The sequence below is a fragment of the Rousettus aegyptiacus genome, unplaced genomic scaffold (genome assembly GCF_014176215.1).
Source record: "Rousettus aegyptiacus isolate mRouAeg1 unplaced genomic scaffold, mRouAeg1.p scaffold_m13_p_16, whole genome shotgun sequence".
In the NCBI taxonomy this organism is placed as follows: Eukaryota; Metazoa; Chordata; class Mammalia; order Chiroptera; family Pteropodidae; genus Rousettus; species Rousettus aegyptiacus.
In genome coordinates, this window is record NW_023416291.1 from 12,057,643 (window position 1) to 13,202,958 (window position 1,145,316).

At 38.0% G+C, this 1,145,316-nt stretch overlaps 4 protein-coding genes, 1 long non-coding RNA gene and 9 pseudogenes across 18 annotated transcripts; 7 read left to right on the forward strand and 7 right to left on the reverse strand.

Moving 5' to 3' along the window:
• Positions 1 to 10,029: 10,029 nt before the first annotated feature.
• LOC118612539 lies at positions 10,030 to 10,148 on the reverse strand (annotated as a pseudogene).
• A 13,457-nt stretch (positions 10,149 to 23,605) lies between these two features.
• On the forward strand, positions 23,606 to 43,334 carry ZNF330 (zinc finger protein 330). 5 transcript variants are annotated; one of them, XM_016123288.2, is made up of 10 exons: positions 23,606 to 23,723; positions 31,891 to 32,023; positions 33,908 to 33,927; positions 34,023 to 34,093; positions 36,092 to 36,171; positions 38,526 to 38,652; positions 39,099 to 39,203; positions 40,348 to 40,394; positions 41,410 to 41,527; positions 42,552 to 43,334. In XM_016123288.2, the coding sequence occupies exons 2-10, from the start codon at positions 31,904 to 31,906 to the stop codon at positions 42,821 to 42,823; spliced, it is 960 nt and encodes a 319-aa protein (XP_015978774.1). In that variant the 5' UTR covers positions 23,606 to 23,723; positions 31,891 to 31,903; the 3' UTR covers positions 42,824 to 43,334. The 5 variants fall into 5 exon arrangements, with proteins under 5 accessions (XP_015978774.1, XP_036089403.1, XP_015978775.1 ...); XM_036233510.1 differs by lacking the exon at positions 23,606 to 23,723 and adding an exon at positions 26,235 to 26,258; XM_016123289.2 differs by lacking the exon at positions 23,606 to 23,723 and adding an exon at positions 29,699 to 29,890.
• Positions 43,335 to 122,039: 78,705 nt separating this feature from the next.
• On the reverse strand, positions 122,040 to 122,158 carry LOC118612559 (annotated as a pseudogene).
• A 103,433-nt stretch (positions 122,159 to 225,591) lies between these two features.
• IL15 (interleukin 15) lies at positions 225,592 to 288,126 on the forward strand. Of its 3 annotated transcripts, none has more exons than XM_016123283.2 (7): positions 225,592 to 226,146; positions 246,639 to 246,757; positions 277,980 to 278,077; positions 279,403 to 279,487; positions 283,024 to 283,068; positions 285,440 to 285,577; positions 287,709 to 288,126. In XM_016123283.2, exons 1-7 carry the CDS (start codon positions 225,873 to 225,875, stop codon positions 287,817 to 287,819), a joined length of 870 nt encoding a protein of 289 aa, XP_015978769.2. In that variant the 5' UTR covers positions 225,592 to 225,872; the 3' UTR covers positions 287,820 to 288,126. The 3 variants fall into 3 exon arrangements, with proteins under 3 accessions (XP_015978769.2, XP_015978771.1, XP_036089405.1); XM_016123285.2 differs by lacking the exon at positions 225,592 to 226,146 and adding an exon at positions 276,981 to 277,079 and having other exon boundaries at positions 246,019 to 246,757; XM_036233512.1 differs by lacking the exons at positions 225,592 to 226,146; positions 246,639 to 246,757 and adding exons at positions 254,115 to 262,934; positions 276,981 to 277,079.
• Positions 243,695 to 243,813, forward strand: LOC118612666 (annotated as a pseudogene).
• Positions 288,127 to 382,514: 94,388 nt separating the features above from the next.
• INPP4B (inositol polyphosphate-4-phosphatase type II B) lies at positions 382,515 to 935,983 on the reverse strand. Of its 7 annotated transcripts, none has more exons than XM_036233516.1 (27): positions 935,859 to 935,982; positions 884,122 to 884,212; positions 849,802 to 849,864; positions 690,235 to 690,300; positions 673,465 to 673,675; positions 671,526 to 671,570; positions 650,192 to 650,310; positions 647,940 to 648,056; positions 583,353 to 583,403; positions 576,249 to 576,328; positions 551,869 to 551,980; positions 543,111 to 543,183; positions 531,683 to 531,830; positions 512,609 to 512,739; positions 512,120 to 512,224; positions 503,256 to 503,364; positions 483,598 to 483,775; positions 472,333 to 472,536; positions 458,592 to 458,751; positions 443,988 to 444,160; positions 442,722 to 442,845; positions 441,472 to 441,589; positions 438,313 to 438,453; positions 433,966 to 434,063; positions 429,077 to 429,189; positions 425,540 to 425,694; positions 388,290 to 389,684 (listed from the first exon to the last, which is right to left on the reverse strand). In XM_036233516.1, exons 5-27 carry the CDS (start codon positions 673,553 to 673,555, stop codon positions 389,510 to 389,512), a joined length of 2,820 nt encoding a protein of 939 aa, XP_036089409.1. In that variant the 5' UTR covers positions 673,556 to 673,675; positions 690,235 to 690,300; positions 849,802 to 849,864; positions 884,122 to 884,212; positions 935,859 to 935,982; the 3' UTR covers positions 388,290 to 389,509. The 7 variants fall into 7 exon arrangements, with proteins under 7 accessions (XP_036089411.1, XP_015978768.1, XP_036089412.1 ...); XM_036233514.1 differs by lacking the exon at positions 935,859 to 935,982 and adding an exon at positions 888,435 to 888,653; XM_036233513.1 differs by lacking the exon at positions 884,122 to 884,212 and having other exon boundaries at positions 935,859 to 935,983.
• LOC118612610 lies at positions 474,344 to 474,463 on the forward strand (annotated as a pseudogene).
• LOC118612673 lies at positions 769,080 to 769,194 on the forward strand (annotated as a pseudogene).
• LOC118612717 lies at positions 779,448 to 779,566 on the reverse strand (annotated as a pseudogene).
• On the reverse strand, positions 932,810 to 932,929 carry LOC118612767 (annotated as a pseudogene).
• Positions 935,984 to 1,012,813: 76,830 nt separating the features above from the next.
• LOC118612618 lies at positions 1,012,814 to 1,012,932 on the forward strand (annotated as a pseudogene).
• Positions 1,012,933 to 1,055,522: 42,590 nt separating this feature from the next.
• On the reverse strand, positions 1,055,523 to 1,055,622 carry LOC118612816 (annotated as a pseudogene).
• Positions 1,055,623 to 1,058,793: 3,171 nt separating this feature from the next.
• USP38 (ubiquitin specific peptidase 38) lies at positions 1,058,794 to 1,083,867 on the forward strand. Of its 2 annotated transcripts, XM_016123306.2 has the most exons (10): positions 1,058,794 to 1,059,995; positions 1,061,561 to 1,061,696; positions 1,065,486 to 1,065,615; positions 1,067,476 to 1,067,577; positions 1,070,262 to 1,070,420; positions 1,072,305 to 1,072,498; positions 1,075,031 to 1,075,124; positions 1,077,070 to 1,077,176; positions 1,078,308 to 1,079,649; positions 1,082,525 to 1,083,867. In XM_016123306.2, exons 1-10 carry the CDS (start codon positions 1,059,314 to 1,059,316, stop codon positions 1,082,684 to 1,082,686), a joined length of 3,108 nt encoding a protein of 1,035 aa, XP_015978792.2. In that variant the 5' UTR covers positions 1,058,794 to 1,059,313; the 3' UTR covers positions 1,082,687 to 1,083,867. The 2 variants fall into 2 exon arrangements, with proteins under 2 accessions (XP_015978792.2, XP_015978793.2); XM_016123307.2 differs by lacking the exon at positions 1,061,561 to 1,061,696 and having other exon boundaries at positions 1,059,864 to 1,059,995; positions 1,082,525 to 1,083,622.
• A 19,744-nt stretch (positions 1,083,868 to 1,103,611) lies between these two features.
• LOC118612420 lies at positions 1,103,612 to 1,108,866 on the reverse strand. The gene is made up of 2 exons (XR_004954859.1): positions 1,108,247 to 1,108,866; positions 1,103,612 to 1,106,720 (listed from the first exon to the last, which is right to left on the reverse strand). It is a non-coding gene; the product is annotated as an uncharacterized LOC118612420 (long non-coding RNA).
• Positions 1,108,867 to 1,145,316: the final 36,450 nt, after the last annotated feature.

Genomic DNA, 1,145,316 nt, shown 5'->3' on the forward strand with positions numbered 1-1,145,316 from the left:
TCTTCTTGAGCCGGAAGTGCTCCGTTGCCCATTCTTGCCCATTCCTATGCCGATCCCATATATTTTGATTTGACTGGTGTGTTTTTAAAACCCTAAGGAAGGAATCAAATCGGATAATTACCTTGGGCCATCTCTTATTTGCAGTGTGCATTATAATATTAAGGGTGCTTCTACGGCTAGTTTCATTTTTACTCAGAACAGTTCCGCGAGAAGACCAAGACCCAGGTCCGTCAGAAGGTGTCTTGTCCAGAGTCAAACAGCTTTTAGGTTATAGCGTCTGCCCTGCGGCTCAGGTCTTGCGACTCTTCGCACAGTGCTCCTTCCACTCTCCCCTTCGAATGCTCAGAGCGGCGCCAGTAACATCACACTCGCTCAACACGTGTTTGTTAAGTAAAAGGATTAACATTTAAAAGCTAGAAAATGTGCACGCCATTTCTCTAACCTTGTTTTAGGAGTCTGAGAAAATATAAAGCACTGTCCAAAGACGGCCGCTTGAGGTCGCTGTTATTTCACAAAAGGAGAATTTATTATTATTATTTTTTTTTCCTGAAAGAACAACCTGATCCTGTCACAAAGTCCCAAGGGAAATGGTGATAGTGGTGGTTGCATAACATTTTCTGACTTCCCAAAGCTTTACGGATTGCAACTGTAGAAAGCTCACGTTTTGTGTGCTTAGCGCTAACATTTACCAAACATTCTGCTGAATTGGCAAGCTGACAGCCATTTTTTCCTGTGACATTTCCTCTTATTTAGAATTACCATTTCTTTTGACCATGTAAAGATGGTGGGGTTATTTTGCTAATAGAAAAATAGAAAAAAGTTATTTTTCCCCCATTGTTATATTCACCACATTTATAATTTCCTGTGCGTATAATTTGAGAGACATTTAGAATTGAAACCTTCCTTTTTACCTGGGCCATCCTTGCCATTCAATCACAGATATCTGAAATTTCATCGTTATCTCTTAATTCCTTTTTGTTAAGTTTGCATCCCCACTTTGAGGGCCTGTGCTCCGAATGGCATTTCCTAAATTAGTGTTCCTCAAAAGATGTATGGCATGAAACATGCTGTAAAAAGGAGCATTGCTCGGTGGAGTCAGTTCAGGAAATGCTGCAAACGATGGCCCCCATTTCCAGCTGCAAAACCACGTTAGCACTTTAAACGAGAAGTTCAACAGCAAAGAAATAGTTGGTATTACTTCGCTTAACAGGCTGTTTCCTAATCTTGTGACCAGAGGTCAGCAAATTCCTGTAAAGAGCCACATAAGGACATAGTTTAGGCTTTGTGGGTCAGCTGGGGTCTCTGCTGGAACTTCTCATATTTGCCATTGTGACTTGAAAGAGGCTATGGGCAGTATGTAAATAACTGAGTGTGGCTCTGCTCCAATAAAACTTTGTAGACACTGAAATTTGAATTTCATGTAATTTTCGTATATCGTTAAATATTCCTAACATATTTCTCACACACACACACACACACACACACACACACACACACACACACACCCCAACCATTTAAAAATCTGGAAACTCCCAGCTGTATGAGTTTTGTCTGGAGCCCGTGATGTGAGCCAAAACTGACAGTGGACCGGGTTTGGCCGATGGGCCGCAGTTGCCAAGCCCTGCATTAGTTCACGAGCCCTCTCTTGCTACCCTTTTTTATGTTTAGGTGGCGTCTATTCAAATTGAGGGGACAATAAGAATATAATTTGGGAAAGGGTGAGTTAGTTTTTCAGCCTAACAGCTTGCTTGCTGGCTTCGGATATTAATAAGGGGAAAGGGAATCGAGAGATCAAGGTCTCTTTGGGTGGGAAGTCCTGAAAGGGCACGAGGACAGTCCTCACTGTAACCGCCCATGCCACTGTTTGACTTCGTGCTGGTCCCGGTGCAGTGGTATGTAGAGAAGCTTCATTAAGTCATGTCGCTTCCCAACCAAGGTTGTCAAGAGCTGACGTGCCTTCTCCATCTTCATCTTCCCGTTCGGGGCCTCATGACACAACGATGTGAGGTAGTGGAGCCCCCAGAGATAGAATGTCGATGGACATTTTGCTTGTTTTCAATTTTTCATATTGTAAACAATGCTGCAATTCATTGGTTATATTCCTAGACGTCTTTTTACGTATGTTGTCTCCTTAAGTAAATTACCCAAAATCTGTATGGGGACAATTGAGATAGCCATACCTAATTGGAGAAGACCTCTGATTTTGCCCCTATTTCGGAACAGATGATTTTCTAACCTCTGTTTGCTAAGATAGTAATTAATAGTGATCTGGGCACTGGTATGAAAGGAAGACTCCACTCTTCCATTTGTTTATCTGTTCCAGAGGCTTTGAGTAAGGAAGAAGAACATAAGGGCAGAAAAACTCACCAGATTTGATCACAGATCAAATGTACTCCAGCACATTTTGAAGTAAATTTCTCTCTACACTCAGCAATATTCTCAGCTTCCTTTCTGTTATATGTTCAGGTTTGGATCTGTTTTAACTAAGTTATTAAAATTAAGCCTCTAATTGTTTGTTATTGTATTCATTTCACTTTTTAAGTCTAACCGTTCTGTTGCAATACTTGCTATTTATTTCTTTTTGGCATTTATAAATGCAATTATTATTCTAGTACCTTTACAAGAACTCTTTAGCTTATCAGAGTCATGAGTCATTTAACACATTCGTCCAATCTCTGTGACTTTAAAGGTCTTGGCCTCCTAATATTATATGATTTTACAATTTCTAATTTGTACCATAGTCTAGAAATCCCAAGAAGAAAAATAAAGGAGATGAATGAATTTGTTCAGAAAAACATTTCAGAAATAAGAATCCCAACATTAATATTTATTTTTGCACTAAACTAAACATGAATCTAGATTTAGAGATGGTTCACTGCTCATCTAATTAAGCTAATGTTACAGAACTATGGAATCATGAGTCTGCAAATGAAAAGAAATGGAGCTACTGAATCAAATTTAGAGTTAATGAGCCTTTCAGGCTTCATCATGTTAAACAATATAGTCCATTATTATAAGTGTTTGTAGTAGTTATAAGTCAGAAAATATACAATACATTGATGGACACATTTTGGACCAAGTAGCCTGTAATTTCTGTCATTTTGAGGAATTTTATCATGTAGATGACATTTACTCCATATCTTGGAGCACCTGTAGATGATTTTTCTTTTTTTATTGTGATACGAATCGCCATATAATGCCTGAGTAGCCAAAGGTTGCCTCTAGATTATCAGAGCTGTCAAAATCCATTTTACACAACAGATTGAAAAAGTCATAAAAAGTAACTCCCTTAATTCAAACTTGTTATTTCTATTATTGTGGTATAACAACTCCCACTCTGCTTAGGAAAGTGAAATCTATAAGGGTTATTTTTTCCTCTGTAAAGGACAGTCTACTGCCACCAAGACAGTCAAAAACGACTCTAATTATTTTTCCTAAGTTTATTTTGATTTCCACATTTGTATATCCATGGTAGTGGGAGTTTGGGGGAAGCTTCCATACAGGGATGTTAAAACAGTCAGTAAATGCTCTCATTTTGGGAATGGCCATAGGAAAGAGATGGCAAATCACCTCATGTGTCCACTGGCTTCAGGGTATTCCAGAGAATCATCAAACATTCATTCTTGCTAGAACCTGGTTGTTGAGTGGGGGCATCAAAAGGACAGAAATGTCTTCACTCGGGCTCCCTCTACCCAGTCTGATGAGTTCGTTTCTAAGATATAGAGCATCAAGGCTGATTTTCAGTCCATCACATTCATTAATGGATAGTATGTACCAAGCACTCGTGCTAGAAGCTGAGAAAGACAAAGAAGAATGAGATACGAACCATCAAGAAAGCAACAGTCTCCTGGAGAAGATAAAAATGCAGAAATGTAATTTCGATATAGTCGTGTAAACGTTGTGAAAAGATCTGTTTAGGAAGCAAGGGGAAGGAGCCTCCAGCACAAGGCTGCAAGACTGGCTCCTGGGAGGGAGGCCTACGAGAGGAAGACTCCGCCTTCCCTCCAGCCCACCCAAGTAGCAGAACCAGGACTCAACCCTAGACCTTCTCTTGCCATCAGTGCTCTTTTGACTAACAAAGATGCCTCTTGGGCGAGGTTATCCTTCTGTGAATGAAAAAAGAGCTATGTAGTAAACCTGGCAAGCTCAGTGGGGCCACATGGCAGGCCTGACGAGCCCGGCGACTGAAAGTAACCGCACAAGATGGTTTGATTACAGATTCCTAACTAGGCAGGTCATGGCAGGTAGTCAGGTCCCAGGCCTATAACTTCCTTAGTAAAAACCAATCTTTACCTTAAGCGAGTCCTGCCCATTGTTATTATGCATCTGGGAGAACGTATGAAGATGGTAAAAGGGGTTCTCTGGAAAATAACCTCACAGGGTGATCGGATCACAAATTCCTAACTGGGCAGGTCAGGGTGGCTAGTCCCACCCCAGGCACATAGCTTTCCAGTAAAAGGTTTATCTTTGCCTCAAGCAAGCTCTGTCCACTGTTTCTACACATCTAGGTTCACACATCATTGAAATTTTCTATTACATGCTTATTCATTTTCTTTGTACATACGCTGTATGCTTAGTGTAAAAAATGTAAATGCACAGATAAGCAAAACGAGTCAAGCATTGAGTACTATAAAAACATTTCAAACATTCCCCACAACAATCCTCCAGGATAGGTATTGTTTACTCCATTTGACAGAAGAGGAAACTAAGGAACGGTGTCCCCCTGACTAAATTCTGGGCACAAAGACGTACGTGGAAGTGTCTGGACAGCTTCTAGGTCCCTTCTTTAAGAGACAGTCAGCACGTGTCCTGTTTGGGCCCCTTCTTATTTGTCCCTTCCTCCATCCTGCTGTCTGTGTTGCAGGCGACACCGTACTAGACCACAAGGTTGGGACGGAGCACAATAGAGCAATATGACAGAGGTTCAAGGGTCAACATCACAGGGCGCCATACCAGCCCTCATCCCCCTTCCTTTCCCTAAGAAAGAAACACATCTTTTGTTAAGTCACCGTTATTTTTGAGGTTTTCTGTTACTTGCAACTGATCTTAATTCTGGAATCATAAGTGAGTTGGAACCAGAGCGTGTGCTACTGACCTGGAGGAGGTGATTACGTGGTAGGTGGCAAGAAATCGGGTATCATTGCCTCATTCTTCCTTTGACTGACACCTAGTCTTTTTTTCCACGTTAACGCCACTCTCTCCAAGAAAGGTCATGACCCTTATTTGATTCAGCCGTCCCTGTTGTACCTTGATAGGCAGATGATAAGCTGACAGAAGCCTTGGGCTTGTGGGGGACTTGGGGGAGAAAGTGGAGAATGTCGGTGGCTGACTTATCTACCTTCTTGCGGTAGCAATGTCTCACTCAATAGAGATGAACCCGGGCCAGAGAGATCCAGCAGTAAATTCAGAAGGGATTACAAGTCCGCAAGGGACAGCATTTTCTGCCTGGAATCTGCAATGTGAGTTGTCTCAGGAGCTACCTAGGACTCTATATGAGGAAAAAAACCGTTGTACCCCCACGAGGAGCAGTTATAAGCAATAACTCTAAAAGGGCAGCTTTAGCAGGAGGCCGCTCTGTAGCCACACGTCCTTCTTTTCAATCACCTTCCGCTCAGAATTTTCTGCCAGATGATGGAAGGCAGCCCAGTGGCGAAAGATCCAGGTTAAGCTGATTGTTTCAGAAATCTATTGTTTCAGAAGTCCTCAAGTGGTCAAAATCAAACTGAGAGAAGGGAACGGGCAGGAGACTGAAGGTAGGGATGAAAACTTCAGCATCTTCAGGCAATACAGCTTAGTCTGGCTGCAGCCAAGGGCTGAGGTTAGCGACCGGAGGTGTGCAGCCCTGGGAAACGGCTTCATCTCCGCATGCAGCACGCATGCATTGAGCTCCTATTGTTTAGCCAGGAAAGACACTGTTCTCTGTCCGGGGACATCACAGTCAAAAAAGAATAAAGAGGGTCTTTGCTGTCTTGGGTCTTAGATTCTGGTGAGAGGAAAGAGATAATTATCACGTTAATGATAAATTAGCAAGGTTTCAGATAGTGGAAAAATGGTAAGAAACTAAAACAGAGTGACAGAGTGTCATCCGTGGTCATAAAATCCAAGGAAAAGTTCAGATTCTATATTATTTCTAAAATCTTTCTGCGGGAATCACTGGGGGGGGGGGGGTTATTGGAGCCTAAGAGAGTGCAACTCTGTTTCACACTTCAACTCAGAATCAACTGAGAGATAAAGCAAAGAAGTGAAAGCTTTGACTTAGCACATCAGACATATTACTGAGAAAAGCAAAATTCGAGTCCATGGCTTGGCCTATTGCAAAAACCAGCTTTGAAACACTGAACCTCAGGATAAGACAAACTTTCCCATCCAGTCCTTGGCAATACTGTTCTGTCTACGTATAAACAAACTGTAAGTTAAGAACTGGATTTAACGATAAAGCACAAAGCAGTTAAAATATGATGAAAAAGAACCTTCACCACTCAAGACTACGAATTGTATTTTTAGATCATAAGGAATCTCATTTATATTTCTTCATCCTTTATCTCGATAACAAGCAAAATTGTTCATTCAGTGCCTCTCATTCTCAACATTTTATGGAGCCAGCTCAAAGCTTTTAGATCTTTCAAGTGTTCTCTGCTAAACACACTCATGTCCGCTCCTTTTAAGTCAAGGATCAATAAAAAATTCAAGATGTAAAAAGCTTAATTTTACAATATCATCAGTAACAATCTATAGTTACATATGGAACCAAGAATATCTCAAAAGGGGTAGCATCCCGGATTTCTTAGGATTGTTGTACACAATCCTACGAAAAGGAAAATAACAACTCTCACTTTAAAATGTGTTTCTGATTCTTTCCAGCGAACCCGCTATAAAGATGGAAAACTCCAGTCTTGGCTCTTTGCTGCTCCATCCTGATGCATCCTAAACCCAAGTGCATGTTTCTACTGAGGCTGGTAGGGTCTGGGAGCAAGCCAGAATTACAGACAAGGCACGCTGGTGTGGAAATTAACCTTGACCGCCTCCATTCCCTTTCTCTCTTGTGATCCAGCCTTGAATGCACATTAATATCAGGGCAGAAACTACAGCACAGGGCGTTTCACTGCCCTGGAATGTCACCCCTTCCTAGGAAGCTAATTTTTCTTTAAGAGCATTTATGCAATCTAGATGCAAACACTAACATTCTTTTTCCTGGGCATGTTATTTCTCACACTCAGTTCTTGTTCTGTTTTCTCTGACATTATAGAAGAAAATTAATGGGACAGAGTAAATTAAGTGCCCTGGTGCTTTATCATCTTAACCGTTCAGCAGATCTAATTGATAACTTGGGGTGGCGATCAGGAGACACTTGCTGATAACTCCTTTACGGCAAAGGGTTTTTTGTTTGTTTTTGTTTTCTTTTGTGTTCTATTTACCATAAAGAACCTTATACTGTCATGGTGCTGTATAAACGACAAATACTATAGCAAATATGGTAATTAAAATTTGGGGAGAAAATGACAACTTTACACTCTTCAAATTAAACTGCAACATTTTGCCTTCAAATATGTATAAGACTAATAAATCTGGTCGTTTGATTAGAAGAAATAAATGAAAAATCTCTAGGTTTCATTAAAAATTCTGGAATATTTATAGCATTGAAAAGAAGTATTTGGGAAGGTTGCAGAAATTCTCAGAGGTGTCTAAAATAAGATTAGGGCTGAACTTATACAGATATTTTTTCTCTGTTTATTGTAGTCTCCGTGTGTGCATGTGCATGCGTTGTGTGTGTGTGTGTGTGTGTGTGTGTGTGTGTGTGTGTGTGAGAAAGAGAGAGACTGGGAAAGATAGAGAAGGAGAGAGGAAGTACACACATACATACACACGCTGCATTTTGTAGAGCCGAATTAATAGTGCTAGTATATCGAAGGCTTCCTATTCTAAAATCCAAAGCTTAAGGACCCAAAGCTTGTATTGAGGTTGAAATGGTAATTTTCCAAATAAGTAGTAAATGAGTAATCTTTATGCGTCAGGTTCAAAGAAGTTAATTTTTCTTATATCCTCTTTATTTTTTTCCGCGTGAGAGATGTGTCAAAAAGAATAACTTCCGGAGAAAGTTCAGGGCAAAGAGTAGAGGCCGCTTCTCGAATGGTCAAAATTATTAATTGAGAGGCCTACTTGTCACTCACATACTGTCTTTAGCTTAAAGAAGATGAACTCCTAGGGGTTAGTGGGGGAGGGAGAAGGTGCAGACAACCAAAGACTAGAGGTACGGTCAAAGTTTTGAACTTGTACTGACGAGGGCCAGGGCACATCGAATTCATGTGGAAGCTAGTTTCGGTTTTCCAACTGCTTCTTAACATCAAGTTTCAATTATGTGTTTTTGCAGTCTAAGTATTCCTGCAGAGTATTCCCCCCTAGAATGCTGGCCCGCTCTTCGACTAACACCTAATCATTTTTTAGGTCTAAGTTCAATGCCACTTTTTCTGTAAGGAGACCTCTAAATTTAGACCTCTAAATTAAGGTCCTCTTTTACTCTTCTTTCTTAGTAACCCGTTCCTTTCCTTCAGGGGAATATCCTTAGAAAAATAAATGGACAGGAAAATAATGTATAATTATATATTATGGACCCTTACTTGTTAGAAGTTTCTCTCCCACGGTTGACTGTGAGCGCTCCAGGGTAGGCACTGTATCTGGACAGTGTAAGTCAATATTTCCTGAGTAAACAAATCCGTCAATATTGCCTCACTTTCTCATGTTAGACTTTATGACATTTTTCGTCTCATCTCCAATTCACCTTATCAGTTTAGGTTAAGAAGTTGAAAGTTCTGCCGTTGTTGTCAAGGAGATTCAATGTTTAAAAGAGTTCAACGGTGATTTGTTTTGTGAAGAAAAAGAGTCCTTTGATTGGGTAAATGTTCCATATTCTTTTAAAGGTCAAGTTTACTTTCTCACAGACACTCCCCTGTTTATGGGGTTTGCACTGCCAGGGGGGGGGAGGGCTGTGCCCTTTCACACCTGCCTGCACCACTCATGTTTCAGTAAAGGAGACTTTCACCTTCTACCACTCGCAAACACAAGTTTAATGCGATTTGGGGAGATTTGTATCCTTTTGCTTGGGGATGGCCACAGGAAGTGACTCTGTCCTCATCACTTCTAGACACACAGTAGCTGTCAGGCCAGAGCCCCTTGCGCCATTGCAAGCCCCGGAGCAAGACGGAGCAGATTAATTAGTACTAATTCCCCTTGAGCCATCGGGTCCCCTCTTAGTGTGTCAGAATATAATGAAATCTCCCACAGTTTGCCCAACCGCTCAGAAAGGTGGATTTCCACAACCCACATGCATTCGCTGACACTTTTTCCCAGGAAACCAAACACATCAGAGTAAACAAAGCAAAAGCCCTGGCTCTGCTGTCACCTCTGGTGACCATTTAATTTGTCTTGTCTCTCTTCTTCGTAAGTATCTCCAATAATTCACTATCTATTTAGAATGTGTTGTGCTCTGAACAACAGGCTTTCTGACTGATTGTTTAAACAGGAGGAGATGGTTTTTTCTCATGTAACAAACCCAGACGTGGGTGGATGGCGACGTTCGCTCAGTGGCCGCAAAGTCAGCATGTTGGGTTGCTGTCTCTGTGCGTCTCGCGGCTGTCAGAGCACCGACACAGCCCCCAGCAGCCTCTGCTCATGCATTCGGGTTCACGGGCAGGCATCAGGGGCGTCTGGTCTTGCTTCTCACTTCCATCTCTCTTAGCCAGGAGAGCGAAACCTTCCTCCTGAGTTTCCCAGCTTCCTTTACTTCTCTTTACATTTCACTGGTCAGAACTAAGGTATACGGCTGCTCCAGCTGGGAAAAAGCCATGAGCTATAGAGTCATTGGTGGATACTAACGTGGGACTCTGCTCAACCTTTTGCAATATCCTTTATTAAAGAACCAGAACTGAGCTCTTTTTTTTTTTTTTTTTTTTTTTAGGCGAGACAACCCTTGGTTGACCTCACAGATTGCAAGGACCTTGTCAGCTTACAATTTCTTATTTTTTAATTTTTTTATGCCTACAGCACCTGGTCTTCCTTGGTGGTCTCCCATCTAAGTACTAACCAGGCCCGACCCTGCTCAGCTTCCGAGATCAGACAGGATCGGGCTTGTTCAGAGTAGCATGGCCGTAGACGCATCTGAACTTTCATTTAAAAAATTTTCAGCAAATCACACGTCTGTGTGGTAGATTAAGCACGCTAGCAGAACACATACTATTTTTAAAAGATCACATTTTTCTTTTTATTTTCAAATGCTTTTCTCCCTCACCCCCACTAGGGTATTGTTTTCCTTTTCCTGTGGACTTTTCTCATGCGCTGCAATTCTTAGAGTAATAAATGTAGACGTTCATACTAAGTTGTAGTTAATTTATTATTTATAGAAAGGAAGATCAGTAATTTCATGATTTGGAATAGTCAACAGAAGCATTATGGTGAACTTGTCTGTATTACTTTTTGGAACGGTAATATGAGATAGAAGCTCCCTTCACCCCCAGACTTTCTAAAGTACACAATTTAATCAAACCCTGTCCATACTATAGAGATTTTCATAGACTAATAACTCACCACTCTTGGGTTTAATCACCAACTCTTGTCACATAAACTGCTGCTGAATTCTTTTCTGCTTTTGGCATCTTAAGTCACTGGGCACTCCTGAAGGACGAGTAGATTCACATTTAATTTCGCCAAAAATGAAAAGAAAAAAAAATGAACAAATATTCTCAGTAGTCGTTGGTGATTCAGTATGCGATGCTATAAAGTTACATAATGTGCTAAACTTTTACATGAAAGAAAGAAAACAGGATGTGTATAATCTTCCTATAATTGTGATTAGCTGCAGAAATTGATTGACTTGAACTGTTTAAAGTTTTTTCATCTGTGTATAATTAACAATAAATGAAACCTGCAAGCTGAACAATTTTTCGAAGTTCATTTAATGGATAGTCTTGATTTGACCTCTTTGAAAATACCCTACAGCTCTACTCTTTGTTTGCGTCTTAGATTGGGCATGGGCAATCACTCATGCATGAAATTCTTACCGACTCAATGACACCTTCTCTTTTGCATACAAATGTTCTCATTCTTTTTTTTTTTTTTTTTGCTGTCATCAAATATCTATGCAACATGATCTACAAATATGAAGACTGTGCTCATCCGAACAGAGTTCAGTGTTTAAATAAAATATATAGTGAAGTTCATCTGACACATATTTAATGATGTGTATAATTGTTATCGTGCTGCATAGCGATTGGGCATAAATGGTAAACTAGTCATGTCATAGAAATGGAGAATGTAACTATGAAGTCTACCTGAGCTTTTGTCCACATCTCCCCCCATCTCCAAAGGGCATGTGGAAACCTCTAGGTCTCATCTTCCCTGAAACAGCTGAGTTCCAGGCTCCCTCTGCCAGATGACGGCATGCTGGTAAGTTTCTTTCTGTATATCCTCTACCTCACCCTATACCGCTGCAAAGATGCAAGGCATTCTCCTTCCAGAAGCCTAGACGTGAAGAAGCGCCAAGCTCCCTACCCTCGGTGACCCCCGTAGACTCATCTATCACATCTCCACCCCCCTCTGGGTGTTTGTTACCTGTCGCCAGTGCAAATACGAGCTTCCCACGGGTTCTTAAGGGCCCCAAATGAGCTCCTTCATGCAGCAAACTTGCAGGTTTTTTCACTCAAATATGAAAAGAAAATGTAGTTCCTTTTATTTGTCATAAATGGTCGGTCTGCCTTTCCTCATAAACCTAAACTTTGTACAATACAATCATTTGAATGGCTTCTTTAAAGGTACTACTCACATCGAAAATAAAAATAAAAATGCACGTTCCCTCATATTTCCACAAAGCTCCCGTCCAAGAGGGCATCTGTGTGTTTGGAGTGGTGGTATAGCTTGATGATGGAGGGCAGACGGGTATTTGGATCCATATGGTGCTTTATAAATAACAAATGCAATAGCAATAAGTATAATACTTATACACACATAGTACTTTATATAATATATTGGTAAAAAATATCCATATATCTATCCATCTACACATCTACATATACAATGCTTTCTATTGTTTATAATAAAGCACTTAATGAACGTCTTGGCAAGGGATGCCCCGTGGCCCTGTGCCCATCGCGGGCTGACCGTCCTGTCTCTGGGCACTCTCCAGGTGTGCGTTCTGCAGCCTGTTTTCTTATTCGGCTTGGTCAGGCCTGGTCACCTTTCCTGTTGCCTTGGATCCACCTTGGTTCACACTGGCTTTGAGGACTCTCCTGCCTCCACCTGCCCCATCCTCAGATCCCCGTGAACCAGGTGAAGCATGAAGTGGGCCGTTTCTTCCTGTTCTATCAGGATTTCCAACATCTTTACTGTTTTCTCTCCTAGGACAGCAGCAATCTGAATCTTAAATGCTCAGTTCTTGGTTTGCTAAAGGATTTTAAAAGAATAACTTCCTTCAAGCCCATCGCCTCCTGCAAGAATCCTGTTTTGAATATTAGAACATATTAATCCTTTAATTCTCTTTCTGTCGCTATGTAATAACCGTAATGCCTTCTCCCCACTTCCAGCAGGCAGCTGGACGCCTCAGGCCAGTGAGAGAGAAAGTTGTGTATACAGAACCGTCAGAGAGAAAACACACGAATAATTTTGAAGATCATTACTTAAGTACACAGAGTGTTCGCTAGTGAACAAAATGGAGCAATCTCTGCTTCATGGGGCTAGAGCCTGGTGAGGGAGGCAGACTTAACGCAGCTCTGCATACGATGCTCGTCTGTGGTCAGTGCTGATGCTCGTCTGTGGTCAGTGCTTCGGAGGAAAACGGCTGGCAGGGAGAATGACGGTGGTGGGGAGCGCAGATTAAACGGGGGCATCGGGAAAGGCCCCGGTGAGGAAGCCACGCAGGCTGAGGTTGAGCGGACGCTGGCCAAGCAAAGCACAGTGGGGAGAGCTCCGCAGGAAGAGAGAACAATGAGGGCGCTGGCTCTAAAGCCCGAGGGGCGAGAGACGGCAGGCGGTGGCTTCCTTCCATCGCACTCAGGACAGGAGCCACGAGGCTGCCAGAGGAAATCCCCCATTCCCCTTCTGACCTGATGTTACGGTGTCTGTCCTCTCTCTGACACCGTCCCCCGCGTCTCTCCTTTTCGTCCCCTCCGGAGTAGCCACGCTCGCCCCCTCGCTGCTCCTCAAGCACGCCGGGCAAGTTTCTACCTCAGGGCCTTTGCACGGAAGGTTCTTCAGGGACCGAGTCTCACATGCTTCCGGTTTTCGCTCAGAAGGTAACCCCTCCGTAACACCTGCCCTGACCGCCTTGTCTAAAACGTTAGTCCCTCTTGCTCTGACATTTTATGTCAACCTTCCCTGCCTTTATTGTCTAATGAAACACATATTTTATTCATGCACCTTATTTATTGTCTTTTACCCATGTAATGGGATGTATGCTGTGAGGGCAGGAATTTTTGGTCAGTTTTACTTGCTACTCTATCTTAGCATGAGAATAGGGCCTGGCACATAGTAAGCACTCGATAAATGTTTGTCGAATGACTAACCGAATGGTCGACACATCTGTTCGTTTTAGGCCCCCTGCGTCCTCTTATGGGGTTAACTCGCTCTGTGTCTGTGCTTTGGACTCCCTGACTATTGGACACATCTCTTGGGATTTTAGCTGGTGATTCGTATTTTGTTCCTTCCTTCATGCCTTTAAGGCTTATTTGTGGGGCACCTACTATGTACCAGGGACTGTCCTGGGTACTGGAAATATGGTGACGAGGAAGGCAATATCCCTGTCTTCGGGGAGCTTAGATTTTATGCCAAAAATTCCCCCCTCCCCCCAGGGATGATGTCTTGTGCCAGATACATCATCTCTGACCCTCCTCTGCCTCTACCTGCCACAGGGCAGCGGTGACAGTAGCCTGGCAGACATCCCACTGTGGAAGTCACCAAATGTGGCACAATGGAGCATGATGTAGGAGCCAGAAATGAGAGACGAGCCTGTCTGCTGCACATCTCCCAGAGGGATCCAGAGCCACTGAAGGAACCAACCAGACTCTGCAGAGGGCAGTGAGGTCAGTTCCCTACTCACGGATAAACGCGAGCTGGCCATCCAGTTTCCCACTGCTGCTTAGCTTTCTCATTACATGAGAAGGAGGGCTATTTCACTCTGAATTTGTTCTTAGATAAATTAGAATGGCCATTGAGGAGGAATGGCTGCATCCGCGTAGGCCACGGAAAGCAATGAAGCGTTGTCATTCCGAGTCCCATAAGCACATGGCTTTACGAAACTCGGTCGGCCACATTTGAACGTGCCTTTGGAAACACATATGCTATATGTACTCTCTACACTAAACGTTCCTGATGTGAGAAATGCCTACGGAAAGTTGACTGGGAATTCTGACAGGCATCAATGACTTTTTATAGGGGGTTCTGATGTATTGCAACCATTACTATGGATAAATTTGGAGATACAGGATTATATTTGTTCAAAATATTGAAAGATCGCTGAAAATATTCTGGGGAGAATGAATTTTAATTAGCATATTATAGCCGATGAGAAAGGGTTCAAAACTTTATATATATATATATATATATATATATATATATATATATATGGTATTTAGTTATTTAGACATTACATTTTAATGAACGTACAGTATATTCACATAATGAATCTTAATAACTAATATCATTTTCATATTTTAGGTTAGACTGCTTAGAATTCTAATTAATAAATGCCAGCTGTTTTCCAGAGTAATGCCAAATTTTAGTATAATTATAAATAAGAAATCACAAACCTTTTTCACATTTATTTGACAAAAACGATCACTACTCTGCCGCCCATTACAATATTATAATCGTGAGCTCCTTCAGGACAAACAGGCTCTTACTCATGTTGGCTTGTCCTCATACTACGCCAGAGCGCGGAGCAGAGCCTCGCACACAGACGGTACTCGGTCTGAGGAGAATCAATCGAAGAGCTGGCGCGTGAACTGGTTGCCTTAGAGAAACACAGTTCACACGAAAGGCACAGCCGCTGGAGCCAGGCTGCCTGGGTTCAAATCCCCACCCTGCCACTTGCTGGACCCTACACCTTACTTCCGTGCTCCGCAAAATGAGGACAATAGTCAGACCCACCTCACAGGATCCTCGTGAGGATTAACGTAGTTAAACCACGGAAAACGTGTGGAATGGTACCTGCCACCTGGGGAGGACACAATGACAATCGGCTGCTATCGTATAAGACAAGCACACGCGCTCCAAAAGAAAATATAAACTATAGGACTAATACCCATTTTTCTTCTTCCCCTTTCATGTGCCCTTTACAGACACACCTGCCCACACGCACACACATACGTTTGCACACACATATGCCTGAGCACAAGCATACACCCCTCATTAAAATGGATAGAGAAGAGGTTGCTTCACAGGCTACCAGGAAAAATGCTAATTCCTTTCTGGGGATCCTGATATAGCGTCTGCCAGGTAACTGAACTCAGCCTACCCTCATAAACCTGAGCTGGGATTACGTGAAAGGACTCCTGTGAGGCCTGTAAACTCTGTCCCTGCAATAATTCGAGGTCATTTTCCATCTGCCAGTCGTGCTAATCCTTGATCTTAGTAGAGTGACTAGATAATCTTTTCAGATGTTAATTTATGTGGCTTTCTCCCTGCATCTTTTCTTTTTCAATCTCTCTCTATTTCTCTCCCTCCCGCCTCCACCCAGGCTGACCGTGGACTATCAGCTTTCTGGCTTCGGTGACCACCGGAGATGGGGCAGGTTGGGGGGTGCAGTTAGGGTGGGAAGCCCTAGCGACGTGCATGATGTCCTGATGTTCTCTGTTCAGATTCTAAGCTGATAGGATAATAGTTTTGTAACGTTGCTAGAACGGTTAAGTGAATTGGTGAGGGTAGAATGATTTAGAAGGAATCCTAGGGAAGAGAGATTCCCTGCCATTTTTCTAAAGGTTCTATTGGGCCATGACAGGGCTTGAAATCTGAAGGTTTTATCAGTAGTAGAGACCTGAGCATTGTTCCCTGACAAAGTCCCAAACATGTGATGTGATTCCAGAGAGAGTTGGATGCATAGTGAGCTGGAATCATTGGCACCTCGTTCAAAATTTCTACATGTAATTCTCCGTTAGAAGTGATAAAGAGCTAGTGAGAAGGAGATATGGGGATAAAGGTTTTGGGGTTTTTCAAGCAATCTGTGTGGACAGTAGACCAAAATTCAGAGTGCTCTTATCCTATGTCGTGGAGATGCAGAAAACTCTCAAACAGTAGCCAAAAGTGTGTGTGGAGAAACCCCAGGAAATGACAGATACACTTTCTCACCTGTCTTGTGGGATGGGGTTCAAAATAGAAATTAATTTGTCGTATATAAAATAAAGAGTTATAATGGTTCTCACAGGTGTTTTTGCCTTGAAGCGGGCCTTACCCTTTCTTCTGCTAACAAAACCCTGACCTCCTTAGGGAATTTACATCCGTTTGATGGGACTGTTGATCATGTCTTCCTGTAGCAAAGGGGGGAAGGCAGAAGACCCAAATTAGACCAGCTGGACTTCCTCTTTTAGGACTTTGATTCCTAAGAGGAGCGATGTACCAACGAACATTGGATTTGATTGACCCTGTTTTAGCGGTTATCAGTTTTTTGCTGTCAAGATCCTCTGAATTATCCCCTATCCCCCACCCGGCTTCTGCTCTTTGCAAATCTGGTTCTTCAAGTTTGCCTTTGATTCTGAGAACTGCTTCACATACTTCAGGTTAGAAAGGCTTTTGGTAGAAACACAAGATTAGAAAGAATTGACATTTTTGTTGTTGTTGTTGTTGTTGTTATGACTCCTGAAACTAACAGTTCTAGTAATGGTTATACCATCTCGCTGTTCATAGCTTTGGATCGAGGATCTGGTGATGCATAGTAGTCGTAGTTGGCCTTGGCTCCTTGCCAAGACATGCGGTTTGGCATCTCCTTTCGCTTTACACACTGCGCCTTCTAGGGAGAGGTGACCCACTCTTTCCCCTTTCTCAGCTCAAGCGACCGAGTCCTAAAGCTCCCCCTCTCCCAGAACCTGCTTCACGAGGTGGAGGACCAGAGAAGCGCCTGATCAATAAGATGATCCACTGACTTCCGTGTGTCCCCAAATGAACTTTGTTTCACTAATATTGTTTCTAAAACATTAGCATGAACTGATCTTGTTCAGATCAGTGGCTGATAGCGAGGGCTGGATCACATTTTGTCCCAAAGACAAAAGCTTATATCCATTTTCCTTTACCTTTTCATGTTATTTTCTCTTGTCTGAGTTTTAGCTTTTGTTATTGTACAAGCGCCAGGCTTAAAGTTTAATTTTAACAAAAATTATTTATCTCAGAATATTAGTGAGTGCACAATTGCAATTCAATTTTTAATGTCTTCGTTTGTCCATTTAATTTGAACATATATGGGTTGTTTTGAATCATTCATTAATAAAATTAATTTATATACATGTTAAATATATTTTTTTATTTTGAGCATTTTCATTCCTTCTTTTGCAATTCAATCATCTTAATATTTTAAAATATAATATAAAAGAAGATAAAGACTAAGAGATATTCAATGTATCTTTAAAAAAAATTCTTAACAATTTGTCTTTGCAACTTGTAGAAAAAATCATTTTCAGAATAACAAAGAAAATGAAACTAGAAAGTTATTTTTCTAATTTTACTTTTATCAGATCTTTTTAAATTTGTATTTTCTAAAGCCAAGTGATTGAATATTAAGAAATGATCCAAAAAGAAACGATCTAAACAAGAACTGTTCTAAGCCCCACATATCTGAGGCTTAATAAAATATTTATTGAATTAGCAAACAAGGCAATTCGATTTGTTTCTCTTCACTAGGCTTCAAACTCCTCTTCTTCATTTTTCCCTTTTCATACTTCATGAGGGATTAACTCACAGATTTTTCAGTTATGTGCCTTCACTGTGTTTGCACAGAAATTTTCTTAGCTTGCCTGATGAGAATCTCAAGATGAGATTCATTCACTATGTAAAGATTGGCTGGCATCTCTGGGGTGCTGGACGTTGAGTCGACAGGGAAATCGGCACACCATCCCTCCCTCCGAGGAGTTTGAGGGAGTTGAAAAGTAAGCAGACGATAAGAACAAACCTCATGAGTGTGGTTAGTGGTATGTACATAGGGTGGTGAACAAACAGAAATAAATGTACAGCTGAAAGGATTCTGGGATTAGGAAAGGATTCACAGAAGATGGGCTCAGAGAGTTCAAATATGTATGTTTCCAAAAAAGGCAGTAAAAGTTTTCTTGCCCTGTTTGGAGCTAAGAACATCTCAAACATACTTCTCTCTGCCTTCAGAATAAATTTTGACAGATAAGGCTGAAGCAGAGCAATTAGATAGCTCAACAAAAAGCTGAGGGTTGCACAACCCCAAAAGCATAACTTGTAAAAGAAAAAAAAAAGAATAAATTAGGTCTCATCAAAATTAAAATTTGTATTCTTTAAAAGAGAATGAAAGACAAGTTACAGACTGGGAGAAAATATTTGCAAATTGTATATCTTAACTATTCTTATATTCAAGAAAATAAGAATATAAGAAGATACAACCCTCAAAGCTCAACAACAAGAAAATACCCTCCCCCCCCAAAAAAAGACGCTTCATCAAAGAAGAAATATGCATAGCAAATAAATACCTGGAAAAGTGCTCAATATCAGTAATCATTTAGAGAGATGCAAATTAAAACCTAACCAGATACCATTACATATGTATTAGGATGGCTTAAATAAAATGTACACGAAATACCAAGTTCTAGGGAGAACACAAAACAATTGGAATTTTCATACATTGCTGGTGGGATTGCAAAATTGTGCATCCACTTTCCAAAAACAGTTTGTCAGTCTTTTATAAAAGTAAACATACACCTAACATATGACACTGCGATCTTTTTATCCAAGGAAATGAAAACTTGTATTTGTGTAAAATAAGGGTCACACCACCACCAAATTAATAAACAATAATATTTTACTCTGCAGTTGCGAACTATTCCATAAAACGGAATCCTGGCTGTAGAGAATACAGTGGCAATAAATCCTTAAAACAAGAGTATGCTATTTGGCATGCATTTAAAAACAGAATTCATGTGGTTTTTTTTTGGAAATACCAAAAGATTTATTTCCAATTTTATTTTGTAATATACATTTTGACTATATGAGCACACAGATCTGTCTTCAGCAGTTTTTTTAAATATATGAAATGGATCACGGCACGTTTATACAGACAAAAATATGTGATTATAATGAAAAGTGCTGTTCACTCCGTGTGATTGAGAACTAATTATGTCCTAGTCAATATTTATTCCTCATCTGGCCTTGGGACAGACAAGAACCACTTCAATGGAATTTACTTTAGACTCAAAAGCATCAGGTCTGGAAAGGTTGTTCTCATTCTCCTGAAACTTTCAGGGTTCCTTTATTGTATCTTTGCAAATTATCTTGGGAACACCTTCAAGAGAGATTTTATTTTTGCTTTCACCAATGGTGCTGCTCGGGCTCTGAGGTGAATACAGAAAAGGCCCATTGAAAAGGAAAGATGTGGCTTTGGGCAGATCTACCACCCCTACCATCACGATCACCATCACCATCACGATCACCATCACCATCACCACGATCACCATCACCATCACGATCACCATCACCATCACCACCATCACCACCATCACTACCACCGCCACCAGGAGCCTCAGGCCATGAAATAAATATCCTGACTTGTGAAGGACTTTGAACTTCACTCTGTAAATGGTGAGGTCCATTTGAAATAAAGAAGCAATCTGAGCAAGCTAAGTTGAGAAGCTTTAGTTTCACTGTGGCCAGAGGATGGATGCAGGAGGCTGTGATGAGAAGCAGGGTCGACAGACCCTGCAGGTGAGAAGAGGTGAAGTGCTCCAGCTCATGCAGGAGCAATGAGAACGGACCGAGGAGGAGACACGCAGGAGTGATTACTGACAGCTTACGATCTCCGCGGGGTGTGAGGAATGTGAGAAAGGGAGGCGTTCTTCCTGCTGCACCCGTAAAGGTCTTTGCAAAAAGTAATTGCGATAAACCACTCAGCTTGTTTAAAATGCCTTCATTGGCTTCCCGTCATTTTTAGACAGACAAAATTTCTAATCTGTTTGCCTTTGCCTCTCTAGTACTTAATGTACAGTATACCCTTAATAAGTGTCAATATTCTCCATCCCATCCTACCTCCTTCATTCAAATTCACAAAAATGAATTCGTGCCATTTAAACTGGTCTGTTTCCCCCACTACGGGTGGAGAGAGATTTAAAAGAAGATAAACTGAGGTTATTGTCAGTAGTAGAGCTGGAAATAGCTCTTGGGGTCACAGTGATGACCCTGACACACATCTTGTCCAAATAAGATGAGTGTAAAACTCTCAATAAATACAAATTGCAATACGAACATAAAGGTTATAATTATGCTCCTATGCACATATTACACTTTGCTGAGCTGGTCCTCAGTCTTTGTTAGAATATTAATAAATGTTTTTAGGGTCAGAGATATTAATGTTTTCATCTCAGTGTGACTGCAAGCTAGGCATATCTATTATTTTAAAGAACTTGTTTCATATAAGCGAAACCCAGGGGTATTTTAAATTGTAAAATTTTGGCAAGGCCATCTGATATATTACTATAAACGCGTGCCTCAAGGTCTTTTTCTGAACGTAGTTAACTCATTTGGGATAAACATTCTTAAAATAAAATGATCTTACATCAAATAAATATTGACATGCTTTTTAAGGTCATTTGACACAAGACTAGAATATTAATAGGAGGCTAGATTTGATGCATTTTAAAATCAATAATTGAAATAAAATTCACTGCATTTATAATATAAATCTCAGGTATTAAAAAAGTCATTCTGAGTTTCTGTAGCTCCTGACATATCCCTAAGTGGCTAATAAAGTGATATAGGCTATTCACACACAATGCTTATAAAACGTTTTTTCATGTTCCATTTTTTTCTATAATGCTCAAAAACTAAAAGACCTGAGATGATAAAACAAGATTCTTTCAAGCTATTGTTTTATCTCTACATATTTCATTTTTTTTTTCTTTCTAGACTATGCTTTATAATAAAGGAAACAATGAGGGTGAGAATCATTTTGGGGAGGACAAAATTAGAGAGGAAAAATCATTTCTATTACTGAGATAGATGCTAGATTTACAGGGCAGGACAAAAGGTTCAGTCATTCTTCTAATAAATATTTTCGTTTCATATCAAAGTACAAATGTGTTCCAGGGTGTGTGTGTGAGGAGATGATGAGAAATATTTCCTCTTGGGAGCCAGATGGCAGGGAATATATCTCATCTCGCTATAAAGCTAGACACATAGTTTGTTTATTTGACCAGAGAATTGGCGATATCATCACATCTGACAGAGTGACCTCTTAATTTGTAAGTCTCAAGGAGCAATCCCAAATTCCCCATCCACCTTAGATCAGGCTTGTGGTGAAAATTGATTCTAAGAAATTACTATTTCCCAATTTTGGTCACTTTCAGGTGTGTGTTTGTGTGTGTGTGTGTGTGTGTGTGTGTGTGTGTGTGTGTGTGTGTGTGTTGGAAGGGAGGCTGCTCAAACAAACAGAATTACCACCTGTGATTGCTAGAGAGGAAGTAGAGCTTGAATCTTAATTTTTAAAAATGAAATCATTAAGGGGATATCCTTACAAGATGATACAATCTGTTTCCAGGTCCGTTCATGATCACTCTTGGAGGACTCACTTTCTGAAATCACCTTGGGGTCTGCCTCGTTATCGTTGCTCTCCTCGCGTTGGTAGTTCCTTTCCATCTCTCCCTTTCTTCTTCCTACTTAAAGGAGTGTCCCAAAACCAAAACATCAAGCTAAAGAAGATTGCCATAGTCAAGGCAGGTCATAAGTCTTCACAGGAAGATGTCATATAAAGAAGACATAACTAGTAACATACAAATTTTCAGATGGCGTGGTGGGCAGAATGGCCCACACCCTAATCCTGGAAACCTGTGACTATGTTACATGAACTGACAAAAGAGACTTTGCTAGTATACTTAAGGATAAGTTGAGCTAAGGAGTTTAATCCTGGAGTATCTGGGTGGGCGCAGCTGAGAACCCTTTCTGGCTGGAGTCGCAGAGATGCAGCGGAAGTCACAGAGATGAGAAATGTGAGAGACTCAGCCTCATGAATCTGTACCTGGAGGAGGCCACATGAAAAGCCTGAGAAGGAATATGTGCAGCCTCTTAGAGCAACCGCCAGCCCGGAACGGTGGCTTACACAGACGTGAGGAGCTCAGTCCTGCAACCACCAGGAACTGAGGTGAACCAACAAGCTGAATGCGCTTGGAAAAGAATTCTTCTCACCCACCACCAAGGAATGCAGTCCTGCTGACACCCTAATTTTGGCCTCGTGGAACCCTAAATGGAGTAGCCATTTGAGCCTACCCAGACTTCCGATCTACAGAAGCCTGAGATTTCAAAAATTGAGTTGTTTTAAGCCACTGTATTTGTGGTAATTTGTATCGACAGCAATAGAAAACTAACACATATGGATATGGATTCTCATAGCAGCTTTAATTCTGTTTTCATTGTTAATGTTTTGACAATATAAAAATATAACCAATTTAGAGTAAATTTTTCTCAACGTTGACATTCTTTTATCAGCAGGGTTCAGTTAGGACAAAAGAAACCACTGCAGGGATTTTACGAGGAGATTTTCAGTACTTTAAAAACAAATGACAACAAAAACAACAGAAGGGCTGAGGAAGTAAAAGGGGACAATCACCTCTCATGGAGTGTGGAAACTGAAGAAACCACAGGAAACCAACGATGATCTCGGCTATCTGTGCCACCGAAATGAGTTATTCTCAGAAGAATTACTGGAAGCAGTTGGCAAAACTCGATTTGTACTGTCAACTCGAGCAATGCTACCTGTTCTGCAGGAGGAATGATGGTTCCGCCTCTCTTCTGCTTTCTGGATCTCACGTGACTTCCTCTCACTGGCAGAGTCTAACCCAACACCTAGGCTTCCGGCCCCTGCAACTCAGAGAATAACACAGGAGAACAATAGCCCTGAGTGGCCGACACATTCCTATATCTCATTGTTTCCACCGCATCCATACCCAACATGTAGAAAAATAAAATGGTAGGCAAGAAGAGAAAAGGAGCTTCATCCACCAAGCACGGAATGACATAAAATTCAGAAACTTACAAAGCGACGCTCTAAAAAAGCTTTGATTCTTCCTTGCAAGCTTCATTGTATCTGGATGAGTGCCTTCACTCTAGATGTCAGGATATTGTTTTCATACTCATGCAATGCAGAATCATAAAATACTAGAGACTATCTATAGCAGTTGTCTCCTTTCACGAAAAAGGAACAAAAAAATCTAGAGAGGTTACCGAATAGTCCAAGTCAAGGTGGCTGGTTAGTAGTTAAAAAGAGCAAAGGTCTTTTGAAGTCTTTTTAGTCTCCCAGCTTCCTGTCAGGGTCCACAGAGTGTCTGGGGCTTGCAGGCTAGGTTAGTATGTTATCGTTTATGAATGCTGGCAAAAGACACAAGACTTTTGGATCAGGTACAAAGGACTTTAGAACTCCAGGCACAGCAGTGGTCAGAGTGTCAGAGTGTCAGCATGATCATATTGGTCACTAATCACAGATGATATAATTGCCTACTAGGAGAACCAAAATTATTCAGAAGAAATTAGACAAGGTAAGAGAATTGATAAGTTATATGGTTATGTTTAGAATCAAAAATGAGTGATGAATGAAATGTTTTTCTGCAACTAGTGAGCTGTTAATGTGATGAATTGTATTCGTAGGGGTTTTTTTGTTTGTTTTGTTTTGTGTTTATTTGTTCATCTTCTGTTGTGATCTCACGCTTGCTTGATTTCAATCCGTGGATAGCCTGGAGGCTGAAGTTGGCAATTCCTTCCTTCAGCGAGAATTTACATTTGCTACTTTTGAAGTTGGGGACACCACTGGCCTGGGCCACTGTAGCTGGGTCCTTCGAGGACCCCGGTTGGAACCTGAGCTTCTGATTGAGCTCCTTGAACTGGTTGCTGGCAAGAGGCTTAGTCTCATGTGCGGTGCTGATGTTAGTTTTGGCTCTCAGACAAATACCTCTTATATATTAGAGCTTACTTTTTATCACTCTGGGTGTAGTTCCAGCTTATTTATTTATTAAAACAATTTTTTTTTTCCGGAAAAGGAATGTGGTGGTGTTAGAGATTTTCTTCCGGTGAGCTCAGCAACGCATTAAAAATTATGTTGCACGCAGGATCTAGTTGTTTTGTACTGGAACGGATTTTTGAAAAATAAAAACATTCCTTTAAAAAAGAACATTACTTTTTCACTTTGACCCATTTTTTTTTTTAAATCCATCCTTAAAGCTTTCAAATGTCCTGTCTTGTGAAATATCAAACATTAAGATGTGGTTGAAACTGCTAGTTTCCTACTTAGTATCCATTATCCATTCCTCCCATAATAACAGAGCCTAAAATTTATTCAGGACTGCAGTTTGTCCAGCTGAAAAACTACATTTGCCAGTCTTTCTGGCAGCTAGACATGCTCAAGTAACTTAATTCTGATCAATTATCAGAATCTACAGTTACTTTGTTGGGTTCTCGGAAACACACATTGACAGAGATTGGCTCAGCTATTGTGGGTCTTTTTGTTTTTTTCTCCTCTCTCTCAATTTCCCTGCCTAAGAGGTTGCTTCATGGTGACTTCTCTTGAGAACCTTGCCAAAAGAATCTCTTAAACATCAGCAGTAAACTTTTTGAGCCACTGTACCTATCCTGGACTTCTTGTAACATAAGAGAAAAAGAAAAACTATTTTGTCAAATCTACTATTATTTGGGTTTTTGGTTACATGCAGCCGAATTTGGTTCCTGACTGGTATATTTTATATATAGTTTTGATGTAATTTTTAATCATCGTCTTAATGTCTTTAAGTTGCAGGCTTTAGAAAAAAAATCACAGTAACAAATCACATACATTTTATATGTCTGGTAATTTAAAGTGTTTTGCCTTATCATGGCTAATTATGGAAGCAGCTGGAAATTAGACATATCTACGCTTATTATTTCAAGAAACCCTTATTGAAGCTGTAATTTGACTCTATTCTGAGAAAAATTAAACTATAATTTAAGTCAATATTTATGTATCTGATATTAGATATTTATCATGATTAGCACATTTAACACTCCTATTTAGGAAATTATCTGATTCCGTTTTTAGTAATACCTCGTTATTTCCACAAAGTATAATCAGTAATATACTTCAAGTTTATCATATTGAGCCTGTTTTAAAGGCACCGAAGGTTATCTATACATTGTTCTACTAATGCTCAAGTAGGAAAGTCATAGAATCGACTACCCCTTTAACTCTTTTCATTTATTTTAACTTTTTTGGACATCTGGTAACTGCTGTCATCCAGATGGCTATATTGAATAAAGATCACATTCTATGTTCAAAATTAACAGTAAATGAGTTTTCAGACTTGTAAGACAGGGCAGTTTGACTTTGCCGTATAACCTTTATTGTCAATATTTAAATCAATTTTTAAAAACTCATTCCATCTGAAGCTCCATGCTCAGGCAGAATCGTAATAACGATCAATCCTAAAGGGAAGGGAAGAAATTAACAGAGAGGAAGTATGAAAAAGTGTATGCTTTGATCATTGTGAGCCTTCACAGGATAACCTCGAACCATCCAGGCCGATTTAAATGTGTCCCAGAGTCCCTAGAGCTACAGAGACAGCACCTCGCTGAGTGTTCTGGAGGACACACTGCAGACGATGGGGGCCTGTGGTCTCAAGGAGCAGGTGGCGACAGGACTGACCATGAGGAAGGCCCAAAGTTACATCGGTTTCCTGAGTCAGCCCACATCCAGTGACTGATGTCACAGGTGCATAAAGCCTGAGCCCACTCTCCCTTAACTCTAAAGGGACATCCCGGATTCACAGCCGAGGCCTTCGCTGAGACTATATTGCAGGCCAACTCTTCCCCATGTCCAATCCTGCTACCATCTCTTCATCGGGAGTTGCTCCCAAGGCATTCTCTCTGATAGACTCTCTACATATACCTCTGACTCAGAGTATTTTTCCAGAGAAGCCAAAATGTCAGGGATGAGTCAAGAAAGGAGAAGCTAATACGGGATTTTTGACCTGAATCATTGGCCAGCTGCTTGTCAATGAGACCTCCTCATCAGTGACAGATGTAGGACAGACAGACCTTGGCACAAGGTAACAGTGCAGTAAGTAAAACTTTCATCAGTAGTGAACTGGAACGTATTCTAATGAAAGGAAATACAGGTTTCCCTTGCTATCCCAGAGTAGAGTGTTCCAATAAAACCTTCCATTAGCTGAAATGGCATAAAGCAAGGGAGTAATTGCCATTAAATTCTATGGAAATTATTTTGTATGTTCCAAGATGCCCAAAATAACCTACCAAATCATATCAAAATAACACATAAAACCTAAAGTAACACTTAATTTTGTCCAGTTTTACATGTAGAGTAACACCTTTATGAACACTCAAACTTTTCCAATACCTTAGGACATATCTTGCTAATGATGCATAAAATAAATCAAGATGAAGCACAGATGCTCACAGACACAGTTCAGAGTTATGGCACTTCGTGCTGAGATTCTGAATGCAGTTCCCAGGGAGGAAGCTTGTCCGGACCACTCTCACTGCACAGGTTATGGGTTGCCTGTAAGGGCTCCCTGCAAAACAAATGCTAATGACTCTTTTCCTTTTTTTCATTAAAAAAAAAAAAAACAACCCTCTTCAGATTTCTTTCTGTTAGTGAAAACAGGTACTAACGGACGTCTTTTGTAAAAGCAAAACGGCGTAATGTGAACTTTCGAAAAACGAGGGATACCGGCACACGAGTGGGTGTGATATATTATGCATTTAAGAAATAGAAGGGAAATAGTAATCTTGAGGACAGGGGAATTGGCTGTTGCTAAGCAAAATCACTTCTTTGCAAAAAGCAAAAAACCAAGAATGGTTAATGACTATTAAAAATCTTAGAGGAAAATTCGGAAGGCCTTTTGGATAGCAAATAAAGAGACTTTTATCTCCTGCAGTGGGAGGGCAGAAGAAAGCTGAGCAACAGGCCCGGCACTTAATTATAAGTGTGGCAGAGCTCCAAGGGAGATTAACAACCATGCAGCCTAGTTAGGTCGGCTATGCCAAGGTCAGAATGCTGGACTGGAAAGGAACCCTGATGCGACAGACTGCATCGTGACACCTGACAATCCTGAATCTCCAGATTTTTCTGAACCCTCTGAGTCTGAACATGGTCCATATTCCTGATTTAATGGCTAGCGCCCCCCGCCTCCAACTTGCTTGCAAATGATGCAGGGGTCTCCTTCTTGTAATACAGGATCTGCCCTCAGCTTCCCTCCTGGCCACTGGATCAATAACTTGGGTTTCTTTACAATGTAATCAACCTGGGACGATTATTCTAATCAGTGCCAAGGGATGAGTGACACTAAAAGAGAGGGCCTGATCTTCAAAAGATTAAGGAGATGGATGATAGAATATGGTGTCCCCAGGAGCAAAACAGATGAGCAGCAAACAAGGATATTGCTCAGCCTGTATAATCAAAAGAAATCAAGCATTGCATGGCCACCGGAGAGTAATACTCCATTAATGAGTTCTTTGCCCAGTTTTTAATATCTGAGCCAGTTCTTGGATATGGAAACTATCAACAGAGAAAAGGCTAGATCCTGCAATAACATAAAAGTTACACCATAATAATTCCCCTAGTCCTTCCCCAGAGGGTCTCTGCAATTTATCCAACTATATGTTGAGAAAATGAGAACATCTAAACATTTTTCAATAGGATGTCAGATGAAGGAATTCACCTACCCTCTATTAAGCTTTATGTTAAAGAGATTTGAAAAACTGTAAAACACTACCAGTCTTCTGTTTTTTGTTTGGGAAAATATAGTTATTTTTCATCTTATTTATGCTAACATGCAATATAAGTATTATTTTTACTGCATTAATAATATTTAAAATTTTACCTGTTTTAAAACTTTTATATAGTAAATATCAATAGGTATAAACCACATAAACAAAAGCTTGTTAGAGTCTTCAATTTTTAAGCGTTTTTACAGAGTCCTGAGGCAAAAAAGTTTAAGAACTGCGAAGACAGTACCACAAGCCAAACCATCTGTGTAATCTTGGGGCAAGTTGTATAGTGTCTCTGCCCAAGTTTCCTCATGAGTAAAATTAAGAGTTAATATTGTACATGTAAAGTAATTAGAATACCAGGAGCACAAAATGAAATATTGCCAATATTGATATTATTCTATTTTCTCTGTGTAATAGGAGGCAATGATATCTGCTGAAATTGACAAAATGATAGAAAAGGTGAAGAAAGAGAAAATTTGGTAAAGCTATGTGAATAATGGAAATGATAGATTGATTAGGAAAATACAGAATTGAAGAGGAATTTTGTGAGTCTTGTGGAGGTTGACCACTTTGGATTTAGAGAAAAATCAGCCAGCTGATGAATCGGGAATGCTTCAGTTAGTTTGATCAGAAAAAAAAAATAAGGCAAATGTGATAAACTGCGTTTTATGAACCGAGGGAAAAAGAAGGGAAGAAGGCAGAGAGATGATTGATAGGAAGAAAATAGAAGGTCTAAGAGATTTGAAGTCTTCGTTAGGAGGGTAAATCGAGTGAGAGTTGGTAAGATAGGAGGTTGGTTAGTTTGCTTTGAATCTTGGATTTCAGTGGTGGAGTACATCCACCTGATGACAAGACTTGGAATGGGGTCAGGAGAATCAATGCCCGTAGTGGAGTGGAGGTGACGGCTATGAGAGATGAAGAAATCAAGAACCCAAGAGAATGGGACTTTCATTTGGATGCTAATGAAACTCTGGGTGACGGCAGAACTTGGAAGTTAGATTCCAGAGTTTTCCATCAATAAGGAGTGGATAAAAAAATAGCAGCGATGAAGGTTTAATAGTGGCATGGCTACATAGAAAGGAGAAATAATGATCTGAGTGAGGCGCTGGGGATTAAAGGGACAGATCCTACCTCCTAACCCAGAGTTAAAAGCAGTGTGAGGAAATGAGCACTCTTCACTTCAGAGGCATTTAAAGCCGTCTTTGCCAGGGAGATGATGTTGGGTTTCAGTTAAGGACAGGGACGCACACACTAGAGGCCTCACATGTAGGAGAATTTGTTCAGAGAAGAATGGAATTCCAGAGGGCACAGTAGAAATAGGAGACAAAGGGGGGTAGAACTTAATTCACCAGGTAACCAAAGCACGGCTCGTGCAGAAAACACGAAGAGAGGAATGTGAAGATGTAGGTAACGGAAAGTTTGCAAAAAAATTCAGCAAGACTTTAATGTTTGAATCAACGGATGCGGTGCTAAGTTTGTGAGTTCATTGACTTCTTCCTTGTAGATTTTCTCTTCCTTTGGATTTCTCCTTTTCTGAAAAGAATAAAATTGAGCGAGTCTTCCAGTCCCCCTTCCTCCCGCGTCCCCAGCTTTTCTTTTTTCTATCACCCTGCTCCCTCCCGCCGGGTCCTCTCCCGGGGACTGGGAGCCCGCCCCCCGCGGGAGTGGGCGGGGCAGGGGCGGAGCGAACAGAGGGGGGCGGAGCGAAGAGAGGGGGCGGACCCTTTCTGTCAACGTGCTGCCGTAAGGACGCTGCTGTCGTAAGAGGACATCCGGTCCCGCTCCTAGTGTCCGAAACTGGCTCGGTCCTCCTTGCCTGGGTCTCAGTAGCATCTGCCCCCGAGTCGTGGTCCGCGGGCCGGATCTGCTGTTGCCGCGGGCCGGCTCCACGCCATTCCCTGCCCCTGTGCCCCGGAGTGAGCCCGGCCTCCCCGTCAGGGTGAGCGAGGTCGGCCCGGAGCGCGCGCGAGGGAGGGCGTTGCGCGGGCGGGTGACGGTTGTCGGTTCCCCGAGCCGCGTGGCACCTCCGCCGCGTCTCCTCTGGACGCCCCCTCCACCCCCACTGGGTCCCGCGGCTGCAGGCTTTCCCTCCAGAGCCGCAGGGACCCCGCGCCTGTGTCCTTTTTTGGTGACACCGGCTACGTCTTGAAGAAGTCAGAGCGTTAGTGGAGAAAGGCTTAAACCCATGTAAGGCTGGAAAGAAAAAAAAAAAATTTACCCTCTAAATTTTCAACACAGACTGGAGAAAAAGAAATCGAGGCTCAACTTTCTCAGCGGATTCATCCCTAGGGACCCAGAAAATTCATCCGTATGATTTTCTGATCTCCTTTGGCCATCACAGTACACTTTTTTTTTTTTTCCGCCTTGTAGATTTCGTCATTTTAAATCCTGAAAGGGTGACTTAGAGGGCTTGGACATTTATCAAGTAACCACCTCCTCAGTTTCCTGGCTTAATGTGTCCATATTTTTAAGTCGCAACGTCCCACCGCTTGGTTTTTGATTGGATTTTCTAACATAAGAGTTGAAACCCAAAGTAGGAAAACTTTATGAGTGACCTTCCTATTGTGTCAGGTACAAGCTGGTGCATGATTTTGCTGTACTGTAACATGCGCCTTTGAATAAGAAATAGAAATCTCTTTCGAGGTGCGCTATCTTGGAACTCTCCCCATGTATCATGGATACACTTTAGTTGCTCTGAATCAGAATGTTTATGTCTTCAGGGAAGTGTGTGTGTCACAGTAACCACTGAAACTTGAGCCTATGTTGGAGGTTTAGAATTTGCAGTTCTTGATAGGGCCTAGAAATGTCAACAGTTGAATTTTGAGAATCGCTTTTTAAAGAGACTTTAAAAATATGTATTTTGAAGAATATTAAGAAAATTGAGAGTCAGATTTCAAAGCAAGCACATAGGCTCGTTCATTAATGTAGCTCTTCATTTAGTGAGTGCCTAATGTATTCCAGGCAGGGCCGGAAGGCAAACACTGTCCGGAAAGATAGGACTGGACTCCCCAGGGAACTTCTAGTTTTCAGATTGATGAAAAACCAAATAAAAATGTGTTATTTAGTAAAAATCTTGTTTTACTAAATTTAGTTCTCACGACTAAGTGACAGAAGCCAGTTTTAAAGTCATTATTTCAATACATGCAGTAAATATATACCCTTTAACATAAATTTGAACCCTGTTAAATTATACCAGGTCTTGGAATAATATTTCTTTCAAATCATTTCATTATAACTTTCGTGAGATGGCTAGGAAATTAACTCCTCTTTTTATCAAGTAGCCAATGGTAAAATTGGTTTTGTTGTAGGTCATTTCAGTTAGTTTCAGAACGCATCCATGATGTTATGTGAAGACACTGCATGTAGGGAGAAGGTCAGCTTTCAGAGTAAGAACAATACCTTTAATGTATTTTCAGAGAGAATAGTTTGTAGTAAATGTCATTTGACTTGACTATATTAGAGATTTTATTTAGATACTACATAGGAGGGATATGATTTATTGTACTTCGAGCTTTGGCAGCATCAAGTCATCTGAATACATAGCTCAAAAAAGTAATATAAACAGTAAATAATACACCTTTTAATGATTTTTCGTTAATGATATTTGCTTAATATGTATATTTTTCACTCGATATAGAGTAATTTTTAAAGAATATTTAATATCAGGGAAACTATTTTTTTTTCCCAGTGGGAAAGAAAACTAGGCTTTTCAGAATTTTTTTTTGTTTACATTTGTTAGAATCGTTTGATAGTGCAAGTAATCGCCTTATTTTAAAAGTCATCTTTTATTTAGGATAATGTGTGCTTAATGTTTCGTAAAGGCTTAATATTGCTTAACCATTAAAATGACAGGGTTGAATTTAAAATTTAATGAGAATAAATTTCTTAGTTTATTTAAAATAGCAAATGCAACCAGGAATCATATACCATCTCTGTTCTTTTGTATAGAAAGAGGGGGAAAATGCCTAAAAAAAAGACGGGAGCCAGGAAGAAGGCCGAGAATCGCCGGGAACGTGAAAAACAGCTAAGAGCATCAAGAAGCACCATAGATTTAGCAAAACACCCATGCAACGCTTCAATGGTAATAGCTTTTTCTGATGTCACTTGATAGTTGAAATACTATATAATAGTTATTTGAAAAACACCTGAATAGAATTTTAGTGAATACAGTGTTGCTGCATTGCTGCATATATTTGATTGAATTTGAAATCTGTTAGAGGCACATTCATTGTTTTTATTAACACTAAGTAGCAATGATTTTTGTTTTGAGTTTACATTACCTATAAAACCTGGCATAGTACCTTGGCTACTGTTGCTGATACTGGCCAAGAATACATACTAGGATCTTTACAACAATTTTTCCAGCTTCTCTAATTTTCTATGCCTTAATTTGTCCTATTAATTGGAGCTTTTTCATCATATTCTCATAGCAATTCTTAACTCATTTGATTTCCCTTTTCTAAACTTTCTACTTTTCTTGACATCTCTTTTGTTTTCCTGTTCTACTACCTTATTTCCTTGTGCCAGGTGAGTCAGTCCTGAGCATTTCTGGGCTGCTTTGGTCAAAGTCGAGAGAAGCAAGAGATTATATTATCACCACCCCTTTCTTTTTTTTTCGATCACGTTTCTCTGAGTTGTCCCACATTTCCCTATTTCCACTCCTCTCTACTTTTTCTATTCCTGCTACCCCTTTTTTTCCTTTTTCTTTTGTTTTATCATAATATATGAAATGTTTAATAAGACTTAATTGTACAAACTATTGTGCAATTAAGCTCCTGTGCCAGGTGCTATTTTAGGCACTGTGGGTAATAGGTGAATGACACAGTCCTCTTTCCATAAGCTTATAGATCAGTGGTTTCGGACATTCCTTAAGAATTGTTTGTTTATAAATGGCGAATCCAACTTCAGTAAGTGGGGAGCAATACAGTTTATCATGTGACTAGTGGGCTAACGTGTAGTTGGGAAGGGCAGGATGTCGCTGGGACACAGGGACAACTGGAAACTGCAACAACCTTGTAGTTCCATCTTTGGCTTTTGTTTTTCTTACTCCGTTTTCTCAGGCTGTCTTACTCCTTCCGTTTGGGTTCGTGGGCACTGGTAGTTCGCATGCCTCACATCACACACGTGTTACTCTCAGGGAGGGAAAGAGCTGATCCTTTGGACTTGGGCAGGTGTCCGTTCCAGGGCTAACGTTTATGGCTGGAGTGGGGTGTGGGGGAGCAGGATTACATAGCACAGAGGACAGCCGGGACCCCTTTCTGTGCATCAGGGTTATTTCCAGAGACGAGGGGTGTGAGGCAGACAAAACAAGAAATGACTCACATACGTAAGTGCATATAACAAGGGCTAGACCTTGGTGAGCGTTGCAGCGGTAGAGGAGCAGGTAGGACTAAGGTGATAAAGTGAGTGTCTGGGTGGGGTACAGTTCACAGGGGAAATGGGCTCATCACCAGAATTCCTAGCAGGTAAGGATTGTGAGGAGGGACTTTTCAGAAAATAAAGTATGGAAAAGAGAAAGCACTAGACACATTTTGAGAATGGCTGACAAATAGTGGCTTGAACCTGAAGAGAATAGGCCAGCAAGGTTTGAAAAGTGGCTAGGGAACAGACTGCTGAGAATTTTCAATACCCTGGATAAGAGTCTAGATTTTCCATGAGCTTCGTCATATTGTGTTCTCTACTCTGTCTTGTATTTATTCTGTATTATTTGTGATTCATTTAAAAAAACACCACTGTGTTTAGCTCTTTTGTGAAAATGCCACTTCTTTCTTTTGTACGGTGTGCCCAAGAGCACACCTTTGTGATGCGTTGTTACGTGTAAGTGTTGGTAACATGGGTGAATTTGGAGGGTTTTGAGAAATGTCACTTAAATTTTAACATGAAAAGCAAGATATTCTTTATAATGCAAGTAAATTGGCAATTTTCACCCAGTAGAAAATTAATGTCATGTCTTTGTATTTTATAGGAATGTGACAAGTGTCAGAGGTAAATTTTTATTTTTTATATCTATATGTAATATAGACCCTCTGATCTTTTATCTGATAGTAACTGCATTTTAAAATTTTATTTTACATGACAAGGCGGCAGAAGAATCGAGCATTTTGCTATTTTTGCAATTCTGTACAGAAGTTACCAATTTGTGCACAATGTGGTAAGTATATGATAACTGAGGACACCTGCCTTTTATCAAACATTTGTTTGGCAGTTAATCAGTTTGAAACTGTGGGTTTATCATTATCATTTATAATAACATTATGCCTTACCAGAGCGCTTACTTGGTCTACTGGAGCACTATCAAGTCTTGATTGTGTCTCCTTGCTATAATGCTGGAAATAGGATACCTTTTAGATAACGGTTACCGACATGTTTTAAATATTAAAAGATCAGATTTCAGACTAATAACACTTGGTGATCTTGGATTTTTAATTATACTTCCTCAGTCATGTTGATACCCATTTGTTTACTTTTCTAAATTTTGGTTCCTGATGATATTGTCTACAATATGTTAGAACATTGGGAAGAATTTTATTGCACATTGACCTGGTGCCAATTTTTGTGACATGTTATTTTTCTGTTGGCATTTAACATATGATTCTTGAATTTCCTCGCATGGATTCCCAAGTGATTGGAATAGAGTTCCTAAGCCACATACGCAATTCCCAGGTATAAGTGGAAACTTTTATTGAGAGTAAATGATCATTCAGAGTGAAACTAAATGGTCGTTCATAGAACAACAAGGTCGGTGTTTCTCAAATAGCCCTTCTCAGAGTATGATGCGTATGTGTGAGAAACACTGCACGCTTCATCCGCACTTTGCTGTCGGGAGATGTCTATTTACACGTTAAAATTTCCAAAGACCTTTAGTGAAGGAACCTCATCAATTTTGTTCACTCCAGATTTACTCCCCAAACTTTTATTTGAACAAGTGTCCAGAAAGTTAGGAATGCTTAAGGCTACATCCTTGAAGATTTCTAGAGTAGTTATAGCTTTCAAAGAAGATATTGTTGAGGTTTGTAATTATTGAAAAAGAGAAAACTGGCTTAGACAGATCCCTCATCTGCCAGTTTTTATATCCTTATTTTACAAAAGGAATGAATAAAGAGTGAGAAAATAGATTATAGAGATGATTAAGTTCTTGCTAGGACCTTCCCGTAATTTCAGTGTTTCTGGGCTTGAGTTTTGTAGTGCTGCACGTGGCTATATTTCCCACTTACTGACTTTTGTACTTCGCGTTAGACATGGAACAGTTGGGGAGCTGCTGCCCCTCATTTCCAGTTTCTCTTTCTTCCCACTTCCTGTTGTCTAACCTTGTTCCTTAGGTAATCAAGATAATGGAAAATTGAGTGTCTTCTGTTTCTTTCATCTTCCACTTTGTGGAGTTCGAGATGGGTGATTAGTATGTCATCATTAATCTTCATGTAGTGTATGATAGATAAATTTCCAGACAGTCTTTTGGGGTTGGCAATTCGCTGCTAGATCAGCGCTTTTGTGGCTGTACTGTGATTTTTAGCTTTATCACTATATTGCTGGATTTTTTTGTTTTGTTTTGTTTTGTTTTGTTTTGTGCTCATGAGGAGACTTGGAAAATTCTGTTGGAAAAATGTTTACTTGGGAGCTATTTTTGTAAATTTTTACGAATGGATAAACTTAAGGGAACCAGATGAGATGCATAATCATTGGTTTAGTTTGGCTTGAGACAATCTGTGAAAAGAAATAGGCAATGACTTCAAACCATACTGTTTTCATTGCGAATTACAGAATGTTAAATTCATCTTAAAGCATAACTTTTTAAAATCTGTTTTAATTCATCTGAAAATTTGTAAGATTTTAAACTGCTATAATGATGGGTAGGTTACAAAGCATAACCCACGGTTTCTGATTTTACTACACATATGAATTAACAGCTTTATTGTGCAATACATTTTTACAGATTTATTGATAAATTTCTAATCTCAAAAGATCGGATTCAGATAATGAGCTTAGTTATATCTGTTTTTTTGTGTTTGATTACATAAGCTGTAAATGATGGCGATTTCCATCCCTTTCACATTATTTTCATAGAAACTTAGCCTAGATAAAAAGAGGAATTAATGAATATTTGCATGTACTAGTTTGCAAGACTATTAGCGCAAATTTCTTTTTTTCCCAGGGAAAACAAAGTGCATGATGAAGTCGTCAGACTGTGTCATAAAGCATGCTGGTGTCTACAGTACTGGCCTTGCAATGGTGGTAAGCTTCTTGTCATCTCTTAGACTAGTAGCTTTCCAGGGATTAGAAGAAGTCATTCTGACTCATGGTTATTTTTTTTTAACCATTATATTTTATAACTATAACAGCACTGCTTTGTCCCTTGGTTCATTCAGTCTGGAGTTACCTGGATCATCAGTGGCATGTTTGTCATGTGATTTTCCCTTAGTACCCACTTGCTTTTGACTGCTTCTCTTTTTCTTATTGGGAAACATACAGGAAATAGAAACTTATTTTCTGTTCACTTAAACAGAAATTAATCTGTCAATGTTACCTTTCTAATGTGTCTTAATCAGATTTCAAAGAATATCATTTACTATACTGAAAGCCCTGCTTAACCAAGGTTCAGGCTTTTGGTTAAATAAGCAACCTAGTTTCAAAAGAACCTATATGTTTCAAAAAAGAGTACATACTTAACACAAAGTTATATATAATTTCCTCACATGTGGAATTTTCTAAGGAAATTCACTGTTTTAAATAATAAAAGCAGTTGCTATGTGTGATGTATTTTGCTCTCTTTTTCACTAAAAAATGGTATTCTTTCAACCAGTTTTATTGTTTTCTATTGTATAATTTTATACTTAGGTTAAAATTTCAGTCCATGAGGAAAGTAATACTATTTTACACCAAGCAGAATATTTTACTTATAATAACTTTCCAAGAATTTATTTTCCATCATGAGGCAGACTTTTTAATGATATATTTCATATGTGCATATCTTATAGAAGCAAGGAGCTAGAATTATTCATAATCATCTTATAAATTCCTCATTATTTTAAATATAAGATTGTCAATGTTACCTTTCAAAAACCATTCAAAGATTTAAAACCACTGTAATATTTCTTGGTAGCTTACTTATGTCTATATTAATCAAATGCCTTTTTTTTTTTTTTTTGGTTCACTGAGTTGTACGAGTGTGAATGATTTCTTTTATAAAGAAGACATTTAAGTAGAATCATGCATCATTAGCTATAAGTTCTAGAAAAGTGATTTTCTAGAAATCGGTTTGCCTGTTGAGATTCCCTCTCCCTTCACTGCTTTGCCCTGGGAGCCCGACTGGATCAGTGACTTTCTCACCTTATAGCTTTTTTGGGGGGTTCAGTCAATGGGAGGCCCTAGCAGGAGACCTGAAGACGGGAGGAGAATGCGATCCGGGCGTTCTTTCTCCCAGCTCACTCTCTCTCTAGTGGGTCTTCCTGTCTGGGGCATGGATTGGACACAGTTCTTGTCCATGTGGCTCTCTCAGGGTTCTGGTAACTCCTCCCCGTCCCTTTGTCCCGTCCGGTCCAGCAGCAGTAGCTGCATCATCCCTCGATGTGTTTTGTGGGCCTTCCCCTGTCCTTTGTCAGTTGTCTCTTTTTAATTCTCCTGGATTCCCCAGTCCAGTGTGCCATCTCTTTGTTGCTACTACCCTGAGTAATCCAAGAGACATACTTACTACACCGATAACCCATTTTTATAAGTCAAAAAACATTTTTTCTCTTTGTTGTATAGTATTTTTGTTATAGAGCCTTGAATGGTGGAACCCAGCATTAAGATTCAGAAAACTTGGTTATGAATCTCAGCTCCTCTGTAATGTAGCTTTGGGACTGGAACTCAGTCTCAGGCTCCTGTCCCTTGTCTGTAAAGGAAAGATCATGCAGCCCATTTACTTGAAATTCTTTCTAGCTCTTAATACTACATCGATGTCATGTTGTTGAGAGATATAGTTTTACCATCCTGTCTTGACATAGATTTGGAGAGGCTTACGCTGTCATTTGGTTTTGTATATTTTACTTACATTTTTTTCCACAAAGAAACATAATGTTTTAAAGCATAAGTCACCTTAAAAGAAAAGATATTGATGGAAATTTAATATTTTCAGTTGGAAAAGTTATGTGATTATCGTATACATTACAAAGATAAGGACTTTCTTGAGTCAGAAATATTAGTATTTGAAAATTCAGTTTTGTTACTAGAATCACTATAGACAGGAATGCTTAATCTGTAGACTTCAGGCTTCATTTGAGGTAGAATTCGGTTTAAAGACCCTACTTCCAGTTCCTTGACTGACATCGGTGATTAGTATTAGGATAAGTGTATAGTTTCCCCTTTACTTTTTTTTTCTTTTGATTTCCAACTCAGGTTTTATATTATAAATAGCTGTTGGTAAAGTAGTTTTCAGAGAATCTTCTTTAAGTTTCGCTTAATAAAATTTTTTCTTGAACAAAGCCACCCACTGTCAGTGAGGGTTGATGAATCACTAAATGTATACAGTTTTGATGGTTGCTATTAGTTAAACAATGGTCATAGCCAGTCAAGTGACAAAGATTAATTTGTCCTGTTCTTGGTTGCAGGGTGCAATATGTGACTTCTGTGAGGCTTGGGTTTGTCACGGGAGGAAATGTCTCAGTACGCACGCCTGTGCCTGCCCTCTCACTGACGCTGAGTGTGTGGAGTGCGAACGAGGCGTCTGGGACCACGGTGAGTGAGTACCCACGGGCAGTGAGCTTTGCTGTAAGTGCAGGCTGACTTCGAAACATTTTGGATGCTCCTTGTAAGACTTTTTTTTCAGGATACCATCCATCCTAACTACTGGCACTGTTTTGGCTATCAGTTTAGTTGGAAAAGGGATTTACACTAACAGTAATAGTCAGTGCTAGGACTGGCTACCAAAATAGGAAGTGAAGTTACACTAGAACAAGTGTCTTTGAACATTGCGTAGCCAGGGGCAGGGGTGGGGTGGGGGGGTCCACCTTTTCATGGTTCCTTGGGGCAATTTTCATTGTAGCCTTTACCAGAGCAAAGACTCGTGTGTCATTTGGTAAATCTGAAATAACTTGTCATCTTTTCTGAACAGGTTTATAGATATGGATTTTTTAAATTAAAACCTATTCTTATATTTGCGGGTTTTGTTTTTAATTCAATAGGAGGCAGAATATTCAGTTGTTCATTTTGCCATAACTTTCTCTGTGAAGATGATCAGTTTGAACATCAAGCCAGCTGCCAGGTTTTAGAGGCGGAAACATTTAAATGTAAGTTTTCATATATTAGATGTTCTTTATACCCAAATTTCTTAATAGTCTGTGTGAAACTTAAGGAAAAAGGAATCTGGTTTTTCAGGCAACCTCTTATGGACTATATAATTTAACTCAATATCTACTTTCTGTTTGTATAAAAAATTCATAACATCCATTTTTTTTCATCAGTGGCACTTTGGTGGGGTCAGTTCTTCATTTTGTGGGATTGATCAGGCATTACTGGTCCTGAACACTAAATGTCGTTTTCACGTACAAGTCGTCATAACAACCCTCGTGCCCTCCTGTCCCTGCCACTTCCAAATGCCCCCAAGTAAGCCGTACCAGCCCCTGTTTGTTTTAGTGATTCTTAGGTTGGACTGTGCATCAAAAACACCTGTAGAGGTTTTTAAAAAATACGGGTGCCTGGACGTCATCCCTGAAGATCGTCCTGAGGTCTGAGGGGGGTGCCAGGCACATGGATGTACGTGCACACATAATTCTCATTTATCTTCCAGTTTGAGAACCACTGTTACTGATTGGGTCGATGATATCGTCTTCACAGATAGATTGCATTTTATTCCTACTCTACTGATTCTCAAAAGCTCAAGTTTTAGAGTTAAATGTTATTTGAATTCTACTTGTCTATGTGATTCTTTCTAAACCTGAGTTTCCTTAAAAGGAAGATGCTGATTTCTTTTCAAAGAGTTAACTGAAATGAGAATCTATATAAAGAAAAACATTAGTTTGCTACCTGGCACTTGGAAAGCCCTTATTAAATAGTAGAGCACACCATAAGAAAGACTGAAATTTCCCAGATATTCACTTCCTTGCATTGGATTCTTATTCTGGTATGAAATGCTAATTTTATATTTATCTATAAAGTTGATAAATTATTCATACATATATATGTGTGTATAAATAAATCTTGCAATATTTATATAAAAATTCTCAAAGAATAAAGAAACAAAGTACATAGCAGTTGTTAGTTTCCTTCCATTTGGCTGGGGAATTCAGTCTCCTTTTTATAGATCTTCTAGGTTATGAGACAGAAAAAAAATGTTAATAATTGATCTAAGGTAGTACTTCAAGTACAAATCTGGAAAATTCTGTTTTCATTCCAAGTCTGAGTCTGGACATTACTTACTTCCTCCCCCAACAGGTGTCTCGTGCAATCGGCTTGGTCAGCATTCTTGTCTTCGCTGTAAGGTACACTTGTGTATTTTGTATTTTTACATTTCGTTTTTAATCCCCATGCTCCACCAACAGCCCTTGGGTTACTTATAGCTATAATTAATCTGCAAGGATCCTTAAATATTTAGTTCAGAGGTTGTAGAATTGAATTGAGAAAGCCTAGTGACTTCTAAAGGTCATCCAGTTAGTTTGTTTTAGAGTTGACACAAGTACACATGTTCCTGTATCTTCACTCAGTATTTTTATATCTTACATTTATGGAAAACATTCTGACCAAAATGATAGGAGTATATATTAATTAATGTCAATGTGCACTTGCCAAGGAGAATTTGAGTAAAGATTTCCATAGTGTTTCATTTCCTTAGACCTCGTCTCCAGCATTTCTGTTTGTTAAAGATCACAATAGATAGAGCTGATTCACTTCCGCTCAGAAACGTGTTTCTGGTTCTTATTTATATTCCTAACCCTGTATATTTCTCTCCCAACACTTCTCCAATTTCGTCTATTCTGTTTCCTCTGCCTTAGATCCCTCTTCCATCTCTGCTTACCCTACTGCACCCCCATTCTCCTTCAGATCTCAGCTAAGACTTCATGTGTCCCAGGATGTCTTTCCCGAATCCCGTCTCTGGTTTAGCATCCTTCCTCTGCGCTTCTCTTTCAATGCGCAGTGTCTTGCAGTTGCTTCTCCACTTTCCGTGTCCCTAGTTAGGCTGTATCCCACATGAGGATCAATAGGGTCTTCACCATTATGTCATCAGGGGCGTTATAAATACTAATACATTTATGAATGAGTAAATGTGTCTACATGTCATACCCTATGTATAGTTTCTGCCCTGTGTTAGGTTATAGTTCAGAAGAGCCCTGACAAAGAGCCATCGCCTGTAAGAAATTGAAATCAGGAGTGTGACAGTCCCAATAAAACTCTCTATCTCTGCCCTAACCAAATGATATTCCTTGGAATAGTGAATGATGCCTTTGTATATTTTTTGAATTATTTATTTACTTGCTTATTTTTATACCTCTGATATAGGCTTGTTTCTGTGATGATCATACAAGGAGCAAGGTATTTAAACAAGAAAAAGGAAAACAGCCTCCATGTCCTAAATGTGGACACGAAACTCAGGAAACTAAGGATCTCAGCATGTCAAGTAAGGCGCTACTTAAAATACCAGTGGGGTGATTTGCTTTCGTGCTTGCACAAGATTTCTCTCTCTTTTCTCTTTTTATTTTTGCCTCTTCTTCCTGTTTGAAAAGATGAAGGTGTTCTCTTAAAAAAGGGGAATTTTATAGCCTTGGGAAATACATGGGTAAAGTTTCTCGATCTAACTTAAGAAATATGCCATCATTCATTCTAATATTTGGCATTTGTCTCAGTTCATGACACAGTGAATACTGAAATTTAAGATTATTCTGTTTTTGCTGAGGCTTTCTCGTTAAATAACTGAGTAGCTATAAATCCTTAATATTCAAGTACTGAAAATCTTCAGTCCTTGAAAGTTGGAATTCATTCTGAAGCTGTTCTTAGGTGTGTAGTATTTGAGCAGCTGTTTTATGGTTTTTATATAACTTTTCTTCCAAGGAATAAGACTAGTACAAACATGTTTATAAGTAATGTGCTCATAATTTTGTTAAAAAGAATTTGACTCTTTAGCAAACACATCAGAATGGAACCATAATTCTAAATGACTGACAGTTCTTTGTTTAATCAAAGATATAGTTCTATAGTGAGGTAAGACTGAAAATTTTCCTGATTTTTTTTGTGCTAAAATGTGTTGCTATTAAGGCAGAAGAAATGAAAGCCTTTTGTCTTCTAGGACATCTGAATTATTAAATTGCTCTCAAGGAAAATGTAATGACATATGAAATCAACTCTTCTGGGGTTTGAAAATAAACTTTTAATTGATCAAACGAAAGACATTTTACACGTACCTCATTTAACTTATGTTTGGAGAGTGCTATTGTTCCTATTTTGTTTGCTAACTCTTTCTAGATTTAATGAAATGACACTCATCTTTATTTGTTACATATGCACGTTACCTATATGTGTATGGAGATTCCAAGTAGGATGGAACCGATCGTTGTGTTTTAAGGTCTCCTTTCTTTCCAGTTAAGTATTAAGCGAGGGGACTAGGAAAACGCAGCTCATGCCGTGTGCCTGTCTGTCTTTTGTAGCACGCTCCCTGAAATTTGGCAGGCAGACCGGAGGCGAAGAGGGAGATGGAGCTTCTGGGTACGATGCCTATTGGAAGAACCTTTCATCTGATAAGTATGGCGATGCCAGTTTCCATGATGAGGAGGATGAGTATGAAGCCGAGGATGACGAAGAAGAGGAAGAGGAAGGTGGAAAGGATTCAGATGCCGAGTCATCAGATTTGTTTACTAACTTGAATTTAGGAAGGACCTATGCCAGTGGCTACGCTCACTATGAAGAGCAAGAGAACTAGGAGAGCTGCTCGCACATTGGTGACCTGCCTGAGAAGGGCAGGACATCGTGTGCTTGATGCCTTGTGTGTGGTCGTTTGGAAGTACTGTCACTTAGCCTTGTGCAAAAGACTAGTCACACTTACCGAAGCAGGGAGTGAGTAGGGCATAGCATTTTTATAGGAACTGATAATCAGTCTTATAGCGTAAGAAAAATGAATTTCTAATGTAAGACGTTTGTTGATCCAAGCAACTGAAGCATCGTGGATTGGATTTTTTTTGATTTTAGTAATCTGGTAGGTTTTGCCAATTAAATATAAATACATATATGGGATAATGGAATAGGATGGTAATATATTTGTTTGAAATTAAATCGCCGTTTTTATGAAAAAAAAAACACTGCTTTAAATCCATTTTGTCTGACTTTGTAAAATGTAATGGGTAAAATGAATTATTGTATTTTTCTTTGTATGTCCATAGAATACAAGTCAGATGTTATATGCTACATTTTCATTAAATCTTCACATTATCTTATGTTGTCATGATGTGTATGTTTTAGCAACTGATTCATTTATTTCTTTCTTCACAATATATGTTCTGAATAGTACCTATTTTTAATGCCTAAATGTATAGACAAAGGTGATTATGTAGCCATTTTTCAGAGGCACAGAATCAGAAACAGTATTATTACACAGATGCTTTACCCAAGAAATTTCATTTCTCTTTGAATAAATCTAGTATTACAGTTACATACTTTTTATATTTAATTTCTTGTTCTCAATTTTTAAAACTTACTCTGGAAAGCATTCCAGTATCTTTGTATAATCTTTTTGCTTCTTTTTTTTTTTTTTTTTGTCTAATATGCGAAGTTAGGTAGCTTAGGTCGATATTGTGGTAGACACAAAGTTGTGAAGCCGAACCCCATCGTTCACGGTGGAGGTGGAGAACTTGCAGTCACTGGCACTAGTTCCAATTGTCAGAACTTGAACTGGCGATGAATTGGGGTGGAATGGTAGAAATGAATGCATTATCGGACTGGCTGGCATTTGAAAAGTATGGGGAAAATTGTAATTGTGAGGATAACAGGGTTGGATAGTGACTGCTAAGCCATGCGTATTCTATAGAAACATAATGAACAGCTTCAGGCAATAACAGGCAAGGCGAAACCAGGTGTGAAAGCAAAGGGACTCTGGATGGATGCGGAAAAAGCTTTCATCTCTTGCAGCAGCAGGGCTGAGGAAACAGGTCCACGCCCAGGACTTAACAGTCTCAAACTTCAAAGACGTTGTCAATCAAGGTCAAGGCACCGTTTGGGAAAACCTGAGATCCCGCCGGGTGAGACTGAGACGGAGACTTCTGAATGGATGCTGCTGCATGCCCTTACCCCCCAGGACTGCCGAACTTCCCGAGCCTGCAGCCCCCCTGTCAAGGACGAGCACCCCCTCCCCACACCCGGCTGGATGACGATGCAGACGTGTCTTTCCCCAGGCAACATGTGTCCCCTTCAGGACTTGCTCTGTATCCAAGATGCTAGGTGTAGAATTACAGTTAAGAAAAACTCAGCAAGAGGTGTACTGGGCCTGAAGACAGGAGAAACAGACCACTGGACCCCAAAGGAGCTGCCAGAATCTGCCAGCATGTGCGGGGTGGAGCAGGAGGAATACACTTGAGACTGGGACCTGAGGGTGTTGATCAAGAGGGTCAGAACAAAATCATAGGGCTTGATGGCAGCACCTACTCTGGGTCCTTGGGCTACCGGATAAGAGGTATCTTAAATTAACAGCCAAGGATCCTGGGGAATGGCATGAACACAGCACCAGAATGGCTTCTAGAAACATGGGAGAAGCTGTGGCCAATCTGAGCAAAGTTGAAATGGCAGATAGTGGAGGAAGGGTTTGAAACGGTGAATGAAGGAAGTGGATATGCTGGAATGTAGATAGTTCAACTTTGGCTGGACGATCCATCAGATGATTATGTCCTACTGGAGGGCCCAGGGACAAACCATTTTACAAGGCCAGAAAGGGGAGTGTTGACAGGGATGGGGAGGGCCAGGGCCACTAAAAGCCTTTAGAGGTGACTCTAGGCTACCATTAATAGCAACAAACTATTACAACGCTTGCTTATGGTGATAAGACCCTGAATTAACAGTGGCCAAATGGAAATGACTAATCGCCAAAAATTGGGGTTACAATTAGAATGACTCAAGCTGGGAGTGGTCAGCCAACGAGGCCTGACCTGAAGAGTTAAGAAGAAGGCTAATAGAATACACCAGCCTTAGGGGCAAAATGAATTTTCTGCTGTACAATTTTCTTCCCATCTCTGACTCTGGGCTCTGCGTGATTAGAATTCTATGTCCTGCAAGAGGATGTACCTTTCCTCATGGTACCCAGTGAGCACTCCGATTAATTATAAACTATGCCTGTCAACTTGGTATTTTTGGCTTTTTATGTCCGGAGATCAGTATGCAAGATGAGCAACCACTGTCTTGGCAGAGATGATTAACTCTTCATCAGGAGGAGGTAGGGCTGATTTTTTTTTTTTTTTTTTTTTTTTTTTACATGATGGCGACAGGGAAGGAATATGTGTGGAGTCCAGGTGATTCACTTGGGTTTTCTAGGTGCTTCTTTGCTTACTCGTGACTAAGAATGGACATGGCAAACCATCCCAGCCTGGGAAGGGCGTGGTGAGTAGATCCCTGGGGCGTGGGGTCTGGGTCATGCCACCAGGTAAGCCACAGACCAGCAGGAGCAGTCAGGCAGCTTTGGGGTCTGCCTCAGCTGCACAGCTGCCTTGGCTAGATCAAGCCTTCCCCAGGCCAAAGCATGTGGTGACTGACTAATGGCTTTGGCTATTTTGGCTCAATACAGCTCAATTATGACAAATAGCTATTAAGCTAATTTCCTTATATGGAATCTAGTAGCTGACATTTAGTAATGGGCAAATATATTTTCCTTTTCATTTTGGTCATGGTTTGGTAAACTTTTTGCTGGGATATTGTGATAACACGTGTGGGTGATCTTTATAAGTCACCTACAAGCTGCTTCTCATGCAGAATGTATTAGTCCATTTCAGAAAGTGAACAGACCATATAGAATGCACACCTGTGCTTTACAGAATAATCCCGGTTACTTATTTGCCTAATGGATGAAAATATGTTACATCCTTAATCATATTTTGTGGAGTCGGACATAGTACAATGATAGATATATTAAAACATTGTTAATAAGGAATCAGTTAAAATATAATGTATATAAAGCCCAAAGTGTTTCTGAGAATCTTTGTGGGAAGGAAAAAGAATAAACTAACTGCAATTTGCTAATTTCCCATACTATGTGGAGAAGTCTAGCTGCAAATCTATCCAGATTCAGATCTTCCCCCTCTTAAAGGGGGTGTGCCAGGCTCCACCTGGGCCCCCTGCCCTGTGCTGTGACTTGCAAACTCTCTAAAGGCACAAAGTTGGGGGCAATTCTCAGGCTCCTCTTGTGTGTTTCTCTTAGGGATCACTGTCCACTTCATTACCTGATGTCCTGTGTCTTGACAATTAGGATTTCTTATATTTCGTCCCGTACGCCACCTCCCCTCTCTCAGGTGAGATTGTAGATCCGGCCCCTGCTACCTCATGCTGGCTGAAGTACAGTCACAATCGTGACATATTTTACCGCATAGAAATGCGTCCTTTAGAGCTGGCTCTTCTTTGACACATTATTTTCCATCCACATTTATAAGGATCCTGTGAGTATTTTTAATCCACCAAAGAAAAAACGGATGACAAAAATCTACTTGTAATACCATGTGTAGCTATTTCTAATTCCGTTAGCTTAGTTAGACATACTGAAGTTTGCTTTAGAAAATCTTGTCGGTGGTCTATCAGTATAATAAGAAAAATTCTTACTACTGACTTTATATTTAGGTGATAAAAGTTTTAAAAATTATATTTATCGTAGGTTTTTAATGTTTTTACTTGTCAGGAGAAATCATGGCAACCAATGAGTCATGCTATGTTTTTTTAATTTTTAAAAGTTATATTTCCATATGCAGAGAAGAAAAGTCCCAAGGCTAACTTGGTGAGAATCTTATAGTTCTGATAGATCTCTTGGGGAGCACTTTATTCTTATTAATTTCTATACCCTAAAATATTAGGCATCTGCGTCTCCATGGCGACTGAGAGGGAGGCACAGAGAAACAAGCGGCCTCTGCAGATCCTCACCAGATGTACAAAGTTAGAAAGAACCCTGAGTGCCATCTAGTTTAGTTCCCATGCTAGTCACCAGTCTACTGCATGCAGATCACTACGTTTATCCAAACTATTGAAATGCCGACTGTGGAGGAAGGGAACTGTGAGCCAAGGAATACTGGCAGCTTCTAGAAGAAGGCAGGGGCAAGGAATGGAGCCTTCAGAAAGGAACACAGTCCTGCCAACGCCTTGACTGTACTGCGCTGAGACCCGCGTCAGACTCTGAAGAACTCTAACGTAATACACTGGCATCGTTTTAAGCCTCTACATTTGTGGTAACTTGTTACCTCAGCAATAAGAAACTAATGGGCTTAGTTACCTCGAAAACTTTAAATAAAAATAGTAACACTTGAGCCTGTTTCACGTGACTATAGGATAAAACTATCCCATAGAATAGTTTTTATTTCCAAACAAAATTTAAATGCTTCCAGAGTTCATAGTGAAGTAATTATTAACTAAACCATAAGTCAGGTGCAGACATTTATAACAACACCATTTCTCAAAAAAGTGAAAGTAAAGAGTGGAAAACACAGTCTTCCACAACATTAGCAAGTGGTTTGACAGCGTTTACATTAGTAAAGCAATTTAAAGCTGACTCATGAAACTTCATAGTCTTTGGGATACTCTCGCCGGACTACAATGAAAAAAAAAAAAAAAGATGCCGAATTATTGATACTGGCAGTCATCATGGCTGCTATATTTGGTGTCTGGAGTTCTTTAATACCACCTATGAGCTTTTTGTAGACCAAATGAGAACCAAGTCATTTAATGAAATCTCAAAACCCATTCTAAACATTGGAGAAGATTTCATTATAGTACACACTTAAGTTAATGTAAGAGAGTGTACACAGAGAGAAGAAATGTTATGTAACTATTTTCATATCTGAGACCTTGCACAGCCCCAAGAATGCAATTGTAAACTCCCATGAGCCCATAGGATGTGCTCGTTAATAAGGTATAGATAGCTCTTTTTGTACAAAACCTATAAGCTAGACACAAGTCTAAAAGGCAGAGGAAAAATCGTAATAGACTTTCTAAATAGCTCATGCAACTGTAAAGCAAGGAACAATTTTTACATGGGTAATGCCAAGAAATGACTACCATGTAGTAGAATCACAATCGTACACACGCAGGGTGCACATACACACATAGAGGTTGCTATTTCAGTTTGAGATTTACACGTTACCTGTGTGACGTCTCTAGAAGTTTGTATATTCCGTATGATACATATAAAGCATCCTTTATTTACTCGGTTGCAATCTTAGATGTCAAAATTTTCTTAGCCTCCAAGAAGGAAAGTGTTAAAAAAAAAAACACACACAGTGCAAGCAGGGTTCACGTAGAGTATACAGTTTTGACCTTTAAGTATATGGTGCCAACCACTGTCTAAACCCATGAGGGTGTAGTATACCTGATGAGCTCGTCGAATTATCTTACTTTGCTGATGAGATCTCTGTTTTTGAAAAGAAATGTTCTACTTAATGCAACCAGACAATCATTTAAAAAAAAAAAAAGTAGTGTTATTAAAGTTTTGTTTTTATGGGATAAAAGAAAAGCTTAAAGAAAACATTTTTTTTTTCTTTTTTCTCAGAATTTCAGTCTGGAATGCCACCCAGGCCTCTCAGTCAATTTGGAGTCTAAAGAAAACATTTGATCTTCTTTGTCTTTCATCTTGACAAAATGTCCTCCTTCTTTGAAGTTCCCTTTTTGTTTTGTGTGTGTCATTGTGCATTAGAAATGTGTAACTCTTGGGGGTAAGATAGGAATCTTTTTTGTTTAACCTTTAAACACCATAAGCGTGTGCCACGTTGTCATTCCAAAATACCACTAACGGATTGGAAGTAGTAGGAAGAGTTGTTGGATTTAGCTGCTTCATTTGGAGGCTTTAAAAAATAAAAACATTCAACAAATATTTCGTGAGGCCCTTCTGCAAAGCAATAATCAATGTTCATTGAAAGATTAGCTGACATAGTCACTATGATAAAGTTCTGTGGTTGGTTGACAGATTAGAAGCTTAAAAGTATTCTATGGATTCAAAAAACAAAAACAAAAAACAAAAAAAACTATGCTCTTATTGGGACAAGAAAACAACTTGTTGCCAAATGGTGTTACTTGGTCAAATGAGCAAAGAATGCCCGATTTCAGCCCTGTCGTAGCCACTCCTTATTGAATGAAATAAATACACAGAGAAAAGGACACCATTATACTGCATTAACAGGTGGAGATTTTGCTTTAATTCAATGCGGGACCCTAGTGGCCTAGGCCGAACTCCATGAAAACTCTTTCCCAAGCACATCCAGGCCCAAGTGCCCACTCAGTATCTCCCTTTCCTGAGAGCAGGGTGTGTAGATGGCAGTGAAGAGGAGCCAAAATAGAGACCAAGCGATCAGGACAGAGAACCATATGGGAAAGAAATAGAAAAGAATTGTGCCACACGAGTACACAGAATGGCAAGGACAGCCTGTCCTCATTCTAAATGCTCTTCTGTGACTCAGGGGTTAACTTTCAGAAGGAGATCTCTGATGACGCCTTAATTTTTGCTGAAATAAAAGAGAGGGGAGGATGTTCTAAATTTAGATCAAACAATTTAGTCTACCAGCCTCTGCTTTAGCAGAAAGCCCATTCCAACTGAAAACTCAACCGTTAGGAAGAATGTATTAGCTGTTAAAATAGCCACTAATAAGTAAGAATATAATCATGCGTTATGCAGATAATGCATTCACGTAACACTTTACACCTCGAATAATAAGGCATTCATGATAATTCCCGGCCCCTGGCTTTTCAACAAGCAACACTTGGATGCTCATTTTCCTCCACTTCCTGATTTAGCAGATAACAGTTATTAGAGGCTCACTATGGTGCTCCGCGCTCTGCAATCATTCCCATGATCTTGGAGGCTGCGTCCACGGCCCTGTCATTTACCTGGGGCTCACAGCTCTGGTCAAGAGAGATACAGCACAACTGACACTTAAGAATGTTTATTAACATGGAAAGATTAGCATGTGACACTGGGGTCAGTCTTTAATTGAATGGTTATTACCTTCACTGCCATAATGTTTATTCAGTGTTGAAAAATATTGTTCTAAACAGATATGGGAAAATAAGGAAAATCAACACGACTGTGGCAGAGAGCGAGAAGGGCCTCATTAGGATGAAATCAGGACTGAGGGAAAAACAGGATTTCCAAGCCCGGTAATACCCCCGACCCCACTGCACTTGACATTTACAACTGAGGGCATCCAAAACGGGGCCTGAGAAATTGTGTCTTCTGAAATGAGCATGTGACCTTACAATGTGGCTGCCGTAAAGGGAAAACACTCATTGTGATGAAGAGGATTATTATATTACGATAAGAATTTACAGGCACGGCTCATATTTTTTGTAATGTTTTTCATCTCTATTTTTTAGTTCTCTAATTTTCATTGATAATAAATTCAAGCAAATTATTCCATTTGCTCTTCAACCTTTTTATTTTTGGGCTCTGCTCTATCCACTTTCACGGAAGTTATAGATTTCTTCTTTAACAATGCTGTTTATGTAAGCTGCAATTAAGACTTTTTCAAATTCTCGGTATTTTTTGTTATTGTACATAGTGAAAAATTTTGGTCCTGGATTCGTTACCCTTTGTTTTCACACGACATTGTTATTTCACACACATACTGCCAATGTTTTCATCTCTAAAACCTGCTGACATATAATGTAATTTTTAAATCCTCTAAGGCTACTTGGTGAATAATAAAAGCAATCAATTGCAGGGTACTGAATGATACTTAAGAATATGTAAAGAGTTTGGTTTTTGTTAATCGTGCTCTAAAAAAATCTTTGTATATCCAGCGAGTCCTAAAAGTATATATTTTAGAATTTTCATGCAAGTGATCTTATTGTTGACTAAGACATCTGCCTTAATAAATGTCTAAAATAGAGTTATATATTTTATCAAAATCATAACAACTTGGGAAATAGGAATAGAAACATACCATTGTTTCTATTCATACACTTTCCAACTCATTCATTACTCATTTCACTTTACTAAATGAGGATGATTTTATCTATTAAAATTTATTCCAAATATATCTCAATTTTTTTTCTTACCTGCCTTGAGATTAAGTATAAAATAATCCTGTTTTTTAATGTAAATATTCATCCCACCATTATTAATTTACCTATCTGCTCCATTCATATTTCCAGGACATTTATATTCCATGGTATCATAAATGTACCATAAAATGTAGAAAAATTATAGATTGGGACAGAGTTAGCAGACTAGGGAATGCAAAGCTTGACATCCAGAAGGGAAATTTGGTTCATTTAGTTTTTTCATGATGTAGAATCTATTTGGGTTGTTCACCAGAGTTTCTGGTTCCACTCTTCCCAGGCACATGGGGTTGGGCATAGGGGTGAGAAAGAGACTGTATTTCCATGCGGCCTTGAGGTCTGGCGTGATGATGTGGCTCACTTTAGCCAATAAAACGTGAGCAGAGGTACCTCCCATGTGATGCTTCGGTGTGGAAGCACCAGTCCCCATCAGTGTGTGTCTTGTGTACGCCTGCCCGCTTTGCCGTCTTGGGTGTTGGTTCGCAAACTGGCTTTCAGACATGGAGGGCGAGAAGAGCCCAGAGGAAGAGGTGGACCACTCCGGACTGGTGGGTGACAGTTTAACAAGCGAGGGAACTTACTCTGAGGCCTGTCCTGGGCAGCCGTAAGCCGAGTAGGTCTCGCCCAGGTGGCCAGAATCTTAACGGTTTGTACGGAGGCCCTAACAGGGCTTGGCCACTACACTGTCCGGTGGTCTCGACAACCCATTGCTCCCCCAAGGTTACGTTCTTGAAAACAGCTCCCACTGTGGGAACGGTTGGCAGGGTGCAGACACCAAGGACGGGAGGGTGAGGGGCTCTGCCCATATTCAGCTCACAGGTCAAAGGGCACTAACTTCCTTGTGAGAACCTCTCCCAAGGACAAGACCCAGGCAGCCTGCCAAGCCCAGAGAGAGCCTGGAGGGCGGAAGGCGAATCTGGGTGGGTGGGAAGCTCCTCGCTGTGTTAATTAAGCCTTTGTTCTTTTGATGTTTTATGTTAGCACAGCATAAAATGACCAATTCTGATCTATATACCTGGATACTGTTTTTTTTGTGTTTAATTAGGGTTGTACCTTAACCGGCAGTTCCTCTAATTTCTATTTCATCCATATTTTTGACTGATTTTTGATAACTAGTTGCCTCCCCCCACTCCCCCGCCAAGGAGTAGGAAGCTTTGTACCTTCTCAAGTGCAATGCACTAGACGTAGAATCCGGATATAATACTTCCTAACATTTGTGTTGGCTCCAACGAGAGAATTTTTTGAAGCATCAGGAGGACATTTTCCCATGTGTTTGATTTTATGGGTGAACATGGTCTACTGTAGAGATAGTGAATGGGAGGGCAACCAAATAGCAGAAAAGGACTTTGGAACAACTGAAAAAATTGAAAGCCGTTAAGAAACAGAACACTTGTCTAACTTTGATAAAAATGACTGAGGATTTGACACTCTAGAAATCCTTGCTCTTGAGTAAAAATAAGGGAAAAAGTACTCATTTTGATGTGGAGACTTCCTCAAAATTCTTTCTCTTGGCAATTGTTTTATGACGTTAAATCTTGTACTAAAGTGGCCTCTGGAAGGAGGAATTCAAGATACTTAATGGAGGAGGAGGGTTTCGCAGTGGTTCATTTAACTTGAATTCTTTTCTGGTCTTTGGAAACCTTAGGCTAGCATTCCTCAGCCAAGGAAAGAATAATTTCTGATGGAAAATCAGGGACATTTGAGAATTCTGAAGAAAAATGCATTGATAAAATGTATTTAATCTATTTATAAAATCCAGAGCATATTCATTTACAGTTTAAATGAAGCATCAACTGATCCAACAAAGAATGTGGTTGCAGTGACAGGTCTCAGATGCAGAGTGCCAGGAACTTCTTTGATCTGCGGGTGGAGTCATTATGTATTGCACTCGCCACGATGGCACCTGCTCATTAGGAATTCATTGAGTGCTCATGGGGCTGTAATGCGCTTCCATTTGTATTCTGAAACGATTTAGCATCGGGGACTTAAAAGTCATTTGATCAATCTTGTGTGGAGCTCTTGTTTTTACTTCAGGCAAATTATTGTGAGGATCATTGTAGCATATTAAACAAATTTAATTGTTCATTGATCAAGCGGTACTCTGAAATGCATGTACTTTAAGATGTAATACTTTCTCAGGTTTTGAAGCATGAAAAATATATCATTCATCCAGTTAGATTGAGTGACAAAGACAGAAGATGAACATTGAAAAATATGTAAAACTTATTAACTCCTTTTTTTGATACAAGGTGTTTTTTTTGACAGGTTACATTATGTTATGTATGGTTTGCTCATAAAATCATATTTTATCATTAATTTGAACAAAGATGAAGTTACAGATTAGTTTTTTTTTCTTTATTTTAATGGATTTAAAATGATTCTAAAAGGTGCTACAAGCTATTGAACTTGGGAGTTTGGTATCTTTACATTTTTGCCAAGTTGTGTGAAGCCATCATCAAAATTTGAGAATAGACATCTTCAAAGTAATAGTATGACATAGAAAATAATGCTAGTAACTGGGCTTTTGTGAACTTTATCATGTTATGCAATAGAGAAAGCACTTATGATTAGAAAAGAGATTGAAGGAGGAAAAAGAAATCCTCTTGAATTTACTACATGTAAATGTTACCTCATGGAACTTTTCTAAATAGTCTTGTTTTATAAATGGTTGTTATCAATAGATTCTGCTTCATCATCTTAGCATTTTTAATAATTCCAAAATTCAGAGGTTTTCTCAGGATAAAAAAGCCTGTTAATTCTTGCTTGTTTCCTTTTATGTATTTATAATTATAAAATTAGATTGATATATTTTGTAGAAGAATCTGGAGAGGTGACAGTATGAATTAAAGGCAGTTTATAGAAAAACAGACCAGTCAATGTATCATGTGAGGGGCTAGGCCTGGCAGTATTTCTGACTTTTGTACGGGAACAAACACTTGAAAATCGTCAGTGTGGAATTGCAACTCTTTGGAAGATATCATTATGGTGATTTAGTGTAATCCTCTCATCTTACAGGTGAGGAAATAGAAACCAAGTTATAACATTAAAAGCTATTTTTTACCATCAAGATCTGAGAGAAAAAGCGTGCTTACAAATGACACTAATGGACACCATAACAAATCTGAATATTTCTGTGGTGGTAAAACTTCAAATACTCCAACAGAACCGTTTTAAGCTCTTATAATTATTTTAGGTTTCCTTATGCTTAGTTGGCATGGTTACCCTAAGGTAACCGGATTCCTGATTTAACGTGGAGGATTGAAACAAGTATGCTGCTTTGTTTTCTGATTTATTTATTGAAAATCATCTTTTGAGAGCAAAGAGAATCCCAGGCATTGTTCTAAAGGCTTGGGATACATCAGTTTTCATATAACCCCAAAGCTCTGCCCTTGTTGGGAAACAATAAAATAACAAACTGTAATACCTACGCTGGACGCTAGAAGGTGGTCGTGCTACGTGAAAAGATAGAGTCAAAGGCGGGGAATCGGACGTTTGGGGAGGGGCTTAGCGTGAAGCTGTTTGCATCTTTAAGCAGGGTGGTTCAGGTGAGACTCGTAGAAGGTGATGTTTGGGCGAAGGTCTGAAGGCAGGGGAGAAGGGAGCTGAGTGGAAACCAGGTGGAAGAGCATTCCGGGCAGAGGGAACAGCAAAGGCAAAGGTGTAAGGTAAGACTGTGCTTGTCGTGTTAGAGAAACAGCAAGGAAGTCAGTGTTGTGTGGGGTAAGAAATGGGGGCAGAAAGAGGAGAGAGATTTTGAGAGGTTCAGACCGTGGGGGGCCTGTAAAAAATTCGGCTCATGGTGAGTGAGATGAGCCCTTAGATTCTTGTGGAAGAGTGGCATAAACTGATAAGATGTTTTAAGAAGGTCATTTTGGCTGTGTTGACAAGAACCCCATCTTTCCCTTGAGGCGAAAGACGTGGAGTGTTTTATGGCTCTTCTCGATTCAAGGCTCCTCCTAGTCCCAGGCCTGCAAAGCCTTTGGTGATCTGCCCTGCCTTGTGCTCCGCACCTGGCTGACTCCTAGACCCACTCATGATGGGTGGGCCTCTCTAGTTTCCTTTCTCATGTGGCACCCTGTTTTTAGCCATTGAAAGCATCACCAGCCCTAAGAATAGCTACTAACGCTCTGAGATTCCCACAGGTGTGAGCCTCTGGCTTTGAGAAAATCAAAACAAAATCTTCTCCCATTGTCTCCTTTCCAACCTTTGTTGTTGTTGTTGTTCTCAGTCACATCATTATAAACCTTATTATTATTATTATTATTTTTTCACTCCTGGGAGACTGTTCATCTTGGTAGGAAAATGGCTGTTTTCACTGGTAGTTCCTTTAAAATACAAGTTCCATCCCAGTAGGTAGGGCTTGTCTAAAGATTTTATTTTTGTGAATCCTCAAGAGAGAGATACACCGCTTATGACATAACAAAACTAATTAAAAATTCCTCCTTTTCCAAAGTTCTAGTGATTGTAGCAGCTGCTTAGAACTCATCTCTGTATTTCCTCGTTTCCCTCTTTTTCTTTCTCCGCCCTCCACTTTCTCCCTGCGTCTCTAGGATCACATTTTTTTCTCCTCTGCGTGGCGCTATGTAGGGTTTATGTAGAGAAATCCAACCCTCTCCTGGTCCTGGTCCCATAATTTTTGTTTTTCTTTTTAGAAAAGCAGCACAGTTTCAATGTAAAACATAGACAATAGAGACATACAAAACATAAAAATAAAAAAAAGAGAGAAAGTATTCATAATCCTGTCATCCAGAGATAACTAGCACATTCCAGAACTTGTGTGTGTATTTTTTTTAACATAAATCAATTCCTCCTATGCCTAGATTTATAATCTTATTTCATTTAATATTTCGACTAAACATATGTCAATAAATATTTCTTCATTACACTATTTTAATGACTTAATAGTAATCTATTATATGAATGTACTATTACTTAATCATAGCCATATAGTTATATATTTAGATGGTATTGTAGATAATGCTTTCTTATATCTTTATTTTTTCTTCAGAGTAAATGCCTGGAATTGGCGTTTTAGGTCAAAGGCCTATATGTTTTCATGTTCTGTGGTGTATGTTGCCGCATTGTACCGAGAGTGATGATACCAAATCTTTCATTCTCAGGTGCTCCCCTGACTCTCAGCCTCTCACCAACACAGCATGTTGTTTTTCTTTCAAATCATTGCAAATAATAACATAGAACAACTTGTCTATTATTATTATTTTACCTTTTAGTGCTTTGATCATTAATGGCAACAAATACGTATCAACACCCTGCAGATTTCAACTTGGACATTCATCTTTCTCCGGAAGGACTTCCTGATTCCTCCATCCGGGACCGGCCCCTCCTGTATCTTCCCCAAAATCTCTGTACTTTGAGTGCCACATTCTTATCTCCGATTTGCTTTTCTTTTTGCTCCACTAGAGTTTAAGATCTCTCAGGACAGGGATCATGGTGTCTTGCTCACTACGTGCCAGTGACTGGCACATCATGGCTTCTAAACAAACACTTGATAATACAGTCTCAGAAACCATGATTTTTAATAGTCATTGGTTAATATTTCCTTCCCCTTGTTAATGAAAATATATTTTACTTCACCATTTTTAACAGCAAAATGGACATATCTCCCCCCCTCCCCCAATTTATGAAGATTAGAAACAAATGTATTAACTCTGCGCATATTAACCCTGGTGAATAAATGAATGAGTGGATGGGTCATTGGAAGTTCCTTCCATTTTCTGTTCTATTTCTAGTCCCTTGAAATCTACTTAGCTGGCTGAGAACATACTCTAGTCTCTAGATTGAAAGTTGACTTAAAAACAAACCAAAACAAAGCAAAAGGACAGGCAAAGAGGAAACTAAATTAAAGGTGTTTGTCTGATACCTCAGAATGGATCATACTCTACTTAATAAATTAATGCAGTTTTGGGGTTCCACCCTTGACTGGGTTTCCAGCTAATCTTTGGATTTTCAGTTTATCTAGAGAAGAGCTTGAAATAACTTTAAAAAGTTTTTATTTCTGCTTCTAATTTTTAGGCTCAGCAATGGTAAGGGCTCCTACCTAGAATAGGTATAAATAGTATGGTTGCATAGCGGGTGGATTGTTAAAAAGAGATGACTCTGTTCTCTTGGAGATCTCTGTTTATCTTTCAATTAACAGAGAGTAAAGGCCTTTTCTGACACTTTTGCTTTGGGGACTGCATTAAAAAGTATGCCATTTACGTTTGGTACATCTAATTAAGTGTTTGGCTTGAGATTATAAGGAATTTCTATTTATTTTAATCAGTTCAGATTGTGTTAGACCATTAAAAATTCCATTAGAGATTATCATTGACACTAAAAAGAAAAATTTATCTAACAGGATAAAGCCTCTGTTACCAAAATTTTGACTCTTCTTTGATGTATTTTTTATTTGCTGACATTTTAATATCATCTCTTAGTGGTTTCCTGATTTTGTAGTTTATGACTCAGATAATGCTATTTAATCGTTGGGTCAGACTAAGAAACCCTGGCACACACTCACTAAAATTTCAGCACAAACCGATTTGAATAAATGTGTTACTTGTCAGCACATTGCCTTTTTTTTTTTTGTTCGATTGTACACTTAGTTATTGCCCATCTTATGTTATAAGCTTTAGGGAGATGAGAAGCATGTCTGTTCAACTTGATCTGAATAATTTTTAATAACATGAAGCTATGTTAGATTAAATAATGACAATAATATTAATAGTAATATTAGCAAATTAAAAAATTCATTTATTCCACACCTACTCTGTGTGTGGCACTGTGCTAAGAATTATAGATGAATTATCTCTGCAAGGTAGGTATCATCTCCATTTTGCACGAGTTAATTGAGGTTCCAGAAGGTTAAATAATTTGCTAAAGATTCACAGTTACTAGGTATTAGAAATAAAAGCCTGCTTTATTCCCAGGATCATAATATTCTATTACAAATGTTGTTAGTGATGATAGAATAAAATCTATACATTAGGTGTGCCATGTTTTACTGCATTCCTAACATGATAGAGCAGTGCTTCTCAGACTTCAATGCGAGGATCTAGTTAAAATGCAGATTTTGATTCAGTGGGTCTAGCTAGGGCGGGGGCCTGAAATCTTGCATTTTCAACAAGCTCCCAGGTGATGGCAGGGTTGCTGGCGTGTGGACCACCACTCTGGGTAGCACACATCTCTAGAGCAGAGATGCCCCACGTGATGGGAAGGGATGCTGGGAGACAGGCTCATCAGACCTCACTGGAAACATTTGGACGTTTTCGTTTCATCATTTACCTGTTCCTGGAAGAATCTCACATGCCTTCTCCACCTTCTAAAACCGGTGCTGAAGGGAGCCTTCGATACCGATCAGAGCGCCTGCTACATCTCTCATGTGTTTTGGGATAGAAAAGGATGGAAAATGACTGATCCAGCCAGTTCAGCTAGAATACTAAAAGCCAGTTTGAGGCCTGGCCGACAGTGTCAGCGTTAAGGCAGAGGAGAAAGGAAGCATAAAGAGGGGGAGCCGAGTTAGGGAAGGAAGAGAGGCGAGAGAAGGAGAAAGATGAAAAAAAGTGGAGGAAAACAATCGATTACATGTGGCGGTGAGTGACGATTGCCAGAAAGAGCCAATCTCATATGACCGCAGAGCACAATTTGAGGGGGCGCCTCATCTCAAAAATCCCACCGCTTTCCTCATTTTGCTACTAGGCCTCAGGTTGTCGTTTTGATTCAGAGCCGGCGCTAAGTATTACATGTCAGTCAGCCTCTCCTATTCGCTAGCAATTTCAGGGTGAATATTTTGAGCTGGGTAAAAAACAACCTTTCCGTTTTTAACATCTGTACTTTAATCTTTGACATTACCGATCTAGAGCTGTCTTATCTTAATAATTTGGCTAATGCGTTTGTGTAATTGGAAGGAGTGAGATAGACTGGGGATAGTCAAAGTCCATTAGTTAACTTTTTTACTGAGAAGCGTGTGTGTGGGTGTGCAAGGAAAGCACACACACGGGCACGCACTTCTCATTTCCTATCAGGGGACTGTTGAAAAACGAAAGCTACTCTTTTAAAGTTGTGTTTTAAACAAATACAGGCATTACTTTGATAGTTCCTCGTTTGAAAAGACAACTAGGTGCAAATGCCGTGGTCAGGGAATGTAAGAGACACCAGTTCGCTAATGAAACACAAATGATATTGTAAGTTTGTTATCGCTTCCTCAAGCCCTCCATAACTTAAAACCTTGTTGGAGATCCTGGTGATATAATAACAAGAGCAAACTTCTGGTCAAAGGCACCACTACTTGAAAATAATAATGAAGACATGAACTCAGATTTCGACGGTCACCAGAGAGGTTCTCATTTCAAAATGCGATAAGATAACAGCAGCTGATTCAGGCCTTCTCAAATTATTTCCTGGTAGTGTGCTTTCATATAGAACAGTTGATTGAAACACAAAACTCACTAAACACAGCAAGTGCAGATTTTATGCCACTGTATCTCCGATGGGAGTTTTCTAATCCTTACAAATGTGTTTCCTCTCATCAATTCCTTGGTATGTATGAGTCCCATCTGGATGGAATCTGTGCAATTTATCTCAAAAATTTAAAGCACTTTCCCAGATTATCGATTTATTAATTTCTATGTTTTCAACCTACAATCTATGCCAGTTTCCCCTTTGAGGAATTGCAAGTATATCTTTTTCGGCCTGGTAGTTTCTACGAGAAGTATGTAGAATTTTAACCACAGTTATTTCACTACTGATCCCTGCTCTGCATCTTAAGACTTGGTAGAGAAAAAGTAGCAGGAGAGACAGGTCGTTTGCAGTATTTACAGATATTTACGGAGCCTTAGACATGATTGTCGAAGCTCCATGAACTTCGAATTGGACCCGAGCTTCTAATGCTTTCGCAGAAGCTTCCTCTAAATAGCATTAGCTAGTTAGGATCAGGCCTGAACCTCTCATGAAGGATCCGAGATGGATTTAATACCTTCTTTTTCTAAATTAGATTGTCAATGACTTACTTTAGGATCAGCTGGATGCATGTTCCTCACTATACAGAATTAAAATATAAGTACTTTATTGTCATCTATATAGATGGTATGGTTGTTTATCCCCAACCTCCAAGGACTTAAGAGTCAGCCATTGTCTAGAAAAAAGGATTTGAGATAATACTTTTTTAGAGTTTGAGTCATAATTTTTGGTATATGTATTCAAAAATATACTTTGTTTTTTATCTATCAGCTCTATATTGCTTGTTTTGCTGATCAACCTATGAAGTCCATCTGTCATGTTGTTTTCTCTGTTCGGAGAAAATTTACTGACCAGTTTTGTTATTTGATTGATATTTTAAATTTTGTTCTAAAGGATTGAATTATTATAATTTAAAACTATTATGGTTATTTACTCTCTAATTCTATCCTAAGGGATAAAAGATAATCGTTTCTAGTTTAGTAATATTCTATTAAACACATATAAAAATTAGGGTAAAATAAGCCTATTACTTTTAGATACTAGTTTAACTTATTGACTTGGTATTATTAATTTCATTCATAGATTTCTGCCTTAATAGCTATAAACAATTTTATTTAAAATTCCCTACATTGAAAAACTTGGTTCGACATGTTTATGTTAAATTTTCCTAATTTTTCTAGAGAATATATTTGTGAAAGTAAATATAAGAGCTTATATTTCTGCACTAATATTGGACCTGGCTAAAATTTTCTATTTAAATAGTGATTAATTTTTTTTTGCCTCAATATGAGAGTAATCCTTTTTCTTTAACTAAAGGCAATTTAATTCTTAAAACAAACTAATAAAAATTCCTATGCACATAGAGAACTTTGCTTCACTGAGTTTCAATATTGATAAGCAAAATTATATGAAATAAGAGATATAAGTTGATGAGTCTTCATTATAAATAGGAACGTCTGAATTGGATCTTCATAAAACGTTTCTGATTTTTTCTCACTTCTTACAAAAAAAACCATCTTCCCCTCTGCTTTTTGATAATTACTTGGGAGATAGCATTTACTCAAAATAAAGGCATATGGCATCGGAGGGCTATAACTTTTAAACTTTAATTGAAATAAAAATATTTTTTTTTTATTTTTTAAAATAAATATAATATCAACGTAGACTGTTAAAGAAACTTCTTCAGGTTTTAAAGTAGTAAGTTGAGAATGGCACCCTCGCATCTCAAGTAAAGTACCGTGAAGGTTGAGTAATTTTCCTAAAACCTTGACAACCTCCCAAGCCAGCTTTGATCCACGCAGGGAGCGGAGGGACAGGGCACTCACGACCTCAGTGTCCCCTGTGAGCTCAGTTCTATGCCAGGCGTGTGGGAAACAGAGAACATGTAAAATACAATCCCAGTTCCAATTTTAACGAGAAGTCAAGATGAACTCACACACACACACAGATTGTATACAGCCTAGGTTTTCTTAACTTGTGTCTAGATGAACCCAAAGTGGGAAGCTATGTATTTTAAGAGATGAAAGGGAGATCTGGCATAACTGTCTAAGGCTGTTTTATTTTCTTACATGTGAATAAGTGAATGCTCTCTATTAACAAACTGTTAAAGTAACAAAGTAGATTTCCTTGACTTCCGAAACAGGAAATGATGCTTTGAGATGAGGCAGTAAGGACCGGAATTATAGCTAATTGTTTTTTTTTTTTTTCCTGTCTTGCTTTCTCTCCCTCTACTACCTTCTTAATTGCCTCATACTTAATCATTTTTATAGATATGAGTGAATAGCAAACCCTATTTTTCTAAAAACTTTTGCCATTGTATGCACTTGCACTGCAGTCAGAGTATAAACAGCATTTTGTATTCTGAGGTTTCCCACCATGTCATACACACGGTACATGTATTATGTTTTTTCCCTGAAATCACAGTTCTTAATGGCCTTGTGGTAAGGCATTGAGATACTATGCTGTATGTCACATAACCATTTCTTTACTGCTTGCAACTTATATGTGAGTTTTTTTCAGTTTTACACTAAAAATAATGAAATATGACACTGCTCTAAACACCTTTATATACGGCACTTCATTTTCTTTGTGGCTGTTTTCTTAGGAAATGTTCTCAAGTATAAGATGACTGGACTAACATGTAAGAGATTTTAAAAAATTGTAACTTATTGCCAAATTGTTTCTCAGAAAACTTGAGCCTCTGTTCCATAGCATGCCAAGGATTCTACTTCCTCTTCATCATAGCAATATAAAATTTAATCACTTAATTTTTTTTTTGTCATTTTAATAAATGAGATTTAATCTTTTCATCCTTCCTGTGGTTAAAATAGGATACTTGTAAAATTGGGGCATGATTTTAGGGCAGAGTCAGAGTGACAGCTTTCCTGCCAATGGCTCTCTGGCTCAGAACTTATTTTTTCAGTCTCTCTGGCCCGTTTTGCAAGACCCAACCTAACCAAATGAAAATTCTAGATATTCCGCCTGGCTGTTGCTCTGTGGAGAGATTCTGCTGCTGGGCAGAAGAGGGCGCTGTTTGTACCAAGTTGGGACAGACCTGTCTGACCCACTTAGAGAGAGCAACTGGGGCCAGAGACAACCCTTTGCTTTGGTCCAGGGACCACTGCAGTGGCAGCCGCAGCTCCACCCAAGCCCGATGAAATCTGTTAAGCAGTCGATTTGCTATCACTCACTGAGCTTACAGAGTCCCAGGGCCCTGTTGGAGACCACTGGAGTCTTTTACATTGCTGACACCAATGACTTGGCACCCACCTGGGCAGATGCCTGCCTCAAGAGGGAGTGCTGGTCTACCCCAGGAGACCGCCCCCCCAACCTCCCCCCCCCCACGCGCGCGCGCGCGCGCACACACACAGTTCACCTCAATACCAGCAAGACTCTAAGAAACCAAGAGGTTAATTAGCATTTGATGAGAAGTGAAGGCTGGGAATCTGGAAAGGCTGGAGTAGCAACCAGACTGGGAATGTCAGGACATTTTTGTTCAAAGTGAAAAGTACTACCCAAGATTTTTAGGTCAACTGTATTTCTGCATTTCTTCTTTCTTTTTTACGCTCTAAAAATGTCACATAGAAAATTTACGAATGCGTTCTAATTACAAAAGGTTAAATCTTGACGTGGAGAGAGAATCCGGCCGCCCTCACACCCCGCCTCTCACCTTCGAGTTCCTCTCATAGTCCCTTCCTCAGAGATCAACACCGGTAACAGTCTGCTGACTGGGTGGGCTTTTACTTACATAGGCTCATATACACATGTATCCTTATTTCTGCAAAAGTGGCTGCTTACCACGCATACTATCCTGAAACTGTGCGTTTTTTCCCCCTTAAATATAGGACTGATCACTGTTTCCCTAAGAATTCAAATAGGTAGGTCTACCTTATTCTGCATAATGACCTGTAATATGAATGATCATGAATTAATTAACCATTAGACTAGTGAGAGACATTTAGGTTGTTTTCAGTTTTCATTATTACAAATAATTCAAAGTGAATGTCCCTGCATAGATAATTTTGTGCGCAGACTTAGCTGTGTCTGCAAGATGAATGCTAGATGTAATGGTGCAAGGTTGAATTTTATGCGCTTTTAAAATTTTAATAGATATGGTCAAATCACCCTCCAAAAGGGAGTATGCAACTTCTTGAGGCCAGCAATCAGTCGGCGCCACAGGCAGCTAGAGCCCGCATTCACTGATACTTCTTTTTAACAGCTAGTGTTTTGTTTGCTAATTGAGGACTTCTCGTTCCCTGCGGCACACTGCAGGGCGCTTCCCAGTCCAGCTGTGGGCCGGAGGGGTGAGATTTCATCTTGAGGCCTACACGGAGGGGAGGGAACCTCCAACAAAAGAGGCCAGCGTGACTGACTGCAGGATGCAAAGTACCAGTGGAAGGATCCCAAACCAGGAGGACTTCCGGGGAGAGGTGTCCCAGTACGGAATTCTCTGAGAGACCAAAGAAGAGCTTCGTTTAGGTAAGAGACAGCTCGACATCTGCTGACTCAGCAGGGACTTCACTTTTACCCATCTGCCAGGCCCGCAAATCCAAAAAAGCCTCTCAGGCACACCAGAACCGTGCCAGCTCCTCGTGTCTCCTCTCCGCGCCTCCTCCACCTCCGTCTCTCGCCTTCATGAGAGCAGAGTCAAGGGTGCAGCGGAGCAGAGCGCAGGACTGGACCACTGCCCGCCGCCCCCATCCCATCTACTGCCCCCAGCCGTGTATGCCGGGGAAGGGAGAAGGTCAGAGCTGCGTGAAATACAGAAACTCAGACGCTTGAGATTTATAAGACATTGGAGAGTCAAAGTACCGAACCGAGACCGTGTTTTACATAAACGTGAGTGAAAAGGCCCCATCATCTGAGAGTTGGCAGGCAAGAAGTCAGGGGCTTGCCCAAACCTTCATTCAGACGTGGTTCTCCCCCACTGCAAAGTGTATAAGGCACGAGTCTCGATCTTAGCTGCACTTAGTGCCATTGAGGGAGCTTTCAAAAATCCCAGGGCCCAGGCTGTGTCCAAGACCAAATAAATTAGAATACATGAGGGTGGGGCCCAGGCATCAGGATCTTTGAAGTGCCCCATGTGGTTTCAGTGTGCAGATAGTGAGGGACAAAAATAAAATTGCGTGTGGATCGTCAGTAGGAGACTGGAAACATTTTACAGTTAACCCCAGGGCCTTTGTAATCCTTGAACTTGTTCAGGAGCTGATGGACGAACTACAGATTTAGAAGTTAATTTTAAACTTTTAAAATATTTATGTCACTTGTTACTTAATTCTACAAAAGATAACTATTTATATATGTGTATATATATGTATATATATGAATAAGAGCTTATTATAGACTACAATCTAAACTGTGTTCAGTATTGAGAGGCTATCTACCCAAGTTGTTAAATTTAAAACATGTATGAGGATTTTATAAATAGCCTGTAATGGGATGAGTTATCTATCAATTAAGTTTACAATGGGACATACCCTAATTTGCCCATCTATATCCAGCATGATAAAAATTTGAATACCACTGGGCTTCAGGACCATTGTGGAAAGTTTGGGTTGGGTGTGGCTTCCTTTCTTCAAAACCATGAGAAGAACCTTGGAGAAAATTGCAGCTTGGTAGAAAAGGCAAGAGCCTCACTTATAATTTTTTTTTTTTCATATAAATCTTCTTCCTCACAATGTTTACTGATTCCCAAGGCGAGTATTTGGACTGACTATATCAGAATTACTTTGGGAGCCTGTAAAAACACCGATTTCCTGGCCTAAACCCAGACCTCCAGAGCCAGCCTTTTTGGGGTGAAGCCTGGGCAGCAATATCATAACAAAGGCTCCCAGGTAGTTATGAGACCCAGCCATGTTTGGGCAGCACTGGCAAATGCCAGCTGGTAATGAGACCTTAGATTAAGTATAAACTTACAGTGGGGAGAGACGAGTTCTCAATTAAAAAACAAACTACTGGCCGTTGAAAAGAAGTATTAGCGACTTTGGCTGTGTGTTTGCGGAACTAGCTAGTTGCCTGTGGTCCTTCTGAAAGAGTCCTCGGGGAATATTTTAAATCATTTTAGCAGCCTTTGAGAGGCTTCATGTATTTTCAGTGGGATGGGGTGGGGGGGGGTCACACGGAGAATTTTCATAGAAGTTTTCTTTATCTGGTTGCATGTTGACATGATTGATTGGGGAGTTAGGACAGAGGAAGGATCCTGATCTCTTGCCGGGCTCAGCCATTTTACGGGGCATGAACTTCCTTCATGTCTTTCATGAACCTTTCATAATCTCTCTCACCATCTTTCTCTTTGATGTGGTGCAGGGAAAGAGGAATACGCTTCGAGGCCAGGCAGTATGAAAAACATTTCCAGTGCTGCTACCCACTCGCTGTGTGACTTTAGCCAAGTCCCATAACCTCTCTGGGCATCAGCAAATTCATCATTCAAGGGAGGTTAACTCCTTGCTGATTTTGGGAGAAATGAACCACTTAACACATCTAAATATGCATGCAACCGACTGCGTTCTGTAAATCAGCGTTCCTGGCTCCTGAGATATAGCTGATGCTCACTGAACAACAGAGATTAAAGAAATGGCCCAGTCAGTAAGTTTCATGGGATCTCAGATCTATAAGAAATGATGAAGTATTTCTGGAAATGTTCTAAAATAGAGGATATTGTTACCAGAAGTCATCTCAGGGAGTATTTTATGTGGTCGAGAGAAGTTCTTTCATGAGCTGCCCGGAACGGGAGTGGATTGGAGTGGAGACGTGTGGGCGTTAACGCGCGAGACCTCACATTCTCCCTTGCCCGAGGCAGCCTCGGTTCATGCCTGTTGCAACAGCACCCCGTTTTGCTCTCGGACGTGTCCCAGGTTGGAGATGAATCACATGGCCATCGTGTTTAAGTATCACGCTGTAGCAGTGTTCAGTGACCCCGGACGGTGTCTTGGGGCGGAGCGTTATCTGAAGCGCTTTGGCGGCCCCGAGCGGAGTGTGGAAGCCCAGGGCTGGGGCGGAACCGCTTGGGTACCCGAGGGGCTGAGCATCGCCCCAGCATCTTTCTCCACTTATTACTCGGTCTTTCTTTTAAATACACATTGGACAAAATAGCAGTTTGAAGATGCATTGACAGGCTCAGGGCTTGGACCAGCCCCAATGGCATTTACAGCCTCAGTGATAAGGTGAGAGAGTCATTTATCAGGAAGAGCAATGGGTCACGCACCAGGAGCCCGGACCTCAGTCTTCATTACCGTTTTACCTGTATCTGACATCGTTCTCAGTCACGTCTCACTGCTGTCACCGTGCACGCCTCTCATAGGCTCCCGCTGACCTCTGGTCAGCCGGACACCGGAAGCGAGATCACCAAATTTGGTAATTGCGCGTGTCAAATAAAGGTAAGCCCTGAGCGATTACCCAGGGGAGTCTTCTGAGAGCTCTCGTGAATACATTTTGAGACCTCTTTTAGTCGTTCTACTCCTTTTCTCCTTTTAAGAGTGTCCCAACTAGTTGAGACCCCCCGGGTGAGTGCGGTGTGGCTGCTCTGGTGAGGCGGGGCTGTGGTTTGAAGTTTCGCTGTGTTCTGCGGGGGAACCAGGGTCGTGGCCATGTGACCTCTCCTTCCTTTCTATGCTCATTCCCTTGATAATCCCTTCTGGGCTCACGAATTTCATGTCATCTCCATGCGGATGACTCTCAAATGTATACCCTGAGTGGGAGGGGGGGCTCTTTCCAGAATTCCAGATTGCTTCATACAGATGCATATTTGATATTTCCTCTTTGGTGTCTTAACAGACATTTCAGAATCGGAATATCCAAAATCAGACTCGTTGTCTTCCCCTGCATGTGTTCTTCCTGAAGCCGTCTGCCTCTTGTTACCTGGGAATTCCATTCTTCCAGCCGTTTAGGCAAAACCAGTCTTAGCGCCATCTTTGACTTCTCTCTCCCGTGCTGTGTTCACTGTGTTATCAAGTTCTAGCTGTTCTGCCTCCAGAATGTGCCCAGGTTTACTGACTCCATGTCGTCTCTGTCGCTGCGACTTTAGTCTAAGCCAGGTTCACGTCTCATCCAAATTATTTCCGTTGTCTCCTGAGACGTTTTTCTCTTCACTTTTACGGTCGATTGTAGCCGGAGAAATCTTATTAAAAATAACTCAGATCATGTCACTTTTTTTTTTTTGACTCAAAATCTTCCAGTGGTTTCACTCAGTCAAAGTAAAAGCCACAGCTCTTCCAATGCCCTAAAAGACTCTACCTGACCCCTCCCCACTCTCTCCTCGCCTGCCCATCCTCCCCGTGAGATCGTCCACCCAGAGAAGGTCCCTCCCTGGCTCTGCCGGCTCCACTGCCTCCTTGCCGGTCAGAGAACATGAACCTGTGCTTCGATGAGCTGCCTCCCACCAGGAACGCGCCCACCCTGGTCCTCGGCCTCGCTCCTTCCTCTGTCCAGAGTGCTTCTCCTTGGAATGTCCGCTTGGCTCATTCCCTTCACCTTCGTGCCCTGCCTCGAATGCTTCCTTCTCAGCGAGGCGCTGGCCTCCTCTCAAGCTGTATCCATGTCTCTTACTCATCTTCCTCTTCCTTGCTCGTCGTTCCTCTCAGCAGTGATCATCGTTTGGCACATTTTGCGTTTTATTTTTATTTATTTTTTAACGAAATGCCTTGGTTTCTCAACTTAAATGTATGCTCTTGAGGACAGCGATGCCTCTTTTCTCTTGATCTGTTTGGGTAACTGCTAACAATTATCCAGTCTAGAAAAGTATCTGACGCATAGTAGTTTCTCAGATATATTTGCTGACACAATGAAAGAACAAGTGAATGAAATGAGTGGACGAGTCCTGTTGACATCGGCTGAGATTCAGTGAGCAAGGCACCAACGGCGGGACTTAGTGACAACCTTCGAAAGTGATATATTTTTCCGTTAACCATTTTTATTCCCTACTTAGAATTATATTAAATTAAAGGGTCTTCAAGTGTTCTGCTAACTAGCCCAGCTTTTCTCTCTGTGTAGGCTCAGGGCCCTTTCTAGTACAGTATTAATGTATGTATTATACATGTTTCGATTTAAAAAGTGGCAGAGAGTGAATATAAAAATAAACTTTTTTTTTTGTTTTGGTGGAAACTGATTGACTCCTCTAAGTCAGCGGAGACTGTAAGTCCCATCGCAGCATGGCCATCGTGTGTACTGGCCCCCTTTGGGATACAAACATGAGGTAGGTTGAGCCAAGAGTATAAAACTCCTTTTGCCATGTTTATGTCTAGCAAAATCTCTGTCTCTCCTAAGTTTGCAGAATTATCAGAAGTGGGTGATGGACTAGATAGGATAAGGACCTCAAGGACTTTTTGGAATGGAAGGGACTGAGTCTCTAACCTAGAGGTCAGCAAACATTTTTGGTAAAGGGCCAGTTGGTAAATATTTAGGACTTGCTGGCCAAATGGTCTCTGTCATAGTAACTCAAGAAATGACTTTGATGTTATAATGCCAAAGCAGATACAAACAATACTTCAGAGAATAAGCATGTCTGTACTCAAATAAGACTTTATTTACAGACACTAAAATTCGAAATTCATATAATTTCCCCCTGTCACGAAATATTCTTTACTTGAGATCTATCTATCTATATACGTATTTTAACCATCATATTTAGTTTGTGGTCCACATGGAAGCAGAAAGTAGCATCTAGTTTGTCGATTATTGCTCTAATCCTTGATTCCCAAGATAGAAGATAGTCCAGGGTTTTACTGGTTCACGGAGGGACTTAGTCCACACACAGGAAGTGATGTTGTTCTCTGAGAAACTGGCCAATGTTCACATGTGAGAGGAAACAGTAACCGGGGGTCCAGGTGTAGGACAGCTTTATGGGCTATGCAGGGTTTGGCAGGACTAGCGTGATCACCACATTAGACACCCACCCCATGGATTGTGTAGGGTTGGTGATCAGAGGCAGTGGCCTGATCAGGACTTCCAGTGTCTCTTTCTGCGGGGCATTTGGAAAATGGACTAACCACTCTTGAATTTGGTTAGGCTCCTGTAATCTTTGTGCAATTGGGATAGGGCTAGGGAGAATTCTCCAGAGGGAGTTACGGGGCTTCCTGCTCATGTAGTTATATAGGGTCAAGCCAACTCTGTTTGTAACCCAAGCTAGTGAAGAGAGACATACCTCTTATTCTTAACTCATTTCTTTCTAGTCCCCAGAGTCTCATAGCATGGTATCTCCTGAGAGCTTAATAAGTACTTAGTGAATTGAAGTTTATAGAAACATAAATCGCCCATTCCTTGGTCAATGCTTTTTTCAAGAATTTCTGAAATTAAAAGGAAAGGGACGAGCGGATATTGACCTACCGAGTTCAGGCATGGTGCTGCGGGTCTTCGCACATGTTATCTGCTTTCGTCCTCCTCAGAAGGTAGCCATCTTTATTTACAGGTGATAATTAACCTGCCTGATGTCTTGCAGCTAAAACGTGGTAGAGTCCATTTGTGAAGCCAGCCCTGTCTGGCTTCACACCTTCATTGCACTGCAGTAGATGACCGTCATCCATTCTTCGCACGATGCAGGAGGAAAAGTGTGTTTGATGTGCTGGCATAGATCCATTGCTGTCATTAGAACGCGAAAGTCCATCTCTCTCATATCGGGCTATTTTTCTGCTTGTACGATTACATAATCAGTTTGTCAAATATTAGTTTGTAGGCTTTGATAAGATACTTTAAAATATAGTGTGAACAAATCCGATCCTGTCTGATCTTGGAAGCTAAGCAGGGTGGACCTGGTTAGTATGTGGATGGGAAACCACCTAGGAAGACCAGGTGCTGTAGGCGTAAAAAATTAAAAAAAAAAAAAAAAAAAAAAAGGGATTGTAAGCTGACAAGGTCCTTGCAATCTGTGAGGTCAACTAAGGGTTACGTCGCCTAAAAAATAAAAGAATAAACTGAAATATAACGTTCATTCTTTTAGAGGGTGAATTCCATCTTCCTAGCCAGCCTGAAATTTCTCTCAGAGCATCAAAGGTTCAGGTTTAGGATATGCTTAGAGGACTTTGTCCCCAGTGTTACTTAAACACCTTTCCTTTATGTTCAAACACTGGAAAGCATATAATGCCTCTCGTCTCCTTTTCCGTCAGTCCATCCCTCTCGGTACCTTCAGCTGCTGCTCACAGACAGGACTGCTCACCTGCAGGCCTCTTCTGGCCTCCCCCTCTCGTCCTCTCTCCTCTTCACTGTCCCATCTTGCCACCGCGCCTTGGCCAGGCGGAAGGCAGTACACGGTGTGGCGGATCGGCCATATAAAGGCAGATGTGTTGATCGTGTCTTCCCTTTGGAACTAGAGAGAAGATGCCGTCTGAGATTGGGTGGCCATAATGTGCGGCTTTGCAGGCCGTCGACCTGGACTGGTCCATGCTGGACGCTTGATGTTCTATCTTATCTACTCAGATGAAATATCCCGGTAAGATCCACCATAACCAAGTATAGCATCTAGCAATGCTAGGGGGATATTTCAGCATATAGTGGAGAACCACTGTAGGATTTTTCGAGAACATTAGTATCACGCGCTTTCAAGAGAACTATGAGTATTTTTGTATGGTTATGTAAGACAAATGACAAAGGAAACACCGTGGGTTGAGAGATCAATTTCTGATTCCTCCTTGCGAGGAATGGTGCTAACACCTCCTTCCACAGTATGGCTAAGGACCTACTTTTTTTTGCTGGTGTGAATCCTTGCCATATTCCACACTATTCTTGTTGCACATGATATGGTTTTACTTTAGGGACCTTGTAACTAAACATGGATAGTTTAAGGTTCTGGCTGTTCACTTCGTCCTTTCTCTTGCATCTGTTTTCACTTCCTAGGGACCTTTGGAACCAGACGATCCTTTGATCTTTTGCTGTCTAAGGATGGGAGAGGTTTGAAAGCCAGGAGTAGCCATGGGAGAATAGACCTCACGTTTGCACAGCTATGCGTTGCCTCGCGTGAGCTGGCACTTAGCTCCCCTGGCGGCAGTGGCTCTGAACTCTGCTGTTCGGCTCCTCCTTTCCATTTACGATGGGGGTGATGGCGGTAGGAAAACTCCAGACGGAGGACCTGACTCTCGGTTAGAGCTCAGCAAGCACCGGTTGAACCTAACCCTCACCAGTTCCTCCACGGAACTCTGGGCAGGCACAAAGCATACGAAGCTGTGCACAGGGCCTCTGCCTGTGCGCCCGAGAGGGGCATCGACTTTCGGCCTGGAAGGGGCCTTGTTGCGGGCGTTACTAATTCCCCACACATGTTCCGGTGGCCGGCCGTCCACACCTACCCAAGGCCAAGGAAACAGAGAGACAAAACTGGAATATATCTCCAGAAATGGTAGGATGCTAATGAAAAGCCAGTTAAAGCAGACAGATGGCCGGCACACACTTCTAACTTTCTTTAGATTGCTTAGAGGAGTTCTTTTTATAGCATGTGAAGGCAGTACCTGACAGCAGGTGTTAGTCCCCATCGTTTAGAGTGCGTCTAATAGAACCTTAGGTAGAGAAGCAGGAATACTGGCGTTTTATTTTGTCATTTTCCTATTAAGATGTCAAACATACTTTTTAACAGCATTTTTAATGATTTCAGGGGACAGTTTGTCCGCTCTCATCTCTGAGTTGCTAACACATTCACGCAGATTAGAGCCTCCTTTCCATGTCTTTATAAACCGAGTATTTCAAGGAAAGAATATAGATATTATTCTTTTCAAATTATAAAATTTAAGCAAAATACAGGTCTCGTTTGCTGTTTATTGCAAGGGACAGAATTGAGATGAAATCGCCTAATTGCAAATTCGGGGATCTCGTCCCAGCCATGCCACTGATATAGCAGTGAGAGCCAGATAAAGTCAGTTCAGTTTTCTTGGAATATCATTTCCCATTGGGAAAGGGCGTTTAAGCAGTGGGGGAGGGAAGCGCACTCAGTGGCAGAAAATACTGGAAGACTTTTGTAAAGTTCTGACAGTTTTGCCAGATAGCACATGACCCTTAGCACTATCAAGTACCGCACTGAAGACTGGCAGAAAGTTTATGTAAAGAAGAAAGAAATGAATGGAATGAAGAGTCAGAAAACGGAATGTGAAAGCGGAAAAGTATTTGGAGTTATAATTGGAGGGGTTTTAAGGGCGACTTTTTTTTTTCCTCCCAAAATACAAGCACTCAACAAGTATAAAATACTTGGAGTCACTGAGGGAAAGAGAACCACAGGATCACAGAAGGTTAACATAGGAACGGAAACCCCAGGGCTAGTTCTCAGGGATAAATTAACAAGTGCCCACTTGAGATTTATGGGCTTGGAGAGCTGATTGCAAAATGAGTTGCATGACTCAAAACATTTTTGTGGTGCTTCTTCCATCAATTATGGAGTTTTAGGAATAGAACGGGTGTTGAAATAAATATCTGGGAGGAACTACAGGGTTTTTCTTGGCTTAATTTTGGTCAACGGCCCTAAGCAATTCATTGTATACCTCTGTGTGTAACTGTCCCGCCAGCGGGACCGGTTATTTGGTGGGAGAACCGAGGAGAACCCAACCTAAAGAGGGGTGACACGGACGAGAGAAAAGAGTGGAGGCAAGACAGTATTCTGATCAAGCCTCAAATTTTATTTTTGGATAAAAAACATATTTATACGGCAAGAACAAAGGGGGGCAGGCAAAGGGTACCTGTTGCAATATGATTGGTCTTCAGCTGGTGGTGTGAGGAGCGGTAAGGACAGGGGGAAGTACGAGGTGGGAGGGAGAGCAGGAGACTATCAGCACCTTTGGTGGTCAGCCAGTTCTCGGAAAGGCTTGTTTATCATGGGTTTGGTTCTCACAGCCTGAGGGCTTGAGAGACCAAGGGCGCAGCTCCCAACATCTCCTCCCTTTCTATTTTAGAAAGGTGGGCCTTAACCGAGTGGGGGAACATTGACCTGGTTCCTCCCGTGGGCTATATACGCCCATCTATTGTTGGCTCTTGGTATCTTTTGGGGAGGAGAGGCAGAGCCGGTTTTAGATTGTGATTTGGATACCAACCTCTATGCAAACCAGGTATGTTCTCAGGGAAGGACAGAGGGGACCCTCTAGTGGGTCTTCCCTTGCAGTAGCTTTGCATCTGCACCCATCTCGATGCCCATACCTTTCCTTGGTCTATCAAAGGTGAAGGTAGACATTCCTCTGTCCCTTATGTCGTCCCCGTAGGGAGAGGGGTAGGTAAGTGTCTGGCAGTCCCCAACCTTGGGACGCCCCTGCAGCTAGGCGACAAAGGTCTGGGGTGAGTGAATTCCAAGGTGTGGTGGCCGCCAAAGAGGACGTAGAATGGGCAACATCGCCCGCCTCGTTAATGATTTGCCATGTGTAATTAAATATTTGATGAGTATGGACGGAGGCAAAAAGTCCGCAAAGCAGGAGTAGGTACATTATTATATGCAGGTGCAAAGAGTACACGCTCCTAAGAAGAAAAGTGTAAAGAACAGCAATCCTAATCTGTGGGTAAGGGGAATATTAGAGTCAGTGCAGAGGAGGACGAGAAACAGGAGGAAGAGCAAAATTCCCGTGAGGAGGAGAGGGGCTGGAGACTATCCTCTGCAATGCATCTCCGGAGGACGAGGCGGTTATCTGTAAGAGAACAGAGGGGAAGCGAGGTCTCAGGGCTGTGGATCCCTGGACGGATTATAGAGTTTTAGTAGCCGGTCAGGTAACCACCGGGCGTTTTGAGCCTGATTATCATAGATGCAAGCGTGTCCCTTTCCCCAGATAAGGACAGGGTCAGGGCCCTGCCATTTATTGGTGAGGGGATCTTTCCAAAGTGCTTGTGTATAATTAGAAGCGGTGGCCGGGTGCCAGAGACGATCAGCAGCTGTTTTGCCGCAGGCGTCTAAGGTTAGGAAGTTAAGGACAAATAGGGCATGATTTATTAGGGTTTTAGGGTTGGCTCTTGTGTTAGAAAGGGCAGTATTTCCGGACTGTATTTTAAAGAGCATATTTTTTAGCGTTTGATGAGCTCTCTCAACAATGCCCTGTCCTTGGGGGTTATAGGGAATACCCGTGATGTGTTTTATTCCGAGCTGCACGCAGAATTGTCGGAAGGAGGTGCTAGTGTAGCCTGGCCCATTATCAGTTTTAAAAACTTTTGGCTGGGGGATGACGGCCAAAAGAGCTATGACATGTTGAATAACATGTTTGGTGGCCTCCCCGGTTTGGGGGGTGGCATAAATGAATCCACTATAGGTGTCTATAGAGACATGGATATATTTAAGTTTTCCAAAGGGAGGGTGATGAGTAACATCCATTTGCCAGAGTTCTCCAGGAACTATCCCCCGGGGGTTTATTCCCAGGTGAGGTTCAGGTAAAAGTGTCAGACAACCCTTGCATTGACGGACAATCTGGCGGGCCTGTTCTCTGGTTATGGAAAATTTGAGGCGAAGGGTATGTGCGTTGAGGTGATGTAGAGCGTGAGCTCGTTGTGCGGCAACAAAGGGGGTGTCTTCCTGGGCGGCAGCAATCAATTGGGTGGCCTGGTCTACTATATTATTTCCCTCTGTGAGAGGCCCAGGTAAGCCTGAATGAGCGCGAATGTGTCCAATAAAAAACGGAGCATTGCGATTAATGATTAGTTTTTGTAATTTGGAAAACAAGGGGGAAGCATTTGTGGAGGGACGTATGTAGGGGACTGTTTCAAGTAGGGGTACAGAGACAGCTACATAGGCGCTGTCAGTATAAAGATTGAAAGGAACCTCGCTTAGGAGTTCAAAGACTGTAATTATTGCTGTTAGTTCAACAAGCTGTGCAGATTGAAAGGCTGTCTGTATACGGGTAACCTGTCCATTAATACTAAAGGCTGCTATGCCTGAAGAGGAGCCGTCAGAAAACACTAGCGTGGCTCCCGCAATGGGAGTGGCTTTGGTTCTCCGGGGAAAAACAATGGGGGTTTTCTGTAAGAACTGAATTAATCTGTCAGCAGGATAATGATTATCAATTGTTCCTTGGAAGGAAGTGCAACTAATCGCCCAGTCATCATCGTTTTGAATTAGCCATTGTACCTGAGCTGTATTATACGGGAGGGTTATAGTGTCAGGGTCCTTTCCAAAGAGTTTTAAGGCTGACTCCCCAAAGAGTTTTAAGGCTGACTCCCGCCGCGAGATTAACAGCCTGAGATACCTTGGAGGCAAGGGGGTCTATGGCCAGATGCATGGCTTGGGACATTTTAGAGGTGAAGGGATCAACGTCACGGCACATGCGCAACATTTCATCAAGGGTTTTATCTCGCGTCTTTCCGCGCAGCACCGCGCGGCAAGAGGCATTGGCATTTTCGTAGGCCAATTGTTTAACGAGCCTGTCATTAGAGGCTTCGCCCCCGAGGGTTCTTTCCGCCGCCTCTAGGAGCCTACTGACAAATTCGCTATAATCTTCTTGTGGTCCCTGAGTGATTTTTGTAAGAGGAGTAGTCACAGCCCCTGAAATAGGGAGTGCCCTCCAGGCCCCAAGCGCAGCGCTAGTGGTCTGGGCGAGGAGTGCAGAAGGGAACCTTCTCTGTTTAGCCTCCGCGGAGGTGGCAGGGACCGCATCGGGCCCCTCCCTGTGGAGCTTATCGTTTAAGTCACGACCTACTTTCTGCCATTTTTTAGGGTGAATATCAGGTCCATTAACAATGAACTAAGGGCAAACCTTGTCTATAAAAAGAAAAAACTTAATAAGATCCTTTTTCTTAACTCTAACTCCTCTTTCTCTAAGAGATTCTTTTAGGTCTCGAATAAAGACCGCTTCTTTAGAGAGCTTGGGGCCCATTTTTCAGGGCGGGGCCCTTTACTATGAACCAGGGACAGACTTCATCAATGAAGAGAAAAAATTTGACTAAATCCTTCTTTTTTACTCGGATTCCTCGTTCCTTGAATGAGCGTTTTAAGTCTTTTATGAATTGTGCTTCTCTGGACAAGGTTTGTCCCATTTTTCTTTGTTTTATTTATCTAAAAAGAAAGAGGGATAGGAACTGAGGAAGTGAACATAGGTATCAAGGCAAAAAGGAGGAGAAGGGAACTTAACTTCTCTCCCGCGTGGGCAGCCGGTTAGTACAATCCGCTAACACGGCTCTCAAGAGGCGAATCGCAGACCTACCGCTCTCTCCAGGGCGGAGGGAGAGGTCTACGACCGGGATGCCCTCTGAGTGGACGACTTCTGCCTTAAAGTCGACTGACACACTGTATTTTCCCAACTCAGAAAAAGCAGCCTCTAACCTCAGGGGTGGACGGCTTGTGCCGAGAAGCGGGCTAGAGAGAAAAGTCCCAAATCCTTTGAAAAAAAAGGAAAAGACAAGAGGACCAAGAGAAGACAGAGGGAGTTTATGCTCAACTCTTTTCTCCGTTTAAAATTTGTTACTTATGATCCTAGCAGTCCGTGCCGAAACTAAACTAAGGCGGATGAACACTCACCGAAGACGGCGATCTCCGGTGAGCCGAAGACGAGGACCTTCCATGAGCGGTGAAAGGCAGTCTTCCCTGAAAAACTTCTTCTCTGAAAAACTTCTCCTTAACGAGCTGCAGCCTCTGTTATTTCGTAGTCCGCCTGGGTAAGGGTTCTGCACTCGGGCCCCACGTTGGGCGCCACCTGCCCCGCCCGCGGGACCGGTTATTTGGTGGGAGAACCGAGGAGAACCCAACCTAAAGAGGGGTGACACGGACGAGAGAAAAGAGTGGAGGCAAGACAGTATTCTGATCAAGCCTCAAATTTTATTTTTGGATAACAAACATATTTATACGGCAAGAACAAAGGGGGGCAGGCAAAGGGTACCTGTTGCAATATGATTGGTCTTCAGCTGGTGGTGTGAGGAGCGGTAAGGACAGGGGGAAGTACGAGGTGGGAGGGAGAGCAGGAGACTATCAGCACCTTTGGTGGTCAGCCAGTTCTCGGAAAGGCTTGTTTATCATGGGTTTGGTTTTCACAGCCTGAGGGCTTGAGAGACCAAGGGCGCAGCTCCCAACATGTAACAATTACTGAGAAATGAAATTATTGATGGAAAAATATAATCTCTTTAAGGAGACAGTATAAATTTCTAAGTTAAACATTGGTGAAAAATAAAATAAGGACATGTTTTCAAATTATATACTTAATTGCAAATATCATGTATTTCTGATAAAGTATTGTGGTTTTCAATTTAATAAGTAATTGTGAATACCTAATGTGAATACTAATCTGAGTAACAAGAATAGGACTCCAGGTATTTACTGAAACAAAACACTGAAAATCGTAGGAGTATTCTAGAAATAGGCTCCCTATCTCATTATTGTGGTACATCACACTTACTCTTTTAAAAGCTCAAGATGGTCAAGTATGCTGAATTTTGCAATCGGAGCAATTTTCCACCTTTATTGTCATTTGTTAATGTTTCCACTTAAATATTTTGGTCTTTCTTTAGACATCTCACCGAGAAACACTTGAACAATTCATTTATGTATTTTATGCGGAAGAGATTACAGAAGATAGAGTTAAAGATTAGGGTGTGCGAAATTCATCGTTAGCATTGATGACTTCTTCGTTGCGGTCAGGCTGCAGCTATTGAGTACTGTTTGAGGACAATGAACGAATTAGTAATCAGAGCATATTAGAGTTAGAGGGAGCCGCAGAGCTCATGTATCTTAAATACATTATCTTACAGGCTCAGGTTCTTTCAGTAAGAACTTCCTGACTCTGTGTCAGCACTGGGCTGTCTACTGGGATCCAAACATGAGAAAATGTAGGCTCAAATAGGCTCTGATGTGACCTTGACCTAGTCTCCACACTCTCCACTCTGCTCTATATTGTTGTATGCTCACCTTTAGAGACATTATAAAGATAAGATTTCTAGTCTTCTGGCTTTAGTTGAGATTAGCCAATGGGAACAGTGTCCAGATCAGAGAGTAGGGAGGGGAGTGAGGTCGGGGTATTTATCCTTCTGGTTCCTTACCTTCAGGATTGTTATGAGCTGGCTGTATGCTTAGACTGCCAGGGAGCCCTCTCCACACGATCCTCCCTCTCTGGGTTCTGCTGAGTGTTCCCTCTCCCTGCTCTCAGGCTAGCAGTGTGGAGGCACCACACAGTTGTTAAACCTTGGTTCTACATCACCCCTTGTGGTTTTCCGTTACTCTGCCCACATCTTCGTAAATGGTTCTTTAATTAAACTCTCCTTAAAAGGCCCAATTTTATCACGCCATCTATTTTCTTTGGGGACCATGATGGATACATAACCTACGAATGGCTTTCTGTTTATTTTATTTGGGATGCACTGTGAGGTGTTTGTAAACCAGTTTTTATTTAAGGTTTACGAAGTTCTGATTATCGATGGAACGTAGCCATTTCTCAGCCATCGACAGATGAGAAGATCACAGCAGGGACCAAATAGCAGCGTCGGTATGGTGGCATTGGAAGTTTGCCTTCAGTTTGCTCAAGTCGGTATTGAAATAAGCGGTGGCTCGGTTGTATTCTTGAGTCTAAATTCCATTGAGTGGATTTCTGTTTGGTGACAGATACCTTCTTCTGTCTACTATAAAAGTCACAGTCAAAGGCAAGTCATTAGGTTTGGACTGAATCGTTCCCGAGTTTGAGTGACAGGGCTGGTCTAGACCTGTGAGATAAGGGGTGCTTCCAAGGTCCGAGGAGGCCTTGGCGTCTTGGATCCCCCCCTCCCTCAGCCCCCTAACCACGGGCTTTGGGCTACAAATCCTTCATTGCGGAACACCTTCTTGAGTTCAAGACTTTTGATTCTTGTTCAAACCACACACTCGGTGAGGTTAATAACATGTTAAACTATTGGTAATTAAAAGCGAGCCCAGGCAAAAGCATTTTGGAGCTTTCTGAGAAAGTTTTGATTTGAGAACAGAGAGAGATCTGAAGGATTTGGGTCCTGGAATTGGTGTACAAGTGAAAGAGGAGACCCTTTCGTGTGGGGAAAAAGTGTATTATCAATTTCCCAGACTTAGGAATAAGATATGGTTTAGGTAAAAATGAAGAAAACAGTTTCTCAGTTACAGAGCGGGGTGCAAGGGAGGCCGATAGTGAAAACAATGGAAAGCATTTAGAGCAAACTGCCCCGTTTTATTGGTCCCAGGTTTTGACATGATACACGAATATATATTACTGTGAATAGGATTCAGTGAAGAATTCATAAATAGTATTTATTGACTACTTGCCATAGGCAGTGTTCCAAGTATTTTACATTTGTTAACTCATTTGATCCTTATAACAATTCCCTGGGGAAGATGCCATTATCGGTCCCTGTATTAGTTTCTGAGGGTTGTCATAGCAAAGTATCAGCAATCAGGTTGCTTAAACTACAGGAATGTATCATCTCACAGGATCATAGCTAGAAGTCTAAAATCGAGGTGTTAGCAAGGTTGGTTCCTTCTGAGGGCTATGATAGAGACTGTTTGCTATGATTCTTTACTGGTTTCCAGTAGTCTGAGACATTTCTTAACTCATAGATGGCCTTTCCCTATGTCATACAGTCTTCCCTTTGTACATGTCTACCTATATGTCCAAATTTCCCATTTTTATAAGGATACTAGTCCTACTGAGTCAGGACCCATCTCATCTTAACTTGATCATCTGCAAAGACCCTATTTCACAGGTACTGGAGGAAGGGACTTAAACATCTATTTGGGGGGCATAATTCAACCCATAACACTACCCATTTTGAAGATGAAGAAACAGAGACACAGAGAAGTCAAGTAAGTTGTCCACCATCGCCGAGACAGTAAGCGCTATAACCATCGTGCTATACTGCCTTTCGTAAAGGAAGTCCAGGTGTAGAAAGCCCGGATGACAGTACAGTAGCATCATTGCTAGGGTGCCCATGTCTGCCTTAGTCCCCTTGATCAGAACTGTATTTACCCAAAGAAGAGGACACCCTGTAGTACGTGGAAGTCTCATGAAAAGTATGGCAGAGAAAGCAAAGGTGCACCACGCAGACAACCTGAGACGGCACAGGACATGACTGAGAGGCAGCATCCTTTCCAACGGCCGTTTCCTGAGGTCCGAGACCCCTTCATGGCCCAGGCCTTTTCTCCCTTCCCAGAACATCGAACATCAAGCTCTGCCCGCCTGGTTCCTCCTGTTCCCTCCGTAAACACCGCTGCCGACTGACTTGCCTTCTCGGCCAGCCTCTGCCGTGTCACGAGATGGCATCCACAAGGGAAGGCGCGATTCTCCTCTCACTTGCCTGCCGAGCCCTCGGGAGGATTTGGTCTGAGTGCTGCTGCAGAAAGATCAGAGGAGAGACAGCGCACTTAATCAACTTCAGATTTTTATCCTCTAAGTATGTGTAACTATGTGATAACTAGTAGTGATTAATCCTCACACTTCATCTGAATTCTAGGACATTTTCTAAATAATGCTCCATCAATCTTCCAAGCAGCTTTTAACACAGATAGGAAAAAGAACATGTTTTCTATGACTCATAAACAGTATAAATGTACTTAATAAACCTAATTTTATAGAGATTATGGTGATGATTCCTCAGCCTGAAGAAGTGAGTTCTCGTTGAGGCAGATACTTGCTGAGTCAAAAGCTGTTTACAGATGCAAGAATGTCCGTGGGTCTGTCTGATCCCTGGTGCCTCATAAACATTAACTGTGTATTCAATAATGTATGGTTCCAGAGGCAATTCCTTCCTTAGATTTAAAAAGGCTTATTTTTTTTTAAAGGACAAAATCACTACATATAATTATAAATTTAAAATATGAAAGTCACTCATTCTCATTATCACCCTCTTTCTGACTCTCTAGTGGTAATAAATGTTGACAATTTGTGTATATTCGCAAATGTTTTTTCCCTACATATATAAATATATATATTTAAAAACTATATAGGTCTATATATTATTTGCACTCATTTTGTCAGTAATACATGTTGTGGATTATAAGATATAAAAAATCTAAGTCATGCTTTTTAATACTTTTTCTAGCCTGAAAGACCTTTAACCCTTCCCCTGTTGATGATCATTTATGTCGTTCCCAAATATTTCATACTGCAAACACTGTTACAATAAATATTCGTGTGAGCAGAAACACTGTAATACTCCTGCAGCATTGTTTGCCGTAAGAAAAAGAAATGTTACAATTCTTCTTGGAGAAGGTCTGGGTGCCTTTAATATAAATTTCTAAAGGAAGAATTGCTTTCAAAGGGTAAGTCCATGTATCAGTTAGTTCTTTTCATATAGCAGTTTAAAACCATCGATTAGTGGTTATTCTTTCCTAGACTGAGTCACAAGTCTGCGGTCAGCTGTGGGTTGCCTAGGCGGTCCCGTTGACCTTGGCGGTTCCCTCCCTCGTGTCTGGATGTTAACTTGTTGTTGGCTGGTCTAGATAGCCTCAGCATTTCTCCCAGGAAAACATTCTCCTGGGCGTGTTCGCATGGCAAGACGGAAATCAATGAGAGGAAGTGGAAACGAGCAAGCATTTCTTCAAGTCTCTTGTGTCAAGTTTGCTATCATCGCATTGGCCAGAGCAAGCTACATGGCCCAGTCCAGAGTATGTGGGAGAGCGTTAGCAAAGGTGTGGAAAATTAGGATCGTTTTTTTGGGTCAATTTTTACATATATTTAAAAAGTTTATGTATGTCACCAAATTGCCCTCCCACAGGATTTAACTAATTCTTACCACTACGAATGGTTTATAAGAGGACTTCGGCAACAAAATTCAGTGTCCCAGTGTGAGAAATTAGGAACACAGCACAATTTCGCTTCCACGTCTCTTGTCCCTGCCTTTTGATTTCTGCTGTTAGGTTCCAGGACTATTGACCAAGCTCATCATGATCATTGCTTCTTTTTATTGTATAGTTTCTCTTAAAGATTTATAATATTTATGTTTTTTTATAACTTTAATTTTTAACTTTAATTAAGGCAACTTTAATAGTTTTTTTTTTTTTTTGCCTTAGCCATAATTAAAAGGGAATTAATGTTTACTTGGTTAGTCTTTTTATAAAGCAACTTCCGCATTCCTAAGAATGTATATTTTGGGTTACATCTTAGTTGGATAAAATTTTGTTACGTTTGCAAAACATGGTCATGGATGCCATATTTTCCGGGATCATTCATATCTAACAGTCCCTTTTAGTTGCTTTTATGTATGAATGAACTGAGGGTAACTTATCGGATCACATACTTTTCCTTATTTATCTACTGTCTTCTGGATTTGGATGTTCCTATAGAGAGCTTTAATATAGATTTTTTTTTCCTCGTTAATTCATTTAACACCTACTTATTGAGCTTCTGCCATGTGACAGGTACTATTCCAGGTACTCAGAGTATGTAAATAAACAACATACCCACAAATATCTCTGCTCCCCTAGAGCTTCAATTCTAGTGGGAAGACATAGATAATAAACAAAATAGATAAGTAAATATCTGTATAGTATAGATAAATTAGTAAATATAAGTAAAACAGGAAAAGGAGGTATATAGAGTGCTGGATTGAGGGTTATCTTTGAATGGGGGTAGTCAGGAAAAGAGTCCATGAGAGAGTGACGTTTGAAGGAGACGGTAAACAAGACCTACAGGTATTTGAGTCAAGAACATTCCAGGCAGGAAGAACGGCAGGTGCAAAGGCCCTGAAGTGAGCACGTCTGGCAGATTTGAGGAAAAGCCAAGAGGCCTCTTGAACTGGAGCACAGAAAATGAGGCGAAGAGTAGCGGAATGAGGTTAGAATGCTAACCAGGGTTAAGATCAGGCTGGGCCTTGTAGAGTGTTCTAGGAATCTGGGCTATGTCAGAAGGGCTTATAAACACTAGGTGGGTTTGAACAGAGAAGAGATAAGGTCTGATTAATTTTTACTAGGAACATTTATTTATTAATGTTCATCACATGATTAATTTTTAGCTGTCTATAGTCTGCAACTTTTTTTTATTACCCCTTCCTTTAAAATTTTTTATTTATTATTTTTATCTCTTCTCTGACGTCTTATTCCACAGATATTTTTCTTTGTTTTCTGTCATAGTGCAAAGTCTAAACTGTAATTTCTTGGAGACTGTATCATTTTAGGATAATGTCTGCTGTTGTTGTTTTAGTATTCTATGTCCTTTTGAAAAAAAATGTGTTTTTTTCCTGCTCTACTATTTTTGCATTATTGATGAGCCTTTGGTTTTCAGGCTTTTCATTTTCGAAAGGGGAGTGTGGTGTCTAAGCCTTCTCATTGCCCCCAACGGTCCGGATGTGTTCCGTTTTTCACCTTTCTGTTTTTATTTTGGCCTCCTTTGCACCCTCATCTTATAATGTGAGCTAGAGGTGAGGTATTGATGGTTTAATGTTCTCTTCTTCTGTTTCTGAGGGCAGGGGTGATAGTTGCTGGAAAGAACACTTACCTTCGAGAGACCTCCACGATGTTCTGCTTCCTTCTCCGCAGTTATATTAAAGACATTTTCGGAGGAGCACTTGTGATCTGGAAAAGGATGCTTCCCCGCCTTCGGGGCAGTGCACATGTGAGTGAGAGCGGTGGTGCTTCTGGCTTCTGGGAACCACTCTTTAGTCTGTGCCAGTGAAGAGGAGCATCTAGAACATTGCACATGGCCACCTGCAGCAGCTCCTCTATCATCAAGTTGAGTTTGTTCCAAACTGGTACTGGCGAGGGTTTTCTGAGTTTATTTTCCTTTCCCCCCTATACTGCCCTCCTTCTCCGGGAGTCAGACCAAGTCATTATTATGTTAGTTCTGGGAGCCTATTTCCTCTCTTAATGGTTCTATTTCTGGATGAAACTTTTAAAAGATTGGTCGAGTTAAGCTTTCTTTACTCGTTTCACCAGTACTGATGCGCTCTTTCTTACTCTTTTTATTTTCGGAAGGTAGCGTTATATGAGTTTATGCCTCTTTGCCATCTTTCTCTAGAAGTTTCTGTGTAACTTCCTTGAAAAATCCTCGTGAAAATTGCTTTTGTGGCTAGTTTCAAAACCCATCACTATTTTAGTCTTCATTAAGTCTCTTTTCATCATAGGACACTGATCGTACACATCAGAAGAAGTGAAGTTATATGCAGTGATGCTTAAGGCTTCTAAGGGAATAGAATTCTCCAGGCAACTTGTATCATTTTTTAAAAAACTACATTTTTGCCTCTGACCCAAAAATATACTAAACAGTAATTTAATAGAAGTTTTGGTTTCTCTCCTTTTGAATTCTTTCAATTTTAAAATCTGATTTTTAACTGTAATAAGAAACAAGGGACCTGGTTGCAGTTACTTGAGGTATATGTATTTATTTTCTAGGGCTGTTGTAATAGCTACAAACCAAGCACCTTGGAACAATAGAAATTTATTCTCGCAATTCTGGAGATTAGAAGGGGGCAGCAGGGCCATGCCCTCTCTGGAGACTCTAGGGGAGATTCTTTCCTTGCCTCTTCTTAGCTTTAGGTAGTGGCTGGCAATCCTCGACACTCCTTGGCTTGCAGCTGCATCATTTGGTCTCTTCATCACATGATCTTCCCTGTATGTCTCTGTGGCTCTGTGTGTCCTCTCCTCCGATAAAGTCCTTTTAAGCCCACCTTAACCCAGTATGACCTCCTCGTTACTAATTGCATCTGCAAAGACCCTATTTCTAAATAAGTTCTCATTCTGAGGTTCTGTGTAGACTTGAAATTGGAAGGTATATGATTCGACCTGGTACAGTAGGGAATTATAGCAGTTAGAGTCCCTTATAGAGAGTGAGTCCCTCAGAAATAAGGAGCATGTAAGTGTTGGTGTTTGAGTAATGTACTGGTGAAGGAAGATTATAAAACATGGTTTGTCCTCTCTATACACTTAATTACCCAGTGTAACAACAAAGCTTGAGACTAGGGTATCTCCAGGTACAGGGTATAACTTGGGGTCAGTGAGGGAAAGATCAAGAACATCACCATAAGAGAAAAGACCTTCAGTCTCACAATGAGCTCGTTTGTTTCTTAGAATACGAGAGTAAAAGATAGGTTTCTGACCTAGAAGAGTATCTACAAAGTGGGAGCTGCCCTGTAGTAAATAGACAAAGAAATCAAAATGGTTAGATATTGGTTTGAATAATGCCTTTCTGAGAGCCTCTGGTTGAAGTGGCTTTATCCACAGCCCCAGGTCAAGAACGGTATTTGTCTTTCTCCTGGCAGAGGATGCCTAGTCTGCCGCTCTTCTGTGGAGTCGACTTGGGAGGAAGGGTTTATGAAGTAAGGGAGAACACAGTGGTGAGGAGAGTGGGGACCCTGGTCCTTGACATTCTATCTCCAGGCGGGTGGACATTTATGATTGGCCCTTAGCCACTGTCTCCTCGTCCTGCTCTCCTCTGATCAGCCATGCCAGTGCGGAGAGGGAGATTGAATCCCATGACCTTTGCCTGAGCTTAGAGCTCTTTTTAAAGCTCCATCCAGAGTTGCTGAGAAAACTTGACCTAGCAGGGAACAAAGTATTTACTCTGCTGTTCCATTTACATAGATAAGTTGATGACTTTTGAAAATAAACTATGTTGTTGGCTAATTAAGAGTAAGAACTTCTTAGTCACTTGAATTTCAGAAGCCTCCTGATGCCGATGAGGAAATAATAACTCAGGCATTAAAAATGGCTTTTTTCTATTTCGGTTATCTTCTATTATTTGCCTGAGATGTGACCATAGAGATATAATACAAATCTAATAAAGGGCAAGGTTATGCTCAGCGACTTTGGGCACAGGAACCTGTTTCTGAACCGAGTCCCCAGTGGTAGGACCCCTTCCTTATGTGTGCTTTATAAGTCGAAAGGAAAGTGAAAACCCCAGCAAACATGCTCAGTTGCCAAGGAAACACAGCATTGTCTACTGAATGGAGGAGAATCGTGAACTTTCCAGTCTCATTGACTCACTTCGAGTCGATACCAATGATCCTGAATAAATGTTTTATCAAACAACAGGGCCCTGTTGTCCTTTGCATGGATGGGAACCTTACACAGAGTAGAAATCCAATGCTACTTGATTATTTCTTTGAGAACGTGATCTTGCCACTATCTCCTTCTACATAATTAGGTGGTTTTACTCTCTGTCTGTCCTCCACTCCCCACTGCCTGAGTGAACATCCACAAGGCACAGAGCATGTACCGGTACAGAGTGGACTCGGACTAATGCAGTTCGGACCCCTGCAATTCGAGTCTTACTCAGGTTCTAAGCAGCTAACAGTTTAGAGACATGCTTAACATTATGGCCCCCTATTGATGAGCCTTTCATTATTAATTGGCTTCACAAGTCTCCACAGACAGCTCGTAGTCATTCCTGTAGCTCACATATTCTAAGCTCCAGGCACAGAGCTTGAGTTGACCTTGGACATCCTCTAAAGTCACACTGGCCATTATTAACACTTTGCATACAGAGTGGTCTGAAGCCTCAGCCAAAGGAAAGATGATCATGCCCTGACTGTATTTTCATCAGGGTTTGATGCAGCAACAGTTGATTATGCAAGAATCCTTAGAGGATGTTGCAAGTATGTAAAATATTGGGAAAGAGAGCCTTAAGAAGCATCAGAAAAACTTTCTTTAATGTTTATCCGGCTTCTGGTGGAGTGCTGAGTTCACGTTAGATACTCGATGGATAGTTAGTTATTCAATGATTGAATGGCTCCATGACTATTACATTGTAGAAGGTCATTAAGAATGAATGGTCTTTAAGAAAGGAAATAAAATGAGAAGAATGAAATTCAAAAAAAAGATGAAGATCAAAAATCTTATTTATCATCAGGATCTATTTGGTTGATTTTGCTGGATAGTCCCTTTTTGTCCTCACTGATCTCAATACCCTCCGGGAGCTGAGTTCATAGTTGAGAAATGTGGCTTTACCAGACAGGTAGGATTCCCTCTGGGTCATTTAGCATCTCTTAAGGCTAACAGCGTGCAGGTATGGAGACCGTAGAAACATGCACAATACCTGAGAAAATTTGGGTGTTGTGTTTGTCCAGGTCTGTACCGGCTTCATTTTATAGCTTCTTTGTTATATTGTTTTATTTCCCCCCTTCACTGCTTTTCTAAAATGCTGGTTTACTGGATAATCCAGAGACCATGTCAGTGTTGCCTAGTTCTTATTAAATGTTCTGCACAAATGTCTGGCTGTCACTCCATAATGATAACCAGTTGTAATCAAAGCCAAATCGAGGGTCTCCTGCTTTATAACGTTATCGTCAACAGGATTCTGAACATGTACGTTCAAGACAGATGTGACCCCGCTTATTAAACGGGCTCATAGTTCAGGACATAAAACACCTGCTTAGAAGAAAAGGAAGCCGTTACAATGCTGAAGTAAACCCAAAAATCAGCAGCAGTTAGAGTCCTGTTTGTTTTTTGTCTTGCCTTCTGAAATTTCAAAATGTGTTAACATTTTAGCTAATGTGTTTTAAAGTATATTCAGATAATGTATTTTACTTGGTCTAAAATCTAAAAAAGGTTGGAGGAGCCATGTGGTGGTACAAATGGCTGGTGTATGAGTGAGAGAATTATGCTGAGGTTGTAGGCCTAATACTGGCAGGGCGAAAAAAAGCTAACATTTATTTAGCATTTCTCTATTCTGGGCTGCATGCAGGTGCTTTAAATAGAGTATAGTATTTAATACATAGAACAACTCTTTTAAGTTAATATTATTAGGAGACTGAACTGAAAGAAATTGCCACTTTTGTACAAAATGACTGCATCTTGGCATTTTCAAATGGTCCGACCTAACATTTTCTTTTTATGGAGTGAGAAGCAGATGTGTAGAGAGATTAAGTGGCTTTCCAAAATCATGTGGTTTCAAACGCAGGTTTTATGACTCTCAAATCCATGCTTGTTTCACTGTAAGAAGGGGTTTGCCTTCCAAAGAGGCTGTGTCATTAATTCTCTGTTGATGGGGGAGAAACCATTTAATACATCTGCATCATGGTTCCCAAACTCCAGTGACCTATCAAAACCACCCATCTACTTGACAGAGGTATAATTAGGAACAGGAGAACTTCTATGTAAACCTGTTTGGGGGATATGTCCTAGGAACTTATTGCCATATTCTTGTTTTTCGGTCTAGAAATGTAGCCAATTATATAACATCAAACAAAATAGAAACCATACAGCTTTCCTTGATATAAACTATATCGTTATAATCTCCCTCTAAAATCTTTTAAATTTATTATAATTGGGAAAATTATCTTTTTCTATAGAAAAATAATTTCATAGCTTAGAAATGTTTTGTATTTAGCAGCCGAAATGATGAAAAATGAGTAAATGTTATTAACTGATTTCTTAGGGCTAGTTTAATGAGTTTGCTCAAAGAAAAGAAAGAGCCTTTACTGGAATGCCTGGGAAGTCCACTAACTTTAGATGTCCACAGCACCCAGTACAGATTTTCTTACACATAGCAAATACTCAATAAATATTAAATGAATAACAGAATAAGTAAAAGAAAGAGAGAATGAGAAATTAAAAATAACTTACTATAAATGATGCAGAATAACTGATATCAGAATGCCTTTCAAGACCTCCGAGTTTCTGAAGATTATCTGGAGTATGGTAATTATCAAGAGCTGTTAACATTAATAAGGTGATTTGTTTTACCTGAATGCATGTGCGTAGGGTCCAAACGCATATTCCTTCTTCTTCTCCTGGGTATGCTTAGAACACACATGTGTTGGGAACTATATTAGATGCTGATGAAACAAATGGCGACAGACACGTTCTCGCCCTTATCCCACTCACAGCGTACCTGGTACTTGAGAGCTTCTTCCTGGGAAACTGATTTCATGGGAATTTGAGTAGGTTCTTTGAGCACAGCTTAACGAGGATGAGTGGAGGATGATTGTCATTTGGGTTATAGTTAAGGAACATATACAGGAACAGGAAATTGTTTGGATGCTTTGGGAGCATGTAGTCGACACTTAGCTGATGGAAATCATGATGTTTACCTGCCCAGATCCTTCTGCTCGGAATTGAGGGTGTCAGATGCCAGAAGGAGGGTGTGGTATAGGAAGAGAGGCACTTGCAGCACAGCAAACCTGAGCAGGGACGTGAACTGTTAGCTTTAGGTATGGATCACTAACCATTGTTTCTCTGTCCTCAACTCCGTCCCAATCCTGGGATTTTCTACACACCTATATTTCCTCAGATTTTCAGCAGAATATTTTGCAGTGAACTGGAAAGCTTAGCACAGGTGGTAAGGACTGCTTACATGTTACTTAATCATAGAAATATATTTTTAAAAGGCTTCTCATGGCATCAACACAAGATAATCATAGAGGTGAGCAATTTTCTGCTCGTTGTATGAGCATCTACCCACTAAGACTATAACAAAATTTATTGTTATTTGAATAATGATAAATTTAACATAGGAATGATTATTAATACATGTTATCTCTCTAATTAGAAAGATTTTGGTTATAATAAAATCTGGGAGTACACGCCTGAGCACATTATCCAATAAGTACCCAAGAACACATGAATATGATGAGTTAGCAAAGTGGGCTGGAGATTGCGTTATGTTTGCAACTAGCACCAGAGCACCCACCGAGGTGAAGGCCGGCATCTGGGGTGTCGTCCCGTATATTCCCAAATCATGGCAGACAGCAAGTCAACATTGTTTATTCGCTACCTGCGCGTATGATCTAAATGAATTCAGGCCCTCATTTTGCCACTTTTATAAAGATATTCCTCGACACATATACACAATAGAATATCACTCAGCCAGAAGAAAGAAGGAAATATTGCCATTTGCAACAACATGGATGGACCTCGAAATTATCATGCTAAGCAAAATGAGTAGAACAGAAAAAATCGAGAACCATATAAAACTGAAAGCGACAAACAAGACAAACAAAAACTCATTGGCACAGACAAGAGTTTGGTGGTTACCAGAGGGAGAGAGAGAAGAAAGGTAGGTAGGAGTGAAGGGAGTCAAATATATGGTGACGGAAGGAGATTTGGCTTTGGGTGGTGAACACACAATGTAACATACAGATGACATGTTATTGAATTGTATACTTGAGACCTATGTAATTTTTTAAACCAATGTCACCTCAATAAATTAAAAAAAAAAAGATATCCATTGAGCAAAGCATGGTGAGATTCACCATTCAAGGGACACTCAAAGATCGGGCTTCAGGGTTACAAAATCAGTAGCAGTAGTTATGTATTGGTGTGGGTCACACACATGTACCTTCACGCAAAAATAGAGACTAGGCTGAAGTCACATTAAATTAAAATTTTAACTACCACAACTATTAATGATTTATCTCAGATGTTTCTTCAAAAGATTTTACATCCTTCAAAATAGTATTCTTAAAAATTTATAATTGAGGTTTATGAAATATGAGACTAGATTCATTTAGCTTTTTTTTTTTTTTTTTTTTTTCTAGGTAGAGGTTGGTAGAGATTGGTAGTGTACTAATGTATAAAGTAATTCTTTAAAGGAGGGAGGATTTCACTGGGAACTTACTGTGGGAATGCCAAGGGTAGAAATCAGTTTGGAATTAGCATGAATTTTGAGGACGTTGATTCACCCATGCAGAAGTGATACTCCCCCGCCTTTTTTTTTTTTGCCATATGGTTCTGTTAATCTTTATAACAAAAATCTGCATGTAGCAATTCACGGTCAGAGTCAATCCTTTTGCTATTGTTTGACTGCCAGCATCGAGCTCATTCAGATTCTAGTTCTCCTCCTTGGGAGTGTGACTTGGACCGGTGGGAGTGTGACTTGGACCGGTAGGAGTGGGTGAAGCTGGAAATGTCTATGATGGTAGAGACATCAGTTAGTTTATGATTGCCAGATTTAGCAAATAAAAATACAGGACACTCAGTTTAATTTGAATTTCAGAGAAACAACAAATAATTTGTTTAGTATGAGCATGTCCCAAATATTACACTAAAATTTTTGTTAATTACCTGCATTTTAATTTTAACTGGATTCCCCTGTAATTTATCTGGCAACCCATGATTTAATTAGAATTTTAGTGCTGGGAGCTACCACTTAAAGGTTGACAGAACTTTGCTATTGACATTTGTTGATGCTGTTCTTTTGCACAGTGATATTTGGTTGCCCCCTTTAGATAATTAAAGAGAAAAGCGATAATGAACTCAGCACCCTGGGCACGGAGTTTCACAGGGATAATTTTTTTGCATGTGGCTTGCCAAAGGTCACCCCTCTCAAGGTCTCCTGTGTATGCAGAGGTGGAGGGGTAAGAAGTGACCATGTTTGCATTGACGTAGAAGTCTCCCGAGAGGAAAAGAATTAAGATTCTCTAAAGCCTGTTATTGAAAGTTTCCACTGAATTAAAGCCTGAGTAATGGGTTAAGGTGATCTTGACTGACCCTTTCTTGCAAATAAAGATCCCAGTGATCTCAGAAGGAAACCACCCTAAGGTCGAGGGACACTGAGCTGGTGGCCTAAGTCACCTGTAGATATGCTGCCCAGTATGTGCCACGGGCTGAAAACCCCCTCATCCAGATTTCCTGGCAAAGCGTGTGCTACGGCAATACCACGAAATGTGTGATGGTTAATTCTACGAGGCCGAGGTGTTAAGATGCTTTGCAAATGGCACACGAGAGAGAGAGAGAGAGAGAGAGAGAGAGAGAGAGAGAGAGAGAGAGAGAGAGAGAGAGAGAGAGTAAAGCTATTTTCGATACTGGTACTGCTGCGGGTCCAGACGTGCACACACACACCTGGGTCGGTGGTGCTAATCACAGGATGGGCAGTGATGCCGGGTCAGCGAAACTGTGTTGCAGTTTGGCGAGCTCAGGTTTCAAACATCCTCCACGGTGTATCTCACTGAGCTCCTTCGTTCCCCACTCACCCCCCTCGGGGGGTCCTACTTATTTGCTCGATTCCTTTTCTCCCCCAAGTATTAATTCTTTTAGAAGTCCATTTCACGCCGCGGTTGGGTTGCTTCTGTCTCTCTTTTGTCTCAGGTGAACAGATAAACATATTGGAATCCGTTACTAATTCTTTTTCCTGGAGGCTACTTGGCCCTAGCATGTCAGTATAAACTAGGGAGGGTGGGAATGGGGGCTGGGGGGAAGGTGGGTGGCAATGAGGAGGTACCCTAATCTTAGCCTCACCCCTCTGTGTTTAAGGTGACTAGTGCCTGGCACATCGGCATAGTCAATAAATATTATTTTCCTTTCACTTCTCCATTATCAACCATCCTGGAAGCAGCTAGCTAGTTTTATACAGAGAGGAGAGGTCAGGAAGAAAGGCAGTAGAGATTTTCTTTTCTTTGCTTCTGAGGGAATTGCGAAAGGTAGAATCTGTCAGGTAAGTGTGATAGAGTGTGAGCTGCTAACTATCTGGTGACTTTGTCTGATTTTAAAAGTCTTAGGACCTTGCTTTTTCCTTCAACGAGATAAGAAGTTTGCACTAAATCAGTGCTCTATAATCCTGGGTGCACATGAAGATGACGTGACAAACAGCCAGAAAAATACAGCTCTTGCCAGGTTGGCTGTGTAATTTACCATCCAAACCAGGATCCTTAAAGCATAAAATGGGGAGCTAAAAATAATTAACAGGCACTGATTGTTCCATTAAAAGTGTCAAATGGGGCTTTTAAGGAGAATCTGGAATGTATTTTCTCCCTACACATTCCTGGAAATTCTCACTTAATTGATCTGGGGTCTGCGGGTTGCTCCGAAAGCCCACTGGGTTCTGGCATCACCTCGTGAATCACCAGAATCTTCCCGGAGCCTTTGCACTGTGTCTAATAGGACTTCAGGTCTCTTACGCTGTGGAGCCAATAGCTGACTATGGTGAGTGTCTAAATTCTGGGTGTTTTTGTGTTTTGTCCTTGGTTGGCATTATCCGCTGCTTTTTCTGAGTCCTCTTGCTACCCTTTCTCTTTTCTCCCTATGACTACGGACCAGAAAGGGACAGGAATAAGAGGACAATTCTTGAGGCCCGTTTTGCTTATTTTTCCCTTAAGAGAAACTTAATTCTAAAGTAGCTTCTCTGGAACCACGACCTACCACAGAGAAAGTAGATTAAAAATTTATTGTACCCTCTGGGAAGAATGTGTTTACTCGTTCCCGATTTGGGTCACATTAGTGAACGAAGATTAATGGCGCATCCAATTAAGGTGAGCACCAGGAGCCGCGTGCGAGGCGCTGCTCGGGCTGTCACTGACCTCAGCATCTCGGCTTCTCCACCTTGCCCGGAAGATACTGAACACTCAGCTCTTTCAAGTAGGAGAAAATCACATTTATTACTCAAGTAGGACTTAATCTGGCAACACAGATATTTCATATTGCTCTTTGAGAAACTGAACTAATTAAAAAAAAAAAACTGTGAAAATGATGTGCCGATCAGAGTATCCACGCCATGCCTGTGGTCTCCGAAGAGATGCTTCTTAATCATCCCTGTATCATACCACGTGATGGCAATGATCTACTCAGGGGCTATTGGCTAAGGGTAGACAAGGGAACCCAGGAGAGCCACCATCACGGCAGAAAAGATGACATGAGCCACTATAATTTCCTTTCTCTAGAACACCAACCACGATTGAGAAGGCAGTTAGCAGGTAGGGAAGGCGCAGGATGTAAAGGTTGGAATGTACGAAAGGGCGGGGAGAACATGACAGGACACTTGTAACCCAACAACATGTGGGACCAGAAACCAAGAGACGGCAGATGCCCTGCTGCCCAAAGAGTGGCCCGAGCTTCAGTGTGTGCGCTCACTACTCTGTAATGAGCAAAATGAAAGGGAGGAAGCTGAGCCTTTAGACTGTAAAGCTGTTTAATATTACTTTGACGTCCACATGTGTAATTTTCTGTTTTATAGAAGTATTGGTCTGTGATGGATTGGGGAATAGTGGGGTTAGCGGGAGGAAGGAAGCATTCCTTGACCATAGATTGTTTGAGGACCACTAGATTAGAAGCAGTGGCTCATGGTATGGGAAGAAGGAACTGCCTGGGGAAGCGCAGAGTTTCATGAAGATTCCTGAGCAGCTGTTGGAAAGCCTTTAGAGTCACCTTGAGTCCCAAGCCACCCTGCCATTTTATCCTATTCTTTCTGGGGTCTGGTTTCTGATGCTTGAGTAAGTTTCTTTCTTCTAACTAAAGAACATAAATGAAATCAAAGAAAGGAAACATCTACAGAATTGTGTTGGGACTTTTAATTTATTATGTAATAGAATTGAGGAATGCCTTCAGATTTCTTTCATTTTGCATACTGGGTTGTCACACCATTTTAAATTAGAAATGTAGGATTTAACGATTTATGGGTTTAATGACAGAAGTGTTGTATGGACTGGTGGGCCCAAGAGGAAGTCAGCTAGACGGCAGGGAGGAGCTATATGGCCCATGAGAGAAAAAAATCATCGTAAGAATGGAGCCAGCAAGTCATTCAGGGCATAACATGAGTTTGTACTTGATCCTTCCCTGATACTGATGCCCGTGTTCCCTAGATAGGATTGTAAAACCGAACAAATGTATCAGCCAGTAATTCTGTTGGGAATTCCTTCCTTTTGCTAGCCAGTGGAGGGGCGAGGTGCGTGGAGGACTAGGATCTTTTTTCCTGATCAGAGACACAAAGGCAGGGACACTGAGGAGCTCCAGAAAGCTTTAGTGGAGAGACCTGATGCCACTACATTATTGGTAGCCAACAACAGGTCAGTCCCAACTGTAGGGAGCCTAAACAGAAAGTGGTTCGGGGTTCGCTCAGCAACATGGTGGGGTGGTTTGGAAAGGTTCACCATGGCGGAGGTGAGTGATTGTGGAGTACGAGCGAGAAAGACAGTAAATGCATCTGAAGCACAGGGATGGCGGGGAAGCAGGTAGCAGCACCGATTACAGGTGAGGCAATTGTACCCACCCCTGCTCCAATGCCTTCGAACCAAAAAATATGGCATATTCGTAAGACCCAAGAATGAAAAAGGGCTGACATCCTGTTGTTTTACAGGCAGTGTTCTTGATCTATTGGCTCCACAGAGTGTTGTAACCCAGAAAGCGATCTGTGATTTGTTTGCGGGACAGTGAAATATATGGGCTCAGTCAGAAAGGAGGGTGTTAGCGAAGTTTTCGCTGTGGATGTGGGATAGTTAGGAAGGCAGATTGGGGAATCAATAATTAAGGACTGCAGATGCCAGGCTCAAGAGGCTGAATTTATGCTGTAGGCCGTAAGGAGCCACTGAAAGCTACTATAAAGCGGAATAATATAGGGGAAAGACAATTATACAGCGTAGATTTAGGCTGATCCTAGGGTGGTGTGCCGGATGGCGTAGGGTTTATGCAAGGGGATCTGATGCAAAGCCTTATAGAAATATTGGGGGTCTTGATCAGGGGCATGAAGGAGGGAATGCAAAAGAACGGTTGTGAGAACCATTAGGAAAACAAATGTTAATAAGATCTGGGTTGATTACATATCTATTTGGGTAACTTAGTCGCTTTAGTCTCTTGCATTCACTTTAGTTATTTTCCACAACATACATTAAACTACAAATTGATTAGTCGATGTAAAGAGTGAGTTAAATAGACCTCAAGACATCCTTCAAGAGTTCCTAATGCGAACAGGCAATCACCATAAAATGTGCGCTGAACAAATGTTGTAAAATCTCATCGATTAAAAAAAAAAGCGATTGGGAAAAGAGTCACATTAAAGCTCAGTAGACATTCTGAGTTACAAAACGCTGAAAAGAAATGCAGTTTTATTTCAAGTTTATATAGAACTAGGTACTCCAGTTTAACATTACACAGAAAAGATTTTGTTTTAATTAACAGCTAAAATTTTTATAATTAAGATTATTTTTCATCCGTAATGTTCTTCTAAATAATAAAAAGGTGAAGGGATTAAGAAGTACAAATTGGTGGTTGCAAAATAGTCATGGGGATGTAAAGTACAGCATAGGGAATATAGCCAATAAATATTGTAATAACTGTATGTAGTGCCATGTAGGTACTAATTGGAGGGATCAATTTGTTAATTATGTAAGTGTCTAACCACTATGCTGTACACCTGAAATTAATATAAAATAATATTGAATATCAGCTGTAATTGAAAAACAAAAAAGAACCTTCATGGCCATTATTCTGACCGAAATTTACCCATCATATGTTGACTGTGTGTGGGTCAGGCAATTATAATGCAGTTCCTAGGCTACCAGATCGGAGGAGCCATGTCTGTACACCTGCGGAGATGCTCACAGGATTCTAGACTTTGACCTTGATGTCATGTGGGTTTGTCCCTCTTGAGAAAGGAGATGAATATGTTTTGCATACGGAAGAAGGGAAATACACATTTGGGACCAACTGGAGAACTGTGGTAGATTATATTATTGTCTTCAAATCTTCATTGCTGCCCTGTGGCAGGATTATGCCTCCCTGCATCATTTTATCAGATATGGTCACATTACTTGCTTTGGAAGAGAAAATGTGAGTGGAAATGAGAAGCCATTTCCTAGAGTGGTGTGCAGAACGGCTTAGGATTTTTGCAAGGGTTTATGGTTCTGTCCCTCTCCCGTCGTCTCAGGAAAATGGTTTCATCATCAGCCTATGTCTCAGGACAAAAAAGACCTGTAATAAATTGGACCATGAGTTGTGAAGGATATGTAACACGATCAAGAAATAAACTTTGTTGTCCGCTCCTAAGACTATGGGTTCATTTGCTCTTGCTGCATAACTTAGGCAAGTGGATCGATTCTTTTTCTTTAATATTTCGAATCTTTAAAGCAAAATTTGATCATATTGCATATATAGCTTTCTATCCTGTACCTTTCCCTTTAACTTTATTTAGAACATTTAAAAATATCCAGAAGTGGTCTTCAAAACACAAAGACAAATAGCTTTCTTATTCTTAGAATCAGAAAAGTTAGGTGCGTGAGAATGTATAGACAAAGGTGACTTGAACAAGATTTGGGGTCATTTGGGTTTTCACTCTTCGCTTTTGCCAGGTAACTTTTGCCAGGTGGTGGCTGAATTCATATCATAGCTTCATGAATTAATTGAACTTAGTCTAATTTAAAAGAATAGTAAAACTCTGGCTGGTTTTCGAAGCTCCTCTGACCTCTGCCATGTTCTTTTATCATGTGTTCTAATAATTAAGTGAGCAACACAGAAAACTTAACATTCTTTCTTTCATTTCTTATTTCCCTATTTCTTTTTATATTTTTTAAAGAGGATCTATTTATTAACCAAAAAGGGAACAAGGAAGAAGTATATTCACAAAAATAAATGAAGCATATGTACCTTCAAAAAATCCGATATGCGGTTTGCTATTGTTACTTATGTTTATTTTTTTAATTTTACATTAAGGAAGCTGACTTTCTCGTGGCCTTGGAACTAGGCCCTGGATTTCCAGGAAAAGTAATTCAAATGGAGCTATTTTATGGCAATTATATGGCTTGGAGAAAAGCTTTTAACAACTCAGAGCCTGTCAAACAAGAAGACATTATCTAAATGTCTTTGAAAAGGAGAATTTAATCTCGTTATTACTTCTAATCCATTTGGGAAAATAAAGCTCATGGGAGAAAGGCCATTATTGTGTGTAATAACATTTTAAATTTGTACAAACAATTCTTTCATACCTTCTCTATCAAGGGAAAGGTTGAGAACTGGAAATTATTACTTAAAATAATCAGTCAGAAAAATACATTAATTATATTTCTTTAGAATATTAGTCAATTAATTGCTCATTCAATAATTAGTTATTTTCTTTTTTTTAGGCAACTATAGCAGGCATAGTACTATGGACAAATACAATAAAAATCAAAATATAATATGAATAGAAATAGCTAATGTGAGTCAATTCACTTACAATTATTTTAGGAAAAATAAATGATATTTTTTGTTACGGTAATTCTTTATTACAAACTTTTGGTGATTGTAAGCTTCTCTTAACTTGTTCCAAAAAGCATTTTATTTTGACTTTGGATTTAATTTTACAAAGTGTTGTTTCCTAGCTTAGTAATAAACGAAACACTTGATTTCCAAGAGAATCAGTCAAAAAAGATAAAGATATTCATGTTTCAGTTCCTACAAATTCCTTTAGATGTCTCTGTTTCATACCTCATCAGAGTCAATTCAGCAGGCCACTGAGAAAGAGATTGCCTGAAGCTGGCTTCCAAACAAGTTGTATTTGTCCTTTAAGGACAAGCGTAGCTCTTTGAAAATGGAATTTGACAAAGTTAATGAAAGGAAAAGAGGGATGTTAGCATGCAGATATATCATTACTACTTCATAATATTTATAAGCCAAAAAGTCATCTATATTGGGAAGACGTCCTTTTATACTTAGCTTGCAGGCAATTTGAATACTATTTGGTTTTGTAGTATAACCTATGTTTTCATTAGAGGCTGAAATGACAAAAATTAGGTCTAGGTATTTCTTTATTCTGTGACTAGTCCTTTTAAAGGATATAAAATATCGAAATGACTCTACTTTATTATATATGTGTGTACATGTCTCTTAAAAATTTAAACATGCTAGGATATAGTGATATGTTTGGGAAGGAAAAAAGATATCTGAAAATGTTATTAGACTGATAGTTAAATAGTGTAAATTCAATACGCTTTATCTTCCTTCTCTACCAAATTCCAACTAAACCAATATTAAAAGAATAAAAAATATGCATGACCAAAGGACAACAGAACATGGGAGGTAATTTTTAAAAAGTTACCAAAATTTTGGCAGATGGGAGAGCAGAATGGGAAAAGCTAAAAGGTAACTGCCTGCAGATGGCGGACAATGAGAAGCAGGCCAGAGAACTCCAAAAGGTACCACATGCCTCTGATGGAAAAAGGCAGGTGTGGAGATAAAATGAAGAGGCTGGGCAGGAGGTTGGTACAGGGCACTTTATTCTTCGCCATATTGCTCTCAAATGCTGGAGAGCCTGTCAACCATTCCTTTTCCCAACCCCCGAAGCAGACAGGGGGTTTGCATCTTAGAAAAATCCGACCTAAGAAAGATTGGATTTGGGGATATCAGAAATAGTAAAATGAAAGACGAGATGACATATCGATAACACCTAAATACCATGTATTGATAAGCCTCTTCGTCGTCTCCCCCTTTCAACATGTAGAGTGTGGGAAGTGGTAGCTTAGATCCAGCAGGCGCTATATTGGCAGATTTCTTTCTGGAGTACTTGACTGGCTCAATAAAAATAATCTATATATATATTTTTTGACATTTCTGAGTTCTGACCACCCTGCAATGAAGCCCACCAATTGGGACGTTCTTTCATCCAAAGAGAATTATCAATAGGAATAGATATCCAGAGACCACTGGATAGATGAAGGAAGCATTTCATATGAAAGTCAGAGATGAGAACAAGATGAAAGGAACTCAGAAGAAAAAAGGCAGTGTAAAAGTGGAAGAAAAAAAGATAAGATAAAGAATCATTAATATTCGTAGGCTGAATAAATTTTACTTTTGAAGCAATAACAAGAAGTTTAAAAATTCATAGGATAAGAAAGTCATAAGAAGTAAAACTACCGTAGCAGAAGTAAAGCATTTCATGCCAGAATGAAAGATAAAGTGAGGACTCTTCCAAAAAATTAGAACAAAAAGAGAAAGAAAATAAATAGGAAAGAAAATATTTTTAAAAAAATTAGTGAACTAATCAAGGGCAAAATGTTTACCTATTAGGTCTTTGAGAAAGAACAAAAAGCAAAGAAAAGGAGGACAAAACTTTAAAGATACAGGGTGAGAAACCTAAGTATTGAAAGCTATACATCTCTACGTCGAAAGAGTCCTCTGAAATGAATGATAAAACAGTAGACGTCAATGTGTAACATCATGATATTTCGGAATCCCAAGGATCCAAAGATCCTAACTGTGGCTAGACAGCAATAAGGGGGTCACATTCAAGAGGTGGTAATCAGGCACTGAAGCATTCCCTTCAAAATTCTGAAGCAAAATGAATCACAACCTGGAATTCCAACTCAGCCGAGCTACCCATCAAGCGTGAACATAGAATAATTTCACATATCTCAAGAAATGGATCTTCTATGCTCTCTTTCTCACGACACTATTGGAGGATATGTTCCATCAAAAAGAGGGTTCAAGCAGAAAGGGAGGCAGCCCCCTTTCACTCTGCCACAGGACCGACAGAGTAAAAGGGGCTACGAAGCAGGAGCGAGATGAACGGCCCATCTAGGTTACGGTGAAGGGAAGTCCCAGCATGAGAGCCGTGTGACAGATCTGAGAACAATCAGTCCAGATTAGAACAATTACCCAGAGTCCTTCCGGAGGTATGCTTCTAAAGTAGAAATGGAACTGATTTATTACCTGGTGGTGTACATTTGGCAGCTGAAAATTATGCTTCCAACAAGCCCAAATCAGGACTGTAATCAAAACACTATTTTTGTCTTCCATGTCACTTTACACCCTTTCAGGGGTCAAATTTCCTCCCTTATCTTCTGGGTTAGTTCATGTAGCTATTGTCTCATTCTTAGAAAATGAAAAAAAGCTCTGGAGGCAGAAACAGGTTGATTGTTCACGAAGCCTGTGAACAACTTCTCTTCTTCTTCCTTTGCACAAAAGTAGGTGCATTTCTCAGCCCTTCTTGCAGTTAGATGTGGTCACGTGACTGGGTTCTGGCCAATGGAACGTTGGGGCCTGGCTCATAAAAGCTCCCTATATAAGATGCTTCGTGTTAATTCTCCTCCTTGCAGACTTGTGCAGAAATGACCCTGGTGACCCAGGGTGATGCTGGAGCCATAAATTGGAATGAGCTGGGTCTCTGAATCGCTACTTGGTGCTTGGAGCATAGTCACCTGACAATCAAGAACAGGACATTTCATGTGGTCAAAAAATAAACGTCTATTGTCATACCATAGCAAAACATTCAGCAAAGCTGTCCTCTGGAGACTTGCAAGGCAGACCGTGTTTCTATTCGGCTTTGTGGAAGGGGTTGGAAGAAGTCACAGAGATAGGCATTGCCATGTGATTTCAGCAAAGTCTTAATAGAAAGAGATGAAGTCAGGGAAGAATTGGAGATTTTAAAGCAGAAACGAAAGAGAATAGAGAAAAAAACCAGAAATTTGAGTCTTGAATTTGAGACTTTCAATCTCAAATATAGTCTCAGCATGTAAATTAGAACATTCATTCCCAAACTATAACTGAAACTCTGCATTTGGTTTCAGATCTAATCTGCAACCCCGTGCCCCACACCTGAGGCCGACCAGCTGCTTTCAGTGGGAGAGGGGCAGGTGTTTTTGCTGCCCTTCCCGCCCAATGAGCTGACACTTGCAAGCTGCAATTACTGATGCTGTGGGTTTTGGGAATAGGACTCAGTGAGAGGAAGGGGAAAGGGGCAGATGATTTCATACTATCCCTGATTCTGTTGTAAGATGGGTAAACGTTTGGGGCTCATTTTCCCCTTTGGCTGCTTTGCTAATAATCTTACTCTTGCCCAAAGAGCTCATCAACTGCCCCTCCTGCCTCCCACTAAACTTCTCAGACCCCAGTGCTCCCGTCTCTCCCCTACCTGAGCACATACCTCAAGTTGTCCCAGGGAAGGAGGCTTTTTTAGTGAAGGGCAGCGCTCCGCTCTTTCCCTTGGAAAAGGTGGAACAGCCTCGTGAATCACGTCTTCACAAATCATAACTTCATCTCCAACCTCTTGACCAGCTTTATATTCTCCTGTGACTTTGGGCCTGCCCAACTGATTCTTAATATCTCCCTTAAACATCCACATTTTGATTCAACACTTCTCTTTGGAATTTCATATTTTTTAAAAAATATTGCTGTGATTTAGCTGGAATTTCCAATTTAACATCTGATTACACTATATTAGAAGTTTTATAGCCCTCTTGGAAGATTGGGGGAGAGAGTTAGTTATAGGCACAAATAAATAAAATTACATAATAGAAATATTGAAAATTAAGCAGTTTTAAACTACGCCTCGCCTTTCAGGAAATGTAAGTAATGGGGATGGACCATCTTAGTCCTCGATATGCTTGGCAAATCAATTTCCTCTACCGTAAAGAAGCATGGAAGTAATGGACTTGAATGGTGGTTTTTTCCTCACATCAGACCACTCATTCCAAAATATTAAAAATAACTAAGAAAAATGCATTCCTTTGGGTAATTTGGTATCTTTAGGAGAAACTTTTAGATGTGGTTAGTGGGCTCATTTTCCATCCTATCTCTAAAATTAGAACTCTTCACTTTGATCCTTTTCTCTGGGATAATTGAATGAATAAACGAAAGACAACTGGGGTGAAGTCAAATATGATTTACTTTTGTCAATATTTTGAATCTTATTGTAATTGTTTATATGTGGATATCCCTCCTAGGACTGTGAGTCCTAGAAGATATGAATTCCGTCTGACTTATTCCAGCAGCTTCAGCATTTAGCATTTGTGCCTAATGCCTGAAATGTAGTAGTTGCTCAGTTAATGTCGGTACATTGAAGAAATGAATGCATTAATTTACGAGATCCTGTGTCATCTGTGTCTCACGCTCTTGCTATGTCAACTCTTGTCCTCATCTTCAAGGGCTCAAGACTGTACTTGAAATTCAAAAAAAAAAAAAAAATAGCTTTAGGAGTTACTTTTCTACCAGCACATTCACCACTTTCTAAAATACAAATTTTGTTTTTTTTAAGATTATAATATTTTCTTTTTTCTTTCCTTTCCTTTCCTTTCCTTTCCTTTCCTTTCCTTTCCTTTCCTTTCCTTTCTTTTCCGTAACCCAGCTCTTGAATGAAGACCATGTTTATAAGTGGAGTTAGGCTATGTCTTTTATAGAACTGATACTTTGGTTTATAAGCCCCAGCTTCTTTGTCCAGTTAATGCTGTTAGTTTTGGATGACTTAATAAAAATGCCTGAAGCTTACAGATAAAGGGAATAAAAAACAAGATTATTACATGGGCTCTTTTCCTAAATAATACTTATTACAGACTATCCCTGGCAGTAAGTAAAAAGAGATAAAATATTAACATTTCCAAAGCCCTAATCTTATGTCCACACAAGCGCCCTGCTCTTGTTTTAACTCTGGCTTAGCACTTATCCACATCGGAAGTACAGCCGATTCTCATTTTGGGGGCAGAAAGAACAAATTGCTTTTCCTTCTTCGGAAAGCAGATCGAATATCTGAAGATCGGCTCTCTATCGAAAACTCTGAAACTGATCTCAGGCCTATGATCTGCCGTCTGTACAAAAGACAAAAACCATTGGGGGGATGAATTTTTAAAATCAAATTATTATGGGTAGTTGAAAATTTAGTTTGTCCCCAGCTGGGGAGAAAAAAAAAAATTAGCCTGCAAAGCACAAGGCAAGGAAAAATTTGACACATCAAAACTGGCTAAATCTGTCATGCTCAATTGTGCAACAGAACAGAATGAGACGAGCATATTAGTGGCAGTTGAGAAAAACGGCTTTTTAAATTCAGTTTTTTTATGAGAGTAATTTAGGAAGTGTAGTGTAAGAGTCATTAAGTACAAAATACCATAAATGTCAATGTGAGTTGTATTCTGCTTTTGTTTGGCTCGCTGAGTGACACGGCGTACCTTAAATCTGATGAAGAAGCGCTTTTGGAGGCTGTAAAGTGAGAAGCATTAAAGCGAAGTCTCTGAGCAGCGCCGGGTTCCCCGGGAAGGAGACCCCCTAAAACAACATCTGCCCGTCCTTTGGTAGGAGACAGGGAGAGATCGACAAGGATGGGCTTCCAACCCATGAAGGGAGTAACACCAAGAAGAATCTGGTGAGCCAGCCACACACTTCCCATTGGAAAACGGGACGTGAGCAGGAGCAGCGAGCTCGCGGGGAAATGGTTTCAAGCAGGGAGGCAGGAGTGAGAAATAAAGCTTGGCTCATCGGGCTGTGACAGAAGGAAATGTGAGCCCAAACAGCAGCTGTGGCTCGGAGGCTCCTGCCTGACTGCATCAGTTATTGTTTGGGGTGGAATGTAAAGGGGAAGAAGTCTCCCCACCCCCTCACCTCAGCTCACCTGAGAACTTATGCAGTCTGAAGCGTGAGCCCTTGTAAATATTGTTTTGAAGCTCTCACCAACTCTAGAGAGTTTAAAAACCAAGAGAATGCACTATAAATCTAAGATCTGGGAAAAAATATTTGTTTGAGTCTTTATTGAATACTCCTCGAACCTAGGCCAATTTTACCTCTGTCCAGATACTTCCTATTTTTGTCTGGCTTAGGTTCATCACATGCTCTGTCCTCAGAATGAAGCCTCAACCCTTTACCCTTGTAGCATCTTCCTCTTTCTTTACCAATATTTCTTCAACCCTGTACAAAACGACATAGCACACCATCACATCTGATCTTACCGTAGTTCTTTAATGTGGTTTTCTTCTGCAGCCACTTATTTCCTCCAAAAATCTGCCATGATTGTCTCACCCCTTTGTTTGTTTGTTTTTTTAATGTATTTTCATTTGGACTTATGATCGTGCCTCAAGATTTAGCCGCATTGAGCCGGGCTTTCAAAGTTTATGTCGACTGACCCTTCCGTAGTCTTTCTCAGCCCTCCAGCTCCCATGAACGGCCCCTTCGTAAATCCGTAGCGTCCACACTGCCCTCGGAGACAGCCATATCTACCTTCCCCAGTCACTGGAGGTTTTCTCGAGTATATTTTTGGTCTCCCTGGCTGCAGTTTCCGTTGTATCCATCACAGAGTTTTATTTGTTTTTGCGGGATTTTTGCGTGTTGTGCGGCGACTCTGAGCTGTTTGTGTGAGTGTGTGTCTCTGTGTGCACGCGCGCATGCCTGTGCATCTTAGAAGAAGGAAGAAGAGCGTTCCTTGTTCCCTTCTCTCATCCTAGAGCACACGTGCTTAGTTACTCTTTTCTCCACTCTTGGCAAAAACATCAGTGGTTGACCAGCACTCACCCCCTTGGAACACTAGGGACCCTGAGGGGCAGACGCCTCCCCCCCCCCCCCCGCCCAGTCTTATACCATTTACGTCTCTGGGCAGCTCCTCTGCTTACATAACCGCAGCTCACAGACGGAGTGGGCACAGCTGGCTCGGCGGTTGCATGGGGTCAGCAGGGTGGCCTACACACTCAATCAGTGTCAAGCATTCTAAGGTGGGCCGGGGCGGAGGAAGAGTCTCCAGTCAGGAAAACATAAGATGATAATTCACCATTCTTCAGTATTTAATGAGGCAGGATCAATCTAAATGTCATATTGCTCAGTTTATGGTGTTTTCATTTATTCATTCATTCGCTCTATTATTCATTCACCAACTCCTACTGAGACCTCTTCTGTGTGAATAAATTTAGTAGGATAGTATAACTGATATCTATTGCAATGATAATGCTGCATAGCAAATAACCAGAAAAGCTCAGTAGCGTACAATAATAAATATTTATTTAATTCATGAATCTGTGTGAGTCAAATAAATGTTTTTTTTCTTGTCTGAGCCAGGCATGACTGATCTCGGCTGAGGTCACTCACTTATCTGTCATCATCTGGCAATTAACAGGGCACTGGCGAGGAGGGCCTTGGCTGGGAGAGCTGAAACGGCTCCGACATGTTCCATGTGGTTGTTCACCTCCAGCAGGCTAGCCTGGGCTGGATCGCAGCATGGCGAGCATCCAAGACAGCAATGGGAATGAGCAAAACCTCTTCAGGCGCAGCCTCAGAAGTGGCTCCAAGCTACTTCTGTCACATTCTGTTGGCCAAAAGTGAGTCTAAAGGAGAGCCCAGGTTCAAGGTAGGGGTGGAGCAGATGAATAAACTCCATCACCTTACGGGAGTCGCTGCACAGTCACATTGCAAAGGACATGGGTTCGGAGAGGCCATTTGGGACACCCGTACAATTGACCTGCCGCAGGGAGACAGACAGGCAAACCCCGAGTTAGAACATAATGTGAAGAGGACAGTCTTCTCCCTTTTTAAAGGAACGACAAGAAGAATAAAGATGTAGGGAAGAAGCCAATTACACCTCTTCCTCTTTTTTCCCTCCCCTTTCCCACCAGCACATACAATGACACTTTCTGTGGAAGTCTCGGTGGAGTTCAGGACTTGCCCGCGGCAGCCACTTCAAAGCGAGAATGAGCGGTTTGGAAGTCAGCTCCTGTCTGCACGAGTAACGTGAACGCATGTGTTGTTTCTCTGGTAGGGACGAAGCTGTTTGGAAACTAAGCTCTTATCGATGCCTTCCAGTACTTCCAGTGTGTTCGTGAGTCCTCAGGGAAGGCTTTGCCGGGTTACTTTGTGCTTTTGAAGCCAGTAATGGAGGCTAAACTTCATTTCGGTTTCTCATTCTGCACTTGTCCCCTGGTCCCATTTGATTTCTGAATCTCACTTGTCTGTGTGATTTAGACTTCCGTCAACTCCCGAGGCAGAGGTGGCTTGCCTGTTATATTGTACAGAACTTAGCCAGTGTTTAGCGTATGGGTTTAAATCAATGAGTCTTATACTTTCTCATCCTGCAATTCAGAACTTTCAGCATTGTACCAATAGCCTCTCAAAAAGTCAATCGCTGTTTACCTTTGGGTGTTGTTAAAGAAAAACAGCCAATTAGGACGTCTCAACTGCGGTCCCCTCGCACGTGGCTGTGGCCCTCGGCAACGGTGAAGTGAAAGGAGGTGACCGTGTGGGTCACAGCTTCCCCCACAGAGGTATACTCGACGCTCGAGTTACAATCTGCTCGTCCGTTTTTGAACACCCAACAGTATTCTCGGAAGAAATAACTTAAATTGAAAAGGACCAGGACTTTCTGGCTCTAAGGAACTGGCTTTGAAGCAGCATTTTCTTCAGAAATACTTAAGGATAAGGTCAGCAAACTCATGTTTGCTAGACTAGATGAGTCCCGTGATACCACGTACCAGAAAACATTTTTTGAAATTAGCAATTTTCCTTACTTCTTCGAGTTGGATCCACTCATCTGGATTTCAGTCCGCTTTCTTAATAAAGGATGTGCATGCATTTGTGCACATACATACACAGGGCATTCAGATTAAGAAATAAAGCTAAAATATATTTCAAAACCACTGGCACAAACCCTTTATTTTACAGTTGAGTAAACAGAATCAAACAGGAGAAAAAAACATCTTGCACAACATCCATCTAGTTGCTGGTTGTATGTGAGGGGTGTCCTGACTTGCAGTGCGCCAAATGGCGCGATTTACAGAAACTTCCTTTTACACATGGAATGGCTTGGAAGCGGTGAAGCATCCCCCAGAAACACATACTGCAGCTTGTCCAAGTGGTGCGATATACCAGCCAAGTGCAGAGAGGCACGTGACAGAGGCAGAGCCAACTGAAGGAGGAAGTACGGTGTGGTAATTTAGACCACAAGTCGTTCTTCTCAGTACAGAAATATTCCCACCGTTACTGAGTGGCCACACTTCCCAGTTTTCCTGGGATAATCCTGTTTCATGTCTGCTGTCCTGGCATGATTAATAGTCACTTTAAAAAGCGTTGCTGTTTAGACAGTACATTATTATTCAGTCACCCTAGCGATGAATATAGGAGGAATGGCACCATTTCGTTATGTCATATAGGGTTTTCAGTTTCCAAAGTCCCTTACTCTTAATAGAAGTATTATTTAGGATTCCCAAACATCGAAAATCTGATCTAAATACAGGATTCGATGCATGTGAAGGTGATAAGGAAAGGAAGTTTTTGAAAGGGACATCACGAGGCCACCAAAGGCAAACTCCTCCCACCTTCTGCAGGTGCCAGAGCCAAAGTCCTATGTGAAAACTGGTCACCTGCAAGGTGCTGTGGGGCCAACAGAAGGTTTATGGCTCAGCTGCTTTTATAGGCAAATGCTTCCTCATCTTCTAAGCCGAAAAAGCCAGTACAAGGTTAAAAAGATGACCAAGGTCCCAGGAACGGTATTTTTTTTTTTCCAAACCCCATTAGTGTTTTAATTGATTATTTAATAGTTGCCCTTTTAAAAATTGTTTGTATGTATTCAAAATTTTAGTTTATTTGTCAGGTCCCTTCTTCCAACCTTATTTCTTATAATTTTTGTTGAAGAACTTGTATAGTTTGACCTGTAGAGTTTCTCGCACTTAACCTGTTTAACGTGCTTCTCTGTCCTGTGTATTTCTTGTAAATTGGCAGCTGGGTCTAAAAGGCTGATCATATTACAGGTCGCGTTGTGCTCTTTCATCAAGAAACAAATAATGACTGTCATTTGGTGATGTTAGCAGCCATTTACGCTTATTGCCTAATTCAAGGGTCAACAGACTCCTGTGAACCAACTCCTCTTTTTGTAAACCATTTTATTGGAACGCAGCTATGCACATTTGCTTGTGAATTGTCTGTGGCTGCTTTTGTTCTGAAAACATAATTGAGTAGTTTTCACTGTGCCATGTGCTCTGCCAAGCCTACAATATTTACTGTCTTCCTCTCTATAAAACAGTTTGTGGATCCCTGGCCGAATTCATTCATTGCCATTTGAAATGGCAATCATCTAACCTATGTGTGTGTGTGTGTGTGTGTGTGTGTGTGTGTGTGTGTGTGTGTATAAAATCTTTCAAAATACAGAATACTCCAGGATTCATACTGATACCTCCAATTCTAATATAGGATTATTTGATTTTTACTTAAATTCTTCTATATTTTTATATTCTTAAACATCAGGAGTCCCGGTTCTTAAAAACATGGTGGAATGATTGAATTTTAATATTTCATAATTACCCATCTGCTTAATTCTGTATTCTAGAACAGCCTAGTAATAATAAATTAATAATCATTAATAATGTATCAATTAATAAACTCATACATTATATAGAGCATATTACATATAAAATTATATAAATGTGTATAAATTATAAAATTTAATTTGTAATTTATAATTTATAAAATTACATATAACGTGTATTTTACATAATATAAAAATAATATATTATGTATAAATATAATAGTGATAATAAACTATAATTACTAATAGTTTATTAGTAATAAACATATCATCGCCAAATATGATGACAAAAACAGTTAAAAGTTTTTATACGATACCTTCATTCTTGGAACATTCTTTATTCTCTGCCTTTTGAGTCCAACTTTGTTCTCACTGATTTTCTGGCTGTTGGATCTGCTTCAGAGAGATGGCTTCCATGGTTCTGGAAAAAACCTTTAGACACATAAATGTTGGTATTGGCAGAAGAAAATGAGTCGAGCACGCTAAGATGATAAGACCACAGGATGTTGTGGGCACTGACTGTGTATTACAGTTACACACAAACACCAAGTATAAATCAAACCAATTTTTTTTTTTTATTTAGCAGAAAAGATTATCATTAGTGGCATAGATAAATCAATCTTTATCGAATTTAACAACAAAATTTATAAAATTACAGATTGATTCAGGAGCCTGAGGAAAAATTAGCTCCAATTAAAGAAATTTTTTAAAAGTTATCTAGGTACTGCTGGGCCTTTGAAATGGATGCAAACCTAAATTAAAATATTGATATTTTGTGGTGATTAATAGGACTAGAGACGTGTTGCTGGATTTTTATCAAAGAGCAGCAATTTTCCTCAAGCATTGTTTCCTTTAGTTCAGTTTTTGTTGACCAGATTTCATTTTATCTTTATAAAAGCATTTCAAGTAACATTCAATTCATCTCTGTTAAACTTCTGGAAGCTGAGCATGGGAAAGCCAGGCAACTTCAGTAAAGGATTCCACAGAAAATAATGACAATGGGCATAAAAAGTGTAATCAGGAAGCCATCTCTCTCGAGTTCACCTTCTTCAAGTCACTAACTCAAAATCCTCCAAAGTGAGAGTTTTAGGTCTGTTCTGTTCTAACTGCCTCATCAGGAGAGTAAGCACTTAACATCGATATATTCAAATAAATTCCCTTAAGTTTTTCTTTTAAGTAAGAGCCCAGGCAGACTGTGTGTACTTTTGTTAGTAATCTAATTTTTCTGGGCTTTAATTTTTTTTTATCTAATAAATGCAAATATCTACCTCACTGGCATATTATCAGTATTAAATAAGTTAATATTTATAAAGCATTTAGAATATTGCTTGACACAGATGTTATTTGTAAAAATAATATTGAAAGTTTTCTTTGGAGGAAATGATGGGAAGATTTATATTGAAAACTGTGTTTTGTTTTTCCTGAACCTTTTAGGGAGCGATAGTTTCTGACTACGTTAAAGTTATTGGCGTGCCTCAACCATGCAGATTTTTGTTAGAAATAACATAGGCAGTAGCTAATACACACACACACATTACTGAGTAGTGACAAAAATAAATAATGTGTTGGATTCTATTTCATGTGCAAATTATTGAATAAACGAGTCACTTATAGAACTTAAGATTCATCATGCATTGTTGGATAGACATTAAGCTCACTATTGGGGATATGAATAACTCATAATTTCAGTGAGTTTAAATACGATTAGTGAGTGCTTTTATTGCTTTATCTCTGTAGGTCCAAGATGGAAATGGCCCTGGAGGGATAAAAATATTTTTTGCATGTTGCAGGTATAAGAAGTTTTAAAATGTATTTTAGAAACCTTTCTCTAGCAAGTGATAGGATTCTAACTGCCGATGGTCTTAGATGGCTTGGGTAAGAGTCTTTAATTAGAAATTTCCATTCTTTTAGAGCAAAGAGATAGTATGTTCAATTTCCTAATAGTAGTTGTAGAGTTATTCGAACAGTCAGGAACAGTATTCAGGTAAATCTCTGTTCTCATTTGTACACAGCCCCAGAGATAAAATTTGCTTGTCGTAAACTCAGGTTTAACTTCTGTGACTTCAGCTGATAGTCGATAAGGTGGTTGACTTCGGTGTGACAGGCCAGGCTCAGTTTGATTTAGTGTGTGACCCAGGCTGCTGGCACAGAGGGAACTGATACGACTTGTTTTGGTTGCCTCCCGACAAGGCTTTTCTGACTTCATTCCCAGCCAAGCATCTGAGCCACTTTCCTTTCCAGGTTGTTTCCTGGCGCGCTACGCTGATGGCTTCATCGGTCTGTCTTTCCCTCTTTTCCCTCTTTTCCAGAGCTACTTCTACTTCATTCCATGACTAAATAAAAACATCAGGTTATGTGAGGACTCTCCACCACTTCTCTGGCCTTTTCCCACAGCCCTGGGTCTCCTTGGGACCTCACCAAGGCTAGTGATGCCTTCCATTTGCACATGGACGGTAAGATTGTGATATTTCTTGCCAAGCTTTAATTAGTTATTTTTCTGATTTCAGAAGCAACACACTCTAAAATATTACAAAACATGTATATAAATGTGGAAACTCATCCATTATCCCATCCCCCGAGAAGTAATTTTTTGTATGTTATTATAGGTTTTTCCCCCCTATGGAAATACTTTGAAAGGGATTCTACTATATACTCTCTTTTGCTGCTTGAATTATTCATCATTTCCATCGTGGTTCTATGGAATATATGCGAAGTTATAAAATTTGTAACTCCCTGAGAGGGTGTGGGTTAGTTTAATCATTCTCTCCTGGAATTCATTTTCCAAATATCTTCACTAATTTTCAGTTACGAGAGGATACCCAGTTTTAGTAAGGGTATTTTTTCATTGAATTCTCGATTAAGACATAGTGTTAAAACACACACACACACACACACACACACACACACACACAGAGTCAGTATTAAAATATTTAATAATAGATTCAGCATAGTTATTAATCAAAACAAATGTCAGCCAAAAGAAATCCGTTTTCTACAATGACTAAATATGTTAACTGATTCATACACATAAGAGAGACAAGCTTTTTACAATAAACACAATTTATATGAAAGTTAACTACCCAAAGGTAATATCTGACTTCATTAACTTCTTCAACTTTTTCCATTACGAGGACTTATCTTAATCCTATCCTTCTTTGTAGACCCTAGCTTGACATATGACTCTGGTACTTAGCTTCCGTCCTGTGCTTAATATGGCTCCCAAAGCAAAACTCTTTTAACGTCAACCAATCGATTTTTCTTTTTGAGAATTTTGTCATTTTCTTTTGGACATTGGTTCTCAACAGTTTCCTATTTTGCCTCCCAGGGGACATTGGAGATGTCTGGAGACATTGTTAGTTGTCACAATCTGGGGGTTGGAGGCGTGTGGGGAGGGGGACCGTGCTACCGACATCTAGTAGGTAAAGGCTGGGATGTTGTTCAACATCTTACAGCACACAGGGCAGCTCTCCACGTTAACTGAAGTCCACACTTTATTTGGAGTTCCCTGATTCGGATTTGATTTTTCCCTATTGTCCTTTTTATTTTTATTTATTTATATACATTTTTGGTCTCGGGAGTCCCTCCAGGATGCCACAGTCTATCTAGTCATCATGCCTCCTCCTTAAGCTCTTAGCTGTGACAGCTTCTCAGATATTCCTTGTTTTTGATGACCTTGAGAGTTTTAAAGAGTAATACACAGATATTTTGTAGAATGCTCCTCGATTAGGATTTGCCAGTTGTTTTTCTCTTAGAAGAAAGACTTATAGAGGTAAAATACCATTCTTATCACATCATATCAAGAGTATATACTAGCCACATAACTTATCACTGCTGATGTTAACCTTGCTCATCTGGATAAGGTGGATTTTGTCAGGTGTTTCCACTGTAAAGTTCCCCTTCAACCCCTTGCCGCCCCCTGGCCATCCTGGCTTCTTTGGAAGTCACTATATGCAGCTCACACCTAAGGAGTGGGGAATTCTGCTTCACCTTCTTGAGGGTGGAGTACCTCGTTGGAATTCTTCTTCAAGAGAAATTCCCCTCCCTCCATTTGTTTATATAATAATTTATTAATATTTGTATAGATTCATGGATATCTACTTCATACTTTGTGTTATTATAATTCAATATTACTTTAGTTTCTGTGCAACATTTTCCACCTTCCAGGTAATGTTGGGAGCTCTTTCAGCTCCTATGTCCCTGTGGGGTTCTGTTTGTTTGTCAGCTTGTTTGGAGCTGGCACCACACAATGCTACAGGTTTATCTTGTACACTTCCTGCCCTAATCCTAGTCTTAGCTGTTTCTCCGAGGAGCCTTGGTCTCTTTTGTTGGAGAACGGCATGAGAAATCAAGATCTTTGCATTAATTGTGCTCGTTACTACTGGTGTATTGCTGCTTCTTGGCCCTCTTGGCTGACAGGACAAGAAAACATATTGTGTATATTGATGTCCATGTATACGTCTGTCTGTGAATATTTCCATAGGTAATCAACTGTGTTTCCATTAGTAAAGATGAGTTTATACTAATGTCCCCAGCTCTGTTCCGTCACCATGTGGATAATTCTAGCCTTCTGCTATTTATTATCTGTAATCTTCTACTCTAATGGTGAGGAACCTGACTCTCATCAATATTATTTTTTTGACCACTCAACAGCTAAACTTCCTTTGATTGCTAATTGTTCCCATACTTTCCTCTGCTAACTATTCATCTTGCACTCCAGTCCATGTGACTAGTTGAAGTGGATACCAATCATGGGAGGAATGATTACATTTGTTTACTTGGCCCTGGCTAATTAATACAACCGTTCTCTTTGTCTGTGGGCACTGGTTCTGTGAGAGACACATGGCCTAGGTTCGTTTAAATTTCAGGACTTCTGCTGAAATAAGTGGAAAGAGAAATTTTCTTTCTGCTGACCTTAAAGCTGTGATGAGACAAATCTAATCGAGGGGAAAGCCTGCTCGAGAAAGAGGCAGCGTAAAGAAAAAGTCGACCAAAAAATGAGTACAGATATCTTGCAGGTTACACCTCCAGTCACACCACCCCATGAACCTCTTTGACTGTGAATCAGAAACTTTCCTATTTTGCTTAAGCCTGTTGGATTTGGATTAATGTGTTCTGTAGCTAGCATCTCTGTGTCCTCTACTCACCTGGGTTTACCCAGCTTTTGTTAAATTTACAATCCTGAGGCGCTGGAATGCAACACACACATTAGGTTAATATCCTTTAATCCTGAGGATTTTAGTAAACTCAAGGTTAACCTTTAGTCTGTGGAGAATAATACTCTAATGCTAGTGTTTCTTTTGTGAGAAAACTAAGAGACGTTATGCTGACAGGACAATTTTTAATTCAGGCCACTAGAAAATAAAGTCCCATATCTGTCTTTAATAATAAGTTGGAGCAGATTGAAAATCATTTAACTTTTACCTCCCCTACTCCCTTGTGCATTTTCTCTTTCGTTTTCTTTTTTCAAACTACCATTCGCCTGGGAACATGTAAGCTCTAAAATGAATCATTTCTTTATCATTATATTCTTTTTCAATCTTATATCCTTGTTAAATACTTCCCTTAAAAATAAAAACTAGCAGCCTGAGTTCTTGGTATTATTTAGATCTCTGTTTAGCTACACGCTAACATTGAAATATTTGCTCTTAGAGTGATAAAGGGTCATTCCTATGAAAAATAAGTTTAGTAGAAGTCTATCAATATGATGTTACTGCATATTTTTTTTGAGAAATGTTAATTGTGATGGTTAATTTTATGTGACAACATGACTGGGTCACAGGGTGGCCATATATTTGGTCAAACATTATCCTAGGTGTGGCTTTGAGCCTGTTTCTGGATAAGATTAACATTTGAATTGAGAGATTGAGTAAAGCAGATTGCCCTCCCTAACGTGGGTATATATTAACCCCTTATCAGATATAGGATTTACAAATATATTCTCCTCTTTTGTCAGTTGTCATTTTGTCGGTTGTTATTTTCATTTTGTTGATCATGTTCTTTGCTGTGAAGAAGCTTTTTAGTTTTATGTAGTCCCACCTCTTTATTTTTGCTTTTGTTGCTTTTGCTTTTATGGAATCCAAAAACCATTGCCACCTAATCAATTAAAGGTCTGAATAGAATAAAAAGGCTGAAGAAGAGGAAATTCCTCCTTCACGACCACTTGAAATGGGACATTGGTCTTTTCAACCTTGAAACTTCGGCTCTTCCCGAGTCTCGAGCTTTTTGGTTATTGGACTAGAATTTATACCATCAGCTTTCCTTGTTCTCAGGCTTTTGGACTTAGACCAAAATTACACATTGGCTGACTTGTGTCCAGCTTCCTAACTGCAGATTTTGGGACCTCTTAGCCTCCGTAACTGTGTGAGCCAACTCTTTATAATAAATCCCTTCATACACCTAGCACAACATTGGGCAAATAGGTGTATTGCTGGGTAATATCTTATATATATGTGTGTGTGTGTATTAAATATATATCAAATAATATAATATTTTATATTTATGATTTTTTATATATCTGATATATAACTATTATATGTCATAAATGTATATATGTATCCCATATATAGTATATATGTATGTATTGTGTGTGTGTCTATATATGTGTGTGTGAGTGTGTGTGTGTGTGTGTGTGTGTATTCAAAGAAAGGGAAAGAAGTCTTTGGTAAATATTTTAAAGGTGAAATTTGACCCTTGATTTTTTTTTCTTTTATATTTTAATGTATCAAGATCTAGCAGGAAAGTGACCAAGTAAGGAAGGCAAGTGTTTATCTGTGAAGCAGGAGAAAGTGAAAGGGGTAGAAATGCCAGAAATAACAAGATAGAGTAAATATGTAAGGTAGGAAGATATGAGAACTATATAATAAATTACAAGTTTGATAAAATCTGGATTCCCAAATAATAATAATAATAAATTATGGTACTGAAGATCATCATTCAAGGTGAATCTTAGGCATTTAAAATATGATTGATTATTCTTCAAATGTCTACATAGTGGCTTAGTGATTTTAAGAACCCATTTACATTGGTTAGAATAAAAATAGATGTACCTAGATCTTTGTAAGGAATGGTTTCTGGGCTCTTGGGCCAGAACAGTAGATCAATAATGGAAGATTTGAAGCTCCCATTTAGCCTGCATCTTATTTTATACTGCAATTTAGCAGCATAAAAAAGACCATTGAATCGTCAGAATGTTCAAACAAGTAAGCAAACACTCATTCTTTTTCATGTTAGAAGAAAAAAACAAGGATGGTATTAATTATCTGGCTAAAATAAATTATAATGAATGCAAACTCATTACTGTTAAAATCAATGCACGCATAGCAGAAGGTATATTTATTGAAGTCAACATACTTAATTACATTTGGAGTAATAAAGAGAGTAGGCAGGAAGTCCAATGTCTCTTGAGCCTAAGTATTAATTCTGATCTAATTTTCTTTTCCTCAATGTTGAGAAAATGAAAAGGCAAATGAAATTAAGAGACCAACTTTAACTTCATTAGCTTTGTTAACAGGGGATTGTAAGCTGTTTGTACCATGTGCATTCCATATTGTGATCCAAGGAAAGGTCACTTCATTTTAAAGCCTGTAATGTTGTTATAAGAATAAAGGTAGCCGTATGGTCTTTCTAATTCTATGAGAGTAGAGGATATATATATATATATATATATATATATATATATATATATATAAAATACTGTAAGAGTCACAGTGACAAGGATGAAAGATACACAGAATTTTGACACCGTGGAAGGGAAGTGCCATAGATTGGGTGCCTTAAATAATAGACATTTATTTCTTATAGTTCTAGAGAGAGGAATGTCCAAAATCAAGGTACCAGTACACTTGGTTCCTGGAGAGGACTCATTTCCTGGTTTGTAGACAGCTGCCTACTTGCTGCATGTTCCTATGTCCTGGTCGTGGAGAGGGAGACAGAGAGACAGAGAGAGACAGACAGAGACAGACAGAGACAGAGGATCTTCCTTTTCTTACAAGGACATGAATCCCATCATGAGGGCCCCACCTCATGATCTAATGTAAACCTATTATCTCCCAAAGCCTTGCCCTTCCTCAAATACCATCACATTAGGGGCTAGGGCTTCAATATAAGAACTTTGTGGTGACATAAACATTCAGCCCATAACAGAGTCTATTTTTATGACACAAGCTTTTGTTTAAGGACTTCTCTCTTTAAAAAAAAAAAAAAATCTTTCTCTTGTCTAAATTATGTGCAGACATTTATTTATTTGTTGGTTAGTTGGTTGGTCGGTTGGTTGGTTTTACTTTACCCTCCTAAATACTGCTGTCAACTCTGGGGTTTTGTGGTTTGCCAACTAAAATGTGAACACAGCAATTCATACTTCTTCATGGCACCAGTGCAATGTTGGGAAGATACGTGTATTGTTGGATAAAATGACTGTTAGTCGAGTAAATGAAGAGCAAAACCTCTGGTATCCATTATAAAAGAGGCCTGGCTGGAATGGTATTTTTCCCCATTGAGAAGGAGAAAACAACCTGATCAGATAAATGGCTGCTAATTGTTGTTCTCAAACTGCTTGGCCATTGGAGATTCAGGTTCTGGTTCAGATTAAAGCATTGATTTAGAAGGCCCACCTGATACTCAGAAGATACGGGACTAGAGTATTTCTAAATTACTGTATCTGGTCAACATTTCCTGTAGTTTCATCCTCAGGCACAAGAATGTTTAGCTTCAGAGAGAATAAAATTTCTGTTGCTTTTCTTAAGAAGAAATATTCAACCTTTTAAAATCGTGTTATCCTTCATAGCTTTTTAATGGATAACCATAGGGCTAGGGAAAGAAGGGTGCTAGTAAGCATTTCAGTACGTCATTTGATTAATTTTTAACACTTCCATTTGGTGAAATAAGAATGGATAAGTAAGCATGCGGAAGGCAGATAAGGGATACAATCTCTAATGGAGCAATAGTAAACTATTACAATGAAAATATCAAAAGTAAAGCTAAAACTAGTATGTTTATCCGATACAGAAACACCAGAAGGGGGCCTTTGAAAAAGTCTTAGTGGAAGTCTAATTGAGCCAGATGTTCTGCTGTGAGGACATTTTGGCCTGATAAGTGCTGTCAAAAAGTAAGAAAAGAGACTAACCCTTATTCATGCGCACAATGTAAAAGGTGGACAATGTACTCCCTAAGGTCTGACAGTATATGTACCAAAGAGAAGAAATTAATATTATTAGGTGATTGTAGAGGTTTTTCTTCTTCATCTTTCTTTCCATTAATTATTTTATGACTTCCTGCAAAGTTGGTAGTTTCCCTATAGTTTTACAGCAGAAGTCTAAAGGTATTAAATGGAGCTCAGGTACTATATCTTCCTGTTGGGTTAGTCCAGTGGTTCTCAACTGGAGACAATTTTGCCTCCCTGGCCTCAAATGTCAGAGATACTTGTCAATATCTGTAGACATTTCTGGAACCATATGAAAGCAAGTTGACTGACTACCTGATGTCCTATCAAATACTTCGATGGGTATTGACTAAAAAAGACTTTCTTTTACACAGCCATACTGCAATGATCGAAATCAGAAAACCGACATCATTACATTTACCACTCTAATTCACGGACCCCACTTAAATTTTGCCAATTGGCCAATATTGTCCTTTGTAGCAAAAGGATCCAGGTTAGAATTACTTGTTGCATTTAGTTGTCACATCTCTTTAGTCCCTTTCAGTCTAAGTTTCTTAGTTTTTCCTTGATTTTATAACTTGGCGCTTTTGAAGACTTTATTTATTTGTTTGTTTGTTTATTTGTATTTTTTAGACCGTCTCTCAGTCTGGGCTTGTTTGATGTTTTCTCATGATTAGATTAGAGTTATGCATCTTTAGCTGAAATATCACAGAAAAGATGCCTGTATTCACTTTCCCGACATCCTTTCATGTAATGCATGTTTTCGATTTGTCCCATCGTTGACGATGTTCGCTTTGATCGCTTAGTAATGGTGATGCCTCCACAGCGAAGTCACTCGCCATAAAGTATTCTGTGGGGAAGTACTTCGAAACTGTGAATATCTTATTGTGTGTCAGACTTTCAATGCATTCACTTAAAATATTTACGTACTTGTGGTATCTAACTTTATTCAGTGGGTTATAATCCTCTATGATCATTATTTATTTTTATGGCCAACTTCTCCCTGACTGGCCAGGGGGTGCCCACTCAAGTTATCTTTTGGACTCTTTTGACATGTCCCTGCCCTTCTTAGAACGCTTTCTTGCTTTCTGGCACAGGATGTTCTAAACAGGTATGGACTGAGTACCAATCTCCTCTTCCCTTACCCCCCAAACTTCATATATTGAAGCCCTAACCACTGATGTGATGGTATTTGGAGGTAGGGTCTATCAGAGGTGATTAAATTTCGATGAAGTCATGAGGGTGGGTTCTCATGGTGGGATTAGCACCCTTATGAGAAGAGATCAGGATAGAGCGCCTGTTTTCTCGTTCTGCCTGCCACGTGAGGGCACTGCAGAAAAATCAGCTGTCTGAAAGCCAGGAGGAGGACTCTCCGACTGTGGGACTTCCCCGCCTCTAGAACTATGGCAAACAGAATTCTATTGGGAAAGCCACCCCGTGTGGTATTTTGTTATTGCAGCCCGAATGGACTCAGACACGGGCTCATGTTGAGTGTTTCTCCATCCCAGCCGGAGAACTCAGTGGCTACCCCGCAGCAGATCAGAACTCTGGACAACAACAACGTTCTGATTGTTTGCCTGGAATTCGCTTCGTCCTTCGGACTTTTTTCGCCTCAAATTTGAAAATCTGTCTCATTCCCACAGGCTCTGAACTTCTATACTCTAAATTAATATGAACAGAAATCCACATGAACCTAATTAACGTCTCCTAATGCTCTAACACTGTGCTTACTTTCCCGTGTAAATTTTCATCCCCACAGTAACTCTCCTGAGGCTCCGTGTTGCAGCCATGAATTTTGGCTCGAACTCTAGGTGGTGCACTTGTGTGGCAGCCCTGCAGGTGCATGGGCCTCAGGATAGACTGCTCTCCTAGCCTCCTACTATACTCTGGAGTTAAGCATCTTAGTTGGGTGTAGGGCTGGCTTTGGCTTTGACATTGAAAGAGAACAAAAGGGCAGGTGTGGGAACGCAGGGACCAGGCCAGCTGAACTAAGAAGCATCTGAGTCTAGTTTCTCTTTTGCTCACTGCTGTTTCCAACTAGATATTTCATTTGGACTCAAATGCAAAATACCCTCGGGATGGCGGAAGGAGGCTGGATATCATTCTCTGCCTTAGTATTCTTCCATGCAGTTTCCTCCTGCGTTTCCTCTCGATCGGCCTTTAAACTTGCTGCAATACAGGTCTATGTTAAAAATTGTAGATGCGCTTTTAGACAGGAAAGAGAATGTCGAAAAATGTAAATAACTTTACTAGTTAAGAATTTACCACCATTCATAGTGTATGTGTATATTTTCTTTATATATATATATATATATATATATATATATATATGTACGTGTGTGTGTGTGTGTGTGTGTGTGTGTGCGCGCACGCATGCGCCCACGCTTTAAGAAATTAAGGATGACCACGTCAAAATTATTTTGGTTTTTGGGATTTTAACAAAAACAATTACTAAAAGCAAGCTCCAAATTCACTGGAGAATTCCTCGATAAAATGTATTTGTTATAGTCAAGGGGAAGTCACACCAAAAGCCATTTTATCCAACAGGATTTGTTGCGAATTGTTCTACAGTGCAACTATGCTTCACATGGATTTCCTTGCTGGCTTTAATCTCAGAATGCAGAGTGACAGTGGCAAAGTGACTCTAAAACAAAACGTGAGATACCCAAAGGTGGAGTGCCCAAGTCCTCTCTGCATGAGCTTGCCCGAGCCGCCAGCTTCCCAGCCTGAACACGTGGTTTCCTGAAAACAATTATAAGATGCCATTTCGTTCCCTGGGAGAGTGATTGGAGTAACCCGTGTTTTACTACCAGGTATCATAATAGATTCGTTTTCTTAATTTCAGCGATAGACTAGGAATTGGTGATGGAGATAAGGGCGAATGGGCTAGTAGGGGAGAGCAGAGCAGGAAATTTGTCCCACAGGGTGGTGAGCTGCTTAAGTACAGATAAGTCTGCCAGGTCCCTGAGTAAGGGGCTCTAGACAGCGTGAAGTTACTGGGCACCTTGCCGAAAAAGGTGAGAAAGGAGATGGATGGGGCACCAAATAAAGCGAGATGTTCCCTGTAAGAGCCAAGGATGTCAGCAGTTTCCAGGGAGCACAGCATAGACTTTGCAGCTGTGGTGACCTCAGGGGGCCTTATCTATTATTTCTTTTCTTGGTGGTTCATTTTTGTTGTATTATGTGATGATGTAGCTGCTATTTAATTAATTGCTATTTACCGGTCACCATACAAACCGATGACATGTGTTATCATTTAATCTACTTAACATTCCTATGAGGCAAGTATCATCACCCACACATCCCCATTTAACAGATGAAGAATTTAATCTTAGAGGAAGAAATGAAATGATTAACTCAACTTAGCAGAGCCAAGACTGGACCCAAGTCTGGCTGTGTCAAAGTCATACTTTATATTTCATAGAGGAAGTACTCCCCCTGTGGCCCTATCTTTTTATTTTTAAGGTCATAAACTATGGCTGTTAAAGAATTTGGCTCTTTAGAAATTTTGGACTACGGCCTAAGACAGTGGCTTAAAAAAACATTTATTTAGTTCGTGATTCGGTGTCTTGGCAATTTTGGGGGCCTTGCGCAGCAGTCCTTGTGATCAGGGCCAGGTTTAACTCTACTTGGCTGGACTCTGTCACATGTCTGGGACCTCAGTTTCAATGCTTCAATTGTACGGATTGCCTTTCTCTATGTCTGTCATCTCCCAGCAGGCTAGCCTGAGCTTGCTCACACGGTGGCAGAAAGGTTTGCTTGTTTATTTACGTATTAGGCGAGGCAACCCTTGGTTGACCTTACAGATTGCAAGGACCTCGTCAGCTTATGATGTCTTAATTTTTTATTTTTTACGCCTACAGCACCCGGTCTTCCTAGGTGGTCTCCCATCCAAGTACTAACCAGGCCTGACCCTGCTTAGCTTCCGAGATCAGACGGAATTGGGCTTGTACAGGGTGGCATGGCCATAAACAGCAGAAAGTTTTTTAAGAGCACCAAGGGAAGAGGAGCCGGAATGTGCAAGCACTTTTCTAAGCCTCTGTTTGTGCCACGTTCACTGATAATGTTCCATTGATCATTGCTGGTCACATGGCCGACCCAGACTCAGAGTGAAGAAATAGACTTCAGCATCACTGCACAAGGGCATCGCACTGCTCCGGGCTTACATTACAGAATTGCAAATGCAAGGAGGGGAAGAATTCGTGATCACTTAAAAAATCTATCATACTTGCCTAATTCTGTCTACTTCTTTTACAAAATTTTGGTACTTTCCGTGAAGAAAAACCAGGCAAGAACTGGGCCTGTGTCATATAAAACATTAATCAGATCTGAATACAGACTGACAAATATGAAGCCTTATGTTTCATCGGTCAAGTAGTGAAAGGCGTTCATCAGCCTTTAGGAAATGAAAGAGTCGGGCTGCCATAATCATTACTCATGCTTCTTTATACATTTTCTTTTTTTTAATTGGAAGGGGAATTCTAAAAATTGTTTATAAATCGTGTATCAATTTCCACAAATGACATTGTAAAGACATCCAGAAAATAAAATACCCTTTGCTGCAACATACTCTAATGCCCAAAGCAGCCTGCATATTTGAGCTTTGGATTTTCCCCGTGAAAATTCAAAAGCAGGCTATTATAGAACTTAGAAAAGCTTGGAGAAACCAACTTTTAAAAGGAAATAACAACGAAACTTCCCTCCAGGAAGAAAAGTTACCCTAAATGCAATGGGGTAAACGAATTACTATGACAAGAAGAGAAGTGCCCTAGGCCATAGTAAAAACAAAAAAGGCACTTCCTTCAAGATTTAGCACCTCTGACATTTGCTGGTTACATGGCAGAACTGTTTTCAGTATAGTGTTGTTTGCTTTTTAATGTTCTTGATTTCTGCTGCCTCTGATTCTCTCCTGAAAGCAGGAGCTCTTTTGTCTTGCATATGGAGCTGAGGACCTGTTCACCCTGGGGCCATGGAAGTGGCTGCAGAAGCTCTCTCATCTCTCTGCAAGGGGGCTTTGTTCTTCAGGGGCAGAACGCAGTCCCTCGAGGGGAATGTCCCTCCCTGACACTCTGTCCTTGTCCTCCAGAGACACTTTATTATATGAAATAAAAATAAAAGCCCGCACTGGATGTATCGATGGTTTGAGTTAGAAATGTGTTTCTGTGTCTATATCCATGAAAAGCCATCACAAAGGATTATAGACAGCAAAGCAGAACTTTTTTTTGACCCTCAAATCAGAAATGTAACCCCACAAAATTCTAAATTCATATACTAGCACAGTCTCAAGCGTGGCTTTTCCAATTTTTCAACAACTGAAAAGCATTTTCCTCCCTGTGCCAAAAGATAGGCAAATAGTTTTCGGTTAAGCTCTGGGAATTGTTCTTTTGGCAAATATTGGCTTTGAAATGTAAGATTCTTCAGTCAAATGCACTTAATAATCATGACCTTTAGGTGATGATGAATAATACATTTGATATTCTCTTGTGGCTTTCGTGGGTCACATTTTATTGGCTGCAGATCCATTTGCTAAACATCAGTTGCCAAAGGCAAGTTTTGGTTTGTAAATGACAAATCCGCAGGGTGGTCAGTTTCTGCACTGAGTGAAATCCATTTTTCTGAGTCCATGCGTGGCCTCCATTTCTGATACCGTGGCTGCTTTGTTCATGAGCCCATTGGACAATAGGAGAGGGGTTCAGGAAATGAAGCTAGCTGCTGCTCACAGGAAGCTGCCGTCCCGGCCACCTGATTCGCGAAACCCTCCCCTGTTGGGGTCATCCTTTGGTGAGCATCGATTGAGACACTAATATCTGCACATTCTGTGCCCGTTTGTAGAGATCTATCTACATACCTCTTACTCAGACCTCCTTGTCACCAGTTTTCCAGTTGAGTTTTTTCCAAGTCCGTGACCTTCCAGCCAAACCTTTAGCCTCATAGCTCATGCTTTGCTCACTCTAGGCAAAATGAATGACCGGATTCACTGTTCAAAATTTTACTCCCTGGAGGAGGGGGGTTTCCCTTCACTACAGCCCTGCAGAACTGTCCCAGAATGGGGTTGAAAGGCAGTCACAGCTATCTGCTTTCATGTGATGCCTGTGAATTGTGCAGGGCCATCTATCTATAAACCAAGGCTGAGATTTTTTCTTCTTTGGTTAACTGGTCACAGGGAACTTTATATGAGCCATAGGTGTAGGCTGAGAGAAAGAAGGCAAATGGTAAGAATAAGACCTATAACTTACTTATGCCTTCTGTGCCTGCTCGAGTGCAGTTTCTGATGGAGTACCTGCTTAGCATTGTGTCTTGGTGAGTTGCTGGGAGCCATTAAGAGACAGTGAAGAGGTCACATAGCTGATAGCCATGAGGCAGCTGCTGAGACTGCTTAACAATGGTTCAAGGAAGCAAGATGTTAACTTAAACATTACTGACCCTGGTGGGGAGACTTGAATCATAAAGAAACCCTTTTGAGATAGCGGAATGTTTTACAGCCCGGAAAAGGATGTTTGTACCCTGAGGGAAGGATGTATAGGAACTTATGTAAATGTCAGCATTCCTATGGTAATGCACTTTGTGCTTTGCCATTGTACTCTGTACCTTACTGTTGTCCCCTGTGCTTTACTATATTGTACTCTGTGCTTCGCTATTGTATTCAAAAACTTATATAAAGGCTGTGCTAAAGAAACTCGGGGCTGCAGCAATGACTGTATGCCCTCCCGAAGCGCCTTCCTATCTTCTTCTTTTTTCTTAGGCTTCACCCCCCTCTTTCAGGTACCGTTCGATCTCTGCCGGCGGGCTCCGGCAGTGAGTCAGACAATGTTCATGACTGGCAGTTTAGATTACGTGATATCTCAGTGGCTCATGATCACGTGATTAGTCTCTATTAAAGCCCAAGTATAAGCCAAAAATCTATTACTCAAAAAAATAGTTATATGTGAAGAATGGTGGGGCTTTGCTTTAATCCCTAAAGTCCTGGGCTGTATTTCTTTATGAGTCTGCCAAAGGCTTCATGCAGCATCCTTATCTGCCACTGTTACTTCCAGTGCCATCGAATCTTTTGGGTCATATAACTTGGATGGTAGAACAACTTTTATGCAAGTATAAACCTGTTGTATGTAGCTTCCTCTTTAATACTGGGCCCCATTCGAAAGTGGAACTTTTCGGGCCACTCAGAAAGTGGGTCAGAATAGCTTGCCAGAATGAACTATACATGGCCTTCGGAATCCAAAGAAGTCTACTAGATAGTGTGCATATTCTTGGCGTTAGGATGGGCCAGAGACAGCAAACTGTTCTTCACGCTGGAAGGGATTTCACTGATGTGGACAACTTCTGAGTTCTTTTGAGATGTACTTCCTATCCTCTGGCACGCAAGTGTCTTACTAATGGATGTAGAGTGGTCACTACCTCCTGCTAAATAGGCCCAGTCAGCCCAGTTTCATCAATGTAATGGACTAACATGATTCCATTGGAATGAAAAGCAATCAAGGTCCCTGAAGATTATGACATAGTCATAAGTGCTGATATAGCCCTGAAATAGGACAGTGAAAATATATTGTTGTCCATGCCAGCCGAAAACAAACTACTTCTGATGGTCTTTATTAACAGGCATACAAAAAATAAAATTTGCCAGATCAGTAGCTTCATAGCAGATACCAGGGAATCTGTTGAACAGTAGCTGCGATCACTTGATAATGTTTATGATAATCTACTGTCGTTGTCTAAGATCCATCTGTCTTCTGTACAGGCCAACTAATTGAATGTGAAAGCTTGGCTTAGTGAGCTTACATTAATCAGTTCGGCCTCATCCATCATTATACTCCTTTCATCCTGATCCTAGACTATTAAGATATATTATCACATGTACTCCTCAAGCTTCTATCAATATAAATTGGCAAAATCCTGCCATTCTTTGGGATGTGTCGCATCTCTATGCGAGTCACGCTTTGAACCTCATTCTTTGGGACCCGTTGAGGGATAAGTCTAGAAGTCAAGGGAGGCAGAGGGAAGATCATAGTTCCGTGCAGGACATCTCCCTCAAGGGACGCTGTCACAGTTTCTTCAGTCAACGAGAGATTGTCTTAGCAGGGATGCAATGAATACTTCTAACGTCACAGAGAGCTTGTCAAACTTAGAGTTTTAAGGTTCAAGGTATGCAACCTTGCTGTGACCCTCCTTCAAGTTCCCATCTTAATTTCCAGTATCCCTTTCCTTCCCAATTAATGTCCTAACTTTAGCAAAGGAGACAGTATAATATCAGAAATTCAATTCGTGTTGTAAGTTAGTTATGCACAGATTACTCTTTGGGTCTGCTGTTTAGAAAACTTGGCCCTAGACCAAGATTTTCATAGGGATAAGGATATAGTATATAGGAGATTCTTTTAGGGAAAACAGATATTTTCAGCTCTTGAATGTAAATTAAAAATTTGAAGCCCTGATATTCTGATTTTCTTTCCTCAAGTTCTTAAGCTATTCAGAGGCAACCGACCATCCCAATTAAACTCCTTATTTTTACTAAAATGTTGTATGGCAGCAAAGAATTCATGATACAGAATCTTGCTTCCTATAGGCCCTTGACTACAGGCATGTGCAGGTGATTATTTGTGTTTGTGGTGATGCTGGTGTAGACAAACTTACTGCACTGCCGGCTGTGTACAAGTATAGCATATACTATTATGTACAGTACAAATACTTGATAATTATAATAAAACAACTACGGTACCAGTTTATGCATTTACCACACTGTACTTTTTATCATTATTTTAGAGTAAACTTCTATTTATCGAACAAGGTTGCTGTAAAACAGTACACCGTGTTATGCTTACAGCAGCCTCGTATTTCTTGTTTCCATGTCTCGCGATTAAATCATTTTCTCTTGCGCCTGATTTAATCTTGTGTTATTTTATAAATTTAGCGTAGCCTAAATTTATAAATCTATAGTAACATCCTAGGCTTTCACACCCACTCACTGACTCAGAGCAACTTTCAGTCCTGTGAGCTCCATTCATGGTAAGTGCCCATACAGGTGTGTACCATTTTTTAACTTTTTATACCATATTTTTACTGTACCTTTGCTATATTTAGATACACAAACACTCACCACGGTATTATAATAGCCTATAGCATTTAACACAGTAACATTTTGTTTCTCCATTTAAAAATCTTCTTTATAATCTTTATGTGAACTGATACTTTACTTATGTAAAGTGCTTTGAAATCATTCTTCATATGAGCAAATTAGGCATTCATTGGCTGAGTCAGGGGCAGTGTCAGGTTTAGAGCCTGTGAGAAAGACCCGTAGTGTTGAGGTAAATTTGCAGGAGGATCGCCTCAGGGATAAAGGGTGCCAGTAACTGTGACCCGGCCCCTTGCTGGTCTCGGGTGTACCTTTGCCCCCTGGAGATTCTGAGAACAAAATGTCACATCTGTATTTTATAAGTCGATACTGAAATTTTGCACAACAGTTTAGTTAATTTTCATTATTAGAACATGACTCTTTTAACTCTTTGTGATTTATGTATAAACGTAAATCTTATTATAGAATGTTTTGGCAGAAACTTGATATTTTAAGTCTTAGAAAAATAAAATAGGCACTGTTTTTTTATTTGAGCTATCTTGTTCTATTACTTCCAAAATTTAAATATTGTGGCGTACAGAACCAATTTTATAATGAAAAAAAGAGGACAATTAAAAAGTTTAAAATCTGAAATGTTATTTTATATCCAGGTTTTAAAGAATATGTTTGTTCTTTAGTTTAAGAGCATCCCGGACTTTGATTTTGATTTCAATTTAATGCAGGCTGGCACACTTAATAGAGAAAGAATGTGGAACTAATTTCTCTCTTCCTGTGCAGGAAGGGGAAAAAAATGAGGCGAGAGGGCAGATGATCTGAGAATCATAGGGTAAGAGATCATAAAGAAGAAACTTGCAAAAAAAAAAAAAAAAAAAAGGAAGAAAGGGAGAGAGAGAAGATGCTGCCAATTCCTATTTCATAATCTCCCTTCATATGTCTAGTCTCTCTTATTCCGCCGTTTCCATCCAAGCCAAAATGCTCACTGCTTCTCTCTTGGATCCCAAGGAGAAAGTCTGAGCTTTACCATCCCCAATCCCTTCTGCAAAACCCAGCATTAGGCATACGCCCAATGTGAAAGCTCCCAGTAGCTCTTTTGCCCATAAAATAAATTCAAATCAGAATGACCAGTTCTGTGCAATTTTATCTCCCGCCATCCCAAATGTCAAACTATGTCTCCAGTCAGGCCTGTGCACCTCTGTTTCTTGGAATGTATACTATTATGCTATTAATTTCAGGACTCCCAGCCTTCTGCATATGAGTCGATTGTCCAAATCTGTCCTCATCTCGATCTCCTTCCTCTCTGAGCCATTTGGCATGTAGCCATATAGAACCTTATACTGGGATTAGTTTGTTGTTATTTTTTTGTTTTGACTTTGCTCTGGGGAAGGTATCATGTTTTTCGTGTCTCACTGTCACGGTGTAGTAGGCAACTGGACTTAGTTTTGCTGTGTCCTTCTGGCTGCCTAGAAGCACTCCAAGGAGGCTAATGGGGGCGGGGAGGAGGGTAGACGGGTTCCAAAGCATGGGCTCTGGGGTCTTATTTTAGATTTTTTAATTAATCCCAAGATCAGACGTCTATGAACTGGGTTAAATTAACAGACGGAAGTTTCAAGAGACACCGTTTCAGTCTTTACTAGTTCTGGATTAGAGCTGTTATAAATATATTTGGAAGAAGTCGATAGAAATAAAGAGTAAAGAAACAAAGAAATGGAAGAAGGAAGACAGGATGGGAGGAAGGAAGGAAGGAAGGAAGGACGATCTACTTTGTATTTTCTAGTGTTGGCTAATGAAGTCCTGTGGGTTCTGTGAAAGTTGTCTTTTTTTTTTTTTTTAACCAGGATTCCTTTAGACAGAGTACTGAACTCAAACTATGTTTCTAGTAAGGATATCACCCCTGATTACTGGAAATTGCATTAAAAAGATCACCCCAACATTCATATTAGGCCCGTGAGAAGATGAATTATTATATTAATTTATGTCCTGCTCTAAAGCATTTATGGTATTTAAAAGATGCATTAAAAATAGCGAATTCACAAATCAGAATCAATTAGAAAAATAGAATAAGGAGAAAAAAGGTGATGAAGACCTTTCTGTAAACTACCAAAGAGGTGCTCTGTCCCTTAAACTTAGCCTTTAACTGACAACAACCCTCGTCTCTCCTGACCCCTCTGTGGGACAGCGACGCAATCTAGTGATCTTTCAAATGATCGATCACGCCAGTGAGAGCCTTTGCCTTCAATGGCATGTTTTTCCAGGTTACAACCCGTGCAGCCTTCGGCAGCTGGGCTGCTATTTTGTATCAGGAGCCATCGATGGCCTAAAGATGACTCAGGAGAGAGTCTTCTTTGCCAGGCCAGTTCTCAAATGCCAAAACCACCTTTATCAGTTTTGTCCTCTGAGCAGCCAAGGCAGGATTAGCCGAGAGATTTATCAAGGAAATGCCTGTAAAGGACGAGGCAGAGACAGTGGGCATAGGCCTTGGGAACCTCCAGCCTGTAATTCAGGGTCTGACACCTGTGGAAGGAGAGCGGGAAGAAAGGAGGGCTGGGTAGGAAAAGTCTCAGCCGGGGGCACCGTTTTAAGACAGTTTGTCCTAGCGGAAGGGGAGGCCCACAGCCAAAGCTCACCATCAGAGGAGTCGCTGGGGCCTGCACCCTGGGCCTCTGTTGGTGCCCCCGCCATGCGGCCTGGGGGGACGTGGTCTTAGCAGGACCAGGGCAGCAGATCCAGAGGTGTGGCGATGGGGAATGTGAGTCAGCTGTGCTTTCAGGTGTTGTGTCTCCCAGATCCCCGCAAGTGCTAAGGTCTTATGGGGCGTGTCACTTCTGGCCTCCAGTCTTGAGTGTTTGCACCTTTAGTGACCATCGAATAGTCAGAATCATGAAAGTTTGTGGGCTGTTTTGTGTTCCTACAAAGAGGTCAATGTTACCTCTTGCAGCCTGGCTAATGTGACATCGAATGTTAATGGCAAGTATATATGTGTTTTGCCAACAGATTATTTTGGAGGAGACATGAGCCATTTCAGAGTTCAACATGTCCCTAAGGTCTTGAGCTTGCAGAGTAGTTGGATGGGTCATATGAGATGCGAAGACCTGGGGGGTGGTTACTCATGATGGAAAGTAAGCAGTGAATGTCAAAGAACACTGGCAGGTGTGTGTGTGTGTGTGTGTGTGTGTGTGTGTGTGTGTGTAACGGAAAATGAAAAAACAGACGAAAGAGAAAATCATAAAAACGCAATGGACATATTAACGACTATTAAATTTGTAAAACAATTTCTTTTTCAGTTTGTTAATGTAGAAGTCGTAATCGGGTTTCTGCGACATTAATAGGCAGCCCTGATTTTTCTGTCTTTGAAGCTCCTTCATTATAATTGTATTTGTCTTCGCTATAATTGTATTAATTCCGATTTTAAATAAGTTAATTGGTAAAAATATACTTGAGGAATGTTTATCATATAGGCTCCTTCCTCAAATATTTACGTGATATTTGTGTTCTGCACTTAGAACCAATATTTTTCCAGAAATAGAAGTTTTCTATGAATTAAGATTTTTGTCTCACACAAAGGAAGCTCCCTTTGGATAGTCAAGATCAGCAAGAGGATGCTTGTGTTTCGATTTTCACTTTATCCCATGTCCATATGAAGTCGCAAGGACATTTAGACGCTTTCAAAGACAGAAGTAAGGAAAGCGAAATAATGATAAATTCTCTAAAACTGTGAATAAAAGCCACTCTGCCTTATGTGATAGAAAAATAGCAAGTCTTTTTGATTTTAAAATACAGCTTTGAAGCCTGAAGCAGATAAAGATTGGAAAATGAAAGGATAGTTTCCCTCCTTCATTTTAATTCTAGAGAATTAAAAAGAAAAGCCAGGTTATCACAAACTTCAGAAATATGGACGGTGAAATTAAAACTGCAGGCAAACACTGCAAGGATATAAGAGATGGGAATGCAGGCCCTCCTGCCCGAGTCAGCGCTATTCCTCTGCCCTAAACCGCTGAAATGAGAGAGCTAGAGACAAAACAGACCTCCTCCGGGGAAGCTGGTCCATCGTGAGGGACAAGCAACCCAAAGGTGATTATTCCAACTGGGGTCAACGTCATCTGAGGCAACAGTTACATGGCAGAAGTGTTGTGATCTCTGTTTTGCCAAGAAACCAAAGATATCCGTTAGAGGGGTAAGAACACGGCTTTTTTCTTTCCTGGTCGTGGCGATTAGAGAAAGGAAGTTATGTCCACATTCACATTTGCTGTCAATTTATAGGATGGCCATACATGGTCAGTGAGAGTGCCGGGGCTCTGGGACAGAACTTCATTGTTTCACGGGGGTAGGGGGTGTGGGGGGGTGGGAGGGGTGGGGGTGGGGTGGGGTGGGGGCGGGGGAGACTGAACACAGATGGGGCCTAGCTTCCTTGAAGATTTATCTACCAGATTGCGAATCCTTCGGGGAAGGGCCATGTATATTCACCTTTTTCTCTCCCTAGTAGAGAAAAATCCAGTCTGGTTTTGTAGATGAGGAACAGGAGTGGCTTGTTGCTGAGTAACTTGCCCACCATCCCATGGGTAGTCTGAGAAGTGTTTGTGAAGAAAATATTTTATTTCTAAAAGGAAAGAAGGTGGCAGTTTTGGTTGAGATTAAAAGAAGACCTTACATTTTTATGTGGCACACGTATTAAATATCCTGTGCCTATAGGACATTTAATAATCAAATAAAGTAGGCATTGACATGATAGGGCTTATATCTGTAGCAAAGAAGAGCTCTCAGTCCATTTTAGCACTCGCTAGCAATATTTCTTGGAAAATTTCTTACCATAGAGAAATATCACTGAATGAACAGTGAGAAACACAAATAAAGATGTGTTTTGCTAAAAGCTTATTTTATTGGAAATCAATTCAGGATGTGAAAACTTTATTGGAGCTTACGTTATCTCCTTTAACTTGCCTAGAATTAGATTTGACATCCATGTGTATTAATTTATGTTGGTTAATTATTAGAACTTAATTAAGCAAGAAGTGAACTAATCATTTCTTTCTGTCTATGGATATATACATTCTTAATAAAAGTTATCTTTCTCTGGACAATGTGTCCAAATTTATGTATATGTTATTATAACTATATATATGTTATTATAACTATAAATCTACATTAAATATGAGGTGAATATGAATGAACGTGAAAGAGGATCCATCATTTATGTCTCTTAAGAATGTAAATGCACATTTATATGTACTATGTTCCACTCTCTGTCCTAGATTCTTCATATGCGTAATTTAATTTACTCATTTGTGTATGTGTGATTATCTCCATTTTATAGATGAAGAAACTGGGACTAATATGATAAATAAGTTGCTTAAGATCACGCATCTAGGGAGTGACACAGTCTTTGTTAAAACGTCTTCCAGCTTCCCTAGTCCATTCGCCTTTTCTAGGCCAAAAAATGCGGATGAGAACTGAGAAGGAACGCACAAGGAAGTCGAAGTGTGAGTGCTTTAAACAGCAGGTCCTGGCAACCAAAAACTAATCCCATAACCACGTACGGCTTCCGACTTCTCTGCTGCACAACTTCTCTTCCTACTGATTTCCCCTTCCCTCCGGCGATCTTAATTCTCTTTTTTTTTCTGTCACCATGGGTCCATTAGAGCAGCTGACATAGACGAGACAAGAGAATAACAGGATCTAAGGGTAATTAGGTCTTCATCCATAAAAGACAAGTTCGGGGAGACATAGACCTGATGAGAATGAATGTTGCACACGATGGAGAAAGCTTAACGGCTGTCATCATGGTAAAAGGGGCGGCTGGAGTAGCAGTGGGGGGCTGGAAAGCTTTATTTATGTGTATGTTCACATATAGCGAGTGATTTACATTTTTATTTCTGTTGGATGGGCCATTGGAAAAAAACGAGATTGGTTATGCTCGATCACTTCTGTTGCTAGATCAGATCAGATTAGATGTTGTCACGAACAGGAAGATGAAGCCCCTTCAAGGTCTATAGCTCCTTGTCAGTAACATGCTGAGTTTTATTATGTTTTCTTACAAATAAATTATCACGGTTCAAAAAATGAAATAAATTGAATGACATCCTGATAAAGTAAATGCAGAAGGATGCTATCGGTGAGTCTGAAAGGTGAAGAGTAAAGTCGAACAGAACGTGTGGGACCGTAGAGGATGGAAGGCTGTAGTTTGCAAGAATGTCGTTGTGTTGTGTGACAGTGAGGGGGTCTCTGTGGCCACTCTGCCTCCGGTGATGGCAATGACCTTAGGCATGCAGCCTTTCGGGCTGCCATTTCCTCATCTAAGATGAGGTAAATCGTAATGGCTGTGGTAATCAAAGGAGCTCATTTACGTGATGTCTTAGGACAATGCCGGGCATATGATACATACTTGATAAATACTAGCCATTTTTATTAAGAGCCGGAAGAAGTAGTCCAGGAAAAAAACCAGGCCTTTGTCCTACCCTGAGAAATTAGCAGGCAGGGAGAAGCCTTTCATTAGAGTCGCTGAATGCGTGCAGTCCTGGTTTATTTTTTATCCCCTCCAGCGTTACTGTGCAGATTGAAAATAAAAGGGTCTAAACATTTGATGGCTCAGCGTATTAAGCATATCAGTCCTTCAGAGTATGTCCACTTAGTGTTTCATTTAGAAAAAATGAAATCACTGTAATTAACTGAAGGTAAACTGCTTTTCCAAGTAGCATGTGCTCACTGTGCTAGTAAAAACAAATCTTCTCACTTTGGAAACATGTTTAGTACTTACGGTGGTTATTTAAACACACACACCCAACACACACTCACACACACACACACACACACACACACACACACACACACACACTCCACCAGCACACGTTCTTTTTTTGCAATGCCCTGCAGAGAGGTAATTGAACTCAACTGTAAATGTAAATTCTTCTCAGGGGAGGTGTTGATACTGGTCAAACCTTCTAATAAAATTAAAATTTTATTTGTGTTTGTGTGATCATTATTTATGGGACCTCTGGCACTATCGATATAATAAATCACTGTCCAAAGCCCCAATTCGCCATTTGGCAGCTCCTATCCATATATACTGCTCCTGGCTGCCTGCCGAGAGGGGGAAAAAAAAATCTTTCGGTAAGTCTGATAAAGAAATAAAAGGGCTATTACTTGCGCTTCTGTAGGCAGAAAACAACTTAGATTTGATTTTAAGAAATTGAGGTGATTGGTCTTTGAGGTCTACTTGTTGCCTGGCTTTGCATCTGTCTACTCCGAGGCAACAATAACGGGGTACTCTATGGAAAATTTAGTTCTCTTGTTCATTTTTCGTTGAGTATTGCTTATGGCACGTATTTCGATGTGTCTCTTGTGTGTGTATGAAAAGATTATGTGAATTTATAAAGAAAAACTTATGCATGTGAAGAGAAGTAAAAAAGTGAATTCGATTGGAATTAAGAACCCAGCCACTTCTGCCCTGGCCCCTGCACCCCACCCCCTCCCCAATTCTAGCCATCACCACCCCTGGCCAGGATCACCCCAATAGTTGGGACACTGAGTCTCTCCTTCTACCCTTCTCCCTCACACTCGATTCTCAGTACAGCTGCCTTTAAAGGTAGATCATGTCATTCCTCTGCTCTAAACCTCCCGTGTACCTCAGAGTAAAACTCAAAGACCATATCAGTTGGGCTCTTGTGACCCTTGACCTCTTCTCCTACCTCTTCCCCCTCATTCCCGCCTCGAGCCGCACTGGCTCTGTGCCATTTCTGCCGTCTGCAGCACCATTCCCACAGATACCCACGCCAATTACTCTCTCACGTGCTTCAGGTCTTTATCTAAGTGCCACCTTGCGAGAAAAGCCTTCCCTGTCCGCCCTGCGTACGATACCAAGCCTGCACCCCAGCCTCCTTTTCCTCCTTACCCAGGGTTGTATTTCTCCATAACTACGGCCACCACACATCATGGTCTACACTCATTCAGGCATTGACTCTCCTTTTTAACTGGAATGCAAATACCCTGTAGGCGAGGACCATGTTTTCTTCATTATTTTGCTCTCAATAATTAGAATAGTGCCAACAATAGGCACTAAATATATATATATATATTTTCAATGAATAGTTGAAAGCTACTTGTTCCTAATCCTAGAAGGTAGAATAAAGCCAGTTATTTTCTCCTGACTTAATTTTTCCCGGCGAGATGGAGCCAGTCGTTATATAGTCTTCATTATTTAGAAGGGTAATGGAGTCTAGAGTGGAGGCGTGTAGTGGTTGGTCTTCAAGTGCTTTTTAAGTTCTCATTCCAGTCTGAATGAGAAGAGCAACTTCATTTTATCTACTAAAATTTTAAAAATTGGGTGTCTTCTGTGGCTCAGTATCTCTAATTCCTGCAAACTTCTGTAGAAAAGGCTTGGAGGCATGCAGAAGGCATGTCACTGTAGTTGTCTATCATGCAATGACTAAAGAAATGCTAGAATTACAACACTGTGGAGTACTATGCAGCAGTTTAAAATAAATGAGGACTTATAATTTTTTTTTTTTACTTTTTCTTTTAGGTTTTTATATTTCTTTTATATTTTATTTATATATTTTAAATTTATTTATATTAATTTCTATTTATGTATATATTTATTTATATATTTATTAGTTTGTTTACATTTATATTTCTATTTTATATTTCTACATATATGTGAGATAGTAGAAATAGTTTTCTCTATGTATATGTGTATAAATTTGTCTTCCTGCAATTTCATCATTTGCTTACCTAATCCACATATATGTCTACTCTCCTCTCTCATTTTTTCTTCATTTCTTTTCACATTTTTTCTTTTCTTCTGTGTCCAAATTCAGATCCATTAAAATAGTCATAAAATACACTGAAGCAAATACATTATTTATTGTAAAAAAAGTTTAAAGTTTCTGTGCTTAATTTTCAAAGCCAGAACATAATAGTTTATATTTTTTTTGGTCTGGGACAAAGAAGAGTAAAATAACAACAATAAAATATTTTTATCTATGTGAAATCTCAATTTTCTTTTTCCTGTGGGCCTTGATTGAAAGAAAAAAAATTTTGTAACTGATTTATGCCATTTTTCTCCTTCTTTTTTAACTACCTTAATATAGAACCAGCAAGCAAATAAAAATTCAGGAAGAGATATTAAATAGTAGGCATCCTAACAAAGAATATTTATGCGGAGATCTAAATTGATTTATTTGGAGGTCATTATACAAACCACATGTTGCTGCCAGAGATTCCAAGAATATCACTTATCAATTTCTAATTTCCCGAGCTCTCCTGATTCTGTTTATATAAATATCAATTTATTCAACAAATTATTTATTTAATTCTTAAATGTATCTGAGGTATTCGATCTGCTGGGGAAAGAACACAGAAAACAAACAAACAAACGAAACGAAACTCTGCCTTTCCTGCAGAAGAGTGAGGACAGTGAATACAGTGAGTAACCAATACGTGTTGTGTCATCAGAAGGCCGTCTATGCTCTAGGAGAAAACATCCAGCGCAGTAACGGGGACAGACGTAGGGAAGCAATGCAGCTGCTGCGGCTCCTGCCATCACACGGCCTTCGACAAACGGGAAGATATTGGAAGAAGTAAAGGAGCGGGGAGCGCGCTCTACTCTTTTGAGAGACGAAAGCTGGAAATTGCAGAGTCGTTTTCGCTCATGGTTTTTTTTTTTGGTCAGAATCCAGTTACATGGTTGCATCTGTCAGCGAGGGAGGCTGAGGAATATTGTCTTCGGTCGTGTGAAGCGTCTATTCAAAACGAATAGCTAATGAGGAGACAACTAGTAGTCTTTGCTGTAGTCGGTAAACACTTTCACAGAAAAGGGACCAGGATGGGGAAGGGGAAAGAATAAACACAGACATTTATTAAAAGCATTCCTATTACCTGCACTAATTTTAAACAGGATATTCTAAAGTGAGGGTTAAAAATCCATATTATTTACTTGTTAATATCAGCAGTCTGTAAACATCATCTGGAAACTTTCCTCCCACCTCTCTAGCATGTCTTAAGGTAAATTGCTTCAGCCAGAAATTCATCCTCTCCTCCACTGAGCTACCAGAGCCTCTAAACGGTTTCGCTTTCTGTGATTTTAGTTACCCAGGATCAAGTGCCATAGGAAAATATTAAATAAAAAAATCCCAGAAATAAACAATTTCTAATTCTTAAATTGCACAGTAATGGGATGAATCGAGCACCGTCCCGCTCTGAGCCTCCCCAGATGTGACCTGTCCCTTTGTCCACTGCATCCATTCTGCAGACATCCCCACCTGGTAGTCACTTAGTAGCCGCCTCGGTTTTCACACCAACCGGCGTGGTAGCACAGAGCTCGTGTTCGAGTCACCTTTACCGTAGCCTGATGACATGTCACAACGCCTATGTCATTCCTCTCACTTCATCTCATCATGCAGACGCTGTACCATCTGGCGTCATCACAAAAAGAAGGGTGAGTACAGTACAGTTAAGATATTTTGAGAGAGACCACATTCATGTAACTTTTATTACGGTTTGTTGTTATAATTGTTCTATTTTATTATTAGTTGTTCTTACTCCCTCACTGTGCTATTTTATAAATTAAACTTTATCGTAGCTATGAGTATGTCAGAAAAAAAAAACATAGCAAATGTAGGGTTCAGTACTATCTATGGTTTCAAGCCTCCACTGGGAGGAATTTAAAGGAATTTTAATAGAAGGTGTACAATTAAGTTTATGGATCTAAGTGTCTTAAAGTATTATTTGTGTTCGAACCCTCTTTAATTCTTCATGGATCATTACATTTGTCACACCTCTTCTCTTAAAAGAATAAAACGCCAACACATGTGCACACAGACATACACGCATACCCTTTTCAATATATAGAAACTATAAAATTAGTACAAATTATACTGACATATCTTAAATATTAAGTTATTAGGTTCTGATTATGTGGTAACACTTAATAAACTATATATGGTGAATTCATATGTTATTGTATTTTGGTTAATATTTAAATTTGAGCATATTTACCCACGGCTGAAGTTTGGATTTTTTTTTTTTTTTTTTTTTTGGCTAGCAATTCAGTTACATAATAAATTGCGGTGACCATAATCAAATATATGTGTAGTTAGGTTTCTTTGTAAATATCATGTTTTTTATGTTCTCAAGCGTCCAGATGTGCTCTCCGCTGTCAGCTTGCCAAAGTGACTGCATCCGTTCAAGGAGGGGCCAAAGTAGACTTTTATAAGTGTTAGTTCTTCCTCCTATCGCTATAGTTTAATTTATCATCATCACATTATTAACATAATTACAGTCTTTCTAGCACCTGGGGTCCTTTTTGTTGGTTACCTTTTTTCTCCCCAACTTAAAAGTCTGCATTTGACATAAAAGCTGGCATTCCTGACACCCTTTGTGGTTTTGCATTTAAGTGACGTAGGTTTAAAGCTTGTACTTGTGAAATTAATGATATTTGTGACTCTAATACCTAGTCTTTAATGTTATTGTTTCATCTGTCCTGAAAATATTAGGAATCGTCACTGTGGACACGTGAGAGCTTTACTGAAAATAAGACCCATTTCTCTCTCTCTTAATTGTTTGGTATCTTTTTCCCAAGGAGAGCATGCGCTTCATGTCTTGTATTGGCTTGCCTTGTTCAGATCTTTCCCCCTCCTTCTGTCATTCCCTCCCTCACTACCTCTCCCTCCCTCCCTCCCTCCCTCCCTCCCTCCCTCCCTCCCTCCCTTCCTTCCTTCCTTCCTTCCTTCCTTCCTTCCCTTTTTCTTCCATCATCCTATTCTTCTAATCGTGCCTAATTTTGTCCTAAAGACTAGAACTACCATATTCTCAGTGTACAGACTCGAAACAAAACAAGTCTTTAGGACTAGTGGATTAAAATCTGTTTGACTCACTCTTGTACTACCTTGTTAAACCCCTTGAAGGTATCGTGGTTGTATTTTACTAATTTCAATTATATCTACATACATTTGAAAAACAGCGTGTACAAGAGACAGATTATTTTTTTAGTCTAGAGACAATGCTTCATTTGATGGTTTTTGGTAATAACTCTGTGCTCAAAAGTCCCCTCTCCCACCTGCCCACAAAGAGTTTACGAGTCTGAAATTGCAAACCAATGATTCAGGCCAAGGGTCAGCAAACTACATCTAGCAGGTCCCAAACAGCTTGTTTTTCTACAGCCCACACATAAGAATTTTTCTTAGATTTTTAAAATTGTTGAGAAAAATAGAATAATATTTTGTGGCATGTGAAAATTATGTGAAATTCAAATGTCAGTGTCCATAAATCAAGTTTTATTGGAACACAGACACGTCCATTTGTTAATGGTGTGTCTATGGCTGGTTTCACCCGTCACAGCAAAGCCGAGTAGTCGCAGCACAGAAGGTGTAGGCCAGAGAGCCTGAAGATTTATGACCTGGTCCTTTATAGAAGAAGGTTGACAATGCTTCGTCTAGGCTTCTGACAATGCTTGTCGGCGTAAAAATCCCACAACATTGGAAAATCAGGAGTGAATGTTTTTTATGGATATAAAAAAATTCACTTATAGGAAGTTGGAGTTAGATGTAGAATATTATGTGGGGTTTTAAAATAAATATGGAAAATGCATATTAAAATAAGGAAAGAAACAAAACCACTTCTGTATCTGTGTTTGGCGTGAACTCCAGAAGCATTCACAGGAGAGCATAAGATAACTTAGCTAGCCACCTTTGCCTGAAAACTACTTCTGGGTTCTCTTGAAGGGTCTTTGGCACAAGTCTAGAATGCTATGTCAAAGTGGAGAACACTGTTATACCGAGAACATTGTTGCAACATTTATATATATTTTTCATTTCCTTTTCTTTATTTCTCTATTTTCTTTTTTGTAAATTATTGTCAATTATTACTTCATGTTTATATCCATAGATTCTTTTTTAAAAAACGTTTTTCAATTACAGTTGACATCCAGTATTATTTTATGTGAGTTTCAGGTGTACAGCATAGTGAATATATCTGTAGATTATTACTTAACATTGCCAACCATAAATATTTGGAACTTTTCTGTTTATTTGGGTTTCACTTCTTTTTAGTTTTTTAATGTAAGGATACTATTTGGGTTAGGTAAATCGTTAGAAATCTATTCACTGAAAGAATTTAAATATTGGCCAAGCTGGCAAATGTAGAGGTGGAAGCCTGATAATAATAAATCGAAGTGTATTTTCTTTTTAGTGAGACAATACGTTATTCTGAGATACACATACATACAGACAAAATATATGTGTGTGTGTGTGTGTGTATGTGTACATGTCAACTATGATGGAAAGTAAGCTTATCGATGGCAGAGTAGTAGGAAAGCAAGAGATTATGTTTTATAGAGGCAACAATCAGCTAACACGTAACTATCGAATACCCACAGGAATGAACTAATGAAATATTTAGTTACCCAAAACTGCTTTCAGAGAGCAGGCATAGTGACTGATTTTATGAGACTAAATTTCTGGAAACTGTTTGCAAAGCCAACAGTTTGTCCAGAAAGATTCAGATTAGCTGGATTTTGTTTAAGGGGAATTTTACTGAATGTAATCGGATAGGAGAAGCTGAAATTAATATAGTAAAATTGCTCCATTTTCCCTAGACCCAATCGTGAGACAGCTTTCACAGAAAGAAAATAATAATGTTTATGCGACTCACTAGGGAAAACGAGGGCAGTTGGAAGCTTGGAGCAGGCCATTCCTAGCCAGATGCTGCTCTTGCTGCCTTACGCTTGCCCAGCTACCCTGGGGGACAGAAGAGATCAATATCTGCTTGGCACACTGGCTGGGGAACGCTGAGCTAGGGAAGGGACCTCGCGTGGAATGTATTTCATCCTGTTTATGAAGCTTTCTCTGATCAATTCTGTTGATAGTGAACCCACCTTTTTCTGAATCTCTGTAATAGGTAACAGTCTGTGTCAGACAATGGAGCAGTAAACATAACAAATAGTCTTAGAATAGTCTCTAGTTGTTTAACAAGTGTATTTCTCATCCTGCAATTGATATTGGAACCTCCTGGGGAGCAGCGATTATGTTTTTTCCTGTCCCCCAAATTGCATAGCGCATGCTGGGCAAAGAAAAGGAATTTATTTATTTCACTTATTTATTATTTATACTGTATTTTCCAAAAAGTTTTGAACTGGCTTATAATAAGAGACATAATAGGATCATTAAAGTAATTGTTTTAAAAAAGCAAAAACAAGAACCGTGATGCATACTGAAATGGCATCATAAGCCCTGGGGCATTTCACCACTGAATTTAGCTCCAAGTTTCCTAGCAAAGGGCTCGGGGGAGCAAGCAGTGTCACCAGGTGCTGGCTGTCACCCATGGGAAGAAGGGTCAGGAGGTCCCCTGTGGTCTTCGAATCCTGGACAATGGTACATGTGGGTGGCTCATCCCATGGCACTTTGCTCCAGGCATCGGACCTGCCTCCTTATTGGGCTGTCTCTTTATTAGATGGATCTAAGAGCAGCTTTGTAGGTAGAGAAAAATCAGTTTGCCAGGAGCCAGCACCTGACAAGCTTTTGGGCATTTCATTCAAGTTTCTGAAGGGAGGAGAAGCCTCAGGTCCAGCTAGCTCACTGCTTCCAAGCCTTTCATCCTTCTGTCTCTCCATAGGCCTGAATCAAACAGGGAAGTGTGAGGAATAACATAGTCCTCATTGCGTTAAAAATAAAAGTATGAGCTCTTCCCAGGAAAAACTAAATTGTCTGTAATAGTGAATGCAAGACTATATTATTACAAGTGGAAATCCAATCCTTACTTTCTGAGATGCTAACATGGTCTCATTGTCATTGCAGAGGTAGCATCGATTGAAATGCCCTTTTAACATAGATTCCCCAAAGAATATGTCATAACATAACGAACAAGTACTTGAACATCAGTTCTTCAGAACTGCTCTTCATGGGACTGAGGTCAACTTTTCAAATTATAGTTCTGTAAGGAGTTGTCGTGATGAAATGAAACAAAGTAATCAAGCGATGTAGCTCTCTGATCTCTAACTTCTTATATACTAGGGCCTGGAGGGCCTGAGGACATGGAGAACATGTCACTTCCCTGAGATTGCTCATTTCAGATACTAATTGTGGTCTCCAAGACAATACAGGCTCTGAATTAACACAGTAAGCTTTCATTCAGTTTTTAGCCCAATATTCTTGCTAAGATTAGATAGGAAGCAATATTATGAATTTTAGGTGCTGGCTGAGTCCCTGAAGTGCATGTACTTAGTATTATTGATTTAAATTGGGGTCAACAAACTTTCTTCTGTAAAAGGTCAGATAGTAAACATTTTAGGCTTTGCAGACCACATATCTCTGTTGAACTATTCAACTCTGCCACCTTAGCAGAAGGGAAGTGTCATGGGACAATAGAGGAGTCTGTTGTTTATACATTACTTGTTTTGACTCTGACGACAGCCTTTGGAGATGTATATGATTTATCATTTTATATATGAGGAAACTGAGCAACAGAAAGCTCCAGAGAATCAAAGAATGTAAACACTCCTACAGTTGGATCTAGCCTAATCAACCGTTTTCTTTGGTGAAAATTATTCCACATTTATTTTGAGATTAAGAATCATACCCTTCACTCTAATAAGAGTCTTGACGACAGTGGTCTTCTTATAAAAAAGACTGTGATCTCTTAAGAACAGCTAATTGCGTGATTTCTTTTTCTGTTATGAATTATTTCAGATTTGCCTAACTCCTTTGAGATTATAAGGGGCTTTCTCATGATTAGCCCACTTAATTTTATGTATGAGAATAAGGGCCATTTATCAGCTTAATTCCGTAAGTGTTTTTGCCTTTGCTGTGGAGAGTTTTTTGGCATGTTCCAACTTTCCACGCCTGCTCCTGTCCTGCCTGGAATGCTCGCATGCTCATTCATCCAACAGATACGTTTATGGTGTCACGGTGAATCATCTGAACTTTTAACCCATGATCGGTCTTTTTACCCCTGGCCTGTCTTGACCACAGTCATCTCTAGAACACTCTGGCAGCTCTTTCCAAGACTGCTTCCATGATGAAGCCCCTCAACTACTTCCTCCTCTCTCGTTTAGCGGGCTCCTTTTCTTCCTCCTCCGTAGAGCTGCAAACGGGTTTGATTTAGAGTTTGTGCATCGGCATTCCACCATGGGAACTTCCTTATTTATCGTAAGGAATATGAGCCATTAAAGCAATTGCTAAAGAAAAGCCTATCAATTCATGAAGCAAAAGGAAATAAGTGTTCTCCCAGTGCACCCAAAGGCTTGGTCAGGAGCTCAGTACGTAGCAGTGATAATAAAAACAGATCTGCCAAGTTGGAAAAAGGGAGGAGCGAACTTCCCAGCTGCAGTGCCCTTTGGAGCCAGCATTCAGCTCTCTGGGAGAGTCTTCCTGCCATAGCTGTGTGGGAAATGTCTTAGAAACAGATGGAAAGGCCTCAGGTACTTGGTCTGTAAGGTGAAATATTGGCTTACTGTTTCCAAGGTTATTCTAATAGTCTTATTCAAAAATTATATTTCATATCCTTAAATATTAAAATACAGTTGACGCAGACATCAAATAAAAAGTATTTAATTAGATGTGTTATAAATTCACAATGTGCTTGCATTTGATTTTGTTTTTTACCTACTCGAGTTATATAATTTTAGAAATTTTAAAAAAATCTCCTAAAAATTGGCTAAGAAATTGGTAATTTGTGATAGAATATTTCTAGCTTTGCAGAAACTATGATCTATTTCAAGAATTCTGAACTGAAGTCTCTAGCATTATCTACCAGTGATCAATTAGTTTGCTTTGTTGTCGTTTTTTTGTGTGTTTGTTTTTGCTTTAGTCTTATTTTTAACTCATAGATTTCAGCATATTTGGTGTTTTTCAATTTATTCTTATAAAATTACCCCATCTTTGGCCAGTGCAGGCCTCTTTAAGTTGGCTCCTAGTAGTGTTTGATATCTTCATTGCTTTTTGTTATAAAAAGGTATTTCAGGCTCCTCTTGTATATTTCCTGCTGTGGACTTTGAATCAGTCATAATGTCAAGGAGCCCTGGTTACTATGGTGTTTTCAAGACAATCTGAGCACTTTGTCACTGGATCTGTCATAATTTCTAGGTATTTTCAATAGACAGAGGTAGGACACACACACACACACACACACACACAATATATATATTACATATTTAATGTTTGAAGAAAGTATTCAGGATGAGTTTCTAATTAAAATTTAGTTATAAAGAGCTTTTTTTTTTTTTTTTTTTTTAAATCTCTACTACCTTACATCTGTATTTACTTTGTACCTGGACACATAGAAATACAACAGACTCAGAGGAGTAATACCAAGACTACTACAAATAATGTGATTTTAGGTTGGGTTTCTAAGATGTGGAATTTTTGTTTCAAGTGATTGAGGGTTTGTTTACTCAGGAAAAAGTCAAGAGAATAAGGAAGACAGGCAGAACAGTGCTGGGGAGGAAACCATGCAAAGACAGAGTTTCAGGGGAAGTCATACTTTAGCCTAATTCTATGGAGTACTTCGTAGCATGAATTCGCCCCAGAGAAGTTATCGCACCCAGATGGAGGCAAAGGAGCTCAGCTAGAGTACTGTAATCATTGGCAATAGATGAACTTTAATGGGCGTAGTGCATACATTCCAAGGCATTTTTGGGCAAGGTGGCTCCCAGCAGCCTAGGGCAATCCTCTGCAGGAAGCCAGAGGTGTGAGCCGTTGAAAGCCAACACTTACAGCAGCAGGAAAATGGTTACACTGCCTAATAAATAGAATCTTACCAGCGTGCCAATAGTATCTGTGGAGCCCGCACACTTTGCACCACCGAAAATCTACTCACTTCCCCCTTTGTTTTCTCTATTCACCGATGGCTTCTCTAAGATTTTGCCTAGCTTCAAATTCTGGGAACTTTATAAGAGGAAAGTTAGTATGATAAATGTAGTGTTTACTTGTTGGTGTACAACCTTGGGAGTCCCCTGGGAGAAATTTAAAAATGATCCTACACATGGAGGGCAAGGAGAGACCTCCAGAAGAGGCAGCCTACTTCAGATTGATAGGTAGCAGTTTTTAATAAGCAAGGCAACTTACATATGAGCTTGTCTTGGGCAATTGCAAGATGAGGTCTCCACACCCACCCACTAGAATTTTAAGAGTTTATTTGGAGGCCTTAATGGGGTTCAGTCACTTGTACAGTCCAGATGGTTTCAACAACACATAGCTCTTACAAGGCTGCATTTTTGAAGTGGCACTTGTGCAGAAACAGTGGGCAGGTCATATAGTTCAAGGATGGAAAGGTTAAGGAACCTCTAGTTGCTCGTGTCCCACCTGGGGGTTAAGCGGTAGCCAGGTCCTCTCAAAGGCCTCCTCCAACATCACTGTGGCAGTTGTTTCCAAGGAAATTGTTGACATTTACCATCTCTTTCTCTACCTCTTATTTTAGATTCCCATCATTCTTATCCAGTACTTCTGATGATGTAGATGGCTTGCCTGCTAGGATAAATAACCCAGACCTTCATATCTGAGCTTTTGGTGATCGTGCCCTTGTCAGCCCATGGTTACCATGCTTATCCATTTACAAGTAAAATTCTGCATGCACGTATAAAGAGATGCTCAGTATACCACTCGAGTGCCAAACATATTTCTCTCTTCACCCAGCACTTTATTCAGTAGTAACCCAATATCTTCATGGTGATCATGGTCACTCAACCCTGCCAGTGTGAACACATTTTATTTGACAATTGGTCTCCTGGAAGTAGGAATCCAATCTGACCAGACAATAGTTGGAGCTCTAGATTCACAGAACCAAGAATTATGAGGATGAGAAGCACAAAATCTTCAAGCGAGTCACCACGAATGATAGTGAACATAGTCACTTCTATTTCTACCACCTTGATTCCTGGACTTAAGTATTCTTCCTATGGCAGACATACTGTCATATGATGACCATTAATTTAAGATGAACCTCATTTTAAAGGATTGCACTGTTTCTTACAGGGTTTTATCTCTAAGTTGGCACCTCAACTATGCCTTCAAAAGTCATTCCACTGGTCTATCAAGCAGTGGCTTCCGGACACTGTTGAATGAGGTAAGCCATATTGGAGCTCATCATTGTCATACACGGGTACCCTTCTCTGGCTGGAAATCAGGTATTTTGGTCCGAAGAAAGTTTAACAGGATCCCATGTCAGTAGCTGTGTAAGTCTTCAAATGGTTGAGGAACTATGGGAAAAAAAGGTAACACCATACACAGAGCACCTATCAATCTTGGCCAGAATAAATTTTGTATTTCTAGAGAGGAAGGGGTTCGATCTAACCGACTTGCCATCATGCGGCTGAGATTAATTATTTGGCTGCTTCAAAGGATGGTGTTATATCAAAGGACTTCAGCATTAGTCTTTGTTTGGTCATTCTGTGATAGCAGGAGCTAGATCAGACTTAGTGAGACCAGTAAGACTGAGAAAATAAAATTTTTATTCATTTAGATTTAATTAATTTAAATTTAATTGGGCATATGTGTCTGATGCTATTATTTTAGGAATCACAACTCTCTCTGGTACTCTGGAGTAGGCTCCGATATAAGTAAAAAGAGCGAAGTGGATAAAACTATGTTTTTGTGTATGCTACTATTACATAGGATGGCTAATTATAGTATTAAAATAAAAATTTTCCTGTAAGAGGAGGAAGAAATTAGGTTAGAAGGGATAAGGGGTAGAAGTGATACTTTTTTGAATATACTTTGTTTTGTAAGTATATAAATATATAAATATTTAAAATAATTATAATTAAAATTTAAAAAGTGATCTTCAAAAGTAGAATGCAATATAAGATAAACGAACATATATATTTATCCAGGTAATACAACAACCACAAAGATAGGAATTATTCTGAATGATGATAAATCACAGTAATTTGATTGTACAGTTATATTTTCAGTAATCACATTTTTGGTGGTAGGATTAGCATTGCTATGCTTAAACCATTTGTGTGTGATGTACAATGAAGCAAACTTGATAAGACTTAGGTTCTGTGTGTTTGGTATAGAATAAAAAAGCTATGCATTTAAGATTGATGAGGATAAGCTAAAACCATGTATTCTGGAATTTGAATAAATATCAGTATCATCTCACGATTTTTTTTTGCCATTAAAAAGACATATAAATATATCTTTATATATTATAAATTTTTGTTATATATTATATATATTTTGCACTTAAACTTTATACTTATAGAGTACTCGATGTGTAAATATGTGTGTAAAGTATTTTAGACTTATAAAATATTTTTATGTATTTATAATGTATAAGATATTATATAAATTTATAATATATACAATTATATATTTATAACATAAGATCTAGATTAACAATGTGTGCGTATGTGTGTTCTCACTAGAGAAATGGATCCTTCTAGGTCTGGAGGTAGGAATATACAAGATGTGCCTAGAATATCTTATGTTGGGAAAGAAGGAGGCTCTCAAACACCTACTAGAATCCTTTCAAAAGGTTGTGAAAGCTAACTTGAACAAGTTCCCACTCATCAAAATTGAGACAATAAGAATGATAACTAGAGTAGCTTGAAATACATTAAATATATTTAAATCCGTGAGTTCATAATGATACTTTAAAAATCTCTTTGATCATCATTGGCAATAATAGGGAAACATTTTTTAATTTAGCAAATTGATAAACAAATGGAAAGATTTGACTATCTAAGCTTAGCTAAATAAACCGTGACCTTGGTGTAATTGAGGATGGAAAATTTCTATTTCTAAAAATATTTCAACTAACAAGTAGAGAATGATAAAATTAAGAAATCATCATTTTCTAGCCCTTAAGGAATTCATTGATCCTGGCATTGTTAATCAATGGCCGCTAACATTACAAAAAATAAACAGATGATAAGTCTATGAGTAGCTACTTTTGGAAGTAATAACACCATCTATAAAACAGTTTTACACACACAGACAACAACAACAACAACAACAACAACAACAACAAACCTCCCCCAAACCCCTAAAGACAAAACTAACCTGACACCTTTAAGTGCCTAGATCTGTCAAGTTAGAGGAAATAGAAAAGCCATGGGAACATGTTAAATGATACCACAGGGAATGAAATCAGTAAAATGCACCACACACATTGGGAAACTGATAGGGTACACGTAAGTTATTGCAAGGAAACAATTTCAAGGGAAAAACAACTAACACAAAATGGCGGTAGGAATCTATATACAAAGGACATATTAATCGAGTCAAGTATGGGCCTCGTTTTGGTCTTAACTCGAGTACACAAAATGTTAAAAATCATAACATAATTTGGAAAATGTGAACATTGGCTATTTGATGGTATTAAGGAGATGTTTTTATGTGTGCTTATATGTGTGTTTAATGGAAATATTGCAATTTTTTGGTAAGGGAAGTGTTTGTCATTTAGAGATACGTACTGAAATACTTACGTAAAATTATATGATGTCCAAGATTTTCTTAGAAATGATCTGGGTGGAGAGGCGGGAGGTCGAGATGACGCAGGAGTGGCCATGAGTTGGTGACCTGAGTGAAGGAGAGGAACGTGTGGTTTGTTTCATTCCCCTCCTTTTTTGGTATGCGTTTGAAGTTTTTCATAACAATACAGTAGATATATAATAATTTTCAAAATAAAGATCTCATTTTATCTTTTGGTCTTCACTTTAAAAGTAATTGGTAAAGATGGATAGAGAAATTGTAAGGATTTTTGTGTTTACTTTCAGCTTTCCCTTCAACAATCTATCTACCATTCAGTATTTGACACACTTAATAAGGATCTGGCTTTATTCTCTTCAGTTTAAAGTACTTTCTATGGCATTACGTGTCTTCAGGAAATCATGATTGATTGGTTTTACTTTCCAAATTTTCTGACCTTCCTAGAAAAAATAAAGACCTGGCTGACTTCTTAGTTGAAATATGTTTTCAGGAAGTGGGTGTAAAAATTAACTTTTCCTTTTATTTTTTCTTTATCGTTCTCTAAATTTCACTCTTTCTTTGTACTATAGGCTACCATCTTGCCATTTTCTTTCTTTTTTTTATTAATTTATTTTTTATGGTGACATTGGTTAATGAAACCCAGTATTGCCATTTTCTTAATCATTTCGTTTTACCAAAAAAAGATTTTCGTGTTTGACGTGTGACAAGACATCGGAATCTGCCTTGTGGTGGAATTTTCACATGTGACATCAGAAGTTGTGAGTTTAAATTCCAGCTCTTCCATTTGGGCAAATTATTTAACATTTCTGAGTCTTGGCTTTATTCCGTAAGAGTGGGATACATGATATCTCCTTCACAGTGCCATGTTGGGCCTGCAAAATGATAGCGTGTGTGGAGGAGCCTATCAGAGTGACCAGGGCAGTCAGACTCAATAGATGCTTGTTCCAGTGAGATTAACTGAAATCTACTAAGGTCAAATTGCTTCCGAGTTCTACCAATCAGATAACCTCATCCTCTTTTCACATTGTGACAGTGGCTCATCTATCACAGTGTTCATTTAGGCCTGGGACGCAGAAGTATGTCCATTATTTTTAGGAGTGCAAGGTGAAACTTTTTTCTAACTGGATAGGGTGAAACATTGAAAGTGTTACCACTGCCAAGACAAATGACTGATCCCTCTATAATGGACGCACCTGCATTGTAGAAGTCTGTTTCTAAAAGTGCTTGATATGCAGTCGCCAAGAGCCTTTGGGGAAAAAAAAAGGAGATGGGAGTGAAGACAGAGAGAAGTTAAAATAGAATGATACCTCAGTGATTTATTTGGATAACAATGTCCTTGGCAGCATGCTAGAGGAGGTTGGGTGCAAGATCTCTCCCTCTGCCTGTTTTTCTGGTCTTTGCTTGACACAATCTGTGCTACTGGCCTTAATTTCTCCCGAGTGCTTGAGTCTCCCTCTGGCTGTAGTTAGGGTTTTGAGGAAGGGTGTGCTGACTCATTGGCCCTTAGAGAAGCAGTGGTGGCTGTGTGACAGTCCCATACTCCATGAACCTGTGGGTGAGGGGACAGTGACCATAAGTCTTGAAGACATGGCTCTGTGTGTTTAATAGGAAGATTGTTCCTCGCTCTGTCTTTGAGGTAGAATGGAAATGCTTATCTCTCCAAGCATGAGAAAAAGTTATTCATGGTGGCTTACCAAAGTGTGAAGTAGTTCTCGCACGAAAGGGTGAAAGTCAGATGATCTATGAACTTTAAAACTTGATTGGAAAAGGTCCCTGGAGAATTTACTCTTAGTAACTTGAAATTTGCTTAAAGCTCAGAAAGAAGGGGCACATTTTATCACGACGAAAAGGAAGGACGTAATGAATGCAGCTGTCGCAGAGGCAGTCTGGAGGCTGCGGCTCTGTCTCGGGGCTCACAGAGCAGGTCTGCATTCTGATTGGATAATAGTGGCAACCCCAAGTGGGAGCAGATGACCATTCCAGAAAAGTCTGTGTGAACTGATTCAATGACTTTCTCTCCATCTTTCGCCAGACTCAGGAGGAGATACAGAATTCCGGGGTCTGTGAGTTAGAAGACTGACGGCTTCAGCCTATGTCCTGGTTGTTGTTCGTTGTCTTATTTTCTCCCGATGTCGAGGCAATCAGAGACTCGTGTTTATTCATTTGTCTTGCGATTTCCTTTTAGTCTTCTCTTTCACTTGCAACAGAACTGAACCCATTTTTGCAACAGTCTGTGTGCACATCGATTTTTTACTTAATTATATGTTCTTGCTTCTTCAACCTGAACACTTCTCTTTGTATAACCCACATTTATCCCAAAGGCGATATGCACAGACTTGCTTGGATTCAAATTCCAGTAATTCCATTTACTACCTGTGTTCTCAACTTCTTTGAGTTGTTTTAAGGATTAAATGAGATGTATTTGTTCAATCAACAATACTTATTGAGAACCTTTGATGTAATATGATAAACAGTGGCTGGGGCCTAGGAACACGATGGCTAAAACAACAGCAACCACCACCAAACACGTTTGTCCTGATGGAGCCTACACATTATCTAGGGAGACAGACAAGAACCAAGTAAACAAATACAAAAACAAAGGCTAAGAGTCCTATTAGGTGCTACCTAGAAAAATGAATTAGGCCAGGGGACAAAGAGGGGCATGGAGAGCTGGTTTACGTGGGGTGATGTGAAAGTCTCTTGAGAAAGCAGAGGTCTGAATCAAGTACTGGAATGATCTTAAATATCTGAAAAGAGCATGCTGAGAAGAGAAAAAATGCACAGGGACTCTGGGGTGAAAACATGATCTATGTCTAAGGAACAAGAGGAAATGGTGGCAGGGTGAGCTAAGCCAGGTGCCTGATTAGCTAACTGTGACTATTTTTAATACTATAGACAACGAAGCCAGATTTTGTCTATTAATGGAAATGACCCCGGGCTCAGCTCTTCCTCCTCTCAGCTCATCTTAGCTTGTTATATTTTGCCTGGCTCTTGTGACATCTGAGTTTCCCTTTCTGACTTTCAGTTGTCTTCTGTATAGTGGAGAATCCGTGAAGCCCGAGCTCCATGTACGATCTGCACGTCATGGAATCTAGGACGCTCCCCACCCCCCACCCCCACCACCCCCCAGACTGAGCGTGGGTGGCCTTCAATGCGTTGCCGCTGAGCTGGGCATGTCCTTGCAGCTCCACTTAACATACTACGATGTAAGCGTTTCTGCACCTCATATTAGTCTTTTATTTTTCTTCACTTCTCACAAGCCACAAACTGCTTGAAAGGAGGGAGTTCCACGTTCCCACCGAATTCCCACCATGGAGCCCAGGGCTTTCCACACAGCAAGCACACAATACTTATTCGTTGAGAGCCGTTTGAGATGCTGGGGAGAAGACTCAGGGAGGAGTAAAGACCTTAAAGCCTTTTGTGCCCAGCAGAGAGATTTGCACACTGATCGGTGAGAAATTGCCATCGGTTGACTTACGGGGTAAATGGGGAGGGAGGGGTGTGGCATGCAGCTGCCCCGTCTCCGGACGATGGCTGCACTTCCGCTCCAGAGGTGGATGTGCGCAGGAGCGCGTGTGTGTGCGCACGCCTGCACGTTATCCAGGTGGATTTTCTCCATGAATGGACTCAAGCTTCCATTTGCATTTATCGTGTAGGTCTGGTCTATAGCAACATTATTTCAAAGGGCGATACCCACTTTCAAGAATTATGTTTTTCTTCTTAGGATCCTGTTGTATAATTTCTGGAAAGTGATACTGGTTTTTCATATATAGTGATGAGATCTTTCCATCGTTAATAAATGTACTTATGAATGTAAATGAGATATTTTAACATAAAATATTAGATATAAGTGATACATGGAAATGCTTAATACTTTAAGGAGGTAAGAAAATGACTGAAGTTTGGGAAACAAAATCTGGAGGAGTCCTTTAGAAAGCAAAAATAGCCAATGTTTTTTCTAATTGTTACTTGATTTTAGAAAGGAGGGAAATCAGCAGCAAAGAAAACAATATCCAATTTTTTTTAAAATAGATTTTATTTTTATTTATATATATATTTTTTATTCACTTGATGTAATTTACATAACTTCCAATTTTACATATTTGACCCCTTTTACTCCATCTACCAATATCCAATTTTTAATACAAAGGACTTTATAGACTACAATTTCTATTAGTGCTATAAAAACATTGTTACTTTGGAAAACTTACAGAGAAGTAGAGATACAGATAGAGAAAGTGAGAGAGACATCCAGTTGTGTCTGTTATGAAGGTCCAGCTTTGTACCCATGATTTGTACAATTCTGTCCTGCAAATCTTAAATTTCAAAGAAACTTTGACCAGTCTTAATGACCAAATAGATGAAAAGCTCCAAATGTTGAACTCAGACCAGATAAACTGAAATGTCCTTTTGCTTGTCAGTTTGAACTGCTCAGAGAAAAAGAGAGTCATTTCTTGTTTTGGTTACTTTCTGAGTGGTTCACCAGTCAATTCTTGTTTTTGGTTTTAATTGAATTCTTAATCTTTGGTTAATTCACAAAGTAAAATTTGCATTTGGCCTTAGGGATGTCGCATCTATGGTATTATCAGTCTTAGGTGACAAACTCCTTGAATTGTCTCCACAGCACTATCTCCCGAGAAAGGTGGTACAGATGAGAGAGTGTTCCCATTCCCTGGCAGAGGGGAGCAGAGGGGAGCTAGTCCTACATCCTTGATTTAATTCCGAATGCCTGCATAAGGTATCCAGATTGTGCGTTTCTTCATATATGCCAAAGATATTCCTCAGAGTCCTTTTAATAAGTGTGATTTTATACCTTATTTATTTTGTTAAGACTTTTAAGACATGACATGTTTTAGAAATTATTATGATAATTATTAAGATAATTAAAATGAGTTATTTCCATTATGCAGTTGTATGTGCAATACCTTTCTAAGACCAATTTATCATTCTTTGGCACCCAATTACACTATAAAAAAAGGAAGGGAAGCTTCTAGTTAATTAAACAAAAAGCTCAGTGTATATAGTTTTTTATGGCATCCTTTTCTGACTGTGATTACAAAATTACAGGGCAAGAAAGTTCAAATCTAATCAGAGTAAGTCAAAAACTTTCCCAGGGAGGTCAGAGAAGGATGCTCATATCTTCTGGCTAAATTATTTAAAAAAAAAATTGTTTAGCACATTTAATACATGTGTTTTAAATCATCACCACCATAAATAAGAGATTGAGTCAGAATTAATATGGCTGGGCCAGTTCACAACTCAGACAACTACATTTACCAAGTACAGAACACAAATATTGAAAACCTACTGTGAAGTGATCTTGTGGGCGCTACCTCTTAACGGAAACAAAATATTTGAGGTCATAGGCACGTGTCAGCCAGCATGGTAAGGACACCGGGTGAGAGGGAGAGCAATTATAAACGTATGCATGTGACCTTCTGTGCCACCCTGTGCTGTGTGGTATATGGTCAGAGCATGGTAAATATGCAGTACCACAACATGTCCAAATGGTTTATGTGAAACCCGTCCAGTTTCTAGGACAGTTGGCTCTCCTCGGTGAATCACAGTTTCCACATTGGTTTTGGACCCTCGGCAAGGACTACATACATATTTGTTTGCCTTGGGCAGGATTTTGCAACATTTTTACTGGCTGGATTGGCAGCATCTGCAGAGTGTTTTTGATGCTGGCCAGGATTTCTTGGCCCATGATTATGGCACTATTTCAGCACTTCTTGGTAAGGCCCATTTCATCAAGATTCACCCTCACAGTACTGTTCTAATTCTTCTCTCAATCAACATGAAACAGTAATTGCTTGTTTGTAGCTTCAGCTACATATTTTTGCCTCATGGTTAAATGAACATCAGTCAAAGAGATAAACACTATAATTGTCTGCCAAAAGGATGCTTTAAACACCCAAATTGTTTTCCTAGGTATATCATATAAATGTGTTATCAAGTAAATTTACCTTTAATAGTTGCATAAAATAAGAGTTGTGGCAAAAGCTTGCTTTGCTACATCTAAAGCTACACATGACTTTATCTACACTGTCTTCGAGTGATATTTTATGCAGTTCGTAGAAGACTTTTTGGACAGATTATTCACTTATTTCTCTTTCAGATCTTTCTTAAGGTAACTATAATAAAAACATATACATTTCTATGGATTGGCCTGACAGACTGTCACCAAATTTGCTAAAGAAATTTTTGCATTTTGGAATGATTGCAAAATAAAAATTGTTGGTCTTTAGTATTGCTCTTCTACTTTCTTTATATAGTACATTATACAGTTTGTTCATTATAAGTTTTAAGCAACAAAATTATTTCAAGTGATGGTTATAACATTTAGAATTATGTAGCTAAAACTCAGGTTTAAAGGTACAACAGTATTACGGGTTCTACTGAATACCCAAACAAACTCAAATCATCATGATGGAATCATAATGGGATATCACAATGGAGTCAACAATTAGGTATTTGGCCCTTAGCATCCTGACTTGCACTGATGTTTTTCCAAGTAGAAATTCTCTAGCTGGAAGGAGCCTGTAAAATTATCCACTCTAAGACATCAGCTTTCTGTAGAGGTGTACCGAGATCTAACTGGATTCAGCAAATTATTCAGGGTCATCCAGGTTGGTAGACAGAGAGTCAGAACCAAGACTCTGGCTCTGGTTAACAGGATTCATGGGCTATGGGGTCAGCCAACCCCAGATCTGATTTCTTATTTTGACAAGCGACCTAGAATTACTTCATTTCTTCACCCACGAAATGGTGATACATGGCCTCCCACATGGGGGCTGTGCAGATTGCTTTAATGACATGGTACACAGTAAGTGCACAGTACGTTACCCAGAATGCTCTGCAAGTCTGACTTTTTTCTCCCCAAGGCTCTTTGTAGGATAACACTGAGGAACTGATATCCTTGTCAGCTCTTCTTTTGCTTCCCACCGGTTAATCTTTGTAAGATAAGGTTTGTAGCTATATTTGTAGGTTTCTCTGAGCACCGGGACTATGAGAATTTGATCTTCACCAAACAACATAAATCATTCTTTTACCATTTGTATTTACCTGGATTTATCTAGTCCAAACTCTAAAATACAACCTCACAGTGACTTTCAAGAGCTCGTAAAGCTTAATTTTAGGTTTGAGAGGGAAATTTATATTATCTTAAGTGATAATATGTTACTCACAGTCTGATTTAAAAGTCCCGACCTGTGTTATTTATTCTTTGGCTGTAAGTTCAGGGATCGCCAAGACTAAATAAACTAAATGTTTTCTAAGGTTCCTGGTTGCAGTTTTTGTTATTAAGTGAACAGAGATTTTTCAGATCAGTTCAAAGTAATTTTTTTTTCTTGTAAACAGTTGGCAAAGTGGGCATGGGATATAGAAAGGCCCTGCTAAATAAGGCACCTTAGCATCCAAGAAAAAGAAATCTGTATTAATTAATAGCCAAACTTTAAGGAGCACGGCCTATGTGCCAGGTACTCTGCTAGAGAAAACCAACTCTTCTAAGGATTAAGTTTATGATTAAAATCCTATACCAAGTATAAGGCTAATCTAAGGTTTTAAAAACTTAACATTTGATCACGAATCAATACTCATTTCTCTTTATAAGTTAAGTTTCCAAACCAGCCTCTTTTGTGACTCTCTTTGTTAAGTGTAAGCTCATAATTCAATCTGAAATACTCTCGAATCGGAACTAAAAAGCCACTGTATAATTAGAATTAAAATGGCAATATTAATTTTTTTCATTACCTTGGCTTATGAGCTTGTTGCTCTTGTTCTAAAAAAAATTAGGTTTAGAAATACATTTGCTTGAGCTCATAGTTGCTCAAATGTTGGCATAATAAAGCAGTTGGAATATGATTCAGGCAGAAAGGGCTGAGGAAATTCCAGTCATTTATGGATTGAGTTATAAACATTCACATCCCAGAGAAGAAACTGTGACAATATGAGTACATTTTTTCAAAAAAAATAAACTAAAATAACATTATGGTCCAGGTCTATATTTGCTAGGTCCGTGGTATGGTAACAAAGGACCATAGACTTTGTGGGCAGCTAAGAACAACAGAAATCAATCGTTTCACAATTCTGGAGGCTAGAAATTGGAGAACGAGGCGTGGACAAGGTTGATTCCTTTGAGGACAGTGAGAGAGAATCTGCTACACGCCTCTGTCTTCACTTCTGGTGGTTTGCTGGCAATCTTTGATTTGCCGAGATCTGCGGCAGCGTAACTCTGGGCTCCGTCTCCATCTACGTGTGGCGTTTCCTCATGTCTCCAGAGAGCCTTCCCTCTGTGTGTACCCGTGGCTTTCGCATGGCGTTCTTTTTATAACTAATCACATCTCCAGTGACTCTGTTCCGGAATTCGGTCTCTTTTTTTTTTTTTTGGTAGGGGGTGAGGATGCCAAGAAATCTTTTTTTTTTTTTTTTAGGGGATACAGTTTGACCCATAACAAGAGCAAAAATAAAGGGGTTTGGCAAAATTAGCTGATGAATTTAGGTTAGATTAAGAAAACACTGATAATTTTGAACAAAACAAGGAGCATGCCTGTCTGCATAATTGGGACTGCAAGCATCTGGATGCTCAGTTCGGGTAGTGCAGGGCCAGAAAGAGAAAGGGAATAAAGGGAGGGAAAGGAGGCAAGAAGAGGAAGGAGGAGAAAGAGGTTTAATTAGGGGAAAGGAAAGGAAGGAGGGCCTAGGGGCCAGGAGAAAGATCACATTACCCAACGCTCTCATTTGTCGGCTGGCTCAAATGTTCCCTTCAGTTCTAACTGAAAGTCTGAGCCGTGCTTGAGTACAGAGCTCTAATCTATTGAACTATCTTCCCAATTATAGCTAGTTTATGAGTTTAATAATTACTTACATCTTATGTCCACTCACTGAAGAGTAATGTGTCCTTAGAGTCCTTTTAAAATTAGATTGCTTCTGAGTTTTAAACCTACAGGAGCTTTTTAAAATTTGGACCATTTGTTTCCTCTTAAAGAGAACTAGTTTTTAATTCATATGTAGAACTCATGGCAGAAGTCACACGTGCCCACTCCTGATGTGACTTGGCTCCGTAGGACATTCAGGGTGTAAGATAGTTGGGGTGCCGGGATGCTATTGTTTCTACTGCCTCAAAAATTAGAAATGAAAAATTCCTATTCATTCATCCAGTACATCTTCTGCCGAAGCCAAACGGCTGTTAGCACTTTGCTTTCTAGGACTTTGTATAGTTCATATTTTAAAGTTTTGAGATCATATAATTTCTGGAAAACCTGGTCTATCGATGTACTTTATGGTGATGTGGTTAAAGGATAGGTTTATTAAGACTCATCAAGAACCAATGTATGTGAATATGAGCCAAATACATTAATCATTTTTGGTACTCCATTAATATCACTCTCCTGCAATTTGTATCAAATTTTGTTTACCAAGGTTTTTTTTTTTTTTTCTATATGTTATCTCAGTTAGTTCTTGCTGCATCCTTATAAGACAGGCCAAGCAGTTGTTTTTAAGTCCCTTTCACAGATAAAAAAACTAATAGTTATAAGTGATGGAGCCAAGACTAAAAATCATCTCATCTCTTTCATCTATCCTTTTCCCGTTTCCCTCATCAACTCAGCAGAGCATGAAGTATCCCAGATTTATTCCTGAATGCCCAATAGTTGAACGTAAAGGACATAAATTATACAAGAGAAAGTAATTAAAGTCATTGAGTGTGAGGAAAAGGGATCGGTCTATGGTGTTGAAGAGAAGAAATCAGGAAAGAAATTCTAAAGTAGAAGGGCTCGGTAAGCACATGACTGTGGAGGGACAAAAGATGTGTTCCGGCAGACGCCGAGGTCTGTTTTTAGTCACAAGCCTTCTTCCTTTCTATTTACCCCCTTCTCATTTTATTTGCTGTATATTTGTCGCATTGCAGTATTTCCATGGTGATGAACTATGATATTGCAAACACTAACCCAATCCGTCTGTAGGAAGAGAATGACGAGGGAACAAAGAATTTCCTGGTTATGCGAAAATAGTCCATTAATCATCAGCACTGAGAGTTTAAAGGAAAATGAAAGAATAATATAAAAGAGAGTCTAATTACTACAACTAATTTAAAGAAAAGGAAATACTGATTATTCAACTTATTAAAGGTCTGGAATGAAGTAAACAGGTCAGTTCTCAACTTCTATAAATTTAACAATTGATTTTCAGCACACTAAACACCAACTTGTTTGCATAATTTTCAACTTGTTTGCATAATTTGAGAGATAATAAATTTGGTGTTAAGTGGCTAAGAAGAATAAAAAATTTTAATGATGTTATAACCAATATAAGAAAAAAAAAATGTCAACCATCAACAACCACCACAAAAAACTCCCAAAGTCTCTTGTCTCTTCTTAGAGGTTAACATGCAGTCACTCACTGACTGCTTCCTTTAATAGGGCAAGCATAATTCAGGCACTAGTTTATGTGTTCACTATGCAGATAACTGCCTATGTTTAAATCTTTCAGAAAATTAATGTAGTTTTTTGGTACCCTGAGCAGATCATTGCATGTAAAAAAAAAAAGTCACATGTCATTTACCTACATGACAGGTGATGTGTGCTGTTTATTTCTTTTCTCTTTGAAGAATGGAATGGCACTCCGAACGAAGCAAGCCTGTCGCTGTGAAAGGAGTAGGGCTGTCCAAACACGTGCACCACTGAATTTCCAAAAACAATAAAGAGCCTCAAATTTCATCGGTGCATCCATTCATATATTTATTCCCTTATTCATTCGGTCGACAATTATTTACTCAGTGCCCATCATATGTCAGGCCTTGGGCTGGCTGTTGAGACCTCAAATACTATAAAAGCCAGCAAAGAAAGACCATAATGAAAGTCCTATGTTTAGTCCTCCAAAGACAGCCCAGTGTAGATGTGCCTGCTTTCCAGACATACTTACATGCCAATGTGCCGGCATATCTAATCAACTAGAGATATGAAGTAAGACTATAAGCCTATTTAGGAGGCAATAAGTGTTCCATAATGACATTTATATAGAAGATAAATTCTAGCTAAGAATTAAGGATTTCAGAGATAAAATAAATAAATAAATAAAAGAACAAATATGGGGTTTCCAGCCATTTATGTTGTCAAGGAAGAATATTAAATATATCTCGAACGAAACTACAATTTGCTGTCACTTTCATTTCTTTAACGAGTAGATATGAAAACACCCTTCCCGCCCCGCCCTCCCCCCCGCCCCGCCACTCGCAAAAAAAAAAGGAAGGACTACTTCTCAGAATAAAGTTAGCCATGGAAACTGAATATATTTAGCTGAATGAAAAACAGCTTCTTGTCTTTGTTTTCTTAGTTCCCTTGATTAATTCGTCTTGTTTCACCTTGTATATACTCCTCAGACACTGGCACTATTCCAGAACTACAATTTTGGAAACAATGGCAGAAAATTCAAGAGCTGCAGCTCTGTGATCAGCCAAGAGACCCATGTCTAAATTTAGTCTCGGGCACTTACTAATGTCAGATGTTGGACAAGTTGCTTTCCTGATGCTCAGCTATAAAATGGGAATTCTAATGGAATTTGTAAGAACTCAATTACATATATTCCATATAAAAATTTTACAGTGCCTTCCAAACAACACCAAGTTGACAGTTACTGTTGCGGCGATATATCTAAAGTAGCTTTACATGATCCAAATGCCTGTGCTTTGCATTCTGTGGCCATCCCATCAAAAACTGAAGAGTGAGAGTTCACTCTCTTTCCAAACTGACAGATTTATGTGTTGCATTTTCATGGATGCTGGCAGAAGACGCAAGACTCTTGGATAAGACACAAAGGACTGCTAATTACTCACTACAAAAGCAGCAGCCAGAGTATCAAGTTTGTGCCCATTCCTGAGCTCCAGCTCCCACAGAGTGATGCTGGGAAGGCCAGGAGACACTCCACTCGAAACACACTGTGGGCTGCGTTCAAAAGAGACCCCTGGGCCTAGGGAACTACAGTCCTATATAATGGGCCGTGAGCCTGCCTGACATTTGCTCTGGAGGGAAATATTATTAGATTGGGCAATAATTAAGCTTGCCCTTTGCTAAAGAGGGTGACACTATCTCTGCCTTTCTAAGCTATTTCCTATATAAACATCTTTGAAAAGATAGTCCAGAACAAAGGCAGTCAGTGTTTCTGTCCCCAAAGGTCAATGGGGGATGGTCTCCCAACTCTCCTACTTAAAAAAAAAAATTCTAGTTTCTTTTAAGACTTTATTTATTTATTTATTTATCACTTTTAGATTTGCAGCAAAACTGATGGAAAGATACACAGATTTTCCATATACTCCCTGATCCCACACATGAAGCGCCTCTTTCACTTATCAACAAACATCCCCCACCAAAGTGGTACATATGTTACAATTAGTGAACCTATATTAATAAATAATATTCCCCCAAAGTCCATAGTGTACAAGACGGTGCCATCTATGGTTTTGAAGAAATATAAAATGACATGTATTCATCATTATAGTATCATACCAAGTAACACTACCTACTTTTAAAAACTGTACTCAGTTGACTGGCCCTCTTCTCCCCTGTACATATGGTCCAGCAATTCTCCTTCTAGGTATGTATTCAAAGGAAACAAAATCACTATCTTGAAGAGATATTTGAAGCTCTGTGTGTATTGCAGCAATAGCTAAGACATGGAATCAACCTAATTGTCTATCAGCAGATGAGTAGATAAAGAAAATGTAATGTGTGTGTGTGTGTGTGTGTGCACGCACTACGATATATGAATATCATTCAGCTGTAAAAAGAGGGAAATCCTGCCGTTTATGAAAATATGAATAATATTTGAGGCATTATGCTAAGTGAAATAAGTCAAACAAAGACAAATACTGGATCATGTCACTTATATGTGGAATCTGAAAAAGCCAAACTCATAGAATAGATTGGTGGTTGTCAGAGACTAGGGGTTAGAGGAAATGGGGAGATGTTGGTCAGAGGGTATAAACTTCCTGTTATAAGGTGAATAAATTCTGGGAATCTAATGTACAGCATGGTGGTTATGATTAATAATACTGTATTGTATACTTGAAGGTTAATAAAAGAGTGGATTTTACATGTTTTCATCCCCCAAAATCAACAACAAAACAAAACAAACAAACAAAAAAACCCCAATAACCCTGTGGAGTAACGGACATGTTAACTGACCTTGTGGTAATCGTTGTATAATACATTTATACATATATCAAGTCATCACATCGTACATCTTAAACTTACTCTACATTATATGTCATTATATGTCAGTAAAGCTGAGGGAGAAAAAAGGAAAAAAGAAAACTAATCCCTCCCTGTTTCTCATCTTCCCCTAGTCACTATTGTACTCTCTTCTTCACAACCCATTTCTCAAGAGGTTTTATGCATAGTTCCCATTTAATCCATTTGCTCTTTTTTTTTTTTTTTAAATTATGAAATAGAGTGTAAACACAGAAGTATAAAAATCATATGTGTATGGTTTAATAAGTACTCGTGTAATCTCCACCCTGGTCTAGAGACAGAATAATATCAATACCCATATGGCCCAGTAGTTTTAGTCTTAGGTATATAACCTAAGGTACATGATTTTATGTGTATATTTTATGTAACTGAGGGTACATAAACTAGGACAGATATACAGGAATGTTTATAGCAACATTTTTCAATCTTGTGGAAGTGAAATAACCATCTGCAGAACAGGTATACTTGTTATAATCTTCCCCTCATTATGCTTTTATAATCCTTCCCACCAAAACTTACTCCTTGTCTTATAGATATCCACTAATCCACTATCCAGCTTACATGGTAATGTTACTAGTCTCTAAATTTTATCAATATACTTTAGTTTTTCCTTGTTTTTGAATTTTATGAAAATAGAGTCATAATTTGTATTCCTTTGTGTCTGCTTCTTTCACTTAACATAATGTGTTTGAGATTTATCTATGTTCTTGGGCATAGCTGAAATTTACTGATGTAGTTTATTCCTTTTCATTCTGTATAGTATTTTATTGTATGTGTGTTCTACAATTTATTTACTATTCTTTTGCGGATGATTGCTTCCATTTCTCTAGTATTAAGCAATGCTGCTATAAACATTCTTATAAATGTGTCCTACTGTATATACTCTAGGTTATATATCTAGAAGCAGAATTGATGAATTACAGAGTCTGTGCATCTTTAATGATAATAGATCATTGCCAGTTGTTTTCCAAATCTTCACTTCTACTGGCAAAGTATTAGGGTTTTCGTTCTACCACATTTTATTTTATTAAAAAGTAAACACAACGATATTTACTATATGTCAGGCAATATTCTCAGCACATTGATTTAAACTTTATAGTTAAGATGAAGTAGTATTGGAATTCCCACTTCCGGGTAATAAAACTGAGGCACAGAGAGGCGAAGGTGGCAGAATTCAGTTCAAGAGATTAGATTCTTCGCCATTCTTCTACATGCTTCTCTTTTCTATTCTTACATTTATTTTCATACTTGAAAATTTTTGCCAACCTCGTGCATCTGTAATAGTAACTTTAATTGTAATTTTAGTTTGCATTTTCTTCAATATGAATGAGACTGAGCAGTTTTACACATCTTTATTAAGCATTTAGATATTCTCTTTTGAGGATTTCAGGTATGTCTTTCTTGTCTAAGTTTATATTGAATACTTCACTTTTATTGATTTTTAGGAGTTCTTTCCATAGTTTTGTGTGTGCGTGTGTGTGTGTGTGTGTGTTGTAAATGCTTTTTCTACTCAGAATAGAAATTTTCTTAATTGGTATCTCTTAATGAATAAAAGTCATTAAATTTAATATAGTTAAGTGTATAAATTATTTATTTCCTCTACTTTTTGTGTCCTGTATTAGAAATTATACCCATCAATGTACACACACACACACACACACATATACCCATATGTGTGTGTGCATGTATATATACATCATTGCCCATAATATTGAAATATACACATATATCATTGCTCATAGTATTCTCTCTATATTTTAATTTTTGTTGAGATCTCTAATATAGTACAAATTCATATTATATATGGTGTTGTGGTAGCTAATTTTATGTGTCAGCTTGACTTGGCTACGGTATACTAGTCTAGATGTTGCTGCAAAGGTGTTTTGTAGATGTGATTAACATTCATAGTCAGTTGACTTTAAGTAAAGAATATTATCCTCAATAACGTAGATTGGCCTCATTTAATCAGTTGAGGGCCTTAAGAAAAAAACCGAGCTTACTTAAAAAAGAAAGAATTTTGCCTCAGGTTTGTAACGTGGAAATCCTTTCTAAGTTTCAGCCTTTAGCAGGTCCTATGGATTTCAGACTCAAGACATCAGCTATGATCCTAGTTAGTGTCCAGGCTTCAGATCTGCTGTACAAATATCAGATTTGCCAGGCCTTGCAATCACATGAGCCAATTCCTTAAAATAAGTCTCTTTATATATATACATATATGTTATCGGTTCTGTTTACCTGAAAAAAACCCTGACTGGGACAGATTTTGATACCCAGAATGGTCCTAGAGGAACAGAATCTTAGGGGTGAGTTTTTTAAGTTGGTGCTACCGTTTCTGGGCTTGGTTCTCTAATATGATTAGATTTAAAGGCACAAATGACTCTATCGGCATTGGTAAAGAGGGCACTGATAGTTCATGGCATGATGTGGCAGTGGACATGTACAAACTATCATCACTGGATTGGCTGGGCGCTCCTAGGTGTGCTCAACAAAGTGGGGAAACGAAAGGCAGAGCTCAAGCGCTCAGAAATTCCCAGCTCAAGCGCCGCATAAATGGCCTAAAATTTCAAAGTCTGTCCTGAAAGGAAGCCTTATCTCCTGCAGCTGCGGAGCTGATATTTCTGAATACCAAACCCAGTCTCAACTTGTAAGTGGCTGAATTACAACGTACACTGAATTTCCAAGCTCACAGATGTCTGCTATTAAAATGAGGATATTGATTATGAAGGAATGGGATCCTGGAAATTGGAATGGGAACATATGGGCAGTTCCTGATGAAGTTGGCGACATTAAACTCTTAAATTTTGATGCGTCTTCTTTGCCAATGGAAGCAACTGCTCTCTCTCCATCTGAGGAGGTTAACTGTGCTTTGCCTGAAGAACCTGTAGTGGCCTCTCCTGTAGTAGTTGCCTTGCAAGACATTGTCGGTTCTCTTCAGGAACCCCCTTCCGCCACCTGTCTCTGCTTCTCGACCTATATGTAGATGCAAGTCCCAGCAGATTTCTGCCCTCTTGCTCCGCAAATTTATCAAAATCATAGCTCAGTTTTATAGTTCATTTTATTTTGGACAGATAAAGGGCTTCTGAGCCAAAGCAGACTTTGAATGCCTTGTTTACCTGGTTCTCTGGGTTGTTTTCTCACATGTTTCGAGCTAATAATTCCTCACTATATTGTAAATTCCTTAATATTGAGAAAGTATTTTATCTAGTAATTTTGTTTGTTGATTCTTAGGGTGGTGTGTGTTCCTGTGTGTGTTTGTGTGTACGTGCGTGTGTGTGTGTGTGTGTATAAATAGTCTAGCCTGCCATGACTAAACAATGGGAATCTTTTAAAAAAAGATTATTATTAAAATATAGCTAACATACAACATTATATTAGTTTCTGGTGTACAGCATTGTTATTCAATATTTATATACCTATAGAAGTGATCGCTATGCTAAGCCCAGCAAACATCTGATACCGTACAACGTTATCTCAATAATATTGACTCTATTTCCTGTGCTGTAAGTTACATACCCATGACTTATTTGACTTATTTGTTTTATACCTGGGAGTTTGAACCTCTTATTCCTCTTCACCTTTTCCTCCCTTTAAAAATTTTTCTATTACAGTTTGCATTCAACATTATTTTATATTATTTTCAGGTGTACAGCACAGTGGTTAGACATTTACATAATTTATGAATGATCCCTCCGGTTAGCCTAGTACTCACCGGGTGCCATACATAGTTATTACCGTATTATTGATGACATTCCCTGTGCTGTACTTTACATCTCTGTGACTGTTTTGTAACTATCCATTTGTGCTTCTTAATCCCTCCACCTTTTTTCACCCCGTCTATCTAGCGGCCATCTGGTTGTTTCCTGCACCTATGAGTCTGTTTCTATTTTGTTTGCTTGTTTAGAAAATTCTCTTTTAAACATGTTAAATTTGGTTTTAGAGAAAAATGAAAACTCATGCAGCAATGAGAGTTGGCAATTATATGCTCCTAAACTGTCATTCTATATTATGGACTGATGACGCACTTATGGTTATTTTCCTTTAAGATGACTTTTTTTGGGGAAGAGTGGAGTGGGTGGGTGCATTTTTAATAATAACCATAGTAAAAAGGGTGAGTCTGAAAAATCCAAGATAAGACTAGGAATAAAATAAGATCAACCATTTTTAATAATCCTAGTATGGCACTGAATTCATAAATAAGAGTGTAAATGTATAAATAGCTCTTTAGAACCAGAATCCATTGTTTACTTTATCTAATACTGAATACATGGGTTTGAAATCCAAGTGTTTAGTGAGTTTTGCCATGCCAATGGAAGGGTTAAAACTAGGATCTCAGAGTAGGAAAAGGGTCTGCCTCAAATGATGATTGCATGGAAATCTGTATCATTCAATACTTTTTCTGTGGGCCGGATAATTTAATTTAGAGTATAATCATTTACTATACAGATATCATTACTTGTAACTATCAGAAATGAGTATTTAGTTATGTGTAGAACATGTCTGACATTTATGGTTTTGTTTTTCATTCATTTCTACATGGAAAAGAGGATTTGACAAACAGCTACAAAAGAGGTAATGAAATGATGAGAGTCAAAATTTATAACTCAGGGGAAAAGGTTGAGGACAGCAGGGGTTATTTGGGGGAAGAGGTGGCTGAGGGAATGACAACTTCATTTTGTTTCTTCTTCTAATGCAATAGTTCTTCAACCTGGTCTCACATTATAACCACCAGGAAAATTTTAAAAATGTCCTGATGCCTTGGTCTCGTCCTCAGGATTTCCAGCATAGTTGGTCTGGGTAACAACTTGGCCATCGGGATTTTTTTAAAAAAAATCTTTCCATGTGGTTCTATGGTGAAGAGAATTATTCACTGTAAATTATTTTAGGAAGCAAATTCCTGTAGCATAATGGCTGAGTTTGTTAAATTTAAGTTGGCACTCAGACATATCATGATGTAGATAATACTAGAAGATCTGATTTCTGTATTTCCAAACAGGACAAAATTATAGTGCTTCAACTGTGGCATGAGGAACTTCAAGAAAAAAGAAAATACTTTCTTCAGTTTGTTATGCAAAATTCCGGAATGGCTATCAAAAGCATGTTGTGGCATCTTGTTATTTGTTCAACGTTAATTTGAGGCAGTTTTGCCTCAGGCTCTAAACTCAGAGAGAGATGGGCTTGAATTCGTATTTCCGGACTAACTAGGCGCACAACTGTTGGCAAAATTTAACTTTCCATGCCTTAGTTTTATCATTCATTCAATCACAAAACTAATATTTACTAAATAATACCAGGCAGGTATTGCAAAAGTACTGGAAATACATCAGCGAACAAAACAAACTGTGCCAAATGAAATGACTTACCTACCTTATCAGGCTATTTGCAAAGATTACATGAAAAGTATATGTAAAGTGGTTAAGTGAGTACCTGGTAATAATAATAATGATAATAATAATTATTATTATTACTATGTAAAATATTGTCTCGAAGGGATAAGTAGCATTAAATTAGAGTTAAAATCAGCAAGAATTTTTATTAATGATTTTCAACAGTGGTTATGGTTTGCTACCCTTTGAGTTGCAAGTAGAGTCTAAAGCAAAAAACGAAGTAAAGGCACATATTCCCTAAAACAATCAGCCAGCACCAGCACCAGCACCACCACCACCACCACCAACAACAAAATCTCAATGCATATTTGTTCTGGGACGCTGAACAATCAAAATGCCTCAGAACCACACTTTGGAAACCATCCACAGTGTGTTCAACACAGGATGTAATGAATCACTGTTCTTGTCAATCTCCTTTCATTCCTTAGAAAAGAGGATATTACTGATAAAGAGGAAGAAAATCCATTTGTATGGTACATTCCCAGAACATTAGCACAGAGATGTGGGATTGGATAACTGATTTAGGAACGATTTGTCTACCTCATTAAAATGTAGAGAACTATCCTTTAAAAAAGGATGTTCTTGGCATAGAGTAAAAAATGAAAGCGGAAAAATGTTCAGGAATGTTTATGTCTCTCCTTAAGATGTGGACATTGTACTTACAACTGAATGGAACTTTGGAGTAGAAATCTGTTATGTAAAGCCAAAAAGTATCTAAGGAGATTGGCATTAGCCACGGTCACTGGGAACCCGGGGAATGTAAACTATTTACAGACAGAAAATTTATCACATAGTTGAATATTTAAATATCATGTGAAGTTTGTTTTAGAGCTCCTGATAGAGGGAAAACACTTTTCTTTAGTTTTCCAGCACCTGGCATACAGTAAACGTCTGACAGTGTGATCTTCCCGTCCTCCCTCTCTTCACCGTCTTTACATAGTCTCTTCTGAGTGAATCCCGCACGACACTCAGACTCAATGTCAAGGGCGCCTGTGCAGGAAGGCTGTGCAGTGAGAAGGACCAGTCGATACCACACTCACACCCTGTTCCTTAAATCGGTCCTTTAGCCCATCTGTTTTGGTTGTTAAGGTGTTGAAAATCCTCTGTCTGGACACTTTTAGGCCCATGTTTTACCTTGCAGAGAGAGATGTGATCTGAGTTTCTAACCTGTGTTGATCTGGGTGATCAAGTCGGTCTGCATTAGGAAGTCGTTCTTCTCCTTCGAAAGTCTGTCTTAAGACTGTTTATGTTACTCGGTGGTAGAAGTTAATTTTTGCAAGGACTGTTTACATAAGGGACAAGTTTTGCTGCGTTCGCTATTGGAATGGAATTTAAAAAATAATAATAATGAAAGAGGGGAGACTGACATACTAATTGAGTAAAATTAAATTCAAGCCAGTTTTCCCTAATACTGCACTATAGTATCCATTATTAGTCTCTCTATATGCATATAGTATATAGTGTTATTTTAAATACTATAGAACAGTGCTTAAAAATGAGAAGCAGACAACTGACCATACTTTGCTAAAATGGAATTACCCAAACGTTGTTGAGATGAGGCCAGATTTAGACAGTTTGGGAGCCGCACAGCCCTCTGACTTCCCACGCTCGCTGGCGTTGAACTTTATCGCTTGTTCTCCCAGAGGCCTCCCTCTAAGTGTTTCTCCTTCATGAACCGATGATGTCCTCCCTCCCTTCGTCGACAAGTCAGTATCTCTTTCCTTCCTATTTCTCACACTTGACGTCCTGACCCCTTAATCAATTATTCTTTTTTTCTGTTTGTACAAATGAATAATAGGACAAAATAAAAAAAAAAAGAAAATTCAAAGGATATTATAGTTTTTAAATTAAAAGATGTTGATTTTTTTCCCCTCATTTTTTCAACTTCCTTAAAAATTAATGAGAGAAACTTTTAAGGGCATAATGTTGCTTTACCATCATGTATTTACTCAATCAAACAATAAGAATTTATTTGAAACCTACTTTTGTGTAAGACATTAAAGTACATGCTGAATTTAAACTCTGGGAATTTCATTGTTATTTGGATTTTAATATGAAGTCACTAAGAAATAGGATTTTAGTGAGAAAAGCAGAGCCGTGACAGGAAGTGACACACACAGACATTCTACGTTCTATTTCCTTTAAACAAAATATAAGTAAATGGAAACATTTCGACCCTAATGGACTGTAAATAAAAATCTGTGCCTCTTCGTGACTTAGTGATACAGCAAGTGAAAAAATGGATTGCTTGGGGCTTGAGCCTTCTCCCTTCATCTCTCAGAACATTCACTATGCCACTAAACCCAATTGTCCCTCCTTGACAGTAGCACAGCAGTGAGAGGGAGTGAAAAAAAGGTGGAAATATCGGGATGGATACAATGAAAAGTGATACGAAAAATGTACCGCTTCACGTTAAGTGACCGATTGTCTTCTTGCCCCATTTGACTTGTGGCTAAAACTTTGAGAACTATATTCAGATGCAGTTGCAAGAACCAATGTTCAATACATGTTTGGTGATTCAGATAGACTTGCAGAGATTCCATTCTCAGAAATGCGAGGAGCATAGGTGACTTAAGGAAGACAGCACTTTCAGCAAAGATTTGGCAGGAAGACTCGTCAAGAGCAACGTAATAACGACCTAACATCTGTTAGATTATACAGATTATATTGGGTTTATTGCTGTTCTCATCCCAGTCGTGACTGCTAATAATATTTACAAACGTGTAAATTCAGATTGCATTGTCTTAAATCTTCAGAGTATGAATTGGTCTTCCACAGAGCCCTCGAATGGAGCACACAGATGAGAGGGCATCATCCCACCATTTCTTTTCCTTCACTCTTTGGTCCACATCGAAAGCACAGAGAATCCGTCAGCAGCCTGTTTAGATTTGCTCAAGAAGAGATGCCTCATTTTATATTGACTTCATTCAGTGTTGTGTAGTTAGAGAGATCAGGCATCAAAGACTTGAATTCGAGTCTATCACCTTTGAAATGAAACTTAAAATTCATTTAGGAAACACTTTAATTTTATAGCAGACAAAAGAAGGCATGAGAGGAGAGGTGTCCTACCCAAGAGTACCTACCTGGGTGACCTCAGAGGAAACTCTCTCAGCCCCCTCCACTGCTTTTCACCCCGCCAAGGAGCTTCTCTTCGGGCACTCCACCTGTCACAGAAGTGAAGACTCAGTTTCTCCATCTATGAAACGGAAATGATTAAGATGGGGACTTTGCAACATTGTTTTAAATAAAGAATTGTTTTGAATGTCCATTGAGTATTCACTACAGCAGGTGCCCCTTAGCAGGGAGCCTAGTCCAAGACCCCCAGTGGATGTGTGAAACCACTGATTGTACCGAACCTTATGTATACTATGTTTTTTCCTATTATACACTTATCTATGATAGTTTAATTTATAAATAAGGCACAGTAAGAGATTAACAATAACTAATAAAATAAAACAGCTATAACAATACTGTAATAAAAGTTTTGTGAATATGACATTATTAAGTAAAATAAGGGTGAGTTGAACATAAACAATACCGGGACAGTCGATCTGATAACCCAGACGGCTACTAAGTGACTGACGGTCGGGGAGCGTATGCAGAGAGAATGTGCTTGGCAAAGGGATGATTCACATCTCCGGTGGGATAGAACGAGATGGTGTGAGATTTCATCACGCTACTCAGAACCGTGCAGTTTAGAAGTTGTGAATTGTTTATTTATGGAAGTTTCCATCTAACATTTTTGCACTACAGGTGACCACAGGTAACTGCAACTACAGGTAAGGGAGGTGCTTACCTGCGATATATTCATTCCGTCATCCTGCAGAAAGGCTCAGCCGCGTTCAAGGCCGCTTCAGCGAGAGCCTGTGTGTCACAGCAGGCGTTGGGGAGCTTATCGCATGTTCCTGTTGTGAACAGTTTTTGCTAAAAAAATCTGATTACCCGGAGTAGAATTGAGTTTATTTTACACTACACGTTAGAGGATTTTTGTCCTATTTTTCAGGTCTTTCTCCTACTTAAAATTTTTTTAAAAAGGTAATCCGAGTATGACTAAGGTTTATCGCTAAGTACGCTGATGTGGACATGGTATTGGTGGCTTCTCTAATGCTATCAGTTTGATCTTTGGCAGCATAAGGAGGGTGACAAGTTGGAGCTCTGGCTTGTGGACACAGTTTCTGGGTTTTTGTCCTGGTTACTGCAATGTCACCTTGGCCACATTGTTTAACTGCTCTAATACTCAATTTCTCTTTATGTAAAATGAGAACGGAGATAGATGATTTTAAAATTCCTTTCTCAATTGAAGATACAGACAAATCTCAGCTGTGATAAGCATAAATAAATGTTTGTGGAATAGTGTGGCATTTCATGTGAAAATAGATTGCCTAACACATTTTTCCCCTTAAATTAAAGTTACTAAAAATCAAAGCGAAGGAGCAGAAAGCCTTAAATCAGTGACGGTGAGACTTCTCCGACATTAATATGTATTTGCTGAAATATTACAGTAGCTATAGAATGAAAACAACTCAAAATTGACTCAGTACATTCAGAGACACAAGAACAAAATCTATGAATAGCTCAACAGAATTTAATTGAATACTATGGGTAAGAAAAGCGAGGTCCACAGGTGAATGCTGAGAACACTCACGGATGATTCTGAATCACAGTATTTGACTTGCTGTGAGAATGAAGAACTGAGTTCCTGCTGAGTATGTGTGGAATTGATTAAAGAAGCTATATTTCCATATTTCCATAGACATGGAAGTGCAAATGTATCATTTTTTTTTTTTCTCCCAGAATACCGGCTTACCTCAGAGATATCGTGGGTTTGGTTCCAGACGATCACAATAAAGTGAATGTTGCAATAAAGCAAGCCACAAGAATCTTTTGGTTTCTCAGTTGTATATAAAAACTGTTTACACTATCCTGTAGTCTATTAAGTGTGTAATAAATCACATTATGGATAAAAATATCCTTGCCTTAATTAAAACATACTTTATTGCTAGGAAATGCTAACCATCATCTGATCTTGTTGGAAAAATGGCTCTGATAGACTTTCTCAACAGAAGGTTGCCACAAACCAGTAAACCAGTGTGTGTGTGTGTGTGTGTGTGTGTGTGTGTGTGTATGAGAGAGAGAGAGAGAGAGAGAGAGAGACAGAGAGAGAGAGAAACGCAGTATCTGAGGAGTGCAATAAAGCGAAGCGCAATAAAATGAGGTGTGCCTGTATCTGAGGCAGCCTGGACGAAGCCAGAATCAGCTCCTATGTAGCACTTGGCTCCCTGGGGGCCCCTCCCTACCAGAGGGTGTGATTGTGACCCTGTTGACTGGACACTTCGCCTCCGTCTGGCTCTGTGATATGCAGCACATAGAAGGCAGGAGGGAGAGCAGAAAGCATGTTTGGTGTCAGACCTGAGGCTTTGAAATCTGGTGCTAGCTACTTACTAGTCGCGTGAACTTGAGAGAAGTCACTTAACCTATCTGTTTCTTCCCCTTTGACATGAGCTTAATAAATGGTAACTGTTATATTGTCCTGTCTTATCTTTTTGGCTTAAGTTTTCCAATTTGGGCTTCTGTTCTAGTTTATACCAGATTTTTATGCTTCCAGACTTTGTTTGTGGAGTAGACATCCTTGCCTTCCACATGAATAATGTCCCCTATTCCTTTAATGCAGCCTTCTACCCAGTTCTATTTCTTATTTCTTGACATCTAAGTGTGTCCCCATGCACATATTATGGTCAAGCAAGAAAGAACAAGCCTTTAAACGAATGACAGATGTTTTCAAATAAAATATGAGTAGTATAAAAATCAATGATATTTTCACCAATAAAATCCAAATATTCAGATGAAGCAAAAAACAACTCTACTTGCTGCTTCAATATAACCATGTAAGTTTAGTATAGGTCTTAACCTTGCGGCCACCTCCATCTGTAAACGTCTGAGAAGAATCACGCCTCTTAATATTTTTATCTGTCATTCGGATAGGCAAGTTCTTGATCATGTTCATAGGTCACTAAATGTTTACTTTAGCTTCTTCTTCATCCTTTTATGTTACCTTTTGCCCTTTGTGGGAGCTTCAGGGAAATCACCCTGTATTGGGACATTGCTCACATAAATGCTGTTTTTCCTTCTTATGGGATCATTGAAGGATATAATAATAGATTATGATTAGTATTCTTAAACAAGATGGACTAAGTCCACTGAATGTTTTTCTAAAAGATAGACTGTTTACATTGAGAAAAATTGAGCAGATCTACTAATTCCTTGGCTGATGACTCTGTTTAATAAACCCACATGCTTGCTCTGAAAAGAAGTTGAGAAATTTCCACTTTTGTATGCCAAATAAAACAATGAAATTAAAATCAGATTTCTCTGTGGATCCATAATTTCTGCCTAAGGGAGAATAATGAAAAGCATGAGTGTACTAGCCTATACCGCATAACCTGGGCTGTAAGGTAAGGGCACAGCCTCTCTCACTAAGGGAGCAAAATCTGCAAGATTCCCATCTGAGGAAAAGGTTTGAAGAACAGGTGAGGATTGTGGAAGCCGATGAGGCCTTTAACTGATTTGTGTGTCTTGGTGTCCCGAACTGTCACTCTGAGTGGCATGAGAAGGAATACAAGCAGGGGTCTGCTCTGAGACAGAGTCCAAACTATCGCAGACCTGACAAATACACATTCGACACGAGTATCCTAAAATCCAGGGACATGGTAGATGGCAAACATTTTGTCTTTAAATTTGTTCACTGCTGTGCCTAAAGTAGCCTTGTTTACAGAGCATGAACTCACATATCCATTTGAAAAAAGATCTTTCTTTAAAGTTCTTCTACCCGGAATATGTTGAAGAAATGTTTCGAAAAGAAACACCCCTCATAAAATGCCAAGAAATTGGTATTTACGACAATCCCCCTCTGCCCTTTTCCCCACCTTCTTGATTCTGGTACACATACCTACTGAAAATCTTGCTTGCCAAGATGAATAATCTTTTAAAACGTGGAGTTGAAAAATACTATCACCAAAGACCTATCACCATCTCTCTAAAATTTCACTCTCCGTGGAATTAAAGGTGCAATATATTCTGCCCAAATAATTTGTTATGAATTCACGGTAGAAACTGCTCGGCTTCCACTCTGCTGGGCAATCAGCATTTCTTCAACAACTCTTAATATCTTGTGTTAGTTAGCTCACAGCTATGCCGAACTCGACTACTCCGTTCACGGCGACGTGCCACACTCTCCTTCATCTACATTTTCTCCCGACGTACTGCAGGGAGGAATGGAAAAGGCACGAGCCTCATCTCCCTGGACGCTCCTGCCTTACTTCCTCCCGCTCACTTCTGAACCGTGGCTCTGAGGTCCCACTGCCAACCTCTCTGTCGAATCTGCACGGTGAAAAGTCATTGATTCTTTTTTACTGTGCAGAGACTTTGATCTCTGAAGGACACTCTTCGGTTTATGAAGAGTAAACTCTATTTTCATCTGAAAATGCCTTTCTATTCCTTACTATTGATGGATGGTTTACCTAAAAGTAGAATTCTAGGTTGACAGATATTATTTTATTATTTTGACGTTATTATTTCCTTCTGGTTTCTATTATTGCTGAAGAGAAGTTTGCTAATAATCAAATTGTTGTTCCTTTCAAGGTCATCTTTTTTCTTTGGTTGTTTTTAGCTCTTGGTATTTGATTTTCTGCAGTTTCATCATGCTGTTATTGGGGATTTGTTTCTCTTCCTCCTTTAAGCACTTATTGCATTTCTTCAAGTCAAGAACATGTGTTTTTCTTTTATTCTGGAAAATCCTTGCTACAGACTGAATGTTTATGGACCCCTCCCCCCCTTCCGAGTTCCTACGTTGAAACTTAATGTTCAATGTGAGGGTGTTTGGAGGTGGGGCGTTTGGGAGGCAGTTAGTTCATGAGGGTGGAGCCCTGCTGATGAGATTAGTGTCCTCATGAAAGAAACCTTAGAGAGCTCTCTTGCCCCTTCTGCCATGCGAGGACACAGCAAGAATGCCATAATCCAGACGAGCACGCTCACTGCAAGGTGCTGGCACCCTGACTTTGGATTTCCAGCCTCCGGAATTTTGCAAAATGAGTTTCTCTTGCTTATGAGCCATCTGATTTGCGGCATTTTGTTTTAACAGCCTGAGTGGACTAAGTACATTTCTATGAGCTTTGCAATTTTACATGACTCTGTAGTGTCTACCACAACTAAGATACACATTTCATCACCAGAAAGTTCTTTTATACTCATTTCCATCAATTCTCTTCAACCCTTGACCACAGGCTACCACTGATTTGCTTATATATGTTATATATGTTGCATATGCATCTTTTCTGGAGTTTTATGGGAGTCCTCATAAATTTCAAAATCCAATGACTTTGGGGCAATGGACATGATCTAAAACAGGGTTGCAGTAACAATTATACAGTCACACGTTTATCAAAAATTATTGATCTGTGTTCTTCCAATGGAATAATTTTCTGGTATGTGAACTATTCTTCAATCGCACTATTAAAATTATTATAAAGATTTAATGATGATATTTATTTTCTTTAATAAATTTTACTTGGTTCCATTTTAGGTCTATCATAGTTACCTATTCTTTCATTGTAGTTTCTTTTCCTTTCCTTTAACCTCTTTGAGCATTTTTAATATACTTGCTTGGTGGTCTTTTTCCAATTATTTTATTTGTCCCGTTTCTTAGAGTAATAATTCCATTGATTGCTGATCTGCAGGTTCTCCGTTCTTATGATTTGCTTCATTATAAAACGTGCAATTTTTCATCATCAGCTCTTCTTCCGAAGTTGCTTTAACTACGAGAATACAGCTGTTGTGCCTGGGGTTGTAATAATGCCCTACTGAGAAATTTTGATACTTTTGGATCAAGTTCTTTTTTGATTAATTCTCAGCCATGCAGGTAGTGTACGTCTGGGTGTCTCAGAGGTGACCTCTCGTCTTTCCCTCATTGCTCTATGAAAAGAGCAGACTCTCTTATTGTTTTTACATCGAATGCATACAGCTGTTTTACTTCCTTTGTTAATGATGGGGCAGCCCTTTGAGACCCTACTTGCCTGAGGCAGTCTCCAGCCAGGCCTGTGTGGGTTTTAAAAACCCTGGCGCCAATCCCAGATCCAAACACCTGATACAGTATTAATTTCTACTTCCCATTAAGTATTTAAGTTTAATCTTTTTTTATTATTATTATTTTTGGGATTTTTTCCACTGTCTTTCTTTTGAGTTCAGCTTTGCATTTAAAAATATTTTTCATTACTTTTCTCCAGGATTTCTATTTATTTCTAGTGTGGGAGGGGGTCGACTAGCTTAACTCACCATGCTGCTATAATTTTTTACTTTTAAAGTCATATTGTCCTTGTCTGGTTCTTATTTCACTTGATTTCGTGAAATGTTTGCTGTTTACTATTGAGCTCTGGGCATGAAAATACTCACTAGGTAGATGCTCACAGGCGCCCTGTGATTTGGTGAGCCCACAGCCTACCATCTACAGAGCTCCCCGTGCCCTCAACCTACACTCCACAGCACCATGTCCCAGTTGGAGGAAGGGAAATAAATCTCTCCTCATGACCTGCCATCCCAACTCATGATGGACTGTGGAGCGACAAAGGTAACAGCCTCAATGCTTGGCTGAGTCCATTATCAGGATGGAGTGGGCGAAAAGCTCACCTCTTAGTGACCCACTGAATGTGCAGAGACACTGCCCGCTCGTGGTGAGCACAGCCCCTGCCATGTCTGTCCTGGGATGCTGCAAGGTGCCTGCCCCATCTGGGCCCTCCCGCATTCACGCTCAGGCGCCTGAAGGACGCAGAGGGCAGCAGCAGTTGCTGGGCAGAGACAGGGAGTAGGAGATATGGCAAGGTGGGGTGTCGAGGAGCAGGGATGGGCTATGGAGACCTTCTCCATGGACGGCGGAAGGCAGTGGGAATCAAGGCTGCATACGAGCAGGACTGCTTGTGAGCCCCGGCTCCAAGAATTGCCCTTTTGACTTCGATTACAACATACAAATTCAAAAGTAAAGTTATTAACAATTTAAAGATGGCGATAGAGAACATTTAATCCCAAGCACAAGACCCTTTTGGGCTTGGGGCCCAATGCGACTCTCCTGGTCTGACCTGCACAAAGCCCACTCTATCTATAAACAAATGGTCTTTCTGTCAACCTGGCCTGTGAGAGCTCAGCAGAATTGTAATTGAGAGCTTGTTTCTTTACTGCTTTTACTGATGGATATCTAACTCAAACGCCCCACAGCAGACTGGTCTGCTTAGTCAGAGGCAGGAGCCCCAGCTGCCTCTGACTAAGTCATCCTCTCCTGTCCCATCCCTTCAGCCCTACCTGGGGCCCGGGGAGCACCAAGTACTTCATGAACCACAGTGTGAAAATTAAAAAAAAAAAAAAAAGTTTATTTGTCCTCCCAGTCTAAGAAAGCTTTGCATTTCATGTTTAATTTGCTTTCATTTTCGGTAAAGATTTAGGAGGTTGGCAGCCTGTATTTGATAAGAGAAATAATTATTTTAATATTTCAAAAAGAAAATAACCCCCTTGAGTCCCTATTTAATTATCAAAGTCAGGAATAAAACAATAACTTTTAGAGTTAATCGTTTTAAAATCAGGAATTTAACATGTATTAACTCCTTTACTACACACCCATGCACTATTTCCATTCCCTATTCTTTTGTTACTTTTATTTGAGATTCTAGACCCTGATTATGAATTCTCAACATCAGGTTTAACTACAGGGATATTTTTGAGTTTTCGATTTAATTTTGAAAGTTTTACGAAGACTTAAAAAGTCTTGGCATATTCATGAAGTTTCATTGCTCAACACTAATTAGTTTGACCGTACTTCCCCATTTTCGAGATTTGGATGATGATTAAATTCCCAGTTGGGCAGAGTACATCTCTGAGGTTTATTTTTTTTCTTTCATTCATGAGAGGGGTGTTATATTTTTTGGAGCTTTGCATTCTTAAGAACGTTTTCTGTTACACATGAATGACCTCTTGGCTTGATTTGGGATTCCATGTTCCCAGTCTTTTAATCTCAGATCTGTTTAGACATTATTCTGGTCTCTACTGGAATCTAGCATTCAAGAGAGCATCCTGTTCTTTAAGCTTGTATTAAAACTTATTTTATTAATTTTTTCTTGGAACACAACGTATTTTGGTCTCTCCTGCCTAGAAACACATTATTCTATTATATCTTTGATTATGTTTCTCTCTTACTAGTTTTGTTTCCTTTCTTAGAACATCTTTTTATCAACATATTGGATCTCTTTCTTCATATGTTATCCCACACATGGTTTTTACAATTTCCCTTTTCTGGGAGAAGTTTCGAAGCTTTTGCTTATACCGCTGACGTGACTTGTTAGGCATCAATTCTGTTCTATACTGACTCCAATAAAGACTTTAATCTTATTATTATACTTATGAAAACTTCCTTAAAAGCCTTATCCTGTTTTTATCTTACTATTTGCAGATTTTTCGTTCTATTTGGATGTGAACTCTAGCTGGGCCTCAGGTTCGCAGACACATCCTGGCATAAGTCACTCATGGCCATCCTCGCCGTTGCTTGCGTATTGATAAAAACCATTCTCTCAGCTGTGCACAGCTCTAGCTCAACTTCTGATACCTCAGAAATATCCACCTGGCACTGAAATGGAACAGTCCATTCTTACTTCTCAGTTTCTTTACTACAAGAGAGAGAACGTATATAGATTTCCATTGTTTAATCAGATGCAGTCCATGAAAAACGGTACTTACCAGCAACCACCATTTCCAGGGCACTTCCTCTTTCTGCTTGTGTTTATTCAGTTTCTGCTTCCTGCCTCTGCCTCAGCTCTATCTTAGAGGTCACCATCCTAGGATGAGAATACCATTCTCCACTGCTCTCTAACCCTGACCTTGTTATAGAAGAACTACTGTGTTAGAGAAGGGCAATAGAGAAGGAAGAAACAAGATCTCAGCTTTCTCAAAAGACAGAGGGTGGCTTCTCAGTTTTCTAATTCATGTGATATTTTTTATTTTAAAAACAAGCAGTAAAAATGTGTCAAAGCCTCCTTTCTAACTGCCATTCTAGTTTAGAGGGTAGATTGCATGCAAACTACTAATAATACTTCTTTATCCAGTTGCTGCAAGATTAAAGTTGATGGAAATATTTCTCATCATCTGGCATTTGATTCTTGTCCTTATTTTTAAGTTATTGTTAATTACTGCCTTTCTATAAGGTTCTGCCTATAATTTATTTGCAAGTTGGAAGATGGCCTATCATGCTCTTAACCCAGAAGTCAGGGTCTTCTAAATTCACGTGTAATTAATAGGCTAATGAATGTCATGATCATTGTACTACTTACATAAAAAACAACGACGAAGTCCAAGTCGAAGCAGTGTTACTGAGTGGAAAGAACTCCAGTGTCAAAACTCATAGTCAAGTTTTTAACCCTGTTTATTAACTGTGACCTTAAACAAGGCACTTAACCTTTTTCAATCTGTTTATAGTTTTCACAGAGTGACAATAATCATGCTTGTTCTAAGGACCCTACATGAGTGTAACGAAGACCGAATGGAAATACCTGCATAGGCTCTTTGTAAGTTATAATGCTCTAGACCCAGTAATATCCCATGACCTTGGTGCCAACAGTGGCACATTGAAGCAGCTGTGATAACTGAGCTACCAGGTCACAGGTGTGGTGAATTAATATTTATTTCTGATTTTTTTTAGCCATTACCGAATGTAAGTTTTAGAAATAAAAAGTAAATGGTAATTGTGAGTGCTCTAGCTTCCATTATTAAAAGAAAAAGAAAAAATAGACATCTCTTTCTTTCTTTTTTTCCCTTTTCTTTTCTTTTTTTGTGTGTCAAGTTGTTAAATTTATGTGAATTTTATCTGCCACTTTCTGGAGTTCAACAAATAGAGGCTTTCTTTCATAATTTTTTTTATTTTAATCTATAAGAATATGCAAATTTTCAGATTCTAACTGCACTGATGCTTAGCAGCATAAAGGATGGACCAAATGAGACCAAAGAGTCACAGATAAACTTTTGCTGCTGTTAAATTCGATTAGAACAAAAGAGCGGGCCATTAAAATTGGAACGTGAGTGTAGAAAAAGAAGCAATGAAAAGTTGATATTTAAAACGTCTTTGAGGCTAATTGAAAGAAGGGACTTATAAATAGAGTTATAATTGACAGGCTAATAAATGCCACAGATATTTTATTATTAACATGAAACTTAGCAAACACACAAGGAAAGCCAAGTTTAGAACATAGCAAGTCTAAGGATGTGGAAATAAAACACATATTAATTATATATACCAATTTGGTGTATAACGCTCTCCTCTAAATGGAGAGAATAGTAAAAACTTCTAGGCTTTTTACCCTAATTGCAAGTACTATTGAATGAAATAGCCTGCCTTCATGGCCTAGCAAACCACTTTTTTAATAAGCAAGATTCTTTGTTGGAATATGACAAAAACCTCTCTCATTCTCTCTTTTTTTTTCTTTAGCTGTCAGCCTTTTTAAAAAGTATGTAAAACCTATCTTTATTTTCAAAGGTGATATGACTTTCCCCTTCATTTGCAGAGATAAAAACTAAGATAAAGAGAATTTATTAATTTACATTTTTCATCTTATTACTTTACGCTTTTTCTTCCAAATAAATGATCTCTTGAGGACAAACCCCTGTCTTACCCGTCACAGAGCACCACGGCCTTGGTTGGAGTCCCTCAGTGTACACTGCCACAGAACTACACCCCTCTAAGGCGCGTTGCTAATGCACGTGTGGGAGGAAGCAGTCTCGCAGGCCTCTGTCTTTCCTCCAGCTCCTCAGATTCCTTGTAACATTATCTTAGGAAATTTACAGGAAGCTAGTGCAAGTCCTGGAGGTTCCCCAAGATCACTCTCCCATTGAAGGATTTGCTAAAAGGAGTGGTAGAACTCAGAAAAGATGTTATACTCAAGGCTACAGTTTATTTTAGCAAAGTCAGCAAAAGGGAGGGGCGTATAGGGCAGGTTTCAGGAGCGCTCCAGGCATGGGCTTCCAGCGGGCCTCTCCCAGCGGAGTCTTGTGGCCAGTGCTTACTTTTCTTAGCAATGCCGTACGACAATACACAGAGAGCATTGCCAGGGAAGCTCACTCAAGCCTTAGGGTTCAGAACTTCTTCTCGGTTTTATTGAGAAATACTTAAAAATAAAATTGTAAGATATTTCAGGTGTATATTGTGATTATTTGATATACATATACATTGCGAAAGGATTCCTTTCATCTAGTTAGTTAACACATCCATTGCCCCGCTTAATTATTTAGGGAGAAAATTTGAGTTCTACTACCTTAGAAATGTCAATTGTTCAGGACAGTATTATAGAGAGAGAGGTTGGTAAAAAAGTACAAACTTTCAGCTGTAAGATGAAGAAAGTTTGAGAATCTAATGTATAACATGGTGACTATAGTTGATAACACAGTATTGTGTAATTAAAACTCGCCAAAGGGGTTTAGAGATTTTTATTGAGGCTCTGCCATGTAGACATAGCTGACTGCCTCTGGCTGACCTTAGTCCCAAGTCTCTCCAGAGGTCGAATTGATACTGCATGGCCCAAAGCTGCCATCATAAATTAAATTGTTAGCATAGACGACACACAGTAGCAGCCTCAGACCTCCAATTCAACAGACATTCCTATCAGCTTGGCTGTCTGAGGGCTTAGAGTTTATTTCCCAGGGGGTGAGGACAAAGGACGAAGTTAATCCTTTATTGTGTATACACACTGTAACAACTATTTACACTCTCTTTACTATATTGAGACTATTTACATTATATTTAGGATAAATGAGAATAGGTTGAGGTTGTTGCATACCTCATTGTCGCGCTTCTATATCAGATAATAGCTGCACTGGAGCCCGACATACAAACTCAAGAGATCCCAGAGCTGATTCTTCTCCCAGCTGAAATGGTCCGGGTTCGCCCAGCCCATTCTCTTGGGACCGCAAGTCCCAAATGAGGAGAGTATTGGGGATATCGGAAAACTATCTAGTGTGAGCACCAAGACATTCCTTTTGCTGTTGCCTGTCAGGCTGTGGGGTTTTGTTCTGTTTTGGTTTGTTCTTTATCCCGTATCCTTTGTTCCAGCTTAGTAAACTTGATACTTGGGGAGGTCTACTGTCTCCTTTGAATTGTATTATCAATCCAAACTCAAGATACCTGCTAATGGTTGAGCGGATTGGATGTTGGATTATATAACTAATATTATTTGTGATGCTTGCCATATGATTGACCTCTTTAATTTTCCCAATTAATGCTCACTAAACTTTATTAATAGTAAATCCATTGTCTCTCTTTTGAGATCTTCCTCACTACTATTCCTATCTCTCTCCTGGCGAATTGTGTGAGAAATCTGGAGACATACCCAATTAGTACCACTGTGGCCCATACTAATTAATTCATAATAAATTTGGAGAGATTTAGATCTAGAGCTTTTCTTTAGGAGATCTTGGGCTTTTTATACAAACCGGTCTATAATGAAGAAAGAAGGGGAAATTATGATAGCACAGTTTTTGACAAGGATGCCAAGACCATACAGTGGGAAAGTACAGGTTTTTCAAACAGATGGTACTGGAAAAACCGGATACTCACATGTAAAAGAATGAAGTTAGACCTTCACCTAACACTAAACACAAAAATTAACTCTAAAGAGATCAAAGCCTTAAATGTAAAAGGTAGGAGTATAAAACTCGTCGATGAAAACATAGGGCAAAGCTTTATGATGTTGGATTTTGCAGTGATTTCTCACATATGACACCAAAGGCATGGGCAAGACAAGGACAAATGGACAAATTGGACTTCATGAAAAGTTTTTAAAAATTTATCAAAAAGACAATATTAGTTGAGAAAAAAGGCAAGCCACAAAATGGGAGAAAATATTTGCAAACCATATATTTGACAAGGGATTAACATTCAGAATATATAGAGAACTTTTAAAGTTCAACAACAAAAAAAGAAAAAAAATTAAAAACAGGCAATGAACTTGAATACACATTTCTCCAAATAAGACATACAAACGGCCAAAAAGCACATGAAAACATGCTCAACGTCATTAATCATTAGGGAAACACAAATCAAAACTATAACGAGATACTAACTCACGCTCAGTAGGATGAGTACTATTAAAAAAAAAAGAAGAAAAGAAAAGAAAAGACCCATGAAGACAGAAAAACCCAGGAAATAACAAGTGTCCAGGATGTAGAGAAATTAAAACACTTGTGCTTTGTTGATGACAATGTAAAATGGTATAGCCACTATAAAAACAGTATGGCAATTCCTCGAAAAAACTAAAAATAGAATTGCCATATGATTCAACAATTCCACTTCTGGGGATATAGCCAAAAGCAGGGGCTTAAAGAGGTATTTGTATACCTGTGCTCACAGCAGAATTATTACAACAGCTAAAATGTGGAAGCAATTCAAGTGTCCGTCAACAGATGAATAAATAAGTAAAATTACATTCCTTTGTGTATATATAAACATACACAAAGAAATAGAATTCAACCTTAAAGAGGAAGAAGATTCTGACTACAATGTAGATGAACCTTGAAGACATTATACAAAGTGAAATAAGCCAGTCACAAAAAACAATATTGTGTGACCCACTTATATGAGACCCATGGTATAGTCAAAATCATAGAGACAGAGAGGAGAATGGTGAGTGCCAGGGGCCGGGGGGTGGGGAGGATGGTGTTATTGTTTAATGAGTATAATTTTAGTTTTACAAGATGACAAAAGTTATGGAGATGAGTAGTGGTGACAGTTGTACATTATGAATGTATTTGTACCAGTGAACTGTACAATTAAAAATGGCTAAGATGGCAAATTTTATGCTATGTGTATATTACCACGATAGAAAAAATTGGGGGTGGGGGTGGAAATCCCTACTATATAAGTCAAGAGTGACACCACAGAAGAAAAGAAAAAAAAAGTCATATTTTAGTATCTGTAATGATACTTTATTTCTGCTTCTTATCAAGTGGCCCTACATGTTCATTTTGCACGGGACCTTGCAAATTATGTAGCCAGTCCTCCAATGACAATTTCATTCAAGCGTTAAAAGAATACGGTCTGACTGGACTAGCTAAAATATAGTTGAATTAGCTGACAGAATTCTTCAACGACTGCAGAAAAACAGAAGCAATGCTACAAACATACAATGCAGTTGGACTTGCCAGAGTTTTAAACTGGAATCAGATAAGTTTGATGGGACCTGGGCAGTCTTTCTACCCTACAACATATCTGAAACACCACTCATTACACTCATTTAGGTTAATTCGTATTACATATTTAAGGCTAATTTTAAAACCCTCGTGTCGATTTTGAAAGTAATATTTTGAGAGCAAAAACATCTGAAATGCAGATTTCTGATTAGGGTACTTGGAAAGTTAACCAACCGGCCTCTAGAATATAGATTAAAATTCACTCACATGCACACACAGGCCAGTCCCTCTTAGGAGCTCTAGAACCCCTCCCCGCCCCTTCCTGCCAAACAGGGACTGATTCTCTCCTATTAGCTTTTAAATATATTTAATTCTAACCCATTTTTAAAAGCAAAAATAATCCCGCATCTCTACCTTCATCTCTGCCCTCTGACACACACACACAGCACAAAAATGTTACCTTGACTCCAAGGTATTATTCTTATTGCCACCAAACTGTTTAACCTCTCCTTGCCTTAGTGCTCTTATCTATAAACGGAGGACACTAATATTACTCACCGAGGATTTTATACTCATCCTCCCCTTTTCAATTTAAATATTACTTCTCCTGGGAAGCCCTCCCTGATTTAGTTGTCCCTCCTATTTCCCTTATAATACTCTATTTTTCCTTTCATATCACTCTTCCCGTTCTGTTATTCCTTTACTTGTTTATGTATCTAACACACCATAGGCTTTGAAACTAGAAAACTATATTATATTACAGCTTTCTCTCTAGTGCCTTGAAGAATGACTGCCCAGTAAGTATTAATTTAATACATTTAATACTTTTTTGTATTCATTTAGAAATTTGTATGCAGTTTGCAATTGAATCTGTTACTTTATAGAGAAAAAAAGTTTCTCATTCGGGCACCCAGTGATCTTTTTTTAAAGATGCAGAACTTATAGCAATTCACCTCTCTAAATGTTAAACACTTGTAAGGTTTAGAGATGCCTTCTGGCTAACTTTGAAAATGACTTTGTGATATTATATCTATATATCTTCTTCTCATCCATATTCTCCCCAGCACTACCCCCTTTCAAAGAAATGTTTTCTCTGGACGTCAATGATTGATAGCTACAGCCAGGGAGTCTCTGACGGCTTGGGCAGAGCAGCCAGAGTGTCATTCAACCAGGACTGATGAAAGCAAGACTGGATAGCACTGTTTATTGAGTTTAATCATCCCTGCAAAACTTTCCAATGTTCCCTATGAAAAGATGCAATAACAGAAATTTAAATTTCCTGTATTCTCAGAGTTCGAGTTTTTCCCCCTTTGAAAATTGAAATATAAGTTGTAACCTATAATAACTTTAAAATTCTATACTATTCAATAACATGTTGAGATCATCACTATTTCTATCAATGAGCATGAAAAACACATAAGAGAAAAATTTAGAAAAAAATTAAACACTATGGAAAGCAGTATGGAGATTCCTCAAAAAATTAAAAATAGAACTACCATGTGATCCAGCAATTTATCTGAAGAAAATGAAAACATTAACTAGAAAAGATATATGCAACCCCATATTCATGGCAGCATTATTTACAATAGCCAAGATATGGAAACAATCTAAGTGTCCATTGATGAATGAATGTAAAGAAAATGTGGTATATATACACAATAGAATATTATTTAGCTATAAAAAAAAGGATATCTTGCCTTTTCGACAACATGGATGGACTTTATAGGTAGAGAACAGATTCGCAGTTGCCCGAGGTTGAAGCGAGGGGTGGAGTTGAGCAAGACGGGTCAAAAGGCACAAACCTCCAGCTGTGAAATAAGTCATGGGGATGTAATTTATAACATGGTGGCTATTGTTAATAAAACTGTATTGAATTTTTGAAAGTTTCTAGGAGAGTAGATCTTAAAAGTCCTCATCTCAAGGAAAAAAAAAAGATTTTTTTTATAACTGTGTATGGTGATGGCTGTTTACTAGACTTATTGCGATCATTTCACAATATTTACAAATATCAAACTATCGTATTGTACACCTGAAACTAATACAATGTTATATGTCAGTTATACCTCAGAAAATGCGTTTGATCAAAAGTATTTCAAAAATAATAATATTATGTCCATGGACAAAAATAAAGTCATACAATGTCATACAAAGTCATGTCATTCAGGGGATAGTAAGCATATAAATCTCAAAAAAACACTAAATCTCAAACATAAATATCAAACTGCTAAATGGTACTTTTTCTTCACAGTGAAATAAAGGGTATGTAGATGAAATAATGTAACCCTTTAATATTGAGTTAAACTCAATAGGAACCATATTTACAGAGTTAATTTGTCTAATCACAATTACTCCATTGGAAGAATTTTTTTATACTTTATGTGGAAGATGCATTACTTCAACCCTTTAATCAAGCTTCATAATTCATTTCGTCAACACACTGTAACATATGCCATCAAAATATAATGTGTCATAGATCATTCTCCTGACAGAGCTCCATAAACCAAGGAGTTGGTGAAAATAAATCACACTGTTGTCTATTTTGCCTTGAAAGTAAACACGAATACTCACAGAAAAGAAATACAAAAGGGAAACCACAATTTGTGGATAAAATGTAAAATGTCATTAAAGACTTTAATTAACATTTATGCATTTCGTGTGAAAAATAGAATCCATCACAGTTATTTTTATTCCCCTTTAAAGACTTACAAGATTAATTTGACATTATTACGCAGTCCAATTCTGCGACAATATTTTTAACCGTCTTGATTCTATAGTGAAGATGGTTAAGGAGAATAATGCAGTATAACTGCACTCCTGGCAATCCAGATGCCGCCCCCAAATTAACCTTCTTCCAGAAGCCAGCTCTGATCACACCATATCTTCGTTCAAAAATCTTAATGATTTTTCCATTTGCCTAAAGAATAAAGCCTCAGTGTGCAGTCGGTCTCTCTTACCTTACGCTCTAGCCAAACATCATTATTCCCTAATATTCCCATTCAGTGCCTTTGTTCACATTGGACCCTCTGCCGACGATTTCTCTCCCATCTCCTCAAATGCCAACTTTGTTATGACTCTTTCTCTCCATGTGAAATTCTTTCCAAATCTCTCTCTGCCTATGATAAATATTTCTATCCTAAAGTATGATTATTTTAATACCTGTGTTGACACCTTTATATCTCTAAGGTCTACGAAAACAAGATTCATAAGAGATTAATTTTAGAAAGCATTCAATGGAATATTTGGTAACCGAAATTATATATCTTTGGGATTAAAAGAAGAAATTGATTCTCGTTTGAGTAATTCTCTCCTTTTATGCTTACTTGGATCTGACGCTCTTAAGAGACGAGGGACGGGCCAAAGAAGGAAATATTCAAAAGCTTTTAGTTCCCTCTGACTCCCCTTCCCTTTTTGTAAAGGAAAAAAAAAAAAAAAAAGGCCCAGCTTTTTGTCTTTGATCCAGCAATTACCTGACTGCTAATCCACATTTCACATTTTGAACTGGTCATTGAAACATCAGAAATAAGAGAGTCTAAGCAAAGCAAAATGTCAGATAATTGTCCGTTAGAAACAATAAGACATTTAATTTGTAAGAAAAATGTAAAATAAAAATAAAGCATATCCATTTGTGTCCCCAACATAGGAAAATTCAGTTAAAACAGAGCTAGCAGAGTTGAACGAATTCTCACAATTCACCAAAAAGCCCTATCTTTCTCAATGATAACATATATATGTAATTTTTAAAATTTTACAAATGCATAAAATTGAAGAAGACCTGCTATTTAGCTCAGACAGTAAAATTCATAACAAAACTGGAAACTGTAATTAGATAGCTTCCCATTTTGGAAGGAGGGCACATTTTAGAGTTTAGAATAAAGGTAAATCCCACACTCCCTGAGCAGACATATATATATTTTTTAATTTCCAAAACCATTTGTCAACCTGTTTCAAATATCAGCTACAATGAATTACAACACAGAAAAAATTACACTTAGATTGGAAGCAAAGTGAGATTAACCTGGTAGATCATATCTTATTTTCAAGCTCTCACCTCTAGCACCAGATTAAAAAAAAAAAAAAAAAAAAAAAGGCTTTCATTACCTTGATATTGATAAAAGCAGAATTTGTTCTGGTGCGTTTCCCTTCTCTCAATCTTTTGGGAGAAGTTTTTCAATTATTTTATGCCAGCAGAATAACAAAATCCTCAATGTTTTTCTAAGTCTCCCCAGAGCGTTCTTAAATTAAAATGTGGAAGTGTAAAAAATTTAAGGGTTCTGTCTTAGAATTGAATGATTATGAAATCCTGGTCCCCTCTGACACGTCAAACACCCAAGGATATCTGTTGAACTCTCTTTTTAATAGGAACTTTCACTGACTAAATGTCTAAATTCATGCCCTATATGACATATAACATCTGAGGAAGAATTTTTAGTAACTTTCACTCATGAGCGTGGTGATAGTATGTTCTAAATTTTCAGAGCTCGGGGATTCAGATTTTATTCTTTCTTTGTGTTTGGGCCTACATGACGTGATTGGTTTTAATCCAACCAAATGTTGCCTTTGACTCTGTTTTGTCACCTTTTCATATATTGCTTACGTTCTTTGGTTATAGTATTAATGTGTCCACTCTCTACATTAACCTCCCATTGCCTCCGAACCCACTGTAACTTGGTTCCCATCTGCCAGGCTCAAAGGAATTCTGCCCTCAAGGATCACTGGGGATGTCCTAGATCCAAAACTCTCCTCTTAGCCATTCTCCTTGATTTCCCTCTAATACTTGAAACTATTGGCCACCTTCTATTTCTTGAAACACTTTCTTCCATGACTCTGATCACTCTTATGTATCTTCCACGATTTCTCTACCATAAATCTGATCGCTCTTTCTCATTTCACTTTACTAGACTTACTGCTCCCTAAATGTTGGCATTTCTCTAGGTTTATTCTTGGTTCTTTTCTTTTAATACCTTCCTCTTTGAGTGATGTTAAAGAAAAACCAGAGCCGAACAGTAGTTAAAGCAGTAAAGATAGATTTCATTAAGGAGCTGCAGTCACGCACTGAATAATGACATTTTGGTCAACATCAGACCGTATATGACGGTAGTCCTGCAAGATTATAACAGAGCTGAAAGTTTCCTATGGCTTAGTGACAACGTAGCTGATAAAATGTCATAGTGCAACACTTTACTCATGTGTCTGTACACTTGTAGTAATTTCATTTCTACAATATTGCAATGCATGCTAGAGATCTACTTTATAAAAGGGTAATTTAAAATAAGCCTTTTAGTAATGGAGGAATAAAAGAAATAAACACAATTATAGATATTCAATTTTTCTGTTTAAAATAATTTAATTTCTTTTTTAAATTATATTTTGTGACATATTTTCTAGAATTTGGCATTCTGTAAGTAAGTTTTAAAGGAGTAAGAACACTTGGGCAGAAACAGACCCACACAAATATAGTTCACTGGTCCTTGATAAAGGAGCAAAGACAATACAATGAAGAAGAGTCTTTTTAACAAACGACATTGAAACAATTAGACACCAATGTGCACAAAAATAAATAAATAAAATAAAAGAATCTTGACACAGACCTTACATCCCTCACAAAAATTAACTTAAAATGGAACTTAGATCTAAATATAAAATGCAAATTATAAAACTCCTAGAAGATAGCACAGGAGAAAATCTAGATAACTTTGGGTTTGGTGACGACTGTGTTGATACAAGCAGAGGCACAATCTGTGAGAGAAATAATTGATAAGTTGAACTTCATTAAAATTAAAAACTTCTGTTACAAGAAAGATATTGTCAGGAGAATGATAAGACAAGCCATAGACTGGGAGAAAATATTTGCAAAAGACATGCCTGATAAAGGACTGCTCTCTAAAATACACAAAAACTCTTCAGACTCCACGACTAAGAAAACAAACAACTCAATTAAATAATGGGAAAAGACTTTAACAGACACCACGGCAAAGATATACAGATGGCAAATAAGCAAATGGAAAGATGCTTCCCATCATTTGTCATCAGGAAAATGCAAATTAGAAGAAGATACCACTACACACCTATTAGAACGGCCAAAATCCGAATGCTGGCGAGGATGTGCAGCAGCGGAAGCACTTAGTCGTTTTTGGTGAGGATGCGAAATGGCACGGCCACTTGGAAGACAGTTTGGTGGTTTCTCACAAAACTAAACGTACTCTTACCGTATGATCTGTTAGTCATGCTCCTTGGTATATATCTAAAGGTGTTGAGAACTTAGGATCACACTCAAGCTGCTTACAGATGTTTAGAGTGACTTTATTCATAACTGCCAAAACTCGAAGCAACCGAGATGTCCGTCAGTAGGCGAATGGCTAAATAAACTGTGCCATGTGCAAATAGTGGAATATTATGTAGCACTAATGAGAAATGAGCTATCGAGCCATAAAAAAAGCACAGGGGCACCTTAAATGCTTATTAATAAGTGCAAGAAGCCAGCCTGGAAAAAGCTATATACTATGTGATTCTAACTACATAACATTCTGGAAAAGGCAAAAGTATTGAGGTAGTAAAAAGATCAGTAGTTGCCAGAGGTTAGGTCACTATTGTGTTGTTAGTTGCTAACATCATCATAAAAATACCTTTCTTGATCCTCCATTTCTCTCCAGGTACCATCCTATTTCCCTGTTACTTCTTCACAACCGAACTTTCTGACTTTAAAAAAAAAAACAAACAAACAAACCCCAAACATTAACTGTATTTTGGTCCTTCCCTCTGTAAAAGCCTTTTATGACTAACCTTGATACCTGTACATGGACCAAGAAAAACAAATACATCAAAGACCAGGTCGTAAATCTCATCTAATCCGAGCTCTGGAGTTGCGTCCTCAAACTTGACTCTGCTCTGAGCCTCAGCTGACCTATAGCAAGAACAGAACTTTTAATAAACCATTCTTGAAATACTCAAAAATTCTTTCTTCTGCCTTAGAAATTACATTTTACAAATCATGAATTATATTTGATTCTGCAATATTCTCTCTCCTCTCTGAATGCCGCAGATTTTAATCACACTAAGAGTTATATTAGAACTTAAGAAACACAATTATCTTGATTCTAGAGCAGCTTTTGGAAAATAAACTATTCTTAGCATAAAATCTATAAACCCAGATCTTGCTTTTTCACCACGTTGAATAAAATCCACTAATATAGTCACCTTTTAAACATGCTTACGTGTAGAGAGATGATATCTCAAAATTATAGATGGACATTTAGATTTAATGGGGAAATTCGAGGAGGCCCAGAGATTCCTGAGAAGCATATCACAATTGCTGAGAATTTTATGGAGCTGGCTATGACACATGCATGGTGACCACCCTGCACCCCTATTCTAGACCCTCATCTAGACCTTTTTAAAATACACATTCTATATATATCACATCCACGTTTCATGGAGAGGAGTTGAGGCATGTCTCTGTAAAAGCTTTCTTGTGATTCTGATGCAGAGTAGGGGAAAACCGCTCACCTAACAATGGAGGCACCAGATTGTAAATCTCATCTAATCCAAGCACCAGAGGTAGAGGGGAAGGATAAAGAAACTGATGGAGGTTTATTGAGAACCGACTGTGAGCTGGGTCCCATACGTGGCATGTTCTGCTTCTCAGTGAGGACTTGGTTATAACAGAACGGGCATTAAGACACGTAGTTTTCATAATTTTTTTTTAAATATAGAATCACCTGCATTGTAATTTCATGTAGTTTGCTTTGTCCAGCCTTTTTAAATTTTATTTTTTGAAATCAGTTTGGATCACGTGTGATTTTGAATATATTTTGTTTTCCTAATGGTGTTTCTTAATTTTATTCAGAAATGAGATAGATGTCTGTCTGAATGGATAGAGTTTTATTAGTGAGGGCTTATGAGTGCATTGTTAAAGGTGAAGTTGAGAACTTTTTACTTTATCAAATGGAAGTCGTATATCTAATAATTAAGAGATGGGACTTTAAGACAATATCCTGGGCTTGCATTCTGATTTTTCCTAATCCTCAGTTTCTTCTTCTGTAAAACAGGGGGTGTCTTACCTTGGGATTTCCCAGAAGCTGACTTTTAGACAGTAATTTGAGTGGAAGTACTTTATTGGAAAGATAGGAAAAAAACAATAGGAATGGATAAAAGTGAGACAAGGGAAAGGAAGGTAGTCAACAAAATGTGTGTTCTAGGCAAGGTGACATGTAAACCTTGGAACTGAATCCCACTGGGCAAATTTTGGGAATGAGTGCAGTTACCCCACAGGAGGGGGTGGGGTCAGGACACCAGCTCTCGTCAGTCTTTGGAAGAAGGCTGTACCATGGGGAGTTAATTCACCGCTAGGCTACTAGTCACCCTCACAAGCTAGTGCTGTGGGCTTCGACAGCCAGAGAAAACCCATGGGTAAAGGTTGCAGTAATGCAGTTGCTGGATTTCGGAAGTTGGACAGTGTGCACCGAAGCGGGAAGGGGGAGATATGGATGGGACAGCAACAGCCCTTATTTCATAGCATTCTTGGGAAAATTGAATGAGGCAACACATATCGAAAACCTAAAACATACTGAATACTCAATGCGTCTGTCCCTTAATCTCAGATTGTTTATAAAGCTCCGTCTACTCATTTTCAGTATCTAGTGGCCATTTTCTGATAATCATTAACCCACACTTGGATATTTTTATAACAATGCAATAAACGAATGATTATTTACACTATAATCCTTAAGAATCAAACAATGAAAGAATTCCCATAATGATAATCTATTCCTGGTTGTATATTAAAATGACAATATAGTCAGGGAAATTACTGTGTTTTTTTTCCCTCTTTTGTGTACTTTCCTAGACCTGGCTGTTTAAGAAAATAAAAAAGATAAAAAATGCGATATTCTTGCTACTGTCATAGAGCAAAGTCAATATAGCAGCAAAAGAATAAGCTGTGTTCCATTCTGTCTCATATATCAACAGAATTACCCCCTGAGTTCAGACATGCTGTTATTCCAGATAGCTGATGATGTATGGGCCTACAGAATGCAGCTAGATTCTCAGGTTACAGTTCAGTTTATGGCAAAACGTAGTTTGATGTGTAAGGAGAGGTAAAATGATAGGAAAAATATTGATAGGAAATACAGAGCAGCAAGATGCTATTTTAACTGTCCATCTTAGGCTATCAAGAATTTCAGAAGACATTATTTGATCTGTTGTTGTTTGACAAAGCTCTAAAAGTGAAGAATAATAGTCTTTCCTCTAGTCCACTGATAAGGCATATAACTACCTGAAGGCCAAGCTATTAGCGAGATAGTGTGGATTTTTTTTTTTTTTTTTGGCATGGCTATCTTCATTATTGACGTGAGTCCTGCAAATTCAAGTCCAAAATACGGACGTTTATCTGGTCCATGTACAAGATAAGTGAGGCTTTCAACAGAGCTCTAAATTAAGAAAGCTTATACCGTCATCATCTAGTCCCTGGACCTAAGTAAGCAGTGGCAGTGACTTTGAAAGCTTTCAGATCTCTGCCTCATCTTGCCCTAGGAGCAAAGTTTCTTATGCTCATGGGTAGGAATGGAACTAAATTTCTCTAATCCTGGAGAGAAGTTCCACCCTTTTTATTAGTGTCTTCCTTGACTCCTCATGAAGACTTTTCAAAAAATAATTGGTAATGGTGTTAGATATCTGTTTGGCACCAGTGGATATCAGTCTACATTTCAGGAACAAGGACGATCAGAATATGTAATAGAATTAGGCCCTTTGATGCCCGCGCTGATTTTTGGGACATCAAATAAATACACCAAAGTGTAACTAGGTGTCCCAGCCATAGCTAAATATTCTGGAAAAAATTTCAATGTGAAGGAAGATAGCTGTTGGTATAATGTTTGGTTTAAAATGCTTGGAAGATCTTTGCAAAGCTGATGGATATTACTCTTAGTTTCATTAATCCTGAGTGAGATTAAGACGTTTAAGGAAACCCAGGAAAGCGTTTGCAGATTTATCTATGTGTTCCTGAGATGACTACAGGGAAAGAAAAAATGTTTTATTAACAATGGTAATAGGTATAAATTTGATGATAATATGATGAAAATACCTCTTGATTATACAGCATCAAGCACATGTTCTGTAGATGTTTTGCCATTTAAAAGGGACATAAATGTAAAAAAACCCCCTAAACATATGGTTTATTTTTTTTTATGAAAAGAATGACCTACTAAGATCAGATTTGAGCATCCACAGAAGCATCTCCGGAGTATTTACCGTAGCCTCTGGCAAACGCACCGTGTCTGCGTGCCCTCCTCCATACTGAATCTGGAGCCTCAACTTCTTTCTCCTCATCTTGTTTACTTGTACGAGTACCCACAGTGCTTCTCTGAGGTATGATGCGTTAGGGATTGCATGCGAGAGAGCATCAACAAACACAGTCGCGCACTTTAATCTGTAGATTTTTTAATCGCATTTGTTTCACAGCCTTCTCACGACCACGTGGACTGTGGGTGGTGGGCGAGAGTGAAAGGGTGTGAGAAGATGCCCCTGAAGTCCGTCCAGGGGTGCGCCGACCAGCTCATCTATGGGTAATATAGGTGAAAATAGAGAAGCATGGATAGATTTGGATATTATTTTTATGCTATATCGGCAGATCTCGGGGAGTGACCTTATGTGTTTAATGAGAGCGATACCCACTTTGGCTTCCATTTCCGTGGCATGAACAGGAAATCATACATAACACGGATGATAAAATTTCCTTTTGTAGAAACTTCAGAAGAAAAAAGTAATAGAACATCATATTAGTATTTAAGTGCTTCTTGAGTCGTGCTGGGGATTAAGTAGCATACTATTCATGAGGTCAATATATGAGTTATAGAGCTTCATATAAACATACGGTTATCATTGTCATCCTTTTGAAAAGTTTTGCCAAGAATTATTAACATAACTTAGTGCTTTATGGTTTACAAAGTGCTTCAGTACATATTATGTCATCTGATAATCTCCTTCGTATCTGCACCGATATACCGGCTTCTTTCCCACACAACGTGTTCGTTCAAGCTGTTTCTTTTGCTAGGACTACCTCAACTGCACTTGGTCCCTGCCTACTCTACTTATCCTTAAAGTCGTGGCTTAACTGTCACCCACTTGTGACACCTTCCACACTCCTTCGATCTCAATGATGCTCTTCTGGATGTCCTGCCATAATACATTTAGAAAAATATGTTTCCTTCAAAATACCTATCGCTCCTTATAACTATGCATTTAATTGTGTGATTCTAGCATTAACAGCCTCTTTCTCCACTCCATAAGATTCATGAGGGGAATGTTTGGTCTCCTGCTATATTACCAGGCCTGACCACAATGCCTGGCTTAGAGAAAAAGGTAAATAAATACTTTTCTTTTTTTTTTTTAAGAATGAAGGAAAGTAATAATTTTCAAAATTCTTCTTTGCAGGTGGAAAACACATTACACTTCTTCTACTGTGCTTGACTTTGGCTACTCTCAGGGCTGTGTTAGCATCATTATTATTAACACCGAACTGTGTTGTAATTTTTCTGGGTCCACTAGAGCATAAATCCCTTGAGAGAATTTATTCATAGCCTACTCATCTTTGCACTTCATCCCTTAGTTCAGGGCATAAAATAGAGTAGGTACACAGTTTGCTGAAAATGAGTGATTGAGATTCATAAAGATATTTTCCAGTAATTCGAGTGATAGGTTATGACTAGAACTAGGACTGCAAATTGTATAAACTGAGATCAAATAGAAACAGAAATTCTGTAGAAGTAGAAGTGATAAGACTAGCCAGCTTGTCAACTAATTATATCTTGCACACGAAAGAATTAAAGAATAAAATTTCAAATTCAAGGACTGAAGTTTTGGGCGAAGGATGTTACATTTTATTAGGTTGAACCATGTGAAATTCCTGTTTTTGTAAGGCAAAAGCAGTCAGTCAGTATTGTCAATTTCACATGGTTCAACAGATACATTTGATTTTTATGATGTGGAGTCTCAGATAATGATAGTATCTTATACTCATTGCATTTTTTAAAAATTTATTTGTATTTAAAATTTTAAAAAGTTAGACATTCATGCAATCCAAGAAGTGATGTCCCTGGTTACTCTAGCTCCTGTCTGGCTCTACACACATATTTAAATGAAAAATACTCCCAGATTTTGGGAATATTTAGAATTTGGCCTGAGTTTATCAGTTTGGAAGTCATTTGAAATATGGTTATGGAGATTCAGGGAGAAAAAGAAAAAAATCAGAAAAATCTTGTAGAACATATATACTGATGGACACTTAAGCCATATATACATTTTTTCTGATTATGAACGATGTCTTAAATTTATATGCGTGTTCGAACAAACATCTTATTTTTGCATGTGTCTTCTTTTTATTTACTAAAATGTTAATACTGCCCAAATTTTAAGGTAAATAAATCTTGCAAGTATGTATTTGCTTACGACCATGAGTAAGGTACTGCGAATGCGGCAATAAACAAAAGATGTGGTTGCAGTTTAGAACGAGTAATGATATTTGGAATATCCGAATCTTATGTAATGGGTCCTTTATTAATTAGTAAAAATCATACTTGTGTTAATTAAGGAGAAGAGAGGGGTAAGCCTTAAAAATACATTCTCTTTGATTTTTAAATTCCACTCATAGGAATAATAAAAAAATTTATGTACGGTATTATTTAATGAGTTATTATTTATAATAGTGGAAATTTAGAAACAAATGTGCAAAAGGAAGTATGAACATTCAGTCGATGGACTACTATAAAGCTTTTAAAATTCACATTTTTGAAAAATACTGATGGGAAGTGTTCACTATATTAAGTTAAATGAAAAAAGAAAAGACCACAAATCTCTAAGTACTGCATGATCTTAATTTTTAAAAATGCTTGTGGGGGAAAAGACTAGGAGGAAATATGCCGAAATGAGTTATAAGTAGTTCTCTTTGTACTATGAGCGATTTTAATTTTTTCTTTCTAGTCTAGGTACTTTCTCAGTCATCTAGAATGAATATATATTATTTTTATAATTAGGAAAGCAGACAGACCTTATTGATTACTACATGCAATGCTTTATATGAGTATAGAGGAAAAAGGAGATATAATTGTTCTACCCTTCGGGAGTTTGCACATAGAGAGATGAGTCATACGTACGTGGGAAGCTTATAATTAATAATAATAAATGTAGCAGTAAAAAAACAATCGGAAGAAGCTTAATTTGAATACCTGCTAGTCTGGTACTATCTAGGTGCCGCCGCCACGTTATCACATTGCACTGTACCAACAGGCCTTTGCGGATCATCTTAGCGATGACGAAACAGAAGTTCATTGAAATTCAGTACCTTGTCCCAGGTCATCCGGAGACACAAAGTGGTAATGCGAGGATTCAACCCCAGGCCCGAGTCATTTTGTCCAAAATGATCGTTTCCACCTTGCCGTGCTCTTCCATCTGGGAGGCGCAAGAAAAAAAGGACCATAATCATTAATGTAAGCGTTTCAATGAAAGTCATGAAAACTCACTATTTTTTTCCAAGAGATTTAGAAATGGTCACCAACCATAAAAGCTGAAAAGTACTGTTTAATTTTTTCAAGGACTAGCTCAGTGAATGTCTTAGGTACTTAGTGTGCTATGAGTTCAGAATTTTTCTGCTTCTGATTCTTGGCTGTCTTAAGAGATAGAACATGAATCCCTGAACAGTCATCAGTTCTTCCACAAATGGGAGTTCTTAAACACCAGAGGTAAAAACGTGGCGTGTGATTAATGCCTGCGAGCTGGCTTGCTTTTCAGGCCATTCTCCTTATCTACTAGTGATATAAGTTGGCAGAAAGTCAGAAAATAGGTGTTTTAATCAATCCTGCTTTCGTCTGTGACAGATCTCTGCCTGAAAAGGACTGGGCAGTCCCTTGTCCTTCCTCTCCTTTGTCTGTATTATAGGGTCTTGGGCTGCATTTTTTTCTGACATGGGAGAGGAATTTATTCAAAATAATGGTTCTCATTTAGATAGGGGAGTTTGATCTATCACTATGCCTAGACAGCACAACCAGACCTAATTCTCCCTCTCTATTAAACAAATAAAACATCACCCTCATGTCTGCTACTGAAAAATGGCTCCCAGAAGCTCAAGATTGATTAGTTTGCCCAAGCCCCCATTACGAAAAATCTAGAATTTCTTTTGTTGTTTAATTCAGAACTTTAACATGCAAAAGGATTTAAGAGTAGAGAAGAGGGGGAAAAATGTGGCTTGTGTTTTATTTAATAAAAATGACATTAAAATATTTTATTTCACTTTGATTTTTATATGCAAAAATGCAAGTTTATGCTCATCAATCTTTTTCTTTTCAAAACTATCTTTTTTGTATTTCTTCCTTAATGTGATGTTAAATGACTTGGGAAATAGAGAGTTTCTTCACTACCAGAAAAACTGGAATCACATTTGGAATTTTGCTAGTATATCTAGTATCTTGAAATGAAACAATTTATTTTCTTATGTTACAATATTACTAAGAATAATGACCATTATTTGTGTGTACCTTAAATTCTGAAAATAAGTATTTTTTTCTCACTTTCTAAATGGGGACACTGAGGCTCAAAGTGTTTAAATAAATTATTCTAGGTGAAAATTATCTGACTTGGCATTCTGACATAGTCTTTCTAAATACAGATTCCATACACCACAGTACACGATGCTCACTTTCATGTCAAATATAATTGGCGAGGCACATGAAAATATGTTCATTACTAGTCCGTATGGAAATGCAAAGTAAAACCACTTGAGATGCCACTTCATAAACATTAGGATGGCTATTATGAAAATGAATGAACAGATTACAAATGTCAGCAGTGACATGGAAATGTTGGAATTCGTACGCATGGCTGGTGAGAATGTAAAATATTACAGCCACTGTGGAAAACGGTATGGAGGTTCCTCAAAAAGTTAAACACAGAATGACCATGTGACCCAGGAATTCCTCTTTGGGTCTATGCCCCAGAGAATTGAAAGCAGGGACTCAAACAGATACTTGAACACCCATATTCACAGCAGCATGGCTCGCAATAGCCAAAAGTAGAAACAACCCAGATGTCAATCAACAGATGAATAGATAAGTAAAATGTGCTTTACACCTACAATGGAATATTATTTAGACTTGAAAATTAATAAAATTATGACACACGTTGCCACATGAGTAAACATTGGAGACATTACACTAAATGAAATAAACCAGACACAAAATGACGAATATTGTATGATTCCACTTATATGAAGTATCTAGAATAGATACATTCATAGAGACAGAAAGTAGAACAGAAGTTACCAGGCACTGGGCCGGGGGCGGGGGGGGGGTGTCGGAGAAGAAATAGGGAATAATTCTTTAAGGAGAGTAGAGTTTCTCTTTGGGATAATGAAAAGTTCTGGAAATGGATAGCGCTGATAGATGCACAATATTGTTAAGGTATTGAAAGCCACCGAATTGTACAATTAGAAATCATTAAAATGTCAAATTTTATGTTATGCGTATTTTTCACAATAAAAAATACTAATGAAACATGATAAAATTAGGGTTTATGAAGCCATCTTGCTAATATATATTAGAAGTTGAGCTTCAATATTTGCGTGACAATAAAGTTGTATTCAAAATATCAGACCATGTTGTTAGAGATACTGATGACTCTGTGGAAGAGGAAGAAAATGTCTGGACAGAGAAAGACAAGATAAACACATAAATATAGCTATACTTCTCTAGTCGTACACATCCCCCAAATCCGGGAGACTGTGGAATTCAATAGTGCAGTAATAAGGCTTCGTTGATGGTACATTTTAGTCTCTGTAAATGGGGGAAAGTCTTGGATATGAGTGTGGATTTAAAGCTCTGAGCACATAGTGATTTTAAAGAAGGACGAAGTGTGTCAGTTTGAGGTTCACGTGGCCCTTGACTTTTGTTTCTGAGCTCTGACCCTTAAGTAATTGCGTTATCGTCATGAATGGTCAACCTCACGTTTCTGAAATGGCAAACACATTTGCCTTGATGATTATGTTTATCAGCCACAGAAAGTTTTACATTGAATACAGTGATGATGAAGTATCATTTAAACTTTGAGTTCAAGGTCTGGAATAAACCTTTTAAGCACTGGGTAGTTTTATATATTTGGTGTCTAAAGAATTTATAATGTTTAATAGAATCTGGTAAGCGAAAGAATCTGAGTATAAATTCAAATGTGTGATAGATTTTGGAATTGTGCTTTTAAGCAAAGACTGTACCTGAGAATTTGACTAGGTACGTAAAAATACAAAAGCTGGAGATGCACTCTATTTACAATCATACTTCATTATATTTACATGACTGTTTTAAATGTATAGGCAAGTTTTTCTTGTTAGGATTTTGATTGTCAGTTGTCAGGAAGTTTTTTAAATGCTGCACAAAATAAAATAAATTTCTAAGCAGAACCTAAAATATTCCAGAAAATGTAATTTACTAAATTTGTCAATGGGATTAATTATTTCAAGTGATTTGGTCTATTCAACTTGAATTAATTGAACATCCATCAAAGAAAATGTGAAAATAATTGCTCTTTTCTTATTTGTTTTATAAAGAGTAGAACAAGATTTGTTAGTTAAATTAAAAGCTTAAGAGAAACTAGTTTCCTTTATAATTACAACTTTAATAGAAGTTATATTAATATAAAAACTAGATGATTAGGCATAGTTATTGCCACTCATGAAGGTCCCTTCAAGATGTTTAAGACATCACAGTGATGATCTTGACATGAAACTACACAAACTCTATAGCTAGTTATTCCCCATTCCTTCCTCCACATACATTATTAAGAGATAGCCTGCAGTCTTCATCGGAGGGCTGACGATTATGGATGGAAATCAGGAACTTCTGCTGCAGGAACTCCTGGGGTAGAGAATAAGTCAGTGTTTTAGACCAGAAAAGCGCAGGGTCTTCTCCTCTTTTCCTTCTTTTCCATCCTCTCCTTTTTCTCCTTCCCCTTCTCGTCCTCCTTCTTTTCCCTCACAAAGATCCTTTCTCACCCTAAAAGAGTTATACCATTCTTGAATTCTTCACTTGCCCAGTTTTCCACATGGCAATCCCGTGGACCAGTGCCTGCAGGTTAATCGTTGCGTGAGGAAGGGCCATTCCAGAAAGTATCAATTCTATGATTTGTTTGCTGGCTCAGTTATGTTTTTTAAAATTAGAAATAATTTGAATAGTGGAAATAATGCCAAGAAGGTTTGGCATAAGGAAAAAAAAAGTAAATTTTAAAAAAACAGAGTAGACAATAATTTAAATTTTGACATACTCTTGTAATCCTGTTTGCCATGCTCACTGACCAAAAGAGAGTTATATTTAATTAACTGACCTGGTGATCTTGAGAAAAAGATATAGAATTCATGATTTCAAATGACTCCACTTCTCTCAGAGAGGCAAACCCAGTGGAAGTTTACTAGTGAAGCAGGCAGCAGACAGGCCGGGCTCTTGGCCCAGCATAGAAGCATCCAGGGTGGAGCTCCCAGACTGGCTCCATGGACTTTTCATGGGTAGTTCATAAAAAGACAATTCTGGGGTGAAATAAGCCAGTTAAATTTAAACAGATATTTAACAATTTACCAAGAAGACATCTTGTAGAATTCTAAGATACGTATTTCCCGCCTTATCATGGCTGAGTTCCATACTGTTTTGCTGTGGGGCTTTTGTTGACTGATTTACTGACTTTGTGTCACCTCCCGAGGCCCTTGCGGTCCAGGGAAACACAGTTTGGGAAAAGATAATCTCAATATAAGAGGCAAAATTGTGAACAACTTAAAAGTTTGTTTGCTACACCTCTGTTTTCTTTTCTGACTATTTTATGTCTGGTGTGAACTTAATTTAGCTTTCAGGGGTATTTTGTTTATTTTCTAATTTCGATTATTGAATGAAAGTCTTTCTCTAGTGATGGATCTTCAAGGAAGGGGCGATGGAGGTGGAGAGTGTAGGGAAGCCCACACCAAGGCTGCTAACATCCATGGGGAGACCTTGAAGAAGCAGTCACCTAGTTGAGTTAAGGCTACTTCTGCAATGGAAATTGTAGGCGAGGAAATAAACAACTTTTATTAATGATCTGATAGTCACTTTCTTCTGCTTTGAAGGGAAGACTCTTGGAAATTCCAAGCTATTTTGAAAGACTTCCCGCTGATACCTGCCAAGCTCCCTAGACTGGTGCTGTGAATGCCTGGATGAGTCTGGCTTGCTGAAGCACCTGCTGGTTTTCAAATGCTAGACTTAAAGTCTCTTCTGGTCCACTGTCCTTCTCAGCCACTTGTCCACATCTCAGTCTTTGCATGTCACATGGGTGCAATAAGGAAGGACTGAATTGGACTTGTCTGTATTACTGTGTCCAGCTGCTGACGTTGTCCCAAACCATGCTGGATGAGCTGCTTGCTGACCACCTCTCCCTATTATTCCCAGGGAAGTATACTACTACCTCCGTCATATCGATTTGAATGTTTTGAAAACCCTGTACCAGTTAGCTTTTGCTAAAATATAGCTACATGACAAGTAAACAACAGATCTTAGAGGCATACAGTTAGGATTATTGCTCACACATCTGAAGTCAGCTGGGGGTCAACTAGTCAGCTTGCTGATCTTGGCTGGGCTCACTCACATGTGTAGGGGTTAGCTGAGTGTTCAACGAGCTAAGCTGCTTTCACAGGTGCAAGGTAATTCAATTATGCTCCATGCATTTCTCATTCTCCAGCAGGCTGGCCTGGGCATGTTCTTATGGTAATGACAAAGGCACAAGATAACAAGCAGAGACAGGAAAACTTCTTCAAGTTTAGGTTTGGAACTGGCTCGCTGCCACTTTTACCTCAATCTATTGGCCCAAACAAGTCAGCAGTTGAGTCCGGAGTCAAGTGGCAGGGCAGGTCATCCTGTCTACAGGGGCAGACACTGCAAAGTTACATGGTGGAAAGGGTACAGATATGGGGAGAGATGAGTTATACAGTCAGATGATGTAATTTCCCACATCTTGGTCCCAGACACATTTGGGGTTGAGTGAGGGCAAACCAGAACCTTGTTGTTTGACTCTTTTGCTTTCCTTTTTCTGCCTCAATTTTGTGCCACTCGCCAGGATCCTAAGGAGCTGGCTCCCTCCCCTTCCTCTTATCATCTGGATGAGACCTTTCTTACACAGTATTGCGTATTCAAGCTCACCAAGCAAGCCTCTTTAGTTATGAAAGAGTGAAATAAGATAACTTAGGAAATTCTTTATTTTTGACATCTGGTGTGCATGATTAAATTGTTGCTAGAGAGACTGAGAAATTTAGGTTTGAATCTCAAAGTCGGCTGTTGGCCTCTCGCTTTAGGCAGTAGCGTTGTTCTTCTTCCCCTGAGACATAAGCCTTGAGTTTAACTTACGGAATTTAAGGCTTCCAGTGCACATGATTTAATGGAGAAATAAAGATGCATCAGTTTAATATTTACAAAATACACTTCCATTGTATTTTACTTCTAACTTCAAGTACAGATTTTATTTCAGTCAGTGGATTTTTATTGCTCAATTACATAGTTTATTCCAAGGGTATTTCATTTTGATACAGGATCTAAGCTATTTCACCTCTCGGGGTTTCCTTTTTTTTTTTTTTTTTTTTAATCTGAAAAAGTAAAGGTATTGGAATTGAGACATATGAGTTTGAGAAAGTTACTTAACGTTTCTGGGTTTTAGTTTCCTCATCTGTAAAATAGGGCTACTGAAAATCCCTTGCAGCCCAATACCCTGTTACTCTTAAAATCTCAAACACCCTCAGGACCTAAAGTCAGTACTCAAATTGTAACAGTGGAATAACTTTAATCCCGGGAAAAGGGGGAGGTGGACATTTGGAGACAAAAGGCTCCATTTAGTACAGTTCAAATCAGACAAAGGAACCATAATGACACTTCTAAGGCCAGTCCTGCTGGAGACTGGAACACTTCCTGTAAAAAGACAAAAAACCTGGAGAATGTTGTCTTTCTAATGAAGCAATTCGGTGATATACCTAATCTATTTGCACCGAAAGCTGCTGAAATGGTTGAAAGGAGATTGAAAGTTCATTTAGATAGAAGGGAAGGTCAACTGAGAGCATATAAAATAGCAATAAAGGGAGCTAGGACAACATTTATTTATCAATAATTGCTGTAATTTGTTGTACGTCAGCATTTCAGGTACCATACCTTCATTTCTCCACTAACATTCGCAAATACTCTGGGTATTCTGTCACTCGCAAATAAAAGCATCCTATTGATACACTGGCCTCACCCAGAGATATTAAGAGGATTACTAATAACTTGATTAAAATATTTATAATGTAAATAAAATTAACCTGAGCAATTTGGAGGTGTATTGTAGAGAGACATGACTCCTGTAACTATTAATAGAGATAAATGTGATTACTACTGCTTTCACCTAAGTTGGTCTCTTTTAAAGGGATAACACTAACCATTGTAAAGGGGTTTTGTATTTTGAGAGTGCAAATGGATAAAGAAAATACTATTTATAATAAAGAAAAAGATTTTTAAAAAATATGGTCCTAAGCAGGCACAGAAATAATTACGATGAAGGGGTTACTCCTCCATACCTTTCTTCTGTGGGCTCCCAGAGATGAAATGGTAGATTACAAATAAAGGGGATATTTCCTACATATCCTGCTTCTTCATAAAGATAATAATAAATAGAAAATTAAAAGATATGGGTAATAGAAGTCTAAATATAGAGGTAATAGGAATCTCAGAAGAAGAAAAAAAATGGAAAAGAGGAAGTTACTGAAGAAAAATAGTCTTCATAAAATTATGAAAGGATTCATAGAGAAACAGAAATGTCAAACAGGAGAGAAAAGGAAAAATCCAGACCTATGCACATTAGAGTGACACTGAAAAAAATTAAAGATATTCTAATGGCTTCAAGAGAACAGATAAAAAAAAAAAAATCAGAGCTCCATCAATTCAGCAATAGCACTGAAAGTAAGAAGATAATGGAACAATACTTTTAAAATATGGAATAAAGGAGTATGGGGAAAGTGGTATTGGAGGAAGGTTGTCAAAGGTACAAACTTCCAGCTATAAGATAAATAAGTACTAGGGATGTGATGTGCAGCATGATGGCTGTAGCTAACACTGGTACATAGGAAAGTTGTTAAGAGAGTAAATCCTAGGAGTTCTCATCACAAGGAAAAAATGTTTCCTTTCTTGTCTCACTCACTCTATCATCTATCTGTCTGTCTGTCTATCTATCTATCTATCTATCTATCTATCTATCTATCTATCAGAAGATGGATTTTAGTTGACTCTATTGTGATCATTTCACAATATATTAAATCAAATCATTATGCTCTATTCCTCAAACTTATACAGTGATGTATATCAGTTATTTCTTAATAAAATTATATAAAAAAATCAAATGAAACTAATTTCGCACTAGCCAAATTATCATTCCAATGTGAGAACATAATAGCCTTAGGGTTTGTGGTGGGAATTCTAGAAGCCCCTAAGATCCCTGGCCCTGGGTAAACACACCCACAGAATCCCCTAACTGTGAATATGGTGAATTTTACTCCTGTGATTAATTTGTGTTGGATGGTACAGTTGACTTGAAGGGAGAGCGATTATCCAGGCCAGCTTCGTCTAATCACATGAGACCTTTAGATCTAGACCTAGAGGTCAAAGGCACAGAGAGACAGAGATTTGAAATAGCAGAGACATTCTCCTGCTGGCTTTTAAGAAGAGATCGATAAGATTGGGAGTGGGTGACATGGCGAGGAATGGTAGGCAATCTCTGGGAGCTGAAAATGACCCCTTCGACAATAGTCAGCAAGAACTAGATTATGCCGATGACCTGGAAAGGGATTCTTCCCTAAAGCCTCTAGACAAAAACTCAGCCCAGCCAACCCCTTGTGTTCAGCCATGGGAGATCCTGAGCCCTAACCCATTAAAACTATGAGATAAAAAATTTGTGTTGTTTTAAGCTGCTAACTCCACTGTAAGATGTTACACAACAGTAAAAATGCATGGGGAAGTCTTGCCACATAAGTACTTTATTGAAAACAACTAGAGTCTTCAAATAAGAAAAATCCAGTAAGTACTTCAAGATTAGGACAAATCAAGAACAGAAAAGCAATCTTTTATTTCACTAACAAACATGATTAAAAAGCTCATAAATATAACATTAGTTAATTAATTTCAACCATATATATATTTTAACGATGATAAAGTACAGTTATTTTTAAGGCATAATAAATTACCCCAAAACTTACCAGTGTAAAAAATATATATATATTTTCTTTTGCTCTGGGCCTTAATGGTCAGGAGCTTGGTCCTCACTCAGCCTCCTTCAGCTGCTGGTAGGTGTTGGCTGAGAATGCGTTTTTCTACTTTGCCTAATAGTTAAAGGCTGTGACCTTCATCTTGGCCAGGCAGTAAGAATTTGGGAATTTAAACCAGTTTTTTTTGTGGTCGGACCAAAGTCTTTAAAGACTATAGTCTTGTTTGGGACTCAAAAGCCCTCTTTATCGGTCAAAGTTGAGAAATGACTTCACTGTTCCAGCTGCTATCTGCCTTTCCCCCACAAAAAGGTGGGGACCCACAGAACAACAGAGTTTACAATTTAACCTAATATGAAAATGTTAAATTCCAAAGTAAATGGGGAGCATCTTTGAAAATTCCCTGAGTAGACAAAACCAGCTTAGTCACACAAACGAAGCTTAATTTAGGCTACTTTGAAAGAGTAATTTGACCAGAGTCATTTCTTGCTTATGCCTCTGGAAATAATAAGCAGAATTTGAACTGTTTCCCAGGTTGATGTGAGGTAACCACCAAAAATTCTGATCTAATCAGTCATTGTCAAGAATAAACAGACCTTGCCTTCTCACTGGATAAGCCGCTTTATCACAATATACCCCTGAGCCCCATTCCTTGTTCTGGTTTGAGTATCCCTGGGTTGCAAACCGTCTTTTGATGTGTGCACAATAATTTCTTACTAATTACTGCTTCAATGATTGTTGATTTACTTTGGCTGTTTATGAGCCTTTGGCAAAAAAATTTCACACCTATTTTTTATTTACTACCAATCACACCAACTATATGTTAAGCACTGTTACAATCGTAGCTACGAAGATGAGTAAGGTAATATTTCTGCCCTAGAAGAGTTCCTAGCCTCAGGGCAGAGACAGATGTGTAAAGAGCTAATCACAATTTTACATATGTAGTCCTACAATAATAGCATGAGCAAAGCACTATGGGAACACAGAGAAACTACTAAAGTACTCAGGAAATAGCTGCTTTTAAACCAGAGGATAACACTCCTGCTAAAATAGGACTATTTCATTGGCAAAAGATAACATAATTTAGAGAAAGTATTGTGATATATCGTAACCATGGGACAGAAACTGTCAACATCCTTTACCTGAAAGGAAAATAGTTTCTTGCCAATTCAAGATATTTGACCTGATGTCACATGAGGAAAATAGACCAGTTTTTGATCTTTTCTTGTTCCTTGTTTGCTACTTTTTTTCTAATGGTTTACTTTTATTAATTAAAAGATTGCTTTCTAAAACTTCATTTTCTTAAGATTGCGTAGTTAAAGATACATACAATTTTGTCTTCAAAAATTAAATATTTCTCTTTTTAAAATTAAAAATTCTCTGTGTCGCTTGTGATTGTCTACTATTTGTGAGACGCTGATGAAATGCTACAGAACATACCCAGATGTGAAAAAAAAAAAATCAGTTTCTAGCCTAATGAGGCTTCTATTCTAGTTTGAGAGACTAGTAAGATTAGGTAAAAGTAAATGAATGCTATCAAAATATTATGAGAAATGAGGCGAATGTGCTTTGAGTTTTATCTTCATGCTTATTGTTTTTGGTGGCTGCCTGTCATACCACAACATCATGTAACTTCAGGTTTATGCGTCAAGTATTTTTATAACTTCATCCTTGGAATAGAAGTTCATAGCTGGAAGTGACTCTAGATGAGGACACTAAGTGTCAGAGGAGTTCAGGTATCTGCCCATGGTCACATGGTTAAGCAGCAAGAGTCTGACTTAATAATTTACACTGTTTACTCTCTAAATCGTGGACTACAAATCCATTTCCTGTTGCTAAATTAGGCTCACTGCTATGTCTTAAAGTTATTATCTTTAGGTACTTTAGTATTTCAAAAAGTTATTATCTTTAGGTACTTTAGTAATTTCTTTCTTTGAATTTCTTTCTGCCACGGAATGCCTTCTTAAGTGTGTGTGTGTGTGTGTGTGTGTGTGTGTGTGTGTGTGTGTGTGTGAGAGAGAGTTGATTTGAACATCTTGCAATGGTGAGCCTCCAAGGGCATCTGAGTCTCAAATTCCTTCTGGCTCTATGCTCTAGATCGCATGCCATATACCACATGAAATGCTCTGCTTTCAGTCCCCAGAAACTTTTAGGTTTTGTTTAGCTTCTGAGTCTTTGAATTTACAGCACCTACTTCTTGAGACAAATATCCCCATCTTATTTTTTCTTTTTCTTAAGTGAGTATTATTTGTGCCAAGGCACTGCTAAGGAGCCCCCTCCCTAGGAAGTTGTGCTGATCTGGCTTTGCCATTTCTTTTTACTCAGCATCCTGAATTTACCTGTAACATTTTAACTTTATGTTGTAATCATCTGTTTACTTCCAGACAGATTGAGGGCAGGTATTATCTATTCATCTTGGACTCTTTAGTGCTTTGCAACATCTCTGGCACATGAAAATATTTCAGCAAATGTTTACTGACAAATGTTATTTTACATTAAACAATGTAAAGATGTTAAAAATGGCATGAGGGTTCCATATTCATTTGTACTCTCTTAGAAAAGTACTCTAGCTCTCATAAAAGTACCCTAGCTCTCAGAAAAGTACCCTATCTTAAGCAGTATTTTTTTTTTTGATTTTTTATTTAACATCGTGTGCTTTTAAATCTTTAATAATATGTTAAAACCCTCTAAGGGAAATAATTAGAAATCTTATATAAATAGTCAAAATGATATTGAAAAGAGGGGAATCGACAAAGAAATTTTACTAGCTACAAAAACATTTTTGAAAGTATGGCTTAATAAGGTTAGATCTAGGTCAAAGAGAAATAAAATATACAAGAGTGTAGAGCAAGGAAATCAGTAAAATTTAGAGTGAAGTCTCCTGTGTCGAAGGCTTCTTAGAGCTCTAAGTCTCTGTGAGTGATGATTTTGCCGGGTGAAGACCCCGGCAAAGGGCGGCGGCTCCTCCCTTTTGGACCCACCTCCTTCCAATCAGAGCTATTGGCCTGTTTTACGATCCTTCTCAAAAATGAGCTCCCACCTCAAGGAGCCCTTGTGTGTCTTGGGCCTACTATTTCTATTTCGAGGTGGTTCAACTCAGACTCCATAACTGAAAGGTGGGAAGGGTACATATAAAGCCTGATCTGTCAAACGGAAATAGTATATTCAAGAATGCAACTGGCCTGGTTTCTTGACATTACAAGAAAAAGTAGCGGCTATCTCATTGAGAGAAACTTTATCCCCCCATTCTGCTGCTTGAAGCAAAGTCACTGAATTTTCTTGACCAAGGATATTCCCCTAAATGCCAAGGCCTAGTTCACTTGTAGCTTAGCCAAGCTGAAACCTGATGATATCCACTGGATTACAGCCAGAGTTCAGCCTCAGTTCTTGCTACGCAGGATCAAAAATGGGCATGGTTTATTTAGCTCAGTGGCAGAACTCAAGGCATTTCGCATAGCTCTGTCCAGCAGTCCCCTCAATGAACCTTGTTATACTTTAATTCACTTTTGACTTTTGATAATAGCCTGGCTCTTTGCTCTACAGACTGGCATAGTAAAGATAGTTCTCTCTGAGGCCATAAACTTTAAAAACAAAATCACACTTGATGATGCTGCTGTGTAAGTTACACATGTAGACGCCCACGGTAAGGGCTTGTTTTCTGATGAGACTGCTTAGAATTAAGCTACTAACGGAGGCTTCTCCACCCACATGCCACCATGGCTGCCCGATTCTGTACCAGACTCAGGAACATATTCACCCTCAGAGACTTGGCACAAAGTAAAGGACTCTTGGTTTTTGATGCAGGGTCTGGCACTACCAGACTTGCGGCTCCTATAGAAAGTCGATCTGTGTGTCCTTCAGTGGGGGAGACTCTGCCACTTAGGGAATTCTCTGCTGTTTCTGGAAGACTGAGTATATTAGACCTTTGAATTTTTCAAGGCTATCAGCAGTGCCTCACTGCTATTGACATGTTTTTAAGTTACAATGTTATTTTTCCAGTCCTGTCACCCAACTCTAGCCACTTTCTTGCATCCCTTTGAAGCTAATCTATGTCATTTTGGGGAGGAGAGGGCTTTCTGGACCATTTGCTTTTGGGAAATGAGTAATAGTTACAGTATTCAATGAACTGTCTATACTCCCCGCTATCCACTGACACCCAGTATTTTTGAGTGTTAGAATAGCTCCTCAAAAATAATTTCAAAAAGATTTCTCACTCTCTCATATTTTTGCCTTGTCTACAAGCCTTAATAGGTAGTTCAGTCACTAGATGTAACTGTCCCCTTTCAATCACTGCCTGAGTAATGATCAATGAAAGGAACGGGAGAGCATATAACTTTATTTTGAATATGGAAAATACGGATGAAAGTAAGGCATCTCTAGACCACGAGGCGTACCTTACCTTACAAGTTCCTTTAATAAGTTGTTCGGTCCAAAAAAATATTTTCAAAACTTAGTATTTATCTATTGCAAAAAATTAATACAAATCACTTGAAACTGTTTAAAAATTTTCCATCCTTAAACAAGCACAGTCATTAATTGGACATGTGCACTCATTAGGTACCACAAAACTTCTGAGACCTTGAAACCAGATAGGATGCTGCCACCCGCATCTCAGCCTGGGGATCTCAACGGTTTCTGAAGGTACAGTGTCACTCGAAGGAATTTTTTTAATGAGATATTCAACTTCGTTGTTAAAATTGTATACCATTCTCGTTATTATATCTGTTATTTCATCTGTATACATTGTTATAACCATTTTCTCATTCGTACTTTTGTAAATTTGTGAATTTATATTTCATTTGTTCTCTTTTATTTGGGTTTAGATTTTATTTTCAAACCCATCCTTCCCCTGAGACTTCTTTCTCCTTCACCCAGGCTCCTGGTGGGATTCTCGTGCAAAATACATGTTTTCTCCCTCTTTCCCAGTTGTTTTACTGGCTTTTCTCATTTTAATTGGTTTGTAAATCAAATGTGATAGTTGTGCTCTGTGGAAGAGTTGATTTAAAGAGTTACTTTTAAAAACTCCTTGCGTCAAATTATAATCTTAGGTAAGCTTCTAATTCGCCTGAAGGAATACAGTTAATATCACATCGATTATCTTTGCAAGTGTGAGACATGAGTTTACCACAGGCCTCAAGCGCATGGTGTTTATTGAGCAGTATGGTTCCTATAAACTCTGACCTCATGGAAGAGTAAAGAGTAACAGTCGAAGGCTGGAACAGAGCCAGTCGCCGGTGCAGTCGCGGGGCTGGGCGGTAGCCCTCCTGTAGACGTGGTGGGGCAGGGATGAGACAGCTGTCATGGAGTGACCTCCACAGATATGACAGGCGGAAGATGCTCTGCTCTGTGGGACTGAGTGAAGAGAATCTGCACCCTTAAGCACAGGAAACCGGAAAACAGTAGTAAAGTACCAGAATAAACTAATGTCCTTGCCATGAAATCATTGGAATGAGATCCCAGAAAAAGAAAATTCACCCCCAAGGGAAGCAACAGGATCCCAAAAGAAACCTGAGAACCTCTCTCTAAAATCTTGAAGAATTTATCTACATGTTACCTATGCATTTTTCTCTACCTCTGCTCTCTCAGTGGTACTCTAAAGGAAGAGTTTCCCTCTCTGTCTCCCCACCTCTATGATGGGACAATGCAGAAGTAAAATTAATGACCCAGAGGAGCCATCGGCACAGGAAGATCACCATGTACCTTTGCAGACTATTTTTATTCTTGCTTGTAGAAACTAAATTTAACCGAGACTGGGAGAAGAAGACAAGCAAAATGGAAAGGAAGGACCTGGCCAAGAGGTAAGAGGTGGACAAGATAATATCATCAGATAGAGACTCAGCATTGAGTAGTCTATGTGTGTAGAGCCTCCCTGGAATCCAATGCCTGTGTCCAACTCCCTTTGTGAGATCCTAGACTTTTGTATGCCCATCTGAGTGTGGAAGTGTCCTAGGTGGGGATGAGGAGGGCATCAAAGAAAAACTCTACTCCTGACCAAGGTGGAAATAAGCAGAGCCAGCTGGGAATTTCTCTTCAAGCCTGAGCAATGGTGAACACACTGCCAATGTAAAAATTTTCACATGAGGTCATTGGTTTCAAGTAGCATTACAAGTTCTAGGAAATTCCAAAAAACTCCACAAGGAAAAAATGTCAAAAAGTCTTTCAAATGCTGAATACGATTTTAAAAAATAACAATCACATAAGTAAATTGGATCTAAAGAAGTCGATGGAAATTCTCTGAAGCCAGGAATGAAACAAGAACACAGGTCCAAGAGGTAACTGAATCCCAAAGCTGCCCACCGACCCAAGAAAATGTGACCTCTGGGAGTTCAGAGCTTTGGTTTTAATGACTGTTTTTAGGAGACATGCAAGACAAAGACTAGGGCCACTGTACAGCGAGGAATTAGATTGGAGACTCTCATGTAGAGCCTAGAATTAAAAATACGTAAATCAGGGAAGGATGGAATAGGAGCCTTCTCTGAAGGGAGAAGCAATAATTTTCCCAAAATATGTTTGTCCATAGGCCTGCTCTTTAATGGGCTTATAGCTTTCTGGGTTATAGAAGAAGTAAATTCTTTGTTGGTGAATTTATTCTCACATCAAACCTCAACAAATTCTCACAGAATTTTAATGAAAAAAATTCTGGTCAGAGTCAAAGATCATGAAACACATAAATAAAACAAGGAATTATAAATGAGAGACAGCAGGACTAACAGGTAGCAGAAACAGACAAATATTGAAAATATTAAAAATATAAAATGAGTATGACTAATAAATTTGTATAAATAAAATATAGACTAAAATATGAGTAAGGATCACTCATCTATCAAAGATTAACTAACAGGTATAGTTGAGAAAAGCAAAATCGGACTTATAGAAATGAAAAATGCAGTCAGTGAGATTAAAGCTAAGTTTATAAAATAATTGTTTCAGGGAGAATTAATGAGCCAAAAGATATAAATTAAAAATAATATAATTGGTACTCACAGAGACGAAGTAATGGAAAAAGTAAAAACAAACAGACAAACAAACAAAACAGTTGGGAAACATGAAAGACTGAGCTAGTCCAACACATATCAAAGTTCTGGAAAAAATAAGAGACTCAAGGGGAAATATTTAAATGCATAATGCCTGAGAATTTCATGAGAACTAATGAACTCATTCTGATGAACAGCAACAAATCCTAAATGAGATAAATTATCATGCATAGGTACAAATTTTTTTTTTTTCCAAAAAGCTGCAGAGCACCAAGTAAAATAGCAGACATTTAGAAAAAGCAGAGAGAAAAGATGGATTGTGAACAAAGGAATGGCAACTTCACTAACATTTAACTTCTCGAGAGACTTCTCAGATGAAGCCAGAAGACACGGCAATAACATCTTCAACATGCTGAACGTTTCTTTCAATCTAGAATCATGTTCAACAAAGGTGTCTTTCAAAGGAAGCCAAATTAAAGACATTTTCATGTAGTGAGTGGTCTACCACAACAGATTCTCTCTGAAGGAGCATCTGAAAAATATACTTTAGGAAGAAGAAAAAAAGATGCTGGAAGGAAAATCGAGATGCGTAGAAACATGGGCCACAGAGGGCAGTGACTGGAGAGGGCTTACAGGGGCGTCCACAGTCTGGGCGATACTCTGCATTGTGTCGTTATTTACATCATGCACGTTACATATGCGTTTTTATGTACCAAGTGTATTAGAATTTTAAAAATAGATACAATCATTAAGTGATCCCTCTAAAAAAATACTGTGTCCTAAGAGAAAGAGTATATTATTCTGAAAATCCAGTGAAAATCAAATCTCTGGAAAAATGATTTTGAAGAGGAGGGGAAAGAACTTTTAGACAACCTGTTTGGCTTCTGAAAAAAGATTCATGTAATTGTTGTTGCTAAGAAATATGAGAGTCAGTCACATGTAAAAAAAAGGCATAAACGGAGACAACTGGGTATTAAAACAAAAAATAAGAGGCTAAGAATTAAAGAGAAGCATGTGGGAGGGTAACTCGTCAACACAGCAGCTGTAACACAACAGGCCCTGCTGACAAATTACATCTGTGCATTGAAGAAAAATTTTCAGAATTCTTTTTAAGTAAGAAACAAAATAACCACGTGCAGAAGATGATAAACATGGAAAACAGAGAACAGAGATACAATTTTAAAAGTATAGGTAGTGCTGTGGAAGGGAGCAGGCCGTGGGAATATCCCCCAGTGTAGTTATTGAGCGCTTCCTATTTGTAGGCCCTCAGCTGATACACACATGTCACATCACTTAGTAGTATTGTAACAGGGGAGGTCCGTATTATAGCCGCAATTGGATTAAGGTTCAAAGAAGTGGCTTGCTAAAGGTCGCATTGTTGGAATTTGAACTCAGGTTTTTCTGATTCAAATATCTGAGCTGTTTATCTTTTCTAGTAATATCGAGAAAGTTAAAATTCAACTTACTTTACTTTGGATAAGAGTCGTCTTGTATTCATAACAGACAAAATAGCAGTGAGGAAAAAACAATATTAAAACTTTATACTGCAAATAACATAGCATGAAAATATTTTATGTACATATATATTATATAGATCAAAGGAGAAAATAGACACCAATAAAATTTAAGTGTGAACCCAGATCTCTAAACTCAAACAACTATTGAATTCAATAGTTGAATTGCAATAGAATAAAAACCACATGCATACTTTAATTTTGGAATTTATGTAACATTTAATTTAAATGTGCCAAAGGAGAAAATCTATTGTAACATATCACTTATATAAAGCAAAGAAGTTTAATTACAAGGTAATCTCAATTGTACCCAAAGGCATTTAATAATCTCACAGCACTTCTATAATACAATGACTTATTATTAAATGAGAATATGCTTACTTCTTTTATATAATAAATAATATTTGTCTACCCAACAGCCAAAATTACATTTAAGGTTAAAATATGAACATAATGCTCAATAAAATCAAGAAGCAAAGTGAGAGGAGTGCCCCTTCATGCACACTCCGAGGAAAAGAGTATCTTAATAAGTAACAGTTATTTGACTGGGCTATTGAGAAGCAGGATACATTGTATTATACAATCCTAATACTATTAAACACTCAAATCTTATTACGGAAGCCTAGACCATATTTAATTTAGCAAATTTAATATGGTGAAGCCTCCCGACAGCCAAACAGCTGGCCTTTGCTGGTAACAGCCTGCACTCAACCTGTTTACACCAATGAAAACTTTATCATGTAAATTATCTTAAATGAATTCTCACAACACTTGGAAAGAAAGCACAGTATGCTTGTCAATATTTTAAATGTGGAAACTGCAGCTAAAGACGGACTTGTCCAGGATGACACAGGAATTAAATGGTGACTCCAGTATTTGAACCCAGGTCTCTCTCTCTTTCTCTCTCTGAAGCCCCATGTCCCTAGTATATACTTACTGCCTACCAGGTGTCAGGCTCTCAGCTCTAATTCTAAAATTAGCACCACGCAGAAAGGGTTATTAAACGATCAAACAAACACACACTCTGTTTTCTCTTCAGTCTGTCCCAGCTCTAAGACGTTTATTTATCTGGTTCCTGAGAGACTAATCATTGCTCAGCTTGTATCGCCATCTCTGTGAGAAAACACAGACAGACTCAGAATCACTTGAGAACAAATACAGCCAATACACAAACTAGTGCAAAGGAATTATTCTGAAGGAAGAAGAACATGAATGAAGTCAACATGCACAGTCTCCTTGAAGTGGAAATCTCTTAGGTGGCCTTTGAAAGAGGATTTATTTGGCTTAACGTGTCAAATCTTAACCAGAAAAAGAGCTAGAGAGACACATGTGAAGGGGCAGGAGTAGGAGGCAGCAAAACGATGTGCTTTTTAGGGTAAATACAGTTATTTACGTTTATAAAGCGATGAAACTCAGTGGATCAGCTAATGGGTAGCTTTTTAAATAATGAATTAAGAAATTAGTATCTGACTTTGTAAGCAACTACCTTAGGGTTCAGCGGTGACTGCCATCAGTAGGTAAAGTTGGTGTTTGATTTTTCCTTTTCCTTTGCAAATCATACTAGCACTTTATTACCTATTTCTCCCTATGTTAATTTAAAAAAGTCATGATAAAATATTTTACTGCTTATTTTGAAACTGTTTTTCGTTGAAACTTTAGATGGACATGATTTTTTTCCTCCTCATATTAGAGACTATTAAATTCAGACTACATGAAAAATCAGATGGCTCAGCTATAAAGCTGAATGCTTTATAGTTTCCCAGAAAAAAAAAAATGTTCATTTCGCAATTACTTTAAAATCATATCACAAGCTCAAGATCATTTCAATTGGCTATTCCTCCCACCCATGGTTGTTGATTGATTCAGTTTCCAAGAAAGCATATGTAAATATGGGTGTGTTTCATTGAAACAAGTGGAATTATGAAAATGATACTTTATGTTATTTCTCTAGCTATATGTTCTTTGACGCATTACTTATCGAACTCCAGTTTTGACATATGTAAATTGGAGACAATAACTCCAACTTTGTTGAATTTAGCTCAGGGTTAAAGATGATGCATACTAAGCCAAAGGGTCTACCTGCCATAGAGTAGGCAGTACATATAGGAGTAGGAGTAATACAGCAATTGTTAATCATATATGGGCCAGTCCTCATTGAACTCGCAAAGTATTAGGGAAGATGAGGCTTTTCTAATAGAGATAGATAGGTTCAAATATTGGACTCACCATTTAATTTCTATGTGATACTGGACAAGTTTATCTTAGATCTTCAGTTACCAAATGAATAAAGTGCTCACTGAAGCCAGATTGATTTAAAACTAAACCCACATGAGAGTATTTCACAACTTAATATTTTCCAACTATGTCATGCTAAAATCACAAAACACTATCTTATCTCAGTGGATCTACTTCTGTGAGGTAAGTTTGTATAACTAGTGGTAATTGCTTTAACTCCAGGATTCCTTTTCTGTTAGTTTTGAATACATAAGAATTAGCACACATCTGGCATAAAAATTTCCACTAAACAATCAGAAAAAAAGCTAGCCAGTTAAGATGATATTGTGATATTACCTCAAAGTAATCGTGCTAGAAAATTCTAGCAAAGCTTTTAGTATAGGGTTATCTGTAAACCACTATGCGCAGTTATTTCAGCCTCCAAAAAATCAACCACAACACATTATAAGCTTCTTAATGGTGGTAATTAAGTCATATTTTCCCTTTGCAAGGGGAGGATTATACCTCATACGATACTATTTCTATATAACCTATGGCAGGTAGTAAATTCTGAATGCAGAGTTAGACATCAATAAATGCAAAGAGGGAAAGGATAATTTCATAACATTAATTTTAGGCCTGTCAAAGTCTATTTTGAATCCGCAAATCTTAGATTTCCCAAACTAAGCTTCCGTATAAACGCCGACAAAGGTAGATTTTAAAGGGAAGATCTGTATTTTGGGGGTGAGACAAGCAAATGAAGCAGCAAGGCTTCCAACACAATTCATATACCCCCCGTTAGTTTTTCATGTATGGATGAGTGGTCCTTCAAGTACCATGCGTAACTATTTCTAACACTTCTATTTTCATTATGTTTGAACATAAAAGTTAACTTTGCAAAAATAAGAATCCCCTTTGCCTGCACTAAACCTCATTTCTTATTCACATTTCAAATGGAACAATAACGTCAACACTCTCCTTTGAAAGCCATTTTTCAGAGAAATGGCCATTCAATGTTTGCATGAATTTCTGATTTTATGCAAATCGACAGTAAATTTTGAAATGCTTTCTTGGAACATAGCACCATTTGCTATATGTAATATTGGACAAGAATCCAAATCATTACAATATTACATGTACCTAAAATTTGCTGTTTCAGCTGCCTGAGAGTGATTACTTCTGTGGCTTATTTAATTAATACAGTGTTTATTGACAACTCTTTCTTATACTGAACCAATGCTGGCTTTCGTTAAGTCCTTATTGGAGATATTTTGGAACATAACCATTATTGTTTTTTTTTTTTAATTTAAAATCTACAGCTCAGAAATTTCAGTGACATCCTCGTTACTTCTTCAGACATCAGTTCTGACATCCGTTATTATTACACGGGTATCTCATTAGATGTGAATCTAGTTTCTCTATGCTCAGTTTCTCTCAAAATAAAATAGAAATATAGAGTGAGTTTCTTTGTAGGCCTAAAGCCTCTTCCGGGCAATGTTTTTAAAGCTCCTTTAACCAGAGTGAGTGTGACCTAAGTTTTAATTGGAGACTTCTTCATTTTAACAAAAAATAAATCAAGCTGTAAATGACTACTAGTAGGTGAATAGTTAATTAAGTTGCACAGTTATTATATTGTTTTAAAATAATGTTTATTGCCATAGAGAAATATTTATAACCCTCAAACATTGAAAACATCATACCAAAATGTAAGTGAATCAAACACAGAGCATATTCTATGGCAAAAATAATTATTTGACTATTATGGCTCTTCTCCCTCAATTAATATTGATAATGGAATTTATTCCAGAAGAAAGTACTGTGTCTTTAATAGTACTTTGCAAGTGTGTTTTCTGGAGTACAAGTTCTGTAAAAGATTAATTGATGTTCTATTGCAAAATACTTCTTAGATCGATGACTTTGAGGAATAAGTCAAACAGTATTAAATAGGATTTTCAATTGCAGGATCCTCTGGAACTTTTAGTACGTTGGTAGTCATTTTGGACCTTAAGGAGGGAAAAACAGCTTATATTTCAATAAAATCTAATTATATCACTTTTTCCTTTCATAGTACTTTTTGTGTTCTGTCCAAGAAAACATTACCTACCTCAAGATTGCAAAGATTTTCTCCTGTGCTTTCTCAGGTTTAGAGTTTTAGCTTTTACATTTACTGTGAACCATTAGTGTTTATTTTTATGAGTGATATGCGTTTCGGAATTGAAAATAATTTTTTTCAACTAAAAAATCCAGTTGTTTCTGTTATCATTTGAAAAGATTTTCCTTTCACTCTCTCACCTTGGCACAACTGCCAAAACTAATTGACCATATTTCTATGGGTTTTTTTCTAAATTCCTTATTCTGTTCCATTGACTTTTGCCATTACTACATTGCCTTGGCCTTTAATAGCTTTATATTAAATCTCGATATCTGGTAGTATAGACCCTCTAACACTGTTCTTTTTCAAAAGTGCTTTACCTGTTCTAAGTCCTCTGTATCTGCATATCAATTTTAGAAGCAGCTTATCAAGTTGTACAAGAAAGCCTGCTGGTATTGCTTTGAATCTGTAGATATGTTTGGGGGGAAATTGACATTTTGAACATTGTATCTTCCAATTCAGGAATATGGTATCTCTTCAAACATTTAGATGAAGGGTTAATGAACATTTTCTGTAAAAAGCAAGATAGTAAATATTGCAAGTTTTGCTAAATTCTGTGGCCTCTGCAGCAATTTCTCAACTGCAAAAGCAGCAGCACTCATATAAAACAAATGGGTGTGGCTGTATTCGAAACAGAACAGGGCAAAAGCTACAGGCCGTAGTTTGTCAACCCTTGATTTAGATAATCTTCAGTTTCTTGCAGCAATATTTTGTAGTTTTCAGAGTACATTGTTGTTAAATTTATGCTTAAGTATTTTATGTTGCATACTTTTGTAAATCATATTTAAAATTTTTAAATTTCTAACTATTCATTGCTGTAAACAAAAATATAATTTATGTTTGTACATTTACCTTGTATGCTGTGACTCTGCTAAATTCACTTATAGTTTTAGGATTTTTCTGGTAGGTTTCTTAGGAACCTATTTTCTGCAAATAAAGACAGTTTTCCAGTTCTTTCCTTTCTTTATAGCTTTTTTTCTTTTTCAATCTTATTTCACTGTCTAGAATCTTTAATACCAGTTAAATAGAAATGGTGAGAGCAGACATCTTTGCTTGTAGCTGATTTTAGGAGTAAAACATTCATTTTTCACTATAAATTAAAATATTAGATGTAGACTTTTTTTGTAGTTGTCTTTTATCAGGTTGAGAGAGTTTCCTTCCATTTCTAGTTTGCCAAGAGATTTCATCATGGCTGAATGCTGAATTTCGTCAATGCTTTTTCTTCTTTTTTCCATTAGTACTGAGCATTACTTTGATTGCCTTTCTCATGTTAAATCAGCTTTGCATTTATTACATGGATAATCCCCATTTGTTCCTGATGTATTATCCTTTTATACATTAGGTTAGATTGTTAATATTTTGCTAAAAATTTTCGTGCTATGTTCAAAAAAATATTCCACTGTAGATTTCCTTATGTAACAGCGTTGCTGGTTTTGACACAGTAATTCTGGCCTCATAAAATAAGTTGAGAAGTGCTTATATCTCTTATATTTTCTTAAAGAGTTTGTTTAAAATTGGCATTACTTTTCAATTGTTTAATACAATTTGCCAATGAATCCATTTGGATCTAGAGTTTGTGAGAAAGATGGTAATTATAAATTAAATTTCTGTAATAGATAGAGATTAATTTAAATATTCTGTGTGTGTGTGTGTGTGCGCGCGCGCACACCTTTGTAACTTGTGGCTTTCGAGGAATTTGTCCCTTTCTTTTAAGTTGTCAAATGTATTTATGTTGTTTTTAATATTCTTTTTCTTTTACGTCTATAGTATGTATATATGGTGATGTATTCTCTTTCAATGTTGATATTGTTAACTTTGTATTTTTCCTTTTTTCTTGATCAAGTTAGCTGAAGATTCACCAATTTTATTGATTTTTTTCAAATAAATAATTTATTTTCATTGGTTTTCTCTTCCATCTTAGCTTTGAACTATTGTTGTCTTCCTTCTCATTGTATGTATTTTCCTTTTCTCTCTAGTTTCTTAAGGTAGAAACTTATTCTATTGATTTTAATTTTTTTATTTATAATGTAAATATTGATAACTATACATTTTCCTCTAAGAATTATGTTAGCCGCATCCTTTAAATTTTGATATATTCTGTTTTCATTATCATTCAGTTTAAAGTATTTCATGATTTCCTCTGTGATTTCTTCTTTGATCCATCATTCATTTAGAAGCTTGTTTAATTTGGAAAATTGTCAGAACAAATATTGGGAACCTGTTAAACACGATTCTTGTTTAAATCTAGGATATAAGTCATGCTTGGAATAGAAAGCATGGGTATAAGATAGCCTTAGGAGTGAGTTAATAATATATTCTATATTGTATGATATAACTATAGATAAAGATACACTCATATATTATAAATCTAAGTAAGGTAATTGGATTTAACTAGATTTCGAGTGATAAGGTCAGCCTTAAAAGACTGTTCAGAATAGTACTGTTAGCACATTACATCATCTCTTGGTTTTATTTAAACACTTTTACCTCTTACTAAGTAACAAAATGTATAAGATTTCTCATACTTTGAATATGTTATGAATTAAGTATGTTATTATTTGTTTTTAATTCACCTCTAGCTTGAAACTAGGTATCCTTTTTATGGTTTTCTGTGGGTACACTCTTACACTTCAGTTCAGACAAAATCATCTCTCTCTAATAGGAACCAGCCAGAATTTGTCAGCTACTAGTCCTGCTGTTTCTAACTCCACCAGCCTTTTGTCAGTCATTTTATTCAAATAACCTATGTTTAAAACAGGGCTGTAACACTCACAGCAATTTCATTACAGAAACACAATATGATCAGGAAGCATGAATTCAAGAGAACTGATGAGTTTCCTCCTTAGTGATGGCTAAAATTACTTTGGAGCAAATAAAATCGGACCCAGAGATACTGCTTGAGAGGCAATGGATTTTTCCTCATGAACTTTGTTTTAGAAGCAGTGGTGGGTGCTTGTCAATTTAGAGGTGGCAGAAAGTAGGGGATGTGTATTTAAGCTATACCACCTGAGTTCAGATCTTTGCTGGGCCACTCAATTGCACAATTAAACAGGTCCTGTAGTTTCTCTGGGCCTCGGTTTCTCCATCTGTAAAATGGAGATAATAACAGTTTATATCTCATAGCGTTGCTGTGAGGGTTTAATGAGTTTATATTAGTGCTTAGTGAGCACCTGGGGACACATTGTAGGAACTATAGAAGTATTAACCAATTAGTACTGTTCCAACTCTGAACAAGCCATAACCTTAGAAGCTCTTGAAAACTTAACCTCAGAAGCTCTTGAAAACTTAACCTGAGAAGCTCTTGAAAACTTAAGTAATCTTTAAGAGGAAGAGTGTTCCTCTTTAAAAAATCAGAGGTGGGGAGCAAACTTGAGGTAAGAGTGTATTTCACGTATGCTTTAACCAATATGAAAACTTGGGGTGTCCTGGGCCACATTTTTTAAGGACCAGAAGATCAACTTGTTCTTGGCTTGCAGTTTTTTCTTAGGAGAACCATAAACAGAGTCATAGTCATGGGATTTGAACATTAAATCATATGAGCTGACTTAGCTCCTTCCACATATTCTTAAAAGGTATAGAAAACATTTATTAGTAATTTATTTTAAAAATAACTGCCCAATTGCCAAACACATTGTCTTTGGAATGAAAAATCAGACAGTAAAATTTTATCAATCTATAATTTTATTGTTAATTCTTTAAATTCAAAGGAATATTATTATGGTCACTTCTGTGAGTTTTTTACATCTTTCCATATTACAGTTTTATTAGTTATCTTAAGGCAGTTTCAAATTATTTCATCAATCTTAGTCTTTGCTTTTAACTTCTACAGTGGCATTTACTTGTTCATTGGTGTGAGTAATTTTCAGTATCTCACCAAACAGCCTGTGGCAACTGAAATACTAGAATCGTATATATTAGACTTTTCTGTTTGTACACAGTGCAACAAAAACAAATTATGCTGAAAACCCAACTTCATTGAGCTTCAGTGACTTATATAACTAATTGAAAAATATTTTTTCTGTAATTATAAAAACAAATTTGATCTATGTATTTGACAGGAAAAGCATATCTTATGGTTATAATCATTTTTCATTTCACTTTGTTATTTTATTTCCCTTATCTGACTAAATATTTTGTAGATCATTTGGCCCATCTTGTTCCAGAACTTACATATATTAGAAGTTTGATCCATATTTGTAGACCAATTTTATTATCCTGTGTAGTCAGATTGTGCTTTAAAGCTCAGCTCTATAAGGAAAGTTACCATCAGTGTCAGAAAATGTCGTGAAAACTCTCCAGTAGCTTAGAACATTCAAGGCGGCTACATATTAACAGTGTGCCGCCAGCCATTCATTCCCCTTGGCCCTGGGGACCGCTGACCCTGGCAAGATTCTGGAGCCCACAGGCCATTGAACCCCAGCTAAGAGCAGATTCTTCCAATTCTTGGGCAGCACAAATGCGACAGAATCGAGGACGTGATGATGTGTCCCCTGGCTGTGCTAGTTGGCATTGAGTGTGGTCAGTGATGTACCTTACTGTGTGGACATCTTCTGCCACCAACTGCAGAGCACACAGCATCAACAGGGGGGTGCTGAAGGAGCTCTGGGATGAATTTACCTTGCAGGAGCCTAAGAAGCTCTGCAGCAGTCCAAGTGGAGGCTGTGGACACAGATCCACTTCTCCATCCCATATCTCTATATTCCCATAGACACACGCACTTTAGTCCTTTAGTCCGGTCCAGATGCACTGCTCTCCCAATGCATGCTCATTCTTCAAATTACAGCTTCAGCGTATTGCTACAAAAAAAGTCTGATTGAATTTGAAATCATTGGCATCATCACACGAATATTCAACTTACATCATCTTGAACAGGAAAGAATGATTGCTTCATTTCTTTAAATATAATTTCCAACTACGGTAAGATTTTAAATGTAAAAAACGATTTTAAATGTTTATATCTCTTATTTTGTTGTTAGTGACTATCTAGAGCTTAACCGTTTCAGAAAAATGTGAACCGATTTTACATGAACTTTATGCACACTTAGTATTTAACTCACTTCCAATATTTTTGTTTTCTTTTTAACATATGTGTTAAATGCAAAGAAAACGTAGCTAATGTTTTACTAAGCTCCAGGGAGGCTTATCATTTTTCTCTATGACGTAACTGAAAAATCTGGAGAAGCACCTTTTTATTAGGGATTTTCGGTAATTCACGTGTGCGCGCGGTTCTTTAGAGTGCTTCCAAAACTGGGCACAAGGCCTTTTCCGCTGACTCTGTGTGGCATGCAGATCACTCGGCTCAAAGTATCAGTCCCTTCCTTCAACTGCAAAATGCAATGACAACACCTCACACGGTCCCCTCGGACCATGTGTCTAATGTTCTCACCCCATTCCTCACTAGACTGGCAAATTGATCAGCAGACAGGCTCGTGCCTTCAAGTTCACCCTCCGTGCCAACTGCTTTAGACAAAGTAGTTACCCAGGTGACTTCCTCCATCGTTTTCTCTATTAGGACTTCAGAGCCTTCCTTCCCCCAGCCTGCGCGGCGGGCCATGGGGCTGGTCTGGGTGGAGTAGCCGCCCATCCTGATCCAAAGCATTTCCCCCTTTCTTCTGGGCGGTGTGGCCACGCACCGCGCGGGGGGCTCCGGGCTTCACCGGGAAGCCTCCCGCACCATGCCCGGCTCGGCGGACGCGGCGGGCGGGCTCCGAGACGCCTCCTGGCGCTTTCTCTGCAGGTACCCAAGGCGGGACAGGCCGGGGCTGGGCGCCGGCGCTCCGCGACCGCCTCCCGCCAGCCCTCCGGGCTCGCCAGTGGGCTTGCCAGCTCAGGGGACGGGGAGCCGCGTCACCTAGGTTAGTCATCCAGCAGCTGCCACCGTCCCGCCCTCCCCCCCCCGCGGCCGCCGGAGATGTTTATCTCCCCTTCTGAGCCTCTTTCCTCTTTCACTTTTCTTTTCTCTGGGGGTTGGGACTCCCTGGTCAGCGCGCCAGGGGAAGCCCAGCTGACTCGCTCGCTGCCGCCGCCCGCCCTGCCCGCTCGTCCGGCACTCTGCAGCCCGGACTCGATGGAGGTACAGAGCTCTGCGTCTCGGCGCTGGGAGAGGAGGAGGTGGTGCTGCAAAAGGCGGTAGAAGTTTCCCCGAAAGCCTCCGCCTCGGGCGCCTCCCAGCTCCAGCAGGACCCACCCGTCGCCCCCGACCGCGGCCCCGCCCTCCCGGGGGGAAACACTTGACCACGACTTCAGTTTTTCACTTCGCATGGTGCAGAGGTTTCCCCCGTTCTGCCCCTTTATTTCTCTCGTGGGCTCTCCTCGCCATCCTCCGCTTCCAGCGCGCGCAGATCGCTCGGCCACTTGCGGGTCTTCGGGCTCCCCGGTGCGCTCCGCTCTGCGCGCTGCCGGCGCCGCGGGCTGGAGCAGCGCGGGACGTGCGCCCGGCCACCCCCGCCGAGCTGCGGGGTGCGGAGCCGACGAGGTCTGGCAGCACAGAGCGCTGAGTTCCGCACCAGCCGAGCTCAGAAAGTTCAAGAAAGGTACCGCTGCTCCCCGCTTCTTCCCTGCCTCTTCTCACACTCCCCGCCGGCCAGAGCCAATGGCTCGAGCCTGCGCGTCACTGTCTCTCCTGCAAAATCAGATGGCCCTCCTGCGTCTGATCGGGACACCTGCCTTCCTGGGGACTGGAATTCGCAGGCATGGTCGCCGTTTGGCTGTCAGGCCTGGGTCTCTATTATTAGCTCCAAATTTCTAAGAGCAAAACACCTCTTAGAAAAGTAGTATTAGAAATTTGGAAGAAATGCAGGAGGCTGGTATTGCAATCAAATCCTAATTCAAGGTGGCTTTAAATGAAAATCCAGTTAAGTTCTTCAAGTATTGAGACCACGTGGTGCAAGTGTATACAATTTATTTGAATTTAACTACGTAATTCTATGCATTTAAGAGTTCGTTAACGTCAACATGTGTTTAAAGTAAGGTTGTTCTTAAATGATGCTTATTACAGATTCTTACGTAGGGTGAGTCAGAAGTTTTGAAACTGGAAGTGAACTGGTTGTCACTGGCTGTTTACTATTGTGTTTTTTGAAGCTACTTTGTAAGGTTATGACACCGCCGACTGACAGGCATCTTCGTCTTGTCAGCGTGCCTAAAAAGGCTTTATCGATTGGATTGAACAAGCAGATCAGATCTGGACGGCCACAGCATTCTGCTGTGCGGAGGCCACAAGGTGAACTGTTCCACCTGCATCGAGATACAATATAGATTAAATTGTATAAACTCCTGTCCTTTTATTAAAAAGTAGGGCATGGTAGATGGAGGGAGAACGAAGAGAGACTGTAAAGAGATATAAAAGAAAAGACTGAAGATAAGAGCATTAGCCATTTTAGATTGAAAAAGCAATGAGAATTTTAAAATTTTACTTCATAAAGTTAGGAAATCTCAGAAAGTTCTGAAGGTTTGTTAGGATTGTTTTAATGTTATGTCCTTATAGTTCTCTCTCTTTGTTTTCTCCAAGTTTTAGTCATACTCCGAATGACCTTTCCTGCAGTGCTATCTGCTCGGTGACAGAGTGACGGAAAGGGATTGGGTTGGCTGCTTGGTTCGGAACCTGTCTGATAGCAGAGTGTTTGCATACTTCTGGACTCACTGCTCTCTGCTGATTCGAAGTGGGAACTCTAGAACCTAATCTGAAACTATATTTCTGGAATTTGCAGTTTTCCTACAGATTACTGATGGGTTTCAGAAAAACAGTTTGATTCTATTTGTTTTAATCCATAGAATTAATATATAAATGTCAACAACCGCATGTCACAGGACATAATGTTTGTCAATGGAACTCATGTTTATAAACTTCTTTGGAGAATGGGAAAAAAAACAGTGGTTTAAAGTTTATCGAAATAGAATTTGGTAATCGAAGGATTTTTAATCCCTAGAAAATTCTCCATCTCAGCAGACCTCAGGAAGGTTGTGTATGAAGTCTTGAAATGTGCATAAAAGTGGATTTTTCTGAGGGGAAAGATCATAATTCTAATCAGCTTTTTAAATGAGTCCCAGACCTATAACAGTTTTTAAAATATTTTAAAACTTAGAAGTTTGTCCTTTTCTTCCTACCCTTACTGTTAAGTTTTGTTCATTATGCAAGTATTCTTTCAAAGGTTAGTTAATGATAATACAGAGAGTACTGTCTTTAGGCCCACAACTTGAATTATGGGGAATAATATTAATCCTAGCTAATTTATTGAGTTTTTATTATGTGCTAGACATTGTTCCAAGTATGTATGTATTTTTAAAATTGTTATAATAAACATGTAGTGGTGGGAAATGGAAGCATAGAGCTAAATAACTTGCCCAGAGGTACGGCTAGAAAGTGATAGAGCTGGGATTTGAACCCAGACAGGTTTAAGACCACTGGTATTTATGAATTATGATATTATTTCCATAGAAATACTTCCCACATTTTGACAGTGACGACCGACCACTATTTCATTTTGATGAGGTGTCATAATGATAGAAGGCTGGTTTGAAAGTAATGAAGTAATGCTTAGTTGGTGTTTATGCGGTTGACATTATTAGTCATATATTTAAAAATTACTTTCATGATTAAATAATATTCATGTGAATGTCTATATGTGCTTGGTTCTTTGGAGAAATTTCTTCTGTGACTCCTGAATGAAAACACTTGTCTGCTTTTCATCAGGTGTTGATGGCGGAGCTTGACGGATAGTAGGCGAATGTGAATGGGTCTATATGTCTGTTTCTATCACTCTACCTTTCTATTCATCCATCCAAGGAGAAGCCTGGGCTTCATGGAGCGATCAGCGCAGAAGACTTCCATTAGAGCGCCCCCGAGGTGGTGTAGTCAGCCCTTTGGGAGGCTCCCTGTCAGAAGGCTTTGTGGTGTGAGGGTTGGAAGAAGCTGGCTTCTTGTTTTGGTTCAGTGTTAGCTCTTAGATTTAATCTCTTTAACCGAACATGTTACGGTTAGCAGTTTTACAATATACATTTCCAGTTTCTTTGCTCTCCTCGCTCCTCCGCAATAATCACTCGGTGGTTTCATACAACTTTACGAGGCTGTTGAGGTTGAACACTGTTTAAATGCTCGCTGCTACCCTATTTGATGGATTGGATGGAAACATTTCATAGGAGAGTTGGGAGATCATTTGGGGTGTTAGCTGGTACTGGGATGTGTTCTCAACTATTTAATAGTGAATTTACTAATTAACGATTATAACCATATAACTATTATGTTCATTGCTATTTTTTATTTTGCTTTATGTCAAGAATTGGTATCCTTTTTTTTTTTAATGTTGTTCAGTGCTGGAATCAGAAATAGGAAATGAGAGGCTCTTGGATCTCAGTTCAATTCAACAATATTATTCGTACACATTTTGTATCAGGAGGCAGGGCATTTGTTCGAATATATTTTCCAGTGTTTTATCTCACTTCCAGTCTACTGGTGTCTTGGCGGTCATTATTAGAAGGGCAGAGGACTGTACACAAACCACGTAAAATGGAGAGAAATCTCTGAATTCCTACCTATTAGCTGATCATGTTCTAGCAATACATAGTTGTTTCTTCTCCAAATAGTCAGATTCCTCCAAGTGCTGATAGGGTGCAGAAAAGATCAGGAGAGTAACAGAAAGTGTCAGATAAAGGAAATGAAACTGAAAACAACCCCAGGAGAGGAAGATGTAATGGTTGCAAGGTCAGGGGTGGGAGGAAGCTCCACTTATGACAGTGACATGAAAGGGGACCGGTGACACTTCCGTTGTCCTCGCTGGGCATCGTGCCCATGTGCCTCCTAATGGGAGTTTGAGAAACAGAACGCCCCATGCACACTGCTAGCGCTGACCTCTAAAACTTTCAAATGATTGCTCTTTAACCGAACATGTTACGGTTAGCAGTTTTACAATATACATTTCCAGTTTCTTTGCTCTCCTCGCTCCTCCGCAATAAAAATAAATATGTGAATTTGAATTTAAGTAATTTGATTGCGAAAAACTATTTTTTATGTGACTTGAAATATTATTGGTATGTAATTAACAAAAAATAACTCCTTAACTTTTGGTAAGTAATTGTTAGGCATGAAAACCCAACTGTACTGGAAACGTAGATGATCGATGTAGATATGGGTAGTGTCGCTGTCAATCCTTTCATTAAAGAAAGTTTCTCTAATATCAGTTTTTCAAACCGCCCCTTTCGTTGAGGCCCTGGAGGGGGAAGGCCCATGAGAACGTTCTGGACGGGGAGAGCTATGCCTTTCTTTCATGAATCAGGAGAAGCGTTCTGGTGAAAGGGGAAGAGGGAAAGGAGAACTTGCTAGAAATTGGCTCGCCTCAGGCACATGTCAGGCGTGTCGCTATGGAAATAGCGGGTCTGGAAGCGGTTTCTTTCAGCACTCTCTGCACCTGCGCAGACCCTGCAAAGCTGCGGGTGTCCCGGGAGTGCCTCTACTTCACTTTGAAGAGCTCTGACCTTGTTCGCCCACGCCCCTTTGTTTCGGGGTCCCCATGGCTCCTGGTGCTCGAAACGGAGCGTAGGGTGCTGTGTGGGCCGGGTGGGGCGGGGACAGTACAGAACAGAGCCTGTCTGCTAGAGGCGTCCGGGCTCAAGTAGGCCTCGAGCAGGCCTCGCAGGGGGAATAGGTTCTAACTGGGCTGGGGGGTTGGCCAGACTTTGGAGCCCAGGCTCCTCGTGCAGGCTCAGCCCCACTCACCCTTCTTGTGCTCTAGACACACCTGCTCTTCCTCCTCACGTCAGGTGTTGTCAGCCTTCCTGCGTCCTGCTCAAAACGCCCGCCCTCTGTCACTTTGGCTGCCCGGTCCCATGGCTCAGGCAGAACAAGTTTCTCCCTACATGCATTTATGTGGCGCTGTCTTTATCCCCTATAATTGTTTTATCTCTGTAGATTCCTCTCGGTACCTGTTTATCTCTACAGTTACATTTTGGATAAAGATAGAACAATGTGTCTCATGTGTCCAGCCAAGGGGCTGGTCACATGGTCGACTGGTGTTGACTTCTGTGAGAGTTAGATCATTCAGCAGCCTGACAGCTAAGCAGAGAAATGTGAAACGGGAAGAAAACTTAAGTAAGACAGCAAAAACAATGCTAGAATATTGTAATAAAAACATAAAATGTTTTTTATAATGCAGTAAAGTATTTTAGGAAAATTAGTCTGAGGCACAATTTTTTGAAGAAAAACAAATCGCAGATAAGGAAACTAGCCATGCATTCACGGCAGTCTTTCAGATGGACAGTCTCGTTCCCGTTATCTGCTCGAGGGCTCAGCTTCAATAATTCATTCTTTCATTGTGTCGTCACTATTTTTTTCTCTTTTACAGCCATGCTACAATTTTTCCCATTAAAAACAAACAAACAAAACAAAACAAAACAAAACAAAACAAAACCCCTCTCTTTTCGACCTCATGTCTCTCTCCAGCCACCACTTGGTTTCTCTGCCCTCTTTTTATGGAAACTTTCAGAGTCAGCTCTGTGCTCCGTCTCTAATTCCTCTCCTCTCATTCGCTCTTGAGTTAGCCAGGCTGCCAGCCCCCCTGTCCCACTGAGAATGTGCCTGGTAGACGTTCCAATACCCCCCATGTTAAATGCAGTGGTTAGTGCTCCGTTCTCTTCCTGTGTGCAAGACCTGTGAGAGAGTTCTTCGTTTAGCTTGCAGGCCACCTTCCCCCGCTCCTCCTTATTTCCTTTTACCTTCCCAGCACCTATTTATCTTCTTTGCTGGTTCATTTTTCTAGCCTTTTAAATACAGGAGGTCAAGGGTCCAGGCCTGAGGCCTGTTCTCTGTTTGTACTCACTCCCTTGATGATGATGGCTTTAATGCCTTCATGATTAATAGATTTATATCTCCAGTCATACCTCTGGAGGTCTCCCAAGTCCAGACTCTGATATCCAGCAGTCTTTTCAACATCCTTTATTGGATATCTAGTACTCACTGGATTCCTAACTTAACCCCCAAAACTGCGTGTCCCTCTGTCTCCCTGATCTCACTTGATGGCAATTCCATTCTCTTAGTTGCCTGCATAATCAGTTAACCTTGGAGCTGTCCTTACAGCTCTCTCTCTCTCACCTCACATTAAACTGCTACTAAATTATTTGGCTGTGCCTTCAAACCGGATGCCACCTCTGACCTTCTCACCACCTTCACTGCTGTCACCTGGGTTCAAGCCACCACTGTCATCATGTCTCACGGTATTATAGTAAGAGTTGGTCTCCCTGCTGCCGCACTTAACCCCTTCTTCCTCCTCAGCACAACGCAGGAACCGGAATGTTTCAGTTATCTGTTTTCAGTTACCTGCTCTGCCTGCATTAAAAAACCAACGAACCAACCCACAAAACAAAACAGCAAAACAACACCCCCCCCACCCCCAGAAATCAATGGCTTAAAAACACACACACACACACACAATAATTTTTTATTTGTCATGATTCTGCCATGTGGGCTACCTTCAGCTGGTTGGTTCCTCTTAGGCTGCTGGAGATAAAATATCCAAGAAGATCACTTCATTTATATGGCTGGCACCTCAGCTGGGCTGGCTGGAAAGTTAAAAGGCCCCTCTACTCATTCTTCTTTTTCCATGAGAAATAGTTCCCCTTAGCAGTTGAGAAGGCTGCTTCCTGCTCATAGAGAGTTAAGAATCTAGAGACCTCGGCGTTCTTTCTCTTGTTTGGCTGGTAGTACTTTTCTATGAATTTTACTGAAGCTCAACTCCCTTAAAAAAGACATCTACAAAACTTATGACAGGTTCCTCTTTGCTTTGGCTACAAGTCAGAATCATGTAGGGGAAGCCCTTGGGGTTTCTAAAAGCACTTTTGTTTCACTGACAGTCTATGAGGAAATACGTTAATCTTTCCCAGGTCTTAATGAGGCATCTTCCAGCCACGTAGTTGATTTGATCTTTTGCCTGAGAGCACACGGTAATAATAGACTGGATTTGAACTTTGCCCCATGACTGCTTTCTTTCAGAATCTTTTTTCTGCCGAGAGAGGCAAGAATAACAGTACGTTTTATTTTCTAACCTAGCAAGTCTTGAGTTGAATGAGTTCCTGTAAATTCTGCTTGAACACTCCAGTTCATCTTTCTCTTCTTGTGATTAATCCTGGGCACAGCTAGAGGAAGCCAGTTATCACATTTAGAAATGTTAGGCAAATCCACAAGTTCATCAGAGACATTTTCTTTCTCCCTCCCATATTATGGCAGGCGACAATGTTGCCAAACATCTTGCTAGTGGGTACCTAACGTGAGTCGCCCTCCCTAGAGCCCCCGATGATAATCTCATCAGCGCCTGTCTCGCCCTCACAAGGGTCCTTCCTACTCCACACGTGTGTCTCACACAGGGCTTATATCGATTCTGTGTCAGTTATTAATTACTATGGAATGAACTAAAATAAATAAGAACCATTTTTTCTGTTCAAGATTCCAAGCTTAGAAATTTGGACAGAAAGCAGGGGCAATGGTGCGTCATTACGTCCGCAATGTAAGTGGTCTCAACTGGTATGACTCCAAAGGTCAAGGACTGTCTGAGATGGCTCCAGACATGGGTTATATATATATATATAAAATTAGTTTCAAGTATACAGTACATTGATTAGACATTTATCTAGTCTATAAAACGATCCCCCTGATTGCTCTTTCTCTCCTCTGGCTCTCCACCTGGCCATCACATTAGTGCTGACTGCATTCCCTATGCCGTGCTCCCCATCCCCGTGACCATCTATCCACTACGAATTTGTACTTCTCGAGCCCTTCACCTCATTCTCCCAGCCCCACGAACTCGCTCCTCTCTGTCCATCACCAAATCGTCCACTATATTTGTGCGTCTATTTTTGATTAGTTTGTTCTTTTTGTTCCTTAGATTTACATATGAGTGAAATCATATGGTATTTTTCTTTTTCTGTCCAACTTATTTCACTCAGCATAATAACCTCTAGGTCCATCCATGTCATTGCAAATAGTAGGATTTCATTTTTTTCATGACTGAATAATATTCCATTCTATATATGAACCATTATTTCTTTATCTAATTTTCTGTTGATGGGCATTTAGGTTGCTTCCATATCTTGGCTATTGTAAATTGCGCTGCCATGAATATTGGGGTACATAGATCTTTATGAATTATTTCTTTGGATAAATACTCGGAAGTACAACTGCTGGGTCAAAAGGTAGATCCATTTTTTATTTTTTGAGAAACCTCTGGACTGTTTTCCATAGTGGCTGTACCCATTTGTAACCCCATCAATAAGGTATGAGAGTTCCCTTTTCTCCGTATCCTTGCCAACATGTGTTGTTTTTTGATTTATTGTTGATAGCCATTCTGACAAGTATGAGGTGATATTGTGGTTTTAATTTGCATTTCTATGTTTTTATGTAAGGGTCTTTGAATTTGCTGTTTGCACAGACATGACCCACGCCCTTACCTTTTTCCAGGCTTGGCTCAAAAAGTGAGACTTTTCCTGACTGATGTACTTCAACTTGTACACCCACCAGCACCCTCCTCAAACGCTTCTCCATACACCTATAACTGTCTGACATACTGCCAGGTTTATAGGACCCTATTCAAAACCCTTAGAGTAAGATGTGTTTGGAATTCACATTTTTTTTTTTTCAGATTTTGCAAAGGGTAATTGTTATAGGCTGAATTATGTTCTTGCTTGCTTCTTCCAAATTGATATGTGGAAGCCCTAACCCCCAGTGGGATTGTATTTGAAGAAAGAGCTTTCAGGAGGTAATTAAGGTTAAAGGCAGTTATAAGGGTGGGCCTCAAATCTGATAAGGCTGATGTCCTTCTTTGAAGAGGAAGAGCTAGTAAGAATATACAGAAAAAAAGGCTGTGTGCAGACATAGTGAGAAGGTGGATCTCTGCAAGCCAGGGTGGGGGCGGGGGACTGACCAGAAACCAACTATTGTTGGACTTTTGGCCTCCAGGACTCTGAGAAAACAAGTTTCTGTTGTTTAAGTCACCCAGCCTGTAGTATTTGCTATGGCAGACATAGCAGAACAGGCTAATATAGTGATATAATGCCTTTACTATATGCCATATAACAACCAAGCTGATTCAAGAACCTCCCTAAAAATGAAATAGAGGCAGATTATGGGTAGCCTTATGTCAGTTCAGTTCATGTTTGGCTAACCAATGAATTAAGCAAAAACATTCCATTTTTAGAGACTTTTTGATTTAAGATTTTCAGAAAAGGGATTAGGGACTTATATATGTTTTATTTTCATTATTTGAACGTGAGCTACTGGAAAGCATGCATTTTCGTTATTTTGTTCACTGCTTACATCTCCATCATCCGTCAGTGCCCGGAACATGATATTCTGTAATAAATATTTACGGAGTGGATATTAAAGGGTAAGGCGTATTAAAAGTAATGGGGAGTAGAAAGAAGAGCTATTTCAAGAAAGATGTAATTTATTTATACATTCTATTTATTTATTGAATTGACTTATTTCCTTCAGCAACAAATAGTTTTGAGTGTCTAGTATGTGCTAGACACTCTTATAAGCACTTCAACAATTCAGTGGGGAGAGGCATAGTGCAGGAGGAGTTCTGATGACCAAGATTTTAATCTCGGGAGGAAGGAAAAATGAACATTGCAGGAACAGATATAGGTTACAACCAAGATGTGGGGGGCCCAGTGGGGAAGTGGAAGAACTTGATTTTGCAAGTATCAAGGTTGAGATAAAAGAGGAACCTACAGCCGAATGTGTCTTGTACTTCATTAGAAGTCCTGGACGGAAGATTGGGTGAGCTATTTGTGAGTTAATAGTAAAGAATTATTGACCGAAACAATGGCCAAATTTCCTCAGGAGGCAAACGCCTGTATTAAAGGTTCGAGGTCACTGAAGGAGACCAGAGGGAATGGTCTGTGACCAAGCTAGGCACTCTGAATGAAGAGGTGTTCAGGGAATGTCTTTCAGAAAAGGCTGGCCAGTTTCCAGGTCTTTAGGAGAGGATGTTAGACTTTCCACACCTTTCGGCCCTTGCTTGCCTGTCACATTCACTCTGTCTGCTGCTCTCACGATGGATTTTATATCCCCTATATGCCTAAACTTACATACTCATTTTTTTGTTTTTTTTTTTTTAGTTACAGTAAAATGGACATCAAACATTATAATAATTTGAGGTGTACAGCATAATGACTCAATACTAATGGCAATATAATGTAAAATGGCAAAATGATCACCGCAATAAGATTAGTTAACATCACCATACATACTGGTTTTTTTTTTTCCCTTGTAATGAGAACTTTTAAGATTTGCTCTCTTAGCAACTTTCAAATACATAATATAGTGTTATTGTTAACTATAGTCACCATGTGGCACATTATAGCTCTGTGACGTATTTATTTTATAACTGGAAGTTTGCAATTTTTGACCCCTTCCACCCATTTCACCGACTCCCTCCCTGCAAGCCTCTGGCAACCACGGATATGTTCTTTGTATCTATCAGCTTTTTTTTTTTTTTTTTTTTTAACTTCCCTGTCTTTAAAGAATCACTTCCTTATAAAGTTCTCCTGACAAAACTCCAGCTTCGCCACTCTCTGGCCGCCTGGAAATAGGGACCCCCCCATCCTCCCTTTGTGCTCTCTCCACCTGATAGATACTGTTCTAATATTATCCGCAGTATTTTACGATATCGACCTAGGTTCATATTGCCTCCCTCGGGTAAATGATGAAGGTGATGAAAAGGACGACAAAAATTGTGCTGATGGAGTTAGAAGAGTTGAAGTTTGGGGAGCGCTGCCTCCCTGTGTGCCTAGCGCCTCGCTCCTCACACAGTAGACCTTTAATAGAGTTGTTTTTGTTGTCAGTAATAATCACATATCGCTGATAACATATAAGGTCAAGTTATACAAGGTTCTGAGAAAAGGCTGGATTTGACTGGAAATTAACCATGAGTGATCACAGAGCCTTTGGGAAACCATTTCAAGCATATTCAGGAAGGGAAGTAGAACTTCCTGAGGGTCCACATTGGGCCAGGTTACAGCTAGAACCTTTACATTCATTATTAGGATAATGCCTATGAACTAAAAAAAGAAAAGAAAAGAAAAATAGGACTGTTTAATATTTGATGCCAATTTTATTATTGAGAGGATAACTTTATAAATCGCAAAATAAATGCTTCAGTAAATGAGAGGAAATAGAAACAAACACACCCTGTTCTCTAAATTCCTTCAAGTAGACATTCTTTCACTTTCTTCATCTATTTACCAAGTATGTTGGAAAAAAAAATTCCAAACGTACAAAAAAGGTGAGAGAGATTTTGTAAAAATGTAGTACAGTTGATATTTAATTTATTTAGCGCCTCTTCTCCTGAGAATTCGATAGAACAAATACACTGTCATAACAACATTACCTTGTCACTTGAAGATTTGCAGTAACCCCAGATGTCAGGTAAAAAAAAAAAAAAAAAACAAAAACAAAACTGTAGTTTATATATTTAGATTCTACCCCTTAGAAATCAAGAGTCTAGTTCTCATTGTTTTGTGAAGGACCTCTAAAACTTCAGATACTTTTTAGATTTGATATTGAGGTATTTCTCTTCTAGAACCTCGACCTTTCTTAATTCCAGGCACATTACTCTCAATTCCATAGTTTATAAAGCACCGGCTCCCCGGCTATGGTTGAGAATCCCTGTGGGCTAACCACATGCCAGAAGCTCTCCTAAACAATGACAGATTGAAGAGCCTAGACTTGATGCATTCCGGATTTAACAGCTCCACGACTCTACTCTTTCAATACCTTGTTCCCTGGGGATGCTTCCCAGGGTCTCGCTCCAGGTACCCGTCTGTCTCGTGGTAGTGATGGAATGAGGGATGAACTTATGCAGTTGAGTTGCCAGTTTTTCAGGTTCTGCATGCCCCACGATCCAGGCTCAGACAGCAAGTACCAGTCAAGGTTAAGAGCAGTGAAGCAGGCTTCTCGCAGTCCTGCCTTTCAGGGAAATCGAGTGGGGAACAGTAGCTAGAACCCTCCCCTTGATCTCATCGTCCACGTGTGATCGACACATAGTTCCAAATCGACATATAGTTCCCTTCTCTCTCCCACGAGGTTTTCCCAGTCTTGGTCTCAGTCCCAGGCCTGGCTTGGCCTTCCAAAAACCGCCTTATTTCTCTGGAACCTGCAGCACAGATTTCCAAAGAGGGAGCTGGCTGCCCTCACTGGTTCCTCCGCTAACTAGGAACTGTCTGGGGCTGATTGCTTTCCCTCCTCTCAACTAATCCCTCCAGGAAACAGTAGCTATGTAAACACATGATGACAATATATGATGATATTCTCTGTCTTACCATCAAATCACATTTTGCAAAGATTCCAAAGATCGTAGCGTGAGAGCAGAAGTGAGGTGGCCCAGCCACAGCGAGAAGGAGATTGTGGGACTCCCACCCTTTCACCCTCCGGGGTAGAAAGGTGACTGGGCTGCAGGGAGTTAGGATGAAGTAGACTTGTTTCAGAGCAGTTTTGGGTGGCACGTTTACTTTAGCTCTTCTGACCCCGAAAGTCGCTGAGCGAAAGCAAGTGAAGTAAATTGCGTCGTAGCCACATTTTGCTGCGGGTGCTGGTGCAAGATAGTGGGATCTAAGGAATGAAATGAAAATGATCCAGATCTAACACAGCACATCAGTCATTGCCATTGCTACGTGGTCGCGTGGCCCCTTCGATTTGAGGGAGAGGTAGACCTCTTTTGAGATTGAAGCCGATATGAAAAGGCAGCACACCACAGAGCACGCACCTTGTGCTCCCTGTTAACTGGCCGAAAGGCTAGTGAAGAATTAAACTAGGGACCTACGACACATGGTCAACCCCAGTTTTACCTTTTGCTGTAAAACTGCAGAGTATGTGTAGTTTCTTTGTATTTTCATTCTCTTCTGAAAAATTAAGACGATTGCCCTAAAGGAATTCCCTTAGATGTCAAATCTGAGTCTTAACGCAAGCGGATGAATTCAATCATATGGTGATAACTGAATTGTGACCCTCGTAGATGCACTTAGGTACTGGAAGCGACTTCAGACACGGTCCAACCTGATTTTAAAAATAAAGAAACTGGGGCTAAGAGATGTGAAGTGCCTTGCTAAGGCCACGTAGCTGTGTGAAGCCAGAACCAAGACCAGGGCCCAAGGCTCCGGGCTTCCAGGTTATGCCATGGTTTTGGTAAGATTAGGGAGGCTCCCTATGTTATCAAAGAGTCTTCAATCTGAATACACGAACTACAGTTTTGGAAATTGTAATGTGCTAATGATGACTGGAATGGAAAGAGGGTCGTCTGCACGGAGTCCAGTGAAAGGCGAGTCAGGGAACCACCCCCACCACTGTTTACGCGAGTCCGGAAAGAAATTCTGTGACTGTACCAATGAGTGTTTATGGCCCCAACACTCGATAGTGACGCGTTTAATGTTAGTTGCCTGGAAGGCTCTGTTCTGTAACTGAACGGAGATCATTTTCTATGCTGTAATCTAATCTAGATGATATATATATCCTACAGTACTTTCCAATTTCCTTTATTCGCCTTCCGTGTTTGTCAGAGAATCTTCTTGTTAGTAATTTGAGCATTTAGGTTAATAGCGGATGGCTCTGGCATAAGAAGAAGCCACCATCTTTACCCCTTATTCTTTGTCATGCCCCCTTCAAAACAAACAAACAAACAAAACAAAACAAAAAAGAAAAGAAAAACAGAGAGAGAGAGAGAGAGAGAGAGACAGAGAGAGAGAGAGAGAGAGAGAGAGAGAGAGAGAGGGAGAGAGACAGAGAGAGAGAGAGAGACAGAGAGAGATGAAAACCAAAGATCAGAAAGAAGAAAGGAATGGTAATCTTTTCGTAGTAGTTTTGGGAACTGCTATTTAAATAAGAATATTTAATGAGCCCAGTGAAAGAGGAGGTAAAGATATAAAATTGATTACAACCCCTGATCTAGAGGCAGACCTGCTATTACCTGGCTATGTTCCAGGTAACTAGACACAGCCCTGGGAAGGAACAAGCCCTGCCGTCCACTCCGGGACAGAGACGGACCCGCAGCCACACAGACCGCACTGAAACTCGAGTCCGAGCATTCTGCCAGTAGCCAGATAAGCTACATATTAGGGACAGTCTGCCTCTTAGCAGTTTTATGAGCACTAATGCTTTGCTATACGTGCTCAAGAAGTTTAGTTTACTTGTCAGGAAGCGGCCCAGCAAACAGTGCTTTAGAAACAAGACCTGTAGGATTTGTACAGCAAATTCATGGCCACCACGCTGACTGAGATCCAATGTCCAGGGTGAATCACTTGATACATATCGTAAGAAGCCAAGTATTTGGAATGGGAGGCGCTAGAAGCCTCGTCAGCAGGAATAATGAAACGTTGGCAGAATGACAACCAGCTCTAGTGAAACTGGAGACAGAGTCCGAGGGATTATGTGGTCTAAAGTACATCTGTGTTTCATAGAAGGTCAGCTTTGCCTTTGACTTTCACACTTAAGTGTTCTTTCTGAGGGTCGTGCTAATTGTACCTCTTGGCTTCTGTAAGGGGTGGGTGAGACGCAATAGAGATGATCGAATCCAGTTATTTGCCAGCGGAAGATGTGCCATATAATTAAGCTGTCATTTTCACTGATAGGTTATTATCAGCAGGTAATAAGGAATGTGCATCATTATAAATTGTCATACAGCACCTCATCCGACAATGGATGAGGTATGTCTTCTGAGGCAGTACCACGCAATCATAGAGAGATTGGTCCCATTATGTCTGTTATAAATCAGAGCATACGCTTTAAGAGTTAAACAATTATCTGTAGTGGCGGGACTGAAAAAATTGTTTGGTAATGATTGGCTGATTTTTATGATGAAGAATAATTTTATATGGTACTTTTTCTATAAATGAAGAATTCAAAAGAAAGAAATTCATTTTAAGTATATACTTGGAAACTTTTTATTTTTTGGCTCATTTATCTTTACTGGAAATGTGCGAAGGGCAGAAAGCCATCAAAATAGCTTTCCATATATGTTTTTGGAGTTAAAAATTATATATATTTCATATTCTATTGTACGAAGGTGTTGAGTAGTGGGACTAAAAAGGCTAAATTCAGTTTTTGTGTTTTTGTGTTCAAAAGCCACAGGTTAACAGGGGATAAGAGGCAAATATCTCTCTCTTCTCAAGGGCCTTAAGCGACAAGACTTCCCCCCGTCTTTCTCTTTCTGTTCTCTTGGTCCTGTTTCTTTGCCACTCTTCACTTATCTCTCTTCCACCATCATGATTTTTACGTTCTTCAAAACGTAGCTCAAGTTTACCAGCCAGCGCACCCGACCTTGGCCGGCCCAGCTGTCTCTTCGGCTTCAGTTCCGCGGCGCCAGGCTGCGTCCTTCTCGTGACAGTTCGACAGCCTTTTCCTTTGTGAGAATTTTAAAATTATATCAGAGGGTATGACTCGCTAGCTAGACCCTTGCGATCCAAAGTGTAAAAAATGTTCATTCCCCTTATGTGACCCAAGACAAGGCTTGTACCAGAACATAAGTCAATCGCATCATTAACGCACACGTTTAGTTCACCTGACATTTTTTTCGCAGCAAGACTTTCCTGAAGACGAATTATGGCAAATTTTATTCACTCTAAACTTTCATTTTCATAACACCGGACTAGACTGCGAGGATGCTCACGGCCACGTTTCCTCCTGCCAGAACTGCGGAGGGGTGGTACCGCCTGACGATGAGGGATGAGATGCGTGGTCCATGGTGAGGTGTTACCTTCACCGTGGCGATCATCGCTAGTAAGAGGTGACACTTGTGAGCATGCCCTGTGGTTCAAGGCCTGTTCTAAGGAGTGTGAGCTCACTTGAACCTAAAATGACCCAGTGAGGTGGGTACTCACATTTTCCCCACTCTGCAGATGAAGAAATTGAGGCCCTGAGAGATTAATTAACTTTCCCTAAACCTTAATGTTAGCAAGTGGCTAAGTCAGAGTTCAAACTCAGATCTGTTTGAAACCAAAGTCTGTACTATACCTAGGTCAGTGGTGTCCAGCAGAAGATTCTGCCATGGCAAAAATGTTCTGTATCTTCTCTGTCCAGTATGGTAGCCAGTTATCGAATGTGGCTTTTGAGTGCTTGAGATGTACATGATTCAACGGAGGAAGCGAACCTCTAGTTTCATTTTATTTTAATTAACTTATATTTATATTTAAATAGCTACGCATGACTTGTAGCCACTACATTGGACAGCACACCTCCAGATACTTTATGAATGTTGCCGATGACAGGCTAATAACAGGAAAAGCAAACTATGATGCTACATTAATAGAATATGCTGTTCTTTCTCCATTCCCAGAGTTTTCCTGGATTGCATATTTAAAAAATAGGGCCGTCATAGCTGTTGCCAAATGGAAGCATTATAGTTCAATTAAAAAGTGTCTCCTCCGGCTCAGGCATTATGCTAGGCTTTGGGCATTCAGTGAACTAGCTATGATTCTGATCTTCAAGGAGCTCATAGCCTAAGTGACTTTGAAGAATATGTTATACATTTTTTTTTCCAGAGTCTCTTCATAGATGATTAAACAAAGTATTTATATCTCTGCTCTCTAATACTTGAAGTGTTTTGCTTTTAATTTTTAATATTTTAAAAATATTTTTGAATAGGTAATATATTCCCATGGTTTAAAGCTCAAAAGGCACAGAGTGCTTTTTAATTCCCTTACGCGGACGTGACCACTGCCTCGTTGTATAGCGTGTGCCTTTACAGACACTTTGTGCATACACGAGAAATGTGCACACATATTTAATCCGCTCCTTCTTAAAAACAGACACGCACTGTTGAGTAACCTTGATTTTTACCCTTAACAAAATATACTTTGGATACTTTTTCATGCTAGTACTTAGAACTTGTTTTTTATGGAGGCTTACTATTCCATTATAGAAACGAGTGACGATTTAGTTAATCAGTCCCCTGCTGATGAACATTTAAGTAATTTCCTTTCTTTTGCCAGTTACTGGGAAGTGTTGACAGGAGTAACTACAGCAATTACACTCCGCGTGAGCTAGAGTGGGTGGCATTCGTGTCCCAGACCACATTCCACAGTTTCAGGCGGTATTCAGCATAAAAGAGAGTCTGTGGCTAAATAACATTTGGTATTCATTCATTGGAGGTTCACAGCGCATATTGTCAAATTAAAGGGAGTCACACAACAATCTATGTCAATTTAATCTAAGTGTTTCCCAATATTACATTTTCTCAAGTAACAGAGTTTATTGTTTTTGTAAGTAGGGTTCTCTGGGAAGCGGAAATGTACACTGGGGAGGCCTCCGGGGGCTGGTTCTCAGGAACGGCACCGGTGGGGGTGGGGGCGGGGAAGGAGGGTGGTGGAGGGAGAAGTCGACCTGTGGTGTGGTCGCTGCAGAGGCCTCAGCCAGCCAGTCCCACGGGGTGTGCTCTGAAGCCGCGAGGGCCCCGCAGAGGTGTTCCGACTCCAGGGAAGGGGGCCCGGCCCCCAGGGAGGGGTCATGACCTGGTGCTAGGCAGCGCTCTTCCTGAAGGATTAGACTGGCATGGGGTATGACAGGCAGGGTCCAGTTAGCTTTAAAGCACAGTGTTCGGTGCTCTTCTTCATCTTCCTTTTCCAAGATTAGAGAGTAAACGTGTGCAACCAAAAAGCCAGAGCAGTTCTTCCGCTTGAGAATCGGATGGGTCTAGGTGTCCATCCTGTGCCTTTTGGTGTATTTGCTGATCTCGTTCTCATACCTCCTGCAGAATTCTCCAGTCATGGTGTCCATCAAGGAAGCTCGTTTCCTGGTTGGAAAGGGGAAAGGGCCCAAGGAATGGGTCTCTCGTTTCTGTGTTTGATAGAGTTGAGGAAAGTTCATAGAGAGGATGGAAAAAATGTTCAAGAAAAATCTCAACGAAAAAAATGGAGAGGATGATGAAGCAGAAAGTAAAACCAGGAGTAAGGAGTTGACTATTTATTGTATGAGCATCATGCAGAGGAGAAAGCAAAAGGCCAAAAGCAAAAAGCAAAAAAAAAGAAGCAAAAATAAAAAACCTTAGATTGATGGTTGGGTCTAAGAACACCTTTTAAATTGAGCATACATTTTCCTCAAAAATAATCTTTTCCATTTACAGGCATGCTACCCTGAACAAGCCCGATCCCATGTGATCTTGGAAGCTAAACAGGGTTGAGCCTGGCTAATACTCGGATGGGAGACCATCTAGGAAGACCAGGTGCTGTAGGTTTAAAAAATAAAAAAATAAGAGATTGTAAGCTGACAATGTCCTTGTAATCTATAAGGTCAAATAAGGGTTGCCTCACCTAAAAATATTAAAAAAACAAACAAAAAACATCAATCTTTTCCTTCAACACAAAGCTTCATAAAGATTCTTCTTATTATTATTGTATAATAATAGATCTGATGAAGCATTGTTTAAAGGGTAATTTGAAAGAGAATAAACTAGACAAGATATTGTTAAGAGATTAGGAGAAAATCATGGAATTGGCCTTAAATATTTATTTATCTAAAATAAATTGATCTTTTCTGAACAATCACAGATTCTTCCTTTTTTTTTTTTTTTGTAACAGACCTATTTATGTTGATTCTGAAATGTTTCTGGAACCACTACCCTTATAACCCATTGACAATTACCCTTTGCAGAAGCGTCAGATCCCATAGCATTCTGGCCTCTTCCAATTATTTAATTTTCTAGTCCATTTAAAATTCTAGTCTCAGCTCCATCTGTTCCTCCAGTTCAAGTTAGACCTGTGGGACCAGGAAAGGGGAGAGGGTGTGGCCCACTTTTTCATGCCTTCTAGGCTCCTTCTGGTGCTCACTTCTGAAAGTTGGGAGCTGAGAGGGTGACGTAGGGCAAAAGGGCCAGATATCTCCTGACTTAACTAGACCATCCTCTGTGGGTTGTTGCTGCTTTTCCTGGCCAATAGTAATTAACCATTGATACCTTCTGTGTGGGCAGGTTCCACAGTTGGGCTCTCCTATGAGACATGCGTGAGCTCTTCCACGGACCTGTAATGGTCTCCCTTCTGTGGGTGATTAGACTTAACCTCTTCTTACCCACTCGGCGCCCTCCCCTGATGGTGCAGCTCAACAGGTCTGACGATCTGAGTCCCGCTGCAAAAAGGCCTGCCTTGATCATAGCTTTGCTGAATCAAACACTGGTCACACAATCTGATGCTTTTCTCTATTATTGTTTTCTTTCGTCAGGTAGGTTTAAGAGCAAATCAATTTCACGATGATAGGATGTCCAGCCAGGGGATAAGATACCAGTCTGTATTAGTCAGCTCAGGCTGGTGTAACAAAATACCCCATCTGAACTTCTGGAGGCTAGAAAGTTCAAGAGCAAGGTGCCAGCTGCTTCAGTGTCTGGTGCAGAATCTCTTCTTCGCTCACAGATGGCTGCCTTCTCACTGTGCCCTCGCATGGTGGAAAGGGACAGAGAAAGCAAGTTTTCAGTGGTCTGTCCTTATAAAGGCACTAATCTCATCATGACCTCATTTAACCCTAATTACCTTCCTCAAACCCCATCTCCAGATACCATCACATTGTGGAGGAGGGCTTCAATGTGAGGATTTTAGGGAGACGTAATTCAGTCCATAACACAATCTCTCTTGTGCATAGTCCCAGAGAAGTTTCCATCATGCCCCTGGCTGGTGATTCCAATCATTGCCTTTCCTTTTCTTTCCTGTTATTTTAGTCTCCTGTATATGAATGGGAAATGGTGCATTTGTTGGTTTTGGAGGTCATAGATACGCTACGGGTTTGCCTACCTCTGAGTTAGCCCTGGAGCGGATGTCTGGACATAGCTTTGGAACTCTTTTTAGAATGTGGGCCCAGTTAGTATTTCTTTATTTTTAACATTGAGTTTTAGTCACCGGTTCTAGGGTGAGAGTTAAGCTACATTCAAATCTTATAAAAATACCATTCCTCTCCTACCCTCTTGAATTCTGAACCTCTGCAAGCAGCATTCCTTTTGCTAGCATAATGCTACTCATTCTTCAAGGCCAGCTGGAATGTCACCTGCTCACTGAAGTCTTTCCAAGATCTTTATCTTCCTTACCTCTATAGAATGAATTGCGACACTCTGTTCTAACATGGGGCTTTCTTTATGCTTCTGTTAAAACAGTAGGAGCATTAGTTAGTTGCTTTCAGTTTTTCCCCATTGGTTGGTGAATTTAAGGATGAAGAACCAGTTGTTAGACCTAGTATAGGTCCTTATACACAGTAAGTTTTGAGTAAGTATTATAAATAAATAATTCAGGAAAGTGCCAGTTTGCAGGAATATATATTGAAGGTCTAAACTTTTGGACTTAAAATCATATTAAACTTTTACTAATCAGGAATAGTAAAAAATAAGATTATATATATAATTTTGTTATTAATAATACAAATATTCTTTATATCATAGACCATACTGAACTTTGGTTAAGATGTTTCTTAATTTATTTTATAAAATAGGAATTATACTGCTTAACTTTTTAAAATGGCATAAATAAGTTAGACTGCCTTTTTTAATGGGAAATATACTACTTTAAGGTTTAAAGGTATAATCTGTCAGCATATTTAAATCTCTTCAAAATTGTATATACCTTGAAAATATGATGTTACAATGTATTTTACTAATGAGTGTCTGAGTGGAGACTTTGTCGCCTCATTCGTAGACGTTTGCAACTTATTTTTAGCCTCTTCCTTAGAGTTGGTGAGTAACTCGACATTCAGTCCACAGATACATTTGATATGACATTTGCTTTTTGCTGTTTTGTAGGAAAATGAAAAACATTTTGCTAGAGAACTGCAAGAAACATTATAGTTTATTTTAAATGAAGTAACTATAGTTAACATGCATTTGAGTTCAATTATTGGGAGGCCTGAAGATTTTAGATACGGTTAATCCAAAAAAAAATCCTAGTTGACTTCTGAAGCGTTCTTCCTATGAGTCTTCCTGTCTTTCCTAGCATGATCAGGTGTGGAGATAACTGTGAATCTGAGGATGGGAGGATCATTTGGTACATAATTTTAAATCTTTTTTATTTCTCCCTTTGACACTTACAGACTCCATTTCTGCATATGGCCATCTGGCTCTTCGAAGCAATGTGCCGTCATGTGCCGTCCTGGTGATGTCACGAGACGCGAAATCAATGTCAGCACATAGCCAGGCAACAAGAAGTCATGTAAGTAAGACATTGAGAACCATGTCAGGCAGTACAGCTCCTTTTGTGTAGTGATATAATTAATGATCATGAAAACGTGGTAAACCAGGTGAAGTTATTATATGTATACTCTGAATTTGTTAAATGAGTATCTTGGTTAAGGCATTTTCTGATGACGGAGAACACATATCAGATGTGGGCAATTTTTTTTTTTTCCCCTGAAGAATCAGTAAATATTTTAGGCGTTGTAAGCCAAATGATCTCTGTCACAAGTACTCCACTCTTCCTTATTGCTGGAAAGCAGCCATGGGTAGGTGTGGCTGTGTTTGAACAAAACTTGATTTATAAAAACAGGGTAAGGTTTGGTCTATGGGTCATAGTTTGCCAACCTTTTGCATACGAGATGAGGAAATTCTGCATCTCACTTTCTGTTGTGATTTAGGTTGATTTTAAAGGAACTGGGGTAGTTAAAATTAAATAACAAATGTAGTCCAGCTATTTAATTTCTAAATGATTTTACTAACCTCAGGAAGTTAGAGAATAATATGAGATTTTTTGAGTGATTCATTGGACTCACATTTTCATTTTACTTTCAGTTATAGTTTATATTTAACTTCTTCAGAAAAAAATCCTATAGCAGTGTGCAGACAGGATAAATTATGAAATCAAGGGGCTTATGAAAATGGAAACTCTTTACAAGAATCTTAAGAGGAAAAAGGTAATTCCTGTCTTGTGCAACCATTTCTGGCATCAGAAAATAGGAAAGGGATATGAACTCAAAGAAAAAAGTATGAAGAACATGTTTTTCCTGTAATTAATTATCTACAAAGTAAAACTTTATATGTTTCCTTGAACTTGCTCTGTTTCCTAGAATTTTTATTAATAATTCCCCAAATTCAAGAAACTTATTGACAGTCTTAGGGATAGACATATGTTAGAGTTGCTATTTCTGCTTCAAAGAAGCAGAAAGTCATTGTGGATATTGAGGGATAGACCCTGGGACATTTTTGTAATAAGAACACAGCTCTTAATTGTCTTGTCACTGTGAGATAGTTATGAAAATGGATAAACATGTTATTCTTAAAAATTCCATTATGACCAATTCTGGGGCAAAACCCAGGAATTTTCTTTAAATGAAATCATACTTGAAATAGGCAAGAATTTAAACAGGAATCTCCCCTCAGTTGGTCTGTAGTCATAAGAAAAGTACCATGTGCTTTCCATTTTTCTGAATTTGCTCCACTTCCTAAATTTTCAGTTCTGGCTTTCCTTGGGATACTTAAAATCAGAAGTGTTTCGATGTGGTTATCTCATGGAGGCCAGTGATACCTGTTGCTCTCTGATGCCGGGGAGAGGGATGGGCGAGATGCACACCTATGAGGTGGAATTAAAGACCTGTTATCTCTACCAGTTTGCGTAGCCAAGACAGGCAAATTATGGATAAGGTGTTCCTTAATGTGCACCAAGGTTACTGTGACAAGGACCCAGAAAGGCACTATTTCTATAGGACGTTCCCTCGAAGGTAGTTTTAATTTGGGGTAATCAGTTGGGTAGCATATTAGGCTTTCTGCTAAAGAAATTTCGCCGCGACGACATTGGTGCTAGCCTAAACCCTTGTAGGTGCCATCATGATCCTTTTCTGTTTTCTCTTCTGAAAATAAACGTATTTATAAAGATGATCTTGGATGTGGCTAGGTTAATAGAGATGTCATCTGCGCATGCTCTCCCAAACCCCCTCCCTTTTATTTTGGCTGGGGCTGGCAACCTAACAGGTTGGCGTGGCCTCGAGGCACCGTCTTTAACTCAAGTTGTTGCAAGCTTTTAATTTTATTTATTATCTTTCTGATAATCAAAGTCACATATGCTCATTATAGTAAAAATGAAAACTATAGGAAAGTGCAGATTGGGAAAAAACATCACCAGTACTACAATAACAAAGAAGCAATTTATTCCATGATTCTTCCCAGGATTATTTTTTTCTCCATGGTTCATATAAAAAAAATTGAAAGTTTGCCTTGTACATTTTTTTAACAGCAACTGTGACATTGCATAAGTACATATTTTTAATGTATATATAATATTCCAATTTAAAATATATCATAATCTATTATGATTTTTTAAAAATAATATTTTGACAAATATATTTTTGAATATATCTCTGTCCAGATTTCTGACAATTTTGTTAGGAAAATTTTTTGCAGGAGAGCTATTAAGATGTCTGAAGTTATAAACATTTTAATGATGCTACATAATCTCTTTGTGAGTCTTGGTGACATTTCATCCTCACCAATGGTGACATTTAACAATCTTAAAACACTCTTCCTGGTTCCATGAGAAATAGGGTGGTAGTTTGGGCCAAATGTACTTCTCCTCTTAGAAATTACGTAGAATGCAATTTCAGGGAGACCCACAAAATACGACTTTAGCAAAACCCAGAGACAGTGAAAAGCCATAAAACCCATTACATGTGTGGATGGAGGCAGATTAACTGAGGCCAGCAGAATTTATGCAGGAGGTCCTACTGGAGTGACAGAGAAGAATGGGAGGACAGAGGAGACCCAGCGATGGCAGATATCAACAATCACTAGCAGATAAGCATTCCAAGAGCACTGCTCTGAGGGGAAGCTAGGCTCAAACAGGAAGTCATTGCCGTGAGACCTAGAGAAAGAGTCTTTGTCCCTATTGTTGGCAGACCTCAGAAAGCACATCTTTCAAAAAGGAGGGAAACGCATTGGAAGGAGGGTTTGTGCCCTCGGTGATGAAGCTGGCGGAGCTCAGGATGGGTGCATAAGCCAATCTCTTAGAAGCACCCATAGACTTTATAAGGTGCGTTCTGATGGGAGGGGGCGTGCACCTGCTCCCAACCACGGGCTTCCCTGGGCTTTCCTCCTGACATGGAAATGATGACAAGTGAACAGGCTGTGTGACTAATCACTGACCAGCGTGAGGAGGGGTTAGGAACATACTTTGCCCCTTTCTCGGCCTGGGAGAGACTACTTAAGACGCAGTTTGCATAGCTCTGCACACCTAGAAATGGCCAGCCCCGCAGCCCTCCCCTTCTGTTAGCTTTCTCTTCTTTTCTGCTTGTTACCCATTTTTTACTCCATCCTGCTTTCCTTAGTGAAATACCTTTTCTGATGATAATGTCATATCTTCATTGTTTGTGTGGTTTCCATTGGGATTTCTGCTCTGATTCATGAGTTATTAAAAAAATGTTGTGCTTAATTTTCAAGTGATTGAGAATTCCCCCGTAATTGTTTTGTGTTACAGATTCCACAGCCAGAAATTGTCAGAGAATAAATATAGAATAATTTCAGTTTTAATTTTGTAATGACTTGTTTATGGCCCAACATAGGTCAGCTTTGGCAAACATTCCAATAGTACTTAGAAAAAAGAGTGAATTTTGCCATTATTGGGGGAAAATGCAGCATACATGTCAGGTAGATCAAGTTTATTAATTGTTTTTTATTTCAGACCTATTCTATTCTTGCTGAATTTTTCTTTTACCTTTGTCCTGTTAGCTTTTGAGAGAGAGATTTTAAAATCTCCCACAATGATGGTGAATTCGCCTATTTCTCCTTTCTCTATTTCTATTCATCCTGCTTTATAAAATAGGAAGCTATATTTTAGATACGATATCCCCCGGTGGGATGACCTTTTCATGAGTATGAAATTCCCCCATATCTTCCTAATAGGGTTACATTACTTGCCTTCGAGTCTGCTTTGTCCAACGTTAGTATAGCTTTCCCAGCTTATTTCACTTAGTGTTGGTGTGATATATATTTTCCTTTCCATTTACTTCCAACCTGTCTTTGTCCTTATGTTATTCTCCTGTAAACAGCATGAAGCTGTTTTACGTTTTCGTTTTTAATTCAACCTGAGAATCTTAGTCTTTTACACAGAACACTTAGTCCATTTTTATTTAACATAATTATGGATATTGTTTTGTTTATTCCTACCATTCTACTATTGTTTTCTGTTTGACCTATTTCTTTATGTAGCTTTCTCGCCCTTTCTTGACTATTGAAACGAATCAACTTTTTCTTATGCTTTTTTCCTCTACTCATTTATTAATATTATTTTGTTTTTGTCACCTTAAATTTTAAATGTATCTTTTCTAAGTTGTTATTCTAGATATTATAACATGTGTCATTGATATGTTACATTCTATCTAATGATTTTTTTTAAAGGAGAAATCATTTCGGTGTAATTTAAACTTCCAGAGGAAAACGAACTTCAAATTGCTTTTATGGTCAAAATTTCACAAGAAGAGAAAACTATTCTCAATTTAATTTATGAATTTCAATGCAAAACTCTTCAGAAAATTATTAGCAGAAAGAATCTGACAATTCTTTAAAGTAGTAATGTATCATGATGAGGGAGAGTTCATTTCAAGAATGAAAGATTATGAACGCTATTAAAATAATTCATCATATTAATTGATCTAAGGGGGAAAAAGCATATGTTAACCTTTTCAGATGTTGAATATTCATTTGACAAAATTCCACAGCCATTCTGCATGTTTTAAGAAACAGATTAATAAAGTAAGAGTTAAACTTTTTATAATAATGACTGATAGACTATTTATGCACACACGCGTGTGCGCACACACACAGACACACACACCAGAAACAGCATTACAAACACTATCAGAATGTCAGAGGCACTTCTTCTCTGTCTGCTATAAGTACAGACAAAATAATGGCACACAGTTCTCACTTCTACTGGTGAATCTCTACCAGAGTTATTAGTAAACAAAGCTAGACAAGAGAAAGAAATTTGAGGTATAAAATTTAGAAAGGTGGAGGTATTATTTGTTGACGACTTAATACTTAGAAAATCCCATGGAATCTGAAAAATTTCTGTTACTCAATTTCAGCATGTAAAAGAAAAAAATAATCATATCTGACTCATTAAAAAAAACTCTTTGGTTGAGAAAAACAAAATGAAACAAAAAACCCAAGCATTTTGGGGGAAATTCTATCAGAGAATGGTAAACTGGGAAAAAAATATTTGCCTCTCAAATTGCCAAGAGTTTTCTCTTTAAATATATTTTAGAAATTGTGGAGGCATGGGGAAGTACAGAGCCATAGCGCAGTGAGCAAAGATCATGAATGGACAGTTTGCATAAAAATAAATACAAATAATATTTCAACTCATAAAAAATATTCAACCTCATATAAAATGCTCGTTATTTAATTTTATTTAAAGAGTGTGGGCATATAAGAATATATTTCTAAATTTACTTTCAGGGATCCACAGGAACTAGTAAAAATGGTTGTCTAAATAAAGAGAGTCTAAAGGGATGACAGGGTGGCCTGGGACAGGAATCAGACCGCGATCTCCGAATGCTTCTTGTATTGTTTTGTTTTTCAACTGTGTGAATATATTACCTTTGCAGAAAAAATAGACTAGAATGGGTTCTTTTTGAAAATTTGTAAAGTGAAGAATTGCATCTCATTTTATTTTGTATTCTTAATTACTTCATTCCTTAGTGTTCATTTGTTATTTATATTTTCATTCTTTGAAATTAACGCTTCAGTTCTTTATATTTAGAGATAGTTTTGTTTTTCTTACCAGATTTTGTAACCTGTTTCATGTAAGGAACCAGTACATTTTAACATTTGTTTCACTTTTCTTTTAGCCCAGTCATTCTATCATTTTGTTTACTATGCATTAACTTATAGAACTTAATGATTTTTATTTTGCCAAATCTATTAATCTTACTTTGTTGAGTATTTAAAAGTTGCTTTCCCAGAAGGCAAGTTCCCAAAATCAGATACTTGTATTTTTTCTAGGTATCTTTTTATTTTTTTTTTAAAGCTCGAATTTATCATATGATTTCTCCTAACTAGCAAGCTAACCAATGGCTTTGCAGATTCATTTTAATAATAACTGTTCCTTACCTGCAACTTCAAGATTCAGTGTTACAGTGTTTCTTTGAGCCGTCTACTCATACTTCAGTGACACACTTATTTTCATTCTATGGTAAATTTTAACATCTACTAGTCGAATTCCTCTTTATTACTTTTCTATTTCGAAATTATTTTCACTGGTGGATTTTTCTTTGTCAGCTTTAAGACTGTGTCAATTTAACTTCCTGTGCCAATTCTTATGTCGGTCTCCCTTCCGATTTCATTTCTTATGAAATAACTTGAAAAAATAGTATCTCTGCAATATACAGTGTTTCCATCCAGGAATAAAATATGCTTCTCGAATTATTTAATTGTTTAGTTTTATTGACTTTTTATATAGTTTCAGCACATTCTTTATCACATTCATTCCTAAGTATTGTATAATTTTGTCATTAATATGGATTAGATAATTTCCTCCATGTTGCTAAGATACAGAATTATGAATATAAAAATTATCAGTTATTTAATTTTTATTATTTATTTGGTTCCAAACCATCTCATAGAACTTGCTACTTTAACCCTCATGATGTCTCATGTAATTTGCTTAGCTTTGTTGATTAATTGTAGAATATGCAAGTAATGGTTTTATCCTTTTGAATAATTATAACTATAGTTTTAATTTTCTGCCATTATTTGTATTAATCAGAAATTCCAAGAAAGTGACAAAGACTATCACTATGGTATCTTATTCTTATTCCTGTATACAATGAGAATACCTACAGTCATTTGCTAGTAGGCTTAAAGTTGATATTAGTTTAAGGAAGGTTTGATTATACAAAGTAATTCTTCTTCTTTTTTTTTTTTCACTAAGAATTTAATATTGTTTTTAAGAAGAATGGGTGCTGACCGTTGTCCGTTGCACCATTAAAGCCCAGTTGGCGCAGTGTTTAAGAGACTGAGCTGCCCGGAGTTTGAAGCCCTGCTCTGCCACTTAGTAGCATTGCATGACAACTTCAGGCTAGCTTTCAGTTTCACTGTTTATAAGATGGAGACACCAGTCATATCTGCCTCATAGAGGTTCTGTAAACAACACGTGAACTAAAGCCTTTCCACCTGTTATGCACGGCCTTTGGAATATAGGAGGCACTCAGTAAGCAATAGCCATTATTATCATCTATGGAGATGATGATGTAGTTTTTCTATGGAATAATTTAAGATGAAAGAATTTGAATAGAGCAAGTCTGGCTGGAATCTCAGAAATAGTGGCTCATCTTAGTAAGAGCACACATCTGTCTCCCCTGTATTTGAACACCGTGGTTTAATTCACATCCTATTTTTTCACTCTCACTATGCTACTCACCTTTTTTTTTAATTTATTTTTTACACCTACAACACCTGGTCTCCCTAGGTGGTCTCCCATCCACATACTTACCAGGCCCGACCTTGCTTAGCTTCCGAAATCCAACAGGATCGGGCTTATTCAGGGTGTCATGCCCGTAGACTTTTCTTTTTTAATTAAAAAAAAAAAAAAAAGGTTTACTTTGTCCAGTCAGCGAAATTAAGAAACAAATCTATCTTCTGCTTTTTAGAGCTCATTCAGTTTTAGGAAAGAAGGGTAGAGTTGAATCAAATACTTGTTTTTGAAACGCTTTGATTTTTTTAGTCGCGGTGAGAGAGAATATGGGACGTGTTTATTTTTGTCCCGTGAAGTGTTGTGTGTTTGTGTGCATTTGCTTATTTATTTATTTTTATTGAAAGACCAGTGAGGAGAGAGATTAGAAAGAAAGGGGAGAGTGTGGGGTGAGACGATTTGGGAGAAGTAGGCAGAACTAGATCATGCCGTGCCCTATAGGAGATTCCAAGTATTATTTTGGACTGATTCTTAAGAGCGACAGGAAACTAACTTCAAGAGGATTTTAAAGCAGATGAACCAGACCTATGTTTTACCAGGATCTCTAGTCACTGGAGAACAAATTTTGAGGGGGAAACTTCTGGATAGTGAGAGGGACAGCTAAGAAGTTAATGCAGTAGCTCCAGTGAAATTGGATGGTGCTTTGGACTGAGATTCAAGGAACAATGCGACAGGTTGAAAATAGTCAATGGGAAACTGAATAGAATGCCTAAAGTGACATATCATTGAAGGTTCTAGGTCCAAGGACTACTGGGTACCTCCTGTCACCTGACATGGCTCGGGACAGATCAACAACCTTTGCTTTGATAATGGCTGCTGTCCAGAAAAGCCGGCTTACCACTTCTTTTCTATAAAGTGGTTCCTAGTTAACCATTGACCTCATGTGCAGAGTTGGAAATGTGCTTCCACTGTGGTTGAGGATTGATGAAACTTGTGACACGGGAGAATCACTCCCATTAACTGCTCGGGGCCCCGGCAGGTACGCATTGCCAGACGCTAGCATGCATTGGAACTGGCCATTGTTTTAACTCCTGATTTATTATGGGTTAAGAAACCAGCTAACCGAACTTATTAGGAAAGTACATAACATAAAATTAAGGACTTTTTGTGCGTGGATTTTGTGGTATCTTTTTTGGTAGCTTGAGTTGTTTTTTTTTTTTCTTTTTTTATAATGTTGTATTCAATTTTATTTTTTCTTATTACCCTTCGACCCCCTTACGTACCTCTTTGCTCTGCCTCCTGTCTCTGGCAACTACCAGTCTCCTCTCTGAAGCCACAGCACCCATCCCTCTGCGCCCCACTCACCCCGCTAAGCGCAATGTCCCCAAGTGTGAGATGTGTATCTTTTGTCTCTACATAAGATTTAGAAAGTTGTGCAAATACTGTGAGAGCCACATACACATACAAGCACAAACCCGGCTACGGCCATGTAAGCTTATTTATTTAATCCTATCTTGTCTTAAATTTCAGTTTTCTGATCTAATAGGTTAGCTAAATATTCTGTGGAAACCTAACCTGACATTGTTAACATTTTTTACGGGACGTCAAGCTTCGTCTACTGTCGTCGTTAGCAAAGTTCACTTGAAAGGATATCACCTGTATATTTAAAAAGTATACACGTCGTGTGATTACCTTCTCTTAATACATGTTTTGTAATTGTGCTTAAGCTGCTTTGTAATTTAAATTGAAAAATTTTAAATGATTGGTTTCGTGATAGAGATAATATTAAGTGCCTCGTGTCCTAGGAAATACACGCCTGTCCTTGTTGAGAGATATTTGCCTTTGAAAGACAGATGCTGCAGATCCTCTGAGCCTCAGTCTCCCTCCGGGGGCCGTGCTTTCATCGTATCTCTGCTGTGCTGGGTTCGGCTTCCTTTATGTCACTCACCACGTGGCACGCCTCCGGCTCTCTTTTCAGCCATCTTCTATATTCCTTGTGAGTTTTGGCAGAAACTTCCAGATTCCTTCCAGAGAGGAGGCTTGGGTGTGTTAACTCAGTTCTTCTCTCTGCTTAACTAATGCTCACCTTCGTTTTTCAGTCACATTTGGTTTCCTCTTGAGTGTCGATATCCATCGGGTATTCATCCCTAAGTGGGTAGCGGGGGCAAAACTAAGGCTGCCAGCAAGTGTACCCTCAACCGCACCCCCGAGGGTACCAACCCCTGGGTGGAGAATTCATCTCACGCATGTCTTCCACCCCTGTTTCTCTTAGCCTCCCCGCCTTCCTGGTTGAAATGTCTGTTTGCATCTCATGTTTCTGATCCTGGGGGCAACCAGCTGTCTAGCCTTCGTTGATGGATGTGTTTTCACTCTCTCCTATGGCAGAAACCCTATAGACCAAGTTTCATTTTCAAGATAAGAGCCTTGGGAAAGCTGGGCAGTAGGGATTTTCCAGACGGGAAGTGGCATTAGTGTACTTCTGAGGAGCTCAGGACAGCAGTACAACCAGTGATGCGTGCTGGGCTGCCTGGTTCCTGCTCCGACGCTGCTTCTTACCTGCTGCATGACTTTGGGCAAGTTATGTAATTTCTCTGTTCTTCAAATTTCTCCACTTTAAAATGACGATAGTGACAGTACCTTCATTATAAAGTGGTTATAATGAAAAAATTATCGAACTGTAAATAGCTTAGAACAGTAACATAAGTAGTCGGTATTTGATATTTGTTAGCAATTATTCTTTTACTGTTATGAATTGTAAAAAGTCACCTTATAGATATGAAGACATAGAACATAAGTAGAATATGGTAAAGCGATTAAATAAATATTTTTCTCTATACGGTGACTAATAGTTATATTTATTTTTTGTATTTCAGTAATCATTACTAGCAAATAATATGAAATCGGTATAGTTTAAGGTTTTCTTTATAGTTCATAGTAATGTATAAGCTTTAGTTGTTTATATGAAATAGCACAGCAACTTCTAACCAATGTGTTATAAGTAAAGGATCTGTCCATATGTAGAAAAAAATCTGTTAGCTTGAGAGTTTTAAAGTCTCGTTATTGATCATTACATATCTTCACTGGTTTAGCGATAAGAAGTAAATTCTGTCTCTTAATAGCTGTCACTTTTATCCCTTCATGACAAAAAGATAAATATATTTTAGTCTATTTTCCTTTTATTTCAGTGCTTAACCATGGCTTAGAAAGCAAAGAGTGGAGATGGAGCGTGACGGTTTTCTTTTCGTTGTTGTTTCAATCTAGTAATTTCAATGTCATTTCTAACTGGTTACTCTCCTAAATGATCTCGTAACAGAATATTATTTTGCGGCATTAATCTATTCTTCTCCTGATTGGATTTCCGCCGGCTTCCCTTTCTGTCATCAACTGGAAAAAATTCTCCGCTTTTAAGGGACGGAACCAGCCACCCTCTTCCTTCCCTAGTCTTCCTACTGTGCAACATCATGACACGCACCAGGGGCGATATCTCATTCTATACTGACTTAGGGTGGGACGTCTGGGGGACGGGGGTGTGGAATTGTACTTCCCATACCCTGTTACTCAGAATGGTAACTCACAGAGTTTGAGATCAAGCCTGGATGTGACTGAACGACAGAGCTTGTCCCTGTATTGCGTTCATTGGCAGGCCTCGTCGTAGCCACGGACATCGGTCACAGAAACTGGCCTTATTGCTGTAAAGCCAGACTGTGTTGGCACCACATAGTACTGTAAAAAGCGCTGCCTTGGAGTTCCAATGCCTGTTCGCATGCACGGTGGTCTTGTAAAATACAAGATCCAGATGGTCAAGACTCAGGTGAATTAGGTTTGGTTATGTCCTGCATAGTTCTGTGAGTTCCACTTACTTCACGCATCTTATTTCAAGTTTTAGTTCCTACTTTCTATCCTCTGCTTTTCTTACGGACACACTTTAAAGACTTGGTTAACTAAGTCACACTCATTTCAATTTTTTTTTTTTTTGGTTGGAAATTTGAGTGCAATCATAATTTTTCTCCTTGTGTATATTTCAGAAGTAATTGACTTTGATTCCTATGGCAATGTGCTAAGGGAACTGTAAAGATATAAAGTCAATCAAGAAAAATCCCATTCTTGATCATATAAAGTAGCTATTAACTAGCGACCACATGGATTTCTATGAAGCAGAATATTTGATCTGGCGCATGAGATGAAAACCAGATACGTGTCATTTTGTTGATTTTAAATAACATAAGCAAATATGCGATATATATTTCTTAGGCTGTTGAATGTAACATTTTTTTAAAAGAACTATTGATTTTCTCATTGGCATCTTTTGACTCTTCTCCTCCGTTCTGCCGTCCCCTTCCCTGCCCCCCCCCCAAATAATGATAGGAATCTTTTTTTCCCCCCATGACAGAGCTTCGTAGACTGTAACAGCTCAGTTGTGTTTGGAACAGTGATCTGTGTGAAACAAAAGCCAGTCCCAGTGCACTTGATAACTAAGTAATTTGGGAAAAGTCGCTAGACATCTCTGAACCTCATTGTCTTCAACTATAAGTTGAGCAGTTCTAAAATTCTATTATTTTAAGCACATCTATGACATGCTTTAATTTAGATAGATTCCAAGTTGCTGGAAATGTTTGGTTTATTTTGTTTTGACTGCTTAGAAATTTATTTGCTGCATCTCATATAGACATACGAAAAAATATACAGAGTATATGAGTATTATACTAATATTTGAATGTGCAGGGGCTTACCATACTCAATCAAGTTTTAGGATTGTTTTTCTATCTTTACATAATAAAACTTTTGGGTTCCAATTGTTTTCACACTCTGTTCTTCTTAAAAAAGTTTTTCATTTTTTATTTTTCTCTTATTTTACCAGAAATATATTTTAAAGTATTTAAGTGTTATTTGGTCACACTTTATACATGATCGTTCTTATTATAATGAGATGTTAATATTCTACTACCTAAGATAAATTACCAAAATAGTAAAACACAGGCATCACTGTAGCTGACTATGGCCATAGGGGTTGTGCATTGTCTTAGAAAGTTGGTTTTGCCTTTCTTTCTGAAATAATTTGTATGAAACACTGGTATTGTCATCCTGATGAGTTCTCCCCTAAATTGATGGCTTAGTTGTGACAAGTCAGAGGATCCACACCATGTTTTAAGGTGTTAAAGAAAATTAAATTAGAAATGGAATCTGAGCTATGTATCTCCTCTCCCTGGAAGGGAAGATGTTATGGGCAACGTGCGCATTGGGAACGATTCTTCTGGTAGTAAAATTTGGAAAATCACAACTGGAACTGAACTATTCATGCTGCTGTTCAGTTTGAAAAGAACAAAAAAGAATTTTCACTGTGCAAAAACCTATATGACTATATGTTCGCAACGATGCCTCAGTGCAATGGGAAACAGCTGTTTATCTGTTTTTCTTTGGGTTTTATTTTGTCTTTACGCTGCCATTGTGTCAGTACGTGGCTTCATAAAGCTGTAGGATTCTGATAGGAAAACTACCGAGGCCATGTGCTTTGGAAGCCAATGTGTTGATTTTCTAGCTGGATAGTAATATTTTATTATAGCTGGAGGGGGAGTGTGACTAGGCGTATTAGAGGCAAGAAGCCTAATGTTACCAATACCATGTCCGGAAGTGAGCTATCTCCTGTGTTTTATGTGTTTCATTCTATTGAATGAATATTGTATTACCGTTTTTATTTTGTTGTTGTTGTTGTTTGAAATCAGAGACTTGTCAGATGGTTCTTTTTTCTTTTTTTTCTTTTTGAACACTTGATGGAAAGTTTCGTTGTAAAGCTTTTATTTATTTATTTATTTTTCATGGAGATGGCTTTATGTCTTGGCTATAAAGGAAAAGTCCCATAAAATTTGATCGGAAATTGTCTTTATGAGTTGCCGCCTTGTGCGCTATTAAAAGCTCAGAACCCAAGTGTTAGTTTTAACTTGGAGCTGCGTTTGGCCGGTGTATCTTTGGGACACACCAGTTTCTTCCCACAGAACATCTCCCATCAGCCTTCCTCCACGGGCCCAGTCATCTCATTCCATCCATCCTTGCTGTACATTAGAGTCAAGCTTTTGGGGTGTCTTCTTTGGATATTTGCACTGTCGACACCAAATATCATTTATTTTCAGTTTTTCACCTTTTATTACTCTAGAAATATAGCACCTAAGAAGTCAGTGCTTTTTGCCAGGAAGTCCTCAATGAATATTAATTGAACACTTGGGGGAGATTTTTTTTGTTAATTGAAACGAGCATATTTTAATGCCAGTGTTTCCTTATTAAAAATTCTGTGTTCTCCACTTACATTTTTGTAGCCATGTGAGTCTGGTTTCATGTCTTTACTGACAGGCATCTGTGATATTCAGCTCAGCCTGTACACACCTATATTCTCACTGTAAATTTGTGACTAATTAGCAGTCCCATTTTACTTTAGTTAAGCAGAGCCTGAGAGAATTCCTGCTTTCGTTATCGTACATTTTCCTCAGAACACCTCTTGATTCTTACTCTGAACTCTTACATGAGGTGTACTGTGAAACACAATTTCTTTCCTTCCTTCCTTCCTTTTTTTTTTTTTTTAATGTATTAGTTGGCATGTTAATTAACCTGAGTGAAAAGAAGGAAGAGAAGACATGTATTTTTTTAAGGGGAATTGAAGTCTTAGTGATCTTTTGCTTTCCTGAGAAACAAGTTGCTGAGCATCCAGATGGAGTCTAAACTATACAGATATTTATTCACATTATCCTTTTAAAATAAATAAATGAAAGGGTAAGTGGCAGTTCAGATAGGCTGTTTTGTTGTGCCTTAATGGCCCGTGGTACTCTAGATATTGAAATGCTCTAAGTGGGAAAAGAATTTTCTTTCCTCTTCTTTTCTGCTAATGGTGTTTATTTGATGTAAATATTCAGTTCTGTCATGATAATGGATGCCTGAGGGAATCAAAGAAAATAACAGGATTCTTAAGATATTTTTTTCATTCCTCTGTCATTTGTTTCATACATTTCTACTGGAAACAGAAAACATTTTTTTCCCCCCAAAAGATAATTATTCTGCATGGCCTTGTTACCTATAGGGCCTTCTTTCTTTTCACATAATAACCCACAGAATCTCTTCAGGTGCTCAAGTTAAATCATTAATTGGCTTGATATAAGGGGTTATTAGTATAGAAAGCTAATCTCTGCATTGATTGTATATAACTCCTAGACATTGACGCATTTTGTTGTTTCTGAGGCCAAGCATTATTATTCTCTTTTGGCATCGTACAAACTGTGGATTTCAACTTACTTCACAAACTTATAGCTCATATTGAAGTAATTTCTGCTGAGAAGTGATTTTTCTAGACAACTGTTCAAGTTTTTTGGTTAATAGTCAATATTAGAGACATTTGAATTGGTTTACTTTACCATAGAGATGATTAATTCAAGCCTTTTCCTTCTAGTATACTTTTCCTCCTTCAGAAACGATTTTTGCTGAACTGCGGAATTTTCTGAGGATTTTTTCAGAGTTAACAACAAAGACAAATTTAACTAATATCTTCCCATATAAATAATTAATACATTAATATCTAGCTTTGTTCTCTTTATGGACCTCCCTCTTCTTAAATTAAGACCTGTATTTGTTGAAAGAAAAATGTGAACGCTAGGAAAATTTTACTTCATGATGACTAACTGAATTTCTTTGCTGGATCTGACCTTGGAACACATAATTAAATTCCACAAAATATTGACTTTATCTAGTTATAGATTTTTTTTTTCCCATCACACGTTTGAACAAAGCTACTTAAAGTATAAGGTACTAGCTAGAAATTTCCACCAGAAAGTCATGGCTATTTTACCCTCGCATTCTGCAACACATATGCACAATCTATGGTCACAGTAAAAAATATATAAATTTTATAAAAGCAGAGATTTTTTTTTCATTTATTCTCTGCAGCAGCAAACATGCTCTCATGTGGGTATGTACGCACATGTGAACACACACACACACACACACACACACACACACACACACACACCCCTGCCCACAGAGTAGAAAGCCAACATTGGAGAGTTCCTTGGACAGTTAGAGAAGGTGAGAGACAATGTGGTATAATAGAAGCGATATGTATTTGGTGTCTCCTCTGGATTATTTTTCTAACTGCACTGTGGGAATCAGTCATTGGTATAATATTTGTTTGAAGGTGGAGAAGATGATGCTAAAGGGGAAGAATAAAGCTTTAGTTGGAGAGGGGGTGGTACAAATTTTCCGGAGAAAAAAACATTGTTTATTTTTCAATATTATGTCGAGTTCTAAAGGGGGCTATAACCCAAACATACTGTAAATAGATTTGTAGAGAGATTGGATGATGACCAGCTTTAGTAGGCAGGTCCGAGTACAAAAATAATATGAATACTTGATAAAGCAAATTAAAAAAAATACACGTAGGGAAGCAGCACTAACACGGCCACAATCCAGATGGACACTCCTATTGCACACGTGTGCTGCAGAGGCTGGGGGACTTCACGTAGGATCCCAGCTGGTTATGACCCAATCCTGTGCTTCCAGCGCATCAGTAAATGTGAGCATGTCACGTAACCAGCTACGAATGCTCACTCTTGAACAATCGACGTATTTTCTTTCCTGTCAAAAGAATGCATGCCGATGACCAGGAATCATAAGTTAAGTTATTTTAAGTAGAAGGACTAGTTATCAGATTAGGATAAGAGTTTGTTTAACTAGTCTGTGTTTATACTAGCTGATGTTCAAAAGTGATTAAATTTTTTTTTCTCTTTGGTGGTTATTCATTTAAGTATTAATTACTGTCAAATACAACTGTTAGGTAACATCGTGGTCTAAGAATCTGAAGTCGTATTTCATTTCCCAGAAAATCAAATCGGATTCCTCACCTTGACTTCGAAGGTCGCATGCAACCCAACTCCAGCCTGCCTAGTCAACTGCACTTGCTTTCCTCCCTTCAGCACTTTCCAGTCGGCGATGCCTCTAGGCTTTCTCACACTGGATGGTAATGTTTATGTTGGCTGTCTATTAACTAGAATATCCACCTACTTCTTATTCAGATTTCATTCGCTATTCAGTATTAACCTCAATTGCTACCCCGTCCAAAAGCCTTCTCCATTTGCAGAAGCATTTATTCATCCTTATTTATTATTCATGTATTCATATAGTCGCAAACACTCCACAAATATTTGTTGAGAACCTTCTATGTTATAGGTGGTGTCCTTTCCTGAACATGAATTTTTATTGCAGGTATAGTCAGGTCGTATAGTGAGTTTTTTTTTTTTTTAATGTTTATTTTACCTCTTCTGTAAAACTGAGCTCATAGTAGCAATGATTATGTTTTTGTTTGTTTGTGTGTGCGTGTGTGTTTGTTTGTTTGTTTGTAAAGAGATCACGAGATAGCGTAAGAAATGACTAGGCAGGGAATTAGGAGGTTGGTTCTGTGTCTCCTCTTGACTATGACATTAATTCTTGCGTAATTCAAATCAATGGACATTTATTCAGCTTCTATCATGTTTATTGCGATGTTGAGCACTATAGGAGATAAATAGATAAATGTAGTTCATGTATGTATGATATGGACATTCATTTAAAAATTATTTTGGGGGAGCCAGTGATCTAGAAGATCCTTAACCTGAGATCTTGAGACTTCTAGAGGGATGAGTGTTTTAGCTGTAGATCATTTTATCTAAATTTTTGGATATGTGCTTAAATGCGTTTTTTTTTTTGAGGAGATGGTGAAGATTTTACTTGTTAAAGTTGTCATTAAAAAGGTCAAAAAGCTTGTGATCTCATATGTATAAAACTAAAGATTAATAGTTGAAGAACAACAGTACCCTAAGCTGGGTTTTGAAAAAGGTAAAATGATATCTGGCTGTGGACATTTAAGGAAACGCCTCCTGAAAGACATGACTCTTGGAATATGTGCTATGTATCTTTTGGTATCAGCTTCTTCATGGAAAAATAGGGTAGGTTATAAGATCTCGGTTATTCTTTCCAATTTTAAAATTTGTTTTCTCTTGATTAGATCGCCAAATGCCTATCAAAATGCCAGTCACATCATAAGTATTCAGAAAACATCTGTTCATTAGTCCTAAAATGAAACTTTTAAACTGTATCGTTCCAAATATATCCACTTTCTGGAGTTAAAATTTCAGAATATGATAGCATTAGTGCCCCAATGTTCCGTGAATGAAAGGAAGACTTATCAGATGTTTATGTGCCTTTGCTCACACTCTTTCACTTGGCAGAACAGAATGTTTAATTCATTATTTCTCCTTTATCGATTCATAGCATTTTTAATACCTTTGTATTTTATCGTGGTTTCTATCACAGCACTTTGGGTCTCCTCGTTAGTCTTTGCGCGTTGTAGGGGTAGGAGCTACCTCAGATCCACCTGAGATTATCCGGTACCTAACACATTCCCTTGACCACAAAGGAGCATGGTAAATGTGGAACGCTAGAGGAAAGGATGCATATCGAAGTGCGTAAAGATAATCTGTAAATGGCCTGTTTCGATAGAGCACAGAGCTTAAAGAGCGTGGGCTCAGGGCTCAGGGTTCAGATCTTCACACGGCCTTGTTCCTCAGTGAGTCATTGTTGGCAAGTTCCTCAGGATCTTTGGCCTCAACTTCCCCACCTGTGAAGTGAATGACGACAGCGCCTGCCTCATAAATTTACCTGATTAAATTACTTAAGTGCTTGGAAGAGCGTCTAGTGCATCATAAGTAAGGGAGAATCCAGGTCGATGGGGCCTCGAGCTTTTAAGATGTCTGGCCCTTTCTTTAAGAAAAAGAGTACTAAATTATGAATACGAAGTTAGTCAATGAGAACATGTAAGGATTTATTTAGATTGGGAAAATAAATGACAAATTACAGATATGAAAAGCTGAAAAGTACCACAAACATCACAAAATATGTCATCATTGCTAAGAAACTTCCTTAAATACACTTTATTTCCTATAGAGTTTTGTCTGCATACTTTCATTATATCCTCTTTTATGGCATGATAATTTTTTAACCTTTTCTGTAGAGAGAACGGAAAAAAATTTATTCTTTTCTCTAGCAAAGTAGATTGAAATTTGTTTTTTATTATTGGTGGTTTAGGAAGTATTCATTTGCCTTCATAATGAATTACTGGAAGTAACACATTTCTAACTTCCTCCAGGGCTTTGGGCTCAGGCAGTCTTTTTTGTTTGGAGGGAATCCTGGGAGAAGTCCAGCTTTTGAGTTTTACTCGGCATGATATCAGGCAGCTGTAAGAGATGAGGGGAGGGAGTGTAAAGTCACTGAGAGCCTGGGACATCGTGGCCCTCTTGTGTGGTATTCCCATTCTTGTCCTTAGAGTCACAGATACGGTCCAGATTGTCCATGAGGTCTATCGGGGTTAGACTGTCATTGGAGTCCGGATCGAAGGCATTCTGGCAGCTGGAAATACCTGCTGCAAACCCAGAATGACTTCCGGGAGGTAAAAGGGGTCCCACAAGGTCCCCAGACAGTGCAGGACCGAGGCTTTGGAGCTCCACTGGCCTCTGGCGAATCCGCCTCATGCTAAGTGCTGCGTAAGTTAGCGCTTACCATTGTTGTTTTACTCTTTCATTGCCAAATAGCTCTTCGGTAAATCTCCAGGAATTTTGCAGTGAATGACTTTTTCGATCTCATAATTTTTTAATTTTCAGGAGTAATTCCCAAAGTATTCTGAAATTCTACTTTATCACAAACAGGGTAGGATTTCAGATGACCTAAACTTTTACCAAAGCGGATGTTAAAATGATGTGTGCCAGGGAAAATTTATGTTTACTACTTCATGATCATATTAAGAAGAAACCAAATAGAGGGAAAGTTGCCGTGTTTCCTTCATTCTTGAATGCTGACTGTGGTGGATGCCATGCCACAGCTGTGGCCATATTCTCCTTCGGGAAGGAAGAATTTGTTATCCCAGTTGCTGGGAGTGCTGCTCGCTGACAGTCCTCTCTGGGAGAATCTGTGCTTGTCTGGGTCACACCCAGTCCCCGAGGACAGCCTGCATCCTGTGTTCGTTGAATGTTAAAAGGCCTTCCTATCCCCAACTTGTACAAATGGAGAGGGCCAGCCCGGCTTCAGAGCCCCACAGAGCTCGTTTTGTGACTGCAGAGAGGCCTTACTTCTTCCTCTGCCCAGTTCAGCTTGCTTCCCTTCCCCCACAGGTCGTGGTCCTGCGCATGGTTCCCAGGATACAACCTGCACATAAATTCGTCAGTCTCCTTCCCAGAGGACTTGCCCTGAAACACCAGCAATTTTTTAAGAAGCACAATCTTTTTAATAACAGCTTTTCTGGGGATGAGGCTAGAGATCATTTATAAGATGTGACTCAATTTCAGAAACATTCAAATGGAAAAAAACGTGTTTTTTACACTCAAGGAAAAACGCTACACGAGAGTGCCGGAATTGCTTGCTGTATGATCACATTTGCTGTGACCGATCACCTGAGGCAATTAGAAGCCTTTCGCTGAAGCCATTATCTGAAGAAAGGTTAAAGATTGTTGTTCTTTCCTTTTCTCACTGCAGTTTTCTCTTTGCATGCTCTTGGCTTGATCTCCAGATTCATGGTATTAAGCCAGCCTCCAGCTCTGCCATCTCTTGAGCTTCTAAATCTGCATATTCATCTGTCGTCCAACATTTCTTTGCTGTCCCGCCGGCCTCCGAAACTTAAAATTTAATGCGTCGGCCACTGGATGAGTGGCCGTCCCCTCAGACCAGTCCTGTCTCATGTCATCTCAACGAGTGACCCCCATGCCCGGACGTTCCAAACCGTAAAACGTGTTAGTCCTCCCCTCCCTCGCCCTGCATCCGCAGACAGCCGACAACACCTGCCAATTTTGCTAAGAAGTGTTGCCCCAATAGGCGATACCGTTACTGCCTTTCAGTTGCTACGAACACCTCCTCGGGTTAGCCCCTTATAAAGACAACTGTCATGGTAATGAACTCATTGTTTCACTTTCTGTCTTGTGTCCTTTACATGCCTCCTCTGCACGGTGGTCAGGATCTGTATCAAACGCACGCGTGATCAGGCCATTGCACTCATGAGCACAGTGAACAGCGAGTTCTGCAGTCAAGCGAGGCTCTCGGTGACTTAACGCATTTCTCACTGCAGTCCGGCCACCACGGCCTTTCTCCAACTAAATGCGCCGGTAAAATTGAAGTGCGTGGAGCTGACCTGCATGCTTCCTGGTGTGAGCTCACGCCCATCATTTTCCCTCTGCCTGGAAAACCCTTTTCTCCTTTCTCAGATTGGCTAACTTTGATCATCTTCTAAGGCAATCTATTTTTGTCATCTCCTCTAGGATGTTTGCTCTCATCCTCAAAATCCAATCCATCAGCCAATCCTGTGCCTTCGAAATATGCGTCTGTATCCATCTTCATTCCTATTGCCGTGAATTATCGTGGCGGCCCTCCTGTCTCCTCCCCACGCCCATGCCGCCTTTCTCAGCAAGGCAGCCAGAGTGTGGCTTTTAAAACCTAAGGCAGTTCACATCCTCCCTGTGCTCAACATGCCTTCAAGGGGGTTTCCAGTGCGATCCCAAGTCCTTCCCCGCCTTCCCCTACCTAACCCTGGCCTCGCCTCCTGAATTTCCGGCTGAATTAGCCTCCTGCCTTTCCTAGCACCTTTCCCCCACACGGAATTTGTATTTCTCGTCGGCTCTGTCTGGAAAGTTATTTCCTCTGATATTGTTTGCTGACTCTCTTCCTTTAGTTCTCTGCTTGAATCTGATGTCACCCCATTAGTGAGGCCTTTCTTGTCCATCCTATGTAAAACAGAGGTTAATTTCACATACACTGTATTTGTTGTTCTCCATAATAATCGAGTGCGCCAGCAGTCATACTATATAATTACTTGTTTGTTTTCTGACTTTCTGGGTTTTTTTCCCCCTTCAGTGCTGTATCCTTAGAAGAAGAGTGACTGACATATAGTAGGGACTCAATAAATATTTGAGGAATGTGGAGGTGAATGAAAGAACCAGGACTAAACTCCAGTTGTGTTTCTTCTTGGCATGTGTAATGTTGGGCAAATTACTTAACTTCTCCATCTTTTACCTTCTTTCTTGGTAAAATGAGGCCGATAATAATGGCGCCTGCCCTGTTTTTCTCAAAGGTTCTTGATGAGATGCCAACATAATATGAATAGATTGTGAGGCCTTACGATGCCTCGTGCACAATCCAAAGTGCTTTTCATGTAAAATTTAATCTTCACAATACTCTTCATGATAATCGTAGGAAGTACTTCCATAATCATCTCCATTTTGCCGGTTTGGGGGGACAAAAAGAACTAAGGTGTATACATGTCTCGACGTCACCTAGACAGTAAAAGAGAGCCAGAAGTTGAACCCACGCAGCTGTGACCACACTGGTGTTGACCGGCGGCCCTGACTGCACGTCTCCTTAGTTGGGGCCTGTCCTTAGAGGACATGACCCAGACAGGACGCCTACGGGTTTGTATTAGACACTCTTTATCAGCTGGCGAATATTTCAGTGTTTTTTGCTTCAAGGACTTATGTTGAATATTATCAGATATTTTCCCCTTCTGTAAAGGCGACCACATGACTTTTCTCTTTTAATCTATTACTATAGCTACTGCACTAATAAGCTTCCTAATGGTAGCCGTCCCTTCGTTTCAAGAATAAAACTTAGTCATGTAATTTCATCCTGCTAACACACTGCTTGATGAAATTTGTTCATGTTTTATTTTGGAAATCTGCATCTATATTCATATAAAAGATTGCTGCATCATTTTCTTTCTTACAATATCATTATATAGTTTTGATGTCGGGTTGTGGTGCCCATGAATTAGACTAATCTTATATTACCATAAAGATTTATAAGTTCCCTGAGCGTTTGGCAAAATCTTCTTAAAGAAATCAGTCTTCTCATTATATATATTTAGACTAATCCTTAACCAGGCTTTCTTCTTCTTGAGTCTGTTTTGATAATATATATTTTCTTAGAAAGTGAACATTTAAATTGATTCGTATGAACATATAATTTATAAAAATTATACTAATAATGGCCCCTTTTGCATTTTTAATGTATATAATTTGAGACTTTCTTTCCTTTTTAGTTTTGGTCAGATTTGTTTTTCAGAGAATGATCTCTTAATTTTACTAATTACATTTTCTACTTGATCAACTTCTGTTTTTATCTTTGGTAACATTTTATTCTATTTTCTTTATTATTTTTATAGATTCTTAAGATTCTTAAGATTAATTCAAAATAAAACATTTCTTAAGATTAGATTCATAATAAAACATTAGATTCTTAGGATTAATTCATAATAAAACATTTCAATCTGTTTTCTACGAGAAACTATAAAATTCTCTGTGATTATGCTTTGGCTGTATTCAACAGGTATTTTAATGAAGTATAATTTCCAAATTGACTTCCTTTATATTACTATTATTTAAAAGGATCATTTATTCATGTATCGGTGGATAGATTTTTAAAATTTTTTAATTTTATTATTGATTTTTAATTTAATATTGCTGATATTATAATTCAATATTTTTCAATTTAATAATCCAATGTTATTGATATTGTTGATTCATAATTATAAAATGTGGCAGGTAGGATTTAGATTTTTGTAATTTTTCGAGACTGTTTTTAGGTCTAACACAGAGATGCTTTATGTCTAATCATAGACAACCTTTTATGAATGTTCTGTGTTTATTTTTTAATTGCTGTTTCTCTAGGGTAGAACGTTTTAATCTGCTATATCCATTTAATCTAATATACATACATACTACTTAAAACATTCATTGTGTTTTAATTTTACCACAGGCAGCGGTATGCTGGAGCCAGCTCTAGCTGGCTTGTGAGAGCCTGTGGTTAAATATTCAGGCATTTTGTGAACCAGTTGTTAAATCATTGGCTTGAAATCAGTGTGGTGGGATAGTTATACAGCAGAAATTGGCAAATGCTACAAATCAGTGTTTGTTTTTTTTTTGAGAGCCAATTCACTAGCATACCACAGATCATAGCCCTCCTCATTTTTACCTATGCGTAAATTTCTGTAAAATATTATAAAATCTTTATTACCACCTTACTTTTCCTTTACATACTTTGAAGCTATATTGTTAGGTGTGTGCAGTTTCATGATTATTATATCTTCTTGCAGGTTGTAAAATATCTTTGTGCATTATCCTTTGTATTGCTTAGTACTTATCACTTGAATTCTAATTATTCTGGTATTATTATTATCATACTTACATTGCTTAGCATATCCTTTTCTGTTCTTGCATTCAAGCTTTTTGTACCATTTTATTTTTGTTATATTTTTCGTTAATAGCATATTTTAAAATTTGTCTTTCTCTCTCCCTGTTTTAAACACAATCTTAGTGTCTGTCTTTTAGTAAGCAAATACAGTTTTTATCACATTTCGCATATGTGGGTGGATGTACTTGTATGTCTAGACTGACTACTGCCGCATTACTTTTTATGTATATTTTTTACTGTGCTTTCTTTGTCTAATTTTCCTTTTCTGCCTTCTGTCACCTCCTGTTAGATTGTTAAATTTCTTGCCTCATTTTTCTTTTTTTCATTGTTCGGAAATTATAATGATATATCTATTTTTTTCCTGTAGTAAACTTTTCTCTTGATTTTTGCAGTTAATCATATGAATCACATTCCCCAAATAAAATAATCATCTTAACATTCTTCCTCTTCTCATGTTTTTTTCCCATATGGAGATTATTCATATTCAATATTATTATTATTCGTTTTTTTTCCACGTTGCTATTTGGAAAAGTACTTACTAGGTCAGTAGTTGTCTCATGTCAGTAGTTGGGGTTGGAGTGACTGCAAAAGGGCACGAGAGAAATTTGATTATAGATATATTTTATATCATGATCATGGTTGTGAAATCCCGGATATATACAATTGTCAAAACTCTGCATAGCATATACTTAAAATGAGTATATTTTATCATCTTGAAATTATACCTCGATGAAGTAGATTTTAAAAGTGTCGGAGAGAATTTCGGAGAGAGCAAGGATGTAAGATGTAGAGAAGGTCCGTTAGAGGTTGCAGCTACAAGAAATTATAATGGATCATGGTTTCCAGCAATACTTTGGAGCTTGGAATTTTAAATTGGCAAAATGAAAATAGCAGGAAGATGAAATGTGAGGGAAACTTTGGGTGCTATTTAGGATAATATTAAAGTGACTGGGAAATTTGGAGAGAGAGGCAGGTGCAGCTAACAGGCTGGTAGTTGTGAGAACAGAGGCAGCGTAGTTGTGAACAAGTGAAAAATCCAATCCGACCAACGTAACAGGTGCTTATACTGTATTATATACGCTTTAATGTGTTAGCGGTATAGTCATAAACAAGATGAACAAGGTTTCTAACCACAAAAATCTCACATTTGTGCAAAATGAATGAATGAGGTTTTAAAAAAAATACTTTAAACAAGTTGTCATTAGTTATTTAGACCCAAATATAAATATTAACTTGTTTTACGTTCCATACCTTCTTAAATCCCACATCTTTTTCTTTTTTTTCTTGGATAACATTACCCGCCCCCCAGAATGCATTTTCACATAATTATTTCACATTCTGTGTATCTCATATTTTCTAAGGTCTAGTATGAAGGCATGTTCTTTTCCCTCTTTCTCAAATGCTGGTAGCTTTATAGTTTCAAATTCATTTTCCCTTAGAGTTTGAACATTGTTCCATTGTCTTGTAAGTACCATGATCAGATTTATTCTGATTCTTGTCCTTAAAGTACTTGTTTTTACTTCCTGGGTGTGATTAGCATTTTTTTTCTTAGTAATTAAGAGATGTTTTTTAAAATTACCATTTTTCATTTATTCTTTTAATTCCCATTTGGTGTGACAGCTAGTGTTTCCTTCCAATTGTATAAAATTTTATTTTATCATTTTTTTTGTGTTTATTTCCTCCTTGCTGTTTTCTTTGCCCTTTCTGGAGTATCTTTTCCATACTATGTTGGAATTTCTAGACTTATCTCATTATTTCCAACTCTGTCATTTTGTACTGTGATTCGAAGATATTTCTTCACCTTTCCCAAGGTTTTTGAATGCAGTGCTTTTGGAATCTGGGCTAGAGGAACAGATCTCATGAACTATTTCTAGACCGTAGATTAAAAATCACAGCTGTGCTGCTCTGAAGAAGGTATCCATTATGCTTGCCTTAGAGAATCGTACTAGCTCACATTTTTCAAAAACACTTGTACAAAAAACAGTTTTCAAGAACGTTCGCACCAAATGATTTAAAAAGAAAAAAAAAAAAGGCACGTGACCATGTTGCCACATAGCACTGCAGTCAGAAGTTGGTAAGAACATTTACTGTTTACGCCCTCTAGCCATTTATATGCATCATCATTATCAGAGGTGATAAACTTGCTGAAATGTTTTTATATTCATTTGTTATAATACCACATATTTAATTAATGAGTTTTGAGTAGCCATGGTAACTAAAGTGTTAAAATTTTATCACTGCCTTTGTCCTAAGCAGTATAGACATTTAAATGGTTACGATTTGCTTTGACAGTATTTCAATATTATTAAGCAATCTATCTTATTTTTGTTTTAAGTATTCCCAAGAACTTAAATGTTGTTTCATTAAAAATATATGTATGAAATACATATATTTTATAATCCTTGTATGAGATGGTACCTTTTAAAAGAAGAAACATCTTAATCATTTATTTTTGTTGTTTTGGTAAACTGGGAAATTTATAGGTTTTATTAACGTGTTGTGTGGCCTTATGAGAGAATTAAATACCTACTTCAGATCTTATATTTGTATGAATTAATTTTTTAAAAATCACAGTAACCATGGTAACAGTTTATAATGGGTTCTTTTTAGACTTAATAGTAAACACATTTTTTGTTTCTTAAAATTTTATATTTGAAAATTTTATAATATTGGTGTCAATTGAAAGCAATTACTGAAAAATGCTAGTACTATTAATGACAGAACAATTTGAGACATTTAAAGATATTAGTTTCTCAGCTATACTCAAATGGGACTGATTAAGAGAGCCCCAGGAGTCAAAGGTCTGCAAACTATAGACTATGGGTCAAATTCACCAACTGTCTGTTTTGAAAAATGAAGTCATTTTGGAACACAGCCATACCCATTCATTTATGTATTGTCTATGGTTGTTTTCACACTATAATAGCAGAGTTATGTAGTTGTAACAGACACTGTAAGACCTACAAGGCCCGAAATACCATCTGGCCCTTTAGAGAAAATGCTTACCAATTTTTTCTTTATGCAATGGCAATTCTTACCTACCATACTGTTATCAAATGACTCACTTTTCTCTGAACACGCGCTATGTGGTGTGTGTCCTTGCGCAGGCTTTTCTCCACATAGAATATTGTTTATCTTCTTTTTAATCCATAGCTAAAATCTATTTATTTCTTAAGGTGTGACTCCAACAACGTTTTCTCCATGAAGTTTTATAATAAAAAAAAAAATTAAATTTCCTGGACAAAGCTCCTTTATACCCCCTTATATACACTCTACAAGCCCTTGCCTCCCTCTCGGCTTACGCGATCATGACTAAATCCATTTCTCTACTTATCCTTGGCTTGCCTCTCCCTTGCAGCTTAATGCGCCTGGAGAAAACACACAGGCATGTTGACTGATCTACTTTCTGACAGTTCACAACTGTAGACTTTCAATGGGCATGGCTCTCATATCATGCTTACATTCGTTCATTCTTCTACTTACCTTGATGGCTATTTCATATATTCTCCCCTGTCCTCAACCCTTAACACCTCCTTCCCATCCTCACCTTCTGCTGACGACTTTTAGTTCTAATTAACTGAGAGAATCGGAGGAATAGTCGAGAATACAACACTGCGTGTAGACCTACCTTTCAGTAAAAGACAGCTGTGCTATCTTACATCCCTCGTCATTCACATAAGCACTCGACCTAGGTTTGCCCTCATTTTTGGTTTCCTTTGAGTGAGTACGTGACTGCCTTTACCACCTAAACCAATACTTATAACTCTTCTTTTGTTGCTGAGTCTGTTTAAATTCGTTTGACATATGTCCACTAGTCCATATGTCTTACCCCTGTCAGTGACATTCTGCCGGCATAGCAATGCTGCCATAAAGTCAACAAACACTGCAGTGAGATGCGATCGCAGGATTCCAAAAATATTCCTGCTTAAACGCTATGAACTCCTCGAGAGTAGGCTAGGATTTAGTCTGTTTTTATTCCCGGATGCAGGTGCCCAGGTGAGTGAAGGACAAGCCTTCAAAGATGCTGATGGCCAGGGCATTTTATGACCGTATACAATTAGTATGCCGGGATTAAACACTACTTCCATAGTTCTCCAAAAATATGACAGAAAAGGAAATGGACAATTTATTTCAGCACTATATGTGCCTTCTCAGAAAGTAATTAACCTGATTTCAGACACTTCTCTCAAATAGGTTTTGTGTGTGTGTGTGTGTGTGTGTGTTTTGTGTGTGTGTGTTTTGCGTGTATGTATGTGTGAGAGTCAAATGAGATAATGTATGTGAAAGACCGTGAGTTCTGTTTTGCGTTGGAACAGTTTGAAAGACCTATGTTTAAACTATTGGAAAGCAGTGGCTTTTTATTTTTCACTCGAGATGGGTCAGATACTTCCTATAATAAAGGGCCTACACTTCTCAACCTCAGAATTTATGAAATGTCTCTCACCCTTCCTTCTGCCCAAACTAGGTTGTGAGAAATTTTTAATGGCTATATATATGACATTTATCTGAAGCAAATCACTTAACCTCTCAGAACCTCAATTTCTTCACTGTAAAATAAGAGTACTATCTCTAACATAAAGATATTGCCAGGATTGAACGTAATAATGTATATGAAATGATTTTGTAAACGTGAAAGCACTACGTAAACAACACTTAGTCTAATCAATGTCACCATCATTAATAATTTTGTTAGTAGTTAACATTGAGGCTTGGCCAAACAGAAGGGAGTAGAATATTTTATCTTTTCACATTTTTTGATTCATTAGGATCACACACACACATACACACACACACACGCACACACACACACACACACACACACTTCTAGTAAAATCAATTCACAGAACTCTTTTAAGTGGCAGGTTGAATGCTTTCGAAGCTGCTACGAAAACCTGATTTTTGCTGTCAGCTCAGATAAACCACATCAGTACTTTCAACAAATGACAATCCAGTTGTAAAAGTTTTCTTTTCATCTATACCAGCCTCTAATATCATTATTTTATTCTACTCATTCAACCATGCTTGGCATGGAACATTCTGGCTAAGGCACTTTGTTTTCCTTGACATATGTCAACCAGAGGTAGTTGGGCAGGCGGTGAAAACCCACTGTGACATGGGTAAGAATTAAACACGCTGCTCTGTAAGACTCATGGCTGCCAAGGACTGAAATCCCCATCATTTACTCCAGTTGCTTCCTGAGACCTTATTAATGATTGTCTCACCCTTAGTACTGCTCACTCCCAAGTCAGTAAATACTGTGTTTGGAACAATGGAGAGTCTGAGATACCACAATGAAGAAGGAGGATGGGAATATAAGAGGCTTTAGATGAAATTACAAAGATAATTTTGAAATTTTACAAAATAATTGAAGCACTGAGATAATATGGACAAAAAAGAATAATTATGAGATGAGAGTAATAAGGAGAATTTGCCTTAATTAAACCAGTTAATGGGTGATTTGGATCATATATAATAGAAGGGTTAGATTTAATGTCTTTGTAGAAAAAGAGGCGTTCCTATTGGATATACTCTTGTAGTATCTTGTTTGACACCTAGATAATGTTGGTTTTTCTTTTTAAGAGTTACATATCGTGTAGTTTAAGAGCAATCATTTTTATATTTCAGAAATATCTAAAAAAATAATTATTTGAGTTTTATAGAATTAGTTGCAGTGAATATTTATGTTGAGAGACGTGGTAGATTTTGATTTTTTCAGGAGAGGTCACAAAGTACATACTATTTTAGAAGAAAAGAAAGAAATTATTGTTTATGTTTTATATATTTTGGCTTTAATTTTTTTTAATAAAATGGAGTCAAATATGGGAATGTGTAATCTTCACATTCGTCACCTCTTTGAATTAGAAAAAATAGAATTCTGTCACTTATGAAAATCTCCAATAATGTTTCAGTCAGGTGTTTTGTTTTGTTGAGAACAAAATTCAGCTGAGTAAATTTGAAGATCTAATTGGCTTTCTTAAGCAATTCATGAATCTAGCATCTCATCTAACTGCTAACAGGGGTGCTCTGAGGGGTGTACGAAATAGAAAGTTTTTATAGGAAGAAGGGTGAGACAAAGAGCTATTAACGAAAGAAAAGAAAGGATTATATTTAAGACATCTGTGTTTTGGGGGGAGGGTGGAAGGAAGGCAGTTTTTGTCATGTAGGTTGCACCTTATTATTATAGGGAATGGAGAGGACCAACATGATGAATTACCTCGTTGCTGTTGTCCAGAAAATTCCAGACCAGTTGATTACGATAATATTTCTGGGTGAGGTTGAAACAGTAATTACGTCAGGTATTAAATCTAGGTTTGTTATCCTGGGCTTTAGCACAAGTGACATCATTTTGGACCTGAAGTTTTCCCTTTAACGGTTTCAAAGACTGAAGACATCTATTTATGTCTGTGAAAAAGCTATTTCTGCTGTGTATTAAATGAACACAGTCAGTTTACATGATTCCAGGTATATGTTTGCTTCTTCTTTTCACTGATACAGCTTTGGAATTTGCCAATTTAGGAACATAATAGTGGAAAAAGGGTTGGTCTTTGTAATCAAACAGAGCTGGTCTCAAATCCTGGCTGTCTTATCCTTGCTGTGGGGCCCGGGCATCTTATCCAAATGCTGCTACTTCTACCCCACAGGACTGCAGTGAGGACTAAATGTGATGCATATATTAAGTGACTTAATGGAGCGCCCATGAAAAAGTGGTGCTCGATAAATAATAATTTCCTTCCCTTTCTCCCTGCCCCCAGCTAGCCCACTTGTGTTTTTAATGGATCATTCTTTCCCCTGGATTGTATTGTAGGAAGTATTCTGGATGGATGGCTGCTGGAAATCCATTGCCATAGCCAGCTCTTCTTCAGTATTTAAGGATTTACCCTGGCATTGAGTAATGAGAATTTCGGTAAGAAAAACGAGATGAAGACAGTATGTAGACTTTTCCTCAAAGGTCACTTAAATCTCAGATACTTCCTAATATGACTCTTCTCTAAACATCTTGGGATGGCACAGGTATCTGTTCACACATGGGTTGTTCTTTTTTAAAAGTAAGGAAAATAGTTTTTTTTTTTTAAACTGTTAACAACCCCGATTTGCTCTTTCTGTCCTCAGAAATACATTATTTCACTTATCTCACCCTATTTTGTTTTCTAAGCTGTGCAGTCTTTGAGGACAAGGCCTTGTGGGATTCATCCCTTCTGTGTAGACAAAATGAAGTCCAAATTTTTTGGTTAAGGGGGCCATCAGCGCTGCTATCCAAAGTTTTAAAGCTTTGACAACATGAAAGAGGCAGATAAAAGTATCAGACTCTAAGAAGTTTTAAGTTAAGTGATTTTCCTAAATCATCAAGAAAAATTACTCTCTAGTGGCTCTCAGATGGCAATATTTTTATTGGTTCTATTTCTATCCAGTTTTTCTCTAAATGTAATTAATATTCATGTGGTTACATGAACTAGTAAACCTATGTTGTTAATCTGCACTATATAAAATACATTGGACTATTAAAAATGAAAGAAGAATGAGAGGGGTTTTAAGGATACTAGAAAAATAGTAGTGGTGACATTAGTAGGTATGTAAATTTTCTTAAAATTAATATCTATTAAAATCATTTTAAAGAATTTTGCCCATGAGAAACAGCTGGAGGCAGTAGGGGGAGCAAAACTAAATAAATTCTAGTTTTATTAATTTTAATAAGGAACACTAATTCTTAAATTTTGATCTAAAGACATGATAAACTATTAATTTAAACACTGCTTTTTAATGAAAAAACCATTTTACCCATTTTCTCTATGATTATATTTTTCAGAAACCATATTTGAGAAGTACGTCCATCCAGTGCTATTTGTGTTTACTCCTGAACAGTCACTTTTTAACCGAGGCTGGCATTCATATCTTCATTTTGGGGTAATTTTATCTTTAGGTATTAATATCATCATGCTGATGGCCGGGGTCATTAGTCTTCAATATCTTCTCTATTAAATCGGTCTGTGTTCAGTTGCTAATATGTGAGGCGGTCAATATTTGAAGTATGTTAGAGAGCAGATTATGGAGACTCAGAATAGGTTCGTAATCACCCAACTGAGCATTTCTTTATTCTGGTAGTATAGAAACAAGTATTGTGTCCTCCAAATGAATTGGACCTCTTGGTATCTAACTGAACTTGGAAGCGCTTTCCTTATTAATATCCTACATGATTGCAGTAAAAAGATAGATATTTAAGGCTCACCCATGTTACTTTTTTTAAAATCTATTTCCTGACACCGACTTTTCCTATCTTTTGAGCTCTATCTTAGTTTAGTTGTAAACATTTCTTTCTTTCTTTACACCTTTTGTTTTTCCTCCTAACAAATATTCATATTTTTCCATCCCTGTTAACTTCTTTCTTAGATGCAGCTAATACACTGTACCCCCTTGGTCTAAGCACCTGACCTGTAGTTATGTAATCGGACTCAGTTCAGTTTTACTCTACTGACGCCTTCACGGGGTGGGGGACCATAGATTTATGCAGGTAAATCTTGCTGTCAAAAAAGATTAGCGTTGGTTCTCGTGTTTCTATGAAAATCCATCTGGTGCAACTGTTTTTTTTTCCTGAAGCTCTAAGAATGATTCCACAGTCACTTGGTCAGTATATGTATCTTTTGTCTTGTTATTAAATTTACATCTTCCCACAATGAGTAAGTGTATGATCATTCAGCCTCGGTTGGATTAAAGTCTGTAATGTTTACAGTTAAAACTGCTGCAAGCATAGTAATAACGTGAACATCATACAGGGGCGTATTTAATCTGCTGGAAAGAATCTTTACTATCGAAAACATTACATGAAAATGATTATTGCTCATGTTAAGAATTGTACCTGCTTATTAGACTTGAAAGTCTGATGGGACTTCTACTTAATACTAGTAATTCATTTGAAAATATTTCCTGGGCACTAACCACACGTCAGGCACTGTATTTATTTCATTGTAGTAAATTGCACGAGGTTTTTGTAAGTTATTCCTCCAAATTAAGCTTTTCTTTAATCCTGATTTGTCAGTTCCCATATTAACGTGCCAAGGCTGTATGTACTATGTATTCGGTATTTCATCTCCAAGGCCGTTGAGTGCACAAGGGCAAGGATAACATCTTTTCGCTAGTCAGGAGAAAAATCTCGATTGCTCTTTTGCCTTTAGTAGTCATCAAGATAGTACGATGTTCATTCAAAACGCTTTACTTTTCTGTTTTGCTTTCAGCCGTGTCAGTGCAGGTCTTCCTAAAACAGAGTCAAACTGGCAGTATGTGATAAAAGATTTGGAAAAAATCGAAAATCTTATTCAAGTAAGTATTTATTTTTCCATAAAATATCTGGTGTAATTGCTATAGAGTCTGCCTCCCCCTGTGTTTTGCTGTCAGTCTTAATGAAATCTTACTTGAAACTGTAATATTTTTATAGAAATCTGTGAGCCTTGTAAAGCCTCAGATGAAATCATTTACTTATAATTTTCGAATCCTAATTATCTTTAAAGTTCAGTTATAAGTGGCCCAGCATGAAAAGCTCTCTGCCGCCACAGAGCAGAGATTCAAAACCAGGCATCTTTGTGTCACTTGCTGGGGCAATGGCCTGACCCAGAGGTAGCCTCTCTGTTCTGTGGGTTAGAGAACCCTCTGTCCCACCTGAAGATGCCAGTGGGTGATGCCTTAGGGACCTCTGGGAGTCCCAGGGGTTTTATGTGAGCCACCTTTCCAAATTAACACCTCAGAGATCTTAAATGTGTACATTAACAATCTTAAATGTGTACAATAGAACCAAACCACAGAGCCTCAGATGCATGAGACAAAAACTGATAGACCTGAAAGAAAAAACAAATTCGCGCTCATAGTTGAGGTACTTTATCACCTCCTTAGTAACAATTAGAGCTACTAGACAGAAAGTCAGAAAGAATAGAAAAACTGGACAATAGAATCAACCAACAATATCAAATTTACATAGATAGGATACTTCACTGAACAATGAAGAGTAAATAGTTTTTCAAGCACCATTCACCAAGATCAAACATGTCCTGGGCAATAAAACAAACTAACACATTTGTCAGAACTGAAATCATACAGAGTATGTTGTTCTCTGACTACAGTGGAATCAAGTAGAAGTCAATTACACAAATACAACAAGAAAATCTCCAAGCATTTGGAACTTAAATAGTACACTTCTAAATATCCAATGGGTCAAAAAGTTAAATCTCAGAAGATATTGAAAAAATATGTAGAACTGAATAAAAATGAAAATGCAGCATATCAAGATATGTCGGATTCAGCTAAAGCATGACCAAAAGGGGAATTTATAAACCTAAATGATTCCTTTAGGAAAGAAGAAAGATCTCGGATGAACAATCTAAATTCCCATCTCAAGAAACTGGAAAGAGAAGAGCAAAATGAACCCAATGCAAGGAGAAAGAAGGAAATAATAAAGATAAGAGCAGACATGAAGGAATAGAAATCAGGAAAACAATAGGGAAAAATCAATGAAATACTAAGCTCATTATTTGGAAAAAAATCAATACAATTAATAAACTTCTAGAGACTGACAAAGATAAAAAGAGAGATGACATGAACCATCAATATCAGGACTGAAATTGGGGACAATCACTATAGAACCTGTAGTCATCAAAAGAATAATGAAGAAAAACTATAAACAACTTTGCTTTGGTAAATTTGACAACTTAGTAGAAATGGACCAGTTCCTCAAAACTGCAAACTACCAAAACATAACAAAGATGAAATAGATAATCCAAAAACTCATATACCCATTAAAGGCATTGACCTTGCCATATGTAAGCTCCCAAAAAAGAATCTCCAGGCCCAGCTGGTTTTGCTAGAACATTCTACTAAACATTTAAAGAAAAATTAACACCAATTTTATAGTCTCTTTCAAAGAAAAACAGAAGAGGAAACAAACACTTTCCAACTCATTTTAGGAGACAGATATCGCCCTGATGCTAAAACCAGACAAAGTACCAAAAAAGAAAACTAAAAAGATCTCTAATGAACTTAGATACAAAAACTCTCAATAAAATATTAGCAAATTAAATCTACCAATGACCAAATGGAATATATTCCGGGTATGTAAGACCTGTTCAGTATTTGAAAATCAATCAATGTAATCCACCATATTTACAAGCTAAAATAGAAAGTTATGTGATCATATTAATAGATACAGAAAAAGCATTTAAAAAATAAAACACCTATTCGCGATAAAATTTCTCAGAAAACACAGACTAGAGGGAGAACTTCTTCAACTTGATACAGAGTGTGTATGAAAAACCTAGAGCTAACATTATAACAAGGAAAGACTGAGTGTTTTTCCCCTAAGATTGGGCACAAGGTAAGGATGTCTTCGGTCACCAATTTTATTCAATATAGTATTGGAACTTTGGCTAAACCAGTAAAACAAGAAAAAAGAAATAAAAGCCATAAAGCAAGAAAAAAAAGGCACACAGATTGGAAAGATATACATTACCTTATGTCTTTTTTTTTTTTTTTTAAGAGGAAATGCCAATAAATGACTGTTTTTATTGAGGGAATGCAAATTAAAACCACGGTGACTTATCACTGTGCATCTATAAGGATATCTAAAATAAAAAGTAGTGATAATGTCAAATGCTGGCAAGAACGTGGAAAAACTGGATCACTCATATATTGTTGGCTAGGATGAAAAATTGTGTAGCAATTCTGAAGTAGTTTGGCTGTTTCTTAAAAAACAAAACATGCATTTGCCATATGATACAACAATTTTACTCTTGAACATTTATATCAGAGAAACGAAAAGTGTTCACACCAAAATATGCACATGAATGTTGGTAGAGTTTTATTTACAATAGCTAAAAACTTGGAACAACACAGATATCCTTCGGCAGGTGAATGGTTAAACTGTGGTACATTATGACAGTGGTTGCAAGAGGTCAGGGAGAAGGAGGGATGACTGGGTGGAGCACAGGTGATTTTCAGGATGGCGAAACTGTTTCATACGATACTGTGATGGTGGTTTCACGTCATCATATATTTGTTAAAATCCATAGAATGTACAACACCATAATCAATGGACTTTAGTTAGAAATATATCACTAATGACTCATCAGTTATAATAGATGTACGACATTAATGCCAATACTAGGGGCAATAGGGAGGGGCGGGCAAGGGGATGTATTTGGAACTGTCTGTACTTTCTGCTTATGTTCTAGAAACCTAAAACCATTCAAAAAATAAAGTTTATTAATTTTTTTCAAAAGGCCAATCTCAAAAGGTTACATACTGCATGATTCCATTTATGTAACATTCTTGAAATGATATCATAGCAACGGAGAGCAGAGAAGTGGTTGCCAGGAATCAGAAGGGTAGGATGGGGGGTGGTGGCATGTGTGGGAAGGAAGGCAGCTGTGGCTGTAGCAGGAGGGTCCTTATGGTGATGGAGTTGTTCTGTATCTTAACTGCGGCGGTGGTGATGTGAATGGACACATCTGATAAAATTACATGGACCTACACACACACACACACACACACACACACACACACACACTTTAGTGAACATAAGACTGGCAGAATCTGAACAAGGTGGCTGGATCTCATCAATGCAATTTCCCGATTATATTATTGTGCTATGGTTATGCAGAATATTACCACGGGGGGGAAGGGGGCGGCGGGGAATGGTGACAGGTACTCAGGATCTTGCTTTTATTTCTCTCAAAATTGCACATGAATCTACAATTCTCCCAAAATAAAGAATTTAATTTTAAAAGCTTAATGTAATGTCGTCAGTGGGTTGTTCTCACTATATCTGAAGCAATGCCTAATCTTGCCTATCTAATTTTGTTTCCTTTCAGTCTATACATATTGATGCCACTTTATATACTGAAAGTTCTGTTCATGTGAGTATAGTTTATTTTTTTTCAAAATTGCTACTTTTTTTTTCCAGTTTTCAAAAGTCTAAGAAGTGTATTTTCAAAAATTTAATGAAATATGTATAGTTTTTAAATATAGATTTTGGTGTGTTGTTACAACACATGATCAATGAATTTAAGTAACTATCGAGCTTGTGAGACTTGGGGACAAAGAGCTACATGCTATTTTCATAAAATACGTAAAAGCTTTTTCCATCAATGTCAGACAAAATTTGTTATACATTTTTGTGATGCAGTTATATCATGATGCAGTTAAATACAAAAATCAGGTTAACTGATTCAATTTAAAATTATCCAACATATCGATTATTTCCAATGCTATCTTTAATTACCATCTCTAATAATATTTTCTACAAGTAGCTTAAATACATTTCTACATTTTGCGTGAATCTTTACAATTATTGACAAGGATTCTGTCCGGTTACTCTCCATGTGAGAAAAGAAACACAACCCATAAAACCTATCAGAATTCAAAAGCGATCTTGGATTTGTTTCCTTAGCACAGACACTGTCTAAGGATGTGGTTGCTAAAAATCAAGAAGCAAGTTCCCCAGCTTCCTCACCTTGTGGAAAACAAACTCGATGTCGTGTGCTTTCAGAACAATGAGTCCTTTCCCTGTTGTTCCTCAATTAGAACTTCTCTGAAATAGCAGGTTTTACCCCCACCAAGGCTTTCTAAGCATCAAGAAGAAGCCATCGCCGGAAACTAGGGAAAATGAATGTTCATCAACCCATGGGCTAGTGCTGCTGCACGTGGAAATTGTCCCCCTCCCTTCGCGTCAGCATATTTTCCATTTTTCTTTGCATTTTTTCAATGTAGAAAGCAGCCCGTTAACAACCAACACTCAGCTTCCTGAGATTGCTTTTAATCTTGCAACTCATGGGTCATAGAAAAAAACGTAGATTGAAACTTAGATTTCAACCCTGACTCTGCCACTTCCTAGCTGTGTTACCTTGGAAGTCACTAAGCATTTCTGGTCCTCCGTATTATTATTTATTTTATGATTTTATTTTATTTATTATTTATTTTATTATTACCATGGTGATAGTATTTACCCTTTTGAACCTGAGCAGCTGCCGGGGAGGATAAGCAGTCCCCCCCATCCATGGGAATACGTTCCAAGACCCCCAGTGGATGCCTAAAACCACCAATAGTACCAAACTCCATATATACTATGTTTTCTCCTATACATACATGACAGCAGTAAAATTTATTTTATAAATTAGGCACAGTAAGAGACTAATAGCAACAATAATAAAATGGGACAATTATAATACTGTACTGCAAAAAAAAAAGTCATATAAATATGGTCTCTTTCAAAATACCTTCTTTCGATGATGATGGGAGATGATACAGTGCCTACGTGACGAGACGAAGTGAGGCGAATGACACAGGCATTGTGACATAGTGTTTGGTGGCCACTGACCTTCTGACGATACGTCAGCAGGATCGTAGAGCCGTGACTTATGAATCATTCATTTCTGGAATTTTCTATTTACTGTTTTTGGACTGCAGTTGACCACAGATACCTGAAACCTTGGAAAGTGAAACCACAGATAAAGGGGAGGCCCCTGTGCTGCCCGTGCTGCGCAGGAGTGTCTCCTCCCCTCCCTCCATCATTCAGTAAACACTTCGTTCAGTGCCCGCAGGGTCTCTGGCACCGTGCAAGGCATGGAGAACACAGTCAGACGAGGCACACAGTCTAATCCCCCGATGCTCGCTCAATGCTTCTTTTTTTTTTTTAAGTTTAGGTTTTGTTAAAGTAACCTGTGTAGGAAACGTATTTTCATAGTACCTTTGGGGCACCTCTCTGATTCGGCCAGGCTGTGAGCAGGGATCGCCCCTACGTTGATTTTTCTAATAAACTTCTTGGAGTCGCCTCTGCCTCTGGAACTTTGGGACTTGCAGGAATAGCATGATGAGCAGCTACCATTGTTTAAAATGTTAACCGTACAGTCTTATTCTAAAAAGTCTTCCATGCACACTACGTTTTCAGTGTTTTGAGAGTCTCAGGCCAGTATCGTTGCTCTTTCACGCACAGGAGATGTGCACAGTGAGTAAAGTGGCCTTTGATCGCCACGGTTTCTCGTTTCACATACCTTCTTCAGTGCCATAAAACCATCCTTGATTGTTTTGTCATCAGTTTGTTTCGGTTTTGGTTTTGAAACCAAAAGAAAAAGGAATCGAGCTGTTTCCTATGTCAAACTTCGTAGGACTGTTGTGTTTCTTTGTACAATACTTGGGTTGACTTAAAAAATCAAAATTAGGTCTATGCGAAAATGAATAAGGGGAAAATAATTTCTTTTTCAGAATTGTTCTTTGTACCTCTCTTTTCAGCCCAATTGCAAAGTAACGGCGATGAAGTGCTTTCTTCTGGAATTACATGTTATTTGGCAGGAGTCAAATAATATGGATGTTAGAGAGACAATAGAAAACCTTATCATCCTAGCAAACAAAAGTTTATCTTCTAACGGGGTAAGTAAGTTATTCAATAGCCACACTGAGTCACATTGGATGTTTTTGGCTTTACTGGAAAAGTCATGAGCTGGATATAATGGACAAGGAGACCCTCTGAAGAGGGAGTTAATGCCAGTGGATTAGCATCCAGAAGTGACAGCATCACTAATGTGCACAAAATCCTGAGCTGTGCATTATTTATTCATTCAACAAACGTTTACTGCATGATGCCAGCAGTGTGTTTTCATGCTAGCATGACAGTGGTGACCCAGTCAGGCCACTCGCCTCGAGGTATCTTGCACCAAGTGCAATGGCTAGACATTAATCTAGTTACATAACTAAGCGTTTAGCATGAATAATAGTAATCCACATTTATTGAGTTATCACTCTTTATCAAATAGTTCTCCGAGGGTTAAATGGGAATTCATTAAATCCTTGCAATAAATCTGTGAGGTAATTATCCCTGTTTCTGTTTTAAGGTTTTAGAAATTGGAGTATTGAGAGCTTGAATCACTTCCTTTGATTCATGCACCTAGGAAAATGGGGAGCCAGGATTCAGATCCAAGCAGTTTCATTCCAGAGTCTTATCTACTGAAAGTATAAATGCTGCAAAAGGACAGTAATAGAAATATAATAATTTGAGTATAATTTGGACTATTCTAGGTAACATGAGCAGCAGAAGGTTTCAGGAGGGCAAATATTAGGTCCTCCGTGGTAGGCTAGGGGGTCAGTGGCGAGCAAAGGCTCTGAAGTACAAAGGATTATGGCTTTGCTGGTAAAACGCTGGTGGCCAAAGCAAAGTGGATAGAAAGAAGTTTTATAAACAGAGAAGGGACAATAATAATTCATTAACAAATACTTTCTGGGTCCCTTTGTAAGCTCTTAGGAAAACATAAGTGAACACACACACACACACACACACACACACATACACACACACACACACACACTCACTCACTCACTCATACTCAGTCCCTGCTCTTAAGGAAAGAGGAGGCATACATACACCAATCACTAAGCAAATGAATAATAAGTCAGTTATTTATTAAATCAATGGCCAACAAGAAGGCAGGTAAGGAGGTTGGGTTTCTACTTTAGAGAAGGTTCACCTATTGAGCCGACATTTGACGAAGACCTGAGGGCAGGACCCTTAAGGGAACCCGAAGGGGTCTGATCAGGCAGAGGCAACTCAGAGCACCAAAACCTTGAGCTAGTCTGGCAGGACATCTTAGATTTTCCCCAAAAAATTCCAGGCCGCTTTAAGTTTTTGCTTAAATGTCACTTTCCTCAGTCATCTCGCCTCTTTACAGTTTCAATCCCATCTCCACACCAGCATGCCACGTCTCCTCTGCAGTACCCTCTGTCTGGCATACTTAATATTGTATGCTTTTCCTTACTAGAACGTCAGCTTCAAAGCAACAGGTATTTTTATTATTTTTTTCCAGTGCTGTATCTGTCTCCCAGAACAGTTCCTGGCATGCACTAGATATCCAGTATACTTACGAAAGATGTACTATGTGATGTGCTGCGAGGGAGCATCTAAACAAGGGATTCTGAGAGTGTAGCCGTGGGACGTTTAGCCCAGCCCCAGGAGCTCACAGGTTCAGGAAAGGCTTTCTGGAGGAGACAGCACCTGAGTAATCCTAGGTGTGAGTACTCATGGCAGTACCTGAAGTAAGAAGTGTGGAATAGACACAGAAAAGTGCAGGTAGTAAGGCATCTAACAGCATGGTGGGTGCATGAGGACAGTAATGAGCGCAGGATTCTTAGGGCATATTGTTTGAGGAGGTGGGGAAAGGTACAAGAAATAGGTACGGAACAGCTCAGGGAGGGCCTGTGAGCCATGCAGGAAGTCATGGACTTCATTCTAGGGCAGATGATCAGAAACCATTGAAAGACTCTAAAAAGGAAGTCCATAGTCTGATACACATGGCTTTTTTTTTTTTTTTCAATGTCCTCAATCCATTATGGGGGGGGGGGGGCACAAGCCTAATTATCATCTCCCAATTCTTATTAACATGATATTAATTTGCCCAAGTTTTCATGTCTCAAGACCTCTCTCTCTCACTTTATGGTTCAAATGATGTGATATTCGCAAGAAAGAAATATATCAGACTTTCCAATCGAATCCTTTCTTTGTATTTGGCAGAATGTAACGGAATCTGGGTGCAAAGAATGCGAGGAGCTGGAGGAAAAAAATGTTAAAGAATTTGTGCGGAGTTTTACCCATATAGTGCAAATGTTCATCAACACTTCTTGATTGCATCCAATCCTCTTCAGCATTTCTGTTATTAACAAACACCTTCCAGTTACTTAGAGGCAGTGAAACACTGCATTTCAGATGTTCTGCCAAAACAACTTTTTCCAGCAAGAAGACGATCAGGATCTTGGATGAGATGAACTCTTAAACATGAAGACAGAAAAATGGCATTGAGTAACATGGTGTCTACGAAATGTCCTCAGACTTATTTTGTTCATTTATTTTTAATTTATTATTGAAGTTGTACATATTTGTAGCATAATGTAAAATGTTGAATAAAATTATGTACATATTTTATCATTTGAAATTGCACTGATATTTCACTTCTTAAAAGAAAATAGAGGGCATTTATTTGGGGGTGATAGTCAAGAGATTGAACAACCGTGGGGCTGGGCACCCTGCTGCAGGTAAACAGTACGCGCCAACTAGTGAGGAACCATTGCCTACCAGCCTTCATATACTTCACTAGGTCTAGCACCTGGAGGGAGAATTGGCTGACTACCAAAGAGAAAGAAGGAACTAGGTGTGAAACCAGGGCTACGCTCTAATTTCGTTATTAATATACCAAGAACTATTATGGAAGGAGATTATAAGTATCTGATATGTAATGGGAATCAGTAAGTCTTAGGTTGGAGCGGCCATAAAAAGCTTCACTGAAAGGTAGAATTGTGTACAGAAAACTACTGGTTGTAATAGTGGTTATGTTTCACACTTTCCTAAGTACAGAGATTTTATTTTCACAATTTTTGCCATATTTGTACAATAAATAGCAGAGTTGTTAGAGTCACCATTTTTTGAAATAAGATAATTGTTCATATATTTTTTGCAACATACAAGTCTCAGATTGACAAGTTCTCATCACACAGTTATTTTACTCAATTCACTTCCAACCGTCTTCACTGAGAGACTATAGAGTAGGAACTGATCTAAGAATTCTCTTTCTCTCCATCTCACTGTGCAAACCGGTTCTCTACTGGAACATTCTTTAATCATCCAGTGACCCATCCATGCTTGTGCATCTCATTGTTCTAGTCAATGTATGCTTAAAAATTTCTTTCAGGATAGTTTTGGAGAAATCTGTATCTTATTTGACTTTCAAAGAGTCATGCGTTGGCTCTCAGCTTGGTCCCTGATCTCAGACCAGACAAAGAGTATTTGGCGGCCACACTTTTAAAGTTAAGAAGAGATTGGGATTGGGGCACTTGTTTTGTTTGCTTGTGTATGTGTGCGTGTGCATGTGTGTGCGTGTGCGTGTGTGTGCGTGCGCACGTGTGTGTGTGTATTTCATCTGAGACGGAATTTTTAAAATTTATCTTTTATTTTTCCTAGCCTTTTTATTGATGAGTAGGATAAGGCACAGTTGCAAACTGTAAGTTTCCAATTCAATCCTTAAACAAAAGTTAGCCTCCCTTCAGTGTTCATTGGGGCGGGTGAAGGAAAATCATAACAGCAGTCGGTTATCAATAATATTTTATAATGACCAGTGACCCATTCTGGTTGTATAAACACACAAATAGTTTTCAAATTTGACAGTTTTTAGTCCTCAAAATTAGGATCCCTCTCACATTAATTACTTAACTTTGGTTGAACTTAAGAAACTCAAGGTAACTTCTTAAAACACTCTTAGCTAACTTATGAAACAAAGTCATCATGTAAAACAATCTGAATTTTATTTTTTATACTTATATTCATAACAAAATCAGTCTTTCATTTGTGTTTCAAAATGTTCCCTTCTTGAGCTGTCCTTGTTAATTAACTAGCCCAATGTCATTGGCCTAGACAAGGATACTGTGATCATGTCTTGCCTACTGCCCTAAATGCTGAAAGTGTCTGCCATACATTACATATAATAAAACACAAATCCCTAGGCTTAGAACCTCACATAGTAAAGGTAAGTAAGCCTAATAAAAGTCAGGCTTATAGTTCAAAGTTATATTAATGAATTATATTCTTTTCTTAATCTCAAATACAGAAAAAGATATATGAGAGAATATTATATTTCCAGCCTCTCCCTGAATAAGCAAAAAGGAGTAGAAAACAAGGGACACAGAAATGCAAACAACCAAGATGGAATTGGTGAGCCCCGAGATGTTTAAAACCCAGTCACAAGTCGAGTTTCATATGCTCTTATTCTTTATCAGAACAGAGAATCAATAGAATTATTTTTGTTTTGCCGCTGTCGCCGTTGCTGCGAAAGGGACCTATACGTTTTGACATGTTACTCTTTATAGCCATCAAATTCAATGGCTCATGGGGTCAAACTGACATATACAATATGAAAATCAGGCGATATAATTGACCTATTGCTCCCCCTACACACAGAAGTACTAGAGAATGCATCTTTTTTCCTTCGTCTGTGTTATTTCAGGCTTCATGCAAGCTTTCTGCATTCACATGTGAGTCACGGTTAACATGTGCATGTCATGTATAAATATTTTGCCCAGAGGAAATCCCATTCCCACAGAGATTTGGTTCAATGCTTCTGAGTATGTCTGATGAATGAATTTTGTCTTCACTAAGGAATTTATTATGCAAGGAAACTAGCTTCATTGGAAAGCCCCTAATTGTATAATCTATCTGATGCTAAACAGAAGAAAAATTAATGAATCATTAATAAAGAGTCATGATTTTGTACTATATTTTACTTCCCCGATCCTGGATTTCAAAATAAGCTAACTATTAGAGGCATTGAAGAGGAAATTGTTCCACAGTAGCAGAATTGGAAATTGTACATTCGGTTTTTACAAACCTTGTTAACGCTTTCAGAATATTAGCATCGGAGGATCTGGTGCAATCCTGCAGGTGGTTCATCTTCATCGTTGTTTTCTTCCTTGAAGGAACTCACTCCATCAGTTATATCGTGACCCACTTTGTTGAAAACCTGCTGTGTGTGAACATGATGCTAGGTGCTGATATTGCAGCTGTGAACAAGGCGGTGGTGGTCTCAGCCCTCATGGCGTTTCCATTCCGGCAGGAAAGGCATGTTACCGAATTAATCACCCGACTGCTTATTCAGTTGTTATCACTTCTACGAAGGGCACCAGGCGAGCACACGAAGGGCGGAGCAGATTTGTTCAAGATGTCGGAGAGAGCGGCTTCAAGATAGTGACAGCTGAGTTCAGGTGTACATTGTAATTCAGAATTCCCTGGGGTGGAGCAGGAAGGATTGGTTGGAGAAACAGACTCCCAAAACCTCAGTCAGGAAGGATAGAAGCATGTTCAAAGTGTGGAAGGCAGGCTGGAGTGGCCAGGGTCAAAAAAGTCCTTAAAGAGGCCAGTAAGTTAGGTATTATCTGGTTGTATGGGCTCTGGTAGAAGAGTTTTCTTTACACTCCAAAACAGGAGGACTTATTTTGACCTGTAAAAAAAAGATAGAAAGCATTGCTTATAGTATCCAGAGAAGAGTTGAAGTCGAACTCTCCTTACTACTAAATCCCAGAATAATTAAATTATTTCTAAGAACATCGTCTTACATCGTCCTCATTATCGCAGTCACTTAATGAGTCCCTTGCAACACTTAATGGAGGTCAACTTAGGCCAATAATTATTTGTTCACTGTCAACAACGGCAAAGCTGTTGGAGGTGCATAGGACATGAGAGAACGAGGTCGCGAAGGTTGACATGCGAGGCCAGCGTTGGGTTCTGAGGACAGTCAGAATTGATCTGCGGTCAGCATCTTAACACAGGAATGGTGCAAGGACTTTCTAAATCACTTTTAAATGAGGACTATTTGATATGAAGGAGGCCAGTCCTTCTCATTGAGAAACATGGGGTAGAGGCAGGCACCGAGATACGGGTCATGAGAGCGCTCTGCTAACTGGTGACGAGGCATAGTTAAAACGAGGGAGATGGAAAGAGGCCGGGCAGGTAGGAGTGGGTGGAGGGAGAGAAAGCACAGTTACGATACATCTAATCAGGGACGCGTGGGGTCGGGCCATACAGTGGCTTAGAAGAGGCAAAGGCTGATGTGTTTAATGAGAGGATGAGAAAGGAGCAATATTTCTAAATAAGTGACAGCTGAGAGCCTAAAGGTGAGACCAGAATGTCAGTGCAGTGATGGCTTCACATGACAAGTACCATTTTTTCAAGGATTTTAAAGATCATGATCATCAGCCAAGTTCAATTTCCCGAGCTGATTTAATAACGTCAATGAGTCTGAGTTCTCTCTAAGGACACACCAGGCTGATGGAAATAATAATCCTCTTACACTTTTATGGTTCTTTAAAGTCCACAAAGCCCCTTTATCTGTATTATCTTATTTGATAAGAGTCTCTCTCCCTCTTGGGTATAGATGAAAAGAGAGGCAGAGCCTATGAAACATTTTGCTTATGTTACTGATGTATAAAAAACAAAAAAGAAAGAAATCACCTGAAATTTTTGTCCACATGTAGGTAGCTGTGTATTTATTCTATGCCCTGTCGCCTTTTATATTTTCTTTCAAATAAGCATGAACATAATACTTAAGGTGGAAAATTATTTGTAGTTAAAGAAATCAAAACAGAATTTAAGCATGTATTTTTATTCCATATTTTGATTATTTTGTCTTCACACAATTCTATTCTGGTGTTTTGTTTGCTTTGCCCAGATGGCAAATGTGCCATTAAGTTTATCTAGCCTGAATTAATTATGTTTTTACAGTAAAAGAAAATCCTTTCCTTTGACAAGAAGTTTGTGCTGTATTTATGAATAAAAAAAGGCAGTTGTTATATACAGCATTAATAGCATTGCCTTAAACATCTCAGCTGAAAAGATCTACTCTTTTTAATATAATGTAAGCTCTTGGTGTCCCAAAAATTATTAAAGAGTGAAAACCACAGACCTGTTATTCACAGTGCAGTATAATAAGAAAAATATCACATTCTATAGAAGAGGTATTCAGTTCAAAACTGCAGACATAAGGCAGTGTTCTTTTAAGTAGTTATTGTCTGGGCTAGACATTTAGCTCTGATTTTTCAATGCTTCGTGGGTTAAGGGTTTGAAAGTCAGAAAAGTGGCTTTCTCTGGAAACAAAGTTAACAGGCAGCCAGTCGCTACCTAAATAGCACAATGACGCTATTACTGCTGTCTGTTGAAAGGCTTTTTGACGGGTGATACAAGCATTGCAGAACAGATTTTTCCTTTAGTAAAGAGAGTAGGTATGCAAAGCAGAAGAACACTTTCCCCTCACAGAAAGGTCTTCTGAACTCTAAGCCAGAATAGGGAAGACAAAGAATAACTACTTGCCACCGCCGTGACATCACTTCTCTTAGAGTCACTTGATTAGGCTTCGGACTTCCTGTTTGAAGGAGCTTGGTTACCCATGAGGCTACACACTGTTTCTCAGCAGAGAGTATTGTCCCTAAGGATTTATTTCATTTCTTAGTCATCTTTATTTTATTTCCAACAGCAGCCGTAAAATGTGCTCAAAGGAATGAATATTTGCGAGTGGTGGTGGATCAAAGGTTGGCAGTGGAAGCCCCAGGTGTAGACTTCAAGAGGTTCATTGTAGAGAATTGAAAAACAGTACTAAAACTGACCGAAATTCTGTCTGCCTTTATGATCCCCATCTGCTGGCTACTCTGAACAATGCCAGTGGTAAAATACAGACAGTCCTCGACTTAATGATCTTATGACTTTATTATGATGCAAAAGTAATACTCATTCAAGCAGAAACCACACCTCAAATTCTGAATTTTGATCTTTTCCTGGGCTGGTGACACACGGTACAGTGCTCTCTCATGAGGCTGGATGGACAGGAGTACATTTTTCACTTTCTAAACTCTTTATACTGTTAATTTCTCTGCCACCTTAATCACCTCTCAAAGACATTTCTAACCTGGAGTCTATAGATAACTAAGTTGTCCGCGCGTAGTTTTTAAGAGGTCTCGAATTCTCAGGAAGTAAATATAAGTGTGTATGTCAGTGTGCAAATATTGTTTTTCGGGTGCGGGTCCATGATTTTCATCCATGATTCTTGGAGTGTTCCATGAATCAAAAGGATTTAATTATGCCTCTCTGGGAATCCCCTTACCTCCCTATTAAGACAAAGGGTCAGTCAGTGTTGTGTCTCCTGAAACTTGAATCAAACTTTAATACACAGCTCAGGGTCTTGTTAAAATGCAGTTTCTGACTCATTAGCTCCCAAGTAATGTGTTGCTGCTGGTCCGCAGATCATACTTTGAGCCACAGGAATATAAAACTCATAATGTTTGGCATCGGAGAGCCAGGTGTCCACAGGCACTACAGAATGAAGATATGAAACCAGGTGTGACCTTGGCCATCTGATCCCGGCAACATGCCTAACCACTCTGAGCCTACTCTCGCTTCTCTAAAAGGGTAATTATGGTATCTGACTACCCGGACTGTTATGAGTTGAGTTAGATGCTGACTGCAGTTCTTGGTACAGAGTAGGTACTGAATAACTTTGTGCCTACTCCCTCCTCTGAGTACTTTTTGGTTTCATTTTACTCTAGCGAGTTGATTACTTTGGAACTATAATCAGCAAAACTGAGGCTAGCCTCAGGTTGAAAGAAGTACAGTACTTCATATGCTCAGAATTTCCTTGAAAAAGTTCTCGCTATTTTCATACCTTCTGGTCTCAAGCAGAATTAGAGTTCTAGCCTTTTCAACCCATCTATTTTGCCAGTGAACTGCCAATTGTCTGTTTGCTGTGCTGTTTGGCTTAGCAGCTGGATGCCCTAAGGAAGGCTGCCCTTCGGCCAGTCTGATTACCGCCTTCTCTCACCCCTATTCCAACTTCGACACGAATTTGCAGCAGTTATATTGGTTAATTGTCACCTACAGCGAATACTGCGATATTCCTAAATTCTCATTCTCTCTCCCAACTCGCATTCGAGCTATTCCATCTGTTGGATTTCACCTATCTCACTACAACAAATACTACCATTTTACCCTATTACTACCGCCGAATGTAATAATGTAATTTATTTATACTAATTATTGATTTGGTGTATGACCTTGGTTACTCATTTTATTTTTTTTGTGCTCAGATTGTCAAGAATCGAATATGTCTAGGTTGTACTGCATCCCAGCTGCCAAGTGTCAGGTAGCTTGGACTTAAAGTGTTTTGAAACAAGTCATAGATATTCCTTCTTGTAGTTTAAATCACTGCCCTTACTAATGAATGTTTCCATGCTCTCCTCATTAAGTTATAAAGGCAGAATGATTTGGTCACTATTTTTTTTTGTTAGCAAAGTATCAAGGTCATGATTAATATGGAACTTACATTTGCTTGACCTAACTATCAAATTCTCATCATTGGTAAAGTCTCTGAGAAGATGATAGTAAATGAATGTAGTAGAAAATAGAGATCCTAATCTATTTTTCAATTTTTAAAATTGGTACTTGTAAAGAGAGATCACAGCGTAAAAGAGAGAGAGAGAGAGAGAGAGAGAGAGAGAGAGAGAGAGAGAGAGAGAGAGAGAGAGACTGTTGTGTTATTCTTGAAAACTATTAGGCTCAAGGTTACCAGCCAAGCATAATTCTTGTTTAATTCTCCCGTTACCATCTAATCCTGTTTATGTCAGGAACACCTTTAATAGAATGTCACTTCAAATCATTGCAATACAAAGACAGGCATTGTAATTTACATTAGCTACAAAATGAATACCCTTCCCACAGGGACCCCTGGGCTAGCAGGTACATCAGTGACGATGCATGTTGCTTTCTGAGATCTGCCTGGAAGCCACAGCCATTAACTTGATGAATATCATGCCCCCAAAAGGTCACTTCCTTTTTTCTGGGACATCGGTCAGAGTGCTCTCCTCCATCTTTCTGAAGGAGGTTCTGGGTACTGATCCAGGGAAAAAAACCACAAAGATTTGTGGTTTCTAGCACTACTATTTCAATCCTGTGTACTCTAAGGCTCAGGTAAGCTGCATCTTCTCCAAGAATCTTTTACCATGGTACCGTAGGACATCCGGATCTGTCCCTCTCTTCATAATCTTCCTTCAAAATCTGTGCATCATGCAACATTATCATATTATCTTGTCAATGTAATCAAGTTATTTTCAAGCAAGTATGATTTGTTTCTCAAAATAGGCATCAAGTTTACAGCAAGTTTCTCTCAGGAGAAATATTTTTCCTTTTTGTGTTCTCGGAGTACTAGTAAATCACGCATTCATTCTATTTGCAAATGTCTGTGCCCAGATGGATCTGCACATCTTCCAAATTAGTTCACTTGCTTATGCTAGAGAATACTGTTAGGGTCAAAAGGAAAAAATAAAGCCAGATCACATTTAGTAGAAACCCATTTCAGAGAGACCAGTAAAATTCTTAATAGGAGCCCCAAATTAAGCTTTTTAAGTCAATTATTGTGTTATTGGGAAGCAGTTCCTGCATAAACTAGATACTTATATTGTTTTTCGATTTTTGATGCAGCTACACTTTTTGTCATAACTGACCCCCTCAACTATTCTTCCATTAATTTTTTAAAATTGTGTAAGTCCTACATGTTTGTTATGGGAAGATTAGATAATTCAGATTTTAATAAAGAAAGAATTAAACTTAAAATCATGAATAATACTATCTCTCAGAGATAACCACTGTGAACAGTTATTTTGAAAGAATTTGACCCTTTGAATTGTTTCTCCCAAAAGTTAACCAATTACATTTTATTAAATGATTATTCTTCCATATATATATTAGAATTCTTTTTTTAGACTCCCTTTAATTTTTTCTTCATCTGCCTGTTAATCTTGTTACTTGAGCAGACCAAAACGTTTTGCTGCTATTGATGATATTGATAAGGAAATATGTGGAAAAATAGTATTAAAGTTTAGATTTGGAAGAAAATGAAAGGGAAGAGTTTTACCCTGCACAGAATGGTGGATTTAAAGTTTTGCAAAGTCTTTTAAAAGAGGCAATGAATGGAATATAAAGGTATGGATAAAGTTAATGTTACTAAAATAGGAGTGTGTCCATGATCAGAAGCTTTAGTCATGAATGGAACCAAGATAAAGGAGAGTCAGAGAGACCAACCAACGTAGGGAAAGCTCTGTGTTTGCTCCCTGGAAAAAGGATCCTTTGGCTCAAGATTTGAATTATTCATTGCCAGAGACAGCTATGCCCCTCTCGCGATGACACGTGTGCCAGCCTCTCAGAGCCTGACCTTCACTAACCGTTTGAATTTTGCTTGCTGCTCGTTGAGCTAATCTCTGAATAAATGCTGGCTTCCCATTGGCTGGCTGACAGGGAGAAAAGGTCCTGGCCTGGGGATGCATGTGTCTGGTTTCTCGGCAGTTATTCATCTATTTCTAAAACTTTAAATTGCCATCCTCTCATGCATTTGTTTATGTTGGTGTCACTGAGATGGGTCTGTACATACAGAAGCAGCATGATGATTCTAAAATAGTTTTTCTCTGAGCAGACTAACAAGACTTATGTAATAAATAGATATTCAACTTTGGTTTCTACTGAGCCGAACCATTTAGATACCTAAAATTACACTTTCTGTATTTCCGTAAGTTAGTATTCACTTTCGCTTTTTAATTTTTTTTTTTGTATTTTAAATAGAAAAAAAAAAAGAGGGTCTCTAGGACCCTCACTTTAATGCCCAATAAATGTAAAAAAGATTTAAGATAAGAACTTGTAGATGTTAATTACTTACCCCAGGAAATCATAGTCAGGTTAATTTTTGTATTAAAAATTATTGAGGGTGACATTGATCAACACAATCCAATAAAGAAAGGAAAGCCTCTTCAATAAACGGTGCTGGGAAAACTGTAAAGCCACAAGCGAAAGGATGAAGCTAAACTGCTGTCTGTCACCATACACCAGAATTAACTCAAAATGGATCAAGGACGTAAATAGAAGACCTGAAACAATAAACTGCGTAGGAGAAAACGCAGGTACTAATCTCGTGGGTCTTGGACTTAGAGGGCAAGGGCAATAAAGGCAAAAATAAACGAAGGTTTAAAATGTATGAATTCCTCTTAGAAAGACATTCCAACGAAATCATATGTGGTGATGGCTGCTTGCATTGCATCGGCTCTAAGACATCCTCAAGTTTAAGTAAAAATTTGTGGACTATTTGAAGAAGAAAAAAAGTTGAAGCCAATATGTGGAAGAATCTTACGTAATTCGTTTCTCAGATCCTGAAAAACAAGCAAGTAGATCTAATCGCTCAGCCATTCTCTGCATGTCAAGTAGGGGGAGGTGAGAAAAAAAGGAAATTTTATTGTAAAACTGTTTCTTTTTTTCTCGAGACGATCTAATCCGAAGTGATGGCTCAGAAAGAACTTGTCTTCTCTCAGATGCATTTCTCTGTGATCTGAAAAAAGTGGAAATGATTTTTTAAAGATTTGTTACGAGGGTAAACAAATACAGTGTCTTTTTTTTTTTTTTGTCTTCACCTTTGGGATGAAGAGTGGTGCTTCATGGCAGGCTGGCAGTTTCAGAAGACGCTAAAGGTCTCTAGATCCTACTAAACTGTCTCACCTTCTCCTTTCTCATTTTCTCCAATGCGTTTAATTTCCTTCCTCATTAAATCAAAGGGGATTAGACTGCCTGGCCTTCGCTGTGTGTTTTTTCCACTAACATCATGACTTGTTTTCCCTCTGCTTTTGCCCTTCGTTATGTTTTCACCTGTAAAAAATAGAGAAAGAGGGGACCATTCATTTAAAGCGATATGCTACTTAGGATCATTTAAACTTGGAAGTCGGTATTACAAACTAAAGCACATATCAACCTGTTCATGAGATTTTTTTTTTTTTTGTACAAACAGTTTTCCTCTCCTATCTTAAAAATTAAAGTACTAAAATTATGTTTTGGCATAAAGCTCATCAGGGAGGAAAGGTAGCTTTGTACAGACTTGTCTATAGAACCCACACACAATGGTTCCGCTCTATTACATTTGTTTCTTTTTTAATCGAAATAATCTATGCACATAATTTCACAAGCCAAATAGCACACAAAGTCTCATGACTGACATGAAAGCAGTCCCGCCCCTGACGTTTAAGTCCTGCACTCAGATGACATCCATCCATTATTGATAATTTTAACACTTTCGTATTTCTCCTTATATCTCTAAATACTAAATTTATACTTCATTTCGAAATAGAATAGATTTTTTAATCCTAGATATAATCTATTGAGTCTCTTCTCTGACAGATGAGGATTCCATACTTTCGTTTATCCCCGTTCCCACCACACACTTCCCCTCGTGCTAATATAGCAATACCAAAATCGGGGGTTAAATTAATACCCAGAGTTTGATTATTGTTACTATGTAAATATTGTTCACTATGAGCCAATAATGCAGTCTATTCTGCTACAGAGCATGTTTGTTGTTTTTTGTTTTGAGGTGAATTAACTCAAAATATCGGTAACAGGGGAATGTCAATATAACCCAGAGGTCATGTTGGTTTATATATTTGTTACAGTATGTGAATATTTTGAGGCCATCAGGGGAAAACAAAGTGGTCTCAATTAAAACAGAACTTCAGTATTAAACAAGTAGTTTACAAAACTACTGAAAATCCCACAAAATATATATATTTTAGAATAAGAACTTGCTAGTTTAATGACTGGAAGAACTACTACATTTCCCAAGGTTTTAAAGAAAATATGTTAAATATTTGGGAAACCAAGTACAGAAGACATTTCCTCTGGCCTTAAAAAATTGTTGATGAAGAAGGCTATCCCTCTAGCATATTTTTAATTTTGATGAAATTGATCACTTACAAAATGAGAACGAGCCAGGCAATCTTTTAAAAAAGAAAAAAGATCTGAAACCCATCAAAATGTGAAGTTTCGTAGTAACATAATGAATTAAAATATGAGACATGCCAAATTCTCTCAGGAGAGATAGAACCCATAGATATGCAAAGGAGCAAGGGAAAAAGGAAACTGTGATAGACATAGGAAAACAGGTGAACTTTTAAGGATTTTAAAAGCTGACTGTAGGCGTTCAGAAACCCTTACACAGGGGTCCACACTACCTGTCAGCTCCTCAACACAGGACTTCACTGAATGCTCCTCAGAGAGTCCAGGGGCAAGGCAGGAAATCTGAGAATGTTCTGGGGTGCAATTGTCCCTCCCAGCCTGCTGTGTCTGAGGGCAGAACAAAAGAACCGAGAGAAACCCTCTCACCCTCCAGGCCTGAGACTGAATATGACACAGCAACAATCTGTGACTGAGGACTGCTGAGAAAGACTCTTCTGAGGCATACACATATGGAACCCGCCTAATTATAATGACGGGAAGGAGATCTGAGAGAAACTTCACAGGAACTCCCAGCCTCCCACCAAAGTGCTATGTAATCAGTCACTGGAAGAGAACCTAGAGCTGAGAGAACTGAGATAATCCCTCCCACCCCTCCTCACCCTACCCCCACCTCCACAGGTGCAGAGGCACTGTGGTTGATGAAACTGAGAGTAACCCTTAGCACCCCAGTTCTTATACTAGAGACCAGGTAGTGTCTTCTACCACCTGAAGATTCTGGAAATGGACCTACATGTGTAAGGTCAAATGGTTTCAAACAAGGATGCCGAAGCAATTCAATGGAGAAATCAAAACCTTTTCAACAAACAGTGCTTGGAGAACTGAATATCCATATAGAAAAAAGAACATCTCGCGCCAAAAATGAATAATTTGAAATGGATTATAGTCTTAGACCTAAAGCTAAAACTATAACACTTCTAGAAGACAACATAGGATAATCTGCACTAGTTTAATTTAGGCAAAGTTTTCTTAGAGCAGACTCAGAAAGCATTAACCAAAAATAAAAAAAAAAAAAATTATAAACTGATTGTCATCAAAACTAAAACTTGTGCTCATGAAAATGCATCATTTAGAAAACGACTAGGTGAGCCTCAGACTGGAGAAAGTATTCTTAACGCAAATATCTGACAAAGGATATTTTTTCTTTCAGAATATATAAAGAGCTCTTACAATTGAATAATAAAGACAGAGAACTTGACGTATAAAAGATTTGACAGATTCCTCGCCAGAGAAGAGATGCCAATGGCCAATAAATGCATGGAAAGGTTCCCAACATCATTAGTCATCAGGGAAATGCAGTTCGAAACACCGAGAACCCGCTGCACACCCGCGAGATGGTTGTAATGAAACAAGATGATGGCAAAGAGGTGTAGCAACTAGGACTCTAGTTCGCTGCTTCTGGATGTGTTAACTAATACGACAATTTTGGAAAAGTTCTTTTTATGACGTTAAGCATATACTTACCAAACAACTTAGTCATGCACTCCTGGGTAAAAAGAAATGTGGAGCGGTTTTATTCATAATTGCCTCAAATTAGAAACAGACCAGGGGTCCACTGACGAGAGAATGGATTTAAAAATAATGTGTCATAATCATATAATTAAATACTACTACTAATAAAAAGGGGGAAAATTGCTAAAATGTGCAAGGATATGGGTGACTTAAGATTCACTGTTATAAAATTTACCAAAATCATTATGCTAAACAAGAGAGGCCCAACGAAGTACTTACTGTAAGCTTCTTTTTATATAAAGTTCTAGAAAAGGCAGAACCAATCTACGGTATTTGCTTCAAGTGCAGTTTTAACTGGAAAAGACATAAGGAAAATTCCTGCAGTGATAAAAACACTCTGTGGCTTGATGGAGTGTGGATTATGCTAATGTATGCATTTGTCAAAACCCTGGACATGTACACTTACGATTTCTGTATTTCACTGTATGTAAATTATATGCAACACATTTTTAAAAAGTTTTTCAATCTTATTTTTTATCAAATACCCATGACCTGATACATTTCCTCCTCTGTGGAGTTGACTTAATATAGCCAGATTTGATTTATCTTTTAAAAAACTTTTAAGGAATGTCTATTTTTCTTCCTAAGACTTTGGGGATATAAATAATTCATGTTCACAGATATGAACCCAACCTTAAATTGAACTAAGCACACTTAGTGAGTGAAGTTCATTCACTAGCAGATGTAAGGCGCTGCTCAGTGGGGAAGTGTCTGAGCATTACAGGCGGCCTGACTAATGGATTCATTACCACATGGAGCATGATTTTACAGTGCTGCAAATGTGTTAACATTTTTTTAGCCGGGGGTCTTAATCTCTGTTTTTCTGTGATATCTTAAACAATGTGATATTTAGTCAACATACACTTACTAAGAACTCACAGAAGACACAGTCCTACCCAGAACCTGCTTTGCAAATCCAGAGTGCTGAGACTAATTTATTAACAAGCATATCAATCTCATTTATCAAAGTCGGTGTTGTCCTTGAAAGTCCTTGGACCTAGATCCTCATTTAAATGATGTGCTTTTTTTTAAGACCTAATTTTAAAAATCACAGGAAAAAAATATTTATTACAGATTTCTTAAACTTGGCTCAGTCATTTAATTAATTAATCCTTTATTCAACTATAGTTCCAAATTACACTTGATTATTATTTTTTAAAATTCTCCCCTCAAAGGATGGTGATTTGCTACCATTAAGAACATTTGTAGGCCCTGGTATTATTTCTACGAACTGCCTCTTTACTTTGGTTGAGAAATAATAAAGGAGTACTTTCAAGGTAATTGGCACTGTGATGGGAGAAAGATAATATGAAAAATAAATGACCTCTACCTATTTCTGCTCCAACCCACAAGAGACTCTGAAACACCTCACGATAATATAATGTTACAGGTCCATACCAGAATTCTGTAAAAGTTGCTATGTGGACAGCGAAGGAGTAAATGGCTCCATCCGAGATAGGCTTCAGAGAGGCGCTAACAAAGAAAAAACACGAATTCGATAGGCAAGCAAGGCGAAGAACAGCATGTGTGCAGGCATAAAGGCACAGAGCCAAGAAAGATACGCTATATTTAGAGATTTAGAAATACTCCAAAAGCACAGAGCACAGAGAAGTGGTTAGAGTGTCATGATGGAAAAGGTCTGGTAGGACTTAGAAGTTTCAGTTTCATCCTAAATAAGTACAGAAATCGAAGATTCTTAAGCAGGGAACTAATATGTTTGTATTTCAGAGAGATTCTTTGGTCTCCAGTGACTAAGAACTTCAAGTTTCCTTCGGCTTGACTAAATTTTAGATTTCTTGAAATATGGTGTTGAAGGAGAGCTCTATGGGTTCCCTGGACTGCCAGAAAGATGAACAAGATGTTTCAAGCTCCGTTTGCTCCAGAGCAAACGGAGCTTGAAACATCGCTGGAGGCAGAAATGGCAAAACCGAAGGTGTCCTACTTCAGGCACGTTATGAGAGGGCAGGGGTCCTTGGAAAAGACAGTCATCCTGGGAAAAAACAGAAGGCAGCAGGAAAAGAGGAAGACCAAGTATGAGACGGGTCGACTTCATAAACGAAATCATAGGCATGAATCTATAGGCGCTGAGCAGGACTGTTGAGGACAAGACATGTGGGCGTCGCTCATTCACAGGGCCACCAGTGCCAGCTCAGTAGCATGGCATGTCACACACACAGGCCTCCGCCTCCCTTTCCTTAGAGCATTTACTTTAGAAAACTTGTAATTGCAAATTCTTTCTCTGTCCCTATGAAATGTATGTAAAGCTTCTTAAAAGCCTCTTGCCAGTTTCACAGCCCAGGGAACATCTTTCTTTAGGACCTGGGAGCCATCTCCTTGAAATATAGAAATCAAAGAAGATCACTTCCCTATCCTTCAATCTCTGTGGGAGCTAGGAACCTAACTACCTTGGGCTACTTCTTCAAGTTGTAAAACCACTTCCTATCATAAAGACAGGGCAGCTTAATTTCCTTTGGGTAAAGTCAGTTGGCAAACATGAGTAGCATACAACTCCTGCCATCTTAGCTCTTAAAAATTCTCCAAGCTTTTGTTTTAGCAGAGTTGAGGTCAGTCTCTCTTTCCTATTGCAATGGTCTGACATAAAGTCTTCCCCGTCTGTTTAATTTGTCAAGTGTAATTTTTTACTTTGACATCAGTTTGGACAATGGTTTTTCAGGTAATAGATAAAGGAGAGGGGCATTGGGTACAGGCGATTAATTCTGAATCTATTACTATAATGTAGGCAGAGCTTTTGAGATTCTACTAAGAAATTAGCAGAGAGACAAAAGTAAAAAAAAAAACATTTAGAGAGCAGAGTCTATAGGATTTGGTGACTATGGATTTTCAGATATGAATGGAGAATGATTCTCAGGTTTGGTTTGGTTTTGTTGTTGCCCACCCCCCCCCCCACCCCAGGAATCAAATCGTTTCACTGGGTGAATGGTGCCAACACTCACTGATGAACAGTATAAACAATTCCTGTGTGAACTTGGAGATGGGTAAGGATGTTTTCCTATTTCAGCTTTCTGGATTGACATATGGAGACCTGTACAAACTCTATGCCTCAGACCAAGTTCGCCTACATATATTGAAGGCACAGTCCACAGAGTAAAGAATGTGATAGTAGGGAACGATGGCAGACCTCATCTTGAGAAAATGGAATTTCTCTCACATAGTTCTTTTCGGGGCCTGCCACGAGCTCATGTAAATACGTTGCTGGTTACTCAGAAGTGTTAGGGGAGAGGCATCTTGATCTCTACACTGATCAAGGCACTCTCATCACTTCTATTATTTGATTAGATTTCATGCTGGATTGAAGAGTCCATTTGAGAGATATTGGCAAATAATAGCATTGAACAGATTTAGATTTCTGCATATTTTCAACCAGAACATTAAACTCTGTCTCCAGGGCCATCAACAGACGGTGTCACAGTCAATTGCTGTGCTCTCGTACCAGCATATAAAATCTAAAGCAGCTATCCCAGGGTGCATTAAATATAAAATGCCTGAGTCATTCTGTCTTACAAGGAAACATATGGGAACCTTTGCTTCCTAATAAAGAAAACAATGGGGGTGGAAGCTCTTGCCATGGGATTAATCTGAATCACAAAGCTTCCAGACTCAGCAGCCGGCTTGAAATGTGCAACAGTTTTAGGCTGTTGACTTTCAAGTATAATGGAATTTTGGAAGAGAAGTAGGCATTTCCCAAAATTTCCAATAAACTCAATTTTTGATTGGTCCCCGAAGGGCTAGATGAGCTCCTCAGCTTTATATTAAGCTTCTTCAGACACTACTTTATTAGTCATATTTAGTCCACTGTTTATTTCTCTGAATACAATGCCAGTTTCTTCTTTCCATCAAGAAAAATCCAGAACAAACACGCTTGATCTCATCTTCTCATCTAAAACTTAGAAGAGTCAGCCTGATGTGGGTGAGGCCATTTGGCGCTATCGCTGGACTAAACTGTTTGCAATGGGGACAGAAATGCAGAAACAAAGAGCAACTGCTTTGAAATTGGGATGATTCTACGATTCCAGAAGTTCTGTCTTTGCCTTAGGGACCATGAACTAGTGGTATCATAGACCATGCAAATGGGATTGGGCAGCTGCATGATGAGCTATGCTGCTCCTACTTGGAAAAGTTCAGAGAAGAGAAAGGATACTTTTGCCTTCCCAGGCGTGAATTTGTGCACACACATCCTCTGTGACAAGTCTGTGGATGTGTGCACCCTCAATATTAAACCCACAAGTTAGAGAATGGTGCTGCCTTATACGTGTTGACTCTCTTCCTCTCCCTCTTTCCCTTCCTTCTTCCTTCCTTTCCTCTGTCTGTTTGTCTGTCCTTACTTCTATCCTCCTATCCTGAGTGGTTAGAGACCATTAAGGCATCCTACTGCTGCTTGATACTGTTGGCAAATCATTCGGGCCTTTAAAACAGTTCCAACTTAATGGTCTAACTATTTCATTTGTCATTAAAACCAGGATAAAACTTACAGGCTTTTAGTAGAAGCACCCTGTCTTTGAAGGTCTAGACATAAATCCATATTGATAGCATTATTTACTATGTTCTAGTTCTAAAGCATTGAGAAATAGTTTATTTTCATGTCGGTCATATAAGCAATGATTGCTCTATGAAATAAAAATTCTTATTTTTTTTTTACACTGTTTGGAATCATAATTCAAAGTAATAGAACTCCAAACAATTAGGTCTCAAGAACCTACTTAGGCAGAAAGAATGTGCAATTCTAAGTTGGAGTATGGAAAACGTTAGCTAATGTAAAAATAAAACTTAAAATAATTTAAAAAAATCTATGTCGAATAATTAAGATATAAAGACGATGTGAGAATTTTTCTCTCGCACAAACTTCCTGGCCGTTGTCCCCTGCCCTCGCTTTCCGCAGGGCCCTTGGTTTTCACTGGCCACTTTCCATCCTATTGTCGCCCGGCAAAGCGGTCAGGCTCCTTCCTAACTCAGCCTCCAGAGAGAAGCTCCAGCGAGTGTCCCTGCTTCATTCAGAGTCTTTGTGATGTTGGGGACAAGGGATACACAGCTCCAAGTCCGTGAAAGATCTCGAACTTTCCTCCACAGCAAAACTCTGGGTGTGAATCGCATGGACAGAAATCTCTGGATAGCAGAAGGTGTAATGTTTTTCCTACGGAAGCAGTAGTAGAATATTTCAGCTGTTCAGAAAATGGAAAGAACAAGGTCTGTTTATTCAGAATTTTTATATTTTTTCCAATGAATGTATTTTCATTTGGTTCTTTATTAATTATTATTGGCTTCTAGTTTGACTTTTATTTCAGTTTTTTTAAGTTTATATTTTTACTTTCTTTAATCAAGAAGACAACATAAAATGTTCCTAGGCTGAACTAGATAGTAATTTGATGATTTATGAAAAATTACTAAGATTATTGTCTCCTTTTAGAACTTTTTTTAATGTAATTTTTTTTCCCTCTAAAGCCTACTTTTGCATGAGTTTATCTCTAGCTGAGTGAAATCATACGGTGACTACAATTTGAGTTAATTCCAGTAAGTAAACATATACCCAAATCAGCAATCTGGTCCTCTTTTACAGCCCATCCTTCCAAAATTACTCCCTTTTCAGCCTTATGCCTCTGAGTATGGTATTCTAATTTCACTATTACCACTTAGAGCATTGGGCTCCAGGGGTGCAAAAATGTTTTCCCAAATGATTTCCAAACTCAATCCATCCTTCAGTAATTACATTTGTAGATAATGGGAAAGAAACCATTTATGCAGAGTGCTTTTAAATCATAATTAATTGCACATGCAAATGCACTGCTAAATTTGGATGCTCAATTAGACAGCTAATTGCATCAAAAATGAAAGTGTGCCCTAAAATTGACGACATGGGCTCCGGTCCATTACGTGCATCCTCACACTTAACCAACCGACAGTCTCCTTTCTTGATACAACTGTAGGCATGGAAAGGGGAAAAAGTGCCACCTGCAGAAGGTGGCAACTCTGGCCAATCATAACTGTCTCACGATTTACATCTGTAACATATTTTAAGCCAGATCCTCTGAAGACGAGGCACCCCGCAGATTCCGGGAGTTTTAGGGCTCTCTAAAAACATTTTACTCATGGAGGAAACGCTGTGCTTATACAATAGCTCATTCTTTGAAAACGCGGAGACATCTTCCTATGGGCCTTTAACTCCTGTAATGTTTAGTGTCTTGAAGGAACTAGTAGTTAAGTTGGAACATTTAAGTATTATAACCAACATTATTGCTAGTAAGTAAATTGTCTCTCATATATATAACAATGACAATTAATATTTTAATACAAATCTGCTCGTCTCATCATAACTTCATGAGATGAGTAGAAAATGTACAATTATCCACATGTCATGAGCAGAAAACTATCATTCATGTAAGTAATGTGATTTGCCACAGAAAATCAATAATAGAAAAGGAACTATAATTTCCAATTGAAAGCTCAGTCTTGGGGTCTTTCATGAAACCAATAGTGAGTACTAAAAATATACTTCCTGAAATAAGTGAGCCTAAAATCTCTAGCACTCTAAAATAAACTTGAAAAAAGAATGAGATAATTTTGTAATTTAAATAATAAAAAATTCTTAAGTTTTTTTAATGATGGCCCCCAAAGATGTCTATCCTGGAGCCTGTGAATATGTTAGGTTACGTCACAAAGGGGGATTAAAGTTACCAAGCTGCTGATTTTAAAATAGGCGCCGGATTATATGGGCGGGCCTAATTTACTCACAAGAGCTTGTACAAGTGGCAGTGGGAAATGGAGGAAGAGAGTGAGAGGCAGATGTGACTATAGGAGAAAGGCTCAGACAAATAAATACAACGCTGCTGGCTTTGAAGATAGAGAACAGGAAGCTATCGGCCAGGGAACACGGGCGGCCTTTAGGAGCTAGAAAAGGCAAGGGCATCGGTTCTCCCCTAGAAGCACCAGTAAGAAACACAGCCCTGCTGGGTCGTCGGTGTTGACCCAATGACATCTGTAGCAGACTTCTGACCTCCAGACTTGTAAGATAACAATTCCTGTTGTTTCAAGCCACTCTGCCTGTGGTAATTAGTTATGGCAACAAATAGGAAACGAACACAAGTTATGCCTAAAATGTGCACAGCTGAACTGAAAACAAATGTTTATAAATTAATGAAAGATGTTTCCGGAATGTTTTGCCTACATCAGGGTGACATAAGCGGACATGGCATTTGCCTCTCAACCCATCTCATTCCATTAGATCTCAAAAATCATTTCTGACCCTTTCCTAAGAGTTTACTCACTTTTACTGAAATTGCTGGCTAAAGGAGATTCACAAGCTCTTCCTTTGGAAAGACAATTATTTTTATTTTCCTTTTACCCAAACGAGGGTCTGTAAAAGTCCGCTGTATGCTGATAAAAACTGCTTTCATGGCTGACTCTCTAACTCTCTTTTAGACACCAGACTTAGTATTCAAATGGATTTCTCACTTATTCTTGAGGGATCCTAGAGGTAATATAACATAAGAGTTGCTTGAGGGTATAACAAGCGAGGTGAAAGAGGCCTGATTTGGTTTTAGCTAGATGGAATTGCATCTTGAAATCAACCAGGCTGTGTCCCAGGCAACCACTGTTGAAATAAAACTTGGCCAATAATGGGATTTCATTGATTCCAAGACAGTTAGGCTTTCATACTTTAACATGTTAGAGGTCAGCATTCATCATAGAACCATTTTACCACCACTCCCAACCAGACAGGTACTACTTGGTCATAACTGTTCTTATTTTCGTCACTTGTATTAACTCGTTGATATGTATATTGTTCCTTTTGCAGGTCGAGTGTAACTGGCATTCAATGAAAAGTTGCTTTGTAAGCAAAAAGGAACAGAAACTAGGCAGCAGGGCATAAATTCGCTTTTAGTGAAAAAAATTCATTGCTGGCAGAATAACTAAAATTATACTTTTGAGGGGTAAAGCAACAACTAAGGAATTAAAAAAGAAAATGCTGAGAAAGAAATAATGAAGCTATGTTATATTTTCTTAATGGGGTATATGCAAAAGGATTAACTATTAGAGCGCAAGCAATGTAATTGAAACAGGAAAAATTGACAAGTTCCTCAGAAAAAATGAAAAAAATGTTAAGGTATCAAGAGACTCTTGTGACTAATTCATGAATTGTGCAGGACATTCATTAAAGTATCGATTCACGACTTAATCAGTAGAATTCTTTCCTGGTAGTAAAATCATCGATAGCTAAGTTTAGGCAAATGATAATAACAAGTAGAGAAATGAATGGACAAGATGGACGATTTAGTTTATATATTGCTCCTATAGCATGATACAGAGGCAGTTAGAATAGAATAGGGAAATCGTATTGCGTTCCACTCCTCAACCTTATTAGACAATAACTAGAGCAAAGTAACTCTTCTGCACACCTATTCTGATATATGAAATGAGATAATAATATTTATTTAGAGCAGTGATGCAGTGCTTAAATTAGCTTTTCATCTGACTGATAAAAGCCAAAAAGAATATTTATGGGGCAGTTGTGGCGGAACTTCTAAAGAATTGGGAGTCAGAGACGAGAGTTCAGTTCCTGGCTCTGCCTTGCACAGTGAGACCTCACACTTGTTAGCTGACTTCTCAGTCCCTGTGGTCATCAGTCCCTGTGGTCGTCAGCTCCAGGATGACCCTCAGTGAGCCCTTGTGCAATCTGCTCCCTCTTTGGACAAGGTTTCATCTGTGCGATCAGCAGTGTCTGGCAGAAATGATGTTAGGTTGCCTCTGAGTTTAAATTATGAAAACCACAGCTTCTATCTTCAGCAGCATGCGCTTCGGGGGAGGCCAGCGGCCTTGTCCACAGGGTACTCAGGCGACCCTGCAGAGAGGCCCCCGTGGCAAGAAACAGAATTCCAGACAATGGCCAGCAGGAAACTGAGCACTGGAGCCAACAGCCACCAGAGAGTCTTCTCAGAAGCGGCACCTGGAATTCCAGGCAAGGCTTTACAATACAATGCGACCCCAGGCGATTAAAGACTCATGAGACCCTGAGCCCAAACCATCCAGCTAAACCACTCTGGGATTCCTGACTCAGAAACCGTGAGATAATCTTTGTTTGTTATTTTACTCCAATGACTGTTGAGGTCATATTTTTATACAGTAATAAATAACTAACATAGTCTTATCTACAAAATACTGCACAGAGTTTTGGAAGGATCAAAAGAGAGCATGCTGTGAACTATAAAGTGTCAATACAAATGCTGATTACTGTGACTTTTTCTCATGTCCCTTTACCACGCCTTCCTATGTGGACTGGCCTGGCTCTTCTCGGGTTTAATGATTTGGTAGAAGGACTCACAGAAGTCAGTAAGTGATTAAACTCGTGATTATGATTTATTACACTGAAAGCATAGAGATTAAAAATCAGCAAAGGTAGAAGGCGCATAAGGCAGAGTGACCAGACACATACTTGTGATTGTCCTCTCCCAGTGGAGTTGTATGGACAGCACTTAATTCTCCCAGTAACATTGAGACATACAATGTGTTAGCAAACAGAGACCCTCAACTGAGCCTTGCTGTTCAGGGTTATAATCGTGGATCAGGCATGGAGGCATAGAGGCTGACCTCAGTTAACCTCCAGCTTTTTCAAATGTCAAACAGATAAGGTACAGTGCAAAGCCTCCGCCACAGATGATATTGTTAGCTTAAACTCTCTGGTCCAGCCCCAAGGCCCAAGGATCATACAAGGACACTCTTATCAGGGAGGATCTTTTAAGGCTTCGAAGTTATTTCCCAGGACCTGGCAAAGGCCAGCCCTTTATGTAGAACACGCAGAATTTGCGGTCTCCAACCTTGCTGAGTTAACGCTTTACTTCAATGGGATGGTCCTAAGATGTATAGGTTTGCATTTATTCCTGCATCACGAAATACCCTTGCTGTGGACTCCAATCCACCTCTTATTTCCAGTTATGACCTCTGTGTTCTTGTCCCCTTTCCCGTCTAACTAGTTATGTACCTATCTCTGTGGCTTTGTCTGAAAATTAATCATCGTTGCAAATTAAAAATGAAAACTTTGCTAAATACATATCGGGTTTAATGTACTCTTTTCGGTGGGAAAAATGATACATGCTTTAAATATTTTTCTGGGGAAATCTTTGCAAATGTTTGAGTCAGACACTGGTGAGATTAACACTGATCTTTGAATGCAGTAATGTACGGAACGGGTTGGCAGTGGGAGAAAGTGAATAAGTCACACCGTTAGGTCATTGTCATTCTCAGTGAGGCCAGTGAGGAAGAAAGGTGGCAGCAGAATTTGGGTCAGCAACCAGAAGGATGGCTAGTTCCCCTAAATCCCATTAGGCTGGAATTTTAGCAGCCCTAGTTTAGGGAACCTCCGTCAGAATTCAGAGGCTCCATCCTTAATCAGCTCCATGTGGCATATTTAAGTTATTAGACATCATTAAGAAAACACACATTGGTTTCTAAGCAAAGTAAAGGGGAACCTCCCTGCCCCTTTTTTTCTCCTTTAACCTAATCTATTCATCTCAACCCCATCTTTTTATCTGATTATGTTTTGCTTCCATATCTGCCTGTGTCTTGTTGCCTTTTAACTTTGCTGCTTTTTCTGTCCGTTTTGCTCCACACCTTCCTATGTGGACTGGCCTGGCTCTTCTCAACAATTATTCCACACCTTCACATTGTCTGTTCGTGTCCACCGCATGCCTCTCCAGATAAACTCCTTCTCAGCTCTCTCATTTCGAGCCGCCTCTTCCTTGCTCTGCTGACAAATCCAGGTGCCTGATGCCTGGGAGAGCCTCCTCGCGATAAGTAAATGAGAACTTTGAATTATACCGGACTCTACAGGGGCATGGCCTTAAATCTTGAGACAATTAAACTTGTATTTGAAGCTGTTTATTTTCTCTGTCCCCATTTGGTGGCCACATGCTTCGTCTTAAGTTGTCTGTCTAGTTACTGGGTCACCACTTCAGACATGAACATGTTCTCTGATGCCCTTAAAATTATTATTAAAACAAACCTTAATGTTCAATTCCAAGCAATTGAATGCCTGATTTTAAGTATAACAAAGAAGTCGGGTGCTGAGATGAACAGTCTCTGCCCCCTGCCTCATCTTAGCAGAGTGCAATTCCAAGAAACAAATGGCAAAGCTGACTCACTGAAGCTATGAAGGAAAGCTCTGGATACTTGAGAAAAGGAACATAATCGACAGAAAGATGGTTAAGAGGCTTGGTTAGATGAGCATGTGTCCTGCTTTTTGGGGAACAGAGTCTACTTATAACTATTATTCTAGAATGATTACCAGGCAGATGGTCCACATGGTCATTGAAAAGCAGATGAAGAGGTCTGAAGAGAAGCAGGGATGTGTGATCCAGAAGTCCTCGAATGCCCCAGGGTTGAGAATCGGCAAGCACAGTCAATACCGCAGAAAGAGCAAGAATTCTGAGAAGACACGATTAAATGGAGCGATTAGGAGGCCACTGTGACTTCTAGGGAGCAGCTTCTGAGCGCTTTTGAGGCAGGGGTTGCAATTTTGATGAAAGAAAAGTGAGTTAGAGGTTCTGCACTGGCCACGAACTCTTTAGAAAAATGTGCTAGTTGAAGGAAGGAGGGGAATAAAAAGGGGAGCCAGTATAGAAATGAACTGTTCCAAAAAAATGTGAAAAAGATTTGTAAAAGGCTTTAAGATACAAGGAAGAATATCATATTTAACTGTCATATTGGCTGTAATATCATATTTAACTGTCATATTGGCAAATGGTGAAAGAGGCTCTCTCATATCACTGTTGGTAGAGAATGAACTATAATCTGGACCAAGAGTGGCTTGGCAGTACGCGTGAATATATAAAAGGCGTGCTCCATTCGACCTGAAAATTTCTTTCAGAAATTATCCTGCAGATTTCCTTGCATTAGTATAGGATATTTAATATGAAATTATTTATAACATCAAAGTGTTGGAAATAACTCAATGCCTTTGAATGGGGAACTGGATAAATAATAATAGAAAAATGTTGAGTGTTTACTATGTACCAGGCACCATTTTAAGTATTTTATTTGTATTGTTTTTTTTTCTTTCAATAAATTTGCGAGGTCAGATGACAATTATCCTTTTTTTATAAATGAGGAAACTGAGGCACAGATAAGTCACATGCCCAGGGTAATACGGCTAGTCAATGGTATATCTGGGATTTACACTCAGAGCGTGGTCTCATAACCACTGGAATAAACATGCCTTGTTCCATAAGAGAATGAGGTCTTTTATTATCTGCCCTAAAAACAAAGAGGTAGACCTACTTATATGGAATGATCTCCAAGACATAATTTTAAGATAAAAGAAGAAGGTGCAAAACACTGTATTTAACAAACCATCATCTGCATAAAACATATATTTATGCTTGTCTACGCACAGACTCCATCTGGAAGAGTGCGAGAAATAGAGGTTGTCTCTGAGAAGATGGTTGGCGGCTGCAAGACAGAGGACGAAGGTAGAAGATACGTTTTACTGTCCCCTTTTGGACCTTTTGGATATGATACCATGTGTTCCTATTGCTTCTTAAGTTAATTTTTAAAAATTAAAGTGTAGTTGACATATTACATCGGTTCCAAGTATACAACAGTGATTGGACATTTATGCGCCCTATGAAGCGCTCGCAGTGGTACGTCTAGTAACTATCCATCACTGTACGGAGCTATCGCAGTGTTATTGACTCTTTTCCCTATGCTGTATTTATTTATTTTATAACTGAGAGTTTGTATTTCTTAATTCCCTTTATCTTTTTCTCCCATTCTCCCACTTCCCTCGGCTCTGGCAAACGCCAGTGTATTCTCTGTATCTACAGGTCTGTTTTTGTTTTGTTTGTTCATTCCTTTTTTTTTTTTTTAAAGATAAAGTTAATTTTTAAATTAACTTTAAATTAATTTTTAACTTGTGTCAGAAAATAAAGATGATACAAAAGCAATAAAATAAGATGTAGGCAATAATGACAAAATATAGGTGATAAGTGACAAAACCTGGGTTGGAAGGAGGTAAAAGGCTTGGACGGTTGTGTGTAGGCATAGGACATGGGCTTAAATGAAAGGGCCACATCGGGACAACACGAGGTTTTATAGAAAGACCAGGACTGTCTATGCCAGGCTCCCCTGAGCTAACTTGATCTCGTCTGATCTCAGGAGCTAAGCAGGGTCGGGCCTGGTTAGTACTTGGATGGGAGACCACCCAGGAAGACAAGGAGCTGTAGGTGTAAAAAATAAAAAAGATAAGAGATTGTAAACTGACAAGGTCCTTGCAATCCGTGAGGTCAAGCAAGAGTTGCCTCGCCTAAAAAAAAAAAAAAAAAAAAAAAAATATCGGGACTCTTTTTATTGTGTAGAATGCGTGTAAGATGAGATCTACCCTCCTAACAGATTTTTAAAAATAACATTGCTAACCATCCGCACATTTTTGTACAGCAGATTTCTTGACCTTATTTGTCTAGTGTGACCGAAATGCAACAGCCATTTGTGTCAGTCAGCTCAGGGTTCCATAACAAACCGCACTGGACAGGATGGCTTAAATGACAGACACTTATTCTCTCACAGCTGCAGAGGCTGTAAGTCTGAGGTCAGAGAGAAAGCATCATGGGTTTCTGGTGAGGTCGCTCGTCCTGGTTCACCAGTGAATGCCATCTTGCTGTGTGCTCACATGACTTCTTCCTGGGTGTGTGGTATGTGTGTGTGAGAGAGAGGAGCGGGGAGGGAGGGAGGGAGAGGCAGACGGAGAGGGAGAGGGAGGGAGCACTCTGTGTCTCTTCTTATAGGGCATTAACCCCATCAGACCAGGGCTTTGCTCTAATGACCTCATTTAAGCTTAAACACCTCCTTAAAGTCCTTATCTCCACTATAGTCACATAGGGGCTAGGGCTTCACTACGTTAATTTGGGACTGACACAAGTCAGTCCATAACACCACTGAACAACAAAACTCCATTTTCCCCTCCCCTTAGCCCCTGGCAAACACCATTCTACTTTATCGTATGAATTTGACTACTCTAGGTACCTCATAGAAGTGGAATTATGCAGTATTTGTCCTTCAGTGACTGACATTTCACTTAGTATAATGTCATCAAGATTCATCCACGTCGTAGCATATGACAAGATTTTTTTTTTTAAGGCTAAATAATATTCCAGTGTTTGTATCTACCACATTTGTTTACCCATTCATCTGTCTGTGGACATTTAGATTGATTCCATATCTTGGCTGTTACAATGAAAATGAATAATGTTACAATGAAAATGAATGTGTTTTCTCTGGGTTTAGGCATGTAAATTCCCAACTGGAGGGGTTTATCGATTTCTTTTGCAAGAGCTCATAGCCACTCCATCCCTCTGGTGTCTGTCTGTGGTACTGCAGTAAAAGTAAATAAGTATTTACCTTTGATGCAGGTTTTCTGGAGCTGCTCCGGGTTGTCTAGCTTTCTCTTGTTCTCAGTGGTACCCGGCCTTCTAGAGTACACTGGTCCCATCAGCTGTTTGAGTTGAGAGAGACAAAAATTAGTCTCTCTGGCAGTTCCCTCAAAAGTTGGAATGTTGCACACATGTCACAACTCTTTTCTTACCCAAGGAGAAGCTGGGAGATGGGTTTTTCTCCCAGTGATCCATGGTGGAGCAGGGGATGGGGCTCTAGTGAGTGTGTGTTGCTCTAAAATTTTGTTTTCAGCAGCTCCCCAACCTGATGGCCTTCTCTGTCAGTGCTTAGATTCAGCCAAGACAGAAACCTGTCCCTTGGGCAGCCTCCTGAAAAGTCTGCATGTTGGCATATGTTTAAGTCTTAACTTTCCTTCCCCATGAAGCAGCCAGGAGCTGTGAGCTTCCCCCCCCCCCCCGCACCACCCCCCAATCCTATTGCACTGAGCTTAAGGGAGAAACGATGGCAAGTAAGTGACATGAATTTTTCTACCGGAATTGATGTTGCTTGTTTCATGTTCACCTGGGGTGCAAGAACCTCATAACTGTTTTCTGGATTTCTCACAAAAGGAATTGGTCTATGTATTGTTATTGATTTGGTGTCTCTGTGGCAAGGGTCCGGGGCTTCCAACTCTGCCATTTTGCTGATGTCACCCACAACATCACCATATTTTGCTTAATAATAGGTAACAATTGTGTTGAAACGAATATCCATCCTAATGTGGCTGATACAGAACTTTGAACTGTTCAGTCCCTGGAAACTACTGCAAGAAATAGTTTGGAAAACAGTGTGACATGAGACGGTCCCTAATGAAAGATATTTTTTCTTGAAACTTTTACAATTTTGCCTTATTATCTTATGAAGAGGAAAAGAACTCAGCCTAAAGAATAAACCATTCTGTTCCAACAATGAAAAACGATTGAACAAATCGGCCATTAGCAGTGTATGCTTTCATACAGATTGGAAGTGCTGTGATACTATGATAATGATCGCTTTATAATACACATGCTTTATTTTAAATGTTTTGGATCTTCCAATTCCTTTTTAAGTTTGCTACCAAAAATTCTCAGAAAAAGAATGAAATAAATCCAAAAACATTGACAAGAACTGACTGCCCGAGTCCTGACTTTTGCCCCCAAAGAAGCCGTAATAGTGATAAGGATGTTTTAAAGTTCAAGAGAGAAGTTGTGAGAGAAAGGAAGAGAGAAGGAGAAGTTGAGAATCAAAAGAATAAACAACCAGTTGAAATAGAGGATGACAGTAATGGTACTTCCCTTTTAAGTTTGTGATGCATAAGAACATGAGTGGGAAGAATGTCCATTTCAAAGCAAAACAGAGGTTAAGGAGAAGTGATTTTCTCAAATCTTGTTTAAGTAAACCTGTTCCACTAGCATAGGGATTCCAGAGAGCTCAGAGCAGTTGGCCATGAAGTGTGTTTAAAGGAAGCAAGGAATAAACTGACATGGAAAGAAGAAAGTGGTGATAGAAATGAGATCACCAAAAGCAAAATCCATGTGGAGAAGCTACTTGGCGTTAGTAATTGTGGATCATGAATTAATAGAGTTAGAAGCTAAGGGGAGGCTGAAAGGGTAGGATGGCCGAGTTGAAGATTATTTAGACATGTGTGAAATTAACTGATTCCAAATTACCCATTTGAAATAAGGCCGCTCAAAGATACACAATCCAGGTGCTGACTTCTTAGTACTTAGATTGCTTGGACTTTTGTAATAGTGATGGCAATGGGGCAAACTAACAGAAACTTAAAAAAATTTTTTTTATCAAATGTAGAAAACTACAAAAGAACTCTTATGACTTGGCCTGCCTGTTTTAGAATTAGCCACCTCCACTTGACTAATCTGTAATGCTCTAAAGCCAGCTCGGAGAACTATCTCTTTTACCACTCTAGGCCTTCAGGCCTCAAATAACGATAAGGTTCTTGGTAAATTTTGATTTATAAAAAGAATATGACCACATTATATAAATGCTGAAAAAGAGAGGAAACAACACTTCTGATCATTCATAATCTACCATCTTAAGAATCAGTGATATAATTTTGGTTATTTTTTTCTGGCCATTTAGATTTTTATATATTTTTTAATCATGCAGTAAATTTAGTTTTATATTTTCCCTTTTTATATATCAACTCATGCCTATCATTTTCCATTATTACATAAAATTGGAAACCTTTAATAGTTCTCTAGCATTACACATCATTGTCAGTTTTTCATTTCTGTTAATTTCACCATTGAATATCTTTATATATATGAATTATTCTTTATATTAGGTTATTTCTCTAGGGCAGTATCTCAAATGTGAATTATTGTGCTTAAAAAGTGTAAATGTAATATTTTTTGTTCTTGTTAGTGATTTTGCTGAACACTTCAGGCACATTAAAAAAAAAAAAACACTCACTATGTATATATCTGAGGTTGACATTTTAACCCCATTTCTGGAGATAGGGAATCATTAGCTTAGAGGTGAACTAGCTTACTCAGGATAAAAGCTGGCAGATGGATGAAAGTGGACATAAACCGAAAAGAGAGAACCAGAAATGAAAAGCTAAAACCTTGTACGAGTTGCAACCCAGTAAAAAAGGTGGACATGCAGTTTGCTGTTGAGATCTGCCTGCTGTTTAAATGGTCTGTAGAGGGAAAAATCAGCCTTTGACTTCAGAGCCATTCTGTTCCATATAAGGAAACTAATAGACTCTATATGCCCCTAGGAACTAAAGAATAATATCAGAGCGTTAATTGTATCGTTCATTGTTTTTAACTAAGAGAAGATTATGCATAATGCTGACAGCTGAAATAGACATATTAACCATTAAGGCAGCTTTTATTATTGGCTAATGGATGACCGTATATGTCAAAGTAAAACGTTTAAGGACAGGCTCACTTAATTCACTGATATCTTTTTTAATCATGGATATTTTAGAGACGTAGCTCCCTCTAGAATTAAACTTCTGTTAATAAACTGAACTAAATAATAACTATAAATTTCAAAAATGGATCTCAACCAGAGTAAAGGTTAAAGTACTCTGGTCAGAACTAAAAAAAATGTTTAATGATATGGTCTAAAAATAATAATATATCTGTTTTTAAATGACAGCCTCATCAAATGACTATGTATAGATAAATCAAAATTCCAGAAGTGCATAATGGGTAGAGAACAAAAGTACCCTATATCTTCATAGAAAATATTATCTGTACTTTAGTTACAAAGCACCTGCAGTAAATTGAAATAATATGGGAGGAATGAAAAAAAATCAATCATTCACCAGAAAAAGAAAGAATAGACTTTCCAAATCCTAAGGGGAAACTATCCTGCTGGTACCTAAGAAATGGCTCGTTAAGCTGTGTCCCACTATATCGGGAAGTTACTCCTTCCTCTTTCTTATAACACATGTGCCTAAGGTAAACTTTTTTTTTTTTTCTTTAGCAGAGCTGATGTAATTCTGTTCAAGACTAGAGGAAACTAAGCTTTCCTTCTTAATACTGTTTGCTAGCTTCTTTCTTGGCATGCCTCTATTTCAGTTTCCTTACTCGAGATTTTTATAAGACTGTAAATGTAAACATTAAGGAACAAAGTTTAAAGAGGAAGATTCTATAATGCTCATGAATAGTCAAATAAAAATATGTCCTATATCAAATACAATGAAAAGCCTTTGCTATTTCAAGTGGACACACAGCAAATGTCCCTTTATAAAATACATGTGTTCTGCAAAAAGTTTTTCCAATACCTTGAACTTATCTTTATCAGAATTGACTGAACACTCTGGGTTTGACTATGTCACTTCACGGCCATAGTTGTAAGTATAGAAGTATAGCTGGCAATGAAATTAGAACAGATCACATAGGTTTCTATTGTTGGAGTGAGTGAGCAGCTAGGCCTGGAGGTTCCTGAAGGAAGGGGGTCAATCAAGCTGACTACAGGCCAAGCCCAGGCAGGTGGACCACAGTGGGAAAAGTATTCCAGGTGGAAAGTTTCCTCCTGTCTTTAGCCAGAAAGTTTCCTCCTATTTGAAGCCAGGACTGGAGAAGTATGGGCACAGGAAATAAAGGAGGAACGACAGCTTTTATGCCATCCACTCCTGTCAATGTTCAGTTGTTTGTGTGGGGTTGATTTGACTTATTGATGCAATGCCTTGATTTTCAGTGATTACAAGAGCTAAGTTCTTATGAGATATATCTCAGTCTAAACCATGCTAAAAAAAAATGCAAGATCCTTTCAGGTTCAAGACAAAGGCCCTCTGAACCAACACTAAGAGACATAGAAATCATTAATGTCTCAGCAAATGTAGGTAAAACTCAAAGCTTAATGTCAGGGACCAAATGGGTTTGAAGAATAGATTTTTCCTTTCTCTGCACTTAGTCTAAACATCGAAGAATCTTCACCACTGACAAACAATCAGATTGTGTAAGGGATACACAAATCCATGGTCCTAAGCCCAAAGCCATCCTTCACCATTGGACTACTGGCGGCGGATGCCAATGATGCATTATTGCTTGCACGTATAGCTTTGATTGTTTCCATGAAAATTTTATGTGGAGGAGCTTCTGTGTTAAGCTATGTATCAATTAATATTGATATTATTTAAATGTTATTACAATGGCGAAGGGAAGAATGGCATAAACTTTATTTTATTGAGATACTCTGCCAAATATAGGGTTAATTTATATCTCGTGTCAATTCTTGATTTGATGGAAATGTGATATTGTTGACAGAATTAGAAGTTCAATATGTTGATTGGGGAAACAGCTGTCAAAGCTAGAGGGTAGAGAAAACAGAAGTAGGCAGAGAAAGCCTTCAGATGACATTCAGGTACGACGCTCATAAAAGGAGAGAGGAAAGGAAGGAGGGTTGAGTAAGAAGAGTCTCAAGCTGCAGTGCATGTCTGAGAAAGTCTCGTTCAGGCCAGCGAGGAGCCCCAGGGCAAAGATTGCTCCTTCGAAGAGACTTACGTCAAGTGGAAATTACCTGGCTCTCGTGCCCAGCCTCACTCATTCATTAGCTGGGAGCAGCCAGGCAGCTCACCGGCTCAGCGTAAATGCTGCAGGATCCTGAAGGCGCGGCAGCCGGCTCCCTCCTGAAGGGAGAGCATGTACCTCCATGACCACCACGCCGCCTCCGTCACCCTTGAACTGTAAGTCCACCTCTTCCGCCTGTTTCCCAAAGCTTGGTTAAAGCCAGACAGAGATGAAAAATTCATAGCACAGTTTTCCCTTGTGTGACGTGACAGGCATCACTAATCAATCAGTGTCATCTTTCCTGCTGATCTCAGACACAAACACGTGATTCTTCTCAGCACGGCTCTCCAGGAAGCCGCTGTAATAGATTTGACATGTGACACGAAACCTACCTGCTACTTTTGGTTAGGTCTCTGGACTTTCTCTATGGATAGGAGCAGGGATGCAGGTCAGCAAGAAATGGTGCAAAAGTGAAATTTGGGCTTTTAGAAATGAACACTATGCTGGGTCTAAACTCACTTTCAGTGTCTCTATGTAAGACTTGTCCCAAAAGATACTCACACTATGCTAAAAATATATACACGTATGCATGTACATATATGAGATGTGTGTATGTATTTATATTCATATTTATCTGTATGTATGTTCAAGATACATTTTTTTTTAATCCAGAAAGCCAAATTTATGATCATTTCATACTTTTAGTATCCCCATATCCATTTGGTAGACAGATGCTCCAATCTTCCAATAATAGTTATATATATATAACTGGTTGTTGTATTTGGGGTGGGATTCAGATGTCTATTTCTTCAAACCACCAGTCCCAAACGCCTTGCTGACTCTGCACTTCTCGGTGTATCTTTATGTGTGTGTCGTTCCAAGCACAGTTGGAAGCAAGTCAGAGATGACTGCCTCAAGGTTTGTATTCTTATATAGAGTACCTGGCATAATCTTCACATTATGGGTATTATTCTTTAATGCAAAAATGGAATAATACCATTACGGTGGAGGTCAAATCGTGTTTTGCCCATCCACTTCGAACATCTCTTTGAAAATTTTCATTTCCTCCAGTTCCCCCTGGTTGGGAATAAAGAAAACAAGATCCTCCGAGCAGGAGCTCTCTGAGGCGTTGTGCTTATGTATTAAATTCTTGCCACTGCGCAAATCTCCTGACCCAGAAAGATTTATTCTAAAACTTTTATAGGTAATCCCATCCTTTTCATATGCTTCTCCCCGCATTCTAATTACGTTTTTGAGAAAGGCGAGAACAAATTTGATTGCTACTATTCTTATAAGAGCTGACGCTGGTTTAACCTGAGCTAAGTACAGCCCCATTGCCCTGCTCAATATTTTTTTTCCCCCGAATCTTTATCGATGTGTCAAGCAGAATTTATTTGTCTTGATTTGATTGAATTTTTGAAAGGAAGAGGATTTGGCAGTATTGAATTACTCATTTATGACTTGGTGTGGGATGATTCTGAAACCCCACACTGGTTCAGGCAGATCCGGGGCTGTAAGCTGAACACCAGTTTCCACTGGGTTGTCTGAGAAGTGCACATGGACCCTGGTCACCCCAATTAGAGGCACTTAAAATTCGCATGTGAATGCATGCTTAATTCTTAACAAATTAAGGCCTGACCAAGCCATTAGGCAGAAAAGAGGGAATAGAAAATGATATAAATCGATGAGAGGGAGCGAAACGCTGGGCTGGAGCACATCGCCTGACATCAGGGCACTGGGCAAGATAGGATCACTGCAATATTTGCTTGATTCGCTGCATTGAAACTCATCGAATTGCTGTGTCCCTCAAACACATTTACTATAGAGAGGCCAAGTGTGTGTCACGGCCTCCTGCGCTGCACAGGGCGTGTGGGTGGGGCTTATGCTGAGAGGAGTCATTGCCTCCCGCTTTCCACCGTATCCTGCGCGGGGTCTCCAGTAGTCCTCATCCGTGGTCTGCCCTGTTCCCTTCACGTTCGCTTGCATTCATGGATTACACAGAAAGCAAAGAGACCCCTGCAACTGGGAAAAAAGCAAAAACAAAAACAAAAAAAACGAAGATCTGGATTTTGTTTTAGACTTGGCTTTAAACATCCGGACACGCCCCTTAACGGTCTGGCTAAGTGACATCTTTATCCAATTACAGAAAGGGACTTGCCGGACCCTAGAAGGGAGACTTTCGTAGGAGGATGAGTTTTAGAGGCAACGCCAGCCCCTATCACAGGCCCTAAGCTGGGCAGGGAGACGGGTCTCAGATATGTGTGGCTGATACTGGAACCAGGGCCAGCTTCATGGATGTCCAATCTGCGTGGTCACACAGGGACCCGGGCTCAGAAGAGCCCCACACTTCGTTTACGCTCTGCTATGACTGCCTTATATTTTTAACAAATGCCTTTGCATTTTCATTTGCACCGAACTCCGCAAATTATGTGGTCGGTTCTGACAGCACCTTTTCCTCTAGCTCCTCCCGTTTCTGTATGAAACAGGCCTTTCCTTAACTTAGGCCTCCACTTAGAGGAAACACTGGACAGTGAAGATGGAGGTGGAAGTTGACTCCTGCTGGCTTATTACTTCCTAAAACCCAGTCAGAAAAGGATAGTTGCTCAGGGGTTGGGGGAAGAAGTAATTGAATTACTACTGGATAACCACCTTGATCTTTCATAAGAAAAACAACACCTTGAAACTAATCATTTTATCGCTAGGTTGCATTGACTGAGTACAAAGGGAACCAGTTTTCATTTTATATTAAGGGCACAATTAAACTCTCTGAAACACCCTCTCCTGAGAAGTTCTCACATACTGCTTCTTACACTGGGCCTACGTTGTCAGTATGTCTCCCTGACATCCATTTCCAAGAGGAGAAAACTGTAATAATCTGCTGGTACAGAGTAAGAAAGTAGGTTTGAAAATTCTGAATTGGGCCTAAGTTTGGACAGAGTACAAAATGAAATCTAATCTTCAGATCCTCAATAGAAGGCATGGCTGGTAAAAGACAGTTTTATATAAATGTCTAGAGAGCTGACACTTTGCAAACATTTTAAACTCAAATGTTTTGAACTTTGAGTTTTAGTTTCTTTAGCTATACAGCCCCCCAGCCCCTTACTTTCAAAAGTTTGCCTTACGCCACTTGGTTTTTAGGAAAGATCTATATTAGTACTCGTTTTTGATAAAGGAAAGAAATCTGAAGAGAATATTCACTTTTAGAAAAAAAGGGGAAAAGTGCAAATAGGGTTCAGTGTTTATTTTGCAGTGAGCCATGAGAGGGCCAGCGAGCACCCCGAGCAGCCGGAGGGCCCCCCAGGCTCCCTCCCGGGGACCCACACAGCCTCCCAGCACCAAGCCGCCACCGCTCTGAACTCTGTCTGTGAGCAGCTGCGCTTCATGGAGATTTGTTTTGCGCATCCGTTAGTAAGACGTGTCCTAAATTAATTCCTTCTTCACTTCATACCATGTCAGCTCAGGAAAGGCTTCTTAGGAGCACTCCTCTTTTGGACAGTGAGGGGAACCTGTAGTCCGATCCAGGCTTGGTTCATATCTGAACAAAGTCTGCACACACCGCTTCAGTTTGTACTGTTACCCGCTGTCCCTCTTTGTTTAGCTTTACTAAGGCAAAGGCTTTCTAAACTGCTAAGTTTTGTACACTTGTCCCAACATCACAGATTAGTCTAAAGCAACGTGAATCGATTTCCTCCTCACTTTAGGCTTGACTTTTAACATTTGTAAGAACAATTATAAAAAGAATCAATGCAAGTCTTTAATAAAATGGAAAATATTGTTTTATCACGTCTTGTAAAATTTAAGCCGGATAAGTATTTTTCTCAGAGTGTTCAGTGGAAGGATTTCACACATGAAGGGTACCTCGTGCACTCACCAGAAAGGAAATATTTCTTCTGAAGTTAAGACATTGTCGAGAACTTAGGAGTGAGTCTAAGGAACACGATGGCGGCGATACTGTCAGCCCCTGAAAGAAAATTGCAGCAGCTACGACATGACGAGCACCCCAGTGACGAGTCACATGGACAGTGAGCCTCTGTGGGAATTCCATCCTTAAAATCACAAAATATTGTAAACATAAAATTCCTCTAACTTTGTTAAATGAACAAATACTCCTTTCGTATTTTAGACTTTGGGCGAATCCATGAACAAGAGAAAATTTGAAATTGTGGGAGAGCTATATAAAATGGTGTGTGTGTGTGTGTGTGTGTGTGTGTGTGTGTGTGTGTGTGTGTGTTAATTGCTTAAGATGAGGTCCGAAGAAAGCAAGATACTTCGATTATAAATCAAAAGCTCTTAAAACAGCAAGGTTGACGTCTCCATAGTACGCACAGATGCACATTTAAAGTTTTCCCCAAATTAGCTTCTGCTTTTTCAAAGCCTATAAGGTAGGAATAGAGATTATAAGAACAATTTGCAGAATTTTTTTCTTAAATCCTTTCTCCTGGCTTCATATGCTCCCAAGGGAGAAGTTCTTGTGTTGGAGAGGGTATTGCAGAGAATTTAATTGTGTTCCTTAGCATAAAATCAGACAGGTCTGCGACACTTCAGAACAATTAGCAAATTGTCATCCATTTTCTTCTTCTTCTGTACTGGCCCCTGGGGAAAAAAGGGAGAACTGTCACAGTGGTAATTGCAGACATTTTTTTTTTCTTTACCTTTTCCTGCTGACTCCTAATCCAAACTTCATGCAAATACAGTTTTAAGGTTTGTAGAAGAGGAGTCAAATTTAGCCTGAAAAAGCCAAACTTATTTTCCGGTTCCACGGTTTTCTCCCTCTTGGTATTTCACGAGGGAGCTGATTTCCATTTCATACCCCTGAGAAGGAGCATCATCACATCATCACGAAGAGCTAAATTAGCTCCTGTTACCCTTGAAGTCACCCAGTTGGAATTTATCCTTGCAGATCTTAGATCTGAAGCTGTGCGGGAGCAGCGAGGCCAAGCAGCAAACCAAGGGTTAACCTAGATTCCATCCGGGGGCCTGAAAAATTACTCTGCTCAGGGTCTCTTGTAAAGAGAAGTAATTTCATGCCAAATAACATTAGCACTGTGCTCTGAATCTTTTATAATTAATTATTATTTCTGAAAGCAAATCCGCTTGAGAAAGGCCAGTGCCCCTCACTTTTCAACTCTCATCCTTAGCCGTATGTAATTCTAGACTCAAAGGCCTCGGGGAAATTGCTAGGTAATCGTCACCTCCGGATATTGCCTTGGGAGCTCACTTCTCTCTTTCCCTACGAATTTCTATCTCTCTCTAGGCTCTGTTTGGGCCAATGTCGGTCACAGGAGCTGGAAGTGGTGTTACTTTTAAGCTAGCAAGGTATGCAGATTCAACATAGCAGGTCTGAGCCTGCAAGCGTTTGGATGGCAAGTTAGACTTGATTGCAAAGTTGGCCCTTGGCTGACATCTGGGACCTTGGATTTCCAGAGGGTTCCCACCATTCTGAGAACTGATGACACTGACTCACTGTGCCTAAAGTGTATGTACAGATAGTGGTTTATACTGAACACCTGCCTTCCTTCTGGGTGTCTGAAATTTTGGCATGTGCTAGGCAGAGGGTGTATATGTGGCAAGCCCCCAGTAAAAGCCTTGGGCTCTGAATCTCTAATGAGCTTCACTGGTAGATAATACCAGTGAAATAATACGTATTACCAGAAGAATTAAGTGCAACCTATGTGAATCTGCTGGGAGAGGACTCTTGGAAGCTTGTGCCTGTTTTTTTTTCCAGAACTTATGCATGCGCCTTATCCTTTGCTGATGGCTTTATATCTTTTCACTATAACAGGTCACAGCCATGAGAACCCAGCCATCTGCTGGGTCTCGTGAGTCTCCCTAAGGAACCTGGGGGTGGCCTGGGGAACCCATCGACTCAGAAGATATAATAAAAAGTATGCTCACTCCATTTTTCACCTAGCCTTTTAAAATGAAAGACAAAACATCTTTTTACTATTTGCTATCATGTTAGAGAACCTCAAAAAGACCTCAAAAATAGCATTATGATTTCTAAGAGAGCTTCAGTGCAAGTTATAATCTTGAAAATAAGTCGTTATGGTTGATTCTATATTTAAATTAGTTATTTCCATAGTAGTGTACTGTACTCTACTCAAATTGGATACTGTGGTAGCTTTTATTTTTAAAGACATTATTTTATGGAAAATAATATTTCCTCAGTAACACCACTCATTTCTGGAGTGCTACACTAAAAAGACTAGGGGTTTTGACTGAATTAGTGTCCCTGGAGAAGAACTTGAGTCAAATTTTCTGAGAAATAGAAATAAAAATATTATATCTGAGAAAATATATTAGAGACCAGAAGCTATAAGACTCCCAGGATATTTTTATGTTTTCAGAAATAAGCTTTAGGTGGTTGTATTAAATGTTACATTAGATTATGTCAAAATCCTTCAGATATTCTTCGGATGGCCACAGATATTACATAAACTTTTAATAAAATTTAATAGGATGGATGAGGGAATATTAAATTAAGTTGGTACACGAACAAGAAAGGGACAAAAGTAGGAAAATGAGACTTCTCCTAAAGATAGTCCACTAGCTAATTTTTTTTTTTCATTTTTGGATATCTTGTATCTAGAAGCACAAGAATATCAGTGGACCTCTGTTGAGGCACAGGCTCTCGTGTGTATAAATGCAAACCTAGGGCATTTTGCTAACTCACAGTGCCAGAAGCAAAGTACCCTTTCCAGGACACTGACTTGTCCACAGACAGAATGGATTGTTCCTCCTATAAATAAACAATATTGTGCCCAGCTCTCCTTTAAGCAGAACTTTATCTGGATTATTTACTAGAATCAACAGGCTTATAAGTTTGGGTTTTGGAACGAGATACCAAATCTGCTTAGTAACCACAGGATGGGACTTAGGTCACATTGTTTATTTTTTAAGTCTTGTTTTCATAATCTGTAAAATGGAAATAATACCACCGGACTGCAGGAATAGCCAGATGAAAGACCAGTGTGTAAGTACAGGATCTACAGACTGTGCGTGGAACATCGCGGTAAGCACTAAGTAAATGGTAGGATTTCTGGCTATCTCTTGTTCTGTGAGAGAACCATAACTTTTGACAGACAGATGGTGAAGAAAACATAAATAAATAAAATACATTTTTACTCAACTTACTCTAGAGTAATTAATCAGAGTTTCCCTTGTGAGAAGTAGTTTGATTGAAAAATCACAGTTTGGAATTTAAAGTATCTCCTCTCTTGACCTGCGAATGGAAGTCAATATCTCTGTGCTGCAAACTATTTTAACACCATTTGTAATCACACGGGCCTCCACTAAATCTTATTTTAGTGAGACGAGGAAGGCTTCCTTTTTTGTGATTCCTCCCACTCTTGAGTGATGTCATGATACCTCGTGTTCCATATTTTTGGGCAGGCCAAATTTGGTGAAAACTCATCCAATCATTTTCAGAGAATGTAATAACAGATAAACAGGTAGATGCGAATTTCATTTCATTTTTATTGATGATGATGACAATAGACACTGATGCTTGGTCTTCTTCCTCTCTCTGACCCACACGGTGGCAATGCTAATGTCTACTTGATGTCACTGGAGCTCAAGAATAATGTGGTCCAGAATATGAATTTTAAAATTTCTTCTGAAACTTTATATGATATAAAAATGTTTGGAGGTAGAAAATTTACAAAACAAGTAAAGCCTGAGATAATAGAATTAGAGCAAGTAAGGGTTAAGAAGTGAAAGGGGAGGGCCGTGGGCAAGCTGAAGAGTTAATGGAAAGTCAGAGAAAACATTTCATAGCAATAATATGAGAATAGGAAAGAAAAATGTTAGAGAGACCTGAAATCAAAGAGAAGAGGCAAGTTTTCTTTGAGAGTGATGCAAAGAAGTTGACCAGGCTCTGAATAATCTAGACTTATCACCTGTCATAGGCCTCCTATACCTTTGCCTTACTGAATGATGTGTGGTACCTCGATGTACCAAGCTGACATTGGCAAGCTATTGATCATGTTGCTTCCTCAACCCAGAATGATCTTTATCTATTGGTCTGTTTACCAGACATGTGTTCAGCATCAAAGACTCAACTCATGCATCACTCTCTCTATGAGGAAATTCTAACCCCAATCCAGGTAGAACGGATCAATGATCCCTTTGTATCTCCTCTGTACTAATAATTACTTAAATCAGAGTACCTATAGCATACTCTTGCATTTGTTCATATGGCTTTTCTTGAAGATTGTACTCTTATGGGCTAAGAACTTAATTCATCTTTGTATGTGCCTGACAGAAATACATTTTAGATTAATGATCATTTGCATGAATAAACACAAGAAAGGAATCAAGCAGAAAATGAAATAAGAAATGCAAAAGGTCTCATAAATTTAATAAAATGATAGAAAAGAAGATTTTGTTTGTTTGTTTATTTTTTTTCCCCATCCAGGTTTACTTAAGCTATGGGGACAAAAGTTTCTCCTTTCAGGCCAATGTTCAAAGGTGACCAATTACAAAAAGATTCACAAAATTTTTTAAATCTCAAATATAAAATTTTTGTTTACTAAAGTATTTGTAGAAAAACTCCAGCCTAGAGGCCTGAGTACCACCATGAATGTAAACACAAACAACAAACAAACAAAAAACTAAAACCTGAATCCTCGCATTCACATTTTTTCAACAGCAAAAACTTTTTAACTGAAGACGATTCTCAGACATTCCAGTTGAAAAGCCGCAAAGCCAGTTGGGCACATACAATAAAGTTTTGCAAGAGGTTAGGAGACACTTTGCTTTCCTCAAGGTCGTACTGAGGGCTGTCTACCTCTTTCACTTGTTTATTTTTCCACTCCGACTTTACTTTTTCAGGCAGCAGTGATTTTCCATGATATTGAAGCATGGGCTTGGCAATCATGATTCTAAGGCTATCAGAGCCCTGCATTCCAGAATCTATTACATGAGAAGTTTATTGGCACCAAGACACTTTCTCATTATGAAACACCCAAGAGAAAATGCTTCTTAATGAGTTTGAGCCAGACCTGGCGATGTTAGGCTTGGAGCAAGAAAAAAGAACTTTCAGCAGGCTCATTAGATGTAATTATCAATTTTGAAGTTATGGCGTGAAGACCTGCTATGGAGCATACTCAAACATATGGATTTGCTAGCTGCTGAGACTCTGGGTTCTGATACCCAGCCATCACCTGCTCTCACTGGACAGACCTCATGATCACACTTGCTATTTAACTCTCGGTGAAGCTGTCAAGCTCTGATTTTCTAAAGTAAAACTTGAGCAAATATTTTGTATTTAGATGCTGTCCCTTTCCTAATTTTCCACACCAAATGTACATTATATATAACTGAACTAGAAAAGATAAATGAAATATATATTTATTCAATTCATATATACCCATATTAAGTAACTATGAAGTGTCAGAAAGCACCCTGAGAACTTAAAGCAATATAAAGATAACTATTACGCTGTTGCTGCTCTCAAGAGTGTGCAAATAATGGCCAGAAAAGAAAAAGAACAGTGAAACATATAACTAAAGCAAGAAAGAAACTGACAACTTTAGAGTTATAACTATTTTTATCAGGGTTCAGAGAGACAGAAATTTTCATCAGAATGGAGTTTAAAAAAGGGCATGAAAAATAAGCTAATATTCTATGGAAAAGGTGAGATGGATGTTGAGGAAGAAAAAGGATTTGAAAAAACAAAAGAGAACTGCAGAAAAGCATAGAATGTGCATGGAGGCTGAGAACCCTGAGGTTCACTTTGGATGCATCATGGGAAATTGAAGACTGAAGGAAGGGAAGACTGGCAAGGTGGGCTTAATCACATGGTGAACACCAAGTTCAAAGCAGACGAAGCTGCATTTACTTTTGTAGCCAAAAGGAATTTACTGTTGGTTTTTGAGACAGCTAATAACATGAATTAACATGGACAGACTTGCCTTTAGAAAGATTAATCTAAAATTGAGATCACTGGACAGTGAAAAGTTAGTTGTAAAAGACAAGATGAAACCTAAGGAAAGTCTGAACTTGTTACTTCAAAGTGAAATTGGGAAGTAGGAAATTCCTTGACATAGCGGTTGAGGAATTTAAAATTTGCCAAATTACTGGATATGGATATTAAGAATAAGATAGGAATCAAGGTCAATTCAAGATCTTTTTTTCTTATTATCATAACATTAACAGAAGTAGGACAAGAGGAAGTGTAGGGGTGGAGAATGGAGTAGATATGACGTTAAATTAGGTTTCAGATGTGTTTATTTTAAGATAACGTTGAATCATTCAGGTAAAAGTCTATTAAAGTTGATGAGACATGTGGGTAGTGATTTTGAAAAGTACACAGGGTTAAAAATCAAAATCTAGGTTTATAGGCCTACCAGTAATAAAACTATGGAAGTTGGTAAGGCCACCAAGGGAAAGAGTGTAATGAAGGAAGAAAAGCCCCAAACAGGGAACTTTGAAAAAGCAGGCAACATGAAAGAATGGATGGGTGTTATAAGCAAAGAGACGGAAAAATTAAAAAGAAATGCTAGAAATCAAAACACCGTAACAGAAATGACAATACCTTTGATGGGCTCATTAGTAGACTGGACATAGCCTGAGACGGAATCAATGAGCTTGAATATAGGTCAATAGAAACCTCCCAAAACTAAATGCAAAGAGGAAAACAAAAAGAAAAGCGAAAACATATCGAAACATCTAAGAATTCTGGGGCCATTTCCAACGGCACAATCTCCCTGTGCTTGTTTCCTCATCTGTAAAAAGGAAATAAATACTGACACTTCTCTCATATGAGCGTTGGGAGAACTAATGGGTTAAGACCGGTGAGGACTTAGAACATCATCTGGCAGAAACAATTCATCATCTCCATTGTCATCGAATATGTTATAAAATGCAAACCCAAACACGTGAGCATTATATGTGCAAGCTTCCCTATTGTCCCGAAAAGTGAGCGATGGTTTTCCTAACCCTTTGGGCTTCTATGAGACACCTTTTACAGACTAGCGCTGAGTATAAGCTTGTGCGGCATAAGCAAAAATGTGGGCGTTGTGATCTCTCATGCTCCTCTGTGCAGTCTCTATCATGTTTTTCTTCTGCTGTTGCTTTGAGACCTGTCATTTCTGAAAGGAAGAAGAAAACCATATATAATATAAATAAGCTTCAGGTTGGGTTAAATCATCAAGGGACAAAAGTATCCCTCTAACAGTAATACAAAGCAATGTGAATTTTTGCTTGAACTTTTTCTCTCTGCTCTCAGACAGGGACAAAGCTTAAAGGACATCTTCTATCTGGGGCATGATAGCTGTTCTCCAAAGATGAGCTATTAGTATGACATTCCTTTCCAGTTGTCACTTTTTTGTGTGTCAGCTCTGAACAAGCTGACAGAATTACTTAAATCATTCAATTCGACCATTCAAACATTGAATTAAGTAACTTGAAGGTGTCTTCTAAGTCTGACTGATATTCGATGACTTCGGCCAGTGAAGCTAATGTTGGGAAAAAGTTTATTCAATTTTGTGTTTCTGTGATAGTAACTGGGGTCATTTTTCAAAGAATGGCAATGTCATAATTAGGAAAATAAATAAGATGGGATCTAATATTCTAAGGTATCATTTGGGTTTTTTTTTTTTTTTTTTTTTGGTGCATGTGTTAACAGCTTTTATAAATGTCAGAGCAATATTTGATGCTTAGAGGAGAAAATTTTTGCAGGGAAGTTCCAAATTTTGAAGGTTTAAATACAAAATACAAATACACACATGAATATATATACATGTGTATATATGTATAGCTATATATACATATATACTTGACTGAAATGAACAGGATGAGAATGATGATTAGTTGTTGTTCCTCAATGAGTCCAGGACAAGAGGGAATAATTAATAACAAACCACTGGAGATTTCAATTTAGCATCTGAAAAAACTTTTTCTGGAGGACTAATGAGATTGAACTGAGTCCCAATGTAGAGATAATTTTCTTCAAGATAATTTGAAATTGGAGTGTGGAGTCCTGCTGATCAGATGTCTCCTGGGTGATCAAATGAGAGTTTAGAGAATAGGCTGGTTGTCTCAGACACAATTTAAGACTTATTCAAATACCTGTCAACTTTCAAATTGAAACAGCTGTTATAAAACCTTTGCAAATTGGAGAAGCTATAAATAAGATAAACACAGTCTAGGTTAAACATAACACTACATGCAAATATGTCATAATTTTTGTTGGCTTCTCATTATTTCCAACTGTCATCATATCAGTATGGAAAATACAGATATATTTATTTCAAAGCTAATTGTAGCTTGGTCCTATGTGATTTCTTTTTATTAATTAACTAGGTAATTTAATAAAAATTGATCAATCCCCTCTATATGCAAGCTATTTCTCCAGATACTAGAAATATAACAGTCAGTAAACCATTCAAACAGCGTTGCCTTAAGGGAACTTACATTTTAGGGAAGGGATGAGGCTAATAATTAAAAAAAAGTAAAAGAAATAGTATGTTAGAGGATGATAAATGTTGTGAATAAAAAGAAGGCCTGGAAGGAGAATAAATTTGTGATGCTATTACAATTTTAAGCAAGCTCGTGAAGGAAAGCTTTACTAAGAATGTGGTATGGAAGGTTTATTATGACACTATTATAAAAGAAATGAAAACAGCACATTTGAAAGAGGCCATAGATACTATACAGACCATGAGATCTAATGACAGCACAATTATGTTAGAAATTATTTTTTAAAAGATAAAAGAAAATAATTTCCTGCATATTTGAATTATTTTAAAACCAGCTAAATAATACATAATGTATAAATCATTTTAATTGTTTTCTATATGACTTATCTGACTTTACCAATTACTTCAATACAAGAAGGTGATGTTGATCTGCAATAGTTGATAAGTATACCTCTATTTCTTAACCACTCTAAGCCTTGTTTTTTTTAACTTGAAATGTGGAGATAATATTAATAATGACATCTTCTTCAAGGGATTTTTAGAGATGCAATAAACTAATGCCTTCAAAACCCTTAGTATAAGACTTAGAACAGAGTAAGCCTGCAATAATGTTAGTTGTGATTATTATTATTTTATGTAACAATCAATTGCTTGCCTAATGTGGTAAATTACTTAGAAAGATGTTGCAATTATTCTCTTCCTGTACTAAGCCTCTATGCAATGTGGCTTTGCAGGTAACTTCATTAAGAGATGGAGCCTATTTTCTCTATGCTTAAATCTAAGTGCTCTTGTCAATTGTCCTGACCAATAGAGATGAGCCCACACCAGCCTGCCTAAGGATAAGAGACCATGCAGACCAGTACAGCCAGTCGGATGCCTCAGCCTGGCCCCAAAGATATATGGAGCCCAGTCAAGATCAACAAAGTGCTACCCAAATTAAAGCCAACAAGAGGCAAATAAGTGAGCCCAGGTGAGAGCAGCAGAATCACCCAACAGACTTATTATTCTCATAAGGAATAATAAGTGGGGATTGATTTAAGGTACTAAGTTTTGGGATAATTTGTTACACAGGCATAGCTAACTGATACACCTGCTATATGCCAATTACTAAGAAACAGAGACACAGAGGAGGTGGAGGAGGATGAAGCATAGATCTGGAGGGACAGACAGAGCCCATCCACATAGCTGCTGCTCTACAGAATGCCCTGCTTAAGTTCTTCCACTGTCTTCTTCCTCCCCAGCTGCCTGGAGAAAACCTGCTCCTCTATTCAGGCTCAATTGCAGAATCACTCTCCACCTCCTCTATGCACCGGAAGGCTCTGAGGACTGCATCATCCTATGGGTTGATGGAATTTGACCAAAGAGAGACACTCGGTAGAGATTAGAGTATGGTTGTAGATAAGAATCTGGGTAAATACTCCCTTGGTTCCTTTCTCGAAAGGCTGTGTTCCTCTATCAAAGGCCACATCTGCTGGGCCGTCCTCCCCTCGGCTCTATCAAAATGACAGTCTCTCCATTTCCTTTGCGGCCAGCCCCAGTGTGCTCAGTCACCCCATCTGGAGGAACTTAACTTTGCCTCCAGCCTTGGAAATAATGGCCTTTTCCAATATCGCCCCTTTTTTTTTTATTTAAAGGAATAACAGCTTTGATGAACTATAATTCACATACCATACAATTCGCTCATTTAAAGTATATAATTCAATGATTTGTAATATAGTCCCAGAGTTGTGGAATCATTACCACAATTAATTTTAGAATATTTTCATCATCCTCCCCAAAAACCTTGTACCATTTCACATCATCTCTCCATTTCCTCTACCATCTTAGGCCCAACCAACTACTATTTTCTATCTGTATGGATTTGCTCAATGTTGGCATCTTATACAAATAAAATCATATAATATGTGGCCTTTTTGTGTTTGGCTTCTTTCATTTAACATAATGCTTTCATTATGTTAAAATGTATTTCATTCATTTTAATTGACAAATAATATTTTGTTTAGAGGTATACCACATTTTATTTATCCATTTTTCAGTTGATTGATATTTGAGTTGTTTCCATTTTTTTGGCTGTTATGAATAATGTTGCTGTGAACATCTGTGTACACATTTTCATGGGGACCTATGTTTTAATTTCTCTGAATGTATATGTAGGAACGTAATTGCTGGGTTATATGACAACTCTGTTTAACCTTTTGAGGAACTGTGATGTTTTATAAAATGATTACATCCTTTTACCTTCCCACCAGCAATATATGAGGTTCCTATTTTCCACATACTCGCCAACACTTATCCATTTTGTTTGTTTGTTTGTTTGTTTGTTTTATTATAGATGTCTTAATGTATGTGAAGTGATACCTCACTGAGGTTTTGATTTGCATTTTCCTGATGGGTAATGATGTTGAGCATATTTTTATTTGCTTACTGACTATTCTTCTATCTTTTCCGGAGAACTATCTTTTCAGATTTTTTGCCCATTTTAAATTCCAAATCTCTTAAACACTTCCTTTGTTATTGCCTGGATTCCTGCTAGGATCCCAACTGATATGTATTATGACCATCTAGATTCATAGAACATGCCTTCCTTCAACTTAGTAAAAAGTTTAGGGCAAGCAACTTGTGCTAGTCATGCAAACAAAAAGAAGAAAATTTCCATAATACTACACTGACCTGGCAATTTCTTTTTAATTGAGGCTGCATCTCAACATGGTCTCTTAATGATCCACTTTTCATTAGAATCATTTATTGTTAAAACATCCTGAAAACACAAGACTGGGTACCTTTTGATCCAAGTTACAAGAGGTGGAATTTTAGGGCTCTGGTTTTGTCATTGTGAACATTCCCAGCATGCTTTAAAAAGCCCTGGCATTTGAAACATCTTAATAGGTAAAGCCGTAGATTGAAGATGGCCTTTTCATGTCAAAATAATTCAGTTTGGTAAAAGCCAACAGCTCCAGTAAAGTTGGGGTTTGGAGCCACACAGAAATAGGTTTGAATATCTACTCTATTATTTATTGGCTACATGATTTTAGACAAGTTATTTGACCATATCAGCTCAATTACCTCAACTGGAAAATTAAGATAATAGTATTACTATATATAAAATAGTTGTGATACGTAAGTAAAATAATGAGACACCTGGAAAGAATAATGAGAAACAATTATTTCCTTTCCCACTCTTATTGCACTGCTGGTTCTGGTTCTGAAAAGTATCTCTTTCCTCCATAATGCTAAGTTCGTGACACCAGAATTTATGTATTATGTTACAAAAGACACATTTCATCTATGGGCTTGATAAATACATTTCATTATAATCTTTATTATAAAAAATTATAAGATACTTTGAAAAATTCATTTTCTCTTTTAAAAACAACAGTAAATTAGACAAAGTGCTAGGCCTCATAGAGTTTACATTCTTATTGTGAAGACAGGCAATCTATTAATCTATTTATACAATTGTGGGCTGAACGATAAAATTGTACTTAGGGAGTCTCTCCATCAACTTACAAGCGTCAGAAATAGCCTTATTATTTCTCTATAACATGAATGAGATCAGAGGTTGGAAAAAGTGGTATAATATCCTGTGTTGATAATTGTGAGCATGTTAATATTTTGTACTGACAAAATGCCAAGAGAAACAGAACAGTTCTCCTTTTTAATTCATTTCCCCGAGCTGATGAATTATGAATATGAAGTGAGGAGCTTGTCTTAGAAACCAATGTTATATCTCAAGGAAGAAAGAGAAAAAACTCTGACCTTTAGAAACACAATGAATTTATAGGGAACCAGTCCTCCAGGCATCCACTTTGAAAAGTGCAGTCTTATCTACAAACCACAGAGACGAAATACCCTCTTAACTCAAAGAATAGCCATTTCTCCCTTCCGAAAATTGTGGAGCTATTCTTAGTCTATGAAAGAGTCCAACAGTGCAAAGAGCTTTGGAGGAAGCTACACAGGCATTCGAGATTAAACCCTGCAAGTGGAGATATTTTTTTTTTCCTGAGTGCAAATGGAATATCAAACAAGCACATTTTAAGTACATAGGATGTTGACGGTTGCGGAATTTGGTTCTGGATACCCTTGTTTTTAAATCATATGTAATCGCTTTATTAAAGTCAATCAGTTTGAACTCAATAGGCTACTTTATTCTTTCTTGCCAGTCACAACTAAATTCACTCTGTGGAATAGTTTTTCCTACCCCTGGATGAAAATTCATGTAAATTCCATAACTTTCCCAATCACTCACAGATGATAAACTCTCTCTCTCTCTTTGCAGGTACTAGAAAGTCCAGTCAAGTTCCCTATCATATCCATCAAGTCTTTGCTTAAACTTTATCTTCCTTGACCATCTTTTTACAATTTCAAAGCTAGCTTCCACCCCAGTGTTCCATATTTTTCTCTGATTTTTTTTTTTCCACCTTCTGGTAAATAATTTATTAATTTTATTTCTTTTCTTCACTAGTAATTTCCTTGAGGTCAAGGACTTTTCCTTTTTCTGCACGTGCCACGTGTTGACTAGTTCATTCCTTGGACGTAAACATTGGCAGGCACACCATAGGCAGTCACGTAGTAAATATTTGTTGAAAGGGAGATGGAATCGGAAATCCAGATCTCATTCAGTTTGAAGCCTCTCCCCGTTCCCAGCGTCGGCTCCCCTTCGGTGAGACAGTGTGATGGACAAGGAAGCTGTGGGCGCTTCTCTATCTTTCCCTCCCTCCTCTCCCCACTAGTCAGCTGCCACTTGTGGATACAAGAGGCGGGATGGGAGGTAACAGAACACAAAATTACTTACGGTGGTCATTTGTCATCAGGCATAATTCAATAATGATGTTGACAGATGGACAGGTCACTAATACTTTTCTTTGTGGGGGATTTTGTGGGCCCTTAGGAGATGCCACACTGCTGACATAGGTAATGCCTTGATGGGTAGGCAGGCTTCTTGTGGCATTACTTAGTTTCTTCATCTAAATGCCTTATTTGCTGTGCTTTCAACAAAAATAATGAGTTTGTTATAGAAGGTAAAATAATTATATAACATTAAGGTTTATGAAGGCAAAGCAAAACTCCTCCCTTTATTCCCCAAATAAACCAGGTAATCAATGTTAATAACCATCTCCCATAACTTTCTCCTCGTTTGTATATATGTACAAGCATACATGCAGATATAGAATGTTTTCTTATGTATATTTATTTTTACTTAAAACCGTGATCTACTCATTACATTGATAAATTGTACAGATCATGGTTCCACCTTCTAAAAATGGTCTTTATTCAGATAAAACCAACACATCAAACAAGCATGCTAAAGGACATAAACAAACTGCTTTCTGTCTCTTGTATCTCGCTCTACTTTAGGGTGTTTAATCTTTCTTGCCCTGGATGAAAATTAAGGACACTTTAAGTCTCAAATGCAGACTCAATTAGATAAATCTAATGTGCATTCCCAGGTATTAATCAGATACTCAGATTTGATTTAACATTAAAATCTGCTTCCCTTTCCTTCTTTGGATCCCCCTTATCACTTATTTTGATGAAAGTTTTGAATCCAGGTGGAATTATTGCATATCATGTGAAAAGGCTGCCAAGCAGGGTCACACATGGGGGTTGTACCTGGGGACAGGTGACTGCCAGCTGGAACTGTAGGAGCAGGTTAGTGGGATGAAGAAAGATAGGTTTCCTGGGCTTCCTGGGAATTGGCTAATTTGAGTAATCACACAGTCTCTGGGGCATAGCAGTTGTCTCTAGTTGTTTGTTACCTGGCCCAGCGAGCACATGGGGTGTGTGCCTCATAACCCCAGGGTATGGGAGGGAGCCCGATTACGGAAATGATTGGGGCGGGGGCTTAGGGAACTGCCCGCAAAAGGGAACTGAGAGTGTTAGCCGCAACTTCAATACTGGGTCGTGGTAGCTCTTGTGAAATATGTTACCAGAGACATCAGCTTTCCGACACAGCAAGGACATAAGTGTAAGTGGAAGATTTCAGGTTCAGACTTGGGTCCTTCTTTCTAACCCTTGGCAGAGTGAGCAGGGTTTTTATGTAATAAAATTTCCCTCTAAACTTTATATTTGGTTCGAAATACAGAATTTGTCTGTAAGATATACTTTTTTGAATTTAAGGATTTGTGTGTGTGTGTGTGTGTGTGTGTGTGTCTAGGTTGGTAAACAAGATTTTCAGAAGCTCAACGAACATACACAAAACACTTTTTATTCAAGTTATATAAAGTTGTATATGTTTCTAGGAAATTCAAGAGTTGAGTTTTATTACTTATTTCTTTATAAAATCTGTTCTATTTTTAAAGAAATGTATTGAAATCTATTATTTTAAGAGGTTTTCATTCTTTTTAAATAGTTTTTATTTTATATCTGTATAAGGTTCATTCAGATTTATAATTTTTTTCTGTAATTTTTTCTTTTTATACTTGTGTAATATTACTATTCTGGTAAGAGAACTTAACTTTAAACTTCTCCATGTGTATTAATATAGCCATTTCTGTTCTTTTCTAGTAGCTGCAACTACATTTTGAATAATTATGCTTTAACCCAGATTTAAAGTTTTGTTCTCAATAAACAGACTATTTTTAAAATGTAAATATTACATTCAGCCCTTTAAAGGGAAGCACTTAAGTGCTTTAATTAATTTACTTGATTTTATTCCTTACATCTTACTTCGTGTTATTCTATTCAGTTATTTATTTTCCACCTTGTTTTTTAATGGTTTCATCAATTCACTCCTAATCTCCTTTTTTTCTTCTCATTTATATAAGAGTTATACTGTACTTTTCCATTACATCTAAGCTTATATCTTTTCTGATATTCATACAAGTTTCTCTAGGATTATATCAAAAGGAAAAAAAAAACCCTAATAATTCCACATTGCATAATTCAGCTTTCCTATATTCCTTCCTTCTCTGTCTCTACTCTCCTTCTTTTTCTGCTCGATATCCCCCAGATTCAGTTTTGCTGAGTTAGCTTTGTATTTTGAAGTTCAGACTTCTGTTTTTTAGTTCTCTTACAGTTTCTAACATCTATTTTAGGAATTCTTATTTAAGCCACTTACATTCTGTACTTCACTTTAGCGATATTTAAACTAAAATATTTTATTGCATCTTTGCAAAGGCAAAGGCCAAAGAAGTCAGTTCAAGAGTTAGATCAAAAGCATGTGATTCCTATAGAACTCACAGAATCGGCGCAGACCAGAACGTGAAGCGAGGACAAGGAGAGGCCTCCAAGTGAAAAGGTACAGCAGGGATTGTCACTGGAGCTATTCTGAGGCTGTACACATCCTGCATATGACAACCCTGCTTGTAGAGGGGAAGCAGGTGGAATTTCTGAGAGGTCCTGGCCATGGGATATAAAGGCAGAAACTTGGGATTGATAGCCTCATAGGTTTGAGCCTACCTACCACTTCTTAGCAGATGATCTCAGGAGTCGCTGGCCTCTAGCTCTTCAGTTTCCTATCTGTGAAAAAGAAATAATAATACTCGACTCACAAATTGCTAAGACCACAGCCCTCTGAGGTAGGTACTATTAGCACTCAGGTATTGGGTGCCTGAGTGCTTTCTCTTGGCCACAACTGTGTGCTGATATTTGCCTCAGGACAGTAAAACTAATTTGAAATACAAATCTCTATCTCTCCTGCTTGAAAGAGTGGCAACTGGAAAAATAACACCTCTCCCTTCCAGCAAAGCATGTCTTTTTCCATTTTTGTGTTCACTTTCTATCTTTGCCCAGGCACATGTATAGAGTCAAAATGGCAGGTTTGTGTCTTATAAATATGCTTTTGGTTTTGATAGGCAGAGACTTTTTGGCTTACCTCTTTCCAGTAAGAGATATTTATGAATCGGTAGAGTTTTCTGTTTGAACCCAAGAGCTATTCAACTACAAAGTAAAACAAAAACTCAAGATAGCTGAGGGACAACATTAAATTTTGATTAATCCAGTATCTTAGAGTGTCTCTAGGCAATGCTAACCTCCTTACAAAGTGATTTATTGCCTGACATATCTGCTTGGAAAATATACAAGTTTTCAGCTGAAAAGGACTTTTATAGGGTAACAGGCCCACACTCTGCCTCCAGCCACAGAGGTTTCTAACGTTGTCACTACCTAAATTTCCCTAAATACCCGGCCACCCTTTTTAGAGTTCAGGTTTGAAAATTATTTTTCTGGACACAAATTAATTAAATAAAAACTCATTTCTCCAATGTAATTTATCAAAGAAACTTTGGTTAAAGTCATCTAACCAGTTATTGACCAAAACACTTTTTTCCCCACCGCAAAGAAATAAACACTGCATTCTGGTTAACCTTATGGAACCTGTGGTGTAGATAAATATAAAATTCTTTGATTATTTTTAAGCTTTGTAGCATACAGTCTTGTATTAGGATCACTTCTTCCAGATAGCTGTGTGATCTTGTCCTCGGTATATCATTTGGATAACTCCACATAAGGACATCGTGGTCCTTAAACTGTGTTCCCTAGACAAGAATTATTAGCATCCCCTGAAACTTATTAGAAATGCACATTTTCAGAGTCCAGCGCAGAACTTACTAAGTTTGAAACTCCTAATTTTTTGCTTTCAAAAACCCTTCAGGTGATGGTGATCCATGTGAAAATTTGGGAATCAGTAGGTGAGAGGACAAACCATCATATTAGTCCATAACCAACTTCCCTCTGTAGAACCAAAGACTGGAGATCTTGAGCGTAGTGTATGAGGCCTTCATAGCTTAGCTAGTACTACTTACTCTATCACCCCTACACATTTATCCTAGTCTCACATGTCCCAAGTCACCTGTGCAATGCTCTTTCTCTGCTCTATACCTCAGCCTGCCATTTATTCTACAGAGAATGCTTCGTCCTTCACAGTGTAACTAGCAGGCTCCTACTCACCCTTCAAGTCTCAATTCAAACATATCATCAACTTTATTGCACGTGGGATAATATACATTATATAAAAGTAAGATGCATATGTTTGTCTAAGTTGTCTTTGTATCCAAAGGATGGTTAGCATTTTGAAGTGTTCTAATAAATAAGTGACACTATAGAGGTAGGTATTTAGCACTTCACATATAGTCATTTGAATCTATACCATAGAGTTTATAAATCAGTATAAAGAATAGTAAAAATACTTTTTCATGAAATCAGTGCATCTCAAGATAGGTGCCGAGTGAGGATAATTTCTAAAGGATGCCCTGCATTTGCATGAACGTAGAACGAAAACATTGGCAGATTAATATCATCGGCATAGCACTTAAGCTCTAGAGCCCAAATGGTCTTGTGTTCTTCTACCCTTTGGAAGCTGGCTAGTCCTGCTAACAGAAGATATTTGTATCTACCTTCAGAATGAAACTTTTTCACATGCCAAAGACAAGGAGTGGGACTTGCTGATTACTATTTTGTCTAAGACTTGCTTTCATCAAAATATGTCACCTAGAAGTGTGGCAGAAGGAGAGGGGAGTTACAGGCCCTACATATCCCAAGTCAAACAAAGGCTAACAGATATTTACCCAAATAACTAGACTTCACTGATGTGTCGAACTAGTAAAGATGAGTTTGTAACATCATCTCAGTTGAAGCCTTTTCAATGGACGTACTCTATTTCCACTCCACATTTCTGTTTTGTTTTTATCCCATTAAGGGAATGATTATAACTTATGTTGTATTACAAAATACTTCTTGACCTTTTACTACTGATAATTTATCTATCGTTGGACTCTTCCAGTCATTACCAAGGTGCAAAGAAATGATTCATATTAAAGCCATTTTAAGAAGACTTAATGAACCAACTTACAGGTTGGTTCATCTAGGATTCGTGGGATTATGTGTTTAGTAAACCAACACCCTAGAAAAAGCTGAAGTTGCTATTCCACTGAAATGTAGTTTTACTAGACCATCTGTTAATAATAAATGCTTTATAATCAGTAAGCTTGCCATACGTCTGTTATTCGGGTGACCAGGCCTTGTGCAGGCAATGAGCGGGTAAGTAAAAGTACCCAATGCCACGAGACTTATCACTTAGAAGGTCGCAATGAGTGTGCAGGAGAAGGAAAAAGAAGTATAGTAGGCTGTAGTGCATTAGCTGGATTATTAATGTCTTGAAATATCCCAGATGAACAACCCGAAAGAAGTCAGTCAGGGAGCTGCTATCCAAGGGATGGTTGTCAAGCTTCCCTCTCTTAAAAGTTTCTGGTGTTCCGACTGTATCCTAGAAAATTATATCAGAACCTCAGGGACTCAGGCTAATTAATGTTATCTTTTCACTTCTCAGATGATTCCAAGGCACAGCAAAGATTTCACTCCACTGCTATTATAGAAACAGACTCCAATGCAAATGCCTGGACTTGGAGAAAAGCTTATGGTGCTGGTGAGTAGCAGCAGTGTGGAGAATGGCTTTCACTTTATTCCTCAAGGGGCTGAAATCTCTCTTACAGCCCATATGTGGGTTGTGACAGGAGCTAAAATTTTAAACCCTGTTAATGGTAAATGTTTATATCAGAGAGTTTTATTTGGTTTAGGATTTTAAAAAATGATTCGGTTTAGGATGCAAAGAAGGAAAGCATGGAAGCTGAGTTAGATATCCCAAAGGGCATGGCAGCCCCCTTCTCCCTGTGGTGGGAACAGGGAGACTTCCAGACAGCCAGGTTTGAGAGAAAACACAGCAGATGTAGTTTGCATTGAATAAAGATCACACGTTCTCCTTAATCACCGCCCTTCCTTTGTAAGAAGTAAGTGTAGATTATCTTCAGTTTCATCATTTGTAATCAGAGCCTGAAACAGATGCCGAAGGTTTAGTTTAAAATGATGTGTGTCTCTTATTACAACCTGCAATATGCTCCCCGAGGACTATTTACCTTCCACATTCCATAAACTCAGCACAAGGGAGCTTATTCTTAAAAGCATTCGAGGTGAATTAAGCACAATGAATGCAACTTTATTTAGAGCGAACATTTAGTGGTGTTATTATAGGGCTTCCTGTGTCTGCTTTGAGTGGGCATTTGCCTTAATGACTTTGTTTTAACAAGCTTTCATTTCCTCGCTTATGTGATTTAAAGTGCTCTTACAACTATTTGTCCTTAAGAGTTTCACTACCAATGTGTGGCAATCACAATTTGACTTCCTTGACATTTAAACCTGTCAACAGCTTTGCATCAGCTATAACCAATTAAAATCACATAGTAAGTCATAATAAAACGCTGACAAAAATATAAAATATTTAGGGTCAACTATTATAAGGACCATATGGCACACAAGGAAAAAAAATTAAAATTTTACTGAATACACAGAGAGCAACGCATACCATATTTCTTGATGGCAAAATAATATTTCAAAGAAATAAATTCATCCCAAAGTAATGTTTTGGTTTAATGTAATTCTAATGAAATCTCAGCTCAAATTTACTTAGACTTTAACACAATAGCCATTTGAAAGAATAAATAAGCAAGAAAGACTAATAAAAGAGAGACTAAGAAAGAGAGTGAAGCTTGAAAACCACTGCTTTTATTTAAAATAAAAACTGTATAACCCTGGTAAAAAAAAATTCAACAAATCAATAAACACGATAAATAACCTTATCATTTATAATAATTTTGTTTGTGATAAAGGATGCAACTGTTAGAGAATGGAAGACTATTCATCGAATGGTTGCAGACATTAGATGGTTCTTTAGAAAATTATAACATCTGGTTTTTAGTTCATACATTATACCAAAATAAATCCTAGATATACTGAAAAATTGATATCAAAAATAATATTATAAAATGCTATACATAATTATATGCACATCTTTATGATCTCTGAATAGAGGACTTTCCAAACATACAAGATATTTTTTTTTAAATTATAAAGAAAATCCTTATTTTTTTTACATAAAAATAACATTTTTGTTCTTAATAACATTTGGAAAAGGAAAAGACATTTTAAGATAACGTTTGTTATGAACATGATGGATATTGTTTTGCCCCTTAATTATGTAACGTAGATGTTATTTTTGCACTTGTTAATTCCTTTTTCCTATTGGTGGCACTTCGTCTCAATACTCAACCATAAATCTTGAAGTCCTAGAGGGTACAAGGGAGAGATTCTGTAGAGAAAGGATACGTGAACTTCTGGCCCAAGGGACTGTGGAGTTGGAAAAGAAGACACAAGTATTGAAGGAAGGTAGACTTATGAATCACTATCTCCCACCCTTTCCCACATCCCTTGAGTCTACTTCTTGATTTTAAAACATTCAAAAAGTTATGGAGTAGACGACGTGGATGGAGAGTGGCTTGCAACACGCTAGGAGAAGAACGACGTGTGGCTACTTCCATCATGATACTAAAGTGATGGCTCAGAGCTGACATCAGACAGCGAGAGGAACACTCAGGCAGTGCTTCTGGTTCCCACCCACTTGTACATGTCAAGCAAGGGACACAGAGGTGCTCACGTGCCTGCTGGGGAAACGGAGAGGCACATGGATCCAGGTGAAGAGGCCACATTGGACAAGGGTTTAGAAACCAGAGGCGAATGGACAGAATCGAGGACTCCCACAAAGGGTGCCAGCACATTAAGCTTCAATTGCTAAATGGGACTCAATCACACTCGGCAGTCACTGGTCTAAGGAAAAGCCAGCCCAACAAGTCCCCGTGCAAACTGGGGAGGATCTTGAGCTGGAAGAGCCAATATGATGGCGCTCACAGCCCCTCTGAGGCCGTGAGACCACAGAAAGTAGAGATGATAGAGAGCACAAAAGGAAGGTGACTTGTGAAGACCAGAGTATTTGCAGGTAACATAAGGGGCTTCTGATCTCTTCCTGTATCTGTGCCATGAGCAAATTTCTTGCCTCATTACGTGTGTTGCCTTCCTATAGTTCTAAAGACAAAAGCATTACTGTTCTGGAGAGTAAATCACTGGGAGTCTGGAGTGAGAGATAAACCCCTTAGGATGACCTTCTTCCTCCTTTAGTGCTCTGCTCCTTCTTTTCCACATACCTCTTGTCCTGGAAGGGCAGCTTTTTTCATTCTCTTCGTCCTATCCTCTAATGCCATGGCAACAAGCCTCCTGGGTTAGTTCTCACAGGTGGGGATTCTCTTCCAAGACATGGAATAAATTTGTGTTTCTACATCCTCCAGGTATATCTAACTGGGAGCTCTGGGGTATGATGAGGAAGTAGGGATCTCTGAAAATGAAAATGATTTACTATCTGCATTAAAAATACCCTAAAGAACTCATGCCAACTGCTAAGAATCCCTCAAAAAAAAAAAAAAATCAGAAAAAGCTGAGCAAGAAATTCTCAAAAGAAGAAATAAACACATTAAATCACATTTAAGTTCACAAATAATTTTGTGTTCTCCAAATTATATCTTTAGATCATATATTTTTTGTATGATTAGAAAAGAAAATAAATATGCTTTTAAACAAGGCTAAGTAACTCTTCCCGGTGTGAATCACTGTTGACCACAGTTGCTTATGTTGGGTTGGTGAGTCTTCTCCGTGGCATTTCATATAGTCCTTATTTACATCCTCCAGGCATTTGTATCAGTAACTGGTAATAGGCAGCCAGTAACAAGGATGGTATACTACGAGTTTTAAGTATCTCTAGTTTTTCTGCTTCAACTAAAATTCTATATCAATTTTTTGAAAACATATTTAAATAGTCGAACGCAAAAACAGATAAAGCTGTTAAAAATAAAATAGTAAAATGATTTTTCAAAGACTATTTAAACTTAGCAAGTAAATGAATGGTAACAAGTGGATGAAATCTTCTCAAAGATCTAGCAATGTGTTGCATATACAAAAGTTCGTGAAGCATTTTTTATTAAAGAAACTAACAATAACGGTGACATGAAAAGTTATCAAAATGCAGATGAAATCCCAGATTAAGGTGGCAAATGTTCAAGTGAATCATTGTCTCCTCTGACAGGTGACTTCCTAGGGACAGCATTAGCATCTTAGAAAAGCAGCCAGGCATTCCTTCTTTCTTCAGTTCCACAATGCTATTTTTCACTAGGGAATTGGTATAAAGTTATCATCATACACACAAAGAAAAAAAGATTCAGAAAGACTGAACAGAGCCAGAAAAATACTATTTTCATACATTTAACCTTACTTCAGGAAACTTTATATATATCAACTTCTAAAAAATTCAAATTGGGAAAAGATGTTTTCCTGGGCTCTTATATAAAGCTAAAGAAAGGGGCCTTATAAAAAGAAAAATGTGTTTATCTACTTTGTAAAATATGACCAAGAGAATGCTTGTTCCGAAGCTGGATTCCTTTAAGTTAAATGAAGTATCCTTTCTCCAAGTTCTATATTTTTCTATAAAACATTAAAATCTTTCATTCTCTAGTGTTGAGTTTTACTGAAATAGAGAGTGAGACTGAAAAAACATTTTATTGTCAAACTTGAGAAATATTTTCTAAGGAGCTTTTATGTTCAGGATTAACAGCACAGAATGCTAGAAACCGTGTCAATGCCTTCATTTTTCAGGTGAGAGCTCAGAGGCACAGAAAGCCTGAGGCATGTTTTGGAGGTTGTACAGCTAGTCATTGCCAAGGCAAGACCTTAGCAGAGGTTGTGACTGTAACTCATTCAGATGCGTCACTAGCCTAGAAATGTCTACAGTCTTCCCTTTAAGTTTTCGGTTTGCCAGGCAAGATGTACATGTTGCCCGAGACTGTAAGAAGGGTCTGATGAAGGGGAGGTTGAGGGTGTGTGTATAGTGTTTCGGGATGTTCGTTCCTTTCCCCCACTCTCTCCATTTCTCTGTCCTGTCTAAGACCGCTGATTTGCCATAGTCTCTGTTACTTGAAGAATCTGATCCTGGTTGCAACTTATATTACACAAGCTTATTTTTGATTCCATGGAATGAGATTTGGGGGTATCATTTCAAATGAACTCAAACCTTTCTGTGACTTTTTCTTCAGCATGCATCATTTAACGTCTGTTATTATATCAGATAATACATATGAAATGGCTTAACTCAGTGCCTCTTGAACAGATATAAATCTGATTGATGATAATATGCATTTATTTTATAACTCTGGTTCTTATAGTAGTCCTGGGGCTTTCGAATCTTCCATGGTGTTTAATCCAAACCAGGAAGTTCTCACAATATAACTCTTTAAAATTCCAGGAGGGTAGAGATATTGTTTTATTTTTTATTGATAAAGCCTAAGCATCTTTAGTGGTACCAGGCACAGTGTAGACTCTCAAAATGTAAATCCGAATGAACACATAGATGAGTGTGGGCTGAGGAACCACACCATAACATAAGCTGTGAGTCCAGCTCTGATGCTTGAAGCCAAGCTCACAGACAAAGCAGCTGTTCCGGCTGGCAAAGATGGGATTTATTATTTAGGCAAGGAGTCTGATTAAGAATCACAGCTTGTGAGAGGTGTTTCCTTCCACGACGTCGGGGGAATGTAGGAAGATGAGAAATGTCAGTGAGGATCTCTATGACATTGCTTCAGTGTGAGATTTTTTAGATTAATTCCTATTCCAATCAAGATGACTTGTCATATATTTTGGGCTGAATTTTTTCATGGATTTTTTTAAAGATTTGAATCACACTGGCCTCAGACCCAATAGCACATTTAAGTACAGTTTCTTTGACTTAACACTCTTATGGGTCTTGGATAATTTCTTCATCAGCCAGCATAATTTTTCAATTTTCTTTAAAAATTTTTTTTAGATGAAGTCCTCAAGGAATAAAGATATCATCTTTAAAAAAATAGTATTTAATTTATCAGTGTGATTCAGATAATTTAGAAATGAACTTTAATGAGTAATAGTTCTAGACTTGTCATAATTTAAAAAGTAATGACTAGACTTACTGAGTTAATTTGAATATCTTGAGTTAAGAGTCTTTTATTAACTGATATTATTAGAAAGATATTTTTAATTTCAATAAATGTTTCTATGTTTTGGTCAAAACCTGTGAAATTTAATGGTGAGGACATCGTTTGTGTTACAGATCTTTATAAAAGGTAAGATTGTATAGAGCAATGCTGCTCATGAAAATATGAGCTAAAAATTCCATTATTCAATTTAAAATTTTCTAGCAGCTACATTAAAATGGTGAAATTAATTTTAATATTTATTTAAACTAAGTACCTCAAATATTATTTTTTCAGTAGGTAATCAATATAAAAAACTATTGGTCTTAATCCATTCAGGCTGTAGTAACAAAATACCACAGTCTGAGTGGCTTATAAACAACAGAAATTTATTCCTCGCAGTTCTGGAGGCTGGAAGTTGGATCCTCACATGGCAGAAGGGGCTGGGAGCTCTGTGGGGTCTCTGTTAAGAGGCATCAATCCCACTCATGAGGACTCCATACTCCTGACCTAAGAATCTTGCAAAGGCGTCTTCAAATACCATTTCATTGGACACCAGGATTTCAACCTATGAATCTTGGAGGACTCAGACTTTCCGGCCACAGCACTATTGGTTAGACATTTTACATTTTTTAGTAGCGAGTCTTCAAAATCTCACTTTAGATGAGTCACTTTTCAAGTACTCAAAAGCTACCTGTGACTCATGGCTATTATCATTGTCAGCACAGCTACAAAGGTTGAGAGATTTCGGAGTCAGACAGTTCTGGGTGTGTTTTCTGGTTCAATACTTTACTAACTGCGAGGCACTGCAGAAATTTAAACTTTCCAAGTGCCAGTTCCAGCAACTATAAAACAGGAATAATTTATAACTCCTCCATTTTTGTGAAAATTAGAAATAATATATATAAAACAGTACTATAATGCGGGGAACTCAGGTGCTATTACTTCCTGAGGAAACTAAAATTTTCAAGCTTGAAACATAATTTATGTTAAATGTAACTGTTATCACCATCATCTTTCTATCTTTTTGAAATTGCAGAAAAATTCTCTTAGCTTAACTTTCTTCACCAAGAAGTCAATATTGCTTAGATATCTGAAATGAAGCTTCTGACTGGGAAATATCTGAAAGGTGACCTCATTAGCACACGATAAGAGAGCTAATACTATTGTCACTTACTGTTAGATATGCATTTACCATGGGGCAGCTCACTTTCATTATAGATCACAAGAAAAGTGGCAAGTGATCCATTCATTTGGGGGATATTGTCTTTATTAAGAGGCACATGGTGCTTTGTAAAATAATACGATTCATTCTGAAATAAATTAAAATATTTCTATGCATTCTGAAAACTCATTTCCTTTTATTTCAATTCACATTCATAGCTCAACCATTTCAGTCTAGATGTAGAAGCTCGAGTTTTTTCTGGGGATATTCTCAAAAATATCCTTGAATAAAGCAATCCCGAATCCTTCTGGAAGAAGATAATGGATGTACACTTCTAGAAGCACTGGGGGCAGACTCTGGAGCAAAAGAGACTAGAGGCTTAGTTTGACAACATAATGGCAAAAGAAAGTACGTTTTTCTAGTTCTACGTGAGTACTCGTCGGCTTGCTCTACACAGATGGCTGATGCAATCAATCAAATCAAATATCATGCTACTTTTTAAATCTTGCAAAGTGTTCTCATGATAATAAATTCACTTAATCTGAAAGATATATATAGAGAGATAAACATAAACCGAATTATGGTAACTTTCTTGTTTGGCCCGCATTACCGGGGTAGTTAGCTCTATGAGCGTGCAAAGGCAGATGACAGAGTTTGGAAATGTCTACCATTGTTATGTAATGATAATTCAAAGAAAAATAAAATTTTTAATGAATTTTGGTTAGACTCAGCCTAAAGGAGTTTAATGTTAAGGACCTAATGCTGACAGGGAGACGTGCATTCTGGGTGTTATGCTGAAGCTCGCATTGAGAAGCTTCCTCCTTAAAGGGACAAAATAGAATTATAGGATCATAGAAGCAATGGGAGGTCCCAGCTACCCCTCACCTTACAGGTGAAGTTCAGAGAAATGGAGTGACTTATCCATAAGCAAAGTGATAGCTAGGGACAGAGGGACAGTGTGAGCCCACACAGTCTGTCTGACTCTTAAATGCAGGACCCCTTTCATGGTAAAAGTTGACTTTAAGGAAAATGCTGAGGTGGGAGACCATTAAGTAGAGTAAATGGGGGTATTTATTGACATTTTGTTCCCTTGGTTGAATGTGTTCAAACACGAAGTAAAAAATAATTAATTAAATGATATTTTATTCTCAAGTACTACAAAGTTTCAAACTTAGCTACGGAAATTATGGGTATCCGGGGTGGGGTGAGGTATGATTTATTCAAATAATGATTTCAGTGCCATGCTTTAATTTGACTAGAGAAACCGTTATAATATTTTCAGTCTGACTTTCACTTTCAATTGTTCTGTTTCTCACGGATCGTGGGCAGAGGAAGACAAGTTGATACTTCCCAAGCATCTCTGGAAAACTCTTCTGGGCAATTAAACAATCATTTCCTCTATAGAGAATTGATGCTAAGCCCCAATGTTAGACACTGCATTAGATGAACACTGGTTGGGAAAAAAAAGAAAAAAATAGTTGGCCTTTTGGATGTCTTATAAGAAATATGTCCCCTCTGTAGTATTACTTCATTCTGGAAGTTACAGATTTATGCGTGCCTTGTGAAGGGGTTGCAGAAGCGAGTTCTTGCACCTTGCTCTCAACATGACAGGGTTCTGCTTGGTCTGGAGACGGGGACCTCAATGCTCCTATCCTCTCCCTGCACATGGTCCCATTGTGCTTCCTGGTACAGGGATCATCTCAAAGATAGGGAGTTTACTTTTCCAGAGCAAATGACAAGTGAATGTAGAAAAATTTCAAAGCCTTACAGCTAAGAAATAGAGTAAATTTAAAACAAAATTAGAAATGCGCATATGCTTAAAAGTACCAAGGGAAAAAGTTATAGAGAAAAATGCAATTCAACTCTAAAGGCCAATAGAAAGAAACAGAGAATTAAGTCTGATCTCAGTGGTGGCTTTGTATTCTGCTGATGGCAAAATCAAGGCAGACATGGATAGTCAAAATGAAATAAATGCTCATAAATCTGCCAGCATTGTATATCTTCACTAGGAAAATTAATAAAATGGAAATGTTTAGGTTTAAGAAGAAATGTCTTTTTAGTTTCTATAAAAGAGATAGCACTCACCAAATTTCTTTTTTTGTATGAAATGGCATCATCTCTATGAGAAGATATTTATTTTATTACTGTTGTATCTTTTATTACTGTTTCTTTTGTTATTGACATATCTCCCAGCCTATATTTCTCTAGTACATACTTCTTCAACAATGCTTATTTGAACACTCCCTGGGCTCTCTGGGTTACCTGCCATTCATATCCTTTTGATTTAGTAGAATTAGTGTTGGTTAAAATAAAATTTGATACATATGATAATTTTTCTAAGGCATTCTTTTGTCTTTTTAAGCTATAAGACTGGGTCCCTAAGCTTCCTTGCTGACTAAGCCCTCTTCAAGATTTTGGGACTCTTCTTTTGCCTGCAGACAAAGAGGAAAATAAGTATAGCAAAGTCAAGAGTGCTTTAGAAGTGGTTCAGCACAAGCCTTTCTCATCTTTTCTCTCGTTCTAGTTCCTCAGTGTGGCTGATCACTCACCAAAGCCATGTTCTTCCTTCTGGGCACACGGCTAGATCACATTCTCCTTTATATCTATCATGGCTAATGTTCCATTTCCCAGCGTCGGCCATGCCACTGAGTTCTGGCCAGATGCGTGTGACTAAAGTTATGTATGTCACTTTCATCCCTGGTCCATGAAAATCTCTTACTCATGCAGGTCTCCCTCGCTTAGCTGCTGTGTGCAGATGGGTATGATAACCTTGAAATCCTCATGCTAAAACTGACGGCCTTAAGACGGAAGGTGTATGGGTTTCTGAATCTCTGCTTGAAGGAGAGGCACTCATCAATCAGAAACATTCATTTAAAACGAGTGGAAAATAAAATTCCCTTATTAAAAAAAAACACTAATATTGGGTGCTTAATATATTATGGTGGCTATAATTACCTTATTAAAACCAAGACATGCACTCCTGCAATAAATTCCAGTCCTAATAATTCGATCACTGCCTTGTTCCTATTTACTGGCCCTAAATGTCGATTGCTCCGTAGGGCCCCGCCTTCTCTCTCAGTCCTTCTAGAAATTGAGCTCTGTTCTAGGAACCTGATCCATGTGACAGGCGCTGGATGAAGCTTCTAGTGTGAGGATCAGACTAGAGCAGGTGCTTTCTTCTTACCTGAGCACAGAGTCGGGAACGCCATCAGCTCTGTTGGGATCGTGCTGCACACCTGCCCTCTGGATCCCAGAGAGAGCTGAAGCTTGGATTATCACATCTCCTCGTGGTCATAGAAGCATTTCGCATTTTTAAGGTTTTCCTGCTGGAGAGGAAATGGATTCTATGTTGTGCCATAAAATTAAATTGACAGAATTATTTATTTAAACTGAAAAATAATATACAAGGAAGAAAGTCTCTCACATAGTTTTCAAAACAGAAAAAAATTACAATCTTTTAAATTTTATTGACTAAATTAAAGGCATTGAATGAAATCATAATCAGCATTTAATTATCAAAAGATTGGTGATATTTCAGCTTCCTATGACAAGTGATTGCTAATTCAGGTGGACAAACACATTTCTCTCTCATAAACATCTCACTAAATGAAGTTGCGTATAACAAACATTGTTTTCATCATTATAGATTGTGGCTAGCTCCCTCATGCTCCGTGCGCCCAGGCCTCTGGAATTGGTGTCCTTGCTAGTCCCTCCCACACTGACTCTAGACTGTCCCACATGCTCTGTAGAACACAGCACGAACGATGCTCCATGACTTCTAAGCCTAGGTTGGAAGAAGCCCTACTGTGTCTGCCTTGTGCTTTTAAAACACATATGCTGGAAGCAGCCAGTCCCCGAGAGAAGTCTAAGTACCATGAGACCCCCACTTCCTCTCCTGTGGAAGCTGGCCTTGTAGAAGGAAAACAGAGGAAGAGCCATCTCAGCTGAAGTGCCAGGCTTCTGAGTCACTTTACACATCCTGCCCCAGGCACCCTCAGATTGCAACCACATGAAAAACGCCAGGCAAGACCTGCCCAACTGAGCCCAGTCAATGCAAAGAACCATAACAAATAATAATACATCATTTTAAGCCACTGAATTTTGAAGTGGTTTGATACACAGAAGTAGATAACTGGATAACAGGCCAACAATTCTTTTAAAATATCAAAGGAAACTTACAAATATAGCAAAATTCTTTATTATTCAGTAAACGCTATAGTTTTTCCTTTTCTCTAGATGCGTTCTGAATGAACTAGAAAAAAATAAGTAGCAAATGGAGGCTGGTATATCACTTTCATTATTAATAAAAATTAAGCTGGAGGTTGCATGGGAGCCAGCTGAGTTTTGTGATACTTAACAGCTAAATAATCAGAACTATCCACTCTGTCGCAGGCGACTGGACCAGGGCAACCATCTCCACCTGGAGGGGACTTCTTGAGTGAGTCTCATGGCATGGAAACAGAAGAGAACTTGCGGACAAGTTCACAAAGATTCGCTTTTAAGGGGAACAAAAAGGAATTTGTACTTCCCATGTTACCAGTCAGGTAAGTCACTTACCCAGGTGAGGAAGTTCAGTAAGCAGGTGTTGTTACAGCAATTCACTCCTTCCACATGGAGGGGCAGCTAGGAGGAAGGAAAGCTCACCTCCAACAGTAAACAGATCTGACAAAAACTGGCTATGGATAAGCATTGCTGTGACTGAAATTTTGACATGAAAGGATGTAAATAGTTTCTCGTCTTCATTTTTTAAAACAGTTATAATGGCTACTTTGGTGCTTTACACTCTCAAAGTCACTTGTGATAATTTCTTCACTTAAATTTTCTAATTAAATATCTTTGAAACTTTTAAATGATCTTATCCAGTACAACACCCAAGATCTAGGTCTCGTCATTTTTATTTTTTTCATTGCTTGTCACTGAGTATAAACAAGGTATAGCAAATGCAAGATAAGTTACCAATAATAAGTTACATTCCAAGGTTCTTGCCATCTTAGATCAGTTTTATAACTCCAGTGAACTTCTCCACATCATAAACAGCTTCAGGAATTTCAAGAGACTGGAAGCAAATAATAAAATCCAAGGTTCTGTTTTGGCTAGAGCAGAGAAAATACCTTAGTGGTGCCATGAGTGGAAAATAAGATAGTAAAAACAATTTTTCTTGGAAAATGGATTTGTCTAGGGCTATTGATAATGTGAAATTTAACTACGTGGTCAATAGAACTGCACGATTGGAAATGATTTACTGGTCATTTAAGAAATGGAGACTTTGCATATGGTTATTCCCTAGGTTGGGAGTTTTAAAAGAATTACATGAAAATAAGAATTTTGTGTCATTCATCATTTATCCAAATGCACATTTTATGTCACTCAACAGTAAGTACACGTCGGCTTCATAGAGAAAGAAAGATAAGAATGGATGGTAAGAGGTATTGCCAGGATATCCATAGCCTGTGAAGATAGAACCAGGAGAATTCCATTCTACATATGCTTATGATTGACGTGGATTTAAAGGAAGGGTGCTGTCTTTGCTCTTAAACTTTTCATATGGAAATTTTACCCTGATTTTCATCAGTATTAGATTTGATCAGCTCTTTACATTAACAAGAAAACCTCTTGCAAGCCATAGATTTATTTAATACAATGTAGGTTTATTTAACTTCCCATAGCTGTATTTCACTCAACAATATACTTATATTTCATCATATAAATGACTGCTCTGATAGTTCTCTTACTCCCTCATGGCCGACAGGGAATGGAACATTACTGAACATGGCTCATAGTTAGAAAAGATAGTTAAGGACCAACTACTTATAGCTTGAGTATTGCTTTTATGGCTCCCAGGCCAAGCATAAAACTGAGCAGTGAGCACTTCTTTAGTAGCATTACAAAAAAAATAGAAAAGAAAGAAAAAGACTGGGCCGTGGTGCCTGAATAGCTTTGGGATCTGGGAGCAGGTCTGAGGATGGACTTTGCGACCTCAAGACCACCATGAAGCAGATACTATATTAGAAGGGGTGAGATGGACAAATCAAACTATGCAACTATCACCGCATGCAGACACCATAGAACAGTAGCCCATTTATAAGCAGTGAATTCTGGAGGAGGCTCTGAGTTATAGTGAAGAGTCTGTGAATTCGTGTGTGCACTAAACATTTTCCGCATGCTGAATAATTAGAATGAGCCATGCATGCATTTACTTTCCCAAAAACGTAGATCTTATTTGGATTAATAAATACATTTATCCTTTTTTAATAGCTTTTAAAATTTGTAATGCCTTTTATATTATGCTTTTTTTTTTTCTCAAGGAATTCTAAAATCTAGCTGATACAAAGGAGAATCTGTAGAACTGTTTAATGTGAGATGGAAAAACAGAGTCTCTACACTCAAAAGCATTTGCATTCTTTTCTTCCTAACTTTTAGCGTGCTGGCCAGCCCCAGCTCATTTGCATCCACGGAACAGGTGACCCCTCTGTGCAACAAAGACATGTTTTTCTTGAGGGAGAATGGTACTCAGGGAGGGCACCATTAAGCTGGAAATGAAGCCCTAAGGTGAAAAAAAAAAAAGTTCTTTTTAGAATTCCAGGCCAACCATGAACGAATCTGTGTGGTTTCACTGGAGTCTGCAGAAAATAGGTGTGTCTGTTCGGGACAATCTATAGAGAGAGAGAAAAAAAAATGCATTAAGATTTCCAAGAGATCCTCAAGGAGCGATTGTCTCCCTTGGCTGCGTATTAGAATTACCTGGGGAGTTTTTTAAATTCTGGCTGCGCAGGCTGCGCATCAGGTCAATGAGATCAGAAAACGGGTTGGGCTGGGGGCAGAGGTTGGGAAGCAGGTCTCGGTCATTTTTACAGCTTCCAAGCGACTTCAGTGTGCTCCCAAGGCTGGAGTTGGCTGCTCTGAGGCCTTAAAGGTTGGGGAAGGGTAGGGAAGGGTATCACATTATGTGGTACCTGATAAGCTTCTCAAAGGGAAAACGTGCTTAAAAATTTTACAACTGCAGCCAGTTTCCCAATCATCTAGTCTCTCGAGAGACAGGATAACGGGATTTGTTGATTTGGCAAGAGGAGTTGCTATGGCCTCTGAGGAAACATCAAGCGCAGCTCACCGTTTCCATAATCGCCTCGCCTGGGCTCGAGTCCAAACGTGCTCCTTTATTTTGCCTTACATCACATGTGGCAGACCAGGGCCGTATCTACATCTGCTGCTTCATGGAATACAGTTTCTTTTCTGAGCCTCCTCTCACTGAACCATTGCACGGCCGTTGGCTGCAATGTATCATGGCATGCATCTAGGCATGCTGTTGCTCTCCTATTTTCTGAAATGAGTTCATCGGAGTGCAACCTGGAAAAAGTTTCATCTGGTAGAATCTTAATATTAATACATGTTTGATGAGCGCTCCCTGTGTGTGAAGCGTGCTGTGATGTGCACATGATAAAAATTTGAGTTAAGACGACATGACTCTTCCTCTTACGTAGGTCACACTATAACGGGGGTGACTAAAAAGTAAAACATATAAGTAAAAAAAAAAAATGCATTGACACAGGTTCTCAGTTTTATGAAGACATTCTGTGGAAAGAAGTGGATAACTTATGTGGAAAGGAGGAGATGGGTCACAAGTTAGGTGACAATTAAACTTAGTCTTTTTAACACTATAGCTTTCTTACTGATTAATGAATTCACATAGAAAAAATTGCAAACATAAAAATGTGTAAAGAAGATAAATAAAATATTACTAGTAATCCCACAATCCAGATTAAACAGATATATTTCATATATACATATGTACATGTGTATATAGTTGTGAGTATATGCATTACGTTATATATATGCTATGTGCACATATTATACATAGGTCTACATAAATCACATTAATACATATGTGTACATAAACATGTAGGTGTACATATATAACATATTTAAACATACTTCTGTATATTATATACACACATATATTACATACTTATTTATTTATATATGCGCCTAAAAAGTAATGTCTTACACAGGTACATACGCTACTGCCATATCTGAGAGAAGCTACAGAACGGGGCCCCCTTCACTGTCCAGGTTCATAATCAAAAATAAAGAGTAGGAGACGAAGATCATAATGGCTTTACTGTTGATAAAGACTAAGTTGGAGAACATAGCTCCGCGTGAGAAACCGAGGGTCAGCTAACCGAAGCCCAAAATGACGCACGTACCCGCCCAGTCACAGGCACTTCTGGATGTGGGGGGACCAAGCTCCGTGAGGGGCTGGCTTGGCCCCGGAGGAACAGAGTGGAATTTAAACTCTCCGTGAGTAGGCTGGCTCTCCGAGAGGAGAAGAGCACAAGCCATGTTTAGTCTTGACAAATTTACAGATACATGTAATTATTCTGCAGTATATATGTAATAACGTTACATATACTATATGTAACATACATGTAATGAGAAATGTATATGATGTAGAGATTCAATGTCGTATTATTATTCCCATTTTCAAACCGAAGTATGTCTAACCAGGTTGTTCTATAGAGGGTATCAGAAGTTTTGCAATGAGATTAGATGGCAGCAGTATGTTACTCCAATCATAAAACGCATAAAAGACTTTCTATTTACGAAATTCCAACAGTAAAGAAGCCCTAATTTTATCTTTAAGCCCTCTGCCAATATTAAATTTCTAGAGAAACATTAAAGTTCAAAGAATAAATACTCTTGCGTGTTAAATCCAAACAGCGTCAAGTCCAAAGTCAAATTCCTTTGACTTTTCAAAATAAAGTCTGAAAGTCATTTTTCTCCAGTCATAAGTGTGCTCGGTTTAGCCAGAGGAGTTCACTGCCTCTGGAGTCAGTTGTTTTTCAGCAGTTGCAGCCTGGGATGGGCGAGGATCCCTTAGGGCCTCAGAAATTCTGAGTTCAATATCAAGACTAAATATTCTCACTCCAAACAGCACTCCGAGAGTAACCCTAATCCCAGACCCACCAAATTTTGAATACAAGCCAAACTCTAGCCCCTCAAGCAATTATCATTGGAAACAATCCTGTGCCTTACACCCAGCATGCTGGTCGTCAAAGGTTATCCCGCTGGTGTCTGAGGAGTGAAGGTAGCTGGTAGATGGCCATGACCTTGGCTTCTGCTCGGCAGGTTTGCCAGCCAGTCTGCTTCTGGGATCCACATCCTGTGAACTTAATTGGTAGGAGCCTCTCAGCAAATGACCAATTCTGTCCTATGAATTCACCAGACGTGGTATAAGAGGTGGGGGGTTGGGGGTCGGGGCAGTGGCATCTAGAAGCCTACTGTCTCCTCCTGGGGCTGGCTTTGAAGTAATATTGACATCTTTCTTTGCAATGGCAGCAGCCCCTCCCCCAAACCAGGTGTTAATGGAAAATCTTTTTTTTTCTCACCTGATCCCCTCAAGATCTCCTAACTTCCATTTTCCTTTAAGCCCTTCCTTCCTGAAGCTGAGCTCTATTTCGTGCCAGTGTGCAATAGCACACTTTTCTTTGCCTCTTGGAATGGAATTAATTTGGTCTAAAAGCACGCTGCGTTCTAGAAAAGGATTTCACCTTGGAGCCACATTTGTTTCAGCTGAAAAAGCTCCCTCAGAATTTCTGAGCCGGAGCTGCTTGGCCACTGTTGAAGACAGGTGCTCCCGACGTCCAATGGCTCAGCCACGTGGTCTGGACGATCTCCTTCTTTTCTGTCCCACCCCTTCCTGGGCCACTGTGATACCCACATGTCCTGCTACAATAATTATCATCTTGAAACTCCCCCAAGGACTTTTTTCCTACTATTTTCATTGTCTATGACTGAGCCTTTAGACAAGATGCGAATTTAAGGTCAAGGGCCTCACGGTTTTGACTTGTGCCCTGAATACATACTGCCACCTGAGGCAAAAAAACCTAAAGCCTTTCTTAGTCATATGTTATTTTAACAGTTTAAAGCTAGAAGCTCCCTTGTGTTCTGTGGCTCATGTGTATGTAACCTTGCTGACCTGTGATATACATACAGGCAGGTAATGGTCCCACTTTAGCTTAGCCGGTGATACCAGGCCAAGCTGCACCTGCATCATAATAAACTACAGCAGCCTGCAGTCTTAGGCCTTAGCACCAGCCAGAGGTACTGCTTTGCTGAACCCTTGCTTCCCACTACAAGTTCAAGGTCAAAGTGCAGGAATTTACACTCTCAGGCCATCTGTGTTGGCTAAAGGCCCATGTCTTTGGCTCTATCTCTGCAAAAAAAACTTTTAGAGTTAGAATCACAATAAGTTGCAGCCACTTAGCAAAGTCAAAAGTACCTAGCAACTATTGCTTAGGAGTCTCAGCTAGGTGCCAGCAGTTAAAAGCTAACTTCGCAAGTTGTAAACCTACCTGGCCTCCTATGAATGTCAAAACTTTCTATCCAGAGGCTAAATACTAGGGTCGCTCGGAAGTTCATTCCACATGAGATTTGCTTTCCAAATTCTTCTTGTCTCATTTCTCAATGTTCTCAGTTACCAAACATCATATATATAATTTAATAAAATATGTACCGAATTTAGTAAAATACATACAAAACAATTAATAAATTGTAATAAATAAAAAGAAGTACTTGACATATGAAAGAAAATTGGGCATATCGAGTATTTATTTTATTAAATGAGATCATACCATACAGAGAAATACGTATTTTGTGTTCATACATCAGAAATATTTAAAAATATTTCCTAATATCATCATTACAAACTTTTAAAAATTAAACATGCTAAATCATAATGCCCCTGAACCTGGTGGAAACAGTAAATGATACAGTAAAGCTTTATGAGGAGTTCATGCTCCTGCCTGTCCTACAATTTCAGTATCTAGAAGCAACCATTTCTAATTCCTTTAGCTGATTCTTTCGTTTACTTTTTATTTTTTAAATTAAAATGCAATTGACACATAATACTATATTAGTTTCAGCTATACAACATAATAATTCAACACTCATGTATATCGATGATAATAATAAGTCTAGTTAACATCTATCTCCACAGTTATACATTTTTTTCTTATGAGAACTTTTAATATCTACTTTCTTAGCAACTTTTAACTATGTAATTCAGTATTATTAATTATAGTCACCACACTGTGTATTACCTCCCTATGACTTATGTATTTTATAACTGGAAGTTTATACTTTTTGATTCTTAGCTGATTCTTAAATGATTCTTTTTGTTGTTCTTTCCTTAGTTCCTGAATACTATCTTGTACGGCTATTTTTCAATTATTCGATTTTATGAGTTATTTATTTACTCCTTAGTCTTTTAATCCATCAACCTCCTAGTGCAGTTAAATCGCTATTTTTAATTAAATCAATAAACTATGTAAGTGTAGCTTACTTGAAAGTCAAATAGGTTATTCTTTTGCAGGTTTTTGTTTACTAAGAGTTTCTTTTTTTCTTTTTTTCCCCACTATGTCCCTTTATCCTAGTATTATATTTAAACTGTTTATCAGACATTTCATGGAGTGTTTGTTTCTCTTACTGACTTCCCACGGAACACTCTGTTCCCTATCTGTCATCTGAACAAACCTTTTTAAGACAGCTTTGAGGAGGTCACCCTGGGACTTCCTCTTGGCTATTGGGTAGGAAGCTTTCTGTCCTGGAACTTTCTTGGATTACTACCTTATTTTGCTAGAGCAAAAAAATGTGTGGGAAGTGATATTTCTGAAAACAACTTGTATGTCTGGACGAGTTTGTTTCAAACACTTGAAAATTTGTCTAGACATAGGATTTTAGCCCCAAATCTGTTTCAGATCTCTAAAAGCTTTTGCTCCACGATTATCTGACACCAGTGTTATTACGAGAAGGCTGGTATGAACCTGATCCTTCCTCTGTGGATGACCCATCTATTTCTCTCTGGAAACTATCAGAACCTTGTCTTCATTTTTGTTGTTGTTGTTGTTCTAAAATTACACAAATACTTTGTCTAGGAAAGGAACTTTTTCATACATTTATTTGTCATATTGTAGGTACTTTCAATCTGGAGACATGTCCATCAAGTCTGGCAAATTTTCTTGAGTTGATTCTTTGATATTTTACCAACTTCTCTCTTCTCTGCCTTCTCATTATGAATTGCTATTAATCACATCAATATTGATTATTTGTTAGTCAATAAACAATTTCAAAAACGAGGTGCAAGTGCTTGGTTTAGATGCTTACCTTGGATCTGATAGAAATAAATTCCTAACAGTTCTTTGTGTGTTGAATCTTTAGACCTTCTCTTAGGCAGGGTCACAGAACCAGTACCTGAACTTCTCCCAGAAGTCATATGGAATCCAACCCCCTTATTGTGTAGGTGTAGACACCTAGATAATTTAGGTAAAAATTGCAAGGTCTTACACTCAGTTAGTGGCAGAGCCTGGATTAGACTGAAGGATTCTCATTTCCTAGCTAGGTTCCTTTTCCATTGCATAATGTTTCTCTAGTCTGTCACTACACAGTGGCTTGAAGCAAAAATTCACACGTCTTAGTTCAAACGTGATGGTTATGGTTTCCAAAGGAAATTCTAGAGACTGTTATAAAAACAAACAAACAGAGGATAAGGGTTACTGAGATGGCAGAAACTGAAGACATCCTTCAGAGGAGTGGATTTTAACCCCTACTCCTGCAATTGCTTATGGAGCCATTTGTTATTGTGGTCATTACATATATTTAATATTTAAATGTAACAATGCTTCCTCAGTAATGACTATTGAAAATTGTTTAAATTATATAAAGGTTTAAATGGATATAGAAAGTTTTGTAGTAGAAAAGTGGTCTTAGTTTAAGCACGAAGACTGAATCATGTTAAAGAAAATTCCAAATAGAGCCCATGGCTTGAGTCCACTGCTAATCTAACCACCCATAGCTGTGAAACCAAAACTCAAACCTGTCCCGATTTCCCTGAAATGATGACTGACCTCACATCGATGTCACCATACCCTAACTGGAATGTAAGTTGCTAGGGATCAACCACAATGGAAAACAATGTACTCACTGCACATCCTCATTCCAGAGCTCTAACTGCTGAGACCTGAGCTCTTTTTATTTTGAAGTCTCGTTGTTTATAAACAATTTGCTTCTTGCTCAATAAAATAGTCACATCAAATAAGGCTCTCTGAATTTTCTTTTGACGGTTCCTACAACGCCCACTATGTAAGCTGCTATTGGATAAGTTAGTTAAACTCTGCAAGTTTCTTCATTAGTAAAAATGTGGAAATAATGATGAGATTCATTGGCGTATTCTAAACATTAGATGAAATTATGCATATAAATTAATTAGCTCAGTGGCTGTACATGAAACGTGCTCATAAAAATGTATTGAATCAGTGAATGTTAGTTTGTGTTGCTTGTCACATGGATTTCCTATAAGATTTCTCATGAATGTAGTTATTTGGTAAATAGTATGTCCACTAAATGTTAAAGGGTGTATAGAACTTTGTTCACATTCAAAGTTGCTGACAAGTAGTTTTATCTCAGTTGCCTTGCTTATAAGCAAATAAGAAATGTTGCAAATGACTAAGATCAACTGAAAGAATAGTTTAGGATATATGTCATTTTTGGTATTGCAAGGTCAGAACATTTCGCACTAGGTTAGAGGAGTGTCTTCAGCGAATAAAAATATTTTTTTTCTCCAATCGTTTATTCACAAGGTTATGGAATGTATATGTACTCAAAATATACTGTAATAATCATTAGTGATAAAGATTAAATGTTTAAATGTAAATTTAGGTGCTGTGCATTCAAATGATCATTCATTAAACTCATTTGTTGATTTATATACCATACATTTATTGAGTTTCAAATCAATAATGCTGAAGCTATGAAGAGAAAGTCACTGTCCGAATGCTAACAGTTTTATCACTATTGCTTAACTCATTTGGAAAAATAAGGAACAGTACAGGAAATTAGAACAGAAGTAAGTGAATGTTCCTTGTTATTGCTGTGTGCTTAGGTTATTCCCACCTCTTGTAAGAACTAAAGTCAAGGATATAAACCAGCACCAAGGATATAAACCAATAGAAATAAAATGCAAACCACATGTATAATTTCAATTTTCTTAGTAACATTAAAAAAGTTAAAAAAAATAAGTGGAATTAATTTTAATAATATATTTTAATGTCTTATTTTCAAGATATGACCATTTCAATGTAATTGATATTAAGATTATAATGATAGTTTACATTTTTTTCACACTAGGTCTTGGAGATCTGATGCATATTTTGCACTTAAGATATATCTCAGTTTGGACTAGTCATATTTCAAATAGTTAACAGGCACATTAGTGCAGATTATAGACAAGGTTTAGGAGGTGGACATACCATTTTGGAGGTCACCAGGCAACTCATTACACTCCTTTAGAGCCTCTTACAGGAATGCAGCTCTGCCAATACCTTGCTTTTAGCCCACTGAGACCCATTTTGAACTTCTAAACTCCAATACTGTAAGATAAAAGCTTGTATTATTTTAAGTAAGATTATAGTAATTTGTTACAGCGGCCATACAAAACTACTAGAGTTCATTTGAAATTTTGTTCCCTCCAGTCAGCCAGTGTTGTTTTTATTGAAACCACTGAATAAGCAACACTTAAATAATCTACTAATAGGAGAGACATATGAAGATATCCTCCTGACAAATGAAATTCTGGTTTGGAACTCAAAAGCAAAGTAACAGTTATGAAACCAAGTAATTAATTCAGGAATAGTGATAATCCAGTCACTTGCAGTAAGAGTTGCATAAGGCCTGAATGAAAAGGTTAGTTGGTCAGTGTATTTTATCTTCTGATAAATTTCTCTATCCAGCTAATATCCTGCTAGGGCAGGAAATGGCCCCATTCTTAGGCTTCCTGAAAGAGGGCATTGATGAGTTTGCTTAACCAGGAGAATTACATGGGATAAGAAGGAAGGAAGAAAGGAGGATGGAAGGGTGGGAGAGAGAAATGCATGAAGGGAAGGAAGATGAACTTGTGCAAATTCAGAAGAATTTATCAGAATAGTAACCCAACGATCAAGTAACTATTGCTCATTATCCAATGTCTGCTAAATAATGAGAAACAATGTGGACCTGGGATCATATGATATCAAACTTTTAACCCTATAAAACAATATCAAAATACATAGCATTTAAATGATATTTTCTAGACAAATAAGCTAGGCTTCATTTATAATGTTCTTAATGACTGTTATCAGATGGATAGCTTAATTCTTTCTTGTTGAAATAATATAACAAAAAAAACTCCCAGGGATGCACATTTGCTGAGTGCTTTCTGTGGGTATAAATTTCTAGTATCAGTTGTTACAGAAAGTACATGAAAATAATAGAGTTTAAGGTATACTTAAAAATTAGCAAAAGGAATCTAGACCAATAAATAAGACCATAGAGCTCATTCTTAAGCAAAATCTCTATTGATTTTCAGAGTATGGGGAATATCAAAGACAGTAGATAAGAAAGCACGTGGTGTTCCTATTGTCACTTGGTAATTGTTGAGAGTCACTAAGCAAGAGGGCAGAAAGGACTTCATCAGATGGAATAAGCCAATGGGCTACTCTCAAGAGAGGCCAAATAAACGGAAAGAAAGAGATCTAAAGGAATTTATTGTTAATACATCTCTAATAATCCATGCACAGATCAGTAAAGAAACAAAATTGTGGATGGAATCACCATTGATATAATTGTAATTGTTTTTGAGAATAAAATATCTTATGGTAGACTAAAATTAATTTGTGAATCTCAAGAAAACTATCTTTACCATATGAAATATAAATAATACACATATATTTTCTTTAATAAACTTCTTACCAAAGGGGAAAACTGGATTTTAAGATTTTCACATTGTGAAATGTTTAAAGATAGTATTTACATACTGATGATATTCATTGACTCCTCCCAAAATACTTTCAAAAAGTTTCATAATATATTAGAATGTCCAACTCTCTTTCCAGACATTATTACCAAAGTTATATATGCTTGACATATATAGATAGCACTGACAATTTTTAGTCCAATATACTTTAATCATAAGCACAGATAAATTTAAGATGAAGAGAACTTTAGTCTAATTAATTACAATAGAAACAAACCATTGAATACAAGGTTTATAAGAAAATGTTGTAGTAGCACATATTTTATGGTTTTTTTTTTTTTTTTTTTTTTTTTTTTTTACTAACATCAATAGTCTTTAGATGTGATGTTGGGAAATGTTTACAAATTTGGCAGAGTAGACACATGTCTTTTAGTAAGACCGATCCATGAATAATCTATTTCTGCCACATCTCAGCCCTTTATTGCAGACAAATCTATTCAATTTATTTGCTCAATTGTTAGCATAAGATAACACAAAGGAAGCAGGAATGAAAAATTCCGTCTCATTCATTGGAGCAAAAAAAGCTGTGTGTTATTTATCTTTCTTTTCATAACAAGATAATTATATATTTTTGTTTTTTTCTTCCAATATTCTAGTTTTACCATTTTATCCACTTCTTAAGGTAGACATTTATTCTAAGTCAGTATTTCACTAAATGAACTATTTATGCCAACACATATATAGTTTCTTTATTTCTTCTATAAACATCAATTTGCTTAGTTTTCAGATAATTGAGTGAGGTGGCTAAAATAATGGCTATTGACACAGGTTTAGGCAGAGAAGTTACTCACCTGAAATAGTAGGTAGGAATTTCAGGCTTTGAATTCACACCTGCCTAAGTCTAAAGCCATCTACTTTCTCTTATGTAACAATAAGTCTACCTCCATTGCAACTGCTGCTGTCAAAGTCTTAGACATAATCCCTATGAATGACTATATAGAAGTTCCCTGTCACCCTACTACAACAGAGTGGGCAGTGTATGGGAATATTTGAGTTTGACCTTTAAATAAGATACTTTAAATAAGATATTTGTTTCATTTATTAACTCTGGTTACTAAAAAACAAACAAACAAACAAAAAAACAAGAACTTCAGTATTTCTTTCCAAGGAGGCAATGGCATTATACATACATATACATATATGTATACGTATACGTATACATATACATATATATACATATATATAATAATCTTCATTTCTTACAATAAAAGAAGTTTAGATGCAAATACTTATGTTTATTGAAAAAATTTAATTTCACTTCAAATATTTAAAAATTCCTGAGTACAATCTATCCTACTACTATATTTGATGGTTCTGATAGTCTCGTTTAAGTGCCTACTATTAAACTCAACATATTATCCATTTCTTCTAGCCAATGGGAACTGAGAGTGGCCATAACACTGAGAAAAAAGTATTTGAACTGTGGTAAGAATGGATTACATTTTCATCATTTTGTAACTTTCATTAAGTCAGAAATTGGAAAAGCTTGCATGTGGTATCATTTCTACTGAAGCCAATTATCTTGCCCTTCAAAATAAGTTATGACTACATCAAGGCTTAAGATATTTTCAAAATTATCATTATTTGTTCATTCATTTCTTTCCTTTTCTTTTCGATTGTCCACAAATTAAGGCAGGCTGCCTTCTCAACTCTTTTGATTTAAGTGTTCACTAAGTCATGTAGGAAAATTAAAATGTTCTTAATAAAGAAGTCAGTTATTAGGTAAGGCATGCTATCTCGTTTTAGAAATTCCACAAAAATGGGAAAATCAATTGAAACTTCACATTTGTCTATTGCGGCCTTAAGGGAAGACAACATTCTGTCAAAGAAAACTGTAATTCCTTACTCCCTACACAAATTCAGTCTCTTACCCTAAATTTATCTCTGTGATTCAATATTTTGCCTTCTCAGCAATATGTTAGAACAAATAGCAGATGATTTTTGTTTAAAAACTTTCATGAACATAATTAAGTATAACTTGGAAAGGAAAGAATCTATGCTGCTAAAAAGGCTGAGATTGCTTTTGTATGATTATATAGTCTTAGTTTAAATTAAGAGAATATTTGTCAAAAAGTCAATATTCAACATGCTTAAATGCTTCTATTAAGTCTGGTTAACCCTATTAACTACTTCAGTGAAAATTAAAACAACCTACACTCCCATGAAGCCCAGAAAAATGAGGCTTGTTCTACACAGAAGGTCTTTTGAATGCATTGGTACCTTAAACCTTTTATAAAATTGAAAATAATTAGGTCTGCATAGAAAAGTCATTGTCATAATGAAAATTTGTCTGGAGACTAATGAAATAAGCTGTGTATTATATAACTACTTAACATATTTTTATCTAATTAGTTGACTAATCAAATGAATTACAGACATAATCAAACTGACTTTAAAATTTACATTAACATATGACCTGAAGTCTTTCTTAAAAGCCCATTATGAAATAGAATATATCTGTTGAAAAGGAAGATATTAAGTAGGCAACTTACCCTTTAAAATATGTATATATATATATATATATATATACACATACATACACACAAACAAACAAAAACAAAAAAACAAGAACTTCAGTATCTCTTTCCAAGGAGGCAATGGCATTACACACACACACACACACACACACACACACACACACACACACACACAATCTTCATTGCATATATATATTTGACTGTAAACAAAAACAAACAAATACCTATGGCCTGGAAATGAATGTGCAATCCGCAAATCCAGAGAGATTACCAGGTGGGAGACAATTCCAACTTTAAAGATGTCTATTATTATAAACAAGTGACAGCATATATTTTAGCAAATAAATGGTCTCACACACTGAATGGCAACCCCATTTAAAGTGCTCAAGAAGAGAGCCAAGTTCCCTATACCATGAGCCCTAGTGCTGGCCAATGAAAACAATGCATTGCAATGACACCTGTTGAATTAGGTGTAATGATTAAACTGAGATGAAGAAGAATTGAAGCAACTGAAAACATCATGACGTGATTAGCTGAGTCTAAGTATGACAAAGAAATCTGGGAGTCGCCACAGGTCAAATGTCGATATGTACATAGGTCGTATAGTACTGCTTTAAAAGCAAGCAAAGCAATAATCTGCATATAGCCCACGGGAAATTTACCAGGCTCGTAAATGAATAATAGAAGAAGGACAGATAATAACGTAGAAGAAATTCTAGGATTATATAATTGTCATTTTGGAACCTGTCATGATACTACTGATCCGGGTATGGATTAAAATCTCAAATGATTAGATGAATGGTTGATGGGGAACATTAAAAACTGTAGCGGAACACCTTTCTGGATATCTCTGGCTTGTAAAGAAGGAAAAATAACTTTGCAATGAATCAACCAGTCAGGCAGCCCCTTAATCCAATGCTTAATCTTCACGACACCAACAGCTGATGAAGCAGAAAATAAGTTTTCTGATGTGATACAACATAGTGTCTAACATTACTTATTCTGCATACTCACTCCAAAAGTAGTTCTAGGTTTTAGTTTGTAGGAATTACAGGAGAGAGAGGAAGAAGCTCAACAAAGAGAGAGTTGAGAAAACTCTCACTGAAAAACTCTGGGCAGGATATGGCAGGGCTTTTACCTTTAATTTTGGAAAATTTAGACTATTAAGGTTTTGAAGAGATTGACATTACAGAACAATTTAAGCTGAAGTTAAGAACTTCTTCGCTACATATCTCAGCTCAAATCCCTCATTTTACAGGAAAGTTAAGTTCAAAAGTCATCTAAGATGTTAAGACCTGGTCAGCATTATATACCAGATCCTAAATCTAGACCTCTTGGCATGGCCTCATGTTATTCTCTAGGCACGTGGGGGGACCTCGCTAAGTAGTATGTTCCCCAACACTACGGATACTGCACAGAAGGCTGGAGGATAATTTACAGATGATGTTACAGAAAAATTAAACATCGAATTTGAGCCTGGACTAGGCAGACATCTTTAAGTCCTTCTCTCAAAGTGCGTGGTTTATGAATAATTCACAGCTAATCTAGCAGGCTTTAGCTGAGTAATTTAGGAATCCTACCCCTATTCGTACTCTTGTCTTTGTGTGTAATTTTTGCATAGGGAGTAATTTTAAGAAATGTCTGACTACCATGGACAATTTCATGAAATAGTGAACTTTTTTTTTTAGCTCCCTAGGAATGGATAAAGAAAGCATTATTATTGTTGATTTTTCATTATCTTCAGATAATAGTCACATAGAAAAATGCATTTCCATTCTGCTGTCAAATTCGATTATGTAATCACTTCATTTGTCATTCTTTTATGAAGAAAAATAAATATCACATTCAAAATATTTGCCGTCAATCTATAACATAGCAGCCACACATCCTGCTTACGTTAAACATTTTTTTTTTTTTTTTTTTTGTAAACTGTAATTTGCCGCACAGAGGTAAGTAATTACTGCATTCACTTCTACAACAGCCTTCATAGTGTATTATACTAAAGCATGCTGGGTAGCTCTCATTTCCACATGGAGTTAAAACAAAGGCCTGAAGTCAACATATTCCTCATCAGGCTAATGAGAAACAGTATCAATGATGGACTCTGTGTTAAGATACAAAAATGGTTTTAACAGATTAAGTCATGAGTTTCCTCATTAGATTATTACGGCTTTTTAAAGCAAACTATTGTTGGACATGGCCCCTTAAACCCTGCTAGTAAATTAAAAACCTAACGATTTTATCCGCTGTTCTGTTACTCCAAGTATATTGAAGATCTGTCCTCAAGAAAAGACTTTTGGAGAGGTGGTTCTTATATCCACAGAGTGGAGGAGTGTAGTATTGATCTGTTTGTTAAGAGAAGCAAAGGGCCTAAAAACGTTAGCTATGAGGCCTACATTCCATTTTCTGTACCTAGCAAAATGGAACGACATAGGATAAAAAAAATCACAAACCACAATCACAAGGACAAAAGCCCTCATTTTCTACATTAACTACAATTTCTTCTTTCTTGCTGTAACTATAATTAGAACACAGTTGCTATGGGTAAAATGCTAATAAATGATTACAACTTCTTGAGGCGGGCAACCAGGAAAAATTAAACGACAACAATGATAAAAACAAGAACGCGGATATTCTACAGTCAGAGACTAAATAGCTTCTCTACCCTACTTGCCCTTACAAACCCAGGACACTGATTTCCACACTCAGAACAAAGAACAGTATTGGACTGTCAAGACTTTTGAATTGTAAGTTTTACTTTGCCACTTATTTAAAATAAAAATACTAACAATTTATTTTATTTTCAAAATCATCCTGACAACAAATATTATGACAATTCTTATTTAATAACAAGTGCCAAGAACATGCTATTTGTTATTCCGTTTAATCCTCATTGCTCCTTCATGACATAAACATTACCCCCATTCCAAGGACGAGGAGACGGAGATTTTGCTTTGGCAAGGTGTCCAAGTTCACAGAGCAAGGAAGTGGAAAAATGGGGTTTGATCTCAAGTCTATCTGACACCAGAGTTTATGTTCTTTTCTCTATCGCACAGTCTTACTTCCTTAAGAAACAGAATGAAGCGTAGTGAACAAATGGGCTAGATTCCTACACTGTTTTAACTCTTTAGAAAAATGTCAATATTAAAAAAAAAAGGAAGTGTCGATATCGTTTACTTTGAGTTTTAAGTTCCTGAAGTTATACACATTAATATCTATATTTGGAATACAACTTGGGAGAGCTTACTAAATAAGTTACATGGAATTTTGAACAAACAAAAACTCTCCTCCAAATCCTTGACAATCATTTATACTATAAAAAAGCATTCCTATTATAGTAACGTTAGTTTAATTTTATGCTCTAAACTTTTGGACATCAACTCCAATTCATGTGTAGAGGAAAGGTCTGTAAAATGTTGTTGAAATGAAAAATATCCATAACATTTTAGTTTCTCACTCACATATACCGCCTGAGAGGGGCTACCTCATATCTAAGGTTGCTCTAGACTTTATGACTTCCAAAGTGTGAGGCAGTTTGGGAGCAGTCTATAGAGTAGCTGGGAGCAAAACAGATTCCAGACTCACTCTTGGGGGCAAATTTCATATTTTCCTCTCAGTGCTATACTAGTTTGACTCATAGAGTTATTTTGAGGATTAAATGAGATAATCACCATAAAGCATTTGGCAAAAGGCATGGCATGTAGTATACTATCTATACTTGTTTACAATAAACAAATATTCAGATTTCTTATTCAAATTTCTTTAAAATACAAGGATCTCCTAATTTTTCTATCTCATAAACTTGAATTTTTACAAATTTTATTTTCTTACAGGTGCAGCTAAACCATATCGTCATTCACCCTTCATAGGGGTGTAATTGCTCAAAGTGACAGTTTTGCAGGCATTGTACAAAGAGCGCTGGGTGTGGACTTCGAAATCCTGGTTTGAATTCTTGCTGCGTGACTGACAATGGATTGTTTTCCCTTTCAGAGCCTTATTCTCGCCTTTCAGTGTTGTTCAGAAAAATGAGGTATGACAAAACGCCTATCATCGAGCCAGCGTATAACAGATGCTTAACAAACAACAAGTGAGTCTCCCCATCTAAAGCATATATTTCTGGGGAGTAGAAAATATGATTTACATTTCTCCTTATCTCTACATATCTCTTTGATCTGTGCACCCTTGGGGTCTACTTAATTAAATATTCTCAGACTCCATGAGTAGAATGTATTTCCAACCTAAATTGACGGTGTGACCAAAAAACAGAATATGTGAATTTGATTGTTTTTTCACTGAAATGTTTGCAATATTCTTCTGCAACTTCTGGGTTGCTATTTTCTTTGTTAAAGATATCCAAACAAATACGAAATTAAAAATAAATTGCAGAAAAACACAGTAGGAAATGAAATTTACCGGGTGGAAGATCAAGAGAATTTAAGTACCAAAGCTCTAGCCCACATGTCCGTAAAATTGATTTGACTTAATAAGTTTAATGCAAATAGAGTTGTATTGTTTGAGATGTATGTGTACACACACACACACATATCAATCTTTAATTGTGTGAGCACATCTTGCTATTGTCCATTTAGAATTCTCATGAATAAATAAATATAAATTGGTTGTGTCCATTTTTAAGGCTCAGCTTTTTATCTGACATTTAAAACTGAGCATATACTAGCACATGAACAGATAGACTTTAAAAAAACATGGTAAATTGGGGACTGGCCAGACAGCTCAGGATTGCCACATTCTTCTTGGTAAAAGTACTTTGTCTCTTGTCTCATCTTCTTGATTAAACCTGTTCGTTTTTTTACCCCTCCTGTAAATCATTTTGTTGCAACTATCACTAGACTTAAAGCGTGGAGCGGCTAGTAATCACACCAATTTTTCACTCCAAGGCTTCGCTAGGTGATTTGGTGCTGAATGTTTCAGTCTGTTCTCCTGGCTAACACCGAATATCTTTCAGGATTTAACTTCTGTGTCCTCCAGCAAGCTTTCCTTTATCCCTTCTTCCTGTTCAGGACTAGCACAATATCCTTCCTCTGTTCTCTTAAATCGCTCCGCATAATATTAAAAATGTAGCTTTCTTGCCTTTCTATCCACTACACTGTGAAAACCTGTTTACTCTTGAATCTGATCTGCCAACACAGTCCCCAGCACACAGGACATGCTCAACAGATATCGTCGAACTGACCGAATCTATTCGTGGACTCCTTGTGCATCTAAGTTTATCTTAAAGTGACCCCGAAGTTTCCACTAGTCCAACAGGAATGCTTCTTCACATACAACTTACCTGAAGGAAGTATTGATATGTACTATTATGAAAGCGAATTCTGACTTGTGTTGCAGTGGTGGGTTTCCAGCTTCTGATTCTGTTATATGGGATAATGATAAATATGCTTGATTCATAAAATTTGTTAACATACAACTTGCAAGGGGCTGAGTTTAAGGATGTGAGCTCTTTACAGATGTGATGAGTTCCACTCTGTGTTTTCGGTTTTCTGCTTTGCAAAATAAAAATAATGATTACTTCTTTCTACCTCATGGAAGGGACCAGGACACTTGTCATGCTCTACCAGAAAAATAGAAGATGACTTTATAATTGGTTACAGATTATCCTCTCCAAGAGGCTCTTTCACTTACTTGATGGTACCAACGATCAATATGACAAATCTGCAAGATAAAGATAAAAATAACAACTGGCAGAGGGACTGTGATTTGGTAATAATGTATAAAGGGTAGTTATGAGGAAAGAGAAGAATTCCAGCAAAGGTAAACATACAATTTCTAGTTAATAGAAATCCAATATTCAATAGGATTTTGTTCATTTAAGACAGCAGGCATCTTAAGGACATTTCTAGTTATCTTGTAGAGCTAGAATAAAAAGATGCATTTTTATTCTTTTATTAGGAAAATGAAAAATCACAAATCAATTTTACTCACTCAAGTTGATGTAGGTCTCATCTATCAAAAATACTATGCAAAAAAGAATTCACAATGAAACTAATAATATTCTATCCATAAATGATACCCCAAATCCCAGGCCTCCAGATATTTTAAAATATTATATTCTTTAAAAAAAAATCATTTATTTCATATGTTTTGAATAGGCACTATTTACTTCATTTAAAAATAGAAGAAACTAAATAAAAGTAATAGTATTTTTTATGACATAGAGACACTAGTAAGCCAATAGGAGAATTAACCTACATCACATTTTTACTGCTTATATCTATGGGATTCATGTCTCTAACATATTTATTTTTAAAGTACACTCAGAACAAAAAACAGAGCTAAAACAAATTCCATTTTCAGTGGACCATCATCTTTTTCAGATAAAACAATACCTGCATCATTTAAAGCAGATGGCTGTCTGTACAAGACAAAACAAACAAATAAAAATAAGAAAAACAAAAACTAGGAAAAATATCCTAATCACCCTTATGTTGAAGGTAACTTTACAGATAATTGTAGTGTGATAAACAGTACTCAACAGAAAAGGGTGTTGTGGTATTAAAAACAAGATAACAAGCCTCAAATAGAATCGCTTATGCGAAGTCCCACGTCATCAACCCAAGACTAAATTAATGGAATCTTACACCAGTCAAACAGGAATCGCCTCATCAACAATGATTAGACAATCTGCCGATAGACCCCTGCCATCCCCTAAAAGAAAGTGACCTTGTAGTAACCACACTGCTTCTTTGTCTAGTATAACTTCCTTGTTCCCATTCCCTTCTGCCGATCAATTCTTTCGTTTGGTACAGCTCCTCACAGCTCCTTCTTATCTGCTCAGCTGGAAGCTGCCTGACTCATGAATCATTGAATAAAGTCAATAGATCTTCAAAATTTACTCAGCTGAATTTTGTTTTTTAACAGGCTTTTTTTTTTTTTTTTTATTGCCTTTATCCTGCTAAAGAAGAAATATATTTTATTCCATAGCTTAGCACTAACACAGCCTTCTCTGATCACAGGTCAATTCAACTCACTAAGCAGGTCTTGAATAACTGTAATGTATTAAAATTTACTTCAAAGTCCATGTTGAACCTTTTAGGTAGTTAAAATTGTATTATGTAAGGAAGTAATCTCTCTTTGCTCATCTCCATGGCTCTGGATTTAATGAAAGTGGATTCACCACGGAACAGCAGCAGGCGCCTTTTAGCTTCCTTGATGATCAACTCTATCTCCTTCAAATGTTTTTCTAGCGCAGCATCTGTGAGCAAAATCAATTGCACATTCTTGGCAGGTTCCCACCCCCCCCCCCCTTCTTGAAAATTCATGATGCATCTCAATATATTAAAGAGTTTTTTTTTTTCTTTTTTTGACAGTGTCTTATTAGTTTCAGGTTCCAAGGTACTTAGAGTTAGATGATGTGTTGTGCTGTTTACATTTGTCTAAGTGCTTCCTCTCCTCCTTGTCCAGACACTTTTTGCATTTGGTCTAAGCTGACCTAAAGATTCAAATCTGTTATATATGCGACATTTGTGAAATTTGAATTAATTTATACAGAAAGCTTTCTCCAATCTTTTCAGCTATAAATGTCGAATGCTCATGTTCTTTCAATAGAGAAAAACCCATACTGGAAAATATATTAGTATAAAAATAAAGGCAGAAACAACAAATGTGTGTGTTTATCTTAAATACATAGAGTTAAAAAGTGATTTCTACTGTTATCCCTCAGGTATAGAACAAAATCATTCAATATCCTTGCGGTCTTCTTCCTCAGAAAAATATTCTAAAAACTATTCATTTTAAGAAATGTCTCAAAAAATATAAAATTTTCTCATAAGCTATATTCATTCATTAAAAATTTTAAAATCATGTGTAAATTATTAGTTTTCTCTCAGGTATTTACATTTTATCTCTTGCTCCCTACACTCCCTAAAGCTATACATTTAGAAAAGATACTTACTCAAAATATTTTCTAGAGAGAGAATAATTCAAATAAAATTTTCATACATAATCTTCTTAGGCGTTCTGACAATTTTTAAAAAGATGAGTGATAAAGGTCGGGCTAGAAAAATCACTTAATCTATTATCTATCATTACTTTGCATAGTTTTAAACTACTAAATACTACAAAAGTTGTTTTTTAAGGGAGATTTTAGGGAATTCATCTATATTATCTCTTTTTCCTGTCCATGTTTGGAACAAAATTGGAGGTAGACAAGCAGTAAGACTGCCAGAGATAAAAACATAAGCATTTTGTAAAAATGTGGAGATAACTTTAGACTTACAAAAAGAGCTGTAAAGATAGGGGACTCCCATGCCACCTTCCCCTGGCTTCTCCTAACTTGAACATCTCATGACCATTGGTTCAATACCATGAACTAAACTGGAGACTTTATTTAAGATTTCCCAGTTTTTTCACTAATATTCTTTTTTCTGTTCTAGGATCCAGTCTAGGATCCCAAGTTGCATTTAGTCATCATGTCTTCTTTGTCTCCTCCAATCTGTCACAGTTTTTCAGTATTTCTTTATAACTCATGACTGTGGCAATTTTGAAAAGTACTGGTCAGGTATTTTGTGATTGTCCCTCGATTTGGATCTTCCTGATAGTTTTTTATTATTAGACAGAGCTTATGGATTTGGGGGGATGCCAGAGATGTGATGTGCTCATCTTATTACATTATCAAAAGGGGTACATCAATATATTTTATCAATATATTTTATTACTAGTGACCATTGGAGTAATTTTAATAATGGTGATTTTCTACTCTCATTCATTAATTGGAATTCTCTGTAAGTTGTCTCTTCTCTTTCATTTATTTATTTATGCAATCATTTATTTTTATCACAGATGCTTATTTTATTCTTTAGTTAATAATTCAGTATTATTGTTATTGATTTTGCGGCACTAATTGTTCCAACCGTGGACATTGGGAACTCTTTCAAGTTGGCCCTTGTGCTCTGTTGACATGTTCCCTTAATGCTTTGTTTTGATTTTTTTGTGTGTTTTTATTTTTTTATCCTGTTTCTTTGGTCTTTACTTTCTGGCATCCCAAGATGATCTAGATTCATCTTGTATTTTCTCTAACCTCGCCCTGAAATAAACCATTTATCTAAGTAATCTTAGTTCCCTATTCTGTTCATCTTATTCAAGTCTGCCTTGATTTTTTTTGGTACTCTGCATTCCATATAAATTTTAGAATCAAATTGTCAATTTTCACCAAAATAACCTTCTAAGATTTGGGGTTGCATTGACTCTAGAACAATTTGGGAAGAATTGGCACCTTTACCACACTGTGTCTTATGATCCATAATGATTTGTCCTCCATTTATTTAGATATCCTGAAACTTCTCTCACTAATACTTTATATATTTTTTGCATTGATTTTTGTGTACTTTTTGTTAAATTGATTCTATTGCATTTGATGTTTTCATGCAACTGAAAATTGTGAATTTTAAAATTGCATTTTCTAATTTTTCACCTACCAGTATGTGAAAATAGAATTGTTTCCTCTATGCTTCTCTTATATTTAATGAGTAGCTAAATTTATTTCTTAATGGTAATATTTTATCTCTAATTTTAAAAATTTCACATTAAAATTTGTTTGCCTGTGTATAATGAGTTTTGTTTCATCATTCACAATTCATTCATACACACACACGCGCACACACACACACACACACACACACATGAAGATGTATATATAGTCTTAAGATACTGATTAGGATGTTTCCAAGTGCCTGATATGAATATTTCTTTTTTTTAAAATAAGTTTATTGAGGTAACATTGGTTAATACAATTATATAATTTTCAGGTGTACATTATCATTTGACATCTCTATATTCTATTGTGTGTTCACCACCCAAAGTCCAGTTTCCTTTAGCTACCATATATTTGATCCCCTTTACCCACTTCACCCTCCCCCTATCCGCCTATATTTGACTCCCTTAATCCCGTCTACCTCCTCCCTCCATTCCCACCCCACTAATAACCACTACTCTATAGTCCTCTGGTAATCACTAGTCTATAGTCCATGTCCATGAGTCTCTGTTTGTTTGTCCTGCTCATTTGTTGCTTTGAAGTTTATATCTCACATATAAGTGATATTGTGTGATTTTCAATTTTTTCAGTCTGGCTTATTTTGTTTAGCATCATTATCTCGAGGTTCATCCATGTTGTTGCAAATGGCAATATTTCATTTCTTTTTATGGCTGAGTAATATTCCATCGTATATATGTACCACAGCTTTTTTGGCCAATCATCTATTGTAAGACACTTCAGTTACTTCCATGTCCTGGCCACTGTGAATAATGCTGCTATGAACATTGGTGTGCAAATATCTTTATAGATATGAGTTTTCAAGTCTTTGGGGTAAATACCCAGTAGAGGAATTGCTGGATCATATGGCAGATCAATTCTTAGTTTTTTGAGAAAACACCATACTGTTTTGCATAGTGGCTGTACCAATTTGCAGTCCCACCAGCAGCGTATGAGAGTTCCTATTTCTCCACATCCTCTCCAACATTTGTTATTGCTTGTCTTGTTGATTATTATCATTCTAACAGGTGTGAAATGGTATCTTATTGTGGTTTTGATTTGCATTTCCCTAATAGCTAGTGATGTTGAGCATCTTTTCATATATTTGTTGGCCATTTGTATGTCCTCTGGGGAGAAGTGTCTATTCAGGTCCTCTGCCCATTTTTTGATTGGATCATTTTTGTTGTTGTTGTTGTTGTTGTTATTGAGTCATATGAGTTCTTTGTATATTTTGGATATTAGGCCCTTATCAGAGGTGCTGCTTGCAAATGTATTTTCCCATTTGGATGGTTGTCTCTTTACTTTGTTGGTGGTTTGTTTTGTTGAGCAGAAGCTTTTTAGTTTGATGTAGTCCCATTCATTTATTTTTGCTTTTACTTCCCTTGCCTTTGAGGTCAAATTCATAAAATCCATTTTTAGTCTCAGGTCCTTGAGTTTAGTTTCTATGTTTTCTTCTATGCATTTTATTGTTTCAGGTCTGTGTTCTTGGATTGGAAGAATCAACATAGTCAAAATAACCATATTACCTAAAGCATTATACAGATTTAATGCAATCCCCATCGAAATCCCATTGGCATTTTTTAAAAAAATAGGAAAAAAATCATCAGATTTGCATGGAAACACAAAAGACCCCAAACTGCCAAAGCCATCTTGAGAAAAAAGAACGAGGCTGAGGCCTCACTCTGCCCAACTTCAAATTATACTACAAAGTGACAGTAATTAAAACAGCATGGTATTGGCAGCAAAACAGACACATAGACCAGTGGAACAGAACTGAGAGTCCAGAAGTAAACCCATATTTAAATGGGAAATAATTTTTGACAAAAAAGCCTAACATACAGTGGAGAAAGAAAAGCCTCTTCAATAAATGGCCTCTTCTCTACTGTTAAATACCCTGTTTCTGACTACCTGCCAGTGACACAGAAACTCAAAAGTACCTGCTGAATCAATGAAAAATTAAAAGAAAAATTTAAATGAGTAAGTGAATTATAAAGGGTATACTACAGAAGAATTAGAATAGTGGAAATTCCATTTAGAGTGATATAGGAAGATTGTTTTGGAACAAGAAATATGTGAGTTAAACTTTGAGTGTGTGTGTGTGTGTGTGTGTAAGGGAGGTGAGTCATGTATGCAGACTCCTCATGTGGATATGTGTGTAGGATAGAATTGCAGGAGAGGGGAAATATGCTTTGATAGAGATGGTAAAGCCAAATGGTGGATGTTATTGAATATCTATCTTCATTTAGTTTGGTTGGAACTGTAGTGATGGGGTTAACGTAGGATACATATGAAAGAAATAACTGTGGCAATGAAAGCGAGAAGTAACGGATTCGAGGTGAAGTGGTGGTAAAATTTGTAGACCTGGTGTGACACATGAAATATTATATGTCGACAGAGTTGGAAGAGTTAAGGCTGACTCAAGCTTATAAACCTGCGTGACTAGGATTCCACTGACAGAGACAGGAAAGGTAGGAGGGCGGTGTACTCGTTGGGATCGGGAGGAAGGCAATGAAAGCATGAACATTCGACAACATGTACACTCAGAAACAGCCAGAAGACGCTTGGAAAGGTGGCACTGGAACTCGGCTGACATAGAAAAGATAAATAAATTCATCTATAATAACTACTCACCAAAAATTTACTGAGTATGTCCTATAAGTTAAGGGCATCGGCCAGGGTTCAGCGCAGGAAACGGAACTCAGTCATTTCCAGCAGAAAACACTTTAGCACATGTCCGTGGGCAGTTAGATATTCATACAATCATTGTAAAGACTGAAAGAACTTCATGTCAGCAGTGGACCCTTATCAGGCTTCTGGCTTCAAGCACTTCTGATCCAGCTGTCAGGAACTACTATTGCCACCCACAGGTTAGAAAAATACTGCTCCGATGGCTTCCACCTATGTTGCAGTCACAGGCACCCCACCAGCAAGCTGGGGAACGGATGATAGATATGGGAGTCTGCAATATGCCTGTTCACCCACACTGGTGCAGAAGGGGAAACGCCTCCTGCCCCCTTGCTGTGATCCTTCTAAATACGGGATATGTGGGTCTCACTGGCAGGAATTATATGATAATCCTGAACTCTCGTGGTAAGCGTTCCAAGGAAATGTGATTGTTAATCTTCCAGCCCTTAAGTTTCATGTGGTAGGACTTCAGGAGAGTGAACCATGGTGGGAATGGATGCCGAGTGCCAACGAATAATTCTAGCACAATTGACATTGGACAAAGAGCTATATGTATAATTTATTACTTATTTTTTCATCAAGAAATACTGAGTAAGTCATACTACTACCCTCGTTTTACAGAGAAGAATGTAAAGACATAGAAACATTAAATAACTTGACATATGTCTGCATCTAACAAAGTTGAGGAACCAAGATTTGAATCTGGACATGCTGATTCAAAACCCCACTTTCCTTAGCCCTGTGCTGGAGTCTTCTCTTTAGAAACAATGGTTGACTATCTCAAATGAGAGCATGTCAAACGAGAAAGGAAGAATGCTGAGTCTGGGCTTTTGGGCTATTCCTAAGCGTAAAAAGTAGCGCAGAGGAAGCAGAAGTTGTAGTTGAGACTAAAGAGTGTTTAGAAAGGTTTCAGGGTGATGGAGTGCAGCACAATCAGAGATTGATGAGCAATGGTTTAAAAATTGAGGAGCAATGCTATTAAGCAAAAAGCCGATCAGTATCATCACTGCTTTTATTTAATTCTAAAACGAAGGGCTATAAAGTCATATGTGGTAGGAGATAAAAGGTAGCCTTTAATAGTTGAGTACAACATTCTTAGTATTCTAATAAATGTGTTTTCCCATTCCCCTCCCCTTTTCACTTAATATTTATTTAAAAAATGTGTTCTTGAGTCATCCTTAGTCATCAGGAATGCTGAGAGGACAGAGAAGCCAGTGTCTGATGTTATGAGGAGCCACAGAATCCTGTCCATGGGCTTCTTTGGCTTAGCATGGGTACTGGCTTGACGTGCTCCAACCACACTAACCCGCGCTCCTGATTCACTCTCTGGAGATACCAAAATATAGCCCGGGAACAGATTTTCTGAGTCCCTGTTGTACTCTTGACTTTGAGTGAGTGTGTCACTCTCTTGCAGCGTTGAAGGAAACTTAGCATGGATGTTTAAGACGACAAAGTAATACCGTTTCCCTCAGGTTGCTCTTCTGGTTTTATGGCTGGCAGCATTTTGCTATAATTCACTATGCCTTGTTTCACCACAGGGCTACCTACAGCACTGGGTCCTGCTCAGATGTGGAAAGACAGGTTAGGATGAACATATATTGATGGTGATATTATAGAAAAGGAATGTTTCTTGCTGCAGGATCAGGTATGTTCTTGAAATTCTCCAGGTGGTAAAACTTGATTCTTTCCTGACATGCAGTCTAAGGTTTCATTTGGTTAATGCCTTTGCAGCAAAATCTAATGAAAACTCTTTGGGATTTGCCTTCTGCTATCAACCGCTATGATGAATTAGAAATGATTGGATCCAAAGAGCAATATGGAAAAGTTATTGCCTGTGCTCAAATGATGGTACAAATATCCTTGACTACAACTATCAGTGATTTGCCCAACGTTAAGCACTGGCATCTGGTTCATGAACCTTTGATTTAAAATCGTGGTTGTTCTTGCTCCCTGAAGAGCAACCCTGAAAGGCACGTCTTGCTAGTGACTATGAGACTAACCTTGAATCAATGCAAAATTTGCATCCTGATTGTGGTCCAGCATAAAATCAGTCTACTCTCTTTGAAATATTTAGTCTATTCTCCTAATATTTTCATTAAGTTTAGGACATTGCTACTTTTATGAAAATGAAAAAAATAAAATGTATAATAGAGAGAAAAAGACAGAAACATAAAAATAAAAAAAATCACATTTATTTAACCAAAAACATACACACAGTGTACAATGAATATGGTTTCCACAGAATAATAAAACAAAATGATATTTCTCCAAATGCCAATATAAAATGCTCTAACCTATTTGTGCTTCATTTTCTAGGAATACATATTATTGTTTCATCTAGAAAATATATTTAACACAAAAAGAAAACAAATGCCAATGTTTCGAATAAGTACCACAAGAATCTGAAAATTAGATGTTAGGTTAAATAAAATAATAAAATATTTACATGAGAAGTATATGTATGCAAAGGGTTGAACATGCATAGTGAAATGAGTGTCCTTACAGAGTGAGACACCGGAGTCTGCCTTTTGAAAGTTCGAAAGTTCTTTGACATGAAATATTTTTTAATATTGATAGTGATATAAAAGCATCGCAGACTATATGGGTAGTATAGCAATCTTGCCAATACTAGAGTCAACATTGCTTGCTCGTTAACAAAAGCACACTAAGTCATCATTAAAGATGTAACGTTGGATTGTGGATAATTTTGATGCTTTCAGGAACATTGCGAATGCATTTGTAGTATGAGTGTGAAAATGAAACATCTTAAATAACTCTATTTACTAAAAGATAAGCCAGACACGGTTCATCAGGCAACTTCACTTATATTAAGTCTTTTCTCCCTTGATATTCACTCTCTCTGGGTGCTATACTTAATTGTGAGCTTTGCTGTCTTTTTTAAGTTTAAAATTTTAAATATTCGTGAAATCTATAAAAACTTGAGCTCAGGAGAGACAATCACATGTACTTTTTTTTTGTTGTTAATATTACAACTTTTTTTCTACCTCCTTGTTATTAATAGCCAGATATGATTTGTTTCTTTGATATCAGAAATACTTTAGGCTTCCTCTTACTTGGTCAGAAATAAAATTCACAGTGACTAATGTGCACCATAACCCCAAATTTCTATACCTTAACTCTATACCTAATTGGCTTGCAATATTTTATCTAAAACATTAATTTCACTTCCCTATTCTGAAAGACAGTTTTTGCCATAGGCAGCATCTGTTTGGAGAGAAAATTTTAACTTAAAACTGTCAGAGAAATAAAAGATACAATATATTGGGACTTTATATAGCAATGAACATAAATATGGGAGTGGGAAGCAGAGCTTTTGCAGGTGCAGCTGGGCCAAATGAATGTGAATTCACACTGAAATTGTCAAACAGTGACACAACTCGGCAAATCACTCTCTTCAGCAGTGTATAATTTGTAAAGCCTCCAGGTCTTAAGAACAACTTGCCTTCAATATGTTTGCTTCCCTCTGTAACTGCTGATCACAGGTTTTCTCAGACCAGTTTCTTAAAGCTGTGATAAAAGTTAATTTAGTTCCTACAAGGTTACATAATCCGCCCTGTATATTGTATTAAACAGTTGATATGCCATCCCGTTTGGAAATCAAACACCGAAAACGGTGATTTAGCATACTGCCAGAGTTTAATTTGTTTAACCTAACAGTTTGCGTTTCAATTGAGCTATATTTATTAGAATCTGGGCACAGTAACATGTTACTGTTCTTTTTTTTTTTTTCTTTCTGCTTTTAGCAAATGCTAAAATTATAAACTTAAAAATTGGTACTGAAGCACATTTTCAGTGATACTCTAATTAGGCTAACATTTCCCTGAATTTAGCCCAGAGTCGTTATCGCTTCCTCTCAGGCTGAATTGCCAAGATTTTCCTTGCCAAACATCATAGAGAGATGCGTGTCTAAATGTATCTCTATGATTAAATAATTTAATTATGAATAAAATACAAATGTCAAAGGTTACTTATAGCCTAATGGGAGTCTTTAAAGAGGGTAAAAACTACAACCAAATTACAGCCATCTGAAGATGAGTGATGGGATTTAATACCATTTAAATAATGGTATACTGATTCCAATTATTTTCTGGAGAAAAAGTGATGGTGGAATTCAATTGTGTTCTAGTAAATATTTAACAACTGGATTTCCAGGAACTTAAGGCCCTGGTGTGTAGCACTGGGCAATTTCAGTGGTGGAGCTACTCCCATCGTGGTCAATTTTAAGCTACCGATGTGGTGTTGTTGAACGTGGAGCCGAGAAGAGATCAATACACAGTAGCACACTATACTACAGTGTTCCCAGTGTGCAGATACAGCTGACATAAATAACCTCAAGCCCAGAGATAGACTGTAAAATGTCGTAAAACAATTAGGATATGGTAGTTTATCAACTTTGCTTTTAATAAAATTTTCAATCGTATTTTATAATTTAATGGTTAATGATGCTGGTTTCTAACAACTAGCTTATGAAATTCCTGAAAATTTAACTACGAACCGTCAAGAGTCGGCACGAGTCACTTGCAGCATACCACTGGTACCCGGCCCCCTTCCTGGCACCTATCAAACTTTACATGGGGTGGGGGGGTGGTGGTGATTTACTTGGGGAAAGAAACATTATACAACTAATTCCTTTTCCATCTTAAGTCTTATTTTATGCAAAATACTATATTTAGTTGGGGGAACAGAGGGAAGTAGCCTCCAGGCAGATGCTAGCTTTTCAGACTCCAGTTTTCGGAAGAAAAGGTGTTATTCTTATGAAGTAAGGAATGGAGATTAGGTGTGTGGCGCACTGCTTGAACTGGGCTCTTGGTCATTTTAGTGGAATTTGTCAGCTGGCTCCAATGCTTGCTCTGACTCACCAGATGATTGGACTGACCCAACTATTTACATCAAAGGATTGTTTTGGCAGACTGTAGAGAAACTCAAGGCAATATTTATAAAGAAGAAGAAAAAAAAAAACCCTTGAGAAATAAATAAATGGGAGCCTCTAAAGGTGGGGCTACTTTGGTCAAATATTTAACATTTTTATGGCCAGCTGCTTTGTGGGACACTTCCAGGCATTTGATCTTTTGTTACTGGATTCATAATCAGTATTAAACATAACAGGATTCTACCTTCCCTTGTTTTTAAATATGTTTTCTGTAGGACTCTGTAAATAGCAAATAACAGAATGGATATCTGCATTTGATAGCATTAAAGGGGAAATATATCTTGTGAGCGAAAAAAGTTATTTTGTTTGGAAATGTAATTTTCTTGGTTCAGTTTCTGGCTTGACATGATCTCCGAAAGTAGGCCTTCTGGTATATTTCTTAAATGAAAATATAGATAGAAAAGCACAGCAGGCTTTGTCTGTACAAAGGAGATTATAAAACCTGTTTAACCTTGGCTCTTTGATTGAGAAAGCTTTAATAAGAAATAGTGGAGTGGTTTTCCAAAGATACTTGGAATGTCCCTCAGGAATGGCAACACCGTTGTTGATATGAAACATAAATTTCCTTGATAAAATTCACTTTTAAGTGTGTGCACAAATATAGGCTTCATATAGGGAACTGCAGATGACTCTGTTAATAAACAAAAATATCTGTATTTGTAGCAGAGCAGGTCTGCCCTTTGAGATATCTATATTAGTACTCATTATGAAAGAAAACAAAAATCTTTGAAAAACATCTTCCCAAAATAATAATAAAAAAATAACCTTATTGTTGGCTTTCTAGTTAATAAATATTTTTTTTCCATGTGTGAGTCAAGAAGTTTCATTTTTACAAATGCAATAAAAAAATTCTTCTTTTTATAAGAGTATTTACAGGATGACAGATCACTTAAAGTCTCCTGGAACTCAGACTACCATTTGATAATACTGAAGGGAGAGTTCCAAGTTATTCAAAGTAAACTGTCATCCTAACCTCTCTACCTTAATCTAATGGGATAATGAAAATGACCAGAGATCTTACCATTTTCAAATGAAATTGAACAATTCAAAAGTTATATTTGATCACTGAAATGGAGAATGAGGTATAAAAAACACCAAGATAGCTTCATCCATGAATAGATCCATAGTACACTGCCTCTTTTTATTAAAAAAACAAACAAACAAACAAAAACAAAAAAACAACCAAAAACCTGTAAATAGTTTGGCAACTGCCTCTATTATAAAGTTCACAGTCATTAGCCAGAATAATAGATTGATGACTGTAGTATTAAAAGTCCCAACGGCTTACCTGAAATTTCTAGTAATTTGAAAAACCCAACATGAGCCTAGAGATCTGTCTGGAACCCTTATTTCAACAGGCATCTAAGTCAAAGAGCTATCACATTAGCCAAGGAAACCCCCATAATCTCATCTACTGAGTGGGGTCATAGCTAAGAGATGTCTGTGTAAGAAGCCTCTGGCATTTCCAGCGGAGACCTATGTTCTGGATAGCATGCTCCTCTGATGAAAAAGGAAAAAGAATAAATTCTTACAATTTGGAGAAAATAGGTTTCCTTCATTTAAACTGTTGTGCTCTAAGCTTTAATTCCAGCAATAAATGCCAACTTCTATTTAGTTAACCAGCATTCTCCTCTAATACTCATGTATATTTGGCATGAAAATTTGGAGAAGAGACAAGCCACAGGCTAGGAAGGTAAGAAAAGATTGTGATCACAGTTCTTCAATTATCTAGATGGGTGATTGGGGGTATGTTTTCCTTGTGCCTTGATTTACCTATTCATAATGGTGTTATACAGGATGATCTCTAAAGCAACTTCTAATTCGGGGTTTTACGAAACTTATGATATTAGGACAAATTTGAAATTTAGGTTAACAGAAACTATTGTTTTGGCTTATCATTAGCTATGGTTGCATATGTTTTAAAAGGCTTATTCACATTTACTAACCTATGCCAGACAATGCATGCTTACACCATCTACATTCTATACCAAGATGACAACTAGGAAACATTTTGTTGACTTTCACGAACTTGACTACACAAACTTCAGGCTGATGGAGATTTTCATTTTGAACATCAATAGGCCGATCATCTTTAGCTTCTTCGCCATTTTAATTCCTTGCATTGTTTTTGCTCATTATACTTTCCGGCTTTCTCTACTGCAACTTCTACAATTAGACCATACGACCCAAGTCAGAGTTTTGGAAAAGATGCTGTGTTTTTGAGAAGCATTTTTACTGCTTTACCGACACTGTTCATCTTCTTGTTTAGGAGAAGTAGTCACATCTTGGTGGATGACGAAAGCCTTTACGAGCATATCTGTACACTGCTCTGTGGTGTCAAGATCATGAGTTGACACTGCTGGATTTCAGTTCACTAGAAAAATATTTTTTAAATCTCAAAAAATGGGCTCTAAGATTCCCTGTGAGACAGACTATGAAATAATATCGCAAAGTCCTCCCCTTTACACTCCTGTATCTTCGTTTTGGACGGAGAGCCCCAATCTCTCAATCACCTCTAGTTCTCTGTGGCACCTCAGAATGTCTTGCATTCAAATACTCCATGAGTGAGAGTAACCCTTTCTGAGCTGATCTCAATCAGCGAGGGGCAGCACATAGAAGCTTAGGACTACAAAGGGCAATATTAGGTAAGATTTTTTCTAAATGGCTTTCTTTCATAGTAATATGCTGATAACTCGTTCAAGTAATTCCTAGATTTGGGCAAACAGCCCTGATCATCTCCCTGCACAAATTTACGACAATAAAAAATAAAAAAGATAGAGATTATCCAACTGAAGCGTGTTTGTGTTCCTGTTTATTTACATGTTGGTAAACTTAGGTGTCGGCTTTTCCGTAAGTCCCCTCTGGAGGTCTGTAGTACTTGGGGAAAGCCATCAGCTGGAGCATGTTGAAAGCATACTTTCTGCATTTGATATTCTTCAGTACATTCTCTATGCGGCATCCTTCTCTGGTGAAAGGGGAAAAAGTACAACTTCATGAAACATGGAATAAATAAATATGCTTTATTTGTTCAATGCAGAGTTGCAGCAACAGTCCAAGTAAAAATAACAAAGATTCAACTCTACATTTATTTTTTCACAAATGATGATACATCTTACAAAATTAAATCCTAGGCCAGGCCCAATACCATTATTGCCCTTGGAAAGAGATGATTAAAGTCTCTTTGCTCTTAACATATTTAAGGTTTAATAAACTCTTTAAATATAATTTGCTCCACAATACGGCTTCGCTTTAATTTCATAAATATATCTGCCTTTTAATAACTTCCCCCCCTCCACAAATTAGTTTCTTAGTCTCTTTAAAACACATTAAAATCTATATGTAGCCCTAAGGATACAGGTTCTAGGAATAAGGCATTTAATTTATTAAGTCTGGCCCTATAGATTTCTAAAGGAAAGTTCAATCTCTATTTTACTTCATTATTTTAGCTGTGCAATGGTGAGAAAAAATGGCTTTCGGGATAGCCTGGTCCAAGTCTCTACTTTATAAAGGAAGAGTGCTCCCGCACACGCGGTACCAAAGTCACAGGTGCTGAAAATGGTGCATCAAGACACAAACAAGATCTTGTTAAAAAGAATAGAAAAGTACTCTGAAAGCCGAATCAACCCAAACAATAGTTACAAACAGGTTAATTTAATTACAAAACATAAACAGCCATTCTCTCCAGAAAGTTACTTGACAGGAAGGAGTTAATTGCAACAAAGAAATAACAGAACTAACAGGTTAAAAAATCAAACAGAAGATTGCACCAGGTGATGGCAACGGGGTAAGCACAGTGGAAATCAAGTGTGGGACCTCCCACATCTCTAGGGCTTGTCTTGGGGTTTCAGTGTGTTGTGCAAATTCAGTCTTAATTTCTTTAATAAATTTAACGGGAAGAGGAACAGGAGGTGCAGAACTTCAAGCTTTCAGGATTCTGTTCTTTGTCTTATTCCAAAGACAGTAATTTAAAAATTCATCTTGAGCTAGTTAACAGTGGGAAACACTTCTCCATGAACAAAAGAGCAAAATAATTCACCTAATGCATAGTATTTCTTTTTTTTTTTTTTTTAGATCTTAGGAAAAACAAAGAAAACATTTACAATGCAAACATTTGTTTGTTTTAAATCTGTGCATCTTAAAATGTAGAAATATTACAGCGTTGCCCCCATAATTGAACGTCCATTGCCATTTGTAGAAAAGAAAGGAATACAACGTAAAACTTATTGGTATTTGGCTAACAGTAATGCGAGACTTAAAATAAGCCACACGACTAGCAGGTGGGAGCTGACAAGCAGCAAGGCGACTGGATAGAAGTGTCGAGAAGTTGGCTTGTTATCAGACAGACAGCCTGTTTCGGGGTCATCGGATTCGTTCAGGGCTCCCTGGGTTTGTCTGCTGTTGAAGAGGGTGGGGGAATTAGGGGAGAAAAGAAAATAGTATAGCATTCACACAGTAAAGACACTCAACCTTAAATATTCTGAAGTAGAACATGTTAACTTATACACGAGAGCTGTTTCGGATGAAGTTTGAAGCTACATAACCCCCAACACACTCTGTGTATTCTTTTTTCTCACTGACAAGCGTGATTTCTCATTGACAAACATACTGAAAAAGGAGATTGCTTTTGCTTTTGGTGCAAGAAAGAAGAGAGAGACATGATGATGATGATAGTCACATGGGTTGAAACTATGTGTATAAAGACGAATCAAATAAGCATAATAGCACCAGTAAACAAGACTGCGTGAATAAATTAAAATATGGATCAGCCCATAAAAAATAATTGATAAATACATCTTTGGAAAGCGAAATGAGAAACAGTATGCAGTGAAGCAAACGAACGTGTCTCGCACTTCTGAGCGCACCTTCTACCGGTATTGTATCTTTATAATGTATTTAACATTATAAAAATGATTTATGAAAATGGCATTTAAAATGAAACGTCTGACATGTCATCCTTGCCAGCCATAAGATTAGTTTAACAAAACCCAACTCAGCACCCTTCTGTTACTTTAGCTCATACATTACGTCGTTTCCTCCCCATCTTACTTAAATGAGGCCAAATCTATTTCCTATAGACTCCTGATCTTAAAAGAGATGCACATTTGCAAAGTCACACTTTGGACAATAGAAGATTCTAAATTTCCGGGCTGTGTATTTTCTGTGTAAGTTAAAAACAGGCATTTGTAATTGGACTTAAAATCAGCTCCAATTATGGCAAATCTGAAGTATGCCACAACGATATATGTTGAAAATAAAAATTCTTTTCTATGGTATATTTCATCAGTATTCAGAGTACTCAGAATTTCAACCAAACCCAGTTGTCAAGGAATGGTTTGATGTTTCTCAACTCCTCCAGGTTTTAAGGCAGAAAACTGGTTGTTGCTCGGTCTTACGAAGAGTGCCATGAAGAGGTTACTTCTAAACAAGCCCCAGAGCTCCCAGGGTCCCCTTTCGACCAGGTGCAGCCCCCCAAAACTCCCTACACAGAAATTTTTGACCAGGCATTGACCACGTTGGTGGCCACATTTGGGCAAATGATAGTCATAACTGTTTCAAAGAGCAGTCTCAGTTTAAAACACCAGATCAGTCACGCTGCATGTGCCCTTTGTGTCCTACTGTTTGGTAAGGCATTAAGGACCACATCGCCAGTGACAAAGTGACATAGAAGCTTCTCTGGAAGACAAAGGAAGGATTTGCAGATTTTCTCTTGTCCACTGGAAAAGTAATTTGGTTATTTGTTGAACTTTCTGCTGTGTATTAGGTGAGACCCGTGTAGAAGATGTTAGGATTTGATAACGTTCCACGTGACTAAGAAAAGTCTCCTTGTCCTATGTTATTTCTTCTATTAGATTGTTGGGGAGATTGAGATACCTATGCTGCTGATCCCAGAGAAATATTTTATTCTTTTGTTCAACTGATTGTTACCAGTGTACATCTCATTTTCGTATACTCTCTATTTTCTATGAATCCCATAAAGTACGCAGTAGAGTAACACGAGCAGAGGCGGCTGTGATATAGTCCGTAAGAGCACTGGCTCTGGAGTCAGACCACCTGGCTTCAAGCTTGGTTCAGTCATTTGCTAGGTAAGTGGCCCAGGGCCAATTATTTAATGTCCTGTCTCAATTTCCTTATCTTAAAATGGCATTAATAATACTAATACTTACTTCTTAGAGCTGCTATGAAGTATTATTATAAGTCGACATTTATAAAGTTCTTAGAACAGAGCCTGACATATTGTAAGCATTCAATAATGGTTATGATTGTTACATTATTTGTATATCAAGAAATATACACATCTTGCTAGCGTAGCTATAGAACCTACATAATAGGGATATCTAATCAAACAAGGTTTCGAGCCACTGATCTAGCCATTGGTGCTCGTTTGTGGACATACCACGAGGGTGGTGCTGGAGGAGCAGAGGGCCAATCACAGTTGACTTACATGGACATTATTTGTTAAGGCCTCTGCAAAAGAATTCGGTCGTGTACCACCCCAGCAGCCACATTTAGACAAACAACAGTCATAATTATTTCAAACGGGCCACACAGCAATCCAAATTAGTTTAGAACACCTAATCAACCATGTTGTGGTCTGGTTGAAAAGAATAGTTGAAAATAATTGGTCTATCTCATGCTTGAACAAATCTGGGAATGAGGAAAAAATGCTTCTCAAAGAAGTGCATTCCATACACTGGTAGCTTTGGGGTTCAGTCATAGATCATATGTGTGGGGCTGTGTGTGTGGTGGGAAAGGCTTGGAGAAAGGGCCGAGGGAGGCTGAATAGGTGACCTTAAGGTCTCCTTGGATTTTCAGATGCACAAAGAGAAAGGCTGGGAAGTAATGCCTGCCGTTTTACTACCCCGGTTCCAGCACCTACTAGCTACATAAACTTTAGCAAATACTCCATCTCTTTCTGTTATAATTTCTCCATATGCACAAGAAAAAAAAAGGGATTGTTAAAAGGATTAAATAAGATGATACGTGAAAAAAACTTAGCACAGTACCAGGTATAAAACAAGGCCTGGAGAAATGTTAGCTATTGTTACGACTGTTACCACTAAAATCATTCTCACTAACACGTCCTCCTGCCCAGTTTTAAGGTGAAGGTTATCTGCAGCAAACCTTAACAACTTTGTTGAGACATTGGTTCCTCTCCAGTATTCCCTGTTAGGAGAGAAATACAGAGATAGATCGATCGATCTATCTATCTATCTATCTATCTATCTATCTATCTATCTATCATCATCATCATCTATCTTCTCTCTATCTAATTATCTATCATCTATCATAGTGTAAATATTACATTCTAATTACAAATTCATGTTAAATATTAACCACAATCTGTCAATATAATGCTGCAGAAATTCTCTTTCCCAGAAAGGCCACACACACATAGATAGGTTCTAGCTGAGGTGCGGACCACAGGCCGACAGGACCTTGTAACTGTCTTTACTCCAAACACAGGAGACTAGCTTCCGCCAGATGGCTTGTTTTTTCTACAATTGCCAGAGCAAATGTAACATTTTCCAGTTCTTATCGTATATGCCTTCCAAGCAAAAATTACTATATTAAAATGTTGTCCTTTGTTTTGGATGGGCAGTTGTATAACTGAATTAATTTACTGATTACTAACTCGAATCTCCGGAGATTGCAATAGAACATTAAAAAGGCTTCATGCACAGTCATTCGATGATTCAGCTAGAATTGGAAGCAATGTGGCCTATGAGCTGCCACCAAACCTGAAGCTCGAGGCCCCTGACTATGTCACGGCATGGACACAGGGCCTCTTGGGGCTATTTACTCGCTTCCTGCTAAGAAAAGAATAAATGGTCATTTCTTCATGGCCACGAATGAATTTTTAAGCACACTGCAAGTGCAAACTGCAAAGGATATGTTAAGCAGTAACATCAGTAATTTCCTCGCTGGGAGATTATGACAAATAATTAATTAGTGGCTGCCTGGCAAGGTGCTCGGAAATCCACGTTACCAGTTTCAGCCTTCACTGACGGGCAGATTACCATGCAAGCAAATCACAATGTTATCTCCGCTGAAAACATGACAAAATCAGACATTTAAGGGCAGTTACTAAATCTGCAGGAGACGAAATGACTTTTTTCCTCAAAGACCTGTCAAAGCAATCACTTAAAATAGAAACAAGCAAAGGAAATGTCTCACTTTTAAACACTCTACTGCCTACATGAGGAGACAGTTCCGTAGGTAACACGCAGTGTACGGGGCTTGACATCTGCTTATTTTCCCCCTCTTTTCTTACAATGATGACTGCCGTATCCTAGATCACAAGTCCCACACTGCAGGTATCCCTTCAAGTGATTCAGACCCCTAAAAATAAAAGTTAGAGTCCTCCTATCTCTCCCTGCTGGGTAAGTATTCATAAATAGTTTCACTACTTGATATTTTATTCCTTCAAGCTCCCGAAAGGAAAATTACCAACTAAAAGCGAGCAGACAATGGACTACTACTTGGCTATACAAAAAAGATGAAATACTGCCACTTGTAACAGCACGAATGGATCTTGAGATTATCATGCCAAGTGAAATCGGTCAGATGGAAAAGGAAAGAACTGTACAATTTCACTCATATGTGGGATATAAAACAAAACAAGAAATGAACAAATCAACCAACCAACCAAACAAAAAGCCCTCATAGACACAGACAACAGTATGCTGGTTTCCAGAGGGGAAGGGGGTGGGGGGAGGCTGAAGAGGGTAAAGGGCGTCCAATATAAGGGGGCAGAAGGAGACTCGATTTTGGGTGGTGAACACACACTGCAACTTACAGGTGATATATTATAGAATTGTACACTGGGAACACATATAATCTTACTAACCATGTCGCCCTAATAAATTTAACTTAAAAAAAAACTGACTAGGAAGATCTTTCCTTTTGATCCAAAAGCCGATTTCCTCCCACGCTAAAATGAGGCCATGCCACTTTTAATTACATCCAACTTCAGCGCTGTGCGCATACCAACTTGAAATTATGAGCCAAGAATTTTTAGAGCTAATGTCTTGCAGAGCTTTATTAGGCTCTGTAGTCTTCTAATAAATCGGTCTTAACAGAGCATCGATGTTTAGGCTGTGGCCTGCTGGATTGTGTCAGACTTTAAACTGGCAGGTCTGTGTGAAAATGAATATAATATAAGTCTGGTATCAATAACAGCTTTGAGAGCAGCACAGGAATCATAGAATTATAGATGCTTAGATGTAAAAGGAACTTCAAAAAATCTTCAGATCAAATTATACATTTTATAGATGAGAAAATAAATGTAAAGGCCTTGTCTACGCTCCCATAACAGCAAGTTGCAGGTAAAGGATGCTGAGAAGGTGGTTTCCCTGGTTCACGGTCTGCTTATATCAGTCTGGTAACAGAGAGAGACAGACTTTTTGTTTTCAGTTTAGATCAAGGTCCATAAAATTTAATGACTCAGAATATTCTGAGATGACAAACTATCTACCAAACTTTTCCAAAAATTCAATTTATAATTAGAATATTAAAAGTAGATTTCCAGGACTTTCTAGAGTCTGCACAACTATTTAAATATAGGGGAAATTTTAATAAAGCATATCAAGTGTGGGGTAATTTCCAGTGGCCTAGAAACAAGATTAGTCTTTGTGGCCACTGGCTCACTAGCCACATTTCAAATGCCTTCTTTATTCTCACTGGATTTCAGATTCTAATTCAAAATATATTATGTCAACCACAGAAAGAAGCTCCTAAATGAAGAAATTACTTAAAAGACGCATAAGATTATGTCACTTTTTTTGTGTGTCCAAGGCACAGAGCGTTTCTAATAATTCTGTACAAGCTTGCGACATAAGAAAGAGCAGTATTAAGCAAAATATTCACTCAGAGGAAGCATGTGCCCTCCCCATAGGACACTGCATGCCTTTCGGACATGCCATTCTAAGGGGAGGGCTAATGTGAACTCAAGGATACTGCTCACGGTAACCGGGAAGATGGTAGTCGGCGTGGGACCTTGGCATGCCAGGACAGACTGAGGACAACGAGAATGAGAATCCCTCTGGCTTGGAGAAGATGCAAATTTAGTCACGTGGTTATTAATTTCAAAGGATCTATAGTTTAAAGTCCGGGCCATCTTGAAAAGCAATGGAAGCATCTGAATTATAAAGAAAGAGATCTCCTAAGTACTATGTCCTATCCTGTGACAGCTGCTTTCTAGATATTATTTCATTTTTTCCTCACGAAAGGTCAAACTGGTTGGTGTTATTATCTCCACAGACTCAAAAGGGTTACAAAACTTGCTCAAGCAGCAGACAGGGGATTTTTATCCCTGTTTGTCTAATGGAAAAACCACATTCCTTTTACTTTATGATTGGGATCCTTTAAGCACAGGTTTCCTGCTACGTCTCAGACGCTGGCAGGTGTGATTTCTTGCCAGTTGTTAGATTAGATGGAGCGACCTCTAAAATTACTTTCATCTCTACCTCCCTGTGATCCTTTGATTCTATTAAAACATAACTACAGTACTCTAGAGATGCATATTTTTCTACTAATAGGATAGGTGACAGTTCACTAAGAAATAGTGTGGTAGGGTGCAAAAAAATCCCCCGAATGCAAAGCGTGTTGACACTGTGGTCTCTCCAGCTGTTCCTACTCATTCTTATCTATTTTCATATTCTAGCTTCAGAAGGTGGGGGGGGGGACCTGACCTATTTAACTGTTTTAATTAAATTTTCCCTGGTATCATTTTTTTGCACTCTTTCCCCATTTCGCTCTAATAGTTTTATAAAGTACCTGAAAAACAGAAATATCTTCTTGACAGAAAAAGCAAGGCTCCAGTAATGACGTTTTACGATAGTATCTAAAAACACTGCTTTGAAGAGAAAGTACATATGTCCAGAAAAACAACTCAAGAAAAGATAGGTATCAAATCTAGATGAGTTTTGTAAACATTTTTTTAGAAATAAAAAAAAAAAAAAAAGGAGTTGGACAGAGACATAGTAGATGGAATATAATTGCTTCCGTGAGATCATTATCAGAGAACTGATTTCGGTTTTGATCTTTGAATTTCAGAAAGGAGGCTATTTGGATGAGGTCCAGAAATATAAATGATTAAAGGACGAAGAAAAAAGCTTACGAGGAAACGTTTAAGATTAATGTTGTCTGGATGAAAGAAGACTGATATGTGATGTGATTGTTCTAGTTAAATGTACATGAGGCAGTGGTAAAATAATTTTTTGAGATTTTTGAATTGTGCTTTGCTTGCTTGTATTTTAGGCTGCGGTGTAAAGCATGTGCCCTGATGACTTCGGCAGTGCCGGAAGCAAGAGCTGCCTGCCTGAACAGATTTGCTCTTCTTTCGTCTCATGACAGAGAAAATGTGAGTCCCATCAGGGGCCGAGAGAGAAAAGAGATGCAGAGGAAATGGAAAGGGAAGAGAGGAAGGAAGGAAGGAAGGAAGAGAAACAGAGAAAGTGGAGGGCTGGCATTGGCAAGCCTGGCCTGGCGTTCAGGGACCAGCAGTTAGCCTCCTTCAGGCAGCCCTCCAGGATCACCCCTGTCTTCTTCAACCAATTGCTGTCTCTGCACGTCCCAGAGGGTTGTCCCCAGACAGGCCCTGAAAACTCAAGGGCCCCCAGCCTGCTCTGGGACCCCTGGGATTTGCTGGGTGCCTGTGACACATTGGGACGGCTGGGGTGGAAAAAAAAATAAAAGTGACTGAGGAGAGGACAAAGGCGCAAAGGTTGATGCCGGGAGGGCGAACAGGCCTTGGTCATCGTTCTGTGCCTGTGCCTAGGGAGGGAGGCCCCCAGAGGCGGGGCGCTGTGAGAAGCCCCCAGAGAGCCTGGTCCGTGGTAACCTTCTCCAAAGATCCCCTTGTCCTGAGCTCGGGTTGGATGCGAGGAAATGAAGGGGCTTAAAGGAGCCGTAACCAGTAGGAAATGGGGATATCATACCGACAAGCTTTCTAGAAGTTACAGTGCAAGATAAGGCGCCATGGCAGGAGGAGAGCTCAGAACACTAAGGACCGACTGCCCACCAGCCTGGCTGGGTAGGGGCTGAAACGTTCAATGAAGCTTCTAAAGTCAACTTTTTAAAGAAAGAGACAAAATAAGAAACAAAAACGCATTACATCTTACATACCTTAGTTACCAAGCAGATGGACAGGGTGATTCTACAAAGAAATAAGTGCACAGGAGTAGATATTCACCTCTAACTCTTTTTCTATTTTCCATACAACACAATTAGCTTTCCTTTGTACAGCAGCGTCAAGGAGGGGACTGAGTTTGACTTGTTTTAAAGCAGCAGTCAGAGAGAAGAAAGGAGACTAGGCATGAAAACACTGTGTGTTTGTTGCTAAAGCACTAAAGACATGAAGAACCTGCACCAATTGTCACTCTCCTGGAGTCTGGGATAACTTTTCTCCTCCAGTTAAGAGGAAATTAACAGGCAAAAAATGTAAGACTTCTAATTCTGTTCTTGACAAGCGCCAGACAGAGAAGAGTGAGGTAAATCCGTCGTCAGCTGGCTTCTTTGGTGGAGTGAGGGGACCTGGCAGAACCTGACTCCAAGGGCTGCTCTAAGCTCTCAAATAAAAATAAAAGTCCACGGATATCAGTAAATTATAGCCCACGTACTCCGAAAGTAGCCTGGGAAATGCAGCCCGTATCGGTAATAGTGACTAAGTATTTGGACACATGCAACAGGAAAGAAAATCGCTCGGCTCGTTACTATCTATTCCGTTAAGTTTCAGCTTTGGATGTTAACATCTATCCAACAGGATGATTGTGAGATTATGTCAAAGCACCTACCATATTCACAATGGCATAAGTAAATAAACAAGTACATAAGTAAATAAGCAAGGCCTCTCTTGCTTGCCCCTTGCTAAATCTCAGTTCTTGTGCAGATGTTCAGTGACAAGTTCTGGTTCTTTCTCCTCTCACTCTCTCTAACGCTGAAGCGCCCAGGCCTTAGGATGACACACTTCACCTTCCTGTACTCTACATACTTTCTCTAGGTGATTTCAACAAGTTCCATGCCTTCCATATCATCAGCACAAAGCTGATGAATTGTAAATTTCTCTCTCTAGAGTTTAGACCGCTTCTCTGAATTATGGACACATGTACTGTGCCTTCACTTGAATGCCTAACAGACATTTCAAGGTAGTGGACGGTGGCAGAATGGGCCACTGCAAAATATGCCACGCTGGCATAAGGATTATGTTGAACTACAGGCACTTGAAAACCAGCAGGTTCCAGAGGATACTCTGACTTCCCCTTACCTTTCTGAAAGCAAGAGATAAAATCCCGTATGAAAGATGCTCTCTCTATCCCAGGATGAAAGAAAACCCTTATCACCAGAGACAGGGAGTCAGGGAATTCCACGCACGCATCCCCAGTTAAAATAACTCTTCTGTTCCTTTAGCTCCCTCGCCGCTCTCCTATATATTTTAGTTACTTTTCCGTAATTGTTCAGGCTAGTGTAAACGCATTTAGGTTTTGACGCTTCTTTGGGTCTGTATTTTCTTGTGGAGATGCCCATGTACGCGTAAAACCTGTTTTCCTTTTTCCTCTTAATCTTGTCTTATGCCGATTTAATTCTTCAGCCAGCCTCTACCCTCACAGGGGTGAGGACAAGTTGGACCTCCTGTCCAGAGTCAAGGCCAGATCTGAATTCCAGTCCACCTCCTCTGCCACCTTTCTAAACCAGCTCCTTCCTTTCTTCTCATTACTGGAGATGACGCTCGCCCACTCTCAGACACGCATCTGAAGCACCTAAGATCTCCCTGATCCTTCGGTATTCTTTACACCCTGCACCCATCCATAACCCAGTCTTCGCACCAGCTCCCACCCGACTGTGACCCACTGTGGCTTTGATCTTGTTCTAACGGAAGCAGTTTTCCTGCCTTTACCACTCTTGTCTCTCTATCATGTTTCATTAAATCCTAACGTATCCATTTAGACACAGGACAAAGCAGCCGACGCACAATTCTAGTTGCAGTCTAAAGCCATTTCCCAAAGAGCTTTTCTGAAATAAAAATCCAGCGGATCCCAGCTGCCCGCCAGGAGCGAAGTGTGTCCAAACTTGGTTTTTCCCCACCTGTAGGGAGGTGGAAATACTCTCGACTGCTCAGTAAGGAGACCAAACTGCCTGAATCTCAAAGAGGAGAGTCAGCTATATCTTCTCACTCCAAATCTCCTAGGTCTTCAACCCCCGCCCACTACTGCCATTTCTATGGTATCATGGTACCTAGATGAACCCTGACAACCTTGACAGAAATGGAATCCTGCATCTGGCCTTTTCTCATGGCATCTGAAGTGGAGAACATTGAGTATGAACCAGCTCAGCATCAGACACCACCATTCACAGGGCTGTATGTTCTCAAACATTCACACCAACCCACTCTTTGACCAGGACCCTCCAAAAGAATCAATTTAGCGTTTTGGCCCTGGAACTGTTAGAGCATTCATCCTCTTCTCTACAAGGATAGGGTCTCTCTTTCTTTCTCGCCTTCCAATCTTCCCCCATTTCTGTTTCCTAATTCTTTTTTCGCTCCCAGCACCCCATGCAAATAGCTACAATTTATGTTATCGACTCCTGGAAGTAAAAGCTTCTGAAAATCCTAGGGAAAAAGATACATTAAAAAAAAATAGTCTTAGAGTTTAGATTTGGATACAAGGGCATGGCTAAAAAATAACAAAAATAGTTACATGGCTATGAAAAAGGCAGAATATAAAATATGAAATACACTACGAAGGAATGACTCCAAGGCATAACTCGAAGTGTTTTAATATATTATCATTAATCACCTACAAGAAAGGTGTTTTAAAGAAGTAGAGTTCTGTGATACACAGTGAACACTAAATAGAATTTCAATGGCTAAAAGTTGAGTGGGGTTGGGGGTTGTAAATAACATGGAAAGGTGTGGAAACAGGAAAATGTCAGCTGCATTTGGGAATGACCCACAGTCCACTGTGGTTGTAATAATGGAGCAGCAAGGAAATCCACGAAGGCAGGAGAACAAAATGTTGAGAGACTTTCTTTTTTTGGTGCTTATATATTTTAGACATTTTCTAAAATAAACATATTTTGCAATAAGAAATTCAATCACGCTGTTTTAAAATAAGGAGGGGCTACGTTGCAAAGGTTTACAGTTGGGAGCTCAAAAACTATACCAAAAAAATGATCACAAAAGTCACAGCAGCTAGCGGCAACAGGAAGGATGGCCTGAGCCAGGCTCGCAGCAGGAATGCAATAAACCAGAGACACAGAGACCAATTAGGAGGCTATTATAGTAATCAAGGCAAAAAATGATGAGGTCTTGAACTCGGAAGGAAGTTCCAAGGGTGAGGAAGTTACAGATTCTCAAAATGACGTCATTTGAAAAATAAAGTACATGTTGTGTTTAGATAGGGAAAGATCAGGGAGAGAAATGGATTCTATTTAAGTATGCTATGTTTGATGCAAAACTTTAATAGATGTGTACAATAAAAGGTAGGTCTAGACAGATTCTGTACCATAGCTCTGTACCTTAAATTTGGAAGTTTCCTACAAAAATTGGGCTAATTCGATGAAGTCACTCATGTAGAGAGGACATGATGAGTGGAGATGTGGGCCGAGGGCAAACCTTGAGAAGCACCCGCATCTTTAGGATCAATGAGGAAGGAAACAGAATGCAGACAGTGAAATAGAAATCAGTCACTGATTCAAAGAAAGAGGGTGTGACTGAGGTGTCAGATGATGCTGCAGTGGGGACAAGGAGGTTGCAAAGTAAATAAACATCACTGGACTCGATAATCACGTGATTTGTAGCTTTTGATCTTCAGCAGAACAGTAGAAATGAAAATTAGCTTTACAAGCAACTGATGAGTAAGCGGTGAAGCATGGGAGGCGGAATTCTATTCTAATTCCACTATCGCGTCCAGAGCCTCGACGTAGCGAAAGGAAGAGAGAGATAGCGCCGAGCCCCAGAGAGTCAACAGCGTTGAGGACACTGCTTTAGGACGTGGGAGCCAGGCATGCTGGGAGGCGCAGAGGAAAGAAGGCATAGGGAAGATTCGAGAATAGGGGATCATCGGCCACCTTGGTCTTTTTCAATAAAAAAAGTAGTTTATTTATGAGTTGAGGACTGTCCCAATATAAGTTATAATCAATTGATTGTGGATCTTGATTCGTTTTCCTTTTTGACTTGTACTTCTCAACCCCTCTAAAGATATAAAATACAACTCCATGAAAATAATAAATATTCTCCAAGATATCTGTGATGAAGCGAGTTGGGAAACTGCTGGGTTAAAACCCCAAACGGGATTTTTTATTTACTTATTTATTCGAGGACTATGTTTTTAGCACTTACTTTGTACTTAGAATTGTCCAAACTGACAAGAGCTTAAGAGTGATAAGAAGAGGGGGTAATGACATAGGAAAAGTTGATCCCGAAATGACAGAAGTCCCTAAATTCCAGGCTAAATAATTAGCATGACTTTCTATGTAATGAAGAGTAAAATGATCAATGTTGAACTTTCGGAAAAACTCTGAGAGGAAAGTATAAAGTAGATTGGAAGACAGGGATCTAGAGAAAAGAGACTACAGTAGTGGACCAGCTGAAAAGTCATAAAGAGCTGGAATAAAGCAAAAGAAATAGAAATTAATGAGAGACCATAAGTGAAAAATGGGGAATGGGGTGAACTGACGTCTTGGAGAAAATACCTTTTGAGAATTATAAACAGAGGTAGCAATGATAAATCGTAAGACCCAGGAAAGAGTATTTTATCTTAAATACACTTTTTCTCTTCTCTGTCTCCTTTGGTAACTACGCTGGTGCAGATAACCAGACCGAGTCGAACAGAATCATCATTTGTGACGCTTGTGACAATTTTCTGCAATAATTCTTGAAATGGCTGTGTTGTTTGCCAAGCAGATGGCTATCAGAGAGAGCACAAAATATTGCTGAGAGCCAACTGTGGTAATGGCTTAGAGTTAACTTTTATGATTAAAATAAAAAATGTGTCAGTAGTTTCATTTCAGTGGAACCGAGAGAATTCTAAGGGCACCGCCCTTTCTTTCACTGTCCGTTGGGTTTGTGCTTTGTGGCACGTCGGCCAGGAATCACATTCTGGAGCAACTTCCCTCTGTTCAACTCTGTTCAACTGAGTAAGAACATAAAGACCTAGAACTTAGAAAAAAGGTATTTTCCCCCTACTTTCCTCTTGTTTGGGCTACGTCTAAATTGCTTAAAGCTTTTCTTCGACTCACATTGGTGGCTCCCGAAGGGAACCTTAGGGATCACCAGGTCCGATCCCTTCATTTTTCAGATGAGAACGCAGAGTCCTCCAGAGGAGGACCAGATCTCATTAGCAGCCCAGCGGCATCGAGCTGGGATTGTGTGCAGAACGATTACTCTGATGATATTCTTCTGCTCCCGCACTACGAAGCCGTCTCCTCTCACTTCCCATCCCGAGCAGAGAAGGAGTCACTTTCTCACTCCTCAGGTTTTTATACATCATGAGGCTAATTTTTGGGGGGAGGAATACTCGAGGGGATTTAAGAGAGACCCAAACTGGAGACCACGCCTATACGATTCATTATAATCTCTCTATTTCCTCAGCAATCCCACGGCTTTTGGTTCCTTTTCACAGACAGTTATGATGTGAAATTAGCCTTTGTGAACCTGCTGCTGTGGCCGCTCCTGCTCCAACTTACAATCCACAGAGAATTCCAGGAAGGAATAAAATTAATGGACGGCTTCAGATAACGCTCATTTACAAAGCATCAATGAGGCTTACAGAAAGTTAATGATGAACGTTGCCATTTGTCGAGTACTGACTATTTCACAATTGCGGATTCCTTCCTCCCAGTGATCTTTAACTTTCGCACCACGTGACGTAAGTACAATGGGAAGATGCAGAGATGTTAGGTAGAATATCCAGGCTTTCGCTGGTAAAAAGAGATGGAGATAGAAGGTGAATCTGGTTCCTTCTGACTCCTAAGTCTGTGCTCTTGACAACTGCATTGTACTTCCTCCTCCTTCTACATTCTGCGTTGTGCAAGAAACTGTGTCGATTATAGCACCTGCATACGTGGCCTTATAGTCTACCTAAGACAGCTCCTTATTCGCATAATACTTACGAGAAGAACATGTAGCATCACCATAAATGAAGGTTTTGCCTCCAAAGAGTTCTCACTGTGGGCTTAGGCTTAGGGTGCCTGCGCTCCCCAGTTTACCTCAGTTTATACCTATTGCCCCAGCAGGATTTAGATGGAGGTACGGGGGAAAGACGTCTAGGGACAGCATTAAAAAGGAAGTAAGAAGAAAGAAGACAGAGGCAAGGATTTGTGGTGTTTGCTGTTTGGTGCATGTCCATTGCAGGAGTGTGTAGAGGCTGGTGCTTATGAGAAAGACTGGTAAAGAGGTGAGAGGGGGAGAGAAACAGAGAGGACATGAACTGATAAAGAGGTGACGAGATGAGATGACACTACCAGATCATATAATTCTACATGATATATGTGGGTTTTAGAAAAATTAGTTTGAAAATACCGTGCAGGGTAGATTAAAGCAGAGAGATTGGAAACAGAAAAGCCAGTGAGGAGAATATTGAAATAATTGAGGTGTGAGGCGAATAGCTTGGGACCAGAGAGGCAGAGCGAATGTGTCAAGGCCAAAAGACACATCGAAGGGAGAAAATGGCAGGATTTCAGTCAATATACAAGTAATTGAGACTTGTACTACTGTTTATGATTCCACTGGCCTTGACTTTTAGACGTTGTCACCATGAGCCGTGAGAGAACAACTAAAGCTGGCTTAGCTTAATGCACTCATGGAGCTAAGTGACAGGAGCCAAAATGTTTTTATACATGTTAAAAAACAAAAAAAAAAGTAATAGGAGAATTGCATCACATACTGCAGGAAGTACAGCAAACCGAACTGTTGTCACATGCAGTTTAACTTCAGCAAAACAGTATCATGTAACAGTGAAAGAGTTAACTCAGATTTTGTTGGTTTTGTTCTGTGTAATTTGTACATTTGTTTTGACTTCATAGGTGTATAAGACCTAATGGCATAGAGAGTTTATGTCTGGTTTTATGTTCAGGCCTAGATGAGTAACATTATACAAAAAATAGCATAGGTCAGAAAAGAAGGTATACAATAGTCATTTCTTCTTCAAGAGGCCAACACATGACTCAAGCTTGAGAAATGATAATCTACACAAATAAGATCGTTTTTTACACCATTGGCTTTGACAAGGAGGTAGTTACTGGTGATCTGTAACCGAACGGCTTAAGTGGACTGATGGATTGGAAGTCAGACTTGCAAAGGGATAGGAAGGAAATACGGGGTCGAAAAGTTCCAGCAGCAGTTGAGATCACATCAAGAAGTATACATTGTGTGCCACAAATTTTGAAGGAAGAACGTAAAGCAAGGAAATACAAGTAATAAAACCAATCGTATAAGTTTTGAATGATACTCAAGACTTAATACAATAGCTGCACTTGGCTAAAATATGGGTTTGTGGTTATGTGGTAGACATTAAATAAATTTCTTTCCAAAAGTTGAATATGTCAATAGGCAGGAATTTATTTTATGGTTAGATTAATAAATGACAATTTTCAAGATACATCAGAAGACAAAGTATCAAGGAATAGTGAAGACAATCCAGACACTATTATCTAATTATCCAAAAACACAAATTAATTAAAAACTGGTCCATGGGCCATATCCCTCAGCTTAAGGAGTTGATTTTAGACGTTTGGTCTGGTGGTATTGTTGAACTCCAAAACCACATGGCTCAAAAATTTACTTTCATTCTTTAATTCCTTTTTCTAAATAAGAACAGGTAATTTATTGACAACCAGCTGCCAAGAAATTGGTTAGGGGACCAAAAAGAACTGACTTTGTATAAATAAGATTCCAAAGTTAATCTAAGAGTGATCTAAGACATTCTCATATAACTATATGAAGCTAACATGGATCAGGGTGTTTATCCTTTTGTTTCAGAGAATTGTATCCTCATTCTAGCAGACAAGGAATTAGCTGTCAATTATATTACCTTAAAATACTTCCCATTGGAGAAAGATTAATAAAAAAGTAAGCAGTTGATGAAAAACCAAAATACAGATTTTTACCCTCTAGTTTCCTATAATTCTATAAATTGTTGGGCTTTTTAAAAATTCCCAGTAGATCACACTATGCATCTTACAAAAAGATTCTATGTCTACTTATACATAGCATGCTGCTTATATTCTAGAGAGTCAGACAATCCTAGATTTGAATCTGGCTTTGCTTCTTGCTACCTGTGTTACTTGAACAAGTTACATCATTTTGCTAAACTTTCATTTTGTCATCTTTAAAATGAGGATAATAATAGTGTTCTTATACATAGGTTGATATGAAAGTTAAATATACACATACACACAAACATGCATGTATAAAATATGTTTAGCATGCCCAGAATAGATTAAGTTTTCAAGAATAGTAGCTATAATTATTAGTGTAATTATAAATACTGATATTTATTGAGTAAATGACAATAAAATAATCTACAAGATCTCTCTAATAATGGCTAATGAATTTTGAAAAACAAACACCGTAACAGAATTATCTCTATAAAAGTCATAGTTCACAGTAATGATTTCAAAAAAAAGAGAATTTAGCTATACTTTCTAATAATTCTTTGTTTTTACGATTTATATATAAAAGCAATGCATATTACATTACTCTCTCTAAATATTTTTCTAAACTTTACAAATCTAAATTTGATGAGTTGTTGAACAGAGTTTGGTTGTTTTTAACCAAGAATGTTTTACTATAGACTACTGCTTGCTTGCTTTTTAATTATACATTTTATGGTAATTATTTCTCTTATGTTTCTATTCCATGTCTAATTTAATCATATGTATAACAAAAGAACTGAGTCGCTTAACCTTATAATTTATCTCAGCCTACCTGAAATAATCATCTGATAATGTTTTGCTATGATACTTTCAGTCAAGAATTGTTAACATATATTGGAATTTTTGCTCAAATATTTACACCTTGAATAATTATAAGTATTTAATCTCCTATAATTGAGATAATGATAATTAGAGAGGCTAGATGCAGACTAAATTATTAAACTGCATAAGGATTTCTAAAGAAAAATAATGTTGTTCTTTTATTAAAACTAGCTTGTTTGCTCCCTAGGTATTACTTAAAATTTGCTCCTCTAGATAGTGCTGCCCGATCACTTAAGTATAACCCATGCTTTTCTATGTTAATAAATATAAACTAGAGCAATTGCACATAGATATAAATTAAAACAAATATACAGGTTTCTTTCTCTTTTCTGTTCCATAAATAGGCACGCGTTCATAAAACAGAATTCTTTGAAAGATCAAAAATATATAAAATACTCTGATTAAACATTCTTTTGTACATAAAGCCGTTATTTTACCTACTGACTGAAATTTACAGTGCTTAAATCACTGAGATTCCTAAGACACAATTTCCCATATTGTGTTCCACAAGTATTGACAGATATTCAGCGCTGGGCTAACAAAAGTCCAGTTTTTTATGGTGGAATTTTCTTAAGACTTTAGTATGTAATTGTGTTGGGGGCCTTTTGGGAGCTGGCAACATGCGATTTTTTGGGTTGTCGTTTCTCAGGTGTTCACTTCATATTTTTTTGTTGCAATGCACATTTATGTTTTATTCACGTTAATATTAATATTGATACTTTAACATTCTGTATGTGCCTAGACACTAGTGATATTGGGGCCAGCACTAGTATTTTCTGAGGAAAAATGAGAAATCCTGTCTCGTATTCTTTGTTTCAATGATGGGCCACCACATCTTTACACAGAGAAAAGTTAAAATTGTACCCGTAATCATGGCCTAGCTTCTCAAAAAATACTTTCTATATGCTTGAGTATTTAACTTAGAATTTACTTGAATCCCTCAATTAGGATCTAAGAAATCATGGAAGAGAAAACATAGACCTAAAAAACTGTCGGAGGACAATGGGTCACTAATCTCCAACCTGTCAGAGTGCAAGAATGTTACAATAAGAACCTGAATTCAGGTTTTTTGTGTGTCGGTTTTTACCTGCGACACAGATTCCAGCTACCATTCTCTTATCTCCCTATCCCTACCTGAATCCTTGCCTTTAAAATATATAACGAGGCACAATTATTCGTTCATGTCCATGGAACATAATTAAGTACTTTAGTAATGAAATACTAAAGGATGCCTAGGAAAGCCAAAGGAATGCATGTGTCTTCCTGAAAGCCTAAATAGTTTGGGGAGTTATCTGGATACTGGGAGATCTGTTCTTTTTCTTAGAAATACCTTATAAGTCTACTAAATCTTTCACTTAATGTTTAGTTATATATTATCATACATTATCAACTTTTGTCTTTCTATTTCCTTCAAATAACGTTGCTAACGTTTTATACATTAATTTAGAAACATTTTATGGAAATGTTCTATAGGTCAGCAGTCCCCCAAATTTTCGGCACCAGGGACCAGTGCTCCTATGAGAATCTGATAACATCTGATGATCTGAGGTGGAGCTGAGGCGGTGATGCTAGCGCTGGGGAGCGGCTGCAAATACAGGTGAGGCTTCACTCGCTTGCCCGCTGCTCACCTTGTTCTGTGTGGCCTGGTTGCTAACAGGCCAGGACTTGTACCAGTCTATGGCTTAAGAGTTGGGGACCTGTGCTATAGATCACTAGAAAAAATTCTCTAGTCATCCTATATGCTGTTATGTATATATAACATGTACAAGGTGAAATACTACAAAACCTGGCTGACCTCCCTGTGCGGAGCCATATCCTGTTTTTCACCTGTTTCTGCAGAAATGGAGGCCTTCAGAGTGGCATCTGGAAACACCACGACTGTATCTGAACACTTTCATATGCATGAATGAGATAATCACTGCTGCAAGTTCAAGTTCATTACAGCCTCATTTCAAGTTCCAGCTGGGAATTAAACTTAAATTGAGACTGAAATAGGTTTTGTTATCCCTATTGTGCTGCTTAGGGGAAGATGGCTCATGATGATAGGGAGAGTGATCGCCTCTGGGGCTAAAAATACAGTTTGAAATAGTTCACAATATACACACACGATAATCTAAAAATCAGATAATTCCACAAATAGTCCGGAGAGTTTTTCTCCTTTTATTAAAAACTGACTTAATCGTGGGTGTCTGTTTCCCCAGATTAAGAACCTGCATTTGTTTTAGTATTTTCTGATCCATTACTAAAACTAGCGCTGTGATTATAGGAGGCTGGACAGTCACGAAAGATTCCTCAAGCATATTTAAACATACCCTCGGACAGACAATGACATTGGTGGGCACCCGGAATTTAGGAGACGGAGATAATATACACACGGGACACAGTCTTTATTACGCACTGTCTGTGAGAGGGAATGAATGACAGTGTCTATGACTGTGGCAGCTTATTCGGAAGAATCTGTTCTACGGAGCCGGTATGGAGGCTTCAAAATCAGCTAAGTTAAACTATAATCATTAGCTGGAAATTGTCTACAAAGGCATTTCACACAAAAGTGACTGATACGTACGTGTGTGTGTGTGTGTGTGTGTGTGTGTGTGTGTGTGTGTTTAAGACCTCATTCACTAGTTTAAACCTTCTAGATTCTTGTGTTTGCCTCATCAATTCAATACATCTTTTTGAGGACCTACTCTGTGCATTTATAATTGCAAAGCTGCAGGACCCATGGTGCTATTATGCATCCGTTTTCAATAGCATAGTAAATTAAAGTTGGTCTGATGGTCAAACAGACTACTATTAACACTGACAATCACTGATTACTAAGCAGTACTTAAAAAGGGATTCAAGCTCTGCATTCTTTCTTTTCATTTATAATGATACACACGACTCTCTGGTACAGATGGATTCTGGATTTTTCGTATAGAAGAGGACATGTTATATACAGCCATCAACCCCAGGGATTCATAAAGTACAGGAGGTCTTTGTCAAATTGTGAAGTGGTTTTCTGTCTTTGACTTCATTCTCACATACGCATCGAAGCTAGATGAGATAGCACACATTAGCTTCTTAAAAATAGTGCAAAAAGGGAATTACATTGGTGTTTGTTATACACATCACATCCTGCATCATCAGGATTTGTAATCATAAAGTCGTCATTTTCAATCATGAGTGTTGTAAATAGCATTTGTTCAAAGTTGTAACAATCTTATTTAATTTTCTATAAATGTCTCTTTTTTATGGAAAGTTTTGTTTTATGGAAGGTAATATGAATCCTTTCACAAAAACAACAACAAAAACAATTAGTATGTGAATAGTTTATGAGATGAAAATGCTTTCTTGTAAATGAGAGGCTTAAACTATAAACACTGCTACTATAAGTAAATTTGATTTAAAAAAAATTCAAGCTACAGAGGATAAAATGTTAAATGGTGTCTCTCCTTTCCAAAATATTAAAACTTCAAAGAAATCTCTGTTTAGTAAATTATATACAATGGTTAATGGGACAGAGACTATATAAATAAAACAGGATGATGTGATACCTGTAAAAATTTAATTTCACTAGGAAGATGAGGAAAGGCAGCTAGAAGGACAGCCTAAGCTCCAGTCCCAAGAAAGAAGCTACTAATGGATGTTTTGGCCAGCAACAAAGTTCCAAGGATGACTCGAAGCGTCTTAGCCTGAAGATACAAACATTTCACAAAGAAATGAACCACCTCAGGTTACACAGAGTGAGCTGGAAGTCTACTGTCCCCTAGTTGCCTCTGGAAATCTGAGCAACACCAGTGGCAAGAGACAAGTAAGGAGACACGTCAGCTTTGAGCTGAATGTTGCGACTCAGATGCACCTTTTGTCTTGTCCTATTACCCGGGAACCCTGAACACTCTAATGGGAGAATTTTCTCACCCCTTACCTGTCAACTGCACAAATGATCAAGAGGTGAAAAATGCTAAGGAGGCAATTTTTTTCTTTTAAATTTTATTATGGAAATGAGTAATTACTAATGGAAACCTATGAATACATCATCATATAGCAAACCTACAATTAGAAAATGTAGCACCTTTCATAGGAATGTTTATAATGATAAAAATATTCCATTTTAGTATGAGAATGTTTAGAAATCAGTCATTAGATTTTTCTATCTGCACTGTTTTTATCTGTTGATTTCATTCTAAAGTTACAGAACTTAATTCTATAATTAAATTTTTGACTGGCTTCCACTAGTTCAATTTTATTTTTCTCCTTCTCCAGGGCTGGTTAGTGATTGAAGGTGAGAACTAAAGTAAAGCTTCAGTCAACCAAATAGCTGAATTTATCTATTTCCACTTAGGATTCAAAAAGGTAAAGTCTCAGTAGCTATTCCATATGTAAAAGGCATTTTGACACATAGACCCGGTGTTGGACTTGAAATTAAGATGTCAGTCAGTACTGGCATGAACATTAGCAAAGACTCCTGGACCACTAGAAATAAATCTGTCCGGGCATAAAGATTATGGAAATTCTTACATACCTACGGGCAAAAAGATGGAGGCCTCAAATTCAGAACTGGTAATATTCTATTTCCTTGAGCTACTGATGCTTAAAATTATATCAAAATTTGTTTTCTTATTCCCCGAAACTTTCTGCAAATCCATTCTCTCTTTGTGCAGAGCTCTTTTTGCTCCTTATTAAGCGTTTCGAGAATCCACAGTGCCTGAGATTTTAAAAATGAAATATAAGTACATATAAAATCTGTCCACTATCCTCAAGACCCAACTCAAGTGTTTTGGGCAAAGTCGACATCAGAGGAAATCACCCTCTGTGAGCACTTGAGAGTACTTTCTGGGTCCAACCAGATGGCATTCACCACATGCAGCCCTGTGTTTTCTTTATTTGTGTATGTCTTGTCTCTCCTACCAGACTGGAGTTATTTTAGAGCAAGGAACATATTTTACCTACCTAAATGTGCCTTATACTAAAGAATAGTGTATAAAAATACCACTCGAGTCTAGGTCCTCCTAGAGAGCCAAGTGTTGCTCCCTCTGACAAGTATACTACATTTGGGCCGTGTTCATGCTAGTTAATAAATAAGTGCATTTGATTAAAATTGATTACTCCTTAGCCTTAGTAACTATTGGAATCTCTTTAGCACAATACAGAGATTTAGAATAAGTTGTGTGTGGATCTGATGTTTTAATCAGTTCATACTATCAAAAAGACTTGAAAATTGAGGACGAAATCTGATTTCTAGGATTCGCTCAAATAAAAACCATCCCGCATTTTCACAAATGGTTTTCAAATAAACATCACTCTATCACTGAGCTATTATTTCTCAGATTGTGGGTTATTTTTCCTTTGAGCATCTTTAAGAAAGCTATTTCAGGTCCAAACTGTTCTGTATTCCACCAGCATACAATCGCACAGGAGGCTAGATACTCTCCAGTTCAATATTGTGTGTAAAGCACTGCAGACAGAATTCATATACCACTGGTACCTAACAAAAATGAGAAGGGTTTGAAATTTTAAAAACACAAATCGAAAAAAAATTAAATTAAAATCCCTTTATGCAGAACATGTTTTAAATAACTGGAAGATTTTAATCCAGTATTAAAACAAATGAGGAAGGTTCTTGAACAAAATCAGCATATGATGCTCTCTTGTAAGGTGTCTGGCTCTAACTCAGCTTTCCCTCATTTCTGGAGTAAAAAGTGTAGGTTAATTTGGAGTGAGTAGTAATGGCGTTTACAGGTATCGAGAGGAGGTCAACTAAAATAGAAACTAATGGGAGAGATTAGGTTTTGTCTGTATTACAGACATCTTGCCTGAATATACTACCTTACCTGCCTCAACCTGATGAAGCCAATTATAAAGGCAGAAATTGCAGGCAAGTTAGAAATCACCTAGGAAACTGATGTATTTGTGGAAGGATAGGGCTTCTAAACCTGGATGCTTATAAAAGTCACTCCTTAGTTTTTCTTAAAGTCATTACTTTCTCAGAAATCATGACTTGATAAAGTAATCTACTTTTAATATTTATTGTCAATATGTTCCAATCTTATGCCTCTAATAAAACATGCTGAAATTTCTATAGTAATAAATAGCTTTTTTTCCTTTAAGTTAAGAATCATCAGTCTCTTGGGGGTGGGATATATCCTTTCTTAATTTACCTGTTTCATAATAATGCCAGCTTAAAGGTTACCTTTTCTCTGTAGCCTTAATAGTGCCCACATTCACCGCACCATCCCTGAAAAATTAATTGTTCCCTTACTTATGTTTTCAAAAGCAGTTTATACAAAATTTTTAAAAAAAGAATAATCTTTCATGATTTATTTGTATATGATTCTCTCCCAATAGCTTTTTAACTTCGTGAGGACAAGGAACACATCATATTTGTGTATGTATCTCCAATATGAGGCATGATTCTTGGTAAATAACATGCACTCAAAAATTGCTTACTTCACTGACATAAGAGAGTATTTAGAGCCATCTACCTCTATGGTAAATGGCTTCTGCCATAATGGAATAATGACCCTAAATAAAATGAAGTACTTTTTGTAGAAACAACAGGTATGTGATCAACCAAGATCAGCTTATGTAGGCCCTATTTTGCAGAAAGAAACAGAACACAGAAGTAAGTCATCATCACGCTGCAAATTGCCTTTTGTGTCGGTAAGCAAATTCTTGAAGGAGATATGGCTCCACCCTACCAATGACACAAAATAGAGCGAGCGCAGGGCTCTGATTTTCCACCTCGCTTTCCCAGCCTTGAACTTGGGCTGGGCCTTCATGAGGAAAAAGCAGGTCCTACGTAACCGCAGCTCCTCCCCGATCTCCTGTTCTCCTGGACATCACTGCGCTGATGGTTCAGTGGGGAACTGAAGTGAACTTGAACCGATCCAAACTGTCTATTTCGCCATTTTAAAACTTGGCCAAGACTTTGTGGTCTGGTTTTGTCTAAGGATCAACCACAAATCGGATCCGGGGTAGCTGGATTCTGTGTCCACATGACTAAGTTTTAGTTTTGCACCTTCCATGATCTTTAATGTGTTTCACCACGCTCGAAGAAATGGCCCCATAAAATTTAGCTCTTAAATACTCATTTATAAAACTGTTTGGTTTAAGAGCCCTTAAACTACTGATTAATTAGATATCATTATATAGAAGTATAGTCTATAATAAAACTCAGCTCCATTTCTTAAAAGCACAGAAAATATATAATGTATATATAATGTGGCCACTATACTAATCTAGGCCACCCATACTTATCTCAGGGGTAAGGTTGACAAGAATAAAAAAATTGCAAACTATTAATTATCCCAGTAGAGCTTGGTAGACAGCAGTATTTATGACAAAGGACTATATGTTTCAGTTTATTATATAGTGAGACAAAGTTCTTTCATAAAGATCGTGCAGCTTATGGATCCAGGAACGAAGAGATAAATATAGATGAAAAGAGGCAGCCTATGCTCTTGGAAACATGGACCTCACACCAGTTTCTATCTATGAGTCCCTGAGTAAGTCATTTAACCCCTCTGTGCATGTTTCCTTATTTTAAGACTTAATCCTTAGGGCTAAAATACGATTTGGGAAGATAATATTTGTGAAGTGCTTAGGAATGTACGTGGCACACAGAAAGCATTATATAATGGAAGGAGGAAAAGAGGGAGGCAGGGGGAGAGGCAGGGGGAGAGGCAGGGGTGTGGCGGGGCTGGAGGGACATGCAGACCTTTGTCCTGTTTTGCTTTGTGTTCTCCACATTACATTTAGATCATGGTGTCCAATTTAGCGTGCAATTATTTATAAAGGACATTAAAAATAAAGAATGCATTGAGAGACAGTGGAGATATCTTGTAGGAAGGGATTAAAACAATTAAGCAGAACATACCGGCCATCTTTCAACACTCGCAGGCTGACATGAAGAGAGGCTGACTTATGCCGTGTTGATTCATACAGAGGACTGGAAGTTATGGGGTGACAGATTTCAGTTTAACATGAAAGTTAAGTTTTATGAAACATGCAGCTGTCCAACCACAGAATGAGGTGATACACCAGCTTCCTGCTATTGGACATACGCAAGGAAGGGGTACCTGACAATCTGTCAGGGACGTTGTATAAAGAATTCCTGCCTTAGCTGGCAGCGTCACTAGATAATCTCTAAGGTTCTTTCTGAACGCTACAGTTTTAAAACACCATTAATATGAAAAGTTACAAGTGCTCAGAAATGAAAGTAGTTTGAAAACTGTCTTTTAGAAGAATAACAATCGAGGCTTGAAAAATAAAATCTTATTCTGTACCAAAAGCCATAACAGCCTGTACCAACCCATAAAAATAATGAGCTAAGTCATCAGTCTGGTGTATCTGGGGGAAATTGGCCTGTCAGCTTGTAGTTATTCTCCTTTTCTCAATTTGTCTCATTTTAATGAAACAACAGAATGTTATATATATATATATATATATATATATTTTACTTAATGTTAAACTTAGCAGCTAAAACAGTAGAATAAGAATAAACACATCTCTCACAAGTCATAAAAATTGGGTCACCTCAATAAAAGGGCAATTTACGACCAAGATCAAATTAGGTCTAAGGAAAACAAACATTGAAATTTTTTACACACACACATACTTATATATAAATTTGTTTTGCTTAATACCTATAACTTTGGCCTCCAAAGCAAGTCATAGAGTAATATGAAAAATGTTCACTGCAATTCACTTTTACATTACAGTTTCTTTACTTGGATCATAGTGATTTTGTCAAAAAATTAAAAAAGTTTTAAACTATTCTCTCAAGTGGCTTTAGAGTATTTCTTCGAACAGAGAGCTGACCTTGCCCCAGTAATTCTGTCTGAATTCTCACTGTTGCTCAGAGAAGTGCATCTGCTCACTGCAGAATCCCAGCTGACTCAAGAAGGAGCCGTCCAGGTGCATATGGATGCCTGCTCTTGCCCATCATCACATTAGATTCAAGGGACAGAATCTTCAGTTGGAAAACCTTCCACAACACCTAACTGAAGGGTTAGTATAAACTTAGGAACAATATCTAGATTAAAAAAGAATTACTTTGTCAGACACATATAATCTCACTAATATAAAGTTTTAATTTACAAAAGAACTTTAAGGATCGTATTTTGGGGAAGTCGTAACTGACTACATCAATATAACATCGTATTGTTCTCTAAAATTAGATTCACTTAACTCCTAAATAAAGCCTCACGATTAAGAATTAATTTCCAATTATGTACAGGATCTACATGCTGTTCAGGAACTACACAATTCATTAGTGACTTTAAAGTTATTAAAATGCACACACACAAAAAAAAACTGTATTTATGTAGTCAAATCAGTGGAAAGAAGATTAAAGTTGGAAAATGCGCATTGGAGTCTGGGCCTTTTGGAGACCATCGGCCACACATTGCTCATGTGCTCACGCCGAACCCATGGCAGGTCTTCATGGCTGGCTCGGTGGCCTTTTGATTTTATGGCCACGTCATATTTCATCACGTGTACCTTGCATATACGCATGTGAGATTTTCATCTTATAGAAAAAAAACGATTTTCCTTTTTTTACCGTGACTAGAGATAGTTGGGAGTTTTCAATAAATGTATCTATTTCAAGAGCAGCTACTGTAAAATCAGTTCTGTCTTGACAAGAGGAAGGCTTCCCCCTCCTTTCCTGGCAAAACTAATATCTCTTGACAGCTGTAATATCATCTTCTTTTTTTTCACATTTGTTCTTGTCTTTCCAAGAGGAAAAAAAAAGTCTTTATCACAAAATCAAATAAAACTATCAGTGTTATAAAAATTTTGTATTTGAATTTATGTTATAAAATTAAATTATGAAACAGAAACTGAAAAAAAGATGATATCTATTGTATTCCTATTTTCTGGAGCAAAAGAACAGTCAAGGTGATTTGCAAACTCTGAAGCATATAAAAATATAATGCCATTATTTTCTCAAATAGTTGAGAAGACAGGCATCATTTGAAAACACATAAACTCAGATATGAGAGACTAGATACTTTTGCATTTTGGAAAAAAAACTATAAATCAGGATTATCCAACTTGACTTGAGTGCTAAGAGCAGAATGAGGAAGGGTCTTGAGCATAGGATGGCAGAATGTTTTATGTGATTCCATTTTTAAATATTTAAATCTTGCCTTGTTTAAAAAAGAATTTAAGGCAGTTTTAAATGGATACATAAAATTCAGTAAGATATAAAGAATGAAAAGTGAGAAAGAAACAGTCAATGCAAGGATTATCTCATAAAATGGAACTAGAAATGAGTCCACTATATAATTATTTAAAAGCCCACTAAAGAATGCCGTGCATTTGAAGTAGATGGATCACAAAATTGGCCCCGAGCTTTTTATTAGTCTCTACAAAAGGGAAGCCACAAAATTAAAACATACGTGCACACATGTAATCCCTCCTAGCACCCTCACTGTCACCCCCCTGACCCCCACATACGCCCGAGTCATTCTGGAGAATCATAAACGAGCCTTATGTTAATACTATAGAAATGAATGCAAAGCATCTTCACGAAGAGGGAACATGGCGAGGTAATGGAAACTGTCTGACGACATAGATAAACCTTGAAAACGTTATGCTAAGTGGAACGAATCATTCGCAAAAGACCACACATTGTATGATTCTAATTACGTGGAAGGTCCAATATAGGCAAAAGTAAATAAGTGGTTGCTTACAGCGGGGAGGATGGAGGTGGGAGAGAGATGGCTAATGGATACGGGGTTTCTTCTAGGGGTGATGAACGGGTTCTAACATTAGGTAGCATCGACGGTGGTTCTAACATTAATAGCATCGGTGAATATACTAAAAACTATTGAATTCTATACTTCAAATGCATGAGGTATATGGTGTGGCATGTGTATATAAATTGTATCCCAATAAAACTGTTAAAAAGGTAACACTATCCTTACCCAAGACCAGTGGCTATCACACTTAAGTGTGCACTACGATTATCTGGAGCAGGGGTCCCAAACGCCCGGGCCAAGGGCTGGTCCCGGTCCATGGCCTGTTAGGAACCGGGCGGCACAGCAGGAGTGAGCAGTGGGTGAGCGAGCGAAGCTTCATCTGCATTTGCAGCATCTCCTCAGCGCCAGCATCACCACCTCAGCTCCGCCTCTGATCATCAGGCATTAGAGTCTCATAGGAGCACCGGTCCCTGGTGCCAAAAAGGTTGGGGACCGCTGATCTGGAGAGCTCATCAGAGCACTGATTACTGGGGTTTCTGATCTAGTAGGTCTGGGGAGAGGCCTGGGAACCTATGTTTCTAGAAGTTCTTAGGTTGTGCTGATGCTGCTGGCTTGGGGAACACACTTTAAGAACTAGCACATAGACAATATGAATAATTCCAAGATCTATTTCTTTTACTTTCTTCAACATAGTTTGAGGATATCACACCAGTGAACAGTTTAGTAAAAACAATTCAGTGGGAAGCCATTATGACCAAGAAGGTGGCAGCAATAATCAGAATATAATAATGACAATTGCCACCACGATAACATCAATAAGAGCCATAGTAGCGTTTAATATTTATTGGTCCTTACAATATACCAAGTGCTGGGTTAAGGACTTCAATGATCATTATTTAGTTTAATCCTCGCAACAACTCTGAGATGAAGATGATGGTGAAATTACCACGATGATGGTTACTTTATCGAGAACTTTCTATATACTACATTCTGTTACCGATTTCCTTACATATATGTTTTATTTTAAAGATAAAGCACCTAGGGACTCTTGGAATTTCATCCCTACTGCTAAGAAGTGGAGAACCAGGTGGATCCCTATAATGATGTCATTCACACTCATATAAATTTTGATAGACTCAGTGAATGGAAAAGGATGGTGTCTAATTATGCATAATATATTTTTGACCATAGGACTTGAGACCATTATCCTTCGGGCGTAAATGCTTTACGCTGGCATTCCAACTGTTCTGTCATCTGTGATCTTCCAATCAGGAGAAAAGTTTGCAATATTTTAACCGCTTTTCCATAAATGCTATTATTGCCTCCCAGGCCAGATTTCATTAGCGAGTGGCCTGTGAGGATTTCTAGTTTGTTCTCCTGGGCTGGACACTGGGGCACTATAACCAAAGGCTTAGTTTAGCTTAGAAGGAGGATTTGGCAGTGTTGAGCAGAGGACAGTAGGCAAAATGTTGCAATGATAGTACATCGTGTTAACACGCTACACCGACGAGACATCGATTTTACTAGTTTTGGAATTATTCTCATGTGCGTTAGGACAAACATAACAGGCACATTGAGGGCATCAATCCATCGTGGCTAAAATAAACAATCATTCACGTGATGCTTGTGAAAAAATCGTTGGCTGGTTAAATGAACGACTGAGATTTGGGAAGCATTCTTTTATGGAAACCGGATGCCTTAACCAACTATAGTCTTTAAAAGTAAGCAAGATTTGAGTTAGAACCTCGATATTTGCCCACATCCACATGTTTAATTCCATGTTGCTTTTTTAATTTTTTTTTTTTTGAACGTGGTATTCACGTTCACCTTGATTCTTGTGTCTCAGTCTTCCAGGAGCATAAACAAACTTTTTAGGTTTTGGCATAACTGTTCTCTGCAGATCAGCCTGTGTGCCTGCATCTCAGGCTTCTTTAATGAGAAAAAGCCTTTTCCAAGACTAGCTCCCGCTACGCTCGCTCCAAGTGCAAAGGCATCAGTCACCTACCTAATCGCCTATAGCTGTTTGTTCACGTCTCAGCAGGAAGTTTCCTTCCCTTGACTAAAAAAGAACTCTGTCCCCACCTCCTCTACAAAGCTCATAACTTGCCACGGGCTGTTGTCAAAACACTGTGCATTTCTCTATCCAAACCCAAGAGATCCTTACATCCTATTCCACTGTGCTCTCATTTTTTCTTTGAATAAACAAAACAAATAAAAAACATTTTTAGAAAACTATCACCCTTGAAACTCTCTTTTTTGGAATTTTACTTAAACACAACAATCCAGTGGTTTATAAAGCCTGGAATCTGTTTAATTGCAATTATGGGAAAACTCTCCAAATATAGAGCATATTAAGAATGAGGTGCTGAAAGTGGAAACCGGGATGGACAATCAATGTTTAGAAAGATGTTAAATGTCCCTTATTATTGGAAAATACAAAATGAACCAAGATATCACTTTTAATCCATCATATTGGTAAAAACTCTTATAGCGAAAGTATTGGGGCACGTGGAAAAACAGGAAAATGTGACTGGCTTGTGGACTATAAATTAGCATAGCTATTTTGAAGAGCAATCTGGTAGCATCTAGTAAAATTGACAATATAAATGCCCTGCCACTCATTCCACTAAACAAGTTTATGAACTGAAGAAACTACCATACTGGTATTCATGGGCATACATGTGAGAATGTCTATTACACTGTTGCTTGTAACAGCAAAATATCCGAAACAATCTAAAATTCAATAGGGAAATAGATATATGGTAGTCTATTCACACAAGGGAATATTATACAGCTGTTAAAAGGAGAGGGCCAGACCCCATGCATGAACATAGATCTCAAAAATGTGATACCAGCTGAAGAATATGCAGGCAAATGTGACACACGTTATATACCACTTATGCAAATAAAAACACTGAACGAATGCGATGGATTAATAAACTACTCTTAGCTATAACTGCTTAGATATTCCTAGTCAAGAACTCCTATCTCTTCCTTTCTACTACCAATATCATCTTCAGTTCATATTCCACCCCATCCCTGGGACTACCCCAGGCCACAGTGATTCCTTTTCTCCTCCAAACCCCTCTAATACTTCATACTTCCTAGGTTTGTGGCCTCATCTACTTTGTCCTAGCATTGTGGGGATTAATAGAGGTTCTTCATATAGAATGTTTAATGTAATTTTAGTGCAGAGCAAGAACTCATTGACTGTTACCTGCTACTATTAGAAAATTGATTCTTCCTTTGTTTGGCGTGGCCACAGTAGATACTCAATAAATATTTACTTTTTACTATGCATATGACAATGACATATTTTTGCTAATGTTATATTTGCCCAGGTCGTCTCCTGAGGTGGGGATCCTGGCTCATTGTTGACTAGATAGCCCAAGTTGTTAATAAAGCCTGTGGACATTCAGAAGTTGGGCGTCCACTGGCTCCAGTCCCTGAGTGCTAAGGCACTGCTATCTGAGGACCACAGAGAACCCGCTGTCCCAGGAGTTTAGAAACCAATTAATACTGGGACTTCCAAAACCTCGAAGTCCAGGGAGGTTCCTTGATTTTAGGAGCTTCAGCGGGGGACTTATAGACAACCATGGAATAGCGAAGAATAACTCATGGCAGAGAGAGATGGGAGAGCATGGGGAGCAAGGGTGACATTTAGTAAGCAGATCATCTAATAAATATGACATTTATTAAGCACAGCACCTAATACCCCCTGGTCACGAGACTTTAAATAAGTGGTCTCATTTTAAAGACACCTACAGGACAGAAAGATATTGTTATACTTAGTTTACAGATTAGGAAACTGAGGCCTAGAGATGAATTAACTTGCCCAAAGCTACACAGATAATCAATGTTAAAACAAGGATTTAACCCCCAGGTCTTCCTCATGTTAAAAATCTGTGTTTGTGGCAGAAGTTAAATTTATTTATCTTAACTAGATTCAATTATATTTATATTTGATATGTATCGAACCGATTCACTAATACTAGAAGACAAATATGATATACCAAACAACTTAGGGAAAAGAAATTAACCTTAAAACACTATATATTTTTTTTGAATAAAAGAATATGGCTCACATAAATGTATGAAGAAGATTGCCTAAAATTAGCACATACGCTTTGTTCAGGAAGTTGAAATTTTTTTGCAGGTGATCTTTTTGATTTCTCCAGTAAGATCAGTTCTCTATGGGCGGTTCATAGGTAGATATCTTGTTAAGAGATACTTGCTGGAGTATGATTTCTAAAGAAGTATCTTCTTCGCAGTATCTTTTACCTTACTGTCGGCTGAAGCAAAAACCTCTTAAGTGGGGTCAGTTTTCATGCAATTATTAGTGGGCCTAAGATGATGGCGACCTCATCTGGGCTTATTACTGTTATTTGTCACAGGTTGGGTCTGAAGTAATGCAGCCAAACACCGTTGAAATTCTCCAAGGAAGAGATAACACTTAGTGATAAGGGAAAAGCGTTGTTTTATGGGAACAAGTCCCTTTCAAGTAGTCCGGAGATAACTAAAAGCTTCAATTACCTATCTCTACAATGCTTATTATTCACATTAATATTCGAAATAGGGGGCGTTATGAAATAATAGCAGCCCTTCTCTAGTACAATCAAACAAAAGGAAAGAAAAATAGGCTAAAGTGGAAATAAGACTAAGGAAAGAAAGAAGCCATTTTTCTATTTCAACACAGATGAACTACATAATTCAAAAGTGACACCGACGAAGGAATAAGTCATGAGAAACAAAAATAAAATAAAATAAACCTTTTCTTATACTAAGCGTCACTGATTTATAAAGTAAAACGTTTCATAAATTATGTTCCCCTAACATTCATTTGAGGTACAGTATGTTGAGAATATGAAACACGATAGTAAAACTCAATAGTAAACTCAATGGGCCTTTAATCTCTCTCTTGTGAATTAAATATTTACTAAAGTAGAATGATTAAAGTCCTGTATCTCGAGGGTGATAGGCTGAAACGTACCCTGATTAATTTTACTAATGACATATCAACTCTCTTAATTCTCAGGAGCCATTATAGAATGATAGATTCCCGTGTAGTGTAGCATAAGGAAAATAACAGTTACAGACGATTAAGTAATATGGTGTCACAGTGCTATGCTGCACACTTACACAATCCCAGACTTCCTGTAAGGGAAGTAATGGTGCCCTGTCATGTTCGTTTCAATTTACTTTTTAGTGGCAATTAAGTTTTATTTTTCGATAAAACGTGACATTTTATAATCCAGTCAAATTTTGTATTTTTAATTCCAATCCTAATCATTTAATTAATCAAATAGAAGTTTAAAAGTCCCTACCAGAAATTCTTTCTACAAATGCCCTGGGACGAGATGGCTCTTAGCATTTAGAATGAGATTCCATAACTGAAAACTGAGTGCTGATGCTATATTTTCTTTCTTTCTTTCTTTTCTTTCTTCTTTCTGTCTAGGGAGGGAGGGAGGGGGAGGGAGGGGAGGGAGGAGGGAGGGAGAGAGAGAGGGAGAGAGAGAGGGGAGAGAGAGAGGAGAGAGAGAGGGAGAGAGAGAGGGAGAGAGAGAGGGAGAGAGAGAGGGAGAGAGAGAGGAGAGAGAGAGGGAGAGAGAGAGGCGAGAGAGAGAGGGGAGAGAGAGAGGGAGAGAGAGAGAGAGAGAGCAGAGGGGAGAGAGAGAGGGAGAGAGAGAGAGAGAGAGCGAGAGAGAGAGAGGGAGAGAGAGAGAGAGAGCGAGAGAGGGAGAGAGAGAGAGAGAGAGGAGAGAGAGGGAGAGAGAGAGAGAGAGAGAGGAGATGAGAGAGAGAGAGAGAGGGAGAGAGAGGAGAGAGATGGCAGAGAGATGAGAGAGAGAGAGGGAGAGAGAGAGATGAGAGAGGGAGAGAGCAGAGCGAGAGATAGGAGGGGGAGATAGAGCAGAGCATGCGATAGCTGAGAGCAGAGCGAGAGTAGATATTTCTCTCTAGTCTCTCTCTCTCTCTCTCTCTCTCTCTCTCTCTCTCTCTCTCTCTCTCTCTCTCTCTCTCTCTCTCTCTCTCATCTGTCGATCATGCAGCCACCAGTTTGTAAATTTCTGCTGTAGATGATCAAAGGAGAATCTGGCAATATACATAACATCAGAACTCGAAGGAAAGATATATAGATCAGGATTATAACTTACCACAAAGCCATTCAAATCAGTTATTGCAGGGTGACTGCTTAAATGAGCCAGACTTTAGTCAACTGGTTCTCTACCCTGGCTGCATCCCAGAGGCTGGTAGACCCCTGCCTTTCACCCCCAGCCCTTAGAGTTTCAAATGGGCAAGGGGGCTGAGAATCATTGTAACTAGGGCCACGTGTTGGAAGCGTGCAGCTGTAAGTAAATACTGGCTATGTAGGAAAAGAGAGAATGACATTTTTGAAAACTGTACAAAGGGTAGATTCAGACTGCAAGTTAAGGTAGGCTGTTTGTGGCTTGTTTGTTTTTAAATTTGTATCAACTTCTCCGAAGCTTTCTCTTTCGTCTTATGAAACTTTTGCTTATAAATATGTCACGACTGAGTGATAATATGATATACTGAATTCCAAATGTCAATGTATATAAAGAACTTGAGTATTAGAACCCTGTGCCTTTCATTCATTCCTTGAATATTTATTAAAAATCTACTATCACCAGGCATTGTTCTAGGTACTGGTAATATTGCAGTGAAGAAAGGAAAACAGAAATACCTACTCTCATGAAGCTTATTCTGGCAAGGGCGTTTCTGAATAAGCAGTTAGATGAAGCTTTATTTATTTCTTTTTAGCAACAACACTTTGCTCATTTATATATAATAATTCAAAACTCTTACAGAGATAAACACACTAAAATAGAAAAAATTTAATATAGATAAGGAAAATTAAACTCGGAAAACAGCAATGATATTATAACCCTGGTGAACTTTAAAAGAATCCAGAGTAAATAGCCTGAAAGGTGGTTAGAATAATTCAAAAGTGAAATAAATTGCAATTGCTGTTAAATCAAATGAAAAACTTCAATTCATTCAAAAACATAAAATTCAAACTCCTTTAAAATACCGATTCACCCACCCCAGGGTTGTACCTCAGAATATTTGTGAAATTCTTAATAAATTTAGATCCCTGGATCTCAGTCATAAACCACGTGGGGTCCAAACATACGTGGATTTATAATGCTCCAGAAGCGGTTCTGACGTGCATTTTAAAGCCACTGTCTGGAGCATGGGGTCCCCAGATGGCACAGGGAAAAGCTCTGCAGATACCCCAAAAAACTATGACCCTGGAAAACATTGTCAAAAAGGTCCATTACCTCCACCTTAAATAAACAAATAACAGTTTCACCTTCCAGATATATTTTGTTGGTTGAATCATTTTAGTGCCCTGGTGTGTCTGGCCTATAATATCATGTGCTCCTGCTCTCCTCTCTCAGACCCTTTTTTCATCCATAGTGGCATTTTTACTCTTTTTATGCACATTAGAAGACTTCATACTCAAATTCTGAATTTCCCCTATTAGCGCTGAGAGATTATTTTTGAAAGATTTTTTTTTTTTTATATCAACCAAATATGTTTTATATGGCTGAGATGTTCATGTCAGGCCTCTAAGACATCCTCCTACATCTAACAAAAGCCGTGATAGAACTCCACTGAACAACGCAAATGCCAAGAGACATGGAATGGGGTAAAACAGAGGGCTTCAGAAATCTCTCATTAGTGGGGGAAACATACAGGCACAGAACGCGCACGGGCAAGCATCAAGGTCTCCATGGAAAGACTATAGCGGTTAAAAGAAAAGTGGAAGCTAATGACATGGCAGATAAGAAGCAGTGGCCTCCAGAGCATCACATGACGTCTCTGTTTGGGAACAAGGAGCCTGTCCCATGCTTCCTGGTGTGCTTGTGAACCAGTCTTTGTAGCAATGAGACAATTTTGCCTAACTTTTTAATTAACGTGTGTCCTTGCTCACAGACGCTGTGAATGGGTCACTTTTTCCTTCCCATTATGGCATAGACTTTAGATTTAATTACTGTGGAAATGAATCAGGAAACATGACTTCAGGCGTTGCATTTTAAATGTCAGCACAGTGACATCGCTAATTCTCTATTTTAAAATATCAGTGTCACTCCTTTTTTATGATGAGTGATATGACAATAATTTTAGGAAGGCGGTTACTGAGCCAGAGACCCTGCAAGCCATGGAAATAGAACCTGTTAGTTGCAATTTGGAAAGCTTTTGTTTGGATAATGATTTAGTTTTATTTTGTGGATATCTCTAACTGCTTATATATGAAGAAACTGTGTTCTTCAAGTGTTATCTATGGAACGGCCAGAACCTTTAACTTGGGTTCAGATAAGCTAATGAACTATAATTGCTATGCATATTATCAAAATCCAGTCATATTTTCTTCTATTGCTTAAAATGAGTTGGGAGAATAGTTAAAATTATTCTATCTTTCATGTCATGAGCTATAAGCCATGAAAATGCAGTGAGGTGACTAAGTGATTAGTCTTTTAGTAAAATACGTTTTTGGAAAACAAACACACAAACAAAAAACAACACCTTAAAATGACCTTAAAAGAAAGCTGGAAAATGGGATACCTTCTCATACAGTCCAGCGCCCGGATGAAGAAATCCTTGTGCAGCTGGTGCTCGTCTCTCAAGATTGAGCACTGCTCAAGCGTCACCGACATCGACGTCCTGTCTTTGGCACTTTTACAACAGGTGAACCGAATGCCATTGAGTTTGCGACAAATCTGTAACACAGACGTGTAAACATCTCATCCTTCATTTGTAGGACTCTAAAGTGTGGGACTCTTCTAAACTCTTGTCTAAACGCACCAAATTTATGTTAATTTCTGATAGTCGGTTCGAGCTGCCCTACCAGTGTAAAAACGTTGCCTTTTCATTTCAAAAGCTAGTGGAATAGATTTAATCGATTTGGTTCTTTGGATGATGTGGGGCTGATGAAGCCGTGTGAGATGGTAAATGTCCAGCAGAGGCAGCAATGCTCCCTGAAAGGATCATGGTGATGATCATAGCTCAGGAGCAACCGTAACTGTGAGTGGGAAAACCGTCTGTATTTCCTGGATTACACAGTTGATTTGAATCGTAAATAACTAAAATCTTCTTACTTGACACATAAGCAAGCTTTGCTGGTCTTGGTTTTGTGTTATGAGATTTCAGACATCTACTAGCACAGCAGAGAAGGGGACTGCTAAACACTCATCAATACAACTAATAAAAATAAAGGCTCCCCTAATGGCCACTGGTAATTGCACATCTACTCTGTACCAGGTACCCTGCTAAAAATTTTCATATATATTTGCTCTTTTAATTAACTGCACATGAACCCGGAAGGAAGGTACAATTCTTCTCATTTTACAGGTGAGGATACTGAGGTATAGACAGATTAAGTAACTCGTGCACTACAGAGCAGAGCCAGGATGCTCATATAAATCTACCTAACGCCAAGGACCAAGTCTTTAACTTTTGTCCTATCCTGTTTCTCTTTGTAATTCTTTTTATTTTATTTTATTTTTTTGCTATTCTGATGTAAATTAGGAGAAGACTGAGCAGCAATAATCTCTTTTCTCATTGCCTTATGGTTAACAGGTGAATCATTCGGTTCCTTTCTTTTCCATACTCCACGGTACGGCTCTGATATGAAATACCAATAATCAACTTTAGCATCAACGGTGTTGATCAACACTGTTGTTGCACTTAAAACAAATTTAATGAGATAAAATACTGGCCTGCTTCATTATCTGCCATTAAGGAGGCCTGGTTTGAGGAGAGGATATAATAGTAAAGTTTATCAAGGGTTTTCCCCATATTTCAATTGTGATTCTGATACTTAAACTATGAATTTCAAGTCCTTATTAGACCTTTGATACTTTCTCACTATTTCCAACATAAGTGACTAGGGAAATGTGAGAGTACGATTTCACTCTATAATCTTTTTCTTTGTCTAGAGAACTCTAATCTTGTAAAATAAACAGTGTCTCAAAAATTTTAATGTAAAAACAACAAAGAGTTGCCTATATTTATAGTAATAAAATATGGACCACAATGGCCACTTATGAGATATAATTTTTAAAAAGAATATGTATTTTAAAATATATTGTCAGTACTAAGGATATTTAGGGTTCTAAATTTAAAATCAAGAGGATGCGGGGCAATTCCATCACAGTGGATAGGCTGGGTCTCGTCTCTGTATTTCTACAACTTTTTTGAACTATATGAGCTTAATTTAACACGTTTGAAGGAATTCGATCTCTAAAGTCTCAATTTTATTTTTTTAAAATTAAATTAAGATAAAACCAAATAGCTTTGTATTTTTAAATGAAAATGTAAGACTTTAACAAAAGCAATATTTTATTAATACATTTTAAAAAGGGAAGAAAGTGAAATTGAGGCAGAAATGAAAGCTTTTTTTTGGAAAATGTCATAAAGGACTTCTACATTTCTTCATTTTAAGGATATTATCATGGTCCTTGGTTTACAAAGAGGATATAGGTAACAGACTACAGAAAAGCTGTTAATAACAAAGTCAGTGTTCCCACGGAATGCAAATTTGCACACTATAGGTGCCGTGTGTTCATCGAGGCAGGCACTCATCCATTCAATGGGAACTTGTGAAGAAGCTGTAGTTGGTCAGTATGTATATTTCAGAAAAAAAAATTTCAGAAATATATGGTATTTCCGGGAAAACTCTTCTATAAATTCAAAGGGGAAGGGAAGCACATATACTAAAGACAAATATACATTTGTGTTTGCAGGTGATCGCCCTTCATTTTCCTATTTACATAACTGCATGGCATATATATAATGACATGTATATGTTCCCAAGTTGAAAGATAGCCTTAGTAAGTGATCAAGCTTCCTTCACACTGTCACGCTATTAGTAAAATATCAAAAATAACTTACAACCTGCCTTTGGGAAATTTGCGTGAGAATTAACAACCACAGAAGTCTTTGGAGCTTTAGAGAGGGGCTACACTGGGGAAAGCACTATTAAAAACGACCTTCGTGTAATGCGCTATGGTGCTCAATGGGGCTGGTGTAAATGAGCTGCCTGAGAGCCATGTTTCATGTTGGTACCACTGATGCTCTTCTCCGGGGCTCCAAGAGGGCGTGGAGGGAAACTAAAGCAGCTTTCCTCCGCCTTGCTCTTGGCAAATTATTTTATATCTAGGCTGATGGTAAAATTGTCCATTCTTTTTTCCCCGGAAGAGAGAAAATAACATTGGATTATAACTGAAGCACTAGCAGTAGCAGGGAAAGGTTCTGTTTTAAAAGCCACTGACAGAAAATGAATATAGCATGCTAGGATGTTGGTTAACCGAACTCTAAATTACATGAGCAATGCTGAACAGTAACTACAAACATGGGATTCATCACAGAGATCTCCAAAGTGCGCCTTTCCTGATGAAAAGATCTGCTCCTTAGAGTCTGACGTTTAACCTAATTCCTAAATTGCTGTGAGCTGGGCCTGAGTGGTTGCCAAGAGAAGAGCTTAAGAAACAGACAAGATTCACTTCCTCTTCCTTATAGAAATTTAGGGTAGGAAAGCAACACTTCTACCCTGAAGGTAACATTAATGAGAAAGAACCACACAAAATACAGCTCAGTCCCCAAGAGCAACCCATCGGTGATAAAGTCTATGCCAGTATCTAAATTAACAAACACATTTACAAGCTCATTAATTGAAAGATGTGTTCAGGAGGCTGGAGGAGGCCCTGACTCAGAGATCTGAAAACTACATTCTGTTGACATCATGTTATCTCTAGAGCAGTGCTTCAAAATTCTCATTGATATGAACAGTTGACATTGCAAGACACATATCAAGACAATCGTAGACACTTTGTTTTAGCCCCCAGGTGCAAACACACCCAGGATTTACAGGAGAAGCAGTCATTCCTTCCAATGGAGTGCAACTTCTTTCAATTTGTGTTCTAGTCTATCCATTGAAGTACCAATGACACTAAAAATGCCAAACCCCTAGGATAATGGAGGATGACATCTGGTAACTCAAAATGCAGTAGCTGGCCCCTACCTAGTAGACATCCAATATTCTTGTTACCATGGCCCTCTGGCCCTCACGGTTAAAGCAAGATCTGACAGGAGAGTGCTTACCGTTGCAGCTAGCCACATGATTTCTACATTCTTCCTTTTTTTGGCTTGGATGTTTTGATGGAGATTTTCTAGTAGGTCTTTTATATCATTTTGTTCTTGAAAATGTGAAATGTCTGAAAAAAAAAAAGGAGAAGAAAAACCAGTGTCAGTAGTCAGTACTAAGCTGTACATGAAACTTTCCTCAACATATTTGCAAAAACAATTTCTATAACAACAAACGCTCTTTAGAGCAGATTAATTACCTGAGGATACTACTCATACTTATCAGTCCCTCCTGGTTTAGTCTTTATTTGGAAATATGCCTTGGTTTCCTCCATCCCCTTCTTTGTGTAATTGTGGCAATGTCAACTGGTCACATAATACTATTATACTGACAAGGAAACATTTTTAATGATGATGGCTGCTGCCTTGTTTCGAACAAAGCATGATATAGATGAAACATGAGATAGAACCTTCCATTTTTACTACTGAGTAGCTAGTCCGAATCAAGAAAATATATAAGGTCAACATAAAAATTCTGCAAAGCGCTGATTTAGGGCAACCTCTTATCTGTGATGTTTAGGTGACTTTTTTCATAAGGTTCCTAGTCAGAAGCAGAGTTAAATAAAAATCTTAGTATCCCAATTCCAATGCCAGTAATTCTCCACAAATACATGTTAGTGTCTTCATAATTAGCTGGCGGTATTACAAAGCAGTTCCAATATTAACATAATGGACCACCTTCTTCAGAATTCTGAGACTTCATCATAAAGCATAATGATTTTTCAAAATAATTTAGTTTTATTGTTGACATGAAATTTTTTTCATTCAGCCATTTTAAACAGACTATAAGAGTCCTAAATATAAATCAAACAAATCGCTGCCCTTTTGGTCATTCCTACCCCAAAAAAGAGTGTTTTAAGATAGACAGACATGATGTTCCTTAGAAATTTCCGCCCCTCTCCCCATGGCATGCTTTTTAGAAGAAAATCATTTTGATGTGTTTAAAATTTTCAGGTCACCCTTTCCATTTCTATAATGATAAAACTGGCTTTATTCGGAGCACATCCCTATCAATCCAACACGTTGCTTGCTGCCGATTTTTTTTTTCAACCTGACAAAAATCTTGCAGGCCACAGAAATTCAGATCTGGTTTTGAAAAGAAGTATCATTAGTTATGACTAGTTTGTGGATTAATGGCTGTGATTTCAAGATATAAATGATAGATCCTGATATATTGACCAAAAGTCACAGTATACACAAAACATGGATTAGTTTTAGACTTAAAATCAGTCTCTTCAAATGTAAAAATAACCAATAAGTCTCGTTTCTGCTCCTCATTCCTGCATTGCTGTAATACCAAATTTAGACAGGGCATTTAAAACTCAATGCCTGTCTGCATAGGAGTATTCTTTTTTTCACATGGGGTTGAAAAACATAATAAAAGATAAAAAGTACAAGAATGTTCACTGCATTATTGTTTATATTAAACAACGCAAAAAATTTATATTTCATAAAGAGAACAGTAAACTAATATATTAATGCAATGTAATATATAATAGGTTAGATGAATAAGGAAATGCTGTATGTATCAGCATGTATATATACTATAAACTATGTTGAGCAAAAAATACAAATTATATGACGATTCACACAAGATAACAACAATTAATGTTATAAAGTTAAATGTGCAAAACTGTCCCATATTTTCTATGATTACATATATTTGGAGTAAAAATGTGTATGAGAGTATAAAACACCAAATCCAGGGTATTGTTTTTCTCTGAGGAGGACAATTTAGGGATGGAAACTAGAAGGCTTCTCCTCTATCTGAAAATATTTTTCTTGTGAAATGTGTCAGGCTGAGTGATGGGTTCCAAAGTGTTTGTTATTTTATGATCTGTTCTTTTTTGTTTGTTTGAAACTTTCATAATTCTTTTTAAAGAAAGCACTGAGCCAAGGTTCCAGGACAATTATTTCTCATGCCAAATCTGCCCCAGCTTTGACGTGTGGTCTCAGGTGAGTTGCTTAACCCTCTGTCCCTATTTTCTTAACTGCAAAATGAGGACAATAACCCTGTCAAGCTTCATCGACTTGTAGTGGAAAACAATTAATAAAAGACTTGGCAGAGAGGCTATGGTACTAAATTCTGTGTCAACTCTGAAAAGTAGAGGAAGACATTAACAGCTCTTAAGAGAGCCCATAGCCTCAGACAGGATGCCTACTTTCTCAGGCAAAAGCCAGAATTCATCCAAAGTAGAGCATGTCCTCTCTCACAGTGACCATGTCCATAAACATTCACAAACCCAGTGGCTGCATTCTCTCTACTGTTCAATGGAACAGAATAGCCTAGTCCAGAGTCACTTTTTAGTGCCCACTTGCTCCCCGTTTTGTCATATGGGCTTTCTTCAACAACAGTAGTTCTGAATGTAGCATTGATATGAATCAAAGACAGGATGCTGACAAATGAACAAGAATGGGACTGCGAACTCTCAGTTGATTGAACTGTGAGGCTAATGAGGCCAAGGCAATGGCTTCATCACCTCATGGCCGAAGACTTTGGTTGCCGGAGAGTGTCCAGATGGAATGGACATTATGGCTGCCTCCCAGCACCTATTCTATCTGTTTCTGTTGCATAATAGGCATAAAGTTTACATTGGGTCATTCACGTTCTCACTCTGAAGTCAGTCAGTTCAAGCTCATCACCCCTGAAATCAGGACTAGTTCAGGGATGTGCATATAACGCTAAGCCAATCAGAACATGACTTTGACCTCAGCAGTTATTCCAGAGGTATGCAAGTGATCTGTGCTGTTCCAGCTGAGTGAGGCTCAGGACCCTAAAAATAGAAGGGGGAAGAAAAGCTCTTATCCCTCTGAGTGAGCACGGGAATAGTTCATGCCGGCCGTCCTTTAGTCATGAGGGGACAAGAGGTACGATAAAGTCAACACTAAGGGTAGTATAGTGATGAACTGATGGAGAAAAATCTTTTTAATATTGCTGAGCCACAAAACCAGCTATTTATAGGACAGTGATATCAAATATTGTAAAGACAGGTTACAATATTTAGCGCATGAAGGGCCCTATTTTTTCTTCTTAGCTCTCAGAGCTAGACAGCCCACCCTTACAGTAGTAACATAGGAGTCAACAAAGGGAAGCATTCCAAGAGACATGTACAGCAATATTCTTCTCCTTTGTTTTGGAGAAATGGCAAGAGATGAGCATAATTTTCAAGAGAGAACAGAGAGATTTGAGATGATGAATTGATGCTTAGTCACTCCTCCCCAAAGGGGACAGAAAGAAGTGTTTCATCTGCTCGTCCAGCTATTAGTCAATCAGGCATGAACTGTGACATGGGTCTAAAACATGGAACGGTTTGTGCTAGGGATTTATAAAAGTGCTTATTTTTATTTATTTATTTATTTATTTATTTATTTATTTATTTTATGTTGCTAATCTCAGATTTAAGTGTCTTAATGCTTCAAGTGGGCACAAAATGGGCCTCGAATGGCTTCTGAGATCATGAAGTCCGGTGGGAAGACCAGAGCAAGAAGAGAGAGAAGCACCCATACCTGCCCCTCTGAAGCTTCTCCAGTGGGGGAAAGAGGCCAGGTAGGGTGTAAAGGGAATTGGACCTTGATAATTTATTGTGCCTCAGTCAACGCAGAACTGTCGGAGGATTTCATCACTATACAAAGAAGACTGGAGGGAGAACTCCACAACGCACAGTGCCCAGACAGGGCAAACAGACCTCACAGTCATCAACGGCTCTGACGCCAATTTCAGATATTTACTTCTTGATTCAGCAAAGATTTCTAGCGAAGGGATTGTCCATTCTTGGAATTTCTGTACTTGGCTCAGATTAAACTATTCTTCATTAATTACTAACGTGAAAGTAGTTTTGTTTATATTATTAACTTTTCAAGTAACTAACAAATTTAAAACTCATAAGTATGCTGGCTGTCAAAGAATCTCCCTTAATTTCATTTTGGCATTAAAAAACATTTTACATGACGTGAAACAATAAAACTACAGGTGAAATGTTCTGATTATACACACATGGAAATGCATATGCCATTGTAATATTTTAAGACAAGATTCATTATGTTATAAAAATACCTAAAAACTCTGCCATCTAAAATAGTTCAAACTGAGTATCAGAATACAAATTGCCAGTGATGGGGTGACAGATAGACTTTTATTACAGCGTTTGGTTAAAATTATGAAAATATTTCTTATGTTATTAAAACTTAGTTTCTTATCATTGTAAATATCTCAGAATATTTATACTACTTATGGATGAAGTCCAAAGACATTCTTGATTGTCTGACTTTGGACTGCTCAAATTTATGTGCTTAATTTTGTGGGTAAACGAACTACAGAACTGAACAATGGGGAAAAAAAAATTCAAAAGTATAAAATTTCTATAGGCTTGGGCGCCTTAAACATTTTCCCCCAAATACTGCAATAAGTTATTCAGGAAATTGATTCTTTACTTTATATCACCCTATATTCCCAAAAGAACTTGTATTTGATCTGATTTTTTCCTTATATATCCATGATAAATCTGATGTAGCTTATAAATCGAAAACCTAAACATTTATTAAAGTCTTTTACAAGTTTAAGAACTATACAAAATATCTATTAGAGCCAATTGAGATTTCTAATGATTAGTTCCTTATTTTAACTTTTGGCATTTTTCAGTGGCACTGAAATTAAAGTCCTTGCATGAGCAGCAGGACATAACCAAGAGTGCAATCAGGGCCACGAGGCAGGTGTGGCCGGGCCACCTGGGCATAATTGCTCTCATCACCACCGCATGCTTCTTTCTTCCACTGACCTCTCTGTCTGACCTCTCCTGGAGATTTATAATCAAGACATTGTTATTGTTTTCTGTAACTCACACACTTACAATCAGGAGGCATCTTTTCCATAAATATCGTGTAATATTCTTTTAGAAGTTCAAAATTTTCCTGATTAATACTTTCTTGCAAAGAGACATCTCCAAACCTAAAACAAAACAAAACAAAACAAAAACAAAAACAAAAAAAAGAAAGAAAATAGTCATAGGTTATAAAATAGCATCTGAAAGTAACACATTTTATCTTTCCTTTCTAAATAGATGGCAAGATTTCACACACGTTCCCGTCCCTACCGGCCCTGATTCCACTGATTCCTTTTGACACACCAGAACGTTCTCACAACCATTGGATGTAAATCCGAATGAAATATCAAGTCTAAAACACCAGCCCCTAGGCTTGTAGGTAATTGATACTCAGTTAATGTCAGTCTCTCCGCGTCTGCAGGGCTGTATCTCTGAGGTGTAAAACGACTTCTCTCTATTTATACCTCCAACTTTCCCCTCACCCATGGCATGTGAGGAGAGGTCCAGGAGACCAGAAGTGGACACTGGGTGGCACGCAGTCTTAAACACACTGTCACGTGCTGTCGGCGCAGGCAGAGCCCTGCAACCTCCCAGGGAGTAGTCCTGCCAACGTTTTTTTTTTTTTTTTTTTTTTTTTCCCTGTCCACACCATGAAGAACTAAAGCCTCTGTGTTGGGGCTCTTCTGCCTCTTTCTCAAGATAAAATTTTCTACCTGTGTATTACTGACCTTGTGTTTTCTTTAAGCATCTCTCAGGTTTAAACTTAAAATCCACTTGTCTCTCTCTAACAGGATGCTGTGCAAATGGCTTCCGTGTGCGTCTGCATCCGGATGCCTCCGTTCATATTTGTATTTCTAATGTCAACTGAAAATTTCTGTATGTATTACCCTAACCCACTTCAAACACAACATAACCAAAAGCTGAAATCATTTTCTTCTTTTATTTAGAAATAAACATATTCTGCCATTAACTCAGGTCACCCTCACTTCCCTCCCTTACCCAGGACACACTGATGTTTCCACATCTCTGGTATCCTTTCCTTTTTTTTCCCCTTTATATGTTAGGTATTTAATTATCTCCATTCTAGACTGGAGATAAAGCCTCCCAAATACCCAAGTGCTATGCTGCCAGTCTCCGTCCCTTCCAATCCACCCTTTACATCAGCGGTCTCCAACCTTTTTTGCACCAGGGGCCGGTGACCCTATGAGGATTTAATGCCTGATGATCTGAGGTGGAGCTGAGGCGGTGATGCTGGTGCTGGGGAGCAGAAGCACATACAGATGAAGCTTCACTCACTTGCCTACTGCTCACTCCTTGCTGTGCGGCCCAGGTCCCCAGGGGTTGGGGACCTCTGCTTTACACCAGTCTATGATTTAACAATATTTCTTTAACGTAAACTGCATTTCAGACACTGCAACTGCAATAAATGAAGTGTTGAAGAAGTTCGCCTAACACCCACGTCATCGTACCCGCTCACTAAACTTCACTGATTCTCCTCTTCCTGTGAAGACAAAGTCCCGTCTCCCGAGTGTCGCGTCCAGCTTCTGCACGAAAGCTACCCAGACCCTGGGAATGAAGTTCCACTCTTCTCCTCTACCAGCAATGTCCTCGTGCCTTCGGGACTTTTCACATGTGACTCCCCCTTTGACTAGAATATCTTACTTTCCCTAATAGCTTGATTTGTTCCTATTCATCCTTTAGAGCCTTCTGGAAGGCTACTCATCTACTTTATGAGACCTCTCTGACGAAACCCTTTCCCATCTATGAACCACTTTCCTTCCTCCACAATTCCTGCCCCTGCCACAAGTATGCAATATTATTGCATGAGTCAGTGCGAAATCCTATTTGTTGACCTGTCTTCCTTACTGTATAGTAACTTATTTCAGGACAAGCATCGTATTTCTTCTTGTTACGTCTCATGCTCCCTGTGTCCCACAGGTTAGCAGAGTACAGAGTTGTACAGAGTTGATGTTGAATCTTTATACTCAGTGAAACTTGAAGGACAGGAACACAGACCCAGGAAACGCTACAGGAGAGTTTGCTTAAACTCTGAAATATACTCTTACAACTTTTTCAGACATTACAATCAACTAGTATTTTAAAAATACCACCCTCAGTTAGAGTAATGTTAGCATTATGGACTGAATGTTTGTGTCCACCCATAAGTCAAATGTTGAAGCCCTCATCCCCAGTGGCTGTGACTGGAGAGGGAGGCTCTAAGGAAGGAATTCAGGTTGAATGAAGTCATGAGGGTGGAGCCCTGATCCAACAGGATAGCCATCCTTATAAAAAAAGGCAACAGAGAGTGGCATTCTCACTCTGCACACACGAAGAAGAGGTCATGTGAGTGCACAGCAAGAAAGCCAAAGAGAGTTCTCACAAGAAACCAAGTTGGCTGGAATCCTGACCTTGAACTTCTCATTCTCTGGAACCGTGAGAAATAAACTTCTGCTGTTTAAATCCCCCGTGTCTATAGTATTGTTGCGATAGTCCAAGCAGATTAATTACTGCTTACTTATTTAAGAATGGATATGCACAGCATACGGTTAGGCTATGAGTAAATATGTAGTAAGATATCACACCTGGATCACATAGCATACATGAGATATAGATGTTGCCTGGTAAAGCTCACGATCTACGATCAGAAAAACGAACCTCTGAGAACAGAGGACAAGCGATTTGCTCAAATCAGTGGTTGACACTGGGGAGCCAGTCTTCCTCCTTCTCCTCATGGTTTTCTCTACTTTGCCACTTACTATCCTTTTCAAGTCTTATGTGTCTTATACAGCTTTCAGGTACAAAAAAAAATGCATTTTTTTTTTAATACGCAAAAGAGATGAGAGAGAATGGAAGGGGTATTTTTAAAACAAAGTGACTAATAACTGAAATAGTCACGATGACATGAGTGATGCAAATAACCTAATCCAGAAGGCTTGAGAATACCACGCTAACTAGTCTTTGAAAAGTCTGTAAATGGGCAGGCTCACATCTATCTCAAGACCACACTCACAGGCCTTAACTGATCTATTCAAACCCCAAACACTTTATACTCTGGCATACCAAAAAAAAAAAAAACCAAACAATTAATTTAGAGTATTGATTCTTTTTTTCCCACATAGTATAATTTATGTTCATAAATATCGTCCACCTCGACCGCTGACCTTGTTGTCACACAAATATATAAAGATGACCTGAATATAATCTGTTGTTGTTCGATACTGATTTGCAAAAGGACTCAATTATCAAAGAAAATTTCTTGTATAAACAATGAATGGAATTATATTCTGATTTATGCATATTATAAGAGATTAATTACTTCCATACAGCTTGAATTTCAACATATAATACAAAGCTGTCATATAACTTTGTAATTGACAAGTAAGAATTATGAAAACCTAGGCTGTCCAGGAAATATCTTTTGGATAGAAGGGAAAGAAGGAGAAATCAATGGAAAATAATAGACAAAAATAGGTACCTTGACCATCAATGAAATTCAAGAGGACTAAAAATATAGTAGTACTTTTAGCTTAGTAAATTACATGGATAAAGGCCTAAAACATCCTTATCAGGTGATGGCAAAGAATTTGCTAGGCACTTTGAAACTGCTAGCTGTGGGGGAAGGAGACATTTAGAGAGTGAATTATAGATAAGAAAGCATTTTAAATACAAAAAACTTTCAAACTCTCCAACGGTTTTGCCCGCGGGGGAACTTCTCCAGCCAAGCCTTACAGTAAGATGATAACCACTTTCTCCAAAATCTTTAAAAAATGTCTTCAATGAACCTTAACTCTTAGCAACATTTTTGATACTCTCTACATATGAACCATGTAGATGCAATAGTAATTCTTCTCTCTGCTCGAAAAAGTGTTTTTAACAGTGACTCATGGAATCATATATGATTTACTTGTTGTTTGAGCAAGTTATTATGACAAGATTTGTAAACATCTCCCAACAACAACCATTTTAATAAATATAATAAGAGGGAAAAATGGATTGCGTTTTAAGTCCAGAAAATTTTGAGATAACTATTAGTTGTTTATAATGTTAAAGTACATACGAACATAAAAAAACTCTAAAATTTCATGTACACATAGGTATTTTGCAAACACCAAGAAAGTTAATCCGTGTGAGTATTTTAGTACTGGCAACAATATTTTCCTCAGCATTTTGCCGCATTTAAATCTGATGTGGGCCAGGAATCCTTAAATATGAATATTTCCACTTGCCATATCAAATAACTTGCTACTGATAAAAAGAAAAGTGGCAGCCGCGAATTTACCTACGTTGTAAATGCAGAAACATGCGGAATTGCCTGGCACATATGAAACAATTAAAAAGAAAATCCGAAGTACAAACCTGATACCGGAAGCTTACCTCTCAGCAAGAGTTTGCTGTTCATTGATTCCAATGTTAAAAAGTACTGGGTACACATGAAGCAACTGTCCTTCTTTAATTTGCAGAGGCAGCGACTCAAACATCCTCGCTGGAAGTTTCACCTCGACCACGTAATGGTCACTGAAGAAAGTGGAGGACAATGAGAAGCAGCATTGCTTATCCCATTCTTTTTTTATGTTATTTTAGATTCATTGGTAAGAAAAAAATAAAACAGTTGGAATATAGCACTGATGTGGGTTTTTGGCTGTGACCTGCTTATTTTCTGTTATTAATTAATTCAATAATTATTTCATTCACTTGGCAAAAAGAACTGTTTACATGTTTGATTTCCCTCTGTTACTCTGAGTTCCTTTAGGAAAAGAAGAATGTTTATTTCATTTTTGTATACCAGGGCCATGTGCATAAGAGCTTCAATATTTGTTTTCTTGATTGAGTCATTTGAAACACCCAACCAGTCTCAAGAATAAGAAAGTAATTTACTGATGAATTTTTCAATGTAGTGAAACTAATAAGCCAAATCATTTATAACATTTGTTAACAATCATGGCCTGATTGTTATTATTATTGATGAACCTCCCTCTCTGCGATGGTCTGATGAAAATGTAATGGTTTCATTATTTATGGTTAACCTTTGAGAGTTCCTGATCATTTTGCAACACTAGCATATTACGGGTACATTTTTTTTTTTTTTTTGGAAATTGAAAACTTCCATTAGAAATTACTATTATCTTTTAATGTTGGCAATTTAAATTAAGATTCACAAAATATGGTCTACAAGATCAGCTGCTTATATATTTTGAATCTCGACATCTTCTGTTGTGGTACAAATTGAGTATAGAAATGTGGAGGGTTTTGTTCAGGATTTAGGAAAATCCATGTACTTCCGGAACTACATAGAGTGCTGGAGTCGTAACACATGTACTGGGAAAAGAAGCACAAGAAATTAGAGTCACAATTATTTTCACAAAAATTATTTTTGTGAAAATAATTGTGAAATTATTTTTACTTTCTCTTATGCATGTGAAGAACAAATTGTCATGGCAACATTTTTTGAAAAGACCCTCCATTTGCCATTGAATTGTCTTGGCAAATTGATAAAAGTAATAGTGTATTTCTGGACTCTAAATTCTGTTCCATTAATCTACATGTATATACTTATGCCAGTACTATATGGTCTCGATTATTGTAGTTTTTATAGTAAGTTTTGAAATCAGAAAGTATAAGACCTCCAACATTTTTTTTCTTCTATACAATTGTTTTCGGCATTATGGGTACTTTGGATTTTCATGTTTATTTCAGATTTAGCTTGCCGATTTCCACAAAACAAAACAAAACAAAACAAAAAAACAGCAACTAAGGTGTACATAGTGATTATATTGAATCTATAGATCAATTTGTGGAGAAATGGCTGTTAAACAATATTGAGAATTTGAATTTGCGAATATGGACTGTCTTTCTATTTACTAGCTTTTATTAATTTCTTTAAGCAACATTTTGTGTCTTCTGTGTACAATTCTTAGAGTACTTTGTTGAATTTAGTTTGATGTAATTATTCTTTGGGATGCAATTTTGAATGAAATTTCCTGAATCACCACTATTTCTGATAATCTTTCAAGAGTGTGCTTTTTTCCTGCTCTCTAATGCAAGCCAAGTCAGCCTCCTCTGGTAGTAAAACTATGGATTTCCATGACTCTTTTTCCCTAGTAAAACTATGCTAATGAAGTGGTGGTGATGGAAGCAACCTTTGTCAAAAATGCCACAGACTCCAAACTGTCTTATCCAATGCTCGCTAGTTTTCCATGAATAAGTAGTTGTAAATTTGCATGTGCATTATTCCCTCAGTCCTAAATGACTGTCTTAGACAATTCGGTCCAATTTTAACGCTGCTTTCTAGAGAGGGGATTTGTCAAGCTGCTCACTTTGCCATTCTAGAAGTCTTGCTCTCATCTGTATGATAATTTTTGAATTTAGATACAGCCTGAAAAATTCCCGTAGAAACAGTGTCCTGTACTCTGCCTGGTAATGGCCTGGTAAGCTTCCTTTACAAACTGTGATAAAAGTATCCGTTCCTCACTTTTGAGAATAATCTTCATAGTAATACAGAAGGGGACTATGTTCCAAGTGTGTGCATGAGCAATTTTATTCTTATTTCTTCCAATGAATGACCAATTAAGCTTAAATTTCCAGATGAAATATTTAGTTTTATGAGGCTGTGGTTTTTCTTTACACATAAGAAGCAGTCACCTTTCATTCAACCATATATCTTGGGGCATCCTTCACAGAAAATTATCATATGTTTACTACAGTCAAGAAACTAAGTTTAGTTTGAACTTTCATACTTAGTCTCCTCTCCATCTTCCTCTGACATAAACAGAACTGTCTCTTTTGCACACTCATATTTATTCTGAGAATGTTTCAAATTTCAACTACCCTCCGGCAGCACTGGGAAGTGGTAACACTAGAATGTTTTAAATTTGGAGGACTTCTGATTGAAATGATTTACCATATGACATAATTCTTCTGTTGGAGGTCAATACTACACCCATCATTTTTCTTAATTATTTCTGATGTTCTGCCCATCATACACTGACCTTCGAAACTATTTATTTAAGACCATTCTCGGAAATCTCAGTCTGGGAGGGAATTGTCAAAAATAATTAAGAAAAATGGTGGTTTATACCTCCGATATAGAAATACATCTTTTCTAAAATGTTGCTGCTTTTAAGAGAATTTAATATAAAGTCATTCCAAGAGTTATGATGCTATTAACCAAATGATTCCAGCAAAAGTAAAAATATCCAGAGCCTCGGAGTAGACAGTAATAAAGAAAAAAATGCTCTTCTCGTGTACGCTATTACTTTGAATTCCTTATTTCATAGGTATGTGTTCTCATACTGACTTCACAACAGTGCAATCTATAAACAGTCATGAGACTTCTAGGAATTTTTTCAAGGTCTTCCCCTGTCATTTCACCTACATTTTTTTTTTTCACCAAAAAAAAAAAAAAAAAAAAAAAAAAGGAAAAAAGAACAAAGGAAAAATTTCCAAGCTAAGCCTTAGTTCTCCTTGGCTCCTTCGTCAGGCGTCAATACAGAGAGCTAACACAAAGCCTGGTCTCAAAGCCTGGGGTGCACTTACCGCCTTCCTGTTATAACTGGCAAGACATCATTGGATTTAGCTTCAATTATTTTAAATGCAACTTTCTTCAAATCCGAAATGCCAACAGCCATGTCCTCTAGCATTCCGATTTCATCACCTAAACAAGGGAAAAGGAACCTTGTTACAAACATACTATTTGAAGGAAATGTCACTGCTGAAATTTATTCTAGTATTTTACTAAATGAGTTTCTGAATGTAACATATCTGTTTCAAATGCTTTTCCTCAAAGGTTGAAGGTGTTTATCATTCAAATAAGAGCCATTCCAATGGACTCCAGCAGTCCATGTACCCTTAAAGGGGAGAAGTTATATACATTTGCTGGGAGGATAGAGAGACATTTTTATTAAAAATGATTGGAGTGACATTGATTGCTAAAATCAAATAAATTTCAAGTGTACAATTCAACAGGATGTCATATATATATTGCATTGTGTGTTCACCACCCATGTTTTAACTTCTTTATGAAACAAAGTGTCATGCAGATCCCTTTCCATTGGCAGTCCTGACATTCGATTGCTAGAAATAATAGAGATGGTTGAATTGCAGATCACTGACCTAGGCTCATGCTAGTTCTATATGGTAATACACTGACAAATAAAGCCTAAGAGGGAGGTAATTGAGTACAATTTGAGATCAGTATGGTCCAATAGAAATATAATGTGAATTATATATATAACTTACATTTTCTAAATTGTATTTTAAGAGTAAAATAAAAGTTAACATTTATTTTAATAATAAACTTTACTTTAATCCAACATATCTAAAATATCATTTCATCTATAAATCAATATAAAATAATTATTAATATAAACTTTTTTATTAGTCTTTGGAATCCATATACACATATAGTACATATTGATTTGGACTAGGTACATTTTAAGTGCTCAACAGCTATACCAAGTTATGTACTAAACAGTGTAGTTCTAGGCCTTAGAGGGTTGGGACTTTCAAAATCCAGTCATTGAAACAAGTTGGCATAGAGCCTTTTATATTAAAAAAGCCAGATGGCTTCTCAGGACTCTACTGTGAAATAATCTATAATTCCATTTTTATAATATAATTAGGATAAAAGTACAGTTATAGGTGAATAAAAAGAATTAAAAGTTAAATTATTTCTGTAAAGTTCGATGCAATAAAGATTTGCTTCTCATTTTTAGCTGAAGATTCTATGGATCAAATATCCTTATGAATAGGAATATGATTTTAACGTGTGCTGAAGCCATACTCACTGTATGTACTTAGCAGTCCTTCGTATTGTACAATTAATCCCACCGTGTGAAGCTGCTGTAGGAAGCCAGGGTCATGCAAACTTGTGTGTAACTTGATGATAAAACCACAAACCAATCCAGCAAGCTAAAAAAAAAAAAAAAAAAAATCATTGAAAAAAATTGATGGGGGTCAGCAAACTTTAATTTAAAACTATCGAAGACTTCTGAGGAATCAGAGATTTAATTAAAAATTTTCAAGTATGTATAACAAAACTTTTAACTATTTATATATCTATTTTGAAACCTGCTGACAGTGTGATCTAGTAAGGCTTGGGGAAGGCAGCATCGGGGAAGAGGGAAGAGCATGGACTTTTGGGTCAGGTTGATATGTCTGCAAATTCCGTCTCTACCATGTCTAGCAGTGAACCCATAAGATGTTATTTAACACTTCCAAATATTTTTAAAAATGTTTTTTGCACATATAGAGACAAGAGTACTCATTTTGTAGAGTCATTTAAAAAACACAATGAAAAAATGTGTATCAGGCAGAGAAGAAAGCTTGACACGCAGTTAGCTTCATTTGTCACTGGACCATGCACGAAATAGTGGGGTACAGGGACAGTTTGGTTAAAATATTACCTTCACCTGAAATGTTTAGATTGAGAGACGTCTGTCTCTTGCCCTCCCTGTATCTGTCTGAAAAATACAATCATTGTAGAAGCTGGAGGGGAGAAGGAAGACCCCAGTACAGTATCCGTGATGGAAGCTGGCTATGGTATTGTGGAATCGGTGGAGCTGGTCCTGTAAAACTTCCGTTCAAGCCTTCCTGCTGGCAAATTTATTTTATAAATGAAAGAAGGCATCATTCTGAGACCTGTTCTGGGATTCATGAAGGAGATGTATAAATAAGGGGTTGCAAACAGGCTCCTTTGCCAGTCCTAGCTGGCCACCTGCAGTGCAAGGCAGCTGTCCCTTACACTGCAGACTGTACAGATGCCCCAAGGCATGATACAGTGATAAGATAAGTGATCCTCTGCACTGTGAAATAGAATGCACATGGTAGAGACTTAGCCATGTCTTTGCAGAAATAAATACTTAAGTCTTATAAACCAGCTTTATGCAACATTTGGTTCATATTTATTATGAATAAGAAAAACTGTGTACCAAAACTATAAGGAAAGGATCCCTTTAAACATAAAACTGCTCAAGAAAGACTGCTATCTTCACCACGGGTCATATTGAACAACCGGGCACAGTGCTGTACTCGCAACAACGAGAGGCACCTACCGCTTGGCTGAAGACGATGTCCCTTCTCAGAGTCAGCATCAGACACTGGGGCAAGCTGTAAGCAAGTTCCTGAAGGAGCACGAAGGTCAGGGACTGCTTGGCTCGGTTCACCACCTCTCCCATGCAGTCCTTCAGGGTAAGGATGAGGGGGTACAACTGTTCATACCAGTCCTCTGGGAGGGGAAAAAGGGGGCACAAGAACAGTGGGGTAAATAAAGGAATGTCTTGGAGGACAGAACCAATCTATTATTTTTTCGGTCAAGTTATACATATTGTTAAGGATTTGCAAAGATTAGATCAGAAGGTCTTCGATCCAAGTCCCTCCTCTGAACTCCAGAAGTCTGTAACCAGCCGCCCAGTGGACGCGACCTCTGGACTTGGGCGTATTTAAGATATTTATGTTAGAACCCCTCTCCTCTCGGCTCATCTCCCATCTGTGCACTGCCTCTGTCTTAGTGGACGGTGCCGCCAGACTCTTCGCACGCTGGAAGCAAGTTTTCCTGGACTTCTACAGTCTTCACATTTACTGGGTCATTAAAATAGTCTTAGTACTGTAATACCATCAAATATCCGCCTTCTTGCCCTCTCTCATCAGCACTTATTACCTCCTTGGATCACTTTCGATCCCATTCCCTAACTGATTTACCTTCCTACAGCTACACCTCACTCAAATTCTTCTCAAGTGTTGCTCCAGGCAACTTTCTAATTGGTTTGAATCTGATCTCATCACTCACTCCCTTGCTTAAAATCTTTAAAAGACACTAAAGCATTCATGGTAAAGTCCAAATGCATAAAAGATCCTTCACGACCTGACCTCTCTGCCTACCTGTCTAGTCTCGTCTCTCAGAACTTCTTCCTTTGCCATCTTGAGTCCTAGTGAAATGAACAGAATGTAGCTCCCAAAACCTGTCCTGTTCTCTCATCTCAGTGTTTCTGAAAATCTCATCTCCAACCCCGGAACACTCATCGTCTGTTTAGCTTCTTGACAAGCACCTTATCTTACCTGTAGACTCAGTTCAGATATTCCGTCCTCCTGGACCTTCCTCCTAACTAACTAAAGTAACATAAGCCATTTGCTAAAGTTTGGGTTGAGTTCACTTCCTTCCCTGCCCACAGCTCCTCTTCCTTACAGTTCCTATGCACTGTTTGCTCTGCAAGAAATTTCACTGAGGGTAAGAAATTTATGTTTTAATCACCGAATTTCCAGAACCTAGCATAGTATCTAACATATAGCAGATGATCAATCAGTTTTAACTGAATGAGTTAAGTTACAATAAAGATAACAAGTGTTTTCAGATATAGACAAGTACAAAAAAATCAATTTTGACAGTATTTGGAATATGAATAGGTTTCTCTTCAAACAAAAATACAAAATTGAAGCCATCTGTACTTTTTCTTTGTCTAGATTTTTAACATATTTCAATTATATAATTATGACTTTGGCATATGATATAGAAACAAGGTGTACTATTCTGTTTCAGCTTATTTGAAAATCAAAGTCCTAAAAAATGTCAAATATTATAAATTTCAGACCATGTGACATTCCATTAATACATAAATATATTAATAGTATGTATGACAGATAAGATTTAATAGAAATGAGTGTGTGCTGGAAAATTAATTTTAAATTAGTATCTGAAATAATATGAACTTTTCAGCACAAAAATGTAAATTTCATTGAGAGTAATGTGTGTGGTCAATAACCAGTTAAGACCTTGGAAGAGTTATAGTAAACGATAAAAAGAATCATAATCACTATTGTACCATGTCTATTGCCACTTATTTATTTTATGCTGTGGTGTAATAAACTAGATGAAATTAACCCAAATGGTTGAAAGGGTAATTAATGATCTTAACTTAATAAAAAGATATGCTCTTGTTAATAACCTGTGCAAATGCTTATATAATGCTGTAATGAAACATACATTAGGAACATTAGGAGTTGTTATTTAAAATATTGTGGAATTAAGGTTATGATAGCAATAAAAATCACTAGAGAAAGGGGAATTCAATGAAGACCTATTAATTCTGTATTCATTTAATAAAGGACTCACTTGTGGGCAACCTAGGATCAGATATGAACAATGGCTCTATTTAAACAAACATCGGACAACTATTTATTCTATGTCATTACTGTATGTAGAAAGGCAAATGGATGTGCATCAGGCTTAGTTTCAGAATGAAAGACGTATCAATAGATGTTAAGAAGGAACAGTCCATATTCCTAGTTTATTTATATTTATATTATTTTATCTCCCATTCTCTGCTGCTCTTTAATTTTGTTACTGTTCTCAATAGGAACGTATTGACTAATACATGCACACATGAACAAAACAACTATTTCAATAAATTGACCCAGATGTAGATCTTAAGAGATAACTGACTGTAACCCAATTTTTTGCGCTTAGTCTGTAGAGAGCAGTTTCTGCTAAAGAATTCTCAAACAGAAAATAAAACTTGTGTGCAGTAGGTGGCACTGCTCTCTCAGGCTGAAGGAGAACCTCTTTGCCACTTACCCCATTCCAATAACAGATTTAAACTTTTCGACACGTTTGCGTAATTCCCTACATATTGTTTAGGCAGCTGGCATCATACGATCCCGTGTCAAAGGGTCAAAACCTTAGTCCTGAGCGTGATATCCTCCGAGTTAGAAAATGGAAATTTAACTGCGTCTACTTTTTTTTCCCTTGAGAGATACTAAGCGACAGCTCAAATTCAATAGAGCCGTTGGTTTTTCTTGAAGGTCTTGAAAAGAGGAATCTTCACAGAGTTCATCATTAGCATCGGAATAATTTCTTTACTCACTTCGAAACCTATCCTCACATTTATTTAACCAGTTGATTCTTAATCATAAATTTCAATCAGAAAGTAAAAAAAAAAAAAGAGATATTTCTAGTTCTACTAGAATAAAAGTAAATCTAGGAGCATTGTGAGATACTTGTCTTACACTAACAATATTCCAGTGTCTCCATTTACTATAATTATATATACTTTTTATGGATAAAATTTTTAAAAATGACAGTATAAGAAAATATTAATTATGGATGAGAAAATTATAAGTTTTTGAGCAAGGTTAAATGTCTTAAAGATAGTAGTAAGCTTTTTATGGAGAAGCATACCTGAGGGCTAAAAATCATGTTTGTTTGTTTGTTTTTTCTAGAATAGAAGTGATTCAAGTTCAGCAGATAAAGAAAATCCGCACTGGAAAATGCAAATCGCAATGAATACAGGTTTTGTTCCCTGCTAATAATATTCACTCGGTGCAAATCTCAGGTTGCAAAATAAACACAATGTGGTATGACAGGCCAAAGAATGGATGAAGTCAGTTCATAAACGGCCTTTTTGCTCCAATGAGCCGTCCAAATCATTATCGCAAAGAAACAGCAAATGCTTTAGTTTTCTCCCGAAAGATATTTTTGGGAAAAGAAAAAAAAAAAAAAGCTGCAGTTCGTGACAATCTTGAGACTACTGTCACTTCCCCCACACCTTTGTGTCTCTCCATACCTCACGACTGACATGGCATTTATATTGTCCTCATGATAAAGCCCTTCCCTCACAGAAGTGAACGTGGTGTTCACTCTGCTCTCTTCAGTCACAGATCCTGAAATGCAGACAGACGTCCACTCTTCTGAGTTCAGGTTCTTCAAGTTTCAACTGCAATTTCTCTCTCTCTCTCTCTCTCTCTCTCTCTCTCTCTCTCTCATTCTCTCTCTCTCTCTCTCTCTCTCTCTCTCTCTCTCTCTCTCACACACACACACACACACACACACACACGACAGAGCCAGTGCAGCTGGGCAGCTGAGGACTTGCTACTGTGTGGTCACTGCCTCAGCATCTCCCCAGGAGTGAACAGGCCCAGTGGACACTTAAAGTGCCACATCATTGACTCTATCCCTGGCCTCTTTTCGGTGCCAGAGGAAAATACGAAAAGCATGTTTTAGTGTCCTTTATAAAAACTCCCCGAACCTCCTTAACCCTGAGACCAACAAGCAGAGTCTTTCCTCAGGAAAACAGAATGCGTGTGGCTTAGCCGAGCTTTTCCTGAGCTTTGTGGAGTGTGCTGGAAGCCGTCCCAGAGGAGCCTGTTTTCCAGCCGTTGACACATTTCTGTAACATATTCTAGTGAAGCTCTCTGGAGGATTCAGAGAACCTCCTTTCGCCTCCTCCACACACCATCCATTTCCTGTACAGGATGTTCATGTCCTCTGAGCTCAATGGCACTTAAGTGACTCAGGGGGAAAATAAAGGAGCCACATGCCAACCAACTGTAGCAGAACATAATGCTCACTTGCCAATTTCAGAGCCATTTTCTTCTCAGGTGCTTGGTCTTCTTTACTCATTTAAAAGAATTAACTTCACACGGGTGTGTAGCCATTGTTATTTTTGTTATCACGACTTTTCAGACATAGAATAAAATGGAAGCTAAAAGATTATATGCCCATTAAACTTTACGCAAAGAGATGAGAAGAAATGAGCCCAGCTTTGAGGATTCACCCGAATTAAGAAAATGATGAACTGTGACGCCAAGCAATCAGAATGGCCTTTACGGAGGGTGATAAAACTGCCAAGGTTGTGAGAGGATCAGAGACCAATTGCGCAGCTGACGGGGCCTTTATGCGATGCCCAAACCCCAGGTGGCACAGAATGTGTGGCAGTGGGTTCCAGGGGCTGGAGGTGAGGGACGTCGAGTTTCCTGTCCAGAGTCCTTGCTGCGTTCGAAAGGCCTGTGTCCCACATCGACCAGCTGTGCCAGCCCACGCGCCCCTTGGAGCGAAGCGGCATCTTCCATTTACAGTTTTACAACATGAACACCGTAATGGGAGGGGTCGCTTAATAATAAGGCTTCCTCTCCACATACTTTACAGCTAAACTCCTTTGTATGAGGACAAGAGACATGGCTGACTTTGATTGTAGACTCTAGACCCAAGCCCAGAGAAGGCCCCTGAGCATCTGGACATATCCCAGGATTAGGGAGCACAGAGACTAGGCGAATCCAGACAATGCACGAGTAATCGGAGGAAGAAAAGCATCTTCTGAGGCTCCTCTGCCTAGAGAGTCTTCCCTGGCCACTCAAAAAGTCCTCCTCCAAGTCTTGCTAACTCCTTGCCCCTCTTTGTCATCCATCCCCTGGCTTTGCTCCAGGAATCTAAAAATCAGTCTGCATTTACCTTTCTTCAACAAATGCTAACCTATCTTCTGCATACCACTTCCTCTCTCCTTTTATCACTGCCACCGCAGTGAATATACTCATCTGTTAGACAAATAGAAACTCTTATCTGTGAGGTCCTACAGGTGATACTAGTATTTATAACTCAGTAGCCCCTGCCTTCAAGGAGCTTAAAGTATAGAAGGGAAGGGAAGAGGTATAAGGTAATATCTACAATAGCAAGGAGTATGGTCAGTGCTGTAAAAGCTCAGGCAGTGACAAAACACATTCCGAACCATGAAGAGCTCAGGGGCAACAGAATAAGTCTCTGGTGAGAAGACCATATCCGTTCTCGGTTGTGTTGTTTACTGGGCACACGAAGGAAGGTGGAAGGAGTTCGGGGAAGCCGATGGCTTGCATCAGTGAGGCTTTCTGGGAGGGATGCCTGGTGCGATGGTACCAAATGCCATGAACAGATGCCATAAACTGACTGGAGGGGCCATAAAGGGGACTAGCAGGGAACAAGGAACGGGTTCAGGCTCAGACGACTCAGGGACTTGGAAAAGGCTGAATAAAGCGGAAGTCAAAGTTGAGCCTGAAGCTATGAGAAAAAAAAAAACAAAAAAACCAAAAACGGAAAGCTGTGGGGATGGTCACCATGGTAGGGGTAGAGGGTGATGTAAGTAGGGGTGAGGAGAGAAAGGGGAAGGTGTAGAGTATGTGTGGTTAGGGAACCAAAAGCAAGATCGGATCTAGAAATAATGGGCATTGGGAAGAACGCATGGAAACAAGCTTCATGGTAACCCCTTGGGGAAGCTGTGCGTGACCGCCATGCCTCCCCCTGCTCCGCCTCGGGCAGTCCTAAAGGCACCCAGGGTGTTCCCACATAGGTCCAACACGTATCTCAAAATGCGCTCCTCGTCCTGTCCACTGCACTATGACCCAAGGTAAGTGACCGAAGTTGGCCCTTCCAGACGTATTACAAAATGAGTGTACTGCTTAACTCGACACTAACTGCTGTGAGAGGAACAAAGGCGGCTTTTTATCATGTCAAGGGAAGCTTGTTTGTTTGAATTCTGCCAGCCTGAGCACAGTGTCATAAAACTTTCTAGTCTCGCTCTTAGAAAAATAGCGAAGGAAATGCATCAACTGATATACTGATATCCTGGTTAAACTTCTCATTTCATAGCACAAAGTCAAAGGCCTTAAGTAAATTCTGCTAAGACAGTTTCCAGGAACTAAATCCACTGATTAAACAAGTTCTGCATTTAGTGGAGCACAAAGTTTTGAGCCAGGGGTTACACTGCACCAGGAGTTACCTGCTCACATTCTTGGGGCTTATTTTGTCTTTCAGCCTTAAAAACAAAAACAAAAACAAACAAAACAAAACAAAAACAAAAAACAAAAAACAAACCCAAAACAAAAAAACAAAACAAAACAAAACAAAACAAAACACTAAAAAACACAAAACTATAACACGAAGACTCTGGCCTACAAACATGCTGAGCATTTAAAAATAAGCTGCATATGTTATAGGTCATTGAATAACCTGAAATCTCTAAGACATCTGCATCAGAGAGCTCTTGCCATTTAAATTATTTCCAGTTACTAAGATGGAGGAGAGGTAGTGACTACTGAGTTGATTGAAGCCTGATTGTAGCACAGGCCTCCAGAGGAGGGAAGAGGAGACATTTTATCCTGAAGTGAACTAGGTGAGCTTAGTTGTTTTCTAGTAAAGTTCAAGGCCAGTAGAATATACTACATCATTTTTTTAAAAAAAATACACACACACACATATTTCTACAAACACACAAAAAAACCTCACGTAAATGAGTTTTCTTATACGTGCTGAGTAAGTAAGTAGGCCAAATAATGAAACATAATGTAAACAGTACCATTTCTCAGGCCGTTTCATCCTATAATCATACGCCCCAAAGTTTCTCAGATGGGAGGGATGACTTTCTTTTCTTTCTCTATCCCAGTTTCTCTGCGGGTGTAAGCATCAGGAGATTTATGAGAAAGTTAAGTGATTTTTCCAGTGTAAATCTCCTGCCATGTATTAGGTACAATCCCACAGCAAATTTTAAAAAGATAACCTATGGGACTGATTTTCATAAAGTTATCGCGTAATGTCACTAATTTGTGTCTGATAAAACTTAACATTTTGCTAAAAGGGTCACAGCAAAAAAATGATCTGCACAGAGTATGATTCGAGATGCTTTTTTTTCTGGAAAGAACAGAAGCAGGGCCGTGCAGAGGCTAAGAGGGGAGGCGCAGGCAATTCCCGCTCTCTGCGCCTCGGCCCATTAATCGTGAAGAATCACTCAGATGACTGTTTCAAGAATTAAATAGCGCAGGCAACATTTAAAAAGTTTTTAGTGCATATTAAGTCGCCCCAAAATGTTAGCTCCTATCTCTGAAAAATTGAAACAATCATAAAGTAATTTACATGTGACTCAGCATCCGCTCAGCTCTCAGCCTTGTTTCTGACACTCTTCCTTGTCACCTGTTTCTGGGAGAAGCCCCATAAAACTTCCTGAGCTAAGACCAGCTCCAATGCCTGTTCGCCAGATGTCATCGACTCTAACCTACTTGAGTGTCATGGAAGCAATTTTCTCCCTTTCTTTCTACCTTATCAATGTTTCCTTTGTTACTGGATCATACCCATTAATGCTATTATCTTCTCATCTTTAAAAACTAACCCTCCCTTGACCTCTACTTTTCTCTTACTCTCCCATTCAAATATTCAGAAAACTCTGATGGCATTATCGTCAACATAAGTACAGGGTCCAACGACTTTTCATCACCTCCATTGCCACCTTCTTAGTCCAAGCCACCATCCTGCCTCACTTGGATAATTACATTAGCTTTCTAGCTGGTTTGACAGTCCGATCTCGACATAACAGCCTAGTTGTTAAAGTCTCAATCAAATAAAATTAATCCTCTGCTCAAAATACTCCGACTGCTTCTTATTTTCCTCAGTGCAAAAGCCAAAGTCAATACGAAGTCCCTCCATGACCCTTCCCCCAGTTACTTCTTCAAATTTGTCCTCTATTCCCTCCAATTCACTTTCTCTGTTCAAACCAAACCCGCTTCCTTGCTGTTTCAAGATCGAGGAAGGCACATGTCCGCCCCGGGGCTTCTACACTGTTTTCTGTACCCAACACATCCTTCCCTCAGTATCCACACGGCTCAACTCCTCACCTCCCGTGTCTCTGCTCAGACACGGCGAAGCTTACACTGACTGCTCCCCTAAACTTTGACCGCTGCCCTCCAACAACATCCCCAAACTCTGACTTTGCTCTATATCTTCTCGCAGCATTTGTCACCATTGACATATTATGTAATGTCCTTCTTTCTCATGTTATTTCTTAACATCTTTCTGATACAAAAGCATAAACTTCAGGAGGGCAGGTGTTTTGTCCGTGTTGTTCACCGGGGTATCCCAAGTGTCTAGAATAGTGCCTGACACATAGTAGGTGCTCAATTAAAATATGTCGAACAACTGAAGGGAAAGGAAAAAATATCACTTTAAATCACGTGGCATTTTTATTATCAGAAAACTCTAGAACTGGAAGATATTTCAAGATTTTGCAGATGATATTTATTTTACCAACAAAGTGAGGTCTGGAGAACTCAAGTGATCTGCCCAAGGTCATGTACCAAATAAGTAAATTCTGGACTTGCCAAGTTTCTTGGCTCTAAGTCGAGTGTTGTTTTTTTTCACATTATGACTAATTGCATAACTTTAAAGGAAACAACATTCATTTCCTAATAAGACTAGACATTAAAAACTGTCATAATGTATAATTATTACTGGAATTCTAGATTTATAATAAAAATATGTGGTATCTTTTGATTATTTTGCCAAGTTTTTTAAACTTGCAAGTGTACTTTAAAAGTTTTTTTTTTCTCCTGCTGACTTACGAATTCTAAAAAGCTTGATTCATTGATGTTTCTTTCCCATGAAATTCTAAACATTCATGAGTAGCAATTCGTGGAATTAAGAAATATTATTATTTAAGCCATTTGATAAAAACAATGCTTTGTGTTGTATCTTTACAATTTATAAAATAGACTTGTTACCTATTATAGAACTGCTGAAATAACTGTCTAATATTGAGAATAGTTTCAGGAATATAATGATTTTCAGGTAGGTGTGTATAAACATCCACATATTGTTGAAGCTATTAACTTAATAATATCAAAAAATCTGCCAAGATAAAATGAATATGCTATGGAGATGTAGTGTACAGCTCAGGGAATATAGTCAATGACAATGTAATAAATTTGCACAGTGACAGATTTGTTAGACTTGGTGTGGTGATCACATCATACGGTATATATATATGTTGACTCATTGTGTTATACACCTGAAACTAACATAGTGTTTCAGTGCATAGTAATGTGCCTCAAGGATCTGTATGTTTTTTTTTTTTCCATCAATTTTATCCTTCACTTCTGTAAATGGACAGAAAATGTTTATAAAATGTGAATAAAATAAACCTGGGTAGGACAGTAGACATGATGGATGAAAGAAACAGGTACTTATTAGAGTGTACTCAAAAGGATATTATACTACAGTCATGGGTTTAGACATCAATCTTTTCAGTAGAATTGAGATAGACTGTGCCTTAATTTCTTTGTGCCCCTAATATTTCATAATTTCCAACACACAGTGGTGCTTAAATATTACTTGAATCTTGAGATGTCTGAAGAATAGGTCAAATTTAGCAAGGTTTATGGATATCAGTGGAGTTTGTAGTACTATGTGGCTGTCAAAGTAGCTAATGTGGATTTAGGTGAATAGTATCTAAAACTAAGAAGGCTGTCCCCCTGTGTTCCTCTGCATTTGATGCTATTCCTTTGAAAAATGACCAAAAAAATGGCAATTCAAAAAGGACATGATGATTACTTTCAGATATGTTAGGCTACAATGTGGAAAAAGAAAAGTAAATTTGTTCTGTTTGTGGCTAAGGATTAGATCTGGGCAAGTGGGCAAAATGAAAGGGAACATATTTAGATCAACATCTGAAGCATGTCACTCTAGAAAATAAAAGTAGTTTTCTCTCAGTGGAGATGGTAACAGAGGTTAGGTTAAAATTGGCAGAGATACTGTAGGTATGCTTCTTAGGAAGTTTAATTACATAATCTTTAAGGGCACATCAAAATCTAAGATTCTAATATTGGCTGATTTTATCCCTAACTTCTCAATATTATAAAATTGAAGGCATTGGGTACCACTCATACATTAGATGCTTTTAAGTATAGTTAAGTATATGGAAAATGGGACAATCTTGCTCATTAAGAAAACACGTAAACATATATATAAATCATGAATGTTTGAAATAGTCATTGAAACAGAACAGTAAAGAAGGTTTTACTTCTCTCAGCACTATTTGTATTAATCCAGATTTAAACTATTATTAAATACACTGTAAAAGGAAAATCTGCAACCTGAAAAGAAAAAAAAAAATCTGCAGGTTTTAGAGGAACATGAAAAAATGGATAAAGATAGTGACAATTCAGAGGACTATCTCTTTAGCCATGTAGACATACACCAGCATAACAAACACGATTTACAGCTAAAATGTAAAAATAAAGGATGATGATGAAGAAAGAAACCCTGACTGTCCAAGGGCTGACTTACTCTATGAGATTTCAAAACGTATCTCAATATAAAACACAAATTAATAGAACAAAAATTCCAGAAGTCGACTAAAAACATTTGTAGAACTTAAATAAACGGCAAAACTAAACAAAACCTATACAACGTGAGGAAAAGAATCACTAATAAATGATGTGGTAACAATTGTCAACCAGTGTTTATTGCATCATACATTCCAATAAATTCTAGATGACTCAATTCATTAATTAATTGTAAAAAGAAAAGAATAAAATGGCTTTTCCACCTCATCTAGGGGCTGGAGGCAAATTTGGGCTATTAGAGAAATAAACTTTATTATCAAAAAGAATATTTTGAAATATAGTATTAAGTTATATAATGTTAAGCTTCATAAATAACCAGAAATCGTAACAATATTTTTCATTCAAAGTGGCATGAAATCAGTGGAAATATTTGTAGCTGGGAAGACCGAAGTTAAAAGAGCACCTGCAGATACTAATCGTGAGAATGCCTATTGTCAAAAAGAACCCTCAAAATGTTCCCCTCCCCCCCAAACATTGGTTTCTAAATGCTATTCTCCAATGAAGGAAAACAAGGTTCCATAGAAATGGCTGAACCTAAGGCCAGGGGCAGGAAAAATGCAGATGAACGGAGAATACAGAGGGTAAAGGAGTGAGTAAATAAAGTAAGAAAGTAAGCAAAGTAGAAAGGAAGGAAGAAAGGAAAGATGGAAGGAAGGGAGGGTGAGAGAGACAGAGGAAGAGAGGGAGGGAGGCAGTAAATAGCTTGTGATGGGGAAACCTGTCACAAAGCCACTGAAACCAGCCCGAAAGAGCTCCCAATGGCTAACTAGAGCAATTTGAGGCCCAAATAAATAATAGTATTGAATTATAAACCAAAGAATAAAATAAGTGTTCATGAGTCCACATTGATATAAACAGATAATTATACAAATAAACACATGGGAGAGAAGGGATAACTCTTTCTTATAAAATAATTACACTCCTAGCAATCTATGTTTAGGAGAAAATATCTGAGATGTATTTAAAGACTTAGAAGTTCAAAGATACTTATGTGTTAATTGCAGCATTTAATTAAATATCTAAAATGGTGCTTTCTCTTTGTGCACAGTCATTATAATCTCATTTTCAGTGTGTGTTTATCAGGGAACATTGATAATATAATGATATGCAGGATAACAAGAAGCACATCTGTATTTCTAATGTGTACTCAGTTTCGGTAAGTGTGTGTGTGTGTGTGGTGTGTGTGAGTGAGTGTGCATAAACACAGAAAATGCTCCAAATTATTATGTGATTAAAATAAGAAAATAAAAATTATGCATAATCTTATTTATTTTCCTTTGCAAATTTTCTAAATTATGATTATTTTCTATTAAAAATTTTAAATACAGGTAAAATGGGGCACATATCATCAGTGAATGTATATCCGAAATATCTTTATCTGAAATAGTTTGGGGGATAGTGTAAGTAAACACATGTCTTTAGGTTATTCGCTTATTTTATATTAGCTCAAAATGCCACTATTTATTTCTCTACCACATTGCTTTAGGTGATAAAAGTCAGAGCACAAAATGAAAGTGTTTCTGTCCCCAAATTTAAGATGCAGGAAAAATAATTATTTTTACAAAATAATAAAAACAAAATTTTATTCAATAATTGAGTTATTCTCACTCCAACTGTATAGCAGCATCCACATTTATTTAAGTATATTTGAGCATGGATTCATTTGTGAAACATCTATTTAACATGTATTAAGCATCTTTTATGTATCAATATCCTCTTTAAAATATGTTCTCAATATGCAATATCTAAAATGTAAAATATTTACAATGTTTAACTTTGATATTATTTGACAATATTTACCACGTTTGATAATTTCTAAAGTATATATTTATTTTACCCATTTAAGCAGCATCTAATCTTCTAAAAATGTTTATAACATGCCAAAAAATGAGTGAAATAAACATGGATAATAAAATAAAAATAATAAAAGCAACCAGAAGGCACTATGTTGTATTTCGACTCCTACTTTCCACAAAGCCGATCTAGTCATGGACTCTACACTGGTAGCAACTTCTACCTGACTTTCGACTCCATCCAAACACTGCCTCACATGCAAATAAAAGCGGTTCATCTAATCTTACGCATTATTTACCTACCAAATGCTTTTACTTTTTAAAATGTAATTTTGATCACACGGATACAATCTTTAGAAAAATATAAGATACGGAAAAACTGTATGTTTTCAAACATTTTAGAAGTCTGTTATTAAAGAGAAGTTTGGGGGGACATCAAGACAAAAAAATGGGGCAAAATCTAGTATCTCTTATCTGATTTCTCTTCTTCTAAAATCTGCTTTTCCTTTTACTGCTAAAAAGTATGATGCCTTTAACACCCATCAACAGACAGAACAAGTCGCTAAAGTGCATATGGCTTCTTTACCTCATTTTCCAGAGTACAGCATCGTGTCTGGCTTATAGTTAGAGTCGATAATCCTCAATCAAAGAAAGTAGAAGTACATGATTTTCTTTACGGCATACATTATGATAAGCTTTCATTTTGATTCATGTAAAGTTATGGAACTGGACTAGATTCATTAACTAATAAAATAGATATTAAAAAAGAAAGTTCCCTTATACACTTAGGTCAAGTAGGTGGGAACAAACTGAAGAACATTAGTATAAACTCTGCACCAACATGTAGAAGGTGAGGACTGCTTATGATAAGAAAACTTTAGAAAGCTGCAGTTTCTGAAGTGATTTAGAAATGTTCCTATGACTAAGTAATGAAAGATGGATGTTTTACATAATTAAACTCCTCAGGAAAATGCAAGTAATGAAAAATCAGAAAAACAAATTGGAAGAACATAAATTTAATTTTATAAGCAGTCATATTTTCTTATGACTCATTTTCTTAAATTAAAAGGAAAAGCAGAGTTCAGAAGAAGATGGTCGAGCAATACTGTTTACTTTCTTCACACACATAAGGCATCTAGTGAAAGGTTGGGCAAAACCCTAACTAATTCTTACTACCATAAAAAATACAGATATCTGTCTCAGTTTATGTCATCAAAATTAATCAAATTAACAACAACAACAAAGCCATTTATTGGGACTCAATCGTAGTTAACATTTTGATTATATTTAGTAGTCAATCTTATAATATATAGTCGAAAGTATCTATCATATATCTGTCTGTCTATAGACACATATACAGCCACACATGTATATACATCTATATGCATGTGCGTGCATGTGTGGAGACATGGATCCATGAATATCTAGACTTACTAATATGTTTTTGGAATAACGCACAAACATATTCTTCTTATATGGAATCAAACCTTTTTATGTTTTTGAGATAATTCACAAAGAACTCCTCAGAATAAGGCAAAAAGCATTTTACTATACTGCATTCTTTTCATAAGATGCTGTGTTCTAATATCTCTCAAACTTTCTAACAGTTTTAAGATTAGATGCTTGCTTTTCTTCCTAAAAAATAGTTGGGAGGACTGCGTAAAAGTAGATTAAACTATGTCAGACTCTTTAAAAGAAAATGCTGTTCTTCTTTTAGGAAGGTTGTTATGTAGCAAAAGAAAAAAATAAAGAGCATTGCAAGCAGTTCTGAAAACATAACCGAGATGCAATTTGATAAACAGCCTTCCGTCATCCAAGCCACAGTGATGGAAAAGCGTGCTATCAGCACTTTCATCAAAGGCACTGTAGACTCCTCTCCTTCTATCTCATTTTATCATGACTTCCTCATTCTGTTTACTCTATCAATGATTGGGGGAAAAAAAAAAGACGCCTTACCCTTTGGAGGTGCTATAATGGCGTCCGCCACGGAAGGGTCCGTTTCTCCATCCCTGCTGCCGCCACTGCCGCCTTCACTGCCGCCATCCCTTTCAATCAGTTTATCCACCATCGCAATAATGCAGTTCAGGCTCTTCCCCACGTTGGCCCACACCCTATCCTGAAAAAAGCATGAGTATCACTACACATTTTTATTGCAGAAACAAGATAAGGCAAAATCTGATTAACCCATTTTAAAGAAGCAGGTCGAGGAGCTGTCATAAGATCGCAGACTCTAATATTCCCGTTACTTCAGCCAGATTTTGGATACAGGAGAAATCCATTTTCTCGTAATAAAGCAAAATTTAAGTGTTATAAATCTTTTTAAATTTTATTCATTATTTTTTTCTGTCATAAAGCCATGATGAATTACCACACAGTATTAATCCATAATTGAGCTCAAAGTATGAAATTTTAAACTGGATAGATATTTTTTCCTCGACAAAGATATACCAATATTTTTCAAGAATGCCACCACTCGCACTAGAAATTTTTGTGTTCTTTTTTTTTTATTGTGATAACCTATACATAACATACACATTGTCATTTTAACCCTGTTAAGTATATAGTTCAGTGGTATTAAGTACATTCACATTGTTGTACAATTGTCACCATCATCCACCTCCAGAAATCTTCCAATTTCTCCAACTGAAACTTTGTACCATTTAAACATGGACTCCCCCAGTCTTCCCTACCCCAGCCCCTGGGAACCACCATTCTATTTTCTGTGTCTGTGAATTGGACTTCTCTAGGTGATAGAAACTCTTAAAGTGTGGTCTCCAGATAATGAAAATAAGCTCAGCTACTGAGAGGACGAAGCAGGGTTAGGATTGCTCTTAATTTTCCAGATTACCTTTGTATCTGAGATGAACTTTCAACTCTTCCTGTTGCTCATGTTGAGAGGAACTTCGTATTTTGGTAAAAATAAAAAGGTAATACTGCATGCTGCCTTTCATTTTATAAAGGAGTATAACCGATCTTAATCACCTCTCTGAAGAGTCTGCCAGAGGTTATTTAAAAGGATAATTTTACATTTCATACCTATATAATCTTCTTCCTTTATAGATAGCTCGAGTTACAGGATTCCACTGATAGAAAAAGTAACCTTTGCACCAGGAGAGAAAGATCTTTATTGGCATGAAGAGCAGAAAGAAGCATGTTTACTGACCAAGACCAATGACCATAGAGTAAGGGGTCACGTGATAAACAGCAGAAAACCATTTACGTCGTAAATGCTTAGAGGACACATGAGCTGGGAGGGAGTTTGCTAGGGGTTAGACATTGAGCAGTTTATTATGTAATACTAATACACGGTTTGTAAACAAATAATTATCGAAGGCACACTCAGCAGCAGACCCTGAGGAGGCTCCTTCTATCCTTTATCCTCTGGGGTGGAGAGTCTGCCTAGCTGGTGGCCAGAGAACTCTGAACTTTTCTGGCCACGCCTCCTTCTCTTTTACAGCATCTACAAAGTAGATTACAGTTATCAGTTAGACTTGCACTTCTGCCTCTAATACCAGACTGAGCCATTTGGAGCTGTGGCCTAGGGATATTGTGCAGGGCCTGGAAGAAAGGCATAGAGAGGGGGAGGAAGCAAGCCAGGGAGGAGGAGAGAGATGTTTGTATCATCTGGCATACGACCATGAGCTAGTTTAACCTCAAACGCCGTCAAGTAAGTTTAATATTACAGACTTGGTTTTAGAGCTCAGTTACGAGATGTTGAATGACTATACATTCCAGTTGACTCCAAAGACTTGGTTCTTCCCCTTTGGTTTCCCACGGAATTGTGATACACAGTAGGAGTTCCTCTTTGTGAAATTACCAGAACTCCAGGAGCAAGCTGGATGGAGGAAGGTCAGGAGACAGTGCCCAGAAAGGGTCAGATAGTGATGTCTGCCACCTCACAGGACCAAGGTTCAGTTTTGGTTATCTAAGACTTGAAATTGATACTGATGGCACATTCTGGACTAAGAGAGTCTACAAAATGGACAGGCTGATCACAATACCCTTAAGTCTGAAATAAAGAGTATCACATAATCAGGAATGGAACAATCACTTGGCTAAAGAGTCAATCAGTTTGAGTCAAGGAACATTAGTGACCAACTAATAGAGGACAATGTCAGTATCAAGGCCCAAAATCCATTCATGTGACCATGATATAAACCAGGGAATGGGTTACAGGGAGAAAAGATGATAATTCAATTCCTAGGAGACTGGGGGACAAGATAGTTATTTTAGAACTAAGATGCTAAAAAAGGGTGGGCAAGCTTCTTGAAGAGGAGCTCTGAATATCTGATTTCTCTCCTAAATAAACCACTTTCCATATAATCTCTGTGAAAACAAACACATAAAGGAAAATAACCAGCAGAAATATATTCTTATTCTGATGATTACTATTCACCGGGTCGGTTCACGGGGGAAGTCTTTTTGCTTAGATTGCTGGTATGTCTGGGGCCAACCCCACTTTCTTGTCTAACTAAAATCACACAGTTCATTTCAGACTGTTCCCATGAAGTCGCTAGACACACAAGTGGATTCAAACTGGGGGAGTAGACGAAACAGCGTCAGAATGTGGCAGGGGTCCCTGGTGCTTCTGAGCCCCTCCCCTTTCAGGCCCGGGGAACAGCCTCCAGGTACTACTGTTCAGCTCAGCTACATCACGAGAGGTTTAGAAACAAAATAAAACAATAAACAACAACATCAACCTATCAGAAAAACAGATTGCTGGGCCTTTTCCCCTGAAAATAGCAGTCATTATTCTACTACGTCTCCTGCCGTATGAAGGAAATAAGGCAACGCCGGTGGGTTAAAGTCTAACCTTTATTAAATAGAGCCTAACTGCTGTCCTTGACCTTAAGCGAGGCTTCGGACGACCTGCTTCTTAGAGGTGAAGTAGCTATAAACTTTTTCTTGGCAACGAGGGCACAGAGTCAATGGGGAACTAGCAGCAATATTTATTCCATTCCGAGTCAGATACTGATCCTTGGTCTTTATTTATTCCTGGGTTAGGACCTAAGCTAATACGTAGGTCAAGCTCAGTAGCAATAAATGCAAAAATGTGATGGATGTAGCAGCAAGTAGCCAAGGGGACATTACACCTGGCAGAGTGAGCCACGAGGGCAGGGACCATAGTGCTTACTCAGCATGCCACGCGTTTATGATCTTGGTAGCTTTAAGAGAAATCCTGACTGTTTTGGATCAGTGGTTAACTTAAAAAAAAAAAAAAGAAAGTTCAGCATTACTTTCTAGGTCTAAATTTTGATCGGCAAGAATGTGAAGACTCAAGCAGAGCCCATACGGAGTGGGGGAGGTTCCCAAGTAGCCCGGTCGCATCTGCATCTCCATGCGCAATTTCCCACTTGTCATTCCCAATTTCTGAGGACTTTTATTAGAACCAGCCAGCGAACTAACACGGCCCATCACCATTGTTACAAAGAAGCCTCAGTTTACCTTGAGTTGATTGAGTGCAATTTACACTATACTGGCCTAGCTCAACATTGCAAACCTTTCTTCTTTCAATAGCTCGATAGCTCTTCTCTCTAATCTTAACTTTACCCAGACTGTTAGATGAAAGGAATTGCACTTAAAATACTCTGTGGCACATACTGGCACATGTATGGTCCCAGCTATGTAATACACTCACACCTATACACACACATCGTGTCCACTAAAAATAGCCAGACAGGTGACGTCCATCAGAATTAGGTGAGATTTCCCCAGTCTTTGCTTCCTATTGATCCTCCTGCTTAACTTCACCTATTTATTCATGTGAAAACCCCCAACCTTCCTTTCTCCATAACCAAACTGCTGGCCTTACCCTGAAATTCAGTCCCTAGACACACAAGTAGATTCAGATAACTAGCCACTGTTGCTGCAGTACCGACCTCTCCATAGTCCCCTGGTTTGGATCTTGCCCAGAGCTATATAGCAGCTATCACACAAATAGGCCCATACGGGAATACCACATTTATCTTCATCGATCACCACACTCACATCGTCACTCTTCTGATCAAAAATGGGCTAGGTATTCATTGTTTTCTCAGCCCAGAAGCACCTGTCTACTTGGGTCGACACAGATAATTCTCCTTACTTTCATTAGTCTTCAAAACGAGAACTTCATCCAGGTCAGTCTCCTAGCAACAGGCTATTAAATAGCTCAACATATATTTTGAGGGTTATCTGCTACATGCTTGTTTGGTGCTGAGCATCAGAGACATGAAGGGAACGTTGGAGGAACTAATATTTCTATCTTGACACATGCTGCTTTCTATGCTTAGAACGCCTTCTCCCATCTCTTCCCGTCGATCCAAATCCTCACCCTTTCAAGTCTCATCATTTTCAAGAACTCTTCACGCTACTCTTTCTTTGCTTTTTCTTTCGAACAGTGGGCTCTATGAGGGAAATGACTATTATTTATTAATCCTTTTATTCTCAGGCCTTAGCACTTATCAGGTGATAAATAAAAGAGAATGAATGAATGAGTGAGTGAATGAGTGAATAAATAAAAGAATGAAGGGATTTTTTCATCTTCACTAATCTTTTTGACATTTTTAATGTGTATCATACAACTACCTCCATTCTGGGAATCTCTCTCAACATTCTGCTTGTTTTATGAGTGCTGGCCATTCACTTGAATTAGAGGATATGAGTTTTGAGATTAGAATCCATATTTTATATTTAATTTGTTTTACCCTAAGTACCTATAGCATTGCTGTGCACCACTGATGCTTAATTAGCATCTGTTGAGTGACTGAATAACCTGCTACTTTGGAATAAAAAGAAATTAAGACACAACTATAAGAAGTGTTACCACATGCATCTTGAAATTTAAGTTAGAACTAAGCTTATACTCTGAATGGCCGAGTTCATCCTAACGAATGCCACATCATGCTAAAGTTTCCAATTCAGTAAAAATATGCAATAAAGCATTTGTTTAATAACAAGTAAAAAAGTCTCACTGATTGACGAAGGCTTTTGATTTTAAATTGGTAATTGGACATTATCTGTACACCAAGAGATAGTTGCACAACTGGTTGCATTACATAACATCATTAGTTAGTATGCTGTGAACCGCCAATTTCCAGGATTGGTTTTTTTAAAACTGAATGTGTCTTGATACAGCGATGGTCTGCCTGCATATATCTCAATATTTCTTTCAACAATTCATTGAATTTGGAGGATTTAAAAATTTCTACCTAGGAAATAATGTCTCACTATTCACATCAGAATTTATTCAATTTTAAGGGCACTCCATTTAATTGTAATCATAGATTTCTAAAGGATGTGTATGCAAGTTTGTATATTTATTATAGACAGGCACATCCAAATATCTGACTCTGAAGCAGACATTGTAAAAGTCAGGAAAGTATCAAAGGAAGATGATGGTAACTAATATAAGACTACAGGAAAATCACCATTACATTAATAAAAATAAAATATCTCTGTTAAAAACACTGGTTTTAATTAAGAGAAGAACTACTGAATCAGCAAATCCATCCATTCACTTATTCTTGCATTCACTCTGAAAATATACCTTGAATTCATATGGGTGAAACACTGAGTTAGGTATCGTAAAACAAGGTACCGAAGGTGAATGTATTAACTGCATGTGGGAAATCTAGAAATTGGCAGGATTTCATGAATATGCATACACATAAAGATCTCATTTGGGGTTTCTCTTCTTTAATAGAACATTTGTGCATTTTAATGGACAGTCATGAACTTTGCTTAATCACCTTTTGTGGACTTTAATATCAAATAAGTATTCAAAGCACATTTCTCCTGGGTGAAATGGACTGCAGAAGTTCAGGAATGTTCCCATCCATCAAAAAAACAGATGATAGAACACATTCAGTTGCCATACAGGGAACTGGCCTAATTCTCCCTGTCTTTGCCTGCCCTTCTTGATGGGGAGAGTGGATGCTCTCGATATCTCCTCCTCATTATAAGATTAACAAAACCAGACAACCTTATTGTATATGACTTAGCGACGAAAAAGAAAAGACTGAGACAAGGGGAAAATGGTCGTTTCCAATTCATACTTGCTGGAAAAAAATCTAAAACTATTTTTGTGTTAACGAGGACCTTTGTAATTGGCACTCGAATAATCAGATGAAGCTAAAATTGCCACCACTGGGTTTCTGGAAGCTTCTGGAAGCTTTAACTCATCATGTTCTTAGCTTTGGTCATCTCTGATGTCCTGTGTCCTTTTTGAATTTTACCACTTTCTGTATTTGGAGATATTTTGAAAATGATTTGAATAGTCACCATAGAGTTGATTATAAATTCAGAGATACGCACGAAGGGGAGAGGGATATAACCGGGTATTTTTGACTGGAAGAGAGAAACAAAATTCTCAAAATAATTCATGAATTCTAGTAGGGGAAAAAGGTAACTGACATAGTGCTGAGTTATATTAAATTTAAATTTTCCATGTCTGAAAATAAAAAGCTAAACACAAATTATAATTTGTGGGCAAGTTTCAAAGTCATTAATTTACTCTACAAATGAGTAGTGAGCACCTTTTGAAATGCAGGTACTCTGCTACCTGTGGAGATACAGCAGTTAACATAACATTGTCTTTGCCCTTAAGAGTTTATAAAGTTCATGAGCACACGGAATAAACAGATAAATAAACAACTGATTATAATTCAGTGTCCACGAGGCTGAGTGTTCATGGAATGCAAGAAAAAAATGCTTTATTGTACAAAATGTTTTAGAGTTGATTTCATATATATGTATATGCATATTCTCTCTCTCTCTCTCTTTTTCTCTCTCTCTCTCTCTCTCTCCCTCTGATAAAATTTGGAAACAGATGGCTGTATTTTAGTGGACATTTTACTCATTTAGGTAACTAAACTATGTGTTGCTTTAGAAAAGCTAAACCGTAGGTTAGTATCTAGTTGTCTATAATAATTAACTCTAAAAAATGAGAATAATTTATTTTGTTCTTATTAAGATCTGATTAGTAGTTTCACACAGCATAATTCCAGCCAGTCAGAGAATGAACAGAGTCTCTTTGGAATACCAATTTGCATGGGTACTTCTGTATTATTCATGGCCCGAATGATTTTCCCTAGAGGTAAGGTCTAAGATGGAGATAGAAACTGGCAAGAAATGTTGAGAATACAGATCACTGAAGATTGCCTGTGGAGGTATCTGCTGAAATATGTTTTGTCCTCCTCCATGGTTAGTAATGTTTTGTAACTATCTATGCTCACTGCTACCAATTAGGGTAATATAAATAGCTCTATCAATACTCCTGGTTTTTTTGTACTAGACATTATTAGAGAAAGGTGTAGTATCAAATGGACTGAGATGTTGAGGAAGAATACAAAAAAAGTTGTTCATGCAAACTTTACTCCAAAATGCAATCTTTGGGAATACTGAGTTATGGGGAAACCACATTTTTTGAGATTATATATGGACTTTATTAACAGAATGCTTGACATAAATATTTCTGTCAATTTGTGCTATTGTTTTTATAGATTATAAAATTATTGAAAAATCATTATGAATTAATGTTGATCATCTACTGTGTTTATGTGACATGAATGCATTTGACCTTAATAAGAAATGGCAAATGTTCTCCTATCTTAAGAATGAAAACTAAGATTTAAAATCTGATTTATATTTACAACACGAAGAAGGGAATTAATTAAGTAATTTGAATGCGAAAATATTGTCTGACATAGAAATGTAATTCAGCTAACAAATGAGTTGAGGATATGGCTAAGTAAAAAGAATAGTTTTCTGAATTCTGCTCTTTGCTGGAACGGATCAGCACATAAAGGTTCAGAAGTTTATCTCTCTTTTTTTTTTTCAAACAATTATTTGAATGAGGGCAGGCAGATTTAGCCCCAAACCCATCAGCGCAGTAATATCGAAGTTAAATCACAGTGTTCTAGAGAATAGTACAATTACTGGAAGCCACAAAAATTGGGTCAACTTAATACTTGGTTGGATGACATGCTTTCATATTTTGGACAAACTAATCTTGGAGTCCCAGCTGTTGGAAGCATCTGTTATAGAAATGTAGAGAAAGAAAGGCAATATGTCATCTTTACCAGCTAAAAGATGAAGAATGCTATATCATCCTATTTCTTTGCCTAGATTATCATAAAATTCCAATATTCCTTTGGGATTTAATTGTTTATTAACTTTTTAGGAAAATCAACTTTTAAAGCATTCAATCATTTAATAAGTAAAAGTCAGCAAATAACAGACTTTTTGTCAGTGATCATTTTAGTTTAAATCTCTTCCATATTGACTAGATAATTATTATCCAGATTTACATGTTGTCAATTTTGCTAACACAAAGAGTTGAAAAGAAGACAGTCTTACACTGATTTAGAATGGAGATTCTTTCTCATGACCTCAAAAAGAAAACATTTTCAATATATCAGCAATAATTTACTAACATATATTTACTTTCCAAATACTTATTAAAAGAAGCTAAATGCAGTTGTTTTAAGTTTGGTAATTGTTAAAACTACAGTCACTACAGGAAACGAAATAAAACAAAACAGATTTTTTTAAATGGAGCTGGTAATCTTATGTACAAACCTAAATCAACCTAAATAATTAGAGAATATTTTCATATGATATCACAGAAACCCAATTAAATTAATTTAAAACACTGAATTATTTTAGGCTGTTGAATAGACTTGTAATCAGTGCTGAAACTTTTCTACCACCTGATTAACTAAAAAAGTGGTACACAAAATTATGTTTCTAATTCATTTAAAACACAATCTCTAAAGGCATTTTCAATTAGCTACATTTTCTTGAATTCTCTCAACTTTTCAAAGTTAAAAAAAGCTTTGAAAAAATGTTAAATGGTTATAACTTTGGTGAGTTCTTTTTTCTGTATTTTAAAGGGATTTTCATCTCTTGACAGAGAAATCCTTTTAACAGAAAGTAGTTGGTAAAGAAAATCAATAAGAATGTTATATAATAATCAAATTTGGTTATTTCTGGCAAATAGAGTAGAATTACATTAGGAGAAGAGAGAAGTAAGTTTTTTGAGTGGAAAGATGTTTCTCGTAATTGTAGTAAATTTAGACAAGGTATTGATATGCTTTCTAGAAACAGTGGGTTCTGGAGGAAATTCAGAAACTTCATGAACGGAGATGCAGATCTTGTTATTACTCTACTGTTTTGCCTTCGAAGGAATCCAAGAAAATGTGAGAAACTAAGAGGACACTCCTGCATCACCTAGAAGAAAAACATAGGAAGACTTTTTCCTAGTGTCAAGGCTACCAAAGAATTCCCAAGAGAATGGTCGAGGATCAGCCAACAACCACGCAGACTCCTACTGCAACCTTGGCTGGCCCGCCCTTCACTAGGATTGGAATTCTTCCTGATTTTTTCAAATATTTCTAATAAATTCCTCCACCCATTTTCTTTAGTGCCCATTTCAATCTTGAACCATTCTCCTCAGCCCACCTTCCCTGTACCCTTCTCCTTGTACATGAGTCTACTTCAAGAATAACAGAAACCATCCAGGTTATTATTCAATAAACAAAGAACTCATACAACTAAATAGAAAAAAACGAAATAATTAAAAATGTGCAGAAGAACTGAATACACATTTTTTAAAGAAGATGTACACATTAATGGCCAACAGATACATGTAAAGGGGCTCAACATCACGAATCATAAGGGAAATGCAAATCAAAACCACAGTGAGATGTTACCACACACCTGCTGGAATGGATGTCCTCAAAAAGACAAGAGATAAGTGTTGGCGAGGATGTGGAGAAAAGAGAACCCTCATATACTGTTGGTAAGATTGTACATTGATGCAGCCACTATGGAAAACAGCACGGAGGTTCCTCAATAAAATTAAGAATAGAACTACTACATTAACCCTGCAATTCCACTCTGGGGCATTTATCTAAAGAAAACAAAAAAGTTCATTTGAAAAGATACATTTGTCCCTATGTTTATTGCAACATGATTTACAATAGCCAAAATATGGGACAAAACATGTGTCCATAAAAGGTGATTAAGCAAAGTTCATGACTGTCCATTAAAATGCACAAATGTTCTATTAAAGAAGAGAAACCCCGAATGAGATCTTTATGTGCATGCATATTCATGAAATCATACCAATTTCTAGATTTTCCCACATGCAGTTAATACATTCACCTTCAGGCCCCGGTTTTATGGTACCTAACTCAGTGTTTCACCCATATGAATTCAAGGTATATTTTCAGAGTGAATGCAGGAATAAGTGAACTGATGGATTTGCTGATTCAATAGTTCATCCTTTAACTCAACCTAGTGTTTTTAACAGAGATATTTTATTTTTATTAATGTAATGGTGATTTTCCTATAGTTTTATATTAGATATCATCATCTCCCTTGAATACTTTCCTGACTTTTACAATGTCTGGTTCAATGTCAGGTATTTGGATGTGTTTGTGTATAATAAATATGTAAACTTGCACACATGCCCTTTAGAAATCTATGATTACATTTAAATCAAGTGCCCTTACACTTCAAAAATTCGATAAAGAAAATGGAACACACATACACACTCACACAGGAATATTATTCAGGCATAAAAAAGAAAAAAAATCCTGCCATTTTGACAGTATGGAAAGACCTCGAGGGCATTATGTTAAGTAAAATAAGTCATATGGAGAAAGACAAATCCCATACGATCTCATTTGTATGTGGAATCTAAAAGAAACAAACTCGTAGAAACAGAAAACAGATTGGTGTTTGCCAGAGGTTGGAGATGGAAGGTGGGTAAAATGGGTAAATGTGGTCAAAAGGGACAAACTTCTAGGTACAAGATAAATAAGTTTTGGAGACACACTACAGTTAAAGTTAAAAATACTGTATCGATTATTCAAAATTGCTAAGAGAGTAGAGCTCAAAAGCTCTCATCATAAGTATTGTTAATGGTACACAAGAAAAAAGTGTATAACTGTGCGAGGTGATTCATGTTAACTAAATTTATTGTGGTGATCATTTTCCAATATACACGTATATCAAATCATTAGTTGTACGCCTTAAACTAATACAATGTCATATATTATATATCAATAAAACTGGAAAAAATATTTTAAACTAAAAAGAAACCACCCAGTCCACCCACCCTCACAAAAGTATAGTCCATCTTTACATATTTCTTGCAATCTCAGTGGAAAAATGACTTCTGCCTGGGACTTGTCCTCTACCTACACACTAGAATTAATTCTCATCTCTCCTGTGTAAGGACCTCGTTGTATTAGTCATTGATTCTCTGACTCTCAAATGGCTTTTGGAGTATAAACAGGCTTAATTTTCACCACCTTTAAAACACAAGTAAACAACTAATGCTCTCTTTCTCTCTCTCTCTCTCTCTCTCTCTCTCTCTCTCTCTCTCTCTCTCTCTCTCTCTCTACTATGTTCCTATCTAAAAGGCCAACTCACACTCTTTCTTGAATGGTTAACCTCTTTTCACATTTAAACCTTAAGAACTAATTCTTGAAATCCAATATGACCATGAGAGACTCCTGCTTTCCCCGTGTTTACCCCATGTATGACCCTAAAGTTCACTGCAATTGCCATTTGTCCATCTAGAGCCCTAACCAGGCCATGGAGTCCTTGAAACCTGGGTGGTTCATCTCTGTGTCCTTACAAAAAGGGGACATTTGGAGATAGAGTGGCACATCAGGAGAACGTCATGAAGATGACTACCTACAAGCCAAGAAGAAGGTCTGGGAGAGCTCCTTTTGTCACAGCCCTAAAAGGAATGAACCAGGCAGAACAGGGGCTCGGTGATATCCAGTGAACTGAATGGTTCACAGCCAACCTCCTCAATCCCCGGTGAATTTCCTACTTGCTTCCATCTTTTTCCATCATAAGCAGGTCTGTATATAAGACTTTGAGTTGAATTCATATTAGTAGAGCATATCTTCTGCCACCTGTGTCTCTCCAACCTTTGTCACAACATCTTGTAACTATTTCTTAACATCTTTTTATCTGCAACTAGGCTCTAGGCTCTGGGACCTGAGGACCTAGCATTCCTTACCTTTCCACTTAGAAGGTCTCAAAAATTATCTAAAGAAAAGGAAATAAGGAAGGAGGAAAGGAGGGGAACACTTTAGAGTAGTAAGAGGAAGGTGAGGTATGGAGAGGGTTCACATAACACAATAAGGCGAGAATTATGAAAATAAGATCCCCAACTCTAAAATTCTCACTTGATTTAATATAAAATGGTAACCATTGGTCAAAAAGTTAGCACTGTACGTTTAGTTAAATGAAACAGAAGTTCTTTTCTATATCTACCCAAACTCTTAAAATTCACAATATGCATTTATGATGGATCCAGTTTTCCCATTTATCTCAAGGGGATAGATAGTATTGATCCTCATAATAAGATTACTTAATTTACACTTCAAAAAAAGAAAACATATAGCAATACTACTGAAGCCATCCAATGCATTTGCCTAGGCCTTTCCAGGTACTGGAGCATTATCACACAGGTGGATCATTTATCTCATGGCCATCATAAGAGCTAAGCAGAATGGGTGCTATTATTATTTTTACTTTACAGTTTAGAAAATTGAACTTCAGAGAGGTTAAGAGGTGCGAATGCCTTGGAGCTGTGAATAAATTAAAGAAGGTGGTGAGGTAAAAGGGAGAAATATTAGATTTGCTCCTTTGAAAATGCTTCAGTGGGAGAAATGCAATCTTAATCAGCAACAACAAATACTTATTCAGCATTTACCTCTTGGAACTCAGCTCTGTTTTTCCTGTGATAGAAATTTTATCAGAAGAAAGAGCAGGCATCACTTCATAGCCTGTCAGACAGCAAATTTTTTTGAGAGAACTGGGTCTTTCAAATAATTTACTCCGAAAATTTTTAAAATTTAAGAATGGCAGGAAAAGTAATTGTTAACTGTTTAACATCTAATACAGCTGGCATACATATTCTTAGGTAAGCACGTGATACAGTAAAGTGTTTCCTTCTGCATCTGCATATAATTTGGATAATTAATAGATGTTGATTCAGAAATAACACACTGCTCCTCCTCATCCAATGGTTCCATGTTTCTTCTGTTTTATTCTGCCCAACTAGAGTTCCAATCCACGTTGGCTTATTTTGTTTATTTGTCTTTAGTAACTCTTTTTTTTCAGATGCTTTTATGTGGCCAGACTTCTGCCAACTTTAGGGCACTTGGAGGAACATCTGTTTTTTAATCATAGAATCATGAAAGGGAGAGATTTGAGAGAGCTCCATATCCACTCTCTTTAAATGGTGATACTTTCCAAAGTATGCCCAGAAATAAAACGCTGGATTGCAACAATGAAAATATTTGCTGCATCCAAGTGGTGCATTATGAATAATTTCTGACTCTTTTTGTAAAAACACAATTTTAATGGTTTATATTGCCTTGGAAATAAATAAGAAAAAGTATTACAGAGTCTTGCAATTGTAACATCTTTGCTTTGATGACATATTCCCAGTTATGCATATATGATATATTTGACAGCAAATAAATCTTTATCTCAAAGAAATGTAATCAGAACTAAAACTTTCACTTATAATTTTCCCCTTAAGAAAAATGTGACCTATTTATCCACCACCTGTATTGTGACTGCTTTCCACCTCATTCTGATGAAAAGCGAGGATTCCCTATCATTCTGGCTTTATTTCTCAAGACTAAATATTGGAAGACAAACAACTGTGTAAGAGACTTACCCACTCTTCCTCATCGTAGTCTGAATGATGAGGAATGGAGTCCTGCCTTTTCATTGGTGGAGGCGGATCCTGGGGACAGCTCTCCTCTGTGCTGCTCTTAGGAGAGGGTGGCTTTTTAAGGACTCCTCCTGGCCTGGCGGTGTAAAGTGCTAAAAGAGCGCTTCTGACCAGCTGATCCTTAAAGGCATGAACGAAAAGCTCTGTCTGGAAGGAAATCGACATGGATTAGAAACACCATGGAAGGCATCTCAGCACAGAGCTATGAAAAAGTCAACTACAGATCCATTGGCATTTAAGTGGCATGGATGGTGGAAAGTACAGGCAACAGAGAGAGAGAAGGGTTCATGTCAATCAGTGGAATACAGTTCGGTTTGGGGACGCTGCCAAGCCCCTGAGTCCTCCCACTCTAAGAGTCAATGCTGAGGTTCTGTGTGCACCATAAACACCATCTGTCTCCTTAGCCCCCTCGTTTTGAGTTCCACATGCTGTCTTTGGAGACAAACTTCACTGGGGATGATCATGTGAATGCCATCTACCTTTCAAGTAATTCCAAACATACCTTAAAAGAAAATGAGATCAGACTATGGATGTTCTATATTTTAAACAGAGGCAAAAGCTAAAGAAAGAAAGATAAGCCTTTTTTTAAAAAAGCTAGAGGAGGGACTTTTTTTTATTTTAGCACCATGAACAGATTTCAACAGCAGAGATGCCATAGGCAGTCTTCCCCACAAAAATATTTGGCTTTTATTCCTTATTATCACCCCCCTTACTGTCTCTTCCACCAAACAGTTTCAGTAATACTCAATGTTAACAAGGTTACGATAAAGCTTGCCATGGTAGATTTTACAGGCTGATGGTAAATACCTAGTAAGTACAAGAGTAATGACAGCCTCTCAATAATAAAGAACTTTACAGTTGTGCTTTGCAATTTCCTGAAATGTTTAATAGCTCCACCCTGTAACATACTGGAGGGCGTGGTAATTTATTTTCTGTATTATAGTACCGTAACAGGCATGTGGCCTAACAATTTGTTCAAAGAGTAGAGAAGTAACTCAAACACTGACCTACATTGTTATCATAGTCATACTTTGTAATCTGTTAGGAAAAGGCCCCTTAACTCATAGCATTAATCTCAATAGCAGTTGATATAATCGCCATTGAATGAGACACTCTTGGCTATAAAGCTGTAACTCAAGGTAATCATTTATTGGTGTACTCTGAGTTTGCAGTCAACGGTGCCATGCATACCTGGTGGTTACTAAATTGTCTCTAAATCTCCCTGTTGTATTCAGGCAATTAAAGAAAACCCATTAAAACCAGCACAACAAGTGACTAATAAGATGATGTCATATCCATGTCGTTATTTCTTTGTAATAGATCATAAAATTCTTCATTAACCAGATAAGGAAACTCTAAGAAAGAAGTGTGATGACTTATCCTGCGGGAGACTGCTCATTGGCAGCCCAAATGAAACAGAACCCAAATTCGGCAGCTTTTTTCCTTCCCTATACCACCTATAAGCCACCACAAACCTAGAAGTTTTTGTCCTTCTTCCTTTTCTTCTCAACCCCAGGCCCTCTAAGTGTTCTGAACAGCTACCAGGTCTCATAATTAATTGTGTCCACAATTGCCATGTGACTATCTTTACTGCTAAACTTTATTTGATAAAATTCTGCCCCCACCCCCCAAAACAACCCCACTCTGTTAATTTTTTTTTTTTAATATGGAAGGTACTTTAAAGGGAAGTAGATAAGAAATATGGGAATATATATATATATATATATATATATATATATATATAAAAGGTTGGAAGATATTTTGATAATAAATTAGACATTAAAATAAAAAGCAGCATTTTTATTTAAAAAACTGATGGAAAAGTTGGCTATACACTACTCAAACAAGTCAGTATAGTTACAGCAAAAGAGGAAAATGTGTTGTTTATATAATTTTCCATATAACATAGATATGTCCATCTATGTGAATTTAAATATTAAAAATGTGAATTTAAGTCTGTGACCATGCCACTCTGAACAAGCCTGATCCTGTCTGATCTCGGAAGCTAAGCAGGGTCGGGCCTGGTTAGTACTTGGATGGGAGACCACCTAGGAAGACCAGGTGCTTGCTTATAGGCATAAAAAATTAAAAAATAAGGGATTGTAAACTGACAAGGTCCTTGCAATCTGTGAGGTCAACCAAGGGTTGCCACGCCTAAAAAAAAAAAAAAGAGTTTAAAAAATGTAAATTTACTTCCATTCAGCTTAACTACTTTTCTGTTGATAGTTTTAATAAAATATTTTAATTTATTTTTAGAGTAAGACAGCTTGCCTTCTCTGAATTCCTGCTACTATAACTCCAGTCTCCATAACACTCACGTAATTACTATGTAGCTGAGTATTTATTCACACCCAGTGAAATCTTCTATGGTTCTTATAATTGCAATCATTTTCTTCCCATAGCATGCACACATAGAGATTCCACTTCATTTATGCAAGTCTCGTTTGGGCTGATTTGTCACCAAGTCATGAGGGGTTGAAATAGTAGATTCTTACAATTTTACAACCCGGAATTTTTGGGAGGGAGGGTAGTTGAATATAATACACAAAATCTTAAATACAATGATAACTGATTTTTCACTCTGTCTGTATTGAAAAATTTATCTGACTACTTGGAAACTCTCTAGATTACTAGGATCCCGTGCATTGAATCACATTCTGTTAAAAAACAAAAAATATTCCATCCACGTAACCTGGAAAAATCTTAACTTTCTTGATCAGCATTACTTAATAAATGTAGACCTTGAGGTTTTATAGTCAAAATAAATCAGCTTGAAGAGATTAATGTCATTACTCAATCCCAACACATCCCTGTGTTCCTGTTTTTGCAACCGAGATGGGACCAGGGAAGTTAAAAGTCGTGACAAGGATATATATGATCATGACTCTGAATTAGTTGCCTATTGACTCAGAGCTGTGAAAACCATTCTCTTTTCTGTAGCTAACACTACATGAAATCAAAGGAAAAAAAAAAAAAGGTTGCCTAAATGTTATCATAAGAGTAGGCATAACAATTCATTTAAAATATCAGTTCAATAATATATTTAAAAAGCATAAAATGAACCAAAGGCAGATTTCATTCATTTGTTTGATCTTAAAAAGAGAGAGAAATGTTATCTGAAAAGTGAATTGTCTTCTTGCCTTGCTGACATTTCTCCAATTCATATCCTCATACATGTATTCTTCAAAGTAACTTACAGAATCATCTATGAGTGTAAAATTACTAAAATTACTTCTCCTGAGAATTAATTTCCTATTTTCCTGAATATTAATGGCAGAGGAAGTTAGGATATGTTCACTTAAAAATTATTCTTTTAAACTAGAGATCTCAGCAAATTAAGCAAAGTCCCATTCTACTTAGAATCTCCTTACTGTCACTGGATAACTTCAAAGCTACGCCTAATCCCACCCACAATACAGAAAAGTAGCCAATGTCATAAACAAGTGATTATCATCTTAGTAGTCATATACATGCCATGAAATAATCCTGTTATTTTTAAATTTGACATGCTTTAATTATTTCATAGGGCAATAGTGCCGTGCTCTGAACTAAGAGCACTGATATGTTTTCCACGTATCACATTGTATATCATATAACATTCACTGGAAGGAAGAGCATCGAATTTTCAGCCAAGAGAGTTACTGACATCTGGGTAGCTCATATAAATTATTCACTTGACCTTAGATAAATCACACAACCACTTTTCTCCAGTGTGTACAAAATTATAATGCCTCTGTGAAACCTTATGGGAGTTCATTGTAAACTGTAAAGTGCATGCTTCTATTTATGCTTCTCTTTTTTGACTGACCTTTGCAGTTTGCTTTGTTGACTCATAATCCCCTGCTGGCTCAGGGGACCCTAAAGAACCTTAAAAGCATTTTTTCCCCCCATTGGTGATGTAATCCCTTCTTCCATAACTTCAACTGTCATCTGTATGGCAAGGCCTTAAAATCCATTTCTATCCACCTCCTGAACCAGTACTGTCTACTGCTTCCACCTGAAAGTCTTCTGAGCTTAGAAGTCCCAGCCGAATTGCAAGGTTTTTTTTTTGTAATAAATTTGTTTTTCTTCACCTTTCCACTTGAGTGACCCAAGCACCATTCAGTAACTCTGAATCCAAACATCTGGATCATCTTCAGTAATGCTTACCTTTTGGATTAGTCATCCATTTCTATTAATCATGCCTTTTCAATAATGTCAAAGATTCACCCTTACTTTTTTATTCCCACAGCTAAACGCAGTTAAGAGCCTTCCTACATTCCCTGTGGATATTTTCTGTAGTTTCCTTACCAGTTGATTAACTTTCCTTTCCTTTTCTTTTCAGGATGTTATCCAAGGCCACCCATATTAAAATGTAGCCTTTTGAGTCCCAGCTCAGAACTGCTGAACTAAAATTTGTATTTGGCAAGCTGCCCAAGCAGTGATCCTGGCATTTCGTGATGCTCAGTAATTCAAATCCTCTGTCCCAGCTTGGCCCATCTACTGCTATTGAGGATGACCTTCACAAAGCGTCAACAACCTTCTCGGTGCCTACAGAATAGACTTTCTCTTAGGCAGATAACTAGGAGTGAGAGATGACTAGATGGTACATTTTTTTTTTTAACTTTATGAGACACTGTTGAACTGTTTTCCAAAATGTGCAAATAACTGTGTACCCATTAGTGTTACACAAAAGCTCCAATTGTTCCATAACCTCCCCAACTCTCCTTACACTCAAGCTTTTTGATCTTAGCTTTTCTAGCAGGTGGTTAGTGGTATCTCATGTAGGTTTATACTTGTATTTCTCTAATAACAAATGTTATGAAGTAAGCATCTTTTCATGTGCTTACTTGCCAATCATCTTCTTTGGCGAAATGTCTTTTCAATTCTTTTGCTTTTAACTGAGTGGCTTGTTTTATTATTAAGTTGTAAGGATATTTTATTTATTATGATACAGATCCTTTGTCAAATACATATTTTACAAATATTTTCTCCCAGTTAATGACTTGTCTTTTCATTTTCTTAATAGTTTCTTCTGAATAGTGCCTTCTGAAAATCGCAATGAAAGTTTTAAATTTTGATAACCCTAACCCTAACCCTAACCCTAACCCTTTTCTTTTTGAGGGATATATTCTCTGGATATGAAAGTATAACTTTTCTATGTATGTCAGTACTCTGAAGATGTTACTCCGCTGTCTTCTGGTTTGCGTAGTGTCTAGTATGAAATCCGTTATAATTCTCATCTGTGTTCCTTTGCACGTAATGTGTCTGTTTTTCTTCTTTTCTTCTTTCCTGGTTGTTTCACAATTTTCTTTTTAAATCTTAGTTTCTTAGCAATTTAATAATAATGTATTTGTGTGTGTGTGTGTGTGTGTGTGTGTGTGTGTGTGTGTAATATTTATTCTCCTGGAGTACTTTTTGTTCCATGGATCTGTAGTTTCATTGTTTCACAAAAGTCTAGTCATCGTTTCTGCAGATATTTCTCTTTTCCCCTCTTCTTTTCTTCTGGCTCTAATTACATGTATAGGTTTCTTGGTATTTTTCTATAAGCCATTCATGTTCCAATTTATCTTTTTTATTTTTTTTCCTTTGGGCTTCATTTGAATGGTTTTTAATGTTGTCTTTGCAGGTTTACCATCTACTCTCCTGAAATGACCAATCGGCTAATTCCGTCCAGTAGATATTTTTATTTTGGAAATGATATTTAAGGGAACTTGTGATTCTTTGTAATTCTTTTTTTAATCTTTACTATTCCTTCTCCTCCTGTCCATCTTTATCTGCTAACTGTATCATATCTGTCACTGTGGGGGTGTTTCTAGTGCTTGATTTTTATTCTGGTTACGAGTAATATTTTCCTTCATAAATGGGTCATATTTGCTTCATAAATAGCATATGCTTCTCATATGCCAGGAATTTTGTATTTTACATTTCTGGTTGCTGGATTTTATTGTATTCCTTTAAATAATGTTGGATTTTGTTCTGGTCTGAAGTTAAGCTACTTGGAATCAGCAAGATCCTTTTGACTCTTATTTTGAAGCCTTGTTAAAATAGATAAAGATCAGCCTTTAATCTAGGACTAATTTTACCCCAAAACAAGGGCCACAGCCTCCTGAGGGCTCTGCAGAATGTTTTACATATTACAAGTCTTCTCTGCTGGTGGGAAGATAAGCTATTCTCAGTTCTGTTTGACCAGCAGAAATTGTTTTGTCTGCTTATTTCTGGTGTTTATTTCCTTGGATTTGGCTCACTTATTCTTATGCATATGAACATCAGTACTCAGGTCAAGATTTGAAAGTATCCACCCATTTATAGATCCTGAAGGCTCTTTTTTATGGGAAGCTCTCTCCTTTCTAGTACTGTGAACTCTAGTCATCTTGGTGTTCCCAAACTCCAATCTTCTGGACCTGGGGAGTTACTGAATGGCTTCTGCTCCTGTGCTACGTCCTGGGAACAGCCTCCAGGAAGTAAGCTAGATAATCATAAGAATCACGTAATTTGTTACCTTCTTGTTCTGCCTATTTTCCAATGCCTAAAATTAATAATTTTAGATTTTTTGTTCAATTTTGTTTTTCAGGGTGGGAGGATCCATGTTACTCCTTCATGGGCAGAAACAGAAGTTCTAATTTCATGTGTTTTATGTACAAGTCTTAATTTAAAAATTATTTCACTCTCATCTTTGTTTTCTCTATTATTTATGATTCTAATGAACACGAGTTCTGTTTTTTTATGTATTACTTATTCCATCAATTAAATATTTACCATAGGAGGAAGAGTATGAAAAAAAACAAAAAAAGAAATTTAAGTTCCATCCTGAAGTCTCATCTTCATTTATACCACTAGTTTACTCAAATTCCCTAATATACATTTATATATACACACACACACATATGTATGTATACATACACTTTACCAACTATACAAAAAAAAAAACAATTAAAATTATCTACTCATTAAGTCTTCTGTTCATTTTGGGATTGAGATAAACCCAGGAGTAATTAAAGTGAGTAAACAAATAGAAATGACTTCTCAGTACCTAAGTAATCAACATAATCAATATTCTTCTGTTTGTTATGTGTATTTTCAATTTCTTAGCATACCAACTTCCTGCTATCTTTATTAAGGAAAACAGATCATGTAAGAAAATCTTAAGTTTTAGAATGAAGAGAATGGTTTGTATACTATTAAAGTTGAAAGGATACTAGGAATTGAAAAGTATCAGGTTTTGTCAAATATATTGTGAGCATAGTCTCTAATATGTGTGACAAAATCCTTTCATTGTTGTTTACCATTTTGCAATTGTAATATTGTGAAACACCTTATTCTTTTAAATTTTTACCTTAAAAATTAAGGACCATGTCTATGTAGCATTTGTCTTATACCATCAAGTACGATATCACACACAAGTAGGTGCTCAGGATTGCTTTTTGATGAGCAGGATAATAATGACTAAATGAGGTCTATTAATCTCTGTGGAATGAAAAATGCAATGGGTATTTGAAGCTAATGTTACACATATATCTGAGCTATGAGAGATATATCTATACACTGCTTACATTTAGTCCCTTATGTTTTCAGTTTGTATTTTTTCATTATTTCTCTCTCTCCCTCTCCATAGTATTGTATACTTTTAGTTTAGGGAAAAGGAAAATGCATTTTTATCCCACTCAATTATTAACCTTTCATATCTTATGTTAAAAATTTGGCCCATGCTTTGTATGTTGGAATTATTTGTATAAACTTAGAGTTCGCATTTGTTATGACCCCATATCATAAGATGAAATAATTTCTTTAATATTTTCATAAACTAATATGTAGCAAACAAGCCCAGTTTTCCATTAAAAGATAAACTAAGAATTAAAATATTAGAACAATTTGAGTTCATGCACATTAGGACATAAAACAAAATTCACTCTTGTGATGTTTCAATCATGTCCTTCCCACCGCCACCCCCAGCTCCCTATTTTTTCTTTTAGTTCTATATACAGTGTCTATCTTAGCATTCATGGAACATTTGACCATATACTGTAGTGGTGAAGCTCACAGACTCTAGAGCCAGAGTTACCAGATGGGCAATTTTTGCTTCATTATCTATATTTCTGTAACTTAGTTTCCCCTACTGTATAACATGAGGATATTAAAAGTTCCCACTTCACAGGATTAGGATGATTAGATGTTGAAAATTATAGTACCCACCTCACAGACTCATAAGAATTTAAGACCTTATAATAGTACTTCACAGTTCGTAAGGTGCCAATACATGCTAGTGATAATTGTCATCATCATTAGCATCATAACCATTACCATTAAGGACCTTGACCCTTTGGGGAGAACAGGCCTGTGTGTTATTCCCCCAATGTCATGGACAGTGCCTGGCAAATAGTATAAATTCAATAAATATTTTACTTTTATAAATTGTTTTTGTTGTTATTGTTGTTTCTTCTACTAATAGACATTTAGCAGAACAGAATTTTCCTCTAAGGCTTAAGTCCTATGGCTTGGTTATCAGTAGCAACAGAGATAATATAAATTGCCTTTGGATCTACAATTATTGCCTGCTCTGAGACTCTCTGAATATGACCCATTAGCAAGTTAGACTTTTCTATTGCCCTATACTTTCCCCCTAGATTCTGAGTATATATTGAATGGATAATGCATCCATTGCCATCATCTCCAGAGCAACAGTTAACCTAAAAAGAGAGATGCCATCTTATTACAGGATAATTGAATGCCTCCCTCCCCAGTACCCATGAGCTTCCCTCAGCCTTTTCTAGTCTCCTCAGTCTACACAGTGAATTCTTCCCTGTTTGGCTGCTCAGAGGCTATATAAGAACTTCGAAGTTCTCTGATAAATACAAACATAGGCAATTCTTATTACGTATTTAATATCTTATGTGAATGAGTTCCTAAAAAAATAACTCAAGCACTTATTTTCTAAACATCCCAGTTCAGATTTTATAAAAGAAGGAACTATCAATGAAGAAAGAATTTTTATTCTCTAATGTGCAAGATCCTGATCTTAAAAACAAAATGTTTTAAGCTAAATTTTACTAATATTAAATTGTACTAAAGTTTAAGGTAGCACTAGAACTATTTACCTTTTATGCTAAATTTATGGATCATGCTTTATTTTAAACCATGAGCTACTACCTATGTTCATAGACTATGCAAAACTCTTACTTTAGATAATTCTTTTGACATTCCAGGCATGCCTTGCAAACTCAACTTAAAAAATATCCTCCCGATTTCAAGAGCTGACAGATTTATTAGTAGACGAAGCCTGTCTACTCAGTAGAAAGACAGAGGGGAACAAGTTGGAGCAATGCTGAATTAAAGAAGGAGAACATACGCACTCTGTCCCCCAACTCGAATCACTGCAGCAAGTCGTAAATGATGTATGAAATGACAAGTTCCTGCCCAATGCACAGGAAGAATATAAATACTGCTCTGTGATCACTGCAGTGATCTGCTATTTGCTAACATTTTCTGCTTAGGTGAATCAGAAAACCTCACCTCATCTACAAATCTGAAAAAGAAATGCACCCAAATGAAATCATATTCTTGTGTGAAACACTCTTCTTTTTTTCCTTTTTCCCGGCTATAACATATCGATTGACCATTACACATACTTATGGACTACTTATTAGAATACTTAAGGGCTGCTGAGGAGTTCATCTAATTTTTTTTTAAATTTTAAAAAAGGAAGTGTCAAAAATACATATATTACATAGAAGATACCAGAAAGCTTTCATTCTAGAGTCAACCAGACCCGAATGTGAATCCTGGTTTTGTCTGAATCCTGGGTTTGACGCTAGCTGCATGATTTTCCACATTTTTAAAAAACTTTTCTTAGCTTCAATCTTTTCCTTTGTGAAATGCAAGCAATATATACCCACCAATCAAAGATTAAACGAAATAACATCAATCAAATCAGTCATGAATTCCCTAGCGTAATATTTGACAAATGTCGGTACCTGTAATTTTGGGTTAATTTTTTCCTCCCTTGTTATGATGGAGGCAGCTGTTCTTTGTGAAATGAATGTTGCATTTTGAACTAGAGTTCTTGGATTTTGATTTTTCACTTTTTAATTCATTAGGCAATTCACTTGATCTTTCTTTCTAAATAGATATTAGTTTATTTTTAATAAAAATAAATTAGTTAGATCCTATGAGAAAAACATGGGATGCTATACATTTTAAACTACCATGGTAAATAAGCTTAAGGTGTTATTAATTATAACAGCATATCTGAATCAAAAGTATATACATAGATAGCATTCAGATTTCTATGAATCTGTTCTTCAGGGATGTGAAGAGGTACGCTGTTATTTTATTTTGAAAGGACACCGCGAGAATTTTCTTTGGTCAGTTTCCTCAAGGGCATATTAACTGGAAGTATCTCATAATAAATTACAAGGTGTCCTCAGAATGCAGAGGCTAAGGATGAGGGTACTGTAATTGGACTCTAGGACATCTGGTTTTACATTAAAATCAAGCTGCGATTGGTCTTTTTCTATCTTATTCTCTCTGAATTATTCAGCTGCCTTAATTAGGGGTGGAAGTTGATGTTGAGTATCTACGACAAGTCAAACTGTCCTTCCTTTCTGCATGTAAGGTGCAAGTCACCTTTGGAAAAAATTAAGGCTTAGGTACTGCTACATTTCAAATAATAACTAATACTTTTGGAGAATTATAGAACCTCTCCCAGTAGATAGTGTTGAAAGCAAACTCAGGCAGAAGAATGACCTCATGACACTGATAAGAATCCACATCAAAGTTCTGCTTTCAAATGAAGTGACACTCCTATTTAGATGGATAGCTTCATATGCATAAAAATTAGGTGATCACCAGAGGAAAATGAAGTAATTCCCAAAATCTAATTTAATTCATTTTATATGACCATGAACCAAAAAAAAAAAAAAAAGAAGGATATCAAGGAAAAGAAAAAGATATATACTAACCAATAACAGGTTTCTTTTCCTACTAGGAACAAACAAACAAACAAAACAACACAACCAAAAAAAAAAAAAAAAAACCCTTAGTACTCAGTAAGTTTTGAATAGAGAGCGAGGCCAATTCATTTTGATCCTGTGGCAATACTTTGAAGCTTACTTTTTAACTCAGTCTACTTTACATTTCCAGGTGCCATGAAAGGCAATGTATGCAGAAAGCAGAACCAGTGGGAATTGGGGTGTTTCATTTTCCCCACTGTAGGGATGATTTGGATCTTACTTTTTCTGAAAGCATCTTTAAAGAATTCTTCAAGCTGTCTGGAGAATGCTGGCTCGCAGAATTAAGCAGTAGGTCTGCATGGGTTGCTATCAGAGGTTGTAGCTGATTGATGTTGCTGAGAACTTCTTTTGCTTTGGCTGTGTTTTCAGGTGAATAGTAAATAAACTGGTACCCAGTACTGAAAAGACAAAGATAAAGGCAAGTTATACATGAAGCAGAAAGAATTTATAGCCCTTAATATCAGCTGGCAAATGATAAACATAACTCCAAATATCATCAGTTCCTATTGAACAGTTAAAAACTGTTCCAAAATATTTTTACCATGGCCTAAGAATTTTTTAAGTAAGACCAAGATATTTTTTAAGACTGGGTAAAATAAATCTAGTCCTTTTTCAACCACTAGGAATATTCTTTATGATTGCATAGGTCAAGTATTAGTATTTAAAACAAATTCGTATTGATTACTAATGAACTTGAGGTCCACGGTATGGAGGTAAAAGTTTGAGCCTTATATTCAGGGGAATCCGAATATAAATCCTGGCTCTGGCACTCACTCGCTGGGTGGCCTTGGGCAGCCTTCTGCTTCCTTTATGAGGAAGCTGAGTATAATTATCTAAATCATTCGAAGAGGTGGGTAAGGCCGGTGATTATTTATGTACGGTGCCTAAAAGAGTGCTTGACATAGAGCAAGCATTCAATAACTACTACCTAAATTTCCCCTCATGATACTTGGGGCAAAGGGAGTAAATTTTAATAGCTGAGAAATGGGGAGAAAAGAAATTAATGTCAAGTGGACATATATAGAAAATTTTATTGGTGAGAAAAAGGACTTTTACAGCAGGAAAATTCCATTATGCTATTTTATCACCAGCCTCTTTATTCCTTGTGGTTTTTCATTTAACTTGTAAAAAACCTCAAATGGATTACTAGTTAGAATCACTGACTTTTATAATGATCATCTCGGAATTGGTTAAGCACGTGATGAGAGTAAATATTCCACGGAACGAAGGACTCTTTGGGCAGTTTCATAAGGAGAGAAAAAGGAGGCATTCTGGCAGGGGAAGGAATTAGACAGAAAATCGCCAGCCATAGGGAGAGAAAGAGAGGTCCTGTTCGGTACATTCGCAGGGCTGGTGCAAAGCTTGCCTACTACCCCCACCTCCCACCACCAAAGCACTTGTCATAATAACTTGCAACCTCCATTGAGTATTTTTTGAATATTTTCTATTTACCAGCTTGATTATTAAAATTCCCATCATTCCATTTCTTATTTTCAAACAATAGAATTCAATAAGAAAAATTAACATCTGGGAAGCTCCTCTCCTCCTTCCTTTATCTAATGAAAATATCAGTTTCTTCAGGGAGACAATATTTTTTTGCAAACATATAATATTCCTATTATGTTATTCAATTGTCTTTTGCTCAGTGATTAAAAGAAATGTCCTTGGTTGCCTGGACTCTTCATAAGACTGGACAAGAAGTTGATGCGGCGAACGGGTTTGTAAAGAAACACGTTGTTAGTCTGCGACACTTAGGAGAATCTGCTCTGTTTTGTAGTGTAGACGTAAATGTCAGAAGCTGGAGTTTAAAAATAGAATGTACCTTAACTACGTATTATATATTTTAATGCAAACTAAAGTAAATGACAAATAACGATGGTGAGGGGAGAAAGGAAACAGCAGTCCTTGTCACTTAGCTACGTTACTTTCTGGCTCTTCTAATCTTACGCAAGAGTGTGTTAAGGCCTTTAACGAAAATCATGAGCTGGGATGTCCCCCTCTTCGTCTGTACTCAGACTGGGTACAAAGTTCAGTCCACCACGGTCTTTGTAAGTCGAGCACCCCTGTGTTATTTTCGCAAGGAAAATTATTAAAGGTCCTGGTGCCAGGGTGGGGACAATGCTCGATGCCCGCGGTTCTGACCGCAGAGGGGACTTACTACAGACCTGACCCAGAACGCAGTGTGCAGCAGCTGCTCCGTGACCCCTCCCCACTGATCTGTTCTTCTGTCGCTATAATTTGCTTCCTGGTGTCTCCTTATGGGTAGTGACAGGCCTCTCACGGCTTAGCTCTTGCAAAGATGCGCGGTCTCCCATCTTTCTCTTCACGCGCCTGTCCTCTTTCTGAGTCCGTCGTTGTCGGCCTCTCACTCACTCCCTCGCTCCCGGGCATCCTTTCGGACTCCTGCCACCACCGCCTTCCTCCTTTTATCACGCTTTCTTGGCAGCTCACTGTTACTTTATTCCCGAACATTATCTACTTTCATTATTTTTTATACATATTTCTTACTCTGCAAATTCCTTTAGAGTCTCCTCTCCATTTGAGCCTAACACACACATTTTTAAGATATATTTCTCACACATTCCTAGCTCAGCAGTGCTGAAATTTTAGCAGGCATAAGATTCACTTGGAGTGAGGACAGTCCCTGGGTGTGTGTTTAAAAAATGCAGATTCCCTGGCAACGCGAGATGGTTCTGCTTCAGTAGACAGTAGCATCTGAAGCCAGCACCTCAGGACATCCCGAGAGCAGAGCAGTTTCAGAGACTCCTGCCGTCATTATTTGACTGTGGTCCCTTTTAAACCTTTGATAATGCTACACAACGGCTCTGATAACATTTCAGTATTATTCTAAGTTCCTTATTCCTAATTTGTTCTAATTTTCATAAACTTTTTACAAGGCTACGTTTGTACTCCACCTTTATATTCTGCACGAGATGCCCTGATTCCCTCCTCATTATCACCTCCCATCTCCATCGTCCTTTCATCTTTTCCCTCCCAATATACTCCCTAGCCTCTTCCTGTCCTCCCCCCAATGCATTCTTCAATCACCATCGTGGGACAGAACCATAACTCCTGTCCCTGGCTCCTAAGTCACTCTCCGTTGGAACAGGGTTATACAGCAAGCGTGGCTTCTCCTGATTAAGTCTTTTAACAATGAGCAGTGAGGCTGAAAGATTCATTTTCTACAATAAAAGCCAATGTTGGTGTCCAGGATGACAGACTATGGCATGGAAAAAAAATACCACCACCACAAAATAATTTTAAGTATACATATATTTCATCTACCTGTTCAGTGTCTTACTCTTTAAACATGTCACATATTTCAACAGTTATAGCTTCTTAAACAGGAAGTTATGAGTATAATTTAATTATCAAGATAAAAAGAATATAGCTAAACTCTATTTTATAGTGGTCTCAAATTTAAATTAAATCCAAACACTCGAATTACCTATTAATCAGACAAAACCAGTCGAAGGACAAAATATTTGCTTGGACAAAAAATACTTAATAGGATACAAATAACAGAGTAAATCATAGATGATAAAAATTGAAATCGGTTTCATAATAGTTTTCTATTGATGAAACAATTAAAGTGTATATGTGTACATATATACATTTTAATTTAATTTATATGTATTTAAATCCTTTAATATCAACTAATTAGAACACACACACACACACACACACACCCGAACTCCTATGTGCATGTGTGTACACTGTCAATGGGTCGCCATATTTCGGAGATATACATAAAAATACAGCTCAAGGTGAAATAATATTCATACTCATCTACCTTATTTGCTACCAAAATATAATTAAAACAATGATTGTGTGTTCTCGAGTGCATACGCCACTTCAGTTGCTTTTCGCTGGTGCCCTGTTTCCCATTCTCTGGTGCTGGCTTGCTCCAAGTCCTTGGAACTCAAATCTACATGTCCTTTCCAAATAATCTCATTCACTCTTATAGCTTAAATATCTCAATTGTGCTAACAATCCCCAAATTCACATCTCTAGCCTAGACCTTTTCCCTGAAATCCAATTAAAAACAAAAACTTTCCTCTTCACAGCTCCAACTTCTCAGGCCCCCAGCTGAGCTGCTGGTCTGCTCCTCATTCTCAGCCACCAGCTCCTGCACTGTCCCCCAGCCTGGTTCACAACCTGTCCACTCGATGTGGTGTCTTTTCTCCAGTTTTTCGGAAGCTTCTGCTTTTTCTTTCGAAGTACGTGCAGAATCCAATCACTTATTTCCACACTTACTGCATCCACCATCATCTTCTACCCCCGCGAATATTGCAATAGCCTACAAACTGGTCTCCCTGTGTCTGTCCTTACTCTACGGCATTGAAATCCAGGAGGCAGTAAAGGAAGAAATATAAAGCAGTTATTCCTCAGCTTCCGGTCCACATCCTGAATTCTAGGGATCGCTCTGCCACTTAGATGCGCCTTTCTACCCCCATGCCACCGCTGCCTCCACTCCTAGACCCATTTACTCAGCCACGCTACCACTTCGGTAAATGGAGTAAAAAATAAAAATGTAGATGAGAGATAATGAACAGGAAAGGATGAGAGAGAAGGAAAAGACAGGCGTGGAGGAGCGTGGGCAGAGAATGAGCACAGAAAAAAATGTTTAAGTGACGTGTGTCTGCTCCTGTGGCAGAACTAAATCTCCGGAGAAAAACTGAAGGGCTACATCAGTTATTTATTCTTTTTCCTAACTCATCATGCACTGCTCATAAAAGAGAGAGAGAGAAAGAGAGAGAGAGAGAGAGATGCCTTGAATTCAGAGAGAGGGACAGACATGCTCTCAGTTCTAAGAAAACTATGTGGTTGATAAATGAAAATTTACACCTTAGTGCACTTGAGTATACCCTTCTGGCTTCATGGAGTTTAACAATGTGCTTCATGAAACTGTAGAAGGTAAAAAAAGAAAAACCTCTCTGCTTGTCCCCATGCTTCCTTTCCATTTTGTGGCTTAGAAAAAAAAACTAGAAGGAAAGCAGTATTCATTTTGTTTACCTCCTACGAAATTCATTTATATAATTAAATGAGTTACATCATCTAAACTTAAACTGATATTTATCTTTGAAACCTCTCTTGTTAAAAATATATTAGTTTTATGTTAATGTTAGAATCAGCGTTTTGAACAAGGCTTGATTCTGCCATTTACTAGCTCTGTGGCCAGTGATGTCAATTAAGAGGGGGAAAAAAACCCCTAAAATTCATTTTGGTTCAACTTGCCTTCAAAGGAAATTTATTCTTCGACTCTCCTACTTTTCAGTCTGCAAGCTCTTACCTGTAATTTCTTGACCATTAAGACCTCTTTTCTCTATATATCTTTACCTGAGCCCTATACCCGCTCTCATAAAAACTTCCCAGGCACCATTATATGACCTTTAAGCAAACAAAGTCCACGTGTTTTCACTTCCTTCCATGGCCTATTCTCGTTCATCCCTAAATCCACTTGCCCCAATTTCCTTTGCCAACTTCCGAGGGGCTGGTTGGTTTAGTTCTATCTCTCTCCCTTTGGCTTCTGGTATTTTCACGCTCACTCCTCTACGAAGGTGTGACGAAGTCAACATCCAAACCACGTCTTCCAATTTCTCCCATCTAAAAACTTTCTCAACTCCAACCTGGATTTTAAACATTCGAGTAGCTGATTAAACTACAGGGTAAGATAAGTTTCAACAGTCGAAACCCAAATATACTGCAAAGGCAAATGTTCCCTTGACTATGAATGGGCATGAGAGACTTTTATGGGGCGATGGAAATATCCTAAAATTGGATTGTGATGATGACTACACAGCTCTATAAATTTACTAAAAATCTTTGAATTGTACACTTAAAATAGGTCAGTTGTGTAGTATGCAAATTATACTACTTAAGCAGAGAGTACAATGGTTGCCAGGGGCTGGAGGAAGAAAAAGGGGAGACCTCAGTTAAGGGGTACAAAGTTTCAGTGACGCAGGAGGTGTAAGTCCTGGGGAATCTATGGTGGGCACGGTGACTACAGTTAACAGTACTGTATTTTATGCTTGAAAGTTACTAAGAGGGTAGATCTTAAGTGTTCTCACCACAGAAACAAAGGAAAAAAGAGAATGGTAACTACGGGAGATGATAGATAGGCTAATTATCTCAATTGGGTAATTATTTCACAAAGTATGAACATATCAAAACATCAAGTTATACGCCTTGAATATATAAAAATTTTATTTGTCGATTACACCTCGATAAGGCTGGGGAAAAACAAAAGCAAATGTTTTTAGCACATGATATTATAGTGATGATGAGTCTGGGATAAAAATACAGAAAAACGGAAGGCATTTTTAGGTTCATTTTAATTTTTGTCTCTGTTAAATCTGTTATTTTTTATGGAGGGTGTCTAATAAAGCCATTAATTTACAATGTAGAATTAACACAAATAATCCAAATCAACCTCTCTCTCTCTCTCTCTCTCTCTCTCTCTCTCTCTCCCCTTCTCTCTCTTCCTCAACCCCCACCCCTCTCTTTCTCTCCTCTCCCTCTTTTTCTTCCTCTCATTTTAATAGCTAATAATTATTAAGTTTATACTGTAGGCCTAGTATTATGATAAATTTTCTGTGATTATTTTATTTAATCTTGACACTGATTCTCTGAAGAACAAATATTATTCCATTATGAAGATATGGAAATTGAAGTCTGGGTGGGTTAGGTAATTCGGCCTGGATCATGCAACTAGTACAGAGGAGAGAATCAGGGCTCAAACCCAGGTCTTTATTATTACTCGGTTTGAGCTCTTAATTATGTTTCACAACCTCATGAACATAGTATTGAGCAATTTTAAATTTGAAAAAATATAATATAAAAACACAGGAAACATCTTTTATTGACCAACATAATGATAGGTATAGCCAAATAATATTAAAATATAATATAATTAAAGAAGTTCTCATCTTCTAGTTAAAACAGAGCTCATTAGAGAAGATATATGATTGTATTTTATAACACAGAAAGAAAGAATCTGAAAATCATCTTGTAGTAAATTGCTTTCAGCAAATATTTAACGAGCGCTATTTGGTCAATACAATGAGGAAAGCGAAAGGCCAGAGGTAGCCAGCAAGATAATCGGTGGATGAGAAGGGTGATGCCTGTCCTCTAGATGCCACGGCCAGGACTGGTAGCAGAGAAGAAGAAAAAGGGGTAACTCTTTTGCATCATCGTTTCCCCACAAGACCTTGCAAACCTAAGGCCCTATATTCTTGGCACAGGCAAACATCCTCTGGAGTGGAACTAGTTTCAAGGCGTGCTCACTAACTCTCAGCACTCCAGCTCCTCACATGCCTGTGAGCTCAGGCAGTCATTTAAAAGCGATGTAAAAGGATGTTGCATCGCGTCTCACGTTTCTGGGTGTTTGTTGTTGGAGATTTTTTTTTTTTTAACATCATCAAGTTTTCCATATTTGCTGCAAGTAGAAGTGGCAAAAGCTTTTATAAAGACATTTCTCTTATTCTAAAACTAGATACAAAGGAGAGATAAATGAAACAATCCTAAAAGAAATAAAAACCCTATATTTATCTGTATCACTCTCAGTAAACTTATTACCCATTGAAAACATTCACCATTATGTTTAGATTGATATCTTCTGTGTACATACAATTTGATGTTTTCTTTCAGCCATATTTTTTTATATACATCCCTACATACCTCATAATGCTCTTATTAATTGAAATGACTACCTGGCGTTCAACATTAGTGATGCAGGGTAGTTTGCTTATCCATTCATTTGAGATGTTTCTAGAATTTAATATTATAATAGAATCTAAAACATCTTTGAAAAAAATTCTTTTTATTTTATCATTTTTATTATAGGTGTAATCCTAAATAAGTAGTTTTCTTTACTTGATCTTAACCAAAGGGCTGAGAAGCAATGCCGAATGGTTTTCTTGAGGTGCTAAGAGGACTGCAGATAGAGAACCAATAAGGCTAAAGCTTAGAACTATTTCTACTGACGACTGTATAGAGCAATTTCAAGCAGATTAAAATAGTAACCGATCTGAGTGCAAATCACCACATAGATTCATGTGTTTTTTAATAGTACAGATCAAGTAATTTACTTTTAAAATTATATTCTCATAAACGCCCAGAAGGAATTGAATGGAGCAACTTTTTAAATTTTTCTATCTGGTGAGTAGCAAAATCAATTCCTAGAAGGGCCATCTGTAACTAATATTATTAGTTAGAGCTAGCAGTGTTCATTTATTAAGAGCATGCGTTTTGTGTTGAATATCTACTGATGGCATGAGGGTGGATGAGTATGGAAGAAGAATTCGAGGGCGGGGACAGATCTCTAATTTTATAGCTCTGGCCCTGTCATTATCAGTATGGGTGATTCAATCTTCGGGTCACAGTATTCTCATCGATAAAATAAATATGGGAATTCGTGATCTCTGAGATTCCCTGTTACTTCTAAAATTTAAAAGATTCTCTACTGAGAAAAAAGCATACAGTCAACAAAATGATTTTCTTGTTTCCCAAAGCTTTTCATCTTGAATAGGGACAACTGACTTTATTAACTAAACAATGAAAACAAATGACTGGCATCCTATACTTCCTTTCCTAGTGGCCTTGACATTTATCCAGCTATAGAAATCAGAAACCAAGAATCTTGCAACCTTTCCCAGTCTCCCTCAAGTCCTCATCCAGTTGGATTTAAATCCTATATGTTTCCTAAAAATTCTTTTTAATGTAGCAGTCACCATTTCTTCTCACTATCACTATTATAATAGTCTAATTGTTCAGTTCTCTGCACCTTGTCATTTAATATGCAAATCTGATCATATTCATCTTCAGACAAAAACCTGTCATGGCCTATAGGATGAGTCACCAGAATTGATATAGCAAACGAGTGGCCTTTGGATTCTCTCTCTCTCATTCTCTCTCTCTCCCCGCCCTCCCTCCCTCTCTCTCTCAGGTGTTCTATGTTCCTGGAGTTTCTGAGCCAAGGAGCAGCGAACAGCAGCACCACCATACTCAGGTGTGCTGCACAGAATGCATAGAACTTGGAAATTTTGATGCCTCTAGATTTTTTACCGCCCACTCCAAACAAACACACAAAATCCAAGCAATTGCTAAGCCCTCCTAAATATCTCTGTAGCCAATCTCTTTCTCTCCATCTGTGCTAACATTGCCTTGGGCCAAACCACCTCTCCCCTCTAACAGGCTCCTCACGATAACTCCTTATTGCAAGTTACCATCTAGGCAAGATTTTGCAACAACACCATTTTTTTTTCTCATGTTACACAATCGAATTCTGTGATTTTTCCATGACATAGATCCCATACGCACTTTAAGAAAAAAAGTTAGTATATTTACTATAATCTTGCAAAGAATGAGACAGTCTATACTTAGTTTCTAAACTCTGGAAAATATAGTATTTTTTTTATTTTCTGAACATTTATTTGTAGATGACTTATTTTCCTGCTGTTTGCTGCTTTTGGAATAATGGATATTAAATATCTAAGCTAACAGAGAGCTTTAAAAAAATATGCTAGAAATCACTCAGTGTTTAACCTGAGTACAAAGTCTTCCGTGGATTAAAAGCATACTAGTTGAGATGACATAATTGTGTCATGGTTTAAAACATTTTTTAGTTTATAGTGAAGGAGAAATGCAACTCCTGATTTACAGAAAATAAGCCCTCAAACCATAATACCTTGCTATATTTAGTTTTTTAAAGTAAGCAGTAAAAAGGTTGCTTTCTGTAATTTGCTTATTAGATTTCACATTTTATCTTTTAAATTCTAATCTTTCTTCTTAGATAAAACCAGAAGTCATATCTTAATAACTGTGTGAAATTAAAACATTTCATTGTAAAGTCAACATATCTGAAGTATCTTCCCAAGAAATAGTGATAATATACTTAATAAGTCTTTCTGCAGAATCTCAAGATTCTAACCACTCTTTCTAACAATCTAATCATTTCAAGAGAAATCAGTCATATCTATAGCGCACATATGGAAACAGAAGGGTGAGAAGTCCAGTGGCTTTCTAAAAATCCACGATTACGATTGATTATGTGTTTTATTTTCACATACTGTTCTCTTCATTAAATTTATTATCACTATAAATTCTAGGTCATTTCGGAAACTTATTTTCATTTACAATTAAAGTCATTTTAGTTAAAGGAAAGACAATTTTTAAGAATTCTGACATTGGCAGCAAGGTGGGAGACCTCGAGGCTTTCAAGGAAGGCCAAGTGCTAGACGCCGGGCCAGGCCTTGTCCAGCTCTTTGCCATCTGGCTACAACCCGGGCAGAGTGTGGGCACTTTGGTGGGGCTGGTGCCGCCCAGTAAGGGCTGACTGACAGCTGCCAGTCTGGAGGTGTTTCTACATCTGTGCAGAACTCAGCACCTTCTGCTGCTGTGGCTGCTGCTGCTGCTCCAGCTGTTGCGCCTTACAAGCCTCCCGTGTCCGCAGCCCTCACCCTGCCACACAGCCTCTGCAGGCACCCGGGCCTGCCGTCCACCTGGCCAGGGAGATTCAGGGAATGCGCTGGGGACCGACAACGCCGAGCTGCTGCTCGGGCTGCAGTCTTCAGAGTCTCTCGCTCCAAGGTGGACGAGGCTGTGGCGGTTCTGCAGCCCACCGTACCAAGAAAGGGGCTGCCAGCTCCTGGGGACATTGTCACTGCTGTTACCTCTTAGACATGAGGGACTAACTCGAAAGCCAAACAAACCCTCATGGAATTGGGCTTAAGGTTTGAAGACCTCCTAGCTTGTCCTATGGACCTTAACACCGAGAATCAAAAATTGCAAATCTTATAGGTCATTTTTTTCAAAAGGTCAATTATGAAGCACCTACAATTTTTCAATTAATTAAAAGAATGTATTCTCTGGGTTTTGCTGTGACCCAGACAGAGTTAACTTTTTTTTTTTTTCCTACTGTGGGTTTTGATTCCTCCCCACCCCCAGAAATTGTTTTTTCTGATTTACCCAAGTTTAAGTTTCTCAATTAAAAAAAAAAAAAATCCCCATAAAAAAAAAAAAAAAAGGAAAGAACGAAAATTCTGCACTGTCACACTATACACAGTGCTTCTTGCCTAAACTTCAGATCATACTTTGCTTTCCAAGCTTTTGGGGACATAGATGACTGGAAGAATGCCACTGATTTTTAAACGTTAAAGTCACCACTGAATTACTAATATTGAACCAGATTTTAGTTTGGCTATTTTTATAAAAATTATCACCTTTCTCCTTTCAGAACACATGAAAGTTTGTTTGTTTGTTTGTTTGTTTGTTTAATGTGAGGCGTAAGCAAACACTAACGATCTAGTACCTGACAAATGGCTGTTTATAAAGCCTGTAAGACGTTTCCACGAATGCCCCTATGTTTCTGTTTCTTAATTTCACAAACATCTCTGCTGTTTCTGTTACCTAATTCATTCACATCGATCTCTTCAGGCAGAGAAGTGATACTCCCACGACAGGCAATCCTTCCACTGCTCTCGTTCACTCCCTCATGCACTTATTAGCTCAAGAAACACTTGTCGAGTTAGTTCCTGTGGACACCGTGGTAAACCGGAAAGACAGAGTCCACGGACCTTCATGATACACAGTCCGGAGGGGAAGACGGACCATTAGGGACGTTTGTGCACTGGAGGCTGCAAGCAGATGTGGTGTAGCCAAGGAGTCACAAGCAGAACCGAAACTGAGGAAGTTCGGTTTGGTTCACTCTGGAGGGCGGTGTGAGAGAAAGAGATGATGGTGTGAGTGGCGAGACCAGGCTGGAGGAGAGAGAGGGGCCAGAGGACAGGTGAACATGCTCTGCACCTTGGATTCTCTACTCCAGGCCAGAGGCAGCTAAAATATGTTTAAAATTATGAAATTGCTAGATCATGTTTGCCTTTTAAAAATATTACTCCAACCAAGATGAGAGCCAGCCTAGAAAGAAGGGGAGCAATTAAGAGATTGGGCAGTAGACATTCAAAAGATGGTGGTTCTGTGGGTTAGGATTACCCCAAGCCATAACTCATTATCGCAATGAATGACTTCCTGAGAAATAAGAAGATAGCACTGACGGAACTAAATTTTTTATTTTTTATTATTTTTTTCAGAAGTGGAAGCAAGGGGAAAAAAGTGATCAAGAATTTCTAGTGTCTCAATTGAATATCTAGGTGAATAGTGGTAACTTTCACTGAGAAAAAGAATCCTCAAAAGAAGTCTAAGGGTACAGGGGTGAGAGGTGACATAATATGTCGACTGTGAAGTGTTTGGGTGATACCATTAATGGGAAAGCTGTCTGCTAGCTGGTTGTATACGTGTCTGGACCTCATACTGAGCCATACCTGGGCTTAACTCAGAGATGGCGTATAAAGAACTGTGCTCATGAATATGTGGGCAATTAGGCATCTTACACACATTGGTACAACTTTTTCGGGGGAATAATATGGCAGCATCTCTAAAATTAAGCCACCTCAAGTAAGAAATTCCGTTTTTTAAGAATTTATTAGAAAGAAACACGAATTTTCAAGGACATAAGAATAAGGGTATACCTTATAAACACAGGTGGTTAAAATAAAAAATTAGAAACAATCTAAATGACCATCAATATTGTATTGGTCAGATAATTATTCAGTCAATAAAATCATGCTTTGCTTTTAGAAAAAAATTAGCTCAACATATATTAAAATTTAAAGTTGTCAAAACATTTTTTGAGTGAAAATATACTTGTTTGCATATTTTGCATAAATGGTAGCTTAAATTTATTAAGGCTCCATTATGTGTTGGGTAGCATTATAAAATTTTTGGTGTATATGAAGTCATTAAGGCTTCAGAGCAAACCTATAAGGTAAGCACAGCATTTTCATGTTACAAATGATGAAACTAAGCTATAAAGAGGGAAGGTCATTTTACTAAGGTCACAAGACCAGCAAGTGGCCGAGCCAGGATTTAATCCATACAGTGAGTGAAGTCTATGAATTGTCTGAGATGGAAGTTTCTGCCTTGTCACAGAATGGGGGCCAGAAAAATTAAGCCGTGTTATAAAAAAATCAAGAACATGACATTCTCCTGACCTGAGTTTGTAGACTAAGAGTCATAACCACTGAAAACTCAAATGGTTGGCTACCTAGAAAAAATTGCACAGGGAAATACATCAAAACCTTCCAACTGGTTTATTCTAGGGAGGGAGAATGAAAAGGTAGGCTTTTCATTTTTTATGCTTCTTTATTCTTGGAATTTGTGAGCTACAAGCACATTTTATTTATATAGTTAAAAAGGGAATGAAGGAGAAAAGCTGCATTACGAATTCATTCAGTATCATGTGCGACTCGGCAAAACCATTTCCATTCCTTTGTATCACATTTAGTTCAGTGCTTTGAAAACCTCATCACTTAGTTTGTGCAGTGTGCCCAAGTCTCAACATGACTAATTAAAAATATTTTATTCTCTCTGTACTCCAAGCTATAAGAGATAAAACCCACTTACTCTTCAAGATTTAATGTTGTGTGCAGAGCTGCATGCAGGGAAGTGCGCAAGGAAAATAACAGTGTGATGTGTATTTCTGGCAGCCGGGGCTGTGTATTTGCTCAAGTACGGACTGAGCTGAGAGCTGACAGTGGCCCAGGAGGAACCGACTCATAGGAAGAAAAGAATATACCGCCAAAGAATCAAATGATAATCTATGCAAAGGTTTAAATTTCTATTTCCTTGAAAATGACACATCGTCAGCTACTGGACATAGTTCAAAAGAAAAAAAAAAACATGGATAGGACTTTTATTCATACTTATGCTTATTTCCATCAGGCTTGTGTGATACTTATTTCTTTTTATTTTTGGCGATATAAAATTTTTTTTTTCAAAAGGTAAGAAAATATTTGAAAATGAGTGGGGTGTGAATTTTAGCCATTAACTATAAGACTGATATTTTTAAAGGCTAGTTTGGGTATATCGGGCATGACTTCCAAAGAACCACAAACAGAGATAATTTTAAATGGAGAGCATTGAATTTACGTACTTTTAAGAATTAGTTACTTTAATCCATTTGAAAAAATTTTAATTTATAACAGGAAAAAAACCCCATGAAAATGTAGATTACAAACTAGAAGAGACTGGACCAGTCCTCCACCAGTAAGTGTCTTTTTAAGGAGAGGACTGTGGGTGATTTTAATCTCTTCCTTTTTACTTTTCTACCTTTTATAATAAATACATTTGCAAAACTGGAAAATGATCAATAGAGAGCATTTATGAAAATATATATTGTCCAAAAATCAAAAATATTTCTACTTGAAAAATTTATGACATGACCTCAGACTAAACAGCTCTGTCAAGTTTTCTGAGAGAAATCTAGAGACCAGGCTAGAGACAGAGAAAGACCTTATAGTGGAGGGAAAAAAAATGGCTCCCTAAATCAAAATACGGATGCAGTCTTACTGCTTTCATTAAATATATCTGAATCATTCATTCTCTTCCATTAAAAAACAAAAACAAAAACAAAACCCTTTAGTCTTAAGCATGAAAGTGAAGAGCTTTAAAACATATTTTTGTAACTCCTGCCTAGTCTGCTCGCATGTTACTGGAGAGAGTATATAAAGAGAAACACTGAATAACTCTGACAGTTTTGCTTAGACACTTCAGCTCCACATTATTAAATTAAAAATGTTAGTGCGTGTTTTGCCTCCCCCCAAATTAAGCAGCGGTTAGTGAGCCCATCAGAAGAATACGTTTCAAAGGTTTTGCATCCAGTTCACCCATCTCCAGTTTATTGGATGTCTGCTAGACTGTAGGCTGCAGAGAGCTCCCTGATGCAATATTTTCCATCTTATCTAAGACATCTCCTGTTTATAATAGAGAGTGAGGAAATATCTACTTGTATTTCTCCTTACAATACAAGGAAAATGTTCCTCAGAGTTTTCGCCATAAGATTATGTAACCACTGATCTGATAAAAAAGCAAGACTGGTTTGTTTAACTCTGTATTGTCATTTTACTTTTCTTCAGAAAATTCCCTCAAATTCTAATATAGATTCAAGTTGCTGTAGTTTCAAGGACACCCTTAGATATTTCTATTAGTAAAAATTTAGTTCATTTTCTTTATGATTTTTCCAAATGATGTTTTTTCTTTCTTCCATTTGAAATTGTTGCGTATTAAATGTTGATTATAGTCATCTGAAAGATGGAGGTAGGTGGAAAAATCAGGGTGGATATTCATGTGATGTTAGGATCCTTCACAGGGAGTCAGTTCTGAGTTCTTCCACATGAATAGGGAGATGGCAGGGAATAAACGTTCCCAAGAAGAGTTAACACTGTTCCTCGTTGGCTGCTTCTTCTTATTTACAAAGGCTCTTGATTTTTATGAGATGTTTTTTTATCTTAATGAAAGGGCTACACTTTCAGGTCATGGTCCTACTCAATAAAAGTCCTGGCTGATCCTGAAGTTCTTGGTGAAATTAGAAAAGATCAAAGCAGGTGAAACAAATGTTGTAATTTCCCCCTTTCTTTAAACAATACTGAAAGTAAAAAATTGATTTATATTTTGAGGAAAAAAATCCACAGGCTTTCAAATAGTGTTTTAGGTAAATCTCTGGCTCCTGGAGCACATGGATGTTTGAGGGAAGAGATGAATGCCTGTATTACAAACATCCTAGTCTTTAAATAAAATGTCTAATTAGGGTTTTAATTCTTCTAGAAAATTCTCATATTTGCAGCATGAAAATCTCTATAATATGCTCAATTTTATTTGTTTGGATGTTACTCAGGTCTAAGTTTTCCCTGGTCAAAATTCTTATAACTTTATTCCCATCTTTGGTTCTATTTCGCAACTGTTTAATCAGTTTGGGATTCTTTAAACAAAAATTTCCAGTAAGGGAGTCATAATATTTTTTTTCATTACAATAAATATTCTTTTATGTAGTCTTTCTTTCCTCCTGATACATAAAAATTGACATTTTACACATTTTTCAAGTATAATTCATCTGCGTCATTATTCTGGTCTCTGTTCTCCACACCCTTCATCTGCCTTCTCCCGGAGCAATTCACTTACATCTTGGCCAGTGGTTTTGGACTATATATTAGTCTCACCTGGGAAGCTTGTACAATAAACCAACACCTGGGCTTCATTCCCAGGCCTCCCACTGAGCCTGTCTTGGGTGACATCATGGAATGGATGAAATGTTTTAAAGCTCCAAAAGTGATTCTGACGTGCAGCCAAGGTTGAGAATCGCTACTCTACATATTGATTTTATTTGATTATGATTTTTTTGTGAAACTTTATCTCTCGCTGGAGTCCTCGGCACTTGAAATCAGAGACTATATCTGATTCATATGTAAATCCAATGCCTGTTGAACTTGACCTATGGAATGCTTGTATGCGAAGCCCTCTGCAGAGCATTTTCCAGAGGACCCACAATTCAAGAGAATGGCGTCTCGTACTCAAGGATATCACCAACAGTGCTGCAAGTAGCGAATAACAAACCTAATGCACCATAATTGTGACCCACTAAGGCTACAAGAGGAGTAAAAATAAAATATGGGGACAAAATATGGAGTCAAATCAACTTGAGAAATCAGAAAGACATAATGGAGTGGGCGAGATCTTAGGATGGACCATGTGTAAAATTTTAAATAGGATTAAGCATATGGTTTTGACAGAAAGGAATAGAAAAAGTAAGGAGATGAGAGTAGAAGAATTTCCTATGAAAAGGAACAGAGTGAGGAAAGGGGAAGAGGTGGGGAAGTGTGCTGTTCATGCAGGAAACTCTTACAGCATCTAATAAGTGAACTAACTACAGGAGAAGGAGGCGATGAAGGTAGAATACCCGTGGGGTGAGATCACGGAGGCTTTGAATACCGAGTGCAGGTGTGTGAGTGCAGACTCCTTGACAGTTTCCAAGTAGGGGAGTGATGTTCTCAGATATTTGTGCTTTAAAAGAATCAATCTTCCAAATCAGTCATCCTGTAGCCTTTAAAATATGTTTTATTATGATCCGAATTACATTATATGAATACTCTAAGTACGACTTTCTTATGCTAAAATCTTTTTCTTTATATGGTCAATGCATTCATCCAGTAATAGATCACTAAGGAACAGACATAAATTACATCTGTTCTCAGGTGACAGTATTTCACTGGCTTAGCTGAGAAGACAATAAATAAAGATGAAGAAGTACAATGGCTGTAGTAGCTCCCCTAAAATCTGGCCTAAAAAAAGACTTGACTCTCTTTGGGGGTAGGGAGAGGGTATCAAAAAAAAAAAAAAAAAAAAAAAAAAAGAGAGGCAAAGAAAATTTCTTTCACTATGTGATTTTCTGCATTGCCCAGAGTAAACTTGTAAGTCTAAGTTATTTGTTTCATAGTCATATCTACTTCTCTATTATTGCTTTTGACTAACAAATACAATATTTGTGGCTGAAAAGCTTGTGGAAAAATGATTTGCATAGTATGATATCACTTTGGACAAGAGGTCTTTGCTCAGATCAGTTCTTAGCTTGATGGGGACAGGCTGATACCATGATCATCTGTGCATTGCTTCTGCAAGCCATATTTGTCCCAGACCACCATCCTATGAAGAACACTTTTAAAATATATGCCAACTTATTTTTTAATTTTATCAATAAAGTCATCAAAAAACAATAGGATCTATAACATATATGAAAAACCTAAAGCAAATCAATGTTTACAAGTATTAGAGACACTTTTCTCTATATTGTAAATTTGATCCTAGGCTATGTGTTTCTCTCTATGTACATAAACATATTAGTAAGGTGGAGAATAGTGATGAATTCAGATATTAATGCAGATATTTAAAACTCAAGATATTTTATTAAGAGTCTAGCCATACAACTCAACATTTTTCTTTGCCAGTGGTATATAGTGCTATTTTTCGAAATTATAGGGTATTATGTTTCCCATTTCACATACTGATGCTTTATATGGTCAACGATATTCTAGGTGCCCCGTGGACAGTTTTCATTCTTCTAATTGTTATGCCCTTTAAAATTTGATTGAGAAAATAGATTAAGTAAATTCTCAAGGTAGAGCCTTCAAGTTCCGGACAAGATGGAATAGAAACAACCTATATTACTTCTGCTAGTCACACACACAACGCTCTAGACAGAACATGTGAGTCATTTATCAGAAGACTCTAAGAGATGGGGAAAAGAAAGCAGATTGGCTATGAGCCTCAGGACTTAATGACAGTGAGTTCCATGGGTTTCTTCTCTCACTTCCTGTATATTCCAACTTGGGTGCTAGAGAAGCCCTTAATGCAGCAAAATGCCAACTAAAAATAGCATCTCAAGAAAGCCAAAGGACTAGTAGAAGAGTGACAGAACAGAACAGAAAACTTTTAACTGTACTTGTCTATGCTGGGGGTAAATATCACGAAAAAGGCAGCGTCCCTTCCCCACTCAAAGGATGTGCAGCAGAGGGTCAGCAAGAAACATCACCCCCAGTGGAGCTCATAGGCCAAAACCCATTCCCACTTCAGTATAGAGACAGCATCTCTTTCCCCATGAGGTTTGTGATTCAGCTGCCTTCTAAACCCCATGAATTAAACAGGAGATGCCTCTCCCTTCAGAGCCCCTGGTTTGAACTTGACTTCCACTCCCTGTTGCAATGATAAGGCGACGGAACAGCTTCCTGCAGCAGCAGGGTTTGGGGGAGCGTGCGACCACCTGACCTGGAGGAGTTTCATCACAGCACGAGAACAGTTCTTGATGACAATTATGGTCGTGATTACTTTAACCTACACCTGTGACATCATCTCATGGTAGTATATATCTTTCCCACCACCAAAACAAAAACAAAACAAAAAAACACAACCTAAAAAACTGGAACAATCTGAATAGGGACTGTAGCTGAGTTAATTGTACTGTACCACAGTCTGTTTCTCTGAAATATGAGAGAAAAATTAAAATGTGTATGCACTGTTATTTTATATAATTTATAAAATAGTGTATCAGTTATTCAATTCTAACTCCCCTTTAATGCTTTTGTTCTGAACATGTGAACACCTAATAACAATGTGTTATGTGATAAATGGGATAATTCTGTAAAAAAAAATAGGTTCTGGTTTTTCTACTCAGATTTTCTAATACCAACACAACTATGACTACAGGGTAACCATTTCCTCTAACTTTCAAAATGCAGGTTCTTAATCTAAGTAAAGTAACTACTTGAAAAGAAAAGTAAAATTACCCTTCATACCTGGATGATGCTCTTTTCGGTTTACCTGAATGTAGCCAAAGCCAGAGGATGTTACAGGATAAATGTGATTAGTCAGTACGTGGGGGATAAACTATTGAAGCAATATTTTAAAGTAGCCGAAAATAAAAGTTGAGAAAGTATATTCAAATTATAAATAACAGTAATAACACTTGAGGTTTTGTGTCATGCCTTTTCCCTAATAGACTATTTCCTTTTTTAATCTCATTACTTAACTGATAGAGTTCCATATTGATGTCTCTTTTTCAAATGGCACAATTAAATAACAGAAGTTATATGCCTGGCCTAAGACCACAGTGGACATCACTCGTATGGTCAGAGTCACAGATTAGGACTCGTGATAGTCATTAAGTGTCTTTGGCTTTACAGTTAGAGTATGTTTTCAACCAAATCTCTGTCTGAATCCCATTGAATGAGCAATAGTTGATACTAAAATACTATTTTTTAGTAGCTTGGCTTCCAGAATAATTTTCTGCCAGCATAGTGCTACTTTATAAGCAACACATTTATTCTAATTTAATTTCTGCTCAAGCCTTTTTTGGAAATTCAACAACTTTAAGATACTAAATGGGTTGAGATGCAAGAACTATCCATTGTGATGGACTAAGCTTCTTTATTCTAAATATGTATAACCTCTCCAAAGGGAAGATAATATCATCAATGCATCCTAATCATCACTTACTTCCTTCTTTCCGTTTCGAATCTGTGGAGTAGTTTGCGAAGACCACCATTCTTAAATCCCTGGAAATGGGCAGCTGGGGCTCCCACAGTGATGACGTCATAGAGAGCATCTGCAACGGGAATGCACAAGGAGATGAACACTTTGCAAACATATTTTCCCCAGCATGTTGTTTGCACTGAAGTATACACACTGTTGAAAGTTTGAGACATTATTCTGTTTAATTTTTCAGGAATAACTATGAACTGGCATCTCAAGAGGGCAAGAGGAGCTAATCAATCTTTCTAAAAGCCACCTGTGCGCCTAAACAAGTTATAATATCTCCTTGATTTATGACTACATCTTAATTATATGCTACTGTGTAGAACAGTATGTTCTTTCATTCTTCTGTTACTTACTGAGATAACATGTTAATTGGTCTTTTGAGTATTTTACTTTGTGGAGTTTTGCATCATTTAATTTGCAATCATATTGAAATTCAACAATAATGAACAATCTTTCAACCAAAATTTACAGAGAAAAGAACCAAAACATTAAGGCATTTCAGTTCAAGGGCAGAACAGTACTGGTACATTTTTAAAAAATCTATATAGAGTAGTTTCCTGCCTGTGTATACTAAATCTTACACAATTTTAGCGCATGTTTTTGCAATTTCTTTAGGTGACAGAAGGAATACACAAAATGTGTCTTGATCTGTTTTCTAGCAAGATACTTCTTTAAAAACAAAAAATCTATACATTTAAATTGAAACTCAACCCTTTGATCTTGAAAACCATCAAGTTTCATACATATTCAGTTTATAGCTTCAAAACATGCCATCATTCTTACATACTAATGAAAAATATCCCCATACGAAGGAAGATAAGAGTGAATGCCCTCTTGTTAAACTACATTTTATTTGAGAAATATAATTTCACAGTAGATCCTTTTCCAATAGACTTTGGTATTCACACATTGGCTATTTTTCATATCTCAGTTACAGGGAATACAAAAATTATTTTATTAGCTTCAGGTAAACACTATAACTTCTCCATAGTGGTTCAATCTAATTGTACCTGTAATATTTTCCTTAATAAAAATGTCTTCAAGAGAAAAACCTCAGCAGCATTCAGAGAACTCAGGTCACAAAAAAATAGAATACAACCCAAACCAACCCATCAATAAAGCAGATACAGAATAATCACTTGAGAGATTGCTGGAGCAGTAATCTCTTGTCCCTTTAAAAAGTCACTAATACACTCTTGATAAGCTTTTCTTTATATAGCAGAATATAGACTTGTGTAAAATTTAAAGTTTTTTTTTTTTTTTTTTTGTCCAGGGTTTTTTTTTTTGTCCAGGGTTGAAAAAAGGAGTTTCAGGTGTCCATGAAGGGACACAAATTGTATAAGTGCATCTGTTCTACTTCATGGAAAGGGGTCACAGCTTTCTCAAATGGTCATGAGAGCATTCAAAAGTTAACAACGCTAACTTCTAGTCCACCTTCATTTATCTACTGAGAAATCTGAAGACCTTGAGAAGCTACCTGCTTTGTCTAAAGTTTCAAAGGCCTTAGACTCGAGGTCTTTGGACTTCTACCCCAAGGATGGAGAGCCAGCAGTTTGAGCGACTGACTAGAACCTCATCATGGGCTCTGGATCTCAGCTTTGCCACCTAGAAATTGTGTGGCATTCGGAAAATTACTTAACCTTTTTATGTCTGTTTCCTCAGCTAGAAAATGGAATTGAAAGTCGTTAAAAGTGGTATTTGGTGTTATCTACGATGATCATTTTTTCTATAAAAAGTAATTCCACCAATTAAGCAAAGAAAGGTGATATTTTAACTTTGGCTCATTTCTCCATAAACTTTTCAGTCTGAAAAGGAGAGTGATATTGAGGTGCAATGTTCTGAACAGAATCAATTCCCATGTTAATTTAAACTAAATGCAAGAAGAAGAATCATCACGATGCTGCAGTGAGATGTTCTGTATTTCTGCTAACACCTGGGTGACCAGCAATATCAACAATATACCAGTGACTAAAAACTATGCATATGTCCCACTCAGCACAAGCTAAATGCATTCCTAACTGATTAAAAAAAAAAAAAAAGTCTGTAGACTCACTGAATCCAAAAAAGTTTGTGGCCTCTCCAAACTCACCCAAACAGAGGAGAAGAATGAAGAAAGGGAAAATCTGAGTGGAGACAGCATTCTTAATTGATGGAGGTTCAAATATCTTACTTTTGCAAGATTTGCAAAAACATTTGACCACAACATGTTGCTAGGGCCCCTTGCAGGGTCTTTTAAGAGGCCTATGCACACGAGGGCCCTCAACTTAAGCTTTATTAGCTTCACTGTAAATCTCCAGAGTTCCAGCATTTTCCAAGCTACGTTCTAGGCACAGAAACTTTCTCTTTATTCATCCACCTCACCGCTCTGGGGACTACTAGTCCTAACTGTGAAAGAACCGTTCAGGAGACTTTGAAGTGGCAGGTAAAGGAAGAGACGCAAGTTACTCAAATACCCTCTATTCATAATAAAGGACCGATTATTTCAAAATCTAAATGAAGGGGTTTGTGTTTCTTAAATTTATAGTAAAATACTTTCAAAGTTATAAACAAGTTTTTATATATCAAGTTTTGACTTTTACTTATATCCATCCTATCTTCTGTTTATGGGTTTCAACACTACATTTTTTACTGCAGTCTGTAAAATATCTATCTCTGGCTAGTTCAGCCCTCTTCCAAGCTAAATAATCCCATTCCTAACTGCATTGTGAACATCTCTGAATGTCAACCAGCTATTAAACTTTGCTTATTCTCTTGCAAATTACTCTTCCTCCCTGGTTCCCTGTGGCCAGTACAAATATCACATTCCTTTTAACTGTCCAGACAAAAATTCTCAAGATCTCAAAATATTCTCAAGTCCTCTCTCACCCTCAACATTTTATCTGATCAGTTCTAACAACTCTGCTGCCAAAATTTTATTCTCTCTTATCACCGTGAAATCTCTTTAGCTTAATCCTGACCTTCCTCCTTTCCTGTCAGGATTACTACTGCCTCTTCAATCCTGACCTCCCTGCATTCTTCTGTGTGGGTGGCCATTCAGTCACTCTGCCCAAAACACAGGCTTCCATATTTATATCACTTTTCACATATTTCAAGCAGCAATAAAGAATATTCTAATGTCTCAATATCATGCATGGTGTAGGTGTTTGGTAAATGTTAATAAATATATAAATGTTTTGAGCCTGAATTCAATGTCTTAATTCACTTTAGATTATATAGGGAATTAATATTTTTAATTGAAGAATAAAAAGTTTAGATATACTATACAGAAAAGAAAACATGTTGGAATCTGGAATATATATATATATATCTCCAGAGTTTAAAGATAACTGTACACTCGTCCATGTATTATATTCAATGAAATAACAAGATCTTATGATTATACACATGTCAAAAGATGAAATTAGACCCTTGTCTTACAGCATGCACAAAAATCAACTCAAAATGGATTAACGACTTAAACATAAGACCTAAAACTATAAAACACCTAGGAAAAAAATAAGGAACATGTTTCATAATATTGGTCTTAACAATCATTTCATAGACATTACATTAAAGCAACAAAAACAAAAATAAACAAGTATGACTACATCAAACTAAAAAGCTTCAGCATAGTTAAGGGAACAGTATTGTGAAAAGGCAACATATAGCATAAGAGAAAACATTTGAAAACCATGTATCTGATGAGGGGTTAATCTCCAAAACATGTAAGGAATTCCTGTAACTCAATACAAGACTCCAGGGAGTCTTAATATTTTGCAACTGTTATTTGATACCTATCAGTTATCAATATCACTGTATTGGAACAGCTATCTCTTTTGGTCCCTTCATCCTTAATTTCACTTGCAATTAATAACTACAAAAATAGTAGATAGATCTATGTACACCTTGGGATTCTTTCCCTTGTCTCTTAGTTTAGTTAATGAAGAATGGTATGTATACCCTTAAAGTGCCATGTTCATTCTTGGCTGGAGTAGTTGTACTCCTTGAAATGTAGGTAGAATTAACAGCAATTGATTGTTTTCTTCTAGAAGAGAGTAGATATTATACAAAAATCAATTAAATTTTAAAATTATAAGATAACAATCCGATCATTAATTTCTGTCTCATTAAAAAAAAAATTCCTATTTTATCCTGTTCTTTAAATTAGGTAGCTTTGTGATATGAATAGCCTTTAACTATGTATATTAATAACTTTTAGATTTTTGGTACTAAGAGAAAATTGTAAAAATCTAGGTTGGTATTTTATTTTATAAAAATTTAAACAAGTTAAAGTACTCTTTTTCAAAAAGTATAACCTGTGTGTCTCCTTTTCTTGATATTTTATATGTCAAAAATTGTCTTTGGCCTTGTGAAAATGGGATAGTATACAATATAATAGAGAAGCAGATCTCAAGTCTTATCAAGCTAAAGATACTAGGTTGGTTTGAAATTTAATAATAGGGCTGCCTCATAGCCTTTTAAAAGCCATTTAATAATAGAATGAGATAATAAGTCTATTTTTTCCCAGAAGATCTCTTTAAAATTCCTACAACCATAAAAATAGCGCTGATAAAAAAAAAAAAATGTAGACATGCTGATCTCATTTCAAGGAATAATTTAAGCATAACTTGACTTCAAAATGGCCTACAATATGACTTTGACATGAATCACAAGATCATAGGGATTTTTAAGGGAAATCTGTTTCAAAATAGTCCAAGCAATTTGGCACCATCATTAAACATATCTAAAGGTAATTAAGCTTCATTGATGAAGTGATAAACCCAAACTCTTGAGACACAGAAACCAGGGAGCTCTGAAGAGCTCCTCTTGTTTGCTCCTTTCTTCAGAAAATTCTGGCCAATGCACATGATTCCAACTAAAGCTTAATGATATCACATAGTAGGTTCTTTCTTTCACTTTCCCTTCTTTCTCTTATCTTTCTTTCCTCCCTCCCTCCCTTTTTCTTTCCGTTCCTCCTTCCTTCCTCTTTTCTGTCTTTCTTTCTTTCCTCACTTCTCCTCGTTCTTTTATTTTGCTATAATATGCTATTATATATCTATAATATATAAAATATATAAGCATTGTAATATCACAAAAATCCATATTTTATACTATTCACAACTGATTTTCAAAGAAAATAAAATGTACTGAGTTATATTGGAGGGTGGAATTTTGGTCTTTATTTCAGGGTTTTAGTTTTGTTACTGTTCTCACTGCTGTATAAGCTCTCTGTTGTGGTGGGGGTTCTATTTGTTGCATTTAATTTAAATAATGAATAAGTATGAAAAATTAACTTAATGGGTCTGGGGGCACTCAAAGTTAAATGAAAGTGATTTCATTTGTCAGTATGAGACATGACAACATTAGTTCTGCTCAGTTACTTGTATCAATAGCAAGACATTAGCCTCAGATTTGGTAAATCTGCCTGCTATTGTTTGCAAAGCTGCCTCTCCAAATATAGCAGGCGTTATTAATCAAATGTGAATAGACACGATTTACTAATGGTAAGAAGGAAAATAAATGTAGACTATAATGAAATAACTCACCAGTGAAATACCAAGGCTTGGCCAATCTTACTTGCATCATTACCTTGCAAAATGTTGTCTATAATTCAGCTAAACATTTAAATCAGTAACCATGAGTCTTAAATAAATTTATCTGCAATTCAATATATATAAATACAAGTTATATAAGCAAGTAGAACATTTGATTGATGACCACCTACAACTTTTAACTGTTTTATTTCACAAATAAGTAAACCAAAGCTCAGAGAGATTATTAACTTGGTCAAAGTCAAAGAAGTTAATGGTAAGGCCCCCAAAATTCAGACAAGTTTTCAATTTCTATTACAACATACAGTTGGTGATCTAATCTATAAACGCTTACTTTATCTGAATTCAAATCATAACTTTAAACGTATTTTTAAAATATATAAATTATTATTTAATGTATAAGCATGATATGTATTATAAACACACATATACACACATTAAATACATGTGTAGCCTAGGGAAAAAGTCAGTATGCAATAGAATTTAGTATCTTTACATTAATTCTTGGCTGTTAGGATATCTAGTTTTTTCTCCTTAGGTCTTCAAAGAGAGGAACCAGTCTCTCTAAAAACTACTATGTCAAAAATTCTCTAGTTTATGAGTTATACCATAGTTCTATAACATAAAAATCTTGCTTTTCTCTCTACTGCTTGTTATTTATTATCAAAAATAAAAAAAGATTTCTTCATATATCCTGTTATAGTTTGAATTGTGCCCTCCCAAAAGATATCTTAGAATCTGACCTTATTCAGAAATAAGGTCTTTACAGATGTAACCAAGTTGAAATCAGGCCATTAGGGTGGGTCCCAATCCAGTATAACTGGTGTCCTTAAAAGGGAAATTTGGACACAGAGGCAGATATACACACAGAGAAGATGATGTAAAGACACATAGGGGAACAGCTGTGAAGATGCGGGATCGGGGTGATGCATCAACAAATCAAAGGAAACAAAAGATTGCTGGCCATGTCTCAGAGCTAGGAGACAACGAAAGATTCCTCCATTGGTTCTATGGGGGAGGTTGGCTCTGCTATTGCTTTGATTTCAGACTTCAGCTTTCAGACCGTGAGACAACATATTTCCATTGTTTAAGACACCCAGTTTTTGGTGCTTTGTTACAGCAGCTCTAGGAAAATGACATTTACCTCAAACCGAACTAATTAGGAGAAATTTTGTTTGCTTTTCTAAATTTCTTTCTTTTAGTTGAGAGTTTCTTCCTTTCCAATTGGAGAAACAGAAACTAAATGCACTGTATTCAACCTAGTTCAACACAGACTATTTTTCAGACAGTACTTTGGAAAAAACAGCAAACTGTAAATGGTTCTGTTGTTTCAAGAAATGAATATGAAGTAAACGACCACTTAGATAATAATTTCTCTTGGTTTGGTGGAAATATTTTAAGGATCATCACCAAATATTTGAATGCACATTTAAAGATAAATTCCTATTACTTTGGGTCCAATGGACTATCTGGTTTGATGAAAGGTCTATCCATCTATGGCTGTAACCCAAGACTATCTTTTTCTCCCATTTCCTCATTCTATCAGACACTAAGTACTTGCATATGATGATTTTTCCAAAATGCCTCTCTAAATCATCTTTCCTCTAAATCTGGCTACTTCTTTCATTCAAGATTGCTTTGTTTCTTAATAGGCTCTTAGCTGATTGCTTTTCTCCAATTCTAACAGCCCTGATAAAACTTACAGATCCATTTTGCTATAGCAAAGGCCACATGTATAACCCTTATTGTTCATTCTAGGTGTTTTACATACTCCAATTCACTTAATCAGGAAGACAGCAACGTTGTTTAGAAAGGTTAAATTACAGACTTAAGGTCATATATAAAAAGTGGCGAAGCTGCAATTCTATCCTGTTCTACTCCAAAATATATAAACGTTTTACTATATCATAAAAGTCTCTCCATATTGGCCATTAGAAAGAAAACAGTTGTCAGATAGCTTTTAAGTATTTTTGCTTCTTTATTACTTGTTGATACTCTGATTTTGATCATTTTTAAAACCATTACATGTTATGCTCCAACTACTGATAGGCATTAGACCAATTCATGTAATTTTTATTTCAATTATTTCATTTCATATAATTTTAGTTAAGAGGATCTGTGCTACAATTTCAGATAGTCGATAAGAGATACCAAAGATAATAAAATTACACATCAGAATGATTATGACTATACTTAAACTTGCACATTAGCTGGTTGTACATACACAATCAGTATGTATAACCTTAGAAAATGTTTTATTTTGTAATTTACAAATTTTCAGATGATTCTAAAGCAGAATAGAGATTTCATTTTAACTTTTTAAAACCTGTAACCTACATATTGTGACCATGGCCACAAAATAACATGCTAGAATGAATCTTTAGATGTATCTGTGTATGTTTTGCATGTGTGTGTCAATACACCGATCAAGAAGAATTTGATGATAAAGTAACTTGGCTCCCTAGGAAGATGGGTACTAGTAGGATGATCATAGTATTTATCATTCAAACAGGAAGACTTCGGGGGACGGGGGGAAAGTAGCAGATGGTATTTTTAACAAGGATGCTGGTACACAGGCATAATATGGGACTTTGGTGCTAAATAGGGGCAGACACTCACCCTAAATATGCATAAAATTGGATATAACAGTAAGCTCAAAAAAGTAAGATGCAAAGAATATTGTAAAATATATGTTATTAAGAAATGGCAAGGAATTACGTAGAATGGCAATAAATTCAATGCCATATTGTTCATTCTGGACCCCATTCAGGTATGTATATGAAAACTTACATGTTTTTCCTGGAAAAAATATTTCTCACAACTGAGTACATCAAAATACTCTCTCATCTTCTATCTAATACACCTTCTTCACATAGGTAAGGGGGTGAATCTCTTAATAGTTACCCCTAAGTCAGAGAAATGGCATGAGTCCACCTCTGGGCTTTGGTTTCTCAAGGCAGGTACATAATGAACATGTCTTATTTTCTTTTTTTTCTAATTCAAACAGTAACACAATTAGTAGCTATTAGCCACACCTGATACTACTTAATAAAGCTAATATTCATTTTGCATATTCATTTATAGTTCAGTTCAGGTGACACATTTATAAATTATTGCCCAGAAACACAGCAGTGAATAGTCCTTTTTTGTAGTATTTAGAGTTATTAGTTTCAATTGTGCCATCTTCATCTTTATGTAACTGCAAATGATAAATTCTGCCAGTAGCCGAGATTTTTAAAGGCGTACACACTAATATAATTTGCCCATTTAAAAAAGAATACTATGTCCTACCTTTCAAGTGAGGACTGTGTACATGCATTCTCTGTAGATGTAGATTTATTGGAACAAATTCTAATGTTTTCTCTCCTTTGCTGCTGCTTGATTTGAAAGAGGACCCTGGGTGGAAAAAAACTGAACATTATTAGTAAATATATAATGAGTGTGTGTATGTGTGTGTGTGCCTGCATGTATGCTGAAAAGTAAATCTGACATAGAAAAATGTTATAAAAAATTCAGAAAGAGAAACATAACTGTACGAGTTTGTTTTCTTCTTAGAAATGTAATATTTTGAAAAACTTGGTTATGTTTATAATAATACCATGAGATAAAATAGTGCAATTTTTTCTTTGTTATTTTTCACGCCAAGATGGTAGAGATAGAAATAAAAGGTATTTTTTTTAATCTTGGCTTTTCTATGTCCATAAAATGTTTATTATTGTTTTCACATAACATACGTGAAGGGCAATTAAGTTTGAATATGCAAACTTATCGTTCTCACACCTGTTTCCTTGCTTAGTTCTGTCAGAATGTCTTGGTACATATTCACCATTTGATCACAGTGAGTGAGGACGTTTTTCCGCAAATTGTCCCAGTGTGGAGAAAGTTCGCCAAGTTCTTTCAGCTCCTGGTTTCTGTTAAGAATGGAAAAGAGGATAAAATATTTATTTTGATCTTAAATCCATAGACAATGAGTTGCTTAATCAGGATTGCCAAAGTAATCAGAAATTGATTCACCATCCCTTTCAGGAAAGCTCTGTGCACTTTTTATGGGAGAAAAAAAAAAAAACATTTTAATGCAAAGAAAGATATAAATAGGTTAGGCCATACAAACATTAAAAGTTCTTTATGTCAAAGAGAAAAAAATATATAAATGAAATTCATTAATAAAAATTTCACGGATAGCAGACTTAGTATCCATAATACGTATAATGACCATTAGTTAAAAAACAAACATTAAACCTCAACAAAAAAATGTCTAAGTTCTAGCCTTTGGCCATCCAAAATGAAATAATGTGGAGAGAGTTATCTGACTATGTCTGAGGTAACACAAGATATTCGAGTAATCTAGTTTATGTATCATAGAAATATATATATTACATAGTATATATGTTAAAATATATATATTTTAAACTCATAAATGGTATGATCAGGTGTGATATTATTGGCTTCAGTTTCTCCCAAGAGAATAGTTTAATACTGCATATGTCTTGTCTCTTCTTTAACAAAAAGAAGAGCTAATCATGCCATTTAGGTTTTAATTACTAACTTTTATCTAATGCTCTACCCTTTAGCCAAGTTAATTTAAATCATCAGAATGCCTTTTTAAATTATAATGATAAATGATTTAATATGCTGCTTGGTTAGAGTTCTTATTCATTTCTGTAACCTTTTACCAACAACATTTTCATGAGTCTAATTTAACCAGCAATAATGAACCTTCTTTGCTATTTTGGCTATGGAACATGCTAAATACCAAGCTAATAAATTCGGAAGATGTAGAATCTTTAACATCCTGTTAAAGATTCGATTCAAGAGTAATGGATGGCGTACAAAAATGTGACTTGCTTTTGAATGTTTGTAGCTGCATTTGTTTTATTTCAATGGGAATGCAATCTAGTATTGCTATATCTTTCATCCGAGGTCTTTCAATCTTTTGTGAACATTAATCTCATTCTCAACTTTTCCATAGATTAGCTTTCATCACACAACATTTATGGGAGAAGTAATTAATCAATAGACAATGAGAATAAAGAAAGTTCATGTTCAAAGCAGGGGTAGAATGGGAAGTTGAAAAATCGGTGAGTCTGTGTGCACTCAGATGGCAAGGTGTGTAGACTCAGGACAAAATCACAAGAACCAAATCAAACAAATAACTCCCCAAACATGAGATATCCAAGTCTGGGAGAATAATTAGGCCAAACCTGAGATGGATAATAGTATAATATATCAGCTTATCATGTAAGGTTTTAGGCTGTATTTCCAATAGACACTTATAATAGAAATATTAGTTAAGCATTCCTGTTGAATACTAATAGATGCACTGATAGATGTTTAATACTAATAGGTTTACAATTTCTATTGTCTCTGAATCTATATTAGAAATAATAATTAAAAGAGAGATGGTGATAGTGAGGGCCCTGGCCACATCGTGGGACCCTGGGGTGGTGTACTCCTCTTTGACCAAGAGAAGCCTGGCAACGTGTGATCAGAAAAGTTTAATGTTCTGTGGAGAGTGACTTGAGATAAACTGGGATAAGTCCATGAACTGCTGTTGAAAATTTACCACACTCTTCCATTTTGTCAAAATTTACATATAGGGACACATATACACAGATAAAACCTGGTGTTTACTGCCCGTTTGTTCTAAGAGAGGGCGTTAAAAAGGTACACATTCTGAAAGAGACAAATAACCAACATGAGGTATCTTTGTATCGAAAAAGTTCAAATATAGGGGAACTACAGAATAAAGGTAGAATAAACCAAAGTAGAGTGATGAAGAAGTTATAAAACAAAGTGGGGCAGAGTAAGAAAGTAATTATAAGTTTTTAAAAAAATGAAAGAAATTCATTACATTAATACATTAAGATAGATGAAGAGAGAAGATAATTGGATGCATCCAAATGAGTACACTTTTCCACTGGGAAGGTTAGGGCTGTTTATGTTATATTTTAATTGGTTACTCAATGAACAAAACCTTTGGAGTTTAGGGGTCTTGCTTTGTATGTCAATCCAGGTTCTCTAGAAGGCAGAGCCTGAAACTCAGCAATCCCAGGTAAGCATAAAAGAGGTAAGAAGAGAAATGCCGCAGGAAGAAGAGGAAGCGGACATGAGGTGGTCCGTTACGGAGCTGGGCAGAACTTCACGAGAAAACACGGCTGGGGACAAGGTCCTGTGGAACGGCTGTAGAGAAGTCCCATGGAATCTTTGTAACTTGGAACAGTTCGTTAGATGGATGAAGAGAGATTCACGTGCCAGTTCCTTACCATCTTCTATATTTCACTGGTAAAGATTCACCCTATGGAACATTATCTCCTTTGTACTTCTGGTTGCATAACTGGTCTCCTTTGGGCAGCCACTGGGGAAGCAAACTCTCAGTGGAGACAGAACTTTCCTGGGACTGGTCTGATATGACACAGGTGCCAAGGCCACGATGGATCTTTCTGTGGTAGATGCCTTTGGGGCCTGCCACCACCTGGTCTTCATCTTGACAGAGGTAGATATATGTGGTGGTGTTAAGGGATAAGGTGATAATAGTGGCATTATCTGGGGCTCTCCAATGAATAAGTGGTTAAACCATAAACACATGTTAGGGTTGGGCCAGTATAAAAAAGCACGTAAACTGGCCCTGGGCCAGGCTCCCCCTTGCACAACTCAGATGCACTTGCAATATTTTCTGATATCCAGATGGCGTATAAAACAACATCATTCATATCTTCCCCAAGAGGGAAGTTCAAATGCAGTCTTTGAAAGCGGCGGCCAGCTGTAATTCCCCAAAGACTTAAAGAGGTAGTGAACCAAGCTACAATATGCAATACTCCAGCTGATCCTTGGGGCCTTAATTGATATTCATGACGAATTTCCTCTACCACTCATTCCAGATTTTCTTCATATTCCACTGGCACTTCAGCTAGTCTGGGGTACTGCTTTGTGGGGTTACCAAAACCTTAGTCCCTAAGGATTAGGCTCTTAGTTTCTTTGCTCTCATGGAATCCTGGTTGCTGTAAGTTCCCATGTAATTTCACATCTGGCCATGGAGCACCTCTGAATTCCAGACATACTTCTTTTTGGTCGGATTGTGAAACAGTAGCTCTATGTTCTCATGCCAATGAGCGTGGTATCTCTTACTATCTTTGCTGGTCCATTGAAGTGAGGAATGCGTGGTAACCCAGTCCCATGTGAGTAATCATAGCTTCTAGTTAGTGTGACCGTTAATGGGTCCCCTGAGAGAACTGCCGAAACCCATCCCCTAAGAATGAGGACTTTAACTGGAGAAGTCTAAGGTCATAAAAAAGGAAGCACGAACCCACAACTGGGACACCGTGACTGATGTAACAGAGGCCCACCTTTACTTTCATGGCTGTGTATTCTAGCTGCGGTGGGCACAACATCCTACAACAGTCATTGGTTTAGCATACGAACTTTATCCTGGAAGATGGTGCCCCAATCCTGAGGTTTTCCCTCAGATGAGCATTTCATGATTCACAGTACTCTGCTGCCCTATCGAGTCTGTGGCTTTCATATGGGGCGGAGCATGCAGTGGTCACGAGCTCTTGTCATACCTCCCTTGATGTATTATGTGTGCTTTTTTTTGGAGCAAAGCTGTGTGGGACACCATGTCATTGGATCAGGCATTCCATAAGCCATCAGATGTGGGTGCCAGCAGCGGCACTGTGAGGAGAAAAGGCAAACACATTTTTGGGCTACGTTGTACCCATTTAGGATGAATTGCTGCCCTCTCTGACCTGAAGGGATCCAACTTAAGACACTCGCCACTAGCAAGTTGTCAGGTTTCCCCCAAGGAATGGTGCTGTGTCAGTCTACTTCTGGCATTTCACATTTAGCAGTGACAGGAGCTATATCAGCCTTGGATGGGGAGGCCATGTCCTAGGTCCATCCATTGCCCTCATGTCTGACACCAAGGCCATTCTCTTCATGGATCTATTGCACAAACTCTGAGGTAATTAAGAACAAAGCCTGGCTAATACCCACAGGCAGGTAATAATGTCCATCTGGTTGTAAAGAGCCTTCTCTAGGATTTGCTGGGCATGGCTCTAAGGTATAAAGGCATTTTACGCTCACTTCTCCAAGTTCATCCACATATCCCTTTCCCAGGCCCCTGGTGACCAATGTTCTAGTCTTATTTCTTCCAGGCCCTTGAGGCCATTCACTCTGCCAATACTCGATATCTGTGCCTCGGGTCATTTCTCCTTCTAAATGAAAAACAATTATCCTGTTTGGCAGCTCCGTCCACCTAACACCTCAGGCTGAACCATCTTTATAAGATTTTAAGTCTTTTCCTCTTTCTATAAATTAATCATATGAAAAATTCTGTGAGGCTATGGATGTGAAAGGCGAGTAAAGACACAAAGTCAGCGACATGAGACTCTGGGACATCTCTTCAGGGTATATGATGATGCACACGTGCTCGCGCGCACACGCACACACGCATTCATACCTTCCAGATCTGCTTGAGTCCAATTCCATATGTGGCACTCCCATCTAACAAAACACTACTCCTCCACCATGCAGTGACATCAAGCCAGTACCCGGTTCATAACGGAGAGCTCTAGTTACAGAGTCACTTTGTGCCCCATCCTCAGGGCTTCAGTCTCTACTAGGGCCCAATATCATACCAGGGTCTATCTTTTTTGACAAGTGGTTCTCTGATACAGGAGGCACCAGTACACTTCAGAACCCTACACGTCTGCACTGAAACTTTCCTACTTGGATTTCTAGAATATCCCACATGGCGCACTATTTCTCGCCATGAATACTTTCGTCCTCGGTGAATGTCCTCGGTCATGTACCCAAAGGCTTGCAACGCAGTCGGGATCTTCTGTCCCTCTTGCTGTGTTCCCTTTGACACACTCACTGTGCTTCTCCAGTGATGGCTTAACATATTATATTTACATATTCGTGGCTGGTTAAGCACTAGACAAAAAGTCTTAATGATATGTGCATCATAAATATAGTTCAATAACAATAATTATTTATATGCAGAGATGAAAAAGGTCTTTTTGTGTATGTGTTAAATTACTGATTTCCCCAATTATTTGTCATATGTTAGAGATGGTGTAACCATATGTACCAGTTTACACCTTATTCCACTGTAATTATTAGCACTTCCTCCATTCTCGAAATATCCTATTTGATTATTCAAGTTATAAGATACCAGACTTAATATATCTTTTTTTGATATTGTTAAGGAAAACAACAACTATGAACTCACAGAATGTTATACTTCGAAAGAAGTTTGGAGAATAATCTGAAGCCTCTAGTTTCACAGATGAGGGTGTCTAAATGAAACTGCTTGTTAGTTTCAGAGTCACTAAAATCCCACAAAGCTTTCTGAGGATAATCCCCATATCTACTCTTTCCTCACTCCATATGATTCTCCACCGTGCAGAAAAGAAACACAAAACAAACAAACAAAAAAACAACAGAGCACCCTGTTTATGGAAGGTACTTAAAGAACTTATGTTGAATTAGTGGAGGTCAGAAACTTGGCCACTGATTTCCAGAATGAACGTTTGTAAACCTTCATGTACTTTTAACACTAAACCTGAGCAAAAGATAAATTACATTTTGAGATGTTTACTTTTGAATCTTTTAGTTGGAATGACACAGCTACTAGACATGCAGTGCATTGTAAATGATGTTCTCTAAAAAATGTTCAAGTACACAGTGGTGTCCAGTATTATGAGGCTCATAGATGTGGCCCCTGTGGTCCAGTCTGCACGTCACCACATTTATTTAAACAGTCGTCTGACATCGGTGTTATATTTAAATAATTGCACATCTTACTAAGCCTTTGGCATGAATGGCCAAGTAGATGAGAGGGGTAAATACGTTTTTAATCCATAGAAAAATAGTTAAAAAAATATTCCTTCTCCATCTATAAATACTGTCATTCTACTCACAGTAACAACAGCTTCTGCTTTCAAAAGATGTCTCCTTCAATTGCTGCCTTACAACAAAAATTTCTTTCTGTAAAATTCACTGCCAGGCTAAACACACACTATCTCTTATGAATTCATTTCTTACTCACTAGAGTTCTAGCGCTGAAACCAATCTTCTAGCCTCTTTCCAACTCCTTTTAATTTTCCAAGAGCCCAACAGATAGATAAAAGAAATTGGGAAAAAAGGACTGAATGTTCACATTATTAAGCTTAGGCTGCTTACACAGTAGACACTTTTTTTTTTTTTTTTTTTAGTGCTTGGTGCTATCCATCCCCTTTTGCTTTGCTACCTACAAAAACAAAAGGAAAATTATATAAACTAAATCTCCAAAGGAGACAGATGATGGCCCACTTGAGAAATATCTAATGTTTTATGGATCTTGGCATTCCCATTGTAAAGTATGACATTCTTACCACTTGATGAAAAAACTTTATGGTGCAGTTTTTGTTTATATGGTTTGTTTTGTCTCACTTTGTTAAATATTTCAAAAATACATGCTTTTCCTCTTCAGTACAACTGCAAGTTACTGGAGGTCATTAAGATCTTCTGAACTTTCCACAACACAAAACACACTACTAAGTAAATAACACGTTTGAAACACAGACTATGGAATAACATAAAGAGAAAACAAGATTTAGAAAAACAAACAGATCTACGAAGAATACAGAAAAATAATTAAACACAAAATGAAGCATAGGGAACTGGAAAACAAATAGCCAAAACTGCTTTAAAGTTTTTAAGTATAATGCTTAAAGCATTGGCAAGAATAGTAAACAGATAAGTGGGTTTAAACTTTGTTCCTTATACTCCTGGGGATGTTGTGGCTACGGAGACAGGGGAGGGTGTCAAACAAAAAGGAAGCCAAGTAAATGGACAGGCATCAGGCCTTTTTCCTTACTCCAGCCACCCAACAGAGCCACCAGCCCTAAATGAATCTCTTTGATTAATACTGAAATTTGGTGTATGTTCTGTTTGGAACAAAAATGATTTCTGCTGCTGAAAACTAAAAGTAGGCTTAAGATCACTAAAATAGAACATAATAAAAAGAAGAGGAAGTTTAGCCTCTATGTAAAATGTAGTTTTAAAGTCTACTGACGATGTAGTCGGGGGAAATTCCAACATGGGAAAACTCTGCTCTGAGCCTGTGAGTGGCAGAGACTTTTATTCATGTTTTCATCCTACCATGGGAAGTGTTCAACACAGGCTGTTGACTGAATAAAAGTTTTGCTTGCAGATTATTATTCTTAGACTCTCCTAAAATTTGACATTAAGTCAAAATAAACTAATCTCGAAGTAGAATGCTGAGCTCTGCTCTAGTTAAAATGGATAGATACAACAGATAAATGAGCCATTGTTGGGTCCTCTAATGTATGATCTCAGTCTGTCATCTTGGATTGGGCAAGTCATTAGGGATAGAGAAAGATTTGAAACAATATCTTCACATGGAATTTCTTACTGTGATGGTTAACTTTATGTGTCAACTTGACTGGACTACAAACTGTGTAGATATTTGTCAATTGTTATTGTAGGTGTTTATGAGGGTGTTCTGGATGAGATTAACATTTAAAGTGGTAGGCTGAGTAAAGATTTTCTTTTGTACTTTGGGTGGGCCTCGCCCAATCACTCAACATGAAGAGAATAAAAGGCTGACCCTCCTTCAAATAACAGAGAGGGAGAGAAAGAGAGAGAGGGCCCTAACTAATATACCAACTAAACATGGGGATTTCATCACAAAGATTTCTCTCTGCTTGGTACGAAAGAGCTTGGGAGGCATGTTGAGACAAAAACATCTAGAAGATAGTTTTTCATGGCCTTTTATCCCTCCCACCACATTTTTCAAACACTCTGTTGACTACTTGAAAAGAAAAATGACTATCGAGATGCTTGCCTTGTCTAAGAGACATGCACAAGAAAGCGCTCTAGTTCTGAGGTCAAAGCTCCACATGTGAATACCTATTTTATTAAAAATCTGAGCCCAGAATAATAAACTTCAAATATCTTGGCACATAAATTCAGAAATTTTTGAAATTATGATAATTATTGTAATAAAGTGCTTCAGAATTATAGTCAATTCATTTACAAGAAGTTTGTAAAATCAAATAGCCTGATAAAAATTTATATACCAAAGGATATGACCCAATAAGAAAGACATTGAAATGTTATTTAAAATTGTTATTGTCTAAGTAAATAGAAATATTTCTTCCCAATAAGCTATACATGCCAATTTGTAAAATAAAAATAGCTATACAATTTAAATTTTAGTAGGTATCACAGTCTAATACTTCATATGGGTATATATGGATGGAAAATTTAATAGCCATATTGCTTTATTCGGTAAGCAAAATTAGTCCTTAAATTTAGCCCAAAAGAAGCCATAAAAAATACACCCATTGGAAAAAAATTAAATACTCAATAGTCAATGAAGAATAGACTACATAAATGCCTAGTAGGAGTGGCTTCAATTTCATAAAGCAATGGGGTGACACTATAAAATTGAACAAAGTTCAACTTTATGTCAGGTTTCACAGTATTTTCAACTTCTAATTTAAACTGTCTGTGCTTTAGCCCATATAGGGATAAAAACTACATCCATAAATCACAGCTCTTTTTTTAAAAAAAAAAATGTATTTTGTAAATAACAGGTTCATGTTGCAATTCATGAGCCACTCTTTCACTGAAAAATGACTAGATGTTATGAGTGGGCATTCACTCTGATTTTTAATTGACATTAAAATAAGTAGATGTTGCATTGTAATACACTTGAGGAGGTTTCAAGTTGTACCCAAATGCTCAGCATGGAGCACAGTAACTACAGGATATAATTGTATTCACAGAATCTGTCTTCCCCTGATAAACGGCCAAATTCTATAGTTTAATTTTAGGTAAAACAGTAGAAAAAATAATGAAGAGTAATAAGCAGGTCTTATTCTATCCTAAGAATCTATATGCTGTTCTTGATAAAAGTAATTTGGTGTTTATTTACTTCTAACTAATATCTTATTTATCCTTTAAAGTTTGTTTTAGGTTATCAAACATGGACATCACTTTTTTAAAAAAATATTGTAAAGCTCAGTGTTCCACTAATATGGTGTCATATTATGTGAAGTTTGTCCAAATTCTGCATAGATTAATTACATGCCCTTTCTTTCATTCTGGGTAGCCAAGAAGGTGAGCTAGCCACACCTGAAAGGCTGGTGAAGCAAGAAAGTGTGCAAGCACTCTCATTCCCTCTTCATTATTCCTGTGCATATTTTTAGAAATTGCAAACATTTCTGGGCATTCTCCTTTCTAATACTGCCCACCCCCACCCCCCGCCACGGATCTGAGGTGAGGATGTCACCCAGTTAAGTTTCTTAAGAGGATGGAATTCAGGAGCGACACAAAATGCTTGGCAGTAAGGCTCTGTGGTGGATGCCGTAAGACTTTTTGGGTAATTGAGGTTGTTGTCATGGCAAATGTATCCCTTTTTTGATTTTCAAAATGATCCTCAGAGATTATTGTTCCAGAGCTGAATTAAACAAAATTGAAAATTCAGTTGTACCAGGCACATTTCAAGTGTTCAGTCACCCCATAGCTATCATATTAGACACTGCCGTTTGGAACATTTCCATCATCACGGAAATGTTCATCTATTGAACAAACATTGTTCCGGACAAACAAGAATAATATAACCGAAAAGTAAAGTGACTTGTTTATTGCTACATTGCTAGTAAGTGGCAGAATCAAGATGTATACCCAGGTCTTATGACCGCAAATCTTGTTCTCTTTCTTTGTTTTAATTCCTGGCGAGTACAGTTTCTTCAAAGATAGTATCTCTGAACAGGAGGACAAGGCTGGAATCTCACCTGAGGGACTCATCTGACTGTAACTTCCACCCAGGTCAACAAAGAACCAGTTCAAATATTTGGCTCAAGTGTGCACTTATCAGACGGCCTCAGCTGTCATAATTGCTGGAATGTCATATAACAAAACACAATTCATATTTATTTTCTATTCATTTAACGAAGATCTATGCAGTACTTCTTATCCTTATTTATGCCAGGCACGATAGTCGGATCCTTACAAATATTCACTCATTCAGTATATACAACAGCCCATTGAAGTAGGTATTATTATTATCATCATCATTTTACAAATGAGGAAAATGAGATTCAGAGAAGATAGATAATTTACCCACGTTCACCCAGACAGTAAGGAATGGAGTTGGGATTAAGCTCAAGAAGTTTGTCTTTAGTGTTATGTTTTAAATTACTATGCTAGGCAGACCCTCCATTAGAAACATAACGCAGTCTCACTCCCACTAGAAATCACAGCACAGAATATATATCTTGATACTACCAACTTGGAGGAAAAAAAAACACACACACACACACACACACACATATCTTTTGCCTGTTAGGGAAAACTAGGAAGGGAGATGTCAGCCTTCTCCTTCTTCACATTAAATTTCAATGGGCAGGAAGAACATTTGTATGTTACTGTAACTCTTCTTTTTAAAATTATAGATGCCACGGCTGGTTATCCTAGGTCAGTGCTGCCCAACGGACCTCTCTGTGATGACAGAAATGTTCTATATCTGTGCTATCGAGCACTTAAAATGTGACTAAGGTGAATGAAGAACTAAATTTTTAATTTCACTTAATTTTAACAAATTGTAACAAGTCTACAGAGCCACGTAACTACCATACTGGATAGCACAGACCTGGATGGTTCCACTAAGAGCCAAAGAGGATTCCTTTTTTCTTCTAAACCTTGTGCTCACCCATGATTTCCTACCTCAATGGATTATACTCACTCATCAGTTATGCAGGTCAGAATACTTGCGTCATCCTGAGCACCTTGCCTCCAGATGTCATCTACCTCCATGTCCTATTGATTTTAGCTCCTTAAAAAATCTCAAATATGCGTAAGTTTATCCATTCCCCCGCTGCCTCTACCGCCCTGGTCTAAGTCACTGTCGTCATTTGTCGAGGAAACCATAGCATTTCCTAAATTCTTTTATCCCTCCACACTTGCCTCCCTTTTCCTAGATGTAACCATGCCATTTTCTGCTCACAACTCCAGTTATTTTTATGGAAAAAAAATATATTACTGAGCGCTTATTATATGCCAGGTAATATGCTAGAGTCCGGGAAGAATATAAAAAATTTTTTTGGCAAGTTCCTCCCTTTCTGAGGTCCACAGGCCCTAACTAATCTGAACCCTATCATTCCCTAATCTCCATCTCAGCTCCAAATACCAGCTTTGTGGGGAGAAGACAGGTCCCGTCTGCTTATCTGCCTGCTGGGAATTTGTGCGACTGTACAGTGACCATTTGAATGAAGGGTGCTGGTTAGTAAGCAAATGCAGATTAAAATAAATTATAGACCTGTTTTTTGTCTGAAACACTATCAGCACTCAGTTAAGACGAAGAACAGCAGCAGCTTTGGTATGTCGAGTGTCTACTGTGCACATAATTCTTTATATAAATGGTGAGAGTGATTTCCACATAGAAAAGGCCTGTATATGTATGCACGAGGGGTTTCGCAATGATAGCTGACAATGATCACGTGTGTTTATTTTTTAATCCCTTCTTTACTGAAGATTAAAACTGTTAGGTAAATTGTGCTGTGTCACATAGCAATTAAGTGGAGTAGAGGGAGCCAGGCTTCAAACTCAGAGCTATACTTACACACACACACGCACACACACACACACACACACACACACACACACACACACACAAAGACAAAACCCTATACTCATGTTAGCGTCTTGTTCATTTAATTACTACAGTAGCCCTGTAGGACAATTGATAATGCTATTACCTAAAAAGTAAAAAAAAAAAAAAAAAAAAAAAAAAAAAAAAATCTGGAAATTGAGAGGTTACATAATTTAAAAAAATTATCGGTATATATATCAAGTGAAGGATATACGGTCTAAACACCATTCAATAATAATTCCAACCCTGTGCTTTTATCATTACAACATATTCTCCCTTACTCAATTCATTTTAAATAAAGAATCTTGGCACAATAGACAAAAATGTGCTTCTGAATGAGTTTTGCTTTATTCGTTCCTGTGGGGATATTATAATACCCAAACAGCAAATCAAACACATATTTCTCTCACCAGCTTGGTGATACTAAGCACTCTACAGGACCTCTCATTAAATGATACCAAGAATTCATAATGATGAACTTAATAGCACACGGCATCTGCCCTCAGTACTAGGAGCTGGTAGGGCAAATGCATTTTCCATGATAAATAACATACCACACAGTATTCCAACTGTGCGCCAACACTGCATGAAGAAAAATGAATAGAAGAAATAACACTAATCAGGTGCGAATCAACAGTGGAGTCCCAATGTGATATTTTTTATGCATTCTTTTTGGATCTATAAGACTTGAAATTTTTCTCAGGGAGAGCAGGCAAGAGAGACACAGCAAAAAATACGAGGAGAAACAAAGTAGAAGAAACACAATGCTGTTAAAACATCTATGAGATTCATCAGTTGGAGCAATATTTGATATACAGGAGATCTAAAGAGAATAGCTGATTTCCTACTACTTTTCCCACTAATTAATGTTTCTTTAAGGTCAGTAAAGATTTTCATTGAGCTTTTATTTTATCCAAGTATGCAATGCTGATACACATCTCAGAAGGTATGTGTTTCAGCCATGCCAGAATAAACAAGGCATAGAATAAGGCTGGAGAAGACAGACACAAGATCCTGCTTGTCCTGCAGCTCATGTGAAGGGAAAATCTTGTCTGGTGATAAATAAATGTTAACAAACCATAAATTATAATTCAGAATATCAAACCTTGTTAAATGGATAGGCCAGATCACTATGTCGTAAAGTCCTATTGCATATCTTTTTTGTTTAGCGAGGATGTTTTGGAAATAGAATTTACTTAACTATATTCTACATCTAGTTTATACTTCCTAATATAGACATTTTTATCATTTTTAAAAAGGTACTTTTATAGTGTTATTGGTTTGAAATAAAATTAACCATTTTTTAGTGATAGTCACAAAAGCTTTAAGGTCAAAAAATTAAATATCTCAAACTAGATATAGTGATTAGAAAACCAAGTTAACACTATACGGTGTTATTTAAGTAAACATGTAGAACGTATCTTGGAAAAACAAATCCCTGGGCAGCAATTAAGCTTTAACTTTGGGATTTCAAAATATCTCACTGTCATTTTCATAGATGAGAATACACTATTCAAGAAATAGATTGCTATGTAGTCATATAGACACATTTATCGTGATTCTATAACATAGCTCTAAATATATAGAATTCAAAGTATTCGAAATACGTAGTGTTCAACAAAAAGTTTGTCTTCACTAATATATTTTATCACAACAAATTTTGTACATTCACAAACAACACCATTATCTAAGATGAAGCATGTACATTCCTTCAAAGAAGTGGTAATAAAACTTTTATTTAAAGTTTATATGCCCCAAACTCTACATTTTCTCTACTAAAGTATTTTGGTTCAGATTTTTAATATTTTATTTATAAATTATTTCTCTACATGATATATACAAATATTTATATTTTATATAAAACCTAAGAAAGTTTTCAAGTTGTTGGAAAATATTCTTATCCTGTCTTCTAAACTCCCAACACTATACCACAAAATTTCTCTCTTTCCCCACTTCTGGGATCATTGGAGAAAAATACATATAGGAAAGAAATGAAGAAGGAAAAATAAGAGAAAAACACATGATATAAATCAAACTAATGTTTTCCTGGGGAGTTTTATGGACCATGAGGTTCATTTTTTTTGAAATAGTTCATTTCTTTAAAACTCTTTGTACCATTATAGGTTTTCAAATATTGTTTTATTGTGTAGAAATGTATAACTTTTTAATAAAGTTAAACACTAGACGGCCACCAGAATCTGCCATCTGGACAGACATATACGTGTGTGCACCATAATTTAATACTATATTTGTAGTTGTCATGGGGCTTCAACTCTTAACATATTTCAGTGTAGAGCAAGCACAGCAAAACTTTGAAGTCGTATGAAATCTGAAGAAAATACTCAACAACAAGATATGTGGCAACACTAAAACAAACCATAAAAATTTTATAGGTGGCAGTTTGGCACGACCTACATAACTTGTCTGTACTCACCCCAAGTTGAAGGACTGCGAAACTTGAAGCATTATAAACGCAGGCAAACACACACACACACACACACACACACACACACACACACACACACACACAGCTATGCATTTGGGATTTCTGAGTTGTTTTCAACATGTTGTTCTCCCTTTACTTCCATTATAATAACTCCATAATGTTATATACTAGTTGTCATTTTCCCCATCCTTTGAGTATGTTAGATCAAAGAATTGGTCTGCCTTTCCATGTCGAATCTCCTATGTTTCTTGACCGTGCAGTAATTCAGTAAATTTTACAGAAACAAGGTGTTATACTTAGTACTTTATAAAGAGAATCTCCCCTTGCCTTCTCAATACATAATTCTAGGATAGTTCTCAAGTGGTTAACTCTCAAGGCTGTCTCCAGAAAGCTCTACTGGAAATCTACATTTTACAACATTTTCAATCCGATTCTGTGAGTCTGTAACGTGAGCCATGGGTTTTAAGCAAGTGAGGCCATAGCAGAAGGCATTAGTAGGCTGTTGCCCTATCATAGGCTCAGGGATCATGGCAGCTGGGATGAGAGTAGAAAAAATGAAAATGTGAAAAATAAATAAGTTTGAGAGAGAGTGTGGAGTTGGGAGAAAGGTCGAGGGATGTCAAATACATTCTGGGGTCTGACTAAGACTAGAATTAAAAGAAGCTGAGAAAAGAACTTCAGAGGAAAGCTCTGTCCAGGCTGAAGATTCTGCCCACCCAAGGAAAATGCTTTGCGTTCTCCAGGACAATGTCCTATTCTTATGTTTTTAATGTATTATGTCATATCATGTTAACTTTGTATTATAATATAATTTATTTTTATATTATATTAGAAATACAATTCTTAAATTATTTTCTCAGTTGGATGGCATCTATATTTAAGTAGATTTTTCAAGAAAGTTTTGCAGGTGACATATTCTGAGCTCCTGCATATTTAAGTATGTCTTTTCCATTGCCTTCATTCTTAAACAATTCATAACCTGACCCTATATAGTAAAGTGGGGTCATAGCCTTTTCCTTTCAAAAATTAGTAGACGTTATTCTGGAGGCTTTTGCAGAGAAGTGTAAGGTTAGCTTGGTTTTAACATGTAAAAGAAAAAAAAACTGCATATGTTTTCACTGTTTCTTTTTTCCAGGCTTTTGTACTAATTGTTCTTTCTCAAGAACACTTAAAATCATTGGGTAGTTTCCAGCTTCATGCACATCTAACATCTAACATCTTATTTCTCACCAATTTAAACTTTTGTTCAGCATTTGAGAAGATAATCATGTTTGTTTTCCACACTAATATTATTTCTCAGTGTTAAATTTGTCCTTTTCTGCTTGCTCTGTGGATTTAATTAGGCTGTCGTTATTGAAAATTTAATTATTCTCACCATTATCCTTTTCTTCTTGGCATTTTCCTAAAGAAAAGCCGAGGTTCTTTTCTTGGCTTTCTGATTCTGTTTCATAACAACCATACCTTCTTACACTCTACTGAGATGGCGAGTCAATTTTCCTACAATTTTTTTTTTCTATTTCCCTTTTAAGTCTTCAGTATGATTTTTTTCTCCTTTCCTTTACAAATATTTTAAAGATTTATTGTTAAGTTTTTTAAAACACATTTTAATGATAGAAGATGTACACAGAAAAGGAGTTGGAGAAACCCAAAGGTATTTGGAAGAGGCTGGTCATCACAGTGCCCAATGTTCAGAATCTACCAGGTTTTTACAGATTAGTTTTATAAAGTTGAAATGGGATTTTCTTCTCTGAACAAGTCCCAAGTGTATAATGACGACAGTTCCTAGTTTGGTTCCTCGCAAGAGAGCTTTATATTTGAAGGCACTGTTTCTTTGTCTCCATCAAAACCACCCCTTCCATGCGTTTGCATTTTTCTATTTTGCTGCAAACACATATGAACATAGAGATACAGAGAAAGGCAAGAGAAGAGGATGGGTAGATGGCATTTTTTTTTTGTATTAAAAATAATAACACAGTCATAGAGCCTATGCCTATAAAATTCAGTGGTTTAATGGCCACTTTCTCCTTATTTCCTACTTCTACCTCCCCCCCTGGGATTTACTGTCTGTCAGCGAATGGATAGACAGAGAGATATGAACGGGAGCGGGAGTGGAGGGAGGGGTGGGGGTAGGGATGGGACAGAGCACAGGGGAGTCCTCACAGGTAGTAGACATGCGGGTCAGCTGCTCGGCCTTTATGGGGCTTTGAAACGATGACAAAAGACTGACTGGGGTGGCAGTGGGGGGTCTTTCGCTTCACTTTCTTTCTCACCAGCTTGCTATACTTTTAGATGAAATAAGATTAGCGGTCCATCAACCAAAATGTTCAGTCCCAAAATAAGAGTCTGATGTTTAGTCATTAGGTTATACATAGTACAGAGCATAATGTAGTATTATGTTAATAGGCAATTTTTTTTTTAAAGGTCATCATTTTCCTTTTCTGTGTCTTTGTAGGTATTTTAGTGGGGAATTTAGGACTGCCTAAGTTAGATGCAGCTTTCAGATGCCATTTTATAAGGTAAGGCTTAGCCCGAAGGTCTTAAATCTGCTTTATTTGGCAACTCCCGTTCTGAGATTCTCAGCTGAAATAAAGGCACAAGGTTCTACCTGACACCTCCAACTTATGCTTTATTGTTATTCTATAACTGCTGTGAAGAAGAATTATTTTTTCCAACTCTTCTGTATGAAACTTGACTTTTATATGACTCTAGTTGGCGTGGTTCTTAGTGTCTAGCAGTCTAGAATACAATCATGTTGAGGATGATAATTCTTTTATGACTTAGGAGACCCAAACTCCATGCTCCTCTCATGGTACTGGCTCTAAGTAGGGACAGCATTGAACAATTTACTTACATCAATTCATTCTTGCGGCCGGCTGTTACAAGTAATCTGCTTAGGTTTCTGTACATCTTACAGCTTCTCTTGGCCAGCGTCAATACCTGTTGTCTGATTTCTATGGCCTGATCCTCCTCACTCTGCTACTCTCAAATATCCACCTTCTTGTCCCTCTTTCATTCTTTATTTCCCTAGATCCAGGTGGTTTTCTTCTAATCCAGTTTCCTGTTTGATTTTCCCTCAAATCCAAGTTCTGTTTTCTTGTTCTTTTCTCCTCACTTGGATCTATACCATTTCTATCTTAACAAATACAGGCAGGCGCCTCTTCACAACGGGAATACATCCTGAGAAATGTGTCACTGTGCGAACATCATAGAGGCACTATTAGTACACAGCTAGATGGTATAGCCTACTACACACCTAGGCTACATGGTCTAGCCTACTGCCCCTAGGCTACAAGCCTGCACGGCACGCATAAAACAACATGAGATTAAATCAAGCACTGGAGAAAATGATGCAATCAACAGATGCAATAAACGCGAGGGGTATGAGGCTGCTACTGGCATAACGCGGCTCCTGTTTTACAGCAAAAACTTTTTTTCTAAGTAGAGTGCAATCTAAAACAACAAAAAGTACAGTATAGTAAATACGTAAACCAGTGACACAGTTGTTTATTACCATTATCAAGTACTATGTACTGTATATAATTGTATGTGTTATGCTTTCATATGGCTGACAGCATAGGTTTGTTTACATCGGCCTCTCCGCAAACCTGTGAGTAATGCTTTACGTCGCTAGGATGTTCTGGCTGCTATGACATCACTAGGTGATAGGAATTTTTCAGCGCCATTACATTTTTATGGGACCACAGTTATATATGTTGTCCATCATTGACTGAAATATTGTTGTCATGAAGCTTACGATTGTATTGTCAATATGGCCAGGTTTGACCTGCCCTCTCCATGCTGTGAGCTTAGGTCAATATGACATCCCTAAGGCATTAGAGTTTACTAAAGGAGGATATTAATATTAAGTAATTTGGTGTACTAATGTGAGCCGAAGGCAGAAATCCGAACTTTGGACATTTCACGCCCTGTTGTATACTTCAGCAATTACAAAATATTAACTATTAAAAAGAGTTGCTAATTTTCTGAGACTTGGGGCCTTAACAGTGTCTAGTATAATGTAGTATTCAGCATTTTTAAAGTTACCGGAGGTATATAAAGGAGAGAAACAAATCATCTCATTAGTCATGGCTCAAAGAAATTATCATCTACTACCAGCTCTCACGTCCTTCTGTTTTATTAGAGCAAAGGATTTAATTTTATTGTCTGAAAATACTGTTCATTCACATAGCATATTTTATCTATCATTTCAGAGTTTTTAGACCAACAAACACCTGAAAGTTTTCATACAGACGAGTAGTTAGAAGAGTGAAGCAGGAGTTTCTTACAGAAACAGTAACCAAATATAGACGAAGTAAAGACACAAGGATTGTTAGCAAGGTCGAATCTCAGGTTATCAGCTGAACTCAGAGCTTTTCAATAGAAATACAATGCAAGTCACAAAGAGGAGTTACATATGTAATTACATTTTTTTCTAGTACTCTTTTAAAAAGAAATTTTTAAAGCAAGTGAAATTAATAATATTTTAAAATTTAATACCAACTATGAAATCAGTCTTTATGTTCGTGTGCAAAGAATTCAAATTCTGCTGTGTAGTTCACACTTATAGAACGTCTCAAATTGGACTAATTGCATTTTAAGTGATTAACAGCCACTCGGGGCTAATGATCACCATAACAGACAGTATGGGTCCAGAATTTGATGTTATCATTGTTCTTCAAAAAAAAAAAATTGGCTTATACAAAAAAATAAATAATGTGAGAGACAATCACGAATTATTTTCTCTTACCTACACAAATCTTCTTTTATGTGAAGAGAGATCAATTCCTTAGGAATATGAAAAGAAAGCACGCTCTCTGACATCTGCTCCCGGATTCGCATCCATTTGTTGTCAGATGTGGGAAATCTATATAGTTTACACACTGGATTCTTTAACACTGAGGAGAAAGGAAAGAATCAAGCTTAATGGTTAAATTACAAAGATATGCACATTAGATGAAGACCAATTAACAAAACCATTCTAATTATATGTTTAATCAAAAATTTGTTTTTTTTATCATAAACCTATCTAAGAATTCGATTCTTACATCTTACTTTTTCAGTAGCTTTTGGAATATATACTTTATATTAAATTAAAAAATCGACACATCAAATTTTAATCCGTAAATGTGGCTACTGCAATTCTCTAATTTACTATGTATTAATTCATTTCTCTTATAAAGATTTTCTTACAGTATGTGTATTTAGAATAGAGATGAAAATATATATACATAATACATACTTTGAAAAAATATATTTCTGAATTTTTTTCTGATCACTCTTAGTCAACTTTATCCACTTATATAGTAGGTGATAAACGATAAGTTATTTCAGAGGTTTTAAATGGCCCCAGTACTGAAAATTATTTATTTCTTAAATGTCAGAGAAGTTTATTCCTTGGCTTATGATCTATTATAATTCAAGTATCATACATACTTTAGTGCCAGTGACTCAATAACATACCTTCTTGAAAACGCATATTACTGGAAGCAAGACAAGGAGATAATGAACAAACTGTGCATTTAGTGTGGGTGGGCAGTGATTAGAGGAGAAGCAGTAAGGCCGTGCCAAAAAGGGATATAAAGATTTAAAGAAAAAGGGTAGGACCAGATGTTAAGATAATACTTGATACTTTGGGGTATGTGCGAGGATAACACTCCTATGATGTTCGCAAGCATATGTTCCAAAGCAGAATCTTATTTTCATTGCCATTAGGCAATGAATGTCTTTGTTACACTCATGCATCAAAGCATAATGGGCAATAAAATATCAGGTCACTCACCAGTCAAGTATCCAAGATTATGTGGCTCCACTTTACCAATAAAGCTGGATTAAAACAGAATTTGCTACTGAAGTGGATGTAAGGCTTAAAATAATATGGAGCATGGCATGTGGGCCAAATCCCCTCAGAGTATAAGGTAAAATGTCTTTCAAAATTTTAGGGTTCTATAAGACTATATCTCATTCACTACTTGGGTAAACATATAATATCTTTCTGAACATTAAAATGTGGATCAAGTGACCTATTTGTCTGCAACCATTCATTCTCAAAGGTACAGTATAGAAATTATTATCAGAATTAACACTATATCATAAACCTTGATTTCAAGTATTCCATTCTTCAACCAGATTAAAGCTTCAAGTACAATTACCTACCCCCTACGAAAAATTAGCCAGAGTGTTCACTTTTCAAAAGTACTAACAGAAGCCAGAAAACAGTAAAATACCTCCAGTATACTGAGAGACAACATTTAATATCTAGAATTGTATATCCAAATAAATTATATGAACCTAAATATGATCTTTAAATTTTATCAATTAGATTATATCACAGATCCATATGTAACATTAGTTTCTTTTCTATACTGATGTGTAATTGAAATATAACATTATATTAATTTCAGGAGTACAACACTTGTATAAATTGCAAAATGATTACCACAACAAGTCTAGCTAACATTCACCACCATACTTCGTTACACTTTTTTTCCTTTGTGATAAGAACTTTTAAGATACACTCTCTTAGTAACTTTCAAATATGTAATACAGTATTATCAATTATAGTCATCATGCTTTACATTATATCCCCATGAGTTATTTATTTTATAATTGGATATTTGTACTTTTTGACCCCCTTTACCTACTTTGGCTCCCTTTATTCTCCTGCCTCTCTGGCACCCACCACTCTGCTGTCTATATTTATGAATTCGGGGTTTTGTTTCCGGGTTTTGTTGTTGTTGTTGTTGTTGTTGTTGTTGTTGGTTTAGATCCCATATATAAGTGAGATCACATAGTATCTGTTTTTCTCTGTCTGACTTATTTCACTTAGCATAATGCCCTCAAGGTCCATCCATGTCATTACAAATGGCAAGATACCATTCTTTTTAATGGCTGAATAATATTCCAGGGTATGTATATACCACATCTTCTTCATCCATTGATGGGCATTTAGGTTATTTCCATATCTTGACTATTGAAAACAATGCTGTGATGAACATGGGGGTACATTTATCTTTTTGAATTAGTATTTTTGTTTTCTTTGGATAAATATTCAGAAGTGAAATTGCTGAATCATATATTACTTTTTTTTTTTTTGAGGAGCTTCCATACTGTTTTCTAAAGTGGCTGCACCAATTTACATTCTCATCAACAGTGCACAAAGGTCCCCTTTCTCCACATCCTGGCCAACACTTGTTATTCCTCGTCTTTTTGATAATCTCCATGCTAATAGGTGTTAGGTAATATCATTGTGGTTCTGATTTGCATTTCTCTGATGACTGGTAATGTTGAGATGTTTTCATGTATCTATTGGCCATCAGTATATTTTCTTTGGAAAAATGTCTATTCATATCCTCTATTCATTTTTTAATTGTATTGTTTTTTTTCTTTGCTATTGAGTTGTATGAGTTCTTTATATATTTTGGATATTTGGTCATATCATATATATTTTCTTTCATCTGAAATATAAAAACTTACAGCCAATGAAAGAAACTATAATGTTTCATTTATTTTTAAAGTGACAATGTTTTAAAGATATAAGAATTTTACTATATCTTCTATTGTCATATCTCTAGAGTCAAAGAAAGAAAAAAAATATGTATTAAATTCAATATAGTGTTAGGTTAAACCATTCATGAGATCTCATAAATTCAAATATAGTCAATGTGATCAGAAATATAAATGAATTTTTTTTATAGTAAGACAAAAATGCCATCTCTGAAATGCCCAGTTTGTTCTTAGTAATCTAAGTAAATATTTAATTATTTGGTTTACCTATACTCAGTATTATGTGCTGCTTTTTAACCTTTTTTTTTTTTTTTTAAGATTACACAGAACATTTGTATCTCCCAAACTATGGTTAAAAATCCTTAGATTTTTCTTGCCTTTTATAGAAAAAAAATAATAATTTTTAAAGAAAATTCGTACTTTGAATTAAGTTACAAATTATAAAATTCTTTGTTTTCTTTTATCATAAAACTAATCCTTCAACTTTGGATTTTATTGTTTTCATTTGAAAGTTCGGTGCATTCTAAATATAAAAGTTTGTTGAAACAGCCTGAGCAGGAATCAAGGGCAGTTTGATTAATGCATCCTAGAGCTCTCCTCTGACCATCCTGTACACAACACCTGAGGATTCTATGGAAAAACTGCCATTTTTAAGGAAAAACTTAGGGACAAATAACTTTAAAAATCAGACAACTTGCTTATCCAAAAAAATAAAATTCCCAAAATGTCTCCTATCTAACTTGCATGACGGTTCTGATCTTTTAAAACTCATAGGTCTCCAACATTAGTACTGAATCATGTATATTTATCAGGATCTCAATGTAGGTACAGCGAGATCCACTTTACAACTCAATTTGTTCCAGAAAGATTTCTACTCTGTATCCTAAAATACCATATAATGAAGCATGGCTTAAAAATGAAAAAAAAACATGGTCTGACTTTTAACTACCATGCAAATTTGTTGTACTGGTTATAACAATATCCAGATAAGATGTTCTCAATTCAAAATTCTTGCTGGATTGATAGTGAGGAGACTTTGTCATCCTCATATAAAAAAATAAGGCATGGTATATGCTTCTCCTCTACAGCAGAGATAAAACTTCGACAGTTCTGCACATCCACTCTGTAGCTTTCAGCTCTGGCTCACCACTGATGCCAATCTTTCTTCATGCAGGAAATACGTTTCTGACCATATGACACACTCAACTCAGCAACAATAACTAACATCTATTAGAGTTCCTTTTGAGAGCCTTATGTTTATTCTCTTCATTTCTTTTTTCACCGCTTTTGCCAAAACAATCGCTAAACAATATATAACACATTCTACCAAGAGAAAAGTAGTGGAGACATTTTGAATGATATCATGGTCTTGTGATGACTTAATACGGGTAGAGTTCTAAGCTGGTCCAGATATTGATACCCTCCCTTAGGTCTACCTCATAATGTGAACATAGAGACAGAAAGGAAATAACAGACCGAACCCCTATGTTGCAGCACAACTCGAATTTCTATACTGTTTCTCCCAGACACTGTAATAGGGTCTCTTTAACAAGATTACGTGCTGCCTGCTTTTTAAAAAGATTCAGCAATTGTGAAAGCCAGGCTGCTCCCATTCTGAATGATCAAAGTAAAGATGCCAAGAAAATGCTCACCAAAGCCAACACATCGACAACACACAAAAAAAGATGATGCCCAAGGAACCCGGGGCAAAAAAGATAAACCAGAGAGAAATCACAAGGGTGATTTTCTCTTTTCTGTGTCTCTGTTAAGGATGCTGATGGAGTGTACAAAAATTTTTGGAAATCTGGATTCAGAGTCAAGGGGATGATCAAGAAGCCTCATTCTATCAAGTTGTTTTGATGTATTTCTCCAGAGGAAGCTCATTTGTGATTATCCTCATGTACTCGCTTTTGGGAAGTGGTAGGAATCACATATTTAAATGGAATCTGACTTTATTGGCGTAAAGCCTTACAAAATCATTATTTTAATGTACTGCAGATTCTTGCAGAGAATCTATTCATTCTGTAGCTTTTAATTATGGAGTTGTTTAATAGTTTAATTATTCAGCTGAATGTACATACATTGTCTATTCTTCAAATGTTACATTATACTTACTACAGATAAGTCTGTAGTCCAATTAGATACTGACACTCCCTTATTTGTACTTGAAAATAGCTTAGATTTATATACAACTTAAATGTAGGTTGGCTCTTTTTAAGATTGGGTGAGAATTAAAAAGCATAATAGAAATCACTAAATCAGTGTCCGGAGCATGGCTAATAGAAAAGAAAGGGTAAGAAAACATGAGAGGAACTCTAAATATACAGTAGAGATAGCTCTTTAAAATAATAAAGATGAAATTAATTATTAAAAAAAATAAACTCTCCAGAAATTTTTAGTTACTATTCTCTGGGTTTGTTATAAAATCTAAATTATATTATTTGCATTGCGTTGCAAAAAAAAAAAAAAAGAAGAATAGAAATGGACAAAGTTCTAATTTAGCAAAACCCACAAACTCTTAACCCTCTATCTTCAATTCAAAGTTAAGAATAAGAAAAGCTGCAACAGATATCAGAATAAAATATAAAAATAATACTTGTGAGCCTTCAGTTTCCAGTGATGATAACTGGTGAGTTTAGTGTGTAAAATTTGGATTTTAGATTTTGGGTGGTCAAAAAAAAAATGCTTTGCTTCACTCATTCCAGTTTGATTTGCTCTGTTTGTTCAGTAACTAAAGTAAAAAAGAAAACTCTAGAAGGTAGAAGTTGGCTTATGTTTCACATTGCGCACCGAAATCGAGTCGTTTCTCGCCAATTTGCCTCTGTTCAAGGTATTCCCCACATCTCAGAGGAGCACCCCTCTTTCTCGGCTATAGGTAACCATCTTATAGACTTAGCTCAGCTAGCGCCTCTTCCAGGAAGCTTTCCTTGGTTTCCACCCCCTGCTTCCCCACAGGTGTCTCCCCTTTACACTTCCCATCCCCATCTCTATCGTGGTTCTTACTACTTGTACTGCAATTGCCTGTTTACCTTTGGGTGTCCTCCATTAGAATGTGAACTTGGAGAAGGACAGGACTGTGCTACTTTCCTCATCCTCATTTCATCTCCTGCATCTGTACCTAGTGCCCAGAAAATGCAAACGTTCTACAGAAATTAGCTTAAACCTTGCAACTCAGGTATTTACCATTACTTTCCCCAAGAGGAAAACAGAGCATCAAAACCTGTGTACATTGGGAAGGGGAAATGTAAGAGGGAAGGGCATAATTAAAAACTTCAGAGCGCAGGCACCAGAATGAAGGAAAAACCATAAAGAGAAAGGCCTCTTTACACTCATCTATAAAACGTTATCTTTTTGACTATATCATCTTCTCGTCTTTATTTTTCTTCTCGTTTACCTAAAGTGGGTAGTGAAGGAGGAAACGTACTTACAAGAGAAAGACAGTGGCAGCATTTAGAGGTGTCAAAGAGATGTTTCCATTGATTATTAGATAGACAATTCACTCTTCTATTGAAGCGACTTAACATCCTAAATATATTCGTATACAGTAATGAAAATATGTGGAAATTCCAAAAGAGTAAGGTTAATGGACTCCATCTCATTTGTTAAAATAGCAAAGGACAAAGAGATCTGGTGATAAGTATATGAAATCAAGGGACAATGTAATGAACCAAAATGACTCCATATTTTATATACTAGAGAGCTATAAATACAAGGGCAAAATCTATTTAAACTAATATGGAGGAAATACAACAGAGATATCTTCGTTAATATGAAAGGATATCATTTAAAATTTGACGAGGTAATAGATTTAGTTCCTTATGAATGAAAAGAAAAAATGAGGAAAACTGAGATGTACTTTTTACCTGGAATTCATCAAGACTCAAATAAGTATAGAGGAAAATATATTTAACAAAATCTCTTAAAACGTTCTGAGTCATGCATTGCTTTGGATGGCAGCGGTAGTGAAGAGAATGTCACCCTGATATTTAGTTCAGTTGTGTGGTATTGTGAAAGGCACTTAAAATCTATGGTGCCATACGAGGCAGAAAACATTTAAAAATAAGCATTTGGTAGTAATTTTTAAGAAAAGGAATAAATTATTTTATTTCAAACCTAAATAATTAAATTTAAACACTTTTCGTGGAAAGAATAACAATGTAGTTTTCTGCTACTTGAAGCATAAATTCAAATGATCAGATATACCCGTTATCAGCCATTTGACAAGGATTTATTGAGTTCCTATTATAATCTGACCCTAGGGGCACACAAATAAAAAAGGACTGTTTCTTTTTCTTAAATAGCTTACAATCTAGAATCTTCTGCAAAGCAACAATAGTACAAGGCTATTTTGGAAAAAGAGGACAAAAAATATAGGGGTTAATTTTGAAAAAAGGTGTGATTCGAGACGTACAAACACCGATTCCCTAAATAGCGAAAACTGCATGAATTTAGGACTGATGGTCCCAGTTCCAATTCCATCTTACGCAGTCGGGGAAATCATCGCTGTCAGATACACCCTTTGTGAATATGAAGGACAGTATACAGGTCGATATAAAGCGTGAAAGTGGCCTTTAAAGAATATAAAGGCTAATTTTATGACTCAAGATGTATGGAATTCAGTCCAGATAGGTGCTATATTAGATCTAATGTTTGCTGACAGGGAGGAACTCGCTCAAAAAGTGAAGATAATAGAAAACATTGTGACAGGGCCCATTAGCTCCATAGCAATATAGGGGTCAAACGAAGTACGAGGTAGCATCATATTTTTACAAAGAAAATTGGGAGAGTTAAGGAAATACAGAGAGAATTGTCTTCCTGACAAAATTTGAAAACGGTGTATCTATCTATGGTCAGGCTTATTTCATGTAAATAACTCCCGAGAAAGACAACTGTAAATGACAAGGGACATGTGACTGACTATGTGTGAAACTCTTCGAATGAATGCTTTTATGAAATATTTCTAAAACGAAGAAAAACATAGCAAAAGCTGAACTAAGCTATATCACCTGCGAACATTTGAGAGCAAGGAAACCAAAGACTGGCCAGGTTAATTTGGTCATTTTAAAAGAGCTGGTGGCCAAGGCGGCCGACCTGTCTGTCAGGGTCACGTTGCTGGCTGGCAATTCTAGGCTTTGACACCAGATCTGACAGCTTGTCACTGCTCTTATATTAATACCGCGAGAGCCCGCTTGTTAGTACTCTGCTGCAGACAAGGCGCCTCAAATGAATGATGTGACTTAGCGGGACTTATATGAGACCTCAACATCTGCTCTTGTCTATATCCAAAAACAACTTCCCCAGCTCCCCTCACGGCAACAGCAAAGAGATTTAAGTGTTCTTACCACCGTTTTGCTTGAAACAATAAGCAAATGATTAGAGGTAAATCTGCTGTTTTAACAACTTTATTCTACAAGTTATATAATTAGAAAGTCAAACTAAATGAGAGCTTCCTATTTCTAACTTACTGTGTCTTCTAGTGTGTCTTGTTTCAGAAAAAATAACATCCAATAGCTAAAAGGAACTTGGTTGCCCATACACTTAAGATACTTTCTCCTGGAATTGTAAATTCTCCTCTCCTCCTCCTCTTCCTAATCCTTTCTCTCCTGCCATTAATCCCCCAGATTCCCGAGGTACATGTTCAACTTGCCAAACAGGGCATGGAAAAAGTGAGACCTCGGGAAGAAGAGCTTTTTCTTTTTAATATTACAATAGATAAGTAGATTTCCTGAATTATAAATTAAACCTCTAGAGATAGAAATAGAATAGGGAATTGCTGCTATGAGATGTGACATTCATTTCCACTCATTCGGTAAGTCCTTCGTAACTCACTGAGGCTGGCGGCTTCCATATGATACATTAACACAAAGGTTTAAAGGCCTGAGAAGAATGTCAATAACTCCCTTTGTCCACAGATTTTTTTTTTTTTAAATGCCACATGGGAATATAATGGACGGATTCTAAAGTTGCTGAGTTTAGATAGATAAATAAATAGAACAAAAGACAAAGGTACGCACAGGTCAAAGTCATACATATTCTAAATCTACACAACACATTTTCATATTTTGAATAGAAACATTTCATACACAGTACTTAGTTCCATTTTTAATTTTTCTTAAATCTAGCTTTTCACATTTGCCTGTCATTTGGTCTTATTTTTCCCTAATATGAAAAGGCTTAAAGGAAATATTTGTGGCGAAGATCCTAGGTTATACGTGCTTGGACTAAGGAGATTGAAAAACGTCACTGGAACTAAGCGGAGCATCACCAACCACCAAAACTGTCACCTCCACGAAAGGAGAAAAGCAGTAAGCAATCATCTCTCATTCCACTAAGTATATTTAAATTGCAGAATGCAGCTGCTTCCATCAATTCCATGGCAGTTGTCTTTGTGACATTACAATTTACACATGAGGAATAGCGCCCTAGTAATCTGGAAGAGTTGGTACACTTCCAAGACTCAAGCTTTACAGACTTTATGGCACGAGCATTAGGAGGTGCAGATTTATTTTTCACTATATTCCCTCTGTCTCTGCTTCTTTAGGTAATATATCCTCATACTTAGCCATTTCTCTTTCTCTTTGAAGTTTATATTAACCCAATGGTATTTTAAAATGGCATTTCTTTTTGTGTGCATAGAAAATTATAAGGTTTACATGAATGAATCATTGCAAAATTATCTTATAGTGTAGATGATTTTGGTGATAACCTCATTCATTCAAACTGTACTTAAGATGAGCTTAACATCTCCTGCACTCAGTTTTATTTCTCAACACTGATGTTTAGTAAATTAAATAAACTATCTGGACATATTAAGATAGGTGACTAAAGGTTTGGTTAGCTTACACGTGGAAAAATAAATGTGAGGAGAGCCTTTGAGGGTGCATTAGATATTTTCACAACACTGATAACTTATTTTATAGGCGGCCTAACCATCTGTGTAACTCTTCACTGTTTAACGCACATCCCTCCAATATTATATCCTTAATAAAATTTGTAAAAAGCCATTCTGTCATAAGTAGAGAAGAAGCTGCTATCTTTGGAATAATCACTCATTCTGCATAAGTATAGTTAATGTTTTGTTGTTAAATTTCATTTTCAGTTCTCTGTGTGTATAAAGACAGTAGAAAGCTTGCCTCCCCTTTTCCCATTCTTTTTCTCTATTATTAGTGGCTTCCTTCAGGGGTTATGGATTAGTAAGCCTTTGAAGTTTGGTATTATTCATTGAGCTGATTATTATGCTATTTATGTATTTGTTTAAACGTACAACATGGCAAGACTAGAAAAATATTAAAGCTTATTATATTGCTACACCAGCTTATTAATTAATGGCTTTTTAGTAATAGCACAGCCTACCAATAAAAAGAAAGGCCTGGACTAAAACTAGATTTAAATTCTGAATGTGCTATTTGCTAGGTACGTGACCTTGACCAGCCGCCTCATCTGTCATATGAAGATGATAGTGCCTTCTTCATAGCACACAACAGACATCAGAAGGCAAGGTAAGACAAGGCATATAAGGCGTTAAGCATATTGCCTGTCTTTGTAATAGTCATTATGTAATAACATTATTATTGGTACCATAACTTACATTATTATTCAAATATTAATTCCATGCCTTGCATATACACATTATCATACATTTTTAACTGTACTATATGTCTCAATTTTATTCACAAAGTTATCATTTACCCCAGTTTAGTGCCTTGTTGAAATTCAATTATATTACCATGAGTAACACATTATATACATACATACCCAGGAATGTACAGACGTGTGTATGAATTTTTCCTACCAGACCCATATATCTACTGTCTTTACAACTTTATTTTGAGTTCTATAATTAGAAAGTCAAAGTAAATAAGAGCTTTGCATTTCTACTACTTACTCTGTCTTCTCATGTGTCTTGTTTCAGAGAATACAAAATCCAACAGCTAACGGGTATTTGTTTTGCCACATAGGCAAGATTTGCTTGTTTGTTTGTTTGTTTTGAAGGTAACATTTTTGTTTTAATTAGTTTCAAGTATACAGTACATTGGTTAGACATTTATATAGTTTATAAAACGATCCACCTACTTGTCCTTTCTCTTCTCCGGCCCTCCATCTAGCCAATAGGTTAATGCTAACTGGATTCCCTATGCCGTGTTCCCCATCCCTGTGACCATCTATCGACTACTAATTTGTACTTCTTTAACCCTTCACCCCGTTCCCCCAGTCCCCCAAACCCCCTCCATCACCAAATTATCCACTATAATTGTGAGTCTGTTTTTGATTAGTTTGTTCTTATTGTTCTTTAGATTCTGCATATAAGTGAAATCATATGGTATTTATCTTTCTCTGACTTATTTCACTCAGCATAATAACCTCTAGGTCCATCCATGTCATTGCAAATGGTAGGATTTCATTTTTTAAATGGCCGAGTAATAGTCCATTGTGTGTATGAACTGTAATTTCTTTATCCAATCGTCTGTTGATGGGCATTTAGGCAAGGTTTCTATATATCCTTCTTACAGCACCGTCAAGTTGACTCCAACTCGTGTGACTACCAAGTCAATTACTAAGTGTTCACAAACGATTCTGTGAGAATGCTGCCCAGGTTCAGTATTCAGTTCATAGGAAATTAAAACTTATGTTGATGTGAAACTCATAGAAGTTTCCAGAGCTGAGGTACATACCTGCATTCAGAAAAGGTAAGTTGTCTTTTCTGCTCACACTTTCTGGGGCTGTACATTCACACACCAGTGCACACTAGGAAAGAATAAAAGCAAAAGAAACACATATTTGAAAGTACTCAAAATAAGAAAATTCTTTTATTTTGTTTGCAAAATATGAGTCAATGCACATAGTTTTTTTTAAAAAAATTAATCAAAACATTTTTGTAAAAATATTTTCAGCCTTAACTTTACTAGGAAGCTTATGAGTATTTACTTTTATTTATATGTAATATGATTGTATCATAGACTACATTTCAGTCTAGTTAAAGACTACTTAGGAAAGAAGGCAAAAAGAGAAAAAGGACTGTCCACAACAGGCTACAGTATGGCAATTCACATTTTACAAGCTGAAGGGTTTTGTATTTCTGATTACTTCTGATTATTTTCTAGATTTTAAGTAAAGGTAACTTTAAATAAAAATTTAAGCATCTACTTAAGTAAGGAAAAATGAGTTTTGTTTTCAGCAAAAACAATGAAGATACTTGCTCATACAGTATGACAATTTATAAATAAGTTACTCTCTGATTTATAAAATAAGCAATTTATAAATTAGAAGTTTATAAATTAGCAGTTTATAAATAAGCCGATTCAGAGATCACAAACTCACAAGCCTTTACAGAACCAACACTTCTCCAGACAGAAAGAGATAAGAGACCCAGAAATGCACATTTCCCTGTTCCTAGTGGGTGAACCATGAGTTGGAGACAATATCCCAGACAGTCTACCATTAAGCATGGGACCCCTTCAGCTTCTCATAAAACTGTAACTAACAGAGGAAACAACATGCTTCTGGCCCCGGGAAGTTGATGAGAGACCTATTTTCACATAGACAGAGGACACTGTCATTTGTTTCTTCAAATGAGTTTCCTTTTGTCCCTAGCCGAGAGGAGAGAGAGAGAGAGAGAGAAGAGAGAGAAAGAAAGTGGAAGAAGGAGGAGAGTGAATTTTTAAGATATAAACAAATCAATGCAAATAAAAACAAAATAAACAAAACACAGGAAGTTCTTTTGATGATGCGTTTGAAGGGGAATAGCCATGCTCTGGAGCATGCGTGGCTTTGCTCAGAAGGTTCCAAAGACCAGGATCGCCATCCCCAGGAGAGAGCATCAGAATTGCTGGGGCTCTTTCATGACTGTCCTATCTGTCTCCCTGCTTCCTTCCTCCGCCAGGCACTGGGCCTCTCTGAGAGTCATGGCCACTGAGGTCACTGTTAATGATGGAATAAACATGTCCTTTAAGCACTTCGAAAAGAAAGACTTCAATTTAAAACATTGATTTAAATGTTACTTTCTGTATTCTTACAGTCCACTACTTATTGCTCTATTATGGCATTCATCACATTACTCAGGAAATTTCTTGATGGGGAAAAAATGTACTTTCATGATTCCTTTAGCATTTACATTGAGGTCCTAAGTTTCCTGAAAGAATGGATAACTTCAATCTGCTCTTAAAATTTGATGTTCTCTAAATCTTTTTCCAGACCAACCAGGAGTCAGAGGGGATCTCTTCTCTTTTTAATCCACAGCTATTGTGGAAATGAACTTCCTAAATCACTAGAGCGATGTGCGATGGCGTTGCTTAAAATTCTTTTTTTCTCCTATTTCCAGCACTTCCTCTACTCCTTTCAGCCCATATAGGGCTGCTAAAATAATCTTTCGTAAATATTATTTTCATCATATTCATGTTCCCTTCTCGACCATCTAATGGTTATTCACTGCCCAATCAACTCCTGTATTCTCAGACTGGTCTTCAAACCTTTTACTGATTTGTTCCCAATATAGTTCCACATATTAACTAGGTATATAGCTACGAGCCATCCTCCTTTCCAAAAGAAGACCATCGCCTACAACATAACATATAGGAATGGTTTAGATTAAGCCCTTTTAGTGAAGAAGTCTATTATTTATAGGGATCAGGCTATTATCCTAAGAAACTGCTTCCTGACATGGAAGCAATCCTGCCTCAACATTAAAGACAACTTTCTGTTTCCAAAAGGAGACAGACAGATACAGAAATAGGATTATTTAACAGACAGATACAGAAATATGATTTGCATACATTCATAAATCCCATCTATGCTGGAAGGCAGATACTTAGGACAATCTTAACCTAATAACATACTTATTTTCTAATTTTTGTATTGTACTTAAAGGTTTACTATTCGAAATGCTCTCGAGGTTTAAATTCATGAAACATAAACAGAATCTATCCAATAAATATTTACCAAATTAACATTTTCATATTTGGACTTGATCATTATTTTCTTCAAGAGTTTCCTGAGTGTACCTTCCATTTCTATTGAGGCTGAAAGTTTTTCGAAGAACCATATTTCTTGTTTTCTTAGCTTATTTTATTTATTTATTTATTCTTTACAATTGACCCTAAAATCATTTTACACTGTGTCAGATGTTATAGAAAATGCAGATTCAAAAAACGTGGAACTGTGCTTAAAGAGGCTTACGACACAGATACTGTCCATTGCTCTCACCGCGATGGATATCTGCAGCATTACACACTTAACATGGTGTGCACTCTCAGTGCAATGACTTCACATTTGTGATTCCGAGAAGCAATAACAAACATCGCATGCTTTTTGTACTACACGTAGCACCATACACCTACTGATTTTGATGAGTACTTTAAAAAGTGTCATTTAATGGTAACTATGGCCAATGAGAAGAAACGTGATGTGTACAATTCTTGGAGAAGCTTAATGATTTTGCATATCAACTAACATATTAATTCGCCATGCACTGGGCTACAAAACTAGACAAATTGTAAGAACGATGATCCTCAAGTTCTGTATGAACCCATCCAAGACCAATACTTCTTGGCAAAGCACTTTTATGTTTATTAGTTTATTCCTTAAATCGTGTTTCTCTAAGTTTGTTCTGGAGTCTCCTCGAAGTCCCTGATAACTTTTGTCTTTGTAGCCTCTGTAGCATTTAGCACAGGGTGAAGACGAAATTATTTTCATAATAATACTAAAACATTATTTGTATGTTTGCCTTTCTTTCTCTTATAAGCATATAGTGAAATTTTCTAAAGGGTATAGGACATGATCATTTGATAGCTAATGGCATGTGTACTTGTGTACTCTTCTGTTTTAAATATTTCTTGCTTGAATCTAACATGATAAATGTCTATAGATAAAACCCCAATAAAGAAAGTCTCTAATATAGTAAATATCAGTGGATGAAATCTATATAAATAGAAATTTTAAGAGTGTAAAATTTGGGAATTGCTATGCTCTCGTTATCTCATTCAGTCTCATGGTTTAAATACCATCCAAATACCATGTGATGATTCACGTATATATAATTCTAGCTTAGACATCTCAGCAGAATTCCGGACTCAAACCTCCGACTTCTCACATGCATCTATACTTTGAACTCTAAGAGGAATTTCAAACGTAACATCTCAAAATCTCCCGTTCTCTCCGCAACTGCTTTTCTCAGTTTTCCTAATCACAACAAATAATAATTTTATTCTTTGGCTATCCTTTGCACCTGGAGTCTGGCCATGTTCTACTTTCTCTATTAATATGGCCCTGATCCAACTCATCCTCACTTTGACCCTGAGAATTCTCAATCACCAAGCTCTGTTCTGCTGCTTTTGCCTCCTTTCAAGCCATACTCAATGCGGCAGCCAGTATGGTCTTCTTAAAACACGAATCAGAGCATTTCATACCTATATTCAAAAATCTTCAATTCTTTCCATCTAGCTCAGAGCTACTGACCATCAAGGGACTGTGTGAGCTGTCTTCCCTGCCCCGTGCGCCTCTGCCCTCCACGCCTCCCTCTGTCCTCCTCGACCCTCGGTGCCAGTCACACTGGCCTCTCTGCTGCTCCTTCAACACAACAAGCATGTTGCAATCCCAGGAACTTTGTTCCTACTGTTTCCGCTACCTACAATTCTTGTTCCTCTCAGATATCCATGTCTTGCTTCTTTATCGTATGCACATTTCAGCTCGAATATTGCATTATCAGTGAATCTATCTTTGACTATCTAGTATAAAACAGCCGTGGCCCAGCGCCCCCTAACTCTTGCTTCTGTCTTATTTTTTTTCTGTAGCATATAGCACCATCTCATCAACGAGACATTTAAAAAAATTATTTACTTCCCTGGAAGGCAGTATCTGTATATATTTGGTTCATTGCTAAATACCCAGAACCTAGTAGAATACCTAGAACATAGAAGGCGGCATTGTTTGATGAATGAATAATGAATATTATATTCCAGAAAATATCTTATAATATAAGTAAGGCCAGTTATATTATTCTCAATTTTATATTTGGGGAAAATAAAGAGATGAAACCTTGTGAAACTGGTCCTTAGTTACTCAAGGACTCTACCTTTTCCCTGACCACAGCTGATGAAAGTCCACTTAAAACACCACTTCAAGGCATGGGAACAAAATAAGTCGAAAAGGGCAGTTGGTCCCCAAAATACTAGTTAGGTAGGTTCATAGTCAAAGATGTATTATTACTCCACTTATACCATCTGCGCCTCTGCCGTAAATAGGCATTTTACTTCCTTTTAGCAATCACTACCACTTTGATCTGTGCCACATCCAAACACAATGTAGATATTAAACAGCAGAGAGAGACAGGAAGGAACTGAGCTGAACTCGGCCCCTGCAAAGCCTCACCAGAGGATGCTGCCCTGACGAGGAGCCGAGGCATCTCTGAGGCAGGGCAAAGGGGAGGACGGTGGCTGTCTATTGATCTTATTGGCCGTTATTTACATGGGTTTTCTCACCTGATTGATGATTTTGCTTCCTACTTCTCCTTTCCCTAATTGCATTTTCTTGATTATTTTACAATTTTTTCTTCCTCTTTTCTTCATAATCCTACGTTATTCACTACATTCTCACTCTAGTCATTATTTATTGACCAGTTTTTATAGTATTATATGCAAACAAATATTTTCCCTTCTAAGAGACAGTTTTGAATTTTACTGCTTCAAAGTAAAATTGACTTCACTTATTCATTCATTCATTCATTCATTTTTTTCCTGTGTCAGGCTCTATTCTAGGCAATAGGGATAAAGGAGAGAACAAAATAGATAAATATCTTCCTCTAAGGAAGCTTAATTTTCATGATGAAAATAGATAATAAATGTGATAAATAAATTAAATATATGATGGTGGACAATAAGTGCTAAGGACAAAAATATAGAAAAGGGAGATACAAAATTTGAGGGCGGGCATTGCAGTTTTGTTACTGTGGCAGAGAAGGCTTCAGCGAGAAGGTGACATTTTGCATAAATACTGAAAGGAAGTGAGGGAGCGAAGCACAGAGTTTTTCTTTTGAGGAAAACGCTTGAAAGTAAATTGAATAACTGAGTGTAAGGACCTGAGCTAAAAATGTATTTAGAATGTTCAACAAAGAGCAAATAAGATAATGTGGCTGAATCCAAGTGAGCAAAAAAGAGGAGTGGGGGATGAGGTGAATGAAGCAAAGGAGGGCTAATACTTGTAGGACTTTGTCAAGTCACTGGATGGATTTGGGGTGATGCCTTCAGAGAGTGGGAAGCCACTAGGGAGTTGATGTGTTCTGTGTTATACGTCAGTAAGTGCCTATGGGGGGTGGTTTGGTGTCTGGAGGAGCAAGGAGGGAATCAGGGAGACACTGAAGAGACTACTGTGAAAATGGAGGTGACAGACAATGCTGGTCACAGAGATGGAGTCACGAGTCCTCGGATTCTGGATTTACTTAGAAGTCAGAATCAACAGGAGTTGCTGACGTATTGACTATGAGTATGAGAGAAAAGAGTCAAAAATGACTTTAAAACTGGAAAAAACCATTATGACACCTAATGCAATATTTCAGCTAATATATTGGCTTTGTAAAAGGACATGTTAATATTTTCTTTGTAAACATTTCTTTCTATTGTTGTGTGATTTTAACACTTTGTATTCCATTTCTATGTATGTATATATCAAATCAGAGTTTGAACCAGTAAAATATGATGGATGACCCTCTTCTCAACCTTCCCTTGATGAGAAATATATAATAATGATATACTTTGGAAACAGGTAAGTAAACGTATATGAGAGGAGAGAGTTTGGATTTTAATTACATTTCATTTCATGCTCTGAAGGTTATGTAAAATTCAAGATTGAAATGCAGTATTTTACATCAGAAGTATTGTTATGAACTGAATTGTGTTCCTCAAAAGGCATATGTTGAAGCCCAAACACCCAGTGTGACTACTTTGGGAGCTGGGGCGAGTGAGGAGATAATTAAGGTTAAATGAGGTCATAGGGTGGGGCCCTGATCCAATAGGGCTGGTGTCCTTACAGGAGGAGGAAGAGACTCCAGAGCTCATTGACCCTCTGTGGGCACGTACACCAAGGGAGGACACAGCACGAAGTCTACAAGCCTGGAAGAGAGCTGCTGCCAGGAATTAAATCATCCGGCACCTTGATCCAGGACTATCTACTTTTCCAGAACTGTGAGAAAATAAAATTCCATTGCCTAAGGCACTCAATCTGTGGTATTATTTTATGGCAGCTTGAGCTGATTAAGACAGGCATTACTATCTTAGGGGCTTCACTGTCCATGAGAGAGCACACGTGTCATTCACCCGCATGACTACGGCACTAAGAGCAGTTCCATTTGTTTCTCCCCCATTCGTGCAAACCAGTGAGAAGGATGTTATTTTAAGGATCCTCTCTTTGGTGACTTCGTTTTTTCAAATGTTTCAGTCATTCACTCTCTTCAGGACTTAAATCTCCATCAGCAATAAATCATGTTAATACACTTCAGAGTGATTTTGATTTAGGGGATCTGCAAATGGGTCCTTGCATCTGCATTTCTAACAAACGCCCCAGATGATTCTGACCACACTTTGGAAAACACGAAGGTAAATTTATTTCCACATAACTCTTCTAAATGTCGTTCACATTTGACCTACTACTTGCTCTTCACTCGGTCATGCATATTCCTAAAGCTCGCCAACAGAGTTTATAGTAACTCTATAAAAAAATTTGCAAAAGGTCATAGTTTCCTAAGAATCCAAATAGGATGAAAGTAATGCCAACAGAGCTTGGCGTGTTTACCATTTCAGTCAAGTTGGGACTCGTACACGACTTGTGCTGACATTGCCATCCCCTATTTCTAGAGTGGCTCGGTTAAGCCTTTTTTAAGTTCGATGTCATAAACATAAAGTAGAACTTGGGTGGGGCATCTTCCTACGTATCAGATTCTCCATTTATGAAAAGAGTATGATTCAATTTGACCGACCTCGTGACAGCAGCACAGTAAAGGAGCCAACAGGTGGGCGAGCTTTGAGACTAGGAAGGTGTCTAGGAATAGATTCAGAGACAGGGAAAGTAGCCCGACTTTGAAATAGGAAGTGTTTTGGCTCCTGGTCTCCTGGCACACTGCCATACGTCCAGGCTCCCGATTATCTGCCTATTTGTTCTCTGAGTCTCCATTAGCCTTGAAATCCTCTCTCTTTCATTTTGATCCAAGCATCCACGTCGTGGTGTTTAAGATGGGTCATACATAGAACTCCAGAGAAAACAAGGATTGAAAGAAGAGACCTAATCCCGAGACAGGGGGCTCAAAAATACAGATCCTGAGAAGATCTGCTGCAAAATTTCATTCACGACCCTGATATTTGCAATCAACCTGGTTTAAACTTCAGGCCTCTTTGGAATATTTTCATGATCTGGGAAACATTCTGAGGGAAAGTAGGGGATCACAAAGGAATAAGGCTTGAGGCAGCAGATAAGATCTTAGCCTATTCTGGAGTAAGAAAAATATCTTTTTGAAAAGCATTCTTAGCTGTATTTCATAAAGTAAACGAAATGTTAAGTGTTACATAAACATCATCTTCCACGGAGATGTTCCCTGACCACCAAAATTTAAATGCTCCCGGATAAGAGACACTACGCCAGAAAATAAGTCACAATAGCCCTAATCGATGAAAAATGTTCATTCAGGAAAAGATAGGATTATAGCGTGTATACACACTCATTTTCCTAAAAAAACAAACAAACAAACAAAAAAAAACACTGTTAGCGGTATTTTAAGTTTATCCCCCGTGCCTCAATAAACTAGGCAATTGAATTCCTAAGGCAGGAATTTAGGCTAATACTTCTATTAAGTTTCTCTTTTTTTGGAGAAAAGAAATTAGAAAGAAAATAAAAATCTTGAACACACGTTGACGTGCACGGGGGCCTTTACCCTTCCTCCACGGCTGTCCCTCTGCTGGGGACTACGTCCTGTTTCTCTCTTTGGAGTTTCATAAAGCACAACGTTATTAAATTCTGCCCCCCTTCATGTAAAAATGAAATCTAAATTCGAACTGCATCTTTTTCCAAAGAGGATTTGAGAGGAAGGGAGCAGTTATGTTTGGCAAATAGCCCTCCGGGAATCTTCTGTGCATCACGAGGAGGGTTAATTAGAATGTGACAGTGAGCAACACTTCAGTTCCAATTGAGAAGAGGCAGAGTTAACACCTGAGCCAGCGGTGAAGAGGAAGGTGCTTACGAACGGCGGCGCATGGCTTTTCATAGCTCCGTGCAAATAGGACCTCTGGTTCAGAGGATGAAACACACTTGTGGTACTCCAATTCCAGAGCTGATTTCTCATTTAACTCTAGAATAATGAGATTTCACACCCCACGGAGGCGTTGGTGAGTCAGGCGTCTGGCAAAGCTGATCGTTTTTAATTTAAATTGTGCAATAAGCTGGCGGAGACCCTACCTTTTGTCCCTGCACATCTGTCGTGATGTGGTCGGCTTCCCCATCCTCAATCTCCCCCATCTTCACGACACTGACTTCTATGGTGCCAACAACTTTGCCACCATCTGAAGTTCTGCAGTCAAAAATAAACGAAACAGAAAAGTAAGAATCTTCTCTCACCTTAAATTACAGTCGTTTTCCCTTACCCACGGTTTCGCTCTCTACAGCTTCAGTTACCCACAATCAACTGTGGTCTGAAAACATTAAACGAAAAATCCCGGAGATAACCAATTCGTAAGTTTTAAAAACACGTGTAGTTTTGAGCAGCGTGATGAAATCTTGCACAGTTCTGCTCCATCCTGGCCAGGATGTGAAACAGACCCTTGTCCAGCAAATCCATGCTGTACGTACAATACAATAAGGTATTTTGAAAGAGAAAGAGAAAGAGAAAGACACATTCACATAACTTTTACTAAACTATATTTATATGTAATTGTCCTATTTTATTATTAGTTACTGTTCTTCATCTCTTACAGTGCCTACTTTATAAAATAAGCTTTATCATATGTATGTATGTATAGATAAAACATAGTACAGTATATTTGCAGTCTCAGGCAGCCAATGGGGATCTTGAAAAGTATCCCTCACATATGTGAGCGGACTGCTATTTGCTTCATTGATTTTAATTAAACAAGTCTGCTTAAAACACATCAAAACATGTTAATGTTGGTGTTGTTTTACTTTTTAAAAAAATTAACCATGAATTTGCAAAGTAAGTGCATGGAGTGCCAAAAACTGACTTTGTGAAGGTGAAAAGTCCTCAAGCCTGTCGTCTGTCCAGAGTGATCTCAGTGTTGTGGATCAGGGCCCCAGGTGGCAACCTCCATACCTCTATGATAGCATAAACCACGACCCCTCTACACTGAGCACATGGGATACTGTGCATGTCTATTATAGAAACTAACGCTGAATCAAGTAGAAAAGCGTATAAACACCCCTATATTCCTCTACGGCCAGGCCATGGGCTACGAAATCTGATTTCGTACCTTTTCCCTTACATCATTTTTCTTTCTAAGAGACAGACAAAGAAAATTCTCTCCCAGGAAACATGAGAAAGTTAAGGGACATGCAGAGCAGAAATTAATCATAGAGATCATTTAGTACAACCCATCAGTTTTTCAGATAACAAAACAGGACTCAAAAAGTTGGAGAGGCTTGCCAACAGTAACAGAGTGGCAGAACCGGATACCCGGATTTCTCTCTTCAAGTTTGTTATTCAGTGAATGACTCTTCTCTATTTAATAATGATGATAATTTTATTATTAAGATTTTCCTCATCATTACTGTCTTCAACCTATAAATTTTATGGTTGACAACAACAATGAAAGCTAAAAATAAATTTAATAACTACCATCCTATAAGATTCTCTAAGTTCTTTCTCTTGAAAAGAAAATATACAGAAGAAATGACACCATCAAACACTGTCACATGTAATAATATTTTTCCTTGAACCTTATTCTGAAAATAGGAAGCAAATGCATAGTTATGATGTGTTGCTATAACTTCTAATTGACTAACCTTAGTTTTAAGTTGTGTTTTTTCTGAAATTTTGTTTTTTTAACTGAATACCAACGCTGTCCTTCTTTCAAACAATTCCTTCTAACTTTCACTATTTTATTATTAGAGGTGCCAGAAAAGAGAAATGGGAAAATTAGTATAAGTAGTTTACCAAAGTGCTAATTAAAATAATGAATAACTTAAGTTTAAGTAACAATTATGTTACTAAATCATGAATTATGTTTTTTAAGAAAACTGGAATAGAACATACATACATAGCTAATGTAATAATGTAATAAAATAATAATTATGTACATTTGAAAAAGTGATTTTCTTGTTAAATAGCATATTAAGATTCCTTACTAAAATACAAAACAAAATGTTTCTTGGCAATTTTAAAATCAGTGTAAATCATACTATTGACTCAATAATTTGAAATTAATATAGAAAACTTAAATCATTCATCACAAAGAAGATGTGTATATGGATGACAGTATGGGCTGTGATTTCGTGAATAACTATATTAGCTCCAGTTCTGGAATGGTTTTAAATGATTTATTATACCATTTCCCAGTTGAAAACGGCATAATAAGTTGTCATAAGTTATGAGGTGGCATATCTCTGTATAATTCTTCAGTACCTGACACTTAAATAAAGAGTTTATTAATAAGAACCTTCATTGGCACTACTCATAATTTTTTTCTAAGAGATCTGCAGACTCCAAACTGATCATTAATAACAATTAAAGATACCTGTTTCTTCTCATCATAATTGCTTTAAAATTTTGGCTTGATCTAAGCTAGCTTAATGTAAATCCCATGTATAACAGTCTAATTTTTTTCCTTGAACTAAACCAAATAATGCACATAATAATTTGGAACAGAAGATAGGTTTTCAACAGCCTCTCCCAGGACTGGGTAATAAACTAATGTATGCCATAATGGTTAAAAGTATGAACTCAGGAGTTTGAGCTGTCCGCCAGGTGTATGATCTTGGGCAAGCAACTTAGCCACGTAAAGCTTCCTTTGTAAAAAGAAGATGACAATACCTTAGTTGTAAGGATCATATAAGTGTCATGATTTATATAAAGTGCTCAGCATAATGCCTTATACAAGATAGATGCTTCTTCCTTCTCCCCTTCCGGTTCACCCCAGTACAGTAGCAGGAGCAGAAGTAGCAGCAGCAACAGAATTGCTATTGTTATTAATGTATTATATTATATTTAGTTTGATTCTCTCCAGAAATGTTTTACTAATATAGGAATCAAAGATTACAGAAAAAGATGATAAGATCTCATGACATAGGCATTTCAGCAATGATCAAATGCTTATTAGAGACACAAAGCCTTAGTAATAACGGACGCTGTTATAAGGCTTACATTCCTAATAGTGCAAAGAACACAAGTTTATAAAAGATTACAACGAGAGCAAGCATTTCCAAAGTGCCAGTGTAGATGACTGAGCAGTGTACTGTGGGAAAAAGCTTCTAAACCTAGTTCTAAATATTCCCTCTAAAAAAGTATCTGGCTACCTTTTCAATAATTTTTATGCCTTTTGGCTTTCCTGCTTACCCTTATCTCCTACAGGCTTTCACTTAGTCTTAGAGCAAAATCTAGGCAAGGAGCTTGGTTAGTAGTGATTGGTTAGTAGTGACAGTAGAGGGATTCTAGAATCAATTCCCTTCCACCCCCAACCCAAAGCCACTTTGGATAGGACATTCTGAGTACCCTAAAGCATGCCTCTTCATATGAGTTTTATGGGAGACAGAATGGAGAATCTGGGTTATAAAATTAAAAAAAAAAAAAACTGAACTTAAAATACCCAACAGCAAGGTTTACACTGTCAGTGAACTGGTACTTAAAATGTAGAGCAGTTTCTTATTTATTCTGTGTCAATTTACCACACACAGAGAAAGGATATTCAACACTTCTTTCCAATCAAGAGGGTCACGATTGAAATATCTATGCCATGTCCCCGAAGGCTGTTTCAAAGATCATTTCATAGAAATTTAGAAAAAAAAAAATCATTCTTAAATGCATAATTATGCTTTCAGCCTGTCAAGTTGGGGAGGCTAGTAATAATAGCTTAGCCATTATTCATCACCAAAATTCTGAATTTTACGTAATGAAAATTCATGATACCTGTATAAAAGTTATATCCCAGAGTCATGGACTCAGCATCAAGAAACCCAAGTACTATGTCCAGCTCAGCTGCTAATTAGCCATCTGATCAAGGACATACCACTTCCATTCTTTGGATTTGTTTCCTTTAACGCAAAACAGAGTTGGACTCTAACAGCTATTCTATAATGTCAGCACTCAAACCCCATGCTCTCTGATCACTCCTGGGACTCCTTCATATGATTTTGTCATAGGCTGGAGTCCCAGGATATGATTCTATCAGAGGTGCTACAGGCAATCGTAGGCTACTACATTCTCGGGAAAAATCTCAGACACCTTCTAGCCTCTCGTCCTCACTCCTCGCCTTCCTGTCCAACATTCCCACAAAACAAAACAAAATGCCTGCTAAACCTCGGAAGAAACTTAAAACTTATAGTCCAATAAAAGAGCTGGTTTTTCTTATTATATCCAATACACACATATAGATTTTACTGCCATTATAGCAACACATCTTGGTATTTTTACAAGAATACACATTTGACTGAACCAAGAAACACTTTCCTAAAAATTTATATGGCAATAAGAATAGGCTGTAGTAATAAATAATTATTTCAATCTATATGAGGGGGAAAAAAACAAAGCCATTTCAAAAAGTCTATTGCCAGGTCATTACCACATTAATGCAGAGGGCTGTAAGAGAAGTAAAAGATGGATAGTTCATGGTCGCTATAGTGTTTCAATCACAACATCATGTTCCTATTTCCTTCAGCAGATCCACTTAAATATTTAACTATGCCAACAAGATAGAAGACAAAGAGGAGGAAAATTTCAGCAGCACAAAACTATATTCCCTTCTCGGTTAGGTTTCCAGCATGCAGTATACATTAGTGATTAAAGTTTTTTAAAATCTGCCTTTAAAATAACTCTCTTAATGTTTCCTAATGAAAGATTCGATCTCACATGCAAAAACATACAAACATTTTTAGAAGACTGAAGCAAAGAGGATGTGAGACAGACTGCTAACAAAGGACAATGAATTGACATTCTTCCTCTAAATTTCTTCACCGCTTACCTTACCATTCTCAGCAGAGCAAAACAAAACAAAAACAAAAACAAAAACAAACAAACAAAAGAAAACCCAAACCCAAAACCAAACCCAAAACCAACCAACCAAACAACAACAACAACAACAACAAAAACCCTCTAGAAACGTTAAATAAACAGCAACATGTAAATAACTCTTGTACTCTGGAAATGCCACAGTGTTACAAACCAACAAGTGACTCTGTAAACATCCAGGGAAAAACGTCATTAGCACTGTCAGTCTTTGTGACTATCAAGTAGGCCTAGAGCTAAGCACCAGAATCTTCGGCTGTGAGAAGTGCTTTTTGCATTTAAACTATTTGGATACAACTGAGAAATGAAAATGTTACCTGGTCATGATATAAACAAAGGCCGTAAGCGAGCAAATGGAGTTAGTGAGTGAGCGAGTGAGTGACATGCACCCCGGTGAACTTTCTGGTGAATACATTTATCTGGCAATGCTGGATTTCCTTAGGGCTCACAGCAATGAGAGTTCTATTTAACTACGAACAAATAAACATACCTCTATTCCAGCTGAAATTCATAAATGCAAGAAGCCATATAATACTTTCAAAGTAAAACTCAAATAGAATTTTTCAGTAGTTCTTAATATTAGACCTCACATGCTCTCAAGTTTAGTCCTTGGCTTGCTCCTCTTTTCCCATTATAAGCTGGACTTCGGAAATTTCATTCATTATTATGGATTCAACTGTCTTTTCTATGAGGATTTACCACAATTCTGTATTCCCTACAGTATTCTGATTTCCTGATCTAAAACGTCCTTTCCCTTAGTCCTGGTAGCATCATTTTACGTTCTATAAGCATGAAATCTAACTTTCCTTTTCCTCAAACCTCAACTCACTCACACCAATAAAGAACACGTCATTCTCCAAAAACCACAGAATAGTCCATCTCTATTTCTGCCTTGCCCTTATCTTCCAAAAAGTTGCCACATCCTCCCGGTTCTTTCCCGACAATGTTTCTTACCCGCGTTCCACCCCAGCAGCAACACCCCAGTGAGCTTTACCACCTGTTACACTGAACTCGAAGAATCTGCTTCCCATCTTCCAGTATCTTTCTCTTCCATTCCCTCCACGTCTGGTTTTCTTCTTAAAGTCCTAATGCACTATTTTATTTGTCTTGAAGAACCTACTACCTACTGTCCAGTATCTTTCTCTTCCGTTCCGTCCATGTCGGGTCATCTTCTTAAAGCCCTGTTGTCACTATTTTATTTGCCTTCCTGTTAAAAGTCCTTAGAGTTGACAACGCCTACCCAGCGTGTCTGAGGTATACCTGTTTTCAAGGCCTTACATCGAGACTTGTCGAGAGTTATGGACAGCTCAGTATCTTTGGTTCTAATTGATCCATATCATCACACACCATTAAATAATGAAGTACGGTTTAGTGGAAAGTCCAGGGAACTTTATTAAAGTTCTCGGTTATGGTGTTGGCTCTTTATAGTAAACAGCTGTGTGACCATGAGCAGGCAACTCGGCCTCTGTAAAAGTTTCTCAGCTATAAACTATGAGGATCATAAACAATCATGCTCATCTCACAAGATGATGTAACCAAAAATAAATTATCTTAAGTTTAAATATAAAAATGCTTCAGTGTACAGTAATGAGAACTATAGTTATACAGTCTGGGCCACGAAACTGCAATAATGCATCACAGATACATTGACTCTCCATCTTAACTGGCTTGCAGATTCCTCTTTGCTGCTAAATACAGTAATATTCAAATATGAAGAATTTTCCCAATAAAATTAGCTAAAGAAAATCTGTCCTTCCTTGTGACTCTGTTAAGAGAGAGAGAGAGAGAGAGAGAGAGAGAGAGAGAGAGAGAGAGAGAGATAGAAAGTTATATTTGGAAACTTGTTTCAGTGTTAAATATAAAACACACCACCTCCTTGAATGTAAGAAATATCCTGTCAGCAAAGTGAGAAAACGAGATTGATATCTCATAAATGTTTTTGTCAGGATTCAGAGGTGATCAAAATGATGTTAAAATTAATAGGACACCATGATTTGCCCATTGGTGGATAAGATGTTACAGCTAAGATGGAGTGAGCACAATGCGCCCTGTCACATCCACTGAATGCAGTGATAAAACCTTGACCAAATGCAAAGAGCAGGTATTCGAAGACTCAAAGTAATTAGCACCAGGCATGTTCTGGAAGAAAATCAGAATTTTAAATGCCACTGAAGCAGCAGTGAGTTAACCACTTGTCCCCCTCTGGTATCTCCTGACCTAGAGGTGGGCACTGGTGTAGACAGACAGCTCCTGGAGAAGCCCTTTCATTCTGGCTCAAAGAAGAGGAAAGAGCTCTCCTATCACTCAGAAGAATGCGGAAATTTCTTTTCTTTTTTCTCCTCTCTCATGCCCCAAGCCTCAAGTAACCCAGTGGCAGCAAGAAGAGCCTACAGGAGCCTAAAACTGTGAGGGAGGAAAAGTTCCTCTCTGAGCCGTGATCCCAAGGGTGTGCGGTGAATGCCCTTCAGTTTTTATTTCTTTCTCTGTTCTCCTGCCTCTTGGCTCCAGAAGAGGGTGCAGCTGCGTGATAGAGCGGGAAAAACAAAAATCCAGCATTCTTGCTGGAGGATCAAAAAGGGAAGCCACAGGAAATGAATGCGCCAGGAGAGTGTGGAGAAGAAGGAGCTCAGAAAAGGGACTTCTTGAGGTTGTTCATTAAGTCCTTGGCTCACCCCAAGCTGTCACTGTGTGGATCTGAACAGTGTATCAGAGACTTTGGGAAATAATCTATGGACTAGACCACTCCCAAGGTACCAGACTGCCATCTGGGCGACAAACATGAGGAACAAGTCTGAACAACATTGCAAGAGTTTTGAAAACAGAAGTGAAATTGAAACTACAAATTTCATAGGATACAAGATCAATATACAGTTATCTAGTATTGAATAATTAGAAACTGAAATTATATATCATGTACGGTAAGTCAGAAACAAACACAGTGCTTAAGCATAAATGTAAGAAAAATATACAAGATCTGTATGCAGAAAAACTACGAACGCTGATGGAAGAGATCAAAAGAGTTCTAAAGCAAATGGAGAGACATAATGTTACTGTATTGAAAGGGTCAACTTTATAAAGATGTCAATTCTTCTCAAATTGGTCCACAGATTTAATGCAATACCAATTAAAATCCCAGAACGATTTTTTTTTGTAAATATTGACAAGCCAATTCAAAACGCTAGAAAAAGTGGCAAAAGTAGAATAGCCAAAAAATTTTGAGAAAGAACAAAAATAGGGAATTATAGCTATCAATTTTAAGGCTTGCTGTAAATCTACAGTAACCAAAACCATGTGGCATCAGTGAAATGAAAGATATCTTGATCAATGAAAAGGAATAGAGAGGCAATATGGCTGATCAGTTTTCCACAAAGTTACAGTCAATTTAATGGGGGAAAAAAATAGGTCTTTCTATAAATTGTATTGTAAACACTATTGGGGGGGGGGAAATGAACCTTTGCTTAAACTTCGCAACTGAAACAAAAGTATAAAAAGTTCATAGATCTAAATGTAAAACGTAAAGATATAAAACTTTAAAGAGAAAACATAGGTGGAAAATCTGCGTGAACTGGACTTGGTATAAGTGCTCTTAAATACGACACCAAAAGCATGATCTAAGAAACAACTACAATAATAAACTGAACTTCATCAAAATTAACACTTGCTCTGTGAAAGATATTGCTACATGAATGAAAACAGGCTATTGACTAGCAGACAACATTTGCAAATCATGCATCTGACAAAGGAGAGCCCTCAAAACTCAAGAGAAAATGAACATCATCAATGGGCAAACAAAGTTGAATAGACGTGTCACGGAAGAGGCTATACGGAGAGCATGGAAAACTTCAACATCATCGGTCTGTCGGGAAATGATCATTAAAGGCACTGTGAGGTGCCACCAAGTACCTGCGACTGGCTGGTAAGGGTGCAGAGCCACTGAGACCCTCAGGCACGGCTGGTGGGGAAAACAGCACAGAGGATTCTTCGAGAGTACGGAGTGCAACGTGCACATACTATATGACCCAGAGATCCCAGTCCTAGGCATTTACCGTACAGAAATGAAAACTTAAGGGCTCAGGAAAACCTACATGTGAGTATTTTAGCGGCTCCATTCATAATTACCGCAAACTGCAAACAACCGAAATATCACTTAATGTGAATAGTTAAACAAACCGTGAAACGTCCACACCGTGGAATACTACTCAGCAATTTAAGAAAACTATTGATACACACAACAGCTTGGATGAATTTCAGAGGCATTAAACTGCATGAAAAAGCCAGTCTCAAAAGGATAATGTACTTTATGATTCAATTTATCTGACTTTCTCGAAAAGAAAAAGCTGTGGTGATGGAGAACAGATGTTGGCTGCCAGGAGTTGGTGTGGGCGGAGGCATGAATCAAAGGACAGCAGGAGGGAGTGTCTTTGTCGTGATGAAACAGCTCCGTATCCTAATGGTGGTGGCGGTTACAGGAATCTATACATGTGTCGTGTTAAAATTCATAGGACTGTGCAACAATAAAAAGTCAATTTTACTTATGTTAATTTACAAAATGGAGCAAACGAGAAAGGATTTAGGCCTATTTTTTTTTTCTGATAATAAACTAATAGCAAACAAAACATCCATTGATTCTGGGACTACAAAAACCAAATTATTAAAAGATTATCCTCTTCCATGTGAACAAAATCCTCTAATTTCTGTCAACATTTATTTGCAATGGCAAAGTCGATGTCGATTTATCCCACGCTCTATGCTTTCAAAATATCTGTAGACATGGAAATGCCATCCATACGTGAGAGACAAAATTTCCTATCTGAACAATGAGGAGCATTTCATCAGAGACTGGAGAAGAAAATGCTCACGCGGGAGGTGTGATAAATTTCTCAAGCCAGTGACGCCTGTTCATGGGATAAACCAAATGGGCCGCCTGCTGTCTATAATTACTCATGTTTAGGCTTACAAAGAGAAATTGTCGTTGGGGCTTTTTGCCGAGTTTATTTATTTTATTACATTTATTTGTTTTAATTTTTATTTTGAGTAAGAGAATAAAAAAAATATTGAGAGGAAAACAGCCTTCTATCTATTAAGCAGAGACCATTGGCAGAGAAAGGAAATAATAGCAAGAAATAGAAATTATAGAAGGTTATACACAGATTGTCTGATTTACTGCAGACATTTTCTTGAGAACAAAATATTTATACATTTTTAATACAGTGCAAACAATCTTAATAGATATTAAGCAAAACTTTTGTTTTTAATAAAAAAATAGACGTGATCCTACAGCAGAAACTCTTTATATGAATGGCTTGCAAATGTCACGAAGCCAATCAAAATGCTCTTAGACACTTAGAAAACATTCCGAAGATAACAGGCATGGTGATTTAAAAGCCTGCATTATTAAATAATTACTATTAAATGCTAGTGATGGGTCAATATTTAATATTCAAATTTTGAATCATAAATATTTTTATCAGTTTTTATATTTTTGTTTGCCAGATTTTTAATAATAAAAAATTATGCAGAGGTATTTTTTAAAAGCTATTACTAAAAGGTCAAAGTTATACAGTGTATGAACATAATTTAGAGTAAAATGTATTTCAAACTGGTATAGTAAGAAATTCATTATGCTTTAAATCGCACAATGAGGCATGCACTTGCAATCCAAAACAGAGCCATTCTTAGTGCCTATATTTTTATGCTTAATTGCATTTGGATTTGTTCTAAATTCTTCTCTTATTAAGTTAGAAAATGCTGTGGTTTAAAAAAATATTTTTCTTTATTCTTCTTTAATAGGACAACTTTTTAACCAAAAAGAAGTTTCTAAATTAGAATTGTCCATAGGAATATAAAAATAAAGTCAAAATAACAGAAAATATTAATTCAATTACAAACATTCAGCAAACCCCTTCTGTGTTATGAGCACTATTCCATGTATAGGAACACAACGGAGAACAGCACAAGAATCCCTAACCTTGTGGAGCCTGAATTCTAGTGGCAAACAGATCAATGACACTTCAGAACATGGTTAATGGCCTGGGGGAAGACTGAGCAGAGTAAGGGGGTAGACGAATGCTGGTTTGGTGTTGCTACTTCATATTCAGCAGTTGGGAAAAGCCTCTGTAATAAGACGCCATTTAAACAAATGCACGAAGGAGGTTAAGGATCTTGGGGAAAGAAGATCTGTCTGGTAGCTGAAGCAGATGGTCCAGAGGTCTTGCAGTGGAACACAGTCCCTATATTCAGGATGAGCAAAGACAGCAATGTGGCTAAAGCTCAGCAGGCCGGGAAGAGAGTACTGAAAGGCTAAGCCAGAAAGGTAAGTGTTAGTTTTATATTTCTGCGTAACAAATGGCCACAAATTCAGTGACTTACAACCACATTACTTACTATCTCACAGTTTCTATAGATCAGATGTCTCGGCCAGGTCCTCTACTCAGTCTCATAAGCCTGAAATTGATATGTAGGTGAGCTGCATTCTCATATGGAAACTCTAGAAAGAATTCTTTTCCTAGCTCATTCAAATTGTTGGTAGAACTTACTTCCTTTTGGGTGATTGACTTAGGTCACTCTCTTTTTATTTATTATTATTATTTCTTTGCTACTTAGCAGCTGGGATGACAGTCAGATCTTAAAAGCCACCTCAGATTCTTAGCATGTGGCCCAAGATGGTGGTTTGCTTTTTCAAAGCCAGTAGGAGAATTTCTCTCTCCAGTCTGCTAAGATGGTATAAGTCTTATACCTCAGGTACCCGGTAAAGAATGTGATTTAAGGAAGGAGTGATCCACAGTGTAGATACGTCAAGAAAGAGGAGCCTCAAAAATATCAATTGGATTTAACATGGAGGCTATTCATCCTTGATTGCGACAGGAGCTATTTAGGTGACGTAATAGGAATGAATGCCTGATGAGATGAGGTTCAAGAGACAATCAGAGAAGACAAAGTAGAGATTCTTATAAGAAATAGTTCTTCTATATGGAAAAGCAGGGCAATGGAGCATAAGCTAGAAGGAGATGTGGGAGGTTTGGCAGCATTTTTTATGTTAATAGACATGATCTAGTACAGAAGAAATAATTTATGATACAAGAGTAAGAAGAGATAATTGCTGGAGTAATATCTTGGACTCTAAAAAACGAGCAGGGAGACTTTAGACATGAAGCAAAGTTCATCCATAATAACAGGAAGAAAGGCAGAGTAGATGCTGGTAGGCTGGCAAATAAGGCGTGGGAAATTGTCAAATTCCTTTTCTCAGTGAAATAGAAACTGGATAAATCAGCTGAGAATGAGGAAGAGGGGAGATGTTTCAGAGATGCTGGGAACAAGTTGTTGCAAAGTTATGGTCCAGGAGAGCGGGAGGGGGGCAACTAGACCAGGGAAGTCTAGTCGGACTGGAGAGGTAGTGAAGGTGTCCATGAAGTTAGGGGTCATGAACTCTAATGAAACCTATAAGCATGGAAGTCAGATTATCCTAGCCCACTCAGCTACAAGGATGCAAGCATGAAGCAGGTGAACAAAACGTTGGATTTAACAAGTTTTTGTTGTGGCCTTCATTTTTTAAATCTATTTATCATCTATCTATCTCTATGTATGTATGTATGTATGTATCTATTCATCCATCCATCCATCCATCCATCCATCCATCCATCCATCCATCCGTCCATCCATCCATTTTACAATTCTCAGTGATGAACCATGCAATCTCAACTGGATGAGAAATAAAAAGAGGATATGTGGAGAGAGCTGTGAATGGTACAGACATAACTTTATAATCAGTGACTCGGGATAGTCAAGGAGCAGCTAGAAGGAATATACTAGAAAGGTATGAAATGGAAATCAGAAAATAGAATACTTAACATTAAGAGGGATGGGATTAATGACAAAATCTAGGGAATGACCATGGGAGCGGGTTGTGAAGTAGAGTAGAGAAAAGTCCGAAAGGCCAATGTATTAAAAGGATCACTTCTGTGGCTATGGCTTCACAAGATACATAAGAGGGGCAGTGCTGAAGAGTGAACCGCAAGTTAAAACCCTCATGAAATGAGGGGAGGTGGCCTCTTTAGGTCATCCCAGTAATATGGAGAAGCCAATGGTATGTGTGAGGCCACAGGCCTCGCCCCAGGGCTGTTTCGCAGCGGGTATAAAGGGCAGTCACGTGACAGGGCTGCAGGAGAGACATCCAGCTTCTAGTTAAATTAAGAGAAATGATCGAGGAGAGGGATTGGGGCTGAGGAGACACCACGGGTATCAGGAGCGGGTTGGGGAGCAGAGGCAGAGGGCACCAGGGCCACGGAAGGGAGTGGACGGACAAGGAAAATAATGGGTGACCATGAGGATGAAGGAGTTCTGCGAGGTGACCAGCCACCTGAGAGCGAGCAATGGTTATTGCCACAATAAGGAAACTCAGTTTAGTTAGGCAATTTTGGCATGGGTAGACAAGGAAGCACTAATTGCAAAATACTATAAAACCTGAAATTTCCCATTTCCTGATTTTAACTTGTTTTGCTACACAGGTTTAACGCTGCATTACTAAATCACGTGGTAATTATTTTAGAGGTCACTCTGTGACTTATTGCACAGTTAACGCAGTCTAGCTAGAATAATAAAAATTTCTGCAGAAATTTTTGTTAAAAGGAAGAAAAGCAATTAAAGAAAAGTTCAAGACACTCTGCTATAGGGAAACAGTATATCGCTTTTATTCATGCTAAATAGAATCTGAAGATCAGCAGGAATAAGTCAAATGTCTTGCACCAGTTTTTCAACATAAAATGCATGAGAAAGCCGATCTTTTAATCTGAATATCTCCTTTTAAAGCATTGTTTTAATTTTTCTGATTAAAAGAGAGCGTTTCTACCACATATCTAAAAAAAGAAACTATGTGAGAAAAAGAATAGGTTTTGGTATTCACCAGGCTGAGGTTCTCACAGGAAGCAGAAACAGTAAAAATTAAAAGTCACAGGATGAAAATTTTCAATTCAAGAATGAATGCTATATATCCTTGTGTGAAGTTTTGAGAACTGAACTGAAGTTTGTGTTCCAAATCAAACTTTTAATCGCTTTTAATAACTCTGGATGCAGCTACTTTCTCTTTTATTCTAAGATAAACTTTTCGGAACTCAGTACTGAATAAAATTGGAGAATGCTTGAGCAGAAAGTAATCTTAAGTATTATCCAATTTATTTGGTAGAAACTAAGGCCCAGAGAGGTTAAGTGAAAGACTCAAGGCCACATCACGAGTCATCAGCAGTGCTGGGATTTGTCCAAGAAGGAATCAGAAGGTTGATTTTTTAAAAACTTATTTCTGAAAACCAAAAGATGAAATAATGGTAATTTGTTTATGTATTTGTTTACTTACTTAGCTGCTTGGTCAATAAGTAGTAACGTTACCCACAATTTCTGTCTGACTTGCCTACAAATCAGAGGTTCCCATGACCCCCTTTTTGGATTGGATCATTTGCTGAAACAGCTCACAGAACGCAGCAAAAGTGCTTATGTTTACCAGTTCATCACGTTATAAAGGGTCTCATAAGGAATACAGGTGAATGGTCAGATGACAAGACACGTAAGGTGAGGTCTGGAAGTGTCCTGACTTTCCAGGAGCTTCTATCCTCATCTCTTCTTGAGTGTGGAGCCAAAAGTTCCAAGCTTCTAATCATGTCTTGGTCTGTCTGGTGACCAGCTCCCACCCAGGAGCTCGAGTGTCTCTTGCTCAGAAGAAAAGACCAGGTAGCTTAGAAAGCAATTTCCTCTGAGCTTTGGAGTGGGCTGTTGGGAGCTAAACTAAACCATTACAATTTTATGAAGATTTTTCAGATAAGAACAATAAACTTATTGACCAAAATTGAAGCACAAAAAGATTTACTTCCTGGAATAAGATGTCTAGTTAATAGTAAAATTTAGATCACAGTTCTTAGGAGTGATGTGACTTGGTTTCCAGTCCCAGTTAATGTGACAGGCAGTCTACGTGGCCTTCCTACAGCCTGCGTTGTAACTTCATGAATCAGCTATGCAGTGGTTATTAATGTGCGTGACTCAAAACAGAAGGGGAAATTCTTTCCCAGGATAAGTAACCATGTGCAGTTATACAATTACTTGTTCTCCTCTAGTTTCAGAGTTGTCCGGAATTCTATTCTTAATATTAGTTTTAGAAGGAAACTCTCCCTATCACTAGGAAATTCATTAGCCTTCCTTTCAGACTTCATCTCTCTGTAGGGAAGGCATTATATAAAAAGTTTGTAAAAATTGAATTGAGGAATGAGCCTGTGGGGTATAAAAAAGGAAAAACACTCTCCAGGAAATATTACATGTGCACGTGTGCATGCACACACACACACACACACACACACACACACACACACACATTCCTGTTATTTATTCACCTTAACTCTGAAACACAAAGAAAATTATGTTGCTTCATTTCAAGTTCATGACTAGCATTTTTGAACTCAAAGAATTTATGAAAACAGTCTCTGAGAAAAAAATCTATAAGTTCATAACAAATATTATGAAACCAGTTATATCTATTTTTCCCATTTTCCCCTCATTGGAACCTTAAGATATCCTTTATTATCTCAATATATTTTTCAAATGAACTTAGCAAAAAAGGTAAAATCACTCAAATAGTACTTCCTTCAAAGACTAGTGGCGGTGTGAGGAAAGAAGAAATGGAATGAAAGAGTAGATAGTAAACTTATTTTCCCCCTATTTAAGTATAAAGGGATCCTTTATTTTAAATCTGGCTTACAAACCCATAATTTAAGCTCATCTCAGTGGTATTATTATCATTAGTAGACAGATGGAGAAATTAAAGCGAAGTAATTAACTCCTGGTGACAGTAATGAAACTCTGGCTTCCCCCAATGTTACAATCACAGGCTTAACCTGAAAGTGCTTTAAAGGTTCTGTCATTTGGTCATAGAAGCAATTCATTTCTACTAGAACTAGAAATTAGTCTCAGTAGCTGAGAAATTTAGTGTTAGTTGGAAGTTTGCCCAACAAACAAGCAAAGCCAAGCATCCTTGGAAAACGTCTCTCCTATTTACTGTGTAAATCCCTGGAAGATCTTCAATTTGATTCTAGATAAGAGAAAAATAATCCCCACTATACACCATTACTAAGTTGAGGACTGAAACTTTTAATCCTGCTTCGAATTAGAGAGTCTGCAAAGATTTTGAGAGAAGATAAAAATAAAATAAAATTTAAGTTATCTGCTCAGGCCTTGGATGGATGGATGAGGATTAGATCAAGTTTATTATGGCACCTTAAATTTGTTTTTATAAATCAATTTTTATATTAGGTCTTAAGAATGTGTTTATTTTCCGATTTAGTATGTGAACATCAGAAAGAAGTAACATTCACCATATAACTAAGAGTGAATTTGGTGATTTCATTTGATATTGTAATCATGTAATATAGGCCAAGTAGCATTCATATCAGGCCCAATTAAACCTGCCTTCGATCATTTCTGTTAATTTAAAAACTTTCTATGCAAGAGGGTAAAGTTGTCCCATAATGTAACAAACTCATCACTGCCACATGATATTATAAATAAGGCTCCTTAATTATCTAACATTTTGTATTGAATACAATTGATCGTCCTTAATGTAGACTGGACCCATTGCTAGAGATAATTACCTATAATTGCAGCACTACCTTGAGGAAAACACTTTGCTTATATTAGTATAAAATGTAATTAAGTAAAGCAAAATAAACTTGCCTATTCTCTTTTTATCTCTTATCATTTTATCTTCGATTCTTTCTTTTCCTTCCACCTTCATAAAATTGAGTATCATTATTTTGTGTATTTTGTTTCCCTATATCCCATCCTTAGAATTGTATTCTTCTTCCTTTTCCTGACTCAATTCTTTATCTTACCGAAGACATATTGCAAACAATCACTTTGAGGCACTCCGTTACTATGAGACAGCCATGCTATGCCATAGAACAAGAGATATCTGTGAATTTCACTTAGCAAGTTAGGGTAAAAAATCCTGGGCTAGAGCATATGCTATCAGAAGGAATACGTTGTCGAGGGGTAGGTAATTGTCTCTATTTTCTCCAGCATGATACCTCTAGCACAGTTCACTCATATTTATTAAATAGAACTAACAAAGTATAAATCGAAAAGCAAAGTCAAACCTTGCTGAAAACCATTAAAAACAGTGCCCTTCTAGGGGTTGTTAGCTTCTGTAAGTTGAAGCAGAAATGACAAGTTCTGACCTGCTTCTTCGAGCCCCTACTTGAAAATCTGATGATAGAAATGTGGTCCTTTGGCCAGAGGAAATTGAGGAGCTGATGGGAGGCCGTGGTAAGGAATGGTGACGAGACTTTTTCACTGATATGCCTGGAGACTGCTGCCTCTCAGTTCTCGATGAGAGTAAATTTGGAGAATACCAGGGTTTTCTGAATGTAATTATTCCTTGGGCAAGGGATTCCACAAACGGAGGAAAAATAATTGGAAGGCAGTGTGGGGAAGAATTTAACTTGCATTATCTATACATACAAACGTTGTTATTCTCTGTTGCTGCCCAAAGTTGAAAGTGAGCTCGAAACCTCCAGACAAAAGGTTTCTAGAGAAATTCGGAGACTCTGACTTCACTTTTTTTTTTTTCTTTTAGAAAGTGTGAAGTGCATATAAGTTGCTGTAAATGAGAAAGAAAGTGGTGATTAGTGTCAAGGGTAATGTATGTGTCTACAGAGGAGGCTGAAAAGCAGACTCACTGTCTCATACATCTCAGTGGAAGTTTTTGCATGTGCTCATGTTCAAGTCCTGCTCATTTGGAGGGGAGAGAGCGTGAAGGAATATAGAGCCCAAAACAGGAAAAAAGCATCATCAGATAAGAATTTTAGAAAGGATGAGTTGAAAATAATGGTTCTTCGTTTAAGCAAGGAAGGAAAAGGCAGAGCTTTCAGGGGAAGAGCTAAGTTCAGTTTGGGGTAGTTATAGTATTAGACGAATAAGAATTAAGTATGTGTCCACTTATGCAAGCTTAAAAAAATTTGTCAATGAACATAAAGATATAGCATGTATTTTATAACTCTCTTCCCATAATTATGTACAAATTTGTACAAATTTCACAAATTGGTGTCTATGTAGGGGATGGCCTGAGTGTTAAACGCCTTGCAGTTGGCAATGCCTGCGGACTTGTGATGGGAATGGGACCTACAGGGGTGAGTAACTGCATGTGGACAGGGCATGTGCTTAAGTGTGGAGGATGTGTATGTAGAAGCTAGTGTGCCTTGAGGTGAAGACCACATGCCTGCCACATTAAAGAATATGCTTATGGTGGGAAAAAGTGGATAAATACATACAGTCACTCATGTATTTCTCTGGGAAGTAAGTTGTTCTTGTTTTAAATCAGCGTTTTCTAGACTACAGAGCTGTGTTTCTTAGGACACGGTGCCTGCTAAGCTGTGGAGAGGTGCTCTGTGAAGAAAGCATCTTGTGTCGAAACTAGTTTGGGAGAAGTTGCAGGCAGCATCTGATCTCTGAGAGTCCCAAAGTACCCACGGGGCTGACGAAGGCTCTGAGAATCCTACAGCAAGGAAACCCACTTCCCGCTTTTTTTGAATACAGCATTTTCAAACTCATTTGACCATAAAGCGTCTTCATTCAAAGACATACACATTTAATTACTAAAAGAATACCGGTGTTCTGAAAAACACTGTTTGGAAAAAGCTGATATAAACATGTCCAGAGCAGCAGAAACAGGCTGATAATGATGAAAGTGACTTTGGTAAATACAGGCAAATCCAATACACAGTTATCAGGTCAAATATAATTCCTTTCAGACTCAATCATTCCTGAAAATTATCTTCAAAGCTAAATTAGCTCTCAAACTTCTTAGGCAGTTAGGCCTTTGTGTACAGCTATGAATTCTATGAGATTTGCATTTTAAAAGAGGAAAGATTTCAGGCTTTTCTATACAAATGGAGGAGCTTTCAAAGTGTATTCTATCTATGCGTTGTCCTTTCAGTGGCTGAAAACTCTACTTTGCAATCTGACAAATACGACATCTTTTGAATAATGCAAAGTAAGTGCTAACTGATTTCACGGTCACACCTACAGCTTTGTAAAAATGGATTAGGAACATAAAGAAAAAAGCAGACTATACTATAATACTGATAATAATTTTAGTAGGGAACGAACATGATAAGCACCTGCTTTGCATCAGATACCACAGCAGGTACACTATATAGGTTTAGGTTGAGGACAATATGTCCAATCCTCGCCTGAAAACGTGCGTGCATGCATACACACACACACACACACACACACACGCCCTGAGGCAAGAGAACTCATCAACAACAACAAAAAAAGAAAAATTATAGCTGGCATTTATTGAGCACTTACTATGTGTTGGGCACTGTCGTAAATATTTCACATTAATAATTCATGTCAGTCTCACAACACCTCACTGCCGTCTCTGTTTCACAAATAAAAAAAGCAATCGGCCACCCTGCTATGCGACAGAAGAGCAAACTATTGTTTGGGCTCAGGGATGTTTCTTTCCACTTTTCTGTTGTCCTCGCCTGATAATATTCGCATACTTTGCATTCCCTAATTTTATAATAAACCGATGTAATTTTAACAGTTACCAAAAAGTGGCTCATGTTAGAGCCTTTTGATAATTTCAAGCAGTAGTATTCCTAAAGGACATTAACACAGGCGTATAAAAGGATGCACCTGTGTTAATTCGAATGCCTCTATTTCTGTGCTCGATGTCTCCCTTCGTTCTCACACTCCAGTCCTGAGAGGAGTTCCTTGAATTTACTTCTGTAGACAGGTTTTTACATATTCAGCAATAAAATCCATCAGTACACTCTAAAAGCAATCGAAACTTGTCTGCGTTTATGAATTTCTGTCCTGAACTCAATGCTATATTGCTAAAGTATTAGGTCAAAACAAATATTTTTTCCTAACACTGTTGAAAGGCTGCCTGTTCCAACCAAACAAAATGCTCTCCATATGCCTCTTGCTGGTGTCTACACCTGATAAGAAGCCATATTTGATGTCAGGGTGATTAAAGCTAGAATGCAGATTTTAGGTAAGTATCCATCCCTCAACTAATAGAAACTGAGAACTCTACTTAGATCAAAGATTAAATCAACTTCTCTGCCATTGACCAATGGAGAGAATCGCAGATGTCACGTTTTAAGAAAAAACCTCAACAGACTAAGCAAGCAAACTAAAAGGAAGCAAGGAAGACAATATTTATTAGAGCATTTTCCTCTAATGTAAGGAAGTGCATGGAACTTCACTACGTTTATTAATTGCTCAGAATCTCCTGGGAGGGAGTTCATTACCACTTCTATTAATGGATGTTAAAGGGTAGACATGCCCTGGGGGAGGAGGGGACACAGTTGGTAACAGAGCTGGGATCCGACCCCAACACTAATATGAAAGTCTGGTGTTCTTTCTATTACCGTATATCCCTTCCTCAGGAAAAGAAAGAGAGAAGATTTACAGTTGGACAAAATAACTGCTTTCAAACGCGACCACAGAGAAAAGGCACGAGATTTGTTCTCCATCAATCCAAGAAGGAGAGCTGGGACCACAACCAGGTGCTGAAACTTAGGCTGAGATGAGGGATCCTTTCCCAACACTAAGCTGTTTGAAAATGGAAGAGTGAGGGGCCCCTGAGTGAGTTCCTGCCACAACAGGGATCCAAGAAGAAGCTGAAGTGTCGAGGTCTCTTCCGATCTCTAAAATTATTTAATTCTAAGATTCTAAACGAAATATCTATTCTTTAGGAAATCCTTGATATCAAGAACACTTCTCTCCCAATCTCCATTTCTACCCTGTCTCAGCTGTGTGACCCGAGGAAATCCAACTACTGTTTCTCAGTTTTCATATCCATGATACAGAAATACAATCATTTTCCGGGTAAGGTTATTAGAAGATCAAATACAATAAGATATTTGAAAGGCTAAATCGTAAAGCACACATAGTGCTGGTTACCCCTTCAAGCATGTCTGTGAGGTCTGAGTCAGTGTCGGGATCAGAGGAGGTATCCTGGAGATGCTTCCTGTCATCTTCTCATGAATGACACCGAAAGCACAGGAGAGGAAGTTTGCCAGGATGTGGGGCTCTCCCCTCATAAGTGCGTCCGCATCAATCATGAGTGTGCATTTGTTATTAACTTGCATGTTGTCCTGCTTGTTCACTCCCAAAGAAAAAAAACAGTGTTCTTAGGAATTGCCTTCAGGGCTTTTGACGTGAATTTTAGTAAATTCTATGCAAAAACATCAATTTAAGTCAGCTTTTCACATGCCACTTACATTCTCTAACTTTTCCATTGGTGTATTCAATAAAGTTCAATACTATCCTGTTTTATAATTAATCATAAATATGCTATTCTCTCTCAAAAAAGGGCTGTTGGTCACCAATCAATGTCTATTGACCTTATTTAATTTAGAAAATGTTTTAGATGTACATAAGAATTAATGTTGTGAAACCATCAGAACTTTCGCTGCAATCTTACTTTTTAGTACTTAAAATAGTTAACTGGAAGACTTTTAAAAGAAAATGAAACCTATTCAGAATATACAGGACTATTAAGATGCACGAATATGATTTTTTAAATTATCTCTGAAGTTAAGTTGCTATTGATAAGAAAAGATGCTGCAGAAGTATTCAATTATATGTACAATTTTAAAAACACTATATCTGGTGATTAAAGTAAGAAACTTGCATAACTTTTTTTTTTTGCGTGCAGAAAAAGAGTAATGGTAGGAAATTAAAACTCTCAGCAAGTTTAATTCCATTTGAATAGAAAAAAATTATCATTTAAAACTCTGTTGTTGGTCTATGTCCAAGGTTAGTTTCAGCTTGTAGGGGTTCAGACGTGCTCAAAGGATTCCAGAAAGAAACTTATTCTGATCCACTGTCCTGTGGCCTATGGAGCATGCCTAGGCCCCCATCGTGTGAGATGCTAGTGACAACTGCATTTCTTTATCACTCTGAGTACTCTTATGGAGAAAACTATATGTCATAGCTTAAGGAGGCTTCCCTTATCACTCCCATCTCTCAAGTTAAGAACATACCTTTGGGAGATTTAAAAATATGTAGGGTTTTTTTAATTGTTGTTATTCTTTAAGTTTTAGAAGCAACAAAATTGAAGAGAGAGAGAGAGAAAGAGAGAGAGAGAGAGAGAGAGAGAGAGAGAGAGAGAGAGAGAGAGAGAATGTGTATTTAAGGAGATAAATTAGCAAAACACGCCCCCCCCCAAAAAAAATTAAAGCCCTTGTAATTTGGACCTTAACCTCCTAAGCACAAATACTTGACAATAAAAAATAAGAATTCATGTTTTGTAAGAAAGCAAAATAGTCTCAAAATCACATATATGAACAAATACATATCCAACAATACAAGCTATGATATATATGTATATACATGAAATATACATTTAAATGTTACATAAAGTAGGGAAAATGTTAGAGTAGAAGTCTAATATTTATTTCTTTGATAGTCTCACTCATAGATCTGTGTATTATAAAACACAACAATCAGAATTCTATTGTTTTAAAAATTATTGGACTTTTATTCCTGTGAAAGGAATAAAAGTCAGATATCATCAGTACAAATGTATAGTTAAAATGAAATTAAACAAAACATGCAACCAAAAAAATACTTCTTATTTCAGACCTAATGTTTTTCCAAGTCAGTACCTCAGAGACTACCAAATCAGCAGAAAAAAGATAAATTATGTCAGAAGTAAAAAACGTGAAGCACCAGAAGTCAAAGGCTATGACAAGTCTATAATAGTTTATAGCAAGAGAAAGCCACAAATTTGGCAAAGCACAAGAGGAAAAAAAATAATAACCTAGACATTTCAAAATCGGTTTTCAAAAATGATTTTTTTCCTAGAAAACACAGTTCTTTGCTGTTAAATTTGTTTTCCTTAAACATAATCAAAATCAAATGAACAGGAATCAGGGGTATTAAAATCAAAACTGGAAATTTGTCTTGCTATCCTCTAAATCTCAAGTATTATATTCCTATTTCCTTCTAAAGATCGTACCCTAAACTTGACCCTTTTGTTCCTAGCCTCCCTTGAAGGCACTGAATGTGTTCACTAATTTTCATTTCATTAAGACATTCCAGTCCCCTGATTTGTTTCGAAGGCAGTGTCTAATTTTTGTGTAGTGTGCTGCTGTTAATGACACTTATTATAAAAATAATACTGAAGCTCGTCCATCAGCAAAAAGAGTAATAGAGTGCTATGCATCTTATCTGGAAAACATGGATCCTGACAGTCGTTCTAAATTATCTCATGTGAATTCAGCCACGTGGGTCTGAGCTAACCACTGTGCTAGGCTGGTAATAGGTATTTTCTGGGTTATCAGTGACATTGAAAGCAAGACTTTTTAGCCGGCCCATACGCACTTAAAACTAAAAATAACTGCAACAAAATTTTTTTGAGAATAACAGCACACGACTATAAAAATAGTAAATGTCTTCCCAAACAAAATATGATGACGACAAGAACAATAACAACAAAAATAACGTGTTTAAGAGACACACCCTAAAGGAAGCCAGAGAGAAGATGGTGGCCTCACCAGAACCCACGGACACGTATTTTTCCACATGAATATAAATTACTCTAAATTATTCTATACTACCTCTTAAGTCAAAATGCAAAGCTAAGGATCAGGAAAAGTCAGAAAAGGAGAGTGCCAGCAGCACAGATTCCAGCATAAGTCACAGATTCTTTACTAAAATAAATCGCTGGCTACAAATGGGTCCGTGGGGGCCAGGGCAGACAGCAAACGAATTTAAGATAGTGTCTCTTCCCGGAGCGTGATATCTATGTTTCATCAAAAGAAGAATGTCTAAGATTGCAAACAGGATTCTCTCCCATTTTTATCTTCATTTATACTATACACATATTGCAGGGTACTAGTTTCCATGTACACATAATTATAAAAATGATTATGCAGTTAAAAAACAACATACTATTGTCTCAAATGTATTATGAAGTTAAAAAAGAAATATTTATTCCACTTAATACTCTTCTTAGTAGTAAAACACCATGCAACTTCCTAAAAATTGTTATCTTATCTTCCATATTAAAGCAAATTGTACTCATATGCAAAATTAGCTCCGATCTACTGTCTGTTTTGATACGGGTCTATTTTAGCTTATGTTTTATATTTAATAGTATAACAACAAAATAAGCTTTAAAAAAGAGAATAATCAGCTTATCTTCTAGCATCATAAACCTGCAATGTCACCTCTAATCGACATATTTTCATCCTAGAAATGTACTTGATTTAAAAAGCGCCATTTTGATAAGTAACAAAAATTATTTAACGGCATGCTCATCATTTCTATTTACTTTCTTACTGTCAAAGAATTTCATTGCCTTCATAAGAACACGATACATATTTTTTTTTTTTCTTCTAAGGGCTGATAACCTTTGACAACATGAAACACAAACCGAAATGTGAACTTGAATGATGGCTGTTTCAATATAACTTGTTGCAATGAAGAAGGCAAGGCATGTGAGAGTTGACATTTAAGCATTTGCGAGAACTGTGACTTTCGAACTCAGCCGGCTTTCAGTAACGCTCTCCGGCTGTTGACTTCAACAGCATTGGTGCAGGCAGAGACCCACCTCAGGCTCAGCGCTAGCAGTTGCTCCTTTGACTTTAGTAGTTCCCCCACTTTAAAACTGGCGTAGCCGAGGAAGCTTCGCTGAAAACGAGAGAGAGAATGGTTTGCATTAACTTCTGAGGTTCCTAATAGTTTTTACTCTCACACTCATCACCCAAAATTTATCTTTAGAAGAATTAAATGTTAAATCTATTAGCCCCACAAAGAGTGCACTGACAGATACGACCATCACTAATATTATCCACCTAATGGGATGAAGTCGGTGGGGTGAAAATGCATCCTTTTCATTAAAAACAAAGAGACGAATAGTCTGGAAAATAACAAAATGTATAATACAGAAGCCAGGACTTTCCCACTAACTAATATTCTTCCCATATCAAAGCTGGGGTAAAGAAAGGTGAGAAACTTTCAATATTTACCAATGCCGTCGTCGTTCGTATTAGAATTCCTCAAGTCACTGGCAGCAACAACTTTGTATTCCAGATATGAGCAAATCTGTTAGTTGGAGCTATTTTTATGTGGGACTCTGCACAAGTTATAAATAGAAATGCTGTATTTCTTTCTCCCCCACCACAGCAATGTTTAAACGCATTTGTTTCCTTTGTTATTTCTGTGCTAGCATGGGACAATTTCATCCCAACATACAAAAAGGAATGGTACTTATTCAGTCATATTTTCTAAAATTGCTTTTTTAACCTATCATGCTGGGTATTGACTATCTATGAATATCTACTTTCTACACTCTTCGACTCATAATGTAAAGAATAAAACTCAAAATTGGTTTTTCTTTTTCTAGGATAAAAATCTTTCATCTCTTTTTAATATTCCTGGCAACTTCTGATTTAAAAGTCGCAATGTTATGGTATAACATAAATAGGATTTCTCATTCTCGCCTCAAGGTCAAGAAGTAAACACAAACATATCAAACTCATAGTATTACCAATGCCATTGCTGCCTAACACATTGTAATATGCTGCAAGAAGTCAACTACGTGTTCCAGAACATTCTCTCTTCATAGGTCCGTTGCCAGGCTGCACTACGGTGGGAGACTGGAAACCAGATAGGTCTTTTCAGAGGAAACTGTGCAGTTATTCTTTATGTAAAAGGTTGCATTTACAGTGAGCAGTAGTAGAGACTAGGGACAAAAACTTCTGGTCAGAATTTTTCTTCTCCTTTCAAAGCTCTAACTGAGAACTGTCCCAAAAGGCTTAAAAGACAAACGATTAAAATAACAGTTCTAAAGCTGAAGATGTTTGTATGTTAGTAATGATAACCCAATTAACTAACTTGAAACTCAAAGAGCTGGTTTAGACACTAAGTCAGCAAAACCAGAAAAACGTGAGACCAAATAATTAGGCGAAGGACATTAGGTGAAAATTGAGAGTTTGTAGCAGTGAGCGCTGATAGGTTGATGAGTGACGAAATCAGAGTGGATCAAGGCAGAAAAAAATCATCCAAGAGCTGCGTGAACGAAGCACGTAGAATTTAGGATGACTTTTCACCAAGGGGCAGAGGGATGCACCTGAATGAAAGCATCGTCAGAGACACCTCCTAGATCATCCTTATACTAAAGAGCACATGTTCTCCTATGGATACACTCTGCTATTTATTCTCTATTCCCTGTCTTGTTGGATTTTTCTGTTGTCACTTATCACCAAATACACACACACACACACACACACACACACACACATCTGCTTATTTTGTACTTCCCTCCAAATAATTAACAGTTGAAGTTCCATGAGAAGCTTTTTTTTCTGATGAACCCTCACTGCCTAGCACACAGGAGTCATGTGATAAATATTTACTGACAATAAATGAATGAATGAATGAATGAATGAATGAATGCATGGGCACTAGTTTCAAGTAAGTCATACTATTAGATGCAGGAGAAATGCTCTTTCTGAAGATACTTGTAAACTACTATAATTTACTGAAAATGAGAAATCAAAACATTTTAGAGTGCTGATTATATACCACTGTAGTGAATTTTATTTTAGCATTTTATATTTTAAAGAGATGTCTATCTCACTTCTTCTTTCACTCATAATCAGGTTTTTAAGTGTAAATTCACACTTCTCATTACCCTCATTCAAAGAAAACTCTTAAATGATCAAAAATTTCACGATGCTTCAAATTTCAAATTTGTTTTTTTCTCCTATTGAGATTTTGAAGGGAGAAGTAGTTTTAGAATTAATATAAAAAAGCTACATGTGTCGTGAATGTTATTGTGGTATATTCACCAAGAAAAGCAGCAGCAAATGCCTCAAACAGGAATGTAGCAAGAAGAGACAGGTGGAGTGGCTATTTTCAGACATGCCCTGCAGACACACCATAAGTCACAGCTGCAAATAGAGTTTGTGACCATAAGCCATTGACTGCCTCCCTTGTCCACCAGACCAGGAGTTCCTGGGGAAGCAGGACTTTGGCTTGTCCATCTTTGAGCCAAAGCCCAGTGCCCGGAACATAGGGGCCACATAGTATGCCTATTGCTGTGTTGTGAGTGCTTGCAATTTGCCAAGAACAATTCCTATGAGTGAATCTTTTCCATCACAGCTGTCAGCCACATGCTTAATCTCAAAGGATAACAGGAGAGCTTATAGGAATAATAGAACATGGTAAAGATCAGTTTCAGAAATGGCATCATAGCATTACATTATGAAAATGTGTCAAACCAAATAAACCAGAGGAGGTGTTATTTAAGTATAAATACCATTTCATTTATTCTAAAAATAACTGGATATTGGGACTACATGTTGCATAATAAGCATTAATAAATTCCCAACTTTCAAAACAATATATTAGTGTTTCATAACACAACACCAACAGTGAAATTGCCTATATGCTTACTATTTGCAGGTTTTCATGTATTTGCTTCACCTCAATATAAAGAAAACTAGGACTTTTCCACCCCCAAAGTTGGAATGCACACCATTCATTTACATGAATATTTATTGGACTCTTAGTAAAAGAATGAACTAGAGGGAAAACAATCTTCTCTATTTGTGAAACTTGAATTCCCATGGTGGAAAAATAGCACACAAGAACGTAAAATGAATAATTTTGTTCAAATTAAAGAAAAAAAAATAATGTAATATAAAGCTATTCCATCTTTGTTGCCACTGTAATCATAATCATAGAAATTAAGAAAATCCTTTAAAAATATATTTGTTATTATAAATATAACTCAAAAAAATGTTTTCCGTCTCTTTTTTGTTGCTGTTTCTAAAATTCTCGTCTTAAAGATTTTAAACTAGGAGCTTCAGTATCAGAGAAAAATTAAAAAGACAGACAAAAAATGTAAAAGTTGGAGTACAGAAGTCTGAAGTGTAGTCCTAAATCAGTAATTCCGTTTAAAAATAGAAATTTGGGGAATTAAATTACTTCTCCCAGTCCCCAGGCTAGCCATCCACTGATGAGGATTGCCAGGCCTCGCTTCCCTGTCTTCTTCTCTTGCAAATCTGTGATCTTGGATGAGTTATTCCACCACTTTAGACTGTAGTTTGTGTATGAAAAAGTTCATGTAATCTCTGTCTCTTTCTCAAAGCTATTGTTATTAGAGTCAAAAAGACCCAGGAAAAGAACTTAGTACGTTGCTGGGAAAATAGAAAGCATTCCATGAATGTTATCTTGCACAGTAATTAACATAATACACCCAGAAATCAGATGACTTCAAAGTGTTATTATAAGTCCACTTTAAATATTTTTTTAAAAAGGCAGAGAATTTAAAAATATAGCCTATGAGAAATTCCTGCAAGCAATAGATATATTTCAAATATCTCTCTCTATGTAGATATGTAGATAAAAAGTGAAAAAAAAATGCAAAGGTTATACAGTCTGTTATAGTTATTATTGTAGAGCACATGTTATTACATGATTCCTTATAGCTCAAATTTTTATCAGATCATGTCGAATGTTTATCAGGGCCCAAGAACTGTCTACCTGGAATGAAAGAATGTGGAGGCTTATTCAGGCACTGCCAGTCTGTAGGTGAAAAAACCAGGGCCCGAAGGAGTTAAATAGTTTATACCTGGTCACAGAACTAGTTAATAGTTAATATGCAGAGGCCAAGTTCCAATCCAGGTTTCTTGTTTTTTTGGTCCAGCATTCTTTCATCTCCATCACACTGTGCCTCATTTCAAGGACAGGTGGCAATCCCTTTCCTTCGACAGGCTCTCTGCCTGCACGACATGTGGCTCTGACCTTTCTTGCCTGCTCATGACAGTGCAACACTCGCAATTATCATTCCGGTCCAAGCACCCAAAGCAGACGATCATTAAATTGCTTGATGCACGATTTCAATCACTCACCTGGCTGGAGAGTGATATCAAGCAGGGTGGGAAAAAAGCAAAGCTCCTGTCTCATTCCCTGGCTGCTCTCTACGGGGAGTGGACACATAAACAGTTTATTTTACCAGCGTTTGCAGGAACTCTGGGCAAGGCACAGATATCCAGAATGCTCACGGGGCTTGCGCGCCTCCCTGCAGCAGGTTTGCAAGGGCCCCCAGTGGGGTAGCATTACACGAGGCGTCGGAGGATGTAAAACCGCAAACGCGTTGCCATGAGCTGACCAACCTCCATCGCGGTTGTTCATCTCGCCAAGCCTTTATTCAAAGCACGGGCTTCCTTTATACTGCAGTTTGTATAGACATTCCAAGGATTCCCAAGAGTCCTGCTTAGAGCCGCACCATACAAGCGACAGCCACTAGCCTGAAGACCCAGCTTGCGCCTACTCTAAATTGCGAAGCGCTCCAAGTGTAAAATACACATCTATCCCTGAAGACATAGCATGAAAAAAAGAGTGTGATTAAAATCTATTAATTATTTATTAACAAATTGTATTGAAAACATCTTGAAATGATTGTATGGCACGTGTAGTATTGGGTTAAATAAAATATTAAAATTAATCTCATCCATTTCCTCCTACTGTTTAAAAAGCCTGGGCTACTAGAGAATTTAAAATTACACGTGACACATATGTGGCACACGCACATTATATTTCTATTGAACAGTGCTGGTCTAGAGATGAAATGAACTTATAAATAATACTCTGACCTGTTCTTATAAAACTACACACAGGCCCTGTGGTGTAAGTTTTCAGAGGTCTTTGAAGAGCCGAAGTTGATCGCATGAGGTTAACACACAATCGCTCTCTCATATAACCTAGCAGACCGACCCTTTTTCAGAGACTAGGGTTTTTTTGTTTTTTGTTTTTCCACTGTCAACATTAACAGTTATGGTTACATGGTTCCCCAGCCCACAGGAAGAGAAACTGGATACACGAACTATTCATACTGAAAAAGAGACATCAAGTTTATATTTGTGCTCACAGGAGAGCCAACATTTCAATATCTGCCACACAAAGTGCACTACTAGGCAGCAGAAGCCTGAGAAGCATCGAAACCAGCAGGAAGGGAAGCTCGTCTGTCCTCACCGTGGGCAAGTCCAGAAAGAAGCTCTCCCCTCCCTTCCCCCTCGCCACAGCGCTGAGCAGTAAGAGGAAGAAAGGGGAGAACCATGTGTGAGAATCAGACCACGTCCCCTGCCCAGCTCAAGTTCCCAGAGGCACGGAGATGCGCAGCCCGCAGCGGAAAACGGCGGGAGGAGAGGATGGAAGAAAATAATTTAAAATCAGAGAAGAGAGTCAAGATTTAGAATGAATGAGATGTATCCCCAAGAATCTGAATCAAAAAAAAAAAAAAAAAAAGAATAGGGAAACTTATGTAATTGATGTCATGAAAGCGTCAAGCAAGGGAGATTTAGCACAGCAGTTAGGGGAGGGCGAGCAGTTAGAGAAGCAAAATTTAAGCCAACTGCTCTTTCTCGAACCTCAAAAAATAAACGGTTATTAACAGTTACAAATTTCAAAAGGCCTTACATTTTATGAAGGAAGCGCAAAGAGTGTGATGAGAGCATTCGGTGGAGGAGCCGGCTTGCGGGATGGTGTCTCAGGGGTCATCAGCAAAAGGCGTTTGCCCTGAGTCCCCGGCAGGGAGGTGGGGGAGTGGGGAAGGTGGCCCAGGCAGGGAGAGGGGTCACATGGCCTGGATGATAAAGGCCTGGGGCTGGGAACAACTCGCTAGACTCCTTGGAGAAACTAAACAAAGCTGGCGAGTCTGGGCACAGAGATTGGTGGTGGAAGTGAGAGCAGAGTCGAGGAGAGGGGCTCGGCCTGTCCCCGGGGAGGAACCAGAAGCTCGCGTTAGGCATGAGAGAGCATCAAGTGTCTTTTTCCTTCTACGCTGTCAGATGCAGACGCGGCTGTCAATTTTCTCAGTCGATGCAACTTCCGTTTCGGTACATATTTTTGAAGCGTGCCGTTGGCAGGTTCGGATGGGGGCTGTTGCCAGTGAGGTGGTGAGGGGGTGCACTCGGGCCCGGGGAGGCTGTCAACTGCCTGCAGGATTTCAGGGAATTTCAACTAGGCCTTCTGGCTGGCTCTGTCCCAGGGCCTCTTAGAACCCAGCTTGTTTCTGGACTTTTTCCTCCTCTCTGAATGCACAGATCCCCCTCTCAGCCCGCTGTGCTACCGTTTTGGAAGCTGCCACTGCCTCCTCTAGCCTTGTCTAAGCCCCAAATCACCTATTACTGTCTTGTTCTTCCAACTTCTAAAAGCTGGAGACGCAATGATTCAGATGCAGCAGGAAAACCTCAGCGGGATCTTTCAGCGCTGGACTGCACGTACGTGGACCTGCAAAACCGTCCTGACCTGTTTAAGGGGCGGGAAGCAGGAAACACCACAGTCCTACGTTGATTGGTTCTCTGCCTCCTTCCCGATGAGGCAGAGCTCACATCTGCAATTTCCCCAGCCTCCCGTTGGTCCAGGAACATTGGCTCTGAATTGCATCTCAGCTACCTGCAGGGCAATTTCTAGACTCCTGTCTAGCCAGCGGAACTAAATATGGATTCATTTGAGAATGATTTTCAGGAGACGAGATGAATTCTACACAATTCATCAGGTACGTGACAGAGCTTCCTTGCATAGTCACACCCTGTTAATTTAACTCAATTCCATTTGTCAGCTACCTGGCAGTAGGCCAGGGAAAATCCAAATGATTAACTTAGAAGTGATGTGTGTGCCTTTTCGAAACAGAAGAAACACTTACCCCAATATCTGGCAGGGGATCCTTATGTTCATGTAGGACACTGGTTCGAACCTATGGAGAAAAACAAACATTTTCTATGTGACGCTGGAGTAGAAACCAGTGCAGAAGCTTAGTCCAGGTGCTGGCTTTTATTCTGCTTCGTCTGGCATCAGTTCAGACTCTGTGGTTAATCATTACTGAAGTACCTGTGTGCAACATCCATTGCGGGGCAAGAAAGCTGTCCTTTAACAGTTCCTAGACTTCCAGATTTTCCTAAGTACACAGAGCTGCCTGGAGCCTCACCCTGTCGCCACTTGTCAAATACAGAGATAGCTGGCTTTTAGGAGAATCACCTTTAATTTTCTCCAACAGCAACCCTCATTCAACATTCGAGGGTAAGGGCAGAATGCGTGTGCCAGAAATTACTCCATGCATTCTCAATAAGTATTTATTCTCTGAATTAGCCCTGAAAACCCACAGTCCTTATAGGTTATCACTCCTACTTGAGAATCCTGAGCCAAATTGTCAGATACCATTATCTAGATTCTCTCAACATGAAGATTCACTCGAATTCTCAATTGGGGGAAAGAAAAATAGTGTAAAATAATCAGCCGTCTGGGTAGGCTTTTCATATGTTTGAAAAGCATTTTAAGTGAGATATCAACACCTGAAATAAAAAAGTAGAGGTAAATCTTCTACTAAGTGATGGTCCTTCATCCTGGCTGTGCATTAGAATTACCTGGGGACCTTTTCAAACTTTTGGCGCTCTTTCCTGCACCCTGATATTGATTCTAACGTGCAGCCGCTGAGCTTATGGTTCTGTCTGTCAACGAAGGAATGTCTGGCCTAAGGAAAAGTCTTAGAGAGTTGCTGGGAAGCAAAATCTCAACGGATTGAGAAAATGCTCCAGAGAATGGCAGTTTTGCAGCTTACTTTATACATGAGACTCACAGGAGGAGACGTAAGGAGGGTTGCGTGGAATCCATTGGTGGTAGATTAAGGGGGCGGGAGAAAGCAGAGTGGAGAAGTCTCTGGGATTGGATAAAAACCCAAACTGAGAGACACACACTTCTTTTGCATTGGCAGGTACAGGATAGTTAACATTCACAGCGCAGAGAGATGGTATGTGGACAATAAGATAACAATGTGGTCTCGTGCTCCGATGCCGGTGGTTGTACCTTTCCTTGATGGGACTAGAAAAGAAAATTGTCTATGTGCATCTCATATAACATACCACTGACATTTCAAAGGTATGTTATCTTAGATGCACATTGGCAATAGACATATTTCAAAGGTAAAGACTGACCTTTGTCAAGGAAGCTACAGGTCCAAGGAGGAGACTGCCCACCATGACCACCCTATATGGTTAGTTGCAATCTCTGGGTTTGTAAGGCCCACCCTGCGTGCCTCCCCTGAGCCTGTCAAGTTTACTATGTGGGCCCTTTTTCATCCACGTTTATTTAAGAAAAAATATTTCAAATGAAAAGAAATCACAGTAATCTTTCTCACTTAGGAAAAGAAGCCAGTAAAAGCAAGACAAAACATAAAGCCTCAATCCGGTATATCTTAATTTGAAGGATGAGATAAACAAGTTAGGAAATAGAGACCGATATACAAGCGTACTCTGTTTAATTGGATAACAGAGGGCTGTGGGGCACCAGGGGGAGAGAGGGACCCAGGGACACACACGGGTCAACATTTTAACAAAATCCCTTTGGAGGCGCAGTGCTGCCAATAAGATTTCTCTTCAAATCCTTTAAATCCTGACCTACCTAACCCTGCCAGGTTGGTTCTCCCAGGTTGAAGGGATGCTTAAAATAAGCCTTATAAAGTCAAAAGATGTGAACCAGCTCTTTCCTGTTGGCCTGCTCATCTTTAACATGGTTTCCAAACCACCGTGAAACAGTGCATTTTACCTTCAGCTTAACGCTCTTTCTTTGTTTCTTTATGGCAGGTCAAGCACTATCGCTTGGACAATTTGTCAGTCGTTATCATGAAAAACCGTTCACCACAGCACAAAATAAATGACAAGAGAGATGCAACAGAACAAACAACAAAATTTGCAGAAAACATTTAACTCAGGATTTCGTGTGTTCACTGGCTAAGAGCATTTGCAGTTTGGTGGCTGCATCAATAGTCTTCAGTCCAGAATGTTCAGCTGTACCATTCAGTCTCATTATCTGAAAACCATCGCTGGCCTCAAAGGATGAAGAAACTATATATTAATCGTGGGCTGTAATGGACCATATACTAAGTGTATATGTATAAATAGATGATAGATAGATAGAGATATATAATTTTCTCTATTATATATATATGTACATATAGATTATATACTACGTCTATATATGAACTATATAGATATATGGACTGGACTATATACATAGTATGTGTATACAGAAATATATACACACAATATATATTCGAATGCAGTTGCAGTATGTGTATATATATGTATACACACACACACACACATATATAGTGAATAAATATGCACACAAATGCAACCTATTTATACATCACTTTAAGAAAATATTTGACAAGCAAATAACATTATCCAAAGGGACATGCTTAAATTAAGAAATAAAGTGAAAAGTCATAAATTGGTGTGAGTTAACATATATAGGACTGAGTAGAGTGTATACACATACAAACTGATTTAATGTTGAATGAAGTTAGAATTAATACAATTCCTGCAACATGGTAATTAATCTCCTAAATTTATGTTGATTTTATCAGTAGAACACTTACTCTTTATAAACATGAATAAACTACAAGGAAAAAAGAGAATTCTTGACCCAAAGCTATATACTACAAAAAATCTGAAGATATTTGCAGACAAGTTTGCCATTTCCAATGTATATGTGTGTGAAGAAGAGAGAGAGAGAGAGAAAATGTGTTTTCTGTTACATAATAGAGGTATTTTTGAATAGTACATGTATGTCATTTTTTCCTAAATAAAGGCATGTTTAAATCACTAGCAGAGCTCTTGATTTAGAAGAATGGAAAGATGATACTTTTGTAATCCAATTTAAGTTTTATAAAGTCAGATTTTTATGTGAAACATTTGTTTAAGGTAGTATATATGTGTAGTTCTAAAACTTTTATATTTAAGGTCAACACTACTGATATTGTGGTATATAGATCATACATCGATGATGCATAATATGTATCCCTCATTGTGGTGAACATAAACTAGGTGGCAAGCACTGGATTTTGGGGGGAATTCAGAGTCTAATGGGTGGGACAAATGTATGAATAATTCAATATACTGTAATGGCTAAAATAGAAATGTGTGTATTTTCCTATGGGCATTCAGAGTGAGTAGTAACTGAGTCAGCCTGTGAGTGTTAGGACAGGCTTCAGGGAAGAGGTAGTGTGGGTTCTGAAGGATGAGCAGGAGTTTCAGGCAAGGAAAGATATGACAAGGCAAGCAGGGTGTTATATAACAGACATGCATCATAGAGTTATAAAAGCCCATTCGTGTTTGAGAAAGTGAATATCCTGTTGATGCTATAACATGGGGACCTTCGGGCAAGTGGCAAGAGGTAAACACGTTTAAGGAGAGAGAGGTTAGGGCCATTTGCTGTAGAGAACCATCTGTCATGTTATGGATGTGACGTGGTGCTTTATGCAATTAATACGCAATAAGAAATCACGGAACAATCTGGGTGGAGGAGCAACATGGTCAGAGACCTGTGAACCACCTGAACCCTGCTGTCATGCTGGGAGGATTATTTAACCTCTCAATGCCAGTCGTCTCTTGCCTGGGGGTCAGTTCTCTTTCACGGGGGGTTAAGAGTAGACCTCACCAGTTGTTGTCTTACATCTTTTTAGACTTAGGACAACACCTGACACAGAGAGGAAGGGAGAGAGGAAATGAGAAAAAGAATGGGAAGGAGGAAGAGGGGGAATGAGGAGAGAATGGAGAAAAAGGAGGAACGTCGAGGGACGAGAAATCAGAGGAAAGAAGAGAGGAGAGGGAGACCGAGAGGCAGGGAGATTGAGGGGCGGGGAGGAATATCGCACTAAAAAGATAAATAAATAAAGCCCTGGACAGATTGAGATGAGGCCTCTTGATGAAGAAAGGATGAAGCAATGGCTGTCACCGCTGCACTTGGAGTATTTCAGCGTCGTGCCTCCTGGGGTTTCCTGGCCTTCCCCAGGAATTTTTTTCCCCCTTTTTTGGTCTCATTAGCAGTTCTTCTCCCTGTTTTTCTTCACTGCACCCCACCCTGACCCTTCCTGGAACATGAGAGTGTCCGTGTGACTGCACATTTAAAGTTCGTTTAACTTGTCTAGACTTTTATGATATCAGATAAAGCAAGACAGATCAATTAACAGGAGTGGTCATGTAGAAGATGATGTATTCCATCCTGAATATTAGTTCAGGTTCATATAAAACAAATTCGTTTCCTTCCGTATCAACTTCATAATTTCAAAATGCTCCATACAAAATTTACCTTGAAAAAAAAAAAAAAGATGAAAGGAAACCAGGTGACATATAGTGAGTTACAGTCATCATGTGATCAAATCCCTACAGACCGGCTCATAAACTTTAATTGCTCCCAAGCAAGAGGCTGCTTGTATCTCACTGCAGGGGCTGAAAATGGCAGTCCAGTGCCCAGATCCACGGAGAAGAGTTTCTTAAACTAGTCAGCCTTGTTACAAACAGCACGGGCACTCATCCCCTGGGGGTGGGAGGAGGGCAGGGATGGCTGTGATTTTCACAGGTGAGTAACTAAGAATGCGGCAGTGGGGTGGCCTCCAATGCTAGGACATCGTTGGCCATCCAGACCGAGAGACAGGAAGGCCATGCTGCCACGACTCTGCACACCAGGGTGTCCGTGCCCGGGCCTCATGCAAATGCTTCTCCTCACCGGTCGCTGAGAAGGGGGCGACCTTCCCCTGGAAGGCAGAGTGGATGGTGTTGGCAGTGGTGGAGGGGCACCCTTGGGACAGGGAGAGGGCCCAGATCCTCTTCTTAGACTGCTGTCACATCTGGTAAGGTCCCTAATAATGAATGTGTCATTGAAACTCATCCTTTTCTTCCTCAATTAAAATGTTACCCTAATTCTCTATATATCTCAAATAAGAATACGTAATATCATCACATTTACTTGGAATAAAACACAGAACCGCCTTGTTATTCCAACATATGAAAACTTGACTGGGAGAGAAATGTTTAGCTTCTTTTCACAGTGTGTATTTTCTAAGAAGAAGGTGCTCAATTGGTATCGTATTTCCTAGGATGCCTTATACTGAGAAATAGCCAAAAAGTTAAAAAAAATATATTAACAGAATTGCAGAACTGTTTCTTAAACTTCAGTGTGCACACTCAGCACCCACTGGTCTTCAGCTGGTCAGGAAGACAGTCTGAGGACCATCCACTAGAAGCTTCTCACAGAAAGTCTGGTCTCAGGCTCACTCGCGACCTACTGGATCAAAGTCTTCATTTTAACGAGGTTCTCAAGTAATTCAAATGCATGTTAAAGTCTGAGGAGATCTGACCTGGAAGAGCCCTTAGGAGCAAAGTAGGTCACAGATGAGAATGGTGCCATTTGCACATAAACATGGCTAGGGTAAGAGATGGGGTTTATTCTGGTTATGAGCTATTTTAGTAATTTTTTTGAAGGTGAGGCATCTGTTAAGAACTCAGATTGTGCAGATGCCCTCCTCATCAAGTCAGGGATTGGTTTGCATCAGAGCTGGGCTGGGATTGTGGTAAGACTCGGTACTGAGAGCTGAATTTCCACCTGTACAATCCCTCCACTCTCCACCCACCCAACCCCAAATTCCTATGTTGAAGCCCTAACTGCTAGTACCTCTGAATGTGACTGCATCTGGAGACAGAATGATGAAGCTAAAATGAGGCCTTCAGAGTGGAACCCCAGTGCAACAGAACTGGTTTCCTTATAAGAAGAGGGAGAGATACCAGGGTGCAAACACGAAGGAATGACCACATGAAGAGTCAGCAAGAGGCTGGCCATCTGAAAGGAAAGGAGGCTTCAGAAGAACTCAGGCCTGCCAATACCCTGATCTTGAACTTCCAGGCTCCAGAACTGAGAGAAAATAAATTCCTGTTGCTTAAACCATCCAGTGTGTGGTACTTTGTTAGAGTGGCCCTAGCAAATTATGACATGTGGTCTATCCGTGTTGTTGCATATGACACCCTGAGACTTTCAACCAAGAGCCCAGCTGGTCTTTGCTCCTCAACCCTCAAAGAATGCCAGAGTTCTCAGATGTCTCTAAGCACCCCTTCTGCACTGCGCCCCACACAGCTTCGAAATCTGGCAAATGTCTTCACAGGCAGACTAGCTCTGAGCTGGAGTCCCCTTTTGTCTCTAAATGTGTCATTTCAGCTGTACGTGAAAACCAGAATCTCTGCTGGGTTCTCTGTCTACCAGCTGCCACCTTGTGTTTAGCAAAGCCTTGATACTCAGACTTCTGCTAAAGGGAGAATCTATAAATGTCCCCAGGTAAAAAAGTGGCTTTTTAGTTCCTCAGTGTCAATTCCTCACCCCTTCTTAGGGCTTCGTCTCCTGCCTGTACTCTGAGGTCCCTCTCCCTGGTTTGCTAAGCACTGAGAAACAGTGGGAGGTTTCGCTCTCCTTTTTTGTAAGTCTTTGGGCTGATTCTTAAGTATCTTGCAAAGCTCAGAGGTCAGCAGGTCTCTTTTGAGAAAGAATGGCATTGATTTGAGGCCCCCGAAGTTTCCGTTTCTCACTTCGCTCAATGTAACTGCTTGAAAGCTTTGCTGATTCCCCTTCTCTGAGCAGCAACAGTGCTGGGTCCAAAGGCCTCATCTTCATCCCAGTCTTAGAATCAGCAAATGCCCAAGGAGGAAATATCACAGGCTCCTGAGAGCTCAACTCCCAAAGGTCCTCCTATCTTTGGAATTTTAGTTTATCTTGTCGCCATTATTTTCACAGCTTGCTGATGTTTTCAAACCTGATTTCTGTAACATGTCTGGCTTGTTTCTAGGTGTTGTCAGAGGGTGTACTGCTTGCCCCACCTAGCACTTTCTACCTGAACTGAACTTTTTAAAATGAAAGTTATTGGAAAAATAAGAAATTCCAACTGCAGTTAAGAGATGAAAAATAAAATTTATCAGAATATAGTTAAATGATTGGAGAGGGGGAATTGCCATTATATGTTGGTCTGTCTATTGAGTTAAGGCTTTGATAAACCAGTTACGAATGTATAACTACAGGTGGTTGTCTTAGTAAAAGCAGTTTACTCTGAAGCCTGGGCACTATTCAAAACTAATCTAATCATTATTGAGTATGACATGCTGTCTTACTCTTTACTAGGTAAATGCGATTATCCTTCCCTTGTCAAGACATATTATTCAAAATTAGGTAGACAAGAACTCTCCATAGAGATCCAAGCCAAATAAGAGATAATAGGAAGAGACATACAAGGACTCTTTTAAGTCCGGATGTGTCTAATCTTAGAGGTTCTCCGTTTCTCTAAGGCAGCGACGTTCACACTGCCGCTCTCTACTCACGTGGGTCCCTTAATGTTTAATCAGAGGATCTTTAAGACTTGTGATTTCGCTATATGAACAGACGTTACACTCAGTTCTACCAATCGTCCAGGAGTCACGTGGTTCTTCAGGCTGCTGCGACTGCAAATGTGGCTCCAAGTTGCATAACCGTGAGTGTCCCTGCCATTACCACCCACATTTTATTCCATTTCCCTTCCCAGCTATTACAGAGATCTAGGACATGCAGGTGAAAAATTACTGAACAGCAAAAATGTCTTTCGACATCCCCTTCCGTTGTCAGAGCGTCTCTGAAAGATACAGGCTCTGCTGAAAATTAGAGATGCTGACACCAAGGTCTAATTTGCACAGAAGTCAGAGTTCTCTTTACCACTGTAGTGAGAGTAAAGCCTTCTGCCTTTCAAACTCTTGATTCCTACATCTTCATGAAAGGGGAGATAGGTTGGGAAAGGTCACCTCATTCAGAACCTATCAGGTTTCCTGCACTATGTCTACGAGCCGAGGCCTGTCCTGGCCACCTATCTAAAGCAAAAATGACAACCCTCTAAAAAAGCTGTACGATTTAAGACAACAGACCCTTTTTTTAAGTGTTAAGTGATATTTAGACATTTTTTAAGTGGAGATAAAGCATAAAGGAGCTCTTTACACTGCAAAAACACAATCTTAAAATGTGTTTTCTAGGCATTGAAGACATTAACTGATGATTTGCTAAACCACTGCTCATTATGTGTTAAGAACTCCATTCCTGCTGGCATCTGAAGCTCCACATGTAGAAATTATTAACATATGAAATACACATAGGGCTCAAGTCCAATGCTGTAGATCTATGTTAACAGTTTTTTGTCAGGTCTAAACTCCATTAGTGGGTCCATCTCCCTCCCTCTCCTTCACTACCCCAATACACAGACATAGTTGTGCCTTCATTCAGAAAAATAGAAAGAGTATCATTGGGTCTGATCCCTTGATGCCAACACTAGAAGTACATGCTACTCTAGAAGAAATACTAGAAAGCTTTTAATTGGTAAATAAAAATAATGGCATCAAAGGAAATAACGCCATACTTCCTTGACCTATGGGTTTATTATTTCAGAGGCACAGGTATTTTTTTTTTCTTGTATTATCTTATTTCATTCCCCTAGTACTGAGTTGCGTTGTTATTGTTTTGCCCGTTTTAACAGATGAGAACACTCAAGTTCAGGAAACTTGAGCTATTTATCCGGGATCACTTCACAGCAATCCACGGATCTGACATTAAATGGTTTGCTTCCGGAGGCTGCGCCCCACGCATGGCAGTCTGCCTCCTCGGAGCCCGGACCGACAACGCGACTTTAATTATCTTCCCTAGGGCTGCTTAATGAGAGTTTTAAGAACCAAAAATCTATTAGCCTCAGGGAATAGAAACAGACAAAATTTATCACATTGCCAGACTCAAAAACACCATCCTTACATATTAACGGCCCCCAATTAAGACCACAGTCATGAGTTAATGAACAAGCCATTAGACAGAGAACAGTAATATCAACATGCATGCATGTTTATTAATCTGCTGCTCCCTGAAAGTCATTAGTCCCAACACTTTGAGGCTGAATGATTTCTAGGTAGCTTTAAAACAAAACAAAATTATTGTGATAATACTCAGTATTGTCAGTTACAACTCGGTCTTTTGTAACCCCAGTCAAAAGAACATCACTAAGCTCTGGGTAAAGATCAATGGATTGATACAATCAATTCACAGAGTAAAATTTTTTTTTTTTTTTTTTTGATGAACTGGGGGGAAATAGTGTATAGAGACATAGAGGGGAATGGATGGCTTTCAATACAGCTATCCCGCAGAGTTTTGGGGATGGCTCCAGGCAAAAATGGGACAACTGAAGAAATTCTATCTAGCGTGCTATCACACTAGTTTCTTTCTCTATGGAATTCCGCCAAAGTTTATAATAATTTGATCAGTGGGTCTCAATAGTGGCTGCACATAAGCATCACGTGAAGGAGCCTTAAAAATGCCAATGACATGGCCCCACTCGTTTCTTTAACTGACCCTTTTCTAATCACTCAGAATTTTCTTTCACTGCTTTTTCTTCTCGTCGAATCTTCGAAACAATCTTAAGAGGGAACCGAAGCTCAAACTTTAGGTAGCTTTCAATCCACAAGAAAACAAAATCAAGATAAGTGACTTTCTCCCCAGATTATGTGACCGGTAGTAGAGAAACTAATATTCCAATTTGAATTTACTTTATTCCAAAACCCCTCATTTGTGTTGCCTGCAGCTTGGGCTGAAATAATAATACATGTTGGCTCGACAAAGACAAAGAAGGGAAATTACAGTCAAGTTCCCAGGCAGAGGAAGAGAGTGTGATTGTTGCATCTTTTTATTTGAACCACATGGGCAAGCAATGATTTCAAGACCCATAAATAGCAAATGATAATGCACATATGATAGAATATAAAAGGAAAGAAAGCACTTTTAGTTTTTCAACCAAACCCCTTCTTTCTAGCACAAGAAACCTACCGGCAGGACTTCCGAAAAGCATCTTTCCACCTGGGCACCATTTTGCACATCATTAGGCCTCACTTAAGGTACACCTTGGAAATCTAGCTCCAGGTGTTTTTAAGTTAAGTTTGTGGAACATTCTACATCTGGACTGGAGCAATAGCTGCCTGGGAAATGGCTCTTTTATTTTTTATCGAAGTTTTTCTGTCTGTTTTACAAAGGAAACTGGCAGTAAGAACCAAAGTAAACTGGCCGTACACACACACACACACACACACACACACACACACACACACAAGTATTCAGCAAAGCAATTCAGTTCCACTAAACTATAATTATTCAACAAATGCCATATATTCCTAGTCCCTCAAATTATTCAAAGCTTTTAAATTCTACCTTCTCGGATGCCTGAGAAATTTACTCTCTCATGGAAACATCTGAAACCTAGAATCTTAACGCTTAACATTCTTAACCGTTGGAATATCTCTGACATTTATAAAACACGTTTTGAACTTAAAGAGAGTGTATACTTGGCGTTCTTGCTGTCTCAGTGCCTGCAGAGGGGGGCGAATTGGAGCTGCGGGTTCAGGCATTTGAGAGGAACTGTTTACAGCCATGTGCACTATTGAATTGTATGCTTGAAACTTATTGGATTTCGTTAACCAATGTCACCATAATGAATGAATGAATGAATGAATGAATGAATAAAGTCATGTGCACTAAGCAAAGCCCACTCACTGGGACAGGAGAAACAAGGGCCGTTTTCATAAGCTCTTCTTACCAGATGTTGTGCTTTTAACTCTTACTAAGGAAGAATCTTCCAAGCATTCTCAGCTAGGGATGCTCATTATTACACAGAGTAGATGAGACTACCATGAAGGAAACCCAGGGGCTTTAATCTACTCGTGCTGAGTGGGGTTCTGCCTTCAAGGACAGAGGTGCGCAGGTAAATGCTTAGTAACTGAGGGTCGGATGAGAGCGGAAGCCACGATCTACAGAACGGGACAATTTCCATGGTGTAAATCTTCTCAACCTGTCTCTTTAAAAGCTCTGGACTTGAGACCAACTGTGGAGTGGGTGGGGGGGGGGGTGGATGGTGATGTGTAAGACCAGCTCTCCCAGGCTAGGGGAAGCAGACTCCAGCACTTCACCACCGGGTCACGTTGAGTCGGTCAGCAAAGAGGAGGGAATGAGAGACCCAGGCTTCCAGCAATCCCAGCGTGTCATGAGCCTGGCTGTGGCTAGCTCACAAAGGACTTAACATAACACCACCCTATTCCCAACAGTAATTGGAAAATAAAACCATTCTTAGCCTCCCATTTCAGAGGATAAGACCATCTCTCAAAAACCAATGATTTTAACTAATTTCAAACTCAGTGGAATTCAAATGTCTGTCTAAGCGGTGGCCAGCCTATCTAGTTAATCCAAGTCCTAGTAACTGCTGAGAGATTCTCTTCACATCAATGGAAACTTTGGCCCTGGGAAAGATGCAGAAGCGCACAAGGAATCTGCTTCCCAGAACTGGTCTCATGACATATCTGGGCTCCAGGGTCAGTTTTAAGTGCCCTGGCAGCTAGTACTGGATGCTTCGAAATTTTCTCTATCTCCAGAGCCTTTGATCGTGTTCTGTACAGGCCACAGACCATGCAGTGCATCAATGTTTAGAAAATATTTTCATTGAATGTACCACAAAGCTGGAAAAAAACCTGAGGAGACCGGTATATTCCCTGGCCCATAAATAAATTTATTTATAACTAGCACTTCTAGTTTACAGTCTAAACTCTTCATAAATATTCTATTAAGGAATTTTAAAAATTTGTTCTAATTAAGCAAGCTAATTTCTCTAAAGGGAATTAACCATGCCAATAATTTTGCCTGATTAAGAAAAGGTAATTTTTAGAATAGTTGTCTTGTTCAAGTTTTATTTCACAGCTTATTCCGAACTTAGCTATATAATACGATAGTTTGTGCTTATACTACCACATTTCAGGGACTTCAGGTAACTTTATATTTACAAAAAGAAATTTGTGTAACACTATGAGACTTTATTCTTGGTAGTTTCCCCTTTCCTTCAAATAAACATAAAGGTAGTAAACATAGCTAAACAGAAGAGTACTGAATGCTATTCTTAAAGCCAAAAAGAAAAGTTTCTCAATGACTGGAAAATGGATAAGTAAACTTATTAAAGAGGGAGAAAAATGTAGTGAGGAACTAAAAAAATAGAAAAAAGACACGATCAGATTTGTCATCATGAAAACCCACATCGAGGTTTTCTATTATTGATGACCGAAGGGTTATTGTGGCTGGAATAAACATTAGAAATAATTTAATCCAACACCCTAAAAAGGTTTGCAAAATAAAAGTTCTATTGTTTCCAGCTTCATTGTGGTATAATTGAAAATTAAAAAGTGTATATATTTAAGGCGTACCATACGATGATTTGATATATGTATACATTGTGAATTGATTAGCACAATGTTGACTGATTACAACCAAGCTAAATGACACATCCACCCCCTCACATTAGCTACTTTTTTTGAGCGTGGTGAGAGCACCGAGACCTGCTCTCTTGGTGCTATTCAAGGCCACAGTCTGGTATTGTTAACTACAGTCAGGACGCTGTACGTTAGGTCCCTAGCACTTTGTCTCATAGCTGGAAGTAGGTATTCTTTGACCAAGATCTCCCTGGTCTCACAATTAGCTCAGACCAGAATCAGGGCTAGACGTGATGCTTCATTTTTCTTTTAAAAACATAAAAACACAGACATGTACCCATGAGAAAACCTTAAGACATGGGACAGATTATACAGAAGAACCCATCTGGGGTACATCCTGGTCACAGGCGTGAGGAGAGCATGTGGGCCTGCCTGATGGAATTAGCTGCAACCATAGGTTTGCTCTCTATCTTCTTTCTCGTCTACATCAGGTCCTTGGATTGGCAGCGTTGGGATCTCTTGGCAACTTGTTCAAAATGCAGCAGCATCCTAAGTCCTGTCTCAGACTGCTGAATTATAATCTGCATCTCACAAGGTCCTCAGGTGGTCCCTAAGTATATTAAAGTTTGAGAATCCAGATGCAAAGGATGCATTCTTTCAAAATAAAGGGGAGTTTGCTAAATGGCTAAATCTTTCCTTTCTATTATTTTTCCAATTCTGTTTTGTAGAAATCAGGACGACTGAAAACTAATGGTACTTTTAGTGCATCTAGTATAAAAATATAGAAAGGTATTTTATGATGTTAATCAAACAGGGTTCTCATATATTAGAAGAAAGGACTTGCACACAAACACTGTATAATTCTACAGAATAAGAACTGCATGACCTTGTCATTATTACAGATACTAAATTCACCCATTTTTTAAAATACATATGGCATTTAGGCAGTCGGTGAACTGCCTTTAAATATTGAATGAATAAATTCTTCAGGGAGCAATCATACCTATGGCAAACATTCCCCTGAAACCCCACTAGAATTCTGGCCTCCTAAGACCTCCCAAGGATAATGCTTACAACTCAAGCTCTGTCTGCTACTTTCTGGGAAAATTCAGGGGGAAAAAAAAAAGTCTCTGTAAGGATCCAAGAATTCCCAAAGCAGCTGAGGAGTTATAAAAAGAAAGGCATGTGTCCATTTCCATGGGAGCTTCTTCACTTCTCTCATTTTCTTTATTAATAGTAACTCAGACTGAAGCTTTCAACAGCAAGAACAAAAACTCTAGTGAACTGGCTTCTAAATGTTTGCTTGGGGTCCAGGATGCTTCTCTTCCCTATCTTCAGCACAGGTCCTCCTATTTTTCTAGTCCAAACTACCTATGTTAACTTCTCCCCATACTCCCTCAACTATCTTACTCTCTAAAATTTAGCCATTAATAGCAGCATTAATTTTCTTTCTCATAACCTCGAGCTTCCCATACGTGCCTTGAGCATGTTTTTGCTTTGAATATACCAGAAGGAAAGAAATATGGATGCAAATCTAATAGATATTTATTGTAGATTCACATTTCCTATTATGCTATTCATGTTTAAATTCTCAGTCACCAAATGCTATCTGAAATTTAAAAACAGTGACTTCCAACAGCTTTGGGAGACACGCAGAATCAATGATAAAAATGCAGAACATTAAAGAATGGAGAGTCAACTGACTTTGAAAAAGTTGTTTATTTTTATCAGAAAGAAAACTGCATAGTCATACATGTGCAGTTTAATATGTACAAATTAACAACAGTGTAACCACCACCTGTGGAAGAAATGCAACATAGCCGGCAACCTAGAAAACCTCCTTTTTGAGTCTTTCCCCTAAAACAACCACAACCTCCTCCATCAGAGATAACCACAGTCCTTTCGTAATGATTTCCTTTCTTTTCCTTGGAGTGCTACCATCACAGAATACGCCCCTAAACTAAAATGTGGGTTTTCTTTTTGCCTATCTTTTCACTCTACCTAAAATACAGGAATATTATATGTATTCCCTTGTCTTGCTTTGTTTGCTCAACATTTTTTGAGATTTATTCAAGTCATTGCATATAGCTAAGGTTCAATTTATTTTCATTGCTAGGTAGTAATTTATTGTTTGAGTTTAGCATAATTTATTTATCCCTATTACTTTGGATGGATATTTGGATTATTTCCATGTACTGGCCAGAATGAACTAGAATGAACTGCTAGGATGAAATTCTTGCACGTGTATTGTGGATCACACATGCAAATCGTTTTCTATGGTAATTGCCCAGGTGAAGAAACGCTTGAGGTCACATCTTCAACTGCACCAGAATGCAAAATTGTTTCTCGAAATGGTTATATATTATTTACCTCCAACCATATCACAATCACACATATTTGAAATTATGCAACTTTCTAATTTTTGTCAACTGTTAATATTAAGTGTATCTCATTATAGTTTTAATTAACATTTATCTTACTACTAATGAGATGGATTCTCAAATGTTTGTTCAAATGTTACTTGAATTTTCTTTTTGGTGAAATGTTGGCTTAAATAGTTTGTCCTTTATTTCTACAGTTGTCTTATTTTTATTAAGTTGTAAGAGTGCTTTATACATTTTTTATATACAACGGATCTTACAAATCATCTTTACAATTTCTATGTGTTGCAAAAGTCTTCCCCGACTCTATAGCTTGCCTTTTCACTTTTTCTATGGTGTCTTTTTCACCTGACTGTTTTAAATGTCCATATTCGAAGGCATTATGACAAGGTGAGGTTAAAAGGAGTATATAATGATACACCTTTAAAAAGACTACATCTCAAGGATGTGTCCGGTATCATTATCCCCAGTTTTGCATTCTAGAATGATTTGTCAGCACTTAAATACCCGCTTTCAATTGTTTCATCCTAAAATTGCCCCTGGAAATGCTTTGAAGATGCTCCATATGTGTCTGAAACCTTCCCTTCCACAGAATCCTAACACCTAGATATTAACCTACAGCTAATTAAAAAACCAAAAATGCAGTGAATTAACTGCCACACGAGAGACTGGCCACCCAATTGCCCCTGTAGTTTATAATAAAAGGCAACTTGAAAGAAAATAGCATATCCTGCATGTAGAAATCTGCTCATTTGCCTTGACATGGGCAGAACTAATGAGTGAGTTGGGTTTTTTTTTTCATGCCTTTCAAATTCAATGAAGTAAGGCTCTCACAGCCTAAATGCCTCATAGTAATTAATAGTAGGTATTGTTTTCTATTAAACTATTCTGATGATCACAAGCTGTAAAAAACCTTGCATTTCAAATATTCTAATTTCCATACGTTGGAATTTTGTGCCAAATGTGCCAAATCCTATCTGCTCCTCTAGACGCCACACCGCACCCTTTTCCACCAACCCTTGCTGCTGCTGGAGGCTGAGCGATGCGACCACGTCCGGGGCCTTCCTTGTCCTTGGGCTTTCATGGGATCTGATGGCAGGTCCCTGGCAGCAGTGCGGGGGGCCCGGAGGGGAGAGAGAGGTGGGCACGTACGTGTCTGTGGCCCCCTTCCTGCCAGGCAGTGTTTGCTAAGCCATGTCTCTTCACCAAACTGGCCTTCTCTACTCAAGTCTCTGTCTTCTGGAAACTGTCTCCCTTTCTCTCTTTCAGGCCTAGGGGTGGTACCAGCTCTGCCATTATTAAACCAGGTTACTGCGTTACCCTGTGTGGTTCCACTTTGCTAAAAGTCCCATTGTAAATAAGCCCTCCTGGAATTATCCTAATTTGCGAGTGCCATCTGTTTCCTTTTGGGGCTGTGACTGATACAGGCTTAATAGCCATGTTTGTGTGCGAAAAGAGAAGCAAAACAAAGCATTAAGGTAGATTACAGTAAATGCTGCTTTCCTGGACTCACGTATAAAGCATACGGTCGCACAAGTACTCTTTTCTGTGTAGCTAAGAGAATAATCAAGGAGCACAAAAATCATGGTGGGCTTTGGGAATATAATAAATAATGAAGAACAAAATTATCCTCTCCCGTGAAAGGATGGGTTCTTTCTACCAGGACTAAATCGTAGACCCCAAGAGTTACATGCCGGCGGGAGAGCATTCAGGGGCTTGGTGAAAAGCGCTTTCCTCACACAATACTTTGCACCCTCTCATTTAACTTACTCATTTTCACTACCACATTTTGAAACTGAAAGGGGAAATTATTTAGTGCAGGAAAGTGAATTAAGTCTCAAGTGACCCCGTGAATTCTATCTCTAAACATTACTCGGTTTTTTTCTTACTGTTTTTTTTTTCTTTCCTTAAAAAAAAAAAAAAAGGCAATTCAGTTCATGCTTATTTATTCCCCATTGTATATATATCTTATTTTCTCACATTGTGATAATAGTATTAAATAAGAAATTTGCCTTTATTTGTAGTTCACACAAAGCTAAAAAGCAATTACTAAACTGGAAAAAAAAAGGAACAGCTTATAATTAGCTACATGAATAAATACCCCAGGATGCTACAAAGAATATTTTTATTCCTCAGCTACAAGACGGTCTTCTTCAGGGAAAGCCTTATTATTTATATACTAGAGAAATGGAAGTCTATCCAAAGTAGGGTGTTTATTTACTACCACAGAAAGCACATCAAACGGAGAGATTTTATTAACTGAAATTACTAACTGGAACTACATAAAGTGTCTCTGATGAAGAAAATGCAGTGGGGAGATCTCCCCCACCTGTTCGCCCTACAGGGCAGGCAGCCTAACTTCCATGGGAAGAGACAAGACGGCTTAGTTTGAGTAATTCTTGCTCCCCAACTTACTAGATGCCTAGGGGAGACAGCGGATAGGAGAGCCGGGCACTATCTCCCCTCTGAGTAAGGATCCTCCCCTTCCTCAAAAGCATGACCCCATTCAGGGTCCCTCTCTTTAGCTTGCCATTCACGGGAGCCTCTGGCTTTGTGCTTGCCCTCTGTCAGCCATCAGAGCTATGACTAAATAGGAAGCGCTCTGAAGGCCCCCGGAGCAGGCATAAAACCATGGCGGAGTTTTTTCTAATAGGTCTTAAGATACCATCTGGAGAAACGGGAACTGCAGATCTTTCGTTTTTTCATCTCCAGTCCTAAAAAAAGAACCTAGAGAGCTAAGACTTCAAGGAACTTGAAGTGCGGCTCACAGTGCGTTTGCCAGTGTTTTACTAGAGAGCCTGATAATAAAAATTAAGTCACACTTTTCAAAGAGAAAAATACAACACAGGTTTCACTGTGGTTACTACTGAATATATAAACACATTATTTGGATGGGAAAAGCCAATTTCCTCTCTCTCTTGACCCCACTCATTATTTTACTGAAAGCAAAAGGAAGTCTTTTTATGGCAATGCTATTTGGTGTCTAATTCAACACTTCTTAGGTTAGAAACGGAAGTGATAGAACATATACATATTTTACTTTAAGGGGTAAATTGGGATTAAGAAAGCCCCCAAATGTAGAATTTACACCACTTAAGTTACACTTGAAGAAAGTGACCAAAGTACATGCAGACGATAACCTTGTACAGTTGTATTTTATTTCATTTGTATCCTATGCGGACGGTGCTAAACCATGGGCGTTGAAGTCAGTAACATCTAGCTGTGAATCCTCGTAGCTGTGTGACCTTGGTTAATTTATTTTATGTGGCGGGCAGACCTCAGGGTGGCTCTCATAATGCCTGCCACCACGCTGCCCCTCCCTGCCCCGCTGTCCCATGTCCCTGATCTGCGTAAGCCCCTTGCCTCAAGTATGGACGCGACCTGTAACTTGTTTTAATCTAAAATATGGTAAAAGTGACAGAATATTTCTCTTGTGATTGTTATATTACATGGCAAAGGTGATAAGATGTCACCCTGTGATTATATTATGTACATAGCACTCTTTTTTTTTTTTTAACTGACTGGAGCCAAAGACCCTCCTCGTATGCGTGACGATGAAGCAAATGGCCATGTTAGAGAAGCTCACAGGACAAGAATCTGCTGCCAGCCTCTAGGACTTGAGGCAATCTCAAGTCCAAGGCTGACAATAACCTAAGGCCCACAGTCATACAGCCGTGAGGAACCGAATCCGACCAAGAACTGAATAAACGAAGAAATGTATTCTGCTCCACGTGCGCCTCCAGATGAGATGGCAGCCTGACCAAGACCACGACTACAGACCCTGGGGACCTGACCCAGCTAAGCCCTAGTCCTGGCCTGGAGAATTATAAATCGTTTGAAGGTGATGAATTTGTGATGACCTGTTGTTATACACAGACTTCTTACATGTAAAATAGAAACTATAGGACTTCCCAGAATGGCTGTGAGCGTTAAATGCAATGCTGTCTTCAGTGAACACATCACAGGGTCTCACTCATGGAAAAATCTCTCACACATGGGTAGTAACGTGATTACTACTGGAAAGGTCAAACTCAGAAGAGCGAACATAAGGATAGGCCTTAGGAAGAGTGGAGTTCAACTAATGTTGATAGTGAAGACACAATCAAATAGAGTAACGATTAACCAAGAACTTGACAAATTTGATTTTAGTACATTTGATTTTTAGAACAGGACTCGGCAAAATCGAGAAATGAAAAAAAACTAGTCTTGAGCACCCGCCCTTTCCTTTCCCTTCCTTTCCGGCCCTCCTTGCCTTCTTCCCACCCTCGGTCCCTTTTCACAGCTGTGTATTTTGAAGACCAGGCAATCTGTTTTAATGTAGGGAGTTTTATAGTAGCTTGAGCCACAACAGAAATGCCTCTTCTGCCCGAATATAAGAATTGTTGCATATTTGCACAAGGAATTCAATTAAAATGTTTACAAGAATATGGACATTTTCATAACATATAACAATTTCAAAATAGACTTCGTACATTTTATATAGAGACAGTTTGCCAAACAAGCATTCATATTCCTTAATAGCAGTCTGAACTATTTTGCTTACTGCCTTGATCTCTGAAACTGAGCTTTATTTATTATTCTCATTTTTATTTCAGATCATTTTAATTATCAATAAAAAACAAATACCAGGACTGAATGGGTCATTACTTATGTGGATGCTTTTAAAGCTAGAATAGTTAGTGGCCACATTCCAAAGGTTCTATAAACTATTTCTATAAGTGAATGCTATCATAAAAAATTTGATAGAAAACCCGTTATCAGTGGAGAAATGCAAAGAATGACTAGTCCTTTACAAATGTCAAGTACGAATTGATGTCATTAACTTAAAATTATAAAATTTAATCCATCCCTCATTTTCATTACAAGAACAGTCATTAGCAAGAAGATGAAAGATTTCATTCATATCCTGGCAGTCCAAACATCTAACCTAGAAGAAATTTGAATATTAACATCAGAGCAAGAGGTGTGAAACAATTTTGTGGTCTCACTGCTTTCTATAGAACAAACGTGATGTTTTCTAATATAACCACTCAAACAGGAACCACTGAACTTCATATCCTGTCTGGTCAATTAGCCAGGGATCTCAAGAACTAAGCAGACTACATAGCCCATTCTAAAGGGGCATATTTCATATTTTATAGTAACAAAGATATTCATATTCTAGAGATGAAGAGATAGACAGATATAGAATATTTATTTAATGGATGCAAGAATATCTTTTGCTTCTAAGTTTACATAAATCCCCATACCTGAAGGCTTTTAAAATACCTTCAAGTTTATAATAAATTAAACTAATATCATTTAGTCTTTCACTAAACTGAGGAATTGGAGTTTTGTCTGTTTTTTTTTTTCTTTTTAATTATGAGTTCCATCATCAGAATTCCTACCTGATCAGACAGAATAATGACTAATAGTTCTAAACTACCCCAAATGTCTTTTATGCCTACTTTTATTTACCCTATATTCTGATTTATTTACTTCTTCATCAATTGGAATGCTGATGAAGTTCAAATAGTTATTAGTGACAGCCCAGCCACTGATTAATTAAAAATTTGGTCAAGCCACTTCATTTCTCTGACCCTTTGTTTCTCTTTAGTAAAACAGAGAAACTGTTTCCTTTACTCTTCTCCTTTGTTTAGGGGCTCAGAAGCAATAATATATGTGAAAACACATTGAGATCAGTAAGGCAGTACACACGTTTATCATAAAGTTGCTATAAATATTAACATTAATTTCTGGACCATAGAAAGCTCATTGAGTATCACTTTGGCTAAGTAATAAGCTGCAATTTCATAACATTTATTAAGAATGAGATTTCTTGTGCTTTCAAGACATCACCATTTAGCTGTCTTTAATATTGAGTGTACTTTGGTTATCTTTCTAATAATCACTATAAATTACTTTCAATCCATTCATATTCTCTAAAAGAGTCCCCCTCTCTTGTGAAGGATAGCATTCACTTAAAGAGACGTGATGACAGAAATAAGAAAAAAACCTTTACAGATGAAAAAGAGAGCATTAGTCTCCTCAGCAGTAAGATACTCTAGCCAGATCCAGTCTGTATAACAGGTAAGCTAAGGAGGAAGGTAAATACACACACACGCACACACACATACACACATAAACATACCTATGTGTATATATGTATGCATATATACATATATAGTATATATAAATACATGTGCATATATATTTTTCAAAATTTATATAATGTCTATTTTTATATAAAGTGTTTCATAGGCCTTTTACCCAAACTATAAGTTTTAGCAACCCAAAGGATGCCAACATAATGGGAAAGTAGATGTGGCAAGTTTTCCTTTTTCCATCATGCCTGTTTCCAAGTAGCTCGACACAATCAGAGAGCTCGCAATCGTATGGCTTCTACAAGGCGTAGTTTACTTGAATGGAAAAAGACATCAGACGGAGCAAGAAAATCAGCTCTTCTTCTAACAATACATTCATCTGTCATCCAAGAAACAAGAACACGACTTTGTTTGACAAGATGATAAACACTTGCGTCACTTAAGATGCTAATAGTTTTTCTTTAAAACATAAAGATGTGTAATAATCCTTAATTTCCATATTTTCTTGCCATTTAGTGTCATTTAGTTGGTATACAACACTATTTTCTCTAGGTGGAATACTTTAAAATAAAACATTGTTCTCTTGGTGTCTATCATGTCATTGGATTTGTATAGAACTACTTTATGGGCTCTCATTAAATTACTCTAAGCTGACTTTGCTTGGTTCTGCTTATTTCTATGCAGCCTTAAATTCACAACTTAATAACATTGAAGTGCACCTAAATCACTTATATTTGGGGAAATATGCACAATAATAAATTTTTTATGGAGGCATCTATGCATTGCAAAGTCATAATATCATTCTTTAGTAGAAAAAGAGACATTATGTAGTCACTGACTTACTTAAAACTAATTAGGTTCTATTACAAGACACATTAAAGGTGACAAATCTCTACAAAAAGAAGCATTTCTTGATGAGAAGGATCAGTATTCACTATCAGATAACGATCTCCCAATTAAAAAAAAAAGCCAAAGTGGGGGAAAATATTGTTGAAAAATACAGCATTTGAAAAATAGTGACCAAAAAATCTAGAAAAACAGATATACTGTATATTCATAGAGGTATGACAGGAATCCAGCTATAGATAAAGGAATATAGTTAAAACACTCAATGCACATAGCCTTTTGGACTAGAAATAGTCCACATCCATGCAAACACGTACATTGTGGGAAATCAAAACATGAACCACAGCCACACTAAGCAGAAAGTGTAGAATCTGAGCAGAGGTAGATAATTCATTTAATTCAAATCAAACTTGAATAGCCCAATTTCAAAACATTCCAGCAGTCTTCATAAGGAAACAGAGTCACAGCAATTCATATTTGATTTAATTTAACAATGATCAAAAGAATCAGAATAGTCAAAGAAAATGGAGGGCTTAATGCTTGCAAGCGCTTACGAATGTCTATTTTTCCTACAGTTGTTAATACTTTACCTTCCTCAGTCTATATCTAGCCTAGGGGGTGAAATGTTGGGTAAAATGTCTTTTAGATCTTCCTATTTCTATTACTTAGTTGTGCCAATTCGGGGAAACTGATTTTCATCTCAGCTGTCTACCTCAGTTTATTGATACAAACACACAGTTGCAACATACAGATGCAACATCCTTATGCTGTAAACATACGTAAGTCATGCATATGTAGTCACGACAACAAAGAAAGAGCGGTAGAAAGAAAAGAACAACAGTAGAACTAGCTCTAATTTATCGGACAACATTATCATCCTATTACATGGTGCTGAGCAGGGCACTTAATTTAAAGAGACACAGTCTCTACAGCCTAGGAGTTTATGAACTCAAACATAAATAACACACTCTTGTTCTTTTCTAAAAGGAGAAGAGAGGTTTGCCCTGCGGGCTTCCCAACTAAATCCTAGCATTAGAACACTAAGGCAAACTGATCATTAGCTTTATTCTATTTCACTTTTCTCCTCTTTGCACTTCTGCCTATAATTTAAGGAGACTTTGAGGACAAGAGGGCTTATAGAAGGAATCATAGATGCAAATATTCTAAAACATTAAATAACGTGAATAGAAGCAGAAATTAAACAAGAAAAAAGTGATGATGCGGAAAAGGATAAAAGTCTCTTTCATAAACCAAACCAGCACCCTAACAAACAAAGGGGGTGCGAAAGATTCTCTGGATGAACAATGAGAATCAAAAAATGTAAATTAAAGCCAAGAACAGAAGAGGGATAAAAAATATTTCTAAAAAAATTTTAAAGAGAGAGCTTGGGAGATGTTTAGCAACATAATTTTCCCTAAGTGGAATTATGGCTCTAGCAACTCAGCAAAATAAGAACAAATTAAGACAAACATGAAGTAGTTCAAGCCTACACTATCTAAATAATTAAAATATTTAGTTTACATGGAAATCTTTTAACATTTTTATGTAAAGGTGCAACGTTAAGTAGCAGTAACATAAACGTGCTGAATGATGAGAGACGCAGAGAAAGATTCCCAAATGGAGGTCTCTCCACTTGAAGGGACATAAAAGGTAGGGCCTGGTGGTGCCGGCCACTGGATCACTGACCAGGTTTAATTTCAAGCCTGATACAGCCATAACAGGTAAAGATGCCAGGCTTAATTAAATTCCACAATTGCTTTAATTTTTCATTTCACTTTGTGTAGATATATAGCCCAGGCCTTCCTTATAAGAACATTGAAGGAAATACGTGGTCTTGAAATGCCTACATAACCAACCATGTGTTTAAAATAAGAAAAGACTGAGTTATAATATTCAATTTCATCATATTTAACACGATTTCCTTGATGCTCATATGGTAAATAATAAAATTTTCGAATTTATCAAATGAGGGCTTAAATAAAAGATGCATGTCGCTTTAATTTCAACTTTAATAGCCAACCAATATCTACTGAATATCTACTATGTGCCAGCCACATAGGCCAAAATTCTTGACCTAACAGGGCTATGCTTGGTAGAGATAACATAGAGTCTTAAAGAGTCATGGCTGGTAGGCATTAGTTTTTCAAATGAAAGTGTTATGTACATTCCAATTTTCTGATTATTCTTTGGTCAATACTCTGAGGGGAAAGCATAGTGTTACTTCTTAGGAAGTATTCAAAATGCTGCATCATGGCTGACAGAGAATGAAGGTTGAAGTAAGCCAAGTAAATACTGGTTTGAGTGCCTGCCTCAGGGCTCAGAAAAATCACAATAAAATTAACTCATTCACCTTTAGTTGAATTAGCAACATACTATCATATTTAATTTCCAAGTTGGAAAAATCAAAATTAAGAAATATTTAAATTTAACAAAAACATTATTATAAATAATCTATTAATTAAAATGTCTGAGCAAATACATTTTATGTGAACTTTTCTCCTGAGAGCTCTCTGATACCAGAATATGAAAGACCAAAAGTGAAATATAATAGCATCTATGAGGTGGAGAGAGGGCTCAGAAGGTGAAAATATTTTCTTCTAGATTTAGGTTCATATATAACAGCAGAGGGGGACAATGTCCCTCCTGCCTGGAGGCTGAATAACCTCACCGTAAATCACAACAATTTCATGATAACTGGAGGGAAAGAGAAGAGGAGTCAGGGAACTATAACTGTCAGAAACCTGTCAGGACGTCGAAACACGACAATTTAAAAACACTGCTATGCAATTATAAGACAAAAGAGCCCCATTGACTACATACACATCCACGCATTTTAACAACATACACATCAATTACAAAGATAAGCTATGAGCTCCAGCTCATGAATAATATTCTTCCATCTTGAAACCTTTGCTTATGCTAGGCTTCAAGCAAGGGCGTTGATCTGAGAAGGGAGCATTGCAGAGAGACCTATCCCAACCCTGCTACTGAAAAGACATCACCGAGACAGAACCTTTGTCTCCACTGGCCCCTCAATGTTCTGTTATTAATTCTCTTGGCAGAGGATAAGACATGAGTTGAATTTTGTCATTTTAATGAAATTACAGCATTCACCATCCACTCACTTCAGTATTAGGTCTTATTTAAGAAAAATCTTTTATTTCGGGAATATTTCACTTTAGAGGAGGAATCGTTAGCTAGTCAATTGCGGATCCAAATCAGACTAGTTCTGGAGCTCCGGCATCAGTCACCTGCCTCGCCTTCTACTTCTTCCTCAACATAGATGATTACGGAGACATGGGAAACCACTAGCATGTGAGAGGCCCTTTCTCTATTCTCTTTTTTCCATCCTCATAATTGACACAGTGGAAATCTGGGATAAAAGGAAATACAAGAATATTTTCCTCAATATGAGTCTGGCGGCACACTAATCCAAAGTAACATAGCTCCAGGGCTACCAACTAGAACGTGCTCAACCCAGGGCAAGGATTGTCTAAAACATCCCGAGTGAACCATTCGAAGCAAGAGTCCTTCCCTCTACAGCCACAAAAGATTAGCAGAGCAAAGTCTTGTCTGAGTAAGCGTCCCCTGTGTCCACTTCATCGGATGACTGCTCCCGCGAGCAGCTGGAGGTAGGGAAGAGGGATTTCCTGCACTTCGCAGCCCGCTCGGTGCAGGGAGGTGGGAAGCCGGGCTCGGCCTGGCCAGCACCAATGAGAAAAGCAGAGCAGATGTTATTTTCTTCATGTTTCCACACTCCTTTGGAAAGAAAGACTTCTGTTCCTTTCCCAAATTTCTACTATATTTGGCTCTTTGTTAGTTATCATTACTTACTCTGTCTAGTAGCCAAGATCATTATGGTGATAACCTTTTATGTATAATCCGGGGAAAAATAAATTAACTTGGGTCCATTATCAGCAACATATCCTGATTTAGATAAAAATCTTTGAAGTCACAAAAGACAGCATATTATCGACGTACCTGTTTACTTCCCCTCAGAAAATAACAACAACTGATATGCAATAGAAAAAAGAACCTTCTGTGAATCCCTTTCTAAATGAGGGTTAAAAAGAAAGATGACGTAAAATAGAGGGACTTTTTGTATTGTCTGTTGGACTGTCTTTGTAAGTTAGAATCTTGGGAAGAAATATCTACTTTTATGGTGGCTTAGCGCTAAATGGTCCTCTAAGAGAGTGAATGTCAAACTGCTTTTTTTGGAAATAGCTTAAAACCAGAGAATGATTGAGAAACAAAGTGAAGCTCATGGATCAGCTTTCCCATTTTCTAGCAGAGGCCTAAGAATATTACATTTCTTTGAAAATATAAAATAAAGGCCTTTTCTCAACATCAATAATTTATAAAAATAAAATGCTTTATAAAGATTTTATTATATATCAACACGGTACTCTTGAAGTAGAAAATTTTGTGAGGAAAAAAATAGTAACCACTCTCTCTGAATGTAATATCAAGAACTGTCCCCTATAAAAATCATATCATCTGATTCTCCTTCCCATCCCCACTACCAACGACTCCAGGAATCATATCTGTCACTTCTTTATTTTTTTCAGCTATATTTTAAAACTAGACAAACCAAGAATTTTACGCTCAAATAATTTAAGATCTTTCTGAAATCAATACTGTCAAAGAAGTTATAAAGGCAGAGCCATCATCGTCACTATCTGACCAGAGTGCCTGTTTATTCTCTTCAGTATAAGATAGAAATGAGTTTAAAAAAAAAAAAAAAAAAAAAAAACAAAACATTCAATGCACTCTAAAAATAATCATGCTCCAGAACACAGAGCATTATCATCACAGTCAAAGACACTTCTTATGATCTTACAAGCAATAAGTCATAGAAAGAAAATGACCATGAGATGTGAGGCCGAAGACCTTGGACTGTATGTTGCTCTCTGCTGTTAAGAACAGCCCACGCTATTAGCCTTTCTCTGGGTATTCGGGGATGTGTATGTCAAGAACGTACAGTACGTATGCTCTTGCTTTATCTAAGCAAAATAGTAACGATGGAATCATTGTCGTCACATTCTCTGTTCAAAGACTGGTGTCCATGTTTCAACTGGCATTTCTCTGAGATGATTTAAACAAAAATCGGAGCACAAAATGCGTAACATTCAACATTACCCTTCTTGTTGATCACTCTTATCACTATTTTCTTTAGTACAACAAATGAAAACCTAAAACCTAAATCAGTTTCTCTTACACGTCACCAATACTAACGTAGCTCAAAATCTTACCCCACTTACCCTAGATTTACCTCGTTCTGCATTCATATTCTAATTCTTCATTATAGCAGAATAAGCATATTACTCTTCAGCCATTCAGTCTCTATCATAAGAGTACCCTGATATTGGTAAGATGTATGACAATATGAAAGTCATTTAATATCTGTCACTAGTATTTTTCAAGATTTAAAAGAGCAAAAATGTTAATGATTATAAAAATTCTACTTTTACATGGCAAATTACACTCTATATTTGTATCTCAATTTTCCAAGCAGTTTCGCCTACACCTGTGCCGGTGATCTCTCAGCTCCACGTCCATCACGTACACCCTGCCTTGTGATGCTGGGGCTGGAGCTCTCAAAACCGTACTTCGGCTTTCCCAGTCGGCTCTGTATTAGGCTATACGAACGGGGGATACTAGATGGAGACTATAAGGCTGGAGAAGGAAGAAGAAACATATTTCTAGCTGGCAGGCTTCTTGCTGTTCCTAAGAGCTTCACCTTGCTCTACTTCTTTACCCCAGGAGCAGCTGCTCCTTTCTGTAGCACAAGCCCGAAACAGCTTGCAATCCTTCCAGCAGCTGCAGGCCTGCTGCACCCCTCCATGAGATCCAGGCACTCGCCTGCTCGCATTCCCTATGCAGAGCGGTTTTCAGGCCTGAGGGTCTTTTTGTCCAAACTCAGCATCCGTGAGCTAAATTTGAATTCTACTGGTCTTTTCCTCCAAGATTCTAAGTCTTCATCCTTCCAAATTCTTCTCTTTTGTTCCTCCAGCTCTAGAGGTGATAGTCACCTTTTATAGTTACCACCTTGTGACAATTTTACTTAGTCATATAATTTCACTTCTATGTGGAAGCCACAGAGCGGGAATAAACGAACGAACAAAACGGAAACGAGCTCATAGATGCAGAGGGCATTTTGGTGGTTGCCGGATGGGTGGGGGTTGGAGGGGCAGGTGAAGGTAAGGAGAGGATTAAGAGGTACAAATTGCTAGTTACAAATTAGTCATGGGGAGGTAGAGCATAGCATGGGGAATATAGTCAGCAGTATTGTAAACTATATATGGTGTCAGATGGGTGCTGGATTTATCAGGGCGGTCACTTCATAAGTTATATAAATGTCTAATCACTGTGTGTGTACCTGACACTAATATAATGCCATACGTCAAGTGTAATTGAGAAAATGTTTAAAATATTTTTAAAAACCATTATGCCTACTTAATTACTTATATTCAAATATCTATGTCCAAATAACTGATGTGGTTTCTGTCACCTGACCGGGCCCTGACTGATTCCAAAACCCTACAGGCCCAGTTAGGGCAAGCCTTAGTTTCCCCATTTCACAAATGTTCACAAAGGTATATTTTAACCTCACAAAAGGAAAACCTGGGACCTGAACTCCATCTTCAAACTCCAATCCTGGCACTCTTTCCTTAGAAACTGTGTAACCTGAATAAAGTATTTCTCATACATACTCCAATGTGCAATCGAGAACCATGCACAGAAAGTTTATGAAGTGGGCCAGATGATCACGGCTATTTAAAGTCGGATATTTTGTACAAAGCTCTAGGTTACTTGCTACATAAAAGTTCTTTAATTACAATCCATTTTAATAGTTTTAAGAGTTTGGGTTAAGCTGTATTCTAATTCCTGTAGCATAATACACAGTCATGATCCATTAAGTTCGAGCCCACTGAAGAATGTGAAAACTGTATTTGTGAGCTCATTATTTCCTCCACAGTTTTAGAAGTGGAATTTACAAAGCAAAAGAAAAATACCAAATAACATGTAGCTCTTGGTATTACATTTGCTTGCTGTTAGATATTCTATAAATGTGAAAACAGATCTTGGAAACTGCTGTTTAAAATGAAAGTAACGAATATTTCCTGATGGGATGTTCAGCAGGACTTTCCAGACGTGGGCTTCCTTACTCTCGTTGGCAAAATAGTATGTTTTTTCCTCCTGTCTGCTCAGCAAATGTGTTTCTAAGGGCTGCTTTGTGCTCCTGTAAATCACAGGAATTCCTTTACAGTACAGCTGGAGAGCCTGGCGGCAAAATCTAATCCAGTTGAAGAAAGCCACAAATACTTCCCAAGTGGCCTTCTTCCACAATTGGCAGCGTGAAGACGGCAACAAAAAAGTGAAAACAGAAACTACGAAAGCAAATACATCAACTTTTGTTCTTCCTCCCTCATTTTTTTCTAGATCCTCAGGACCGAAACACAGGAAAAACAGATTCGAGGTACAATCATACCTGTAGCGCCTACGCCATTTAAATGTATTAAAATACATACCCTGTATAACGTAAAATAATTTTTTTCTCTTAAAATACATGTATAAATATACACACAGAGAAAGAGAGAGATAAATATTGATATCATTTTTCTACCCTAGACAATATTCCCAAGTCATAAATTCATGCGACTCACCAGGAATTAAACACCTGCAGATTTAATAGGATCGGACTTTGGTTCTCTTTTGAAGGCGTATGGCACATCACTAACAGAGAACAAAGAAATGAGAAAACAAATAAAAGAAACTCTCCCCCTTTCTTAATTACTGTCCGTTAATGAAACACCTATGAAAGAGAAGCCCACCGCTTTTACAGCCCTGACATCATCAGAATTTTCCCTTGAGAAACTGACGTTAAGCGACGGCATTTGAGCTGCCTCTCTCTGTTGCCGAACACAGCCTGCTGCATGAGGGGTCACGTGCTACATGGGGGACGTGCCGAAACATCCACGGACGCTTTAGGTGATGACACGTGGACTGTTCACTCACGAACAGAGTAGCAGAGAAATATAAGGTGCTGTCTTCCCAACTCACCACCCAGACAACTAAACCCCTATGCACTTGACTTTGGAGATTATCTGATACTTTGGATCACAGAATCCAAATGTGTTATCACAGAGCATAAGTGAAAAGGTGAAAAGTCACTAAATATATTTTCGAATGTTCATCATGAAAGAAACAACATCTATGTCTTCAGTCTTTAACTAATGAGATACAACTGTGAACGTTCTCTCTCCATTCCATTAAAACACGCAAAAGTAACGACTAGAGATCATGCAAATATAGTCATTAGGGAATTGTCAAGACTTTGACAACACTAAGATCCTCATACCGCAGTGTTTTTTTATGTTGTATGTATAAATATTAGCCTCTAGGGGGAACTCCAGACTCTTTGCCTTCATATTCCTAAAGGCTAAGTCAGGAAAGAGAAGAAATCGCCCTTCCCCTAAGAGGGAGGAGTGAGTGGTCTGGCTAGTCAGACTCCAGGGCATTGACTGAACCCTGTTTTGCAGGGTTGGAGCTTTCAGGGGGTCGAAAGGTCAGCACAAGTGATTCCCTGTCTCTTCGTGCTCTCTATTCCTTCCATATGGCAAGCTGCTTGAATCACTGTCCTGGCAATCTTCTTTCTCTCTATATATGTCTATACCTATATTCATATCTATACCTATACCTACCCTATATCTATACCTATATCTAATCGATATCTGTATCTATAAACATATGTATGCACAGACATATATGTATAAATACACACACACACACATGCATTTATAATGCATATATGGGATTATCTGATTCTTGCCTTTGCTCAGCCATCTGTGTCCATGATCTTAAGGGCAAATACTGTGCAAAAGAGTATTTGGCATTCCTGATACACTGGCCATAATATTCTAGTACCTAGATCTTTCTCTGATTTCTAAGAATACAAAGGAATGGTATAGAGTGTTTATTTTTAAACTGCACAGAATACCATTAACTAGTTTGTGACTGTGGGCACATCCCCTTGCTCTCTGAGTTCAGAAACCTAAGTGGTTTCTAAAGCGCTCTCTGGCTCCAAAAGTCTATGAATTTTTTCTCCACCAGTTTCCAATGCTAAGTGGAATTCTGTTCAACAACTCTCGGCGGTCTAAGTAATTTCCCCACTGGGTGATTTCATGGACATAATGCCACTCAAGGTCATGGAGCAAAACCCAAAACATCCACCAAAGCACGTAAGAACTCAAGTCAAATGCATGTGACGCTTGGCTGCTGAGACTTGGAACATGACAGCCGTAACCAACCTAAAGAGACAAATCTCAGGAGCAAAATCACAATCTGCCTTTAATCCAACGTGTTGGGTAACACGTGCGACAAGCTTCTTAGAGTCCTGTGACATGGGCTTGGCAACTGTGCACACTGACTCTTAGCCCTAAAACTTCAGTAGAATGCACAGACGCTTTGCATAAATCTTCTTCCTGACAGCCAGCGGCCTTTCCTTCTCTAACTAGGTGACGTTTGGATCAGCACAACCTATCTAAATGGAGGAATAAGACTGTCACAAGAAAAGCAGAGTAGGGAGATTCCTGTCACCCGCCCCCATAGACTTGGAGCTCTCACCCATTTCTATTTTGTATATTTATTACCTATATGGACCCTTGAGGAATAAATTAGCCAGAATAATTAAGGTAGAAGACAAAGAAAAAAAATTAGAATCATGAATCCCAGTTCTTCCAGACAGTCCAACTCTCAAAATGGACTGGCGTTATGGAAGACTGATCAAAGAAAGATCTTAAATGCATTTAATCCAACATCTTCACTTCACAAATTAGGAAACTTTTAACTCAGAGAGGTCCAAGCTTTCATTGGCATAATTTCTACTTTGGGTTTACCTTAGATGTTATTATGCAAATGGGAAATTCTGCTTGTGCACCCTCCAGAATATATAGAATCAAAGGAAATACGCCCAACTAAAATAAGCCTACTGTATCTGTTATCTATTTCTTTATAACAAGATATCGGGATACTTAGTGACTTGACACAGTAATAGAGTATTGTTTTTACTAGTTGTGTGAGTTGACTGGGCAGTTCTGCTCATTTCATCTGAGCTCACTCAGGGGACCCAGGCCGCTCCTGGCTGGGACCAGATGCTCTACAATGGCCTCACTCCCATGCTTGGTGCTTCGGCGAGGATGGCTGGAACAACTGGAACTCCACGCAATCTTTCCTCTGGAAGTATTCCAAGAGGACAAAAGTAGAAGCTGTGAGGCCTCTAGAAAATGAGGCTCAGAAGTCCTGTTATGTCACTTCTGCTGCATCCTGCTGCAAAGTTACAAGGAGAGGCCAGATTCAAAGGGTAGGGAGTAGATGCCACCTCTTTATAGGAGGAGCTGCAAAGAATCTGTGGGCATAAATCGTTTACCACACCCAGAAAGGAGTCAGGAGGTTAAATGAGATGTAAATTTGATTTTCTTCATTTTCAATAGAATATACCCAAAGGGACAAAGGTGCCAGTAGAGGTCATTGATTCATGCTTTCAGATCATTGTGTGTATTCTTTTATACAGAGAATGTTTATATAAGAACACAAAGGAAATTCAAAAGTTATTGGTTTCTGGCAAGACTAAGGTATCCAAGGCTGGCCATGTTTGATTATGCAAACTTTGCGAAGCAATTCAGCTTATCAGAATATGAGGCTAATGAAGTCCAAGTTTTGATCTCAAATTGAACAATTAATTTCATGGAGAGAAATCTTTTTTTTTCTTTCTTTCTTTCTTTTTTTTTTTTTTTTTTTAGTATAAGGATAGTATTGGTCACTCCTTCCCCTACTGAATTCTTTCTTAATCTCAAAAGAAATGAACATTATGATTCAATAAGATGCATATTTTTTTAAATGTCACATATTCTGATAGATGCCATAGGCCTAGAAAGATGAGAACTATAGCATTATAACTATAACTATTCAAATAATTAATTTACAATTTACAAATGATAAAGTGCTAGAGAAAAGATACAAATTACAATCCCAGGTCAAAGGAGAAACACATTATATTAGGAATCCATAAAAGGTATGAAGGTGGTGATATTTGCCCTATAGCATTACATGTGGGTAAGATTTTTCCAGGACAGACGTGGGGGAAGGCATCCTAGATCGAAGGGAGAGGGGAGAGCAGTGAGTATTAATTAAACAAAAATGAGCACTTTAGTTTTGTGAGAATGCAGGCTCTAAAAAGAGAAATGTCATAGGAAACAAGAGTATATATGTAGCTCAGAACCAAATTACAAAGAATTTACTTTGCTTTAGAAGGTAATGGGGAGCTGGCGAAATAAAATAACCAGACCGGTTTTTAGGAAGATTATTCTGGCAGCAATAAATATGGCTGATTGCAGAGGAAATGGGAGGAGAGGTTAGGTATCTCTACAATAAACTACATGAAAGTCCTAAAGGCCAGAACCGTGGGGGAAGGGGGAGATCAAGAGCAGTAAACAGTTTACGTTTCTAAGGAGACGCATGACACACTTTTCTCAGAGAAAAAGGTTAAGTAAAGAAGAAATATAAATCTTATATAAATGTTTGAAATGAGGAGGAGAAAATGTGAGGAAAACATGGATAGCCTCACTATTTTCAGGTACCTAGACTCTAGCTTCTAGAAAAGGGTAATGTTCAGCTTTGACAGGGCACTTGATGAGTCTGGGGACTTCACGGTGATCAGTGCCTTGGGGCAGTCACAAAGCATGAGAAAAATTTAAAAAAAGCAAGCTGCAGGGAGAGAGCGGCTGAGATGAGACACACAGCTATGTAGGGAGATCCAGGCATCACGATTTGGCAGGTTTCACCAACCATACTCAGTCCTCTAGGAAGATGAAAGTAACTGAACGATGGAAATTATCCAGGCTGGAAACCTGGATGAATCAAATGAAGGAGGTGGGAGGTCTGGGGTTTTGCTGGGTACATTTCTGAAACTTCTCACTCTGTGGCTCTGGCTGAGTAAGGAGACGAAGGAAGCCAGACTGAGAGGGGCAGACTGACGAGGAGCGCGGCATGGAAGTGCTGTGGGTTCTCGTCAACGGGAAAGCAGAGACCAGGCTCTCTAGGAGTGATGAGGAGCTGGCAGGATGGAAAGTTGCTGTTGAACCCCTGATGTCCCATGGCAACCCATCGCCTCTCAGCCTCCTCATTCTCTTGGGACAAACCTCAAAAATAATAAGGTCTATAGATAATGAGGACAAGACCCGCCTCCTTCTAGGAAAGCTCTCATGCTCATGAAATAATATGGATATCGAATGAGATGGTGATATTTGCATTGTGCATTAGCATTTTGTGATGTTGTGCTTTGGTCTATCATAATTCTTACTTCTTAACTTCTTACTGCTTTGTAATTAATTTCAAACAGATGAACAACTACAGAAAATAAGAAAACATAATATAACAAAAATCCATATACATATCATTAATCTAATCACAGTATTTGCCATATTCACTTCAGTTCTACTTCTAAAGAAAAATATAAATACACTAAGCCTTTTGTGTGCCCTTTCTTGATCTCAGTTTTGCTCCTCTAATTCCAGAAATAACAACTGTTTTGAATCGAGTTTTTATTGTTCCCATGCCTGTTTTACATCTTTAATAAACATGTATGCATCCATAACTTTTTAATTTAAAATGTCTTTTTTTTTACAATGTATGTTCACTCATTTTAACAACTCTAATAGTATGAATATACAATTTATTTGTTCATTTTATGCTAATGTGTATTTAGATCTCTTGCAATTTTATAGTAATAAAGATTTTTGTGAAGAAATTTTAGAAGACTGGGTGGTGATCCTGTCTAAACATTATAATTATCCAGAGAGGTTTTTTTTAATCCAATGCCTTATTCTAGGGCTATGCATGCCATTCTATTTTACATCATAACAGACCTAGAAAATGATAATATTTATAGGATGCACTAGAGTAAAGAGAAAAGATTATTCATGGAGATTCAAAGGAGACAAGCCACTTGTCTCACCAAGCACATCCAGATATCCCAAGGGCTAAGAAGAATCAAATCTCAACAGAATGAGAATATTTCCAAATTTCTAGCATAATAATGTGCAGGTATCATTGGCTAGATAGTTCTGTTCTGCAGCAGGGATGCTCAAACTTGGCTGCACATTAAAATCTGCTGGGGAGCTTTCAAAAAAATCCGCTTATGCTCAGACCGTACCCTAGACCAATTAAATCAGAATATCCAGCAGTAGGATCACATTAGTGCTTTTTAAAACTCCCAGATTATTTCAACATGCAGTGGAGGTTGAGAACCATGTTGAACAACATCTCCCAAACTCCCCTGACTAGGAGGATGGAGAATCACCTGGAGCACTCGCTACTAATGTATATCCCCAGGCCCCAAATGCTTTTGCAGCCAGCCTGGGAAGCCGTATATACCTAGAAGCAGAATTTCTCTGTCTCAGCTGAACAGTAGTGGGCAGGCTACTTTAGAACCATTCGAAAGTCCCTATGTTTTGGAGCAATCCATCCAAGCAACAAATACTGTCTTTCCAGATAACGCCCAATTCTACGTGGCCACTCTGACCTGTTTACTGGAGTGGTTGGCTTGGCTGGAATTGGAAAAATCAGTTCAGATCCTTTAGAAAAGGACCCCAGTGGGGTATCAGTAGCCTTCTGAAGGGCTTCTTATAGTAGCTGTTGCGGGTGCTGTCATACTACTCATTAGATGTGCGTCACGTCATCTGCTGTGCCTGGAGATAACCTTCGAGATTCCAGGCACAGAACTCTTTCTTACCTTTGTTTAACACTGGTAGAGACCACAGATGCCAGAACCAGGCTGCTTTGAGAAACCCTAGCTACACTAGCAACGACCCGTGCAACCTTAGGCCACGCAATTAATCTAACCACACTAGGTCCCCTCGTTTGTAAAAACAGTACCTACCCTTATGATGTTGTTATGATGATTAAATAGATACCTACATACGCCTAGAATTTAGGTGCTTGAAAAGATGTTTTGAAATTATAACTATTACCAGTTTACATTTTTAAGTTCTCCCTTCATTTGGGTATTTTGCATATTTATTATCTAGAATTCTTCCCATTTTTACTACCCAAATTCTTTTATTCACAAGATTATAGCAAAGGAACACTGAAGAGGTACAAAAACCAAAATTATTAAACTTCTTATAATAGATTCTGTGTTTTCCAAAATATGCTCAGTATTACTTTCTTTTTTTTGCCACCGTTATCAATAAATAATGTTGAGAGATAGTAATTAAAAAATAAATAATACCTTGATTGTGTCTGTGTTAATTTAATGCTTTATGCTATTCTGATCCAATTTTTTCAAGAATCTCTAGGTTTTGGTATCCCATAACCTACTTTAATAACTTATTGTAGAGTTAAAATAACTCTTTTGAGCATGAAATTCTTTTTCATGTCAAAGTTTATTCAGTTATGCTGAACTTTAATCCCTTTTTCTCTCAGTTTGGGTTCTGTGCTCATTTTAAAAAATGGGATTTATGATAACTATTATTACTTAATATTTACTGTAAAAAAACCTTTGAATTGTTAAAAATTATACTAGAATGTCACAAGTATGTTTTCTTTTGAGTTAAAAGGGTGTAAGAACAGCCTATCGAGGAGATATAAAAAACAATAGCAAATTATAAAATTTGCTCATTTATGATTTTTGACAATATTCAGTACCTTGTCTTGTCCCTGGGAATTAGCTGGTCATCTAAAGTTATGTGCTATTTTCTGCTGGATAGAAAGATGTCAAGGTGTTTCAGAGCCTTTACTACAGAAGCAAATATATTTGAAACCCAGGAAACTGACAGAGAGGTACCTTGAAAATATATCTCGAGTATTTTTATTTTCAAGGACTACTTCATATTATAAAGCCAAGCATACTTACTGATACACCAAGAATAATTAATGCAAAAATCCCTCTGTAGGCTGTGAAGAATTTAGGTCATTTCAGGGATGGGATAATGTCTACATTAATTCAGAAAATCTCATGGGATCCCATAGCACAGAGAAGAAAAATATAATTTTAAATAACAGTCGAAGATGATGATTATATTAACTATAACAATGGAATGTCTTTTAATTACATTAATTCATTTAAAAAAGTGATTGTGACTTGTAAAATGCTGGGTAGAAAAAGTAGACCATAATAGCTATGTATGTAAATAGTTAGAAAAATCTACCAAAGTGACTCAAAATCTGTATGAGTACTTTCCTCGTAGAAGCTAAGTTTACACCAGGGGTAAATAATTATATATACATATTGATATAGTTATGTTATAGAGTTGTTGTGCAGGTGCCGTTTTTTGTACATATTCCTTGGATGTCATCCTTGGCCCTTTCTCTTGACTTTTACTTTATCCTATTGTTCACTAAGTCTAGTTGATTTTTTTCTCCTGAGTATATCTAGAATCCAACCACTTCTATCCATTCCGTTGCCTGTATGCTGGTCCAGCCACCAGCAAAACGACCATAAAGGGCGGTGGATGACATAACATGGCACAGATGCTATGGGAGTTCAAGGGTGGGAGAAGTCTCTAGTGACTGGATTGTTAGGAAGGTATCCTGGGAGCCTGTGTATGTTGGCCATGAAGTTGAGTATTATATCAATGGAGGTAGAAGATGACGGTGAGTAGGGGGGAAGGAAAGGAACTCAGACAGAAGAACTCCAAAGACACTTATAAAAAAGTGCGGGTTGGCATGAGGAACAAAGAGTAGTTCATCCAAAAAGAAAAAAGATGCAAAGCAAATGCATTCTTATTTGCTTGCTTTCTAGAACACTTTACTCAAGGATCCAGTTTGGTCTTAGGAATAAGGGTAACTGCTTGAATAAGACTGATCTAAGGAAACACGCCATAGAGATGGAAGAAAAAGAGAGAGAAACAGGATATAAAGTCATGCGCAAAGTCTATCAAAATCTTTAGTGGGATTTGAGGGTATGTGAGAGGTTGTAGTAGTTAACATAAAATTATATGTGTCTAAATTGGAAATCAGTAAAGACGGAAAAGAAAGAAATCAGTTATAAGGGTAAGAACACAGATGATAAGACATTTAACAGAAAGGATAGAAAGGTGAAACAAGAAAAAAATGAAGAAAGTATAGAATCAATTTTAGTTACCTATGAGAGAGTCTGGTATTACACACACACACACATGTGCGTGCATATGCATTCATGACAAATTTTCAAATTATTATAAAAATATGTTGCAGCGAATTGTATTCCATGTGTAAGTAACAAGTTAAGAAACTTTAAGGGCTGCTCCTCCAATTTTGCTATGTAATTAACATAAATGGAAGGAATATATGTGACATGAATGTGTATATATGGAAAGATATAAGGATATATTGTGTACATTTATATAAAGCTATATTATTTTATATGGGTATATATATTCATACATAGACACAGACTACTCTTAACTCTTGTATATCTGATCCTCACAATGCATCTGAGGGAAAAATAATATTATTATTCTGCTGTACATTTTATAAATATAAAAGTAAACAAAGAAATGATATAATCTGCCTTAAAAAAGTAGAATCTGTTAATGCTCAAAGCAAAGCAGAACAAGGATTTCAAAACTCATTGAGTCTGGGAATCTTTCTATCACATTTAGAACAGCACGAAGACATCTTATCTTATAGCAGGTGGAAGAATGATTAAGGTGATGTCTCATCTATAATGCCACTCTAGATTTATACATCACGTTTCTTCCAAAGGCTTTTCAGATATTATCTCATTTGTCTTCCAACAGCAGTGAAAGATAAGTAGGGGCAGGTAGGTTCATCTGCATTCTCCGAGACGAATTATCTGAGGGAGGGAAGGGTGAAGCCACAGCAAACTGCTGGGCTCTGCAGCAATGAGACCAGAAACAAGTGGCTGTTTCCTTCCCAGGGCTCTGTCTACCAACCTGGGGAACAAAACCCCCTGAATGGGGCGGTGGGGACACCAGGGAGTGAGGTTGTGGCAATTTCAGGAGAGGGATATGTCGCTGTTACTCTTTCTGATATCTCTCTTGTGCTTCTGTCCATAGAAATATGGAAGGACACATAATAGAATCTTAAATGGGACTTTCCCTGTTGCTCTAGTTGATGATTGATGCTTAACGCAAAGAACAGAAAGAATGTAAGTTCCCCATATTGTAAAGAGAACTGCAAACAATAGGAGTTCCTCATCTTCAGAGCTTCCTAAGGTAGATGAAGTAGCCCTACTACCCCCAAACATTACTCTAGTCCCTTGCCTCCCCTTACCTGTCTAGCAAAAACACTTTGGGAAAGAAGACAGGGAAGAATTCACCAAGAGCCATTGATTCTTGGCTTAATGAGAAGTAAAATCACTCTCTGTCAAACAAGCTAAATAAGAGGGATGTGAGAAGGTCCTTGATAGAGAGCGGATCTTAGTGCCTCATTGGTCCCTGAGTGCAACGTATTCCTGATCTTCCCTGTATCTATCTAAGTAAAGGGAAAGGGAATTGACAAAGACAAGGGACAGAGGGAGGTGATTTTGCTATTGCAACTTGTACTTCCAGTATTTGGTTCTCATTGTCAAGTAGACATCTTGGAACAGAGCTGGACTGGAACAACTTTACCAGCACCCTCCCCCCACCCAAAAAAAAAAAAAAAACCCTGCTAGTCAGGTGAGGGGCCTCGAGTAACAAGAGGTTACAGGGTATGTGAACAGGATCAGGGTCAGGAGACTGTGCAAAAGAGAAGCCCCCCGAGAGCCCTCTAACAAACTCATGGGCACGGCCATCGGAGGGCCGGCATGGCAAACAGCAAAAGAGGGACAGCCTGGGAAGCAGCAGTAATCAACAAAGAGGAAATTACAACAGCTCCAGGCGGGTAAGAGACCAATGTTCTTTTGCGTTTTTCTTCCTACCTCCAAGCGCAAGGAAAAGCGAGAGGAAGAATGTCTAAAGGCCTCCGACCAATCTTCCTCGGGGCTCCCAGGTGAAGAACCGGTAGGACAGCAGATGAGGAATTCACGCCCCTCCTCGTGATGTTGGAAGGGGAAGTTTTGTAAAAGAAGCGAGATTGGAATTTTCAACTGACCAGAATTTGAGGATTGGGAAATGACTTGAGAGCCACTGTATTCATCTGGGATGTCCCTAAGGGATCTGCTACCCAGCTGGGAAGAGGCGCTTGATGTTAACACACTAGGGGAGCGAAGCCTGGTGAAGAATAAAACGATTTCATGTTCGTTCCCTATCAAGCTGAGGCGTCTCAATAAACTAGATGTATGTGGAGGCAAAAATCAACTGAGACCGTGAAGGCTTTAGCAGTGAGAGAAGAATATTATTTATGCTTCTCTACAGAGATGATTTACTAGAATAAAAACAATGCATAAGTAACAGGTGGAAGAAGAAACACAAAGAAGCGAACATTCATGGCCCACTCCGCAAAACCTGCAGTTTTCAGATTTCTGGTTTGACGCTCAGCTGTGGGCAATGCGCAGTGAAGAATCTAAAACGGTTTACACTTGACACTACAAGGAACATTTATTTCAGAAACGCAGCTACATCAATTAAAAGCAATGAGTGTTCACAACATTAGTCATTTCACACGGTAGCTCATGATAATGCACGCGCCTTGCAAAAGCAGCCAAGATTCAGTGAGGCATGAAACCACAAAGCACCGTTATAAAGCATGCATCTCTATTTTTAAAAAATATTAAAATTTGACAATCGTTTTCTTCTCCAAATTACTAATACTGGTCAAAAAAAATCAATTATTATCACACTTACTCAGGATAACTTCCATTTGACTTTGCGTTCTGATTATAAAACCGAGCCTATAATTACCTTAATTCAACAATCATTTTAAAAAGCGTTTCCCCACATTATAAAATGATAACCATAATTTTTACATAAAATATTAAAGAGTAAACAGTTCTAATAAAATATTGTTAGAGGCAGCTATTTTCAATTTAGGAGACTCATTAATTAAGCATGAGAATAAGGTAAATCACATAAATGAAAAAAGAGAAATAAAATGCAACATGATTATATAAATGACTATTTTTGATTAATGTAGGCAAATTGTCACTCAGTAGTCTATGCACAGCTTAGTATTATTATTCACAGTATCTGGTGCAATACAAACAAGATAATTTTGTGTGAATTCAATTCATTTCAACTGAATTAAGATTTTTTTAATGCACCCTGAGAGGGATACAATGCGCTGAGGGTTGATGTAGGCTGAGAAGTGCAAAGATAAAGCAGACATAGTGGAGAAGGAGGAAGGAGAGGAATAGATATGTGTCCTAAAGCTTGAAGGGGTCACCATCAGCAAAATGCTAGGCAGCAAACAATATATTTCCTGACTAAAGCAAATCGTATTTGCTGTATCAGTCAGGGCCTGGTAAGAAACAGATGGCATACTCAAAATGGTTTAAACGAAGAAGATTAAAACAAGGGGCCACCCACAGAGGTGGAGGAGGTTCAGGAGAAACAGGAAGGGTCAGAAACACCTGTGCAGCCACGGTAGTTGGTCCTGCCCAGCCCTAGTGGGAAGGGAGAAGGAGGGGATCACATTTGCTGGGGACCTGCTGCGAGACAGAGCCAGGAGTAGTGAGTGCTGCAGGGCTGGGAGGAACTATAGCAAGAGAGGAAAAGAATAATTCCAGGACCTAAGAAGAGTTAGAAGTGGGAACGGGGGCTGCAAATGTCAGATTTCTGTCTGCTTCCATCCTCTGATCTCCAGCAGGACCTGACATAGGCTGGACCCCATGGGAAGCCTCAGCAAGGGAGCTCAGGGTCCTGAGATTGGCTGTGAACAGACCCTTCTCAATAACTCTCGCTTTTGTGATGCCACTGAATTCCTTGGAATTCAGATCCATAGTTCCCTTCATCAATCAACTTCTTGCTCTCCCCATTTCTCATGACTCCATCTAAGATAGAGACTGCATTTTTGAGTGTAAAGGGAAAACTGGGAAGGCTTTTGCCAATGGGAAGTGAGCAGGGCCATGGTTCTTCTCATGGATGAGTGGGTAGTGATAATAGAGACTTCCTAGCAGACTTTCCTCCATGTACACTAGTTACACCTCAATCTCATTGAAACCAGGAACACGGGACATCCTCCAGGAACCTCATGAGGTTCTAGCTGCTGACTGAATGTTTATGTCACGAGGCTTGATTCTCTGGGCATCATGTGTCTATGCCACAGAATAAAAAAAAAAAAGATGCAGAAAAATAATTACTCTGATGCCTTAATATTGGTTATAAATATGAGCTCTTAATTGTAATCTGGGTATATGAAAATAAGACAAATTTCTATCTTGCAGGTGATTTGCTCTAAATAGAAATCATCCTAGAAATACAAAATTCAAATATTAACTGGCCAATTATACTGGAGGTCTTCACAATTAATGAGGCCTAATAATCAGTTCAGCACAATTTCATAAAGAGCTATGAAGAAGCCAATAATTTATAGTAGCAGTAGCTACTATATAAGCACATTTGGAAAGAAAAAGAATGATCACTGGATCGTTGGATGGAAAAAGACCTCTTTTGTTGATTTTTCACTTAGAAATAGTGTCCTCAACCCTTGTGGCATCCCTGTGCTATGGGAGCCTGTCATTCAAAATCATGCTATCTGAAAAGTATTGATGGACTACCTCGAGTTTCAAATTCAGAGAACTACAGGATATGAATGCAGCAGATGCAAATTAACTTTAGAAAGTACTTTAGTACAATCCTTAACCAACAACACACTTGTTAACACAAAGATTTACATTTCTATATTTTCTCTCAGGGAAAACACTGATTGCACAACTAATAACCTTTGTCAACCAATCTTTTCTTTTGAATTACTGTGAGAAAATTCTGTTCGTACCATGTTTCTGCCAAAGTCCCTGGTCTTGGCTTCCATAAATGTTATTAATTTCTCCTTGCATCACATGAGAGAACCCGAGAAATGATATGATGTTTTATGTCATAAAATAAAATTATTTACATTTGAAATGCTTCTAATTTGCTTCTCTAGAATGAATGTCCTATACCCTTTTATTGATTAACATGTTAGGTTTGTTCATATATATTATATATGTGTAAGTATATTAGGGGAGTTTTAATTAGACTTCATTGCATCCTTTTTTTCTCCCTAGTATTTCTGCCTGCATCCAGAAATGAGAGCTTAATAGCTCTTGTATGGTTAATAACTGCATGACTTTTCCTACCTTGGTTCGAGTAGGTTAGAGATGGAAAACTGAACTTTCTTTAGTACGCAATTTCCTAAACTTCCTCGAATTCTCTAATTCAGCCTCTATGTACAATTGCTAACAGATATTGCCAAATGTAGAACAGCAGTAATAAAAACAATTATATTATATGGAAACTTATGTCAGGAACTCTGCCAAGTGCTGGATATGACTAATTTAATACCCTTAACCCATGAGAAGTGTTCTATTCCTGTCTCCATTTAATGGAGGAAGAAACTGACGCTTTAGAGATGTTAATTAACTTGGTCAAGGTCACATAGTAACAGCAGCATCAGGACTCAAACTCAGATCTGGTTGTCAATAGGGCTTGTGTTCTCAATCTTATGCTCTCTGGTTCCCAATAAGTGCAGAAATAACAAACCTCCCTAAATCACACTAGAGATGCTCTACTGAAAGTCTGAGAATTTGAACCAGGTTCACAGCTGTTATAACAATAAGATTAGAGATTTACACATGCTATGCAATTGTATGTAGTTTATGTATTTGGCCAGAATCCAATGTGTTCTCTGGGGTAGAGGGAATATGGACTGAGTATCCCTTATGAATTTAATCTTGGACTAACTATAGCCAACCATGGTAACAAAAAATAGAGTTGCAAACAGTGCACTCCAGGCCTCAAATGAATAAATAAAGAGAAGCTTACCACTCAGTATATTTCCTGTCCCTCTCTATTAAGATACCCAAATAGCCAAAAGGCTCACCTTTGTCTGAAGTAACCCTTGTACTTAAACACCCTGCCTTTGCAACCACAAGAGTTCTCCAAGACCAAACAATAGAAGTCATTTACAAATGCAAAAAAAAAAAAAAAAAAAAAAAGCCATTAAAACAAGACCACCATCTTTGCTTCTTTAATGAAAACAGCTAATTCTTTTCTCATATATCTCCCAAGTAACACTGTAAAATAAAGTCATAATTATAACAATAAATGTTTTGATGCTAAGTGATGATTCTCCTCCATATCTCTAATTTCAAATATTGAGGTAAATTCTGGTATTTTCAGTAGTATCATTATCGACTTAAATTCAGTGTCTTCAAATTCAAAAAATAATTTCTTTTTTTTTCTAATATTCAACATGTTGGTCAATGACATCTTTTCCCTTCAGTCATAAAATATTAGTAATTAATGTCTTGTGCCTTCATGTTCTAAATAATAATAACTGAAGGCTACAAGGCATGTAACCAGTTACAAAAACAAAGTTGTACATATTCGTTTATTCATCCATTTAAAAGTCACATAACCTGAGAGATGGTAAGGCCGCAGAGCGGAAAAAGATACTGCATGTAATTCAAAGGCATATAATCTAGTTAGGGAGACACGCGAAGATACGAAATGTTCAAAAGACTTAAATGTTCAAACTGGAATGTATGTCTGTACAAACTCGTATGGGATCAGAGGAAATGATGACCTGAATTAATGGAAAAGGACATCGTGGAATGCTTTCAGAAGGTCACACAGGACACAATAGGCAGATGAGTGTAGGAAGAGAATTGGTGAAAGGAAAAAGAGTGACTTTAGAGGAAAAGAGACATGTCAGGTGTCAGATAATCCAGGAAAAACAAGCCTATTGGTGAAATACAGGACTCCAGATGAGTGTAGGAGAATAAAATATGCCATTCGCTGAGATGGTAAGCCTCGGTCACATCAGGAAGAGGCTTGCATGCTAGGCAAAGGAACTTAGACATTTCTCCATAGGTGAGAAAGGTGAGGGAGGAAGAGATGGAGGAGGAGAGGTCAAAGGAAAAGATGGAGTAAAGAAAGGAAGGAAGGGGAAAAGAAAAGGAAAAGGAGTATGGTAGTTTGGAATTTGTCAGCCACCTACCGTATCCCGGGGACGCTCTCAGGAGTACCCAGATCTGGTGCTAAAATAGCAAATGAACTCTTCGGGTTCTAACTTTTTCCCCATTGTTGTCCACATTCTGGCTCTTCCCAAGAACCGACAAACCTACTCAGAATCTCATCTGATATCCTAAGAAGGAGGGCTTCTCTCTCCACTGTTTCCAAGGAAGACAAAATTCTAGTAGATCAGATAACGTCTCATTGGCCTGGCTTAGGTGACGTGCCTAGAAACTTACAGTAGAACATACTGACACACCACTAGTAACAGACATGTTGATTATTTTGACAACACTGGAGTTTATATTTACGCTCTCATTTATATCTCCGTTTATAAATGAGAAAATGTGATACTTGGGGTTAAATGTTCAAGGTCACTGACAGCCAATACTCAAACCCAAGGCTGTTCATCCCCACTGGCTATGTTACATATATAAATGTAATGCCAGTCAATTACCAGCTGGGGACAATGTCCAGCAGTACGCTTTGAAAAATCACTCTCTCGTGAAGCACACTAACCACTGCACACAAGTCCCCATGGAGTTTGTTGAGAGTTCTGAACTCTTTTAGACGTTCCTCAAAAATAAGTCTCCTTAGTCAAATTACTTCAGACTGAATAAATTCCACAAGTCTTATATGTATATAATGTACTACTATGCATTAAACTAAAGGAAAGTTTAAAAAATAAAATAAAGGCAGCAAATATCACTTGGACTTGGTTTCATAATGAAAAAATGTAGAGGGCTTTGGACAGCATTTCTGTGGTGGGTAGATTTTCCTTCCCAAATCTTGACTTTGTTTCCAGTCTCACTCCTGACAGTTGACAGGGATGTGTGCCTCTGACCGAGCAGCTTGACACATTCACCAGGACAAAAAATAAGGTTGATGACATGCTTTCCATTTCTATCATCAGCAAAAGTGTTTCCTCTCCAGGAAGGAATATTAGCTCAGTCTTCAAGCACTGGAAGTGAATCCTCAAGTACCTTCACTGCACTGACTCCTGCTGCCTTGATAATACCACAAATGGAGTCTCACTTGATGGCGTAGGTAGATTTTACCTCAGTCTTGGCCCTGAAGCAAGGACTTACCTTCTGTATCTGCCTACAATTACGTAAATAAATACAAGAGCATGCACGGCTCTTCTCTCCTGGACTTGCAATGTAAAGGGTTTTAAACAGAATCATTTCTTTTCTTTGCCAAAACAGGGCTCGGTTTCAATAGCCGCAGGCTTTAACAATCACTATTTTGAAAATCCGACTCTGTTATGCAGCATAGTGGAAGAGCGCTGATTGAAGAGCCAAGACCTGTATGTGTCATAAATTCTATTTTTGCATCTATATTGAATAGACTGGTGCCCTTTCATAAAGCAGAAAGTGTTTGAGAAGATGAATAGAGTAACAACGTTTGACCTTTTAAGGTTCTGAAAACCTAAGATCGTAAATCTCAAATACTTAGAGAAAAATATATCTTAGTGAAATTGTTAGAATTGCTCCTTTTGAGACTTAAAATATACAAGCAAAAACACCCTGTGGTAAATATAAAAAGCATTAAATATTCTTTACCATGTTATTTATGGTCATTTAAAATGTAGTGATTAAGAAGAGCACAAACTCTAAAGCTAACTGTCCTGGTTTGTATCCAAGCACTTCTGCTTAAGGGTTTTTAACTGCTCCATGACTCATTTTTCTCATCTGGAAAATGGAAATGCTACTAATAGTATCTATCTCCCAGTCTGTTGTGAAGATGAAATGAGCGAATATGGAAAGCCTAGAAAAGAGTGTGTGATGCGCTATTAAGGGACTGTCGTTATGATGATAACAATGATGATGATTACCTAGTCAAAATATAAATAAAACATATTTAGACATAAATATGTAAGATAAAGAATCATTTAGGAAATACTATCTTTTATCAGATTCCTGGTTGGGAGCCTTTCTGCAGTTATTATTAAAGCAAACAAACAAAAAATAAAATAGAACTCTCCCAAAGTTAATTATGGTACTAAAATATAAATATCATCATCATCATCATCATCATCACCATCATCATTATCATCATCATATTAAGAACAGCAGCAACAGCAGCTAGCATGTACTATATATCAGGCACGACATCAGAAGATTGACATTACCTAATTTCATCCTTACAATCACCCCATGGAATATTTTCTCTGAACATTACCATTTTACCCCTGAAATGAACTGAAGCCCAGAAAGATTAAGTAATCGGCCTACGCTTACAAAATTAGGAAGTGTTGAAGCCTGGAAATAAACCCTGGTGCAGACGACCACAGCTCACAGTCTAAAGCATCATCTCAGAAACTATGTTTCTAAACAGTGATGCATTTTTCATTCTAACATTTTTCCTCACGATTCTTTTCAATAATCTTTATTTCTTAGCAAAAGTCATTTGGGTAACTATTTTAAAGATGTCGAAGAGAGATTTCCACTCCCCAAAAAAGGAAGGGTTGTTTTTCATTTTGTAATATTTTGGAGAATAATATGAGGAAAGAACATATAAGCCAAAACAATATAACTTCATATACAGTATTTCTAACATTCTTCCACATGATTTTCTTTTATCTTATTAACTTATCTTTGATTTCATTTTACCTTGGAATTCTGGGTCTTGTCAAACTAGTTAAAATAATATTTTTATAAACATTAAGAAATGACTACACAACACTTATGTTCTTTAAGAAAGTCATAGTCCGGTGACCTTTACATAATAAAATTTCTTTCCCATGAGAATCTCCAAATGCATGAAAATAATTTTTAATTCTACCTGCTACCTAAATGAGATCGTTTCAAACCAAGCATTTCATTATTTCTCATTTAGTAAACTGATCCACAGACGAGACTGCAATATCAATACCATGGCAGAAGAAATTTTATAATTGAAAGCATTTTAAATCAAGATTTCTAATAAAGCCAACAAGACCAATTACCCAGAAATCTCGAGCTCTCTATTCTGAAATCCCTACTACCCACCACCCCAGAGTTCCTGAGGATGCCTGCAGGGATTCTGGGGTGGTGGGCACCGAAGATTCTAGAACAGAGCTTAGGTGGTCTGGATCTTCTCCATAAATGTGTTCAGACTTATCCTAAACTAAAACACCTTTCTATATGTTTGCCCATAGTCTTCCTTCCTTTTGCAACTCAGTATCTCAACACTCACTTATTCCTTAACCCCTTAGATTTTGGCTTCAACTCAACACCTACTTTCTAAAAGGTCAGTGCCCTCCGAGTCACTAAATCCCGTAGTCTTTTTTCATCTTCCTGATATCACTGCAGAATCTAGGCAACTTTCCTCTCCATTTTAAAACTCTCCCCTAATTTGGGTTCTAGGACAATATACAATCTGGTTACCTTTTTTTTTTTCCTTATCGTTTTTTATCTTTTTTTGTTTGTTGTCTGTTTGATTTATTGAACACAAAGTTATCCAGCAACAAACAGTTGGTTAGAACCTGGGAATACAAAGCAAACAAGATAGTCTCTGTTCCAAGAGGAGTGCTGGACATATAAACAGAGGATTGTGGTGTTGAGTGATACATCTCATGTTCGAGCAGTGATTCCCAAAGTGGGATCAGTGGCCGAGCAGTAGCAGTATTACCTGGGAATTTATTAGAAGTTCAACTGTGTGAGCCCAAACCTACCGAAGCAAAAACCTGGGGTAATTTTTTTTTTTAATCGTAGTAATGCACACATTATAAAATTTATCATCTTAACCTTTTTTAAGTGTTCAGTTCAGTAGCTGTAAGTATATTCATATGTTTGTGAAACAGATCTCCCAAGCATGTTCCTCTTGTAAAACTGAAACTCTATATTCACTAAACACAACTTCCCATTTCCCACATCTTCAGCCCCTGATAACCACTATTCTACTTTCTGTTCTTATGAATCCGACTACCTGAGTTATCTCATATATGTGAGACCATAGAATATTTGTCTTTTTTATAACTGTAGTATTTCACATAGCATAATGCCCTCAAGGTTTATCCTTGACATAATTCCCTCCCTTTTTAAGGCTGTATAATATTCTATTGTGTGTTTATCTCACGTTTTGTTTACCTACTTATCCACTGATAGACATTTGGGTTGCTGTCATCTCTTGGTAATTGTGAATAGTGTTGCTTTGAACATGGATCCAGATATCTTTTTGAGATCCTGATTTCAATTTTTTGGATATATACCCAGAAGTGGGATTGGTGGATCATATAATAATTTTATTTTCAAGTTTTTGAGGACTCTCCATACTGTTTTCCATAGTAGTTGCACCATTTTGCATTTCCAACAGTGCACAAGGATTCCAGTTTCTCCACATCCTAGTCATGGAGAAACAATAAGACCTGTCTTTTTCTGTTTTCTTGAAAGTAGCCATCTTAATGGGTGTGAAGTTGCTCTTTATCATTTTACTGAAACCAAATTATCTTTCGTTCTCCATATGTCAGTACTTCCTAAAGTTCTGACTTTGATCGCTTTCTCTTATTTTTCTTAATTGTCTCATTTTCAAAGATCATTTTTGTAAGGATAACTTCCAAATCTTTATTCCTAATCTTGTGATTACTGGCCTAATTCAAAGTCACCTCCAACTTGCTTCCTTTTGGCACATTCCAATATAAAAAAAATGTGTAAGAAAAAATATTTGATTTATCATTTTCTCTTGCTATTATTGGTGACTACAGGACACAATATAGCTAATGAGAGACAAGAAAGAGTCTGAGACAAAGGACAGAATGAAATGATACTACTCAATTCCTTTTTGCTGAGTGAGGGGAAAAAAAAAAGAATTATTTAAGCTACTATTAGACACAAGTTTCTAGACAATATAAGTCTTGTCACTTTCCCCGAATTCTATGCACCTATTTCTGAATGATTGTTTAAATATTTCCACATGGATATCCCATGTGCATGTCAAATTCATCATAACAAAATCAAATTGTTATAAAGAAGACTATGTATTTGTCATTTCTTTAAGTTTTTTTTTTTTCAGGAAAAGTAAGATTTATTGAAGTACATTTCAAGAGAGAAACAGGCTACCCCAAAGAGGGCTATAGCCTATGCTTGTTTTATATATGCAACATTATACAGAATAAATATAAAATGTTTAAATGAATTAATAACTCATGACATGGCTAAACATGGTATAGAAAATAGTCTCTAGAAATTTCCAGTTAGAGGATATAGCATTAGGATATACAGCTTCTCTCCTCACTTGACTATTTTTATCTTGGCATCATCAGCATTATGGGATAAGATCTCACGATGACTTGACAACACGGCTTAGCTCCTGGATGTCAATTCATCAACACTGAAGTCTCTCATGTGTTGTAACTCAGCTAACCTGAGACAAGTACCAAATGATACTGAGATAAAATTATCATAGCTACTACACAGCAACCTAAGGGAGGTGTATCCCACTTAAAATAAACTATATAAAAGTCATCAGGGCATATTAGGATCTATACTAAGATATACTGACCCCATGAGCAAGATGCATTATCTAAGGCAGTTACATTAGATATTCACAAAAAGAGGATCCTCCTCCTCTCTCTCTTATTGAAGGTCAACATAAAGAGGAAGTTGTTTTTTGACATTTACAAGTTCGGTTATCTTCAGCAGTGGACTGATTGAAAATTATGATCAAACTGAAGTTATTACTAAAGTTAGGAACCTTAATATTGTTCCTGAGAAACTTCTTATAGTCCAATGAATTCACTAGCAGAAAACTTAGATTCTTGTTGATGTTTCAATATGACCTTGAGCAAATTATTTAAATATACTTTCCAGCTCTTCAACTAAATAGAAGATCAAATGTAATACTGTAGGTATAATTTTTTTGTAATTACTGAAGTTTTATGTTATTTATTTATTTATTTATTTGTTTGCTTGCTTGTTTATTTTCTGTGATGTCCCTTTCTGCTGTAAAGGGTGATATGCGTAACTATAAGGTAAAATAACCCTCTTAACTGACTTAAAGATAATCTGCCATCCAGTAACACCACTTGTGCTCTGGTCTGATGCTTAATTAATTAATAACACTTAAGCCTTCTCTTCTATTTTATCTTTGGTGTATCTGAGGGTCTAAAAACTTAAACCATTTCCCTCACAGAAGAAAAATAAATTTTTTTTTTCACAATTTTTAGGCGGCCATAGTCATAGAAGTTCCTTCAAACAACCTCATCTAGTTAGGCATTTGAAAATATCATACGGTCAGGCTAGAGAAAAAAAAAAAACATTTCTTCTAATCTTTTGTCTAAACGTATCTTTAGAAAGTGAAGTAAGATTGTAAGGAGGGTAGAATTCGTTATTCACTGCTTTTACTTTCTGCTATAATCAAGGTCACAGAATCCTATAAAATCTGTTCATTTTGGGTAATTTAAATGCTGTCTCAAAAATCTAACTGCATGATGACTCAGAATTGGAAAAGCGAACAAGAGGGACAAGGTGATTCACTGGTCAGCTGATCAGGTATAAGTATGATCTGAAAAGTGAATCTTAAAATAGAGAGCTTTGTCCTCCCTTTTTCTTTGTCATATGTGGCTTCAGAAGAAGGCCCATAGCAACAGCGCTGTTTGCAATCCAAGTCAGAAAATGAGAATCAGGTATCAAAATGACTGTTACGATGGAAAATGTGGGCATGCCTTTGCAGTCATCTTCTTCAGTTTTTCTGCCTTTTTTGGAAAGAAATACTCAGGAAATGAATGTTGAAGTATCAGAATACAGAGTATCAGATTAATGAAATACTAAAATAAAAACAGAGAAAATAGGTCCCTATTCATTGCTGTTCATATGTTTCAAAGTGAAACATCTCTGGTATACAAGCATAGACACTGTACCCAGCCACAAATCATCTCACAAGAACACAGATGAAATACCCAGAATGATCAATCGACCTTGAGGCATCTGATACCATGAGACCACTAATCCTCCTTTTAGAAAGATACAGCTCTCATCAGGAAAGAATGTCTTGAGTCCAAGAATAATATCTGGAGTAAATGATGATGATACCTGCATTCCTATGGCATTTTTAGCTTACAATGCCTATTTTCTTTCTTCTAGCAGTAGACAGAGCAGATATTATGGTCTCCATTTTAGAGCTGGGGAAACTGAGACCCAAAAAGGATAACTTGTCCAAAGTCATACAACTAAGGAGCAGATCAGAGATTCGAACTTCTGGCTCTAAATTTTATGTTCTTGGCTCTCAGTGTGGCATCAAGGATTGAGAAGGAACCCTTTAGGGGACAAAGAGCTGTGTCCCTGATCCCAAGTTTGAAAATATTCTTGCTACAATTGCTTCCAGCACTATATGTACCTGCTTTTCTCATAATGCCATTCAGAAACTGTGGTCTTATGTCCATCGGTGGCTATTTCAAATGCCTCATATGGTCTATTATAATAGTTCATCTCCAGTTTGGTATTGTCTTTTCTCAGGTATATTGTCAGATTTCAAGTTGAAAGTCAAATTAATGCCAAGGTAAAGCAACTATTTATTCCACGTGTCTACTGGGGGAAAGCAGGATGGGAAAGGCAAGAAAACAGAATCTGAAAGACTACAGAACCTTAAGCCTACACTAACTGAAAAGGTTCTCTTTACAGAGAGGAGAAAATTTCACTGAAGATTAACATTGGCCCAAGGATATTTTTTTTTTGGGGGGGTGGGTAAGGGGCAACAAATAAACTTGATCCTAGAATTTAAAGTTTACAGCCTTACTTAAAGTAAAATATATATACAAATTTGTGAATATTAGTCAGTGTATATATTCATATTTAAAACTGTGTTTATGTATATGGGAATACATGAGCGCACGACCAGGGTTTCTAATATGTGGCCCGGGTTTTTTGTTGCTTTGAGACCACGGCAAGCCGCTATGGGTATTTCACCATGCCTCAACTTAAATTCAGAAATGAAAAGCTAACGCAGAAGCTATAACATATGCTTCAAGTTCCCTGAGTGGGGATGTGCTGTGGTTTGAGGTGAGGTGAGCTCCTGTCTATATGTAAATCCTATCCACTTCCGATTTTCTTTGAAAACTGCTTTCACACATTCCCAAACACTATTCCGACTATCGGTGCTCTTTTCAAAAAACCCAAATAGCAGTTGAAAAAATATCAGTATATTCTTTAAAATTTTAAATATCCCATAGACCCCCATATCTGAGTAAATGAATCTCTCTAGTGCCTCCAAAAGCTTCTTTCTCTATCATTTTAAAGACTGTTCCCCAAGTCTGTATGAAAGACCAACATCTTTGTGAATTCACACGCTGAATTCCTTAGGACATGATACAGGCCCCAACATTTAGCTCCATCCTCAATGAGCATAGCTTAAAAGTCAGATTGACTTAATAGCACAAAACTTAAGTAACCTGGCTCCTGACAAAGTGAAAAGAAAATCTTTGTGATGTGGAAACAGATGTCCCTTAACACTTTTCACAATGCGACATCACCTTCTGCCTTGGTATATAAGACTTTCCTAAGTTTAAAAATAATTTTCACGTGAATTTAAATACCATCCCGAACCTAGCAGCAATTATCATTCCATTCAAATGAGCTAAGGAAAGCCTACGTTTCTGTAGAGTTTCCTTTTGTTCCTGCTGTGAAGCGTATATAAACTTACGGTAATTAAAAGCTATTCCTAGCTGAAGCAGACTAACCTTTTAAATCACTAGTTTCTGCTCCTTTCTAATCGGAAGAAATGTTTTGGCAACACATCACATTTCGGCTTGGCAAAACCGAGCGGGACTGGGAAGCCAACGCCAGGCACGTGTCCTCGGTGCCCACACCGGTCTGTTTCAGGCACCACCCCCACCAGATCGTGTCCACTCAGCCTCCGCCTGCACTCACAGCTGCGCCAGGGAGACAGAGCTGGCCCGCGGGGCGCTAAAGGCCTAAGCCCCTGAACAAGTGGTAGTAACTGGGGAATACCTAAAAATTATAAGAATGAGGTGAATATGCCAGACTCAGCGGAAATCGGTCAAAGCAGAAAATAGTCTAAGTTCAGGGTCCAAGTTTCTCTCGCAAACCTCAGTGGCCAGTTCTCAGATCACTTGATCGGTGTCCGCAGATAAAAAGACAAATGCTCCTAGATCTGCCTTGAAGCTTGAATTCATTACCCAGTTTACTGACTGCGACTTATCATGAGAAGGAACTCCCCCGTGCGGTCACTGCGAGTTCTCCCCACGGAGTTCCCAGGGGCTTCATCGAGTATTGAAAACGATTGTCATTTTCTTCCTCTGCTGCTCTGAACAGCTCAGTGATGTTTACAGCTGCTGCCTTCATTCCTGCAGATGATCCCTGACAGAGGGCCCTCACATCTCCCAGGCGCGGAGACCCTGTCCCATACCCACCAGCATTCCTCCAGTTCCCTCCCACCAGAACTACTGACGGCCCTCCTGTACTGAATTAATACTTTTATTCGAATACTCTTTAAATATCTTGCTCAATTTTTTGACCCTCCTTCTAAACTTGGGCAAACTCTTTAAATATTATAGAAATTAACCCACAATCTCCAACTTGCATGTAATTTTCCTTATCTATCTTTTCTCTCTCATTCATGCCATATAGTCTCATGTAAAATGTATAGATTATCATATAGTCAAATGCCAGCCTTCTCTTAAGTTTTCTTTTAAAAACTTTCCTTGCCTTCTATACACCTCAATTGTACGGTCTCTTTGATTATCTTACGGGAGCTTTAATGTAATTTAGTCTACACATTTAAGGCATCCACCTGAAATGTATTTTTATACATGGAATACGATGAAACTTGTAATATTAGTTTCTTTTAGATAGTCATTTAACCAGCACCTTTTCATATTAAAGAATCCATTCTTTACCCACTGAGTTAAAACCATCTAAATCATAGAGTTAATTATCATGTGTCCTGTAATCTGCTTCAGGATTTGACATTCTGCCTCACTTCTCTATTTATCCATTCCTATGATCCAACCATACAGATCTGATTGCAGTTGGCTTTATGTAATGCTTTGATGTTTTGATGCCTGAAAGTCTTACTCATTATTTTTAAAAATGCCCTTGGCTATTCTTAGATATTGATTAAAAAAAAAAAAAGAAAACACAACTTTAAGATCATTTTATCTAATCCTCAACATCCCTCTCTATAAAAAACAAATACTTTTGATATTTTATTTGGAATTATATTAAATTTATAAATTGAATTTGGGACAATTTCTATTTTATGATAGATTTTTCTTCCAACACAAGTATGTATTCCCATTTGTAAAGATCTTATTTTATACTCTTCAATAAGATTTTATACCTTTCTATGTAATTTACACTATAAAAGAGAGAAGTTATTGATTTTTAAATATATTTATCTTGTAACCAACCGACTTACCAAATTGTCATATTTGGTCTTTATTTACTGAAATCTTTTCAGCTTTCTAGCTATTTTAATCATATTGATAGAGAAATAGTTGTGTTTCTTGCTTTCCAAGTTTTACACTAGTAATATAATTTTCTCATTGTAGTTTGTATAGCCTCTAAGAAAACAATGAATAATAATAATGATAGGGTTAATTTAGTGTCTAGTTGAAATGATTTGATTTTAGTATTTCATTATTTAGAACATTTAAATTATCTTAGTAGGATAGATTTTTATTATATTCCTATAATATTATCTATTTTATATTAGATGTGGCAACTAGATCTATTAAAGGCCTCTTTAGCATCCAATGATATAATCAAATGAGTTTTCTCTTTATTAATAAAATGAATTACGTTGATAGATGTACTGATATTGAGCCATTCTTTCTTTCCTAAAATGAACTCTACTCAGAGCATATTTTTCATCTTCCACATACATGAATTCTATTGAATACTATTTCATTTATAATTTTTTGTAGCTACATTTTAAATTGAAATTTGGTTATAATTTTTTAAAAAAAAACAATCATCAGGTTTGGTATTAAACTTATCTACCCTTCAGAAAAATAAACTGGGGAAGTTTTCTATTTTTCCCCATTATGGCCAGGGTATATTGTTTATGCGCCAATGACTCACAAAAATTTCTAGTATAATACTCACAAAGGCTGCCTGAAAGAGTAACTGCCCCCACCTAACTGTCTAAATTTCTGCTCCCTTTTGATGAGGGCCCAGAGAGCAGATAGATGCTCATCAAATCAGATTTATATAGATGGGATTAAAATCCGTGGACGCAACAGGCTCAAACTAGAATCACCTTGCAACTCTCCCACTCGCTCTTCTCAATGACATCTCATGATCCTTCAAAATAAAAGTATTCAGTGCTCAAAATTTATGAGAGTAAAAAATTAAAAGCCACTGTTGCATGTTTGATGGAGGCAGGCATAAGAGCAAGAGTTCCGCACTCCATTAGGAGACACGGGGAGGCTGGGCTTCTCTGTGTTTGTGGTTGGCACTGATAAAGTTGCCCAGCTTTGAAAAGAGAATGGGAAGTGGCCTTGTGTAAGTGTTCCTGTTTTAATTGGAAAAAGGCAAATTAACACCAGTTATTATTGTTTTTTTTTTCTTTTTAAAGCTATGTTAAACAGTATTTCAATATCACGCATTCATAGACAGTGAAGGGTGAAGACACAGAAATCACAGTTCTGCTGGTCTCCATGAATTAAGGACGTGGCTGCCTCACAGTCAAGCAGCCTCTGTGCTGTCCTCAAAAACTTTTGTAGGAAACTTGTTCTGTTTCATGAATAGATTCATTATCTTATCTCATTGTCAAAGAGCCAGTCTTTCTCCCCGTGAACAGGGTTATCTTCTTGTGGGAAGTGAGGAGGTATCGATGGTACCCTTTCTTCTACTGTGGGACTCCAAACCAAAACCAAAACCAAAACAAAAAACTAACAAAATCCCTGAATAGATGATATAGAACAAGTACTATAAAGAGGAGATGACAGTAGCAGGAAGAGAGAACAGTAATAGGAAAGAAAAAAGGAAAAAAATGTAAAGGGTAGTATGGAGTGTATGGTACTTGATATGCAAACAACAGACTAGGGGAAATAAAAGACGGACCTGTAAATGCAAATTTAGAGAGAGAAGCAAAATGCTAAAGGGAAGAACTTAAATAAGTAGCACTTCTGGTCAAAATGCAAAAAGGATCAAGGGGCTGTCATCCCCACTGTAACACTGAGAGGAAGTCAGATAAATTACAAAATCATAGCTTTTGTTAAACCCATCAGAAAACTGAAGGGTGTCAATAAACCAAAGTGCAATGAAGCCCAGGCAGTGACGATCCTTCCTAGATAAAGAAATGCCCATAGCTGATATTATTCCTGGCTAAGCAGCAAGAAGAACAGGATCCTTCATAGAAAGCAGCTGCACTAGTAAAGACTTTTTCATGAGCACATAGGACCTGGTAGGAGAGGTCTGAATCCTGAGGAGTCTCTGCCACAGCATGAGTCTCATTCATCCATCTACCCCTTCCCATAAGACTTCACATCATGAAGGAGGGGATTTCAATGAGCAGGAGAGCTGAGAGATTCACCACTCAGCTGCAAAGGGCTTTCTCCAATGCCAGGGCGGAAGAGCAGAGGTCGATTTGCCCATGCACTGGTTAGACTGAAGCTTGGGATAGAAAAATGAGAAAGCTGCAAGTTGAAAAAAATGGCTCTGAGAATCTAAAGTTGGTTTAACATACAAAAATGAATTGATGTAATTCACTACGTTAACAAAATAAATAAGAGAAACATTTAAGCATCTCAGTACATACCAAACATTTGATGAAATTCAACACCATTGATAATAAAAATTCACAGAAAACGAGGGGTAGAGAAAAACTCCTCAATCTGGTAAAAGACATCTGTGAAAAACCTACAGTTAAGATCATACTTCGTGGTGAAATATTAAACATTTTCCCTCTAAGTTTGGGAACAAAACCAGGATTTCCACTGTTCCCACTTCTACTAAGATTGCATTTAAGTTCTATTGCGCTGAGCCAGTGCAATAAGGAAAGATAAAACGCACAATGACGGGAAAGGGAAACATAAATCTTTCATTATTCACAGATAACATAATTGCGTAGTTATTAAACCCTATGGAATCTAAAAAAATTCCTTTAGAACTAACAAGTGAGTTTAGCAAGACTGTAGAATACATGATCGATATACAAAAATAATTGTATCTCTACCTATTAGCAAAAAAGAGTGGAAAACTGTATTTTAAAAATAGTGTCCATGTTAGCATAAAAAGTCAAATACACCAAGAAATAGCCTAGAAGTTATTATGACCACGCAAAGATGTTTTGAAAAAAAATACACTACAGATAAAATTTAAATATCTAAATAAACAGAATGATATAGCTACCATATTTACTGATCACTAGACTCAATATTATTAAGATGTCTATTATCTTCCAATTGATCTATAAATTCAACACAATTCCAATTAAAATCCCAACAGACATTTTGAAAAAATTGACAAGCTATTCTAAAATTTATATGGAAAGCTAAAGTTTCTAGAATAAGCAAAACAAAAACAAAAATCTCAATAAAAAGAGCAAAGCTAGCTAAAATAGAGGGTTTAAATTACCTATTTTCAGAAATTACTATAAATCTATAATTGTCATGAAGCTAGAGAAACAGATCAATGGGAAAGAACAAAGCATCCAGAAACAAACCTACATGTATCAGGAGACAATTGATTTTACAATCAAGGCACTGGCCAAATTCAGTGGAGAAAAAGTATTTTTAATAAATGGCACTGTAATAACTAGATATCTACATAGAGGAAAAAATAACTTTGATCCCTACTTTATTCCTATCACAAAAATTTGAGATGGATCTTAGACCTAAATGTAAAGGTTAGAATTATAAAGTATTTTGAAGGAAGACAATAAAGAATATTCTAATGGCCTGAGATAGGAAGATTTCTTACAGCACAAAGAGCAATCACTGTGGATGAAAAGAAAAATCAGTAGAGTAGACTTAATAAAAATTAAAAATCTCTAATCAACAAAATACATTATTAGAGAAAATACAAGGCAAACCAAAAATTAAAAAAAAAAAAACACATATATTCAACAAAAGCACTTGCATCCACATATATGAAGGATTCTTAGAAATCAATCATAAAAAGAAAACCACTTTTTAAAACAGGCAAAAGATGTGAACAGATGCTACATTTAAAAAAAAGACGAATGACTAATAAGCACAGGAAAAGGTGCTCAATGTAATTTAGTCATCAGGAAAATGCAAATTGAGGCAACAATGAGATACCACTTTGTACCCATTGGAACACTAACTAAAAAAGATTAACAATATTATTGTTGCTGGAGTCATCGGTACTCTCACATATAACTAAGAGTAGTAGAATAAAGTCACACAAATACTTTGAAGAACAGTTTGATAGTTTCTAGAAAAGTTAAACATGCACCTGCCCTATGATCTAATAGTGAAAACTCCTCAGTATTTGCCCTCTCCCTCCAAATAAAACGAGATATCCACAAAAAAAATACGTGTACTCATATGTTCACATGGTCAAAAGCTGGGAGTATTTGAATGTCTGTAAATAAGAGAATAAATATCACTGTGGTATATCACTAAAACAGAATACCATTCAGGAATTAAAAAAAAAAAAAAAAGAGTGCACTGTTGAGTCACTCAGCAACTGGAATGAATCTCAAAAATATTATGCTGAGCAAAAGGTACCAGATACAAGACAGCACACGGTATATAATGTCGTTCACTTAAATCTCAACAAGTAAAACAAATCTATGTTGGTATACAGGAGAAAAGGGTTGCCTCCAGGTGTGTGGGGTGGCAATTGGCTGGAAAGGGGGACAAGGAAACTTTCCAGAATGATGTCATTGTTCTGTATCTTGCCTTGGAAGAGTTTATGTGGTCATATGCAATGGTCAGTTTGTGGAATTGCACACTTAAGATCTATTTTACTGTATGTAAATTAAACATCCATAAAATATAAATACGTTCCTTGTAAATACATATCACATATGAACAGTTAGAAAGTAAATGGAGTTATTCATGAAGGGCAGCAATGTTTTAGAACTCTGAACAACTTCTAAACAAAATCAGTAACTCTTTTTGCAAACTATGTCACTGCTTAGACAGGAATATTGCAAAGGCAAACACAATGAATGGATAGGTTGAAAGGACAATATAGTATAGACGATAAGAAAAATAAGTCCAGAGGGACAAAAAGAAAAGTTCGAGACATAAACTTAGCCATTTCATATCATGTGACAACAGCCATTTTTTCACAAATAGTAGTTGGACACTTCATCATAAAATTTAGTCAGACATCTGCAACTAGTTATACATACTTAATTTAAGCACTTAAAAATTTTGGAATATGAGTTTTTTCCATTTCTAATACTGACGTTTTCCTCATTTAATCAATTTTTAAGGTCTAAATGAAGAATGCTTTTAAAGTATCACTTGAAGTAAAAATACCACACTGTGGAGCAAAACTGAGGAAAATTCTACTAAATATATATGTATCATAGTGTAACCTGGAAAAAATAAAGTCTTTGACTTAAGCCTACTTAAGTTTTCAGAATTCTGATTTGTTCATCTTTAAAATGGGGATCATAATACTTCCCTCAAAGAAGTTTTATGAAGGTTAAAGAAGAAACTATATGTAACATATTGAATACAGTGCTTTGAATGTACTTAGTCATCACTAATCTCAATATCTTTTTCCTCACCCACTATACCATATCTTTAAGATAGAAAAGCCAGCTCATGGAATTTCAACAATTACAGTTAGACTTAAACTTCTAAGAAGTCAAAATATACTAAATGTAAATGGTTTCATTTTCCATAGAAAAACATAAAAACTGAACTGGATACTTTATAGGAAATTGTACTAAAACTAAAACTGCCTTGGGCATATAAGATACACAATGTGACAAATTTACATCCAGTCTTGATAAGGTCACTTTTTCCAAAAGGTAGAAATGAAGGGATTACTAGTAACTGGTAGTAAAAAAAAAAAAAAAAAAAAGTCTTAGAACATATACCCTCACCTGAGAAAGGTTCAGCATCTACTGGACATGGGACTCTGTTGTATAAGCTAAACATCTAACAAATTGAAGGATATATTTACGTCAAGGGCAAAAGATACGGAGCAAAGTGCACTCCTGCAAAATACATTAGAAATTCAAATTCAGAATACATTAGAAATTCTACCATGGACAAAAACAATTTTGTGACCTAATCATGTTTGTAGATTGATGGCTATCTTAAGCTGAGTGTTTAAAAAGCCTCATTTAGCACCTTCCAAAACACCAGTCACATGAGGAGAGAGACAAAGTTTGATAGTGTTCTTTTTCTTCATACATTTCTCCTTCCTCTGAGTTTTTTTTCTGTAGATTATGAAAACCCAGCTTGATTTTCTAGGGCTGAACATTGTAAATAACGTGCTAAAAACACTTCTGTCTATGTTGTTTCGGTTCCCAGGAGTTTTAAAATAGAGCACACAACCAATATATATCTGGAAGGTATCAACTTCACTGTTAAGAACGGTGGCTCTTGTACCTTAACATTGGACTTCAATTTCAAGCTTTCAAGTCTCCACCAAACAGCTAGATATTAAAGCAGCCCGTTCTCAGATAATAGTTAATGTCCTCATGGTGAGGAAAATAATACAAAAGTCATTTTAATTCTCATAACAACCCTACCACCGCCATACTCCACCTGTGCATCTGCCAGAGAGGGAGACTTACTGCAATAAACGGGAAGGATGAAGGATGGAGTAGGAGAAAATAGTAGTCATTGTGAATCAACGGTTAGACTTTTCTCATTTGTTACAATGATTAATTGCATTTCTGCTAACTTTACTAAGACAATCAATCTTAGGACCAGTTGTTTAGAGGAATACAGGAACAACAAGTAGATAATGGCTGCATCAAGGGCACAGATGAAAAAGTATCATTTCTCTTTAAAAATATCTAATGTTAATATGTATGTAAATGAACAGGAGATGGCAAAATAACAAATGTATTTGACCAGTTAACTTCAAATAATGATAATAGGAAAAAACGAGCACTTAGTCATCTGACTCAACTAACTGATATTCAGCTAATATACAAAATCTCATTGTCCTGGGTCAACCTAATATAATCAATAGTTGCTAAGATCAAATATTAAAACTACTTTTAAAAACACATTCTTTTCATTAATTTTCCAAAACACGTAAATGTCCATAATCTCATTCCTTAAGCCTTAAAAGTACTAAGATCTTAAAATATTTAGATTATTAAGTGTTCAAAATTATAAACTGTATTTTAAAACCACTTCCTGCCTCCTTTACCCCAAAGAAGAGCTTAAGAAATGAGAGAAAAAGTGCCAAGATAAAGATTCTATGTCCATGGAGACTATTAGCATATTAATGAGCTGTGTTTCCCTTTACACTTCCATCACCAGAGCTAATTGTTAAGTTATTTTAAGGACGAGGTTATGCCTTAATTAACAGCACTTGGTAAATGAAAGCTGGTTGCATTTCTTAAGTATGTTCAAATTTCACAAGTTTTATTTCACAGCAGGAATTTCAGTTCGTCTAATACTTTCATGTGATAATACCTCTGATCAAGGAAGAGAGTATTTCAAAGACTTTAAATAATTAGTCTCTAGAAATAGAAGCCAACAAAAAGCATAATTAATAAGCAGGCTAATTATTTATCCTGAAAGCATTAACGTACATGTACATTTTAAACGAGGGAGATTGAAGGGGGTAGAAACACTAGTGTTTAATATTTCGAATGCTGATGTTTCTAAGGACTTAACAAAGCCAAGAGTTCAGGGGTGACATCTTCATTTCTGTAGCAGAGTTTCTATAACTGTCCTGTGGATGCCTTGGGCTTGCAGGGAGCATTGAATTTTATCATGTGCTTGGAAGAACATAAAACCCAGGAGCTGCTGATTCTCTTTCCCTGTCATCTTGATCACTTCTCTGCTTATGACTCCTCTGCAAAGTCGTGTCATCTCCATCTACCACGTACTTAAACCATCTCTCCCTCCTTCTCAACTGAATCATTTTTCCTGTTCCCTTCATTTCACCCTCTTCTCTGGGGTGGGGGGAGCAGGGGGCGGGGGAAGCCAGGCATAGAGATGAAGGCCTCACGCCAGGTCTATCAAACCTGGTCCAGATCTTCTCATTTCAGTCTACTGTTTTCCACGTTACCGCAAAAGTCAAGGAAAATGGAAAACAAACAAACAAACAAACAAGACAAACAAAAAACAAACAAAAAACAAAACAAAAAACAGAACTCCTAAGCAGATAATTTTTAGTTGCCAGCTTTAATCTCATTTTTTGTTGTAAAGTATTTTTGTCTTCCCTTCTTCTTCAAAGAAGTCAGAAATAATAAATGTAGTACCACTTAAGGGAAAAAAATTAATAAAGAAAAAGATTTTAGTTAATTTTCCCTTATTTGATTTTTATTACTATGAGAAACTGGGAGGCAGCAGCCAAGACAATTAACAATAAGAAATGTAGCAATTTATACCGACTAATTAATCTGTAAGTCTTCTAACTATTTTACATATATTAACTTATTTAATCCTCACAACAACCCCATGAAGCAAATATTATAAAGGAAGAAACAGAGTCACAAAGAATGAATTCTCCCAGGGTCACAAAGCTAGTCAATGTAACAGGAACCAGACAGTCCACCTTTGTAATAAACATGCCCAACCGCCATAGCTATTTCTAGTCCACACATTTGCTATGCATTTAATTGGGAATATCTTCTGCAATTTTAAAGAAATGAATTTTTCTGGGACTAAGATGAGTAGAAGTTCCTTCAACACAGAATATTTTTTCTCTATTAAACACCCCCCAACCCTCCAGGTATGTTATATATTTTGTGGTAAAGAATGGAAAGAGAGAGTTATGAACAAGATAGAAATGGCTAAGTGAAGCACAGTACAGAGTTAAGGGCCCCCTGGATGAGCTGCTGTGTGATTCTCCATGTCCAGCGGCATCCCTGAACATCCAGCATTCTCCAAACCTACCAGGCCCCCTGCTTGCAAAGCACCTCCTGGTTTGTGCTTCGCTGTTGACCATCAAGACTCCTCTAGCTCCCCTGCCTTGAAAACAGCCCAAAATTCATGCTAAAGGGAGATACTTAAAGGAGAGGGCTCCCTTTAAATCCTTCCCTTCCCAAAGCCTAGCCTAGAGCATTCTCTCCAGTCCAGAAATTTTAAGAATGGCCTCCAGATATTGCCCAGGTACTTAACTGTCTACCAGGGGGTCTGGTTTAAATGGAGAAAAAGTCGGATCAGGTAGGAAGGGGAAGAACCTAGGACAAGGCACCTTGGGACTTTCTAGGAGTTCGATGGAAAAAGACCAAAGAAAGCTCCTGCCTAGTGCTTCTGTTTGCTCTGGTGCCAGGAACTTCAGGAAAAGTAGAGGGAATTTCTCTGCATATATTATGGAAAAGATAAACTGTCAAAGGAAAACACGTTGTCAGTCTCCCATTTTAGAGTAATTACAATATCTAGAAAGCTTTGAAACATCATTTCATCTCTTCTACTTGGTTTCTACCCACAGTATTACTCCTTCAGCAACTTAAAACAACATCAACAACAAAATGTAAACCAAGAGATTGAGCCAGCCTTCCTGAGGAAGACAAACGTCTAGTCTGGGAGCTGTTGCTTTCACCCAATTACCATACTGGAACAAAGTTGAATGAATTTTTTAAAAATCCCAGCTAACCATAAACATATGACAGAAACACAGTACAAATAAAATACCCTCTTTGCAAAACGCCAGTTACACCAAAAACTCAAGAGTTTGGAAATGCATAACTCCTTTTCCCAAAAAAGAAGTACAAGTACTCACGGTGTCATGAGACTTATCCTTGACATCATAGACTGTGAGTTTTATTTTGGTCTCCTCATAGATGGGGTACTCAGATGGAAACGTGACACCCGTCAGAAACAGTGGGTCTCTTGTTCCCTGTAACAGCACAAGCAGACAACTTTGATTCAATAAGGCAGCAAGTGCGGCCGGCAGCATGCAGTGACATGTGAGAATGCAGAAAGTGTATCTGAGTCTGTTTGTTTTTCTAGGAAATAGTTCTAGTAGAAGGAAGATTGGAACTACCAAACGACGTTCACGGGCACCAAGCTGCCGCAGGGCCCCGAAGTACCGATGCAGCTGTTGATAGTGAATGACCCTGCAACACTGTCAGAGCTGCAAATAGTCTTGAAAAACAATTTCTTTTCATTTCATGCAGAACCCTTCTTTAGGGTTGGTAGTCAGTCCATTTACAATGCATTTAATGGAAATAACCTGTAATTTATGCACATAAGCTAAAATATTGACTGATTTAATTAAAATGAAGCAATTTTCTCATAAAAACCATTCGATAAGCTTATGCTGTCTGTTTATTTCCTTTCTGTAATGATTCAATTGAAAGCCATGCTCTGTTAGTGCCCATTTGTTTTTAGATGTTCGGCTGTGTGTGTGTTTTTTGTTTTTTCTTCCTCAGATCAATTAGAAAACTAATGAAAGAAATTAAACATGATGGATTTGGGGCTCTGAAATTACTAGCTCAGGATACAGCACACAGGATATTTCAATGTCTCAGAATTCATTTTTAGAGAGCTGACAGCCAATGTTTAATTTTATATTTATATTTAAATATCTATATTTCTGAATATCATTGAAAACGTGCTAGAGTTCTGTAAACCAGTTATCTATGTAAGGTTCTGAAAGCCCAAACTATTCATTTATTCATTCATTCTTTTTTCTTTTTATTCAGCAAATACTGCTGTTTGTTTGTCACTGTGTTATACTTTGGAACAGGATGCAAATAAAACGGCCCTAAACAACTAAATATGTTCGAATATAAAATTTTGAGGTGGGTCAAAGTAAATAATTTCTTTTAAATTTTGACCACATTTAAAAAATAATTAAGTTGGAATACTACTTGAAAAAGTTTTTTCCATATGAACGAAACATTTTACAATTTCCGTCAAAGTGTCTTGGTATGAATAAGACTATTTTTGTTCGTTCAACTACAGCATAAAGTACAAATTATACCAGCATTGAAACCCAAAATTTCCACAGGGCGGATTCGGGGCTGTGTGCAGGATCTGGGTCATTCCTATTAGAGAAATGAGTGGAGTTCAGTCTGAATCATTTATTCCATCAACTGCATCTAGACTCAGGTCGGCACTAAGCCAGCCAGGTCTGTGGTAGGTTCTTACGAAGAAACTCGTCATTCAAAACAGACAAGCTCACAGGTCTCAGAAAGGTAGGCAAAGCCCAGGGAGATTAGGCTGTACTTTCTTTCATCCCAGATGTTCAAATAAGTATTTTTCATTCACTACGGTTGTGAAACATGTGTGATAAGGACAAAATAATCAAAAGAGAAACACTTCCTCTTTTGAATCTAATCCAGCACAATTTCCTCTTGACACATTGAATGTGATACTAGTAAAAATAAATATAAATAGGAAATCTCTCATCTGATGAGTAATATTTACACCTTTTCCCTGGAAAAATTGGTTTCTCAAATTAATTATCTACCTTTGTTTGGAAAACACTGTACCTTAAAAAGACAGACACAAACAGCTGAGAATATAGTTCTCACAGACTGTATTGAAGAATATAGAAAAAAGTAAAAAGGGCAAAAACATTAAACAGGTTTAAAACTTCTCTAGGTACTTTACAATTTTCTTTATTTTATTTTATTTTTTTAAAAAAGATTCATTCCATTTAATTTAAAATTTATATTTTGGTTTTTGCTCTATGTGGTGCTCTATTTGGGAATTCAAAGTGGAAGTTTTTCCATTTACTAAAGAAAAATAAAGTCTCTTATGAAAAAGGCAAGTTCTTCCTCCATTTGTTTATTCTGGGGAGTTACCAAAACATGCTTAATAACCTCAGGCATGCTTTCCTATATGACAGAGGACACTAAAACAGACAGCTCCAGGCCGTGAACTAACTTATTTCGGCTGCTTCCTCAAATCCATTGAGAGGGAGAGACAGAGAGACAGAGAGAGGCAGAGACAGAGACAGAGAGACAGAGACAGAGACAGATTCAGAGAGAGAGCACACACACGAGAGTAATGCGGCATGCTCACCTCCACAATTTCAGTGCTGGAGTATCTTATCAGCCCCTCCTCCGTGGGGTGGATTATTGAGATCTGCACCAGAGTACTCAGCTTGCGATCACGGACAGGAGCCACCAGATCCTTGCATGCTGGCAGTGGCAGAGCAAAAAGAAAGAGAAGAAACTGACACCATGTCCCAGGGAAAACTTCTGTCTGGGGCTGGAAGTAAACCGAGCTACGGCGCTGAATGAAATCTCCGGAGCCTGGGGCTGACTTTACAGAGGAAGTCCCTTGGAAGTACCTTACAGAAATAGGAAGTCACGTGCTGTGTAGCTGAATTGAGAGTTCATTTCCACTGATCACATTTGCAGCTCTTGCAAGTCTCGCCTGCCCTGGGATCCCAGCTCTAATGTGTGACTTTGCACATACAGCTCAGAGACTTGAGTGACTTTAAATATAGTCATTAAACCCTGAGCTTTAATTCACACTCGTAGACTAAGTGAACCAAGTCGGGCCATAGCCAGGAAACTGCGCTGTTCCATGTTGGCACTGGCTGGATTAGCTCAATGCATGCTTGCTCCTTACCTTAGCTACTACCTAGAGCTGGCCTCCCACGGCACACTCGGGGACAGAAATGGGAAACAGGCTACCCCACTGCAACAGCTCTAGAAACACCAGACAGGGCAGAGCCGGAGGAGGAGGGGTTAAAAACGCCCTCACTGGGATTCCAGCCAAGTCTGGGCGGGAGAAGTCCGGAATAAGGATGGGTTAAATTCTTGCCCAGGGGCCACAAATGTAAGAACTTTCCCTTCAGACACCAGGCTCATATTACAGACTCTCATCACCATACCATATTTACTTGAATATTTTCTCCTACTACATATCATTGTCATGATTTGGGGAAAATTTCATACACACACACACACACACACACACACATACACACATTAAAATGCTATGTAAGTATGTAGGAATAACAACTATATTCCTTTTCATCAAGTCCAAGATCTCTCACTGTGTATCCTCCCCTGGCACTGAAATAGTCATTTTGCTACCTGCAGTTCGATTCTTAACCATGATGCAAAGTGTTCTCGCTGGAGGGGGTTCAAGTTGGTCTCTGGTGGTCGCTCCAGGCAGGCTGGAGCTGTGAGGGGAGAGTGAGCAGCCCTGGGCCTGGGGTCACGGTGACAGTGTGATGGTCTCTACGCCATCCCTACCCTGTGCCTCTGAACAGTCAGTGCAGGAAGAGAAGGGACAGATATATTTAAGCAACTGGGACAGAGGAACTGCGACTTAAACCTGAAACTTAAAAGCAAAGCAACTTCTAAATGTAATTATCGCCTTTCAATCACTTACAGATCATCTCGTTTGATAGAAGCAAAATGGAATAGAGGAAAAAAAAAAAAACAGGAGCTTTGGAACAAAATAGGCCTGGTTTTCCTCAAGTTATACCAGCTAAATAATGCTGGGCAAATGATTTCACTTAACTCCTTCTTGCCAGACTTTGAGATTCTTTTAATCCCGTATGGCATTTTCTCATCATTTTTCCTTATTTAAACCACATGCTCTACCTTTTAGGAAAGCGCGTGTGGAAAAAATAATAGCTAGTATATTTAGCCTTCGCTGTTTTGAAACATTTTGCTATTTATTCCTTTATTTCTCCAAAACGTGCTTTCAATTATTTTGGTTTTAGATGTTAAGAACTAGTGCCTTAGAAATACGAAGCGCTCACATTTGCATCACTGGCCCTCTCTGAGAGTTCGCTTCCATCATACACCATTAGCTCCAGGTCTTCTCCTGGTGTCCTGAATCCATCTCTTTTCTGAGCATCCTGAATTCCTCTCCCGCACAATGGCACCTCTCTTTGAAAGACCTGTTACCATGATTCTTTATTGCCCAACCCAAGAGATCTACAGTTTTATAAAATTCTGATGTGAGGTTTCAACAATGTCAACATATCACCGGAAGAAAAAAAAAAAAAAGAAAAGTTAGATTTTGACTTGACTGTTCTTTGGTGGTTATTTTGATCATTTCCTCTACTTGCCCTATGAATGTGTTTAACTTTATCACTCTTGTTTTTTTTTTTGCTCACAGCGTAAAGCCTTCTCTCCATTTGCCGACATTGGCGTATGTCTTTCCTTGGATTTTAAAGCTGGAGTCAATTTGTTTCCAACACATGCATCTAGCCCGCTTGCTGCTTGTAACCTCACTGCTGTCATACGAGCTTACGACACTTCTGCTCAAAATAAGTTACTCTTTTTCTGATTTCTTATCAGGCTTGATTGTGGGCTGTGGTTATTTTGCAGAAGTGAGCAGCTATTCTCCATTTGATCAGAGAAACCGACTCACTTCTAATAAAAACAGAAAAGAGCTTCATAAAACTGAAATGTCCTGTCCAAACCAATTTGCAGACACCCAAATACTGATGAAGTAAAAACGATAATAATGGCACTTTGTATTTCTTTATATTCTATATCTAAACGTGTAGAAAACAACAAAAACAACTAAAGTAATTTCTTGGGCTGCACATATGTCTTTTCTTCTCAACAGCCCAGAAGATTTACTATTCCCTAATGCTCAAGCAGCGAGATGCCATGCAAAGACTCTGCAATCAGTCAGAATCCCTGAGCTATATTCCCAGATTCTCTGTTTCCTAGCTATGTGACAATTAAGTCACAAGCCCTTAGACACTCAACTTCCTCATCTGTCTACCTATTTCTCAGGGTGGAGATGAAGGAGAAATCATGCCCTTTTTATTAATGTACTTTCTTTTCTGTGCAAAATAATGTTTACTGATATCATTATACTATTATTTACCAATATTAATACTAACGTTTATCAATATTTAGTGTTGTATTATTCTGTAAAATAATTTTTTTGTCGACTCAGTCATATTCAGACAGCTCCTTACAAGCTGTCACCAGATCCAACATTTCTTTGTAAATACCAAACCCAGTATATGAGTCACTGTATTTCATAAAGTGAAACCCATGGCTCTCTACGTACTGAAACTGTCCCACTGGAAGGGTGATAAATGCTGAGTGATTGCATTGCTTCATGGAGTTATTACTCATTTAGTCACTGTAAAGCCTAACCTGCATAGGAATTACTCAATAGCTAATAAAAAAGCCTGAAAAATTCATTTTCAGAAATCAAAAAACGTTATAACAGTCTGCCAGTTATACCTACTACTGCCTGTTAACCAACCAAAACCAACCAAAACTGCTCCAGGAGTGGCCTCCATGATGGCCTCCCTCAGCTCGTGAGACTAAAGATGCTGTGAGGCTTGGCTTCTGCAGCTTTGTTTTGCTTATTTGAGAATTCTCGAATCAAATGTGTAGTAATAAATAAATGGCTCTCTGCAATTGTTCATTCATTGGTAGATTTTTCACTTTTATTTTTATCATTTCACCGGCTTTGTTTTGGACTGAGCTCTTTAAAAGTGTTCTCAGAGCCCAGAAGAGTTAACATATGCAAGATGTTGATAGGCTGGGATTCAAACATGGCTTGTGGCCGCTGAATCGACTGTTCATTTTCTACTGTGAAGAGGAAAAAATAATAATATACAACAGTAATTTTTAAAAAACCTGTAATTTGAACATTTTCTTTAGGAAAAATGAAAGAGTGAGGAATGTCTATTTTTCTGTTAACTTTGCTGTAGTAGTAACGTGAGGGGTCACTTTCTGTTGAGTGGCCGTGACCAGATGCCTACATGTTTCTCTAGCTCAGATTTGTAGCAGATGCTGAGAGGCTTCTACTCTATGAGCAAAGACTCCTCAGTATAAGTGCAGTCATGAAATAAATGGAGCTTCGCTATCTCGGGGGAGGCCTGAGCCCTGAGCAAACTGAAGGCCGAGGCTACATCAAAAGAGAGGACTGTGTTTAAATACATTTCCTGGAAAAAAAAAAAAAAGGGGGAAAGCCCACTGTGGCTTGATTTGAGGATTTGTCCCAAGCTTGAAACCCCAATCACTGTGTAGGTAAAAGCTGTAAGAGTCATACAAAATACCTCTGCAGCTTAATTTGGGCAAAGAACCAGAAGTTGCCAACCTCTGGTCGAGATGCTTGGAGCAGAGAACAGATCATGTTTTGCTCTCGCAGTTCTTCCAATATTTGATAGTCCAAAAGTTAAGGGGTGGGGGTCTTCTGGGGTCTTACTGAGTAATATTCTGTCTACACCAAAATATGATTTTTATAAAAGTTTGGTTTGTGTGTCATGCAGCCATCATTTCTAAGTTATGCCAAGTCTGGGGGATCCATCGAACGTCTCTATCGTTCTAGCCAACCGTGGCTGACATCAAAAATGTCTCTGAACCCCTCTATCAGAGAGTTCGGTCCCAGCAATAATCAGTTTTTTAGGTCCCTTTGAAAAAAGTGGCACCGGCCGGATGTTAGTAGTTTGAAGACCTGTACACAAGTAAGCAAAGGCGCCTGCCACAAGCTTGTACAGTGTGAGCTCACGGCCCACTCCAAGCAACTGCCTCTCTCTCCTTAAGACCTCTGTCTTCTGTGAAGTCAGGTCATTTTTCCCGCCTCACTCCATTTCATCTCTCCTCTTGCCATTCTATGTCAGTGGCATCCAACAAAGTTTATCCTCTTTCTTCCACAACAAATCAATGGCCACGAGCAGAGGAGATGAGGGTGGGAGACCTTGACAAGAGTTGCCACATCTCTACAATTCTGTTCTTCGGTTAACCAAAGGAAAATGAGGCTCACAGGAGAAACCACACCATGCAGCCCAGAGAGGACACAGAAACAACTTTTTTTTTTTCTTTGAGATAAAATTCTATTTGAAACCTGTATCTACCCTAAGGATCTATGTACCTTTGAATAATTACTCAAATCTCTTGAGACATCTATTTTTTTTCATCTGTAAAATGGAAATAAAAGAACAGATGTCATAGGTTTGTTATAAAGACTACAAGAAGTAGAGTATGTCAACTACCAGACACATTACAGGATCCTTAAATTATTACTATTAACATTAATGTGAATATAGTTGTACATTGACCCCAAAATGAATTTTTCTATCCAATATTTTCAGAGTAATTATATGCTCGAGATATTTCGGGTCGGTCCTGATTTTGTGTAACCTTATTTTTTTTAATAAAAACATTTTATTAAATAAATACCTGTGACTTTTTTGTACCTTCTTGTTTTCATATTGACAAATTTTAAAAAATGAAAAAAACTTTTTACTGGATTATTTGTTAAATTCAGAAATCATAGCTTATCATTAATATTATCACTTTTGCAACCAGATGGACACACTCACACTGACTGGATACTTTCCCCATGACCAGGTACTTTCAAACGAGAAGGCAAAAAGAGCAGAAAGCTTTATTTTCTACCTGCCCTCAGAGGTGCTACAGGTGTGGTCAACTTGTCCTCCAAGCAGGTGTTTATCTGGGAAGTGAAGTGATCCTTTACTCAGAGAATGATGGCCCATCGGGAGGCACTGTCTTAGCAACTGAAGTATCCCACGGAGTGATGGAAAGACTTGCTCTGTGTACTTCCTTCACCAAAAAGGAAGGCTGCTAATTCTAATAAAATTTCTTTTTTCTTGCAATTAAAAATTAATGGCGCCGCGAGATCTCCAAACAGCCGGATGGAAGCACGCCTTTTATACCCGCTACAGACTCTTCACGGGGAAAATGGAAGACATGATTTCATGGCCAGGGTACGGAGGATGGGGGCGCATTTAGGGGAAATAACCATCTGGCTCCCAGGCTCCCTCGACAGCACCTCTCTTATCTTAGGACCACTAAGAGAGTCAGCCATTCTCCAAGGCTGTGGTTAAGATGCTTGCAGCCTGCAATACTGTTTTTTATTTACTTTTCAAATTCAGTTTTCTCAAAAACATCACGTATATATCTTGCTCCTTGTACTTCAGAAAATTAGATACCACTAATCAACTGATATGCTAATTTGGATTATGTTTCCTGTCCAATAAATTACTCGATTTCATTATATAGTTTCACGGTTACCATCCTATACCAGTGATTACATCTAGTTTAAATCAATTTACATCACACATTAAAAGATATACGCAGCACATAGAAAGCCCAATGGCCCCCTTCTCTACTTACTTTGCCATTATAAAATGTTTTCCTATTCTTAATTTCTTCTACCTCTCTTTTCTCTATTCTTCCTTTTTCTTGGGAATTTTAAGACGGCAATCTTCTGAAGACTAGGATCTCAACCATTACAGTTCAGATCCCCTGAGTGGATTCAGAAGACAATACTGCCTTCTACCCGGAGCACTGCATTCCATGAAAATTCAATTGTGTACAAAAAAATGACTGAGTATATAGAGTCCCTGCCTCAGACTAATACCCACACAATGAGAATTTCATAAGCAATTAGGATGACTATTCACTTTTGAATATTTTCTTAAGGCTACTTCTTAGGAAAATGCGGCCGTATATCACGCTGAACGGATTTATGGCCATTAATACATATCCTTTAATCTTCATTCTGTACTCTTTGTAGACTCTTTAAGAGTCTCTCATCGCTCTTCACTTGAGTTAATGATAATTGTGAGTGTTGGCGATGAGTGGGCCCAGGAGAAGAATAAGTTCAACAGAAAGAAATTGGTGGCCCAACCATATGGCGGAAGCTGAGACTCAGGTGGAGGAGGAGATGACCAAGAATATTCCAGAAGTGAGAACAGCTGAGGCACCTTGAGAATAGTGATGCCTTCTACTGATACCTGTTATTTAGATTTAAACTGTGAGCCAGCCTATGTATTTTAAGGTTTTCTTTTAAACTTAACATTGACCTAATATTAAAATTGGCTTCTAGCTGCCACTTAGCACACGGCAACTGATAGGTTTACTTGCCCCTAAAACACATGCATTACCAGCCTCAAAAATAAATAAATAAATAAATAAATAAATAAATAAATAAATAAAACTGCAAAACTAAAACAAAAATGCCTTTTGAGATCTACATTCCCCAAATATCTATAGAGCTAGCTGCATTTAGTTTGACTTTCTGGGACAAATCTTCTTTGATCTTATCAGACTGTGAAGCCCTTGCAGGTGCGACCTTTCTCTTCTTATCCACTGATTTAACCCCAGCACTAGTAAAGAGGAGGCACTCAATAAATGGTTGCTGAATTGAAAAAAATAAAATAAAATAATATAAAGAGTCTCCAGTCGATTGAGCCTACTGTCACATTTTGCCCTCCCTGTTCATTTTTAGCTTATTTTCAACTGATCGAGCCTATTTTCTCTAACCTTTTTCGAATTTGGCATTATTCCTTTATGTTCTCTTCTCTGCTCAATCTCACCACCCTCTCTAACAGATGTTCCTCTCATCACTCTGAAAAGTGAAGTCATCAAAGTCATCACTTGCATATTCATAGGACTGAGGACTACTGGGATCATGAATAGATCTGGAACCACGGCTTCTCCCTTTAGTAACCGGTTTTTAAGTCTTGAAAGAAATAAAACAAAAATGTGTTATTTTCCCCTGAACTGTTGTGTGGGAGATTTTAATTAACACATACTTCCTTAAAGAATATGTGAACCATGCGGAGCTGCCAACATAAGCAATATATAGGTATATTTTTGGAAAAATTAGAAATGTATAAAAGGGGGTGTGGAAAAACAATTAGAAAATTTGGATTTCTTTTTTTTCTTTTTTCTTTTGTTTTTCTCTTGTTATTTTAAGGCACCGAGTTCAAAATATTCATGTTCCAATTTCAAAATTAGGGTCTTTCTAGGAGACTAAGTATACCCACATAACTTGAAAACACAACATTAATTTTAAGTTTCCAGAAAGTCAGGGGGTAAAAGGCAATTCAGTGCTTAAAGTTGAAAGATAAGACATCAACCCAAGGAATCAACACATAGGCACACATACACACACAACAAATAAAGCCATCTTAATAAAAGAATCCCTTAGACATACTAAAATAATGCTAGATATTTTTTAATGTTCCTCTACCACAACAATAAAATGCCAATACCATACACATTTTAAGGTTGTTCTTATTTAAGATTATTTGTGAAGCTTGCAAAGAAGATGGAGGTGGAGATCAGGACGCACGATTTACTGCGTACTTACTATGTGCTAGTTTGCTTTAGACTTATTCTTTGCCTGCATTAGCTCATGTCTAGAACAGCAATGTGCCTATTGCCATTTCATTGTTTTATTAGTTCCATAGCCATACTTTTAATGAACTGGTCAAATTTGTAGATCACAATGTATGGTTCGAGGAGGAAGACTATTTTTTACTTATTTACTTTGTACCACTCGGTCCATTTCCGGCAGCCTGAGTTAATATTTTGTCAGTAACGTCATTATTCATCTCCGTCTGCTCCTTTGCATGCTCAGTGGTGATTTAGCTTTGGAATGAGGATTTTAAGACTCAACACTCTGATAACAGAATTCAAATAAAACTTGAGGAAAGGATGAGACTAATGCCATAGGCGGGAAACAGATGACAGAGTTATTGAGGAATACAGGTAATGATTTGCAAGTGGGGATTTAAGAGATGTAGTACAGAAATATTGCTTTAGAATTCTTGCTACTCTGAGATTTGAGCCTCACTGCTCCTGGATTTCGTTATAATGGATTCACTTATAAATTCAACTGATTTCTTTTATGTAAAAAGCAGATTCAGATAGTTGAGAAATGGATCCTGAAATAAAATGCCTTACTTTTTTCCCTCCAAACAGAATAACATAAAAAATATGCCACCATGTTTTATATGTATCTGTGTGCGTTAAATAAAAACATGTTGGCCTTTTAAGAGGAAAAAAAGAATGCTTGAGAAGATTACATTCACTCCTCTATTTGGGAACATTACACATACTAAAATAAACTACCCACTCAGTACCATTTGTCAATTTAAGTATCATTGAAGAATCTAGAGAGAGAAAAAGAAACCTCTGCCAGGAGAAACAGTGCTCTCGGGAAATGCTCTTTGATTGTCCTGTTCAGGAGCAATGAAGATGCCAGCTGTACAGAAGACAACATATTTGCATGCGAAAAGAACAAATTTGGTTTAAATCACCATCAACAGTACCAGAAGACCCTCATTCTCCAGCGTGTCCACTGCTCCCTCAGCTTCTCTCATGTCAAGCCTCAAGAAATAGTCTATTTTCATGAATATTGCCTATGTGACTGACACTCCAACCTCAAAACATTGAACTGAAAACAAGTCTGTGCCCGTGTCCCTTCTGGTTTTGATATCCCACGCTGTACGCTGTAAACCCCAAACTGGCCTGGCATCGTCGCCTGACAATGCACACAGTCTTGGCTCTTTGTGCGCATGTTCCAAATCCACGCTGCGCTCAGAAACAACGAGCGCTCGCAGCTTTCTGCTGTTCTTTTCAGCAGGAACATATGTGCTGCTCAAGGAAGGAAGAATGAAAATGTTATTCCGAGAATGGAAGCAGATCCCTCTGAATGCTAAAAGAAATATCATGAGTCAGTTCATGGAAATCTGTAGTGTCAGAACTAGGATCGCAGGAAGAAGAGGAAGAAACGCAGGGAAAAACCTTAAGGTTACCCGCCCAGAGCCCATGATGACGATGTTTTTCCAGAACTTCCAGTTTGACATGGGAAGCAACAGAATTCCCGTTCAGGACAGGCGGAAAGTGCATCGGTGGATCCAGCAGTGCATGGGGCTTAGTGGCAAGGGGCTGCTTCCCTGACTGGCTTCTGGATTTAAAGATGAGGCCAGCTTGGCTGGTGGAGACAGTTAGTTACAGGTGGAGCAGCAGGAAAGTCAGGGCCTGAGTCACCGGAAGTTGGATGGCTAAGAGAAGTGCACGCAAAATTGTTGAACTCCAACAGGGGACTCAAAATGATGTCTAGGAGTATAAGGGAGTTTGAGGAGAATAAAGGAAATAGGGACCTAGACCGCTCCTTTCATGAGATGAGATTCTTCTGAGGAAATCGAGGTCTATCTGTCTGGGCAAGAAGTAGCAAGCAATCTAGAAAGCAGTGATTTAACCTGGGTGATTACACGCACAACACATTGACTCATGGTCTGGGTTTCACCAAATCCTGACTGAGGCAATTTTTAGACGTTTTCCCAAATCACAATGTTTCAGAAGAATTGCATTATATGTACTGCACATAAGGGCTTAAATTTTAGAAGCTGGTACTTAAATTAAGGTACATTTCAGGAATATTTTTTTCCTATAAATTTATTGGGCTTAGCAATTATATTTGGAACTAATAATTTTGTTGTTGGTGTTTTGCTGTTTTTATTAAATTGCTATCTCTCTATGCAAATATTTTACAGGTCGATTTAAAGTATTAAACCAAAGCCATATGTGGATAGAGTAGGAAATAAGGGGGAAAGGGAAGAATGGGAGTAATAGATAGTTCTGGGGAGATAATTAGCCTCTCATTTTATTGTCTCCATCTAAAACATCTTTTGGGGGAGGACAAGTTTTGAAGAGCTTGAAAGAAACAACTCCCACTTTTCTGGAGTCTTTTGAGTCAATCATACATATGCTTTGCATGCAGACAAAAGAAAAATCGCAATGCTCGTATTCAATATAGGTCTTTAAGGGTGTCGGTTCCCCTGTCATAAGATGGTTGACTCACAGGAAATAAAACAAGACTGGTACAGATGAGCTGAAGCTAGAAATGACTAGGGACCCAGGAGACACGAACAAGAGGAGGAAGACCAATGAAGTCTGCAGGTGAGAAAACATGTGAGCTAGCTGGTGGGCAGAAAGCATCTAATTATTCAGAGCGAAATCCACGAGCTTAACGCTATGTTGAAACAACGGAGATCAGACAAGCTCAAAGTGGGAGAGATCGGTTCTACGAGAATCAGAGTTTGAAGGGAACAAAGGGCAAACATCTCAGCGTAGTTGGGATCTGGCGGGCAGTGCAACCCTCAAGTTCAGCAGAGCACCTCCTGGGTGAACGGAGAATGCCTCAGGGCCCTAGCCATACAGGAAGTTTCAGAACAAAGGAGAAGTAGTTTACACTCCCCAGATTAAATGTAAAAAGAACCACTTTCTCAGCCCTTTCAGGACCTGTGGTAGACTGGGTGAGATAAGCATATGAGACACATTCTATTTGAAGGTCTCTGTTGCATTTCTTACTTGCTCTGTGTAGTCGACAGCCAAAATTCAGGGTCATAAATTCCAGTCTTGACTAGGTGACCTTCAATTTGTTTTGGAGTCTCAGTATCTTTATTTGGAAATGGGAATGATGATTATAGTTATTCCCACTGAGTGCTTGTAAAGATCCAATTAAATGCATGAAAAAAATTATTAATTTTTTTAATGCATTAATAATGTACTTCTTACTTTCATATATATTAGCTCAAACATTCTGTGAAATAGGAATTATTACCTACTAGTTACTGATAAGGAATCAGAGTTTCACAGAGGGCAAGGGAATTAACTCAAGATATAATTAGAATAATACCATTAAGCTGTCTTTTACACACCTAGTGCTTTAAGTACACTACCTCATTTAATCCATGAAACAACCCAGTAAGGATGAATTGGTCAGAGTGGCACAGGTCCCAGAATCAGAATTCAAAAGCTCTCAGGATGACAGCGCAGCCATGCTCTCCAACACCGCCCTTGTACTGCTTTCCCTCAGAGTTATAAGTTGTAGACTGAAATGTGAGCTCAAATCTCTGGACTGTAGCCCATGTCTACTGTTTCAGTTATCTGCTAAGCTCCTTCCTATCTGTATATGGATGTTCTTAAGAGCCTCTCTATAAGAAGATTGCTTGTTTCCTGATGCTGTCGTAATACAGAAATCTTGAAGTTACTTCGTGAAGAATTTGGGGTGTAAAATTTTACACAGGTAAGCAGTCGTCAGCTCTACAGTCTAGTTCCAGAGCTCATTTGTTCAGCTCAGCCTATGACTGATTCTTCCTGTCAGTTCTGTCCAGAAGAACCCCAAGGGCATTAAGGTTCTATCTTTTCTAATATAATTTACTAACAACAAAATATTAATGGTTAAATAATTGTATTCATTGGGAATTTTTAAATGAACTGCTTTTTACAAACAATCGTGTATGTAATAACAACAAAATATTTTAAAGGTATCTCTAAATGTATACGTTTATTTTATGAAGAAATGTGAAAGGATAAAAACAATGGCATCCACGCATATATTCAGTTCATGGATATTTACCAACTGTCTATGTATGCTCAATGTGATTCTAGGTGACAGTTTCATAGCGGTGAATAAGAAAACAAGTTCCTCTTTTATGGACCTTATAGTCTAGTGGTCTAGTGGAACATGAAATGTGGAAAAATAGTTTAGTGAGAATTATAAACAGAGTGATTAATTTGAGAGTTTTGAAGGGAGCATGGATCAGGAAAATCTTCTTTGATGAGGTGACTTTGAGCTGTGACCTAAAACATACCGAGGAGCTAGCTTAAGGTGGGAATGGGGGCGGGGACAACAAATGTCAGGACTCAAATGTTTGGCCTGTTGGAGAAGAAAGAAGGCCAACAAAGTTGATGCAGAGTGAGCTTAAAGGTTAGCATCGGTAAGGTGAGAATGGCCCGCTCTAGATCCTTGTGGAATATGGTAAGATATTTTGATTTTATTCTAAGTGACATAGAAGCCATTGGGGGATTCTAACTAGGGAAGCGAAGAAATCACATTTATATTTCAAACAGATCCTTCTATCTCTTCTGTCAGAAAGGAACTATGCAGGGGCAAGAGCAGATACAAAAGACCCACGAGGACATCCCTAACTGGTATGGGTGAGAGCCGATAGCAATTTAAAGTTGAACGATAGCAGTAGTGATGGAGAAAGAGGGTCAAATTTACAATATTTTTTTCAACGTAGAAAAGATAGGATGATGGATTTGATGTGAGGTTCGAGAAAAAGATGACTCAAGAAAGAGTTATAGTTTGGGGATTTGCATAACTGAATGGATAGTGATGTGATTTACAGGGATGGAAATCTAGAGTGAATACAGCATTTTGAGGGAAAGAAATGGGAATCAAAAAACCAGAGTTTAACTATCTTAAGTTGAAAATACCTCCTAGACGAACGAGTGGAGATATCTATTAGTAGTTGAAAATGGAAAGAGGGAGCTCCAAGGAAAAGTTACAGATTTTGGAAACAAAGACCCCCAAAATGTTATTTAAAGTCAAAGACTGAAATTGCTTCGAGTGAGAGGGTATTTAAGTTTGATGAGTATTAGAATAGCAATGGCATTCAGATTTGAACGAGGCTTCACCTGGGAATACCAATTTCTTCAAAGTGACTTCTGCTACCTTACCACCGCAGGTAACAGCCACACACGGTCTCCGTCACTGTGCAATCTCTGTCATTGGTAGAGATAATGCAAGAGTAGGGGGCAGAGCACTTGAAAAGCTTTGGGCTTTCTCGTATCAGACACGTGACCACAGGCAAGTCACTTAACCTCTTGGAGAGTGAGTTTCTTCTGTCGTGAAATGGGGAGAGCACCACCTTTGCCAGCTGCAAGAGATCATAGCTCGAGTGAGAAGTATTTGGGAAACGACCATTCTGTACAATGGAAATGAGAAGGGGCTTTTTAAAAATCCTATGCTCCACTCCACTGGGTCTCTTCTCTTCCCCAACACATGGTTCCCAGGTGGCCTGGGATGCATTCGGATGCCAAGTACTCAACAAGAAGTTTGACTTGAGAAATTCCAGCCACGTACAGAGCAGCATCAGAACCTTGGTGGCTTTTGACTTTACACAAGCAAAATCACCTAATGAACAAAGCCCCTAGGTAGTTCTGATTCCTCAGTTACCCACACGTAGCAACAGATGCTACAAAGATAGATTGATACAGTGACCAGCCGCTCTCAGTAATTAGACAGTGGAGGGAAGAAAGTAATTAAGTAAATCATGCAGAAAGGGAAAGAAACTGGATGGAGCAGTGGGAAGAAGTTTGATATCTTATATACTTCTCATTTATTAACCGAAGTCAGATATTTCAGCCTCCTGAAGAGGCTAGAATTTAGACCAGTGTGAATAAAAACACACATTAAATCTTGAGTGCCCAGAAACCACTCCCCACGTGACAACCCTGTTAAGAAACTCTAATTTGGTTTGTTTTCTCTTCTGTTCAATTAAATCTCTAATTATTTTAGCAGTACAAAAACATTAACAGGTCTTAGACAACTTTTTATTGTCTTCTCTTTCCCATTCCTGTACTTTTAATAACCGACCACAAAGAACATGGCCTTTGGAGTTAAAATCTAGAGTTCTCTACTTCCTAGCCTTAGGCCCTTGAGCAAGTGACTGAATTCATTTGCGAAACATAAACGGTGAGAATTCTGTCATAGGAGCAAAGATAAAAAGTGAATACCTGGCCCTCAGAAGGAGTTCAGTGAGTGATAGCAATTATTATGCACAAAAATAGTGTCAAGAATCCCTGCTCAAGGAAGCACTCATTGAGTGTAATAAAGTGATTCACTCGAGATTATATTCAAAGTAATAAAGGTTACCCAATCATTAAGTATATGTCAGATACGAGTTTAAGTGCATTATATATGTTAGCTCATTTAATCCTACCAAGAACCTCATAACAGATAAGAAAACAGAGATTCAGAGACATTGTGAGATTTTTCTAAGGCTGCGTGCTTAGGTAGCAACAAAGACAGGACTCAAATGTTAGCAGTCAGCTTCGCACTCCCATCTTTAGCTGGCAAGCTATACTGTCTCCCTTCTGAGATTGTGCACTGAACTGCAAATCCATTTCTACTCACTATCTATCATTTTTGTTGTGCTACTGATCTCTTCAAAAGTATAGACAGCTGCCATATAGGTTTCACATCTGCAGAGTCAACCAATCATGGATCAAAAACAGTATTTTCCTTGATTTTTTGAGAAACTTCCAAACTGTGTTCCATAGTAGCTATACCAAAAAACTAAGAATTGATCTGCCATATGATCCAGCAATCCCTCTACTGGGTGTTTACCACAAAGACTTGAAAACCCGTATCCAAAAAAATATTTGCACACAGATATTCATAGCAGCATTATTCATGGTTGCCAGGACATGCAAGCAACCAAAGTGTCCTATGATAGACGATTGGATAAAGAAGCTGTGGCACATATATACAATGGAATATTACTCAGTCATAAAAAGAGATGAAATACTGCCATTTGCAACAACGTGGATGGACCTTGAGATAATCATGCTAAGCAACATAAGCCAGATAGAAAAACTTGACAATCACATGATATCACTTATATGTATGTGGGATACAACCGAAAAGCAACAAACGAACAAGACAAACCAAGAGAGACTCGTGGACATGGACTATAGACTAGTAGTTACCAAAGAGTGTGGGGAGAGGAGAAAGATGAGGTAGACAGGGTAAAAAGGGTCAAATACATGGTGACAGAAAGAAATCTAACCATGGGCAGTGAACATGCAATGCTATATATATATATATATATATATATATATATGCACCTGAAACTTGAAAATTGTAAATTGTACACCTGAAACTTGAAACTTACTGGATTTCATTAACCAATGTCACCATAAACAAACAAACAAACAAACAAACAAACAAAAGCAGTATTTTCCATCAAGAGGCTGGGAATCCGCAGAGGGCCAACTGTATATTTATCGTTCTCCACCATTTCCCATGAGGGACTTGAACATTCATGCATTTGGGTATCCAAGGGGTTCCTGGAACAAATACCCTGTGCTTACCAAGGGACAGCTGTTATCACCTGCTGGTTAACGATGCTGTCAAAACTGAGAAACTCAAAGAGAGACACATTGAGACATTTGGGTGTGCCCTAACGCTGCATAAGTAGGCAACTGTTAGGGGCACAGCGTGGCGACAGAGTCTGTTAGGTCTGTTCAGCATGGCTTGACCCTCCTCTGAGCTTCATCTAGTATAACCCCAGGGTCAGTAAGACTCAGTTCTTCCTGACATCTAAATACAATTTGCTAGAGAGTTGTGTTCATTTAGAATTTTAAAACAAATTTCTAATACGTGTGCGACAATTGTAAAATATTGCAAGAGGATTTCTAGAGACTTCATTTATTTTCAGAGTGGGATGATAAGTAATAAAGAGAGAAATGTAAATGCGCATTCAATATATCAACTTGGAAAATGAACTCTAGGGCTCCATTTCACGTATTTAGCAACTCCCTTTGCCTGAGCTCCTTGTGCACCTTCTAAACCAAGTGAAATCCTGCTCATCCTTCCAGACCTAGTCCAACGGCACTTCTTCTGAGATGTTTTTCTGATGCCACAGTAACATTTAATCACTGCTTGCTCAGCACTTCCAATTAAGGATTATGCCTTAATTTTGCCCTGATCACATTCTCCCTGGCTTTATAGTTGTTTGTCTCCACCATTCCCTGGAAATGCTTGGGAAGCAGGAATCAATAAGGAGGGGTAAACCATGATGGTTAAAAGCAGCAGCTTCAGAATCAGATACGACTCAGCTTGGATCCTGACTGATCAGCTTCCATAAGGTCTTTGGAAAGTCGGCCACGGGGAATCTTAGATTTTTCATCTCTCAAGTGAAGATGATACGGAAAGCATGCAGTGTACTCAGACCCCTGGTTTAAATATTGGGCTCACTTCTTTACCTATTCATGTCTAAGTTTACTTTCCTGTAAAACAAGGATGATAATAGAGCAATTATCTCATAATGAAAATTAAAGTAACTAATTTATGTAAATTATTTAGAACAATATATGGCAGCAAAAAAGTTCTCAATAAATGCTAGCTATTTTTAATGTTACTATCCTATAGAGTTGTGGTTCGTAAAAAGGTAAGCATATAGTCGATATGAAAAAAAATGGTAGCTATTACTGTGCTATTACTGTGCTCTCCCGGTAATTTGCACAACGCCTTATCTTTAGAAGACACCCCAAAAATTATTGTTTGGTCAACAGCACTGTTTCATAAAAGTAGCATCACACTGGGAGAATCAAGAACGCGGCAATCAGTTCATAAGGAGGCAACAAAATAGGCCTTGCCTAATTCTTAGCTGTTGCTTCTCTTGTTGCTTAAAGATTATCTAGCAGCTCGTATGAAGAAGTAATATTTTTAACAATAGATTAAATATAAAAATATACCTCTGCGCTTGGTATTCCCTTTAGCCTTCCCTGCATACCACGTAGAGGGTAAAAATACTAAAGAAGATATACTGAAATCTTCCATTCTCCCAATGGAGCTTCAAAAAAGTCCAGACTTTATAATCATTTATAGAACACAGAGCAGCAGAAGAGTAAAAGTCTGAACACGGGAGAATAGTTAAGTTTGGTCTCCTAAGATTTTTTCCTTTCGGAGAAACATATAAAACAAGGGCTGGTTTATAGCAACTCATAAAGTATAAATGGACCTGGCAGGCGGGTTAATGAAGGCCCTAGCAAGTTACAAAAGCTGTGTCTATTTTTGTATAGCTTATCAAATTGGGGACATTGTTATGCATATTTTCAAATCCTGAAGACAGAAAACTGATCACACAATTTATATAACTTTTTTTTTTTTTCAGACTGGGCTATTACAAATAAAAAGGCTCTATACGCAAAATCCAAAATCAGTACACGTAATCTCACATGTGATCCAAGAGAAGAACAGAGTGTTTAGAATAGGCACTTTCTTGGACAAAGCCTTAAAATCAAGAGGATAAGCTCTCCTTATTTAAAGCCACTATAACATTTGAAGTAACCTACCTAAGGACATCTTGTCATTGTATCATGATATATTGTGGAAAAACTGAATTTTAATCATTGAACTCTGGGATGGTATACCTCAAATGACTGCCTATTGTTTTGAATTTATGATATGTGTGGCATTCATATAAAAACAAATTCTTATAAGCAGCCTATTGACTCTAGAGATAGAATGCATGACAATAAACATTATAAGCAGGGGGATGAACTTAAGAAATAGTTCACAGAAATTTCTTTTATATCTTTGTCAATACCAGTTTTCTCTATTCATTTTCAACAATGGTTTCAAGAAGAAATGCACTCATATTTTAAGAAACGATCCCTCTTCTTAAATGCCAGCTTTGTTGAAATGAAAACAATTTTATTAAACCATAAGCAAAACAAGCATTCTCTGGGGTTTTTAATTATTACTCTCTTTGTGAAAATAAAAAGGGTTTCAATACACTCGAATGAAACAACGAATGAAATGTGGAAGCGGAGTTGCAATTTTAAGAGTGAATTATATAATTTAAATGCAGTCAACCATTAGAAATATAGTTGACAATAGACATGAGATACTCATTTTTCCAGTACATGCCTATCTTGTGCTAGCAAGATATTTTGAGCCAATTAGCTTGCTCAATTGACTCTCCTACCTCATTTACTTGAATAAAGATGTAGCAGGGGAACTTCGGCAAGATATAGTGATTTTATAGTGGCATACAGACAAGGCGGAAACAAATCCTTGATAAAAAAAAAAAAAAAAGAATTACTTATCCAAAGCAATATGACATCTAGCAAAATTAATGTGGATCTTTTCCCAGTGTTAAAGAAAAGCCATTGGAATTCTAAATTTATTTGAATACTTTGGTAAAAACCTGAGAATCAAATATCAAAAAAGATGGGTATTTGGCCCAGACCTGCTGTCTCTTAATTGGAAAATTAAGTGGAAAAAGCCTCCTATATTTCGTTAATTTTATTTTTTTCTAAAATTTTTATTTTTGTTTTAAGAGGCTTTGGTTTTTTCTAATTAAATAAATATGCATATTCTTCAAAAATGATAAAAATATTTAGGAGACTATCGTTCTCTCATTATTATGAAATGAAATTAACTACGTAATAAGTAAAGTGCTGAGAAATTTGTGGGATTAAAAAACTTTTCAAAAGTGATAAAAATATATAGTAAAACCTACAGTAAAACCTATAGTGTCCTTGAAAGAATAGTTTACTTTTTTTTTTCCAAGAAATTACACAGCTGAAGATCTGAAAGTGCTAAAAAGCATAACAAAGAGTCTGAAGAATGTTTCTTTCAGAATCAACAACTCAATCCCCTGAAGACTCTAAATAAATTTCTTTTGTTTAATCATCAGGCATTTCTTAACCTATGATAAAATTATCTATTGTTAAGAATTCTAGTTTATTTCTTAATAAATGTAAAAAAAAAAAAAGGTATTTGAAGTTATGTTTTAAATGGAAGGACTAATATGAATCAATTCCTGCAGCTGCTCATCTCTTAGATCTATGATTCAAAGCCAGAAATATAAGTGATGATGTCAGTGCCACTGAACCTGGCTGGGCTTTCCAAACAGATAGTATAGTTCGGTCTTTGAACAAGGCAGAGCACTTTACTTAAAACAGAAGATGGGTATTAGGCCCAGACCTGCTGTCTCTTGACAGCTGGTCACCATGTTTGCCTCACGTTCTCTGCTCAAATTGCTCTGCTGCCTTCAGGATCCCCCTGTTCTCCATGATACACATGTGTTTAAATATACTGATTCGCTCAAACAAATCTTCACTTTTCAGAAGTCCTGTCAAAAATGTAAAAAAAAAATGAATTTTTTCCTTAAAAATGAAAGATGGCCAGTTGCAGTTTCAAGAATTAAGTTGTACAGTCAGTGAGACAAGAGGAGCTAGGCGTCTGTTGCTTCCCAGCTCCTTTTCTGAAAACAAGTTCTTTCTAGATCTGAGAACTCTCTGGGGGGGGGGGGGGGGAAGGATACCTTTATTGGCATTACCACAGAATTTTCTTGAGTTTACACATTTGTCTGTTTCTCAATACTTGAGAAAATAAAAAATCTAGAATCCTTAACTTACAGCACTTTTAAGCTACATTTGTAACAAGAAAATATATTTTTAAAAATAAATTATACCAAAACCAGGAACAACGACAGCACTAAAAATATGTGGTGACAGTAAGAAATCAGCTGGGGGTGGTGAACACACACACACACATGCGCGCACCTTACTGTTGAGTTGTACGCTTGAAATTTACTGGATTTCGTTAACCAACATCACCATAATAAAAAAATAATAATAATTTAAAAAAAGCTAGCGAGGCTGTAAAGCAAGAGGAACTCTCTTTCATTGCTGGTGGGAATGCAGAAGGGTATAGCTGTTTTGGAAGACTGGCAATTTTTTACAAAACTAAATTTACTCTTAATAAATGATTTAGCAACTGTTCTTCTTGGCATTTACCCAAAGGTGTTGAAAACTTTTGTCTATACAAAAACTTTCACACAGATATCTACAGGAGCTTTGCTCAAAATTGGCAAACTTTGGAAGAAACTAAGATGTCCTTCAGTAGGCAAATGAATAAGTAGACTGTGGTACATTGGAAAATGGAATATTATCCAGTGCTAAAAAGAAATGAATTATCAAGCCGTGAAAACATGTAGAGGAAACTTTAATATACATAACTAAGTGAAAGAAGCCAACCTTAAAAGATTACATACTTTATGATTCTATCTGACATTCTGGAGAAAGCAAAACTGTGAAGACAGTAAAAATATCAGCAGTTGCTAGGGGTTAGGGGAGAGAGGATAAATGGGAGGGCACAGAGGACTTTGGGGACATGACAATACTCTGTATGGTACTTTAATGATCGATGCATGTCATTGTACATTGTCCAAACACATAGCATGTCCCATACCAAGAGAGAAGCCTAATGTCACCTACAGACTTGGGGTGAAAATGATGTGTCAATGCAGGTTCATCAGCTGTAACAAATTTATTACTGGTAAACAATGTTGAAAATGATGAAGGCTATGCATTTGTGGGGGTGGGGTGTTTATGGGAAATCTCTGTACCTTCTACTCAATTTTGCAGTGAACCTAAAACTGCTCTAAAAATAAAGTCTGTTAGAAAGAGAAAACAAATGATTAAAAAAATTATATGGGAAATTTCTATACCTTCTACTACATTTTGCAGTAGACCTAACTAACACTGATCTAAAATTAAAGTCTATGAGAAAACAAATATTTTTTAAAAATTACATATAATTAATTTCTCAAAAAATTATGCCTCGAAATGAAAACATACTTCCATCTTCAAGGTGGAAGAAAAAGAAGATAGTTTTGAGTGAGTGAGACTGAGAGGGGCGAAAACCTTGTAAGTGCCATAAAGGAAAACAAAAAAATGACTCCACGCAGCTTTCCAGAAACGTCGGTTAGCAACAGACTCCAGGCACTGTGTGAGAATGAGCACTTGTCAGCCGACCTGTGGTCAGTGGACCTGGCTGAGGGACACAGCTATCACCACTGAACACAACGCCCTTGCATAGTGAACTCACCTGCTCTTTGGAAAATAATGCTTCCCTTATAGAATGAAATGTTTTATAAAACAATATTCATAAAATTCTGTAAGATATGTAATGGTATAGGTACTATACATACAACTTACAAACTCTCCATACAAATTATTATTGTTATTATATTTATCAATATAAATAAGATAGGATTTCTTACCAAGGATGAATTCCAACTGTGGTTCATCTGGAGTCTTCTGAATACCTATAAATAATAGGTAAGAATTCACATGAAAGATATTTAACTCATTATCAAAAATACATCAATGAATATTACTATGTTTCGCCTTACCCTGAATGGATTAATAAATTATTTGGCAGAATGAATAAACACAATTAATCAAATTTTAAATAAGCAGTGAGTTCTGAGGATATCATATTTGTAGCAGAAACTAGATATGACTAAAGATTTGATTAATTTATTTAGCTACATGGTCATAGAGAATCTCAGAAATATCGTAAACCGTGTCAAATAGAAAACTTTTTCCAACCATGTCTTTCTTTTGGATGCATGTAGACAGAGGTGAAACTTCAAAAAGGTTGACCTCACCAAAGCACTCTCCTATGTGGATTTTTTTTTCCAAACCAACCATTCCAACCTGTTGTAAATAGTAAATTATTAATTAAAGAGATATCTCTAGTTAGGTTATGAAGGACATTATGCTGGTGGTTATACTGTCTACTTACTGATAGCTGAAATCAACATTCTATTAAATACTTCTATTTCTTTTATTGGAGTTTTTTTTTTTTTTAAATCTACTAACAAACATGGCTAGGTGATTTAAGATGAAGCGTAAAGGAAAGTGAATCTGAGAACAAAGGTAAGAGAATGGAAAGATTTAACGGTTAAAAGGTAGAAAGATCAGGCTGTGGTGAGTGGTGCTGTGTTAGGTACCTGTGGACCACACAAAGTGCAGGGGCTTCCTAAACAAGAGTAGATGGGGACTGGAACGCCACTTGTTACGGGTGGCCAAAGAAGCAAAACTAAATTTATAGAAAAGTAAACCATTTGACAATAAATGTAAAAATATTATACAAACCGTTTCCTTGCTTATTTTTACTGGTGCATTCATCAGATACGATTTAAATTTCCTAGCATCTGGTCACCAATATATTGTTAGAACCACCTCTTTGTATAAAAATCCTTCGTTTTTTTATTTAGAGTTCACAATTTTGCATGGTAACCATTTATTTTTTATTCCTGCTGACATTTAACGATGCTATGGCTAACAATTTTAGATTTTCCAAGAGAGGTTAGAATGATAATAATTAGGAAAGACTTCATGCATTTCAAATAGTGTGGATTTTCTAAAAGGTTATTAACAACTAACTCTGCTTGTAAGCTCTGATAACCAAATTTCTAAAAATGTGCATCCAACCGATACCAATTGCTGAAGATTATTTTTACACTGTACGTTAAATGAGAGGTTAAGCATAGGTTTGGCAGTGTTAATAACTGAGCAACAGGAATCGCCCAAAAAGAAAAGAAAAAGACACAGTTCACACAGACCCATAAAACCCAAATGCTAGAATTTTAAATGAGAGAAAACGTAAGATTCTTTCAATGATTTTAATTACAGAAGTAGTATAAAACCCAATCATCATATCCAAATGTAAATGTTCGCCAAATCTCCAGGCTTGTTCTATTTATGTAACTTAGTGCTCTCAGGTAAGGCAGCGACAGTCTAAGTGTGCAGTGCAACCATTTTACCCTAACGCTTTCAACTTAAAAGTCTTTAGTTTTAAAGAGACATTGTCTATGTATGTCTTAAAAAATGTTCACATGAGATTATACAAATGCTAGATAGAAGGTGTGTACTTAAAAAGTATTTGTTAGTGTCTTAATATGTATTCAGGAACTTCGGCTCTACTATTTGGTATTTAACAGATTCCTGACTATAATCTACCTCGCCCAAGATAAAAGATGAGGCATATCATAGACTCCACACACTGAAATAAATAGTACAAAGGAAAAAATTTAGTTAATCTCCTACCATGTGTTAGAACCTAAGTTTCTGTGAATACACATGCATGTGTGTGTTTTGTTGACACCATTTGCATCATTGGAGAAACTCAAGGAGGGGCACGCACGTACTTACTTGTCAACTGGAAGTCCCCCGTGTCATTTGCCTGGGGTGTGGGAAGAAAGTGCTGGCCTTCTTCTGATGTTCCTTCCTCTTTGATTTCCATGATCAAACTTCACAGTGGTTTAATCTTCCAAGTTTTTGTGCCCAGACGTCACTGCCAATTATTCTTGGTTTGATATAGAGGTATCTTCACACTAAAGACCTGCTATTCCACTCTGAAATTCTGCATTTAGAAAACATCAACAGCAAAAATCTCGGTTACTTTAAAGTTCTGTGTAAAGCTAAGAATTACAAGTGGGTAGAGACTGTCACCACCTTCACATGAACTTCCTGCCTGCTAGCCCACTTCTCCTTTCAAGTCCAACTCACCCAGTTAATGTACCATGAAACTCTGGGTTCAATGAGTATTCTCTCTGCAATTATTTTATGGTTATACGAGGGACTTTAAATCTTGAAAGGTATATCCTTTCTTTTCTAGTTCATCCTGCAAAATAGCAGGTAGCAGCAGGAGCAGATAGCATCTTCTAAGGACAGTAGCATATTTTGCCAAGTGAACATTACTGTTATTCCTTCCATTAGAATTGCTTTTTATGCTCATCTTTCCATCCGCCCTGGTTAGAATATTATTCACGAGCACACCAAGATAATCTGGGATGACGCTCTTCATCCAAGATGAGCCAACAGGTTGTGTAGGAGAGTTTCCAACCTCACTGTTATCCACGGAGTCTCTTGCTGCTCCCTGATGAAGGTTTAATTGTTTAATGATTGAAGTAGAGGGTGCAAAGAATGAATAACAATTCTTAAAAGCTGAAGCTCAAGGGGAAATGAAAGTAATAGCAAAATGATGAAAATTGGCACAAGGAAAGGAAGCCTCTCCAAGAATGTAATGCCCCGTTATACGGACAGCCTTAAACAGTTTCCAATTCATCTTGATATTTAGCATGATATACATGACCAAGAATGAATTAGGGGGGAAAAAATCAATGTAGTTTTAAATCAAGTTACCAGATGAATTAAAATGTATAAAAATCTTGAAATGTCTACCTAATGCTGTTTAATGAGATAGCAATGATGGAGTTTGGGTTTGGCATACTGATTTGGTCTCCAACTTAGTTCTTGGTTGTTCTTAATAAGGTGACTTCATTAAAATTTAGCTCTAGTTTTTAAAGATTATCTGGCAAAAATGAAATCCAGAAAGCATCTTGAATCTTGAAGTTGCAGATAAATACACATGGGCTTCTAAGGATATAACCAGGAGTATTTACTGGAATAAAGGGCCATTGGGCCATATATTAGACCAAATCTGTTCATTTAAAAATTACATTTTGAATTAAGGTAATACTTTTTAATTTCTAATTTCTTTTCCTACTATTTAAATTAAGAATCTTTTTTGATAAAGTCAGACACACATTCGTTGCATCACATTCTCTCAAGAACCTACGACAAATGCATTAGCATTAGCTGGGTTATATCTGTGGAAGATGGCCATGCATGTAAGAAGTGGATATAGGACTTGGTTAACTTTACTGTACTTCTTCATGAAAGACTAATCCCCAATCCTGATTGGTCACCTTAAAAATTGAAAAGAGACCTAACTAATGCAATAGGAAAGAATCCTAGCAAAACCACGACTCTGCACACACAGTAAATAATTAATAAAATAAATGCCAACTCTACATGTGGGTGTACATGTACTTGTGTAATGCACCTGAAGTAAGGTGCCTAAAAAGACTCATTAACATGGTCCCATTTAAAGCATACCGTAACCCATTCAAAACTAATCCGCTAACTGAAAAACAACTTTAATTTTACAGAAAATGGTGCCATGTATTCCAAACAAGGATTATATGACAACTTCTTATGATTCTATTCATTTTCATTCTTCCTTTGTTGTATTCGAGGACAAATTTCAGATTTGATGCATGTTACTAAAGCATACAGCCTCAGAAAGAATCAGTTGCATTATTAGTCAATCTCTAGAAAACCACTGCATTTCTAGCTGGTAAGTAAGACATTTACTTAGGGTTATGGTTGAGTACAATAGCTCCTTTTCTGTGCCTATATGGAAATTGTTTGGTTTTAAAATCATGCACAAGAATAGACTGAATTTTTTTACATACCACAATATATTTAAAACAGACAACTAGAAAGACTAAACTTACTTCTTAGAGCATAAGGAAACCACATTAAATATACTTTAAACAGGAGAGTGACATGGTCATATTTGATTTTGAAAAAGTTTACTGGCATCAAAAAAGAGAATGTAGTGGAAGGTTGTAACTTGATATGAATACAAACTGTTTGGAGGTTATTTTAATATTTTAAGAAAATAAAATAACAATGAGGGTCTAAGCCAAAATAAAAGCAGATGACTATGGAAGAGAATCTGGATTCCAAAGAAAATTGTTACACAGAATTACCTGCGATGGCATTAGATGTAATATTAGAGTTGAGACAATGAAAGGCAGAAATTCAGGTGAAATGCAGTAAATTATGAACCAATAAACAATCTGGAGAATAAAGGAGGAACTGTAGTCAAAGAAGACACATCTAGTTTTAATCATGTTGTTTCTGAGTGACATCTTCAAATTTCGGAAAGAAGAAAAACTGTCAATCCAGAATTCCATACAAGGTAAAAATAACTTGTGAAAATTAAGAGAAATAAAAACCTTCATCCAGACAAATAAAAACTAACAAACTCATTATCAGCAGACCTACAACTACAAGAAATATTAAAGGAAGTTCTTCAAGCATGACCCTACAGCGAGATACCTGGATCTACAAAAGAAATGAAGAGCACTATAAACAGTGCAAAAGAAAGGAAATGTTCATTTAATCTTTTCTTCTTTTTAGTGCTTATAAAATTGCTTAAGGCAGGCGCACCTTTTCTGTTAAAGGCAGATAGCAAATATTGTAGGCATTTTGGCCTAGACAGTCTTTGTCATGACCACTCAGTTCTGTTGTTGTGTGAAAGCACCACTGACAATACATAAACGAATAGACATGGCCATGTTACAATGATGTCTTTTTTGCAAAACTAACCGGCATTTGGAATTTGGTCTGCAGGTCAGAGTTTGCAACGACTGGTCTGGAGCAAAAACAGTAGTTATGTATGGTATGCTTATAGTCTATACACACACACACACACACACACACACACACACACACACACACATAAAATCATATGTAGCATCAATAGAAAAAGGATGAGAAGGAGGAATGAGAGTTATGAGAGTTATTGTTATATAGTTCTCACACCACAAGTATAGTATACAACTATATCACAAAAATATTTAAAGGTAGACTGTGATTAATAAAATATATATACGAATTCCTAGGGTAAGCACTATAATTTACAAAAAATAAGTATAAATAATAAGCCAACAGTGGAGATAAAATTGAATAACAAAAATGTGTTCAATAAATCTTAAAAAGCAGGGCAAAAACAAAGCACACAGAATAAATAGAAAACTAGCAAAATGGTTTTTTTTTAATTCAACCACATCATTAGTCGTATTAAATGCTAACAGTCTACACACACACACACACAACCACACATACACACCAATTAAAAGACTGAAATTATTAACTTAAATTAAAAAACGAGACCTGACTACATGAATCATAGTTATGTTTAAATATAATGACATTGATTAAAAGTAAAAGGATCAAAAATATGTATCATGCAAATGTTAATTAAAAGAAAACTGAAGTGGCTATGTTAATATCAGACAAAATAGATTTCACATCAAGGAATATCAGCGAGACATCATGTAATGATAAAATGGTTAATTCACCAAGATGGCAGAACGATCCTAAATATGAATGCGCCCACAACAGAGCTTCATAATACAGAAAGCAAAAACTTAAGGAACTGAAAAGAAGATACAAACACGTCCACAAGGATCTTCTTGGAGATACTGACATTTTCCCTCAGTAACGGGCAGGAGTGGACAGAAAGTCAGTGTGGATGCAGAAGACTAAACCACACCACCAACAACTTGACCTAATCGACTTTTGTAACACTATTCATCCAAAAACAGAATATTGATTTTTTTCAAAATAGACATAGAACATTCACTTAAATTATATCCTAGCTCGAAAACAAAATTTAACAAGTTTAAAAGAACTAAAATAGGCACAAATGTATTTTCTAACCACAATAAAATTTAACTAAAATAAAAAATATCTGGAAAATCTCTAAATATTTGGAAATTAAACATACAGTTCTAAATAATTTTATATTTATATATATATGTTCATACATACACACATATATACATATGCATATATACATACATATATGTGGATAGCTATACACATATACGCATAAGTATATTATATATCCATATATAGTCTTATGATTCAGAAGTTATTAATAGGATATATACACACATATGCAAATATTTGAATCAGAATAAAATCACTACTCTACATATCAAAATATCCTTGGAGGGAAATTTATACTATTAAATATTTATATAAAGGAATAAGGTCTCAAATCTATGATCAAATTTTCACCTTGTAACTAGAAAAAAAGCAAATTATACCTAAAACAAGCAGAAAAAGGAAATAACATGTGTAATAAACATAAGTGATAAAGATTTAGTTTCCAGAATATATTTAAAATGTTAGCAAAACAATCCAATGGGAAAAACTATCAAAATATGTAAACAGGTAATTCAAAAATATCAAACACAAACTGCCAAGAAACATATTAAGAAATTTTCAACTTCGCTTGTTATCATGGCAATGCAAATTAAAACCAAATGAAATGGAAGGATATAACCATCAATAAGGAAGAATTTTTAAGTCTCAAAACCTCAAATACTGCTGAGGATTTACAGCAACATAAACTTTTACGCACTGCTGGTATTCTAACCACAATGAAAAATAATGTAGAACTGTCTAGCAAAGTTGAAAAGCAATTCCATTTCTGAGCTATAGTTTAGAGAAATTCTTGCAATACATACCAAAGGACAGAGGCAAACCAGCTCCTAATATTAAAGTATTGAAAACAGGCTAATGTCAATCAACAAGAAAGTAGATAAATCTATTGTTGTCTGTTTGTTCTATATAGACCAGATCTTCATTGCACATATCAATATGGATTAACTTCACAAACCAAGTATAGAGAAAAGAGGAGACAGAGTGAGGAGGGGCAGGAGGACAGAGAGGGAGGGATATGACAGCAATTACAGAAATGTTTAAAATACGTAAACTTATAGCCTAATTTGTGTTATATAGGGATCCATACACAAGAGGTACGATCACAGAGAAATGCATGATAAACATTAAAATCAAAAGAGTTATGTCTGGGAGGAGGGTTTGGGGAGATGCGATCGGGGAGGGGAACACAGAAGCCTTCAACTGTATTGAGAAATTAATTTTTTAAACTGGATAATAGGTATGAAACGCCTATTACACTTTTCTTTATACATTTAGTATGTCCTAAATATTCATTATGAATTGAATTAATTAAAAAGAGGCAAAGGCGTGAGTTCAGGAAAAAATAGGGAAGACGTAGGGCAGGAGCTTTTAGACAAAGAACGGAGTTTTGAGCTGGCCTTTATGAGCACCGGATGAAGGAATAAGTAGGAGCAGTCGTGTGGGTCCAGCTGAGCCTGGAGACTATGAATTTGTGGGGCCTCAGTCCAACTAGTGTGCTTTCTCTAGCAGTACTCGGCAGCCTGGTGGAGGACAGTTGAGTTGATACAGTGCTGAGGTTGCGTCTGCTGACGCAGTGATGGGAGAGCGAAGCCAAGGATGTAACACTACCAATGTGGTGGACCAGCTTCCGGGCTGGATGGGGAAGTCATTAAAGGAGAAAGACACAACACGCTGGGAGGCGAGAGAAGCACTATGATGAGAAGTCCCGGTACAGTCATGGCATAGACGGGTGACTGAAATGGGGGTGGCGGTGACTGTCACTAGAGCCAGCAAGACAAAGAGACTGTGCATCGAAGACGTTAGATGGGTTATTCCCATAGAAACGGAAATCTCCCAGAGAGCAGCAGGCGGGACCTGGGGGACCAGCAAAAAACTAAGTGCTTGGTCGAAAAGTCTGAAGGAGATAGTTGTTTGGCCAAGGAGCATAATAAATAAGGGTAGAGGTATGGTAGAGGCAGACATCAACAATGTTAAAAAATAATAATAATAAGGTCATAACAGCTAACGGGGCTTCTTGCGTCACTAGGAAAATTGTGACCCTGTCTCCAGGATCCATTAGAGCGGACAGCAAAGAGGTAGAAAATGCCGGAAAACAAAGTTTCCATTAAGACAGAGAGACAAAGAAAATATTTTCTTAAGTAATAGGTGAGACTTTTTTTTTTTCACATATCCCCGTGGATGTTATTCAATATTTTACAAGTGAGAAGATTAGGGGAAGAGTGAGTCATGGCCAACAAAGCTCCTAGGAAGATAGAATGACACAATAGGCAAAGATAAGTGACAGGAGGAGCTTGCGGTTTAGGCGGTGACCCAGGATGACACAGATGTACTTTATCATATGATGAGCTGTTCTTGGGTTCTAGGTGGACCTCTGGTTAAAGATATTTCCTGGCCCCACAGGCTGAGGCCCAGGCAGGGAGTGTCAGAGGCCTGGGGACACTATGTACCTATAGTTTTTGTTTAGGTTTTCAAACAGTGCTTTGATATGATATGAAGTGTGGAATTGATTATTATTTTCTATCTATCTCTAAAAGAAACAGAATTGCGGGTCTCTGTTATGTCGATGGTGCAGCCTCAGCAGCAAAGCCATGAAACTTGCTCACTTCACATCAGTGTCCCGAAACTTCTGAAGCCAAGACATTCTGATAAACCAGATATAAGTCACGATTCCAAGTTACTCTAAAACCTTCTAAACATCTGAAATGTACAAGATGGAGTGTGGATAGGCGGGCCTTCCAAGGATCAACTGAACACTATCTAATGCCAAGAAAGGTAAAACTAGGAATATGACCCAGATGCGGATTTATCTCTCTGCCTTCTCTGTTCTTATTCCCTTGTGGGAAAGGTCAGGGTACTTTGAAGCTTACCATCATCGTAGGATAATGATAGTCAAAGTTTTTCAACTTGGTCCCTATTTACAGTAACAGGGGTTTATTCTTATTTTATACGATTTAAAGTAATAACAAAAAAAAGTTACAGGAAAAGATTCATTTTGAGAAAAATGGCATAAAAAGGCAAATTTGACATTTTACTTGAAAAAACAATCAGGCATTTTTTAAGGTCAAGGCCCTCCTGGCTTCTCGTGAGGCCTCTGACCAGGCAGAGGGTGACTTTCATCAGAGCGATGGCTTAGCATTCAGGGGCAACACGTCTGCTCGGGAAAACCAATTGCGTCAGGGACAATTGAATTCTCCAGGCCCTCAGTATGGTTTTGCTTCCAATATTAAATTCGATGAAGATCTACTTTGTCACAGAAGAAAAAAGATAAGAGTTGTCAGGGCTCCCATTTGATCAAAAGTCCAGCAGCTGGGGCTCAGTATTGAACTGGCCAACAATGTTCTCATCTGCACCCTTAGAAGCAGCACCGACGTAAGACAGAGCTGAAGACCCATGGAGTTAGCAGGACCGATCAGTAACAGTCTTTTAAGGCTTTGCCAGTGAAAACGTGGTCCCTGGACCAGCAGTATCTGCACTACCTGGAAGCTTGTTAGAAATGCAGACCTCTGAAGAGCCAGGGTCAGATCTAAACTAGAATCTGTATCGTAGCACAGTTGATTCCTATGTATATTAAAGCTTTAGAAGCACCGCTTTAAAGCATAGAAGACCACCTGGATTCCAGGCTCATCAACTGGGAGAGGTGAATAGGGAGTTCCGGCAGATAAAAAGTCAGTGCTAAAGGCTCATGTCATTCCAGGAGCTGGCAGATCTTTGCCCAGACTTCAGTCTCTCCAGCCACTAGCTCTTGTCCTATCTCCAGTGCTTCCTTTCTTCCCAGGATCTCCCAGTCTTGGTCATCTGCCTAGGGCCCTTGACACCTGCTTATCTTCCCACCTACCTATTACTCGGACTCTTTGCGATGAACTCTTGCCAGTGGTCAGTCTTAACCTAGCCTAGATTCTGTCCCCCAGGCTTACTTTCCTTTATCTTTGCTCTCTCTAGCCTCAGCTCTGCTGTCCAACTCTTGGCAGTCTGTCAGGCTCTTGGCAGGATCATAACAAGGTACCCCTGGGCCCAAAGAGAGCCAGGTCATGATATGTCACACTTTTAAAAGTGTTGAAGTTTGGCGAGGACACTTATATGACAGCTCGCAATGAGAACTAGTGTCTCAATGTCATCAATGTAGGACCATCTAGAGTCTACCAATGCACCAAAAATGTCTGGACTATGGGTTTTAGGGCACATAGTGGTTCAAACTATTGTGAACACCCTGAAACAGGAAGGAGGAGAGAGAGGATGGAGACAAGAGAATCAATTCAATAAAATACTATTGACCAGCACAATACACTTCCCTTTCCTCCTCGGAAAGAGCGAATCAGAGGAGGCTCTACTAATATCCCTCCTCAGTCTCCATAAAGGGCTGTCTTCACCACGGCTTCTAAAATTCATTTTAGCCAAATTTTCTACGTATTTATAGGCCTTTTCAGAGTACATACTATGCTCCACACTCTGTGCTATCATTCGTAAATATTAAATTAGTCTTTAGAACAAACTCCAGCTTTACAGGTGGAGAACTAAAGGTTAAAAAGTAATTTGTTCCAGAATCCGCTTAATAATTAGAGAAACAAGGATGTGAACATGGGTGTCTGATTTCAGAGCCTTGTCTCTATTAGACCTACCACGTCTTTCAATTTCACCATACAAAAATTGATAAACTTTTATTATCCCTTAAGAAATTAGGGCAATGTGTAGAAATAAAGAAGGAAGGTCTAGGAGACACTTATTTGTGCTTTTATTTACATCATTCTCTTTCTTAAAAATAAAAACCTCTGGAAAACCTATCACCTATCAATATAGCATTTAATGCTTAAGTACCAGAACCTCCAGGAAATAGAAAACCAGGTCATGATAGATATTTTTATAATTCTATTTATAATATCCTGTCTATTGAGACATACTCATCTCTGGTTCTTTTACTTTGTCCTGGTGTGACTATATTTTCAGTGGACAAACCAGCATGAAAAAAAAAAAAATCAGAAGAAAAATTCTAAATAATTGAAGTTCAAAAATAGAACCTAACGATCGGACACATCCAATTCTCCAGTGACAGCATTCTGGCTACTTAACAAAGGAGTGATAGAGCTCTCTTTTGGAGATCACGATCCAGTAAAAAATCATCTGAAATCACAAAGAGTCTTAAATGATCGCTGAAACTGGCAAAATCTTGATGTTCAAAAAGGCAGAACATGAAGCAGCGATGCAGAGAACTCCGTTCAGCAAGTAGAGGGACTATGACTCTTTGGTTCCTTATAAATCAGAGGTTAGCCAAATGTTTCAAATTAGAACAAGAACAATGCTAGTCTCCACCGTATATCAAGTGAAGGGGAAAGGCTCTGTCGCTCCCTGTGACAAGGTGCCCTTGAACCTGAGCACTCAGAGGGCTTTGCCTTAGCACTGCATCAGATCCCAATCAGAATTGAAATCGTTTAAAACAGTGACCCGATGCCACGAGGGCAAACACCTGGACCAGCTTTGGGACTATAGCTAGACAGCTACCCGATTTGTTAGAAAGTGTTCTGTCAGTCACAAAGATGAAAGCACCCTGAAGAGTTACAAAGCGAGGACGTGAAACATGCTTCATTAAATCTCAGTCATCACTCTTTAAAATACCAGGATAAAATATTTTAACAGATACAGAACTGAAGGAGACTTAAAGGAACTAGGGGGTGATCCCATTTAAGAGATGAGAACACTGAGGCCCAGAAATGGGACAGAAGAGCTCCACGTACCCAGCTGGCTAATGGGCACACTGGGAAGAGGAAGAAGGACCTGTGTTCTGAGGTGAACTTTGTACCCTTCTCTCCAGAGGGTGACACTCTCGGTTGCTTCTCACACATCACCCAAAGGATAATGAAAATTGGGTGTTTCAGAAAAGACGAATCTCAGGGAAACTTTTTCTTCTATAAATATTACATGTGATACATTGGGTTTTGCTTATTTAACAAATACTTGTAAAACCTGGTCTCGAGTCCCAAATCTACTTTAAAAAAGAAAAATTGCTGTCACGTAGCAAAGGTTTTTAAAAAATAGTACAAAAGGGCTATATAGCACCTTGCTAGATGTTTGCGTATTTTTTAATGGCCTTTTCTGTCATGAAAAACGAGATAAAGGACAGTTTATTGGTCGTACTTAAGAGAGCAATTTTTTTTTTCTGATACTTCTATCCAACAACTGCACATTCCATGTATAATGACTCCTCGCAGCGTCTCTCACGCCTGTCTCAGGAAGCAGAGATGTATAGAGAGAGAATTTTAATTTGGCTGGAGGCTGATTTTTTTTCCCCCATGCACTAAAGAAGAGGACTCTGAGGAAGTGCTGCCTCAGCAACATCAAATGTCTCAGAATTCTCATGAACATTGTCACACGCATATATCCAAGTCCTGTTAAGTATACCACATGCTAGAGCAAAACTAAAACCGAAGCTTTGATTATATCCTCAGGGCATTTCTAATACAGACATCAGAAGTTATTAATTCACAGAACTGATTGAATTCCTTATGATAATGCATTTCAGGTTCAAATTAGTTTAACTAAATTATCTATAGTTTCTGATGATTAATTGCTCATTTTCTTTTGAAATTTGAAATTTCAAAGTAAGACAGATAATGAATTTAATTAAAATTTTATCTCCTGCCTTTTATTATGACAGGCAAGAATAAATGTATATATGTGATTATTATAATTTCACTTTAGCTCTCCAGAGAAGTTCACCGAGCGCCTAAGGTTATCTACAAAAAATATAATACAGCATAACTAAGTTTTCTCATTCATACTGCCTGTTGCATACAGATGATGAATTTTAATTCTTTCACTCCAAGCATTTTCCTTACACTCCCAAGTGTACACAATCACATATTCTACCTTAAAATATTTACTCAATAAAACTGCACTACAGTGTAAGTAAGAGCAAACAATATGTAATAAAAGAAAAGAAAAGAAAGTTGCTGAATTAGAAATGGATAGAGTGTCACCAGAAAGAATGAGACTGAGCGGTGAAGTCCCAAGCCCTTGTTCCACCTGAAAATGTACCTAGCATGCGTCTGGTGCCTCTAATGGGACTAAAGAAAATCATGGATTGATTTAACGAATCTCCTCTATACTGTGGGCTGATCTTCTGGGGTCATCCGGAGAATATGAAGGATTGCCCCTGAGGCGGTATGGTATTCAAGGTCAGGTTTTAATTGAAAAGTACGTTATTAATTTATGTCTGAAGACTGAATAAAACATGTGCGGTCTTTCATATTGTTCCATTTTCTCACTCTCAGGCTGAAACTCCCCAACTTTTAGAATTGCTTTGGTCCCACGTGTAAGGAGGAGTAAGAAAAGGAAGTCACATACTCTTTCATTCATGTGACATAGAACTGAGCAGGTACTATATAGAATGCACTACTATAAATGAAAAAATTTCCTTTTATATTCTATCATGGCCAAAATACTAGTTTTCAATCCTTAAATAGCACAACCCACCTCGGCACCTTCTCTCCCTGCTGCCTCCACCCTGCCCCCCCCTCCCCCACCACATTTCCCACTTAACACCGCTTGGTTCTTTTCCCTTTAGGAAACTACTTTGAGAGTTCCTTCACCAGGTTTTATTTCCTTGTCTTGCAAGTTAATGAGTGTGCCTTTGTTCGACATTTCTTCTTTTCATTCTGGGCTCTTTCTTTCATAATTTCGCTAGTACGTACATCGGAGTCTCTCTCACATGTACTTATTATTGCAATGATTTAGACAGAGAGAGGCTGGTCAAAAGACCTATTATGAATCCAGACTCCCCAGGCTCTACTACCTACTCTGGAACCTTGGACAATTTACTTAACTATACTATGCCTTAGTTTCCACATCATAAATGGAGACTATCCTAATTCCTGTCTAATTACTTGTGGAGAGAAATAAATTAATATATGAAAAGTTTTTAGTTGTTCCATTTCTAGCAGAGATGGACTACAGCAACTAAACACTATATCTCCCATTGATTAGAAAAGTAAACACACACAAAAAACAAGTTATCTAAGGATGTTGAAAAAAATAAACAAAAGCAGGAAAACTGGGAAAAGGAATTAACCCTTGGAGAAATTTTAAATCTCATAAGACTGGGTTTTTCATTTCCCCTCTAATGTTCTTGTGATTTTGACCTGCAGGCACTCTTTCTTTCTTTTCTTTAATGGGCCATAAAAATGTGACAAATTTAAAAGAATTAAAATCATATAAGTATGCTTTCAGAACATAATGGTAAATCTTAAGCACATTATGGCAAGTGAAAGAAGCCAAACTCAAAGGGCTGCATACTGTAAGATTCGATTCTGGAAAAGGCAAATTATAGAAACAGAAAACAGACCAGTGGTTTCTCCTAGCTGGAGGTTAGCAGGAGAAGTTGATCATAAAGGGGTAGAAGAGGGAAGATTTGGGGTTTCTGAATCTTGACTGTGGTAGTGAACATGTAATTTTTATTTGTTTAAAATTCTGAAACTGTATATCAAAAAGTATGAATTTTACTGTGTGTAGAATTTTAAATAATGATTATAAAACAAAAAAGACATTAGAAAATGTAGCAAGTTGTCAATAAATATTATTAGCATTATTAATTTTAATAATATTTACTATCATTAGACATGGCTAGACAAGTGTAAAATGGCCTTAGAGAGATGTGATTGGAATGCTTTGATAATAACTAATGTGAATTGGGTCAATCAAGAGGAATGCAGAAATATAAAAGGAAGAAAAAGGAAATCTGTTCCATAAAGGAGTAAGAAAAAACTGGGAAAAATATATTAATAGGAAGAATGATAATTATAGGGGTTAAAAGTTCCAGTTACAAAGAGTTAATTGATAAACTTCAGTTGGATCTGAACGAGCATCAGTAAATAGGGCTCCTTTGAGTCTGGGGTTGGGGGCAGGGAAGCAGTGGAGTGGACTTCTGTGGAGGAGAAGTATCCAGCATCGCATGTAAATTCACGTCATAAATCAGGGACATAAATCAGGGGCCCCAAGGCAGGTATCCTAAGAATCAGTCTCCTGACTCCAAGGGATACAGCGGCCAAAACTAAGGATACTCTCAAAAAGCCGACCTGGCTCAGACAGCTGATGCGACTGCAGCCCGCTGCTCATGGCCTAAATTCATCCCACCAGCAACCCAGACGCCCGAGTGGAAACAAGCAACAACTGTCAGATGTTTACCCTCTTGGTGAGATTTTTGGTAAAAGGTAACAGGGTGGAGTACAGGATGGAAAGAAAGAGCCATTAACATGTGTTCCTGGGTTTTCACTAGCTCTGTGTCGGGGTCACTTCCCACAGATGGCGAACAGGGACAGTACCTCAAAACAACAGCAACAACAAAATCCGAAGGGTCTAATCGCAGGAGCTACCTGATACGGCTTCATGGAGGAGATGACATTTCACTGGACTTTAAGAGATTTGTACATCAAAATGGTGGGGATAAATAAACGGAAGGAAGAGTAGGAAAAGAAAGAAGGAAGAGTAAAAAGCAACAGGGAAAAAATATTAACAATAGAGGCAATGTAAGCAAAGACAAGAAGCCACAGTGCAGAACAGGCATAAATAACAGGAAATTAACTAATCTGATGGGAGCAGAGTACATGGAGGAGCAGCAGGAAGTGGGTGCACTATCACTGAATGAAATCATTCACAGGAGGCATAACTGCTCCCGCTTCGGACGTTAGAGAGAATGCTCATACACCAGAGAATAGAAGAATTTGGGTTATCCAACTTCTGGGAGCTACCAGTTCACAGTTTTACTCAATTAAACAAATATTAATTGAGCAACTATCATGCCTAACAGCATACAAAGCACTTTAATTCAGAAATAATATGCCAATCTGCCTTTAAATGGGATTTACGATCTGGAGAGTAGAATCCAAAATATCTACAAGAAAAAAAAAAAAAAGAAAGCTTTTGTAAAAGGATTAATGAATCTGCCTTTCAGTTTTGGCCTGCAGGGTACAGAATCGATAAGCACTTTCTGAATGTTTAGTATTTGTAATATTCTGTGCTGGATATTATGATATATATTCTCAAATTTAATTTTGTTTCCTTGTTACTTTCTTGTTTCCTTTCTTTCTAGAACTTAATATATCTAGATCTGCTACAACATACCATCACTGTGTAAGTCAAGACACAAAGAAGAAAGAAACCACAACGCAAAATAGGATTTAGAAGTTCCATTTTAGAGATGGGGAAACCGAGATTGAAAATAGTTAGAAAACTTGCCCAGAGTTATTTAGAAAACAAGCTAGGGGGCTGGAATTTAACTCAGGCCTCAAAACCTTAAAATTATTATTTTTGCATTGAGCAAAATATAATCCCTAAAAATTACAATGTATAGAAATGAAAAAACCTCATTTGGTTGAGAAAATTCTTCTTGAAAAAGAAAAAAGCAAAGTTCAATTTCATGCCAGATAATACGTTCCCCAGAGGCCAACTCATTTTAAGATAAGTGATTATTCAATCTGGCTGGAATATTACCAGTTCTATTTTTTCTCCCCACTTCTATATTTCCATGTTGATCTTTCTTCTTTTTCTTTTTCTTTAGCCATTTTCAATTAAGATTTCTAATTAGATTCCAATTTTGAGACACATTTCTAGTAGAAAGCAAATGGCAAGTGTAATAATTAAGAGACAGCTGTCTCTTGTCTTTCTGGGGACGAAACGAGGCCTTTTGTTTCTAAGTTGTTAAATCCTAGAAAATTTTTCTTGATTTATTTTTATTGTTTAATAATAGTTAAGTGAATTGAAAGATATGGAATTGATCTTAAAAAGTCAATGCCCTCTCTAGAGAGATATTGAAAACCTCTCTTCTAAAATAAGCACATGAACTTTCAGACTCTGAGTTCTTAAAACTTTTATTACTGCAAATATAAAATCTCCGAATTTTATGTAAAATCAAATCATTCTTTAGTTGTGAAAGTAGGCACTGCCCCAAGTCATTTTTCTCACTTTAAGATTTTTTTTTAACTGTGAGCATTTTACAGATTAAGGAGAATAAGCATTTTTAGTGGAAAAAAATGATTCAGAGAAGCTAAGATATAAACAGTATTTTTTGTGGTTTTCCTTTGTTTGATTTAAGAGAAAAACATTACTAATATCGATATTTAAAATTACTTAGTAAGCTCTTACTCCAGTGCTCCTCATTGGTACTTAAAGCTATATTTGTACATTTAAGTTTAATCAGAATTTGAAGCAATTAACATATAATTCAGCTCAAGAAAAATATTCTGCCTGAAAAAGTTAAGCCATTGAAACAAACATATTTTTTATGAATTGATAGTATTTCAAATCTAGAGATTCTAAAAAATTATCTATTATAGTTTCACATGCAGAGCAATAAGTCAAGTCACTTAAAAAACAGGCCAGCCTTATGAGGACAAGGAACCCGTTAAAGTTCATATTCCCATAAAAGAAACTTTTGAAATGTCTCCTAATGTTAACCTGGAAATAGCCGTGAGGAAATATCAAGTTAAATCATGGTTCACATACACATACATATACACACTCGTACACCTACCTACACACATATGGATTTACCACAGAATTCCCCAAACCTATAATATGCTAATGTGCATTTAGAGCTCCTGAGAGTGTTACAGTATTCCGAAATTTGCACACTTTCTTGTCTCCAAACCATGTGATGCAGAAAATCCCGTGGAACTGGCATTCGCAAGAAGGAACACATTGAGAACCTCCTTGCACGGTTTTAAGGCATTTTCTCTGTACCTTGGCAGGGGATGGAAGAGCATAGGGTCGACTGATACATTCGAAAGCATCTATATTCAGGGTATCAGAAGAGAAGACCAAGTGACATTGCACAGAAATGTCAAGGGCAAAAAGTGGCCAGGTGAAGCTGTTCTGAAGACAGCTCACCGTAGCCAGAAAGGCTCTACGGGACTGGGTCAGTTTTCATATCCATTTTCATCTAATTTCAAACCAGCTTCACCTTATGTCTTCCTACTACTGTGACTTTGCTACAGCCACTCCTTCCTTTTATCAGTCATTGTCTTCATTCACTGCCATTCCATCTGCCCAGAATTCCCTTCCTCATACTTCAACTCGGTTCGAGTGCCATCGTCCAGAGAATACCCTCTGCTCAGCCAGGCCATAGGAGATTCCTCCCTTGTCTCCCTGCAGAACTCTGCTATTTCTCTTCATAGCCTTTATCACAGGTTTCGTTCACATATTGATAGACGCTTATTTACTTGATGTCACCGCCACTAGACTATAAGCAGCATGAGGACGGGTACTGTGCCAGTTCTGTTCAATTCCGTAAAATCACCACATATCTCATAGCTGAGTGTTTTCCATATAATAGGTCTCTAATTAATATGCATTGATGTAATAATAAAAAATAATAATTACTTAGTTAATTCCTTTACATTTATGTCTAGGCCTGGGCTAACTGAAGCCCTCAAAGTCGACTTAATGTATACATAGAAATCAATTCCTCTTCAGGGTATGGTCAGCCATCTGTAACATGCAGTCACACGTATTCTAAGACAGCAAACTGATATTTTTGTAAAATATTTTGTTAATAATAGGAGCTATATATTTGAAGTAATCATCGATCCAAATGAATATTGTGTTAATTACTGAGAACTGCTCTTATACCTGCTTTCCTGTTGTATTCCTCAAACACTTCTGCTCTTTGATTATTGCTTTGCTGACTTCAGAGCTCTGTAAAGAACAAAAGAACAAAATGTCAGGATTTTGTGTTTCACTGGGAACTTCTCTTACTAAAACAGCCCTATCTAACATGTTTAATATGCTTATAATGCTTATTGTTCCAAACTTGATGACATATATCTGTAGAATATAGTTATTTCTTCTTTGTATTCCAAATTAATCTGCTTCATTCAGCTCACGGAGCTCCACTAGATGACCTCATTTATCTGCTTACATGAGCCAGGCACTATCCTAAGCTACATGGATCAACTCATTTATTCCTCATAACCACTGGGCAGGCAAGGGTTTACTCAGCAGGCCTGAGTTAGACAAACCCTGCCCATTCCAAAAACAGACCTGTGCTCAGGACTGGCCTTGGCCAGCTTCTAAAAGGCAACCTCTGGAACAGTCTGCCTGGTAGAGTATATGCCCGAGGCCGTGGCCTATGTCGTTCCACTTTGACCAGATACATTTATGGTGAACACCTGCTTTTACTCAGGAAAAGGGGCAGCTGAAGTCTCAATAGCTGAGGTCAACCATCTGGTGCTGCATGCTTACGTGACTGACCCCTGCTAAAACTACATGACTGACTGAACCCCAATATTCTAGAGACCAAAGCTGGGCTGAGCTGCCCTGGCTGACCACGCATCACACACGTTGTCAGAGATTATTGCTGGAAGAACTAAGCACATCTCCATGTGACTTATGGGGAGGGAACACCTGAAAGTTGGCTGCTGGACTTTGTTTCATGAGCTATTTCTCTTTGCTGGTTTTAATCTATATCCTTTCACTGTAATAAACGATGACTGTAAGTGTAACAGTTTTTCTGAGTCTTAGGAGCCTGAGAGTTCTTGGACACCCCTAACAACAGCCATCCTATGAGGGAAGTACTATTATTATCCATGTTTCATACGCAGAGAAATTGACAAAGGAAGGTAAGGTAGCTTAGTCAGGGTCCCCTGTCTAGTTTAAGAGTCAGTATTTAAATTTGAACCCAATGATCTAGTTCCAGAGTTTGGGCCTTTTATCACTATGCTATACAGTTTATCAAAATATATTATTATATGTCATTCAATAAGTATTAAAAATGTCATCAGGTTTTTTATCCTATTTTAGTATCAGGAATAATAATTTTCAAAATGTAGATTTACTATCAATTGCCAAGATTTCATTCCACCTGTCAAAAAGAGAGCCGTAACGCTTATTGAATTAAAGCTGTTCTTTAACCACTTTCCTCCAGTGCACACGTGACATAAGATTTTCTTACACACATTCTCATCTGTCTCTCACCATTCTGTTTAATCAAAGAGGATGAAACTTATGTCGTGTCAGCTTTAAATCACACCAGGTCTTATATAATTTTGGGAAGACAAGACACTGTACTATGATTTTTCTTAAGGTTTTTAATTTTTTGAGTCTGATAGATCCAGAGTTCCTTTTAAAATGAGTGTCAGAGACAATAGTTTCATAACAGAAGAAAGCATAAAACTAATCACTCGGGTGCTACTCAAGAAAATGCAAACCATCTATTGATTTCTAAACACAAAAGAGAAAAATAATATACTGGTTACATATAAAAGCCCTAAGTTTGTTAGAACAAGCCTTTGTTCAGACTTTACAAAAAGTATTTTGGTCTAATTAATCATTGTCATTACGTGTTTGAGGTAGTAGCTTTATTCTAATGCGTGAACAAAACTGTAATTCATTCTCTTATCTTTTTTTAATCTACCCCAACCTAAGGATTATACAGACAACAGATTACACTATCTTGTTCTCATCACCCAAACAGACCGCGCATCTCTTTGACATTTTGAAGTGCTATTATATCTGCAAAGGTAATAAAATCTACCTTTAAATGTGGCTGTACAGGGTCAATGTAGTCTTATATGGTCCATAGTGTTCAATCAAGTCCTTGAAATAACTTTCAAAATTACAAGTAAAGCATAGAGAGGAAGGGCAACGCCTTACACAGTAATGGTGAAATGCATCAAATGTAAACTGGATAACTGCACAAGTCCACTGATGTTGCAGAAGGACCAGCTGTGTTAACGTGAGCCTGAGTCTTTCCCACTTGCTTTGTCTCCATTACGGCGTGATCACTTGTCAGCTCTCAACACACGGCAAGAACCAATATTGACCCAAACTCACCAAAGTGTATGGTCACCTTATATGAATAGTCCACAGAGTTAAGGCAAACAAAAAGTCTTATTTAACACTTACCATTACCTTCACAATAAATGATCAACTGGAATATTTGTCTTAATTAGGACATTAATGTTTTCTTTAAGTAGAAAATACAAAATTCTATTTTAAAACACTTCGGAGTATTAAACTTAATCGAATATTATTGATTAGGGTTAAAATATAGAATACTAAAAAAAATTGGAATACACTCTGCTGGACTCCGCCTTATACTATAGAGGTTGGTACCTTCTTCGGTTCCCATATCCATTCCCTTGTGGCCCCGAATGAGGCTTTCATCACCCACGTTCTATCTCCCCTTCTATCCCACAGTCCTGGTCTGATGGGAATATCCCTAAAGTCAAAACTGGCCATTTACCCTTTCCGTGTCACCCATGAAAGAAGGCTGGGCTCGAGATTCCTTGTTGTTGGTCCCAGAGTGATTGTGGGCTAAGACCTCTCATCAATGAGGGGTTTTGGTGTTGTATTATGTCAAAGGCAGGAGCTGTGCTGTATGGAGATCCTCATGGGTTCTGAAAAACACGTGTCCCCTACAAGATTCGGCAGTTAAAGCCTGCTTCACAGATTACATATAGTTACTAGAATCTATTATAATTAACTCTATCTAAAACAAATGTGAAAGTTTTATCCTATCTCCAAAAGCAGCTTGTTAAAATATTGCTTTGTTTCCCAATTCCCATTCCTTATTGTAAAGGCAAAGTGAAATTTAGCTGACGACAACATTGTTCTCAACATGATCTTCATGTCAATAAAAAACTATTAAAATTTGTCAGAATTAATAAAATAATTTGAGAAAAGTCTCAGGATGCAAGGCAAATTTGTAACAATATTTTTTTTTCCATTTAATAGAAATAAACAGAAAGTAAAATTTTCAAGACAAATGAATGTAACTCCCATTAACATCAATAATAACCGGAATGACTATGGATGTAAACAAAATCAACAAACTACTTATGAATAACTCTGTACAGAAAATTATTAAAAATTATAAGGAGAAATAAGAAACTATAACACATACATGATTGAAAAAGTATTTACAATATAAATATTATTTCTTCCCAAATTAATTTATATATTTAGAGGATTCCAATCAAAATTTTCATGGGAGTAATTTTAAAGCCTGTTAAAATTTTCTAAAATTCATGTGAAGGAGTTGTGGATCATAAAGAAAATTCCAAACATGAATATTAACAAGAGATTTTGCTCAATCTGATGATAAAATATATTGTTGTGATGTAGCATTTAACACAGTGAAGAACTGGCTTGGGAACTGATGTACAGATCAGTGGGAAAATATAAGTATGTCAGAAACGCCCTATTTTATGAATTCATTCATCAAATACTTAATGTTCATCACACGCCAAACATTATGCTAGTTATTAAAGGGACAACACAATTCCTGCCCTCAGAAAGTATGACGGGAAAAAAAATTATAGCTATTTTCATTATGATAGAAATTGATACAAATAGACATAGTACTGTATGGATGCATATAAAAAAACTAAATTTAGTGTACAATAAAATGAATGCCACTAATTAATTAGAAAGGAATTGTTTAATAAATTATGGGATAATTGCCAGCTTTTTGGGAAAAAAGTCAAATATGGCTCATTAGTCATAGATAAAAATTCAAGAATGATGTAAAGAAAAATGTAAATTATTATTTATGTGTCTTTTTGGAGAGGTCAAGTATACTTCTGAAGTTTATAAGTTCTAAAACAAAAAAATTAAAAATGCCTGGCAGATTGGACTATGTTAAAAAAAAAAATTCCCTAAGTTAAAAAATAAAAATAAAGCAGAGGAGATATGAAATTATTTGCAACAAATTCAATACACCAAAATCTATTTTACATAAATACTAAGTACCAAAATATCAAAGGGTATTTCACAATGAAGAAACAACTCACAAACATATGGAAAAATGTTCAACCTCATTAATACTCAAGGAAATAACCATTAAAACAATGATCAACAATATTTCACAGAACAGACTGGCAAAGAAGAAAAAACATTCGTGCTTAATGCTATTTTGATAGTTCCTTCAGTGCCACCTTCTGACAACCCCTGAGGGCTCTGAAAGTATTCCTAACCTGTCCCAGAAACTCCAGGAAGCATTCTCGCCGTATGTAATTCACATAAGCTGTGCATTACAGGTACATCATACTTTAACGCCCACTAACCATAATACCTTTTAGGTAAATGACTGTCAAATATTCATCCTGGAATCACAGGTACCATACCTAGTACAGAGGAGGAATGCAATAAATGTATTGAATATATAGATGAATTAATAAGCTTATTTCTTCATCATTAAAGTAATTAAAAGTGTGATTCTGACTTCTCAAAATATATATTTTCATACCCTTTGATCTAGTAATGCCAATTCTGAATTGCTATTCTAGGGAAGTAATGCTTAAAATAGAAAAAATTCTATATACAAAGAATTACTACAATATGACTTAAAATAGAAAATGTAGAAACAGCTTAAATACAATTGAGAAATGTTTGAAAATACTGTTAAAATAATTTGATGGAATATTATGTCACCATTAAAAAAGAAGAGTTTAAAGTTCAAGTTTAAAAAGGCTTATCCCAAAGTGTTAAATGTAAAAGCAAGATTTAAAGTTGCTTGTCTCATACATAACAGGTGTAGTGTAGCAGGTTAGACTAAGCGTAAAATTCCATCTTCTCTAGTACTTAATTATATCTCCATGAACAAGTTACTTAGCCTCCTTAAGCTTCAGTTTCCTCATTTATGAAATGAAAAAGCAGTAACAATATTACCTATCTCGAAATGCTATTTTGAATTAAAAATCAAATTAGATAATTCAAATAGTATTAACAGTATCTATCACATAATAAGTGTTCACTAACTGCAACTGTAGCTTATATTTGAACTATTTAACAAAAACAAAGTGTTTGTGCACCAAGTAGTCTAGATGCTAACATATCAATGCCTGGGCAGTAGATTTGTGTGGTGGATTTTTACCTACTCACTTGTAAATTTACACATCACCAAGATGGGTGTGAGAAATCTATTTCTCAGTCTTCATTACATGTTAAGAGTCTAAATCATCCCTACGTATGGTGGGAATACTAAGGTGCAAGCGTGTGACGTAGGCTTTTCAGATAAGATACCATTGTACAAGGCTCCAATTCAGAAGCCCATCTGACAGTCCATTCAGAAAGCTGACATCAGAGGTATTCAGAGCAGAGTCTCCACCGTCGGGCCCATGGCAAGCACACACACACACACACACACCCTTATATATGTATATGTGTATGTAATTTTAGTTTGTGGCTGCATCAGTATAAAGCTAGGTATAATAATATTATATAAAACGTTTTTTCAACCTAATTCTTTTCTTCAGATTTTAAAAGATATTAAAACATATTCACGGGCCCCTAAAAGCTTTGTAGGCCATCGGCACTTTGTCTACTGTGCTTGATAGAAAACTTGGCCCTACCTTATGTTTCGAGATAATTTCCTTTTCTCTTTAAACTAGCTAGAGTCTATTCTGTGCCTATTTAATTTTTTAGGAATTCTTGAATTCTTTGAGAAAGCCTGTATTATCAAAGGGAAAATGAAATATTATGAAAAAAGAGAAGAATATCTGACTGATTAATGTGTCATCAGCAGTTTACGGCATTCGATGAGAAACTTTACGTGCCTATCTCAGAATCCCAAGCTACTTAAAGGGGACTGCAAAGACTGTAGTGGGAAAAAATGCCACTGAGTCCAATTCCCCACCTGCCATTTGAATCAGCTACCTCAAACCATGATCAAGCTGTCACGGTCAGTGATATTGAGCTCAGTAAGTCATTCCCTCAGGAAGAAAATCAGGTATTCTACCTCTTGATAGCTTTGAGTGCTAGGAAGCTCTTCTTAAACACTGAATCAAAATATCTCCTTCTGAAACATTCTTTTTTTTCCCCAGAATACATTTCCAGCATCTGAGTATTCTTTATGCTTCCATTTTAGATACCCAATATCAATGCCTTGGAATCATCACAGAGCAGCCCAACTCGAAAGACCTCTACATCAACTCCACGCACTTGTCACTTTGATTCTGCATCAGTCCATCATTTCCCTGGGTCACCTGTTGCTCCAACGCAGAGATGTGAATCGCTAAATCAGAGGCACTGTGTCTTATTTCTCTTGAGATCACAAACTCACCTTTTCTTTGACTTTCAACCAAGGAAAACAAAATTGCACTGGGCTACCGCTTTAAAAGAAATTTGGAACTCAATACAAAACATAGATGTTAACGTTTTGGAAGAAAAACCCTTCAACTCTGTTTTTCTTGAAGCCAAAATGCAATGGTGAAAATTTTACATAATTGGGAACCTGGAAATACAGATTCTAAGTATTCTAAGTCCTTGTTCTACTACTGAATCCTGTGCAGTCTATAAAATCCAGATTCTTCTATCCCTTTAGAGATAATGTAGACTTAATATTTGATGACTTGATTTCCTAAGTCAACAGCTTTATGGAGAAGTAAAATGAAAATAAAACTGTTTAGCAACGTCATTTCATTTGCATTTAAGTTTTTCCTCTAACCACGAACAAGAGAAGTATGAAGTGAGATTGAAATCAAATGCACACCATCATAAATTATCCTCCTGATTGCTACCAATCTGCATTTTTTTTTTTTTTTGCTCTTGGAAACCAGTGTATCTATGTGTTTTATACTCATAGATAAGAATTTTCCTCACCTAAAAAAATACAAAGAGATTACACAGACCTGAGTGAGGACAAAACCTGTGTCTATATTCACTGAAAGTCCTTCCTCTTGATTCATTTGTTAGAAAAATACTCGGGTTCTTGTATAAGTTTTGGTAATACTAGGTTTTGTAATAATTAACCATGAAATTTCAGTCACTTAAGTTAATAACCCACTGATTTGGACTGTGGCGGCAAGAAGGAGTTCTTTTTTATGGAGTTGTTCAGAAACCCAGGCTGAGAGAGACCCCACCATCTTGCAGCCAAGCGGTTAGTCACCCTGAATATAGATGTCCAGCAATGGGATTAGGGGAGAGAGAGAATGAGGATGAAATAAGAGCCTTTTGTAGGATAGGCTTGGAAATGTCACATGATCCACTTGGGTGCAAGTGGGCCTGAATAGCCATAACTCTACACCTCGGAAGGGAGCCAGGATCTCTGATAGACAGCTGGCCATCTCCAAACCAGTCTCCTATAGTTAAAGATTTCATGAGGCTCAATTAGTCCAAGGCGCGTTGCATACATTTATCTATACCAAAGCTGGATACCAACGAAATGAAGTAGGTAAAATGAATGATTTGATATTACGAGCTTTGGTAAAACTGTCATCAGAAATAGATAACAAGAAAAGGATAATCAGAAGAACATGATGATTATAAGCTATATGCACTTCGGGAAGGACAGACAACAAGAGTCCAGTAAAAATGTAGTTCTAGATGAGAAGTATCAGAAATAGTTTCAGGACAAAAGTTATATCAGAAATGGGAGTTTACAAGGGTGTTATTTTTATCGTCACATAATACAAGATAAAAATACTCCTCAGGTTGATGTTTAGAAGTTTTTTATGATCTGCCCCTTTCCAGTCTTCTTCTTTACTAATTTTTTACATGGATTTATCCAGCCATTTCCAAAATGATTCTTATTTTGTGGCCTCTCCAAATTTCCTCTCCAGAGGCACCTATCATCAGGTTGCTGCCTGCTGGAATACCACCAACCCCACAAAGCCTCCTCGTACAGTCACCAAGAAGAATACTGGTCCCTCTTGGAATTCTCATATTATTTATGTTTGGTAGCTTGTTATGTAGTTATTTACTATATGTTGTTACAGGAATCTACTTTTTTGACTCTTTACACTATTATATCTCCTTTTATACAATAAGAAATTCCAATGTTATTGAATTATTGTTATTCGATAATTGTTATTGAACAAAACATATTTAAACATTAAACTAGTAGTTTCTAAACATTTTAATACCAAAATTTCTTGGGGACTCTAAGCTCCTGATGATTTGATTTCATTAGCTTTGGGAAAAATAGAAGACGAATTCTGCTGAATCTGAGATAAAACTGTTAAACCACATTTGAGACAAAAACACAATGAGCTCTGTGGTTTTAACTACCTGAACATAAGCTGATAGGCATATGATACAGCACTGGAAAGTTTAAAGAGAATTGGGAACTAGTTCTTAGAATGAGTAGTTAAAACTGCTCAAGAAGGGAACATCTATTCTATTTTGTGGTCGGTCTAGTGCATAGAAAGTAGCGAAAGATGACTGAGCACGAGCCCCAAAGCCATAATCGTCACAATAGCATTACCTTTAGTACCCTCACGAGAGTGAGGAAACAAAAGAAATAGTTAAATATTAGAGAAGAAGACATCTGGCAGCAGTAAGGGTATTAGCTGAGAAATCATTTTAAACTAAAACAGAGAAAGTCAATGGGTAAGAGTTCTAGAGCTTGCTTACCAAATCCCTTACTATAAGCCCAGGAATAATGCATGAAGTGGATCAAAACTATAGACATGGCTAATAAAGGGAAATGATATAATTGTGAGGGAAATATACATATTTTTACTTGTCTAAAGTTCAACCAGCTCTATCAATGTTGAGATAATATGGCTTTGAAATTTTCCTCTTTTAAGCAGTTTCATGCACAAGCAGTAAATAGTACCGGTCAAATGCCCTAATCTGTCTGGTCTTGTTTGGTAAGTAATCTGTTAAAATCATCTTTCAAAACATGGAAAGACTGGCAGAGTGAAGATGACAGGGAAATCTTCAGAAATAGCCTATAGATCAAGTGTTATCTAGGAATAAAATGTTTTCTCCAAAACAACTTGTAATATTACCTTTCAAGGAATGTCAAAGTAAATAAAAACACATTTCCCCCCCAATATATCAAAAGAAAAGAGACAACTGGAGACTCGGTGAACTGATGATAATGGTCCACCAAAGAGAACACTTAGAATTTAGAGTTCTAAAAAAAAAAAAAAAAAAAAAAAAAAGACAGACTAAATTTGACAGGCTGCTTTCTTTGAAAGGAAGGATTTTAGGAGATACTAGATATTGTCTCCTAAAATGGTAAAAGTGCAGAATAAAATCATTATAAAAAAAAAATCTAAGCATAAAAGTTTGCATTTTTAAGGATTTGTTATATTCAAGGCCTGTGCCTAAAAATACTATCTCATTATAATCCTTCTTTAGTTATTTCCACATTAAAGAGGCCGATAGAGGCCCGAAATATCGAGGCCAACAGCAGGTCAAGAGCTAAGAAAAGACTAGAATGACTTCGAAAGGAGATGCAATCTAGGAGGCTATCAAGATACACGCTCTCACAGAGTTCATATTGTGGGCAATGGGGAAACTACACCTTGAAAATCTACATGGCTGTAGAGAGAGATTTCAGAAACTGGGGTTGTAGCTGAGCAACAAAGGCACAAAGATCAAAGTCAAAAACTCAGAATGTTACTGGGTTAGTTTCAATGTGGTTCCATAATGACTGATGACAAGAAGCTGGTGACCCATTTCCCCAAGGCAGCCGATTCAGTACCCGTAAGCCGCTGCTCTCCCAAATCTGCATTTAGAGACATCCCGTTAGTAGCACGAAATCAGCCGTGGTGGTAGTATTTATACCTGGGAAATGGGCAACCGCGAACAAGCAGGACTTCATGTTTTGTTTTGTTTGTTTTCTAAAGAGTCAGTTTTCCAGCACACCACTGCCCTAAGGGAACGTGTCACGGCATTGTGAACGATGACCCCCAAAGAAGGAATAATCTAGAGGAGACATACAAAAGAAGATCCAAGGAGGATCATGACAGAGCTCATCAGGGTTCCGGTGACATTTATCTAATCAGATGACAAAACGCCTCTGCGATAATGTTATCCCATTCAGGGAGGTGAAGGTAAATAAAATCCCTATGACTATTAGTTGCTTTTGGTATATCCAGAAATGGATGACTTTATATCTCTCCCTGTAGAAGTCCCTCTAATAAAAAATTCAGAAGAGTGTGCTGGAAAACCAAATACCGGAACCAAACTCAAAAAGAAAGATGCTCCGATGCAGCAAACCGTACCTGTGCTACATGAAGCAGAACAAAAGGGGCCCATTTTGGAAGCATTTGCACCCTTTAATCTTCCTCTGAGCCTTCCTCCAAAGCGGGAGGGAGCAGCAGGGGAATGGCCACGGGAGGCACATCATGCTCCTTTAGAAAACATGAGGAAGAAGGGAATACCTCTGCTGTCCCTGAAGAGATGAAAGGTACTTACGGCCTGAAAAAAGGTGAAGGAGGGGACCAGAAAAACAGCGTCAGGCAGAACACACAGTCCTTGCCAGACAGACTCTTACCAGCACTAGGGAACCCACCTCCGCCAAAGCTTCTGGGGGGACCCCCACCCCCAGCTGAGACTAAACAGAATGAGAAACCGAGGGAGGAGAAATTTGGAAGTTTCAGTTCTTTGGGTTTATCTTTATATATAAATTCTCTTTTGTTGGTGGTTTTATAACATTAAAAATAGATACATTTAAGTATTATCAGAGCGAGCATCTTTAAGTAGCCATACGTTATAATCGCATAACTTCTGATGAAACGTATCAGACATGTAGCTAGGCATAATTTGGGATGTAAAATCAAAAACTGGGTGGATGATCTCTGGTTTGGGGTACAGCGAGGTTCATCCTAACCTAGTTCAATGCCCTCCAGAGTGCTGTTGCCGGATATACAGTTCTGTGTCAAATGTGTTCTAATCTGTTCTGTACTAGAGTGTGTGCTCTAATGCAGCTGGCTAGGAGCACTTCAAATGTGCCTCGTGTTACTGAGGAACTGAATTTTTATTTGATTTTAATTTGAACTTAAATAGCCTTATGTAGCTAATGGCTATTGCATTGATTTAGCTCTGGTGAGCCTTAGGGTTTTTGTTAAAGCTGAATGTGTTAAGGGCACAAAAAGAACATGGTTGGGGCGGAGGCTTCCATCCCTCAGGGCTCACTTCTAAGAGAATCCCGCTAGAGGATCACTCCCGTCTTCCCCCACCCTCCTCACACACTTGAGCATCTCACTCTGTTTTAAATTAGAAGAAACTGCACATCCTTTTCTGCGTCCTACCTTGAGGTAAGTAAGCCTCTAACAGTGTGCTCCGTCTCATGCAGAAGCCTGCATTTGTCCAGCTTAATCCGACTGGGTGGCTGAGTTTAATTCCATAGTGAAATACTGGAAGCTCAACCTGTCATTGAGTATGTCATACCCTCCAGTCAAGATTTTATCAGCAACGAAACTGTTATTCGGAGCTCCATGTGTCTGATTTCTGTGTTTCAATCAGTTCCCTCCAAAAGATGGAGGGAAAAGGAGAATAACTTATTGACCTCCCGCCACTGCTTCCTCAGAACTTCAATACTCAATATTTCTGATCATTTAACAGCTTCAAGAGTCAAAGGTAGAATTTATCTTTGTGGTGAACTCTGTTTGTTCTGAGACAGGAATGATACCGTTAGGCATATACGCGCGCTATGGATGTGTTAGTTTGTATGAAGGCAGCTGTGAGCTTGAGGAGTCAATCACGTGGAAGTGCTGAGATCAAAGTCTTTCCTGACCTTTTTGAGTTGGTCTAATCCTGCATTATTTGCTTTCATCGCATCTCTTGCTTCTCCTTGTGACGTATCATATCTTAATTTGTGCTATTCATCAGTGAATAATGTACAATTCCCCCTATATTGGAAACTCAATAGCTTCATTAGGGAAGAGACTATGTGCATCTTTGATCACCATTCTATTTTCAGCACTGGGATAGTGACTGGCACATGGATGATCCACTCAACAAATAAATAATGCAATATTTTATGCAATTATATAAAAGATTATCTTTGGTACAAGCAGAGATTATGATGTAAATTTAATTTTTGGCTTCTTTTATGCATTGTCTCAAGAAATAAGGGTCCTGTAAAGAAAGAACTATTATTTAGAGGAGCGTAATAGTCTCCAGGAATACAAAACTAATCATGGTCGTAATGATCGGTACCAATAATAACACCTGAACTCATGCCATGCTTCTGCTTCCAAGAGTCTATATCAAGGGTCTCACAACAGTTAGCTGAGTAATACAAAGTACATAATCACAGTGCTCAGCCTGCAAACAACAATTTCTGTTTGTTGAGCATCATTATGTCAGATACTGTGCTGAGCATCCTAGAAAAGGTGATAGAGTCAGGATAGAAAGTTTTGTGGTCCAGTTTTTTCTTTACCCCTTTGCCAGAACACCTCCTTCTCATGGCATTCTTTGGGTTCATAGAGCAAAGATCAATGAGAACTCTCAGTGAAGTGGATATTACTAATAGACTTAAGAAATGGTGGTATCTGATATTCGCTTTTAGGGTTTCGCTTTTGCATCATAGTTTTGCTGAGCTATTAGTCAAGTTTTCAAACTTGAAATCTTGTGCTTTATGGACTAATGTAGAGTGTGTATGTATATTTTGAATCAAACTGAAAAGCAAGGAGCTAGGACAGGCTTAATGCAGCTATATAACTGCAGACAGCAGGAAAGAGACCTGGTCTAGAGTGATGAGCAACATCCAGAATATTTCCATGGAAGTCAAGAACGCTCACTATAGAGCCTCAGAAATTCTTGGGGAGAGACCTAGATTTCTTGTCGTTGAATAGAATGAAGACTCAAGATTATTGCTACTTAGATATTAGAGGAAAATGAGATACTGAAAAGGTGACCTACCTAAAGAATCTAGGGCTCTAACTTAATTAGAAAGGGCCGGGATGGGATCTGAAAGTTAATCTTAGACCACTACTCGGGAATGTGGATCTCAGTGAAGAAACAGTTGATAAGAACTAGAGAATGAGAGGGTTACTACAAAATACCAGAAAATGTTTCTATCCTAGAACATCATGCATAGTTCTTATCACTGTAACTTAAGATGATTATTTAAAACTTGAGAAGATCCAGCACCATTATGAATGAAGCATAAAAGCTGCCGTATACAGTCAGATTAACATGGAAAACTTCACGAACTTGGACACAGAAGCCGAGGAACAGCGTCAGTGTAAACACGAACGACTTCGAGATGGATATGACTCACACACGTAATACGGATTTGTTCAACAAGTTTAACAGTATGAAGGCCAAGGAACCGCTTTAAGAAAATTAGACCATCAGCATTAACGCTAAATAGAAAGACATTCTGGAAATACACATATGTCTGGCAAAACCGTGTCAAATGCATTGAAAACCGAGTCATAGACAGTTATTAAAAGGCACATTGGATATGGCCTGTCTTTGGGGTTGAAAGCCACAATGACCAATAACCATAACTTAAGACATCCAATTACAATCAAGCATAAGAATTAGAAGTGTATATCACCAATTAAATTCCAGAACATTTAGGGAGGCAGGGGGAAGCAATTTACACAATAGCCAATATCTAGTTTTCTGAAAGAAAACATCTGTAAATTAAGAAATTCTTCAGGAAAAAAAAGGTCTCTTTATTCAGATATCATGAAAATTAGGGATGTTGCGTTTAAGTTTTGATTAATAATGTTCTCTATTTTTAAAACGTCTGTACCGGCAAGGGGGAACTGAAGTTATCAGAATGTTAATTTGTCATTTGGAGTGCTAAAGCCGAGATATCTGACTACTCGTCAGAGCATCCTGGCTCTGTATGGGATTTCTGGAGATTAGTCAGCTCCTTTCTGGGGAATGGAAATAGCTTTCAGAGAAGCCATGCACAGATACATTTTTTAACCTGACACTAAAGGAGATATAAAGTTACTTTGACAGAGGAGACTTTGATCTTAGGCTGAAAAGCCGAAAGAAAAGAACAAAGAATCAGAATCCAGGCATAGCCTCAATCTTCATTTAAATGTTTTTATGAACACCTCACGAGAGTGGGAATTTTCTCATTAAAAAAAAAAAGAAAGAAAAAACCTTCTGTGTTTAAGTTTTAGATGGATAGTCTACCTCTGAAGTACAAAAAAAAAAAAACAAAACAAAACAACAGTAAATGATACGCTTTCAAAGACTCTGTTTTGTGTTCTATGAAAACATCATATAGATCAATATTGCTTTGTCAGTTGAAAAGGAAAATATTTATTTTTTATAACATAGTTCAGAGACTATCTTATTTGATCTTCAGGATAATAATAGAGTGTGTAAGAGCAGGTATCATGGTTTCTATTTCACAAAAGTAAAAACTCAACTTCTAAGATCTAATAAATGCATCAATAGCTGCCTATTTTAATGTCCACTGCATGAACTGGTTTAATTAAGAACTCAGCTAGGCTAAGAAATTGGGATTTGAATGAATCCATTTAACTTTAAACCCATGCTCTTAACCCACTATTTTTTAAATTTATTGTGCAAAGTAACAAGCTTTTATTACCAGAACTAACAATTAAACTCCCAAACTTGTGTTCTCCTCATTATACAAATCTCCTCCCATATTTGTCCATGACTAAACAGCAGTGAGAATGAGGCTAGACATTCACCAAACCCTTGCTCTGCGCACACCCCTGGACACACAGGAATTCCCAGCTTTCCTTGCAATCAGGTGCGGCCGCATGAGCGACATGCAGATAGATAGATGCACTGTGCCCTTATCCCAGACCCGGACTGTAATATCCTCCTTTACTATCATCCGTGTCCTCCTTCCCTCCCCACTAGCTGAACGAGGAAGACACCGAGTACAGAGCTGCCCGAGGGAGGATGCTGGCTCCCCATATGACCATATCGAAGGCCGTTTCACACTCCTGCCAGCCAAGTCTGAGAATCCCAGTTGCTTCACATTCTCACAAACATTTGGAGGTGTTAATCTTATTCCTTTTTAGAGATTATGTTCAGGTGTAGTGGCAACCATGGCTTTAATTTGCCTTTTCCTGATGACTTATAATTTTAAGCATTTTTCATATGTTTATCACCTATTTGTTACATGTTCATTTAAGACTATCTGTTCCAATCTTTTTCTCATTTTTAATTGGGAAGTTTATCATTTTCTTATTGTGCGATAGCAGTGTTTATATTCTGAATACACTTTTGTTGAATATATTTTTGCGGAAACACATTTTATTGGAATAATTTCTCCTCTTCTGCGGCTTGCCATTTTGTTTTCCTAATGGTATCTTTCAAAGAGAAGTCTTACATATTTATAAGCACCAGTTGCCAATTTTTCTTTTAATGATTTGTGCTTTTTTTTTTTTTTTTTACCATATATTAGATATCATTTCCTGCACAAGTTCATGATAACAGTCTACTTTGTTTATTTTTAGAAGGTTTATATTTTAGCTCTTTGGAATTCAGCACTTGCAAACTGGAATATAGTTCATCTAATGAGTAAGAGCTGTTGTTCATTTTATTACATGGATTTATTAAGTACAAGAAACATTTATTGCAAAGAATTTCCTCAGTGATTGCCTTGGTGCCTAGATCAAAAATCAACTGACCATTATATGTAGGTCTGTTTCTGTTTCTATTTCTATTTCTATTTCTATTTCTATTTCTATTTCTAATTCTAATTCTAATTCTAATTCTATTTCTATTTCTATTTCTATTTTCATCCATTGACCTGTTTGTCTTTGCTTATGCCATTACTGCCCTGTCTGCATTAGAATATCATTACCATAACCTCTGTGCATTTCCATATAATTTTAATATTAGCGTCTCAATTTCAACACCGCCTCCCCCCTTACAAATAAAGTCCGCTGGGATTTTGATTGAGATTGCATTAAATTTATAGATCAATTTTGGGAGAACAGACATCTTAATAAAATTGAGTTACTGAAGCCATACAGAAGAATGAAAGATCTTTAAATTCTCCAAGCAAAATTTTATCATTTTCATTGTTAAAGTCTGGCACATATTTTGTTAAATCTCCTGGAGTATTTTCTATTCAGGGATGTTTTTATAAATAATATATGTAAAGTGACTTTTCTAATTGTTTTTGCATGTATACAGAAATTGATTGTGTAAAATTAGCCTTGAATCCTATGACCTTCCTATATTCACTTATTTTCTAGTAGTAGTTAGATTTGTCAAGGTTTCCTACATGCATATATCTTCCATGAATAAAAATAATTTCAATTATTCCTTTGAATTGTTATGACTTTTTTGTTTTTCTTGTCTTTTTTGGGTTGGCTAGGACCTCCAATATGAGGTTGAATAGAAATCTGACACTGCTTGTTCCTGAACTTAGCTGGCAAGTACTCAGAATTTCACCATTAAGAATGACGTTTGCAAATCAAAATCACAATGAGATACCATCTCGCACCTGTTAGAATAGCTATAATCAACAGAACAAGTAATAACAAATGTCGAAGAGGATGCAGAGAAAAAGGAACCCTCATACACTGCTGGGGGGACTGCACATTGGTACAGCCACTATGGAAAACAGTATGAAAGTCCCTCAAAAAACAAAGAATTGATCCACCATATGATCCAGCAATCCCTGTATTGGGTATTTACCCCAAAGACTTAAAGACTCATACCCAAAAAGATATTTGCACACTGATGTCCATTGCAAAATTATTCATGATGGCCAGGGCATGAAAGCAACCAGAGTGTCCTACAATAAATGATTGGATAAAAAAGCGATGGTACATATATGCAATGGAATATTATTCAGGCATAAGAAGAGATGAAATACTGTCATTTGCGACGACATGGATGGACCTCGAGATAATCATGCTAAGCAAAATAAGCCAGACAGAATAAGTTAAAAACCACGTGATATCCCTTATATGTGGGATATAAACCTAAAAGCAACAAATGAACAGGACAAACAGAGACTCATGGACATGGACTATAGACTAGTGGTTACCAGAGGGTAGAGGGTGGAGGATAATGGGGAAGGTAGAATAGAGGGAGGTCGAATAAAGGGGGTCAAATATCAGGTTTAGGGGGAGGGTGAAGTGGGTAAAGTGGACCAAATATATGGTCGCCGAAGAAAACTGGACTTTAGGTGGCAAACACACAATAGAATATGCAGATGTCAAATTATAATGTACACCTGAAAATTATATAATTGTATTAACCAATGTTACCCCAATAAATTTAATTTATAAAAGATAAAAAAGAACAATGTTTGCTATAAAGATTTTATCATAAATGAATGTTAAATTTTTCAAATGCTTATTCTGTAGCTGTTGAGTGGGTCATATAATTTCTCCTGCTAATGTGATACAATATATGGTTAATTCTTTTATTTATTTATTTATTTTGAGATTTATCAGGTTTTTATTTTTATTTCTATTTTTTAAAGTTTTTTTTTTTAATTCTTCAATCTCACCACGTATTTGACCCCTTTTACCCCATCTATATCTCTCCTAATTCTTGAACATTAAATCAATCTTGTATTCCTGGGATAAACTCCAAATGTTCATAATAAATTAGCCTTTTTATATATAACAGAATTGTTTTGCCAATATTTTGTTAGGGTCCCTCTTCTCTGTTCATGAGGGATAATGAAACGTATTTTCTTCTGATGTCTATAGTTTTGGAATCATGCTGACTTTATTAAATTGGTTGTAAAGTGCTCAGTCCTCTTATATTTTATAAAGTTTGTATAAATTTAAAATTTTTCCTCCTTAAAGATATGCTTGTATTCATTAGTGAAGCCACATTGGCCTGGAGTTTTATATATGGGAAGGTTTTGAATTACAAATGTAATTTACCAGATACAAGACTGCTCATATTTTCTATTTTTGTGTCAGTTTTGATAAACTGTGATTTAAAGGAAATTCTCCATTTCGTCTAAACTATAAAATTTAGTAATCTAAAAATTGTTCATTTTTCATAATATTCACATTTCTCTTAGTAACTTTGGAATATATACTATTATCTTCTCTTTCAAATCTAACATCGGCAATTTATACTTTTTCTTGATCGGCTATGCTAGAAATTATCACCTTAATTTAATCTTTTGAACTAATTTCTAGCCTTTTACCTTTTTGCTTTTTTCTATTTCATTGCTTTTCTGTCTTGTGTTTATTATCTCCTTTCTTCAACTTTTGTTTTAATGTGCTCTTCCTTTTCTAGTTTCTTAATTCAAAAACTTAGGTCACTCATTTTAAGGATTTCTTCTTTTCTAATAAGCATTTAAACGTGTTTGTTTCCAAACACTGCTCTAGGTGAATCCCATAAATAGTATTATGTTGTGTTTTTTATTCTGATTTAGATCAAAGCATTTTTAAATTTTCCCTAGGAATTCTTCTTTGATCCATGAGTTACTTAGACATGTTACTTATTCCCCAATATTTGGTGAGTTTCCAGGTATCCTTTTTTCCTGAATCTAATTCAACTTTATATATTGTGGTCAGAGAAACTGCTTTGTCAAATATCATTCTTTTGTAACCTGTTAAAACTTCCTTTAAGGCCCAGCATATGGTCTATTTTGGCGAGTGTTTCGTAAGTACTGGAGAAGTGCGTGTTCTGCAGATGTTAAAAATTGTATTCTATAAATATAAATTGATCAACTTGATAAATGGCATTTTCAAGTTTTTAATATACTTAGCTTTGTTTTTTGTTTTTTTGTTTGTTTGTTTGTTTTGACTGTCAATTACCGAGAGTAGTTGTTAAAAACACTATGATCAGGCATTTATGTGTTATCCTTTTAGCTCTGCAGATTTTTGTTTAGTGTATTTTAACCTCTGTTATTCAGGTGCATCCATATGTAGACTAGTTATGTCCTCCGATACACCAGCCCTTTTATCATTATGAAATATTTCTCCTTTTCAAGTAATAATCCTAGTCTTGAAGTTTACTTTGTCTGATTTAATACAGCTACATCGGCCTTCTATTTCTGAATACTATTTGCATGTTATGTATTTGCTCATCCTTTTACCTCAAAATGTGTCTTTGTATTAAGAGTTTTATAGATAGCATACCTTTTATTTCATTTCTTCTGTTGTCTTATTAATTTTATACATCTTTATATAATTTTTTAAATGATAGTTCTAAGTATCACAATTTATATCCTTAATTTATCACACTCTACTTCTAATTATTGTTGTATTACTTCAGGTAGAATGTAAGAATCTTAAAAAGACAGCATAATCCCGTCTGCCTACCTTTCTTTGTGCTACTGTTGTCATATAATATAAACCCACAGGTAATATTATTATTTCTGTTCTAAATAGTCAGTTTTCAGTTAAAGAAAACAATAGACATGAAATATAAGTTTAATATTTACCAATTATTTACACTTAGGATCTCTAGTGCTCTTTATTCTTTCTTGGTGACATGAGTCCTTCTCTGGTATCACTTCTCTTCAGCTGGAGGAACTTACTTTAACTTTTCTTGTACTACAATTCTGCAAGAATTCTCTCAAATCGAAAAATGTTATTTAAACCTCAAGTTGTTGGATTTTAAAACCTTTAAGATATCATTCCATTGTTTTCTGGCTGCCATTGTTTCTGATTTAAAAAATTATCCATAATTTGTGCCATGGTTCTCCTGCATGTAATGTGTTCTTTTTCTATGGCTACTCTCAATATTTTTTCTTTATCTTCGTTTTTCAGCAATGTAACTATGATATGACTAGAAGTGATTTCTTTTGTATCCGTACCATTTGTGTTGTGTTATTTTCAGCAAATTTAGGAAGTTTGGGGCCATTATTTATCTGGACATTTTATTGCCTTGCCTCTTCCTCCCCTTTTCCCGAGACTCTATTTTTACACACTAGACCTTTGGACCTACTCCACACGTATTGAGACTGTGTTTGTTTGAAACATTTTTGTGTTGTTGTTGTTGTTGTTGTCGTTCAAACTGGGTAATTTCTGTGGATCTTGTCGTGTTCATTCACCTTTTCTTCTGCAGTTTCATCCTGCTCTTAATCCCATCCAGTAATGTATTTAAAGTTCAGATTTCGTACTTTTCAGTTCTAGAATTTCAATATGATTCTTTCAGTAGCTTCCGATTCTCTGTTGACAATCTATCTGTTCACTCATTTCTTATAGTTGCTTTAAACTGTTGAACATGTTTATGATAGCAATTTAGTTATTATAAATAACCTGTTATAAGAGCTGATTTTAGGATTTTATTGTCAACATTATAGTCATTGATGTTTTTGTTTGTTAAATACTTTTTCTTTTGATTTTGGAACACATTTCCTTCCTTCCTTCTTCACATGGCCAAAATTTTTTATTTTGTTTTGTTTTGTGCTAGATATTATAGATTTTACACTGAAAGAAGCTTTGAGCATGGTGTTTTGCTTTAAATAATATTGAGTTCAGTTTTCACAGGCAAATAATAGAACCCTCTCAATTCCATCAGGCTTTTTGGTTTTTTGTTGTTTTTTTGTTTTAATTCTTTGTTAGGAAATATTTATTTTGGTTTCATTTAGACCGAGGGCATAGCCTTTACTCTGTAGCTTAGTCCTTATTCCCAAAGCATGATCCTTCTGAGGTTTCAACTGGTTGAAGTATCCAGCAGGGTTATTCCACTCTGGATAACTGAACAACCACGTCCTCCAGCACTGCATCCTGGGATCCCTGTTTTACTCTTTGTCTCACATGAAACCTCACCCTATTCTTACGTCAATACTTTAGCCCCAAACTCAATCTTTCCCTCTCTTCTCAACGAGATCTCCACTCTCTATAAGGGATTACTTCCCTGCTCCAAGCCAAAACATGGAAGGAATGTGAGGCTCACCTCATATTTTTTTTTCATTTTTACAAAGATCAGATTTTGGCACTGTCTATTGTCCGGTGACAATACATAGTCATTTACTGTATTTTGTTCAGTTTGCTCATTGCTTTACAGTGGGCGGATAAGTTGAAAACCAGTTATACTTTCGTGGTAGAAAAAGAATTCTTCTATCATAGGCATCTTAATGACTAGTATTCTACAAAGTTCTGATATGGTACATGAATTAAAATTTTATATTAACTAATATATGTTTTTAAGCATTTTTATCTATTACAAAGTTATAAATATATTTCTTAAAAACTTTAGTAACGTTTCCATGTGATTGATTCCTAGAAATTGATTAAAGGGTAGGAAAATATTTCCAGTTCTTGAAAATACTGAAAAAGTAATCTCAATTTGTTTTGAGAACAAAAAGAGGATAAAATTATATTCACATATATGATATATGTTATATATATTGTATGATATATGTTATATATAGCATATATTGTATATATGTTATACCTAATGTATATGTAGTTATTATTTTCATAACAACTGTATCAGTGCATAGTGCCATTAGTAACACAATAGAATACCAGTTGCTCTACATACTCGTACACAAAAAGTATTTTATTTTGTTTCATAATAAAGAAAATGAGAGATACCTTGAATTTAGAATTGATCTTTGAAAAGGCAGAATAACAAATCGATAAACAGCCAAAAAAAAAAAAAAAGCAAAAATTTCCTCCAGTTTCTCTGTCCTACAGTATGCGCGCTCCACCTGTGGTTGGTCTGGATTCTCTAAGTACCCACAGAAAAAAAAACACACTGTAGCCCCTCATTGTCGATTCCCCATTATCATTTTTCCACTAGGGTTTTCTATTTTTTTTTTAATTAAATTTTTGAGGTGGAGGCAATTTCACTGTAATTCCAGAGACTTTTGGTCTAGCACTTTAGTTTCTTGCAAAACCTCAAAATGTACTGCATAATTAACCGTGTGTGTGTGTGTGTGTGTGTGTGTGTGTGTGTGTGTGAAGTCCCTGATTTCTCTTGCTTTGCTACTTCTGTGCTGAGTGAGCACTAAGACTGTGGAGTGTTGCTTCTTCTGGGCAAACCCCTGAGCCTCAGCCTCCCCGTCAGACAGGAAGATGCCTCAGGGGAACGAACGGATGCTGTCCTCAGCTCACTTCAGAAATGTTTTCCCCTCTCTGGTCTGTCAGTGTGTTTAGTACTCATCGATTCCACAGCTTTTGGGTTATCTTTGAAAATCTGATTTTTGTGTCTGTGGCTTGTCACCCTGAACAAGCCCAATCCCATCTGATCTCGGAAGCTAAGCAGGGTCGGGCCTGGTTTGTACTTGGATTGGGAGACCACCTAGGAAGGACCAGGTGCTATAGGTGTAAAGAAAATCTGATTTTTGAAATTTATGCAGTTTCTAGTTCTGTCAGCAGGTTTACTGGCCTCACATAACTTACTGCACTGTACTTTGAAGAGGAAGTCCAGTTTTGCCAGTTTTGAACTTTATACAAGTAAAATTATATTCTACATATTCTTCATTTTTCTCTGGCTAATTTTGTGCAATATCATTCTTTATAGATATTCATCCACTTCCTTGTATGTTTATTTTCATTGCTGTATTCCATTGAATGATTACACCAAAATTTATTTATGCAGTCTATGGCTATGGGTATTTGAAGAATATCTATTTTCTGGCTATAATGAATAGTGCTGCTTTGAAACTTATTTTGTCTTTTTGTAAATATAGAAACATGCTCATTAGGTGTGTGTAGTAGTAGAATTGCTGGGTCCTGGGGTAGACAATGTGCTCATCTTTAGTATCTACGTCAGACTTCCAAAGTGGACATTCCTGTTTACATTTCCACCATTAGTGTATATGAGTCTCCATTATAAAATTTAAAAATTATTTTAATATAACATTTTATACATTTTTAATATAAAGATTAAAAGTATATTACAAAAAGTATATTTTTAATTGGCTGGATTTTTGTTAACAACTTTTGGTCTACCTTTATGGGAATATCATTTTTTTATTGATTAGATAAATCCTTTATGTAATAAAGATATTAACTGCAATATTTGCAGCAAAAAGATGCCCAAACATAATGTTTAAGCGACTTTGGATTGATCATACTTTGAATTATCCACGTGTCTGCTTCAGTCCACTAGAGTAAATAATTAAGCCTTAACGTTATCACAATAATGAATTGCTTAACAACAGATTTACCTGACAATATTCGATATAATGTGAAACATAACTTTAAGACTGATATTTATAACATAAGTTGGAGCAGTGTAGATCCACTGTTACATTTTTGGGAGACAGAAGTACAAACTAGTAAGTAGCAAAAACAAAACAAAACAAATAAACCCAAACCAAAAAAAGAAAAGAAAAGAAAAGAAAAAAGAAAAAAGGATGTCTATATTTAAAATATGTTTATAGATTTATAATCAGAGTAAAATGAATCTATAATTCATAAGGTGATGCCTTTTATTTATTTTAGTTTTAGGTTTTTTGTTTCGTTTTTTGCTTTACTTTGCAAATACCATATATGAATATTTGTGGTCACTACGTTTCTCTAGCATGCCCATCTAAAACAGTCCTTTTTAACTGATGTTTTATTAGCCATGTCACATCTGTTCATTATTCCAATTGTGACTAATACCAGGTGATAAACAATTTCAAGTCCTATCTCTCCTAGTCTAACTATATAAGTGTTTGACTCAAATAGCCAAACCAACAAGCGATGCAATATGGCCAAGTTCTATTTATCTTGACGTTTAGTAAAACCAATTTCTAGTCTAATATGTTTTTGTAGCATTGTCTCTTGGAGAATTTACATTATAAAAAAAAAAGTACAGAGAATCAAGGCGACATCTGTTAATGATGAAAAACCTCAAATTTATACAGAAGAGATTAATAAACTCCAAGACTCCCAAACAGGCTTTTAAATCTACAAAATATGTCATAGTGTTTAATCGCTGCCTCACCTAAAGTATATTTCAAGGAAATGCTTTATTGGCTAAGCACAGGATAAACAAACCAAAGATCAAAGTTATAAATAATTATATCCACAAAAAGCACAACACTTACAGAAGCAAAACCATATAAATTCTTGGTTTGCTTTCAATGTCATTAACTTTTTCAACATTTTCCTGAAACAACAATATTTTCCAATAGTAGACTCCATCTTCTCCTTCCACTGTGTTACCACAGGCTTCAGTCATTGTACTGAAAACCTATAGCATTAATGGCATGTTGGCAAATAGAAAAAGGATGAAAAGACTTATCTCTAATATGTGCCCACCTACCAACACCTGAGACAGGTAGAGAAAATAAAAATAAGCTTAAGTAGATGATTATTTTAAGTTATTTGAGTAACTTATTTGGCACTGAAAACGAGAAAAGTATTTACAAATGAAAAGAGCAAATTGCAGTCAAAAAATATAATTTAGTTGTTTTTATGAGTCTTTGAAAGTACTTGAAATCATAACATAACCAGCTTATTTCTATCTTGAAACTTATTTCATATTTTTATATTGCCATTTTTGGGTGATTTCATCTGGGGAATAAGTCAGGGGCCCAAAAATGCCAATCCAAACTACATATAACTGCAACTCAGATCTACCAGCCTTTACTAATCACATCATTTTTCTAATGGGTAAAAATCACTTCCTATAAGCAAAGTGACACAGAAATCAACTAAGAGAATTAGCCCTACCTTAAAAGTTGGAGACGACTGTAGTTTTGTGAGAAAGCCAGCCATCATTACGAAGCATCTACACTTTTAAAAAGTCTTCTTTGAAAAGGAGTTAATTTGAAATGCTCTGATTTAGAGGAGATCTTTACGATGTATTATTTGAGTACTAGAAGACAAAAGTACAAGCTGGAATTGTCAAATATAAAAGGAGTGACCTTAAGGCAAACTTATGTTCCTTCGTAAATATCTAGTCTCAGATTTTAAGAAGAGGAAGCAAATTTCCAAAATGTACAAAGCATTTTGAAAAGTGATTTGGAAAGGTTTTTGTCCCTGTATTGATTGGTTATCAGCATCTCTGTAGCTGGATAATGCAGAAGCTGTTCCTTTATGCCTATGATCTGCCTTGGATCTTCAAGGATAAAGAGAAATATTTGTTCCATAAAAATGATTCGACCTATGTCAGGTCCTAGAACTGAGATCTAATGCCACTCAGAAAAGCTCTGGTGTTTACTTATCAAGAAACAAACCACCCAGCATTATGAGAGAGAAAAAATATTTAACAGAGATTGCAGCCATACAAAAATCACAAGAACCAAATACTTGACAGCAAGGGGTTATTTTTAGCATGTACCATTTGATCAAAAGGAGGTTTAATCAGGAAATACGATGATTTAAAGAAATGCAAAATAAAATTTATAAGAGGATGTGTGTTATCTAAATGTATCAATAACATGTAGTCTGCTATGCTGGATAGACTCACCAGAGCCAACTAAGATTTCATTATGTGACTCAGGTTCTGAGATAATTTTGCTTTTTTTAGTGATTTTATGTAAAGGTTATCTTTTGCTTATGACATACTGCATACAAAGAGGAATTATATTTTACCAGGAAACTTAATATGAGACTATTCAGGCATCTCATAGAATTACTTATCCTGGTAATGTTGTTATCCATCACCCCACAGGGGTCACTGTTACTGAAAACAAAACAATTACCAATTCAAGCATCCTCCAAGTATTATTTCCTATAACCAATAAAAAAGATCACACCTGTAGGCTGTTAAGAAAGCATTTAAATCTTACTATATCTTGAATGAGTAATCTATGTACTCTCTTCCTTCTTTTTCCCCTACCTCAGTCCTACGATCTGAACAAAACTCCATCACTCCATAACATGACTTCCATCGAGGTCACTAATGAGAGCCCGAAGGCCAAATCACCTGCCTAGTCCCAGGCTTCCCAAACATGCTTCTCTGTAGCCTTAGAAGATGTTATTCTCTTTGAAAAGCACACTGGATTCTGGAAATATAGCAAAATAAAATTAGGAACAACCTTTAACTTCTCAACAAGCTCTAAGATTTCTGTCAATTCCGAGTCAAACCAACAGCGGGCACTCTAGAAGCTAGAGAGGGCAAGCACGGGAGAACATGCTTGAGTATAGGGCTTGGCAAGACTGTGAGGAACCTTACTGAAGGCCAAGGGCAAAACACAATAAACTGCAGACCAATTTGGCACTTGAAAACCTATGTACTTCTGATAAGGCTGATTTAATGACCTCTGGTTTATCCTGGACACTACAGGATAGAGAAAGTACACCAGGGAGTTGAGTCTCCCTTCTCGTGAGGTCAGGGGATTACAGAAAGACTTGAGAATTGAGTGGGTTTTCAAGAAGCAATTAGTATTATATATTCTTGCAGTTGTAAGTTCATTTTCTACTTTTTAAATAAATAAAAATCTTCCCCCAGTCTCTGGCCACTTTTACGATCCGGGAATGTCTTCCTCGAGGAGCTGGAAACCATCCATTTGAAATATAATTATTAAGAAAGAGAGCACCTCTATCTTCCAGTCTCTGTGGAAAGGTAGAAGCTTAACTTCCAAAAGCATCAATTAGCAAACACAGACTGTCTGAACACTTCGCACGTGGATCAACATCCCCACTAATGTTCTCCAGTACCTTTCCACTAGCTCAGCACATTACTTATAAACTCTTCTGCCTTTTGTTTCAGTTGAACTGGGTTCAGTCTCTGTCCCCATTGCAATAGTGTTGATTAAAGTCTGCCTTGCCTGTTTAACTTTGCCTAGTGCAGTTTCTCTTTGCAAAGTACCATGTAGCACATCAACTGTAAAACAGCGGTCGTAATAGTTATGCTTAGTAAAATATTCAATAAAATTTCTTGACCCTATAAACCAGAGGCTCTCAACCAAGGACAATTTTGCACGAAAGGGGACATTTGATAAAGTCTTAGAGACATTCTTGGTTGTCACAATTAGGAGCGGGGAAGAGGGAGGTTTGCTCTTGGCATCTGGCAGTTAGGATGCTGCTCAACATTTACAATGCACAGAGAAGCCCTTCAACACAAAGAATAATGTGGTACAAATGTTAATAATTCATGGTTGAGAAACTTTGCTATAAACAATTAGGATCCTAAGAGCCTTCTTCCCTAAGTCTCGGCCCGGCCAGGGAAATTAGGTCGTGTCAAAAAAACCTGTGCCAGAATAAGTTAGATTACAGTTCAAAACAACAAGAGCAGGCAACTTAAAAATAATTATAAATAGCTCTCAAAGAGCATGTCATTGGGAAAATGAATGGGACCAATGTTTATAGAATATTGATTTGTTACTTTAACACCAAATGAGTTTGTATTTTGCTATAGAACATGGTTCACTTGTTGATAATGTACAGGTAGGTTCTACCACTTCCTAAGTGTGGCAGCTCAATTTTCTCATAGGTGTAAGAGAGGACTAATGGCCCCTGTCTCTTAGTGCCACGATGCATGTTCACTGCTTAGCCTGGTGTCTGACTTAATAGTAAGCTCTCAGGATATGACGGTTTTAAAACTTCAATAACAAAGGAAAATAGGGATCCTAGAATTTACTACTTAATTAATAAATGTAGAAATAAATGACATCTAATTAAGCCCTAAATTTATCATTTAATATTTTGAAACCAAGCTAACTTTTCAAATACTATGATTTTCATGAGAATTTAAGATCCAGAAAATCCAATTTGTGGGCTTACTGAGTCACTTTAGATTCATAATCACATAACAGTATTTCCTAGTAAGAATCTAATTAGATGTTTAATTAGTCTGTATAGGCTAATGAACTGCCACTCTGCCATTATCTCCTTTAGAGGTTCATCGCCGTCAATTTATGTACACAATAATAACCATGATTAATGCAGTATAGATTGCCACTGCCTATCACAATCTCACTAACAAAAAGATGACTCTTCAGTCAGCCCTTAGCCGCCTTAGAAGAATCACTAAGTTTGCAGATACTCTCTTAGTAGCTGGCAAGTTAACTTAAACAGGTCACTGGATTTCCTTTTCATTTATTCAAGAAGCAGTATTGTAGCAATCATAAAGAATGAGCATAGATTTAATTCATTTGTGACACACTGATGTCATTTTATTTGTCAAGTGCACAATAAAAAATAAAAAATAAAAAAAACCTTCCCTCCCACCCTTTTGTACAGAGCTAGAAAACCTACATCAAGACAAACTGACTTAAAATGGTTCTAGGTAGTTCAGGTAAATGAATTTGGCTTGTTTAGTAACGACAGTCTCTAGTGCATTCTTAACTACACCCTGAGTAATAATAGACCTTAGTAGTTATGTCTTATTTTTATTTGGCCCACATTTAGAGGTTCAATTATTTATATTTGTCTTATGCCTTCATGACAATATGCTAAAGATCATCTGAGTTCCTCAAAGCTATATTTTAAATTTAAAACTGCATTAGTATAGGAAAAGTAAAAAGCATAAAATCCCTTAAGTCTCCACTCAATAATTCACTACTAAGTCAATATATAAAGAAGGTTTTTAAACCACCGAACCAATGGAAACAAAGTTCAAAAACAACTGATATCTTTCCCCAAAATTTTCTAAACTAATTTTTCCTTCGGATAGACCTGTCAGCTCCAAATTGAACATGACTCAGATGTCTGAATCCTGGGAAATGAAGACTATCTTGCTTCATTTTCTATTCTACATAAAGCAGAGTCATATTAAAATTTTCAAATTTCTTCCCTCTTTATGAGTTCCAGAGGGTATATTTTGGTGAGTTCAATATGCTATTCATACTTTAACTTTCTCATAAGTTCATTTTTCAACTTCATCCTAAAATTCTGAGTCAAAGAATAAAGTCTTCAAAGTGCTAGTCCTCTTCTACGCACTTCTGAAAAGGGAAACATCAAGTGTGGCCTCAGCGAGGTACAGATCAGAACATAAAGCTCAGAAGAATTTTAAAACAGAAGAAGGAAGGAGCGAGGCAAAGCTACAGAATTACCCTTCACAGTAACCCAGACATGAAGGCAAATGATCAGCTTGACATTCAGTCTAAAAGGGAAAACTTTTCATCAGCCACAAATCTTGTACAGTTGTCAGGAAGGATCTTTTCTGTAAATCAGTCAGTGCCAGTTATAGATCCTGAGCTCACAAGAGTCAACATGATAGTTTGTTTGGAAAACAAGAGCCTGGTGTAAGTAGATAAGTGTGTTTAACGGTTTAATCAGTGGCTCTCAACCTGTTTAGCATCAGAATCACCTCTGGAGCTTTTAAACAGGGGGATGCTCAGACTGTCCCCAGATCAATTAGATCAGAAAATCTAGGCTGGAAAAGCAGGCATCCGTATTTTTTAATGCTCCCCCAGGTGATTTCAATAGGCGGCCCAAGTTGAGAATCAATGTTTTAAAGAAATGTCAGGTTTCATAACAATTGGCACTTTAGCACAGAGTTAAAAGGAATATTTAGATATGTTTTCATAATTGAAAATAAAATTGTTTAGAGTAGAAGAAATACCTTTCTGCCATCCTATAAAACATTTAGAATGAGGTTTAAAGTCCCACTACTGAAATAGGTTTTTCAACTTTCGTACTTTTTATATTCCAGCAGAACATTGAGATCATTTCTGTATGTGTGTATATAAGTTGATGTAATTTCAATTGGACATAGACATTTATAAGACTCTAAAATATAAAGGTAAATATTGTCAACCCATTCGAATGACTCTAGGTGAAATAGAAGATTCAGTCTCTTGGTTAGATAAATTTCTTCCTCAAAAGAAAAACAGTAATATGAAATTTAGCATGAGAGTATCATAAAATAACACTTCACTCCATATATTAAATCTTATTGAAAAATATCATGACTAGTGTATTAACATTAAAAAACAGTCAAGCACCTTTTAGGTACATGGCACCCCGCTAGGCCCTGGGGTGCAAGGTATCTGAAAAGACACAGTTCCTGACTACAGCCCAGCTGCCTGACACGTAAGTCAGGCCAAAGACTGATCCCTTTTAACACCTACCATAAACCCAAGATATTTTTAAACATTAGCATTACATCAAGTCCCAAACGGATTTCCATTTGTCCATATAATACACAATTTTCAGATCGTCTTGGTGGATATTCCAAGTCTTTTTCTATACCCCATCTGATAAAAGAACAAGAAAAACTGGTAATCTAAAAACCACTAATTGAGCTTGTACAAATTTATGGTAAATAAACAAACAAACAAACAAATAAATTTTCCTCTCTCTACTTCCCCCACATTTTTTGTTCCTTTCTTGCTGTCTTACTGTCTCTCATTCACCATCATCATCATCATCATTATTGTGACAACTATCTAGGCAGAGTCTCTAATATTCTAATATGTAATTTAAAAATATATCAGAGAGAAAAAACTATGGCATTGGAAAATTATGATTGACCTATTTAGTTTTTTCAGTTCTTGGTTATTTTATATTTTCCTTATAAAAGTAATTCATGCTCATTATACTGTTATATAAGTAAAAGAGAAAATTACTCCTAACCTACCACCACAGGAAGCATATTTAATATTGACATCTTTATAAGCTTTTCTCTATCAAGCTTTTACAGTTAAAGTCATACCGAATTGAAAATTCTGTATGCAGCTTTTAAATTTTCTTCACGTTATATTTTAAGAATTTTTAAATCTTTTAAGAACTCTTTATAAATCTCATTTGAAATGGCATATGGCTGAAATTCTTAATATTACAGAGCGCTTCAAGAGCTTTAGAATATTAATTTAATGAGCAAATATTTACACAGTCTTCTAGATTTGAGGACACGGAAAGGAACAAAGACGAGAGTCCTTCTTTTTAGAGTTTATATTCTAGTGGGGAGAAACGGACAATGAAAAATAAATCAAAAAGAGAATTTCAGATAGTGCTTCTTGTTGGAATTACTATGGGACTCTAACTCTAGAGAGGCAGCTGGGTAGAGACGCGAGGTGCTCAAGGAGACATCCAGGATATCTCCAAATAAACAACGTTTGATCTGAGATTGGAACGATACGCAGAAACCAATCATGTGAAACTATTAAGGTATATGCAAATGTAAGAAGAGTAGAATAATGCTATCTTCCTGGAATTTCTTAATTACCTGGAATAGATCTTCATGAAGTGTTCAGGCAAAGAACGAACAAGCCTTAAAAATGTCCCTTTTTTAGCCATCCTCATATGATTTCTTTTGAGTCAGATCTCAATCTTCATTCATCCTTTCCTCAGAAGCCAGAGGCCAATTCCTTTGTTACATCACTCACCAATCACAAGAGAACAGATATGACCAAATTCCTCCCTAAACTTCTAACCAAAGAGGTAGTCAGAATTTACACTATAATCTGATTAAAATATATGCCATTCTTTATTTTTACCATAAATTTACCATAATTCATGATATTTCAAATTCGTGTGGAGGTTATTGTTCTTGTCAATTTTGGGGAATGAAACATTTCAAGCTTGTACAAATGATTTAGTACTGCAGTTCAGAGCATGGGCTGAGGACAAATTCTAACGGTAAGACCTTACCTAAGCTACTTAGGCCAGACATAGTTTCCTCATCACAATAATAATACTACGAGTTTTAAAAGAAATAACATAGAGTACTCAACTTAGAGCCTGACATATATCAACTTTTAGTGAATAGGCAGGGTAGGAAGGGAGATAAATAGCACGTACACATACACACATGTGCACACACACACACACACACACACACACACCTTGAGATTATTTCAAATGTTATATGCATAAACAGCTTAGTAGTAGTGAAAACAAGACTGAATTTATACTGTAATGCTCTCTGATTGGCCTCTTGAAACTCTATTGCTGATAGGGTTGAATGTGGTCTACTGAATAAGAAGAGTTCTATGCATTAATTTTCATTTGGATGAATTATATAATGTGGAAATTGTGGAACTTGAAACCCCAAACTTCACTACGTGTTGGTCACAGACATCACATCAAGTTTCACACACAATCATGGTGGTACATAAAAGTTATGCTAAGGGTCTTCTCAATTTTCCAGCTCTTCCTTCTGTTTTTAAAGCCCTCATTAGGTGACTTCCTCCACATTATTACAAATACTGTCAGAGAAGGCTGTCTTGAGGCCCCACACTCTGCATTGGGAATAGAATTCCAACAGGAGTGATTGAGCCCTGCACCCAAGGAAGGGAGGAAATTCAGAAAGAAATGAATAAAGCAGCCTCACACTGTCTTCCTCAGAATACCAGCATCCCTCCACCAGACTGACCTCAGAGTAGGGCTGACCCTGAACCAGAAAGTCCATTTTCATGTGATATATACATATATAAGGACATAATGTTCAAAGTTTCCATGGCTACAGCAACGGCTTAAGAAACAAAGCCAGTAAATGCAAAGGCCCTTTGTAAACTGCAGTGTAACTTACAAATGCTGGTTTGTAGTATTACTACTGCTCTGTTTTGGTTTCTGGGAAAATTTCAATGCTTGTTATATTAGGAAATTCCTTAATTAGATAATAAATCTCAAGAAAAGGCACTGTTCCAAGGCAAAGATTCATTTTTTTGTTTCTACCATTCTGTGCAATAGTACATTTAAAATGCTTCCTAAAGGGATTCATCTCGTGGGGGCTGCGGGAGCAGTTGATGAAACTTTTCCATCACAAATTTAATTCACACAGGGTCAACCCAGTGAGTCATCTTCTGCAAAAAAGAAACTCACCGCCCCTCCTAGTTGTTATGAGGGTATTCAGGGAAATGCCCCCTGCCTCCCTTGGTTGGAAGGGAGGGCCCTAAGGTTCTCAATTCAGTTACTACAACCTGGATATTTAATCTCAGGTTATAGCCAAACACTAAAGGAATATTGAAAAATAATAACAATAGGAATCCAATTTAACTTAATATACATTATTTGTCCTAAAAAAGAGCAACACAACTGCAGGATACTGTACAGGACTTTAGTCAATAATAATAGCAAAGATGTATAATGGTTACTGTGTGCCAGGCACTGGTCTAAGTGCTTTACGTCCATCGATTCATTTACTTCCTCACAACAGCATCATGGGCTCAGCACTTGGATTATCTTCTTTGACAGATGATGCCCAGAGAGAGTAAGTCACCTGCCCAAGGTCAGTGTCGGAGACAGGGTTCCAGTGTAGGCAGTCAGGCTCCAGAGATTACCACGCAATGTTTTAATTTTTAGTTTCAGTGAAGGTAGAGAAAAGACTGTATCTTTCTGTTTGAAATCTGCCAATTATAAACATGTCTTTGTGCTCGATATCTTCCTTTTTTAAAAATTATTATTATTATTTTTTAATGTTTTAAGTGAAGCCACCCTTGATTGACCTCACGGATTGCGAGAACCTTGTCATCTTACAATCTCTTATTTTTTTAAAATATATTTTTTACACCTAGAGCTCTTCGTCTTCCTAGGTGGTCTCCTATCCAAGTACTAACCAGGCCCGACCCTGCTTAACTTGCGAGATCAGACAGGATTGGGCTTGTTCAGGGTAACATGGCCGTAGACTCTCAATATCTTCTTTTTGCCGCTTGGATCTACACCCCCACTCTTCCACCTTGCTCTGTGCATTTGGCCTATATGGACAGCATCCAATGAGTTTCTGGTTGGGCTTGGCACTATCCACAGAGGTCAAAGGGAAAGCAAGGTCAGGGTATTTATTTTCCTGTTTCCCTCAGTCAGGTCACTGCTAGTCGTCTCCTGTCAAATGACTCACTTCACCCTACGGTCTCCACCTTTCCCTTCCTATTCCCCTCAAGATCTAATTCTCCGTTTTCACAATTGCTGGGGCACTGCAGCATGTTCGCCATTTTCCCTAAACCCTGACTACATCTTCGTAACGGTCCTTTTATTAAACTTCCCTCGAATCACCATTCCAAGAATCTGAGCAGACAATTCATTTCTCTATCTGGTTTACATGTGACTGGGCAAACAAACAAACAAAATATCCAGCCTAACCCACACTATTTCCGCTTTCCAGCTTCCTCAAAACAGGCCTGGGAAATAAATTCTACAGCTGTCCAAAAAAAAGAGCACCATTACTCCTACTACCAGCCTATATTAAAACTATTTTTCATTTTTTTAAGTTTTTGTAAGAAGACAGGAATTGGGGTCTACCAACAGAGCAACATTTCATTCTAATAATAGTCATGGGGTCTATTAAAGCGTCCTAAGTGCCATGTAGCAGGGCACTGACAGATGGATCCATGCTGGGTGTTGGTCTCTTTGAGGTGAATGACCTTACTGAAGCCTAAACTCAGGTATCATAAATCAGACACTTACTTAGCCTAGTTAAATACAAACATATCTGATGCTATGCAGCTGATAATACCAGACATTTGGCTTCCTGGACCCAGGTAGCATAATATATCCAGGAAATGTGATCCCATGATCTAGAAAGACACCAGGTGCATCCTTGTTTTCCCTTCAGTCCAATTAGCCCTTCATCAGAAACAATGCATTCTTATAAATATGTTTGGCCTCATACAAAGACAGTGAGCATCTGAACTGACCTTGACATCTCTTCTTCAAAACCTCTCGAGCTGATCTCGGCACTTACTTTAGCAGCCCACCCAGTGGTGAGAACAAAGTTTGTTTCCATTGAAAGGGATGTAAGGACACACCCTGAGCCATAAAAAAAAAAAAAAGAAGAAGAAAACGAAACAAAAAAACACACACACCCACACAATTACCCACCCAACTCCTTTCCTCTAATCCACCTTAATAGGGCTTGATTAAAAGGATGCACTTCCTGTCACTCTGACTTGATGTTTGCAAAGTTAAATGTGCATGGAGGTAAATTACTCATTGTCTTCGCCTACAAACCTTATTGTACCATCATCAGAATGTGTGACAAAGGTCTTAAAACTTATGAGCGTGTGAGAGGTACGTGTTAAGTACGTACAGTCAGTTCTGACTCCTAGTGAGCCTATGAATGAGTGATGTCCACAATGCCCTGTCCTCGACAGCTGTGCTCAGTTCCTGCAGACTCACGCCTATGTCTTCTTTCATGGAGTCCATCCATTTCATCCTCCGTCTCCCTCTTTTCCCGCTACCTTCTGTTTTCTCCAGCATCATTATCTTTTCCAAAGCACTCTACCATCTCATGATGTGCCCAAAATAGGACAGCTTCAGTTTTGTCATTTTTGCCTCCGGCAATGTTTCCAGGCTTAATTTGCTCTAAGACCCACTTGCTCATCTTTCTAGTGGTCCAGGACCAGTGGGATAGATACAACAAACCGAAATCTCTCTGAATTAGTTTCATAGAATAATAGCCAGTGATGGATGTATAGTATAGTAACCTATTATGGCAATAATCATTTGGGGATTCTCTTGGGGTATTTCTGGGTAGAAAGAAGTAATGACCATGACCAAAGGTTAAAAGACAGGAATCCTGGATCTTCTCGAATACTAGCTTTGCTGCCATGTTGATGTGCGATAACTGAGCTCCCACACTACAAAATGACAACTGTCTGTACGATCTGGCTTGCAGTCATTGGCATGAACGAAAGTGATTTATATGTATAAACAGCAATATCTAAAAACCTTGCAGAAATCAGTCTGAAATTAATTTAAGTGATTGAGATCCTCATTGAACTGAAACAAAGTCAAGATACAGTGTTTCTTTCGAATTACACATGCTATTTCTCTTAACATGATCCCCACCACTAGCACCACCACTGCTTATAGTAACCAGCCTCTCATGGTCTCCTCAACAACCATCACCTTCTGGTACTCATACGCTCACAGAGTTCTCTCCCACGTTGATCAGGGCTAACTTGTGTATCCAAAAATATGTTGCGTAAATGGCAACGCATGTCTTCCAACATTAGTTCATAAAAGTCATTTGACTTCTGCCTTGTTCCTGTATCACTCATTCTGGGAGAAACCAGTTGCAATATGAAGTGGAAACTCAAGTACATCAGTGGAATAGTTCACAAAATAAGGAACTGAGGCCTCCTACCAAGAGCCAGCATCAGCTGCTAGTCACGTGACTTAGTCATCTTAGAAATACATCTTTACATCCCAGTTAAGCCTTCAGATGAATGGACCTCCAGTTGACACCTTGACTCTAACTTCATGAGAGACCCCAAGCCACAATCACTGTTATCCCTAAATTATGGACCCACAGAAAATATATGAGATAATAAATTTTTGCTGGTATAATCCACAAAGATTTGGAGGGATAATTTGCTACATAGCAATAGAAAATTAAAATACTCTTCATTCTGATTTTCTATTCTAAAAAGAGTTTATATATGTGTGTGTGTGTGTGTGTAGCCTCCTTTCCCCAACCCTGACACACACATCTATACCCCAAGCAAGCCCTCCATACAGGAGTATAGCAAAATGTCTAGGAGCAACAGGAGGGCATATCCACTTTGATAATAACACAACACTAAAAAATTAATGTTCTAACATATACAAGTCCATAGTTGCATAGTTCAAAATACAAACAATGTAGATCTATCTGAAAAACGTCCTCATCTAAGAAATTGTTTGCAAAAATAAATATCATATTTTGATTTTTATGATGTATATACTTCTTATTTGCACCACAGATTATTCCCTTGTCTTATGGTAGTGTAAGTGGAGTACTGGTGATATCATTTTATTACCCAGACAGTTATAAGTAGTAAGCTAATGCCGTGCCATTAGCTCCTGCTAAATGCCGGAAATGTCATATTATCCCAGCTGATACTGAAACAAGTGAGGTAGACGGTTAAGAAGAATATCTGGCTGAAATACTGCAGAGACCTAGCAATACATTTAAACCAAATATAAATTTCTTCAGCTGCAGTAAAATTTCAAACAATTACTCAATGTAACTTCACTATGAGTCATGATGACATTATACAAAGAGTGTTAAAATTCAAACGATACCAGAAGCATGCAAAGCAGATAAATATATCATTCTTTCCCACCTGTATTCTATTCTATATAAAATCAATTTATCATCAACATTTCAGATCAATATTAAAACATAATAAAATCAGAGAAGAAACACATTTACTGTTTACATTCTATATTTTAAGACTAAAACAATAAAACATAAAAAAAATCACATCTCTAAAAACTTGGATACCTGTAGAACTTTTTAGTAAAACCACTTAAAAACTATTTTCAGTATGAGATTCCAGCATGATAATAGGACTGAAAACACAAATTACTTCCTTAGTATTCATGTGAATTTCTCTTAAAAAATCAGGATTCAAAATTAACTTGAATAATATTAAAGATATTGAGTTGTACTTCAAATGAGATTTTATCCTATACAAATTTAGCTTCTGCAAAAAGCAGGAATTTTCTTTTATATAAGTCCACCAAACAATTTCTTTAGAGCTGTAAAAATTAGAGCAAATTAAATGAGAATGAGCTTCAAATGTGTTATCTTTATACAAATAGCAGCAGAATTTTACCAAATGTAAAATAACATAAAAGGTAATGGTTATGGAATGAGAATCACAAAGTGTTTTTCTGAAACATTTAAATGATCAAGAGTTAACTCATTAACTCTTGGTACTAGATATTACATAACTAATTTAAAAATTTTGTTTCATATTTTCATTTAATATCTGTATTTAATACATTTATAAATTATCAGAAGGGTGGGAACAGGGGACTTTTGCTTCCGTTATTAAGTTGGTTGGGAGTGCCTTAGATGTGGGGAAATAGAAAATAAAGTATAAATCAACAAATCTTTGCTTAATCGATTTTATTTATTGTTGTATCAAAGCTATGCCCTTATGAACCAAGGAATTTATGATATATCTAGTATTTATAAATCTTTAAATGAATTAATTCTTTAAAATTCTGAATGGGTTTATGCTTAATATAATTTCAAAAGGGTTGAGTTAGTTTACTCTGAGAAATCACTGATAACTTAATTCTGAGAAATTTTATGCATTGAATTTTATCTACTTCTACTAATTATAAAGCTATTATTTCTCCTCTGGTATCTTATAATATCTGTTGAATGAGATATATGAATAAATGAAGAAAAAAGTTTTCAGCAACTAGTTCTGGCAATATTTTGGCATCGATACGTTCATTTATTTGAAAACTACCATTATCTTTATGTTGAATTTTGTGTTCTTGATGTTTGCTTTTTACTTACATATAAAAGTGTGTGCAAGGCCCACTTACACTAACTACTTCCACCCCCTCAAAACTACATTGAGTATAATGACCTGCACAATAATTTCTAAGAAAAATCCAAGTAGTACTTGTACGTCCATTATGTGCCTAGCTAAACAGAATGAGACTTACATCCTGACATCAAGGAGATGGAAAATAAAACCAGAGAAGTCAAGTTGTTAAATTATATGAAACAATTAGGGAGAATTAAGTGCTATAATGTGTAACAGCATTCCCAAAAGATCCATGAGATGTTAATAGGTGTTTTATTAAAAAAAAAAAAAAAAAAAAAGACTTCCGTGGTCAAGTATGTTTGGGAAATAGTTTGTAAGACATTACTCTCTTGATAATTCACAATGTCCAATAGCATATTAATGACTGAAATGTTTTTCAGCAAAGAAAATGGTCTGGTCATACTTTAACTCAGAATATTCAAAATTTCTTTAAACGAAGAAGCCTTAGTTAAAATGTTTTATTTTTTAATATGACCATTTCATAAATGAAGAGAAAAAAATAACACAAATATCTGATACATTATTTTAACAAGCATTAGCATTTTCCATATTTGGTTCAGATATTTTAATCTAAATGATAATAAAAGATTACTTAGAAAATTAAGACTACTATCTTTTTTTCCTCCTTCCTTCCTCAAAGGTTACTATCATCCTAAAATTGGCATATATTCTTTTTGTTCATATATTTACTTTGACCTATATGTTTGTATCCACAGATAACATATACAATTTGCATGTTTTAAATTTACAAAAATAATATAATTTTCATATACATTGTAATTTACTAATTTTGTTCAACATCATGTTCATGAGATAGAGCCATGGTAATGCATAGAATTTAGTTCATCTGTTTTAACTGAAGAATTATATTCTTTATATAAATAGATCACAAAAATTAATTACCCAATAACTGATTGAAGATACGTGGCTTATTCCCAATGTTTTCCTATTACGACAATGCTGCAGTGAACCTCCTCATTCATATATATATATATGAATATGTATACACACACACACACACATATACACACATAGACACATATATATATATATTTTTTTATATGTCTGTTGAAGAGATTCTAAAGGAGATGACTAGAAGTAGAATTAATAAGTCATAGGTACCTACATTATTAACTTTAGTATATATATTTCAAATTTTGTCTCCAAAATGATTGAACTAAGTTACACACCAACCATCGCACTGCAGGAATTCCTAGATACTCACATCTCTTGCAGACACTCAGACACTACTTCATGCTAATCTGGTGTGCATGAATTTGTATTGTTCGGATGTACAATCTTAATTTCCCTTATTATTTCTGAAACCTGAACATATTTTCATAAACATAGGGGCCATCTGTTTTTCCTCTTTTGTGAATTGTGAAGATTTGACATAGTCGATTATATATTTCCCTAAACTAATCCTTCGTTGTTCAAAATCACTGCAAATAATTCCCCTGGTTTATGGTTTAACTTTCATTTTGTTTATTATTTCTTTTGTTGGATTTTGACAAGTTTTTATGTTCATAAATTTTTAAAAGTTTATACTTTGGTGTCTTTAATTTTCAAAGTATCTTTTTCATATTGAGGATTTGAATCTATCTGCTATTTATTGGGTTATAGAGGCATTTATTGCCTCAGTGACATTTCTTGATTAATCTAGCCCTTCCACACTGATTTCCAATGCCACCTCATTATCTACTAAGTCTTTGTAATATAGAAGAAGTCATTAGTAGTTGAGAGAAGGGAGATGGTTCACTCTTGCACTGACGTAATTACACATAAAGAACTGCATGAAAGAAGTGGCCTTCAGAAGTGGTCCTTATGGATGGGCATAAGGACCTAGGTCCTGGTTTTAGGCAGAACTTCATTGATATTCCTTCTGTGATACTCACTGCGAATGAATTGATCTTGCTACAAATGAACTTCCTCACTTGTAAATGAAGGTAATATGGATGCCTTAATAGTATTAATTAATGAGATAATGTATTGACTTGCATATGGTGGATGTTCAAAGAAGTTTCTAGTAGTAATTGTAGTTCCTGTTGAAGAGATATTCTAAAGCATATGCCCAGTAATAGCAGTAGGAGCATTAGTAGTTTCTGACTAGGTTAGTAGCTGTAAATTTGAAAAGAGAAAACAAATGCGAAAGATTTTCCTAGGAAAAGGTAGAGCTAGGGTATTGTCTGAGTATGAAGGTAGAGCTAGGGTATTGTCTGAGTATGAAGGTAAGGGTTAGAGATGACCCAAGCTGGAGTTTGGAGAACAAGGTACAAGAATTGAAGCTATTGCTTTAGGACAGATATTCTCAAAGTTTGGTTCCAGCAGCACTGATTCCTGAAAATTTCAGATACGCAAAATCAGGACCCCAGCCCTTCTGATTCTGACACTATGACTGGCCTGTGGCCTAGTGACCTGTGTTTTAACATCTCCCCCCCCACACACACACACACCCCACCAAAACACACACCCAAGTCATTGTGATGCACACTCAGGTTTCAGACCCACTGGTTTGGAACATGGTGACCAAGAGATGAGGCTGAGAAACCAGGTCAACAAGGTGTACGAGGAAAATGAGGAAATGTCAGAGCTGAACGTGTGATTTCTCACTTCAGGGGCTGAAATCCTCCTTTCCTGATGCCTTTACCTGCTTCCAGTTACTGGTTTTATTCTACCGAATGGCTTCCCAATCTCAGAATCGTATCTCAGCTTGCGAGGTCTCCCTGCAGCCCACCTACGTGGCAAAGCTCTGCCACGTTGGCAACGCTTAATCACTCTCTGCTCTTTCCACAACCTCCCTCCTGCATCGTTCTCCTCCTGCTTTCAGCTCAGAGGCTCATCAGGGAAGGCAATTTGTCTGGCACGATTTCATCTAACATTAAATGCCATGTACATTTACAGAGCTTTATAAATAATAAATGAGGGCAGTAATGGCCTAGAACCCAGCTTTTAATAGTAGGAATCACTGGCCATTAAATATAAAACAGTTAGCAATAGTATATGTACATCTAGTGACCTTTCTCAGGTCCCCAAAAGATAGGAGTCTGCAAAGAACATGCTGTTATCTGTACTACTTAAGAGCACTTTTTACTTCAAAAACCAATTTCATCTCAAATCCAAAATGTATAAGTATCAAAAAAAAAAAAAAAAAGAGAGAGAGAGAGAGATGAGCAGTAGCCAGCCACAGAAAACATTCACTTATTGTCACATTTCTCCATTGTTTTGGGGAGAGTTTTATTGATTCTTTGGTAGCAATGGAGGTGGAAAAATAATGAGGGATCTCATTATAATAGCCTACAGGAGACCTAAGCAGTGTATTCATTTTGGCCATAATGTGTCAATTCCTGCTGCAAAGGATCAGCTCCTCCACAGCAACAAGGATCAATTGTGCAGGCCTCTGAGATAAGTCAGTCTACCGTGGCATGCTCTAGAGCAGGATGCGCCTGGGAGGACCACCTGCATTTTAAACTGGTGCCAACGGCCTAGTAACATCTGAGAATCTACGTTTAATTTAACAATTATCTCATATTTATAAATAACGAGAGTGCCATTCAGAAACTTGAAACGTGGCACTCTCGTTATTTACTTGAAACGTGGCACTCTCGTTATTTATAAATATGAGATAATTCTGATGTATTTCTTATTATGTTTTTCCTTTTGCTTTATAATTCGTATATCCCATGTACACATACATGTTAACTTAAAATCTATAAAGGATAGCATGTAAAAAGGTCAATAAAAGGTATCTTTTTGTCAACACTTTAGCAGGGGAAGGAGGAAACAAGCCACGAGGAAGAAGTCTCTACTTACCTTTTCAGTTGAAAGATTTCTACATCAGAATGTACAGGTTTTCCTAGGAAATTAATTCTGTGATTTAGGAAAGTCCTTGGATGTCAGTCAGAAGACTGATGAATCATAGAAGCAAAACATGCTTATCTAGCATCAAAAACTTGAAAAGATGCTAGGCAAACCGGCCACATGTAGCTGCTTGTGCACATTTGTGTAGTCTATGACAAGTAGTTTTTATGAGTCCGAGTTGAAGATGTAGCTTTTGACATTATTACATGATTTACTATTATCTAATCCACACCTGAGTAAAATGGCACTGTCCCTCTGTAAAGGGAATAAAATTTCTCTTTAGTAGATGCTTTAACAAGCCTGTATGAAGGTCACATCTGCGGTCAATTCCACCGTCTCAGGCTAAGGGCAAAACCATACCAAATAAACCCAGACACTAGGCAGAGGTGCGCTATTTTTCCACGAAGGAGCTAGAATCTGCTAGTGTCTTCTACAAAGGCCAGTTCTCAGTGGCTTTTCAAAAGATCAATATTAAAGCATCAATTCAGTTGAAAAGAACTAATAAGCTAGACATTATTCATCCACTTTTTAAAACATGAAAACTTTTTAAATAAACACTGTTTCTGTTTTAATTTACTTTTGTTTCAAACAGCCAGACATTAAATCCTGGGTTGGGTTGCACCCTAGAATAGACAGAAAATTTTGTTACAGACATCTAATTTCTATTTTCAATTTATGGTTGGTAACTTTATTTTCTGGTTTTTATCCAGATATATCCACTTGTCCCCAATTCCACCATCTCTACTCCGATCCAAGCTAGAGTCATCTGTAGCCGGAGTCACAATATCCTCTCACCTGATCTCTTCATCAGTCTTGCTTAGCTCTGACCTTTCTCTGCAGAGCAGAATGATCTTCTTCAAAACTCAAATTGCATAATATTTTTCCTCGACTTGAGAACTTTCAAAGGTTGTCAATGGTTCGCAGGATAATGAAAAACCACTGAGGACTTGTCCATGACTGCAATTGGTCTCTCCATCCTCTTCAGGAGGAGGTCCTCCTGCTTGTAATGCTCTTGGCTCTGTCTTTTCCAAGACTAGCTCTGCACACCCTGCCAGGACACTCTTCATTCCCATCCTCTCTTACTTCACCTTTATCCATCAGGTCTCTAGCCGTTCCGCTTTACTTTTTCAAAGAACATTTCCCTGAGCCCACGCTAGCCCTACCAAGTCAGGTCTCCCTGTTACATGATCTAATTATCCCATGTTCCTCTAACTCCTAGCATTTACAAAAGTAGCAACTTTGAACTAATCCGTGCAATTATTTGATTAATGTCTGTCTTCCTCATCAGACAGCAACCTTCAAGAGGGAGGGACCCATGTCAGTCCAAGCTCACCAGACTGCCAGAGTAAGATAGGCAATAACTACTCAGTGAAAACCAAATGTACATACACATTGTTTACAAGACAAAATAAAAGAAACATTTAATAAAATTTAGAATAAGTGAAAATGGAATATACCAAAATATTTGAGTAAGATATACTTAGACATCTAGAAATTTAAATAATGTGCTGTTATGTACATTATTGGGTAATTGGAGGAGAAGAGGCTTGGTACATTCAGGTCTATTGATTTTATTCAAAGGCCGTTCATCTGTTGACTTGCTGCCTCGTGGCCTTTCAGAACACCTTACAATTCTATTTTGCTGTATGTTGGCAGTCGTAAATCATAATAATAAGTGTTAGCATTTTTTTTTTTAGATTAGCACTAAGGAAGAGATTCAGATGCCACTAATTAATGCACTTAGAAGGTAAAAGGAAAACATGTCAAAAATGGCATCTCAAGAAATAAGTGAATCAGAAATTCAATTCAGTGCTATGGTGCCCCAAATTACAAATCTAAAAAGTGACTGGGCCATTTACCCTTCTACCTTGGAGGTCAGTGTTCAAAACATATTGTAAATACATCATTGATCTCATAAATTGAATGAGCTCAGTTGCATGAACATACACACAAGACAAATGTTCTCACTGCTTCATAGCGAAGCTCTGCTTTCAAAACAGTGGAGGACAAATTTGTGCTTCATACTAACTCCTCGTCTGATCTTTCTGTTTTAAAGATTCGAAACAATAAGCTCTCAACCATTTGTCTTGATTTTTAACAAATAGAAACCAATGTTGCCCTGGATTCTAAAATGTACAAAACACTTCTGAAAAAATCAAATAGTAAAAATAATGCTGAGCTTTCTAGTCCAAGTTGACCTAACAACTCCCTATGAACATAGTAAGAATTGTTTATACATTTTTAAGAAGGAGTAAATAACTCCATTTTCAATCATCTACCCCATTCCCATATTACTCTTTTAAAAAGGCGAGGCCTAGAAAAAGTTTGATTTTCAAGAACAAAGTGAGGTAAAGCGAGGCAAAAAGGTAATAAAAATTTCAGCTTCTGAAACTTACTGGATTTTGTTAACCAATGTCACCATAAAAATAAACAAATAAACAGTTTACCAAAGGAAAAAAATTCAGCTTGACCCCATGAGAAAAATGCTTGAACAAATGAAACATTGCATTCATAAGAAGTGCCAGAAACATGGCTCCCTTTTAAAAGTTGTGAAGACAATTCAAGAAATGGAAGACAAAGCCCCCGCTGGCCTCTTCGAAGGCACAGTTAGAACCAGGCTAGTGTGGCAGTCACAATGCCAGTCACCACATATTTCCCTTTTGTTTCTCTTTCTCTGCACACAGTGGGGTTGCAGTTCATTAGGATGGCATAACCATGAACTTGCTTTGGACAATGAAACATCAGAAGTTAATGGGTGTCACTCGAGGTAGGAGCTTTACTCGATAGTACATAATTCACAAGGCTCCTTCCCACAACCACCGCGCTGGCATTGCTGCAGATGATAGAAACACCTTCATCCAGGGCCTCTAATTGTAAAGATGTGGATTAGAGCCACAGCCCAGGCACTGTAGACATGTATCTTGAGTAAGAAGTATGTCTTTGCTCCTTTCGCCTTTTAAAAGTTGAAACTGTTCTTTTCTCTAACATAACCTAGCTCATCCTAAATGATAGATATTTGCATACTCAAGTTATCAAAAATAATTGTAAAATTTTATACTATAATGCATTCTATTTATTTATTTATTTATTTACTTACTTACTTACTTACTTACTTACTTACTTGTATTGATATATAGGCATCACAGAATAAAAGAGACCCAAGGATGGAAGGAGAATATCATCAGATTTCAATTCATTAAAATTCCCTACTCTACAAACTCTCTTAAATTTCCTTTTTAACTTTTTAACCTGGGAGAGAAAAACTGTATGTATTTCTATTATTATCTAAGAGTAAGCGGAGCATTTGTTGTTGTCTTTTGCACAAGTACAGCACAATTTACTTTTAACTGAAAACAATACCATTTGTTCTTAAAATGCATTTCTTGGATTAAAAAAAAGTTTTATTCTCTAGTGTTTTCTAACCTAGTGCTCATACTAAAATATCTAAAAGAAAATCGGGTTACATATATTATCAAAAGGAGTACATATCGCCTTGAGAGATTGTACAAATGACTATATTTACGCACAATTTGTTTAGTGATGTCAAATGATGGGAACATCACGAGTCAGTTGAAGATTCAACAAAAGTCCCTGAGCACGTAGAAATGCGTATTTTGTCTGCTGTCTGATAACATCCCTTGAGTGAAGCAAGAACTCAAGGGTTGAAAAACAGCTGAGGGAGAGTTTAGTTCATCCATAAGAGCAGCACACTATAAACATCAGTTTCAGGATAAATTTGTTTTTCTCGCTTCCAGAAAAATGTCAAGAATTTTCATGTCATTTCAACAAAAACGAAATTCCAAGCCGGGATTTCATGCACTTCGGGAAGTCGACTCCCTATTTCTGTGCCCATGGCAGATCTCTAGATTTTGCTTAGGAGGACCTGTATGCAAATGAGAACGAGCTACATGACAGCACAGTAAAAGTGAGCAGTTTGCTTTGCCATGGTCGCTATTCTTGATTTATTAAGAAGAAATACAAGAAAAGTAATTGAGCTATAGCAGACTTCTCATCTGTACTACAGGGCTACTTACTTCACGAGAGAGTGAGGATAACATGAGATAATCCACACAAGTTGCCTGGCACATAGTACTGGCTCCATCAGTTGTAATTGTTATTATGGTAATAAAATAATAATTTGCAAGGTGGTTATTATTATTATCTAAATCGATAGATTACGTGTGCATCTATTTCCCAAGTTCAGTTCTCAATCATCCTCTTTATTCTATTCCATACTCTTTTTTTATGGAAATCTCATTTAATCTGTGTTTTTCATCATCAGCTCTAAAATCAGATTCCTAAATTTACATACTCACCCCTGATTTCCAGGCTGATATTTCCAGTTCCCTCTAGAACATTTTTAACCGGATGTCTCATTGTTTTCTCAAACTCTTTATGTCTGCGTCATGCATCACATCCCCCAGTACTGACCTTACATTTGGGTGAGAATGGGCCTTCTGATTTTGAGACGTTTTCTCCAGACGTTTTCCGACTGTACCCCTCCCCACAGAGCAAAAATTCTGCAGAACCAAAAGGTCTCACTATGTAATTATATCATAATTGCCCTATTTTTTTTCAAGGGCAAGTAAAATTACTGACGGATTAAATTATATAAAACTAAATTTCCCAGCTATCTGTTTAAGAATTAAAATAAACATTCAATACTTGATCCACAAAATCTAACAAAGTCTTAGATTTAATATTTCTATAAACAATGCTGGCTGATTTGCTAAATCTTTTTTGTGTATGCCTTGATAATTAGCTGCCCTCCTTCTCTCTATTTTCCACGTCAGAATGCATTTCTGATTTAACTTCTAAAAATTGGAACTGAACTATTTCTAAGTAGGGAAAAGATAAACGATCATTAATTCAACTGATAATTAACCACCTGAAAATCAACAAAAGGCTATGTCATCATCATTTTCTGTCTTTCTACAACTGAGGATTTTATTTCCCTCAAAGTGGAAAAAATTATTTTCTCGAATCAAAAGAAGTGGCAGCTGCACATGGAGCCGTGTGCTCTGGCGTTTCTGGAGCTGAAGTTGCCTCTTTCTGCACTTTCCCAAACAGCCCCAATCAGAACAGATCGCATCTAGGCAACACCGAGTATGATGGGATGGGGCTGCGTCAGCACCCGAAAGGCTAGGAACTTCCCTTCCATCATCGATGAACCTGACTCTAAGCAGGCAAAATAACCAAGGATGTGGAGCTGGCATTAATTTTTGGAGGGGCCTCTGGCAAGGATCTGCCAGGTCAATTGGGCAGGTAGTTTGGACTTTTTAGACTTCGCTTTCTCATTTTTTTTAAACACTTAGACCTCTCATATCTAAAACTGCACCTACATAAGTGAGCTCACACTTTGTAAGAACTTTAAATAGGCTATACAAATTGCATTTTTAGAAATGAGTGCTCAATATGCTTCTCTTCATTTGCGTGCATGTTATGATTCATGAGATCACCTGATTTTGGAAACATGATAAAGACAAAAACAAAAATGGCGGCTCATCAAGTAAAATCATTTGCGTGATGAAATGAAACCCGTGGTACCACTGATCACCGATCACAGATCTAATCAAGGAAGTCGGTCACATAGTATATCAAGCCTTGGTTTCTCCAAGTACTGTCTGCAAAAGTCCATTTCAGCTTATAAGCGAGCACTTTCCAGGAAGCCTCATGCTTTTTCTTGTCTATAATTTTCCAGATATTCTCTTTCTTTCTTCAGAGCTGCCTCATTTGTCTAGAAAAATCTCTTCACCTATTTGAAGATGTGATTCACCTCCTTCTAAGAGCTCACCCTGACCACTCCCAGGAAAAGTTAAGCATGGACATATAATTTTGGTAACTGTTTATATTCTTAACTATCCTGCTAGATTATACAAATTTCTGTATTTCCAGACCTAACGCAGTGTTGGGCAAAGGCACAGAACTTAATACAAACAGGTAATATTTAATGACTCTTAATGAAAATTTTTTAAACCCTCTGTTTTGTTTTTTTTTCTGGTAGTTTGAGATTTCATTGCTATTCCATGAAGTTTCTAAAGATTCACTTTTTATCCCACTTGTGCTTTGTCTGTCATTATGATCTTAAAACTGCGTTTGTTTCCACAAAAAGAAAATGGTCAAGCATTACTTCCATTTAGCGTATGTGAAATGAGCTGTAGTTTGACCTAATGTGTTTTCTGCATTGGCCCAAGTATCAGCATGAGGTTTAGATGCACTTGATGTTTTACGGATAACTTGCATTTTTCCTTAAATATTCTGTTGATGTTAAAAACCAAATTATGGCACTCAAACGTAACTCTAGAATTGAAATCTATGTTGATAGTGTGTACGCTCGTGGATTGTCATAGTCAATAATTAACATCTATAAGAAATTTTTACAGATAAAGTTGGAGGCACTTGAAAGAAAAAAATTACAATGGAGAAAATATAATTTTTTTAAGTGATTCATTTTGGAAGCTTGATGAATACTACCATATTGTAAATGTTAACAACCATCATCAGCGACCTAAAGATGCATTATTATTAAAACCAACCACATAGCTTCAGTGTAAGATTTAAGGCAGAGGCCATTAGCCCTTCCTCAACACCAGAAAAAATCTTTAAAAATACTACATTGGAATTCCTCTGTTGCGCCTTGAACTTGGTGATGCTGAACAACAGAGAAAAAAGAGAGGGGGAATGAAACAGCTTCTGATTCGCACACATGCTGCAGTCATCTTGGACTTCGGCTCCCAGGACACCGCCATCTGAGGTCTGCATGGGGCTGACCTGAGATGAAGATGCCTAGAGAAATGTGTCCCTCTCCTAATGTGACTTTCCACTTCTGCTTCCAGCTCCCTATCTGAAGCTACTCCAAACAGCACCAAACAATTTTCCAGTTTACTAAGCATAAGTTCCAGGAAATAGGGGATGGTTATGGCAACTGTGCTTAATTAACAGAACAACAAATGTGATTCACAGATAGGAGGCGAAAACTTCTAAACTAAGCACGGTGGTGTATATTCGAACTAAAAGCCATGGATCCTGGGCGATCGGTAGGTAGATTTCTAGAGATGAAAATGAGAAGAAATAGGACATCCACAGGGTATGAGAGCGGGCAGACAGGGTTCTTAAAGGGAAATTAAGGTATACAACTTAGATGGAGGCTAAGCACATATATCTAAGATGTTGCCTAAATGAACAAAACAGAACAGCCAGTCTCAGAGAGCAGAGGTTACGCACGCATGCACACACACATACGCACATAGAGACAGAGACAGAGAAGGAAGATGAAAAGTATCTTACCACATGAACCCTAGAAATATGTGGCAATTATTCCAAAATCTACCCCAAATTTCTCAAATCTTAGTTTCGAAGGGGATACAATGGAAATTTATTTCAAGAAAATGTATTATTTCCCATCCTTTCTTAAAAATTTGTTATACCTTTAAAAACAACCAAAAAATCCTCGCTCAATCCCAAAGATTCTGAGAAATGATCAACACAAATGACCTTCATAGGAGAGGTACCAAAAAGCACAACTTGGTTTTAAGTGCCATTCATCCACCTAAATTCTTATGCAAGTGGCTTCCCATATTCTTTCTGTGTAAGCATTATTTTTTAAACACGAACATATTCAACGCTGATTGCTAAATTGGTTAGCTCCACATGACAAGAAGGGCAGCCAACAATCTGGTGTGTGTTAAAATGGTAATACATTAAAAATAATTTCTTGCAAACTCTGCAACAGGGCAGAAGTATATAAAAATAATGTTGCCATTCTAGTTATCATCTATTAGACTCATTAGGGTTATATGTATGTGAGCATATACACACATTAAAAACAGATACAATAACAGGAATTTACATAACCATGAAGCTAAATACTTGAGCTACAATCTTCTAAGCAAACTCACATTTATTTTGCCAAAATATCTTTAACAACTGGGTATCATAATTCTTTGTGCTGTCATAAAAGGATACCTTGAATGAATATGCCAGTAGAAAATATGACTCATGTCAAGTATAACCTTAAAGAATTTGAGGGTTCTCTTATTAAAAACACTGAGAAGCAGATAAATTGCACCTTGGTGAACAAGACTCTTTGAAAATATAACTATTTCCAAGATGAGCGTCTATTTACATGTCCATGTTATGCAAGGGGGATGGAGGTTAAAGAAGGTAAAAATAGTACTTTCCCCAGAATCATTTTAGCAAAATACTTTCCCTATTGAAACAAGACTTCTTTCCACTTAGATATTACATAAAGAACTTTATAGTTATGAATCACACATTCTTTTACCCATTAATGCAAAAAGAGAATTGGTTTAAAAAACGGGGTAGTTTGAGACAATGCTGAGGTTCAAAATTATATGAGCTTGATCCTGGCCATGTTCAGGCCTCTTTGTGCATAAATGATAAAACAAACTACAACTCCCCCAACACGTGCACATATATCACCTTGAGGAGACATTCATTTGCTAATCATGGCTCTAAGATAGCATATGTGGACCAGAACTATTCCTTCATTCTCAAACCAGAAGTCTGGATGACCTCCAGGTTGAGAAGGCAAGACCTATTTCAGGATGCTCACACCACCTGCTAGATGTTTGCTGTACTTGTCACCCAGATACCTGAGGAAGTGTCTGGGGAAGTTATAAAACAGCCAGATGACATTTATTTTTGCATATCTACATGACAGTGTAACACAAACAAAAAACTCACTCTACCGAAGCAGAACATGTTTGAAAGCATATTTAAATGAAGAATTTTACCAGGAAGAATGATTCTGCTTTTAAAGATTAATTTGTATTAAGTCAACCAATTCATCAATGAGGTTAACTCTAATAGCTGATCGATTCAATGGAAGACGTGGTAGTTGAGCTCAACTGCATTGATTAATTGATTTGAACAGTCAGTTCAACCAAAATATTTGATCAGTGGCCTATTAAAGAACGCAATTTAAGTTACTGCTGCCTCCTTCCCCTTTGGTTTCTCATTTCTAACACTGTGTCTTGCCAATGTGAAAGCAAAATCTATATTATTTTATATAAACTGATTAGTCTCAGAGTTTCTTTGCTGGCTATTCCTACAAAGTTGCCTGAGAGAACCTGAATAAATTGAATAAACTCTCACATCATTGCCCAGTTCTAGTGTAAAATTTCCCTTTTGAATCTGTTTTATATTCTGTACTTCTGTTTAGAATATTTGATTAAAGAATTCTTTGGGAAAAGGGGAACTGACAGGAAAAGGAAAGGAATATATTTATGACAAAATGAATTAGTACTTTTTAGATGACTTTTAGAAATACTAACATAACAGGTAGTAGGAAAAAAAATTACTAAGCTCTTTTCGAAATGACTAATTTCAGAAAAAAAGCATTGACTACAAAAATAAAACGTCTATGGTAGATATTAAATCCACTCCCGGCCCCTTCCTCCCTTCTGCTCTTTGTCAGAATTGCTGAACGTGGAAGGCAAAAACCTAACTCAGTCCCCTGCTGCGATGCTCTGGATGCAGTTCGGTTTGAGCCAAGGAGATGCGTCACCCTGAGATCTAGAAAATGCAAGGGAGATGGTGGCAAGGAGAGGGGCAGACGGGCTCCGGCAGACGTGGGTGTCAGCAGCAGCCGGACTCCACGGTTCCCACCTGCTTGCTGTGCTCGGGGAGCTGTGCCGTTAGCAGCAGCGGAACCTCACCTGTGAGCTGGTGTGAGGCTTTGATGCCAGCCACAGGGCGGCCTCCTGATTTCCACTTCTCCAGCCCGTTGAAGACTTTGTAAGCACTGAATCCTTGTATTAAATCCATTTTTGTCTAACGTACCTAAAGCTGTTTCTGTTTCTAGCACTGAGTCCTAACTGAAAAAAAAATGCCATTATATAGGAAGTAGTGTGTGCTCTGTAAGCATCTTCGATGATAGTGAAACCCCAATGTTATGCCTTTATTACCTTGCATTTGTCCTTTATCATCTCTATTTTTATCTTGTGCCAAACACAGATCTGATAGTCTAATAGTTCCAAATCCTTAGATCTCTCTCTCTCTCTCTCTCTCTCTCTCTCTCTCTCTCTCTCTCTCTCTCTCTCTCTCTCCTCCTTTCCCGTCCTCTCCCCTCCCCACACGCTCTCTAACAGCCCACTCTTTGTGTATTCCTCCCTGACGTCTCTAATTGCCAAGGGCTTCCTGTAGTCATGCCGTCATCTGGTGCTTTTCCTCTCATTCTACCTTCGGTCTTCCCCGGGCCTCCTCGAGATCTCGGAATTTCAGTTTTCTCTCTTCTCTATCATTCAGAATAATTTGGCTGCCCCAGCTGCCACTCCCAATTAAATAAGAAAATTCATCTCACTAATCAGCAACACAAAGGACATACTTAGAACTTCGAAGGTGTTTTTGTTTGTTTTTATTAGTATGTGCCTGACATCCTACTCTTTGCCTCAAATAGCTTTTCCACACTTTTCCTTTAAGTGTAATTTTCTTCCTAGCCATTGTTCTGCTCCAAACAAACAAACAAACAAACAAACAAACAAAAAACTCTTCTTCATTATAATAGGAATGATTAACTGACTAAGATTTGTTCTCCCCTTTCATAGCATAGAGTCCTTGATGGAAATAGTGCCCAGACAGAGCTGACAGTTCCTGGTTCTCTTTTATTTAGGTCAGCCTTATAACAAGTGTTGGCCATTGGGATGTAAGATGTAGTGATGTAGTGATTTGTGAGCTAAGGTAGTTGTATAATAGCTGTGTAACTGTCTTCTACCCACTAGATACCAATGACACCCCCCTAGAATTGTGACAATCCAAAACATCTTTGGACTTTGGTAAATGTCCCCTGAGCAGGGAGAGAGGGGGAAGGATTGTGCAGAATCAACTACAATTGAGAACCACTGTTACAGAAGATTAGCATTACTTTAAAACAAACAACAAAAAAGTTATCATTCTTCTCACTTTACAGCTTGCTTGACAATAGTTCTTGATAACACAGCTTATTCTAAATAGTTAGATTGAATTAAAGTGTCTCAGTCAACCATACCGGATTCTGTTTATAACATGAGTTATACAATATCTGGCCTAGCCTCGTTTAGGTTTTTAATCAATGATCTTAATACAAACATAGACAATAAATTTCTTATATTTACAGAAAATACCAAGTCATGTGAAATGGAAAATGTATTAAATGACGGAGTCACATTTTCCAAAGATTTTAAAAGATATTATAGTGGGCAAGTAAACAATTAATATTCTGATCCATGCTTTGGATCTAATATTCAGTAGCATGTGTATAAGTGGAGAAGCAATTTATAAGGAAAAATGTTCAGGTGTTAGTTCTCCAACATTTTAATGAGCCAACATTTGAAGCTGCTGCTGACATTAATGAGTATTAGGCTAGCGTAATGAACATGTACTCTTCAAATCATAGCCGTTAGTTTCCTTTGATTCTCCCCAACTACATCTGAAGTTTTTGGTTTGCTTCAGTGAAGCAGATTTTAGAGAAATGTAGACAAATTACAATTTGTAATCAAAGAGAGTGATTAAGAGTGATAGAGAGATACAGGAACTATAATATATTTAATAGGTTGGTTTAGAGACTTATCTCGTGTCAGGAAGGAACTGCAAAACCAAAGCAAAAGCCATAAAATGCTTGAATTTATATTTAAAAAAAAAAAAATCACTGACCCGAGGATTAAAACGCAAAGAATTGGGAAAATAAGTAAGAAAATGTTTTTGTTTTTTAAAAAAATTCTTTGACCCTATTCAATCTTTCACTCCAGATGTGTTTGGGGAAACTGAAAATAGAGGAGATCTGTGCCCAGCATCTCATCTGGAATCCTCGAGAGTAACAGGTGTATGGAGACACCCACATATACTGGCATGGGCATCGTAGGGTGCAGGAGATTCTGAGAAATAGGTTGCCTCAACCCAAAAGCGTCCTGTAGCAGAGAATGGTGCGGGACAGCAGCCACGTATTTCTGTGCACCACGAATTATGTGTATCTTAGGGAGAAGTGAGGGAGAGAGAGAGTAGTAAGGAGAGAATGAGGGAGAGAAGAGGTGGGAGAGAGAGAAAGAGAACACGGTAACAAACATAAAAGAAGGCTGTGGACCATGACAACTAATGTTGCAGCAGAAAGTGACATTGTCCTCATCTGGAGGAAAAATAACCAGGAGATGACATAAGTAAGCTTAGGACCTAGAGCCAGAGACATGGTCAGGTCAAAGGCTAAAGGAAGAAGGAGTCCCCATGTCCCTGACTCTTTAATCCAGAATGTGATATAAGCCCTCCAGGACTTAAGTGTCGCTGAGGGTGGGAAAGAAGGGAATGACTGAATTGATGAGTTCAGACTAGAGCAGAGTTTACGCGGAACTGACGGTGATAATGTTTACTTCCGTAAGGCAGAACAGGGGCTTGAAATAGATTAGCATAGAAAGATAACATCGCATTTTTTCACCCCTAAATTCTGTGACCTGTAAAATTTAGACCCTCCGCTTTACAGCAAGGAAAGCTCTGCCCTTTACTTTCAATTGGTCCCTCGCTCTTATATCCATTTACTAGCCGAGAACAGAAGTCTGGATAAGCTGGGGATCAAAGCACATATAGCTGGGTTTCAGCCTTTTCCAGAATATACCTAGGTATTTTCTTTAATACTAAAGTAACTTATAACCTGGCAATTATTATTGCAATTATTAATAGAGTTGTTAACATTTTAATCACATTTTCCTTTCAACAGTTCAACTTCGGGTTCCCTGTTCAGTATCTTAAATCCAAATCACTTTTTTAGAAAGAAATACGATTTCACAGAGTTCCCCTGTCTATTAGTATTACCAGAAAAGCTTCAGTTATTATTTTAATATAAGTGGGATGAAATTAAAAGAACTCTGTGACCATTTTATCAGTTCAGGATCAGAAAAAAAAAAATCACTACGTGATCACATTGTCTCTTGTTTCAGGCGGAGATTAGAGTGGAGACTCTGAAACGAAAAGCCAACCGAGAAAAGCGTCTTCCCTTTCTTTCACCAAGCCCAGCGTCTTTAATTTCCAAAGAGTGGGGTCGAATTTGTGGGGAAAGGAATAACACGTTTGGTTGCCCAGACGCAGTGAAGTTTCCATGGGGACCCTCAAGGGCGTGACACCAAGACGAACCAGGCCTCTCGGTGGCTCCAGGCCCTCGTGGGGGGGGGGGGGGGGGGCGGGGGGGAGACGCTGAACCTGGGTGGAAAACCCAGGAATCCTGCTTGTAGACTTTCTAGTTTTCAAAGCAGAGTCCCTGGCCCTCTGTCTGCCTTTCCCAATGGCCCTAGAGTTCAACTACAACAGGGACATAGAAAGCCCGTCCGCCACCCAGGCGAGTGCCTCAGCAGCTGGCCTGGCCGTAGGAAGCGTTAACTTTATAATAAATGTAACTAAAATATGTTGAATATCTTTGTTTGGCTGTGAATAATGTGTAGTGCTTTATGTATATCATCGTATTTGCTGCACTATAAGGTTTATGTGTGTATATACACACACACACACAAGTCCATGTTCTTCCTTTGTATATACAAAATATATAATTTATTTATATATGATATGTTATCTATATATCTATATCTGTATGTATATACACATATATATGTAAATTCACTTTGTGGAGGAGAAAATTGAGCTTAAGTAATTGGACAAAGCTCGTTTACACAGCTGATAATCGAAGAAGCCCAATGTGGAAGACGTGTTCTGGCCACAAAGCAATACTTTTCCATTACATTTTTCCACTTCTCTAATATTTCATTTAAATAAGAAGGATAATTTCCCAGCAGACTGGATGATGAGACATGATAGTCACAGTTTTGTGATGCTAACCATCCACATCCTATGGGACTCTTGGGAGAGACTTCCTAAAGCCAGCACAGAGGAATCATCACGTAACTGTGTGAGTCAGATTTAAGTCCAGGAAGTTGATAAGAAAGAGTAGAAAAATCATCTCCCCGAAAGTGGGTGCTAAGAGTCCCGAATCTCTGCAGGGTTTCTGGCTGGCTGACACTCCTGGTGAACTCCTCAGCTTCCTTTAAATCAAATACAAGTTTTATGTCAGGAACCCAGATAAGACAGGGAGGGACCAGGGCGACAGGTCTGCCCCAAGGCACACACCCCCAGAGGCCAGCAGAGTCTGTCTAATTCAGAGCCATAAGACCACAGGCACCTTTTCTTCCCATTTGATTCGTGCCAGCTTCCAGCATACTGCCTCAGAGTTCCAAATCCACCCTTCAGTGCCTGCTCTGGGAAAATGGAGGTGAGCTCTTTGAAATGTGTTTTCCTTCGCCAGTGGAAAAGAGGCTGCGCTTTGTGGATAGAGGGCACTGTCCAGACGCTGCAGGAGTAATGTGTTCCCTCCTGGTCCTGCGTGCTTGCTCAGCTGGCCCCTGAGCGTGAACGGCGTGTCAATCAAGAGCTGTGTCCCCAGCCTCCAGCATCTGCGATCTACGGGCCTCCCCAGTGTCCAGTTCCTGCAGGACAGGTGGCTTTTGCAGTGACCAGGAACTGCATAAGTGGCTGCTTTTATAGTGTCCAGTGCCTGATGGTCACAATGGCCACCTTCGCTCACCACCTAGTAGCTTCCCCTCTCAGGTGCTTTGGGGACACAGCGCTTCTGAGGATAACCGCCCTGTAAACAGAAGGTAAATTTCCCCCAAGCTCCCAAGGGCCCATTTCCAGAAAGTTCTGCCATCGTGGTACCATGGCAACTTCTCTGCCGCCCTCTGACCATGGCTTTGCCTGTTCCAATAAGATCTGGATTTCAGGCTTGGAGACAGATGGGAAGAAACCCCCTTTGAATCTTGTATCTCAGCCCTAGAAGAAGTGATTGCTCTTTATAGCTACTATTTTTATATTACTTACTCTAACCCTCTGTTATAGTTGATACTTCTTTATGCTAAACTTTCTCTGTCCAAATTAAAGTGTGGTTTCCATCTCCTGATTGGACTTTGACTAAAAGAATAATCAAAATCTTTCTTCCTTATTATAGGAAAATACAGTATTCTTTACCATAAAGTGAATAAATCATCTCATTTTTCAGTGTATGAAAACTGTCTAACAAGAAGAACTAGCAGATGCTTTGAATCTCATCTCTGACACAATATTTAAATTTCTGCTACTCTTTAAACAATCTTTCTTGCCTTTACTTAACACACACGAAGCAATTGCTTAGGATGGTATCTGAAACTCAATTTAGGACTATGGAGTCAAATATTAAATGATTAAATTTTATAAAATCCTTTTCCCTTTTTGGGTTACAAATTAATCCTGGCTTCCCAGGCCGCAGCTCTTTGATACTTGTTTTGTAAATCACCAATTTCATATGAAACTCATTTCCTTCTCAAATTAGGAATACTGCAAAGCAATAAAGCCATTTTCCCAGATCAATAATAACTAGATTGTTTTCTTCTAATACACATGATTCTGACGAAATGAGATGCTATGTATACCAATGAAAACTCGCTGAATGAATTCATCTTTTACCCAGTGTAAGCACTGTAAATCTTCCTTGTTCAAAATGAGCATCAATTGGTTTGATTGTATAATAAAAAAAAAAAAAGGTAGCAGATGTTCAGAGAAAAGAAAAAATGCATATTTACATGCTCAAAACAGTATCTTTCTCATTATCATGAGTGAAAAACACCCTCTGGAAATACCATACTTCTTCAGTCTAAAAATCACACTAATAGAAACTGGAAGCCCATTTCTCAAAGTATTGATGCACGGGCAGAATTCAAAGTGCGTCTTGTTTACACTTACAAATTAAAGTATAATATTCTTATATTTAAATGTATTAATTCCAATAGAAAAACCTTACATTTCTGTTGCTCACATTTTCAGCTTTTCCATTTTCATCACTATATTATATAAATGCTGTTTTCAATTAAGTTTAGTGGCACTTTGTTCTACGGTTTAACTCCACTGTTCCCATACCAGTTCCTAGCTAACTGCAAATTTGTACATACGAGTGATTCTATTTTCAAGTAAATGAATTTCATGCAAACTCATTTCCACTGTCACACAATTAATTCCCCTTCAGCATTATAATCTGTTATATTTGCGGATGATAGGCAGAAAATGAAATGGAACTTTTCTTTCTGATGGAGCTAAATCCATTAGTGAAACTTCAAACAAGATAGCTAAAAGGTCATTTTACTTCATTGGAATGTAAGTGTTCTTTTTGTTCTTAATTAGAATTCAATCGTAGAGTCAGCATTAAAAAAAAAAAATAGTACTGCTCGCTATTCTTCATTGCATAGCATGTTTTCCTCTCTAAATCTTCAACTGTTCCACAAAATTTAAATTGCACGAGCATTTAGGTGGCCCTAGCTATTTTTAACTTGGAATCTTGACATATGTTGTATAAAATTATCAAAACATTTCTGAAATATCTTTAAACTGTATGAAAAAGTCCTATATGCTCCATAAAAATGGACTTTAAATCTGGTGTTGCAAATGAGGTGCCAAGATACTAAAGATGATAGGCATGCAGGAACGCACAGGAGTGCCCACCAGAAAACGCCTCAGAGGGGACCCCGAGAGCCCGCAGCACCACAGCTGCGGCCCCTCCTCCACATGGAGGTTCGAAATGAGGAAAAAGTGGATTGTGAGGAAAAGTCGAGATGACAGTTTTCTTTGAGAAAGTTGTAACCCACAACTGATTCATCTGAGGGGCTCGTCAAGGGGCCTCTTCAGAATGTGTGTGTGTGTGTGTGTGTGTGTGTGTGTGTATGAGAGAGAGAGAGAGAGAGAGAGAGAGAGAGAGAGAGAGAGAGAGAGAGAGAGAGAGAGGAGAGAGCACGCATAATGGACTGAGAGCTGACTTCTTCCTGTAAAGTCTACAGAGCGAGAGCGGGGTTGACTAACTGCCTTGGCGGCCTGGCCAGAGCGTTACTAACGTGCTGAAATCAGCCTAGCTCTCAAAGTCCGTCAGAACAAATTTGTTTTTTCTGCAGATCAGATGTGGGTGCCCAAGGGAGAGCAAGTGAGCCAAGAGGTGCTTTGACTTCTTCTCCAGGGGAAAAGAAGGAGGAAAGAGAATGGGATGAGGCCACGTGGAGGGGCCTGCCACAAAACCACAGGCGGGGTGGGTTGCCACAGCTGAGTAGAACAGCTTGGAAGAGTTTTCCCAACTCACAGAAACTGCCATCAGAGGGGACCTTCCAAAGAACCTATGGAAGCATCCATGGGCCAGAAAACCTTTTAAACACACCTGCTGGGCCGAGAAAGAGCAAAGCAGATGTGATACTCTCACTCAAGAAAGAACGATCTGATCTTCGGGCAGTAGATTCCTTCCTCCCACCCTACTTGGACTCGGGTTTGGTTGGATGCGACAGCCCCAGGGAGGAGAGGTGGGAGGGAGAGGCCCGTGTGAAGACAGAGAGGGCAGATCAGACATGATTCCTGCAGGTAAGTGGCCCACTGAAACTGTGCCTTGCTGGAGAAGGGCGCTAAATGAAGAATGAGTGTTGACTAGTATATTGAACCAGACAGCTTATTTTCTGAATCAAGACTGTATTTTGTGTATAAAGTGACCTTAGGACTTTCTATTACCCAAGACTAATGAGCCTGTTGAAGTTTTCATTCAGTAGTGGAGGAAAAACTTCTCCTACTACATAGATTTTATGTGGACATCAAAAAACAAAATCAAATGGATTTTATGGTTACATTCCAGGATTTGTAGTTACATATATTATTTATACAAACCTATATTTTGAACCTCAAGGACCCAGAAGATAGATGTGTAGTTAAAAAAAAAAAAAAAAAAAAAAACAGAAATTATTGGTTTATACAAATGTATCTGTATTAACATCCAAAGCATTATGGGTAGGCTATCTTAGAAGCTGATATATCAAAGAAACAGCATCCAAGATACAGTGAGGTGTTCTAGTCACTGTGGTTGTAGTGTAGTAGTTTTATACTTAATGATAATAATAATAATGATAATAGCTAATACGTGCTAAGCGCTTACTTTGTCCTAAACATGATCCTCAGCCTTAACCGTGGGAATTTGCATAATGCTCTCATCAATCCTAGGAGGCAGGTAATTCTATTATCGCCACTGTAAAGAAAAGGAAACTAGGGCACAAAGAAAGTAACTGGGTAACTCATTGGACATCACTAAGTAAATACTAAGGGATAGAGAAGGACCCAGAGATGAAACTCTTAACCAATCTCTATGATAACCAAAGAGAAACAGAGGCAGAGCGGACACTATCCGCTTACTCTAGAACCCTTGCTCTGATGGAAAGGCAAGCTCATAAGCAAACAACTATTTTATCCAGCCTTTAAGTCTCAGGAAGCCTCCTTGACCCTCAAATGCGTCCGTTTTCACATATTATTTTATCTTGCCTGCTCAAAGAACAAGAGATGTTAGATTTAATACAGATACATAAAATGATCTGTAATTCAAATAATTTGAGATATAAATTTCAGAAAAAATGCCTGCGATATTCGTCTTTCAGAATCAGTTTTCTTCATTATATCTAACATTTATTTGAGAAAGCAAAATGTCACCAATGGAGTCTTTTAACCCAGAGCATACGTTCCAAACTGAGAAACCTAGGTGTCTGAGGTGACACAGGTATAGATATCTGATAATATGCCACTTGTGAGTTAGAGGGATTGTAAAGTTGCGTTGCCACAGAGATGTTCAAAGAATCAAACCGAATAGTGAAAATGGAAGTGCTTAAAATCTGATCAGTGAAATATTTGCGAGATACTATTATTGACTAAAAATATGGGAGTTCTAAGACAATGATATAAAGTTTTTATATCCTTTCTAAATTAAAAAAAGAAAAAGAAAAAAAAAGCCACACCATTCAACAGTAATGCACCTCGGACAACATATACTTTTGAGAACATGAAAGAAGCCATCCAAGAGGAAGCTGAATTACCAATACATTTAATTTTCCAGTTTATGTAAGTTATGTAGACTTTGTGAACATTATGATAGAACATGTAATAATAAAGAATATAGAAATCACCTATAATTTTACCATCTGAATGCAAACACTGTTAATATTGTATGCTCTTTTCCAAAATTAAGTAAAATATCACAATATTACAAATTGTCTAGATGATTTTGAATAACTTAATGTTTTGAGCATTTATTTCATTCAAGATTCTTCACAATCATAATTTCGATTCTCGTTATATTTCCAATTATCTAGCAATATACACGTTCTTTATTCCCCTTTTCCTGATTCCATTTTTTTTTTTGTACTTTTTTTTTTTTAGCAAGGCAACCAGGACAGTGAATAGGCTCAAAAATCTGAGCAGTTACTTCCTACAAATTCAAGAGCTTACCACCAAATCGATATTGTGCAAATAGGATTTCTGGTGTCTGAGAAGTCTGAGAAAGTTAGCAAGACCCTCTTTAATAAAAACCATCTGACTAAATAGTGAGTATGCTCGAACCGTCCCCCCCAAGCTCTGGGGATCTCTCAGATGCCTGAAGGACACTTCCGTTTCTGAGCCCCCACATCTTTGCAGGATTGCCAGGGAAATAGTTATACATCAACTACTTACAAGCGGCTCCAACACTCTGCACTAACTTTCTGCAACACGATTAGCAACACTGGGCAAAAGAAAGGAGCCCTTCATCTTGGGGATCACTAGCAAATCAGGAAAACTAAAGACCGTGCAGGTCAGGTAACCTGGCTGAAGTGACACAGTGTGCTGAGGGCGGCTTGAACCCTGGCTGGCAGAAAAACGCTGCTTTTGCCTTTTCTGAAAGGAAAATACCATCTTTAATTATTTACATTGAAATAATGACTCTTCCTCACTTTCTATTGTATCCTCTTTCCCTATTTGTGGAGAACAAATTTAGGGACCAATTCAGAATGTGATATATCATATGTGGTCTTTTCTTGAGACTAAAATATTATGGGAAACCGTAAGAAATCATCGGTTCTGCAATATTCAGATAACAACAGCCCAATGTCATGCGTTTCTTAGCACTATGTTTATTTGAGAGCCTGAATGTTTCGAGATGGAGAAGAAAACTAAAATCCTCCAATGTCCTTGGAGACAGACATAAGTTAAAGACTGTTATTATTAACACAGGTCACCTTGGAGGGGGGAAAAAGGCCCTGACTCTGGTCAACAGTAAACTTGGAGAGACTTCCAAAGGAACAGCTTTGGAAAGAAACGATCTCTCTCAAACGCCTCTCTAGTGGCTGTGATGATGCCTCCTTGAACTGCTGAAATAGCAAGAGCCCCATCGCCAAGTACCTGCCACCACAGAGAGACATTTCCGGCACAGATGACCATGGAGAAAGCCTTGATGGCAAATGAGTGGAAACTGTAAGCAGTGACCTGAGCATTTGAAGCTTTTCTGATAGTAATGGAACAACAGCCAAAACATTTCAGACACCATAAACATCCGAAGAGAACCAAAAAGAGTCCTCAGAGAAATAATCTACTTCCTGAAATGTGATTGATGAGATTAATATATTGATGAGATTAATATATAAATTGGTAAAAGAGGCTGGCTCAGAGGGTCCTGTCTTATAGAGAGAAATATGACATGAGGCAAACATGCTAACATTTAAAATGCATATTAATAGGAAAACAAACCTAATTGCCTCTAGAACGATCTATCTAAATTGTTTAATTTGGAAAATTTTTCTGGTATTGGAATATGTTTTTGAACGAAACACTTATTTTGATCGAATGCTTTGTAGACACACTAAAGTTTCACTCTATAGAACCTCTGAAGTCCAGTCATTCTGCATTGCATCTACTCGGCATAACAGAGGGGTTACCTTTCTAAGTATAAAATAGAGTATCTACTTCTTTCATTTAACATTGTGATAGAAAATCATTCCAAAATGTATTAAACTTCATGAGGCCTCCCTTAAAAGTACATTGGGCATAATGTAATTTTTCCATAGTAACCCATCGTTATAAATATTAATTATTATATTGTGTTATAATAAAAGCCCTCAGAAATGTATACTCTCTGTTGCCCTTAGAACTACAGAACGTCAGAATTAAACAGGATGTAAGAGCTTGTTCAGCTTTCTCATTACAGACGAGGACGCTAATGTCAGAAGGGGAGTGACTTGATTTAATTAAGAGGACATAAACAATGACCTACCCCAGGTCTCCCGTCTTCTTATTCAGAGTCCTTTCAATTACCTCACATTGCACATTGCAATCGATGCTTTTCCTTGCTTTTTTTTTAATCCTCTCTCCTCTTATAGTCTTTGCTCACCCTACTCCCTGTGGCTGGTGATTCAATCTCCCCTCCCCCCCCCACCCCAACTGTGCATCCGATCATGAGAGGGGGCAGCTCTGGCATGCAGGGAGGGCGCCCCAACTCACCAGAGGGTGGCGGCCAAGTCCTGGGGAGCATCAGGTAAAATGTAGGAGAGTGACCTAAGATTTAGAGAATAAACTGACTTGGACCTCAGTCAACAGGTCTAACTAAATGCTGGAGTCGAAGATGCAGAGCCAAGTGGGGAGGGCGTGCTGGAAGCAAAAAGCCGAGCCGGGGCCCAGGAAGGAGCAAGCCATGGAGGCAGTCCCCGAGAAGTCCAATGGCAAAGGCGCCTTACTGTATCCCCATTCCAGGGAGATTATATTTTGAAAATACAATGGGGGCGAGGGAGGGAGGGTACTGCTTCCTTTTATAGCCCTGCAACCAACCCTAATTAGAAAAGAACTCCTCCCCTGCATGGTTAGACATGGGTGTTTTACAGATGTGTGTGGGTGACCTGGTTCTAAGGCCTGGGGCCTGGGCTGGGTCAGAAATCCTATTTGTTTACTTTCTGGCAACAGCTTTTCCTGGCTTTGTCCCAGAGCCTCTGAGGTTTCAGAACAATTAAATTCCAGGTAGATGAGGTGTTACCATTGGTTTCCACATCAATGGACACATAAGGCAACAGCCCAGTGCAGTAGAAGGAGAGGAAAGAGCTACATCTGCGCCTGTCCTGGGAGGATGGTGAATTCTCCCTTTTGTCTGAAATAAGATAATGGAGGCTCCCAAGAGGTGATACAACAACAAGGCCGTTGTCTCTGATGGAAAGGATCCCGTAGCAGCGCCTGCCTTCCGAGCGCGGGTCATAGGTCAGGCTCTCATCACCTGGGACAGGAAACCGCTCCCCGCCTGGGTGGGTCACTCCCACATCTGCTGTGCTTTCTCCCTCGCTCCTCTCTGCGGTGGCGGAAGCAAGGTGTGCTTGGCCGCACAGTCTGGAAGACAAATTGGTATTCTCCGCCAGAGCAGACAGAATGATTCATGCTGCGTGGTACATAATTAAGGTCTGTGAACTCAAAATGAGCAAACCAGGAAGTCAGTAATCTTGGTAGAGGTGTGGCTCAAGAGGGCAGCCATCCCTCATTCTTTATTTTAATGCCTTTGAGGTAGGAGAGTTAAAATGCTCTGCGAGAACTTACCCGAACAGAAGTTCTTTTCAAGTTTTTTTCTCTCCTACCTCCTGACCTCTCACTGGCATCGTGAAAAAATATACACACATACATGTTTACGAATCTTTTACTTCATTGCCAAGAAGCTAGGTTTTCCTCTCGTCCCTTGCGCTTTGAAGTGTTCATTCGATGCGAACAGTCATCAGGGCCCCACGACACAGCAGAGAGCCCAGCATCAAGGCCACGCGTCAAGACAATGCAGCCCTCGCTTTCAAAAAAGCTACAGTCTAATTGGAGAGACAGAGATGTCAATAAATTACACAGTTACTTATCTGGCTCTGTCACTAAGGCAAAAACACTTAAATTCCATAATCCCAGTCTGTTCAAGTGTAAAGCGATAATAATACTTATCTTATCTGCGGTGTTGAGCATGAAAGTTGTCAACGTGTAGAAATCACTGAGTGGTGTGCTTGGCACATATTCGGCACTTCATATGAATTTGTAAGTGACCATAGAAACTAGTAGGTGTTCTAACCAGGGAATGATAAAGAGTAGGAAACACAAAAGGGAGAGGAGGCTACTCTTCCCACAAGGGGACATTTGTTGCTTTCTGGCTGTCCAGCCAATTTCCTCAAATCGATCCTCATCCTCATGCTCACCTGTGTGTTTCTGAGAGTGTTTACGCCATTGTTGGTTGCGTGGCTGGGCAAGCAGCCTTTTTAAAGCTTCAGTAGAGGCTGAGCCTAAATACTAAGGAAGTCTAAATACTAAGTTATAGTGTCTGACAAAATGGAAAGAATTAGCGGGGCTTTTTCCTATTGTGTTTTCCTTACTGGGATTGCACAGAAATGAGAGAGAGGAAACTTGGGAGGATGGAAAAATAAAGCAGGAACCTGGATCCTGGGCTATAAAAATGTCCAAGGGGCATTTTATAGCATGGACCGGCCAACAGTCTACCATTAGATTGTTTGCATGTTAAGTGATGTAAGTCCTCAACGTCTTCTCGAATGTGTTATAATTTGTCCTACACACAAAAGTCTGGTGTGAGAGCTTCTGTTTGTTTTTTTTTCTGTCAAGGGTTGAGCTCTGCATCTGTGTTGACACAGAGTGGAAATGTAACGTACGAGGATTGGCACACTGATCCTCGAACTAAACCGACTCGGTCGAGGCATAAGTTCAGAGTGGCATGTGGCCAAGAGAAGGTCAGTTACATGCAGCAAACTTCAATAAAGTCGACAGCGAGAGAACACAGGACTTTCCCAGTGTAGGGAACAGTGATTAGAGCCAATTTTATCTACCGTAAGTCCTGTCCAGGTTCACTTGAATTCTGGTGTAACAGACAGGTTGAGTCCCTTATCCAAACCCCTGCCCTGGTTCTGAACCAGGAGCAGGTGATGACACCCTGCGGGGCACCTATTTCAGGGGAGCAGCCAGTGACTCAGCATCAACCAATGAGGTTATGGGACTTCTACGACAAAGTCAAAGGGAAGTTGTGGAAAGCCCTCTGAAATCACCTTTACAGAATTTGGGTAAGGAAGCTATTTGGGGCTGAATGTTTGTGGCAAAAACAACAACAACAACAACAACAACACACACACACACACTCAAAGCATACGCAATGGACTCTCAAGAGCAAGCTGCTTAAGTTTTGATGTGCAAGCGAACCATCCAGAAATTCTGTTAAAATACAGATTTTGATTAGTAGGGTCTGGGGTAGAACCCACATTGCTAATCAGCTCTCAGACAATGCTGGGGCTGCTGGTCTGGGGTCCATACTAGGAGCCGCAAGACTAAATTCCCTTATGAAATAACAAACGATAGAGGAGTCTGTCATTTATCAGGTAAGTTAACCGTGTCATATGTAGAAGGCCTTGATACGCAGAGTCTTTGGGGGAGAAGAAAGAAGATAGTTGCTGGAATCTTGCACCAGCTATCGGAGCGCAATGTCACTCACAGCGTCAGGGAAACGGGATTCCTAAGTAGACTGGTGGTTAGGCCGGCATTAGAGCCTTTGGTAGCCTCATGTGTTACCAAAAACTAGGGATCTTCTTGCAAAGTATAATATCGGGTTCTGGAGAGGACCTAGAGAAGAAGCCACATTGACTCTCAGAGAAAGAACCAAAATAGAAAGAAGAGAACTAACAATTGCTCCTGTTTGTTTGATGTCCGCCACCCATCAGGCACTGTTTTAAGCATTTTATCACTGAATTCTTAACATCTCGGTACCTCCGTGAGGTAGGAACGATTGTTATCTCCACTTTGGATATGAGGAAACTAAGACTCAGAGAGGGAAAGTCACTTGTCCAAGGTCACGCAGCTGCTGATCAGCAGGACAGGGGTTCGAACACAGGCACTGTGTGCACACTGCTCTGTGATCCACGCTCACGACCACCGCGTCTCCCATGCTCTGTCTCATCACTCCACTGAAGCCGGTTTCGCTGTGGAGACCAACCATATCCACGATGCAGGATGAGTAATGTCTTCCCTTGGTTTTTAGGGCATATACTCTCCTGGTTTCTGTTCAATTTTTCTAGAATTCCTCTGTTTTCTTTTCAACATTGTTCTTCCTGATCTGCCCATTAAACGCTGGGATTCCTCAGGGCAGAGACCAAGTTTCAAATGTTTTCCCACTTTGTAGTTTCCTCCAATAGACAATATCAATCACCTCTTCTCAGATGACTCCAGGTCTCTACTCTCTTCTGAAGGCCAGGCTCAAATAGTTGAGTCAAATGCCATAGACCTACAGCTACGTTCACGATGGCTGCCCCCAGCTCTCTCCCCACACAGCACCTGTAGCAGAGGCTGCAGTTCGTGACCCACCCAGATCCCCTTGGCTTTGTTATTTCAAGTCACACTTCCAAGTTCCAGCTTCCAGCACTTGCATTTCTTGTCTGAAGGTTTTCCCCGGCCACTGCAGTCCGTCCACTCTGCCCACCCCATGTGGCCAGCAAGAAGCGCTGGCAAGTGATGTCCGCTAGTCAACTCATGACCGACAGGAGAGCACAGATACCTTCAGGTGGGATAACGCTGAGGCTCGCGTTCCATCCCGGCCTCCCCAACAGGCACAAGCTCCTGCACTCCGTAGCAGTCAAGCCCTCAAAGACGCGTCCGTTATGACCCGCCTTCCCTCTCCGTCTCACGTCCTCACTTCCCCGTCGGTGTGCGCTGGCACCAACTCCTCAATCAACCACCTGCCTTTAAACCTGCCTTGGGCCCTGCTTCTGGAGAGCACCATTTCATTTGCGTCTTCCCTTCTCAGTAGCCTAATTCCTTCGGCCTACTTCCACCGGCTCCCACCCAGAATCCTCCTCGACCTCTTCTGCTCCCGCACGCTCCATCCAGCTCCACCATCCGTGAGTCCTGCGAACTCTCTCCATTCGGGAGCTTCGAAGTGTCCACTTCCCCTACCACCTTCTAGTCCATCGACGCCATTTCTCACTTGAAATAGTAAAACAAACCAACGAACAAACCAAACGTCCTCTAACTGCTCTCCCACACCCACTCTCGACTCCCTCAACTCAGTTTGGAGCAAGAACGTTATGCAAACCTGTTCAGGTCACACCCCTCGAGCATCCTCTATCGAAACCCTTTGGGGGTTTCCTACGGCTTTTAGGCGAAAGGAAACCAAGCGTACCCAGCAGACAAAGCGCCGCGGGACCCATTGTGCTCTCCTCTCCTTTAGCTTGGTTTTGCACCGCCCCCCATACCCTGGGTTCCACCCGGCCTGGACCTTAAACCAGCGTTTTTGTACTTTCGACCTCACTAATGGATTTCAGCGAAGTGTAAAAACAGTTTAGTTGGTCGAGATCAGCGTTTTCTTTTACTGAAACGGGAGAAGAGAAACACATCAGAGTCTCGTCGAAACTTTTTGTTTTCAATTAGATGTGTAGCGCATCGTAATGAAAACCTATTTGTAACCAAATTTCACAGTCAGAAGTTTGCAGAACGAGGCCTTAAACACACCATGTTTCTCTCCCGTCACTGTTAGCCTCTGCCTGGAAGCTTCTCCCGCCTGGTCCAGGAGCTCCCACGCCCTCCTGCTATGAACGACATCCGTGCCGGGGTCCCAAGGGCCTGGCGGGGGCATCGGAGTCTGAAAGACTGCCCCCCAGGCAGCGCCATATGTAGCTGAGGAGAACTCCACACCCCTGAGCGGAAAAGGTTAAAATCGAAAGCTGCGAAGACTCCAACTACTAGTCTGCAGGGCGCTACCAACGATGCCAAGCCAGGCGATGCCTGTCGGGAGAGAGGGTGGGAAGCCGAGCCTCCTCAAGCCTTCGGAGTGTAGCCACCGGCCCTTTTTCAGGACGTCCTGGCACACCGCGAAGGACAAAGTGGAGGCTGGCGAAATGTGGCCAAGATGCCGTATTTAGAAAGCTAGTTCAGCAGCCCAGGTGAGAGCCGGGAAGCATAACCACAAGGACAGCAGCTGCCAGGTTAGGGCGGAGAGGGGCAAATCTGAACGACAAGGACCCAGAACCTATGTGACTTGGTTGCAGTGCAGTCCATTTCGTGTAGTCATGGGGCACTGAATAATTGTAAATGAGCGTTTCACAGTTGGTTTATATATTCTCCAGAGCCAGCTTTGATAGGGGGAAGACCTGAGGCCAGTTTAAAAAAAAAAAAAAAAAAGGCTAACGTGTACAGAGGAAACTCATTGGATTTCGTTAACCAGTCACCATAAAATATAAATAAATAAATTATATTTAAAAAAAGAAAAGGAAAAAAAAAGCATTCCTGTGTTCCTGCCTGCTAGCAGGAAGTGCGTTTATTTATTTTTCCTCCTATTTACTGAGAGACGAGAGACCTGTGGGACGCAGAGACAAGCCTGTGGTGACGGGCTGAACTTAAGCCTCTGAAGAGAAGGGCAAGGAAACAGGCTCAGAGCTTCACTGTCTTCCAGGACAAAGGCCACAGCTGCCGTCGGAAGCCGGGACCTCAGCCAGCCACGGGACGGCTTTGACCCTGATACCACGCGCGGCCCGCACGCAGTTCCTGAACAGGACCCACACGAGTCTCCTTGTTTCACACCAGCAAGAGCGAGAAACTCCTCTGACCCAAAAAGGTCCCGGTTCCCTGTCAGCAACTGAGTGGAAGCAAAGACGCCACCCTTGCGTCACAAAGGCCGGTCGTGACTGGGGTCCCTGACTCCAGGCAGGAGTTCAGGACGTGCGTAAGTGGAGAAACAGCTACTGCTTTCTAAAGGAGGATGTGGATTAGGACTACGGTCACTGAAATCGAATAAAAGGGCAAATATTAGAGACGCTTTGGGGAAAAGGTGAAGGAACTTGATGTCTGACTCGGCGTAAGGGATAAAGAAGAAAGAAATACTAAGGAAGAGGCTAAGACTTGGAAACTGGGGAGAAGGCTGGTCCCACTGCCCAAAACGGGTCACTCGATCGGGTCACAGGGGCAAAGACCAAGAGCTCGAGCCGGGGTAGGTTAACTTTGACAAGGGGGCAGGATCTGCACGTGGAGATTTCCTGCCGATATGTTTTAATTTGGAAAAATGTTTCCTGTCACCTGAGACAGTTTTATTTCCACTTTGAGTCAAAAGACGAACTTAGTGGTTAGAGCAAGAAGCAGGAGGGCCCGAAGAGGTGCCCAGCGTGCCCAGGGACGAGAACGGCAGCTCCGATCATCTAAGCAGACACCTGGGAAAACGCGCCGTTGGCCCAGGCATTCACGAGGGGCAGGGACGAAGGAGGGGAAGGAGGGCCTCAGGGAGCTGCTGCTTCTCTTTTTCTGATGCCTCGAAACTGAACCAGCACAAAGCTGTTCTTCAAAACTGCCCTGCTGTGACCACCGGGGCCAGCAGCCAGCCTCCAATGTCACACCCCCGGTGAGGTTTTCACACGGCTGCTCAGCCTGAGAGGCACTTTCAAAGAGGCTGCGTGGAGAGGCCTGCTGGTGCGGGAGCATCGCCATGAACCCTCGCGGGGGCGGTCAGGGCTGGAGGAAGCCCGGCCACCTGCCCGGGAGAGGCTGCTGGGCAGGAACTGGGGGGAGAGTTGTAGAGAGGAGAAAATAAAGGATGGATACGAAGTTGGAGCTGAAGTTAAGTTCAGACGTTAAGACGTTAAGGTAAGAGGTGAAGAGGAGTGTGCATAAAGCTCCTTTAGTTCCCAGAAATGGAACTTCTGTGAAAGTCAGATTCACCGCAAAGAATTACTTCAGAGAACTGAAGAGACACGGAGGCCTTGAAGTTCATCGAGTCCACCACCCCCCGCCTCCCACAAACACGCAGACGTATGGCCTCCACCCAGGAAGAAGCTGAGCCAGGGAGGTCACGTGACCTGCTGGTGGTCACACAGGCGGCTGTCAGTGGCAGAACCTGGGTATAGACTCAGGATTGCAGACACATTCTCCAGGTGTCCTTCGTACCACAGCATTCACCCCACCATGGATCACAAACCCTGTTGAAGATATGGTCGTGGTAAACAAAAACCCCCAAATCATGAGGAGTCATTATAGGTATCTGATAAATAGTAGAAGAGATTATAGAGGTAGTAATGGGGAATATCTGTGAAGAAACATAAAATGGAATTGAGATCCCAAACAGAGGTCCATCAGAAAGGGTCGGGGTGCCCATGGCAATGACCTCCTGTGTCCGACCTTGCGGGGCTTCTGTCGCATCTGTGAGCTCAGTCCCTTACTTCCCCTTCTAAGTTCTGGTCCTGCCTCTGGAGCCACAAGAAACTCCAAAGAGTTTAGTAATGAAGTCAACCCTGCTTTTAACCTCTGTGTTTGAAGCATGGCAGCTCAGGGCTGCATTTGACCTCGGCATCCACTTTCTCTATACCGAGGCTCTACTCCCCAGGCAGGCTGTTGCCTAACATCCCTGGTACCACCCAAGACAACCATACTTGCCATTTTCAAGCCTAAAACTCTAGTCCTGGTCTTTCATTCCAAATTTATTACCCCAGCTGTCATCTCAAACCTCTGGAAGAGCCCAAGGTCCTAATCAAGGCATCATTGGGCTGTCTCAGGCTTCTTCACAACCTTGACCTCAAATTCCAAACCAGCCTGTGTACTCAGGTCACTTGTTGCCCGTTTTGTCTGTTGCGGCTTGATATCCAGATTGAGTCTGCTCTGCCCTCTGGGTTCCTAGCATTTGTTTGTCCTGCATGTATCTCCTTCACACCCTCGCTGTCTTCCAAATGTCATCGCCCTGGCCCAGATAAAACACTGACCGCGATTTGATTCTGGCAGCAGAAAATAAGAAAAGAAGAAAGATGAAAGCTAAAAGTTAAGGAGGAAATAGTGCTTCTTTTAGAAAAAGTTATTTATAATACACATAAGTATGAAGTCTGGAAGTCAACTAGGTTATGCTGCTGTTAACAAATTTACTTTGAAATCTCAGTGGACTAAAATGAGAAAGGATTATTTCTCCATCTTGGTATATATTCGGTGGGTATTTGGAGGTGGGCGGAGAATTTGCTCTATGTAGAAACTAGGCTACAAGAGTCTCAACTTCTCGAAGCTTCTTCATTAGGAGCAAGACTCTTTCTTGATTTCCTGGCAGGTGAAGAGAGATGGGATGATACAAGGGGTTTTTCATAGCCTCAGCCTGGAACTAAAACAGATCACTTCCTGTCACAGCCCATTAGCTCGAGCTGGATGTAGGGCGCCTCCCATCTCAAGGAGGCTGGGAAGCCCAACTTCTCCCTGTGGCTTAAAAGAGAGCACGGGAGGCTTGGAGTGGCAGCTGTGCACAGTGATGCCCATAGATTGGCTCTAAAATTCTTGCAATTGTTCCCTTAGCTCAAGGGCGAATGCACTGCCAGTTGTGACAATTCTCCTTATTTGTAGTTGACAATAACCAAAGAAGCTTGCAACAAGTTGGATAAAAAGAAAATGATAGCACACGTGTTAAAAGCTGAGAAAACCTAAGATACCAGAGAGTGGTTATGTTGCTACAGTTTTATTTTACTGTTCTGCTTTCATTTGTTTTATTTTTGTGGCACGAGGAGAAGTTTTTTTAATGTTAGTTTTTAATGTATACCTTGTATTTAATGAACCAAGATTAAAAATGGAGCATTTAATGCTCATTTTTATGCACGATCACATATATAGTCAAAAGCATAAGATAGCAAGGATATCTTGTTAAGAGCAACTTTTAGTGTTTCAATTCGACAGCCGGCTTGCTAACCACATGCATCAGATTTATCAATATTGTGATTTAATTCTAGAGTGTCACCTGCACTTCTATATATGTTTCAGCTTATAATACAGATAAACCCATGATGGCTCAATACTTACATTAATTATGGCACTAGTTTACCTAGACCTGCCATGAAAATACTTTATATACTCAGTGCATAAACTGAACATTTTGCCAAGAGGATGCTAAAAATAATGGGGAAAGAAAGCTGTTAAACTACCCTCTATTACTGCTTCTCTTCTGCCTTATATATTGAAAAGTTTTGAGTTATTTAATTGTATGTAACTCTTGGAGATGGCTTTTATACACTTTGAAAGCCTACGATTGGATTAGGGGGGCCGCAATTCTGTCCTTCTGAAGAGCCTGGAGCCCTCTGAGTGGTGGGCAAGGACTGGACGCTGGAGCCTCATCACAGCTCAGGACATCGCATCAGATAAGCAGCAGGAAATACGAACAAACAAATAGTGCTCCTCTCATTTCGCAAAATGAGGTTTATCAAGCACTCTTTCCTCTATTAAGACCACCACGAAATTGAAGCATTTTAGCAAGATCTAACACCCAACACCAGGAGCTGATAGTTTGTGAGACATCTTCCGAAGCCTCCTCCATCACAGCCAAGTGCGTCTTCGTAGCACGCCTAGGTCCCTAGAAGAATGGCGAATTTGACCTGGTCCTCTCTCTCTGCAGCTGTGAGGTGCACGAGCAAAAAGCAACCAGCTCCATCCCTGGAATTTAAGATACTTCTTAATCCTGAAAGCTCATAAGTGCTAGTATTAATTTTTAAAAAATCAATCTCATACAGGTTGATAAAACCTTCACTATCATTTGAAGTGACCCTTTTAATACTGCCTGGTTTTCTGCAGGAAATAGTTGTCAAACCAGCACTATAAATTCCTGAGAAAAACATTTAATAAGACCATGTTTCGATTTAACAGAATATATATTTTAGAGCTAAACTCACTAATGACATAACTCCCAAATTTGCAGGAGATGACAACTAAAATATATTTTTTATCAGATTTGCTGGAAAAACAAAAACAAAAAAAATTAAAAGTAAAACAATTCTCTACTCACTGAATATTTTAGATATATTTCCTAGTGGAGAAGAACAAAATGTACTATGACTTAAAGAAGAGACGTGAGATGAAAATATACTTTCGAAACAGAAATCAATCCACAAAATTATTTCACTTGAATAGACACACATTTTGTAAATGGAAAAACTAGAAAAGAAAAATTATATGACTTGTTCAAATTTCTAAAGGTGCTTTACAAATGGAGCAAGAAATAGAATGTTGTTCTCCTAACTTAAAATATCTGGTTTGAGATTTTTTGGTATTTATTTCTTCTAGGAATTTGTTAAGATAAAAATGTTTATTTATTCACATATTGTAAGACAGATACTAACTAAAGTTTAAAAACATCTTTTTTCCAAAAGTTTCTGCGCATATTTCAAGTCTCCAGCATCATGTCTAGATTTTTTCCCTCTTTTCTTTTTTTTTTTCCTTGTGATTATCACAGAAGAAAAAAAAAAAGAAAATGAGATTTTTATCAGAGGACAGTTCCGACCTTGAAAGAGGGAAAGACCTTTAACATAGAGAAAAACTGAAACATATTTAAAGAGTTGGGTAGGAAGATGTTACTACATTATTTTACTTTAAATGGATATAAAGAAAAAGTTGCCGAGTTTTTTGTCACTTGAATAAGGACAGGGATTTTCTTATGAGGCTCTGAAGGGCTTTATAGTTGAAAAGTAATGTGAAAAACAATCACTTCTGCCACTGAATGACTGTTATAAGGCTCAGCACCTTCAATACAAAGATGCTTCTGTTCAATTTCCAGTCACACCAAATTCTCATTACAGGCAGCTAAATCTCATCTCTCTATGAGCCGGACTGTATCAAAAGTAGCAGCTTTATGCATTAAGTTTTGTAACACACACTTACATCCCATATATCCCAGGTCACAAACCAAATCCTCAGACTTTTTTTCCCCCTCAGTGAATGACAGGCTGGGATGCTAAACGTCAATGGGACCAGGAAGCAAAGACGTATTCGTGACCAAGATGCCCTTGAAAATAAGAAAGAAATTCTGTTGCTGTTTGTAAACCAACGTGTCTAGTTCGCAAGTGTTTGCATAAAACCTAGTTTCATATTGAAGAAGAAGAAAGAAGAAGAAGAGGAGGAGGAGGAGGAGGAAGAAAGGATTGCTGAGAGTTTCATTCGGAATCCATGAGGAAGAAAATCAGAGAGGCAATTAATCCCCCAAAAACAAAAGTTCTAGGGTAGAAAACTCAAAAGCTTACTTAGTAATTTCCCTGCCATTCTCTCTTCTCGCGTTATTTGCAAACATTAGATACTGCTAGGTTCCTTCTAAGGTCTGGTGAGAAAATAAAATTAAATGCCAGTGAGGTTAAAATTCCCAGACTAACCATGGAAGTCGGGAGAGGAAGGTGCAGGCTCCAATAATGAATGCAAGGGTTGAGGGCATGAGCCCCGAGTCAAAGTGTAACTCACCTCACCAGTAAGGAGGCCAAGGAACTTGACCTTCGACAGCTCTGCTCTTTAAAGAGAGCTCTTTTTCAGCAGTGAAGAGCTGCTCAAATAGGCAGAAAAATGAATATCGCTTTCAAAATGGAAAATAGGTCAACTGATATGACAGAACGAAAGCTGGATACTGTCCATTTATTTTTAAGGCAGCAAAGCAGAAATGAAAGGTAAAATTTAAGGATACAAAAATGGCACACTTTCGCCTTGGCAGCACGTCCATTCTCATGCTGAGAGTCTGTAGTTTGCCGTGCCTGGGAACGCTGGCTTCATTTTAAGACTTAACCAAATCCAAGTAATCAACTAAATGGTGTGTGCTTATTTATACTGCTCCTGAATAGATGCAAAGGACGTACCAGAATAGGCTAATTGAAGAGGAGTTAGGTGATAGAGCTGGGAACTAAACAAGCAGCAGCCATGGTAATGAATGGTTTGAAGATAAATTGAAATAATGGTGTTCATAAGGCAAGAGCCATGATAGTGATACGAAATTGGGATCCTGTTTATAGTTACATTATAAATGACAACTATGAATCCATATATATTAGACCCATGGAATAGACTGCAAAAATGGCCATCATACGTCATAGTGCCGTCGACCAAAAGTGGTATCTGTTTACTCATCCTCAAATTGGTGCTAGCGCTGTTTTTGCTTCGGCTAATAGAAAGTGGAAGAAATGACATTGTGTCAATTCTGAGAATAAGCCTCAAAAGAACTTGCAGTTTTTCCTCCCACCCCCTTCTCTCTCTTTCTCTCTCTATCAGAACCTCCCACCTCTGCCTGAACAGGGCCCAAGCCCGGTCGGTCTCGTCTTATAAATGAGGAGGGAGTCGATATATAGCCACCGCTCTTGCTCCAGCCAACTCTCAGCCAGTTTTATCAGCAGGAGAAGTGGCTAGCTGATCCCAGACCAAACTGCCAACTTACAGAATTATGAGCTGAATACGAAGTTGTTACTTTAAGCCACAAAGTTTTATGGTGATTTGTTATACACCAGAAGATAATAAATAGAACTCATAAATTCTAAAAAGCTTCATATGTCTATTATTAACTCAATTTGTCAAACCTTTATTGACTGGTTACTATGTGCCAGGCAGGCTGACAAAGCTCGGTAATAGTACTTTAGGGAGACAGAGCCCCCTGGGGCACAGCCCATCCTGGGGATGCCGGGAAGGCTTCCAGATGAGACTACCTGAGTGAGGACTTGAAATATATTTATGAACGGGCCAGGTAAAGGAAGCAGGGGAGAGGTATTTCAGTCACTGGAAATGGTAAAGGTAAACAGAAGTTAAACAGCAAGGTACAAGCAAGAAGGTACAAGAATTTACATTAGTAGAATGTAAAGTTTTAGGTAAGAAACGGCAAGAAATGAGATGAGATAGAGATGCAGGCCCGTAGTTCTGAAGCATTATGGTGCATAAAAACAATCTGGTGGTGGGAAGAACAGAAATTTCTAGGGCTCTATCCATAAATTCTGATCCAGTAACTCTGTGATGGAGGCCAGACTTTGAGCTTCAAGTGTTTTTTTGTTTGTTTGTTTTGTTTTGTTTTGTTTTGTTTTAATTTTGCATTTTTAATATGCAATCCAGGAGGGTCTGGTGCAGATTGTTCATGGACCACACTTTGAAAAACATCACTAAGCAATGCGAGGTCTCTTGAAGTGATTTTAAAACTAGAGTGACTAGGGCATTCTCTGTATTGTTCTCGGGTTGGCATTTAAGGTTGATTTTCCTGGCTGTGGTCTGGGAGGTAAATTTAAGGCACTCAGTGAAAGAGGCAAGAACGAGATAAACTAAATTAGGACAGTGGCAGTAAGAAAGGGAACCAATATATGAAATATTTAGGCAGTTAAATTGTCAGGGGTTTCTGATGATTGGGGGGTCGGAGGGGGGGGAAGGGGTAGTGAGCGTGGCACCCAGATGTCATGAGAGTTTGGATATCTTAAAAATGTCCAGAATGCACTGGTTTGGAAGTTAGAGGTACCGACTTAGGAGTTGTCAGTATATTGGTGTAAACTAAACCACGGGAGTTGAGGAGAGTTCCTGGGAAAGGGAACCGAGTGAGAAGGGACAAGGTAATGACAAAACCCAGAGTTACAGCAACGCTTAAGAGACATCTAAAAGATGAACTGCAGTTCAGGGGGCCAAGACTGCCACAGAGTTAAGAGAAAAACAGCTACAGCGATGCCGTCGTCCCAGGAGCCATAAACTAGCGCTATTCCGGGCAAACCGCGATATACAGTCACCCTATTTAAAAATTAAAACATGTCTCTCAAAGTCGTCTGTAGTCATTGCCAGTTTTCACTAGAGTTTTGGGTGCAGAAGGCTGAAAAGAGTGGTTTGAGTAATGACCCGGAGGTAAAAATGTGAAAAATTAATTTGTACAACCTCTTATGAAAATGTAAGGTACGCAGAAAATTATAAATGTGAATGTTAAAAAAAAAAGTGACTACTTAAGCACTTTGGTGGACAACTTCACGGAGTCTCTCTGTCCATACATCACTTTAAATAAATAGAATCTTTGATTTAAATTTTATGTATATCCACATATATTATTGCATATATAATAAAATGTGTCTCGCTCAGCAATATTGTCATCCTGCATGTTAATCATCTATATCAGGGCTGAAAAACTTTTTCTGTAAAGGGCCAGGTAGTGAATATTTTAGGCTCTGTGAGCCACATGGTCCCTGTTGCGGCCATTCAGCTCTGTGTCAGCTCGGTGACATGCAAACGACCTTGGACAGTATGCCACGGAATGGGCCCAGACGAACCGGCCCGTGGGCTGGAGTTTGCCAAATGCCGATCTGTTTCATCATTTTTTAATGACTTCACAGGACTTACGGCTGTACCATAAATTATTTAACCAACCTCACTTCAAGAAACATATCCCAAAGACATTTTCCAGTGTTTGAAAATGTACGTACGAATATGTGTAATACAGCCTTATATATCATCCCAGAAAAACAGAAATGAGGTAAATAATCATCAGAAGAAGATTAATTAGGTGATTTTTGGTATATATAATGATTTATTTCAAAATTCCTAAATGGTAAAGTTCGATCACCAAGTACATGATTATTTCTTTTCTGAATTATCTGACCTCTAACTCAGATCAGTGTCTTCGGTTGCAGAGATCTGAAAATGTTTTTCAAAATCAATTATAATGTGGATGGTCATGTTATTTTGACTTTACCATGACAGGAAGATGAATATGTACAAAAATATAATACTACTGAACCCACAGAACTTGCTCAAATTTCTCCAATTATCTCACTAATTTTTTTTTTTTTTTTTGGTCCAGGATTCAGTCCAAAATCACACTTTGCATTTAGTCATCATGCTTCCTCAGTTTCCTTTAATGTGGAGCAGGCCTTCAGTCCTTCTTTGGTTTTCATGGCCTTGACCCTTTTCGAGTCGGGCATTATGATATCCCAGGACCCATGACCCCACCTAAGTGCTCACATCTAGTTTCTAAATACCATGCTCCAATGAGAGAAAACTATGCATCTTTGGAGAAACAGATGGTTTCAGGACTGGGGCAGAAAAAGTATAAGATGAGCCTGAAATATCTTCTGGTTCCAGAAAATATGAAAGTGTTTAAAAGGGGGAGTGTACATTCCGGAAAGATATAGAAGCCAACTTGAAGGAGAGTCCCAAAGGCCAAATCTGGGGAAACCGAACAACAGAATAAATAATGATCCTGATAGATTATAACCCTTGGAATCAAATAAGAATTCATCTGTCCATAGGCATATAAACCATGAATGAACAAATGAATGGATGAACAACTAAATAGAGTAAATTTTCCTTTACTATAAATTTCTAACCAGAATCTGTACATTAACAAATGAGTGAAATAAAAATCACCATTTGGGTCTACGGTCACGCCACCCTGAACACACCTGATCCCATCTGATCTCGGAAGCTAAGCAGAGTCAGGCCTGGTTAGTACTTGGGAGACCACCTAGGAAGATCAGGTGCTATAGGTGTCAAAAAATAAAAAATAGAATAAAATAAAATAAAAAATCACCATAGACTTCTAATGCCTACCTATATGATATATTGAGAAGGTCACAACCTCTCAATATATCATATATCGCTTTCTGGAATCTTTGCCAAAAATGCAAAACCTGAATTTAAATATGAGGAAATATCAGAGAAAATGCATTGATCATCAGAGCGTAGCCGACCCGGGATTAGACGCACTAGGGGATGCCACGTGCTAGGTGCGCTGTCTGTTTGGCCTGTATTCAGTTCACAGAGAGATCCGTTTAAAGATTTTTAAAAAGAAAAATTACAGGATGAGAGCCGTGCCTCAGGAAGACTAAACTGGCAGCAGGGATCAGATACTAAATGAAGGGGGTAAAAATGGAAGCTCTAGAGGCATCCATGCCTATCAGGAACCATACATTCTTTCAGGTGCATTGTAATCATAATCTCAACTAGAGTGACAGCCATAGAAATGGAGAAGAGTAAGCTGAGAAGTAACATGAAGAGGAATCAACATGATTTTCCCTCTCATCGAAGGCGGAGGCGCTGAAGGAGGAGTGGAAGGACTGTCCTTACATGTGAGACCGAGCGGCCATCAGGGGAAGTCAGTCTGCAGTGTGGGAAAGAGACTTAACTTGTAGCAATGATCGCATTTTCCATTTAGAAACTGAGTTTGAGGAGAACATGTAACTTGTGCAGTGTTGCAATGCCAGTGACAGACAGAACCAGTAGTTAAACCCCAGTCTTTTAAATTTAGAAGTTTCTATGGTCTCCACGAAGTTCTGTGTATGTGGAAGCTCTCCAGGGGATTAACAAGAACTGTGCACTTTCTGCAACTGTCTGTTTATAAGGGCACAGACCATCAAACTTATGTAAAACTCATTATAAGCAACTCATAAAAAAAAATGTGAAAGCATAAGTGAAGTTCCCTTTCTCAGTGAGTTTCACTAGGCTTTATACAGAAGTGATGACCATGTTCACAGCCTCGTAGGGCTTTTGATAGTCACCTGACTGTCAGAGCCTAGTCAACCTTTGAGATCACTTATTCCAGGGCCATCATTTTACAGATCAGGTGTCTGATCCTGCACATTCCAATATTTATATGAAGGTTAGATGGAAGGATACTGATGTAAGAAAGTCATTTAATTCACATTAATTCTCTCAGCATATTTTAAGAGCAGACAGGAGCTAGAATTTTAGTTTTCAATTCCCTATATAAATTGGCAAAAGTGTTGCATCCTAAATATCTGCACTGAAGTAGAGTATAATGCTCTGAATACGTCTGAAACCACACATAGCAACATAACCAAGGTCGGCTCAGAAGGTGGGCAAAAGACCCATCACTCAGCCCACTGAGTTCAAGTGCAGAACGTAGCCTCGATAAGAAATGAGGGCTGGGCACTGATACTGATCACTAAATAACTCATCATCCTTCCACTCCTGGTGGTGGGAAGTGTCGCTGAGCCCAGAGTTCCCCTCTCCCACCCACCACTAGAGGGAGATGATGAGGCTAAAAGCAGAGCACTCAACTTCCCTGCAGAAAGCGTAGAATGAATGAGAAAAAACTCGTCATTTTAGCTAATATAGTAAAAGGTTAAATGAATATATGCTAAAATAAGTAAGTTTATTCTCATAAAATATTTTTGCTCATTTCTAATACCTGTAATTAACAGCAAAATAAATAGACACACACTGGGAAGGGTACACATATAAAAGCACATCTACGGAAACACAGTGTTTGTCTTGAAGTTTCACAGCCAGAGCAAACACATTTTTAAATCCTTCTTTAACCATGGTTCATTACATATTCTGAGGAAGGTTTTCCATTGTGGTCCTTTAATTGTTTATGTTCCTGAAAAGGAATAAAAAAAAAAAAAACATTTCTAACTCGGGTACTCTCAAATCATACTCTACCCTCTTGCAATTAAAATATAAATTTACTTAAGACACTGTTTGCCTCAAACAACCATGGTTTCAAAACAGACACTCCATGAAATTCGTTAGTAACAAATGAATGCTTAGGAGCAGAGCAAAGCTTCAATGAAAAGATTAAAGTTCTGGAGATAAAATGGGGGAAACTCTAAGCTCAGGGCACAGTCTCTCTCCTCAGATTTTAGTTTGGTTTTAATTATTCGTTTTCCCTTTCGTTTTCTCTTTCTATATACTGTTGGATAGAATTATAAATCTTAGGGAGAAAGAGCAGTCTGATCTTACCAAGGAAGTTGTTTTTCTCAGGTTCTTTTTTTCATTTTCAAGTTGGGTTCCAGCCCCAGACCTTACTGGACCTTACCGCTTCTGGTGACTCACCAGGGACCAAAGTCCATGACAGGACCTGAATGCTTCAACCGTCCAGGAACTGGCTTGCTTATGGAAATTCTTCCTTTTCTCCCCCTCACCTAAAAACGGGATTCAACAATGTCGAAATGATAATTAGATGAAGAAATAAAGAAAGGACTTGGACATGAGTTCCTTTCTCATCCTTGTCATTTCCTTTCTCTCCCGCCTTAAGATCATGTAAATTTCTAAGTACTCCAAAGAAGTTATTGAAAACTGGGCACTTAAATGTATTCTTCCAAAATATTCAAAAGTGACAATTCAAAAAACAATGGTTTCTTTCCCATCATTGGTATGTTAAGAGTAGAAGGAATGCATTAGTAATCTTGTTAGATAATCACAGGGTACACTTCACAGCTACTGAAGATGGTAATATTTGATAGCACGTACTGCAATATACAATTCAGCATTGCTCAGGATTGAAGTAGAATTGCTTCTCAGTTGGAAAAAAATATCAAACGGATATTTTTGAACTTCTCAGTAGGTGATAATCCAGTAACTCTGAGAAACATTTCATAGGCATATGGAACAAATTACTTTAGTAATTGCAAAAGGATTATTAATACTTATAGGTCAGTAGTCTTGACCTTTTCAAATGTAACCGTTTTTGCTGAGACTAGAACTTAAAACTAAACTAAACTGTTGTGATATTTACCTTAAAAATGTTAAGTGAATGAGATAGCAAATTAATGAATTATTTAAATATACCACCCACATTTTTAGTCTGCATCTGGGCATGAATAAGAAAGGTTGTTTATTTTTTACATTGTGAGGGATTGCATACACATACGAATGCTGTGCCTCTGCCTTATAAATTCTAAATAGTAACTGGATGGCAAGAAGGAAAAAGAAAACTACAAAGCCTTCCTTTATTTATCTCAATTTCGACATTACATTTGGAAAGGTGAAGAATAGTTCTGGCCAGTGTTTCTTCAATTCTATAGCCTTCCAAAACGGACAATATCAGTTTCATAGCAATGCCATGACCATTTATTCCCACCACAGAAGGGCATTTTGCCTGATGAAAACATAATTGGAAAAAAGTCCTTCTTATGTGGCATTGTAAGCCATCTGCCATATTCAAATTTGTAATACATAGCAAACTCAAAAAGAAAAAAAATGTAGAAAGAGAAGTTTCTGGGACAAAATCAGCATCTAAGAACTATGAAAAAAAATCACATTATTAGGAAAAGTTACACAAAAATTAACAGCATATGAACATGAAAAAATACCTAGCCTGAATTTTTATTGCTATAATATTCCTCTATATACTTTAATATATTCCCAACTCATCAAGGAGTAATTTATTATTTTTGTTCATTAAAAAGATTGTGTTGTGTGCTAATCTGTTCTAAGTGCTTTATCAATATTAAATCACTCAATCTGTATAACATCCGACCTTATAAGGCGAGCATCTTTATCATGCTTGTCTTCCAGTAGGAAGAAACTGAGCAAAGCAGCCAGGATTGAAACTCAGGCAGTCTGTAAGTGAAGTCTCACTCTTCCCACTACACTGCCGCTGAATGCTTCCCTTCTCTGCTATACAGTTATAAAAATTGATCTAAAATATAGTTAAACATTTTAAAAAATGAGAATTATGTTCTAGGTTTAATTCTCAAGTTGGCACTAACATCGAAATTCATGTTCTAGTTTATGGAATATGTGCTTTCTTTCCTGAAAAACTTTTCTATAACACATAGGTCTACATAAAAGATGAAAGATGCTTTCTTCTAACCACCAATGGATACAGTGATTTGATCCACTAAAAAATATGTATGTGTATATATATAAAATATATATATACACCAAATGTTACCTATCATACATAAAATTTCTATATATATGAAATACATAGGTAGGAAAATAAAATCAACATTATTTTTCTTCCTTTCCCCTCCAAAATGATTTATTGTCACCAGAATGAAAGAGTAAGAAAAAGTAGGGAATAAATAAAACTCAGAAAAAATTAGTTTGTATCTTCCATAGAGAACTACAATATGTATTAAAGAAGTCACATTGTTTTTCAATGTCTGTCAAAGAACAGAAATAAATCGAAACTGTTTCTTTATGTGTGTTGCTCTAAACCAAATAATGAACTGGTTTTCAATAACATTAACCTGCCTCCTTGTTAGCCGACAACGTTCCGGAGCCCCGCGCCTCTCATTCCTGCATACTCGACTGAAAATTAAGTTAAAGCTTTCATTACACTTGCTTCTTTATCCACTGAAAATTTTCAACACATTATGAAAATTAAGCAATATTTTACTGCAGTATTTTTAGTACAAAATGATAGAACTAACATTTATTAAAGTGCCATAATTTAGGGGGAGGGATAAAATACAAATTGAAAGTTTGGTAAAAATGATTTTGAGCTAATTTGAGTAGGGGCAAGACTCAGTACCCTACAACTGACCGTAAGCTTCATGAAGACTAGATCTCCATGGATTCTGAGCTTGATAGGAAACCTCACACTCAGAAGAGGATCTACAATTAAGCGTTTTGAAACTCTGTTTTAAAGAAGAGAAAGAAACATACTAGTAATTGTTAAAACAGTATGTCATTCCAACATTTCTGCATACAAATAAAAGCTTTTACAGATCTCAGGTGAACTGTGACACACAGATCTCACCACCTGATCGTTTATGAATTGTGTTTCCCTCTCCTTCTCTTTCAGGCCTCATTTTTCTACATCCCATTACACACTCCACTCCTGCAGAAAGACATATCTTCTTCCAACCTACAGCAATGCCAAGGTCCTCATCGGATCTTCTGTCTTATTGTAAAATTGGACCTTATAATTAATTACCTGCTGTTTTTCTACCTGGCTCCCATTAAACTATTTCTGCTCACTCATCCCCACTTACCTGGAGGTTTTCAGGAGTCCTCACTCAGTCCTTTACTGTCTCCCGGAAGTGGAAGAGTGCCAAGTGGGGCAGGAAGTAGAAGGGAAAAGATTCACGGGGCCTGGGCACCCCCGGTTGGAAACCTATCATGCATTCGGGAAAGCTTCACATGCACCCAGCTCCTATCTGTCTCATTGTCTTTTCCTTTTCTTCCTCGCTCTGATTTTTCATTTTCACCCCACATCTTGACTTCTCGCCCCACCAACTTGGTCAACCTGAGCAATGTTTGATTTGGTTATGTCAAACAAGAGAGCTAACCATTATTCACATATACTGATTAACCTTTATATTTAAAGTAAGCCAGTGATGATCATAGATAATCATAAAATGTGTAACAATCTTTGTTGTGAGTTTTATTTAATAACAACACTCCATTCTTATCATGTGCTCGGGCTTTATAAATCCTCATATAAGTAGCATAATTTTCTCCTTGCAAAAAAAAAAAAAAAGATTTAAAGAAGTACTGTTTCACATCTTTCTAGAGACTAAAAACATCAGCCTGACAAGCGGAAAAGTAAGTTTTATTTACAGCCATGGAATTAAATAAATTATACTTTGAGGGGTTGGGGGGGGAGGCAAAGAATTCATTCAAATTAAATTATTCTAAAAGCAAAGAGAACACCAGTTAGCTAAAGAAAATATAGACCTACATTTTAGCCAAGTAGTATTTTTAAAGGCTATGTTGATTAACAGTGCTTAATACTGCTTAATATATAGAAAGCATACAGTAAATATTAACTAATTGAATAAATTAGTGAATGAATGAACAAATAAATGAATTGCTTTTCTGGTTTATACCAGGCTGTTAAAATAACTTTGAAAATATTTAGCCATTTTCTACATTCTTCAGTTATGTATAATTACTTCGCAGTCGGTCAATGCTAAAGATTTAGCTTTCTTTTCGGTAGTAGGTCTCACTGATTTTATCTTCCCTTTCCAAAGCCCCTTCTGTCTTTGAAGGTTGCCTGCCATACTGCCTTGTTGTTAAATTCAATTAGATATAACGTTTTTTATGTCCCTGACACATGAAACTATGAACCTCTGCTCGACAGCGGGAGTTGTAAGCAATTGACACCGCCTGTCTCCAGGGTGGTGCTGGGCCGAGGCACATGCTGCCCCCAGGGAAGGCCTGAGAGCAAGATGCACCCAGGTCACGGCTCGGAGGCATCTCTGCTCCTGAAGTTCCTGCAGCGATTAAGTGAGAAGTTGCACTGAGGCTGTAGCAACGGGGCACTCAGTCTCTTAGTTACGCTGAGGAGCTGGTGAGGAGTTGGAAGGACATCAAAACACGATGCTGCTTCTTACAACTACAGCGCTGTACTCTAGCAAAAGCACGAGTCCGTGAGAAATTTGCGTGCGATTATTATTGTTTACAGAGAAGGAATGGCTGCTCTTTTGCTTGTAGGATCAGAATGGATACAGAGAAATAAGCAAGAATTCAGTGATCTGAGATTTTTTTAAAGTAGGAAAATTTTTATCTGGGTGAGAATGTTCCAACTCCTCCTCTTATTAACTCTCTGACTTAAGACTAGATTCTTGTATTCCCTGTATTTGTACCTCTCTTTTCTCTGCTGTTAAATGTGAGAGAATGATGCTTACATGTGAGTCCCACGGTTGGCACTTAGTAAATATTCAATGAAAGGCTGGCAAGCATTAAACGGGTGCCCAATAAATGCAAATGGATACATGTATACATATATAGACATTTATATATTATATAATTTATATAATTATATTATGTACTTATTACATATTATATAACGTACTCCCTAGTATTATATATATTATTATAGTATATTATATATTATGCATTCTATTATGTAATATGTAATGCATTGTATCTAATGCATATATAATGCGATATATGATATGTTACATATTCAATATATATTATATATTTATATATTATATGTAATATGTTTACATAAATATACTTATATGTACAGTTGACTCTTGAGCAATGCAGGAGTTGGGGCGCGGAACCCCTGCAAAGTTGAAAATTCATATATAACTTTTGACTCCTCTCAAACTTAACTACTGTTAACCACAAGCCTTACTGAAAACATAGTCAATTAACCCATATTGTGTATGTATGTTCCATGTATTATGTACTGTATTCTTACAATAAAGGAAGCTAGAGGGAAAAAATGTCATTAAGAAAATGATAAGAAAGAGAAAATACATTTACACTACTTATTGAAAAAAATTCATGTTTAAATGGACCCTCACAGTTCAAACTCCTGTTATCTAAGAGTCAACTGTATGCGAAAGGATCACGGTGGCAGGGAGGGCACACCGGTTTGGGTGGGTAACACAGGACGTGGCCCCCCTCCTCCCACAACTGTCTCCGCCTATCGCAATCCTTACCCAAAGACTCGGGTTCCTGTGAGAAGACAGGAAATGGAAATACTGACCCTGGCAACAAGCTCCATTCCACAGCAGTGATGGCAAATAAACTCACAGAGGCGGTCGAACCATTTGCTGGATCACTCGCCCCTTCTGCGGCTCTCTACATCCGCTTGCTGTGCACAGTGGAGAACTACGTGCTTACGTGCTAGTGACAAGTAGGGAGATGGCTCTGTGATATGGCCAGCCAAGCGCATATGTCGAAACCTGAAGAATAATTAATTCTTGCATCAGGGTAAACTGGTTAACAGCCAACGCATAGAGAGCTTCAAGAGGATGAGGATTCAAAAATGGCTCCTTCATTCTGTCTGGTGTGTCCTTGTGAGCGGCCTTCAGCATGGGCTGAGCTCTCAGAACACACTATAGGGCCACCCTCTTTATCAACAGAAGCATTCCTCTTGTATCTTCTTGCCTGAATCTTGTGCTACCCAGGTCCTCTGTAATTTTAACAAACCCTACCCTCTCTCACATGCCCCAGGCCTCACATTCATTTGTAGCCTGCCTCTGGCATGGGTGGGAAGCAATTCTTGGTTCCTCAAGATAGCACAGGAGCCCCAGAGAATATCATTCCTGAGTCCAGTCATCATGATATTCAGGTCTGAAGATGACAATTCTAAAAACTAGTCATACACCTGGCTAGAGAAGGATTATCTCCATCAGCCTTTTTTTTAACCTTACTGTGCTAAAAGGACTATCTGTCACCTTCTCACTGTCCAATTCCATTTTTAAAAACCTTTTTTGGCTTAGGCCATATTAGTCTGGTGAAGAGGATGTGCGTGTGTGGTGGGGGACGTAGCATACCATTGCAGGTAGAATCCTTCTGCTGAATCCCATGTCGACCACATTTAGCTTGAGAATTGACACAAATGATTTCTGAATACAGGTCCTCATATGGGCCCACTACCATTGCCTCTTGTCTTTTTTTTCTTTTAACTTTACTCTCCTCCTCATCAAATCCAACTTGAATTCCACTATTTACATTCTCCAATTTTCTCATGTCTCTCTACTTACGAGTTTTTGGTTACACATGTACCTATTTATTCACCTAAAATACTACACTTTACGAAATACATACATAAATTTTTGTTGATTATTTTAAACTTATAAGAAAACGGTATGATCCACATCTTGTGGGTGAGGAAACTTCAGAGAAATTAGGAAACATGACTGAGATCACACAGCTAGAAAGTGTCATAGCTACAATTCTAACCTAAACCATTTATCTCTTGGACTGGGGCTTTCATTGGTGCCATATGCCTTCATATGACATTTACTACATTACGAAATCTGAGTTCATCCATTTCCAACAATATAGCCAGATGTTGACTGCTAACCTTTCTACTCTAGCAAAGCTAGTCTTCACGCTGTCACCCAGCCCCATCTGGAGAGCTGGTTCCCTCCCTTATAGTCAGTATTTCCCAATCTGGAATATTCTTCAGCCTTCTGATTCTCTGAGTCTTTTGAACAGGAACTCTGCCAGCCTCTCATCAGCTTAAGGTCCAGTTCAGCTCCCACCCTTCCTCTAGGCTTTCCCACATTGCCACAGCCTCTCATAGTCACTCCTCCTTCACAATCTTAGGCAGTTATGATTTTTCTCTCTCTCTGTGGACATTATGAGCAGGCCCTCCTGGCATTAGATGCTGTCTCTATGGCAACTCATCTTTACCCTGGCTGGAGAAAGTTGCTTAAAAAATAGAGGATGAGAGTATTCCCTGAGGCACCGTGTTCTTGTGTCACCTTTTCTTGTGCTATCGCTGGAGATAGAAAATCACCAATTTATCAACACCATACTTTTCAAAATTGTCAGAATACAACTTAAATCTCCTCTCCTCAATAAGGCTTCCTCGACGCTTTTAGTTGGAATTTAGCAAGCTTCCTTATATCCTCATAATACCAAGCACATGCTTTTTATACAGCACTTACTACAACATGCTGTTAAATTTTTTGATTGTCAATTTATACAGCCATCTCATACCTTCTGTTGCATAGCTCCCTGGGCATAAAGGAAGCGACACTCATTGTGACCCACTGTGGCGCTGGCTCCAGAATGGCAGAATTCATTGCATGTTATGTAGCGGGATGAATGAATGGATAAACGAATGAATGAAAAAGCGAAGATGCAGATTTAGTGAAAACTAAAACACAATTTCCCTAAATGACATCTGGCTAGCAATGAGAGCCTCGAGCTATCCAACAAAAACCTTGTTAATCCTTAATTTGGCTGAAATAACTTTCAACTCTGATAAGGGTCAAAAGAAGAGAAATTTACTGTGAAATATGGCTTCCCTTAGGAAGTGTTAAGCTTTGTTGTTTTGGCTCTCAGTTCAGCCTCAAATCCCGTTTGACCCACAGAACAGCAGAATCATGATGAGAAGCCAAACAAAAGGGAAAAATATGGAAAGAAAAAGAGAAGAGATAAGAAAGAAGAGTTTCCATTAGACAGAAACAATAGGTGGGTTTACTCAAGGAGAAAATCAAAACAATTACAGCAACTTTTTAAAAAAAACTGCAGAGGCTTTTTTTTTTTAAGACAAGGCAACTCTTGGTTGACCTCACAGATTGCAAAGACCTTGTCAGCTTACAGTCCTTTTTTTTTTTTTTTTTTTTTACACTTGCAGTACCTGGTCTTCCTAGGTGGTCTCCCATCCAAGTACTAACCAGGTCTAACCCTGCTTAGCTTCCGAGATCAGATGGGACGGGGCTTGTTCAAGGTGGCATGGCCGTAGACTTGCAGAGGCTTTTGAAGACCTACTGTAATGTAACAGATGAGACAACTGAGGCCCGGAGGTGGTTGTGACGTAATCAAGATGAATTAACTGAATCAAGGTTTTCTACCAACCGTCCACTTTCTCCACTGCACCTCACTGCCTTTCTATTGCTGCTACATTCTGAATTTAAATCCCCTACAGTAAAACATAATAACATAAACATAGTAATAATAATATAAACAACTCTGAGTCCCTATTTTCTATTTAATAAGGTGGAATGATCGGACTAGCTAATTCACAGAGCCTCTGTCAGTATTAAATGAAATAATGAGTATAAAGTGCTTAGGACAGACCGGCATATTGGAAACACTCAATATATATCGCTATTATTAGAACTATCATTTGCCTTAAACTCATGTCTATTTCAATTTAGATCTTCCTGGAAAAGCTGGCACGAAAACGGAACTAGTACAAATATAACATATTGGATGTCAGCTCATAAAAATGAAGCTTATGATACCCATGCTCTACGATTACATCTTTGATTCTGTGGCTACTATTATGTATATCACCTACCTCGTCGCTCCAATAATTCAAGGTGCTATACACAAAATTACACATTGTGTATGCCCCAGGCTACATTTAAGAAACTGAATCCCCGCCTATGCCCTTCCACGGCTGTTATAAATCCACTAAGTAGTAGGGGGAACTCAAATGCTTTTTAACTAGCCTGGATACCAGTTATGATTTCCTGGTGGTCCACCTGCAACGCAGCTACAGTTCTACTCAATATCCAGCTGGGGACAAATATTTATTGAGCTTCTAATATGCGGCAGGCATTTGGTTGGGGCCAGGATGTAGCGGTGAACAAAGCAAGCAAAGACCTCTGACTTACTAGAACTACTGTCTCGTGGAAAAATTATCAAGAACAGTAAAGGGCAGAAATAAAAGTGTTTAGTCTTTGGAAATGTCATCTGCTAGGTCCAAAGATAAGCTGCCCTTACATTTAAAATAAAGAGATTTCTAATACAATTTTTCCTTTTACCCTGACATGGTGCAATCCGTCTGGTAAGATCTTGGGCATGGCTTCTACACTGTGACCAATTGTTCCACCTGACATGCTTTTAACTTCCTTATTTGCACAAGAAATACCAAGTGAGAATAATATATCAAAAGATATGAGAAAAATCTATTGGTGATGAGGATAATAATTACAGATAACTTAAAGCAGAAATACCAAAGCTTTGAAAGGAATGCATAAATCATATCACCAAGGAAAAGGAAGTTACTTTTAGGGCCCATTTATCTAATCTCTAACACCTCCACCTTCCTCTCTGACTCTGGCGTCTTTACTGAAATCTTTTAAGCCAAAAGCAGCACTTATGCAGTTTGGGATCACACTCAAGAGTTTCCACTGCACAATATCACCTCCCCGCTCCACACCAGCTATAATAGAAATATCAAATATGAATCTAGTATTTTTAAATACAAAGAACAATTCAAACATAACATGCTTAATTTGAGAATCAGTGACTGCATGGAATGTAATAGAGCATTGCATATTTTATTATTTGTAAATTGCCTGCCACCTTTATATCTGTTAAGATTTATAATAAACGTAAGCATTTGTATGTATTTATGCAAACATGCGTGCACAGTATATACTACACTTACACACGTATATGTGTGCAGGAGGGTGAGCAGCCAATGTTCACCTTTTACTGGAACTCTGCTGTTCGAAATAGAGAGAAGGATGCTGGTGTGGGAACAGAAAGAGGAAAGAAGAGAGAAACCACAACAGAGCATACTAAGCAGTGTGGCAAGGGTTCACCATCCCTTGGTGACTGAGGGCATGGAATGGGATACCTAACCCAACCTTAGACAGAAGAATGGTCAAGGAAGACATCCCAGAAAAAGGACTACCTAAGCCAGTTTTGATGAATGGACAGAAACTAGCCAAGAGAATATCAGGGCGGGGTGGGGGGTGGTGCAGTGTGAACACATAGACATCGTTATGATTTGGGGTATGAAGAACAGGACCAAAGAAAAGAGAGCTGAGAAAAATCTATCAGGTTTAGAAAAATACACTTTTGTTCGCTCTTTAAAAAAATAATATGAAACCTAGGTGAACAAAAATTGTATACTCCTCAAAGAGCGTTAGGGACTTTTTCTCTAAGTTTTGTAATGCGAAAGAAAAGCACTCGAGTGTTTCTACATAGAACTAATCTCTCATACCCAGCTTCCCGAGTCCTATTGGAAATCAAGGGCAAGCAAACAGACCACCCAACTTCCTGTCAGATTAACACATTATTGATCAATATGCTATCTTTCCAGTCATCAAGCTCAGCAAACAATAATTCTCCACTAACTTTGGGTTACAACAAAAATAGAAGTTCTGTTCTTTCCATAGCAATTATTTCTAACAATTCATCTTCTTTTAGATAACCTGATGGGAAAACAGATCATTACAATTATTCTGTACTGGGCATCAATGTAGGCACATTGTTCCTTATATGAGATTCTCCCAGAGTCCTGTAAAGACTAACTCCTGCACCAGCTGACCCTGGGTCTAGAGAGCCTGAGGATGAGCAGTGCAGTGAATGCAACTTAGAAATCACTACCAGTAATGGCTGGCATGAGAGAGGCTCACTGCCTTTCTCGACTGTGTCAAAATGAAAGAATATGACTCACGCCAAGGAAAAAGCCTACTTTAAAAACATAAAAAGATAAGCCGGGGCTGTGCATTGTGGGGGCCCGCGACCACTGTGTCCCCCCGCGATGTGGCACGTGCGTGCTGTGCGTGGGGGCCCGCGACCACTGTGTCCCCCGGTGATGTGGCACGTGCGTGCTGTGCGTGGGGGCCCACGACCACTGTGTCCCCCGGCGATGTGGCACGTGCGCGCTGTGCGTGCTGCTTTTCCTCTCTGGCAGGTTCACCTGCCGCGGCTGATTTGCTCTCACCGTAGAGGCCCCGCTAGTCCTGAGCGCCTTCTCCACGCGTCTCCCTCATCTGCTGAAAACATAATCATCTCCTGTTTGAGAAGATAAATCTATTCCTGGATGGCTATCGGTTGAGCAAAACGAACGTCGCGAAGTTATAAATTAGTCGTGAAAGTGCCCGGGACTGGACCTAGAACTTGAACCCTACGTTTATTAAAGCCGTCAAGTGAAACCGCAAAAATGTATGAGAAGAGAAAGGAGCACATGAACTTTCATTTGCTCTGCCTAAGTCTGTCCAAGTGGATGGAAAGAAATCTACGTAGCCAGAGGTCTGTGAAACTTCAGGTGGTATGCTCAAATACTATTTTGCTCATGCCTGTGGGAGAAGTTGGGCAGAAAAGATGCAAATGGAAACTTAAGTCACCTGGAACTAGACATGGGCCAAAAAAGAATCCAATGTCTCATAAAGGGAATAGAGCTAGTTATTAATAGCAGCATGAACAATGTGTAAAGAATGTGTATGGTCTGCCATAGAGAAAAGTCATTCTTTTGTAAAAAGCCTTTTTGATAGCGAGTATGGTGAGTGTGAGATAAAACTCTTCATAAAATGGGCATGGCACAATTCACTTGTGGGAGCCATGACGCAGCTTCCGTACTTGGCATCCTTTACACTGGTTGAGCTGCGATTGCTAAGTAAAAATCAGGAAGAAATCAACTGCTCCCATAACTTCCCTATAAAACCAAAATGAATGATGGAGTCTGCATGATCATGTCATAACACACTAAGAGCTTAGCAGCTGTTTTCTGCACATTTCGCTACTGATGTTCAGTGGATGTACAATTTATCGTAATCAGAAATGAATTACCATTTATACTGGGTGATGCATAGATGATACAGAAAATAAATTACTAAGATGAGTCACACTCATACTAGTTTATTAGCTGTGTGCCCTTAATCTGAACTTATCTAAGCCTCGTTTTCTTATCTGAAAAAGGGATATAAAAATAATGCTTGTACTTCTTACCTCGAAGGATCAAATTAAATATATGTATATCTCTAGCTAGACTAGCCAGCTTTTTACTCTGAATGGGATCATACTTATTTTAAGGCTAAAATTACAATGATTCTAAGACCCTACCTGCTACGTGAGAAATCAGCCCCTCTCAAAGATTCTATCAATTATTTTGAAAGTTGAAAAAAGGGACTTAATCAACAATGGCAGTCATTCTCCCTTTCCTCTCCTACTTCACTTAGCACTCCTGCTGTCCAAATCCTGCTTAAGAAAGGAGCCTAAGCCCCACCACCGCAGCAGGAGCGGTGTGAGAACACCTTTGTTCCGTGCCAAGTCAGCTGTCCACGGATGCTTGCAAAGCTGCCGGTCCTCGACCTGCTGAAGCGATGCTTGATTCCTTGCCGAGCCAGGAAACACGCGGTCCTCTTCCCAGCTCTGTGATGCATGTTACAGCTGGGCCATCACCAGCTGGAAAGCCCCGCCTCGCTCCTAGTGTCTCAGTCTCCTGAAGGGAGTTGGTTTTTGGAGTCTTCCCGCCCCCTCCACGCCTATCACCCAGTCTCAGGAACTAGAGAAGAGATGCCTTGTCGTCTTTTCCAACCATCTGTCTCCTCCCGCCCCTCACCTCACACAAAAACTCTGTAAAGGTTTCCCAGTTTCCAGACGCAGATCCACAGAGATCCCTGAGCAAACACGTGGATGCAAACAAATGCTGGTGGTGATTAGAAGATGGGCGGGAAATACACACAGCACGTCACTCAGCTCCATCAGCCGAAACGCCTGTTTCTGTGTGGATGCATTCACTTATCCAGTGACTAGGTAACAAACTCTTCAAATTAGCTGGATTCGTACAGAGAACTCAAGAAATAGCGTTATTTGTGTCATAGAGAGAGTAGCTTTCAAATCCGCTCTTTTGGATAACTCTTTCTTCCCATGACTAATACCTCAGAAAGGCCCCACGGTCTTTTCTGGCTGTTTTCAGTTATTAACAATTACATTAGATATGAAATGATTCTATTCCAATTAAAATTAAAATTTTAATATCTTGGTCTGTTTAAAACTACTCTTCATCCCACAATTCCAGCTGTTGCCTCAGCTCTTTCTTTATATCTAAAATAATGACGAAACGCCACTCTGCCCCTTCTAGCCCATATTCTACACTTATTTCTTCCAAACAGTCTGGCGTCAGAATTAGGGCACTTCATTTTTGCGTCTCATTGACTAATTACGTATATTAAATCAGACATTTAGATATTATAATTCTGGCAGGCGAAAAAAAGTGGGGGGGAGCATTAACAGCATAAAATACTACATCGTGATGGCTTCGTTTTTATTTCTCTGACTTCTAGCTACAATGACTTTTCCATGTGTTTGTTGTCATTGTCATTATTTTGCTTTGTGTTTTCCTTCAAGTGAAAAGCTTATTTAGACAAACTTTCTGCAATAATTAGTCAACATGAAATTATTAGTTAGAATACATAAGTTTTGGCACATTACCTAATTTTTGGCGGCAAGGAGATGAATACTGAGTCTTTTCCCTCTTGGTGGTACCTCCTCTCTCTGCTTATTTTTTTCTGAGTCCTGCTCTCAGATGAAGCTAGTCCTTGGGCAGTTCTGACAAAGAGTCTCTCTCAGCAGGCTCCTTCCTGCTAACGGTTTCCACTGCTATAAACTAATATGTCAGTGACAGAAGTTCCTGAGATGGTGAACTTTTTCTAATTTCCTTTCTCCAGATACACCCCTCCTCCAAAGTGCTCACGATGCAGAAAGTTCAGAGGTTAGTCAAAGCGATTTTTATCATGGCATCTTTATTTTTATCATTTTTATGACGGAATCTCAAGGTATAAAATGTACAGACGAACTACACTTAATGTGAATGTGGAATTTATTAACTGAAGTTGGGTATTTTGAGAGGGGAAGGGAGAGCTATTTTTATTTTGAGTCTGGGCCAGCAGACATAGACAAAACTCTCCCAAACAAACCTGGACATACGGAAAACAATCAACGTGGCGACGAACAAGTGATTAGACAGTCACCTGTGGGAGCTCTTTCTTTGTCCTGTATTTATCGCCTAGCTTTGCTTTCTTTGTTGTAAATCCACCTTACTTCTCATGAAATGCTGAGGTAGACTTTTTTTTTTTTTTCAAAAATGACCACAACAATTACGCTCATGCTTGTTGGCCACGTGATTCTGCCACTTGTTCCATTAAGAGGTAGAGTTTGTTTTGCCTTTTTCCCTCTCCTTGAGTTTGCAGTGGGCTGGTGATTTACCTGGACCAATAATATGTGGAGGAAGTGATGTCACGTGACGTCTGGGGCCCGAGGCCTCAAGAGCGTCCTCCTTTGCCCTCTTAGAATTGTGCCCTGCAATCACTGTCATGTGAACAAGCTCAGGATGAAAGCTTCAGCAACTGGGTAACACATCTCAGCAGAGGCTGGCCCTGGATGGTCCACCCACAGGATGGCTGAGCCCAGCCAGGCAGCCCACGGAACTGTGGGAAATAATGGGCCACATACTGTTTTAACCCAATACATTTTGACTTGGTTTGTTATATAACAGAAGACAACTATACCAAATACTTAAAAGATTTTCCCCTCCACAGTTTGTAGACACTTGTAGTTTAATAACTGCGATAAAGCTATTTTAGGAGTTATCCAACACACCAAGTTTTGAAGACTGTGCAGGTTTTAAAACCAGCACAACCTTTAGCAAATGGCCTCTGTGTTCCAAGCTAAAGCAGTAAGCTTATCCCTGTCACCTCTTTGGTATAAAGGGGAAACCAATAAAATAAGGGCTTAGCTTGTACCAAGTCAGGGATCACACTCATTCGTGCTCCTAGAGGCTTCACAACTGTGCAAACTAAAGGGCATTATTGTCTACTTTTTGTTCTGGCCTCCAAAATTAACATCATCTCAGTTATCTTTAAACAAGCAACACCTTCTCCTGCCTCGGCTACTCATTCATTAAAATCTCCTATTATGATGAGCCAAGTATTAGGCTGGAGGAATTACATCGTGTCATTCAACCCTCACAATCTCAACATGTAGGTGACATTGGGGAGAATAAATTCCTTGCTCGTGTTTCTCCAAATAGTAACTGAGAGGATCAGGACTCCAATTCAAGGACTATCTTATACCAGAATTTGCGTAATTTCCTGTTTACTCATATCTACCTTAATGTCCAAATAAAGAGGGTTCTGATTTCTCGAAAGGGCCTTTCCACCTGTCCTGAAGATTCCATGACTCCACATGTAGGGAATTTCATGCCAATGGTGCCATTTACTGGAGTTAGGCCTTAGATGAGGTTAATATCAATCCTTAAATATTACACAATAAATTTTATAAGCTTTTCAGAAGAAATAATAACTGAAATAAATGTGCAAATTTAGATGACTGAGACCTATATAATTTCTCACTTGAATGACTCTTTGAACCACTGGGAACTCTCCTTCACTCTAGATAATCCCCTCTGAGATAGCATTAAATTCTGGAAGGTGACTGTCAGCAGGTTTCAAAAGCAAACTTGCTGCCATAAAAATCCCTTTATCTGGAGGCGTCTTTCCTCTGGGGAAACATAATGAATAGTATGAACAGTGTCATTTAAGAACGAGTGGCAAAATAGGTAGCACCCATCTCTAAGGTTACTTACTGTACATTTTTCTGAAACACCAAGAGCTGTGAGACCAACAGCAACTGAGGTACCACCACATTGGGAGTGAAGTCCCTTTTATAAACAAGAATCTACAGTTTGATAAACAAATGCTCCTCGCTTCACAGTAAACGTGTTCTGGAAATAACTACTATTCTTAAAAAAAAAAAAAAAAAAGACTAAGAACTTCCCTGCATCAAGAAGAGATAAACGATTTCAAATTAAAACACAGCTGTTCAAATACATATTTTCAAATATTTTGAATCTCGAGAATGTTTGCCTAAAGGAATTTTTCAATCTTTTCACATGCAACATTCTGTCTGGCCTTGAAAGTGCTAAAAATTCCACAAGAAGGCTGCTGGCAATATTTCTGTTTCATTAGAGAAAAGAATACTAAAATCAGTTGGCTCTGAACTCAGATCAAATTATACAATGAGAAGTATTGAAAATGACAATTTCAACTATCTGTGACAATTACATAAATCTTTTAAGTGAAAATCAGAGACAAAATCTTTAAAACAACAAAAAAAAAGTGATTAGAACTATTTTTAAATTCTTGTTTCTTATTATAAGAGCTTGTTCTACCCAATGTAGAAGGATTGCAAAATATAAAAATACAAACAAATAAATCTAAAATATAAATAAAACTATAAATAATACACTTAAAAGATTAGTGTTATACTTTAAGTATTCTTTTCATTTTTACCTATATAATGTTATAATGAAAACTTAATAGTATAACTCGATTTTTTTACCCAACATTTTAGCATGAGTATATTCCCATGCCCTTCAATAAAAATTAAAAATAAAAAACAAAAGAAAAAAACGTAAACTATAATGCTATAGAAATTCTACCTTATAGATGTATAACTCATTTCATCATTCTCTTTTGTTGAATATTGTGGAAATGTATAGAAAGAAGATAAGCATTTCATTTAAATATGGAACTAATATAGAATTGAGCATATATAAACATGTATATTAACTATACTAAAGGCTATAATGGTAGCTTACTTATTTCTATACACTCTGAGCATGCTCTACTTGGTTAATCAAAAGCATTTATCACGTGAGTGTTTATACGTGTGTGATGTAGCTTCACACATTCTTTAAAAGGCTCCAGTCCTTGCTGACACCCATCTTGATGCCCATGGTGGGCTGGTATTCAAATCTCTTGCTTGGTCTCTAGAGAATGTGCATTGGATTCTGGTCTGTCAATGCGATTCAGAATAAAAACTAGAAAACACCAAAGTTGGTTTTTTCAGAAGTTTATCCATAAAACAAGTTTAAAACTAATAATATATTAAGCCTCTAGGTACATATTTACTTTCATTTTCATCTTTGCACATGACATTAGCTTTGTTCTACAGATTATAGAGAAGATGTACAAACTTATAGAGAAGATATATATGTGTGTGAGTGTGTATATATGTGCATATATGTGTGTGTATGTATGTGTATATAGATTTAAGAACATATTAGCTTTCAGGATCAGGAAAGTTCAAGTCATTTACCATGCTAGCAATGGAAGGAAGAAAAGTTCTCTCCACTATTGCCCTCAGCTGTTTGAGAATCTTTTTCAGCCTGGCTGTTCCTTTCTTCTGATCTAGCGTGCACATGGCAGCAGCCTCTGCAGACAGAGGGCACCGTACAGCATGCCCGGGCACCAGCATCAAACTCGGGTCTGTGCTCCTGGGCACTCCCCACCAAACCCTTCCCATGTCTGACTATTTACCGCTGTGTCCTCAGGGCACAAGGTAAGCATTTAAGGTGTTCAGTAATGATGGAGGGGGTGAAGGTTGTTTTCTTTGTCTTTTATTTATTTACTTATTTTTGGATGAACGGCTCAGTCATTGAGGGCCGGTTGCCTTCTAATCATATATAACTGCAGTGGCCACCGCACCTGCCATTTCCTAAAAAAAAAAAAGTCAGATACTTCCTTTTGACATTCCCTGCCAGAATTACGAGGACTTCTTCCCTTCTCTGACCTCTTTGCATAAGGCAAAAGCCCATAAAAGGACCTTATCCCTCCTCCACCTCCAAGGAACTATCACGCACACCTTCAAAATTATAATGAGTTTGGAAAAAAAAAACAAAACAAAACAGGAATTTCAAACAAATGTGTTAATATAACTGGCCTAAAATAAATCTCTTTTTTTGATGCTAATATTCTGGAATATGAGGGATTAATAAGCCTCTTGTACCTTCTAACTACTTTTTCCTTTCTTAATCCCCAGTAGCCTTCCACCCATTGCACTTAAAATCAGGCTGCAGCTTCTCCCAATTGTATCCCCAGTGCCTAGAACAGTGTTGGGACCACACTAGGTTCTCAGTATTATTAGTGACTTCCTAGGTTACAGCAACACCGTCTGGTCTCCACTTTGCTCACCATCTGCCTGATCCGCCTTGAATAACAACCTTCCAGGACTCACTGCCTTGAAAGACAGTTTGGTGCCCCCCCTCCCAAAGCACGAATCAACAGGGGCCACCTTTAGCAACAGCATCCATAGCCAACACCCTTGATTTTAAGCTCCTCTCTCTCCTTGCTGTATGCCACCTGTCTAGCCGATAATGTTATCACCAACTTCAAACACGCGCTTTCTGTTCTTGTCAAGCCTTCTCGTGGTCTGTTCCCAGCCTCCACCCTTGCCAAAATGCAAGCACATTCTCATCTTCACAACAGATCATCACTGACTCAGAAGACCTACCTTTCTTTGTTCCTCTCAAATCCCATTTATGCTTCAAAGGAAGTTCAAATCTTGCTTCATATAATGTCTTTTATCTTCTCACTCTATATCGAGATTTCCTTTCTTTGAATTCATGTTTACTTTCTACCTCATTCCTTCACTGTTTTCCTCCACTTAGATCCTCTCCTCAAAGCTCCCAACGATTCTCCAGTAGTAATTAACATTAGGCTGTGAGGCTGTCTGTGGGAGGGTCAGAGATCACTGAGGTGGCTGAATAATTGATGAGAGGCTAATTTTAATTTAATTCCCCATCCAGGTTGTGTCCAATGCACAATATTGCCATGTACAAGTCATAAAAATGAATTTAAACATTTCAACGCAATCAGAACAAAGACTTAAGAGTATATGATTGTGTGTGCATAAGTAAATGTGGGCTTTTATCCTAAAAGACAGAATCTAGCTTTCTCCCCTGCTCTTCTGTGGGTACTTCACATTCATTCAAAGTGTTTAAAACTTCAGATAGGGCCCTACAATGAACACTACCCCCAAATGCCTTGTCATTGATAAAAATCATGACTCAAAAGGTTTCCTCTAGAAAAGCTTATTTAGGGTACCATCTATAAATATCCATTGTGCTGATAACTTCCTAAAACCATTTATCTGCTTAGTTGCACTTATTATCTTCATTTTGCAAATACTCATTTTTCTCTTGAATAGAAAAAATATATATATTTCTTGAAGAGCCAACTATTTCCTAAGCCCTTTTGACATTGCCAGTTTGTTTTTTCACTGTTCCTGCCACCTCACCCCCACTGTACCAAATGAAACAAAAACGTAACCATAATTCACCAATAAGAATATGACACCCTTCTAACACATCGCTGTCCAGTAGAACCTTCGAGGACGATGGAAATGCTATATAATTTACACTGTCACATACAGTAGATACTAGTCATATCTGGCTACTGAGCATTTGAAGTATGGCTAGTGAAACTGAGGAAGTGAATTTTTCATTTTAGTTATTTTTCACAGTCACACGTAGCTAGTGACTACCATTAACAGACAGAGTAATTCTGATACAGTCAATACTGTTAAGGCTATACATTTACTGAGTGACAGAGAATAAGTAAAAAATATTCAGGATAAAATAACATTTGTTTTAAAAGTAAATGCTTCTCATACTTGCAGTTGATATCTCTGGGTAAATAAAAACAAATATTTCCTAGGAGTTGGAACATGTGTGTTTGTAGCTATATTCTCAACTCATTGTGTGGCATTAGGAAAACCACTTTATTTCTTGAGACTTTAAAAGTTTAGAACATCTGATCAGCAACTTGGAAGTTATCTGATTCTATATTAATCTATACTAGTCAAACTACTTCGAGGATATTTCGGGTGGTCAAATGAGAAAATATATATGCCTGAATAAAAAAGTGGCACACCAATACAAATATAATTAAAGAAAAATGATTTAGTACCACCAATTTTTAAATTTATTAGGGTCTTGATGCTGAAACCCTAGTTCATAAGTTTTCCTGGACCTTCACAGAATATAGGCTGGTATTTGTAAATAAGAATCTATAACATTTCAGATTTTGTTTTGTTTTGTTTGCTTTAAGGAAAAGCAAGTAACAGCAAGCATATAACACTTAGTGACTAGGAATTAAACACTTTATCCGGCCTGGGTATTTATAAAATACATATCTCTCCTATTTTCATTTGTGTGCAAAAAAAATAAACCAGCTTCTCAAATGCTTCGATTCTCCTCCAGGGGTCCCTCTGGCAGGACTGGTTTTGACAGCCCATCATGCAGTACGCATGGGGCTGCACACACTGCTTGCACACCCACGTGTGGTATCAGCAGTCCTGTCCAACGAACCACCTTCAGGAGGAGGAGTGGTGGGAGGAGAGAGGTGTACCCCGGTTGTGCTTCTCACATGGATGGTCAGTGACTTGGAAAGCGGGCTCAGTACCCCTAATTCTTCTGCTTCCAAGGTGAAGGGGCCACACGTTGGTAGGTGCATAAGATGATCCATTTATATAGAGAAAGAAAATATTAAAACTTATATTTTTATAAAAACTAAGTGTGTGTATATAAAAACTAAGGGATTAAGCTTTACAAACTTTTAACATACAGCACATACAGTGTGTAGACTGTGACTTGCCTACCCGGGTATCCAATCTTCCTTTCCCACTTAGTAACAAAACCTCAACGTTTAGCTCACTATGTTGTCATATGCTGCCACTTAGAATAACAGTTGTCATTTCCTGGCCTTCTCTACAGCTTAATTTTGGCCACTAGGATGCAATCACAGTGCTGCTGTTTAAAATGTGAATGCAATGGCTAGAGATCCAGCAGCTTCTTCGTACAAAGAGGCAGAAAACCCAGGTAAGGATAGAAGTTCAGAAAGAAGAGAGCTTTCTATTCAATGATATCACGGATCTACCAAATAGTATCTGTCAACCTTCCAGGTTTCACATGGAAAAAAAAATTGAATTTCGTCTAATTTTAGATACTAATATTTAAGTTATTTTTCTATTATATGCAGCTGAACTTAAGCTTAATTGATAGATATAGATGTTAGTAGTGCATTTTTATAATATGTTAATTAACATACAGATAATATGTTTATGCTCTATTTCTCTGAGAGGGTGTACAAGAAAGTAGTTTAAAGATTACAGAGCTAAAGGACCATTACATTCTACTACCAAGATCATTTCTACTTTAAATTAATTGAGGTTAATGGACTATCATCATACACACACTAATTATACCACAGTAAAATCATTATTTTGCTATAGATCCTTGGGAAATCTAAAGTTCACAAAATATACATCTTTGCAAAGACCTCTTAATTTCTCAAATATAATTTCTATCCAGTGTCTCGTATTCTCTGAATAGCTATTCATCACATATTACAAAGAAAAAATGTTTAAATCGCTACACAAAAAGCTATAGAGTAAAAATAAAAAATGAGAATGCAAAAAAATTGGCACTGATATTTAGATGCCAGTGGTTGGCTAGATTCACCCATCAGTTAATGACTTAGTCCCACACATGAGTCTCAGAAAACATGTTATTCAAATCCATACCTTAATTTACATTCAAAAAAAAATCGTGTTGTGATCTTTAGCATTGCTTGTAAGAGACAGAACGCTCTGAAATTGAATCCACAAATATCAAGAGTTTGCTGTATATAATAGCCAGTCTCCTACTGCATCCCACCATGCTATTTAAAGATTCTTTTTAGTAGAAACTTATGCTTGAACTCAGTGGTGATGGTCAAAAGAGGTCTTTGATTGGTCCAAGCATGCTCAAGGCGAGAGCTCTTACACTCATAATCATTCATTCTACTCATAATCATTCATTCTACTCGTAATCACATTCTACAGTACTAGGGTTACCAGGAGTTTCTAGCTAGAAGTTTCTATGCCTAGAGCCTCTTTTCTACTGAGAAATCGACACTAAAAAAGGTAGACCCCACCCAATCCCTAGCTGTGGAGACATGAACATAGTAGAATTACATTCACTCCAACTTGCATGTGTTCATAGTTATCTGGCTCATCTTCCCATGGGGTCACACCCTCTCAGTGATGGCAGCCGTGTGGAGGGGAGGGTGCCTGCAGAGAGGGACCCCTGCTCACTGCCCAGAGTGTACTCTCTGGTCCCTGCGGTAAGACCGGCCCAGCAGCAAGGGCCAGTCCACAGCAGAGAGCCACCTTCCCACCAGCTCATCGCACCCAGAGCGGATGCTGAACGGCCATCGGGAGAAATGACTTTGAGTGACAGAACGAGAGAAGGCTCTGCCACTAATTTCATACAGCTTAGCTTGTGAAGCAATAAACAGAAAAGCTGGCCCTATTCCAGGCGCTGAGTGTCTCCGTTCTAAGCACAGCGTCTCCTGGAGTTCAGAGGAAACAGCACAGATGAAAGGCGGAAATGGTCCTGATTAAAGCATCCGTTAAAATAGTCCCACGTCAATCCTGCAGAAAACAGGGGGCGGAAATACAAGAAAGAGAATAGCTCGAAAGCTGGCGTTTCTCCCGTCGCTTGTCATTCCTCAGGTTTCATCTTCTTTTGTTGAAGATGGGCTACCAGAAAGTATTATAATTTAGCAATCAAAATAGCACATGTAAGTAGGTGTATGGCAAAATGTCATTGCAATGATGAAACCATATCAAATCATACATCCTAGAGAGAATTCAAGAAAATGTGACCTTACATACTTTATGTGTTGTAGCAAATACTCTTTCCAATGGGTAGATTAAGAAATGTATAGAAATATGAGATTAAAGGCTATGTCTCAGAAGATACCATAAGACAAGAATGGAGGAAATATATTTTTTTAGCAACTAAAAGTTAAATATTTTTTTCTGAATGTTTGGGTTCACTTGATTTAATCATAATTCTAGAATCTCAAACCAAATAAGAATTGTAGAACTCATTTAGTCTCACCTTCTTATTTTAAAGATGATGAAATTAGGGCTTAAAAAAGTTAAGGGAGTCTACAAAGGTACACATAGGATCAGCCGCAGAGGCAGGAGAAGAAATCAAGTCTTCCGATTTTATTCAAGTTTTTAATCTTTTTTACATTATTTTCTCATTTCTTTCTGTATTTCCGAGTTTAAACTTTTTATGTCCTTTTTTTCCCCAAAAAACTCATTTAAAACATGACCTTTGATAGAGTTTTTGGGATGATGGAATGGCTCTGTTTCCTGATTATGCTGGCATTTACACAAGTCTGTACATGTATGAAAATTATAGAAGTGCACACCAGAAAAAGTAAATTAAAAACATCTACAAATATCCTTCAATGTTATTGAAGGAGTTCAATTTGTATCTAGTGTACCTGAATTTTTCATACTATAATTCTCAGTTATTTCCAATAGAACCAAGGACATTTTAACCCCTTTTCCATTATTTGCTGATTCTCATGCATTTGATGCTCTATTATTTTATCATACGTAATTTCTCTATTATTAAATAAAAATGTAAAATAAGAAAATAATCAAGTGTAAATCCTTCTCCCTATCATTGACCAAATTTTCCAGAGAGAGGCGTGTATGTGTGTGTGTATGTGTGTGTGTGTGTGTGCATGTGTGTGAGAGAGAGAAGGAGGGAAGGAGAGAGAGAGAAACTTTTTAGTGGAGAGGTAAGCTATGGGGATCTAGTAAAAATTTACCAAATTACATCCACTTTGGTTAGACCTAAATAGCTCATGATGAAACAGAAAATAACACAACAATCTATTTATGGAGTCCCTGTGTATTAGACAATACATTAGATGGGCATCAATTATAACTAGCCCAGAACAATGACTTGTGAGAAAAAAAATATCTATGTCAATTATCTGAATGCAAGCATAGAGGACAAATCCAGAAGATCATGGCAGAGTGGAAAGAATATGATCTCTAGAATCACTCGACAGGATTCAAACTGAAACTTTACTCTTTCTCACTCTGAGATATTTGACAAGTTTCATTGTTGTTATTGTTGCTTTTTTTGTTTTTGTTTTTTGTTTTTGTTTGTTTGTTTTAAAACTCTAAGTCTTAGTTTTCTCACTGATAAGTAGAAAATCTTTCCTACCATGCTGGGTGATTGTGTAGATTAAATATATGATATATAAAAATAATTTTAAATATTTATGTTTGTCATATACAACAGACTGTTCTGTTTTGAGTAGTATAATTTATTTTCCATTAACAAGACACTATTCTAAGTGCTCTGAAAAGTATAATTTATTTGTCTGCAGAAAAAGTCTAGATATAAGTGCTATTATCCTCATCTTATAGATAGGGAAACTGAGACCCAGAAGGTTAAGTAACATCATCACACAGTTAGTAAGTTGAAAACCGAGACTTGGACCCAAACATTCTGGCTTCAGAGCTCATTCACTTAAAGAACTTCACCATTTTTGCCCCATGTATAAATGACTTTGCACAGAGTAGATGCTTAATTAATGATTGCTGCCGTAACTGCAGTTTTTTATTTTTTTTTTTATTACAAACTAATCTCACTGGACTCCCAGATGCTCAGAGTGAGAAATGGCTACGAATGTTAATGATGTCGATAAAAGCACTTTGCTAACACTGTGATACTTTTCATTACTCTTTCCCTTCACCAATGCAGTAAAGTCAGTGATCTCTTTTAGATGCTGATGTTCCTCAAAAGTGAAGGCTTACATTCTTAAAAAGGTCCACAGCCCTTAACGTCTCTCCTAAGTTCTGGACCTAGATGTGCAACTGTTCTCCAACATCTCCACGTGCAAGTCCCACCTGTTCACAGCAGTCAGAACGATAGGGAATGGAGCAAAGACGTGAGACGTGAAATGGAGAACAAAATGGAAGATTTTGCACTTCTGTCTTGGTAAAAGAATTGGTTCATTTTGAGAAGTGAGCACACAAGACCGCCTGAATGGAGGAGAAGGAACTGACCAGTAAAACTCCCTGACCAAGAAAAGAGGACAGGAAAGGGCATGAAGATGAGAAACACCCATGGAGAGCTATGTGATCCAAGAGAAGAAACAGACTGGCACAGGGAACGAGACTATGGCCTCTGTAGAAAACATAGACTACTAGGGCACAGGCAACATCTCAGACTCTTATTTTTATTAAACATTTTTATGTTAAGCCTATGCAAATTCATTTCTACCAAAAGAGATGGAATTCAAGCCAGCTCACAATTTCAGCCTCATGAACCGTGAACAGAGAACATGGTTACACCATGCCCAGACCTTTGCCCTATAGAACTATGAAGGAATATTGACATTTTTTTAAGCCACTGACTTTATAGGAATTTGTTACACAACAGAACAACTAATACATCGACCCTTCTCTTTTTTTTTTATTTGAAAAAATATATAACTCTCTTCAAAATGGCAGGATAAAATTAATTGTTGTTAATCCTTAGTGAAATTTCCTCAAATATTATCTGACTTTACAAGATAAATACTTCTTCCGTTCAGTAATGTATATCTCCATCCAAACTCACTCATCAATCTCCATTTCCTCCATGCATCACTCTTCCAAATGAAAGCTCCACACCACTAAGATATTTTCAAAGGACTCTGCTTGGGTAATATTCCAAGTGGCTATACATGCTGCCTCTGAAAATTTTGACATGCAGCTCCCTAGTACAAAAGCCCTTCCCCGCGACGCTGGGGCACAACCTAAATGACACTCTTCTGTCCTTCCGCCAGCTCCACCACTCTCAAGACGTGTTCTCTGGATGTGTTAGTTCTCACGGCACCGTTTTCCTGCTGTGCTCATTCTGTGGGAGCTCAGGTTGTTTATATTTCCCTGGTTTGTCCTTTTGACAGCTGTTTCATAAGATAAAACCCTACTACATTTTTGGATTCTTAGTGTTTAGTTTCTTTGTCGAGAAAATATATTCATCCTCTCTGACAGGTGGATTCTTCTCAAGGAGTTCCCCGAACAAACAATAAACACAAATAAGCACCCAGGCTGCACAGCAGGAAAGACATATGCTTGGGGGAGCGCAAATGGAAGATCAAAGAGATGACACAAAACATTTCTTTCCTAAGAGATAACCCATTGCTCTGCAAATCGCAGTATGTCCATAAGAGGCAAAAAAGAAATCTCACGTTTCATTTATTATATTCCCACCACCACCACCACCACCTTTTTTATGGAAGCAGGGTCTAACCCACTTTTCCTGCAATTAATAAGCCAGCAAAAAATAAAAGAATGGGACCACATCAAACTAAAAGCTTCTGCTCAGCAAAAGAAATCATCAATAAGGTAAAGAGACAACCACCCAAATGGGAAAATGTATTTGCAAGCAACACCTCTGATAAGGGCCTAATGTCCAAAATATACAAAGAACTCATACAACTCAATAACAACAGAAAAACAAATGATCCAATCAAACAATGGACAGACACTTCGCCCTAGAGGACATATAAATAGCCAAGAAACATATGAAAAGATGCTCAACATCACTAGCTATTAGGGAAATGCAAATCGAAACCACAATGAGATACCATCTCACACCTGTTAGAATAGCTATAATCAACAGGACAAGTAATAACAAATGTTGGAGAGGATACAGAGAAAAAGGAACCCTCGTACACTGCTGGGTGGGACTGTGAATCAATACAGCCGCTATGGAAAACACTATGAAAGTTCCTCAGAAAACTAAGAATTGATCTACCATATGATCCGGCAATACCTCTATTGGGTATTTACCCCAAAGACTTGAAATCTCATATCTAAAAACCAATGTTCATAGCAGCATTATTCACAGTGGCCAGGACATGGAAGCAACTGAAATGTCCTATGATATATGATTGGATAAAGAAGCTGTGGTACATATATACAATGGAATATTACTAAGGCATAAGAAGAGATGAAATAGTGCCATTTGTGACAACATGGTTGGACCTCGAAATAATAATGCTAAGTGAAATAAGCTCGACAGAATAAGTTGAAAATCGCATGATATCACTTATATGTAGGATAGAAACCTAAAAGCAACAAATGAACAGGACAAACAAACAGAGACTCATGGACATGGACTATAGACTAGTGGTTACGAGAGGACTGTAGAGTAGTGGTTATTAGTGGAGTGAGGGAGGAGTGGGGAGGTCGATGGGGTAAAGGGGGTCAAATATAGGGTAGCTGAAGGAAACTGGAGTTTGGGTGGTAAACACACAATAGAATATACAGATGTCAAATGATAATGTACACCTGAAAATTATATTATTGCATTAATGAATGTTACCCAAGCAAACCTAATTAAAAATTTAAAAAATAATAATAACCGAGCAAAAAGAATATCCTACTACACAGAGGAGAGCGTGCTGTTCTCTTCCATGGCTAAGAAAGGAAGCAAAGGTCATTAATGGCCAAAGAGCATGCCCAGTGGATCTTCTCTCACCTCCAGCCTGCTAGAAAAGTGAGGATTTTCTTAGGTATGTATTAGAATCGTTTCCTAGAATAAGAGACAGTCGATCAATACTGATTGATAACTGGGTTGAGCTTTAAACCCTGAAGGATGTTGATTTTCATTTACTGACTCAATAAATGTTTGAGTTGTTTTTGATGTGGCAAAGTGTGATAGTAAATAAGAAAGATAATGGCCACTGAACCGGAGTTGATCAGAGTTTGGTATACCAGAGTACACATAACAGGATTGATTTCAACAAGATGAATGTGGAGTGGCTGCTCCAGGAAAGAGAGATTGTTTATTTACAGATGAGTTGAAGGAAACTCCAGAGTGGATGTGTGTGTGTGTGTGTGTGTGTGTGTGTGTGCGCGCACACGTTTGGGGGGGGGTATGTGAGAAAGAACATGAGAACATGCAGAGCTGATCCTTAAACTGTGTCCTTAAAAATGCATAGGCAACGACAAGTTGTGTAACAGTAGGTATTTCCAGGCAAGCAAACAACATGGAGTCATGAAAAGACAGAGCATATTTAGAGGAAAGCTTAAAAAGTCTGCTGTGACAAAAATAAAGGTCTGATAGAAATGTCAGTAAAATGTGATGTTAGACGCAGGATGGGATTTGTGGGTGAAAGGTGTCATGCGCCACAATACAGGGGTAATCATTTTCCTCTGCGCAGCTGTCCTCTCCCGTTCCACACATGCCTAGCATCCGCTGTGCCCAATCAGAATAACCCCTTCGAGAGAACCTGGCCATAGCCATGGCTCCAAGGATGGGTTTTTTATACAAATGATCATGTCACCTGAAGAATAACAGCTTTATTTCTTTGTCCCCAAACTGTATCCTTTTTATTTCCTTCGCTTGTCTTATTGCATTGGTGAAAGCTTCCAGTACACTGTTGAAAAGCATGGGGTTGAACAAACATCCTTGCCTTGTTCCGGATCATACTGGGGAGCTTCCACTCTCTGAACATTAAGCATAATGCTAATTATAGGGTTTTAGTTCAGAGATCTTCTTTATCAAGTTGAAGAAGTTCCCCTGTGTTCCTGATTCTCTAAGAGTTTTGGTCATGATAGAAGTTGCATTTGTCAAAAGACGTTTCTACATCTCTTAGTATAATCATGGAATTTTTCTTCTTTAGCTTGTCGATATGATTGATTACATTAATTGATTGTTTAACCATCTACTTGGCCATGGCTTATAATTCCTTTTATATATTGTTGGATATCATTTACTGTTTTGTTGAGGCTTTTGTGTCCATATTCATGAGAGATAATAGTAGTTTTTGTATATTGTCTTTGACTGAAGAGATCATAGGATTTGGCAATTAAAATGTACAGATGATCTTGGGATGGACAATTTTTGTGCAGTAGAAGAAGGAGAAACCAGAAAAAAAAAATAAGCGAGAATCAAGGCAGTTGAGATAGTTATTCATCTCAAAATATCCCTTCTTCCTTCAGTATAAAACCCCCAAATTTAACTGGATATGTAGTTATCACAGTAAGACTGTATTTCTCACCCTTCCTTGCAGTTACATGTGGCCATGAGTCTAAATCATGGCCAATGGGATGTGATCTTACAACTTCTGCGCTCTTCACGTCCTTTCTCCCTTTCTCACTTTTAGAAAAGCAACCAAGACAGTCAAGGTATAGAAGCATTTTTAGACCATGAGTGGAAGCCAAGTGTTAAGGCTGGCAGAAAAATAAGATAAAAAGAATCTGAGTCCCCGCCACGGAGACTGTCACACCAGCTCTGGACATATCAGTTTTCTCGGACTAGTGCATAAGACAAAAATAAACTACATCTTTCAAGCCACAGCCATTTTGCCCTTGAACCTGTCCTAATTAACACTGCAAACATTAACTCCAAAGAAAATGAAATAATTTAGAAGGAATGAAATTGTAATACAGTAGGTGGCTCGGCTGTGAGCGACATGTAAAACTGTAAATACGGTATATTGATTTTCCCAAAGGTTGTGATTATAATTTTTATTGATTGATAGGAAGAAGGGTTTGTGTAGGGAAAGATTCGAGAATTAAATCCTCCACTTTCATGGAGAGAGGTTAATAGAAAATGCTTAAAATTAAATGTGTAAATAAAGACATAGCTGTGCAGGCCTGTGGCTGAGAGAAAGAGAGAATACTAAAAGAAATGGCTAGAACGGGTAAAGGTATCTGCCTCAAAGAAGTGGAATTCAGGAGCCAGGAGGGCGGGGAAGGAGTCGGCTGTTTTTTATGTTTGCACTTAAAGCACATTTTAGCTATGTATGTGTGCGTATTCTTTCTTAAACTAAAAACAGTTTAAGAGTAAAACTCAGTTAATCAGAAACTGAAACTCTGTACATATAATGCATGACACCAACCCTTTCCACTTTGATTGGTACAAAGAAGACAGAGAGAGAGGGCCTAAAGCAAGAGATGCCAAGAAAAGAGTGGAAAGGTCATGCATGGGAGGAGAGGAAGACAATATTCATTTACATCACAACTTCCAAAGCCTGCCCAATTGTGTGTAAAGAAAGAAGTTGCCAGCAGATGTAGTTTATCTCTTTTTTGGCCTCTGGCACAATTGTCTCAAAGGAGGCCCTGCTGATAACCCTGCCTGGTGTCAGTAAACCCCCAGAGCACAGTGCATTGAAAGAGAATGGGCAGGAAGAGACCAGTTCTGAATTCTAATCCTCTTTTCCCCTTATTGCCCAATGAGGTGATACCTTCCACAATGGACTGATGTGAGAATCAAAGGACACAGCAAAAAAAAAAAAAAAAATACAAACAAAAAGCAGCATTAAGCTAAGGGCCTTTCGGAAAGGAGGTAAATGTTACTTTCCTCCTGCCTTTCATTGTTTTATTATTTTCCCTCTTTTGTTGCAAGGGATTTGTTGATAAGTAAATCCTAAATAAATATCTGTTTATTGACTGCGTGCATGCAAATTCCCTCTCTCCTCAGTTCTCTCTCTCATTCCACTTAGGTTCAACTCAACTTCCGAACACTTCAAAATTTGAAACAAGGTAGAATCCATTTCTTATAAAGGAACTCACTGCTTCTCTGAACCATCCCCTCCTTAGAAAGGTGTTTTCTCAGTTAGTTTGCATAATGCACTGCTAAATTGTGATACTTACCTTTACTGCAAGGCTATGAAAGCGAACTGGCTCAGATTAGCAGCAAAATACATGAGGTTGTGGACTGACAATTAAAGGGCAATGTTCTCTCAGCTACCTGCTCTACACAGCCCCTTGCAAATACAATGATGAGAATAAAGCTCAAGAGGATCCGCAAAGTCAAAACTATGAGTGAATGGTATCATTTTAAGGGAATGTTGAGGGTTTGCTTGATTAAGTTTTCCTTGTTTCCTGCTCCACGTCCTTTCGAAGCCAAATTCTCTTCCTTCCCTGACCAGTTTTATACCTAACATTGTAAAGGAAAAGACAAAGGGCTATAATTTTGTTTTTATCTTAATTGACCAATTGTGCAATTAAAGTCAATAAATATTTTTTCAAGGGCATTTTCGCAAGAACTGGGGTCAACAATGAGGTGGATAAAATTGTAAAGAAGAGACCCTGACCTCAAAATAATGTTCAAAGCACAAAGTGACACAAATATCCCAGCAAGTGCAGTTCACAGCAAGTCAACTCCAGTACCACCAGCAGAGAATACCATCCTCACAGCTTCCAAAAAAGAGAGAACTTAATTGAAAGCGTTCACGAACCTAGCACCTACATCAGCCACTTTCAGATATATTATCTCATTCAATTCCAACAGCAACCACACGTAGGGTAAAACATTACAAATTTGGTCTAGAATTCGGGTTTTCTATCTTCTGATCTACTGTGTCTCGGCATGGTTTCCAAAATTAATGCTCTTTAAAAAAACAAAAAAAAAATAATTAAAAAAAAATCCTCTTGTGAATCCTTTTATCATTGCTGAATGACATAAATTTTCCTGCTTAAAATGATACTTATGAAAATCATCTCAACTGGTGATCCAGCTCAGTAGGCGAGCTCCATTATCTTCACAGCCATACAGTTCTTGGCATTTTATTTTCTAAACTTTCATTCGCAGGAGCAGCAGATTAACATTTTCTGTCCTCAGTGAATTCTCATTTAGTTATGGAGCACCGCATGATTTCGATGAATCATACTCAGACTTGGCCCAAATCTGAGTGAGAGGACCTTCCACATGCTCATTTTTAATATCTTGCTTGAAAGTTACCTGACAATTGCAGCCAATTTTGTACATCCTGTATGTTAAGTGCTTTATGGCACTTGAATGGATTTTAAAAAAAAAAAAACCTTTGCCTATATTTTCCATAATTAACTAGCATGGGGCTATGTATGCTTAAGTAACAAGATTTAAAAGGATTCTGTAAAGTTAATGAGTAGCACAGTTAATAATACAAGAATAAAAATTAGAATTTGTGGCAATATACTGTAGGTTATAAACTTAATTTAATTTGGTTTTTCTCATTTATGTGCATTATTTCTTTGAAAGTCCACATGAAGGGCATGGAGAGATTCTCAAAATGCTAATCTGTTGATATTTTCACTTGTCCTCTTCCTGTATTTTTCTTGGTTTACAAAAGCAAGACTTATTGTGAATTAGAAAGCTAATATTATTTCTTACATATTGACAGTGATATAATGTATGGAATATTTGATTACAAAATGCAAAACAGAGGAAAATCAATGCTTAAGATTGAAGGCAACATTTAATAATAATCCTAAGATTTTAAAATTATCTATAAGAGAATAAAGACATATGAGCAATGACAAAATAAAATTCAATATGCCAACTATCATAACCAGCAATCACCTCTAGTCAGTGGAACGCCAGCATGTGAAGAAACGAGTTTAAGTACACTGTGAAGAATCTAATCAGACACCGTATGCATTCCTGATATTCATCCCTTAAAATGGATATCGACAGGATGTGGTAGAATTTGAAAAATATTTTACAATCTCAATACTAGATTATCAAAACGTTTGACAATCTTTCCACTTGCAATGTCTTATCTTTTGTGATAAACCGCAGGGGCTTCTTAATTTAGTAATTCTTTCAGGGTTGAAAAATCCTTTCAAACCACAACAAGATCTTTCTTTCCTCCTCTGTTAAATCTTAAGGATGATTATTTAAAATAGGATTCTTTCAATCCCGTATACCTGTAATGCACCAACTACTGACTAGGAAACAGTCGAGTTGGATTTTCTCCATCTGAATTAACAGATGCTAGAAGTCTTTCCTTCAAAGCAGGAGACAGTCCAGTGGAAGCTAGTAGTGGATGCACAGTTGGGAACAAGATATTACTAAATGGAACCCAAGAAGTGCTTTGAGCTCAAGTCTTCCTGATGATCCAATGGGGATTGAGGTGAACAGAATTCTAAACATAACCAGTCAGAGCCTGGGAGAGACTGAACACATCTTGACCCTTTGCACACATGTGGTCATATTCTTAACATTTTCTCCAAACAATTCTGAAGCTCCTCATTATTGCCTTATTATTAAATAGCACACATGTGTGACCTTCGGGGTATTTGTAGTGGCAATTCTGTAGCATTGATGACTAATGACTAACTGTCTACCAACATTTTTCCCTGTTTCATAGCATGGTATTATTGCTGGGAAGTAGATGCCTAATCGGAGATACATTGCAGGTTTGTTCATGTGACTAGTTCCCATCAAAGGAATGTGAGAAGATGGGATTGTGTCATCTCTAACACAAAACTTTCAAGAAGCAGATAGACTTGAGGTACAGGACTCAGAGGACAATGGGATCAAACGGTGGAAAGAATCTGAGTTCCCTGAACTAATCAGAGATACCCACATTGGACACTTATAGATGTAAGAAATTTTTTTTTTTAAGTAGTGTTTATTAATTGGAGCAGCTAGAGTACCCCTACAACTCCAAATCCCAGAATTAGGTAAAATAAAATTATAAATATAATTTTTTTTAAATTCCTGGCTATAGAAATGTCATACAAATAACTACTATCTTAAAATAGATGCATTAATCTCAACATTGAAAAGTTGTAATAGTTGAAGGGCATTTCATTACTCTAGAACATTTAATAAATGTTAGTAGTCACATTTTTAGTAAGGATCAAAAAGTTATTGGAACCAATTAGAGTCCCTTGTTGAGATAAATGACCAAAATGAAGGAAACATTCACTTTAGTAACTGAGAAATTGAAAAAGATTAAAAACATAGATGGGAGTGAGAGTGTGACAAGGGTACAGAGGACAATTTGTGTTTTTCTGGTCTAGGAGTAGACAGACCAATTACTCCATCTCAACTCTATTCGCTCAGCGAATAACCATTTTACTTTTTTGTTAAGATATCAAGTCAGATAAAAGATGTGACAGCACTTTAACCATCGAGTACTATGAAAAGTAAAGAAATATCAGTGCTGAAAAATTAATCAGAACAGCTTTGTAGATAAAAAGGATAATGAAATTATATTAATTTAATTTATCTTTTAGATTAGATTTGGAAGTTCAAGGATATTTGGAATTACACATTTTAATGAAAGAAATAGAAGTCTAGAAGTAAAATGAGAGTGAGAATTAAGTGGGTAATAGATATAAGAATGAACTAAGTTGAAATTTTAATGCAAAGAATATATTTTGTTAGGGAATAAGAATATTTAGGCAATTAGATATTTTTTAATACAGTGAGTAGGTCATTTTAAAACATAGCCATTTGGTTGTGTATTTTGAAAATATCCAATTTGCTGAAATGATTATATTTAATATTTTAAAATAGACTATTATTCCACGAGCAAAACTAAGAGTTGAGATTTATATTTGTTTACAAGTTGAAAGACTATTTTAATTGTTTTGATCAGCTTTAAGAATTTCCATAGCAACCACCCCCAGATTGTTAGATTTTTAGAATAAGCTGTTAAAAAATTTTAGAACCCTTTCAGTCAATGAAAATTCTCACTCTGATACAATTAAAGAGTATGGAATATGAGAAGAAAGTGGAGGGGGAGGGAAGATGTATTTTTAAAAATGTTTCCTTAAGTGAACAATTACCTTAGAAAAATACTCCCAAACATTCCAAGAAGATGACAAAGGACTCAAATGTATCAGAGACATGGCTTAGTTTTATGTTTTCTTCGAGATAAATAGCATGACTTGGCTTTACAAGAGGAATGTCAGCCACCTAACTCTCCAGTCTCATGACTCTAATTGTCTACTTGTGGGATCGCTGGGTCACTTAGTGGCTTCAGATCTGGCCTGAACAGGAAGGCATGAGGGGCCCCTGCCAGAAGACATTAGTAGCTCAGCATCTTGTTAATTTTCATGTCCACTACCATACATGCCATGCACGTCAGGATTTTGATGGTGGCAGGCTCAGCTCTGCCCCATGAAAATATTTTCATCAAGGTCTTGGAGTCCATAACCAAGACTGATCTACTTAATTTCACTGTGCCGGAGGCGCATGCTGAAGCTTAGCCCTGCCCAAGGCCCCCTACTTCCACTTCAAGCTACTCGCTCGGCCAGATGGCCCCTGGACTGCTCTGCCATCTCTGCTGCCCACTGAGGCCACGTCGACTATGTCCATTTTTAGTTTTGTATCTACTATTCTGCCAAGGTCTCACCCAATTCAGGCATCATTCTTTCTGAGCCTGGACCAAGTTGTTATCATCCAATGCCTGGTACTGCAACATGTACAAACTGAGAAATGCAAGGGTCCAAGGTGGGAAGTGAGACAGTGTTGGACACTTTGGATTAACAAAATCAAGTTAATCCCTTTTCATGCAGAAACATAAAGATAAACAACAAATAACATTAAATTAACAATAATCAGTTGCATACTCAATATTTATCATTAGAAAAGTTAAGCCTTAATAATTCCTTTAAAGGGAACCACTAATAGAAATGGAATAGAAGCATTTCAATTCACTAAAAAATAAAAATTAAAGAGGCCTAAAAGCAAAAGTATTTATAAGAAAGCATGGAAAACAGAAAAAAAATTCAATCTTACTTTTTTTGAACCAAAATCCTTATATTTCCTCTACCTTTTATCTCACAAATTTGATTTCTAGAATGGTATTCTAAAGAAATAATAATTGATGTATCCAAGACTTAACTATAAGGTTATTCACTGTAATTTTGTTTGTTAATACAAAAAGTGAAAATAATGTAAATGGTCAAAGGAAAAATTTAAAAATATGATACAATGATACAGTGGGATACTACCTGCCATGAAAAATGTTTCTATAATCTATATGAAATAATGTGAAACTTAAGAATATTTTCTTAAGTAATAAACACCACTACAAAATTTCCTTCATATTCAGAATACTTAAGCTTAATAAATATATGTGTATACATTTATGAAAAATGGAACGCACACTAAATAATAACAATTCATGGAATGAAATTATTGATTTCTATATAACTGCTCAATAATCCCTAATCATTCTGCAAGGAACATACTTTTACTTCTACAATTTTAAAAAATGCCTCTATAATTTCAGATTAGGTTTAAGAAAATCTTAGAAGCCTATTTATAAGAGATATGACTAAACAAAATGGTTTTTAAAATGTTTAAAAATACAAAGATGAGAAAGAATTTAGAAGTGAGTTAAAACAAAAAGTAATTGAAGATAAAACCATCACACATACAGACACACACGCACGAAGTTAAGTGAGTTAAGAAACATTTACTTAATGGTATTATATAACCATTAAAACCAGGTTTTCACTCAATATTTTATTATATTAATCAATATTTTGATACAATATTAAGTGAAAAAACAAGGTACCAAGTGGTGTGTCTATTACAAGCTCCATTAATATCTACTTTATGCAATAGATACATCTTACACTAAACTAATATATTAAATACATATAAAATAAATTTGTAAATGACTATTATATATAACATGTATTATGACAAAGACATTTAATAAAAAGACTGGAAGAAATAAAGCAAAATTTTCACAATAACTTCCCTGGGTGCTTCATTACAAGCAATTCTTTAAAAATGTTCATAGCATATCTTTATATTTATACACAAATTTATTGTTTCTATAATCAGATAAAGCATTTTTGAATATAAAATATGTATCAGCTATTGAAACCAATCATTTTATGTAATATAAAAGCTATAAGACTGGAAAGAGACTAAAAAGATAACAAAAAATTAAATTTTTCTCATTTCTTTAAAACAGATTTATTAGTATTATTGCTCAGAATCCAGAAACTCAGAGGAAGATGATATTTTTAACAAAAAAAGTCAATCACATTTGTTTTTTTTTTCCCTCACATTTTTGAAATTGTTCTAAGATTCAGCCTTTGGAAACAGAATCTTTTAACGTGAGATTGATATTGTGTATATGTGTGTGTAGACACACATGCACACACAAATGTGTGCTAAACACATACAATTCATTAATGTCCAATGACATCGCCAGACTTGAAAACAAAGGGTAAAGACAAACAGTATCTATCAATCTTTTAATTTGCTAAAATCCCTTAATGAGGACTAATAATCCTTAATATTCATTTGCTTGATAAACAAGCTATTTTATATAAATGCAAGGTCAATACAGCCTGATGCTGTTCTGTCAGATTTTAATTGCTGCTGGCGTGCAGTTGCTATAAATACAAATATAAAATGCCCTCTCGTGGACCTTATAAATAAAAAAAATCACTGAATGTGACATGTATTTGCAAACACCTATCTTCCTGAGCAGGGATCAATCGTTTTAGTCTGGCACTTGAAAGTCTAAATTCTGAGGCAACGCTGACCGTAACGACAGCATAATGAACGGGCTCAAGAACCACCACCAGATGGTGTCATCAGTAAGACTCGTTGCCTAAATGGTACAGCAGGCGACAGCTGTCAGAACCGTGTTCCTTGCCCAACTGTAGCCCTTTTTTCTCGGTCCTCACTATGCTTGTCCGATCTTCATATTTTGGCTTTTTCTTATTTCCTGGACTGTCCTCCCATTCATTTCCCGAGAGTTCTGACCCACTCGGCTAGGACCTTGATACCCATGTATCAAAGGACAGGTACTGATCATGATGATGATGTAATCTGGCTCCACAAAGTGCAGATCGCCGAGCCCGATAACTATGATGCACACTAGTGTCCTGCCCCTGGATTAGAGAAGTTAGGAGTGCAGGTTCCGGAGTCAGGCTACTGGGTTCCAGTCCTGTCTAGGCTGCCTACTAACTGCGGATGAGTCACTTAACTTCTTTAAGCCTGTATCTCCTTCTAGGAAAATCTCCAAGAGGTTTCTTGGGAATTTAACGAGATTCTACATAAGGAACGGGCATATGGCCGGTACTTGGTGAATGAATCTAGGAGAAGACTATCTGTGGATATTGAAAAATATAAGGCCTTGAAGAGCAAGAATGACTGACAAAACCTTCTGTCCAAGAAGGAAGTCTCAGAGTAGATGATTAGATAGAGATAATTGTTCAGAGGAGTACAAGTCAGGAACTAATGGCTGTTAAAAATATAGAGTATATGTAGAAAGACTTGTCATGTTGTGATCACTTAACAGTGATAACATGGATTTATCTTTTCAGGAAAAATAGAAATATGTAGGCAGACCATCATGAGACATTTATTAGAAGACTATGGTGATGAGCTTGCTAAGCCCACAAGTCCAGCCAACTGGCCATTAGGAATATAATAAGAAGTGAGCCACCCTGAGAGGTCGCCATAGCAGACCTCCTTTAGTCCTGTTGCACTCTGGTTCTTGCCAGTTAGTAAAACCAATCTTGTTTTGCTAGAAGAAATATTTAATTCTAAGTATTTGATAATTTTCAAACTAGTAACAAACATTTAACTTCCTCTTGGATGGAGATTTCTTTTTTAGATGCTATTGACTCTGTAGTTGCATGTGTTTCTCATGAGACGACTAATTTTGTGTGTGATCGTGGGCAAATCACTTCACATCTCTAGGCTTTGTTTCCATATTTTTAAAATGTAGATGTCGGAATAGGTACTCTTTAGGTTTCTTCTGACTCTTAAAAGATGTTGATTCTATAATGTACGGCTCCAAAAAAGAAGACTAAAAATAAGAGAGATCTGGCACTCAACATAAGATACAGAAAACAAAATGAAAATTGTATATGTCGCACATCCATTCATGAGATAAATTTTTAACCTGTATTTTGAACTTGAATGTTAGAAAGCCTGTCCTCAAATGGCTTTATTTTAAACATGAGTAACTTATCTGAAGGCAGACAAGCATTTAAATAAGTTGAAGATTTTATCCACTCCAACATTTTTTATTTCCTTTAGCTGTGTGATGACAAATTATATAAAAATTTCTTTCAATAGTAAGGCTGAGGGAATTGTTCTATTGTTCTATTAGAAAGAAGAGAGAGAGAGAGAGAGAGAAAGTAAGTTATTAGTAAGTTAGTTAGTTCAAGGAATAAGTCATTTCCTTACTAGTAAAAACAGATTTCCTTTCAGCTACTTCAACCTATTTTTAGCTCTCTGGATATCACTGAAATAATAGATATCCAGACCCCTTGAGCAGCGATGCTCCAGAGACAGCCACTGTCATGGACAGAAGTGGAGAAGAGCTTTCATCTGCTTTATATACTATTCATACATTACGCCTCTGCATATAATTTCTTAGGAAGATAGGGTTCCAATGCTTTAGCAAGTCAGAAAAGCATCTATCTAGAACCCCAAAGCGTGACAAGACATTTAATATACTTTCTTTAAAGTAGAGATCCTAATAAAATCAGCCCTGTCACCTAAGAGTTTCTCGGAAACTGAATGGCATTTGAAACGGTGAAGCTATTTTTTGTCCTTTGATAAAATTCTACGTGAGTACTTACATATGGCAAGACATGTTATTTTATGGTAACTTACTTGTGATTTCTCCATTAATGGCATTATATTGACTTTTTAAAACAATGTATATAGGTAGGCCGTGTTATTTCTAAATTTTACTGAAGGATAGCAAAGCAGATATACCAAAATAGTTGTTATAGAGAGGTCGAGAAGGACTAACTGAAATAACTATCATTAAATGGGTCATGTGTAGCTGGTGTGTGTTTAACCACAGGCAGTCTCTTCTCCGGCATCATTGGCACCTCAAACCCTTACAGAGGTTTCAGTCCTAGAAGACGAAGAGTCGACAAGCCTTCATCTAGCAGAAAACACTGTTTTGTGAGAGAACCATTCGGTATCTATATGGGATTCAATCATTATCCAGAAAACACTAATGACCACCCTCATTGCACCAAACATTCTCCTTAGTCAGTCACGTGATCAATAAGATCTGTATACCCTTCAACAGTATTCTCCGTATAAATACATTTTAAAAAATAGATATATTGTGGGCTTATCTAGACATTAGAGACTTGACTCATTGAATTTATAAATGGATGGTGGGCAGGGGGAGGATGAGCAGGGTAAAGGGGGTCAAATACTAGTGACAGTGACAGAGGGAGACTAGATTTGGGGTGATGAGCACACAATGTACCACACGGACAACGCATTATAGAATTGTACACTTGAAACTTATTAACCAATGTCACTGCAATAAATTTAATTTTTAAAAAACGACCACCATGGCCACTCATAGCGAAGATGTGGCCAGCTTCTCTTGGCTCTATTCCGCTTTCTTTTCAGCATTGGACAAGCTGGCTGGCTTCAGCAAGCCTTATCTTTCATCTACTTTGAATTCTGGTCTGGAGCTAAACATCACAATACATAAATCTAATTATAGGCCTTAGTTGGTATTCAAACCAGACTTGATTATTTTTAGACTAATTTTAAAATGGCATTTTAACATAAAATATTGAAACTTCACATATTCTTATTAATTTGATTTCCTCATTTTGCGCCAGATACCCCAGCCAAGAAAGCAACAGGAAAGCAAATCAAAACATTTCTTCTCTACATCGCATTCCAAAATTTCCTACAGCACGCCAGCTCCTAGTGCCCATTCTTAAGCCTATCACATCCCCCGAGGAAAGAACTTCAACCAACATGATCATTTGTTTTAGCTTTGCTTCCAAATTAAAAAGGCATTTAGTTCCCCCTGTAAAATACCTATTGCTTAACAACGCAAATCTTTTATTTATCGTTGGCTATTTATCTCTCCATAAGCATGCAAAATAAAAAAGATAGAAAACCATAGAATCAAGACTCTTGCTTGACATGAAACAGTTTCCAGCAAGTGCATAATTTAAGCCTCTTTATTTAATAGGTTACCTGCAAGCTATTGAGGAATCAAAGCCATTGAAAAGAAAAGCACCTGTTGTACTAATTACTTTTACTAGTGATGTACTGGCTCACCAAACAGCTCTAGAATCGGGCTGCCGATGCTAGAAATGTCCTCCCAGCCATCATCCTGTCTCCACGTTCCAGGCACCTCTTTGGGTTTTAGGCTTAGGACTTGGGAGAGGTTCTTGAACTGCCTGGCAAACTATAGCCAACTGTAGTGCCACCCCCCGTGGTCTACCTCATAGGACAGGTGTGCTTTGATGTAAACCCACACCCCCTCCACAGCCATTCACAAGAGTCAGAGACTCCAAGAATCATTTACCCTATAGTCATTTTCTCTAACAGATCCCTTCTCAGGATCCCAGAGGAATAACCCCGTTCGGCCGTAAGGCTCCACATTTATATGAATAGGCTGCCGGGCTGTCTGAGTTTTCGTTCAAGTCTATACACTCTGTATGAAATTATATTGTATCAGGTTGCTTTTGTAAATCCCACTTTCCTGCCGTTTTGCTCAGCATAAACTCATATTGACTGTCATTACATGGCCCTTTAAACAGTCTAAAACACACATTTATGTTTGTATCATTTTTTCTAAACTCTTTACAGTCTTTTAATGAGCCATGGATCTGAAGTCGATACCCCTTCCTAGCACAGACATTATATCCTTGTTATAATGTAAATAAGAGAAACAATCTGTTCAGAGCGACAGATTCCACTTAACCTGGGGATGCCATGTCTTAGCAAACACGGGAGAGCCCACTGAACCAAACCAGACAGACGTTAGGACATTTTAACAGTGAGATAAAAGACATTGTGAGCAAGTTCAGCTCTTTTTCCTCTGCTCACTAATTAATTATCTACCCTTGACTATGGGGTAAGGCTGAAGGAAAAAGATTAAATAGGCAGGAAAGGTCAGGTGTCTAAAGCTTCAAATGAAAGAGTAAATTTAAAAGTGTCATTACTTTTGGCATTAAAGTAAACATCTGGATAATAGAAGGCAGAGAGAGAGAGAGAGAGAACGGCTTTTCAAGGAGGTGCTGTCTGGAAATGCTAAAGAAATAAAGATCGTTAATGATGAGAGAAAACAAACAATAATGAGAAGATTTATAGCGGAAGGCAAAGATACTCAATTTGTTCTAATGTCTTTTTTTAATCTGCCTTGAAAATTCTTAAAATTCAACATAACAAATTGTATTGCGGCATTTTAATGCTCCATATGCTTTCAATCTTAATAAATATGACTGGCAGATATTACTGTCTACGCTTTACAATATTTCATCATATATCATTATCCCAGATCCATGCAGAAACAACTCAAATGTTCAGCATAAAGAGCACTACTGTTTTCTGCTCAGTGTGCAATTTAATCTTAATGTATACCTTTGGAAGGTTTTGTATGTTCCATTGTTCTAGCAATCTGTGAGTTTTAGCCTCATCCTTGAAGCAATATCAGTAGTAAAATTATTTTATCTGTTTCTGACATTTGAAAACAAATGTTTTAATGATGTGGAAAATGCTTTTATAAGAAGTTAATTTATTCTATTCTATAAATTTCCATAACTTCTCTAGTTTTTTGGCACTTATTCCCCCAGAGAGAATAATATAATTACTTGGCAAAAATCTCTCTCTCTCCCTCATTATCTCTCTCTCCCTCATTATCTCTCTCTATCTCTTTCCGTGTCTCTCTCTCTCTTTCATTCTCTCTCTCCACCCCCACTCCAACATTCTACAACAATTCCTACCCAATTTAACCTTGAACAGGGATTGCACAAAAAAAAAAAAAAATGACATCTGAAATCTGAAGTGTTATCATATCTTTTTTTGAAGACTCTGTCATTAATGTCAATAAAAAACAAACACTGGAAAAGAAGTAATATAGTTCTTACAATATGTAGCAAAAATAATGATCCTTAAGAGTCACTATGTCACTGATAAAATAATTATAATATTCTATTTTTCATTAAAATAGCATCACTAATTTGTCCATAATAATTCCTACCTAAAAAAGATAGTGTCACTTTCATATGAAGACATGACTGAGATGATTTGCAGAGTGAGCCCCACAGGAAGAACCTGGGCACACAGATAATTGGGTTATTACCCTGGTACCCTCTCGCACATCACTGTTATGAATAACTTCCTCATCTAACTAACCAGAATTCAGTGACAGATAAAAACCAAACTCTGCAATAATTTTAGGCCAAAACCAGTAACTCTTTTTATTGACTAAGGTGAAATTATATTAACCAAAATAAATAATACAGATTAATTTAAAAAATGAACACTAATTTTATGTTATGAGCAAAAGTAAAATTAGTATGACAGATTCAGTACTTTTAATTATTTTATGTCCAAATGTATAAAAATTATTTTCATTTATTCTGTCACAGCCTTATTCAAACAAAATAGCCAACTAGGTTTATCGTGGAGTAACTATTTTGGTTATGTCAAAAAACAAGATTTAAAAGATGAAGTTATTTCTTAACATTTAGAAATACTACACCAACACATGCTCTGCATGAAACAAGAGAAGAAGTTAATGATAATGTCATGTTATCGTAAATATTAGCTGGAGAAGAAATAGTCAGACATGACATAAAAGATAGCTATATAATTTTGTTAAATATTTAATATTTATTTAGAAACAAAATCCATTACCTTGCTTCTGTGTGATGGCTACCTTTATACACACTAGTATTTTGTGCCTATTTATCTAATATGATGTTGATTTTTCTTCTCAATAGCACATAGCATTTGCCATGCACAGAAATGACAGTTGTTGGGTCAATTAAATTGTGTGCATAGACATATTTGTTAAGAAAATGTCAATAACTTGTATTTCCTAGAGCTTCTCCAATCTCCCCGTAATCAGTAAACAAAGGTTAGACTCCAGGCATTCCCCAATCTAAGTTAGAAGTTTCAAGATAAACTCAGGTTCATCAACACGAAATCAATAATTCATTACTAAGTGCACCTTTCTCAGTGCTAAAAAGTAGTGATAATTAACATTTTTCTGTTTGTCCTGCAATTTTGAAGCCAATGCAAGATTTTTAACTGTTATTTTATACTTTTACCATTATTACAAAAGATATCTGCAAAAGTCTCTAATGAAAACACCAAAATAAAACCATGAATTTGTGCATGATGCAAAAGAATAATATTTCTATAAGACTGAATCCTGAGTATTTGGAGGTCTGAATGTCTTGAAGATTTAGCACAGCACAATCCAGATGAGTAACTCTTACTAATTAATCGGCACTGCTCTACATCCGAGTTAATAAAACTTAGGCAACGTCTATAAAAACAGTGATGACTCACTCACTGGCCGTCCTTGCTTCCATGTCAGGGCACTGGCTCATGTCCAGTATGAAGGCAACAATGCATTTCTAACAGATATTGCACAGTTGAACATCTTTCGAGAAGCCATGCTGATGCTTCCCCCTATTTTAAGAAAGCTGGTAATGCCCCTTCCTATGTGCAGAAGAGAGAGATTCTTTGAGCGGTTCCATGCTGCTGTGTAAAACAACATGTGTGCGGCAGTGAGAAGGCCTGACCTCACTGACTTGCGGGATGCTGCCCAGCTCTCTGTCTGCAGTAGGGACAACGAGGGTGTGTGGTGGGGACAGGTCAACCTCACTGTAGCATGCTTTGGAGCACAAAGCAGGATCAAAAGAGGACTCTCCACGTTCCCACTTTAATAAAACGCTGCTAGTATTTTCTTACACGTCCATCTCCTTCAGTATCTTTTGTTTAACACTGAAACCTGGAACTGCACCTGTGAACAGAGCACTGGGTGCCGATGAGTATCTAAATGTGAGGCGTGATGATGATTTTTGCAGCATTTGTATTTGTAATCCCTGAAAATAACTCGGTTACTTTGTTGTTGTTTTTCTAAAGCTTCACTCCATCCGAATGTTATGTGTCATTTCATGAATACAAGCATTTTAAAATCATTTTAAGCTCATTAGGAGTACTTTTAGCAGATGAGATTAGGACAGGTAGTTATTTAGGAAATTAAAAAAGAGGAATAAAAACAATGACATGCTGCATTACATTGTATCTTAACTAAAAATACAGACATACACACATATTCGCCAATCTTCTGAGGTTAAAACGAGGCCTTTTCTGAGTATAGCTACTCTGACCGGTGAACCACACTGTCTTTCTTAAATGAAATGCAATCGCGATGCCTCATTTCAGCTCGAGTGTCTCAAAAGTGAAATCTGAAATAAAGGGTTAACTTAGTAAAACTAGAATGCTCGAACCCTGCATATTCCAAAGAAAGAGCTGGTATTTGGCTCCTGGGAAATCATTCCTAAACCCTTAGAATATCTTGCCTGATAAGACTGTCTCTGTATACGTGGGGACTTGGGCCATGGCAAATATTTCATGCTGACAATGTGATATGGTAAATGTTTGTCTTGTTTTTTTTTGTTTGTTTGTTTGTTTATTTGTTTTAATCAACTGGGGTCCAAGACCACCATATCAGTTTGACAGCTGCAAGAACTAGAGACTGAGTAGTAAGGTTAGCTATGTGAGGGTTCCTCTGTGCTCACATGAATGACCTCCCCCCCCAAAAGAAAACCCCAAGACGCAAGGTTCAAGTGAGCCACTCCGGTTGGCGATACCTTGTATATGACACGTATCATTGCTGGGAAAATTAAGTGTTATACATATAACTTTACTATGACAGGAAAACTGAAACTCATGCCTGGTCTGTCCTGGACACTGTCCTATGTACCTTTTACCTTTACTAAATTTAATCTATATCTTTCTGCTATAATAAGCTGTAACTGAGAGTATAACAGTTTTTTCTTGAGTTCTATGAGTCTTTCTAAAGAATCATCAAACCTGAGGGTGGTCTTGGGGCTCTCCAACATGAAAGTGACAATTTAAAGGCACTTGTAAAACAATGTGATTTAGAATAAATCTAGATTTTTAAAATGTGCTCTTTATTCAAGTTGTGTTTCCACACCAATTCGGCAGCCTTTATGAACTATTTTTAAAACATTCTAAATAATTTTAATTAATTTGATTAATTTATAAAAGATGAATTCTCTTTCCTTTTGAATCCATAATTTATCAATTTTAAAAACTCTTAATTTGCTTACTTAGTGATTATAACAACCAATTTCTGAACAACCAATCTCTTTCTATATTAGGTACTAGAAAATATCCCCACAGAGTACTGCCATGTGAAGTTAAAAATATCTTCCTCCCAGGGACTCTGACCATGGGATTCTAAAAGACAGAAAAAGAGCTAATATTTGACATTTTGTCACCAAAAGAACTGAATTGTACAAGTTTTGGAAGTTTGATGCTGTAAAAATAATTAACAGAAATAGTATTGATACTTATAAGATATCAATCAGTAGGGTTGGGGAGAAAAAGTCAAAAATAAGAGTATCTTAGCTTTGGGGGATGGCAAGAAAACATATATTGTAAAATAAATATATTTCAATGATTATCCATTACGTATATGTGTACACATACATATGTGATAAATGGAAAGCCTCTCTGAAGAGTTTGTCTCGTGAAACTTGAGATAGATGGTTTTTCTAGGTAGAGGAAAGTTAATTCAGTTAAATTTTTTCTTATTCATATTTGGTTCTCTGGTGATACTGCTCTTGAACTCCTAAGTCATTTTTAATAGAGCACGTGCATATCACACATGCAAACAGCTTCCTACATTTAATGTAAAGCCCTGGAATAAAAGGGCGTCTTAGTGTGCTTTGTTTGTGTGTCTATGGTGAAGGAGGATGAGCGGTGGAAGAGTTATTTTATCAAAACTCTGTAAGGTACTGAGAGCACACAACAGGGCTTCTTGGTGACTGCGGGATAGGCCACAGGACCAGAGAGAATGAATGAAAGGACTTTGGAGAGGCCTTCGGAGGTCACTGGTGCAAAGAATGAGCATGGTGATCTAACCAGAACACCAGACCAGCTGCTGCATGGTGGATAAAAGATAAAGATAAGTGTATTGGGCTTTGGAGACTTCTTAGGGGCATCAGTGGGACACTCTGTAGAAGAGAAAAAATACTCCCTACCACTTGGCAGCTAACAGGATTGTAACAGGTTCCGGACATGATCCCATGACTATCAACTTTAGAGAAATAAGACAGTCAAATACCTTTTTGTCATGTTATTGTGATCCTATGATTTACTCTCCAGGCTGGGAAGACCTGGGAATATATAAATTACACATGTCAACAAACTAGCAAATCTTAATTCAGTCTATTAAGTATTACAACAGGTTTAGGTATAGGGTGATTCTAAAAGGGCATACCAAAGCCAATCTGTGCTGAGGAAAGGGTGGTAAATTTGGAAAAGCATCACAGGGTAATTGGTGTTCAAATCCGGTTAGGAAAACAGTAAATATTTACCAGGCAACAAGTGGCTAGATGGGGTTCCAGGCAAGCACAGAGAGACATAAGAGAACCAGGTGTATTGCAGAACTAGCCATGATTTGGGGAGGCTACAATATAGGGTAGATATGGAGATGAAATGGCAATAATTCTCAAAAAGTATAACTTGGATTTTTCCATTGCAAAACTCCTTCAGTTTGTATGCATAACAAAACTCTCTTTGGGATTAGCATGCTTGCAAAGTGGGGGAGTTGCTGCTAGCCAACGCGGCTGGCTGCCCAGTGGATAGGTTTGCCAAGATTTCAGGTGGGTTTTGAGGAACGATACAAATTGGGATGTTCTGAGAAGGCAGTCTGGACCTTCAGGGATGGTTCTACCCAAAAGGGCCTCATAAATATGATGCCTTTGTGGGGACTCAAGATATTAATACCAACAAGTTTCATGTAATTTGCCCAAGAGCATATGATTGGCTGTTTGCCGAGCTACGTGTCTGGCCATATTCTCAAACCTGAGATCAGCCTAAGTTAAAACACTCTGAAGTCTACCAAAAAAAAAAAAAAAAAAAAAAAAAACCCTCTCTCCTCCACCCTAACTCCTCCGTAGGCACGAGGGCTCCGCAACCAGTAACTCCCACAGCTTAACAGCCACAAAACTGAGCAAGGTCTGAGAATTTAGAAGAGTAGTGGAAAGGGAATTTGATAACTCAAAAATAAAAAAGCTGATAATTTAATTATGATTTAGCATATGCCTTTAACATTTTAATGCATTTTCCTGAGTGTTCGGGGACGTTGTTTTTGAAAAGGTATATTCTTGGCATTTAGCCACAGCCATTTCCACTCGAAATGAAGAGCCAAAATGTATTTTATTAAATATACCTTGGTCGCATTATTCCCTGAAAAGAAAAAAGGCACTTCTACATTACTGATTATTTGGCCAAATTACAGTTGGACTAAATTGGCATAAGACTACAAAAAAATTAGGCACAGTTGATAACTCAAACTTCAAAAGGTCAGTTTGAACATTGCACACTGATCATATATTAGCAAAAGGGAATAAATCAAAGAACATATGTGTGACTTTGAACATTTCTAAACTTAATATATTTCAAACTGCTGCCAAAGAAGTGGATATTTATTCTCTCTAACATTATTCCCTGATTCGAACTTAAGTATGTCTTCCACAATTCTGAAAGGCCTAATAGTCTGTGATATATCACAGGAATGCTGAGGCTTTAGATACGCAGCTTCCCAATTTTACAAGCCATAGAATATTACTTAATAAGCAGAAGCTGACTTCTGCCAACACTGTCCTCCACTTGCCTGAGACAGGAAAATATATAGTACTTTACAAAAAGAACATTTGAATATTTACCATTTTATGGCTTCTCCTGGCTGCAGAGAAGATAAAAAAAAAAAAAAAATAGCCAATTGCACTTTAGAACAATCCTTCATTGGGGAGACATTTTTAGTGAGTGATATTTTAAAGACTGTTTGTTCAAGAGTGAAAAAAAATGTTTTATAAACAATAAATATTTTAGTGATTTCCATGGTGAAAATTTCATAGTATGGTTTTTCATGTGGCATCCTCTCATTTAGTTGAAATCTACTATCTGCAATCATTTCTAAAACCACATATGGTCAGGAATTTCCCCACTGAGTTAAAGTCGTCTTTAAATTTCCAGACCAATGACATTTTCTTTAGAATCAAATCAGTTTCTATGTGCAAATTTATCCGTAGTATTTAAAAATATTTATCAAGACAACTGACTTAAATAAGTAAGACTATAAAAATTATCCTATGCTATATAATAACAAAAGATTAACCGCAAAGACTATATAAACTATTAAAAGAGATTTGATTTGAAAAACTAGATTGTTGAAGTTAGAGCCAAACTATAAGTAAGGCACAGGTCTGCAAACCCCAGAAGGCTTATTTTCAACATTTGATACAACGGAATCCCTAAACTGTTGATCAGACTTTTTAAACTCTAGAATTGGGTTGGAATCAAGACTGGAAGTGCTTTCAAGACACTAAGATTGTGGTTTCTACTCCCTAGATTGATTAAATGCTCCAGAATGCTAGAGTTTAAACATGTACATGGATGGTATAGGCTAATATTCCAGTTCTCAATTAACAGAAACTGAAAGTTAAGACAAGCTTCAGGAGCAAATGACAAAGTCACAAACTGTAGGTTAAGAATCCAGGGTAGGGAGAAAGAAAGGCCGATTCTAGTAACTTCGGCTGCCAACTTGAATAGGCAACACATAGTGGTATCTTGAGCCAAAGCTAAGAAAGAAAGTCCAAGCTGAAAACCAGACCCAAGGGTCTAGTCGGTCCTCTGTGTGCGCTGTCCTGACATTCAGTGGGAAGGATTCATAACGAAGCCTGGAGGAAAGGTGAGGTCAAAGTAGCAATACAACACCGTTTCCATTCAGAGGGCAGATCAGCGATCCTCAAGAATTGTTCGTCTTTGACATTCTTATCAGCCGTTCTAACCTTATTTTTGTATAAAACATATTTCAAAAACTGTGTAACATGCCCAAAAAACAACTTTGATTATAAATGACAATCTTCATTTATCCCTGGGTTCCATATGTGATTTTAAATTTGGAAAAATTAAACCTTTGTTAGGAGAAAATAACTCTAGCAGAGAGAAAATTATGTGTCCCTTTACCTCCACTCTCTAGAAATTAGAAAGTAAGCCATTCCAACCCAAGAAAAATTGAAGAGCAGAAAATATCCATTCTATAGGAGACAAGGGATGATGACCAAAACTTGTTATTACGAATAAAGTAGATTTAGAGAAGAAAAGAAGTTGTATCTCAAGGTTTTCTTTTCTGTTTGCTAGAAACTGATGATTTGAGTTAGGGAGAGATGTCAGGATTCTTGAGAAAACTAGGAATAAACAAAGAGTTTTGCCACTAGTAATATGGAAGATTTTTTATTATTATTATTATTATTATTATTATTATTATTGAAAGCTATGAATACTGAGAGTTACTAAAAAATAACATCAGATAGATATGAAATTGACCCACTGACAAGGAATTAAGAACATGCCCCAAGGCAGAGAACTGGGAGGATTATGTCAAAGCATATATGAGATTAGAAAGAGTATTTGATTATTTTTACTATTAATTTTCGATTCATTTCAAACGGGCTTCAAAGGACTTTCTAAAATAGCTACAATACCAAAGCAGAAAACTAATCAATGAAGAAAATTGAGAAAGAGAAAATAATCACTTTGCTGGAGAAAATCCAGTAAAGCACCGACTGGGGTTTGTGCACAGATTTGTCATAACGCCTTCTAGACTTGCTTAAGCTGAGAAACAAATTCAACGTTAATTTTTCCACAATTCAAAGCAAAACAGGGTGCAGGGACAGTGAGGTAGCCACTTCTCTCTCTTATACCATCGTCCTTCCTCAGGAAAACTCTTTCGGGAAAAACAGAAGCCTTGGGCCAGTCCAGGGAGCATGAGCTGTGAGGACTGTGCAGGGCAAAGCCAGGCGGGAGACGACAGGTGGAAATAGCAAGCAAGTGGGAGTCAGGGAGAACACCAGGGCTTGTTGGTGGCCTCATTTAAATTGCCAGACACAGCTGGGGACTACGAACAACATGGATGATATTTGCTGAGCTGAGACGCTCCAAACAGAGTGGGATGTTGTGGGACTCCTAATCACCACACACACCCCCAGGTCCCACACTCTCATCCCTGTCATGCTCAGGTACCGCCTACACTGCCAGGAAGACTCTGTCCTTGTCCCCATACCATTGTCTGCCTTGCCCTCTCCTCATCCTTCATTTGCTTCTGTGTCCACCCGAGTCCTTTCTACCCTGCCCAATGGCACCCCTGTCACACTGTGTCTCTGCCTCGAAGAAGCACGACCCTGGCCTGACAGCACCATCTGCCTCACTCACCCTCCCACGACCCACTGTCCACGACTGGATACGAAGGCCGCGCTCAGCCCTCTCCTGCAGATACCTGCACTGTCGTTTTTCCTTATCTTACAGAATTATATTTCAGAAAAGTTCGCCTTCAGAACATTTTCCTGATTCATCTAATCACCAGAATGAATCATGTGATCAATACTAAGTGACCTTCTTCAGTAGCTCACTGAAGGTCATGTCCTTGTCTTACATATCTCACATCTACTGCAAGAAATCCACATATTTTTTTTAATAAAAACTAAAATGAGAGCAAGATTTTGACAGGAAACACTGCAGAATTACATAAAATTCCCTAAATACACTATGATATTTCTTGCCTCCACAATTCTACGAGTTACTTTGTTTATTTATTTATTTAGTTGGTTTTAGGGCGTCTTCCCATAACATTCTGGAATGTAGCCCTCCTCCAAGAGTCCCCTCATTTCTGGCACACGTCCTGATGTTGTACCTTGTGTTACACACTAATGCAAATGAATCTCTCACAGCAATTATTTACATGTCTGTTTCTTACAAACCCCTTAGAAGGGGGACTAGTATCCAGGACCAAGTGAAGGTCCCCGCACATGGGCAGACAATAAATATTTATGAAATGAATGAAATTTTCTGAAATTACAATCTCACTCACAAATACCTTTCAGGGTGTTTTCAGTAGGCAGTGCCGAACTGTTCTTGATAATCCATTTGGTTATGTTTAAAACAATGATTCTTTCGACAGGATTATCCAGACAGACTCTTTGTTCCGAGGTCATTTTGGAACAAAAAGGCCACAAAGTATTTGAAGAGTTAGTGACATTTTCCTATTTAGTGGTGTTAATTCTCAAGATCTGCAATGGTGACCTTCTCCAAAGGGCAGCCTGACCTGGTGCCATAGAGTGACCACAGCATAGCTCGCACTGACGCAGTGAAAAGCCTCACAGGTGTAAGAGATCAACGCTCATGCGTTAACAAATTCTGGTTTGCATAAATGCTATGTTCATGCACGGCTGAAATTCTTTGGAAAAATAATGTTTACCTCCCTCCTTTGCTATAGAGTTATGTTTACAAGTAAGTACTAAGTTTTGATCACCTGCAATTTTAAAAGTCAAACTTTCTTTATCTTGCAAAGTAAGTAGATCACTATAAAGATAGATAGATATAAATAGATGATAGATGATAGATAGATAGATAGGTAGGTAGGTAGGTAGGTAATAGATAGCAATTACCACCTGCATATCAAAATAAATGGACATTAATATATTTATGATTAGTAATATTTATATTAATAATCTTTTCTATGATGTACTATCCTGTATATCACTTTGGTGTTTTATTAAGAAAATGAGTGCCATTCTTAGCTATATTTTGCTGAGAAGAGATCTAGTCACCCTCAGCACTATCTGGTTTTTAATATCTTCTTAAAACCCAATAGGGCATCTTTTATTGATCCATTAAAATATGACTCAGGTGTGTTGCAAAGCACGCAGACACTGCCTAAGAGCTTGAGCCGGCAAGGTGTCACGCAGGTAGAAAAAAGATGATCTGGAGTGTCTTGGCATAAATACAACACAGAGAAAAACGTTTAAAGGTAATTTTTGTTATTTTAGACTAGAGAAAAAATATTCACCATATAAAACACATAATACAAGAGGATGCAGTGAGGAAAAGACATATAAAGAGGGAAAGGCATATTTTGAAATACATATTAAAGACTTTTAATTTCGACTCCCCACTCCCCACTTCTGCGTCGGCTCCCCACAGGAGACCTGGCTGCCTGCAACATTTCCTTCACTTAAAAAGATAAGGTTGGGGGCTTACTGTGCTCTTGATTTAGTGTCAATTTAGCATTGAAACAATCTTGAAAGAACCTTGGCTCTCCTGCAGGGAACTGCTGGAGAAGTGGCAAAAAAGACCAGAAGAGGGATTGTAAATGGTCACCTCCTGGTCCTCCAAGAGAGGGTCCCCCGGTGCCTTCATCTTCGTTAGAAAAGCTGCTTCACACTTTTCAATGGCTCCCAGTACCAACTTTTCCATTCCAGTGAATAGTAAAATTGACCTCTTTGTAAAGCACGGCAAGAGGTAAGAAATGAGCCTAGAAGCCCCCAGCCGCTCTTGTCACCCACTCACCCACCACCCAGATCCGGACCACGGGTGCTTGGAATCTATTTTTAGAAAAGCAATCCCAAAAGCTCTTTATAGCCAGCAATGGGTCTCTTTTTTCACCCTGCTGTTTCAAGTTCTGAATATAATTTTCAGTTATCATAAAGTGTATGATCCAGTCTGGATGACCAGCTGATCTGCAGGACTTGACAGAACTCAGAATTCAGTGAGAACCATCTGTTTAAATCTATCACCGCGAGACTATGAAGCGCACCTCAGCCTTCCAACGAGCCTCATTTCCTTCTCATCTGAACATCATCTTTAGCTGTAAATGTCGTCACATTTTCTAACAAACTCTAAAACCCCACTGTAAAAATCAGAAGTGAATGATAGCCTTCTGACATCAAGACCTCGATGTGATTTTGAAGCATTAAGAAAAAAAAAAAAATGTAGGTCCAAAATATCTAAAAGGAAAATCTTTTTTGTTGTTGATTTTAGTTTCTTGGGATCCACATAATACAAGAATGTCTCAAGGTCCATGTTTGGAAAACTGAAGCTACTAGAAAAATTCCTCAATTAATACTGGAATACTCAGGTTGTACCTTTTAAGGTTAAACCATGATATACATTTATTAGAATCAGGCAGAGCAGGAAAGCCATTGAAGAAAATGTCAGAACAGGTATCCTGTGTCTCAGAATCATTAATAAGATCACACTTCCATATCCATCGACAATCCAGATTTAAAACAACATGCTCTCAGCATCCTAGTTATCTGACACAGAGAATCTCATTTTATCCCATGACTTCTGAATAATTTACTTGTGTTCTCTCCTCTCTATCCCTCCTCAGGCTAAATCAGAAAACAAGTAGATACTTCTCAACCACAAAGTCCCTAAACTATTGATCTTAGGTTACAAAGACCCCTTTGTTCATGCGTTCCCTCCCAAGAACAATGGAGAAGCTCCAATGTAGGGGAGAACCAGAAGTTTTGAGTTCCATTTCTGCCTCAGCCTCTCACCAGAATCAAGCAGTCCCTTCACTTTTCTGGCTCTTGTCGTCTTCTCTGAAATGAAAGGGATGGATTAGTCAGGGGTCACCAACTCCTGGTCCACAGACCTGTACCAGTCCGTGGCCTCTTAGAAACCAGGCCACACAGCAAGAGGTACAGGCCAGCGAGTGAAGCTTCATCTGTATTTGCAGCGGCTCCCAGCACTAGCATCACCACCTCAGCTCCACCTCAGATCATCAGGCGTTAGATTCTCATAGTACAGGTCCCTGGTGCCAAAAAGGTTGGGGACCACTGGATTAGATAACCCGAGAATTCCCTTGTGACTTAAAATCAATGAAGATGACCCAGTGTTCTTGAAATGGATTAATACTGGATCTTCACACAGAAAAGAAACCTTAAGAGCCATGTGAAACGATTCTTCTGTCTCATTAAAGACTTCTATTCAGAAGCCACGGATGGGACAAATCAGGTGGCTTCTCACCCACCCTATTATTACTTTAAATAAATAACCAATAGCAGACAAAAAATACTAGAAGAAAAATAAATATTAAAAGCAAAACTATATAGAATATTAAAAGGAGGTATCCTTCCCACCATTTTATACTTCACTTCCTTCTGTTTGCCAACAAGATTTACAGTGAACCTAAAAATGTTCTCAGCTTAAATTTACCAAAATGTTCTCTGATTAATTACTCACTGTCCTTGAAAAGTATATTTGTTTTTATTATATGTATAGAGAAACTAGCTAAAGCCCCTCAGGAAAACCTTTTTCTCTATTAAGAGTAAAAACTTAAGAAGCAACCAATTTCTTACTTAAAAATTCCACTTCACTAGTGGTCCAGTCATAACGCAGGGTCTTTGCAGACTGAGAGAGGAGGAGTAATTTGCAAAAATTGCAATGCAATTTACTGTACCTAGAACACTTTTTCAATCATTTATTTTTGAGGTTAACATCTATGTTTGTGTGGTATATAAATTGTACAAAACATTATAGGCAGAATAGTCTTTACTGAAGAGACATCAAAATCACTGCACGAAGATGTGAAGTCCTGAATTTGAGGTCCAACAATGAACCAGGACGGGAGACTTCCAAATGTGGAGCTAATTTCAAACAGGCAAAGTTGAAGTGTGTGTTCCGTTAGCCAAGAAGCCCAAGACAAATGATTCTACTAAACTGAACAGCAATTTTGTTTCTCTAAAAATCAATTTTAAAAAATTAGTACACTGAAATAAAGTTTAACAATGCTGAAAACATTCTTTCCCATGCAAAAGATCTGAATGTCTTAGTTCTTAATGTGTTTTTTAAGCAAAAGATCAAGTATAATGCAGCTGTCACTTTCCTCGTGCAATTATCTGTAAATTAGTAGTTTATTTTTTAAATGGTATGCAGAAATCTATGATTGAAAATAACTGGTTGAAGGAAAAATAAGATGTTGCATCATGTTGTTAGCAGCATGCCTCAAAGGTGGGAACCTATCCAACACGTATGATTTAATAAACTGTGCAATAGAATTTAAATCAGTTATATAATGCTCACTAAGACAGATACAGCGCTCCACACAGCAGAGCCTTAAGTAGCCTTAAGTCATCCATCCATAGGGCCGAATGCAACCAAATCTTAATTGTCAGACATAGGTCTTAGTGGTCACATACATGTCATTCACTCAAATGAAGGCAATATTTCACATCAAAATGTTGGATTGCAAGAGACAGGATGGGTGTGAAAGAACCAAAAACTAGATACTGTCTCCCAGGCCAGGGGTCAAGTTCCAGGAGAGTGAGCTGGGACTATGAGAATCAGACAGGTGCCCCAGACCAGGCAGGAAAATGTTGGGTAGCAAAGGAACCCTTGGAGGATGAAAAGGTTAGAAAGATACTGAATCACACACTAATCTTTAAGTCAGTCACTTCCTCTCTGCGCTGTACCATGTTCTCTGATGTGACAGAGAGTCCCTGGGCCCACGAGCACTTATTGCAGTCCCGAAGAGGTCGGAAAGTCACAAGAGAACTTCGCAAGAGACCCTCATGCAACGATCAACCTCATTCTGCAACTGTCCCCAGCAGTTCGAGGAGACAATTATAAAACGAGTCTGCCACCCTCAAAGAGCATAAAATCTAGCTGAGGGAACGAAATACATGGATCTCTTAATATTGTTAAGAGGTTCTGCGACTTTAAGCGAAATGACCTATAATGAACCAATTCTACCGTAGGCTAATTGATACAAACAAGAGTTAAGTTCCTAACGCATCTCATCAACATTATAACAAAATGGAATTGAATGAAATGACATCATTCGAGGACACACTATACACACATAGCGCAAGGTACTCGCCGACCCAGGGCTTAACCTTGTGGCATAAACACTTCCTTTCCCCACGTTGCCTTAAATCCACCTCCTGTACAAAGTGCACCATTAGTGTCTACCTGACTTTGTCACTTACTTCGGTGCTTACACCCAGTCAAACTATCTTATCCTGGCATCTGCAGCGCACCCCCAATCCTTGTACCCCTGTCTTATCATCAGCTACTACTCACACAGCTCTCTGAACATTTCGAGACGAAGCACTACACAGCCATCCGCTTCTGCGCCTCTGAATTCACCAACCCGTCCGCCAGCCGGCCAGCTGAGGGGCCTTGTGAGGAGGCAAATCGGATAGCACCAAGGATAGCCAAGCAAAAGCAGGCTTACAGGTCCCCTCTTTTGCTGTAAAATTACTTATTATATTACTTTCCTTTGCATGTTTGACTTGCTTTTATGAAAGTACTTTCCTCCAGCAAGGAAATCGACAAAACCTCAGTGTGCGGCCCAGCACACTCCGTCGTAGGCATTTATTCTCGGAATGGTAAGTCAGAGAGACTGAAACACAATAGGGGTGTTGGCAAGCTTTCTTTTTCTTTTACTTTAAAAGTATGTCAGTTATAGTTTATTATACCAATGACAAATTAAAAAAAAAAACTTAGAATTATATCTTCTACATGTTGATGTCAGTCATAAGCAGCCTAAATGATGTTATTAAGTTATTTGTTGTACGATACTTCATAATTTCCAGGAAAGGGAGACATTAGAATAATAGACTTCTAATGAAAAATAATCTGTCACTAAAGATAGGACAAGTAATCCTAATATTGCCCCCTCCTCTGATACAGTTAAGCTTTCTCCACCCCACACGAATGTCATCAACCTCGCTCCTGAAAACTGCCTAAATTATGGAGCTGCTAATAATAAAAAAAAAAGAAAGAAAAAAGAATCTGGTATCAACTGTAAAAGTGAATTATTATATTATTTATTAATATTTATATTAGCATATAAATCTAAATATTACTCTTAATAAAACAGGGAAGCCAAGTTCATCATTTCTGGCAGGAGGTTTTAATCACATAATAATGTTCCGCTCATCCTCTCTTAAAAATCCTATCCAATTAGATAAAATCGTCAATCGATCTCAACTGAAAAAGGTTTGGACAACATATTCTTAGTTGAGCTTGTCTATGTGATTAAATGACAAAAGCTTATTGCTTATCATCATTTTATGTGATTAGAGAGTATATACTGGGAACCTACAAGAAAAACAGAAGACAATGGTAAGATAATGTGTAAGGAGTAGGATCATTAGTTAAACATATTCAGATCACCAAACTAAGATTAAGTATAAATCCCAGATCACTAGGTGTAGGTAGAAGTTTTTACGGAGGGATAAGACATTGCAAATCACTTTCTAGGCACTGACTTATTTAAATCTCCTTTTTTCTCCTGCATTCATACATAAACGGTAGTAGTAATAACAATAATGATAATAATATCCTTACTGAATAAACTCAGAATTATAAAGATTCCATTTGGAATATCAAGTTTCCAGAATACTGAGTATTTAACAAAATTAAGGACCATATAACTTAAGCCTAGGTTAAAAATGTAACACCTGCTCAAATTGACAAAGAGGGTAGAGTGTGATCAAAACTGTATTCTTTTAAAATTCCGATGTTTATAAAATACACAGGCTAACCTATAGAATGAGTGAAAATATTTACAAATCATGTATCTGATAAGGGGTTAGTATCCGAAATATATGAAGAACTCATAGAACTCAATAGCAAAACAGCAAGTAATACAATTTAAAAATGGGAGAAGGATCTGAAATTGACATTTTCCAAAGAAGACATACAAACAGCCAACAGGTACACGAAAAGGTGCTCAACATCACTAATCACCGGGGAAATGCACATCAACACCATGCTAAAATATCACTTCCTACCCATTAGGATGGCAATTATAGCTAATAATAATAATAGATAACAAATATTGTCAAATGTGGAAGAAGAAAAAAACCTTATATACTGTTGGTAGAAATAAAAATTAGTACAACTATTATGGAAAAGAATATGATGGTTTTTCAAAAAAAAAATTGAAACTAGAACTACCATATATCCCAGCAACCCACTGCTGGGTATTTATCTGAAGGAAGTGAAATCAGTATCTATGTCCATGAGTATTGCAGAATTACAGTGATTGAATGTCACTAATTATCAGGGGAACCGCAGGAACCTTCCGTCCGGGGCTCCCTCGGCAGTAAAGCCATTCCCATATCCGTGCTGACCAACCTGACCCTGCTCCAGCACTGTTCCGTAGGGAAAAATGGAACGGAGGGTGTCAGCGCTTTCTCTGGCTTAGTATCGTGCTTATGTTATCGCGGTAAGTGATTAAAGCCTTGACTGTTCATTTCTATTTTGGCTTATTGTCTTAATCGGTTGGTGTGACACCTGACAACCCAGCTCAGCCCTCTCCATCTCAGCTGGGCCCCTGATATCAATGATCCGTTGTCAATGTCCTTTGTCTCCTCATGTCCCCACTTCCATTTTTACCCAGCTTAAATGTCATGGCTGGTTCTTATACTCAGCCTCTTGTGTATACCCCTAACTACCTGAACTCTCTTACACTTCATCATCTCACTTGGGGAACCCACGCACATCTCCCCACCTACTCTAAAATCTTTCCTGTAGATTTGAATGTGCCTGGAGCAAAACCCACAATCATGACGTCCAGTGTCAGTTTATATCCATGATCGCTGTCCTCAGCGGGTTAAGACAGCCTGGCCCTCACACTATGCACCCCTGGTCTGTTCACTCTTCTACCTACCTCAAGGATGTTAAACACTTTTGCCTCCTAACAGAGGTCCAAAACCTTCTCTTCCATCCTTATGCTTCTCTGATGACCTTGCTTCATATTTCAGTAAGAAAATACAAGCACTGAGAAGGAGAGCAAGCTCCCACATCGTATCCACCACCTTAACTTCATCTGTGCCTCTGTATTCTGCATCTCCTATCCTTAGAGTGAACTCTATTAGCACTTGGCTAAAGTCAACCCTCTAACTGCATACTAGATCTCAACTACTCAAGGGTATCATTTCATCATTTCTTCCTTTTCTTTCCTACACAGTTTCTCCCTCTCCCCTGGGTCTTTTCATCAGTATAAAAACATGTTGTTACATCTACCATTTAAAAAAAAAATTAATTTAGCAACCACGCCCTTTCTCTCCCGCCCTATACAGAAAACAACTTAATAGATTTGCCTGTACTCTTGGCCCTCAAACTGTCTTTTCCATCCATCCTTGAAACCGTTCCAATCAAACATCTGCCCTCATTATTCTATCAAAACTTCTGTTGTCATATCACCAATGACATCTTCATTGCATAAGCAGCAGTCATGTAACCATGATCAATAGCTAAACAATCAGCAAAGTTCCCGGCAACTGAAAATGATTTGCCTCTCTAGTTGAGAGAGGATGCAAGGGTCAGAGGAAGATGTCTTTAGTCTATGGTTATGGTGATGCCAAGCAGTAACTTCAAAAGCTACTAAGGGTGGGGCAGAGGATGAGGAGATTAGGCTCAATAAATGAGGAATCTGACTTCAGTCATAGGTATTTGTATAAACTTTTTATTATTTAAAATGAAGGCATCGAATTATGAGCTGCCACTCTTAACTTAAAAAATGCACTAGATGGAGAGCCTGCATGGTTTCTCTTCCTCATACATATACAATTCTGAGTTGAATTTGGTTTTAATCTTCTCTGTGGTGTATCCAGTATTCCTTCAATTCAATCCATAGGGAATCAGATCTTCAAAGATGGAGCCCGTCGGTCAAATTTCTATAGAATTATATTTCCATATTTCCTCCCATTGTAACACAGAGAATTTCTTTTCTTCTAAATATGTTTCAAATTCTATTAACCCCTTTATTACTTCTTTTTTCAAAAAAAATTTAAGAGCATTCTCATTAAGAAAAAAGCTAGACATTGCATATTTGTCCAATTTACTAATCCTTTCTTTTTGTCTTAAGTTATTCTCTTGGAAAAGAGATCTTCAATCTTGCAGCAGGTGCTTTTTCCTACCTCAGATCATAATCTTTTCTTAGAATCAGGTCACATGACCTTCCTCTGAAATTATGTGCAGTTTTGTGTTTAAGCATCAGCGAAATGTCTTAAATTTAGATGTTCATGCCAATTTTCAATGTAAAAACTATCTGAGCCAAGAAGACTTAATGTTGTACCTAAAATATTACAAAATGTTGAAACTCAGATGATTCGAACATTTGTCATCTCAGAAATTTTTAAGATCATATATTAGTGTTACAAATGGACAACACATGGGCTCTGGCTACCTTCAACCATAAAGAGATTTACTGGGAAGATCTCAGGGCTGATGAGAGGCCAGTCTTAGAGAACAGGTGGGAAGAAGGACGTCCTGTGAAGGCGGCAGGAATCACAGAAAGTCAGAGAGCGAGAACAATCTGGTCCGCAGGCTATTGTTAGCACAGCCTCTGCATGAAAGTGTGAGGAACGTGCAGACGAGAGCCAAGCTGTGTCACGACTACCCAGCCCTCCGACTGCTGCATGACGAAGGGAGAAGAAGTCACACCTGTGCCATTCCCATGGTGCTCAGTGGACATGCCCTCCTACCCAGTGTCTGGACAATAGGCTGTGTCCAAAAGGGTGTGGTTTGCCCAAGAAAATCACAAAGGTCAACTCTAGGCCAGCCTCGAGGGAATGACACATAGATCTAATCACATCAAGGGCAGTCACACCCCAGTAGCAGCCTTAGGCTGAAATGATCGTCAGAAACACCCGCAAATGGAAAACGGTAACAAGAAGCATTAAGCCAGGGAAAAGTTAAGGTTTCAAGGAAAGGAAAAGGCATCTGCCTTCTCATTCACCAAATATTTATTGGCGTATGTGAAACTGGGGATCTTGCTTTGAACACCAGCTGGAAAGTTACCGTTTCTCCTAGCACAGGCCTTCATGAATTATTGTGTATATTCAAATGTCAGGGGCTGGTCCCTCCATCCTGATGCGCAGAGAACAGAGTCAACTATTTGGAGTCTAAAAGTCTGGCACTATGGATAATAGGTCTTGCCAAACGGCTAGCATAATAAACACCCGTGTAGGTCGACAGTGAGTTTTTTAAATGGAAGTAAATACGAAGAATACCTAGATATTATGAGAGCTCAACGTAAAATGAAAGGCCACTCAGGCCTGGCCCAGCTCAGTCTGAGAGGTGTGTTAGCAGTTCTGCCTATAAAAGATTTCCCTAACTTGTGACTCCACACATCACCTTCCCTCTGCTTTCACAGCCTCAGCCTCTTTAAGCTTTAGTTTCTTAATAAAAGCATCCTTTTACATTCAAACTATTACCACAAGACATGAGAGGCTCTAAACTGGCGTTGGTGGAATTTATTTCATGTGTGTGGTTCACAGAATTCTTAATGATAAGGAAATTTTCAAAATGATCTGTTCTTCTCTATACCAATCTTTGTCTTAATCCAGAAAGCTATTTATTCCAAACTATATATAAATAGACCATTTTCTTTCAGCAGATGATTATTTAAAAGCATAGTATTTGGATTTACTTTGGATTGACAAAATATAACTTTTTTTTGGATAAAGATTGATCTTTGCAAATAATTTTTTCCTACTCTGGTTCCACAGAATTACTGATCTTGATGTTGGCTCCATATAAATAAAGTTAGATGACGCCGAAGAAGGTCTTTTTATAAATAAATGTTTATATCTATACAAACTGAAGAAAGACTAGTATAGCTAGAGCACTTGCTCTGGAATCATAAAGATGTGGGTTTTAAGCCTGGTTCAGAAACTTGCTAACATTGTTACTTTGGAGAAGTTACTTAACTCTTTTAGTTCCAAAATGCAGATAATAATATATAGTTAAAAAGGAGAAACTTGATACAATATCTATTACTCTTTCCTGCTTTCTTTGAGCTTTTCAAAGGCATTCTCATTCTTTCATTAACATACCTAGGCTAGCCATTGTGTGTCCTCGACTGCCAAAAAGTAGTGACAGAAGGGATTGCATCAGCTCCACACGCTGGGACAATGAGTTTAAGTCCAAGAGGTTTCATGAATACCCCTGGTATTGGCCCTTCCGAACAAAGTCACTACTCACACACAACAAATCTGTATTTGAATTCTCATATTTTAAATTAATAAACGATTTTTACTTTTTAAAAAGATGAGTAAATACCTTACCATAACAATAATATGTTTTTGCAGTTAGTTGGGTTCAATAGTCAGGCCACAATACTATGGTGGCCAGATTTACTGTTAAACCATTTCCCGTTTAGGAAAAAAAAAAAAAAAAAAAAAAAGTGCAGCTCACTGCCAGCATTAATTTAATTTTACATAAACATGTTCTTTGAGGTTGAAGCAAATCCGACTGATTTTCAAAGTGAAAATAAAATATGAAAACTGTTCGTGGAGTTATTTCTGAACAGAAATGTATATATAAATTGGCTTCATCAAATGAATCTTTGGCTAACGACTGTTGGAGAACGAGGTTAACATCACGCATGGGAATGCTACATTTTCTAGGATTTGACATTTTCAGTGATCGAGAATTACTATATTTTGTAAACGGAAATACCATTACTGAAAACAGAATGCCATAGTAGCATGATGTCACTTCCAAAGACCATGGGTCTACTAGAAGCGATGTAAAAATAATAACACAGACGAGATATTTCATGGCAAACTTTGGGGGTAAAGTTAGGACTGTAATCTGCAAGTTATCTCGGGGTAAACGCTGCAGCCACAAGTGCTGCTGGTGAGTATTCTCAGGGAAAGCGGGAAATAGGTTAAGGGGACATCTTGAGGGGCAATGACAGGTTTAGCCTTAAATAGATTATTAAAAAGGCTAGGAAAAACTGGAGCTTCAGGAGAAAAAAAAAAAAGTAAAAACAAATTCCCAAATTTAGCCACCAGTTCAGTGAGTCCCATTAAACAAACCAGCGCAGGGCTTGGCACATAGGGCTTAGTGTTTATAGGTACAGTAAATAAACAGCTTACATTCTCTGGAGCTGTTTAATTTCCTAAATCATGTCCCATTATCCCTGAAAGAATGAATGTGGCAATTGTCAACCTTCCTCGGAATTCATCCTGAAAATGTGTGTGGCTCTTCTCTTTGAGGACGGAATGCATTGGTACCAAACTCTGAAGCATATAGGAGATTGGGACAGTTCTGGCTGTGAAAGGGAGATATCCTGGGCTAGGAATGAGAGGACCCACACGGCCTCTGCTTTTTTTCTGCAGCTCCCAAGCAGAAGAGTGGCTGATTTCCAGAGTTCTGCCATTCAAGGCAGCTTAATATGAGAACATTTTCTGGAGGGAGATGGTGCATCCAAAACCTAGGACTTAAGTAGCCAGGAGCAACGACAGCCCTTGGAGCCAAAGGAGAGTAGTAGTGCCTCCCCCCGCTCAAAGCCAACGAGGATGCATCGGAAGGAATGACTAATAGAAGGAGCTGTGCTTCACTGTGCAGGGGACGCGAGTCCTCATCAGCAACACAGGATGCTATAGGACAGCAGGCTAAGGAGGCCAGAATCAACGAACCACAGGAACCCCATTCCAGAACACACATGAAACTTTAAAAAGCAGTGACAGAAAGAACTGTCATGATGGGGGCGAGGGTACGAGTACGGGAGGAGTGATGAACAGCACAGAGAACACACGTCGAGAGAGCTCATTTTTAGCAATAAATCAGTGGAAGACTTAGGCCATAAAATGTTGCAGTAAAAAAAAAGAAGAAGAAGAAGAAGAAGGAGGAGGAGGAGGAGGAGGAGGGAGGAGGAGGAGGAGGAGGAGGAGGAAGAGGAGGAGGAGGAGGAGAAGGAGAAGAAGAAATTGCATCTAGTTATACAACGATAAGTACAATGATGTATAAATTACATATAATTTGGTAAACCTATCCCTTGGGACATTTTTATTTAAATTCTATATAACTAAGAAATCTGTGACCTCCACGACTTCACAAAACAAACGAAAGCCTAACTTTTGCCATAAAACTTACACAACTATAGACTTCTACAAATATTATTTTTTTACTTTTTCCCTCTATTCCTGCAATGGACTGAATGTTTGCATCCCCCCCAATTCATATGTTAAAACCCTAATCCCTAATACAATGGTATCAGGGGGCGGGATCTTGGGAGGTAACCAGGTCGTGAGTGTGGCGACCTCATCATGGGATCAGTGCCCTTATGAGAAGGCACACCTGAGAGTGTGCATGCTTGCTCACTTTCTTCTCCTACCATCTAAGGCTTGAGAAGGAAAAGGGCCCTTACCATGAACCACATCAGTGGCACAGTGAACTTGGACTTCCCATCCTCCAGAACTGAGAAAGAAATGTTTGTTGTTTAAGCCAAGCAGTCTGCGGCATGCCCTGCTCCTCAGAGTCGCAGCCCTCATTCTTTCCACTCACAGCCCTCTTTAAATAAATAAATGTCCATACTTTATATTACTTGCCACCCTCTACTCATTCTTCAATCCACGGTCATCTGGATTCTGCCCCTACTTTCCACAAAAAGTGCCTTCCTCACTGTCACTTTGTTACTTGACTAATTGCTAATCTACAGGGTTTGTTGTTGTTGTTGTTCTTATGTTATTTAGCATTTCAGAAACATTTAATATTACTGTCCATCATTTCCTTCTTCAAAGTCACCTTAGCCTCCTGGGTTTCTCTCCAACTCCTGCTCTCAATGTCTTTTACTAGTTCTTCCTCCCTCTCTCTATTCCTAGTCCTGCTTCTCCTAGGTCCTCTTGCATTCCCCATCTAAATACATTTCCTGGCCAGTGTCCTACATTCCCCTAATTTGGTGACTGCTTTGGTCTACTCTGCAGCCTGTTCTACTGCCCTAGACCATATATATCCAGACTCTTGGATAGATGCAACTAGAAGTGATGGAGCCTAATGGTTCGGAGCATAAATTTTCTTGGAAGGAAGTGAATCCTAACTCTGCCACTTATTTATGGTACCACTTTCAACAATTTATTTAATCTCTCCAGGCTTTCATTTCTTCATCTTTACAACCGGAGTGATTCTAAAGCCCAACCTCATAGGACTATTTTAAGAATTAAGTAAGATAATGCACGAGATCTTGTCACAGTGCTGGCAAAGAGTTAGATATTCAGTATATATTGGAAAGTACTTCCAAGCTGCCAGTCCTATTCCTTGGTGTACACTCTCCACAATGCAATGTGAGTGATCTTCCTACGTAGAAATCTAATGAAGTCACTTCTCAAATTAAAACCATTTGGTGGCATTTGGTGACTCCTGTTGCATGTGGCATAAAACCCAGATCCATTAAGACGTTTTGCCAGATGGTTCATGACCTGGCCTCTGGTACTCTCTCAGCCTTTGTTCCTGTCCTCTCTGGTTACGGTCACAGGTCGCTCCCCTCAGCCCTATCCCTCCATCAAATCTCATGCTCTCACATCTCTTGCAAATACAATTTTCCTCATTTGAACATCCTTTCCCACTCCTTTCGGCCTGGCAAACATGATCATACTCTAGCACACACGGCCATAATCTTGGCTCTGAATACCCCCAGTATACCCAGAGCGTGGCACTATTGTAGTTGTTAAATTGTATGTGCCCCTCTTATGTGTTTTAAGCTATATTGGGGTGGGGGAGAATATATATCCACATATATTTTACTTGCCTTTGTAAATCCAGAAACTAGCAGACTTTTTGAGTCATGGTGGGCACTCAGTAACAATTCTAAGAGACCAAATAAATAATTTAGGCTGCTAAATGGCCTTACACACAGAAAAGGATGCCCTGATCACCTGGTCCAGTCAGGAGTATGTGCTCGGTTATAAATATGTCTACTGTATTTTATTGACACGAATCAATCCTCAAAGCTCAGTCGTCAGAGCCAGTGAGCAGACCTTGAAAATCATTAATTTGCTGAGCTAAAATCAGGCTAGGCTGAGGCTAAATAAGTAAGCCTAACTTCACTATTTATTTAAAAGACAAACCCCATAGGCTGAGATTTAAAGCGGAGATTTCACACTCATAGGCCCAGAGGGGCCAGACAAGCGTCCTAAGTGAGGGTCATGGGTAAACGCATATTATGTGCCAATGGGGACTGAGCTAAAAGAAGAATGTGGGCCTTTTCTAAAGGAAACAGACATTATTCAGGAACACGGAATTATTCCCAGACCTTCTGATTCTTTTTTTCTTTTTTTTTTTCCAACCTGGAAATCTAAAATTTGCATGAGAGGCTACTTGTTTTTAAATCTGGCTTATTGAAATAATGGGAAACAAACAAAACAAAGCTATGGTCTCTACTCAGCTGTTGTGAATTATCAATTCATGATCTTGGTTTTAAGCCAATGAGAAAGAAACAGAATTTGAGACTCCCAATAGATAAGTGCTGATCCATCACGCCCATCAATCCTCTTCCTTTGGATCGACAACTTCTAACCAATGACAACTTCAAAACAATACTGTCCTCGAACATCCTTCTAACACATGCCCTCTCACTCTCAGCAGAAGATCTTGACTGCTAATTCACAAAGAAAATAACAGACATTGGTGAACATTCTCAGCCTACGAACTTAACTACAACCGGAAGCATCCAACATCAAAGGACCGCAGGCCTCTTCTCTTTAAGGGGAACCCTCCGCCATCTCCCCTCCTTAATTATCCTCTTCTCTCAAAGATCTTCAGCTTCATCCTTCTGCTCAACTTAGTCACAGCCCAATCTTAAGGATGAGAGGAACTAATGCTTATTGTCTCCTCCTTTAAATTTCCTTTAAAGCTTCAGTTTTGCTGACTTACTCTAAGTTTTCTGGCTTTCAAAAAAAAAAATGTATTACTTAACGCATTTTGCTTATTGGATAAACTCTTATTAGCCTAGTATATACAAAGGACTGTTCAAGACTGGTCCATTCTAAATCCCAACTGATATCAAAGTTCCTCACCACAGTTAAGTCGCTCTGTCATGGGTCACGCATCTCCAGCTTACGTGTCAGAGAGATGGGATTGGGTCAAAGTGGGAAACAAGCCCATATTGTTTAGTTGGCAGGAAACACACTTCTGTGTGAGCACAGCCAATGTCTGCTGCACACCGAGTCTTAATGATATTTAAATCAATTTGGACTGGCTGTTCTATTGATTTACAGTTTGTGAATTCAGATGGAAGGGTAAAAACTCCATATGTAAGGGAAAGGTTATGTTTCTGAAAGTTTCAACCCAAGTGCCAAAATAAGAGGCTGACGGCACGTAGGGAATGTGGGCCGTGGTTCTAAGGCCATCTTTCATCTCGATCGCTGCCCATGATCGTGTTTCCCAAATCACGAGTTAAAACTCCAGAGTGGGTTACAAAATCCATTCAGTGGGTTGTGGCGAGCATTTTTTTTTTTTTTAAAGAAATTATGTAGAAGAGAAAATAAAATGCGTGGCACATATAAAAAGTAGTAATCATATCACACACACGAAAAAAAACTATGGATATTGGTGTGGACAGGCATGTGTGGATCACAATATAAAATTTATTTCTTACTATAGATTGTGGTTAAAAAAAAAAAAAATGAACCACCGGTCTGTTTATTGAGCTTCACGAGTGAGTAATCTGTATTCTCTGTCTCTGCCTTTTCACTTCCCAGTCTCAATCTACTGTTTCTGCTTTAGCAAACCCACGAAAATTGCTCCGGATAATCTCGCCGATGGCCTTTTATTTGTCAGAGTTGATGCACCCCTCTTCAGGCACGCTCGTAGCTGAATTCTCTGCCTTGCTGAACACTGCTCATGCCTCCTGAAAGCTGGCACTGCCTTTGAGTTCTATGACATCACTTCGCAATTATTCTCCTGCTATCTCTACGGCGTTTCTCTCTAGGGTTTGATCTCTGGTTCCTCTCCTTCCCCTGAAATCCTGACGTTTCTGCAGAGCCAACTGTGGGCCTCAGACATACCACAAACATTGAGACTGAAGTTTATCCCTGACACTTATCACCTCTGATACTAGCGCTCTGGCCCCAGCCACTACTATCTCTGGCCTAAATTACTGTAACAGACCAGTGACTGGTATCCCTTCTGTCTATTCTCAAAGGATGGCCCAAGTGACCCTGGTAAAAGGAAAGCCAGATTGCCTCATTCCTTTGATCAGAACCACTCACTGGCCCTGTGACCTCCTTCATGTCTTTACTCAAATAGCACCTTAGTGAGAACTTCCAGGCATCCCTCTTTAAATATACAATTCTGCTTCCACTGCAAGATGCCCTGCCTCCCTTTCCTGCATTACTTTTTTCCATAGCCCTGTCTAAATTATCATACAATAATGTATTTTATTTAGTATCTACTCTTCTTACTGGGACATTAAATCCAGCAGGACAAGAACTTCCATCTATTTTGTAGACTACTATATCCCAAGCATCCAGATTTGGTGACCCATAGTAGGAGGCCAATAATTTTATTGAAAGCAGGAATAATTGTTATCAATCATGTATTATTCTTATGATATCGGTAGGCCTGAGTACACACGGATACATAACTCCCACACTAGTCTATGCAGCTCTATGTGTAATACAATTTTTAAAAGGGCTTTAATCTATCAAGCAAAAAAAAACAAAAGATTTTATTAGAAATTGTCTGAAACTCATAGACAGGTCTTAATCCTATGTAGGCAGAGTTCTTTCTGGCTAATTCTGTAAGATGCAGATACCAAAATATTGGTCTGGTTGAACAGATAATGCAAACGATTTAAGGATGCTGCTTTTGGGGTCCTTTTTTTTTTAAGCTACTTCAGCATATACCCAATCACTTTGATTAGCCTAAAGGGTGGTAAAGATAGTTCAATTTTATTCCTTTATTTTCCTTTCAATAGCCCATAATTATATAATAAAAGGAGAAATATATTAATGTTATTTTCCCATGAATTATAACCAGATCACGACACGGGGTTTTTTATCCACTATGATAACATTTTGAAAGATATTTACTCTTGTGAAAACACTAATCCATTAAGATCTTTCCCCTGAAAACAAAAATGTGTGTTTTTCCTTCCATAGGAAGACAACAACAACAAAAAAGTCATCTTAATCTTTTCTCTACTCCCCTAATTTATCCCTATTTAATTTTCATAAATCCGCAATAACTCTCTCACTTAGGTATTACTATTATCCCCATCATACAGATGAGAAACTGAGGCATTAAGAGACTGGAAAATTTGTTCAGGGTCACTCAGATATTAGGTAAAAGAGCTAGGATTCAACTCTGCAATCTAAGAAATGGAAAGAGATGGCCAAGTCAGACAGAGAAGGGCAAATACCATAGGATCTCACTGACATATGGAATCTAATGAACAAAACAAACAATCAGAAAGGAAACAGACTCATAGATACAGAAAACAAACTGGTCATTGCCATATGGGAGGGGGTTTGGGGGACTGAGTGGAAAAGGTGAAGCGATTAAGTATAAATTTGTAATTGCAAAATAGTCACGAGGATGTGAAGTGAAGCATGGAGAATACAGTCAACAATATTGTAATAACTATGTATAGTGTCACGTGGATACTAATCAGGGGGATCACTTCATAAATTATATAAATGCCTCACCACTATGCTGTACACATGAAACTAATATAAAATGATACTGAATGTCAACTGTAATTGAAAAATAAAAATTAAAAAAAAAAAGGAAGAGATGGGGATCATGAGTTAGAGGAGACATATTGAAAAATGTGATTGATTGTGAGGGGGTATGAGCCAAAAAAAGAACAAAGAATGACTCCCAGGTTTCTGGCTTGGGTGACAATGAATGATGGTTATTCCAACAATCTGTAGAAGAAAGAGGTTTCAAGTACAACTTTATCAGACCAATTTTGGATGTCAGTTCAAGATGCCTCTGGCAACACATTTTGGAAGCTCAGAACTGTGCCCTGGACTGAAGATAGAAATGTGAAACCTAAAAACAGTTAAGTAGAATCCAAAAGTGCAGAGGCCAGTAAATTCACCCACAAAGAGTTCACTACCTATAGCAAAGAGAAACTAACTGTTTTTCTGAGGCAGAGGAGTTGAGCTAGAATGAAAGAGTGAATGTGATAAGTCAAAGAATGAATGAATAGTTGGCTGGTGAGGAAGAGGAAATGGTGAGAGTAATTACTCTTCAGGAAAATGGCTATTTGTGAAGGGGAAGGGAGTGACTGAACGCCATCTTGAAGTCACTGGAGCTATCAAAATTTTCTTCAGATAATCATCTCCCTTTAGACACCTTCTAAAATTGACCTTCCTAGAACCATAGCCCTGAAAGAATCATGTCCAAGGAAAACTTGCCGGAAATGACTGGCCATCGTCTCTCCCACACCATTAGGGTCTTAGGCTCCTGCTCATTTAGGACAGTTGATCTGTATAGGTGGATGTCAAAGGCCAAAGTGTTACTCTTACCAGGTAACTTTTGTGTTGTAAAACAAGCCCTCTTGGGAATATTTTATTCTAAAGTAGCATTTCACAAAGTGTGTTTCATTGAAACCTAGTACTCCTGGATGCGATGAGTATTATATGGCAATATACTGAAGTATTAAAGGTTTCATGGCCCATTAATTTTAGAAAATGCTGGGTTAAACAAAGTTAAACAGGTTTCTTTACAGCAGAAATTTCAGAGACGGATAGTCTAATGTGCATCATAAAACCACAAAAGGTATAAAGTTTAGCATTTTCCAAAATTATCAGATCATAGGGCTTTTTAAAAGTGTCATCACGTGAGTCGGAAATTTAGGGAGATGCCTTCCAATAGGCACAATGTTAATGAAGGTTATTCTGGGCAATGTGACAAACTGATGAGAGGTAAGAATCAGTGCCACTTGGATTGTACCTGCTGTCATCACACCGAAGGGGCGTGTTTTCTTCAGTTTACCCCGCTTTCGGCACTCTCCTCCCACGATGACGTTAATTAAGGCACAGTCGCGTTTAATGGGAATGGACTCTTGCTTGAAAGTTTAAGTTGCTTTCCCTTCTGATCTGCTAAGTTCAATGGACCCCATGATAATCACTGGCATGGGCAAATGCCGCTTTGTACTTCACAGCCTTAGCAAATGAGATAAAGCTAATAAATAAACTTGTCGATCACTGATATTATCTCTTGTATTTGTGTTATTTTTTTTTTCTTTTATAGTGTCCAAGCTCAGTTGTCACAAAGAAAATCAATAAGAAAGCTTTCAAGGAAACGTATACCCACGGAGAGAATAAAGACCCCTTTTCCTTGAAGTTATTATTTTTCTTTGAAGGGAGTAATACCCACTCCACAGCCAGAGTTCATTTTCAAGTCAACAGAAGCCCTGTGTGCTCATGAGGACTCTGCTGGGAGAACAGGGTCCCCAAGTATTTTCAGAGAGTATCTTTTGTGAGTAGGATAACTTCTGTGAATTGAATTGTTCTGAAAGTCAGGCAAGATTGAAGAAGGAGAACTAATGTAACCAAGAAAATAAAGCATTTTCCACATGCCCAGGGGCTGAAAATGAAATGTAGGGGCCTAGGAAGCGAAGTTCCACTGCAGGCCAGGTCAAGGTCGCAAGTCCACGCTAGGGCAAGTTATGTAATCTCAATGCATTTGCGCTTTCTCACTTGAACAATGGAGCTTTGGGGCAGATTGATGACAAAAATGACTCTGATTCTCCCCTCTCCCGTATTCAACCAATGACAATGGGATTTTGCAGCTCCTTTCATGCTATGGTGGCATCTACTTCCCTACCCCTTGATCCTGGGCTAGCCTTGAGGTTTGCATCGCCCCAGAGAAAGTGGTACAAGCGCCTTGTGCCTTAGGCATCAAGAACACTTATGTGTTTCTGTTCTTTTTCTCTCAGAACTCTGATACCACCATAAGGACAAGCTCGCTTTAGACTGCTGGGAGAAGAGAGACCATGTAGAGCAAAGCCAAGCCAGCCCATTTTCCCAGCTAAGAGTCACAGACACATGAGAGGACTGAGCCCAAATCACCAAACCAGCTGACGGCAGACACATGAGCGAACCCAGCTAAGACTCGTCCGTGTAAACCACCCAGACAATATGCAGACTTGTGACAATAAATTTTGCTGATGGGGTATTTGTTACACAGTGTTATTATGACAAAACTGAAACGGAGATAACAGTGGGCTCTAATTCTAAGTCCTATATTTAGAACAATGCCTGGCATCAAACAAGAAATCAATCGATATTTGCTATTATTATTACCCATAATTTGTCAGTCCCACACAGAATGTGAGGCAGCCTCCTAAAGAAAAAAAGTTTAGCAAACTAGACTCCAAAAACAACAAAATTAAAAATCAGATGTCTATCGCAAGTTTTGTGAGATAAAAAAAAATACTGATCTATTAAATTTTTAGCAATTTTAATAAATTTATAAGAAAAGTAAACATATTTTTCTAGTGGGAAGCAAATCGTGTATTGTCAATGCAGTTTGCCCAAAATTGGCATCTCTGATTCAAAATATTTCATGAAACTCTGTGTCATTTAACTATTTATAAATGATAAAGCAAGTGACAGACTGAAGTTAGATGCTGCGGTCACATCCCAGGCCGGACCCTTTCTAGGTAGTTGCACATTGGAAGCATAGGATGGACTGTCGCAGATCAAGCAAGCCGCGTGCTCCCGCATGAGGTTCGGTGTTGAGAGTGACTTGACACCTGGCTGATAGAGCATCTTCCAGTGACGGGTGGCACTTACTAACTGCACCCTGTTCTCCACACAAGGGTGATCACACGGGTCAAGCGACCACAGCGCGACTCCAAACGCGTGCCCCATTACCTACAAACGTAACTAAACAGTAACAACCACAGTCTTGAGGAAAATGTTGGTAAGTCCTTTTTACTGGTAGTTCTAAAATAGAAATGCACAATACAGAAACTTAAGGATAATCTTACAAGGTTAATATGACAACTTCAGTATGAAAGGAAATATTTCGTTAACCTAGGCACTAGTTAAATTAGCCCCCGCTTCACTGCAGCAACTAAAACAATTTTTAAAAATCTTGAAAGCGATGAAGGTATAACATTTACATTAGTATTTTCCTCGGTGGAACTGGTTTCAAGAAAAAAAAATGTATTCGTCATTCTCTTTTTCAGCTTTTCCTAGGATACTTTTCGATGCATTGAAAGCACAATTTTTCCAAGGGAGAGAAATAAGAACAACTTAACCTTTTAACAACCTCTAAGAAATCCACTTGGTATTTGGTCATCTCGTACCAATCGCCTAACAGTGAGTTCTAGCAGATGTCTAAAAACCAACAGCTTAGTCTGAATCTTCCTGCTAGAGTAAATCTGATTTGACCAGATATTAACTGTATTATTTAAAATAACATTACTAGTATCTATTAAACATTGGCCAATGCTACAATTTTCTTATACATTTCTGGAAAAAAAATTACAATATTTTTACCTGATGTTTTAAGAACTAAATGATTACATGTATTATAAATCATGAACATTTTTTTCTTCACATTTAAAGACTGTTTTCTTTCTCAGCCGGTGAGCAAATACCCATAACACTCTTTGGCATCTATCAAAATGTTCTGAATATCTTGAAACAACAGAGCACGGATCAGAAAAGTTTAGACATTTCTACGTAAACAGCACACAGATACGGATGCTGAAAAATTAATACCACACTGTCTTCTGATAGGCCATAGCACTAAAAACATTTCTTCTACAAAAACAGAATGAAAAAATCCAAACCCCAAGCACAAATACTCATGAAATCGTGGCATAAATGAATCCTAAAGTACTGAAGCCAAAGTTTAGAGCTCTGGTGTCAGGTATAATTTGTGACAGTCTCGCACATCGTTCTTCATGCCATTTCACTGGTCCACAGAATACTGGAAGTGAAAATAACTTGTTAGCCATGAACAGAAACCTCAGGTTAAAAAATAACTTCGAAATATTTTTTGAGGTTTGAAATGCTCCTCATATCTCAAAAAATACTTCTCATACTTTCGAAATAAGTACTTATTATTTTTAGATAAGATATTCTAACAAAGCACCAAATTGTTTTGTTTGTTTTTTACAAATTAAGGCCACGGGAACCCTAGGAGGTTGCTGGTGACATCTAGTGGCATAATTTTTAAAATGTCAAATGCATTAAAAATATATATATACACACATATATATGTATATATATATACACATATATATACATATATATATACTTATATTTAGAAGGATAAAGGAACAAACATATAAATGCACTCGCAAAATCTAGTGGTCATCTAATGTTACGAATTATTTGCCTCTGCCCACACCACTCAGCTTCCAATGACTTGCTTCCCTTCCGAAGTAATGCTAGTATTGCAAAACAAAAGAAATGAAAACTAAAACAACTGCTAAAGCCTAAAAGGAATCATTTTCCTCAAAGTCCTTAGTCGTCTACCAGGAACTGTCCGTTCCCTGGGAGCCCCAACACCCAAAGGCCCTGTCCCAACCCCAGTAGTCCTACTTTCATCTCGACTTCCCGAATAACCATAGCCCTTCCTGAGCATCCACACCTAGCACGTAGGTACTTTCTGGGTCCTAGCCAGAAGAGCTGGGAATGTGTTATTTGGACTGCATATCCACAAACACATGCGTGCGTTCTAAATGGACGCAAAATCCTTAGGCATGAGATTACTGAAAACTCGAAAGTCGCTCTCAGAGACTGCTTTAACGGTTTCTAACCATCCACATGAATGACAACCTACACAACATGGAAGAAACTGAAATCGACGTGAGAAATGGTAAAAGAGCATGGAGGTAATGTCTGCAAGCATGTAAAGAGACTTATTTTGTAGCGTGTGTGTGTGTGTGTGTGCGTGTGTGCAGAATAAGGGAAATTCTCAAATTCTGCATGTAATCTCACTCCAGATAGAGTACTTATGAATATACTAGGTAAACACTGAACTGGTGAATGAATCGATAAAAGAATGAGGTGGCAAATTATAACATAACTTTTTTTTTCCTATTGGTTTTGATGTAAGTTACGCCATAGGCAGTGTCCTCATAAGGCAGTGTTTGGCTCTTAGGCAAAAGTGGCTTTATTGAGTAGCTCAGGTTAGATTTTTCCCAATGACATGTGCAAAGTGGCACAAAGCCAGTGGGTGATAGAATTAGAAATTTTCCTTTGGTGAAGGGAGTGTGAATAGTTGAAAATTATTTCCTTTATCAATTAGTATTGGAATTTAGCTTTTATTCTCAATTCCGCTGTAAAAATTACTTTTTAATCGCATCTCCATAAACATGTTCGAGATTTATTCTCTGACTTTCAGTTTAAATTCTCTTTTGGAGAACGTTTTGCCTGATCTTATGGCCATACTTCTGTAAGCGCTGAATGTATTATACACGAAATCTAATCCAGGCAATGTGACGATGAAAATACCACACCTTTATTTGCGCGCTTTAGCAGTATTTCTAACTCTTATTTAAATTCATGATCGGTAATAGCAAACAATGAAACAAATCTCTAAACGGCATGGTTATAATTTATTCCTGAGTGCTCTTGAACAGAAGTAACACTCTACACTAGCCTCATGATCAATTATTTTCAATTCTCAAAATTGCATTTATACTAGGCCGAGATTTCAAACTAGAGTATGTCAAAAAAATTGCTGAATCTTTAATATGCCATTACTATTTCCTACAGAAAAAGTTAGATATATGTGTGAATAAAAATATTCCTACATAATAAAAATAAATTACAGACATGACAGTTTCTTAATTAAAGTTCAATCTATTTCCGGGACATATAAACCTATATAAGAATGGAACAGAATAACAGTCTCTATTTTTCTTCATACTGTTATGAGGTTTATAGAAGGATATTTTGACCTGACTAGTTAAAGTTGCCTCTCTTTTTGGATGACAAAATTAAGACTATTGTGACTAATAGGCATAAATAATAAAACATAATAAAACACGACACGGAATGTAATTCAAATACCCATTATAAAAGAGTCAAATGGAGAACTTTCAAGAATCTGCACACACAGAAGTGCCTGTTAATCCAAAAGACCACTCTCTGAGCTCCCCCTCGTCAGAGTTAATCTGACAAGAAATGAGGGGGCTCGTCCTCACTTGCCACTGAAAACAGCTGAATGGTCCTATTTGCCTAAAACTAGCACCTTCATGAGTAGTCTTCAAGTAAACACTGAAATTTAAATGGGCACATTGCATCTGAGATAAGAGACAGAGCATCGAACAATAGCGCTCTTTGTCTTATTAACGGGTGCTGCTTATCAGATGGCAGACACCCCTCTTTCCCAGAATGCAAAGTCTAGAGAGATGCTGACACAAACGTCATTTCTCCCATCCCAAGTCACGCCTACATGCCCCTCTCCAGCACCCACCTGAACACACTCACTCTAGAGCGTAATCTCTTTGGGAGTTTTATCAGACTAAAGCACTTGGATTCCGACAAGCTGCAGAACTATTCCTTTATTCTCATGTTGGGAGAAAAGAAACTTTGTACTCTGGGGACGTGATGCTGGAACCTCTTCTATGTTAATGGAAATGTCCCTCCTTCTACCCTAACTCTCCCTTTCGTACATTCAGTTCAAAGTAAGTTCATCTATATCTTAAACAAACAAAAAGCCTAATAAAATTGAACATATTCGTATGCACATACCTGTAAAAGAAGTAATTTCACATGAATGCATGCGAGAAAGTCCGTGCTCTGTTCATCCTCTATTCATTTACTCTAAAGGGCATGGATCTTTGACCGTCCTCGTTAGCTTCACCTCATCCAGTGTTTTTCCCTCACTCTCTTGTGTTGCCTTCCAATGATTCTCCCCTGCCCCTCTCCCCCCACCAACCAAACTACCGCTCATCTCCCGGTGCCTGGATCACACTGCTCAGCTTCAACCTCTTCCACATACTGTCTAGGTATCAGTTCTCAGCATAATATCTCTCTTTGGAGAGTCACAGTTAATAGTTTTATGCACAAGGCAGCCCTCCATTGATGTCATTAACCATTTACAATATTTTATAGTTTCAATTAACATTTTAGTAGACATTAAACTTGAATAGAGTGCCTATAATTCTAACTACCCCTTAGGGGGGAGAAGCTGCTTTCTTAAGGGGATTATCATCCTTTAAAGAATCAACCGAAATCAGAAATTCAACCAAACAATTTTTTTTCTTGTTTGACTGAAAATTCAAGTTCAGGAACAAGTTTTCTGCTGATGTCCATTAAAGTTCAATGTTACCTTTGTTTCAGCACTCATTTTTTTTTAGAAATTCAACAATTTGTTAAGAGTAAAACCCAATCAGTTCTAATTAGTGTACAGTCTATATACATTTTGCTAAATCCATTATGTGTGTTCGTATCTATACAGTGACATCATATCATCATAGATATAAATAGATAGTATGGAATAGATAGGTCCAGTTCCCATCACAGTTCTAACTGTTCAGAAGTTTTTCTGAAAAAAAATCTTTTAGATACTAGCCTTATTCATGAAATACGCACACATTGTAGATCTGCATCTTACTCACACTTTGTTTATACATATATATCATTAGAATATTTGCATGAGTGTTCATATTCTTAAGACAACATATGTAAATAAATCACATAGCAATTTGAAAATTTAGCGGCTAAATAAGCAGCTGTTAAGCATAATCAGGCATGCTATTCAACAACTGTAGAATACAATTCAACCTTTTCAAAACATATATATGTTTTATATGAGGGTGTCTTCATAAAACTCAAGGAAGTTTTAGAAAGATTTGTATTGAAATTTTTTACATATTCAAAGAATAATATGGGAAACCACCTGACTAATGTCAAAATAAAAGGAAAATCATCACTATACCTTTTCAAGAATCTAATTCTCTTATTGTCTATCATTATAAATAGAAAACACTAACTGGAATTATTTCCAAACGAAGAGAATAGAATCTTCTAGCCAAGATCTTATTCGCATATTAACATAAATGAAAGTGTAGTATCAGAAAATTAACCATTATTCACAATGTTCGATACATAAATATGGTAATCATCAGGAACAATTAGTACTACTTTTCAGATAATGATTTACTTTTTCGAAGGGTTATTTGTTTAATAGCTAAAACCAGTAATCAAGGAAAGCCAACTAGTTTAACAAATCAGAGTTAAATGGACTAAAAAATAGATCGATTCGAAATAAGTATTACCTTGGTCTGATTTTTCATAAAAGAGAGCAGATCTCTTGCCAGGTAACACCATTTCTTTGGGTTCTGTGGGCAAAGAAAAAGAGATTAATATAAACAACCTTTCTTTTTACTCTTTAAGTTCTTCTTAAAGAAGATTCATTAGTAATAAAGGTCAGAGAAGAAAATCATTCAACAAAATATTCAGCAGCTGCCTTGGGAACCATTTGCTTAAATGCCAAATAACTTCCCCAAATGTCCCCTTTCTCCTGCAGCTGAGAACATGGGTGACTGCGGCAGACACTCAGCCCAGTTTTCTTTGCTTCTCTCCCTTTTCTCACATGGGAAAGAGACTATTACTCAAGCAAGGAAAGGCATTAGCTTCCATTATTTGAAAAGATAAGATGAAAGCCTTGTTGAGACAGGACATTTACTTGGAATACAACTGACTGAAATGGAATTTGCAATTATCTAAACTTACTTCCTCCCTCCCCCAGTGAGCATGGGTTTTAAAATATTCATGAAAGTTTGGATGTTTTTCTATTCTGTCTTTCCACAAAAGTAATAAAATGAAATATCGTGAGATGACTCTGTAAATAATTGCAGATTACTCTCCTCATGAGATGCAATTTTAGAGCTTTTCCATGCTGCAGTGAGGATAAAAGTACTTTACAGAAGTCAAAAGTTATGAAAATATATCTTGTTCCCTCCCTTAGCATATAACAATCTTGAGGAGTATCCCATAAAAAATTTTATTGCATCATTATCTAAATGTTCAGATTGGAGGATAAGAAATTCAAGTCTGAGTAACAGCTTTCCAGAAAACTGTCACGTCGATAGGTGAAATTTTAAAATTCACCCCTTAAGAAAGTTATTTGAAGAAATGTTAGCAGTTAAAAGCAACAACGATTAATTGGCTATAATAGTCATTATAAGAATAGTCATATAATTGCAATCATCACAATATTTTACTAGTTGTGTAAACTTGGGCAAGTAAATTAAACTCTGCGAGTCTTCATTTGTCATCTGTAATATCAGAATGATAATTCTTTCTACTGCACAGAGATGATAGGATAAATGAGATTAATACATATAAAGGACATAGAACTAATGAATGTTAGCTAATATAATTATCAACACCATTATTATTCCTTTTTATCATCATTCTCCTGTCTTAAAAAAAAAATCTTGCTAATTCCTTGAAAATCACTAACCTAGTCAGCCACATTTCATACTGAAAATTACATAATTTGTCTATTTATTAATCTGACTCTGTAATGACTAAAGAAATAAAGAGTCAGTTTAGGTCTTGGGGCAGATAAAGGAAAAAGATTGAATAGCATTTCAAGAAGGTGAGTAAGCTGCTAAGCACTCCACTGCAGTGGTCCCTTGATTTTGCTGAGGGTTTTCATTCAAAGAAACCCTCTGAGAAACTATGATATACATCAAGATTCACTCAGAGCAACTGACCCCTTTTTTCTCTTGTGAAGACAATCCAACTCAGAAAACATCTAGTGAGTCCCTACTACAAGCCAGGGTCTGTAACTGACTTTAGAGAAACCATAGTAAACAAAAAATGACTCAAGAAAAACAGTTTAGAGAAGGAAACATCTATAGACAATTATTTTAAATAATCAGTGAACAATATATAATAAACAATACATAATATGTTTCAAACCATATATAATATGTTGAAGCAACAGGAAGCATTGAAAAACTATTCTGCAATCAGGAAATGGGGATTTAAAGAATAATCTTAAAAATTAAACAGGATAGCTGAACTTGTGCACATTGGCTGACTGTCGTTTGGTCTTTAAAAAAGTTTCACAGGAGAAGGGCTTTGAAAGACTAGATCTGACAGGCAGGTAGGTAGGAATATGTCTTTCCAGAGACCTGGGACGATGCACACGAAGAACTAAAAGCATAAAAATATATGGAGATCAGATTAACACGAGGCTGACCTGCAGTGCCCACTGGGCGACTTCTCAACCTCTTGTTAAAATGCTCAACGGATGTCAGCACTGGGAGAAAGTCTGGATGAAATATAAAGAGGCATCCCTAATAGTTGCATCCCTGAAAAGGGTGCTTTAGACTCAAAATTCACACTGTATGTTTTTTGAAAGAGGATAGAATATAGGATTAGAAATAAACTAGGAAGGAATTACATTTCACACCGACAACAGCCCCTAACTCCAAGATACAGACATCAAGCCCACAAATGTCTACGTAATATCTGTCACAGGATGAATTGTGTCCCCCAAAAGATATGTTGAAAGCCCACTCTAGTGCCTGTGATTGCGATCTTATTTGGAAATAGTCTTTCCAAATGTAATTTAGACGTAAATTAAGATGACATTCTATGGGCTTAGGTAGATCCTTAATCCAATATGATTTGTGTACTTACAATATGAAGCATGAATATAGATATGCGGAGAAGAACGTCATGTGAAGACGGAGACTCAGAGGAACATCATGTAACTAGGAAAGCGAAGATTACAGTGGTGTGACTACAAGCCAAGGGGTGTCCGGGACTGCCAGCAACACCAGAAACTGAGGAAAGTCATTGAATGGATTATCTGCTAGAGCGATCAGAGAACACGTGGCCCCGTTGATGTCTTTGTTTTGGACTTTCAGCCTCCAGAAATGTGAGAACATAAATGTCGCTTGTTCTTAGCTATATAGTTCTTGCCAAGTTGTTATAACAGTCCTGGGAAACTAATGAAAGATCTTTCGGTCAATAAAAATTAGGTCCTCACCCATACCCTGACATTCAGAGCTTTAAAAAATATATTATAGCTACTTTAAGTCACCAAGTATATTCTCAACTTAGATTTAAAGTTTAAATCATTTCCCCTCCATAGCTAGGATCTGCTATAAGTGAAAACCAACGGCCAAGGATCTGCTATAATTGAAAACCAACAGCCAACGAAGAAGGCCCCATATTTTTTCGCCAGGTCTTTCTTCCCCAGTCAGTTACCTTGGTTCCAATGCCTCTGGAATATGGGATGGAGGGAAAGAGGAAAGGTGGGAAAAGAAGAGGTAAACTGAGAAGGAAATTCACTATGGGCACCTAGCTAAGAGAATGGGTATGTATTTAAAGCTTCTTCTCAACCAGTGGTTGCTTTTCTAGGTCCTTTATTGATTGCCTCCCGTCTCCAATCACTGCTGACATTTCACACTGTCTGATTTTATCACTTACTACAGCCACATCTCCAAGCAACACCTTCGGTTTCTATCTGCAGAGACTAGGTCAGTCCCTGGGCAGCCTCGTGGGACAGGGGGCTAGATAGCCTCAGGCCAGCATGGCCAGTCATGGTGCACATCTGTTCCATGGGGAACTTTCTAACCCTGGGAAAACAGGCTAATCCCAGTTCAGCACTTCTACTTTGCTCTACCATAAACTACTCACTAGCTCACCTCTTGGCCTTCAGATTCATCAGAAACGAGTCCAGCATTACTACCATCACCTCAATACTTTGAAGGATACATATCACAATCTCACCGAGGCTCCCTAAAGCACCTCTTTCTAGCAAAGAGGGGAAACGGGAAAATACCCTACAACCTATCTTCTTGTGCACATTCCTAATGGACCCTAAGTTCACCCCTTTAATTTCCAGATATCCCACTTCGTTTGGGGTAGGAATATGAAAATTGCCTAAAAGTTCTCATGTTCTTACTAAGGAATTTCTATGAGGTAATCTATTTCATAAATCACTTTGGTATCTGATAGTTATTGCCATAAAAGGTCAAAACTTTTCAGTTTTACATCCTATGACGTTAGTTTTTACAATATGAGCTTTAAGAGACCTGGAGAGAAGCAGCCAAAAATTGTACAATATGTCTACTGGGTCTATTATTTTTTTAAGGTCCCTAAGCATCCCATGAATTTTACATAGTTCTTCAAAATACTCTCTCCTACTGAGCCCGGCAGAGTGCCTGAGGCCTACCTTTTGTTCTCTCCCAGTTCCATTTTCCATGTCTACTCCTCCTGGTTATGGTTCAATTCTTACTTTTCAGCACCTTCCAAATTTACCACCCTGTCAAAGCTTTAATTCCAACTTTCCCACAAAGTGATCCCCAGGTACTCTGGACTCTTGATGTATCATCCTCTGACCTTGTATAGCAATTATAGTTAATGTCTATAATTTATATTGCCTTCCTGGGTTGTTTTATGCTGTCACGTCTCCCCAACTAAATTTTAAGTTCCTCAAAGAGAGGTATTGTGTCCTGTGTCTCTCACCTACCCCCTTCAGTACTTAGCACACGGGAAAAGGGTTCCTAATAAGCACATATCCACTCGCTATGTATTAAACAGCTATTAACAAAGATAAGACAGAGCTAACATATGTGGCATAAGCATCTTACCTATAATAGAAATTGCGTAGCAAGTCCTTACTGTCACCACATAAAATGTAAAGAACATTGGCACAAACTACTATGTCGGACAGTAAAGAGGCAGAAGGTAAGGAATATGAGAGAGGTGACAAGCCACCATATAACAAGGATGCTAATATTTGGAAATATATCTACATGCAATGCTTTTGTATTTCTCTGTTTGGTCTTTCTACCAGGGGTACCACTTGCATCAAGGTGTATTAGGATCATTACAAGATAAACAAATAAGGAAGAGCAAGAGCTTGACATTCAGCAAAAATTCTGGACCCATAGCAAAACGATGGTCTCGAATACCAGGCTTTCCTTAGAGAGAAAAAGATTTTTAAAAAACATAAGCTTAGTTTCCATTAACATATTAGAAGTCAGATCTAGAGAATCAGATCACAGAGTGCTGTTATTCCAAAACTGAAGAAAACATCAGTAATGATGTAAAAGGTACGAAAAATTACCTTGGGCTTAAGAGTTGTGATGGGTAAGAAGACAGACAGAGGCAAAAAGGTCAAACATGAAGTCATCGCCTCCCTTTTCTCCAAGTTAAATCCCCACACAAACATGGGAACAGGAGCATTAGGACTCGCAGATTGCTTTCAGGGCATAGACTAGAGAGAACTCAAGATTTTCTGTCCGAGAAAACCAGCAATTAGTATTTAATATGGCGTAGGAGCAGTTAGGGGACATTACAGGAGAGAGGGAAGCATCCAAAGAAGTGAACCAGAGATGGAATCCAATGATCCCCAGAGCCAGTGTGTGGTGTTCATGGAAAACAGAAGTTCCCGAGTGTCCTGAGCAGAAGACATGCGTGTTGAGTGGGCATGGTCCCACCTATTAGCCTCCCTCAAAATGAGATCCCATGAGGCCCACTGCCCCTGTAGTCACAAGACCATAAGGAGAAGAGTACAAGGAAGGGGAAAAATCTGAGAGCACGATCACTTTACCCGAAAGTTGTCTGAGTCCTCCATCCCTGATAAAAAGGACCTAGAACTTACATCCAGTCCAAATTCATCATTTCACAGATGAGGACACTAAAGACCAGAGTGGCAGACTCATTTACTCGAGTATTCTACAGGTGAAGTGTAATTCCAATTTTCTTAGCACCTACTGAAATGCTAACATGCTATTCTATATGCTCATCTAGAGTCCAGCTTTTCTTTTAATTATGAATATTAACTAATGCTATTTAATACTTAAAAGTAAAAACTCCAATTTTATTTTTAAATAAAAATACCAATAGACAATGCTTTTAAATCCATTTCTTTTAAGAAATAATGAAACGCATTTAAAGTTAAGATAATAAATAATGAGTCACAGAAGAACCATTCATTTTATTTAATTGGTAAATTTAACAAGGTTACTGCATTTAGGGTCATTGCACAAAAATCGAATGTGCTACACATAACAACAAACAAATTAAAAATGATAATTATAAATTTAAAATAAAATTTAAAAATCTCAAATAATCTGGAATAAATCTAACAAAAGATATTCATGACTTCTACACCAAAAACCTACAAAATATTAATTAGAGAAAATAAAGCAGACAAATAAATGGAAAGAGACATATCATGTTCATAAATTGGAAGACTCAGTATTATAGAGATGTCATTTCTCCTCAAATTGATTCATGTATTCAGGGCAATCACAAGAAAAATCCCAGTAGTTTGCTTTTTCATTTTAAGTTAACAAGTTAACATTTATACAGGGACTCAAAGGGCCAAGATTAGCCAAAGAGATATTAAAGAAGAACAAAGCCAGAGGTTTTCAATTATCAGATATCAAACTTATTATAATGCTTTTGTAATTAACACAGTGTGTAATTGGTAGAAAAACAGACAAACAGATATATAGAATGAAACAGAGAGTCCAGGAACAAAATTCACACAAATCATGACAACCGATCACTAAGTCAATTATGACAAGTTTGACAATGCGGAGCAGTTGGAAAAGACCAATCTAGTACACGATCCTGAATGAATTAAATATCCATTTGGGACAAAAAGGTGAACCTTAACTCCAACACATACAAAAATCAGTTTCAAAGGGTTGTATATCTAAATGTGGATGATAAAACAATAAAGCTTTTAGAAAAGAATATCTTTCCATTTAAGGTAAGCTGTAATTCCATAACCAGCAAAGAAGCGGTAACCACAAAGAAATTATAAGTTTGACCACTTTTAAATTAAGAACATCTCTTTATCAGAAGTTGCCAAAGAAAGAAAGAAAAACCACAGAGTGTAAGAAGAAACTTGCAATACATATATGAGATAATGACTCATATTCAGAATATTTAAATAAACTAGTGCAAATTAACAAGAACAAAGCAGATGATTCAGGAGGAAAATGGGCAAAACACATAAATAGTAATTTCACTGAGGCATTCAAATGTTCAATAAATCTATTAAAATTTCCTCGACTTTATTAGTCCTTTGGAAATGTCGATTAAAGTCACAATGAGATACTACTACACACAAACTAATATGGCTAAAATTAAAAAAGAAAACAGATAATACCAAGAGTTGCCAAGGATACAGAGCAATAGTATTATCATATCCTGCTTGAGAGGGGCAAATGGTGGAAATTGGTATAATTTTAGAAAGAGATTTGGTAGTTATCTATTTGAACATATCCACTTTGTATGGCTGGCCAAATTCCATTCTTAGGTTTAAAACCACTAAAAAGGCACATGATGGTTGACAAAAACCATGTACAAGAATGTTCATAGTAGCACTCTTCACAGCAAGGACAAACTAGAAATAATCCAAATACCCATTAACAGTAAAACTGATGAATAAATTAAGATCTATTCAACCGATGAAATGCTATATACATCAATGAGAATGAACTAACCACAGTTACATCAACGACGTGGATGAACATCACAAACAATGTTTAGGGTAAGAAGTGATATGCAAAAAACTACATACTACATGACGGCATTTATATAAAATGGCACTTGCTGGGAATAAGTGACTAGGAGAGGGCATAAGGGGAGCTTGTAAGGTACTAACACTATTCTCTCTTCATCTGGCTATTGAATCTCCAGGTGTGTTCACTTTACAACCATTTATCGAGCTGTAAACTTCAGATTTGCTCATTGTCCATATGCATATTATACTCCGACAGTTTATTTTTTTTTAAGTGGCATTGGGGTCCCCACTCATCTGTCTGTACCACTTGAAAAAAGGCACAGATTGATGTTAAAGATGATCTCAAGTTTTAAAGAGAATCAGGAAGACATTTTTTTTAAAAAAAGCAAATTTCAATCAGCGAATGTTCTTCCTCAACATCGACGGGTAAGATAATTGAGGACAGCACCTGGAGAGACAGTACATTAGTGTTTTCCTGGGACACAAACCATTTTCCATATTTTCAACATACAATGTTTTTCCTCAAATTACTTATCCATTGTTGGCTTTGTTTAATAAAAGGAAATCTAGGAAGAAATGCATGTGTGTTCCATTTTAAAGCATATTTGTATATTTAACAGCACATATGTTTGAGAAATTTTTAAAAAGTTAGGCTACATTAGCCAGAAAACACTTAAAGTCAGACATTAAGTAATACGCCTGACCTTTGAAATTATTTCCTTTTGCAAATACTAAAATTGCTACCAATTGGATTCCCTTCTAATTTCCCCTGTTTATTATTTTATGAAACAATTACCTCGAAAAATAAAACACAAACAAAACAAAGGTTTAAAATTGTAGGCTTCTATAATTGTCTGCATTTAAACTTTGGAAAGAAATTACAAATAGCAGAAAGAAATACAATAAACACCTATTTATCTCTGTCTACAGCAACACAATAGAAAAAACTTTTTCTTCTCTGAGTTATAATTATACCTAGATTAAGCATTAATAATGAAAAATCACAAAGGTAATTAAATAATCAAGACTCAGGCATTTTGAAATGTATGCATAATCTATGCCAGAGGAAAAGCGGAAATAAATAAATTAACAACAAAAAAGCCACATCCCATGTTTAAAGCATACTAAAAACTGAATACTTGGAATAATTAATCTCTACCACTTTATTTTTTAGAATCAGACCTTTTACTCAGTTGATAAAAACATTATTCTCTAAATGTCATACTCTTATTTAACTGATAATTTTATTTACTTAATCATAAGTTTTCATACTATGTTGTTTATTCAGATACATCATCAACACATTTTCCCATAGGAAATTTAACAATAAAATGGACTCAAAAAAATTTCTACTTTTTGAAACTATTTTTTTAAATTTCTTAATCTAAATTATTTTAGAAGTTCTTTATTGTTATTATTGTAATAAAAATAAACATTTAGTATTAGCAAATATGAACCAGGTATTATCCTGAGCTGTCATCTTATACCTTAAATAACCACCTTAACAGCTGGGTGCACTATTGTCCTATTTTATAGATGAGGAAACTGAAGCACAGTCATTACCAAAGTTCCCTGGGCCACAGAGTCAGGGAGAAAAGGCAGGATTTGCAGGCGAACACCTGTCACTGGCCCGTTCCCTTGACTCTCCTGCAGAACCACCATGCCTCGGCTGTTCCGTGTGAGAATTTGTTCCTATAGCACATACTCTACCCTATGTCTTAGTTAAATATATTACTTAATTCTTACTGTGAAGTCTCCCATTTTACTTTAAGTGTATGTTTTATTTTAAAAATTCTATTCCGTGTCTGCCTTTGCTATATTCTATATTTCTCATACAGTCATTGAAATCGTTAAGCACACCATATTTGAAATTTAGAGTGGGCACTGTATCCTGAGAGTTTAAAGCAACTTACACATATCATGCCATTTACATTTAAACACACGTACTCGTGTAGCACTAGTCTCTGAGTTGATTTTTATATAGTTCGTTGTATATGTTCTCACCTTCTATCTCCTGCTGCTGTCAAAGTCAGAGCGTAGATCCTTTACTTTCACAGAGTGGTCCATAAACTGGCAGCATCACCATTATCTGGGAGCTTGTTAGAATTATAGAATTCTAAGCCCCATGCTAGGTCAACGGAGCCAGAATCTTCATTTTAACAAGAACCTCAGGTGATCTGCAGGCATATTAAAGTTTTACAAATCTGCTTTAATGATATATTCCTCTAAACTAAAGGCTTTCTTAATCCTTGCTTGAGCTGATTTATTTCCATGGGTTCCATGAAAGATATTCTTATCAATTTTACCATGAAATGTTTTGGTTTGTTAAAATTATTATGGAGTGTTTCACTATCTCAGTGAGTTTTACTGCATGCCGAGTTACTTAATTTTACTGAATTAACTATTAAGAACTTAAAACAGAAGCTTCTCTTCTAGGGCTGTCTAAAAAGCTGTTTGCGAGCTGCTATATCCTCCACAAGTGACTACAAACACCTACGGTTGGAAAAAGGCAAAGCTGACAAGCTTTAGCTCTGGCGCGTAGCCTTGTAAATGTCTATGAGAGTTCCTAAGTTAAAAGATTAATAGCAGAGTAGCTAGCTACTGTTTTCTCAAAATCCTGGGAAACTTTACACTATATTATAGCATAATGCTGATCTCAATTCCTTTGTGAATTCTCAGATTTCTTAGTTCTCTGGTATTCACTTATAAGTTGCCCTATGGTGTTCTGGCTTTTTATATGAGTTGACCTGAAAAGGTTCCAGAAAGATATCTTAGCAATAATACAGGGTTTTGCTTCTGGCTAAAACAACTACAGTCAGCAACAACCAAAACTAAACATAATAACTAAAACAATCCTCAAATGAGGAGAAATCTCCATATTAAAAACCATCAAAATAAGCTTCAAAAACAGAAAATTAATACAAAAGAAGCTCAATCTTAAAATGTAAGAGAAAATTCTGTGCTGGTAAATGCTTTTTACTGTTTTAATAAAATACCAGTATTCACATCTCAAAAAATATATATCAAAATTCTTTTCCTCTTTATCTCTTTGCATTGGCTCTTGAATGGACTTCCAACATACGAAGAGGGAAGAAAGTAAATTCACTTGAGCATGTTATATCAAGGAGATAATTATTTTAAATTTTGCCAATAGAAAAATAAAGAATATATGAACACGATCTGGGTGTTAGATAGTAAAATGTAATTAATTTTGTGATAGGTGTGACAACAATATTGTGGTTATGTAATACAAACAACCTTATCTTTTAGAAATGTACGCTAAAGTAAATTGAGCTGAAATGTCAAAATATTTGCTAGTAGAACATAGTGGCACAAACCACAACCACTAAAGACGAAATAAAATAAAATACCACTAATAAAAACAGAGAGAAAAATGAATATTAGCAATCCAGAAAAAAATCAATAATAGAAAAATTTTAATATCAGTACAGGAGGACTAAATAAGCTTTTAGTCCATTAGATTAAGTGATGGAAGAAAAAAAAATGTTTTAATAGTCATAATGTCACTGAACTAACTCTATGTTTGAAAAATGCTGTGGAACATTTTATGAACCCTCTTGTTCAAGCTAATTCCTATGATAACTCTTACTTATGAAATTGCTTTTAATCTTTAAAATAACTATTTTAGAAATAAAGAACACTTTGCCCACTTCCATAACATTTTTGGTTGGCCCAAAAAGGAGAGTTTTGTACCCTTTACAGTCTTCCATTCTATCATACTTACTCCACCCCAAAGAATAAGGAAAGATAATTTGATTAATTAGATAGCCATATTTTATTAGTAGGTGGTTTCTGTGCCGATATGCATTAGAGCAAGTGTAAAACTTAGTCCAAAAATTTGGAAATTAACTAACATTCAAAAATTTTTTAACTACATTAACTCTTACATTTCACCCACATTCTAAGAACTTACAATTTTGATGGAGGATATAAACAACAAAGCTAACACAGCAGAAAAATACTTTTTTTTAATGCTAAAAGTATACAAGCACAAAAAAATCCACACAATATTTAAATGCAAGAAATATAAACAATCCGAGAAAATGGAATTATAGTTGAATGACTCCAGAGTTCACTACCAAAGTATAACAGAAAAAGGGGACAAAAATAAAAACTGTATGGGAATCAGGGAATTCAATCAGGGAATTTCTGCTTCTAATAACATAGACACTAGTAAATCTAAAAATCCCTCTGCTTCAAAACGTCTGTAAACACTTAATAAAATACAACAAACGTACTTTAAAATGCATTGTTGAGCATCCACTAATACTAGGTAGAGTTTACTAGAATCTTGACGTTTTGAATTTTAATAGTCTCACAGGAATCAGTAGATAAGATTTCAGGTTTCAAAAAGACGAGAAGTTGGAAATAAGAACATCTACAAGTCCAAAAGGTGTGCAATTTTTTAAATGAGACTTCTACTAAGGGGAAGTAACAAGGGAAAAATTACTAGTGACATCTGTAACTTTAAATAGGGAAAAAGGAAATGTATCTTCTAAAAATTCATACACCACAGCTCTTCCTCATGCCTTTGGGCTTGGTTTTATACACTGATTACAAATCGTAAAGGCTTCAAGCAGAGAAATTAACTTGAAACCAATTAAATCCATTTCAAAGTAATACAACCTCATCTCAAACCTCTCAGGATCCTAGAATGTTCAAAAAGCCAAAAATGAGCTCACAATCCAAAATTATACAATATACAGGCAAACAGTCCTGCCTCAAGGAGAGTCCAAAAAAGCAACAAACAGCAGAATTAGACTGCCACAGACTTCAGTCTTTATAATCATCATATACACAACATAAAATAAATATGCTAAAAATCTCTAACTATAAAAAAAATAAGGAACTAAAAAACATAATGAAGAAACAGAAGATATAAAAATCAATTTTAAAAGATCAAAGGTAACTTCTAGAAAATAAATAAATAAGTAAAATTACAATCACAGTAGATGCACAGAATAGAAAAGTAGGTACAATTTCAGAGAGAATAATTTAACAATGCACTTGAAATACACAGAAAATACAACAAAGAAAGAAGAGGTGATGGAAAACATGTAAGTCGGAGGACAAAATGGGAAGTTATAAGATGCGACCAGGGCCCTTAAAGGAGAGATAAGAGAGAATGGAGAGGTCAGGGCCAGCGAGGCAGCAGGGAAAAAAGTTAAGATTTACTCTTCTTAAATTATACCACCTTGAAGAGGCAATATCAAGAAAAATACTGGCTAAATGCTTTCCAGAACTGAAACTTGCAATCCAGGAAGTACAATGTTTTCCAAGCAGGATAAATAAAAAGAAATTGACATCTAGAGACAATAATAAAACTATAAAATATCAAAGACAAAGAGGTCTTTAAAAGCAGCCAGAAATAAATGATTGACTACTTCGGTAGATATTTTTGGTGCCCTGCCCATATCCTCTTTACCAGTGTACTTTCACCTACCCTTCTCTTGATAATTGTCTTCAACTTATTGGAAATGTCTCTGAATTTCCATACTCCCTCTGGGGACAGCCTACTGCCAAAGAATAATTAATAAAAGGATACCAAAGCCAAGTCCCCTTGCATCAATGTGAGACTTTCCTGTGGTATCCTCAGGATACAGAGCTTCTCATGGAATCAAGCTCATCTCCCACTAAGTCCAAATCTCTGACTAACTGCTTTTGCCATCCTACACAGCCTTCCTAATTTTCTTTTTCTGATTTCACCAAAGAAAGCTGGGGGTTCCCATCTTGGGTTTGACTCTAGAAAGTGCAGTTACCAATGAGCAATGGCAAATGGGTTTGCAGCAGATTCTCAAAACAACAATGAATGCCAGAAGACTCTGAATAATATATCCTGAGCACTGAGAAAAATAACTGTCTGTTAAGGTTTCTATTCCCAAACTATAATTTGAGGCAGAAATGAAATAAATATCTATTCAGATCTATCAAGAGAGAGTTTACTACCAAGAGACCCACACCCCGAAAAAAATTTTTTTAAGAATTTTGAACAGGAAGAAAATTATCCCAGATGGGAGAAGTCTCAGATACAAAAGAAACTAGGAGCTGGCAAGGGGGATAGAGGGTGTGGGATTAGTGAGCACATGGGTAAACTTAATAATAATTTAATTTAAAATAATAATTCTTAATTCAGTGGATAACGAGATCAGATTGAACTATGTTATTTATATAAAAAGGAAGGAGGCAGTTGAATTTAAGTTGTAACATCTTGAACTAGTGAGGAGGAAATAACGGAAATTTATTAATTTTAGATTTTAAGTATGCAAACAAAGATTTTAAGGTCAATTTCTAAGAAACAGAAATCAGATATATGAACTTCAGACCAAGCAAAGAAGGGAGGAAAAGATAGAAAACCTCAATCGGAAAGAAGGCTTGAAAAAGTTGTGTCTAGGTACAATGGAGTGACTGATCCTAGATTACTCACTATAAAGAACTATAAAGTTGAATAAAATAAATAAGGGCATTAAACACATGCAGCACAAAACTGTACTTAATAAGAAAAGAGAAAGCACCACAATTTCCCCAACTCTCTCCTTACAACCAGTTTTCCAACCTCAGTAAAGTTAGCTGGGATCCAAGCAAGCACATGGCCCTGCTTTACTTAGCAGGCAGAGATTAGAGTACAAGGAAGCTGAAGCGAATGGAATCTGCAAAGCAAGGAGACAGAAAGGAAGGAGTTATGCAGAAGAGAAGTCTCAGATGTCTGTGTGTAAGTTCTCAGGCAAGAACTGGCTTATACATGTGCGGGGCAAGGATGCATGAGACTTTTTAGAGTCGCTGGTATTCATTGAAAATAAAACAAAGATATTAGACATTAGAGATCAAGCAGTGACAGTGGATATTAGAGTCCATGCCAGCCAGAATAGAGATTAACATCTCCTAATATTCTAACTTTTTACAAAATGCCAGTGTACATTAATTATAAGATATATAAAGAAAGCAAGAAATATAACACATAGTAAAGAAAATACATCACAATTAACTGATCCAGAGATGACACAGTTCTTGCATTTAGCAGATAATGATTTTAAAGTAGCTATAATACATCTACTCAGAGAACCCAAAAAAAAAAAAAAAAGTGTTCAGAGAATTAAAGGAACATATGGCCATAATGAGAGAACAGATAGTGTATCTCTAAAGAGAAATGAAAGCTATTTTAAAAAGCAAACAGCAAAGAACTAGAAATAATAATAAATAAAATTTTAAATTCACTGGATGGCTTAAGAGAAAATTGGAGATGGTAGAAGAGTCAGCGAAGTTGAAGAGAAATGAATAGAAATTACGCAGTCTGAAGAGCAGAGAAACAAAATGAAGAAAAATGGATACAGTTCCAGAGTCTTATATGACTATATCAAATAAGCAAGCATAAAATAACAGGAGTCTCAGAAAGAAAAGGACATTAAAGTATTTTTTTTAAAATAATGGCTAGAAGTATGTTTATTTAATCAGAAAAAAATAAACCTATAGAGTCAAAAATTTGAGGAAACCCTTCAAAAGATAAAATTAAAGAAAACTACACCAAAGCACATCACAGCCAAACTGCTGAAAGCAAAAGATAAACAGTCAGAGAAGAAGGCACATTACTACAGGAAACAATGATAAAAATAACTGCTGACTTCTCGTCTGAATAAGGTAGTCCAGACGAGAATGGAACAGCATCTTTAACACGCTAAAAGGAAAGAGAAATATTATTTAAGAATTTTATATCTAGTAAAAATATACTTCGAAAATAAGGTAAAATAAAGGCATTTTATCATAAACAGAAGTGAAAAATTATTTGGAGCAAACAAACTACACGAAAGGTTAAAGAGAAAAGCAAAATCATACCACATGGAAAGGCAGCTCTCCAGGAAGGAAAGAAATACTAGAAAAAGTAAATAGTGGGTAATATAAAAGATTGTATTTTTCTCCTAAATTCTTTAAAAAAAGAAAAACACCTGCTTTTATAAAAGCAATGATAATAAAATTATAAGGTAGAGTTTATAATATATGAAAAAATAGAGGATGTGTGAACAACGGCACAATAAATAAGGGGCGAGTTAATGGGGATCCGCCATTGAATGGATGTAACACTTTGGAAATGCGGAATGGAAACTGGGAAGTGAAAAGCATAAAATATGAAGTATTAACATGGAATTGTGAAGAGTCAGGTGCTAAAAAGAATAATATTTACTCTAAATATCCTCAGAAATTAAGGATTAGATAATGTTAATTCTAGAGCGAACACTATACAAATTTAAAAAGTAAAAAAGCCAAGAGGTAAGGAACAGATAAAACAGAATATTAATATCAACTCGCCCAGAATAGTCAGGAAAGGGCCAACAAAAAAAAAAAAAAACGAAAAAGTAAGAGAATAATGAAAACCAAATAAGATGAAGACAAACTTAAATACAATAATATCAATAATTATATGAAATGTAAACAGAGAGAAAGTATGAAAAGCAAAGAGATTAAACAAGGGTTTGAGAAAATATGACCTACAGGCCAAATCTTGCCCATTTATTTTATAAATATTTATTGTCTGTGGCTACTTTGGTGCTACAACGGTAGCTTTCAGTAGCTGTGACGAAGACCATACACCTTGCAAAGCCTAAAATGTTTACTACCTGGCCCTTAACAGAAAAAGTCTGCCAACTAAACACCAATTACACAGATTTTACGAGACTGAATTAAAAAGCCAGATCCAACTATATGCAACAAAAGAGTCTATTTAAATTTAAAGGGACAAATAAGTTGAAAGTAAAAAGGTGAGGAAGGTTATACAATGTAAGCAGGAAGCATAAAAAAGCTGATGTGGTTATATTAATAATGGACAAAGCAGATGTGTTTTTGTCAAAGTAGAAAAAGATAAAATATATTCCAAGAGATAAAAATGGGCTTTTCATAATGATAAAAGGGTCTATTCATCAGGAAGACATAACAATCATAAAAGTGTATGTACCTAATAACAGAAGTTTAAAGTTCATGAAGCAAAAACTGATAGAACCAGAGGGAGAAATTTGCAAATCTATAATCATTGTTGATTTTTAATACTCTTCAGTAATTGATATAAGAGGAAAAAAAGTCAATACAGAAAAAGATAATTTTAATAGCATTACCCAACCATCTTGACCTAATTGGCATTTATAGACTATTATATATCCAGCCACTGCAGTACAAACATTCTTTTCAAAAATGTACGGAACATTCATCATGAGAAACCTATGTTCGCCTCAACACATTTTGAGAGATTGAAATCTCACAGAGTATGTTCTCTTCCCAAATTGTAATTAAATTAAAAATCTACAACAATTAGATGTATAGGAAAAGAAATCACTGGAAATTAACTCTCTTTTAAATAACACATGGGCCAAAGAAAAAAAATGCATGGAAAATAAGAAAATGTTCCAAACTGTATGACAATAAGAATGTAAAACGGCAATATTTATGGGACATAACTAAAGCAGTGATTTGAAAGAGATTTATAGCTTAAAATGCCTGCGTTAGAAATTAAGATCTAAGTTTTTGACTTAAGAACTCGAAAAAGCAAGAGCAAATTAAACTAAAAGAAAAAGGAAAGAAATACTAAAAACCAGAACAGAAATCAAGGAAACATTAGACAAACAAACAAAAAAAAATTTCAACACAAGTTGGTTCTTTGAAAGTTTTAATGAAATTGATAAATTCCTAGCAAACTACTCAGGAAAAAAGAGGGGAAATGCAAATGAAGAAAATTAGTAATGAAATAATAGAGATTGCTAGAGATTCTATAGACATTAAGTGAAAAAAAAGAAACTATTATGAACAACTTTATACCAATTAAATCAATAACTTAGAAGAAATAGACATATACCCTGAATAATTCAACTTACCAAAACAGAATTAAGAAGAAAAAAATGTGGAATGGTATTCCTCCCTCTGTTAAAGAATTTGAATTCAAAATCAGAAACTTTCCCACAAAGAGAAAGTATAAAAAGAAGAAAAAAATAGAAGAGGGAAAAAAAGGAAAATAGGAAGCACAAAATAAAAGCAGTAGGAATTTCAAATATATTAAGAAAAACAATATATAAAAATAAACTAAATGTCTCAATTAAACAACAAATATCTGACTGGATAAAAATAATCAAATAAATCTAACAATATGGTCTTTCAAAGATACACGTGCACAAATGTGTGTATGTAATAACAAAGGAAGTATGGCAAATGTTTTAAAAAATGAAGTAAAAGTGACCTGTGAAAATGAATTTAAGTAAAGGAGAGTAGTGGTGTGTATATTTTTTACTTTTGGGAGCGACTTTTCGATACTATTTCAAAATAAAGTACTTTTAAAGAGAGAAAATAAGAGATAAAAGTAGCTTTCTTCGCCACCACTTCAACTTAACACATTACAAGAAATTAGAGTGACACGTATTCAATAAAAAAAAAAAAAGTAGGAAAAACCTGAATTCATAAATTTTATACACGGAAAACCCAGATATTATCCTCTAATTGTAACTGAGTTCAGAAAAGTTATAACATGTGAGATACATCAACTACAAACAGTGCATCTAAGAGAGACAAGATAAAGAATTTTACCTTGGAGGCACAGACTTGGACTTGAATATGGCATCTAGTGCTGACCACCCATCTATCCTTGAGGAACTGGTTTAATCTCTGAGATGTAGTGGCTTTGACTGTAAAATGGAGATCATGGGCCTACCCTGTAGCATTGTTGTGAGGATTAAGATAATGTAAAGTACTTAAGGTAAATCAAATACAATATATAGCAGCTGCCATTATCATATAGTAGTGACACACAGCTAGAAATATACCATAAGAGAATAATTCCTTACAACTCCAATATATTCAGCCTATAGGTGTTAATTCTGTTTATAATATAAAAGAGTCATTGAAACATATGGTATAAATCATAACCAAAAAACATAGAAATAGATGCAAAGACTTGCATTGTCCCACAATGACAGTATTACAAAGCGGAAATACGATTTAGTTGGAATAAGCAAGATAAAATTATATTAGAATAGGATTCAAGCTTCGATGCTCTTACCTTATGAGTTGCTAACCCATGTTATAAAGTGAAAATTAGTGAAACCACAAAGTAATTAGCACAGAAAAGTAAATCAATATAATAGAAAAGTCAAGAAAAGGAATCTAATTATTTTAAAACTGTAATAAATGCCAAATCACAATAACACAATAATGGATGAAAGAACTGTTATTAATAACTACTAATGAAGATGACAGTGTGGAAAAGAATTATATAAATCCATAATTCACAACTCCGTAGCTTTACATTTCAAAAAGATCAAATAATTTGAAAATATTTTCATATAAAAGACAGCTTTTCTTTCCAAGAGTGAGATAAAAAAATCTATCGACTATTAGAGATGAACAAAAATCAGAAAGTCTAACTAAATACATTTTAAAATTACATCTAAACTGTAATAAAATAAAAAACTATAACAAATAGAATGCCAATACATATGTGGAAAAAGTTATTTTGCCAAATATTTAGGGAATCTGTAAATGATCGATGGCCAGATATTTCCAGATAAGTGACAAAGCGGATAAACCGACCAGGTATATGACCCAGCAATATATTGCTGTGGCCAAAATACAATCTGCCATGAACTCAAATACATAATCTTGTAACTGATATATCCAGGAGGGATTACTAATGCTTCAAAAATGTGAAAAATATATATATTCAAACTTCTTTTATTGTTTGATAATTAAAAGGAAAATAATGGTTAAGAGCTTCAGCTTTGGAGTCAGACTTGGGGCAGGAAATCACTTGCCATGTATAATGGGGACAGTGATACCTATACTATACGGCTGTTGCCAAATAATAAGGAAGGGCTTGTCGTTTTCATTATAAATACTAACTGCAATATTTTTTAGTAACGAATATTTGAAAAATACAAATGTATATAGAGAAGAAAATTAGTCATTCATGATTGCACCACTCGGGAAAACTGAAACGCATTTTAAAATGACCTTGCTGAGACAAGATAAGCAGTTCTATTTTTAAAAAAATACAGTTAAATAGGAATGTGGTGAAAAAAAAATGCACAAGTCCTGCTCTGCATCATTTAATGAGACTTTCTAAACAGACATGGCTCACTGTAGGGCAGATGCGGAGCTAGGGGAGGAAGGGGTCTCACCTGCTATGACAAGGTAGGATGAACCCCTAGAGGGGAGTCAGAGGAGGTCTCACCAAGAAGGGGTGGGCTTCAGGTCACTGGGAAGAGATCTGAGAGCAGGTGGCGAGAGATGCGTAGACACGGGACAGGTGAGGGATCCGATTATGAGGGGCCCTGGGAAGTAAGTTCTGGGTTCCTTTAGGGAAGCAGTGAATGAGGAGAAATGGCTAGGTCAGGTGACGAGCAGAGATGCTAAGCGAAGGAATCTACACGGTATCTTTACAGGTCACGGGAAGCTTCAACGTTTCTGATGAAGGCAGGCTTATGACCTATGCTGCTGTCGTTTAGATCATTCAATGTGACGCACGTGGGAGAGTCCAGGAACAGGAAGACAGAATGCAAAGTATCAGAGGAGAGAACTTGATGAGAAGTCTTTTGAAAATAGAAGTTCGGAATTAATACTGTATCCAAAAAAAACTAAAAATAAATATTATAGAAAGACCTAGAGACTCTGCAGACACATGCCATATTTGGAGTACAACTGTTAAAATAGCACAATGTAAAGAAATATCAAAAAGGAACACGACCCAAAAAAGCCAGTACATGCCATATAATCAGAACTTTGTAGGTTAGTTTCCTTCATCGGTGTTAAAAACGAGACACAGGAATAGTAAAAGTAAAGGGGCAAAAAGAGAAGCGTTTTGTTGTTTTTCAAAAGAGTCAGAGTAATGGGGACCAACAGAGTCAAAGAACAAGCCCAGAAATGACAACGGCCCTCAAGTACAGAAAGGGCTCCGGAGGAAAATCTCAGCAGCACCTCTGCGGACAGCGCAAGAAGAAACAGACTTAAATACGAAACCGAGATGTATTTTGTAAGTACTTTGTAAATTTACATTCCTCAGAAACGTCCCCGAGACATCTTTAATTCCATGATTCTGTGATTCTTCCTGCCGCCCCATCTGAGAAGTGTCTCTTCTGGATGCATGGCCTGGGCCTGCAGTACATGGAGCTGGGGAGACAGAGAACCGCCTCCCCCCCCACCCCAAAGTCAGCTGGAAAGATCGAACCAGTGACCAGCGAAGTAAGGGCAATAGACGTTCCAGTCTCATCGCTCATGTCGTATTTGACTCTGACTTTTGAAAATCATTAAGCCATGTCCCTCAGGCATAGGGAACAGACACCCTCCTACGAAACAGCTCCTGAGACCCGGAGCATCAGGCGCCCTGTCCGAGAGAGACGACGATGATTTGGAAACGCAGGTTGCCTCATTTCTGATTGAGGTGCTGATTCACTCCATTTTCTATTTTCCATGTTTCTACTTTAACATTTTCTCATATACTTCAGAAGTTATTTATTTCACTCTCCACAAGGCATATCATATCCTACATACATCCTGTTATGGACTGAATGTTTGCGTCCCTCCAAAATCCACATGGTGACTTCTAGCCGCAATACGACGGTATTTGGAAGCAGGGCCTCTGGGGGGAGGAAGGGGTGAATAGGTCATGATGGCAGAGTTGTCATGAATGGGACCAGTGCCCTTATAAGAAAAAGCCCGAGACCCAGCTCACTCTCTTTCTGCCATGTGGAGAAAGAGGAAGTTGCCAGTCTGCAGCTGGACAAGAGCCCTCGCCAGAGCCCAACCAACCACGCTAGCACCCAATCTCAGACTTTCAGCCTCCAGAACCATGAAAATAAATTTTCCGTTGTTTATAAGCTATCCAGTCTCTGGAACTCTGTTATAGCAGTCTGAACGAACACACATCTGCTTTAAAAAAAAAAAAAATCCATTTTAAACAACCTAACGTTCTTAGGATGTAAAATTCTGATTTATTCCTAGCTGGAGGCTTGTCTCATAATATATAAGGCTAACACACAAAAACTACAAACCTACAGACATCAAAGCTGAGAGCTACTTAAAGAAACAGACATTTTTCAGAGCTGTAGAACAGAAGCCAGCCACGTGAAGGCAAACATCACTGAATCACATCACAGGCAGCTGAAAAAGAAAATTCAATTGTTCCATGTGGATTGCTGAGACTTAGGAGGCCCAAGGTGCCTTGTGGTCAGAGGGATGCGGGCCTGGGAGATGGCGTTCTAACCAGGAGGAGGCTGCGCTGCTGTAAAGATCAGCATTAAATCTCACGTGCAGGGTGCACGCCCACGTGTTTTTCTCAGTTTCCCTATGCAAAGGTCTTTTCTTGCTGTCTCCACCCAGCAGAGCCAGAACTTCTGCCCGAGCCCCTTTCCCTGAGGCAGGCACTGTCCTCCTCGCCTGTGTCAGAAGCGAACACCCTGCTGGCTGCTGGAGGAGGAAAAGGAGGCTTTGCCCTTCGCAGTTTTACTGTTTGATTTTAAGCAACTAGCTGGGGAAATTCTAGGCTTAATGAGCCCTCCTCTTGCCCTTGGAAGAGTCACAGAGCGCCTCTGCCGGGCAGCAAGAGTTACACAGGAGTCTCACTGATCTTCTGTCATTCTTCAGATAACATCGTATTTTACGTTATCAGTTACAGACAGCCTGACAGCTGAGACTCTACCTCCTATAAATTCCCCAGCAAAGGAGGACAAGATGTGTCTTCTTTATTGGCCCCATTCGCCTGTACATCCTGAGAAGTCTTTGGGAAAAAAAAAAAAAGCAAATTTTCTTTCTTATTTTTATTTTTTCTATAAAAACAGGAAGGGGCAGCAGGTATGAACGGACAATCATAGAACCTAGGGACCTGAGAGTGCTTTCTGAACATCTGCTTTGAGCCTGGCACTGAGCTAAGTTCCATAGACCTGGCTCAGAAGACTACAAAGAACCCCCGGCATGCCGTCCCCAGGCGGGCCCGGTTCTGTGCGAAGGACAGCGAGGCCTCAGAGCACATGACAGGGCCTCTGCTCTGACAGACTGAGAAATGTTGAAGTCAGGATTTTCCAGGCAGAACAAACGTTTTACTGAGATGGAACGGTTACAAACTACAAACAGCGACCATATTCCAACAAACAGATTTGGCCTAGTATCAGTTTAGATCTTGCTCTAAAAAAGTGACATTAATTTTTATTTCAGATCCTTACTTGTTTTCAAAATTCAACTTTTAACAGTACATGGAGGCGCAAACATAATGATGCATTATGCCTTGGCCACTCTTGTTTTCGTAAAATATGTCGGCATACCAAACATTACTCGGTTGCTGGCTTGAGGTCATCGAATTACTCTGGCACCCACTTCGGAGTGAAGCCAAAATTGATTTGTTGTCAACCTGCTGATTATCGTCCTGATATCAGCAGTCCAGCTGACATGATGAAGACCAGGTCAGCCCGGGAGAACCTCTCAAAACAAATTTGCATATCGATTCCTCTCTCCCTATCTCTTTTTTGACTATACTTGAGACTTGTTGTGATCTAGAGACCCTGGGAGTCTATGTCCTTTCAAAGAGAGAAAACCTAGAATCTTTCACAAATTCGGTTTTAGGATGAATTTTACCGTTGAAAACTCATCTATCGTAGACTATGCTTCTCAAAGAGGAAATTAAACATTTTTCAGTAACTTGTCTGCCCCATGAAAGAAAGAGATGAGCTTTATGTCAGTATGTCTACAACAAATAAAAAAAAATTTTTTAAGAAATTTATCAATATTATTTTTTGAGTAAATTGCTACCAAAACAACTTAGGATGCTTATTATGTATAACATTACTAAAAAATTCTGAAGATGGCTTGTTATACCTGCCTGAAATCCCAAGTATAATACTCCGTCTTCCTTTTCTTCCTTTTTTTCCACAAATGCCTGGTCCAGTTCTTACCGATTTTTAAGAAAACACTAGAAAGCATTAAATTGATGACTGATTTCCACTTTCGGCAATTGAAAAATGAAAAGAATAACAACAGTACAATTCCAAGTAAGGTCATATTTAATGGCGTACATGGAAATTGTGCTCATTTCCAAACTAGCCGATCCGGAATAAAAAAGAGTGTGAATTTTTCATTCAGAATTCCTCTTTATACTTTTAATAATTCCCCTGCATCTCTTCCCTTCTCAAAAATAACTCCAAAATATTATTAGCTAGGGGTTTCTTTTGCCTTCTATTTCTCAAGTAAATGAGTCATGCTGTTCTCTAAGACATCATTTACTAATGAGCTTCTTTATTTGGGTTGAAGCAATGGTGACCCTGAGTGCTGACAAGCAGTGAAAATAATTGCTTGGAACACAAACAGTGCCTTTGTATGTGAATAAGCCAAGTGCACATGAGGTATATATATACCTGCTTTCTCTTTCCTTCTGCATCCCCTCCTTGTCCACACCAATATTTATCATCAGGTTGTATCTTTTTTCACAGTTACGCCACATCCAGGCTTAAAAATTCTTGCAGCAGTATTTTAAATGCAGTTCTATGGTAATCAGCAAGATGTACCCTTTTTCAAAACTGAAAGAATTTTGTTTAACTTCAAAGTTATTGACGTGATCCTGGGCATTGGGGGTTCTAATCCATACTGCATATATGCATATACATACCCAGGGGGAGTTCTTCTACTACATATTGAAGATATACAGATACATATATTTTGCCAACCTAAAAATATATGTATATCTACAATATGAAAAGATTCAGTCTCAAGGTGAATGGCTGGTGAATTTGATTTTATAACTCTTTAGTGCTTTACTGAATTTATAAGCTCTATGAGGCTTTGAGAATACGTATCAAGTAAAATTGCTTAATAACTCCCGTATAGCTTAACTCTGACCCAAGCACAGGCTTCTGTATACTCACCTTAGGATTCAGCTGAGCCAGTATGCCCGACAATAGATTGACATGGATGCAGAAAAACGTGGACTAAAAATAGCTTGTATTTGCATGGCACATTATAATTTAAAATTACATAATTCTTCGTGATTATGCCTTCCTCATACGGCAAGTGCCGCAAAGGGCTGTAAAGATTAAGTGAAATAATGCAGGTGAATTCTTGACACATTTGTAGGTCAAAATAACAGCAACTCCCGTTTCCGTCACTAATTTCATTTTCTTCTATGGATGACACACATTTCTATTCTACACGTTTTCATAAATCCATTAGTCTTTTCTTCAAGTTAGCATTGAAATCAAGTAATAGTCAGACTTTCATTTATCCCAGCCCAGGTATTCTTTCTGAAAGGCATTGAGCAATTCATAACACTATGAATATATTCTAGATCTATACCAACTTATCTCAGTTTTCTAACTCTAGATTTCTCTGGGATCAATTAGAAATAATATTACATTGAGATTTTATGAACTTTTTCAAACAAATTTTTAATTTGTGTTTAATTATCTGGCTCTTTGAAGATGGTATTTTCTCTCCCAAATACTTTCTCCTCTGCCAGTGATCTCAATTAGTCCTTTTTTTCCCTTACTTCCCAATTGCAAAGCCATAATGTTAACTCCTTTTAAATGAGTTGTTGTAAGATCGTCAGACAGAAGGAAAAGAATTAAAAATAAAGAATCTGTTACTTCTAGGAGCTGATTTCTCCTTTCTCATCAAGGATGGAGCACTACATAGGGCCAACAAACACAACCAGAAGATCCATCTGGAGTCATGCACAAATTATTTTTAAACGTTAGGCTTTAATTAATCTGCTTTAGAGAAAAATGAAATGTTACCCTGTGATCAGCAGAACAGTTTATAGTGTTATCTTTGCCCTATAAAATTGTCGCTTGATCTTCAGCAACCAGCCACTCCTCACAGCATCTCACTATTTTGATAACATATTCAGTGGCATGATGACAATATCTACTCTCTGAAGAAAGAAAATGTTGTTGAGCTTTAGTAGGATAATGCACCCTGTAGTTGTCTACCCAGAAGTTATTCCCACGCCTACCTTTTTCCTCACTTGCAAAATCCCAATTTTGTTTAGGTCTAGCTCGCAAATCCCCAATTTTTACCAGGTATCAAACCCCCCCAATGGCTTCCGGGGAGGAGGCCCCGTTTCTAGATCTAGCCCTAGCACCAGACCTGAAGGCGATTCGTAATTTGTCCAGGTCCCTTTGCCAGTGATTGTTTTAAGCGGGGACATGTGACAGAGCTCAAGAAAAGGAGATAGGAAAGGATGTCGATGAGAGGAGTCTAAAAATGGAGGATGCAGAAGAAGAAAGGGCCCCTTGTCCACTCCTGGGTGCTGTCATGTCTGCACGTCATTATCAAACTGCAGCACCCACCTTGGGACCTTGAAGAATGTTCACCTGAGAGGAGATGCTGAGGGTGGCAGAGCAGAAAGGTGACTATAAGGTAGGATTTTTTTGACATTAGAAAACTATTGAATGAACTCACCTTGGTACTGTCCTACCTCTGGAGTTTTGGCTATGTGAGATAATGAATTCCTTATTATTGAAGACATTTCAAGTTGAGGTTCCTGATACTTGCAGCCAAAAGCAACCTAAGCTACACCATTATTATTTTATGGGATGTTTGCAAAGGGCTAAAAGATATCCATCACTTAAGTGTTAGGCCAGGAGGCTCTGCTCTTATCTGATAGCATTCTAAGACCTATTCTCTCTCAGCCTCCAACTCTATAAACATGTATCATTATAACAGAGAAGGGAAAAGTGACTCAAAGCATTAGGCGAAATAACAAATACTTCAAGTATGAAAAAGAGAGAGCAATACATAACATTCACCAGAAAAGAGTGGTGATAAATAAAGGACAGACCTGAATCTGAAGCTTTTGTTGTATTTATCATTCAGGAAGGCCTACCTTGAACAAATAAATCCTTAAAGGTTATCTAAATAAGGTCTATGAGATTGAAAACAATATGCGATTCTACCAAATAGGATGATGGTCAGAAATGGCAAAGATGAGATGTAATAGGAATAAATATAAAGTCTTAGATCTAGGTCCTAGAAAAATGCAGTGTATAAATTTAGGAAAAGGCTAAAAAGAAACTCTAGAGGTTTTAACTGTTCTTAGATTTGGCACATACAAATAGTGCTATGTGGCCACCACATACATTTTGAGGTCTTCCTTGGCTAATTGAGTATAGTGTCTAAATAGGTAATTTTCAGCCTCAAGCAGATATCATCTGTGTCCTTTTAAGAATGCAAATATTTGGGCTCAATTCCAGACCTAGTCAATCAGAATGTTTTGGAGTTGGACTTAGCTTTGCGTATTTTATAAAGCAACAGCTAATGAACTGGTCTGAACCCTAAATCAAACAAGATCTGATGAACTCATCTCTAAATAGTTCTCATCACTGTGACTGTATTTAGTTTTGGGAACCACAGATTCAAAATGACATTAAAAATTGGGATCCACGCATAGAAAGCCAATCAAGAGGGTAAGAAATTTTGTAATTATGTCATATGATGAGTAGATAAAAGACCCAAGGATATTTGATCTAGAAATGAAAGTACTCAGAAGAAATCCATGAAAAGAAACTATTTAAGCATGTTGGATATTTAAGATTTGCCATGTGAAGGAGGTACTACTGTTTAATAGATCTGAAATAAAGGGTTAGCAGACTAATTTGTGAAGTTAGAAGGCGACAGATTTTAGATTAATATAAAGAAAACTTTTAATGACATTAAAGGGTCAGCAAAGCAAAGGACTGTTTTGAAAAGTAGCAATTTTCTCATAATTGCAAGTTCCCCCAAGAAGTGAATGACATTCCGGAACACAATGAGGAAAGCTGTAATGGGGACACTTGTCCTCGATAGGGAGTGAACTAGCACACCTTTGAGGTTACTTTTGACTAAGATTTTATAATACTCTGAGCAAATATATCACATTTAATTAAGATCACAGAAACACAGCACAGAAAGCAGCCCTGGAATTCACCAGTTAAAGGTTCTTCATTCTATGGATAACAACTGCTAACACGGTGAATTATTTGAATTATTTCTACAGGATAGACACTTCATACACATTATCTCTAATTCTTACAGCAACCCAGAAAGATCACATTGTTAGTCTTATTTATAGATGAGGAAACTGACTTTCTGAGGTCTCTAACTTACCTTAAGCATTTAAATAGTAAGTAAAAGAGACGGAGACTTAAAAGCAAACTTTGCCAAAGCCTCTCTCCTGTTTTTAATGATGACCTCAAATGACTTCTCAAGGTCTACAAAACTAATAAAGTCCCTCTTTTGTACTCAAGAACTCCTATGATCTTTCACCGATCTGTACTTTTAACCTTATCTTTCACCATTATCCTTAATTCAATGTATAATCCAATTACAATGAACTACTTGTTTCCTTCTGAGTCCGAGGTCTCCTGACTATAAACCTTATATTAAAGCTGTTCCTTCTAATTCTAACACCATTTCTTCCATTCTCCTTACCTCTCAAATTCTATTCAAAGACCAGTTCAAATACTTCCTCCTCAAGTCTCCTTCCTCATCGACTCAAAGTAAGCGTTCTACCCTGAGAGGCTCCGCTGCATTCAATACTAGTTCCCCTATAGTGCTAATGTCTTTGCTTTGCATTTCTGTGCGTGTGTGTGTGTGATTTGCATCATAATAATTTTTCTACATTCAATTTTTCCTACTTGTTTCTAAAATCTCTCCACTGAATTGCCCCCAAAATTGAATGCACCACCATGCGCATGATATATAGTCAATACCTTTTGGCCAAATAAATAAATGAAAAAACTCGAGCCACCAAGTATTTAAGTGAGTTGCCCAGGATCACAAAAGTAATTTGTATCTCAATCAGAACTTGAGCCTATACCTAATATAGCTTTTTGCTGTTGTTGTTGTCGTTGTTATTTAATTATATTATGAAGTGATTCTGCTACAAACTTAGATAACTAGAAACAAGAAAAGAACATGTGAACTTTTGATTCAGCTTTTCCAAAGAGAAGTAAAAAACAGGCAAAATTTTTCAGAAAAAAAATCTGTTTTCTAGAAAAAGAAATCAGAAAAATCTATTTGTTGTCTTTTTTTTTTTTTTTTGAATAATATGACAAATAATTAAAACCCAACTCAAGCATCTCAAACCAAACTCTATCAGGGCAGTCACTAAATAGTCAACTGCCAAAGTTCGTGAATATCTAGAAATGTACCTTTCTAATTAAGTAGATAGATAGAGTTGAGTACACGTTCCCTGAACAAAAATCTGGAAAATGCTATTCTTATGCCATCATATGAAGAAATTGCAAAAAATCATACTAACAGCCTCTCTGCCATGTCATAGTGAAATAGACGATGTCTTCCAATTTACAAAAAAGATACATGGAAAAGAATGTAAAATCCGATAACTCGGTAGAAAACCACAGCTATGTATATTACGAAAGGTTATTGTTTCATACACACTGGCAATCTACGTGAATAACCAATGATACACCTGAAGTTAGAGTCAACGTTTATAAAGGCCAGTTCACAGCCAGTTCCAGAGAGAAACTCAATTATGCCGAAGAGCTAAGGTACTCCTAAGGGACAATAAATTATACTGAGAATTTTTTCAACAATTGAATCAGAAAAATGAAATAGTCATGTCATAAAGAAGCTCAACATATATAAGAACTGTTAATTTTAAAAAATTAAAGTGAATCTTATCATTTTAATTATTTCAACCCTTCTTGTAATACATTTGGTGTATAACCACTGAACATGAGTTTTTATGAAGGAAAATGCTCCCCGAACACACCGTGCTCGCTCGCTCGCCTTCGGCTGGGCCATGCTGTTACCACATCTAGGGACACCATTGCCTGTCACCCCCTCCACCCTCAACTCCTCCCCTCTGCCTCAACTGCACTCATTCTTTAGGTTTCAGATGACGCTATTACCTTCAAGGATTCTTCCCTGAACATCCTCCCCAAAGCTGGGCTGAACATCCCCCCCAAAATGAACACCAGCCCTAGCGCCCTGTGCAGACCCCTAATACAGCATATGGTCATCATTCTAATGTATTTGTACTCCCTCCGCCTTGCAGCATGTGCACACACACACACTCACACTCTCACACATGCTCACACACACTCACACACACGCTCACACACACACACAGACTGTAAGCTCCTTCTAGTCCAAGACACAGCGTCTAGTATCTTTCCAAGAACACAGTACGAACCTAACATATTTTTCATGAATGAATACACTGTCAGAAAAAGAAGTAATTTTTTTTTTTTTTTTTTTTTTTTTGCTATTAACTGCAAAACATCCACATCTCCTTGAACATTTCTGATTGTATTCTGCAACATTCCCCATTCTATCTCCTGGCCCTGGTAACAGGAGTCTTCATTCCTTCCACAAGTTGGAAAACTGGTTGACATTTTCTGCATGGTTCCCTTTTTGATATTTTTTATCACAATGGCACACGGTCAAGATTGAGAAACATAACCATTTTAGCATTCATGACAATATTTTCAGGTGACTGGGTCATCTTTTTTCAATGAATTTTGTATTTAAAAAAGTTAACAGTGGATTTCATTATAATTATTGTTGGGACAGATTTTTAAAGCCTATTCCACGTTAGAGTAAATTCACTTGAAAGTCATCATCAAACCGATCAAACAAACGTGTGATGTTTGTTATTTTCTGTTTTTCACACACTGACAGAGGTAGAAGGATTACACAGCCTGTTCCGCCAGACATTATTAAGTGAGTTGCATTATGGATTCCCTGTTTCAACAGAACATTGGGGTAGCTCTGACCTTTTGTCCATTCGAAGATGAATCAGTCACATGGAGGTATAGTTAAGACATGATAACAGTCTTAGCCAAGGGTGAAACATAAATCATTTCAAAATCTCTGAGAACGCAAGGCCAACTGCGTAGACATGGAAGCTGGCCAAGCTCAGCGTGCTGGCCAAAAATGGACATTTCTGATTTTTTAGATGCAACACAAAACCCTGACACAATTGAATTGAAAACAAAACGTGTTACATAACGTGAGCCCATGGCTTAGGGGTTAATATTGTTCGTGGTCTCATGCAGAAAGATGGCCTGTATTCATACACCAAGTGCACACATGCACGCCCACACTTTTTTGTCTGTTTGTTCTGATGCACTCTATATTTTCGTGTTAGGTACCCTGCCCCTCATTCTGCATCCCCCTGGCATTCTGGAAGCATTTTAGAGCCTGCAGGGCTCCTGGAAATACTAGAAATCCATGACTACACACACCTCAGCTCTCCCTACCCACCATACTCAAACGCATACACACAGAGTTTGTTAAAGTCCAGGACAAGTACCTCGAGAAGGTAGGTCATCTTAGTCACTTAGATCTCAGAGAGATTTTTACTCTAAGAGATGCCATAATCCTGTGAGGTAAATTTATTCAAGAGTTAAAAATTTCTGCCCTGAGCTAACCCTCCTCTAGTTAAAGCGGGCTTATGGCACATTGCCAGCAGTAAAGTAACCCTACAGAATCACTCTGCAGTAAACCAGCCCGAATTTTTCAATGATTTTCTTTGTCTGATTAGCCTAGATCTAATCCACTGCAGTATACGGTTCTGAGACAGGGAGAACAAGATATCTTTAATCTCCGCAATAGAGGCCAATGTATATGGGGGTGGGGGTGGGACGGGCCCCATGCATTTGAAGAGGTGTGAGCCAGAGGAAAGAACATCAGAATAAGAATACCTTAGCCTCCAGCTGTGTCTTCTTGAAAAAGTCATTCAAATTCTCTAAGCATAAATTTCGCCTGCTTATAACGACATTCTTACTTGAACCTTCCATAAATACTGTGAATTTTGGTTAAAAGCTTATAATTAAATGTATTAAAAGTCTTTTTCCAAATATGTTAACTTGTCAGCACTAATGGAAGTTTTTCATAATCTTATAAAACTCATTAACACATTTTACTTATGAAATAAAAAATGATAGATTCAAGAGAAATACCTCAACATATATTAATTAATTTTCCCCTTCTGGATTTAACCCTCCGTAGCAAGATACAATACTAAGAAACAAACAACAGAATACATTAGAAAACACAAAATATTGCCCTGCTAAACACAGATGGAAGAGTTTCACCAGAGAAACTGACATGATTGAGGAGGCGAACTAAGCTCGAGAATTACAATACAAAATATCACATCTTAGGGAAGAACTCAGAAACCATAAATACATTCAACTTGGACCTGTTGCTTTTCTAAAGGAAGAATTAAAAGATCATAAGAAACTAGTAACCACAAATCAATGTGCTAGCTGTAGCACCGGAGTAAAAGTGATGCCAAACCAGGTTTAACTAAGGTTCAATTGTTATGCTTACACCTCCCTGTAGCTAGGAAATTTTCCAAAGACAAGAACTTTTGCTTACTAAAAGGAACATTTTAAATGAAAACAAAACAAAACAAAACAAAACAAGAAAGCAATGCAAGGGAGGATGGGGGAGGGAGGAGGTAGTCGGGGTAAAGAGGGTCAGATATGTGTTGAGAGAAAGAAATCTAACTATGAGAGGTGAACACAATATAAATATATATATGTCTTACTGTTAAAATGTACAGCTGAAACTTATCAGATTTCATTAATCAATGTCACCATAAAAAACTAAATTAATTAATTTTAAAAATAAAATTTTTAAAAAGCAATGTAAATAGTCAAGACTGATGAAATTATTCCAACTCTCATGAGAAAGAAACAGAAAATTCTGTAGGAAATTAATGATTACACATATTTATGGACAGCTTCCTAAAATCTCTATTCTGTTATTTTAAATTCTTTGAGCTTAGCGAGTTTTAAGATGTTTTATTTCAAGTTTCAGGTTCAAAAAGTTATGATAAAATGCTAACTTTATTATTTAATTTATGAGAGCATAATTTTTTCCTAAAAAAAGTTTTATCACATCCTCAAGATATTTTCTCTCCCTTTTTAATATGTCAGACAAAATCACACATGTGTATGCAATAAAAACATATATAATTTACATCCAAAATATAAACTCCATTTAATCTGTGTTTCATAACTAAAAACTTATAAATAAACAGAAAACAACAATAAAAGCTATTTTCCAACTAAAACCATTTTCATTTCTTGACCCTCTTAAAATGGTTGTTGAAAAGGTGTATTAATAAACACATGCATCAAACAGATACTGAAACTCTAAAAGGTCATTTCCGGCTTTATATAGTAATGGAAAATTCCAGGCAACTGGCAGAAAATAGCTTGCCCAGCACCATACTGAGCTTACGTCAAAGAAGCTGTTGGTGTTATAACTATTGACAAACAAACAAACAAAAAATAACTGAGTTGGGGCTCTGATAATACTGAGATCCTACCTTGTTAACATAACCATCTTATGTTGACAAAAACAAAGAGGAACCAGCTGTTCTCCTAGAATCATAATGGAATCCAGAGAGCTATTATTCCTCAAGCAAGGTCCTTGAGAGACATCCTAGATCTCTGAGGGTCTCTTTATTATGCAACACCCAGAGTCATACTCGTCCTCTCTATTCCAGCCTCTCACCATCAATAATGATCAGAACCTACTCTGAGAACAAGAGTTCCTCAGGAAACTGAGGGATCTGGAGACCTTCAGATGCACACAGGAGCCTGGAGGTTGGGGCCTGAGCATGAAGGGTCTTGAATAGGAGGCTAAGAGTTAGTTAGACTTGCTTGGAAAGGCCTCAGGGGACTACTAATTCTTTAGAGCAAGGGAAGTTTGTGTCCTCAATAAAGTAGAGTAAGTCATCTGCTCTGGGGCCGCGCTGAGGAACGAGCATGGTGCCGCACAGACCTCGGGTCAAAAGTTTTCACGTCTTTCCGCAACGAAGCTTGGTTGCCTGATCGTGAAAAAAAAAGTGGATAATGGGGTAACCCATTCGCGATTAGCAAGGCGATGGAAGGGCTGAACTGACTAACGATGAGCTCGGAGGCACAAGTAAGACAAATGAAATCTAGAAAGTGCTTATGAGCCAAGACAATACTGGAGGGAATGGGCTGAAGGGCTGGATCTGTAAGGCAGTGAAAATACAAGCTACGAGTAATGGTCACCTAAATTATGTCCTGATTCCTAAGGCATGCTGAGTGACAGATTGCACCAAAACACTCTCTCCAAAAACAGCACGGAAAGTCAGGCTGGACCAATTGCTTTGACTGTATTTGGAGAAAGAGCATCAGTAGACTGTAGATGAATCGCCTCAACTTCCTCCATCAGTCACCTGACAGCCGGTTTGATTCAAAACAAATTGACAAAATCCAGTTAGTTTTGGTTAGATTTAGAGAACCGTACTGGGTTTTCATTGCTCTTGCTTGCCATCATAATTCCTATAATTTTTAAGAAAAATAGTAGCTGAACCAGTACAACAGCATAGTTTGCTGACATCTTTCTTTTATTTATGTAACCTGGATTAAAGGTGAGCACTGTTTTTTTGATCATCATTATCTCACTTTTATAAGCTAGGATTTCAACTCATAAAAAATGTACAGGAAACTGTCAGCAAAAGGTTCTGGTTTTATGATAATATAGTATGACTATAATATCAATCAAAGCTACCATTATTTTCCAGCAAACAAGGTGCTCTATTTTTTTTTTCAATAAATATATTAGTTCATTGAAGCTGGTATGTTAGCTTTTTTGAGCCCGTTATATTCTCACTTAATAATTTTTTTCTTTAAAGGAAATAGATATTAAATCAATATAGCCTCCTGCAGAAAAGTACAGAGCAGTGTAATATCTGCATAAAACATCCTAATTATAGATACTGGAATCAGTAATCAAAATATATAGTAATACCTATCCATTTAATTAACCCTGTTCTTAATATTTTTAATTTCATTTCTATATTATAGCAAACATTATGAATAGGGAATAGCTTATCAGTTAATCATTTATATAATCCATTGCCCTGGTTTAAAAAAGATATTCAAAATAGAATAATAAAAGAATAAGATCTAAGTGAAATATGTTTGCTTCTTCTCACTAATACCTATATAAAAATCATCTAGAATCATGAAATAATTCATTCATGGTGAGTCTGGTAGTTAGCAAAAGGCATAAATTCTCTTGTAAAAAATCTTAAGCAGAATGAATTTGAAGAGTGCTTTCTTACCTAAGACCATGGAAGGCTAGTGTTGGAATGGAATTTAGAGATTGTGTTCATGGGTTCTTAAGCCTAGAAGGTCCACAGATGACACGAGCCCCTGAAATTACATGGGAAATCATGGGTATACGTGCGTATTTGGAGAAGGAGAGAGATAGTGGAGGAGGACATACAAAGATTTCAGCAAATTCTGAAGCGATTCAATAACCCTAAATGAAAGCAAAAATATCTACTTTTCCTTTATTTATACATTAGATATCCCATCTGGATTCTACACATGTAGTATAAACTCTTTATTCTATCTACGATTAGGAAATTGAGACCCAGACTAGGGAAGAGCCATGTAACTAATTAGTGGTTCAGATGACACTGGTCTCCCATATTATGATCCAAGTGCTTACTATTCTTTCCACATCACCAGTATTCAGATGCCTCCACCGCGAACTCTTTAAAAAAAAAAAAAAAACCTTTTAAGCATGGGAAGTTAACACCACTTTAATGTCTCTCTTGTTACTCTTCTAAACTTTTCTTCCTCTGAAACAAACACTTTAGAATTTAAAATTGGGAATTTAATTGGAGGGGGAAAAATTCAAAGACGCAAAAGACTTTGTATTCTAAACCTCATGGGAAGAATATGAATTTCAATCTGTCAAACACAAGTTTTAAACACAATTAGGGTAGGTAGCTTATACTACGCAATCTGAGGCCGCTACGTCTGTTATAACCTTTATTCAGCTGGAGTGATAGTCAAGAAAACGAGCTCTGCTGCCAGACCGAATTCAAACCAGTCTCCCTCACTTTCCAACTGCAAGACCTGAGGCAACATTTTACCCCTCCCACTCCTCTGTTTCTGATACAATGGGGATAATGGTCGTACTTGTCTTAATTTGAGTTTCCCAAAACAGAATCTGATGGGGCTTTGTGTGTATATAGTTTCTTGGAAGACACCTCCAGCAAGAATGAAGAGTGACAAGAGTGTGACGGAGCAATACAGGTGTAAGTTATCAAAGCCGTTTGTAGAAGCGAGGGCAGGCTGATTCATCTGGGACCTCGGAGAACGCAGAGAATGCCTATTAGAATTGCCGATTGGAAGGAGGGGAGGCTGGAACCTTAACCCACCAGCTGTTGTGTGCCTTCGGTTAAGGGTTGCTCTGAGAATGTTAAATCTTCACTTTGCGCCAGGCTCACAAACAGATCTAATGACTTCCTACACCTCTGGAGAAGAACTGAGACAGAAAGCAGATTGACACAGTACGTTTGAGGTGATAGACTCAGCACGATTCTGAGCTCACACGGAACTGTGCGCCACAGAGACGACTGAGATCAGAGCTGAGTTAAAGGACAGTGACACGGGGCACTGAAAGCGTTCGCTAAATTACTTACTTAAAAGCATTGTTGTGGGGATTTAATAGAACAATTCAAGTTAAAGTGGTCAGAACCAAACTGGCATATAATAAGGGATTGATTCATGTTAGTTGTGATTATTGTCCTTTTAATACTTATTGAATGCCTACCAGATGCCATACATACTCTGCCAGGTGGTACAAAAATAATAGCAATAAGTGATGCAGACTCTGCTCTCAATTTCTTCACAGTCAGCTAGAGAGAGCAAAGTCTCAAGCATTTGTCAATCATAGCAATAAATTTTATGATAAAGCTGTACATTTGGTCTAATCATTCCACAAAGTAGGGAGAAGGACACTCTTGTCTAGAGATCATAGCAATCAGAGAGATCTCACAGAGGATGTAATATGTGCATAGAATATTGACAGGTAAGAAGGAAGGGCCTCAGCTTGGGGAAGCAATTCAAGAAGTGAGAGTAATGTCTAAAGAAGCTTGTCACAGGGGGCAAGAAAACATGGAGCTCTTAAAAAAATGGCAAGGGGCTCTAGGTGGCTGGAACCTAGAATTCCATGGGTGAATGTCAAGAAACAAGGGTGTATCGTGATGAGGCAAAGCACAGTCACGAAGGATAAGGCATTTGCCTTAGTTTGGAATTAATTCTACAGGCAGTGGGAAATGATGGAAGGCTCCCTATTTTAGAAGTAAAGAAGATGAACTGGTGGAGAACGACACTGGATACTGAAAGAATCAGATGGGAGGCTATTGCACGTGATTTGTTTGAGATAAACAAATCTAGAAGAGAGGCAGTGCAGACAAGAGGTAGAATATATGTTTCGGTACCTGGATACATATGGAAATTGAGGAAAAATAATGTTTCTCAGTTGACCTCCAGGTTTTTTGGCTTAAGTAATTGATTGTTTAGTAATGTTTTCAACCAAGACAGGAAATAAAGAAGTGACTAGATCCCTGAAAAAGAAAGAAAAAAATAAGTTCATTTTGGGTATGTTGACTCGGAGGGGTCTGCCAAGTGCTTGCTTTGTCCATTGTGAAGTCAGCCAGAGGGACCAGCCGAAGTGAGAGAGGCCCAGCGAGGTCCCCGTGACACTCTGCAGGGCACGCTGAGGACTCTTCTGGATCCCAAACTGAAGCCAGACCTTAATAAGTAAACCCATGATATTTTAGTAAAATAGAAGCTACGCATGCCATTTTTTAACTCCACTAATCTGTTGTATCATCAATAGTGTAGACATTAGGTGCATTATGGGTGTTTTAGAATATGATGCGGATTAAAGTTTTGTTTAAAATTCTATGACCGATGATTTATTAGTCTTTAGATATTCATTCCAGGAATTTTTATATTTAAAGTTCAAATACCTTTGGATCCACACATCAAGGTACTGTTATTCATGACAAATTTATGTTTTTCTTCATTAATCTAGTTGGAAAAAAGGCACTAAGGAAATGGGAGCTTTGATATGGAGGACAGAGAAAAGGGGTCATTTGAAGCACAAATGGGGAGAACAGGACGGAAAGAGACTAGCTTTCCTTTGGAATCACAAGTCATCAACAAGAGGTCCCGCTTCCGTCTGGAGTGAAAGCAGACTTGGGTTGAAGAGGGATTCATAGGAAATGGAAAATAATTAAAGGTCGACTTCATTATTTTAATTCTTTGGGCTCAACTTTCAAAGTCTGGCACAGTGTACAGTGTGAAAAAATTATATTGGAAACATTGACAACAGTCTGGGTCATGCTTGTAGAATACAGATAACTGTTTGCTTGTTTTTATAGAATCAGATTGTTTCTTGATCATGAGAATTTGCCAAGGAACCTGAAGCATCTCACTGCTTGCGAGTGAAGCCAGCAACCTAGGTCCAATACGAGTGACCAGTTTAGAATCCTAAGTTGCATAAGATAAAATTTTATAATAAAGATCAATATTTATTCAATCATATTAACCTAAGTAAAGGGGCTGTAGTCTGTGAGAAGACCTAATCCAGTCTCTCAGCTTGGAAAGCAAATGAACTTTTCTGACAATCGTCTTTTCAGTGAATTAATAGCATTGGTTTTCCTGCCTAATAAGCTGGTACCATGAGCATCAAATCTTCATCTCTTCCATTACGTGAAACTATTCCCACGGCTCTCCTACCACACTCTTTCATTAAGCAAGTACCTCAGGTCAGAGTTTCTTTTACCAATTACAGGCCTCATCAATTCCCCAATCTCAGTTTTAAAAGTCTCTAATAGGAATTTAAGTTTCCTATAACTAACAAGCCATTCCATTAGGAAAAGAATGAGGGAGGAAAGAGTGATTACAGAATTAAAGGGAAAACACGCATGCTCATCTATTTAGTACTACCCCGAGCCAAGTCCTCTGAGAAGCAGTGGAGATACAGGCATGGTGTCTGCTTGTAAGAGGCTCCAGGGAAGCTTAAGGAACAGCTGTGAGTTGCATAGGTAGCTACGAGACAGGGCAAAGATCCTCGACCACAGAAAAGGAAACCAATAGCCTCGGGGAGCAAGCCGGGCAGCCAGCGAGATGGCATTAGTCAAGTCGGTTGGCCAATAAATACCCAAAAGGCAGGTGTTATTTTAGATGCTAATGATCACACTCCAATTGGGAAGTAAGAGGACAAATGCATCCTACACCTAGAAAGTCCAGAAAGAAGAAATCATGAAAGAGGATGACTAAGTATGCTCATGAGCCAAGTGGTCAGGGAAGGGTTCATTTAGGACTAGAAAGAGATGGCCATGAGAAGCTCTGAGCTGAAACTATGGCAAACACAAAATTCCTGGCGGGAACAAAACTGCCATGTTTGAGGGACGGGAAGGAGGCCAGTGTCACTGCCGCTCAGTGAACACAGGGATAAGAGAAAGAAAGAAAGTCACAGGTTACTCAGGGGTCAGATTACGTGGGCTTCCGGATGATATGGTTAGAAATTCACATTTAATTGTAAGTAGAAGCCATTGGGGAGCTTTACCATGAGAATGTGATGGTCCGATGTGAGTCGTACAGTTTCCTCTGGCAACGGTATAGAGAACTGATGTTCAGGGAGCAATAATGGAGGCCGGAAGACTGATGAGGGGCTTGTGGCTATAGTTCAGGTAAAATGACAGTGGCACTAATCCAGAGGCGATATGACGGTGGCTTGGACCAGGGCTACAGATACGAAGATGGTGAAAATGAATACGATTCAGGATACGTTTTGGTAATGAACTAACGAAGGCTGTTAATGAACTTGATACGGAATGTGAGGACAGGGGACATCAAGACTTACTCGCAGGTTGCGGCCTCAGCAGCGCTGTAAACCATACTCACTTTACTGACATGAGGAAGGCTTAGCGAGGGAAACGGAGCAAAAAGAGGGTTTTCTGGTCTTGCTAAGTTTGAGATTCTAATTAGAAAGCCAACTGGAGATAAGCGAATATGAGAGAGGTAAAGGGAGGTCCAGACTGGGAATATAAATGTGTAAGCTATCAGAGAATATAGATGGTTCTGGAATGATCTCAACAAGACCCTGAGATGTGTCATTCAACTAACAGTTCTGAGGCATCCGCAATGTGTAAAGCAAATACTAATCAGCCCTTACACCGGGATAAATAGGATGGCAGTCTTTAAGGAGCTTACGACACAGTGTGTGCATGTGTATGTCCCTGGGGTGGCCACGAGACATAAATAAGTAAAATCCACAGCAGAAGGAAATAGCTATAAAAGAGATCAAAGCTAAGTGGGGTGGGAATACAGCGAAAGATGTGATTAATTCCAACTGAACAATCTATTTCTCCGGGGCTATGACATTTCGGGTGACCCTTAAATAACGTGTCGATATTAGTAGGTAGATGAAGAGGGAAAGGGCCGAAGGTCCAGTGCGGGCAGCAGTAGGGAGGTGCAAAAGCAAACGCAAAACAACATTGTGGAGCGGGAAGAAATGAACAAATAAGCACAACACGGTCCCCAAAAGGAAAGGACTGTAAGGAGACCTATGTGTACATATATAATAACAGCAGCTATCCCAGAGGGCCAGAGGAAAGTGTGGCCGAAGCATGAGAACAAAATGAACTACGAAAGCAGACTCTTTAAAGATCTATTCCACGATGGCTCTACGGGACTGAATCCAGGAAATGGATACTCTTAGGAACTGATGCTGGAGAGTATAAATTACGGGCCTTTTCCTAGACTAGAGACAAGAAAGAGATGGGCCAGAAAGACTAGGCTGTTATGCCTGCAAATTCTCAGGAGAAAACAGGGCTGTGCTGTTTCTCGCACTTTGTCATAACTCGTAGCTTAATTTGATTATAATTAATATCAGCAAAGAAATTAGAACATGGGTGTGGTACGACAGTAGACATCAATTCCAAAAGTCAGGATCTTCTACTAAAAAGTTATCTTATTTAAATTTACCATTGCACGTAAACCATTGCCTAAGAATACAGAGCCTACAAATGACAGATTATCTACTTATCATGTACTTACAAACTTATAGTTCAAGGTGGCAGAACTCTCTATTTGAAATTCATATTTTTTATTAAAAATAACGAGCTACACCTACACATGCACACAAATGTATATATGCAGTTTATTACCTTTGCTATATTAAATATACTGAGATATTTCTTGATCTGAGATCTACCGACTCAACTATTTTTTACTGGAAGGGCTAAAATTTGCCTGAGCTTTGATGTATACGCACTTGTTAAACACTATAGAAGATACCAGCATTTCACATTCACTTCTATATTCTTTAGCTTCCATAATTTTTAGAGCATGAAACACAAAGTAGAGATGTGTGAAGAGGAAATGCACGCGCATGGAAACACGTAAGCAAAATATAATTTTGCCAGTAGTAGCAGAAGGGCGGTGGGCAAAATTTCTGCCAGTGCTGTTTCCCCAGAAAGTGAAATTGATCTGGATTTCCAGAGGGTAAGAGACATCTGGTCCTATAAATACAGTCATGGATGCCTGCCCTCCAAAAGTTAATCCTATCCACTGGAACTGGCCTCGAGCATCATTATACCAGATAGTATTTAAAACCGAGATGATAATATCCAGTATAAAACCTCGGTGGGGTTTTGTTTCATGTCTTCATTTTGTTTTCCTGTTTTTTAGTGTTCTTTTTAAAAGAAAAGAAGAGTGTACAATCTCAGAGGCTTTTCTTAAACCCATTCTTCACAGGGCTCAACCATTATTTCTCCCTTCCTACCTAGACTGTGTAATTTCAAGATGATCGGAGAAAAACTCACCATCTGGATGTCATAAGAAAACAACTCGCTTCCGAGGTCCGCCTGCAGCCACCTGAACCAAGGCGATGGCAGTGGAGTTTGATAAGGCCCATGTAATCACTGAATCTGAAATAAAGACGCCTTCGGGCTCATCCCCTAGACTGTTTTTCACTGTGACACTGCTGTCGCTTCTTCTTGAAGATCAGTAGGAAGAAGTGCTCTGCCCTCCTCTAAAGGCAGACCAGTCAAATCTGGAGAGCTCTAAGAGTCCTAAAATTCTTCTTGCCATCTGAGTTGAAATTTGCTGCCATGTAACTTTGATCAATCTGTTCTTGTTCGGCTACCGGAAACTACACTGAGCCCGATGCCTTTACATGCAAGATCTGAAATATCCGAACGCAAGAATGATAATAACTCTAATTACAACTACTTCATAAACATCTGCTCAATTATAAGTATGTCATAAATATTCTCTATTTTTTTAAATTAACCATTCCATCTATACCCTGGTTGCCAAAGTCACTCATTGATTGTCTTCTGAACTGTGTGTTTCTTTTTAAATAAATTCTCTAAGTACTTAGACTTACAGAAAAACTGCAAAGAGAGGGGAGTTTCCAAATGCCATGCATACCCGGTTTCTCCCATTATTATCTTTCATTAATATGGGACATTGTGTTCTCATTCGCAGCTCTGCATTATTAAAAATAATCAACAGAACAAGACTAAGAATAGAACTTTATGGGTATATTAGCTTTGAACTGTGCCCACTCAGCTGAGAAAAAACTGCATTTCCCAGAATTCCTTTCCTTCATGGTTCTGAGCTAAGATTGGCCACAAGAGAAATTTAGGTGAGAATAATAGGCAAAAGCGAAGCAGCGGCCACATGTAAGCTTGGAAGGTTGGCACTGGGCCATGCACTTTCGTGGCTCATACAGATCAGCTGTAAATCCGCTGGCTGTCCTTGCCAGCATGCAGCAAAAGCCAGGGCCACAGCCTTTCAGCTTCTCGAACTCTCAGGCCAGGTGCATGTTTGACCTCAGTGTCTCCTGCCAGATAGCTGCATCATCGGAATTGGAAATTGGAGGCAGAAGCGGGATCCAGACCATCCTCCCTGCACGCTCCGGTTTGTCCTTGCTTTCCCCCTTCACATTTGTCTTTTCTTCCTGGCTTTCTGCTACGCTGACTTCAGGCCCAAAAAAAAGCGGGAGCCTTCCACAAACACTGGAACCAGATCCCACGATCACACGAGGTCAGATCCTTGCAATCAATGCCTTATTTCACATCAGTCCTAGGGATACCACTTCTAGAATTGAATCCTGATTGATACAAGGACCCATGATCAACTCCTTTCCTCATCTTACTTGTGATTCAACTTAGAGGAGCTAATCATTCAACCAGCCATGAATTCGTTTGGCCGTGCTATTATCAGGACCACGTTTCTGCATATCATCTATACGAATATCATTAGAAGGTTTGTAAATTCCTATTTAAAATCAAAACCATCACACCTATAGCTTTGCCTGGGCCTCCTCATCTTAGAAACACATTATAAGAAAAGCAAATGAAGTTAATTTGGCATGATTCCTGGTGATCACCATTTCATTCCCAAGTTCTGACAAGCTACCTGTTTAATAATTCCTTCCGGAAATATATAGGAAACTAATCAGACTCACTACCGGTAATTCTCAGAATTTTTTCTTTTTGTTTCTTTAAAAAGAATGGCACCTCTCTGGTTCCCTGTGATTCTTCAGAGATTACTGGCAGCACTTCTCTAATCACGATTATAAATTTTTTTCTGGACCCCAAGGATTTAATTTGTTTGGCCCTAGAGACTTGTATTAATTTAAAGCGCTTCGACGTGCTCTTACTATTTCTTGTCAGGATTGTTACCAGTTGTGGGCTCAGGTCTATTACCCACTTGCTCTGGCCAAGAGAAAAACAAGTGTGAGCCCTTAGAGGAAGCGGTGCTGCTCATTACGTGGTATATTGTGGTGTTTCTCAAACACTAATGTGCATATAAATTCCCTAGGATCTTGCTAAAATGCAGGATTTTCTTCAGAAAGTATGGGTGAGGCCTGAGAGTTTGCCTTTTAACGAGCTCTCAGAGGCGGTGATGCTGCTGGTCCAGGAACTGCTCTTCGAGTACTGAGAATAACGTGAGAAGCAGAGGCAAATTTCCTGGGAAGCTAATGAAGCTTCAAGGACCATCACTTGTACTGTCTCCTTTGGGTATTAGAAGTTGCCGGGAGCCATAGAATATTTTAGATTAATGGGTGGAAGCCAGGCTGCAATTAGAAAGCATTTCTATACAAGCATTTCTGGCAAAGTGCTTAGAGATCTCAGAAAAAAAGAGACCTGGATCTCCAAGTTGTCATTAATTTGTTATGATTTAATCTCTCATTCCAAATATTAGATCTGTACCTAATCTTATAATTATGATTTTGTATTCCCTTACACAAAATGGGCCCCCCAAAAACATATAAATTTCAGACCCCAGAAGACCATGACTATATCCCAGTAAAGAGTATGAAATTCAGAGCCACACAAACCCAGATCTGCCAGTTAGTAGTGAGCTGGGACAGACAGAGATTGTAGCTCGGGTTTGAAGATGATCATGAATAGTGATTGTAACTCAGTTCAAGTTTGCTTTTACTCTGACTTATTCTCGAAGTGGCAAAAAGCAATGCAAAAAAAAATACACAAGATACAAGTATTGATGGGGAGCGAACGTCTACAATGCCTTCCTTGTATCTCATGGGTGTACATACAAAGTTTGGTGGTCTTAGCAATCCACGTGAAGAAAAAGGCCCACCTAGGCAAAGTGTTCAACAACCATAGACTTTTATGTGTAGTGGACAGACCGTAGGGTGCTTCGATACTCCTCACTGCCTTAGTATTAGGGTCCTTGTGTAAACTCCTCCCCTTGTGACTTGCTTCTAATCAACAGAAAATGGCAAAGATAATAGAACATCACTCATAATCATATTACAGCTGACTAGGTAGAGAAAGATAGACTCCCCTTCTGCCCTTGAAGAAGCAGTCATGTGCGAATTGCCTATGGAGAACGATGCACGTCAAGGAACTGTGGGTGGCCTCTGGGAGGCCTAGTCTAGTCTAGTCTCCAGGGCCTCAGTCTTACAACCCAAAAGAACTGAATTTCTCCAACAATCATGTGAGATTGGAAGAGGACCCCAAGGTCCGGATAGGAATGCAGCCTAACCAATACCTCAATTGCACCTTGGTGACACTGAGCAGAGGACCCAGCTAAGCCATGCCCAGACTCCTGACCCGCAGAAACTGTGAGATAATAAACACGTGTTGACTTAAGCCACTAAGTTTGTGGTAATTTGTTACACAGCAAGAGGAAATGAATATAAAGCATCAACCCACATTGGCAACCAGAAACCACTTAAACCATCATACGAGGCAACGGTTCTTCTTCTGAGGGTGGCATCGCCCCCAGCCTAATATCCTGATGCCAGAGCACAGAGTTCTTGCTGTCCAAGCCCCTAGAGCTACCCCCTACTTCTCTCTGTCTGCCTTACCAGGCCTAGGAGTTTTCAGTGCATGTCTTTACTTTAGGGACCTCCGTGGAAGACACTGGCATAGCCTACCAAAACGGCTGGCTATGCAATTTTTAAGACCCAGCACAAAATGAAAAGCTGAGGTCACTTGTTCAATTTTTTTAAAGAATTTCAGGATGATAGCAGTAGAGCATTAAACCAAGCATGGGGGCCCATCTAAGAATGAGGTCCTGTGCAACTGCTCATGACACTGGGTCTTACTACTATATTAGACATGTCCTGAGCAAATTATTTAAACTGAGCCTAAATATACTCATCTGTAGAAAAAGGTACGCAGTATCTAGCAGCATGTCATAGTGTGAAACGTGTGTATGTAGAAGCTCCTGGTCTAGATTAGGTACGCAAGAAATGCTCGCTTTTTTTATCTGCTTTTTGGTCCACTTATTATTGAACCATCAGCCTCAAACACACATATCCTTCCATATTCTTTTTTATTCTCAGAACACAGATAACATGGTAACTTTAGTGCTCCAAAGACACACTGGTCACAGGTAAAACCAAAAGGTGATTTCTTTTGAGACTTATTACTTGTTTTCAGATTCTTCTTCCTGCTCTATTATTTAAAAAAAATGGGCGAGTCACATTAAGATTTACAGCACAGATTCAGAAATATCTCAAAGTTTTTCCATAGATCTGTAATCTACTCTTATAAGCCAGCAGTTGGAGAGCTTCCTCCCACCCAGCACTCCTGAGCAACATGGCGTACTCCACCAGTATCAGAGACACCACGATGGACATGCTCAGCTGGGTAAGTGCTCCAGGGTTGGAAGGAGGAGCTAGAAGAATTCAAGCAGCTAGGAAGACTGAAAAAGGCTCTCTTCTGATCCTGACAAGTACACAACTCACCACCATTGCTTTGTTCAGAATCATCATTTTAGAAAAGATTCCCATATGGTTTGCGTTTTAGGGATGTACAGAGTTTTATGTTTGTTTTCTATATAATCTTTTTCTGGGTCTATAGCTTTTTATGAATAGCTGCTCCCTAACCTCTCCATCACATAAGTTTTTCTTCAGGTAATATACGATTCTTAACATTTTATGTTGAGATCTGTCCAATCATACAGAAAGATGAGAGAAGGTCTAAAGTCAGAGCATTCACACTTGACCGTCCGTGAGTGTAAGAACCAATGCAGCCCAGGAGTAAGCTGACTTACCAACTCATTTCACTGTATGCAAACAGAAAAGGTAACTTTCCATATGTATAAGTAGAGTTAATATACCCCTGATTTTTAGGTGACCACTGTAATAGACCATTCCAACTCAGCCGAATGTTCAAGGCATCTTAAGATAAAATTCGGATTGTTTTTCCTCCTGAGTCAACTTTATAAATGCCAGTTATAAGTATTAAAATTATGAAAATTATAACTTAGATTCATTATGATGGATCGAATGGTATTTTGTGGGCTAACCTAGCATCCTAAACATTGATAACAGTGGCTTAATTATATAAAGTTCCAAGCAAGTAATTTATAAACAAACTTTTGGAATATTAACTCCACATAATTTGGGCTCCACAGGAATCTATAACATTTAAAACCATCAATAGGACAGACCAAAGAAGCTTATGAAAAAAAGATAATGATGCATTCGTGATACATGTTTACTATCCTATCGGAAATTTTTCCTTTCTATTTTTCCTATGAATCTATGATTTCCAGCTATTATTATTATTAATTATAGTTCGTGAAGTCAATGTCAGTGTGTCACCCATCCCTGCCTCTTCTCCTATATTTCAAGGTCATAGAATAAAAACAGCGGCTGGAACCATGAGAGGCTGGTCCATGTTCCACCTAAGAGATTAGGAGGCCGCGATTGGCTTTTAAAGAAAAGAAAAGCAGACTTTGTCTATAATGAAATATCGATGAACAAATAGAGGGAAAAGAATGAACGAAGGCAAGCAGGAAGGATGAAAATCAAGCCAGAACACTAGGAATGCCGTGTGGTGATGCCGGGTCCCAGCGGCAGACAGCACTGGAGGGGGTGAACCAGAAGAAGGGGCTGGACGTCTGGACGCGGGGGAGCCGGACCAGCAGCCGAGCCTGCGGCAGGTCCAAGACGACGCGCGCACGACTCGACGCGCGGGGCTCCTCCCAGAAACGAGCTCCTGTTCACCGAATAAATCTCATTACTTTTATGTTCGCGGAAAGAACAGGGCAACTTCTGGCACCTCGACGACAGCTTAAGCAGGTTCAGGTTCAATTGGGAGAGAATTACATCTTTTCTGTAAAGTGAACACTATTTTCACAGTTTATTAATGTCAATTCCAAGAAGCTAAGTATTTGCAGCCTCGCATATGATAAAATCCAGCAGCGTTTCTCATCTCTGACCTTCAACAAAACTCCGGAGGAGTGGTAATGAGAGTTTTAACTAAGGTTGAACCACAGAGGGAATAGAGAGGGGGGGTGTATTCAAATGCCTTTTCAGGGGTAGGATTAACAGGACATATTCAAAAAAACAAATGGTGAAGGCTCTAAGACAGAATAGCAAAATCACGTTTGACTTGACACATGCTGAGGGCATGTACATGTAGCACTAAGGCATTAAGCCATTAATAAACTTCGGAAAAACAATTTTCCATCTAAACCCAAATTCAATTCTGTCTAGACTGAATCTGATCTTAACGCACTTCTCATAGAGGTGTCAGAGGCTACGTGATGGTTTCTTTTCTGGTTGTGAATATAAAATTAAGGAGACTATACAGAGTGCCTATGAGTTCATTTATCTCAAGACCTTAGAGGCTTTGGAGACATCAGTCTCATCATACTGACTGGATTCGTGAGCTCAAAAGTGCTTTAAAAATGCACGGTATCATCGCCGGGGTTCTTTATGTACACGTGAGACATTCTTAAAGCTTCGCAGATTTTCCACAAGACAGTGGTAGGGCTGGGTGTTGGTGTCAGAGCAGTCGCTAGGAAAGCGGAAATGGGGTGAGGGTGTTCATTAGAGATTTAACCTATAGGGATGACGAGGAGGGCACGCTTCCCTCCAAATCATAAAAAAATAAAAATAAAATAAAATAATAAAATAAAATAACAACAACAAAAAAAAACCCTTGCACTCCGCCTTTTGCTCAGGAATGCCTCTCCACTGATGATGACTCACCTTCCTCGAGCTGATCTCATGCCCACAGGCAGGGCTCACCTCCTCCCCACTGGCTGAGCTGCCCATGAAGAGACCCTCACTCTGCCTGGATAGAAACAGGAGGCAACACCTGTCAGTCATTACATAGAGGGACCTCCTGCTGCATAATGAAATGGTTTGCCTTATCAGGAGGTGACTTTCCCGTCATCAGAAACACCCAGGCCATTCACTGGCACAGAGAAGATGCCAATGTGAAGTGGATGCCTGTGGTTAGATCAGATAAACATTTCCCATCTAAAGAAAATCAAAGGTGAAAAATCGGATTAGATGAAAGATTTTGAATAATCTATAGATTCAACGAGAATGAATCTTTATAAATTAGGATATACTCTTCCTTTAAGTTGTGTACCATTGGCATTACAATCTTAAACATTAAATATTACAGTAAAATAAAAGAAGACCTCATGACAATGAACTTCCCATAAGAAAACAAGCATTAACAATAAGAATTATTATTGTCCTTTAAAGAATTACTACGGAAAGGTCATACTTCACTCGCTAGTCAGCGGTTCGGCTGGAATGACGTATTCCTTTTTCTTTTGTCTTGCTAACCTTTTTAAAGCAGTGTTATTTTAAATTAAGTTGGATATCTTCCACATTAGTAATATTTATGCTCCAGGGAGGACTGAAGCGCCACGCACAGACGATTTTTATTGACCTGGCTTCCTTTCTCCTCTTCTCAGTGTTTAGTTCCTAGGCTCATTTTTATGAACCCTTTGTGGATGATTAATTTTTTAAAACATCACATTTTGCTACATTGAGATTATGACAAACAGAAATATAGAATCCTCTGTATACTCTGAAAATCATTAAAGTGACAGAAAATATGCATTAGAAAGAATAGAGTGAACCACACTTCACGTAGCACGTTATCTGCTTCCTCCCAATCCGCCCCAGCTCTTCCTCACCAGGTACAGAGGAGGGCTCAGCACCTAAAGCGCTTGGGTCTGGGTGGCATCTAATCAATAAAGAGTGGGATGAGAGGAATGGCAGAATGATTGAGAGCAGGTAATGGGGCATCAGCCGACTATAAAGAATAAGAGACAAACTGCTCTCTAAGAAGAAGAGATGTCAAGATTTTAAGGCCAAGGAAAAGGCCAGAGACTTTTGCGTTTAGCTTTTGTTTCTAAAGAGCTTAGACGTCGTGAGTCCCCATGATTACAGCAAGAGGAAAGTTTAACAAACTAAAAATCGACAGCTATTCTTGGACCAATCAGAGAATTGAGGTCACAGGGCAAATCACCACCCCAAAATCTGTAAAGACAGGCAAATATAGAGAATCATAGCCAAGAACAGCTTACCTGGAGTAAAAGCTGCTGAAGCCGTAAGCTGCTAGAAAAGCCTTAAATGAATATCACTAAGTGAAAGAAGCCAGTCTGAAAAGGCTATATGCTATGATTCCCATGATGTGATATTCTGGAAAAGGCAAAAATATTTTTAAAAATCAGTGGTTGTCAGGGAGGAATTAGGGATGGATAAATCAGTGAAGTACCTAGAATTTTTAGGGCGATTAAACTATTCTGTATGATATTATAATGGTAAATGTATGACATTGCACATTTCTTCAAAACCCATATAACATATAGCACAAAGAGCAAACTTTAACGTACACGAATGTTTTTAATAAATCACTTAGAGATCAGGAGATTCAAGAAAATAATTAGAAAGACTTCAGACATTCACTCGTGGTTGGGGAAATGATGCTGATCTAAGTGACTTTGGAAGTGAGTGGAGTTTGTGAGGCTCAGGCAAAAGGAAGTATATAGAAGCACTGTGCTCTAGCCGATACAGTTGTTTCTCAAAGGGGTACAAGTTAACAATTCTGGCACAGTATACATGTGGATTGGTGACAGGTGGTGGAGTGGAAATTTACAGACAAGCAAGAAGAGGAGGCTAGAATGATTCATATGGCAATGGATTAGAGCTGGAGTCGTAAGAAATCACATTCTGTTTATGTATAGAAATGTGTGCGCACACGCATGTGTGTGTGTGTGTGTGTGTGTACACAGGTCAGTATACACACATATTTCTTTGCTATGTCAATAGAGAGGGCCTAAATGAAACAAACATACCTAGGACCCAAGATCTTGGTTTCTAATACCATTTCCCAATAAAAAGAAGATACTTTGGGCTGCTCTAGCATTATGGAATAACATTTTATCTAAATATGTTAACATTTATAATAGTTACGTGAAAACCAAGATTTGTCTTATATGTTATTCAAAATTCATTAAGCTGTGTTTGGATTTTACAGGTACCAGAGATGGCGTTTTGATTTTTCAACTCTGTTGTAAATACTTAAGTTGCCAAGTTCTCATTACTACCTAAAATAAAAAACTTTACTGGCTTCTTGCTATTTATCCAGGGAAGGAGTCCTGTTGCTCATCATGATCACACACACACACACACACACACACACACACACACACACACACACACACTCAGAAAAACAAGCCATCCACCTACCAACTAGGTTCTTCCTTCAGTGGAGAGTAGTTTCTCTTGTTTTATTTTACCAAATAAATGTTGAAAATAATTACCAAATAGGGTTTCACAATAAGTGAAGCTTTCTAGGACTCTTGCTTGAAGGTTTTTAAATGGAAAGTAAAAATGCAGAGAATTCACAAGGCTTCTCAAATAGAAAGTTGGAGAAAGATACATAAGAAATGACACAAAGCCTCTCCAGGGATTTACAATACACCTTGTTTTAAAACTTACAGAATCATGCAGTCAGGAGGAAAGCAATGCGGAACCTGTAATTAGAAATAGAACCTAATCCCAATTGTACTCACCTTTTTTCTTTTTTTCAGTGCAAAAAGACTACTGTAGACACATAATATACATAAGGAATTAATAAGAATATAAACAGAGTACATGCGGGGCCAGTAATGCCAGGGGAGCTAGAAATTAGAGATTTTAATTGGAAATAGCCTCTGACAATAAAAACGTAAATCCTTATCAAGAATGTTTATCCAACTATTCTTGATCCGAACACCAACGGAAACTGCCACATAAGAAATATTTTTCTACGATACTTTATTTTTTAATGTTGTTAGAATGTTCTTATACAACTGTTTAAAATAGCAAAGATTTTGAAAAGCCAAAACATTGCAGAATGAAAGTCAATATCTTTTAATGTGAGGCTACGAAGTTTAAATAGCTAATACTCTTATCCTAAATATTTGTAAATTTGTTAATATTATAATACGGTATTTGAAAATTAGGAACCAAATGTTCAGATTGGTTAGTAAACAGGACGCGAAGAATTTTAATTTTTTTACCTTTCAGAAATATTTGCATGTGAAGTAATTTCACCAGTTGTCCTGGATTAAAATCTTATTGATAAAGAAGAAAAGTTTAATCCTATCAGTAAATAGATTTTTATTAAAGAAATATGTTCTGAAATCCAGTGCATGTTAAAGAAATTTTAATGTAAAAAAAAAAAAACAAAAACAAAAATGATCAAAGCTTGCATTTCAAGAAAAAATGATGTAAAACTTTTAGGATTTAAAAACATAATCATATCCCTTCACATTTAATTTCTATTCATGTAATGTAAAAAAAAAAAAAAAGATGTTTAATAGGACTAAATAGTAATGCTAAATTTTACACTTGACCTTAGCCAAAAGGCCAAAAAGCAATTAGCAGTGCTAAATTTTAATCACGATCTTGCATATTGCTGTATATATAATAGTTAATGTTCATTTTACTCTTTGAAAAATAACATTCTTCTAAAAATCCAGCTGTTCCAAGAAGCACTGCAGAATTCCACTTGTCTCTAATACTTTCAATGTCATATTGAGGACAAATATTTGATCCTTGAATACATTTCCTACCCATCTCCATATATCTCTAAAATATAGAGAGATAGGAACCAGGTACCTGGTAATAGGTACCAGGCAGTGGCCATTTGGTGTAAATACAGATTACTGAGGATGAATTTATAGACTGAATTCCCATTGATAAACTATTAATAACATTCTGTCACCATTAAATAGGTACTGAATCAAATGCAAAAAAAGAAATGTATAACTACCCTAGAATATATACTAGGATTTATTTCAAACAAGTGAAGTTTGCGCCAAGGTACTTGTACTTTGCCCCTGTATCCTCCCTCCTTATGATTGACATCCCTGCGTCACTAGGACTTGGTTGCACTGCAGTCAGTGACTCTTGAAAAGATTTGGTTCTCACATGACTAAAAAAAAACCAAATAAACAAACAAAAAAACCCAGAGGATATACATGGCCTTGGTCTTAAAAATTTATCATCAACAAAGCAAAAGTATTTAATGCCACATTTAAAAATGGTTAAAATGGTCACATTTGTTATGCATACTTTACCACAAATTTAAAACATAATTCATCATCAAAATAATAAAATAATATAATACACATTCGTTCACTATGTGTCCACACATAAAGACTTGTTCCTATTGTATTAGCTCCTTTTATTCATAAACCTGAACTACACCCTGATCCATCAACATTATTTATTCATGGATACAGAATATAAAGTCTTCACTGCCATAAATATGAGCGCTAATATATTTAGATTAACATTTCAGTTATAGGGCACCAGCTAATACATACCATCATATTTTCAGCACTGTGGTTTCATAGAATCAGCTCATCTTACATCTACTGTATCCCTATAGAACACAAAGGACTCTGCCACTTTTATTGTCACCTCAATATACAGTTGATTAGCTCATACGCTTTACACTCATACTATAGGTTTATTCGCATGTCAGGCTGTTATTAACCCCAAAGTCACTACAGAAATTTTCTAAGGCCAAATCTTTTTGTTATCATATATATCTTATATGTATATCTGACCCTTAATCTTCTTGGCCAAAAAAGAAAAAGAAAAAAAAATGCTTTGCATACAAATTGTTATTCAACCAATATACATTAGTTTAACAGTATTTCTTCCTGGTTTTACTAATTTTACACACCCAGAAAGAAGAGGGCTCTCTTCTAGCAATTTAAAAACTAAAGATATTATACAGGTACCAGCATACAAGGCTGACATTTTTCTGCACTGGTTGTTAAACTGCTAATCTACTTTTAATCCGGTTGTTGCATTCCGCCCTTACTGTCTTATCGGGAGGTGCCTAAGTGGGAGTAGAGGCCAGGCATGGGGGCCAGGTGCAGTGTCAGTGCAGGTGCACTGTCAGCCAGGTGCAGGTGCACTGTCATCACAGCCAGAGGACCGTGCCAGCTGCCTTCCCACCACATCGCGGTTTGGCGCTGACTACATGCGATGGAACGAGGAGGAGCCACTGGAAAAGTCTGCCATGACTCACCATGTCATGATTGCAAAAGGGGCATCGTAGCTATTAACCTCCTCAAACAAAATGTCACACTAATGCTATTTAAAAACCAACCAATGATTGGAAAATTGTTGGAATGATTTGAAGAATTTAAATGACTTTAAAGTGCAACTTATAACGCTTGGTAAGCTGTCTTATGATAACGCATTAGTTGTTAGAATATTAAATTATTTTTAAATTTGTTCTTGTGCATTGATTTATATATTAATCCATCTAGTTAATAACATTTTGAATTTTTTTTTTCATTTTACTCCCATCACCCTTGCTCTACATCTATATTTGCTTACCAATATATCCCCAAAGAGAAATATGGTGCTGGCACATAATAGGCCTCAAAATATTATCCAATAAATGATTAAACAGTTGAATAAAAATATATACTCAACCAGTAGTTTTAATTTCCCAATTCCCCCTAAATAAAAAGTCAACAATTCAATTTCACAAAATTATTATTGAGACCCTAGTAAGTGTAAGGCACCATGGAAATTCTGTGGAGGGTGTAAAGATGAACCCCATTCTCTGCTCTCAGACAATCTGAAATCTAATGAGAGATAGAGCTTCTTGATAAAAATGAAAATCTCTACTAACAACAGCAAGCTCTTCAGGAAATGATGTACCTAACAGCATGCACAGGGCCACGCACCTGTGGGAGTCTGGCCTGGACAGCGGACAAAGGGTTTGGGATTTCAGAGCCGTGCCTGTCCTACATTGCTCCCTCGTAGTTACAGTTGTCAAATGAAGAAGAAATTGCACTTTCTGGCTCAATAGGCATGACGCCTGCTTTATGAGCAACTTTCTCATTGTTGCTTTGTTTCCCCCCACGCCTTTAAATTTAGAAAATAACATTATTCATGTTTAATAAGTATAGATGTTTTATTAATTTCACTAAATTCTATTTAGTCCCATCCTTGCAGACATGGTGGGTCTTCTTGCCTGATGCACGGTGACAAATGTGCATGCACGCTGTTCATTTTGAGAAGCAAACGACATGGATGCTTAAAGGGTTTAAACAGTAACTAGCCTACCATAGAAGAAAAATAGAAATAGTTATATTACCTCACTGGTATGTATACTTATTTATAACAAAATAAGGTGAAAAAAAAGACATCAGAGCATCTGATTTTAGTGAAATATTTTTGAGCAAAAAGGACTTCTAGATTCCATAGACTATTTCCAACTTCTTCAGCTATATGGATTTGACAGGTTGTATATGTGAAAGCATGACAATTCTTTATAATTATTAGAAGAACACCCTTCTGGAACATCCCACCAGTCACAGATGGAGGATTTTCACCTCTCCTTAAATGCCAAAAAATGCTATGATCGACATCAAATTTATATCCATAAGGCACATGCAGTTATTTAGTGCCATATGCCCTGCCTCGGCTTCTCAAGTGTTCATGCTCTTACTCCTGAAATTGTTGAAAGTGAAATTTAAAAAGTCTCACTGCGGAGGGAGTTTTTGCCATCCACTCCAGTGCCACTTAAGCCCTCCTTAAACCCAGCAAGGAGACTTAATCCATGTATATCCATAACCTAGGATAATAATAAGTAAAAACAATACTACCTTGCAACCTTACGAACCTTTCAGAAACATCATGTCATTTCAGAATGGAAATTAACATCTTTTTCTAAACATTCTTATCGAAACCTGTTCAGTCGTTCCTTACCATTCATTTGGTAAAAGTTAAAGAGAAACCAATGGATCCTTTAGGGAAAACCTCTTCAGACAAATCATCACATGGAGCTAAAAACTCTTTACTTATAGGAGTCAGTTGAGTTAATACAGTAAGTATAATACAGTGTTTCTCTAATATCAATTTCTTCATGTCTTTCCTTCACCCCTGTGTTACTAAGCCATGTAATGGTGTTTTGTATTATTCAGTTGAGCTTTGCTCTATGCCCCATCACTGGCAATAAATAGATAAAGAAATAAACAATAACATATGAAAAATTTGGCAATGCTTCCTAGTTACACAGATTATAAATCCAAGCGAATAGAAAGTTTCATTTTAAAAGATCATAGTGCCAAGAACAAAATAAATGAATATTAAACAATAATTTATAATATATCTGTGTCCTACATCCTATAAAATCAAACTGAAGAATTCCACCTCTTATCTTCCTTTCATGAAGCTGCATTTTGTGCCTTTGGGCACTATTTATATTCTGAACTGAAATTCTAATACCAAATAAAATGTAGTTGTAACTACTTCAAAAATCGTGATGCCAATTTTACTATAAACTCTAAAAATACTCCACTCCAAACCATCAGACTGTTCTCTACTTGGTGTTGTTCCTGAGAGGAGGAAAGAGTCACCAGAAAGGTGTATCCATTGGAAAGTGCCGTCAGCTACAGGCTGAAGGGGTGCTCACGCTGAAGGGGTGCTCAGGTAAGGGGCAGTGGCTGGAGAACAGAAGAGTGTTCTCCCATCGTTGTGCAAAAGACAAAAGAAGAGGAATGCTAAGAAAGGAGGCGAGAGGAACAAATAAGGACTGCACATCCTCCTCTGTGGAAGAGATCATGGTTTAAGTACAATATCGCCAAGCAAAATCTTAGTGTAAGACAAGAGAATTGTGATGGCACGTGCGGTGCCCTCACTACCCACGTCGCCAGCTTTTTCCTGAAACCCAAGTGGTTAAAAAAACTACTTAGAGCATGAAATAATTGGCAAACATATATTAACATAAACTGTAAAACATAAGTCTATTTTTCTTGAGACAGTGTAAGCCAACAAAACATCAAGATGAAAATAAAAACAAAGATAGAAAATAGATGTTACTCTCTGGTCAAGCAACCTATAACTATGGTAGTCAAATAATCTGCCCTCTTCTCTACAATTATTTTATATAGTTACTGTATGAAGAAGGAAACAAAAGTCAGGGAACAAAACTCAATTCGGCCTACCCAAAAACTATACACGGGACATGGGAAGCAAATGAAGGAGTTTGCAGTAGCCAAAGATGGAACAATTTTAGCAATAAAACTCATAAAGTAGTATAGAATTAAAATCCAAAGCATAAAATAAATATTCATAAGTCCACACTAACATGAATAAATAATTGAATAACTCAGTATAGAGAGAAGGGACAATTCTGGACAGAATTCCAAATGATCTATATAGATACTCCGCCCACAAGGAGATGGAGCATACCCTCATTCCCCAGGACTCCGTACGTGTGGACTGTGTGTCGTAACTCCATTCCAAGGAGTACAGGATGAAAAACGGAGAGGAGGTAACTCACAGCAGAGAAACCTGACAAACACTACCTCAACGGCAATAGCACAGGTGGAGAATATGTACTCCTAAGATGATGTCATGAAAATGCATCTTCTGTGGTCTTCCTCCCAAGAACCCACAAACTCTATCAAATGAGAAAATATCAGATTCCAACAGAAGGGCCTCTTGTGATACACCCAGCTAGTACTCCTTAAAGCTGTCAACATCGTCAAAAACAAGTAAAGTCTGAGAAAACTGTCACAGCCAAGGGGAGCCGAAGGAGACATTACAATGACAATGTGCTCCTGGATTGGGTCTTGGAACAGGAGAAGAACATTAGATAAAAACTAAGGAAATCTAAATAAATTATGCACTTAGTTAACAATAATGAATCAATATTGGTTCACAAACAATAGTAAATGTACCACGGTAATGTAAGATATCAATAAGGGAAACTGGGTGTGGAGTCCATGGAAATTCTGTATTCCCTCATAGTTTTTCAGTAAATCCAAAACTTCTAAAATAGAATGTCATTTTAACAAAAGCTATACAGATATAAATCCACTGTGCCATCGCAATTTTCAGTTTAATGAAACAATTACCTTTCATGCTACTCATTCTATTAAACATGAGCTGTGATGAGAAAACAAATTTGATATCTTTGTGCAGGCGTTTAGTTGTCATTTGGTTTCTAGCCTTATGAAGACAGATTAGGTAAGTAAGTTAGGCAAATATTAGCTTAATTATATATATATAATTTATATATAGAGAGAATACATATGCATTAGCTTCATTTTGTATGCATTTTCTTTATTACGAATCAGGTGTATCGTTTGGAGACATATATCAAGATATTTAAGATATCCTGCTTTAAAGGATAAATGAAAGCCTATGGCAGAAAACCCCATTTTTCTTCTGTAGGTTGGTACTGATATTCTCTTCACTTCTGTAAATTGCTGGCTTTGTACTCAAACATGATGCTTTTTTTCCCTTTGCAGCCAATCATATCCACCTACTGTGTAAAGGAGGTAAGCTATGCTTTCCACCGTGAAGTTATAATGCTAAATTTGTGTCACCGTCTTTGTTCCTGGATGTCAGAAGAGTGATCAGGACCATTCCAGGACAGAGCGGATTGCGTGCCTTCCGCTTCTCCTCTTGGTAGGTCACCTTACAGAAAGACCTCCACCTTTGTACTCATGACTGAGTCTTTAGCCACAGGTATCTAACTAAAGGAATACTTTTCCTCTCTCCATTCTTAGGATTGTCATTTTCAGAGTAGGAGATGATTCTCAGAAGAGAGTAAAGTAGGTTAAACTCTCAGTTCCCAATTTTTATTTCATAAGAAACTATTTCATCAAGAACATGGTGGTGATACTCTTTAAATATTGGAGTGTTTGTTCACGCTTTCCATACCCTTATGTTAAATATGCTGTTACAGGAAAAGCTAAGAGAGTGGGAGAAAAAAGAATCTACTTAGTCATTTCCTTCAGGCTTAAATTATTTTCCATCTTGAAAAGACAAAACAGTAACAATATTCTATGGTACCTACCATCTTTAGAAAACATATAAAAAGATATATACATATACATGTGTGTATTATATATATAGAATTGTTCTTAGGTACCATTTGAATCTGTTTATTTTTTCCTCATAGCACATTCAAATGTTCAAAGTAAAAGCATCATCTTATTTAACAGCCATGTATTAAGCATCTGCATTCCAAGTGCCACTGCAGATATGTATAAACAAATAAAGTACGGTCATATCTTTCAAAAAGGTTTATAATCTAGTGGGATGGGGGAGTTACTGGGCTGAATAATGTCCCCCAAAATTTCATGTCTACCTGGAACTCACAATGTTCACCTTATTTACAAATAAGGACTTTGCTGATTGAATTAGTTGCCTTAAGGTGAGGTCATAGAGAATTAGGTGGGTCCTAACCCATGACTGGTCTCCTTATAGGAAAACAGACACAGAGACACACACAAGGGAACTATCATATGACAACGAAGTCGGTGATACATCTGTAAATCAAGGAATGCCAAGGACTTCCAGCAGCTACCAGGAGGACAGAGGCAAGGAAGGACCTCCTCCTACTAAGCCTTCAGAGACAGCACGGCCCTGCCCAACATGTTGGTTTCAAATTGCTGGTCTCCGGAACTGTGAGAAAATAAATTTCTGTTGTTCTAAGGCACCAAGTTTGTGGTACTTTGCTATAACAGCTCTAGGAAAGGAATACAGGGGAGTGAGACAGATGAGAGAGAGAGAGAGAGAGAGAGAGAGAGAGAGAGAGAGAGAGAGATGAGAGAGACAAGAATTTATGTGCATAATTACATATATAAGAAGTTCTATAAGAATGGATTCAGTTTAAATAGAATCCTTTAAAATGCTGATACACACAAGGCCTCCCACATCAAAATGGTTGTCCTAGCCCTGTAAAATTGTAAAGCACAAACAATTGAGATAGGGGTCGGGGAAGAAAAGGGATTTAATTATTTTCTTGGTTGTTTATAGGCTGTCCCAATACCTTGCATTACACTCATTCATTCAACAAGGTGGTTGACCATGCTGCTTACGGGATAAAAGTTTTTGAGTAAGATTCACGCTAACAAGCAACGTAAAACTAAAGATGCGTGAAATGAAATCATCGGTCACAGACCTGCCAGGTTTCCAAAACACCAGCAATGCCACCTGCCACGAGCCGCTCCCTCCCCTTCGCTTTCTCCTCTTCTCATTCCGTCTTTTCAAAGCCAGACCGCGGAGGAAGTGCTTCGATGGCCGAACACGCGGCTGCTCAGGCTTCCCCCAGCCCCTTTATACATCGAATTCATCTCGGTTCCAAGTGGCATGTCCAGGAGGTGACAGGCGGACAATGAGTCCTTGGTAGAGCGGTGACTGACGTTAAATGCCTGGCATGCCGACCTACATAAGCCATGGAGCCAGGAATGTAGGCTCCCTGCCTCACGGCACGTGCGTGGCCCAGGAAGTCAGCCTTCGAGTAGAAGTAAATCCGTTTTAAATAACATTAACATTTCTTGGGTCCCTTCTATTATCATATTTGTGGCACTTCATATTCCGGATGTATTTGAAGCTTAAAAAAAAAAAACTTAAACCTACTTTACAACTGCTATATATTGCCATAAAAAGACACCAAAATAACAACAAAAGACACCAGGAAATTGGAACTTCTTAGATAAACTTATCTGGGTGGCATTTTGGTTTCTTGTCACTAGACTTAGAAAAATAAACAGCCAGCTTTCCAGAAAAGGAGAGGGAAGGAGTAGGGGTGGGGTGGAGAAAAAGCAAGAAGGAGAGAGAGAGACAGACAGACAGACAGACACAGAAAGAAAGAAAAAGAAAGGAAGGAAGGAAGGAAGGAAGGAAGGAAGGAAGGAAGGAAGGAAGGAAGGAAGGAAGGAAGGAGAGAGAGAGAGGGCTTAAATAGCAGGAGAGCAACAGGATAGTCAAAATAGTGAGAAAATGGAACTTCAGTAACATTAAAGAATGAAAAGACGGTAAGAAACCAGCTGCTCCTGGCGTTACGTGGGGAGGCGCGAGAGAAGCGCCTTGAACCACGCGGAGCCCCAGGCCCACGCTGATCGCCCTCCCTCGCCTGTGTCTCATTTCCTCTCTGCTATTGCGCAAATTTCAAGACCACCACTTCATTGAGTAAAGCCTGCTTTTCCAGAAACAACACGAAGCCGGCTTTTGATTCCATTAATTTCCGCAGCTTTTTCTTATCAGAAGCTCTTCCAGGGCCTGGTTTCTCCATGAAAAAGAAAGCAATTTAAATAGATATAAACGTGCGTGTATTTCCAATTATATCTATATTTCAGTAGATTTACAATTTCCATAGGAACCGAAATTTGAATGGCAGTCGTGGGCTTCAAAGCCTTTATTGTACAAATGGCACTGGCAATATAAAAATAAAAATCAATATAACATTAGCAATAAAAGGACCCTGTGGCACCCATCCAGGCTCCCGGGCGAGGGAGGAGATACCCCTCCACACCTGGGGATGCCAGCCTGGCAGGAGGAACTCTCTTCCCTCCCCCTCTCCCATGGTTCTGGTCTTCCTCAATTGTTCCTACACCTGAGAGCCCTTACCTTCATCTGTCTAAATATAATATCAACCACACAACAGTCCCGAACTCTTCATTGGGAGAGTTCTACTATATCTGCTTGTGAAGTGTTTGGTCCACTAGCATGCGAATGCCGCGAGGGCAGGGACTTTGCCAGTTTGGCTCATTGCCACATACCCAGCACCACGAAGAGCACCTGGCGCTCACAGGCTCACGATGATTCTGATGAGGAATGAGTGACGCTCAGTTCTGCGCCGCGTCCTGGGATTACCTTGCCGAATTAACTCTAGAAGAAAGAGTGACTCAGACACTCGTGTTCCCGGCCTTCCTGCTCTAGAGCAGAAGAAAGATCAAGAACTGATGAAAGTAAGCAGATTCAGCAATAAACAACTTCATTTTCAAACATTAAGAGGCCTAAAGAGCTGAGTCCAGGGCTCTCTTTAGTCTTATCATGTGGCCTGAGAAAAATGTGCTGAGATGTTTGATCTATTTCTTTCCAAACCACTTGTAAAAGCTTGCACCCCGCTGACAGCAGAACACAGTGTCTGGTTAGCATTTGAGTCTCTCTCCAAGTGGCAGGGAAAGAAAGAAGTACACAAAGTGGGAGGTCTCAGGACAGCAACTAGGAAATTCAAAGGGAGTCGGGTTCCGGGGAATTATGAGAGCAGAATTCTAAATGAAGATGTCTACCCACTTCATCTACGTCTACACCCATCTCCCAGTCTGGGTGACACCCCAGTAGAAGTTTTAGGCTACAGAGTCCATCCGCATTCCTTCTCTCTCCAGCAAGATACACAGAAAAGGTATTTCTGAAAGCCGTAAAGTCAGTGAAAGTAAAATTCAAAGGTACATTGGTGGAGGCGGTGTGGATGCCCTGACCAGATCTCCCTTCACTGGGCCAGTGTAGACAGGAGCCACCTCACCACATACCCCCTGCCGTCCTCACACACACCCACAGGCGCACGCGTACACACACACACACACACACACACACAGCCCACAGCCAATGACCGACTGGGATCTTTGCATGGCAAGGTGTGGCGGGGTGTATGGTGTGGTTTATGCCCCCACAGTCACCCGCTCACCCTCACAGAAAATGTGCACCTAGCCCAGGCTGGAACTGACCCTACTTCCAGCAAAGACTGAAATTTACCTAAAACTACATCCTTGCTTAGTTCTTCTCCCTTCCCTGGCCTGCATCACTCTTCCCTTACAGCTTCTTCCCAAAGAGCATCCTGCCTAACTGAGAGCACCTGAATCCCTGTCTCAGGCTCTGCTTCCGAAAACCCACCATAAAGCAAGATACACCCAGGTTAGGCTGTTGACTTAAAAGCCAAAATTAGAGTGGCTTCCATTAGATTAAATTGGAATAAATCCTACCTCATTTAAGGCCACCTGAATTTAACAGATTTAAGTTTGGAGAACTATAAAAATATTAAATGGAAAGGAAGAAGGTTTCCTATATCAGTTAGCAAGTTCATTGTCCATCTATGCTGTGACAATATTAGGGAGGAAAATGCTCTATTCAAATGAATGTTGCAATGCCTGACAACACCTTTTTCGTTTGTTCCTTTTCTGCACATATAGTTGGTTTGCTTTTGTTTATGTATTTGCTTTTAATCTTTCAATGTAGAGAAGTTAACTCTGAAGTTTAAAGAAAGCATTTATTTAGCTAACTCGGAGTCTCTTTTTCTAATTTAAATTCTGTATTTTATGAAGCTGGCCTCGTGTACTTTCAGGATTTTAAGAGGGCTCTATCTCATGGTTTCTATTATAACTTTATATTGGGTATAGTCGGTTAAAATTTTAATCTGTCTCCTGCATTTTATTTGCAAACTGTTTGAATTATCTTCACAATATGAAGGCTTGCTCATGTCTGGTCAGTTATTTCCCTTGGAAATTATAATTCCTCTTGAGGACTTGGTCAATTGTGTTTTGTTTTGTTTTTTATTTTTCGTTCACATTTTTTAGTAATAACATTATTAAAAACTTCAATGAATGTATAGTATTTATTACATTCTCTTGAACCTAAATTCTCTTGAAGGCATTTATTATTTGATTTATATACTACTTTGTCATGGAACAGTTAGATTTATATTTCAATCAGTCTTCTATTTTCACGCATTATGTTAAAAATACACACTGCCTTAATTAAAATGACACCACAAAGCAGCTATATGTTTTTCTGGAGGATAATGTTTTCTTTGTTGCTTAGCATAATCTAAGAAGTTACTAAAAAGCCTGATAAAAACACACATTTCCTGTCTGATGCTATCAATCTGATTAATATTAATATATTGCTATTATATTTTCTTTTTCAAATTGCCATCGACTCTATTGTTTTAACAGATTTCTTTTTACCGTACAGTTAGTTTATTCTGTGAATTTTCAGCTACAACTATATATATAACTATATATACAACTATATATACATATTTTCCTATGTATTCAACAATGTTATTAATAAACAGATAGAATGATACATTTTTACTTTTCTCAGTTTCTTAAATGAAAAACGGAGACAATGAGCCTCAGCACTGCGGAGGGGACATGGACTGGCAGGTAGCGAGCACTCGCTGAATGCCAGCTTGACTCTTAGGTAACACGATGTCACTGGTTCAGCAGTCCTGTGTTTACATCTAGACGCTCAGTACAAACGTGTCACTGATGCAGGAAGAAGTGACTGCATCTGGAAGTCTTATGACCTGAAGACTGGCCAAAGGAACTGGTACTGTTCCATGAAAGGAAGATTCGATTTTGCTCCGAGCGTCCATAAAGGCCAGGATAAGAACCAAGAGGCGGAAGCCATGGGAAAACAGACTTTATTTCTGTATGTGGAAGAATTTCTGCTAGCCCCAGAAGGTAGTGAGTTCCCTGTCACTGGACACTTCGCGTTAAAGCAGGGAAACACCTTTCAGAGATACTGCAAAAGTGACTCCTCGACTCCCTGGGAAGTTTGAGAAAAATTCAAGGTGTCTTACAACTGCATTAATAAAAAATGAAAATGAAAAAACAATGAAAACTAGAGCTTGCCGCGTGTTCATTATGCGGCAGTGGGTGAGGCACTTGAAGCGCATCATCTCATTTAATCCGTACCACGGCTTCAGGAGATAAGTGCTAAGGACATCACTCCCATTTTTACAGATGGGAAAATACGGCTTTGACTTTACGCCTCAGAGGACATGGCAGCCCTTAACAGTGCAGTTGTACTGACTTCCAGGACATCATAAACCTGACTCAGGTCCCCTTAATAATACCCGTGGAATTGGATATCCTTCCTTTTTTTTTTTTTTTTTTTATTTAGTCTCCTAACCTGGTCCTACAATGTAAAATTCCTTCTGTATCGATCAAAATATGCGAGGGCGATGCTATATTAACAAACAAGTCCTAAGTCTTCCCGTCATCTCACAAAGGTTTCTTTCTCGTCCACCCACATGCTCGCCATGGCTTGGCTTGGCTACCTGCTCTGCATCTCCTAATACCAGATTTGGGTTCATGGAACAGCCACCGTCTAAAGAGATGTCGGTGAGCAGAGCAAAGGGAAAAAAGAAAGCTTGGACAGGTGCCACACTAGCAGTTCAATGCTCAGGTAAAGAAGGTGACACAAATGCCATTTTTTACTCACAAGTCACTGGTCAGAACTTGTCACTTGTCCACTTGAACACAAGGGAGTAGAAGTGCAGTCCCGTGACAGCTCAGAAGGCAGAGAGCCAGAAGCATTTGGTGGACAGAATTAATGACAACCACATTTTCATTACAAAGTTTTCAAGCATGCCCTCTTCAAAGGCTGCTGATATCTCACAGCTTTTCAAAATATTTTTCCCGTGTATTTAATGAGAGGGAGAAACTTTCTATGGCAGTACAACAGAGGGATGGAATTGGCCATTTCTCTTTCAAAATATTTATATCTCTTCAAAAAGTGTAGGGTTTCTTCTAACATAAAACTCATTAAGATGTAAAATTCTACAAGAATATGATAGTGTATTCACGCCCCAAACAATCTACTGCAGTAGACAGAATGACACGATTTTAATAAGTAGGCTTTTTAAAAACATAAACTGAATTTCTATCAATCTCAATCATTTTAAATGGTAAAGATATATAATTTTTCATTAAAGCACTTTATTGTTTATAGATCATATAAATCACTACATAGTTTCTCTTTCAAATGACCTTTACTTTCAAGAGTAATTCACAAAAGTCTCAAGGACTGTTGGTCGTTCCCACTGGGCTGATAGTGCTTTAGGATATGAGCTCATCATCTACCGCGAGGTCTCCAATGAGGACGCAAAGGCTTGTACCGCAGGAGCGGTCAGTCCTCCAGGCTCGTTCCCTGAACCACCCTTCCATCCTCAACCCTCTTAAAACACCCTGGAACAGTCTAAGAATAGCTAGCTGTTAAGTTTTGTCTTGAATCCACTCAATTAAATAAGGGATTACTTTAAATTTAAAATAAATCAGAACTCCAATTCCAAAAGCTATGGGTTTTCTAGTCTGAATTAGCCCTCCACAGGCACAATCTAAGAGCTTTCTCTCCACAGTGTCAGAAGGGTCAGTCTCTTTGGTCACGAGCTGTCACGGCGATCTCACACAAATTCATTTTCCCCATTCCTTTTTATTCACACACAGGTTTTCAACGCCTCCCTCTCAAAAAGAAAGTCTGATCATGTCAATATTATTCTACTTTATACAAATGAATTTAAGTAAAGAGGATATTTTCTGTTTCTTAAAAAGTTCAGAACTAAAAAAATTACACCTTAATTTTAATGATATAAATTAGAAGTGGTTCAAAATAGAAATCTTCATCTTTGGGTTTAGAGATGCATTTCTTGACAAAGTGTTGAGGACTTTTTAAAAGTCATTCCCATTTTAGCACCAGAGAACTTAAATCTAGGAAATAACCTGAAGGGGGGAGGGGAGGTGGCAATTTTGCATAATAACTACAACCTTGGATTTGTATGCTAATCTCTTTGATGAGCTAAATAAAGTATATGTCAGACTTTCCTAGTAACTATGGTCCTCTAGTAAAATATGCTCCTTTTGACATATTTTAAAGGGCACATTATTTGCATTTTGTAAATATAATAGGTTCTTTCTTTCTTTCTTTCTTTCTTTCTTTCTTTTTTTCCTTTTAGGGGGGAAAAGCCTTAGTATTTTTTCAAGAGGGGATGTGGTTACTCGAATGACTTTATTCTGAGTACTGATCATCTAACTTCTCAATTGCTAATCGAGATATCACAAATGTTCCCATTCACTTGTTTTAGACCCTAGATCATAAAATTTGCTTATTGTCACTAAAATCTATTACATAAATTTAAGATTTTATTGTCATTTTATCTGGCTGGCTTTAATCCACCAGCAAATTGTTTTCTTTACTTAACTTTCAATTCAATGTATAAGTAGAAAGTGCCTATCATGTGCAAATATGGTGCTATATTTTATTGGGAATCTATCAATGAAATCCTTGGCCTCCAGTAATTTATAATCCAGTAGCAATATTAAGAATTGGCATGTAAACAAACAAGCATAACACAAAGAAGCGTACGGAAAGTCACAACCACAGCTGCGTGGGTGCACAGCTCCCAGGGATAACCTTCGGCCAGAGAACTCGGGGACAGCTTCGCGGCATATGACCTGGTTTGGACCTTAAAGACTGGATAGAATGTTGACAGTCAAAATTGGGAAAGAAGCATCCTTTGAAAGGAGAAAATACGAGCAAAGAGGGAGCACATTTGGGAAAAATCAAGTAGCCTTTTCTGGCTGTAGGGCACGAATTAGAAGAAACAGGGGCAAAAAATGCTAACCGCAGAGCCATACGATGCTCAAGCGAACAGAGATCTCAGGGGCCCTCTCTCCAATCTCTTGTATTTACAGCTGGAAAATACAAGCCCCTTTTCATGCGTGTCACTATTTATGCACCCTTTTCTAGACACTTCTTTTTAATTTGATCATGTTGACCATTTTCCAAAGACCAACTCAAATGTAATTTGAATGCAGGCCGTTTGAGAGGAAGTTAGCAAATTCACCTCTGAAATATACATGAGAAACAACTACCGCATCTTTCTTCTTCCGGGTCTAATGGCTAAAAGTTGAGGATGATAAATCCTTTCCCTAAGCTTTATTTTGGTTTAGTTAAGTTCATAAATGCATTTGGCTAGTCAGGGGAATGAGGTTAATATTCCTGTAAATTTCATAAAACAAGTTCTTCATTTAGAATAGTCTTATATTTTAAGACAATGCCATAAAAGGATTAATAGCATTAGTTCTAGTATTTTACCTGAGCAACTGCTGTCCTTTGGGTTTGCTCTTGGAGATTTTGCCTGCTGCCCCCAAATCTCCAGTCCTAATAGGTTCTGCCCTGTCCCCTTTTTCATTCTCCTAATGCTAAATTGTTTTTCTTAAACTCAAACACAGATGAACAAAACAAATAGAAAACTTTCCCATTCATCTCTTTAAATCACACAACATCTCCCCCCGCCCCCTACACAGGCTCTGCCTTTCTGATATTTTGGTTACGGTGTCTCCATCTATAAAACTGTTCTTTTCAACTATTATTTCTCTGGGGAAACTCACAGCCAGCCAAGCCTGTGTTCCTATTCACTTTGACAAGATCCCTCTCCACGCTGGTCTTCACAAACTCAACTTTCCAGCTTCTGACGCACGGCAAAAAAAGAATAACCCAGCAAGCTCTCTAAAATAGCCGAGATAAAGCACAATGACCATTTTCATTTCCAAAAGCTCTCGGAAGCTTGTCGCTGTTGTTAAAATAGCTTTCCCTTTGTAGACACTGAAATTTGCAGCAGCATCTCTTTATCCACAGGCCTATTGGTGACTTTCTGTAGTATCTGTAACTCCCAAAGTCATCTTCCCCACCATTGTTTCCAAGGCTCACTGAAGAACACAAATGAGGGCTCGCCTTACTCCCTCCAATAGTCACTTGCTTTCAAGGTCAGTCACCTCTTGTTTGGAAAAGTCAGAAGTTCTTTATTTTGAGGGTCAGTCTCCGGTTTGCCTCTACACAGCAGTAGTTTGTTCTCATGCTGTTCTTTGAGAAAAGAGCCTGCAGACGTGAGCCGGTCCCATGCTGTCGGCATAAGAGCTGTGCAGTATTAATAAAGACAGATTTCGCCCTCGCCCTCCACTCCTGTGCACTAACAGTGTTTTTCCATATAGCCAGGTGTTGCATGCTCTGAATATTAGAAGAAGTTAATTTCATTTTATCTGCTCTACTTAAAGCTAAGTCTTCAAGCTCAACCATCAAATTTAATAAAGTTACACGCAAACTAGAAGGTCCTCGTATTAACTGGAAAAGCGCCAATAATAATTTGTTACTATTCACCAGGAGAGATGCAGTAACATCCCCCTCAGCGGATGGAAAAAATCTCATTACTGACTGAAACATGTTTCGAATTCTACATGTTCCTGTGCATTACGGACATATATATTTTTAAGGGAGGAATAAAAAATACTTCACAATTGCCTAAAGCGTGAAGTAGAGACAAATCCAAAGGCACAAACGTATTTCCTGAAGAGAAGAGCAAACTTCAAGAAACTGAAGTAAACCCAAAGTATTTATCCACCGTAGTTCCAACCTCTCCTACCTGCAAGTACAACAAACTAACCATTCTCTACTGAGACACATTAATAGTTCTTCCCTTCACTTATTCATTCAACAAATGTGAACTGGACACTTACTACAGGCTAAATATTATGCTAAACACAGGGAGATGTTGACGAAAAATATCAACCCAATCCCTGCCCACATAGAGATTACAGTAAGTGGTGAATTAAAGTAGTAATCGACTTATAAATAAAAGATGATACAGGAAGAGGGAACTGGACAGAACTCTGAAGGACATCCAATTTAAAGGCTAGGCAGAGAAATGACATTGAGAAGGATGACAAGGTAAGACAAGAAAATGGGAGGACAGGTGATCTGGTTTTGGACCAAAGTTCTAGATTTCAAACAAATTGCAATAATATTTACAAGGCTGAGTCCTCAAGAAATTAAAGAAAATTCCTCAATGGCAAATTAAAATGAATAACATATTAAAACGGGGCAGGACAAGAGTTAATTACAGGAAATGAGAGCTTGGGGAATCCAAGGTCCCACTATAACAGATGAAGTTTAGGATCTTGGACCTGTGCCCTGAGGGGAAGATGACCTTGAGTCCCACAAAAGGTATTCAAGGGAGGTACTGTTTGTAAAAGGTGGGACTGCAAAACTTCCATCAACAAAGGGAATGGATGAGGAAATCCGTCTGCCTCCAGCATTGCTCAGAGCTGGCAAAAAAAGAAAAAAAAAGAAAGCATTTTCTGCAAGATTGTATATATAGTTTTTCTTTCATAGGAGTCTTAGGTTTCAGTGACACTGCTCATACAGAGAAGGTTGTGGACGTTCATGGTAACTTGCAGAAATAAATGCAAATTTTCTTCGAAGGAAAGGATCCTCAACTCAGATCCCTTAAGAATCTCACAGATTAATTTTAGTCAAAAATGTACTCACATTAATAAATGAACATCAACTCAAGAACACAAGCCATCGTGGCAAGAGTCAGCAGAAACACCAAAAACTATAAAACCTCAAAACTTAAGATACCAGACCTAATGGATACAATATAAATAACTCTGCATGAGGTGCCTAAGAAATCAAAGAGGAAATTTAAATTTGAGAAAAGACCAAGAATGACCAGAAATGATCAGAACAAATTTGAAGAGAAAACTAAATAGAATGGGCTAAATATGTTACATTGACCCCTCCAGACATACTCTCTCCACCCTTTTCCATCATGCTCCCCTCCCCCCATTTTTATCTGACCTGTACCTATCCTCACATCAATCATATCATGACCCCTGACATCTGATTGGTTTTGGTCAATGATGAGCACAAGCAGGAGAAAAGAGAGAGACGGGGGAGTTAGTCCAGGTGTTTACAAGCTTGTCTCAATCTCTGCAAGGTCCCCAGAGCTGGCTGTGCCTCTTGACAGACGATCACTGTCCCTGCTCTACACAGCCATCGCTCCTTGCAGTTGCCAATCCCCTCTCCCCCTCCCCCCTCCGACAGTTCTGCTGCTGTTGGTCATGAATTTCTGCACTCTTCCTTGTGGCTCTCCTTTATCCCAACCAGAAAGAAGAGCTAGATCACTACGAAGAAGAAACGACTATTAGGCTGACAGCAAAATTCTCAGCAATAACAGAAGAAGCCAGAAAACTGTGGAACGATGCCTTCAAAGTGCTGACAGAAAAACCATCAACTTGGAATTGTATAACACTGTTATTCAGTAGCAAGCCCAAAACAAATGGAGTTTAAGATAAACAGAAACAAGAGTGTTTACTAGCAATAAACTCTCATACTAGATATACTTCGAAAACAGCAAAGCTGCAGGAAAAAAAAAATGAGAAAAAGAGAATTTAATAAAGTGGCTGATTATAAGATCAATACACTAAAATCAATAACATTTCTATGCGCCATTAACAAATAGTAAGAAAATGTAACTTTAAAATAGATACCATTTTAAATAACTACAACAAAAATGAAGTGCCAAAAGATAAAATCCACACAGGATGCAGAGGACCTTTATAGAGCAAATGTTTAAACGGTATTGAAAGATATGAAGACAAAGATACATTGTTCATGGTTCCAGAGATCATAATCAGCATAAGAAGTCAAATCTACTCAAATTGACCTAAGAATTTAGTGCAATACCAATCAAAGAGTGGGGCGCAAGCATGTCTGATGATTTTTTCTTGCAACGTACAGATATTTTATGTATGTGTATATATATATATATATATATATATATGCACATACACACACACACACACATTCACACACATTCACACACACTTTATCCAAGATATATATTGAAAATTTAAATTTAAGAAAAAGAGAATTCATCAAAAGAAAAAAAAATTAACAGAATAGTTAATATAATCTAATATGGCCAAGTGGTCAAGTAAGATAAAGATAGAGAACTATCTGTGAAATGTACCACAAAGAATCTTAGTGACCTTGGTAGAAGCAGTTTCACTGGAGCTCTCGGGGTAGAGTCCAGACTACAGTGAACTAGGAAAGCACAGAGAATGTAGAAAATCTCTTCCAAGATGCTTGCTCTTGCGTGGAAGAGAAATGGGGAAGGTAGCTGGCATGGAATATGCAGCAGAGAGGGTGTTTTATTTTTTTAACACGTGAAAAAGCTTGAACATGTTCACTGCTCGTTGGAATGAGGCAGAGAAGTGAAGATACAGGAAATAGGGAATGACGGCCACGTAGAGATCCCTACGATTTCAGGAGGCCACGAAGGAAGGAAGGGAGGACGGTGACAAGATACCTGAGTGTAGTGCACTGGTGGTGGGTTATTAAAGGTAAAGCTTTGTCAGCTTCTACGTTCATTGGAAGTTAGAGGTGAGGGGGGCCAAGGGTACATACCTCCCCTAACACCATCTTCCAGAGTCTAACCTTGATCCTAGTAAATCAAGAAGTAAATTTGAAGGGATGAGCAGGAAATGTAGCAGAGTCCCTTAAGTCTAGACCAAAGATATGGCTTCACTTCAGTGGCTCTATTTGACTCCACAGAAATTTTAAGGAAGACAAGCTATAAGGGGGAAAATAAAGCAGTAAAACTGTGCAGTTCAGAGCGCAGTTGAGCAAAGGAATTGTGAGTTGTCTGCTTTTGCATATTAAAACATTAATCTCCCCACAGGGGAGCAGCTCCAGTAATTTCTCTGCAAATGTCTTCTACAAGGATTCACAAGGGTGAAGAAAGACTTCTGACTCTCCATTAATTTAAAGAACATGGTTCATACAGATCCCCTTGTGCTTTCAATGAATTATGATCAGGCTGAAAACACCAATTCTTCTAGCATTTTTCAAAAAGCATTTTTCCTCTTCCCAAGATTAAGCCTCTATGTCGGGTGATCTGCAAATGAACCTCCCCATAGAGACAGCAAACAAATCTACAATGGTCACGCAATGTTAGCTTGCAACACTGTCTTCCATTAAGAAACAGAGGATTTTTCATAGAATGATATTTAATGCATGCTTATCTTAATGAAGAGTTGTCACCCAAGGTGAGTTCATTTTCTTCAAATATATTGTTCTTAAGAGTGTGGATAAAGTCCCACAGTACCTGCAGCCGTGGCACAAATAAACCTTAGCATCATTGGCACCATACGGTGTAAACGAATCTTTCCTAACAACAAAATGTATTTTGTGCTCCAGATTTATCTTCTAAGACAGCAGGAGGAAAACACAATCCAGCCCATACAGTGGTTTTTCTACATTTAGCTTCCAACTTCTAAGGATGGTTTTAACCTATGGATTTTACAGAGGTTGACATTTATTTCTACTTATGTGGAATGTACTGAGTAGAAAATTTAATGACAGGTAAAATTTTTAAGCGTGCCCAATGCACGTGAAATGACCATGTAAACGAAGCATATTGGGTTCCGCAGCTCTCATGAAAAACACAGTAGATGTTTCCTTCTACCTATGATGTTTTTTTAGGCCAACAAAAATTTGGCTAGAGTGTTCAAAGAGCATGATTAAAGGTTTCCAGTTGCTGGGCAATTTTATGCTCATAATTATCATAGGGTCTCCAGATATTATACATATTATTTTGTTTCCCAGGATAGATTTTTTTTCAACAGATCAAACCAGACAGAGCTAAAAAAAAAAAAAAAAAAAAAAAAAAAAAAAAAAAAAAGAAGAAGAAGAAAGAAAAAGAAAAAGAAAAAGAACAGAAAAAAAAAACAACTCCGACTTAAAGAAGAAACGAACAGCAAGAAGGGGAAGGAGGAAGGATCCTAGGATACCCCCATTGTTTTTCTGCAGCCTCCATCCTGGGTTTCAACAAAGACCTCTGCCCTTCAGGACCACAAGGGAAGAAGCATCTTGTCCCTGGTACCAAGGCTGCAAGCCACCCACAAGGGGGCATCGATTTCCTTTCTCCTTCTACTGAAGCTCAAATGAAAACCCCTCAACACGGAACTGGCAAGAACAGAAGGCTTCCTCTTACTTCTGTGGCTGCCGTTCAGAGTCGGATTGTAAGAGTGGGGTCCTGAGTGGTGGGCGCTTAAGGAATTTGCTCAGAAGCCTGGATCTGCCACTTCCTAAATAGGGAACTAGCGTGTTACATTTCCTCTCTGTGCCTTAATTTTCTCATCTGCAAAATGAAATGGCATCAGGGCCTACCTCACACGATTGTAGAGAGTAAAAGAGTGTGAGTAGAGCATTCACAGCATTCAATGAATGCTAGCTATTGCTATTTTCATCAGAATAGATCAGGCGAGTGAGTTCCCATGAGGATACATCCTCCCCACATTCACCTCAACCTTTTATTGCTGGTTCTCATGAATAAGACAGGAATGATGATGAACTCTGCCAGTTACTCAGCCTCAAGAAGGCAGAAGTTGACCCCATGGTTCTACGGATAGTTGGCAATCATTTTCCATAGTCCACCTGCCAAAGTGTGGTAAACATTTCAGTGGCCATTATTTTAACAGGCTCTAATACGGCAAAAATCCTCAAGATGGGTAAACCCTATTCAAGGCAATGTGCTTAGTAAGCGCCTGACTCAAAGCAGGCCCTCCCCAAATATTCATTCCCTCCCAATTTCCTTCACTCTGTCCTTCAAACCCTCGTGAACCCACATGCAAGAAAGAGTGTGCACGCACACACGCACACAGGTACACACGCACAGGCTTTCCAAAGACCAGAGTCTTCCCTGGTTTACTAAGAGCTTAACTAACAAATTAAAGTTCTCCTACACCTTCATCAAGAAGGCTCCAGTTTTTAGATCAATCATTTTATTATATCATTTTCTGCCCTTTCCAAGCTTTAATGCCTTTACATACCAACTGACTTTAAGAAACATAGTGATTTTTTTTTCAGGTAAAATAAGAAAACATTTTTAGGTCTACCATGCCCCAAGCATTCTACTGGCATTGAGTCCAAAAGATGAATTGGAGTTTCTCCCTATCCTTAAGAAATTTGCAATCCAGAGAAAACCATAGGAACTAAATGAAGACACAAAATAAAAATGCCAAATAAACCAAAACCAAAAAAAGATAATAATTAAAAAATAAAGAAACCAAATAAAATAAAAAATAAATTATATAGCAGGGCTAATATAATTGTGCAAATATTATCTATAAACCCAGACTTTATGTATTTATATTGAGCAAAGGAACCACCTTGTTTTCATTGAATGACCTTATCAATAAGTATATTTGTAACTGTGAATTTACAAAATGCATCTATACTCATAAAATATTGTTTTTATATTATAAGCTGGGATTTCATTTAAAATTCTGTCAAACGTTTAGAAAACACAATGTCTAATAATGAATATATCGACTCCTCATTTATTCACATAATGATAAAAAGTATTAACCACAGTAATAATATAGCTTGAAGACTTACTATTCATTGAGGACTTACTATGGTCTGACGTTGTGTGTTTTACATCCCTTATTGTATTTAATTCTCCTAACATCTTTGAAAGGCAGGTGTTAATGAACCAGTTTACAGATGAGGAGACTATGGGCTAAAATTCATCAGAATGGACTTGAATTGTTTCCTACAACATCTCTCGGCTTTGCCCACAGATAACCCCTTGGCCTTCCTCCATTTGGCAGTAGGAAATGACTACGTAGGTTCTTAAATATCACAGAAGAATGTCAAGTCTATCATTCTGTTTTAACTCAAGGTTTAGACCTTCAGAAGCCATAAAGTATATTCAAATAAAAACACTGCCAGAAAACATAACAGTGAAGTATGCTGCTCAGCTTCTACTGGAGCCTTGTTTCATGTGATAATATACATAAAGGATAGTTTGAGAAATATGTAATCCACTTAGTTTTTCTAGTTTAAAAGATATTATCTCAAATGCATGCAAGGGCCAGGCAAGTAACACACATAAGCGAAGCAGGCCGAGGGTCTGGGGGGAGTAGAGGCTGTGACCTCGTGAATAGACAGACACACTCTAAGGACGGTAAAACTCAATATTTTTTAATGTGTTTCCTGCTCTAAGGCAGTTTAAATTTCATTTTTAAAACATGCTTATATTTTTGTCATCTTTTCTAGAAACTCTAGGTGAGCTCTACAAAATGTATCAATTCCGTTTATGATACCTAGGGAGTCAATTAATTACATTTGTAAATCAAAATTTTAACTAATTTGGATAAATTAGAATAAGCATATCTCTCTATTAAATATACTTGGCCACCCGTCCTCCTCCAAGATGAATCCCTCTAGTTTTCTTGGTTTTATTTAAAACTGTAATTGAGTCCTAAATGAGCATTCAGAGTGTAGGATAAAAACAGAATAACGATCATATTAATGGTTGTCCATATTATTAATACTCTACTTTTATAGTATATAATAGGTCATTTTCATATACAATCCCACTTAATTCTCACAACAAATCTATGACGTAGTTATTATGATCCCTACTGAATGGGTGAGAAAACAGACTCAGGTACATTACAATGACTTTCCCCAAATCACTATAGTCTAGATTCGGAAGCACAAAAGCTTCCATCAGTTGTTTTTTGTTGTTTAAACAAATGGAACAGTCTTCTCGACTACAAGTAGGTGTGTCTCGTGCTGCACTTTGTGGACACAGAATGGAAAACCCACGTGCGAAAGGAAGCCATCACCCCGATTCCTTCCACACAGACCCCTCCTCAACAGCTCGTGCAGGGTGTCTGGTGGAAACCGTGTGACACCAAATGATTGCTCAAAAATTGCTACATTTTAATCCAAAATCTTAGGATTTAGGTAGTGATATTAAAGGTCTCTATACATATATACATACATATGTATATGTGTGTGTGTGTGTGTATGTATGTATGTATGTATGTATGTATACATCCTACACTGGGTAGTAGTCATATTATCAAATTTAATTTTTAAGATATACGATTGTTAGTCAAGCTTCGGAATATATCTTTCACGTTATTATTGAACCGCTATCAAGTCTTAGTACCTTGCTATGTGATTTTACTATAAGGCATCTCAAATTATTTTTAGAACTATGCAGGAATAAATTATGAATAAATCAGTACACAAATAAAAAATATCTAGTTTCTGCCAGCAAAGAACAACCTGAGTCCAAATTTTGTAACATCTTCGAGGTGATTATTATTTGTAGAATGTTCAGGTAACACTTTCATAACCAAACACTGTCTCTTTTTTCTTCTGAGTACAACAGATTATTTGAAAACTTTTACTTATTACTCTCTCATACTTTTCAAATGTGTTTTTGGAGATAAGGTGACCAGCCATCTCATATGCCACAGTCTACCCTGGTTTCACCACTGAAATTCCTCATTCCTGAGCAAATCGAGATGTTGGTCATCCTAAAATGGAGCGTGGAAATAATTAAACTAGAGGTCTTGAAGATACCTTCTCAAACTAAATCTGTTTTTCAGTTAATTTTCATCATTTTTTATTATAGTTAATGTTTGTGTGCTGGATTCAGAAAATGACATAGAGATAGAAGTCTGTATGAGTTGGAATCCCAAGTTAAATGTTGTGTGATTTAGAATCCCATTGCGATTTCCTTTCTGGGCACTGTCTACACTCGTCTATCTTTTTGTCTCTCACACACTCTTTCTCAGCATCATATCATAAAGAGATTCTGACATAGAAATTTAAACAAGTGAGAGAAAAACTCTCTTGAGTCTTTTGAGAGGATTTTTATCACTGCCAGTGCATTGTAGCTTCGAGCATTCAACTAAAGAGAAATTCGTAAACCTAAGCATGAAAATTAGAAAATCTCAACAGAAGCAAATTATAAGCCTTTCACTTGTTTTCATGTGTTGTCGAGCTCAATTATCTAGCCTGTGGAATGGGAAGCGGATGTCGGTAGAATCTGTCACCTGACTCATCCATGGGGAAGCCTTCACAGTCTTAGACTGGGAGATGAATATCGTTCTTATCACACCCCAGTGCCTGTAACTCTTACGTAACTTACAAGTACTACACAGAAGAATTGCCCTTGAAAATAATATAACTAGAATTGAAGGTAAGATGAGTAGGCCTGAGAGTCCCCCACGCAATTCTTCTTCTCCTTGTCTGTTTGCAGCTTCCTGAGACAGGGTACCAGCAGAGGTAGGGTTCACTCACCTGAAATAAGTGAGTCTCAGCTTCAAGAAAGCCTGGGGGACTCACGTTAATAAAAGCAAAGCCACCTTCTTCTGCATGATTCCAACAAGTCAGCTGTTTTATATACCAGGGTCAATGGAAGAGAGCTAGAGTATATCATTGCGTAGCATTAAAAGAGACACAAATTGTGAATGAAAATATTTCTGGATTTGCATCTGTAAAATCTCTACCACTAAAGTACAGACCCAAATAAATAAGCTATATCTTCAGGCTAGTTACCCAACACTGCCCCTCCACTGTAATGGGCCAAGTTGATGATCTTAGAGGTTAAGTTTGTCAGATTTCACAACTGAAAACCAAATACCAAACTGAGCAATGTTTGTTGCTTTTTATTTTGTTGATATACAGAGTAATACATATTTTTGGACAATTTTATGATATCTCACCCAGTGAGCTATTGAAGAAGTTGAACTATTGTTCATTTTGATATTTTAAATAATCATATTGAATGTATCTCTTAGTCTAATTTAAGGGAAATGATTTAAAATAAATATATGTTTAGAGCAAGGTCGTAGGCCAGAAATGAGAAAGAGAAGCCTTCGGGCCTCATGCACCCCTGCCTCTCAGGGACAATGGGTGCCATTTGGCCAAACACATGAATGTGAACAAGCAAAGCTAACATGGGCTCACGGTGCATAGGGCATGCTATAAAATTCCTTGGTCGGTTTGAAGAGTGCATCATGAAAAAGGAAAATATTTAGATAAAATGATTGATGTCTAACTCAGTCCTTACAAACAGAATGAAAAAGTCCCCAAATCAAAACTTTACTGAGAGACCCACCAGGTCCCCGGATAAGAGTAAATCTTATGCAATTGCCAATTCTACTCAATTCCCTTTACACACTCAATGAAATCTCAATTAAAATCCAAAATTATTGTGGGGTAGCTTTACTAAATTATACTAAAATGAGTCTGGGAGAAATATCTGTAAGAATGCGTGAAAAGCCACACACGAACACAGTGAAAAGCAACATGAAGATGCTATCGACCCTATCGGAGGTTAGGCAAACAACAACATTTAAATCTGTGTGATATTAATTAAAAAAAAAAAAAAAACTGACACAACACTAGAGTGAAATAAATATGCCAGAGCCAGAAAGAACTATGGGAGAGTGTGTGTGCGCGCGCGCACGCACGTTTACCTCTAGAGTAGATATTACACAATGTGATAGAATCACACATAAGTGGAAGATGAGTGGATTTTTCAAAAACTGCTGCTGAAAAATGCTTAACTATTTTTAGAAGAAAAACCAATATAACTCATCTCACACCATACATCTAAACGATAACGGGTAGATTAAAGAAGAAGCAAAGTCATTAAAGAAGTAGATGTACATTATTTTCAGGGAAGAATAATTTAGGTAAATTTTAATCTTTCATATGCATGATGAATAAGTGTTGTTGTTGTTATTGACGATAATGATGCTATTGTTGTTACTAATGTTGTTACAATCATCTTCACCTTTCCAATTAACAAACATTTTTAAAAACTGATTCTCTCTCAATTCTGGCGAAGATGGAGATACGATTTATGTACTTCCAGGGAGAATGAAAATAGGCTCGATCTTTCTGGAATGCAATTTGGCAATATGGATAGTTCGTTAAAGGTTCATACCTTTTATTTGGTATACTACTTCTAGGAATTACACCTAAATAAAAACAGTGAAAAATATAGAAAAGAATATTGGAAAATGAGATCATGCAGAAAATATTTTTCACAGTGTAATAAGAAAAAAAAAAAAGCAAATGACGTGAAAGTCTAAGTTGAGAGCATGGCTAAACAAATGATGACGAGCCATATGCCTGACTGCCAGACAGCAATAAAAAAAGTTAGGGAACTGTCTATATGCATGGGAAAAGTGATTTTCTTTTGTATTCATTGCTATAAACCAGAACAGAGCTTTGCGTAGTACCTGATACACAATAGGTGCTCGATCGATATTTAAACTGAATTGAACAACAGAATTCTAAGTGCAAACAAAATCAGAACTCTCACTTCACATGCCACACATACTTGGAGATCTAATCTCAACTTTCGTAAAGGAATCACAGCAAATCCTAGAAAGACATATGATAAAATGCTCACAATAATGTCCTCGAGTGATTTTTTTCCTTGCTCTTCAGACATTTCTCCACTTGCCAAATTTTTCTCAGTGAAGATTTATTATATGTATAATTAGGAAAAAAGTAAAGAATGAAAGAAATCAACTAGAAGCCAACTGGCTCAATTATTTCTCATCACGCTACTCTGAGTAAAAACCATTCTTCACCCTAAATATAACATGAGAAATGACAATATGAATAATATGAATAAATTGTGAGGCAGTCTTTAAAACATAGCTCAGGTAAGAAAATATTATGGTAATTTTTTTAAAGTCAAAAACCATGTTTCTAATATTAATAAAATGGTAGAGGGGTTTTGCTCCCTATATAATTTGTGTGTGTGTGTGTGTGTGTGTGTGTGTGTGTGTTGTGTGTATATATATATCATGGCATAAACCTTTTAGATACAAATTACTTATTTTCAGCACAATGGAATTCTATTTGCTCTTAGACACATAACGTCACAAAAATTTATACATAGTAGTTACTGTCAACTTTTGGAAAATTTGAAAAAATTCTATGTTTAAAATTTCAACTCTACATAAAATCTAAAAGGTCTATTTTAGGAGATCCACGACCTTCTCAAAGGAGAGGACCAAACAATTTCTCAGATTCCCAAACTCTCTAACACACTGACCGGGGACACTTAGCCCTAGAAAGTGAAATACCCTGTCACCTAGAGCATCGAATCACCTGGAGGCATGACTGAAAGGTCAGATTCCAGTACTGTGTGATTTAAGTTCAACCTTAGCAAAATTACAGATTACTGCATTATGTAACTTCAAGACAAATGGTAAAATCTTGACTCATGCACACTAGAGTCTTACATGCCAAGGGTTTGCTGTATCTACGATGACTGTCTCCATAGAAGAAAAAAGTGACATAAGAGAACTATGGTGACAGGTAGGCAACAGTTGATATGTGTCCTCATCTAAGAAGCCTAATGCACTCATCGGCTTATCAGATAGGTACTATCTACCTAACACGTTCAGGAAACATCGCCACACACTTCTGGGGATTAAGAAATATGACATAGAACCTAAACTGAAATACACTCCTTAATTATATAAAGTCTGCCATATTTTCCAGGAACAAATTCAACCGCTAAGATTTTTGACTTTTTAAATGAAATATGTAGCAGTTTTACCGGAGTCATTATTTTTTAAATTGCCCTTCATATGATACCTATTTTTGTAAATAACTGCTCCATAAGTATATTTCCTTTGGTATAATTTCTCGAATTTGCTTCCAAAAACTCCAGGGAAAGGAAAGTGAGTAAGATTGTGGAGAAAACAAAAATAGTCACAAGTTGACAATTCTTGAAGCTGGCTGATGGGTACATGGGAGTTCATCGTGCCATTCTATTTTTTTTATTATTATGTTTGAAATTTTATGTAGTAAAAAAACCTCTTTTTTAAAAGAAGTGTTTTTTTTCTGAATTATGCTAATTTATGTTGATTAACTTCTTGCTTGGTCTCCTTTCCCATAGCAGCCACATTCAACGAACAGGGTTGAAACATCCAATATATTGATCTCGAGAAGGTTCCAATCAAGTGGCTAGACAATGCAGAGGTCTCATTCTGGTGTACAGAGGATAGAATACATTGATTAACTCTGCCATGACCCATAATTTAATTATTCAGCCAAAGACAGGGATTTCTACATCCAGATTAACAAAGAAAAAAATGGCTTAGGTAAATCCAGCTGTCATAATTGCCAGTAAATTAAAGCCCTACATAGCTAATCCGATTTGGTCATCATGATGGCCAAGCCATCCTTATTACAGAGGACATTAGGAGGTCTGCGGAGTTGTCAGTGAGACAATCTGCACTTTCTTTTTTTCACATTGCCCCAAGAGCAATAGATAGAGAAAATTTTACAATTATAGCCTTCAACTCCTAGAAAAAAAGAATTTGCTCAGCCTGTGTAGGAACAGGATTAGGATTAAAATGCAAACGGTTGACACAATGTCTATTTTAGAATGGCCATATTTTTTTTTTATCATATTCATGTAATTTTCCCTCTCCCTTTTTCTTACCCTTAAGTCATAAGCAGAGATTTGGCACTTTTAATTCAATTAATTCCTAATAATTCCTCACCTAAGTAGACCCCACATAAAAGTAGAATATGTTAAATACTACGATCAAACTTTAAAGTATTACTAACAACAGATCTTCTAAATATAGTGTGGAATTTAGCTGCCTGTTGATTCTCATTTCATTAACTCACTCATGATATAAACTCAGTTTTAAAGAAAAGCTTTAATAATGAATATATTGCAAATAAATTGAACCAAGGCTACTAAGCATTGCACACTGCCACCTAGTGGTACTGTCTCTTTAGTTCCAAAGGTACAATGCACTTCTGGAAAGTAGAAATTTCTATTTTAAAGCAAATTTATCCAGAAAGACAGATCCGAAACACATCTTTTCATAATTTCTCAAGATACGAAGGCTATTAGAAATAAATAAAAATTTTTAAAGGGTGATTTTTTTAAATACTGAGCATCAAGTATTAACATATTATGAATGTGATGTATGCTGATGTTCTAAGTAGAATACGTGGTTATCCACCAAATTTAACATATGAAGATGTTAAATAGAATATTAAATAAATACTAATCATATTTTCAAGCCTTCTTAAGGGCATAGCTATAATTTTCCCTTATCTACAGGTTGTAATTTTAATTTAAGATTCCACTGGTTTTTAGTTTTTTTTTTTTTTTTTTTCCCAGCAGAGTATAATTCTTGTGTTTTGGTTGTGCTAATCGCTAGAGCTCATCTCTGATCTTTTGCATTTAGAAAAGTAAATCCCCATAAAAATGAAATGAGAACCACGTGAAAGAGTGGATTAAGGAAAGGATTGCTACAGATAACTTTGCTATGGTTAGGAGTATTTTTATTTGTTTCATTGTATTCTACATGGTAGTTCCCGGCTTGGTCTGCTTAATGTGCTATAACTACCTATTTTAAGAACTCAGATGAAAGGGAAAAAGACTCATATTTTTGTCAATTAAGTTTTTCATAGTGAAAAGTACAAAGAGAATTCTCTAAATCATTGTCGCGTAACTTTTTAAAAAATCACACGCCTTTTTGAGAAACAAAAAAATCTCAGGTTCTCCTTTTAAATTACATAAATTTATCAATACATTATATATTAAAAACAACGAAATACGTGAAAATTTTTAAATTACATTTTTATTTTGATCTTAGATATTTTTCATTGTTCTTGTTATTCCAATAATTCCAAATCAGCATGAGTTTTAAGGCTGCCTATATATCCCACAAATTTTTCCATCCTTAGAAATGTGGAAAATAGAGAACATTATTCAGTAATTTCAACTCGGGCCTGTTTCATTGCTTCATTTCGATAACCAGAAGGACAGGTAAAGATAATAGATAGATAGATAGATAGATAGATAGATAGATAGATAGATAGATAGATAGATTGATAATAGATAGATAGACAGACAAACAGACTGATGGACAAATGGCTGGGAAGGAAGGGAAGTAGGAAGGAAGAAAGAGTGAGTTTGTTTCTCCTTTATTGGAAGTGTACCCTCCATCCTCTTTAATTCATTAATTTAAATAATTCCCAAAGGAATCTCAGATCCAAGCCACATGATCTAGAAAATTTCTCAAGATTTCCTTTAATCAGCTTAACCAAATGACTACTGCCAAGTCTATATCACTTAGCTCTGCTTAGGGCTATTTTGAAGCCTTCACCACACAATTAGGACACTTTATTGGTATGGCTGCCCAATGCAAAAGACAGAATTAACAATATTGCAATTTTTAAGAAACTCAGTTTGAAAAACATATTATTTTGAAATTCAACTCTTTACCCCATGTTAGGATTATATCTATCATGATGGTTTGATGTTAGGTAAAATTACAAAGTCGATTGTAAAGAAAGTCTAAAGTTGTAACTCCTCGATATTTCATTGGCCTTCTGGTATACCATCTATATAACAAGAAACAGAAGTTCTAAGTAAGGAAGTAGTGGTTACAATTGCCTTATATAAGAAAAATCCAACTGCAGTTGCATATATATATATATGTATGTATATATGTATGTATACACACATATGTGTATATATCTATGTTTTATAATTATATATATAAACATACATATGTTTATATAATTACAATAACAAAACTAGTAAGCATTTTTAAAATGTTCTCATTATTCTACAAGGTAGTGAAAATGTATAAAGTAAGTCATGATTCAAATGACAACTGTGTCTGAGATTCTGAAGATTCCTTAAAATGTCTTCACATATCTTAATGTGTTTTCTAGGTACATATTGCATTTAGTTTTGGAAAGCAAATTCTATGTGCATCTTCCACATAAAAATGCAATCGCAACATCACTAGAATTATTTGTTTGTTTGTTTGTTTATGTCTTTATGTCTTTTAGGTGAGGTTACCCTTGGTTGACTTCACAGATTGCAAGGACCTTGTCAGCTTACAATTCCTTATTTTTTTTTTAATGTTTTACACCTACAGCACCTGGTCTTCCTAGGAGGCCTCCCATCCAAGTATTAACCAGGCCTGACCCCACTAAGCTTCTGAGATCAAAACGGGATTGGGCTTCTTCAGGGTAGCATGGCCGTAGACCAGAATTATTTTTAAATAAATGTTTAAACTAAAATTATTTGTCTAATAGCCATATTTTTTTAGTCTGAGTATGAAAGTATGTATATTTATGATTGTATCCTAAGGAGCTCTATAATCAAGAATTTCTAACTAAACATAATAAAATGGCCTGTGAGGCAGATTCCCCAGGGTTTGAGAAAAAAAAGATATGAAAAATAAAGGTACAGAATACTGAAAAGACAGATACAGCTTTTAACAGAACATTAACATTTAACATGAGATTGTTTAAAAGAGCATATTTCTATCTATTAAAATCCCCAAGGTTGTGAAAGACAAGAATTTACTTCATACAGATCACAAAAATGATGATATTTGTATATCTAAATTAGTACTACTGGGGGATTGTACACTGTAAAATAAGAAAATGTGATAGATATTCAGTAAGCTTTTTACTCACTAATTACAATTTGTAATTTTTTTAAACTTTGTATTCTCAAATGTCAGGTACTTACCTGAAAACTGACATCCGTTTGGTTGCTAAGAGATATGAGATCAGTTTGCACTTTTTTTCTGTCTTTAAGAGAATTGCTCTCTTGCGCTTTGCATCGAAGTACTGAAAGTTAACTCTCCTACCCATGTGGAGATTTATATTATTTGTATTAGAAGAAACTTCCAGGTCTCAGCAAAGAAATAAATTACTTTCAATTTAGACAATTTAGAACAAATATCTGGCTTTTTCCTAAGCGTAATGATTTTCCATTTCACACAACTACAATATAATTGCATTATTTTATAATCTAAGTTAACAGATGAGTCTATGTTATGAGTATTTGACAAAAATCTTATGAGAATTGAGGTTATTCAGTCAATTTGCATCCTCAAAGTGAAGTTCAAACCCAACATTTTTAAAGTATCTTCTGCCTATAACTTTGTGTGCTTCTTTAAACGGCTGGAAAAACGAGACTAAACTTGATCTATATCTGGGTTTTCTTATACTTTATCAAAAGATCAAAAGCAAAATGCAATTATAAATCTGTCCATCCTAACTGTTCATCAGTTTATCACAAACGTAAATATCGGTTTGCCTAATCAAAGAGCATGCTCTTCTAAAATAAGAGCAGTATTTCAATCAGCACATATGCTTGCTAATGGCACTGGGCATCTGGGCTCTCTTCACATGCACATTCATAACCTTTCAAGGACAATCTTCGAAATCACATTTTAAAGAAATACGCTGCAAAAGCATTTCATTGTCTTAGCATTTTATATCACTGCAAACCAAAGTGACTCAATTTTAAATGCCCCTCCATTTATCACAAAATCATCGACCATTTACTCTGATTTCATATCAATACTTTACTGGAGCATATTGCAAAGGAACGAACGCATTTCTTTGTCTCCTCAGTGGTACAAAGCCCATCTGCCCATTCCTCTTTTGACTCAACTTCTTGCACGCCCTCGGCCAGCTACCCTGTTGGTGATGCCTTGTACCTTATATGCCACTTTAACGTTAAGTCAGATTACTATCATTTCCTGTCCAGAACCCATTAAGAAAATTCCCGTTACAAGGAAGGTCTCTGAAATGTAGTTGCACCTATAAAAGGACTATTCAGTGCCCATCTTGAAGGGAAGAAGATGGATGAATTTGTCTTCTGTCTTCTAGGCTTTTACTTATTTTCTACAGCCGCGCCTTTTTAAACAAGTTCTATCATACTGAGAGAAAGGCGATATGCAAAATGTAACACCTGGAGTCTTAAAATGTAATGACCTCAAATAACATCTCAGAAAGAGGGAGGAAACCTGTTTCGGAGAAGAAAAAAATAGAGGCAAAGGAGCGAATCTGCATCATTAAACCAAGAGTAATAGAAAACCCTCCCGGGTTTTTCCAGTAAGTTTTTGCAGCAGCAGCAGCAGCAGCAGCAGCAGCAACTACCTAATCAATATGCACACCCTCACCTTTCTAAACCTCTAGTCCCCAACCAGAAACTGCCGGTCCCCCTCAACCGTGTCGGGAGGGGGGGGGGGGTCGGGGAACAGAAAGGAAGGTGATTTCAGAAGCGTGGGGAGGGGCGAACCCAGGTCTGTGCAGCTCCAGGGGCCTGAGTCACAGCTCCCATCCCGAAAGTGCGCGCAGCAGCCAGCGGCGGCCCCGAGACCTGCTCTGGGCTGGGCCCTCCCTGCCAGAGATGCCGGAGAGCTGGCAGCGCCGTTTTCAGACTCCAAAGCAATGCTCTCCCCCTCGCCCCGTGCCCTCACTCCAAGGCCACTTAGTGAGACCTCTTTGAGGTAGGACAAGAGATGCTTGGTACCCAAGAGGAGATGAGCGGGGCTTCTTTAGAGGAATGAGTTGCTCAGGTGGGGTGGGGGTGGTCATGGGGAGGTTCTCTTTTCGGAAAACCCAGGACGCGGGGCAACTGAGACCCAGTATCGGTTACCCTTACTACCACCCCCCAACCCCTCAACTTAAAGATGACTCACCCTTCCCCCCCCAACTCAGATAAGGGGGGAGGGGCGCCGGCAGTTTTGCTGGGAGGATGGGGATGAGAGCGAGCCCCGGGGCCCCTGCAGCTGCTCCAAGGGGACCGCACAGGTGGGCGCAGCCTTGGAAGGGCAGTGAGGCCGGAGCTCGGAGTTAGCAGGGCCCCCGGAGTGTGAGTGGGTGAGGGTGAGGGTGAGGGTGGCCACGCGCGCCGGCCGGGCCGAGGGGCGCTCGGCGAGAGGGTGAGCGCGGCTGCAGGGACACAGCACACCCCACGCCGTAGGCGACAGGCTGGAGGGGCTATCGTGGCGACAGGACTGAGAAACTTGATGCAAAACAGACAGGCTCCCCCCGCCAGGACGTGTCCCCGCGCTCGCAGCCCGGCTCCATCGCGTCCCGAATCCCCCACTGTCACCCTCCCCACCCTGCAGAAAGCCCCGGAGAGCCCACGGATCCCAGGCGGGTAATTACCTCTCGCGGAGGCGGAGTGGGGGGCGGCGGCGGCAGCAGCAGCAGCAGCAACAGACACTTTGAGCCTGACTTTCCGGCGGTCGCGGTGAGCGTGTGCGCGCCGAGCCGAGCAGTGACCTGCTATTTATAGACCGGAGCCTGGGCGCCGGGGGCCGCGCGCCCCGAGGCTGCGAGCTGCGGCCGCGGCGGCGCAGGGCACTGGCCGCGGCTCCCCCGGGCGCCCGCCGCTCCCTCGGGGTCCCGCTCGCGCCGCGCTTTCCCGCTCGTCCCTGCTCGCCCGCCCCGCCGCGCGCGCACCAGAGAAGTTGTCACCAACGCGGCTGCCTCTCCGGCTGCTAACACGCCCCCTGGCACCCACGCGGCTCCCCCCTCCGCCCCCGCCCTTCCTGCCCCTCTTCCTCCTCCTCTGCACGTTCCGAGCGGTCTCCTCGCAATGACACCGGCGGCCGGGGAGAGGCGGCGGCGGCGGTGGCAGCCGCGCGCCTGCCGGAATGGAGCGGATGGCCCGGCCTCCCAACCCGGGAGGACCCCAGCGCGCCTCGCGCCGTGTGCTGACTCCCACCGCGCGCCCCTCCGCGGGGCTCCTCTGCGAGCCGGGGCCGGAGCAACGCCGCTGGGGAGCGGTGGAGAGGGGTGACCCGGGGCCGGAGGAACCACAGGGTCGGTCAACCCGCTGGCGGCCGCCGCCGGCAGCGTCTGCCCAAACCCGAAGGGCTGTGTCCCATGCCCCGGACCTAGCCCGCCACCACCTTGGGCCCCGTGTCTCTTTGCCGCTCCCTTCCGCGGTGGCCCGGGTAGCGACCGCGCGGGGAAGACCCGGGCGCCCGCTGCAGGCAGCCCACGGCCCCCCACCGCCAGCCGCCACGTCGCGGCTGGTGACCGAGGCCGAGCTCCTGCCCCCGACAAGCGTGTGCGCCTCGGGCAGCCGGGGCGCGTAGGGACAGATCTGCGCTCGGCGTGTTTGGGGTGTCTGGAAACGGGGTACGTAATCAAACAGTCTGAACGAAGGCTCCAACTCCCCCACTTCCTCGCTCGCAGCCTGGTTATGGCCGGCTGTGGGGTGCGGGGCAAATGACTCCCCATCTGCGCCTGACGGTGCCACCTGGCGGTTCTCTCGCAGACGTGTCAGTTGAGCTGCTTAAGGGTAATGGTTGTGCTGGTAACGCAGGGCGCCGATCCGCACAGGCACCCTCAGCCTTTCCCTCCCTAAGGGAGCTTGAAATTCACATTTTAAGTAAAACAGAGTGAGCTTGTTAGTACCCCAGGGTTATATTTGCCATGCGGAGAGGCTGGAATCCCAAAATTAAGATGGTGAAGTCAAAGTGGGTTAAGTCAGTGTTTACAGTTACACGAAGGGGGAAGCCGAAGCTGCCCCCAGCTGTTACCCCCGCTGTCACTTCCGCATCCAGGCATCCAGTCGCTCCACAGACATTCAACTGCCGTTAGGTTATAAGCTTTATCAATGAGAGCAGGGATTTGGTGTTTTGTTTTTCCATCACTCTTCCTCAGATTGGAACAGCGCCTGGCATGCTGGAGTTTCAGTAAATATTTATAGAATGAATTAACAAATACTATGGGCCAAAAACTGTGCTTGGCCCATGTCCTCCCTTAGTCCCTGAAGCCCTTTCCTTCTCTTCAAGCTTTTTCTGCTACACTCAGTCATCATCACAGGTGAGCGGAATGGAGAGAAGGTGGGAAGCAATGGATAAATCCTGTTTGTAGAGCTCTACCAACAAGATGATGCAACTTTTTCATCAGGCAACAGTTTCAGCCTTTTCTTAAAACACGATAAGATTGAAAAAATATCAGAACATCAGGGCGCCACACCTTTGCCACTAAACTGTAAAGATGGTTAACGTATCTGTCCTCCGAATGCAGCTGTGTACACGTGTTTATGAAAACCGCCACGGTGCCAGAAGTATTAAATCATTTATTCTATAAGAGTGGTAACATAGATACAGATGTCTTTATGGAAATGAACACTCAATGTGAGATATCCAGAAAACCCTCCTAAAATTAAAATCCAAACATCGTGCTGACCAAGACTTTTTTACAGGGATGCTGAGGAAAATGTGATGTACCTGTCCAGCATATCATCTCGGAAGTTTAATTTTGGGGCGGGGGGGGGGGGGAGAATCGGGGATGGGAGGAGAGAATCAGATGCATGTATTTACGTTTTTTAGTTATTTAGCAGAATCTTTCTGGAATAAGCCCAGGGGATTCAGATGGTTCTACGGTTTATTAAACTCATTCAGCATCCATTTTTACAAACTCTGAACTTTTAGCCGCTTGTGCCCTCAAAACATAACTCCATTTGCCAATGAAGGACAAAATATTTTTCATTTCCTTTTAAAATATCTTTGTAGGGACAGAGGTCCAAGGTGATTCCTACTAGTTACCTTGCTGTCTAAAGCAATAAAAATCGAGCCAGGCTCTGTAGGGCTGGCATCACACCCTCATTTTAGTGAAGTAGCTCATACTTTTTCATTGTATAGATTCATTGTTCCTGAAGACTTCTATTTCAGGAGAGAGTGTTATGGTACAAGGAAGACTCTACACTTTTGTGATTCCTCACTATTAAAAATCTCTTCTAAAATACAGCACCAAGTATAGGCATTTTTTTTTCACCAGTTGTTTAATTATACTAATAACTTTGCAAATCAAGTCATTTTTTTCATCCCCGTTTTTTAAAACTTAACACTGGAAGAGTTAAGCTTTGATAGCCATACATTAAGATCATCTCTTGCATGTGCACGTGTGTACGTGTGTATTCAAATTAACGAAATATGTTCTTAGAAATAGAAATTTCACCCAATTTAAATAAAAGAGAAAACTATTGTACAAGTACCTGGCTGTCCTTAAAACCCAAGAACAAAAATGCAGCTGGGCATCACTGTTGACTTGGAAACAGGGACATGCCACCAGAACTTTCTCTCTCCCTTTTCCCCACTACACTACCTGCTCCGTTCTCTCCCTCTCCCCTCCTTCTCGCTCCCTCCAGCACAGACTTGCTCTGCTTCTCTGGTGCGCCCTTAATTGCACAGTTACTAACAGCTCTTGAACTTCATAATCTATGCGCCAGCTCCAAATTCTCAAAAAGTACCACGAGCTGTCAAACCCCTGATCAGACAACCATGGCCAGGGGATGGAGGTCCAGTTGGATTCTCAAAGCAGCTACTGCACTGATAAGGTGGATAACGGTGGTTCGCTGGGGCGGGAGGGAGGGAAGAATTCCCAGAACGCGGGGAGGAGAGTAGGTCACTCCCGACCACTATTCTCTCCTAACCCTTGTTGTTCCGTGAATACTGGTGCAAAAGGCAGGAGGCCGGGAAAAGAAACATAAGGAGCAGTGGCACATGTGTGTGAACTCACGTGCCTGTTTACGCACTGAGCCGGGTAGGATGCCTCTCGCCGATGGCGGTGCTCTAAGATGGCTCGTCCCAGTCAAAGTAGCAATACGATTTTACGATCTCTCGACATGGGACTGGATGAGCATGAGGAAGAAATCAAGTGTTTCACGGACAGTTTACTTCCTCTTCTTTTTTCATGGCAGTTAAATAAGAGATTTTTTTTTTTTAATGAAGGAAATGAATGTGATACCATTTACATTTATTGAAGATAAACATTCTGTTCTCATTTACATAATAGTTACATTTCTAAAATGTACATTAAATTATATATTTGAAAGTGAATGGTGTTTCAAAAAGAATAGAGCGGTGAATCTTAACGATTTTGTGGTTAGAAACTCCTTTGAGAATTTGAAGGAAGCTATGGACATTCCCTGGGAAAAACATGAGCAGATGCGCTCACACTTATGGTGGGAAGACACATGGCTTACTTGAGATCTGGAACTCCAAAAACCATATTTCTTTGGTCTTCCTCCCACCCCACCCCCTCACCCCCACTTGAACAAGGGAAACAAAGACCACAGATTCTTGAACAGAAGGTTCAAAACGACAAGTAGGTTAAAGGCACAAACCTGGTTTGGGACAGAGGTGCTGAAGCATATGGAAACCTGGGGAACAACTCTCCTCCCGCCCACTCCTGCCCTAAGTGAGATATAAATGAGCAGTAAGTAGGAGAAGAAGGCGAAGCTCCTGGAAGGAGAATGCGGGGAAAATGCAATTCATTTGCTGGCGCTCCCATAACAAAATACCGCAGACACAGCGGCATAAACAAAATGTGTTCCTCGCGCCTCCGGGATTGGGAGGTCGGTGATCTAGATGCTGGCAAGAGCTGCCTCTCCTGCGGCCTCTCTCCTTAGCCTGAGGATGTCCACCTTTCTCTGCGTCCTCACATGGCCTTTCCTCTGTGTGCCGGCACTTGTGGTGTCTCTCTGTGTGTCTAAATTTCCTCTTCTTCTAAGGACGGCAGTCAGATTGGGTTAGGGCCCACCCTAACAGCCTCATTTTAACCTAATTGTAAAGACCCTGTCTCCAAATACAATCACATTCTGAAGTAAAGTCACATTCGGAAAGTCTGGGGGCGGAAATAGGATATAGACCCCCCTTTTATGTTAAGAAGGGCCTAGTATAAAGAAATTCGTATCCAATTTTCCCACTGGAGTTATTTTGAAAAGCTCGGTCTTACTAAAAGAACCCAGAACACAGGGCGTAAAGTGGAAATAGAAATGTGGCGATGCCTTGTCTAGATCCTGAGGGCTGAGGACCGTGGCCTGTCTGGCCCCTGGGAGTTCTCCTGGCGTCTAAGTGATAAGGAAGGGGGTCCCCGTGAGCTGCAGGAGGCCTGGAAGTGAGTCAGGAAAGAGAGTCAGGGGACAAAAAAGAGACCACCTGGGAGGGCAACCAGACAAAATACTAGGGAACGGTGTGGCCCGTTGACTAGGACGCTGAGATGTGGCGTTGCCCACGCCAGGCGTGGGGCCAAAGCGATGGAGCAGCCAGCGCCTGTGCCTTAGAGGCATGTCGCGCTTCACTCACACATGGGCAACAGAGACCAAACTGCCTCTTCAGAGAGTGAGAAAGCTCATCAACACCCAGACATGCTGCCCAGTGTCGCGATGCTTTATCAATCTCATCAGGACCAACGAGCTACCCTAGATGTGAGAGGAGGAGGAGGAAGAGAGGGAGCGAGAGTATCTTAAATTAGATAAGTTTTAAACCAGGATAGATTTGGTTTAGATTACTGGACAGGACTAAGACACTAAGATTTTTGTGGCTGAGTACAAGTGGGCACTTCTAAGCTAATTTTATTGTACAAAAATTAATTCCACTTTTTGTACCTGAGATTTAGAGACTCAGTTGACTTTTAAAAATATATCCTTTACAGTTCAAGTTTTTAATGCATTTTCAGGATGTGCATAGATGCTCCGGAATGCCGTCTATGAATCCAGATCCACGATATGTGCCCTAGGGAATCTGATACATTAAATCTGGTGGTGTGAAAAATCTTTTTAACTGAAAAATACCTGCTAATATATATAATTTTCTGCCGATGTATTATTTGAAATTGTATTTTCTTAAAAGAGAGTAGTGTCTATAAGTTATGACACAATAGCTCACATGATTATATTTAGTAAATGCCAGAAAAATAGAATCGTGAATGGAAAAATTATAGACAATCACTGGGTAAAGATAGCTATTTTCAAGGAATAGAGGGTTTTGAAGGTGACAGTATTATGCTGCTTCATTTCAAAGAATACAAAGCCTTTTTTTTTTTTAACAGAAGTCTTCAAAAGAAAAAATACCAGGGTTGTTTTATTACTGTCCCCATTTTTGACCTAACAGTTTTTTATTACTTAATTATGTCACTAGTGGCATAAAACAAAGGAGAAACTTACATATCAGACACATTTGTAGAAAATGTCTGTGGTAATCAGTGGCATTGATTGAGGCAATCAAGTCTTTCCAGAGGTAAGTCCGCTGACTCTAAATATTATGTTATATGTTGTTCATCAATGTCTCTATCTTGCATTCCACACTTAAACACACAAATATATCCTCTCACCTTATTTTCAAAAGTCTTTCTACATCCCATCCTGCTGTCATTTCACTCTCCCGGGTCTCTTTTTCCACGGTATAAGAAGCTCTACCATCTCCTGGTCACCTGATTTAGGTAGACCAGACCAGTTTTGATCGCCACAGCAGGTCAGAAGAATTGGGCCTAACTGTATCGCCCAGCTGCACCTCTATCTCCAGAGACCTCCGTGCATCAAGACTTTGTTCATTCATCGAGACAAGGTTTGTGTTCAGAATCAGAAAAATGTGGGCCCGAATCATGATGCTCACATTCACCGGCTGTATGGCCTGTGACGTGTGCCTGAACATTTCTGAGCCTCTGTTTCCTTACACGTAAAATAGGGATAATAGTACTTACCTCACAGAGTGACTGCGAGAGTCCTCTGAGACCCTGCAGGCATGTGACATGAGCTAACGTGCATCCTGTACACTTAGCTGTTCAATATCCTCTTGCAAAGACTGAAGGAGAAGGACATGGAAGGGGCAAAATCAGAGTTTCGTCACGAAACTTTCCGATTGATACGTTCTAGGCTACCTATTTCCCCATTATCTATGACTCAAAACATTTATCACAGGGATGCTGCTCAGCGCCTGTGAAAACTAACGCAGTTCCGAAAAATCTGGTTAAGGTCTGTGTCATCTGAGAGGAAAATTTTCCCAAAAGTTTGGAATAAAAACTCTTGCAGACCCACCTTTTCTAACTCCCAGGTTATTTTTACAACTCTCCCAGGAAATTTTAGCAAGCATTCACTGAGCACCCACTGTTCACCAGGAATTGTGCTAAAATCTGGGAATAAAAGGTAAAGAAGGCATAAACTTTGTCATTGGAGAGCATATCGTTTAGTAGGTTTCAAGTCGATTTTCCTAAATATTTATTTGCTATTCAATTTACTTTAATATTACGTTTATTGAGTGTCTCAAACACACAAGGTACAGGGATGTGGCCGCACAAGATTAAGCACCTAATTTAATTGTGGAAATAAGGCGAGTCTACAAACAGGAACAAAACAAGCAGAGCTATTGAGCCAAAGTGCCATGAAAATGAGGAAACGGGAATAACAAGAAGGATCGGAAAAATCTTCATGAAAGAGGCGACGTTTGATACGTGAGGGACTTCAGAGGACGTAATTGTTGCAGATTTCACAGGGAGGCATTTCAGCCCTGGGACACGTGCAACCTCCTCATCCCTCGGGGCCTGATTCCAGCATCACCCGCGCTGAGAGGACCGTCCACTTAACCCTCTTCCCTGTGTCCCCAGCGCTGTGAACCGGGCTCATTTGCATCACTTACTGCACTGGATTTGTTACCTCCTCTGTGACATGCCTCGAGTCCGAGCTCCTCCTAAGAGTAGAACCCATGTTTTTGTTTAGCTTTATGTAATAGATGCAAAGTTTCCAGAAAACTGAGAAATTAGAGCCTAGGGAAATTTTCACTTGTTTATTTTTAAATGAAGTAATATCCAGCTCGAACCTCTCACCACACTCGCTGAAAAAGCTATCAGTCAGTCTTAGGATCTGCTCCGCCTCTCTTGGACCTTCTCCTTGGATGGGGGTTGACTCAGTCCCGAGGCATCTTCTGACCCACGATTCTCTCAGCACTTCTGCGTTCCTGTCGAGGTCATCGGGAAACCCCACATGGCACACAAAGATCACAGAAGCCACAGCTCATCCATCTAGAACCTTCCTCTGCCAATGCTCTCCAACACAGTACCCCAGGGTAAAAGTGCACCTTCTCTGAGGCGTGCTGTGTTCGAGGTTCTCTGGAAACTATCTCAGTGTGTCTACCCGCTCCCGTGAAGACTAACCTCGAAGGGGAAGGACTGTCATGTCCTCTTTCCTGCCCTTTCCTCCTCTCCTGCTTTCTCCCCTCCCCACTCTCTACGTCCCTGCCCCATCGCCAAGGCTCCCTTGTCATATCCACCCCTTTCTTGGGGCAACAATGCCAGAGGGGATACAGACAAAGAATTTGAGTTACCAGAGGAAAAAATTCATTAAAGTTATTTCTAAAGTTATTACCTTATGTTACTCAAATAGATGAATGAGTGTGTGCATGTGTATGCATGCGTGTGTGCATAATTATTAACTTTTTGAAGACTTTGGAAATTCCGGAGTAATTTTTTTAAAATATACACCAGAGTACTGATTTCTACAACATATCTAGAGAGATACAAAGTTATATTTTTCTTTGTAAATAGAATATAAGCTTCTCACACAGAACACACTGCAATGTTCTCTACAGTAAAAGCTGAGAAGTCATTACAGACAGCTCAAAAAATGTTCTTCCTTTGAAACATAGCACTTATGGGCAAATAGGATCATTTGAAATCTTAGGAAAAGGTTGGTGGAAATTTATCAATGCGAAAAGACAACCAGAGACAACCATTTTATTTGGTCTAGAATGAAGTAACATTTTATAGAACTGAATTTCAGTTTTATGAAAGTTATAATGAAAACAAATGTGTGACTCATTTTATGCTTTCTATAATATAAAAACAAAAACCTCCCTGAGTTAGCCTTGCTTTGAGCAAAAGCTCTGAGGGTAGACTTGAGTGTATTTTTAAAAAATGACAGACAGGGAGGGTCCTCAGGGGTGAGTGGGAGCAGGGGGCAGATCAACACCACTACTTTAAAACCATGAACATTTTTATCAAGTTCTCCAAATGTAGGATTAACTTGAACCATGTGGTCAGATTGCTTTTTATTTGAGGGGGAAAAATAATACTTTGGTGGGTTTTTGTAATGGTTAAAACCAAAAGGATTTTTTTTTTTTTTTACAATGGGATATTCAAAATAGGAAGCAAACAATCCTACATAATAATGAAAAAAGTTGTCTTCATTCTAAGCCCTATTAAATCTCTGAAGATGATTACATTTCCTGGAGGCAGGCTTGAATTAGGGCTTAGGAGTGGTGAGTGAGAGAGACACTGGATCTGTCTCTTGTTGGACCTCAAAAGACTTTGGGGCAACTGAACTCCAAGCAGGGAGCTTATGTTCAAAGGCGCATCTCATTTAAGGATGCAAAATGCTCCCCGCATCATGTTGACAGACAAGTAGTGCCCCCTCTCCACACCCTTGTGTCCCTAGCCCCATACCCCAGCTACCTTCGTAGAAAGGCATGGTCTTTTTACCCTAAAAGACATCCTAAGAAGTCATCGTATCCCTTGTTTGCTTGTTCATCCTTCGTCGTCATTCCTTTCCAGGCCCACCGTTCATTTGCGAAGTGTAGTTCAACACAGTATCGGGATCTTAGCTGAGCCTTGGTGACTTTGTTCTCTCTTGAGGTGAATCAGGAGGGCAGCAGCGGTGTGGAGAAGCAGCTTGGAGTTGGAGCCAGGAGACGACTAGATGAGGGTACTCCCTAAACCGGAAAAAAAATGGTAGACCATGTAAGTATTCATTGTATCAAAAAAATAGTGGACTTCCAAAAGTCCACAGCGATGCCAGCTCCAACAATTTGTAATTGATTGTCACAGAGGCATGATCCCCGAGGGCTGGAAACACCACACACATTTGGGTGATAGTTATAAGGAACAAAGGCACACTGGGAAGCCGTAAAATACTAGAAATCTAGAAATCCATGGTGCTGGCTGTCTAATGCGTCCCTTCTCTCTGTGTCTCTCCTTTTCCTCTGCCAGAGAAGCCGCTGGCATTGCTGCTACTGGGATCCTGGTCACCTTACACTGGACAACTATGAGGGGAAGGATGAGGGAAATTTGGGGACACCGCCATTCAGAACCACCGTCCAGCTCCCTTCTGAATCTTCCCCCTTGATCATTAATACTTCTCAGCATCTTTCCTCGTCTGCACTTCTTTTTTCTCTCCCTACCACGAACTGAATGATCTGCATTGTCCTCAGTCCAAATTGCAAAGAGAATGAATGAGGCAATTAATCTCTCTCCTATTAAGAGAGCCCGTTGCAGCAGGCCATCTCGCGCGTTGCTGACCCACATATGGGGAAGCTGGCCACAGACCAGGTGTCCACGTGCCTCTAGAAAGCGTAAAGGGCAGCCTTCCATTGTTTCTGAGGGCAGGGAGCTGTGAGCTGAGGAGTTTGGCTTGAGAGAGAGAGAGACTGGGCACCAGTTCTTAATGAAACAAATGCTCATTCGGGTATGTAAGAGAATAGCATCTGGCGAAAACATACACACATCCACTGAAATTTGTTTCTGCTAAAGGTCATGAAATCAAAGAAAGAGGGTCAAGTACTTTTCTCCACTACAGACTACACTTACAGATGGGGTTAAGCCAACATGAGAACAAGAAAGTCAAATCTCTTACTGTTCAGGTCAAATTCCTAATGTGTTATTCATTGTTGAGCTTTGTCTTTCTAAAATAAGAAAAACACTATTCTGCTTTTTTTACAATAAAGCATGTCCTTGTGGCTTTTTTCAGTTCCAAAAGAGAAGGCATACCACATGAAATAGTAAACCCGGCCTGATTATCCCTTGATAATCTATATTCCAGGGAGGCTGCAGTTTATTTATGCAGGTATTGATGAAAGGCTAAATTTTTATTATGCACAAACCAATTGAAACTGTTCTTAAAATGAATAAAAAAGAAAAGTCATCTCTGCTTACACAATTACACAATTACATGGTTTTCAGCTATGTCTGAATGTTTCTTTCTTTGAAATTACCTTGGAACATAGCTATTTTTGTATTACTTATAGGTAGGTGGGGTTTTTCCCCCCTCTGGAACTATGAGGAATAAAACTCAAGTCAAATTTCGACTTGCTTCTATCTCGGCGACAGATAATGCCCACGATCAGGATGCCCGACTGGTGAAAGAGGCAGGGACTGAAGCACTGGCTGCCCCACACCCACCCTGCTACCCAACGGTCTGAGCACTCAGGCGAGCGCGCGGGAAGCCCAGGCGCTCAGGCAAGTGCGCCCAACGCAAAATAATCAATTCGCGCCCAAACTGTGGTGCTCTCTTTAGGGTCTGACAGCCTGGGAACCCATTCCCGCACACTTCCACTGCAAATGAGCAAAACCTTGTGATTCTTTTCATTGCATAAACGTTTTCCCTCCAGCGCTGACACCGTGTTTGCCTCCAGCCCAGATGCTGGGGCTTGATCTTAGTTGTGGCTCAGCAGGAGACACGGGGTGGCACCCAGAGGACTGGCATCTCCTGCTGCCTTCACTCTCTTGGGCGAAGCCGTCACAGGGCCTTCCGGCAACAGAGTAACAGGCTCATAAAACAGGAAACACGTTTGCTTCTGCTTTCAAGGAATACGTGGAATTTGGGCTTTTAAGGTACTCAGAGACATAAGAACCTACCAAACTCCCTATTTCGGTTTTCCTGGACCCATTCTTTCCAATAAATGTCCGAGTGTTCACATAAGCAACGCAAAGGGAATGGGTTCACACTGTTCCACAGTTCAGAAATTTCAAGGGTCAGGTCCTGGGTCTATCTTTTGGCTCCATCGGTTCAACAGCTACAAGACCAAAGCGAGTCCTGTGGGCAGCCATGCAGGTCCCCTGATTCTCTGACCACACCTCAAGCAGAACCCTTTAAAGCTCGTTCTATCATTTGTCCTTTAAATTCTCGGCAACACACAGAAAAAGCACCCCACATCCTCACAACAGTCCTTGCCTTCCTTATTCCCATAATGACTGGCATTGCTTAAGCCACCAAAACCTTTTAAGCGGTAGCCTTCTTATTCTAAACAACCCCAGGCAATGACAGAAGTTAATGCATCACCAGTATGTACCAGTGTCTACTTTATAATACCAGCAGAATCTTAGCTGCTGTCACTTCCAACTGGTGAGCTAACCAGTCTGAGAATCACTTCTCTGAGTGTCTGTTGCTTGCAACCACTATAGCCAATAATTACCGTGTGAGGGTTCGGTTATAGAGAACAAAAGCTCCTCTAGATTGTGTGAGCAGAAAGGAATTTGTTTTGTGACATATTAAATGGCTTATAAAATTGTTTATAAACTGAAGAGAATTTAGTCTGATTTTCAAGGAAAAATATCTTAAGTCATGATGCACAAATGCTGTTACCCTGGCCATAAATCAGGAAGCCGACCGATGAATCAAGAAGTCACAATGACAGCTGCTAGCTCAGGATCAAAGCACTTCCACTTTAATCTGCACCAGCAAAAAATCAGAACCGCATGCCATGTTTCACTCCACTCATTTCAGTTCTGGATTTAAATCTTATGTAAAGGCATCTGGTTGGCAGAACAAAAATCACATCCAGAAATGTAAAAAAAAATGTAGATTTGAGGTCACCAGCCTCTGCAGCATAGGAAGCCACTCCAGAAAAAGATGAGAGGGGATCCTAAGCAAGCCGGTCTGCCATATCCATCATAGTCCCTTCCAGGTGGTTCCGCTGCCTGTTGACAGCTTTCCTGACACTGACCGGCCTGTCTTGCTACAATTCTGTCCATTGACTCTGCCTAGACTCTCCATCTCCATCTTTTAGACAAGTATCACCCCAACCTCCCCCCCTCCACCCCCCGTTATTTGGTATTAAATCTCCTCCTCTATACGAACTACTTTCCTGGAGTATCGTTACCGTATCATGCTCTTTCAATGCAGCTTTTAGTTTATTAGGCTGACCATTTTTTACCCCTGCTGCTTGCTGTCTTTGTAGTGCCAGCTCCGTATAAGGATTTATGTGACTCTACCAACATATCCAGTCCCAATGCAGTCTGCCTGGACACACTGCGTCACATAGCAACACACTGTATATTGATTATGAAAATTTCATGGCATCGATCTAAATAGATTTCTATTCCAAATATTCAAAGAGCCTTATCATCTCTTATAAATTTACTGACAATCATATTAATATTTATCAAGTTCGCATCTAGGAACTAAATAACATCTTGAATCTTCCTTTTAGCTCAGGTATACATACAAGACAGCATAATTTTTCTGATTCAAATATTTCCTCTTATTCCCAAGAGTATATTAATTATCTGATCGGTCATCCTCTGTTAACTAGATTTACACTAATTCATCTCTTTTTTTAAAAACTCTTTGACTCCGGAGGCTTTATGTTTGGACTTACGATTTTTCTAAAAAATCTAGTACAAAGCAAATTATGTAGCTTCTATCTGCACAAAATTAAATTCCATAAAGTTTTTTTTTTCCTATCAATGAATCACATTAGGATGACACTTACCTCACTACTCCATGGCCTTTCTATACTGGCCATAGCAGAATCTAAAAAGAGATCATAGATAATTGTAGTTTTGACCACCTATGTTGAATCTTCCTAATAACTGGTCCATTACAGCATTTTATGCCTGATCTTGTACATAGTTTATATCTGGTTCAACACAGTACGGAGAGGGAACTCTGTTTTATTTCTTTGTGAGATTCTTTTATTGCCTAGTTAAGTTGTGCCACCAAAAAATAGGCATTTTTGTTCTAAAACAACCATTATATATAGTTTTGGAGATTAGGTACTGGCATACAGTTCCAAGGTTTCTATCTTTGATGAGTTAGGAAACTGGTTTTGTGTAAATATGTCTGACACATCTGAGTCTAAAAATAAATTTTGGCTTGCTCCCAAGTTAGCCTCCTGAAATTACATAATTTTCGCAAGTTATTAATATCACTCAGAATCTCTCTTTCCATGTTGCTTTTAAAATCAACACAGTGTCTCCCCACCATCACCACCATTCTTAAGTCATTCTTTTTTTCTTTTAAGGGGGTCCTGACACGAGGAGGCATTAATTGACTCTGTCTTTCTGACCAGCAGCAACAAAAAAATTTGGCCCCTCACAAGCTCGACTCCCAAACCTGCCCCATGTACTTACAAACCTTTAAAAATAGACATTTCTATTTGTTCTGAATTCCCTTTCTAATTGTGGCCACATTCCGCAAACAACATGGCAGGCTCGACATTCCCCAGTGTTTACATCCGGGTCTGCACATGGTTAACGAAGCATGCCACAGCAGGCAAAATCGATGGCTTTGGTTCTCTGCAGCTTGTCTTTCCTGATCGATGGATTATTGCAGCGGGGCTAATTATGCAGTGATTTATATCGATTGTTTAGAGCAGCAGTGGTGAATCCTAGTGACTAAACTTGCCATCCTAAGATTTGCTCCTTCTCGGACTGTACAAACTCAAAATAATTCGAACACCTTGTGAACCTAACATAATTTTTAGGGATCCACGATACCACGTGGTCTACACAAATTAGGGAGGAAACTTAGCTTTCTAAGTACTTATTATGGCTTTATAATGTGACTTGGAGACTAAGGTAGAAGTGACAAAATCTTTTCTCATCAATTTTCAATTATCATCCTATCTTTTTTCCTTTTAAAATAAAATTAAGGACAGAGATTATCCATGCACTTAATTTTATATATGAGCAAGCTGGGTCAGCTGATACCATTATGCTTATAGAGTTGATTTAATATCAAATAGACCTTAAGCCATTTTCTTTCACATTTAAACATTGAACTAGATGAATCCCCAAAGGCTCTAATTATTTTACATTTAAGAGTCCATTTTTGAATGATATCTCAGTTTTGAAGACTATTCCTTTCCCTTGGAGAAGGAAGATTTTCATACCTAAGGTTAGTGTTCTTTATGACTATCATTCACCAGTGACTGCACTGTGGTAGCATAACTGTGGGTCTGTGAATGTGTGTATATGTGTGTGGGTGGGAAGAGGTTGTGTGTGTTGCTATCTAAAAGTGACTGATGTTTTAAAGACAAGTACAATAGTTGTCTAAATGGAAAACATTATAAAAGACTATTGACTGGCAAGTTGTAGGTGACTCCAATTGCTCTTGAATTACTGAAAATAGGCAATGCTCCATTTGCTCTTTACCTAAAATAAATGAAGTCCTTCTGGCTCATGAATGCTACAATAAAAGGTCAGAATCTCTTATTCCCATCTCAGCAGCAATGTCCTTAAAAGACACTGTGCCCTATGCTTTTACTGAGCAAAACAACTAAAGGGATAGCCATTTTTAATTATAGGATACAAGGTTTTCCTAATGACCTTGTGACTTTGGGACATTAAAAATCCTGTTCGCTAACAAAACTCAAAAACAGAATAAACCTGAGTGAAAATGTCAATTTAAATGTTACATAAGAATTCATTTAATGGTGTATAAGTGAAAGAAAATGAGTTGCATGTCTTTTTCAAGAAAAAAAAATATTTTAAATATTTGAATTCCTGTTATATTTCTTATTTATATTTAATCTAAATATATGAGTGTGTACTTTTTCTTTTTCTACAGCTGGAATTGCTACTGGAATGGCCTGTGGTTTCAATAAAGTAATACAAGGTCTAAGTGTGAAATTTTGATTATAATAATAGAATAGACAGTTCATAGAGCAGGAAACATAAAATGTTTTCGCTCTTTGAGCCACCACAGGTGACTGAGGGTTTCAGGATAATCTTTCAGGTAAGCAAAAATACCCTGTATGATAGAGTCCATCACTAAATTATTTTGTGGTACTTTCAATTTTTTTTTCTAATTACGAAAGTATTAACACTCATTTAGAAATTCAGAAAAGCATTTTTAATTAAAAATACCTATTGAAACCTACCCAGAGGTATTTACTATTAATATGTTTGTGGTTCCTACTCCAATATTAAGTGATCAAAAGCATGGGACCTAGAACTAGTTCAAATTGCTACTCTGCCACTTACACACATTGAGACTTTGTGTAAGAACTTTTAACTATTTGTGACTCAGTTTCCATGTCAATAAAATGGGCATAATAATAGACATAATTCATGAAGTCATTGAGAAGTTTAAATGAAGTGATATATGCAAAGTGTTTAGGAAAAATTCCTGGTACATAGTAAGAATGTAATATATAATAGTTTTAATTATTATTTTTAAGATTTTCTTTCATTTTCTTTTTTATATTAATGATTTATTAAGTTCGAGGGAATCACCAACTTAAAAGCAGATTCACGAATCTTCTAGAAAATCTGAAGAATTCAGACAAAAGTTTAAAAAAATAAAATTATCCTTCTTATTACATTATCACGCTTAACCACTGTTAATGTCTGGATTTACAGTTTTAAATCCATCTCTAATCATGATAGACCCCAAACACTTGGGAGAGATTTAAAATATATATAATCCATAGGAATAAATTTAACAAAAGTAGTGGAAGACTTATAAACTAAAAATTACAAACATTCCCAAGGAAAATTAATTTCTAAATTATTAGAAAGACATTCCACATACATGAATTGGAACACTCAGTAGTATTAAGAGGACAATTCTCCTCCAAATGGAGCTATAGATTAGATACAATACCTATCCGAATTTCAGTAGGTCTTTTTTTCAATTGGCAGAAATTGATAAGATGATCCTAAAATGCATATGGGATTGGAAAAGACCTAGAATATCCAACAATTCTGAAAAGAAGAGCAAAGAAGAGCACCGATATAAGGACAGAAGTATTCTTCTTTACATAGAGAACATACATTTGTGTTTTTAGCAAATAATTCTTGGACAAGTGGATATCCACATGCAAAAAAAAACACACACACAAAATGAAACAACAAACCTGATTTAGAGCCTTATTTCACACCATAGAAAAAATCAATACAAAATGGGTCATAGAATTAAAGAGCTAACACAATAAAATTTGAGGAGATAACATACAAAAAATACTTGAGAATTTAGGCTAGGTAAAGATTTCTTACATACAACACCAAAATTATGATCCATAATAAATTAAACTTTCTCAAAATTCAAAACTTTTGCACTTCAAAATACACCATTAACAAAATAAAAACAACAACAACAACAAGCAATAGACAGAAAGAAAGCATTTGCAAACCACATATCTGATAAAGAATGTATATCCAGAATATACAAAGAACCCTTACTATTCGACCACAAAATATACAACCCAATCAAAACACAGACAAAAGATCTGAATAGACATTTCACCAAAAATAATATATAAATGGCTGATGAGCCCATGAAAAGATGTTTCACATCATTAATCAGTAGGGAAATGCAAATTAAAACCACAACGATACCATATTATACCTATTAAAAAATATATAATAAAAAAGACAGACAAGAACAGGTTTTTGCTAGAATGTGGAGAATCAGAATGCCTCCTACACAGTGTAGGGAATGTAAAATGGTTTACAGGCAATTGAAAACAGTCTGACAGTTTCTGACAATGTTAAAAAAAATTTACTATAAAGCCTAGCAATTCCACTCTTAGGCAGCTACCCAAGGGGGGAAAAATATATGTGTGTGTGTGTGTGTGTGTGTGTGTAAATATATATATATGCACATGAATATTCTTACCAGTATTATTCATAACAGTAAAAAATTGGAAACATCTAAATGTCCATCAACTGACAAGCGGATAGACAAAATATAATACACCCAATACAGTGGAATATCATTTAGCAATAAAAAGGAATGAGCCACTAATACAGGTCATGGCATGGCTATTCTGGGTCTTCACTCAGTTATCATTGACATTTAGTTCTTAAACAACCAACTGCCTAATATTACACTGAGGGAAGCCAGACAGAAGGGACTGCATATTGTAGAATTCCATTTTTTTAATGTTCAGAAAAGTCAAAATATAGAAACAGAAAATAAATTAGTGGTTACCTAGGGCAGGGTGTGTGGGATGGAAATGGAGATGAGCAATAAAAGGACTTTGGCAATGAATGGACATGAGCAGTATTGTCAAGGTGACGGAAATGTTCTAAAACTGATTTATGGTGATGGCTCCACAACTTAGTAAATTTAATTTTAAAAAATCATTGGGTCGTGTGCTTTAAATAGGTGAATTACATGATTTGTCAAATATGTCTCAAAAAGTACATTAAAAATACTCTGATGGGATTTTATCTTCAGCAACTTACTTCTGTGTGTCAAAAACAGTGTGTAGTCTACATACTACAAACCATCATTGGAGTTTTTCAAAATCACTTATTTCTAAGCCACCCACTACGAATCTAGTAGGTAAAACATAGAAATTTATATTTTCAACAAAGTCCAATATTATTAGTATTTAATCAATTTTTAAACTATATCAGAGAATTATCGTGCTAAAAGTAATGTAGAAAATGGCAACACTGGTCAGAACAATGCGAAGATCTAGACAGCGGGAGGTCGATGGAACAGAAGAACTGGTTTATAAAAGTGTAGGCAGGCTGGGGTGCATAGCCCAGAAGGTAGAACTCCTCGAGGATGTCTGTGGTTTGAGCTGGTATCTGTCTGAAATGTGAGTAGGAGAAAATTAGGAAAGGAGGGCATTTCAGGCCCACCATTAGTTGGAACATGATAATTAGCTATGTTTTAGGAAGGATCTATTCATTTTCTAGCTGCCGAAGATATAATCTGCCCTGGGCTGGATCCTGCAAATAATGAGCTAGTTTTGGGGGAGTAGAAATGTGTTCTGCTGGAGGCTGGGGACCATCAGGAGTGGAAATACTAAGATCGCATAAAAGTTCTAATAATAAGAAAACCAACCAGATATCAAGATGACATACACACTCAGATTTTACTGGTTTTAATCATTCACTTAGCATTTTTCAACAAATTTGTGAGAAGTATGATCTACATACTATATAGTTCACCTATTCTAAGTGTACAATGCAATTATTTTAGTACATTTATTGCGTTGTGTCACCATCATTATAAACCAATTTTAGAATATTTTCATCACACCGATAATATCCCTCATGCCCATTAGCTGTTAATCGCTGCCTCCACCCCATGGGTCATGACCAGGTAGCCAGTAATCCACTTTGTATCTTTATATACCTGCTTTTTCCAGATTATTTTATATAAATACAATCGCACACTTGGGAGTATGGTTTTTCTCACTTAATGTTTATGAGATTCATTCATTTGTGTCATGCATCAGTATTTCATTTCTTTTTATTACTAAATAGTATTCCATTATATGAATATACCACATTTTATTTATTCATCAGTTGAAGGGCATTTGCACTGTTTCTACTTTTTTGGCCATTATGTATAATGATGCTATGAACATTTGTATGTAATTTTTTAACATGGATATGAACTTTCATTTATCTAGCATAGATATCTAGATGTGGAATTGCTGTAATGTATGGTAAATTTACGTTTCACTTTATAAGAAACTGCCAAACTGTTTTCAAATTAGCCATATCATTTCACATTCTTGCCAGCAATGTAGGAGGGCTGACTTCCCACATCCTCAACATTTGTGGTCCATCTTTCCGATTATAGCCATTCTAGTGTATGTGAGATGGCACTCATCATGTTTTTAATATGCATTTCTCTACCAACTAATGATGCTGAGAATGTTTTCATGTGCTTACTAGCCATTTATATGTTTTGTTTGTTTGTTTGTTTGTTTTGGTGAAATGTCTATCCAAATATTTTGCCTAGTTTTAATTGGTTTGGTATTTTTTATTTTTATTGTCAAGGTGTAAGAGTTATTTATATATTCTTTATACACATCCTGAATTAGACATATGACTTGCAAATATTTTTTTCCTGTCTCTAGCTTGTCTTTTCATTTTCACAATGGTGTCTTTTGATGCACAAAAGTTTTAAAATTTGATGAGGTGCAATTTTCATTCTTTTCTTTTATGGATCATGCTTTTAGTATCATATCCAAGAAATCTTCGCCCAATCCAAGTTATCTAAGGTTTTCCCTTGTACTTTCTTCTAAAAGATTTTTCCGGCTCTTACATCTCTGATCCATTATGAGTTAATTTTTGTGTATAGTGTGAGGTAAGGATCTAACTTCAACTTTCTAAACATGTATATCCAATTGTCCCAGCATAATTTGAAAAGATTATCTTTTTCCCAATGAATTGCCTTGGCATCTTCAAGGAATATAATTTTAACCATAAATACAAGGATTTATTTCTAGACCCTCAATTCTGATCCACTTTTCTATAAGTCTATCCTTACCCTAGTAGTACACCATCTTGATATTCCTATCACTATAGAACATTTCCAAATTGGGAAATAAATTTCCTTCTCTATTTTTTAAAATTATTTGAGCTATTCATGATCTTTTTGCTCATTTAATAATATGTAGTTCCTAAATGGCCAAGTGCTTTTAAAGCTTCACTTACCTGTCAGTTTTTTATGTCACTCAAGTGCTGTATTGTTCACATAACAGAGAGAAGAAAACAGAACTTTTGTTTTCGAGGCACTATGACAGACTGGCAACTATAGGGGTATGACAATGTATATAAAAAACTAAAATATAATATAATATAATATAATATAATATAATATAATATAATATAATAATATAAAATACATGAGTGTGAAACACTTGATTTTGTAAAAAATCATGTATATTAGTACCACATCATTGATAAAAGAGTGTAGACACATTTCTGGTAAACACACAAATATGAATGTTAGGGCAGAAATATCACAATTTATTTATTTTGTTGTTAATTCCTGATTTCTCTCATAGCACAAAGATGTTTTCCATATGTTGTAGGAGATAGCATTACAAAATAATCAATTATGCAAAGAAATCTTTGTCATAAGTACCAATTAATCCCTCAAAACAAGTTAAAATAGCTTTGCAAACTGTTATGATTGCTAAAAAAAGATGCAGTAGTATCTCTTGGTAAATATGTTTATGTTTTAAACATTTTTTAGGACCTATGCTAAAGAGGGAACAAAATTATGATAAACACTGGCATGTATTTTTTCATGTAATAGATAATATCGAATGTTTACCACTTATATATGAATATACTATCCAATAAGTCTTAAATGACTTTTTATCTACAAGAAAAACAAAATGAACACAGCAATCTCAGCAGGTCAGAAATATACAGCTACTAAGAGCAAAATGGCAATTTCTGGAATCAAACCCAACCTGATGATTCTTGGGCAGAGTCTGTTTTTAAAAAGCTATGGCCCCTATTTATACACGATCATATCAGTATCTTGCACTAGCTCCTTTAACCCAAAGCATCCTGAAGTCATGGGACGTTTTCTGGCTATTTTTCACATCGAGAGGAAATTCCTCATATAACACTGCACCAATGTGTACAAGGCTGAACGGTATTCCTCGTTATGAGGGGTGATGGGAGATTTCCTTCTACATGGAGCTTCAAGGCAGGTCATAAAACAAGACTTTCTGTAAAATGTGTCTTTTGATGGTTCCTGAAATAGAAACTTTGAAGCAGCACCAAATCAGTCCTCCGCCAGATTCTGCTGGCTTCCCTCCGGTTCCTCGCTGCCACGTGAGCCAGCTGGGGCAAGAGCGCGGCGGATACCACGCGCCACTCCCGGTCACGCACACGAAAGGTGGTTAGAGCAGGGAACACACTTCGTGCGTGCTTTTTAACAAATGTGTCTGAGGTCTTTGTCTAAGAGAAAGACTACTGCCCACGTTAGGGGCACACATGAAGCCCAGCTGCCCGACCTCTTTCTCAAGTAGCACAGACCTATATAAAGTCTTCTGTAATATTAAGATCAGCTCATTTACAAAGGAAAGAGCTCAACTTTACATGTCATAAAACCGTCTGGCGAAAGCCACCCGTTATTTCCATAACTTCTTACATCCATTCTCTCAGGTATGCTTTTCATGTTTGGTGACAAAGAAAAAATAAATCAATTAACGCATATTAAATTAACTGGCAAACCCCTTAACTTCTTGAACAAAGCATTTCTATATCCAAGATTCCCTCAATACTAAACATACTTTGGTGATATTGGATCAATTGGAAGCAAGTTCTTTTCTTCAGAATGAGCAAAGCTGACCAAAAACCACTTTAAGATACCTGCACTCTCAGTGCCTAACAGCTATGTGCATGGGAAACAGATGAGCTTGTTCTGGCAGCTTGAGTAAGGGCTGTGGAACAGCGCTTCTCAAAATTTTAAGGTGCTTACAAATCACATGGGATCTTGTTAAAATACAAATGCTGGTCCAGTAAGTCTAGAGTCTGAAATTCTATTTCTAGGAAGCTGTGGGCCACACCAACTAGTTGATTGAGGGAAATGTGGCTGTAAGTATAAAAATATTCAGCTCAAGAATGCTTCCATTCTTTCAATAGATTATATACAATCAGGTTAGGAGCAAGAATATCAAGAAGGAGCAGGACTTTATGAGGAGAAAAAAAAAAAGGCAGGAGGCATTTATAAGCCTAAACATTATTTATTACTCCCCAGTGCAGAGCTTTGAAAATGCAAGTTCTCGGCTTTGTTCACATCTTGTCCATCAGCAAATCTTACCTTCCAAATTTGTTCCTAATTTTGCTACTTCTCACTACCCCTACTGCCACCACAGTGGTCCAAGCCAGCATTGTTTGTACTCGAATTATTTCAGTAGCTCCCCAATGCTCTCCCAGTGTTACCACTCTCTGTCCTTTGTCCACACAGCAACCACAGTGACCTTGCTAGGTCAGATCATGCCCCTCCTCAAAATCCTTACATTCCTTCCTATTTTCATGGACTAATCACCAAAGTCCTTCCAATGGCCCATAACCCTCCAAAATGACTTGGATGAAATGTGGTCTTATTCTGGAAAGCATTTTATGATTTTGGCATTTAAAATACTTTTCTAAAATTTGTCTCACATCAAAAGAAGAAACCAACAGACAGAACTAGTCAGCAAGAATCCAGGATATCTTCTTTTTTATTTATGTTTTCTGGGTGGCAGTATCAGAGCAATTGAATAGAAATGGACTTATTCCCTTTTAGAAATACCTTGAGAAATCCTAGTTCATTGTCTTTTAAAGGATATTGAGAGTTCATTTATATAGACTCCCAGAATCTGTTCCTTATTCAGGCAACATCAGAGTTGCAAGGTAATCAGCTGGAACAGAGATTTAAAGAAAGGGAAAAAGCCTACTTCAGCTGATAGAGTTCAAAAAGCATTACTTAAATCAATCTCAGCAAAATTTTTTGTGTGCTATTTATTACCTCTTATTCTGTTTCACCACCAAATCACAGAGTTCTTCTTTGCTAACCTACAAATATTTACTAATTTTATCATTAGAATAAGAATAAGAATCTTATTTTCTACTCTGATCTTAGACTGAAATGATTGGGTATGTGTGAGTAGTTTGTTTATCTTAGAGACAGAAATAGATAGAGATGCAAAAAAAAAAAATTAATCCAGAGGAAAAGAAGGTGGTAGGCCAGACTAGTCTTTGTACAGGAGGGATAGTCAGCCACCCAAAGGCCACTTGGGGAGCCTAAATGGAGCTAAAATTCTCTCGCCATTCTACTCGCCAAAACCCATAAAAAAAAAAAAAAAAAGATTAAAAACAGAGAGAAAGAAAAAAAAAACAATATTTGGTGATACTAGAAAACACCACAGCCTCAACTCAGAATCTACTTAAAATTTAATAGCCACTGAATCTAAGATCAAGTCAAGAAAAGATTTTTGAGAGAGAACATATTTCTGTGAAGATCTCAGTCAGGCACCCTAAAAAAACTCTTTAAAAGTGCCAAACCAAGAGAAAGCAAGCCAATGGCCCCTGCGTGGAGCTAGGAATCTGAGAAGACGAGGTGAGCATCCTTGAATGCAATTCAATAGCCCAGAGTGGCCGAAGAGGGACAGCTAAACAAGGAGCTAGATAGACATATGCCACCTTTATAGGAAGCAGACGCAGTAGGATGAAAGAGAGAAAAAAGATGACAATCGGAATATAGCTGCTGACCCAGGTCTGCTGGAGAGCAAATGCCAAATTATGATGTAAAGGACCTGAGACATTCTGGCTTCTGTCTGAGTTTCCAGGAATTCCTGTTTGATGCAGTCAGTGATCTCTATTCATTCAGCAGAGCCTCTGCCCTTGCTCTGAGCTACTAGCACAAAGAATTTCTCTTCCCAAAGCTCCTTTGTGTATCTCACAGGCAATGGCACAGCCTCCAGGACAGCCAACTGGTATACCAAACGGCCAGCAGAGCCAGCAGCAAATAGTATTTCATCCACCACCACCACATACCCAATGGAGTCAGTTATTCCAACAGTTTGTGTTTGCATGTACCCTAAAAGCACATTCCCTGCATAATGAACTTGGAAGGGTGGTGTTATTAGGTTGTGTCTGGAAGAGGTCAAGATAAATGAGTCAGGTTATTGCTGGTCAACTTTCGGACTTAACAGCATGTTAAACTCTGCTCACTGTACATGCAGAACTAGCAGGTTCCATGGTAGAGCCTGGAGGTACAGTGTGAAGGTCTATCAAATCATTCAGTTTTATTATATTGCAACTATTTATAAAATACTTTATTTTTAAAATATGGAAAATGTGAGGCAAATTCAAAATCAGACAGACTCCAGGGCAGTAATAGTCTTCTATGGAAAACTTTTAGAAACAAAAGTAAGAGAGTCAATTCACTTCTAAGGGAAAACATTAGACTGCCCTTAAAACTATTCATAGCAATGTTATTTTCACAAATTAAGAAAGTGTTCAACAAAGTCACCATAAAAATAATGTATAACTAAGAATTTTATAAAGACAAACAACTTGAAACATAAAGAATCTGAGGAACATAATACCCATCAGCCATTTCTAAAAATACCACTTAATGGTAAAATCCAATCAGACTGGTAGTGGATGGAGGAGCCAATGAAAAAGGCCTGGATAGGAATGTTGAACTCATAGGATTGCATGGAACTAAACAAGACATGACAGGCAGTATAAAAGATAAAAGATACAATTGAATTTGGGCATCAAAATATATATACGTATAGCACCAAAACCAATAAAGCAAACACCATAGGAAACATAAGGAAAATGGAAACAGAATAGGATTTTAACTTTCCCATGCCATGAGAAATCAAGGGGACCAAAAAAAAAAAAAAAAAAGTAAAAATATGAAGAATCTAAATAACAATAAATAAGATAGCTCTGATAGATTGTTCGACAATATTTGAGAAGTTCACACTCTCTTCTCAAATGCCCAAGGAAATTTATAAAACTGCACCTATACCGAACCGCTGAGAAAAAAACACCCAAAAGTCACACGTTATTGTTATTCAATATAACATTGGAGGTCCTAGCTAGGACAAAATCAGGCAAAAGAAAGATATAAAAGGCATCCAAATGGGAAATGAAGAAGTCAAACTGTCACTTTTTACAGATGACATGGTTCTCTATCTAGAAAATCCTAAAGACTCCACAAGAACACTACTAGAAACAATAAGCAAATACAGTAAAGTTTCTGGATATAAAATCAATGTTCAAAAATCCAGTGCTTCTATACTCTAATAATGAATTGTCAGGAAAAACAAGTGAAAAAAATTCTTTTTGCAGTTGCAACAAAAAGAATAAAATACTTAGATATAAATCTAACGAAACATGTGAAGGATCTACATAATGAATACTTTAAGACCCTATTAAAAGAAATTGAAGAAGATAGAGAGAAATGGGAAGATATGCTGTGTTCTCAGATTGGAAGAAACAACACAGTTAAAATGACCTTATGACCTAAAGCATTATACAGATTTAATGCAATCCCCATCAAAATTCCATCAGCATTCTTTAAAGAAATAGGACACAAAAAATCATCAGATTTGTATGGAAGCACAAAAGACCTTGAATCACCAAAGCCATCCTGAGAAAAAAGAACAAGGCTGGAGGTATCACTCTGCCCGACTTCAAATTATACTACAAAGCAACAATAATCAAAATGGCATAGTATTGGCAGAAAAACAGACACACAGACCAGTGGAACAGAATCAATAGTCTAGAAGTAAATCCATGCTTATATGGGCAAATAATTTTCAACAAAGGAGCCAGAAACATACAGTGGAGAGAGGAAAGCCTCTTCAATAAATAGTGCTGGGAAAACAGGAAAGCCACCTGCAAAAGCATGAAACTAGACTGTTGTCTATCACTACACACCAAAATTAACTCAAAATGGATTAAGAACCTGAATATAAGACCTGAAACAATAAATTGCATAGAAGAAAACATAGGAACTAAACTCATGGACCTTGGACTTAAAGAGGATTTTATGAATTTGACCTCAAAGGCAAGAGAAGTAAAACAAACATAAATGAATGGGACTACATCAAACTAAAAAGCCCTGCACAGCAAAAGAAACTGTCAACAGGGTAAAGAGACAACCATCTGAATGGGAAAATATATTTGCAAGCAACACCTCCGATAAGAACCTAATATCTAAAATAGACGAAAAACTCATAGAACTCAATAACAACAACAACAAAAAACAATCCCATCAAAAAATGGGCAGAGGACCTGAACAGACACTTCTCCCAAGAAGACATACAAATGGCCAACAAACATATGAAAGGATGCTCAACATCACTAGCTATTAGGAAAATGCAAATCAAAACCATAATGAGATAACATCTTGCACCTGTTAGAATAGCTATTATTAACACACAAGTGATAACAAGTGTCAGAGAGGATGTGGAGAAAAAGGAACCCTCATATACTGTTGGTAGGACTGCAAATTGGTGCAGCCACTATGAAAACAGTATGGCGTTTCCTCAAAAAAACAGGAATTGATCTACCATATGATCCAGCAATTCCTCGACAGGGTAGTAACCCCAAAGACTTAAAAACATATATCTGAAAAGATATTTGCACACCAATGTTCATAGCAGCATTATTCACAGTGGCAACCAAAATGTTCTATGATAAATGATTGGCTAAGGAAGCTGTAGTACATATATACAATGGAATATTTCTCAGCCATAAGAAGAGATGAAATAGTGCCATTTGCAACAATATGGATGGACCTTGAGATAGTCATAGTAAGTGAAATAAACCAGAGAGAAAGAGTTGAAAACCACATGATATCACTTATATGTGGGATATAAACATAAAAACAATAAACGATCATAACAAACAGAGACTCGTGGACATAGACAATAGACTAGTGGTTACCAGAGCGTAGGGGAAGGAGGAGGTAAATAGGGTCAAAGGGGTCAAGTATGTGGTAACAGAAAGAAATCTAACCATGGGCAGTGAACATGCAATGCCACATATATATGACTTACTATTGAACAATAAATAAAATAAAATAAAATAAAATAAAATAAAATAAAATAAATAAAATAAAATAAATAAAATTAAATAAAATAAAATAAAATAAAATTAAATTAAATTAAATTAAATTAAATAAAAAATTTTATTTTAAAGATCACCTGTTAAAACAAAGATCAGGGTTAGCTAGCTCGGGATTGGGGTCAGAGACTGCTTTGCTATCCGGATTCCAGATGAGGGCAGTGCTACTGCTTTAAGGACCAACGGTGAGTCATAAAGCTTAAGTTACACTGCGTCAAAGAGAAAAACAAAACCGATATTTCAGAACATGTTATAGAAGAAACTCAATTCTATTCAAATAAATATGAAAACCTGAATGTGATAGCTATTTTCCTAGGAAACATATGAGGAACCAAAAAGGATTCCAAAAGAGAGATAAATATAAATAGATCGTTACCATGGATAAAATTGCCTTTAAAAAATATATCTCTTTAAATGAATTGTCCCTTCACGTCATTTGCCGATTTCATAATCTGGTTTTTGGGAATTTTAATCTTTATTTTAAAAATGGATATATAATTCACATAGCATAAAATTCATCTCTCTTTTAAGTGTCCGATTCAGTGGTTTTTCGTATATTTACAAAATCGTGCAACCATCATCACACCTAATACCAGATAGATATATAATTCCAAATTTTCATCACTCCAAAAAGAAATTCTATACATTAGTGGTCATTCCTTACTGCCCCTCTCCCCGGCTCCTGGTATCACTAGCTCACTTTCTATCTCTACAGACTGGCCTATTGAGGACATGTAATATCATTGGAACCAAACAATATGTGGCCTGTCGTGTCCGCCTCATTTCATATACCTTGACGTTTTTGAGGTTCATCCACATTGTACATGTATCAGAAGTTCATTCCTCTCTATTGTCAAATAACATTCCATTGTTTGCATATATCAGATTTTGTTTATTCATTTATCAGTTGATGAACATTTAATCTGTTTCCACTCTTCAGCTATTATTAATGATGTTGCTGTGAACATGAGTGTACAAGGTTTTGGGTGGACGTATGTTTCCAGTTCTCTTGGATACATAATCAGGAGTGGAACTGCTGAGTGTATGGTAACTCTACCTTCAACATTTTGGAGAACTGCCAAACTATTTCCCAAAGCACTACATCATTTTACATTCACACTAGCAATGTAGGAGGATTACAGTTTCTCCACAACCTCACCAATATTTGTTATTATCTATTTTTTATTATTATAGGCAGCCTCGTGAATGTGAAGCATCTAAATTTTTAAAAATTCTTTACATGTTTAAACATTTTTTTTTTCTAAATATGTTTTACTATTGTCTCCCGGTTTACCATGTTTTTTTTTTTTAACTTTGTTAATGATGGTCTTTGCTATACCAAAGTTAACTATTTTTATGTAATCAAATTTATCAGTTTTTTTTCTTTATTGCACCTAGATTTTGAGCAATAAAATCCAGTTAGAAAGTCTTTCCCTATACCCAGATTATAGAGGAAGTTACCCATGTTTCTTTTGGTACTTATATGGTTTCATTTTTTTACACTCTGATCTCCCATCCATTTGGAGATTTTCCTGATGTGAGAGATGGATCAAACTTCACCTTTTCCCAGATGTCTATACAGTGGTCCAAGCACCATTTATTCGAAAGTCTATCTTTGCTCCAGTGATGTGAGATGACACCTTTATCATTTCCTAATGTATTGGGGTCTATATCTAAACTTTCTATTGGAGTTCCCTGGGCTATTACTATGCCAGTAATTTACTGTTTTGATTATAGAGGGTTTTTTTTTTAATATTTTAATATCTTGGGGAGAGGGCTGGTCCCATATCTTTCATAACTTTTCAATTTAGATACCTTCGATCATCAAATACATAGTTTCAATCAGCTGGGAGTTTTCATGTTATTGTTATTGTTGTGTTTTGGTTTGGTTAGGTTTGGTTTGGTTTGGTTAGGTTTGGTTTGGTTTGGTTTGGTTTGGTTTGGTTTGGTTTGGTTTTGAAAGGCATATACTCAGACTCTTTGGCTACCCAAGATAACCATTACTTAAATCATGGTTGAGTTATGATCCCTTCAGAGACACTCCTGAGATGAGGCTGTAGTTCACAATGTGTCATTATTCAGGAGGCTCACAGCGTGACGATGATTTATACGCTGATAGGTTATATTGTTTGTTTTGAAATAATGGGATATTAATATTGCTGGAAGTGGAATGATTTCTTTTATTAAAATTAAATGGTCTGAACAGAACATCACTTTCCAAAGTCCATCTAATTCATCTTTCTGAAATGCCAGTACCCAAAAGTTAAACCTGATTTTGCTTTCGTAACAAGAAAGAGTTGACCAGGAAGGATATCAAATTAGAATCTAAAGTCTAAGTTGCAAAATTTAGAGTTAAAACAAATTTTAAAGGTAATTGAATCCAACCTTTCCATTTTGTAGAAACCAAGGTCCAGAATACTTGTACAACATATCTAAGGTTACACAACGAAGCTAGTTCCGTTTGATTCCAGATCCAGACTTCTTTCTGTTCTCCGCGGTAAAGTTGTGCTTCATATTGCAGGTTCTTGTTCACTGTCTGGATACTGATCTCCCAGAAATGAGAGTCCACACCTAAATGTAGACCTCGATCCCATTCTAATTCCTATGAACCAATGGTGCAAGCCAAGCCTAGCTGGCAGTACTGGATGTAGAGCCTTTCGTTCCTCATTGTTTATTTGTAGCCATATGCATTTCTGATAAGGCTTTACATGTCCAAAAAGTGTAAATTCACACTTTTTCCTTTATACAAATCTAATTCCCTGCTCATTGGTAGACTCAATTGTTCAATAATTAACCTTGGCATCTGCTACATCATCTTGCTTACAATGAAATGTGCAGGGATTATTGTTTAATTAGATCCTATAATTAAAACAAATAAAAGAATAAGCCAAGAATTCTAGAGTCAGCAAAGCTGTGACTTGTTTGTGCTTTTTTCCTCAAAATATAATGTATTTTTCAAAATACTATGTAAGAATAGCTTTTAAAAATAAGACCTCTATTTCTGAAGAATAGATAGATCATTTGCCAAAAAACGGACAAATGGCTCATAGGCCAAAATACAACTCCAGGATGACTTCCTCATGACGAGGAATTGTTATTATAGATTCGAGCATGGTGATGAGAGCCAGTGTCTTTAATGAAGGAAAATAGGAATTAGCCAAGTTGTCATGGGTAACTGTTGCTCATTTAGTGCTTTCATTTTTACCTTTTATATTCTAATTATTATATAATTATCTACTGTTGTTCCAGTATTTTTCTAAGACTCAATATATTTATTTTTGCCTTCCTTTCACTTACATTTTCTTTTCGAAGATGCTAGTTTGAGTTTGCTAACAGAACCTACTTCAGAAACCTCATTTTTTTTTTCTAACAAAATCATTGGTTCACGTCCAAACTTTAAATGCAGTCACATATATGTATATAAACCAAAGCACTCCAGTTTTTCCTATTTTCCATAGTTATCAGCTTCTTTTATGACTTCTTAAGCTCTGCTACCAATCTGCATAAGAGTCTTAAAATCTGCCAGCTAATTCCATGAGAATTTATTTGATTTCTTTAAGAGAGCAAAGTAGCAGTCAACGTTTTAATGAAACGGAAATTAAAGCTCTTTCTCTCTCCACTGAGCAACATGCAGTTTGATTGGCTGGTGAAGCTGCTGATTTTACTGTTGTCAGGCGTAACTGCATGAACTGGTACTCACTATTTCAGTATTAAAAATAAGGTACAATAAAATAAATGTCGGCTCATGAAAGCTCCAGAAAGTGAGAGATAACATGAAAGCTATATTTCTGTAGTGGGTAGAAAATATTTATCTTTAAGTCTGAATCTTTTAACTCACAGAGCTTTGAATATATTAAGTACTTGTCATATCGAGTTGAGGCAGACAGACGATATTAAGGTTTGACTATTACAACAGATCTTCGGTGCTTGAGCACACCCTTTGTTAAACATCTACTTTTAAAAACAACCATTAATGGAGCAGAATCTTACACACTTTCTCAGTCCGTACTTCATTTTAGTCCCTATCTATAATAACGAAGGCAAGTAGAATATTGAAATAACCAGTTACATCAAGACACAATTCTATCATGGCAATACAAGAAGTTTTGGGAGCCTGAATCTTCTAAGGGAATTTAGATTTTCAACAAAAACTATGTAATTTCTTAGCCATCCATTCTGAAGATGCAGGCAGTGGAAAGATGTGCTTGACTTTCCGCAAGCACAGCTCTCCAAAGCCCACCCTAAGGATGCTGAGCCCTCTCCCTCAGCATCTTCCCACCTTAGACTCTGACACCAGTGTTATTCTTATTTGAGAAGAATTAAAGCTTCTCTATATTAGTTGATAGCCAGCCTGAAAACACGGGAACCTTTCCTTAGCCACTCATTAGAATATAAATTTTGACAATATGGATTTTTTTGTTCTGTCTTGTTTAGCCCTGTGCATTCTGCACCTAATTTTTGACACATAGTAGATGCTCAATAGATGAGTAAAAATGGATGAACAAGCAAATGAATGAACGAATGAATTCTTTTGTGTCTTAGTTGAGCTCTGGCACCAAACCCTTCTTGTAACTGAATTGGAATTAGTGGATCTTGATGTTTTCCTTGGTATTCCTGAGATCTTGCCTTGCTCTGAAATGGTCTTAGGAATAAAAGCACTGCTCCTAAACGATGGCTTTGTCGCTGAGACGCCCCCCCAACCTGCTCCTTCATCTCCTATGTGCCAAACAAACCTTCATTTTTCTCCTTTCACCTCTTTCAGACTCCATGACACCATGCTCCACACACCTACCAGGATACTCACACATTAGAATCTTCTGTGCATCCCTAACCTGGAACTTCTCTCTGCTTCTCCACTCAGCAGAGTCTAACACTCATCTAATGATCCCTTTTCAGTAGTGGAGACAAAATAAAAAGCTCGTATGCAATTATGAACAATTTTATGCTGGAATATTTGAAAAGGAAAAACGTTTTTTTTTTTTTAAAGCAATACCTATACTTCATTAAATGCTACAAATGATTAGTAGTGTGGTGTTCATATTTTTGCTTTTTCTGGTCTATAATTATTATTAAATGTAGAAAGAAGAATGATGATGACCAATTTGTAATTAAGAAAGCTTGACCAAGGGTCAGGGAATGAACAGTGTAAAAACAGGGCTACTTTCAGCTAATCTGGTGCAACCTGTGTTTCTCTCTAGAGATACTCTGGGTCTTGGCGTTGACCTTGGGTCAAACCTGAATGAAATATACTAGTTAGTGATGAATACAGTCCTGAGCTAGGGTCCAAGACAGACCAGGGTGCAACCTGTGCCAGTTTATCAGCATCCTTTATAGAAAATGTAGATTCGTGGTTTGCACCGCGTTTCTGAGTGTTCTCGGTTTCTGTCATTGAGCCTTGCTATAAAGCCTGGTTTGAGCTACATGGCTGGAGGAGAATAAAAGACATCTCCTCACAGGCGACTCTGATTTCTCTGAAATCAAGGCAACCTGCACATATATTGGTGGCTCATAATCCAAAAACAAGGGACAATCTGTGTGACTGAGAAAGGAACCTGGGAGCTATGCCAGAAGGTCTTATCCCTCTCTGAGACTTGTGCTTTTGTTCTCCTGCTGTACCATTTCCTTTACTTTTATTTAAGCTTAAGTGAATACACTATGCAGAATCTTATGGGTCCTCTTAGTTATCCTACCCTGTAAAAACTGCTGCCGTTGACATTAATCAAAGTTTCCTTTCGGGTTACTCTTCTCGACATATTTATTTGTGATGTACAACAGTTCGCACTGCCCAAGTTTTCAGGTCAAACATGATGCATCTTGATAGAATAGATGGCCTACATGTGCCAAATTACTCTCATTTTCCATTTCTTAATGGGATAGATTTACTATCATAGCTTCAATGTCTTAAAAAAAAAAAGTTAGAAATCTCCTTTGTTAAAAAAAAAAAAATGGCAAAACTTTAGTGTTCTCCACTCATCAAACTATAGCTTTGTTTATTTTTAAAATAGACCTAGAAAGACAGAGCCAGCACAGAACAAGACTAGAGACCTTGGATTCTTAGGTTTTGTCTCTTAGTAACTGAGTAGCCTTCAAACCCTCTGGACAAATGCATTTTATCTGTAAAATAGGTATAGTAAGTCCAAATTCATAATGTTGTCTGAGGATTAAAAATAAGAGAACATATGGAAAGTTCTTAACACCGGTTGAGTACTTGATAAACGGTATTAGCTATTACTGTCTTTGAAACCATCTAAATATATTCTTCCCTTTTGCTCTGCTTCTGTCATCTATGGTCCAAGATGGAACAGATGAGTCAACCTTCACTTGCATTTGGTTCTAGGAGCTAGTGAGAAAGCTATCAGAAAATGTCGTCCCTCGGGAATGCTTCTGTCACGCAAACAAATGTGGAGCTATATTAGGACAAACAGGCCAAGCTGCCGTAGCGAGAAAACAAAATACAATGGCTCAAATAAAACAGAAGTCTGTTTCTCTGTTACATAACACTGCGTGACATGATGGCTCTGCCATCTTAAAAAGTAGTTCCTTTCACCAGCTACAGGTTGGATGCTCTGCTGCTGCTGTTTATAATTCGGTGGGAAGAGGGAAGAAGCGGAGGACAAAGAGGCCTCCTTTGTAAGTCCATGGCCTGGAAGTTGCAAGCATCACTTCCACTCACACCCCACTGGCCAGATCGCAGTTACATAGCCCAGACCTTGTTGCAAGACAGGAGAAAAAAAAAAATGCAGTTTTTAGCTGGATGGACCACGTGCCCAGCTAAAAATCATGCTAAGTTCTATTAATAAAAAGAAGGGAAGACTGGCAATTGGCAATTTCCTTTCTCTCCTACAAAATGCTTATGATTGGCTACTAAAGACAGCTACTCCCCAGGCTGAAAATGCTCCCCACATGCAGCAGTAGGTGTAGATAAAGGAAGAGCTCTCCAAAATGAGAGTGTGGACATTCCAGGATGTGAGCAACATGACGCATAGCAGTTTGGGAAGAAAATACTAGAATCACTCTTTTATTTATTTAATTTAAGAAGAAAAAGGAAAGAAGTGAAGCTTTACTGATAGTTAACATGTGGCTCGACACTAATTCCAAACCACGTGACTTCCTGAGATAAGCGTAGTGGGTATGTCCCTGGGGTCCTCACCTGTACGACCCGGGTATTTGGACGTATCACTATGTATTGCAATTCATGAGTGAGTGACTGGTTAGGTGAATCACAGATTATAGCATTCGAACAAAGCTAAGTCTCAAAAAATAAGTGTCTTGAAAAGACTCCTACAAAGAAGCCGTGTTAGCCTTAAATGTAATACTAATATAGAAAGTACAAACAAATATAGAGAAGGCAGGTTTTTTCATATAACACTTTTGTGATTGGCCAGTAGACTAAAAATTTTTTATCCAAATTTTTAAATACAGCCAAAGATGTACTTCTTTGGGGATCTTTATATCTTTGTAAGGAATCCTTTCTATAAAGTTAGAATTATGCATTAAAAACCAGTATCGAAGTAAACTGAAATTAGACCAATCCTTTTTAATCATTACATCACAAAATTTTTATCATGGTTTTCAAAAATAATAAAGTATATTCAAGAGTATAGAAAACACTAAAATAGTACACCTAAGTATCAATATTAAAAAGTACATTTTTGTGTCATTATTATAGTTATTTTTGAAAAACAATTGTACTTTGTTGTCATCTTTTTTTATTTTTTACTTTAGTGTAGGCTTTAAATGCACATAAAATTTTGGAAGTGAATGTATATAATTTATTATTGACAGATAAACATTTATAGCCAAGATTTTACTGAAAAAGGTATATGGTTAAAAAGTTTGAAAACCACTGTTCTAATCTAAGATTTCTCAATGTGTGATTTTCAAAATGCCCCTGTAGTTTACCAAATGATCTATAAGTGATTTGGTGGTTTCAGAGAAAAAACCGTTTTCACTTACATAAATTTCACAAAGACTAAGTGCAATATTACCTGTGAATTCCAAGGGAATTCTTTTAAGTTCTTATCAATCGTGACATCATTAAGTGTGCGTATACGCTACAAAGATTATACTGAGTAGTCACTGTAAGTGAACAGGTTGCAATTCATCTCAACTAACATGTTGTAAGCATTCATGTGCTCATTACTCACATTTGTTATTATTGGGTGTTTATGGTTTCTATTGCACTTGATCATTAATTACTATTGCCTAATGTCAAATAGCTAAGCCCCAAAAAGAGAGAACACAATATAGAATTGATTTATGAAAACATAATAGTACTAAATAAAAAGTACTAAATAGTACAAAAGAAAATATTAATTTAAATATTGTAACTTAGAATAATATCATTTCCTTCCTCTGAAAAATTGGAACAATAATACCCTCATGATACCACATGAAAAATAAACAAGATAGCACTATGCACATGGTAATCTTAAAATACTGCCGACTTTTCCCCATAATTTCTCAAGTCTTCACTCTACTCGGCCTAGAGAAATAAGATTAAAAATATGTTTTTAACCTTCTGAAAAGACTAACCTTTTATCTTACCCTCTGGAATTATAATCAAGGAAGATCAGCATCGTCAGAAATGATAATGTCAAGTAGATGTAATACATCATTCTTACAATGCTTCAAGTGTCAAAAATAATCTCTTTCTGGCACTATCCTAACATCACCCAGAACTGATAATGTCGAAACCACCATTGCACTTTTTATCACAGTGCATGCTGTACTTTTAATATTGCCTTCATTTCAAATTCTTATCAAATTAATTTGAGTTACCACCAACAGCATTTAGATTTGCATGGATAGAAGTAAATAAGTTTCTCCACTGTTTGCTTAAAAGCAAAATATGAGAACTTTAAACTTTTATAAGTACATAATAAAGCTCTTTTCAGAGCTTTAAAATATTACCTATATTGAATGAAGTAAGACACACTTGTCTAATACCAACAACACTTCTAGGCGATTTGCCCTTTCATCAGTGCAAATCTTAATTGAAAAGGCTAACATAAATAAGAGGTAAGCTCTCAAAAATATGACTAGACAAGTGCACTTGTTAAGAAAAATGAATTATGAGAGTCACAATGAGCTTCAGTAACAAAAAATTAGCACTTACTCTATAGTTTCTCTTTGATCAATAAATGTACCTCAGGTTATCAAAGATTCGCAACAAAATTCTAAACCAAATGAGTTCATAAACCAACTTACAAATTCAGCCCACAAATTAACTCCCCCAAGCGTATAGGATTTGTGGTTCCCACGCCGTCATCTCAGACTTCCATTTGTCCTCATAAGTATTGCCTGGTAGATATTTACCTTCAGTATGTTATCTGAGACAATGACAACCAATTATCGCCCAGTATATCTCCCTTCTTTCTTCCAGCAATAAAATCTACAACATTTCAGCTTGGCATGTGACCACCCAAATAGCAGCTACATGTCCAGCCTTCCTGAAGCAAGCTGTGGCTAGTGACATCCTGGCTGATGAGATGGGAGCAAAAATGATGTATGCAGGCCATCTCCTGAGAAGCGACACTGCTCGCCCTGGACTCTCCCTTTGCCCTTTCTCATTTCCTTCGAAAATGGGGACAATCGGGGCAGTGTTGGAAGTCACAGGTTGAGTCAAGTATAAAAGGGAAAACAAACTCCTCGTCAACCCCAGTATGTTACGAGCAGGGCAAGTTAGAATGAGGCAATTGAGAATACGAGTGAAGGAAAAGTATCACTAAATGTTACAAAAATGTAAGCTGGCATTTTGAAGAGTTTACACAAAGGTCTCCAAATTTCCTTTCATCATCAGAACAACACACTTGGGCAAACATAACAGGCCACAATTTTCTACAAGTTCTCCTAATGTTTGATTTTCATCAGAATGCCAGGTATAAACCACAACGAAATGCCATCTTTAATAACATAATGAGATGCAATGGATTAACCTCCATATGAAATCTCTTCTATAACAATATTCTATATTCTGTATAATAGTGTATATTTTGTACTCAACGGACAGTGGAATACACAGGTAGAACCAAAAATAACATCTGTAGTCAGAGAATAGTAAAAATATTGCCGAACGCTGATTTTTTCTGGAAATATGTAACCTCCTTTACGAATGAAATTAATCCCAGAACCTCGGAGGCAAGGATTGGAAGGTGACTCACGTAGGGATGGGCAGCTGGACGCCAGGTCCAACCTCTGTTCTCGCCGTCTCTTCTTTTTAATTCCAATGCCATCGCCATCCCGGCCCGCGGCAGAGAACACTGTTGTTTCCCATTTGATGCTCTTGTCCAAATCACAGCCGAAATCACACTAGAACAGTTAAATAAAACATTTATGAACACTGAGGATCACAAAAGGGGACTCTACTCAGAAAAGTCACACTAATCTAGATATATATGTGATAGCTATAATATTTTGAAAGTAATGTAACCATGTATTTTTAATTCCCTATGGCTCTCTCAGGCATTGAATCGAGGCCTTTCATTACTTTAGGGGAAGAGCCTATAATATCTAGAAAAAAGGAATTGTTCAGATTTGAGTGTTAAATCAGATTCGTTAAATTCAAAGTCATAAAATAGTCTCAAAAAGCCCGGTTTCCTTGAGCAAAAGCACACACATCCCAACACACATACACACACACACACACACACGCACGCACGCACACACACACTATGAGATCAAAAGCTTCTCTTTAAATATCGAGAAGCAAAATTTGGAGGATTTTCTACATAGCAGATCATCAAGCAGAAAAGTCAACATAGATACTAAGGAACATTCCTACCCAACAGCTAAGTCTCTTTCTGAGTAAAAGAAAAAGAGACAGAGGAATGCAGCCTGCATAATTCAAGAGGGGCTTCCTAACTCCCACCCACGCCCCTGCAACCACTGGGGCCAAAGCCAGACCTGCACAGAAGGTCCTTCGGTGAAGGGAGGGTGGCTGAGAACAGCAGACACCGTTGCATCTCCTGCTGCCTGAGCCTCTCTAAGAAGCCTCTGTCTTCATGGTGTGCGTCCCAAGGGCAGAAATGGTTGAGAGAAGTGCCTCTAGAGGCCCCACAGTTCTAGTGGTGGGTAGTGGATGCGAAGTTTCCATGCCCCTGAGGAAGAGGAAAAATACTTTTGACAGGATGGAAGCAACTTCTTTATAGGAAATTTGAACTTTGAATCAAATGAATATTCATCCAAAAAAAAAGAGGCTGTTATAAAATAGAAGGCAATGGGTGGGCCTTTATTTGGCAGATGCAAGGAGACCACCATGCCCCGCTGTTAACAGGAGTGAGGGCTGGAGACAAGTTGAGCTCGGACACAGGAAACAAGGCTATATTGTTTGCACACCCTTATTTGTGACTGTTAAATTTAAACCCTGTGACATAAAGAACAGAGCTTAATAATTTTCAGCTTACACACTACAGAAACGTGGCAATCTCCTCGGGGCACAGCAGGCCACGCTTGGCCACCCTGGTCTCTCTTTGACCGCTGTCCTGTACTCCCTGTGGCCAAAAGGCTAAGAGCATTGGTTTCGGAGCCGACAGACTTGGGTTTGAACTCTGGCCATTTCACTCACCAGCTGTTTGATCCTGAGTGACCTTAACTCACCCAAACCTTAGATTCCTCGTCTTTAAAATGCAGATAAAAATTGGGCTTGCCTCACAGAATTGTTCTCAGTGGAATTATACACGTAAAGTGCTTAACAAAATCTGTGCCATGAGTAAGAGCTCAGTGTTAGTGTATGTGTGTGTGTGTGTACGCCTTTCCCACAAAATGCCCTAAAATATTATCAAATCGTGCAGGATTTATATAGCCTTGCGCTAAGGGCTCCTATCTTTTTATGTTCTCTAGGAGGCGATCTGCTTTCGGCCTGGCAATTTCTCAAATACAGAGACCCAGACAAGTTTACTCAGACAATTTTACTCATTTTTACTCATGAGCTTCATGGCGCTCTAAATGTTCCACCTTATTAACTCATATACTCCCACAACAACCCTCCTAGATGAATGTTATTTTTATTGCCACTCTGTAGATGAGGAAATTGAGGCAAAGAGAGGGTAAACAACTTCCCCCAAGGTCAGGAGAGCTGGACTTTGACACCGGGCGGTGTAACTTAATTCACCCGCCTCATATCCACTACCCACCCTGCTTCAGAAATGCTTCTCTTCTCGGTTGTGGCATCGTAGCGCCAGACTGTGGGGTTTTCACCGCCTCTCAGAGGACTGCTTCTGCCTGTTCTCTCCCTTTATCTTTCCTTTTCTAGCCTTGCTACACCAGCAGCACTGCCAGCCAAAGAGGATATCGCTTCCGCGAGCGAACCGCCTAATCGCATTCCATGCACTTTCATTGTCCGGTCCGGGTCTTAGAATTAGAAATGCACGTGCTCTGAGGTGTCTCTGATTACAGCTGAGTACACAGCTGCCCAAACAGCTGAGCCAGCCAAAGAGCCCAGTGGGGATGACTCGGAAACAGATCCAGATGTGCAGGTAGACGTAACTTGATCCTGGAGCTTAGGGGCGTCTGGCCTGTGGACATGCAGATGGCCAGTGGCCTTGCTCTAGCTCCTCCACCTTCAGAAGTCTCCCTGCGGGTCTCTGCAGTGCCGCACAGATGGCTCTGGTCACCACACAATCTGTTTTTCAAGGCCACGACTGATCAAGTGGGCACCTGGAGCTATGACAGACTTGCCTCACTGATTCTGAGGGGCCCAAACAGTGCTATTTCACATATTTGCAAGATGTTTAGTGTCTTATTCATCCTAATTTATAGAGACACCATAGACCGACTTCAATATTTTAGAACGTATCATTTCACAGTTTGAACAGATGACGATGACAAGTTGGAATGGTTGGCCTGTGTCCTGGCCTTGTCCTTGACGCCTCTTCGGTGTCAGATCATCTGTAGGTGACTAAATAAATAATAATAAAAAATTTAAGATCATAACCTTAGAGGGAGAGTGAAGCTCAAACTTAAATGGTTTAAACTCAGTATTTTATATGGAAATGAAAGATTTTTTAGGATTATCTGAAGAATTTGAGTCCTTTTGCTCTGAGCTCTACCTTCAGCAGGGTTAACTCTTGACAGGAAATTCTGAGGGGCATTAACTCATTTTATATTTAAAAAGAAAGAAAAAGTCCTCAGTGTGTCTAAAGACTAAGGAAAATGCAGTTCTCTATTTTCCATGAGTAACTATACTTATGGACAACTACTGAGGAAACATTTGTTTTCTTGATAAGTAAAGTTTATGCCCATGTGAATGGCTAAGTTTTTTCTATGTATAAAAGAGCTTTAAAAACAATATCTATAAATTTGTTTTATAGTTTAATTTTTGAGACAAGGTAATTTCATAGAAAAATTCTATAAATATAAGTACTAAGATATTATTAATATTATTCTCCTAAGTGGCTTTTAATCCTTACTTCAGTATTATAATTTTCATAACCAATAAAAAAAGTACACATTAAATATCTAACATATAATTATGACTTAAATAGACTATAAAATGTTTATCATCATTTTCTAAATTCAAATAAAAATCAAAATAGTTTAAACAAACACAGAGTTATGGACGATATTTGTTCCTATTAAAATACACGATTTATAGCAACTAAGTTAAAATATCTTTCAGGAAAAAAGACTACATCTCATACATCTTTTTTAGTGAAACCTCAACAAACCTGAGCTGGAAAAAGATACAAGAGGAGAGAGAAAGCTGGGATTTGTGGGCGTCCTGGCCAGAGCTAATGCCATGGGAATGACCGAGGGCCCCAGAGACGGTGTACACAGACAGGGGACAGACCCCGGGCCACCGACACCTGACCGACAGGAAGAAGAGGGAGGCAGGGAGTCCGTAAAACAAACTGATGAAAAGTATTAAGAGCTTTCCGGGGAACGCCAAGAGAAAATGGTGCCGTTAGGGAATGAGAAGGGGTCTTTACGGCGTTTGAAAGGCGGAGCGGACAGGATTCGTGGGCCCGCGTGCCGCACCCAGGCACGCGTGGGTGGCTGACGGATGGGCTCTGCTGCCCTGCGCTGCGCGGCACTGCACGGAGCTTAAGGCTGTCGTGCAATGAGCACAGTGGGAGGTGGCTGGCCTAGGACAGGTCCTCCTACCTGTTTGCTGGAGGGTGCCACCACGGGCCCGGGCCTGTGACACTCAGAAGGCCAGAACTCCCACCACTTCTCCACAGCACGGTTCGGATCAGGCTGTAAGCTCTCACGAGGCTTCACGGGGAGCGTGTTATGATGGATATTATTACCTTGTGTGTACCCGAAAATACATTTGCACATAGTATGTAAGCAGAAACACCTGCTTTAAAAATCACCCGTAACGATCTTTTTGAATAGCTTAAGAGAATAATAATAGAAACGACAGGCCTTGCGAGGGTGAGGGCCCTTGAAGTCAATACATGCGTTGGAAAGAACTTTGAATCTAGCTTCTGAATGGCCAGGTGCTAGCACTGGCTTTCCTTAAATTAAATGGCCTTGAGCAAGTCATTTAGTCCTTTTGAGTCTCATTCCTCACATCTGAAAATTGAGAACATTGTAACAAGATAGTTATAATAAACTATCCTGAATGTTCTTTCAAATTACAAAATTCCGTATTTCTGTAATTATCATCTGTTAAGATCAAATAATTATCCAAAGATTTCTGCAGTGTGAATAGCTATATAACATGGCTAGGGAAAAAATTAGTTCAATTCTACTTGGGGTTTAGAATAGCTTAGCCCTTAAATAAGGCACCTTAAAAAAAAGTAAACTAGGATAAAGTCTTTCACTAAGCTCTTTGTTAAAAATTATCCATTTGGGGAAAATAGAACGCATTTTGAAAGTCTGGCAGAAATATATGCTGACGGAGTTAAGGATGTAAAGGAACTAGAAACATCTTGCAACATTACAACTCATTAAAGTACTTACTAGACCATAGAGTATGGCGTCTGAGAAGCAAACAGGGCTCTGTTTTCTTGATTAAAATTCTCTATTTAATCCACCTAAAAAGTAGAGTAAAAATAAATAAATAAAAACAAAATTCAGAGCATAACCCTCGCTGAGCAACGCTGCTCTAAGTCCTGGCTATTTGTTTTTCAACTTGTAAGGTTGTTCAAGTTGTATAATCATGACGTAATGAAAAAATATAACGAGGAGCTGGCACTGGTAGTTTTCTAGGATTTGAAGATTGATTTCTACGTGCCACATTCTCGTGTTATTTAAACCTTGTTCCCACCATCATTTTTCTAGCTGTTGAGTTTAACCTTTGCACGCCACGGGCCACAGGACTATGAGTGTGCTCAGGACCGTAAGTGTGCTCACGAACAAATGAAAAACGTGACCGCGCCCAGTGACCCACAGGACATGTCACTCCACAGTGAGGTTTGCATGAAGTGAGGCTTCTCTATTTGTTCATGTGTTTTTAAACCAGGCATAAACTGCCCAATTTATAAACCACAGTCTATGATTTTAGTTCTATGATTTCTAATACAAAAAAAAAAAATTAAAAATCATTCGAAGACAGTGTCGACACGCAAAATAGAGAAATTATTTGAATAATCATAGAATCTAAAGACTGGACCAGACTTCAGGGTCCACTAGATGAATGTTTCCCAAGCATACCTGAAACTAAAAATCACCTGGAATGTATGAAATTTTTTAAAAAATTAAAAAGTGAAAGAAGATTATTGGGCCCGCTCCAGAAAACTGAATTAGAATGCCCAGGGGAAAGCCTCGACTACACAGTTACAAGCACTCGCAGATGACACCTGAGAAAGGCTGATCTTGTCCAATTTTCTGTCTGAAATTTGAATCCGAACCTTATGTGGTTCTTAAGACTTGATGTCCATACGACCCGCCTAGGAAGCTGTTTTGCTTTCAGTGTGGAGTCCAGGGCTTCCACAGATGTACCTCTGGAATGGAGTCCTGTACCCGTTTTTTGTCTGTTCTCAGTTTTTTCGGAATGGTCCTTTGCTTGTTAATTGATGTTCCCAGATGACGCTGGTGCAAAGACGGGTTTAGGAACAGCCGCCAGCTCTCCTGGGCCTGACAGGGTTTATCCTATCTCAGCTTGAACACCTCCAAGTCAAGAACTCAAACCACTTTCACCTAAAGAAATTACAAACGTTTGGTGTTCTCTATCTAGGAAAATTCATATTCTTTCCACATCCTTTTACAAATAGACACACTCCATCTATGAAAGGAAGTAGATCATTTGATCCCTGTTATCAATGTATCAAGAGTGAGGTAGAAGTAAGTTTTTGTGCTATGACATCTTCTCCAGGGCGACTTGGGACAGAAGAAAGGGGAGGAGGAAAATTTAATCAAAATCTTTACTTGGCAGCATGCACACAAAACAATTAGTGGGCAGGCTAAATTGTTAATGCTAACTGATAAATCCGTCAGAAATATGGCAGTATACATTTTGAATTCTGTAAAACTCAGCTATTTAGTAATTGCTTCGAAGAAAACTACTTTTTACTTAATGAGCACATTTCTTATTCTAAATTGGTGTTTGTCTCTCTTTAATATTACAGGAAATCACTAGAACTACAACAGAATGAATTTTTACATTTTTTTCAACATACATATATGTTGCGGGCTTACTACGTGCAGGCACTATTCTTGACACTAGGGATTCAGCAGAAAACAAGACCATTCAAAGACCCCACCACCCTGTCTATTTATTAGGGCATAGGAAGGAAACAATCTATAACATAATAAATATATATAATAAAATATCTGGCAAAGATAAGGCTGTGAAGAAAATAAATCAGGATAAGCAGACAGAGCAAGGCTTATGGAACACAGCATTCAGTGCATCACCATTAGCTGGCATTCATTAGTATGATTTATGGATGCACATCTTGCTTCATATACGATTATAATGATGATGGCAATATTATTTTCCATATTTATGAATATAGCTTTTAAAAAACTGCCAACTGCTCCAAACCGAGGGCTCGGCTGGTCGAGCCCTGCCTTCCCACTGTGGGCACCAGTGCAGGGCCTGTCGTTCTTTGCTGATCTTCCTAGCTTCACAGGCTGCTCAATCAATATCTTGAATCAAAATGAGCTGCCTCTGTCACACGGCCGCGTGCCATGTCTGCCCATGGACAATACCCCTCATTCGCCACAGAAGGCGGCTCTGTCACATCAGCATTTCTCATGGGCTTCTCAGCGAACACCTAGATGGAGGTTTCTTCGCATGTCTTGTCACAGCGCAGCTGCTCAGGGTCCTGCTGCCATCCATCCTCTGCCCGTGCGCGGCCGAGCGGAGCTGCGCACACGGCTCCGTCATCTGCACGATGGCTGCTCTCCAGGGCAGCGAGGGAAGGCTCGCGTGATGCTGTGTTGCTACGAATTCATATAGTGATTATCACCCTTATGGCCTGGATACAGGCTGATCAAACAGTATGTCCACACTAACCAGGGCTAATTCACTACCTCTCCAGACCTCTTTTTGAAGAGGAAAACAGGGAAAAGTGAGCCACAGATAGGTCGTAGAAATGACTAATTTGTAAAAACAAAAAATTAGCCAGCTTAAAATATCTTTCATGGCGATACTGCGGATGCTGACCAACATGGTGATGCTGAGCCCTAGCCGAGTTCGCTCCAGAGTCTCACAGATGAATGAGGAACGGCCACCACATGTCACATGTCCAGACCACAGCTTTTATTTTCACGGTTTATTTAGGTCAAAAGCTCTTTTATGTACATTATATCATTGTCTGTTAACTCGGTTTTCATTGAAAACATTTTTTTTCAAATACACCATACAAAAAATACTTGAACGAAATGACATTTTAAAATGTGCTGAGAAAATTTCACTTTACCACCCAGAAACAGCGCATGTCTAGAGTTAACTCATAATTATCCATATCTGTGGATGAAAAAAAATGAAATAAATTGTAGAAAATCCAAAATAATCCAAAAGCCACAGAATCCAATGAGCTGCGCAACAAAGAACACGAACCAAATGTTCTTTTCTCCCATTTCACAAGTGACACTTGCTCCCCCACTAGTTACTACCGCCCTCTTCCCACCTCGAAACTTCCCTGATCCGTAACTTCCCTGACGCCACTCCGCCACTCCGGGGCCCTCCACCTACTCTCGGTTAACTCCACTTCCTCTCTTTCTCCGTAGGAGCGCATGCATCTACTTACTCTCCTCCGCCAAGGCCTCGTCTGCCTTCACAGCTTCAACTTTCATCTCTTTGTAGATACTCGACAATCTTTATCTTCTACCTTAAGATGGTCATATGTGATCCCATATGAATTATTCCATAAAAGGTATTAGAATAACTGATGACTCATTTGAAAAAAATAATAAAGGTAAATTCTATCTTCACATCATATATGAAATTCAATTCTAGATGGATTAAATAAACATTAAAAAATGTTTTTCTATGAAAAGACTGGTCATAAAGTTTGGAGATATGTATATGTATATTTAAATATATCTCCACAGATTAATATTTAATAAATAAATAAATTTATATAAATTAATATTTATATTAATATATAAAATAATAAAATGTATTTATATGTCTATATTTAATGTAGTGATATTTAACATATAAATATTAAATATTATAAAGATTTACATAATATGATGAATATATATTAATACTATAATGTAAAAGCACAGATTTATCCAGTGAAAACCAGAGATATAAATCAATACATCACAGATATATACGCAGGGACTTATGGAGATTTTATGCTAATGCACCACATTTGTTTCTACTTTGTAGTGTATTGAACTATGAGGCACTAAAAGGGGCAACACATTGAACGTATCATGAATGTCACTGAACATATTTATTGTAACACAATATCAACAGCCATTTATTATAAATATTTACTTAGGCTTTCAGAACTTCAGGTCATCCTGTTTAAGGATAAAGTATATGACTATTTTATTTAAAATCATGGGATAAGGGAGGTCTTTTATATACGTAATAAAACTCGAAAGATAAAAAGTAAATGCTTTAAAATGCATTTTTTAAAAGGCTCCCAAAGGATTCAAACTGTTAACAAAGATTATGTTTAGTGAGTGATAATTTTTTTTATTCTAAAAATTTCTGAATTGTTTTATTTTTAATAATGAGCATATTTTCATGGATTATTTATATAAATTTTAAAAAATGAAAATGAAAAGTACTAAACAATACTTAACTAAGCCACTCAATCAGTTTATTCACTGGATTGATAAATTTCCCTGTCAACACACTTTTTCAAACTGCTGATGAAAATACAAAATTTAACTTGCCTCTAAATGTCTTCAACTCAGCAAGAATCCACATGCTGAGAAGAATAAATTTCTCTCCCTAAATTATCCTCAAGTTAGCCAGCTCTAGGAGTCTATACAAAATGACAGAAATAAATATAGCTATTTTTATTAAAAATGTCAGAAACAAGAAGTGGCTCCCACCCTACCCTCCCCCCAAAAAATGGGAAAATAAATTATAGATTAAAATAGTTGGTTCTCAAATTTTTTCTCTTCAAACACTGACACTTCAGAATATAAATGTTCTATAAGGGAAACCAACCGGCTTAAGCATCCAAAAAGTGTAGAAGAAATCTAGGCTAAACATGAACGTATTTCTTAACTTCCACACTTCTTGATGCCCTTCACAGTATGTCCCTGAGTGTGATAAATCACTAACACAGGGAGCCAGCATCCAATGTACGCCACACTAATCTGATCACAAATCCTTTCCTCCACGATAGCTATTAACAGCCCATGGTGTGCAAAAGGCTTATCAATAAATCAAGGAAGCTGCTAAATTTAAACTAATTTGTTCCAAAAATAGAAATTACAAATTGTGCACCTGATTCCATAGCTAACCAAATAATCCTAGATCACAGGTAGACTGTACCATGTGCTTCCTTAGACTAAAATGGCAGCAGAACATTAGATATACGGAGGAAATAATACCCTAACCTGTACTACAGATATAGGAATTCACATTCTATTTACCACAGCTGTATCTAGCCTTAGGGAGTACTTTCTCCATCCCTATTAACCTTCTTTTATGATCTTTAATTAAAACACATGCAATATTTTAAATGATAGATAAAGTTGTCCTCCTTATGTTCAAAAGCTTCAAACCAATAGCTTTTGAGTTCAAAACTTTGTATCCTTTGGATGTAATTATCCTAAAACACTGTAAACCAAAAGTGTCTGGCAAAATTGCCATAATTCAAATTATTTATGCTGATTACTAGTGTCTATATTCACAAATAAGTCAAATTAAATATAATAAGTACATTATAGAATTATATTCAAAAAGAAGAATGAACTCTCAAAGTATTTATGCAAATGAAAGTATATGTAATATGTAGAATTTTTATTGTATATTAATACAAACACAAATGTATACTTACATAGATATTTATAAATGAAAACGCATATACGTTGGAATCTTATCTTCCTTTCTCTCATTAAAAGATCAGTAAAAATCCTTAGTGTAATATGTGGTCAAGAAATGCTTTGTTCTTGCTGGAGTCTCTGCCTCCTTTAGCCTACGAACACCAAGAGGAACCAAACCGACCCTTTGGACAGAGACCTAGATGTTTTCATACTTTCTAAATAACATTAAACATCCTTCCTTGTTGCAAGACTCAGAGGCCTACCATTTAACCATTCCGTGCCCATAATTAAATGGACTACATAGAGATTGAAATAATTTCTAAACAATGCCCTAGAACAAGAGGCCAGCAAACTATAGCCCCTGGGTCAAATCCAGTCAGCACCTGTTTTGTCAGTAAAATTTCATTGGGACACTGATGTATCCCATACACTTAAATATCGTCTATGACTTCTTTCATGCCGCGAAGGCTGAGTTAAGGCACTTAGAATAAAATTGGCTTTATAGTCAACAAAGCCTAAAATATTTACTATTCAGCCCTTTACAAAAAAGGTTATGGACCCCTAAAATAGACTTCAAAACATGCCAGTTCTCTTGGTATCAGTGTAATTGCTATTAGACTTGGTTTTGGAATTGAGTTTGTCCATATATTTGAATAATGGAGTCTCTAATTTTCAGAACATTCATAATTTTTATGAATGAAAATGTATTTTAAGTCTCTGACTGAGGCATTTAGGTCTGTTATGTCCTTTCACGATCCTGCCTCTTGGTTATTAATCTTCAAGTTAGAGATTAATTCTTTTAAAGTTCCAACTACATAGAGGACTACTGGTTTCTTAGAAGAATACACCTAGTGAAAGATAAGCAACGCTTCTACACAGATCTATAAACTGTACTAGACAAATTTTAAAAGACAGGTGGGGGAAGGGAACTTCCATGAATGGAAAGGCTCAATTTTCAAAGTTATCAATTCTCTCCAGACTGATCTGTAAATTTAATGGGCTACCCGCTTTGAGTAGGATGAGGCCTATAATTTTCTTCTAGCCAACAAGCTAAAGGACTTCAAATGTAATTAGAGTCTCGAGTTGATTTAGGGTTACAGTAGACCCTTGAACACCATGGGTTGGAACTGCATGGGTCCACTCACAGGTGGGTTGTTTTCAGTAAATACAATGGTTCCCCCAAATCCTGGAGTTTCACATCTGAGAATTCACCCAACTTCAGATTGAAATAGAATTTTCTATCTGAAGCTCGGAATCTACAGATGTGGAAGGCTGTACGTATTGTTCTGTGCCATTTTATATATGGGACTTGAGCATACATGAATTTTGCTATCCATGGTGGGGGCAGAGGGTCCTAAAACCAATCCCCTGCAGAGAAGTGACTGTAGTTAAGTTTTGGGGGAGTCAAAGTTACACATGATTTTCAGCTGCATGGGCATGAGTGCCCCTAACCCCTGTGTGTTTAAGGGTCAACTGTATTATCAAAAGAGAGATTATCTCCTATGCGGATCTGACTTCATCAGATGAAAGAAAGCCTTTAAGAGGGACTCAGGCCTTCCAGAAAGAGGGACTGTCTTTGCAGGTCTGATGAAGTAGAAGCTATGTTAAAGAAACCCACATGACCAACTGCAGGCAGCCACTAGGAACAAGTGGCCTCTATGACCTCAGAGTAGCCACTAGCCAACCGTCAGCAAAATTCCTGGGTCCTCAGTCACACAAACACAAGGAAATCAATTCTGCCAACACCCTGAATAATCTTAGAAGTGATTCTTCCCAGTCGAGTCTCCAAATTTTAAGAAAGCCCAGCCAATACTTCAATTTCGACCTTACGAGACCCAAATCAGGGGACCAGGTGAAGCCAGGCTCGGACTTCTGACCCACACAGACTATGAAATTATGGTATTTAAGCTGCTAAATTTATAGTAATTTGTTCAGCATCGATATGAAACTAATACAATGACTTTGACGTAGGCAAAGATTTCTTTTAATAGGATGCAGAAAGGCAATAACTATGAAGGAAAAGATTGATAAATCAGACTTCATTAAAATTAAGAGCTCTATTCACCAAAATCACCATTAAGAGTATAAAAAGGCAAGCTGTAAAGCGTGAGAATATATTTGCAACCCCATTTTCAAAGCAAGGACTCAATTCTATCATGCTCCTATAGAAACATCAATAAGAAGCATCGGCAACTCGACTTTTTAATGGGAAAAAATTTAAACAGGCACTTCACAGAAAGGACATCAAATGGCTATAAACACATGAATACGTGTTAAACACCATCATTCTTTAATGAGAATATTAAAACCATAATAAAAATTTCAATATACATCCACCAGAATAGCTCACAGTTTAAAAAAAAAAAAAAAAGAAACCAAATAGTGATCAGGGTGTGGTCGGGCTGGAAGTCTCATATACTGCTAATAAATGTTCAAATTGCCACAACTACTTCTGAATTTGGCTTGGAATAATAAACTAAAGTCGAACATAAACACAGTCTATGATCCTTCAATTTCACTAAAAGGTATATACCAAACAAAATATGTATACAAGTTCTAGAATATTCATATCCTTGAATATTAATATTTGACTAGACTTAGTAAAAACGTGAACAACTCAAACATTAATCAATAATTGAATGAATGAAAAAATTGTGATATATTCATACAGTGAGATACTATGTAATAATTACAATGAACACACGAATGCTACATATACAACATAGCTGAATATCAAAAACAGAAAGTTGAATGAAAGAATCCGAACAAAAGGATAATACTATATGAATCCATTTATAAAAAGTTCAAAACTGTCAAAACTAATCTATGGTTATAAGTGTCAGAATGCTGGTTATTTCGAGGTAATGAGTCGAGTGGCAAAGGAGGGCTTCTGGGTGTTATTACTAAATGCTCTATATCTCGATCTGGGTGGTAGTTATGCAGCTGTGTTCATTTTGTGAAGATTCATAGAGCACACACTTATGATTTATGTACTTTTCAATAAGTATGCTATTCTTCAATAAAACTTGACAAAGACAATAACAATAAAAGGACCAATGAAGAAGATACAAATCAGAAGAGGACAGAAGAAGCAGAGTTAGCTCAGTGTGATTTGGGCACCAGGATGGACAGATAGAACGATGGGACAGAACAGTCTAATATCAGAAGCGCAGACTTAGTGTCACTTGATTCATACTGATGATCTGTGACTTGGAAATTTTCAGAGCCCAAAGAAATAGAATAAAAGAGGTATTGAAAGTACTGTGTAAAAGAGTTAACAGTAAAAGATAAGGAGAAACTAAAGGAACAGTATCAAAGCAAAGAGAAAGGAAATTCATTTAAAAAAAGGAAGTCTGAAGAAAGCCTGCGGTGGTGACACGTGAGAACAGCAGTGACAAGCGGAGTCGTGGAAGAGCCCCCGTTTTCTGGGGAAAAGACAGTTTCCCTGACAATGCTCGCAATACTGAGAAGCCACTGCTGTATTATCAAGTTGATTATATTGATAAGCAGTGGGATAAAAATTTGAAATACGAGAATGTGTTGCTTCACTCCTGTTCTAGCTTTTGCTACATAACAAACTACTCTAAAATTCAGTGGCATAAGCCGACGTGTAATTTATTGCCTCTTATGCTTTTGTAGGTCGGAAATGCGGCCAGTTTCGGCTGAGCATTTCTTATCTCCATGTGGTGTCAATAGATGTCACCTGGTGGTGACAGCTTGTGAATGGGCTCACTGAAGGGTCTAAGGCTGCTTTATTTCCATGTCTAATGCCTTGACGAATGGCTGGAAGGCGGCCTGAGATCTGCTAAAATGTTCACCAAAATGCTCCCACGTGCCCTCTCCGGAATGGCCGTCTCTGAGTAGTTGGACTTCACGTAGAAGCACGGGGTTCCCAGACAGTGTTTCAGAAGTGAGCAATCCAAGAGGTCCAGGCAGAAGCAGCAAGACTTCCTGTGGCTTAGCTTTGGAAGTTTCCGAACATTACTGTCACCTCGTTCTATTAGTTAAGCAAGTCAATTGGGCCAGTCCAGATTCAAGAGGAGGAGGGTGAAACAGACTAATGCATAATTACGCAATAGTGTGGATGTACGGTACAGGTAAGGAAGAATGGGATGCCAGCCATCAGAGAATACGCTACCATCCCCCATTATTTCCTTGTTATTCCAGGACATTCTTCATACTGAGTCAGTGGCAGGAGACAAGTTACACAGTATACAAAGAGCAAATGAATCAAATTTCATTTTTTTGCATAAGGATGGATACCAACAGCTGAGAATCAACCACTAGGAGATGGTGACAGATGCCAAGAGGGACATTTGATGCCTGAGGAATAGAGGCCCTGCCCCTCTGTACCTGGGCACTGGAGAAAGCCTTTCAGAATGTACATGCGGTCTCAAGGAGAATGAAAAGCAGGACATCCTGAAGGGACTGACAAATTCTTGAGTTGACTAATGTGACAATGGTTCGATTTGTGCCACTAGGCAGAGTGGGACAGAACAGAAATTAATTTCAGTTGTATAAAATTAAAATCATATTTTCGACCTCCTAAATTTGCAGCCAATTAAATTAATACCTATATAATTACTTTAAGCTTTTGTTCCCTTTGGTTTGATCATCTCAATTATTCATATACCACAATTCAGGGATAGCTAACTCTGATGAGTAATTTTTCTATTTCATTTTTTTCCTAGAATCTTGATATTCTTCTTACACTCCCATAGAAAATAACGAACTATCTTATTATTTGCTTAAATTCAATAGTTTGATGACTTTTAAAATCCAGTTTGTCTTGGACATAAAATATTTACTATTTTAAACATTTAGTTAATTTCTATTGACTTATGTTCTTCTAAAGGTTTCTCTCCTGAAGTTGTCTAGTCTATCACTCCCAAAGGAGGCCCTAACATAACACCTTCCCAGGTTCATGGTTATTTATTTTGAGGGAAGCTTTTGCTTGAGTAGAGTTATTTCCTCAGAAACTTGGGCAAATAGTCACTGAGATAAGTCACCAGATATCACTGAAGCAAGAAAAAGTACTTTTTAAGGGCAGATAGAACTTAAATTAATAGAATTTCAAGGGGGGTGTGGGTAAAGATAAATTCACAATTGCAGATTTACTCACCATAAACTTACAAAAAGCTTATAAACTCAGAAAACACTCACCAAGACACAAAGACACATAGCCTTTCCACAAAAAAAAAAAAAAAAAAAAAAAAAAAAAAAAAATGTGGAGTCATCTTTTCAAGTGTAGCTTTCCTATTGGCCCATTCCATTTGTACTACATCCAAAATCTTGTGCCTTCCAGCCATAAAGAAGGTTCTACTCCTGCTCAAATGATCTCCCCACTTACACTCTTGCTCCCCTTCAGTATGTTCCCAACCAAGAGCTAGAGTGATCTATTTAGACATATAAATCATGTCTCTCCTCCAACAGAAAAAAAATGACTCACAGAATAAATTCCAAAGTCCCTACAATAGCAGACAGGAGATGTGTAAGATCTGGGCCTCCATTACCTTTCTGCTCTCACCTACTAACCTGCCCTTCATTCACTTGACTTCAGCCTCTTGTATCTCGGAGGAGCCCCTCTGCCTGGGGCAATCATACTTCAGAGTTCCACATGGTCGACTCCCTTATCTTTTTCAAATCTTTGCTTGCAAGAAGGTGAACCAAGGTCTGCTCGGTATCCTATTTAGCACCTCGCAACATATGCACTCACACCCCTCCAGCCTTTTGAGACATGAAAAAGAGTTTTTAAAAGGAGTTCTTCATACATTTCAAGGGGGCATACAGAAATAGAACATGCCGGTGGAACTGCCAGGAATACACAACCACCCGACAGCCCGCGCTGTTTTTTCTCTTAACTGACCTGACGCATTCTAAGATTAAAACACTCATGGATAAGGCAGTAGGTCTTCCAACCCTTCCCCTGCTTGCGTGTCTAGATTAGCCAGCTGGGAATTGTGGTGTCCATGCTGTCAAAATCATAAAAAGGAGGCAAGAGTTTGAAAGCAGATTTAATTAGTCGCTACATAATCTGGCAATGGGTTAAAGAAAAATGGAAGACATATACAAAGTCAAGAAGCCCACAAAGCAGAGCCCCTCTGGATCAAAGATTTAAGTTTGCGAAACTCTCTTGAGTCTGTTCTTAGCAATCAGGCAATAAGTACTGCAAGAGTTTCCTGGGGCAAACAAACAAACAAACAAACAAACAAAAAATGTGGGAGAAAGGTTAAGGGGAAGAGGATTTGCTCCCAAGTCCTGACGAAGTTACATGTTGGCAAAATGGAGCAACTGGAAATCTCATATATTGTTGATAGAAATGTAAAATAATACAAACACTTTGGAAAAAAGTTTGTCAATTTCTTATAAAACTAAAACTCCTCCTATCATATGATCTAGCAATTCCTCTTTGAGATACTTACCTAAGAGAAATGAAAACATATGTTTACGAAAAACACTTGTACAACAATATTCATATTATTCTTATTCATGATGACCCAAATGTAGGAAAGTCCAGGGTCCATCAATAGAAGAATGAATAAACAACCTTTGGTATATCTATATAATGGAATACTGGCCAGCAATATTCTAAAATAGTAAAAACTAATCTATTGTGGAAAAAGTCAGAAAAGTATTTTCCTCTGCGGATGGGTGTAGGGTTTGACTGGGGAGGGTCATGAGGGAATTTTGGGGAGTGGTGGTATTCTATATCTTGATATGGATTTGGTTTAAACAAGTGTATTCATTGGTTAAAACTCAGCAAATGTGCTGGTAATGTTTGGGCATCTTATTGTATATAATTTTTATACTAAAAGAAAAGCAGTAATCCAATATTGAATTCTATTTAATGATATGCATGCTGAAATAGTTAAGGAGAAGTAATCTGCAATTTACTTTGAAATGCATTAAAAAGATAAAATGGATTAAAGGATGAATAGAGGGTTATATGGATATTTGACAAAGCACACATACAATAATATAAATGATAAAATTTCAGTTGTGGTTATATATAGTATAATTTTTCACTGTATAATCCTTTCGACTTTACTGTATGTTTGAAAATGTTTTAAGACTCAGTATCTCAGCCCCTACCCTGACTAATAGGATAAGCCCTTCTGGGTGAAATATCCTTGCAATCGGTTGCATCTTTTATAGATGAATAAGCATGAAGAAAGACTTCAAGGCCCTGAAGGACCCCCATCAGCTTCTCTCCCATCCCTGATGACTTGTTTTAGGGTTGGACCGGAGTCTCGGTCATAGATAGCCTGGCATCCAACTTTGACAAGAACAGAAACTTTTCCCAAAAAAGAATGAAATATAAATAGATCTTTAGCCTAATTCGCCTTGTGATCACAAAGTCTTACATAAACTCATGGACATGAATGTTTAGATATAAGAAGAATTATTTCAGCCCCACTGCGACTTATCTTTTTGTTTTCTGTGTAGGAAATACACTGAAAGGCATTGCAAGAATCCTTATAAAAGTAATAAAATAATATAAAATGATAATAAAATAAATCACATTCTATAGAAAATAGTAGAATAAAATCACTTTCTGTGAGATGTCAAATCCAAAGAAATTTATCATTTAAGACAACTTTCCGCTATCTTTAATCTAATCTAATCTCATCTCATCTCATCTAATATGTTCAACTTCTTGCGCTCTTGCAAGATTGGAAAGCTATTTTATTCCCATCGATTTTAAAAGTCTCTGCTGATCACTGGCCATTCTTATAGAAACCTTCAGTGTGGATTCTGTTAACTGAAAAATCTTTTGAATAACTGCCTTCGAAACTCATTGATACAGATGACAGAATAGTGGTTTATCAGAGAGGAAAGTGAGTGGGGACAGGGGTTAAAGGGGGTCAATTTTTCTCTGTTCAGGTAACAGAAGGAAACTAGACTTTGGGTGGAGAGCATGCAATGGAGTATACAGAGGTCAAATTATAATGTAGACTTGAAAATTATGTAATGTTAACCAATCTTACCCCAATACATGTAATTTAAAAAAGATTTTTTAAATAGTAATTGTCTTTGTCTTGCCTTTTCTACTACGTTTACTCAGACTCTACCCTTCCACACCAGCCAAAAGAACAAAATAAAGCAAAATACTCAGGTTTCCTGTAACCATATCCTTCGAAACCAGCTGCTATGATGATGTATGAAGATCTACTAACTTTGGCATGTGCACTAATGTCAACGAAAGCAATCCAGAGATCACGAGGCACCACACATTGAAAATGATCCAAGAATTCAGTATGCTCTAAATAAATGAGTGCTATACAGGAATGAATTAATAAAAGCATAATGAGGTCAAATGAAGCATTAGCTCAATTCAATTAGTGGGAATCTATCAAAAGAAAAGTTCAATAAAGACTTCAGAGAAATTAAAAACTAGAATGTATTTCTAAGAAGGCTCACTAAATAATACTTAAAAGAATGGAACTTAATGGAAAACAGAAAAAAACAGTAGACAAGAAAAGTGAGAAAAATGGTTATCTTCTGCCTTGCATCGTCATTGAAACAACAAGATGGAACAATCTACAAACAATAGGTTAAGGAAGATAGAAGATTCACTCAGTGGTCCCTTTACAGTCTTCAGTCAATTTAATGTTTGTGAGACATCGTACGCTGTCAATTACTCCCTCCCTTATGAAGAGCATCCTCTCTTTTCTAAAGTACTCTCTCTTTTTGTTCTACCTTGCTAGGCACTTTTTTTTTTTTTTTAATCCATGATCTTCATGGTTTCAAGGTCATATAAGGAAGGCAGAAGTTTGGACATGGACCGGGTTCATTTCCATGTAATTTTTACTTTTACTGTTTACGTTTGCTTTTACTTTTAGTGTCTCTGTTTCTGACTATATGCAAAAAGGTGAATGTTATTTAAGATTACATCCTTTGGGACCCCTTTTTCTCTTTATTCTCCTTTTTCCTGGGTAATCTCACACAGTGGTGATTCTTAAAATTCTATTCCAACTTTAATCTCTTTCCAAAACTCTAAAATGAAAACCAATCTAATTATTTCTACCTAAAATTTTCTTTTTTTCTAGTATTTCCTATGAATGGCATTACTATCAAAGCGATCTCCCAAGTTAGCAACTATGAAATGTCATTTAGCTCCACCCCGCTCTCAGCCTCCCACATTGTAGATTTGGGGGGAGGGGTGTTTCCCCTTTCCATACTGATGCTTCTTGAAAGTAAGGACATATCTTATCTCAGTGCCTAGAAGAGTACATAGTACATAGCAGGTGTACAGGACAGAAAAGAAAAAAGGGAAGAAAAAGGAGGGTGGAAGAAAAGAAGGGAATAATGAAAGAAAAATGGGAAGGAAAAAAGGAGAAGAGAAGGAAGTAAGGGGAAATGCAATTAATAAAATTACTGAGGTATTACCCATAATAGGATAAAGTCTGTAACAGCTGGCTGTTGATACTGTAATTCTTGTGAGGAAGAGAGCTCTTTTTGCTGGAACGGCACTATGAGAAAGCCTAAGTAAAAATTAAACCCTCAGGGCCGACATATCGACCAATGAAAGCTTGGAGGGAGTGGGGAATGCCCTACACAATAAAGGGTTTGGAAAATTCCGAGGCAAAATAAAAAAAGAGCGCAGCACAGAAAGACAGAGGAAATAAGGCAAACAGATCCACAACAAGGCATTCGCCCTCATGAATTTCAAATCTTCAGTCACTTCTAGGAAATGCATTAGAAGCTTAGGATTAGTAGATGCTTTCCTTCTTGCAATGCAGTAAAATAATGGAATTCAGAATCTAGGTTTACATGGGGTAAAAAATGAGACAAACTCATGAACACAAAAGCCACAGGACAAAGCTCTGAGATGATCTGGGTTTACATTCGCAGTCACCTGTTGTGGTAAAAGTACTTAGCCTGCCATGAAGAGACGTTACAGCTGAAACAGGAACTCAGCCTCTGCCAGGGGATTTGATTCGGATGGTCAGATCAAATGGACAATGATCTTATCCAAAAGATCAAACCAAAGTTACAAAATCAAGTGCTCAAGATTATATAAGACATTGCTTTATTCCAAATTCAAAGAGATGAGACTAAATTGGCTTAAAATTCTAATAAGAACTCAAAGAAATTCAGCTTTGTTCTTGGGCAGCCTCTATCCACACCCTTTTAGAGTAGGAGTGTAATCTCTCAAAAGTTTTAAATCCTTGCAGCTAGCACAGCCTTGAAAGTAGGCACTGGCCCATAATGCTTAAATTTAGGGAAATCTGTATAAGCTAAGGGACACTTCGGCAGTAGGCCAACAATTAACTTCAATGTATTCTGGGGTTTTTTTCCCCTCCCAAGAGACTGTGTGTGCATCAAGGTATACTTGCGTTCTCACAGCTGAGTGAGATGGGGAGCAGACGATGAAGACAGGAATGTCTAGTAGTTTAAAGTAGAAATGTTTACAGCCACCAATATCAGATTCTAGAAATATAAAATGTCTTGCTGCCAGGCCACGGTACCCTTCATAGTCATTCTGATGCTACATGCACTGGCCAGTTTATTTCCTTTATGTGCTTCAGCCCAAGTTTTATAACTCGTAATTATATGTGTTGTTATATTAAAAAATGAATGAAACTACTCATTTCGACAGGCTAATGAGGTACAGAAGTACAAAACGCCAGAAGTATGTGATTTCAGAGAAAATTCTACTATCATTCTTGTTTTGTAATAAACCGAATTGCGGACCTCCTAAATATGCTGTTGTCTTATAATAAAACCATTCACAGCAGTAGCTTACTTTTTCCATCAGTCTTATTTTTCCACCAGTGATAGCCACCTCCGCTATTAAAAAAAAAAAAAAAAAAAAAAGTTCTGGGTTGTTTTCGAAGCAGTAAGATGAGTAAACACCAAAGAAACACTCCCCAAACTGATGCTAGTTATCAAAATAAACTAGCAAAGCCTCCAAGTCATTTGAAGATATCCATCTTGCGGAGGTTAGTCTGCTTTCATAGAACATTTTTTCACTTTACTACTTTTCCTGGTTATTGGCATTGTTCCCAACTAGTATCTTCTCACTTTAAGATACTCTTTGCCACATTTATACTTTAAGCTACAAACACTGTCCAGATAGATACTTTACACTGCATTTTTCAAATGCATATTTTCTTCTAAAGCACCAACTTTCCACTTAAGGTAGATACCACCATCCTTCACTAAAAGATAATCTTTTTTTTTTTTGTAATCAATCATGTTTATAAGCTTAATTATATGTTCTATATTTAACACCAAAATAAAACATTGGTGACACTCTCTAGGCTTTTTCTTCTTTCCTTTGATGCTTTGCCTCTGACGTCCTGGCGACATGAACTGTCGATATGCAGAGGAGCAGTCTCGCGTGTATTCCAAATCGAGAGCCATCGGACGGTTTGGTCTCTGTGAAAAACAGATGAAGTGGGCTTCTAATTACAGTAACATCAAACGCAGAAGAGAAGAAATACTGGGTTTCACCTCTGAACCCCTGCTTTATAGCTGACCCACTTCGTGATGCAGAATCGGCTCCCTGACTGCTTGCTGACATAACTGTCCCAACTGCAGCTGCCCTATGACCTACCTCACGCAGGTGGACCTTGTCTATCTTTTGATTCAATCTGCATGTAATAACGCGAGGAGAGAATTCTCTGAAGACCAAAAACGCTCTTTATACAAGTACCTCTCACTCTCTTTCAGAATCTATCTCTTCTCACTTTGAACACAATCCAAAGAAGCCTAAAGGCAGCACAGTGTAATTACTAAGAGAACAGACTCCCGGAGTTAGCCTGTCTTGAATTGAATCCCCGTTCTGCTGTTTACTAGTTCTGTGACTTTGGGTGAGTTACTTAAACTCAGTGCTCTGTTGGATCTCCCTAAGAGGAGGAAAATACTAATATCTTTTATAGAGTTGTTATAAGATGAAATTAATTAAAATATATAGAACACCTAGAACCGTGCCAGGTACATAGGTTTTTCATATTATTATTTCTGAGTCAATAAAATATTATAAACGGCAAGAAAGAAAAGGGGCGAGGGCTTCTGTAGGCGTCCGCGCTGATCCTAGCAAGCCTAGCCAAAAAGTCTAAGAGTAGACGGAGGGAGTCGGGGTATTGTCTAAATACAGACATAAGAGCTGGGGACACTGAGTATGGGACTAACAGTCTGGCGAGTATCCAGGGGTACCACTCTCCTGCAATAGAGTAGTGAAAGTTTATAAGCTGTCACTTGAGGAACTTGAACCATCATGTCCAAGGACCTCTATTTCAGTTCAGTAGAATGGCTACTGTTTATTAAGATGACCCCAAGCTCCCAAGAAATGATTAAAATAGGCTCAGTCACTTAATTGAAGATACGATACACTTTGAAAGGTTTCTGTTCAAAAGAGCCAAATAAAAATTTTAGTGCCTTAATAGATACATACTCAGCTTTCCAAAATGCCCAGTTATTCAGAAATATTCAATCTCCAAGTGGTCTTGAGAAGACACTGAGAGTGAAAACAAAATATAACACAGCAAATTATCTCAACAGGAGGCGTGGCAAAGATTTCTAATTGCCCCCTACCTTTTGTTCTCCAGGTCTTCTTTGTAGAAATGGAAATGTCCTGAGTATAGGGGGATATGACTACCCACTTATCTAGAGACGTTGTGTCCTCGTCTCCATTGCAGCTCAGAGTGGCCATGTGACTGAACTCTTTCCAGTAGTAGACTGTGAATGGCGTCGGTTGTATAGCTTATGTGGTACCTCCTTACGAGAGAGTCACTTGCCTTCGGCTTCTTCTTCCTCTCTCCACAAGCCATGTAGAGAACTTGAAGCAGTTAAGCAAGCTTCTGTCATGCAGATGGAGTGGCAACAAGGAAAAGGCTGAACAAAAAGACAGAGCAAACTGTCGTCAACTTGTGCAGGGAGTAGAGTGTCCTCCCTACTGTCCCCAGACCCCACGTCTCCTCTCGCCTCAGGATTAACCTCTTTCTCATTCAGCCAGAGCAATTCGGGGTCTTTTTTTTTTTTTTTTTTAATTATTGTAGCAGACTAATATCATCTTAATAAATTTAGAGAAAGATGATAGAAATCAAATTCAAAGCTATATTGAGTGCAAGTATCGTGCAAATTATTATGTTAGGTTCTATAAAGATGCTGAATTAATTAGATGCAGGTTCTGCCCTTTACAATCCAGAAAAGATGAGCTAAGTATCCAGACAATTACATTACCATTGCTTTTATCTAAGAGTTATAAACAAAGTATTAGGGGTTATAGTAATAAATAATTTTATCAGCTTGTACCAATAAATCTTAAATCAAGAAAATCTTCATGAAGATGGCCTGTGAGAAAAGCGTACAACTGAAAGAGTTTCAAAAGCAGAGATAAACAATGACAGAAAAGGAAAACGGTATGAATAAAAGCACTATAATAGAAAAGTATGTATGTGTTAACGTGTCACATTAGAGTAGAGGGCAGAGTTCAAGGGCCTGTGAGAGTAGCGGGCAGGGCTCAGCATGTAAGCTGGAAGAGTAAGTTTAGAAACATCGGAAGAACACTGAATTATTATAATTATAAAATATGCATTGCTCTCTGTAGCCAAACATCATACTAAATGCTCTTTGTGCACCTTCTCAATTTATCCTCAGAATAAACTCTAATCTTTTATCTATCCCCTCTAGGGCGAGGAGTCTGTAAAGAATTTAACAGAAAACAGAAATTCTGAAGAACTCTAAGAAAGTGGATGACACCCTCTAACCGGGCTTCAGGACGGCTTATCACATGTATGAGTGTACAGTGCAGGATGTAAAGGGGAACAATTAGAATATTTGTGTGTGTGTGACAGCATTGAAACCGGAAGAGAGAGGCTGGACTCGACATTAGGGGGTCACTCCCGGCCATTTCCATTCTTCAATATCAACTTTACGCGTAATAGGAATAAATGGTGGTAGTGGTGGAAACGGAACCAAATTGCACAGCACCATTCTGAAATATTCACCTCCCTACAGAATGATTATAATGCAATTTTCTTAGATCTCTTTTCTATAGCCACTGTACTGGATTGAGCAATATCCCTAAAAAGTCATATATCTACCCGGAACTTCAGAGTGTCTTTGTTTAGACTTTTGCAGGTGCACTTAGTTAAGATGGGTCGTACTGGGTTAGGGTGCACCCTAATCCAATGTGACTGGAGTCCTCAAAAGAAGAGAGAAATCTGGACACAGACACAGACATAGAAGGAAGACATGCGAGGCAGATAATGAGGTTGTGTTAGCACAAGCCAAGGGATGCCGGGGGCTCTCAGAAGTCAGAGGGTACAAGAAAGGATCTTCCCCTACCAACTTCTGAGGGAGTGGGGCCCTCACGATATATTGCGTTTGAACTCTGGCCTACAGAGCTTAGAAAATAAATTCCGGTTGTTTAAGCCACATTGTTTGTGGTGCTTGTGGTGGCCCTAGGAAACTTACACACTTACCGAAAAGAAAAAGGAAGTTAAGCCCTATGACTGATGGCTGCTTCCTACATTACGCCTCAATTAGGATCACCCAATATCAAAGGAACCATTTCTACCAGAGCTTAGCTCTATTGAGCTTACATCCCTCTGCGGAAACACCAGAAAAATATTTCTTAAGCCGTCATTGTACACAGAGTAACGGTCTACCTAAAAGCCCTGAAAAAAAATGACAGCTAGTGGACACAAGCAAAAATATAAAAAAAGGCCCTTTAAGGTTCATTATATTAAAAAATTACCCAAGCACCATTAGTCCCAAGGTTCTACAGTAGAGGTCAGCCAAATAAGAATGAGAACTAATCACTCAGAATAACCAATTGGTAGAGAAAAAATAATAGCCTAAGGCCATAGTACATGTCCCTTTAAAAGGAAAGACAGCCAATTAGAACACTGAGCCTGGAGCAATGCACAGTGATGAAAGCAAACAAAGTGTTAGGGTTTCGTCTGAAAATCCTTGATAACACATCAGAAGGAATCACAGGTGCACCGACTGCCAGAGGGGGCACAAAGGACAAAGGCCCACTTCCCGTTTGAAGACTGCGTTGCTGAATCTTACCACATGTTTGGATAAAAAAAAACAACCTGACTCTATGCTTTGAGCCTATAAGATATCACAGGAGGAACTAAATCAAAATTTAGAGATCGAGGTCTCTTGATTGTGATGCAATTACTCTGGAGAGATGATGAAAAGATACTACAAAGAGCCATAGAATAGCAAAGGAAAAACTTCAGATCTAAGCTTTTCTCTTTTCTTGAAACCATACAATTGACAGGAAATGAAAGGAGAAAACTATTCCTTTTTTATTTAGAGAACTCCTGGGAAATATGCTGTCTTTATATGTACAAAGTGAAAAAATGTATATGTAATGGAGTAGAAAGAGCCACAGTATGAAGAAGTTACGGGGATATTATTTGAAAGAGCAGTAACATTTGATTTGGAAATGGACTGGAATCATTGTAGCCTTCTAAGGCTTTGAGTAGCAAGATCACAATGACTTCAGAAAAATACTTCCTACTGCTGTGAGCGGGATAATTTAGAGAACAAAGATGATAAAGAGAATTTGAACATAAGGCAGGTGGGTACCCAGACTGGGTTAGGTATGTACAAGACCAGGACACAGAATTCGAAGTGGATTGGATGAAATGGATCTGCACTGAGGTCTGCATTCCTTCCATAAACTCTTCGACCAAAACATCCGATATTTTTCTTCTCCCACTCTCTAGTAGACAGTCCACCAATCCTCTGCCTACAATCTATTGATCCCAATAACCTTTCGTTGTCCCTCATCTCTATCATGTCCTCACTTCTCTGCTACACACATTAAGTAACATAGTTTTTCATTTTAATCACTCCTTTCCACATAACTCCCAACTCACTAGTCCTCTCTCCTTCCATTATACTCACCTGGCTGAATCCCCAAGGTCATTAAACCCAACTCCCCACCCTTGAACCGGACAACAGGATGGAACTGAAGAAAAACACGCAAACAGTTCTTACCCTTCTTCCTCTTACTCCAAACCTCTGACCTCAAGAGGACCCTTGTCCAGCAATCTGTCTGTCTTCCTTGTCTATTCACTCTCCCACTCGGACCATGATTCCATGCATTCTCTGACCTCAAATCTCAACACCATCTCCCCTCAGCTGATGGTCTTGTTTCCTATTTCTCTGAAAAAACAGATGAAATAAATCATAAGGGAAAATTCTCAAGCTCCCATCACCATATCTGCTTTTATATCAGCCTCTCTTCTTGGTCCTAGAAATGAACAACCCACACTCTTCTCAAAGTCTAAACCTTCCTCTTTAGGTTCAACCACTTCTTACCTACTCAAAGACATCACTCTAGCATTTATCCTTCCTCTTTTCCGTTATCATTTTTCCTCTTTCCTGAGTTATTAACATTAGCGCACAATCATATCACAGTATCTTTTTAAAAAACAAACCCTGCCTTGTTTCCATGCTCTTCTTTAGTTATTGCCTCATTTCTCTATTCGACTGTTCAGAAACTTAATTTTACGTCCTGAACTTCGTTCTCTCTTTAACCCGCTTCACACAAGTTTTTGCCCAAACCACTTAATAGAAACTGTTTATGTCAGGTCACCAATTGCCACAACGCTGTTCTGTGCCATGATAAATTCTTAGTCGTTATCTCACCCATCATCAGCTTTCAACAATCGTTCACTCCCTGTTGGAACACTTTCTTCACAACGCTTCCAGGATGCCAGTTCCTGGTGGTTCTCCTCCTGATGGTGGTCTTTTTTACTTTTCTTCTTGTCCGGCCTAGCCTACCAATATTGTAGTGACTCAAGGCTCAGGCCTCAGACCTCCTTCCTCTTCTATCTACAAACTTTCAAAGGTGATAAAATCTAATCTTATGGTTTTAAAAATCATCTATACATTCATAACTGCCAAATATATGCAAAAGAATGAAACTGGACCCCTATCTTAACACTGCTCACAAAAGATAACTAAAATAAATAGAAGATTTAAATGTAAGACCTGAAACCAAAAAACTCCTGACATTGGTCTTGGTAATGATTCTTCAGATATGACATCAAAAGCATCAGCAACAAAAGCAAAAATCAACAAGTGGGCCTACATCAACAATCATAATTGTACTACATGCTATCTTTATGAGATTTTGTTGGGGGAGCAGAGATAAAAATAATTAATACTTGAAATCCAAGCTACTATATTGTTGTCACCAATGTCCTGTAAATAATATCCTAACTCAAATTTTCTGGAACTATGTTTCTTCTTGGCATTCGTGTATGTCCATTACGTTGCAATATATAGAGATTATTCAATGACGAAAAGTCAATGTGATTAAAAAGTGCAAATCAAAATTGACTTTGAAATACTCATTAATCTAATAAACAATTCTTAATGTGCTTAGTGATCACGAAACAATCACAATTTTTTCTTCTGACACTTGATTTAAACAGTTTCCCCCATAAGGCTGCTCCTAGAAATACACAAGGTGAAGATATTTGTGGAGATGTTTAATTTCACCAGCAATTTGACAAATTCAAATTAAAGTGACTATTTTTTGACATAAATTAACATAGGTGTTTATAAACAAAAATATATAGTGTTAATGAGGCCATGGTGGGAATATAACTGGAGTAATGTTTCTACATAGAGACAGATGAGGGAAGGAAGGAAGGAAGGAAGGAAGGAAGGAAGGAAGGAAGGAAGGAAGGAAGGAAAGAAGGAAGGAAGGAAGGAAGGAGGAAGGAGGAAGGAGGGAGGGAGGGAGGAAAGAAGGAAGGAAGGAAGGAAGGAAGGAAGGAAGGAAGGAAGGAAGGAAGGAAGGAAGGAAAAAAGAGGGAAAAAAGAGAATCATGAAAGGCCTTAAAAAGGGCTCTTGATTAATCAATTCCAATTACTCAATGTACCCTAACAAAATAAAGATGCACATAATGATTTAGCACCATTGTTTATCATCTTGAACATTTAGAAACCACATAAAATTTCAACAATATGGAATTGGCTAAATAAGCACAATACATCCCTAAAGCACCACAAATGCCTTAGGTGAACATGTAATGACATGGAAAAATGGCCCTAGCCCGCTGTTAGGTGAAAAAAAAAGGTTATCGAACAGTATGTATAATGTATAGGTTGAGTCAGAAAAAGAGGATAAGAAGAACTACAAGCTCAAAATGAATCTCTCTGATATGCTACTATGTTTTTCCCCTTCTTTTTTGCTTATCTATTTCCTAAACTTTCAACAATGATAAATGTTTTTGTAAAAAGAGTAATATTTTCTCTTTAATCTACTTTACACTTTTAGAAGCTCACTGACGTCTACACATTTATAAATACAATTTGTAATGCTTTAAGCTGATACATAGCCTTGCAAATATGTTCTTGGTTTCACACATACATGTTTTCTTGACTCATCAATTCTCACGTGAACCTGTAAGTTCCAAATGTCAAGGGCAATTGCATCTAATTGTTTAAACTTCCTGATGCCTAATAAAGTAATGTGCATAAAAATTACACATAATAATATTTAGTGAATATATGAATCAGAAATATGTGATGGAAAGAGGCCTTAAAAATTAAAAGTAGATAAGCATGTTTGAATTGCTGTTGTCTACACTCTAAATATATTTGATTAATATTTCCCGAGTCACCTATTTTACCCACAAATACTGGCCCTGCTTCAAAGTTATTACTATTTGAGGCTCTCTCAGTGCCTGAGTTCAAACCTTTGCTCACAAAAGCTTCTGCAGAGCTCTGGGTCCCACCCACTAGGTTGGTCTGCCTGCCGACTTTATCATTGCTGAAAATCGTGATTCAACACACCTATCACACTTCCGAAAATATTTCCTATATGTATGTTATACATGTGCTAACTCATATAAGCAAAATATACACATTACGGCATTTTTACAGTAGCAGGATTGGCCATAACTTAAATGTTTATCGATAGATATATAACTAAATAGATTCTACTCCATGAATATGATAAGACATATGCCACCTTTAGAAAGAATAAGATAATTTTTTGTATGTACTGTTAAGAAACTGATCTTGTAAAGTGAAAAAAGCAAAATACAGAATTATGTATATGTACAGGATGGTGGCATGTGTTTATGTTTATGTACATATACATATGTAAACAGTATCATCAAAGAACACACATATCCCTGGAAAAGAGAACTAGATGATAAAGGGATGGAATGAGGAAGAAACTTGTTTTTTTAAACAAACCCTTTTGTACCTTTGAATTTTGAATTTTGAATCCAGTGCGTGGATTTCCGTTTTAATGAACACATAAACTTGGAGCATATCTTCTGTATTGAGTGGACTTCTTGGTACTACATATGCAAAGGAAGTGGGTACCCCATGCCTTGAGAAAAAGGGGCAGCCTACATTTATATGACCAGATGAAAGCCACTCATTAATACACACTGGTGTGGAGAGCTGCTTTCTATAGGGGCAAATTGCATAGGAGTTAAAAATTAAAGAGCCCCCCTGGGAACATAGATATTGAGATCTTGACCTCATCTCTTTTGAGATTATTGCTATCAAAAACTTTCTAATTGATTAATATAGTCCCACCGATGAGAATGACTTAACAGTAGTTCCAGAGGGGGACTTTGCCATTAGGGGAAAAGCAAAATGCATCTGGACTGGTGAGCTGGATCAGAGCCAGGAGCGAATGTTCACAGTTAAAGAGCTAATTGCAGTAGAGCAGGTGGCTGTGACTTGACTCTCTTGCTCAGCCAGCCCCTGAGAGGTGCCCTTGTTTTGATTATAATGCGAGCGTGAACTAAAGAGTTAAACTTGACAGACCAAGTCTGAAGCAGCCTCGCGAACACCACACTGAGGAGATGAGATGCCTTCCCTGGAAGTACCTCAGCAGCCTCAATATGTGCCCAGCTCCTCGTGGCTGAAGAGCATTAGTATTTGTCACAATACTAATGTGACCACAGATAAGCTGAACACTATGGGAGAGACCTCCACAATATCCTAATTGCAAGACCTTCCATTTTTAGCAGCAGCATGTGGCAGTGTCAAAAGTAAAGTCATAAGGAGACCTCCCTCCTCTTTCTTCATGAGTTTGGAATTGTGACTATCTCTTAAACTAAGTAAGCCCATAAAGGTTATGAGTAGTTTTTAATTTGATGGAAGAGCTGAAAACCTCATTTAAGGCACTGGACTTTCCAGTAACTTTGGGCATGTAAATGCTCAAGCCAGTATTAATTTGAAAGATAAAATAAATATGAGCTCCTTTGTATCCCAGGGTGGTGAAGAAGCCCATACCAGTAACATAAAAAAGAAGAAAAATGTCCATGGCTGACCTTGGGGATACCCAGGGAAAGCCAAACATGTAGCTGGGCCTCAAGCAGAACAGGACCGGAGAAGAGCTGGCCTCTCCAAGCCTGGAACTGGCAGGTGGTTCAGCGAATAAGGCCGCTGGGAAGCAGAACACCCGGAATCGGGGTCTCACCTTGGCACTCCATCGCTAATGCGACAGCTCCTCCATCAGGTCTTCTTTCTTCTTCTGCGACCACCCAACCTCTGCACCCTCTGTATAACTTGGTTTTATTCTCATAGCTTCTGTTTACAGGTGACTTTGGCTCCACTGTGCCCATAGCTGTTTAGCTTTGGCTCCCTCTGCTGCCTCTGAACTTCCTAACTTACATGACCTACAACAAGAACTAATTTAATACGGCAGACTTTGCATGGGCCAAAGTTACCACAAGAAACCATCTGCCGGCCTATTGTTTCACTTCCCATGGGTTCCGACCATCCTGGCTCTGTGCGTGTGAAAAAACCACAGGTGGGAATGAAGGGGAGAGCAGGAGAGAGCCGGTTCAAAGGCAAGCCGCCTTGGACTCCTCATTAGCAGAGTCTGAGCACAGGGCTATTTTCTTTAGAAGGGGCTGTGGGCCTCTGCAGAATCCCCTGCAAGTCTTCATGCTAGGAAATTATGGGAACTTGGAAATTTCATGAAAACAAGGTCTACAGGCACTTGGTAGGCATTTGTTTAAGCACTGATTTTAACAAGGGATAAAAATATGGGCTCTGAGTGGAATGTTAAATGAAACTCACTGTAACTGGATTGCTAAACAAAGTTCACTTAGAATTTAGGAAATTAATGAATTAAGTCAAAATTTTGCCAAAAGAAAAATGCTCCCTAAATTAATAGAATTTTAGGGTTCTTTGTATGTCCCTTCTTGTTCCGTGAAGCTACTTAATGTGCCCAAATCCTTACTTTATGTGTTACAGCAGGTTATGATTAAACCAGAGTTTAATTTATGCTCCACAATGGTATACTCACAGCCCCTGATTAGACTATGAATTGAATATATTAAATTTAAAACTATTATGTTGAGTAGAGAATAAAAAATATCATTAGTTAGTATCTAATGTGGTGATCTTTCAGACTTGGGCTGATTGCTGGACCAGCCTCCATAACAAAACAAGGATTACACCTTGATTTAATGGCTTCCTCTCTCCACAAGCCCAAGGGCACAATAACAAACCATAAGGTTACTGGGCAAAGATAATAGAAAAGAATCAAGAAAGTCTACACAGTAGGAAGAATTCCAAGACATTTTCTTTTTTTTTTTTTAATCTTGGATTTAAAATCGCAAGGGCTTCAGCTGCCTAAAGAAGGTGAACATTCACAGGCAAAATGGTGACGGGCTGGCCATACATTTACAAGTGGTGGGTTTACGTTGTGACTTTATTTGCTCTCTTAGGAAAATACTGAGACTGCAGCCAGATATATATACGTTAATTCAATTCTGGCACTAAAAATCGAATTAACTTTTTTCAAACAAATTATGGAGAGTAATGCAAATTTAGATCTTTTTGGTTTTTTTTTTTTCCGGTCCCAATGTATGTGACAAACATCTTTAGAATTTTAAGCATACTTATTCTATCTTATGTTATGTTTCCTTCTCCTTATTGATTTACTTTGCTAAGTAAAACATTTTACTGTACACAGAAGCAAGCTTGGAAGCTTTCTGTAAATCGAACATTATGTTTCTTTTACTAGCTGCCTCTAGGGTTTTGAGCTATAATGACTTTTCTTTTAACTACCTCATTATTTGGTGAAAAAATATATGAGATTATAAATATATTTTCGTGTGCCTATCAACACGTACTGACACAAAGAATTAGAAGGTACATCGCTTCTTCTCTTTGATAAGTAAATACTAGACTTGGCATTCTTAACACTATGGCATGACATGGGTACTTTGTGACCTCGTCATACTGCCAACCTTCCATGAAAGCCTTCTACCTTCTTAAGTTAAGGACTTTCATAGCTATTCAGGTCAGGCAGATACCACGAAAACTTCATATTGTAAGGCAGAAAGTTCTAGCCCAAGCAGTTACCCATCTTATCTGTAATTAACAACCATGTAGAATACAAGGTACATCTTTGGTGCTGCATTAATAATAAATGACAGTAATAAAGTTGGAGGATCAACGATAAATCAATTCAAATGAAGAAACTCACAATAACTGAGAGGAGGAGTACTGAAAAAGGATACATTGAACAAAAACAAAATGAATAACATCTTAAAGCAAAAATGATGATTTTGTAATATAAATAACAGTTGATCTAATAGAAAGTAGCTAACTTATCAAAAATATAACATCAAAGAGTTCCAAACATGAAACCAGAAAGAATATAATATTTCCACAAAAATTAGAAGTTCTTTAATGTGCACAAAAAAGATTTTAAATTTTACTTAAAGCAAAATAGAGAAAAAGTTTAAAAATTATCATATATGTATATTTCAATTAAAATCGCAATGACAGTTACCTTTCAAAACCGACTCGTCATTAGCCACCAGTTGCTGTTCCTTTTCCCTGGGTTAAGGCTCCCTACTCTGGCTTTTCCCCTTACACATCTATAATAAATACAAAGCGCAAGAGGAAAGTCACTGATTTTTCTCTTTTTTTTTCTTTTTTATTTGAATAAATTAAATGTGTAACATTGTGTAATTTAAAGTGTACAATATGTTACTTCGATATATTTATATATTGTGATTGCTAATGTCACCATATTTATCACATTACATAATTATAGTACATCACCAATTATTAAATGCTGTGCCCCTGAACCTTCATTACTCCTTTGCTCCTTAAAATATATCATCAACATTTTATAAAGAAAATACAGAAAAATTGTCTTGTCCTCATATATTTTTCATGAAGGGTAAAAGTTGTTATGAGGATAGGAAATATTAGTAAGTTGTCTAAAAAGAATGCCGTGATGAGTCCCTGGACACCATCTCAGCTTAGCAACCCCCTTATTTCAAAGGGAGAAGTAGGCTTATCCAGGTAAGAATGTAGTTTCCCAAAAACAAATATAATACCTTCTAATCCTCTTTCTTTCTTACTCTCTCTCCCTTTACTGAATGACACTTTTGATTTGGTAGTTGGGTTACTTCTCAGACAATATTAAAATATTCTTTAATAGTCCCTAATTTAAAGGAGGAGATGCATACCTGTGTGGTCTTGGGTTAGATCCTGGGGCAACCCAGGCAGCTGGGAATGCAAAAGCTCCTATTTCTGCAATATTGACGTCTTTAAAGAAGTTACTGAGTTTTTAGAAGTCACAGAAAGAAAGGTATGATTGAAAAATCATCCTATATGTATATATTTTTAATTTAAATGGTAGTTATTTTTTGGACACAATTTAGGAAGTTTTATATCTACATTTTGTTAAATTATAAGATAATCACACACACACACACACACACACACACACACACACACACACACCCCTAAACACACATACACACTGAATATGAATTTACCAATGGTTTTGTTATTCCAAGACTTTCAGCAGTTGAGACCATAGAATTTAACGTGGAACCAAATTCCAATAACCAAAGGTACAGCTCAGACAAAAGTTAGAGATCAGATACTGGACAAGGTTAGAAACAACCAATTCCGAACTAGAGATCAAGTCAGGGAGATGCAGCAGCCAAAGGTTAAGACAAGTCATCACGTCCAGATCCAGGGCCTGTGAGCATATGAAAGTGAGGACGAGAGAACTGGAATCAGATCAATGAGGAAACGGCTGCTCTTTCTTTTTAAAATAAAAGCAAGCTCTGTAAAGTGATACAGAAGGAATTCACATTTGAAAATGCTGAATGCTAAGTCTGATTAGACGAAGACTATGAATACAGGCATACATACCTTGGAGATATCGTGGGTTTGGTTCTAGACAGCCACAATAAAGCAGGTATTGCAATGAGGCAGGTCACATGAATTTTTTGGTTTCCCGGTGCATATAAAAGTTACTTTTACATTATACTTAATCTAATAAGTGAGTAATAACAGCGTTGTCTTTAAAAAATGCACATACCATAATTTAAAAATATTTTATTGCTAAAAAATGCTAACCACCATCTGAACCTGTTAGAAAAATGGTGCCAATAGACTCGCTCAACGTAGGGTTGCCACAAACCTTTAACTTCTAAAATAAATAACTAAATAATATCGGCAAAGCACGATAAAGTGCAATAAAACGAGTTATGCCTGTATGTGGCACCCAAAACCAGGGTAAATTCACCTTCTCAGTTCCGGGGAACACTCTGAAAAGCTTGTAAAAGGTTATACCCTGAGAGCTTTTGTGCAGAAAGCATTTTAAAGTTTGAGATAGAGAATGGATACTATCTTGATAATGGAATTACATTAAGCTGCTAGAAATGTGTGTATTTTTCATAAGTTTCTATTTTTAATAATGCCTTAGAGATTCGTTTAAAGTCACTCTAAGTGACCATTTCCATAGATTACTTACTTCTGGGCAGCCTAAGAAACAGTCCCACTACCCAGAGTGAGACACAAAACGGACTTTTATGAATTTTCATGAACATTCGGATGATTTTCAGACAAAACAAGTCTTTCCCACAGGCAATTAAGCACCTTTGGGAATGCCAATGACAGTTCTGCATGATTTTGAGCTCGAAGTTCACATCTATTCATCTTTTGTTTAGTTGGAAAAATAAGAACTATTCTCTCCAAAGCATAAAGAGGCTTTAAACAAAATTGAGGTGAAATGTTGGAACATTTAGGTCACGATGATGCTGACTAGCTGAAACTGACGCATATTTCCTTATCTTCTCATAAAAATAAAACGAAGAGATGAGAGTTATAAGAGCAATAGAAACATGTAAAAATCAATTACGCATGAACTATCCACCCCAAATTATAGCTTATGTGGGTTATAAAATAATCATTCACAGGACCTCTGATACAGCGATTAAGTTTTATAAAAATGCATTGGATAACACACCGGTTAACTATTTAATACTGCAGATTTCCCCACCATGCTCACTTTTACTTCTCTTTCTACATTCGTGCAGGAAGCAACAACTTCTAGTGCTCAGTACTTAGTACAGGAGAGGCAGGGGTGCTTACTTTTTGGTGGTAAATAGGTCCATTAGATCAGAGTGAAGCATAACCTCTAGAGGTTATACTGGTCACATACAATCCGGTCATAGATCTATAACAAATTATTCAAATTTCAAGTTATTTTTTTTTTAATTCCAAAAATAAATTTACTTCCTTATACTTTTAAGAATAAAGACCTGAGAGCAGAAGAAACGCCTCACTCTATCTAAAAAGCCATCCTAAAGGAATGTCTGCTATATACCAGGTATGTGCTAGAGATTGTATTCATGAAGTTAGTTGTAAGGTTAAGAGCTGATAGGGGAATTCTAGCAATAAAGGTGTGGATCATATATAAATTCAAAGGGTGAAACTATCACATTACTTTACAAATACCAGGCCCAGAGAAATAATACCTCATTCAAGTTTGAGAAATCAAAAGGAAATGGGTAAAAAAGGACCTTTAAAATAAAAATCCTCTGAGACACATAAGAAAGAACTTAGCTATTACTTTAAAAATACATAGAAATGTCTACCTCTAAATAATAGTATCTAAGAAATAAAAATTCATATTGTTTCTGTTTTTTTAATCTCGGTAAAAAATAAGAAATCATGGACTCAGTGAAATAAGAGATAAGACACAAGATAAAGATCGAATTGTCAGAGAAAAAATGCAAAGAATCCTTCTAAAAAAGCACAATAAGATATATAATAATTAAAATATGCATTGGAGCATGTAAAGCACAGAATTGAGATTGCATAAAATCCGACCAGTGACAATCTGGAGAAATTCTCTAAGAACATGATAGCTGCAATGAAAGAGAAAATTCAATGTTCGAATAGTTATCACCACTGACAAAGAAATCAGAAGTAATTGTCAGATTTATTAGAAAGAAAATATTAAAATACTCTGAAGTGGAAAAAAAATGAAAGCATAGACATTTATAGATCAAAAAGGCTCGTCAAATTCTAGGCAAAATTAACATATAACAAGCTAAATTAAATATAAACTAAATAAAATTTAAATTCCAAAATAAGATTTTATAAAAATTCAAGCAGAAATAGATTACTTTGGAAGAATCAAACACCAGAATTATCTTCAGAATTTGGGAAGAAAAAAAAGATATGGCGATTATATTATACCCAGATAAGATAACATGATGAAATGGCTTAAGGAACATACTACCAATATATATCTACTTGAAAAATCAAATAAAATTTCTTCTTCAGAGTAATAAGAGAAAAATTAAAAGTAAGAATGAGAAAATCAAAGTATAAAAGGATTATGTGAATCATTTAAAACATGAAAACATGATATATTAGCTGGGGAACGAGTGAAGAAGCTCAAACAAAAATCTTGCAAAACACCGTGGTTCCAGTAAGACTGCCGTTTACTTCACTTTCTTGTAAGAGTCTAGACAGAGAAGGCAGTCCTGACAGGCAGGCGAACAGTCCACTAAGTCATATGAGGACCCAGTTTCCTCAGTCTTCTTGCTCGGCCATTTCTTAAGAGTGCTGTACCCACGTATAAGGTTAAAGCTGGCAAGGGCAATCACATCCACATTCTAGGCCACAGAAAATGGGAAATAGAAGGTAGGGAAAGCAAGTACTCTATTTCCCGTAGACAAAACTGGTCTGGAAATTGCACACATCTCTTTATAATGATATAGGCAATATTAATGTAAATACCTTGGGTCTTGAGAAATATTTATTAGAACTCTTTTGCTAACGAGAAACCCCAAACCAGAGTAGCATACCTGTTTTAAAGCAAACTTTATCATAGGATAGAAGAGTATAGTAAGGACATGGATGTGGCCGCCAGGCCTCGAGAAAAATGAAAAACAGAAATTCAATGCCTTCATGACTCTTTCTCCATCTTCGCCACTGCTCATTTGTATGAGGCAGCTCCAGCCTCCTTTCTACATCTGCAGCCAGGCATTCTCTGCTTTTGTAATCCATAGGGCAGCAATTTCAAAAGACTAGCAAGAGTAAGACGAAATTTTAATAGCTTCATTTCAAAGAGGGTCTGATGGGATCAGCGCGGTGCACAGGCAGGGCCGGGAGGCCAGTCCTGTATTAACTAACGTGGCTGTTCTCACGATAGCTGTGGCAATTACATTAGTGCAGAATGTGAGTGGTCCAAGATATCAGGGTGCCAATGCCACAAGTTTCCACTGCCAAAGAAAGTGTCTACAGAGATAGTTTGAAATGGCCCCAGCATGTTCCAGTACCAACTCCAGCCCACTTCAGCCATTCTCCTCTATCTAAGGGGAGGGAAAAACCTGAGAAACATTTGTGAAGTTCAGAGCCCAGAGGCACAGGCTCACTAAGAGGCTGAGACATAATCACAGGGCTAATCATAGAACACTTCCCCTCTCCACCTCTACCTTACCACCGCATTACTGAGGGCCATTTACAGAAGTTCCTTGTTCATGTCCAGCTAGCAAGAAAAAATGACAAGGCATACTAAAAGGCAAAACAAAACAAAACAAAACAAACAAACAAAAAACACACATAATTTGAAAAGACAGAGGAAACATCAGAATGAGACCTAGCAGGGGGGTGGGAATTATCATAAGAGGATTTTCTAAAAACTATGACTAATCTGCTAAGGGTTCTAATGGATACAGTAGACAGAACATAAGAACAGACAGGCAATGTAGCAGGGAGGTGGAAATCCTAAGGAAGAATCAAAAAGAAATGCTAGAGATCAAAAACACCGTGACTAAAATTAAGAATGCCTCTCATGGGTTTATTATTGCATGCGGCAGAGGACAGACTCTGAGCTTGAGGGTATCTCAGTATACACCTTCGAAACTGAAAAGCAAGGAGAAAAAAGACTGGAAAGAATAAAAACAGATGATACAAGGATGGCGGGACAACTGCAAAAGGCGCAACATACACCTGTAAGAACCGGAAGGAGAAGAGGGAAAGGACAGAAGAAATTTTCGAAACAATAATGAATGAGAATTTCCCCAAAATGATGTCAGACACCAAAATGCAGAACCAGGAAGCTCCGAGAACATCAAGCAGAATAAACGCCAAAAGACCACACATAGGCATATCGTTTTCAAATTATAGAAAATAAAAAATAAAAACATCCTGGAAAAAAGCTTGCATGCAAATGTTTATAGCAGCTTTACTCACAATTTTCAAAAACCAGCAGCAACTAAGTTCTCCTTCAATAGATAAACACGTTGGTACGCCCAAACAATGGAATGTTATTCAGTTGTAAAAACTGGAAAAGGTAAAACTACAGAGATAAAAAAAATATATATCAGTGCATGCAAAGTGTTTGGGGACAAAGTGTCTGGGAAGAAGTGTTAAACAGGTTAAGTACCGGAGGTTTTTTTAGGGCATTGAAACTATTCTGTATGATATTATAGTGATGGATACATGATACTATGTATTTGTCAAAACGCACAGACATATGCAGCATAGAGAATGAAACGTAACATGTCCAAATGATTAAAAAATCATTTAGAACATTAGGAGAATCTCAGGATGGAGCCAAGAACATGACGAAACAATATAACTGTACTACACATGTATCAAACAACCTCACCAAAGGGATTGAGGGGAAAAGGGGTTGTCCTAAGCAGCTTGGAAAATAAGTGGAGGCTGTGAAATGAAAGCCCAAATAAACTACGCAGAAGCACTATAATCTAGTTGATAATGTTGTTTGCCACAGAAGTCCAGATTAATAATTCTGATATTACTACCCTTGTACTGAAACTAAGTGATTAGAGAAACAGATGGCAGATGGCAGAAGCCAGATTTCTCACTGCGAAAGTGCCAGATTACACGTAAGCACGGGGAAGAGGCTAGAAGGGTCCGCGTGGTAATGAATCTGGGCGGGAGGACGTCAGCATGAACACATGTTTAGCTTAACATGACAGAGGGTTACACAGAAACGTTTCTATTTCCAGATATTTATATGTGTCTATATGAACTTATAAATACAAATATATGTATATACACAGGTCAGCATACACCCATATATTCTTTTGCTTTGTCAGATGAGAGGGCCAAGAAGCAAAATCACCTCAGTACCAATGAGCATGTCTGGTGCCAGATCTTAGTTTCTAATGTGGTTCCCCAAAAAAGGGAATCAGGGCTCCTTAGAGAAATGAGTCTAGGGCTGGTACAGAAAATAGACACCATAATAAGCATGTATTTTGTGTTTCCAGGAAGTAAGAAATTGCTTTAAAACATGCACACACACATACATACATAATGACTGAAGGATATGCTGAAGGATGTATTTTAAATTTTAAAATATATTATACTATGGCCATGCCACCCTGAACATGCCTGATCTCGTCTGATCTTGGAAGCTAAGCAGTGTTGGGCCTGGTTAGTACTTGGATGGGAGACCACTTAGGAAAACCAGGGGCCGTAAGTGTTAAAAAATATATATTATATTATATATTATATTATATTATATTATATTATATTATATTATATTATATTATATTATATTTTACTATCACCTCATAATTTAAGCATGAAATAAACAATAATCAACTTTATAACATATAACATCTTGTTTTCTATAGAATGATAGCTTCTAAGTTTCATCGAGAATTATACTGACATTATTTATTAACTTTAATGACAGCCTGTAAGGAAGATAGAAATACTATCGTCTCCGAAATTGAGACATTGATAGAAAAAGTGACTTAAATTTGTAGAGCACAGGACTAATAGCCAAATTTTAAAATTATCAGTTGTTTGGCATTGGAACAATGTTTGAGGCTAATTGTCATTATATTTCATTTCTGCTTCCATAGGACTTTGTGTTCGTTGGAAAAGAGGCACTCTCCTACACATTGCAAATAAGTGCTCAAATGTATGCTGATTTAGAACAATTGGTTAAGATCCCTTAGTTAAAGAAAGAAAGAAAAGAGATCTTGGATATACTCCAAAGTGTTTTAAAAGAAAACAAAAGCTAATTCTAATGAATAAAGACATGCACTGCAATGTCTTTTTTTCCAATTATCAGAAATTATACAGCCTGGACTAATTTCGCCAAGAGATTTAAGGACTGGAAATGCGGAAAAAAGAAAATATTTCTACTGGAAATCTCTCATTAGCTCCTTCAATAGTTTTTACATTTTTAAGATTAAAAAATAAATATATACACACGCACGCACGTGCACACACACATTTACATTAAGAAAAGAAAAAGAGGATGAGCGGGAGGAGAAAGAAAAGGAGACGAAGACTGTACGTGGCCCATAAAACCCTCACATTTTATTTTCTGGCCCTTCACAGAAAAAAATTTCCAGCTCTTGCTTTAGAAGATTCCTCAGCAAATGTTCGTGTGAGTCCGTGTCCTCTGAATTACTGCATTTTAAAAACTATGTACATTGGATCTTCTGTGCCTATCTCGAATCTTTTTTTTTTCCTGATTCTTCTCCTATTATTTTATTTTGTATTTGTTCTCTTGACCGTTTATGTGCCTTTTCTCATTCGCTCTTGCTTAATTTTCAGCTGAATCTATTCACCCTTAGTTACTTGTTTAGACTTCATTTCAAAGATGATTATTTTCTTTCCTTCAGTGTCTTTCCTGTGTTGGGTAAACACGTTTCCCACCCTCCTGTTTTCTGGAGCTTTTGCTTTTGTTTTTGCCCATTAGATTTCTGAAATTTCTAATTTGAGAATTTTTTTAATATTTGAAAATACTTATTTAAGGATATTCAACCATTTTTAGGTACAGTTTTCTTCTGCTTCGTGGTTATTTGGCAGAAGAGGTTTTCATCAGCTAAACTATTTTGTTTTCATTTTTTCTTATTATAACAGCTTTTTGAACGCCACCTGTCATTTCCTATTTATTTCATAATAACTTTTCCCTTTAGTCAACAATAATGGTATGAATTGAAAAGCTAGGTTTTTTGTTCCTGAGCGCCCACTTCTGATGGTATAGTGATGTTCAATTTCTTTAATCAAAGACCCTTTGGGGGTAAGGAAGAAAAGTTGCTCTATCTTGTAACTTTGTGATTCCTTTTAATTTCTTTAAGATCTTTACTTTCCAACTCTTTCTCCCTGCTTTCCTTTAATCATCTGGTCTCCAAAAGGGGACTCCCCTGAGTTTTGTACATACCCAACATAGAAAAAATTATAAGGTCCAGTTTTCTAGGTTGTCTTTGATTTCTGAATAGGAATTACTCTACACACACTCAGTCAAGGACATAAAAAGTAGGAGGCTGGGAGATGCTTCTCCTTCCAGCCTCATTATTTGCTGTAAGCTTGTTCTTTGACCACTGGTATAAACATTTAGCTATTTTTGTGTTTTGTCATTGACCTAGTATTTTCACCACTGAAAATGGCAGAGACTATAATCTTGAAAGCTACTTGATAATTTTAATTTCCAATTCCCAAATTCAACTGAGAAAAGAAAAACCATTGAGCATTTAGAGAAGATAATTTTTTGGCTTTTAAAAAATATCCTTAGAGATACCCAGAAAAATTTGACATAATTTCCTTATACTATCGATGACTCACCACACACCTTTAAGAGAATAGTGCCATGTTCTGTTTACTATGATAATTTCTCTAAAGTAAATGGATTTTTATGTAAGTGAAGAATCAGATTAATATCTTTGATATATTATTTAACAAGTATAATTTAGAAGAAATAGAGTATTCATGACCCGAAGTGTAAATCTTGAAGCAAAAGTTATTTGCCTGAAATTAATACTGAAGACTAGAAAAATAAAAAAACGACTCATTATGTACTTCTAGTAATTTTGCAGTTTCATTCTTTTTATCATTTAAGTGATTCTGGCTTCTTTTGGTTATCTCCTTTAGCTGTTCTCCAACTAAATAAATATTGATTTAAAAAAATTCAGCCTCCTACTTTTATGACTGCTTTCGTAATTACAAATGAAAACTTCTACAAAAGTTAATCAATCTCTTTATAAAATAAAATACAAACTTGGGTAACAACCTCTTTCCTCTGATTTCAAATTAATCGATTTTAACAGTGCTCACTTAGTTCAGGAAATACCAATAACCACGGTGCAGTTTCCAGAATCAGGAAGTTGAATGCTATTCAGTCGTAATGGGAAAGGTCAAGCAATGCTGGCTAATCCCTGGCGTCTTAACATGATCCTGGAATGGCATAGTCCAGTTGCCCCACAGTGGTTCAGGATGCATGTCACAATCGTATTTCATAAATAAAAATTTACCGGTTCATGGGCTGCATCCAACTCCAGGTCCACTTTGTCCCGTTCTCAAGGTAATTCTGCCGCACTGGGTTCTGCCAGTGTAGCCCAGGCCACAGTCCTGTACATCTAAGTCAGAATTAGCTTCTAAGACCAGGTTAGCAGAAAGGTTTCATTCTCATTATCTAATGGTGGCTGCCTCGAGCTGCTTCTGAAGGATGTCCTAAGGCCACATGCAGACTCAGGGGAACAGAATGGCAAAATGGATGACGAAGTCTGCCATGGACTCAGAAAAGGGGAAATAGCAACTTAAATATTGATCCTAATAGAAAGATTTCAGGGGAAAAAAATAGCTAAAATACCTAACTCAGAAGTTCACGATAAGAATAGTTTACTTCTACCAATCTGCGCTCCTTCTCCCGAACAAAAGAACTTTGTTCAAACTATAGATGCTTCCTTTTATGTGCTTCTCCCTCTTCTCCTTTATTTCCTAATTCTTCCTTTTCTCTCCCATAAAATAGAATTATAAATTTAATAAAGAACATTTTTTTTCTCCTAAAAATTTCAAATAGCGAACTTTTATAGTATCCTCTTCCCAATAACAATCAAAATTACGGTTGTATTTCTATTTGCATGTGACGAATTATTATTTGTATTAGCTCGATTCACCACGAGGAGAAAAACAAACACAAAGTAGCTTTTTTTTTTTTTTTTGGATAATCAAAGGTTAAAAGTGACCTGATCTACGTGGACACGAGACACTGCTTTGAGATCTTTGCATTACCTTAAGAATGTCCTGCTACCTCCACCTCAGCTCACCTCCAGCAGCTTCCTGATTCTTCTTTGGTGACCACAGTCCACCATCTTCAGCCCATATGGTTAAATAAAAAAGTTGGAATAGCCCCATCACCAAGATCCAAGAATGTGCACATCGCTGGTCTAACCAACCCAGCGGCCACAAAGCTTTGTTCCCCGATGGGCACGTAACCCAGGCTGATCCAGCTGAAATCAAACCTGGCACTTTCGTGAAAATGACTGCAATGTAGAAGAAATTCTTTCTGCTGAGGTCACTGAACTTAAAGGACAGAAGCCTGGCACTGTAGCCAGGAGGCAGAGCACTATAGAAACAGAACCTATGTAGAGAAAGAAAGTGGAACAGAGGTCACTGAGGGCTGACGGGAGGAGAGGGGAGGTGCTACTGGTTAATGGGCACAGAGTTTTGCTTGGGATGATTAAAATGTTCTGGAACTTGGTAATGGTGATGGTTGTACGACATGGGTGAATGTACTTAATGTCACTGAATTACACAATTAAAAATGCTTAAAATGGTAAAATTTATGTTATGTACATTTTACCACAATAAAAAAAAATAGCAAGATACAAATCAACTCATTTAATCTTATAAAAATCTTCTGGGGCAAGTAATACTATTCCACCTCACAGGCTTAACACTTAACAGGTTAAATGACTTGCCCCAGGTCACGCAGTTAGTTAGTCAGCAAATATCTGTGGCAAAGGCCAATTTTGTAAAAGTCCCAACTGTTATACATTAATGTTTTGAAAATGCTAATAATAATAATGATGATGATGATAATAAAAACTGAAAATAAATCAGAGAGAACCTTAGGCCATGAGAGCTCCCGGATCTAACTTCAACTAAATCAGTGTTACATCTAGGCTGTTCACTGTCGTAATAAATTCCCATGTTCCCCTAATATCCTCTATGATTGTAAGAGGGATTTACCCATTTATAGAACACTTTATTCCCTCAAATGTAGGGGGAGCTGGGAAAAATCTGGACTGATGAGGCTGTGACCCTCAGGGGCAGCTGAATTTGGGGACTGAACTAAAACCCCACTGAGGCGAGGACTTGCAGAAGGCCAGAGTATTAAGCATGAGGCCAGCAAGGTGACAGGAGGCTGTCTCCTTGGCTCTATGGTCCCTTAAACCTTTGGCAAAGATATTAACCACATAGGACACTGAATTGGAGTTGTCTGAAGAGCTGAGAAAAATGTTTGGCTTCATCTTTGAATTTTATGTTTTTGTTTTTGTTTTGTTTTGTTTTTTTTAAAAAAGAGCAGCAACCATAAACTCAAAAGCAAAGCAGCAAAACAGAGAGAGAGACCTAAAAAGTACTGATCGAAGAGCACAAACTTTCAGTTGTAAGATGAGTAAGTTCTGGAGATCAAATGCACAGCATGGTGACTACAGTTAGTAATACTGTGCTATATACTTTTGAAATTGTCTAAGAGAGTAGGGTTTAAGGGTTTTCATATCATAAAAATGGTAACTATGTGAAGTGATGTATGCGCTAGTTAACTTGAATTATAGTAATAATTTCACGATTGTGTATTAAATCATCTCATTGTATACCTTTTAAAAACTACATACATCTAAACATAAAAAAAAAAAAAAAAACAAGTCACAGGAATCCACAGAAATCAGGTGAGAATTCTCCCAAGCTATAAAACTGTGAGTTCAGGACATGTTCAGTCAGATCTCTAAAGGGTAGAGAGGCTCCAGATAACATCTGTATTGCAAGATTTTGTCAGACATATTGACTATCATGGCTACCTAGGCTGTACCCAAAATGCCCCCATTTAGTGGCTCAATTTGGATCCAAACGTCTGTTCCTAAGCTTTCAGTGGACATCGGTATTCCAGAGGTTAGCGTCCTATCTTCAGATAGGGCACCAAGGCCCAAGGGTTGGACTCAGATGGAAACTAAAAGCAAAAGAAAGGATGGAGAAGAGAAGAAGTCTCACCAACCTCTGCAGTCGTCAACCATCTTTTTAAAACAGGCTCCTCTGAAACCTGTGTTCCACTTTACCAGTGGTTCATTGTTTTGCTAAAGGAGGAGTAAATACAAAATACAAAAACGTCCCTCAGTTTTGAACAGATTAATTCAGCGGTTTTCTGGCAAGCATGAGAAAAAAGCCAACCAATTAACATTTGTGAAGTGAAAATATAAGGAGACGGTATTGGATGGCAACCCCGAGCAACTGCACTTACACAGACAGCTGCCTCTGGGTTTCCTTTTACATGGCCAAAACACACCCATATTGTAAGCAACTCTTGGCCAGGGTTTTTGTTTCCAGTAATCAAAACAAATTCTAAGTAATACATCTCGAAAAGATGAAAAATTGGATATTAAAACAAAGACTTCTTAAATTTAGAAAATTCCGAAGAATAAAACGACAAGTGAATGTCGTGAAGTAGGTCCCTGTAAGAAGACAGCTTATGCTAACTGTCATGATCAAGACGCCAACAGGAATCAGAAGCAAAGGGAATCGTGAAATTAACAAAGATCTCACTCCGTGGAATGCCATTTTTACAAAGAGTACTTGACCTTCAGGAGCCAGCGTCTGCAAAGTTTTTAAGCGTTTGTAAACCACTCAGATAAATTCCCCCTTTAAAAGAAACGGCCCTCATTCGCAAGAGCTCATTCACAAGAGAGGACAGAAAGAGTACTTCAGTGCAGTGCCCACGAAAAGCCAGGCCACAGGGCACGTCTCTGGTCGGGCTAGAGATTGCAGCTGGCGAGAAGAAAGTGCTACAGAATGCCCACGATAAATGTCTGACAGCGAAACCCCTCTAGAGAGAAGGGAAGAGGGGGAGAGGGAGGTGGGAGGGGAGGAGGCGGGGCGAAGAAGAGGAGAAAACGCTTTTACAGGATCTAAAGTTTTCTCGCTCACTTGAGAATTATTCACATTCTTCCTACATTAAAAAAAAAAAAGAAAGAAAAATGAAGAAACTCTTCAATCAAGGGTAGCAAAAAGTTTTTAGAGAGCGTATAAGCAAAAATCTTTAGCAAAGTACTAGTAAATCGGTATGGTTATTCAATTCCAACAAAGACATCTAGTAGGCCTCAGTGTACTCACCTGTAAAAGGAAAAAAGGAGCTTGAACTAGATAATATCTACTACAATCCTATCATTCTAAAATAATACATTTTCTTATTACGTAAATAATGTGCATTCATTAGGAAAAAACATAGATTAGCAAAAATAAAATAGCATGGTTCTTGCCAAAATCAAGGCCGCCTTGACTGTTTCTTTTCAAAACAAAGGAACATTGGTTTCAGGATACAGGGGCAGAGCCCAATCACGGGTTTATTCATCTGTTTTGTACCCAAGGCCATGCTAGGTATAGGTTCAATATTTGGGTCATTTACTTAAACTGCTTCTCAACCATCTGCTGAAGAGACTTTCTCTTTCAAATGTGCAAACTGTCCAGACCTTTCCCAGGACAGATATTTGGGCAAAAAGGGGGGTTTCTTATAGACAAGCTTTGTAGGCACAACCTGAAATTACTTCAAAGAAGAACGAAATTCCCATCCAATCCCAACTCTTTTCCTTGGCTCCACTGAGGCACTGAGAAGCAGTTTGGGGTGAGATGGGGTGGGGGAGGTTGATCCCAAGAAAAGCATTTTAAAAAGTACAAACCATAATTCCAAAAGACAGAGCCCAAGTACAGATCATTCACTGTATGTATTTTTACATTTCTGTGATATCGAGATATAATTCATTGTTTCCATTTTTCCCAAGAGAAGAAATACTTGTTATATGCCCAGTGTCAAAAAATCTCCCCAGACTGTGACAGATAGGTTTTCTGAGATAGCTGTACTATAACTGTTTTTTTGTAACTTAACATATTATAGACATCTTTCCATGTCATTGAATATTTTGACATTATTTTTCTTAAGGAAAATTAATTTTTTTGTTATTTTCTAATTACAAATATAATATATCTTTCACTATTTATTACCTGTTTTATCTTAGATGACTTGGTTAAAATCAAAGTTCCAATTCCTCATAAGTGAAATGGGAATAATATAATTACTATGTTTTGTTGTAAAAATAAAGATAAAATTAACATGTTATTTATGACAGTACCAGATACACATTATTGTATTATAAGTATCAGTGTTTTTTCTTAAATTCAAACACTAGAGAAAAATCATGAAAATAATCTATAACCATACAACCCTTTAGACATTTTCTTTCTTACAATATTAACTCCTTTTGACATTTCCTTTTAATATTTTTAGACTCTCCTGGAAGTAAACAGAAACAAAAGTTCTTAGAGACACAAACTCATGCATTATTTTGTTTTGTTTTGTTTTTACCATTGTATCCCTAATGCTTCACAGAGTGTTAAATAAATATTTTGTGAAATTTTAAAAGCATTGAGGGATGAATTAGTAAAAAAGTTAATTTTATGAAAAATCTCTATTGTATTTCATCCCAGCCAACGAAGCATCTCTTTAATATGTACGGCACATAAAAAAGTCAGTTCAAAAAATAATTTTAATGTTCTTTCATCATATAACATAATTTAAATTTTAACTTAAGAAATATATGTGTGGGGTTATATCAGTTAAAACAACTTGCCTGCAAGTAATAGATAATGTAATTTAAATCAAGTTTAACAATGAAAACATTTATATCTTCACATAACCAGAAATCCAAAGAGAAGGTATTCTTCAAGGTTAGCTGGACCCAGCAAGTTGGGCTCAATCTCCTTTGGCCTTGACCTCTCCCAGGTTTTAGATTCATCTCCACGCTAGTAACAAGATGCAAAAGTTCCTTGCATGACATTCACACGAGAAAGGCATAAAGAAAAACAATGGAAGTTCAGCCATAACGAGGTAATAGGTATCAGATTTACACTCCTGCAGGAAATAACGATAAATAGGACAGATATATGAAGTAAAAGCCTTCAAGCATTAAACAAAATAAAGCAAGGGACCGTGATCTTAAAGAGAAGTGAAACACGTAAGGCAAGTTTTACTCTCACACTGGCCTTTGTGGTGGGCGCACTTTCAAACTGCCTCTCAGAGAAGTAGAGCCTAAATGAATCTTACTAAATATAGAATACGAATATTGGGTTGGGGGGAGGGGGAGACAGTAGAAATTTGCTAAACTGGGTTCCAGAGATGGAAGAGCTATGCAGAAAAGGAAACACAGATCTATACATGAGTTTTCTTGAGTTTTAGCCAGATCCTTAGCTGTGCATTCAGAGGGCAAAATTCTGCAAGACCTGGTGGGTTTGTAGGCTGAAGGCAAATTTCAGAGATCACATAATGCTGGGATTCTGACATTCAGAAGCACTCAATATCATTCAACTGTTTTCCTGTGTGACCTCAGAAAGGCCGACTTAAGAGTAGGGCACATCTAGCCATAACATGAGGCCTACCATAGACCCGTGCAAACAAAGCCAAAAACGGTGTCTTTGAATTAACTCAAGCTACTTAAAGAGACAACCTCAGTTTGCCTTCAGGTCGCCTCATCAGCTAGAAATCCTTAGTGCTCCTTCTGACCTTATCACATCCTTGTTTTCTATTACCTCTCCCCCCAAAGCAGAGGGCTGAAAATTACTGCCGTGCAGACGCCTTTTCACCCCATGTATGAATCTTTTTATTTAATTGAGGAGAAGTTTCTCCGCTTCTCTCAAAAGAAAGAGAACTCTCTCCCTCCCCCCGATAACACTTTATCTCTAGAAAAACTGGATGGGATCAGAGAATGACTGAGACGGGAACCATCTCAAATTGTCACAGCGATTCTTTGCCGAGCAGCTAAGATAGCCTAGCAACTGCAACTTTCAAAATGTTCCTATGATACAAAAAAATTACATGTCAGAGACCTAAATAGACATCTTAACAACAGACATTTGAAGAGGTTCATCATAATAAAATTCTCGCGTATATTTAGCACTTTCTCCTAAGAATTTTTTACAACTATTATATTAATTGAGCCTTACAACCAGCCTGTAAAAAATGTCTTAACAGATTTTTTCTTTTTTTATTTATGAAAGTCATACGCACATTTTCATTATTAAAAGTCAAATAATAAAGTACACAGGGCAAGATGTGAAGGACCCCTTGTCCGATCCTGTGTCCTTTCAACCGCTTCCCTGTGCCTGTGTTCACACGCACGTGCGCACACAGAGCGGGCTGGCAGGTCTTCGTACGTGGGATATTATGTATACTGCTTTTAAAAATGCTTTTTATACTTAACAGAATAGCCTGAAGATGTTTCCATGATAGTCCCAAACATCCGCCCAGTTCTTGTAACTGGCCACACAGTTGTCCATTTGATGGAAGTACTTCAACTCACTAAATCAGTCCCCTAGACAGACGTCAGACTCTATTCATTATGATCAGCTAAGAACTATAACAAAGAATGCTGAAACTTCAACAGTTTAACCCAGTTGACATAAGGTCATAGTCCAATGGGTCAGTAGGACACACGGTCCTTCAAAAATGGGGCTTCTTCCTTCTTCAAGGTCACTCAGCACACACAAGGAAGAGAAAGAAAGTGCAAAGGCACACTGCTCTTCCCTGCCTTGAACTGGAAGTGATTTATTTCTTCTATTTGCATTCCTCTGGTGATAACTAGACCACCAAGAAGGCTAGAAATTTTGTTGAGTTTATGCCCAGGAAGCGAATGAAAGCTTGGTGAGCATAACAGCCAGTCTCTACCACATAAGTTAACTCCATTTTTTTCACTATTAAAAGCAATGCTATCATAAACACCTTCTAGATACATCTTTGTACACTTCTGCAATATTTCTGTAGGATAGATACAGACCAGTAATTTATAGGCGAAACATATATAGAAGGTGTCTTCTAAATTCCTGTTCGAAACAAGACTATTTTAGTAGACATGCTATCTTTCTAAAGTAACACATAATATTTCAATTAAAATGGTCTTCTAGTATGCACTGAGTATACACTGGGAAGCTGGCATTCCAAGCATTGCCTAACCTGGTCTTTATCATCAAAACTTTTTTCTCTGCTATATCCCGTAAGAATCTTCCACTTCTCCTAGACTCTACTTTTCAAACACTATAATTACTCATTTCGAATCCCGGATCTGCAATTTACTAACTCTTGGGGCTATCACTTTGACCGACATGAGTCTTAGTTTAACTATTCTGAAAAAGAGGTAGCAATATAAACCTCACCGGTTTCTTGAAATAATGAAATAATGAAAAATGGCACATGGAAAATGCTAGAACATGATAAACACTCAACGAGTGTTTGCTTCTACTCTCCTTTCTCTGATTAACCCAGGCCATAATAATCACTCCGATCACTGAATTCCTTAGTATTCATTTATATTACTTTTCAGTCACCTAACACATATGACTTTCTATCATTGTTTATCTTTTCATGTAATATCTTATCTCCCCATCTTGACTATAAGCAACTTGAGAACAACAGCCACGCCATGTTCTTCTTTGGGTCCCTATCTCCTTGCATAGTGCCTTACAATGCAGGCTCTACATAAATGTTTGTGATGCTAACAATTAAATCAAGCATGCCACTGGGAGAGAGAAAGCAAAATGAAACAAAAATCTATGCCAGTTATTTAATTTTAAAAATTAAACCTGAAAAATCCATAGAGATTAGCTAGGGGGAAATTAAACGATAGCATTTAAAATTCAATAATCCACAGGAAGCTGGAAAGTGTTTGCGAACACTCCACTAAAAACCCAAGATAAATGTATGTCAAAATTTAAAATGCCGTGTGTGTATGTGTGTGTGTGTGTGTGTGTGTGTGTGTGTGTGTGTCCATCTCCAGACAAGGTAAGGGACTGTGGAAGCAGATGTTTCCATTCAAAAGATTTATTTGAGAATTATTTAAAGGAAAGAAGGAAGGAAAGCAAGTAGAGAGGGAGGGAACAATGGGAGAGAAGAAAAAGGGAAAGAGAGAAGAGAAATGAATCTTTCAAAGATGAGAAAGCTGACTCAGCTAAAGAGAGCAGGGACACCCAGGAAGGATGGCGGGTCAGGTACAAGCCTGAAATTAGTTAGATCAAAAAAGAATTGTGTGGAACTTTTGCAGAAAGTCCGAAACCATCGGCAGAATTTGCGGATGCTGCCTGTGGAACTGGTGGGGCCACTTAGAAGCCCTGGTGTGCGTCTTCACCCACGAGCATGGAGAGAGGAGGGGGGCCGATGAGAGGAGCAGAGAGGTTGGGAAGGGCTGATCCCGCCCAGGCTTTGAGTAGGTGGTTCTAGAGGGAGACTGGACGGAGAGAGCGAAAGATAAAGGCTTTTATTCATCAGTCTCCTCCTCTTGCTCATTTCTCCTTTTCCTCACCTGGCTGTCTTTCACTTTCCCCTCTTACCTCAAAATTCCTATGCATTTCTATGTCATTCTCTCTTTTCCTTAAAGAATTCAACCCCAAGGAGATTATTTTGTATGAATTGCTCTATGTTTCATAAAAATCTGATGTAGATGTCAATATTTAAAAATAAGAAGATTTAACATTCTAGATTTCAGGTGCCACTTGAAAACAAACCGAAGATCTGGCGACGCGAGCCCCAGTTCCACAGGAACAAAGAGCTGGCACTGAGTAGCTTCGGTCCCTCTCGGCAGAGGGACGCGTTGGATGCCCTCGGTTCCCATCCAACTTGATTTCCCAGGAGCGTTATGTGTCAGGCCCACTCTAAGTGGAATTCGCCCACCACAAGCATTCCTGCTCTTCTTCTTTCTTCTTGTGTCGAATGTCTTCCTTTCTTTACCCTAGATATTTATTTACTTCTTAAATTTTCCTAAGCTGTAGTATAGTTATTCATTTTTGTCTACTCCTAATGTTTAACTGAACAAATTGAAAGCTTAGGTTTTCTCTGTTTCGTACCAGTCCCATACCAAATAATATGCTTTTAAATTAGTCTTCAACTAAGGATAAAAATATCCTTAGCATATATCCAAAAATAAATAAATGAAAACATCTTACTCTTGTTTTATTGCTATTTCAAAACCAGTACAAATGATAAGATTTGTTGGTGTTGTAGTAGTGAAGACAGCGTAAATATTTTAATATATGTACGTTTCTCTTTGACACTCATGAATACTGAGGTACTGTTTCTTTGCTTTTTTAAATAGTAATTGTTAGCCTCTGTTTCCATGCCCAAAGAAACGAAAATCATGTTAGTATTCTTATATTCACTATAAGTACACATTTACTCTTCCTAGAATTAATTAATGAGGAGCTTCCCAATGACCTGTCTGGATGCTTTTATCATATTTGGTTCCCGATCTATTCAGCCTCACCCTGTATTAACATCCCACTTCCCCTCTCGCTGAGTCATGACTCCCATTGAGTCATCTCTAAGAGACTCCTCATTTACATGTTGTTTGCATATTTGAAATTCCTTTACATAATTCTAATAAGTGTACATCCTTCGAGGCACACGTAGCATAATGATCCTGCCGTACTTCTGAAGATATCAGGTGAGATTCCTTTCTAGAATTTCATTCATTTAGTTAACATATATTTATGGATGGCCTGCTAGGTGCCAGGTATTTTCCTAGGTGCTAAGAATGTAATATGGACTACGACACAGTCTCCACAGTCAAAGATCTCATAGTGAAATAAAGGAGCAAAAGACATGAAGAGAGGCAATTAAAATACAGTGGATAGAATATCCAATAAATGGCCTTCCTTTATTGCCTTCACAGCACAAAGTGGTTGAGCAAACCCTCTCGAATATAATTATAAAAACTGGACAGAATACTTTTAAAACAACTATTGTAGACGCTGAAACCCAAAAGCCCACAGGAAACATTGGAGATGTTACTATGATGAATGAGGATTAAATTTGTGGGGGCTTTGTGGCTGAGGTTGATCTTCACTCCTCCAGCGAACTTCTAAAGAACCCATTAGTAACAAGAGAAATTAGAAAATATTTTAATTGAATGATAATAAAAATATAATGTCAAAATTTGTGAGATGGTTCTAAAGCAGTATTTAGAGGGAAATTTAAAAATTTAAATATGTATACTAGGAAAAAAGAGAGACCAAACTCAATGATTTAAGGTTTCACCTTAAGAAGCTAGGGGGAAAAAAAAGAGAAAATTAAACCAGAATTAAACATAAGGAATAAAATAACAAAGATAAGAGCATAAATAAATAAATATAAATTAGACAAGTGATAAACCAATATAACCTAAAGATCAAAAAAACTGATAAACTTCTACCAAAAATGGGTAGAATGTTCAAGGGAAAAAAAGTGGAAGACACACAAATTACCAATTTCAATACCAACACAGACATCACAGACCATAAAATGCACTCGTTTCCTGAAGCTGCTGAAACAAACTGTTGCAAATTTCGTAGCTTCAAACAACAGAAATTAATTATCTCACAGTTCTAGAGGCAAGAAATCTGAAATCAAGGTGTCAGCAAGGCCACATCCCCTGCAGAGGCTCTAGGAAATCCCTTGCTTGCTTCTTTCAGCTTCCGGTCTGACTCGCCGACGGGTAGGTGAGCTTTCCTGATTAGCCACACGCATGTCGTCACACATCATTGCTGGGAGACTTAAGTACATCGTGTAACTCCACTAGGAGAGGACACCTGAAAACCTCAGCTTGGTTTCTCCTAGACTTCAACCCATTTGCTTTTCCTTGTTGATTTAAATCTGTATCCTTTCACTGTAATAAACTGTAATCAAGAGTATAACAGTTTTCTGAGTCCTGTGGGTCCTTCTGGTGAATCATCCCCGCCTGAAGGTGGCCTTGGGAATCCCCAACACACTTCCCAACTCATCTCACACTATGAGGCCCGTATGATCTTGATGCCAAAAGCAAAGGTACCACAAGAAAATTATAGACCATTATTTCTCATGCACATAGATGCAAAATTTATTTTAAAATATCAACAAAACGAATGCAGCAATAGGGAAAAGGGATATGAGGATGTAAGTTTTATTCTAGGAATATAAGATTTATTTAATATTTGTAAATCAATTAGTGTAATTCTCTGCAATAACATAACAGAAGAAAAAGCCATATAATCCTTTTCATAGATACAAAAAAAAAGGAATTGGACAAAAAAAAATCACCGATTTGTGATAAGAGCTCTCAACAAGTTAAGAATTAAATGAAACTTCCTCAACCTGATGAACGATGCCAGTGAAAAATTTACAGCTAAAATCACACTTAATGGTAACAACGAATGCCTTCCCTCTAATTTTGGAGATAAATCTAGAATGTTCACTCTCACTTCTTTCAGCATGTACTAGAGGTCCTAGCCAGTACAACAAGATGAAAATAAATAAGTAAAAGAGGTAATTACTAAAACTGTCTTTATTCATAGGTGACCTGGTAGTCTCTGTAGAAAATTCCAAGGAATCTAAAAGAAAACTTTTAGAAGTAATAAGCATATTTAGCAAGGTAGGAGAATAAACTATCAATGTGAAAAACTGATTTAATTTCAGTATACTAGGAACAAACAATCAGAAAATAAAATTTGAAAACGATTCACAGTAGCATGTAAGACCTCTATACTGGAAACTCTAAAACATTGTTGAAATTAAAGAATGTAAGAAAATGGAAAGACACTTCACATTCATAGATGAGAAGTCTCAAAATTAAGATGTCAATTTTCTACAAAATTACGGATTCTGTATAATACCACTCAAATCATCTCAGGAGACATTTTTGACAAGCTGATTCTAAAATTAATATCAAAAGACAAAGACCTAGAATAGCCAAAACAACATTGGCCGGGGGGGGGGGGGGGGCGGGGAGGACAAATCTGGAGGACTTACACAGTCTGATTTCAAGCCACACTGTAAAGCTTTAATAAGCAAGTGACACTGATACAAGACTAGACACGTCCATCATCGGAACGTAACAGAGTCCAGAAACACATACACAGAGGCGGTCAAATGATTTTCCACAGCCATTCGAATCTAACTTCCGAGAGATAAAATACGCTTTTGAATAAATAGTGCCGGAACAATGAAATATCCATATCTATGGACAAAAATCAGCCTCATCCCTTCCCTAAAGTCACACAAAAATTACCTCAAAGTAGTTCAAGGACTTACCTGTAATATCAAAGAATATAAAACTTCTAGAAGGAACATGGAGTAAATCACCGTGACCTTGCAGTAGGCAAAGATTTCTTAGATAGGTCCCCAAAAAAAAACAAGTGAGAAAAGAAAATAATTGATAAATTAGACTTCATAAACATTTAAAACTTTTATTTTTCGAAAGACACTGTTAGTAAAATAGAAAGGCAAACCACAGATTGGGAAAAATATGTGCAAAACACATTTTTAATAAAATACTTGTATCCAGAATATACACAGAACTCACATAACTGAATAAAAAGAATGCAAACAACCCAATGTAAACATGTTAACTACCACTTCACCAAAAAAAATATGTGAAGAGCAATGAATCCCTTGAAAAGATGTTCAGTACTATTATCAGCAAAATGCAAATTGGAACCACAATAAGATACCACTACATCTCCATTAAGGCGACTAAAATTAAAAAGCCTGATGATACTGGGGGTTGGTGACTGCAAAAGGACAGAAAGTAGCTTTTGGAGCGGGTGGATGCGTTCTATCTTGCCCCTGGAAGTGTGAATATATGCATTTATCAAAACACAGTGGACTGTCCTTTAAATGTGCACATTTTATAATATGCAAATTATATCTCGACAAAGTCAGTTTATTTTAAAAAATACAATGGACACTAATAAAGGTGTCAGTATTACTGTAATTAATGAAATAAACATGCCCAAGGAATTCATTCTACTTGAAAAAAATAATGTTCTTATACCATATTCTTCTATGCTCCTTTCTAAAGCATTTAGAACTTTCTCCATAAATTCTGTAGTTATGTGTCAGTATCCATTAAAAAGAAACTATGCTTATTCTATTTTTATAAACAAGGAACCAAAGATAATGAGGTTCCATTCCATCTCCTTAATATCTAAAAGATCCAATGTACTAATAGTTTCAAATTTCTTGACGCATATGTAATTCTCTTTCCCAAGATGATGATGTATAGTTTGATTTTTTTCCCTTAAGGGCCTTGAGTTACTTTTTCTCTGTTTTTATCCAGCTAATCCAAGCGTCTGTCTCTTATTAACCTCAATGATGATTGCATACTCAGACCAAAAAAAGAAAAAAAAAATGAATCGATTGTTAATCTGCTCAGATATCACCTTCCGAGGCACAGAGCTTTTCTGCGTGTTAATGAACATGGGTGTTTATGCAATTTGGGTCTCTTATTTTTACATTTTAATTTTTTTTTCATTTTTTAAATATGTATTTACTTTTTTCCCCTCACCTCTCTGCAAACTGGGGTGAAAGACTTACAAAGTATTGCAAAATAGACTTCACGGGAAATTCAGAGACAGTAATTATAAACCCTGACATTCCTGCTTGTTTAAATAGGTGTTTTTAAATTTGGGGTACAGATTAATTTATGATAGTCTCTATTTTTATTTTTTTAAGTTGTATTTCTGTCATGTTTTTTCAGTCATACCGCTTTTTAAAATTCAGCATATTTCTAATAATTATAAGTAATTTCTTGCCACGTTTTATTTCTACTCATGAGTAACTTTTTTGAATAAGTATTTTTCATACTTCAAATCTGAGGCCCAGGCAACATATTTTAAAGGCTAATACTATCTGATAATTCTTTTGCTTTGGGCTCTTGAAAAAGTCTTGGATACTTGGATTTCAATCACTAATTAAACTAGTCACGTGATGGTTTTTATCTGCTTCTTATTTCCAACTCTCTTTGACTTTGACACTCATTACCTTGGTGAACGCTGATCAGTAAAGAAACTTTCTCTGTTGAGGCTTAGTGAATTGTGTTTTCATTTCCTAAAGCTTCTATAAAATATTCCCCCCAAGTTCTGACTTGTTCTGATTCCAAGCACATGAGCTCCATGCCAACCAGGAGTTTTTCAGATTCCTCAATACTAGGAAGGAGACACCTTGAGCATTCCAGTTACTGCAAACAATAGATACACCGCCATAAATAAAAAGATGGCTTTCTGCTTTATCTATCAGAATTGTGGGAACTTAGTCAACATGAGTCAGCAGCAGAGCAGCTAATTACGTGAGTATACTGAGAAACTCCTTTCCCTAGAACTTCGAGGTTGAGGAAGAGTCCCTGACAGTGGAGATACCGCTGAGAAGCGCTGTCTGTCCCCAGCCAGCACTGCCACAAGCACCTCTGCTAAGTGAGTGCCAAGTGCCACACGAAGTTCCACGGGGCGTACAGTATGTGGCACTGCAGGGCTTTTAATTGTCCTTCGTCACCTTCCTTCAGTGACCTGGTCTGTGCTGACAGGGATTTCAGAAGGGGACTTGTAATACAATTCAAGTGGAAAGAAAGAGATAGAGACTCCTTTAACAGAATAATGGTAGTTGTTAAAAGCACTGCTAAGCCAATCACTTTTGGCAGAGTAGAACTTGATTTTTATTACAGTTATTTCTACCACAAGGCTGGACTAATGAGGACAATTTCACTTCCTGCACAAATGTGGAAGAAAAGTACAACCAGGAAGCCTCACCCCAAAAAAGATTGAATAAAATTATTAACTACCCAAGACCGAAGACCCAATACAGGGATGGGAGATACTCCATAATGAGAAGAGGTCCCCAGCAACCAGGGAGTCACCAGTATGAGGCCAGGGCTGCTACGTGGATCTGACTGCACGGCCACTCCTGATTCTGCCACCCTGCGCAGGTAAAAGCCTCTCCCCCGACCTTCCCACTGGAGTCAACAAATGGTAAGCTTCTTGCCTCTCACAAAACAGGGATTTAAACTGATTAATAAAGGATTTAATAAAGGATTTAAACAGATGAAGGGGGAAAAAAAGAAAGAAAAGACTTGCTCTCAGGAAGTCAACAATCTAAAGCAACATGTGCCAATTCGTATAGTGTTACATGTATTTTTAAAATGTAATTAAGACACACCATCATTTCAACAATAGCTTTACTGGGGTGTGTGTGTGTGTGTGTGTGTGTGTGTGTGTGTGTGTGTGTGTGATTGGTTGTAAGACATATTGAATTCAAAAATATCAACTAAAAAGATGGTTTCATGAGATATTCACAAATATTATTGCTGGTGGTGATGCAAATTAAATGCATGTCTAATTTGCATCATTTATAAAAATGTAAGAAGTGACTAAGCAACAAACTCAATTATACAAGAATAAAAATGCAATGGATGAACGTTTTCTTAACCGAGACGGATCTTTTTAAAAGAATTTGTCAGTATAAAAAAAAAGAGAGAGAGAATTAAAAAAGAAAGGTGAGCCAAACTTAAACTCAGGCAGAACTCTGGGTATGATGTAATTAGCAGCACCTTCTGGGAAATATCTAGTATGCATGATAAAATGCTGGAGCAAATTTCAGATAGATGATAATGAGATTCAAACTCCTTTTGAGATATTGGAGTAACACCATTCAGCTTACAGTCGTCTCGCTGTAAGTCTAATGATCTTTAAGCAGGCAAGCTTTTTCAAAGAAATTTGATTACCTAATTATTTATTTCCCTCAAAAGATGTCCCTACCAAAAGGAAATCTTTGGATTGGCTTTATGACGAGCCTTCTCCCTGTGGCAAGTTTGAAATGAAACTTTGGCACATGCGCACAATATGAAAAGTCGTCACGGAAGTATTAAATCACGAGTGGTGATGATACACTAGATATTCCTCTGCTTCCCCAAAGGAAGACCATGGGCTCTGGTTTGAGAGGCAGTAGTGTGACTGAAGGAAAGCCCAGGAGAGGACAGATTCTCCTTTAACTGGGGAAGAAAAATCTCAGAGTGAGATCTTAAAAAAAAAAAAAAAATGCAGTTTGAAACTCAGGACACACAGATTGCTTCATTAGAAAAGTTTAAGCTTTGCCACTTCAAAGAGAAGAATACCCATGGCGGGGTCAGTAAAACAGATCTAAATTGGGGGATCTGGACAGAAAAATTCAAACTGGTAGAAAAATAAAGCTTAACATTGGAGGTTCCTCCTACTGCCTGGAGCCCTCTTCCGAATAGTCTGACCTTGACTAGCTCCTCTTCATCCATCAAATTTAGATCTCGGTTTAAGTATTACCTTCTAGAAGTCTTCCTACCTACCCAAACTAAAGGATGTCCCTCTCTCATAGCAACATGCCCCCTTTTTTATAGCGCTCAAGATAATTTTTCATTATAACTTTATTTCTTACTTATTTGGAGTCTATGTCTCCCACTAAACAACAAGCTCACTGAGAGCTGAAATTAGGTCTGTTTTGTCCACCTTTATATATCAAGAATCTAGCTTATGCTCAACATAATGAACAACTAAGTAAATAAATTGATTAAAATACCTATGTTGAAATGTACTATTCGCCACTCATCAGAAGGACCAGGCAATTCTGAGTCTGATTCACTGCATGAAACGTGACTCTCTTCCAGGGAAACCGAGACAAATCCCCAGTTTAGCAGCTGGTAGAAGTGCTCCTGCATCATTCTGAGCAATGAGTTAACTTTGTTCTGAGATGGTGGTCTCCATAGGCTAGAGATGAGGAATTATTTCCATATTTAAACAGGATACAGGAGAGGTGTCCATTTCAGCAGAGATAGTTCCGCACCGCCGGTTAGCAGGTGTTCTGTGTTTTAACAGGAAACGAAGAGCTTGGCCTCACATACTGGCTGGACATTCATCTATCCACCAATTCCCTTCTGGACCGTACGTTGCAACCCGAGGGGACGTGCATTCCAGTCCTCTGCTTCTATGTTGGGAACATACACAGAGAGACAACTGTTCCTGAGTCAGAACTACGCTGTTGAGATCCCAATTACAAAATTTTCTCTTCTTGTATTTGGGTCAGAACGTTCTAGGTATGGCGTTGCAGTGGAAATGTTCTTATGTAACTTATTGAACTTTGGGAAAACGGAATGCCTGAGAGACCTGGCTTTAGAATATAACTTGCTTTTGAAGGTTTTGTTGGGAAAATATAAGATGCAGAAGAGAAATTTCATTTTTTAAGGATTTTAATTTCACTGTGGAAACTTAGAGAAACAAAGTATTCAGGTTTCAAACTTTTCATATTATAGCCACTGTATAATAGGATTACTGGTATCCATACATAATCCTCTATAATTAGCTGAGTTGCATAATCCAGGATGAACTGTGAAAGGGGGTGGATTTTTTCAGAATGTAATCTAAGAATTAACATAAGCAATACCATAACTCATTTCAGAATCTCTTCTGATTATTTTTTGACCTTTTCCCCCAGGGAATATCACTGGCCTTAGAGCTGGTTTTTAAACCCAGTGGATTAATTAGGATAAATAATAAAGTTAGGGGAAATAAGCATTAGGAGAAGAAAAACAACCTATATTAATTGGGACTCTTTTAATTGCAAGAGACAAGCCTTAAAATAAACTAGATTAAGCAAAAGGGAGATTTATTGGAAACGGAAACAAACTTGGGTAACTTACAGACTCGAAGAGAAAACAAGACCTAAAAGGAATAAAATCAAGGAGTAACTGACCAGGATCGTCTCCTCTCTTCCTCTTCTTAGTCTCTCAGTTCTGCCAAGTGGCAGGAGATCTAGAACCAGCAGCTCCAGATCATTTATTTTCAGCTTTCTTCCAACAAAGACAGACAAATGTTCCTCCCCCGTAGAGTTAGGAAAAAGGTCCCAGAAAAGTATTCTGATTGGCCCAGCTTGGGTTAGATGCCCACTTCCAAAGCAATCACAGTGTCCAAGTGGATAGGATCCTCTAATTAGATAGGGGCTGGGTAACGGGCACAGCCCTGAGGCAAGGAGGTGCAGGAGTACTGTGACCGAAAAGCCAGGATCGGAGTGGAAAGGAAAAAAAAGAAGCCTCGCTTTCCCCACCAAAGGCTAAAAGTGGGATATTTTTCTTACAAGGAGAAGGGAAAAGAAGTTGAGTACACAAAAGCACAGCATTCATCTCACTTTCTTTCCACATTCAGAAGAAAACTGGAGAGGAGGGAAGGGGGTTCTCGATGTCGGAGGTAATGCCCTGGACCTTTGTAGGCAGGAATACTTGGGACCACCTCTCTCCTCAGGAGGATTCTCACTATTAGAAGGACCCAGGTGGGGCTGGGGTGGGAGCATAGAAAGGCTAACGGTCGGTGCCACTGCCTCCTTTGTTCAAATGCCCAACCAGTAAGAGTTCTAAATTTAATCAAATTATAGGCAGACTAACAAGAACTGAAGCGAACCCTGTGTAAATTACACGAGCTGTCCTGCCACACCTGGCCACGATGCCATCACACACAAGCTCCTTCAGGTCAGGGACTGTCTTGTTCACTGCTTTATGTTCAGTGCCTGGCAGTAGATATATAAACTGACTATATGAAGAGCATGCCAATCTCATCGTGGCTTTGGCAGGTGCCAGGAAGTCCTGTTTGGCTTAGTGTCGCCCTGATCAGAGTATGATCCTGACCCTGTTTAGCTAGAGAACGTTCCTCCTTCTGCCTGGTAGTACATGCCGGCCACTTGAAACAAGCAACAACCCTGTGGCTGTGAAAAAGACACACGCCGGTGTCTATCTCCCAGGGAAGCTGGGACAGAAGATGTCTGATACCAACTGTGTCAAAAACATCGAAGACACTGGACGAATCTTTTAGTGTCCCAAAGTTTCTACCTTCTTTCCAAACTGAACGCAATAACCTGCCCCACCTGGGGCCTTCCTACCAGCTATTCTTTCTGCTTGGAAAGCTCTGGCTCTTCCTTATCATTCCTTGTCATTCCTGGCTTAGCTTCAATGTCATCTCTTCAAAGAGGCCACCAATCTAAAGTCGTGACTCAGTCACTACTGTATCGCCATGTTTTAGCACTGTCTCATATTCTCTTGGTTCTTTGATTTGGTTTTGCTTTGGTTTTGTTTGATTTGTATGTTGTCCAATTAAAGTGTAGCTCAAGTTATTAGGTGACTGTGGGAAGCCTCAGACTCTCAGAGCCTCGGTTTCCTCATCTGGTTAATAAATATCCAGTGAGATAACAAGGTTGACTGGCCCGGCACAGAGTCAGCTTTCGAGAAGCCTTGGTTTAGAAAAAAGAGCTATTTAATTTCATAAAATTAATCTTTTGAATAAAAAAAGTGACAAATACCATTTTATATTCTAAGAAAAATATAATTTATTATTCTGTAAATACTAAGACACATATTTCAATTCTAAACTAAGAAATATATGGGAAGAGTGATAAAGATGAAAACTTGATGTTTTTCGAAGCTGTAAGAGAGAATGATAACAACACTGACTCTTTTTTTAACACAATTCTTTAGGTGAATAAAGAAATTACTAAATGTTGCCAGGATTTGTCACTAAAAGACATTTAATTCCTTTTTAAGGTTCAGAATATGAAATTTTCCCCATTTTTTGCAAGAAATAATGTTAATTTCATGATGCAGGAGGGTTTCACAAACTTTTGCAGTGTAATGAGCCCATCTTGTGGCCTTTTATAATATTACCACTTTTCAAGTGAAACGCATTTGTTAACCACAGATTTAAGTGATGTCATATATTCAACGAATAACTCTCATGCCTTGTATGCTGACTGCTGGGGATACAGTGATAGAAAATGTAAGAAAAAACAAGGGCCTTTCTCTGAATTCATATAAATCTAGAGAAGAGAGACGCTTTTAAGCAGAGATAATTACAGTAGGATAGTTAGGTGCTATCATCCAAAATTATAACCTTAAGTTACCACACCTAGAACTCAGAATGAAACTGCTGTATCTCCATTTCCAGGAATAACTCTGATCACTAAAGAAATCATGTATCATTAGAGGTTGAGTTAAATATTAATTTCCAGTCTGCCATTCCACAAGGAAGTATTACAGATTTTTTTTAACCTAGTGAACCCACAGAAACCTAAGCGGATATGGCTCCCACCTAAATCGCCCATGCTCAGAGGCAGCAAATGTAATATTTTTTAAATCGCTCCCTGTGTGTATATTCCCTATTGGAAAGTAGGTTTTCTGTATATATACAGCCACTCATAATCACAGTTTTAAAGAAATGAAGACATGCTTACCTAAATCAAACATTGCTAAAAGTCTGAGAAAATAAGAAAGTTGGACTCTTAATACTTTAAATGTGCTAGACTTCTGTCTCTTACTGGAATAATTTTCTGAGCTTTATGTTTCATTACATCTCTAATTAGTTAATGGGAAAAACCCAAAGAACAAAGCCGCAGGCCTTCTTTGACAAAGGAGTGTCTCAGAGCCTCGATGAAAAGGACTCTGATTTCTGAGCTGATGTTGTTTAGAAAACCAGTGGACTGGTCGCCAGGACTTTTTTCCATGAAGCAGAAGACTTCATGAAAGCGGATTCCTAACCTAAGATCCAGCAGAACAAGAATTACATAGAACTGAATAAAGTGATAATGTGGGAAATTTCATCGTAGTTATTTGTTTGGAATATTGCCTTGTTATAATGTTTCATTTGCTGGATAAATGAAGTTTGATTCTAGATTTGCCAAGCTAATCCAGTGAAGCATGTATGAACACTCTGCTGCATCTATGTAAAAAAATAGGCTACACTCGAAGATTCCAGCCCTTCGCATGTGCATGTGAGAGATTAGGAAGAATCTCTGAGATTATGATAATCATCAGGCCGGGGAATTGTGGGAAAAATTGTGAAGATATTGAAATGGTCAAAAGAAAATTAATGAGTATCTTTTCAGTAGAACATGAGGCATTGTCTAGTGCATGACTCCAGGTTCTCTAAATTATGAGAGTCTACACTATTCATTATCTTTATGCTATTATAAAATTCTGCCAATTAAAAAAAAACTGAGAGCATGTAAATAATTCTTATCCATAGAGAGATGCAAATGAATTTTGTCCCACAGAAGTACAATTGATTATACTACCATCATCACCTCCATTCTAAGGAAGAACATATTTGTATTTATTAGCAAATTCATTTCACAGTTCCTGATTGCTACTCATTTTTGTTTCACATATTACTGATTCCTTATTAATTAAATGAAATGCCTGACACATGTTCATTTTATTTTTTTACAAGAGTCTTTTAAAAAGTTATTATTTAACATAAGCATGTTACAAATTCTTTTATTTTCAATTTTATTTTAAATTCCTGTAAGAGAAGGCTTCCTAAAAGAACCAATTCAAAGATTTGTGTCCTGTTAGTGATATCTTACAGGATTAAAAAAGAGAGAGTAGTTATATAATCATTGTGAGACTAAATATAGAAGAATACCTGATTAAAGATGATTAAGCCACTAGTAAGACTGGTTAAAAGTTGTTAGGGTCCCTCCACCATTCATAATCAGGCTGGGTTTTGCAGAGGAGGCTCTCAAATCTATCAGTAAAAATTGCTTAATAATTTAATCAGAAATGATGGTTATTTTCCAGAAAGTTAATGGACTACATCACTCCAGACTAAGTTCAGAAGTTATTTTTTTCACATCATGAATATTTTTGGAAGAACCTAAGATTTGCTCTCAGTTTAATTTACTACATTTACAAGAGTTAAGTACTTCAGGGAGTATTGCTTAAGAAAGTCTTAGCTTGTCTAGTTGGGCATTCAAAGTATTTAAAAGGAAAATCAAATATATTAAATTTATTAAATGCATTTTAAAATGTTTCAGAAAATGTAATTAAATCTGTCAAAGAGATTTGCCATTCAAGCTAGTTTAATCTATTGAGCTGGATAAAATGACCATAAATCAAGTCCTCTAAAAGATGGTTTTACATGAAAGTATTACACTAAGAAATTTTTAAAAAATAAATCACAAGTTAAATAAACAAGAAAAGTTTTGGAAATGTTTAAAATATTTAAAAAATATTTTAAATATAATTTTTTTAAAAATATATAATCTTTTCCACGGTCAAAAACCAATCTTGGACAGCCAGAACTCAAACCGACTGAGTCCAGAGCTGAAGGGCGCTGCGTAACGAAAGCCCTGATGACCCACTGTTAGAAATGAAACTGCAGGGAAGAGAAAGTCAGGGGAACAGCATTGTTTTTTGAAACTTCAGTTATGCATGTTTGTGCCTATGTGTGTATTGATTCCAATATAAAATGTAGTTTTACTGAGGATACAGTGAGAAAACTTTTCAAGTCACTGATGTAAATATACCAGTATCTCCAAAGAGCCCAAATTCTCTGTCGAACTATCAGCTGCTGAAAGGCATCTGGAGGCTTCAAAATACCATGAGGTTTCATCTTAAATTGTAAAATCCTGTTGGGGGAGGGGGGAGGAGGGAGCTATGTCTTCTTTAATCCTTCGCGCATTACTAATTTCTTAATCTAGCACTTAAAACCACTGGCTACCTATTAAACAATCTAAGGCATCAAAGACAGGGCACATTATATCTCTTCAGATATTTGTTCACTATATTGATTTCCCATTCATTTCCTAATGCAATGAAAATCCACTTATCCTGAGAACCTATTTCCCCATCCCAAACCCCTTCTTGGAGCACTACCAGTGATCTCCTACTGCTCGGTCTCCTTTCAATATTTATCCTACATGGGCTCCAAGGTATTTGATTCTATTAAGCATCCCTTCCTTCTCAACATTCTTTTCTTCCTGGGCACCTGCGGTACTGTTCTGTTCAACCTCCTCTCTCTTTCCCCAACTACCCAACTCTTCCTCATCTTCAAGGCTGAATTTCAAGCTTCATCTCTTGTGAAGACTTTCAGAACCTTCCATATAACACTAATCTTTCCTTTCTCTGGAGTATTATAACTCCTAATTTTATATTGTATTATGTTAGCACATAGCTATTTATTTTCTCATTCTGTCTGTGGCAGAATTTTAAAATATAAAAACAGTAAATTAGATCATAAACATCATACCACTAAGTTTCCTTAGCTGCACATTTCGATCATATCTTAGAATGACCTTTTCTTGATATTGCCCTAATTCCTAGGGGCTAAGAGCATTTCTTAGAGTGGAAATGTTATCTCAATAATTTAAGGTTCGTTTTTTTTTTTTTTAACAGTGAATTCATACTCCATCTTCAGGATTAGTTCATACTTCATTTCCTCAGTGAAGGTATCCCTGATACATACCGCTTCCTCTAAAACATTCATTACTTTCTCCTCTGTGTTTCCAACATGAACACTCTAGAGAACAGGAATCACATTGCACTGTCCTTATTTGTTTAAATGTCTACTTTGCTCACTGGATGTGAGCTATTTAATGGCAAAACAAGTCTCTTATTCATAACTGTATCATGGATGTCTGGCATGCTACCTGGAATCATTGTGTCAGAATTCCCTATCCACAGATAACTGCCATTCGTGGTCCATCAAGGCTAGTTATACAGCATTTGCAATACAGACACCTGGAGAGCCAAGGGCCCTCTCTGAATCATTTAAGAAAAAAAGAAAAAAAAAAAACCTTTAAAACAAAACAAAACAAAACAAAAAACCCTATCTTTTGTTTTGTTTTATTTTTGAGAAAAATAAATCCTTGCTTGTTCTTTATTAATTTATGTGCTCTGAAACCAAGCTATTCTGCAAATCAAGTTAGAAAAAGTCATTCACAGAAAGGCATTGTTCATCTTGACATTTCATTCAGCTTTTATAACTTTTGTTTGCAACTGAGAGCTCAATTGAATCATAAGTTATAAGCTTTTCACAATGATAAAGCATTTAAAACTCAAGAACAAAAGCCATAATAGAGCTCACGGAATTTTACAGTTTTAAAAGAACTTTATAAATTTATCAGTTTCCAAGGTATAGATTTTTGCATCTCCAATGCTCGTCACAATGCCTGATACGCATTAGGTATCCCATGAATATTTTCTAAATTTACTTGAACACATAAATAAAGAAGTGAATGAAGGAATAAGTGAATATGAGAGACACTGTCTGGGGAAGATATCCAGAGGGAGCTAACTAAGATTATCTTAAAATACAAAGATTTAATTTGACCACAAAACCTTTTACATTTCATCAAGAAGTAGAGTTTGTTTCCCAACCCCTTGGATCAGGGCTGGCCTGTGACTTGCTTTGACAAAGAGAATGTGGCAAGGTAATGCTAGGGGCTTCTTAGCATTGGACTCAAACTTTAGAACTCTTTTCCCACCCTCCTGAATATGTGGAGTAATATATAAGGAACCCAGGTTATCCTATGAGAGGACCTGTAATTTTTAAAAGCCCCCGGGCAACAGCCCAAGTTAACAGTCAGACATACTCCCAGTGGGGCAGCTGGTTTGCTGCAGCCACATCAGTGACCTCAAGGAAGACCAGAAGAAGAAAAGTCTCCCAGCTGAACCTAGTCAAACTGCAAAATCATGAGTAAGAACATGCGTTGCTGCTTTGTTATGCAGAGATAAAAAAATCGATACAGAAATTTGAAGGAGAAAGTGGGGTGCTAACTTCTAGAAGTGGACACTCCGAGGTACCACTCAAATTCCCCTTCAGGAATAAAGAATTCATGATCCCAGCCTCTGGGAGAGCTACTGATAGGCAATTCTCAGCTACCAACGTCATTCTAGGATAACTTCAGTTACAGAGAATTTCCTCATCTGCAGTCATACCCTCTTCTGGAGTGACCTACACATAACGACTGATAATAATGGTTTAAAGGCCATCTACTTACCCCAACTCAGGGCAGCTTTGAGGAGTCATTCTTCCTTTAGAATACTCGGTAGGGACAGTGGAGGCTTCCACTGACACTTCATCACAGCTCAAATTATCCCCTTGCCTGATCCTATATTCCCTAACCCAGAAGTAACCATTATCATTCACCAGGGTACCCAATCTAGGATCCTAAGAGTCAAACCTGAGCTCTCCATCATTATCCCTGATTCTATCCTTTGCTAAATTCTTCCTCTTAAATATTGTGATCTGTTGTTTGGTGGCTATGTGTCAGCTCCAGAATCAAATTGCAGCCATACTTTTTGCTAACCACATAACATTGAACATGAGTTATTTCACCTTTATAGGCCAAATTTTGTATCATTTTTCTCCTTCGTAAAATTAGGATGGAACCTACTTCACAGAGATGTGGCAACTATTAAATGAAACAATCCATGTACGATACACAGCACCATGCCTAGTATACAGAAAGTAGTCAATAAATAAAACATTATTTCATTAACATCATCGCTATTGATATTGTATTCGTTCCAGCCTCTGTCCTTTCTTGGCTAACATCCTAACTGGTCAGCAACAGCAGTCTAACTGGTCTCCTTGTGCCATATCTTGTACCCAAAAATCTGACCTAAAACACATTAGCATAAAGTAGAACTATGCAGTGAACTATGAAGTGAGCACTTCATAGTCTCTTAGTTGATCACATATGGAGAAAGGTCCCCCCAAGTTGGATCTTCCTGAGAATTAGTATTAGGTCAATGGTAAAGAAAGACCTCTAATCAACTTCCAGACACAAATCACATTTACAAAATATTGGTAGGTAAACTTCCTCCACAGCAAATACTACTCATAACCATTAAGCTTAGCCTAACCAAAGCAGGTGGTTAAGGTCATTTTATTACAAAACTCTAATTCCCGATTCTTAGTTGATTGGCCAAAACATAATGGATATTAATGTCGACAACTCTCTTCAAAACCAAAGAAAGTCCACTAAAAAGAGGTGGTAGTGCTGAATTTTTATAAACATTTTTTAAAGTTTGAATTGTCAACAAACTAAAGAACTTCGGGGCCTGAATGAGATATAGCAAGAAAAGAAAATTTAGTTGAAATGTATTGTTTTAACCTAAGAATTCAGCCATAAAAGAACTGGGCAATGTTAAATTATGTTGGTAAAATAGTAATCATTTGATGTATTACGAAAAACTTGTTAAAGAACAAAATTATGCCACTGAATCCTGTGTCCCATTTCTAAAGTGGGAGAAACCTTACAGCAGGAGATGAGAGAATTCTTCTTAGCCCGATAGGCTGGAACAGGCTAATGTCATTTGTAGCCACAAATGCTGATCTTTTAGATGCTAGCCTACCTCTTCTTGTCTACTGCCAATAATATATTGTCTTGTCTTGATTAAAATATAATCAACCTGCCCATCTGTATCACTCAAACTAGAAAAATACTCCCCAAGAAAAGTAATGCTTAGTTAGTTCAGCAAAGCCAAAGAATTAACCTGAAAATGTGCAAGTAACTAGTAATCGATCTTTATACTGCATCCTAAAAATAAATAAATAATTGCATGAAACAGCATTTTTTTTCTCTTATTTATTTAACCACATTTTTAGTCAAACACACGCAAATTAATATTGTTCACTCTTTAAACCAAAAAAGGCCATATTACTGTCTTGACTATCAACTCAAAAAAGCCAGAGGAAAGAAATTTTCAGAACATCATATTTTTCGTGTTCAATCAGCTTTGCTTTTAAAAGATTCTTCAGCATACCAACCCTTATGGAATAACTAATGTCTTCATTACAGCTTTCTTTGGAAGTAATTTCCTCTGTCATATAATCCCATCGTGAGCTATGTTATTAAAAAGTTATAAAAGATAGAGATGTGAAGATCAAGATTAGTTCCTTCACAGATGAAACCACCAAATTAATGAGGCAGCATTATTCATACTGAGACAAAAGGAAATGTACAACTTTTACTGCTATTATACCAAAAATAAAAAAAAAATGTTAAAAGGCATAGTTCCAAATCATTGCACAACAAATCCTGGTCACAAATTCATGTCATTGTGTATTCATGAATTTGGAGAGTTAGGAAAGGAACTTGTTCAGAGATTTTTTTTTTTTTTGATGGCTCAAGACTAGAGACAATTCTTAAAAGAAAGGCATTTTTCAAATTTTATCTCCATCCAAAATACAAAAATATTACTGCAAAAAATATTTGCTAGTAAACAATGTATTGAATTATTTCTTAAATAATTGGAACACAAATTTATAACTCCCTTAGCTCTGTCTAGTTAAACAGTGCACAGATCTAAAGATGTGTACATATTTATTTTTTGTGGCAGTCAGGCTTTTAGTACATACAGAAAGAAACTTGTATTTAACTCAAAATAAATTTTAACAATAAACATAACTAATAATATATTTAACTTTTAGCCTAACAAAGGCACTTCCCTTAGGAGACAACAGAAAAAAATAGCAAACATCATGTGATAAAAGAAATATGCATGAATCATTTTGAACGTTTCGATTCCGGTCTATACTCTACAGAAAATCGTCAGCAATAATAAACATTTTCATCTTACTGAGAATAGAAACTTTGCAAGAAGCAGTAGTGTATCTTTCATTTGATGTATCGAGTCTCTTTCAAGTGTATACCCAATCTCTGGAAATAAATTCAATGACATGTTCTCGAGAACAACCTCTTAGTCTTATTTTCAAACCAAAGATGACTGTGCTGCTAATATATTGCCGTTCTGACAGATGACTATGAAAACATATTACTCCATTTAGTCAAACATGCTGTAGTCACCACAGGTATCTAACTTCTCTGTACCTTTCACCAACATTCATTTCTTAACATAAACTTTGCATTCCTTCTCATTCCATGAGAATAAACATCCAGTTTTCAATACCATCATTAATGCCCCTACCTTACAATATCCTACAAGGGCAGAGTAGTGTAGTAGAAATTAGATGAACTTTGAAATGAGGCACATCTCAGTTAGAATCCCAAGATCACTAACTAGGTATATGACCTTGGGGAAAATTACCTGTTTCATTATCTGTACAATAAGAACAACTATACTTGATTTGCAAATTTGTAAAAATTAGATGTAGTACATATAGATACACTCCCTTCCCCCAAAAAACGATAAAAACAAAGACCTACATTAAAGCAGTAAGTTCTTTCTTTCTTTTTGATCTCTATCTTTTTGTACAGCAAGGTAATGGTTTGTATCACTATTTTAATAGTGCTAACAAGCATCCATGGATTATTTTCATCTCTCTCTCTACTCTCCATAGTTCTCATTGATCTGTTTCTCACTTCTGTTGCTTTCATTCCCACCCAGGTGGTCCTATGAGAACTGGAATCAACTCCAGAATTTCTACATAGAAGGTACTTGGAGCAACGATCTGCTAAGAAGAAGACAGAAAAATTGTCTTAAAGCTGAATTAGCAAAACAAGGACACTGTTTTGGTTCCAGTGTAAACAGAGGAACTTTTGTGCTAAAGTTATGTTTTTACTTATGCTGTATATTTTGGGGTAGCTATTCAGGAGGCTGATGGTGATATACAGAACCTTAACAAAGCCCCTCTTCCCATCATGTCCAGCCGTCGTTTAGCCCATCATCAAACATTATCCTCCATGATACTTTTCAAAACTGCATTTTTCAGTCACATTAGTATCCATACCCAAAACACTCTTTCTTTCTCATGATCTATTTCTTCTTCCTTATCTACCTTAACAGGCATTAAAAGTTATAAACTCTTCATTCCCCATCATCTGATTTTGCCCAAAATTTCAGTTTTCTTGACTCTAGAAAGCTACAATATACTAGTTAATGATGGAGCCAGACTGCCTGTGTTCTAGCACAGGGCAAGTTCCTCGTCCCCTCGATACCCTTCAGTTTCTCATCTATATAATGGAGATAACAGTAGTAGTTTACATTACAGGATTGTTGCAAGAAGTAAATGAGTTAAAAACTACAAAAGTTTGGCATAAAGTTAATGATGTATCAAGTTTAACTATTATTATTACTAAGTTAAAATGGCACCATCTTATATATATACAACAGTTATATAGACATTTATCTAAAAGCAATTGTCTCATATCAGCTCCTCTAGATACATGGTAATTGGACCCACTGAGTGGTGCCCAAAATCCACTTTTATTCCATTTATATCTGTAGCAAAGTGTTATGTTTTCGTACATTCTACATATATTTATTGAGTAAGTACTATGTGCCAGGCACTGTGCTGGGAGCTGAGAAACATAATGGTGAATAAAAACAGACATTGCCTCTCCCCTAGTGACAGTTACAAACAGTTGGGGAGAACACACCAATCCAATAACCGTAAAACAAATGGAAAACATTAACTATGACAAATGCTACAAGGTGAGATACATAATGCCGTAAGAAGGCCAATTCGCCAAAAATCAATTTACACAAAGCCAATTTGCCAAAAGTCCATTTTTCAAATGACTGATTCTCTGAATTCCCCAACAGACAATTCATTGGAAGCCAGTTTGCCAGCAGCCAATTTCCAGAAAATCAATTTGACAGAAGTAGTCTGCCAAATTATCATTTCATCAAATGACCAATTCACTGCGTTATTGAGGACTTTTTGGAGTCTTCATTTCAGAGAAGTTTTGATACAGTCCTTTCACGACAGCTCTTTGATGCCATATTTGACTGTTTCTCTAGGCCGTACGTCAAATTTCACGTTTTCACGTTTCCGATGCCAAGCCCTTCTCCAATGCCCAATGGTGCAGTACTCCAATGTAAATAAATGGTGGGCTTCTTCTTAAATGCTGTGTACTGTCTTCAGTCTTAAGTCTCTGCCTGTCTCTTCCAGAAAGATAGCCGAAAAGAGCTATCCTAGACCAGAGTGATGGTTTTTGCCAAATTTATTTTTAGCAAATTGGTCATTCATGGAACGGAGTCTAAGTAAACTGTTTCTGAACAAAATTACCTAGAGTTCATGCTTTTGGACTGAGGAATTTGGTCTTATCAGACCAGTGAGAGTAGCCTTCATTGAGGAAAAATAATAATAATAACTAAACTGAGGTCAGAAGGATAAATTAAAAAAAAAAAAAAACAACCAAGAAAAAAAGGGAGGAAACAAAGAGAACAGTTTTTGCAAAAACTATGCAGAAGGAGGAAGCACCAAGATGACGAGAGTGTGCAAGACAGCCAGGGCGGCTGGGGTGCGGAGCACACGAGGGCGGGGGGCGGGGAGGGGGGGGCGGCGCCGCGTGAACTGAATTGAGGCTAAAATATAGTTGGAATTAGACCCTGCTGTGTCTCACCATCCTGAAAACTTCTGTTCTTATTTTAAGAATGAAGATACTTAGTATATTTTACGTACAGGAATGACATGATCAGATCTGCATTTTGAAAGATCACTTTGCAAGTGGTGTGGAGACCAGATTTTAAGAATGCGCTGATATAGGCTGTTTTATCAGCTGGATCTGTATTATTGCACTAGTTCAGGAGAGCGAAGGTAGTAGTACCTAGATTAGGGTTGAGGGGAAAAGTGGAGTGAAGTAAATTAATTATAAAGTTTTTTAGGAGGTAGGAACAACAATATTTGATATGGAGTATTGAATATGGGGCTGAAGAAAAAGAAAGTGTCTTAGACAATTCCAAGGCTTCTAGTCTGTATAATTAAATGGTGGTGCCATTCTCATCGAGGGAAAACTAGAAAATCAGGTTTGTATAACATTCTCTTTGAATGTATTGCTGTGTATTTGTATATTTTATATATTGATTGGAATATATTTAAATTTTTAAGTTATTAAGAAATAAATCTGAATTCATTGGAAGATATTTATGCAATTTAGTGCCTCATATAGGAAGATAATCAATAAACCATAATATTTCTGATACATGCTCCATCATTTTCTAGCTGGTTGACTTTATACAACTAAGTTAACCTCTCTGTACCCCATTCTCTTCGATCTTAAGATAGAAATAATACTGTGCCTGCCTGGAAAAAAAAACTAGCCCGCAGTATTCCTGTAATCTATTCTCTCCCTTTAGTAAAGGGAGTTCCCAAGAAAGAAAGATGATGACCTAGTTAAACCTCCTCATAAAAACGATAATGATGAACCTCCTGGGAAACTTGGAGCAAAGTTAATTATGCCAAAGCATCCTTTCACCAAATGATGCTAGTGAGAGAGTCCTAATTATGGACTGAATTGTGTCCCCCCAGAATTCACATGTTGAAGACCTAACCCCCAATGTCTGGAGATAGGGCCTATAATGAGGTAATTAAGGTAAGTGAGGTCATAACGGTGGGACCTAAATCTCATGAGACTGTGTCCTTATAAGAAGAGGAACAGACACAAGAGAGATCTCTCTTTTTCTCTGCATATGCACAAAGAAAAAGCCATGTGAGGACACAGGGAGAAGGACTACCATCTACAAGCGAGGAGGAGTGACCTCATCAGAAACCAACCTTGACTGCGCCTTGATCTTGGAATTCTAGCCTCGAGAACCGAGAACATTAATTTCTGTTGTTTAAGCCATCCAGTTCATGGTGTCTTGTTATGGTAGTTCTATTAGACTAATACAGTCTCTATCTATGAAAAAACTTTAGCATGATAAATTTTGATTTCTTAGAGTAGATAAATCTGGAACCTAAAGATTTATGGGCCATGGTACTGGAAAATGTTGTATAAACTAGTAACTATCTGAGTATGAAATAGAAATGTGTCATCACTTTAAAAGCTCTCTTTTATATAAGTAATGTAGCAACTGGCATTACTTATTTAGAGGCTTCATGTGTTAATCAGCACCAGAATAAATCTTGATGCAGCAAGAAAGGACATGGGTGTCTCAGACCTTCCCCTGATTCATTATTAGTTATAATGAATATTAGTAAAGCCTGATGCAGGGTAGACCTGTGATTGTTATGGGACTGGTTTGATACTGCGGTCTTTTGTGTTAAGATCACTCACTACCTCAGAGAATCGTGGTAATGAGTACATAAATCAATGCTTGTGCAAATGCAGTGCCAAGTTCATAACAAACACTCATTGAGTATCACTGTTATTAATATGTTATAATATATTATTATAATCCCAAGAAATATAAGAGCTCTCATTTATAGAATGAATAGTAGGTGACAGGCACTTAAACTAAGTGCTTTCCATGGATTATCTCATTTAATCATCCAAAAAGCCCTATGTTCTACATTTATTACCATCATATAAGAAACCTGAAGCCTAAAGATTAATTTTTCCAAGGTCATATAGCTAATTGATTATGGCACTGGGTTTTAAACCCAGGCAGGCTAACTCTCCAGTTGGGCTCTTGTTCCTTATTCCGAATAATACTGCCTTCCTACACTCATCTGCCTCTGAAAACCCATTGGAATGTCCATCCACGTGCTATTTAAGTGTGAAAGAAGTATAATTTATTAATTAGCATGAAAATGGTCTTAAAATGTTAATGCAGTTTCTAAATATATGTGACTTCCACCCAGGGATTTACATATGTCAGGAAAAGTAAAACTAGAGAAAACTATCATTTGGACTCCATTTCTCAAAATGCAATCACCCTTTGAAGTTCCACAGAGCCTAATCCCCAAAGGAGCAGCATGGGCTGGTCAATTCTGAAACAATAAGATGACACTGGAGTTTTAGGAAAATTAGCATGAGGTTTGCTGAGTTTCTTTATTTCTCTTGTGCTCACGGATGATGCAAGCTATTTCATGTCCTCACTACTTTCTTCTAAACAATAGGAATAAGCCAGAAAAGGAAGAGATATGTCAACTCTATCAATTTGGATAACACCAATAATTAGATCAACATATATGGCTAAAATATTACTTTGGAGGATAAAAATGTTGATTTGATTTGAAATTATATTTAGAAATTGCATAGGCGTTCCACAGCCTGATTACATAAATAATAATTATAAACTATAGGCACTTAATTTAGTCTTATCCCATTTTATTCATTGAAGACATTCATTTTTATAAAATATGTATAGGTTAGATATTAAAGCCTATTTCCATGGATTTTTTAGACAATACTGAGAAGAAATGATTAAATAACAATGTCTCTGGCACTGACACATGTAAGCAGAAGGCGATTATCTAATAATGTTAGCCAGGAAGCATAATGGGGGCCGTGTTTCTGCCCATTGTCGTTCTGTTTTCCGTCTGGATATCAAACAGGAAGCAATTTTTCCTGCCTAAGGGAGAAGTTCATAGCCTTTGCCGTTGCAGAAAACAGGGCATGGCAAAGAAAACAAGGTGCACAGCAATCACATGAGAAAAAAGACCATATTTGAAGTAGGTTCTAAGAAATACAGACACATAGGTAAAGAAATATCTGCAAATCATAATAAGGACTTTGATGCAAAAATGCCATCATGGCAGATTTGCATGGAACCATCCAAAGGAAGATTAGGAGGACCTGGAAGAAAATAAATCTAGATTGGACCAGAACAGAGAAAACTACTTATTACGGAGGAAATGGAAATGCACAGCAGTATTGCATTTGTAAATAATTGATAATTAATTTTATATACATATACATAAGTCGATTGCACATGAAAATGCCTATTTGTTTTTTAGAAAGCCTTCTGTGAAGAACTTATCTCTCTAAGTATTGTTAGCTACCAGAACTGAAAGGACCTGGATGGGAGAGGCAATCTGCCATGGGCAGTTAACAATTTGCACATTCTTACAGAGCGTGCCAAGAATACAAACGTCTGACCATGGTTTGCCCAGGTCATTTCAAAAGTTGTGTTTACAGGAAGCAATCTTGAGAGACAGAGTAATGCGCTCCTCCCACACAAAGAGCAAGCCTACTGCTTGCTATAAAAACAGTGGATTCCCAAGTTCAGTGTTCCTGTCTTATAACTGATGGCATGTTCAGGCCTTCTATGTCCCCCATGTGCATGAGGGACAAGGCAACCAATACAAGCAAATGGATGCTCATGCATAGATGAAACAGTAATAGGCTAACTTATTAGCTTGCCACCATGGTAAAATCGAATCCCAGAATCAACAGACCCTGCTCAATGCTGCAATAAAGATTCCAGGGCCTGGAATAGATGAATGGGGTAATAACATCTTTCATAATGTGTTTGGTTTTTTAAATAGGTTTTTTAAGAGCAATTTTAGGTTACACAAAAATTCCCCAGAAAGTTTAAGGGTTTTTCATGCTCTCCCATCCCCAACTGTCTCTGTTATTAACAACTTGTATTTATGTGGTACATTTGTTAAAACTGATGAACCAATATTGATATGTCATAAAGTCCATAGTTTACGTTAGGGCTTACACTTTACAGTTGTATATTCTATGGGCTTAACAAACACATCATGTCACCTGTCCCATCATTAGAGTGTCACATAGAATAGTTTCACTGCCATAAAAATCCCCTCTGCTCTCCTTATTCATCCCTCCCCTCCTCCTAACCACCACCTGTAAAAGAGAGGAAAGAAATAATCGTGCGCCATTGTGTGTTATACTGTGATTACACTAGATTAGTTAATCCATACAACATCCCTAGGAACAAAGTAGATACTGTCCTCATTTTGCAGATGAAGAAGCTGAGGTCCAAGTATTTAACTTACCCAAGGCCACAACATAAAAGAGGGGATAGAGTCAATCCACTTAGATCTGTTTTGAAAAAACAGTAATTTTTCTTCTTCATTATTCTGCAACTCAAAGTAAAAAGGTAGATGACATTAAAAAAACAGAAAGATAAGTTGGTCTGCTTTATTCCTAATGCTCTGGTTCTTTGTTTACCACCACCAGTATCCTCTTTTTAGAGCTAGGAGGGACACTTCAAATAAACACTTGGCTTGCTCTTTCCATGAGAATGCTGTATAACAAAAGCCGACTCAAGAACCATCTTCCTGAAATACAAATACTTTCCACTACACTGAAGCCTGCAACAGAGTGTCACGACTTATTTTATCTAAGAAATAAGCTCCTTGTTGATACAGGCTTGAGAAAGACTATGTACAAAGCCTGCAAAATAAAGCGACAAAATAGTATTTGAAAAATTTAATTACCTACACATTGTAATGTCCACATCATCTTAAGAAGACTCTTCAACATATGTATATTACATATATATGTAATATACATATGTTGTAATATATATATGCTATCACAACATTAAAGACTTCATCTAAATAACTAGAGAAGTTTATTGCAACCGGAATCATTATTTTATTTCTGTAAAACATTCCAAAACTACTAAGATAATTTCTAGAAAATTTTTTTAAAGAAAATATAACTTAAATCAAGCATTGGGCTATGTACCTTGAATATTTTATTTAATTTACTCATATAATATACCTATGAGCTTTATAGACCCTAGTCTGTCTTTTCTATAATTTGTCTTGCTATAGTGTGTCTTGCACACTAACCATGATATGGCAGAAACTTTAAAAAAAAAAAACCCTAATAGTAAATGATAAAGTTCTCATTCCTGACTTCCAGCTAAATCTTCAAACCTGTACACATACACGAAGTTTGCACGATTATCCATTCCAGTCCTCTTCTCTTCTTGGAAAACATGCGTTTTCAGACCGTGCACACACACCAATCCCATGAGTAAACTGCAGCCATGCCACAGCCACCTTTCCTGCCCTCCGCCTCATCCCTGCCTCCAGCATCCTACGGTCACATGCCCTTCTCCACCACTCAAAGCCTTGGTTGACCCCAGCCAAAAAAATTTCACCTCTTAACGTTCAAAAGTAGCAATGATAGTTCTAAGTTCCTGTTATCAATAAGTGAAAAGAAGACACACAGGTCTAGACTCAGAGAGAAGATAAAGTGGGTTGTCTGAAAAACAGATCTTGGGCTTTAGTAGAGACTGACAACACAGCCATGAGCCACCAAAATACCATGTGACCTGAGTTGCCCATCATAAACTGGGTGGCATCAACCCACCAAGCCATGAATGTGGCATGTACAGCAGCACCCCATCATCAAATAGAAATGGTATCTTTGTGATAGGGCCTAAGCAGGCTCTCAAGGCACAAGTAAGTTACCTGCAGAAATGATTCAAATTCACTCCTGCCACACTGCCTTCTTTCTCCCAGCCTGCACCTATGGCTTCATAAGGAGTTGCCTACAATCTATTGACAGAGGAAGAGAAGACTCTGGCCTGGTTTACAGATGGTCTTGGAGCAAATTTCTCCGGAGGGCTGTATATGCTCTGAATAAGCCAGCATCTGATGTATGGTGCCGTTTCTCCCATAGCCGGGTGTCATAAGTCAAGAATTAAGGGGTAAAAATGGGAGTGGTATCACTTACTGTTATCCCTAGTGACCTGTAACCAAATTTTTGTTCTCTATTCCTGTGACCTTTTGCTCTGCCACCTTAGGTAAGTCTTAGTGCCAAAGGGAGGAATGCTTCCATCAGAAAATAGAATAATGCCATCGAACTGTGGGGGTTACGAAAGCCACTAGGCCACTTCAGACTCCTCATAACTATGAATCAACAAGCAAAGAAGGGAGTTACTCTGCTGGCTGGGCTGACTGATCCTGACTGTCAAGGGGAAATTACACTGCTGATCCACAATGGAGATGAGGAATGCACTCTGTCTGGATTACAAGAGATCCCTTAGGGCATCTTTTAATGTCACCATACCCTGTGATTAAAGTCAATGGAAATCTACAACAAACCAATCCAGGTGATATTGCTAATAGCCCAAATTCTTCAGGAAGGAAGGTTTGAGTCTGTCCGAAAGGCAAAGAACCACAATCAGCTGAAGTGCTTGCTAAAGGCAAAGGGAATACAGAATAATGGGAAACAGTAGTTACAAACACCATCTAAAACCACATGACCAGTTACAAAAACGAAAACTTTAATTGTCATAGTATTCCCTTCTTATTTTGTTTTGAATGTTTGCATGTGTAATATATTTGCTTAGTTTATGACAAAAATGTTAGTACATATTAAGCAAATATTTTTGTGTTCTTTCCTCTATTGTCCCCTTATAAGATGTAATGTAGTATTTAAGTCCTGTTAATTTTACATCATATTATTTAAGTTACAGGATATCAAGGAGAAGAGTAAACATCACTCAAGTACTTTACCTTTGCGGAAGGAGTTAGTGTTTCTGGTTTTACGTAGGATAGTAAGGTAAAATTATGATCTAGTTATTGTCTTTATTTGGAGATTTAGTATGTAAATATAATTCAAGGAGATGTGTATAGGTGCCAAGTTGATGGTTAATTTTATGTCACCTTGACTGGGCCATGGACTGCCCACATATTTGGTTAAATATTATTCTCTGGTGTGTCTGTAATAACATTTCTGAATGAGATTAACAGTCGACTAAGTAGACTGAGTAAAGCAGATTGCCCTCCCAAGGAGGATGGGCCTCATCCAGCCCATTAAAAGACAGACCGAATAGAACAAAAGGCAGAGTAAGAGAGAATCCATGCTCTCTGCCTGCCTTTGGACTTGAAATGGAACTCTCCTGGGACTCTAGCTTGCCAGATACAGATCCTGGTACTTCTCGGCCTCCATAACTGTATGAGCCAATTCCTTATAAATCTCACATGGTTCTGTTTCTATTGGTTCTGTTTCTCTTGAGAAGTCATACTAATACAAAACTATTCCATCGCCACAAACACCTTCATGCTATTCCTTTATATTCATACCCATCCTCCTCTTTCCCCCTTGCCTTTCCCCACAGCCACCACTAATCTGTTCTTCATTTTTAAAACTTGCTTATTTTAAGCTTGTTATAGAAATGAAATCACACATTATGTGACTTTTGAGATTGGCTTTTTCTGCTTAGCATCATGTTTTTGAGATCCATCCAAGTTGTCATATCCATCAAGGGTTTGCTCCTTTTTATTTTGAGTAGTATTCCATGGTATGGATGCGCCACAGTTTCTTTAGCCATTTAGGTATAGACAAACATTTCAGCTGTTTCTAGTTTATTAGCTATTACAAATAAAGCTGCTATGAACATTTGTGTACAGTTTCATATGAACATAAATGCTCATTTCTCTCGAATAAAAACCTACTTCAATTGCTTGGACATAAAATAGCCACATATTTAACTTTTAAAAAACTGCCAAGCCATTTCCCAGAGCAACTGAACCATTCTGCATTCCAGTTTCTCTGCATCCTTGGCCAGCATTGGTACTCTCGCTATTTTTTTATTTTGGCTGTTCTAATAGGTGCGTAATGATACGTGGTAGTCTAAATTTATTTTTCACTAGAGGCTAGTGATGTCGAACATCTTTTCCCGGACTTATTTGCCACCTGTATATCCTCTTCATTGAAATATATCTTCATGTCTTTTCCTTATTTTTAATTGAATTGCTTAATTTATGTATTTTCTTTAAAAAATTATTGTGATAAAATATACATATAACTTACATTTTAACCACTTTTAAGTGTACATTTCAATGATATTGAGTACATTCATAATGGTGTCCAATCATAACCACTATTTATTTCCAAAACTGTTTATCCTCCCAGAAACTCTACTCATTAAACAACAGCTCCCGATTTCCTCCTTCTTCCCAGTCTCTGGTAGCTTCGATTCAACTTTCTGCCTCTATGAACTTGACCTCATACAAGTAGAATCATATTTGTCTTTTTGCGTCTGACTTATTTCACTTAGCATAATGTTCTCAAGGCCCATCCATGTTGTAGCATGCATTTCATTCCTTTTTAAGGCTGAATAATACTTTTTATACACTTAAAATTGTATCGCTCATATTTTGTTTATTCATTTGTTGATGAACATTTGGGTCGTTATGGAGATTGTAAATAATGCTGCTATGTACATTGGTGTACAAGTATCTACTTGAGTTCCTGGTTTCAATTCTTTTGGAACTATACCTAGAAGTAGAATTTCTGGGTCATATCATATGGTGATTCTAACTTTTTGAGGAACCATCAAATTGTTTCCCACAGCAGATAGACCATTTATATTCCCATCAGCAATGCATGATTTCTCCATACCCTCACCAACATTTTTAATCTTTAAAAAAAAAATAATAGCCATCCTAATGTACATGAAGTGGTATCTCATTGTGGTTTTGATTTGCATCTTCCTAATGGCTAATAACATTTAGCATCTTTTTCTTGTGCTTATTAGCCACATCTATATATCTGTGTATCTTTCTTGGAGAAATATCTATCAAGTCTTTTGGCCATTCTTGAATTGGGTTTTGTTATTGTTGAGTTGTAGGAGTTCTTTATATATTCTGGATATTAAATACACATCAGATATAGGCTTTACAAATATTTTCTCCCATTCTGTGCATGGTCTTTTCACTTTTTTGATAGTGTCAGTTAATATGTCTTTTACTATTGAGTTTTGAGAGTTCTTTTCTATAGATACAAGTCTTTCAACAGATATCTGATTTACAAATATTTTCTCCTGGTCTGTAGCTTGTTTTATTCATTCTCTTAAAAGAATCTTTCACTGAGGTTTGTTTTTGTTTTTGTATATGGAACACTTCACAAATTGGCATGTCATCCTTGAGCAGGGGTCATGCTAATCTCTGTATCGTTTCAATTTGTCTATGTGCTGCTGAAGTGAGCAAAAACCGTTCTTTATTTTAATGAAGTCCAATTTATCTATTTGCTCTGGTGTCCTAAGTACTCTTACCAAACTCTAGGTCCCAGACACTTTTTCTTATATTAATCAAAAAGTGTTATGGCTTTATGTTTTACATTTAAATTTATGATCCACTTTGAGTTAACTTTTCTATCAGGTGTGAAGTTGAGATCAAGGCTTGGTTTTTGCCTGTGGATAGCCAATTGCTCCAGTATCATTTGTTGAAAAGGCTATCCCTTCTCCATTGAACGGCTTTTGCACCTTTGTCAAAATTCTGTTGAGCATATTTCTGTGCTTCTATTTCTGTAGTCTAATCTGTTCCATTGATCTATGTCTATCCCTCTGCCAATAACACACTCTCTTGATTACTGCAGTATATAATAAGAACTAAATGTGGGCAGAGTGATTCCTCCTACTTAATTCCTTTTCAAAATTGTTGTCACTATTCTGGTTTCTTTGCCTTCCATATCATTTGAGACTAATTATTTATCTACAAGAAAAGTCTTGCTAAGATGGTAATAAAAATTTTATTAAACCTGTATGTCGATTTGGGGATAATGAACATCTTTACTATATATATTGAGCCATCCAATCCATCATAATATGTATCTTCATATATTTTGTTCTTTTGTTCTTCAGTGTTGTGTTGATTTCAGTATGAGTCGTGTACATGTTTTACTGGACTTATACCTAAGTTGTTTTGTTTTCAAGTGATTGTGAACAGTATTTTATTTTTTATTTTCGTTTCCACATGGTATATAAATGTTGAATCCCTATATTATACATCCAAAGCTAATATAATACTGTATGCCAATTATACTTTAAAAGGTAAGCACAGCAACAAAACTAAGTGGTAGATAACCTAGAATTCACTCCATGAGTAGATGACCTCTAAGCAGAGACTTAAATTACAGGAGCCAGAGAAGAAAGTTCAGTAAGTACAAAAGCCCTAAAACTTGAAAGAATTTGACCTAAGAAAGAACCATAAGAAGGCCAGTGTGGTCTACATAGTAAAGAGGAGAGCGATAGGAAGACTCAAGAGCTGCTTCATATAAGGTCTTATCAATGGGAGGCACTTGAATGTTATTCTAAATAAAAAGGGAAGCATGGGAGGATTTAAAATAGGGTAGTGAGATTAGCTTGGTGTGCCTTATAATTCATAAGGAAATATTAACCCACCTTTCCAAAGTGGTTTATATATTTCTATTTTTTCCTTACAATTATGTTCATGGACAGTTCCTACTACATAAAAGGATTATTTATAATTACTTTATATGATGCTTTATTATCACAGCTCTTTCTAATCTAAAATGAGTCTGCTTTCAATGCTATAGGGTGATATAAATATCCTAGGGAAAAGTTAACTTCACAGTAGAGCTGTTGCAGTTGGCCAACTCTAACCACTGCCTTTGGAAATGCCTTTTCTCTTTGCTCATCACAAATAAACACAAATACACACTACACACACATTATTTTCACCTAATAGCTATTTATTTAAGTGCTCATAGCAACATTACCTTATCTATAAAATAAAGCTATTACTGTCTACTTCCAAAAGTCTGTTTTATGAACTAAAGATTAAGTATAATATATTGTTTCAGGCAAATAGAGGATGTTTAATAAACAATAATTCTTTGTCCTGAGCTTTTTCTCTTTCGACCTCTTCAATTAACTCCCATTCCCAGATCTATATCTACAAAACCATTTAATTAGTAATTGAGGCCTTAGACTAAATCTTTACACAAAACCTGAAAGCCTGTAGCAATTATACTTACTAATCCAATGATTAGTGGCAAGGCATAATGAAACAAAACCTTTCCACACTTTTCTGAAAAGTTTAAAATGCTGAACAGAAATAGTACTCTATGTAATTTTTAATTGTGTTATAAAATAATTGAAAGCTGACCACTTCCAATTTAAATCTTATAACCGTGATAACATATCATGTACATTTTTTTTGCCGATGGCTAAAGGAAACATCCTTTGAATATTTTGTGATAAAAACCTACTAAATATTTTATTTCATGCATTTATCACTCAAGGAAGACTTAGAAATACTGTCATGGTGCTTTCGAACACCTAATAGCATGAAATTATGTTATCTGTATTGTATAGACAGAACAAATTCTTTATGTATCACTCAGATATCATGTTTTATATTCAATTTCTGAAGACATTAACAGAAAGGGGGTAATGTTATTGATTATTCAAAGTAATTGACGATAAATGCATGAATCTTAGGAATTTAACGTGAGAGTACAAGCATGACTCCATCCGCGCTCCTTTACTGCACTCTTCGATGTCAGCACACACACATACTAAAAATACTGTGAAATTTTCACCTAGTTCTCTATTTTCAAAATACTCTTTGGCACAGGTATATACACAACCGCATTTCATTTTCTCACCTGTCGTTCTGCAGTAATTCTCTCATTTGGGGGGGGGGGCAGCTTATAAACTTTAGATATACCAGAAAAGTTCACTAAGAAGATACTTGCTAGAGGCTTAAGGAAACAACCTTCTGATACTGACCGTCGTTAAACGTGATGCCGCCACGGCCAGTATAGTCCTTACTTTATTAACCACAACGGAGAAGGGACTCGCATTTAGGAATCCTAGCTCATTTCTTGATGAATGAGCCAATGAGCCAAGACCTTAAACGATTCATTCTCAATCCCAGTTTTTAGGTTTTTCTCCTTACTTTCTCACCAAGTGCTAGCATTTTCAAACCTTTCTCCTTTACAAGATTTTACATAAAGAACACTTCCTTGGACTTTCGCGAGTAACCTGACCCAGAACCTACAGAGATCAGGAGGTGGAAATCCCAGAGTCGAGGCCACCTCCACCGCGCTCGCTTCGGCCGCTGCTCTCGCAAGGCCGCCTGTGACCCGACACACGAACCCGAATGACGCAGGTGTCTGCGCGCGACTCGGCGAGAGGCGGCCGCGCCTGCGCAGCAGCAAAGGGGCGGGGTCCGCGCGTGACCCGGAGGGAGTAGCGAGTTTGGGCGCAGGAGGGGACAGGGGAGGGAGGAAAGGACTGGGGAGGGGCGGTGGGAAGGGAGGGAAGGAGTGTGAAGGGGCGGAGGGAGGAGAGGGAGGAGGGGCGGGCCTTTCCGCAGAGTCCTAAGTCCTTCACTTCCTGTTCGCTGGACTTTCTGAATCCGGGTCAAGCATGTTCACCTCCTCTTCTCCCCGGCTGATCCAGCAATCTGGGTGACAGCGGCTCACCGTCAGCCCAGGGTCCGCTCCGGCTCACGATCTGCTGGAGCCCGGACCCCCACACCTGCCCAGGACGCGGAGGCGCGCTTCCTCCACCTGCCGGATCGCAGCCCAGGGCCCTTAGCGCCCGCCGCCGCCGCCGGGGGGTCTCGCCGGCCCCTCGGTGCTGATGCTGAGAAGGACCGCGGGCGCGGGGCGGCGGCCAAGTGCGAGCCTCCGGCTCATTAGACCTGTCGCGGGCGGAGCCGGTTCTCACGAGCCCCCAGCTTGCTCTCTCCGGCCCGGGCTTGGATGGACACCCCTGCCCGATAAATGTGGCTGTTGAGGCAGCGGTGGCGGTGGTCGGTCCCGCTGCTGCTGCGCTCCAAGTTCACCTCCGCCCCGGGGCTCTCCTGTCCCACCTTGGGGCCGTGGCCGCCCGCTCTCTACTCCCCGGTCTTGCAGCGTGGCGACAATGGACAAGATCCTGGAGGGCCTAGTGAGTTCTTCGCACCCGCTGTCCCTGAAGCGGGTGATTGTGCGGAAAGTGGTGGAGTCGGCGGAGCATTGGCTAGACGAGGCGCAGTGCGAGGCCATGTTTGACCTGACCACCCGGCTCATCCTGGAGGGCCAGGACCCCTTTCAGCGACAAGTGGGGCACCAAGTGTTGGAGGCTTATGCACGGTACCACCGGCCCCAGTTCGAGGCCTTCTTCAACAAGACGTTCGTGTTGGGTCTCCTTCAGCAGGGCTACCACTCGCTGGACAGGAAGGACGTAGCCATCCTGGACTACATTCACAACGGCCTGAAGCTGATCATGAGCTGCCCGTCGGTGCTAGACCTCTTCAGCCTGCTGCAGGTGGAGGTGCTACGGATGGTGTGTGAGAGGCCGGAGCCGCAGCTTTGTGCCCGACTGAGCGACCTCCTGACCGACTTCGTGCAATGCATCCCCAAGGGGAAATTATCGATCACCTTCTGTCAACAGCTGGTTCGAACGATAGGCCACTTCCAGTGTGTGTCCACTCAGGAGAAAGAGCTGCGAGAATATGTCTCTCAGGTGACAAAAGTGAGTAACTTGCTGCAGAACATCTGGAAGGCGGAGCCCTCCACACTGCTGCCTTCCTTGCAAGAAGTTTTTGCAAGCATTTCTTCTACAGGTAAGGGTCATATCCTAAGAAAACCTTTGTTTGAAATTCATTATGTCTCCCATACATACACCGTGTTTGCTTCCTTGCCCTGAAAATATTGCTAGTGGGAGCGAATCTTAGTACCCTCGTCCAAAATTTCATTCCAATCCACTACCCTATTCAGGTTGTCACTTTGTACCTTGGAAACAGGCCATTTTTTTTATTATAAAGGTTGAGAACCTTGAGATCTAAGACCTTTGGCACTAAACAAGTTGCTTGATTACTCAGCCTCTGCTCAAGTTATGGAATGCTTTGAGGATGACAGCTACTACATAAAATTCTATTTGTTAGTGACTAATGGTAGTGTAATAAAGTTTCTTATGATACTGTGACCCTATTTTTTTGTAATGAGTTTTCCTCCTATTTTTTAAACTTTTCCCATTATTTTATTCATGGATTGTGCAGTTTGTTTTATTACTGGATTATCCTAGTAACTATGTAGTTTTTGAATATTGACATTTTCTGTCTGCAGTAGTGTTCCTGAGAGAGGACGCAGGTAGAATGAGGGAATGGAAAGAATATGAGGACTTAGATGTTTTGGCACTGGGGACATAGCCCGTGAACCGCATCCTTAGAAAGCTGGGAGGGGTCAAGTGATAGATACTTGGGGAGAAAATGCTCTGTCACCCAAGAATTTTACCCGTGCCTTTATATTCCTTGTTGTGAACTGGAGCTTCCAGCTCCGCGAGTTGTGAAACAGTAGATTCAAAACGATGTTCACTTCCTCTCTGCTTGGCGCAAGCATTTCATTCTCCCTGGCCGGTGTTGGAAATTGAACTTGTGAAGAAGGTGCCCGTCTTTACTTGTGAACCAGAAATAAGAGTAGAGTTTTAATAAGCTCCATGTATTCTGATGAATTCAATAATTTATGAAAGAAATAGCAATATGTATTTGCAGTATCCGAGTTAATTTTTTTAAAACTGCAATTCTTGTATCGCCTATGTTGCTAGAACTGTTAGATTTCTCCAGAGCATTTTCAAGTGTAACAATAAAGATGTTCGCCTTGGATTTTCTTAATTTTTATATGGTTTAAACCAAGCCCCCCCCCCCCCACAAATTCACTTTAATTTCTTCATTTAGAGATTTTTTAAATCTTTAGAGAAGTGTAATGACTCCTGTAATTAATACTCGTAAATTACTTTGGAGGGTCTAAAGTGGGAATTTAAATAACTTTCATTTTTTACTACTGCTTTACAAATGAATATTTTAGCACGGCAACAACTTAATATTAAAGAATGCAAGAAAATAAAGTAACTTATGGACTAAATATGGCAATAGTGAACATTGGTTTTTATATTGCAGTAGCTCTGCCTATAGAATGAGCAATCATGGCTACTCCCTCTTGATCTCTAATTTCTATAATTTAACATTCCTTTTATGTTAGAGTCTACGCATGAGGTAGTACATAACAACTGCTTCCTGATTAACACTTTTGCTGCAATTACTTTTTTTTTTCTTTTTGGTTAAGTGTTCTCTCTAATGTTTCACTTGAACCTTCTTGCCATATTCCTTTTTCTTTTTAATTAAAAAAATAGATGCATCATTTGAACCTTCTGTAGCATTGGCAAGCCTTGTGCAGCATATTCCTCTTCAGATGATTACAGTTCTCATCAGGAGCCTTACTACGGATCCAAATGTAAAAGATGCAAGTATGACCCGAGCTCTTTGCAGGTACTTCTTCGTGACGATATAGATGGTAACTGTAGACTTGAAAGGAAGGAGATATTTTGTTATATTTCGTCGAAAAATTTAAGGGAAGTGTTTAAAACTGAAATCAAGGAATCAAATATGTAAAGATTCTCCAAATTAATTGGAATGAATTGTTTATCTAACGATATGCTTGACCGGCATCCCAGTAATTCACAAATACATTTTCAGCTTTTTGTAATTCCAAATACATGCACACACATACACCTACTGTACAGTCACGAGTTGGTTCGTCCGTATATTTTACTAATTTCTTTGCTCATTGTTTCTTGTAACCTATTTGTTCCCTCTGGGACCTTTCTTTTTTCCCTAGCTAAGTTCATACTTTTACTTTCTCTTTAAGTTGGGATCTCTTTGTAATACACTGTTAACATTTGTCTGTTTGAAATGTTTTTTTCTTCCTTATTCTTATTTTCTTCTGTACTCTTATTATTAAATAATAACTAGTCCTGTGACTCCATGCTATTAGGATCTTCTTTATATTATCTGTTTTTATTTCCTTTTCCCTTTATTTTCATCACTTTATCAATTCTCACGTATATGTGGTTGATTTCCCAGTCTTTATGTAAAGTCCTCATTCTTTTACTTTTAAGAAACACTCTTATCTCCTCCATCTCTCCCTAATGAAACTCCTCCTGTGTCCCGTTTACCAGCAACACTTTTGTCAGTAATAGCACTGAAATTTCTTCCTTTTTGAGAGGAATATATCATAAATTATGTTGCCCTTTGGGCAAAATAGGAAGATTCAGAGTGAAACTGAAATTAAAAATAAGTAGATCCACCTTCATCGCCTAGGTAGTAATAGCTAACATTTCCATTGCATGCCGTACCACTGCAACAGAGTCTTCCAGTTAGTCTTTTTGCCAGCAGTGACGTATCTCTCTTCTCTAAGTCATCCTGACCCACTCATTTTTCCCTTCTGATCAAGAAACGACAGTGATTTCCACCACTTACTAAATCAAGTGCAAATTTCACTTCTTGGCATTTGGCACTCCTGGTCTTAACTTTTTAGTCTTTTCAAAACAACCACAGTATCCAATTTATAATTTTCTTTTATTTTTAAAATATATTAGGAACTCAATTTTTACGTATTTGTTTCTATGGAAAGTTGTAATCCAGTTTTCGTATTGCATTTCTAAGTTAGCTTCATTATCCTATTTAACCCATAATCTACCCAGAGTAATTATTCTTATATTACAAATATAATTGACGAGGATAGCAGTGTTTATTTTTACCATGCCCCCAACTTATACTTCCTCACACATAAATAGCCGTTATCATGCTTTACTATCATTTTCTGTAATCCAAGAATATGCAGATGCAGATATCATACCAGGACCAGATAAGTGACATTGAAGTATGAAATAGGCCAAGTGCAATTGAATACAGGGAATGGGGTATACGAGCACCTTCTAAAAGAGAAAGCTGATCCTCAACTCCAGCTGTCTTGTTCCCGCAAGAAAATTTGCATTCAGCTGATCTGATTTTTCAAAAGAAGCCTGAAATCCATTTTTTTTTTTAATGTGAAATTTCCCAATTTTTAAAACATTGGAACAAATAAAACCAAAGGCTGGATATCTAGCCCTGAGGCTGCCATCTAAAAATGACAAGTGGTTTTATTCTCCACAAATTAAGATTAAATCCATTTTGTGGCCTTTTATAATATTTCTGATTTTAATGTTAAGGTTTTCAAGTTGCATTTTTTTTTGGGGGGGGGAGTGGTTTTTGTTTTTTTATTTTTTGGGTTTTTGGGGGGTTTTTTGGTTAAGTATTTTTGTTTGTTTTTTTTAGCTGTAGAAAGAAATGACATATGAGATTTATGAACTGGGACGCTGGAAATGGGGAGGATGGAGGACAAGGCTGGTTGGGCAATTAGGGATAGTGAAGAGACGCGGCCACGTGGCATTCTCTACCCTGTCCACTCTCTCTGCTAGCGCTCCCCTTACACCTGAGCGGTGGGGGTTCTGGCCTCAGGCCCTGTGTTCTAGGAGCCCACCCTGCTTCTACCCCGTCAGTGCTGCCCCCTGTGGAGAAGAGTCCACAGAACCCACGTAAATATTGTATATTTACACTAAAAAAATATACAATATGTACTCACATGTGTTTGAAACAAAAAGTTTTTAAAAGACTTAATGTATTTTTTTTTAATTCAACGCTCTCAGAGCTTTTCATGTTACATTCTCATAGACAGATTCATATAGATCTATCTCACTTTTTAAAACTCTACACGTTCCATAGTATCAATACCATGGTATGCTTAGCCATTTCTTTATCGATAGACATTTAGATTGTTTGCATTTTTTTCATATTGTAAGCAGTGCTACAGTGAATATAATTTGTACACAAGTGCAAGTGTCTGTCTCTGCTTTCGACTCCATGTGCATAGTGACCACAGACTTGTGAAAATCAGCCTAACAACAGTTGGAAGATGTGGGACAGCTGTCAGGGACTCTTTTAATGACTTACAACCATCATTGTAGGAAAAAGATGGCCAGTAAAACAATGTGTGTAGGAAACAAAGGGAGCATACAGATAACTGGTAGTTAACGCGCATTTGGACTTTGGAGCCCCTCTTAACGTCTAATGGAGCGTTTAAGTATTAAGAGCGAAAACCTTAACAAAGATAATACTCCAGTGTTAATGGAGTTATTGATGTTGTGAAGATAACCATATCAATTTAGAAGTCGGTCTTTTTAATATATTAGTAGCTCTTTTGGTCATGTGTTGATGTACTTAGTATTTATGTTTGACATTTTGTACAACCCAAGTACTTATTGCCACATGTATTAATATTTGGTGGAAGAGAAGCACTCAAAATAAGTATTTCCAGTCTCATATATTAACTCATTTACTCTTCATATCAGCCCTGTAAAAGAAGCATGTTTGTCTGTAATCTAAAAATGAGGAAACTGAGATGCAAAGAGGTTAAATAATTTACATGAATGTTTAGGGTTCCCCTGTCTAATAAATGGTGAATTGAGATTTTTAAACCAGATCACTCTAACTTTAAAAACCTGTTTTTTGATTACTATTTTCTTATTATATAATCCCCCAAATTGGATTACTGGGTCAAATAATGTGAACATTTGGCCCAGTTGCTTTCCAGAAGTTATAACCAGTCTTCTCTGTGATTGGTGTCTAACATTAGGGACAGTCTCCTTCAGACCCCATATTACTTTGCCTTTATTCCCATTAAACCGGGTTGGTATTCAAGAGAAAAACACTCACTTATGCAAAATGAGGCCAGTTAGGTTATTTACACATTTAGTGTCCTTTTATCTATTTGAAGTTTCTTTTTCCTTTTGTTTAGTAAAACTTGAAAGGGATGAAGAGCCCTTTTTCGATTCAAAATATAGTCTTTTTTAACAGTGTATGTCATATTTATACTGTAATCACCAGAGAGGAAAAATTTTGGTTTATATCCATATACCTTAGTTCACTTAAAGTAGTGTAATGAATTCTTAATATTACTATATAACATGAATTTAAAACTTCATTCAAAATGACGGTTTGTTAGAAATTCTTTTATGGGAATGTGTTGTATAAGAAACTGCGAGCTTACGACATTGCAACTCCTTGAATACAAGCACCCATTATACTCATTCCTACCTCTTGATCAGTGCTTTTCATAAGCAAGCTCGGTAAACATTGAGTCACAAAGCGAGTGGTTATCTATTGTAACTTGGTACTACTAACGAAATAACGTTGAAAATATTTTCAATGTTGATAGCTTCATTTTCCTTCCATTTTCAGAATGATTGACTGGCTGTCCTGGCCATTGGCTCAGCATGTGGACACATGGGTGATTGCACTCTTGAAAGGACTGGCAGCTGTCCAAAAGTTTACTATTTTGATAGATGTTACTTTACTGAAAATAGAACTGGTAAGTGGAAATATATAAGTCTGCTAGAATGTATGGACTCGTATAATGAATCTTTTTGTCTTTCAGTTGTCCCCTATAAAGCATCTAATTTTGAATGTGTTCTTGTTTGGTTTTGTTTCGAATAGTAATTTGAGTAGGCTTTAGAATTAAAAATTCTATTTAAGTATAGGCAACTAAAATAATTTTACTGTTTTCAAAAATCTAATGTGAAAACATATTTTTCCCATTATCTCTTAAATCCAGCTAATCAAGCTTTCGTTAAGATTATTCAGCCAAAACTATCTTTGACACCAGCGCTTTCCAGTGTTGGTAAACCCAGGAGTTATTTCTCAAGCCTCCTCTCATTTGACCTATCAGCATCATTTAACACAGTTGATCACCCTCCCTTAAAAGACTTTCACCACTTAGTTTCCAGGACATCAGTCTCCTGGTTTTCATCTAAGTTCACTGGCATCTCAGTCTCCTGTAGTGGATCTTTCTTACTTTAGAGTGCCTTACAGCTTTGTCTCTGGCCTACTTTTTTCTCAGTTCACACTAACCATATATGTGTCCCATGGCTTTAAATAACATCTCTAAGTTAATGAGAGCCAGGTTTATAGTTCTAGTCCATTACTCTCCCATGAACTCCATGTTCAGCTTTCATGGATAAATATAAATTACCCACAATTTATTTGTTTGTTTGTTTTTTTATTTATTTGTTCTTATTTATGCCTGTAGCACCTAGTGTTCAAGTACTAATCAGGCCCAACCCTGCGTTGCTTCCAAGATAAGACATCGGGCTTGTTCAAGGTGGCATGACCATAGACCAAATTATCCACAATTTAATCCCTGATTTTCCGCTCTCAGACCTGGTCTTCCCTGTCTCAGATGGCCACTCTGTACTTCCACTCACTCAGGCCAAAAACCTTGAAGCTCTTTTTGTCTCTTTTCGTTCTTTCTCACCCCATATCCAACAAATCCTATTGATTCTACCTTTAAAATATACCCAGAGTGCTGCCACTTTTAACCAGCCATGTCACTGCCACCCTGGTCCAAAGTCAGCTCGTCCCTTGCCGTCGTGATCGCAGTAGCCTCCCTGCTCCTCCCTGCAGGCGTAACACGTCCTCCATGACCCTGGCCTCCCGCCGCTTCTCTCCTCCAGCCCCTCCCACTGTTAGTGCCTCAGTTTCTGTGCTTTGCTCGGACTGCCCTCCTTGCCGTATCTCTAGTACACCAGGCCGGCGGCCTCAGGGCCTTGCCGTGCTGGCCTTGCCCTGCTTATCGTACTCTTCCAGGTATCTGCCAGGCTTACTCTCATTCCTTTCAGTGTTTTATAGTCAGAAGTCGCCTTTTTGTTGAGGCGTTTTTTAAATATTCTGTATAAAATAGCAGACCCCTTCGCTGCGCGGCATCACCTGCTCGTCATACCCTGCTTTCCTAGCACTTATCTCCCTCTTACCTTTTATTGTTCTTACCCACCATCCAGACAGTAAGCCCTGGAAGATCAGGGATTTTTCTTTGAGCCACTCTTATATCACCAGGGCTTAGAACAGTGCTGATCAGTAGTAGGTGCTCAATAAATATTTGGTGAATAAATCGATGAATAGTGGATCCGAGAGCTATCACCTTATAAATGTGATTTGACAGTTTTATTTGATCAGGAGTACTTAAGAGTTGGTTAGGCCATTATATTCCTTCAGTCTCTGTCATGCTTTTCCCCAACTTTTCTTCTCTCAAAGTTTAAAAGTTATGTTATGGTAGGACTTTCTAGGGAGGGGGGTGGAATAGTCACATAAATGATTTGGAACCTTAGGAAAATAGCCACCGATTGGGTTAATGGCTTCCTTCCAAACTTAAGATGGATGTCTTGTCTTTTTTAAGGTTTTTAATCGACTTTGGTTTCCTCTTGTGAGACCTGGTGCTCTTGCCGTTCTTTCTCACATGCTGCTCAGTTTTCAGCATTCTCCAGAGGCGTTCCATTTGGTGAGTTGTGACACAGGCCTTCTGTGTCGAAAACCCTTGTCTTAAAATTTTAGTTCAATATTAAGTCACATTTGTATATAGCAAAAAGACAGTAGGCCCTAAATCTAATTATTTACATATAACTTTAGGATTTCTTAGAAATTTGAGATTGTAGGATTTCTTTCCAAAGAATACATTTTCAGAAGGTTTGGGGTCTCAACAAAACCGCCCACTTTGTAACCACAATCAGCAATTGAAAGTTTGCTGCTCTACATGAGAGATGTCCCTTGTCAGTGTCACTGATGATTGTGTTTGGCACGTGTGAACAGCAGAGAAGGGGGAAAAGGTTGAGAACCACTGACTGCTTTAGAATTCCAAAAACATGAAAACATCAGCCCCAGAATTAGGGCATTTCATTCTCTCTCAGCTCATATCCTACAAATTCTATTGACTCAACCTTTAAAATATATCCAGACTCGTACCACTTTTAACCACCTACATCATTGGTTTTGATTCGATTCGATTTGATTTGATTTCAGTAATTTGATTATCAGTTATTGCAGATGAGAAATGACAAAACAGTACTTTGGGAACCTGTTCACTTATCTAGGGCATCACAGGAAAGCAGTGCTTCCTCCAAGGTCTGAGCCTCAGTTTTATTGGACTGAAACTCATTATCAATGCCCCACAATATAGAAATCTTAGGAATACTCACACACCACAAGTTCAAAGGAGACGGATGAAGTGCAGCATTCCAGTTGGTGATTCGTAGCTAGAACTATAACTTGCCTCAGAGAACCACATACAGGCTGCTCAGTGCTTCATTTGCACTGCAGGAAAATTTGCAGACTTTGTAGTAAGGCAGCCTTACTAACAAGTAATTACATGGTACATTATCACTTAAGGTAAGTGATTTCTACAGTTAAATATCCTAAGTGTTGAGCTCGATCAATCACTAACCTTATATCTGTGTGTTAAAACACAAATGAAACTCGACCTTGAGCTAATAAGCAGGTGTAGTAGCAAAGTTTTCGCTATCTTCAGGCACAATTATGTGTATGCCATTTGAGAAAATGTTTGTTTTCATAATTTCTGGGAAGGAGATTCTCTGACATAATTTAATCATCCATTCTAAGATTTATTACTGTTTACATGGAACACATTCATTAATCTCTCTTATTAGTTGCTAATGCTATACTCAACGTATTTCTTTGCTCACAATTTTTAAGACAGAAGACATCTCCTTACTTAGTATTACTTTTTTTTTTTCTGGGGAAAAAAGTAGTTGAGTTAACAAACAGTTGACTTTGAAATATTTGGCTTATTGAGATAAGTAAGTATGAAATCATTTATTTAAGGAACGGATCTGAAATTGAAAATTGTGGTCTTAGTTAGCAAAGCCTATAAACAAACACCTAATTACTGCCTGCATACTTTGCATTCTGATCTGACTGTCAGCTAAAATTAACCTAGGCCTGTGGAGTTAAATCACCTACAGCTCTAACTCAGCAAAGGACTCTGGTTAGGAGTTGTTGAGTATGAGCAATACTCTGGAATCCCAAGCATCATTATTCATTATAGCATATGTTTAGAGTATTTTAGAGCAAACCAAGATGGTTATAATGTGTATTATTATGTGCCAAGTTGCTTTTCATGTGCTTTTTATAAGTGGAGAAAATTGTAAACAGGAGTAAAAATAACAAAGTTTGTAATTAAATAAGTTATATATATTTTCTCTCATAGTAACTTAAGTTTAATGGGTTACAATAATGTCTACAAATGTTTAGATTTGCTCATTCAAAAGAAATCAACTTTCAAGCATTTAAAAGGTAATGGCCTGCCCAGACATATATCTATATGCCTGTGAGGGACTTGGTCTTATTTCTGTCAGTAACAGTTTTGACCACATAGGATTTAGTAGTAGACAACCATGTTACCTGATTGCAAAAACCATATCAACATTAGGAAAGCTTAATTTAGATTTTTGACTATTTTAGCAAGAGCGTATCCGATAGATATGAGGTAAAATTATAATTCAGATTTGCTTAGAAATGAAGAGACGATAGCAATAGAGTGACCTCAACAGGAACTGGTCATTTCATGGTCAAATTAATACTTTTGATGGAAGTGAGGTTAAAGAAGGTAGTACAAAGCTAAAATGTGATTTAAGACCTCAAGCATAAGTGTAAACCAGACAGAGCAGGTGGGAATAGTGTTAATTTAAGAATATGGTGGTTCTTTGTAGGGGGAAGGAAAGGGAGTCGATAATCCTATAATTGTTGTTGCTGCCTTGGACAATATTCTTTCAAGTGAAAGATCGAAAATTCACACTAGATGGAGCTCTAGGTTTATCTTTTAAAAGTTTGTTCCTTTTGAACAATCTGGTAGGTATAATAACCCTAACGCTTTTCAACTTTGAGCATTCTGTAGAATGGCAGCAGTGACTAAGGCTCCTATTTTGTTCCTTAGTTTGTATGTTAGATGAAGAGAGGGAGTCTTATATGGAATTACAATCATATGTGACTTTGAAAACTAGATCTACCTTGATATTCTAGAAATTTTTAACGTCATAATTTTTTTAGAAAGTGACAAAACATACAGAAAAATGTTTGCTGATTGAGTAACAGTCGATTTCTATTTGTAGATCAGAGAATTTGTTACCAATTTGTATAGATTGAGGAATGTTTGTCTTTTTTTCTCTTCAGATTGTGCCTCATGTCCTCAATTTGGTTCACTCCTTCAGAAGTGATGGTCTGCCTTCCAGTACAGCCTTCTTAGTGCAGTTAACGGAATTGATACACTGTATGATGTATCACTATTCTGGATTCCCAGATCTTTATGAACCTATTCTGGAAGCAATAAAGGTATGGTGATGGTCGCACCAGTATTTGTAGAGCTGCAGCCCACTAGGTGATGGGCAAATGATGTGACTGACATATTCCTATAACCCGCTGTTCACTTTACTACTTTATGATAATGTGCTTTTTATTTGAGAATTGCATTTCAAGTCAGGGTTCATTAATATTTAAGAGTAATCTCTTATTTGCTATAACTAATCTAGATTAATAACCATATGTGTTCAGTTCTACAATGCCATCAATTATAAGGCGTATCTTTAAATTTATAATAGCTCTCGGGGAAATTTGTGTGAAAGAAAAGTAATGGTACATTAAATGACTATAAACGTCAGAGTTACATCCCAGTATCAGAAGTGTTAAAATATATAAGGTGCTTTTTAGAATCAAGGAGAGGCAATTTAATAAAATATTTGACTTTGGTTTCTTTCCTATTTCAATTCCATTTTTGCTATGGACTATATATGAACGTCCACATTTCATAGATTTTTTACTTGAATTATTTGTGAACTTACCTGTTTTTCAATTTTGTATAATTAATACATGTTGGATCTAAAAAGCACTGATTTCTGTTTGTCTTGAAAAATGAGTCACAAAAAGCACAATTTCCTCTGTAAATTTACTGCATAACAGATTGTAGCAAAAGAATTGGAGAGCTTGTCTGAGCTAGACTTAATCCGAAGTTATTAGAAATAAGCTCTGTTAATAGTATTTCTTTTTGAGGTCTGAAATAAAATGTAAGATCTCATTATCTTCCATATCAAAGGAACACAAAACATTTTCTTTTTACTATGTAGTTAGCTAAATCACACCGATTTGGGTTGAGCCCAGAACGCACACTGTTCAGAAGTTTTAATGCGTACCACTGATGCGACACTTTGACACATCAGCAGTAAATGCTTCATGTACAGAGGCTTTTTCTCATGGATTTGGTAATAATGTTAATCTCTTTCTATGATGTCACTGTGCCCATAGATGAAAGCTAATGCTGTCGTTAATTGATTGTCATTCTTCACTGCTTTACATATTGAAAATTTTAATAACTGAAATAAGCTGAGAAGAAGCAAGAGTCACGCTTAACCCAATAGCTACCAACAACAACAACAAAAATCAGATTGAAATTCATTTAGAAAATGTTTGTTTTCTAAGGTATTAGTACCAGATGGTAGTAGCAGTCCAAAAAAGCCTTAATGATTTTACCAGCTTTCTGTATTCTTGGATGCTCTACTTGTGCTTGAAATCAATTAAACATTTAAGATTTGATCTCATATGTCACAAAGTGGCTAAGAAGAATCTGTGTCTTATAATAATTTTGAATATGATCGAACATGAGATTGGGTTTTAAAGTCAGAGATCATTGTACTTAGAGGCTTTCATTTTAATCCCCTCATAACTTCAAGCTTTTATTTCTGAAGTTTAATACTCGGTAAATATTAGTAGTGAATGAAAAAGAGATATTTCTTATTTTCATTGCAAAAGTTAAAAACAAATTGTTTATTTAATTGTGTGCGAATTTATGTCCTCATTCTTCTGCCTTCGAATAAGTCCTATTCAAACATAATTGTCTGTATACTCTCTAACCTCAGTTTTATTTTTAAAACATTTCACTGGCAAATAAGAAACTAATAGTTCAGTATGACTTCAATTCCTGGTTGATGAGTGTTCCTGGACTTGGTAAACTCTACCTTTAGGAGATATTTATTTTAGGAGACAATTCTTTTTGCATATAGTGTAATTGATTTTTTGATGACTGGTCAAGATCTCTCAGTGATTTCAAAACTAAGTGGGAGGAAAAAAAGTTTAAATGTCAGTGGAAGAATTTCTTTATGGTGTTAATTTAATAACAAAAGTAGTTTATAATTTTAAACTATTTTTCTTCTTTATGATATACAGGATTTTCCTAAGCCCAGTGAAGAGAAGATTAAATTGATTCTCAATCAAAGTGCCTGGACTTCTCAAAACAATTCTTTGGCATCTTGCTTGTCTAGACTTTCTGGAAAATCTGAAACCGGGAAAACTGGTCTTATTAATCTAGGAAATACATGTTATATGAACAGTGTTATACAAGCATTGTTTATGGCCACAGAGTAAGTTTAATTTGACCTTTTTAAAAATTTTAACTGTAGAAATTGATGCATGCTAATGAAATGTAAGGTATTTTACATTATAATGGCAGAAATATTAATATTTTCATATAATTGCCTTTTTCAGAAATGAAATTGTTTTTAGTACTTATGAACTATTAAAATGTTATATGAGTTCTATTTTATGTTATATATTGCATTTACAGTCTTATAAATTACTCTGACTTGGTATTTATTAGCATAGCAAGAGGGATTGATTGAGCATATGTCAAAGAGCTTGTGTCCTCAAGTACTAATTTGTTATTATCCTGTGTGATAGTGTTTTTTTTTAACCTATGTGTCTTTTGAGGGAGTCGTGTTTAGTTTTCTTCTGCTCGTAGGTATTCTGCTGTTTATCAGATCAGTAACTTCTTGCTGTTAAAGAAGTTTAAGCTTTGCTTCCTACCCAAGTTGATTGCTACTGAACAAATGTATAAACCGATATGTTCCTTTGCCGTCTTACAGATTTACTTCCAAATTCATTTTCTTTTGCCCTCGAGTAAATAGGAAATAGAGGTGGTTAGCTATGTAAATGCTGTGTGTAAAGGCGCAAATTCATGATAAACTTGTCCTAAAGGCAAGTATGGTGGATTTTTCTGTCTAGTACCCACCAAGTGGAACTTTAGACCAAAGGTGTTTACAAATTGAGTTCTGAGTCTTTGTAAATTTTTATGTCTACCTAGAGGAATTATAAACTAAAAGATAAAGAGTTAGCTTTATTTTGTTTCTTGGCCTCAAAATATACTATCAACACAAAGGTGTTTTTTTGTTTAGTTTAGGGTTTTTTGTTCTTTGTTTGTACTGGGGATTTTTTGTTTGTTTTTTTAAAGAAAATGTGTACTCTTAGACAGAAGTGATGCTAGGCATAAGTCTGAAAGAATCCACATGTCACCACCAGAGGTCGTGTAGTCTGGCCCTCTACTTGACAGGGTGGGGAAAGCAGACCTGAAGCAGTTAGAGCTGGCAACTGCAGTTCAAAGAGTACATCTTAGTGTAGGGCGACCAATAATCCTGCCTCAGAGTAAGCAGACGGCATATGTATCATTTCTTTGGTAATGTGTGAATTCTTCATGATTGTAAAAATAAATTAAATATAGAAATATATAAAATGAAAATCAGATATTAATAAAAACCTTCTTTTTAAATCAGACATTCCCTTTCCCAAAGGTAATTCGTTAAGTTTTGTGCATTATTCCAGACCTTTTATTCGTTATGAAATTTTTATCTAGTATAAAAACAAATGCATTGTGTTCTTAAAGACTATTTATAAAGATTCTTACTTAAATATTCTTTTCCAGCCAGTTGCTTTAATTTTTATCTTTTAATGATTTGTGTTGGATTTCCAACACAAATCCCCATGTTAGGGCAATGACAGAACAGTGTCTGTCATGCCGAGTAAATGGATGTGCCATGATTTATTTAACCATACTCCTATTGCTGAATATTAGGCTGTTTTACTCATAATCAATGCCTCCCTGCCCACATGCAGATATAGAGGACCCTCTTTGACTAGGTTATGCCACATGCTCTCCAGAAAGGTTGCAGTATGTGAACTTGCTGATCATGCTAATATATGTTCATACCTATGACCCCATACCATTAGCAGTATTTGATATAATCAGCAGTCAAAATTTTTTTCAATCTGGGGGAAAATGTCTTTTTGTTTTAATTTGCATATTGCTGATCATTACAGAGTTTTTCCTGTCTATTGTTCATTTATGTTTCTGAATAATCTGTTTTTTCCTTCATGCATCTTTCTGTTGAGTTTTTTTCTTTCATAGTGATTTATATATACTCTGAATGATAATCTTTTGTTATGTGCTTTCTTACAATCACTGCAATATAAGTTTGTAGAGCATCACATTTGCAATTTTTTATTTTATGTAATCAAATCTGCTCTTTTTCATTTGTAGTGTCTGAATTTCAGTAAGCCCTCTCCCTTAAAATTTCCCCTCTTTTTTTCTTTTAAGTATTTCAGTAGTTTTGTATTTTACATTTAGCTCAATTACTCCAAGTGGCATACGTAATGATGTAAAATCTTATCTAACTTTATTTTTTCCCAAATGAATACCCAGTTGTTCCTATGCTATTTTTTGAATTGTTTATTTTTTTCCTATCTTGTACTAATACCACAATCTTTAAATCACTCTAACTTGATAGTATGTTTTAATAACAGTATATTATTTCACACATATTTGAAAGAATTTAAAAATTGCTTACTTATGTTATTAATTAATAGATTAATCTGTTTCTGCTTGCTAATCCAGAACATAGGAATGATATGCGGTAGGGTAGTACATAGGCCATCGTCAGGCCACATAGCAAGTGTTTAATTAACATCATTCTCCCCTTCCTCCTTCACTGCTAGATAAAGGGCCATCAGGTAAGAGAAGTTTTACGTTAAGGACAGTAAGTTCTTTAACTAACTTCCTTTGGCTTTTAAAAAATGCATGTGTGTGTACATAGTTGTATAAAAATCATTATATTCTCTTTCAGTTTCAGGAGACAAGTATTATCTTTAAATCTAAATGGGTGCAATTCATTAATGAAAAAATTACAGCATCTTTTTGCCTTTTTGGCTCATACACAGGTGAGTGTGAGTGTATGTAGTATGTATATGTGAATATACATAATATACATGTTAATATGATAATAGTCTTTAAACTTCACATTATACCAAACTTGGTAAACCTTTTTAACTTATGAAATAATATATATCTCACCGAGCACAAGAAATCCACTTAGAAATGCTAAAGAGATACTGCCTAAAATCAGGATAAGCAAAGAGGATTTCTTTGTTCAAGGAACTTAGAGTTTGACTTTCGAGCAGTACTATGAATAATGCATATCATTTATAAATAATACTGTATTATTTTCTGGTTTTACTCTGTCTTAATTTCACAGAGGTCTAAAGGAGTATGCAATTAGGGCCATAAGAGAAGATAGATTCAGAATTGGTAGGATTGAGTTGATAAGGATTCCTTGTTTCCTATCCACAAGCTGAGAAATATCTCAAGTATAACTTCTTAAAGGGAAAGAATCAAGACAGGATTGACACAAGAGATGATAGCAGTGGCCTGGGAGTAATAATAGACTCAGAGACAATTTTATTATTCTCTGTCTGCGGGAAATATGTTCACGAATTAAATTGAATTTCTCAGGACCCAGAGAGATGAACTTTCCCTCCACCTCCCAAACATTGTTCCCTAGTTGGATTTCTGCATTTGCTTTATCACTAGTCTGTATTTTCTGCATTTTATATTTATATAATGTATATGTATAAATGTACCTACATGTATTCATGTAGATAAAATTACATTATATATATACTATATTGAGTTATTAAACCAGAGCTACTGGGAAAGAAAAAAAAACTCTTAGGAGGTTTCCTTGCTCCCAAGGAAAGAAGAAAGGAATAAACAAGAGAACCTAATAAAGTTCTGTCACAGTCGAGACCCTGTCTGGGAGCAGGCCAACAAGGATTATTTTAGGAGATAGATTTCCATATATAATTGAAAAGGCTTATTTTTCTTATAATAAAGGTAACATTTACTGAGCATTTAAGTTTCTCTTGCTTCTACACTAAGTGGTTTACATGTCTTATTTATTAATCCTCAAAACCAGTCTATGAGATAATAATGTAGTATCCCCATTTTACAGGGGGAAAAACCGGGCTTATGTTACCTGCTTTCAGGGTCATGCAAACAAGTGGCAAGATTAGGATATGAACCAAACTACCCTGGCACCCGTGCCTGACCAGTACACTAAACTTCCTTCCTTCAGAATGCTATAAACACCCTTACTTTGATAAAATTTTCCTTAACTGAGGACTCTGTTGTATATCAGAAATACTCAAAATGCCGAGAGAATTCTACATGTTCAAGTTATTATCACATCTTTTCAATGCCTTTTCAGTTCCTTTGGTCATTGCAAATTCTAGGATTTGAACATAGATTGCTCCAAAGTCTATGAGTAACCACTTCACTGAAGTGCCTCCGTACTAAAAAAAAAAAAAAAAAAAAAAAAAAAAAAATCAGCAAGGTCCTTAACCAGTGTGCTCACCATTGTGCACATTTATGACACATAGACTCACCTAATGTGGTACAGTACGCATGGCCCGGTAGAGGATTCTCTTTATTACTTTATCTAAAACATGTATTTATTAACATGTCTTTTAAGATTGGTTTCAAAAAATTGTGGACTCAAGCACTTGACTCAGATAATTCCGAGAGCATTCTATTAAGAGTTAGACCTGGGTTCCCATGTAATCCCCCCTGCCCTCTATGACCTTGGAATAGTCACATCGTTTCTCTAGATCTTGATTCTCATCTGCAGAATGAGAAATTATGAGTGAAGGTCATCTAACTCTATTGCTAACTGATTGTATCTCCCCCCATGTTGGACACTGTAGTGTGGTTTAAGCACAATGTAATTTTAAATAATCTTTATTATTAAACATTGTACATTAAGATCTCAGTTATCCAGTTCATTGTGTAAAAATCATTTCCTTGTATTTTCTCTATTGATATCCAAAGAGAGAAGCATATGCACCCAGGATATTCTTCGAGGCTTCCAGACCTCCATGGTTTACCCCCAGGTCACAGCAAGACTGTTCTGAATACCTCAGGTTTCTGCTAGACAGGTAAAAAGTATTTTTCAAGTTATGATTTGAATTGCTTTCTTTCAAAACAGACTGTTTCTACATAATATTTTTTTTAGCTCTAAAAACATTTCAAATGTTAATCTTTAAAATATCTTTCATTTATTATATTTTTAAGGCATTCTTTGTTTTTAATTTGATTTCTTTTATTTTCTTACTTTAGACCAGCTTTTGTCAGTGTGTGGTACAAGGACCCCTAGGGGTTCCCAAAATATTTTCGGGAGGTCTTTCTTTTTTCAGCTTCATTTCTTTGTATATGTAGTTAAGGCCAGATTTTCTTCATATACTTCATCCAAAACAACATACCAACTAGATTGAATACACAGCAGATAGTGAGGATCCCGCTGCCTTCTCTTAAGCCAAATCCTTGAAATATTTGCAATATATGAAATAATGTCATTCTTCTCAATAGATTTTTTGGCTTGAGAAAATATAACTTTTTCATTTTAAAAGTTATTTATAAACAACTAATAGATTTATTACTGTTTTTAAACGTTTTATCACTTTTATTATCAGTTTTTAAATACAGTAAATATAGATATAACCACATAAATGAAAGCTCTTGAGTTTTTGTTATTTTTAATAGTAAAACGGGATCCTGCTCCTTTAGCCCAGTTTATAATTGGGTGGGTTTGGTGGGTGTTATTGTCTCCTTAGTACTTAGTTAATAAAACCTATGATCTTCTTGTACCTCCCTTTTGTCACATGAATGACTGGTGAAGTTAGTTGAGCTCAAATGTGCAGCCTCCCCTCCTTTCAGCTAAGGATGTGTTAAGTGGTTCTTTGGGCCAGGCTTTCTATGAGATGCGAGGCAGACAAAGATATATAAGACAATTAAGGAACATACGTCATTAACGTAATATGTGCTATAAAATGGCAGTCTGAAGAAAGTGTAATGGAATCTAGGGTAGTAAGAACCCATAACCCCTCTTCTAATGTATGTTCTTAAACTGTTCAATATTTCTCTTGATTAAAAGAGGAGAAACCTGGTTTTTTAACTTTAGCATTATATTTGATAAAAATAATTTATTCATATAAGCCATCAATATTTTTAAATCGAAATGACATTTAAACTTAAATGAAATAGCTAAATAATGATATACTGTCCCGCAGGCTCCATGAAGAAGAAAAGATCTTGAAAGTTCAGTCCTCACACAAGCCTTCTGAAAGTCTGGGGTGCACTGAGACTTCTTTCCAGGAAGTAGCCAGTAAGACAGCTGCACTGACAGAGACCCCTTACACGAGTGGCGGTGAGACGACTCTAATAGAAAGAATGTTCGGAGGAAAACTACGAACTCACATATGTTGTTTGAACTGTGGGAGTACCTCTCAGAAAGTGGAAGCCTTTACGGATCTTTCACTTGCCTTTTGCCCTTCCTCGTCTACGGAAAACTTGTCTTTTCAAGATCCTGCATCATCACCCAGGACACAGGATGGAGGTCTAATGCAAGCCAGGGTACCTGGTCTTGAAGAAGAGCCAGGAGATTCTCGTCCAGCAGCAGCTGCCTTTGTCTGTGACTCAGCGGTGAATGAAAGCATGGTGGTAGGCAGTCCTCCTGATGAGTTTTGCTGTAGTGAAAACACTTCTGCCCCTAATGAATCTAGCAAGATTTTCATTAATAAAGATGTACCTCAGAAACCAGGAGGTGAAGCCACACCTTCAGTAACTGACTTACTAAATTATTTTTTGGCTCCAGAGATTCTTACTGGCGACAACCAGTATTATTGTGAAAACTGTGCCTCTCTGCAGAATGCTGAGAAAACTATGCAAATCACGGAGGAACCTGAATACCTTATTCTTACTCTCCTGAGATTTTCATATGATCAGAAGTATCATGTAAGAAGAAAAATTCTAGACAACGTGTCACTGCCACTGGTTTTGGAGTTGCCAGTTAAAAGAACTACTTCTTTCTCTTCATTGTCAGAAAGTTGGTCTATAGATGTTGACTTCACTGATATTAGTGAAAACCTAGCTAAAAAATTAAAGCCTTCTGGGACTGAAGAAGTGTGCTGTCCAAAACTGGTGCCCTACCTATTAAGTTCTGTCGTCGTACACTCTGGCGTATCCTCTGAGAGTGGGCATTACTATTCTTACGCCAGAGACGTCACGGGTACAGAGTCCTCGTACCGGATGTACCACCAGTCAGAAACTCTGGCATTAGCGAGAGAGAGTCCTAGTGCAGTTATAGAACAGGATCTGGAAACTAAGGAAATGTCAAAAGAATGGTTTTTATTTAATGACAGCAGAGTGACGTTTACTTCATTTCAGTCAGTCCAGAAAATTACGAGTAGGTTTCCAAAGGACACAGCTTATGTGCTTTTTTATAAAAAACAGAACAGCACTAATGGTTTAAGTGATAATAATTCAACCAGTGGACTCTGGGTGAACGGAGAGCCCCCTCTACAGAAAGAACTTATGGATGCTATAACAAAAGACAATAAACTGTATTTACAGGTAAGTTGGAACTAGAAGCTTCCTCATTTGTGGAAAATATTTAAACAACTGACGGTTAAATGCACAACCTAATCTTGAAATCAGTTTCTTCATCTTCAGGGAATTTACAGAGTGTTAACTTTGCAATTTAAGATGAGATTATTATAAAATCTAAAATTTAATAAAATGGAATTATCTTGCCTCTTCCCTTTAGTCCTACCTACCAGGAGAAACAGTTGCTAAATTCAATACTTATTCCTTCTAGACCTTTGTATAAATATTCTAAGGACCATTTGTTGATGTTTAGGTGAATAAGATAAAGGAAACTAAAAGATAGAAAATGTAAAGAAAGAATATTTGTATTCTTTAAGGATCTGAGCAATAAAACCAAGGACATAATAGGTTAGTAAATGAAAGTCATGGAATAAAGGTCTCACGTGAGCCAAATTTACTTCTGAATCGTTAGAAGGAGTTAGTATTTTTATTATATTAATAAAAATCTTGCTCAAAATATTTTTCTTTGAAATCTGCCAACTTCCTAATAACATAAAGGGCCAACAGTAAATCATAGATGAAATTGCAGGTATATAAATGAAGTAATCCAAGTGACTTTATAAGTTTAAACAAGAAAGTTTCTAAAAAAATTATATTTGAAAGCCATAAAATTCCTAAAAGATACAGCTAGAATAAGAGAAGAAATGGTTTTTAGAGGAAAGTTTTCTCAAAAGTTTTCAAATTTACTATATTATAAAATAAATAATGTTGTTATCCGATAACATTTTAAGAGCAGTATGACAATGTTCTAGAATGACAAAAACAATACATTTTACAGAAAAAAGGGAAACTCAGGATATTTGATAGAACCGATCAACTACCAAATATTCTAACATCTAGTCAGGAGGCTTATGATCCAGGGAAGGGGTCCCCAAACCCCAGGCTGCAGACTGGTACCTACCTGTCCATGGCCTGTTAAGAACTGGGCCACACATCGGTGAGCGGGCGAGCCAGCGAAGCTCCATCTGTGTTTGCAGCTGCTCCCCAGCGCTAGCATCACCACCTCAGCTCCACCTCATCATCAGGCCTTAGACTCTCATACGAGCCCCGGTCCCTGGTGCCAAAAGGGTTGGGGACCGCTGATCTAGGAAATGTAATGTATTCAACCATGTCCTTCTTGCTAGCTATAAAATAAGCACTTAGATAGTAAGCATCACGATTCTTAAAGATTAAGGTGGAATGAGGTCAAGAGTTTAGTTGTAATCAAAATTTCCTGTAATATAAAATATAGAAAATAAGGCCCAATGCAATCTTGACTTTGGAAATATGCAAGTTGTTTCTATATCAATGATTGGGTGAAATCGTTATCGAAGGAGAGACATGGGTTTGAAAAGATGAGAAATGACTTTTCATTTCTGTGCTCAGAACACCAAAGTTCTATAATCATAGCAACTGCTTGTGTCGCAGCCTCGCTCTAAATAATTTTCTTGCCTTTTACCCCATTACCTACCGATGATACAATATTTGAGTGTAATGAGCCATTCTTTTCATTATTGTTTTAATGTCACTGTAAAGGAACGGTGTTATGTACTTTATTCAGTTTTTTGTTTTGTGCAGTTCTAAATTCCATCTTAAGTCTCAGATTGGCAAGTTTTTTAAAGCAAAAAAGATATCGCTAAATTAATTAAAATTTTATTTAAGTTATTTTTCTTTTTTTTTTTAATTTACATATAGTTGGTATACAGTCTGATATTGGTTTCATTAGTTTCAGGTGTACAATATGGTGATTCAGCATTCTTATACTTTACAATATGATCACCCCACTAATTCTAGTTAACTATTTCATTTCTAACTTAAAAAAAAATCTAGTTAGAAATTATGTAATATTACCTTGCCAGATGGAGCAAAGTAACTGGGCCTTTAGTTTAAAAAACTGGAAATAGTACAGTTTTGTTATGAATGTTAACTATTTTGCAAGTCTTTTGAGACGATCATGCCTAACGAGCTACGGGGTAGGCTCCCACCGGTGGCTTTTAGGCCTCGTTGCCGTCAGCCCCATCTGAAGTTGTACCCGTTTTACCCGAAAAATAGGCACGTGCCAGAACACTTTACATATTCTTCCAGGAAGTTCGTGCCTGTTTTTAGAATCCAGTTGTATGGCTTGCCAAATGGATTTGCCATTATTATTCACTTTTCCTCCTTTCATGGCTAAGTACCTAATAGTGTTCTAATCTGAGATCATTAATATTTATTGAGCACCTAATATGTGTCTGGCACATAGATAAATATGATTCCTGATAATATTTCTAATAATCTGGTAGAGAACGGTTTTAACTAATACTGTAAGGAAATAGGCTCCATTTTCTTAGAAGTGTTTTTGAAATTTCTTTTATTTACAGAGAGGTATTCTAAAGAAAGGGTAGAAAAAATTCAGCCTCCTTTCATTATTTATGCCTTTTATTATAATTACCCACTCCCAAAATAGCCTCACTTTATAGAGAGTAGATAATCCATGGTTATAAACTTTGAATTCTGATCCTGTATATTAGGAAAGAAATCTATTCTTGCATGTGTTGATGAGTGTTACAAGAACTGTAATATTTCTCTGGAGAAATTTTAGGACTGGGGCTTCCCGTTTCCCTCTTCTGTGAAGAAAGGTATTGAAACAACAGCGTTCAGGATCTGTCATTCTACGGAGTCACACCAAGAGTTTGTTCTCCATCTGTGATTATGTACTTTAGTAAGATATGGAAAGGATTAATATAGTCAGTATTTTTAAAGTTACCAAGATTCACAGGATGGTTGTTAAAGATTAAGGCAGTTTTTAAATATTTATATAAGTGATCTATCCATCCGTTGTATTTAGGATTTTAATTTCAGAAAAGTTTATTTTTAATTTTAGGAACAAGAGTTGAATGCTCGCGCCCGCGCCCTGCAAGCCGCATCCGCCTCCTGTTCATTTCGGCCAAATGGGTTTGACGACAACGACCCACCTGGAAGCTGTGGGCCAGCCGGCGGAGGGGGCGGGGGAGGATTCAATACAGTCAGCAGACTCGTGTTTTGATCCCAAGAGAGTCCAAAATGCACTGATCACAAAACATCCAATGCCATGACTGTTAAAATGTCAGACTGTAACAAGTATCTATCTTTTATTTTTCTTTTCATTAGACCCTTATACTTTAAGAAAACACACTCAGTGCTTGTTTTTATTTTCTTGACAATACATTTAGTAACAAAATGCATCATGGGAAAAAATCTACCTCTTAAAATTCCATTCGCTTTTATGGTTAGATGTGCTTGACCAAAAATTTTCAGAGGAAAATATGTACCTGGTCCCTAATTAAGCTGCATTCTACATTTAGTGGAGGCATTTAAATGGTTCTTGCCTCAGTTTTACCGAACAAAAAATAAAATTCATTTAGCATTCTTTATAAAAGAATTGATGTCAGAGGTGAAGGAAATATTATTTAAAAAGAAAGGAAGAAAATCCTTTATTTCTTGTATAGTTACCCTATTATTAAATTCAAGTCTTTGAAAATACTAGAGATGATACAATCTCTAATGAAGGCAATAACAAAATTTATCAAGTTACAGTACTTTTCAGGTTTGTTTAGTGCTGTCTTCAGCATCACTGGAACGGCATTTCAAGTACAAATGTTTTAAAAAGGATTATTTATACATATGTGTTGAACTGATTTTAAGAAAGGTGCATGATCTGTAGGAGCAACATTTTTACCTAAAATTGCTAACTTTGTAGCATTTCTAATTGTTTAAGGATTTTAAAATTCTATTTCAGGGAGTCTATCTTATGTGTGTTTTGAAGGAGGTGAGTTCTATCTGTGCCTTGCAGTACTGTAATTCAAAAATAGGAATCTTTGGCTGCGGAAAAACTTTTTTAAAATGAAATGTTAGGAAGTAATTTTTTGTGCTAACATTAAAGTTATAACTTTTTGAAGAATATTAGATTTTCCTGAAGTAAAATCTGATGGTTCTAAATCAATAAGTGTGATATTCTTTTTTAACTCTTAGAAGAATTCAGAGGAAGTGAACCTAGTCAAATAGAAAATCTTTTTTGATTTTGCTACTTAATCCTCAGAATATTAAACATTGATTGCATATTTTTAGAGCTGTACATTTGGGGGATTTTTTGTTTTTTGGTTTTGTTTTTTTGTTTGTTTTTTGAGTGATATATTTTGCGCCATTGTTTCCATTTCATAGTTTCAGATAAAATGTTGAAATGTCAAACCCTACCATCCCGCATTTTCTTTTGCCAGGAAATTGAAACAAGTCAGTTCTTCTGGGTCTTGATTATACAGTACAAAAGAGTTCTCCCAAGCGTCCCCCTTCCTAAAGATTTTAACTTATCCATGGCTCTACATTGTTCTAAAGATCGGTCTTCTTTATTTTGTAAACATTGTAAGGAAAGAATGTTCTCTGGCGATTTGGGGTTTATCTATTTCCCAAGCTTTTAATGGCGGTGGTTAAAACAGCACTTCTCATTTTAATTCCACTACCTCCCACTCCTAACCTGTTTCCAGTCATCATGAAGATTAGGAAAACTGACTGGATTAGTTAAAAACTAGAAATTCTTTCCAGAAGTGATCAAGATTTTTCTTCCCTATAAGTGAATGAATCAGAAAGGTTTGTATCACATTCTTTCCTGTGGACTTCTGCTTGCTCCAATGGTGAATTTCTAAGCTACACTGTGTACTCCATTATCCACAGGTTAGGTGATGATTCATAATCAGATTATATCAGTCTTAGCATGTACTAAAATCGGTAAAGTCATTTAATACTTGATGGATTGATAGTGGGCTCAGCTGCTTCTAGAAACTTCCATAAAGAGAGTTAGCCCTATACACAGTTTTATCTATGAATATCAAGTCATTCAATAATTTTATGTATCATTTTCAAAATGAAAACAAAAATATGAAATTCTAGTTATGTGATAATACTGAGACTATTCAGATAACTTCATTCTAACCAAAGACTTGAAATTAAAGACTTTCTTTTAAGATTGAATATATAGTTAACATCAATTAATTGCTGAATTTAAAGTATTATACCTTTAGAAGTCTTAGGACCGGAATAATCAGATGTTTAATTAAAAAACCCATCCGACCGAACTTTTTAAATAAGTTAATACTTAGGACTGCATGATCATTTTATTCTACAGTCCATAATTAGCATCCCTGTTACTTATTTGCAGCTTTATTTAATTGTCTTATTAGGTCTTTTCCTTCTCCCATATTCCTAACCCTTGTACTTTCCTCCACCTCTTGCAAACGTTATGAAGTCTAACTGTGAAGGCTAATGAGATTACTATTACTGTTTCTCTTTAGTTCGGTCCAAAGTAATCAGTTTAATTGAAACTGCTCGTTGCTGCTAAAACAAAAATAAAAACAAAAACAAAAAACAAACATACAATGCCTCACCACTGACAAAAATGAAAAACTGGAAATCTAAGTGTTCCTTTCAAAGATCTTTTTGACACATTGAGAAAATTGGATTTTTTTCAGAGAGAGGTGCAAAGAACATGAATGCGATACGGTCAGTCATGCAAGCCCTTGTAAGCCGTCCACAAAGCAGGTGCCTGTGCCACTCTGACTCATCACATTTGCGTAGCTTGACTTGGGGAAAGGCACCTGGCGCGTTCTCCAAGCATCTTCCCACCGCCTCTCTTCCGGCTGTGTAATCAGAGAAGGAGGACAGCATTGGGCTAGAGATCCCTGACTTTTGTCTCCATGCCGCAAGATTCCAGAAGAATCCTCCGGATGTAAAAATAAAGATCCCTCGTAATGTCTAGAGGTATTGGGGGACCTTATGAACAGGTTCAAAATGCCCATTATGTTTTTAACTCATTTGGGAAAGGACAAAAATATTTCACAAGTAAGTCTTGAATTCAGATCTCTGATGTTCTTTTTCATTTAGTTCTTCTCTTTTTATGATTGTTATTTGCGAAAGTAGTTGTCTTTTCCTATGCTACCTCTTTAAAAAACTTTTTCCTATCCTCTTATAAGAGTGAAGTGAGTGCTCGTACGCCCAGCACAGTTTAAAGGTAAACGTAATTGGCATAGTCTGTCTAGTACACAGATCTTAATGGAAATCACCCATTTTGATGTTGTGTACTTTGTTCCAGTTCTTAATCCTTAGTAGATGTTTTCCTGAGTGTGTATTTCACCTATTATACTCTATACAAAGAGAGCTTTTTAAATAAATATTTCAGAGGAAGTAATATTGTATATTTGTATATAGTAACTTTTCTCATAAGAATGCCATACTTTGAGTATCCTTTCATTCTGGTTTATTTATATATATAGAGAGAGAGAGTTTAGATTTTTAAAACTAAACATTCCCGAAGTAGAGAAGAAGAATGAATTCTTCACACTTTATGAAAATTTATTAGGAAATGTTAACTGTTATTAATAACTCAGTAACATCATCTGGAGGAGTAAGGTTAAACATTGACTAATGTGATCCTCTAACTAAGAGGGTAAAGTAAAACAGCAAGGAAATTTGAATTTAAAAAATTATCCCAGGTAAGGATAAAAAAAGAGTTAAAAAAAAAAATTATCTCGAGGAAGCTTAAAAAGTAGGTCTAAAACATAAGGTGTTCATATATACTCATAAGCATTTACCAAATTGCCTTATATCATTATTACTGTTAGCCTTATTTTGTTTTTACTAAGTTAATTTTCTTACAGAGTCCTCTGGAAGTGAATGAACTTCAAAAATGAGTAGGGAATTAAAACGAATTAAGAGTAAACAGTGCTTTAAAAAAAAAAAAACCCTACTATGTAAAGAAATTTCATCTTTCCTATAAAAAAAGATTTTTCTATAGAAATAGTTTTTTTAAAAGACGAAGTAAAGATTTTTGTAAAATCAACAATCTGGCTTTTACAAATTCAAAGGGATTTGTTATGTAAAACTTTTAGCGCCAATATTACATAACTAGTGTGGATTTAACATTAAAAATAGAATCTCAAAAGTCAGCCAAGTGTGTTGCCAGCTCTCATCCGTGTCGCTCATGGCCTGCCGTTGATTTTCTCCTAAGAGAGCTCATGTTTCCACGTTTTGCTTTGTGTGCTAGACACGCGCGTGCGCGCGCACACACACACACACACGCACACGTTGATTTCAGAGGGATGAAAAGGTTCGCTAAATCATTGGTTTTAAACCTCACATTCGTGTTAGAATCATTTCGAAAGCTTTTTAAAAATACCACACCTATGCTCTACCCAAGACCAATTAAATTATATGGGGACTAAGTATCAATATTTTTTTAAGTTTCTTATAAGTTTTTAATGTACGACATGGGTTGAGAACGTCTAGGCCAGAAGAGGTAATTTTTCCCAGGGTTTTTATCCAAGGGGACCAACATGTTGAATGTCTACCACATGCTGGACGCTGGTAGGTATTTATATGTCCTTTAAATTCATACCAACTCCAGAAGTGGATGCATACCTTTGCCCTCCCTTATCCTTTTCCCTTTGTGGATAAAGAAAAGGACTCAGATTAAGTAACTTGCTCAAAATCATGCAGCTAAAATATCAGAATTGAAATTTTAATGCACTCCTTAATGGAGGGACAGGAACAAGGAAAATGTGAGCAAAAGACTTAAGCAAAATTTAACAAAGGCTTGCAATAAATTTTTTGAAAATTTCTACAATCTACTTCATTAAACTTTGTACTCCAAACACAATTCCTTAAATTATATATATATAGATAATTTAAAAAGAGATCTGCCTTATTATAATTCGTAGGTAGCGTTCCAAATGGTTGAGAAACATGGCTCTTAGCAAATTTATTCACTATACTTGTTTAATCTGTGCTTTACTAATTCACTCCACTTGTCTCTCCGTGCCTTCAGTAAGCCATCGGCAGAATTGAGTAGTTGCGACAGACTATAGGGCTCGCAAAGCCAAAAATACTTATTAGAATACTTTACAAAAAAAGTTCGAGATCCCAAAAAAAGTGAAACAAGAAAGACAGCAGTCTTATTAGAAAATATGCAAGCTAGAAAGCAATGGAATGACAAAGTACAAGGAAAAAACTGTCTACTTAGTGAATATTCACTGTATTATACTACAGAAAATGTCATTCAGAATGAAGGTGACATTTTTAAACATAAGCTGAGAGAATATTTTTCTTGACTAGTTATAGCACATGAAATGGTAAAGGAGATTCTTCAGGCTGAAGGAAAATGATACCAGATGGAAACTTGGATTTACATAAAGAAACGGAGTGCTGGGAATGGATTTGGCACTATCCACTCAGTTTACAGAATGTCCAGGAAAGGAGGGGCAGCTTTGGGAAGCTCAGGACTCACGCTGTGCCGGTGAGCAGCGATGTGGACTGCCTGCTGCAGCCACAAAGCACCCGGCACACCACGCAGACAGACAGGAGGCTCCCTTCCAGGAAAAGAAGGATAAACATGGACTAAAGCAGGGGCCGGCAAACCACAGCTCGCGAACCAGCCACCCGTTTACGTATATAGAAAATCCAAAATGAGATAAGAATGTTTACCTTACATTTTTTTTTAACCTACAAACTTATAGAATTAGTAAGTGAGTTTAGCAAGTTCCCTGACTATAAAGCCAACATACAAAATTCAAGTGTATAGCTATATGCTAGGAACAAGAATTAAAATAAAATTTAATAATGAAATATACAATAACATTTAAAAAATCAGTTTTTTAGAAACCTAACAATAGATGCACAAGACCTCCACACAGAATACTATAATACACTAAGAAAATTGAAAATCTAATAAATGATACCTTAGAAAGCTCAATATTATCAAGATCTAATTTTCCTCAAGCTGACTTATAAAACCAGTGCAATTCCCAAACTTGGAATTCTTATTTGTATTAATTGAGAAGCTGATTCTAAAACGGAAATGGAAAAATTCTAAAAATAGTCAAGACTCTGAAATGAAGAACAAGGTAGGATTACTTTCCTTACAGGATAATACTTATTATAAAGCTAACATAATTAAGATAGAGTAGGTTTATCATTCTTTTCAAGAGAATTCCAAAAATAGACCCATACTCACACAAACACATGATTTACGACGAAAATAAGATGGCCATCCATCCTGGTTTGCCTGGGACTAAGGCGTTTCCAGGACACAACTTTCAGAGCTAAAACCAGAGCAGTTCCAGGAAAATTAGGATGAGTTGGTCACTGTAAACAAAGGTGGCACTTTACCGGCGAGGAAAGAATAATCTTTTCAATAAATGGTAGTGGGGCACGTGGATAATCAGAAACTTAGACCTTACCTCACACTATATATGAAAATGTATTTCAGGTTCATTGCAAAGCTAAAAGGCAAAATAACACCTTTAAAGGATTACTTTGTAGAATATCTTCAAAACCTAGAAATATGGAAAGATTTTTTAAATAGGACTTAAAAAGCCTTCGTCATGAAAAACAATGAAAAAATGGATAATATAAAATGAAAAACTTCTGTTCATCAAAGACACCACTAAGAATGAAAAGGACAGCTATGGCATGGAAGATATTTGCAACTCATAAATGAAAACATAAAGAACTGCGACAAGTCAATAAAAGAAGACAATCCATGGAAAAAGAAGAAGAGAAACAGGCACTTCAAAAGACAACAAATTCCTAATAAACATACAAAAAGATGCGGAATTTCATTAATCAAGAAATGTAAATAAAACCATAATAGTACACCATTAAATGCTCACAAAATGAATAAACTTTAAAAGGTTGACTACATCGTATATTGAAAAGGGTGTAGAACATAAACTCTCATACACTGCTTACAGGCATATGGATTGATAAAACTGCTTTGGAAAACTGGCAATATCTTGTAACACTGGACATGTGCATACTCTATCACCCCATAACTCACTGCTAGGAATACATCCAACAGAAATGTGTACACAAAACATATTTTTAAATGTTCAAACTATTCTTCATAATAGCCTAGAATTTGATGAGCTGCGTCATGAACCTCCGCGTACCCCCATGTTCCTATCACCCACTTTCCCTCCCTCTGGCATTATTTTGAAGTGATCCCAGGCATCATTTATCTCTACATATTTCCATTTGTATCAGTATCTTCTAAGAGTTCTTTTTAAAATAAAATTTAACCATAAGAAAATGTTCATACCTAAAAATTTAACAGTAGTTTCTTAACATCAAGAAATTTCTGGTCAATATCCAGATTTCTCCAATGGTCTTGGAATGTTTTATTTTTCATATTACGTAGAGTGTTTTGTCTTAGAATGTTTTTGTTTGAATCAGAATTCCAATATGGTCCATACATTGCTATTGATTTAGATATGCCTACTCGGACTTTTTAAGTCTATGGATTTGATTTTTCTCTTCTTCTCTCCCTCTTTGGTTTTCTTGCCAATTTTGTTGTCACTGTCGAGTAAACCACTTTTCTTCTGGAGTTTCCCACAGAGAGCATCCCTCTAGAGATTACAATCAAATCACTGTTTCAAAGGCACTTAGAATAATTACTTACTGTATGGTTATGCCTCTAACTTAATGAAGAATTAGATTCATTTCTTTTTTTTTCATTTCAATTTTTAGAAATTGTTTTCTAAATTTAATTTATATTTGCGAAATATGTAAAACATATACATGATTCCAAAATCAAAACTACAAAACAAAATATATTCAAAACCCCATCTTACTCCCTCCCCCATTAGCAGCCATTTTGTTTAATTTTATAGTTTATCCTCATATTGCTTTTTAAAGCAAATATATGTGTATATATTTATATACACACACATTTATTTATTTATATCTATATTCATCCCTTAGATAAATGGTAGCACACTGTACATGATTTTATCCACCTTACGTTTTTTAAAGTATGCCCCAGAGATCACTCTGCAGTAGTGCAGACAGAGAATCGTCCTTCCCTTTTAGAGCAAGGAATCATCCCGTTGTATGGACAGATGACGGTTCATTAGACTAGTCCTCACTGATGGACACTGAGCTATTTGCCTGCTACCCACTTTTGAAGTTTGAACCGTGGTCATATGTATTGCAGAGGGTTCAAGGCCTCAAAGCCTCAGCACAAAGACCAGGTGTACTGGCAGTTGTTTCGACTCCCGCCATTCCTTCTTACGTGTCCTCTGTTTCACAGTTTTCTCTTCCTCTGTTTTCTGGGAGGCTTGAACTTCCTGTCTTTTCTCCCACCCTCTCCTGTCCTCCTGAATCCACTTCACTCGGGGTGGGGGGGAGGTGCATGCTGAACTCTGCAGTATCTTCAGTGACCTCATGTTTCGTCCACTTTCTCTCTTGGTAGAAGGTTAAAGGGGCTCTTTATTTCCCTTTGGAAACCTTATTATTTTGATTAAATAAGTGGACTTTCAGGCAATCACCAGGGAGAAAATCTCACAAAATAAAATCCTCATTTCCAGCACTTCCTGGTTCTTGAGGTCATGTACCATCAGGCATTCTCCTTTCAACTATTTCTAGTCACAGCCACCCAACAGGTACCAAGCGCACCGCCATACCTCAAGGGTTAGGGGCCGTCCAACTGTGAAAAGGATAGAACCTAGCCGCATTCTGTGGGGCCTCCTTTAAAATTTACTTAACAACTGGGAGGAGTTCTACAACAATTCACTAACACTTAAATATGACTCTGTCAGAGAGACTGGCCATGTTGAGAGCTGTAAAAGGTCTCTAAACACCTGGGGTTGAAGAGGCATACTTAAGAAACGAGAAACTAACTTAAGGCAAGGAAAAGGTTAGGATGGGAGAGAAGTCTAAACAAGACAAATTACGACTACTTCAGAGTCTCTCCCTATCAACCTTGACCTCCCTGGTTCCCCCAACGCACCAACACGTACTCTAGGCAGATCTGGACACGCCCCCCTCATTCATTTATCCATTCCTTCCTTCCCTAAACAAATATTAGCATACCCTACACATGGTGCTACTCATTGGTTTTGTTTTGTTTTGTTTTGTTTTTACTCAACAATAACTCATGTTTTTCATATTAAAACAAAAAGAACTTTCTCACTTTTTATTGCTGCCTAGTGTTCTCTTGTAAGCATACATCATCTGTTCATGTATTTGGGGTTTTACACACTATGGAAACTTGTTCATACCCTTTGCTCCATTTTCCTATTGGGTTCTTTATAAACTCGTCGGAACTTTCTGTTAGGAACACAGTCCTTTGATTGTGAGTTGAGTTGTGGATATTTTTCCCATTTTATCTTCTTATCCCTATTTTTATTTTTACTCCTGCATTTTCATCATGCAGAAGTTGTTCTTTCTTAATGCAGCCACTTGTAACAATATTTTGTAATGGCTTGTGCATTTCGTGTCTTGGTTAAAAAGATCTGGTGAAGGAGAAATTTAATCGTGCATTAAAAACTTTAGTAAGTCTGGAGGAAAAAAAAAGATTAAAAAGATTGAGAAACACTAGCAGATTTGAAGAGTTCAGAAAGCCCCACTTTCAAAGCGTTGCTATAAAGCCTAGCGGTAAGGCCACACCAATTCTTGTGCCAGGTTTGGGACGGGGATAGAAACTATCGAGAAATTAAAAGCTAAGTTTTTTTTTTTTTAATTGGTGTATAACACACATATTATAAATTGAATAAAGTACATCCGTCTTAAGTATACAGCTCGATAAGTACTCACATACCAAATTTCCTGCGTAACTATCACCCAGATCAAGATGTGAATGCCAAGTTCTCAATCACCCGGCAAATCGAGGAAGAAAAGATGGTTTAGTTCTGAGGGTGAGAGAAATATATCCTTAGTGCAATGGAGTGGGAGGAGTAAATGGAATGAAGAGCAATGGACAAGGGTCAGACGAGCATTGTTGGAAGTAGCTTACCTCAGTCTGTTCAAAGGGCCTGAAGGTCCATCCTCCCTGAAGGCTCACTCTTGTTAGAAGTGATTCACCTGGAAGAAAAGAAAACAAAAATATTAAGCATCTGAAAAAACATGACAGGGTGGCTAAATATCATCTTAAGTCCATGTCTTAGTGAGCAAAGTAACAACTCTATGGAAGTAGATTCTGCATTAAAGAAGATGTAGGTTGAAGATAAATATTCAGGAGAAATGAATTATGGATGGCATCAAGCTGGCATTTATTCCATTCTTCTTACTTCCTTCCTCTTGAGAACTGGAGTCCCAGGGGGAAGGTGTTCTCTGCAGCTTCTGCAGGTGCGGCCTCTCCCTGCGCTGTGGGAAGGGCTGCCCTGCTCCAGTACTTTTACAGCCGCATGGACAAAGTTCCTTTCGAGAGTGCACTAAACAGGCCTTTCGGCTCTCACAGTAAGCCATGCGCTCCGACTTGGTCTGTATCAATCGTAAAGTTGAATCGAATCTCCCATCAACCTTACTTCTTGTCTTATTCCCCAATTTGTTCAGAAACTGAAAGGCAAAGAGGGGCTCAATTGATTGGTACTCCAATAACAACACCTACTTATGATTCTTTGGGACGTTAGTTCAAAACAACATGCTTACATTTCTAATTCTTGATGTGTCAGCTTTCGGAGTAACTTGTTGATCTCTATAAACAATGTGGGATCTAGCTCACTAGCTCTTTTTCCTCCAAGAGCTTGTTACCATTTTTTAAATTTTTAGCCCTACTACTGGTAATCTTTCTAACTTGAAATAACGGAATCTTCTCTTTTTTAATTCATCTACCTCAAATAGTATTTCTCAGCTCTCCGATTTACAAATCAAGGAATTAATTCCATGTATTTTCCTCTAACTCTCCTCCCACATCATCCAGCTAATTAGCTCTACCTTTAATTTTGAGACTATTGAAGTTTGTAATAATTTTATCCCATGTAGATTTAGATGGAATTATTGTATGCAATTATTATAATTAAATGTTCTAAACTGTGTAAAAGTTGAATTATGAAAACTGAAAAACAATTAGAAATATTTAAAATACAATTAAGGAAATGCTACTCTCAGCAGAACAAATAGTGTGATTAGACCCACAAAGAGTAAAACATAACCCTATGTCCCTAAAACTATACACCTCGAAGGAACCCTTTCTTACATTCCATCAATCACTCTGTATCATGCCACATTTTTTGTTTGCTTCGCATTTAGACGATGTTTAATGTAGATGATTGTTTTCCCCCACTGTACGAGACTACTTGGGCTTCCAGAATAAAATACCACAGACTGGGTGGTTTAAATAACAGACATTTTCTCACAGTTGTGGGTACTAGAAATCGAGGATCTAGGTGTCAGCAGAGTTGGTTTCCGGTGAGACCTCTCTCCCTGGGTTGTAGATGGCTATTTTCTCACTGCGTCCTCACATAGCCTCTGTGCTTGGGTGGAGAGAGAGAACTCTGGTGAGATCTTCCTTTCCTTACAGGGACACAAGTCCTATGATCTCATTTAATCTTAACTGCCACCCTAAAGACCCCATTTCCAAATACAATTGTATTGGGGGTTAGAGTTCCAACATGAATTTTGGAAGGACACGATTCAGTCTGTAACACCCATGTTTGTTCAAAGTCTATACATGTAGTAAATACTAGATAGAATAGGTGTTCCCCTATGTTCATAAATAAAGCATCGTTTACCAAGTATCTACAAACTAACCTGAGGATGCCCTAAAACTAAACCACAAAATTGTCTGCTTTGGAAAATATGCATAAAGTTGTAAAATTTCCAGGCCCAATTACTCTTGTTTTCAAAGAAAACCCAAAATTTTATCTAAATCCTAGAGCTTCCCATTAGATCATTGAGGACAGGGCAGTTGTTCCTGAAGGCACTGAGGACTATGCCTGCTGTCCCAACCTCCCCTCTCCACCACTCCCACTTCACAGTGAAGCTGAGTGACAGGTGTTCTGACCTACATCCAAGAATGAAGAGACGATGACTCAAGTATGACCCTTTTCATAAGACCATAGAGTAAAAGGTATCTTAGATGTCCACTTGTCCAAAACTCCTCATTTTATAGTTGAGAAAGCTGAAACTTAGAAAATCTGTATGATGTTTCATGCCCGAACTACACGGCAAGGTATGTTAGAACCCAAGACTCCTTACGTTTTGTTCTGTATCCTACCCGTGAAACCATGATGCTTTTTGACTCCTCTCAATGAGCAGAGGGACTCTAGAATTCAAGGAGGCTGTTGGATAAATATCCATTCAACTCTGAGTGAGAACTGTAAATTTTGTCTCTATTCCCAAGTTTCATATCTAATTACTTTCGAGAGATGAATTGGAAAGCAGGTGAGCTGACAGGTGTTAAGGTAGTCAATTAAGACAAGCCAAACTGAAAATAACTCCTAAGCCTTTATTCACTTACTGTTACAGCATAATCGAGCAAGAGGCAGAAGAGGAAAAAGCACTCTCTCTGTGTTCCATCCCCACCCCGACCCCCGCCCTACCTCCTCACCCCCACCCCCAACCCCACCGCCCAGACCAGCTTTTAGGAAGGGGCAGATGTATCGCTGCAGACCAGGGGATTGCCTCACTGCCAAGGACGCCATGGGATGGGGAGAGCAGGGCGAGGAGTGGAAAGGCACTGAACACTGAGTCAGAGTGTAGAGTGTCTTGAAGGCCCTTGATAAGCAGGCCTCTGAACAGGGGCGTGTGGCCTAGGAATGTAGATATGGGTAAGAGCACGGCCCGCCCGTGTGGGGCTGAGTCTTTAACTATCTCCCTCCAGGCTGTGCATCATGGCTTTCCCCCAGGAGGTGTGCCAGGGACAGCTTTGTAACTGACTATGGTCAGGCTTGAAAGATCACACATAGGATTTGGGCCTGCAGCCAGACTCCTCGATTACGTATGGTAAGAACACTTCTTCATGTCCCTAGACATGTTTACAAATAGTCTATAACTCCCTAGACTGGACATTATTATGCATTATTATGAGTGTTTTTCTGTGCTCAAATACAGAGCTGGGCACATTGCAAAACCTCACTCAATAAATAAATACATACATTTATTTCTTTACTTTGTTTTGGTTACTATAAAGATCTGAATATAATTCATTGTCCAATATATTTTCTTCGCCTGTACTATATGGCTTTTAAATTTACTTCTTAATTTTATCCTATTCGTTTGAATGGTTTTAATTATAATCTCGGATCTTTCTTGGTAGAAATAATTTTGTTGGAATAATCTTAATAAAAATAAAGAAGATAAAAAGATATTAAAGATGTTAATGGGTATGTAAAAAGTCGAGGCTCATCCCTGAGATTTCATCCTACGAAAAGATACCCCAAATAGTACATCTGAACACCCCCCTCTCTGTTCCTTCTTCCAGACCCCACCTGGTTCTCAGACCTCGACACATTCCCTAAACTAAAACTGGAGAAATCTGGAGAGAACGAAATAGAAAAGAGAGGAAATTCACAGCCTGAACCAGGCCAAAACATGCGTCCACCCATTTGGTAGTTTTCAAAACTCACTAAAGCAAATGTTGGTCTATAAATGTGTATTTTAAAAGGCTAGATATTGAATGTGGAGGGGAAATTGAACTGCAGAGCAAGATTGAAGGTGTCTGTGAAATTTCAGCAATCGTGCCCATTAACTGGAAAAATAGGTGCATTTGCTTAGGATTTCTCTGCAGTACCGCCCCTTAGATAGCCAACGGAACTGCACGTGCTGGCCAGGGGCACTCGACTGCCATTTTGCCCACCACGCCGTCAAAGCAGAAACATCTCTAGCTTTGCCTTCCTACACTCAGTGTGTTTATATACTATTTAAGTAAATAGCGTGCAGAATGTTAATAGACTGGAATAAAGTGGAAACATGATATAAAAGAGAAAGCGACCGTTAAGCCCGCTCTTTCTGCTTCTCCCCAGCTCCGCCGCAGGCCTTTTTCCGGTGGGTTTTAAAAACGTATCAGTATTATTCTTATTTGACATACAGTAAAATTAACTTTTCTTTTGGTGTGCTGGCCTATGAGGTTTTTTCTCCTTTTTTTTTTTTTAACAAGTGGGGGGGCAGTTAAATAGGCGTGGATTGAAAAAATATTAAAATTAGCTCTTAATTTCCTATTTTCAAAATTCGTTTAAGACAATTTATAGGCGTTAATTAAAAGTAGGTCTTCAGTATTTCGTTTTCTTGTATTCTTTTATAACCGACTTAAAACTCTTCCCCATTAACTTTCCCTTTTTTATCTCTGCTCACTCCTTTTAAAACCTTTTGGTTTGTCTTTCGCCTAGCTCGATCTGCTTCTACATGCAAGCAGCCAACAGGATACACACTGTAAAACACTTTTGGCTTGATATTGGGATATAGAGAATAAGAATCTAGAAGCATAGCTTTTCTACCTTCTGAAAAAAAAATCCACGCTATACTGATGTGCCTAAATTTTTATTTTTATTTTTTAATTTTTATTTTTATTTTTTTACCTTATTCCAACATGGTATTTTATTTTATTTATTTTATTTTTTTATTTTTAAATTTTTCGTGAGTGTGCTTTAAAAGTGGCCTAAATTTTTAAAATCCCAGCTCAGTTGGCCTATGTTGACTTTAATCGCAGGTTCTATTGAATAGAGCCAAATCCCAGGGTGTCATTTAGGCTGGAAATGGTGCACTTGCCCGGATCCCATTGCTCTGGCTGGATCAGCAGCTCTCACCACACCCACTCCCAGCTTGGCCCTTTTCAGCACTGGTCAGAGCATCACCCCTTCACATGAGGCAGGAAGTAGAGCCTAGATGGGGAAATAAAAGGATAAGGCACCTGAGGCTCTTCAGCTAGAACTGCTAGTCGTTCCTGGTTTCCTTCTGGCCACTGCCTGAGGCCACAGGAGTACCATGACTGCTTCAGTCTCCTTGATTCGTGAATAGAAATAAAATTACCCCAGATACCGTTGGGTAAATTTTCCTCCTCATACATTAAATTTACTAAGAAGGACAAAATACATACGTGAAATCAATACATTTTCATCATTCACCCACAACTATATTACTTAATATTTCAGAATGGTTATGTGTTGAGATTAACTATAGAGGTATCCTTGTCAAAGGAAATGTCTCAAACTTAGTCAAAAGCGATGAGTCAGTCTCATCCCAGAAGTCACTCGGATGGAACATATGAGCAAAGATAATGAGGATGACTTCATGGAAAGAGGCCAAACACAACATACAGAATAAGAAACCACTCTAAACGATTGTGTCTAAATATAAACAATAAGAATGATATTATAAACCATAGGCAAGAAAGGACTTGAATGACAGTGCTGTTAAATGGTATCCATTCCAGTAGAACAGCAACTCGTCAAGGCCTAGGGAGAAACTGTGCCTAACCTCTAGTGTTACTAATCAAAACGAAGGAGTTTGGATTTTCACACAGGAAGAGATTTTATCCATATAAACACGTGGCATCGAGTAGCAAAAAAAGACAGAGTAACGTCTCTACATTCAGGACCCCAGGAAGATAAGGTTCACAGACAGGGCCCTGGACTCTGTGCTTCTTCCTAACGTAGGGAATCAATTTTCTATTTGGATCTACAATCAAGGCACTTATCCCACCAAGAACATTTGCCTTAGTCGCAGTGAGGCACTTAACACAGAGGAAAAAAGGAAAGAGCAGCCAGTCTCAGGTTTCAAGATCAAATTGAAGCAGCGAGATAAACGGAGCAATGCTGTCTGCCCGTTTTGTTCCCTGATATATCCCAAGTACTTATAATGATTCCTGACACATAGTAGGTGATCAATAAATATTTACTGAGCGAATGAGTATATGATTAAACGAATAGGCAAGGATTCAACATTATGCGCACGGAGGGATGAGCCATTCTTCGGTATATATAAGCAAAAGACACTTCATAAAATGTTTTGGAAGGGCAGTAGCTTGGGTTGTTTGATGTTCAGCTACCAAAGATATCGAAAATGATTTTAAAGCTAGGGCATAAGCATAGTTCCATTTCTTTAAAATTCAACAAATAGGTATCATGGACACATTGTGTGCAACCCATTGTAACATACAAGAGTACGAGCTCTTATATGAAAAGCAAATCAGCACAGGTATGAGACAAAACAGAGTGGGACACACAGAAGAAGATGAGCAGTTTAGAGAGCATGAGAAAAAAAGACTCTTATTTTAGTCAGCTGAGCTTTGGTGAGTGGCAACTAAAAGCTCATATCGAAGTCTACCCTTTAGCCCTTGATATCTTTCCTACTTGGTTCTACAGATTGTATCAGTCAGAGTTTGGTCAAGAAAATGGAACCACTCGAGGCATTTCAAGCAGGAAGGAATCCAACACAGAGGATCAGCGGCCTCATGCAAAACCACTGCGAGGACGAGGAGAATAAAGGTGGGGGAGCTCCTCCGAGCAGTCAGGAAATCGAGGCGTTCACCTCTGCCAGGGATCTCCGCTTTCTGCAGCACTGCAGTTGGTGAGTTCTGCAAGAAGACCTAGAAACTTCTGGCAAAGCCCCCTGCCTATCCTCTCCCAAAGCTTACATGCTTCTCCGCGGCTGCCAAGTCAACGACGGCTTCTCTTGCTCTTTTTCTTTCTGTTCTGTTCTAAGCCTCGAGGAGAGTCTCCCATTAGTGGAACCTAAATTAGAAACCTGATGACAGAACAGCTTGGAAAACGTAGTTTCCAGGCTTCCAGACCCTACAATCCAGGGGAAAACAGGCTGGAGTGGGAATGTCGCTGAGATCCTAACGGGAGTCACAGCACAAAGAAATAAGTCTATAATCAAATTAAATGGGTTTCGTTCATCACGTGGACTTAGTCATTCTCCCTTTGTAGTTTTTTTTTGCTGTTGTCGTCGTCCTGAAAATCTCAAGTTCAATAATCCCTCTAGGTATCACCACAAGAAAATACGTGGACTGGGTAGACTCTACTGACTGCCCACCCTGGTGTCCCAGAAGGAACCAAACCTGGTAAGCGGCTCGCCTGCGGACTGCTTAGAGAACGATGTTTTAATAAAGCCCGATTTCCACCGGGCTGTGTCATTTTATTCACTGGGAAGGCATAATGACATGGGGGGGGTTGGGGGAAGGTGGATGTTCTCAGGCAACGTTTTGCAGAAGAGAATTGAACTTTTCGTATCCGTCCCCTGAACAGACAAGAAAGCATTGGACATTCAAGCCAACAGAAACAGCGTGTAATAAGCCTCTGCTAGAATTTATAGAAAGGGGAAATGTGTCTCCCCTGACTCCACGGCATATTTTCTCCCATCCACTCAGGAGACCCTCATCACAAACCCGTTTTGCTTGGTAATATCGCTTGAGTGTAAATGGCGTACTCTAGAAGTCGGGCTAAAGAGAAAACACAGTGGAATAATATAATCACATTCCTCTCATTTATAACAACACGAAACAGAGAAATTGTTTCTATGAGGCCTCCCAACTTGAGCTCCCAGTGGAGGCCTCCTGGGCGGTGCAAGAAAGAATGAGCCGAGACCACGCACTTTCCCCCGTGCTGGCCGCTCCCTGCTCTCAGTTCGTCTCTCCAGGACACGGTTTCCTGGCCACCCAGGCTGTAAGCAATACTCTGCTTAGAACAGACCGCCTCTGGGAGTGGGATTAGGGCCCCCTAAACACAGAGAAGTGCCCTGGCCTCCCGCTTCAGACCATTTTCTTTGGGTTAGGGAGTGCTGAAAAACATGGCCAAGTATCGGGTTCCTCTTCTGATCTGTAAACTAAGAAAGACACTCTTTTATCTTTTCCCTCTAGTCCCTAGGGAGCTTTTCTCCTGTAAGTGCAGTAGAAGGGCAGGCTCTAAAAAGCCACCTAGGAAGATGACCTATGGCCGGTCGAGATCCACAGCCCTCTCTACAGTACACTTAGCAGTGACCTTACCAGAAGACTTAGCCAAAAGCAACATGGCAGGGGTGTAAGGAGAAAAGGGAAGGCGTGAGAGAGGGTTTTAAGATTTTACAGTTACTTTTTTCTTCACTGGGTTCTATTACTCAGGATGGGTAAAGATAAAGCACTTGGAGAGTAAAAATACATTGAGAACTGGTACTAGGATCCTTTTTACAAAAGAAAGGAGGCTAGAGGGAGGAGATTTGAACTTTTCTTTAAGGGAAATAAAATCCCTAATATGTTCTAGATTCAACCCTAGATTCAGGGTTGCAAAAACTTTTATATATTAATAGTATATAGAAAAGACTGAGAATAAGTTGATAATCTTTCTCTTTTTAATATATTCACTTGCCCTCAGCCTGACGGGTGGTATGCTTTCATTTCTGCTTTTCCTTATTATATAGTGTAGAATGCAATTAAGGAAGGATCATCACTAGACTAATCCTTCCCTCATACTAATCCTCTATAATAATGAATAATCAGTCATAGGAAAAAGGAGATTAAAAGGTTTAGTCAGGTTGAGTAAACATAACTGCAGTTTTGTGTTTACATAAATAGCTTTGCATGAAGCTAACAGATAAAGAATATGTGTTGCAGAGACTTTCTTATGCTCAATCAGTTCATCATCCGATAGTCTAAGCTTGGCTGGTTAGCTCAGTAGGTTAGACTGTGGTACTAATAAAAGTTTATCGTGCTGCATGGCTAAACATATTAGTGCAAACCTAGCTATCCCTAAATTGGAAAAATATATATGAAGCTAAAAACAAAACAAAACAAAACAAAACAAACAAAAAAACTATTGGATTGCTTTGAGTAAGAACTAGCCTCAAAATGAAAAAACGTAAATGAAAAGTATTATTTCTATATCTCTTTAACTGATTGGTACTTTCTGTCACCAGATTTGCCAATCCCAGAAACCTAGATGAAATTATATAACTTAGAAAAATTATTAAGGCCAATAACAATATTTTCGAAACTTGATTTTCGTAAGCTCCTCTCTAAATTAGTGTCGCCACTTCCAGAATGCATCTAACTGGAGAATTCCGAAGCAGCTGGTTTTTCCTGGGACAGTGTCGTATAAAGGTCTCCAATAAAAGCCTTTCCCAATAGACTAGATGCATTCCTGAAATGTTGACTCATTACCATCAAAACAAAACTCAACATTCAGAGAAGTGTGTTTTTCTTTTGTCGTCCCCCTGCTCCTTCCAATCTTGATGTTTTGCTACAGGAGCATCATCGGAATTTTATTTGGGGATGATTCTTTGCTGTTCAGGACAATCTACAACATTGTAGGAGATTCGTACGCCTAGTCCTTGCTTACTAAATTGAGTAACGTCTTTCAGTCATTGTGATACCACAAATTCTCCCTCACATTTTCCAAATGCCTAGCAAGGGGTGGTACTCACGTGGTTAAGCAGCACTATATCTCAGACGCACGTACATCTGGGGCTCTCACAGCCCCCAAAGGCAACACACACTTCCTGTGTTTGGGACAGTAGGTTTCTCACTCACAATGCAGAGGGGCGAATTCGCCTCTGCTGCAGGCGTGGTTCTTTCTGAACATGGGTCCGTTCTGAGCACTAAACATGAGCACTGTTATTTTGTGTTTTCTTATGTCATATAAAGGCATTAACAAATATGGAAGTCGACTTTGGTGTGTTCATTTCACCTAGGAGTTTACTCCCAGGTTGTCTCAGCCCAGCCCGCAGTCATCATATCCCTGCACTTTCTCATCTGAAAGGACAAATGAAAGTGTTTTCTAGATGTTGCTGTTGTACCCATTACATCCTTTTCCAGAAGAAGACTATCAGTTCTAGTAGGAGGAACTACTTTTAGTCATTGAAATCTTTTCCTGGCCACATACATAATGTGTCCTTGGACACAGTCTCCGCCACATGAGCGAACTTCAGATGACCTAGGAGAGAACTTCTTAGGCTCAGAAACCTTTCCAAGGATGAGAGAGAAATAGCCTTCCAGCAGACAACAGGAAGAAATTATGGATTAGAAGGAATGGATTAGAAGGAATGGAGGCCACTCCAATGCCACGTAGACCACATTGTCATCGATCGGCGGAAGCCTCAAAGAGCTTTGTTTTACACATTCATGTCTCTTGGTGATGGTGGTCCTGCCTGTCGGTTCTCTGCTCTGAGAGTTGGCATGGTTCACATCACTGGCATGAGAATACAGAGTAAGCCAACTCTTAAGTCCATGTGACATTTGGAGAGCGGGAAAACTTTCTTTCCACACGCAGGTGATCTCGGCATGACACGTGGCTTGGCACGAATGTTAAAATACATTGGAATAACACTGAAGAAAATGGAGGAAATCACCCTCAATTCCACCTCGCTTTCAAAAATTTTTATTTCTTCCTATACCCTCCAGATCCTATCTATAATTGCGATCATAGTTTACGTATCATCATGAATCGTGCTTTCAAAAAAATCACAAATGTTTTCTACGTTCTTACCCTACTTGCATAATCATTATATTTAATGGTTGTATTGTAGTCCCTCTTGTTGATATAATTAAATCCATTATTCTCTTATTATTGAAAATTTAATGTTTTTCTTTTTTTTTCACCCCCCCTCTTACAGATAGAAACATCTGTCCTACATCTGTCAAAATATTTCCTTAGGAAAAATACTGTAGTGTAGAATTACTTGCTCAAAGGACGTGAATGTCTTTGTAGCTTCTACTAAATGTTACCTTATCCCTTTAGAAAGCGAGATATGCTGACTTGACATGCTCTTTGCTACATATTTGTATCTAAACTTTACAGTCACCTTAGGCAACATAAAATGGTAACTCTGATTACATTTCTTTAGTTAATAGCAAGAGCACCTATCTTTGATTAAGCCATGCTCAATTTTCTCATCTCTCTTTTGCGATTCTTTCTCAGAGCCGAGAGTGCACCAGCAACAGCAGTCTATGAGCTTCTTGTTGCTTTCATCCAAAGTTAAATTAAATTGCAGAGGAAAACACTCAAGAAAGACAAGAAGTATCATTTACGAAGATTGCATTTGGATAAATATTTTCCTGACTTCTTTTTGTGATATAAAGAAAAACTTCAAATATTTTGTGATAAGCCTATGTAATAAGTTAATAACATATATAATAAGTTAATGTTTCTTTGACTACACAGAATAGAGATTTACACTAGTTTCCCAAGGGGGAAAAGAATCAATAGGAAATTTACTACTGTATCTAATGGAATATAAGGAAGATCTGGGTCATACGGTCTAAATTTAGAATACGTTTTATTGCAAATAACTAAAAATCTAAGAGTGGATTCAAAAATAAAGAGCTTTAATTATCTGGAAAAATAACATTTCAGATATCCCAGGGCTAGTTCTGCCACTTAACGACGCCGTCAAGGAGCCAGACTCTGTCCAGCCTTTCATTTCACCAGCCTCAGTGTGCCAGTCATTCACGTGTTTGGTTGCCTCGTGGTCACAAGATGGCTGCTTTAACCCAGCACTCCATTCAAAGGCAGGAAGCAGGAGGTGAGGATGGCGGCTATGGCAGAGAGAAACTTATCCTTTCTCCTTTTCCCTAGGAGTAATAACTATTTCTCAGAAGACACTGAGCAGACTCCGTATTATATCTCATTACATAGAACTGAGTTTGTGATTATCATTAGATAGAACTAAGTTATGAGTTCATGACCATCCCTAGACTAGAAGTTGGGCACCTATTTTCCATGAGATCAAGGAATCCTCAGTTGACACTCGAGGGAAATTACAGTGTCTGTTAGTGGGTAAGAATGAAAGTTATACCTCTTCTTAGATAGACAGAGTATGTGCCATACATGGAAACCAGGTAATTTGTTGATCTTCCTTTCATCTATTAATGAGTTTCTATTAGCAAGAAATGCAATGTCTTTTCCCCCCTTAGGTCAGACTCCAAAGGCCTATGAGAAAGAATCTTACCGGCTCCATTTGCCCTATCAGGGAGAAAGTCCAAGTGAAGGCAGGTCCTCTTGTGCTTCCCCTGATGATTCACAGGAGGGTTATCAGTCCTCAAAAAAATGGGAATTCTCCTGAGCCAGAGATAAACACAATGGACATCCCCTACACTTAAATTAAATGAAATACTATCAAAAGGTATTTTTGACTTCCTAACTTGTAGATAGAATTATGCCAGATCCCCGTGGAGATATAGTCTATAAGCTTTGGTCCTTGCCTCTAAAGAGACTATAATCTATTTGAGGAGAAATTGGTACAAATAGCAATACAAGGAGTAGATGAGAGCTAATTATGAAGTAGAGCAGACAATAAATGCATCAACCCTAACAAGCTTTGTTGAAGTTAATGGGACATGAACTACTTCAGGAGAAGAAAGAAAGGCCTGGAAATGTTTAATTCGTTCAACCATCCCTCATGTAGTCAGCTATGGAGCAGCTCTACAGTCACCTCTCATCCCAGAATCACGGCCTCTTCTGATGTTACATAGCCCACCATTTCGGTGGCATGGGCCAATAGTGTGGCCTTAGAGATTGCCTTGAGAAATCCTGTTCCCTCAGGCAGCCTTCATCTTCCTCACCTTCTCATGCCTTTGACAGAACATTCGTTTTAACTCCTTCATCTCTACCCTTACACCCTCATTTTCTGAGTGGTTATCGAAAACGCTATTATTAGGGGCAAAGGTTTTTTAAAACTTTTATAGCCACAAAACAAGCACATAATTTAAGATACAGTTAACGATTCTGCTCCTGGTCTGCTGTGCAATAAATAGCAAGTCACTTAACCTTTCTGTGCTGAAGAAATCATTTTTAAAAATAATATAGTTTATCTCTTTCCCACCCTTTAAACCAAGTTCCTGGTGAAAATCAGTGAGATGGCCCCTAAAAACTTGATAGAATTTTAGCAAAATATATTCTGAAAATGTTCAGTCCTTTTATAAGACAATAACAGAGTTCAAATGGATTTGTTACATATTCTCTCTTCCTGAGAGAGTTAATAGCCCTTCGGTTGGAAAATCCAATTACCGAAGTCTATATGATTTCTTTGGTCATCAGAGAATTCAGAAACAATATGAATCCACTTAAAAAAAAAATGTTCACACCCTTAAATGAATTATAGTCAGCAGGACTAAGATCTAATTAGAAATGCTGCTACCATCTGAGACTGCTTTTGAGCCAAAAACGAATTGCTTAAACCAAAACAGAGTGACTCCCAAAGGCCCAAAGGCCCTGGAATAGTGTTTGAGTTGAAAATCTGGTTAATATTTTCCTTCCAGATTTAAGCACCCAGATCTGGATCCATTATTATCACATAGAGTTTTTGTTTTTAAAGCATTGAATGTTATTTAGGACTTCCTGCAGGAATCAGACCCTTAGTAACAGGAAGATTTTGTAAAAGTTTTTCCTTTTAGGAAAAACAATAGATGTCAGGCAAAAGAGGATGCACTCTAGAGAAAGAATCTAGACTGCATTATTTCCAGATGCAGTTGAAAAACACTTCCTTTGTAAAACCTTCCTTGATCTCATAAATTAGCAATTAACTACCCTGTACTCGAGACAACTAGGTCTGGTGATTTTAATCTCTCCTTAGCATTTATTTTACTATTTACACCACTGTTAATTATTTCTCTGCTAATCTTCTTCCCCAAAGTTGTAATTTTGGGAGGGAAGCAACCAGTTCTTACACGTTTTTGACTCCTCCTCACCTGCACTAGTGTCGGAATGGTTAATTATTATCTAATAATTCCCACTGTGTGTCAGGCACTGCGTTAGCTACTGGAGAGGGAACGGGAAGCATAATTAGCACAATTCTCTTTGCCCATTGCTTAAGGTCTAAAATGGATAAGCGATATGAATGAATAAGCAGTAACAACAAAACGAATGTGCCTCGTGATGAGAGTGAGGGTTCACTTCATGGCATGCCTGCATGAGGAAGACCTCAAAGGCAGTATTCCTCAGGTAACATGAAGTGTGGTTTGTTCCGTAGCGTTCCATTTGAAGTTAAATGTGCATCCTGGGGAAAGCTGAATAATTTCAGATGTCAGGTCCTAGTCTTTGAGTTTTTGGTAAGAATCACATCAGCCTCACCCCGTACTGTATCTGCACGCAACTGGAAAGGGTCCCTGAAGGCATCCTGAGGCTCCAGGGTGGGAAGGAGGGAATTCTACCTCCTCCGACTCCCCAACTTTGAGCCTGGTCCGTTTACTGAGTATCTTTCTGCATAATCCTGCAGCCAATTGTTTGCTCATGGTAACATGTGTGTCGGCCTCATCATTCTCGGGGAGTTCGGTGCCATGGCGAAGGGACGCACAGGAAACTGGAAACGCGGGGCAAAGCACACAACCTGGTCTCAACGAGCATTCCACTGAATTATGAATCAGCGGTTACCTAGATGAGAAAAACGGGGATTCAGAGAAATTAAATTGATATTATGAGTCATTTATCCAACTGATAATTATTGGTGACCTATTACATGTGTGTTATTTTACAACGGTGAGATCCGTAGTTACATCCCAGCCCAGCATCTCAAAGGAAGACAATAGAAGACACACACACACACACACACACACACAACACACACACACTTCCAGTCTGGAAAAAATGACATAGAGTCATTCTTTTCCTGCTCAATTATAAACTCTTGAAATGGCACAGGAGAACCAATAGAGAACCATAAAAAGTAAAAAAAAAAAAAAAAAAAAAAGTCCAGCTGGTTCGGGGCCCCGAGATGAGCGGACCAGCACAGGAAGGACATCTTCCATGCCCTGCTCACCCAACAGAAGAAAGCCGCCCACACCTATTTTCCAACTCCTGACCTCGCAATGGAAGGTCGTGGCGGTGGGCTCATTCCTCTCCCGTACTGAACAGGAGTTCCCTCTGACAACGTCAGGAACAGGTCGGTGGGGACAGACTGGGAGCCCTGAACTAGCGGGCGCACTTTCCTGCCCTGCAGAGACTGAGACGCCCCTTTTCTGTCAAAAGAAACTGACGCTGGTTGGCAGAAATAACAGGAGAGACCTGGCTATGGCCGACAGCTGGATACAAGAAGCCTCTTTATTCCCATGGGCCCAACACTGTCCTTTGCCCAGAGACATTAAGCTGCCAAGGGACATTGACAGGGGCATCCTACCACACCTGTCTTCGCCAAGTCAGCCAGCACGCAGGCCTGGAGACCGCACTTACACCCCCTTGGCCTGCACCAGCAGGGAACACGGAAGCCCCCAGGGACCGATAAACCAAGCCAACTAAAGTAACACCATAAAGTTTCTAAGAATTAACCCGCCACTTAAACCACAGCCCACAAATGTAGGCTAGGACCTGCAGGCTGAACCTACACAGGGCAAATGCTCACCAAATAAAAGATTTAAAGGGGACCCAGAGTATCTGAACATAACTGACGAAATTCCAGGGTATAACTGAAAATAACCATCACACCAAGAACCAAGCGAATCATGGCTTGACTAAGAAAAGACCGTCAACTGATATGAACACCAAAACCAAGGAAAGGTAGGATTGTCTGCCGAGGACTTTAAAGCCAACGTCGTAAATGCTTCGACACAAATTCTCTTGAAATAAATGAAAAAATAGAAAATCTCGGCAAAGAAACAAGTTATTAAAAAAAAAAAAAAAGCAACTAGAGGTTATAGAACTAAAAAATACCACAATAAATAAAAACTCACTAGATGGGCTCAATAGCAAAGTGAAGATGAGGGAGGATGGAAGCCGTGAACCTCAAACAGCCACCTCGTTCAGGAAAAAAAAAATCGATGCACAAAGATCAGCTGGTATTTCTACACGCTAAGTTTATACTGAAAGCAAAATTAGCATGCCACTTAAAGCAACAGGAACAACTAAGTGCTTTTCTCAGTTTTCCTTCCCTATTAAGAACGGCTACTTGGCTGAAATCTAATCACCTTCTCTAGGCGTGGCTTCTCCCTCACTGATCCTGAGTCTTCGTTCTGTGTTAGGCCCTCCCAGGGATTTTTGCGTCAAGTTGGTGTCCAAAACCACGGTGTTTTCCTCGGCTCCACAGCCCCTTCCTTCACCCAGTGATGTGGGCTGGTGGGCCTGAGAATGTGGCTAGTCTACCAGATGTTCCTTTTCAAATGGCTGCTCTGCTCCTGTCTTCCCTGAGGCTTTTGCATGTGGCCAGACAGAAAAAGGAAGAGACCGCTTGGCTGCACAGTAACCTGCATTCCAGACATTTCTTCCCAGCTTTTCCTCCCTTGACCCAGCCTGACAGTGGCCCTCTTCTAAAGTCTTTCTGTTTTAAGATGTTTTAGTTGGAGATCAGTCAGCCAGGGGCACCCTTCCTTCTTTCTGACTTTTTAAAACACAAGTAACGATGTTCTTAAGAGGCAACAGGTCACCAGCATTTTTTCCTCTTGTTTTTGAAATGCCTTTAAAAGCTAACTATTGTTTAATTTGCTTTAGCAAAACTTTTCGACCTAACATTAAAAACTATATTTAAACTGGCACAGAGTTTTTAATTAGGGTGGCCATTGGTTTACAGGTGGAAGTAGAAAATTTATAAAAGTCTCTATTTTTCTCTTACTTTTAATTGATACATATTTATTTCTACTTTCTTTACAAGATTGGGCTTAAACATTTCTTTCTAAATGCTCTGAAACTAATTTTGATATATGATGTAATTTATTTCGATATGACAAAGGTTTAAAATCTTTGTTAGGTTTTTGGTTATAAAAGCAACATGTTCTTTTTGCAAAATATAGGACACAAAGAAGTTTACGAAGTAGAAAGGGAAGAATTCTCTTTTCCTCATCTCTCAAAACCCACAGCTAGAGAAAACAATTTTCAGTTTTTTAAGTTGAGAAAACTTTAAGTACGCACAATTATTTTTACTATAAATTTTACATTCAAGATATTTTCCTCTGCACTATGAATGTATATGATGTATGTAAAAGTATATCTATGCACCTTTGAAACAAAATATGTATGCATATATAAAACATTTTAAACAATACAAGATTAAGCAATATGCACTTAACATTTCATGAATATCGTTTCTCATGGGTATTTGATATCTACCTCATATTACTCGACTGAAGAGTTTTCCATTTTGTGGATTTACCAAGATTTCATCAGTCACCTCTGAATCTCTGAATGTACCCTAATATTGTTAATAATGTGGAGTTGTTACAAATAATGTTATAATTGCTATCTTTATATGTATATTCTTATTCATGTGTACAAATATTTCTTTTAGAAAAATCACTAAGTACAGAATTGCTAGTCAAAGGGTATATGTATTTTAAATATTGATAGATACTGCCAAAATTGCCCTCCAAAAAGATGACTTCAATATACTACCAGCAACTATATATGAGAATACCTGAAAAGTAAAGATTTAAAACTGAGTCCATAAAATAGTTTCTTTACAAAAAGATACCGAAAACCAACTTCCTATAAAGAATTCAGGATCTATATAAGGAAAGGATACATATGCATAAAACAACTAGAGTCTATTATAAAGCTACTTATAAAAAATACAAAATGATACGGTATAAATAAAAATAAATAGCGTGATTTAAAAGGCTATAGTAAAAAGATATTTGAGCAAATGTGAATTTCTTTTCAAGGGTAACATGGGTAACTATAGATCTTTTTGCCAAAAAGATACTATAAAAGTAAATTTTATGAGTAAAAAAGGACCCAAGAGGCTGCTGTTCTAGATTTTAAAAGACTGAAGAACTAACCAGCAATTTCAATTCATAAAACTTGACCGTGGTTTACAAAAAGGTATATAAGAAGATGTTTTGGGTGTTTTGCGTGGCAACCAAAGAAATCTGAATATAGACTAGATATTAGATTATCGGATGGCACTCCTGTTACTTGTCTTAGGCATGATGATAGTATACTGAAAGAATGTCCTTAATTTTCAGGAGACACATATTGAAGAATTATGGTCACCACCTCTGAAACTTACTTTCAAATGGTCCAGTGTGGTCAAATTTATCAATTTTTTAATCTAGCTAAAAGGGTATATGAGTGTTCATTGTCCTATCATTTCAACTTTTCTGTGGGATTGAAAATTTTTTTTAATAGAAATTTGGAGAAGGGAATAAAACAATGAAGCTTATGTTGACAATTTTATTTTATAATGTTAGATTCTCTGAGTAGAAAGAAATCCGCATCAATTTAGGTCTCTAAGTTTATTATTTTTTAAAATATCATTTCCGTGTACTCAATATTAGGTCAGTTAGGTTTACAAGACAAAAAATATATATTTATATATTTTTTTCTTGGCCACTGGCTATGCCTCACAAATGCATAGCATTTATGCCAAAAGGGGTTGACTTAAGAATGCAAGGAACACAGGAAAAACCCTTTCACTGCTAGAAAGACACCTAAGGCTTATCCTCAACCAGAGCGGACCACTGGGGGCTGTCATCACAAACAGAAGCCGTACGCTGTGATTTTTCACAACTACTATAAATGTCTCGCCTAACACCAAGGGAGTGGTAAAAGCAGAGGGTGATCTAGCTCATTAGTACTTAGGCCAAAGGTATTAACTTGTCCAGACTATTTTAAATGCCCATTTATTAGTGAATATGATGAGTTAATAGTTGCATCCAACCCTAGCTGAGTCAACATTTTTGGCTTTTCACACACTTACGCAGGTGACTCTTACAATAATACTCATAAGCAATTTGTCACAAAATTAATAGCATTCTGTCATTAAGTGGGATTCAGAGAAAAAGATTATATACACACAAAATACGCATATAAAGTTATGTATATATACACATTATATATGTAGACATATATATGTATTTATACATCTATATTATATTTTGCTTTTGCTAGCTTTATGTGACAATTTTGATTGTTTTTTAATTTTTATTTTTTTATTTTTAGGTAACTAGTCCTTTTTAAATTATTTCAGTAATAAGAAAAGAGTCTGAAATATTTATACTGTTTAGTTATGACATTTTGCATAGCAGCTATTTTTTAATTCAGAAAAATTTCAATTAGCTTCTTCTACTTAACCATCACTGTTGTTTGAAGAAGTAACAAAAGTTTTCAGCATTATTTCTAGACTTATTTACAGCTAAGAACATGGAGGGTTAAGAAGAAAAATTATTTGCCAAACAAAACTCTAGCGGAAGCCTAAACATCCAAAACAAACTTTAAAACTCAGATAATATTTTTCTACATTATAGAAAATGAACAAATGTGTAGACAAAGGCAATAAAAAAGTAACTGAATTACATTTTCTTAGTTCTCATATGTATCTACTACTGTGTGGATACTAGGCTTTATTATATGTATTTCTTTCCATCTTAATTCTCCTTAGTATTTTTTAAATTAAATTATACACAAATAACTCATGGAACATTTTTCTTGGGTCCTGCATTGTGTTATTTTTGGAGAACTCTCTTCTATGAGCCTGTTTTACAGAAAGTAGAAGATGTAATTATAACTAAAACATATTCTGGTTTAATATCTAAGCTTTATAGAGGTATGAGTAGCATCATTAAGTCCTCTCTTCAAAACTAGTCTTGCAAGTAGAAAGAGCAGTGTTTGAGTCATGAGCAGCTTGAGTCGATGCCTTCTTCTGTACCTTGACCTTCCATTCAGGATCTTTTTCAAAGCCTGCGGCTTGACATTAGAGTGAGCTCTCACTAGGTGCGTTCAGAGTGAGTGCTCATCTTGTTTAAAGCTCCACACAGACTCTCCATAGATATAGATATAGATATAGATATAGATATAGATATAGATATAGATATAGATATAGATATAGATATAGATATAGATATAAATATATAGATATAGATATAGATATATAGATATAGATATAATTTCATCTACAAAAACAGTAAAACTTTAGCTATTGAAAGACAACCTTTTGGAATCATAGTTTTCAAAATGGATTTGAACCTGAAAGTAACTTTGACCCCTCCATTCTCAAATAATGAAACGATAATAGTGAGAGAACCTGATCATCTAGAAAAACAAATGAAACCCCCCCAAACTCCTTCAATCTATATATCACACCTATCACATCTGATAGTCTGATGTGCTGTACATAATTTATTCATTCATTCACTATTGATTCATTCAATAAATGCTTATTTACCATCTATGATGAGTTCTATTTGAGACGGTGGGGGCGTGGCTGTAAAAAATACTGACACGGCTTCTGCTCTTATGGAGTCTATATTCCAGGGGTGGTGGGAAAGATTGATGATAATGCATTGAAGAAAACTAAGACAGAAAGATGTTACCGAGAGTGAGCGGGCTAAGTTTGATGTAAACAGGAAAGGCCTTCAAGCTAAGACCTAGAGTGATGAGGAGGCCCCATGCAAGGATCTAAGGACAAACATCCAAGAGAGAGAAAAACTGAAAGCAAGGGCTCAGAGGTAAAAACAAAATCTGTGTGTTGGGGGACAAAGGCTACAGCATGGGAGCAAGGACGAGAATGAGTGACAGGAGGTAAGGCTGGAGGAGCACGTTGTAGCCATAGGAAGAAGCTTTGGGTTGATTCTACGTGCAGCAGAATGCCACTGGAGGATTTTACACAGAAGAATAGACTAGAAAAGGCAAAACAGAGGCAGGGAACAAGTTAGGAGGCTTCAGAGCACAGCTTGGACCGAGCTTTTATGACATAAATGATGTGTTTTGATTGTCTGTAATATGTATAAAAGACCACTGTGTCGTCAGCACGATGGCTGACGTAACTGGGAGAATCAGGGAAATAGAAAGAGTACAGAGGGAAGAGGAGGAAAGAAATGGGGAAAAATCTGAATCTATGAATGGACGGTGTGTAACGAGCAGAGATCAAGGACCCTAAATAGGACGGGGACATGAGTCCGGGACATCATGTTGTAGAAAAGTAAGGAAGTGCTAGAAAGTAAGATAGTGCTCAAAACTAACGAGGAGATGTCAAAAGACTGTCGGAGTCAGCACGAAGGGACAACGGCTGGCAATATTCTAGAAGTGTGTGTATCCACCAGAATGAACACTGACTGGGATGGACATTACACAGTGAAGAAAAAGGATCCGTGAAGTCGATATTGACACTGATAAAAATTTTTTAAGAAGTCCAGTGGAGGAGGAGTTACTCTTTACTGGAAAGTTATTAGTTAGAAAAAAAATGCCAACTAATAAATGCAAAAGCATGACAAAAATAGAAAATCCCCAATTTTACAATCACTATGGTAATAACTGATTCAGCAGGAAACCAAAAATAGGTGCCAAACCTAATGAGTAAAAGAGTATTTGGGAAAAAGCTTTACACAGTCACAAGATTTTACCCAAATAGTAATTATATTTGAAAGGGAAAGGGTGCTTTTGGTATAGAGAACTCTGGCAGAAAGTACCTTAACCAAATGCTCAAATTCAACGTTACCAGTAATGGGACAAACTGATATTGTGAGCCTAGGATATGATTCGCTAAGAAGGACCCACTTAATCTACATCGTATTCCTTTCAAAAACCTGCATCTAATCATGAAGAAGCAATCCAACGAATCCAAACAGAAGGACAATCTGTAAAAATAACTGGACTGGATTAAAAAAAACAAAGTCAACATTATGGGGAAAAAAAAAAAAAAAAGGACAGATTGGAAACTGCCCTAGATTAGGAACTAAAGAGGTACAATGAAATTAGTAATCTTTTATTGGATTCTGGGTTTAAAAAAACAAAGCTAAAAAGGATGCTATTCAGATAATTACAGAAATCTGATAACGGGGCTTACAAAGGATCAGAGAATATCTTCATTCTTAGGAGATATAATCCATATCAACAACGTGTTGAACGATTATGATGTCTGCAAATGGCTCAAAGACAGAGAAATAAAGAAGTAAAAGATTATAAGTCATTGAGTCTAGATGAAGAATATGTAATTTGCTCCTTATCCTCATCTTACAAATTTTCTGTAGATTTGAAATCTTTCCAAACAGAAAGCTGGCGAAAAGAATACAGGACAAGCGCTCTGCCTCCAGAAATGACAAACAGCTCTCTGCCTACTCACTGTGAGGGACAGAGCTGTGAAAAGGAACTTAGTTTGGGGTTAAAGGCATAAAGCCAAACTTCCTGGGCTCATATTTCAGCTTTTTAACATATTAACTGTGTGGCCTTGCACAAGTTACTTAACTTCCTTGAACTTCCGTTTCCTAACTATAAATGGAATAAAAATAGCACCAACCACATAAAGTTTTTTGTGGGGACTAAAATATTTAGATCCAGGCTGGCAAAGAGTAAGCATTCGAATAAATGTAAGCCGTTTGTATTTCACTTCAGTGGTTACCTAAGTCGAAACTGAATATCCTCAAAAGACACCAGCGAGAGAACACATCTTCTGAAAGGTAACAATTGTGGATCTCACCCATGATCGAAATCACCGTCTAAGAATATTTTTATTATTTCTTACTCCCTGGTACTCTCAGAAATTCATTTTAGTGTTTTGTGGTTTTAAATAATGAATAATCTTAATAATACTTACCTTGTAGGATTATTGTCATAATTGGAAGTTCAAAAATGCCCACAAAGATTATTTGGAGTAATCAAAAAAAAAAAAAAGTTAAATTACTGTTGTTATTGTTGTTATCTGCAGTACACAAGACTGAAATTCATCCAGCAGTGCGTATAAATATTCAGAAATATTTTTACTTAAAATAGTTCAAATTTTAATATTTCAGTTCTAAGTGAACCCTTAAATATTCAGAATGAAGACTGTATCCAATTATTCATTTGCTGAGATCTGTATAGCTAAGGTATAGCATATTTTAACTCTTGGTTATGCTTTTAAAAGTATTTCCTTCAAGACTTGTCTTTCTGTCAATACCCAAATGGGAACCTAAAATAAAACCCAGTGACAAGCAAATGTATATAGCTAACAAAATATATTTCATCCCCTCCCCAACGTGACTCTGGGACCTGGAGGGCTACACTCTTATACTAAAGGTGAACTGGAAGTATGTTCTTGGCTCCAAAGAACTGCAAAAAAAAAGAAAAAAAAAATCAATTCTCTAAAAAGTGGTATTAAAAAAAAAAAGGAAAAAAAAATGATGCTAAGAACTTGGAGCCACAATTCAGTTCTCACTGCGGGTTTGCACCTGAAATCACATAACATGTGTAGTGTAAAAATCTCAAGCCAAGAATTCAATGTAGTGTAATGCCTTACTGATAATATACCCCAGGTTTCTGGAAGAGGCAAACAAAACTACGCTCTGCAACAATTCAACTTTCGACCAAGCTTATAAGAATTCCCGCAAACAAAATTCAAAGGAAAAAAAAGAGCCCGCAGTCAAAAAATAACAAAGCACATAAGGAAAAAGTCATCGAGAATGAAAATCGGTGGAGCAATATGGTTTTTAAAATAGTCCTATAATAAATTCAGATCGTGTAGTTGTCCCTGCTGGCTTTGCAATGTGTCGGCTTGGCTAGGCTGAACAGCTTTTCCCAGAATTCCTTTTCTCGAATCTCTTCTGCACGGTAGGCTGAAAGGGACAGGTCCCTACGATTGTGAAGGCAGGAGGGATGCAGTGGCCACTCTGTCCTGCACAGTGACTCACCTTGCCGTGAAGCGTAAACGCGGCCTGCAGTACTCCGCCTTTTCCGCCAGCCTTGAGCTTTCCTGACTCCAGGGCAAAGCACGTGTATATCGTTCTGGGACAAAGGACTCCGGTTTCTGTGGCATGCCCTTGCCACCAGCGACTGAGGCAAGAAGAATGGACCTGTGTTTCGGGTCGCCCCCATGGGATCCCAGTCTGCTTAGAATCTTCTGTTTGTGCCCTGTCGCCTTAAGGCTCAGATTCAGAAGCAAAGACAGTGGTGGCCTCACAGAGGCTGCTTAACAAGCTCCCCGAATGACACAAGCCAATGCCCTGGAACAGATCTGCATGTGTGTTTGTGTGGTTGTGTATATACTTCCGAGCAAGGGATGTATGTTTGTTGTTTGAATCTTGACTCACATATTATCAGACACGAATTGTAAAATGACCGTGTTTAATATGTTTAAAGAAATGTGAAGGTGTTCCACTTATACTTAGGATATTAAAAAAAAAAAAAAAGCTGCTAGAGAAGGTTGCCCCCATTCTAACAAAAGAAAAAACTGCATGATGGATATAATTCTAACTTTTCTTGAACTCGTCAGTGAGGTGAAATCACAAGACGATCAAGTAAACTGAATTCCAAAAAGAAGCAGGACAGCTTTGCCTTTGAGAGGGCATGAGAAGAGGTGACTGCCATAAAGGTGGATAAGAAATTAGCTAAGATGACTTAACGCATTTTTAAAGACTGAATACAGGTTAGTGTATCAGTTTAGAATAACTGGGAGCCCCCAACGCAAAAGGAATCTGTACTCACCTACAAGTTATTTTCAACAGGCTTCTGCTAGGAAGACTAAGCACAGGGCAGAAGATTCGGTCACTGTTAATGACATAGGAAAGCAATGGTAATTGACTGATGATGGAGAAAAAGGCAAGAAACACTACCTGGTTCTCTTGACCCTGCTTTCATATGAAGCAAAAGCTTTGTACCCCTTGGATATAGGCAGCAGTATTCAAGTGGATCCTTGTGTAAAGATCCACTGCTTGAAGGAATGGTAGAATAAAAGCCCTCTGTTCCTGGGGAAAGTAGATTCCTTGAATAATAAAAATTAGAGGTCTTCTGCCACAGGAGGAGGCGTGAGACCATAACAATGCAATGCGGAGTTTGGCTACCATGGGGAAACATGGGCGGAAATGCTGAGAAAGTTCCACCCTCCAGGTTCCAGGGTCATGGGCTGGCCGAAGAGTGTGCTGGACCAGGATGAGTCACGACCACGTTTGTCCCCAGCGCCATCACCAGCAGTCTACGAGTGGGGATGGTCAGCATAGTCTATCACTGAAAAGATGAGAAAAAGGAAACAGATAAGAAATTACAGCAGACTTCTCATCAAGAACTACACAAACCCGGAGAACATCCGCAAGGCACCAAAAGAAAAACACCTGTCAGCCTAGAATTATGTTTGCAAGGGAAATATATTTCAAAAATGAAAAAAAAAAATGGACACGCCTTTCAGACAAATCAAAGCTGAGATAATTCATTGCCAGCAGACCTAAACTATAAGAAATGATAGAGGACATTCTTCAGAAAGAAGATATACGATACTAGGTGATAATTTTTTGAACCTACACGAATCAATCAAAAGCATGAAAAACCGTTTAAAAGGTAAATATAAAGAGATACTTAATCTTATTCGTAAGGTCTTTTTTTTTAAAAAAAAATCGACTTCAATGTTTTGTGGGTTTTATATAACAAATGTAGAAGTAAAACACGTGACCAAAATAGCACAAAAATTGGGAGGAAAGAATTTGAAGTGTAAGATCTTTACGCTATATAGGAAGTAAGATAATATTAATCAAAGGTAGACTGTGATAAGCTAAAGATGAATGTTATAAATCCTAGGGCAACCACTAAAAAAATTTTTACTGCAACTAATAAAGCAAATGGTGGTAACAGAATGAAATCAGAATTATGTGACTCAGTCTAAAAGCAGGTGTAAAAAGAGGAGGAAAAGGAACAAAGAACAGATGGAAAAACAACCAGCAAGATGTTAGATTTTCCTTAAATCGCCTCAATAATTACATTAATTATAAAAAATCGAATAACACACATAGAAGTCAGAGATTGACAGATTGAATAAGCAGCAAGATCCAACTGTAGGCTGTCTATTTCCTTCAAATGAAAAGAAATGTAAGACAACATATTGAAATGTTTTCATGGAAAAAGAAACTCTTTTAAAGGAACAGTCATATTTGAAAATGAATCGAATAGATCTTCTACAAATTAAAAAGGTAATATGTTTAAAAAACAAAATGGATAGATTTTAACACATACATAATCAAAAGGAGAAAAACATTCAAGTTCAATGAACCCCCGAAAAGGATCCAAGGGGACAGATCTGAGCCACAGAAAAAGTTACACCAATATTTATTGAGTGACTCCTGTATGTCAGGCAAGTTAACACGTATATCTTATCTTCACAATGACCTGTAAGATAGGCAATTTCCTTATTTTACAGAAAAGAAAGATGGGACTCCAGAAAGGAATAGCTCACAAGGTTACACGGCTGGTAAATGTCGATACTTAGATTTAGGATTAAGTGTTTTGACTGAAAAACACATGTCTTTTGCAGTTTGCTGTGCCCTCTCTCCTTGGACCATAGCCTGTGATTGACAAAATTCAGAGAGAATTTACTTTTCTTCGCTAACTGGCCATCTCCTTCCTTCCTTAACGAACAGTGGCTTGAAACCTGCATACGACAACTAAAATGTATGTACTCCACGTAGCTTATGAATGCCTGAAGCTTTTCTTCATCCTTTAATTCAAGGCCAGCTTTCTTTAGAGGAGGCTCATAGTTTTATTTGTGTTGATAAAAAAAGTGAGTCCCTATGGTGTATCAGCACAAACTTTCTAAAATGATTTACATGGAGATTTAAATATTTGAGATCTTCTTGATATTTTTTTTCTTTTCTATTTTTTTTTTCTATAAAACCTTTTCCATCTTGAAAAATGTTAGTAAAATCCAGGTGCCTTAATCAAGTGATCCCTGAAGTCAGTATCATGTAACATCCTCACAAGGTTTGGTGGAATGAAGGAATGAATGAAGTCCTTAACTGAAGAATCATGGAGTTGGGGATAGTACGGGCCATCTCAAAGTGAGCAAAACCAAAGGAGTGTCCTCGATCTGAATCACTGGAATCCTGAGACTAGATGCAAAATTTCACGTTTTTGTTTGTGCAGTTTTCGGGGGGGGGGGGGGGCGGAGGCGGGGAGGGGGGAGTGTAATAGCTTTCATAGGATTCCTAAAGGATTCTCTAATCCAGTAACACTAAGAAACTTCTACTCAATACCAGTTCTCGATGTGTGGTCTGTGAACCGGGGGCAGCAGCAGCAGCAGCTGTACCTGTGATCTCGTTAAATCTGCAAGTACTTAAACCTCGCCTGGACCTTCTGAATCGGAGGGTAGGGTCCTGGGTTGTGTGTTTTAACGAGCCCTCCAGGTAATTCTGATGCACCCTAAGGACCGAGAACACGGCTCTATACATCCCCGTGGATTTGCCTCAGAAAGCCAGTAGCTCTCATCTAGCGGGAAAAGGCCTCCCCGCATCTCCTCAGGGAATTCCCTTTTTCTTGATCATGTTCAAGCTCATCTCTAATTCTACTGAATTCAGGAAGCTCGCCAAGCCTGGAGGAACTAAATTCGGTTTCTCCCATCATCTGGAAAAAGCCACTTCCCCCAACCCTATCCCAGCACAGGATGTTCACATTGTTTCTTAAAAGAAAAATAAATAAGTACAGAAAACCGGAATCAAAACTTCAAACCAACCATAAAAAGCATTTGGTGTGTATGTGGATGATATATGAATAAACATGTGATATGTTTATTTGACTGTTTTAGAGCTTCAACTTCTGGACCAAAGAAACTATAATCTATATGCACCATTGGGCTACAGAGGAGCAAACACATTTTTAAACTTTGGATAATAGTATAAATATCCCCAAATCATGACTCTGCTTGATTATCTGCTATAGAATCACAGGGTTAGATTGACTTAGTGTTAATGTAATTACTTGCGTTTAAAACCGTTCACCCGAGGTTATGCCCCCATGGTGCTCTGGCTGCTGCGTGGAAGATGTGAAAGCTCTGAGCCCTATTCCCATGGTCCCTCCCCTGTGGCATTCTGTGCTTCTGGCTTAGCTTTCCCTGGGAAGGAAAACTGAAAACGTTCCTGGTACTGAGCCATGCTCTCATCTGGGATAAAGATTAAGAACGAGGGAGGGAGCTTTTGTTCAGATTATAAAAGCCAGATGCTGCCACATTAATAGCCCTACACATCCCAAGGGTGTGTACTTCAAACATCTGGTTTTCAAACCCTCCTCTCTAGAGAAGGTGCTGGTAACTGTCAGGTGTCACAGAGTGGCTCACTCAGTTCATGAACACTCACTCCAAGACCGCCACTCGATAGAACGGGGGGAAATCCCTAGACCATCCTGTGGTTTATCAGCTTCCATGCAGCGCAATGTTCCCCAGACTGGAGGCTTCCATACTCCAGGGAATCATGAGAACTGTTAAAGAGGTCACCACGTCGGCTTGCAGCCAAACGGCAGAAACCACTATCAACGAGAGGCATTTCAGCCTGAGAGTCAGTATTGATTTATAGGAAACTACTCCGTTATTATAAATGAAAGAGCTCTTTGACCGTTTTCCTTTCAAAATCTGAGGAAGTGTAAATGGTTCAAAGCTAACGTGCAGAGAGAAAGCAGCGAAAAAAAAAAAAGTGAGTGATAACAGATTAAAGAGAAGAATAGTCAAAGAAAAGAACATGGAAAGAAAGAGTAAGTCATGAAGAGGGGAAACCAGAGCCACAGAACCGACTCAGTTTCTGAGCCCATGTGTTTCATTACAGTAATAATTTTAGGCACAGCCTCCAAGGTTATGAAGGAGTTTACCAATCAAGATCTATTGGATCAATATTACTGATTTTTCCCTTTGCCTCAAGCTTCAATATGGCTTGGCCAACACTGTTATTAACCTTGTCTTTATTTAAAATTTCGAAGCTTTCTTCATTATGGAATTTAATTTTTTTTTAATTTCATTCAGATATCATTTGTCTTGATTATCGAGGTTTTGGGCACCCCTTACATTTTGTACCCAACCTTAATGTTCATTGCTGCATTACTGACAGTGACCAAGACATGGAAACAACCAAAGTGTCCTTCGATAGATGTGATATGTGTGTGTGTGTGTGTGTGTGTGTATCACATATATATACCACGCACAAACGGTATATATATATTACTCAGCCATAAGAAAAGATGAAATACTGCCATTTGCAAAAACGTGGATCGATCCTGAGATTATCGTGCTAAGCAAAATATGGCGGACAGAAGAAATTGAGAACCGTATGATTTCCCTCATATGGAGGATATAAAACTGAAAGCAACAACGAGACAAGACAAAACAAAAACCCAGCGATACAGACAGTTCGGCAGTTACCAGAGGGAAAGCGAGGGGAGGCAGGAAAGGGCAAAGGGTGTCAAACACGCGGTGACAGAAGGAGATCTGACCTTGGGCGGTGAGCCCGCGGTGCACTGTACAGATGACGTATTATAGAATCGTACACTTGAAACCTGTATAATTGTATTAACCGATGCCACCCCAATAAATTTAATTAAAAATTAAAATAAATTTAATTTATTTTCACAAATCATGGGGTTGAAAAAAATGCGTGTACCTTTAAGAACTGGTTATGAGAACTTATTCTGGACAAAGTTTCTTCTAAGCGCTCATTTACGTGATCCGCCAAGGGCAAACAAGCGATATTCTCATGTTTATACCTTGCTCTGTCACAGACGTCAGGCCCTAAAGTGAAACCAAGTCTGATGAGAAGGGCAGACCAGGAGCACAGGGACTTCCAGGCTTAAATTGCAATTTGAACCTGACAAGCTTCTCCCTGAAGCAATATAAGAAGTTTCAGGAAAAACATGCTTTGATTGTTAAATTGCCTGTTCCTGTGGGAAAGGATATACAGATTGCGGTTTATACGTATTACGTCTAGATTTGGAGACGCCAGCAGGAAACTACAGAAAAGCATTTGGATGAAGAAAATCCTTGGGAAAGAAAACTAAAGTGACCAACTTGAGAAAATTTGATCTTACGTTACCTTTCAAAGCAGCGTACTCTGGTGTGTTCACGTTGCCAACGTGGGTGACTAAAATTTGGTGCACTTTGTTAACCATGCATTTTCTGTCATCTTAGTACCATTTGTTATGCGGAGAGCAGACACAATGGTAGGCATTTTACTTACGGCATCTTTTTTTTAATACTTATACTAACCATGAATGGGAGACTTTCCTACCCCCATTTTCCATTCAAGGAAACTGAAACATAGAAAAATGATTTGCCCCCAGCCAAACTGAGCGGTACACTAGCCATGGCGGGGTTAGATATTTAACCTGTGTCTATCTAATTCCCAAACCACGATGCTTTTCCCTGAACCAAGACTACTGACCACATGACAAATCTGCTGTGGCCATTTTTTTGGTCTATAAACTAAGTAAAGTTTTTACATCTTTAAATGGTTGGGAAAAATCACAAGAATGCTATTTTATGACACATGAAAATTACATGAAATTTAAACTCCAGTGTTCACAAATAAAGTTTTATTGGAACCCAGGCAATATTTTGTCCTTATTATCTATGCTGGACTCACACTACAAAAGCAGAATTGAGTAGTTGTTACAGAGACCACCACATTTACTATCGGGCCCTTGATGATACTGTTTGCCCACCTCTGCTCTCTACTATCTTACATTCCAATTTGGTAGCAGCAATATTTTTTAATGTCATTAAAAAAAAAAGAAATCCCAGCATGAGCAGACTTTCCTTCCTCACTGTAGATATGATACTCCCAACCCACATCTCTTTGCTCTTCTCGTGCAAGAGTTAACTCTCTCTGCTTATACCTCCAGCCTGCAAGGGAAGTCTCATTTCTTCCTTAATGTTCTACCAATCAGATCAAAACTACTTTCTTCTTTAATTAAATTACGGTCTACATGGAAGAGAGAAAGCTAATCAAGCACATAGATGTGACTGCCTGTTTCTTGATAAATTATAAATTTCTGCCTAACCCATGACTTATTATAGGGATCATATGAAGCCAAGAGAGATCATACTTAAAGTCGCAGCAAAAGAATGTTTTTTCAAGCTATATAATTCTGTGAATAAAGAATAACAAAATTATAGCAAGATAAACACCACTATACCACAATGCAAAGAAAATGAAGAAGCTATTGCAAAATTCTGTGTAAATGTCTAGTTTATAACATCTACTTCCAATGGGTTTCCGCTGCCTGTTTTTCCTCTGACAGTCACTTGCTGACCTGGCATCTCAGACAACGTTGTGCAAAATGTTCTGGGAATCCAACAGGCAGTCCTCAGCACCCGAGGTCTAGCCCCCAAGCATGATTCATAATGCTGAAGTCATCACCCTGAGCCAACTGTCTTCCCATAATCCCCTTCAAACAATGGAAGGAAGAAAACTGGAGAAATGTCTATCCCAGGGACCTCGAAGGGAAGACTGAGAGCAACAGCAACAGTGGATAACCTGTTTCTCCAGTTCTTGCTTCCAACTCTCAGAGCAACTTCTCTGGACCTTCCTTCAGTGCCCTCCAGCTCACAATATTGTTTGTGACTCTTGCCATCCATTAAAAAAATACATGGAATGAATATGAAATATTATTATATTTCAGGGCTGGTGGAGTGCTCTTCCCTGGATAATGAGGTAGAGGTTTCTATGCCAAAATGAATTATTTTAGGAACAAATTCTATTTCTTTGCCTGATCTTCAGTGTTTTGATTTTTTCCCCCTAATCTTCCGCCTTAGTTTAAACCATCTTTTCATAGGGAAAATATGCCTGGGAACCTAAGCTCAAAACCAATTTTCCATGAAAATATACTCCACTTCTCCACTCCCCTGGCCTCCTGTTTTCCGACACGTTTGATATTTTCTAGAGTCTGCCAAAGTCAAAGTACTCCTAAAAATGCCTCGTGCACCAATCTGCTTTTCAGACCAGCTCGATATGATGCAGTTGAATTTTGACAGGCGCGCAGAAAGCAAAGGACTTGAGTCAGAAGCAGGCTTAGTTTAAAACTGTCTTGTCTGTGGGGTTGTTTTCTTTTTTCTTAGATGGTTCCAGAAAAAATAAATACAATTCTTGTGTCTGCTTTGGAAGTTGTTTTTTCCTCTTTGTCATTCTCTGTGTGACTCCCAAGGGGTCACTGGAGAGAAGTTTCCAGGAGCAAAAGGAAGAGAAATGCTTGTGAAAAGTTCAGTTTGTTCTTACTAACTTCTCACTTGTGGGATCATGGTTAAAGGCTCATCTGATTTCTTGACCTCAAGAAAATGAGTATCCTCTAGTCTAGAACCTAGACCGGTCTGAAAAATTTTCTCTAAGAATCTTGATAACTATCTCAGAAATGACTTAGAGAACTAGGTGGTGCAGGGCCAAATCTTTAAAATGTAAAGTCCTTTAGGAAGGAAAACAATCTTTTTGAAAAAGACACACACTCATAAGAGCAAAGATAACCCTTTAAAATGTGGGAAGGAGCTGAGTCAGACCCTGTTAGCAAGCTTCGCGGAGGCCTGGGGACTTGTAGTAACATGATTGAAAAAAAAAAAAAAGGAAACAGCAGTTTTTTATCCAAGGATCTGAAACTATTCTAAAAAGTAAAATCTCCTATCATTCCACTGGTCACATAGGTTCAAGAAATCATCGTTTCCCTAAATCAGGGTTTCTCCACCTTGGCATTATTGACACTTTGAGTTCGATGATTCTTTGCTGTGGGGGCCCGTCCCGTGCAGTGTAAGATATTTAGCAGCGTCCCTGATCTCTACCCACTGGTAGTGTCGCCTTATCTTCTCCTGGTCGTGACAACCAAAAATGTCTCCAGATATTGCCATGCGTCCTTTGAGGGGGCAAAATGTCCCTCGATTGCAAATCACTGTTCTAAATGGATAATAGGCACAGGGCGGTCAATAAACTTATACAATGATATTCAGCCAAAACGCATTCACTAAACTAGAAGAAGGCAATGGTGGCTCCTGAGTCCCAAGCATGCGACGCTTATTGCCTTTGCTCCCTACCTCAATAGAAACTCATCCAAGTAACCAGTGTACTCCCCTGAGTCCCTAATGCACTCCCCTGGTTCCCTAATTTATTCCTGGGGTGGGTTATTTCTGAAGATATATCCACTAAGACTTAGCTGTCGGTATAAATTTTTGCTCACACTGTGCCAAATGCTTGGCTGTGTGGAGCCTGTGTGATTCGTGTTATTCTCCTGGGAGTCACTAAGTGGATTCTAACTCCACTCTCAGAGCGGGCAAGTCCATATAGCATGAAATGGACCTGAGGCGACCCTGTAATTGTACATGCAGAATCATTTGCAGCTTGAAGACTTTACGGGGAGCAGAGCTGTTTATGGCGGGAGCGGGGATGAGGAGGCCAGAGGATGATTTACCTGAGCAGATGAAGCTTTTAGATTTTGTTATTGTCGATTACATTAATTTTTTTTTTCCCAGAGCATTGCTTGGAAATGATTGCAACATATACTTCTGTTAATTAATTTATTTAAACAGAGTATTTCATTTGCATACAAATTTCTCGATGTGCCGAAGCTCGTCTCCTCATAAATTATAAAATGCCTGTCCCCTCCCTCTCTTTTGTTCGCTTCTGTGTGTGAACTTGTTGATCTTTCCAAGGCAAGTCAGCAAAGTCAGGTATGGATGGATTTGAGCAATGAATCACCTCGAACATTTTGGGAAGAGAGACAGGTGTAAAAATGAGGTTTAAAACCTCACGTCAGGCTGGCACGATGGTATAACTGTTACAGAACGCTGGATATCACCCTGTACTGCTCGGCTCTGCACGTATTCAATGGGCAAACGTTCCACGCCCACTGGCTCCAAGGCCCTGTGCTGCCGATACTATGGAAAATACAGGAATGCCCAGAGTCAGGATCTGCTCTGATTTTTTTTTTTTTTTTTTTTGCATAGGCTAACAAAAGAGCTATTGCATATGCATAAGTAATTATGCTGTGAGGCAAAAGGGAATCGGTACTGTGAAGAGGAACAAGCAAAGTGAATGTTTCTGACATTCGCGAGTTTTGGTCCCATGATACCACAAAGAATTAAATTTTCATCGTGAGAAGGCGGCTGGGAAGAGGTAAAAGGAGCCCTAAATTTATAATTAAAAAGTCTGAGCTGAATCATAGTTCTTTCATTCTCATGCATACTTTTGAGCATGTTACTTAGCCTCTCCGAGCCTCCATTCCTTTGCCTACAAAAAGTGCCTTACAGGGTAACGGTGAAGATTATTAACTGTTGATAAACTTTCAGACAAATGTTACAATTTTTAATGTTAGGATGTAATCATAAGATATACTTTGTTTATCGCTCACCTTGTGCTGTGAATCCCTTAATATGTTACCTTTAACCTGCACGATAATCCTGTGAAATAGGCATCATCGATCATCCTTCTTTTATAGAATTCGAAGGCCAGAAAGGTTGAGTGATTTATTTATCTTAAGCTGGCATTCAATAGACTCTGTTGAGACTACTCGACCTAGGCCTATGGAACTCAAGAACATGCATAATTTCCACATCACCATGCTGTCATTTCACCATAAACTCTATTTTGCATAAGTGAACAGAAAGTACGAATATGGGGATTGATAAAACAACCATTGAAAAAAATATCGATTTATCATGTTTCAAGAAAAAAGAAAAGAACGAATACGCGTTACTCCCATCAGGATTCTTAAGAAAGCGAGACAAAGTAACTTAGAATTTGAGACAAAAAACAGGCGTGAAGATGTTTGCAAAGGTCCTGGCGCTATCCTTTCTTTGTTTCAACACTTGAGCAGAACGAGGGCTTGGAAATCTTGGGCGTTTTTCTGAGTTCGTGCATGAACTCAGAACCCAGCATGTCTCCCTTACCCAGAAAATAAGAGAGGCCCAGGCTAGAGCTGTATTCCAGAGTATGAAGAAGAGAAAGAATTAGCTAGCTCTCCTCAAGAAGGAAGACAGTTTCTTATTGACAGATTGTATCATGGCATATTGGATAGAATCTATTTTTATGCTTCAGATTGAAAATGTTCTTCTGGGAGAGAATAGGAAGACATAGAATCATGGAAAATATTCAAGGCCAAGAGGAATGTAGAGAGGCTGCTTTGTAAAGTAGTCTGTTGTGGGCGGGCTGCATGCCGCTATCTCATTTTATCCTTAGGACAGTAAAGCGGGCTACGTGCTATGCACCATTTTGCTGATGAGCAAACTGAGGAGCAAACACTTTCCACAAGGTGTCTCTGGAGTAGTGATTGTGTAGCTTTATGAGAACTGGCCACCTTCGACACGCAAGGCGGTCCTCTCTGGCCCGACCTAGGCTGGTCGTGTTCCCTGAGCACAGATTCCCTTCGTACTCGCCTGCCCTGCATTGCTTTGCTCGCCCTTCATCAGGCACACATGGGAGACGCCAGCTGGTCATCTGATGCATAAAGCAGCACTGAGGGTATTTGCAAAAGCCGATGACATTTGAACTGACCAGCATTTGACAGCCAACTCTCAATTATCTGTAAAAGGCTTACACATCTTTTTGCAAAACTCCTGCCTCAAAGGCATATTCTCACGATACGAGGGAATAAGTCCCAGGATGTAAGGGAATTTTTATCTCAGCCTAAACAAAGAATTAGGAGGATAAATCTGTAGGTCAAAAGGAATCGTAGGCGGCCTCCAAAGCCAAAGAGAAAGTCATTCTCTTTGGATCACCTATTGCCCTCCCCCATTAGGGCAGATGATTGGGGTTATGTGAACTCTCTAACCTTACATCGCTACTGAAAACTAGGTATTAGTCTATTTTTACAGATGATGAAAATAAGTCTCAGAGGTTAAGCAACTTGCCCCAGGCCAGACAGATGGGCGGAGCCAGCACTGAGGCTTTCCAACCTCATTTACCTTTGGTAAGGCACTCCCCTCCCAAAAAAACAAACAGCAGAGGGAAAAGAGCAGAAACACTCCTTCTCTGTAAAAACATGATTAAAACCCGTTAAACCTTTTGGCTCAATGATCCAGCCTTATACTTGGTCAGCTGCATACTGTGACTGTTACATTTCAGTCTGGCCCTTTCTTTATATCCAGTACCCTCAGGCCCCTGCCAATGTGTATGCTCCTTAACTGCAGAGCAATATTAATACTAGCCCCAAAACATGGCATTATAGAAATAAAACCAAAGTGGGGAAAAAACATCGAGATATGTGATTCATTCCAAGTCAAACAGAAAAGACGTTTCAACTTCAAAAAAGCTTAGATCTATCAGTTTATAAATACCAATGATAGAAATTACCGTTAAGTGTTGATGACATTCACTCTAGTTTAGAAAGTAGAAATTACTATCCCTATATCAACTCGACAAAACTAAAACAGGCAAATTGTCCAACACCACAGGCCTGCTAAGCTCTAGTACCTGGATTTAAATTTAGAACCTTCTTGCTTATAAGCCTACATTCTTCCTGTTGTACTAACATCTATAGCGAAGAGCTGTAACACAACCCTTCATATGGTGACCTCCCAACTTCTCATAAATATAAGGTAGTGTCAAGTCACAAGACCAAGACATCTGAATGGGTCCAGAGCCCAGAAACTTTCACCACGGGACTGACTTGAGGCTCCAAATGTTCACACTTGCAGCCAGCTGACCGGAAGAACTAATTAATTCCAAGAGCAAGCTAGGTTGGATAGTGTCATAAGCAATTACCCGGTGGGGAAAAAGTCCTGAGAGATACTGTTAAAAGAGCTCTCAGTATACAAGTGGCAACGTGAGGGTGTCGGACACCTGGGAGAAGTAGAGAATGGCCTCACCGCAAAGATCAATCCAGCTGCCGGGCCTAGGCGAGAAGTCTAGATGCTCTCTCTCCCCATCTGATGCATCGAGAATGGCTTATACAAGATCTTTCAACAAAGCAGTGGTTAAGCTAGTAATAGGACTCCTAGTACCCAGCTGCTCATATGGAAGATACATTTGGAAGACAGGGCTGCTGTCTACATTGTGTCTTCGAGAAGCATATTGAGTCAACATCCTGGTTCCTTAGCCAGAAACTGTTGCTGCAAGTACCAAAAAGGCATAAACAGAGAATCCAATGCTCACGGACTTTATTACCCGCTGAGGTTCTGAACTTTACTCTCTCTTCTCTGTTGAGCTGGGTAGGCAGGCACAGCCCCTCCAGCTTAATTATGCCTCAGCCTAGAAGTAGGCTGAACTTTCCCAGGCCAGTGGTTCTCCAACTTTAACTTGCGCTAACAAAACCTTGAGGACTTGTTAAAACATGGATTGATTACTGGGCTCCACCCACAGAGGTTGTGATTCAGTAGATCTGGGGTGGGGCCAGAGAATTCGCATTCCAAGTTCTCTGGTGATGCTGATGCAGGTGGTCTGGGGATCAAGTTTTGGTTTGGGGCTCACTCTTACAGACGCCCACGCGGGCTTTGTCCCGAGGGTCCTACGTTTCTAAAAGCAGGAGGAGACGAGACTAATTCAAGGTAAGAGCCCCTCCACGCCAGGGCAAAACCAGCTGGCTAATGTCTCCCTCCACCAGAGCCCTGCTCAGCTCCTTTCAGGACTTCCATCCAAAGAGCCCTTGCAATTGATAGGCTACCTCAGGCCCACCTCTCTTTGAACCGGCTACATGAGAGTAAAAAAAAAAAAAAAAATGAAAAGAACAATCTGAAGAGCAAAATCAGTCCCTCTCCTCTCCCAAAGGAGTGGGGGGACATGTTTACCTTGATCCTCTTCCAGAAGCTCCACTCCTTATCTCAACGACCCAGTTATTGATCTTCCTTTTTAGTGGGGGAGCTCGATTAAGCTTAGATGTGGCCCTAACATGGCTTACAGTCTCAGGCTAGATCAGACTAATTACATTTTGCAAAGACATTTACCATACAATAAAGGAATTGACATATCTACTAACGATTTTCTTCCAGAAATTCTATTTGACCATCCCAGACAAAATGAATCAACACATCGACACATGCTAGCTCCCCAATTATTTTTTCTCTTTAGACCTTATGCTTTCCGAAAGTGCTTTTAACTACGCAAATTAGAGGCTGGAATTAATTCTATAACCTATTAGATGGTTGCTGGAATAACTATTGATTTTTTTTTTTTTTTTTTTACCTCAAATGACATTCAATTAAGGAACATGTACAAACAAATCATTACCGCTTCTGGCTTGAATGGTAATTTATAAAGTTTTAGGGGTTAGGACATATAAAATATTTTTAGCTTGGAAGATGTGTTACAGGCTGGAATGTTTGTGGGAAATATCCTCTACATGAAGAATTCCTGCTCCAAAATGCCTGGATTAATTAACACAAACAGCTCTGAGGGGAAAGGAAAGTCATCTCACGTCCGGCAGGACCCTGGCAGGGTCGGCTGGAAACTCCAGGGCGAGCCAGGCACAGTGAAGACAGCCCTCTCCCATCAGGGCGAGTCCAGCTACAGGGACACGCCTTGGGCTTGGGACAGCTCTGAAAAGGCTCTATTCTAGTTGGCAATGAACCAAAGTCCATTTCTTCTTCTGTTCCCGAGTCTCCTAAGAGAATGAGTCAGCTTTGGGGCCCTAGAGGTGTGGGCTGCAGCTGAGGAGACCCAGAGGACTCTATTGAGAATAACCCCGATGCCCTGCCAGCTCCTCACCGGGACGCTGCCCTTCCAGAATTCCAAAAAGGAATGGAGCATTCCAGGAAAGAAGTGTCGTATTTACTGAAATGACGCTGCTGAGCTTTTAAAACACAACTTTATTTAGTTTTCATACTAAGCGTGAAAGACGGGAATTATTGTCACTTCTGCTATACATGGGGGAAAAAAGAGGTGCTTGGCTGGGGGGGGAGGCAGCGATATTAACTAACAGGCCCGGCCGCGCATAGCACATTACTACCGGGACCAGGGTGAGGACCAGAGCCTGGTTCACTCCAAAGTGACCATCTTATGGACCAGATCCTGCTCATTAACCACAGAAAGCAGAAAGATTCAAAACTGCCCTACAATATTTATTTTAAGCCATTGAGACACTGAGTAGGGAATAAGTAGCTTGCAGGTTTTTATCAATGTCAAGGAGTGACTTCCACCACCATGTTCTTGAGCACACATTTCGAAGTTGGTGATGCTGAGTTTACAACCTTCTCATCTCCAAACCACCCAGGTTCTGCACTGTCCTCTCTATCAGAGCTCTCCTCCAGCTCCTAAAGCTTCCCAGAACGCTGATGGGGTCTCCCGTTCAATGTCATAAAGACCGTATAATTGTGCTGGCATCTACTCTGCACAAGAAGAAATCCATCAATAGTAAGGCGGCAAACATTCCTTACTTTAAAATTAACCATTTTTTTCTTACCATCAACCTCTTATTAATACTTCCAGAGATTCCATGTACTTGGGCTCAGCTTGTGAAATGCAAGTTAAACGTCATTACGCCATCCGAATGACACATGGGTTCACCTCTTTAGAGATATCTGTATTTTAGAGCTTTCGGTGAATACCTTGAAGCGCCTCAGACACATCTGGGAATTTTTCCCTGGGAATGGGGAAAGGATAATAGATCTCTTCCCCGTCCATTTCTCTAACCTGATTTTCTCTGGCAAATTCGCAAGTCCAAAGGAAGAAGTAAAGCGTAGTAGTTAAGTAGCGGGTCTTGAAGTCAGAAAAGACTGGGTTCGAATTGTGGCGCTGCGGTTCATGGGTTTCACGATTTTGAGGGTATTACTTTGGCTTTCTTGGCCTTCATAATGAAGATAACCTCGAACTTGCCAGGTGCCACGAAGCTAACACACATCTTAGCACAGTACGAATTCGACGATGGCAGTGTTATCAGTATGGAGGGAGGAGTCAGGTCTACTTGGTAATGCGTGCGAATGGTGCTCCCTAGAATCACTCAGTATGATGCATACAGGGACATTTTAACCTGTAGCTCTGGAAAAACATAAGTGACAAGGAGGACCTTTAAAAGTCACATGAAGCAGAAGCTAGACAGCCAGTGGGCAACGCTCAGCAGCAGCAATTGCATTTTCAATCTCGCCTAAGTATAAATTTGGTTCAGGGCAATTCTGGAGCTAGAGAGGATGTAACACCTTATTATTATTATTATTTTCTGTAAGTTCATGTCAAGAAATGCTAACTGGAATTCTGAGTGTATAATGGGATATTAGGCGTGGGCAAGAGGGATTTATGCAAATTATATGTAATTAGATATAATGATTAGATATAATCATTACCATCAAGGAGATTCACGTATAAAGAGCAGGAATTCTTAATCCTGAATGAGCCTCTGAGGGCCCGCGGACCTCCCGAAATTGTATATTACAATTGTGTGTATGTTTGTGGACAATTTCTGGCCAGAAGGTCCGGAGCTTTACATCCTCAAAGGAATTCAAAAAAGGGAATGGGGGGACAGGGAGTTTAAGAAGCACAAATCAAGACTAAAGAATCATTTAATTGTAGTAATTTCTCTATGGAATGCCACAAAATAGACTATTCACAGTCATCTAATTCTGGGTTTCTCACACTGGTTTAGATAAAGAACAAGCTTAATTCTTGGCCTGCCGAATCTAAAAGTAGTCTTGAGTCTTTAGTTCCTCCGTAAGCATGTGATTTTTCAATACATTCAGATTTCTCAGAAATGGTTCACGAAACCTGTTCCAAGATCTAAGGCCACTTGCTATTACATTTGGGCTGCCTTGAGCCGCACAATAATTTACGACCAGCCCGCTGAGTTGAGCCCTCCTCCTTGTATGACTAACAGGAAGAGAAGTTTGGCAGCCACACAGCCTTAATGAATGAAAAATGCAAACCTTGCAAATCCCTCTGCATTTAAATCCCCCTGGGTCCTGATGCAAACACATTTCCAAAAAGACTACATTTCCAAGATGCAATTTACTGCCCTTAGAGGTTTGTTGTAGGCCACCCAAAGTACATTGGCCTTATTAAAGATTTTATCAGCCAAGCACATATAGTGATTTTTATGACAAAATGGGAAAATTCGTTGAAATGAGAAGCCTCGGTGAGAATGGTAAGTCACATATCACTGTGTATTTCAGGGTCATTTGCACACAGGGTCAGGGGTGAAGGACTTGATCTCTGAGTCCGCCCTGCTTTGCCGTATTCCACCACAGCATCTCGAAGAAGGAAGGAGACTCCCAGCTAGTTATGCCTCTGGACAGGGCTTTCTCATAAAAAAAAAAAAAAACGAATGTGTGCTGAGGGAGAAGTTACCACTGAATTCTCACAGGTCGCAGGTCGTAGCCAATCATTTCTTTTTGTTGTGGGCTTGAATTCAGTGAGGCGAAGACCCTCGGGATGTGCTGGAGGCAAAAAGGCTGTGTCTTTGTTAGCACGTGGAGCACAGGCTTTCCTGGAGTGTGGGGGCATTCTTCACACCTAGGAGTGGGATTTTATTACCCCAGGCAAAATACAAATCATAGTCCAGGTCCAGGACCCATTGTTCACAATCCCTGAGGCCAAATGTGTGGTTCAAATTTTTAAAGGTTAACATGGATCTACTCTACTCCCCAGAGAGGGTGGGGCAACACTCCATAGTAAAACAGATTTTGATTTTTTTGTCTTCTTCCAACATTAGAGTGTCGACCATGTCACCCTCATGGCCCCAAAATGGGTACAACGAGTGCAAGCATATTGTTCTCATCCAATGACAATCGAGAGCAGGGAGAGAGGGACGTGGGTTTCTCCTCATGTCTCTCCTTTTTAACACAGAGAAAAGTTCTTTTCTAGAAGCCCCAAGGAGACTTTCCTCAGATGCCATTGTCTATAACTGGCTCCAAGACGTAATCTAATGTGAATTCCAAACAAAAATTCATTCCCTGCTCTTGGGTGGGCTATAGCCTCCCTGAACACCGTGCTTCCACAGCTGAACAAAAAAGTCAGAGTTCTCATTCAAGGAATAAGGAAAGAATAGTGTTGGGTAAAGAGGACTAATGGCAACGACCACCTACATATTATCAGAGTCAAGGCTGCGTCCTGATTCCTGTGGAAGGAACAGCAGAAATGGCCTAAATGGCATCTAATTAAAATACCAATCATCTGGGACCGTAATCTATTGGCATCCTCTAAGAAACCCCTGTGGACACTAACTTAAGCTTATTATTCAGGTACACAGGCTAAATTTTATCCGTATAACCAGTGGTAGTTAGTGCCCTACCTTAGCGTTTGATATTAAGGCGTGGATGGTACTTTACTGTCAGCAATGTAAGGAAAGGGGACGAAGGTAGAGGAGATGAGAGTAAGAGAGTGGAAGATAAAATAATAAAGACAGAAGTTACAGACGACACCAGTGGTCAGCAAACTGAGGCCTTGCCCCAAACCCAGCCCGTTGTCCATCTCGTGAATAAAAATTTACTGGAACACAGTCATGCCCATAGGCTTACACGTTGCCTCTGGGTGCTTGTGAGCCACCACAGGAGAGCTGAAAATTGCAGCAGAGAGCCCCGGACCTGCAAAGCCTAAACCTTTGCTATGCAGCCCCGCACAGATCAGTTTGCTGACTCCTGAATTGGACATGTAAGATGACATTCTATTCTCAGATCAAGGGAGGGTCCCAGAGGAATTAAGAGGGATCCCAAAAGATGAGTTAGCACGGCAAGAGGGAATCTAGGGTAAGAGCCCTAACTTCTAGGCTCAAGGCCATACTCATGTGGGAACTGGCACGGCCATGGCCACGAGGAAGGAGGAAACAGTCAGGGCAAGGCCAGGTCCCAGAACTCACGCAGGACGGGAGGATCAAACGAATGACTTGGATGGGAATTCGAAATGAAAGCAGAAATAGATACGCGACTCTTCCAAATGGGCTTATGAACCGGGGGTGGGGGATGGGGGGTGGGAGGAGAATGTGTGTGTGAGAGAGTGTGCGTGTGTGTGAATGTAAATTCAAAAATTTGAAGGCAACGACCCTATAATTGGGGCGAGAGCCCCACAGATGGGCAAACTACAAATTAGGAGATTCGGTGGTCAGCACAGATTGGCAGCACGGAGCCAGAGCCTGGGTATTCTATGTGCAATAAAACTGCACGGGAGCCACATAGGAGCCCTTCGCTGGTTTGAGGGAACCCGGGGCTCTTGAAATGATCCCTGCCTCAAGTCAGAATTCCTCTGCGAAGTGACCAGAATGGAGCCACAGGGGGAGAGATCAGTAGCTCCTCCATGAGTCACTAGGGACAAGAGAGGCTGGGAAGACCTAACTACTTCCATTGGGGACAATTAGTGGGAACTGCTGATCTAGAATCGCCGGCCTCTACTTTAGGTAGCACTAAAAAAAAAGTTATTTTCCAACTCTTTTTTTGAAGATCCCTTCTATCCGTTTCAGTACAAATGCATCAGCTCCATGCCCCTTCCTCGCTCTGTACTTTTATGTCGTTGTAAAATGATGCAAGATTACATTTTAGGTTAATGGCTCCTGGTGGCAGCCGGAAAGGCACCTTAACGTCGCATTAAAAATACCTGAGAGCTACATTGTGAGATGGGCTTCCTGCAGTCGGGATCCTCCCGGCTCCATTAGAGAGGGCATGCCCTTCCGGGACGCAGTGTCCTTGGCATTTCCTGTCCTTCTGCCGTCCAGATCTCATGGGAAAGCCTCCCTAATACTTGAAGATTTAGGTAAACTTGGTTTGAACTCCCAGAGTTACAGCTTATACGAGTCCAGAGCCTCCTAACATTTTCCCAAGAATTCCTGGCCTTTTAACCTCCGGGTTCCTTCTATCTTTGCTCCTACGTCTGTTTCTGTAATCTGGGTTTCATCTTGCTATGGGTTGAATTATGTCTCCCAAGAAAGATATGTCGAAGTCCTAAGCCCCCGAACCTCAGAAGGTGATCTTATTTGGACATAGGGCCTTCACAGAGGTAATCGAGTTAAGATGAAGCCATAAAGATGGGCTCTAATTTAATATGACTGATGTCCTGAAAAGGGGGAGATTTGGACACAGAGAAAGATACACGCAGAGAAAGAGAAGACATAAGGAGAAGACAGCCATCTACAAGACGAAGAACCCTCGAGGCTACCAGAAGCTCAGAGCGATCCTCCCCCTGGTGGCACCTTAGTCCTAGACTTCTGGACTCCATCAGTGCGAGACAATATGTTCCCGTTGTGCTAAACCATCCCGTTTGTGGTCCTCTGTTTTAGCAGCTCTAGGAAACAAATACACAGGCCTTGCAGGCCTGGGCTCAAAGCCATGCCCCTACCCATGGACGCCACTCAAGTGGCTCATGTGCGAAGCCTCTTCTGAGCTTCCCCCGAGGGTTCTGCAGAGCCGTGACAGTGACGGCAGGACCTCTGCACCGCAGCCCCTGCCTCTCCTCAGCCTCTCCTCAGCCTCTCCTCAGCCTCTCCTCAGTCACACTCCGCCTTCACGGACACCTCGCACTATGTGAAGCCTCTTGGGAAGTGAAGGCTGGGCCCCTGAGCAGGCCAGCCTGCTGTCTAGAAAACTCCTGGAGTTCTAGAAACGAAAATTCCTCTATTTCAATTTACTACCATAATGTTTAATGCCGGGGCTCGGGCTGCTGCTGAGACGTGTACCTATAAGCCTTCTTGTCCACTCTCGCCACAGAGCAGAAAGAAGATCTAGATGTTACAGTTGCAGGATGGAAAGACAGGGAAAGCTGGGGACTTTTCTTCGACTCGGGACCTCTGACACATAGCGCATCGGCATGACCGTGACAGACGCGGGAACTGGCCCTCGGCTTTCCGTACAATACATAGGTGGATGTCATCATGAAACCAAACGGCTAATCCAAGGGGCCTACTTAATTTACAAGATGACATATAATTGCCAAACATATTTAAATACTCAGGTCCTCTCTTTAAAAAACATTTTTTTTGTTTCGATTTTTCTTCTCTAAATTAAAGTGCACTGAGATGGGTGAACCACGTTATGATCTGGATTACTGATAAATATCAAATCAGGATCATTGCAGCTAGCATGCCCTGGTACTGAGGTCAAAAGCATGAGCAATAAAAGCAGACAGAACTGGGTCTGAATCACAGCTCTACCATTAACTGGCTATACAACCTTGGACGAGTTCCAGAGCCTTGGTTTCCTCATCTGTAAAATGAAAATAATAATGCTTAACTCATGAGATTAGAAGAATTACATGAGTCGATCTGTATGAAGTGCTTATCAGAGGCCTTCCTAACTCTTCCATAAATCATCCACACTCATACAGAAACGTCGGCTCTCTAGGCCAAGTGGTTGGGGTGGGGAGGGGGGCGGGAAGGGGGTGGCACCTGGCAGCTGTTGCCAGGAACTGTGGTTGCTGATCACAGAGACTTGAAATAACAGGGTAAAATAAAAGATTCTCTCTTCCTCTCTCTCACATTCTCCCTTCCTCTTTTTCTCTCTCACCCTTTCTCTCCCTCTCCGTCTCTCTCTCTCCCTTTCCCTCTCCTTCTCCCTCTCTGTCTCTCTCTGCGGCAATGGGCAAGTGTTGTGACTCACGGTCACGAGGGACCCAGGACCCTGACTCCTCTTTGCTCGAGCCTCCTTATCACGTTGCTTCCTTCCTCAAGGTCACACTTTACAAGCTGGGGCTCCAGCAGTCACATCTGCATCACGCACAGCCGTTTGTCGCCTTTGAGGAACCTTCACAAAGTCTCCACGAAAAACTTCTGTTTACATTTCATTAGCCAGAACATAATCGTATGGCCACATCTAGCTGCAAAGTACGAAGGAAAAGGGAGTTTTATTCAGCTGGGCTCTTTGCTTTCCCAGACAAAATTACAGTAGTTAGTCCTCTCTTGTCTGAGGGGCAATGTGTCCCAAGACCCCCGGGGGACACCTAAAACCACGGATAGTACTAAACCCTATATAAACCATGTTTTTTTCCTACATATACATATCTGCGATAAAGTTTATTTTATAAATTAGGCACTGTAGATTAACAATAATAACCAATAATAAAATGGAACGATTATGATGACATACTATAATAGAAATTATGTGAATGTGGCCTTTCTCTCTCGAAATACCTTTTGTACTGTACTCGCCTTTCCACTTAAAAGAAGCACTTTACGGCTTCTCTTCGGCGTGTCCAAGTCGCCGGCATCACTGCTCTTGGGCTGTGGGGCCGTTATTAGATAAAACAAGGGCGAGCTGAACGCAAGCGCCGACATGCTTCGACAGTCCACGCAGGCCACGAGACGACTGACGGTCGGGAGCATCCGCGGCGTGAAAATGCAGGACGAAGGGACGAGTCACGTCCTGGGCACGACGGGCCAGACCCTGCGAGGTTTCATCGCGTCACTCAGAATGGCACGCAATTTAAAACCTGTGAATTGTTTATTTCAGGAATTTTCCATGCAGTATTTTGGACCATGGTGACTGCAGGTCACTGAAACCATGGGTAAGGGTTAGGGGGTCACTACGGTGGGGTTCTCTTACTAAGAAAGAAGAGGAAGATGGATTTGGACAGGCAGCTATGTTCCCTGGAACAAGAGTCCTTGTACTTTTCCAAGTAAATCTTCACACAAGCTCGGAGCTGTAAAGAGCTTAGGGTTCAGAGGTCCAGCGAGAAAGAAGGATCACCCCAAGGGACAAAAAAAAAAGAGTGCTGAATCCAGGAGAGCGGCCAGGGTCTCTTTAGTCTAACAACGCGGGTCACTCCTGGAGACAGAACAGGGGGACCACAGGGTCGAAAGGAAGCCTCTGATGTGACAGGGTTCTCGTCGGTTTAGAGGAAGAAACTTGAACAAGTCTCGGTGTCGCTGCCCATTAAGAGTTGGTGCTTTTTCAAAGCCGATAAGGCAGATATTGGAAAATAAACCCTGAACAAGGAAGCCCGGGTCTGAGAACCGGCTCTACGTTCGTTCCCTCGGTCTGGGGCTTTGAACAAGCCACCCCTGGGGGAGGTAGGGAAAGGACGCAACACCTACTGAGCGCCTGTTTCGAAGAAGTTTATACGCTTTACGTCATTCTGTCCTAAAAATGGCGAGGCAGCTATTCTGAACTCAATATAGAGGAGTAAAGTGGGGATCAGAGACATTAGATACCCTAACTTAGGGCGACTCAGCTAGGAAGTGGCAGAGCCAAGACTAAAGCCAAGGTCTGTCTCACCCTTCAGCCTCGGCATTTACCCACTGCCATGGGCCAGCTTCTGTCCCTCTCAGCTGGTCCCTGGGTGAAGCGAAAAGGAGCCTGACCCACCGGAGAGTGAATGAACCAGGAAGAGCCAGAAAGATCAACTAACTTGGCGAAGACCCGGGAATGCTTTCTCTACCATCTCGCTCAGAATCCTCTCTTCTTTTTCCATGGACCATTTTTACGGTCATCTGCCTTTAGAAAACATTTCACATTGCAGCTACTTCCTTGATATTCTTAGTGCATAAAATCCTGTAGTAAATAGCTTTTAGTTTAATCTAGCATGGTTTAAAACAGTCCCTGTTTTAGTAAATAGCATTATCTTATCTTCCATCCGATTATCCATATAAGAAACTATCAGATACACCTTTAAGTCCATCATGTTGCAGGACATAAAAAACCCTTTTCATTGACCCCAAATAGCTCACAATTGTAATAAGATGATAACTATGGTTTTTGTTTTATTCTTTGCTCATTGCGAGCTTCAACTTGATGTCATCCAGGAATTCAAAGATGCAACTATTTCCAGATAAATGCGTCAATGTTTTTCAATGCAGAAGCTATCTCTGAACTTAACATTTCACAAAAAGAAAGAAAAGAGAACCCATAGCATAACGTGCGACTAAACCATTAGCTAAAACTTGTGCAAAATAACTTTTACAGTGAGCACGGACATTGGGTTCAGGAAACCATCCTTTTTACATCAGAGGTTTGGAGGTGAGGCACGTTGAAAGCCTGAGATGAAAGAGCTGGCACTCATCAACGTGCCCAGCTGTGGGAGAACGTCGTCAGGGTCTCCCGTGCGTCCTTCTCAGACTTGAACCTTGGCTTCTCATTCTTTCATTCTCCTTTTCTCTCGTGCTTCTCAACCTCAGTTCTTTGTAGGTTTATGGGTCTAGTCATATCCAGGTCTTCAGTGGCTTTGCCTTCAATGTTATCCTGATTAGTGTTTTTATCAAACAGCTTGAAGGAAGGTCAAGGTGGCAGAACGGCTGTTCCCGGTGACCATGTCTGGGAGGCCCACGAGGCAACGAAGGTCAGTCATCACACAGATGAGAGCAGTTCCGGGCCGGGCCCTCTATCAGCATAATTGCGTTCCTCATCCTTCCCTCCTGGGCTATTAAAATTTATATCTACGATTGTCTCCAACACCCATTATTCTGTTCGGTTTGTCACTCAGCTTGGGCCTGGCTACAGATATATGATACCTCCCCAAACCCATCTCAGTGCCTCTTACAGGAATACTTGTGGCCAGTTCAGCAGTCTGATCACAGTTCAGCCTTTGAGATGTTTCTGGTACCCGATTGAGACTCCAGTCACTGACTGAGTATGCCCCCAGACTCGGTTTCAGGGTTTCAGACAAGCCTAATCACACTAGGGTGCAAGGGAGCAAAGTTTTCACATCTGTGGATGTCACAAAGCTAAGAGAAACAGCTAATATGATGGAGGCTTTTGAAAGCTCTTGAGAGGTTGGAAGGCTGATTCAAATGCAATGGAATGAGATTTCACAGCCCAGAATTTGGGTTCCAAATACTATCTCAGGTGATGGAAAAAATGGTTTTACTATTTTATGTGAAAAGACAGGGGTGTTTTTGTTGATCATAAGTTCCATGTGATGAGACTTAGCTGCTCTGAAAGCTAATCCTCTTGTGGGCTGCATTAATAGGATCATGTCCAAATCACACAAGACAATAATCTCAGTAGACTCATCTTCAACGGGTCAGGAGACAGCTGACTACTCAGTTGTGATGTACATTAAAAACCATAGACAACTCAGGGGAAACAGACCAGGATGAAGAGGTCTGGGCACTTCAGTGCGTAGGGAGCTGTTTGGACAACAGTGTAGCCAGAGAGCAGTGGCTCTACATCAATTAAAACCTCTTCCATTCAACAGAAAACCCGGCTGGTTCAGGCAAAGAGGGAGCCACGAATCCTAATGATATAGACAGGGCAGCCATTCAGATGAGATGCGTAGGTATTGCTAAACTAGTTGTTTATCTCTGGCATCTGCTCTGATTCATGGGTTCCCATAGAGCGCCGGCTTTAAATATTTTGAATATCACCCCTGGAAACAGGAGTGCTTCCGAATCCAAGGGTAGGAACACAGCCCAGCTTTAGGAAGGGCTGGAGCCAGGGAAGGGAATGTCACTGGGAAGGCTGGCAGCGCTGGCTCTTTGCACCTCCCTTCTACTAATCATTCTTTCTTGGTGTGAGACGGCGTTCTCCATTCCCTGGTCCACTTGCCAGAAACTGGTTTTCTCTCAGTCCCAGCTCCAAGTCCCCATTAGAAGGAACCCTGCTTGGTGTAATGCGGGTCAAGGGCCTACCCCTGTTCCCATCAACTGTGGCCAAGGGGATGAAATATGTTAGACGAATATGGCTACTCGAAACCCACCCCTGTGAGCTGAGATGGGGGTGATTAATGAATCATTCTGTGGAAGACAAATACACAAAAAAGTTTTGTATCAGTTGCTTAATTTTCTTTGATGTCACGGGCCCCTTTGGAAAGTTGGAGAAACTTATGTTTTCCTGTATACAAAATACCACGCAATTTTGTTTATGTTTTTAGGAGGTTCCTAGAACCTTGGGATATATCTCCGATCCCAAAGTAAGAAACCTTGGCCTAGAAAATAAAATATTTAGGGGAGAGCACATGAATATCTGCCTTTAGCTAGCTAAAGAATTGTTGAAGAAGGAAATTAAAATACGTATGTGCATGTATAGTGAAAAGATTAGAATTCTGTATAAAACTGAAAATGTGGTTCTGTTTGGAAGTAGTACAACAGGCGATTCTTTGTTTTTTGTGTGTTTCCCAATTATCCTATAGGGAACATATATGGTGAGTTTTATAATCAATTAAAGCATTTTTTTTTAACCAAAGTGATCATATGTTCAAATGCTTCAGACTGAGTTCAGAATAGTAGATGAAATTGACAATAATACAGAATTTTTTTTTTTGACTCAATGATAGTGGTTGCCTTAGAGATAATCGCAATGTTCCGGAATCTATTTTTCTCTTCTATAATCTATTCTTAAAACAGAAGCCACTTGTCTTAAAACATAAGTCATAGTACGTTTCTCTGCTCAGAACCTTGAAAAGGCTCCCTAGCTCACTGAGAGCAATAGCTTTACCTACACGGCTCCGTGCAACCTGGACCCTGTTACGCCTGTCACCTCATCTCCTCCAAGTGTCCCTCCAGCTCAGTCTGATCCCCCTGTTCCTTAAATTCCATCATCTCCTTAAGTCTGCAATTGGCGTGTTCACAGTGAGACCCACCCAGTTCTTAATTTCATCCCCCCGACCCCATTACCACTATTTCTCTTACCTTACTCACTTTCTTTTCTCATAGGACGTATCGCCTTCTAACTAACATACTATGTAAATTACTCATACTCTTTTTTATCGTCTGTTTCTTCTTATTTGAATGTAAGCTCCCTGAAAGCAGAGGATTTTGTTTTTAAATTTTTTTGTCTGGTTTGCTTAATCCTAAACACCTAGAACAGTACCTGGCTACTAGTGGGCTCGTAATAGATTTGTGGGAAGAGGAAAAGAAGAAAAGGAAGGAGGGAGGGAAAAGACTTGAAGTGGTCAAGCAAAGATGGAATGGCTTTCACACGGAAGGGATTACCGAAACTGGGGAGAAGTTTGGCTCCAATGACTTCAAGGTTTCACTGCAAATCTAAGATTCTGCATGATAGGACACTTCCCTTCTGCCACCACAACCCAAGTTTTTACGTATTTACATTTATTACTTGTGAGGAGCAGACACCACCCAGATTACATTAAGTAAAAAGGGAAGTTTTAATTTAATACATGAGATCGCCTGGATTCTAAGGGCAAGAACTCCAGGCTGAAACCAGGACTGTCTCTCTGCTTTTCTGGTACTTCATGAGCATTTGTCGTTCTTCCCTCAGCAGTGATCTCATTTCTCCTCACTGGAGAGCTGCAAGACGTCTCAGCTCCCGGTCCCATCACTAACCAATTAAGAGTCTGTCTCCAATCCAAATTTATCAAGAGTGAATCTGATTGGCTTGACACAGATCATTTTCCCATATGTCGAATGGTACTGTCAGCTGTTACCAGACAAAACAGCATTAAAAGAGTGCAACCATGACCAAAGAATCCACATCGGTGGACTCGGGAAGGGAAGCAGTGCTCAGAGAAGAAGCACATGAGCTGAACAGGCAAATTGGCTAGCACATCAAGGCACCACCTCCCTGGAATCTAACTGCATTAACATTCTGAACAATCTAATTTCATTTCCCCAGCAATTTCCTGTCTGGAAGAGGTTGCTGATTTCTTTGAAGCTAAAATAGGCACATCCCTCACTTATAAAAATAATAAACAGCTTTCTGAGAAACTTCTGAGAAAATTTTTTTACCACCTGGAAAAGCACAGTGAAAGGATTCATCTCCCAGAATAAAAGTGGCAGAGACTTTATTCCGAAACAGAGCTGTAACACGTCGCAAAATTCTGCACCATGACTATATAAACATATGTTTTTATACCAAATAAGCTTTTTAAAAATTGAAGTATAACGTAAATACAGAAATATGCACAAATTATAAGTGTTCAGCAGGATGAATTTCCCAAAGTAAATACACACGTGTCCCCAGCACCCAGGTCAAGAAATCAACACAACCACCCGACTAGAAGCAATCTCTCTTCTCCCACCAAACACATGCCAAAGGTAACCATTCTCCTGACTTCCATTATTAGCTTTGCCTAGGTATAAATCTTTGACGCTATTTTTTTTCTCTATTGGGTTAGCGATCTTATTTATTCTTTTCAAAGCAACTTTATTGAGACATGCAATAGAGTCCACATATTTAAAGTGTACAATTTGATCAATTTTGGCATGTGTGCGCACCGTGAAACTATCACCACAGTGAAGACAGCGAACACATCCATTCCTCCTAACCCGGCTCGGCATTGATCCACGTTGGCATTGTAGATTGGTTTTCTAATTTCTGATATCTTATTTAAATGGAATCATTTTGCCTGCCTTCTTTCACTCAGCATAATTATTTTTAAGATTTATCCCCATCATTACGTAGATCATTCCTAGTTTCATCCCTTTTTATTTCTGAATAATATCCCATTGTATGGATATACCGCTCTTTGTTTATCCCTTAACTTATTGATGGGCATTTGAGTTGTTTCCAGTTTGGAGCCATTAAAATAAAGCTGATAAGAACATCTGCGTGCAAGTCTTTGAGTGGACATATGCTTTCATTTATCTTGGGTGGATATTAGGGAGTGGAATGTCTGGGTCATGTGTGACGTGTATGTTTAACATTATAAGAAACTGCCAAAATAGCTTCCATTTTATACTCTCACAAGTAGTCTCTAACATTTGATGCAATCAATCTTTTTCATTTTAGGCAATCTAATAGATGTATAATGGTATCTCGTTGTGTTTTTAATTTGCGTTTCACCAATGAGTAATGATTTTGCACACATCTTTTGATGTACTTATTCATTATCTATCTGTATGTCTTTTGGGGGTCTTTGTGCAGTTCTGCCCATGTTTTAACGAGGTTGTTTGTTTTCTTATTGTTGAGTTCTGATTGTTCTTTACATTATCTGGATACAAGTCCTTTATCAAATATTTAATTTGCAAATATTTTCTCCCAGTTTGTGGCTAGTCTTTTCATTCCCTCGACGGTGTCTTTCGAAGGGTAGAGATTCTTAATTTTGATGAAGTCCAATTTGTCTTTTCTTCTTTCATGGATCGTACTTTAGGTGTCATATTTAAGAGATCTTTACCTAAGTCAAAGTCACACAGATTTTCTCCTATGTTTTCTTCCAGAAGTTTAATTTATATCAGGTTTTACATTTGGGCATATGATCTATTGTGAGTACATTTGTGCATGGGCTGCAGGGCTTGCATCAAGTTGTTTTTGTTTTTTGCGTTTTGATATCCGATGGCGTCTGCATCAATTATTGAAAGGACTATCCTTTCTTCTTTGAATTGCCTGTGCACCTTTGTCAAAAATCAATTGACCATATATGTGTGCATCTATTTCTGGAGTCTCCATTCTGTTCCATTAATCCACTTGTCTATCTTGATGCTAATGCTATACTATCTTTATTATTGTAGTTTCCTATAAGTCTTGAAGTCAGATAGTATAAACTCTAATTTTTTTTTCAGTCATTTTAGCTATTCTAGGTCTTTTGCATGCATTTCCGTATGATTTAGAATTAGCTTATCTGTTTTTCAGAAAAAAACCTTGCTAGACTATTGACTGAGATTGTGTTGAATTTATAGATCGGTCAGGGGA

Excerpts from the sequence above, each read along its gene's own strand:
- ZNF330 (XM_016123288.2), top strand. The coding sequence starts at position 31,904 with ATGCCTAAAAAAAAGACGGGAGCCAGGAAGAAGGCCGAGAATCGCCGG. Across the intron at positions 33,928-34,022 it reads GAATGTGACAAGTGTCAGAG|GCGGCAGAAGAATCGAGCAT; the intron begins GTAAATTTTTAT and ends TTACATGACAAG. Across the intron at positions 34,094-36,091 it reads ACCAATTTGTGCACAATGTG|GGAAAACAAAGTGCATGATG; the intron begins GTAAGTATATGA and ends TTTTTTTCCCAG.
- IL15 (XM_016123283.2), top strand. The coding sequence starts at position 225,873 with ATGGTGCAGAGGTTTCCCCCGTTCTGCCCCTTTATTTCTCTCGTGGGC. Across the intron at positions 246,758-277,979 it reads GCCAGGCAACAAGAAGTCAT|AAACCATATTTGAGAAGTAC; the intron begins GTAAGTAAGACA and ends TATATTTTTCAG. Across the intron at positions 279,488-283,023 it reads AAATCGAAAATCTTATTCAA|TCTATACATATTGATGCCAC; the intron begins GTAAGTATTTAT and ends GTTTCCTTTCAG.
- INPP4B (XM_036233517.1), bottom strand. The coding sequence starts at position 673,555 with ATGGAAATCAAAGAGGAAGGAACATCAGAAGAAGGCCAGCACTTTCTT. Across the intron at positions 576,329-583,352 it reads ATCCCCTGCCAGATATTGGG|CGAAGCTTCCTCGGCTACGC; the intron begins GTAAGTGTTTCT and ends TCTCGTTTTCAG. Across the intron at positions 425,695-429,076 it reads TCATGTGGCTAGCTGCAACG|ATTTGTCGCAAACTCAATGG; the intron begins GTAAGCACTCTC and ends TCTGTGTTACAG.
- USP38 (XM_016123306.2), top strand. The coding sequence starts at position 1,059,314 with ATGGACAAGATCCTGGAGGGCCTAGTGAGTTCTTCGCACCCGCTGTCC. Across the intron at positions 1,065,616-1,067,475 it reads CTTTACTGAAAATAGAACTG|GTTTTTAATCGACTTTGGTT; the intron begins GTAAGTGGAAAT and ends GTCTTTTTTAAG. Across the intron at positions 1,070,421-1,072,304 it reads CTATTCTGGAAGCAATAAAG|GATTTTCCTAAGCCCAGTGA; the intron begins GTATGGTGATGG and ends TATGATATACAG.